Here is a 1078747-nt window from a genome sequence, read left to right as displayed (position 1 = left end):
CTTAGCTATTTAAATTTAGAAATGTTTCCTGCCTAATTAAAAACAAATAGTGGAAACAAAATCAAATCAGATAATTTATTCACAGAATAAAATATTTCCTACTGTCTGTGACAAAATGCATCAAGCTCTCAGTTCTTATTATGTCAAATAAGAGCATTTGCTGCCTTTCTGGGGTTATGTACTTATATATTTTATATCCTCTGCTTTCATTCTGCCCTATCTAAGACATTATGAGGGTTTTATTGGAATCTCTGACAGGTATAGTCTAGTATTCATTGAAGTGGAATCTTAGTATGCTGTATGCTCTGTATTTTTCACTTGTCAAACGTTCTCTTCATGTCTTCAATCAAAGGCAATATTATTAAGTCTCTTCGCATGATCTGTAGCAATAGGGATTCATGTAGGATTTGTGATTCCTTCCTGCTATCCAATGTAACAGATGTCAGAATTACTCTGTATTGGAGTTTCTCTGTGCAAAGAGGTTCATTCTCATTTCTTATTAACTAGTGTAGTTTTATAAAATCTTAATTTCCCTTTTTATTGACTGTCCTATGTTTCACAAATGGGTCAATGAAAACAATATTTGGCTTTCTAATTTTCACTGTAAAAGAATACAGATGGGGCCGGGCATGGTGGCTCATGCCTGTAATCCCAGCACTTTGGGAGGCAGAGGTGGGTGGATCACCTGATTTCAGGAGTTCAAGACCAGCCTGACCAACATGGTGAAACCCAGTCTTTACTAAAAATACAAAAATTAGCTGGGCATGGTGGCAGGTGCGTGTAATCCCAGATACTTGGGAGACTGAGGCAGGAGAATTGATTAAACCTGGGAGGTGGAGGTTGCAGTGAGCTGAGATCACACTGCTGCACTCCAGCCTGGGCAATAGAGTGAGACTGTGTCTCCAAAAAAACAAAAACAAAAACAAACAAACAAATACAGATGGGATTTTCCACGAGAGCGTTTTAGCTCAAAATATGTTCCCCTCTATTTTGTTCTTCATGTAAGTAACATGGATATGAAGATCAGACTATGAAAAGCAAACTCTTTTTCCAGGGTTGGAATCAGAGTAGGCCTGGGAGGGAGGTCTACAATGGTGATACATATGAGTAGGTCATGCAAACTCTCAAAGCCTGAATAGCCTCACCTATAAAACATAAAGGATTTAGGGGATTGTTTTTTCCTTCTAGAATGTGGTGGACAGTCAAGCTTTGAATTAGACTTGAGTGAGACTGGTCAGTGTTCATTCAACAAACATTTATATATTAAGCCAATAATGGAACACTAGTAAGTCGCTTGTATGTATGAATAAAAACAGCATTTTTATCTGAAGAAATGCCTTTGAATGCTGAGCCCGAATGACAAAAAATTTAGAATTTTCTTTTGCCTGGTGAGATTTTGATAATTCATCATCTTGTAAATCTTGAAAATTAAAGGAAGAAGTTTTGGCAAGCCACAGACTAACAAATAAGAGTATATAAGCAGTATTGTGCTATCTCAACCAGGAGGCAAGTTCTACTGTGTGCCTCTTTGCTCCTGCCCCTCTGCTCAGTGCTCCCCAACATGATGGCCTCCCTTCTCCACTGTGTGCAAGCTGCAAAGAAAGATTCTATCGGCTATACAACACACTGCCTGTGTGTAAGACTGCAGCTTTACTCTTTTGCCAGGGGACTAAAGGAGACAAAAATGACACCACTGCACAATCAAAGGCAATGACTAAGGATGAGTGACCAATTCAAGGACGCCGTTATGTGTCAGCATCTTGAAAGGGCCATGTGCTGCCAGGATTACCCACAATAATAAATATTTAAGAAAACTTTATAATCTCATTACTGTAATTTATTTAGGCATTGAAATCTTTCCATATCATCAATTTATAAACAAGTGGCATTCTATGTGTTTAATTGTAAATCGGTTGTTTCGACCACAGAAGATATTATCTCATGGAAATAGTGTCTCAACAGCCACTGGGGACTAAACACAGATCATCAATATTTGTTAGGCCCACTAAAATGTTTTTCTCCTTCACTACTCATTTGTCAAATGTCACACTATGAGTACCACCTCAGCAGTTCAAGATGCATTTACGTTTTTCCTCCCTGACACCCAAGGACTAAAGGGGCCTCTCTTGGGAGAGAGGAGGAGAAATGAGTAATTTCCTATAGCTCCATTACAGGGAGTTGTTCTAGAATATTCTAACTTCCCAGGTCTTCCAAAGTGAGAGTCAAAGGGTTAAGTCACCTGAGAATGGTTGTCCCAACTTTGGATTTAGACTTTCATATTCTTTGGTTTATAGGAAATTCTCTAGAACTCAGTGAGGACTGTCTCTACATGTTTTTTATTTTTCTGTACACATTTTCTGATACTGCATATTTTTCCTATATCAAAGCCCATTTTAATTTACTAAAAAGATTGTTTAGTGTGAATTCACTGAGCATAAGGGGTTTGACCCTTCAATAGTGTCCATTAGATGTTTAGATCAGTTCTTCTGGTTTGAACTTTATGGTGATAATTAGCTTGCTCTGCCTCAGATAATGATCTGGTTGACTGCACTTTCAGGGGTCCTTTCTCTCTTAGTAGTTCATTGTAACATCCAATTACCCATAACTCATGATGAAGGCAGGTATCATCAGTCTAATTAGCAAATAAAACTCTCATACAAGGGATTTACTGAAGATGGTAGAGATGGCTTTAAATTAAAAATATTTTGCCTTTCTTTGGTCTGAACAGAGTTTAGATTCATTTTTCTTTTTTTCTTATTTTAAAACTTTTATTATGGAGAATTTTGAACATACATAAAATTAGATACTATTACTCCTATTTTTAAAAATATCCTTCATCCAGCCCCAACAGCCATTAACCCATGGTCAGTTGCGCCCCATCTATTTGCCAATTTACTCCCCTCATTTCTCTTATTTTGAAGCAAATGTCAGACAAAAGACCATATTTTAGTCAAGGGTTCTCTGGAGAGGGTTTAGATTCATTTCTAAAATATTATTAACATGATTTTAAACACAATTTTCTATTATTTTAATTCAAGTATTGCATTTTTGAAGATCACTTTTGAACTTCTTTAATTTTAAATAATACCAAGGAAATTTACGGGTTTTATTTATAAGCCAGGCAGATCTGCCTAGTGACTTTGAGACATTTGCAAAACTCTGTATAATTTTTTTGGTCCATGGTCCAGACAACCAGTGAATAATTACTGTTAAAATCCACTGAGCACCAGTATATCCTGATGATATGGAAAAATGAATACAACTTCAAAAATAGCAGTTTTTGCCAGGGCTTATTGTGTCACTGTGAGGGAATAATGAGATAAAAAGTTGTATTCCAATGAAATTTTGACGTCATGTTACTGTGAATACCAAATTTAGCAGTTTTGTAGAATGTATTTTCCCTTTTTTTCAGAGATTTTACTCATGTGCCATACATTTATGTGGAGAATAACCATTCATTAGTGAATTTAGTGTTTAGGGAAGCAACTAAACACCAAAAATACTAACCTTCAGCGATTTGCATAGTCAGAAGAGTCAAAGACATGAGTCCTAGTCCTGCTGCTGACTGGCTGGGTGACTTTGGGTAAGTCATTTCACACCATATGACCTCATTTTCCTCAGCTATAAGATGAAGGGCGTATGACTGGCTCATCTCAATTATTCCTTCCAGTTTTCTAATTCTATAATTTCCCTTGTGACATTTTACTTACTGAGTAGATTCAGTCCCCTCAAATCCTTAGTTTTTCCTTTTAAAAGCATCCCAGTGGTTGGTATTTTGGTGTTTTCTTTTGGCTATGTCTCACTTTTGAAAGAGACAAATCAAAATAAAGTGAATATGTACCACAGGGCTAGTCAAAAAACAAACTCAAGGGCATTTTCTCTGGTCACTATGGGATCCATCTGATCTTGTACAGTTCACTGTCTATGAAACTGCCACTAATGTCAGAATAATGACTTCGAAGCACTGTTAGTTCATCAAAGATTTAAATCTGTTCAATAAGTTATGCTTATTATGTCAGAAAAATGCAGTCACAGTTTAGAAAGCTTTGAGGGATTGTTCCCGAGGGGGCTGATAAGCTAGTGACCAGCAGTGTTAGAGAGCCTGGCCGGGACATTGCTAAGTGGAAGACTCACTAAAGGTCATGCCAACCGCTGCCCCAGGCTCAGCAGCTGGTATGGAGGCCCAGCCACTAGTTGCTTAGTTCTTTCTGTTTCATTTGAATTTCCTAATTTACATCTCAAAGAGAGAGCAAGAGGGGCCAGGATACACTATTGATCTGGAGATATGGATTTCTATGTTTAAGTACACACCTATGGTGAGGAAATTTCTTTGATGTTTATACTTTGGTGTTGGCTGATTGCCATAAGATCATGTAGAATATGTGCTAGTTATTATGGGTGATACTTAGCTATGAGTTCTGAAATGTAATGGATTATAAATACACAGAAACAAACATATCTAAAATTTGCTGGTTAATCCTTACACAACAAGAATATACTATTAAGTGAAACTCTTATTCTGGGTATTTTGAGGTTTTTACCAGAGTGATAGGAATACTTTACAAGGAAAGAATATAAGATATTCTTAAATTTTTTAATCTACTTGGCATATGTCATGTATATATTTTGACTGCACGTGGAAATGTTAAGGATAACTTTCTACTTAGCAGGCCTATAAAGACATTTTCTATATTCTTTACACTGGAGAAACATAAATATTTTAAGTCTCTAGTTAAATTCCAGAAAATTGTCAATCTCTTCGTGTCCTAGTAGAACACACCAAATCAGTCCCTTTTGATAGCATTTGACTATAGGCATTTCACAATTATCTCTGGAGCACAAAAAAAGTCCATCTAAGAAAGGAACAGAATTATTGAAACCATGTTTAATTGCTTCTAGTATGATTTCAGCTAGTTCTATCTCTGGATGTCTTATTTGTATTCTTTGAATATGCAAAGCATCATAAGTTATTTGGGAAATAGCTGGGAAAAAACTTAAATAAATAGACAAAATATATTTTTGTTAATATAAAAAGAAAAAAAGATAGAATTAGAATGTCACCCTTTTGCAACTCCTAATGAATTAATAGATCAAACCATTACAGGCTGCTAACATCACACAAAGAGTGATAATCACTTATTATGTGTTTCCTGATAGGAAGACACATCACCACCTATGAAGTATTCTTGTCAAATGTATTGAATCTGAATTTAATCATTTCTTTAGATAAGTGGTCCCCAACCTTTTTGGCACCAGGGGCCAGTTATATGGAAGACAATTTTTCTATGGGGGCTGGGGAGGGATGGTTTCAGGATGAGACTATTTTACCTCAGATCACCAGGCATTAGATTCTCATAAGGAGCGCAAAATCTAGATCCCTCACATGTGTAGTTCACAATAGAGTTCGGCTCCTATCAGAATCTAACGGCACTGCTGATCTGACAGGAGGCAGAGCTCAGGTGGTAATCCTTACTCACCTGCTGCTCATCTCCTGCTGTGACCAGGTTCCTAACAGGCCACACATGGGTACTGGTCTGCTGCTTAGGGGTTGGGGACCCCAGCTTTAGGTATAACTGTTCCCAGAACAGTCCAAGGATCAGGCTGTTTATTCTTTCTGCCCAATAACAAGATGCAGATGAACTGGGAAAGAAGAGACTTTATTCCTGTAATTGGGTACAATCTGTAACCAGGCCTAGAAAATATTGCCAGACCAACTCAAAATTACGAAGTTTTTCAGAGCTTATATACCATCTGAGCTATATGTCTACATGTCAGTGTGCATTCGTCTAAAAACGTAAGTCATTAACTTCTTCTAATCTATAACTAAGGTCTGAATTTTGAAGACCTTCCTCTGGAGCTTCAGTAAATTTACTTAATCTAGATGGTTCCAGGTGCCGGGGGTGATTACCCATTTGTTGTTGTTGTTGTTGTTTGTTTGTTTTTTTTTTGAGACGGAGTCTCACTCTGTTGTGTAGTGGTGTGATCTCAGCTCACTGCAGGCTCCATCTCCCAGGTTCAAGTGATTCTCCTGCCTTAGCCTCCTGAGTAGCTGGGACTACAACCATGCACTACCATGCCTGGTTAATTTAATTTAATTTTATTTTACTTTTAGTAGAGATGCGGTTTCAACATGTTGGCCAGGCTGGTCTCAAACTCCTGACCTCAAGTGATACACTCACCTTGGCCTCCCAAAGAGCTGGGATTACAGGTGTGAGCCACTGCACCCGGCCCCCTTATCTTGTCTCCTGTTAAATCATGGAAGTTTGAAGAGTTCCTTTAGACTCTCAATACAACTTGTTTGTGGAGGTCTGGGGAGTTTCTTCAGACCCCCAATAAAAACTTGTTTAATCCTAAACAGGTCCTGTTAAGAATTCTTTTATTATCTTGTCGTGCTTCAAGGCCCAAGAAAGGCCTAGGCAAAACTCTTGGTGGGCTTTTGTTACATTCCAGCCTTTGTATAAAAGCACTGGCTCTTTCAGCTTTAATATTTAACTTAACCACTCAGCTAGTGCTGAAACTGTTGTTACGGAGGCCTGCCTGTTCAGCCATTAGTGATACTTGGCCTGCCACATAACTACAGATTTATGGGATATACAGGGATTGGAGAATATATTAAAGGACACAGCAGGAACACAATTAGCAATATCCAAACGATGGGAAATTCCTCAGGACCAAGGGCTTGATTTTTTTCAATAAATAAATTATAAGGATAAAAAGAAGTGGAAAGGGAATCCTGAATATTAAGAGACACTTAAGAAACGTGGCAACCAATTAAGTGGGAAAATATATCTGCTGTTTATTAAGTGGAAGTGGATCATCATGAAGGTCATCATCCTTATCATCATGTTGGGTAGGCTGAGGAGAAGGAAGAAGAAGAGTTGGTCTTGCTGTCTCAGGGGTGGCAGAGACAGAAGAAAATCCATGCATAAGGGGACCTGCACAGTTCAAACCCCTGTTGTTCAAGGGGCAACTGTATATATTTTGAGGATAGCTTTGAATGTATAATAGTTCTGGAGAAAATATTAGAAATAAAAAAGAAACAAAACACCAAGTCTTAATCTGGAACACAGCACCTATGTATTCACCATGGCATGGCCCCTTACGGAGTAGTAAACAGCCCCAGACCTAGTGCCCTGTGTGCCTTGTGGAAAGCTTTTTCCCAAGTTTAGGATTGTGCATGGGTGAGTTATTCTTTCTATAAAAGGTTCATATATCAAAGTTATGTGGGTAATACCTTATAGATAAGGTCCCTGAAATGAAAAAAAGATTATTGGTGCCACCATGCATAAAGAAGTTAAGACCTTTTTCAGAAAAAAGACAATGTGTAAGAGGTAGGGGGAGAGAGAGCTATAGTTAAAAGATTTATTTGTTTTGTCATCTTATGTATTTATAGAGCATCTACTCTTAGAATGCATTTGGGAAGAGGCAAATAATTGATTATTTTACACAAAATATTTTGGCATTTTGGTAATAGGCTAAACACCACCTATACAAAAAATGTAGCATATCTGCAATGAAGCTTTTATTTCAGCTAATTAATTACAAATTTGATTTGCACATTCATTACTTCATTATTTCAATTTTGAAAAGGTAATGCATACTCAGTTAGAAAGGAAATATTTGAATTTTATTTTTCCCTTTCCACAGTATTTTCTTAAGAACTATTTAAGAACTGGTTTTGTCCGATGTTTTAATTATATATTTTTTCTAAGCATTTTATATTTTTCAAAAATAGTTGTAATTAAAGGTCTTCCGAGATTAAATGAAAATGAAGTAATCTGAGTAGAATTTATAGTTTATAATTGTTCTGTTTACATGAATCTAGAATAAGAACTTTGTATTTTCTCCAAATCAGGGAATATAAAATTAACTATAATTCCAAATTATTTTATCTATATCTTATTTTTCTGATGACATAACTTTTACCTCAAAGAAAAAGAAAGATGTAAACAGAAAATGGTTAAAACTCAGAGGTCTGTCTATGAAATACTGTTGCTGTTTTGAACTTACCATAATCAATCAATTTTCATAACAATGGAAATGTCTCTGATTTTTAATCATTCAGTACTTTTATTAAATTTAAACATTCTATGTATTGCAAAAGAATAGGCTATATAGATTACAAACTTTATTTGTGCAAAGTACTTGATAATTCAGTTCAAATGCCCAAATGTAAATATCTTACCATCAGCATTACACAAAGTTGGTGGTTCAGTATTCTACTATTTGACCCTAAAAATATTTAAGAATTTTGCCAAAGATACTATTAAGGCTTTACTCAGTAAATGTTACAAAGTAGTTTAATTCTAGGAAAATATACCACATAATGTAGTCTTTTAAAGAAAAAAACTCTATACAGATAACATTTGAATTGTGAATGTTGACATAGGAGAACAAATCTCTAACTTCTTTTAGATCACTTCTTCATTTCACCCATTCAGTTTTTCTTTGTTGTTGTTGTTAAAAAAAATTGTGGTAAAATACATGTAATACAAAATTTGCCTTCTTAATCATTTTTAAGTGTTCAGTAGTGTTAAGCATATTCACATTGTTGTGCAATTACCCTCCATAACTTTTTCATTTTGCAAAACTAAAACCATTACAACAACTCCCCATTTCCCTCTCCCCTCAGCTTCAGGCAACCACCATTATACCTTCTGCTTTTACAAGTTTGACTACTCCAGATAACTCATATCTGTGGTATCATACAGTTTGTCTTTATGTCACTGGCTTACTTGTCTCAGTGCAATGTCCTCAAGGTTCATCCATGTTGTAGTATGTGTCAGAATTATCTTTCTTTTAAGGCTGAATGAATATTCCATTGTATTTATATACCACGTGTTGTTTATCCATTCATCAGTTGGTGGGCATTTTGGTTGCTTTCACCTTTTGGCTATTGTGGATAATGCTGCTACGAACACGGGTGTACACATATCTCTTCAAGAGATTGCTTTCAGTTGTTGTTTTGGCATATATGCAGAAGTGGAATAGCTGGATCAAATGGTAGTTCTATTGTTAATTTTTTGAGGAACCACCATACTATTTTTCATAGTGACTGCACCATTTTACATTCCCAGCAACAGTACACAAGGGTGTCTACTCAGTTTTAACGTCCTTTTGACTCTTTTTGTAAAATGTATATATAGATAAATTTTGGTTGAATGTGGAGGAAATCTCCAGCAAAAATTTTGAGAACTACCTGCTATAAAAAATTCCCCAAAATAACTCTTCCCAATCCACTAAATACCCAATATTCTACACAGAAAGAAAAGTCTGAGTAATGAGAATGACAAGTGCTTTCAATATAGAACATAGTAGCTATCAAAATAAGCTAATAGCATGCATAGACATCAAAGTGTCGGGACCAACGTTATTAACAAGAAAAACTTCCTGAACTTGTAATTTTTTCCCCCACTGCAGTATAGATTAATCAAGAATAGCTTGTTTGAAAACTTCCCAGCTTCCAGTCTAAATCTATGTGACTATAGGGTACTTAACATTAGACTTGCATATGTCTGTGCCAGTTCTTCTCTGCACGCCTCATCTCTTCTCATCTTAGCAGTGTGGTCTGCTCTTTGCATCTAGTGACTATTGAGATCTGTGCCCGCTCTTAGCCTTCCTTTCATTATCAATCATATCAGGTATCAGGGAGCTGAATAACATTCAACTTAATTATCTTAGCTAATCCCCCATACTTACCAATGTACCTATTAAATATCTTATCTTTTTCCCATTCTTCTAAGAAAACCCACTTCTTATCTTTCAGTAGTCCCTTTAATCTTTAAGACTGTCAGAAATGAACATTTTACAAGATTGTTTGTCTTGAGATATGAAGAAACTACTTTAAAATTAGTTTAACAAAGAAAAATGATAAAAAGAACCAGTATATTTCTGATTTTTCTCTCTAAAGCCTTTAGAGGAAAAATCCCATTTATAAATTTCACAAATCTCCAACTACTTCACCACCTTCTTATTGTATTTTGCCAAACATCAGGTTATATAGTTTTTAAACTGTTTTACTGTTAACTGCTGGTTATTTTTACCTGTACGTGCACATTCATAGCTTGGATAAGTAACCTTTTGGGAGACAATTTGACTTAATGACTTAGTATTAGTCTGTTCTTGCCTTGCTATAAAAAAGTACTGGAGACTGGGAAATTTATAAAGAAAAGAGGTTTAATTGGCTCACAGTTCCATAGGCTATACAAGAAGCATGGCTAGGGAAGCCTCAGGAAACTTAATCACAGCAGAAGGTGAAGCAGGTGCACACACATCACGTGGCCAGGGTAGGAGCAAGAGAGAGAGTGAGGTGGAAGGTGCTACACACTTTTAAACAACCCATGAGATCTCACTATCATGAGAACAGCACCAAGGCATGGTGTTAAACCATTCATGAAAAATCCACCTCTAAGATTCAGTCACCTCTTACCAGGCCCTACCTCCAACATTGGGGATTATAATTTGACATGAGATTTGGGTGGGGACCCAGAGCCAAACCATATCCATGATCATCTCTAAAACCTGGGACTAAGAGTAAGTTTTTCCCATAAAAATAATCATTTTCTGTTACTTGTTTTTCAAAGACAAAACCAGAATGAGGAATGAGAACTACGGACCTAAACGATTACAAGTGAATATGAGCCACATCAAGGAAATTATTAGTAAGGGGAAGTCACAGGCCCCCAGTAAAACCCAACGCTGCATGTATAAATTAGCAAGCTGCATAGAACCCACCACTGAACTTAAGGGACTTACAGATTCATCTGGAGCTTTGGAGCTATTTTTAGAAAATTCCAAAGTAATTTAAAAAATCAAAGCCAGGATTTCTGAGAAAGGGAAAAATTAATCTTTAGCTAGTAAAGAAAAGTATATAATTCATGAGAGACAAAAAACAAACAAAAATGGCCAGGTGCGGTGGCTCATGTCTGTAATCTCAACACTTTGGGACGTCGAGGCTGGCGGATCACCTGAGGTCAGGAGTTCGAGATCTACCTAGCCAACTTGGCGAAACCCTGTCTCTACTAAAAATACAAAAATTTGCAGGGTGTGGTGGTGTGTGCCTGTAGTCCCAGCTACACGGGAGGCTGAGACATGAGAATCTGAACCCGGGAGGCTGAGGTTGTGGTGAGCTGAGATCGCGTGATTCAGCCTGGGCGACAGGGCGAGACCGTGTCTCAGAAAAAGAAACCAAAAAATAGGCCGGGCGTGGTGGCTCACGCCTGTAACCGTAGCACTTTGGAAGGCTGAGGCGGGCGGATGGCCTGAGCTCAGGAATTACAGACCAGCCTGAGCAACACAGTGAAACCCCGTCTCTACTAAAATACAAAAAATTAGCCGGGCGTTGCGGCGTTCACCTAGTCCCAGCTACTCGGGAGGCTGAGGCAGGATAATTGCTTGAACCAGGGAGGTGGAGGTTGCAGCGAGCCGAGATCCATAGCGCCAACCTGCGGGACAGAGCAAGACTGTCTCCAAATAAAAAAAAAGAAAAACAAAAACTCTTAGGTGCCATATAGCAGCACAGATATCATATGGGAGCAATAAAATCTCTTCTCTTCCCTTCCTGAAGGTACTTTCATTTCTGCTTTGCTTTCCAGTTCAAAAGTATCTGACTCATGCACGCTAATGGCCATATTATTTTGCTTCAGTTTTTTTCAGAAGAATTTACCCAAATAACGGGAGAGGGCACTACATGGGTTGAGTGATAGGGTCTCCAATCTCAAAATAATGTGTGTTAGTGATTTAATGTTACCAATAACTGCTAACAAGAACAGCCGTGAAGACCCGTGGGGTTTGGCCTGACTTCACAATAAATAAAGACAAATTGGAAAAGAATTCCTCTAAAACAGTTACCGTGAGAAAAATGCTATGACAAAATTTCAATTTAGATGAGACCAGAACTAAATTAAATATCGGGAATTGGTCCTATTCCCAAGGCTACGGAAACTCCCAGTTCTTAATAATATTCTCGTACTGCAACATAGAAGGAAATATGCAGGCCATGGGCTGTCTGCCCTTGTTGATAAAATTGACCTGCTAAAGATGTGTCCTCTCAAGGCATTGCCCCATTTCTTGACAATGCTATTAAATCATGAAAAGGAAAAGAATCATGTAAGAATTGTCTTGGTTTAAAATTTATAAAAGAAAGTAATAGGAGGACCAAAAATGTGTCTTAGATTCTTAGATGAAAAGAACCAACAGCATAAGCAGCAAAATATGACAAAGTAATATATGGACATAATAATAAATGTGTCTATATGTGTTGAGTGCTTATGATACTGTCAGACATGATTCTTGGGTATATTCATGTATTAACTTATTTAATCCTCGTTTTATAGATGACGAAAATTATTCTTACTTACAAATGAGGAAAATGAAGGTCAGAAAGTTTAAGAAATTTGCCTAAGACTACACAGCAAAACAGTGCCTGGAGTATTGTAAGTACTCAATAAATGCCAGTGACTATGTGTCAGGAGAAAATAAACCAAACCAGCAAACTGGAACCCAAATGTATTCATCAGGAATTTTCTAAGTAGAAAGAGACTTAATACAGGGAATTAGGTGCTTATAAAATATTATATAATTATTATAGAAGACCTGGAAAATATAGGAAACTGGAAAGAAGGGGAAAAATATCACTGAGTTTTACCACTCAAAGTCAATCACTGTTCAATCACTGTTCATATTTTCCTGCTTTTGTGTAGGTTTATATTCAAAGTGTACTTGTTCTTTTAAATCTAACATTGAAAATTTCCATGGTATTAGATATTTTATATAAAATAATATGGATTATTTTAAATACATCATAACTTTTCCTTATTAAGTTTAGATTGTTTACATGCACACAGCATTGATATTATAAATTATATACAATTTATATTTTTGTGAATAATGTTTTCTGAATCTGTAATTTTCTTTAGGAGATACTCCTGGAGGTAAAAGTAGTGCATCATAGGGTATGAGCCTATGCAGATTAATCTATAATCAATAATAATTTAATTGCACATTTAAAAATAACTAAGAGAATGTAATTGGATGGTTTGTAACACAAAGGATAAATGCTTGAGGGGATGGATACTCCATTTCCATGTGATTATTACACATTGCATGCCTGTATCAAAAAAATCTTGTGTACCCTGTAAATATATATACCTACTATGTAACCACAAAAATTAAAAATAAATTATTTCAAAAAAGAAGAGACTGAAAACTTTGTCTTCATTTGCTATGGAAGTCAGAAAACTTGCAGCAGCCAAGCGGATGTTAAAGGCCATAAAATCCATTCGGTTCTTTTTTGAAAGAGAGCTGAGGTCACCAGTCACGCCACCAAATTGCCAAACCATAAGCCCATAAGCACCTCTCTTCATATGCTCTCCCTTTTTTCTTGTTAAAATGAACGAGTTATCCCTGCGCCCACACAAGGCCACCCTCTCTATTTGTGTACAGGATCTCATCCTTTCTTGTCTGCTCAAGAACATGGCTTCTATAGGTGTCCCATCTCTTCCCTGCATCGTCATTTTTGGTATTTCTACTGAGACATTCCATCTTCAAATAAAAGTGTTGCAATCTCTCTCTCCTAGAAAGCAAACCTTCTTTGATCTCCACCTTTCTGCAGCTTCTGTCTCATTTATCTACTCCGTTTTGCGAGGGATTTTGTGAAGGAGTTTTCTAAACTTGCACTCTTCACTTCAGCTTCTCTCATTCTCTCTTGAACTCATTTCTCTTTTTCATTCATTCGAGATGTTCTTGGTAATCCGTCCAAATAGCATTCTTCTGGATGACCATTTGCCTTTGGAAATGGCAGGAATTTGTTTCAGATTATTCTTCCAAGAAATAGCTCTCGTTTAGACTCAGAGTGAAAGGGACGTGATAAGAACACAGAACACAGAGGTAGAGTAGGGAAGGACAAAAGGAGTTATTACCAAGGAAATGATTTTCAAATTCATTGAAGGAGAAAAGAAAATGAGTTCTGAGACATACAGGTCTAATTGTGAGCACAGAGTACTTTTGTGATCACCTGCAGGGTTGATTCTGACGAAGATTCTTACTTTGTCAATGTATCTAGGAAGGCTGGGGTAATGAGGCAAGATAAAGCTCCTGGAAAAAGTCTGAAGTGGTGAAAGCCCTTGCTTGAGTAATTGAAAGCTAAACTGGAAAAAGCACTATGAAATATAATTTGGCCCTCTTCTCCAGGGAATGGAGAAAATGATCTAATAGGTCTTTTTCATCTCTGCTTTTTGTGACCTCTGGCTGTTAACAGCACTCTTCCTCGTTATGTCAAAATGAATTGCCTATTTACCACTGAACTCTAGAAAATGATTTCTCTCCCTAGGTAAGACAACAAACTAGCATTGCCTACATGCACTTCATTTCAACTTAATCAATGTCCAAGGAGTCATTTTTAAATGGGTAATATTATTTCCAGGATATTTTGCTTATTTGCTGAGTAATAGTTCCCTTTCACTGTCAAGCCAGAGAGCTCCCCCAAGTTTTAGAAGGAATTCCCAAAAGAGTGTAAAATGTATTTGCAAAACGGAAAGCAAAATGAAGTAATATGGCCTTTAAATTGCCAATAACCTCCACAGCAGGGCTGTTTATTAGTACTGGAATCTGCTTAGGCTGTTTTTTCCCAAGACAATAAACACTGAAAAACAATGATGCAGGATGACTGCATTTCTGTTCTACAGTATTGCATAAATTTCCTTTTCTTGGACAGGCAGAAGGAATAGAAGTCATTATTTAAATTTTTTTACGAAGCAATAAATAAATGGTGTTCTTCGGAGAATACATACACACACATGCATATAGGTGTGTATACATATGCATACATGCATATACGTATATATCACTTCTGTCACTAAGAATAAGTGAAAGTTGGCTAATTTGTAATTTACAAAAATATAGATCATTGTTGCCTGTGCAAGCTTGATTAAATGAGGCAATAAATCATATGTCTAAAACATGCCAAGCATCTGCCAAGGCAAAAGTTGGCTCAGAAAGTGACGAGTACAGAATTGTGGAGCAGTACGAGTTTTATAGTCTGTCACTGGCATGACAAGTAATGATAAAGGGCAGCATTGTGTCTCCTCTACTGATAGTCCAGCAACAAATTTTCGATTGTCATTCTTTTGTTTGTCCCTCTTTATCTTCATTTGAATGGGCTGCATCTCCTTGAGCTGCAGCAAAGATATATATTTTCCCTGCTAATAATGTGTCTCCCATGGTCCCGGGATGCTTTTCACACTTGATAAAGTTCACCTATGGAAGGGACTGCAGTGAGTTGGCGTGCTGCAATGGAGATAGACATGACTTTGATTTTTTCCACTCTCTTCGGACAGACAAGCCCTGCATTGCTAGTGTTTTATCAGGGCTACTCTCCCAGGAAGGATTTGTTATAACTTTATAAAGATCATTCAGCCTGTAAATTCTGACTGATTCTGAAAACTTGTGCTAGACCAAATCCCTATTTTTGAGTCTGAGACTACTTTTTCTACCACCACGATTAAGATGAGAATAAAATAATACACATTAAAAGTGATTAAAACATTAGTTAATAAAACTGAAACCAAGCAAAGTCAATACTAGAAATGCAATGCTTTTCTTTGAATATCCCGTGAACAAAATAAATGTAATACAAATGTGGTACAAAGAAGTACTATTGGAAATACAGGGTGCAGTCCTCAGAGTCTTGTAGGTTGTAGTATAAGCAGGGATATGGTAAGTTTTCACATGGGGCAACAATGTCTCTAAATAGGGCTCCTTTATTTTAGGGGATTGAGACAAATGACATACAAATTCTGAAAGGGAAGATCTTGGAACTTTAGTTAGAGGCATACAAAATTCTGAAAGGGAAGATCCTGGAACTTGAATTAGACGAATAATGTTTATATAGATAAAGAGGGAGGAAGGGAAGGTGTAGTCTTGGGAATGAGGAAGAAAAAGGCATGGAATAATCAATCCTGAGATGGTTCTTTATTATGAAAACACAACTAAAAACTAAACAACTGACCAAACACTCAGCCAAGCAATAAAAACAACAATCCCTGCTTGGGTAGCCTTTTCAAGAAAAAAAAAAAAAAAAAAAAAAAAAAATGCTTAACTATGCAGTCATGTGAATCGTGAATCCAGAGGAAATCAAAAATGCTAAAACAAGCCCTGATCTCTCATCTCATCTTTTTTCCTTTAGTGACTATAATATTTAAATGCTTTCATTTTCCTTTTTGGAAGATAAGCAATACATTCACAGGTAAAATATTTAACATGAAAGTATATATTGAAAAATCTCACCCCATACTTCCAGGACTTCATTTTTCCTCACTTTTTTACTAGTTTCTAATCTATATTTATATAATGAATACTTTTGGCTTATAGAATTATACATATGTATATGTGAATAAACACACATATGTAGTACACACATATGTATATATATAGATATATGCATATATATGTGTGTATATGTAATTAATTTTACTGTAGTTTTTAAACATTAAGGGGATTTCTTTGGAAAATCTACCAACACATTACATACTATTGGCCATAAATATACTCTTCATTTATTTGTGCTCATTTTGTATTAAGAAATGTTTTCTATTTTCACTTGATGATTTTGATGAATTCTCATGAAATGTAACTTAAAACTATCACCAGAAGCATCGTGAAATGTCTCAAATGGTTCTGATATTACTAAGTTATCCTGGGTGAGTTGCCCACATGGAAAAGCCAAACCAGTCCATGGCTCCTGGAACTTATGCCCTCTAGGCAGTGAGATCCTTAGACTAATAATCGCATGGAGGACTTAGGAGCTTGTTACAGTTTCTAACAAAAATGAACTCTCAGTAGAATGCCAAGACTAGGCATCAGCAGAGCAGAATCCAACATGCTTTTTCACTTTCTTTTGTTGGGCTGTTTTCTCTGACAATGAGTTTCAAATAATTTTTAGTTTCTCAATTAGAAATTAACTTTTTTTTTCTTTTCCTAAACAAGGAACACAGGCTTACTTAAACTGGTTAAAGCAGAAAGGGGCATTTCATAGAACCCAAAAGTAGGAAGCAGAGCTGCTTTGCTCTACAATTTATCTTCATTTTTTAGATTAGGAAATAAGGGATAACAGAGGGTAAGCCACAGACCCTTTTTTCCCCACTACTTACTCTTCCCACCCTCCCCTTCAGAGGACATAACTTACAACCCCTCTTAAAGCATTTTCTAAGGAAACCACTCAGATTCTTCCACATTCCGTTATCTTTTTCAACCAGAAGAGGAGGATCCTTTTGCTACTTTCAGGTGATTATTTTAAAGTTATAAGCCAAACTAATCCAAACCAAATCACTCATGCACCCAGCTGTGTATCTCCAACTACCTCCACCACTGTTGTTTATCAGTGCACTGGTTGTTCTATCTTTTCAATGGAGGATATTGGGGCCTGAGTTATTTAAAAATCTACTTAAGTAACTCATCTTAAAACTTTGTTTCCTTGACTTCAGTAACAGTTACTTTCATACACTGCAGTCACCTATTCTCAGACCTACATCTTGTGTCTTGCCCTCACCCTAAACTGTCCATTATACAGAAATAATAGTGCTAGTGTCTGAATCTCAGACCACAGTTTTCTATCATTGACTTCCTTCTGTTCCTTTACCTTTTGCTGTCATTACATTGTCTTCTCCATTTTCTTCCAATCCAGCATTTTCTCTGGATGTCTGTTCCATCTCTATCCAGCAAGAATTCCATGGTTCCGTATCTGGACCAGTATTGAGGATCTCCTTGATCCCCTATTCTCTCTGCACACTTCATCTCTAGATCATAGCTACTGTGTGCTTTGCTATTCCTAAGACCGGGTGGAAGAACTGATGCTTTTTTTTTTTTTTTTTTTTGATGGAGTCTCACTCTGTAGCCCAGGCTGGAGTGCAGTGGCGTGATCTTGGCTCACTGCAACCTCTGCCTCCCAGGTCCCAGTTCAAGCAATTCTCCTGCCTCAGACTCCTGAGTAGCTGGGATTACAGGCACGCAACACCATGCCCAGCTAATTTTTTTTTGTATTTTTAGTAGAGACGCAGTTTCACCATGTTGGCCAGTCTGGTCTTGAACTCCTGACCTTGTGATCCGCCTGCCTCGGCCTCCCAAAGTGCTGGGACTACAGGTGTGAGAACTGATGCTTTTATTAGACAGCTGGGGCTGCCATGACAAAATACTACATACTGGGTGCTTAAACAACAGACATTTATTTCTCATAGTTCTGTAAACTGGAGTCCAAGATCAAGGCACCATGGGGTTAGTTTCTGGTGAGGTCCTTCTTTCTGGCTCACAGGCGGCAGCCTTCTGTCTGTGTCCTCATATGTTCTTTCCTGTGTGTGTGTGCATGGGCAGAGAGAGAAAAATTTCTAGAACACCTATGGGATTAGGGGTCTGCCTGTATGACCTCATACAACAACCGAGTTATATTCTTAATGCCCCAATCTCCAAGTACTGTCACATTGGGGTTAGGCCTTCAGCATATGACTTTGGGGAAACACAACTCACTCCATAAGAATGCTGAAGAAAATATATTTGTGAATATGGGGACCACAATAATTAGATAACCCTTCAGCCTCAGCTGGGCCCTCAGAACCAAAAGGTCTTTCTGCAGACGCCCTGGATGAATAAACTTCACCTGTCTTCAGGCTTCTGTTTAATCAACTCTCTTCATTCTACCAATCGAAGCTTTTGACTCATGGTTTTTATTGGAGGTTAAAAAACTATTTCAGATTCTCACAGAATCTGAGCTCCTTGAGGTCAGGGACCATGTCTTGTTCATTTTTATTTCCATAGTATAGTGCTTGGTGCACGTGGTCTTATGATACATGTTGGTTTTTGTCCATGGTTCCTGGCTCATAACTCCCATAGCCTTAGTTAGAGTCTTTTGTTATAATGTTGGGTGTGTTAGGCCTTAGGAAACAGAATCTTTCTCCTATCCTCTTTTTACCTGCCCCAAGGCAGGACTCTAATCTTCCCCCACCTTTCTGATTGTGGTTCTAAAGTCCTTCCCAGGAAGGGTCCTGCCCTATATCCTGGGGGAAGGAATACTGATGTCATGAAGCTTCCATAAAAACCCAAGAGGACTGGATCCTGGAAGCTTTTGGATAGCTGAAGACATGGAGGTCCCTGGAGAGTGACACACCCCGAGAGGGCATGGAAGTTCTACACCCCTTCCCTCACACCTTGCCCTGCACATCTCTTCATCTGTATCTTTTGCAAAATCCTTTATAACAGGGGTATCCAATTTTTTGGATTCCCTGGGTCACATTGGAAGAAGAATTATATTGGGCCACACATAAAATACACTAACACAAATGATAGCTGATGAGCTAAAAAAAAAATGTAAAAAAATCTCATAATATTTTAAGAAAGTTTATGAATTTGTGTTGAGCCACATTCAAAGTTGTCCTGAGCCACATGTGAGCCACGGATTGGACAAGCTTGCTTTATAACAAACCACTAAATACATGTTTCCCTGAGTTCTGTGAGCTGTTCCAGAAAATTGATTGAACCCAAAGAGGGGGTCATGGGAACCCCACTTGAAGCTGGTTAGTCAGAAGTTCCAGAGGCCTAGACCTGTGGCTGTCTGGGAGATGGGGCACAGTTTTGAGGACTGAGCCTTCTACCTGTGGGATCTGACATTATCACCAGGTAGACAGGTTCGGAATTGAATTGAAGGACATCTAGCTGGTGTCTACCACTTGGTGTGTGGGGAAAACTACACCCCACATTTCGTCACAAATGTCTTCTATGTTGATGATTGTTGTGGTGTTAGGGCAGAGGAAAAACATGGTCTCAGATAATTTTTTTCAATACAGTGTATCTTAGATACTCAACAAATATTGAATGAATACATTTTCCTTTTCCCTATCCACAAAATGGTTTTCATCTATACTCACACTTATCTACTCCTAGAGGAGGTATTGTTCTGCCTTACAAGACCAGCCTATCTTCTGTGCCCTGTACACCACCTCTTGTTGGCTTCTCTGTGACCTTGTTCCCTTAGTTATCACTTCTTATGTATTCAAGTTCTCTTCTTGTAAGTATGTATGTGTGTATGTATCTATCTATCTTTTTTTTTTTTTTTTTTTGAGATGGAGTCTCGCTCTGTCCCCCAGGCTGGAGTGCAGTGGTGCGATCTCGGCCCTCTGCAAGCTCCGCCTCCCGGTTTCACGGCATTCTCCTGCCTCAGCCTCCCGAGTAGCTGGGACTACAGGCGCCCGCCAACATGCCTGGCTAATTTTTTGTATTTTTAGTAGAGATGGGGTTTTACCGTGTTAGCCAGGATGGTCTCGATCTCCTGATCTCCTGATCCGCCTGTCTCGGCCTCCCAAAGTGCTGGGATTACAGGTGTGAGCCACCACGCCTGGGCCATCTATCTATCTATTTTTTAGAGATAGGGTCTTGCTCTAGCTTAGGCTGGAGTGCAGTGGCATGAGCATGGCTCACTGCAACATGCAGCCTTAAACTCCCGGGCTCAAATGGTCCTCCTGCTTCAGTCTTCCAGGTAGCTAGGAGTACAGGTGTGTGCCACCCAACCAAGCTAATTGTGTGTTTTTTGTTTGTTTGTTTGTAGAGACAGGGTCTCACTGTGTTGCCCAGGCTGGTTTCAAATTCCTGGGCTAAAGTGATCTTTCCACCTCAACCTAACAAAGTGTTGGGATTACAGGCATGAGCCACCATACCCAGCCTGCTCCTTCTCTTTAGCTATAAACATTTTCAAGTCTCCTCTGTACCAGATAAACTAATAAAAATATTTCTTTGAAATATGGATTTTTTCTGTATCTAATAACAAAATATTATACTTTCTATTGTCTCTAAAATTATTGAAAAGATGATCTTTATTCTTTAATGTTCTGTGATCTGGCTTCCACCTTTACTTCTGTTTTGAAATTGCTATTGCGGTGACCTCCACTGTCAATGCAAACACACATTCTAAAATGTGTCTCACCGAACATACCACTTCTGAAACTTCGTGCTTGGCCTTTATGATTCTGTGAGTCTATGACAGGTTCCTCTTCTACTCCTCATCTGTAAATGCTGTTGTTCCCCAGAGACCCTCCCATGGTCTGCTCCTCACTGATCCTCCTGGTGATTTTAGCCCCCTATGGACTGAAGACTCCCAAGATTTCCTCTAGTAACTTTGAGCTCTGTATTACATCTCATTGCCTCTGTGAAGCAGAGACACAAATAGTGGGAACCGTTGCTTTAAGTCATAAGACCAAATGGCTACTAGTTTTGGGATGGTCTATTCCAGGCTTTCTCAAAGCTTTTGGCATTTTGGGCCTGATGAACATTCATTATGGGGGCTGTTGTGAATGTTTAGTGACATCACTAAGCTTTATTCTCTAGGTGTCAGTATCTCCAGACATTGCCTAATGATGGCTGAATGGCAAAAGTGCCCCTGATTAAGAAACCCTGATGTATCGGAAACTGGCACTCTAATAACAACAAGAAAAAGAGGAACAATTCGTTAATTGCAGTACCGTGAGTTTCCAGAAATGAGCCCAAATTTCAAAATAATGTGATCTTGTTTTGAACGAGATCATTATGGTTTGAAATCTGCACTTCTCTCCACCTGGGCCACCTTCATTAACTTTGTTACTTGGTAGGGCAATTTGGCAGCATTTCCTGGAATTTTGTTTTTTCCCCTGCTTGTTCTGTTATTTACTTTCTCTGGAAAATAGATTGAATGGCAGTAGCAGTGGTGGGCAGCCTTACTGCAGCCTAGAATAGAAAGTCCTTGTGGAGGGAGAGGTAGAGATTACTAACAGCTAACTGATCCTGAAAAAAAGAAAATAAAACTTTTCAGGGGAACAATTCAAACTGTATCTAGTTCACTTTGTGATAAATTACGGAAACTTGACATGGCTTGGTCTACTTATGTACATAAATTTTAATTTCTCTAATGTGAAAATAGAAATTACATCAATAAAATTTTGGACCTTCATCACTTTTCATTTATACTCTTTTTAGTTTAAATACGCCCTTTTACATCTTCTTCATACCAATAGATTATGCACATCTTCCAAGAATGTGCCCCTCCAGAATACAAAAAGACCTCTCTCTACCTGCTTTGAAGTTTGTTTCTTGGTGAATCAGTCATGGAGAGTAGGGACGTGGCCATGACAGTTTGGGAAAGAATTGGTGTCTTTAGAGTGGAAACTTGGGCATGCCCAGACAGAGTTTGCTGGTTTAGTCTGAGTAGACAAAATCAAAACAAAACAAAATGCAAAACAAAAACTAAAAATCTTAGCCAAACACTTATATTACAGAATCTTTTAAATTAGATGCAAGAAAATCCTTTCCCTTCCACAGCATGACACCTAAGTAGATTAACCAAGTTCCTAAAATAGGAAGGATAAAAAATACTGCATTCATTACACTACAAAGTGAGTCATGATAATTATATTCCACTTGAAACTTGACCAAAACTTATATTTTGCAAACTACTTCATAGAATGATGTAGGTACAGCCAAAGGGGAACTACTCACTTTTAAGCAATACTTTGAGATTCCCATTTGTAAAAGATTTATGTTTTCTGAAGTTTCTTAAAGCAGTTCAGTTGCTGTGACTGGCAGCCAGCCAGCTGATTAGAGCGAATTGGAGTTCAAGTACTTTTTTTTTTTTTTTTTTCATTAGTGTCTCTCGTAGCCCTATTCTGGAGTCATTGCCTTTTTCTTCCTAGAAAATTCAAGGCATATAATTCCCCCTTTCTATTCATCTATGAAACTGTTAACCAGGAAATAGTGGAACTGAGGTTTCCCTTAAATGATTCTGACATTCTTCAGGAGCAAGACCATTGATTACCTTTAATCTTAATGGATTGGCACTAATTTCTGAAGACCTAAAGTTTCCTCAACTGGAAAAGAAATAAATTATAAGAAACACCAACAAAAACTCACATACAGAAAACATAAGCCCCAGAGAGTAAAAGTCATGCCTTAACTAAACAGATGATCGGGGATGATTAATGCCTTCTGCATAAGACTTTACAATAAATTTCTCTCTGGAAAACTACTTAGACATTCTTTTCATGTAGTGTCACATGCATTTAATCTTAGAAAGACACCCCATCTCCCCATCACTCTCTGTGCCCTCACCCTACTTTATTTTTCCTAACTCTTATGATAATCTGATATATCACACATTTTTATTTGTGATTATTCTCTTTCTCTGCTAGGGTCTAGGCTTCATGAGAGCAGGACTTTTTTTATGCTATAACTCGAGTACCTGGAATAGTGCCTGACACATATTAGGCCCTCAATAAATAGCCATAAAATGTGTAACATCCCTAATTAGCAGGTTTATGATCATATTTTTAAAATTTGATTTCCTTTACTTACAATAGAAAATCATTATCTTCCTTTTGACCTTCTCTTATTTAGGCTGAATAAATCTAGTTTAAATAAGATAATAAATACTGAAATATTTTGAAAAATTTAAACTATTCTGAAAGTATAAGTCCTCTTGCAAAGCTACTTCTGAGTATGCTGTTTCTTGAACATTTTTTCCATAAAATTATTATGACCTTACCAATCAATCATCTCTTCCCATTTATCATTACTTCATTCACAAATTTTCAGAGGTTTTCTTGTACTTTATATAATCAATTTTTGTCTTTCATATAGTTCAGAAGGATATAACTCTCAGAACATACTGGGGATAAGAACTACTTTCTGTTCTCTATCAGATATTATTTCATTTTGTATAATATCGTTTTCTTGACAGTGAAGCCAGGCACTGCATCTGTCCTTGTGGAGATGTCCTGGTATCAGTAAGAAAGACACGAGATCTGCCAAGTAAGTATTTGGCTCAGCTTGTCTTCCTTTTTAGGATGGGTTCCTTTGCATCTGTCATAGGGTTCAAAAGGAAAGTGTTAGCCACAGGCATTTGCTGCGTAGGGGTAGCATCTAGCATTCCCAGTGATGTTTGTGAAAGCTTTCTACCCCAAAGATCACTTTTATTTTTATAAGTAGCAAACAAGCACTTCATCTAAATTGTGAATCAATAAATTATAAGCATACTTTCTATCCCAATATTTCTCCATGCAAAGAGGTGGGGAAAAGGTGGCAAATTTTAAAACACTCTAGGGAAATTTTTCTAACTATAAGGCCCCTTCATTCATTCTAATGTGGCTCTTAGATAATTCCATTTGATGGCTGTGGTAGTAATAACAGGCTGGAAAAGTCAAGGAAACAGATTCTCTTCTAGAGCCTTCAGAAGGTATACTGCCCTGTCTACCGATTCTGGACTTTTGACCACCAGAACTGTAAGATAATAAATTTGTGTTGTTGTAAGCCTCTAAATTTATAGTATTTTTTTACAAAAGCAATAGGAAACTAATATTGTGGTGCTCACTGGCATGTGTGGTTTGGAAGAAAAAGTTTTAATACTGCTTCTGCGCATATCAATTATTATTATTTTGATATTTTACTAAGAGCAATTCAAAATAATGTTGTGCTTTCTTATATTAAATATAGGAATGTTAATAAGGGAAAATGTCAGATTCAGGTTTTTGTTTAGAATGAAGTTTTAATTTAAAAAAAATCTAGACTGTTTGCTGATGAGGTTATGTACTGAAACTTTACTTCTGTCTGCTGTACAACTATAGGAATTATAGAATTATATTTACAGCTTAAAATTAGTCTATGTTATTAGTTGTCCCATAAATAAAAATTATTTACAATGTAAACATAGCTTTATATTGCTTAAAAGAAAATACTAAAATATTACTAAGGACATATTTATGACAACTTTAAAAAAAATTTCATTTTACAAGGAAATCATAGACTTCTTACAAACTTCCCTAGTGATCTGACTTGCTACAATCTTACCAGCTTCTAACTTTTCTGTGGTACATCCATAATTAATAGCAAGCTTCTCTCAACATGTCAAAAGATTTAAAAGAATCTTGATAAGTAAATACTTAGGGCTACTAAAATATAATTCTTCATCAAAGCTCATTTCCCAAGTGATTATGAAACAAATATTCTCTAACGTGCTGAACAGGGTTTATCACTGCTAAACAAACAGATTATTGCTAAAGGAGAAGGATAATTTCAACTTCTTTTGTGGGCATCCTCCAGAAGGAACCAGTCCTATTAACACCTTGATTTTACCTGTATTAGACTCATTAGCTTATGGCCTCCAGAACTGTACGATAAATTGTATTGTTTTAAGCCACTAAGTTTGTGGGAACTTGTTACAGCAGCAATAGGAAATTAATACACTATATATGTAGTGTATTATTAATATATACACACACTACATATATAGTGTATGTATATATATGTATATATATATACACTACATATATAGTGTATTATATATGTACATATATAATACACTACATTATAGTGTATTAATAATACACTACATAAATAGTGTATTATTAATACACTACATAAATAGTGTATTATTAATACACTACATAAATAGTGTATTATTAATACACTACATAAATAGTGTATTATTAATACACTACATAAATAGTGTATTATTAATACACTACATAAATAGTGTATTATTAATACACTACATAAATAGTGTATTATTAATACACTACATAAATAGTGTATTATTAATACACTACATAAATAGTGTATTATTAATAGTGTATTATTAATACACTACGTAGTGTATTATTAATAATACACTACGTAGTGTATTAATAATACACTATTTATATATTTTTAAAAAGCCTATTGGGGTTTGATTGAGATTGTGTTGAATCTATAGATCAATTGAAGGATAACTGATTCTTAGTAGTAAAGCTTCCAAATCCATGAACATAGTATACTTCTTTATTTATTTAGGTCCTTTTTAGTTTTTCTGAGCAAGTTTTCATAGTTTTTGGCATGTAGGTTATATGTGATTTTACCAGATTTATTCCTAAATATCTGATATTCTGATGATATTTTAAGTAGAATTCCGTTATCTTATTTCCAATCTTAAAATTTGCTAATATATATGTATACAACTGATTTTTTATGTTAAGTTAGTATACTGAAATCCAAATCATCTCTCTTAATGAAGTTCGATGAAGCTAGAAATTAAAGATTAAAAGACTACAAATAATTTCTTCCCCCACGTTACTAGAAATTTACAAATAATTTACTTTTCTGAAAATCCTACATTTATTTGATTATTTCTTTAAACCTACCCATCTGAAATCTTTTATGTCCATTTCTGATGCAAGTCTCTTGAGACAGAAATTGAACAGCATGTCAGCAATTCTTAGGATGGGACTATGAGAGTAGTTCTAAGGCTGCCGTGGCAGGTCCAATTCAGAAAAACCTTGGTGATTACGTTCCAAGTGGTGCAAACAACTTGAAATGTTTGAAATGAGTTAGTTTTTTAGAAATAAGACACAATTTAGCTGATCACCACTAATTTGTAACTGCCAATTACTGTGCATTTTGGGCTTTGTCCTGGGAAATACATGTGACATTTTTTCTAGACCATGCATAACAAGCTCTTCGAAAAGTCACTGTGCCTCATCACTGTACTTCTTTTTTGAAATCACAGTAATGGTAAGTGCTACTCTCCTTTCTCATTAAGCACACAGTTTTCCTCAATCTCCACAGTTGGAAGATTGCTTTTTTCTTCCTTCTGTGTTGTACTCTTTCTGGTGACAATTTAATGAATGCACTAGTGTGAAGGCTAATCTTAACCCAGGAAAATTGAGATAAGTGTACCTACTCCCAGATTTCGAAGAAGCCGTATGAAGACAATTTTTACTTTTCCCCTTTTCTTTTAGGATGCTAAAAGGAAAAAGGAAATTGGTGGGGGTTGGGGGAGATAGATCCAACAGACGATGAAGCCCCGATCTGAAGTGCCTATGTTTAGAGTGTAAAAACTTTCTCTCTCCTTTTATGCACACCTACTGAATTGATAATATCTGTCTGATGAAAAAGACAGTAAAATGGAGGCTTCTGAATACTTAATTTCCTGATAACATCATAAGTTCACCAGAGTTCTAGAGGTGAAAGGTAGCAATAGACAAATATAATTGCTTCCTCTCAAACTCTTACCTGACTTATTCACAGTCCCACTTTCAGTCCTTAATTGACTTTCTCCAGGAGGCCAAATCTTCCTTTTCTCAAAGGAAAGTTTAATATTTAACATACACCTATAAATCTATCAGTGCTTATGCATATATTTGTGCATATGCATGTTTGCCCCATGTTGATATCTCTCATGAAATATTACAAAAGTAAAAGAAATGAGTTTTAAAATTTTCTATTGATTAAGGCAAGGTGGGTCAACAAATGAGAGAAGAATTAAGAGAAGGTTATGGTCAATTGAGTGAGCCTTTAGTGGTTTATTATTTCACCTTTATGTTAGGTGCTGAGACCTGTTAGGGATCAGAGAAGCAAGCATATCCCAAAGACTCAAGCCTTAGATAGGAAATACTATTATTAAGAAAGTTTTAAATTATATATTTTAAAATACATAATTTAAATGTTTCAATATATAAATTTGAAAATATAATATGTATTTAAAAAGATACATATAAATAAATAATACATGCCTATTAACCAAATTTTGAAAGATACCTAAGTATATAGGGTAAATATGTTTCCCAATTATGCCTCTTAATGCCTCAGTTTCCCTCTCTAAAGGCAATCACTGTTGCTAGGTTTTTCTATCTTTCCAAAGATTAAAAACCCTTTGGAAAAATAAATAAGTCAAAAATTCTAAATATTTCGAATTCTTTCTGTTTGCAACTACGTAGAATTTTTGAAATCCATATTTCATGGTATTTTCTGTTAAACTGATCAATAAGGCTCCATGGTAAAAGAAACGGCCTGATTTTCCAGGTGTTCCTGAGAGTGTCAGGAAAGGCTAACATGTCAACCCATCAATATGGGTTATGTAAAGCTAATTATCTAAAAATTTGTTTGAAAAAAATGCACCGATCTGGATATCACACTTGTTTCATTTTATTCTCAGCTGTAATCCAGATATGATATCCTTTTAGTTTTTCATTTAGTTTGATTTTAGCTTAAATTTTAATAGTATGAATTAATTGGCTAAGATTCTTACCTGGCTGTAAATTCATATTTACTCCTTCCAAAGTTTTACTTCATAGATCCACTTTCATTACAACGTATCTTACTGGTCATTTTTACCATTTCATTTAATGATTGACCAGCAGAATACAATGAATTTCTGGATAGCATTTAAGGTTCTGTGGTTGGTACCTGTCGCTGCTCTCCTGTTGCTATAACATAGTGCAGGCAGACTTCCTTAATTTATGGACTTTTGGTTTAGCCTTTCTTGTTTCATTTGCTAAACTGCCTACCAATCTCATCACTGATGGAAATAAAACTTATTTTCCTCCATTTAGTGTTCCTAAGTCTCCTCTTACCTGTCTTCCTACTGACAAATGGCAAATTCTTTGAAGATATGACTATTGATCATTAGCTGTCTTGGGGGAATACAGTTGTACTACAGAAAGAAATCATCTGTTCTCTGGTGTGAGCAGTATTGTAGCTCTGATATGCCACAGCCCAGGGAGCTGATGTAGTTGTAGGGCCAGAGGTGTCAGCAGCCTTGCAAGCAGGCCAAATGGGCCTCTTTCAAACACAGAGTGATTTCAAAACTCAATTGAGTAATAATATTTTGCTCTTAAGGGGAAAGAGACAGAGAATTAAAACAATAGGTTCTGAATATTACATGGGAGTGGCATTTTATTGTTATGAATGAAACAGATATTTCCATCATCCACATTGACACAGTGAGAACATTTTAAAAGTCTAAACAGCCAGGAAAAAGTGTCAAGACAATAGTAGTTTTAGAAATTTCAAATCAACAAGTTTCAAGGCAATGAAATCAGCCAAATTCCATTTGTTTCATTTTTGACTGAATTAACTGGTCATTTTAATATCTCAAACCTACAAACTGTGATTTTAATACTGTGTAAAACTACAGTAGTGTATTTAGTCTTCATATAGGTTATGACATGGGAGAGAAAAGCATAAAGTGGTAAGTTTACCTGACCAAATTTTTACCCAATTTAACCAACAATTTAAAGTTCCTAACTTCACTTATCTCTTCTTTTCTGTAGACTAAAATACTTTCAGTGATGAGAAGCCCAAAAGAAAATCTTGAAGGCAATTCTGAATAGAAGTTACAACCTCTAAGAATGAATAGGCATGTTATTTCAGTTTAAAGGAAAAGATTCTAGTTTTTAAGATTTGATGTTTCTTTTTTCCAGAGCTTCACTACCTAGCAGCTTGCACTACTTTAAAAAAAAAAAGCCAAGAATAAACCTGAACCTTCCTTCCATAACAACCCTTAAAATTATTGTTTGATTAATGGCTCATGCTGTCCTAAGGTGATGCCTAATTATGCACCGATGTTTCACTCATTATGTAGTGAAGTAATGGCGTAGCACATTAGTTTGAGAACAGAGGAACAAATACTTTTTAATTAGATATATGTCTCCCACATTTCCTTCCCTCCTTTCCCAAGTGAGCTTCAATATGTGCTTGGTTAGCTCAACGATAAGGGGAAAAAAATCTCTCTAAAGCCTCTATCACAGCAGCAAACTATTTACTGCTACAAATGACCACTCAGAGATTGTTTGAATTAGCTTTAAGAAAATCGTTCTCCATTGTCACAATTGCTGTCAGTAAATGTTAGTAATTCTAGCTTTTTACAGATGGGCTTTCAGCACCTTTAACCCACTACTGACTGTGAGTCTGTCTACAGTAACCATTCCCCCAAAAAGATACTTGCTTTTTTTCAGTGATGGAAACAAAGAACTGTGGGTTTTCCCCTTGGTTGGTTGCTTAGCTTTACATTAATGAGAAAGGGACATTTGAATGGGATAATATTGAGCTCAGAGATCTCACTTCAGCCATATACCACCTGCCAAATTTTCCCCTGCCATGACTAGAAGCCCTAAACATGATGTGATTCCATTTCCACCGTCAGATCGGCACAACCCCTCGCTGCTGATAAGCACGCTGGCTGGGCTGGGCAGTGCTGTGTCTGCCAGAAATTTAGGAGAGTTCAAGCTTAGACCTTCAAGATGTTAGAAGGTCAAGAGTTTCCGCTATCTGAAGCATGTGAACCAAGGTGTTGTCACTGTATACCAATTGCCACACTCTTGCACATGACACCTCTGCCTCAACTCACCAGCCTTTAAAATATAGGGCAATTTGATGCAGTGATTTCTAATTTCATACTGTATTCATTCATTAGACAAATGCTCTGGAGTGTTTACTACGTCCTAGGTACACCTGTAGGCTCTGGATATATACAGCAGTGAACAAAACAAAAACATTAGCCTTTATGGAGCTCATATTTCAGTAGGGAAAACAGACAATTAAGTTTGTGTGTGAGTGTGTGTGTGTATGGGAGTGTGTGTGTGTGAGAGAGAGAGAGAGAAGGGGGGTGGTAGTAAAAAAGAAAAGGAGCAGGGCTTTGGAGAAAAAGCAGTGCAAGATGAGCAAGAAGTACTAGGGCACGGGGTTAGGTCAGATCGTGGGTAAGGCTTATACGACTTTCCGAATTTGAACTGAGACCTGGAGGAAGTTCAAGGAGGGACTGTGACTGACTTTTTCAGTCCTTGTAGCTGGCAACATAACGGGAACTGCTCTGTTTTGCTTTCCTGCTATACACTGAAGTTGTCCAAGTTTGGTTGTGACAGTTGCCTTCCCTCTATATTTTTATATTGCTGCTAGATTCCAATACTGCTACAAATTGCCACCAATTTAAACATGCCATGGCAGGGTCAAAAGTCATATTCGGAAATATTTTGCACATTGGCACTTCATTCTGCCTACAAAACACAATTCTTTGTGGGTTCTGCTTCTCAGTGAGATTCTGTTATTCTGGCTCCATTGCATCATTAAGTCGCCTCTTCTAAATGCAAACAGAATTTATAGTCTCATCCACCAATTTAGCTGTTATGTATCATGAACACATTGTGCCTACATGTGGCTTATTCCAACTCCAGACTTAAATCTTGTGTCCCTATTTACAAGAAATACAGTTTATTATTATTCTGCCTTTCCATTACACTTATGGCAGGTGGGATAAATAATTCTGTGTTGTGTGGAATATGTCATTGGGCCACCTATCCTTTGTACACATTTGAATGTGCTTGGCAGTTTGTTAAAACTGTGTGAGTGACTCACAATGCAGGAAAGATGTCTCTGTTAAATAAGTGATGTCTAGATACCAACAATCCATCCTGCACTCAAAATGCAATAAAATGAATACATCAATGGCCAATGCCACTTACTGTTGGAAATCATTTATATGAGAATTCTAATTTATATTTATGGAATGCCTTTTTGTGAGCTCCTCTGCTACATAATTACAAAGAGGCTTTACGCTTAGTATTGTTGTGACAATAAATAAGACAATGGAAAGCAATAAATGATCTTGTCATTGCCACAACCTGGGAAATAGAGAGAATTCACCATGGCATGTGTACATATGCAAAGCCCCAGCTGAATTCACTGTCATGTGGTATACAGTCCTAAGAATTACCTGTCTGGGTATCCTTGCCTGAATGTTGTAATTAAAGGTTATAATGCTTTGGAAGACAGACCCATTTGTAAATAGATGTGTTAAATGCAACTACTCCATTGTGAGAGAAAAAAAACTCACCTCCTTCTATGGAAGTCTCTACTTATTTTTACATAGTGTCTAGGTTTTGCTGCCTCCATATCAAATCATAAATAGAAAATTAAACTAGAAATCAAAGGAAATGATAAGAAAATGAATGATCATGTAAATTTACTAAGCACCTACCAAGAGTCAGATACAATGTAAAGTATGTTTTCTTATTTCAGCTTTCAAACAACTCTGTGAGCTATGTGTTAAGATCACAGTGAATTCACAGTTCAACTTTACAACACTAAGTTTCCAATATCTCAATTTACATTTTAAGAAATTGAGATCTGGACCTATCAAATGATGTATCTAAGGTCAGAGAGGTAATACGGGAAAAAATAGAGTGGCCATGTTTGTAAGAATGTATAAATAATTTGGTTTTAGCTGCTGTGAAAAACTCCCCAACTCAATCTTTGATTTGCTGATCTTTGAGTAATTAGCAGGATGGAAAGATACATAGGTATAATGAATCACATATTATTTGTAAATAATTTCCAATGCCTGTAAAGAGTATACACACTACTCTCAGATATTTGGGGGGAGCATTTTAAGAAATTATATATTGATAAATTATAGTTGTATAGATTTATGGGGTACAGAGTGATGTTATAATTTTTGAATATAATGTGGAATGATTAAATCAACCTAATGAATTAAGAGTAAATCTTAAATGTTCTAATCACAAAAAAGTCAAATATTTGAGGCAATGAATAGATTAATTAGCTTGGGGGAACAATTTTATCTTTGCTCCTCTTTGAATTGGTATGTCTTAATTTTTCCTTTCATTTATATCCCAATCCACGATAGTAGAAATGCATAGCACAAATATATAATATATAATTAGAGAAATGGAGACTCAAAGAAGATAGGCAGGACAGCAAGGAAGTAAACCTAAATCTGTCAAACTACTAGTGGTGGTCCACATATTAGAGCACTCATTTGGTAAAAGCCAAAAGTAACAGGAAACAATGAGAAACAAACATGACCAAGCACAGTTGAGTTTGCAGGCACCTTAGCGATAAGCAACCTATAAAATTCTTCTTGCCTTACATTTTTTCTGTATTCCTCTGTGTATGTTTATTTTTTTCTGTCCACTCAACTCTCCAATATCTTAAAAGTATCCCTTGATTGAATGTAATTTTTTTCTCAGATTAATCTGTCAAATTCTTATAACAATGTATAGAGAGTCAGACTGCTGAAAACAGATGGTCTTAAAAAAGTCTAAATAATGAATGTTAACTGAGCCCTAACAAGCAAGTTCTGTTTCACCCTATTTAGCTAGTCAATGCAGCACAACTCTGGACATTTATTTTTTAAGCTACAAATATTAGAAAAAAATGCTAGGCCTCTGGCAGCAGCTGCTGATCCTCCTATTTTTGGCATACATTAACCAACTTCTGTGGTTATTTCACAGTACAGACTGCCTCTTTCCTCTCTATATAGCAGGAGCAGAGGAGTAAAAAACACCAGGATACTCCCGAATCTCTGACATTAAAGACATTCATTCATTGACTTGATATTTTTAAAAATCTTACATTAGCATTTCATTGCTACATAAGAAATTACAACAAATTTAGCAGCTTAAAACAGCACACATTAATTATCTCACAGTTTCCATGGGCCAGGAGCCCGGGGTCAGCACAGCTTGACTGGATCCTATTATTAGAGTCTCACGTGACTGCAATCAAGGTATCAGCTGGGCTCCATTTTCATCTAGAGGGTTGGTTGGGGATGATTCTGCTCCCTAGCTCACTCAGGCTGTTGGCAGAATTCATTTTCTTCCAGCTGTAGGACTTAGGGCCAGCTCTTTGTTAGCCATCAGCTGGAGGCAAGCACAGTTCCTAGAGGCTGCCAAAAGTCCCTTGCCATATGGGCTTCTACAACATGGCCATTTAATTCATCAGTCCCTCAAAGAGAATCTCCCTCAGGTCCATCAAGATGAGGTCTCACCTAAACTAATCAGGAAGGTGATGATCCATCACCTTTGCCATAGTCTGTTGATTAGAAGCAAATCATAGGCTCTACCCGCATTCAAAGGGAAGACAAAACAAAAAGGCATAAACACAAGGAATTCAGAATTATTGGGGAGTCATCCTATGGTTTATCTATCCTGAAGTGTTGGTTTTAAGATGAAAAAATCCTAGATTAAGGGAAAAAAGAATCCCTTGGTTCCCAGATGGATATTCTCCGGGTCAACTTAATGTGGTACAGATCCATGCACCATCCAAAGATTACAGACATTTCCTATCTGTGCAATATTGCATGATGACATGAGCCCCATGTTTGTGCTTAGCAATGTATTAAAAATAACATTAACTTTCAGCAAAGAGGAAGCTGGTCTCAAAATGGTACAGTTATATTTTTGAAAACACATTAGTAAATCTTCTTAGGTATAGAAACTCAAATAATCACTTAATTATCCAAAAGCCATGATTCCATCAAGACAAATTAAAACAACATCAAGGTCAGTCCTGGATAACAGTTGTCTCAGCATTATCAAAATGTGTAAATGAATGTCTCTAAGAGACATACAAAATTTAGGAACAATAATAGTTGTATAACTATACTTGCTGAATTTGACTATATTTGGTCATCTAAAGAAAAACATGCTTTTCCAGTGAGAAAAACATGTTTCCTTATTTTATGTATTGCCATCATTTGACTCAGTAGACCATCCAACTATTGTTACAATCTCTGATTATGTCCCCAAGTCCTTATCTTCTGGATTTATTATTATTGAGATGGAGCCTTGCTCTGTCACCCAGGCTGGAGTACAGTGGTGCGATCTTGGCTCACTGCAACCTCTGCCTCCAGGTTTCAAGCAATTCTTCTGCCTCAGCCTCCTGAGTAGCTGGGACTACAGGCAAATGCTGCCACGCCCAGCTAATTTTTTTGTATTTTAGTAGAGATGGGGTTTCACCGTGTTGCCCAGACTGGTCTCTAACTCCTGAGCTCAGACAATCTGCCGGCCTTGGCCTCCCAAAATGCTGGGATTACAGGCATGAGCCACCAAGCCCAGCCTTCTGGATCATTTTTAAAAAATACCTCCCTAAGTATCAGATGAAGGCATTTTGGCAGATAAAATCCCCAGCCCAACTGACATGGAACTACATGTTTCAACTTCATTCTTAAACTTAGGTAATGAGAATCAGATTTTAGATAAAACAGCTGTGTGCTCCCTTCATAAGAGATAAACTCCTATCGAAGCCATCTTCAATATTGTTTTATCACCACATTGTAGGGTTGATTTTAATAAGCTAGAACCTGGCTGGCCAATTGTTTTCAGAAAGGACAGCTTATTAACTAAATCTAACCCCAAATCATTTTTGCACTCCCCAATCAAAGGGATAGTATTAAGTGGCTCCTGGAAGGCAGTGAAGCTTCAGTGCATTTAAAATGAAATACTATACAACCACCATGTTGAGACAGATAACGTCTTCTCAAAAACTTTTAGGCTAAAACCACCTCATTCATATGTTATGCTGTATATTTCTGAGTTTTCTGATGAATTCTTATTGGAACACTGGAACATATCTAAAGTTGCTTGCTGCAGCAAATTCAGTCCTGATTTTCCTTGAGTTCACTGTGCAAAAATGGATTCGCTCTTCATTGACACCAGAATACCAAAAGAGGATCTTGAACTTTCACAATAAATCGTCAATATTTTTACATACAAAGGAATTAACTAAAGTGTTCAGGCCTCTTTTTTTTTTTTTTTTTTCCCTTAAGTCTCTTTTAAACTATCACAATACCTGTATTTAGACACTTGCGTGTACAGGAAGCTTCAATTCTTATCCAAATCTTGATTGAGCCAATTGTATTTGATGGGATAATTTAGAGAACATACTATCATACTTTTCCCTAACACATTCTCATATACCAAATATAGAAAAAGCACGGGCTACATTGTTCCAAAAAGATTTGAATTGAATTCCCAGCTCTGCCACTTTGAGTAACTTAATCTATTTCTTTGAACCCAGTTTCTTCACCTGTTAAAGATAACAATATCTACCTTGCAAAATGCTCAAATAATTTACATTTATATATGTAAAGTGCCATTTATTAACAGCACAAAAAAATGGAAGTGGGTTTTTTTTTTTTGGTCACTGAATCTGTGTAGGTGGACTGTCCTTACTTTAGTCCCCTGTAGAAACAATGTCACAGTACCAAGATAAATGCCCTCAGTTCTTTACTAAGGTCATAAATAAGGACCAACTATATGAAGAATATTCTGCATAAATTTTGGCAAAAGAATATTCTGCATAATTTTTGGCAAAACTGCCACTTAAAGCCACTACACATACCTTACGAGACCTTAATAATTTTCCCTGGAGCAAGCTAGGTGTGGTGTCTCATACCTATAATTCCAGCTACTTGGGAGGCTGAGGCAGGAGGATCACTTGAGTTTAAGGAGTTTAAGTCTGCAGGAAGCTATGATCGTGCCACCATACTGCAGGCTGGGTGACAGAGTGAGACCCCCATCTTTAAAATAATAGTAATAATAATAATTTTCCATGCAGTCAGGATACATGAAACAATCTCCTCCACTGATGCATTTTCTGCTCTTTCATCACACGGAGTGATGCATGTAGTTCATCCTAACCCCCTTTGTGACTAGTCCATATAGAGCAACTTCTTTCTCTGTAGAGTTTTGTTTTACTACATTCTCCAGTAAGTGCTGGGGAGGTTCTGTTCCTCTCCTTAACTTCTTCTGGCACCCAGCATTGTTTGGCTTGTGGCTATGTCACTCCAATCTCTGCTCCCATTGTCACATTGCCTTTTCATCTTCTGTAGTCAAGTCTCCCTCTTCTTCCCTCTTATAAGGACACTTGAAATTATATTTAGGGCCTACTTGGATAATCCATGATAATATTCCCATTTAAAATCCCTAACTTGACAAAAGAGGGGTGGAGCCAAGATGGCCGAATAGGAATAGCTCCAGTCTACAGCTCCCAGAATGAGCGATGCAGAAGACAGGTGATTTCTGCATTTCCAACTGAGGTACTGGGTTCATCTCACTGGGGAGTGTCAAAAAGTGGGTGCAGGACAGTGGGTGCAGCGCACCGAGTGTGAGCCAAAGCAGGGCGAGGCATTGCCTCACCAGGGAAGCACAAGGAGTCAGGGAATTCCCCTTCCTAGTCAAAGAAAGGGGTGACAGATGGCACCTGGAAAATCAGGTCACTCCCACCCTAATACTGTGCTTTTCCAACAGTCTTAGCAAATAGCACACCAGGAGATTATATACCACACCTGGCTCAGAGGATCCTACGCCCACGGAGCTGCGCTTATTGCTGGCACAGCAGTCTGAAATCAAACTGCAAGGTGGCAGTGAGGCTGGGGGAGGGGCACCCGCCATTGCCGAGGCTTTAGTAGGTAAACAAAGTGGCTGGAAAGCATGAACTGGGTGGAGCCCATTGCAGCTCAAGGGGGCCTGCCTGCCTCTGTAGACTCCACCTCTGGGGGCAGGGCATAGCCAAACAAAAGGCAGCAGAATCCTCTGCAGACTTAAATGTCCCTGTCTGACAGCTTTGAAGAGAGTAGTGGTTCTCCCAGCATGCAGCTGGAGATCTGAGAACGGACAGACTGCCTCCTCAAGTGGGTCCCTGACCCCTGAGTAGCCTAACTGGGAGGCATCCCCAAGTAGGGGCAGACTGACATCTCACATGGCTGGGTACTCCTCTGAGACAAAACTTCAAGAGGAACGATCAAGCAGCAACATTTGCTGCTTACCAGTATCCGCTGTTCTGCAGCCTCTGCTGCTGATACCCAGGCAAACAGGGTCTGGAGTGGACCTCCAGCAAACTCCAACAGACCTGCAGCTGAGGGTTCTGACTGTTAGAAGGAAAACTAACAAACAGAAAGGACATCCACAACAAAACCCCATCTGTATGTCACCATTGTCAAAGACCAAAGGTAGATAAAACCACAAAGATGGGGGAAAAAACAGAGCAGAAAAACTGGAAAGTCTAAAAATCAGAGCACTTCTCCTCCTCCAAAGGAACACAACTCCTCACCAGCAACGGAACAAAGCTGGACAGAACATGACTTTGACGAGGTGAGAGAAGAAGGCTTCAGATGATCAAACTACTCCGAGCTAAAGGAGGAAGTTCAAACCCATGGCAAAGAAATTAAAAACCTTGAAAAAAAATTAGACAAATGGCTAACTAGAATAACCAATGCAGGGAAGTCCTTAAAGGACCTGATGGAGCTGAAAACCAGGGCACGAGAACTACGTGATGAATGCACAAGCCTCAGTAGCCGATTCGATCAACTGGAAGAAAGAGTATCAGTGATGGAAGATCAAATGAATGAAATGAAGTGAGAAGAGAAGTTTAGAGAAAAAAGAATAAAAAGAAATGAACAAAGCCTCCAAGAAATATGGGACTATGTGAAAAGACCAAATCTACATCTGATTGGTGTACCTGAAAGTGATGGAGAGAATGGAACCAAGTTGGAAAACACTCTGCAGGATATTATCCAGGAGAACTTCCCCAATCTAGGAAGGCAGGCCAACATTCCAATTCAGGAAATACAGAGAACGCCACAAAGATACTCCTCGAGAAGAGCAACTCCAAGACACATAACTGTCAGATTCACCAAAGTTGAAATGAACGAAAAAATGTTAAGGGCAGCTAGAGAGAAAGGTCGGGTTACCCAAAAAGCGAAGCCCATCAGACTAACAGCTGATCTCTTGGCAGAAACTCTGCAAGCCAGAAGAGAGTGGGGGCCAATATTCAACATTCTTAAAGAAAAGAATTTTCAACCCAGAATTTCATATTCAGCTAAACTAAGCTTCATAAGTGAAGGAGAAATAAAATACTTTACAGACAAGAAAATGCTGAGAGATTTTGTTACCACCAGGCCTGCCCTACAAGAGCTCCTGAAGGAAGCACTAAACATGGAAAGGAACAACCAGTACTAGCCACCGCAAAAACATGCCAAATTGTAAAGTCCATCAAGGCTAGGAAGAAACTGCATCAACTAACGAGCAAAATAACCAGCTAACATCATAATGTTCACACATAACAATATTAACCTTAAATGTAAATGGGCTAAATGCTCCAATTAAAAGACACAGACTGGCAAATTGGATAAAGAGTCAAGACCCGTCAGTGTGCTGTATTCAGGAAACCCATCTCACATGCAGAGGCACACATAGGCTTAAAATAAAGGGATGGAGGAAGATCCACCAAACAAATGGAATACAAAAAAAGGCAGGGGTTGCAATCCTAGTGTCTGATAAAACAGACTTTAAACCAACAAAGATCAAAAGAGACAAAGAAGGCCATTACATAATGGTAAAGGGATCAATTCAACAAGAAGAACTAACTATCCTAAATATATATGCACCCAATACAGGAGCACCCAGATTCATAAAGCAAGTCCTTAGATACCTAGAAAGAGACTTAGACTCCCACACAATAATAATGGGAGACTTTAATACCCCACTGTCAACATTAGACAGATCAAGGAGACAGAAAGTTAAGAAGGATATCCAGGAATTGAACTCAGCTCTGCACCAAGCAGACCTAACAGATATCTGCAGAACTCTCCACCCCAAATCAACAGAATATACATTCTTCTCAGCACCACACCATACCTATTCCAAAACTGACCACATACTTGGAAGTAAAGCACTCCTCAGCAAATGTAAAAGAGCAGAAATTATAACAAACTGTCTCTCAGACCACAGTGCAATCAAACTGGAACTCAGCATTAAGAAACTCACTCAAAAGTGCTCAACTACATGGAAAGTGAACAAACTGCTCCTGAATGACTACTGGGTACATAACGAAAGGAAGGCAGAAATAAAGATGTTCTTTGAAACCAATGAGAAAAAAGACACAACATATCAGAATCTCTGGGACACATTCAAAGCAGTGTGTAGAGGGAAATTTATAGCACTAAATGCCCAAAAGAGAAAGCAGGAAAGATCTAAAATTGACACCCTAACATCACAATTAAAAGAACTAGAGAAGCAAGAGCAAACACATTCAAAAGCTAGCAGAAGGCAAGAAATAACTAAGATCAGAGCAGAACTGAAGGAAATAGAGACACAAAAAACCCTTCAAAAAATCAATGAATCCAGGAGCTGGGTTTTTGAAAGATCAACAAAATTGATAGACCACTAGCAAGACTAATAGAGAAGAAAAGAGAGAAGAATCAAATAGATGCAATAAAAAATGATAAAGGGGATATCACCACTGATCTCACAGAAATACAAACTATCATCAGAGAATACTATAAATACCTCTACGCAAATAAACTAGAAAATCTAGAAGAAATGGATAAATTCCTCAACACATACACTCTCCCAAGACTAAACCAGGAAAAAGTTGAATCTCTGAATAGACCAATAACAGGCTCTGAAATTGAGGCAATAATTAATAGCTTACTAAGCAAAAAAAGTCCAGGACCAGATGGATTCACAGCCAAATTCTACCAGAGGTACAAGGAGGAACTGGTACCATTCTTCTGAAACTATTCTAATCAATAGGAAAAGAGGGAATCCTCAACTCATTTTATGAGGCCAGCATCATCCTGATACCAAAGCCTGGCAGAGACACAACAAAAAAAGAATTTTAGACCAATATCCCTGATGAATATCAACACAAAAATCCTCAATAAAATACTGGCAAACTGAATCCAGGAGCACATCAAAAAGCTTATCCAACATGATCAAGTGGGCTTCATCCCTGGGATGCAAGGCTGGTTCAACATAGACAAATCAATAAACGTAATCCAGCATAGAAACAGAACCAATGACAAAAATCATATGATTATCTCAATAGATGCAGAAAAGGCCTTTGACAAAATGCAACAACACTTCATGCTAAAAACTCTCAATAAATTAGATATTGATGGGACGTATCTCAAAATAATAAGAGCTATCTGTGACAAACCCACAGCCAATATCATATCTAATGGGCAAAAACTGGAAGCATTTCCTTTGAAAACTGGCACAAGACAGGGATGTGCTCTCTCACCACTCCTATTCAACATAGTGTTGGAAGTTCTGGCCAGGGCAATCAGGCAGGAGAAGGAAATAAAGGGTATTCAATTAGGAAAAGAGGAAGTCAAATTGACCCATGTTTGCAGATGACATGATTGTATATCTAGAAAATCCCATTGTCTGAGCCCAAAATCTCCTTAAGCTGATAAGCAACTTCAGCAAAGTCTCAGGATACAAAATCAGTGTGCAAAAATCACAAGCATTCTTGTACACCAATAACAGACAAACAGAGAGCCAAATCATGAGTGAACTCCCATTCACATTTGCTTCAAAGAGAATAAAATACCTAGGAATCCAACTTACAAGGGACGTGAAGGACCTCTTCAAGAAGAACTACAAACCACTGCTCAATGAAATAAAAGAGGATACAAAGAAATTGAAGAACATTCCATGCTCATGGGTAGGAAGAATCAATATCATGAAAATGGCCATACTGCCAAAGGTAATTTATAGATTCAATGCCATCCCCATCAAGCTACTAATGACTTTCTTCACAGAATTGGAAAAAACTACTTTAAAGTTCATATGGAACCAAAAAACAGCCTGCATTGCCAGGTCAATCCTAAGCCAAAAGAACAAAGTTGGAGGCATCATGCTACCTGACTTCAATCTATATTACAAGGCTACAGTAACCAAAACAGCATGGTACTGGTACCAAGACAGAGATATAGACCAATGGAATAGAAAAGAGCCCTCAGAAATAATGCCACATATCTACAACCATCTGATCTTTGACAAAGCTGAAAAAAACAAGAAATGGGGAAAGGATTCCCTATTTAATCAATGGTGCTGGGAAAACTGGCTAGTCATATGTAGAAAGCTGAAACTGGATCCTTCCTTACACCTTATACAAAAATTAATTCAAGATGGATTAAAGACTTAAATGTTAGACCTAAAACCATAAAAACCCTAGAAGAAAACCTAGGCATTACCATTCAGGACATAGGCATGGGCAAGGACTTCATGTCTAAAACACCAAAAGCAATGGCAACAAAAGCCAAAATTGACAAATGGGATCTAATTAAACTCAAGAGCTTCTGCACAGCAAAAGAAACTACCATCAGAGTGAATAGGCAACCTACAGAATGGGAGAAAATTTTTGCAATCTACTCATCTGACAAAGGGCTAATATCCAGAATCCACAATGAACTCAAACAAATTTACAAGATAAAAACAAACAACCCCATCAAAAAGTGGGCAAAGGATATGAACAGACACTTCTCAAAAGAAAACATTTATGCAGCCAAAAGACACATGAAAAAATGCTCATCATCACTGGCCATCAGAAAAATGCAAATCAAAACCACAATGAGATACCATCTCATACCAGTTAGAATGGCGATCATTAAAAAGTCAGAAAACAACAGGTGCTGGAGAGGATGTGGAGAAATAGGAACACTTTTACACTGTTGGTGGGACTGTAAACTAGTTCAACCATTGTGGAAGTCAGTGTGGTGATTCCTCAGGGATCTAAAACTAGAAATACCATTTGACCCAGCCATCCCATTACTGGGTATATACCCAAAGGACTATAAATCATGCTGCTATAAAGACACATGCACATGTATGTTTATTGTGGCACTATTCACAATAGCAAAGACTTGGAACCAACCCAAATGTCCAACAATGATAGACTGGATTAAGAAAATGTGGCACATATACACCATGGAATACTATGCAGCCATAAAAAATGATGAGTTCATGTCCTTTGTAGGGACATGGATGAAGCTGGAAACCATCATTCTCAGCAAACTATTGCAAGAATAAAAAACCAAACACCACATGTTCTCACTCATAGGTGGGAATTGAACAATGAGAACACATGGACACAGGAAGGGGAACATCACACACTGGGGCCTGTTGTGGGGTGGTGGCAGGGGGGATAGCATTAGGAGATATACCTAATGTTAAATGACAAGTTAATGGGTGCAGCACACCAACATGGCACATGTATACATATGTAACTAACCTGCACATTGTGCACATGTACCCTAAAACTTAAAGTATAATAATAATAAAAAAGACACAAAAGAGTAAATAAAAAGGTCTGAAAGGCTAGGAAAAAAATCGTTAACTTAATCAAATCCACAAAGTCCCTCTTGCTATATTAATAACATTCCTAGGCTCCGGGAATTAGGACCTAAATATCTTTGGGGCCACTACTCAGCCTACCATGGAAAGTGTAAGCTCTATCTAAAATCATATAGAAATGAAAAAAATGTAAAACAGTTAAAACAATCTTGAGACAGAAGAAGAACCAAGTTGGAGCATTTATGCCACCTAGTGAAGGATAGATAAACAGACCAATGAAACTGTAAGAAAACAATACTTCCCTAAATTTCTCAGTGCTCTTATAAAAAACCCTGGCATCCTGAGCCATGGAAACATATATATCCTATAATGTTAGGGAATATTTGCTTTTATTTCTCCTAAAAATGTTTTCACATATCATAAGAATTAGATCTATAGCTATTTTTTTAAGCTTCTCTTATCACCAACAAAACCAAACAGTTATGTCTCTGGATAGGCACCTAGATTAGCTTTAGCTCTGAAGGTGCTGAGAAGACTGGATTCCTGTCTTCCTTGGATATCTGTTAATACATTACAAATAATCTAAGTTTCTGCATAAATGGTGATATGGTTTGGCTGTGTCCCCACACAAATCTCATTTTGAATTCCCACATGTTGTGGGAGGGACCCGATGGGAGGCAATTGAATCATGAGGGTAGGTCTTTCCCATGCTGTTCTCATGATAGTGAATAAGTCTCATGAGATCTGATGGTTTTATAAGGGTGTTTCCCTGCACAAGCTCTCTTCGCTTGTCTGCCGCCATGTGAGACGTGCCTTTCACCTTTCGCCATGATTGTGAGGCCTCCCCAGCCATGTGGAACTGTGAGTCCATTAAAGCTCCTTCTTTTGTAAATTGCCCAATCTCGGGTATGTCTTTATCAGCAGTGTGAAAACATACTAATACAAATGGCATTGAATTTTCCGATCCTACTTAAATAAAAAGTGATTCTTCTTAGAAAAGAAAAGAAAAGATTGAAATCTTTCTTCCCATCTCTTGGCCTATAGAACATTGATAATCAAACTTTAATGCATTTAAGGTTCACTCACGAATTCTTAAACTTAACCCATAGACATTTATATACAGTAGGTCTGGGAAGGGCCCAGAAATCTGCTATTTAACAAACATCCCAAGAGTTTCTGATGCAGGTGGTCCAGTGACCACTCTTTGATGAACATGGCCATAGAAAAATGTTGACTCCCCAGAGAAAATGATGATTCAAAGTACGTGGTTAAAGAGACAAAGAGCAATTTACAAACATCACACAGGAAATCAAAGTCTTCCATACAAGTCATTTAACAACGTGAAATATACCCGACACTCAAAACGATTCAAAATGAATTAAAGTATTGTACTATTACACCTAGTGATTAATGGATCTATGAGGTGGACTCAGGAGTGATATCACCAGTTTAGGAGAGAAATAATAAACTCAGATATTAGTAGTATATACTAAAATTTTTGGAACCTTAGAGAACTCTTGTCCCAGTGGCCTTTCTAAAACCTTTTTCACTTCAGTTTCAAATTACCGAACTTCTCAATTAGGAAAACAACTGCTATTTGTTGTTTTCACTAGATTATCTCAGGCAAGTTTTTCACTTGGGTAACAGAGTTCATGCCAGGTGATTGTCATGGTTTTGCAGAAATGTAATATGTTTGGAAATAAATTGTGCACAGTTGCTCAATCCAACTAACCTTCTAAGCCATTTTAGTTTCTCTCGGAAATGCATATATTTGAGTTTTCAAAACTGCCTCTTCCTATGAATATATAAGGTTTTCCCTTTGGTCTGATATGACAGATAACTGCAGAATTTTATTAAAAATGCAACAAAGTCAGCAAAAATAGTGTTCAATTTCTTCTGTCAATGCCAATATTGTGCACTCATTTAAAGCCTTTTTAGCCTCAGAACATTGGGGTTTTACTGTATCATTAAATAATTGTTTGTGGCAGGATAAAAATATCAGTCTTGTTAGTATGATGATAATACTTAACGTCAAAAATAGTCCTGTGTGTTGGTAATTAGAACAAGATCAATAGTTTTACTTAGCTTACTTTGGAAATGCCAGGGACTTTATTCCTGGAAGCTATTCACTACATCTTCATGATGGCAGAACATATGTATATTCAGCATAAAAGTCAATTAAGTACATGGTAAATAAATACACCTTTGATTTGTCAATTAAAAATGAATTAAAATTAAAATGCATTTGCAATTGGAAAAACGAAAAATTTTACTGATTTGTCTGCTTTTTATACTTTTGCACCAATTATTTGTTTGTGTACCCTTAACTTTTCATGGTAGGATTTAAAATAGCAAGTAAGTACAATATATTAAATGTAAGCAGTTCTTCACCTGATATAGCAGCCTGAACATTTAAGTATAGTTAGATTTTTTTTTGCTATTGTTGATTATTAAAACAAACAAAGTTCCTTCACAGTAAAAGAATAACAGTTGTCATTTATTGAGCAATTAATATGTGGCAGGAACTATGCTAAATATTTTATCTATAAAAGCTTATTTATTTATTTATTTTTTTTTTGAGATGGAGTCCTGCTCTATTGCCCAGGCTGGAGTTCAATGGTGCCATCTTGGCTCATTGCAACCTCCGCCTCCCAGGTTCAAGCGATTCTCCTGCCTTAGCCTCCCAGGTAGCCTCCAAGGGTTACAGGTGCACACCACCATGCCCAGCTAATTTTTTTTATTTTTAGTAGAGACCGGGTTTCACCCTGTTGGTCAGGCTGGTCTCGAACTCTTGACCTCAGGTGAGCCACCTGACTCGACCTCCCAAAGTGCTGGGATTACAGGCATGAGCCACCACACCCGGCTATAAAAGCTCATTTATTTTTCACTATAATCTTATGAGCATACATTACGCAGGTAAGAAAGCTAAAGGTCAAACAGGTTAACTAGTTGTTTTAGCAGTTACACTGTAAGAGAAAAGTTGGGATTAGAATCCAAATTGGTCTCACCTTATAGCTGAATGATTCCTCTGCACAGAATAGTAACACTGAAAGCATCAGCAATGCTATTTTATTACACGAAATACAAACACAGATTGTGGCGTAAACCTCTCTCTATTTGGGAATTGAGTCAGCATCATATCAAGGATAAGATAAATATAATGTAAAGACAGAAAGGAAATGGAGATTTAGTTTTTCTCTTCTCTAAGCAGATAACTCTCAGATCTCTATCTCTAGCTCTGACATTTCTCCAAAGCCATTGGACATCTTCCCTTTGAGGATCTCCCAGCTCCGCAAACTCAAAATGTCACAGACTAAGCTCATTCTCTTTCCTCTCATGTTTCTTTATTTCCTGATTTCTTTCTGAAATGGTTCAATGATCCTCAAGTTACCCAGGCTTAAATGCTTGTGGCAGTTCTGAGTTCTCCCTCTCCCTTGTATTCTATATTTTGCAATTGCCAAGTCCTCTTGATTCTTCTTTCAAAATTCTCTTTGCCTTTGATTTCATTGCCACTACTCTCATTCAAGCTGATTTTATTTTTTTCCTAAAATATCTTTAAAATGTCTTTTTTTTAAACCTCAAGCCAGCATATTGCTGGTTCCAGAGCAATGTCTCTGAATCACTGCCTTGATTGTGCTACTCAACTACTCTAACACCTTCAGTGGCTCTGTAGGCCTAGATTATGAGATTTCCAGATGAATTGCGGGTTTCCAAAATACATTTGAATTCAATATTTTCATGGACATACTTATAGTTTAAAAAGTTTATCATTTGCTAAATCTGACAATCCTACTTTAAATGTATTCTACAGTGTGCCTTTGCTCAACTGCTTATCTGTTTGTGGACCAGCAAAAAGGCTGCCCTTTGAAGGAGTAAGCTTCCTCCAAGCAGAAGTATCTCTCTCTTGCCTGAACTCCACTGAGACAGGAACAATACAGACAGGGTGGTCACAGCAGAACAGAAAATTCCAAGCAGCAGTTTCACATGTCTAGCAAGTAGAAACTGTTGAAATAGCTGCATAAACAGCTGATAAGACCCTAAAAACCCAGGGTGTAGGTCAAGTTGGCTAAGACCCACTGGACCCACCATGGCACTGGATTTGACCTAGGTTTCTCCTAAGACCTCAGTAACATACAAGTCACACACCCACCAGTGTCTTGACAGTTCCAGGCACACTCATATTTGGTGTAAAAATGGGTGGCACCACAAGTCCAAGAAATCACCCTTTTCCAGGAATGTTTATAAATATTCTACCCTTTAGTTAAAGACACCCATAGAGGTAGCAGCCCCAAATCCCCTTGCATGAATCTTTCTTGAGTATACCCACACTCCTCTTTCTTGAGTGTGTACTTTTCATTTTTCAATGAATCTCCATACTTTCACTCTTTTCTAACTCATTCTTGAATTCGTTCTCGCAATGGTGTCAAGAGCCTGGATACGGGCCGAGGTCAAGGTCTCACCAGTGTTTGTGGACCTCCCATACCCCACTGGTATCACTGTGGCTCTTGATTTGTACTTCACCTACTCTATTCCATTCTAGTTTACCTAATTGTAATTTGTCTGCCTCTTCTCTCTTTTGTTGATTGTAAGTTCCTTGAGAACAAGGGTTCATGTCTCTATCATGTTTATATACCTCCAAGGGTAGCATTGAGTTTTATACATATTAAGCATTCAATATTTATTGAATAAATCAATAAAATAGGATAGACTTCAGCCTTTTAACTCTAAAAGGGAACTATCCTTTCTCAACATTTAGCATCTATCACTCAGAAAGCAAGAGAGAAAAATGCCTAGGTGGGGGGTATGTGTTAAACGTGAGAATAACACCTAGCCTTCTTTATGCCTCTTTGCATTCTGTTAAAATAATGAGTTCTTGGCCGGGCGCAGTGGCTCACGCCTGTAATCCCAGCACTTTGGGAGGCCGACACTGGCGGATCATGAGGTCAGGAGATTGAGATCATCCTGGTCAACATGGTGAAACCCCATCTATACTAAAAATACAAAAATTAGCTGGGCGTGGTGGTGTGCTCCTGTGATCCCAGCTACTTGGGAGGCTGAGGCAGGAGAATTAATTGAACCTGGGAGGTGGAAGTTGCAGTGAGCTGAGATGGCGTCATTCACTGCACTCCAGCCTGGGCAACAGCGCAAGACTGTCTCAAAAAAAAGAAAAAAAATCAGTTCTTGAGTATCTCAAAAAACAACCATAGAATTATTTTCTTCTTCACGGGAATTTTATACTTATATTTCTAGTTTTACTAGAATTTTAAACTACCTTAAATAATGTAGCAAGAATTTCAAAATACTAGATTTTCCATTAGTTAAGGGAAAAAAGGGTGACGTGGCCATGGGTAGCTGATGTGCAAGGCTATGTGGAGGAGTTGGGAGTTGCATGGCTTGGACATTTGAAATGCTACATGCAACACAGTAAAGTTCTGAATGTTGTGGGCGTGGATTTTATTTCTGCAAGGCTTGCATTTTACACGTCTTCATTGTATACCTTGGTACATCCATGGGAGCTGTTCTGTGAAAACATCTGGCCTCTGTGATATATTTCCATTCATTTTTCTATCAGGTTATATTGAGTTTTCTGGTAAGTGTTCTTACCACTGTATTCTCATTTCAACAGATAAATTGCATCATTTTGGTTGTTTCTGACCTGACACAAACAATATGTTGAAAGACAGCCCAGTTTAATCCTTTGTGGACAGGTTTCACTGGCTCCCATTCTTACGCAATATTCTTTAGCTCTTATTTATTAACTATTTTTCAAGAACTTAGATGCAAACTGCATAGTGCTGAAAAAGCAATGCCTAGGAACATCATTCTGGGTTCTCATAGCCTCATCAGTATGTAAATCATCGAGTAGAATACAAATGCCCCACCAGCAAGATAGTCAGAATGGCGTTTCTACCAATGCATATGGATGAAGGCATGGCCGATAAACTCCTTCTCCAAATGTGTTCTCTTGTTGCATTATTTATGGACTTTGAAAATGCAGGTTGACTCCTGCAGTAATTCGTTGGCACTATTCTCTTCCTACTGGGGTCTGTGAGCTGTAACCTGATCCTTGGATGAAAAGCATTTATCCTTTCCTTGACAGCAAAATTGTTACTCTAGACCAGCAACAATTGCACTAAAAGAAATTTCTTTTGAGACTTTACAACCTTAGAATTTGGAAGGACAGGTGAAGTTTTTCCTGCTTCGGCTGCTTTTATGTATCTAGACACTTATTTAATGATGGTTCTCCATAGTCCTTTTAAATTAAAGTTGGATCTTTAAGGCATGTCGCCTTACTTGGACATTAAAGTAACTATTCTTAGTACTATTTAGTTCAGGTTCTTCTTCCCTTATTCTGTTAGAGAGATTGAACGCATCCACAGACAGCTACACTTGTTAAGCAAATTTAATGTAAAGTATAGACCTTTTCAGGGAGCCACAACAGGGAAAAAGACTTTTTGCAACATAGACTCAGAATGCATAAAATACTTCAAATAAGTGAAATACTGTTTTCAGGGCAGGAGGATTGTCTAAAATATCCAAACATTTCACCTGGGAATGAGTACTTGCTTTTTGCCTAAAACCTAAAAATTCCCTTACAACACTGTACAAAATAAGTTTAGGAACTGAAAGAATGTACTCAAGCTGAAGAGCTGTTTACTAATTTGTACATGGAACAGAGGTGTGGAAGAGAGAGGCAACAGAGGAATTGGAAGGGAAACCCTTCCATTTGCTCGACTCTTTAATGAGCTCTCCTGTCTCTTCATTCTCTTCATTTCTGCTATCATGTTATATTTGAATGCTGCTTGTAGGTAGTCCAGTCTTAGAGAAATTTATCCCCCTGAATGTTTTTCCTTTTTTCTTTCTCTAATATCATTATTGAACCACAACTCTGAAATATGGCCTTGAAATGTGGTATCTTTTCTTTTTTTTTTTTCACATGGTTATTTTATATGCTTTCTTTTTTTCTTTTCAGCAAACATGTGATTTGTTGGGAAAGTTTTGTCTGAAAACTACCCTCATCCTTTGCTTGATGTCTTTTGGGTGAGTATGAAGAGATACCTGGAAACACTCTATGTTCTCATCTGAGCTGTGTGGGAGAAGACTGAAGAGGAAATAGGTTTAGCAGGCGAGTATTAGCACAAAACTGTCAACATCTAACTCACTCAAAAGCTGCATAAGAAATACACAAATTTTTATCACCCATCTATTTTCTGGTGCTACTGTAATTTCATGTAATCAGATTTTACAGCGGTGAGCTAATTTTTGGACAATTAATGAACAAATGAATACACAGACTCTTTCAGAGTATGGACAATTATTTAATAATAAATGAATTAGGGCAGAATATCCGGCTCTGTGTGCTCCGTAAGTGTTTACTCACTTCAGATGAATACACAGTCAATTCCATGAGATATTTACCAAACAAGGACTTAGATGGATTATAGAGTGTTTGGGATTCATATAGTAATTTTCCTCTAAAATGCTGAAGAACTATATAAACATGAAACTAAATTTTCTAATATATCACTTTTTTAAAAAGGTCAAGTTTTGGAAATATTTGTACTTCTTATTTTATATTTTGGGACATTTAATTTTCTATGTCACTGTAGTTGATCCTTCTGCATTCTCCATGTAATACAAACGTATTTCTCTTTTTCTGTGTTGCTGGTTTCATTTTTGTCCTAATTGCCTCCTTAGCACATCCTCCTGAAGTGCCGTTGACCACTCTGTGATATTCAGTTGAAAACTCAGTTGCTGTTTCCACAAATCAGTACTCAAGGGAGCCGGGGGATAATTAATTCCTGGATTGCTATTATGCTAGTTCCAGAGAATGATAGCGTATTCCCAAGTATCATCTTCTGCTTGAATATATGTTCTTTGGTGAATGAAAACTGAACACTGTCTTCACAAAGTTCTTCCTAAAAATCCCCAATAACACTTCTTCACAAGTAAACGTATTTTAAGATAACTATGCAGGTCTTGTGGAATTAACCTTCAGTAGTCTATATAAGACAAACTATCTGTAAGTTCACTTTTTAAATATTTTTTTATTGTAAAGGAGTACACATAAGATAATTTGTAAATAGTGAGATAAATAGAAGAAACTCACATGTGATTCTATTTTTGAGACAGAATCAATGTTCACCTTTTGATTTTTTTACTTTCAGGTGCACATACACACAGGATACCATCATACTTTCTCACTGAACAATTGAGCATTTATTCATTTTACTGGTAATTCGTCAAAAAGATCGCTTTCAGAGTTTTTTTTTTTTTTACTTTTACTTTGTAACCTATGTATTATTAGGTTATGTCATATTTATTTCATCATTCTTATATTTAATTTTAAAGTACATTTTTATTATAAAAATAACTGTACAATAATTATTATACATAACTAGTTTTAGCTGATTATTTCCTTAAGATAGATTCTAGCATGAAAATTATTAGGCAAAGGCAAAAACAAACAAATGAATCTCCAATTTTGATGTATATTTCCAAATAGTTTTTCAAAAACATTTTAATAATTGACTTTTTCATCTTGTCCAATAAATTATTTTCTCTCAATTTGTTAGAAAAAAATAACACTGGCCAGGCATGGTGGTTCAGGCCTGTAATCTAGCACTTGGGGAGACCGAGGCAGGCAGACCATCTGAGGTCAGGAGTTCGAGACCAGCCTGACCAACATTGAGAAACCCTGTCTCTACTAAAAATACAAAATTAGCCGGGCGCGGTAGAGCATGCCTGTAATCCCAGCTACTTGGGAGGCTGAGGCAGGAGAATCGGTTGAACCCAGGAGGTGGAGACTGCTGTGAGCCAAGATTGCGCCATTGCACTCCAGCCTGGGCGACAAGGGTGAAACTCCGTCTCAAAAAAAAAAAAAAAAAGAAAGAAAAAAGAACAACATAACACCTTGTTTGAAATTGCTCTTTTTTGATTATTAGCAATACTGAATGTTCTTGATTTGTTTATTAGTCATTGATATTTCTTTGAATTTCCTGTTAATGTGGCTTACATTTTTAAAATGCTGAAATATTTATCATGATTCTTAGGTTTTCATTTTTATTCTAGGGCTATACAAAATAGTTCACAAACACTATGCTTTGTAGAAAAACTAAGCCGCTTGTTTAAGCACTGATATTTCTCTGATTCTAGTAGTCTGGTGAGATCATCCTTCTCATTAAAGGCATTTGTCAAATACCTGTGCTCAGCGTTAAAAAAGCTCCATAGATACAATGACTTTGCTCTAAGCATTTGAGATGTTGATTGTGAACGCTTTTGAAAGATGTTTATACAAGGTAATTATTCGTCTACTTAGTCCAATGTAATTGTCTATTTTAAGAACCCTTAATAGAAAAATTGGAATTTGTAAGATAAATTACAATGGACTGATTTTCAAACTGGTTTCTTTCCTTCGAATTTTACTCTATGATTTAAAGGGCATCTAAATGTTTAAACGAAGTAGAAAATTAAAGTATCAAGTATTCTTTTCATCATCAGTGAGAAAATAAGACTGAGATGTTTTAATAAAAGAAAATGCCACGTATAGCTGAATATTGCAGGTGTTGGACTTTCTATTTTCCTTACTTCACATTCTCTGATTACTTATAAGTAGATTTTACCAGTGCATTTGCTGTGATTCTCCAGTTTTTTTTTTTTTTTCAATTCGTGGCATGTGTACTTCTTGACTGTCTTTAGACTGTAAGACACTCAGCTGTAATAACTGTTTTCTTCTCCCTTAGTACCCCTCCTGGGTCTATCTGGATGTATGATGACAGTGCTCTGTGTTGGTAAGTGGTGACTGATGTATATGCTACTCAAGGGAACCATGAGGGTAATTCATTTTTTTCCCCCTGCAATGATGTCACTGGCAGCCATCATATGGCAGACTTGAGAGTTATTTATTTAAGAAAAGAGAAAGTCTTAAATTGTGAACCTCTTCTAATTTTTTTTAAACAAATATTTATCTTCCTTACTGGGAAAACTTGTTTTTCTGATCTTTGAGTCCTCCAAGTATTTGGAGGAATGCATAGATCAATGTTACTTTCATTGGGGTTTTTTTATTGAGTGAATCTGCTGTTTGAATGGATAATTTGAAGAGTAATTTTTATTCAACCTGGCTTTTCTTCTACTTCAAGAGTTAATTGTGGTATGATCAGTAGGACATGTTATAATGTGCAAGGATTCTGTATAACTGCTTAACTGTGATTAATGTCACAAGATAAAATCAGAATAACGTTAAAGAAAATTCTATAATTTTAATCAACTCAAAAGAGAGCTGATGATGGGGTTTGGAGAAAGAGACATGGAGAAAAACAGACTAGAAAACGTAAAGACACAGGCTGGGAATTTTCCACGGGCAATCTCATGTAGTTTCATGTTACTCTTTTTTTTTTTTTTTTTAAGTTTGACACAGTCATTTTTCTTTGGCATAATAGTTATTTTTTGATCCCCCTTCACTAGCATTTATTTAGCAGCTGTCTGAATAAAGGCTAAATTAAATGGCATACAGCCAGTTTCATTAATGGAAGAACATTTATATAACTCAGTGTCTCAAGAAGTGAATATTTGAATCTGTCAGCCCCCTGTATTTGACTTTTCCCTCTTGTACCTCTGCAGTTGAATGAGCAGAAGCAACATTGCTGCTCAAGTACACTTTTGCAGGCTATTAAAAAAATGAAAGTCTACAAAATAAGAGTGCTCCAATTTTGTCCTTTGACATGGTATGCAGATTTTTAAAAATTAGATACATTACTTGAGCGCAGAAGAATTTTTTTTTAATTGGAAAATAAGTAAAAAGATCAGTAAACATTTACCCCTTCTTTGATCTGATGCAGTTTACAGTCCCTGGTGTCAAGGGCTTGCATTTAAAGATTTGTCACTTTGCACTGTATACTAGCTGGTTTGATCAGGTTGAAGATCCCAACATGTTTTCTGAGAAATGGGAACAGTGGAAGAACATTGTATTAGTTCGTTTTCACACTGCTATGAAGAACTACCGGAGACTGGGTAATTTATGAAGAAAAGGGGTTTAATTTACTCACAGTTCTGCAGGCTTAACAGGAAGCATGACAGAAGGTAAAGGGGAAGCAAGTACGTTTTACCATAGCGGAGCAGGAGAGAGAGAGAGAGAGAGAGAGAGATAGAGAGAGAGAGCAAGGGCGAAGCCCTCACACTTTTAAACCATCCAATCTCACGAGAACTCATTCACTATCACTAGAATAGCATGGGGAAAATCCATCCCCATAATCCAATTACCTCTCATCAGACTCCTCCTTCAACACATGGGGATCACAAATCGACATGAGATTTGGGTGGGGACACAGAACCAAACTATATCAAACATATAGACATCAAATAAACATTGAAAAAAGAAATTTCTTCTCTAGTAGCTTATCCCAAATCATACTCAATCTATAGTTTTCTGGACTCTGAGTCTAGATTTTTAATATAATACTGATTACTTTAAATTGGTCCCTAAAGTGTGTTTTATAATAAATATTTCCTCCTAGGTTTGCAAGTGAAGCACACACAGTGGTATACACCCTCCATAAAGTTTTCTTTATTCAGAACCAACACTGGTAGAATAATTTTTCAGATTTAAAAGAGGTCTAGGTGTAAATTCTGCAACTTGTACCACCTAATTTTTTTTTTCCTGAAAGGCAAGTATTTATGGGAACAGGCTATAGAGGGGACAACATCATTGTATAATTTGGCCTATTCTTAGTTTCTCTAGCCAGGCCCCATTTATTCTCTCCTTAGATTTTTCCTTGTTCAGAACTTGTTCACTCCAAAGTTGCCTAATCAGGAATTGACTCCCTGTTTCTATTCTCTCTTCATTGAGCCTCTTTTTCTTACTCTCATCTTTCCTATCCTCTCAATCCATTGGCTCCTTATGTTGGCCACTGCATTTAGGAAACCATTTGGGTTACTTTGTCAGTTTTCTCATTTCTGTGGGCTCCTCCAACACTACCAATCACTAAAGGCCCTAGCGAGGCATGAGAGGCCCTCCTAACCCCTGCCTGGTCAGGACCCACATTGTGGGGGTAGTCGGGGGGCGAGGGATCAGGGTCCTCCTGGAAGACAGAATTCACACTCTCCAGTGTGGATGCAACTGGCTGAGGGGCACAGGGCAGCAGGGACCAGTGTTCTTGACCCTCTGCTTCATTTGTTGACAGTGGAGGTGGCTAGAAAGTCACAGGCCAGGGCATGTTATTTCTGGGGCAGTTGTAGAGAAGCAGGGCATCAATGTTCTTAAGAGTGAAAAACAACTCTGCTTAGCAGAAAGGAGGTCATCACAGCAGAGCAAGCATCTCAGGGTAAGGTGGGAAGGTGAGAGCAAAGGAGCCAGGGGGACTTGTTTCAGAGTAGGTCTATTTTTAAAAAATTTCAGGAATAATTGTACTAATTATGACCATTAACTAAATCTCTGACCCAAGACTTTTACTTCTAGGTATGTTCAGTGCACATTTCTACAAGGAAATATTTTCAAGGCCTTTTGTAGCAGCCTCCTCTACATAACAGGGTGATCCTAAAGCTGAGACCCACAGGGAGGAACTGGTCCACATCAGAGGTTCTGAGAAACCAAAGTAATCGGGTTCAGCCTACCTACAGAGTTCACTGGGTGGTTGACTGGCCCTATTCTGTCATCACAATCCAAGTTGATATAAGAAGAGGTCTGCGAGGTTAAAAAGACTATAAATATTTCAAAGAGTGAAGGATTTATGAGGAAAAACTATTCCTTCTCTCTGTAATATCCTAAGAAAGTCACTTCCCTAATTCCTGTGTACCTGAGAGTATGGGAGACTGGCATGGGAGACAGCATAATGTTCATGGTTAGTGCTGCAGGAAGAGATGGCGCAGTGAGGACACAGTCAGGTGGAGGAGATTCTGCACACACCCCCTGCCTATGGAAGGAGACCCTAAAGGGTGGATGAAATTGTTGACTACAGTCTTACCCAAGTGACAAGAGACATGTTCAACTAAAGAGCGGTGGTATGACGTATATGATTGCATCCTGCAGGTGACCACTAGGCCCAAAGAAATAAAACTGTTCACATGGATCTGACCGGTAATAAGCCAGAGTGATGGGTGTGATGACTGTTCCAGTTTGTAGAATTTGACTGCTTCCATCTCAATGGCTAGAATACAAACATGGTCACACCTACCTTGAAAAGGGCAGAGAATTTCATCCACCATGCACCCAAAGGAGAACTGGCTAATTTCTAACTCATCTCCCCTATTACCTGCACAGATGCAATTTCTGAGTGAATCTAGGCTAGGGGCTTGGTAAGTGGGGGAGTTGAGGGACACTCTGCTTTCACACAGTGCCCTCTTCCTCTTCTTATGGTTGTGGGCAAGAAAGTAAATAGAGGAGGCAGATGAAGGCTCATAGCTACACCAGTGACACCTAATTTTACTGCAGTGAGTTGAACCTCCTAGATTAACTGGTTATATTTGTAATAGAGAAGAATCAGGAAAAGCCTAAATATCTATTAGTAAGGGAGTGGACTGATAAAATGTATTGTACTACAATAGTCCCCCCTTGGGACTTTTATTGTCCTCGCATGGGAATGCATTCCAAGATCCCACTGGATGCCTGAAACTGCAAATAGTTCTGAGCCTTATATATACTATGATCTGATAACTCAGAGGGCTGCTACGTGACTAATAGATGGGTAGTGTTTACATCATGGATATGCTGGACCAAGGGATGATTCATGTCCTGGGTAGGACAAAGTGAAATTTTGTCATGTTACTCAGAGTGGTGTGCAATTTAAAACTTACGAATGGTTTATTTCTGGAATATCCCATTTAATATCTTTAAACCACAAAAACCGAGATAAAGAGGAGCTACTTCAGCGACAAATTTAGATATACTGACGGGGATATATCTCAATTACGATATTGAATGAAATCCTTTCTTTTGTTTTTAGAGACACAGTCTCACTCTGTCACCTAGGCTGGAGTGCAGGGGCGTGATCTCGGATCACTGCAACCTCTACCTCCTGGGTTCAAGCAATTCTCCTGCCTCAACCTCCCAAGTAGCTGGGATTACAGGTGCTCGCCACCATGCCTGGGTAATTTTTTGTATTTTTAGTAGAGACAGGGTTTTGCCACGTTGGCCAGGCTGGTCTCCAACTCCTGACCTCAGGTGATGCACCTGCCTTGGCATCTCAAAGTGCTGGGATTATGGGCATGAGCCACCGCACCTGGCCTGAATGAAAATTACTATACAAAAAATTGTATAATAGTAAGTTCAGTGAAATGTCTTTTATTTAAAATTTAAACATGTATACAATACTCTATACTTTTCATGGATATATAGATGTTTATGTGTATATAGGTGGTTGTGTGCACATAAAGATGGACTAGAAGTGTATGCCATATTTATGATACTGGTTACCTTTTGAGAGAGAGGGAAAAAAACTGCAGTGGGGTTGTGTGTAGGATGGAGGAAAACAATGCTTCAACTTTCTGTGTAATGTTTATTTGCTAATCCCAAAACACCACTATAGAACTTTGGCAGAATGCTTACAATTATTAATTTAGCATGGCAGAACATAGGCTTTTGTGCTAATTATTCTCTGTACCTTTTTCTATTTTTATGATTTATCAAAAATTATGTAAATCATGACAAGATAAACAGAAAAAAATACATGGGAAGTAATATCTCAACATTTACTTTCCATTTGAAAAGGTAGACCACATATATGTTCAATTGTTTGTGTAGGAAAGATCACCAGAATTAATATTTATGGAATGTTTCTCATATTCTATGTGTGAGGTTACTTGGTATTTCCTAATTAGTTCATGGATGTCCTTATTTGCATGGAGTTTGCATAATTTTGAAAGATGATGTTGCATTCAACTGATGTTTCTACTTTGTATAGGTATAGAGATTGGAAGTTGAAACAGAGGAGTTCAAGTTCTGATTTTAATGTTTCCTTATTGCATGACTTTATGTAAATCTTATAATCCCTCTAAGCCTCAGTTTCTTCACTGAGTAAAATGGAAAAAATATCACCTGTCTTATCTCTCAGGGCTGTTACCAAATCCTATAACCCATGTGGGTTAAACTTTAAAATCTGGGCAGTACAATAGTACATTAATTTCTGAATTTTAATTTTATTAACTAAAAAATAGATTGTTAAGAGAAGGACCAGTGAAGTAGAGAAACAGGAACATGAATTTTCTATTCCAATGTAGAAAATGCTTGCAAAACCTCAAGGCCCAGGAAAATGTAGCTTTATTTTTTTCTCTCTTATCTGAAGAGTAGCCCACAGACTATGCATTAGGTATTCCACAGGGTAAAGGTGTGCCAAGGCCTGGCATACACCAGATGCTTAATCAATGGAACCAATATCAATTTATTATTATTCATAATTTTTTACTTATTTATAGGGCCAATTAATAATGGGAGAAAAGATGAAACTAGAACCTTTCCAGGATCTTTGCTAAGAAAAGAACATCAGATAAAATGCAGGTAAAACAAAGTATTACCTTCTAGGAGTATCTTAAAAAAGATCAATGTAATCTTTCAAAAAAACTTTTGAAATGTAATTCTAAAATTAATGTTGGTCAGTTTTATAATGTATATCACATTATATCCAGATAAGGGTGTATTATTTCACCCTTATCTGCTTTATTTGCTTTAATGCAAAACACTTGGAAACAGAGAAGTCAACCTTATATTTTAGTTCCTAGAGGAGGTGTACAACAATGTCTTTGTCCTAAAAGAGGCATTAATTTCTCTATAATAATAAATCTCATAATCTTTTAAAATCTGTATAAAACGAACTCTTCTGCCAACTGTAGACATGTCTTTCTTTCTTTCCTTTCTTTCTTTTTCTTTCTTTCTTTCTTTCTTTCTTTCTTTCTTTCTTTCTTTCTTTCTTTCTTTCTTTCTTTCTTTCTTTCTTTCTTTCTTTCTCTTTCTCTCTTTCTTCCTTCCTTCCTCTCTCTCTCTTTCTTTCTTTCTTCTTTCTCTCTTTTTTTTTTTTTTGTCTCTCTCTGTCACCAGGCTGTAGTGCAGTGACGTGATCTCGGCTCACTGCAACTTTGGCCTTCTGGGTTCAAGTGATTCTCCTGCCTCAGCCTCCTAAGTAGCTGAGATTGCAGGCGTACATTGCCACGCCCCACTAATTTTTTGTATTTTTGGTAGAGATGAGGTTTCACCATATTGGTCAGGCTGGTCTCAAACTCCTGACCTCAAATGATCTGCCCGCCTCAGCCTCCTAAAATGCTGGGATTACAGGCGTGAGCCACAGCGCCCGGCCCCCATCTTATTTCTTATGCTTGCAATGGACAAATCACCAGGGATTCAAGTAGTGTTGTTCTATGATTATTTTTTTAATTGCATATTTAAGGTTCAACAACTAAAACCTACTAGAACTTTTGGTAAACCATGAACTTCTATGATTGTTTTCACTGTAGTCCACTTCAAGTGCCAATTTTCTTTACAACAACTTTGTAAACTTTGGAATTAGTTGGCTATAATAACTTACTTCTGAAGCGCTTGCATTGCTAAGCTACCAGAATTCTGGTGCTCACTATCATTGTTTCCTACCTCTTTGGTTTTATAGATGAGTATAAGGCTTAATAATCATTGACAGCTAAAAAAATGCTTAGAGAATCTAAATTATAAATCCTTTTGCTTTCACGTTGGTACCAAATGAAGGGAGACTTCTATATGCTGTATCTGTCATCATTTAATACTTTGAAGTAATATCCCTAAGTAGTTTAAACTCATTAAATAAGGATACTGAGGAAAATATAATGAATACGGTGAATTCAAGGCACAGGAAGAATATGGCACAGAAAAATTAGTAGAAGTTAAAAGATGCCTTGTAAGAATAGATATTTCTAAAGTCAACACAAATTAATTTAAATAAAAGTCATAGCGCAATCTCCCAAAGCCTGCAAAATTTGACTAAAAATATACAATGCTTTTGTATGTTGTATCTGTTTTTAATTTCAAATAAATGAGTGAAATGAATCAAGGAGTTTTATCATGAATTTGAGGCTATATTTTAAAAATAAGAAAGATCGTAGTTTTGTTATTTGTTAATTCCAAGATACAAGGTTCTCCAGGCTTCCACCCTTGTGAACAGCAATGTGCAAGGTACTTGGATAATATTGTTTCTTTAGGAGACAGACAACTGATGGAACCAGCAGGGATTCCATTCCTTTATCTGATGTTTGTGATACATCATCATTTTTACTTTTCTTCTAAAAACCACAGTCATACATTTTACTTCTCAAAAAACTTTGATTGAGTGGTATTCGGCAAGTGAATTTTTTTGCAATTTAGAAGTTTAATTGAAGTTTGTATTTTGTAAAAGCATCTATCTATCTCTATCTATCTATCTATCTATCTATCTATCTATCTATCTATCTATCTATCTTTATCTGTCATTTATGTATCTCTTATCTTATGGCTTCTAAGTGGTCACTGATAATCCTTGAATCCTTGAATCATTCTTGAATGATGTAGTAGAATCTGCAAATGACCAGTGTACTGTGACTCAAAGTTAACCTGATGGAATAAAAATAGTATTAGTAAGTAAGTTAGGACAAATGGACTCTAGTGCAGGCTCAGTCCCCATCAAGCATTACTTTTTATAAAATCTTGGTGGGCAATTGGTAGTTTTTATGTCCTGCGATGCCGCAAGACTTGGACTGAGGAGCTTAGGAACCACAAAAGATCTTCCTCATTCTCTACAGTCCCTCCCCTTTCCTTCATTAAAAGAGCTTTGATCTGTTTTCATTTTTTTTTTTTTTTTTTTTTGGTGGAAGTGAGGTTCCTTGAGTTTTTGTTGTAGATGCTCCTATGGAATCCCACAATTCTATTCTAAATTGTGGAACAGTTGGGCCAACATTAATATTTAGCAAAAGAACTGCTAAAGAATTCTAACTATAACAATCATTAACACCATCCATTCCATAAAAACATAGCTTAATTTTGTATTTTAGAGTTTAGATAGGAGATACTTTTGATAACCTATAATGCATATTCATTTTAGCACCAAGATCAAAATCTATTTTTTTAAATTTATTTTCGAGATGGAGTTTTTCTCTTGTCGCCCAGGCTGGAGTGCAGTGGTGCGATCTCAGCTCACTGCAACCTCCGCCTCCCAGGTTCAAGTGATTCTCCTGCCTCAGCCTCCCCAGTAGCTGGGATTACAGGCATGTGCCATCACATCTGGCTAATTTTTTGTATTTGTAGTAGAGATGGGGTTTCACCATGTTGGCCAGGCTGGTCTCGAACTCCTGACCTCAGGTGATCCACCCACCTTGGCCTTCCAAAGTGCTAGGATTACAGGTGTGAGCCACCGTGCCCGGCTCAAAATCTATGTTATATTCTGTCTCTCTTCCTTTTCAGTATGTATGTATGTATGCATGTGTGTATACTACTTACATTAATAGAAAAGGAAGGTTCACAGTTATTGATAATGACTGTCAGTTAAAATATGAAGAATATGGAAGGAGTTTGAGTGATAAGAAGACCTACACAATATTCCAAAATATTTCCACCAACTGTTGCCTGAAATGTTAGAGTTCTATACCTTACATTTAAATCCTTATGTAAAAAGTATAATTTTCCTCCTTCTTTTGCGTAAAATTCTAATGTGCTCACATAATAAAAAGAATCTCTAAATTCAACCCAAATCTCTTCTTCTCTCCTCTCTCCTATACCTATCTCTGTCTCCCTTCTCATTAGCACTGCAGAGCTGCTCGTGGGCATCTTTGTAGCTAAGGGCCTCTACTAAAGCTTCCACAGATTTTTTTTTTGATTCAAACAAACATCCTTTTGTTCTTTTAAAAAAATTATGGCTCAAACTAAATCTTACAATATTTTGCTTAGCTTCTCCAGACACTAGACTGCCTAGCAAACTAGATATTTTATTTTGATGACAAATTATTGTATAATTGTGGTTATTCTATGATAGATCCAATTTTAAAGAATAATTATCAAAGATTTTAGGAAGTCCATATAGTGACAGCACATTTTTTTTTCTGTTTCAAATTGTGTTGCAACTTCAGAAGCAAATGGTTTTAAAAAATAAATTGGTAAATCTTGCAATAGTCTTAAAATGTCGATTTTTCAGTTTAAGAAGCCTAAGACTTTTTCGTCAAGTGATATTGTCCAAGATTTATGTGAGAAAAACTTCATCACATAATTTTACACAACACTTTGAAAATAATTCAAAATAACCTAAATATTTAATGATGGGGTGTGATTAAATGTACTCTATTCATGTTTTAGTCTGTTCTCATGCTGCTAATACAGACTTACCTGAGACTGGGTAATTTATAAACGAAAGAGGTTTGATAGACTCACAGTTCCACATGGCTGAGGCGGGGGCCTCACAATCACGGCAGAAGGAAAAGGAAGAGCAAAGGCACATCTTCCGTGGCGGCAGGCAAGAGAGCTTGTGCCTTTATAGAACCATCAGATCTCATGGGACTGACTGACTACCACAAGAACAGTATGGGGGAAAAACTGCCCCCATGATTCAGTTACCTCCACCTGGCCCTGCCCTTGACACGTAGGGATTATTACAATTCAAGGTGAGATTTGGGTGGGAACACAGACAAACCATATCAACTCATATGTAGAATCAGTAATTAAATTTTATTTTTAAGACTTTTTTGATTATATTGAAAATATTCATCATAATGAAAATAATAGAATGTAGATGACTAAACTGAGTATATCATCTCAGTTTTGAGAGAAGACATCTTCACAGAAAAAAATTAAAATTACATGTATCAAAATAATTAAATTAATTTCATTTGTGGGCTAGGAGACTGCAAGTATTTTCTTATTTCATAGTTCATGGAGTTTCAAAAATTTTAAAAATGAGCATGGATACACAAACAGTTTTATAATTAAAAGTAATTAAAAGTAAATTATGCAATACATTCAAATTATTTTTTTAAATCTTCATAATATTGAACATAGTAATTCCACTTCTGGGACTATTTCTCAAGCAAATTATTCAACATATGGAAGGAATTACATTCTTGAAGTAATGCATTAAATATTTTCAAAAAAAAATTGTAAAAAATATAAACCTCTATACCCCAAATTAAAGAATAACTAATTAAGCAACTTATGTTTCATTTACCAAATGGACATAATAGTTATTAAAAATAATTATTATGGGTTTATGTATCTGTGTGAGATAACATTTACTATTTAATGTCAAGTAAATTTGAAGTGCAAAATTGGATGTATATTGCTTCAGGGGAAAAAATGAAGGAAGTATGACAAAATGCTAACCATATTGTTTGGGTGTGCTGAATATTTTTAACACATTTTAATTTATTTTTGTTATATTACATTATAATAACATTTAGTTATATTTTAAAAAGCCCACAAGCATTCAGGCTTCTTGAATTTCCTGATAATTAGTTGTTCTCACAACAAAACAGAAAATAATTAATATATATTAGTTTTTTAAGCAAATGGCAATTAAACAAGCTTACCAAAAATTGATTTATTATTTGTATCATTCACAATAGGGTTTTTGGCAAGTTCTCACTTGTAGGGTTTTGGCACATTCCCACTTGGGGCTTTTTTTTTTTTTTTTAAAGTTTAAGTTGATATGGCTTACTTAACATAATTACTTATTCCTCTTAGGGCCACTGCATAGTCCATTAATCTAATAATGCTGGTTTTACACCTTGATTTTTTAATGAAAGAGTTCTTGCAGGGTCATGAGAAGTACAAGCACATATGACTTTCTACCTTCCCAGTGAAACTCAGACAGAATAATTTAATGAGCCAAAGAGACAGTTGTTAGCAAAGTTGGTAGACAGAACTGCTCAGACTAGAGATGCTGCCATTACTTGTTCTAGCTGCTTTGTGCAGTCTTTCAGAAACACCAGATATTATAGACAGTGCGTCAAACAGAACACTGGCTTTTGTATCTTATGGATGTGCCCAGTGGCTGTCAATTGGGCATATGCTGTGCTGTGAAGTCTGAAAATGAGGGTCCAGCCTACACTGTTTTTGTGACTTCAAAAGGCTCAGGAACATCACCCCTCTTGTGGCATCACTTCCTGAAATTTTCACTGCCTTTCTTTGCAATTCAGATAGGATGGAAGGATTCTAAGGAGTGTCTAGCTCTGCATTCATTTTTTTCCTTTATAGCATCTCACACAATGACAGAGAAAGATTAGTGAAATAGTTGGTGATATTTTTAAGATCAATAGTTTGTCCTATTAAGATGTGCTGATATTTTTTCCCCAGCACTTCTTAAGGCCATGGTTACCCACCACCTCAATATAAACATTTAACTTTGAGCCTTAACTCCATTTGATGTTTTATCTAAACACCTACACTTAAAATCACAATTCTTTTTTTTAAATAATTTTAGTAATACTGAAAAGACTAAAGTCTCAACAGCCTTTAAAAGTGTGTTAGTAATGTTTTCTCACTCTCCTGTTTCATTCTCAGTGAAAGGCTGTGCTAATTTTGTTTCTATCACTTACATATGCGTAAAAGGTAAAATCCCAGTATAGAATCAGGTACCACAAACCACATATGCCTCAACAGTAGCCCTTTATTATGTAGGATGCTTTGAAAGAACTGGGTAGTTTCAGTTCTGACATCACAACTCACCACTTCAGAACCCACATATAAGATTTATAATTGAAATAGGACTCCTTTTTTGGAGATACATTCCTAGAACCTGGACTACTTAGATAATATTGAGGCTCCAGAGTCAACTAAAAGAATGTGTTGCCAGCAAACTTACCCTAAGAAAATGGCTAAAGGAAGTACTCTAAACAAAAGAAATGAAAAAAGAAGGAATTTTGGAACATAATGTAAAAAGAACAAAGGAAAGAGCAAAAATAAAAATAAAATACAATAGACATTCCTTCTTCTTTTGAGTTTTCCAAAATATGTTTGACCTTGAAGCAAAATTATAACAATGTCTATTATGATTCTCAATGTATAAAAAGAAAATATTTGAGAGTATTATATTATAAATGGGAAAAGGCAAAGGAATGTAAAGGGAGGAGTTGCAGATTTGCAAGAGTGAAGGAAATGACAGAATAAAACCATCCTGACATGAGAGCATTTTCCTAGAGGAGTTGAGTCTTGAAGGTTGTAGTGTGGGATTTGGCTTCCAGGAGGAATAGAGTACCTCCTGGTAGGTCATGCCAACCACTCTGGACAATAATGTTGGCATCATTTGAAGTGGCAGGTACAAATCCTGCCTCTGATTCATTTGTGTGTAGCTGAGCAAAGGAAAGGTTGGTTGATTTAAGAGAAATAAGGAATCTTGATTAGATAGAAGACTTCCTTTGTGAACCACAGACCTTAATAAGTATTATTTTGAATGTTGCTTCACATTTTTTCCTTGAAAAATATGTCTTTTACTGCAAAACTTTGTTGAAGTTGTGTTATTGAAGTACAAACTCAAAATTGAGGCTCTATCCACCCTCAACACTGAACTGGAGACAAATATGCAGAAGTATTACTTAATGGCATACTGTACCAGAAATCTGAAGACCTATAGCAGATTTAAAATTTTAACTCTTGTTGTAAATTTTTAAAAGATTGTGAAATTATCAAAATGCACATGAATCAGGGAACACTAAATCATTTAGTAATGCAGACATAATTTCAATAGACTGATCAATAAGAAAACTAGAAGCGTTTCTTTTGAAGGATAGCAATAAGTATTTAAGGATATAGTTGAAAAAAGCTAGACCTTATTCACAAAATAACAAAACCATACCAAGGAATGACCTAATTAAAAGGTTGAGTCTACAAAGAGTAAATATAAGAAATATTGTGAGAATTATAGAAGACATGGAAAAATATGTCATGTTCCTGGAAGGAAAGACTGAATAATATTAAGATGCTAATTCTTCTCAAATTAAGAGCTGTAAAGCTATCTAGTATGAAATTGGGAATTAGATATCACCCTAGACCTTAGTAATATGATTGAAGATTTAATTTCAAAATAAACACAGCCAATATTATCTAAGGAAAGTTTAAAAAGAGGGATTTGGGGGGCTTAGGGACATGGGATTAACCTCCCAGCCACTTAAAATGTAGTAATTTTAAAAACAGTGTGTGTCATTTGTAGAATTGTGAAAACCAAGTTGAATGCTCAGAAATATATTCTCATATAAAAACTTAGTAATTTATAAAAGAATCTTCACACATAAATGGAGAGAGGAATGGATGTTCTGAAAACAAACGGTATTGAGAAAATTGGTTAGCTGAAAAAAATTTAAGCGAAAAATATCACCTGGCATAATGCAACAAACTAAAGTTTACATGGTTTAAATATTATAGCTGATAATTAAATTGTAAATACTATCAAGATTAGGGGTATATGAGGATATTGTAGGTATGGAGGATGCACCAAGCATAAACATAATAGATGGTCTCAAAGAAAAACAGTGACATATATGATTACATTTTTTGTGGTTATCTTTTTAAATTTTTAATTGACAAATAATAATTGTATAGTTTGAGACCAGCCTGGATAACATGGTGAAAGTTCTTCTCTATCAAAAAAAACCCAAAAAAACAAAAAAACAAAAATTAGCATGGTGACAAACGCCTATGTCCCAGTTACTTGGGAGGCTAAAGTGGCAAGATCGATTCAGCCTGGAATATAGAGACTGCAGTGAGCCAAGATCATGCCACTGCACTCAAGCCTGGACAACAGAGTAGACCCTGTCTCAAAAAACAAAAACAAAACAAAAAAAAGAAAATATGTGTATATGCAGGGGGTACAATACCTGTATACATTATGGAATGATCCAATCTGGCTAATTAGCATATCCATCGCTTCGAATATTTACCATTTCTTTGTGGTGAGAACATTTAAAATCGTCTCTTTTAGCTATTTCAAAATATACATTATTATTAACTGTAGCCCTCCTGCTGTGCAACAGGTCACCAGACCTCCAGACCTTATCCTCCTAAAGTGTAACTTTGTACGTGTTGACCAACTTTTCCCCTTACTGTGTCTAACCCTAACCCCAGCCTCTGGTAACCACCATTCCACTCTCAACTTCTATAAGTTCAACATTTTTAGATTCCACATACAGCAGGCCCTGAAATAGCATCTTTTTCCATGTTGTTTCATTATAATGTTGATGCGAGCAAAAAAAAATCTATTCCTGACTGGGGCCACTGTCTGTCTGTGTGGAGTTTGCATGTTATCTCCATGTCTGCGTGGGTTTTCTCCAGGTACTCTTGTTTCCTCCCATATCCCAAAGATGTGAACATTAGGTTAATTGGTGGGTCTAAATTGTCCCAGTCTGAGTGTGGGTGTGTGTGTGAGTGCGTACTGTGATGGAATTGCCTCCTGCACAAGGTTAGGCCCCGCCCTGTGCCCCGAGCTGCTGGGAGAGGCTCCATCCATCCTCATCCCTGAACTGGAATAAACAGGTAATAATTATCTTGTTTTTTATTAATCTTTCTTAAATGTATATATAGTTCACATTTATTTTAATTCTTAATATTATAAGTGTTTTGGTCTTTATTTTGAAGCTTAACCTAAGTCTTGCTTATATCAATTAATCTATAGTAAAATTGGTTTTGTTACATGTTGTTTCACTTAAAGATGCAGTTTCCAAGAACCTGTTGACAACATTGTTAACACCAACTGTGTCAGTGAGCTTATACAGTGATTGTCTCTCTATGCCTGGCTTATTTAGCTTAACATAATGTCTTCTGGGTTCATCTAGTTGTCACAAATGACAACATGTATTTTCCTGTGTGTTTTTTTTTTTTTGAAGCTGAATAGCACAATTCCATTGTGTATATATGCCACATTAAAAAAATTTAATCATTTGATGGATATTTGGGTTTTTCTATATCTTAGCTATGGCGAATAACATTGCGATGAACATGGGGGTGGATACATCTCTTTCCCTTACTGATTTCAATTCCTTTGGTATATATCCAGTAGTGAGATTGCTGGATCATATGGTAATTCTTTATTTAGTTTTTTTTCAGGAACTTCCATAATGTTTTTCAAAATGACTATACTAATTTACAATACCATCAACAGTGTAAAAGTGTTCCCTTTTCTTCAAATCCTGGTCAACATTTACCTTTCATCTATTTGATAATAGCCAGTCTGACAGATGTGAAGTGATATCTTCTTATGGCTTTAATTTGTATTTGTTTTGATAATTAGCTATCTTGAACATTTTTCCACTTTATCTGTTGGTCTCATTTGTATGTCTTCTTTTGAGAACTGTCTATTCAAGTTCTTTGCCCATTTTTAATGGGGTTATTTGTTTTCTTGTTATTGAGTAGTTTGAGTTTCCTGTATATTTTGAATATTAGCCCCTTATCCAATATATGATTTGTAAACATTTTCTCCCCAGATATGGGTTGTCTCTTCACTCTATTGTTTCCTTTGCTTTGTAGAAGGTTTTTGTTTGAGGCAATCCTATCTTGTTTTTGCTTTCATTAACTGCCTTTTGGGGTCATACCCCAAAAATCTCTGCCCAGACCAATGTCATAGAAGTTCACCCCTGTTTTCTTCTAGTAGTTTTACACTTTCAAGTGTTACATTTAAGTCTTCAATTAATTTTGAGTTGATTATTGTATATGGAGTGAGATAAGGGTCCATCTTTATTTTTTTGTACATGAATATCATGTTTTCCTAATAACACTTATTGAAGAGACTAATTTTTTTCCCCACTGTGTGTTCTTGGAATAATATCTTTATTGAAAATCAATTGACTATACATACATAGGTTTATTTTGGGGCTCTCTATCCTGTTGCATTGGCCAATGTGTCTGTTTTTATGCCAGTACTATGCTCTTTTGATTACCACATCTTTGTAATATATTTTGAAACTCAGTTGTGTGATATCTCCAACTTTGTTCTTTTTGGTCAAGATTACTTTGGCTATTCTAAGCTTTTTTGGGTTCCATATGAATTTTAGGATTTTTTTCTATTTCTATGAAAAATGACATTGAAATTTTGATAGGGATTGCATTGAATCTGTAGATTGCCTTGGGTCATATGGATGTCTTAACAATAGTAATTCTTTCAATCCATAAACATGGGATATTTTTCCATTTATATGTGTCAACTTCAATTTTTTCATTACTGTTTTAGAGTTTTTAGTAAACAGATCTTTCACTTACTTGGTTAAATTTGCTCATAACTATTTTATTCTACTTGATGCTATTGTTGTAAGTGGACGTTTTTCTTATTTTTTCTCTGACAGATTGTTGTTAGTATATAAAAATAATATTAATTTTGTATCCTGCAACTTTACTGAATTTATCAGTTTTAACAGCACTTTAGAGTTAGGTGGAGTCGTTGGGATTTTCTATATAGAAGATCATGTCAGCAAATAGAAACAATTTTACTTCATCCTTTCCTATTTTGATGGCTTTTATTTCATTCTCTTGCTTAATTGCTCGTTATAATTTCTAGTAATATGTTGAACAGAAGTGGTGAAAATGGGCATTCTTGTCTTGTTTTTGACCTTAGAGGAAAAGCCTTTACATTTTCACCATTAAGTATGATGTTAGCTGTGGGTTTGCCATATATGTATGGCCTCTGTTATATTAAGGAGCATTCCTTTTATACCTAATTTATTGAGTTTTTTAATCAAAAAAGAATATCTTATAAACCCACATTATGTCCATTAAAAATCATAAAGAAAATTCAAAAATAAAAGGTAGCTAAGAGCTGCAAAATATTAACTATTATAGACAAAAGCTAATATAGAGAACTTTTTACAAATTAATAAAAATGGAGACTTAGAAACATTGAGAAAAAGGCCATTTACTTCTTAGATACTATAAAAACGGCTATATCCAATTAAAATATAAAAAAGTTCAGTGAACTTGATAACACTTCAATGTTTATTTTAATTTTCATACTTTGGTTACTAATATGTTTGAACACATTATAATAGGAATGACGATGACAAATAATAAAAACAAATTGGTACCATTGTTGTAACAACTACTATACACCAGGCATTAGACTACGCAGTATCTCACTTAATGCTCACTTTAAGGTTGTGTGGTAGATTTTTATTATCCTCATTTTATAGAAAATTGAGGCTTGTAGAAATTGATGAACCTGCCTAACAAAACATAGCAAGCAATAATAATAATAATTGCCTATAATAATTTTACAATTAAATTGTAGGTTTACCAGGCACTTATTCCTCCAGCAATACTATAAAGCAGATATTATTATTATCATTATAATTTTATTATCTTGATTTTCATATAAGAAATTTCAGCTGAGAGAAGTATTTGGCCCATAGTTTTTGTAACATGATTGGTAAGCAGCAGTAATAACATTTAAAACCAGAAATGTCTTAGTCCAAAACCCATGAACTTTTGACTCTGCCACACTCCATAGCTCACATTGACTGTGGATGATCTTAACATTGAAATCCCTCAGACATCCACAGCTCCCTTGCCTAAGTTGTATTTTTCATCCTATATTTGAATAATTTAGTGAAAGGTATAGTTATTCAACCAGATGCTCAAGTCCCAAATTTTTCCTTCCACTCTCTCATCCCCCCTCCAATCTCCTGCCACAACTCCAATCTGTCAACTTTAATTTTGAATCTATCTCTTACATATGAATCCCATTCTTCCCATTGTGACCACTTCTGCCTTAGTTTAAGTCACTGTAATGTCTCACCTTATAGTTTCTTACTTAGGCAAGTATATTGACCTTAATAAGCTTCTGTAACTCTTGCCACAAAAGTTTACCTCCAATTCATTCTTCACACTGCTGGTCAGATGATTCTGTGTTTTTGCCTCTACAATTTTATGGCTTATTCTTCTAATTATAAAAGTTATGTGTGTATATATATATATATATATATATATATATATGTTTTGAAAAGATAATAATTATCTTTAATCTCTACAATTTCACCTAGTAATAACCACTAAAATAACATAATGTATAACATAATAAGAGCTCTATTTTTATGAATTTCCAGTTTCTTCATTTCTCTATACCCCACAGCAGCAAGAACAAAACTTGAACCTGCTTTTCAATGCTTGTATAAATCCTCTTACGATATCCTCTTTATCTTCTTTCTTTAATTAACAGAGAAACTTTACAGTCTACTATCTTTACATTATAGAATTTCCTGCTGTTCTTTTATCCCCGCTTTTCCTATTGTTTCAGAGAAAAAAGGGTGTTCTTTTTTCTCATTTAAGGCTAATTTTTGCTAAATTTAATTTCTTCTCATATCCTTTCAAGCCTAGTTACTTCAATGATCACCTCCAAGTATGCTTTTAATCTTTGGTATATAAACATGATTGATTATTATACTAAAGTCAAATAACATGAAACAATATTGAATGGTAAGGGAAAATGTTCCCTAATAAATGTTGCATAAAGCAGAAAATACAAAATTGGTGGATATTATGATCTGAAATACACACACACACACGTGCACGCGCTCTTAAAATCTATCCTTTTGTATCTTGTTTGAAATGGCACTATGAGATTGACTTCTTGGTATCAACAGTGATGATGGGATCCTAGAATGGCAGAGGCCAACTGAGAGATAAGTCTTTCACCACGAGAGAGATAAGGCGGAGGCAGTCACCACAATAGGCACAAAGGATAAAGTGGAAATCAAAGTGTTGACACCCAGAAATTTGGGGAAGTGACAAATTGTCCTTAGTAATGAAATAAATGGGCAGCCTACTAACTTATTACTTTATTTATAGAAAATCTTCTAGATCTGGTGACCAGAACCCTGATTTGAGTCATCATAATAGAGAGTTGCAGTCTCTAACTTGTTTTCTAGACCTACATCAGTACACAGACATGTATCTCCTTGATTAAAGGGGGTTCCAGTTTCCCTTGAAAAATAACTGCAACATTGCCACAAGTATGTATTGCTAGTACTTTCTCCAAGTTTTTTTCCAAAATGGATTTGTAGCCACGTGTTATGATAACTAAGCACTTAGGAAAGGGAATTTATTAGTGATAGCCAGTCACTGGCTCTAAAGTGATCCTAATTTCTGGGGACCCAAAATGCCATTATAGCCATCAATCAAAGTGGATGCTTACAGAAGTCAGACGGTAAATGGAGTGTTAACCTTTGTCTAACAGTCAGTTCAGTGGTGCTGCTGATTCAAGCTTCTGAATGCATAATTGAGATAGGCACTTGGCAACTGATAGAATCTCTACATTGACTTTCAGACCTGTGAATTCAGGATCACAATCACAGGAAGGGCTAAGTAGAACTCTTGGAGTTTCCCCTCTAGATGAGGGTAATAATTCAAAAGCAATATGATATCCCTCTGGAACTGCTAAGATGAATGCCACTTAAAAGATTTGAAGTATGAAAGGTGATGAATTCTATCACATTCTAACTTATCTGTTTTGCCTGTGCAGAAGATAGATGGATCTTGGAGGATGACCATAGATTATCATAAATTTAATCATGTCAACACAATCTTTGATATCTGATATACAGTTATTTATCTGGCAAATACTTTTTAAATATAAGTTTGCAAGGACATCGAGAAGCCATTTCTTTTCTCATAAGGATGATAGCACATCTTCACAGTTTTGTTCTCTGTTAGACAGATCTTCATCATCTGGATATCACATTGAGCATCACACTGGTCCACTACATTGATGCCATCATGATAATTTTTTTTGATGAGCCAGGACCTTGAAATGGCTTTATGTATCTTAGTAAAACACATGAGGGTGGAAGATAAATCCGCAGAATTCAAAGGGTATCTTCCTGGTAAAGTTTTTAGGGGGTGTCCAGTGATCTGCAGTATGTCACAATATCATCTTCACAGTTAAAAACAATGAAAAGCATCTTAAACATCTACCACCAAAAAAAAGGCATAATGCTTGGTGAACCTCTTTGGATTTTTGAGGCAACATATACTATATTAGGATATGATATTCTAACCCATTTTCTGAGTAACCAATACAGTTGCCAGTTTTTAGTGGAGCCTGAGGGGGTAAAAATAAAAGGCTCTGCAATAACTCTAGGCTGTGGTGTAAGCTACTCTTTTACTTGGGTCTTCTGATCAAGTAGATCTCATGACATTTAAAGGTCTGACACATGTAAGAATGTTGTATGGAACTCCTGGCAAGCCTCCACAGAATTACAGCACATCCCATGGAGGAAAGCAATAGGCTCTTTTCATATAACTATTTTCCTTTTGAGAAGTACTTCTTTGCTTGCTATTGAGTCTTCTTAAAGATTGAGGGTTGAACAATGGGACGTCAAATCACCATGTAACCTGAGGTGAGCATGATTAATTGGGATTATTTGACCTATCACATCACAAGTTTGGCATGCATAACAGCTATCGATCATTAAGTAAAAGCAGTAAACTGTGTAAGGAGGTGACCCCCAGCTCATACTGGTTCTTCCCTAGACTCAGGTCTGCCGATAGTTCTGCATAATACATTAGCACCAACTAGAAGTGGACTGCTATAGTATTAAAGCTTCCAAAAAAAATGATGTCCTAGAAAAATGGTGGTGAAGGGAAATCCTGTCAGCTGATTTTGAGCAGTATAGTTTGTTGTTCACTTTATCTGGACTGAAAGACGGCTAAAGGTTTGGACACATGCTATTTCATAGGTAGTCTCTTACATAGCCAGAATACATGGGTTCTGAAAATAAGATGTTTTCATGGTAGCGGCCCTTCTCATTACCTGCTTGCCAACTTTTTCCTTAGCTATCCCTGTAACTTTGTGCTCTGTTAGTTTTAAGATCTTGGTTCCCAAAGAAGAAATATCTTTACTTGAAGACACAATAATTCTGTTCAGTAAGAAACAGATTACACATAGCCACTTTGGTCTCTCTTGCCACAGATCTAGTAGGCAAAGAAGAGGGGTACTCTACAGGCTGGGGTGATTGGTTTGGACTATTCAGGAAAATTATATTGCTGTGACATATTGCAGGTAGGGAGTACTGTTTTGGATACAAGAGATCATCTGTGGTGCATCATAGTACTTCATGTTTAATAGTAAAGTTTAATGAAAATGTAAAGCTACCAAGAGAAACCCCAAACAAACAGGTTCACCAGGTATTCGTACCCTTTAAGAATAAAGTTTTGAACTATCCCATTATCTAAAGGATCCTAACCAGCTCAACACTGGGCAAAAGAAACATGTGATTGGGTGGTAGAAGAAAGGAATTACATGTATCAAATGGTTTTGTGACAAACTAGAGAACTGAGAAATGTTTTAGTCATATTTTCTTTTTTGTTGTATGTATGCAGTGTAGTATATGTTTTTTCTTATTTTTATTAATAATTAATTAATATTTTTATTCCTTCTTATTTTTCTTTATTGTTTTATATAGGATTGTCAGCTAAACTTCATTCTTTAGGTTACAGAGTGTTCAGATGGGATTTGTGTGATTTAGAGGAATAGTCATTGCTCAGAGGTGGATACAGTGACTTCTCAAAGATAACTATGATGTTGGAACTTGATGTCTTCTATTCTTAGGCGGAGAGTGAAACTGTCTTCACTTGTTATCTATAAGTTTAAATATATGTAGCAGGGTGTACATGGATGCTGAGAAGCCTAAAGTGTGGACTAGAATAGTTATTAATATTACCTCTTATATGTATATATATTCTTCTATACAATAAATATATGTAGCAGAGTGTATATGGATGCCGAGAAGCCTAAAGCATGGACTAGTATAGTTATTAAGCTATTATCTCTTGGATCTAAATATATTCTTCTATGTAATGCTAGACTTTAACTCTGTAAAATACATTATATGTGTGTATACATATGTATATGTACATATATGAAATGTATGTGTATGTATTATTTATTTCCAGTTGGCTTTTAGATAGGTTTTGCCAATAAGGATATGAGAGCAAGACTGGAAGGCACAAAGGAAGAGGAAATCCTTTCTTCTCCTTTGCTTGGTGTTTCTGTTGGGATTGTCCCGGCAATGACAATGCCCCAACAGCAATTGGTTCCAGCTGCAAGCTTCTTAAGCAGCTTCATAATATCCCTTCAGAGATACCCAAAGCACCAGGTGGCATCATCCCCAAGGTATGGGAACCTGTCAAACTCTTAGGTTCAAATGACCCTAAATTATTTTCATTTTTCTTTAGCTCAAGGAGGAGCAAAACCCACTGCCTTCTTGCAGCCATTGTCTGGGTTATTTCAATATTTTAAGCTCAATGATTCAATATTCAATAATTCAGTGTTCATGGTGATTTTATACAATATAACTATCACGAATAAAGCAAATCAACTGTAATTTTTGCACTTACATTTCATTAAAGGGGTAGGCTCCTGCAAGCCTCTGGTCACACTTTAATTGGCCATTCAACACATAATCTTATTTCATGTGTGTTTCTGTTTAAAGATACTTCATTTAAAATATATGCTTGATTCATTAACATTGCACTTACTGCCAATAGCACTGTAACTCACACCTGAATGAAGCTAACACATGAATTTTCTTCATTAGCCACATCACAGTCTTACACCTACATACACTAGGTAACACTTCAGCACTATTCTTGTGGATAATTTTAAACAGTGAAATCACCACCAGAAAGCATGAAAATGCAAAAAAGAAAAAAAGTCCCACACACCATGTAGTATTAAGTAGAACACAAAAAAGACTCTTGTTTACAATATGAGAGCTGAAACAAGTAGAGCTGATATAATATGAGAGAGTTGCTTTGTCTGACCACAGCTGGGAAAGCATGAGTCTTGGTGACTCAAATTTTTCCCCTCAATGTGTATGTCTGCAAATGGCCACGAAGTGCGAGTACTGATTTGGGGGTTACCAATAAATTTTAGCAATTAGGTAAATTCATTAATCCAGAGTCAGTGAATAATGAGGATAGACTGTGTGAACAACACGATGACTTTTCACAAAGTGAAGGCAGCCATGTTGCAAACCCAAGCCAAGAAATAAAACATTTCCAGCATCGTCTTAGGCTCTCTTCCAAGGGTAACCACTACCCTGACTTCTATGTCACAGATTAATGTGTAACTAAGTTCTTATATTAAATTTCTTCTGTTAAAATTCCTGGTGTGGCATCTGTTTTTCTGAATGGTTCTTGGTCAATGTGGAAGTGAAGGTATAAATCACGTGGGGAGAAGAGTATGCCAATAAAATAGAACAAGTACAAAGGCCTTGAGAGAACGATGGAGGAATATCCAGGGAGCAGAAAACATGGTATGAGATGAGGTCAGAGAATAAATGGGAGCTGGATCCAGGAGGGTTTTGAAGTCCCTACAAAGGCTTTGGCTTTTATTATCAGTAAGATACGGTGCCTCTGAAAATTAAAACATGTAGCCATCCTTGTAAGTTTTTTTTTTAATGTATCATTTCTTGAACAGCTCTGCTCTTTTTCATAGGCTTTTACTTATTTCTAACTTTCCCTTTTGTCTCCAACTTTTCCCTCACTGAGAGGCTTATTATAACAAGCATTTCTTTTTTTCAGTTACAGCTATATTCTATGGCTTATGACTCTATGTTGTTTCTCAGCCAAATCTAAAGACAATTCTTAGTATATAATAAAATGCTGAGAATTGAGAGATGTTTATTTTGAAGAGAGGCTTGCTGAGATGGCAGATCTAAAATGGATTGTTCTTACATCCTGGGTACTATCAATACAATTTTCAAGAGTTTTTATGTTTTCCTCCAAACTTGGTGTAAATATATTAGTTTTGGAAAAATTCTTCTGGAATTATTCTGGTTTAATTCCAGAATGATTGAGATAAGCTCTTGCCAAATTTTCTAATTTTAAGGCTTTTATTTAATAGGCTAAAAAATAAAACCCACCCATTAACCTACCAATCAACCAAACAAAACAAGTGGTAACAGTTACTACTCAGTATCAGCTTTTCTCCCTATCTTCCTACACCCTGATGAGACCCTGCAAACAAATGAGCATGAATTTCCTGTCCTTATGACAAGAAGTAGGACCTGAGGTTTCACAGTGAGTTCTAACATACCTTACAAAGTTACATAAGAATTTTCCACAAAATAAAAATGGCAAAGAAAAATAGTCATCATCCACAATCTCACTGGTATATATAATATGGGCTACATGTTATTCCAGTACATGTGTAAACAAAAAATAAAATTCTAAGGCCCTCCAACCATCTGAATGGACTTCCTCCTCGGCCAGGGCATTCTAAAATTTAACCTGAAACACTGGTTCAGGCCATGATAGGAAGTGGGGGTGGGATATGCCTCACTATACCGTTCAGCATTAACATTAACACAGACTTTAAGTTTGATAAGAAACATTTACAATCTATTCTCTCTGAAGCCTGCTACCTGGAGGCTTCATCTGAATGATAAACTTTGGTCTCTACAACCTCTTATCATAACCCAGACATTTATTTCTATTGATAACTCTTTCAGCCAATTTCCAATCAGAAAATTTTTAAATCTGCCTATAGCCTGGAAGCACCACTCCCCCGACCCACATGCTATGAGTTGTCTCGCCTTTCTGGACCAAACCAATGTATATCTTAAATATACATTTATATCAGATATAAATATATATCTGATAGATGGCTCATTGTCTTATGTATCCCTAAAATGTATAAAACCAAGCTGCACCCCAACCACCTTGGGCATGTGTTCTCAGGATCTCCTAAGGGCTGTGTCATGGGCCATGGTCACTCATACTTGACTCAGAATACATCTCTTCAAATATTTCACAGAGTTTGACTTTTTTCATTGACACATGTTTTAAAATATATTTTGTATATAATCCTGTATTCTGCATTAAAAATCATTTAGCATGACATCCCTATCTCACATACCTTTTGAGTAGAGTATAGGGGAAGTAGATTATTAAAAAAATATTTTTATCCAAAATGGTGGTGTAGAGACAAGCTGGCTTCATTCCCCATTACAACAAACAACAACAGCAACAACAAAAAGTCCAAATATACAGCACTGAGTTCTTCACCAGCAACAACCCAGAGCTCAAGTATGAGGATGAACCAGTTTCTGGGGATGCGGAGAAGTCGAAAAACTGAGCAGATGACGGACAACTGACATCCACACCCATGGCACCCCTCTCCACCCCATTCTGCCCAGGCACCACCTGTGAGGAAAATCTCCCTTCAACTCATGGTTTCTACACTGGAAAAAGTAAAATTGAGGTTGAGGTTGTTGTCAACAAATTTTCCCATTTTCTTGGGTTCACTAGTAGGAGAACTGTCCTTGCCTTAACCCATGAGTAGCATCATGACTGCCTGAAAGGAAAACTATCTCTAAGGACAGGCAGAAACAAAGTAGGCAGGACTACCATCTGCAGCTCAGAAACTCTGCTCTGTAACTCAGCCAAAGGAGAGTCTAAGAGCAGCTATAGGAGGTATATTCCCCAGGTCCCCTGTTTATAATCCCCTAGCCAAGCTTCCCACAATGCCAGAATAATCCCTTTGGGACCTCCCCAGTTTGGGACAGGCAGTGGTCTGACCATTTGCTAGAGCTGAGATGAACCTAGGCTTAAGGTGCCACCTAAATCTGAAAAGGAGGCAGCAATCTAGCAGTAAAGAATTGCTAAGAAAATGTATTCAATAAAAACCGGAACAAGTTAGACAGAGACAACTGGAATAAATAACTAATTCTTCAATGCAAAGACATAGATGTGTACCCACAAGAAAAAAAGCAAACAGAAAACCATGATCTCTCCAAAAAGACAAAGCAAAAAGCCAGTGACTGACTCTAATGAGATGGCAATTTGTGAGTTTTCTGATCAAGAATTCAAAACAGCAGTTTTAAGGAAACTCAGTGATCTCCAAGATAATATAGAAAATCAATTTAGAAATTGATCAGAGAAATTTAGCAAAAAATTGAAATAAAAAAAGACAAACAGAAATCTTGCAACTAAGAAATATATTGGCTGAGATAAAAAAAAAACATTAGAGGCTCTTCACAGTGGAATGAAGCAAGCAGAGGAAAGAATCAGTGAGCTCAACGACCTGCTATTTAAAAATACAAATTTGGAGGAGAAAAAGGAAAAAAAAAAGAATGAAAAGGAATAAAGACCACCTATAAGACATAGAAAATTATCTCAAAAGACCAAATCTAAGAATTATTGCCATTCAAGAGGGAGCTGAGCAAGAGCAATGGATAGAAAGCCTATTCAAAGAAACTATAACAGAAAGTGTTTCAAAACATGAAAAATATATAAATATCCAGGTACAGTTAGTTCTTAAACACCAAACAGATTCAACCTAAATAAGAATACAATATTAGTCCTTTTTTATACTGCTAATAAGACATACCCAAGACTGTGAAATTTATAAAGAAAAAGAGGTTTAATGGACTCACAGTTCCACATGGCTGGGAATGCCTCACAATCATGGTGGAAAGAGCAGGAGGAACAAAGGCACATCTTAGATAGTGGTAAGCAAGACAGAATGTGCAGGGGAATTGCACTTTATAAAACCATGAGATATTTTAAGACTTATTCACTATCAGAAGAACAGCTTGGAAAGACCCACTGTTGCGGGAAGTCAGGGACCCTGAATGGAGGGACCAGCTGAAGCCACGGCAGAAGAATATAAATTGTGAAGATTTCATGGACATTTATTAGTTCCCCAAATTAATACTTTTATAATTTCTTAACACCTGTCTTTACTGCAGTCCCTGAACATAAATTGTGAAGATTTCATGGACATTTATCACTTACCTAATTAATACTCTTATAATTTCCTATGCCTGTCTTTACTTTAATCTCTTAATCCTGTCATCTTCGTAAGCTGAGGATGTATGTCACCTCAGGACCCTGTGATGATTGCGTTATCTGCACAAATTGTTTGTAAAGCATGTGTGTTTGAATAATATGAAATCTGGGCACCTTGAAAAGAACAGGATAACAGCAATTTTCAGGGAACAAGGGAGATAACCATAAGGCCTGACTGCCTGTGGGGCTCGGCAGAACAGAGTCATATTTCTCTTCTTGCAAAAGTGAATAGGAGAAATATCACTGAATTCTTTTTCTCAGCAAGGAACAGCCCCGGGAAAATAATGTATTCCCAGGGGGAGGTCTCTAAAATGGCCGCTTTGGGAGTGTCTGTCTTATGCAGTTGTAGATAAGGGATGAAATATGCCCTGGTCTCCTGCAGCGCCCCCCAGCTTGCTAGGATTGGGAAATTCCAGCCTGGTGAAATTCTAGTCAGACCAGTTGTCTGCTCTCGAACCCTGTTTCCTGTTAAGATGTTTATCAACGACAATGTGTGCCCAGAGGACATGGACCTTCATCAGTAATTCTAGTTTCGCCCTGACCTTGTGATCTCACTCTGCCTTTCTGCCCTTGTGATATTTTATTGCCTTTGAAGCGTGTGGTCTCTGTGACCCACACCCTATTCATACACTCCCACCCCTTTTGAAATCCCTAATAAAAACTTGCTGGTTTTGTGGCTCAAGGGGCATCACGGAACCTGCCAACATGTGATGTCACCCCTGGAGACCCAGCTGTAAAATTTCTCTCTTTTGTACTGTTTCTCTTTATTGCTCAGACCAGCCGACACTTAGGGAAAATAGAAAAGAAGCTATGTTGAAATATTGGGGGCTAGTACCCCCAATAACCCACCCCCATGATTCAATTACCTTCCACTGGGTCCCTCCCACAACATGTGAAAATTATGGGAGCTACAATTCAAGATGAGATTTGGAAGCAGACATAGCCAAACCATATCATTCTGCCCTGGGCCCCTCCCAAATCTCATGTCCTTACATTTCAAAACCAATCATGCCTTCCCAACAGTCCCCCAAAGTCTTAACTCATTTTAGCGTTAACTCAAAAGCCCACAGTCCAAGTTCTCATCGGAGACAAGGCAAGTCCCTTCCGCCTATGAGCCTGTAAAATCAAAAGCAAGTTAGTTACTTCCTAGATACAATGGGAGTATAGGCAATGGGTAAACACACCTGTTCCAAATGGGAGAAATTGGACAAAAGAAAGGGGTTACAGGCCCCATACAAATCTGAAATCCAATAGGGCAGTCATTAAACCTCAAAGTTCCAAAATAATCTCCTTTGACTCCATGTCTCACATCCAGGTCACGCTGCTGCAAGAGATGGGTTTTTACGGTCTTGAGCAGCTCTGCCTCTGTGGCTTTGCAGGGTACAGAGAACCTCCTGGTTGCTTTCATGGGCTGGTGTTGAGTGTCTGCGGCTTTTCCAGGTGCATAGTGCAAACTGTCAATGGATCTACTATTGTGGGGTCTGGAGGATGGTGGCCCTCTTCTCATAGCTCCGCTAGGCAGTCCCGCAGTGGGGACTCTGTGTGGGTGCTCCAACCCCACATTTCCCTTCTGCACTGCCATAGCAGAAGCTCTCCATAAGGGCTACACCCCTGCAGCACACTCCTACCTTTGAAATCTAGGCAGAGGTTCTCAAACCTTAATACTTGACTTCTGTGCACCTGCAGGACCAACACCATGCGGCAGCTGCCGAGGCTTGGGGATTGCACCCTCTGAAGCTATGACCTGAGCTGTACCTTGGCCCATTTTAGCCATGGCTGGAGTGGCTGGGATGCAGGGCACCAAGTCCTGAGGCTGCACACAGTAGAGGGTGCCTGGCCCTGGCCCCGGAAATCATTTTTACCTCCTAGACCTCTGGGCCTATGATCCATTGACAACTTGCACCATGCACCTGGAAAAGCTGCAGACAATCAACATCAGCCCATGAAACCAACCAGGAGGTGCTCTGTAACCTGCAAAGCCACAGGGGCAGAGCTGCTCAAGACTGTAAAAACCCACCTCTTGCAGCAGCGTGACCTGGATGTGAGACATGGAGTCAAAGGAGATTATTTTGGAACTTTGAGGTTTAATGACTGCCCTATCGGATTTCAGATTTGTATGGGGCCTGTAACCCCTTTGTTTTGGCCAGTTTCTCCCATTTGGAACAGGTGTGTTTACCCATTCCCTCCTAGGCCACTGGGCCTGGGGCTGCAGTGAAGGTCTCTGACATGCCCTGGAGATATTTTCCCCATTGTCTTGGTGATTACCATTTTGAACCTTGTTACTTATGCAAATTTCTGCAGCTGACTTGAATTGCCCTCAGAAAATGGGTTTTTCTTTTCTACTGCATCATCAGCCTGCAAAATTTTCAAACTTTTATCCTCTGCCTCCTCTTGAACACAATGCTGCTTAGAAATTTCTTCCACTAGATACCCTAATCTCCCTGAAGTTCAAAGTTCCACAGATCTCTAAGGCAGAGGCAAAATGTCACCAGTATCTTTGCATAGCAACAGTGACCTTTACTCCAGTTCCCAACAAGTTCCTCATCTTCATCTGATGAGTCTGGACTTTATTGTCCATATCACTATCAACATTTTGGTCAAAGCTATTCAACAAGTCTCTAGGAAGTTCCAAACTTTCCACATCTTCCTGTCTTCTTCTGAGCCCTCCAAACTGTTCCAACCTCTGCCTGTTACCCAGTTCCTAAGTCGCTTCCACATTTTCAGGTATCCTTATAGGAGTACCCCGCTCTCCTGGTACCAATTTACTGTATTAGTCCATTTATATACTGTGAATAAAGACATACCTGGGACTGAGTAATTTATAAAGAAAAAGAAGTTTTTGAAATCACAGTTCCACATGGCTGGGGAGGCCTCACAATCATGGCAGAAGGTGAAGGAGGAGCAAAGGCACATCTTACATGGCAGCAGGCAAGAGAGCATGTGCAGGGGAACTGCCCTTTATGCAACCATCAGACCTTATGAGACTTATTCACCATCATGAGAACAGCATGGGAACAACCCACCCTCATGATTCAATTACCTCCCACTAGGTCATTCTCACCATACATAGGGATTATGGGAGCTACAATTCAAGATGAGATTTGGGCAGGGACACGGCCAAACCATATCAAATACTCCAAGGCATTTGATAATCAAATACTCAAAAGTCAAGGGCAAAGAGAAGATCCTAAAAGCAGCAAGAAATAATCAAGTAATATATAAGGGAGCTACAATTAGTTTGGCAACAGACTTCTCAAGAGAAACCATACTGGCTCAAGGGGAATAGAACAATATTTTCAAAGTGTTCAAAGAAAAAACTGCCACCCAGAAATGTATTCAGCAGAATTCTCATTCAAATTTGAGGAGAGAGAAAAGTCTTTCACAGACCAACAAAGGCTGAGAGAATTCACCACCAATAGACCCGTTTTGCAAGAAATGTTAAAGGGAGTTCTTCAAACTAAAAAACAAAAGCACTAAGGTGCAAAATTAAGTACATGAACAAACTCAGAGTATTCAAACTCAGAGTATGCATTTATGGTGTGCAATCCACCCATAACTCTAGTATAAAATCCCAAAGAAAAATTTATCAAAAACAAAAATAGCATGGCAACCTGTTAAGAGATAGGTAATTAAAATATGTAAATTGAGACAACTAAAATTCAAAATGTAAGGCAGATGGAGATAAAGTGTAGAATTGTGTTTGTGGGTTTTTTTGCCTTTGTTTGTGGGTATTCTTTTATTTGTGTTCTAAGATAAGTCACCATCCCTTTAAAGTAACTTGTTATATCGATAAAATATACTTCGGAAGTCTCATGATAACCACAGCATAAAAAGTTATAATTGATTCACTACAAATAAAAAGCAATAAATTAAAACATACTATCAGAGATAATCATTTAAGCCAAAAGGAAGACAGTAAGAAAGGAAGAAAAGAAGAGAGGAATCTCAAAACCACCAAAAAACAAGCAACGAAACGGCAGTGGTAAGTTCTTATCAATAATAACACTAAATGTGAATGGTTTCAACTCTCCAACTAAAAGGCATAGAGTGGCTGAATGGATAAAGAAATGACTCAACTATATTCTGCCCTCAAAAACCCCACTTTACCTGTAAAGACACATAAACTAGAGGGGATGGAAAAGGTATTCTGTGCAACTGAAAAGCAAAAAAGAGCAGGAATAACTATACTGACATTATATGAAATAGACTACGCATCACAGACTGTGAAAAAAGACAAGGAAGATCATTATAAAATGATAAAGGAGCCAATTCAATAAGAGGATATAAATATAAATATTTATGTACCCAATACAGAGCTCCTAAATACTTGAAGCAATCATTAATAGACCTAAAGGAAAAGATAGAATGCAATACAATGATAGTCAGGGATGTTAACATCCCATTCTCAGTAACAGACAGATCATCCAGACACAAAATCAACAAGGAAACAGTGGAGAGAAACTACACACTAGATCTAATAGGACTAATTGATATTTACAGAACATTTCACCAGGTTCTGTGGAACATGCATTTTTTCACTGAATATAGAACATTTTCCAGGATAGACCATATCTTGAGCCACGAAACAAGTCTGTGCAAATTCTAAAAACTAGAAATAATATCAAGTATTTTCTCTGAAAAAAATGAAATACAACTAGAAATAAAAAACAAGATGAACCCTGGAAAATTCACAAACAAATGGAAATTAAAAAAAAACATGTTTTTGAATGACCAATTGGTCAATAAAATTAAGAAGGAAATTTTAAAAAATTTTGATGCAAATAAAAATACAAAATGCCAAACTCTATGGAATACAGCAAAAAGCAGTACTAAGAGGAAGGTTTATAGCAATAAATGCTTATATCAAAAAAGTAGAAAGACTTCAAATTAACAACCTAACAAGGTATCTCAAGAAATTAGAAAAGCAAAAATAAATAAAATCCTGAATTACTGGAAGGAAAAAATAATAAAAGATCAGAGCAGAAATAAATGAAATTAAGACTAAAAAAATGTAAAGGATCAACAAAGCAAAGGTTGTTTTTTTAAAAAGATAAAGAAAATCAACAAACCTTTAGCTAGACTAAGAATAAAAGAGAGAAGACTCAAATAAATAAAATCATCAAATAAAAGGAGACACAGAAACTGAGAACCTCAGAAATACAAAGAATCATTACAGATTATCATGAACAACTATATGCCAACACAATGAAAAATCTAGAAGAAATGGATAAAATCCTGGACATATACAATCTACCAAGATTGAATCACCGGGAAATAGGAAACCTTAACAAAACAAACCAAAAATGAGTAATTAGATCAAAGCTGTAATAAAGAGTCTCCCATGAAATAAAAGCCCAGAACCTGATGGATTCACTGTTGAATTATACCAAATATTTAAAGAAGAACTAATATCAATCCTACTCAAACTCTCAAACTCTTTTTTTTATTTTTTTGGAGATGGAGTCTTGCTCTGTAGCCCAGGCTGGAATGCAGTGGTGTGATCTTGGCTCACTACAACCTCCACCTCTTCGGTTCAAGTGATTCTCCTGCCTCAGCCTCCCAAGTAGCTGGGAGCACAGGTGCATACCACCACGCCTGGCTAAATTTTTGTATTTTTAGTAGAGACAGGGTTTCCTTATGTTAGCCAGGATGGTCTCGATCTCCTGACCTTGTGATCTGCCTGCCTTGGCCTCCCAAAGTGCTGTGATTACAGGCAGGAGCCGCCGCACCCAGCCCAATCCTACTCAAACTCTTACAAAAATTTGAAGAGGAGGGAATACTTCCAAAGTCATTCTACAAGACCAGCATTAGCCTAATACCCAAACCAGACAACTATGCTACAAGAAAATAAAACTACTGGCCAATATCACTGAAGAACATAACTGCAAAAATCCCCAGCAAAATACTAGCAAACCAAACGCAACAACACACTAAAAAGATCATTCACCATGATCAAGTGGAATTCATCCTAGGGGTAAGACGTTTCAACATATGCAAATTAATAAATGTGTTACATCACATCAATAGAATGAACAAAAACTATATGATTATTTCAATAGATGCCTCAAAAGCATTTAATAAAATTCAGCATCCCTTTATTAAAAACCCTTATCAAAATATGTACAGTAGGAACATATCACAAAATAATAAAGGCCATCTAAGACAAACCCATGACTAACACTGCACTGAATGGAGAAACATGGAAGACCTATCCTCTAAAGACTTGGAACAAGACAAGGATTCCCACTTTCACTGATTTTATTCAACACAATACTGGAAGTCCTGGCCAGAACAATTGGGAAAGAGAAAGAAATAAAGAACATTCAAATTGGAAAAGAAGAAGTCTAATTAGCTTTGTTAGCAAACAACACACTCTTACATTTAGAAAAATCTAAAGACTCCATCAAAAAACTGTTAGAACTGATAAAAGAATTCAGTAGTTTCAGGATACAAAATCAACATAAAAAAATCAGTAGCATTTATATATGGCAACAGCAAACAATCTGAAAAAGAAATCATGAAAGTAATTCCATTGACAATAGCTACAAAAAATATAAAATGCTTAGGAATCAATCTAACCAAAGAAGTAAAAGACCTATACAAGGAAAACTACAAAATACTGATAAAAGAAATTGAAGAAGACACCAAAAAAACAGAAAGATAGTCTATGCTCATGGATTGGAACAATTAATATTGAGAAGATGACAGTACCACCCAAAGTAATTTACATATTCAATGCAATCCTAACAAAATACCAATGATATTCTGCACAGAAATAGAAAAAATTCTAAAGTTTATATGGAACCACTAAAGACCCTTAACAGGCAAAGCAATCCTGCGCAAAATTAACAAAGTTGGTGGCCCCATACTACCTGACTTCAAAATTCATTCTAAAGCTATAATAACAAAAACAGCATGGTACTCGCATAAAAATAGACACATGGACCAATGGAACAGAATAGAGAATCCAGATATAAATCCATGCACTTATCTTCAACTTAGGCACCAAAAACTTACAATGAGGAAAGAACAGTCTTTTCAATAAGTGGTGCTGGGAAAACTGGGTAACTATCTATATGTAGAAGAAGAAAGCTAGATCCTTATCTCTTACCCTACATAAAAATTAAATCAAAATGGATTAAAAACTTGAATCTAAGACCAGAAACTATGAAACTACTAGAAGAAAACTTTAGGAAAATGCTCTAGGACATTTGCTTGAGAAAAGATTTTTTTGTGTAAGACCTCAAAAGCACAGGCAACCAAAGAAAAAATAGACAAATGGGATTATGTAAAGCTAAAAAGCTTCTTCACTGCAAAGGAAACAATCAATAAAACTGAATAGACAACCTGCAGAATAGGAGAAAATATTTGCAAACTATCCATCTGAAAGGGGATTAATAACCAGAATATATATGAGGAGCTCAAACAACTCAATAATTTAAAAACTCAAATAATCAAATTAAAAATAGGCAAAGGATCTGAATAGATATTTCTCAAAAGAAGACATACAAATGGCCAACAGGTGTATGAAAAAATGCTCATCATCTTCAATCATCAGAGATATGCAAATCAAAACCACAATGAGATATCTCACCCCAGTTAAAATGGCTTGTATCAAAAAGACAGGCAACAACAGATGTTGGCAAGGATGTGGAGAAAAGGCAACCTTCATACACTGAGTGGGAATGTAAATCAGTATAGCCACTTGGAGGACATTATGGAAGCTCATCAAAAACCTACAAGTAGAACTTCCATATTGTCTAGCAATTCTACTACGGTGTATATATCTGAGAGAAAGGTAATCAGTATATCAAAGAGATATTTGCACTTCCATGTTTATTGCAGCACTATTCACAAAACCCAAATATTATGATATTCACAATACCCAAATCACTATTCACAATAGCCAAAATATGGAATCAACCTAAGTGCCCATCAGTAGATAAATGGATAAAGAAAATGTAATATATATATATACACACACATATATATTTCATTGTATATGCACATATATATTTCATTGTATATGTACATATACAATGAAATATAATTCAGCCATAACAAAGAATGAAATCCTGTCTTTTTCAGCAATGTGGATGGAACTGGAGCCTATTACGGTAAATGAAATAAGCCAAACACAAAAAGGCAAATATTGCATGTTCTCACTCCTATGTGAGAACTAAAAAAAGTGGATCTCATGAAGATTGACAGTAGATTGGTGGTTATCGGAGGCCAGGAAGGTAAGATGGAGTAATATAAGAGAAAAGGAAGAAGAATATAAATGTATTTATTACCACTGAATTGAACACATAAAAATAGTAAAGATTGGGCTGGGATTGGTGGCTGACGCCTGTAATCCCAGCACTTTGGGAGGCCAAGGTCGGGAAATCAAGACCATCCTGGCCAACACAGTGAAACCCCATCTCTACTAAAGATACAAAAAATTAGCCAGGCGTGGTGGCAGGTGCCTGTAGTCCCAGCTAGTCGGGAGGCTGAGGCAGGAGGATGGTGTGAACCTGGGAGGCGGAGCTTGCAGTGAGCAGAGATAGAGCCACTGCACTCCAGCCTGGGCGACAGAGTGAGACTCTGTCTCAAAAAGAAAAAGGAAAACAATAGCAAAGATGGTATTTTTTACCTCAATAAAAAAAATCAATAAAAAGAAGAAAAATATTTTAGTATTAAAATATTCTAAATATTAAAAAGAAAAATATTTAAAAACATTTTTAACGCTTAAATAATGTGCTAGAATTAAGAGTTTTCTTATTGTTTGACATTTAAATTATTTCTGTTCTTATTAATACACATAATGGTGTTAATAACATCTTCATGCATATGCTTCTGTTCAAAATTAGGATATAATACAACAAATTGAGTTACTTGTTCAAAACATATGAAAAAATTAATAGCATGTGATACACTTTGTTGGATTTATTCCTCAAAGGCCAATTAACACTGACATCAGCAATATGGGATTACCAATTTTCCTGCTTTCTTGATAGTATTGGGAATTATCTTTATAAAAACAGGATTTGTTTGGCTAATTTATTAGATAAAATACATATCTCATGCCTCATTGTTTTAATTTGAATTTATTTGCTCATTAGTGAATCTGAGCATTTTTCTATGATTATTTACTGAATTCATTTATAGTTTCTGAATAATTATCCTTCCTTTAGATTTGGCAGCTCTTGAAAAAATGAGACTAGAATGGGAGAAAGTTGTATGGTGTCAAGTATCTGACTTTCTGCAGATGAATTTAGAGAGGTAAGACTTTTGGATGACTACAGGGTTGTTTCTTAAAACAGTGGAGTGGCCAGGTTTTTCTATGGGCACACAAGGAGCTTGGGTCAAGTCATAAATTGTGTTGACACAGAGTGACAACTGAGAGAAAAGAATTTTACTATTAATTTTATTAACTTTAATATTAAGGTAGAAAAATATTCATTGTTATTTAAATACTTTTAACCTCATATACACATTTTATAGTTTTCCAGTTTATTAAGTTTTTAATCTGAATGCCAGTGGAATTTCTTTTGCCTTTGAGAGTCACTTATATTTGATTCCTGAAAGTTAATCTATTTTCACGAACAGAGATCCTTAACAATAATCATTAATGAAGACGACCTGACATTTGATCACTTGAAATGGTGGTTAAGCTCACAGAAGCAGGGACTATTAGAGAGAGAATAGGGACCTCATACACCAGGTAAGAAACATGTTCTGACAACTTCTGAGTTCTTTCTTTTTGATCATTTCTGTATTTCAAGCTCCTAGAACACTATCTGATATATGATAGGCTCTCAATCAATACGTGTTGAATTGGATGGATCATGATAAGCTTCCACTATTTTCATCCCTATGTGTCAAGAACTTTCCTATACTTCATCACTGTACTTTGACCAAGTGTTCTCATCAGAGTATAATCATCTTATAATAATTATGATTATATGTTGAGGTTCAATCAGGCTGGTGGGAAAAATATTAAGATAGTTATAGTAATAGCCAAAAACTCTATTGGAAGGCCTGAGAGTTTGCATAGCTTCAGATTGCTTGGCTGAAGGCAGCCAAGCTCTCTTCGCAGGAGCCAGAAAGATTAGGGTGCAAGTAACGGAATGTGGGAAGTTGCTCTTACTAACCTGCTTACTTATATTGGCTTAAGACTGACCTTTGTCCTACCGTGGGTACTTTACTGCCTCCTACTCGGGGGTCGGCAGAAGTTTATTACCTGCAAATGGTGTTTGCTTTAGGCCTCGGAACCTGGCCTTTAATCCTTACCTTCTAGTGATGTTTACTCACAACTTTCGTTAATTAGTCACTGAATAAATGCGAGCCTCACTAGCTGATCAGGGCCCAGTCGCAACTGTTTATAGGGCTCAGCAGGAAGCCTGTAAGCGGCTGGGACCCTCAGCGGGACTGGCAGAGCAGAATATCTGTGTGTCAGTGTACGTTTGTTCAACCATCGCTGAATCAGGGCTCTGAAGGAACAGACTCCCCTCAGCTAGTGGCCCCGCGAAAGGAACGCTGCCTCAATTATAATCATTGAAACTTCTACAACATTCCAGGCAGTGTTCTAAGGGGGCTTCATACATTTTGTAATTTAATCCTCACAACAACCTTATGAAATAAGTACCATTATTATCCCTATAAACCTCTAACTTCTATCAGAGTACGTATTTTATCTCTCTTGTTCACTGACATATCTACAAGCTTAGAACATTATATGGCACATCATAGAAGCATGACAAATATTAGCAGAATGAATAATTTTTTTCACAGATGAGGAAATGGCTGTTTATCGTTCATTAACCAAATCCAGACCTCTTTAAAGCAGAACACAAGATTGTTAAACATTTGTCAAGAAACTCTAAGCCTATCTCTAACCTTTCTACACCTAATTCTCACTTTTGATAATATTTTCAACCCAATTTTTATTTTAAGTTAGGAATACAGTCTCTCAAGGTTTTGGCCTAATTAGGAACATTTATACTGTTTATAATTTTGATTATCTTTGATAAAGAGTGTCTCCAGTTATATTATAACCCCTTGTGTCTGTTGAGAAGAAGATCCTTATTTGATCTAGATAAGCAAAATGGACTCAAAGCTAAGTTTAGGAGTAATGTTGTTTTTCCTGATATGCTCCGAGAAATTCTGCATTTCTAAAACTAGAAGAATGTGTGGAGCCTGAGGTACAGTAGAAGGTGAAAAATTTGGGGGTGGCACGGAGAGCCAAAATACTTAGTACTAGGACTATGCAATATTCAGTTGGAAGTTGCTTTTATTAATGTTTGTAATTAAAATCCTCATTAATCCTCATAGATATTCTGTAGTGTCTCCTATACATGCAAATGTTGTGTTAAATGGATTTTTCCAAAGAATTAAGGTAGGAGATGAGAATTACCCCTAAATTGCTATATGGAATAGAGAAATAATTTGTGACCCAAACTAATTCAGTACTAACAGAAGCACAGAGACAGGGAAAAATACTTGAAGAAAACCCAGAAAATTTTGGCTGTTGGGGGAGATGAAGACTTCCATAGCGTGTGAAAAGTTGTGTGAAATCATGTCTAGGTGTCCTGGAAGAAGGAGAGCCCAGGTGATATCTTGTTAGCACCCTGATGATGTTCAAGCTCCTTTCTTGCTCTTGTTCTTGATGCCCAGATTCCTGGATTTCACATTTTGATTCTTGAATCCCAGATTCCTTGAGATTTTCACCTTTTACTTCTTTTTCTCTTTCTCAGATTTCTGAATCATTTCTATCTTTTCCCCAAACTTTGGATCTATTGCCATATTTTGACATAAAAACTGATTCTTTAGTACTTGGCTAACCACTTCAATAACTTCCTTTCTTAATTCAATCATTTTAATTAATTTTTATACAAATGTATTGAGGTCTTGCTGTGTGTCAGGAAGAGCATAGGAAGGCTTAATTTAAGCAATCTCAGACTGCGGAGGTGGGAGACACTTGGAAACAGAAAAAGCACAAGACAGTTGTGCAAAGGCTAATATAGAAAGTTGAACACAGGGAGAGAGCCCAACTAACTGATTCAGAGATGCTTCACAAAGGTGTTGTCATTGATGATAGGTGACTCTGGGTCTTTGATAATCATTGACTTCTCACTAGTTCTGAGTTTTCTTACTTCCAGATTTTATGTTACGTGAGAAAAAGCGTATCTTGTTTAAGCTACTATAGGATGGATTTTGTGTTGCTTAGGTTTGAATAAATTCCAAATGATATCTTGTATAATAGACTAAGGGCTTGAAATAAAGGAGTGATGATGTGGGTGGGAGAAGTTGAGAAGAAGGATTGAAATCTAGAATCATTTCTAAATAGCATCAAAAGTGATTGATTTAATAGGGTGATGTAGGTTTGAGCAATAATATACAGGACTGGGGAATTAGTAAGGGTTCTGTTCACTCTTTTGGAAAGATATCACATTGCTCCCACGTGGTGACTTATGATCTTTACCAAGGCCAACCTATCTTTCCAGTGTTTCACATGGTTTCCTGACATTTTGCCAGACCCAGAGCTTTGCTGAGAAAGCCTCACAACAACCTTATGAAGTAAGTACCATTATTATCCCTATAAATCTCTCTTTTTCACTGATATATCATATCAGTGAACCTGTACAAAGGTACTTTTGTGGCTTAAAAATATATTTCTTTTTCTGGAAGAAAATTTGTTAGGCCACTTATTTTTCACAAAAAGAATATTAAACCACCACTTCACTCTTTGATAACTACAGTGAATGGATTTTTCTACTATCAATAATACATAACACCTACACATTGGATTTGTACCAGGGAGCTGAAACTTAATTGATTGTTACTTGGCATCTGCCAAAAAATATGGTTGAAGAAATGGGGATTTAAGAGAAAGAGTTGATGCAACACATTAGCCATTCATTCTTCAAGGCACTATAAAAGTTTTACCTTGCTGTCAAATTAAGTAATCAGAAAAAAAAGTGTGCTAGGACAGTATAAGCTTAGGTCTTAGAAGGAAATTCAATTTTATCATGTTGGCTTTTACAAAAAAAAGATAAAGATCAACTAAAACAATAGTAACTATGGTGTATTGAGCTCTGTGCTAAGTACTTGACATATCCCTTTCTACAACAAGATCTTAGATCCCATATTATAATTTCCTATGATTAGATGAGGAAATGGAAGCCCATGAGGTTGAATAAGTATGGGAAGGCCACAAGGCTAGTAATTGTGAGAGGCAGTATTCAAATTCAGTTCTGACAATAGAGGTCCTCTCTTTCATTATATCATACTGTGGTTAGTAGAATATTGGCCCCCCAAAAGATGTCCACATTCTCATCTCTAGCACCAGTGAATATGTTACTTTATAGTATTAAAATTAAGGACATTGAGATGGAGACATAATCCTGGATTATCTGGGTAGTCCCAACCTAACCACACAGATCCTTTAGAGAGAGAACTGTGACTACGGAAGAGTGGTTGGAGAAATTCAACTTAGTTGAGTTTGAAATGGAGGCTGATATACATGAGTCAAAGAATGTGGGCACCCTCTTGATGTTAGAAAAGTCGGGAAAACGGATTCTCCTCCTGGGCATCCATAAGTGACATAGCCCTGCCAACACCCTCATTTTAGCCCAGTGAGACCCATGTTGGATTTCTAACCTACAGAACTGGAAGATAATAAAATTGTACTGTTTTAAGCCACAAAGCATATGATAATTTGTTATGGCAGCAATAGAAAACTTATGCAGAAACCGACTCTCCAACATGTTGCTAAATTTCTCCTTAATGTTAGCTCTGGGAAAAGTTTGTATTCATTCACAAATTCAAAAGAATATATTTATTCAAAAGATTTGTTCAAGGCATACTGTTTCCTTTTTGCCTTGGTTGACCAGAAGGCTAGAGCCAATTTTAGAGTTCACTTATGGTATGGTACATGTAGGTAAAATTATTTTTTCCATTTTTCAATATGTTTTCTGATCTTTTCTTATATTTTCATTTGCATTTTACTGTGTATATTCACATGCATTTTAAAAAATTGAAATATTCCTGAGAGAAAAAGAGAGAGGGAGGTAGAGAAAGAGAGAGGGAGACTCACTCAAGCTATTTTATGAAAGTGGATTTGTGTCTCAGTGGAGTCAAAGAACACATTAGAGTGATTATTTTTAAAATGTAAAAAATATTCTAAAGATTTGTCCAACTTTATCAATGCTTTATAAAGCTTATTCTTAGAAGGCGTGTTACTTTGTTATCACCATTTATTTGTCATATGTACATGTTATATTTATTTCAGATTGCATACAAGTTTCACTTAAGAAATGGAACCCCCATTTAGAGTATGTTTCTATACAATTAAACCTGGGCTAGAGTATTGTGAGGATACTGCTTTTTAATTTTAGTGGTGAGGTTGATAAAAACATAAGAGAGTTGAATCTACTAAAGACAAAGATTTCTAACACAACTGGGGTTTGGTTTGTACATTGCTGGGTATACAAAAGATAGACTGATCACATTGTCAGAAAGAGCCACATCATTAATCAGAACTCTGTTTGTGCAGGACTGAAAGCAAATTTGGGAGTCACGATTTTGAAAAAAAAAAAAAATAGCCTTCTGCCACCTCCATTGCAATATTTGTGTTACTAAGCAACAAAATTCTTCTATTTAGCAAAGCCCTAATGATGCTGGCAGTGGAGTCTTGGAAAAATGCTTAACACAAGTTCATTATCCCTACCACTCTAGCTGCACTGCATATGCAGTGCTTGATTAGACATAACGAGAAGTAGAGAGAGAGTGCTGTTTGGTGCACCTGCATCTAAAAGACCACATAAAGTATTGATTTAGATGAATCTAATGACAGTCATTCAATGTGTTTATCTACTCACAGCATTCATTTGAGCTGACAAAGAATACAGGACAACCCACTGTTAAATGTGCCCTAGAATTGTAAGGCCTTAATGATTCTGTCATGCCCAGTCACATACACACAAATTATGACATAGCTGTAACAAACTCTATTGATACCTGGTATGGACTTTCCCTAAGAAAGACTTTAAGAAAGCTGAAGATTGAAATCATCTGATAGTTTCCCTATGTTTTTTAAAACTTGAAACACTTCCTTTCTATATTAATATTTCTGCAATTTTAAAGAAACTCTAATTTTAATACATAAGAAAGTTTGTTTATTCTTTCTTGGTATTCATGCTAAGAAGAAGTTGTTTCAAAGGATTAAATACCTTTGTAGATATTCTCTTCCTCTTTTATTTTCTGCCCCCTTCTCTTTACCCTTGCCTTTTCTTCCAAGTATTTGGTTTCCAAGGGTTATCATTGTGGAACAAATGTTAAAGAAAGATGTGCTGAAAATAAAATCCATGACTATCTTGGGTTACTCTCTTCAAATGTTATTATTGACTAATAAGTGACATTTATGCCATAACATTTTAGATTCACAAAGCAATTTAGAAGCATCCTTCCGTTTTTCAAACCATCTTATCATCCTTTTTATGCACTTCTATTACTGAATACATTTTTATAGTTCCTGAACATAGAGACAGAAAGAAGGAGAAATACTTAATATTTTCTTCCGCCATTTCTATGGTGACATGCTACATTTAAAGCATAAAATACCTGATAATTCTAATTCTATTAGGAGGAATCAACCATGAAAAGTATAGCACCAAGCTGATTTCTTAAAAGGCTGACTCTTGGTTCTCCCAAAGGATAAAACAAAAAGACAAACACACAAATAACTTCTTTAGATAAGAAAGGCAGAATAAGTGGAGGTAATATTTTAATTGAGATTGGCTAACAGTGAGAGGTAAAATAATTTTCTGATTCTTTACTACTAAAGAGTAATGCATTGAATAAGGCCACTCAGATCCTACAGGGCTGTCTACATCCCTAATTAGTTTGATTAAAAAATTAATACAGTCAGCCTTTTAAATTTTTGTTTATATTGATTTAGAAGAAGTTTTTCATTTGCAATGTTATTCTGGTGTTCCAGGGGAAAAATCCTTGTGGACAAATTCTGCATATTTGTGTCAGAGATGTGTGAACCAGAGCAACTCCATCTTGAATAGGAGCTGGGTAAAATTGAGACAACCAGGTGGGAGGGGGGAACCTGGAGAAACTGACTAGCTTGCCCACTGAGGTGGAGCCTCATGAAGTTCAGGATGTTTGCAGCAGTGAGGAGCCTGGCCCCTCCTCTTCCTGTGTGGAACGTGGGATTTGAATGGCGGGCAGGAAGCACTCTAGCAGGGGACTCTGGCCTTGCGGAGGATCCCTGTTTCCCCTTTTTATTCTCTTTTCACTCCATAAAACCCTGCTTTACTCACCCTTTAAACTGTCTGTGAGCCTAAATTTTCATGGCCATTGGACGGACAAAGACCCCGTCATTAGCTGAACTAAGGAAAAGCCCTGTAACAAATGAGGCTGAAACCTACTGAGCTGCATTTCCAGATGGTTAAGGCATTGTAAGTCACAAGATGAGATACGAGGTCAGCACAAAATATAGGTCATAAAGACCTATATTTAGGTTGCAGTAAAGAAGCCAGCCAAAACTCAGCAAAATCAAGATGGACAGGAGAGTGACCTCTGGTCGTCCTCACTACTGCACTCCCATCAGCGCCATGACAGTTTCCAAATGCCATGACAACATCAGGAAGTTACCCAATATTGTCTAAAAAGGGGAGGCGAGGCGTGAATAATCCACCCCTTGTTTAGCATATCATCAGAAATAACCATAAAAATGGGCAGCCAGCAGCCCTCGGGGCTGCTCTGTCTGTGGAGTAGCCATTCTTTTATTCCTTTACTTTCCTAATAAACTTGCTTTCACTTTATAGACTCACCCTTAATTCTTTCTTGCACGTGACCCAAGAACCCTCTCTTGGGGTCTGGATCCAGTCCTCTTTCTGGTAACAGCTGTAGTAATCATAGATTACATAAAATATATCTTATATCTAAGGATCTGGCAAACGCTCTCACTAAGCCACACCACCTGTCCTGAGTCAAGTATGCTATCCTAATTTTCTACCTGCATTTAGAAGTTGTGAAATCTTTATAAGAATGTGTTCTAGTAGCAATAAGGAAAGTAGAGGAGAAAGCAGTGTTTTTTTTAATGTTTGTCTATAGGGATATATGCATTATATACGTTGCTTCAATTATCTCCATCAAAAAGTTATAAAAGTGTTTTATTCTCCATTTTACAAATGACAGCACAGAGGCTTAAAGGAGTATTATAATTGGTTCTTGGTTGCCAACTAAATAAATGGTAGGGTAAGGATTAAAACTCGGGTTTTTCTGTCCTTAATTAAAATGTTTTTTACTATGTGTGCATTTTGAAAATTTATGCTTGTTTCTGAGATTTGGGTGTGCAGACAGGCCCAATTCATTTTGAGTATGTCTGGTTTTTATGAAAGTAGAAAGGGCTAATTTGGGTGCTAGTTTCTTTTCTAAGCTGTGCTCAACTATAACTTAAATGTATGCATTATTAAGCAATTACACAAAAACTAACCTACAAGGGTAACTCGTTTTGATGTCTTTCAAAAGAAAGATTTCTGGCCATTTGCCCATTGTGATGTTGTAATTTAAACATAATACAAATTGGAGAGTGCTTCACTGAGTTGCTAAATGAACAACTCAATGAGTTGTTTTTACAAACACTTTGCATATGTGATTGCCTTAATTGTGTAGAAATTTATCTTTTAAAGAAGATTCTCTTATTCCTAAAACTTTGAATCTGCAGCAGCAATAGGAAGATGATGGTCTATTGCTGTTATTTTTTAAAAGTTGATTTTAAAAAATAATAAACTGACTCCTAAATCCTGAGATTCTGATTCTGATGCACCATTTTGAATACTTAGGGTATGCCTAACATATTGACTTCAAAACCAAATATGGGATTCTTTTGACATGTGACAGTTTTTCCGTATTTACAGATGATTGTTTTTTGTTTTTTTGAGATGGGGTCTTGCCCTGTCACCCAGGCTAGAGTGCAGCAGCATGATCATGGCTTATTGTAGCCTCAACCTCCCAGGCTCAAGTGATCCTCCCACCTCAGCCTCCTGAGTAGCTGGGACCACAGGCACATGCCACCATACCTGGCTCATATGTTTTTTAATTTTTTTGTAGAGACAGGGTCTCCCTGTGTTACCCAGGCTGGTCTTGAACTCCTGGTCTCCAGTGATCTGCCCACCTCGGCCTCCCAGTGTGCTGGGATTACAGGTATGAGCCACTGCACCAGGCCCAGATGACTGTTTTAAAGGTTAAGTATTATTTATTCCTGTGTATATTTGTTTCATTTTGAAATTATGATATGACAGTATATAAATCAGGAAATGTATATTTAGCACAAAATATTAACATCTTAACTTCACTCTTTTAAAGTCATAAATCATCATAATGATGAAGTAGATTCTTCTGAATTATCTGCACAATAGAAATGCAGTTATTCAGTTGCTAAAGATTATATATTTTTTCCAACCAAACTTTAATAGATGTATATAAAACAAATCATTCTACCACTTAGTTTCCAGTGTATATAAACATTCTTAATATTATACGGTAGTTATGTTGCTGACATTTATAATTTTGAAACTATAGTTGTATAAATTTAAAAGCCTTTACAACTGAGTGACTGAACTGGTAAATCAATCATTGGAACAAAAAATGTAGAACATTTATACACACACATAGACACACACATAAACACACACCCTTAATCTCTGAAAGGAGACTTTGCTGTGATTTCTTTATCCTTCAAAGTCTCGTAGGGTTTTTCTGTTTTTCAGTATATTTTGGGGAGTCCATTCAGACTTTTTGGAAAATGTATTAATTTTTTAAGTCACCAGGATACCATTTAGTAAGTCACTTTATGGCATTAGTTCTATTCATGGCTTAGAAACCCTTTGCTTCCCAAGGCTTTTTATATTCTCTTCCAATATCTGTGTGTTGATGTATCCTATATATATACAGTAGTGCTGGCAATTGGAGTAGTAAGTTGGTATATTGTATTTCATTCATTCTGGATTTTCCAATGTATATCAACCCTAAAATAGGCATTCCTTTTCCCCGCTTTCTTTTCAGCCTACCAATTGGTGCTCATCTGCCATCTTTATTGATTCTTAACAACTTTTCATCGTTCATTTTCACCAATAGATGCTATAGTTCATGTGGACTGCTTTAGCACATTGACCACTTGATGCCCATTGTCTGGGAAATGGCTTTTGGTCCCGTTTCATAAGGATCAAATTTGAGTTAAGTGTAGCAAATATAGCTTTCCTCATGGTGCAGTGATTACATAGAATATGTAAGGGGCAAACTCTTTCTAGCATGATGCCCTTTTGTTGGTATAAAGCCAATGTTAAACTTACTGGAGTATTTCAGAAGTTGTGTTTAAAAGTATAAAGTATATTGGCTAAGGCTTAATTTGGCTAAGGCTTTATTTTGGCTACTGAAAATTAAATGACATCGAATTTTTTGTAACTTAGAGATATATTCACATAATGGGTTATTGATATTTAAAACTGGTAGGTGTGAGGCCCAGGAATTTAATTCTTGGTTAACATATGGGGGCATCCACAAAATTTTGTATTTGGTGCTGACTTAAAACTATGATTCTGTAATCAATTATATCAACAGATATTTATCAGCCACATTTTAATATATGAAAATACATGGCATATGAAAAATGACATAAATTCCAACTATGCAAGGAATTTGTAGAACGATTACGGGTGACTAAAGAGAAAATAACTAAATTGTCTTTTCCATAGTGAGACTTAGACGGACTTAGACTTACTAAACCAGTAGCGATGGCTACTTCTTTTTCAAATAATTTTTGACTTGTACAATTTTTAAATTCTGCTGTGATTTTTGCATTTTACAAGTGCATACACTTTAGTCAAAACCCACTTAAAATCTTTGTTTTCCTTAATGCTGTACAGAACAGAAGGTTAAGGGTTTGGAAAATAATCTGTGACAATGTAAAGTGGTCTGCTGTGGGTCTAGGGATATATTTATCCTCTGAAAAATCATGGGCTGGGTTATGGGAGTGAGCAGAGACCACCCAAGGGAGTGACTGGGAATGTTTGGCTTAAAAGAGTTGTACTCTGGGCCTCAGTCATCCAGGAGATAATGAGCTTTCATCAAGATGTAATTCAAGACACTGTTTCCTTCATTGAGAGCCTTATTATAAAACCTATCAGCTGAACTACTCTGTGACCTAGTTGATTTACATTTCGGTAAGCTCATCATATCATGGACTGGGTTTTGGGGATCTGGCTGCTGCTCTATGAGCTACAGTTTGAGAAGCATTGGCTTACAGCAGGGCTTCTTAGCCCAGGCACTATGGATATCTGACTAGCTAGCTATTGTTGTGTGGGTTTTCCTGTCTAGGATGTGCATAGGATGGTCACTAGCATTCTCTAGCTGCTACAGACTAGACACCACCAGCACCTCTCCCAATTAGTTATGACAATAAAAAAAAAAAATCTCTAGAGTTTGCCAAATGTCCCACCCTGGGGTTGTTGGGGTGGGGTGGGGGAGCAAAATTGCCAAGTTGCTACAGTTGTGGAAAGCTGGTCTAGACCATTTCTTAATTCCCATGTGATTTCTCTCATTACCATTCACAGCATCTGAATGCCAATCTATAGATCAATTACTAAATACCATGATTATTTGAGAATGATAACTTCAGTCTGTCATTAAACAATTACTTCATGAAGTAACATAGTGTACTTAGTTTGTTTGGATTAACTCACAAAGTCATATGTAGTTCTTTGCATTTAGTCCACAAATGTATGCAAGACCTTTTAACACCAACAGCAGATCCAAAAATGTCACTGAAAATGGATCTAACAACTACAAACAGGACCATTTGGTTATCCTTTTCATTGTAAAAAGTAGCAAATAAATCAATCCCCAGGATTTAAATAGAATTGTTAACTAAGAATGACTTTTTATAATGTCATTAATTATGCACTGAAATGTAAGAAAAATATGTGCCTGACCAACTGGTCTCTGAATATAAGAGACATATGTTTGCTTTCTTCTGGTTATTTATAAATACTAGCAGTGATAAGAATACCACAATACTACCACCTCCTTACATTTGGAGAGTACCCTGTGCTTCTCAAAATGCTGTCACAAATCTTATTTCCTTTCACCCTTAGTTTAGTATCTCTGGCGGCTGTTTGCAGAACCTGCACTATTTTATGCTGGCCTTTCTCATCTTAATAGAAACCTAGAGACATAGATCACAGAACCATAACAACATTGGTTCTTCTAAACATGCATGCAGGTATGTCCACACATACTTGTGTGCGTGCATACACCCACGCACATCCCCACACACACCCCCCCGCCACACACACCAGTGTTGCTTTTCTTACTACCTTCATAAGGGACAATGTCCTTTATGAAGGTAGTAAGAGTTTTTCCGAATTCTGCCTAATAAAAGAGGCAGTCTAAATCATAGTAGAGACCCAAAAAGGAAAATTCCGGGCCTCAAGTAGTAGATACACCATTTTTTTTTGTTGAAATCATTAGATATTCTGTATAAATCTGAAACCAGAAGATCTTAATGAGTTTTGTTGACCTTTTATACAGAATTTGATTAGTTTTCCTCCTTTTTTTTGGAGTAAATGTCAGGTTTAGCAGTGGTGGGAAAAGAAATATTATGGAGAATCAGAAATCTCAATAGTCCACCTAAATGTTCAAGTCCTTTAAATGCACAAAATTTTATATTTGAATCACAATTTTATCATGTTAAAATGCATGAGTGGCAAGTGTTTATCATAAAGTCTTCTAAGATGCCATAGCCATTATGCTTACCCATTGCCACCAGCAGGCCTTCCCCACACTCCCCTCCATTTATCCTGCTGCTTTCCTGAAAACTGAGTTTCAAACAAATAATTTTAAATGGCCTATGTATTGATTGAAAGGTTCTGTCTGTAGTCTACTGAACTGTGACCAAACTAATTTCATCTGAATTGTTCCTTTGGCTGGGCAGTTTTCAGAAAAAGTTGATTCTGTCCTGAACTGAGTTTCCCAATTCTTTATCCACTGTGCTCATCCTATTTTCTATTTGAATACCTTTTCTTTTATTGCTTCTTTTGTAAATTAAAATACCTATTAGATTAGAAACAATAATTGAAAAGAACTTCAGAATACAGCAGTTCAAAAGACCAGCAGAAAATAGTGATTAATACCTTCCTATACTTTTATACATTATGGAGCTGCATACTGCTTGACATGTGTTGGGGTCATCTTCTTTAATATGGTAAAGTCTAACTTTGTTCAAGGGTCTTCACGTAGCCACTAGGCAGGGAGCAGACTGCTTGTTGTAAGGTGTGTCAGGCACCCTGATGATGATATTTCTTGACTTCCTGGAGATTCTGCATGGCTGGCCATGCTACTCCCTTGAAAAGCAGAAAGAGGCAGCACCTCAAATAAGATCTGCAGGGGCTGCAGATTCAGAAAAGATGAATAACCAGTGCAACATGGACCCATGAATAATTGAAAACATACTCCTCAGTTGCAGCCTTCCTCCATTTTTATCTATTTTAAAACAAATATAGTAGTAAAACATGACACAAAACAGCACTGGTGTTCAAAGGGCTGGTGCTTAGCTGCTTGTGTAATTAACTCTCTGTTTTTTTTTAATCAGTGTAATTTAACAGTGAATGTGAAAAATTCCAAGCTTTTTTTTTGGAAAGATTAATACACTATGTATTTTATCTGTTTTTGATATGAAATCTTAGATGTCTAGGCTCACATCTTTAGTATGCTGATTAAAACCCTACATATTAAGCTGTATTATCATCTAACCTGTATTTATACATAATCCATATTACCCAAGTGACATTATTAGTTGAAGGAAGTAGGAAGGAAAGGTGCTATATATATTTACCATATATGTGGTATTTACCATACATGTGGTATTTACCATACATGTGGTATGTACCATATATATATTTACCATATATATGGTATGTACCATATATATATTTACCATATATATGGTATGTACCATATATATATTTACCATATATATGGTATGTACCATATATGTGGTATTTACCATATATATATTTACCATATATATGGTACATACCATATATATATTTACCATATATATGGTATTTACCATATATATGGTATTTACAATATATATTTACCATATATACCATATAAATATTTACCATATTTACATATGGTAAATATATAAGTAAATATACATTTAAATATATATATATATTTTTTTTTCAGAGACTGTTCTGAATAAGTCATGACCCAAATGCTTTACATTTATCCTTTAGTTCCAATAGGGCCAGCAGATTGCAGTGGCTTGGCATAATTCTCATTGTCATCTGTCCATGCCAGTGGCTCTCTCTGAAGTTATGTGGTACTTGGCCTGCAAGGCTAAATGTGGCTGCCTGTATTGAAGCCTTTCTTACTCTGTCAGGTAGGTGTTATGATCATTATGATTCTTATTGTGTAAATGAGGCAGGATAGTGATGTTACTTGCTCAAGAGCCAATAGTTAAGTAACAGAACCAGAACCTAAATTAGCAAATGAGTGTGTGTGTATGTGTGTGTGTGTGTGTGTGTATGTGTTTGGTGTGAAATCACCACTGTAAAATTATAACTGAGACAGTGAAAGACATTTGACCTAACCAACTCTATCTTGCTTCTAACCTCCAAGCTGTCCTTGTTCATTTCTGGATGTAGGCTGAACTAACTTTGTGAGGAACTTATAGTTTAGAACAAAGACAATAATATCCCTTTCCCAAAACAAACCCTCTTATTTCCTGGTGACCAGTCTGTCATCGTAAGACTAACAAATTAGCTACAAGATTAGAAATTATGGTTTAAGGGCCATGAAGCCGCTGGCTGCAAGAGTTTGAAGTTCCCTAAATTGCTCCTGGGGATAACATCAGTATTGTAAAACCTAAGACCAGTGTTTGAGATATTTTGCAGACCTTGCACTTGAGGGATGTGCAGGGTCTGCAAAATATCAGACTCAACCAGTTCTGCAATCCCACCCAGGAACAGAAGACAGCAAGAAAACCTCACTTTGACCCCCAGTGATTCAATATCCAACCTGACCAATCAGCACTCTCTACTTCCTGGAATGCTCAGGAAGACTGATTTGAGTAATAATAAAACTCCAGTCTCCTGAACAGCTGGCTCTGCGTGAATTACTCTTTCTCCATTGCTGTTTCCCTGTCTTGATAAATTGGCTCTGTCTAGGCAGCAGACAAGGTGAACTTGTTGGATGGTTATGTTTGTGTGTGAGTATGTGTGTGTATCTGGCATCGAAGCTCTGGTCTACCCCCACCATTATGTCTCCATTTATTCCTTCAATTAGATAAAATGTTACCTGCATCTTTTAAATGTCTGACCCTGAGCTAAGCACTTAGATAAATATGTGGTAGGCTTTAACTTCAGGGACTTGGAGTCTTGGTAAAAAGATCAAATTTATGCACAGGGTAGTGTGTGAAAAAAGACAGCTTTTATTATTAATCAATTGGTCTCAGATGTGCCCCTAAAAGATAAAATTATGGAACATTTAGAAATATCATGCATGCTGAGCTGGAAGAAAAAGCCAAGCCATGTTTTCTTCTCTTTGAGTCTAAGTGAAAAGGTAGTTGAAGCATGAAAGCTTGATCTAAATAAAATTGCTGAGATAAAAAGGGAAGATGGACTGAGGAAAATGAAAAGAGATGGGAAGAGGGTAAGGGTGATTTTTAATTGTCCCTCAGTTTTTCTTTTCTTTTTTTTCTTTCTTTCTTTTTTTTTTTTTTTTTTTTTTGTTGTTGTTGTTGTTGTTGTTGTTGAGACGGAGTCTTGCTCTGTCGCCCAGGCTGGAGTGCAATGGCACAATCTCAGCTCACTGCAACCTCCACCTCCTGGGTTCAAGTGATTCTCCTGCCTCAGCCTCCTGAGTAACTGGGATTACAGGCACACACCACAACCACACCCAGCTACTTTTTGTATTTTTTAGTAGAGACAGGGTTTCACCATGTTGGCCAGGCTGGTCTTGAACTCCTGACCTCAAGTGATTCGTCTGTCTCAGCCTCCTAAAGTGCTGGGATTACAGGCGTGAGCCACTGCACCCAGCAAGTCCCTCGGTTTTCCTTGTGGAACAGCTGTCTACACTCAAGCTTGAGTCTAACAGGAAAGAAACCTACAGTTTGATAAGCTGACACTATTGCATTAGTAAAGATGAGAAAGAAGGGCAGGCTTAACTAAGACAATGACAATGGGGTTGGAGATTAGGGATGGATTTGAGATCCATTGAGGAGCACCACGTTCAGACTTTGTTGACTAATTAGAGAGAAGAATGGGCATAGGCAGACTCCCTGGTTTCTGACTTGAGGCAAATTTATGATTCAGTGACCATATTTTATTTTCATATTACTTTCTGATAAAAAGAAGATGTGACAGTTAATTTTATGAATCAACAAGTTTGGGCCACAGTGACCACAGTACCCTGTGATGGTGCTTTTGGGTGAGAAGAATATTGAAATCAGTGGCCTTTGAGTAAAGCGGATTTCCCTTTATATGTGGGTGGGCCTCATCCAACAGCTGAAGGCCTAAGTTGAATAAAAGACTGATCTCCTCCAGCAAGAGGGAATGCTGCCAGCTGACAGCCTTTGGACTTGAACCGCAACATCGGCTCTTTCATAGGTCTCCACACTAGATGCCCACTCTGCAGACTTTGGACCTGCCAGCCTCCATGTTCATGTGAGCCAATTCCTTAAAGTAAATCTTTCTCTCTCTCTCTAAACACACACACACACACACACATCTTATTCTTTTGTTTTTCTCTTATTCTTTTTGTTTTTCTGGAGAAGAGTGACCGATACAGTAGGTAACAGTATTAAATTTCTTGTATAGTTACCTAGGGGAAAAAAACTAACTGAAATGCATTTATGTCATAACAACAAGTTTTCAAATATAAATTCTAAAGATAGGGAGCATTGTGTACCTTCTAAGTAGTAGAAGTACTACTACTTCTACTGTACTTCCTACTGTAAAGATTCCAACTTCCCAGTCTAATAGACATTTTATGGTCATTTTGTACATAAGGAAATTAAGCCAGAGGTTATATAATCTGCTCAAGGTCTTGGTGAGAGCAAGTGGCAAAACTGAGATTTACACTCAGGTTGTGTTCAGCTTCAAAATCTATGTTCTCAACTTTATATGTCAGTGGCTTCTCTTTCAGTGTTTTGCTATTTAGAACTTTTTAACAAATAATTATGATAGGTGATAGTTATGCAAGGCATACAGTGTTCCAGGCCTTGTTGTACAAGCATACATAATGTAACTCATTCAATCCCCTTAACAATCTTGTTTCACAAATGGCACAGACACAGAGGTTCTGTGAGATAAATCTCACATGGTAACTTGTTTTATCATTTAAATCAAAATGAGGTGATCTAATGAAGGAAGAATGGTGAAAGGAACTCATATTACCTCAAGGACCACCAGAACTTTTATTGTTTCCATTATTTTTTCTTCATAAAAAAGTAGCATCCTTAATGTAAAAAGAATGGTAAATCAAAGGGGAACATCACCCACCAGGGCCTGTTGTGGGGTGGGGGGTAGGGATAGCATTAGGAGATATACCTAATGTTAAATGACGAGTTACTGGGTGCAGCACACCAACATGGCACATGTATACATATGTAACTAACTTGCACATTGTGCACATGTACCCTAAAGCTTAAAGTATACTAAAAAAAAAAAATGTGGCATCAATGATCAAATCTACTAAGCTCCTGAAAATAACTTAAAATACATTTTTACATAAATTTTCTAATGATTTCCTTATATTTTACTTATAACAAGTTTTTTTCTTAGAGTACAAGTAATACATGTTCAACCACTATTAATGTTTTGCTTTAAGGCTTTCTATTTACACATCCACCCAAACACAAACACACCGAACCCTACATGCCTACACAGATATCTACATGGAAAAATATTGATTGTTAAACCTACCTAATTCACTCTTAGCTGTCATGTTACCTGGCAGAGTTGATCACTCTATCCTCTTGAAGTGCTCTTCTCCTGCCTTCCGGGATAGCTCTGGTTTTCCTTCTGTTTCCCTTGCTGCCCTTGCTCCCACTCCTTTGCTTCCTCCTCGCCTTCCTGACCACTGGGTTAGATTGGCCAAGGGCCTAGTTGTGGACGTCCTGTCTTCTCCACTCATCCTTTGGTGAATTCATCTAGGTTAATGGACTTTAAGACCATATGTATGTTGACTTTGTGTCTATCTCTAGCTCAGACTGCGCCTCCTTGAAGTCCATCTGCGTACTTGTAACTACCCACTCAGCACATCTACTTGGAAATCTAATGTGCTCTTGTGCCAAAATTTGGACATTAATATGTTCACAAAAAAGTCCCTTCCGAACCTGCTCCTCCTCAGGAATGGAGAACTCTATCATTTTGTTGTTCGGGTCAAAACTCTTGGAATCATCCTGGAACCCTATCTTGTTCACCCAGCACACATTCAATTTTGACTCCCTTTATTTTATATTCACCCAAAAGCCAGAGGGATTCCTTTGAAATGCAAGCCACTGAGTTTGTGCCACAACTGAGCTCAGAATCTTCTTTTCCCATTTCACTCAGAATAAAAGGACAATTCCTTTCAAAGGGCTGCAGGACTCCAAAGGACCTGAGCCCATTCCTCTTCCTTCATTGACTCAGCTTCAGCCACGGTAATCTCTATACTGTTTACAGAACCCATCAGAAAACTCTCACCTAAGGCACGTGTACGCGGCGTTCCATCTGCCTAGAATGCTTTTCCCAGACCGCAGGCTGACTTTCTCACAACCATACAACAATTAGGTCTTTGACCAAGTGTCATGTAAGTGATTTTTGTTTACTTGTTTTAAAATTCAGTCACATTCCTCCTACCGCATACACCCCATTTCCCTTCCCTGACTGATTTTGCCCTAGAACACTTCCCAAAATTCTTTTATATTACACATTTGTTTATTAAGAAGGGTCCTGCTCTCTCTCTAGGTTGCAGGCTCAATGAAGGCAGATATTTCAGTTGGTGCTGGCCTTGTTTGTTGTATCCCCAGTACCTATGGGAGCTCAATAACTACTTGTTGAATGTTCAATAATTGTTGAATAAATATTTAACATAACGGAGGTTGTACTGCTAAATATGGGCTTTTACCTTGTTTCTTCTTCTAGCACTCATTTGGGGAAATTAGATATTTTGAATAAATTTTCATAAAATATAAGTTTACTTTAAAAATTATCAATTTAATAATTTTATTAAAAATTACATATCAAGTGGGTGCAACTTATTCCATGTTCCAAATTGAAGACATTATTTTCCTAGAAGCAAATTATAACAGCAAAACAACACAAAACTACCCAATACAGGTTTGAATCAGTTTTTATAAGTTTGGAATCAAAACAGCAAGACATAGTTGGATAATTTTAACTGATCAAGTTAAAATAGCTTGAGGTTTCCATATCTACTTGAGAGGCATTTTATTTTTCCTTGAGTGTTAAGATATCATTTTGCTGTTGACACTGGGTGGGAAAACTTGATTTATAATATTTCCATGGTATCTCATCGTATTTAAGACATAGCTATTTTAACTTCCTCTTTTCTTGTACATTCATGATTGCAACTTTTTATTATTACAAATAGAATTCAAATGAAAATCCTTATGCTTGTGTGTGTGTGTTTTAACACATCTTTGCTTTCTTCATGATAAATAAATAGATGTGAATCAAAATATAAGAACATTTTTTAGAATGTTGTTCCAGTTTGCCGAATTGCTTTCTCAAGATGTTCCTCTAATTTTCACTCTCCAGCAAGGATTAGAATGCTCCTTTTCTCTCACACCCTGCCAACAATATAAATTGTCTTAGAAAAGTAATTATCACCAAATTTATGAGTTTTAATGTATCTATTATAGTAATTTATACTCTTTAATTTTTAGTGAAGTTTAATGCTTTTCATATGTTTACTTGTCATTAAATTTTTTTTGTGAATTGCCAGCTTTTTTTAACCTTTTAGTGTTCATTATTTTTTGCTCAAATGTGAAAACTCCTTTAATAATAAATATGTTAGTGCTTTGCTTGTCAATGTGGTACAATCATTTGTTTTTCTAGTCAATTTCATCTACATTTTTTCCCTTAAATTGTATATATCAAATCTATCGATCTACACCTTTATGATTTCTTGGTTGACTTCTCAGTTTTAAACATACCCTATTGTCTCAATTTTTTAACATTTAACTTCATAATTCATCCTGATTTTATTTTGCCATTGTACAAAATCATCAGTATGTCTTTAAGTTATCTTAAAGATCATTTAGGGCCCTGCTTTATGGATAGCCTTTCCCCACACTGGGGGAAGGTAGGCAGGGGATCTGTCTGGGTTAAGGGCCCTGGTTGCTGACAGCTCAGGCACTTCAGAGAATAAACACATCAAAAACAAAGCTCACCTGCTGACAGTCTCTGAACTGTTTGTTTTATCCACAGACTGAGCTCAGCCTCAGCTGTTTCTCCTACAGGACCCTTTGTTGTGTGTTTATTAAAGGAAGATCATGGTACGTCGGGCTGGCAAGAATGAAAATCTTTCTTTGAAAGCACTTTTCTGAACTAGAGGATGCACCATAAACTTTTTCAGCTGGCTAAAATGCATTATGTGGCATGACTTCTTTTTACCTGCTTCCATTATTCTTTGTCAACTTTCTCTCTTCAGCACTGATTGTGTCTGTGAACACTGCCTCCAGTCTTGCTTGATGGGGTGCATGGAGGGGAGAGGGAGAAGGGAATTGCTGGGCTCTGGCAGGCCTGGGACTCTGAATGTGAGGGGAGAGGAGAGACCAAGAAGGCCAGAAGGAGAGAAAACTTGCAAGTGATCATTAACTCTTTTGAGTAGGATGAACAAGCATGCATGTGGGCATGAAATCACCCAGGGTAAAACATGAAAGGAAGGAGTAGGGACATAAATAATAGAAGCCAATAGAACAATATAGAAAAAATTGTTTTCAAAAGAATGCCTTTCAGAAGAACTCAGCAATTTTTTTTCTCCAGAAAAAGATAAAATGCCTTCAAATCCCACTTAGGGTAGAAGGCAAGATCCTTGAGGCATCTCAAATAACAAATGCACAATAAAGAAGTAAAGAGTTTGAAAGAGATCTGAATTGGAAAAAAGAAAACTTGGATGAAGATTTTTCACAAACATGTAATGTGCTTTGTGCTGTTCAGCAGAAGATATATACTTATGATATGGTCAGAATAAGATGTTTTCATTAAAACCACTGAAGAAATTGTGTTCTGTATGCAAATCAAAAGCTTACAAATAATAATGGTTAAAATCACTAGGGCTCACCATGTAGGGGACACTGTTCAGATTCTTCCTATATATTGGCTCATTTACTCTTAAAGTCCCCATATGTGGTGTATATTATGACTCTTCTTACTTTGCAGACAAGGAACCTGCGGGAGAGTCAGGCTAAGTCATTTTCCTTGGTAATTCAGCTAGTAAGTGGCAGAACTGAAATGTGAACCCAGTCTATTTAGTTTCAGAGTTGCTGCTCTTAACCATAAACTGTACAGACTCACTGCTCATACATTGGTAGAGAAATGCCTGGATGACACCTGTATTACCAACATTATAAACACTTCTATTTTGACAGGGTGTGGTGGCTCAGGCCTACAATCCCAGCACTTCGATAGGCTGAGTTGGGCGGATTACTTGAGGTCAGGGGTTCGAGATCAGGAAGTGTTGCCTGGCAACATGGCAAAACTCCACGTTTCTAAAAATAGAAAAATCAGCTGGACGTGGTAGCATGTGCTTGTAATTCCAGCTACTTGGGAGGCTGAGGCAGGAGAATTGCTTGAGTCCAGGAGGCAGAGGTTGCAGTGAGTCGAGATTGTGCCATAGCCTGGGCAACAAAGCGAGGAGAAAAAAAAGTTTTGTTTTTATGGTGAGGAGAATTATATTATTTATCAAATGCAAGCTAAGTGACAAGGATCTATCCTTGACCAAACTTTAGTCAGGTTTCTTTGATCCCTCTTCTCAACTAGACCTTGGCTTTGGTTCTCCCCCACCCCACCCCTGCTGGACCTACATAGCCCAGCTGTAACAAGAATTCTGCTCAGTTTAGTGAGAATCTTCTCACCCTTGATATCTGATCACCATGGCTTTCCTTCAGCAAGAATGCTATTAAATAGGTTTGGCAAGAATCCTCCTATACTTGATGTCTCTTGTTAGTAATTTTCTAATTACTCTGCTTGTTGGCTATAAATCCCCAGCTGTCATTGCTGTATTTGGAGTTGAGCCTAATCTCTCTCTCTATTGCAACAGTCTTGACACCTGTCACAATAGACCTGACAGGTCTGAATAAAGTCTTCCTTACGATTTTAACAAATGCAGAATAATTTTGCCTTTAACAACAGTTAACAAAGAGGTTTTGGAAGTGGACATTATGATGAGTTGATTGAAAATGAATTTAAGCAATACCTTTCTTTTGGATTTAACCCATGTTAGTTATTTCAGTTATGCCTTCAAAAGTATGCTGGATAAGATTTAATCTTTTGCCTTTTCTAAGTAGTGAAAAGAGGCTGCATATTAGTGGCAGGACTATACTTGTGATTTTAAGAGGTGTGTCAATAGGGCAGATCTATCTGACTACTGATTTGTAGTAGTTTGTCACTGCTACAACAAACACTACATGCCTACTTGGCAGAATCTTCTGAGAAAATTTTTAAAGTTGAGGAATTTTTTGAACAATAGTTACTATCTAAATAAACCACAAACAATATTCTAAAACTCACAACAGAGGCTGTGACAATCCCAGGGGCCACAGAAAAATGAAAAATCATGAGCAGAAGGTAAGAGAAATAAAACTCTAACTGTGACACCCCTCCCCAAAACTGCCAGGCACCATGTGGAAAACTCCCCTTGAACTGATGGTTTCTACACAGGTAAAAGTGAAATAGAGGTAGACAGCCAGTTTCCCCACCATCATGGGTTCCTTTGCCAGAAAAGCACTCCTGCCCCAACCCATAGGAAGTACTGCAAGTGCATGTAGGTTGAAAACTCCTGAGGGGAGCTGGAGACAAATAGAAGTTGGGCTAAAATGAGCCAGCATGCAAAACTCTGTGGCTGCTTTTCATCTCAGCCAAAGGAGACAGCAAGTTAGAGAGGCTGTACATGACCACTATGCTGTCAAAGGTGTGCTCCATGAATATTCCAGGCACAAACTCCAAACTAGCCTTCTTACACACCCAGGGTATCCCCACTGGGATCCCCCAAGTCTGACATGTGCAGTATTCTGAACTTTTTCAAGAGTTATGGCAAACCTGGGCTTAGGAAACCACCTAATGCCAAAAAGGAGGCAGTGGTCTTGGGCTAAAGGAACTCATCAGTCAACCTGCACAGACAGACATACTCTGGAAAGATCAAGGCAAAAGCAAAGACTAGAATAAATAATTCTCCCTTAAGTGCAAAGACATAGACAAAAGTCCACAGAAAACAAGAGTGGATAGAGAACCATGACCTCCCCAAATGGACAAAACAATGAGACAGCACTGACCCTAATAAGATGCTTATGTGAAAGCTCTCAGATCAATAACTCAAACCAGCAGCATGAGGAAATCTGGTGAATTTCAAGATTTGTCACATAAATTCAGAAATTTATGAGAAATTTAACAAAGATTTTGAAATAATTTAAAACATCAAACAGAAATCCTAGAGCTTAGAAATACAATGGTCAAAATGAAAAATACATTAGAGGGTCTCAACAGCAGCCTGAGTCAAGCAGAAGAAACAACCAGTGATCTGGAAAATAGGCAATTTGGAAACAAACAAAAGAGAAAAAAGAAAACGAAAAGAATGCTTACAAATCTAGAGGATAGCCTAAAAAGAGCAAATCTGAGTCATTGGTCTTTAACAGGGAGTGGAGAAGGAGCAAGGGGTAGAAAGTTTATTCAAAGACACAATAACAGAAAACTTTACAAAATCTAGAGAAAGATATAAATATCCAGGTACAGTAAGGTCAAAGATCACCAAACAGATTCAACCCAAATAAAACTACCCCAAGGCATATAATAACCAAACTCTCAAAGTTCAAGGACAAATAGAGGATCCTAAAAGCAGAAAAAAAAATTAAATCATATATAAAAGAGATCTGATTTGTCTGGCAACAGACTTCTCAGTAGAAACCCTACAGGACAGGAAGAAGTGGAATGACATACTCATAGTGCTAAAGGAAAAAAAACTGCCAACCAAGAATTGTGTACCCAACAAAGCTATCCTTGAAACACAAAGGCAAACAAAAGTTGAGAAAATTCATCATCACCACATTGGTCTTATAAGAATGCTAAAGGGAGTTCTTCAATCTGGAAGGAAAAAAAGATACCAACATACAACCAAAAAAAAAAAAAACCACCTGAAGTATAAAAGTCATTGGAAAAAGTAAATACACAGAGAAAATTACTAAGAGATAGGCAATATAAAAAGATGTAAATTGGAACAACAAAAAGTCAAAATTTCAGAGGGAATAGAGCTAAAGTGTAGAGATTTTTAGTTTTTTAAAAATTTATTGTTTTCTTTATGATCAAAATAAAGTTGTTATCCCTTTAAAATAACTTTATTAAAAACATAAAATGTTTTATATAACCATGCAGCAAAAACCTATAATATAAAAACTAAAAATAGAAAGCAAATGCAAGAAATTGAAATATACTACCAGAGAAAATAACTTAACTACAAAAGGAGACAGTAAGAAAAGAAGAATGAGAGGAGCTACAAAACAACCATAAAACAAAAAAATAAAATAGCAGTAGTAAGTCCTTACCTATTAATAATAAGAGTGAGTGTAAATGGAGTAAATTCCCCAATTAAAAGATAAAGGGTGGCTGAATGGATAAAAGTACAAGACCCAGTTAAATGCTTCCTATAAGAAATTCATCTATAAAGACACAAGATTTCAATAGAAAAAATAGAATAACATATTTTATATAAATTGAAACCACAAAAGGGCAGGAGTAGCTATACTTTCATGTTAGATGAAATATGCTTCAAGTCAAAAACTATAAAATGAAACAAAGGTGGTCATTATATAGGGAGAACAGAGTCAACTTGGCAAGAAGATACAATAATAAATATATATGCACCCAACACTAAAGCACCCAGATATATAAAGCAAATATTAACAGACCTAAAAGGATAGAGTGCAATACAATGATGGTACAAGACTTCCACATCCCACTTTTAGGAAGACAGATCATCCAGACAGAAAATTATCAAATAAACATCAGAATTAAACTGTACTCTAGACCAAACGAACGTAACTGACATTTAAAGAACATTTCATCCAGCTGCTGCAGAATGCACATTCTTCTCGTTGGCACATGAAACATTCTCTAGGATAGACCATGTGTTAGGCCAAAAAACAAGTCAAAAAATTTAAAAAGTCAAAATTATATTATCTTTTCTGACCATAATTGAATAAAACTATAAATCAATGACAAGAGGAACTTTGGAAACTATATTCAAATACATGGAAGTTAAACAACATGCTCTTAAACAATCATAGGGTTCATGAAGAAATTAAAAAGGAAATTAAAAAAAAAGTTTTGAAACCATAGAAAATGGAAACAAAAAATACCAAAATCTATGGGATACAGAAAAAGATTATGAAGAGAGATGAGAAGTTTATAGCAAGAAATGCTTTCATCAAAAAAGTAGAAAGAGGTCAAATAAACAATTTAATGATGTACCTCAAAAAACTAGAAAAATAAGAACAAGCCAAACCCCCAGTTAGTGGAAAGAAACAATAAAGATCGGAGCAGAAATAAATAAAATTGAGACTAAAAAATTACAAAAGATCAACAAAATAAAAAGTTGGTTTTTTGAAAATATAAGCAAAATTGACAAACTTTTAGCTAGAGTACTAAGAAAAAAATGAGAGAAGACCCAAATAAATAAAATTAGAGATTAAAAAGGTGACATTACAACTGATATCATAACAATACAAAGGATCATTAGAGAGTATTATGAACAATTACATGCCAAAAAATTAGAAAACCAGGAAGATATAGATAAATTTCTGGATACATATGACATACTAAGATTGAACCATGAGTATATAGAAAAACTAAACAGAACAAAAATGAATAAAGAGATTGAATCATTAATAAAAAAGTTTCTCAGGAAAGAAAATTTCAGGACTGAATGGCTTCACTGCTGAATTCTACCACACTGTTAAAGAAGAACTAATACCAATTCTTATCAAAGTATTCCAAAAAGTTTAAGTAGGAGGAAGTTCTCCCAAATTCATTGTACAAGGTCACTATTACCCTAATACCAACACCACACAAAGACACAAGAAAAAAAGGAAACTACATTCCAATATCCCTGATAAACATAGATGTGAAAATCCTCACAAAATGCTAGAAAACTGAATAAAACAGCACATCAGAAAGGTTATTCACCATGATCAAGCAAAATTTATTCCAGGAATGTAAGGCTCTTTCAAAATATGTAAATTGATCACTATGATACGCTACATCAACAAACTGAAGGACAGAAACCATATGATTATCTCCATAGAGGCAGAAAACACATTGATAAATTTCAACTTTCCTTCATAATAAAAATACTTAACAAACTAGATATAGAAGGAATGTACCTCAAAACAATTAAGATGATATATGAAAAACCCATAGGTAATATCCTATGAATAGAGAATAATTGAAAGCCTTTCTTCTAAGATCTGGAACAAGGCAAAGAGGTCCACTTTCCCCACTTTTACTCAACATAGTATTGAAAGTTTTAGTCAGAGCAATTAGGCAAAAGAAAGAAATAAGGAACATCTAAATTGGATAAAAAATTATAAGATTTTTTAAAAATATAAGATAAGACAAAGATACCTACTTTTACCATTTTATTGGTTTACATTGACTTGGGTATTCTAGTTAGTGCAATAAAAATAAATAAATAAAAGCATATGAATTTAGAGGAAATAAAACCATCATTCCTTGAAAATGATTTGGTTGTATACATAAAACTAAAAAACTATATATAAAAATGACTAGAAATGATAGAAAAACTTAGCAAAATGCTTAACCATAAAAAAGTCAATTGCATGTCTTTATACAAGTAATAAACATTAGATAAAATAATTTAAAGAAAAAGACACCGTTCATAATGACAAAAAAAACTATAAAGTGTCTTAAAATTTGTCTTAGTTCATTCCTGCTGCTATACTGAAATACTGGTAATTTATAAACAATAGAAACTTATTTCTCAGAAATTTATTCAGCCTCTCTTAGTTCTAGAGGCTTCCAAAATGATGCCTTCTCACTGTCCTCACATGGAGGGAGGGACTCAAAAAAGGGACTAGGGAGCTCGCTTGAGCCTGTTTTATAAGGTCACTAATCCCATTTGTAAGGTTAGAGCCTTCATGACAAAATCACCTTCCCAAACTCCCTCCCCACTGTCACATTGGATATTAAGTTTCAACACAAAAATTTTGAGGGGGTCGGGGTTGGGGGGAACTGACATTTAGACTTTAGCAGGAATAAATCTAACATATTCTGCAGTCTCTACGAAGAAAGTTTAAGCATTAAGGAAGAATATTAAAAATGACAATGGAGAGAGCGCAAAATAGGATAAGATGGAATGAGAAGAGATGTGAGGGATAGGATGTTTATGAATAAGAAAATTAAATGAAGGCATAAATATTGAGTATCCTGAAAATAATGTATAAACAAAATAAAATTCCAATGAAAGTTCCAATAGATTTTGTGTCTCTTCGTGTGTATGTATTTGCTAAATTTGAGAAACTCATTCTAATATTGATATAAAAGAGCCAAAGATCAAGAATTGCTAAGACAAACTTGCCATTTTTGACTTACAAAAGTAGTGGAGGAAGATTTGAATTAGGAGAATTTTCTGACTGCTTGATCATTTCATTATTTATCATTGTTATCCAGAAAGAGTAAAATATAAATTATCCAAAGTATTAAAATGTACCTGCTCAGTTTTGATTTTTTTGTCTGATGTTTAGGGTAATATTTTTTATTTTGTTTGATTTTATTTATTTTTGTATTTCAGGCTTATAATATGATATTAATCATAATGGTTAATTCGTAAAACACTGTTATCATTAGTCTATGCATGCTTTATTCTTATTTGTTTCTTTATTTACATAAGAGAAATGAACACTTAAGAACCCATTACCCAATTAGATAATTACAGCCTTACCATTAATGTACAATGTTCAAACTCTAAAGGTAGTGAACCCATTTTAAAGTATACTTTTCGTAGTGTGCTTGTCCCCTCTTCTGAGAAAGAGACCTGGCAATAGTTTTCTTTTGTGGAACCTCCATTTCTTGAGGTCCTATTCCGATTATAACTAGAAATCGCCACCAGCCCCTAGCATAGCTAAAGTGTAACACTGCGACTAAAGCCCACCCCATCAGAGTTTCTTTCTTAGAATTAAAGCTGGGAAGAGTTACCTAAAGACAGAAGGCTCTCTTGATGGCAAGACTCAAGGAAATTACCCACTATTTCCTATTAATGAGAGTCCCAGCTCTGACCTGTTGGCCTGGATGCTATATTCTTTCTTAGATTCTGTAACTGAATAGCCTTCCAAAAATTAAGTTCCTTTCTTCAAGTTAGCATGAATCTATTTCAATTGTTTGCCACCAATAATTATAGCAACTTCTCTCTATATTGAATTTGTCTGCATGATTAATGACTCAGCTTCATAGATATATAAATACCTGAAGTCTGTGTTTAGGCTCACCGAACTAATGTTCTAATGATGTAAAATCCCACCAAGGAAAACTCCACACTACTGAAAAGTCAATTTATCTAATGTAAATCAATAAACATATCTTCAGTCTTCTTTAAAAATTTATTAGTAAATAAGATGAGAAATGTGAGGAAAAGACACCCATGGTGTCTCTAAATGAAAATAAAATCTATTACTTCAGTCATATTGCTAAATTTTTAATTCTCAGGCAAAGATTTTGAGACACGTTGCATGAGGCCTCAGGCTCCTTAAGCCTCATATGTAACATTTCTTTTTCCTTCTTATGGGAAATAAACGGGGTTAACAGACTGTTGCATTTTCGGTTAAAATGAAGTATGGCCCTGCTCTTTCCATAGATACACTGCCTGTATAGTGAGAAGCCTATATAATATCTCAAAATTATATTTGAAAGCCTTCTTTGTTTAGAAATCATGCTTATTTGTTTTGTATGCCTTTGCAAAGCAATAGGGAGAAAGTTGCTTTAACAGGGGTGAGCAATTGACTGTATGTCAGGAATGTTAATGGTTTTTGCAGGGAGCAAAGTAATAAGTGAAGAGATCAGAACACCTTTTTTGTATTCCTTTGGGATGGGTCACCTGTTTGTCCACTGGATGGCTGATTGTGGAAAACCTGCTGACCTCATTTCTATCCTCATTACCAGGTAAACCACACTAGCTCTGGAGTCTCAGTCTAAATAGGCAACTGAGGAATCCTACCTTCAGTAAAAAGCTGGCAGCAGTGTATTCAGTACATGTGAATCAATAAATGACAGTAATCCGTCTACAATTACATCCATTCAAATCAGCACCTTTGGTCATTAGTTACTTAACAGGTTACAAATTCCCTTTCTTTTATCATTATCCTTCAACATTCCTTCATGTTGTTTTTAACAATGTTATTAAATTGATTGTCTTGTTGAGATTTAGAAATGTCCACTGCATTTTTGTTCAACCATAATTGTCATCGTATTTAAAGGAGAAGCCCAATTACTTTGACCCAGAATAAAGTCAGGGAGGCCATGTTGACTCTGTTTGGTTACCCCTTTTGGTTACCAATTTCCTTTCAATATGATTACAAGGTTATGATTTTAATAACCTATATTATATTCAATAAATACCAATTTTTGGTAGTTTTTTTAAAACTGTGCTTACTTGTTTCAAACTTTCAGAATTTCTCTATTTTTTGATAAATCCTTATGCATAGGTCATTAATGGGAGTTTCTTGGTATCATTTGTAAATTTTCTCAGTAATCTGCTACACAATTTGTTTCAAGAGACTTGAACTCACTTGAGTGTTTAGATACTTGCAACCTATTATAGGCCTCAACTGCTTCTTTATTGATATTTGGTTTATCCTTTTAAGGAAAAAATAGTTCCTTACTGAGAAAAAGAAAACAAAAAAAATTATTTTATTTTTCTTTTTGTAATACATCAATATTTCACCACTGGCCCAAAGCACAAAACTTATTTATTGGAACATAATTTAAAATGCTCTTTCACATGCTCATAGCAAATCTACTGCAAATCTTAACTCTTTGTAGCTGTGCCTTCTGTCATGATTATAGTATCTGGTCACAGGCCTCCCTGGACTTAGCGAGGATTTGAGGATATGGCATTTCTGTTCTTCACATAAGTTTCTTACATGAGCTCCTTCTTTTTAGCCTGTGTTTATTGCGGACTTATTTCTAAGAGAAATTTATTGCTTTTTGTTTCATTTTGGCAACACTGAGAGAAGGTTATTTATAAAATAAACTCATTTATCTTCCTAGACCACACAGCTGTGAAAGTCACTATGAAGGACTGAACCTTATGTGTACATGTGTTTGTGCTATATTGTGAAATCTTTTAAAATTCTGTGTTTAGTTACACATACACAGATACACATATACACACACACATACAGTTATGAAAAATAAAATTTTGGCTGAGGTATGAAACATTACCATGCAGAATGCTATGGTCTAAATGTTTGTGTCCCCCTGAATTCATACGTTGAAATCCTAGTCCCCAGTGTGATGGTATTAGGAAGTGGGGCCTCTTGGGGAGTGATTAAGTCATAAGGACAGAGCCTTCATGAATAAGATTAAGATCCTTATGAAAGAGTCCCCAGGGAGCTTTCTTGCCCCTTCCACCATGTGGAAGCACAGCTATAAGACTCTTTCTATGAACCAGAAAGCAGGCTTTCTCTAAACACCGAATCTGCCAATGCCTTGATCTTGGACTTCCCAGACTCCCGAACTGTGAGAAATAAATTTTTATTGTTTATAAGCTACCTAATTTATGGTATTTTGTTATACAATGACTAAGACACAGAATGTGCAAAAAAGACATGGGAGGAAACTGATTAGATGCCTTTATACTTCCCATCCATATTTATGGCATAGAGATACCAGGCATTGGAAATTAGAAAAAGAATTTTGAAGGTTGCTTTGGAGTGAGTTGTCCTATATATCTCACCTCTTTCCTTTTAGTGGGGAGGAGCAGGAGGATACCTCCTTAGGAAACTGGACTTCCAAGTGACCATGTGGAGAATTTATATGACTCCCATTCCCCATCTCCATCAAAGCACACCAACATAGTTTGAGTGGCACAGTGAACTTGTGTCTGAATCATCTTTAAGAATCCAAAGCTTGAATGTTAGCTGGGTCAGCCCATGGTACCAGAGTATAGAGCTGCAATTTGGTAAATAATGGAGCTCCCAGAATTTGTCAAGGGAAAGGAAGAGGTGTGGCCACGTGGGAGGCAAAGCCCACAAGAGGAAGCCTTGGATCCTGTCCAAGAGACCGAGTAGAGGGTAGATGGGATCTCAGCTGAAGGAAGCTGGTCATGGCCTAATGCTCAGAGGCTATAGGAGGAGCCAAAACTAGTTGGAATACTGATATTTCCTGTGTCAAGGGACTGTAAGCAGTAAGTCTCTAGCTGTGGGAGGTCTTCAAATAACTCAGAATAGTGCTATTAGAGAAAGCAGCTCTGAATACCGGGGAGGCTCAGAAAGACACAAGATCATCAGCCTCACTCCAATCAGTCAAAACAACCCATAGGAGCAAAAAATAAAAACCTCCCTTTTCCTAATGGGGAGGAGTTTCTCAGTTATAGAGAAGACAATGCTAAGTTTTTATTTGTAGGCACTTCTTCTGTCATAGGCCCACATTAGGGAATAATGCCAGCCTCAAATGTACTAGAGAGTTTCTATTGTCACATAGGATTGAACATCTGAATTACAGAATTAAGCCTGTGATTTGCAACGAAATGAGACTGTAGGAGTTTTAAATTGCTTTAGAGTGACCAGGCTGTCATGGGGGTTTTGATCCAGGTGCTTGGGAAGAACTAGGCACTCAAATGTTTGAAAGAACCATGGTCAAAAAGTAAACATGTTATAATTGTTCTCTATTAGTCTTGTTTGTTACCCAGGAAAAACATTAAAATAGGTTAGAGCACATGGATCCTGTTATAAGTCTAAAGATCTAGTATTTTAGGCAAGTTTTAATAATATGATATATTTATGATTGTCTCATGCTTTCTCCTAGTTACCTTGCAAGCATTGTATTCCATTCTTGGCTTTGTTTCTTCTCTTTGTAGAAAGCCTGAGCAATAGTCCTTTACATTCTGATGAAGACCTTCCTCCAGTGAACATTATTTTCTTTTGTAATCTACTTGTCCTTGTAATCCATTGCTTTCCTCCAATTATTCACTTGTGTATTGGTTGGTAACTTTGATTTTCCTTAAAACTTTGTAATTGTAAGTTAAACTTATTTTGTACACAAACTGTCTTACTTTAACATATTCAACTGCTCTCCAGTGAAATGCCAACTTTTTATTTAGCATTTCTATTTACTTAGAGGATCAGGATCTCTGCTGCTTGTCATCCACCTGATTTAACAGCAGTTTGGTTTTAGTTAAGGATGAGACATGGGTGTGATCAGCAGGGATGCATCCAGGATAAAGACCTATGCTCTCATCCTAACTTGCAATTCTATTAATGGTCTAAATGAATATGTATAATGGTTAGTAAAGCTCCATAAAAACTATTATTTTCAGAAATGCTAAGGATATCTTATTTTTATTTTTTTCACATAATTTGCTGTAAAAAGGGCATTTGGAAAATTTTAATTTCACTGATACTCACTTAACCAAAAAGGTCAGAGCCACATTTCTGTTGATTTAGTATCATGACATAAATATTTTTGAAGAATTATTGTTTTGTATATTAAACTAATTGAATATAAATCTACTTTAAAATTGTGTAGTCCAAAGGAAACAATTGAAAAGCATAATTATTGAATATACAATGTGACAAATCAGTCATGTAAGAAAAACTCATATTTTCTAGTTACTATGAGAATAATTATTGATAAGTAACATCTCTCCTTTTCCTTTCCATGAAAGTGAAAATGCATTTACAGAAGTGAAGATTTTTTTCTCTTAATCTGTGTATTAGTCTGTTCTCACGCTGCTAATAAACACATACCAGAGACTGGGTTATTTATAAAGGAAAGAGATTTAATGGACTCACAGTTCCACATGGTCGGGGAGGTTGGGGGTGGAAGATGAAGGAGGAGCAAAGGCACGTCTTACATGGCAGCAGGCAAGAGAGCATATGTAGGGGAACTCTCCTTTATAAAACCATCAGATCTTGTAAGATGTATTCACTATCACAAGTATAATGTGGAAAAAACCCGCCCCCATGATTCAGTTACCTCCCACCAGATCCCTCCCATGACACGTGGGAATTATGGGGAGCTACAAACCAGGATGAGATTAGTGGGGGACATAGTCAAACCATATCAATCTGTTGTATAGAAAGAACTAAAAAACAAAACAAAACAAAAAATTAGGAATGCTTGAAAGGTGAATAAAGCTGATATCTTTTATGGGAACAAAAGGTTGTTTAGATATTTAAAACTATGTGAAACAACAGGAAAACAATCTTTTAAGGTTTATAAATGCCAGCTAGAAAAAATTAAGCATGACAAGCTCAGTTGTTGAGAGTGATGTGTAAATAGAAAGAGTACACCTAAAATTTTTGGATCAAGTCTTGCACTATAGAAACTAGAGTGATTGGAGACACATTAGGCCATTGGAAATTCAGAGCTACAACTAGGAAAATTTCACAAAGAGTTTTCTTAGTGTTGATTGAATCCCACACATTATCATTGACCAAGGAGCAACAAAAGAAACAATAAATTGTTTAGATGAGAAACATTAGTTAATATCTAAAAATGGAGAATTTAAAGTTTAATGACTTGGGAATATTTTCCAAGATTACAATTTATTTTTTTTTTGAGACAGAGTCTCACTCTGTCACCCAGGCTGGAGTGCAGTGGTGCCATCTCAGCTCACTGCAAGCTCTACCTCCTGGGTTCATGCCATTCTCCTGCCTCAGCCTCCTGAGTAGCTGGGACTACAGGTGCCTGCCACCATGCCCAGCTAATTTTTTTCTTTGTAATTTTTAGTAGAGACAGGGTTTCACCATGTTAGCCAGGATGGTCTTGATCTCCTGACCTCGTGATCTGCCTGCCTCAGCCTCCCAAAGTGCTAGGATTACAGGCGTGAGCCACCGTGCCCAGCCTACAATTTCTTGAAGAGAAAAATATTGAAAATAAAAATAAATTAGAAAGAAAACACAGTCTATCAAATAAGAAACATGAAATGAGAGAAATCTCAGGGAGATAAAAATAATCAGCCTCTAACAAATAGTAATTAATGAAAGCAGAACTCACAGTGAAGCTGCATCTCACACCTATTGGTATTTTTGGATATATTTATGCCTTTGATAAAAATTATTATCCTTTCCATTTTATCTCAAGATCTATGATAGAAAGATTAAAATGGTTTAAAATGTTATGATAAACTGAATAGCATCAGAGAAAGAAATGAATGAATCAGTTACACAAAAGAATGAATCAAATGAATGAATCAGTTATACAAAAGATCACCTACATCATTTCTGTCATTGTTTATTAATCTTTCCTGGACGTTTTTGGCAGGAGTAAATCATTACATCTTTTTTGTTGTTGTTCAGTGTTCTGATTTTTTTAAGCCTTTGATCTCCTACTTTTTTATATCGACACTGTAAAGGAAGAAGATAAAGAGGACTGACATTTATAGGGTTTCATTTACACCCTAGGAACTGTGATGGACACATTATATACTATCATTTAATTTTTGCAAAAATTCTTGAGGTACATAGAATTATTTTTATTTTTCAGATGAATCACAAGCATGATTTGCCAAAGACTGTGAAGCTACTGGATGACCAAGCTCAGTTAATATTCTTTCCACTATATCATAGTATTTCCAAAAGCAATTGGTAGTCATAATTATGACCAAAGAATATTCTGGAATCATCAAAGAAAGATTAAATAATCTTCAGTATGCAATATTTTTTAGTTTTTAAAAGCAGAAATAATTTTCTTTAATAAGCACATGGTTATATTTTATCACTGGAGGAAGAAATAATACAAGATGCATACATAAGGGAGCACATTCCTTTGATGGGCTTCTCCCAAGTCTACAGGTCTCAGCTATGAGGAAATAACCCTACTTTCCTCATGTTGTTCCAGTCTCTGCTTAAAGACCTTGTGCTTTCTGGTTTCTTCCAAGCTTCCAGCCCCCATAGATCACTGATTTCCACTTGCATATGCTCAACACTGAGAAGTCCTTTACAGAAATAGGGCAACTGCATCAATGATAGACTGGATAAAGAAAATGTGGCATATATACACCATGGAATACTATGCAGCCATAAAAAAGAATGAGTTCAAGTCCTTTGCAGGGACAAGGATGAAGCTGGAAACTCATCGTTCTCAGCAAACTAACACAGAAACAGAAAACCAAACACTGCATGTTCTCACTCATAAGTGGGAGTTGAACAATGAGAACACATGGACACAGGGAGGGGAACATCATACACTGGGGCCTGTTGGGGTATTGGGGGCAAGGGGAGGGAGAACATTAGGACAAATACCTAATGCATGCAGGGCTTAAAGCCTAGATGATGGGTTGATGGGTGCAGCAAACAACCATGGCACATGTATACCCATGTAACAAACCTGCACATTCTGCACATGTATCCCAGAACTTAAAGAATAAAAGAAAAAAAAAAAAAGAAATAGTGCAGCTGCTTACTGATACACCTTCTCTGACTGCTCAAATAACCAAACTTCTTGGCCCTCAGTACACAGGCTAATTTCATTGAAAAGGTTTTTGTTCCCAGATGAATTGTTAAATGATATGTCTGTGTCATAATTATTTTAAATAGTGGAATTCATATGAGGCATCTCTGCCACAGTGATTTGCATATAGTGGACAGTCACTACATTATAATTGAATAAAAAGTAATTCCATTAAAAGCCATAGAGGGGTCATCATTCAAGGCAAAGAGAATAGCAAACTGGGTGCACAGTGGAATCAGCTTTAAAATATGCAGATTCCAAGGCTTCATACCAAATAAAATAAGCCAAAAATCTTCAGTGTTGGTACCAGGATTCAGTTTTTCAGTGGCTGTCCTTAGCCTCCCAAGGCAGAGAATGAGCTGTTTTGAGGAACACCTGGGAAGAAATGAAAAACCTCCCCCATAGCTGGAGCCTTGAGTGCAGAAGGAACATAGCGAGAGGAGGCTTTAAAGATGGGGAGGAACCAGACTGGGGTAAGTTAAGGTGTTTATATGTGGCCCAAGAGGCAGTGGGGAGACATTTAATTTGAGCTTTAAAAAGATCACTCTCTAAAATGTTGTGAAGGTATTGATGAGGGCTGTGGCAGAGTCAGAGAGCCAGTTAAGAGGAGATTGTTGGTCCAGATGATGAAGAGGCTTATAGTCTCCTTGATTAGGACACAGCCAGTGGCTGGGGCAATGGGGGTAAACTCAGGGATTAGCAAGATATTTGGAAGACCAGATAGGCAGAAATTAATAACTTACTGATAAGTGGGATTAGGAAATAAGAGAAATAGACTCCACTTCCAAATCCTAACAGATAACATAATTTATTAATGCTGAATAATCATTAGGACTGAAATTCTATATATTTTAAAAATTAGGTAGACATCACTGAGACTTAATTAGCATTATGATTTAGAGAAGGGAGGAATTTGAGGTCATATACCCTCTTCTGTTCTATTTGCCCTATTTTAATTATCTAAAAATATATTCTTCCATTTTATGCATATTTTGGCCAATTGTAGTGTTGTTATCCCTTACGTAACACTATATGTAAGCTTAATCTTTCATATTACAATTTTGGCTTATTTAATATTCACCTGTTCTCCTTGTACACAGACTGGTTGGCTAGATCTTCAGCCTTGGATGAGTCATTCTGGGTCATCACCACGACTCATTCACAGGCTACCAATGAGCATGGCTTCAAAGTCTGCACTGTAGAAGGAAATAGAGGTTGCCTTGAAGACTTGACTTATAAAATTTTAGTTGTGTTGTGTTATAGACAATCCTAACTTCAACCACAGGATGTATTCAGAATACTGCAATTTTCTCACTATCTAAAAGTTTCATATTCTGGCTTCTTTTTATACAACTTAATAGTAAGGGAGGGAGTTTCTTAGGTTTCCTACTTCCCATAAAAAATAGAGTGCAAACAAAGGTAATTCATAAATGAAGAAAATACTTGCTGCTAAAGTGTTTAAAAAATAATTTGAACTGACTTATAACACAAGAAGTTCAAATTTAAACAATGACATATAATTTTCACACATAATATTAAAAAATAATTCAAAAATAAAAGTATCTGAGTCCAAAAAGGTGCTTTCAAATGAATACATCTCTGATATGAATACAACTTGGTATAAGCTTTATGGAAAGTTATTTGTTAATGTTTATCAAGAGACTTTAAAGAGATTTTCTGCATTGGCCCAATAATTTCACCTATCTAAAAAATAATCTAGACTGTATTAAGACATTTAATAATATATATTTAATTGCAGAGATAGTTATAATTGCAAAAATCTGCAAATAGTCAAAATGTCCCATAATTGTGCAATACTTGATATTAGAAAGTGAAAATGCAGAGTATCAAATTATAGAAAATGAGTTAAAATATGCAAGCAGATTCATATCAAAGAGAGTAAGTGTTACGAGTGATTATTCGAAAGTTAAATAATAAGGTTTTTTTGGTCTTTTTTTCTGTACATTTCTGAGTAATCCAAGTAATTGGTAATAAACATATGCTACCTTTGTTTCTAAAAAAATCCCCCTTTTTTGCATTAAATAGGCAAGTCTGAATACAGCTCTCAATTTTGAGGGAAAGATTTACATTCACCATATCCTTATCTATATTTTTAATGATTTACACACATTTTAGGCTTTATGTAAAGGTTGACAGCTTTTTAATTTTTAAAGTTTTATCAAATTGGGTGCACACAATAATTTAGATTGTCTCGCTCAGCTTCTGCTATAATTCTGTCTTTTTCTGGTTTCTATATCATAGAGTATGAGAGACTATCACAGTACTGCCAGACTCCCTTGCAGCTATGGTAAGTGTATGTGACCTAGGTCTCTGTAGCAGACGCATCTGCTGAGATGTAGAGGAAAAAGTGGTGGCCTTGGGGAGTGAGGCAGGGTTCTTGGTCAAGCCCAGGGGCAGAGTCTTCTGCCTTGTCTGACCATTTCTGTGGGCCCTCCAGACACCCAGCCCCAGCATCACAGGTATTGAGTAATGAGCAGTAATGACAGCAGTGTTTTCACTAGAAGAGCCATGTGCTATGAAAGTAACATTATTTATGGTACTCATAAAAAGTCTGAGTCATGTAACATTTAAAAATAACTCTTTCTTTAGATGGACATGGATCTTGCTGCTTTCAACAAAGACCCAGTGCAATACTTAATCAGGCCATGTTGGCAAATGTATTATTAGGTGTACTGCTTTCTGCCACAGTGAATGCCATTTCTGTGACAGTTTCCCATGGTTCTCTCAATCTTATTTATCAATCTTCTTTCCTACGATTCTCCCCATGAACCCTCTGTCCAGATATTCATGTCTTCTTGCTGTTTGATGAGTATTTCCTTTGTGTTCTACTCTTGGTAGCATTGTTCATGTTGGTGATGACCTGGGAATACCCATCCTCTACCCTCCCCAGCCATCCTTCAAGGTTCAGCTATAATCTTGTCCTCCTCCATGGAAACTTTCCTGCCTCCTCCAGTGCTCACTGATCTTCCAGTTCCTGAATGTTTTCAGCCTTTTATTCAGCACAAAATGTTTGGTCTTTAATGTTGACTAGTTTTGTATTGCAAGCCAATTTCTGAGCGTGCCTTTGATCTCATCTCTCTTAGAGTATTGTATTGCTACAATACTCCCTCTACAGAAATCTCTTAGAGTTCTGATATGCACCAGGGATAGTGCCAGGCCCTTCTCAAGAACATATTAATATAATAAACATCAATGATTCACTTATGTACTTAAAGAATATTTCAGTAGAATTAAGTTAACCAGAAGGTTTGGGAAATGCTATGGTTTGGTTAGTTAAATTTTCAGGTTAGTTGAGAGATATGCAAATAATATTTTCTCTAGCTTTAATTGGGAAATGTTATCTCAAGTGCATTTGGTCACCTTTCCGTCTAAGGAAGTACATGAGAGTAATACACTATAATGTGATGTGCCCAGGTGACCTCTTCTGAAAAGGAGTCAATTCCATTGTTTTTGCAACTGGAAGTGATTTCACTCTTTGAGTTGTGATAGCACTTTATGGCCACCATAAGAATATTGCCTTATTTGTTTTTTATTGTTGTATGTTTATTAGGCACATTAAAATCTACCACTCAATTACAAATTTACATGATACAGAAATGGCTTCTTTCTTAACTTTTATATTCCCCACTGGGCCTGATCCAGTGTGACAAACATAGGAAGTACTAAAATCTTAGTTAAATGAATTAATTGAGACCAAGAGTCAGTCTTTTAAATATCAGAATAAGAATTTTTTTTCCAGAAGGTATAGAATTTGGGGTTAAATTCGTAGTGCCCCAAGACAAATGAATAAGAAGTTACTTTTTAAAAAGTTTCATTATGAGCTTATTTTCAAGCTATTTGACATTCTTCCTTAGAAAAAATGAAATAAATTAAATCCATGGAATTGAGTGTTTTTGTTATTTTTTCTTGGGTAAGTGTGATTTTTATTACAATTTTTCTAAACTTTCCTTCATGACAAGAAAATCATTGTTATTTTAATTTCTATGTTTTGTCACATTACTTCTTATTCTGAGCTCTCATGAAATTCTTCATAGATATACCTTATACCTCTGAAGTTAATTTGTAATTTTTTTCCTCAAATTTGGATACCTTAAAATATTTGTATACTTTAAACCCTGGTTTTGATTTTTTTTTAAAAATCACGAGCTTTAGCTGAAAGACATGTTGTCTGGATACATTATCATCTAATTTTCTTTAATACTAAAAACACTATGTAGAAAATGTTATGAACTTGAAGGTATGTATGCTCTACTTGGGATGGCTTTATACAGTTTTCTTTATTTTCTAGGACACTGAGAAATATTTGGCATAGTTAACATGTTGACGAATACAGAGACAGGGCAAGAAGCATCAGCAGTTGAGTGAGTGGCTGTTACCACTGGGCACATACCCCACAGAAAAAGCACTAAGAACTTAGAAGATCTTGTCCCTTGCTGGCAGTATGTGAATTGCAATAATAATATCTGTCTTCATATCGGAGTCATGATAAGATATGTGAAATTCTTGAAAATGTTGAAGTGTCAAAAAAAGAATGCAATTTGATATTCAAATTTTCAAAATGCTTTTCATATTAAAATTATACTTTTCAAAATGTTTTCATAGATGTCAGACTTCTTTGAAGTCATATAATAATCCTCTGATGTAGTTGGGCTAAGCTTTATACTTTCCATTTTATTGATGTGGAGAAAGTTAAATGGCTTGTCCAAGTTTGCTTGGAAACAGAAATTTAAATAATAGCAAAGTATTTTAACTCCGTATCCAATTCTACTTTCACTATATTGTACAGTCTACCTTTTTCATATTAATAATAACTCTATTACCAATAAACATAAATAGTCCAAACTACTTCGGCTATAATCTCATCCTGGTTCCAGATTAGTAAAGAGTAAGTAGAATGAAGAGTTCTAGGTGTCAGGGCTGGGGATATATAACTTCTAACAGAAGCACATATAACTTCTAACACTAGCATACTGGGACATGTTTAACAACTGGCTCTCTGGAAAACAAAATATTCTAATTGGTAGTGTGTGCTAATTTCTGTGTTGTAAATACTCCCATTGTGGCTGACTTTGGGTTACCATTATGATGTCACCGAGTAGGGAGTCGGGAAAAAATGAGATGTGCACGTTGTTACTTGCACAGAGAGATAAGGATGTCTGTCTTTGGCAGGTAAACAAGACACAGGCACAAATAAGTTACATATAAAAAGAAATGCCTTTTAAGAAGGGAGCAGCTTAGGATTCTCACTAGAATCATGGGTACTCTCCATAAAAGGAAAGTTCACCACACAGATCCAAGTATGGTATACCAATCATCCACTGGGGAGAGCCATTTCCATAGTGAAGTGTTTGACAGAGTGGCCTGCACAGAGTTGTGGAGCAGGAGTGCCAGAGGCTGGAGCACAGACCTAAGAAATAAACAGGCTTCTTACTAAAAGTGCATTTTCATTTAGCATGATATGTCTAGTGAAAGAATATATGCCATCTCTCTATAAACATTATGGGCAAAATATTGAAATAAGGGGGATTTTTGGGTTGTTCAGAAGGTGAATTTTTAGCTCTTTAAGTGGAGGTCCAAGCAACACAAATGGTGACAACTTCCTCCTCTTCTCAAGAAGAAAACCTGAGCAATCTTTCCAGTCAGCACTGCCACTTGCTACACACATCACCTTGCTCAATTTACTACCATAAATTGGTACATTTACAACCTCCAATTTGCCACCATAGTTTTTGGTTTCTCACCTCAGATTATGTGAGGGAAACTTCTTCCAAATTCATAAAAGAGACATTCCAACCTTGGACAAAATAACAATCACATATGCTACCGAGGTTGTTAATAATTTACCATAAATTTAACTTGCTGGTTATTCCTTAGTTTGCCATGTGCATTATTTATGGGGTTTTTCCACTTTGATGGACTACAGCTGTCATATTAATTTTTAATCAAATTGTGTAACTTTGTAACTAATTCTTAAAGCCAAGTGAATACAAAGACAAAAGGTATCTAGGAAATAGTATTTAAATGTATTCTATTCCTAGGAACACATTTGCCATTCACTTTAAATATCAAATACCAAAATGATTTTAAGGAAAATAGTTAAGACAGGCCATACACATTCAGTTTCTCTAAGTAAACCTAGAGCTTACTTATGGTTATAAATTTCATACATTTTGCTTTTAAAGAAAAAGCCAGCAACTGAATATTTATAATCCCGAGACTGTCCCATACTTTATTGTTTTCCTTAGGGGCTTTTCCCCAGCCCAAAGGAGAATATTGTAACTGACATTCTCTGCAATCTGCCAAGTGCTAAAGTCTTTTTCCCCAAATGCATTGCAAACATTATCTTAGTATTAAAATGCATAAATTGAAGAAATCATGAAAGGAAAGGTTCAGTAGCTTCAAGAATTTTTTTTTTTTTTTTTTTTTTTTTTGAGACAGAGTCTTGCCCTGTCACTCAGGCTGGAGTGCAGCGGCACAATCTTGGCTCACTGCAACCTCTGCCTCCCGAGTTCAAGGGATTCTCCTTCCCCAGCCTCCCAAGTAGCTGGGATTACAGGCACGTGCCTCCATGCCCAGCTAATTTTTGCATTTTTAGTAGAGACGGGGTTTCACTGTGTTGGTCAGGCTGGTCTTGAACTTCTGACCTCCTGATCCACCTGCCTCGGCCTTCCAAAGTGCTGGGATTACAGGTGTAAGCCACCATGCCCAGCCAAGAAATTATTAACAGGGCTAATTCTCAACCCACTTAAAATGAAAGCACCCACTCCCGCACATTTTTATTAAATGTATTGCAGATGGAAATTTCAGGTGTAAATTTTCAAGTGCTGAGTAATATTATTGTTATTATTACAGACCAAAGGAAAAATTTGTGAAATACAGATCCTGTAAAAGAAGCTTCTCTTTTACCAGATTCTATCTGACTTGGTAGGAAAAAAATTACATTTATGTATTGAGTTGGAATCAACAAAACTGGCTTTATGTATAGGGTTTCTTAGTTACTTACTGGCTTCGTGACCTTGGATTGGTCATCAGACTTCTCAGAGCCTCGTCCCCTTCCTCGAAGAATGGGGATTGTGATGTTACCTGCACCACAGAGCTGTAAGAACTAGATGGTAATGTGATTATGAGATGCTCCTGTAAGGAATTTTTATATTATTACACTTGTATTATGTGTATGAGACTGAATTTCATATAAAGCACAAAAGGACATTATGTCAACCATGGATAGATGAGGCCTAAAAACAAAATATCAATTATTTGAAGTGCATTGAAAACACATACATGATTGAATCCTTTGAAGAAAAAAACACATTCCTTGAGGGCCATAGAAACTCAAAGAATAGCACAAAGCAATGTGTCCTAGCCCTGTATTTAGGAATAGGTATAATTCATTCACTCAATGATTTGATATACAAGGTTTTAATAAGTTTAAAAATAAAATAAACTTTCTTTTTCTATAGTGTTTTCCTCTAGTTTTCTCAAGTTTCTTGCATAGAAATGTGCTTGTACATACTGTTTTATTAATAGAATCGTGTAAGTAACTTGCATTCTCACCTTTATAGCTAACAATTAAGTTACCAGGATCGCATCTTTGTGTGTAGATTCCTTTGGAGAAAAAGGATAGTGTTGGATAACAAAGCTTCCACGAACACCAGAGCCAGGCTTCTCATGTTTTACTGTGTGAATGAATCACTTGGGGACCTAGTTGATTTAGTAGGTCCACGGCGGGAGTGGGGGTGGGGGTCTGAGGCTCTGCTCAGGTCCTGCTGATGTTGCAGGACCACATTAGAGCAAGGAGAGATGATAGAGGATGGGATCCCAGAGGGATCTTTACAGGGGAGAAGGCAGGTGGTGTGGCTGCAGAGGCTGGTGGTTGGTGGATCTGGCAGTGGGAACATGAGAGCACAAGGCGTGATGAATTCCTCTAAGTTTTCTGCATGAGGAGGACAGATTTGCTCTCCAAACTTACTCTCCACGGGCTTATTTTTTAAAAAATATAGTGGTCTAATTATTTTGAATATTTAATCCAGTGCCTAAACATAGACTTTGAATTTGATTACTCTCAAGTAATCTCTTTGGTGAAACCTAAGCAAGGGTATCCTTATGTTTAATATCTAACTTGGATAGATGGCATAGAGCATCTGGAGTCTCAGAGGGAATGGACTACTTGTTGACGGCCTGCACCTCCAACTGACTGAGACAAAGGGATGGAGAAAAATGTGATGCCAGAAATAGACATCCTCGCTCCTTCATTCTAACATGCTATGAAAACAATTGGGCTATTTTTTTTTCTAAAGTTGCCTGACTGAGTTATAGGAAGGACTAATGTTTTATTCAATTGAAGATTCAAAAAGAGGATTTACTCTGACCTGGTATTTTAAAATGTGGAGCAGTGGTGGGTGAAGGAAGGGTGAATGAGATGGTTATAGAAGAATTAGTTTAAGAACGTAGAAGAAAGCAAATAAGAAGATACTCATTCCATCTTCAGGATGGTAAGCCATTTTGCAAAGTACAGCTGAGAATCTTTATCCTCTGGTTACACTGGTAATCAATTCTTGCTCAGCCCCTTAATGGGCCTTTGGATATTATAGTAATTGATCTCACTGTAAGCAGCAGTGAACAGATAAATGAGTAAAGAGGCTAAAAAGGGGATACATTTTCTATAGATCTCTCCTGAGAGCTGTATCAGCTCAGTTTATATAATATTAGCAATTATGTCTTCTATAATTGAGTAGAAATGCCCATGAAAAATGAATGAAGAAATGTCAAGGATTAGTCAAATTTTAAATTAATGAAAAAGATTCTCTGGAGGAGGAGCCAAGATGGCCGAATAGGAACAGCTCCGGTCTACAGCTCCTAGCGTGAGCGACGCAGAAGACGGGTGATTTCTGCATTTCCATCTGAGGTACCCTGTTCATCTCACTAGGGAGTGGCAGACAGTGGGCGCAGGTCAGTGGGTGAGTGCATCGTGCGCCAGCCGAAGCAGGGGCAAGGCATTGCCTCACTCGGGAAGTGCACGGGGTCAGGGAGTTCCCTTTCCAGGGGTGACAGACGGCACCTGGAAAATCGGGCCACTCCCACCCGAATACTGTGCTTTTCCTACCGGCTTAGGAAACGGTGCCCCAGGAGATTATAGCCCACACCTGGCTCAGAGGGTCCTACGCCCATGGAGTCTCGCTGATTGCTAGCACAGCAGTCTGAGATCAAACAGCAAGGCAGCAGCAAGGCTGGGGGAGGGGCGCCCGCCATTGCCCAGGCTCCCTTAGGTAAACAAAGCAGCCGGGAAGCTTGAACTGGGTGGAGCCCACCAAAGCTCAAGGAGGCCTGCCTGCCTCTGTAGGCTCCACCTCTCGGGGCAGGGCACAGACAAACAAAAAGACAGCAGTAACCTCTGCAGACTTAAATGTCCCTGTCTGACAGCTTTGAGGAGAGCAGTGGTTCTCCCAGCATGCAGCTGGAGATCTGAGAATGGGCAGACTGCCTCCTCAAGTGGGTCCCTGACCCCTGACCCCCGTGCAGCCTAAATGGGAGGCACCCCCCAGCAGGGGAAGACTGACACCTCACACAGCCGGCCAGGTACCCCAACAGACCTGCAGCTGAAGGTCCTGTCTGTTAGAAGGAAAACTAACAGAAAGGACATCCACACCAAAAACCCATCTGTACATCACCATCATCAAAGACCAAAAGTAGATAAAACCACAAAGATGGGGAAAAAACAGAGCAGAAAAACTGGGAACTCTAAAATGCAGAGTGCCTCTCCTCCTCCAAAGGAATGCAGTTCCTCGCCAGCAATGGAACAAAGCTGGACGGAGAATGACTTTGACGAGCTGAGAGAAGAAGGCTTCAGACGATCAAATTACTCCGAGCTACGGGAGGATATTCAAACCAAAGGCAAAGAAGTTGAAAACTTTGAAAAGAATTTAGAAGAATGTATAACTAGAATAACCAATACAGAGAAGTGCTTAAAGGAGCTGATGGAGCTGAAAACCAAGGCTCGAGAACTACGTGAAGAATGCAGAAGCCTCAGGAGCCGATACGATCAAATGGAAGAAAGGGTGTCAGCCCTGGAAGATGAAATGAATGAAATGAAGCGAGAAGGGAAGTGTAGAGAAAAAAGAATAAAAAGAAACGAGCAAAGCCTCCAAGAAATGTGGGACTATGTGAAAAGACCAAATCTACGTCTGATTGGTGTACCTGAAAGTGACGGGGAGAATGGAAACAAGTTGGAAAACACTCAGCAGGATATTATCCAGGAGAACTTCCCCAATCTAGCAAGGCAGGCCAACATTCAGATTCAAGAAATACAGAGAACGCCACAAAGATACTCCTCGAGAAGAGCAACTCCAAGACACATAATTGTCAGATTCACCAAAGTTGAAATGAAGGAAAAAATGTTAAGGGCAGCCAGAGAGAAAGGTCGGGTTACCATCAAAGGGAAGCCCATCAGACTAACAGCGGATCTCTCGGCAGAAACCCTACAAGCCAGAAGAGAGTGGGGGCCAATATTCAACATTCTTAAAGAAAAGAATTTTCAACCCAGAATTTCATATCCAGCCAAACTAAGCTTCATAAGTGAAGGAGAAATAAAATCCTTTACAGACAAGCAAATGCTGAGAGATTTTGTCACCACCAGGCCTGCCCTAAAAGAGCTCCTGAAGGAAGCACTAAACATGGAAAGGCACAACCGGTACCAGCCACTGCAAAATCATGCCAAAATGTAAAGACCATCGAGACTAGGAAGAGACTGCATCAACTAACGAGCAAAATAACCAGCTAACATCATAATGACAAGATCAAATTCACACATAACAATATTAACTTTAAATGTAAATGGACTAAATGCTCCAATTAAAAGACACAGATTGGCAAATTGGATAAAGACTCAAGACCCATCAGTGTGCTGTATTCAGGAAACCCATCTCACGTGCAGAGACACACATAGGCTCAAAATAAAAGGATGGAGGAAGATCTACCAAGCAAATGGAAAACAAAAAAAGGCAGGGGTTGCAATCCTAGTGTCTGATAAAACAGACTTTAAACCAACAAAGATCAAAAGAGACAAAGAAGGCCATTACATAATGGTAAAGGGATTAATTCAACAAGAAGAGCTAACTATCCTAAATATATATGCACCCAATACAGGAGCACCCAGATTCATAAAGCAAGTCCTGAGTGACCTACAAAGAGACTTAGACTCCCACACATTAATAATGGGAGACTTTAACACCGCACTGTCAACATTAGACAGATCAACAAGACAGAAAGTCAACAAGGATACTCAGGAATTGAACTCAGCTCTGCACCAAGCGGACCTAATAGACATCTACAGAACTCTCCACCCCAAATCAACAGAATATACATTTTTTTCAGCACCACACCACACCTATTCCAAAATTGACCACATACTTGGAAGTAAAGCTCTCCTCAATAAATGTAAAAGAACAGAAATTATAACAAACTATCTCTCAGATCACAGTGCAATCAAGCTAGAACTCAGGATTAAGAATCTCACTCAAAACTGCTCAACTACATGGAAACTGAACAACCTGCTCCTGAATGACTACTGGGTACATAACGAAATGAAGGCAGAAATAAAGATGTTCTTTGAAACCAATGAGAACCAAGACACAACATACCAGAATCTCTGGGATGCATTCAAAGCAGTGTGTAGAGGGAAATTTATAGCACTAAATGCCCACAAGAGAAAGCAGCAAAGATCCAAAATTGACACCCTAACATCACAATTAAAAGAACTAGAAAAGCAAGAGCAAACACATTCAAAAGCTAGCAGAAGGCAAGAAATAACTAAAATCAGAGCAGAACTGAAGGAAATAGAGACACAAAAAACCCTTCAAAAAATTAATGAATCCAGGAGCTGGTTTTTTGAAAGGATCAACAAAATTGATAGACTGCTAGCAAGATTAATAAAGAAAAAAAGAGAGAAGAATCAAATAGATGCAATAAAAAATGACAAAGGGGATATCACCACCAATCCCACAGAAATACAAACTACCATCAGAGAATATTACAAACACCTCTATGCAAATAAACTAGAAAATCTAGAAGAAATGGATAAATTCCTCAACACATACACCCTCCCAAGACTAAACCAGGAAGAAGTTGAATCTCTGAATAGACCAATAACAGGAGCTGAAATTGTGGCAATAATCAATAGCTTACCAACCAAAAAGAGTCCAGGACCAGATGGGTTCACAGCCGAATTCTACCAGAGGTACAAGGAAGAGCTGGTACTATTCCTTCTGAAACTATTCCAATCAAGAGAAAAAGAGGGAATCCTCCCTAATTCATTTTATGAGGCCAGCATCATCCTGATACCAAAGCCTGGCAGACACACAACAAAAAAAGAGAATTTTAGACCAATATCCTTGATGAACATTGATGCAAAAATCCTCAATAAAATACTGGCGAACAGAATCCAGCAGCACATCAAAAAACTTATCCACCATGATCAAGTGGGCTTCATCCCTGGGATGCAAGGCTGGTTCAATATACGCAAATCAATAAATTTAATCCAGCATATAAACAGAACCAAAGACAAAAACCACATGATTATCTCAATAGATGCAGAAAAGGCCTTTGACAAAATTCAACAACCCTTCATGCTAAAAACTCTCAATAAATTAGGTATTGATGGGACGTATCTCAAAATAATAAGAGCTATCTATGACAAACCCACAGCCAATATCATACTGAATGGGCAAAAACTGGAAGCATTCCCTTTGAAAACTGGCACAAGACAGGGATGCCCTCTCTCACCACTTCTATTCAACATAGTGTTGGAAGTTCTGGCCAGGGCAATTAGGCAGGAGAAGGAAATAAAAGGTATTCAATTAGGAAAAGAGGAAGTCAAATTGTCCCTGTTTGCAGATGACATGATTGTATATCTAGAAAACCCCATTGTCTCAGCCCAAAATCTCCTTAAGCTGATAAGCAGCTTCAGCAAAGTCTCAAGATACAAAATCAATGTACAAAAATCACAAGTATTCTTATACATCAATAACAGACAAACAGAGAGCCAAATCATGAGTGAACTCCCATTCACAACTGCTTCAAAGAGAATAAAATACCTAGGAATCCACCTTACAAGGGAAGTGAAGGACCTCTTCAAGGAGAACTACAAACCACTGCTCAAGGAAATAAAAGAGGATACAAACAAATGGAAGAACATTCCATGCTCATGGGTAGGAAGAATCAATATCGTGAAAATGGCCATCCTTCCCAAGGTAGTTTACAGACTCAATGCCATCCCCATCAAGCTACCAATGACTTTCTTCACAGAACTGGAAAAAACTACTTTAAAGTTCATATGGAACCAAAAAAGAGCCCGCATCGCCAAGTCAATCCTAAGCCAAAAGAACAAAGCTGGAGGCATCACACTACCTGACTTCAAACTATACTACAAGGCTGCAGTAACCAAAACAGCATGGTACTGGTACCAAAACAGAGATATAGATCAATGGAACAGAACAGAGCCATCAGAAATAATGCCACATATCTACAACTATCTGATCTTTGACAAACCTGACAAAAACAAGAAATGGGGAAAGGATTCCCTATTTAATAAATGGTGCTGGGAAAACTGGCTAGTCATATGTAGAAAGCTGAAACTGGATCCCTTCCTTACACCTTATACAAAAATCAATTCAAGATGGATTAAAGACTTAAATGTTAGACCTAAAACCATAAAAACCCTAGAAGAAAACCTAGGCATTACCATTCAGGACATAGGCATGGGCAAGGACTTCATGTCTAAAACACCAAAAGCAATGGCAACAAAAGCCAAAATTGACAAATGGGATCTAATTAAACTAAAGAGCTTCTGCACAGCAAAGGAAACCACCATCAGAGTGAACAGGGAACCTACAAAATGGGAGAAAATTTTCGCAACCTACTCATCTGACAAAGGGCTAATATCCAGAATCTACAATGAACTCAAACAAATTTACAAGAAAAAAACAAAGAACCCCATTAAAAAGTGGGCGAAGGACATGAACAGACACTTCTCAAAAGAAGACATTTATGCAGCCAAAAAATACATGAAAAAATGGTCACCATCACTGGCCATCAGAGAAATGCAAATCAAAACCACAATGAGATACCATCTCACACCAGTTAGAATGGCAATCATTAAAAAGTCAGGAAACAACAGGTGCTGGAGAGGATGTGGAGAAATAGGAACACTTTTACACTGTTGGTGGGACTGTAAACTAGTTCAACCATTGTGGAAGTCAGTGTGGCGATTCCTCAGGGATCTAGAACTAGAAATTCCATTTGACCCAGCCATCCCATTACTGGGTATATACCCAAAGGACTATAAATCATGCTGCTATAAAGACACATGCACACATATGTTTATTGTGGCATTATTCACAATACCAAAGACTTGGAACCAACCCAAATGTCCAACAATGATAGACTGGATTAAGAAAATGTGGCACATATACACCATGGAATACTATGCAGCCATAAAAAAGGATGAGTTCATGTCCCTTATAGGGACATGGATGAAATTGGAAATCATCATTCTCAGTAAACTATCGCAAGAACAAAAAACCAAACACCGCATATTCTCACTCATAGGTGGGAATTGAACAATGAGAACACATGGACACAGGAGGGGGAACATCACGCTTCGGGGACTGTTGTGGGGTAGAGGGAGGGGGGAGGGATAGCATTGGGAGATATACCTAATGCTAGATGATGAGTTAGTTGGTGCAGCGCACCAGCATGGCACATGTATACATATGTAACTTACCTGCACGTTGCGCACATGTACCATAAAACCTAAAGTATAATAATAATAATAATAAATAAAAATAAAAAAAAAAGAAAAAGATTCACTGAATGGCTTGCTGTGGCATTTTATTATCCAGGTTCAAAAATAAAAATATACAGACATGAATCTTGGTGAATTTTTGTTTTTACTTTTGCCCTTCTACATTTTTATCCTTTTCTGGTTATTTATATTAACTTGCCATAATATTTTCCTCTACATATCTGAAATTTTTGAAAACTCAAGTAATAGAATGCTTAATATGTGCAAGGCCATATCTTAAATGCTGTAGGTATTTACAATATGTACAAGGTAACAATCATACTAAAAAGTGTCATGAGTTTGATAATTCGCTCTTTGAATATAAATGACTTACATTCCAGCTAGAGTGAGCAAGAAGTTGCATAGAGTAATTGGCATGTTAACGGTAAACTGAAAAAATGGGTAGGGTTGAGAAATGGAGAGCTTGAGGAACGAAATCATTTCAGATGCAGAAGGCAGCATGAGCAAAGGCATAGGAGACAGAAAAGAAATATATGCTTGTGGAATGAAAAGTACTTCAGAATGACTGAAGCTTTACAATGGCCAAAGGAGTTCCAGGCCATTCCATTCCCAGTGAGCCACCAAAGGTTCATCTCTTTTCCACGTTTAGTCTTGACTCCATCTGTTATTCTTCCTAAAATGCCTTTAGCATTCTCCCCAATTTAAGTACTACCCATCCAGTTTCTTCTTCCTTTTCCATGACCTGAATTTCTCTCTCCTATAGACCCATTCTTTGTATGTTTTACTTACTAGCATTTAATCATATACTTTTTTGTGTGTCATCTAATTGATTGTATTATTGCTTAATATTTTACATACACCATTTTTTTAATCCATATGATGAAATTTGAAGGTTCTTGAGACCAGAAACTTGTTTATAATTGCTTGTATTCTCTAGCATCTAAAGTTAGGCCTGCATATAGGGTAGCTGCCAAATAAATGTTAATTACCTAAATGAACATATAACTAGATGTATGCATGAATGAATGTAGTAGATGGAAGTCTGGAATCTAGAAATAAAAAGCTGTGTACGCCATCATCTCTAATGATTTTTATAAGAAGGTGACCAACTGTTATTTGCTACATACCAAACTTCTTAATTTTAAAGATTCTGATTTTCTTTACTATGGTGTTAAGCCATTGAGATAGCTAATAACTAGAGAGATATAGATGTGTCTTCATTTCTAGTAAATTTAATAAGGAATGGACAGCCATCTATCCTTTTTAGATGCATCTATGGTTAGATAATTCGCAAAGCTGGAGCTGGGTTGCATGACTTTTATTTCTGGAAGATGAGTGAAACTGTAATTTTTAAGAATGTGTGGTCCTTTCTAAGTCATAGGAATGACCTCTATGTAATGCCTGCAGTTGAAACTGCTAACGCAAAAAAGCTACCCCTGCTTCCAGCTTCCACCTATTTGTTTTTAAAATAAAGAATAATTCTCTCAGTTAATTGATATTATTTTGGGAAAAATAACTCCATCTGCTTAGTTGTGAACAGTATCTCACTAACCGCTTCATTCTGTTCAATTTATGTGCCCCTAGCTAGAAGTTAACTAGATTCTACAGGAATATAACTGTGAAAATTCTTCCTTTACATTTCTGACTGCAATATCTTTAGTTGTAAGTTGTTACGTACGGTGTAGTTATGGCCAATTGACAAATAATAAGATCTGTATCATTTCTAGTAAACCTACGAGATTACTTTTTCGTGGATTTCCTACAAAAATAAATACAAGTCGTTTTTCAAGGGTTAGGGTAAAAAGTTTTTAATTAAAAGACTTGAAAGAATTATTAATTTAATTAAAAGACTTGAAAGAATTATTGTAACCGCTGTGGCACACTGGTTTAAAAAAGTAAAATAGTTATATTGGATGCATATATTTCCAATGACCAAAGTATTTTAACGTTGACTTAAAATGACATGATAAGCCATTTCTCATTATCAAGGGAAGCACATCCTTAGAAGTGAATGGATATCTCCCCCAGCTTTGGCCATCTGAGGCTTTACCTGTTTCTGTGTTCTGTGACCACTGATCATGATGATCCAAGAAATTTCAGTATCTTTTAGATGACAGGACAGACACCACAGCCTGTTACTCAGAGTTGTGGTTTCTTTGACTCTGCAGGTGTTTTGCTGTGGATTAGGTCTCTGCCTTTGGCCAGAACATCTCAACAAACTCCCAAATTGCTTACAGAAAATGAACTGATGGGAGAAATGAACACAGGAAAGAGGTTTGTGTCCCTGTTTTGCACTTTGAAGAAAAAATGTTCTCTTTGAACCTCATTTTCCTCATCGGTAGAATGGCTTAGGCATATCTTTCCTAAAGGTGTGTTATAAAGATTGAGACAATATAAGAAACAGATTAAGACAATATAATAAACGTAAACCTCTTTGTACAGTATTTAGTGCACAAGAGTGGCTCAGATATTTTTTTTTCTAATTTTTTTCCACTTAGCTCATGGGGAGCACATTCAGGCCAAATAAAAATCTGTTTACAATACTTCCTGGAACTGACCAGGTTAAAATTGTCTTAAATGTCATAATGATAAATCTCTCAATGATGGATTAGCCTTTTCGAGTGGGGAGAAAGTACTACCCAGCTCACTCATTGAGCTGGCAAAGCTGGCTCCTACTGGCATTTCCTAGAGATACCGGCTCAGTTAGGATGGCCAGATTTCGCAAATATTAGCAAATATTTAGGCACAATGTTTGGGACATAGTTATACTAAAACTTATTTACTTTTTATCTGAAATTCACATAGTAGTGGGTATTCTCTCATTTGATCTAAAAACCTATCCCAAATTTGTTTACAAAATCTTTATTACAGACACATTACTATTTTTGAACTTATCCTTCATTTCACTTTCTTATAGTGTTATCTTGATGTTATATATATTAAAATCCATTGGTTTATTGTACATGATACTACTTTCTATTGAGGATTTGCCACATTAAAAATATTTAATGAGATACAACTCCATCATATTAAGACAAAATAAAATGTTACCATTTTTGTAAACTGTGTTAAAATGATCTAAAAGAAGAATTCTTTTTTTAATTATCTTAAATAATAAGGAAGAACAAATCTTTAGGCAGAACTCTATGCACTATCTGTTCATGTTTTTATCTGTCCAGATCATTATCTATTTGGTTTTGTGTTCTATATTTCTGTCCACCAAATTCTGTCATATTACTGTGTCTCCTCCCTGTGTCTGTCTTTTATTTCCCCGTGGTCACACAAACTTTATTTTGTTTGTTCTGAGAGTTTTAATTTTGTGAAATCGAATGATTTGTCCCACCTTTCCTCTTCAGGACATAAACAGAGGGGGAGGTTATAAATAGGAAATATCTTGAAGTCTGTTGGAAGACCTATCCTATGGCCCTGAATCGCCTGGTCTAGAGTTACTCTGAGGTGAATGGAGGGTAGTTGATTTGATAGGAACAGGAGGACTCAGAAGGTCTGGTGCTCTGGAGTTATTCTTCCTTTGAGGCAGCTGTGGCTGAAGGGAAAGAGCACTGGGACTGTCATTCAAATCTTTACCTTCAGGTTCTTGTCCTGAAACATAATAGTTATATGTCCTCACAACCATGACTTCATGCTCTGAATTTCACTCTTCTCAGTTATGATGCAGGAATCATAATTATGTAACTAATTTATATAATTTTATAAAGGAATCATATGAAGTTACAATTTAATTAGAATACAAACAATTTTTTGCTAAGAAACACATTGATATTCATGAAAATAATTTATGAGCTATAAAGTATTACACCAATATAAGATATTCATTTTACTATTTCAAATTATAAGTCATTGTTCAGAACTTATCTCATAGATACATCTTCTTTGATATATGTATCTCAGTATATAGATTATACACACTAAACATCATTGGACTTAAGATATTGGTTTTGTATGTTCTTCACTGTTTTAACTTAATCTTGTATAAAGTGATATGAAGTGTATGTCATGGGAGTTTTTTTTTCATCTATTAAATCAATAAAATGTGATTTTCAAAAGAAAGGAAAAGAATGAGTAAGAATACTACAAAGAACTCCAGAACATCAGGGACGCTGTTTACTCTTCATGCAGGAAAAGGAACAAACCTGGGGAGGTTTTATTATTTATCAGGCATTAACAATTGATAGATTCTGCTTGATTACCTGCCATTACCCTTCATAACCTGTATTGGCAGCGGGAAAGCCTCCATTCAGAACCAGAGGCAAGGGCACCTAAGGGTCCCTTCAATCAGAAGGAAGATGCTGCTGAGATGGGAGCAAGGCTAAAGTTCCTGTCGGTAACATGGAATCCTTTTCTGTGTCTGCATGCTCAGGGCCTCTTTCATTCTGTTTTTGACTCTGTTGTAAAAGGGCCTAGCCCCTGCTGATTATAATTCTGCTGTGTAATATGCTTACTCATCTCAAAGAATCCTTGTCTCAACTGATTACTGTTTTGTAACCCTTGCATTCTGCAGGGAATCATGCACTTCAATCCATGCTAGACATAAAATATCTGTTTTGACAAGTCTTTGATTTCACTTAAAGGGTACAGATTTTAAATAATCAAAGAGGGCTTATGTAATAAAGTTTGAGGTCTCAGAAGTGCTCTTCTGTCGGTAGGGGGGAGAAGAAAAGAAGATAGCTTTTTAAAAATAGGATCATAGAACTAGAGGATATCATGGAGATCATCTAGCTTCAAGGCTTCAGTTTACAGATGACAAATGGGAAAAAAAGAGAGGATAAAAGAAGCTGAAGTGACTTGCCTAAATTCATACAGCTGCTCAAAAACAGAGTCTCATCTATAATTTAGATCTCTTAATTTACAATGAATTTTCCCCTTTATCACAGCTTTCAGATTCCTTCCCCCCTCCTTCCTTCCTGTATGCCTTCTTTCCCTCCTTCGGCCCTTCCTTCCTTCCTTCCTTCCTTCCTTTTTTCCATTATTATTATTCTTTCTTAGTTCAATAGTTAAACTATATGCTTTGGAGTGAGATTGCCTGAGTTCAAATTCTAGCTCTGCCACTTCTTATTAGCTGTGCAACCTTAGGTAGACTGGCAGCTTTCCTATGACCTATTTTTTTTTAAAAAAACTACACAATGTAAATAATAACACTATTCATTTCATACAAATATTGAAGCTTAAAACATGGAAAAACTCAGTCCTGATTCTGGCTCAAAAATATTTGCCACTATTATTGTTACTAATTCACTTTTATTAGTGTCAATTTTAAGATTTAAATTAATAAATTTAAAGTGCTCAATTCTTTCATCTCATATGTGATTATTAGAAAGCCAATACTCAGTTACAGAGTGACAATAGAATTAGATGAGAATTACTAGAATTCAGCTGCAAAGATGGTTGTAAGCATTGAAAATGAAAAAAAAAGTAATCATAGGTAGCTATATATGACGGGAAACGTTGGAAAAGAATATAATTATTGGGAGAAGACATGGAGACAATATGTTTTTTCAAGAGAACCGGTACAATGCTTAAATAGGTTTAAATTTTGCAACTGCCACTTAAGAATTGTATAATCTTGGGCAAATTCTTTAACATTCTGTGTTGTTTTACTTAGTTATACCGTTCAGACAGCTGTCAAGATTAAATAAGCAATGTATATGAACTATGCAGAGTAGATAATAAAGATGATAATAATAACAGGTTGAGTAATAGAGGTGGAGTGATTAACAGCAGCAAACAAGTCAGCATCTAAGACAGAGAGTAATATCATTTGCAGAGATAGTGTATAGAGAAAAATATGATGCTGTAGAAGCAAGCAACTTCAGAAGCAATAGGCCCACTCTGTCAATGTTTTAGACCAGAAATTGTCAAGCTGTAGCCTGGCAAACAAGTCCTGTCCCTATGACCCACAAATTTAGAATGGCTTTTACTTTTTTTTTTGAGATGGAGTTTCTCTCTTATTGCCCAGGCTGGAGTGCAATGGGGCAATCTCAGCTCACTGCCACCTCCGCCTCCAGGGTTCAAGTGATTCTCCTGCATCAGCCTCCCGAGTAGCTGCGATTACAGGCGGCTGCCACCACACCAGGCCAATTTTGTATTTTTAGTAGAGTCGGGGTTTCACCATATTGGCCAGGCTGGTTTTGAACTCCTGACCTCAGGTGATCTGCCCACCTCGGCCTCCCAAACTGCTGGGATTACAGGTGTGAGCCACTGTGCCTAGCCGGCCTTCACATTTTTTAAATGATTTGTAAAAACATAAATAACATTTTATGACATGAGAAAATTCAATGGAATTCAAATTTCAGTGTCCATAGCTGCAGTTTAATTGGAACACAGCCATGCCCGTTCATTTTATATTGTTCATGGCTGTGTTCATGTTGCTATGGACAAATTCAGTAGTTGTACCAGAGTATGTTTGCTCCAAAAAGGCTACAATGTATACTATCTGACCTTTTACTGAGAAACCTCTACTTTAGACCATGAAATCACCAGTGGGAGAATATATTTTCAACATCGCTAGAGCTAGACACTCCTCAGAAATTAACTCAGTTGACATGTAAGCAGAGAAGTGACATCATGGATTAAGAGATGAGGAGAGAGGAGAGCTTTTTCTATGTTCACAAATGAACTGAAGCAGATCCAGAAAAGTTTAGCACAATTATTTATGCTAATGGCTGCTTTCAACGTATGGAAAATAAGATGGTAAAATACAAATAGTAATTACTAGGCTGAGGCAGGCGGATCACCTGAGGTTGGGAGCTCGAGACCAGCTTGACCAACGTGGAGAAACCCTGTCTCTACTAAAAATACAAAATTAGCTGGGCATGGTGGTGTATGCCTGTAATCCCAGCTACTTGGGAGGCTGAGGCAAGAGAATCGCTTCAACCAGGGAGGTGGAGGTTGCGGTGAGCCGAGATCACGCCATTGCACTCCAGCCTGGGCAACAAGAGTGAAACTCTGTCACCAAAAAAAAAAAAAAAAAAAAAAATAGTAATTACTAAAGAATGGAGATTCTTTAAAAGAAAAGGCTAAAAACTGGGCAAAAGAGGCTTTATTTTTCTCAGAAAAGAAATGTTCCTCTGCCTTCACACAGCTTAGACTAATTGAGATCTTCTAACTCTAGAGGCTGGACCACTCTGGAAAACAGTCCAGTCACAGCCAGTGCCAAATTGCCCTGTAGGCCTCAGTTGAAAACAGGCCATTTTAGGAAAGCCTGCCTGAGGACCTGGCATTATGAGATAAAAAATGTCTATGTGGGGGCTTGGTTGCCCTAAACAAAGACACGTACATGAATTAGAGACAAAACATAACATAAAGCTGCAACTGACCATGCATGACTCTTTTCCACTAACGCTTTTGTATAGAAGCCCCTTAAATGCAATTTGAACTTTTCCTTCTCATCACATTTGCTCCAGCTGTTACCTCAGTGAGAATTTTCATTATCTGCTTCAGAATTTTTTTTTTTAGCCTTCGAAACCCTATTAATTTCCTCTGTTTGAGAAAATCTCCCTGCACTGCTGGTGAGAATTGTTTCCTCCTTCTTCCGTTTTTCCACAATTCTTTTTTTTTTTTTTAAATTTTTTGTAGAGATGGGGGTCTCACTCTGCTATCCAGGCTGATCTCCAACTCCTGGACTCAAAGGATGTTCCTGCCTCGGCCTCCCAAAGTGCTGGGATTACAGGTGTGGGCCACCGTGGCTGGCCAGTGTATCCACAATTCTTTAGATCCACCTCTATTTTACCCTTTATTCTATTCTTCCTGGACCAACTGTTTATGTGCATGACTGTGACCATTCCTGGTCCATAAACTCCTTAAGAGTAGAACCATCGTCTGCTGTTTGCTGCCTTCCATCATTAAACTCCATATTTGGAACATGGTGGAAGCACACTGAATAGCTGTTGAATTGAATTGCTAAAGGCATTTCTCCCCCTTTCCCCTTTTATCTTTCTCCAAGGTGGAGCCGTCTTCAAAAGAAGTAGCAGGGAGAGTAGTAAGTGCTATTACAAATCAAGCAGTGCCGAATTGGGTCAGAGGTCAACACAATCACACATTTCCACTTATTAAAATATTGTACACTTAACCCAAAATAATTGTTAACATGTAGAATCATGAACACATATTGAATAAATTGTTAAACATGAATACAGAACATTTTCTTGTAGATCAGTTTCTTAGAGCAGTAAACTTGGAGGTTTATTTTTTTTTAGTTATTTCTGATAAATATTAGGTGGTTGTAGCATTTTCAGTAGTAGGACACCTGATTAGCTAGACCGGTGTTTAACACAAGGACAGTAACAAGTTGATCCTGTGAGCCTAACCAAAGCTTGCACAGATTCTATCTAGCATTTCAGGTCTTTAGTTGAACTCTGAAGTAGAAGAACAAGAATACTACTGGCTATAAAAAGCAAGAACATTGTATTTGGCATCGTCAATAGCACCTTAAAGTTAGAAACGTTAGAGAGCCCTGAAATTGCCTTACACATTTAAATGAAGGTCACATTTGAGAGCCTATTTCTGAAGCTAGCAGATCTTTATGACTGAACTTAAGCAGTTGCTCAGATAGAAATCACTCAGGAAAAATCAGAAAGTGACTGAAGTTATAAAAACGAGATGTGTAAAATGAAGTAGGCAGCCACCGCATCCTGTCTGTTTGAGTCTGAGGAGTGCCCATCAGTTTTATGAGTCATGTGGAGAATAGTGCCTGTTGGAGTAATATATGTCTAACCCATACTTTTAAGGACATGCTTTGTGTTTTGTATAAGAAAGCGGAACCAATAGGAAATTGCTTGCTCAATGCACCCAAGCCCAAAATACAGGAGGACTGAATTACCTGGGAGATAGCAATGCAAACCCATGAGAGTAGCACCCAATCTGGCTCTGTAAATGAGAGAGTGCAGTCGAATAGACATCTATTTTCACATCCTCAGAACAACAAATATTTATTGCCATGACCATTTTGTGTTGCTTCATGAATTTTTTCCTGGAAGTACCAGAGAGAGAAGTCAAAGAGAGAAGCATGTAATTTACAAGACTTAAAGAAAAGTCTTCCAATTGGAAAGAAATTAAAGTTGGCTGTGTCCCTTGTAGTCTTTCTTCACTTCACATTTTATAAATGTCCTTGTATTCCTTTGTTAATTACTTGATTATAAAGTCTTTTCAAAAATCAAATACTTTACATGGCTAAGTAGTAAAAGTTTAATTTAAAAGCATCAGACCATGACATATTTTTAGCCAAAAATGAGCCTCTTGGGCTAAGCAAATTATACTTTTTTTGTTCTGGGTCATATACTATCATATATACTTTTTTATTTAAAACCATTACTTCAGGCAACATCAAAAATTCTTCCACATATTTTCTCTTTCTTTTTGCTAACTTTAGATTTTAAACTTTAACTGCTATTAAGGAATCCAATTTGAGGATTTGAGGATGCTCTGTCTACTTTCTAGATGTACATGCCTCAAGGGTTCAGAAATGATACAAAACACCAAATACTGAGACATGAAAAAGTTGGAGAAAGCTTTCTTTAGGTCATAGTGATTCCTTATTCACATTTTTCTCTGTCGAATACTGAGCCCAGTGTCTTGTATATAGTGAGAAGCCAGTATTTGTTGAATAAAAATATAGTAATTGGGGCCTTTGCCATTTATTAGCCATGTGACTTTGGGCCATGCATTTAATCTCCTTGGAATTTAGTTCTGATTTTTATTTTTCAGTTTGTGAAATGATGAGGTTTTAATTACATGGTCTATTAAATTCCTCCAGGGCAATCATTCCTGCTTGTGGGGCATGGAGAAGGCACCCAGACCTGTGCCAGCCAGTACCCTGCCCCTGAGCCAACACCACCTCCAGTGCCACCATGCACACATTCCCCAACAGGGGTCCCCTGCCCCAGCAGCTGCATTGCCTCTGCCACTGTGGTGAGCTGCCACAGGGAGGCAGGCACCCCAGCACCCACTAGCATGCTGCCGCAGTTGCTGCACCTTGGCCTTCACAGCGCAGTGGATTCCAAACCTTGGGGAGCCAGTGAACAAAGCTGGGGCCCAATACAAGTTCCCCAGAGTGAGAGCATGCAGTCCAGGAGTTAGGAGCTGAGAATTGGTCCCCCCAAATCTCCCAGAAATGAAGCCAGTTGGCTGAATTCACCTTATACTACAATCAAACCCTCAAGATCATTATCATAGGACAAAAGAAAAAAAAACTAAAGATCAGCAACCTCAAAGATTGAAGGTAGATAAGCCCACACAGATGAGAAGGAATCAGTGCAAGAATGCTGAAAACTCAAAAGCCAGAGTTCTGCCTTTCCTCCAAATGACTACATCATGTCTCCAGCAAGGGTTCTGAATTGGCTGAGATGGCTGAAATGACAGAAATAGAATTCAGAATGTAGATAGGAATGAAGATTATTAAGCTACAGGAGTATGTTGAAACCCAGTGCAAGGAAGTTAAAAGTCATAATAAAACAATGCAGGAGATGACAGACAAGATAGACAGTACAGAAAAGCAGGCAAACTGACATGATAGAGCTGAAAAACATACTACATAAATTTTATAATTCAATCAGGAGTGTTAATAGCAGAATAGACCAAGCAGAGGAAAGAATTTCAGAGCTTCAAGACTGGCTGTCCGAAATAAGAAAGTCAGTCAGACTAGAACAGAGAGAGGAAAAAAGGAAAAGGAATGAACAAAACCTCCAAGAAACATAGGATTATGGAAACAGATGAAATCTATGGCTTGCTGGTGTCCCTGAAAGGGATGGGGTGAATGGAACCAACTTGGAAAACATATTTTAGAATAGCATTCATGAGAACTTCCTCAACCTAGCAAGACAGGCCAATATTCAAATTCAAGAAATGCAGAGAACCCCAGTAAAATATGTCAAAAGAAAATCATCCTCAAGACACATAATCATCAGATTTTCCATGGTCAAAATGAAAGAAAAAGTGATAAAGGAAGCTAGAGAGAAAGGTCAGGTCACCTACAAAGGAAAGCTCATAAGTTTAATGGTGGAACTCTCAGCTGAAATCCTACAATACAGAAGAGATTGAGGGCCAATATTTTACATTCTTAAGAAAAAGAAATTCCAACCCAGAATTTCATGTCTGGTCAAACTAAGCTTCATAAGCAAAGGAGAAATAGATCCTTTTTACACAAGCAAATGATGAGGGAAATTGTCGCCACGGGACCTACCTTACAAGAGGTACTGAAGGAAGCACTAAATATGGGAAGAAAAGACTGTTAGCAGCCACTACAAAAACACACCGAAGTACTCAGACAAGTGATACTATAAAGCAACCACATAAACAAGACTGCAAAATAACCAGCTATCATGATGACAAGATCAAATCCACACATATCAATATTAACCTTGAATGTAAATGGGCTAAATGCCCCCAATTAAAAGACACAGAGTGGCAAGCTAAAGAACCAAGACCCATTGGTATGCTGTCTTCAAGAGACCCACCTCACATGTAATGACACACATAAGCTCAAAATAAAGGTATGGAGAAAAATCCAACAAGCAAATGGAAAACAGAAAAAACCTGGGTTTCAATAATAGTTTCTGACAAAACAGACTTTAAACCAAAACAATCAAAGAAGACAAAGAAGGACATTACATAACAATAAAGTGTTCAATTCAACAAGAAGATCTAACTATCATAAATATATACGCATCCAATAGAGGAGCACCCAGAGTTATAAAGCAAGTTCTCAGAGACCTTCAAAAAGACTTAGACTCCCACACAGTAATAGTGGGAGACTTTAACAACCCACTGACAATATTAGACAGATCATCAAGACAGAAAGCTAACAAATATATTTAGGACCTGAACTCAGCACTGGAACAAATGGACATGATAGATACTACAGAACTCTCCATCCCCCCAAAACAGAATATACATTCTTCTAATCGCCACATGGTACATGCTCTAAAATCGATCACATAATCAGAAGTAAAACATTCCTCAGCAAATGCAAAAGAACTGAAATCATAACAAACAATCTCTTGGACCACAGCACAATCAAATTAGAAATCGAGACTAAGAAATTCACTCAAAATCATATAATTACATGAAAATTGAATAACCTACAAGAAGTACTTTGAAACAAATGAGAACTGAGATGCAACATACCAGAATCTTTGGGACACAGCTAAGGCAGTATTAACAGGGGAATTTAAAGCACTAAATACCCACTCAAAAAGTTAGACAGATCTATAGTTAACAACATAACTTCACAACTAAAAGAACTAGAGGATCAAGAGCAAACAAATCCCAATGCAAGACAAGAACTAACCAAAATCAGAGCTGAACTGAAGGAAATTAGGACACAAAAAACCATTCAAAAGATCAATCCAGAAGCTCATTTTTTGAAAAAATTAATAAAAAAAAGACAGCTAGATAATAAAGAAGAAAATAGAGAAGATTCAAATAAACACAATTAGGAATGATGAGGCGGATATTACCAATGACCCCACAGAAAGACAAACAACCATCAGAGAATATTATTAACACCTCTACGCACACAAACTAGAAAATCTAGAAGAAATGAATAAATACCTGGACACATACACCCTCCCAGGGCTGAACCAGGAAGAAATTGAATCCCTGGACAGACCAATAATAAGTTCTAAAATTGAGTCAGTAATAAACAACTTACCAATGCAAAAAAAACAAAAAGCCCAGGATCAGACAGATTCACAGCTGAATGCCACCAGATGTACAAAGAAGAGCTGATACCATTTCTACTGTAACTATTCCAAAAAATTGAGGAGGAGGAATGCCTCTTAACTCATTCTATGAGGCCAGCATCATGCTGATAGCAAAACCTGGCCAAGATACAACAACAAAAAATGAAAAATTCAGGCCAATATTTTTGCTGAACATCAATCAAAAATCCTCAACAAAATACTGGCAAACTGAATCCAGCAGGATATCTATCAAAAAGTGTAGGAACCATGATTAAGTAGGCTTTATTCCTGGATGCAGCATTGGTTCAGCACATGCAAATCAATAAATGTGATTCATCACATAAACAGAACTAAAACAAAAACCACATGATTATCTCAATTGAAGGGGAAATTCTTTTGATAAAATTAGGCACTCTTCATGTTAAAAAGTCAATAAACTAGGTATTGGTCAGGCATGCTGGCTCACTCCTGTAATCCCAGCACTTTGGGAGGCTGAGGCCGGTGGATCACCTGAGGTGGAGAGTTCGAGCTCAGCCTGGCCAACATGGTGAAATCCTATGTCTACTAAAAAGACAAAATTCAGCCAGGCCTGGTGGGGCATGTCTTTAATCCTAGCTACTCAGGAGACTGATGCATGAGAATTACTTGAACCTGCGATGCGGAGGTTGCAGTTAGCTGAGATTGCACCACTGCACTCCAGCCTGGGCAACAGGGTGAGACTCTGTCTAAAACAAACAAACCAAAAAACAGGCAAAGAAACAAACAAGAAAACAAAAAACCAAACAAACAAAAACCCCTAGGTGTTGAAGGAACATATTTCAAAACAATAAGAGCCATATATGGCACACCCACAGCCAATATCACACTGAATGGGCAAAAGCTGGAAGTATTCTCCTTGAAAACCAGCACAAGATGAGGATGCCCACTCTCATCACTCCTACTCAACATAGTATTGGAAGTCCTGGCCTGGGCAATCAGGAGAAAGAAATAAATGCATTCAAATAGGAAGAGAGGAAGTCAAATTATCCCTGTTTGCAGGTGATATAATCTTGTATCTAGAAAACACCGTAGTCTCAGCCAAAAAGCTCCTTAAGCTGATAAACAACTTCAGCAAAGTCTCAGGATACAAAATCAATATGCAAAAATTATTGGCATTCCTATATGCCAAAAACGGTCAAGCCAAGAGCCAAATCCTGAATGCAATCTCATTCACAGTTGCCACACAAACACACACACAAAACAAAATACCTAGGAATACAGCTAACTAGGGAGGTGAAACATCTCTACAAGGGGAACTACCAAACAGTACTCAAAGAAATCGGAGATAACACAAACAAATGGAAAAACATTCCATGCTCATGGATAGAAAGAATCAATATCATAAAAATGGCCATTCTGCCCAAAGCAATTTATAGATTCAATATTATTTCTACTAAATCACCACTGACATTTTTCACAGAACTAGAAAAAACTATTTTGAAATTCATATGGAACCAGAAAAGAGCCTGAATAGCTAAGGCAATTCTAATCAAAAAGAACAAAGCTGGAGGCATCATGCTACCTGACTTCAAACTATACTACAGGGTTGCAGTAACCAAAACCACATGGTATTGGTACAAAAACAGACACATAGAACAATGGAACAGAATAGATAACCCAGAAATGAGGCCACACACCTAAATTTGTATGATCGTCAACAAACCTGACAAATACAAGCAATAAGGAAAGGATCCCCTATTCAATAAATGGTGCTGGGATAACTGGGTAGCCATATATAGAAGATTGAAACTAGACCCCTTCCTTACACCAGATACAAAAATTAACTCAAGATGGATTAAAATTTAAAAGTAAAACCCAAAACTATAAAAACCCTGGAAAATAACTTAGGCAATACCATTCTAGGCATAGAAATGGGCAAAAATTTTATAATGAAGATGCCAAAAGCAATTGCAACAAAAGCAAAAATTGACAAATGGGATCTAGTTAAACTAAAGTGCTTTTGCACAACAAAAGAAACTATCAACAAAGTGAACAGACAACCTATGGAATGGCAGAAAATTTTTGCAAAACTATGCATCTGACAAATGTCTAATATCCAGCTTCTGTAAGGAACTTAAACAAATTTACAGGAAAAAAACAAACAACACCGTAAAAAGAGTGGACAAAGAACATGAACAGACACTTTTCAAAAGATGTACATGCAACCAACATGCATATGAAAAAAAGCTCAATATTACTGATCGTTAGAGAAATGCAAAACAAAACCAAAATTAGATACCATCTCACACCAAACAGAAAGGCTACTATTAAAAAGTAAAAAAAAATAGATGCTGGTGAGGCTGCAGAGAAAAGCAAATGCTTATATACTGTTGGTGGCAGTCTAAATAGTTCTATTATTGTAGAAGACAGTGTGGCAATTCCTTAAAGACCCAATATGAGAAAAGGCATTTGACCCAGCAATCCCATTACTGGAATATAAATGGTCTATTACAAAGATACATGAACACATATGTTCATTTCAGCACTATTCACAGTAGAAAAGACATGGAATCAACCTAAATGCCCATCAATGATAAACTGCATAAAGAAAATGTAGTATATATACACCATGGAATACTACGCAGCCATACAAAAGAAGAACATGTTTTTTGGAGGGACATGGATAGAGCTGGAGACCATTATCCTTAGAAGAAAACTAACACAGGAACAGAAAACCAAATACCACATGCTCTCACTTATTAGAGGGAGCTAAATGATGAGAACACATGGTCACATAGAGGAGAACAACAAACACTGGGGCTTATTGGAGGGTACAGTGTGGGAGGAGGAAAAGGAGCAGGAAAAATAACTAATGGGTTCTAGGCTTCATACCTGGGTGATGAAATAATCTGTATACCAACCCCCCATGACACAAGTTTACCTATATAATAAACCTGCAATGTACCCATGAACTTAAAATAAAAGTTAAAAAACAAAGAATAAAATATAAAAATGGGCAGACGGCTTGAGTAGACATTTATTAAAAGAACACTTACAAAAAAAGTACCAAAATTCTCTAATTCCATAACAACTTAACTTGGCCATAACAAAAAGCAATGACTGACAAAGTGGCAAAATCAAACAAAAGTTTCAACTGGCAAATTTTTTCTTCAACTACTATATCTATCCTTCCTAAGCATCAACATCTACTGTTGGGGTCATTGGAGGGCCAATCCATTCTAGTGAGCCCTCTGTTCCTTGACTTAGAGGATGCATATGTGAATATATTTTGAGGTAGATTATTTTTGGCAATTCTCAAATGTCTTAGTTAAGTGGGGGAGAGTACTATCTCAGTGGATAAAAGTATTAATATGCAGGTTAGCCTTAAATAAGCTCATTGCCCTCAGCCACATTTATGAGACAACAGAGGTTAAATGATATAGAGGACACAAATCAGTGGTCACCATTTTAAAATCTTGATCTCATAAAACACAACTATTACACACAATTTATCCATAGCTGGGTGCTACTGGAGTTAAGTAAATAACAGATAATCCAACACCCCAAATGATGGATTTTGAAGTCAATACCTCAGATCATTTTAATGTTCCAATATCTATGTTACAGAGCTGAATCTATACAATAAAACTGTTTTTTTTCCATAAAATGTTTCTGAGTTTAATGCTTACATTTCCCAGGTTCTAGAGTTTTCAAGTTCAGTACTTCAGCCCTCTTTTGGCTGAACTGCAACCTTCCCAGCTGCCCTGACCTTAATCGATGTGGTCAGAACCTCTTGTCTTAGAAACACAGCTGCTGCACTCCCCTCATCTTATTTTTACTTCTCTTTGGACCATGTGATGAACCCTTTGAAGTGGGCCATCCACAAGGAAGGATATAACCTTCAAGTAGGAGCTCTTTTTCTGTTACTTTCAATGGGGAGCTATGCTAATATCAAAAGAGAAAAGAGGCTTTTATGGCTGAGAGAAGCCAATAGATTGTGAAGCTAATTTGAACTACTGCTGCTGATTAGGGATAAAATAAGCCAAGCAGGAGAGAAATGCTCTCTTTTCATTAGGCACCACAGCTCTGCCAGAGTGAGGGTACCCGACATCTCCTTATAATAATTACGAAAGGACTGTGATTTTGCTCTCAGCTTTTAAATTAAACCTCTTCATGGCCTAAATTCACATTGGCTGCTTGATCTTCCTCTTTCTAGGACTCCTGGTTATGACACTCTCAAATTATGTGGCGTCTCTCCTCAGTGTTCTCAAAAACGATTTGAGACTTCAGTGTTGGGAGTCTTTCTCATTAGAGGGTTAGCTAAACACATAAGATTTACATAACCTTTGACATTTTAAATTTAGCTCTTGGATACTTGTGAGCTGTCATGTACAATTCATTTTTTTAAAGTAGAATTCATTCAATTCCGTTTCATTCAAATTCCTAATATAGTCTACTAGCACTGTGGAACTCATCAATGGCAATAATACTCAAGAGCAACACATTTTTTTCTAATATCTTTTTTCATGCTTTCTAGACAGTGATTGAACTTATAAATGTACTTTCTCAAACTCTCCAAATTCCATTTTATTGACCAAAGACACATTAGGGCAAAATAGTCTTTGAGTCCTGGTCAAGAGGGAAGGCTATCATAAGCAGATCCCAAAATTTGAGGCATTTCTGTTTCAAATGAAGTCATTGTCATTTAATGCGGGGGAAAATGCTGAGTGGTTCATCACATGCAAAACAGGGAGTTCCTAAAAAGTTAGGGAAGTGCTTTACATATAAAATCCTCCCAGTGATAAGCAGGAGTGAGAGTAAGGATGTACCGCAGGCACTTGGAAAATTACTTCAAAATAAGAACTTGCAGTTTTTCCTAATCATTTGCATAGTGCAGCTGCACAAGGCAGAATTCAAAAGATGTCCCACAAAATTCCCGCTCCCTGCTGATTTAATCTAACGTGAATCGAGGAACTACCATGAAGGGTCTTTGCTGGCTTTGAAGCAGGACGAAGATGCCACCCCAAAAAGAATGTGGGCAGCCTCTAAAACCTGAGAACAACCCACCCTGGGCTGATTGCTGGCAGGGACACCAGACCTGAGTCCTATAATCTCATGGAATTCAATTCTGCCAACAACCTGAATGAGCCTGGAAGTGAATTCATCCCCAGAAGCTCTGGAAAAGAACACAGCCCGCCCATCACCTTGTGAAACCCAGAGCAGAGAACTGGCCTGCAAAATGGGTGTTGCTTTAACTGCTAACTTTGTGATTATGACGGTAGCAGTAGAAAATCAACATGGCAGCTGACACAGGCTTTATCACAGTGTTCCCTTTGGCTCTAACTATTTACTCAATAAAGTGGAAGATTTGGTGCAGGGAGCTCCTAACACAGGTGATGGAGCCAGTAGAAGGGAGGAGGGTGCAATAGTTTCAGTGAGTAGTTGTAACGCTAATGGAACACAGATTCCGCTAGGAGTTGCTCCACTACCCCACATGAAGTGACAGAGGAAGGAAGATGAGGGCATGATAGGGAAAGCCTAGAAAGGAGTGAGTAGAGGATTTGAGGACACAGCTTGAACTCCACATCCACAGCAAGTGGACTTATCATTCTCATAGGCTAAACTTGGTGGGAATAGCTTTGGAAATGAAGTGAGGTGGCACTAGAATGTCCACCAGTTGCCTGCTTTTCTCTGCTATATCCACGATGATTCACCCTGCTCAGAATCTGCCTCCTGGCATACAGTGACTTTCACTAGAAGGCAATAGTTACACAATTCTTGCTGGAGTCCACAAGAGCTGCAAATACAGCGTAGACTAGTGCTTCCCAAACTTTGGAGTGCAAGTGGACTGTGACTCCCATCATCCTAAATAACAAACAGAGAGGGAGATGCTTTAAATGGAAATGATATTTATTTGGAAATAGGCATTGCAATGGGAATATGTGTGCCATAGTAAACTAGGTTCTCATTCAGGGTGGTAAAGGAAGACAAAGGTTTTTTAAAGAAAAATGAGGAGAATTACGTAATTGTTTTGAGATAATAATTCTTGACTACAAGGGTCAATAACAAGGGTGGAATTAGTCCAAGGTTGAACAAGCAGTTGCTGGGCAGATGTCCTCACAGAATTTTTTTGTGTGTGTGTATGTAAGGTTGTGCAGTCTTTGTGTGAGATTTTGGGTTTTGCAATATTTTGTGATAGTTTTTGTTCTCAGTCATTTGTGCATGAGAAGCTTCCCTTCATGGCCTTTCCTAGCTCTATTTATCTTCCCCAGTTTTTAACACAATTGACTCCATTTTGATTCTGATAACTTTCATGCTCCATTTCAAGATCCAAACAAACCATCATTCATGTGAATGCAAAGGAAAGTTATATTTGGACATGCAAAGATTCAGAAACACCATTCACCATGTACTAGTTCTGAAAAAATTTTTTTTGAAGTATTATAGTCAAACAATGAATGTATCAAAATAAAGGGCTCAAGAAAATTGGAGGAAACATTGATAGACAATAAGGGCATAGAACTTATAGTTAAATTTAATTATGGTTAATTTTGTACATGCAAATTTAAAATAATATTAAGAATGATTTTTAAAAATTGAAGAATCATAATGTGAAATAAAGTTAGTAAAAATCTAGATAAAAAATTCCAGATTAGCAAAATAAAAATAAAGAAAAGCAGAATATGTAAGAAGGGGACAGAGATAAAAAAGTTTTCTGTTTAAATACTTAGCATAGTCTAGGAGGTGAAAGGGTATAGGCACTATTTAATTTTCATTCTTTACGGTGATGAGGAATAAAAGGTTCAAATGCTTGTAAAAAAATAACAAAAATCATTAGTAGAATGAACATAGAAACTATTAAATAACATAGAAATAATGACATTAGTTTATTTATTCATTAATATAATAAATAGTTGAGTTCATTCCATTCCATTCCTTGTGTTCATTCCATTCCTTATGATAGGCAAAATAGTCATAGTCCCTGCCCTTTACTATAAGTATGAATGCATATAATGATTATTATGTGAAAGGTAATGTTAGGGGAAGATAATATTTATGCATATGCATGAAACAAAGTGAAAATATTTTTACCATCCCCTAATGGAGGCTATTTTTGTGGAATGGGACTGCAGGTGTGGTAGCTATTAGCAACCATCATCAATTCTTTTTTACTTCCTCTTCCAGAGGAAAGTAAACCATGGCCACCTTTAAGTAAACCACTATACCTTGAAGTTAACCATGGCTGTGTGCCTTAATTTGGCAAATAAAATGTGTCATTTTCAGGCAGAAGATTTGAGGCAGTGCACAATTTTGCTAAGTTCATTTTTTCCTTGTTATGATGCTCATGGAAGCTTGCAATGGCATGAAATATCCATCAATGTGGTTCTGGAGAGATTGATAATCAGAGGCCTGCAGCATGCCCTAGCCTAATCTGATGGATACAGCTGTTGGTACCAATAAATGGAGGCGTTGCCTTAAAACAACCTAAAATGTTTGGCTTTGGCTTAATGATTGGTAGGTGGCAAGGGAAGTTTGGAAGTAAGAAGGAGGTTAGCTCATGTTATTCTGGGATGAGACATTAGTTGATGGTAGTTTAACCTGGGAGGTATATATTTGTACTTCTAGGTAAGTACTTGGTAAACATTTTCTGTAAAGAGAAAGACAGTAAGTATTTTAGGCTTTTCAAACTGTATGAGTCTCTGTTGCACATTCTTCATTGCTTGTTTGTACAATCTTTAGTTCCCCTTTTACACAATCAAGTTGTTGTCTGGATTTGGACTACAGGATTGCCAAACCCTGTTCTAGGGAAGTGCTTAGTTTTTAAAGTACATTTGAAGTTGATTTTGGTTATTGTTGACTGCATTTGTCAGGGTGCTAATAAGACAATAATGAGCTTAGAAAAGAACTGGCCAATTTGTATGTAGGAAGAAAGAGAGTATAGTTTGGGGGATTTGCGGTGAGGAATCTTACCCTTTTAAAAGATAAAGCTGAGAAGGTCTTTGAGAATTACACTTGGAGCAAGTATGAATTCTAGGTATGACTGTCACACCTATTGTTAAAATCTTTGACTCAGATCCATGACCTAGTAAAGGTGTGGCGCCTAAATATTTTTAATTGGACAAAATGGCTCTCTCACCTAAACTGGATAGTCCAACATACCTTAGTTATGTCCAGAGGAAAAAAGACAAGAGATTTGGGTGTGATAAAGTAAAAGTAGCAAATAGAAGTATATTTGGAAAAAAAATGTAGGTATTGAATAAGTAAGGTATTGAATTGAGTAAGGTCTTCAGAGAACTGTACTGTCAAATGAATCACAAGCTGAAACTTAAAGAGACAGAGGCTATTTGAAATTTTAAAATAAAGAATTATGAATGAGTAGATGTTGAAGTGCATGATCCTTTAATATATATTCCAGATTGAAGGAAAGAAGAATCTCAAAGGAAGAACATCTTAGAGGATGGAGTCAAGAATTTTGGAAAACTGGACAAGAGAACCCTTCCAAGACATAAGAACTGCAATTTAATATGGGTACATTTTCTGTGCCTAAGGTAGTAAACCTTCACAATCACCACCTAGATTCCAGAATTGCTATCAAATGTCTGCCATGTAGCCAATATTCTTCCCTTTTCTGAATGTGAATCTCTTTAGAATTATTATGTATTTATTCTGCAGTTGCATATTGGGTGTGGATGTGTGCTCAGGTGGCAGTTGGGCATGTAAGTCATCTTTCTTTCTTTTTTTTTTTTTTTTGAGACAGAGTCTTACTTTGTCACCCAGGCTGGAGTGAAGTGACGCGATCTCGGCTCACTGCAGCCTCCGCCTCCCACATTCAAGCGATTCTCATGCCTCAGCCTCCTGAGTAGCTGGAACTACAGGCATGTGCCAACATGCCTGGCTAATTTTTTATATTTTTAGTAGAGATGGGGTTTCGCCCTGTTGGCCAGGCTTGTCCTGAACTCCTGACCCTAAGTGATCCACCCGCCTCAGCCTCCCAAAGTGCTGGGATTATAGGAGTGAGCCACTACGCCTAGCCAAGTCACCTTTTTAGTTCATAGATTTCTGGATGAAGTGAAATCACATCCAAACCTAATACAGAAAACACCACATTAATCTCTGATACAGGGACTAGGATGCGTCACCAGGAGATCTTGAACTCAGAGCTGATCCTCCAACTGGTGGGACCTTGGGGTTGTCCCGCTTAGGGAGAGGTTGAATATACAGTACATGGGGAAAGGAGAGGAAATCAAGTATTTGGTGAACAGAAGGGTGACGTTAGTCATTAATGCTATACACTTAATATTAATATTTCCAGTTATCTATCCTTCTAGGCTGGTAGTCAGATTGCATTTCTCTGCCCTTTTAAGTTACCCCCATTAGATTAGCCTTCTTTTAGTTCTCCTACTGTGCTCACTCTCTCCTTGTTACAAGCCTTATGCTGAATATAGTACCCAGAGTGATACTATTATAGTTCAGATCACATATTCCCATTGCACCTAGAATAGAACACAAACCTGTGAACAGACCTGAAATCTCTGGGATCAGATTTCCAGCTGCCTCTCCAGCCCCATCTTAAACCATTCTCCACCCTCTGCATGTTTACTGCTGGGCTTCACAGGGACTATGCTTCCATTACTTTCTCATGCCAAGCTTTTTCTTGTCTCAGAGCCATTGTACTTCTTCTCCCCTGCCCAGCTGGCTCTTTCTCCAGATGTTCAAATGGCTGAGATTTCTCCTTATCCAGGTACCAGGTCACATATCAGTTCCTTGGAGAAGGGAGGCTGTTCCTGACCTGACCACCTCCTTTGAAAGAGCCTTATCATCCCCTGTCTAATCTCTCCACTCTGTTTCATTTTCTTCTTACTTTTTACCACCATCTGAAATTATTTTTTTAGTTGCTTATTTGCCCAGCTTTCTCTAGAAAAAGAGAAGATTCAGCAGGGTCTTGTCTGGCTAATTTCATCACAGAATCCCCAGAGCCTGGATTAGCTGGACACCTCATAAGCACTCAGTGGGTACCAATTGAATGAATCCATTGATGATAGAGTATACCAATTAGGCAGGAGCAAATCACCACCCTATCTCAGAGGCTTAGTATGAGGAAGTTTATTGCTCTTTCAAGGCCCATGTTAATTGTAGGTGAATTGACGTTTCTGCTCCAGGTTTCCCATTGACTGAACTGTTACTAACTACACACTGCCGATTATCATGGCAGAAAGGAGAAAGCAGACAAACTACAATGATTCTTAAAAATCCCACCAGAAGTGACATAGGTCCATCCTGATCATATTTACCTAGCCAGAACTAGTCACTAGGTCAGATCCAGCTTCATGGGGTTAGGGAAGGGCAGTCCTTCAAGATGTCTGGGAAGAGAATTGGAAATATTTGGCAATTAGCAATAATGACTGCCTTATAGAAATGATCATAGTCCCTGTGAAGCCCAGCAGTAAACATGAAGAGGGTATAGAAATGATCCCTCTTCTTTTCAGATCTCAACTGAAATATACTATCCACAGTAAAGCAGTTTTCTTTATCCCTTAAACCAGCTGCTTCTCAAATTTAATGTGACCACCAATTATCTGGGGATCTTATTAAAGTGCAGGTCTAGAAAGGGGCCTGAGATCCTGTGTTCTAAGCAGCTCCCAAGTGATGCTAATGCTGCTGGCTTGTAGACCATGCTCTGTGGAGCCTGTCTACAGGTTTCTCTTAAGTACAGGCATCCTTCTTATTAGCACCCATCTCCATTTATACATTTGCATGATCCACTTTTCCCTCAGATTCTGAGCTCCATGACATCAGGGACCGTTTTGCTGTCATTCACCCATTCACCATTGTTGCCTCCCTGTGATAAGGGTGTTCAATAAATATTAGCTAGACTCATGAGTTGTTGATTTCCTGGATTTCTAGGACTAGTTGCCTATTTCTGGATATGTGTCCAAAGTCCTGGAACATTACTGGAGCTTGGCATTTAGTGGCCCTGAAATTGGCATGTGCTCTTTGGAAGGGACATTTTTGGCCATAAGCACTCCATTATTTGTTGAATATATATTAGCATATACTATCACAATTGCTTCTTTTGGGTTTGGGTACTAAAGTCTCACAATGCTAGCAAAGAATATTATAATTAAAATTAAGCAGTAACTATTCCATTAATGTAACTGTGTTCTTATCTTCTACATTCCTGAAGTTCATCTTGTTAGTTGCAGTGTAGTCAGTTTACTGACTGTATTAGCCAGTGTTCTCCAGAGAAACAGAACAAACCATATGTATGTGCATATATATAAGACAGCTTTATTTTAATGAATTGGCTCATGCAATGATAAAGGCTTCGTGAGTCCAAAATCTGATGGAGTTGACCAGCAGGCTGGAGACCCAGGTGTTAGTTGCAGTTTGAGTCCAAAGGCTCTCTGATGGCAGAATTCCTTCTTCTTGTGGGGTAGGGGGTGGAGAGGTGAGGCAGTAGAGGTCAGTTTTGTTTTATTGAGGCCTTCAACTGATTGTATGAGGCCCATCCACATTATGGAGGGTAATCTGCTTTAGTCAAAGTCCAGTAATTTAAATGCTAATTTCATCTAAAAAAACACCGTCACAGAAACATCTAGGATAATGTTTGACCAAATACCTGGGCACTGTGGCCCAATCCAGTTGACATAAAATTAACCATCACATTCACCTTTCACATTCTTTAGAATGACTCAAATCTCCCTGGTAATGAAAACGACCTTAATAGGTCAGTTATAAAACCTCTGCAGTAGGTCAGTTTAATATTCATTTGTGCTTTGAATTCATTTAGCACTGTTATTAGGACTTATTTTAAACAACCAGAGCTGGCTCAGAGGGAAGAGGGTAACTTAATTACCTTCTCATTTTAGTAATATTCATATTTCTTCCTTCCTCTATAGCTGCCTTTTATTCTCTGCTATAATTTATAGCATTATAATTAGGAGTTCTGACGATATACTTGAGCAAAGTGTGTGCTTATGGATAAGTGGGACCATTAATGGACTAGGAACTTTGAGTCCTGTCTGTTTCCTTCACATGACTTTGAAAGACACAGATGCTTAGTTGTTAATACATGAATGACAAGCAGCTGCTTTAACTCACTCACTGTTAGCCAGTACTAAAAAGGCCAGCCAGCTGGAGCAAAGCATTTGAAAATAAAGGCAAGGGCAATCTGAACTTCCTCAGTGAGGACAGAGTATTCCCTCCAGCTCGACATTCCACTTCCTTGAGATACGATCCTCAGGTGACAGCTGTGAAGGGAAATGCTAATGATCGTGTATGGGCAGTAAAGTTGATGCCTTTTGCCCCTTGAGGGAAATGAAACAGATGCCTGTATCTTCTTAGGCTTCAGTTCTGTGATCTAATTGAGGCTATTGTCCAGCATTAAATCTGGAGTACGCTCTAGTGGGTCTTCCTATGATGCCAAGGGTGAGAGAGTTGTGCCAGTGCTGTAGAATACTGGCCATCATAGTTGTTTTTATAATTTTTCAAAATGACAGCCTGGCTTTGTTTAGATTTACACTAACTTTGTGATCTTGGCTGAGCCAATTAATCATGGTTGTTTTCCTCTTTTCTAAAAAGCAACGTATTTCTGAACATTTTAAAATACGTTGAAGGGGAGGAAGGAAAGGTTGAAGCTGAAGTGACGGAAGGCAGAATAGCCCAGTGGTGAAGTACATAGGGCTCCTGTCTGTATCAGTCAGGGTACAGATCAGAGAAGCAGAGCCAGTAGAAGATACATAGTAAGAGACATGTTGTAAGAAACTGGATTATACAATTGTGGGGGTTGGTCTTCAGGAAGGGCAAGCTGGAACTCCTGGGGAAGAGTTGAAGCTGCTGTCCTCAGGCAGAATTTTTTCTCCAGGGAAGCCTCAGCTCTGCTACTAAGGCCTTTCAACTGGTTGAAGCAGGCTCGCCAGGTTATCTAGGATAATTACCTTACTTAAAGTCAACACTTATAGAATTGAATCCCATCTATAGAAAACCTTCACAGCAACATCTTAGATTAGTGCTGGATTGAATAACTGCAGACTGTGGCCTACCCAATTAGGCACATCAAAAAGACATCACAGTGCCCCAAAAGCTTGATCCTTCACTCTCACGGAGGTAGAGAATAAATGGTGGTTACCAGAGGCTGGGAAGGGGTGAGGGGATGGGGGAATAAAGAGGGGCTGCTTAAAAAAGGGACAAAAATATAATTAGATAGAAGGAATAAGATCTAGTGTTCAGTAGCACCATAGGACGACTACAGTTAACAATAATTTACTGTATACTTCAAAATAACTAGAAGAAAATATTTGGAATGTTCCAAACACAAAGAAAAGATAAATGTTTGAGGTGGTGGATATCCCAATTACCTTGATCTGATCATTACACACTGTATGACTATCAAAATATCACATGTTCCCTATAAATATGTTCAACTGAGGATACATAAAAATTTTAAAAGAGAAAAAAATTAAAGCTATTATGATTATTGAATAAAAGAAGGCATCATACTGCCCCAAAAGCTTGACCCTTCACTCTCTGTGAAATTTATGCCTTAGTACTCATTCATTCATTTATAAATTAAACAAATTATAGTATCTACCTCATAGGATGCTTGTATGGATGAGATAGGATTAAATGATCGAATACATGTATGCTGCTTACAATAAGATCTGGCACAAAGTAGCACTCAATAAGCAGTTTATGCTTTTTCATGCATTCTTACATTAAATATTAAATTTCATGGTGTCACCAAGTTTTAAGCATGATTTTTTTTAAGGTGAAGAAACTGAAGTAGAGAGAATTGAAATGACTTGTCACCAACCTGTCTAGTTAACGCAACCAGGGCTAGAAACCATGTTTACTCTGATGCTTTTTATAGCTGAGATGACTGTCACCATCAGTGTGTCTGTCATTACCAACATGATTTTCAGAACTTTAAATCATTTATACATAAAACAAAATAACCTCAAGGTGTAGCTGGGGCCACCTCATTTTTTTAGACTTCAATGCATTTTGATTCAAACACCCACAAGCAGTGGTGGCTAATTCGATGTGCTTCCTAATATCATTGGGGATTCTTGGGAAGACATTTCATTCCTGGCTTTGACATCCCTGTCCCCGTTACCCCTTTTTGTGCCCAAATTTGAAATGCGGCCCTGTTTCCTTGTACCCACAGATATTTCTTTTTTTTTCTTTTTCTTTTTTTTTTTTTTGAGATGGAGTCTCTCTCTGTCGCCCAGGCTGGAGTGCAGTGGTGCCATCTCGGCTCACTGCAAGCTCCACCTCTGGGGTTCAAGCCATTCTCCTGCCTCAGCCTCCCGAGTAGCTGGGACTACAGGTGCCCGCCACCACGCCCGGCTAATTTTTTGGTATTTTTAGTAGAGACGGGGTTTCACCATGTTAGCCAGGATGGTCTCGAGCTCCTGACTTCGTGATCCAGCCGTCTCGGCCTCCCAAAGTGCTGGGATTACGGGCATGAGCCACTGCACCCGGCTCCACAAAGATATTTCTGAGTGTGCCGACCGTTGACTGGTGAGAGAGTGGGTTTATACATAGCCATATCTCCCCTTAACCCCACTTGCCATAGAAATTAATCAGGCACTTTTCCCTCACACTCTCTCCTTTCACACCTTAGTCCACACCCGCAAATTTTACTGACTACTTTTGTAGGGTTATGATCATGTCTTTGAGTGGGGTGAGAGTTGGGTGCTAGTGTGAGTTCACACCCTTCCCCTTCATATACCAAATGGCCTGATGGTGTATTTTCTAAGCAAAATCAGTTCTTTTCCTAAGGAACTTTAAAAAAATTCTATTCTAATTCTAATTCTAAGGAAACAAAAAAATTAGTTTTCAGACAATGCCTTATTAAGGTATGAACATTTTCACTATGCCTTTCAAAAGAAAAAAACAAATAAACTCACAAAGATTGATTGGTAAAAAATAGCTAGCAGCTAAGGGCTTATTTTACTTCATGCTTCAACTCTTCGCTGACCTTTAGAAGATGAATTTCTTCTGTGTTGTGTAACTGCTGTTCTGTGGAATCATCATTAATTATCGCGAGCCACAAACAAAACCCACCATGATGGATTATCTCACAGCATAATTACTGACTCTAATCATAGACAGCTCAGGCTCAGAGGTGCTAGGTATCCGGACAGTAAGTTTTGTGTGCATATTTCAAGAAAGTATCATGAAGCTTGAAGAAGAGAAAAGAGAAAGACTATTATTAGTACTAGCAGAGCTCAGTGGCCTGTCAGCATGTATTTTTGACTAATGGTTAACAAGTCCACAGTGAAATCAACAATGGTTACAATCTTGCCTCCTCTTTCTCCTCCTCCTTTTCCTTTTTCTCTTGCTAATGAAAGGAGGTTATTGCAATTTTGCCAAATAATGAGACTTTAAACCAAATTCTGTACCCTGTGCTCATAACAGAGCAGAAAGAAAAAAAATAATGTCCTTCTCATTTAACCCAATAATATTGCATTATAGATATATCTGCTCCTACAAGCAATTCATGTTAAGCAAGCACATTTTTCTTTCCCCAGTAGACTGTGCAAAGCCCATCTGCTCTAGTTTTCAAAAGACGAAATATCTGTGTGCCTTACAGACAAGTTATTTGTTAGAATTAAAGGGAAACTTTAAGGAGTGCTTAGGCCCCCAGGATTGACCTTCAGCCATCTCTTATATAAGAAAATTAATAGTTAATTGGTCACTTTAGTGGCCCATCTGAACTAAGCAGCTTAATAAAGTAGTAAAATATGTGTGTTCCTTTGAGAAACAGAACACCCTGTCATTGCATACATGGGTAAAGAATGATGCTTAGGAGATTGGAAGGCTGTATCTAGAAAAGTGGTGTTCATGAATCTTGTCTGTTTTCTAAAGAGCTCATTTGTCTCACCAGCACCATTATGTTCATATCGTTTACTCAGTTTCCATGTAGTAGCCACATCAGACCAATCTGGTTCAACTTTTATATAACAAAACTGTGAGTTGTTTATCAGTTGACATGGATTCCAAGGTTGAAGGTCACATAATCTGAGCATGCCCAGATGAACCTAAGTGTGCTACCACAAGGGGAACCTGAGTGCCCAGACTTAGGAGCAGGAGCTGAATTAAGAAGCAGACACTGCATGGCAGTGTCCAGGATCCAATCAGATTGAGCTTCGGCATCATCCAGACCCAACCCTGGCTCAGGGAGACAGATTTGAGCATTTGCTCCTGTCTCCTTGCCACGTGACTTTCAATAATGCTTTTCTTTTCTTGAAAGCTGGTGCCATGGTATTGGCCTCTGTGTACCTTGGGCAGTGAGCCAGTTGATGCTAGGTAACAAAATGACAATGCAATAGCATTAATTATATGGTGCATTTTTAATAATATGTGGCTTATCACATGTGTTTTTGACTAATGTTTATCAAATCCACAGTAAAATCAGCAATGGTTACACTCATTCTTTCGTTTTCTGCTTCATCCTTCTTTTTCTCTTCTTTAACGGAAGGAGGTACTTGTGATTATTTCACTAATAAAATTTGAAACCAAATTCTCTACACTATGCTAGAAAAATGTGGATTATGATACATTTCACTTATTTTTTGTAAAATAAAATATTTTCAAGAACAGAATTGCCAAAATATGTTATGGGAATCAAATTTCTTTCCAAGGAAATATAACTCTAAAATTATAATGTAGAAAATTTGACATATATATTTGGGATACTACTCTTGAGGTCATGTCTTTTTATAGGGAGGAAATAAGACGTGCTTTCAGGGCAGAGGACACCTAGGTTTTGTAGTGTCAACTCTGCCCTTTATGAGCTGCGTATATTTGGACAAGTTACTTACCGATTCTAAGCCTCATCTATAAAATGAAGATAATAAAAATGCTTAATTAAACGATGGACGTGGGGCTTAAGGATCAGGTACAGGGCTTATAACAGTGTCTGGTAAATAGTAGGACCTAAATAAGTGCTCACTCTTATATTCTAATGAGACTAGCTTTAAGGAGGAAAAGCCTTTAGATTTGATGGCTGTGAGTGCAAATGATAAAAATTAGTAAGTATAAGTTGGACATATAGCATTAAAAATGATTGTCTTAAAGGCACACACGCAACAACAACAACCATCACAAACCTGAAACCTATCAGGATGGTTAAAATGAGCAAAGGATTTTGAAGCTAATGGGAAATAATTTATTTCTGGTAGTATTAAAAGAAATAAAGACATTTTCTTCAAATTTCTAATTTTAAATGGAATTAAATATTATAAAAATCTATGACCTAAAATACACCCATTATAGAATTGTATTGATCCTCATAGCATTATGAACCTGTGCTCTGAAATTTAGACTGCTTGAATTCAAGCTCTGCCCCTTACTAGCTGTTTTACTTGGGCCAGTTGTGTAACCTCTCAATGTCCCATTTTCTCCATCTGTAAAATAGGTAAAGTTATGATATCTACTAGAACGTCATGAGGATTAAATGGTTTGCAACAGTAAAATAGCAAACGTTGTTATTATTACTATAATTCTAAGCTAATTTTGCTTCACCATCCTAGGCCAAAGAAGGAAAAAGAAAATGTTGTGGTTTTTATTTTCTACTTTCCTTCAGAAACAACATGATTGAAGGGTTTGCTTGTTTCTCTTAAGCAAATGACAGCACTGCTTGACATGGTTGGCTGATCAGCAGAGTGAGACAGCAGTGACAGCTTGCATTTATGGGAAGTTCAGCCTGCAGACCAGAATATTTTATTTCCAGATTGCCCGAGGAATTTCTGACGTTCAAAATGGATGACACTAGAGATTCACCAAGGGAAATTTATCATGTAATTCAATATTCGTAGAACATTTTTTATTACAATGATTTTTGACCTAAGTATGAAAAAAATACTCTAGTAAGATAGCATTTAAAAGAAAAATTAAATAGATCAGCTGGGGCCCTTGGAAAGGATTAGTGAACTAAAGTTAAGGTTGATTTTGACACAAGAAATAGAACTCCAGGAAGTTTTTCTTTGTTTTCTGCAAGAAAATAATGGTTCGGTTGAGAACAAGTGCTTATGCTTGGAAATTAATCATAATTGTACCTACAGTGTACAGCCACGGAGCTACTATGTAAACCAGAATAAAGGAGACATTAAGCAATCTGAGCTTCCGCTTTTAAAAATTTGAATCATATTTTCACTTTTACTATTTGAATGGAGTGAAGTCCACTAATCTGAAGGTTAATTTTCCTTGGTTAATTCTGAAAATATTTCCAAAGAAAATGGCTTAATGATGATGAGAACCATTCTTTCTCTCTCTCCCTCTCTCATTATGTTTGAGAAAGAGAGAGAGAGAGAGAAAAGAGTATGTGTGTGTTTTGTTAACACATAAACAAATTTATGCTATCACAAAACACACGTCCAACAGATTTAAGATAATACCAGGACAGTTATGCACATTAAAATATATGCTGTCTACTCTGTAGTGGAAAACAAGGTGCCAAGTTTTGTAGATACAATTATGAATAATGCACAGTGTTGATCCTCAAAAAGCACATGGTCTAGTGAGAAAACAAGGAGTCAGAAATTATAATTTTTACAACCTCTCTTGTCAGTCACAAATGCAGATTCTATTCCAGATCATGAAATTGTCTATATGTTTTATTCAGGATCTCTGAAATGAAGTCCTAAATGATGAAAGAGAATAAGAGAAGAGCACAACATCTTTTAGTAAAGTATGTCTGTGGGGGGAAGATAGCAAGGTATTTTTTTTTTCCTCTTTCTTAGGATATAGAGAAGCAGAATGTTGAACTAAGACCAGGAAAAGAGAGGAAAAAGAAGTAAGTTCATGTAAAAAGAATAAGGCCGGACACAGTGGCTCATGCCTGTAATCCCAGCACTTTGGGAGGCTGAGGCGGGCAGATCACCTGAGGTCAGGAGTTTGAGACCAGCCTGGCTAACATGGTGAAACCCCATTTCTACTAAAAATACAAAAAATTAGCCAGGTATGGTGGCATGCGCCTATAATCCCAGCTACTGGGGAGGCTGAGGCAGGAGAATCACTTGAATCCGGGAGGTGGAGGTTGCAGTCAGCTGACATCGTGCCATTGCACCCCAGCTTGGGCAAAAAGAGCGAAATTCTGTCTTTAAAAAAAAAAAAAAGGAAGAAGAGAAATAGAAAGATAACAAAGTGCAATAGTTTAGCCAACGAAGGACAAAATTAGTTGAAGAAAGTTGCAGGAGATGGTCAACAACATACAAGGTTAAAGCAAGTAGGAGATGAGAGATGAGAGAAAGCCACTGGATTTGGTGGAAAACACATTTTGATCTTTGATGAGCAGGTAGTTTCAGAAGAGTTTTAAAGTCAGATGAAAGCTGGCAGAAACTGAGATGATATTGAATCAGGATACAACTTGGAAGTAAAAGTACACACCAAATATTTGAAAATCGTAGCAACTAAAACGGAAAGAATTTATGGGTGTTAAAAGAAATGGAAGCTGAATCAAGGAAAAAACTTAAAATTAGGAAACAGAAAACCTTCTAATATTGGAAAAAGGAAGGAATCCTATCTATTGAAACAAATTGAGAAGTATTGGCTAATTGTGGAGTGAAATTCTGGGGTTAAAGGAAAAAAAGGTGAGTTAAAATGTAGTTCAATACCCATTTCAGAAAGTAGGAGACAATATTTACCTAGATTATAAGGAAAGATGAGAGGACATGTTGAAAATAATGGAAATCCTCTTTTTTCGTTCCTCTCATTAAAATTCATGCCCTGGGGATACAGTCTGTTCTTAAACAAATGTAAAGAATTCTTGCCTCATCTAGGGCATGCCTGTGTCCACAAACTCTTCTGCAGTGCTATTTCAGTTGCCTTTTATTCTAAAGGCACAATGTCTCTCTTTCAACAACTCAGTCTGGCCATGCTTTTCCCACCTCAGGACACTGACACATGATCTTACCCTCCTTGGAAACAGTTCTGTTCTTTTGGCTTTGACTAATGCAACATATACTCCAAATCTCAGTAAAATATCCCATCCTAAGAGATTTCTTCTTTAAGCTGGAAATTCAGCTTAGGTTTCTCTATTTTACTTTTAAATCACCCTGTTTTTTTTGAAAAAAAAATTGGAACTATGAATAACCTTGACACTCCTGAATTTGGAGATTGCAACTGACTGTTGTAAAATGCATGTCAGTGGCTACAGATGGACTTTGCTGACAAAGAGAAAACTAATCCCCATTCTTAGCTCCTTAAACACAATCTAGATGACTTTTCCAGTTGTCCAGTGAAATATGGGAGTGTTCTAAACACTGCATTTTATGGATTCTAAGACTCATATTAGCAGCTCTGTATTACAGTTTCTCTGAATCTCGACTGAAGCTGAGTTCTTCCAGATAGGATTTGCCATTTATTTCTTCCATTAGCCAACCTGGGACCCCTTTATGTCTCTGGTCTTTGGGAACATAATGGTGGTATGAATTCGGAGTTGCAGATCTATGTGAGCACTCCTTATGGTTCAAATTCTCAGAAATTCAAAGGCCATTTGTTTTCCCTGCCTCTATTCAGTGACAAGATTGAGACATGCAAATTTAATTTTACTTTCTGTGTTGTAGCTTTAATTATCGTTCATTTTACACTACAATTTTCAGCCTTGTCTGGGGAGGAGGGTATGTCCTATCAGATTCTCCAAAGTTGATTTATCTTTTGTATATAAAATAGTAATGTGTCATAATCAATGACAACTTACAACGTATGGTTTGTTATATATAATGAAATAAGGTAGTATTTTTCTCCTTGTTCACAGAGGCTACTTGTAGGAGTTTAGCTAACCAATTAGTCAGTGAGAAGAATTCCTTTTATGCATTTACTAGTTGAGGAACAATTATTTTTTGAGTGCCTACTATATGCCAGGAAATGTTGTCTGCACTGGGGACTGAAAGTGAAAAAATCAGACAAAAATCCCTGCCTTCAGGGAGTTTAATTCTAGTTCCTATGTAATATTGTGAAACTTGAAGTTGTTTGACTGCAATAAAATTGCATTCACAGCACTAATCACCAGTGTGACCTGAGTAATTCCTGTTGCAATATCATTTACCTTTTATAGAACTCATTACAAGTATAATTAAGTCAAAGTGCAACAGTTGGCTTGTTGTCTTTCCTCACTGTAAACTCCATGGCTTCAGGTCCTGCTGTTTTTGTTTGGGCCAGAAGTCCCTACACCTAAAGCATGCCTGGAATCCAGTGGATGGACAATAAACATGGACTAATAAGAGAGTGTGGTATACAACATTTGCCTAAAAATTGACTAAGTTCTAATCAAGTAAAAGTCTTTCATCAATTTTTATATTAAATGTGAATACAGTAAATTTGACTATAGCAAATATGATACAGTAATTTGAAACCCTCTCTTTCCCACTTCTTGAAAAAATACTGAATTACTCATATTACAGTTCACACTAAGAATTATGGTATCATGCTTTCTTACATGCTGTAGTCTTTAGGAAAACTTTTCAGCCTCATATATGCAATTGTTTAGACATTATCAAAACTTATTTGCTTAGGCCCTTTTATTTTATTTTACATTTTGATTATCAGTTCTCATTATTTCGTGTTATTTCTTTTTTGGAAATACTGTTATTCAAAGTCAATTCTTTACATTCTGTTCCCAAAGTCCATTGTCATCTGTGACATTAACCGACATCTCTTTCCATTTCTTCCACATTACAGATATGTATTCATATTTATTTTCTGTAGCACTCTGGCAGTATTGGGACAGGTTTTTAAGGCTTATCATTATTTGTTATTGATTCGATTAACTTTTGGTTCTTTGAATTCTCTGTTTATTCTGACCTATTACTGTTAATAGATGTAATGGCCTTTGATCTCATTAATGCTAAGTAGCAATTCTCTATTTTTTTCCTGACTCATTAAGAAAATATTTTCTGAAGAAGATTATATTTCCTAGGCCCTTAGATATCTCTTCTCTTCTGTTATGCTTTTTTATTTTAAATAGTGACATTGTGACTTTTATCTATTTATTTATATATGAATTTACTTTGGTTGCTATTTCTTCTTATACAAAACTCAAGATACTGCTGAATAATATGGTCCTGATGTTCTTTTTAAAAACACAGCACCTTCCTGGACTCTGGCTTGCGGTGCAAGGGCAGGTTAGAGGGGTACCCACTCCTGACACTGCGATCCTCAATCTCATCACCAGCTGGACATCCCCAGAGGATCCCGGGATGAAGACCAAGAGGATTGGGCCTCTTTTTATACCATGAAAATTGTTTGTTTGCAGGCAACTTTGAGATATAATCATGGGAATTTTGGGGATATTTCTACCATAAGCTTTCTTCTGCTGAATCCCTCTGTACCTAGGACACTTAATAAAGCACAAATTTTCTAGAAATGCTGTGACCTCCTTGGCTACATCTGAAGTCAAATAAACACAAAACACGTTTGAGTGCTTTGTACTAAATGAGAGTTGTGCCTGGTAAAGCAATTTAACAAAACTTCCTCAATTTATAAGAAAAATAACGTACATAATATGTACAAGGTCACCTTGATAATAAGACAGTCTTCTGTTTTGTAAAATAAATGTTTCATTTTATTAACTTGAAAGTAAATATTTTTAGCAATAAATGTGAAATAATCACACATCTACACTTAGTACTTAATTAACTTATTATACATACATGTACAAACCATTTATCATATGAAATAATACTTTAGAATAATTGCTGTGCTTCTGAGATATTCAGGAGATAATTTTATAAAAATTCTTTACACACACATTTAATTCAGTTATTTGTTATCACTAAAAAAAGCCACTTTGTGATTATTCTAACACAGAAGAAGGCACATCATCATGGGATAATTAAGCCATTAATAGAAATACAGGCAGTTTCTTTTAAAAATTCATTTTGCGTCTATTTGTTATTTCCTCACCATAATCGGTTACTGTAACACTTGGAAAGTTGTCCTTAAAGACTTTATTTACAGTAATGTTCAATACTTGGAGCTGAGAAGCTGCACACTCAGCAATAATGACTACAATCTATGCAAAGTTTGTCTGCCCCCTCCCTGTTTTTTAAACAAATTTCTTTGGGTGACATCTGAGCATCCTAAACTACCAGTGGCTGAGGTTGCTTCAGGCTAATGTATTTTTCTTGTTTGCTCAAAATAAACTGAGAATGTGACTCATAATATATAAAAAAAAGTTGTATGGATTTGAATATAAGGCAACCACTTCTGCTTTGTTTTTTGAGAAAAATTTCACCTTACGTTGAAGTATGGGGTAAAAATAAACTTAGTTTGGATGCCTCAAAAATGGGCACTAAATTACTCTAATAAAATTGTTAACTATTAAATTAGAACTTGAAGGTATGATTTTAATCTCCTTCAGCCATCTGAACTAAGTGTAGTTGTCAAATGCAAATCTGATTTTTCAGAGGTAAGGTAAAGAGTAAGGGACAGCCCCATTCATAGGAAAAAAGTTAAGATTTTGGTGAAGTATTGGGCAAAGGACTTATACAAAAATGATCGAATCCGGGGAGAATTATTTTCCAGGTGACATCTTGAAGCTGGCAGGAGAAAAGGCCTAGAATGCAAATATCAGCAAAAGATAGCAAAGGTGTTAGTTGGAGGAAGACAGATTTTGTGTGTTTTGTGTAAGTTAGTATTCTCAATGCTTCCAGCTACACCTGTCCTCATGATGACTCAGCATGTATTATACTGTTCATTGAATGAATGTAGACTCAGTCTTTGGGTATGTCCTGATTTTTTTGGAGTTAAAATTGTTTTGAATCGTGTTTCTTCCATTTATGAGTCATGTGACTTTGGGCAAGATAAGCCTTAGTTTTCTTATGAATAAAATGGAAATTCTAATAATTCATATTCATAAAGGATTTTCTGAAAAGTAAATTGTGTAACATGTATAAACTGACTACTAACTAATATTAACATTGAGTATCATCAGAGTAAAAGATTCTTGTGTCCCCAGAAAAAGACTGTGTTTTGGACATCCTAACAAGCAATCACCAGAAACAGCTTTAAACCCTTCTCAATGACGAATGACAACTTACTTTAGAAGGTTTAGGAGCCGTATTTCTGAAGCCTGGCCAATGAGTTAAGTCTTTGGCTTCCAAACGTCAGTCAATGAGCACCAATCTCACTTCAGTAGCCCAGCTCATGGAAGCCAACAGATAGCCAATCTGGCTCCAGTAATCCAGTAAGCCAATCTGACACAGCTAAAGGTCAACCAATCCCTAGTCCCACCCAATTCTAAAAATCTACCCATGCTGGAGCCCACACCTCCATAAACCCAGTAAAATGAGTTCTCTGCTACTCTCAGAGAGATTGTTTTACAAGCACATGTCTCCCTCGCATAGCTAGCAACAAACTCAGCCTTGTTAGTTTGTTTCAGTTACTGAATAGTGGGTGGCTTCCTTGACAAGTGTCTGACATACAAGAAACAGTTAACAAATTTAATGATAGTATTGTGGCTGTTTCCACTGTTACCCTTAATCACTGCATTACCATTGTAGGGTGCACTGGGAGATTGACCTGCCTCCTTTGGCAATCAGGAAAAAAATTAATTATAAAAATAAGAATTAGGGAGAAATGATTGAGGATTTTTCCTCAGTCAATTTGGGATAACTTTTTTATGTAATGCAGAGCTGTGGTGGGAGGAGAGGTGTTCAGCATTATTACTTCTCAGGAAATCCATGCAAAGTTAAATAGCAGAACTATGAAACTATGGGCAGATCAGACAGCGGTTCTTGAAAAATTAATCTGTAAAATATGAGGAATGCTAAATTTTTAACATAGTATTAGAAGAGCGTGCCTCAGCCTGGGTCCTGGAATAGAAGAAACCACCACTTTTACTCTGGGGTAGAGAAAGGTTTATGTACCTTCACTCTTACCCTGCTCTTACCTACCCCAACCTTTCAGCAATACATTGAAGAAGAGTATTAGAAATTCTAGTGATCTTTGCTTTGTACTTTTATTCTGGGTGATATAATACATGAAGACTGATGAGTCGAGGCCTGAGCTGTGTCCTCCATATTACCTTTTGGGGAACATATTGAAAAGCCAGATATAATTTCTAAAGTTTGCTTTACTGTGTGAAGCTCCTCACCAAACCTATTCTCCTAAAGTCTACCTGGCATTTTCTATCTGGGTGAAAGGGAATGAGGATGGGCTTAACTGACAATAATTAACTGACCTTGAAGGCCTAGAGTTTTCCCTAAGGACATCTTATGTTGTGAATAACAAAAGTCAGGACCTAATTTTTCCCTACCTAGGAAACCTCTACAGGGTGGGTTTATAGCTCTTATTTCATCTTTATATATAATTATGTTATTAAGAAATCACTCCAAGTCTTGATTTTCATTGTCATCGTTACTTCCAAAGGGACAAATTAACTTGAATTAATTTGAGTAAATGCTGATGAAGAATAATTCTTCCTTGTAATTTTCTAATGTCAAGATTTGTACTGACTAGAAAAAATTCTTTTTCAGGAGTCTAAAAACGGTAATTTGAGCTCCTAAATATTAACATCATGTTGTTAAACAATATGATTGATTGAAGCTATCAGCATAGTATTTCACAGCTTTCCTTGAAGAATGATTTTAAGAATTTCTTTCTATTCTAAAAGAATAGTTGTTCTGATATTTGAAAGTCTTTATAAAGAAAATTTGTAAAACAAAAATGGCGTTATTACAAGGGATTAGTGTAAATGTAGTAAAATCAACTATAGTATCAAATACTGTATTATATAAAAGTAAATATACAGACTATGTAGTACTAACCATTGTAAAAAACAAGGGCTGGATATAAGGGTTATGTATAAAAATTAATTGTAATTCCATATATTAGCAATGAACAAATAGAAAATAAAAACAACATTCACAATATTTTTAGAATATTAATGCCTAGAAATAAATCTACAATAGTTGTGAAGTTGTCTACATTCATAACTATAAAACTTTGCTAAGAAAAAGTAAAGAAGGCATAAATAGAGAAATATACCCTGTTCATAGACTGGAAAACTTGATATTGTTAAAATGCTGATTAATCCCCAAAGCTATCTATAGATTTAATACAATGACAGTCAAAACCCCAATCTTTTCTGGGAGGGAGGAATTCAAGAGCTGATTCTAAAACTTATATGGTAATACAAAATGCCTAGAATGGACCTGACAATCTTTTAGAAGAAGAACAAAGTTGGATAGCATATAGTGCAAAATATAAATACTTTCTATACAGCTATGGTAATTAAGACAGCATGGTATTGGAGTGATGGACATGCCACTCCCAAATATGATACCTTGGCATGTAAGCAAACAGCAGAAGTAGAAAAGCCATCTCATTTTCCTGTTGATTTTTCCCTTGAAACGGGTCATAAGACCCTCATGGAAGAGGTGTTCTCCCTATATCCTGAGAAAGGAATATCCTTATCTCTGAAGACTCAGAGACTTAGGGAATAATCTAAACAAACAGGCCTTGATAAGTCCTGTTTATTAACTCTCTCTGCCCCCACCCTGGTGAGATTATTAGCATTAGATCACACCCTTAGTTTAATCATACATCTTCATGACTAGCCATCTCTTCATCAAACCTAAGCATAAAAAATATACATTTACCTATTCTGGAGGGGGCTTCATTTTCTTATTAAGAATTCCATGTCATGTAAAACACATATTAAATTTGTATGCTTTTTTCTATTAATCTGAATTTTGTTATAGAGGGCTTAATCACAAACCTAGTGATGAGATAGAAAAATGTTTCTTTGCTCCCATAGGGAACAAAGAAAAATCTTTCCAATGGATACCACTGGAATTGATTGGGGTCCAAAAGTATTCCCACACATACATACTCATTTTCTAAAACAAGTGCCACTGCAACTTGGTGGGGCATGGATAATCTTCTCAATACATGTTCCTGGATCAATTAGATAAATTTATGGAAAGGAATGAAACTTGATTTCTACTTTAAACCATATACAAAAATTATTTATGGGTCATAGACCTAAGTGTCAAAGGCAGAAAAAATAAAACTTCTTGATGAAATTATAAGACAATATCTTCATGATCTTTTGGTGATTTTTTTTCTTAAAAACAGAAATTCAAGAGAATTAATAAAGAAATAAAAGATGAATGAATTCACCTTTATTAAATTTAATATCTTCTATTTATCAAAAGACACTATTATAATAATGAAAAGTCAAAGACTGGGAGAAAATATTTGTAATAGACAAATCCAACAAAGGACTGGACTTCTGTCTAGAACTTATAGAGTACTCTACAAATCAATGAGATAAAAACAGAAAATCCAATTAAAAATGGTCAAAAGGGTTGAACAGACACATTACACCAGAGTACTTAAACATTTAGTATGCATACGAAAAGTTGTTCAATATCGTTAGTCATTATGAAATGCAAATAAGAATGTGATGCTACCATCCACCCACCACAATGGCAGTTGTGATGCTGATGACCTTGTAGAGACTAGAACTCTCATACATTGCTGCTGGTAGTATAAATTGACAAAGACCTTTGGAAACTAACATTATCTTGTAAGCCTAAACAAATGCCTACCATAGGACCTAGCAATATCACCCACCCCCTTTTTGTTTATTTCTCTCCATATACAGACACGTATATCTGGAAGAAATAGTTACAACAAATATCAAGTACAAAATATTCATTACAGCTTTACTTAACCCAAACATTTATCAATGGAATGGACAAGTACATTGTGGTATATTTATATATTTAATATTACAAAGCAATAAAACTGACTGCTACATGCAATACATGGATGACTCTCCATGTATTGGAGAGTCTGTGTGTCTGTGCATACTCAAAGACACAAGAGAGTATGATTCTATTTATTTGAAAGTCAAGAATAAAGAAAATTAATTTACAACGGGAAAAGTCAAAATAGTAACCTCTTAGAGGATGTTGAAAGTGGAAGGGAGATCTTTCTGGGGTGCTGAGTATGTTCTATATCTTGTTCTAGATGGTGGTTACCATAGGTTCGTGTGTGTGTGTATGTGTGTGTGTGTATGTGTGTATATGTATATGTATATGTATATGTATATGTATATGTATATGTATATGTGTGCACTCATACATTCATACACACACATATACATATATACACATACACACATATGCTGTATATGTGCGTATGTACATACACATATACATATAAATTTATCAAGCTCAATAAAGATGTGTGCATTTTATTGTACATGTGAAATTTCAAAACCACACAAACGCATAGAAATCAAACCAATATGATACCATTACACATACACCAAAATAACTAAAATAAGGAAGATAGAAAATACTAAATTTTGAAGAAGGCAAGAAACAACTGAAACTGTCACATATTGAAGGTAGGAGTATAATTGGAAAAACCAGTTTGGGAAACCATTTGGTAATATTTACTAAGATTGAACATAAGCATACCTCATGACCAGTAGTGATACTTGAAAATATATACTCAAGAGAAATGTTCACCAAATAACATATACAAAAAGCAGCACTACTATTGTAGTTATAAACTAGAAACAACCCAAAATATCCATCAGCAGTATAAAAAATCAACTGTGGTATATCAATACACTGGAGGATTATAGATTAAGAAGAATGAATGAATTACAACTGTGCATAATGATGTAAATAAATATTACAAAAAATGGTTAACAAAAATTGCCAGACACTAGGATTACTCAGTGTGCGATTATATTTATAGAACATTGAAACCCAGACAAAACTAATCTATGAAGTTAGATATCAGGATAGTGGGAATTGTTGGAAGTTGGGGAGTCAGTGGCTAGTTGGGGACTTTAGGGAGACATCTGGTGTGCTGGTAATATTCTAGCAGTATTCTGATTCTTGATATGAATAATAGTTACATGAATACATTCACTTTGTAATAATTCACCAAACAAGGAATGCATGATTTGTACACTTTTATGTCTGTATTTATTCCTTAATAAAAAGTTTACTTTTAAAACAATAAGGTCTCCTGAGGTACCACATTCAATTTAAATTCTGTTACTGATTTTAGCTTGATTAACGCAACAGATGTGGCCTTATAATTAATTAAATCATAGTTGTAATCAAAGTCATTTGCTTATTGATTTATGTGATCATTTTGAAGGTATTTTATCTTCATTTGCCTTTGACATATAATTGTCAGAGACCTCATCTACTTCAGCTGAGATGACTATTCTTCCCCATTTCTGTGTCAAAGACTCCCAATGAATGTATAATGCATTAGCAGTAATTTTGTTTTTTACAAAAGAATCTTTAAAAAACATTTAAAATAACCAAATTTATTTGTTGGGTAAAGGTGAGTTTCTATATATCTATTTTTTTTTTAAGTAAGATCTACAGTATCATAAAATCAAATGCTGGTGGTTAGAATAGACAACAGAAATTATATAATTTAACCTTTGTAATTATGAAAATAAGGGGTCTGAGGCTCAATAAGTGACATGCATGAGGCTTGTCATTCATCCATTCACTCATACATTCAAATTTTTTAAAATTTAATTCACAAATAAAAATGGAATATATTTATGGTGTATATAATGATGTTTTGAAATGTTTATACATAGTGAAATGGGTAAATCTAGCTAATTAACCTATGCATTACCTCACATGTAGGTCATTTTTTTGTGGTGAGAACACTTAAAAGCTACTCTCGGCCATTTTCAAATATATAAAACATTGTTATTAACTTTAGTGACTATGTTTTAAAGTAAATTTCTTGAACTTATTCCTCCTAACTGAAATTTTGTATTCAATGATCACATCTCTCCCTGCCTCCCACCACCCCTGGTAAGTACCATTCTATTTTTTACTTCTATAAATTTGACTTTTTAAGATTCCACATATAAGTGAGATCATGTAGTATTTGTCTCTCTGCACCTGGCTTATTTCACATAACGTAATGTCCTCCAGGCTTATCTATGTTGTTGCAAATGACAGGATTTCTTTCTTTTTTAAGGCTGAATCATACTCAATTGTGTATATATATAATCACCATTTTATTTATCCATTTATTTTTTGAAAGACACTTAGGTTGATTCCATACCTTGGTTATTGTGAATAATGCTGCAATGAATGCTGCAGATATCTCTTTGACACATGAATTTCATTTCCTTCGAATATATACCCAGTGTTGCAACTGCTGGATCACATGATAGTTCTTTTTTTTTAATTTTTTGGGGAAACTTCGTACTGTTTTCCATAATGTTTGTACTAATTTACATTCCCACAAACAGTATTCAAGGTCCCCTGTTCTTCACATACTTGCCAACACTTATTTTTTGTCTTTTTGGTAATAACCATTCTAATAGATGTAGGATGATATTTCATTGTAGTTTTAATTTTCATTTCCCTGATGATTAGTGATGTTGAGCACTCTTTCATATACCTGTTGGCCCTTTGTATATCTTCTTTTGCAAAATGTTTATTCAGGTCCTCCGCCCATTTTTTCAATCAGGTTATTTGTTTTCTTGCTCTTTACAGAGCACCTATAAAGTCCTGGACACTTCCTTAGGAATTTGGATATATCAGGGAAGAAAATGAATAAAGATTCCTGCACTAGAGCACTTAAATTCCTATTTTGGAAGACAGATAATAAAACAATATAAATATAATGAATAAGTAAATTTGATAATATGCTATGTAAATGATAAGTAATATCATGAATAAAGAAAACGTCCAGGTTGAGGGTGGTGGGATAGGGTGGGCAGGGTTTAGGAGCAGTAGCCAATTGTCCGTGAAGGTGTATTGGTAAGATTCAGATTTAAACCAAGTCTTGAAGAAGGTGAAGGAGCGAGCCATGCAGTTAGCAGTTTGTCTGGAAGAATGACGGAGTGTCTGGAAGAACCACGGAGTAGTAGCCAGAACAAAGGCTCTAAAGCAGGAGCATGACTGGTGGGTTTCAGGATAGGAGGAGGTCAGTTTGGCTGAAGCGTAGTAAGCTAATATGAGAAGCATAGGAGTAGGTCAAAGCGTTATGGGGATATGGAGTTGGGCCCAGAACTGGCAGGGCCTTGTAATTCCTTGTAAGGACTTTTCATTTTACTCCAAGTGAAACATCAAGCCATTGAAGGGTTTTGAACAGAAGAGTAATATAGTCTGACTTATGTTTTAAAAGGATCACTTATGACTTCTGTTTTGAGAATGGACTACAAAGAAGCAAGAGGAAGACCTAAGAAACTATTGCAGAAATCCAGGTAAAAGATGATGTTGACTTAGTTTATTGTGATTGCAGTGAAGAGAATGATAAAGGATTAGATTTTAAATATATTTTGCAGGTAGGGTGACATGACTTTCTAGTGGATTGTATGTGACCAGTTAGAGAAGAGAGGGTCAAGGAGGATTCTAAGGTTTTTTGACCAGGATCATGAAAGGATGGTAAAATGCAGTTACTGAGACCCAAGACAGAGATGGCTGTGGGGAGAGTGGATTTCCAGGATAAAATTCAGGAGAGATGTTAAAACTATCATATATATGAATCTGAATTTGGGGAGGAAGGTCTGAGTTGGCAGTATAAAGTTTGGAATTGCCATATATTATTGCCTGAATTGTGTCTTCCCCAAATTCATATATTGAAGTGGAGAAACTCACAGTTCCTCAGAATATGACTACCTTTGGAGACAGGGCCTTTAAAAAGGTGTTTAGATTAAAATGAGGTCTTTAGGGTGGACCTTAAACCAATCTGATTTGTTCTTTGAAGAAGAGGAAATTTGGACACATAGAGTGACATCAAGGGTGCACACACATGGAGAAAAGACCATTTGAAGTCACAGCGAGAAGCTGACCTCTGCAAGCCATGGAGAGTGACTTCAGGAGAAACCAGCTGTGGTGACCCCTTGATCTGGGACTTCCAGCCTTAAGAACTTTGAGAAATAAATTTCTCTTTTTAAAGACATCTAGTCTATGGTATTTTGTTATGGCAGCCCAAGCAGACTAATATACCATATAAATGGCATTTAAAGACATGAGATTAAATGAGATCATCAAAACGAGTAAAACCTGGGACACTTCAACATACAAAGGCTTGAATGAGTAAAAGGTATGGAGGCAGAACATCCGGTCAAACAGAAGAAACATACAGAATATTTCCTTTGGTAGTAAGTGAACACACTGTGACACATGGGAGGGAATGTTCAGCTGTGATGAGTGCCACTACTAGGTGAAGCACAGTACTCAGAATTAACTGTGCGTTTGTAATGTAATGGTTTTTGATGACTTTTATAAGATCAGTTTCAGTGAACAATAGAGGCAAATATCTGAACGAAGTAGATTTGAGTGAATAGAAGGAGAAGAATTGGGGACAGTAACCATTGAAAACAATTTTTGAAGAGTTTTGCTGTAAAGAGGAGCAAAGTAATGGGGTGGTAACGTGGAAAAAGTGGAATGAAAGATTTTTTTAAAAAAAGACAGGAATAATAAAATGTAAGCTGTTGGCATGATCTAATATAGAGAAAACTTTGATGATGCAAAAGTGAGAGAAACTGCTGGAGCAATGTGCTTGAGTAGATGAGAAAGGATAAGCTTTTATACGTGGTATTAAAACATAGAAATTTCACCTATGGTAACAGTGGGAGCCAGTGTGAGTGCAGATGCCAGCAAGTAGATATTACGGTGGGAGTTGGTTCAAAGTCTGATTAGGTTGATTCATATTTTTCTCAGAATATATGAAGCAAGATCATCAGCCGAGAGGGGAAATGGATAAGGAGGTATTGGGAGCTGGAGGAGACAGAAGAAGGTGTGAAGAGTTGTAAAGTAATAATGAACTAGAAAGACATAGTATAATTACCTGACAATATTAGGGATTTTCTAGGGGTAATGAATATTATTTTAAAAGAAACCAGTTAATTTGCTTATTTATTATGTGTAAAATTATGTGTTAAAAAACACATAATTGCTTATGTGTTTTTTAATCAAGTCCATAGTTCTAGGCAAACAGTAGGTGAAGAGCTGTGGTTTTAACAAGAAATACAGTGAAACAAGTGAAGAGAAAATGAGTTGAGGATAGAGGGTAATTATAATGATGGAGAATTGAATTTAAGCTACACATAGAGGGAAGTGAGGAAACAAAAATGCTGAGGATAGAGTAACATTGGAAAGATCAACGGAATGGAGGTCCCAGTAGGGTTGAGAGTTTTGGATCACCAGTTGGCAAACGTTACAGTAATAATTGTTACAGGCAAGAATCATTGATGAATGCTAAACTTAGTTGACAAAATATGATGAGATATGGAATATTTATAGTCTCCCTCCCTACCAGATACATATTAGTTACACAGAGAAAACTAACTTTGCAGTGGAGAAATCTGCATGTAACACCTTGACCAAATGATCAAAGTTAATACCAGCAATAATGGGACAAACCAACATCATGTAGCACCTAATACGATGCATTGAGAAGGGTGCGCCACTTCTGTGGTATTATTTTGAAAAATGCACAACTTGATTTTAATCATGACGAAATACTGACAAACCCAATTGAAGGACATTTGACAAAATAAATGGTCAGTACTCTTCAAAAGTGTTAAGTTCATAAAAGTCAAAGAAAGAATGAAGAACTGTCCCAAATTAGAGGCAAGATGACAATTAAATTAATTATGGGATCCTAGATTAAATTCCATAGTAAAAAATATTAGTGAGACAACTCATGAAATTTGAATAAGGTTTATGGTTGTCAATGGTGTTGCATCAATCTTAATTTCCTAGCTTTCATAACTATACTTCGACAATTATACAGGCTTTGTAGGATGTTAACATTTAAGGAAGCTGAGTGAAGAAGACATGGGAACTGTTTTTACTATTTCTGCAACTTTTTATGAGTCCGAAATTGTTTTAAAATGAGAGGCTAAAAACTAAAATGTGTCATTGAGGTACCAGAGAGAGGGGAGAGAAAACGCAGGAGGTGGTGGTCAGAGAGTGGGATGCGTGCAATCGTGGGGTCTTCATGGAACTAATGAGGCTTGAATTCTAGCTCCCCTGACCCACCCCACTTCCTTACAGGAGCTTATTTCCTGGGAGGGGCTTTAGCAATATGTTCACAGGGATATGTGCTTTTCCCATATTTACAGAAGTAAATTATTTTGACCACAACCAGTTAAGATCACTCTCTGCCAATCTAGCTTCTTGTCTGCAATACTTGTCCCCTTGTTGGATAGCAATGGAGAGAGGCCATAGGCATTTTTGAGATCTTACAAAGTCATGTCAAGGATACACTGAGTTTACTTTTTGTGATGTGATTTGTGTGCATGTGTGTCTGGTTTTCGGTCACTTCTGCGAATAGTGAAGTTATTGCAACAATGACTATGGGAGACATGAGCCACTGCTTGGAAAATGAAGGAAAGCCAGTTATATTAAAGAAAGAAAGTGAAGAGAATATTCATAGACTAATTTTAGGATATAAGGCATTCTTCTGATGATGGTTCCTGAAGGACACAATAGAAAAGGTTTAGGAATCAGGGATGGGTAATAAAAGAGGACAAAAATCAAGTATGCGTAGGGGTCCAATAGGAGATTAAAGCACGGGAAACTAAGGTGACTTGAGAGTCCTTGTGGTGATTAACAAAAACAGAGTCAAGATTACAAGTAGATTATTTTCAGTGGATTTAAGAAGTGTTGTTAGTGACAGAGCTAGATGTAGAACTTAAGAACTCTACCCAATAAGTTATTTACTTTTTGATTTATCATTGAGATTAATGTTTATACAATTCATGGGAATATTCAATTATGTTAAATGATTTTATTGTTTCACCACACTTTGTAGAATTTATTGTGTTGTTTGTAATTTGACAGGCAGTCTTATTGAATACTTGGGAAAATGAATACTTACGCTTTCAATAATAAACTTGAAATTGCTTAAGGATAATCAACGTGATTAATATTTTTGACTAGTGGCACAGTTACATTCATGTTAATGAAAGGTAAATACAGCAATTCTGTCTGATTTCACAAATCAATTTTATTTCATAAATCTTAAAATGTTCCATGACAGGAATGGTTGAAACCTCCTGCTTATTGATTTTCTATTCCTGTCTAAAGCATTGTACGATCATTTAGAACTGTGTTAGCTTGATAGATAATGCCTTAAATAAATTTTAGTATAAATTTTACAGTTTCTAAACATTGGAATTGTGTGATTCTGATTCTGATTTGGTATCATTTTATTATTCTAAACCAAGTTTTAATTTTTTATCCTTACCCAAATTTACCTTTAAGTCCACAAGCTATCACTTAGCAATACCTAATAATCTATGTATTTCTGAATTAGTAATTGATTAATGAGTTAGCAATTAATATACAGAATGATGAGTCTTTTTAATACCATTTTAGTTTGGCTGTTTACCCAGTTTTTGGTGTTAGAAACTAATGATTGTTTGGAAATATGTTTTACTGTTCAAATACCCTTGACAAATCTGTAGAAAATTAGACTCATTGTACCAATTTCTTCCCATATAATATATGTAAAGTGTAGCAGAGTTGAAAAAAAATCAAACTATTAAAGCCACTATTAGGAAGAAGAAAAAAGCCTTATGTTCTTTAATATCTGTCAGGATAAATAGAAGTTGTGTTTTATTCCACCCCCAGCAAAGTCTAATTAGGTAAGTGCATTTTTTACCAGGAGCCTTTGATCAAGAAGCATATTAGTTTCCTATTGCTGCTCTTACAAATTACCACACTTAGTGACTTAAAGCAACACACATTTATTCTGGAGGTCAGAAATCCAAAATGGGCAAGCAGGGCTGCACTCCTTTTGAAGGCTGTGGGTAAGAATCTATTTTCTTGCTTTTTCCAGCTCTAGAGGCTGCCTGTATTTCTTGTCTTGTGGCCCCATCTCACTCTGACCTCTGCTTCCATTGTCACATGGCCTTCTCTGCCCTGACCCTCCTTCCTGTGCTTATAAGGACTCTTGTGAGTACCCTGGGCCTGCCCAAGTAATGTAGAGGAATCCTCTCATCTGAAGATCCTTAACTAAATCACACCTGTAAAGTCCCTTTTGCCATGTAAGGAAACATTTGAAGGTCCAGGAATTAGGACATGGACATCTTTGGGACACCAGTATTCAGTCTACTACAAGCTTTAAGAAATGTTTATTTTCAGTTATTTACAGTATAAAGTGGTATGCAGTTATCAATAAGATAAACAATGACATGTCATTATTTGGATTTTCCTCTCTGGCATCAGACTAATGACCATTATCTTAGTCACTTCCAACAATAGGGTAATTTCTATAATAGTGAATCTGACTTTTGGTCAAAACAATATCATAAAGTTGTATGGTAGAGCAAATGATTGGGTGATGAGATTACATATGATTCCAGGACTCCTTGGTCCTTAGGGACTCTATACCATGAAAAGTATCCTGTACTGAGTGAGTGTTATACTCAAGGAAGACAGTGCTTGAAAGGTGGACTGAAAATTTATTTCAAGGAATCTGAAATCCATAGCTTTTATAGAAATGTTGTCATTAGAACTATAGGTTTATCATATATACCAAATAATTATCATATGGTTTAGTGGATGAAGCCAAATATGGCACTAAGAAGAAACAAATGAATACTTTAAGTTCAATGTGCATCTGAAGTATGATATGCTACCAAAAATGTTATTGGATATAAAGCTTGCTCAAAAATAATATTGTCTACATCAAGAAAAATAATTCTGCCAAACTTGGATCTGATCATCCACAATCTGGAATACTTCATTTGTTTCTAAGTGCTATGTTTTACAAGGAATGTTTAAAAATAGGGGAACATTTGAGAAGAAAGGTCACAGAAAAATAATCGAGCCATGTGAATAATCTAAATAGGAAATTATTGAATAAGTATATTTGTGAGGAAGGTATGATAGCTCTTTTCAAATATTCAAAATTTGAAAGGGTGTGGTTAAGGGGGAAAGACAGATTAATGGGTCAAATTCAGGGGGAGATTGATCTTGCCTTGATAAAAAACCCAAAACTAAAGCTCAGAATTGTCTTTAGATTGATATGAGTTTGCATTGTAATAATTCCTACCTTTAAATTCCTTCAAGTTACCTTCAAGTTCCAGAAATTTAACCTGAGACAGTTCAAAATACATCTTATTTGAATTAAATTTGAAATAAACAGTTGCACTATATTTGAAAAATATCCAAAACACTGATGCCTGTAGCAACTGATTTATATAATATTTATCAAGTAGATACTTAACTCAAACATCCAAGATATTTCTTTAAGATAGGCAGGTAAATAATAGGTTAGGAATAAAAAGTTTAGTTATATTCTAAAGTGTGATACTGATTTCTTAGTGCTTCATGATTACTGAAGCAGACATTTTACAAGTCATGCAAAATTACAATTATGACTGAGTAGTTTGCAGTCCTCAATTATGACACAGGTGTTTATATTCCTCTTGTAAAAACTAAATTGATGTAAGCGATCAAATCTGTCATCTATTCATTAATAACATCTATGGATAAGTTGGCTCCTTGAATATATACAGCTGATGCTCAGAGATTTTCTTTTAGTGCCTTTTGTATATATCTCTGTTATTGCATTGTATTAAAATACCTTTTTTAAAATGATTTCTGTTATATTGACCACATGATTAATTATGGGAAGGCAGAAATATACTTTACTCTTCTCTTTGTCCACATTTCCTCATCTAATTCTTGGTACAAAACAGGATTCAATAAATGTTGATTAAGTTGTAGTAATAAAGTTTATTAAACATAAATAAATTTGTGGTTGACTTTATTTAGATTAGGTACTGTTATAATAATGTTGAAACTTTCCCTTGTGAATAAGTGTTCAAAGATTTTCCACTCTTTGCTATATAATTTCATTCTTTCATGTCAGAGATCAAAAGTTGAAGTGCCTATAGGGACCCAGGCAAAGAAATAAGAAGAAACGAAAACTGGGCTAGACCAAGGCGTGCATACACTGCCCCACCAAGAAGGTTCCAGAGCTGCTTAGCTCCAGCCAACTATTGCCACGAGGGACAATGCAACCACATGTTCTAGGTGTTCAGGTGAAGATGAAAATCTGGATTTTTATATAAAAATTTTCAATTTTTAAGTTATTGGCTACTGTGTGGACCATAAAAAACATGTCTTTGAGCCGTGTTTCACTTGCAGGCAGACTGTTTGTCACCTCTGCTTTTAGGCCTTGAACACTCCTATGGACTGGAGAGAAAACACTCCAGATGAGAAGTATAACATGAACAATTTATACCTCATAAATGATGTCCTAAATACAGAGAATAGACACTTCTTTTTGAGAAGGATGGGACATATTGGAAACAGATGGAGGTGAATATGGAGTGTGGTGGTTAGTCATACTGGGGAGAGCTACATTAGATAAGTTATGAAGTTTAGGACTATGTATTAGCCTGTTCCCAGAGACTGGGTAATTTATAAAGGAAAGAGGTTTAATTGACTCCCAGTTCCACATGTCTGCAGAAGCCTCACAATCATGCCAGAAGGCGAATGATGAGCAAAGTCACACCTTATATGGCAGCAGGCAAGAGAGCTTGTGCAGGGGAACTCCCATTTATAAAACCATCGGATCTCATGAAACTCACTACCATGAGAACAGTATGGGCAAAACTGCCCGCATGATTCAATCGTCTCCACCTAGCCCCATCCTTGACACATGGGATAATTACAATTCAAGGTGAGATTTGGGTGAGGACATAGCCAAACCACATATCATTCCACCCCTGGCCCCTCCCAGATCTCATGTCCTCACATTTGAAAACCAATCATGCCTTTCCCAATAGATCCCCAAAGTCTTAACTTATTTCAGCATTAACTCAAAGGTCCACAGTTTAAAGTCTTATCTGAGACAAGGCAAGTCCCTCCCACCTATAAGCCTGTAAAGTCAAAAGGAAGTTAGTTACTTCCTAGATACAATGGGGGTATAGGCAGTGGGATAAATACACCCATTCCAAGTGGGAGAAATTGGCCAAAATGAAGGGGCTACCAGCCCCATGCAACTCCAAAATCCAGCGGGGCAGTCAAATCTTAAAGCTCCAAAATGATTGTCTTTGACTCCATGTCTTACATCCAGGTCATACTGATGTAAGAGGTGGGTTCCCATGGTCTTCTGTAGCTCTGCCCTGTGGCTTTGTAGGGTATAGCCCCCGTCTCAGCTGCTGGTGTTGAGTGTCTGTGGCTTTTCCGGGTGCACTGTCCAAGCTATCGGTGGATCTATCATTCTGGGGTCTGGAGGATGGTGGCCCTCTTTTCAGAGTTCTAGTAGGCAGTTCTTCAGTGGGGACTCTGTGTGGGGGCTTCAACCCCACATTTCCCTTCCACACTGCCCTAGCAGAAGCTCTCCATGAGGCCCCTGACCTTGAAGCAAACATCTGCCTGGACATCCAGGCATTTCCATGCATCCTGTGAAATCTAGGCAGAGGTTCCCAAACCTCAATTCTTGACTTCTGTGTACCAGCATGCCCAACACCACGTGTAAGCCATCAAGGCCTGGGGCTTGCATTCTCTGAAGCAATGGCCTGAGCTGCATGTTCGCCCCTTTTAGCCATGGCTGGAGCTGAAGAAGCTGGGATGCAGGGCACCATGCCCCAAGGCTGCATGGAGCAGGGGTCCCTGGGCTCAGCCCATGGAACCATTTTTCCCTACTAGGCCTCCAGGCATGTGATGGAAGGGGCTGCCATAAAGGTCTGTAATATGCTCTGGAGACATTTTCCCCATTGTCTTGGTGATTAACATTTGGCTCCTTGTTACTTATGCAAATTTTTGCAGCTGGCTTGAATTTCTACTCAGAAAACGGATTTTTCTTTTTCTATTACATAGTCAGACTTTTATTCTCTGCTTCCTCTTGAATATTTTGCCACTTAGAAATTTGTTATGCCAGATACCCTAAATTATCTCTCTCAAGTTCAAAGTTCCACAGACGCTAGGGCAGGGGCAAAATGTCACCAGTCTTTTTGCATAGCAAGAGTGACCTTTACTCCAGTACCCAGCAAGTTCCTCAACTCCATCCTAGACTGCCTCAACCTGGATTTCTTGTCCATATCACTATCAGCATTTTGGTCAAAGCCATTCAAAAAGTCTCTAGGATGTTCCAAACTTTCCCACATGTTCCTGTCCTCTTCTGAGCCTCCAAACTGTTCCAACCTCTGCCTGTTACCCAGTTCCAAAGTGGCTTCCACAATTTTGGCTGTCTTTACAGCAGCACCCCACTCTATCAGCAACAATTTACTCTATTAGTCTGTTCTCATGCTGCTAATAAAGACATACCTGAGACTACATAATTTATAAAGAAAAATGGTTTAATTGATTCACAGTTCCACATGGCTGGGGAGGCCTCACAATCATGCCAGAGGGCAAATGAGGAACAAAGTCACATCTTATATGGCAGCAGGCAAGAGAACTTGTGCAGGGGAACTCCCATTTATAAAACCATCAAGTTTCATGAGACTTATTCACTACCACATATTCACCACATATTTCTAGGTACTGAAAATATTTAAAACATTGATGTAGACTTACAGTGTTAATTCCGTTATGAATTATGGCTTCAGATATGTTTGGTTTTATCAGTGTGATATTTTTGAAACTTTTCAGTATTTTATAAAAGATTTACTTCTTTCTGAAATTACCTATCCCTTCTATATTCAGACACATTCATTACTTGTATGGCAAAATAACAAAAACAGAACCCACTGGAGGGAATCTTGGAAGCAAATCACACTAGTTTTGCTTCACAAAAACATCATTGTCCACACATGAGTTTTACAAGAATAATCTTCCCGAAATTTTACCTTGATGATTGAAATGGTTGAATAGATACTGTTTGTTCTTAGCAGGTTAAATAGAACTATGAGATTGAGTGAAGAAAAGAAAGTAGTTAAACAATGATATTGATAGTTGGAAAAACATTAACAACTGATATTATTGTAATGAAAATTTTGTCTTTTCGCGAACTTCAAACATCAAAAAATTACTGGCCAGGTACAGTGGCTCACACCTGTAATCCCAGTACTTTGGGAGGCTGAGGCAGGTGGACTCCCTGAGCTCAGGAGTTTGAGATCAGCCTGGGCAACAAGGTGAAACCCAGTCTCTGCTAAAATACAAAAAATCAGCCAGGCATGGTGGTGTGCGCCTGTAGTCCCAGCTACTCGGGAGGCTGAAGAAGAACTGCTAGAACCCGGGAGGTGGAGGAGGTTGCAGTGAGCCGAGATCGTGCCACTGCGCTCCAGCCTGGGCGACAGGGCGAGACTCCACTTCCAAAAAAAAAAAAAAATTACTACATATTCAAAAACGTTAAAAAAAAAACAACCCTGTGTTTTGTTGCAATCAGTACTTGTTAAATGTCTAAAGAATTTTATGTTTTTCATTGGTTGATATTTCATTTACATAATGACTCTATGCAATTGTCAATTACATTTTTCATACAGTTTATGTATATTGCAACTCTATATATTATTGTAAACACTACTTGTTAGTTTTCTTAAGAATTTTGTTTTCTGTTGGCCAATTTTCTTTTACATACTTACTCAAATATCAGTTATATTTTCTATGCAGTATATATATATGTATATAACATATATGCATTTCCACAAAGCTATCTTGTTTTTATATAATTAGAGGGAATCAGAAAGATAAGTTCCCTATAATTATATAAAAACAAGATAGCTTTGTGGAAATGTATATACATTATTTATATATGTATTATATATATATGTTGAGTTGGAGGAATAAAGGAAAAGTAATTAAAGAAAATATTTTTCAGAATGAAGCTATATGAAAGCATAAAAGTAAACTGTAAAAAAGAAAAGATGAGGATTGGATGGCTGTCTTAAATACAGATTGCCATGGAGATAATGGCTATTTCACAGGCTCGGAGATAGAACTCTTGAGCAGCAGATTTTTCCCCTCCAGTTTCTGTGGCAGTGTGATAGGCAGAGACGCAGGTGCATTATTAGCTTGCCGATACTGCCCTGGAGCGACTGATGGAGATAATTATGATTTCTAGTAGGAAAATTTCCCTAGAGATGACTTGTTATGAAAAGATAAAATGTATATTAATGTCCTCCCACACTGTGACCTTGGTTTTGAATTTTAGATTTCCAAGTATTTCACTGGAAAACTCCAGTCTTACTTGGGTTTGATTCTTTGACCTCAGGTCTCAAGGTTTTACTTTTTACTTTGGTTTATTGAGTCTTTTTAGGTATGTAATGGTTATGTTTTCTCTTTTTAGATGTGCTGGAAACCTGCAGAAGACTGACAGTAAGGAAACTGGCTTGAGAAAAAGTGAGGATATTTGCAGATTAAAAAAAGAAAAACAACTTCCTATTTGGGGGAAAATCTCAGTGATGAAAAAAATTGTCTCAGGAGGATTTCCCAACATCATAATCTTCCTGAACACTAAATTCTGTGGTTAACTACAGAAATCATGTGTTACATGAAGATAAGATGGTCAAGGACGGAAAAGTTCTTACAATATATTGCTAATAATAATCCCTGAGGGAATAATTTTAAATGATCTCTTAATGTGACAAGCAGATTTTTAATGATTTTCTCATCTTGAATCCATAAAACACAAGTCCCAGGTTGTCACAATAAATATAACCTGAGCTAAAATTTGATTTCCCAGGTGCACAGGATTTTATTTAATATGGAATGTTCTATATCAGCATTGGAATTCCCATTGCTCAGGCTTCATTTCTATCTATACCTATGGGGATCATAAACAATCTTTTAATTGAAGTGATAATCCATAATAGCATTGATGGTTGGTGTATAAGTAGCAGAAACTGTAATGTGAAAATGCTTCAAGTTTAATAGTGGTAACTGTTGAATTTTAAATTTTGTACTTTTTATCATAGACAAAAATGTAATTAGAAATTTTAATTAAATGCAAAGGTAATAAAAGTTGCTTGTCACATAGAGGGTGAAGTCTCAAAATATATTTAAATATTCCTTTTCACCAAAAGAGTATTAATAATTAATAATTTCATAATCTCATACCTAAATTCAATTCCGATACTCACATTAGAAAGTCTGCATTTTTAAAGCATTATAAGACTAACAAAATCTGTTCTTTTTTAACGATATAAAATGCTTGTCCATAAATAATAAATTTATTATTTTAGGAACCTTCAAAAATCCTTCAAATTTGACTCTTGTAAAAAAGTAAATGAGTTATTTTCTTCCGTGTACTGAACAATTTGTTTCTCTTGATGAACCACAAATTAGAACAGAACAAAACACACAGACACACACCACACACAGAGACATACACAAAGGCACACACAAGACACAGATAGACAAACACAACTTTACTAACAGCATTGTTGTACGTAAAAGTGATTTTTTGGAAGAGTGGATGTCTTCGTGTGTTTAGATAAGGATTTGGTAAATCAAGAAGGCTGTGACTCCCAGAGTGTAAATGAGAATCTTTGTGGCATATACGAGGTCAGGGGAAAATTATCATGTGCACTCCAGTTCAGTAACGACAGAAAAGTGGATTACAAAGTAGGTATTTTTTTTAAATGAAGGATCTTGAAAATCTTTTAATATTCATCAAAAATTACCAAGAAAGTTTACATTTTCTTCTTAGGAAAATATAAAAAAGTTTACTTTGCTATGAAATCTTTGTTTTTAAGAAAGCCTTCTAGCACTAGCATTCCAAAAACTTCACTTTGGAAGTCACTATCTGCAACAAAGAACAATATCAATTGTGAGCCTTTGAATAATGGCATTCACAGAGAGACACTGACAATACGCATATTCAGAGACATACCATCTCTGCTTGCCAGCACCTATGGGCACAAAGAAGCTGAAGTTTGGTTAAAGAAATGGCCAGGGCAAGGAATGAAGTTTTTGTAATGATGTTTCCAAGAGAATAGGCTGGTCTTGAAAGCCTGAGCTCAAGTGATCTACCCACCTCGGCCTCCCAAAGTGCTGGGATTATAGGCATGAGCCATCGTGCACAGCCTACCTGCAGCAGAGTTTAAATACTTGATAAAAAATTTAACCCAAGTTTAAATATTTTGAAAAAAGAAACATCAGTGGGACTTGAGATTGTGATTGATTTATTTACATTCAGATGTATGCTTGTATGCTTTCTCATTTCAAAAAAGATTTGAAGCAGTTGCTATAAACACTAATAGACAAAATGTTAGCACAAAAGTGAATGGAAAATGTACATATAAAAGAATACTGATGTTGATTTGATTATAATAATAAACCAACTAAGTAATCACAAGAAAGTGATTAAGAGGTCAAGGGTAGCAGAAGAGTCAAACAATAGAAGAAATGTATAGAGTGACAAGGGTGCATGAAAGTTTTTTTATGTCCCTATAATGTAGCAGCATGTAGTGAGTATATTTTTCTTTATTTCATAGAGCATTGCACAATACTAAAAACTCACAGAGCAGAACTGAGAGAAATTGAGAACCCAAAATCCATACAAAGAATCAACAAAACCAAAAGTAGTTTTTTTTTTTTGAAAGGATAAACAAGATCAATATACTGCTAGCTAGATTAACAAAGAAAAAAGAATATCCAAATAAGCACAATCAGGAATGACAAAGAAGACATTATAACCAATCTTACAGAAATACAAAAAATTCTCAGAGACTATTATAGAACTCCTGTATGCACATGAAGTAGAAAATCTAGGGAAAATGGATAAACTCCGGGAAACACACAACCTCCCAAGATTGAAACAGGAAGAAACTGGAACCCTAAGCAAACCAATATCAAGTTTCAAAATTGAATAAATAAATTGGTAATAAAAAACCTACCAACACAAAAAGCTCCTGACCAGATGGATTCACAGCTGAATTCTACCAGACACACAAAGAAGAGCTGATACCAATTCTACTGAAACTATTCGGAAAAAAAAACAAGCAAGAGGCATTTCTCCCTAACTCATTCTATGAAGCCAGCATCATTTTCATACCAAAACCTGGCAAAGATACGATGAAAAATGAAAACACAGACCAACATCCCGATAAACATAAATGCAAAAATCCTCAACAAAACACTTGCAGGTTGAATCCACAGCACATCAAAAAGTTAATTCACTAAGATCAAGAATGCTTGATTACTGGGATGCTGGGTTGGTTCAACAAATGCAAATCAATGAATGTTATCACTGCATAAAGAGAATTAAAAACAAAAGCCATATGATCATCTGAATAGATGCAGAAAAAGCCTTTGATGAAATTCAACATCCCTTCATGATAAAAACCTTCACCAAACTAGGCATTGAAGAAACGTACCTCAGAATAATGAGTCATCTATGACAAACTCACAGCCAACATCATATTGAATGGACAAAAGCTAGAACCATTCCCCTTGAGAACTGGAACAAGACAAGTATGTCCACTCTCACCACTCCTATTCAAGATAGCATTGAAAGTCCTAGCCAAAGCAATCAGGCAAGAGAAAGAAATATAAAGCATCTAAATAGGAAAAGAAGAAGTCAAGTTGTCTCTCTTCACTGACAATATGATTCTACATCTAGAAAGCTCTAATGATACTGCCAAAAGGCTCCTGAAACTGATAAAAATGATTTCAATAAAGTTTCAAGATACAAAATAAATTTATAAAAATTAGTGCCATATCTATGCATCAATAATGTTCAAGCTGAGGGCCAAATCAAGAATGCAATGCCATTTACAATAGTCACACAAAAAGTACCTAGGAATACACCTCACCAAAGAGGTGAAAGATGTCTACAAAGAGAACTACAAAACACTGCTGAAAGAAATCAGAGATGACACAAATAAATGGAAAAACATTTCATACTCAACAGTATTGTTAAAATGGTCATAATGCCCAAAGCAACCTACATATTCAACACCATTCCTATCAAACTACTAATGCAATTTTTCACAGAATTAGAAAAAAACTATTCTAAAATTCATGTGGCACCAAAAAAAGAGCTGAAGAGCCAAAGCAATCCTAAACAGAAAGAACAAGCCATGAGACATCATGTTATCAGACTTCAAAGTATACTATAAGGCTACAGTAACCAAAACAGCATGGTTAAAAACAGACACACAGACCAATGAGACAGGATAGAGAACCCAGAAATGAAGCCCCACACCTGCAGCCATCTGATCTGCAACTAAGTCTACAAAAATAAGCAATGTGGAAAGGACTTTCTATTCAACATATGTTGCTGGGATAGCTGGCTAGCCATATGAAGTAGAATGAAACTGACCCCTACATTTCATCATACATAAAATTGAACTCAAGATTGATTAAAGATTTTAATATAAGACCACAGACTATGAGGATGCTAGACAAAAACCTGGGAAACACCATTCTGGACGTCAACCTTGGCAAATAATTTATGATTAAGTCCTCAAAAGCAATTCCAACAAAAACTAAAATTGACAAGTGAGATCTAATTAAACTAAAGAGCTTCTGCACAGCCAAAGAAACTATCAGAGTAAACAGACAACCTACAGAGTGGGAGAAAATATTTGCAAACTATGCATCCAACAAAGGTCTAATGTCTAGAATCCATAAGGAACTTAAATAATTTAACAAGAAAAAAAATCTCATTAAAAGGTAGTCAAAAGACATGAACAGATACTTCTCAAAAGAAGACATACAAGCAACCAACAAACATATGAAAAAACACTCAACATCATTAATCATAAGACAATTGTAAATCGAAGCCACAATGAGATACTATCTCACACCAGTCAGAATAGCTATTATTAAAAAGTCAATACACAACAGACGTTGGTGAGGCTGAGGAGACAAGGGAACGCTTATACATTTGGTGGGAATGTAAGTTAGCTTAGCCACTGTGGAAAGCAGTTTGGAGATTTCTCAAATAACTTAAAATAGAACTACCATTTAACCCAGCAATCTTATTACTGGGTATATATCCAAAAGAAAATAAATCATTCTACTGAAAAGACACATGTAGTCTTTTGTTCATTGTGATGCTATTCACAATAGCAAAGACACGTAGAATCAATGGCAGATTGGATAAATAAAATGTGGTACATACACAGCGTGGAATACTATACAGCCATAAAAATAATGAAACCATGTCCTCTGCAGCAACCTGGATGCAGCTTAAGGCCATTATTCTAAGCAAATTAATCAGGAAATACTGCATTTTCTCACTTGTAAGTGGGAGTTAAACATTGGGTATTTATGGACATAAAGATGGGAACAGTAGATAATGAGAAATATTGGAGGACAGAGGATGGCGTAAAGGGTTGAAAAACTTACTACTGGATACTATGCTCGCTACCTGGGTGACAGGATCAATGGTACTCCAAAACCTCAGCATCAGACAATATACCCAGGTTACAAACTGGCACATGTACTCACTGAATATAAAATAAAAATTGAAATTAAAAAAAAAAAAAAGACTTGGTAAGAAAAAACAAAAAATAAAAAAAAAACTACCAAGGAAAACAAGGTGATGAATACAGACCAACATTGTCAATAATGAGTTAGAAAGTACTAAAATACATTGTATGATCTAATTGCATTTATTTACTGCAGAGCAGTAGATACTTGTTGGTTTCCTCAATGTTTGTCTTCCCTCTGTAAAAAATGCCTTTTCATACCCCAGTAATAAACTTTAGAGGTCAATGTTTAGACTCCATGGATTTCAGATTCAATCTGATTCAGATTCTCTCTTCTAGGAACTTGAAATTGGGGTTTTCAGAAGTAATGAGTCTCTTCAGACTACCTGTACGCTGGTTGCTCAAAAACTGTAGGACAGCATTTTTTTTTTTTCTAGGTGGATGGTTGGAAAAGCAGAGGAAGAGCTATCCAATAACAAGAACCAAAAACCACACAATCATAACCTGAGAGGTGGAAATAAGAAATTATGAGATCCTAGAGAAAAATAAAGCAGCTTTAAAACAAACAAAAACAAACAAAAAACAAAAACAACAACAAAAAAGCACTCCTGTTAAGCTCTGCATTTGATCATACAACTCGATTTTGGGTCCAAAGAAAAAAGAATTTAAATTAATTTTTGCTTAAGCTAAAAGAGTTTATGTTCTTGTAAGAGAAAGTGTGCTGATCAACACAGTGATACATGCAAATTCTTAAGATGGATATCACATTTTAAATTATATTGGATGATCCATATAGTTGTAAAGTACAGGCTTCTGTTAATTTAGAAATTTTGGAAACATTATCCTAAACTCTATAGGTTCCATGATTAATTCTAAATGGAAGTAATTTATACTGGATGGATTAAAGTAAAACGTATGCAAAATATAATTGATGTGTAAAATATCTTATGAATAAAATTTGAGAAATAATGGTAAAGCAAAAATTAACAAAATGAAAAACTGACCTAAGCTGGACCAAGGCCCAATCTGAAATAATGAAAAAATTGCCTTCCAGACCTAAACCTAGTTCACACGCAATGTTAGAACGATAAAAAGGCTATCTGAATGGACAAGACTGGAAGATAGTGTCTTGCATTCTGGCCATGGTAGCATGTCAGCCAAGAATTAAATTTATTGCAAGAAAGCTGGAAAATTAGTTGAGTTTTTCCCATAGAAAAGAAATAAAGGAGCTGAATGGAAGGATATTGATTGGCTAGACTACAAAACACAACTTTAACTTGGTTCTTTTTAGTAGGTACCTTATGTAATTCGGTGTTCTGATTGATGCCTTTAATATTAAAATTCCTATTTAATGAAAACATGGTCCTTCTGGCTTTTGGATAGTTTCTATTTTATCTTATCTCATTATCCATCTTTTCCTTCTTTTCTTCCTCCATTCTACTTTACTTTCTTTCCTTCTTTCATCTTTCTTCTAATTTTTTATTTTTTAAAATTATATACATATGGTCACATAATCGACATCTGTAGTTTAAAGACCACATAGTTCTATAAGATTTGTTAAGAAATACATCAGTTCAGAGCATTCACGTTTCTTTTTCCCTGAAGCAATCCTTTTTAACTTTTTTAGTTGATTCTTCGGGTATTTATCTTCATAGCTCAATATAACTTGCTTGTATTGTTACTTCTTAGTTTTTCAGTTTCGTGCATTGATTTTTGACAATAAAGGATAAGGATTTAGCCTTTATCCTTCTTGCCTCTCCTCTACTGCCCCCCACACTTCTTATTGTTGTCTTATTGTATCCTTTTTAATTATGTTGCAGCCTAGGTTTAGTTGGAGCCCTTAGTGTTTACATCATTATCATGCTCTAACTTAAGTCTCTTAGTGAACTAGGATTATTACATTTTCTCTCTTAAAAAATACAGTTTTTTTTGGTATGGACTTAATTTTTGTTCATTTAGTTTTCTAGATATATTTTACTGTTCAACCTTAAATGCTTTGTCAATTATCCACATCTCCTCATCATCAAATTAATATTAAAGAAACCTCTTCTAGATCCTCAGACCTGGATCACCCTGGGCTAGGTTTCTACTGTACCTGGCACACAACAGTCCTCTGGGCACATCTTTTCATGCTCATCCTGGGGATTTCTTTGGACTGTTTTCTCAGTGAGTTTTCCTATTCCTGTCAGCCTCTCATGCATTCCTTTGTTCTTTTCTTCCTAGTTTCAGAGGAGCATATTATCTAGTAGATTTCTGGAAAAGTGTTTGTGGAAGGTGAAATTGCTGAGAACTTGGAGGTCTGAAAATGTCTTCACCTTTCCATTGGACAGATAATTGATATAGATTTTAAGTGGGAGATAATTTTTCTTTAGCGTAAATAATTTTCTAGCTTCTAATGCTGTTGAGAAATCTGAAAATACCTCTTTGTCTTTTTAATGTGACCATTGTTTTTCTTCTACGAAATCTTACATAATTTTTTTCTGTTCCTTGTTTCTAAAATGCTAAGATTATGTGTCTTGGAGTGGGCCTACTTTTATCCATTGTGTTGGGCATCAAATGGGATCTTTTGAGTTGGAAACTTTAATTGTGACAAATTCTCTTGAATTATTTTATTTATGATTTGTTTTTCTCTCTATTTTCTGTTTCTTGAGTTCCTATTAACAGGATGTTGGGAAAACTGGACTATTTTTCATAACTATCTTCTATTTTCTGTTTCTTGAGTTCCTATTAACAGGATGTTGGGAAAACTGGACTATTTTTCATAACTATCTTTCTTTTCCTTATTTTCTTGTTTTTACTTGCTCCAATTTCATATGAGGTTTTATCTTTAAAACAAAAAACTTTCCATTGAGTTTGATAGGTAGGGAGGACCATGACCCTAGTGTGAGGACCAGGGATGGCAATTCGAGGAAGAGCTTGACATTGGGCAGTACGTGGAGGAGTGGGACCCTGGATAACATAGAAACCTTGGTCCCATGAATACCGTTAGATTGGTAAGAAAAGACACACATCCAAGCAAATCTTGGTATTATTCTTAAATTCTAAGATTAAAGAGAAATCTTCTAGGAAGAAAAAAACATTAGCTACAAAGAATATATAATATTGGCAGAGTATTGAACTTCTTTATGCAACAGTGGAATTGCATATCAAGGCTATTGTGAGGAAAAAGAAACCTAAAACCTAGGATTCTTATATTAATCTCAGATTAAAGTTGTCAGAGCAAATGAAAATTAGTTTAGAATATCCAGAATGTCAGAAAGTATATCATGTTTCACACACCTCTTCTAAGAAAAATACTTTAAAACTGTATTACAAACAAAAGCAAATAAACCAGAAAAATCTCTTTTTGGAGGAATAAACAAAATAATATTTTAGCCATAAACTGACAAGGTTGTAAGGACAAAAAATTGGAAGTTGGACGTAGATTAATTATTGATAACAGAATTAGGGGACCCTGGAAAGTAATTCCCCAGCTAGCAATTGTGAAAGACAACAACTAACCTGCAGAATCTTTAAAAGTCTCAGAAAATTGAGGCTACTGTTATCTCCAGAAATAGTGGTAAAATAGGGTGGGCACATTGGCTTATGCCTGTAATCCCAGTGCTTTAGGAGGCTGAGATGGGATTACTGCTTGAGGCCAGGAGCTTGAGACCAGCCTGGGCAACATAGCAAGATCCCATGTTTACAAAATAAAAATTTAAAAATTAGCTGGGCATGCTAGCTACTTAGGAGGCTGAGGTGGAAGGATCACTTATTTTTCAGAAATAAACCAAAATGAAATTCTGCATTTATCCTATCCCAAGTCTTCTTAATTTATGCCTTCATAATGATATTTTATTCCTTACGAGCTTTAATCAACAAAAAGAAAGCCGAGCTTCTCAGTTCACAAGAGCTTCCCCTGACAGATGGCATCTTATTAATGCTAGGTCATGAAAAGAGAGTTTTCCACCTGAAGATGCATCTCTTCAGTATCAGCCATAAGGCTAAACAGAGGGAAAGCATTATGAAACCTCTAAATGGAACCAGAGTTTGGTTCAGGAACACAAAGTAGAAGATCAAGACTTTAGAAAAAGGGAATAAGGACTGTGGAAAAAACTTTGAAATATTCATGGATGTTTGCAGCTAACTTCAATTTGCTAACAACTCAGGGAACTCTCCATGTAAAGAATCCTCAATTAAAGAGGCAGAAATGGGACAGACCCTCTTTGCAACATTCGAAGTCTTTAATTTGGTCCCATTATGCAACAAATGAAGAAAAGTTAGGAGGAAAGTTTAGGAATGCTTATAGTTTCTGTAACAACCTTTAAAGTAATATTAAATTGTGTTTGATGGATAAAGTCATTGATAAAATTCTGTCTTCAGTGCTTGCACGATGGTGTTTGTATATAAGAGCGTATTTGTGCTTTGTGTTAGAATAATTGATATTTCTAGATTACTAAATAAAGCACTATAACAATAACATTTATAATCAGGAGCAAAACAGAATGAAATAATAGAAACATTTAAAAATTTTTCTATGAGTGCTATACATGGTTATTCATTTACTATAATCTTCACCCTTTTAAAATGTATTATAGGGACCCCCAAGTTTGACCTGCTTAAATAAATTCTTCCCTACATATTGAACAGAAACAAGCACAATTCATGCTCATGAATAATTCTGCATGGTAAAAAATAAACCAGACTACACCCTTTTTATATTGGAGATTTCTCTCTTCCTCTCCCTTTCTTTAAACTCCTCTGTGTTGTGCATACATTACTATATCATGTAGTTATTCTTAGCGAAGTTTACATAAGCTCAAACCATCTTGGCAACTTTTCTTTAGTAAATGCAGACTAAAAACATGAAAACTGTGACAGTGCTGTTGGGAAAAAAATAGGCCCAAAGTAGTGCATGTCATAATGAAAGGAAAGGTAGCTTTGAAGAGGCATGTGACATGTTTGCAACTACAGCTCAGATATGCCTCTTGGAAAGTAATAATAATTGCCTATACACAGGAGAAAGGTTTCTTTGCAGCTTCAATGACATAGGCCTTTGAAGAAAAGATTTCTTTTGACATACGCATTTCATAGTACTTACGAATAAAAAGAAAGGTGAAACTCATGTGGCTATTCTTATCCAAGGTATATATACACACTCCAGGATATTGTTATGTTATCTGACAGTCATTAAATCTCAGAACTTCACTTCAGGGATCAAATAACCAGACACTTAAAAAACAAAGCTGACAGAAAAAACACAAAGCAACCTCAAAAAGGTCATGCCTCAATAACTAGGTTAAGTTTTTGAGATACTGTACTGTTGCATTAGACTTAGACCTGAATCTTACATAGTTTGAAAGCATATGACAAAGTTCCAAATCAGTGATTCTTGCTGAAGCTATGAAGGAATATTGCAAAAATGTAAAATTAGTTTGTTGCTCTGAAAAAGTGACTAAGAGAGAGGGAATCAATATTAACACAAGAGCCATACTGTTGGGGAAAAACTTCTCGTTTTGTTATTTGAGAAAGGGTGAATGAATTGGCAGAATGAAAAGACATTTATTTGTGCAAATAAATGACTAGGATGAAGAGTAAAGGTTTTCTAGTATGGTATTGCATGTGCACTCATGCATATTTTCAGACATGATTCAGAAGTGGAGAGACGTGATTGGCTGTCAAACTGGCATCAAGGCTAGAGGATGAAGGGTGCGTGGGAATCTTCTCCTTCCCACCAGATTATTGAAGGAAAAAACTGCTGTTATAATTTGGCCCCAATTTATATCTACCTCAAAATCCTTTTCTGATCTCTAATATTTAAAAAAAAAAAAAAAAAAAAGACTCTTCTCCCAGGCTTGCTTTTCCTGGCCTCTTATTTAAGCCAAGAAGAGAGAGGGAGACACTGGGCCACTAAAAAAAATTAGTGATTGGCTGGGTGCTGTGGCTCATGCCTGTAATCCCAGCACTTTGCAAGGCCGAGGCAGGCAGATCATGAGGTCAGGAGATTGAGACCATCCTGGCCAACATGGTGAAACCCCGTCTCTACTAAAAATACAAAAATTAGCCAGGTGTGGTGGTGCGCAGCTGTAATCGCAGCAACTTGGGAGGCTAAGGCAAGAGAATTGCTTGAACCTGGGAGGCAGAGATTGCAGTGAACTGTGATTGCGCCACTGCACTCCAGCGTTGCAACAAAGTGAGAATCCCTCTCAAAAACAGAAAAAAAAATTAGTGATTTTGTTATTATTAAGTAATAAATCATGAGAGAGAATAAACACATCATCTCCAGGTAGAGAATTTTTTTAAAAAACAATAGAATGTATAGATGCAAGTGATAACAGTTCTAAGACTCTTATATCTAATTGTGTTAAGTGATGTCCAGGTGTTTGGGAAGGTCCATTTCCCATGATTTTCATTGTCCCACAGATAAAGTGCAGAAGAATTTCTGTTTTTACTAAATTTATTACCAAAGAAAACAGATGAGTTGGGTCTGGGGCATTCATTGGGCTGTGTTACTAGGGAGTAGAACATTAGTGAGAGGAGTATAATGATGTTTTTATGGAAGCACTCTGTGCCTTGATTTCTTGGAGTGTTTTCTGTGGAATTGCCTTTTGCCAACAGCATCCTCAGTGCTTTACCTATCATATTATGGCAGAAAATGATACAATTTTCTGGGCACTCAGCGTCAATGAAGGAGATTGCTTTCAGCTCCATATGACCAGTCCAGGGGCACAAGCTGCCCAAAACCAATCCCTTTTGCTGCCAGGGCTAATCACCATATCCTTATATTAGTAACTGTCTCCAACTACACCAGTGTGACAGGGAAAGCAGAAAAAAGGCTGCCTAACTCACTGAGAGAATACATTGAAATTTGGTACAAAATAAAAATAAAGAATTTGCATTTTCCACTGCATTCCTTTGTGCATTTATGCCATATTTGAGAATCTTTTGGAGAAGGAGGGACAGAGGCAAGACAGGGATCCAGATGGAGGAATTAATAATTTATCCTAGAGGTGCATGTTGGAGCAACTGATTCAGGCAATGTACATTGTCACATTAATAGCAGCAAAGGGGTGGTTATGTAAAGATGAAATCACTCACTCCATTTGGTATTTTGTGTTTATCTTTTGAAGGTTACACCCACTTTGGAGGTTTAATTTAAACAAAGTTAAGGCCGGGCACGGTGGCTCACGCCTGTAATCCCAGTACTTAGGGAGGCCGAGGTGGGCGGATCATGAGGTCAGGAGATTGAGACCATCCTGGCTAACATGGTGGAACCCCGTCTCTACTAAAACTACAAAAAAAAAAAAATTAGCTGGGCATGGTGGCGGGTGCCTGTAGTCCTAGATACTCAGGAGGCTGAGGCAGGAGAATGGCGTGAACCCAGGAGGTGGAGATGGCAGTGAGCTGAGATGGCGCCACTGCTCTCCAGCCCGGGCAACAGAGTGAGACTCGGTCTCAAATAAATAAATAAATAACTAAATAAATAAATAAATAAATAAATAAATAAAGTTAACATGCATTTTCTTTTCTTTCTTTTTTTTTTTTTTTTGAGTATCTTTCATATTCTGGGTCCCAAGATAGGGCCTATAGGAAATTAAGGGTAAATAATAAGGCAGTCAGCCAGACTTTAAGGCTCACATGATAGTATCCTCAATAGCTAGTTTCTCTCATTCCTGAGATGCTCTTATTACAAAAGAACTTCTCATTTTTAAAGATATGCACCATATTTTTCTGTCTTTTCATCAAGGACAGAATGTACAGCTATATATATCCTACACCCAAAATGCCTTATAATTACACACACACAAACAAACACACTACTTATCTTTCTATCTACTTATGCAGGAGAAGCCATCCAGAAAATGTGTCAATTTTTGGCCGTAGGATTACCATACAAAAAAAAAATGCGAAACATTTTACCTTCTCCTCTGCTAAAAAACCAAGAGCTTTGAGACCTGGAAACCCAGATTACTCTTTATCTGGGAATAAATGTAAGAGTTCCCTCCACTAAAATTCTAGACTCTTGGAAAGGGGAATAACTCTTCTTGAGGTAAAATTGATTTTATGGCAGGGTGTGTGGGTTCCTTGAAAGGTGGAGACCTGTGTTTTTCTTCATGAAAAGAAACTCATGAAGATTCAGGCTACTGAGGGATGTGGTGCCTGGTTTTCAAGAGAACTGGACCCCAAGACCCTCAGCCTGGGTTGTTCACAGAAGCTTCCTTGGAGATCATGTTTGGCTTGGAGCACATGGATGTTACAATTTTAGAGCTGCTTACCTGCAAATGGAACACTCAGGTTCTGGCAAGGACAAATAAAAATGAGAAATGACCAAGCCTTCTTTTCCCACTCTTTCTACACTGTGATTCTCTAGATCTAATATAATCCCAAGAACAATAGGAAAAAAAAATCTTTGCCAAAAAAAAAAAAAAAAGAGTATGGATTTTCTGCCAACTTTGCTTCTTGGGAGTGGAGTTGAATATAATTTGATTTTAAAAAATTTATTTTTCTCATACCAAAGTACCATGAAACAAATGTGTACCAATTAGACAAACATAAATACATATGTTATAGAAATGTCTCCCTCTGCAGATGTTCAGCAACGTTCTGAGGAAGTCAGTTAGGACCAACTAAGAAAAAAAAGGGTTGTTATAAAAAACAAAAAACCAAACAACTGCTATTTGGTTACAATAGAGGATTGAGCATTGGGGTTAAATAAAGAACATTCTCTCAACTGCCTATGGAGCACAGTAGAACTCATTTTTGAAATGTTAACTTTTTAAATGAGATGTATTGTGCTCTCTCTTATGATAAGGGGCTTTGCCATGTTTCCAGATCTTTATAAAGGGCCAGAAGTATATGTTATCAGTTACAGGCAGAGGATGGTAGCAGAGAGCTCTTTTTACTTTTAAAGTTTGACCCATATTCAGCCAGAAATTTAGGCATTTCATGTTTTTAAGCTGTTTCTGATGTATTAACTCTTTTTGCATTATTACAACTTTTTAATACTTCATTTACTTAAAGAAAAGAAATAAAGGCAAGAGTGTCAGCTGTTAGCTGGTGGTATTGTGTGGTTGTATTAAAGTATCAGAAATTGTCTGATTTTACTAAATTGATTGTCTTACCTTTGGGGACCCGGATTATTTTAGATCATTGTATCTAATTAAAAGGGCTGCAAAAATGAATTTGAATGTAAGGGGTTAAATAGCTTTGCAATTTAGATTATAAATTAAACTGAGTTGTTATATACTGTATTTTCAGTTCTACTCAATGGATTCATAACTATCATTAGACATGTAAGTGTTATAGACTCGATTTATAGTATACACATTCTTGCCATACATCATAAAACTAATTGTGAAGAGCAGTGTAATAAATAGAATGAAGCTCATTGCTTTCACTTTGAGGAGAACTTAATAGAAAGAGCATTTTCAGTTTATAAAATTAGCTTAATTTGTGTGGGGTGATAACTCCAGGGAGTAAGAGGGCCAATGGTTAAGGAAAAAACAAAGTATGGTCTCATTTTGGCAAGTAAGGCAAAATCTTCTCCTTGGTGTGTTATCCCAGCCTGTCTTCATGGAATCATTGAGAGGAGAGCTATTATAATAGATAAGAAAAAATGCACTGCTGAAAACAGCAGAAGAGATTCATTTTTAATAAAAGAGTAAAACAATAAGAGGTATATAATGTCAAAAGAGCAGGAGTATGTTTCACCCTCTCTAATGACAGAGAAGAATTTTTTCTCACTGTGAGATATTAGACTAGCCTTTTTTTTTTTTTTTTTTTTAAACTATCTGCCTTATTAACAGCATGTGTTTGGGGACTTTGCATTACCTAGATTAACACAGTTTCAGCAGGTGTGCTAAACCCTAGCCTCAGAAGTCACGTTCCTGTAACTGAAAGGCAAATAAGAAGGGTGGCTAAAAGTCTCCTTTGAGGTCATCTTAGCAGAACACATGGTTTCATTGATTAGAACATGCCTAAGGAATGAACTTCTCATTTGCAATTTGGGAAGCATACGTTTCTTCTGGAATATATATTTTTTTAAACTTTCTGCTCACGGTTGACCTCACCTTTTCTGTTTAACCAAACCCATTAATCAAACATATCCCAGAGGTGGCTAATGATCTTTTAGAATTCTAATATAAGCAGAAAGTCAAGGACAGTACAAATTGATTCACAACACCCACCTTATTAGGCTTACGATGCTGTAAGTGCTTCCCTCATCTTTTAAGAATAACAGCCAATCTGGTTAGCAGGGCTGCTGTTACAACAATAAGGATTTTACGCACCTGTCTACAGATTCAACAATCAAAAATGGCTCTGCATTTCTTACAAAGTAGTTTGATGAAAATCTCTTCAGAATAAGTTATCATCAAATTATCCTTTCTAATATCTGAAGATACTTATACACATAAAACTACCCAATACAAGATATTTATATAATTGTGAAAAACACTTTTCTTCTGCAATACTTCAATTTAAAAAAATTCATGTCCCTTTTCTGTATTAAACTCCTATAGAACAATTACTAAACATAGGAAAAAGAATAAAAATATAAATTGTTAGAACTGACTGGTGAATCTCTAAGCTGCTCTGATGAATTAGTGGCCTTAGTTCAGCTTTGCAGATGCACATTTGGATCCTCAACAGCTATTTCTTCAAGAAATTTAAAAAAATTAGTTTTTCTGTGAAATAGAGAGACAATTTTTTTCTATAGGCCATTTTATTGACAGCCTCTGTTATCTACGTATCTATTACATAACAGAACACAAGAGCGATTGAGAGAGAGGGATAGAGATAGATAGACAGAATGACAGATAGATGATAGATAGATAGATAGATAGATAGATAGATAGACAGATAGAGACAGAGTGAGAGAAAGACAGAGAAAGACAGCTGTGGGAGGGGAGAGAGATTCAGTGGATTCAGTGATCTTAGAAGAGACAGGCCATCTAGGTTTCCCCAGTATAAGACTATAAATGAATATAATTCATTTTTAGTTCAAATCTAATCAAAGGGTAATACTTGGAAGAAATCTTTTCTTTGTAGCTAGAACAAAATTCCTTTAGCGAGAAGCCAGCTTAGTTGAAAATAAACTCTGATACACTTGCTGCAGAGACAAAGGGGTTTCAGGCTTGATCCCAGTTTTTCAGTAAGAAAAGTTGCTACTCAAAGTAAATAGCAGAGGAAGGAAAAACAGAGGCAAGATGAAGTTTATAGCTAGGGCTACATTATGTCATTTTCAGCATAATGTTTAAGTATTCAAAAAATATGATGTTTTTGACTTTAAAGATGTTTTTCAACTATAACGATGTGGCATAATATTTATAAATTCCAAAAAACACAGTTTGCCAAAATATTAATCATAGGTTTTTCCTTTTTAAAATATTTCTGTGATCTTATTTAAATGTAAATTAGATCATGTCTTATGCTCCCCTTTGAAATTATCTTCTGAGGCTTTCTATGACATCTCGAATAAAATCCCAGTCTCTGTCTACGGTTTTCAAGGCCTTATAGGTCCTAGCACTTGCCTCTCATACACATCTAGTAGCCCTTGCTTCGTAGTATTTGAACTTGCAGTTCTTTCCGATAAGACCTCGCTCTCCCTTACTCTTCACAGGGCTAGGTCCTTCTTCTCCAAATCTCTGCTTTAGAAAGCCCTTCTGTGATCACTGTGTCCAAAGTCAGCAGCCTTCCAGTTATGCTTTATCTTTACTCCTGAGTTCTTTTTCTTACAGATATTATCCATCTTGGACATTTTAAAATTCAACTTTCATTTTACTTATTATCCTCCCTTCTCCCAGCATCTATATGTCTATCTCTTATCCTGGATAATAAGCCCTATAAAGGCTGAGGCCTTATCTACCTTTTAAGTTGATTCCAGTGTCTAGCACAATGCCTGGTACATGTGGAAGCTGAATGAATGTGGACTATCATAAGGACTGTATTCTAGGTAGGGCTGGAGGACATTCAGTGACTGCGGGGAGAGGGGCAGTGTTAGACAGTAGGAGGCCAAATATTAATAGAATAAATAGGCCAGGGCTCTGGAGCCCCCAAACCTTCTTCTAGAGAGGCTCTGCTCTTTTTTCATTTTACATGTTGGGCTTCATTGCAATATTTAAGCAAAGCAAAATATACTGAAGCTTAACAATATTTGAAAGCACTGAAGTAGATCAGAAATTCCCTTTTGCATTTGTTTAGGCCTTAATAACAACCAACACTTTAGGATAAGTATATCCTCAACTAAGGGGAAAACCAAAAAAGAAGGAAAAATAAATTTTAGGAGAATTTTTACATTACATGTCTCCTGTATAATTGTGCAAGACTCTTCTGGTTGGCTACCCAACAGCCATTCCAAGTCATCTCTCATAGTGCTGAAAAAATGAGAACACCCATTTCCCTGGAAGTTCCTTTCCAGGGAAGGATGACCATGTGACTTAATTCTGCCCAATGTCACTTAAAAGTAGGTTTGTGAGGAAACTTCTGGAGAACTTTTGCTCTGCTGCTGTAACTAGTGACAACATCTCCTCATGTCTTTCATGTTATTCTGTTGCCCAGTGTCCTGGCTTTAATATGCTCCAAGACTAAACCTGTACCTCTTCTATTCTTCATGTATGTGACATAAATCCATCTTTTCCTAGGTCCTTCTTTATCAGATCATCTGCATCATAATACAGATTCATATTTGACATAATATCTATTTTGACAACACTGTACATTTTATTTTTTTCAACTTACTGGTCAAGAAACTGAAGCCCAAAGAATTTAAACATTTTGGATACCCCACCCTCAACTTTAAAAATTCTTCCTGCTGTCTTTCCATAACATCACCATCATTCATGAGAGACTATTATTGGCCAGGCATTTTACATACATTCTGGATCCTTATCCTTTATTTATCTTATACTTTTATGCTTTATCTTCCTCCTACTTTTTCAAAAAAGAGATGATGAGACTGAGACAATGGGATTATGCAATTTTACCAAAATAGCTCTGCCAATAAATAGAAGAAGTCAAGGTTTAAAATCCTGTTGGTCTGAGACCTAAACACATGCAATTTACATTTAACTTCCTGTGCCTCATAAATCATGAGGCATTAATATGAACTACAATTGTCTGCATTATGTGTAAACAACCAGAATCTCCATTTTCTTGACATATACCCTTGAAAACTTCGCAAGGAACAAAAGATGGCAAAATGCCTTCATGAGATAAGAGTAGACTGATTACATGAAAATTTCCCCAAACTCACTAGAGAGGCCAACATTCAAATTCAGGAAATGCAGAGAACCCCTGCAAGATACTGTACAAGATGACAAGCCTCAGGATACATAGTCATCAGATTCTCCAAGGTCAACATGAAAGAAAAAATATTAAAGATAACTAGAGAGAAGAGGCAGATTACCTACAAAGAGAACTCCAACAGGCGAACAGTGGACTTTTTGGCAGAACCCTACAAGCCAGAAGAGATTGAGAGCCTATATTCAGCATTCTTAAAGAGAAGAAACTCAAACCAAGAATTTCATATCCAGTCAAACTAAGCTTCCTAAGCAAAGGAGAAAAACTATCCTTTTCCAGATAAGCAAATAGAAAGGGTATTCATTACTGCCTTACGAGAGGTCCTTAAGGTAATGCTAACTATGGAAACAAAAGACCATTGCTTGCCACCACAAAACACACTTAAGTACATAGACCATTGATATAAAGCACCTACACAATCAAGTCTGCATTATAACCAGCTAACATCATAATGACAAGATCAAATCTGCACATATCAATATTAATCTTGAATGTAAACATGCTAAATGCCCCACTTAATAGGCACAGAGTGGCAAGACGCATAAAGAAACAAGATGCAATGATATGCTGTTTTCAAGAGTACTAGCTCATGGAATGACATCCGTAGGTTCGAAGTAAAGGGATAGAGAAAAATCTACCAAGCAAATGAAAAACAGAAAGAAGCAGGGATTGCTATTCTAATTTCAGACAAAATAGACTTTAAATGAACAACGATCCAAAAAGACAAGGCCATTACGTAATGGTAAAGGGTTTAATTCAACAAGAATACCCAACTATCCTACATATATACGCACACAACACAGGAACATCCAGATTCATAAAACAAGTCTTAGAGACCTATAAAAAGCCTTAGACTCCCACACAATAATAGTGGGAGACTTCAACACCTCATTGACAGTATTAGACAGATCATCAATGCAGAATATTAACAAAGATATTCAGGACATAAACTCAACACTTGACCAAATGGACCTAACAGACATCTAAAGAACACTTCACTCAACAACGACAGAATATACAGTCTAATCACCTGCATATACATAATCTAAAATTGACCATATGCTCAGCCATAAAGCAATTCTCAACAGTTCAATAAAATCAAAATCATAGCAAGCACACTCTCAAGCCACAGAACAATAAAAATAGAAACAAATACTGAGAAGGTTACTCAAAATCATACAATTACACGGAAATTAAGTAACCTGCTCCTAATGACTTTTGGGTAAATAATGCAATTAAGGCAGAAATTATCTGAAACTAATTAAAACTAAGATACAACATACCAGAATCTCTGGGTCACAAGTAAGCAGTGTTAAGAGAAAAGTTTATAGCACTAAGTGCCCATATCAAAAAGTTAGAAAGATCCCAATTTAACAACCTAACATCACACTCTAGGTGTTCCTAGAGGTCCTAGAAAAACAAGAGCAAACCAACTCCAAAGCTAGCGGAAGACAAGAGATAATCAAAATCAGAGCTGAACTAGAGATTAAGACATGAAAAACCACTCAAAAAAATCAATGAACTCAGAAGTTGGTTTTTTGAAAAAATTAATAGAATAGACTGCTAGATAGACTAATGAAGAAGCAAAGAGAAAAGATCCAAATAAACACAATTAAAAATGACAGAGGGGACATTACTACTGACCTCAAAGAAATACAACTAACCATAAGAGAATATTATGAATACCTCTATGCACACAAACCAGAAAATCTAGAATAAATTGATAAATTCCTGGACACATTCACCCTCCCAAGACTGAGCCAGGAAAAAATTGGATCCCTGAACAGACCAATAACAAGCTACAAAATTGAATCAATAATAAATAGCCTACAATCAAAAAAGAAAGTCCAGGACCAGATGGATTCATAGACAAATTCTATCAGGTGTACAAAGAAGAGCTGGTATCATTCCTACTGAAACTATTCCAAAAAATTTGAAGAGGAGGAACACTTCCTTAACTCATTCCCTGAAGCCAGCATCATATCCTGATACCAAAACCGGGCAGACACACACACACACACACACACACACACACACACACACACAGAGAGAGTGAACTTCAGGCCAATATCCTTGATGAACATCTAGGCAAAAATCCTCAATAAAATACTGGCAAAATGAATCCGGCAGCACATCAAAAAGCTTCTCCACCATGATCAAGTGGGTTTTATCCCTGGGATGCAAGTTCAGTTCTACATATGCAAATCAATAAATGTGATTCATCTCATAAACAAAACTAAAATGAAAACCACAGATTATCTCAACAGATGCAGAAAAGGCTTTTGATAAAATTCAACATACTACATGTCTAAAATTCTCAACAAAGTAGGCATTGAAGAAATTTGCTTCAGAATAATAAGAGCCATCTATGACAAACCTACAGTTAACTTCATAATCAATGGGCAAAATCTAGAAATATTCCCTATGAGAACTGGAACAAGACAAGGATGCCCACTCTCACTACTCCTATTCAACATTAATAATAGTACTAGAAGTTCTAGCCAGAGCAATCAGGCAAGAGAAAGAAATAAAAAGGCATCCAAATAGAAAGAGAGCAAGTCAAACTATTTGTTTGCAGATGATTTAATTTCATACCTAGGAAACTTCAGAGTCTCTGCCCAAAAGCTCCTTGATCTGATAAACTTCCTGATCTGAAACTTCAGCAAAGTTTCAGGGTACAAAATTAATGCACAAAAATTAGTAGCATTTCTATACACCAACAACATCCAAGCTGAGAGCCAAATTAAGAATGCAATCTCATTTATAATAGCTACAAAAAATAAAATATGTAGGAATACAACTAAGCAGGGAGTTGAAAGATTTCTACAGCAAGAATTACAAAACACTGCTGAAAGAAATCAGAGACAACACAAACAAATAGAAAAATATTCCATGCTAAATCGGTATTATTAAAATGGCCTCAAGGCCCAAAGCAATCTACCAATTCAGTGCTATTCCTATCAAACCAACAATGACTATTCCAAAATTCATATAAAACCAAAAAAAAAAGAAAAATCCCAAATAGACAAAGCAATCTTAAGCAAAAAGAAATAAACTAGAGGCATCACATTACCTAACTTTAAACTATACTATAAGGCTACAGTAACTAAAACAGCATGGCAATGGTACAAAAACAGACATATAGACCAATGGAACAGAATAGAGAACCCAAGAATAAAGCAACTCACCTACAACCACCTGATCTTTGACAAAGTTGACAAAAACAATCAATGGGAAAAGAATTCTCTATTCAATAAATGATATGGGGATAACTGGCTAGCCATAGGCCAAAGATTGAAACTTGACCCTTTTCTTTTACCATATAAAAAAATAACTCAAAGTGCATAGTGACCTAAATGTAAAACCTAAAACCATAAAAAGTCCAAAAAGAAAACCTAGAAAATACCATTCTGGACATAAGCCTTGGAAAAGAGTTCATGATGAAGATACCAAAAGCAATTGCAACACAAATGAAAATTGAGAAATGGGACTTAATTAAACTAGAGAGTTTCTGCACAGCAAAAGAAACATCAAAAAAGTAAACAGAACAGAATGGGAGAAATTATTTGCAAACTGTTTATTAAACAAGGATCTAATATCTAGGATCCAGAAGGAACTTAGAAGTTGGTTTTTTGAAAAAATTAATAAATATCATTTATACACCAAATTCACATGCAAAGAACAAACGACACCATTCAAAGTGGGGAAAGACATAGACACTCACTTTTCAAAAGAAGACATACATGTGGCCAACAAGCATATAAAAAAAATGCTCAACGTCACTAATTATTGGAGAAATGCAAATCAAAATCACAGTGAGATACCATCTCACACCAGTTAGAATGGCTATTTTTAAAAAGTAAAAAAATAACAGATGCTGATGAGGCTATAAAGGAAAGGGAACATTTACACACTGCTGGTGGGAATGTAAATTAGTTCAGCCACTGTGGAAAGTAGTTTGGCAATTTCTGAAAGAACTTAGGACCACCGTTCAGGCCAACAACCCCATCATTGGCTATACACCCAAAGGAATAGAAATCATTCTACCATAAAGACACATGCACAGGTATGTTCAATGCACCACCATTCACAATAGTAAAGGCATGGAATCAACCTAGATGCCCATAGGAATACTACACAGCCATAAAAAAGAATGAAATCATGTCCTTGCAGCAACCTGGATGCAACTGGAGGCCATTATCCTAAGTGAACTAACACAGGAATAGAACACCAAATACTGTATGTTTTCATTTATATGTGGGAGCTAAACATTGAGTACACATGAACACAAAGAATGGAAAAATAGACACCAGGGCCTACTTGACGGTGGAGGTTGGAGGAAGGTGAGGATTGGAAAAACTACCTATACTGTGCTTATTACCTGGGTGATAAAATAATCTGTACACCAAACCCCTATGAGAGTAGAGTGATTAAAGTATAGGTCCATGAATGGGTTGTTTATATTTTGACAAATTGTTTACTTTTTTCTCTTATTTTTTGGGGGGGTGACCAGAAATACTTCCAAGACTTCAAATATCATTTATACACCAATATTTCTCAAGTCCAAATATCTACTCATGACTTCCCTCTTTAGTTACAGACCCATACATTCCCAGTGACTACTAGACACCTGCAGCAGAGTGACCACAGCTTCCTCATCTCAATGTAGACAAAATGGCACTCTATTTAAATCTGCCCATCCACTGACATTTCTAAAGGAATTAATAGCATCGTAATCATACTGCTGCCCAGGCTAAATTCCTATTCCAGCTTCTAAGACTGATCAATTCAATTACAATATCTTCTGAAGCTGGATACTCCTCTCCCATGAACAAGATTGCCAATTAGTTCAGATCCTTGCCATCATCATTCACCATTCTTCACTACTGCAATAGTAGTATATACATATATATATTATATATACACTTCCTTCTTATATCCATGTTCTGCTCACTCATTTTATTTTCTGTACTCTTATTAGTTATTTTGTTTGTTTGTTTTGTTTGTTTTTTAGTTTTGAGACAGAGTTTCGCTTTTGTTGCCCAGGCTGGAGTGCAATGGCGCGATCTTAGCTCACTGCAACCTCTGCCTCCTGGGTTCAAGCGATTCTCCTGCCTCAGCCTCCTGAGTAGCTGGGATTACAGGCATGCGCCACCATGCCCGTCTAATTTTGTATTTTTAGTAGAGACAAGGTTTCTCCATGTTGGTCAGGCTGGTCTGGAACTCCTGACCTCTAAAGTTGCTAAAATTAGCATTTTTACCTTAAAATTGGATTGATTTCTCATCCTTTATAGTGTTATTATATGTTCAAACATATATTATGGCTCATAAGGCTCTTCACAATCTGGTCTTTCTCAGTCTCATTGCCTGAATTCTCATTTCCCTTTATGATAGATGCAGGAGGCAGATAAGGGAACCTGCACAGGGTCTTGGCTAGGACTGCCCACAATGGACTGGGGGCCCACATACTCACTGGGAGAATGGGGTGGAGCCACCAGGAATTCACACCTTATGCAAGGGGAGGAGCCTGGCCTCTTCAGCTCCTGTATGGTGGCCTGGTATTCGATCTGTGAGATGGGATCCTATTTGCAGGATCCCCTCTTTCTGTGCTGAGAGCTTTTTTTTTCACTTAATAAATCCATCCTCATTTGCTTCACTTATTAAATCCAGTCTCCTCACTCTTCAATGTGTCCACACGCCTAATGTTTTCTGGTTGTGAGACAAGAACCCGGATTTTATCTGAACTATGGGGTGAAAAAATCTGCATCGTTTTTATCTTATATTCTAGCCATAACAAACCGCATGCTTTTTCCTGAACCCTGTTTCCCTGTTCATGCCCTGTGGCTTTGTACATGTTATTTCCTCTGCCTGGAATGTCCTGGATTCTCTTTCATATCTAGAGACCTCCTAGAAGTTCTTAATATGTTTACATTATTTCTCCCCAAGCTGTTCAGATTTCCCATATCATTTTGTTGTTACCTTTTATTATGGCACCATTTCATTCTATTGAAAATATGTATATGCCCACTTATCTCCCCATGTCTATCTCCCCCATTAATCTGATTCCTCATCAAGATTGTGACCTTTTCTTTTTTGTTATGAACTCAAAATGATTATCACCATGCATAGTACCAGTCAGATAGTCAATAAAGATTTTTGGTATTGATGTGGGTTTAGGGAGATACAAGAATAGAAAATCCTAGAGGGATGAAATCCTCATACTTTTCCTATATTTTAGCAGCACACTTTACAGACCTATGTTTAAGTTCACCAGGCATAGAAACAAGAAAGGCAAACTGCTAAAGACTAACCCACAGATGCTGAGGTTACTGTCAGTGGCTTTGATGTAATTCATTTTGTCTATAAAATGCTTTTAGCCAATTTTCTCCAATTCTTCCATGGTATCTTCTATTTTTTATTTCAAATGCTAATATCTGTGCTTTCACAGTTACAAAAGTGTCTGAGGTGCTTCTTCAATGTCAGTTGAGTTACCTGAGGAGAATTATTTGGAAACAAAGGGATAAAAGTGCAACTGCTCTGTGGTCACACTGGGAGCCCTTCAGAAAGAGCAAAATCTGTTTGCTTCTCAGAAATCACTAGTGAAGGCTGATGCATGAAGTCCATGGTGGAAATGCTATTTCAACTTTGAAATATCTTAACAACTACAGCTATTCATTCACATGGCCACTGAAGCTTCCAAGGACTCACAAATTCTAAAGATTTGACAAAAGATACTAAATTGTTAAACTAGAGTGTAGAGAAGATAAGGAAAATGTTAGCTAGAAAATATTAAGAGCTGTTTAGAAAATCATTCTTATTTTCAAAGGTGATGGTGTATGCAGCTGGTGTTTAATCATATTTTAATTTTGTTAATTTTAAATTTAAAATCCAGTTGTTATCATTCAATAAAACATTTTCAAGTTTCAAAGACTTTGAGATCACCGTTTTATACACAACATAATTTTTCTTTATGAATTTTGACAAATGTCTGTCACACTGGTGCTTAAAGTCTTTTGAGATTATGAAGTTTGTTCCATTAGCCTAACCAAGTCTATTTGCTGTCTGGACAGCTCTCACTAGTATTTAGTTTTTTAATACTAAGCCAGAATATTCCTCTTTATACTTCTGCATCTTTTTAAAAAATTTATTTTGTCATATACAAGCATATAATAGAGACACCTAGATATGTAATATATACTCATAACTACATACATTGAAGCAACTTACAGCTAGACTGCTCTTTTCCCTCTGCCTTTGGAATTTTGACAGAAATGTATCCTATCTCCCATCAATCTTCTCTTCTCCAGTTTACACACTTTTCATCACATAGCAACATAAAGAATGATAAAAAATCATATTATGAAAATCTTTCTTGACATAGCATGATGTTACTAATGCACCACTCAGCAGGGCAAGAGTTTTGGTTCTATTTATAGTACTAATAACGCACTTATACTGACTGTCTACAGTATCTACTTATTCTTGTAAAGAATGGCATATATTTACAAGATTTTCAGTGAGCTTGGGATGCTTTCTGAGGCTGTAGAACACAGAAAAACTAGCTGATGCAAAATATCTGAAGACTGCCTCTTAACTTCATTCATGTTCCTGGTTTGTTCTAATAGGCAATCTAAGTCACCATAGATGTGTGCTAATTAGAAAGAGATGAATAATGAGTCATGCCACTAAGATTAACCTGCCTGCCGTGGAATCAAGCATTGACATATAGAAATCAGTTAAATGTTATACATTATGCATTCACAGTAAAATGACAAAGAAGGAAAGTTTTAAAGGTTTTGTCTTCCAGTGCACAGGAAGACAAAATCCTGTAGATACCATTAAGTTTTATTTATTTATTTTTTAATCTATGGTTTCATTAAGATTTTTTTTGTTCCTGAAGTGAAATTTCCCTTTTAGTATTTTGATATTTGTTTTTGTTATTGCTTATTTATTTGTGATATTACAGAGATCTTAACAACTGCAGTGTTGTTCAAAAGAAAATGATTGGTTTTAACAATGACTATTTACTGGTTTGGGCAAATGCACTCGGCTAATGGCCTTGGTAAAATGGCCTGCCTGTGGGATGGCATGGTCTCACATGTGACATGCTTCTTCTGTTAGCTGGCCTGCCATACAAAAATATTTGAACTTGTAAGAGCTAAAGACTTTTGTTGAGACTTGTTAACAAGTGAAAGCTTCACATAACATTTTTAAAATCAACTCTATTGAAGTATAATTTGCGTACGATGAATTGTTCCCCATTTTAAATGAAAGCCTGTACAACTACTGTCAAACAAAGATGACACACATTTCCATCATTCTAGAAAAATCCCTGTGCCCTTTGCCATCAACAATCCTGCCTCTGACCCCTGGTTCAACATTCCTGACACTTGACAACCACTGGTACGCTTTCTGACACCATATTAGTTTTGTCTATTTTAGAATCTTATCTAAATGGAATGAAACATTATGAATAACTCCTTTTGCTCAGCATAATGTCATAACCTTTTTTTTGGTATTCACCCATATTGTTCTGTGTATCAGCAGTTTGTTACTTTTTATTACTGACTAGTGGTCTATTGTATGAATATAATTTGTTTTTCTCACATCTTGATAGGCCATTGGATTGTCTCCAGTTTGAGGCTATTATGAACAAAGCTGTGATAAACATTAATGTATAAGCATTTGTGTATATACATTTTCATATTTCTTGGGTAAATACCTGTAAGTTTAATTGGTATGTCACAAAGCAAGCATATATTTAAAGAAGCTGCCAATCTTTTCCCCCAAGTGGCTGAAAAATTTAATATTCGAAAGGTCGATGTATGAGAATTCTTTTTTTCTATCTTCTTTTGGATTAACTGAGCATTTTCATATTCCATTTTATCTCCTCTCTTGACTTATAAACTCTTCCATTTTGTTTCCTTTTATGACAGTTGTTTTAAGGTTTAAAATATGTATCTTTGATTTATCATAGTCTAATTTAAATAATGTTTTACACTACTTTATCTATAATGCAAGACATTTATAACAGTATATTTTCACTTTCCCTCCTTTATCTTTATAGTATTGTTATTATACATATTATGCTATAAACCCCATAATATATACTAATATTTTTGTTTTAAAGTTTTTTTTACAGATGAAAAATGAGAAAAATTCATCTGTTATGTTTATCCACATAGCTACGATTCCCTATCTTCTTCACTTCTTTCTGTAGATGTAGATTACTGTATGGTGTCATTTTCTCCCATCCTAAAGAATTTCCATTAAAATTTCTTGCAGTGAAATGCTAGTGATGAACACTCTTTGTTTCTTTTGTCTGAAAATATTTTTATTTTGCATTCATATTTAAAATATATTCTCACTAGATATAAAATCCTAAGTTATGAATATTTTCTATTTTCTTTGTATTAGAAGTTTCATTTTATTGTCTTCGGTATTGGTTTTTTCTGATGACGTCTTCTATCCTTCTTGCCCCACTTATAAGAAGTGTCCCCCAGCCCCAGAGTGATTAAAAACATTTTTCCTATTAATTTGGCTATTAAGTTCTTTTGAGTAATTTTCTTTTTGCTTATCCTATTTGTAGTACTTTTTGCTTCTTGGATTTGTGCTTTAACAGGTTTTCATCAAATTCGGTAAATTTCAGCCACTATTTCTTTGAATATTTTTCCTACAGATCTTAACCCCCTTTTCTGGGACTCTATAAGCATATTAGACTGCTTGCTGTTGTTTCAGAGGTCTCTAATGTATTAGTTCATTTTGTGTTGTTATAAAAGAATACCTGAAACTGGGTAGTTTATAAAGAAAAAATGTTTATCAAATTCATAATTCTGCAGTCTGGGAAGTTCAAGAGCATACAGCTGCATCTGGATGGCTTCTGGAGAGGGGCATATGCTGGGTCAAAACCACTGTGAGAAAGCAGAAAAGCCAGTTGGCATGTACAAAGTAATCCATGGTGAGAGAGGAAGCAAGAGAGGGTCTAGGAAGCCGAACTGCCTTTTATAACAACCTATTTTCAGTGATTTATCCAGTCATGTGAGAGCAAGCACTTACTGCAGCATGAGGGCATTAATCTATGGATGAATGATCTGCCCCATTACCCAAATACCTTCCACTAGGCCCTACCTCCCAAGACTACCACATTAGTGATCAAATTTCAACATGAGTTTCAAAGGAAACAAACTACCATAGTAACTGAGCTTATGTTCATTTTCTCTGAACTTCAGATTAGTTTCTATTGCTATGTTGTTAAGTTGACCTTTCCATCTGCATTGTCTAATCTGGTATTAAGTTCATCTAGTGAGTTTTTATTTCAAATGTTTAATATTTCAACACTAGACTTTTCACTTAGTTTTTAAAAAATATAGTTTAGTTCTCTCCTCATTATATTCATATTTTCTTTAAGTTCTTCAGCATATTTTTAATAGCTGCCTGAAAGTTCTTCTTTGCCAATTTCATCTTCCAATCGTTTCTGGTTTTGTTCCTATTAATTGATTTTTTTTGTTTGTTTTTGGGTTATGGTTCAGATTTTTCTTCCTCTTCACATTTTCACGTTTTTATTGGACACTAGATATTATGTATTTCATGTTTTCAAGGTCTGGATTTTTGTTGTCTTCTATTGTAGAGTAGCAATTTTTGCTATGGCCAGTATTTAGGTTACTTTAGGATCATCTTGACCTTTCCAGGCTGGTTTTCAAGTTTTGTTTGCGTAGGTCTAGAATGGTCTTTACTCTCAAATTTGATACTTCTAGGGCTTACTGACTGCCCAAATTTTTAATGAGGTCTATTCACTCCAGCTGAGCGAACTCAAATGTCTCTATACTCTTGGAAATTATTCAGTCTACTATCCTCCAGTAGTATCTCTCTACCTAGACTTAACGTAGTTTTACTCCAGGCACATCAGCTTAGTATCGGGCAAAATCCTTAAAGGGATCTCTGCGTAGACTTTGGAGATTTTTCTCTGTATAGTTACCTCCTCTGTAGTATTCTACTGCTCAAATAGCAGTCACCATAATCTTCCTGAACCCGAGTTTATCTCTTTTCAATTCAGCAAGTCTTCTCTGCTGTGTTTGAGTCTTGCCGTTCCTGCACTGTGGTTTTAAATATGTCCCTAGGCAGAGAGAAGGATGATAGGCCTTACTCCATTTTTCTTTTTCTCAGGAGTCACAGCTCTATGCTGCTTATTTTTCAGTTGTTGAAATCATTTGTTAAAGATTTTTTTTTTAAGTTTTCTAGGTTTTGGTTTCCAATGCCAGGAAGGCAAATATGGTGCTAGTTATTTTCTGATGGCTACAGAGCTGATGTATTTCAACATTAAAAATTACAACTATTTGCCATTCCCCATTATACACCATTTTATAATGAAAAAAAAGAGCGTCCAAATCCTACACTTGTCAAATTTTTTAAAACCTCTACTAAGACATTGGAACAAGGTCAGGATTTAGAAATTTACCTGTTAACTTTTTTGTTGTTTCATTTTCAAAATTTGCCTTGTGTTACCCAGTATTTTCATAAAAAATTTCTTCTTTCTTACAGTAAAAGAAGAAGAGATTGTCTTTTTTTGTTTGTTTTTTTTTTAAGGCACATTATACACTCTCATCAGCTGGCAATCTGGATGAGAGTGGGGGAATCCATTACAAGCAACGTGACTAAGTAGCATTTTCTATGACTCATTGGTACAAAAGTCATTGAGGGTTTTGCCATTACTTTTAACGTCAAAAAACGCAATGACTTTTGTACCAACCTACATCTTAGTGATGTCGTGGCTCAGATGTAGCACACCAGCACTTCTGAGACCGGCAGAGTTAATGATCCTCCTTGGCACAATATATACCTGCCAGGTGGTAGAGTTATAGCAACTTTTACATAAGAGAAATAATGAAAATGGTAAGAAATTTTTTTCTTTCTCAAAAAGATATAGCCATATCTTTAAATCATTAAGGACCATCATCTAATTGGGTTAATATTTAGATTATTAGAACAGGTGGCTGTTTGTTAATAACAACTGGCAAGTAGGGAGGGTCCCAGATTTTATTCTTAACTCAGCAATACATTAAAATATTTTTCCCAACTTAGACCAATCAAGTCATTTTATTCTTTCTTTTTGGCATATGACAGTCCTTTTTAAATGCCCCCCCATGATCATAGTTGTACATTTTTAACAGTTATACATAATAACAAAATGAGGTTTTCAAATATGTATTAATTACATAAAATCTATAAGCCTTTATAAAGGAGCAGGACATACTTGGTCTGATAACATATACAGAGTCACAGATTCATTGCAACTAGCAGACTGGCTGTCTAGACCTGCATGTGCATTTATTTGATGTACACAGGATTAAGAAACCACACGAATAGTTTTAAGGGAATAATTTCCAGAACTTCAAACTCTATATGTACTTATTTTCTTCAATAAATCGGCCTAGGAATGTACTGCAGCTGACAGGCTCTCCTTTCCAATCTCTCCTTCCCATACCTTTCTCCTTTACAAAAGAAAGACTCATTTCCTCCCTGATCTTACTATGATACATTTTCCTGGAAGAGAAGAAACTTCTGGTACAAACTGTACCAGTTTGTTCTTTCTGAACAAGAAAGAAATAAAGAACAATTTGAAATATTGATGATACAGTTGATAAAGTGAGTGGCATTAATTACTGGGTAACATTTCTGCTGCAAATGATAGAATAAATGTCAAATCTCATAAAATATTTTATAAGGATAATGGAATCAAAGTGTGAGTTCAAGGAGAAGAAGAAATATCATAACATTTCTGACTGTTTCAAAAAGAATTTGTTTATGTGTTTGGATGATAGGTACCAAATTGCATGATTTAAAACTTTTAAAATCCATCATGGAACCGTAGATGTAAACTTAGAAATGTTTGTAGAGCAAAGGCATGAACGAGGGGTGGGAGGGAGAGGGTTTATTTGTTAATTGCTCCTTTCTATTAGTCTTACAACTGGAAATGTCAAACTGGCACTGGGCTCTGCAACTGGTCTTCTGGATATTTATGGTTGTAATCAAGAGCCTGGCATGTACTGACACATTTCATGACATGTTTCTAATGGCAGTTATCTCGAAGGTCCTCATTATATTTTGCTGTTGTGAATGAGCCACTTGGCATTTAAGAAACAAGAAATAATTATGAGAGGTATACAGAGGTCACTTGCCTCAAACTTCTAAAGAAACAAGACAGGTTCTCTTATTTGATTTTCCAAGAAAAAAAAATCACTGCCAATATGTTTGGATCATGTATTTTAGGATTTTGCTGTGTTTTCACATACTGCACACAGCAAAGGCAGATGGCCCATGTATAATAAAGAAACTTTTTAAGTTGTTGTTGATCAAATTATATATTGTGCAGCCAGAGATCATTTTGTCATGCAATTAGACCAGGGAATTTGCCTTAGGTTCCTAAATACCAAAGGTGGTGATGTCGTGACAGATCCAATTATTTGACGGTGGAAGAAAATGCCATGGATAGAGAAGATCTGAAGCAGCAGAATTCTCTCTAATATTCACGATTGAAGTCTGAGCCAAATATCTTACCTTAAAAAAAAAAAAAAGAAATGAAAAGGCAGAAGCATTCAAACTAGGACTCTGTCTGCCTGGGGCTTTTTAAAATTTTGTGGAGGAAGGACTCATAGAACAATAGTGAATAAGCATATATTTTTTGTGTGATTTAATGTCCCCACACTCAAATGATTATTTGAGTGTGGCCAGTATTGATGTTGCCAGTATTTTCTGAATATATGCTGGGAGGCTTCAAAGTCTTCTCTAAATTCTAGAGATTAATAATTCTAGAAATTAAACTTGGCTGAATGTAGAGATTTTCTCATTATGAAGTCTCTAAGGATATGGAATGTCAGTCACTGGTCTATTTAGATTATCAAATCCTACCTGACTAGAATTTCACTTCTTAGAAAACTCAAACTCTAGCATTTATTGTAATTGTTACATACCTCTCCCCAAAGCAAAATAATGTAGACTCTTTTCTACATATGGCAAAGGCACAAATAACTATTACTTAATGACACAAAAGATGCTGAGCCTGAAGTATTTCCTAATGTATTTCTCCAGTGGTTAGTAAGAAACAAGAAAAATAACTATCCATATTAACCCAAGTGTAGAGAAAACAAAGATTTTAATTAGTGAGAGTATCATATCACAGGCTCCACTACAGTAATTTGATAGAATGCAATTTATAGAATCAAATGAAAAGTAATCACGTTATAATAAAGACAGTAGAATAGGGCATGCAGAGAACTGAGGCAGTGTCATGCCCAATTGATGTCCCTGGGTAGCAAATCCATTAGTTTTGTGACTCCAGCTCATAAGAATGCATGCTAATGGGGCAATATTTGAGGACATTAATTACATCTGGCAATATTTGGATAGCTAATATTCTCACTTACATTGTTAAATAATAGGATTTATGTAACCAATTAATTTTTGGAGTTTTCATACAAGGTTAAAAGAATGTAATTTTGCTATTTATACATTTCCCTCAAATTACTGTATTTTCCTTTTACAAAAGAACCATTTCAGTGTTAATATGCCTGATTTTAAAATCCTTGATTCAGTGATAAATATGTAAATGTCTCCTTGTCTAGAATTACTCAAGTGAATAAAAAATTCTACATGTAAGTTTGAATAATGATATCCTATATATATTCATTTGCTTTTCCCAAAAGTGATACATAGTGTGTAAGTCTATAAAATATACATGTATATATATACATATATTGTACAATATTGTACAAACAAGAAAGTGAAATAATACTGTCTTTAAACTATTGCAATTTTAAAATTGAAGTGTTTTTATAGAGTGAAATTTAGTATAATTAAAGAGAAACAGAGTGTTTGTAACACTAGAGAGTGTTGTTTTCTGTTAACTACACAGGATCACAGAACCTCAGAGTCTTCAATGATTATTCATGCAGGCTCTGAATAAACATTTGAATTCAGGTGTAAACAACTCCTAGGATAGAAAAATAAATTCAAATAAACATTTGAATTCAGGTGTAACCAACTCCTAGGATAGAAAAATAAACCATTCTTTTGGGTGAAACCCCTTCTTGATCTTGGTCACACTTTTTTTTTTTTTTTTTTTTTGAGAGACAAGGTCTCACTGTGTTGCCCAGGCAGGAGCATGGTGGTATGATCACAGCACACGGCAACCTCTGCCTCCCGGGCTCAAGCAATTCTCCCACCTCCCAAGTAGCAGGGACTACAGGCCACCACGCCTAGCTAACTTTTTGTATTTTATGTAGAGATGGGGTTTCACCAAGTTGCCTAGGCTGGTCTCAAACTCCTGAGTTCAAGTGATTCATCTGTCTCAACCTCCCAAAGTGCTGGGATTACAGGCATGAGCCACCACACCTGGCCAGTCACACTCTTTAACACATTCTATTATATTTACATAACTCCTAAATAGCATCATCCAGGATTCAAGAAAATGTTAAGGAATAAATTAGTACAAAGAAAAGTCATATTTAAAATGTAATAATGATTCTTTTAAAAACTGCATAACATTTATATGTTTATATATTTATATGTTTTTATATATGTATATGTTTTATATAAGTTTATATGCTTATTTTTCAAGTGTAGGTCCTAATTATTTGATCTGCAACTGTACTTACAGAGTTGGATACTTAGATATATTTGTCCCTCTTAAGCGTTCTCCCATTTGATTTGGACAATCGTTCCAATTTGTCAGGGCTATTTTGGATCTCGAGTTTGTCATTCAGTGTTAACTGGCCCAGGGATAAATTATTTGTAATTTTGAGAAGCATGTTATCTATGAATTCTTTTATATCCAAGATAATAATGCTGATTAGAATAAGGTGATACTCTGATGAAATTGGAAAAAAAATAATTTGCCATTGAAATTACTCATCACCGAAGACATTTGTGAATTTTACTTTGTCACCTTCCCCTCATTTATTCTATTAACCCTAAGATATACTTTAAATATAACAATATGTAAGATTTCTCTCATGAACAATGTTAGAATGTTTCCCTCTATTGCTCTGGATTAGAGGAATATATGGGTGGAAAGTGTTTAAGTAAAATATTTTTATTGTGGTCTCTCTAAACACTGGACAGGTTCAATAGCTTCTATTCACGTGCCTGAGTATAAATCATTATTGTCATATTAGGATATCCAGAGATTGGACTTAGAAGAAGACAAGCCTAGTTTGTAATGACTCAGGTCTCTTAAAATTCTCACTTAAAAGGTATTAAAATAGGTATTTCTAACGCTATTCTATGATGTTTTAAAAGCACTCTCCTTGTAATTTTTTTTTTACTCAAACCCATAAATACTCCAATTGCAATGAACTAAATGTTTGTGCTCCCTCACAAATTCATATGTTGAAATTCTAACCTCCAATGTGATGATATCAGGAGGTAGAGCTTTTAGGAGATAATTAGATCATGGAGGTGAAACTCTCATGAATAGGATTAGTACACTTATAAAAGAGACCCAAAAAGTTCTCTACTCCTCTTCTTCCCATGTAAGGATATAAGAAGATGGTAGTCTGCAACCTGAAAGAGGGCCCTCATCAGAACTCAACCATGGGGACACCCTGACCTCTTATTCTTAACCTCTAAAAATGTGAGAACTACAGTTCTGTTGTTTATAAGCCATTCAGCCTATGGTACTTTGTTATAGCAGCTAGAACAGACTGAGATATCCAATAAGGATATTTCCCAAGAGGCATAATTATATAGGCATGTTTTGATTTGTACTATAAATACAATTTTTAAAAATCGGACAGTACTAAATTGGTCAATATTAAAACATAATATAAAAACATGCTTTTAAAAATAAGTATGTTTTGAGATCCTTTTTCTAATTAAAATTATTCTTTAATATGTAAGAAGATATACTAAATAAAATAGGACTGTGAAAAAGGCATAAAATCGAAATGTATAATATTCTGGAACTTATGTCGAGAGTAAATGTGTTTTTTAAAAAATAAGATATAACTATGATTTAACATTTGCATTGAAAAAAACTGTAGTTTTGAGCCAAAGGAAAGGAATTACAAAGCTGAATTTTGTATACTTTATGGAAATATTACTACAAAAGTGATACAGATTTAATGTATACATTTATCACATAAGAGTTCAAATAAATGTGGAGAAAGATATAGAAATGGGTATTAATAGAAGTTGAAATGTCTCATTTCTTTTTTTTTTTTTTTGAGACGGATTTTCTCTCTGTCGCCCAGGCTGGAGTGCAGTGGCATGATCTCGGCTCACTGCAACCTCCACCTCCCGGGTTCAAGCAGTTCTCTGCCTCAGCCTCCTGAGTAGCTGGGATTTCAGGCGCCCACCACTAGGCCCGGCTAATTTTTTGTATTTTTAGTAGAGATGGGGTTTCACCATCTTGGCCAGGCTGATCTTGAACTCCTGACCTCGTGATCCACCCGCCTCAGCCTCCCAAAGTGCTGGGATTACAGGCATGAGCCACCGCGCCCAGCCAAAATGTCTTATTTCTAACATTAAACACTTAAAGTTATTTCATGGAGGAAAATCAGATGTTCCATAATATACTGTTTGGTGCCATAATGGAGGGGATACTTGCGTAAGCTGGAATAGTATTTTTTTCAGCTCCTTTAAAGATACCCTATCTCTACTAAAAATTCAAAATTAGCTGGATGTGGTGGCACATGCCTATAATCCTAGCTACTTGGGAGACTGAGGCAGGAGAATCACTTGAATCCGGGAGGCAGAGTTTGCAGTGAGTTGAGATCATGCCATTACACTCTAGCCTGGGCAACAAAAGCGAAACTTTGTCTCAACAAACAAAAAACAAACAAACAAAAACCCACCACCACAACAAAAAAAGCATCTATTCCAAGTGTGGTGAAAAAAAAAAAAAACAAGTAATGCTTAATGAGTAATCAGTGTTTCTGCCTTTTGATTGATAACATAGGCTAATATCCACTAAGAGTCTCACAGTACATTATCATTACATATACTATGTAATACTGATAGTTAATTTTGGCCACCAATAGAGTGGTTGGTGAAGAAATAATTTTCTCTCTCCATATTTGTCATAGGTGGAATTTAGGCAGCATTACCGATGATCCTAACATGTCCATTGTATAGTCTATGCCATTAGTCAGCTGGTGAGTGTGAAGAATATATCCAGTTAAAGAAACTATTGACGTAAGAGCTAACAAATGTGTATATTCCTCAGTACAAGGAAATTCAGCATTTAATATGAGAGAACAGGCTGTGTTCATGATGGAGCTGACAAATTTGGAAAATAATACAAGGTAACAAACAAGATTGTGGAGAAATAAAAGCATAAAGTTCTATTGCAAGTTATGTTTGAGAAGTCTATAAATGATCCAAGTTGAGATAATGGAGATAGCCAGCAGGCCATTATAAAGATCAGAGGTAAGAAAAAGGAGAAGCATTTTATATTACTCTGTTTTTTAGAATATAAACAGCCTGTGGGTGGTGGGTTGTCTTTTTTCCAATTTAGTACCATTTATCACACAACGCAGGGGAAAGCACTTAATGAGTATTATTTTAATTAGAATTGAATTAGACTCAAGGTGCTCATATTTCAAATCTTAAGATAAAAAAAAGCTCGCCATAAAAATGAATTGTGCTTCTGGAGCCATTTGTCATTCATTTATTATATGGGAGGAAATGCATAGGAAATTAGCCATACATACTCATTTTGCATTCATCATAAAGAAATATCAAAATGTCAAACTCAATAGCAAACAAAGCTCCTTGGGAAGTTTCGTATCAGCTCAGGAAGAGGTGAAAATTGGCATGATGAGATCCCAGGATCCTCTCATAGTCTCTCTCTCTCTCTCTCTCTCTCTCTGTATAGAGAGAGAGAGAGAGAGAGAGAGAGAGATAGATAGATAGATATAGATTTGAGTATTTTAATGTGTTATTTCTTCTAAAATGGCTCTCAAACTTTAGTGCTAAAAATAACAAAGGAGTTTGTTAAAATTCAGAATCCTTGGAGCTTCCCTCTAACATTCAGGTTTAGTAGATCAGGTGTGGGGCTCCAGAATATGAAAGTAGGTGCTGTGGTTTGGATATGGCCCGTTTATCCCCACCAAATCTCATGTTGAAATTTGATCCCCAGTGTGGGGATGGTGGGAGGTGGGACCTAGTGGGAGATGTTTGGGTCATGGTGGCAAATTCCTCATGAATTTCTTGGTGCTATTTCTCAGGTAGTGAAAGGCTTCTCCCTTCTCAGGAGACTGCATTAGCTCTTGTGGGAATACATTAGTTCCCTTGAAAGTGAGTTGTTATAAAGCCTCAGGTTTTCCCTCTTTTCCTTTGCCCACTTCCCCTTTGACCTTCTCTGACATGTTTTGATGCCACACAAAAGTCCTCACTAGAAGCTGAGCAGATGCTGGCGCCATGCTTCTTGTTCAGACCGCAGAACTGTCAGCTAAATAAACCTCTTTTTAAAACAAATTACCCAGCCTTAGATATTTCTTTAAAGCAACACAAAATGGAGTAAGACAGTAGGCAAGCTCATCAGCTGTTTTTAATGCAGATGGAAACCATACTTGGAGAATCAGTACTCTTAGTGGTCTGTGCTAATTGGCCTCCAAAGAGTTTTGCTCCTCCTTGTGCAGTGTAGGGTTTTTCTAGGAATTGGTAGCCAAGGTCAAAACTACATTTTTCAGTCATTTTGCACCAATACCTACATGAACCCATATAACTACTTCTCAGTTTTGACTACTTTTCTTATTTTGTTGGCAAAATAAGACTGAACTCACTTTGTTTAATTTCTGTGGCAAAGATTTTATGAAATGAGAGATGATGAAGATGATGGAGTCACAAGACAGAAGTGGCATCAGTTCCCATAAGCCAAACATTTGCCAGGGGAAAGTGAGTTTTCTACCAATCAGGAAAGCCTGTTTAGGACTTTCATGAATGAGAAATAAACTTTTAAAAGCTTAGCCATTATCCATTTTGGAATTTTAAAAATAGTAGTAAAATAATATTACCCTAAATAACACATTCATTTTTCAGAAACTAAAAGAGAATTATTTAAACAAAGATGGTTAGGTTTTTATGGTCTTGCTCTGTTAAATAGGTAGAACAATACTTTAAATTAAAACCTGTGAAATACTAATAATTATGGGTTTCAGAAGAAACTTACCAATGGGAACATATCTGGTTGAGTTTCAATGCTAGTAATTTTAATGAAGGCATATTGGATTGTATGAAATATCCACCTTAACATTTTATTTACAGGCCTAACAATTTTTAATCTCTGTATATTAATAATAATTTATAGAATGGTCTGTCATTGTAAGTGATCCTTTATGAAGTCATGAACTGAGAAGAATTAATAGCCTAAAAGTAAACTTTAATTTCTCAAAGTTAAAACAAAAACAAAAACAGAATGAGGCTAAATTGTGGCAAAAAGCTATTATAGCAAAATTTTACCTACACCTTGGTGTTCCATGAGTTACAATGGAAACTATCTTTTCTAAAATCCTGTTTAGTTTCCTAAATCTGTTAGTTGTTTCTATAAGCCAAGGCATCCTAAAATTGGTATAGTTGACTATTTGCAAAGTACTTTGCTAATTTGAATATCTTTCCTTTCCTCAAATTTATGAAGCATTTCACGATGCAGTAATAACAAACAAGAGACCATAGATTTCCACATACACATATCATGGACTATTGGATCTAATATCATTTATAATATTATTGGATTCTACAGGAGCTATTATTACTCCCTTTTGTCAGAAAAGTGTTGAATTTTCCCAAGCAGAAATAAGTCTTGTAGCTCTTCATTTGCATTTCAGAAGCCACATTTCCAGGCATTTACTCTTTGTATGTAAACAGATGGATTTTAAATATTAAAAACCCATTTGGTATGACTGAAAACTTAACCGCCTACATTCTCCCATTACAGAATCCTTGGGTGTGAAATTGAAAAGTAAATTATACTATGTTCATTCTGAATCGAGTTCATCTAGAGCTTTGTCTTTGTTAAATTGAGGGGGAGGTTTATTTATGGACAAAGATTACAAAAGGAACTGCTGGAAGGCTGGATGCTGATCCCAAACTATGAAGTGGTAACTGCAGTTGATTTCCAAAGGTGTGGTTTGGGTATATCTGAGATGGCAATTTTTTTTTCAAATGCTTAATGAATATACCACAGACAAGTAAATTGTAATAAGACAGAAAAAATAAAAGTGGGATTCACTTTCCTGAGGTTCCCCCAGTTTGCATGTCCATCAACACCCCACCTACTAATGTTGCTCCCTGTTGCATTCCACCAAAAGTTTGTCCAAAAGCTTTAGATTGAAAGTCAGCCAATATTAATGCTCTATCTCCTTATTAAAAAGCAACACATAGACAACTGGATTATAATATTTTCCCCATAAAGCAAATGATATTTTGGAAAACAGAGGAGAGTGACTTGAGGTGAAGAATAAGCAGCAGGAGTTGAGGCAGGTTTTGAATAAAATATCTGTTTTGTGCAAAGATGCATTAACAAGTAATAGTAAAGACAAGTACCATGGGCCTCTGAGTCCCCTTCCTCTACTGCTATTTGTCTTAGCAGGGCAGATTTGATTGCTCTATTAACTGTAGACATTTCATCTAGAGTTACAAAGAGTAAAAAATTGGTCCATTATGCTCATTCTCAGAAGTAGTAAATTTTCCAAAAAAGACAGTACAACTACAGAGAGAGAGAGAGAGAGAGAGAGAGAGAGAGCCTGCATGCACTAACACACAGAGTCATTCAGAGTTAATAAAACAGAGCAGGAAACATAATGTTGTACTATGCCATTCATTTAAAGTGACTGAAAAATATTTAGAAAAATAGCAGGGAGATGTAGGAAAATATTCTGTGTTGAACACAATAAGAATCAAAAGTGGCATGTGTTTAATTTTTAAGGCTGCAGAATTTAGACTTGAGAGTAAACAGCTACATTTCCAGTGAGATCCACCATTGTTCCTTTTGGGAGGTAAAAGCACAGACTATGATGTTAGATCAATTGGTGGCTAGCTCAGTTACTTAACTTCTCAGAGCCTCATCATCTTAGTCTTAATGCTTGCCTTCTTCTTACAGGTGTGGTAAGGTATCCAAGAGGTAATAGGAATTAAACTGAGATCCAATACTTCTTTCCCTAGGAAATGACTATAAATCAATAAAAGATTCTCAAGTTCAAAAAGAAATTTTAAACTAGAAGCTCCAAGTTTTTCAGTTTTTAAGTGTTGGTAAAATTCACATATACATGTAAGTGAAAACATGTTTTTCTAAATTATACTTAACTAATTTCTGGGATTAATCACTCAAATAGTGCTGGCTTGTCTAGCCTTGATGATTAAGAAATGAGTCATTTTCTTTTCAGGTTAGTAGGGCTTTATTATTATACATTATATCCCTAAATACAAAGCAAACACAAGGTGTTTCTCCTGTTTTCCCACTATGGAACTGACGTTCCATACCTATTTTTCTTAAAATTGGCCATATAAAATGTTTAACTTTTACAAATTAGATACAATAGCCAAATGTCTAGATGTAATATTTAATTGACTAACGTAGTTAATTAATTCATGCACATAAAATATTTTATTTGCTTAGAAACAATTATTTTCCCCATCTAAATCCCAATGAACATTTTTAAACCATTTTTCTCCACATATACCTTCTGTACCATTGCCTTCATTATGGTTAGAGCTATTTCTAGAGTGATCCAGTGGTTTTCCAGAGCTGTGGATCTGTTTCAGTTGCTTGAGATGCTCACATGATATTGATGTGTGATTGTATAACTGGAAACTGTATGCCCATATATTTGGACTGCAGTCTTTTAAAATGTATTCTGTAGCATTTATTTGTGGTTAGAACCACTTACCATGTTGCTTTCTAAAGTGACCTCTGAGAAGATCATTTACAAAGATGTCCAAAACCAAGATGTTCTTAGTTTTTAGTGAGTATTAAATAGCCACTTTTAGGCATCTATCTCTATCCACGATTGGGAGAATTTTTTTTTTTTTTTTTTGAGACAGGGTCCCCGGGCTCAGGTGATTCCCCCACCTTAGACTCCCAAGTAGCTGGGGCAACAGGTACACGCCACCACGCTCAGCTAAGTTTTGTATTTGTTGCTGAGACAGGGTTTCATCATGTTGGCCAAGCGGGTCTCGAAATTCTGGCCTCAAGTGATCTGCTCGTTCGGCCTCTTAAAGTGCTGGGATTATAGGCATAAGCCACTACGCCTTGTCTGGGAGATCTTTTTTAATGTGTCTTCTGACACATGATATTTTGTTTTTTAAAATAAAATAATTGTAAAAGTATGCTACAATTTAAGACCCATGGTGAAAACTAAAATACACATAAACTTCCTTTTTCAGGGGGAAGTGGACAAATGTTTTACATTTGGATCTATAGCGTGCTGGGAAGATTTAAAACCTTCTTCTTTTTCCCATAAGCATTCTCATTATGCTACGTTGTTTTATTTGCTAGTCTACTAATATCAACCATATCTTTAGTTCATTAGTTGGTCTGTTACTCACTTAAGCAGTCAGCGAATATTTTTCGAGGGCCTACTATGTGCAAAATGAAATGAAAAAGGCTCAAGTAGTTTACGATCTGCAGGAAAATAGAAAATTGGATAATTGTAATTTTAAAAGATAAATGCCATGGCCAGCCTTGGGCTTGGGGTGTTTGGGAGTAAAGCACAGCTCATGTGTGAATATGTGTGTACATGCACACACACACAGACACACACTTCTGCACATGCACTTGCGTCACCCAGACACACACACTAGTCTAGTGGTGAGGGTGGTGATGGTTCACAAAAAGCTTCTGGGAGGAGGCATTGCTAGAGCTGATCCTGGAAGGATGTATAAGAATCTGTGAGCTGCAGAAAAGCAGGCGTGGAAGGCATAGAGGGGAATCACAGGCTACTTAGGAAATGCAAGCAATGCTTTTATGTTTGAGTGAACGGTGCATATTGAGTGGTGATGAGAGATTACATTGGAAAGGTTGGTGGGAGACACACTGTGGAAAGCCCTGCTTACAAATCCAAGGAGTTCTGATTTTATTCTAAAGGGAAGACAAGCCATCACAATATGTGATATGACAAGGGGTGACATGATCGGATTCATGTTGAACAAAGATCCCTCCAGCAACATTGCAAAGCAAGGATAGGACAAAATGAAACTGGAGATAGGCAGATTATCTAATGGGTGGCGAATAATGTGGCTTTCAGTAATAGCAATCAAATCCATTTTGCTATTCTTTGTAGACATGCCAAAGCAATAGTCTTTTAGACTTCATTTTCTATGTATTTTCTGTACATATCAGCACAAGGTCTAGAAGTCTATGGTTTCCTTCATATCTGTTAGTGTTCTTTCTAACCAGAACAGGCGAACAGGGGATCATACATTTTTTCTACACAATTTTCTTAGAACCCCAATATTTTCACATGCACACGCACATAGGCATTCTTCACATTCATTTCCTTAACCTCTAAACCTCTGGATATTACAATAATTTTATGCTTGTAAGCAATAACCTTGTTAGTGTATCAAAATCAATACATCTCTTTGCTGTACCTTACACTGTAAAAAGACTTCATTAATTTTTACACAAGTTGCTGTGAAGTCTGTTTTCCAAATTAGAAGGTCAAGTTTGGCACAAGGAATCAGGAGACGTTTTTAGGCCAACACTTGCTCTACTCCCCAAAGTGGAAGCCTATTTACACAATAGGAGGACAAATTAGCTTTCATGTTCAAGTACTGTCTGTTATTAGAATCATAAATCATAAACATTCTGCAGAACAGCAAATACTATAAATACTTTTTCAAAACAATCATTAAAACTTAATAATGCATTCTTCTTGTCTAAGCCAAGAATTTAGAATGAATAAGAAAGTCTGAAGATGGTCTTGTGCTAATCTCACTGGTTTATTCACCATTCCCTGCATCCAGATGTAGTCCTCCACAGCCTACATTTTGTCCATGTCTCACTCTCCATCGCCCTGGATATTTTCTTAGCAATTCTGAGAAGTATGCTGTAATGATTTCATCTTGAAATGTCCTTTTTTTTCTGAATTCCAAGAGCAACTACTTGGTATATATTTCATTGGCAATAAATCATAAATTGTCTTGGACACCTTTTCTATTTTAGTCTTGAATTGTTGCAATCCAGAATTAATAGCAACAATCATCCCTTCTGTAGGTTTTCCAGCTTACAACTGTTTCAGGTAAACTATGATCCTAAAAATATCCTGTGACACAAAAAAGGAGAAGGTATTCTCTTTCCTTTGTAGATAAGAAAATTAGCACTTATTTATTAATTCCTTTAATATGTGACAAGGGATATAAAGAATAAGAAGACATATTTTCTCAAGGAGTTTAAAGTCTAGTTGGAAATTGCTGGGTCAAATAGTATTTCTGGTTCTAGATCCTTAGGGAATCGCCACACTGTCTTTCACAATGGTTGAACTAATTTAGACTCCCACCAACAGTGTAAAAGTGTTCCTGTTTCTCCATAGCCTCACCAGCATCTATTTTTCCTGACTTTTTAATAATCACCATTCTGACTGGAGTGAGATGGTATCTCATTGTGGTTTTGATTTGGATTTCTCTAATGATCTGTAATGATGAGCTTTTTTTTCATATCTTTGTTGGTCACATAAATTTCTTCTTTGGAAAAGTGTCTGTTCATATCCTTCACCCACTTTTTGATGGGGTTCTTTGTTTTTTTCTTGTAAATTTGTTTAAGTCCCTTGTAGATTCTGGATATTAGACCTTTTACCCAAAGGATTATAAATCACTCTAGTATAAAGACACATGCACATGTATGCTTATTGCAGCACTATTTACAATAGCAAAGACTTGGAACAAACTCAAATGCCCATCAATGATAGACTGGATAAAGAAAACGTGGCACATATACACCATGGAATACTACGCAGCCATAAAAAAGAATGGGATTATGTCCTTTGCAGGGACATGAATGAAGCTGTAAACCATCATTCTCAGCAAACTAATACAGGAACAGAAAACCAAACACCACATGTTCTCACTCATAAGAGGAGGTTGAACAATGAGAACACTTGGACACAGGGAGGGGAACATCACATACTGGGGTGTGTCAGGAGGTGGAGGGCAAGGGGATGGAGAGTGTTAGGACAAATACCTAATGCATGCGGGGCATAAAACCTAGATGACAAGTTGATAGGTGCAGCAAACCACCATGGCACATGTATACCTATGTAACAAATCTGCATGTTCTGCACATGTATCCTGAAACTTCAAGTAAAATTTAAAAAAAAGTCTAGTAGGAGAGACAGTGAAGACTTTAAGTTCTCAAAGGATATAAAACAGATAATACATTTATTTTAAAAAACCCCAAGATTTAACACATCCCCTCTCCGCCAGACTTCATTAGACTGGTTTTTTTTTATTTGTAGTTCATGAAATATTTCTGTATTGGTCAATTCAGCAGATGCTTTTAAGTACTTATCTTGCTGACTTTTTGGCAATACTAGAAACAGTGCATTTTATGTCATCACATTCTCTTGCGTAATTGCCTCCTTTTTAATTCAGTACTGCTCAGGCATTTAGTAGCATCTTTCTTCTTATCTAACCATTACATGTTGGTGTTCCTCAGAATTCACTCTACAGCCCTTTCATTTCACTCCACATACTCCACCTGGACAATGTTGTTCACTTTTATGACGTGATTCAAATCTCAATGAGAAGAATTCCCAAACCTCCATTCACAGCCGAAATATACCCTCTCACTACCATCACATATATCCAGCTACAGACTGTACCTGGATGTCCTCAATCTTAATTAGTTCAAAACTAAATTCATTCTTCCTCCCCCCAAATCTGTTTCACTATGATGTTCCTTACTTTAATAAAAACAGCTCCACAACCACCTACTATTTAAAACCTGAAACTTGGAAGTCTTCTACATAAGAAGCATGCCCATTTAATCACAACGTTTAATTTCTTGGTATTTCTTAAATCTATCTACCCCCTTCTCTTCAAATGTAGTCTCTATTCTCTTGTCCTTGAAGTCCTTAGTGTCTCTCATTGCCCATTCCAATCAATGTCACCTGACTTTATTAGCTCTCTGAGATCTAAGCCCTGCCAGCTCTCTAGCTATATCTCTATTTTTTGTTTTGTTTTTAAATAAATCTCTATGCTCTGGTCAAATAAATTTGTTTCTTAAACATTCTTTCTCCCACATGTAATTTTGCTCAGACCTTATCACTTCCTTGGAAATACGCTTTTCCACCTCTTTACTTGGCTAGCCCTCAAACATCATTCTGCTTCCTTTAGGAAGTCTTTTCTAATCCCCGAAACCAGCTGAAATGTCTTGGTTGTGCTTGCATAGAGCCTTCACATTTTATTGCACTCTCTATTTTTTTTTTTTGCAATTACTTATTTGTCCCTGTTCTTCATTGGCTTTGTCTGTATTTTATATCAGTGTTGCCCTGTTTTCTCCTATATCACAGTGCCTTACACAAATTAGATCTTCAAAAAATATTTAAATTAATACATGAATGGTTGAGTGAATGAATTTTGAACCAGAAGATTTTGAATCCTATACAGTTTACATTGCGTTCTACTGCCCAGCATCTGATTTTTTTTTTTTTTTTTTTTTTGAGACAGAGTCTTGCTCTGTCAGCCCGGGCTGGAGTGCAGTGGTGTGATCTTGGCTGCAACCTCCACCTCCTGGGTTCAAGTGTTTCTCCTGCCTCAGCCTCCTGAGAAGCTGGGATTACAGGCGTGTGCCAACCCCAGATAATTTTGGTATTTTTAGTAGAGACGGGGTTTCACCATGTTGGTCAGGCTAGTCTCGAACTCCTGACCTCGTGATCTGCCCGCCTCGACCTCCCAAAGTGCTGGGATTATAGGCGCGAGCCACCTCGCCCAGCTGCATCTGATATTTTTAGAGCTTACACTGCTCAGTACAGGAGTTAGCAGCGGTTAAAACATAAACTTTGGAAAGAGTTATGATTTCAAATTTACGCTTCCAAATTTGCTAGCTCTGTAACTTTAGATAAGATATTAAAATTTAAAATGGAATAATATTGTCTGCCTCATAGAGACCTGAAAATTATGTAAGATACTTTCTTAATTTTTGAATCATCAGTTTCTAGCACAAAGCCTGGTACACAAAAACTGCTCAATGTTTATTAAAAAATAAATACCTCTGTTAACAAAGGGAAATATACAGTATTACTAAGAATCAGCATGTTTATTATAAGAGGTGGAAATATTATAAGATACACTGGGGTTCTTTAATTTTGGTTCCACTTTAACTTGGGTACTTCTTGTACCCTGAAACCTAGTGAGTATTTTCTCACATGTTTTCTTTACAGGAAGTGTGAATGTGTGTGTGTGAGTGTGCTTGTGTGTGTGTGTATGTGTGTATTGGGGGCAGGGAGGTTTTGTTAGGAAGTCCTTATAGGAGAATTAATTTTATAGATTACAGGCCCAGTGATATGTTTTTCCCAGTGTAGAAGATGTTAAAAAATAAATAACTTCTCTATGGCATTGATGTAGTCCCTGTACTTTCTCAGTTTCAAGTGAAGGTCTAATTATTGGGATGACAAGATTTCTTAGAGAAAGGGATCAACAGAATCTATCAAACATAGATATCTGAAGGATGCAGACTTTTTAACGCATGTTCAGAATAAAAGTGAAAGAGGGTATTCAATCATAAACATAACCTTAATTATAGAGTCAGGAAGTAAAAACAAAGGAACTTGAATGGAGAACGTTGAGTGTGTGTGATTTCCCAATGAGTACTAGAATTCTCTGAGAGTGTTTTACAAAATTTAGTGATGCCTTTTTATCTTCATCGTCTGTAACAACAACACAAAGTAGTAGTAAATCTTTACATAATGCTTACCATGAAGCAGGCAATGTTTTTAGTGCATTATACATATTAACTCTTTTAATCTTTATAAAAGGGTCATGGAGTAATTACAGTCAGCTTTAATATCTTCAGGTTCCCCATCAGTAAATTTGACATCGTTGGTTGAATCCATCAATATGGAACCCATGGATACCAAGGATGGCCTGTGAGGGACTTGAAATTCACAGATTATGGTATCTGTGGGGATCCTAGAACCAATCCTCAGCAGATATCGAGGGATAGCCATACTATTATTGTTAACTCCATTTTACAGATGGAGAAACTAAGGCTCAGAAAGTTTAAATAACCTGCCCAAGGCCACATAGTTATTAAGTGAGCATAGCTACGATTTGAAAGCTAGTATTCAGGCTTCAGGGTCCGTGTCCTTAACCACAGTGGTATCTGCTCCTCCGTGGTCAAGCCCCTGATGCTTACCTTGTGTTGTCATCACAAGGCCCATCAAGGGCCACACACAGGCCTTTCTGTTCACTTCTGGGTCAAATTTTCTAAATCAAGAGCTCATGCTCTATTTGGCAGCCAGTTCTAAGAAAAATGTTACCAGACCATCAGACTCCCTCAACCTATGGATGTAGCTCAGCAGTGCTATGTGAGTACAGACATCCAAGAACAAAATGCTGATATGATCACAGGGAGGGAAGTCACAAAGAAGCCAAGAAAAAAAAGGCAAGTCTTCCCAGTTCCAGATCTATCCTGACCTGGTCTGAAGATCAAAGACTTTTACCTCCTTCAGAGGGCAAGCAACAGTTCCTTTATTTCTCCAGGCTACAGGAGAGGTGGGATTCCAAAGCTTATGTCTGCCTGTTGGGAACAATTTTCCTAGGTCATCTCTGAAGCCAACCAGAGAGCAGGCAGGAATGATGAGGCTCAGAGGACAGAGAGGTAATGCATGGAGAAAGGTGTGATACCAAGCCGAGGATAGAAAATCACTGGAGGGTGTATAAAAAGAACAGGAAAGACTTGGGTGATAGGTGGTTGGGTCCAGGAAGGAGATATGCAAATCTGAAAAGAGAAGCATATTGGGACAGAGGGAAAGAACAGAATAGGGGGATTGGGTAAATGTAGAAGAAAAGAAGAGCCGATGGATTGAGAAAGGCCTTCTGTGGACTCCTGGGGGCTGTCTACATAGGGAGTAACAAGGGCAGGCTGCTATGATGAACTGGAAGACTGGGCTTCAGAGAAAACACAGGTCAGATAACTTTTGGAGATGTGAAGAGGAGAGTTTATAAGGGAAGGTACTACCAAGGATTCAGGTTCACAGGAAGATGCCAAGATGACTCCGTGAAGGCAGAACGGACTTAGTACGCATGCACACGCTGGATGGGAAGGCCAACGTGAGAATGAAAAAGATGATTTTGCATAGTTGTGTTACATTTGCTTTATGGCATATATTTTTATCTTTACTTTATCCTGGCTTTATGATGAGAATCCAATGTCCATTTCTGTTATCTTGTTATGTTTTGTGTCTTTGCTAATCTTATCAAGTCCTTCTTTAGAAACGATGTTGTATATAAATTTTAGAAAACACCCAGCCGGGCACAGTGGCTCATGCCTGTAATCCCAGCACTTTGGGAGGCTGAGGTGGGTGGATCACCTGAGGTCAGGAGCTTGAGACCAGCCTGACCAACATGGAGAAACTCCATCTCTACTAAAAATACAAAAATTAGCCGGGTGTGGTGGCACATGCCTTAATCCCAGCTACTCGGGAGGCTTGAACCTGGGAGATGGAGGTTGTGGTGAGCCGAGATAGTGCCATTGCACTCCAGCCTGGGCAAAAAGAGCGAAACTCCATCTCAAAAACAAACAAACAAACAAAAAAATTAAAACAAAACAAAACAAAAATCCTATAGTTAAATAATGTATTTTTTTCTGTTTCTCCCCAGTGATAAGTCATAAAAGTCTTAAAATCAAAAGGCTAGTAGGTGCTGAATTATTCTGGGGGGCTACAAAGAAGGGGAAACATGAGGAGATTATGTCCTCTTCCATGAAAATTCGTAATGATAGAGAAGATGGTGTGGCACACTTACAGAACTAAAAACCAGATGCACACTTGACATCAGTGACAGAAAAGAAAAGAATATAAATTTTTCTGTGTTTTACTCTCTGGCTTGCATTCTGGGGAATTTCTTTGGTTGTACTGAGTTATGTCCAATCTGATATTTAGTTTTTACTTGGGTTTTTAATTTTCAATTTGTTGATTTTTTAAATAGCAGTTGTTTTGCTTCTTTTTGACATATATTTAGTCAATCTTGATAATTTACTATTACTTTATAGGGCTTTCAATTCCCAAGTATATTTCTTCAAACATATTATACATTTGCTTCATGTGCTGAATCTGATTATTCTAATGCTTATAGTCTTTGTGGGGCTGATTTGTACTTTTCTGTTTTCATTGATTTTCCTCATGTTGGCTTGTTTTCTGAGCAGGTTGAGTAATTTTATATTGTGAGATTAAGTTTCTTAGAAATATATGTCAGATTTATTTGAGGCATCTGTTTAAATAGCATTCATTTAATATATAATTATTCTAAGTAATTCTGCTAGGTTTTTGGGTGTCCTATCATCTTGAGGCCATTTTAATCTTAAATTTTTGACAGGATTTTTCAGGTCATATACGTCTACGAATTTGAGTTAGAAATTCTCAGAGGAAACTGTTCATTGTCTCTACTCCTCCCACAGCTGAAGTAAAGATATTAAAGTATACTTTTATGTGACTAGTAGCCTCCCTCTCTCCCTCCCTCCCTCCTTTCCTTCCTTCCCTCCTTCCTTCCTTCTTTCCTCATTTAGTCTCTAAAGTTGTTGCCAGTTGAAAGTCCTGAAATTGTATAGAAATTTCTCAAACTTTGAACCTTGCTATTTCTAGCTTTAGAAAATTGCTTCTGGCCTTTCTAGGACTATTTACAAACCAGGTTCTAAGTCAATTATTCCCAGTTAAGGGTACTATTTCCATTTTTGGAATCGTTTGAAATCACGTGGAGTCATTTTTGCTTGTTTAATAGCTAAGGAGTGTTGTTATTCCTTCGAGGAATATTGCTCTCTAGTCTTCTAGAGTCTAGCCGAGACCACCAAAATTGGTAAATGCCCTTGACACAAGCTCTGCCTCCAGAATGAGTCTTACTATGTGGAAGGCTTACTTTAGTATCTGCCATGAGACGCAGATAAAGACTTATATATAGTTTTACAGTATTTTAGGTATTCTATACCAACATACATTTTTCTGAAATGTCAGTTGGTCACATCACTAGAAATGCAGGGCAAAAATACTTGTTAGGTTGAAAAAATTTTGATTATATACCAAAGCTATATTATGTAAAATTACCTAGTGCAAAGTAAGCACTTGAAATGTGTTAGTTTCCTGTAAATGGGAAATATCAGCAAAAATTCTTGATAACAGTGGACAAACATAGAATTCTGTCTTCGCTGCATAGTACGTAATTTGATGATGTTAAAATATTCTGAACTGAAGAAAACTTATATTTCCTAATCAATGTCTCTGGGAAGATGCCAGTTGTTAGTTTTCACAAAATCGGATTGTCACCACTCAAGTCAGCTGATTATCTAAAGTTGGATGTAAATCAACTCAGCAGCAGCCTCCCTGATGAATATTAATGTGGGTCTGTGAACCATTCTCTCTTCTTCCAGGAGGTAACTTTATTCACCGTGTTTCAAAACCTCACTCCTCATGTCATTTGCTTTTGCTAAGAAAATAGGCTTATGCATATTTGAATTTCTTTGTCACTAATCTAATAACCACATCCATAGGGATAAACACACGGTCTCGTGAAATATATATACTGGCTAAGTGAGAATGTAAGAAGACTGGTTTACAATGGGATTTAACACATCTAGATAAAAATTTGATTCTTGAGGGATTTTGTGAAACCATGGAATGCCAGAGGAAAATGAACTATCAAATTGTTCAATAAATCAGCTCTTGTTCATAATAAATTAATAAATCACGTGGAAATATTTCTCATATAAACAACACCCAAGTGGCCACTGCTATTGCAAAAGTGCTGAGGGGATGAATTTAAGACAATTTCTGGAGACATTCCTCTTCTTTGGAAATATATTTTTTTCAGTTTTGTGTCTTTGCTAATCATATCAATTACCAGTAATTAACAAAGATCAAAGTAAATAAACATATCAGCATTTAACCATGTCATAAGCTGATTTTGAAGACAAAAAGCCTAAGCTGAAGAACATGTGCTCTCACATTATTTCATAGAAAGATTGCATGTCTAAATCAGTGTGGCAGATTTGAAATACAGTGTGGTGAAAAGACTCAATTATTGAAAGAGCTGATAATTTTGCAACAACATGGAAATACTTAAAGTCATCCTTAGCTTTTGTGAGAAATTGTTTTTTTAATGAAAGATAAAAATAAGCCATTCTATGACATCAGATAATAATTTACCACATATGATATTGAATAACGGTAGGAAATTTTTTACATGAGTACTGCTTATCTCAGTTTCAATATGAGTCTCTTCTGGAAAGATGTGTTCCAAGGGATATTACATGTGAGGGTACTTTGGAAATATAAAGCTCCATAAATCACAAGGCCTGGTGATTATCATCATTATCCCTAGTCTACTTTCTCACTTTCCCAGACTCAAAGAAAACAGTGTATTGCCTGTGATAGGCTCGGCTCACGTATCCATAGTTGTGATGATGGTGATTATTTTGGAGAGTTGTGGGGAGCAGTTTGTATATATTCATCTTGACTGTGACATTTTCTGACTGTCATATATCACTGGCCATCTGGGTGAAATCATGAATGAGAACAAAGTTGCTAAGTGCCTGTGCTTCTCATGGGGTCTTGTGAATTGAGTCGAGCAGAGAAAGCAGCAGTGCTTACCTCTGCTTGAGTCACACAGAAAGCAACTGGTGCCATCTAATGCAGGATCCTTGGGGGCCTGTGTAAACAGCCACCGGGAGAAACTGCCACGAGAGAACCAAGTTAACAGACCCAAACACAGTGCTCTGAGGTGGTATACAGTGGAAAATGAGAGGAAGGCATTAGCTATTACAAAACTGAACTATTCAAAGGCAAGGGACCTCTGGGGCCTTCTTACTTTAGAGAAAGCATTCATATATTATACAGTGATGTTATGTCGACCAATCTTCTGGAAATATAAATAAATTTGTATAAAACAGGGTGGTACTCTGGACACAGAGGGATAAAAATTCAAAGGGAACAAACTGATAAGTAATTTCATATAATTTGGATTTTGAGTCTTTGTCACTAGGCTTTCTGACTTATTAATGTATTCTCAGAAACCTTTTGAAAAAACTTTCTCATGGTGAAAGTCACCCACTCAACATTATTTTTACGGTGTCAGTAGTGCCATATTTGCTTGGGCAGGGATATGAAAATATTCATTAAACAATTCTTTAAGGTCACGTAGGAGAATGCATTTATCCAGATTGCCCAGCAGTATGAATGGGCTCTAGTGGAAACCAGGGAAGGAAGGCTCCCTATGACAGTGAGCTCTCTGGTTCTGTCCTTCTTTCCAGCCACTGACTAGAGGTGAAGACCATTTGGCAGGGCGAACTCCAGTGTCTGACAGTTTGTGACACAGAGTATTCCCTGGGTTTCTCAAGGTACGCTCTCAAATCCTAATCCTCACTCACATAAGTATCCCCATGGCAGATAACTTCTGACCTGCAAAACCCATATTGACAACCAACCACTGTCAGTCTCTACATAGAAATATTTTATTATGGTTGTTGTGTTGGTGGTCACCCTGAACTTGTCCTCAGAATCTATTGAGACAATAGTTTCCTTATTAGGCTTTTTCTTAGTGATAGTAGTTATAGTGGAACTAATTTACTAAATTCCTGATACACCACAAATGTATCAGGTGCTCTACACAGTGCTTTATGTATATATTATATTATTTCAATCCCCTCAACAGTTCTGCAAAGCAGGATAATTAATCACCTTTTACAGATAAGAAGGCTACAACTCAGAAGTTAGGTAACTGATTTGTAATCATGGAGCTTAACAAATGGCAAAAGATAGGATTCCATGTGGGCTTTCCTGACTGCAAGTTCTTTCCACTGTACTATTCATGATCATTCATGTTCAAACAACCCTTAGACCAAAGCTCTTTCCATCATTTATGAAATGTGTGGCTGGGTACATTATAGAAGCCTTTTGAGTCATTCTTTTGTCATTTATATTTAAGGATTTTTTATGATGAAGGATATCATAGCACATATACAATGTGCAGAGGATGGTACGGTAACCAGAAGCGGATTGTCCCAGTGTAGATGAATACCCAACACTGCCTCCCCCGGTTCCTGGTCCCTTCTTGCTCTGAGCACTTCATTCTGTAATGAGTGTGCCTCCTGGCCATTAGAATGGGCAGTGTCCAGATAATCCAACTGATACCACCTTTAACATAGTTAAAAATTTAGTGACCTACCATTTTTAGAAATAATTAGAGGCAGCTTTAAATAAAAGAAGTACTTAGAAAAGCAGAGATGGAAAATAAAGGACAAAGGCCTTGAGAAAGGGAAATAATGTGTGAATAATAAGTTATGATACAGGTATTGTGAGGACATCAAGTTGAACCTGAGCTTCCTGTCATGTCACTCCTTTAACATAAAGGATATGGATAATCTGACAAACTGAGTGAATGGAACCATTTGTTCTAACTATCTTAAACATTTAAAATAAACTAGAATAAAGAACATTTGTTCTAATGAAAAGCTTTGCTTTGAAAAGATTGCAGTGGGTTTGGATTATTTAGAGCCACTGTATACACCAGGTGAATTCAATGAATCATAGCTCTACATGTACCTTTGTGGTAGTAATTGATCAATCAAAAGTGTATTGTATTCAGGGAACTCTTTACCTAAAAGCATTATATGAAGAGTCTAACAGTTTTAGGATGATAGAAAATGTCCTGGAGGTCAACATAAATGGTACAGAATAAAACTTTGTAAAGGGTAAGCCAAAGCTAATGTATAAATCCTTGAGAAAGGAACACTCAGCAGGTAACATGAGAGTCCTTCGTAAACATCACTCTTCAGCCTTAGCAGTAACAACATAAAGAAAAGAGTTTATTCAACTTGTCAGGAGGTGGTAAAAGAAATAGCAATAAACTAATGCTAAGGAAAATGTTCTGTTGGAAAGTTTCCACATAAAACTAGAAAGATAAATAAAGCAACTTAGAATACCCATAGTTCGTCATGTATTACATCAGCAAGCAGTTAAACTACGTTTTAAACTGTGAAATAAAGGTGAGTAAAAGTATAATATTGGACAGCAGTAGAGAAATTTCTATAATAATGTCCTATTTTAGTTTTCATGTTCATTTAACTGATGTATTTTTGGCTTCTGAAATATTAATGGAGAGTTTAAGAGTTGCTAAACCATCAAGCCAAGAATTAATGGCACACCAGGAGATTATATCCCGCACCTGGCTCGGAGGGTACTATGCCCACGGAGCCTCGCTCATTGCTAGCACAGCAGTCTGAGATCAAACTGCAAGGCTGCAGCGAGGCTGGGGGAGGGGTGCCCGCCATTGCCCCGAGGCTTGAGTAAGTAAACAAAGCAGCCAGGAAGCTCGAACTGGGTGGAGCCCACAGCAGCTCAAGGAGGCCTGCCTGCCTCTGTAGACTCCACCTCTGGGGGCAGGGCATACCCAAACAAAAGGCAGCAGAACCCTGTGCAGACTTAAATGTCCCTGTCTGACAGCATTGAAGAGAGTAGTGGTTCTCCCAGCACGCAGCTGAAGATCTGAGAACAGACAGACTGCCTCCTCAAGTGGGCCCCTGACCCCTGAGTAGCCTAACTGGGAGGCACCACCCAGTAGGGACAGACTGACACGTCACATGGCCGGGTACTCCTCTGAGACAAAACTTCAAGAGGAACGATCAGGCAGCAACATTTGCTGTTCACCAATATCTACTGTTCTGCACCCTCCGCCGCTGATACCCAGGAAAACAGGGTCTGGAGTGGACCTCTAGCAAACTCCAACAGACCTGCAGCTGAGGATCCTGACTGTTAGAAGGAAAACTAACAAACAGAAAGGACATCCACACCAAAACCCCATCTGTACATCACCATCATCAAAGACCAAAGGTAGATAAAACCACAAAGATGGGGTAAAAACAGAGCAGAAAGACTGGAAACTCTAAAAATCAGAGCACCTCTCCTCCTCCAAAGGAACGCAGCTCCTCACCAGCAACGGAACAAAGCTTGATGGAGAATGACTTTGATGAGATGAGAGAAGAAGGCTTCAGACGATGAAACTACTCCAAGCTACAGGAGGAAGTTGAAACCCATGGCAAAGAAGTTAAAAACCTTGAAAAAAAAATTAGACAAATGACTAACTAGAATAACCAATGCAGAGAAGTCCTTAAAGGACCTGATGGAGCTGAAAACCAAGGCACGAGAACGACGTGACGAATGCACAAGCCTCAGTAGCCGATTCGATCAACTGGAAGAAAGGGTATCAGTGATGGAAGATCAAATGAATGAAATGAAGCAAGAAGAGAAGTTTAGAGAAAAAAGAATAAAAAGAAATGAACAAAGCCTCCAAGAAATATGGGACTATGTGAAAACATCAAATCTATGTCTGATTGGTGTACCTGAAAGTGACAGGGAGATTGGAACCAAGTTGGAAAACACTCTGCAGGATATTATCCAGGAGAACTTCCCCAATCTAGCAAGGCAGGCCAACATTCAAATTCAGGAAAAACAGAGAATGCCACAAAGATACTCCTTGAGAAGAGCAACTCCAAGACACATAATTGTCAGATTCACCAAAGTTGAAATGAAGGAAAAAATGTTAAGGGCAGCCAGAGAGAAAGGTTGGGTTACCAACAAAGGGAAGCCCATCAGACTAACAGTGGATCTCTGGGCAGAAACTCTACAAGCCAGAAGAGAGTGGGGGCCAATATTCAACATTCTTAAAGAAAAGAATTTTCAACCCAGAATTTCATATCCAGCCAACTAAGCTTCATAAGTGAAGGAGAAATAAAATCCTTTACAGAGAAGCAAATGCTGAGAGATTTTGTCACCACCAGACCTACCCTACAAGAGCTCCTGAAGGAAGCACTAAACATGGAAAGGAACAACTGGTACCTGCCACTGGAAAAACATGCCAAATTGTAAAGACCATCAAGGCTAGGAAGAAACTGCATCAACTAACGAGCAAAATAACCAGCTAACATAATAATGACAGGATCAAATTCACACATAACAATATTCACCTTAAATGTAAATGGGCTAAATGCTCCAATTAAAAGACACAGACTGGCAAATTGGATAAAGAGTCAAGACCCATCAGTGTGCTGTATTCAGGAAACCCATCTCGCGTGCAGAGACACACATAGGCTCAAAATAAAGGGATAGAGGAAGATCCACCAAGCAAATGGAAATTGAAAGCAAATGGAAAACAAAAAAAGGCAGGGGTTGCAATCCTAGTCTCTGATAAAACAGACTTTAAACCAACAAAGATCAAAAGAGACAAAGAAGGCCATTACATAATGGTAAAGGGATCAAGTCAACAAGAAGAGCTAACTATCCTAAATATATATGCACCCAATACAGGAGCATCCAGATTCATAAAGCAAGTCCTTAGGGACCTACAAAGAGACTTAGACTCCCACACAATAATAATGGGAGACTTTAACATCCCACTGTCAACATTAGACAGATCAACGAGACAGAAAGTTAACAAGGGTATCCAGGAATTGAACTCAGCTCTGCACCAAGCAGACCTAATAGACATCTACAGAACTCTCCACACCAAATCAACAGAATATACATTATTTTCAGCACCACACCATACCTATTCCAAAATTGACCACATAGTAGGAAGTAAAGCTCTCCTCAGCAAATGTAAAAGATCAGAAATTATAACAAACTGTCTGTCAGACCACAGTGCAATCAAACTAGAACTCAGGATAAAAAACTCACTCAAAACTGCTCAACTACATGGAAAGTGAACAACCTGCTCCTGAATGACTACTGGGTACATAATGAAATGAAGGCAGAAATAAAGATGTTCTTTGAAACCAACGAGAACAAAGACACAACATATCAGCATCTCTAGGACACATTCAAAGCAGTGTGTAGAGGGAAATTTATAGCACTAAATGCCCACAAGAGAAAGCAGGAAAGATCTAAAATTGACACCCTAACATTACAATTAAAAGAACTAGAGAAGCAAGAGCAAACACATTCAAAAGCTAGCAGAAGGCAAGAAAGAACTAAGATTGGAGCAGAAATGAAGGAAATAGAGATGCAAAAAACCCTTCAAAAAATCAATGAATCCAGGAGCTGATTTGTTGAAGATCAACAAAATTGATAGACCACTAGCAAGACTAATAAAGAAGAAAAGAGAGAAGAATCAAATAGACACAATAAAAAATGATAAAGTGGATATCACCACTGATCCCACAGAAATACAAACTACCATCAGAGAATACTATAAACACCTCTATGCAAATAAACTAGAAAATCTAGGAGAAATGGATAAATTCCTCGACACATACCCCCTCCCAAGACTAAACCAGGAAGAAGTTGAATCTCTGAATAGACCAATAACAGGCTCTGAAATTGAGGCAATAATTAATAGCTTACCAACCAAAAAAAGTCCAGCACCAGATGGATTCACAGCCGAATTCTACCAGAGGTACAAGGAGGAACTGGTACCACACCTTCTGAAACTATTCCAATCAATAGAAAAAGAGGGAATCCTCCTTAACTCATTTTATGAGGCCAGCATCATCCTGATACCAAAGCCTGGCAGAGACACAACCAAAAAAGTGAATTTTAGACCAATATCCCTGATGAACACCGATGCAAAAATCCTGAGTAAAATATTGGCAAACCAAATCCTGCAGCACATCAAAAAGCTTATCCACCATGATCAAGTGGGCTTCATCCCTGGGATGCAAGGCTGGTTTAACATACGCAAATCAATAAACATAATCCAATATATAAACAGAACCAAAGACAAAAACCACATGATTATCTCAATAGATGCAGCAAAGGCCTTTGACAAAACTCAACAACCCTTCATGCTAAAAACTCTCAATAAATTAGGTATTGATGGGACGTATCTCAAAATAATAAGAGCTATCTATGACAAACCCACAGCCAATATCATACTGAATGGGCAAAAACTGGAAGCATTCCCTTTGAAAACTGGCACAAGACAGGGATGCCCTCTCTCACCACTCCTATTCAACAGAGTGTTGGAAGTTCTGGCCAGGGCAATCAGGCAGGAGAAAGAAATAAGGGGTATTCAATTAGGAAAAGAGGAAGTCAAATTGTCCCTGTTTGCAGATGACATGATTGGATATCTAGAAAACCCCATCATCTCAGCCCAAAATCTCCTTAAGCTGATAGGCAACTTCAGCAAAGTCTCAGCATACAAAATCAATGTGCAAAAATCACAAGCATTCTTATACACCAATAACAGACAAACAGAGAGCCAAATCATGAGTGAACTCCCATTCACAATTGCTTCAAAGAGAATAAAATACCTAGGAATCCAACTTACAAGGGACATGAAGGACCTCTTCAAGGAGAACTACAAACCACTGCTCAATGAAATAAAAGAGGATACAAAGAAATTGAAGAACATTCCATGCTCATGGGTAGGAAGAATCAATATCGTGAAAATGGCCATACTGCCCAAGGTAATTTATAGATCCAATGCCATCCCCATCAAACTACCAATGACTTTCTTCACAGAATTGGAAAAAACTACTTTAAAGTTCATATGGAACCAAAAAAGAGCCTGCATTGCCAGGTCAATCCTAAGCCAAAAGAACAAAGCTGGAGGCATCACGCTACCTGACTTCAAACTACACTACAAGGCTACAGTAACCAAAACAGCATGGTACTGGTACCAAAGCAGAGGTAGAGACCAATGCAACAGAACAGAGCCCTCAGAAATAATGCCACATATCTACAACCATCTGATCTTTGACAAACCTGACAAAAATAAGAAATGGGGAAACGATTCCCTATTTAATAAATGGTGCTGGGAAAACTGGCTAGCCATATGTAGAAAGCTGAAACTGGATCCCTTCCTTACACCTTATACAAAAATTAATTCAAGATGGATTAAAGACTTAAATGTTAGACCTAAAACCATAAAAACCCTAGAAGAAATCCTAGGCATTACCATTCGGGACATAGGCATGGGCAAGAACTTCATGTCTGAAACACCAAAAGCAATGGCAACAAAAGCCAAAATTGACAAATGCATCTAATTAAACTCAAGAGCTTCTGCACAGCAAAAGAAACTATCATCGGAGTGAACAAGCAAACTACAGAATGGGAGAAAATTTTTGCAATCTACTCATCTGACAAAGGGCTAATATCCAGAATCTACAATGAACTCAAACAAATTTACAAGAAAAATTCAAACGCCATCAAAAAGTGGGTGAAGTATATGAACAGACACTTCTCAAAAGAAGACATTCATGCAGCCAAAAGACACATGAAAAAATGCTCATCATCACTGGCCATCAGAGAAATGCAAATCAAAACCACAGTGAGATACCATCTCACACCAGTTAGAATGGTGATCATTAAAAAGTCAGGAAACAACAAGTGCTGGAGAGGATGTGGAGAAATAGGATACTTTTACACTGTTGGTGGGATGGTAAACTAGTTCAACCATTGTGGAAGTCAGTGTGGCGATTCCTCAGGGATCTAGAACTAGAAATACCATTTGACCCAGCCACCCATTACTGGATATATACCCAAAGGATTATAAATCATGCTGCTATAAAGACACATGCACACATATGTTTACTGCGGCACTATTCACAATAGCAAAGTCTTGGAACCAACCGAAATGTCCAACAATGATAGACTGGATTAAGAAAATGTGGCACATATACACCATGGAATACTATGCAGCCATAAAAAATGATGAGTTCATGTCCTTTGTAGGGACATGGATGAAGCTGGAAACCATCATTCTCAGCAAACTATCGCAAGGACAAAAAACCAAACACCGCATGTTCTCACTCATTGGTGGGAATTGAACAATGTGAACACATGGACACAGGAAGGGGAACATCACACACTGGGGCCTGTTGTGGGGTGAGGGGAGGGGGAGGGATAGAATTAGGAGATATACCTAATGTTAAATGACCAGTTACTGGGTGCAGCACACCAACATGGCATATGTATACATATGCAACTAACCTGCATGTTGTGCACATGTACCCTAAAACTTAAAGTATAATTAAAAAAAAAAAAGAATTACTCTTAAAAAAAAATTCCTGTAGATTACCTAAACCGTGTGCAATTGGAATCACATGGCAGTATACTGCCATTTCAGAAACCTGTCAAGTGTATATCTGAAAGGTATCAATTCTAGGTATCATATATGTATTGTGATCTATATATAATAAAAGTATAGAGCTTTCTTTAGGGAGCTAATGAAATACATTTTCTTTAAAAATATATCTTATTTGATGAAAAATGTAAATGCAAAGTAGCAGAAACAGAAACATAAGTAGTTTGTACATTTTAGATAAAATTCAAAGGAATTACATGTATTTAAACCCTATTATCCCTAGTATTCAGCTATAATTTATATCTGTGTTTCATTCTTGTGGTTAGAATGGAAGCTCCCCTGTCATTAGGGAGCTAAGGAAAGCTCTATACCCTTTCTCCCTTTCAAAAGGGAGAATAATTAACAAATAAACTGACCCATTTTTTTCTAATCTTCTAAAACAAGAGCACTCAAATACCTAATTAAAACTTTTTGCCTTGAATAGAACTACCAATAAAAGAAACTGTACTTCCTAACTGGTGTGTGTGTGTGTGTGTGTATAATTTAGGAATTTAAAATAAGGAGCCTAGTTTTACTGTAGACTTAAACGTAATTGACGAATACTAAGCAAAATAGACAAACATTATTTAACAGTGTTTACAGATCAGGAAAGCTTTATGCTTTCTTATATTTAAGTGGTGATGTGCTTTATACTTGGTAACGGACTACATGAGTTGTTATGAACCATATTAAAAAAATAGGTCAGGCTACAAAAGGATGCCCAGTTCTTTACCCAAGGTGTACCTTTGCTTAATTTAACTAAAGTAATGTGTTCCTGGCACCACAAAATTCATTTCCAATGATTACACTTCATGCCAGCATATTAGGAATCTAGCTGTGTATTAGAAAAGAAAATCCCTTCCCTGATGAAATGATCAATAAAATAGAATTAAGGGCTAAAAGTACAGACACAAATGCCAGTAACTTTTGTGAAAGCTCCAGTCAACAACACTGCATTGCCTTAAAACACCGTTTTATAACTAAAACCAATTAAATAATTAATCAAGATCACATATATAGTAAATCCCAAGACTGTAAATCAACAAAAATCTGAAGTGCTGAGTCACTGATTTCAGAAGCAATTTCTACACCAAATCCTCTTTAAGAGGTAAGCTGGCAAGACACACTAACACTTAAAAAACTGTAATAGAGAAACAGCTGGAAATCCATTTCAGAAAACTATCAAATTTAAATAACAAGTCAAAATTTGAAAACAGTGTCAGTGCTACAGGCAAAATATTAGAAAGTAGAATAATAAGCTGAAGCTTTTATATATGACTTTTAAACACATCCAGATTTCATAGAGGTTAAGACCTTCTCACAGCAGCAGAGGCAGCAAGAATTTGAAATCAGATCTGTTTTTAAATAATATCTCTATCTCTTGCTAGTCAAATGACCAAGGATAGTTTTCTCAATTTTTCTGACCTGGGTTCCCTTCTATATAAATCGGGCTGTATTGTATAACCATAAAGGATTGTTGCTGGTGTATGTGAATTATCTATATGAAATGTGTGCACTGATCATGTTTCCTAGTTAGCAATTGGACTTTCATCATGATTATGAAATTCTTAACATATGATGGAACAATAAAAACTAGGTATTACCATAACAATGTTTGCAGTAAGGAAAATTCCCTAAAAATAAAGACTGGAAAATAAAAAAAGTGGAGATTATGTTGAATTTAGTTACAAATTCAAAGCTGTTTCTGGAGTTAAGAATTGTATACACAATGTATGTAATATGCATGTCATGAAGGAAGAGTTGTATCGGCAAGTCTAGGAATCCCCTACATTTGAGTCTGTATTTGCTATAAGTGACCTTTGGGTACACACAGTCGTGATGGAGCCTTTTTCCAAATATCCTGTCCTCTTATGGGTACCACTAATTGGAGAGCACAGGAGACTTTCTAATCGTGTGTGTGTGTGTGTATGTGTGCGTGTGTATACACATGCATGCATGCACACTTGCATGTGTGAGCACCTCTCTAAAAATTTATCTTATTTGTTGGAAAATGTAAATGCAAAGTAGTAGAACCAGAAATATCATAGTTTATATATTTTAGATAAAATTCAAAGGAATTATATATATTTAGACCCTATTATCCCTGGTATTCGGCTATAATTTATATCTGTGTTTCATTCTTGTGGTTAGATAATTTATATCTAAATTATGTACTTGAAGCAATTTTTTTCTTGTGTTAAAAGTCCTTTAAGATTTGTTGTTATTAGTTGTTGCTGGTTGTTTGTTAGCTGTTTTTCTCCTTTATACTCATAATTCTCCCCTGTCTTATTTTCATATATTCTGTTTGCTTATTAGAGAATCTTTTTTTTGTCTGTGGTAAATTTTCTAATAAATAGAAAGTGCTGGTTATCTAATCTCTGACTCTGGCTTTGGTTTTAAAAATAAATTTTTTTATAAATAAAATAATTATTTTAAATATTTAATAATAAACTATTTATGTGGGGTAAGGGAGAGAGATTTACAGTCAAATAATCATACTACTGCAAAACCTCTCCTGTGACAATTTCCAATCACAGATTCCCTACTAACCCATTTTTCAGACTTTGAAGCTAGGACTACATTTACAAAATATATTTAAAATTAATTTAAACACTACAAGACTGATGCATTAGTTGCTTTTGTGTTTTTCTTTTGCAATCACTTCACAGGTTATCAGATGCTTACAAACCTATTGTTAAGCAATAGTTACAATCTGAGATCACCAGAACAGGAAATCTAAGTCAAATTGAAACAGGAAAAAATTACAATACTTGAAGAAGGAAAGTTTCTTTTTTTTTTTTTTTTCCCCAAGAGCCAGTTGTGGTTAGGGTTGTAAAATTCTGCACAATGACTATGAGAAGTGGTGTTAATAGTGGAGAAGTATGAGAAACCTACATTTCAGTGAACAAGGGGCAATGTATTACTCTGGTCACTTAAACAAGTTGAGAAATGTTAATTGGAATGTTAATAGCATCTAAACCAACCATATTTGTTTACCCTCAAAACGTGTTACTGGCAAAAGTCCTGAAATTGAGTTTGTTTGGCAATGCTGAATCATAGTAAAACATCTGAATAAAAGATTTTATATTCTTGAAAATATTATGTATATAGACATAGCCCTGGTCATGCTTGAGAGCTGTGGGTTAGCCACTTCAGAGTATCTGCCCTGAGCTCTCTGTAACGGTTTCATGCACCTCTTTATCTGATAAACCCTGATCAGGCCAATACCCTGGAGAAGAATAGATCAAGACTAAGTATAATAGGAAGATTAGCTAATGTTTCCTTTACATTACCATACCACTTTTTTTTATTATAATAGATTACTGGAATAATTATCTCAAAAGCCACCATTGCTTCAAATCCTTGAGAGTGAGAAATTCAGAGAAATTTCTGTCTGTAGTTGATAGAAATATGATTCTATTTTTTTTAACGCCTAATTGAATGTTTATGAGAATTAGTCTACAGTTTTTTGATGAATAGGGAATGCAAACTTTCATTAAGCTCTGATGACCTTTATAAAATTTCTTGGGGAAAAATGAATCTTGACCTTGGCAACTAGCAAAACAATTAGAACATGGCTATTTCATGGTTATTTCACTAGTACATTGTCAACAATGAAGCATAATAGTTTGATGGTGTGCATTCATGCAGAGTAGGGAAAAGGCCACATTTGCATGGAAATTCAATTTATAATTGTTTTTATATTTTATTGATGCTTGGTGAATTGGATGTAAAAGGTGCCATTTTTAAAGGGGAATCAAATTTGACAAATAATGTAGCTGGGTAAACACTTACAGTAATTATAATAGTAATTGCACTCTGTTCTATTTGGTGATATTATGGGGTAAGAAGAAAACATATACCCACTTCAATAATTCTAGATATTTACTAAAGTCAAAGGGACTTATGTTTTGGAGCATGTTTTCATGCTTTTTAACCAGGGTTAGCATGAAATCCATTTAAATAAGATTAAATTTCAGAAATCCAGGACTTAATAATCAGGGAAAAAGCAACAGGTACAACATACCTTGGCTTTATCAAGGTTGTTGATAATATAATTAAATTCATTCCTATTAGTAAAGTATGGTAGCATCTAAAATAACACATATGTGTTTTTCAGATGGAACATTGGGAAAAATGAAATAACAACATGTACAAGTAAACAGAGGCACAGACAGTAATAGGTCATTTGGAACACAGAAATTGGTTTGAGACGGTTGGAACTTAGATTACACAGAGGCAACATAAACCAAGAGACTGAGAAGGCTTTTGGAGTCACATGTGAAAGGTTTTACCAGAATTATTTATGTAAAAAACTGATGACAATTTTCAGGGGCAAGTGGGAGAGTGTATAGCAGAGGTTCAGCCTGCAGGGTGTGGGGTCAGACTTGAGTGTCTGATATATTAACCTACTTGTTGTGTGTCTCTGAGTAAGTTATGTAATGACTCTGAATCTTAATTCCTTATTTGTAAAAATAGGATTAGTAATACTTTTCTCATTACATTTCAGAGTTGATTAAGCATAATAATCCATGTGAGGTTCTCAGCTCAGATTCTGCCGTGTAGTATGCTAGCTATTATCATCATTATCTTCCAGAAATGTCACTTGGAAGGGAGTATGGGGAATAGATTTCAGGGAGGCTATGCTGTGGACAGAACTGTGACTGCAGAGTCCACATCATAGATTGTACAGAGAGCACAGACTATAGCAGTGAGATGAGTGTGCAGAGAACAGCATTAGGTGAACTGATGACTTGCTGGGAGGTAATAGTCAATAATTGTCATAATCATCATTTCAGTCTGGGGAGATATAGGTGCCTGCCAATTGAAAGATATGGCCAATATTTCGTAGAACAAGATTACTATACATAGAAAATTTGACAATATGGGGGAAAAGCACATTCAAGGAGGATCAGGAAGGTTGCCTGCAGGGCGACTTATGTCAGGCAGAGACACAATGAGAAAACCAGGAGTTGCAAACATTTGAGTGAGAAAATAGTGTCTGAGGACTGACTACAATGCCTGGTGCATGGCTTCGGAGAAACAGGCCACGAAAACATGTTATTCGAAACCATAGAGAACTGCCACATAATTTTGCCATATTATCCTAAATTGCTTAAAGTAGGGCTTCATAATTTGTCAAGGATAAAGAAAGGATGTGCTTTTTTTGTCTTCAATTCAACAATAATGATGGTTTCACCTTTCTCCTCAATTATGTTGAATTTCTTGCACTCAGTGGAAGCCTTTTAAGGCCACTGGATTTAAATACTAAGAAGATACTGCTCATCCTGGCTTACTCCTCTGATATGTTCTATAGTGTCCCTGCCTTCAATTAAGGGGTATTTTTTAAAAAGCTTGTCTTCAGAACATCTAGACAGTCTTAAGTCACAACGTATTTCCCTTTGAAAACTTTTGAGCTGGACTCCTGGATTATTCAAAGAGATAGCTGTTCTATATTTTGTAGGCTTGGGTATATATTGCTGTCTTCCTATGAGACTTTTCTATTCACAGATCTGTGCAGGGTTCATTTGTCACTTCACCTAGCATGTCTGGTCACACAAAAAGATAAAAACATTAATACATGAATAATGTTCTAATAAAATAGCCTGGCTTGCTTCTTTTTCTCCCGCTTCTGAACAATAAAGTTTTCCTATTCTTGTTCTATTATTGATCTGTGTTAGTTTGCTAGGGCTGCCATAACAAAGTACCATAGACTGGGTGGCTTAAACTAGGGTCCCCAACCCCTATACCAGTCTGTGGCCTGTTAGGAACCAGGCCACGCATTGGGGGGTAAGCAGTTGGCAAATGAGTGAAGCTTCATCTGTATTTACAGCTGCTTCCCATCGCTTGCATTACCTTTCTGAGCTCCACCTCCTGTCAAATCAGTGGGGCATTAGATGCTCATAGGAACACAAACCCTATTGTGAAATGCTCATGCGAGGGATCTAGATTACGCTCTCCTTATGAGAATCTAATGCTTGATGATCTGTCGCTGTCTCCCATCACCCCCAGATGGGACCATCTAGTTGAAGGAAAACAACCTCAGGGCTCCCACTGATTCTACATTAGGGTGAGTTGTATAATTATTTCATTATATATTACAATGTAATAATAATAGAAATAAAGTGCACAATAAATGTAATGCGTTTGAATTATCCTGAAACCATCCCCGCACCACCCCAACCACTGGTCTGTGAAAAAATTTTCTTCCATAAAACTGGCCCCTCCCTGGTGCCAAAAAGGTTGGGGTCCACCGGCTTAAACAACAAAAACTTATTTTCTCACAATTCTGGAAGCTAGAATTCTGAGATCAAAGTGTTGGGATGTCTGGTTTCTTCTGAAGAACTCTCTCCTTAGCTTACAGATGAATGTGCCCTCATTAAACACCCTACCTCCAAATACAGCACCAGTCTGAAGTAGAGGGGCTAGGACTTCAACATATGCATTTTGAGGAACACAATCCAACCTGTAACAGCATCCACTTGTATTAGGGAATCAAATCACTTTTAATTTTCTCTGGAACTAGCCCCATTGGTTATCCTTTTCCTGCAAACCACCAGCCTTCTCCCATCCTCCACCTCTCTATTTCCCTACCTTCAGCAGATGCACATACTCAGGACTCTCAAAAACCCCTCCACAATGGGCTGCCCGAGCTCGTCTGGCTAACGTCTTCTCTCTCCGTACTTTCTCATCCCATTCCTTGAACATGGAGCTTGTCCAAGATTTAACTCCCTCAGCTCCCATGTATTCCTCCACCTTCTGCAAAAGGGCATCTTTCCCAAACACTTAGCTAAAATACATCTGACAAAGATCATCAATGAACTCCAAATTACCACATCTAGTGAAGACTAGACTTTTTAGAGAAATAAAATACCACCAGCTTTTTATTATTATAAACTATATTATTCACATCTTGGCATCTGTCGTACTACGTCCTCCTTCCACTGCCCCTTTCTCTTTAAATCTGCGGATGGATTCTTCCTCAACCTAGCTCATAATCCCTTGCATATCCTCGGCTCCCAGTGTGCTGAGGCTCATCACATTCTTCACGTTTAGGTCTCCAATCCTAATCTTTCCTTGATAGCTTTGCTGCTGAATCTACACTGTTGGATGTCTCAAAAGCACCCCATATCTAACATGGTCACACTGAACTGCTTCTTTTTTTTCCCTTTATGACTTCTAGCTTTTCCTTTGATGTCACCTTATTTCAAGGGTTGGGGTTGGGATAAGGATAAAAAGTAATTGAGGCCTAGGTAAGGCTGCTGTTGATGCCGAGTAAACTCCTTGGAGTAGGAGAGGAAGACAGAGCGGTAAATGCCACAGGTTTTTTGAAGCATCATTGCTTGTCCAATCTTTTTCCTCATCATTTTCATGCATTGCAATTAATACATTCTTAAACTTGGGCTTTGAGGAGGCCTGCTACAGACAAATGTTTGTGTCCCCCCAAAATAACATAATATGACAGTATTTGGAGATGGGGCCTTTCAGTGGTGATTAGGTCATGAGGGTGGAAACCTCATGAATGGGCTTAGTGACCAGATTAAAGAGACCTGAGAGAGCTCCCTTGCCCCTTCCATCATGTGAAAACACTGCAAGAAGACAGCTGTCTATGAACCAAGAGGTGGGCCCTCACCAATAACCAAATCTGCTGGCACCTTGATCTTAGATTTCCCAGGCTCCAGAACTATGAGAAATAAATTTCTGTTATTTATAAGCCATCCAGTCTAGGGTTTTCGGTTATAGTGGTCCCAGAGGACTATGCCAGGGCCCAATGAATAGCATCTCTTTCTTCTGCTGAGTTCTGTGCCAACTGAAAAGTAGGATGATGTAGATCAGGAGCGTCCAATTTTTTGGCTTCCCTGGGCCACAATGGAAGAAGAATTGTCTTGGGCCACACATAAAATACAATAACACTAACAGTAGATAATGAGCTAAAAAAAATCACAAGAAGATCTCATAATGTTTTAAGAAAGTTTACAAAGTTGTGTTAGGCTGCGTTCAAAGCCGTTCTGGACTGCATGTGGCCCGCAGGTCATGGGTTGGACAAGCTTGATGTAGATGTTCATCTTTGTTACTTTTAAAAACTAGTTTAAAAGAGACCTTAGAGTGAGAGATAATGGCTTTGTTCACTGACTCCAGGAATTAGGCTGACTTGCCCTCCAAGGTCAGGCCTTTGTGCTGCTAGGATAACAGCCTGGGAGAGAAGAGGAGGAAACCTGGGCTTGATGCAGACAAATCAGCCGCCAAGTTCTATTCCAGAAAGCACTCCATGTGAGTTTATTTGTCCATGATTTAGATAAATCACTACAGAAGAAACATTAGCATCCCTGCCTCCCTCTTCAAATTGCCACTGAGGAGACTCATTTCAAAATTTTTGGTTTCTACAGAATTAGCAAGAAAAGATATATTCATTTTTGAGCAAAAAATGCACAGATAATAGGATTTTTATACAATATATTAATTATTCTTTAATTAACCATCAAAGACTTGAATATGAGTCTTCTGGGTGTGAATTAAGAATTCCTGAATTCTTATTTTTAGTTACCTATATCAACTAAGGAAATGTTTAAACAATTTTGTAAAAAGATAGCTGGCCCATATGACTCCCAACTAACAATTTCAATTCAGGTTCTGGCACTCATAGTGGAGACACCAATAAACAACCCATAGAAAATATAATGTCTTGACAATTTTTTTTTTTGAGACGCAGTCTCCATCTATCTCACCCAGGTTAGAGTGAAGTGGCATGATCTTGGCTTACTGCAACCTCTACCTACCAGCGTCAAGCAATTCTTGTGCCTCAGCTTCTCAAGTAGCTGGGATTACAGGCACCTGCTACCATGCCCAGTTAATTTTTGTATTTTTAGTAAAGACAGGGTTTCACCATGTCAGCCTGGCTGGTCTCCAACTCCTGGCCTCAAGTGATCCTCCTGCCTTTGACTTTCAAAGTGCTGGGATTACAGGCGTGAGCTACCACACCCGGCCAACAAGAAGTATTTATGACCAGAAAAGTTGTTTTTGATACATATTAGAAAAAGATATGTTTTCTGGTTCTCATCTGAGATAAGCAAGCTGTTTTGTGAAATTATGTATGATTTTTTTTTCTTTCTTAGAGGATTTTACATATTCTGGATCAACCAGTATTCTATCATAGATTATCTCAGGGATTACCTATCAGGGCACAAGCAGGACATAGGTCTAGTGATATTATTTCATGGGGCCCATCAACTCTGTGAGGGACTTGAATCCAGTCCACAATTGGAATTCAGATATTTGCAGGCCTTTCACAATGAAAATGAGTTCTCCAAAGAAAGCCAGACTATATAGAAAGATATTTGAGCTTCTGAAAAAAAAAAATACTAATGAGTGAAGATGAACTCTTCAGGCTTATCTAGGGGGCTGCGTCTGACATCTTTGAATACAGGTATGTCCTCAACTCTCCTCACCCCCAAGTGAACGGAAGGTGTATGAAAAAGTTCTGTATTATAACAGAATTATTTTTTTTTTAAAAGGAGTTTCACAGTGTCAAAAGTTGTGCTGTTGAAGCCTTTTTCAAAAAACTAGTTATTGAAAATGAATCTTTTTCTTGTTAGAAGCAAAGAAAGGTCACCAAAAGTAGATATTTAATAAGAAATTGGTGTGTAATTATGCATAATTGTCTCTTATGATTCCTTTTGTTTCTGTGGCGTCAGTTGCAGTACCTCCAATGTCATTTACGATTTTATTTGAATCTTTTTTTTTCCTAGTCTAGCCAAAGGTTTGCTGATTTTGTTATCTTAAAAATTTTTTTTAGTTCCATTTATTTTTTCTGTTGTTTTTCTATTCTCTATTTTATTTATTCCTGCTTTAATATTTTTTCTTCCCATCTATCTACTAACTTTGGATGTAGTTTTTTCTTTTTCTTGGTCCTTGATATTGAAAGTTATGTTGTTTATTTGAGTTTTTTTTAATGCAGGCATTTATTGCTATAAACTTCCCTCAGCATTGCTTTTGCTGTATTCTATAAGTTTAGGTATATTGTGTTTTCATTTTTATTTACATAAAGGTATTTTTTAAATTTCCATTTTGATTTCCTTTTTGATCCATTGGTTGTTCATGAGTGTGTTGTTTAATTTCCACTTATTTGTCAATTTTCTGGAGTTTCACCTATTGTGGGTTTCTAGTTTCATTCCAATGTGGTCTGAAAAGATGCTTGGTGTAATTTCAATCTTAAATGTGTTAAGACTTATTTTGTGAACTAAGAGAATATCTATCTTGGATAATGTTCTGTGTGCCTTTGAGAAAAATGTGTATTCTGATACTGTTGGTGGTATATTTTGTATCTGTATGTTAGGTGTACTAAATCTACAGTGTTGTTTAAGGCTGCTCTCTCTTTGTTGATTTTCTGTCAGAATGTTCCATTCATTATTGTAAGTAGAGAATTAAGTATCCTATCATCAGTTTATTGCTGTTGATTTTTCCATTCAGTTTTATCAATATTTATTTTATATAGTTAGGTGTTCTGATGGTGAGTGACTATATATTTATAATTTTTATATCTTACTGATGAAATGAAACCTCATATAATTATTAATATATAATGTCCTTCTTTGTCTCTTGTGGCAGTTTTGGACTTAAAGACTATTTTGTCTTATATAAGTATCATCACTCTTGCTCTCTAGATGAAATGGATAAATTCCTAGAACCATACAATCTACCAACACTGAATCGTGAAGAAATAGAAAGTATAAGCAAGCCAATAATGAAGAAGGACATTGCATCCATAACCATAAACCTCCCAAGAAAGAAAAGCTCAGGATCAGATGGCTCACTGGTGAATTCTACCAAACATTAAAAGAAGAATTAATGGCAATCTTTCTCATACTCTCCTAAAAAAATCTGAAGAAGAGGAAACACTTCTAAACTCAATTATGAAACCAGCATTACCATGATACTGAAGCCAAACAAAAACAATACAAGAAAAGAAAACTAAATGCCAATATTTCTGATGAACATAGATGCAAATATCCTCAACAAAATACTAGCAAATGAAACCAAATTCTACTGCACATGAAGAGAATCATAGACCACGACCAAGTGGGCTTCAACATATACAAATCCAGTAATGTGATACATCACATTAACAGAATGAAGGATAAAAATCACATGATCATCTCAATAATACAGAAAAAGCATTTGACAAATTTCAACAACACTTTCATGCTAAAGACTTTCAACAAACTATCCAAAAAAAGACAAAAGAATGACTACTGGTGTCCCCTTAAAATTAGTATATTAAAACCTAATACCCAATGTGACAGTATTAAGAGGTGGGGCCTTTTGGGAAGTGATTAAGTTTTGAGATCTTTGCCTTCATAAATGGGATTAGTGGTCTTATAAAAGAGGTTGAAAGGAATTGCCTTGCCCCTTCTGCCATGTCAGAGCACAGCAACAAGGCACCATCTGTGGAGCAGAGTGGGCCCTCTCCAGATACTGAATCTGCTGGGGCCTTGATCTTGAACTTCCCAGCCAAGATAAATAAATTTTGTTCATGAATTATCCAATCTAAGGTATATTTTTATAGCAGTTTGAATGGACTAAGACACCCATTTAACATTAGTTAATGCAATTGCCTTTGATTTACTTTCCTCTGCCTACATGAAGATGAGAATAAAAGAGTGCCTTGAAACTCGTTGTTTCATGTACTCGGAGAAAGCTGAGGACGTTCTCAATTCCTTGACTCTGTCTTTCTGGATTCTCCTCAAGAGGACCCACTAGGGATCACCTTTCTGATTTAGTACAAAGAATACTTGTTCTCCTATGCAATTAGTTTGTTTTTATCTTTCCCGTTTAAACCAAAAACTATATAATTGAGCTGGTTTCTCTTTATGTTTGCCGTTACAGCATTGTCAAACTTAGGATTTACCTGAAGCAAGGGCAAAGGTGGTAATTAGAGTATACATTCCGCTCTGCTTTCTCTCTTCTTCCATTCAGCTTTTAATTTCTATTAACTTATGCTTATTTTAAATATCTTTATAATGTGCCTTAATATCTTTTTCAGAAAAAATTGGAGGCACAGAACAGTAGAAAATACATTTATTTTGAGTATCATCATTTACATTTGTTCCTTTTCAACTAGTCACACGTAAGGAATCTTTTTCCCACTAGAAACACTTTATAGATGAGCTGGGAAAATGTGCTTTATAAGCTATTTATATCTCAACCTTTTTTCTTCTCAATATGATTGGATTATATATAGGGCAACATCAACTACTCAGAAATGTGACACTTTTTTATGAATATGAGATTAATTATTTATTTTAGCATTAATTACTTGTATAGATTACCAATAGAATGCAACATAATTGAAATAGAGCTACAGAATTTTCTTAAAGAATAAAAGTGTAATGAGTTCTTTAAAACATGAGAGGGTAATGCACAATGCGGTCTAATAATAGAAAATAAAACTAAATGAGACAGAGTTAAGCACAAGGGAATTTAAATATCATTAGACAATAACATGAGACTATAATATTAAAAACAAGATTGTAATTACAAGACTAACATATTTGTAAATGTTAAGGAAATCTGAAATCAAGTGTGTCTGCTTTTTATCATCTCTCTTATCATTTGAAAACTGTAAGTTCCTCTCAATTGTTAAAGCGTTAAATGTTTAAGAAATAAGGTGAATTTAAAAAAAACATATTTGGAGAAATGGTCTTCCAAAAATATCTGCAATATTATTCCATTAACCTCACCTGTCAATGGACAGACCTAGAACTCTAAATCATAAGTTGAATAAGTTATATTTTCTTTGAAAGCATGAAGAATGTAGGTCTGACTGTTACAGTGATCCTTGACTTACTATACAAAGCTGCCTTGAGATTAAAACTACTGTCTATTTAAAATATGTATTTCAAAACCTCAGCGCTTTCTGGTGTATCAAATGCATTGCACATGCTCATCTTTGAGTACAGTAACTAAGACAATTATAGTAAAAGGAAATCTTAAAGATTTTATAGATAACCAGAATATCCTGAGGGATATTTTAGCTATGACATTTTTCAAAATGTGAGAAGCATAAATTCATTTCAATTTGAAAATTCAAGTCTCTTAATGCTCGCATGAGGGATACCACAGTGGTTTCATTGAAATGAAGGTGGGATTGACAGTTGGTCATTTTGGGCTCCTCATGTCGTGGCTCCTGTAGGCAATAACAGGGATTATTATGTTTCCTAGGGTGATTAATCCTGGTTATCATGGGGGAGAGAAGGTTTCTGCTACACAAAGGAACAAAGAAGAGCGAGCGTGGAAATCAGAAGGTCCTTTGGGGTGCCTCCTAGTATTGACAGGTCTAGCAATTAAACTATTAAACTGAGTGGAAGAAGAGAGAAAGCAGAGTGGAATATATACTCTAATTACACTTTTTATTAAAACACTTGAGCAACCCAATTCAGGTAGGATCATGGAAAGCTCAGATTCTTTAGAAATAAAGGTATGGGTCAACCCACGAGGATATTAACCCCAGTCAGCTGCAGGCACACTGTGTGCAATGGGAGCACAGAATGGACAGTGGAAGAAGGAAGAGATAAATACTAACTATAGCCTCATGAACAGTTAGAGAAACGAGGCTAAGATCACCCATGTGTGCACTTTCCCCAGTTCTCTATTTTTATCCTGTTCCTTTCCATTTCTATTCTATCTAGACAGTGGTGGTGGTAGCAAACTCTGTGATTTACTCTAAATTTTGAAGCATATCAAAATGTTTTTGTAGCTGAAGAGAAATGAAGATCACACTGAGACAGAGGCGGTGAATGATCCGTGATTACAAATCACTGAGCATTGTTTGCAGGAGCAGCAGGAATGACTTGTAGGCAAGATTGATACCTTATGTCAGAGAAGAGGCCTGGATGAGGGTTTGAGTGAATTTAGCACAGCTTCTCGTAGGACATTCAGCAGCCTTGACAGATGTGTTCTGATTTTTTGAGGGACAACACCACATCTCTGCATTGAACAATCCATTCTAGTGGTACAAGTTAAGCTGGCCCTTGTGCATGCAGACTAATGTGGAGTTATATGGAAAGGAGGCCTGATGAGGAAGCCCAGGGCCAGGATGGGGCCCGTGAGCTCTGAACCTGATAACATCTAATAACAGATGTAAGTCACTCTGTCATTTTGGAAGCTTCAATAAATTCTTGCTGAATGGTAATGGCTTCTTCTGTGTGATGCTATTGTGAATTAAGAAGGAAAGCTTGTCTTCCCTTTGAGCTGGAGGCCAAATTGGGGGTGAGTGCAGAGATGGCCAGCAGAAGCAAACCACTTTCTAATGAGTGTTGATACTCCCAACTGGCTGGAGAGGCTGTTGTTAGAACACCAGAGGAGAGGCAGGAAGGAAAATGCATAAAGGAACTCTTATGGAATATGCATAAGAAGGCATCCTGAAAACTCGGAGAAAGAGACAGAGAGAGATAAGAGGTATTTTGGCAGGGGCTCAAGCTAATGGGCACTGGAGCACAGTAATCAATGGTAACAAGAGCTTATTCGACAGTGAAAGGCATAGGAAAGGCAGAATATTTTGGCTTCACATTGTCTTCTTTTTAATTCTTACAAAGATTCAGAGAGGTGATCATCATACTCACTCTATGGATAAAAAAATTTAGGTTCATAAATGGTGATTTTCCAAAAGTTGCATAGCGATAAAGTAGCAAAATCCAGATCTGAATCACAGTTTGCCTGAATTCAAGGCCAGAGATTTAACATCTATACTTCTTATTACTATTCACGTTGGTAATTGGGCACTTGAGACAATTTCAGACAGTTTGCTAATTAAAAAAAATATATTCACACACTAGTTCTCAAAGTTTGCTGTACAATGAATCTCTCGAGGAGCTATAAAAAAATAGTGATGCCTGGGTCTCATCTCAAGAGATTGTGGTTTAACTGGCGTATTGTGAAGCCTGGACATTGGGATTTTAAGAGGCTTCCCAGGTGACCTGAAAATGCAGCAAGTTTTTGAGAACCAGCACATTAACATATTGATGGAGAAAACACTATATATAGCATTTCTTTCACAGAAAACTTTTTCTGACTGAGTGTCACAGCCAGGCTGTCTGAAGAGGTAGCCCAAATTAGCTAGAAGACTTGGGGTGGTATTATTGGAATGGTTTTTTAATAATATAATTACTAAATAATTAAAACAAATAATACTTAAAACATGACAGGTATTGCCTAAGAAATGTTGGCTGAGTAAATTAATCACTGGTGTTTCTACCATCTTAAACATGTATGCTCTAACAGATAAAAATTAACCCAGTTAAAGAACAGGGGGTAAGGATTAGGAGCGCAGACTTAGGAAGCAGGTTGCCGAGGTTCACATCTGGCTTCTTCCACTCATCAGCTGTGTGAACTTGGGCAATATTTTTTAACCCATGTGCTTAAATTTTCTTATCTCTGAAATGATGTTAATAATAGTATCTATGTCAGAAAAGACTAAAAGAAGTTAGGGCCCAGAAGGGATGAGGAGCATATGCAGGACCATATAAGTGCTCAGTTCATTTCAATTATTTACATGTAAAATGTTTTATCGGCTTTATTTCCATAAAGATTTAACAAAATTCCCTTATTGTTATTAGTCATTTTACTATCACTCGATTCTATCATGGGTACAATCATATTTTTAACGGAGAAGAATGAAACAGAACAAAAAATAACAACAACAAAAAATCTCAGACTTCAATTACCCAGGAATGTCAAGTATAAGAATATTCTGTGAATGAATTCTGTATGCATAGAGTGGCTACATGTGAGTTTAATATTGATTTGCCCTGGTTATGCTATCCAACCCACAACCTTCTGCAAATGTTGCCAGTAAAAGTTTCTGCTTTTTTTTTTGAGACAGTTTCACTTCGTCACTCAAGTTAGAATGCAGTGGTGGCTCATGGCTCATTAAACTCCTGGGCTCAGTGATCCTCCTGCCTTACCCTCCCAAGTAGGTGGGACTATAGGTGTGTACCACCACACCCTGCTAATTTTTTTTTTTTTTTTTTGCTTAATTTTTATTTTGTAGAGATGAGGTCTCCCTATGGTGACTAGGCTGGTTTTGAACTGCTGGCCTCCAGTGATCTCGCCTAAACCTCCTAAAGTGCTGGAGCTACAGCCATGAACCATCACGCATGGCCACCTCACTTCTGCTTCTTTTAAACTAAGAGTTTCAGGGTGTGTGAGAACGATCTCTTAAGAATCTCTAACGGATCTACTGAATTGAATCTGAACTTTTAATGACTTCGTCTTCACTCTCTTAATAAACATAAAACTTCGCTAATATCACGATGCAAGTTGAACATTAATTACAAATTGGAACACATAGATTTGTTGATTTTGGATGAGCCTGGAATTAATTGTCTTATATTTTATCATGTTTGAATAGCAAAATTTATTTCTTATGTAAAGTATAACATATTTCTAAGAAATGAATTGGTATCAACTATAGATCATGGGGCCATTTTAGGGGTGGGTAGAGAAAAATAAATTATTGCCATTGCCATGATAATATGTTTATTAAAATTCAACACATTATATTTAGGTAGAATTTTTTAGTCACTTGGAATAATTACTTTTAACCACTATTTTTTATCCTAATGTTGATATCTCAATGCATTTTCAATGACTAGGAACCAGACTCAATAAGAATGAAGATCTCAGACTTCTTAGAAAACTCAGAGTTTACTATATGAAAAATACTACACTGCAAAGTGAAGATTCAAAGGAACAGTATTCATGATCACAAATAAACTATGTGGCCTAATGGTAAGACTATAGATGGTAGAAATTTTAATCTGGATCATGATGTACTCAGAGAAGAGTTACATTTCAGCATGATAACGTCTGAAAAATGCCTAGTCTTGGTATGGCAAAAAAAATTATCTGGCTCTTCATCCATTTGGAAATGTAGCACTCTCTACTACCTGGGAGTAAGAGGCATCCATGAAATTCTATGACTTAATTGTCACATGTTCTCAAACTGCTTTAAATGCATCATCTAATCCCAGCACTTTGGGAGGCCGAGGCGGGCGGATCACAAGATCAGGAGATCAAGACCATCCTGGCTAACATGATGAAACCCGTCTCTACTAAAAATACAAAAATTTAGCCGGGCGTGGTGGCGGGTGTCTATGGTCCCAGCTAGTTGGGAGGCTGAGGCAGGAGAACGGTGTGAACCTGGGAGGTGGAGGTTGCAGTGAGCCGAGATCACGCCACTGTACTCTAGCCTGGGTGACAGAGCGAGACTCCATCTCAAAAAAAAAAAAAAAAAAAATCCATTATCATTATCATCATCCTTACCACTTATATCTCAGGAAATTTTATGTAAATCTTTTAATTCTAAAATCTCAAACAATTTGTTTGATTTTACTCCATGACAAAAAGCACCGAACAAACAAATGGCACTGGAGGGTGGGATTTGGAAGCATTTCCATCCCAGGCTTTTCCCCAAACTTAAGCTTTATTTTAGGGAACCCAAAGATGTGAAATAGTTTTGATCAACTTATATTTTCGGCAACCGACATATGAGATAATGACCACTCTTTTCTATTTTTTTAATGTTGAAATATAACTTACATACATTGAAACAACCAATCTTGTAATGGAACTTGATAAGTTTTGACAAGCATATACTCCCTATGTTAGTTTGCTAGGGTGGTTATACAAAAACAGCACAGACTTGGTGGCTTAAACGACATAAATGTATTACCTCACAGTTCTGGAGGCTAAAAGTCCAAGATCAAGTTGCCCACGGTGTTGGTTTCTGCTGAGGTCTCTCTTGCTGGCTTACAGATGGCCACCTTCTCTCTGTATCCTTGCATCATCTTTTTTCTGTGCACACACATCCCTCTTCCTCTTCTTGTAAGGACACCAGTCTTATTGGACTAGGAGCTCACTTTTGTGACCTCCTTTAACCATAATTACTATTTTAAAGGCCCTGTCTCCAAATATAGTCACAGTGGGGTTTAGAGCTTCAATATATGAATTTTACAGGAACACAATTCAGTTTATAACCCCTCATTTAACTTACACCTTTTTCAAAATATAGGATATTTTCTTTATCTGGTAGGTTTGAAGTTCATGCTGTTCTCTTGTCATTTTTCACACTTGCCCACACAAATGGCAACAATGATTCTGTTTTCCTTCATAATTTAGTTCTTGCCTGTTCTGGACCTTCACATAAATGCATTTTTGCATAGCATAATATCTACAAGTGTCATCAGTGTTTCTAGATATATCATCATTCCATTATTTTATATTGTTTAGTAGTATTGCATTACATGAACATACTGTGATTTCCTTACTTGTTTTTCTGTTGATGGACATTTGGGTTGTTTCCAGTTTGGGGGTTTTATTATTTAAGCTTCCATAACTATTCCTGTACAAATTTTTGATGTGAATATGTTTTTATTTTTCTTGATATATATCTAGAAATTAATTTTCTGGGTCATAGGTAGATATATGCTTAACATCTTAAAAAAAAAACACCTAGATTTCTTTTCCTAATGTGGCTATAACATTTTATGCTCCAATCAGCAATGTATGAAATTGCCAGATGTTTCATATCATTGTCAAGAATTGGTATCGGAAAGTCTTTTTAAATGTCAGCCATTCTAGAATTTATGTAGTAGTATTTCATAATGGTTTTAATTTCCCATTTCATAACCACTAATGGTATTGAGTAATTTTTCATATATTGACCATTTGTATATTTATTGACCATTTGTATATCTTCCTTATGAAGTTTCTTTTCAAGTCTTTCGTACATTATTCAGGTATTTTGTCCTCTTTTTAGTGAGTTGAAATAATTCTTTATATAGTCAGGATAAATTTCCCAGCTGGATGTAAGTATTGCAAATATTTTCTCCCAGTCTGTGCTTTGCATTTCATTTTATTAATGGTACCTTCTGATGAACAGGCATTTTTAATCTTGAGGAAGCCTAACTGATCAATTTTTTTCTCTCCTGGTTAGTTTTTCTGTGTCATATCTAAGAGATACATTTGCCAGCCCCAAGGTCTCCCATGTTTTCTTCTCAAAGGCTTAATGTTTTAATGTATGAGGAAACTACTATAAGTACTTTCACTTGACAGATGAAGAAACAGAGGCACGTGATGGTTAAATGACTTGCCTGATGTCTCACATTGCCTGACCAGAACTTGAACTCATGCAATTTTTCCTTACAACTCCCATTGCTAGGCTCCCATTGATTATGCTACAGCAGGGAAAATGTAACGAAAGGGTTACGTAAGTTTTTGACTTTCAAATACTTTTTCAAGGAGCATCTATTAATATCTTACTGAACATTCATGTTCTATGGAGAACAGTTTGGGAAATGCATGCTGGATAAATATTCATGGGTCGAATTAAATCTCTATAATAGAAAAAGACATTTGACATTCTACTTCCTAATAGTCTAGTCCAATGGCCTAGTATTTTGGAAGTATGCCAGGGTGTTCCATAGAGCTTACATAGTTCTGTGTGTTCCCAAGTTCAAGGGTTTATTATCTCTTTATTGCCCAAATTCTCCCTTTAAACTGTCCTTATGTCTAGTTATCAGTAATTTTTTTTCTTTCTTCTTTTTTTTTTTGGTGTGGATCTAGCAGGCATTGCTGATCCTAAATGGTGATGTTTATTTCTTGCTGTTTCTATAATGCAGAAAACATTTTAGGAGAATTGTAGCAATAGTTGACTTCATGTGATCTTCTCATTATCTTTTTCAGGGTACAGAGTTACCAGATAAAATACTGAATGGCCAGTTACATTTGAATTTAAGAAAACCAACTCATAATTTCTTATGTAAGTATGTTTCATGCAATATTTGGAACATATTATACTTAAAAATGTTATCCAAAATTGATATTTAACTGGATGTCTTGTTTGTTTATTTATTTGCTAAATCAGGCAACCCTAGTTAGGGGGCTAAAGTGTATGCCTGTCACACGGGGAGAGACCATTCTCTTGTTAATTTAAGGACTTCATTTTTTTTAGTATGGATATTTCATGGCATCCAAAACTCTCCCCTCCTGGAGAGTGATTATCATGGACCCATAAAAAGGAAGATCTCCTACCTAGAAGGAAAAAAGTACATTCACAAAAATGTTTAAAGATGTTCTAAAAATATTTTGTACTCAGGTCTACTAGGAAACGCTAAGTACCCTATTTCACTATATTATTATTATAACTACTAGGAACAAGACATGGAACGGAAGATGGAAATAACAAAATCTTCCACATTAAGGCACATTTAAGTTTAAAATCATGGAATGGAACCTAATTAAATGCCAGAAGGTATCCTAACATAATGTTGAGTTTGCAAATTTAAATACACAAAAACAAAGCAATCTAGACATTAAAAGTTCCCTAGCAACATTAACTCACCCACGTCGTACACTGTGCATAATAAAGTTAGCATTTAGCAACCAGAAATGTTGCTCATAATGCAAAATATGTGCAACTCAAGATCATTAACATTTTCCATATTTTTTACTCATTTCAAAGGTTCAATATTCTCATTACACTAATGTAGAAAGAGTTACTCAATCTTAGAGTTAAAAATTCTTTTAAAATGTATTTGTTTATCTCAGTCTTTTATGAAATTCATCATCAGCTTGGGTTGTATTTTGCTTCAGCAACACAGAATTTTTTTTGCATTTAAGGAATGTTAAAGATAGGGTAACTCTTCAATACTATTTCAAACTTACTCTAATTGTAATTATTATTCTAAAAAATACATCAATATGTATGATTCTACTCTACTTTCTGATGTTTTAAATAAAACTTGGGGAGGCCTCACAGCATGGGGTCACTGTGTATGTCACTTATTTAATGTGTGTGAGGAGAGGCAAGTTATGTCCCTGTTTCTGTACCTCAGTTTCTTCATTTGTAGAATTGAGATAACAATTGTATTAGACTCATGTGGGTCTCATGAAAATTAAATCACTTAGTTTCTGTAAAGTTCTTAGAGTAATGCATGGCACATGCTAGAGTTACCTAGAAATTCTTAGTGTTCTCAAATAGCAATATTCCAGATGTATAGGTACAAGATTTTATATTGTACTTTTTTATACTTCTACAGGTAGACTATTAGAACTTCTGAAACAATGTTGGTGAATCTACAATATTTCATTATTTAAAGGCATTAAGTTGATAGATTTTTAAAAATTGATGAGTTCCTGCTATGGCCAATAAAAAAGTTGTTCACACTTATTGATAATCAATAAAATAAAATCAACATTAAAAGCCATGTGCTATTATACACCTGCAAAGATAACTAAATTAAGTAAGACTGGTAAGGTGAGGTGAGGACCTGGAGCACATGGAATTATCAAACATTGCTAGTGTGAATGTAAATTGCTACACCTATTTTGAACAACTTGTTGGTAACTGTTACCTAGTAAATTGATATAGCTATATCCTAAAATTTAGTAATTCCAGAAATATGCACCAAAAGAAATTATATGGTGATCACAGTGGCATTATTTATAAGAGCCAAGACCTGGAAACCACTCAGATTTTCATTAGTAGTAGAAAGGACAAATTGTGCAATGTCCATACAATGGATTTGTATGAGGGCAATGAGAACAGAGGCATTATAGCTGCACTCAATGATACGGCTGACTCTTACAACCAGAATGTTGAGGAAAAGCTGTAATAAAAGAACTTACATCATGTAATTTCAACTACATAAAGCTTAAAATCAGAAAATCTGATCTCTGGTATTAGAAGTAAAAGTAACTCTTTCTAGTGGGGAGGAGAAAGTAGGGCCTCATGGTAGCTACTAATATTCTGTCTCTTTTGGGTATGGCTTACCACATGACAATTCATTGAGAGGAATCCTTACAATTTTGCCAGTCTTTTACATATGTTATACTTCAATTAAAATTTTAAATAAAACCTTCAAAATATTTTAATTGGAGAAACTAACAAAAAGTTTTATGATTTGAGTCTGCCAATAATTCTAGCTCCTGGTAGAATTATTTTAGAAACCAATGTCCACTTATAAAGGAAAAAGGCAAAACTAATTTGCACTTTACCATACCAATTCACCAGTATAATTCAAGAGAATGTGAGGAAATGCATGCAATGCTTTAATGAGAAATATATCAATGAGGTAAACTTAATCTTACATAGTTTCCAATATTGAAAGAATCCATGGGTCAGTTAGAATAGACAGTTGGGTTGGGAGTTAGAATTGGGAAATGATAAATGCTCTTGTTGAAGGCAATGGCAATTGGAACAAGGCCAAGGCAAGAATCAGATGCTGAGCCCAAGCTGGTACTTTTTGTTTTCTTTTCTTTCCTTTCTTGAGACAGGTTCACTCGTTGCACAGGGTGGAGTGCAGGGATCCAATCATAGTCACTGTAATGTAGAATCCTGGGCTCAAGAGATCCTCGTGCTACATACAGGTGCATGCCACCATGCCTGACTAATTTTTTTGTAGAGATGGGATCTTGCTATGTTGTCCAGGATAGTCTCAAACTCCTGGCCTCAAGAGATCCTTCCACCTTTGCCTCCCAAAGCACTGAGATTACAGGCATGAATCCCTGTGGCCGGCCAAAATTTCTAACAAAATATCATAATAAGGCAAATGGAAAGGAGATAAGAGATATGTTGCAAAGTCTCCCATACTAAGTAAATTCTATTTAATAATATATTGTATGTGCAGGAAAATATTGTTAATATAAGCATTTAATTTGTGTTATGATGAATCAGAATTATTCATTTTTGTGATTCAGAATACAATTAGGAAATGTATGAACATGATATTACTAACAGGAGTTCAGATTTTAAGGCAAAATTTAACTCCTCATTTTAAGTGAAAAGACTATCTTTTTATGAAAATATAGTGTTAATATAATAAGTGAAGAATCTACATAGGTCCCAAGAGACTTTTATGAACAATTGGCAGCTGGATTAAACTAAAATGAGTCAGAGTCAGATAACAGGTCTCATCTAGCTTACTTGCAACAGTTCACTCTATTCAAGAAATAGCAAGACTGGCTTTTCCTGGAAACGTCCAGAAAAGAAAGGCTTTATTTCAGGTGAGGCTGTTCAAGTCAATTTGAAGAAGCTAAACATATTCCCATGGCCCAGGATCAAGTGTCTTGGAAGAAACTAGTAATTCACACCCAAAGCATAAATATTGGGTTTGAACCATATTCAACTTCTAATTGTATAGGCCAGAAAACCAAATATTGGCAATTTCATATGATTTAGCTTAGTATATACACAAATATATAATCATTAACAAATATGGAAGGACTAGAGAACACATGTTCAATACAGATGACAGCAGTTTTCTCTGAGGACTACTCTGAAGACAAACACCTGGGTATGTAAAATACACTATAGCTATACACTTTGGTGATGTTGTGTATTTAATCTAACCATACCTAAGACAACTTGAGAGAAAATGTACTTAATAATTTAAGAGCATCTGAGAGTTATTAGGTTGGTGCAAAAGTAATTGTGGTTTTTACCTTTTTTTTTTTTTCTGCAATTACTTTTGCACCAACCTAACATAATGATATTCTCTTGTTGATATTAGTTATCAGTAACCCTACAGGAAAAAGCAATATAGAATTTTTTTAAAAAAAACCTTTTAACATTGACTTTTAAGATTAACTCTCACACATAAGTTTTTAAGAAAGGGGATAATTGATACCTTTAGAAAAACAATTTGTGCGTGACCTAGTATATAGAGCAGGTAGACATGTTTTGATCCTAAAAATGTATTTTGTCTTTCAATGTTTGTTATTAAACAAACAAGCAAAACAATCACGAAATTTGGACTTTATGTTTTAGCAAAACAAATATTGGTTTCTTATTGACTAAAGGTTATATATAATTACATACCTTCAGCATTGACTTTTATTTTTCATGGCTTTTTAAAGAATGATATTTCTAGTTCAGCAGAAAAAATATATATTTGCACTGGCAATTCAAAGTCATTGTTCTTTTAATAACAAGAATTTTGGGCTACAGAACTTTCCGATTTAGCTACCAAAACTTTGAAGAACATAATTTTAGATGCAAAACGAGATTCTTTGAATCTCTAGCTCAAGAAATTACATTTCATTAAAAATGCATGAAAGATGTAACTGGGCGTTGGTGGCCAATTTCATTAAATGAGCTGTGACTTCACAGAGAAAAAGATACGTATCTATTGAGTTCCCAAGGGCTAGATTATTCAATGAAAATTTATTTCTACTAGGATATCATAATGGAAAGTAGCGAGGCTAAATTAGTAAAATTTACTCTTGAGTACAGCTCATTTATTCAATAATCATTTATCTCTTTAGAAAAAGTATTTACATAGTGAGATAATTAAATCAAAGTTGTAAGACTTTCTTATTTCAGTTTTCATTTCTTTTTATACTCCTGACTTATCAGCTTGGGTTAAACACTTGCACACTTGAATTTTTCTTTACATTCTTACATGAATTGAGTACCTTAAATTATCTTTGCATAAAACACCCCCATTGTTTACCTTGTAGATATCAACATCATCAACATCCTCATATAGGTATTTGAAAATCCTCAGTTCTGTAGGTTTTTTATTATAATGTTAAAAGAAAGATTTTGTACCCTGAGCTTAGCAGAAGCTAGTTTATGTTGGTAGTATATTCTTCCAAACAATAGCATTCCTCCTACCAAATTACTGTTACAGAGTGAGGTTGTTGCTGCATCCTATGGAGTCTCCACAAACATTGATAAAGATGGAAACTAACATAGTGATCACATCCTCCATTCTTCTTTTTCAGGAATTTGGTTTTTAATTTTAAGTCGTATTTACACTGTTAGCATAAACATTTGAAATTTAAAGATCAAATGGACAGAAAGATGAACTTTCTGATCTTAAAATTTATTTATATTATTTTAAAAATATTCTACTTTTGTCAATATGTGAATTTTCTGAAGACGTTTAAAAGAACAATAAAAATATATTATGTTACTCTGAAATGATATCAAAATTTTTACATGTACCTAATCAATGGGGTGCAATTGGTTGGAGTTTGATTTAAAAGAATAGAATTAGATTCCTAACTTATTCTTAGAAAATAAAGTAAATATTTATAATTTCAATTAAAATGATAGAACATACTGGAACAAAACATAGAAGAAAAAGTGTTTTATAATCCAAAGTAAGGAAAGTCTTCTTAAGCAAAAACCAAAATCAGACACTCTAAATCCTTGCTATTCAAAGTATGTGCTATAGATCAGTAGCATGCACATCTCCTAGAGTAAATTAGAAATATCAGTACTCAGTCTTCACTCTAGCACCTGTACTTTAACCAAATCCCCAAGTGATTTGTATGCCCAATAAGAAGTTCTCAGCCCTGTCCACAGTTTAGTATCTACTGCGGGACTATGTTTCAATGTCACCTCAATCAATTAAACCTAAATATGTGGGGGGTCAGACTGTAGTCTTTTTATAAAAGCTCCTTGGTAAACCTAATCTGTAGATGATTTGGGAACCACTATTCTTGAAAAAACATGAACAATTCAGTCTTTGATACTTGAATAAAGTTAAAGATAAAGGTAAATTCAGAGAAAATATTTGCAATGAGCTGGGCATGGTGATGCACACCCGTAGTGCTACCTACATGAGAGGCTGAGGCTGGGGGATGGCTGGAGCCCAGGCGTTCCAGGCTGCAGTGAGCTATAATCACACTACTGCATTCCAGCCTGAGTGATAGAGCAAGATCCTGTCTCTAAAATAAAATAAAATAAAATAAAATAAATTTTGAATTGCAATTTGCAGTTTAAAATTTAGAGCTAATTTGCCTAAAATGCAAAGTGATTCTTCACATCAATGGTAAAAAGACTGACAACCCAAGCAACATAACCAGGCACTGACTATATCCTGAATCTTCACAGAAGAGTAAATATGAATCTCTAACAAACTTCTAAACAGATGCTCAAACTCACTAATGAGGAAACTATAACTTTAAACAACAATGATGCACTATATTTTCCCTATCAGACTGACTATAATTAAAAGAATTGATGATATCCTTTGTGGTGAGGGTATGAGAAAGCGGGAACTCTCGCACTATCAATGGGAGTATAAGGAATATTCGTTTTGGATGGCAATTGGACAGTGCTGTCAACATTTCAAATGCACAGATAATTTGTCCCAACAATCTTACCTCCTGATATCTTTACTATAAGAAATAGTCACATAATTGTACAACTATATATGTATATATGATAAAAATATATGTATATTTGTGATAAATATATGCAAGATATATATATGAGAAAACATTGAAGCAAGCTGCATGTTCATCACTGCTTCAATGTTAATTATGATGAAACTTTACTGTGGAAAACTATCCAGTGGAGAATAAAGGAAGTCTATATTACTGACACGGAAAGATATTTGTGATAAAGAGCAATTTATAGATTTCTCTCTCATTTTTGCGTTGTTTTTATTTAAAAATGTTATTTATAAATGGAAAGGCTGGCAGAATGCTTGTTGAACTCTTAACATTTGTATCGTCTGGGGTGGAAGGTAAGAAAGGGTGAGACAGGCACTTTGATTTTTAGCATTTACAGTGTGCTATTTGTTTTTTAGCTCAGTTACAATACTTTTGTACTTAAAAATAGATTTGTAATATTGCTTAAAAAATTGATTACTCAGAACTAGCTTGTGTGCATTACTGTGAAAAGAACATTTTGGAGATGAAGACACAGAGAAAATAAGCAGCGTTTTGTTATTTTTTTTTTAAATTGCATTGTGGTAGGTAGAGGAAAAACAACCTACACAACTTTTAGAATTTCCTTTAAAAATTAGATTCTACATTAAATAAAAATTAAACACTTTTAAATTTAGATATCACTTAGTAATTGATCTCATATGAGGTAATGACAACAAGTTAAATGACATGCGTAAGGTAACACAAGTGAAGTTAGGTCAAAAGGCACACGTTAGGCAGTAGGCAGTCTCCTAGAGAAACTAGGGTTAGGAAGTTTAAATTGCTTTGCCGTACAATGTGGTAAGAGTGTCAGAAAAATGTAGGATACAAAAATCATTTATGTGCTCTCCTATATGCTACTTTCCAGGCCTGCAATCTACTGACCACAACACTCCGTTCAATAATAGCCCAAAGATAAAAACGATGCAAGTTATTGCCAGGGACTGGGAGTTGGGAAAAGGAATTGACTACAAAGAGGCACAAAGAAACATTTTGGCACCGTGCAAATATTGCGTATGTTAATGTTGCTGGATACATGACTATGGGCATTGGTCAAAATTCCTGGAACTATACATCTCAAAGGGAAAATTATATTTCAATAATATTGGCTTAAAAATTAAAATACAATATAAATAACAAACAAAACATTTACCTAGTACTTCAGTATCTACTTAAATAGTGATTGAAATAATCGAGAAACAACATTAAGATTTTATAACATAAAATATTGTTTTAAAAGGGGCCTGAAAAAAATCCTGATTATTATTTACATTTTATTGGAAAAACGTATACGTACAAAAAGATGCAGAGATCTTCAGTTTTTTTGTTGTTTACATTTTTCTGATACTACTTTCTGAAAACACTTAGAAGACTAAATCTAAACATAAACCGGAAAATGGGTAAGATCTAATTAGTTGCTCTTTACATTTGTTCTTCTACTGTGTTGTCTTAGCCGGGCAATGTGAACTTAGGAAAGGATGTTATAAATATGAAAGCAATCATTAGATTTGATTTTTGTTCATATTTATAGAGGCTAAAATTACATTTTCCTGGATAATGGAGTCTAAAGTATAACTAAAATGTAATTTAAACTTTAGATTGCTCTAATGTTTATACAACTAAAATTAAACCACATACCATGTACCAGGGGCTTTAGCTTAAAACCATTTGTTAACATTGACAATGTGCATTCCTATGAAAATCATGTTAATATAATTGTCCTGCCCTTCATTCTCTTAAATAAACAAGTGACTAGTCCCCTAATAGCCTCATTTTGTTATGTAAATGTGCAGTACCTTCCTTCAACAGCCACATATCATCTGGAGTGGTGAAGGTCTTGCAGAATGTTATGTTTATCTTTTACATTTATGGCTAAAATCAAAGAGTTTTTAGAAAAATATAAAGCAAATACTTCTCCAGGAAGGCTGTCAGGTGGAGACATAATTCTTTTGACCCTTCATTGACATCGACATATTAAAACCTAAAACCAAAACCCAAAAACCCACACCATTAATTTATAGAACCTTCTCTGTGTTCTGTAGGACTCATTTTATCTGGGACCCTCACATCCTCAATAGACTAATACACAGGTCATTTGTCTTTCTTGTCTCCAGAGCAGACATACAAAGTCATAGTTTCCATGGCAATCGGACAAGCCCCACCCCGAGTGGTTGTTAAACTGTACAGCTTGCACTACCACTGGGGCTCTTTACTGCTAGAGCATCAAACCAATTTCAGAAGCAAGGCCACTTGAGAATGACAGATTAGCTTCTGGGAAGGTTGACTTAGCACAGTGAGCGGCTGGCTTAAACACTGAGAGGCAGAGCAGAAATATAGATTCCCTGAATGAAAAGTTATATTTCTATCGGCGTTGCGAAGGAGAGAAAAATCTACAGGGTCACAGCCATTAACATTTGAAATTTTTATAGTTAAATTTAATAAAAAATGTCATAAAGAGATCAGGTCACATCATTAGTTCTAGAGAGTAAGAGGAAGTAAGTGAGATTGTCTTCAGGAGGAAAAAAAATGATTTAAAGGTTGCTGAGTTACTCATGAACTTTTCACATAGTGTTGCAGGTATAAAAAAGAAATCAATGAATCAATGCATATATATGCTTTGGGTCGACTTCATAATTAAAATATGCTTCCCTCCCCCAGCTATATATTCTTTGGGAGTGTACCTGTGGCCCACAGAGAGTGGCAGAAGGGTTGGTCTTTTGAAGATCGAATTGGGTTTATTCAAGAAAAATCTGCTCAAAATAGATGAGCACCCCAAAAGAAGACAACTTTATATTGACTCACGCCCTGGCCTGCGTCAGTCTGATAGGTCTGAAACCAATTCTATCAATATTGGTGTGGAATCAGAGTTTCCATTCTGGTGCTATGATGATGGCATTATAGGCTGGGACCCACCTCCAAGGCCTGCATTCTAACCGCTGCTCACACCTCCCACCCCTTTGAGGCAACTGATTCCCAATGGGAAACATCTTAAAGATTTGACAAGAGCCAAATAAACCACTAGTGTTCACTGGCAGATGACTTTCCTATAATGGTTTTGTTGATAACTAGAGTAGTCAAATTCTTAGAGACTGAGGGTAGAATGGTGGCTGCCAGGAGCTGGGGAAAGTAAGCTTGGGGAGCTATTGTTGAACGCGTAGAGTTTCAGTTTCACAACATGAAAAGAGCTCTGGTCACGGATGGGTGATGACTGCACAACAATGTGAGTGTGCTTAATGCCACTGAACTGTATGCTTAAAAATTATTGAGAAGATACATTTAATGTTGTGTCTATTTTACAATGATATATATATATATATATATACATATATATATATATATAAAAGATGAGTTGAAAAACTCTGATAAGGCCCTGAGTCCGAAATGAAGCCTCCTGCTTCTAACACACTTGAATCTAAGGGACTCGGTTTTGCAAATCACATCTTGTTTAACTTAGCAAAGAAGTGGCATGTGTAAAGGAAATGGAAAAGAAAGAGAGACACGGATGGCATCTACTCCTAGAAGACAGTCCTTTTCCAGGTCTACTTATCATGGTTGGAAGGCAAAAAGAAACAATCATGGCTACTCTAAGTCCCAGTGATTTTTGCAGGTATAGCAGTCTTTTTTTTTTTTTTAACTTGTGTATTTATTTATTATTTTTTATAGATTTAGAGGGTATAAGTGCAGATTTCTTGCATATATTGCATAGTAGTAGAGTCTGGATTTTAGTATAACTATCATGGGAATAGTCAACATTGTGCAGGTAGAAATTTGATCACTATTTTGTCAACATCATATCCCTTCAACTAGCATAGCTGCTAGAATACTGTAGGACCTCAATAAAAGTTGTTAAATAGATAAGTAAATCTGTCCTCTCGTAAAACACAGCTCTGTTATGGCATGTGAACTTCTTCTCTCCCAAGCGGTAATGGGGGAGTAAGTTATTTAACTTCTGGGAGACTCGGTTTTGTCATCCATAAAATGCAGACTATACCTCTTTCCCCATAGTGTTGTGGCATTATGTACATGTGTGTGCAGAAGTCTGTGTATACATACATATTTATATATACACATGTATTTAAAACATATTCAAAATAACACCTTAGCACATTGTAGGCACTTAATAAATAGTAAGTAAGCACTATTATTTTTTTCATGATTGCTATTGTAATAAGCCTATTCTAAACAAGTAAGTTGCATATCTTGTCTCATTCTTTTGCCTAGTTTGTTACCAAAAAGGTTGGCCCTTCTGTCACTCAATATACAGGCCACAGGCATCTCCTTAAACAGTTTAGGGAAAAAGCTTTTATTATATATCTGTCAGAGTTAATGAAAGCCAGTATATAAATTGATTCATTGATTTATTCATTCATCCATTCACCATGTTTTTAGCAAAGGCCTACAACGTGCTGGCACCATGCTGGATCTGAGCAGGTCCTGCTTTCCAAGTGTTTAAACTAAACAGGGGAAATAAACAGAGGGCAAATGATTACAGCGAAAAGGCAGTGTTTTAAGTGCTAGAAGAAGGATAAGGGAAGAATTTTAGAAGGCTTGCCATCCCACGCTAGCTTAGGACCTCATTGTACAGGCTACAGAAATCCACACAAGGATTCTGGGATGCAACAGAACCATGGTGGTTAATCAGGAAGATAATTTGGTAACTGTGTGGAAGGTGGATTGAAGTGAGGAGTGGCTGAGCTTTTAAAATGTCTATTTTCTGGTGCTATAGTTAGCGACACTGAAATTCACTCACTTTCTCTTACCCACGTATCTTCACCTTCTTTCTTCACAGCTCTTATAGAGTGAAATAAATTATAAAGTAGAGAAATAAGGCAATTTGCTAGCTTCAGGAACTCTGAACTGCTGTAGCCATATCATATTACTTTTCGGGCCTTAGTTACCCCCCCCCCATTATACATTTAGTAATGTCTGTGTTGTCCATTAAATACTTATTTCTTGGAACTAAAATTATTATAAATCATGTTACCAATATGCAAGAATTTTTAAAATTATCCACTGGAGGAGCAAAGTAGCAAAGATTAAGATATCACCTATATCTTAACAGTAGACTATACAAGCAGGCATAAATCTCTAGTTTCCCTCTGTGACTATATATTCACTGATATAAGCATTGGGAAAAACCTGGGATAATTTGCAGAAGTATAATTCATGATTCAATAAACATAAATCAAAATCTGAGGAATGTAAGAAACTCTAGAATCTCTTGAGTAATATGAAACAGATGGCTAGTTAGATTTCACAGGTCTCTATGTATATGCAATTGAGATTTTATTTCTTCACACATACAATTCCACAGTTATCTCTTACCTTCATACTGTACATATGATAGAGGTGAAATGTTTGAAGAGTCATTTAGATCTGTTGATGCTAAGAAAGCAAAAGTATTCCCACTTCGTTTGAAATACCAGAACTTTATTTTAAATACCAAAAGAATCCTCTGGAGAAAAAAAGTAATTGTATTTTCCTTAAGCCCTCTTCTCCTTAGAAGAAGAGGAAGACAAATAATATATATGTATGAAAGGAGAAGGAAGGAATGTAAACTGCTCCTTAAAAAGTGACCCTATTTGTTTATTTAATTGTTCTTTTCTTCCAGCATACCTCCCCACTGTGCAGGTTAACAGGAGAGTTTGGATGAGGACTGTAGCGGGTGGCAGATGAGAATATTTATAATGGGCAGGAAGTTTGGACTGGGAGAGTCAAAGAAGATAAACAGGACCCTTGAGAACCACAACTCATAGCAGAGATGTGGAACCAAGAAGCCAATCTTGTGTAAGTAAAATCATGGCATGAAATGAGTATATTGTGTTTCCTGAGACCAGGAAAACCACAGAAGACAGGAAGGGAAAGAGGAAGGAGACGTGGAAATGGATCTAAATCTGGTTTCATATACTCCACAGATACAGGCTGTTGAGGAAAAAAACCTATACCAGGATCTGGTCCTGTGAGCCAAGTGACACAACAGCTTTCTGTAGCCACCAGAGAAACTGGCAACTGTGGAAGCAGCTCATTGGAACTAAGAAATCGATCTCCTTGAGTTGAACTCCTGGCTCCACCTCTTGGGCATGTCTTTACTTCCCTATTTTTGCATAATAATGGGTACAAATAATATCAAAGGGAAGGTAGTTGTATCTATTTCATGGGGTTGTTGTGAGGAGCCAATAAATTTTTATACAAACTAGCGCTTTGATACCTGAATAACACTCCAGCATGCAAAGTAATAGTATTGTGCAAGCACTGCATTATCTTCATCTTCAACATCTTCATTAGAAGATCCTTTCAACAGAAAGGCAAAGAGGTAGCATACTCCTATATAATTTCTGCATTTCCAGTATTGGCAGTATAGATAGTGCAAGGGCAAATGCAGATGAAAAACAGTTCACTTAATTCTCCCTGTTGAAGAAAAGAGACTCCCTTGAAACTACGCTCATCTTACCCTGTCTCTCTTTTCTCAAACCACTTACTTTTGAAAACTTGTGATTCTGAGTTCTTTCTCTGTTGCTTTGAAATTTATTTAAATCATTTTAAAAGCTAAAGCTAAGTTTCTATGACCCAGGAAGCTTTAAAACTCAGGAATGACTTATCAAGAGCCTGGGAGCCAGCTCTTTAAAATGCAGTCATCAAGGAAGACAGCGCCCCTATCTTCCAGTTTGCATGGGAGCACAGGAGCCTAAAATGTTGGGCACCAAAACCATCTTCTATGACAGAAACAATGAAAAGTTTACTTAGCTTTTGGATAAAGCCAATTAGCTTACACCCCAATCAGCAGGTAAATTTAGGATGAACTATGTGTGACAAATTGTGCTGTCAAGTCTTCTTGAGGACCACTTATTTTTTATCCTGAGCACGTGCACGTAATTGGTTGCATTTGCTGGCTATAGAAAAGGGTGGGATTTCTTGTTGACTTTGAAATCTTTTTAAAGAATTCCCTGTGATGCAAATCACATTCCGGTTTAATGATTTTTATATAGCACAGCTGTTCCTTTTCTTTTGCGATGGAGTCTCGCTCTGTCACCAGGCTGGAGTGCAGTGGCGCAATCTCAGCTCACTGCAACCTCCGCCTCCCGGGTTCAAGCAATTCTTCTGTGTCAGCCTCCCGAGTAGCTGAGACTACAGGCGTGTGCCACCACGCCCGGCTAATTTTTGTATTTTTTTTTTTTGGTAGAGACAGGGTTTCACCATATTGGCCAGGCTGGTCTCTAACTCATGATCTTGTGATCCACCCGCCTGGGCCTCCCAAAGTGCTGGGATTACAGGTGTGAGCCACTGCGCCCGGCCAGCACAGCTGTTTCTTTCTACCTTTGTGGAAAAGTTTTCTGGGTTGGGAATGTAACCGAAAACAAAATCCTAAGTCCCACAACTGACTGAACAGAACCCCCACCTTGGCCAAGGGGACCCCAGAGAAACCCAAAAAACAAAGTTCTCGCCATGATGGGCAGGGAGGTCTGAAATGCCTCATTATGTTAGAGTATGTAGCTAGTCAGGCATGAGCAGGGTAGCAGAGGGCTCCCCTCCCCCACCAGGAATGCCAAGCGATCATCAGGTGGTGGTCAGGAGGTCCTCATGATACAGGAGTTAAGAAGAAATCACTTAGGCAGATGGTAAGGGTATAGGAGTCCTGGGTAAGGCTTTTCTCTTTAATGAAAAGCAGCCCCAAATCATTTTCTAACAAAGAGCGCCCTGTAAAGTCAAGCTGCAGACAGAGAAGCAAGCTGGGAGCTTGCACGGGTGAATGCCGGCAGGAACTAGGGCCTAGACATGTTGAAGATGGCAGCGATCAACTGGAAAGCCTGTTTGCATAATAAGATTAGAATCGGGCAACCAGCCTTCCCCAGGCGCTATGTAAACATCATACCTGATTGAACCAATATGTGAGCTCTACTTAAATAAGACACCGCCTCCTCAAACCTGCCTATAAAATTTGGCACATCTGCTGCCAGCCAGTCCTTTCTGCTTGGAGATCCCTTTCTCTTTAAAGCTGTTTCTCTTCCTCTTCTTTTCTGCCTATTAAAGCTCTGCTCCTAAACTCCTGTGTGTCCATGTCCTAAATTTTCCTGACTGGGACAACGAACCCCAGGGTATATACCCCAGACAATGTAGCTGCTTCACTAATAATAATTGGTCCCAGCCAGGGCCAGGGAAGAGCAGTCTCCCAATAGAAAATAATCTGAAACTGGTAATCAGCAGCTTCCTGATAAGGTCTCAGGATTCGGATGAGTGGGCTCAAACATGTGCACTAAAAGGCAAAATGGTGGAGTTTAACAGGTATATGACTTCCAGGAGCATTCAACTGGCAAGGGAAGAATGCCTCAAGTGAGAATGCATACAACTCCAGTAAACACACTGCTCATGTGGCCCTCTCAAATGCTAGCAGGCCACTGCTCATGCGGACAGTCCACCCCAAGGGAAGAAGCATGTCTATGTATAAAGCCTTAAGTCAAAAGGTCCAAATGTGCACTTGATCCCTCAAGTTGCCTTACTTGGCCTCTCAAGTTGCCTACTCAGCCCTCTTCCAAGTTTACTTTACTTTCTTTTCTGCTGTAAAGCTTTCTGATAAACTTTCACTCCTGCTCTAAAACTTGCCTTGATCTCTCACTCTGTCTTATGCCCCTCAGTTGAATTCTTTCTTCTGAGGAGGCAAGGATTGAGGTTTCTGCAGACCCGTGCAGATTCACCACCAGGAACCTAAAGGTGCTGTGTGACTCTCATATGTTCTGCCGATGATAGTTATACTCCCTCCCTTTTTGAGTTTAAGCACAACTGAGCAGCATTAATAGTAAAATAGAGATCGTAAGACTAACAAAACAGATTATTTGTGGCATTAAGATACCAAATTATAAACAAGACCTAAGGCTACGCAAGGCCAGGGTTAAGTTGTACCCTACAAACCATAAAATCTCATTAAACAGGGTTTTCAAAAAATTAACCTGGTATAATATGGCTTACCTTCCAAACTGACTGGTATAGCACCAAAAGACAGACAGTAGACCCTGAATGACATCAAAATATTTTAGGCCAAAATATCTTTCTTTGACAGATTTTGAAATGACCCTGCAAAGCTGTCTTTTGTGAGGGAAATTTGCATCTGTTGAGAATCTCCATTAATGTAGCCAGGCCTTCCATTTCTAGGCCTTTCCTAGATCTAGGAGACATTATTTGAGAATCTCATACCTTTCAAAGTCTAAAAACAGATATTTTCTGTTTATTCTCTCTGCTGGTCTGCTTCCTATAAGGCTTCATCTATATAACAAGGGCCTTGGCTCCCATAATCCCTTTATCTTAGCTCAAGCATTCCTTTCTATTGACTTCAGGTCTTTAGATAACAGCTTAACTCTCCCAACCAATTTTCAAATGAAGAATCCTTAAAACCCACCTATGACTTGTAAGTGTCCAGTTCCAGATGTGGCACCTTTTCGGGCTGAACCCAATGTATAGCTTCCATGTATCGATTTATGTCTTTGCCTGTAACTCCTGTCTCCCTAAAATATATAAAGCCAAAACTGTAACCCAACCACCTCGGGGCCACTTAGTCAAGGCTTCTTGGATTTGTATTTTTCTCCAGGATGCAGTTGTTCATATTGGCTCAAAATAAACCTCTTTACAGTATTTTTTATTTATTTATTATTTATTTTTATTTTTTGCATTAATAGGAGAAGATTTTGTTTTTAATCATCTTTACCCAACAACATAACAGTGTTTACTATCATGCACAGGTGCTCAGCTGACTGAGTTTAAATGAAAACTCTGGGCCGGGTGCAGTGGCTCATGCCTGAAATCCCAGCACCCTGGGAGGCAGAGGTGGGTGGATAATGAGGTCAGGAGATTGAGGCCAAAATGGTGAAACCCCGTCTCCACTAAAATACAAAAAATTAGACAGGTCTGGTGGCATACGACTGTAGTCCCAGCTACTCAGGAGGCTGAGGCAGGGGAGTCACTTGAACCTGGGAGGCAGAGGTTGCAGTGGGCTGAGATCGCACTATTGCATTCCAGCCTGATGACAGAGCAAGACTCTGTCTCAAAGAAAAAAAAAAAAAAAAAAAGAAAGCAAGCTCTGTCACTGCTAGCTGTATGACCTTTGACAGGTCACCTAAAGTTTCTATCCCCAAGTTTATTCATGTCTATAATGGGGACACTGATAGCCCAGCTTATAAGGACATCATGAAAATTAAATGAGATTTTATATATATATATATATCATGATTATATATATATATATAAAATCTCATATATATATGGCACATTAACCAATGTCTGGAATATTGTTAGCATGATATGGCTTCATTATCAATATTATGGCAATCATACCAAACAATATATATAATTCTGCCCATGACAAGCCAGTTCAACTAGCTTCATAAAACTTAAGAATTAGAAAGAACTCTAGAAATTGAAAGGTCTGATTTCCTAACAATCTGAAAAGTTAAATGATTTAAGAAAGGTTATGCAATTTGGCTGAGTTGAGCTAATATCATGGTCTTTTCACTCCCTGTCCAGTTCTCCCTCAGCTATGCATTCCATTCCCCCTGCAGTTTTATTGTTACAAACTGATACACAGTTGAAAATGTGGAAGTAGAAAAAGAGAGACATATCTTCCCCCCTTCAGTGGAGGGAAAGGTCTTTCCAAGATTGGCAGGAAGAATTATACTGAGTGATGAGAAAAAGAAAGTTGAAACATAAAAAATTCATTCAGCTCCACCTTACTTTATTGCCTGGTAACAATAGTTTATGTAAATTTAGTAACAGGACTATAGAAATAAACTTATTGCTGCTGCTTATGACAGCCACAATGTCTTCTAAGTGATCACAATGCTAACGGTGACGCTAATAATGATCACACATATTCATAGATGATGGTGAAGTTGATGGGGATATGTTGCAATGATAAAAAAAAAATACCCTAGGAAAAGAACACAGAAAAAATTCATGTACATTTTTCCTAGTTGGAGATTCCCAGACCATTTATCCTAGCCCAGCATTCTCCAGCTAGGAAAAACAAATCTTATATTTTTTCTTCCATCATATTATTTTACTGACTCTGATGACATTCTTCCAGTGAATATAAGGAGGTTGGCATCTAATTGTTTAACTAATGTTCAGTTTCTTTTTCTTTTGAGTCCTTTCCCTTTAAATTTTCAATTTCTCCTTGGATTACACTTTTAATTCTACTTCATCTTGTGTTGCCTCTGAGAGGGCTTTCATTGGTTTCTGTTCATATAACGATATCTCTGGCTGTTTGTCACTTCCATGACTCTTTATGTCATTTATATAAATTATAGTCTCCCCAAAATTCAGCAAGCTTCTAGAATGCCTTTATTTTTATTCCCATTCTTAGAAGTAAAATGTTATACTTTTACTTATACTTTGAGTCCTGGACCTTACTCTCATCTATTTGAAGTCTTTTTCATCTATATCTTTTTGGAACTTTGAGCAGAAACCAATGGTATTAAATACCTATCTTTTAAATTATTTCACTGATATTTCTAAATTACATTAAAGAGATGTTTTCTCCCACCCATCATTCATTGCTTCACATTGTTCTCCGTCAGGGAAAGTGGCCTCTTCTCATTATGGTTTGAAACCTATTTTTTTGTTTTGTTTTCTTTTGTTTTTTTGAGATGGAGTCTCACGCTGTCACCCAGGCTGGAGTGCAGTGGTGCAATCTCGGCTCACTGCAAGCTCTGCTTCCTGGGTTCACGCCATTCTCCTGCCTCAGCCTCCCTAGTAGATAGGACTACAGGCACCGCCACCACGCCTCGCTAATTTTTTTGTATTTTTAGTAGAGACAGGGTTTCACCATGCTAGCCAGGATGGTCTCAATCTCCTGACCTCGTGATCCGCCCGCCTCGGTCTCCCAAAGTGCTAGGATTACAGGCGTGAGCCACCATGCCTGGCCATGGTTTGAAATCTTGAGGTTCATTTTACCTCTTCTCTGATGTCTGTCTATATACAGCCAATGATGAAATCTTAAACATTTCTCCTTGAAAGTATATGGTCTTTCATATTTTTTCTATTCTCATCTCTATTGCTGCAACCCTCACCTTGGTGCTTAATAATCTGTACCCCTGCAACAGTCTTGTAACCCCAACAGTCTTGGGGAGGTGACTATTCTCCCCACCTCCAAATAAATTCATAGAGCATTTCCTAACCAAGTGTTTCGCTGAGGCATTCTGTAAAATATTCTCTAATGTGTTCAATGGCAGTTTATTGCTTATGCCTGATTACTTCTGAGTAGTTGTCAAAATCTTCTGTTATCTTGGTTTCACTAGATTTATATACTTTGATTTCCATTATTCTCCAGGCTGCAACACCCTTGATATATTCAGACTGTTTTTATTCTTTTCTTCTTTTTTTAGAACTCTTCTATGCATGTGGCTTACTACAAATCTCAAATCTTATATAATAACACCAATATAAAAAAAACTTAGACAAACACACAATATATCACTAATTGTATTAGTCTGTTCTCATGCTGCTATAAGGACACACCCAAGACTAGGTAATTTATAAAGAAAAAGAGCTTTAGAGGATTCATGGTTCCACATGGCTGGGCCAGGGAGGCCTCACAATCATGGTGGAAGGTGAAGAAGGAGCAAAGGCACATCTTACTTGGTGGCAGGCAAGAGAGAAGTGCACACCAAAGCTTGGGGAAGCCCCTTATAAAACCATCAGATCTTGTGAAAACTCACTCACTATCATGAGAACAGCATGGAGGTAACCACTCCCATGATTCAATAACCTCCCACCAGTTCCCTCCCACAACATGTGGGGATTATGAGAACTACAGTTCAAGATGAGATTTGGGTGAGGACACAGCCAAACTGTATCATTCCACCCTTGCCCCTCTGAAATCTCATGTCCTCACATTTCAAAGCACAATCATGCCTTCCCAACAGTCCCCCAAAGTCTCATTCATTCCAGCATTAACTCAAAAGTCCAAACACAAACTCTCATTTGAGATGAGGCAAGTCCCTTCCACCTATTAGCCTGTAAAACCAAAACAAGTCAGTTGCTTCCCAGATACAATGGGGGTACAAGCATTGGGTAAATGCACCCATTCCAAATGGGAGAAATTGGCCAAAACAAAGGGGTACAAGTCCCATGCAAGTCTGAAATCCAATAGGGCAGTCATTAAACCTTAAAATCCCAAATGATCTCCTTTGACTCCATGTCTCACATCTAGGTCACGCTGACATTTTCCCCATTGTCTTGATGATTAGCATTTGGCTCCTCATTAATTATGCAAATTTCTGCTGCTGGCTTGAATTTCTCCCCAGAAAATGGGGTTTTCTTTTCTATCACATCATCTGGCTGCAAATTTTTCAAACTGTTGTGTTTTGCTTCCCTTTTAAACATAAGTTCCAATTCCAAACCATATCTTTGTGAATGAATAAAAGTAAATGCTTTTAATAGCACCCAAGTTACCTCTTGAATGCTTTGCTGCTTAGAAATTTCTTCTGCCAGATACCCTAAATCATCTCTCTCGAGTTCAAAGTTCCACAGATCTCTAGGGCAGGGGCAAAATGTGCTATTCTCTTTGTTAAAACATAGAAAGAGTCACCTTTATTCCACTTCCCAAAACATTCCTCATCTCCATCTGATACCACTTCAGCCCGGACATTATTGTTCATATCACTATCAGCATTTTAGTCAAAGCCATTCAACAAGTCTCTAGGAAGTTCCAAACTTTCCCACATCCTTCTGTCTTCTGAGCCCTCCAAACTGTTCCAACCTCTGACTGTTACCTAATTCCAAAGTCGCTTCCACATTTTTGGGTATCTTTACAGCAGCACCCCACTACCTAGTCCAATTTACTTTATTAGTTTGTTCTCATGCTGCTATAAGAACATACCTGAGACTAGGTAATTTATAATGAAAAAGAGATTTAGTGGACTCAGATCCACATGGCTGGGGAGGCATCATAGTAATGGGAGAAGGTGAAAAGGAACAAGACATGTCTTACATGGCAAAAGGCAAGAGAGAAGTGCAGAGCGAAGGGGGAGAAAAGCTCCTTATAAAACCATCAGATCTCATGAGAACTCACTATCATGAGAACAGCATGAAGGTAACCACCACCATGATTTAATTACCACCCACTGGGTCCTTCCCATGACACTTGGGTTTATGGGAACTAGAGTTCAAGATGAAATTTGGGTGGGGACACAGCCAAACCATATCAGTAGTAAACCAAAATATATATAACCTCATTGATAAATCAAAATTTATTACACTTGTAGGGCCCAACCTGAAAGCCACCTGTCCATAAAGCCTTCTATGAATATTCCATGGATGTTGCAGCTTTCCAAGAATATTCTGTGAATTTCTCCTTGAGCTACTAATTTCCTAGACCTATCTATTATGGTCTATCATAATCTATTACTATACAGTGACACTTTTAAAAATGAATGTACTGAGATGTACATATCTTAATGTGTATTGTGTATTATCTTCTCTAAAATAGTTACTTCAGGGAACTGTATGTTTAATGTAATGATGTGGTTATTGTTCAAAGGCATATTCTTTTTAATACTGTCAGTGATGAAAAATAATCTTTTGAAATAGATTGGAATTTTGGCCACAACTAAAAGTAATTCATTGTTAAGTCGCTGGAAAATAGATGTTCAACCTGGCTAATGCAATTTTCTCAGTGAAAAACATGGTGTGGCTCTGAAGCAATGAGTTCATTTATTTATTTATTTATTGCAGAAATTTTGGGCTAGTTCCAAAGATGAATTCTGACTGGCAGAATCACTGGAATGAATCAACTGTTTTTCTATTACTAATGCAAAGATGATTCTTCATCATAATGCATCCATTATTATATTTATGAAGACATAAGCTTATAAATTTGAGTCCATATATTCCTCCATCATATGGTTTTGATTTTAATACTATTGTTTCAGGTCTATTAACCTTCCTTAGTGTGAAAAATGTTTTAATGTAGGAAACAGAAATGAATTGATTAATTTATTAAAATGTGAGTCTAAACATGGAAGTTGTTTTTCAGATATAAATTGCCCTTGAATGTCGCGTTTAGCTCTTGTCTTCTAAAACTTTAAACCCATGAATTCCACTGACTATACAGATAGTCTTATACAAATCACTTCAATTTTTTCAATCTACATTTCTTCATCTATTAAGTGTAAGTATTGGACTGAATTTCTACAAATCTTCAAATCTGTCATTTAGAGGCCAGGCACGGTGGCTCATGCCTATAATCCCAGCACTTTGGGAGGCGGAGGTGGGCAGATCAAGAAGTCAGGAGTTTGAGACCAGCCTGACCAACATGGTGAAACCCCGTCTCTACTAAAACTACAAAAATTAGCTGGCGTGGTGGTGTGCACCTGTAATCCCAGGTACTCAGGAGGCTGATGCAGGAGAATCGTTTGAACCCGGGAGGCGGAGGTTGCAGTGAGCCAAGATCATGCCACTGAACTCCAACCTAGGCAATAGAGTGAGATGCCATCAAAAAAAAAAAAATCTGTCATTTAGGTAAAATTGAGAATTACATATTTCATCTCAAATAATAATGTTTAATATATTCATTACAGAAAAAAAGACATACTGCTTATTCTAAATAGAGTCAATTCCTTTGAGTAGCATGTTTTTAGTTGCCTTCCAGATTTGCTGCTTTCACAGAAAATAAAATTTCAAGATGAGGCAGATTCCGACAGTGCCCACACATATTCCTGGAATCTTAAAATATGATTGCTTCTGTGGACTTTCAACTGTGAGTATCTGCATGACTGTGTGTAAGGGATTTTCTAGCAATGTAGAAGGCCACTCTTTCTATAAGCAGGACAGACCTGAAGTGCTGAGACATTAACACTTCTCCCCCAGCAGCTTCCAGTAATACTTGCTGGGAGTTGGTGTTTAACAATCCCAGCTTCCGCACCCGTTGGGTGAAGAGAACTCTGAGCTGTGTTTTTGCAGTTCCTCACAGGAAACGTTCCAATCATTTCCCCGTGGTGGCTGGCTTCATATTATACCCTTTATTTGTAGCTTGCCTCCTTGGAATCACTTCTTCCACAGCCCTACTAGTATTTCCTATATCTCCCATCTAAACTAATTACATTTAAATTCTTGTCTCAGGATCTGTTTCTGGAAGAACCCAAATTAAGACCAAGATCACTGCAAAATCACCATATTTTGAATCTACAAAACGAAGGTAGAATGAATCTCAGGTAATTCTCAGTGTGGTAGAAATTAATATTTTACATTATTCCATTTTGAATATATACATGAAGTCATGTTAGTTATAATCTCTTGGGATCTTGGAATTTTTCCTATAACATCATTTCCATGAGGAAATAGAAAAAGCTTCAACCAGGCACCTGATGACCTAACTTATAGTTTAGTCTGTGACTTGGGCCTTGTGCTTAAACTCTGAGCCTTAATTTATTCTTTAAAATAAAGACATCTAAAACAACTTATTACTGCTGAGTGCGGTGGCTCAAGCCTGTAATCCCAGCACATTGGGAGGCTGAGGCGGGTGGATCATGAGGTAAGGAGTTCAAGACCAGCCTGACCAATATGGTGAAACCCTGTCTCTACTAAAAATACAAAATTTAGCCAGGCGTGGTGGCGTTCACCTGAAGTCCCAGCTACTCAGGAGGCTGAGGCAGAAGAATCACTTGAACCGGGGAGGCAGAGGTTGCAGTGAGCCAAGATCGCACTACTGCACTCCAGCCTGGGCGACAGAGTGAGACTCCATCTCAAAAAAAAAAAAAAAAAAAAAAAAATTCTGGCCGGGCATGGTGGCTCACGCCTGTAATCTCAGCACTTTGGGATGCCGATGTGGGTGGATCACCTGAGGTCAGGAGTTCAAGACCAGCCTGCCCAACATGGTAAAACCCCGTCTTTACTAAAAATACAAAAAATTAGCCGGGCATGGTGGTGCGTGCCTGTAATCCCTGCTACTCAGGAGGCTGAGGCTGGAGAATTGCTTGAACCCGGGAGGTGGAGGTTGTGGTGAGCCGAGATCATACCACTGCATTCCAGCCTGGCAACAGAGCAAGACTCCGTCTCAAAAAAAAAAAAAAATTCTACAAAAATGTAATGTTTTTCAACAGTGATATTCGATTCATTTCAGCTTTTTCATTCACTCTTGCTTTCAAGACTGTTTTTTCTTTTTGGCTTGAATAACAATATTATGCAATCTCTTCCCCTTTTCTTTTTAAGTAGTCCATAATTTAAGTCTGTCCGTTAAGAGTTCAACTTATCTAGTGCAATTAACCACTCTGCTACTTGTGGTGTAAATAAGATGCCAAACCACAAAAACAAAGCCATGGAGATATACTGTGTATATTTATCATTTCCTTATGTTTCTGAACATAAGTCCACTACCTAAAACTCACAAAAGTGACTATAAATAATTAAGTTCAAACATGAAGTATCTACTTGAAACTTCAAATTTGCCTTTAAGGATTAACTCAAAGAAAGGTTAATATGAATGAAAACCAAAAATACATGATTATTTGTGGAAAAGAATGATTGATAGAGAAAATATTACCTGTACTAGTTTTCCTGTGGCTGCAGTAACAAATAACTAAAAACTGGATGGCTTAGAAGAACAGAGACTTACGATTGTCTCACAATTCTGGAGACTAGAACTCCAAACTCAAGGTGTCAGCAGGGCCATACTCTTTTTGAAGTCTTTAGGAAAATCTATTCCATGCCTTTTTCTTTGCTTCTGCTGTTGCCGGCAATCCTTGGTACTCCTTGGCTTGTATCTTGTCAATCTCTGCTTCTATCATCACATGGAATTTGTCCTGTGTGTCTCTCTCTCTTCTTATAAGGATACCAGTCCTTATAATTAGATTAGGACCCACCTTAATAACCTCCTCTTAACTGTATTACGTCTGCAAAGACCCTATTTCCAAAGGTTACACTCACGAGTACTGGGTGTTTGGACTTCAGGATATCAATCCAACCCATACGTAACCTGTCAATCATTTGCTGATGCAAATGGACCTTCTGGTCATGGCTGGCTCCAAGGGAATCTACCCACGTCAGCTGCACAAGAATCCATCTCAGAAGAAACCTACTCCCACCCATTCTTGGAGTTTAATGCTCTGTGGTTACTGTCCGGAAACTCTTAATAACTTTATCTTTGAATTTATGTTTTGTAAAAGAAGCTTGGGTGAACACTTTGGTGCCTTGGACCATGCATGGTATACCTCCTGATAAATACCCTTGATGGGTTTTCAGCAGCCAGCCCTCTCACCCCTTCTCCCACCTGGCCTTACCCTCCTCACCCTTGCCCAGCAACCACCGCTGAGCCTAGGCATGGAAAGAGGTGGAGTAGAGTGTGCACGCCCCATGGCAGCTCAGAGTGAAGTGTGGCAGTGGCCACCCCCTCTACCCTCAGCCAGCAGCATCACCGTGCATTTTGTGGTCGACTTGGCAGGAACAAACCTCTTGCCCACTCTGGATGCAGGTATTGAGTGCATCCTGGAGAAGAGGTTGCAATTTTTGAGGGTTGTCCATCTGTAGTGGTTTCCAGTGGTGAACTGTGGGAAGAGAAGTCCCCACTGGCTAGGTCCCAGTGAATCAATCCAGCAGCTGACAGCTGGGAAGGAAATGCAGTCGGGGGACGTGTCAGCTGTTTGAACAAGAAGTACTGCATTTTCCCTTTGCACTGGGTAGGACAAGTGATATAAACTGTCCTGCTTTTAGGCATTTCTCTCAATGGTTAAAAAGCTTGGAGAAAATTCTAGTTTTTAATTCTGCCCATCACCTTTTCAGTTCTTTTGAGACAGCCCATGCAAATTGTTTTAAGCCTTTTCATTTACTCTTGCATGAGCCACTTTTTGCTGCACACTATAGCTCCACACAGAGATGAAGAATGAATTAGTCTCAGACAGTTGCAATAAGTAGTTTCCCTGAGAAACAGAATTCTCACTGAAATATAATGGACTTTCTAAAAACCTATCAAGGTCTTCTGCCATTTCTGGGCTCTTCCAGTATTTTAACTCTATTCATGGTAATTGGTGTGATCTAAATACAAACCAATTTAAGTGCTTGATGCAGACAAACCAAGAGCTTCCTGTATCAGAAATTGTGATAATTTTTTTCATTATAAAATCTACATTCAGGTGATTCTTGCTTATAACACACGGCGAGTACAATTATAGATGTCTAGACTGTCTGTGAACATTGTTTACAATCAGAATAATTCTGTAAGTTGTCTGACATCTTATCTTCCTCTGACAAGCTAAAAATCATTGTGACAATAAAAAACATTTTTCCATAAAATTACCAATGTTATTTCTATTTGTATGTAGTAAAGTTATCAAATATTTTTTATTTCTTGTATTTCCATTGTACCACTTTTCCTTAGAGAAGAAAAATAAATAAATATAAGGTCATGCACATATGCAAAATTATTATCAACCACAAGGAACTACTGATGCTTGTAATCAAAATAATTTAAGTGTGCCTCGAATATTCAATCTTCTGACCCTCTGCGAGGGAACACTACTATCCTGATTAACAAGACAACTGTGGTTCAGAGAGGTAAAGTAACCTCTTAAAGAATTTAGGGATAACAAGTGGTAGAGTAGAATGTAAAACATTAGTTTGTCTTATTCAAAAGCCAAGAACTGCTTAACTGTGTAGATTAATATTAATAAAAATAAGATTATATCTGAATGCTTGACATGGAATCAGAATATCCAGGAACAGAGAAAGTAGGCGAGTAGCATTTCCCTTTAGTCTCTATACAGAATATTTTACTAAAAAGAAAGAAGCATTTCATGTGTAGATGATCTGAAAAGGGCTGTGTTTAAAAATTAATTTAGGGAAGAGGCAAATTATCGACTAGGTACCTTAGCTTGGGAAGGTGCTTTCAATTTTGGAATATCAATGTGGGTAAGGGAAGGAGACAGACATAAAGGTTGGTAGCTTTGAGTTTTCAGTGAGCTCTAGGCTTATAGAAGAATTTAAAATGGGAAATTCAGATGTCCTTCTAGCTTCTCTAACTCAATAATTCAGGATATAAAATGAATTAGGAGGCCGGGGGCGGTGGCTCATGCCTGTAATCCCAGCACTTTGGGAGGTTGAGGTGGGCAGATCACCTGAGGTCAGGAGTTCGAGACCAGCCTTGCCAACGTGGTGAAATCCTGTCCCTACTAAAAATACAATTAATTAATTAATTAATTAATTGATTAAAAATAAATTAGGCAGATGTGGTGGTGCACGCCTGTAATCCCAGCTACTTGGGAGACTGAGGCAGGAGAATCGCTTGAGCCCAGGAGGCAGACATTGCAGTGAGCTGAGATCACACCATTGCACTCTATCCTGGGTGACAAGAGCAAGACTCCATCTCAACAACAACAACAACGACAACAACAACAAACAAATTAGGTACTCCAACTTTGCATTTATGCTACATCTTCCTGCAGATATAATACACATAAGACAAAAACATGAGACATTCTTAAATTTCTTATGGTACAGGTGTTTATTTTAGAAAGTTAATTACTGGAGGATATATTCTGCAAGAAAAAAATGCTATCAAAACATTCTATGATATTGCACACATATACACACCCACCTCATTTATTAAAAAAAAGAATAGTAAGCATCACACAGAGTGGAAAGGAAGACTATGATGCCATCAATAGGTCTTACATTACTGATTACTATTTAGCAGTTTCAAGACCTAAAGTAGTATAGAAAATAAAAGTTATATTGGCCAATCAATTAACACAGAAAATATCATTAATAAATATCTAAATTAAACCAGTAAAATGTATTACCAGTTTTTTAAAGAAAATCTTTCAATTTGCAGTGCTGTTTCTTTAGATTATGTTTTCAGCTGGAATATAATTTTACCTTTCTATTTCTTTACTCAAGACATTATCACCCAGTAGGCACTAAAGGAATGCTTGTTTACCAGTTATTTACATTAATATCCAAATATAGTTGAAAGCTCATTAGACTTAAAATTTAAAATATGGGTTCAGATCTTGCTTGTGCAGCTACTTGATATATATATATAGATATATATAGATATATATATATATAGATATATATATATAGATATATATATATATATAGATATATATATATAGGCATATATATATATAGATATATATATATAGGCATATATATATATAGATATATATATATAGGCATATATATATATAGATATATATATATAGGCATATATATATATAGATATATATATATAGGCATATATATATATATATATGCCTTTGGGAAAACAAAGTCTCTGAGGCAGTTTCCTCATCTGCACAATAGGAATAAAAGAATATGTATAGGAAGGATCCTTGTGATGAAAAATATAACATACGTGAAAGTGCCTGGCATAGTACATTGAACATAATATGATTTATACTAATCCTTATGATGAAGAACACAATAATCTTGTGAAACAAAATACTGTTTAAGAGTAAAAAATGTCCTAAATGTCAAAAAAGTGTTTTTAATTCTAGAAACATTTAAGCTTCTAAAAGTTGTTGATTGCTTAGCAAATTATTCAACTAAAAAATATAATGCCAGGCGCAGTGGCTCATGCCTGTAATCCCAGACTTCGGGAGGCCAAGGTGGGCGGATCACAAGGTCAGGAGATTGAGACCATCCTGGCTAACATGGTGTTATAAAAATATAAAAAATTAGCCGGGCGTGGTGGCAGGTGCCTGTAGTCCCAGCTACTCGGGAGGCTGAGGCAGGAGAATCGCTTGAACCTGGGAGGCGGAGGTTGCAGTGAGCCGAGATCGTGCCACTGCACTCCAGCCTGGGTGACAGAGCAGGGCTCTGTCTAAAAAATAACCATATATATATATGTGGTAGAAATAAAATATATATATATATTTTATTTCTAGCAAGCCAAATGTATTTTGATATTGTGTCATCTTTTATACTTCCCCACATTCTCATGCCAGCAACTAGGAGCTGAATTCTGGAAATTATAGCAAGTACAAATTCAATTTTCTTAGTGTTGGTCTAGAAGTCAAAGATCAGAAAATGTTTTATTCTTTTTGAACTGTGAAATTAAAAGATTTCTAGTAATGATGAACCAGACCTCAGAATATTGTAGCTGATTGAATACTCTGTACTTTCAGAATTAAGTTACTATCTGTAAATTCCTTAATTAATAAGTACACTTTTAGTTTTAAATTAACTTCGATAAATAAAATTATATATAACTATAGTTGATAAAAGTTGTAAATTTTAATAACTAGCAGCTATTTTTAAGTAACTAGAAATCTATGAACATTGAGTTCCAAGCTAAACTATTAATGATAGAGATATCATTCCCAACACATAATGGGTTCACACATATAATGTGTGGAACATAACAAAAATATATAATGTTTCCACCTCATGGAAAAGCCTGAAACTCTTTCAAACACACACAAAAGGGATAAGTTAAAGGAAGAGAGGCAGTGAATTCTGCTTTGGGTTTGACACAGTATCTTATTAAATCATACTTGTAAGTGCATTGATCTTATGTGTCCAAGACTAAAGCACTGCAATAGGCTCTTAAGGACAAGAGGGCTCTTAAAAGCAACATGAAACCTGGTTATATGCAAAGTGGTATAATGTGTTGGCAGACACTGTATAGGCAATCCATGCTATGGAAAGGAAGAAGGGCTATTTCACAGAGGGCATTCAGAATCATCATGAAGATATCGCCATTCACTTCGCAAAGTAAGCATCTACAGTCTTCTCCTGGCCATAGCTACATATCTTTTACGGGTATTTCAGACTTTACCAGGTCATTTATATCATTATAACTTACAATAATTTTAAACAAACTAGTCAATATGCTGGTGGCAATCAGCAATTCTCTTTTCCCTGTAACCTAGGGTCAGTGTCTACTATCAGCCATTCTATCAGATGAAGGGTAAGGCTCTTGGTAGGATGAGAATTCTAAATGAGGTGTATCACCAGCAAAATCAAATCTACTTCAGCTGCAAAAGTTATCTTTGTTAGGATCTTATTATGATTCTTCCTTTACCTCATGTGCAAAGAAATTACTTTAAAATTACCTGATTTACCTTGCATGTTGTTCTTACAATGCTAGACTCCAGATCTGTGGTTATATTGTATGTAACTACACAGTAGCAAAAAGAAGGGCTAGATATCCATCAAAATTCTTATAAAATAACTAAAATAAAATAATGAATGCTGTCTCTAGTGACTGTATCATCCAGGGGCCATCATTATCAACATAGTGCAGCACCAGCTCTGGTTTCTGGTGACATTTTACACTAAAGCGAAGCCAAATGTCATTCCTTGTCAGGCCAGCTTATGAAAATCATAACCAGTACACATGGATAAGATCAGGGCAGGAGGAGCGGGAGATTTTGTTGGGTGGAAGGATAGGGATTAGAAAGAAGAAAGTGAAGATGGTGAGGAAATAAACTTCCATGAATATGACAAAGGCAGGTAAAGGATCTAAGAAGTAGGATTCTGATTAATAACATTACATAAAAATTCTGCTTGACTTTCACACTGCTGGCAGCTCTTATCTCACCATATGATGGCGTGGAGTTTGGTTAAGAACTTTTCATGAAAGCCAAAAGAAAAGATAGATTAAAAACCACTAAAGAAATACACATTAACAGGCTTAGATAGTACTTTTATGTGAATATATAGATGCTATATTTAAATATAAAGTGGGAGATTAAACAAGTCATAATATTGAAAAGTAAAGACTGGAGTTGACTGCCAGGGCTTGACTTGAGCTCTGCTACTCATATCTGTGACCTTGCAGATATTTTCAGATTTACCTGAGTCTCAATTTTGTCAGTTGGGCTTCGATTATAAAATGGGGCTGTTAAAAGTCCTGTCTGTAAGCCGTGAGGATAGAGAAGAAGCCCCAGTGAGTGATGCTGAAACTATCAATGATTTTAGTGAGGTCACCAGGATTTTATTTAGAAACAAAAGTGAAAAGTAAATATAACATATTTTACAACTCAAAATTGTTCCATACCTCTTAGATAAATAAATAAGAAGCTATAAGTGGACATTTACCATTCATTTAAGATTATACTACGACTTATTATTTAAAATAATCAGTTATTGAACATCTAATTTTCATCAGGCAGAGAACTATCACTAATTCACACACAACAGACCATTAAGGTAAACTTCAATTCATCATTGCACTAGTGATCCTGGGCGGTGTAAATAAGAATAGGAAAAATAAATGAAATATTTAAGAACTTAAAATAAAGACATAAAATATTATTTTCATTATTCATAGGTGGCATGGTTATATAACCAGTAAATCTCAAACAATCCATAATTATGTTTATTTTTCTTTTTTGGGGACAGGGTCTTGCTCTGTCACCTAGTCTGGAGTGCAGAGGCATGAACATGGCTCACTGCAGCCTTGAACTTCTGGGCTTAAGCCATCCTCCCACCTCAGCCTCTCAAGTAGCTGGGACCACAGCTGCGTGCCAGCACACCCAGGCTAATTTTTTGATTTTTTGTAGAATGAGGGTCTCACTTTTTGCCCAGGCTAGTTTTGAACTTCTGGGCTCAAACGATCCTCCCGTCTTGGCCTCCCAAAACTCTGGGATTGTAAGTGTTAGTCACTGTGCCTGACCCATAGATAAATTATAATCATTGGAGGTAATATGCTGGATATAAGCTCAATATATAAAAATTCATTGTCTGTTTGTATTTCACAGACAAATAATTAAGAAATCAAAAAAAGTTTAAAACCACGCCATTTATAATTCCAGCAAAAGAAGTACAAGAACTCTACACACAAATTTAAGAAAAATATTGTTGAGAAAAGATAAAGACAATATAAACATAGAGGAACACCACTTTTACTGAGTAGAAGGTTCAATGTTGCAAAGATGTCAATTCTCTCCAAACAGGTTTTGTGAAACTTGACAAGCTTATCCTAAAACATTTGTGTGAAAATGCAAATTATCCATTTATAGCTAACATATTCTTTAACCACGAAAAGAAATGAAAGGATTTGCCTATCCAACAGCAATACTTATTATAAAGCTTTGACAATTAAAAGTGTGCTTTTGGTACAAAGGAAGACAAATATAACAACAAAAGATAATAAAGAATTTAGAAATAGACAATTGATTTATGTAACAGCAAAGCAATAGGAATTAATAGGCTTTTGAGCAATGGTTCCAAAAAATTATATATCCATACTAAAAAATATAGCACTTGATTCCTACTTCATATCATACTTGAAAGTCAATGACAGCTAGATCGTGGATATAAATGTGTAAGGTAAAACAAGAAAGCTTATAAAGCATAACATAGAAAATTATTTTCCTGAGTTTGAGGTAGAGAAAAATTAATAAAAAGGACAAATAAAACCATACTAACCATAGAGGAAAAGGTAGTTATTTAACCACATTGCAATTTTAGAACTTTATTTTTTGGTTGTCACCGAATGATACTGTTAAGAGAATGTCAAAAAAGACAAAACTGGAAGAAGATATTAACACTGCATATATTTAACAAAGGCTTATATTCAGAATATGTAATGATTCCCATGAAGAAATGTGTGCATGTGTGTACTGAGATCTATACAAGTATGTTCCTAGCAGCACTAGTTATAACATTTACCAACCAGGATATTAAATTGTCTATGAACAGAAGAAAGGACAACTAAATTGTGTCGTATTCATGCAATGGAATGCTATGAAGTAATCAGAATGAAATATAGCTACTCACTTCCAGCCTGGTCAATATGGTGAAACCCTGTCTCTACTAAAAATACGAAAACATTAGCCGGCTGTGGTGGTGCATACCTGCAATCCCAGCTACTCGGGAGGCTGAAGCAGGAGAATCGCTTGAACTAGGGAGGCGGAGGTTGCAGTGAGCTGAGACCGTGCCACTGCACTCCAGCCTGGGCAACAGAGTGAGACTCTGTCTCAGAAATAAATAAATAAATAAATAAATAAATGAACGAAAAATAAAAAGAAAAAAATATAGCTACTCACAAAAGCAATGATAAATTTCACAAACACATGCTGAGCAAAAGTGTCCACAGAATAGAATATTTACTGAACTTCATTTATATAAAGTTTTAAAAGACTGAGCCAAGATGGCCAAATAGGAACAGCACCGGTCTACAGCTCCCAGTGTGAGCGACGCAGAAGATGGGTGATTTCTGCATTTCCATCTGAGGTACCGGGTTCATCTCACTAGGGAGCGCAAGACAGTGGGTGCAGGACAGTGGGTGCAGCGCACCATGCGTGAGCCAAAGCAGGGCGAGGCATTGCCTCACTCGGGAAGTGCAAGGGGTCAGGGAGTTCCCTTTCCTAGTTAAAGAAAGGGGTGACAGATGGTACCTGGAAAATCGGGTCACTCCCACCCTAATACTGTACTTAAATACTCCGACGGGCTTAAAAAACGGTGCACCAGGAGATTATATCCCGCACCTGGCTCGGAGGGTCCTGCGCCCACAGAGTCTCGCTGATTGCTAGCACAGCAGTCTGAGATCAAACTGCGAGGCGGCAGCAAGGCTGGGGGAGGGGCGCCCACCATTGCCCAGGCTTGCTTAGGTAAACAAGGCAGCCCGGAAGCTCGAACTGGGTGGAGCCCACCACAGCTCAAGGAGGCCTGCCTGCCTCTGTAGGCTCCACCTCTGGGGGCAGGGCACAGACAAACAAAAAGACAGCAGTAACCTCTGCAGACTTAAATGTCCCTGTCTGACAGCTTTGAAGAGAGCAGTGGTTCTCCCAGCACGCAGCTGGAGATCTGAGAACGGGCAGACTGCCTCCTCAAGTGGGTCCCTGACCCCTGACCCCTGAGCAGCCTAACTAGGAGGCACCCCCCAGTAGGGGCAGACTGACACCTCACACGGCCGGGTACTCCTCTGAGACAAAACTTCCAGAGGAACAGACAGCAGCATTTGTGGCTCATGAAAATCTGCTGTTCTGCAGCCACTGCTGCTGATATCCAGGCAAACAGGGTCTGGAGCAGACCTCTAGCAAACTCCAACAGACCTGCAGCTGAGGGTCCTGTCTGTTAGAAGGAAAACTAACAAACAGAAACGACATCCACACCAAAAAAACATCTGTACATCACCACCATCAAAGACCAAAAGTAGATAAAACCAGAAAGATGGGGAAAAAACAGAGCAGAAAGACTGGAAACTCTAAAAAGCAGAGTGCCTCTCCTCCTCCAAAGGAACGCAGTTTCTCACCAGCAACGGAACAAAGCTGGATGGAGAATGACTTTGACGAGTTGAGAGAAGAAGGCTTCAGACGATCAAACTATTCTGAGCTACAGGAGGAAATTCAAACCAAAGGCAAAGAAGTTGAAAACTTTGAAAAACGTTTAGACGAATGTGTAACTAGAATAACCAATACAGAGAAGTGCTTAAAGGAGCTGATGGAGCTGAAAGCCAAGGCTCGAGAACTACATGAAGAATGCAGAAGCCTCAGGAGCTGATGCAATCAACTGGAAGAAAAGGTATTAGTGATGGAAGATGAAATGAATGAAATGAAGCGAGAAGGGAAGTTTAGAGAAAAAAAGAATAAAAGAAACAAACAAAGCCTCCAAGAAATATGGGACTATGTGAAAAGACCAAATCTACGTCTGATTGGTGTATCTGAAAGAGACAGGGAGAATGGAATCAAGTTGGAAAACACTCTGCAGGATATTATCCAGGAGAACTTCCCCAATCTAGCAAGGCAGGCCAACATTCAAATTCAGGAAATACAGAGAACGCCACAAAGATACTCCTCGAGAAGAACAATTCCAAGACACATAATTGTCAGATTCATCAAAGTTGAAATGAAGGAAAAAATATTAAGGGCAGCAAGAGAGAAAGGTCGGGTTACCCACAAAGGGAAGTGGACCTAATAGACATCTACAGAACTCTCTACCCCAAATCAACAGAATATACATTTTTTTCAGCACCACACCACACCTATTCCAAAATTGACCACATACCTGGAAGTAAAGCTCTCCTCAGCAAATGTAAAAGATCAGAAATTATAACAAACTGTCTCTCAGACCACAGTGCAATCAAACTAGAACTCAGGATTAAGAAACTCACCCAAAACCACTCAACTACATGGAAACGGAACAACCTCCTCCTAAATGACTACTGGGTACATAACGAAATGAAGGCAGAAATAAAGATCTTTGAAACCAACGAGAACAAAGACACAACATACCAGAATCTCTGGGACACATTCAAAGCAGTGTGTAGAGGGAAATTTATAGCACTAAATACCCACAAGAGAAAGCAGCAAAGATCCAAAATTGACACCCTAATATAACAATTAAAAGAACTAGATAAGCAAGAGCAAACACATTCAAAAGCTAGCAGAAGGCAAGAAATAACTAAAATCAGAGCAGAACTGAAGGAAATAGAGACACAAAAAACCCTTCAAAAATTAATGAATCCAGGAGCTGGTTTTTTTGAAAGGATCAACAAAATTGATAGACTGCTAGCAAGACTAATAAAGAAGAAAAGAGAGAAGAATCAAATAGAGGCAATAAAAAATGACAAAGGGGATATCACCACCAATCCCACAGAAATACAAACTACCATCAGAGAATACTACAAACACCTCTACACAAATAAACTAGAAAATCTAGAAGAAATGGATAAATTCCTCGACACATACACCCTCCCAAGACTAAACCAGGAAGAAGTTGAATCTCTGAAGAGACCAATAACAGGCTCTGAAATTGTGGCAATAATCAACAGCTTACCAACCAAAAAGAGTTCAGGACCAGATGGATTCACAGCCGAATTCCACCAGAGGTACAAGGAGGAACTGGTACCATTCCTTCTGAAACTATTCCAATCAATGGAAAAAGAGGGAATCCTCCCTAACTCATTTTATGAGGCCAGCATCATCCTGATACCAAAGCCGGGCAGAGACACAACCAAAAAAAGAGAATTTTAGACCAATATCCTTGATGAACATTGATGCAAAAATCCTCAATAAAATACTGGCAAACCGAATCCAGCAGCACATCAAAAAGCTTATCCACCATGATCAAGTGGGCTTCATCCCTGGGATGCAAGGCTGGTTCAATATACGTGAATCAATAAATCTAATCCAGCATATAAACAGAACCAAAGACAGAAACCACATGATTATCTCAACAGATGCAGAAAAGGCCTTTGACAAAATTCAACAACCCTTCATGCTAAAAACTCTCAATAAATTAGGTAATGATGGGACGTATCTCAAAATAATAAGAGCTATCTATAACAAACCCACAGCCAATATCATACTGAATGGGCAAAAACTGGAAGCATTCCCTTTGAAAACTGGCACAAGACAGGGATGGCCTCTCTCACCACTCCTATTCAACATAGTGTTGGAAGTTCTGGCCAGGGCAATCAGGCAGGAGAAGGAAATAAAGGGTATTCAATTAGGAAAAGAGGAAGTCAAATTGTCCCTGTTTGCAGATGACATGATTGTATATCTAAAAATCCCCATTGTCTCAGCCCAAAATCTCCTTAAGCTGATAAGCAACTTCAGCAAAGTCTCAGGATACAAAATCAATGTACAAAAATCACAAGCATTCTTATACACCAATAACAGACAAACAGAGAGCCAAATAATAAGGGAACTCCCATTCACAATTGTTTCAAAGAGAATAAAATACCGAGGAATCCAACTTACAAGGGACGTGAAGGACCTCTTCAAGGAGAACTACAAACCACTGCTCAATGAAATAAAAGAGGACACAAAGAAATGGAAGAACATTCCATGCTCATGGGTAGGAAGAATCAATATCGTGAAAATGGCCATACTGCCCAAGGCAATTTATAGATTCAATGCCATCCCCATCAAGCTACCAATGACTTTCTTCACAGAATTGGAAAAAACTACTTTAAAGTTCATATGGCACCAAAAAAGAGCCCGCATCACCAAGTCAATCCTAAGCCAAAAGCACAAAGCTGGAGGCATCACGCTACCTGACTTCAAACTATACTACTAGGAGACGGTAACCAAAAAAGCATTGTACTGGTACCAAAACAGAGATATAGATCAATGGAACAGAAGAAAGCCCTCAGAAATAACGCCGCATATCTACAACTATCTGATCTTTGACAAACCTGACAAAAACAAGCAATGAGGACAGGATTCCCTATTTAATAAATGGTGCTGGAAAACTGGCTAGCCATATGTAGAAAGCTGAAAATGGATCCCTTTCTTACACCTTATACAAAAATTAATTCAAGATGGATTAAAGACTTAAATGTTAGACCTAAAACCATAAAAACCCTAGAAGAAAACCTAGGCATTACCATTCAGGACATAGGCATGGGCAAGGACTTCATGTCTAAAACACCAAAAGCAATGGCAACAAAAGCCAAAATTGACAAATGGGATCTAATTAAACTCAAGAGCTTCTGCACAGCAAAAGAAACTACCATCAGAGTGAACAGGCAACCTACAAAATGGGAAAAAATTTTTGCAACCTACTCATCTGACAAAGGGCTAATATCCAGAATCCACAATGAACTCAAACAAATTTACAAGAAAAAAAAAAACAACCCCATCAAAAAGTGGGCGAAGGACATGAACAGACACTTCTCAAAAGAAGACATTTATGCAGTCAAAAAACACATGAAAAAATGCTCACCATCACTGGCCATCAGAGAAATGCAAATCAAAACCACAATGAGATACCATCTCACACCAGTTAGAATGGAAATCATTAAAAAGTTAGGAAACAACAGGTGCTGGAGAGGATGTGGAGAAATAGGAACACTTTTACACTGTTGGTGGGACTGTACACTAGTTCAACCATTGTGGAAGTTAGTGTGAGGATTCGTCAGGGATCTAGAACTAGAAATACCATTTGACCCAGCAATCCCATTACTGGGTATATACCCAAAGGACTATAAATCATGCAGCTATAAAGACACATGCGCACATATGTTTATTACGGCACTATTCACAATAGCAAAGACTTGGAACCAAGCCAAATGTCCAACAATGATAGACTGGATTAAGAAAATGTGGCACATATACACCATGGAATACTATGCAGCCATAAAAAATGATGAGTTCATGTCCTTTGTAGGGACATGGATGAAGCTGGAAACCATCATTCTCAGTAAACTATCGCAAGAACAAAAAACCAAACACCGCATATTCTCATTCATAGGTGGGAATTGAACAATGAGAACACATGGACACAGGAAGGTGAACATCACACTCTGGGGACTGTTGTGGGGTGGGGGGAGGGGGGAGGGATAGCATTAGGAGATATACCTAATGCTAAATGACGAGTTAATGGGTGCAGCACACCGGCATGGCACATATATACGTATTTAACTAACCTGCACATTGTGCACATATACCCTAAAACTTAAAGTATAATAATAGTAAAATAAAAAAAAAGAGACAAAACTAAATGATAGATTATAGACATACGTGCTTACCTAGTAAAACTATAATCAGGATGCAATTACCATAGAACTTATATTGGTGGTTGTTTTGAGAGAGGAAGAGTCAATGGTTTGAAGCAGTCATGAGAGGGCCTTCAAAGCACTAATATCCCATTTCTTGACCTGGGTTGTTTACCTGAGAGTTGTTTTTGTAACAAATTATTGAATTATATATCTTTTGCATGTGTGTTATGTATAGGTATGTTATATATTGCAATAACAATTTTTTTTAAAGATAGGCAAAATAAATACCCCATTAAGAGAGTGTAGGGAAGAAATGGAACATGAGAAGATAATTGTGACAGAGTTTACAGAAGGCTTCAATCCAGACTATACAGAGTTTTTAAAAATCAATGAGAAGAAGACAAATAATGCAGTAAAACAGGCAAGTTGTGGTGGTTCATGACTGTAATCCCAGCATTTTGGGAGGCTGAGGCAGGCAGACCGCTTGAGTCCAGGAGTTTGAGACCAGCCTGGGCAACATGGCAAAACCACGTCTCTACAAAAAATACAAAAATCACCTGGGTGTGGTGGTGTGCACCTGTAGTTCCAGCTACTCAGGAGGCTGAGGTTGGAGGATAACTTGAGCCTGGGAGGTGGAGGTTGCAATGAGCCAAGATCAAGCCACTGCATTCTAGCCTGGATGACAGAGTGAGACTCTGTCTCAAAATAAATAAATAGATAAATAAAGTGCTAAAAATGTATATTCTGTCCTTTTATCTTGGTCCTCCAGTCTTTGTGTAGCCTGGGGAAAGACAGAGTGGTGTCATTTAAAACACAGCCAGGTCTGAGTGTCTGCTCAGGTTTAAGGATGTTACTGAACAGTAGAATGCATAAATGCATTGTGATACATTCATATTGTCGAACATTATACAACAACCAAGATTAATGAAGCAAAGTACATCCTGGGTCCCTCAACATAATGCTTAACAAGAGTAATACATAATTCTATTTATGAAAATCCAACAAAGAGACAAAATGTTTAGAGATGTGTGCTTAGGTGTTGAAATTATAAATAAGAGCAAAATTTATTACGATAAACATCAGGATAGTGGTTACCTTAGGATGGAAGACAGGAATTGGCTATTGAGAGCAATCAAGAGAGGGACTTAGAGTGCTACTGTGATCATTTTCCTGACCTAGGTAGTAGTTACAGGCACATTTGGTTTGTAATAAATTACTTAGTTGCACACAGAACAAAATTTCTATGCTTTTCAATGTATGTATTAGATATCATAAGAAAAGTCAAATAATACAATGAAATAAGAAAGTACCTTTTAAATGACAAATGATGTGGTAATAAATCAACATTGAATTAAAACCCTCATCCTCATAATTGGATTGATTACAGTAAAATACACTTTTTTTTTTTTTTTGAGACTGAGTTTCGCTCTTGTTACCCAGGCTGGAGTCCGATGTCGCAATCTCAGCTCACCGCAAACTCCGCCTCCCGGGTTCAAGCGATTCTCCTGCTTCAGCCTCCCCAGTAGCTGGGATTACAGCCATGCGCCACCATACCCGGCTAATTTTGTATTTTTAGTAGAGACTGGGTTTCTCCATGTTGGTAAGGCTGATCTCGAAATCCCGACCTCAGATGATCTGCCGCCCTCAGCCTCCCAAAGCGCTGGGATTACAGGTGTAAGACCCGCGCCTGGCCTAAAATTCACTTTTTATCGCTGGTAACCGAAGAATGGAAGAGAAGTTAAATGTTTAAAGATAATAATAAGCTAAGATAATGCAAATATAAAAGTATCCTGATTAAATTACATTTGTGCCTTTTAATAATTACTTTTATTATGAAAAGTAATTCTTATATAATTCACTTTTTATCCCCTTAGTTTTCTTTAAAAGAACACATTAGATATGGTTTTAATTATCTTTCTTAAAGATTTAATCAAAATTTCAATTGTGACACAAAGACTTAAAATATTTTTTTTTCTTAAAAGCCTGTTTTATTTTAAAAGGAAACATTCTCTATATTGAGTCCAACTGCTTATATAAATTATCTGAATTAAAATAGCATTTACAAATGAGTCTCTGGGACACTTAATTTGAGTCCTTTTGGGGGGATATTAATGAAATGAAATGCCAGTTTTAAAATCAAGTTACATAGGACACAATATAATTGTCCTTCTATAAAATTCTAATGAATAAGATTAGATAGCAAGAATTTCAGTGGAACCTTTTATCTCCTATTACATTTGACTGTTTCATATAATTTAATTTCACTTTATTTCAGTCCAACATAAAATGAAGGATTCCGTTGTCTGTTTAGCTGCCATTTCTCTGGATATTTGAAATATATTTAATTACACAAGGTCACATCTGAAGAGAGAAAACTCTCTGGAGAGAATGTAAATGAACTTTCTCCTATCGGATCACTTATGAATTCTTTATTACCCTAAAATTACATGATATTATCCTGAAGTGACATGAAATGTCTTACTTATTGTCTTGCCCATTCCTGGAATGAAAATAGAATGTTAAAGAAAACTAATGCTTCTGAGAATTGGCTGCTCTAAAGGGTACCTTCTTTCATTACTCATGCTTTGTAATTGGCAGTCCACAGCAGGAAAGCCCATATAAAATATGCTAGTTATATTTAGATCATAGTTCTGGATTTGCCTTTATGATGAGGTGCTAAAAATTATGGTAAATTGTAACAGATGTTTGCAATGTGCTAGAGATGCCAAAGTTCTGTTTGTGGTAAAATGTTATATACCAACTGTCAGAAGAATTTTTCTGTCAGTCAAGTGCTGAAAGGCTATTTGCAAATTGTCTTTAAGGAATGAAAAAGTGGCAGTGTAGGATAAAACAGATACTGTCTTAAAGTTTAGTATTCTCATTTTACATAGTGAATGACTAATGGAATGTGCAACCTATTTAGACTCTAGTCTGTGTCATTTGTAGATAGTATTATTACAGATATTATCATCAATATTTCTTTATTTTTAGCAACATCTATCTTGAAATTACATGAATTCTGAGAAAATATACATTCTTGCAAATGAAGAAAACATCTTTTCACTTTTTCCTCTAAACTCCCACAATTTTAATTGTTTACACCTATTTAGGGAAAAATCTATTTTTGGCTAACAAGTTCTTGATGCAACATTTACTCAAAGTGACATTTTGAAAGTTGCAACTTTGCTGCTTTAGTGTGTGTTTTATTATTGTAAATATATGTAAACAGAACATCTACAAAATATATTCATTCAACAGTAACTTTGACTATTTAACAATAAAGGAAACAGTAAATGGATCTGTATGTAACATGACCAGATATGAGAATATGTTAGTTGAGTTTTCAGATAAGAATCTCAAACATTTAGCTACCAAAATGCTTGTCCTCCCTAAGAAAAAAGTTTATTTTTGAAATAAATATTACTAATAACATGAAGCTCTGATTATTCATCAACATTCTTCACAGAGGAAAATAAGAAATGTTTTCTATGGAAACAACTTTCTATAGGTATTCAAATATTTTTAATCCAGTTGAAAAAAAAAACGAAAAGACTGACTCAAAATGCTGTACCCAAGGGAGTAAAAAAAGAATGAATAAATGAGCAAACAAAAAACAACTTGTTCACAAAATAACAGTATATATGATTTTAAATGGATGTAAACATTGATTCAAAGTTTATTGGTATGTGGAATAATTTCCATGAACGGTTGTCTAGAGAGAACTGTGTATAAAAATAAAAATAAAATAAAACAACTTATCCTTTGTACATTACAATTATTTCAGAAATGTAAGACACAGTGCAACTAAGAATGCAGCATAGCCCTATAATGAACAATAGATTATGTATCAGGAGATTTGTGTTCAGGTCCTTGCGGCAGTATTGACACTGACATTAACTTCTTATAGTATTGGGTTCCTTAAAATAAGAATAATAAAGCCTGCCACAGTGGGTTGTTGTACAGTTTAAATGACACAATGGTTCTGAAATTGTTTTAGATTTATAACACTCATACATGTACAACATATTACTATTAATAATGAATAACTTTAAAAATAAAATGTTCCTGAAAAGTTCCATAATTTTTCTTTTATGAGTTTGCACTATAATTATCAGCTTATCCTTTTACTGAAAAGTTTGGCCCAAGGAGAAGTCTTGCCCTATTTTTTTTTATGATAGCATCATAATTTAGGAGGACTATTAGAGTGAAGTTTCTATTTTCTACGTGTGACATTTTCTAAAGCTATTAGATTTATTAGTTTGTTTCACAGGTCATCAAGAACTGAACCATATAAAATTCACTCGAACAGGAAGGAAGAAAAGCAGAGGCAAGGCAAGAAGAAAAGATGTCTGAATAGTCAAGATTGGCAAGGAACCCAAATCAACTCAGTTCAATCTATTTCGCTCAGTACTTATAAAAAATTACTTTAAATTTTGCTATCCTATTTCAATTAAGTAAAATGTAGAGCAAGACAGAGATACAAAGTGTCTTTGTCAGTGGAAGAAACCATGCAATCCATAGGCAACTGTGCCCTACTCCTCCCCCCAACCCTTGGAAAGTAAATTAAAAAAAAAAAAAAAAGAAAGAAGGAATGAGAAAAAGAAAACATTCGGGTAATTGATTTTCATGGGAGATGACACAAGCAATCATTTGGCAATAAAGTGTCCATATTGATGGTGAAGAGGGTTGGTCAATCACTAGATAAGGCAAGGTAGTTAGTTACATGGGACTTTGTTTTGAGCCCTGTTGCTTTTTTGCTTTAATAGAACTTCTATTATTCTATGCTTATTTATCACTGCTGCAAGGAAAGTGACCAGTACTTTTTAAATATATCATATATATGTATCTTAAATATATCTTATATATATATCTCTTATATATTTACATTACTTGTACTTATATTTAAACATATTTATATATATATATTTGCAGGAGTTGACAATGTGTGTATGTGTGTGTATGTGTATATACATATATGTCCTAAAATGCATTCTTCGAACCATAACATTTAAGTTGTGAATGGCCCTGAGACTTGCTTTTATTCACGATAGCCAACACTGAGTTTTGTAACAATGTGCTCTTCCCCATGCATTGTAAATGCTTTCCAATATCCTTTCCCTTACAGCATCATTGGTTTGCAGATAGGAAAATAGTTTAGAAAATGAGGACTTAGTGTCTTTATTTCCTACACTCAAATTGACTTCTAAGATAATGAAATAATATTTCTGAAACATGATAATCATACCAGAATAACTGTACCTTAATTACATAATCTACCATTATATTCTACTATTGAACAGTAATTGCATTTATTTTTTGTATGTATACATATTTAGGTCACTTTCTAAAGATTTCGAAAGTTGTTTAGGTAATTTGAAATGTTATCGATTAAGAAGTTATAATGAGTTATTAATTCAAAAATTGATTTTTATGGCTAAATCTCTGACCTGAATATTGGGAGACCAAAGAATCAAAAAGATGTTCCAAAAATAAATTAAATCATTTTAATTTAAAATAAGAGAATGTTTTATACTCTGCAGAAACGGCACATAAATCCTATCATCATCTTTTTCACCGTTCTCTAGATTCTAAAAAAATAAGGAAGAGTTTGCATCATATATAACAGTTCTAGTACAAACGCGAAATGGATAAGCCTTCAATCTACAATATGTACTGTTCTCCTTAAAAACAATATACTTAAGAATTAATTAAATCAGGACCACACATTATTTTTAGGCTAAATTATTTATCCAGAATCTCTTCCTTCAACTTCTTGATTTCGGCTTGCTAATTTTTAGACATTTCTCAAACATTTCCCCCAAAATTAAGAAGAAAAATAGATGAAAAAATTATATTATCAGGATTTCCTATTTATCATTATTTCTCTAAGACTTCATGTTCCTGTAGTCCAGAAACCGTTTAATAAATAGCCAGGATCCCTTTGGTGACTCTAACTTTATAATTTGAAAAAAAAAGAAAGCACGATTTATAGTCTTAAAAGCCTTTGTGAGCATACTGGGGCAGAATATGTGACATTGAGGCTGTTTTGGAAAATTCAATAACTGTGCTTGCCTTTAGGAATCACCTATTGAACCTATGACTATGCATCTTTTTAAAAGAATCAACCAGAACTTGCTATATTTTTAGATCAATAGAATGGTTGAAATGAATATCAAAAGTAGGTTTGGATAAGTTATGAATTTAATTTTCTCATGCTCTTTTAATTTAGCCTGGAAATTGATTGTATTGTTAATAAAAATGCTATTACAAACTTTTTGTAATCTATTTGGTCCCTCAGAAATTTTAAATCTCAGCATCCAGTGTTAAAAAACAAGCTCTTTTGGTGGCGCAGTCATTTCAACTAGAAGAGCTGAGATGACTCATTCTGATCTTATCCACACAATTGTCAATGCTCTGACAATAGAAAGGATATAGTTTAAAAACTAAAAGGTAGAGGAGTTTTCTCTTTAAATTCCAGGTTGAGCTGGTGGTAAAAGCACTTACTGACAATAGAAACCATTGATGCAGAATAAAACATGGCTCCCAGGAAGTCATTTTATAACTACTTTCCAGCTACTCCACGTTTTAATGAGTTTAATGATCATTATACGACCTCTACCTTCTTGCAGATATGGGCTCTGTCTGCTTCTATTTACAGATGACAAGTCATTCCTAAGAGATCAAAATCTTAGTCAAAATGTTAGTGAAGATGTGTTGAGCCTGTATTGCTCTTGTGATGTATCTAGTTTGAATGCATGGCTCAAACTCCCTCTATTTCCTGTGAGCCACTACCTGGCCATCAGAAATAGGTTTCAGGCCCAGAAACTAAAATATGGGTTGTATTTTCTTTATGTAATTTCAAAAAAATTATATTGTTAAAATACACATAACTTAAAATATACCATGTTAACCCTCTGAAGTGTAAAAGTTTAGTAGTGTTTAGCGTATTCACATGGTTGTGCAATCTCCAGAACATTTCCATCTTGTAAAACTTGAAACTCAGTACCCATTAAACGTCAATCCTTCATTTCCTCTTCCCCCCAGTTCCTGACACCCACCATTCTCCCTTCTCTTTATATGAATGTGACTGCTCTAGATACCTCACATAAGTGGAATCATGTAGTATTTGTCTTTTTGTGGCTGGTTTATTTACTTAAATAAAGTCTTTAAGGTTTATCCATGTTGTAGTAGATGACAGAATTTCCTTCCTTTTAAGGCTGAATAATATTACATTTATGTATATACCACATTTTATTTACAAATTCATCTGCTGATGGACACTTGGATTGCTTCCCCCTCTTGGCTATTATGACTAATGATGCTATAAACATGGATATACAAATCTTTTTGAGATCCTGCTTTCAATTCTTTTGGATATGTATACATAGAAGTAAAATTGCTAGTCACTCAGTAATTAATTTTTTTCAGCATTATTGAGGTAAAATTGACAAATACAATTATATATATATTTAAGGAACACCCATACAGTTTTACCTATGTATTTTTTTCTTACATTTAAAAAAACCTTTTACATTGGAACAACAACTAAAAACCAAATAAGAAAACTAAGAAAATGATTATTTTGCTTGGAGGACAATGATATAAAAAGGAACTTTGGTTCTTTTATTTGAATAATTGAATATTATTCGATTCAATAATTGAAAATTATTATTTCCAATATGTGAGGAGTCATGAAAGCTGAAACCCAGTAGAAATTTCTTGGGTCAATGTTGCACTGTAGCTCAAATAGGTAGCTTGTTACAAATATACCTGTTTTTCCAGGATCAGCCCTGGAAATTCTGGTTCAGTAGGTCTAGTTTAGGATTCAGAAACAGATGTTTTTTACAAAGTGCTAGGTAATTTGAGTGCTGCCTCACCACTGACTAGCATTTACATAGCTAACATTTAAAACAAGATTTCTGTATTAATAGATTAAATATTTAATAAAAATCTATTATGTGCTACCAGTAAAATGTATAAAGGTACTGGGTACTTGAAAGTGATTTAAACAAAAATATTTGTCCTCATGAATTTATCAGTCTTAGTGGAGAAGACTTAATGTAACATATAAAGATACATATGCATATAGAATTACAAATTCCTGAACACTAAGAGCTCCTTAGCCCTGGTTTGGGTCTGAGGGTGCTGAAGGGTGCTAGCAGAGTGCAAAGGCACAGTTCTGATGAACTGAGTCTAACTGCAATGGATGCCGTGCTGTGCCATCCTGAGTTCCCCTTCAGAACTGAGGCCCTAAATTTTTTAGTTGCTGGGAGTATTGGTGTTTGAGGGCTCTCCTTGCTGAGTGTCTCTCTGGAATTGCCCTGAGCTCCGCTCTGTTCCAGTAACCAGCCAATAGGAGGTGCTGGTTATAAAGGCCTCTCCACCTTGCCTGAAAGGGGGTTAACTCAGGACAGCTGCAGAACTCCCCTGAGGCCTCTATTGTTATCACACCCAGTGTTCAATCCTCTTTCCTGCACTACTTCACATGGGGATTGATCTTTAGGGCATTCCTGTTAAATTGAACGCAAATGAATCTGAGTCTGTTTCTAGGCAACCTGACCTAAGACAGCATAAAATAACCACAGAGAAGCCTAAATATTTGGATAATCAGGACTGTGTAAATCTCAAGACCACAGACCATCCACTTGTCATCATGCACAAGCCCAAGGGAGAGAAGCGCAGCTGTGCTCAGTGGGCCGGTGGGTCAAGTACAGGATGCGGACAGATATCCTTCACCCAGTGTCAGCAAGCTAAGACTATGCATCATCCCTGGGAGGTGGGAAACCTTTAATTGTTTAAATCCTACATGAACCATTTTTGAAAATCAGAAGTAACTGAGTTCCTTTAAGTTGATAAGATGCACTTTTCTCCATCAGTACAAACAAACACTCGTGAACTAAGTTGGAGGCAACTGTAAAGAAATAATTACAACTTTGTACATCTACATCTCATAGCTGCTTAAAAATCACCCCTGAAGACTAACTTGCAGCTCCCACTCAGATGGACAGAACAGCGTATGGAGACTTACACTGTGAACTTTTGCTCCAAGAAGTACTAGAGGGACATACGAGGAAAACCAAACGAATTCAGACCCTTTGAAAGAAGTGGTTTGCCACTGCAAATTCTGAGAAATAGCCAAAAAACTGGGAGTGTCCAAGGTGTGAGAGGGGGAAAGTCTGCCAGTGAACACACATCCTTACGAGGAAGCCTGAAAATCCAGATCATGGGAGAAGGATTTAACCTTACCTAGACCTGAAATAAATTTAGAGAGCTGAATAAAATATAAAAGTAGAAGCAGCAGCAGGGAAGAGCCCTGTAGGCACTCCTGGTACTCAGGGAAGCTCAGGGACCCATTCCAGACTGTATCTCACAGAGGCCTTTGGGGAGGGTTGCCAGTGGAATTGGGGAAAGACTACAGGGAGAAGGAAACTTTCAGCTGAACTTTGTAGTAATTTCAACCGAGTGAAAATTTTTCAGGGCAGAATCTGGGGGTGGAGGGCAAATTGGAAGTGCAGATATGAGCACAGAAGCCATAGTAGGGAGAGGTGAAGCTGAAAGCCCTGCTTGATTTCTCAGCAGAGAGACTGGTAGCTTGGAGCAAAGTCCCAGCCCTGCTCGCTGGCTGCCTGGATATAAACTCAGTGCTGCTGGAGGGGCACAGCAGGAGACTGGCCTTTCTGGCTGTATGGGAGCTGGGTGAGGCCTGGCACTGCCAGCTTTCCCCCACTTCACTGGTGACCTGTATGATGCAGAAGAGGCAGTCATAATCCCCCTGGGAACATAACTCCATCGGCCTGAGAACCACACCCCGATCCTCCACAGCAGCTTCAGCAAGCCCTGCCCAAGGAGAGTCTGAGTTCAGGCACTCCTAACCCTGCCCTCACCTGATGGTTTTTCACTACCCACCCTGATAGTAGAAGACAAAAGACATAATCTCTTGGGAGCTCTATGGTCACACCCATCACCTGAGAAACCTGAGTATTTATCCAGGTGACCTTAGGGCAAGCTTGTATCCCTTCTATACTACCACAGCTGATGCTGTCTTGAAAGCATCACCTCTTGGCTGGAGGCCAACCAACTCAAGCCATTACAGCAACTCATAAAAGAACAACCCTGCCCCACAAAGGAGAAAAACAACAGCTAACTTTGCCACCTGTAACATCTTGTCTAACCAGAGATCCACAGTATGTCTACATGGCAACTTTACTGCCAGCACAACCAGCATATGAGAAAACAAGTGCACTAAACAAAATGAAAGCCAAGGTCCCACACAGAGTCCACCTCACTCCACTCCTACCTCCAACAGAGCAGGTGCTGGTACCCACAGCTGAGAGGCCCGAGGATGATAACCTCATGGGGCTCTTTGTAGACACTCCCTAGTAGCAGCCCAGAGCCAGGCAGCTCTGCTGGTTGGCTAGACCCAGAAGAGAAATATCAATTGCTGCAATCTGGCTCTTAGGAAGCCCCATCCCTAGGGGAAGGGGGAGAGCACCACGTCAAGGGAGTCCCCTGTGGGACGAAAGAATCTGAACAGCAGTTCTTGAGTCCCAGATCTTTCCTCTGACATAGTCTACTCAAATGAGAAGGAATCAGAAAAACAATTCTGATAATATGACAAAAAGGGTTCTTTAACACCCCCAAAAGATCACCCTAGCTCACCAGCAATGGATCCAAACCAAGAATAAATATCTGAATTGCCAGAAAAAGAATTCAGAAGTTTGATTATTAAGCTACTCAAGGAGGAACCAGAGAAAGGTAAATATCAACATAAAGAAATTTAAAAATGCTACAGGTAAATAAAAAACAATCACAACTTCTGGAAATAAAGGACATACTTAGAGAAGTGCAAAATGCACTGGAAAGTCTCAACAATAGAATCAAACAAGTAGAAGAAAGAACTTCAGAGCTTGAAGACAAGGCTTTTCAATTAATTTAGTCTGACAAAGACAAAGAAAGAAGAATTAAAAAAAACATGAACAAAGCTACCAAGAAGACTGGGATTTTGTTAACCAAACCTAAGAACAATTGCTATGCCCGAGAAAGAAGATGCATCTAAAAGTTTGGAAAACAAATTTGAGGGACTAATTACCTCAATAAACTTCCCTTGCCTTGCTGGAGATTTAGACATCCGAATACAAGAAGCTCAAAAAACCTCAGGAAATTCATTGCAAAAAGATAATCCCCTAGACAAATAGCCATCAAGTTAACTAAAGTGAAGACGAAAGAAAGAATGAAAGATTCTTAACAGCTGTGAGGCAAAAGCATCAGGTAACCTATAAAGGAAAACCTATCAGATTAACGGCAGATTTCTCAGCAGAAACCCTGCAAGCTAGAAGAGATGGGGGTTCTATATTTAGCCTCCTTAAATAAAACAATTATTGGCCAAGGGTTTGGTATCCAGCTAAACAAAGTCTTATAAATGAAGGAAAGATACAGTCTTTTTCAGACAAGCAAATGATGAGAGAACTTGCCACTACCAAGCCAGCACTATAAGAGCTGTTAAAAAGGAGCTCTACATCTTGAAACAAAACCTCAAAATACACCAAAATAGAACCTTCTTAGAGTATAAACCTCACAGGACCTATAAAATAATAACACAATGGAAAAAAAAAGAGTATTCAAGCAACAACTAGCATGATGAATAGAATAGTACCTCATCTCTCAATACTAAAGCTGAACGTAAATGGCCTAAATGCTTCACTTAAAAGATACAGAATGGCAGAATGGATAAGAATTCACCAAACAAGTATCTATTGTCTTAAGAAACTCACCTAACACATAAAGACTCACATAAACTTAAGGTAAGGGGGTGGAAAAAGATATTCCATGCAGATGGACAGCAAAAGTGAGCAGGAGTAGCTATTTCTATCTCAGACAAAACAGACTTTAAATCACCAACAGTAAAAAAAGATAAAGGATGACATTATATAATGATAAAAGATGTAGTCCAACAAGAAAATATCACAGTTCTAACTATATATCTACCTAACACTGGAGCTCCCAAATTTATACAACAATTACTACTAGACATAAGAAATGAGACACATGGCAACACAATAGTAGTGGGGGACTACAATACTCCACTGACAGCACTAGACAGGTCACCAAGACAGAAAGTCTACAAAGAAACAATGGACTTAAACTGTACCCTAGAACAAATGGACTTCACAGATATTTCCAGAACATTCTACCCAGCAACTGCAGAATATACAGTCATTTATCAGCTCATGGAACATTCTCCAAGATAGACTATATGATAGGCCACAACACAAGTTTCAATAAATTTAAGAGAGCCAAAATTATATCAAGTACTCCCTCAGACCACAGTGGAATAAAATTGGAAAACAACTCCAAAAGGAATCCTTAAAACCATGCAAGTCCATGAAAATTAAATAATCTGCTCCAGAATGATTGTTGGGTCAACAATGAAATAAAGATGGAAATAAAAAAATTCCTTGAACTTAATGATAATAGTGATACAACCTATCAAAACCTCTGGGATACAGCAAAAGTCATGCTATGAGGAAGTTCATAGGATGAAATGCCTACATCAAAAAGTCTGAAAGAGCAGAAATAGACAATCTAAGGTCACATCTCAAGGAACTAGAGAAACAAGAACAAACCAAACCCAAACCCAGCAGAAGAAAAGAAATAGCAAAGATCAGAGCAGAACTAAATGAAATTGAAACAAAAGAAATACAAAAGATAAATTAAACAAAAAGGTGGTTCTTTGAAAAGATAAATCAAATTGATAGACTGTTAGTGAGATTAACCAACAAAAGAAGAGAGAAGATCCAAATAAGTGCAATTGGAAATGAAATAGGAGATATTACAGCTGATACCACAGAAACAAAAAAGATCATGGAAGGCTACTATGAATATCTTTATGTGCACAAACTAGAAAACCTAGAGGAGATGGATAAATGTCTGGAAATATGCAACTCTCCTAGATTAAACCAGGAAGAAATAGAAACTCTGAAGAGACCAATAATGCAGTGAGATTGAAATGGCAACTTAAAAAGTTATCAACAAAAAAAGTCCATGACCAGCTGGATTCACAGGTGAATTATATTAGACATTCAAATAAGAATTGGTACCAATTCTACTGACAGTGTTCCAAAAGATAGAGAAAGAGGGAATCCTCCCTAAGTCATTCTATGAAGCCGGTATCACCCTAATACAAAAACCAGGAAAGGACATAACAAAAAAAGAAAACTACAGACCAATATCCCTGAAGAATATAGATGCAAAAATCCTCAATAAAATAACTAGCTAAGCAAATCTAACAGCATATCAAAAAGATAATTCACATGATCAAGTGGGTTTCATATCAGGGATGCAGAGATAGTTTAACATATGCAAGTCAATAAATATGATACACCATGTAAACAGAATTAAAAACAAAAATCACATGATCATCTCAATAGACCCAGAAAAAGCATTTGACAAAATCCAGTATCCCTTTATCATTAAAATGCTCAGCAAAATTGGCATAGACTGGACATACTTAAGGTAATAAAAGCCATCTATGACAAACCCACAGCCAACATTATACTGAATGGGGAAAAGCTGAATGCATTCTCCCTGAGAACTGGAACAAGACAAGGATGCCCACTTTCACTAGTTCTATTCAACATAGTACTGGAAGCCCTAGGCACAGCAGTCAGGCAAGAGAAAGAAATGAACAACATCCAAATCAGTAAAGAAGAAATCAAACTGTCACTGTTCATGGAGTATAAGATCGTATACCTAGAAAACTCTAAAGACTCATCCACAAAGCTCCTAGGACTGATAAATGCATTCCGTAAAGTTTCAGGATACAAAATTAATATACACAAATCAGTAGTACTGTTATATACCAACAATAACCACAAAGAGAATCAATTCAAGAACTCAACTCCTTTTATACTAGCTGCAAAAGTAAAATAAAATACTTAAGAATACACCTAACCAATGAAGTGAAAGACCTCTACAAGGAAAACTACAAAACACTGCTGAAAGAAATCACAGACAACACAAACAAACAGAAACACATCCCATGCTCATGGATGGGAAGAATCAATATTGTGAAAAGGACCATACTGCCAAACTTGATCTACAAATTCAATTCAATTCCCATCAAAATACTGTCATCATTCTTCACAAAGCTAGAAAAATCAATTCTCAAATTCATATAAAACCAAAAAAGAGCCCACATAGTCAAAGCAAGACTAAGCAAACAGAACAAATCTGGAAGCATCACATTACCTGACCTCAAACTATACTACAAGGCTATAGTCACCAAAACAGCATGGTATTGGCATCAAAATGGGCACACAGATGAACGGAACAGAATAGAGCCCAGAAATAATGTCAAATGCTTACAGTCAATTGATTTTTGACAAAGTAAATAAAAACATTAAGTGGGGAAAGGACACCCTATTCAACAAATGATGCTGGGATAATTGGCTAGCCACATGTAGAAGAAAGAAACTGGATCCTCATCTCTCACCTTATACACAAATCAATTCAAGATGGATCAAAGACTTAAATCTAAGACCTAAAACCATAAACATTCTAGAATATTGGAAAACCCTTTGAGACATTGGCTTAGGCAAAGACTTCAGGGCCAAGAACCCAAAAGCAAATGCAACAAAAACAAAGATAAACAGGTGAGACTTAAAACTCAAAAGATTCTGCACAGCAAAAGAAATAATCAGCAGAGTAAACAGACAACCCACAGAGTGGGAGAAAGTCTTCTAAAACTATGCATTCAGCAAAGTACTAATAGCCAGAATCTACAGTGAACTCAAACAAATCAGCAAGAAAAAAATCCAAGGAATCCCATCAAAGAGTGGGCTAAGAACATGAATAGACAATTCTCAAAAGAAGATATACAAATGGCCAACACACATATTAAAAAATGCTCAATATCATTAATTATGAGGGAAATGCAAATCAAAACCACAATGGAATACCACGTTACTCCTGCAAGAATGACCATAACAAAAAAAAATAATAGATGTTCGCCTGGATGTGGTAAAAAAGGAATACTTTTACACTGCTGGTAGGAATGTAAACTAGTTCAACCACTACAGAAAGCAGTGTGGAGAACTAATAGTAGATCTGCCATTTGATCTAGCAATTCTACTAGTATGGATCTAGCATGGAAAACTAATAGAAAATCTACCATTGATCCAGTAATCCCACTACTGGGTATGTACTCAGAGGAAAAAAAGTCATTATACAAAAAAGACACAAACACATGTTTATAGCAGCACAATTTACAATTGCAAACTATGGAGCCAGCCCAAATGCCCATCAATCAACGAGTTGATTAAAAAAATGCGGTATATATACACCATGGAATACTACTCACACATAAAAAAAAGAAATGAAATAATGGCATTCACAGCAAACTGGATGGAATTGGAAACCATTATTCTAAGTGAAGTAACTCAGGAATGGAAAACCAAACATCGTATGTTCTCACTTATAAGTGGGGGCTAAGCTATGAGGACGCGAAGGCATAAAAATTGTACAGTGAAATCTGGGCACTCAGGGAGAAGGGGGGGCAAAAGATAATTGCTGGATACAGTGGGTACAGTGTACACTGCTCAGTTGATGGGTGCACCAAAATCTCAGAAAGCACCACTGAAGAAGTTATCCACACAACCAAACACCTGTTTCCCAAAAAACCTACTGAAATAATAAAAAAATCATCCCTGCCACTCATACAATATTTCACAGAAAACCACGCTGTATGTCATCATCGAACTTCTTGAAAAATGGTTTTTCTATGCCTGCTGCTTCAATTTTTTAAAAACATTTCTTCACCAGTAGAAATCATGCTTGTAGCTAGGAGTAATTTTAAAATATATAGGTCATACTAATGTGTATTGGTTACATATCAGTCCTGATTATTCTTCAGTCTGCTGAAAATATAGTTTCTGAGACCACCAATGATCAATTGATTATTTATTTAACACAAATGCTTTTTTATCATTTCTCTATAATCTTTAGTGTGATGCACCCTCTATACTTTTCTGTTTAACATGTATCTATTTAAAGTCTTTATCCCCATGCCGAAACGTTTTCCATGTCCCGCTGTTCCTACAAAACAACTCTCATATCAGTCCACTTTTTCCTTTTCTATTCTAATTCTACATCAAACTTTCATTACTTCTTCCAGGAGTATCTCAGTAATGGTATCTCAGTAATTGCTTCCTTATTTATAGTTTTGCTTTCTAACTCTTCAAATAAGGCTATTGTATGTTCACTCATTTAACAAATATTTATTGAGGGCCTATTATGTACCAAGCAATTTGCTGGTGCTGGAGAAATAATACTGAACAAGACAGACAATGATACTGCTTCCATGGAACTTAAATTTTGGTCAGAGGGCTTATAGGTTACCAAAACACTAAAAAATAAAATTGCAAGTAAGTGATGGAAAGTGACTTAGTGACTCCTTGTGGTGAGTAGAGTTGATCTCTTTTGGGATGTGATAGATAAGCTGAGATCTAAATGAATAGAATCGAGCCATGTTTTGCAGAGAAGAGCATTTCTGGAAGAGGAGACAGCTCTATGCAAAGGCCCCAGAGAATGAATGAACTTGGCATGAGAGAGGAGGAACTAGAAGGCTTATGTGGGGACTCAGAAAACAATACCTCAAAATGAAGGCCTCATAAACAGCCTCAGAGGTTTTTCTCAACTTTTTTCTGCCCTTCTGCCTCCCAGTCTCATTCTTCCCAAAGGCTAGCCATAGAAATTAGAATCCCTTTCCCCAATGCTGGTCACAGAAACCAGAACCCTATTTCCCCAAAGCCAACCACAATACCTAAAAATAGGAGTCTAATTTTCCCCAGAATCTTTGTAAAATTTGGCCATAAAGAAATTATCTGACTTATCTTGTTTGACTGTAGGTCATAAGATCCTCATTTCCAAGAGGGTTGTTTTCCACACCCAGAAGGAAGAAATGCATGCCCAGAGAGGCCAAGTAAAATCTAGACAGATAGGCCTTGCTGTTTTTTCCCTCTTAGTTTGTTAGCATTAGATCATACCCTTTTTGTTCAATCATATTTCTGCATAGCGATTTGTACTTTGTTGAGCCTAAGCATAAACATAAACTATTTCTCTTATATGCTTGGGTCTTCATTCTGAAGGCTCCTGTGTATACACATTAAGTAAATTTGCATTTTTTTCTCCAGTTAACCTGCCTTTTGTGAGTTAATTTTTCATTGAAACTTCAGGGAGCCAAGGGCCTTGGCCTGTGTACTCATGAGTAGTGGTGAGGGGCTCAGAGGCCAGGATGACAGCTTGGGTTTTTAATGCAGTGGGAATTTATTGAACTACTGTAAGCAGGGAAATGCATAGTAAGATTTTTTTAAAAGCATGATTCTGGTTGCTGTGTGGAGAACTGACTGGAGAAAGGCAAGGGGAAGCAGAGATTGACCAGAAATCTGCTGAGTCATTCAGAATAGAGACATGGGTTGGCGTGGCAAGAGTGGTGGAGAGGAGATACAGTGGTGGGGACAATGGAAAGACCATTTAGAGATACTTAGGAGATGCTGATAAGGTCATTTTAGAGCACAGCTCTAAACTCATCACTTCTCTTATAGGACCAACAGGTTCCTATGTGGTAGTGCAGTAACATACCAATATACTGAGACAGCAGAGTTTTCAGCAGAGAATGAGTTTAATGATTGTAGGACAAGCTGAGGGTGTTGATAAGAGGACACCCTCAACTCCATCTCTCCAATGAGTTTGAGTTGGTTTTTATGAGGATCATGGAGGGTAAGTGGCTGGAACGTTGAGGTCATTGCTTGGTTGAGGTAAGAAGGATGGAATCATCAGGATGTGGAAACTGCATTCTTTGGTGAGTCAGCTCTTCATGGAGACATTCATATCAGCTGACATCAGTAGTTTCACTGGTATGCAGGAGCTGAATGAATATCTCAGAGGGAAAACTTAATGTCTCCTAATGTTCAGGTTGTTATCCACATAGCAGCTAAGGAGAACTATAATTTAGGGTCCACATGACTCTGGGACAATAGGCTCCAAAGGACTGTGAGGAAACATGCCAGAGAGTATGCTCACCCAATGACAATGCTGAATGTGCTGCAAGCTTGCTGTATTTTTGTTTCTTTCCCTCTCTTCCTTCCTGATTCATTTCTTAACGTTTATAGGGATGGTTTCGTGTCTGGAATTGGTGGGTTCTTGGTCTCACTGACTTTGAGAATGAAGCCGTGGACCCTCATGGTGAGTGTTACAGTTCTTAAAAGTGGCTTGTCCGGAGTTTGTTCCTTCTGATGTTCGGATGTGTGCAGTTTCTTCCTTCTGGTGGGTTCGTGGTCTCGCTGGCTCAGGAGTGAAGCTGCAGACCTCCGTGGTGAGTGTTACAGCTCATAAAGGCAGTATGGACTCAAACAGTGAGCAATAGCAAGATTTATTCCAAAGAGCGAAAGAACAAAGCTTCCACAGTGTGGAAGTGGACTGGAACGGGTTGCCACTGGTGGCTTAGGCAGCCTGCTTTTATTCTCTTATCTGGCCCCACCCACATCCTGCTGATTGGTCCATTTTACAGAGAGCCGATTAGTCTGTTTTACAGAGAGCTGATTGGTCCATTTTGACAGGGTGCTGATTGGTGCATTTACAATCCCTGAGCTAGACACAAAAGTTCTCCATGTCCCCACTGATTAGCTAGATACAGAGTGTCAATTGGTGTATTTACAAACCCTGAGCTAGACACAGAGTGCTGATTGGTGCATTTACAAACCTTGAGCTAGATACAGAGTGCCGATTGGTGCATTCACAATCCCTCAGCTAGAAATAAAGGTTCCCCAAGTCCCCACTAGACTCAGGAGCACGGCTGGCTTCACCCAGTGGATCTCTCACCTGGGCCACAGGTGGAGCTACCTGCCAGTCCCGCGCCCTGCGCCCACACTCCTCAGCCCTTGGGCTGTAGATGGGACTGGGCGCCCTGGAGTAGGAAGCAGTGCTGGTTGGGGAGGCACCGGCCACCCAGGAGCCCACAGTGTGTGGGGAGGGGAGGCTCAGGCATGGCGGGCTGCAGGTCCCGAGCCCTGCCCCACAAGGAGGCAGCTAAGGCCCCATGAGAAATTGAGCACAGCAGCTGCTGGCCCAGGTGCTAAGCCCCTCACTGCCTGGGGCCAGCCGGCTGCTCGGAGTGTGGGGCCCACCAAGCCCATGCTCACCCAGAACTCACGCTGGCCCACAAGGGCTGCGCGCAGCCTGGGTTCCCACACACCTCTCCCTCCACACATCCCGGCAAGCTGAGGGAGCCGGCTCTGGCCTTGGCCAGCCCAGAAAGGGGCTCCCACAGTGCAGCTGCAGGCTGAAGGGCTCCTCAAGCATGGGCAGAGTGGGCGCCAAGGCCGAGGAGGCACCGAGACCGAGCGAGGGCTGCAAGGGCTGCCCACACACTGTCACCTCTCAGTTTTACTCCCAACTAAACTTTCATTGTATTTCTAAGGCCCTCAAATGTCTGAGTCAGACATTTGTTTAACCCTTAATGTGAGCACTTACCCCGTCTACCTTGCTGGGGAGGAAGTATGCACTTACCTGGTCCTCTATTAGCTTGTTATTTTCAGAATCCAAGCTCTGAAAGTCCAGACCCACAGCTTTTTTCCTTGTAGTTAAAACTATACTGAAATATAGTCAGTGTGTATATGGACTCTAATTCTGGATTAGAGGAAAACAGTAGAAGAAATACAAAGCTCACTGGGCCGCAAAGTATTTTAAAGATTCCACGGCCTGCTCATTACCAGAGGAAAATATCCTTTCCTCTCCTCATTACCAGAGGAAAATATCTTTAAGCCTTGAAGAATGTTAAATAGGAAATAGTTATAAATTCAAGAAAGGCCATTGTTTTGATAGGCCAGCATGTACCCAACATTCACGCATCAATACTGAAATCTCTGGAAATACTTGAGTAATGTGTGCACTTATGTACTACTTTTTCCCAAGTCCCTCTCTGTGAAGCGGCATTGGTTAAAACATCCCTGGTCTATGGAGAAATGACTTTTTGATAGACTGATTCTAGCTCCAAAGGACTGGGTTTGAGTCATTCCTTCTTGTAAAGCAAATAAATAAACCTATGCAAGAGTTTCCTTGAAGTGTTGGAACCTAAATCACACCGTCACTATGGATAATCACATATACATTGTTGTGAATTAACAACTGAAATATGCAGTTGCCACTCCAAAACTGTCAGTTCTAAAAAGTAGAAATTGTCTGTTTTAACAGAACTTTCATGTTAATGTAATTATTTTAAAAATTACTCATAAATTTGAGATATGGGAAAAAAGTAATTGAATTTACCTGAAATGCATAATTTGAAAATGACATTATAATCACTTAGAAAAAAATTTCCTTTCTTATCGTTCCCAGAACCCTCATACTCAGCACAGTCCTGAGACAGTAATTTATGCCAGTTCTCATTTAGCAAGACCTTTCAGTTTAAAAAAAGTGAAAATAAGAAACATAAATTAAATCATTAAACTTACACAAATGTGTTTCCAAAATGTATTTTCTGAAGAATATACACATTTACAAGGCAAGTAAGATGGGATCAAATCTCATTTTAATAGATGTTATTTGAATTGTGTATGTGAAGCTTTGAGTTATGTGCTGTATGATGAAGACTGTATAGGCAAAGACAAATAGAAAATAAGAGGCCTAGTCCTCCTTGTTGAAAATAAGGGGAGAGACTCCATCCCCCAATTACTTCTTTTTTTTTTTTTTTAGAGCATTTACTTTTAAGAAAGAACAAACTCGTGAATCAATTTTCAGTCTCTTTGAAGTGAAATAAGCCTCTTAGCTTTATGACCCAGGAATATCTTTCTCAAGGATCTGGGAACCATTTCTGAAATGTAATCATCAAGGAAGAAGCACCCCTATCTATTGGTTTCCCTGGGAGGGAAGAAACCTAATCTTGATGGGCAACTTGCTCCAAAACTACCTTCCACAGACTAAGTTATCGAGACTGATGACTTCGCAGGTAGGAAGCGTGGGCTGCTATGGCAAGGCAATGTGCTATTAAGAGTCAACTGTGCAGAATTCAGAATTAATTGAACAATAAACTGATGAATAGGACATGTAAGAACAATACAAATTAATCTACCTGAAAATTAAAGTACATTTTACCTATCTCCTAGAATAGGACCAATATCAACAAGGTATGAGTTTTATTTTATTTTATTTTATTTTTTTGAGACAGAGTCTCACTCTGTTGCCCAGGCTGGAGTATAGTGCACCATCTTGGCTCACTGCAACCTCCACCTCCTAGGGTTCAAGAGCTTCTCCTGCCTCAGCCTCCCAAGTAGCTGGGATTACAGGCATGCACCACCATGCCAAGCTGATTTTTGTATTTTTAGTAGAGATGGGATTTCACCATGTTGGGCAGGCTGGTCTTGAACTCCTGACCTCACGTGATCCATCTGCCTCGGCCTCCCAATGGGATAGGATTACAGGCGTGATCTGTGCTTGGACTATGTCCTTACACCTGTTTCCCTTTTAATGATCAAATTTTCCTTAGGCATTACTTGCCCATTCTGATGAAAACTTTATTGCCTCTCGCACTTAATTTAATCTGCCCTCTGTGCTGATGTTTTCTGTTTAGAATATAACTTTTTTTTTTGGTTAAATGTATCCATATAGTATACCTGTCTGTACATTGTTGAATTCACTTCTGTAACATTTTTGTAAATTCCATAGTAGTGTACATTTCAAACTAGATGTATATAGTTTAAGTACTCATAATCCTGTATTGAAAAATTGTTTAAGTAAAGACATTTTATGGTAAAACAATTGCATAAGAAATATAACATAGGAACCAAAGTCAGGATGAGCCAAATTCAGGTAAATAATTTCAAGTATTATGATGATGAGCTAAGTGCATTAGCTTGCTATAATTAGATTATCTAAATTAAGCAATATGTAGGCCATGTCCTATTAAATATTTAATAAGGTATTTTGCTTCCATAGATGTTTTTCTTTAAAGCTAATGGCCAATTAAGTTTTCCTGTGGTTAATCTAGTAATAAGAACTTTAATAAATAGCAATTCTTGGGACAATCTTAGGATTTGACCAGTCCTTCCCACACAAGTACTTTAATGCCACATCATGACAATGTGACTCAGGAGTCTTTTTGCTTCTTTAAATTTAATTACACAAACTCTCATGTTTTACATTCTTTTGAGAATCTTGGTTCCATTTATGTAGGTGGCAATTTTGAGCATTTAAACGTTATCCGAGATTTCTGTAATATTTAGTTTGCTATTACTTCATGAATATTTACAAGCTTTCTCCATTAAATCCTTTCCTCTTGAAAGATTAATCTTGGGCCTGGACTGAAAGTATAAGAAGGCCATGCTGCTCTTGACCATGACAGAACTCCTGCTGTGGTTGGGAGCAAGTGACTTAACCTCTGCCTGAGTTTCAGTCTGTAACATTTGATGCTAACGTTTAATCGACCCCACATGATGTTGTGTTCTTCTAGAATACAGTGTAAGTGCTCAATACTTCTTTATGTCTTTACTAAAGGTAGTTTTTTCCTTATTAAACTAACTTGATTTTTGGAAAGTCATGGTGCTTAAAATCTAAGGACTTTTCATTCTTTAATATACATAGTTTAGGACACATTAATGATGCTTTGGGGTAGAGAGTTTGTTTTGCTCTGAAGCTCAGTTTCTTAGAGGCATACTTCCAATCTGTTTCATCATCCCTTGAATGAAGGATCAAATAGATGAGCCGAAGTGCTCACATCTATGATTTGAATGTTGTGATTTGAAAAATGACTAATTTTAATCAATGTTCACCATAGTTACAACTTGAAGTTGAGTAAACTGTAATTCAAATAGTAAAGAGATAGTTCATGAGAACTGTCAGAGCACTGGAATAAATGACCTGTAGCTCCTGAATTTGTAAGGCAACATAAAATATTATGGAGTTTTAAAAGGCACATCTGAATGAAATGAGTTTAGTAACAGTCTAGCTGGAGTTGTGAAGAATTTTGGATTATTCTGAGCTTCACACAGAAGCCCATGATACATGGGATTTATATAAAGTTATAATTTATGATACAAATAGTTTTACCAAGTGGATAGTGTAAATAGCTGGAAGGAGTATGTATGCGATTCGTTGACAAGGTGTTCAGTATGTTATATTTGTAGTCGCTAACAAACACATAGTACATAACTATTACTCCCATAAAGTGTATTTTAATGAGTAAAATTCTTTTCAGTAGGAAATGTATGCTTGCTAATCATTTGGAAACTAAGGACATTTATATTATCTACTATGTATTAAAATGTTAATTCTTTAGTGACTGGAATTTTTATCGAAACTACAATTGTAACTGTGTTCAGATGCACCATTATAATGAAATAATATGGTAAAATAGTCTCACCAACTATAGTCAACTATAGTAGTCTTATACATATTTTGGGAAGATAGTTTAATTTTTTTAAATAAGGCAACTATCTTATTAGTAACACCTGGATCATATTTATGTGGACTACAGCTACAAGGTCTGTATGCTGAGATGGCATTCCAGTATATTGTGGTCTCTCATTTAGAGAATTTCAACAGAAATTCACAGACAATTAATGAAACAGGGATCTAGATATGTCTCCTGTAAGTACATACTTAGCAACTTCAATGTTTTGTGAAAGAGAGTATTTCTCTCTCATTCAGATTGATGATGAATTTTTCTTTCTCTGAACTGCCTTAAGATTGATTTTTTTAGTGTTTCTTTGTGTATTTCAAAGATTTTATTTACTTTACTAAGCTTTAAGATTTGGGGGTCCATTTTACATATCCACAATAAGTCTAGAAAAAATCTTGGCATGTAAGAGTTATGAGAAATATCCTTTATGTTTGAAATCTGCTCTTCTGTAGCCACCGCTGCTGACACCCAGGCAAACAGGGTCTGGAGTGGACCTCTAGCAAACTCCAACAGACCTGCAGCTGAGGGTCCTGTCTGTTAGAAGGAAAACTAACAAACAGAAAAGACATCCACACCAAAAACCCATCTGTACATCACCATCATCAAAGACCACAAGTAGATAAAACCACAAAGATGGGGAAAAAACAGAGCAGAAAAACTGGAAACTCTAAAAAGCAGAGTGCCTCTCCTCCTCCAAAGGAACGCAGTTCCTCACCAGCAACGGAACAAAGCTGGACAGAGAATGACTTTGACGAGTTGAGAGAAGAAGGTTTCAGATGATCAAACTACTCCGAGCTACAGGAGGAAATTCAAACCAAAGGCAGAGAAGCTGAAAACTTTGAAAAAAATTTAGACGAATGTATAACTAGAATAACCAATACAGAGAAGTGCTTAAAGGAGCTGATGGAGCAGAAAGCCAAGGCTCGAGAACTACGTGAAGAATGCAGAAGCCTCAGGAGCTGATGTGATCAACTGGAAGAAAGGGTATCAGTGATGGAAGATGAAATGAATGAAATGAAGTGAGAAGGGAAGTTTACAGAAAAAAGAATAAAAAGAAACGCACGAAGCTTCCAAGAAATCTGGGACTATGTGAAAAGACCAAATCTACGTCTGACTGGTGTACCTGAAAGTGACGGGGAGAATGGAACCAAGTTGGAAAACACTCTTCAGGATATTATCCAGGAGAACTTCCCCAATCTAGCAAGGCAGGCCAACATTCAAATTCAGGAAATACAGAGAACGCCACAAAGATACTCCTCGAGAAGAGCAACTCCAAGACACATAATTGTCAGATTCACCAAAGTTGAAATGAAGGAAAAAATGTTAAGGGCAGCCAGAGAGAAAGGTCGGGTTACCCACAAAAGGAAGCCCATCAGACTAACAGCGGATCTCTGGCAGAAACTCTACAAGCCAGAAGAGAGTGGGGGCCAATATTCAACATTCCTAAAGAAGAGAATTTTCAACCCAGAATTTCATATCCAGCCAAATGAAGCTTCATAAGTGAAGGAGAAATAAAATACTTTACAGACAAGCAAATGCTGAGAGATTTTGTCACCACCAGGCCTGCCCTAAAAGAGCTCCTGAAGGAAGCACCAAACATGGAAAGGAACAACTGGTACCAGCTACTGCAAAATCATGCCAAAATGTAAAGACCATCGAGACTAGGAAGAAACTGCATCAACTAACGAGCAAAATAACCAGCTAACATCATAATGACAGGATCAAATTCACACATAACAATATTAACTTTAAATGTAAATGGACTAAATGCTCCAAGTAAAAGACACAGACTGGCAAATTGGATAAAGAGTCAAGACCTATCAGTGTGCTGTATTCAGGAAACCCATCTCACGTGCAGAGACACACATAGGCTCAAAATAAAAGGATGGAGGAAGATCTACCAAGCAAATGGAAAACAAAAAAAGGCAGGGGTTGCAATCCTAGTGTCTGATAAAACAGACTTTAAACCAACAAAGATCAAAAGAGACAAAGAAGGCCATTACATAACGGTAAAGGGATCAATTCAACAAGAAGAACTAACTCTCCTAAATAAATATGCACCCAATACAGGAGCACCCAGATTCATAAAGCAAGTACCGAGTGACCTACAAAGACACTTAGACTCCCACACAATAATGATGGGAGACTTTAACACTCCACTGTCAACATTGGACAGATGAACGAGACAGAAAGTTAACAAGGATACCCAGGAATTGAACTCAGCTCTGCACCAAGTGGACCTAATAGACATCTACAGAACTCTCCACCCCAAATCAAGAGAATACACATTTTTTTCAGCACCACACCACACCTATTCCAAAATTGACCACATACTTGGAAGTAAAGCTCTCCTCAGCAAATGTAAAAGATCAGAAATTATAACAAACTGTCTCTCAGACCACAGTGCAATCAAACTAGAACTCAGGATTAAGAAACTCACTCAAAACCACTCAACTACATGGAAACTGAACAACCTGCTCCTGAATGACTACTGGGTACATAACAAAATGAAGGCAGAAATAAAGATGTTCTTTGAAACCAATGAAAACAAAGACACAACATACCGGAATCTCTGGGACACATTCAAAACAGTGTGTAGAGGGAAATTTATAGCACTAAATGCCCACAAGAGAAAGCAGGAAAGATCCAAAATTGACACCCTAACATCACAATTAAAAGAACTAGAAAAGCAAGAGCAAACACATTCAAAAGCTAGCAGAAGGCAAGAAATAACTAAAATCAGAGCAGAACTGAAGGAAATAGAGACACAAAAAACCCTTCAAAAAATTAATGAATCCAGGAGCTGGTTTTTTGAAAGGATCAACAAAATTGATAGACCGCTAGCAAGACTAATAAAGAAGAAAAGAGAGAAGAATCAAATAGACGCAATAAAAAATGATAAAGGGGATATCACCACCGATCCCACAGAAATACAAACTACCATCAGAGAATACTACAAACACCTCTACGCAAATAAACTAGAAAATCTAACGCAAGAACAAAAAACCAAACACCGCATATTCTCACTCATAGGTGGGAATTGAACAATGAGAACACATGGACACAGGAAGGGGAGCATCACACTCTGGGGTCTGTTGTGGGGTGGGGAGAGGGGGGAGGGATAGCATTGGGAGATATACCTAATGCTAGATGACGAGTTGGTGGGTGCAGCGCACCAGCATGGCACATGTATACATATGTAACTTACCTGCACATTGCGCACATGTACCATAAAACCTAAAGTATAATAATAATAATAAAAGAAAAAAAAAAGAAAATATAGACGAAATGGATAAATTTCTCGACACATACACCCTCCCAAGACTAAACCAGGAAGAAGTTGAATCTCTGAATAGACCAATAACAGGTTCTGAAATTGTGGCAATAATCAATAGCTTACCAACCAAAAAGAGTCCAGGACCAGATGGATTCACAGCCGAATTCTACCAGAGGTACAAGGAGGAACTGGTACCATTCCTTCTGAAACTATTCCAATCAATAGTAAAAGAGGGAATCCTCCCTAACTCATTTTATGAGGCCAGCATCATCCTGATACCAAAGCCGGGCAGAGACACAACCAAAAAAGAGAATTTTAGACCAATATCCTTGATGAACATTGATGTAAAAATCCTCAATAAAATACTGGCAAACTGAATCCAGCAGCACATCAAAAAGCTTATCCACCATGATCAAGTGGGCTTCATCCCTGGGATGCAAGGCTGGTTCAATATATGGAAATCAATAAATGTAATCCAGCATATAGACAGAACCAAAGACAAAAACCACATGATTATCTCAATAGATGCAGAAAAGGCTTTTGACAAAATTCAACAACCCTTCATGCTAAAAACTCTCAATAAATTAGGTATTGATGGGATGTATCTCAAAATAATAAGAGCTATCTATGACAAACCCACAGCCAATATCATACTGAATGGGCAAAAACTGGAAGCATTCCCCTTGAAAACTGGCACAAGACAGGGATGCCCTCTCTCACCACTCCTATTCAGCAGAGTGTTGGAAGTTCTGGCCAGGGCAATCAGGCAGGAGAAATAAATAAAGAGTATTCAATTAGGAAAAGAGGAAGTCAAATTGTCCCTGTTTGCAGATGACATGATTGTATACCTAGAAAACCCCATCGTCTCAGCCCAAAATCTCCTTAAGCTGATAAGCACCTTCAGCAAAGTCTCAGGATACAAAATCAATGTACAGAAATCACAAGCATTCTTATACACCAATAACAGACAAACAGAGAGCCAAATCATGAGTGAACTTCCATTCACAATTGCCTCAAAGAGAATAAAATACCTAGGAATCCAACTTACAAGGGATGTGAAGGACCTCTTCAAGGAGAACTACAAACCACTGCTCAATGAAATAAAAGAGGATACAAACAAATGGAAGAACATTCCATGCTCATGGGTAGGAAGAATCAATATCATGAAAATGGCCATACTGCCCAAGGTAATTTATAGATTCAATGCCATCCCCATCAAGCTACCAATGACTTTCTTCAAAGAATTGGAAAAAACTACTTTAAAGTTCATATGGCACCAAAAAAGAGCCCGCATCACCAAGTCAGTCCTAAGCCAAAAGAACAAAGCTGGAGGCATCACGTTACCTGACTTCCAACTATACTACAAGTCTACAGTAACCAAAACAGCACGGTTCTGTTACCAAAACAGAGATATAGATCAATGGAACAGAACAGAGCCCTCAGAAATAACACTGCCTATCTACAACTATCTGATCTTTGACAAACCTGAGAAAAACAAGCAATGGGGAAAGGATTCCCTATTTAATAAATGGTGCTGGGAAAACTGGCTAGCCATATGTAGAAAGCTGAAACTGGATCCCTTCCTTACACCTCATACAAAAATTAATTCAAGATGGATTAAAGACTTAAATGTTAGACCTAAAACCATAAAAACCCTAGAAGAAAACCTAGGCATTACCATTCAGGACATAGGCATGGGCAAGGACTTCATGTCTAAAACACCAAAAGCAACGGCAACAAAAGCCAAAATTGACAAATGGGATCTAATTAAACTCAAGAGCTTCTGCACAGCAAAGGAAACTACCATCAGACTGAACAGGAAACCTAAAAATGGGAGAAAATTTTCGCAGCCTACTCATCTGACAAAGGGCTAATATCCAGAATGAACTCAAGCAAATTTACAAGAAAAAAACAAACAACCCCATCAAACAGTGGGCGAAGGATATGAACAGACACTTCTCGAAAGAAGACATTTATGCAGCCAAAAAACACATGAAAAAATGCTCACCATCACTGGCCATCACAGAAATGCAAATCAAAACTACAATGAGATACCATCTCCCACCAGTTAGAATGGCAATCATTAAATAGTCAGGAAACACCAGGTGTTGGAGAGGATGCGGAGAAATAGGAACACTTTTACACTGTTGATGGGACTGTAAACTAGTTCAACCATTGTGGAAGTCAGTGTGGTGATTCCTCAGGGATCTAGAACTAGAAATACCATTTGACCCAGCCATCCCATTACTGGGTATATACCCAAAGGACTATAAATCATGCTGCTATGAAGACACATGCGCACGTATGTTTACTGCGGCATTATTCACAATAGCAAAGACTTGGAACCAACACAAATGTCCAACAATGATAGACTGGATTAAGAAAATGTGGCACATATACACCATGGAATACTATGCAGCCATAAAAAATGATGAGTTCATGTGCTTTGTAAGGACGTGGATGAAATTGGAAATCATCATTCTCAGTAAACTATCTCAAGAACAAAAAACCAAACACCGCATATTCTCACTCATAAGTGGGAATTGAACAATGAGAACACATGGACACAGGAAGGTGAACATCACACTCTGGGGACTGTTGTGGGGTGGGGGGAAGGGGGAGGGATAGCTTTAGGAGATATAGCTAATGCTAAATGATGAGTTAATAGGTGCAGCACACCAGCATGGCACATGTATACATATGTAATTAACCTGCATATTGTGCACATGTACCCTAAAACTTAAAGTAGAGTAATAATAAAATAAAATTAGAGAAAAAGAAATTTTTGATTAATAAAGCTGCATTTGATAACTAAATACGGTTTTTAAAAATGTTGCCTTTTTATTTTGAGGTAATTGTAGATTCACTTGCAGTTGTAAGAAATAATACAGAAATTTCACATACCCTTTACTGGGTTTCTCCAAATGGTAACATCTTGCATAAGTGTAGTACAATATCACAGTCAGGAAATCACATTGTTACAATCCATTGACCTAATACGGATTTCACCAGTTACGCATGTACTCATTTGTGGAAGTGTGTGTATGTATATTTAGTTCTACCAATTTTTTCACATGTGTAGAGTCATGTGACTACTGTCACAGTCAAGATATAGATAGGACAGTTTCATCACAAGGATCTCTTGTATAGTAGTCTACTGGTTTTGACAATTTACCCCTATTTGTGAAATATAGGGAACTTACTTCTATTCAGGTCTCTTTAAGCTTCCCACGTCAACACCATAGTTAACTATTTCCTCTACATACATTGAGCACCACATCAGATGACATTTTAATCTTTGCTTCAACCGTCAAATATGATTTAAGACACTCATAAGGATATTCTATTTACTCCTATTTTTGCCTCATGCAGATGTACTTTTTTCCTTTCTGAAGTTCCAAGCCTTCTTAAGGTATCATTTCCTTCCTAAAAAAAAAAAAAAAAAAAAACTTCCTTAAGCTGTTCTGTAAGAGTAGATTTGCTTGATTTTTTTTCCTGAACATTATTTTTGCTAGACATGGAACTCACAGTTGGTAGATTTTTAAAAAATGATTTGAAAAATATTGTGCTACTTCCTTCTGGCCTCCATAGTTTCAGGTGAGAGACTTAAATTAGTGTTGTCCTTCACAGGATGTGTCATTCCTCACTTCCTGCTTTCAAGACAATTCTTTGTTTTTAGTTTTCAGAGGTTTTGTTTTTCTCTGAGATGGGGTCCCTCTCTTTCACCCAGGCTGGAGTGTAGTGATGCTATTATGGCTAACTACAGCCTCAATCTTCCAGGCTCAAGCCATCCTCCTGTCTCAGCCTTTGGAGTAGCTGGGACTACAGGTGTACATCACCATACCTGGCTAATTTTTCTATTTTTCATAGATACAAGGTCTCATTATGTTGCTCAGGCTGGTCTCGCACTCCTGAGCTCAGATGATCCTCCTGTCTCAGCTTCCCAAAGTGCTTGGATTATAGGCATGAGCCCCCATGCCTGGCTTAGCTTTCAGAAGTTTAACAATGATATGTCTTGGCATAAATTTCTTTGAATTTATTGTATTTGGGATTCACTCAGCTTCTTGTAAGTTTGTATATTTTGACCCATGTATAATTTTTTCAGCTATTTTTAACTTCACATTTTTTTTGGTTGTATTCTCTCTGTCCTCTCTTTCTGTCACTGTGATGGTAATAATTATTAGCTCTTTTGGCTACTCTTTCATAGTTCCCTATGCCTACGTTCATTTTTTTTTCAGTGTATTTTCTCTGTTTTTCAGATAGAGTCATCTATCCTCAAGTTCACTGATTCTATCCCACTGAGACCATGCAGTGAGTTTTAAAATTTGGTTTTAGTATTTCTACTCATTGTAAATAGCTTCTATTTCTTTGCTGAGATTTTCTGTATTTTCATTTGTTGCATGATAATTCTTTATTGTACGGTGAAGCATTTGTACAACGCTTTGAATCTTTTTCAGCTAATTCCACCTTCTGATTATTAGCTTCTGTTGATTCTCTTTTCTCATTCAAGTTACTTTCCTGCTTTATGGTATGATGAGTAACCTTTTATTCTGTCCTGGATATTTTGGATATTATGTTATGAAACTCTGGATCTTATTGTTTTAGTTAATTCAGGGTGCTATAACAAAATGCCATAGACTGTGTAGCTTAAATAACAAACATTTATTTCCAACAGTTCTGGAGGCTGGGAAATCTAAGACGAAGGTGCTGGCAGATTCAGTCTTGTGAGGGTCTTCTTCCTGGTTTGCAGATGGCTGACTTTTTGCTGTATCTTGACATCGTGGAGAGAGATCATCTCTCTTGAGTCTCCTCATCTCTCTTGAGTCTCCTCTTATAAGGTGCTAATCCCGTCATAGGACCTCCATCTTTCTCACTGAATTACCTCCCCAAAGTACCACCTCCAGTTGCCATCATCACTATAGGGTCTGAAGCTTCAACATATGAATTTTGGAGACATGAAAACTTGCAGTCCATAGGAACGTTTAATCTTTTATTTTTATTTATTTATTTTATTTTTTATTTTTTTCTTAGCCATCTCCTGGTTGAGATATAGTGGAGGGCTAGATAGGTGTGTGGGTTGGGTGGAAGAAGGAGTGGAATACTGACTAGCCCCACCTCGCATGGCTTCATCAAGTCTTATTTATGCCAGACTAAGTAAGGTTTTTACATTTAGAAATTGTCTTGCGAATGTGCATTATATTTTAAATGTTACTCCAATGTCATTTTAGAAGGCAGCCATAACTATAACAAAACTTTGAAGCAAAATAGACATCACACAGTGATTTACTCATGAATTTTTTTTTCATAAAGTGCTGCCCATTCTGTGTTAAAAATTTTGAGGCATATAACATTGAAAACCTGTTCATAAACCGAGTTGATCATAGAACTAAGCTCTAAAAATGCGGTTCAGATTAAGCTACAACCTTATATAATGTAATTATGTGATTCTCATCTTCACTTATTTTATAGCTTTTCAGTTAACCTGAATTTATAAGTAGTTGCTTAGGAGATTTAAAACTCGGATTTACTCTGAGACTCAAAATAACAATTAGATATATCACCCAATACCTTCCCTCCCAAAGGGATATATTTCTCTTTGTAACCCAAAAAATTAATAACATACATATAAAAATTAGAAATTACTGAAAGTAAATGTTTGCATTATATTAGAGTATAAATTTGTAAAAAAATTATACTATAGAGTATAAATTTATATTAGTATAAAAATGTTTAAAATGACTACCTTTGTAAATATATTTGGAGGTCAACACAACATTAAAACAAGCAGTTTACTCGAACTAATATAGATATTACTAAAACCAGAATGAAATGTGACAACCGGCCGGGCGCAGTGGCTCACGCCTGTAATCCCAGCACTTTGGGAGGCTGAGGCGGGTGGATCATGATGTCAAGAGATAGAGACCATCCTGGCCAACATGGTGAAACCCTGTCTCTACTAAAAGTACAAAAATTAGCTGGGTGTGGTGGTGTGTGCGTGTAGTCCCAGCTACTCGGGAGGCTGAGGCAGGAGAGTCGCTGGAACCTGCGAGGTGGAGCTTGCAGTGAGCCGAGATTGCGCCACTGCACTCCAGCCTGGCGACAGAGCAAGACTCCGTCTCAAAAAAAAAAAAAAAAAAAGAAAGAAAGAAATCTGACATTCCCCAAAGTCTGTTACTCTTGATAAAAGCAGATCTTTATAGAAGTGAATGTATTTTAGCTCTCGGGGATGGAGATGTTTATAAATTCTCCTGGTATTTTCTTACCAAAATTTACCACTAGAACCTAAAACAGGAAAGTGACAACTTAGAACACGGTAATCACCCTCTCCTTTCGTATTTTTCTGCACTACCAGAGAATATCTAAAAATAATCACCAGAGTAATTCTTCAGCTTCAGAGAAAAATGAGGATTATAAGAAAGTAACTTCTGATATGCCCAGGGATTTTTTGAATAATTGTTACATAACTATTTCATAGACACTAAGCCCAATACTACATCTGTTCTGTATGACAGAAAGATGCTGAACAGGGACCTAATAGTAAGACTGATGCTTCTGACGCTTCAAGTCACACATTGCGGATGAATCATGAAAGCTGGTGTTAGGCATGACTGATTAAACGATGTATTAGAGGGTTTTTCAAGCTTTGTTGTTTTTCACATTCAATCAGTTCCCACAGGGATGGATCCGGTAGCTGTATTTTTAGAAAAATCATCAGGTAATTTTGATGTGCAAAGAATTTGCCTCATTTTATAAGAACGTAATAAGCATATGCTTAACATTATAAATCAGGGAGGGAAATCATTGTGCAGTTTCAGGAGTTCTGGCAGAAACTTATAATCGAACCATTACTATTCATTAATTTACTCTTCATTGAATTCAATAATTGTGCTTAAATACTTATTCATTGACTGCTGCATTTCAGACTTCGGATTCTGTAAGTTTCTACTATAACTCCCTCTTACAGTGACCAACCTATAAATGAATCAGTAGCTTCAATAAACTGATTAGAAATGAAAAGATACAGTATCCTGCACGAGAGAATTTTAGATTGATTGAAAGGTGCTTTATTTTTTAGCTTAGCTATTATCTTTTAGGAGGTCACTGTGATTTTACATTTTATTTTCAAACTATGGTTTCAAATTGAAAACTAATTGAACATGCTTTGAGAATTATTTTTCATGTTCAAATAATCACATAATGATAACACTGGAAGGAATCATGTAATATAAGTTTAATCTTTTGCACATGAGGGAACTGAAATGCAAATAAGTTATTTTCCCAAAATCTTAGCACTAGCAGTGGCCGAGATAGAATTTAGATCTAAATCTCTACTAAGAGTTCACCAGTATCGCTACTACATTGTTATCATTTTAAATTAAATATTTAAAATATTTCTCTATCACTAAGTACAACTAATTAATTAATTTTTTTTTTGAGATAGGGTCTTACTCTGTTGCCCAGGCTGGAGCGCAGTGGCCTGATCATAACTCACTGCAGCCCGGAACTCCTGGGTTCAAGTGATCCTCCCACCTCAGCTTCCTGAGTAGCTGGAACTACAGGTGTTTGCCTAATGTTTTTATTTTTTATTTCTTATTTTGTAGCTATGATATCTCACTATATTGCCCAGGTTGGTGTTGAACTCCTGGTCCCAAGCGATTCTCCCACCTCAGCCTCCCAAAGTGCTGGGATTACAGGCGTGAGCCACTGCACCTGGCCACAACTTTTATTAATAAAATTTAAAAGAAAAATATAACTTATTTCTAGAAATCCAAAAGACAGAAATTGACTCTTTAGCCAATTCCCAGAAATTCACTTATTTTGTAAAATTTGGTACTCTTGTAGTACATTCTGTGGACCTTTTGCAAAATTTGTAAGGTCAAAGTACATACTGGAAGTGAGTAGAATTAAAGGTGTTTAAGAAGGAATTGGGAGTACAGAATATTTGGATTACAATTGTTTTTTCACATTTCCATCTGCACTTTTCTATGAGAGATTAAAAATCAGTCTAAAAAATGCAGCAATGATGAGAGAGATTCAGATCCATGGAAGTTACACACTGATTCAAATTTCTATTAGTTATCATAACATACAAAAATGCGCAAACGGTATAGTTTATTACTTTTAGATGTTTTATGCAATTCTTGTCAAGCTTTGAGGTTCTCAGAGTGTTTTGTTAAGGGATAGTCATCTCTATGAGGCCAACTAAAAAGGGAGAGGGTATTTCACCACAACATTTTGAATTAGAAGTAGAACCTTCTTTAATTTTTTTCCCTTAGATTTGAAACTCTAGTCCTGCTACTCAAAATGTGCTTTGCAGATGAGCAACCTTGACATCAATGGAAGCTTATTAGAAACGCAGACTCACAGGTTCCAATTCAGACCGAGAATCAGAATCTGCATTTTAATTAGACTCCCGTCTACACATTGATGATTGAAAAGCAAAGTACTAAAGACATTTTCCCACCATCCCTCCTCCACCTTTAGAGGCTGAAGCTTTATGTTTCTGTCCAGCAGCAGAACTGAATATTATATAGTGTGCTGGACCAACCACAAAGGACACCATTGTCCTCTGGAGGACAAAAGGGGGAGGAGTCTAACGTTTCAAGGGCCAAAGACACAGCAGAGGGGAGAGAGGAAAGGAGAGAATTTGGTGGCCACAGATAAGGATACAATTAAATTTAATGGCCTAGAAAGTGTTAACCAGCTAATAGTAAGACTGTGCTGGATACATTAAGCCTCCTTGCTTCAGCAATCAGGAGTGTAGAGCTGGAGTGACACCTTCTCATCTTTGCCAAGTTCCCTGCAAGCGACTGCCCCGCCTCTTGATCAATGGTACTTGCAACTCTTCTTTGAGTCTCTTTTCTTCTTGCTTCCTCATAGGTTTGTCTTATGGTTATCTCATCCTTTGCCTATATTTTAGCCTTTTCTCAACTTGTGAGTCTTACCCTTCAGCATGTGAGCATGCTTAATTTGTTATACTGTAAAAACCTGCCAGGCATCCACTCTGATTGCTCTCTTTCCCTTTAGCTACATTTCCTAAGATTCCTGAATTCTGTCTTCATATTATAGTCACTCTCTTGCTGTCTAGCTAGCTACCAGGTGCCTCCATGAGGTGTTCTGTGAGGGTGTATGACGGTTAACATTGAGTGTCAACTTGATTGGATCAAATGATGCAAAGTATTGTTCCTGGGTGTGTCTGTGAGGGTGTTGCCAAAGGAGACTAGCATTTGAGTCAGTGGACTGGGAAAGGCAGACCCACCCTCAATCCGGGTGGGCACCACCTAATCAGCTGCCAGTGTGGCTAGAATAAAGCAGGCAGAAGAGCATGGAAGGACTGGACCTGCTGAGCCTTCCGACCTTCATCTTTCTCCCATGCTGGATGCTTCCTACCCCTGAACATCAGACTCCAAGTTCTTCAGCTTTTGCTCTCTTGGACTTATGCCAGTGGTTTGTCAGGAGCTCTTGGGCCTTTGGCCACAGACTGAAGGCTGCACTGTTGGCTTCCCAACTTTTGTGGTTTTGGGACTCGGACTGGCTTCCCTGCTCCCCAGCTTGCAGACGGCCTATTGTGGGACTTCACCTTGCGACCATGTGAGTCAATACTCAATAAACTCCCCTTCATATATTCATCTATCCTGTTAGTTCTGTTCCTCTACAGAACCCTGACCAATACAGGGCATATGGAGAGAATGCTGAGAAAAGAGTTGGTTAATTATCTCAATATCACGTTCTCAAAAGAAAATGTCATGAGAGTATGAGAAAGAAATTTGGATTTGTATCCTGATGCTGTGAATCAAAAACTTGGGTTATATATTTAACTTATTTAATCCCCAGTTGTTACCTCTATATAGCAAGGCTGACAATATGTAATTGAAGGAATCATAATAGTATATATCTCAAAGAGCTCTTATTTCAAGAGCTTTTTATAGTGCCTGACAAAAATAAGGCAGCGAATACATTTTATTTTGGTTGCCCACTTCTTTCATACAAATGCAATTATGTTGCTATATACAAAGAATATAGTGCTTGGTTCTGTGGGATAAAAGATAATTGACACATTTTCTTTCTTAAAGAGCTGTACTAGAAATATGTACAGGTAAAATATATAGGTTAAAAAAAAAACACAGAGGGACCTACATTCTAGCTGGGAAGAATTTTGGAGGGAGAGAGTTTAAGGTGATCCAAATAGCAACTGAATCTTAAAAGGAGAGTGAATATTTGTTAAGAGGATTGAGCTTGGAAGGGGAGGGTACGAGGAAACAAGGCTTTACTCAGAGTCTGAATTTTAATTGCGGACTCATGGACTAAAAAGCTATTAATGCCCTTAATATAGGTTCTAACATTAATCAAATAATTGCATTTCTGGCAATACTTCCATGAAGCTTTCTAAGCAGGGGGCATTCTTATCAAAATGCAGCACAGAACTCACTGCCTATTCAGCTAAACTTGCTGATAAGCCTCCTCTGAGAAGAGGTTAGAGACCTATTTCAGAAAGTTTTTTTTAAAGGTCAGTTAAGGTTATGAATAATCTCTAGCTATATATCATATCTATCACATTTTTGTCAGTTAAAGCTGGTACCAAGTAAGTGTTGGAAATATTGGTTATCCTGAGTTAGCAGTTCAGGAAACGAATCTGTAACTTCCATGAATTTGCTCATGCAATGTAATTGTCCTTCCTAGTAAAAGTACTTTTAATGTTTGACATAATCCTTTTCTGACATAAAAGTTAATATCTTTTAGTTTTTAGTAATTTTCCTTAGCCAAAGTTCCAAGATAGTGTCTGTTTAAACTTTTAAAATTGCTCTTCCTGTTAGTGGTAGCAACCCATTGAAATTCTCAAAATATTATTTACATTTGAGTTAGGGGGAAACAAAAAATGTCTTGCAAAAATGATCAAGTTTTAATGATTCAAAACACTGTTGAAAAAAACTTGATTTTTTTTTTTCTGGAAATTTACCAGAATTTAATCCAAGGAAAGATAATAAAATAATTATTATGTATGGGTATATTTGATATTTTAAAAATAGTATATTTGATGTTCTCTTAAATGTTACATATATAACATTTTGATGTTTATTAGTTCTTACTAGCAAGTCTAAGATTAAAAGCAGAATAGTAAGTTAGATATGTGTCTTTGACTGAATTCTCTCACCAAGCATGGGACTTGGCAGCCTCTTTGTTACTGTTACCACCTCTTAGGCGCATGCAGACAAACAGTTGTTAAACAAATTTGGTGACTTGAACTATGTTGGATTTCAGACACTGGGATAAAGCTACTTCCCCAACCATGACTTTTATTTAATAAATAAGATTAAAATCTAAGCATATTATATTAAACATTTACTATGACCCAAGTAGTTTTACATATTTTTCAATTTAATTCTTCAAGCAACTCTGGTATTATCGTCTCCATTTTAGAATTAGGGAAACTGAATCACAGGCCAGTTAAGTAGTTTTCCCATGACTGCACAGTCAGTAAGATGCTGATTAGAAATAAAAACAAAGTTTTTCACCTCAAATGCTAAACTCTGAACTATTATATTGTGAGCATGTATTAGATCTATTTGGATTTGAAACAAAAATTTCTTCCTACTAATCTTTCAGGTGTATTAAGAAATTAATTAAAAAGTTTCTTCAAATTGCCAACATTTTTTAAAATAAAAAAGTAATATTGAATACTATTGTACATGTCAGGATTCAGACTGTTTACTCTGAGTGACAGTGCAGCCAAACTAAAATATAGAGATCAATTGGATTCTGAAGCTGACAGAAGTGTGAGTTTCTGAGTTATCATTTATGATCTCCATTTTCAATTTTTTTCCTTCAAAAAATCTCATTGGTTTTATTGAACACCTCTATAAGCCAATATTAGAAATGTGCACTTAGATATAATATTTATAAAAGTAAATATCACATTAATGGATTTTATATGTTGGGGTTCTACATGAAAGTCATTTGATAAAAGGGTTTTGTTGGTTAAGAAAAAATAATATGCAATTTTTTATTAACCTAACCTAAGCTGTGTAAGGTGATAGCTGTGATGTTAACTTTATGAGTGAATAGACCACTTCTGTGTTTCCCCATTGTTATAACCCTATAGCCTAATATAGTACCTGGCAGGTTAGAACCACTCAATGGATATTTGGAAATAAATGAATGAATGAAATTTCAGCCTTCCATTATAAAATAAAACCTGCTTCCTCAAATTTGTGTAAGAATGCTCTAACATTAAAATGCTTAGATATTCATCTTTCGATTTCCGTATTTCTTTTGAGGAACACCAGTGCCATCATCATATTGCCTCTGTAATCACTTTTATTATTGGTACAATTGTTGACATAGAACTTTTTCCTTAATAATCTGAAGACAGTTGAAATAAAAAAGAGATAATTTTTAAAAAGTCCTTAAGGTAGGAAATATCAAAAGCAAAATAAATTCAGTGTTTACAAGATAAACCTTATCTTTCCAGCCTATTTTATCTCCTAGTCCACACATATTCTCTTTGAATGCATTGCTTATGAGTTTTGTCTAGAGAGCAACCATCCTGGTAAACTTCATACTCAAGAGAGGTAGGCAGAGGTCTTCCCTTCCAGTCCAGATTTTTCACTCCTAGTCTCACAAACTTTTATTACTCAAATTGTCAATACCAGGCAGAACTTGGATGAGTAATAACACACAGTCCATATTACTCCAAATGATTCTTTTAAAAGAAACCACAACTGTCGTCAAAATGTAATTATTTAAAATTTTCTACATCAGTATTTACCTCACCCTTTTTTTTTTGTTTGTTTTTACCCACTAAATAAATAATTTAAAAAAGCAAGGAAAAATGGAAAGGCAGACTGTGGATAATTCATAAAATTTATTTACACACCTAAATTGAAGCCAACCAAGCTCTTAATTATTTAATTTGAATTAAATGATGATTATTCTTATTAAGTAATAATAATTTGATTACTGGTGTGGGAACACTAACTCATTCTAGAAATTACGAGACCTAGGTTAGAATTTGTCCATGCTAATGTTACTATTGTTTTCTCACATGTAAAATGCCGTAACAGCAGCTTGGTTAATTTCACAAGGCAGTTTTTTTTTTATCTTTGTTTTTGACAACATAAGGCCCTAACTACATGGGCCAAGGGCTACCTGTGTCATGTTCACTGATTTATCCCTAGCCCCATCTCCTTGCTTGGCATATGGGAGAGATATGTGCTTCATAAATACTTATAAATGAATAAATGAATAAATGGCCTATCAAAGTCTTCAGCATGACTTTATGCATCTTACTGACTTTGTGGTACAATCTGACTCTTTCAGAAAACATGCACAGGTAGATTTTGTTAGTTTCAGCAAAGACATTGAACTTTCAGGCCTGGTACAGATTCTTGGGTCTGCTTCTCGTATCTTTCTCACTATTAAAATGATTAATACTGGCATACCACAGAGTATTGTTGTTAAAATAAAATGAGACAATGTAAATGAATATTTCATTGTATTGTTATTGTTGAAGATATTATTATTTTGTAGTTATTATATAATGTGATCTCAGAAGTGAGATAGAGTAGAATGAGCATCCAAATATTGTGCCACCTCTGTTAATAACTGTGTATTCATTAAGCTCCTCAGGTGTCTAGAAACTAATATGTAATATGAAGAGTTTGAAATAAACAATCTATAAGATGCTCCAAGATACTTTAGGGCTTTAAAAATGCAGAAAATTTCTTCCAGTAACATAATATTAGAAATTATTTTATAAACTATTTTTGGGGTATGAATTGAAAGATTAATTCTCCATTCTCATTCATTTTTACCCAGACTTGGAAAAAGCTTATAGCATTTTTTTTCTATTTATTATGCCCCTGCATTGCAACCTTACAATCAACTACATATGTAAACACAAAAGACTTCAGGTCAAATTTCAAATTATTTCATTTTTAGTTCAACTCAAATAGACTCTTTCTGATGCTGCTTCAGTCTCTCTCAGTGGGAAACCATGGAGTTTATATATTATTCATCCATTTAAAAACCCTGAGGCAAGACTCCTGCAGAGAGTATTCAGTAATTGGTCTCTAGATGCTGCTGATGCAAAGTACTCTAAAAGTCCTTAAACATCCCAAGAACACAGTTCCATCTGTCTCTACTAGTTGCATATGTTGGAAGCCATAGCAGATTTTTTACCCACATTTTAACTCCTCTCTTTCAGTATCTAATTATTTTGTATTCAATATATAGCATGGTAAAGTACATGCAAATGAATAGAATAACATCTTGCAAAAGTGATAATTACTGTATTATTTAATGAAAGTATAGTGTAACCAAATGTTCCAACCAGAAAATCAGTGTGTGTTAGCCATAAAATGGCCAGTGATTTTAATTCTTCTCTGCAAACATATTCCTGGTTGAATAGCAACTACTTAGAGTATGTAGGTGTGCCTTTGCATTGAAAGAGTATTCATTAGGTTTAGTCCCATATTATACATTTAGAGAAATAATGCCAGGAATTCTATGACAATGAATAAGAAAATGTACAAATTAATAGATAATGAAACTAGTATTAATTTTTTAAATTTTGCCTAGTCATATTTATTGCTCTGTGCGTATAAACACACACATATAATACACATATAATAAGTATTCAGGCATATGTATCTCTATTCAATCACCTATGTGTTTATTATACGTAGAATATATATAACATACATATTTACATACACATGCGTAAATCAATTGAGAACTAATTTCAATTTTTCTTTTCTAAAGTTCTAAAGCTTATTTTTTCCTTGAAAACTATTATCTTACTATTTGTTTATGTGTTTGCTAATGTTTTTCTTTTTATATATCTGAGCGTGTGTGTGTGTGTCTGCGTGCATGCGCATGTGTATGACTCAATGGTAATTTCAATTGTTTTGGGGAATTATACTATAGAAGTGGGATAATTGAACGATGATTTTCTCCGAATGACTTTCCAGGTATCTGTAATACTGGCATTGAGATTAATTAGAGAAGGACAGAGAGTGCCCCAGAGAGTAAGAGACAAAGAAACTACTTGGTATAATAAGGTATGCTTGAGCATAAATGCGAACTGGCAAAGTTACACAACATTTCACACTTTATTTTCAAATTCTTTGCAGCTATTTGTAATTCTGTTGTCTTGAGTAGACGAATGGAATGGATAGGACATTAGTGATATTCAGAAATGCCAGTGTTGCTAGATCATGTCCTAAACATATAATCTTGTGAACAGAGTGCTGCCTCTTCCTTTCCATCCACAACTAGTACCCACCCCCCCACCCCAGGACTGCCTTCACAGTTCTCTGGCATCTCAGCTACGGAGTGCTTACCCACTGTGGTGGGGTTCTGAAATCTGTCTGTAAATTCTTTGACACTTCTATCAAGTGTTGGAGGTCTATGTCCCTTCTCATTGAATTGAATCTAGGTCATATAATAACTACACAGGTTATCTTCAAGCAATAGAATACAAGAAAGTGATACTATTTAGCTTCAGTGGGTACTAAAATGAAGGCCATGCAGCTTCTTCCTAGTTTCTTGGGTCACCTACCTTTGGATTCCTGAACTGCGAGGTAAGCTATCTTACTGTGCTGGGCTTTCTACAGTATGAAGTGAGGTCATGGGGACAAGCCATGCTTATATGCTCTGGCTAATGGCCAGCAACTACCCCCAGATGTATGAGTAAAGATCTCTGCAAATGAATTCATCCTCTAGTTATCTACTTACCCCTAGACACCATCTTCTCAGGTGAGGCCCTGGCCATCATGTAGCAGGGGAAGCCATCTTTACTAGGATTCACAAAATCCATGAGCGTAATCAAATAAGTTAGAGGAGGCCTGTTCTGGAGCAGTAGTAATCAGAACACACACACTAGTCTTTGTTTAATGAAACTTTACTCTTCTAAGTCTGTAACAAGGCACAATGAGTTCATTTGCTAAGACAAGTCCTGAAATGTGCTAGTGAGGTGGCTACACTGAGAAGGCCCCTAGACACCTCCACGGGTTTAGTCTATGACTCTCCGGTAGTCCTAAGTTCCAAATGTGAATTTTCATGACAACTTGAGGGTACAATAATAGTGTGCATCATTATCATTATTCAAAATAATAATTAAAGATAATGATTTTGGAATAAGCGGGAGAAAATGTCTATACATGGCAGCCTTGCTCTATTCTCTGCTGTATTTTAAAAATAATTCTATGGCAGCACCTAATTCTCCAAAACTTAAGGAAGAGGAACTTATGATCATGTAGGGTTGAGACATGAACACCTTCCAGGTAACTGTGACCTTAGAGGTAATTATCATATTTGTTACATAGGTTCTCTGTTTCAATTTACCAATATATATTGAATAGTTTATTCTTTGTGCATTGAGGAATGAACTGTCACAAAGTAGGTCACTAAATTAAGAAAAACAAAACATGGCCGGGCGTGGTGGCTCACACTTGTAATCCCAGCACTTTGGGAGGCTGAGGAGGGCAGATCACCTGAGGTCAGGAGTTCCAGAACAGCCTGGGCAATGTGGTGAGACTCCGTCTCTACTAACAATACAAAGAATTAGCTAGACGTGGTGGCCTGCACCTGTAGTCCCAGCTACTCGGGAGGCTGAGGCAAGAGAATCGCTTGAACCCGGGTGGTGGAGGTAGGCAGTGAGCCGAGATCACACCACTGTACTCTAGCCTGGGCGACAGAGCGAGACTCAAGAAAGAAAGAAAGAGAAAGAAAGAAAGGAAGGAAGGAAGGAAGGGAAAGAAAGAAAGAAAGAAGGAAAGAAAGAAAGAAAGAAAGAAAATGAAGATTTTCACTTTTATCTTCTACTACCTTCTTTTGTATTTATTCCTGTTTTTTTCTATTATACTTGAATTACTCTTGAACTTTTATTTGAAAATTTGTTACTTAGCCCAGATTGAGCTTCTTAGGTTTGCAGTCACACCTTGCTGCTCAATTGCATTAAGTTACACGTATATAGATAGCATTGTGCAAATTTTATAATTTATTATTTAATGAAATAGGTGATTTATACAGTTTGTCAATCTGAAGAATAACTTGTATCTGAACATATTGATTTAGTCAGCTTGAAGCAAGTTTTACTGTATTGGGGTATTTTGTTTATCTTTGAGCATCTTGAATTTACTTCAAGAAAGTGAAATCTACTTTCATAAATGTAAAAATGGTTGTGAGAGGGAAATTTGGGGCATCTGTTTTTATGTATATGAGCATTTCAGCAGGTTCTCAACAGGAAAGCAGAAGGCTATTAAAGGACAGATTGTACATGATAGAGGAAATATGCCTAGAATTCTTAAGCTGTTTTAAATGCAAAATCAGTCTAGCAGATTCTAAAAGAAATGCACACTTGTCTACAAGGTCATCGTAATGGTGATCTAGGCTGAAACTGGAAGCAACCTAACAGTGTCTGTGGAATGACAGTTTCTAATGAGACTGGCATTTATGAACATTTCTAATGCCCCACTTTATCCTTCCACTCAAGACAACAAAATTGGAAGTGGTTTTAAAGAACTTGAAAATAAGATGTGGAGTGATATAAGTATAGTTTTTCCATTTCATATTTATACCCAAACATATTTCAGCCAACAGTTTCCACATAGCTCGTCTCTCTAGGAAGCTTAATGTACTATCTGGAGGCTAATAAGAGACCCAACAACTTTCTTTGACTTTACATCCCCGTATTCTTAGGGTCCTCACTTTCTATCTTCTTCAAATCAATCAGTTTCTCACACACCGATCTGCAGAAATGTGAAAAAATGATTCTATATATTAGCTAATTTTTCCCTTGTTGCTGGGAGCCTTCTTTTTATTCCTTATAGACCAAAGTGAAACACACAGAATAAAAAATTAAAATATTTCAGTGTCTACTACTAGACTAAAATCTCCAGCACACATCATATCTTGATCATTGTATTCTGAGCAGTTTAGATGCTACCTGTCACTTGGTAATTGCTGCAAAATATTTGTTTAAAAGTGGAAATAAACTTTAGTCAATGGTGAATATAAGAAGCATTGCTGAGCCATCCATAGATGGTTTATATGCTCTGCAGATAGAAATTGTCCTGTTGTTGCAAAACAGACGTGCTAGAGCAGACCTTCAACGAACATCCCTTTACTGTTTACAAACCTTGCTTTTACAACATAAAAACATTTAGAACCATTTCTCACATGAAAGTAAATTATAATAGTATGTATTATAGTTTCAAGATGTGAAGGAAAAGAAATGCTAGTACTGAAAAACAATGCCCTAGGACATATTCATTTTGCCAGTTCTCTTTTTTACTTGGAACATATCTTACTCCAAATGTCAACTCATTTATAGTATGATGTAAATTATATTTTTGTCGTTAATTTTCACAGACACAGCAGGCACATAAATATTTGATTAATTAATTAAAAACTAATTTGTGATAGAGGAATAATTTACATGGTAAATCTCTGAATAGATCAGTAGCTCCTCCATTTGATTTAAAATATGTGTTACATTGCAACCCAGAACACATACTTAGATGTGTAAAACATATATAAAACATACATAAAACATGTTTTATAAAACAATACATTATAGTATTGTATAGTAACATTATGCGAGATGTACTCTGGTATTCTATCTCACTCTATCTTATTATTTCATTTTTAAAACACTTGTCACAAATCACAAAATTGAACTATTTTTAATCTGCCTCTTTCAGGATCTACAATTTGAAAAACACTATTCTATGTGGTACACAAACACCAGTTGTTGAATAGAGTGAATATGAAATATAGGTTACCTGAAAAAAATGGGGTAGAAAACTAGAGACGATACAGTAATCTAAAGTTATCCTCATTGTTTTAAGTAGAACAAATTAAGACACTTGTTTCTCCATTTGCATATGTGCCCCATAATGTTTTTATTATTACTAGGACTATCATTTGTTACACTCTACTTATTTTATTAAATAAATATACTAATGAAATAAAATCAATTCTATATTTCTTTCCCAATTATGCTGTCTTTATATTAAAAATGCAGATCCTATTTAAAGTAACACCAGTTAATTTAAAAGAAATTCATTAATAAAACACAGCCTTTAAAACTATATGTTTTCATATGACACAAATTTAAAGCATAATTATGCTTTTCCTCCAAAACAAGGTTATATTGAGTCCTATTTCTAATTCTGTCACTACCTAAAAATACCTTAAGAGAAAAATCTTATTCCTCTGTTTTGTGTGTAAACTGAGAATAGTAATTTCTACTATTTTTATAAGGAACTAACATATTTAATCACTAATAAACCTTTAGAGAAGTCTCTACTAGAAATATTTACTTCTGCCTGTGATGTACTTAATAAGGTGCTACTGCTATTGACATTTCAAAAACCCAGTCTGGGAAACATAAAATCAATGCTGAGTCACCTTCTCATCAGTGTCAATTATTCAGCAATCCAGAAAAAAAATCATGAAATAATAATCAACAGCACCACAAATGTTTCCAACCAGCGCTTTCAGTCAATAGCACATCATTAATCACTCCCTAAATATACTTCCTGTTACACTGATATCTTTACTATAATTCCAAACAGGTGCTATTATATTAAACATTAAATATTATAAAAGTGATCTGTTTCTCAGGAAAACAGATCACAACCACAGAATATATTTTCCTAAAATCTAGTCACATTGTTTTTTGTCGTCGTGAATGGACAATATTTGTGGATCTAATACAAACTATTATGAGTATTTCTAATCTGGTGCGAGATTATCTAAAACCTTTTACATAGCAAATCAAAAATCTATCACAAGTGTTTATTAAGCTAAGTAATATGAAAAGGAATCTGTTTCAAAACAAGGAGTATGTTCTCCTTCTTTTATAGCTGTCCCTGAAATAATTTTCATCTGCCTCTTTCTTCCTTAGAGACCGCCACAAACCCAAAGATTAAACTTTTCCTTCGGTGAAGATCCTACGAAATATACATCTCTACTATCTGAGCTCTAAACTCATATTCCTTATTGTCCCTTAAAGATATCCAGTTAGAAATTCTGCTGCCCCTTACATTATTTATATCTTCATTTCTAATTTATTTATTTTCATTCACCTTTCTAGTCTAAAAAGATTCTTTTTTTCTAACTTCTCAACTTTACTTAATGTCCCCTGATGTCTTCCGACTGGATGTTGTAGGTTGCAGTCATTTCACTTATTTTTGCCTCTCCCCCGTTTCTCAAGTTACCAAATATTTCCCACATCCTTCCTTCTCTTTTCAGTCACTGCCCTCATTTCACTTAAGACTTCAAAAAACATTAATAAACACTCACAGTCTTCTCCCAGTTCTTTCAATTTTCTATTGTTTTTCACTTTTAATAGTCCAGACACTGCTGCAAATGAATTTTTTTTCATCTCAGAGTAGAAATCACTGTTGCTGAAAAGATTGTGGCTAATTATTGATAGTCTAGTGAATCACAAGGCCACTACAAAGACTCATTTATGGTGAACTCTGTATATACGTGTCCAGGTTTGCTTTCCATTATTCCCCCAGTATATTTGGAAATCAGACTATACATTAGTCTTCTATTGCCGATTTTCACCCCTCTGCACTCCCTTCACAATGTTCCCTTTTCCTGAAAACCCACTGCATTCATAAAATTCTACTTCTCCTTCAAAGTTTCATCTCAGATATTATCTTGTTTGTGAAACCTTCCCTTATCCCCTCCCCGACCTCTGCCTCTTTTGAAACCTCCATATTGGTTTATGTAATTATATACTTGAGTGAGTGCTCCAAAAAGTCCACAAATCCCCAGAGTCCAAGACATTTAGTAAGTAATTTTCCATGCAAAATTAAACATTAAATATTATAAAGTGATTTGTGTATTATACACACACACACATGTAAGATTTGCAATTTTTCAATTGTCCTCTCCTTTGAATGCTTCATATATATATATATATATATATAAACTCATTTAATCCTATGAAGTTGTACTGAAAGTATCCCCATTTTACAAAGGAGAAAAATTTGTAATAGAAATTATAAATTAAAAATGTAAAATGATACCTTTAGACTTTTTATAAATGAATTAATTCATTCAATAAGTATTTGCCAGGTTTTTACTTTGTGCTGGGTGCTTTGCAGACACTTAAGATATAGTAATGATTAGGACGACATCCTTTGTGGAGCTTAAATTTCAGTGGAAAAGATGAATGATAAAGGCATTGCCAAATAACGAAGTATTTCCTAATGAAGTGTCAAACTGTCTCATGTTTCTGGGGCATACAAATTACCAAAAACTAAAAAGAAAGGTTAATCCTAAATGTTGAGAGTCTAGTGTATGTAACTTGTGGCATTTTTCTAGAATACCTTAGAGTATATAATTGTTTTTACTTGCATTGTTCTCCTTGTGGTGGATTGAGTGCATTCATGTACTTGATGAGTGCCTTTCTTTTAAAACTGCCCTTCGCAGTATGACATTGCAACTCTCCTCATCAATTTGTAAAGCCTATTTCCTCATCCTTGAATCTGGCCCTAACTTGTTGAGAAGTGACAACGTACTGGCAGCGCTCTCTCTCAGCGCCTCCTTGGGCTCGGCATCTGCTCTGGCCACGCTTGAGGAGCCCTTCAGGCCACTGCTGCAATGTGGGAGCCCATCTCTGGGCTGGCCCAGGCTGGAGCCAGCTCCCTCTGCTTGCAGAGAGGTATGGAGAGAGAGGCATAGGTGGGAACTGGGGCTGCGCGCAGCGCTCGTGGGCCAGGGCGAGTTCCGGGTGGGCGTGGGCTCAGCGGGCCCTGCACTCGGAGTGGCCAGCCAGTGCCACTGGCCCCGGGCAGTGAGGGGCTTAGCACCAGGGCCAGCAGCTGCGGAGGGGGCACCGGGTCCCCCAGGACTGCTGGGCCGCCTGCACTGCGCTTGAATTCTCTCCGGGCCTCAGCTGCCTCCCAGCGGGGCAGGGCTTGCAGCCCCCCATGTCTGAGCCGCCCCCCCACCCCGCCAGCACCATGGGTTCCTGGCAGCCCGAGCCTCCCCAAGAGGCGCCGCCCCCTGCTCCGTGGCGCTGGGTCCCATCAACCGCCCAAGGGCTGAGGAGTGCAGGCCCTGCCGGGGACTGGCAGGCAGTTCTGCCCACGCTCCTGACACAGGATCCACTAGGCGGAGCCAGCTGGGCTCCTGAGTTGGGTGGGGACTTGGAGAACTTTTATGTCTAGCCGGAAGATTATATATGTACCAATCAGCACTCTGTGTCTAGCTCAGGGTTCGTGGATGCACCAATCAGTGCTCTGTGTCTAGCTAATCTAGTGGGGACTTGGAGAACTTCTATGTCTAGCTAGAGGATTGTAAATACACCAATCAGCACTCTGTGTCTAGCTCAGGGATTGTAAACACACCAATCAGCACCCTGTCAAAATGGACCAATCAGCTCTCTGTAAAATGGACCAATCAGCTCTCTGTAAAATAGACCAATCAGCAGGATGTGGGTGGGGTCAGATAAGGGACTACAAGCAGGCTGCCCAAGCCTGCAGCGGCAATCCCGGTCCCCTTCCACAGTGGGGAAGCTTTGTTCTTTTGCTCTTTGCAATACATCTTGCTGCTGCTCACTCTTTGGGTCCGCACTGCCTTTATGAGCTGTAACACTCACCGTGAAGGTCTGCAGCTTCACTCCTGAGGCCAGCGAGACCACAGACCCACCAGGAGGAATGAACAACTCAGGAGGGGAGGAAGGAACAAATCCCCACGTGCTGCTTTAAGAGCTGTAACACTCATCGTGAAGGTCTGCAGCTTCATTCCTGAAGCCAGCGAGACCACGAACCCACCAGAAGGAAGAAACTCCAAACACGTCTGAACATCAGAAGTAACAAACTCCGGCCACACCACTTTTAAGACCTGTAACACTCACCGCGATGGTCCACGGCTTCATTCTTGAAGTCAGTGAGACCAAGAACCCACCAATTTTGGACACGTTGTGACTCACTTTGACCAATAAATATGGCAAAAATGTCAATTTGCCAATTCCGAGAGTCCAGGCCCAAGGGGCATTGTGTGCTTTGATCCTTTTTCATGCACCCCTTCCTAGGCTAGCCTAGTGGAGGACATGAGATCACATGGAGGAAAGCCTGGGTATTATGCCAAGGCCGACTTGAACTACAGCTAGCCAGTCTCCCAGAACATGTGATAGAGTCAACCAACTCAGCAAGTTGCCTGCCTAATCCACATCTGACCACAAACAAATAAATGAGACCAGTAGATACCAGAAATACTGTCTAACTGACCAAGAAACTCATGAACAATAATACATTCTTACTATTTTAAGCCACTGGATTTTGGCATGATTTATTGTACGGCAGCTGCTAACTAATGCTCTACAAAAAAAACCAGTGACTTTAGAATGAGGTTTCTATTTCACTCATCCCTTTTTATCTGTATAATCTCTAGCATTTTGTCTTTTACATCGTAGTTACTTAATAAATAATAGCTCAATTGATTTCAGCTATTAAAGGATTTGAGCATAAGTCTAATAAGATAAGAACAGCTTTAAAATGAGCAATAGCTTTAAGTCTAAATGAAGTCAGAATTTACATTAGTTAAAAAGACCAGAGGCCACTAAAGAGGCCATGAGTTATGACTTTTTTTTTTCTTTTTTGAGACAGGGCCTTGCCCTGTTGCCTAGGCTGGAGTGCAGTGGTGCGATCATGACTCATGGCAACCTCGAACTCCTAGGCTGAAGTAATCTGGATCCTCGTATCTCAGCCTCTCGAGTAGTTGGGACTATAGATATGTGCCACCACATCTGACTAATTTTAAAAAAAAACATTTTGTAGAGACATAGTCTTGAATTCCTGGCCTCAAGGAATTTTCGTGCCTCAGTCTTTCAAAGACCCAAGATTATAGGCATTAGCCACTGTACCCAGCCAGGCCACGAGTGATGATTAAGTAGAAAAATGGGCAATCCTCTGGCTAGACTTGTCAACAGGTAATAAAAATGAGGGGTGTTTTGCTAAGAGTGCCTGTATTTATGACATGTGTCTCTGATAAGAGAGTTAGTAAACCAACATTTTGCAGGTTAAATAGTTTTATCAAACTCTATGGAGCTTGATAGCTATAAGAAAATCCTGTGTTACTTATAAAAAGCACACAAACACTTCATAACTTAACTCTCTAATAAGATTCAGATTTTTAGTTGTATTTGTTAAAGTGGGTCATCGACAAACACATGAAGTGAGAAAAGCTGATTCTTTTTCCTTTTACTTCAATAGCTTTTGGGGTTCAAGTGGGTTTTTGTTACATGGATAGATTGTATCGTGGTGAAGTCTGGGGTTTCAGTGTACCCATCACCCAAATAGTGTGCATTATACCTAACAGGTGATTTTTTAATCCTTTGTTTCCCTTCCACACTCTCTCTTTCTGAGTCTGCAATGTCCATTACACCACTGTGTATACCTTTGTGTGCCCATAGCTTAGCTCCTGTTTGCAAGTGAGAACATTCTGTTTCTGGTGACTTAGGAAAACAACCTCCATTTCCATCCAAGTTGCTGCAAAATACATTATTTCATTCTTTTTTAATAACTGAGTAGTATTCCATGGTGTATGTGTGCATATATTTATAAAACAATGAAGTGTGTGTGTGTGTATGTATACACACATTTCATTGTCTTCATTCATCTGTTGATGGGCACTTAGGTTGACTCCATATATGTGCAATTGTGAATTGTGCTGTGATAAACACGAGTGCTGGTGTCTTTTTTAATACAGTGAATTCCTTTCTTCTGGGTAGATACCTAGTAGTGGGATTCCTGGATGGAACAGTAGAGCTACTTTTAGTTCTTTAAGAAATCTCCACATGGCTTTCCATAGAGGCTGTACTAATTAACATTCCCACCAGCAGTGTATAGGTATTCCTTTTCACCACATCCACACCAACATCTATTTGTTTTCTGACTTTTAAAAAAAATGACTATTCTGACTAGGGTAAGGTGGTATCTCACTGTGGTTTTAATTTACATTTCCCTGATGACTAGTGATGTTGAGCATTTTTTCATATGTTTGTTGGCCATTTGTACATCTTCTTTTGAGAATTGTCTGTTCATGATGTTTGCCTACTTTTTAATGAAATTATCTGTTTTTTGTTGTTATTGTTGCTGATTTGAGTTCCTTATAGATTCTGGATATTAGTCTTTTTTTCAGAAGTATAGTTCATGAATATTTTATCTCACTCTGTAGATTGTCTATTTACTCTGTTGATTATTTATTTTGCTGTGCGGAAGCTTTTTAGTTTATCTCATTTATTCATTTTTGTTTTTGTTGCGTTTGCTTTCAAGGTCTCAATCATAAACTCTGCCTAGGCCAATGTCCAGAATAGTATTTCGTAGGGTTTCTCCTAGAATTTTTATGGTTTCCAGCCTTACATTTAAGTCTTTAATCCACCTTGAGTTAATTTGTCTATGGTGAGAGAAAGGGATCCAGTTTAATTCTTCTGCCTATGGCTATCCAATTTTCCTAACACCATTTGTTGAATTGAGTGCCCTTTCCCTAGTGCATGTTTTGTCTGCTTTGTCAAAGAGCAGCTGGCTGTAGGTATTTGGCTTTATTTTGGTGTTCTCTACTCTGTTCCATTGGTCTAAGTGTCTACTTTTACACAAGTCCATGCTGTTTGGTTACTACAGCCTTGTAGCAAACAAAGTTAGGTAATGTGATGCCTCTAGCTTTGTTCTTTTTTCTTAGGATTGCTTTGGCTATTCGGGCTCTTGTTTGGTCCCATATGAATTTTAGGATTTTTTTTTTTTCTAATTCTGTGAAAAATGACATTCGTAATTTGACAGGAATTGCATTGAATCTGTAGATTGTAGTAATGGTAATTAGAAAAGCTGATTCTAAGGGCATCTGCCTCTTTTGGAATGAACTCCACAGGTACAAAGAGTGCCGCTACCCAACAGGCAGCCACTACCTCCAGGTCATTATCTTCTGGGCTGATATCTAAAGCCAGAACAATGAATAGAAAAAAGAATGCAGAAGTTTGTTTCCACTAAGACCATGCATTTCTTCCTGTTTTTTTTTCTACTGCATATTCTATTTCTCCAATAGAAAACTTTGATGGGAAAAAAATCACCTCTGATTTTTTTACAGTGTTAAAGAGTCAATTGTGTTTCCTCCTCAGTATGTATCTGATTTTCAAAGAGACACAGCCTACAATAAGCATCCGAATTTAAAATTAATAAAATAAATGTAATTGTCTACTCTCCTGTTTTGTTATTAGATGAATTAAAAATCACAGCATGGAATTTGACCTTCCTTGAGATCTGTTGTTCATCATAGGCAGAGAAAAGTGAGGTTAAGGTGGGAGAGTGAGCACAGCCAGCCAGTTAAGTCTTTTACCATCTTATCATGTGTTGCTTCTGAGTCAATTTCTAGGAGTAGGTTTTCAACATATAAATTTGCCGTGGACACAACATTCAGATCATAGCAAATATGTATGTACTGAACAGAAATATACATTATCTGTGTCTAAGCTTGAAGCCTATCTGAGTTTCTTATAACACAAGAAAGATAATCAAATCTACTATACGCAAACTATTCCCTAGAATGTTCCTTCTTACATTATCCTAAATTTTATTTGCTCTTTTATCTTCTATAGATAGGCAGGTCTGTCAATGGCAGCCTCCTACTTCACCCTACTTTTTATAATATTTTTAAATATTAAATAATATTTATTTAGTATTTAATAATATTTTTAGGAGTGCTCTCTCTCTCTCTGCTTTACACATGTATCTTTTAAAGTCTCTTAAGCCATATTATTGAGACCATCCTGGCTAACACGGTGAAACCCCATCTCTACTAAAAATACAAAAAAAAAATTAGCCGGGCCTGGTGGCAGGCGCCTGTAGTCCCAGCTCAGGAGGCTGAGGCAGGAGAATGGCTTGAACCCGGGAGGCGGAGCTTGCAGTGAGCCGAGATTGTGCCACTGCACTCTAGCCTGGGCGACAGAGCAAGACTCCGTCTCAAAAAAAAAAAAATGTCTCTTAAGTCATATTTATGTTTGTTTCATATAGTTAAAATAAATAGAATGTACTATTTAGAAAATATACATTCTCTAAATACTACACAAATTCAGGCATTTTACCAGTTGGAAGAAATATACTACCTTATTAATCAAGTTGCTTAATGATATTTTTCCATTTTCTCCTAATAGAAAAGTACAAGAACACATTCTCTGCTTGGGTGAACATTTCAAATACCTCTCCAGTTTTTACGTTTAAGGCATCAAATTCACAGTAGTTTATTTAGCACTCCATGAAAGATACATACACAGGACACACAGTGTGCTACTTGGTCATACGATGACGTGGTTGCTTATAAGTGACAGAGAAAGCCTATCCAGTAGGTGTTTAACAAATAGGTATATCAGTGGAAGTTGGGAAGGTTCTCCCAAATGTAGATGGCTTCAAGCTTAGACACAGATTATATATATTTCTGTTCAATACATACATATTTGCTGTGGTCTGAATATTCATGTCCACTGCAAATTCATGTGTTGAAAACCTACTCCTCTATGTGATGGTATCAGGATGTGGGGCCTTTGAGAGGTGATTGGGGCATAAGGGTGAACGCCACATGAATGCAATTAGTGCCTTTGCAAAAGAGGCCTCAGGAAACTGCCTTGCTCCTTCTGCTATGTTAGAACACAGCGAAAGGGTGCCATTTCTATGAATGAGGAAGTGTCTTGGTCTGGGACTTCCCATTCACAGCCTCCAGAAGTGTGAAAATACATTTCTTTTGTTCATAAGTTACCCAGTTTATGATATTTTGTTTTAGCATCTGGAATGGACCAAGACAGTTTACATTGTGTTGAAGCTCCAATTCGACTGGATATCAGATAGGTGCAGTCTAAGGAACTACTGGTGCTTGAGGAGCTGCTGCCATCACTTTTAGTATTGCAGTTATATCTTTAATTCACTAAAAAAAATTATTATGGCATCCAGGTGCAAGTAAATGCTGCAAAAGGCAAATTAGCATAAAGGAATATTTTATTATAAAACACACTTTTCATAGAGTAAGCCTGAGGGTTGATTGCACACATTATTCAGAGGCCTTAAACTAAAACTTATCTGGATGGATCCCTGTATAGAAGTATGATGTGATTTCATTATCTGGAGATTTCACTTTGATTTTCACTAAAGGCTGATCATGCTCTACATTTCACTAATGGATGACTGTATTCTAAATTTCTCTAATTTTCTAGGTTTCTAAACATCTATTAATTCAGATCCCTTATAGGATCTGAAGTTTTAAATCTAGGGTTATATGAATTCAAGAAAATTCTCATGAAACAAACTTACTAAGAAAAACATATAAATATATTTCTGTCTCCAAATCGAAAATGCCAAAAACGTAAATTGTACATACCATAGTTTATAACCCTTTGGAAAAACACCTGCCTAAATGCCTTTTTGGATGTCTAATACTGCACCTGTCCACTAAAATTAGAATTTTTTTTTTCTGCCAACCTTGTCCACAACTGAATTGTTCTACCTGAAAAATTAAAATCTATGAAAATAAAGATTGGAGGGAATCATGAGATACTTCCAATTACCTGATCATATCATAAATAATTTACCATGAATCATAATATATAAAGTAAATGAAACTTTTCTCACTGAGAGATTCAAAGAAGAAAGACATTATTGAAAAGTGACCTGGTGGTCATTTTGGCTTCCCAAATAAAAACACTGTCTGAAAATACATTAAGGACAAAATAAGCAATTTTGTAGGTGTGCAGAGAGATGTGACACATTCTTTCTATTAATAAATCACAACATTTCAACATTTTGATTTAACTATTCCTTTTATTGCCCTTCACCAACTCTAGAACGAAGGAAATCAATAAATAAAATTACACTCAGCACCTCATACAATTTTTTACCAGCTGGGGGCACAGCTATCCAATTATGATTTGAGATTTGCTGAACTTTTAGCAACATTTTTTCAATTTATTCAGAAGACCCTTTTGGAGGCTTATTTGGTAGAGGCAATAAGTATTGCATTAATGTAAATCAGTATTGATTGTGCTATGAACTGCAGTAAGGAATACAGTGCAAAAAACAGAATAGCTGTCCTTTTATTTTTTACTGGATCAGAGACAAATGACCCAAGAGAAAAACTTTCATTCATTCCAAGAGAATCAAGAGAATAATATAAAACAAGAACTATTTATTAAAAATCTACAATTATTATATTCCTTTTCCAATAATTATTTTCATCTAAGTGATACAAGAAAGTAGGCAAGTATAAGCTCCGGAAATGCCAATATTTCTTAGAAGATTCTTTACTCTTATATATGAACCATAAAGAAGCATCTTACCACGGTGCCAATGTATAGTGATTAAGTTATCACTGATTATAGTTCCGTCATTCAACAAATGTTTTCTGTACAGTTAGTATATGCCAGGCTCTGGGCATACTCTGGGATACCAATGGGCAAAACAGTTTGGGAACATTGCCCTTGGAGAGCTTACATTCTACCATAGGAAGACAGTATAAAAATTAGAACTTAATAATAATTAAATTGTATAGTAGATTAAATTATTATGGCAAAAAGGAAGCATGAATCAGGAAATCAGGGGCAGGGGTGCTAGGGTGGAGACAGGGTGGGGCTGGCAGCTTGCAATGTTCAATAGCATGTCCAGAGAAAGCCTCACAGAGTCGGTGAGATCTGAGTGGAGTTGTGATGGGTGTATGAGAATTGGAATTAGCCAAGCAAATATCTGAGAAAAGAGCAGTCTAGGCTGAGGAAAGAGCCTGAGGGCTGCTCTGCGTTGGGAGTATGAAGGACTCACCCAAGGAACAACCAGTCGGCTTGTGTGCAGGATCAGAGTAAATGAAGGACGGGGGAAAAGTTGGTAGAAAAGCCCAGAGAATGGAGGGATGTGTAGGCCATTTCAAAGATGTTAAAGATGGAACACATTGCAGAGCTCTGTGCAGAGCAGTGACATGATCCAGCTTTTACGTTTCAAAAGGATCACTCTGGCTACTGTGTTGAACATAGACTCGAAGAAAACAGTAGTGCATTTGTATGAATCTGAAGTCTAGCAGAGAATTTGAGAATGGAGATATCAATTTGGGATATCAATTTGGGAGTCAGAGGCATATAGATTAACTCAGGAAGGGAGCACTTTAAACAAAGTGGTGAAAAGCACTGATATTTAAGTCCTGAGGCTTTTCAACCTGAAAAGGTAAAGAAGAGGAAAGAGTAGCAAAAGAGGCCAAGAAGCAACTAGAGACATAGGAGGAAAACACACTGATATTTTGGAAGCCTTGTAAAGAAAGTGTATCTTGAACTTCAGATGAAACATTTTGTATATATGTGTCATCACCATGACAATTAGTCAACTTAGATAAGCAACCAGAAGTGATCATTGGCTTGAGTGACATGGAAGTCATTGTTGTACTCCCTAGGGAAGTTTCAGTGGAGTGATACCAAAGTGGTTTTAAGGTAAAATGGCAGAAGAAGAATGCAAAACAGTGTATATGATACATAACTCTTTTGTACCATTTTGCTGCAAAACAGAACGAAGGGATGGGGCAGTAGCTGATACAAGCAGTGGAGTCAAAAGCAGTGTGTGTGTTTGTTGATTTTAAAAATGAGAAAAAATAACAGCAGCCTTATACACTGAGTGAGCCAATAGAGAGTAGGCAAATGATGTAGAAGGAGAAGGGGAGAAATATTGGAGTCTTGAGTAGGCAAGATGGCCTGGGATAGTGCGTAGATTGGCCTTCAGTGGTAGCACACATAGTTTCTTTGTGGGACAAATGATGCAGAAGTTGTTAGGTGTAGTGGGGAAAGGCTGAGGACAAGTACGGGAAGGAATTATCGGGCATTTAGAAAATGCATAATTCCATGTCTTTGGAAAATTCAGATATATCAAGAATTGAATTTATTCGTCCACATCAATAATTTTGTACCTACCACTTACTAAATCATGGCCTTTGGCAAAAACGCTAAACACTCTCCTTCTTTCTGAGGCCTGCAGTAACAAAGTACCATAAAATGGGGGGCTTAAAGCAACAAAAAACTTGTTCTTTCACAGTTCTACGGGCCAGGAGTGCATGACATGGCATGCTACTTCTGCCAAGACTCTAGGAGAGGATTCTTTCTTGCCTTTTCCAGCTTCTGGCAGCCCCAGGCATTCTTTGGTTTGTGGCAGTATAATTTTAATTTCTGTCTCTGTCTTCATGTGGCAACCTTCCCTCTGTATCTGAGTCTTCGCATAGTCTTCTCTTCCTTCCTGTGTCCAAATTTACCTTTTAAATGGGCCTTATGTGGGAATAAGGGCCAATATCTACTCCAGTATGACCTTATCTTAATGAATTACAGCTGCAATGACCCTGTTTCCAAATAAGGTCACATTCAGGGGTATGGGTTGGGGGTGGTTAAAACTTAAACATATTTTTGTATGTTTAAGGACACAATTAAACCCATAAAATCATATGAGCTCAGTTTCCTCTTCCATAAAAGTTTCAAAATACTACCTGTTCCACAAGGTTTTGGCAAGTATTAGATGTACAGCGTACTAACTAAAGGGTTCAGATTCAGGAGTCAAAATATCTCCATTGCTTTCAGTGTGGATACGGAACAATTATTGAACTTCTTCATGCCTTCTGCAAAATGGTGATAATAATAATTCACATCCCAAAGGGCTAGCATGAGAATCAAACTAGAAAATATGTACAGAACATTGAGTGACCCATGCAACTGTTAGACCTATGCCTGGTATGTAATAATGACTCAATAAAGGTAAACATTGATTATGAGACTTTAGAGGTTTCCCTTCCTTTTCTAAAACTTCTATGAATGTGCAATAGCCTATATAGCGTGGAGATGTTGTACTATAGCAGACTAAAATAAACAGGTAGTTAGAGGGACCAGCTTGAATTTCTTTATCCTTATCTGAACATTTCCCAGGAAGTATGACTGTTATATTGTTGGATATTAGAGAGAAGAAAAGGAAAAAAATGGAATTGTTGACTAAGTAAATGAGTAATGTGAAAATTAAGTGAGCCAACTGAAATTTAGTCAGCTCTCATCATCTTTGGAAGCTGCATGAATTCACTTAAACGTATAACATAATAGTGAGATCTTACATTCTAAGCACTGTGCAAAAAATTCTAAGAGCCTAAGCCCTGTACACAAAACTTTATCATTATATATCAAGTCAATTCTTATTGATTCACTGTTAGTTAATTTTTTACAGTTTCAGTGAATATTTGAAATAATATACAGAAAAGGAAAAATGGTTTACACATGCAAGTCATTCAGCTATATCATTCCTAGATCACTACATATTTGTTAGGTAAAAATGTGTCATAAAAAAAGAAGAAAGAGCAATAGCTAAAAAAGATTTGGCTAAATACAGAAGAGAAAAAAAGCATTGAAAGAGAACAGTAATGGGATTGGATTCACAGTAGCATCAATAAACTGCACAATGAGTTGGAGAAAATGGTAAAACATAAACAAAACAAAAGGAATTAAGTTTGAATGGAAAGGTAAAGGTTACCTTTAAATATCTAGGACTAGTGTTTTGCAGTAAAAATAAAGAAATTCATTTGATTGCAATAAAATACACTTAAGAAAGGCAGGTGGTTAGACAAGATAGAACTCTGGAATTGGGAGTGAAGCTCTGGATTCTAGTCAGTTCTTAACGTTGACATTAAAAATATTGATCAACCTGCATGCAGGAACATTGAGGAGGCTTCCTCCTGCCCCATGGGTTCACTCTTTGGTTGCTAGATCAGGAAAAGGTCCCTAGGTGTTTCAGGGTAGGAATCAGGAAAATTTAATTGCAGAGGTGGAGTTAAGACCCTGGGAGACTAGAAGAAATGACTATAGTTGTTTACCAGCTGCCTCTGAATCATTTTCTTTCTTTCTTTTTTTTTTTTTTGCTATTAACAAATCACATAATTATTTTAATAGGTGACAAAAATGCAGCATTTTCTTATTTTATTAACTAGTACGTACAAACTGGTGCACACCATCTGAATATCAGCCTTGAGCTATGAACTAACTGGGCAAAATATGCAAACCTGAGTGTTGGGGGGATGGACTTGAGGATCCCAGGGGACCTTCTTAGCTCCAACATTCTATGAGTCTGTGTGTGTTGTGTATGTGTGTGTACAGGCCCATGCACACGAATACGTGTATGAAGGTTATATATCTCATGTGTAGAGGTACTTTGATTTTTAGATTGCATGAATTGTGGAATCAACTGTTCCATTTTGGGAGAAAAGTCCCTTGGGGTGGTTAATTGTAAGAAGCCAAATAAAACCTTTTTTTCTTTTTTTAACAAGTAGTAAGGCTTTTCCAAAGTTATTAAAGCACAGTTGTCAAAATCCAAATGGCTTGCAATACCTTTGTGCTGTGCTACTTATCGAAAATTAAGACAATATACTGGCACTTCTTATAGACTGTGCTTACCAGGTTTCAGGACTTCAGTTGATTTTGGAAGTCCTTTTTATTATAAGCATTATGTTTTCTGTTTTTGAGTAGAATTGTGCTGATGGTATGTTCAATATCTATGGCAGATGATATAAAATACACATTATGATGGTGAAGAGCAAGATTACTCTTTCTGCACAGATTAATTCAGTTAATTATTCACTACCTATTAATTTTTTTCTAGGTAAATGCACTAGTTAAGTGTGACCTTTGGCGTCCAATTGGTTTTGAATATAGATATTACTAAATTTCAAAGCCTCTTTTCCAGCTTCTGTGATGTGAGGACAATGATACCATCTCTCTCATAGGGTTACAAGGATTAAATCAAATAGACCATACAATATACTTAACATATTGCCTGGTGCTTAGGGACTGTTTAATACATGTTAGCTATTCTTTTTCTGTGCCTAGCATTGTGCTACACCTGGATCAGTCCATGCCGTGTACAACTTTACATTTCTTTAAATAGGGCAGTCTCACTTGTCTTCATTATTGTCTGCCATTTCTGAAAAATATACATCATTTTCCAGCTTTTTGCAGTTGTGCTACATTTCTTCAAGGTGAGCCTTGAAAAGTCTAACAATAGTAGTCAATCCAGCTCTTCTCATTCACTACTGGCTGCCTAGGTCATTTGTGATCTTCAGTCTAGCATTTATTCATATCACTGCTGTACAATGTAAAATCAGGATCAAATTGGTTTTCCTTATGAAAATTATTTTTTAAATAAATAAAAGTAAAATAACGTGAAAAGCAATTAAAGCAAGCATTATAGATCCACCAATAATATTCAGTCTGTCCTTTAAAATAGGAATGGTGACTTCCTTAGGATAATATTAAAGAAGAGCACATAGGAACTGAAGTTTCCAACATTTTTTTTATCTTATTTTTTCAGAGATAAGGTCTTGCTCTGCTGCCCAGAGTGCACTGGAGTCCAGTGGCATAATCATAGCTCACTGCAGTCTCCAAATCCTGGGCTCAAGTGTTTCTCCTGCCTCAACCTCCAAAATAGCTGACACTGCTTTGGTAGTTCGGAAGTGTGTGCACCACCATGACTGGCTAATTTTTTTTTTATTTTTTGTAGAGATGAGGTCTCACTATGTTGCCCAGGCTGGTCTAGACCTCCTCACCTCAAGTGATGCTCTCACTTTGATCTCTCAGAGTGCTGGGGTTTCAGACATGAGGGACCACACCTGGCCTCAACATTTCTTTACTGTAACACTGTGGTTATGTTTGTTAAGGCAGCAATTCTGCCTGACTTTCCAAGATAATCTACCTCTATATCCATGCATATTTTCCATCATTTCCCAATAGACCTTCTGTTTCAATGAGTCCAATTGTGTAACCATACCCTTTAATCTTCTCACGACCACTCCTGGTCTTTGCCCCCAGACTTTCCTTCCATACGCTCAGCTCAACTCATCTCCAGGTGGGTCCCAGGCTCTGTCAGGAGACGGTCATGGGTGAAAGTCCTCATCTGCAGAACAAATGCTAACCAATGAATCCTTGCCATTCTTAGGCTTAAGTCTCATAAAAATAGTAATAATAATTTCTTAAGCTTTTTAGTTTCCCTCTAATGCTCCCTGTTGGTAGAGCCTAACATGAAGCCAGCTGAAAAGGAAGAATAGGTTTGTAGAGTTGTAACTCTAATATGTTAGAGAAGAGTGTAGAAGGGTGGGCTCAGAACAGGGAGATGCTAATTTAATATTTGCACAAATACCAAGACCATTCAAGGCCCATTCAAGTCCTACCCCCTCAATGTAATCTTCCCTGAAAATACTTGCTTCGATGTCTCTCTCCTAATTCTAATTCCTTTTGTATTTCTTGCTTGCCTTACATCCTACCACCTTACTGGGCATTACAGTGTTCTCAAGTTGTGTCATAAACAGTAGGACTATTATAGAAGGAGACATTTCTATAAAATATATAAATAGATCAAATAGTTTCTAACATTTCTTATTTGACTAATAATTATATATATATAACCTTGCATCTTCAAAATGAATATAATCCCCTTACAGGAAGGACAATTTACTTTCATTTCATTTGTACCCAACAGATTATATAACAATAACAGTCATATAGTAAATGTTTGAAAAAGACTAATTGAAATTATTCTTCCAAACCATATATTTCTAATAGTCTTAAGCAAAATATAGCTCCATCAGATGTCTCTTTATTTTAAATTACTCAGAAATCCTAGCATTATGGAAAGAAACAGAAGTTGGGATGGGGATTTCATAGATAGTTTTTAAAAAATGATTCAATAAAATTGTCATAGTAAGGTGGAATTCAACAGCTTATTTTAAATCACAGTATTGGGAAATGTAGGCTGAGTACGGTGGCTCATGCCTGTAATCCCAGAACTTTGGGAGGCCAAGGGCGGAGTATTGCTTAAGGCTAGGAGTTTGAGAACAGCCTGGGTAACATCGCAAGACTTTATCTCTACAAAAAATAGATAAATAGCAGGGTGTGGTGGTGCATGCCTATAGTCCCAGCTACTCAGAGGCTGAAGTAGGAGGATCACCTGAGCGCAGGAGTTCTAGGCTGTAGTGAGCTATGATCATACCACTGTACTCAGCCTGAGTGACAGAGCAAGACCCTGTCTCAAGGAAAGAAAGAAAGAGAGAAAAAGAAAGAAAGAAAGAAAGAAAGAAAGAAAGAAAGAAAGAAAGAAGGAAAGAAAGAAAGGAGGGAGGGAGGGAGGGAGGGAGGAAGGAAGGAAGGAAAGAAAGAAAGAAGGAAAGAAAGAAAGAAAGAAAAAGAAAGAAAGGAAGGAAGGAAATGTAAAATGCTTTTATCTCTCAACAAATGTTCAGAAAATACAATATTTCAATAAGCTGATTGCAAGGATGGCTTCAATTTTTCTTTCTAAATTCTTATTTTAAATGCCATAAATACAGAAAGGGATAAAGTTTCTTTCCTCACCTCTTAAATGTGGGCTAGTCTTACGACGTGCTTTGGCCAATAGGAAGTGGTGTAATTGACAGTGTGCCAGTACCAGCAAGATACCTCAAGATACCAGACATACTCTCTTTCCCCCTCTCCCTGTGAACCTTGACACTGCCATGTGACAAACTAAGCCTGCTGGAGGATGAGCGACTCCATGATGTGGGAGGGCCAAGGGACCCCAACCATCAGCCAGTCAAGCTGCAGAAATAATCTCTCAGGAGACTCGCAGTTGCATAGGGTAGCCCAAATGATGCCAGAACTATTCTCTGAACCCTATGAAATTTACCGAGTAGGTGAATCATGTGCTAAACAAATGGTGGTGTTTTAAACAACTAATTGTTGAGGCTTTTATGCAGTAGCTAATTGATTCAATCATGCTAGTGGTTTTAGAACAATTTGTATACATCTATGTAGGAGTAGATTCATTCCAACTGTAGCCTGAATTGTGCTGGTTTTAATTATCATGGCCTTTTTCTCTTTTATACTGCTAAACTTTTCTTCTAGTTAGCTTACAAATAATCTTTATCATTCTAGTGTACTGCTTTTGAGTTTCTATGCCCTAAGAGTTGATGTATTGATTAATAAGGCATGTTAGTGACTTCGAGTAGTCCAGTTACATTCTGGGCATCCTCCCAGACAGTTAATAATACAAAGTGGAAGTTTCTAAGCTAAAATCAGTTGCAGCGTTACTAAGGAACACTTGTGCACTGTGCAGCAAAGTGAAATGTAAATGCAAATCTCGTAAGATTCGAAACCTTTCAGAGGAGGTCTATAAGCATACTGAGCTGAGAAAAATAAAAGAAACAAGATAATAAATTTGCAGTATAAGACACTGGTTATCTAAAGTCTCACAGGCAATTTTTAAAAGAAAATTACCTGAGATAATCCTATTTATATTTCCTCCTGGCTTTGTGAACATTTGACAGCAGTTCATGGTCCAATCTGAGCTGCTGTTAGGTGAAAGAAGTTTTATTTTTCTTCAAATGTACGAACTGATGGATCAGTGACATTTATGAGTACAGACTTCTCTATTAATAGCGTGTTTTTTACTTCTAAGAAAAGTGTAAAATGGAAACCAAAGGCCAATGCTTTTCACAAAGCATCTACTTTTATTTCTAATCTTTGTCTTCAATATAAGTTTAATTAACAGTGTGCTGTACTTGTTAACTCCAGCCTAGCTGCAAATCTTGAGATACAAGACTAAGAAAATGAAAAATAAATAAAAAAATTTATCCTTTTCGTTAGGTATTACTTTTCCAGAAATTAAAACTTTACCTCTAATATAGCTGCTATTTTAAAATTACAAGTGGAAGTTCATAGGACCTTGTTTTTGAAATTCATCTATCACATTACTTTTGTACATTTTCAAAAATAAATTTTAAGTTAATTTATATTTTATTTATCTAAAAGAAACGCTTTTTAGGAAGTAATGTCTTAGCTTTGTTCAGCTTTGGATTAATTCTTGGCATCTCGTGAGATTTTGCTAGACAGTCACTGAAGCTACTAAAGGAAAAGTAATCATTTCATTGTTCCTTCAAAATGTTACTAAAATTTATTAAAGATGCATTTTATGACATAATCTCATTTTGTTGAAAACACACTTAATGATTTTAGTATTTGTTACAAAAACATTTCAAGAAATGAAGACACTCGAAAACTCGGGACAGTTTTTTAAAAAACCTGACTTTTAGGATGGCAAACCAATCTGTATAATATTAGGAAATACAATTTCGAAGAAAATCCATAAAGCATGTTGCAACATCTTAGTAAAAATTATTATATATTTCTAAATGCAAGTGCTGGACATTTTATATAAAAGATGTGGATATGATTCAGAAAAACTTGTATTATTACCCTAGGTTGTTTGACAGACTGAGTACTTGTTATGGTCTTCTCAAACTCAGGACAGAACATTTATATAACAAACACCAGGTATGTAAGATTATTTGCATATGGAATCCTAAGTTTTGATCAGAAATATATGTTAGGTAGTTGGATGGCATGTTTGGAGTTTGTTATTTTTATTTCTTCATATTTATGCCAGGATTCCTGCCTCATTTTGTTAGAAAAGGGCATCAAGTATAAAAACATAAATTTTAAAAAAATCTCACAATTAATGAAATACCAAGTACTAGTTTCTTTTTCTTTTTCTTTTTTTTTGAGACGGATTCTTGCTCTGTCGCCCAGGCTGGAGTGCAGTGGCTCTATCTCTGCTCACTGCAAGCTCTGCCTCCCAGGTTCACGCCATCCTCCTGCCTCAGCCTCCCAAGTAGCTGGGACTTGGCGCTTGTCCCAAGACGCTCACCAGCACGCCCGGCTAATATTTTGTATTTTTAGTAGAGATGGGGTTTCACCGTGTTAGCCAGGAAGGTCTCGATCTCCTGACCTTGTGATCCACCTGCCTCAGCCTCCCAAAGTGCTGGGATTACAGGTGTGAGCCACCGCGCCCCGCCAGTACTAGTTTCTTAAGTATAGCAAACCGTCGAGTGGAGATATTGAAAGACCCATGCACCACTGGAACATATTGTCAGCATGCTGAACCCTAGATAACAAAGTAAAAGATGTCAAAGATTGCACTAATCATGTTCAAGCCAAAGAACCTCAGCTGAGGAAATAAAAATCAGTATTGTTTTTTTCATTATGATGTTTCATTTAAAAATATTTATTCCAAGTCTATGCCTCCTTGGGTTCATTGCTGTGCTAAGTGTTGAAGAACACACACTGAGTTTTATAAATGTAAAATTTTATGACAGGATTAAAAAAAATAATCTGAAATTAGTATATTAAAACCTATATATCAGAGATTTTTTGTATAAAAAAGATAGTTGGAATTTATTTCTCCAGCTTAAAGTGTACAAAGAATTGTGCTTTGATTTGCTTTAATATAACTTAAAGAAATTTCATTCAGCTTGAATTATTATTATTATTATTATTATTATTATTATTTGTGAGACAGAGTCTCACTCTGTCTCACCCAGGCTGGAGTGCAGTGGTGCGATCTCAGCTCACTGCAGCCTCTGCCTCCTGGATTCCAGAGATTCTCCTGCCTCAGCCTCCTGAGTAGCTGAGACTACAGGCATGTGCCACCACACCCGGATAATTTTGTATTTTTAGTAGAGACAAGGTTTCACCATGTTGGCCAGGCCGGTCTTGAACTCCTGACCTCAGGTGACCCACCTGCCTCAGCATCCCAAAATCCTGGGATTACAGGCATGAGACACCGTGTCTGGCCTCATTTAGCTTGAATTATGACCATATTAAAATTTCTAGGTCTTTATCAATTGGAAGTACTTAATGTTCACAAAGTATTTAGAACAGTGCCTGGTGCATAATAAATTCTCAATATTAGTCATTATCATTATTATTATTACTATTATTATTACCCCTGTTCTGCAAGTCATAATTTTTCTACTATTTATTGTATTGTCTAAACCTGGCAAGACAAAGAAAAACAAAGGGCCAGGTGCAGTGGCTTGCACCTGTAATCCTAACGCTTTGGGAGGCCAAGGTGGGAGGATTGCTTGAGGCCAGGAGTTCAAGACCGACCCAGCCAACGTAGCAAGACCCTGTCTCATATAAAAAATGTCATAAAAGGAAAGAAAAGAAAAGAAAAGAAAAAGACACACAAAGAGCATCACTCAACCTGGACAGAAAAGAATAAGATGAAATAAGATCCAGAATTCCTTGTCCATATCCTTATCCAGGTTCCTTATCCTTAGAAAGTAACTATTATTCATAAGTGTTAGCTATACGGACAAACAGACAATGGTTGAAAACTAATAATATATACTATTTAAAGGTAAAACAAAATATTGTGGGAGCATTTATCCATAGAAAATCATGCAAGTATGAAATAATCATCCATAGATTGCTTGCACATTAAAAGGGTACTTTTTCAGAAAAGCCTTTTCTAATTTCATTGACTAAATTAGAGTCTTCCAGTTAAATATTCCCTTAGTCCCCTGGAATTCTCCTTCATATCCCTCATCACATTGTCATTAATTAGTTAATGATACAATTATTTATTTTGTGTGTATCTCTCTAATTCAATGAAGGACTCCAGGAGCCTAGTTTCTGCATCTTTCTGTTGCATCCCTGTAATCTAGTACAGTGCATGGCATAGAGCAGGTGAATACATGAAGAGATGAATGAAATAGAAACACGCATTTACAAAGCAGTCGATTTCTTGCTTATATTTTAAGCATATTTTACTTTTTCTGGCTACATACCAATATAGGCATTATAATTATGAGTAATCCTGACACATCCAAAAGTCTGACTACTAGTCTTCCTTCAGGTTCTACTTCAGTGTTCTTTTTTTATTCTGTCTCTCATTTTCTGAAAATGTTGATTTTTTTAGTGTCATCCTATGCTCCCTATGAGGGAGAAAGAGGTTTGCTTTCTCCCTCATTTGATATTATTTTTTTCCTTCCTGCTCTAGAAATAGCAAGATGATATATTTTATATTTATTTTTCCACTTCAATCCATAACTGCAGTTATAATCCTTCTAAGCTCCTGTGTTTTTTGAAACAGCTCTCATTATTTATCTTCCGGCATACAAGTTACAAAGCAAACCATGAGGAAAATAAACTGGTGGTAACCAAATCAGGTTTTAGATATCTTACAATGATCTAAAAAGGAACTGTAACAAAATTGGTATGTTTAGGCAGTCCTTGTATTTTGTGGATATGACACAGACAGAATTACTCACTCTTTACAACACGTTTCATTATGGTCCTCACACTTTTCTGGATTGTCTTGTTTAAGGTGCTTGTTTGGAGTATGCTCACCCTAAATTTCTGTCTTCTGAAATCCTACCTGCTGTCTAAGGCTGAAAGGAAGTATGCAACTTTTCCTTCTTTTCCTTCTCCTCTTCCCTTCATATTATAGATGCAATTCCAATTTATTCAACTGGGCAACACATATTTGTTGACACATCTGTTTTCCACATATTGTGCAAAGCTTTAGTAATATATTAGTGAAAAATATATAATCCAGTACTCTTGAAACTTGCAATCCAGGGATTGCATGGCACATTAAATATTATGTTGTTTTAAATAAGCAGCTATACTGATGGAGCTGTATAGATAAAATCATTTGGCAGGCACACTCCCTAAGGAGCAAAAAGTTTACTGAAAGTGACACTGTAGGTTAGCGGATCACTAAGATTCCTAAGATTGGAAAACACATCAGAGAAGAAGCTATCTATTTTTGATTTTGTTTTACTTAGCTACCTGGGCCAGGCCTCATGGATAACATCCTGTCTCTATAGATAAGCACACTTTTTATATCTTAACACCCACACAAGGCAGCTGTAAATAATACTAGTCTTTTGGTGCTTCTATTAGTCAGGATTACCTACAGAAACAAAACCAGTAGAACAGAGTAAATAGATGGATATATAGGTATGGATATAGATAACAGGGAATTAGCTCACATGGATATGGAGGCCAAAAAGTCCCAATATTTGCTATCTGCAAGCCAGAGAATTATGAAAACTAGTGGTGTAATTTAGGTTGAGTCTGAAGGCCTGAAAAAGGGGGTGAGGTGCTGATGGTGTAAGTCCTGCTCTGAGCCTGAAAGCTTCAGAACCAGGAACATCGATATCCAAACACAAGAGAAGACGGATGTCTCAGGTCAAGGAGAGACGGCAAATTCACCCTTCTTCTGCCTGTTTTTTCCATTTAGTCCCTTAACATATTGGATGCTGCCCAGTCACATTGGGTAGGGTCATCTGCTTTACTCAGTTCTCCAATTCAAATGCTGATCTCTTCCAAAAACACCTTCACAGACACATTGATAAATAATGTTTTACTGGCTATCTGGGCATCCCATAGCCCAATGAAGTTGAAATACGAAATTAACCATCACAGATCTATAGTTCCACTCTTTGATCTTTGAATAGTGCCCAAGAGTGCCCAAAAGTAAGCTAAGTAGTAACTCTGACCTTATAAGCAAAAATATTCATACTGAATATACTTTATGTGGTATTCATTTATTCTCTTTTACAGTTTAGTAAAGCAATAGGAAAATTCTAGCTCCTCTTAGTCATGCAAAAAGAATCAAAGGAAGGGATATTTATCCTTTTTTGGGCCAGAGTGAAACACTGGTCCCTTGCAATAAAAGTGGTGAGAGGAGCAGTGTCTACAAGAAGCAGAAAACTCACATGGCTAAAAGATAAGAGTAATTAGTAAGTTCTGTGGTCCAACCAGACATTTCACCTGCCTAAGCTGCACATTTTGCATTTTATTTTAGCTATAAAATTTATCTTCCCTTATGAGAAAAAAAATCTTTTATTTCTTATACTTTAAGTTCTGGGATACATGTGCAGAATGTGCAGGTTTGCTACATAGGTATACACATGCCATGGTGGTTCGCTGCACCCATCAACCCGTCACCTACATTAGGTTTTTCTACTAACGCTATCCCTCCCCTAGCCCCACCTCCCAACAGGTCCCAGTGTGTGATCTTTCCCTCCCTGTGTCCATGGTTCTCATTGTTCAACTCCCATTTATAAGTGAGAACATGTGGTGTTTGGGTTCCTGTTCCTGTGTTTGTTTGCTGAGAATGATGGTTTCCAGCTTCATCCATGTCCCTCCAAAGGACATGAACTCGTCATTTTTTATGGCTGCATAGTATTCCATGGTATATATGGGCCACATTTTCTTTATCCAATCTATCACTGATGGGCATTTGGGTTGGTTCCAAGCTTTTGCTATTGTGAATAGTGCTGAAATAAACATACATGTGTACGTGTCTTTATAGTAGAATGATTAATAATCCTTTGGGTATATACCCAGTAATGGGATTGCTGGGTCAAATGGTATTTCTGGTTCTAGAGCCTTGAGGAATCGTCACACTGTCTTCCACAATAGTTGAACTAATTTACATTCCTACCAACAGTGTAAAAGCATTCCTGTTTCTCCACATGCTCTCCAGCATCTGTTGTTTCTTGACTTTTTAATGATTGCCATTCTAACTGGTATGAGATGGTATCTCACTGTGGTTTTGATTTGCATGTCTCTAATGACCAGTGATGATAAGCTTTTTGTCATATGTTTGTTGGCTGCATAAATGTCTTCTTTTGAGAAGTGTCTGTTCATATCCTTTGCCCACTTTTTGATGGGGTTGTTTTTTTCTTTTAAATTTGTTTAAGTTCCTTGTGGATTCTAGATATTAGCCCTTTGTCAGAAGGATAGGTTGCAAAAATTTTCTCCCATTCTGTCGGTTGTCTATTCGCTCTGATGATCGTTTCTTTTGTTGTGCAGAAGCTCTTTAGTTTAATTAGATCCCATTTGTTAATTTTGGCTTTTTTTTGCCATTGCTTTTGGTGTTTTAGTCATGAAGTCTTTGCCCATGACTATGTCCTGAATAGTATTGCCTAGGTTTTCGTCTATGGTTTTTATGGTTTTAGGTCTTACATTTAAGTCTTTAATCCATCTTGAGTTAATTTTTGTATGAGGTATAAAGAAGGGGTTCAGTTTTACTTTTCTGCATATGTCTAGCCAGTTTTCCCAACATCATTTATAAAATAGGGAATCCTTAACCCATTGCTTATTTTTGTCAGGTTTGTCAAAGATCAGATGGTTGTAGATGTGTGGCATTATTTCTGAGGCCTCTGTTCTGTTTCATTGGTCTATATATCTGTTTTGGTACCAGTGCCACGCTGTTTTTGTTACTGTAGCCTTGTAGTATAGTTTGAAGTCAGGTAGCATGATGCCTCCAGCTTTGTTCTTTTTGCTTAAGATTGTCTTGGCTACATGGGCTCTTTTTTGGTTCCATATGAAATTTAAAGTAGTTTTTATTCCTAATTCTGTGAAGAAAGTCAATGGTAGCTTGATGGAGATAACACTGAATCTATAAATTACATTGGGCAGTATGGCCATTTTGACAACGTTGATTCTTCCTACCCATGAGCATGGAATGTTTTCCATTTGTTTGAGTCCTCTCTTATTTCCTTGAGCAGTCATTTGTAGTTCTCCTTGAAGAAGTCCTTCATATCCCTTGTAAGTTGTATTCCTAGGTATTTTATTCTCTTTGTAGCAATTGTGAATGGGAGTTCACTCATGATTTGACTCTCTGTCTGTCATTGATGTATAGAATGCCTGTGATTTTTGCACATTAATTTTGTATCCTGAGACTTTGCTGAAGTTGCTTACCAGCTTAAGAAGATTTTGGGCCAAGACGATGGGGTTTTCTAAATATAGAATCATGTCATCTGCATACAGAGATAACTTGACTTCCTCTCTTCCTATTTGAATACAATTTATTTCTTTCTCTTTTCTGATTGCCCTGGCCAGAACATCCAATACTATGTTGAATAGGAATGGTGAGAGAGGGCATCCTCGTCTTGTGCTGGTTTTCAAAGGGAATGCTTCCAGCTTTTGCCCGTTCAGTGTGATATTGGATGTGGATTTGTCCATAAATAGCTCCTATTATTTTGAGATACGTTCCAACAATGGTTAGTTTATTGAGAGTTTTAACATGAAGGGGTGTTGAATTTTATCGAAGGCCTTTTCTGCATCTATTGAGATAATCATGTGGTTTTTGTCATTGGTTCTGTTTATGTGATGGATTACATTTATTGATTTCCCTATGTTGAACCAGCCTTGCATTCCAGGGATGAAGCCGACTTGATCCTGGTGGATAAGCTTTTTGATGTGCTGCTGAATTCAGTTTGCCAGTATTTTATTGAGGATTTTCACATCGATGTTCATCAGGGATATTGGCCTGAAATTTTCTGTTTTGTTGTGTCTCTGCTAGGTTTTGGTATAAGGATGATTCCAGCCTCATAAAATGAGTCAGGGAGGATTCCCTCTTTTTTCTGTTGTTTGGAATAGTTTCAGAAGGAATAGTACCAGCTCCTCTTTGTACCTCTGGTAGAATTCAGCTGTGAAACTGTATGGTCCTGGGCTTTTATTGGTTGGTAGGCTATTAATTACTGCCTCAATTTCAGAACTTGTCTATTCAGGGATTTGGCTTCTTCCTGGTTTAGTCCTGGGAGGGTGTATGTGTCCAGGAATTTATCCATTTCCTCTAGATTTTCTAGTTTATTTGCATAGAGGTGTTTATAGTATTCTCTGATGGTAGTTTGTATTTCTGTGGGATCGGTGGTGATATCCCCTTTATCGTTTTTATTGCATCTATTTGACTCATCTCTCTTTTCTTCTTTATTAGCCTGGCTAGCAGTCTATCTATTTTGTTGATCTTTTCCAAAAAAACAGCTCCTGAATTCACTGATTTTTTGAAGGGTTTTTCATATCTCTATCTCTTCCAGTTCTGCTCTGATCTTAGTTATTTGTTGTCTTCTGCTTGCTTTTGAATTTGTTTGCTCTTGCTTCTCTAGTTCTTTTAATTGTGATGTTGAAATGTCAATTTTAGATCTTTCCTGGTTTCTCCTGTGGGCATTTAGTTTTATAAATTTTCCTCTACACACTGCTTTAAATGTGTCCCAGAGATTCTGGTATGTTGTGTCTTTGTTCTCATTGGTTTCAAAGAAAATCTTTATTTCTGCCTTAATTTTGTTATTTACCCAGTAGTCATTCAGGAGCAGGTTGTTCAGTTTCCATGTGGTTGTGTGGTTTTGAGTGAGTTTCTTAATCCTGAGTTCTAATTTGATTGCACTGTGGTCTGAGAGACTGTTATGATTTCCATTCTTTTGTACTTGCTGAGGAGTGTTTTACTTCCAATTATGTGGTCAATTTTAGAATAAGTGCAATGTGATGCTGAGAAGAACATACATTCTGTTGATTTGGGGTGGAGAGTTCTGTAGATGTCTGTTAGGTCTGCTTAGTCCAGAGCTGCATTCAAGTCCTGAATATCCTTGTTAATTTTCTGTCTCGTTGATCTGTCTAATATTGACAGTGGGGTGCTAAAGTCTCCCATTATTATTGTGTGGGAATCTAAGTCACTTTGTATCTCTCTAATAACTTGCTTTATGAATCTGGGTGCTCCTGTATTGGGTGCATATATATTTAGGATAGTTAGTTCTTCTTGTTGCATTGATCCCTTTACAATGATATAATGCCCTTCTTTGTCTCCTTTAATCTTTGTTGGTTTAAAGTCTGTTTTATCAGAGGCTAGGATTGCAACCCCTGCTTTTTTTGCTTTCCATTTGCTTGGTAAATATTCTTCCACCCCTTTATTTTAAGCCTATGTATGTGTTTGCATGTGAGATAGGTCTCCTGAATACAGCACACTGATGGGTCTTGACTTTTTATACAATTTTCCAGTCTGTGTCTTTTAATTGGGGCATTTAGCCCATTTACATTTAAGGTTGATATTGTTATGTGTGAATTTGATCCTGTCATTATGATGCTAGTTGGTTATTTTGCCCATTAGTTGATGCAGTTTCTTCATGGTGTCAATGGTCTTTACAATTTGATATGTTTCTTCAGTGGCTGGTCCAGTTTTTTTTTTTTTTTCTCCATATTTAGTGCTTCCTTCAGGAGCTCTTATAAGGCAGGCATGGTGGTGACAAAATCTCTCAGCATTTGCTTGCCTGTAAAGGATTTTATTTCTCCATTGCTTATGAAGCTTAGTTTGGCTGGATATGAAATTCTGGGTTGAAAATTCTTCCTTTAAGAATGTTGAATATTGGCTCCCACTCTCTTTTGGCTTGTAGGGTTTCTGCAGAGAGATCCTCTGTTAGTCTAATGGGCTTCCCTTTGTGGGTAACCTGACCTTTCTCTTTGGCTGCCCTTAACATTTTTTCCTTCATTTCAACTTTGGTGAATCTGACGATTACGTGTCTTGGGTTGCTCTTTTTGGGGAGTATCTTTGCGGTGTTCTCTGTATTTCCTGAATTTGAATGTTGGCCTGCCTTGCTAGATTGGGGAAGTTCTCCTGGATAATATCCTGAAGAGTGTTTTCCAACTTGGTTCCATTCTCCCCATCACTTTCAGGTACACCAATCAAACATATGTTTTGTTTTTTCACATAGTCCCATATTTCTTGGAGGCTTTGTTTGTTCCTTTTCATTATTTTTTCTCTAATCTTGTCTTCACGCTTTATTTCATTGAGCTGATCTTCAATCTCTGATATCCTTTCTTCTGCTTGATCGATTCAGCTATTGATACTTGTGAATGCTTCACAAAGTTCTTGCGCTGTGTTTTTCGGCTCCATCAGGTCATTTATGTTCTTCTCTAAACTGGTTATTCTAATTAGCAATTCTTGTAACCTTTTTTCAAGGTTTTTAGCTTCCTTGCTTTGGGTTAGAATATGCTCCTTTAGCTTGGAGGAGTTTGTTATTACCCACCTTCTGAAGCCTACTTCTGTCAATTCATCAAACTAATTCTCTGTCCAGTTTTGTTTCCTTGTTGGCAAGGAGTTGTGATCCTTCGGAGGAGAAGAGGCATTCTGGTTTTTTGAATTTTCAGCCTTTTTGCACTGTTTTTTCCTCATCTTTGTGGATTTATCTACATTTGGCCTTTAATGTTGGTGACCTTTGGATGGGTTTTTTTGTGTGAATGTCCTTTTTGTTGATGTTGATGCTATTCCTTTCTGTTTGTTAGTTTTCCTTCTTACAGTCAGGTCCCTCTGCTGCAAGTCTGCTGGAGTTTGCTGGAGATCCACTCCAGACCCTGTTTACCTGAGTATCACCAGCAGAGGCTGCAGAACAGCAAAGATTGCTGCCTGTTTCTTCCTCTGCTTTGTCCCAGAGGGGTAACTGCCAGATGCCAGCCAGAGCTCTCCTGTATGAGATGTCTGTCAACCCCTGCTGGGAGGTGTCTCCCAGTCAGGAGGCACCGGGGTCAGGCACCCATTTGAGTAGGCAGTCTGTCCCTTAGCAGAGCTTGAGCGCTGTGCTGGGAGATCTTTTCCTCTCTTCAGAGCCATCAGGCGGGAACTTTTAAGTCTGCTGAAGCTGCGCCCACAGCTGTCCCTTCCCCTAGGTGCTCTGTCCCAGGGAGATGGGAGTTTCATCTATAAGCCCCTGACTGGGGCTGCTGCCTTCTTTCAGACATGCCCTGCCCAGAGAGGAGGAATCTAGAGATGCAGTCTGGCTACAGTGGCTTTGTCAAGACGCAGTGGGCTCCGCACAGTACAAAATTCCCAGTGTCTTTGTTTACACTGTGAAGGGAAAACCACCTACTCAAGCCTTAGTAATGGTGGACGCCCTTCCCTGACCCAAGCTTGAGTGTCCTAGGTCACTTCAGGCTGCTGTGCTGGCAGCGAGAATTTCAAGCCAGTGGATCTTAGCTTGCTGGGCTCCATAGGGGTGGGATCTGCTGAGCTAGACCACTTGGCTCCATGGCTTCAGCCCCCTTTCCAGGGGAGTGAATGGTTCTGTCTTGCTGGTGTTCCAGGTGCCACTGAGGTATGACAAAAGAAACTCCTGCAGCTAGCTCAGTGTCTGCCCAAACGGCTGCCCAGTTTTGTGCTTGAAACCCAGGGCCATGGTGGTGTAGGCACCCAAGGAATCTCCTGGTCTGCGGGTTGCTAAGACCATCAGAAAAGTGTAGTATCTGGGCCAGAGTGCACCGTTCCTCACAGCACAGTCCCTCATGGCTTCCCTTGGCTAGGGGAGTTTCCCCAAATCCTTGAGCTTCCTGGGTGAGGCAATGCCCCACCCGGCTTCTGCTCACCCTCTGTGGGCTGGACCCCTTGTCTAACCAGTCCCAGTGAGATGAGCTGGGTACCTCAGTTGGAAATGCAGAAATCACCTGCCTTCTGCATTGATCTTGCTGGGAGCTGCAGACTGGAGCTGTTCCTAGTTGGCCATCTTGCCAGGCACCGAAAAAAAAATCTTTTTAAAAATGTTGCCTGCATGATGAAAAGGATTTCTTATTTTCATTTGGCTTATTGTGAGGTCACTTGGAGCTAGCAATGGGGCTGGAGAGCTACATTGGGAAGCCTGAATACAGACAGGACAGGAGACTATTTGAACTAGTCTGAGGAACTAACCTGAGCATCCAGGTTGATGTACAATATAGAGTCTAAAGCTCTGGCGTGATTGACAGTTGTTGATACCAGGAGTTGAAACAATGGAGTGGCAGGGTACAGCAGTGACAAGTTTATTCTATGTTGGGCACTTGGGCACCAATTATTTCTAATCTTTCCATAACTAGTAGAATTCTGCCCAGTGGGTTGCAAGTACAGGAGATGGATTCAGTTTCTGAGAATGGATTTGGCAAGAGCCCAGAAGGGTGCAAAGGCCTCTGTTAAAACATCTATGTACCTCATGCATCTTGGAATGGGGATCCAAGACGACACTTTGTTTTTTAAATAGACCAACTTGAGAAACAGAGACATAAGGGTCCTAGAAGCTATTGCATTGTATCCAGATTTGGGTGGATTTTAGATTTAGAAGAAAGACCATCTTTATCAACGGGACTGAAGCTGACGATACATTTTTTGACTCAATTATGTTTTATCAGTAAACTGGAACAGGACCAAGAATGGAGGTGGGGGATCATCAGCAAATGTAGAGGAAAACACATGAGGGCAGTTTTCCCAATTCTCAAGCTACAGTAAATCTTTTTCTGACTCCCTGAAGCCACTTACTATTTTTTTTATGGGATTCATTCCATTGGGCTTTGAATAAAATTTTACAGTTATCTTTTCCTCCACTGAAACATTATAAATGTCTAATGGGCAGGCTCTGGAATTTGTGGAGATATACATAGCACCATGCTTGCCTGTAGGACGTTCTCAGTAAATATTTCTTAAAGTAGATTAAGCCCTTCATAGTATTGTTTACTATATTTCTTCCTACAGGACATGAAGTTGTACAGTCTTATTTATTTTACGAATGGGGCATGTTTTCAGGGATGGAACTAACAGTCTATGTCATGTTTCTTGCAGTCATTTAGTACTCTGGACTTATTTGCCTCTCTCCTAAGGGTGTCACAGTGGCCTGTTGAATTAGAAGAAAAAAGCAGATAAATGCATTCAACATCTTTGCCAGAAAAGGAAATAAAAATAAAACATGTTATTAAGTCCTTAACTCCCGGTGTATCCTCTGTAACTTTCCTCCTCACATACTGGGAACTTTTTGTATTTTAATGATGACCTTTTGTACAGCTCATGACAAATTTCAGATGGTGAAAAGCATTTAAGCAAGGAGACAAAGGATTAAGTAGACTGTAAATATTCCTTGTTGATCAGAGTTGTATGTGCATCTGCTTTTGTTTCCTCTTAATACAACTGCAGATGTGTCATTTAAAACTCATGTAATTAGTAGCAACTCTAAGTAAATCAGCTTTAAACCCTAATGGTTTCAAGGAGAGAGTTAGTTGCATGATTTATAGCTAACATAATCAGCATTTCAAGCATAATACTTTTTAAAATGAAAAGTCAGATCTTTTCCATGCATTTCTTTTTTAAATTGTCTGTCTTCTTATTAGGGTAATTTTATGTTCCCCAACTAAAAACTTGCCTTCATTAGGCAGATTAGCATTCATAGGATGTAGTGATTTGATAGTGCTAATGGCTTCATATCGCACATCTTTTTTTTAAATTTTTTTTTTTTTCTGAGACAGAGTCTTGTGCTGTCACCTAGGCTGGAATGCAATGGTGAGATCTCGGCTCACTGCAACCTCTGCCTCCTGGGTTCTAAATGATTCTTCTGCCTCAGCCTCCGGAGTAGCTGGGATTACAGGTGTGTACCACCACGCCCAGGTAGTTTTGTATTTTTAGTAGAGATGTGGTTTCACCATGTTGGCCAGGCTGGTCTCAGCTCCTGACCTCAGGTAATACACCCACTTCAGCCTCCCGAACTTTTGGGATTACAGGTGTGAGCCACCGCACCTGGCCCTCACATCTTAACATTACATAATCATTTAATTTCTGGGGAAAATTTACCTGTCAATGCTTTTCTTAATATTCTTTTTCTTCCAGAATGTTTTGGCTTCTTAGTGAATACAATAGCTTACGAATTTACATATATAAGGTCTTAGAGAAAATATTTGTACTAACACATCAGGAATTATTACAAGTCAGTAGTTAGTTTGTACATGATATGAATCAGTTTTGTTGTAAGCTTTTAAAAACAAAGCTTGTTATTATATTTAAAATACAATTTCAGTTATTTAAAGAAATATTCTCACCTGTTTTCAAAACTCATAGGAGCAGCTTCATCTGAGTATCCTAAGAATAGAGAAAGATTTTATCCACAAAAGATATTCATCCAAAGAGTCTCCTTGGTAACACAGAACAACTGTTTTGAATAAAGATCTTATAAAACATATAGTACAGACTTTACATCTTAGAGCACAGAGCACCGAGGTCGAGAGGGGTTAGTAATGTATCTCTGGAAACACAGTTTGTTAGGGGTAAGGCAGCCCAGTCTTATTTTTTTTTCTTTTGCTGCTGTTTTAGTTTTGTTTTGCACCTTCACCATTTATTTATCTTTATATATATAAATAAATAGTGAATATACCTGTATGTGTGTGTGTCTTTTCTTTGTTCACTTTTATAAGTATAGATTCATCTGTCTTAATGAAAGGCTTTTCAATACTCCGTCCCATGGTCTGTTTAGTGTAGTTGCTATAGCATTGAATTTCAATTATATTTGTGGACTCATGGACAGTTATGTCAGGAAATCACTCATTTATCAATTTCGTTTGCAGGTTTCATTCTGGAATACTATGAATTCAAAAGCTTATGCTTACATGGGTTTTTTGGAAACAAATTTAACTTTTAAAATTTTATTTATTTCTTTTTGAGACAGAGTCTCAGTCTGCCACTCAGGCTGGAGTGCAGTGGTACAATCACAGTTCATTGCAGCCTCAACTTCCCGGGCTCAGAAGACCCTTTTGCCTCAGCCTCTCGAGCAGCTAGGACTACAGGTGCACACCACCATAAACAGCTAATTATTTTTATTTTTATTTTTATAGAGACAGGGTCTCTCCATGTTTCCCAGGCTGGTCTTGAACTCCTGGCCTCAAGCAATTCTCCAGCCTTGGCCTCCCAAAGTGCTGGGATGACAGGCATGAGCCACTGCACCTGGCCCACTTACATGTTTTTAAATTGGTTGCTGATGACTTTACTTGCAAGGCATAATAATTATATTAAGGATATATATATATATATATATAACCACTTCCTCAAACAAATACTATAGGCATCCCTGACCCATCTTGCATCTGTATAAGCTGAAGAAGTCAGATCCCAACCTCTTTTCTTCCTCACTACTCTAATCCTTACCACTATCAACCTCTAGAATCTCTTCCTAGTGCCCATATTTTGTAACACTTTCTGCCCATTAAGAGACTTGAGGTCTTAACTATAAAGATTAAGTGGGTCTTTGTGGTTTGCGCTAAGAGCTAAGAACTATTATAAATAATTTAATGTGTGAACATTTGTTTGAATTAGTGACTGCTCTGGGAAACCCGTAGTCAAATTCTTCACTATATCTCCTAGTAACATTCAAAATATAGGAAACAAATGGGATTAGTAAATTTGCGTATTATATGTAAAGCAAGTGCTCTGTGTACATTTCCCAGAAGACAATATCTAGATGACTCACAAAATGGAACATAGAGTGTTGGCTAAATTACCATGAGAATTTTCCCTTCCAGAAATTATGCTTGCTTGCGAATTTAATATCGTCAATAGAGAATAGAGACCTGTTTCTAGAATCTACAAAAAACCTTCAAAGGGTGCATGCTGTGTACTGAACAGAGTCTGGGCACTGGGAATGCTGTGGTGAACAGATTCCCTGACATCCAGAGCACACATTATCATAGGCAAAGATAGACAGTAAGTACATACGCAAAGACAGTAAGTACATAGGCAAAGGCAGACAGTAAGTACAGAGACTAAGTGTCATGTAAAAGATAAAATAGGTTAACATGAGAGAATGACTGGAGTCTATTTCAGGTAGGAAAGACTTCTCTGAGAAGAAAACACTTGAGTTGAGACTTGAACCAAAACATGGAAGCAACCAAAGAATGTTCCTGGCAGATAATCTGCAAGCGTTAAATCTCTGATGCAGGAATTAGCTGTGTTTGTTCGAAAGACAAAAAGGAAGCCAGTATGGCAGGCACCTTCTGCGATGATGGAGAGAAAAGGAATGAGGTTGGTGAGGAACACAACCAACTCACAGGCAATGGCCAATCATTTCATCTGATTACAACTGAAAGCCATTGAAAGTTTAAGCAGGAGGTGACATATTCTGGTGTATGCTTTTACATACATCACTTGGATTCTGTATGTTGAACTAAATGTAAGGGACAAAAATAGATGAAAGGAATTAAATTGTGATGCTGTTACAGCAGTTCAGTGAAAGATGAAAATAGCCTGTGCAAGGATCATGTTAGTGGAGACAATGGCAAATGAAGGGGCTTGTTGACAGACCACATAGAGTGGGGGAAAAAGAATGAGATGAAGGATTACTATTAACTATTTGATCTAATCCACTGGATGGGTGATAGCTCCATTTAATGTAATGAAGAAGATCTAGGACAGAAGAAGTCAGTTTCAGTTTAGGGGGAGGAAGTTTTTTTTTTTTTTTAATGGAGTTTCGCCCTTGTTGCCCAGGCTGGAGTGCAGCGACATGATCTTGGCTCACTGCAACCTCTGCCTCCCGGGTTCAAGCAATTCTCCTGCCTCAGCCTCCTAAGTAGCTGGGATTACAGGTGTGCACCACCACACCTGGCTAATTTTGTATTTTCAGTAGAGACAGGGTTTCTCCATGTTGGTCAGGTTGGTCTCGAACTCCCAACCTCAGGTGATCCACTCCCCTCGGCCTCCCAAAGTGCTGGGATGACAGGTGTGAGCCACAGCACTCAGCAGGGGGAGGCAGTTGAAATAAGTAATTTAATCTTGGCCATGCTAGGTTGGAGTTTCCTACTGGACTTCCAAAGGAAGATGCTGATGAGGTAGTTGGATGTATAAACCTGAAATGTGGGAGAATATTCTGGGTGAAAGACATTAGTTCAAGAGTCATCTGTGTAAGCACAGCATTTAAAGTCATTAAAAGGGAGGAGGAAGGAAGCTTACATAGAGAATAAAGGATAATAGAAAAAAAATTCCTGGGAATCACACTATTTAGAAGTTTGATAGGAGAGAAGTACGGAAAAAAGACTAAGAAAGAACAGCCAGTGTTGTAGACAGAAAATCAAAAGACTGGATTTTTATGAACCTGGAGAAGAAAATATTTCTGGCATCTAGGAAAACTCAACCAGTCAACTAGCTTCAAAGTTTAAGTTTTTTAAGGATAGAAAATTGGCCATTGACTTTGGCAAGATATAAATCACAGGTAGCCTGGAAGGAGGTATTACAGCGGGGTGGTGAGAATGGGAACTTGCTTGGAGAGAGTTAATGGAAGGTAGAAAGTGTAATTAGCAACTCTGGTAATTTTCTTTGAAAATGTTTCCTTGAAGGTGAGGTCTATACCTTATAATGGTGGTACTTGGAGGGACACCTAAATATCTTTTAATTAGATGGTCTAAGACATGTTTAGTATATGGACGGAACGACCTGGTAGGAAGGTAAGAGGTATTGGTTGCAGAAGAGAAATGCTCTAGGGAACTTCTTCCACAATACAAGAAGGGGCAACATCTGAAGACCAATGGAGGGACAAAAGCAAGGCTATTTTTACTATTGTAAGAAAGAATCCCAAATGTTTGGATCCCAGTGCAATTCAGATTGTGGAATCAATGGCCAGAAGATAGTGTGGCTTCCTTCTGCTTGTATCCATATTCTCCGTAAAAGGTAAAGTTAATTAGTTGAGGGATGAGGGACTAAGTTCTAGAGATTCAAGGAGGAAAATATGAGATTATTTTCTTATTAAAAGGGAAAGTGAATTTACTTAGTAAAGTGAGATCTTATTTCCCAGTGTTGATAAGTTAATAAGATTATAAGGTTGTCACTCCTAACAATTTCTGCCCCTGGTGAGGTAATTAAGGCATTAGAAAAACTCCCACTTTTAAGCAGGTTCCAGATGTGCCTCCATAATTTCATGGTTATGAACTTCTTGTCTGCTCCCCAAGACCAAACAAATCATTCCAGTTCAGATGGATTCTAGATTTCTCAGAGTTTTAAAATAATGCTATTTTTAGAGAAGACTAAAAAGGGTTGTCAATAATATCTAAACTTTTCCTAGCATTCCCCGGATAGTGAATAGAGGCGACAGTAGACTGTGTGGATGTTGGTTTCCTGGAACTTTTTTCTTGTTCTGATTTTAAGAATTTAAATAAGCCTGCTTTATAAATATGAGTAACTTCTGATGTGTCAATGTTCTAAATCAGTGAGCATTGTGTAAACTGATTAAAGATGATAGAATAAAGACACTGAAGGCCAGAGTGCTGTCTAAAGAAGTCTCACCTGGGTCAACTTCTAAAGAAATCTTAGAGATATTCCCAAAGATGGACACAAAACTCCAAGGAAAATAAGCACCAAAATGATTGCTGAGAAGCACTATTCCAAAGTGCTTATGAATAAACCACAGAAATAAGATCTAGGCTGTTTGATATAACAAATATATTTTCTGGACTTTGTCACTCACAGCATCTCACAGAACCAACAGAATCTCCTTACATATATGCTAAACCAGGGATCTCTTCATGAGTTGAAGAATCAGTAGCACTGGGTCTACTCCTGATTGTCCCTAGGAAAATATAACCATGCATATGACTACAGCAAGAAGGCAGTGACTAGAGTTAATATTCTACCATTCATGTTTTAGAAACATTAAAAAAAAAAGTCAACTCAATTTTTAAAATCTGACCTTGACATTGGGTATTATTTATTTCCACCCTTTATAATAATCTCCTAAGTTAATATGTTCTTATTTCAAAATAACTTACTTGCAATTGAACTTTCGGGAGACAACTTATTCCTAAGTCTAGGTTTGCCTTTAATATAAATAAAATGCATTCCCCTCTAAAACTCTTATTTGTTTAAAACCCTAGTCTTGGTAATAAATACTGTGTGCACTTTACATGAAGTGTAGGCTCTGACCCACATTAAGCAGTATATATGCTCCCTGGTCTTTATAAAGAAATATCTATGAAATTACTTACAATGAGACTTTCTGAACTCAAGACAGTACGATGTATAGGGCCATTTTCACTGAACTCTTGACACTGGCCGTAAATGCATTAGTATCTCCATTTACTTCATAAAACTATCATTTACATTCATAGTATGCTTTTAGAAGATATTTTTTATAATAAATGGGCTTCTTCTCTGCTAGCTTTAAGCCAGGTATACCTACATGAAGCTTCTATACATACTGCTCTTTCACCCCTTCTGTAAGTATGGGGAAAAGTAAAGTTTGAACCTACAACCGATGCCAAATGCAGTGGCTACTTGTGAAGGTGAATTAGACTTACAAATGCATATATCTCCCTTTAAATTGCAAAGCCACACAGCCAGGAAGAGTGACATTTGATTCAGCTTAGTCTTTGAGGACAGAATATAATGGGAGACTGATACATAAAGCAATAACACTGAGAGGCCAAAGTGAAGGCACTGCAGGCAGGGAGGAAAGAAAGAACATTTCTGTGAAATAGTGTCTCAAATGTGGCCTCTTCTGGAGACTCTTTTCCTGCTCTTTGAACCACTTATTTGACTTGTCATACAGCTTCATTTTTATAATGCTATTTACAGCATATTTGGCATTTTGCTGTCATGATCTCTTCACCTATCTTTCTCTTCTACAAAACCATAAGATCCTCCAAGTTTATAACTATGTCCCACTCATCTTTGGGTTACCAGGACCTCAAGTAGGAATATATGTGGAATGAGTAAATTTAGAAAATGCCACTTCACACAAAGCAATATTTTTGAGAAAAATAATAGCATGTGGACTGGAGATATCAACCATCCAGGAGTCAAAGAAATTCAGACCTGCACAGAGTATATCATCCACAGTTACAAAACAATAGACATCTTCAAAAAGTTTAGGGGTTCTCCCTGGGCTTGGGATTTATCCTTCTCTCAAGGGGACATGATGAAGGTCATGAGTGTTACTGGTCTCCACTTCAGAGAGCAAGACTATGTAGCTTTAAATACTTTTTAACTTTTGTGACAATGAAGCTCTATCGTTCTCATCATATAGTGAGGTCCATAAGGCCTATGACTTCATTTCTAGCTTCCTACACACTCTGTCATATAAAGCCTTCTAGTAAGCCAGAAAAAAACACTTGTTTCTTGCAAGATTATCATGGGCTTTTTGATGAAACTTTTATATATGCTGTAAACTGTGCCTAGAAAACCACCCCACTGTGGCCATTTCATTTCACCTAGTTAATTCCTAGTAGTCCTTCATGAATGGGTCAGTTCAAATCTCCTCCTCTATGATATATTCTGTGACTTTCTAGTCAGTTTAAAATGCCTCTTGTCTGATTTCTAAGCGTATTCTCAATGTATTTTTAAAAATTATTATTCAGAAGGAGCACAGATTTCTATTTAGAATCTTAGTTTTGGAGACACACATCTGGATTCAAATTCTAATTCTGCCACCTTAAAGCTCTGTGACCGTCATAAAGGTGCCTCTTATATCTATTATCTTCCTATCAAATTAAGATGGTAATACCTACTTCTTTGGGATAATATTAAGATAAAGTCAGATTATGCATATCAAACAATTAAATGTGGATAAATTTTTGGTACATTAGGATTCAGGATTTTATTATATTATTACACCTGTTGCTTTTGTTTTTATTTTGATAGGATGTATCACACCTTATTAAAATTTTGACTTATTTAATGTCTTCTACATTGAACTTGAGGGTAGGGATAATGTCTTGTTTCATTTTATATCCCAGTATTGGCTCAGGACAGTTACTCAGCAAGTGTCTGCTGGTTTAATGAAGGCATTAGAATAATAGTACTAAGCATGCATTTAGCCTTCTTCTTCTCTTTTCTTAATTTATATTTTTATACCTTTTCTGACAAAAAATTTATTCACCATCTCCTCAATGAATAACAAAGGAGGAGGAGAGAAAACACACTCATACATTCAAGTAATTTACAATTCACTAGGGAAAGAATAAGAAACTGACATAATTAGCTCTCAGTAAAAAATCATCATTTTACATAGGTGGAGAGAAAGAACTCTCTCTACCATAATTGTTTTAGGAAAGAAAGGCATTTCCTTAATAAGTTGATCTTTCAGATAGAACGCCCATAAAAGAATAAAAAGCCAACTTTTCAGTTACAACTATTCAATTAATTTTGTCTCTACAAAGACGGTTTTATGCTAATGATTTTGTGTACATGTGTGTGTGTCTGTCTGTCTGTCTGTCTGCCTATCAATGGTTTCTTTAAAAATATTTTACTTATCTTTTTTGGGAAGTGCAAAACATGAGATAGTTAAACACGTTTAGGTTCAGAATGTACTATTTTGAATAATAAAGTGATAAAATGTTCTCATCTGCAGTTTTTTCTTCTATTATTTCAATTTTAAGTTGATAAACATCAAGTCACCAGGCAAGATAAATCATTTAAATTATTTGGAAATGGGAACCTTCTTGTAATGACATAGCTTTACCATAAATGCAAGAATTAAAATGAGCTGTGGTTATGGATGCTGATAATTCAGTGGGGGGTGGGGGAAACCAGTGAGCAGGAGGTCCTAACTTCTCATGTCTCTACTGGGACAAAAAGTTCTCTGAGGAATCAGTGCCCTGGTTGTAGGCTGGGGCTTTTTTGGCTTGCCTCTTGCTAATTTTGATGATGTTTTATGACTTAATCAACTTGTTAGCTTTTCCCTAAATTCGTAGCTTAATGACAGAGTTACAGTCATGTCTGCATTCTCAGCCACATCTGCCTTGAGTTCAGACTCTAGGACATCGAGAATATCCTGGCTTGGGACCAAGGATGAAGGTTAGGAAGGTGGGTAATTGGTGTCCTTACTTCAGTTTTTTTTTCCTCGTTCTAAAACTCTCCTAATAAATATGTTCAGGATTTAAGAACATAGAAGCTATTAAGGATTCAATTTGCTGATGTGGAAGGATTGGATGAGGTATTTTGCTGCCTAATTTCTCTAGCTCACTGGAAAACTCTATGGAATAGCTTATCATATTAGTATCTTCTTTCTCATGCTTTTTCAACAAGATGTTTTTCATAATAGTTTGTCTTCTGAAACTACGAGACATATCATGGCACAGCAACTTTTGAAAAAATATTACAATCAAAGGTACTGTTCTCATTTTTCTTTCCTAGAAATAACAAGGTCTGAGGCATGGAAGTATCTGTGTTTTATGGCATGTGGTTAGTAAAGTTTCAAACTACATGCTGCAAAACAGACACTCCAGCTCTCAAACAACCAATTTACAAAAAGTCATTGGCCCTTCTTCAAATTTCTAGACAGGATGTCAAGGGCCACAGTCACAGGCCTACCTTAGATAATTATTGATAGCAACAGAGTTGGAAACAAGGGAATCACGAAGTAGCACAATAAATAGAGCATTTTTAGACTGGCATTAACATTGGGGCCAACAAACAGTGTTTTCCTTAGTTTGTCTTCTTTGTAGAATGTAGACCGTTAGATCACTTAAGGCATAAAAGATGGTTTGAACTGAGAAGGCATAACCTAAACAGTCAATCATCTAGCATTTCACAAATTACGCCCAAGCACTCCAATTCAGTGTGTTAGTCTTAAAACCTTCAGTTTATATACTCCAGACTAATCTCTTTCTCTCTCTCACCATCTCTACTACCACTGTCTGAACTCACTGATTGTCTCTTACTGGCTCTTGCCTCGATTACTGAAGCAGCCTTCTAACTGGTTTTGTCCCTCTAAAATCTGCTACCACATAGCCACCAAGGTGATTTATCTAAAATTCAATTATGCTAGGCCACTTCACTACCTCAAAGCATCCTAAAGGTTCTCCAGGATTTGCTGGGTAAAGTCCAAGGTCCTTATCTAGTTTCCCAACATCCAGGCCACACCTTTCCTTGGAGGGAATAAGTGTCCTTATAAAGATCCCATATATATAGGTTTTCAGTTTTCTGTGTTGAAAGATAAACATATTTTTAAATTTTAATAGCTTTTACCAGATTATTTCCCCCAATACTAAAAATAGCATAAAACATTTGATGCTATTGATATCACATAAGTAGTAAAGTAAAAATTGTTTGGACTTCATAGTAAACCTTGTTTTTCATATATCACCTGTGTTCTCAGTCCTATCTCTCATATATAAAAAGGGGCTATAATATTACCACTTTATTAGGGTATTGTGATGAATACAAGAAAGCAAGAACAGGATTTTTTATGTATTAAGTACTAAATAAGTTTAGCTACTTAATTGTTAATATATATGGATCATAGCTGGGCGCAGTGGCTCACGCCTGCAATCCCAGCACTTTGGGAGGCCAAGGTGGGTGGATGACTTGAGGTCAGGAGATCAAGACCAGCCTGGCCAACATGGTAAAAACCCGCTCTACTAAAAATACAATAATTAGCTGGGCATAGTGGGGCATGCCTGTAATCCCATCTACTTGGGAGGCTGAGGCAGGAGAATCGCTTGAAACCGGGAGGTGGAAGTTGCAATGAGCTGAAATCGTGCCACTGCACTCCAGCCTGGGGGACAAGAGCGAAACTGTCTCAAAAAAAAAAAAAAAAAGAAAGAAATATATCTATATATATGTATATGGATCATTAATGGTGATTTCTCTCCTTCATATTTGTCAATGTTTACAAGTTTCCATGTTGAACATAATATCGCTTTACAATCAGAAAGAAAAAGACCAAAATATTTTTTAAAGGTAAATAAATAAGTTAGAACTTTAAAGTCACCAATAGATAAAATCCCCTTAGTCATGTTGTACTATTAGAAAACTCAATAGCTTGCAAAGCTTCCTTGTGATATCATCTCTATTTTCTTTAATGTTATTGGTATTTTTTTCTCTCATTAAAAATACGTATGTTATTTTGAAATTCCCCGCCATCAATTGAAATAATAATTTTTGCTAGATCTTAATGGCAAATAGCACATCATACTGATATTTGTATTCCAAGTAACAAGTGCAGTGCTTAACTTACAGAAAAGCCTTGAAATATATCTGTAACTGAATGGATGGACTCATTTTCTGACCATAGTCTCACTTTAGAGTAAGCAAGCATGAGCGGAATATGACATAAGCTGATGAGATAGAGCATTTAATTTTCTTGTTGTCCTTTCTTGTTGAGTTTAAAGGCTACAAGACTAAGAAATCTTTTTCTTATAAGAGTAAGGAATTACAAAAGTAAGAAAATTTATCTAACATACAGATTATTTCCTTAAGTATAGTCTAAATACTTATTGAGCATTATTTATAAAAGTTAAGTACAAATGATTCTTGCTTTTCACATTAATATTGTTCTTACTTCTGGTTTCAATATGGTGCTGCAGAAGCAAGCTGGCTTCACTCCCCCCAGAGGAAGTGAGAAACAAATATACAGGTGATCGAGATGATCACCAGCAATATCCCAGAACTTAAATATGAGAATGAGACAGTTCCAAAGGCAACAGAGAAGTGAGAAAACTCAGAGTGGGACATAGTAGTTGTGACCTACAAAGTTGCTGTCAACACTGAATCAGTGAATACTGAGTCAATGTTCCAAGGGGAAATACAAGGTTAGGATCCTGCGACCTTTTGATCAAAACATCTTCATCAACTGATGAACACATAACCTTGTTTTATATGTGTTTAAAAATGCATTATTTAATATACATTTCTTATAAATAACTAATTATATAAGGATTTTGTTGTAATAAAAACTAGCAGAGAAGGGTCTACCATTTGCCTGATGCTGGATAATGTGACTGGAAATTTCTTTGGCTTTCAGCTTTGCAATAATACTATCAAGTACACTTAAAAAATCAATTCTTATCTCATGAAACTACAAATTGAGCCACATTTCCAAATCTTCCCTAGCTCCCTCATACACCATACACGTTACTGTAGCACTTGCTGGGGTAGTTTCATGTACAGATTAGCAAATTTCCTCTTTCTTTTTCTGGATGTATGTATTGTTGATTCACCAACATTAAACTTAGGGACAATCATATTCTAACACATGCCTGAACGAAATTTATCTAAACCATGGATTTTTCTCTCATTAAGCCCAGCACAGCCTTCTTTGTGCTTAGGAATATAAGACAGCATTTTTGCACTCTGCTTGGAGGCCATTTGAAACAGCAAAATCATCAGCAAACAGCACAAAAATGCAAAAATGTGGTACTAAATAAACTACATAAAGAACACTTAAGGCATGAGAGCTGAAAAAACCAGAGCAGCACCTTGTTGGGCCTCAGCTGGGTCACTGCTCTGTGCATGCTTAATTCTGTGAATGACCACGAAAGCATAGAGTATTGATTGAAATTACAGATAAATTTTAAAGAATAGGTGAATTTGGAAACATGGAATCTATAAATAATAAAGATTAACTGTCCAATATTTCTTGATTTACAGAAATAATAATAACTATAGCAATGAAAATAATATGTCACTGACTCATGGACAATATTACTGTTTGGATATCAACGAGTGTACATTTGGATATGGTAAAGGTAGTATTGAAGATAGTACCTTTAGTGAAATAGATGGATGGTTGAATAAATGACATTGGCATGTGTGTAGCCAGCTGGAGCAAAAACAAATTTGAATTCTAACATCATACCTTATATAAAAACAAATTAGGTTGGAAGAGATGTTTAATTTAATGAAGAAACCATAAAATATGAGAAAAAATTTGGAAATATTTTTGAACCTTAGAATGGGAAGTTATTTCTAAATATGACTCAACACTCTACAACTATTAAATACATTAATAAATTCACAAAAAGATAAAACTTAATGAATTAAAATAAGCTAACAGGAAAAGACAAATTGATAAAAAAATTTTATACTTATATCATAAAAGGCCTAATTTCTATATAAAAGCTTTTATAAATCAGTAAGAAAGAAATCGGTAACAACTTTTAAGACTTTATTTATTTTTAAAGCAGTTTTAGATTCACAGCAAAGTTAGAAGGAAGGTACAGAGATTTCTCACATACCTCCTGCCTCTACACATGCATAGCCTCCTCCATTACCAACATGTTCTACCAGAGTGGTACATTTGTTTTAATTGATGAACCTACATTGACACATCAGAGTCACCCAATTTCCAGAGTTTACATTAGGGTTCACTCTTGATGTTGTAAATGTATAATGACAGATACCCATCATTATAGTATCATGCAGAATATTTTCACTGCCCTAAAAATCTTCTGTGTTCTGCCTAGTCAACCCTCCCAATACCCCAACCCTCAGCAACCATATATCTTTTTACTATCTCCATAGTTTTGCCTTTTCCATTATGTCATATAGCTGGAATCATATCGTATGTAGCCTTTCCAGATTGGCTTCTTTTACTTGGTAAAATGTATCTGAGATTCCTCCATGTCTTTTCATGGCTCAGTAGTTCATATCTTTTTAGCACCGAATAATATTCCATTGTTTGGATGTACCGTAGTTTATCCATTTACCTACTGAAGAGCATCTTGGGTTTTTCCAAGGTTAGGTAACTATGAAAAAAGCTGCTATCACAGCTGCAAATTCTTGTGTGAGTGTAAGTTTTCTACTCCTTTGGGCAAATACCAAGAGCTGAATCATATGTTAAGAGTATGTGTAGTTTTTAAAGAGACCACTAAACTGTCTTCCAAAGTGGCTGTACCATTTGCACTCCTCTAGCAATGAATGAGAGTTCCTGTTGCCCCACATCCTTACCAGCATTTGGTGTTGTCAGTGTTCTGCCATAGAACATACAACACCAAGAGTGAGCCCTAATGTAAACTAGGGACTTCGGGTGATTATGATTTGCCAATGTATGTTCGTCAATTTTAGCAAATGTTCCACTCTGTTGGGAAACGTTGATAATGGGGGAAACCAATTGGGCAAGGGGTATATGGGAAATCTCTAAACTTTCCATTCAATATTGATGTGAACCTAAAACTTCTCTAAAAATAAAATGGATTATTTGGATTGATTTGGACAAGGGATTCAGGAATTTGGATATATTAAATGTGTATAAATATTAGAAATCCAGATGGAGGTGTAGATAATTGACAAAACATTCTGAAGTTTAGGAGAGTGGTCAGGGTTGAACATAAAAATTTTGGAATCATTGAGTTTACATGGTATTTCAAGCATCAACTAGATGGAACCAATAAAGAAGTATAAAGGAAAAGAGAAGATGATCAACAACTGAGCCGTGGAGAGTGACAATAGCAAAACCTTAGGGAGAAGAAGAAGAACCAGCAAAGAGTAAGACATAACAACCAGCGAGTCATGACGAATGTAAGTAGAGTTTGTGTGTATGAAGTCAACTGAAAAGCGTGTTCCTAGGATGGTGGACTAATCTGTATCAAATGCTGCTTACAGTTCAAATAAGACATGAGTGAGAATTAGGTACTATATTTAATAATGTGGGGGGTCACTGGTGATCTTGACATGAACAGTCTTTGTGGAGTATCGGAGCAAAAGCCTGATTGGGGTAAGTTGAGAAAAACAGAAAGAATGTGAGAAGTGTGTGTGTGTGTGTGTGTGTGTGTGAAGGAGAGAGACAAATGGGTAGCTGGAGGATGAAGTGTTATCAAGAGAAGGTTTTTAAAATTAGGAATTATAAAAGCATGTTAGTATAGTGATAGAAATGATCCAGTATGGAGGGAAATATTTATAACAATGAGAGAGAGGAGAGATTTACAAATGTAGTGTCCTTGAGAGGTAAAGAGGAAGGCTTTGCCCTAGTTAGAAGGATGGATATTCATTCATAGGCATAGAAAAGAAGGTAGAGTAGATGAATGCAGATGTAGGTAAGGGATGGATGTGGGAACATGCAGAAATTCTTGTCTGAGCCCCCTTTATTTTCTCAGAGAATTATCAAGCAAGGTTATAACCTAAAAGTAAGTGTGGGTAAGTAGAGAAGTATGAGGATAAAAGAGAAGGTATAATGTAGAGGTAAAGGAGAAGGAAAGAGTGATGGCCTAATTCCAGGCAACACTAATGTCTCATTTGAGGTTACTGATCATAAATTTTAAATAAGACCTGTCAACATGGTGTTGAATTTTTTTCTAGTCACTTTTAACTGCACTGACAGAGGTACAGAGTAAGCAAAAAGTAAGATTTAACAAATGCTAGAGTTTTGTCAAGGGCATATACTATTAATTGAGGGAGGGTCATAACGGTTGAGGATGTATGAAAACAATAATATATAATGATGAATTGAAGAATTTAAACAAGGAAATATGGGAGTGGGGACATGATTGGAGATAAGGGGCTGTGCAAAAATGTTAGAATTGATGGATTCTAGGTTGTAGTGGGACCAAGTATTATTGGAATGAGAGTACTATATGAAATAAGCTGAGAAGTAGGAGCTGGATAATGAAAGTGAGGTTATATGAGGTTTGCAGTTACAGAAAATGACAAGGTCTATACTGAAAGCATGACCATATGATTGCCTGAAGGTGAGTGGAGGTCACAGTCATCTGGAGGACAGAGGTCAAGGGACTGAGAGACCACTGCATTGAGGGGGATTATAAAGATGATTATTGTAGATATTGAAATTACCAGAAAATGTAGCAGATATATTCTCAAAGGCACTGTCAACGAATCACAGCTAAAATATTTCAAGAAAGGAAGAAATGACTTCATGGCCAAAGAACACCACAATTAGTAGAAATAGTGGGAGAATCCATTGATAACACAACTTGCAAATATGAGGGCTTTTGATTAATATCCTCTTGAAGAAAGGAGTGAAAATGTTTCTTTTAACAAATGGAGGAGGAAGGGAAACAAGGTGTGCTTTGCCACCCTTTCTGTCATTTGCATGCCTATCACATCTAATGGCACTTGAAACCAGCAGATGGAAAGCAGAGGTGTTTAATAAAAATTCTGGGACTCAGAAGGTCAATCAGCAGAGGAAGAAGGAGGTACTATAAGATGCCACTAATCCTGAAATATGGAAAATAGAAAGCCTGGATAAATTTAGATAAGGGTCTGTGTGACTTCCTGGATTATTACATACTATTCAGAGATCGAATTCTTTTAAGACTTTATGTTTCAACATTAGGAAAAGTATAATATGGTTACTAAAAAAGAGGAGATATCTGTACTATTTCTTAACAGCACAAAATCTGGAAGAGAGGAAGCTAAGCAAGATTTTTGGCTAATAGGACAAGAAGACTGGTTTTTCAAGGGAAGCATCGAACCATTTATCACATTTCTTTTTCTTTCCTTTCTGAATTGCCTTGAATGCTTTTTGGGGGTGAGATAAAAGTTTCTCTCTAGTTTGGTCCCTATCACTCCATAATATCTTATATCTATGGTCCTCACAAATGCATAATTTCACATATTCAGGTCACATGACTGCAAGGATTTGAGGGTGAACTCTCACCCAGAGAAAAGAAAGTGCTAACCCATAATTGTGGATGTTTTAGAATTCACCTTGAACTTTCTGTTCAGTTTTAAGTACTATGCTTTAATAACCTTGAGCAAACTTAAAAACATTTTGTTAAGCTAAAAAGGTGAGACAAAATGGGGACAAATGTATGATCTCATAGATAAGAAGCATAAGTATAGGTAATATAAGTCGTAATAACGATTCCATGGAGAGTTATATTGACTGGAAAGGCACACATGAAGTCGTTGGGTGGACTGAACTGCTCTACATCTTGATTTGGGTGGTGGCCTCACAAGTGTTTATATATATGTGCAAAAAATCATAGAGCTGTGTGAAGATTGGTGTAGTTTACTGTATGGAAATAAAGTACTGAAAAAAGTTTTAAAAAGCATATTTTAAAAAACTAGGAAGAAGCACAGTAGAACAGCTAGACTGCAAATCCACCAAATAAAAATCACCCCCTCCTTGTTCCATATCCTGTACCACAAGAAAAATAAGTACTAGTTGAAGGAATAAAGGAGGAGCCTGAGGAAAATAAGCTGAAATCTGATTATAGGAAACATGACAACAACTCTTGAAATACTTCAAAGTGGAAAAACAGAAAGCTGTCAAGAGGAGAGAGTAAGTCTGCTGTTCCTTATGGCCTCTTGAGTCAAGTAAAATCAGTGGTAGAACCAGAAGAAAAAATTCCACCTAATTATAAGGAAGAATATCACCTGAATATGGTTTAAGTGTTTTTCACTTAAGCATTGGTTTTCAACAATTTTCTCAAATTAATCTTCAGATCTACTTGTTTAAGTGAAAACTTACTTAGAAGTTCTGTTTACGAAAAAGGGGGAGTTGCTGCGGCTGAAGTAGGATGTCGGGACTTAACCTGTTTCTCTCCCCCAGGTGTCTCCTGGGGAAAACCACAGAGCAAAGATGGGCAACACTTTGCTGAATGATCAAGAGGAATTCTAGTGTCTCATTACTGCTTGGACTGAATGGTTTTAAAAATCTATTTTATCTCATATCTTATGAGCTTAAGATTTGAGGATTAAAGGGTTTTGACTACGTCAAAAGCATCTGGTGATTGTAATGTTCCTTTCTAGTGAGTTAGTATTTGCAGTGGTAAGAGGTGCTACAGCCTTCTAATTCATAATGCTTGCCTTAGAACAGATGGATAAATTAAAATTATATATATGATTTTAAACCTACTATTAACTGTAGAGACATAAGAAAGAGATTGTCATGTACTTCCCTGGATAACTAAACACATGATAAACTAATAACCTTTTAGATATGGAAAGGAGACTGGCAGGATTACAGTTTCATTGCCCTAGTTAAAGAGTGTGATACTAAGGTATTGAACTTTCTTACACAACCAAAAGGAAACCTTCAATTTCACACGTGAAAGAATGGAAGGATAATCCTCAAGCCAAATGTCAAGAGTAGATAAAAACCTTGGTGCAACTATAATTTACTTTTACAGATAATACCCCAGTTTCCCAAAACATGTTTAAAAGGGCTCATACTAGTCTTACTTCTAACTTCTTTTAAAGAAGAATAGAATCAGATGTTTACTAGTTACATCTTCAGGTGCGCTTTTCTTTCTAGGTTAAAGGAAAACCACTAGTTATATCCCATGTACAATAACTAATATAATTTATTAAAATGAAAACAATAATTATGAAAGATACTTGTTCTTGGATCTATTTTAGTTTCTGGGGAAAAAATCCTTTCCTCGAAGAGCTTATATTTTAGTATTAAGACAGACTCATCAGCATTCAGATAGAATGTGATGGAGCTATAATGATCTCATTCATTCCCACAGCTTTAACCCTACTGTTTGTTGATTTTCTCCCATTTTCTCTGTAACTCCCACTCATCAACGTCTCACAGATCCTATTTCAGGACTGCAAGGGTTGAAAAATTCGATCTGGGTTTTCTATAGCATCTTCAAGACAGCATACCTTAACTAAGTTCATGTTCTTCCTTTCCCCATCTGCCTTCCAGGAAATGGTTTTATTTTTTCCTTGTTTCCTTTCTTAATTGGTGAATAGCAACAGCAGACACCCAAGCCAGTCATCTAGGTGCTTTGTGGGCAACAGAGAACTACCAAAGAGTTTTGAGCATGAGAGCAAATTTAAAAGTAGTGCACAGATATAACAGTAGAACCCAAGGATTTATAAAGTGGAGATATAGTAGAGGTAGAGTTCAATAAGGAATCTATTATAATAATTGATGAAATTTTAACAATGTCAGGGAAAAAGAGGAGTTGCCTAATCCAAGGACCCCAGTAATTAATTAAATGCTACACTCCTTTTACTGAGGAGCAAAAGTATAAAGTAAATATTTATTACATTTACAAAGGGTATTTCTAAAGATAGATCTTGCCTATAGAGCTCTATTATAAGAATACTTAATGCTTAAAAGATGAACAGAATAACAAAGAGCTCGGAAGAAAAAATACAGAAGTGAAAAGTAAAGACTAGGGAATATGATGCCACAGAAATAAGATCAGAAATTATATGGAGGAAAACAGTGCAATGCAATGTAGTAAACAGTTGATACAACTTATCACATATGACTTTGGTTCTCTTATTTCAGAAAGACATTTTGACCAATAAGCCATTTTTTCTTTGTGATTGCCATTACCATCACTTGGTATTAAGAATGTGTGTGTATGTGTGTGTTTTCTTTGTGTTACTTTAGGTGTCTGCTGAAACAGGAAGGCAAGTTATTCTGTGTTCTTTAATTAGGCAGTGATAAAGAAAGAATACAGTTTATTGTCTACAAAAAAGGCATGTCTATGTTCAGAAATTCCTAGATTTCTTGTATCTACTGCTTAGTTTTTCAAGCATACCCACACATTTTGATTTTTAAGAATTCAAATTTAACTTTCAGAAAATATAATCTGTAATAGTCAATAATAACTATTTAATTACAGCATAAATATACAGTACTCAGCTTAAAGGGAGAAGGGTAATGTAATGTATCAACTATACTTCACTTGTAGAGACATCTAACTGGTGATAGATAACTAAGGTGACTATATCAGTTTTTGACCAGAATGGAATACTTCTAAGAGTAAAAGTGAATATCCAAATATGTCTTGTATAACAAGACAAGTTATACAAGAACTCTCTTAAGCAAACTAGAATCTATACCCCATAATCAATAGATTATTATATTTTAGTCATAAAATGATAAATAATATGGAAGAATGTAAGAAAATTTGCTAAAATACATAGTTAGTATAGAGTATCTTACTACAAACAATAATGTATTAATAGTTTAGAGATCATCTAATAGTTGAATCCTAGAAAATCTTGTTTAAGGTGTCCCAGAATTAAAAACTAAAATGAAGATTACAGAGCTTATCTGTTTTAGTATTAAATGTATGTGAGTATGTAAACTCAGTGAGGCTGGGAAGGAGTGGTATGAGAAAAATAAAAGTGTTACAAACCTGTGTACTGGGACAATTTTTCTAAAAATGTGTTTGAATCAAAGCCAACTTTACTTTGCACAACACAAATCAATCATATTCCTGAGTAAGAGAAAGTAATAGAACCAATAGTGGAAGGACTCCATCTTCTGCTGGGTTTGGGAGTAAATAACCCAATGGAAGGGTGCATCAGCTTGTGGGGAAAAAAAAATCACTGGACAAGGGGCAGATGGGAGCCTGGATTTTCAGGAATGAAGAGTAGATGGGGAGAGAGCACTAAAGAAGATCTTAATCTTGGTTTCAGGCCAGGTGAGGCATTGTAGTTGATATTTTAACATCTCATTGGCTAATGCCCTGAAACTCAATTTTACTGCTTCTGCCCTTTAAAGAATGGGAAAGATGATCATCTTTGCAAATCCCTGGTCCTTTGAGGCCACTATAAGCCATGTCCATCCTGCAGGGAATCCTGCCTGGGTGGGCATATAAAAATGTACTGCCCTGGAGCAAAGAGTGACAGCATGATAAGTGTATGAGGTGGGAGCAGGCGGGGGGGCGGCGGGTGCTGAGGGTGGAAAATGACTGGGCAATGAACACACTTTTAATCCTTTTGCCAATTTACCCTTTAAACAAGCTTTCTTTCCATTAAAAAAAAGTTCATGCTTAACAACCAGATGAACAATGAAGCTGGAGTAGGGAAGCTTAAAATAGAATTAAAGCACTGAAATAGTCTAGAAAAGCCATTCTTGAAGATAGTCCTAGATGTTACACTGCTACAGTGTGACCCTGAAATAATCTGTGATTCTTTATTCTTAAACACACACATCATAACTCAAACATTCAAAAAAGTTGTCTTGTATTTATATACGCAAACTACAATGACATTTGCTCTTTTGTAATTATTTTTCTTATCACAAAGATACAAGGAACAGCAAACTCTATTGTCATTATACTGTCTTTGTTGACTCAAAATGAAATTACTTGGCTTGAACAATTAGAGAAAAATATTAATAGAAGATAAAGGTTAGATTAATAGTATTGTAAAGCTATCCAGCAGAGTGTTGTCTTCTGTTTGATAGTCTGTTTAACAGTTTCTTCAACTTGTTAAAAAATTTTGTTTTCAGTCAGAATGTTCAGATTTTTGTTTAAGTCAAATTTACTTGTCAAGGTTTTTTTGTGTTCTGATTTTAAAAACAGCTTTATGGAGGTATAATTTACATACCTATAAATTCAACTATTTATTCATTTTAAGTGTACATCTTGATGATTTTTAGAATATTTACTCAGTTATACAACCATTACTACAATCCAGTTTTAGATATTTCGTCACTCTTCAAAATTTTGTCATGTCCATTTGCAGTAAATCCTTGGGACTTAATTTGGACGTATTTGTATCTTAAATTATTTAAATTTCTCAGAAAAGTTCTGAGATGAGGTTTCTGTGCTCAATGTGATCAGAGGGTTTGCGTGATATAATTTCGGACCCTGAAAAATCTTTATTCTTTTTTATTCTGCTGATTTTTCAGTTGCAAAACTTCAGTTGCAAAATAGTTAAGAAAATTTCCTAAATTGTATACACGACTGACAGAGCAAGGGACTGCAGAGCAGCTCTTCTAACTCCTAATTCAACTTCCTCTGCATGCTAGACCACACTCATATAACTCTCCTGTGAGCCTGTTTCCTCAAGCATAAAGTACAACTGTTGAAATGGATAATATTTCATGTCTTTTCAGCTTCAACATTGTGTGATTTAAACTCATTTCTGCTTAATTTCTACTGACTCAAGAATTCTATTATCAGTGTGATAGAGGTAAATATGAGTGTCTGGTTCAGTCATGATGTGTGGAGCTAGAAAGCGCTATTTTATTTTAAAAAAATCACACTTTTATTAGTAAAATGGCAGCCCTACCTTTTATGTGTTACCTTAATACACCTATGAAAGGAATGCTGCTATTGGATAACTGAGGTCACATGCCAGGAGAGAATTATGATTAGTGTCATATAATAATTACAAGTAAGGAAATATATGCAAGAAAATTTCCTTGACCTCAACTTTACATAGATGTAAATATGTGAATATTACAGTGAGATTTTTCAAGTGCATAAATATAAACTTACCATTATGTAAAGTCAGTCAGTAAAAATACTGACTTTTCCATTTTTAAGAAAAACACTAATCAGTTATTTCTGAGCATATGTTTGTATTGATACTACAAATTTTAAATTATGTTATGAAATCTTCCAGAAATTAATGGTAGAATCCATTTAGCTGGAAGACCATTTTTAGAAATATGGTATTCAAATTCTAAACATTGGTCAATTAATCTTATGAACCAATTTGTTCTGAATTTTTAGAGCAATTATACTTCCATTAACATTCTTGCATGGCACTTATACATATATTACACACAATATACACATACATATGCATATATATTTATATGCTGACATAGTTTTCCTAATTAAGGGGTGTAAATAGCCATTTTGTGAAACCATAAAGATAATTATTAAATACAATGTCATCAAAAGCAGAAACCAATTGCATCATACATAAGTCGATTATTTTGATTAATGTGAGTAGTCAGTACCTTCAAATACCAGAGAAACTTCCCTGACACTACGTTTGACATCAGTGACATTTCTGATTGGAATGCATCATAAGTAATAGCTGAATTCATTAGTTATTGGTATAATTAGAATATGGAAATCTATTCAAATCTACTTATTGTTTGGGGCATACAGGAACTTGTAGAATAGAGCATGACTAAGAAACACACCAAACCTTACCAATTTAATGGCAGAATTTAATTTTATTTTGCCAGCTTTGAAATTCATATACCACATCATAAACAAAATAAAAAATAAGTATAATGCGAAAACTTGTTTTTATAAATAGCTTTAAGAAAGTCAAATATATACTGATGATGCCTGTATGCTTCTCCACACATTTCCTTAAAGGTATTTAATTACGCCTGTTTTGTAATAAGATTGTGCTACAGTAGTTTATGATTAATGAGGTGAATTGGAATAACAAAGGGCTATTTTAATAATCCTCTCTATTTCAACTCATAAAATAATTTTCCCTATTTTTTGTTGCTACTGTTGTGGTGGTGGTGGTGGTGAAGAGATAGGATCTCACTATGTCACCCAAGCTGGAGGGCAGTGGTGAGATCATAGCTCACTGCAGCCTCAAACTCCTGGGTTCAAGCAAACCTCTGGCCTCAGCCTCCCAAGTAGCTGGTACTATAGGAGTGTACCACCAAGCCAAGCTAATTTATTTATTTTTTTTAATTTTTGGTAGAGATACGATCTCATTATGTCTCCTATTCTTTTTAAAGATACTTGTTTTCCACATTACCAAACTTTAAAGATAATAATGTATGCTGACATTCATGTATTATAACTTATAAAACGTGTGAACCAATTAATTTACTTGAGTCTCCACTTCTTATCCTTCTGGGAATCATATCACTACTGAAACACTTTGTTTCTTCTCTGAAATTTAGAGATCGATTTCTATAATTTGATTTTGGGATTCTGATTTTCCAACAGATCATTATTTGCTAGGTGAATTCCCACATCTGTCATTTCACTGTAGTCAAGGAATTCTCTCTCTCTCTTTCTGTCTCTCTATCTCTCTTCCTCCTACCCCCCTCTCCACATCATGCCATATGTAGTCTTTAGCACCTAGAATAGTCTGTATCAGAGTCATCAGACACATTCACAAATTCCTTTCTCACTGTCAAGTTCTAAGAACTAGCTTCATAAAATGATAAATTTTATGGTCAACTGGCTTTAATATTTTCTCTCCGTTTCACTTAACAGATATATATATATGTATATAAATATATACACACATATATATTTGATCAAGAAAATCACATTCATATTAAGTTGTAAGAAATTCTATAAAAATAATATCATATCTACTAGTTTTTACACTAATACCTCAGTTACTGAGAAAACTCTTTGAAGCAGTTAGGTGATTGGTATGAATTTCTGAGATAAGCAAATGCATGATACCCATCTAACCCATTTGCAATATTTATAGACAATTTATTATTTCATCATACATTTTAAAAATGTAGTTTTATCAAATACACTTCATATTTCTCCTGTGTATTACTATAGATTATACTATTCCCAAACTTTTACAAATGTAGTTGAGGATTTCTTTCCTCCTTTCTTGTTTTCTTCCTTGTCTTCTTCTAAGTAAGACTAAGATGAAAGCCTACGTCTTAGCATAGGTTACAGTATGAAATTCTATGTCAAGTATACCTGATCAAGAGAATCTGTTCAAGTGATTCTGATATAAAGATTGCCTGATGTAATAGTAAAACCCTAGAATATGTCTGCTATGCTCTAGTTTTGTGCACCTCTCTTCCAAAATCCATGCATTAAAATTTTGACTCTTAAGGTGAGGATATTAAGAGGTTAGGCTTGTAATCCCAGCACTTTGGGAGGCCGAGGCAGGCAGATCATGAGGTCAGGAGTTTGATACCAGGCTGGCCAACATAGTGAAATGCTGTCTCTACTGAAAATACAAAAATTAGCCAGGCGTGGTGGTACACGCCTGTAGTCCCAGCTACTTGGGAGGCTGAGGCAGGAGAATCGCTTGAACCCGGAATGTGGAGGTTGCAGTGAGCTGAGATCATGCCACTGCACACCAGCCTGGGAGACAGTGTGAGACTTAGTCGCAAAAAATAAAATAAAATAAAATAAAGAGGGGGGGCTTTGGGGAGGTGATTAGGTCATGAAGGCATGCCTTCATGAATAGGATTATTTCCTTTATAAAAGAACTTGTTTGCCTCTTTCACTAGGTGAAGACAGTGAGAAGACGTCTTAACCATCTATGAACCAGAAAGTGGGATCTCAGCAGGCACCAAATCAGCCGGCACCTTGATCTTGGACTTCCCATGTTCCAGAACTGTGAGAAATAAGTTTCTGTTGTTTATGAGCCATCCATTTTATGGCATTTTGTTATAGCAGCTTAGACTAAGGCAATGTCCAGAGTCAGACCCCTGAATCTGACAGCTGATGATCTATTTCTACTGATTCTTTAACAAACATACTTTAGTTTTCATTCATTGATGACAGAATACTTTGGAAAAAAATTGTGCAGAATTTTGATTCTTTGGTTCTATCTCTATATCTCTGTTTCAGTTTTTCAAATTAAAATGAGGGCAGAGCCTGCATTACAGAGAACATGATGTGAAGGTAAAAGGACATAAAATGACTTAAGTGTATTTTGAAATGAGACAAAATGGCATATACATTTTTCAGGATCAATGAGACAAATAATCCTCTAAGAGATTTGGCAGCTATTAGCCTCTGCTTGCCCTTCTGTGGGACATAGTTGTGGACTGATGGTAATGCAAGCATCTGTGGATGCAATTTTGTTAGAGAGTCTATAATAATCATACTATGTATTGTAATACTTTATTTTACATTTTAATCTCCCAATCTAAAGGAGATTTTATGGACTCTGCAAGTAAATAGTTCTCAGTTTCCTAATGCCATTTTACTTTTTGTGTTTTTCATACACATTCAGATATACTGATTTTATTATTTTGTTACTAATTGTCACAAAAAGATCTATCTACCTAAAATTCATGTCTTAATTAGCTCCTATTTCTACCTAAAAGGTATTTAGGAAACTGTTATTACTGAACAGTGAAAACATAAATGACATTTTTATATTTTAATATTTTAAAAGTAGTCACACTAATAATTTTGGTTTAATGATCTATGGTAACTGAAATTATCACATCATAAATGATGTATGCTTAAGTAATTTAGCATAATGCATTTGTCTGCCAAACTTTCTCAACTTCTTTAATAAGTCTTTGCCAAAGAATACCCAAACAACAAATAGATACTGCAGGGTAAATGAGTTCTACCCTCCATTATCTTGATGAGGACACTCACTTTGCTCTTTTCAAAGGAATCTGCATTTATTGATAGACAGTAAAATATCTTTTCCTTCTATGTGCAATAAACCAGCATACATGTCCTTCCTTTTCTCAAAAATATTTATCTGTTAAGATGGCATCTTTGTTTTTAATTCAAAATATAGTTACGGTGTTTTAATATCAACAAAATGCACAGTGGTGTCACAGTCAAAAGTTCAGACATGGTTCAACAATGATTGTGACATGGTTCCAGTTCATTCTGGGACTTTAACCTAATTAATATCTCTTTTAAAATAGGCTGTTGGTCCCTATTTATTATTAAAGCATGTGAAAGCTTCATAAATTGTTTTACATTTAATAATATTTTTTCCTAACATTATTGAGCACAATTTAACATGTCTGACATATAAATGTTTGGTTTTGTTTCTTTACTCCCTCCTTCCCTTCTGATATGGTTTGCCTGTGTCCCCACCCAAATCTCATCTTGATACTATAGCTCCCATAATCCCCACATGCCCTGGTAAGGACCCAGTGGGAGGTAATTGAATCATCTGGGCATGTCTTTCTCATGCTGTTTTCGTAATAGAGAATAATTCTCATGAGATCTGATGGTTTTATAAAGGAGAGTTCCCCTGCACACACTCTCTTGCCTGCCACCATGTAAGACGTGACTTTGCTCCACGTTCACCTTCTGCCACAATTGTGAGGCCTCCCCAGCCATGTGGAACTGTGAGTCCATTAAACCTCTTTCCTTTATAAATTACCCAGTCTTGTATATGTCTTTATGAGCAGCGTGAAGCAGACTAATTCCTTTCTGTCTTCTTTTTCTTCTCTCTCTTATAAAACTTTGCATTTTATGAAGTTAAAACAAGACTTGGTTGAATGACTTAAACTACAGAATATGAATGATATATAATTTATAATTCAGTTAATTTATGCATAATTACATATATGCTGTACATAAAATATGATACTTTGATAACCACATTGACCCACAGAATACGAGATAATGTATTTAGACATATATACAAGAGTCCTTACATAAGAATTGGCTAAAGAATGTTTCTGTGCCAGTCCAGTCTGACTTCCTCTTGCTTTGTCACCTAGATTCCGCTAACTGTGCTATGGTTGCCCCATGCTATTTTCTCTTCAGTCTAGTTGCACTGCTATTTTTACTAGAGGAAAATCCAGTCTGGATGTCAGTAATGAATCAACATTCAATATAAGGTCAGATTCTACATTAGCTGTATCGGTAAATAAACCATGCTTCCCTCCTGTACTTTGTAAATGGCAGACAGCTTGTTACAAATTGCTAACTTGTTTATTTCTGTTTGCATGGATCTGAAGTTCTGTTCAGCATCTCTCTTCCTTAGATGCATCTGTGTCCTGCCTCTCTATTTTGTATGTTTTACTTTTCCTCCATAATAATGGAATGGCATTTTAAAATTCAGCTGTTTTTGTGCTGGGGATACTATTTAGAAACCGGATGAAAGCTGAAAGCCAGTCACCCATGTGGCCGCCATTATAGTCCTTGTGTGATATTGTTAAATGTTCTTGGCCAGAGCAACACAGGGTTTTACCATTTATTGTTATAAAAAAAACTCTACTATGGACTACAGATTCACCAATGTTATTTCATAGACATTTTAACAATTAATTGTGGTGTTATTATCCTCATTGAATAGCTAAGTATATCTCAAAGAAGCTTCATCACATTTCTAGTAAAGTTACAAAGCCACGATGTACAAGATACTGATATAGAGACAAAGAAGACATGATCCCTTCCCTTAAAGAACCAGTCTTTGAGTGCAGTCCTGATCTTTCTATTATATTATAATCATGCCAAAGGAAGAGAAAAGATATTATTTGTTCTCTAGAAACACATGCCACCATGTGATAAATATAAAATCCTCATGCTCCTTTTAATATCATCATTTAAAATACAGAGGAAATTATATTCAATAACTAAAAGACAATCAGAGCAAGAATACCATGCTACTTTATTTTCAAATTACACATTTTCTGTAAGTCCACAGTTTCTTTTAAAATCCACAACTTTGCCTACTCCAGAGTATTTTTAGGCTTTCATCTAACATATGCATAGAATGGTTTGATACTAGAATTATTTCTTAGTAGAATTGTTTTATTTTCTTCTTTATTGACATTAAATATGGCATAATTTTATTTTACTAAAATAAAATTAATTAATTAACTACTTAATAAGGTCTCTGATGTAAGCAGAACATGAATTCCTAAACTTATTTGCCATATTAATTTTCATTTCTCTATAATATTCCACAAACTTCTAGGAGTTCTAGGGTACTATTTGGTCTTATTATGAGAAGGTGTATTCTGTGACAGACAGCATCAGTCATGCTTGTTCAAATTACATATAAAATTTGGAGTATCTCAAAGGGGTTTTGCCAATTTTTTTCTTTGTTCCCCATTTCTCAGTGTGTAGTTTGGTAAGATATTAACTCATTCAATAAAATTCCTCTCCATAAAGTTCAAAAAGTATTGATTATTTATTCATCATTAGTGTCATATCCAAGAACATAATAAACATATGCACATGCCTTCTCTGAAAATATGTGGGAAGAAATTTATGACTTTTAAGTTACTCACTATGTTGAACTTTAGTTTTTTCAGCTTGTTGATTTCCACCAATCTACAGAAAGGAAAGTATGATATCATATTTGTTGCATACCTTTGTGTGATTTGTGCCATAGCGTTTCTCTGTTAGTATAGATATAACTAAGATGCATTGTTCACATATATTATTAGAAAAGAATCTAGTTCTGTCCAATATATGTGCTATACTGTAGTACTCATTATTTCAAGATATGGACATATTAGAATTTTGATACTTTTCATCTGTAGTATATGCATAAATTCACATTCCAAATAAGTCAGCACTGCAGAAAAATAACCTTGATGCAATAAAGCCCATAATAATGTTGGGAGTTTTATTTTCCTTAACACACTTGATGCTTGAAATAAACTAGAATTCCCTACATCTGGCTTTGAGATGACAAACTTGCATATTTTTCTATGACTAAAGTTTCTAGTCATTGAAAACAATTTTATTTTTTCATCTCTTCTTTCTGAACACATACTTTGAGTACATTTTCCAGCCTCTCTTGCATTTGGTCCTGGCCATGAGACTGAGTTCTAGCCAATGGAATAAGAGCTAAAATGATATATGTCACTTCCAATTGTGGACCATAAAAACCTTTCTTTGCTTCTCTGCCAGCTGGATATTGATGTCAGGACAACCGTGGAGTCCTGAAAATGTTTGAGTCTGTATCCTCCTGGCACATGAATAACTGCATGGAGCAGCTGCTCATCTCCATACCTTCCGCCCACTGAACCGGAGGCATCTTGGTTGTTACGTGAGTTAGAAATACATTTCTATTACATTTAAATCGTTTTTATAGTTTTAATTTATTTTTTATAATAGTTAGCTTACCGTCACTAAAACACTTCCTCTAATGATTACAGTAATGAGAGAAAAACAAATTTATGTATATTAACATGCCATAATTTGGCCACTTGCAGAATACTGCAAATATTGCAAATACAGAAATGCAGAATATGTAGAACCATTAAATTACAAAATTTCATCGATCAATCCATTTGTCAAAAACTAAGGTTATGAAAGAAAGTCTCATGATATGTAAAATATTCAAAATAATTGCAAAGTTATCAGCACCATAGAAAAGGGGAAAAATAAATACAATTTAAAAAATAACAAAAGCAAAAAATTTTTAAGTTAAAATTCAGTGCATAGTTGAATGTTCTTAGTATGTGGTGCACAGCATTAGTGCTGAAGTCAAAAATCAAAAGTATTCAATTTGGTGAGTTTGGACACATATATATATATACACTCATGATACTATCACCACAATCAAGGTAATTAACATCTCCATCACCTACAAAATCTTTTTTTGTATACATTAGATATGTATAGTTTTTGTACATTAATTGTATCTCAACAAAGCTGAGGCATGTAAGTAACTTGCCTTCAATGCTTCAATGCTCTATATCAAGATACGGATATACAGTATCTTGCTTACTATAGTTTTGCTTTGCTTTTTATAATTGTAAGAGAGAGTGGTTTCCATTAAATCAAACTATCCCTTACTGTACCTAATTCGTTCATTTAACAAACATTTCTTGAGTGGTTACTATGTACTATGCATGGTTCTAAGCATTTAGTATACATGAGTGAATAAAATAGACAGAGATGTTTACCCTTTTAGAGCTTATATTCTAGCAGGAAAGTAGAGAAAAAATTATAAGTAAGTAAATACATGATATATTAGGCAATGATAAATATTATTAAAACATAAGTGGAGGGTGATGTTGTATTTCAGGATGCAAATTTAAATAATGTAGTCAAGGTAGGCTTTTGAGGAGGTGAAAATATTAGTTATCAGAATATTTAGGAGAAGAGGCTTCCAGATAGATGGAACAGTCACTTCTGTAAATCAGGAATGCACTTGGCAGGTTCAAGGATAAGGAAGGTACCAGTGTACTGATTGAGGCAGAAATGAGGGGAAGAGTTGTCAGAGATTAGGTCAGGCAGTTAATAAAAAAAGGGGGGCAAATTAGGTAATGCCAAATGGATCACCATAAGCACCTTGGCTTTTGTTCTGTGAGAAATGCAGAGACATTGTTGGGTTTTTCGCAGAGAAGTGATATGATGTGACATATTTTAAAGAGCCACTTTGGCTACTAGAAAGGACTAGGAAGAAAAGAGTGAAATCTCAGAGACCAGATAAAATGTTATTGCATAATCCAGGTCAGAGAACGATGTTAGCACAGACCAGACTGGAGATGTAGAGGTGGCGAGAAGTGATGGGATTTCGCATTAAAATGGTAGAAACCAAACTGATTTCCTGGTGTCTACCTTTATAAATGTAGAATACCAAAGTATAGAGATTTCTACAGGTATAGGTATAGAAACATCTATACTTTGGTATTCTTCATTTGCAGAGGTAGACAACAGGAAGTCAATTTGGTTTTTACCACTTTATAACTAATCACCTCTTCCCTCTATTGTACATTCCACACTTAATCTGGAAATAAATGTGGAATGTACAATAGAGGGAAGAGGTAGATTAGTTCAAGGTTTTATACATGGGCAACTGGAAAATGGAATTTCCATGAATCAAGCTGGGAAGGGCTGTGGCAGAATAGGTTTTGGAACAAGGGTCAGGAATTCAGTTTTGGATATGTTGAGTTTGGATTATACGTTAGACCTATAAATGGAGATGACAAGTACGTTACTGAATATATAAGTCTGGATTTTGGGAGAAGATCTGAGCTGGAGATAAAAGTCTTGGAGTCTCTGTCATCTAGATAACATGAAAGTCAGCAGACTACATAAGATCACCAAGGGAGTAAGTGAAGCTGCAGAAGAAAAAGATATCAAGAACGAAGTCTTGGGACACTTCAACAATCAGAGGTGGGAGAGTGTAGGAGGAACCAGAAAAGGAAACTAGAAGGAGGAACATCAGGAGGGTTTGACATTCTTGTAACCAAATGAAGAAAACTTATAGTCAAATAATAGGTCAACCTGTTATTATAAAAATAATAGGCTGTGGATAGGTCAACCAAAGGGAAGACTGAGAATTACCATAGGATCTAGCAACATGACAACATGAGGCCATTGGTATCCTTAGCAAGAACAGATGAAAGTGCAATGAGGGCAAAGGCCTCATTCGAGTATTTTCAAGACAGAAGTCCAGAAGAGAAATTGGAGACAGAGAATAAACACAACTATTTGACAAATTTTGCTGCAAAACATCAAAGGAATGAAGCCATAGCTAGTGGAGGAATAAATCATCATGCTATGAGGTTGTTACTGTTGCAGGGGAAAAGCTATTTCAGAAATGCTAAGGAATTGCAAACTATAGGGACAAAAAATAATGAACAACTTTCTTTGGTCTTCATTAGAAATTGACAAGTAGACAGCAATGGAAGAAGTGCATTTGAGGACATCTAATTTTTTGATTAGATTAAAAACACACTTTCACACAGCTAGAAAAGGCTCAAAAATAGTTCTTCACTCTATTTAATACCTTTCAAATAATGACAAAGAATGAATTTATAAACATGACAATTATTTTATGCATGTCTGAGGGCAAATATTCAGGAGCCATGGGAGACAATATAGCTCTCTGCTGTTACTTAGAGATTAAATGTCAAGAAAAAAATGTGTTCCTCATTTTTATTTCAACAGAATTTTATTACTAATCCCTCATGGAGAACTATCTGAAACATCCTTAAGAATTTTTGAAAGAACATTTCTTAGGTAGAGTTAAAGTTTTATTGCTTATATACATATGTAATTTTTAAAAGAATTTATTTTACAGTTTTCTCTAAAACATTTATCAAAATTATTTGCCATATATTTATATCTATAAATTATGAATTAATTTATAAATATTTCTCATCCTTTTTATTTTATCTCCCTTATTTTTCTCTCTTAGCCATTAAAAGTTTTCTATAATACTTATACAAACAATACAATTTTATTTATGTGATCAAGTATCCAGCATATAGCACACAGCATATTCTGGCACCAATGTTTATAGCTATCAATTACTGAGCACCAATATGTCTGGAACTATCCTACCTTATATTAATTATCTGTTAACTAACTTCTGTGGTATAAATTATGATTATTTTCACTTTACAAATTAGGAAACAAATTTAGAGGCAAATGTATTCAATATTATACAGTATCAGAGCTCTGACAGGCATAGAGATATCCTGCCATTTTTTATTTTTACTTTATTTTATTTTATTTTATTTTACTTTAAGTTCTGGGATACATGTGCTGAAAGTGCAGGTTTGTTACACAGGTATATATGTGCCATGGTGGTTTGCTGTCAAACCATCATCTAGGTTTTAAGCCTAGTGTGCATTAGGTATTTGTCCTAATGCTCTCCCTCCCCTTGCCCCCAACCCCCTGACAGGCCCTGGTTCCCCTCCCCATGTCCATGTGTTCTCATTGTTCAGCTCCCACTTATGAGTGACAACATGCAGTGTTTGGTTTTCTGTTCCTGTTAGTTTCCTGAGGATGATGCTTTTCAGCTTCATCTATGTCCCTGAAAAGGACATGAACTCATTCTTTTTTTTGGCTGCATAGTATTCCATGGTGTATATGTGCCACATTTTCTTTATCTAGTCTATCATTGATGGGCATTTGGGTTGGTTCCAAGTCTTTGCTGTTGTAAATAGTGCTGCAATATGTTACAACATTGCCTGACCTCATATATACTAAGGAGCAATTAAAATATTACATAAAGTTTAGATTGCAAGGTTTTCCATTTTTCTCTTCTAATCTGAGCCGTTTTGGATGCAGTGTACATGAGACATTCAGAGCTGCCATCATGTTGAGGCTCATTGAAAATGTCACCAGGAAGGATGTACAACTAATTCAATCTCTTCCAAATTTCCTTTGTAACCTATTACTCTCCATATGTAGTTACATTCATACTAAATCACTTCAAAAACACATTCCCCTTTAACTTCCTGCTGCATGAACTACCATGTGGTGCTTGTGTAGAATTCACTATGCTGTGAAGCAATTACAAATAACATCTGGGAGTTATTGCTCCCAATACAGGACTTTTTATGGAGTTGCACAATATGTGCTATGGTGCTACACCATGGACTATCCCTAATGCTATGTAGAAAGGGAATCTTCTTATCAATGTAAGCTGAAATGACCCTGTTACCATGACATTCATGTCACTTTCTTTTGCTAGAAAAATTATCACTCATGACAATGGGCCTAGACCGTAAAAATTCAGTAAAAAGAGAAAATTACATGAGTTCCATTCTATTATTTAGTAAAATGGATGGCTCACTTTTGAACAGATTACTGTAGACGAGTAGACTTCCATAAATAAGCACATAATGGTACAATATCCAAAGTTTAGTCTTTAATCAAGGACATATTAAAATTAACATCCCTCTGTTTTTTCACACAAAATTCTTACAAATGTCTAGAATCAAGTAGAATCACAACATAAATGATATTTGAAGAGATTCTGAAACTTTTGTGCAGTTAGTGCTGACACAAACAGAAAAACAAAAGCCAGAGGCAATGAAAGCATGCCATAAAAATAAGAAAATAAACATTGAACCAAGAGAGAGGTCCTCAGTTGATGTAGCCTGGCTGGGACATGTCTCTTAGTCACACTCAAATTTATGTATGGAGAAGGAGGTAGACAGACACAAAACTCTCACCACATCCTTTACAGTGTGCAACAGAATTACATCTATTAAAATGTATGTCGTCCTCACTTCTCATTGCAATTTTATTTATACTATGAACTCTTCTTTGTTAACTTCATAAAGCCTCAATTCGAAAGTCACTCCAGAAACGTTTATGGGCAGTAGCTTAAGTTTGTGTAACTATTATATTATTGTAAAAAATCAGCATCCCAAGTGCTTCACACTACGCTAAACATATTAAATGTTGCAAAGACAGTACAAAGCAGATGATGTCTTTGAAAGAAAGAAATCTCAAATATCCAATAAATTATAACCAAAATAATCATATTTAATAAAGCAGTTTCTGTGCCCCAGGCACTCTGCTCTTTGCCTCATATACACGATCACACTTTATCCTCACAATGAACCTATTAGCTAAACATTATTATCACCAAAGTTGGCAGCCAGAAAGAGCCATGCCAGGACTGTGACCTAGGTTGCCCTGGTTTGAAAGCCTGGTCTTTAATCAACAGGATGTTAGGTAACATATTAGGGTTATTTTCTTGAAAAAAATTCTCTATATTCATGAAATTCATTTGTCTTTGAAGAACATACCTAGCTACAAAGTTACGTCATACACAGACATACACACACACTATAAAGGTGCAAATATACATATACCAACCCACCATCCATACAATAGTAACAACAAAGTTCTCAAGGGATAAAAGGACAATTGATTAATTGATTTCATAGTAAAACTTCTGATATGAAAACAAATAACTAAAAAAGTTCCCTATTGGTTGATGAATCTTGTAGAAAACTACTTTTTAAAAATTTTAATAATCCTTTAAGACATTCAATGATTATGTTATTATGAAAACAATCACCTTTAATTAAAAATGTTGATGACTCTGGACAATGCTATTGAGAATCGGAAATCACTGTACTGTGTACATCCTAATGTGGATATAATCTTCCTCCTTTGTCACACAGATGGATTTGTTAAACCCATGTATCAGAGTATAATGAAAACATGCAAGAATGCTAATAATAGATGTTCTATCAGTTGGCTATTGCCACAATGACACTGTATAACAAACTACTCCAAAATGTGTTCACTTACAATAGCAAGCATTTATTCTCTTGGTCATAAGCCTGCAGATTGATTGTAATTTGGATGATCTAGGCTGGATTTGGCTATTCCTTCGGCCTCAGGCTGTGGGTTGACTTGGCTTGGTTCTCCCCTATAGGATGGGTTCAGATCTGCTCCATATGTGAAGGTTTTGGAGCTCAGACCAAAGGGGCATACAGTTGTCATTCAAGGTACAGCAGCCAAGTCATGTGATCCCAATACATTTAAGGCCCTGCTGGGTTATGTCTGCTAGCATTCCATCAGTCAGAACAAGTTATATTGGCCAAGCCCTACATCAACGTAGAAGAAAAGTACACTATTCTTCAATGAGAGGGTAAGAAATGCATATTGCTGAACATAGAAGAAGCTGAATGTAATGCAAACATCTTGAAAATAACCTTTAACCTAAAAAAAGTTTTACTTTTAAAATTTTAAACATCAACAAAAGAACCCATAAATGAAATACATCACCTACCCCAATTTGGCATAGTGAAAACTTCGCTATGGTGTCTTAACTACTGTTGTCTGTTTGCCAGTACATTAGATAAAGAGTAAGACAATTGTAAACTATGCAAATTTTCAGTACAGAAGGATTAATGATGCTCAGTGGAGTGAAGCTGCTGACTACATCTGAAAGTCATAGCAGTATTATAAAGTGGCACAAAAATTACTCAAAAAAACTTGAGTAATTTTTCACCCTCTAAACCTCATACTTAACTGCAGCAGTGCTGAGAAACTTTCTTTTCATGGATCAAATGCATAGGCGTGGTTTTAATTATTGCTGTAGCATTATATTCAAAATAACTGCTAAAAACAAACACAACAGAATGGTAAGTTTCCACTTGATACTCTCTTCCAAAAGATGGAGAAGCAGCATACAGAAAGTCAAGAACAACTGTCTAGTGACAGAAAAACAATCGCAATATCTTTTTCAATTTCAATTTCAATTTTTTTATTATTATTTTTTGAGACAAGGTCTCACTCTGCCACCCAGGCTGGAGTGCAGTGGCAAAATCTTGGCTCACTGCAACCTCTGTCTCTCAGGTTCAAGCAATTCTCTTGCCTCAGCTTCCCGAGTAGCTGGAATTAAAGGCATGTGCCACCATGCTCGGCTGATTTTTGTATTTTTAGTAGAGACGAAGTTTTGCCATGTTGGCCAGGCTGGTCCCGAACTCCCGGAGGAAGAAGCATCATCTATCCCAAGTGTAAACAGACAAAATAATAAATTTTATTTGAAAAAAGATATTTAGCCAGGGTCTAGCAACCAACTGAGGTCTTAGGCTTGAATTCTGTGCATAATTTCCCTTGGAGAATGAGGGCCACAGATTGCTTTCATTGGATAGTGAAGTGGGTCTTTGAAAGAAACAAAAAGAACAGCTACATTTAAAAAAATGATTTTTTCATTATGAAAGGATATTGGTTCACACACACACACACACACATAAAGCAACAGAAGGAGAATCAGACAGAGTCAGGAATGACTGAGTTTTTAGGCAATATTAAGGCTTCTCACTTTTTTACATACTTCATCTATAAAGCCAATTATGAGAAAAGTCAGATTTATATAATATTTTCCTATTGATTGATTACCTAAAGCAATTTTTATTCATCAAATTATAATCAGTGACTGCAAACAATTATAAGCTCATAAACCATGGACTGAAACCTTTATGGTAGAATATAAAACACAAGCTTATGAATTTGTAGGAAACAATTACCCTGTTTTTATACAAGTTTTTAATTTCTGTGAAATAAGACAATGATAAAAAGAAATTAAGTGTGAAAGGAGACTCATTTTTAAAATAAATGTTTTGTGTCTCAAGTGTCATCAGCTACTTTTTAAATCACATTTACATTACTATAATCATCTCTACTTTTAAAGGTTTGTTACCTTAATTAAAATATTCATTACAGGAAAAAATGTTCATTCCAAGTTAAATCTTGTATGTACTTTTTATATATTTAAATCTAATATGAATTAAAATCCTCTATTTATATCAATAAAAAGTATCAATAAAAACAAAATTGAACTGTGCTTGGCACATATAAATATCCTTGATTTTAGTTATTATTATGAAAAAGGTGGGGGCTTCTCACTTAATTTACAAATATGTACATTTAGATAAATGAAGAGTGAAAAATTAAGTACAGTAATGGTCATTGTATTCGTTTATCTCTTCTAAAATACACAATTGAAAGAATATCTTACTGCACTATTTTTATGTCATATCACATATGACAAGGAGACACAGATGTCTAGATGTAAGCTGGAATTCTTTGAAAAGTTAGACTACCTTTGAATCAGTTTTGAAGACTGTTACTCCTTGACAATTCAGAAATATTTTCTTTTCCTGATTTAAAATCCATTTAAGCTAGAGGTGTTAAGGAGACCTACACTAATAAGGTTATTTCTTCACCTACGTCTAATGTTGTGCTTTCTGAGCCGGCACTCTAAATGTCTGATTCTTTAAAAATCTTTTAAAGCAAAAATTCTTTGAGCTTTTATTGAATCGTATCCCCATACATTTCAAGACCTTCATACAAACTGATTTGGGTGAATGTGGCTAAGGGAGGAGACCACCCCTCATATTGTTTTATGCCCAACTTCTGCCTCAAAGAAAAAGTAGGAATTAAAGAAAAGACAGAAACGAAATCAGTAGTCAGACAGCCTGGCGCTGCGTTCCAGGCCTGGTAGTTAAAGATCCACCCCTGACCTAACCAGTTATGTTATTTATAGATTCCAGACATTGCATGGAAAAGCGTTGTGAAAATCCTTGTCCTGTTCTGTTCCATTCTGATTACTGGTGCATGCAGCCCCCAGTCACGTACCCACTGCTTGCTCAATCGATCACGACCCTCTCACTCGGACCCCCTTAGAGTTGTAAGCCCTTAAAAGGGACAGGAATTGCTCACTCAGGGAGCTCGGTTTTTGGAGACGTGAGTCCGCCGATGCTCCCAGATGAATAAAGCCCTTTCCTTCCACAGCTTGGTGTCTGAGGGGTTCTTGTCTGCAGCTCCTCCTGCTACATGGCAAAGACAAAAGTACTCACAGAATATTCAGTGAGTGTCGTTTTTCTTCGACAGGGTACGTTTTAGTTAGATTTGAGCCTTATAACCATTCAGGGCAAAAAGCCATGAGTACTTAATCCAGAGCTGCATGGCATCACAAGGGGCAGAGCCTCCCTCAGACTGGAGCTTTGAGTGGTTGTGTGGAGTAGAATCCCTCACACGGCTGTGCTGGACATAGAATATGAAGAGGAAATGAATGTCTGTGTGATAAGCTACTGGCCACTGAGATTTGGGGGTTAATTGTGTAGCTAATACTGAAACTGATTCAGGGATAAAGACTCTAATAAAATTTCTAGACAAAATTGCATTGCCTTAGCAGTTGAGTCATGAGTTGTGAACCAATTACTTTTGGATTTTGGAAAGTTGCTCAGCCATGTAAACTGACAGCAAAATATTTGGTCAAAATGCTTTCTGTAATTACTTTGACGACAGAAAGTTCATTTCTTGGGGAAAAGTCTGGAAATAGAAACTTAATAGCAAGCAAAGGTTGCTATTGATAATATTTGACAGAGTATTACAAGAAAGAATTTAACAGTCAACAAGCCTAAATGAAAAGAAATAGAGACATCAGAAATGTGTGACTATGCAAAGTGAAAAAAAGGATGTTATCGTAAAAGCCTTTTATTGACCAAGACTCAATAATACCTTCACATTAATTAAAACATCTCAAGATAAAAATCAGTTTAAGGCTGTGATACACAATTTAGCAACAACAACAACAACAAAACCCTTTCAATTGACTAAAGTGCCTCAGGATAAAACCATATGATGAATAAAGTCTTCCTACTTAAATCTGAGAGCTTCGAGATAGCCTCAGTAGGTGACGGAGTTAAGTTTTAGATAACAAAGACACAAAGACTCAAGAACTTCTAGGAAAGGACTTTGGTTCTGATGACTGGCAATTGAAAAATGCGATTGTTTTTAAAAACTAGGAATCTACAGAAAATTGAATCCCACAGTGTGCCACTAAGAGTAGTGTGCTATATTTGACAATAAACCTACACATCGATCGTGTGAATGAAATACAATAGAAAATTCAAATCAAATTATCCTTCATTCTATATTGAAAGAAAATCTACAGCGAATATTTAGCATCTGGGGATGCTAAATATTATTTATTTTATTGAACACATTAGGTTTAGAGATATAAATCATTTCATAATTATATCAAATCTGCCTGTGTATACACATATAAGTTGGAAATATGTGGAATTTGGAAAATATAATTATACATTTTGGATGATGGTAATTCTGTACGAAAAGCAGCAAAGATAGCATCACCTTATTTTTGTAAATGAGAAAGTTGAGGTCCAGAGATTTTAAATGACTTTCTAAGGTTAACAGAGCTAATCAATGATAAGCCACTATTAAATTAATATCTTATGACTACTAGTTTGGATGCTTCTAGTATATCAATACATCTTACCTTGTGATCAGGTAAGAAAACAGAAATTAGGATTAATTGTGAGGAAACAAATGGAATAAGAAATAATAAACACCTTAACATGCCCTATACATTAACAATTATTTTTCAAAGATACGGAACTTTCCTGTGATTCAGTTTCCAAACAAACAGGCTCATAAAGTTCCTTCACAGTTCAGAAAATTGATATAGATAAAGTCTATCTTCTATGCAGGCAGTGAAAGAAAGACCTGCTTTTCATATTCTTAGACATTTGGGGGAAGATCAGGAAATAAAGATAAGTGGAAAGGGAATCTTAAGAAAAACAGTGAAATTTTTCTGACGTGTCAAACAAACCTATGGCAATTTAATGCATGTAATTTATTGAGCACTTTGGAAATGGAGAGCACTTTTCCCTTTCAAGTAATCTATACGATCTCTACAAGGATGAGAATGTTATTCCAGTTTCACAGATAGCAAAAAAAACACTAATACAAAGAAGATAAATTACACCCTTTAATGTCAAGTAGAGTTACTAGCACATACAATTTTGGTCATCATAAAAGCCTAATTCCTATGCCTAATCTCAGTTCATGCTGCCATGTGGAAATATACTTGGCTGTAAAACAGATCCATCTGCATCTCTTTTCATTTATTTTGAAAACCTACAGGGGAATATTTGTTATTATGGCATATGCTTATGAACAATTGCTTTCAAGTATTATGCATTGCTAGACCCAATTTTTATGCTACGTTAGAATTGCCTCTAGGGCAATGTTATGATATCAGTTGCCAGAGTGTAAATGCAATTTCAAAATCAAGATGCTGTAATCAAAAGTGGAGCTACATCTGTTATAGAGTGTCTACTTGTGGTAGATGTTCTCAGCTGCCAATGCAGTATCTTTTTTCCTTTCTTTGGAGTGACAGAAACTTACTTTCATTTAGGGTGGCAGAAACCCAGTCCCATGTGATGAACCCTGTTTAAGTCAATCAGGATTTCCCTGTTCTTTGCTTTGCCAGTTTGACTCAGCTATGAATAGTTATGTGATTCACTTCTGGCTAATGAGAACTAAGTGGGAGTCTTCTGAGGCTGGGGATGGAGGAACTTCTGAAAAATGTTTCTTTCTTGATGAAAGATTTGAAATGACAGGCACTGCTGCTTCCTTCTCTGTCTTCCTGCTGAGAATGTGGCTCTATTTCTGGAGCTGTAATAGTCATTTTTTGACTCTGAGAAAGTCAGCAGTAGGCAGAGGACAGGAGAATCTGGAGGTATCAGTTTAACATTATTGGTCCACTTAGCTTCTGATTTTGTTATATGAGCAAAATAATTTTAAGACTATAAGGTTGGATTTTTTGTTACTTGCTGTTAAAAACAATCTTAATGAATAAATTTTCTAAATGATGTGTCTAAGAATCATAAGGGTGTGAAATAATTGATTTCCATGTTTCACAAGCAATGAAGGACTTTCTGCTTAATACTGAGCTGTATTATTTTTGTTTACATTGTGCCCATCTATGATTTCATTTGGAAAAAGAAAGTTTAGCTATCAAAATATTTCAAAACTAAACTCTAGAAAACCTATCTAAGGTGTCTTAACTAAGAGTCTGTATATATCTGGACTTCTATAAGCATATCTGTGGTTTCTGCTAATGCTGATTCTGATACACAGCCCTGCTCCTGGCATAAATGGTGCTATGAGATAAAAGAACCACAGACAGCATCGTTACAATTAACCAAGAGAACATGCCAGGCAGTGGCTTTCCTGATCTCATTATCTAAAATATTTCCATCCAGCGTGGTGGCTCACCCCTGTAATCCCAGCACTTTGGGAGGCCAAGGCGAGTGGATGGCTTGAGGCCAGAAGTTCTAGATCAGCCTGGTCAACAAGGCAAATCAGTCTCTATTAAAAATAGAAAAATTAACCAAGAGTGATGCCATGAATCTGTAGTCTTAGGCACTTGGGAGGCTGAGGCAGGAGGATCACCTGAGCTCTGGGAGGTTGAGGCTGCAGTGAGCTGTGATCATGCCACTGCACTCTAGCTTGGGTGACAGTGAGACCCTATTTTTAAAAAACTAAAACTAAAACTAAATAAATATATAATAAATAAAAAAAATATATTTCCAGTGCTCCACTCCTTGTTTTATTTTTTCCAGTTTTTTTTTCGCTTTTTTAAAATTTATTATGCTTTAAATTCTAAGATACATGTGCAGAACGTACAGGTTTGTTACATAGGTATACATGTGCCATGGTGGTTTGCTGCTTCCATCAACCCGTCATCTACGTTAGGTATTTGTCCTAATGCTATCCCTCCCCTTGCCACACACCCCCCAACAGGCCCTGGTGTGCGATGTCCCCCTCCCTGTGTCCATGTGTTCTCATTGTTCAAGTCCCATTTATGAGTGAGAACATGTGTTTGGTTTTCTGTTCCTGTGTTAGTTTGCTGAGAATGACGGTTTCCAGCTTCATCCATGTACATGCAAAGGACATGAACTCATTCTTTTTTATAGCTGCATAATATACCATATTCCATGTTTTCACTTTTTTAAATTATATTTTAAGTTTTAGGGTACATGTGCACAATGTGCAGGTTAGTTACATATGTATACATGTGCCATGTTGGTGTGCTGCACCCATTAACTCGTCATTTAACTTTAGGTATATCTCCTCATGCTATCCCTCCCCCTCCCCCACCGCACAACAGGCCCCAGTGTGTGATGTTCCCCTTCCTGGGTCCATGTGTTCTCATTGTTCAATTCCCATCTATGAGTGAGAACATGCAGTGTTTTTTTTTTTTATGTCCTTGAGATAGTTTGCTGAGAAAGATAGTTTCCAGCTTCATCCATGTCCCCACAAAGGACATGAACTCATCATTTTTTATGGCTGCATAGTATTCCATGGTGTATATGTGCCACATTTTCTTAATCCATTCTATCACTGTTGGACATTTGGGTTGGTTCCAAGTCTTTGCTGTTGTGAATAGTGCCGCAATAAACATACGTGTGCATGTGTCTTTATAGCAGCATGATTTATAGTCCTTTGGGTATATACCCAGTAATGGGATGGCTGGGTCAAATGGTATTTCTAGTTCTAGATCCCTGAGGAATCGCCACACTGACTTCCACAATGATTGAACTAGTTTACAGTCCCACCAACAGTGTAAAAGTGTTCCTATTTCTCCACATCCTCTCCAGCACCTGTTGTTTCCTGACTTTTTAATGATTGCCATTCTAACTGGTGTGAGATGGTATCTCATTGTGGTTTTGATTTGCATTTCTCTGATGGCCAGTGATGGTGAGCATTTTTTCATGTGTCTTTTGGCTGCAAGGCAGGGGTTGCAATCCTAGTGTCTGATAAAACAGACTTTAAACCAACAAAGATCAAAAGACACAAAGAAGGACATTACATAACGGTAAAGGGATCAATTCAACAAGAAGAGCTAACTATCTTAAAAATACGTGCACCCAATACAGGAGCACCCAGATTCATAAAGCAAGTCCTTAGAGACCTACAAAGAGACTTAGACTCCCACACAATAATAATGGGAGACTTTAACACCCCACTGTCAGCATTAGACAGATCAACCAGACAGAAAGTTAACAAGTATATCCAGGAATTGAACTCAACTCTGCACCAAGCGGACCTAATAGACATCTACAGAACTCTCCACCCCAAATCAACAGAATATACATTCTTCTCAGCACCACACCGCACTTATTCCAAAATTGACCAAATAGCTGGAAGTAAAGCACTCCTCAGCAAATGTAAAAGAACAGAAATTATAACAAACTGTCTCTCAGACCACAGTGCAATCAAACTAGAACTCAGCATTAAGAAACTCACTCAAAACCGCTCAACTACATGGAAACTGAACAACCTGCTCCTGAATGACTGCTGGGTACATAACGAAATGAAGGCAGAAATAAAGATGTTCTTTGAAACCAACGAGAACAAAGACACAGTGTACCAGAATCTCTGGGACACATTCAAAGCAGTGTGTAGAGGGAATTTTATAGCACTAAATGCCCACAAGAGAAAGCAGGAAAGATCTAAAATTGACACCCTAACATCACAATCATTTTTTCCTTCTTCTTAAGAGTATCACCATGTAATGTGCTATATTTCCCTTATTTAAATTGTTACTTTTCTATTTTCCCCCCAGAATATAAGCGCCATGAAAATAGGGATTTTTGTCTGATTTCCTTGCTATTTTATCCCCAGGGCCTATAAAGCAACTGGCACATAGTAGGTACTAAAGAAGTATATTTTACATGGATGCTGTATTCATTTTCTTAATCTATTTTCCATAGCATACTGGTGTATCCCGGGCAGGTTGCAGCTAAGCCAAGATTTTGTCCCTTCAGCCCTTAGGACAACTGGAACCTATAGCTACAAAAAGCCTCTTCTGTATATTCCAGTGTGCTGTACATTTTTTTTTTCAACATGCTCAGTGAGTTGAAAAAGGTTAGAAAGCGCTAGCCAAGTTTTTCGCCATCAGCATTGCTTTCAAACATCTGGTCTTCCATGGAATATGTGAAAAGACAATTTCACTGAAAGCCTTTTTCAGGTGGGAAACTTCGTCACAATTATCATTACTCAAGGGCAAATAAATGTCTCATTGGAGTTTATTCTGCAGGTGAAAACCAGATTCCAACTGCATGCTAATGTAGTAATTGCATTACCAGCTTCCTCTGATATTTCTAAACCACTCAAACTCTGCATTAGTGACTTATGACATCACCAATACCAGTTAATTTAATCTTGTTTTTTTTTCTTTTAGTAAAGAGGCAGGTATCATTTTTTGTAACAAGAGCATATTACATAGTGGTCATATAAATCTTATAAATCTTCACCAATTTCTTACTCCATTAAAAGCCCTTTGGTCCTAATGTAACTACTTCATCAGCAAACACACATTCATGTTTGCTGACTAAACATACTCATGTTTATATATTAAAGACAATTAAAATTCAGAAAAAAATCAAAAAGTTCTTCCTTTTATATGGGGGTAGTATACTTCATTTAGTCAGAAATTATTTTGTGCGTGTACATAATCTGTGACGTTTTAACCCCCAGGGTCTCTTCAAATGTGGCTAGTTTTGCCTAAAATGAAAAGCCACTCTTTCATTTATTTAGCTCCATAATAAATGTGAAGCCTGCTGTGCTGTTATGTAACAATAAAGATATTTTATTTTCTATAGACTTTGTTGAAATGAGGGGGTAGGAGGGAAAATCAATGTGTCACATCATCATAAAGCAACCCAGAAAATAAAGTGAGAAATAAAAGAGCCAATAAAAAAGCCTGGTACAATTAACTGACGGTGTTTGAATTTCTACACCTACCAAAGTAAACTTAAAAAACCAGATGCATTTGTATTTATTTATTTAGGTTATTTTTCTGGGACCTCTTTGAGGAGACCAAACAAGTACAGTTACATTTCTAATAATTTCTTGTTAGAAAATTATTTCATTGAATAACTTTGCAGACCATAAGGGATGACATGACTTACCCAGACATTAAGGCAGTTAGCTAATTAGTAAGTCACATTTCCTATATAAAACCGGTGGCACAAACTATATCTCCCTGCAATGTAGTGTTATGGCATTCCTTGCCTCATATAAAGACCAATAATATTTTAAGAGATATTTTTTGGAGCAATAACCAAGATTAAGAGCCTGTTTTATTCCCTAAATTTATTTCTATTCAGGTGTTAAATTAAAAAATTATCTAATAGAGTTCTGAAGATTTGTTGCACAACAATGTGAATGTAATTAATATTGCTGAACTGTACATATATGGTTAAGATGGTAAATTTTATTTATATTTAACACAACCAAAAAATAAATTAAGTTTTATGGAAAAAATACATAGTAAAATAAGCTTCATGATATGTATAAGCTCTTTAACATTAAATAAAAATAGCAGGGTATTGCTATTTCAAATAACAAAAATTTTTTAATTTAAATTTTGAAAGTGATTGTGGTTATCTTGTTTGTTTTTAATGCATAAAGATTTATTCTTATGAGTATTCTAGAATAATTAGCATAACATTTAAAAGTAGAAAAATCTAGAAATAAATTTTTGTCACATTTATAAACCTTGGTTTCTACCTGTTTCACAGAATAGATGTGTTGATTAATCAAGATAGTCTATAAAAAGTATCTAACACAGTGCTTAGCACATTATAGATGCTCAACAAATGTGAACTTCTTTCTTTTCAGTTAAAATACAGGTTCAAAAGTCATACCTGGCCACTTTGAATTAATGGACAAAGGATGGTGATGCCTGCAGGTCTGGCTACTACACAGTAATTGATTTAATTATATCCAAAAATTTTTAATTATTGTTTTAGCTTTTAAATACCAACATCAGGAAATGTATATGGAAAGATGGAATGTAACCTCAAATAAAATTTTTCTACTTTATATTTTATAGTAACCCTTCCTTACTAAAACATTCTCATTAGTATTATATATCCGAAGTTCTCTATTTTGATATTCATGAGATTAGAGCTATGCAAATTCAGAATTACATGTCTTGTGATTGTAAGTTCATTAGACTAACAACAAGTACCAACTAATAGGCAATACTAGACAAAGCACTACAGAGGCTAATAATCTATAAAATCCAGTTATTGTTTTATGTAGTAGCATGCATGTACAAAAAATTTGATATTTGATTAGTCAGTATAATAATTATTTCTAATTACTTTAAGTCCTATGAGCTATATATTGATAATGGGGACCCTAAAAAATCTATTACCAAACTTTGTGTAAGTGTTGATTATTGTGGTTACTAGTAGAATCAATAATAACTGCTGGTTAATTGGAATATCTTACTTGGGATATAAATCACCAGTTGGCTGCTTTAAACATTAATTTAGTCTTCAACTGAAAGACACTTTTGAAAAGAATTTACTAGGCATTTTAGGTAATAATCACCTATTTTAAAGCTAGTTATAGCAGATGTTACAAATATTTTCTTTCTAAGTAGCAATAACACGATTTTAAAGGTTTCTGCTCTTAATAAAATATTTTAGAACTGAAAATATTCAATATCTTTTAAATTAAAAAGGTTTAATAATACTAAGGAACAGAGTACAGTGTATAGTAAATGATTTCTAACATTTGCTACAAAGTTCAAAATAATGAACTTAACATGTTGATGCATTTCACTGTTCAGTTTCTGAAGATTTCTATTGGTAAAAATACACTTCTGGATGAGAGAAACTGTTGGTGTAAATCTTAAAGTCATACAATAAGAGTGGAAACAGCCAAGTAGAGCCAGTGTCAGCAAGTCATCAGAGCAGTGGTTTCTCCCGTGTCCTTCCACCCAGAGTTTCTACTAAAGCAACAACAGAGGAGTATTTCCTCGCCTACTAACAGCATCAATTTAATTCAACAAATGATTAGCATTTACCTCAAATAGTTTATGGTTTTGGGTTGAGCAATGAGGGTACAATCTGAAAAAAAAATGAGAAGAACAGCAGAGGGAAGGCATAATAATGTACATGTGTAGAGTTGCTTCTATTTCAAATATATAATTTATTTTTATACATTTTATATTTATGTCACATATATGTAAATATATGATAAAATGTGTCTACTTCTGTATACACACAGATATATATTTTTTAAATTTATTTTGCTTATATGCTAATATAGGTTGGGACTTATTCAAATCCCAAACACAGGCCTTTTTCATTCTCTACAAGTCTATACTATACCATCGGTTGTATCTGTATGTGTACAGGTATAGGTATAAAAATAACAAATTAAGCATACAATCATTCCTATTTGAGATAGAAAATTCATAGAGAAGACAAATGATAGCACTCGAATGGATTCTGTATATAGAGTTTTTGCTTTAATGGAATACATTTCCACTATTCTCACATAATAATATCTTATGATAGACTTTCAAGTTCACGGGTCAATAAAAATAAGGGATTCCAAGAAACATTCTGAAGGAAGTATTTCACCCGAATCCCCAAAGGTTGTGGCAAAAAGAACAAATGGCTACAATTTATGTATTAGCAAGAAAAAGGTAGAGTTTCCTAAAGTGGCCTTCTATATATTTTCCACGGTTTCAATAATCCTTTTAAAAATGTTCAGTAAAATAATATATTGGCAAATTATACTCCTAGAAGAAAGATTTGGTTTGTATTCCACACATTAATCTTGAAGAAAAAAATTATATTCTTAGGCTACCCGCTGCTTATAAATTATACAGTAGCATAGCTATTGTATGGAATTAGCTAAACATTCAATTCCATTTTCTCTTTATTGAGGCTAATTCTGCATAGGACAAAAAACCAGTATGTGTTTCAATGATGTATATGGTTACTTTAAGTAAAGTCAAATGTAATCATTCAGCCCACAAAGTCAATGGACCTTGTGCCTGAATCATCAAATAAAGCAAATATTCATTTTGTTTTGTTGTGTAGACATAATCCAAAAATGAATTCATTATACAATGATTGATCCTTTTCCCCAATATGAAGTTCAATATCTTACAAAGAGTTATTCAAATAGATTCTAAACAAATCAAAACAGTGAAGCATTGATATATGAAATGACAGTAATGCCCATGAAAGAAATGCTACATTTGCACATAGTAGTCATTAATATGTTTGTGGCATTGTTGCCATAGAATCTGTCACATGCCTGAATAATTTTACATCTTCATGAATTTTTTATCACTTAGTTCAGCTTACTTCATTGCTGTGATTTTTGAATAAATGTTGTTTTCTACATGGACCAAATCATTAATCATTGGCCTACTGCCATTCACTTGGTTTTCCTGCTTACACCCTAAGTCAGATTATCGATCCTGTGAAGTTCATATTGGATAATATGATAAGCAATCGTAAACATGAAAATTAAAAGATTGATTTGAAGCAAGAGTATGGAGCAATGATAAAGTGTGAATATAAAGAGAATAATTAGATTATATGCATTTTGGATGATCCTGAAAGATCTTGGAAACCCTATAAATTTTGCTGTAAGAGAATGTAATAATAAAAATTTAAACACACAAATCATAAATAAAATTGACCCATTTAAAATGATTTTAAAAAAGTGATAATGATAGATATCAGAAGATTTCTGTAATCATTTATTGGGAGAAGATAGAGAACAAGATAAACTGGACGTTAATTCACATTTAAAGACACAAAAGCTATTTAATATTTGGTTCTCATCTGGAATTATTGAAACTATGAATAAACTTAAAAATATAAATAAACTTTTTAAATCTAAAGGATGAAAGAAATATTGTTTGATGTAAAATTTGAAAAGTATTGATATTTATTATAGCAATAATTTAAGATACAAAATTGGATAGAGGCCACAATATATGACAAATTTAGCCTAGTAAACTCAGAAAAGTGGGCTGACCATTAGAAAATAAATATCTCCAGTTCCGCTCTGTCACTACTTAGTTGTAAGAACTCAGGCAACTAAGTTGTTTTATGGTTAGGTCTTTAGGAACAGAAGAATAGCTATCTGATATTCAGTTCAATAGTCTTATTTTTTTCTCTTGAAGACAATATTTTTTGTGCAGCTAACAGACTAAAGCCATTAGTTCTCAGTATAAAAGGGACAATGAGTATGTTTGTATATACAAACATCATTTATATATATATGTATTATTTAAATTTTCTAGTTAGCATGCATATGCATTTTTGACTTTATAATTTATCCACTAAAATATATTTCTGACTTAATTTTTAATTTCTAAAATATATGTATTTCTGTGCAGTGCAATGCCACATGCCTGTGGTCCCAGCCACTTGGCTGAGGCAGAAGAATTGCTTGAGCCCAGGAGTTTGAATTCATTCTGAATAACACTGCAAGACCCCTTCTCAAAATAAATAAATAAACAAACAAATAAATAAATAGAGACAGATAAAATGTATATTATTAATACATACATAATACTTATACCTATTAGCCTACATTGAAACTTTGCATGTCCGCTTATTTATGATTTTTCCTTATTAGGAGAGAGAATAAAGTGTTTAGAGATCAGTAAGACTAGATTTAGATTTCAGGGCATAGTGACTGAATATTCAATAACATTACTTAAAAATATATTTGAAATTTATTTGAAAAATTAATTAATATATTAGTTGTAGACACAATACTATCAATATCCTTGGGAGAGGGCTCTTCCATGAATGCCCTACTAAAGTTTATGAAGCAATGTACTGAACTGTTAAGGATTCTAGAAAAGTCTGCATCTTAAAGCTCCATGTTAGGATAAGCACAGATAAATAAAACTTTGTGATGAAAAAAATCAATAAAAGGAAGAGATTGATGAGCAGTTTTGGTTACTCTGAAGGTGAAGGTAGGGAAATGGCATAAGGGCCGTCTTAAGACCAACTGGCTCAACTGAACAAGCTAGTTTATAAAATCCAGCTGTGTGGAGTAGGGGGCTGTTTCAAGACACAAAGCTCAGGTATTTCCACTTCATTAGAATAAAAAACCCTAGACATTAGGATGTGAGATAACATGGATATATGTGTAGCTGCTGATCCTTTGTTTTGTTTATCTAGCAGGAGCTTAATTTACTCACCTCACTTCAATGCAAGGAGAAAAATATATATATATATATATATATATATATGTATATATCAAGTATAAATAGGAATAGGAATAAGTATATATATTTATACATGAGTATTAAGTATATACATATTTATATATAGTTATATATATAAGTATTAAGTATATATGTTGAAGTACATCTAAGTATGTATTTCTTTTAAGTCATAGATTCCATTTGGATGAGGAAATGTGAGAATTCAGTTGCCAAGAATGGCCTAGTGTCTAAAAGAGCCTCTTGTTAAATTCGGTTTCCAGGGCACACCTGGTGAAATGAAGCACCAATTAAGCCTGACAAGAAGGCTTTCCGAATCATTTCATTTTGCTCTAAAAATGTCTTTTAGTTCTTTTTAAAAATTTGCCAAAACCTAAATCAAACACCATTTTCTTAGTAATTACATGTTGAAGGATGTAATCATTGCAGCTTCTGAAACTGAGAGACCGGTAGCCCTGCTTGGGCATTTTCCCACAGTTGCTTTTGCTAATGTACTAATGAGCCATTGTCACAGTGGAGCCAACCTGGCATTAGCACTTACAATACATTTACTGCAAGAACACTGCTGTTTGTAATTAGCTCTTCATTACACAATCAGGCTGATTTAGAGAAACTCTTGTATGATTTGCTCAGCAAATGAAGCAATATAATTACACTTCACTTGAAATCAACAAATTAGACTGCTGTTTGCAATTGGCTATATTATGTACTATTAGTGCCTAGGCAATCGCAGGCCTGTTGCTTCCTTTAACACTAAAGTAGAGTAAGCCTAATTAAAACACTGAATATTTCTGTATATATAAGAACAGCCACATAATGGTCACACTTTTTATCATAAAAGAAGAAAGCCAAGATTTATGTTCAGAATATTTTACATTGAGCTCAAGCCATGACCATTTAAGGCTCTTATGATAGAAATCAGAAGCTAAAACATAACAGGAGGAAATGAAAAATTTATTTTTGAATGAAATTATTTTCTAGCCAGGGCACATGAGAATTGAGTAAGATTCAAATTAGGTTAAAGCAGAGTAATAAGCTCTTCATTCAGTTTGTGTGTTTCTCAGCACTAGGTATTTAGTATTTGTCAGCTATTACTGACAAAAAAAAGGATGTCAGCTGGTGTTCATCCTTTCTCATTGGGTTTTGACTCTGGGGCACTCTACCCTTTAGAGTTGTAATAATCACTGGGGGAAGTAGTTGGTGGGAGTTTTGGAGAAAGGTTGCCTGATGTGGCAAATAAAAATACAAGACATTCAGTTAACTATAGGCATCCTTCATTTTATCTGGCAACTCTTATTTTAAGGCATTTAGGGCATGCTTCTCTGTGTTAAACTAAGGGTATGTATATATACTTACAGAGAGAGAGAGAGAAGGAGAAATAAACGAAAGTTCATCCAGATAATAAGTCTAGCCCTGGGCTGTGCATGCAATAAATTTGTAAAAGAATTAATTCCTTAAAAGACAGTGGATTAAAAAATAATTTTCAATGGAGTAATGAGTTTTGGGTAGTTTTGTGCCTCTCCTCTAACAATGTACGCTTCTTTAATTCAGGGACTGTCAATTTATTTCTATATTCCAGATAGTTGGCATCTAGTACAAGTATCAACCATTTCTGAAGAAATGAACTAACAAAAGAAGATTCAGTGGCTTACAATAGACTGATAGAATATTCTATGGTAGAGTTAATACTTCCAGTCAAAGATCCATTGCTTTGGAAATCGAATGTAAATTCTTCTTCCTTTGAATACATGCAACTTAAAAAAAGTAATGTATGTGTATATGTGTCTATGCAAATATGTGCTCCTTCAGTTAATATGCTTTTTGACATACTAAGTGATGATGTATATTGTACATACTTGTGATTTTCATTCAGTTTTATTGTAGTTTAATGAAATCTAGTTATTTAAGACAATTTTTGGCTAACCGTAAGAAAAAGACTTCTATCTCCTTGCCAAACTCTGAATTAATTATTTTATTTAAAAAGTTTATTTGATACGTTAGTTCATGAAAGATTCAGAACTTCTTAAATGTGTTCAATGAGTTCTCTTCGTGGCATGTATGGCCAAATATACCTGTGTTCTATCTCATTTATTATCTGAATTGTTTCTCATTCTCAAAGGGAACAGCTATGAATAAGATGTATGGGTTATATAACTCTTTGCCAAAATTTCAGAATCAGTGTGAATATTGAGCTGGGACAAGAAGATCCCATTCTATAGTTTTCTGATGCACTTTGCTTTGAGGTAAAGGGTAAGTTTGAAAGTTCATTTGATTATCAGCCTAACCCTGGGTTGTGCTGGCTCTGAGGTATGTTCCCTAGTCAGACACTGGGAAATGAACAATGCCATTTCTTTGAACAACTAACTAGACTTTAGCTTTATAATTTCTATTTTGAGTAGTATTTCATTGTCTTATTGCTTTCTACAAATTATGTGAAGATATGGACTAATCAAGACCTTTAGAGAACTAGACCTAAGAAAGATAATTTCAAAAAATGAATGTCCAAGTTTAAATGTTGGAGAATTGGGCTACAATATAAAGTACAATGACCTGAAATACTTTCCAAGATGTGCTGATCTGTATTCATTCGTTTTTCTGTATAGTAAAAATCATACACTTTAAATTTGTTCCTTTTCACCCTCAACTTCTATTTCTCTTATTTTGAATATTCTGATATCTAGTAAAATGATCAAACAGCTCAGTTTTAGTGAATGTGTTCCTTTTGTTTTGTGGCAGATGTTGTGTTCATTTGTAGTCTTATCATGCTAAGGAGAAGTGATTTTTTTTCACAAGATTCGTCCAAAAAATCTTCCTATAACAATTAAAAAACAACCATCTTTTTGAAATCCTTTCTATTTCTGGTGGCATACTACTTTTCAATGCAACAGATGTGTTTTATTGAAGAATTTAAGAACATTTAGAAAAACGTAATCTTTTCTCTTTAAAATTGTATCCCTCACCATTCCAGTAATGGCAGTTAACTGCTTTGGATTTAAAATTATGCTTTAAGTGTATTTCAATAGTAGAAATTATGTTACTGAAAGGGAGCAGTGTCATTGACCTCATTGAGAGATTTCTTCATGTTATCTTTTAAAATGACAGGTTTATACATCATTCTGTAGAGAATGCTGAGCCTACCCGTTGAACATAGATTCAATTTCAAGAATATAAGGAAAAAAATCATTTTAGTAATCACAGGGACAACATCACAGTGTTAAGCTCATTGCACTAAGCCAGGCACACAGTACAGAACAAAGCCTAAAGCTCCCAAATAAATGAGAGTTACAAAAAATTTACCCTTCCTGGAGACCTACAGCCTGAAATGAAATAGTAGCATTTATTGAAGATATTTCATATGAAGTAGAAGTATCATTAGAAAGTATTTTTATTAAACTAAGTAAGAGGTATGGTGAACGCAGATGTTGATGTCTGGAAATTCTTTCTTTTAGGAGGAGAGTTCTGTGTCTGTTAATAAAGATCTCTCTCTCTCTCTCTCCCCCTCTCACTCTCCCTCGCCCCCTCTCCCTCTCTTCCTCTTTCTCTCTCTCCCTCTCTTCCTCCTCCAGAAGCCAGGGAAGGCATAATGCTAGTAGTAAACAGCTTAAGAATATTCTTCACTGGATTTTACCACCACAAATAAATAAAAACTTGAGGTGTCTATTATTATTTTAATTTCTGTGGGTTTGCTTCTAAAGTATACATTTCCTATCTACAGTATAATTTAATTTAGCCACAAATGAGATGATACAACTTTCTAGAAGCACAGTTTCTCTGATAACGTATGCTAAATAGTATGTGTATACTTAAATAAGATCATAAATTTATAGGAAGAAAATGAAAGTTAACACTGAATTCAAAGTTATTTTTTAAAAAGAGAGAAAGTATAAATGAGAAATGAACTATATTTTCCTAATTTAAAAATATGTGCAGTGACTGGGAAATTTTTTATGGTGAGACATAAATCCTTTAGAAGGTTAAAGAAAAAAACAAACAACCCCATCAAAAAGTGGGCAAAAAATATGAACAGACACTTCTCAAAAGAAGACATTTATGCAGCCAAAAGACACATGAAAAAATGCTCATCATCACTGGCCATCAGAGAAATGCAAATCAAAACCACAATGAGATACCATCTCACACCAGTTAGAATGGCAATCATTAAAAAGTCAGGAAACAACAAGTGCTGGAGAGGATGTGGAGAAATAGGAACACTTTTACACTGTTGGTGGGACTGTAAACTAGTTCAACCATTGTGGAAGTCAGTGTGGCGATTCCTCAGGGATCTAGAACTAGAAATACCATTTGACCCAGCCATCCCATTACTGGGTATATACCCAAAGGACTATAAATCATGCTGCTATAAAGACACATGCACATGTTATGTTTATTGCGGCACTATTCACAATAGCAAAGACTTGGAACCAACCCAAATGTCCAACAATGATAGACTGGATTAAGAAACTGTGGCACATATACACCATGGAATACTATGCAGCCATAAAAAATGATGAGTTCATGTCCTTTGTAGGGACATGGATGAAATTGGAAATCATCATTCTCAGTAAACTATCGCTAGGACAAAAAACCAAACACCACATGTTCTCACTCATAGAGGGGAATTGAACAATGAGAACACATGGACACAGGAAGGGGAACATCACACTCTGGGGACTGTTGTGGGGTGCGGGGAGGAGGGAGGGATAGCATTAGGAGATATACCTAATGCTAAATGGCAAGTTAATGGGTGCAGCATACCAGCATGGCACGTGTATACATATGTAACTAACCTGCACATTGTGCACATCTACCCTAAAACTTACAGTATAATAATAAAAAAATAAATAAATAAATAAATAAAATGAGACTTAACTTATATAGAAATGACCATAACAAAGCAAACACCTTGAAAACTAGATTCTGGATGTCATATAGAATATTGAATTTAGCTTTATTTTCTCCTTTACTGGAATGAAAACTAGTTTTAAAAATGATATTAATAACTATACAATTCACTAATTGTGAATTTTAAGCAGCAAAACTTCATAGAAGCCAAGACTTTAAGAAGAGAAGGATAAAGCTCTTTGTGATTTTTGTACATTTTCTAAACCAACTAGGTATGTGTATGTGGGTGTATGTATGTGTGTTTCATATATGATTTATTGTTCATGTAATAGAAACAACACAAATGAAAGAATATTAAAGTTAACAAGGAATAATGAAACTTTGCAAAAGGAGAAGAGAATTACCCGAGCACAGTCACCTTTCAGTATGTCAGTTACAAAACAAAAGGATGAATTGGATTTGCTTTTTTTCTATCTTCTCTGTGCTAGATGATTTAGTCTCCGATTGTCTCATTTATCATTTGTAGTGAAATGTTTTGCACTTAGGTTTCATTTCACAAAAATAACAATTCTCCTGTGAAACATCTATTACTCTTAGTAAACAGGAACATACAATCAAGGATGTCGATAGAGTAGTCATGTTTAGTAGACATGCTCTTTAAAGTCTGACTTCACGTGGAGGCTCATCTGGAAATAAACCTCGTCAGAATCCCTCATGCTGGGCTCTTACATCATCGGCTTTCCTCTCTAACCTTCTGTGCTATCATCCTAACATCAACCTACTCCTGCCCTTTCTTTGCGTCTTGCTCTCCTCCCATCTCCATGACTTCACTTCTCCTGCTTCTCTATTTAGGACCCGCCACCCGCACCACCTTCTAAACAGGATGGCACCTTCAAGAAGGGATCACAAGTTCGTGTAAAGTCTTTCAACTCCTAAACTCTGTCTAGAGTCTCCCGTGGCTTTTACAGTCTAACATGCATTTTTAACATACGTCATAGTTGTTGGGTCTGCTCATCTGTGAGACCACAAATATTTCTTGTCCCTTACTTGTCATTATATAATGCTTGGCATTCATTATCAATACAGTTTTGACAGTTTTCTGTTAGATCCTTGTCTATACTGACAAAAATATGGTACCAAATCAATTTTGCAAAATTAAAATGTATTAGAATTCATTTTCCTTAGAGGTTAATAGTAGTATTATAATGTAAGTAATATGTAAGTGCTAGAGAAACTTCTGTTGATCTTTGAGCTTTATCTAGCACTTACTAATCTTATTAATAATCTCAAAAGCACCAAAGCATGTATTTGTTAGACACAAAGGACACAAAGAAAGCAAGTAGGTGATAATTGAGGACTGAGAGTTCCAATTAGCACAATTGAGATTTTTCTAAAATTTTAAAAGGGCACAAATCTAACACTTGGAAAAATCTGGTGTAAGGGTGTTTCGGCTGTTTTAAATTTCAGGAAAAATAAATGGTTAAACCAGCTGGAACTGGTTTATGCTTGTATGTCTGAGAACAAATGGCGTAGGAGTAGATGAGAGAAGCAAGGTTTTTAAGTACCTATGTGAAGATAAAAAGAAAACCTTCTTGTTTGAAGTTAAATAAAACTATCTTAACAAATAGTAAATTTAGGGCAAAAAAATTTAAAAAGAGGAATAAAATAAGTCTTCATTTAAACATCATGCTTTGATTTTTTGGTTACATTCTATTTTGCTGGTGAATGAGAAAAACTCATCAATTTCCATAAAAAGTTTTATGTTTCTGCACAGTACGTAAAGCAGGATAACAAAATCATATGGAGATTGAAGCAACACATATCTAGGACTCCTGCCATGTGAAGTAGGAATAGATAAGAAATAATCTTTATTTAAGAATACTTTAACCAATAAATTTATTTAAATTAAATTGTTAGAATGTAGTATGGGGGCCTGAAAATGATTTCTTGAATCTTTGAGTTGTTCACATGAATCCATACTACTCAGTGGCTACTACTGAATTTTTTTGAAATTCAGAGAAGAAAAAATTCTTGATAATTCAGAAATATTAATGAAGACAGTTTGTACTAAAAGTATATATCATGCAAATCAAGTGTTCTCTGTTTACTCTGCATATAGTTATTTTCTTAATAAAAATATAAATATTAATATAGACATTTTAGAAAATATAGGCTAGCCAAAAATAAAAATTTATGCAATATTTTGACGAGTTAAACACTGTTAACTTTTTATAATACGTATTTGTGGTTATATATGTATATGTAAATCTATACATGCAGTTATTTTATTGCTAAAATCAATTGCTTTATTTAATGTATGATGATATAACTATTTCATATTAACTCCATATGGGAAGCAGTGTCTGCTTCACATGTTCTATGATCCAGTAGGCTGATTCACTATATGTTCTGACCAGGTAAAAAGTAGTAGTAACAAAATACATATTTTAACATATTTATATTAATTTTTAAATAAAATATAGAAGCTATCATCAAGACACAACTAAAAGGTTGATTTTTTGTGTGCTAATTTCAGTGCTGTTTGATTTGAGTCTCTGTGGAGGTGGGCACCATAACCTTTTCAGTGTCCAGAGTCTCTATGTTTTCAGTCGGCTTGTCCATAAGAAAAAAAAAATGAAACATTGGCAAGGGCAGGGCAGTATTGAAAGAACCTCCAAAAAATACTTATCAAACCAAGCCCGTAAATACAAATTAACATAATTCGATTTCTATGTCACTGAATATACTTCTATAAAATTATTTTTAGGAATTGAATATATTTGTAGAGTTGATATATTATAGTTTATTGAACCAATACCTTCTTGCTGGATGTTCAGGTAGTTTACCATTATCAAGAAATCATTTCACAGGTTACCTTAATGCAATAAAGAATACATACTCTTTAACTTAGTACTGTCAGTTTCTTTCTTTCATCTCAACACATAACTCAAGCAATAAACGATTGCAAAGCTAGTCTTATTTTGAAAAGGAGAGTGCTGTTTTCTAATGGATTAAATCTAATAGCACTGCTCTTGCTCCCTTCTTATTGGACAAGGATGGCCTGAATGAGATATGAAAAAGGATAGCACTCACTTCATCATCAGCCATTGTTTTCATAAATGCCATTTAATATATGTTCATTTTATTAATGAAAATTCAGTAGCCCTCATATCTTGTTATTTTGACAGCTCATTTTAACATTGGTCCATCAAGATCACTTCTTAAGTCAGCACTAATTATTTTTAATAAACATTAACTCCTTTTGTTCCTGTTCCATTATCATAATTTAAGAATATGTAATTGTTTTCTTAAATTTCTCTCCACAAAATATGTAATGTTGACAGCTAGAATTTTGTTAATGTGAAATTAGTTTGTCATCATACTAACAGTACATGATGAAGAAATTTTACAAAATATATTCTGCTTTAGAAATAAAACAGAAAAGACAATTGCCTGATGGTTGGCATGCAGTTAGGGAAGACAGTGGAAAGAGTTAAGAACAATAAAGAATCCAAAGAAGGACAGAAGAATCCAAAAGTAAAATAAAAGAAAGACTTTCAGCTTGTACTATACTGACAACAATTATATTTAGAAAAGATAAAAATAAAAGATACTGGCCAGGCGCGGTGGCTGATGCCTGTAATCCCAGCACTTTCGGAGGCCAAGGTGGGAGATCACGAGGTCAAGAGATCGAGACCATCCTGGCCAACATGGTGAAACCTTGTCTCTACTAAAAAATACAAAAAATAGCTGGGCCTGGTAACGCATGCCTGTCGTCCCAGCTACTTGGGAGGCTGAGGCAGGAGAAGCGCTTGAATCTGGGAGGCAAAGGTTGCGGTGAGCGGAGATCACACCACTGCACTCCAGCCTGGCAACAGAGCGAGGCTCCATTTTAAATAAATAAATAAATAAATAAATAAATAAATAAATAAATAAATGAGATACTTGTTTCTAGGAGAGTTAAATCCATTTTTTATTACAACAATAAATGTATAGCTCACATAAGGTGAGTGATTTCTTATATAGATACTACTCAACTCAAAATGTCCTTGAACGTGTAAGAAATTATCATGCGGCTCCCAGTGTTTCAATGATTATGCACGCTAACATTACAACTGTAAGGCAAAATATTACTTCTAAATCATGCCCTCAAATTCCAGTAATGCTTTTATTATCTTAATCATTTCATGGGTGTCAAGGAGATCAATGGATTTCTATTAGCATCTAATGTGAACTCTAATATGAAAGAATTAACATTAATACCCCAAATAGATTCATATGTAATATGAAGACTCCTAAAACAGTTTATATCACAGACCTATTAAATACTATAATTTCTAAGATTCACACACAAGCGTATAGACTATCTCTCACATGAACAGACACATATATATACCTAGGTAGCCTCCCATCAGATATTAGTTCCATCTCGAATTTACATCTCGATGCTTACCAAAATTTTCTAGTTTTGTTAGTCATTGTAAGATAGATATAATGGTAGAAAAAATCTGCATTAACAATATAAGTTTTAAGGACAGATTGTATATTATTTTTAAATTCACAAAGAACATTTCTAATGATGAATGTTTTGCTATTAGTCCTGAAAGTAAGCAAACAAAATGTACTGGATGACTTATTTAACCATTGCATTCAATAAAATGTGCAAAATTAAAATTGTCTTTTAATTGGAACATACTGATAATTATGTAACAATAAAGTGGCATCCATGCAATTCTCTGAATAGTTTCAATTTTTTTAACACAAGCCCTGACAATATATCTCCATCAATAAACCTCACATATCCTAGAAGTTAGGACTGCAAGTTTGTTGAAACCGAGCTATGGTTGTAGTCAAAGATGTCACAAACATAACTGTACAGGTGAGTGGTTTTATTGAGGACTGATCTTAAGTAAGGAGAAAAATATCATTGAGTTTGGGCACTGAATGGAAACCACCTCTTATTTTCAGAAACCCCTCACTTGGCTTGCACTTCCATAAACACTATTGGAAGCTACAGCTATGGGTTGCTGAGATTTTTTCTTGCCATGAAAAATGTTATGAACTCAAAACTAAACAGTAGATCTCACTTTAAATGTCCTTGCTGCAGTGAGGACTATGGTAAGTCAAAACACGTAGAATATAAAGGCTTAGACTTAAAAAAAGAAAAAAAGAAAAGAAAATAGTAATTGCAGTTACACAGGCTTTAGATCGGAAGAAGGCAGGTTTCCTGGCAATATGAAGAGTAACACTTAGGGCAGACACTTTTAAACTCAAACTGCCTGAGGAAGGGCTCAGGTCAAGGAGCAAGAAGAAACTGATGACAGTGTTTTAAAGTTATTACAAAGAAAAATGTACATATTTGAGATACACAGTTTTTGGTTATCAGGGCAGGAGTCTTTTCTGAAGTTGACAAAATGTGGGTATGCTGGAGTGTTTCCATGACTTTTATAATAGAATGGTGGCAGGGGCACTAGGATGACTTAAGCAATTGCTGCTTCAGTACACGTAGATTTAGCCTCTTCCGTTGATTTAGCTATGTGTGAAGTCAGAGAATGAAGCAGTGAATTCTAAAGGTTTAGGGACTCATTTTTCTCCTTAGGGAGGCTGTATCAGGTTGTATATTAATTATACATTAATTAATTAATGTTGCCAGTTGATTTCCACTAAAATTATATTCATGTTTAAATTTCTGAAACTAATTTTCGCCCATATTAAAAACATTGCTATTTACTCTTCTTTAAATTTGTAATATTTCACCTCTTGTATCAATAATTATCTTGGGAAATTGGAGTTCAGGGATTCTTCTTTTTCTTTATTGAACTACATTAAGTCAGACTTCTAGAGGTAACACAATATACATGGTCAATCCTTTCGTCAAAGGTCTGATATCTCAGAATGTATTTTATTTTAGGAAAAACATCTAAACGTGTTATATGCTCCTGTGCCATTAACTCTAATATATTCAAGAAAAAAACATTGTATGTTGACAATAATAAGACAGACTAAAGGTAACAATACAAATATAATATTAATGGTTGTCCAAAGAATTCTGATTAAAATAAAAAATTAAAACATACAAAAAGCAGAGATTTACAACTTTTCTGTTTGACCCTAATAAATAAAACTAAATTATATTTTTTCAGTCTTTGCACACATTATTTGTAAATGTCCATGAATACAAAAGTAATGATTTTTTTAAAGCTACAAGGCATGTTTATGCAATATGACTATTGTATGAAACTTTACACTACAGAAACATATAGACTCGGGTGTAACTCTTGACTAAGGAATGGTAGTGATGGCCTCTTTGGACATAAGTTGATTAACAATTGATTCATAAATATAGAATGCTTCTAAAGCTAGTGAAAGCCTGTCAATTAATAATTTGGGGGAGATTTTCTTGTCAGGTGCTTTGTAGTATCAATAATCCTGATAACACAGATTGAAAACACATACAGAAAGAAACTTCTGTTCATCCTAGCACCTTCTGATGAAGTAACAGAAGATATCTGAAACACAGCTGGTGAGTAAACTTAATATAAATGATAGTAATTGCTGCAATTTCTGTGTGGCAGGTAGTATAGAAGCAGCCAAAACAGACCAAATACATCATGCTAAAATCATTTCATAAACAAGGGCTCTCTGTTAGTAAATATCTGCTTGTCAGGAAGGGTGTCAGCATGCTAGAAGAAAATGTAACTGCCTCAACTTTCTTCTTTTCCAAGTGATAAAAGAAGGGCCGGGCGTGATGGCTCATGCCTGTAATCCCAGCACTTTGGGAGGTCAAGGCAGGTGGATCACCTGAGGTCAGGAGTTCGAGACCAGCCTGGCCAACGTGGTGAAACCCCATCTCTACTAAAAATACAAAAATTAGCCGGGCGTGGTGGTGTGTGCCTGTGGCCCCAGCTACTTGGGAGGCTGAGGCAGGAGAATCGCTTGAACCTGGCAGGCGGAGGTTGCAGTGACCTGAAATTGCACCACTGCACTCCAGCCTGGGTGACAAGAGCAAAACTCCATCTCAAAAAAAAAAAAAAAAAAAAAAAGGAAGAAGAAAATATGTTGCAAGACTACTGCTAATTTCTGTATATATGGCTTTTGTGTTGAAGTTGGAAACACATATGTGTTACATCAAAGAAACTCCATGACTCTCACATAATATGTGAATACAAATAACAACTTTTATGGTTATAATTCACTTTTGTTATATGTTTGAAAATGCTTTTCAATAAAGAGACAAGTACAGCAACAGAAAGTTTAATGTTAGCTAATTATTATATAGTAATTAGTTTAAATTAGCAAGTATAAAGTAACTATAATTAGTAATTATAAAGTTGTGGTGTAAAGAAACTCACCAAAATTTAGAAGTTTTATAGGCTTATAAAAGCCAGATTACCTGTGTACCAGTTTTTAAAATAATATTAGCCATGAACGATCAACCATCTACATCTCTTTAATTTAACACAACTTTTTATTAAACTTTTATGTATGGTTTCTTTAGTTATAATAAACAGTGGGAATAATATATTCCATTTATCAATTTATTTAAACCTACAATGTGAGTGACTGAATTAAAATTATAGCAAAAATTGAACATAAATATAAAATAAAATCGACACCATTTTTTGAATTCTCAGCAGAAACCTGAATAAATTAGCATTAAAATATAGTTTGAATTATTAAGACATTACAGAAGTAAAAATAAAGCATGTAATAAAAGTAGTTACATAAAGCCCAGTAGTCAGATACTCATTACCACATTTAATTGAACATAACAGGATCACTGGTGGGGCTGCCACAGGGAAATCTCAAAGACAAAAATATATGTCATTTGCACACTCAAAATATTTTTGTATGCTATGTAAAGATTTTACATATTAGAAATGTTCAATTAAGCAAAAGATGAGATTTTTAAAAGAGATGTTAAGATTCATCATTTAATGTGTCATTAATGAACACCTGTGATGTTCCCTGAAAATGAAACTTAATAACCTGCTACTCAGAGTGGTTGGAGTCTCTCTGTTGTCTCTTCGTTTTGTTTAATGGCAAATTTGGCCTGAGGATAGTTATGCTAGAGCTGCAGAGAAGCTTAAGGGCTACATGGAAAAGAAGCAGAGGAGGCACTTCGTGACAATCCTGGGACAGATATGTGGAGGGGTGATGTTGCCCAGTTCCTAGAGGTGCTTACCTTATTCTCATTTTTTCTCAAGTGTTTTCTCCTAAGGGATAGACACTCACATGTTCTATTACAAAGTTATAATAGTCACCTCTGCTGTGTTCATATATAGCAGCGGCCCCCTTTTTGGCACCAGGGCTCAGTTTCATGGAAGACAATTTTTCCACCAGGGAAGGGGGATGGTTTGGGGATGAAACTGTTCCACCTCAGATCATCAGGCATTAATTAGATTCTCATAAGGATGGCTCAACCTAGATCCCCGGCATGTGCAGTTCACAATAGGGCTTGTGCTCCAGTGAGAATCTAATGCCACCGCTGATCTAACAGGAGGTGGAGCTCAGGCAGTAATGCTTGCTGGCCCGCCACTCACATTCTGCTGTGTGTCCCGGTTTCTTAACAGGGCGTGGACTGGTACAAGTCCACAGCCTGGGAGTTGTGGACCCCTGATAAATAGTTATCCTCATTTGATGTATGGGAAAACAAAGGTGGAGAGAACTTGCTCCCCTTCTCAAAGGTCAAAAACCCAATAAGCTAAGCAGAAGAGATTCAAATCCACAAAACCTGGCATCAGAGCCAGGAAAATTTTTAGTAAATTATTTTGTATCTGCAAGAGCAAGAAACATAGATGTTTTACACAAAGTTGTTCATTAAGCAGGTATGTTTTTCTCTCCAAGAAAAACTTTCAGCCAGAGCAACTCTTTCTTTAAATACTGTAAATTGCTCAGGAATGGTGGCTTATGCCTACAATCCCAGTACTTTGGGAGACCGAGGAAGGAGGATCCCTTGAGGCCACAGAGCGAGACTGCTCTATATTAAAAAAAAAAAAAAATGAATAAGAAATACTTTAAATGCTTCTGAGAGAAGTTTTTACTTTTCTAAGAGAAATTGAAGATCTAACATTTTATATTTTTTCAAAGCTTGATTGGTCTTTATAGTGTAACGAGAATGTTTCTAAAAATTCTGTTATGTGTAAAGAACAATTTTTAATTAAAATAACTATTTAGGCCAGGTGTGGTGGCTCATGTCTGTGATTCCAGCATTTTGGGAGGCCGAGGCGGGCAGATCACCTGAGCTCTGGAGTTTGAGACCAGCCTGACCAATATGGTGACACCCTGCCTCTACTAAAAATATGAAAATTATGGGGGTGTGGTGGCAGGTGCCTGTAATCCCAGCTACTCGGGAGGCTGAGGCAGGAGAATTGTTTGAACCTGGGAGGCAGAGGTTGCAGTGAGCTGAGATCATGCCACTGCATTCCAGCCTGGGCAACAGAGCAAGACTCCATCTCAAAAAAAAAAAACAAAAAACAAAAAACTATTTAAAATTTTTTGAGTTAAAAAGTTGATTAGCATTATCTTAGTTTATTTTTCTCATTAATGTGTCCTTTCAATCAATATTGGAAATCAATTGGAAAGGAACTTATTTTAGTTCCTTTAAGGCTTTGTAGAGTGAAATTCTTGAAATCATTACATATTCCCTCTGTCCAGTAATAGGCAACGTGCATTATCTGATTAGTCAGTACAAAATCCTTTCTATGTGTTTGGCAAAACAAAGTTCACAAATAAACAGTTGTAAGAGATCGGTTGTTTAGAAATTATGTTTGTCATCTTACAAACATTCCCAATGTCACCCAATGTCACCAGAAGCTTCTTAGTTGCTGCTATGGTTAGAATGTGTCCCTCCAAAATTCAGATGTTGAAATGTAATGGCCAATTTGATGGTATTAACAGGGGCCTGCCTTTAAGAGGTAATCAAGTCATAAAGCCTCTTCCACTTGTGAATGAGATTAAAGCCCTTATGAAGGAGGCTTCTGAGCCAGGCACGGTGGCTCACACCTTAATTTCAGCTCCCCCAGAGGCTGAGGTGAGAGGATTGCTTGAGCCCAAGAGTTCAAGGCTGCAGTGAGTTATGATCATGACACGGACTTTCAGCTCTGGGCAACAGAGCAAGACCCCATCTCTATTAAAAATAAAAAGTAAAAGAATAGAAGTGGCTTCTCACAGTGTTCATCCCTCTTGCTCTTCTTTCTGCAAGGTGAGGACACAGCGTTCCTCTCCTCTCAAAGATGCTCTTCAAGGAACTGTCTTGAAAGCAGAGATCAGACCCTCATCAGACAGCAAACATGCTGTCACCTAGATCCTGGACTTTCCAGCCTTCAGAACTGTGAGAAATAAATTTCTATTCCTTATAAATTATTCAATCTGTGGTATTTTGTTATAGCAGCACAGATGGACCAAGACAGTTGCCCACATCCACAATGATATTGAGCTTATCGAAATTTGAGTATGATGGTTCTCATTTATATAGTCTATAAATTAGTTTTCAAACACTGAAGTAATTTAACTCATTTAAAGTATAATAACATTGACTTGATTTAATACAATTAACCACTGTTCTTCTCTATTTTTTTTTCATAAGAGTGCCTTAACTCACTGTATGACTTGTTTAGGAATGCCAAGATTTCTGATTTACATGCCCTGTTTGTAATCAAAGCTCCTAGGAGCCTCAGTATAAAGTCTTTTTGCATTTTATCTTACTCTGTGTTTAAATATAACACTATTAGTTAAAGATTTTTTGCTTTTTGCCTCTCATTTGAACAAAATATCGCATTTTACATCATACTTAGTCATATTTATTCTTTTCCGAAAATACAGTAGTCCCCCCTTATCCATGAGGGATATGTATCAAGACCCCCAGTTGATATCCAAAACCATAGGTAACACCAAATTTTGTATAAACTATGCTTTTCTATCTGATAACTGAGATGACTCCTAAGTGGCTATTGGGCAAGTAGCACATGCTGCGTAGACATGCTGGACAAAGGGATGATTCATATCCTGGGCAGGACTGAGCAGGTAGGTGTGAGATTTTATCAAGCTACTCAGAGTGGTACATAATTTAAAACTTATCAATTGTTTATTTCTGAAATTTTCCATTTAATATTTTCAGACTGCCAATGACTGTGGGTAACTGAAACTACAGAGAACACAAGCATGAGTAAGGGAGCATTACTGTAACATGGTTTTTGTTCTGTTAATTAAAGTTTAAACAGTTCATAGTGGCTCTATTTCATAAACAATCCATGGTAACCCAAGAGTATGTTAAAAGCATCAATTGCAAACATAGCTATTAGATTACAATGTTTAAAAAATAAATCAATTTTTAAAATATTAAACAACAGGCCCCTAAAATATTTTATGTTATTTTCTTTGGGTTTAAAAGGTAATGACCTTTATTTTGCTAAAGGAAATTTAAATAATAAGAAAAAAATAAAATTTAAATAGCAGAAATTGTTCCACTGACAGTTTTTTGCATTCAACTACAATACAAATGTGAGAAAGTATATCATTCATCACTTCCAAGCAATCTGTCATACACTGTGGATCTGTCGCTAAATTAAATTCAAATGGTCAAATGGGAACATAAAGCTATAATTTTTAAAGAAAAACTAGCAACTGTTATTTTTTAAAATCATGAACTAAAGGAATTTTCTTTGTTAGTAATACCTTAGTTTTATTGTCCTCCAGCAGCCCTTTACTCAACTAATTCAATATATTATAGTGAGAAAATATTAAGCATATAAAAAGCTATGTATCCACCATCTGGGTTTGTCAAATACTGTTACTTAAGTCATATTTGTTTTACATACTTTCTTTTATTGATTAAGAAATAAAACTTAAAATAAAGCTGAACACCGAAGCCATGTAGTTCTCTACGATTTTATTTACTTCCTACCTTCCTCAGATGCAGCTAATATACTGAGCTTCGATTTTAGCTTAACTTACGTGTTATATATGTCTACTCATTTTATTTCAATTGCTACATAAACAGAACTTATTACAATTTTCAACTTCTATTTACATTCACTACTTAATTTCTAACCTTTTAATAAATATGCATTCCCATAATTTCTGCAATAAATCTTGGAAGCGTTTGACCATTCATTAATCTTTTGAAAGAACAAAATTACTGATTTGTTAAAATGCACCACTGAGTACTTTTTTTTCCTACATCAATGATTTCTACTCTTACTTTAATTATATCTTTTTCTCTTTTTTTCTGCTGTTATTTTTAAAACATTTTGAATGAGACATAGTTAATAAATTTTATCCTAGTTGGGAAACATTTAATAAATTAATTTTTATTACTAAATGTGTCAGAAAAACTTTTAAATATGTATTAAAATATGAAGTAGGTAGAGATGTCTTATTTCATACAATCCTAAAGAATTTCATGTGAACACAAACTAAAATGTAGGTCATAGTTCCTGAAATTATGTCTTGTCTAATATAATCATATAATGATACATTTCTGAATTTTAAATTTGGAGGATGATTTTTAAAAACTAACTTTAAGCTATTAGAAATATTAGGAATTGGAAAAACCAAGAAAATAAAGTTCACCAAAAATATAGAAATAGATATAGATATAGAACAGCTTTTCTGATTGCTTATTTTTAAATAGTTAATAATATAGATCATGATTTCATTTTTTGGGTGGATGTCATGTAAGTATGGTACCCGCTACCCCCGAAGCAGGTTGCTAACACTAAATATAGTGTGCATAAAATTAGATATCCTACATAGGAGGCAAGTTATTTCCTCAAATTTTTTTCTCATTAATATTATGGTTTTAGTACTAGGACAAGGGCATCTTTTTTAACAGATGAATATGAATTCCAGAAATTACTCTTATGGGGAGTGGATACACTAATACAGCAAATTACAATTTAGTTGAAGCAGATAAAATGCTAATGCCAAATCTCAGTGAAATAATCTAGGTTTCATTTGAAATGGCAATCATTAAAAAGTCAGGAAACAACAGGTGCTGGAGAGGATGTGGAGAAATAGGAACACTTTTACACTGTTGGTGGGACTGTAAACTAGTTCAGCCCTTGTAGAAGTCAGTGTGGCGATTCCTCAGGGATCTAGAACTAGAAATACCATTTGACCCAGCCATCCCATTACTGGGTATATACCCAAAGGACTATAAATCATGCTGCTATAAAGACACATGCACACGTATGTTTATTGCGGCACTATTCACAATAGCAAAGACTTGGAACCAAGCCAAATGTCCAACAATGATAGACTGGATTAAGAAAATGTGGCATATATACACCATGGAATACTATGCAGCCATAAAAAATGACGAGTTCATGTCCTTTGTAGGGACATGGATGAAATTGGAAATCATCATTCTCAGTAAACTATCGCAAGGACAAAAAACCAAACACCGCATGTTCTCACTCATAGATGGGAATTGAACAATGAGAACACATGGACACGGGAAGGGGAACATCACACTCTGGGGACTGTTGTGGGGTGGGGGAGGGGGGGAGGGATAGCATTAGGAGATATACCTAATGCTAAGTGACGAGTTAATGGGTGCAGCACACCAGCATGGCACATGTATACGTATGTAACTAACCTGCACATTGTGCACATGTACCCTAAAACTTAAAGTATAATAAAAAAAAAAAAAGAAAAGACCTCCTTTTGAATATGTAATGTCTCTTGGATGTTGAAGTAAATACCTTACCAAGGTTACTCTAATTTTCTAAATAACTTTCCTAATAAATGTCTTTATTCTTCCACAAAAATACTTTCTGTGGCTCATATATGTAAACTTTATCTTACACTAAAAGAAGCACCAAAATGAAGATTAGCAACTTTGAAGTGTCAACTAGAATTGATTAGAATATTCAAAGCACTAGAGCATTGTGTTCTATGATTTTAAATTGACCAATGTATGGTATTTCTAAAACAAATGAACAAATAGCAACAACAGCAGACAGATGCTCCATCTACATTAAACTCTCCTACTGTACTCATGAATCTTAGAGCCAAGTGGCTGAGCTCATGAGCTCTGGAACAAACAAAACTGGGGCTAAATATTATATTGGGATGTTAAAATAGGATTTATCTGTTAAAAATGGTGATAACAAAGTAACACTTGGATTTGTTAGGAGAAGAAAAAAAAGAGCACATCATAATGGTGCCTATTTTGATCATATCCGACATGCAAGTAAATAACTATACTTTGTGATGAAAGGTATGACTGCTTTAAAAGAGGTACATTTGTATTAGATTGTGGAGTGAAAATGTATTTGAGAGGAAAGTAATGTTTACGGTAAAGATGAAGTTTGAAGAACAAATAGAAGTTGTTTGAAAATGTCGCAGAACGAGGATACAGCATGAGCAAAAAAACAGGCAGGATAGTTAAAACAATGTTCAGTAATAGGAAGAACATTTTAGTTTATAAAAACTGAAGGAAATGTAGACTTGGCAGAAGAAGGTGAAGAGAGAGGGGACAAGATCACGGACTGCTTAGAGAGGATTTGAAGAAATAATTACCAATACATCCCAAATTTGATTAAAAATCAATCTACATATACAAGAAATTCAGTGAATTATAAGTAAGAAAAACTCAAAAAGCCACATTTAGACACATCATATACAAACTGTCAAAGGCAAAGACAAAAAGAGAAGATAGAAAGCAGCAAGAGAAAAATGACTCATTGGGTATAAGGTATCTTCAATAAGATTAACAGCTGACTTCTAATCCAAAAGGACAGAGTTCAGGAGGCAGTAGCATATTCAAAGTGTAAGAAGAAAATAAAGTCAACCAAAAAGTTTATATTCAGAAAATCAATTTTTCAAAAATGAAAGGGAAAATAAAACATTCTCAGATAAACAAAAACTTAGTGATTTCATTTCTGGCATATCTGTACTACAGAAAATACCAAAGAAAAAAACCTTAGGCTGTAATGAAAAGACAATAGATAAAAACATTACTTCACAGGAAGAAATAAAAGGACTATTATGAAAGATTACTACATAGGTGCTATGAATTACATGTTTGTGTACACTCTGCTCCAAATTTCTATGTTGAAACCATACTCTCATGGAATGGTATTTGGAGGTGGGCCCTTTGGGAGGTAATAAAATTGTGAGGGTGGGGCCCTCAGGATGGTATTAGTACCTGTGATCATTAATTTTGGCTGTCAACTTGACTGGATTAAAGTATACACAAATAGCTGGTAAAACATTAATTATTCTTAATGCTTCAGTAGGCATTAAGCCTGTCTCTCCTCTGCTGAAAAGGAAACTCAGATGGTTTGGCATTTGATTGGAATGATTGGGCTTCTCCAGGTGTATCTATGAGGGTATTTCTGGAGTAGATTGGCCTTTGAGTTGGTAGGTTGAGTGGTGAAGATCTGCCTTCTATGTGGGTAGAAACTATCCAATTGGCTGGGGGCAAGCTTGGAACGAAAAAGCAGAAGGTAAATTTTTCTCCCTCTTCTGGAAATGGGACACCCTTCTCCTGTCTCTGGATGTCAGAACTCCAGATTCTCCAGCCTTTGGACTCTGAAACTTGAACCAGCAATTGAGTTACTCCATTGGCTTCCCTGGTTCTGACGCTTTCAGACTTAGGCTGAGCCACAATGCTTACTTCTCTGGTTCTCTAGCTTGCAGCTTATCATGGAACTTCTCAATCTCCATAATTGAGTGAGAGAATTGCTCTAATAAATCCCTGCTCATCTCTCTCTCTTTCTCTCTCACTTTCCCTCTCTCTTATTAGTTCCATCTATCTGCAGAATTATTATAACAATACTCTTATGAAGAGATAAGAGAGCTTGCTTCCTCTCTCTCTGCCCTGTACCATGTGAGGGTACAATGAGAAGATGGTAATCTTAAAACCAGGGAAAGTGTCCTTACCAGACACCAGATCTGCCAGTACTTTGATCTTGGACTTTCCAGACTCCAGAACTATGCAAAAAAATATGTGTGCTCTTTAGGCCACTCAGTCTATGTATTTTTGTTATAGAAGCCTGAATTGACTAAGGCAATAGGTAAATATAAAAATTATTATTAATGTATTTTTGTAATTTTTTTCTTCTCCTATCTGATTTAAAAGGCATTGAATAAAGCTATAATTATAAAACTGTGTTTTTCAGCTTATAATGAATAAAGATACAATTTGGGATTAAATAATAGCATAAAGCAGGAGTACATAGAACAAAGCTCTTTTATAGCAAATTTTTGTATAATATTGACTTTAGTTGATATTAATGTGAACTAGATTGTTTTAAGTTAATTGTAATTTCTACTACAACCCTTAGGAAAAAATATATATATATTTGTGTGTGTGTATAAACAATAAATGTAATAAATAGTACACTTGAAAATATGTATATGTTACCCAAGAAAAAATAGTAGTGGAAGAACAGAAGAACAAAGAAGCAAAAGACATGTTAAAAATAAATAATGTACAAATTCTATCTTACCAGTAATTACATTAAAAGTCAATTAAGTAATTAAGTAAAACTCCAATGAAAAGGAAGACATTGGAAGAATGGATTTTATAAAAATGATCCAATGATATTTTGTCCACAAGATTCAAAGACACAATAGGTTGACAGTAAAAAGACAAAAATGAGATATACTATACAAACAGTAACTAGGAGCTGTTATCACTATTTTAAAAAATAGATTGTAAAACAAAAATTGATATAAAAGCAAAAAATATATATATTTTATAATGAAAAAAGGGTCAATTATTCAGGAATACATAACAAGTATAAACACATGTGAACCCCAGGAAAAAGTCTCAAAGTACACACAGCAAAAACTAAGAAAACTGAAGGACTAATTGACAATTCAGTGATAAATATTGAAGATTTCAACATTGCACTTTCAACAATGAATAGAACAATTAGGCGGGAGATCATGAAGAAAACAGAAGACTTAAACAGCACTAGAAATCATGTATAACCATAATCTATAGAATATGCAATCATAGCAGAATATATTAAGACATTCTTGTCAGGTACTCATGAGTTCCTTGATAAACCATATGCTAGTCTATAAAACATGCCGTGATAAATTTAAAAGGTATTAAATTGTTCATCATCTCTTCTTGAAACACAATAAAATTAAAAACAAAAATCAATAACTGAAGAATAATTACAAAATTGAAACATGTATGAAAATTAAAGAACACACTTCTAAATAACCAATGGGTAAAAATAAATAAACAAAAAAAAACAACAAAACAAAACACACACACACACACGAAAAATTACAACATAATTGAAATGAATGAAAGTAAAAACCCAACACAACAAACCTTAGCCAGTCACAGTGGCCCATGCCTATAATTTCAGTTACTCAGAGGCTGAAACAGAAGGAACAATTGAGCCCAACGGTTCAAGGTCAGTCCGGGAAACATAATAAGGCCCTGTCTCTAATAAAAGGAACAAACAAACCTTTTGGGATGCAGCTAAAGCATTCTTTAAAGGGAAATTTATGTCTGTAAATGCCAGTATAAAACAAGAAGAATTTCAAATCAATAACCTAACCTTCCATCTAAAGAAACTAGGAAAAGTAAAAATGCAAATAACACAAAGCAACGAGAAAGAAGGTAATAATAGCATTAAGGGTGGAAATTAATGAATAGATAGTAGAAAAAAAAATAAAGAAAACCAACAAAACCAAAAGTTTAACAAAATTGCCAGACTTTTAGCTAGATGAAACAAGATGAAGTGAGAGAAAATGTAAATTACAAATCAGGAATGGAAAAAGCAACATTGTTATTGGCCTTAGGGAAATTTAAAAAAAATTAAGAGGGAATACTATGAACTACGGTGCTCCTGCAAATTAGATAAGCTAGATTAAAAGGACAAATTTTTAGACACAACACAAACTACCAAAGCTAACTCAAGAATAAATTAAAAATCTGGAAAGATCTATAACAAGTAAAGAGATTGAAACAGTAATTAGGAAAACTACCCACAAAGAAAAGTTTGGGCCCTACTTCACTTCACCTGCTTCACTGATGAACTCTATCAAACATTTAATTAATACCAGTTTTTTTTTTCTTTGAGATAGAGTCTCACTCTGTCGCCCAGGCTGGAGTGCATTGGTGCTATCTTGGCTCACTGCAAGCTCCGCCTCCTGGGTTCACGCCATTCTCCTGCCTCAGCCTCCCAAGTAGCTAGGACTACAGGTGCCCGCCACCACGCCCGGCTAATTTTTTGTATTTTTAGTAGAGACGGGGTTTCACAGTGTTAGCCAGGATGGTCTCAATCTCCTGACCTCGTGATCCGCCCGCCTCAGCCTCCCAAAGTGCTGGGATTACAGGTGTGAGCCCCCACTCCTGGCCAATTAATACCAGTTTTTAACAAATTCTTGCAAAAAGTAGAAGAGGAAGGAACATTTTCAACTTATTCTATGTATTACCTTGATACCAAAACCAGACAACTATCACAAGAAAAGAAAACTATACATTAACATCCCTAATAAATACACAAATAAAAATCCTCAACAAAATACTAACAAACCAAATGCAGACCCATATTAAATGAATTATACTCCATTGCCTAGTGGTTGCTACACTACGAATGCAAGGTTGACATAACATCCAAAAATCAATCAATATAACACATCATATTAATAAAGGACAAAAACCACAGAAGCATTTTCATAGAAGTAGAAAAGTATTTGACAAATCCATCATCCTCACGTGATAAGAGCTTTCAAGAAATAAGAATAGAAGGGAACTCCTGAACCCAATGAAAAGCATCTATGAAATAGAAGAGAACTTCCTAAACTTGATTATCCACAGCTAATATCACACTTAAGCAGGAAAGACTACATGCTTTCCATCTTAGATGAGAAACAGGATAAAGATGTCTGCTCTCACCTTTTTATTCAACATTGTCTTGTAGATTCTAACCAGGACAATTATGCAAGGAAAGGAAGTAAGTATTCAGATTGGAAAGAGGTAAAAGCAGATGGCATGCTCTTGTATATAGAGAATCCCGAGAACTTCATACAAAAATTAGAACTAATAATTCCAACAAGATTGCAAAATTCAAAGTCAATATCCAAAATCAATTGGATGTCTATACATTAGTAATGAAAATCTAAAAATGAAGAAAACAATTTTATTGATAATAGCACAAAAAACAATTACTTATAAATAAATTTAACAAAAGTTCAATAATTTTACACTGAAGACTATAAAATTTTGTTGAAAAAAGTTACAGAAAATCTAAATAAATGAAAGGAACTGGAAGACAATATTGTTAAGATGGCAATACTCTCCAATTTGGTACACAGATTCAATGCAATTTCTACCAAAAAATCAATTACCTTTTTCTAAAAAAATTGACAAACTGATCCTAAAATATATATGAGAATGTAATGGCTTCAGAATAGTCAAAGTAACACTTAAAAAGAATATCAAAGTTGGAAGATTAATACTTCCTGATAATGAGATTTATTACAGAACTATAATAATCAATACAGTGTGTACAACATAAGAACAGACAAAGAAATAGAATTGAGCATCCAGAAATATAGCTTACATTTATGATCGTTTTAGATTTGAATTCCAAAAATATTTAATGGGGAAAAAACAGTCTTTTAAAAATTGTGTGAAAATAGTCTTCACAATTGCCTTTTCAACCCAATTATGGGTTGAAAAGAATAGTCTTTTCAACGTTCTTCAGGCAAAGAATTTATTTGGACCCCCTACTTCACACAATAGGCAAAAATGGACGTAAATTGGATTTAAATCTAAGTGTGAAAGCCACAATTACAAAACTTTTAGAAGAGAGAACACAGGGGAAACTTTGCATAACGTTTTGTTAAGCAGTGGTTTTTTAGACATAACACCAAAAGTATAAGAGACAAAAACATCTAGAAAATTGAACTTTATCAAAATTTTAAAATTAGTGTATCAAAGGACACATAAAGAAATGAAGAAACAATGCACGCAATAGAAGAATATGCTTACAAATTATATATTTGATACATTACTTGTACTCAGAATATATTAAGATTTATTACAACTCAACAATGAAAGAACAAATTAAAAAATAGGCAAAAGGCTGGAGTACATATTTCTCCCAAGAAAGACAAAAGACTGACAAGTACATAAAACGATGATACTCAACATCATTATTCATTAGGTAAATATAAATCAAAACCTCAATGAGATACTACCTCACACCTAATAGAATAACAAAACTTAAAAAAAAAAAAAAAAAGACAATATTGGCTGGGCGTGGTGGCTCACTCTTGTAATCCCAGCACTTTGGGAGGCCAAGGCAGGTGGATCACCTGAAGTTAGGAGCTCAAGACCAGCCTTGCCAAAATGGTGAAACCCCTGTCTCTACTAAAACTCCAAAAATTAGCCAGGCATGGTGATTGGCCTGTAGTCCCAGCTACTTGGGAGGCTGAGGCAGGAGAATTGCTTGAACCCGGGAGGTGGAAGTTGCAGTGAGCCAAGATCGTGCCATTGCACTCCAGCCTGGGCAACAAGAGCGAAACTCCATCTCAAACAAACAAAATATCCAGTGTAGATGAAGACATGGAAAAAAATGAAAATTCTCATAAATTTCTGGTTTTAAAATGAAGCAGCCCATTTTGCAAAGTTGTTTGGCAGGTCCTCAAAATATTACACATTGTTTTTTGTGCTATTATAAATACAATTATTTTCTTCATACCATACACTGCAGCAATTTGACTCCTAAGTACACACTCAAGTGGAATAAAAATATCTGTCTTTATAATCACTGACACATCAATGTTCATATTTGCATTATTGATAATAGTCAAAAAGTGGAAACAATCTAAATGTCCATCAACTGATGAATCAATAAACATAGATGTGATATATCCATATAATATTTCATTATTGTTATAGCTCATAAAAAGGAATTAAATATTGATACATGCTACAAAATGAACAAACCTCAGAATAAGATAACAAAGGAAAAAAGCAAGCCACAGATGACTACATATTTAATTATTCTATTTATATAAAATCTCCAGAACAGGCAAATCCGAAGAGAAAGAAGGTAGATTACTGATTACCAGAAAACTGGGAGTAGGGAGGAATGGGAGTGACTGCTTTTGGGTGTGAGGTTCCTTTTGGGGGTGATGAAAATTTCATAAAATTGGATAGTGATGATGGTTGCACAACTCCATCAATATTCTAAAAACCACTGAATTATACACTTTAATATGGTCAATTTCATGCTAGGTGAATTATATATCAATAAGCCTTTCATTACAAAAAGAAAAAAGGAAATAGCTTTAAAGGAAATAATCATTTGTGTTTCATCCAAAGCACAGGTCTTAACTTCTTTGTCCAAAATTCTGACAGAAAATAACAAATAATAAAAAGTAAGTATAATCTTCACAGGAATTTTTAAAGGTTTATTCCACCTCACTTTATTGTTTTGTTACAATGCCTTCAGCAAATTGCAGGAATTTATAAAGCTTGCCTGATAGAGGGCAGTTGAATAAAATTCACAGTTCAAAGTATGACAGGAGCACAAACTGTTAAAATAACATTCAGATTTATCAGATTATCTCTTTAATTTAACTGTTATAAAAATAAATTTATTTTCACACAAAACAAAATTTATTCTCATTATCATTCTATTGCAAAAAAGGAAAAGGAATAAACAATCTGACAAGCTGAAAATCAGCAAAGCAACTGAAATTACTTTAAGGATAAGATGTTCTAAATGTCTATTGTAATAAACAAAACAAAAAAATTGAATATGACTGTAGTAGAGTGTCTCATCTCTTTCATGGTAAATTATACGGAATATGTTTTCAGATTTCAATTACATTTTTAAAGCTTTAAGGAAAGAGCTCTTCTTTGTTGTTCTGAAATACCATTAAAATAGATTACTTATGTTAATTGATGCATATTAAACAGTGACAATCATTCTTTTTTACCCTACTAAAGTATATATCTTTGTACATTAAAAACAAGGATATATAAACTAGAAGTTAGAGACCAGAGACCCAACTCGGGACCTGACAAGATGGCTGGGCTGCCCCGCAGGATCGTCAAGGAAACCCAGCGTTTGCTGGCAGAACCAGTTCCTGGCATCAAAGCAGAACCATATGAGAGCAACATCCATTATTTTCATGTAGTCATTGCCGGCCCCCGGGATTACCACTTTGCGGGAGGGACTTTTAAACTTGAACTATTTCTTCCAGAAGAATACCCAATGGCAGCCCCTAAAGTGCGTTTCATGACCAAAATTTGTCATTCTAATGTAGACAAGTTGGGGAGAATATGTTTAGATATTTTGAAAGATAAGTGGTCCCCAGCCCTGCAGATCCATACAGTTCTGCTATGGATCCAGGCCTTGTTAAGTGCTCCAAATCCAGATGATCCATTAGCAAATGATGTAGAGGAGCAGTGGAAAGACCATCGAAGCCCAAGCCATAGAAACAGCTAGAGCAGGGACTAGGCTATATGCCATGAATAATATTTAAATTGATCCGATCATCAAGTACGCATCACTTCTCCTGTTCTGCCAAGACTTCTTTCTTTTGGTTTACATTTAATGGACACAGTCTTAGAAACATTACAGAATAAAAGCCCAGACTTCTTCAGTCCTTTGGTGATTAAATGCACATTAGCAAATCTATGTTTTCTTCTGATTCACTGTTGTAAAGTATGAGCAGAGGCTAGAAGTATCGTCTGGACTGTTGGGAAACATTTAAAAGCAGTGGCCCCTCTCTGCTTTTATTCATTTCCCCAATCCTGGTTTAAGTGTAAAGCACTGTGAATGAAGGTAGTTGTCAGGTTAGCTCCAGGAGCGTGGGTGTTTTTCTTTATTTTATTTTATTTTTTGAGGGGGCAGGTAGTTTTATTTTATGAGCTCCTTTCCCGCTTTTTTTGGTGATCTAATTGCATTGATTAAAAGCAGCTAACCAGTTCTTCAGAATATGTTCCCTAGCCAAGTCTAACTTTATTTAGACGCTGTAGATGGACAAGCTTGATTGTTTGAACCAGAATGGGAACATTAAACAAACATCACAGCTCTCAACAATAACAGTGTGACTTTGATGTCAAGTATAGATTCCCTCCTTCAAAAAAAGCTTGTGACCATTTTGTATGGCTTGTCTGGAAACTTCCGTAAATCTTGTTTTAGTAAAATATTTTTTGTTATAAAAATAAATGAAAATAAAAATAAACTAAAAAACTAAATTCCACCAGAATAATATACATCTTAGACTGATTCTTTCTGGTGTTGAATATTAAAAGGATTTACATAAAATCTTGAACATAAAACACAATAAAATTAACTTCTATAATCATTTTCATAAAAATAAAACATAATCATCAACTTCATCCAGTTTTTAATGTATAGTCTCTCAAAAATGTATTTCTCAAAAATTTTGGCTTATAATGGATACATGTTATAAGTCAAAGTATATGCAGTATATTTCTTCATATTGTATATTATTATTATTAATAATTTATGATATTACTCAGCATTAAATTTCTAGGATAAAACAAAAACTTATTTTATAGTTACTAGACTAGTAACTATAAATTTTAATAATCTTTATTCATCTGAATATATATCAATTTTTTTAAAAAAACCAAACATCTTTCTAATTTATCTCAAAGTATGGTTAATTTCAATTCCATCAAATCACTGGTATTTCAATAATCGCATGTTTAGTTTCCTATATTTTTAAGACAAATACACAATTAGCATTATCGAATTAATTAACATTAATTTTGTGCTTAACTGTTTCCAAATTAAACAGGTAATATCTTTTCACCCTCCCAGCAACCTTCCTTATGCTGGTAACGTTATTATATTTCTTTCTCTGAACATGGAAACAGAGGCTGAAGCTTTTTCCTTGACTCAGCTTCCCTGCTTTCAAGCATCAGGGTCTGTTCCTGAGGATTCTACTCAGGCTCTGGAACTGCCAAATGTTGTTTTCACATGCAACAAAGACTTATTTAAGAACTATAACTTCAATATTAGAACTCTGTTATCAGAATATCATATAGCAGATAATTCAGGCAGCTCTTTCGGTTAAAGGTGACTGGAAAAGTATCATAGTCACAGGGAGAGGTGACAACGTGCTGGCAGCCCTCGCTCACTCTCAGCACCTCCTTGGCCTCGGCGTCCACTCTGGCCACGCTTGAGGAGTCCTTCAGACCGCCACTGCATTGTGGGAGCTCCCCTCTCTGGGCTGGCCGAGGCGGAAGCCAGATCCCTCTGCTTGTGGGGACGTGTAGAGGGAGAGGCGCCGGCAGGAACCGGGGCTGCACTCAGAGCAGCCAGCCTGGGCCACTGGCCCTGGGCAGTGAGGGGCTTAGCACCCGGGCCAGCAACTACGGAGGTTGTGCCAGGTCCCCCAGCACTGCCGGTCCGCCTGTGCAGTGCTCGAATTCTCACCGGGCCTCAGCCTGCCTCCCCGTGGGGCACGGCCGGGGACCTGTAGCCCGCCATGCCCGAGCCCCACCCCCGGAGGGCTCCCGTGCCACCAGAGCCTCCCCGATGGGTGCCGCCCCCTGCTCCACAGTGCCCAGTCCCATCCACCGCCCAAGGGCTGAGGAGTGCAGGCGCTCACTTGGGCTGAGGAGTGCAGGCGCTCAGCGTGGGACTGGTGGGAAGCTCCGCCCACAGCCCAAGTGGGGATCCACTAAGTGAAGCCAACTGGGCTCCTGACTTGGAGAACTTTTATGTCTAGCTAAAGGACTGTGAATGCACCAGTCAGCACTCTGTGTCTAGCTAAAGGTTTGTAAATGCACTAATCAGCACTCTGTATCTAGCTAATCTGGTGGGGACTTGGAAAATTTTTATGCCTAGCTAGAGGCTTGTAAACGCACCAGTCAGCACTCTGTGTCTAGCTCACAGATTGTAAGTGCACCAATCAGCACTCTGTCAAAACAGACCAATCAGCTCTCTGTAAAATGGACCAATCAGCTCTCTGTAAAACAGACCAATCAGCTCTCTGTAAAATGGACCAATCAGCTCTCTGTAAAATGGATGTGGGTGAGGTCAGATAAGGGAATAAAAGAAGGCTGCCCAACCCAGCAGTGACAACCTGCTTGGGTCTCTTTCAACAGTGTGGAGGCTGTGTTCTTTTGCACTTTGTTCTTTCGCTCTTCACAATAAATGTTTCTGCTGCTCACTCTTTTGGTTTGCGCTGCATTAATGAGCTGTAACACTCACTGCGAAGGTGTGCAGCTTCACTCCTGAAGACAGAGAGACCATGAACCCACCAGAAGGAAGAACTCCAGACACAACTGAACATTTGAAGGAACAAACTCCAGACACACCATCTTTATGAGCTATAACACTCACTGCGAGGGTCTGTGGCTTCATTCTTGAAGTCAGCGAGACCAAGAACCCACCAGTTCTGGACACAACAGGACACAACAGCACTTGACGACATCCTTGCTGTTTTAGATGAGCTTTGTCATCTGTTACATTGGAACTATCTCTAGACCTGTTTATGTGAGAGGGCGGCAGATCTTAAAGGTGATGTGAGGTATTGAAAACTTATTGGTGTACTACAAAACCACTGCAAGGTTACAAGGTTCCAGATAATATTTTACTATTATTTTGTTTTGTTGTTGTTTGTTTTGAGATGGGGTCTCGCACTGTTGCCCAGGCTGGAGTGCAATGGTGCAATCTCAGCTCACTGCAACCTCCGCCTCCCAGGTTCATGCAATTCTCTTGCCTCAGCCTCCCGAGTAGCTGGGATTATAGGCACACACCACCACACTCGGCTAATTTTTTTGTATTTTTAGTAGAGACGGAGTTTTACTATGTTGCCCAGACTAGTTTTGAACTCCTGATCTCGTCATCTGCTTGCATGACTTGGCCTTCCAAAGTTCTGGGATTACAGGCCTGAGACACTGTGCCTGACCAATATTCTACTTTTATAATAAGTATTTATAGATACTATTTCCCTGGTGTTTTTTAAAGTTTCATAATAAAAAGACAGAATTTTTGAGACACATTTTGAGTATGATGTCATGTCTTCAGTTAATACTGAATAAAAATTTAAAAACTAGTATTTATCATTTTGTGGAGCATTATGGGTATTGTCAATCAAGGCTTAAAAGTCTGGAGTATAGTTAATTTACATTAACGTTAAGAGTGATGTTAATGAGACATATACATATTTTTCTCTCGAAAGATTTTCTTTGGAAGAAAACATGTGCAGTAAGTTTTATATAGTATAACTTAATTCATGAGGACTTTATTTGTAGATGTACAAAATGATAAACTTATCTGCATTATTAATATGTCCATTGAAAAATTAGCACAATTCCTACCCTAATTTCTGATGACAGAACTGAGATATTCTAAAAATTAGAAGTGAATGAGATTAATTAAGCCATATTCAACGCCAGATAGAAGCAACACTTTTTTTTACATGGTTTAAAACAATTTTTCCAATACAGACTGTATGCAGAAATTCAAATAAGAACAAGATTACATTCTTGGCTACATGGAGTTATCAGTATCACCTCAAAAAAACAGGTGTGTCTAGGGGCCTTATGAAGGCACTCATTATCTTGGTAAATGTATCAAAAGTATGCCTGAGCCATGCAACTTCTGAAACCCAATGTGTCAGCAGATCTCAGCAAAAGACTCAAGTTAATCATGAATGAAGGTGAACACATGGAAATGAAACTGCTTCCACCCTCATAAGCAACCTTTTCCATCCTTGTAGGAAGACCAACGTGGGAAGAAAGTAACCAGCATATCTGTGAGTTAACATAGAAACAAATCCCAAGGAGATCAAAACACGTGATGCCTATGTGAATACTCTCCCTCCCTACTACTACTATTTTCTGTTTACACTTAAATTTACCTAAAGAAAAGACATGCCTATCTGCTTACACTCAGGTATGCCATCTCACAGGTTTGGGGACCACCACCACTCTTTCAAAGTGCTTTGCACCTTTCTGCTAGCATTCACGGGGTATTAATTTTACAACTTAAATCTCAGAAGCTAATTCTAATTCCTTGGTGGAAACCACAAGAAAAATACACAATTGATGTTACCTAATTAATTAGCATTAATTTTGTGCCTGTTTACAGTCTAAAAAGATGATATTCTTTCATCCTCCTAGCAACTTCTAAATGCTGGTAGCATTATTATATTCATTCTTTTTTTGGACAAGGAAATAGTCAAAGTCTGAGTCAAAGTCTCTTTCCACTGATTCTACTCAGTGATATCTGAGTGTAACCAGACAGACCTATCTTTTCTTTAGATAAATTTAATTGTAAGAGAAAAAATCAAGGTTGGGGGAGGGGAGGAGGACGATTATTCACACAGACCTGTAGTGTTTTGGTCTTTCTGGTATTTGTTTCTATTTGTTAACTCAAAAACAGGCTGGTTATTTTTTCCCACGTTGATCTTAATACAAGGATGTCAGCATTCATGTACTGAGTATGTGTTTCAGGAGAACTTTCATAAGTCTCTTCAATTCATCTATGTTTGGCAATCAGTCAGGCAACATCTGAAGGTGACATGGCACTACCATTTTAATTCCAAGAGAAGGAATAAAATTATTATATATCTTATATAAAATGACAAATAAAAACATGTCAATGTGGCGATTACAAATGAAATTATTTATTTACATTCCTAAACTTACATTGAGATAGCCAGAACTGCTTTTGTAGTTTGTATTTATACAGATCTATACAGATTTGCCAGATATAGAAAATACAAAGATGGGAAACTAGATAAATTAAACATTTTTTCTGAAATTCAGACTTAACTAATGAACTGTTTTTAATCTGTAAACCAGATCTGTGTAAAAAATGTATCAGAAAACTATTTTTTGATAAACTGCAAAAGCGATGTAGTTTTTGATATTATCTTTAGTAATACAAAATGTAGGAATATGACCTTTGGTAAGAAAAAGTGAGGAAAAAGAACATTACAAAGTCTCTCATAAGCTATAACAACCACCAAAACACATGCTGTCAAATTATCTAATTCATATCTTCTACTATCAGGTTTCAAGTTAGAATGAATGCAGATGAATTGCTGCTTTTTTACAGTTATATAAGGCTTATCTCATTTTTTTTTGACAGGGCCTGCACATAACAAAGATCTTAATGGAAGTTGAAATTGTCTTCAATTATACCGAATGTCTAAAGGTGGGTCAGCCGAGCTTTCTAAGCTCTTAAAATGTCTCTGATTTTTGTCAAGGTTACCAAATTAACAGAACTCTAGGACCTTTTGTCCTTACTTAAAAGTTAAAACTTGGAGGCTCGCACTACATACATTTTGATTTTTTTTTTTTTTTTTTTTTAGATTTCCCACATTAGGTTTGGAGATAAACTCACAAGTTTATAAGAAGGGCTCTGAAGATAAGCAAGGCAAGGCCTGAAGCTGAGGTCCCTTGCAGTCATGAGTGCTAAGGGAGTATGGCCTCTGATTTCAGAAATGGAGAGAAAGTTTATTTTCATCTACGATTTATTAATTTCTTTAGCAAATATTAATTATTAATTAAGCATCCTGACAGAGCAGGAGCATCGCCATCTTGGACAAGAACCACCATTTTAAAGTTCCCCTTGATCAAAAAACTGCCTAATCCAATCAAAGGGGCATCAGCCTAATGGCTAATGTCAGCATGACCATTAACCACAAATGACATCTCCAACCAGAAACACTCCAATCCTAAGATAAACCCTTTCCCAACCAGAGACATGCCAGCCCCAAGATAACTTCCCCTCTGACCAGGGAGAGGTCAGCCCCAAGATTACCTCCCCTCTGACCAGGGAGAGGTCAGCCCCAAGATTACCTCCCCTCTGACCAGGGAGAGGTCAGCCCCAAGATTACCTCCCCTCTGACCACAGACATTCTAACTCCACAATAAACTTCTCCTCCACACAGAAACATTGCAAGCCTGTGATAAGCTCTCTCCCTAAACCCTTAAATACTCTTAGTCTTTAAGAGAGCGTGCTCCTGACTGAAATTGGCCAGAAGCCCCTCTCAGATTTATTCTCCAAAATAAACCTGTCTTTCATGTTTTTCCTCTTTCTTTAACTCTTACACATCCCACTATTGTATATTCTAGTCTTTGGGGAAATAGCAGTGACAAAAACAAGCACCTATGTTTGCCTTTATGGAACTTACAGTCTTACATGGGGACACAGGCCATACATTTGCAGTTTTAACTTGAATAAAAATTGCTTTGGGAGAAAAAAATTCTCTGTCATTCTTTTTCTGCTATGCATCTATCTATCCATCAATTCATCTACCTAGCAAGTCTGTCTTACTCTGTCCATTAGTTGAGCATTCTTACTGTATCTTTTTAGGTCCACTTTGATTAGGGATAGATAGTCAGGAGACAGATTCCTCTACACACTCTTTGTTTAAAGTTCTGAATTTTTTGTAAATGACAATGGATCAAATAGTTCAACAAATATTTATCTTCCCAACCCATGCCATTCTGCTACTGACACTCAGTGTTAAGGGAAGAAATGTTATCTTTTTTCAAAGGTTAGTAGGTTCATGCTCTTAGAATTCAAAATTCCTAGTGATCAAAGGGTTTTTCAATTTAAATAAATAGAATACTTATTGCATTTAATATAAGACTCCCCTGACATGGATGCTAGATATGTTCTGATGCTAATTTTGATTTTGTTTATTTGTTTTCGAGACAGGGTCTTACTCTGTGGCCCAGGCTGAAGTGCAGTGATGCAATCACAGCTCACTGTAACCTCAAAAATCTAAGCTCAAGCCATCCTCCCACAGCCTCCAGAGTAACTAGGACTACAAGTGTGCCACCAGAATGGGCTAACTTTAATTTTTTGTTGAGACAGACTCTTGCTATTTTACCCAAGCTAGACTCCAACTTCTGGCCTCAGTAAATTCTCCTGCCTTTGGCCCCCCACAGAGGGCTGAAAATACAGGCATGAGCTACCATGCCTAGTCCTAATTTTACTAAATCTATCATGGTCTGCTTTATTGAAATTTTTTCCTCAGAAAAATCAAATAACATGTTTAAAATAATTAATACCACACCTTAAATTACTTACAAACTCTCTCAAGTGGGAATAACATAACAGATCATGGGCTTGTAACATTTGGAAATAATTATTGCAAAGAAGTGTAGTTTGTTTCTGTGAGCTTCATTATTTCTGACATATCTCATTAGTGTGCAGTGGTTAAATTTTCTATTTGTAGAATCTCTCAACCACTTTAATTAATTAAAGGAACCAAAGAAATAAAATCTCCTAATGACTGAAAATTATTTTTAGACATTTAGTTTTGAAGAAGTAAAAGGTTTCTATTCTCAAAAAAAAAAAATTTCTATTTCCAGGGATGAGCAAATGGGTGAATATGTACATTGGTTCAACCTATAGTAATTTTCTATTTTTTTGTATTTTAATTATTATTATTATTATTATTATTACATTTTAAGTTTTAGGGTACATGTGCACAATGTGCAGGTTAGTTATGTATGTATACATGTGCCATGCTGGTGTGCTGCACCCATTAACTCGCCATTTAGCATTAAGTATATCTCCTAATGCTATCCCTCCCCCCTCCCCCCACCCTACAACAGTCCCCAGAGTGTGATGTTCCCCTTCCTGTGTCCATGTGTTCTCATTGTTCAATTTCCCATCTATGAGTGAGAACCTGCGGTGTTTGGTTTTTTGTCCTTGTGATAGTTTACTGAGAATGATGATTTCCAATTTCATCCATGTCCCTACAAAGGACATGAACTCATCATTTTTTATGGCTGCATAGTATTCCATGGTGTATATGTGCCACATTTTCTTAATCCAGTCTATCATTGTTGGACATTTGGCTTAGTTCCAAGTCTTTGCTATTGTGAATAGTGCCGCAGTAAACACACGTGTGCATGTGTCTTTATAGAAGCATGATTTATAGTCCTTTGGGTATATACCCAGTAATGGGATGGCTGGGTCAAATGGTATTTCTAGTTCTAGATCCCTGAGGAATCGCCACACTGACTTCTACAAGGGCTGAACTAGTTTACAGTCCCACCAACAGTGTAAAAGTGTTCCTATTTCTCCACATCCTCTCCAGCACCTGTTGTTTCCTGACTTTTTAATGATTGCCATTCTAACTAGTGTGAGATGGTATCTCATTGTGGTTTTGATTTGCATTTCTCTGATGGCCAGTGATGAACAGAGCCCTCAGAAATAACGCCACATATCTACAACTATCTGATCTTTGACAAACCTGAGAAAAACAAGAAATGGGGAAAGGATTCCCTATTTAATAAATGGTGCTGGGAAAACTGGCTAGCCATATGTAGAAAGCTGAAACTGGATCCCTTCCTTACACCTTAAACAAAAATTAATTCAAGATGGATTAAAGATTTAAACGTTAGACGTGTAAAACCATAAAAACCCTAGAAGAAAACCTAGGCATTACCATTCAGGACACAGGCATGGGCAAGGACTTCATGTCTAAAACACCAAAAGCAATGGCAACAAAAGCCAAAATTGACAAATGGGATCTAATTAAACTCAAGAGCTTCTGCACAGCAAAAGAAACTACCATCAGAGTGAACAGGCAACCTACAAAATTGGAGAAAATTTTCGCAACCTACTCATCTGACAAAGGGCTAATATCCAGAATCTACAATGAACTCAAACAAATTTACAAGAAAAAAACAAACAACCCCATCAAAAAGTGAGTGAAGGATATGAACAGACACTTCTCAAAAGAAGACATTTATGCAACCAAAAGACACATGAAAAAATGCTCATCAACCTATAGTAATTTTCTGACTATGACCCAGGTACTTCCCCTCTTCAAAGAGTTAATTGGTAGTAAAGATAGATAGAAACTCACAGTCAAATCATGTGAAAATTGCCGTGGTATTGATTCAGTGTACTATAGTAGTAATGAAGAATGATTCCAAAGGTAGAAACCAACAATTGTTATGGGCTTCTGTGTGCAAGTGACTGTGTAAACATTTTATATGCATTCTCTTTAATACCCACAACCACTCTGTGAGATTATTATTATTATTCTAATTTTACTATTAGAGAAACTGAGTCATGGAGTTTTTCTTTTTTTTTTAAGTAATTTGTTCAAGGCCACACAGTAAATGGTGTAGCCTGATATGGCAGGTGGCAGGGTTTCAGAGAACATGGGCTGAAGATGTTATTCTCTTTGATCCTTAGTGATTGGTTAGAAGAAAAAACACAGAAAGAAGGGAACTGTTATAGAGATACATTTCAGATAGTGAAAACATTATTTAATAAAACACAGGAGTGATAAATATATGCCATGCGAAGCAAAATTTGGCATCTTGGTTTTATCATGACAAAACCTGCCATATGGACTATAGAGAAAGATGAACTAGAGAACTCATCAAGGGCCTCTTCAGGGAGGGTGGACTTTGATATGTTGTACATAAGAAAAAGTTATAAATAGAGAGGGAAGACTGCCAGTTTTGATTCTTATAAATATTATTTTGGTAATGGATTTGATTAGACAAAAATGGAACAGAACAACAAGCTACAAGGACCTTTCAGGAATTTAAGCAAGTGAATTAAAGCCTCAGTTCAAGGGAATGAGAAGGAAAAATGACTACAAAGTACTTTGGAGGTAAATTTGGCAAGATTTGTTCATTGACTGGATGTGGGATGTGAGGAAGAAAGAGGAATCATAAGAGCAATTCATAGGTGTCTAGTTTCAATGGATGATGATGTCATCAAGCGAGGAAGTGAACTTTTCTAATTTAAAATTAGAACATGTGGACACATTGAGTTTGAAATACCAGTGTGACTTCTAGCTCCAGATGTCCAGTAGTTTGTTCAATGTTCAGGTCAGAAGCATGAGAAGAGTTTAGTTGTACAGAATGAAAAAACTGATCACCCAGGTATAGTGTGCACAATTATGAGTTGTGAGTAATGAGTGGAACCCTGAGGATCATCAATATTTAAGAAAAATATAGCAGAAGAGAAGACCAAGGAAAAGCCCATAGAGGAAACGATGAGAAAAGCATGCCCCAGATAAGAAGAATGCGAGCAATGCCAAATGAAGCAGAGAGGGTCCAATATTAAATTATTACATTAAATAAATTAAGTTTGTTTAATAATATTAATTAATGTGAACAAATACACTTATAAATTACTTAAATTATCAAATTAATTATTAAATCCTCATATAAAGAGTTCATTGCATTCTGTAATTGAGCCATTCTTTGAAATGCTAGTTGTACAACTTCAGAATTAACTTTATAAATTCACAGGGACACCAGAGAGAGGCCTCTGAAGATAGTGCCTCTGCTCTTTGTAAAGGTATAAAAGGAGGTTCTTACCAATATGTTGCACATATTCATAAGCAGTAGGGTTGAAGGAAAGAAATGATTATTTTTAAGTTGTTTTATAATCTATGAACTATAAGTCTAAATTTTATACTCAAAGTTGTTGGAGATATTACTAACTCTCATCTAGTTCAATTCTAGAATTTTATAGCCAGAATAATAATGGCCAAAATTTATTGAGTGCTTACTTTGTACCCAGCCAAGATCTAATAGCTTTACATGTAGAAACTCAATTTCCCCAAGAGTACATGACAAGTAAGATATATAACTTGTTCATGATCACACAGCTAGTAAAGGGAAAGCCAAGATAGAAAGCTAGGGTGATGCCCAATAACCTATTTAACCACCACCACTCATTGACAATGGGAAAAGGGAGTCCTGTAAATTGTGTCATTGGTTATTTGATTGGAACCATCATCCAGGGCCCCTTCTTCAACCAATGTGCCCCATTTTATGCCCCTTTTGACTCACTAACGAAAAAAGGGGGTTAACCCCATTTGCAGACATAGAAAATGAATAGAATACACTGATATTATTCATCATGCACTGCCTTGGAAAAAGCTTATTATCTTGGGTTCAATTTTTAGGCTAAGTACAGGCCCAGAATCCATAAGCTTTTTCAAACCTTAGAATGTAAGATGCCCAGCATTAACGTGAAATACTGTGGCATTTGTTGTTGTTGTTTTGTTTTGTTTTTGTTTTGCTATGTACATTGGCCTTCAGCTCCCTTGTAGGACTTCTCTGATCCTAAAATGAAAAGTGGATTAAAGAATTTCAAAATAATATTTTCTATATCTGCTACTAATGATGCCTTGTAATTTCTCTCAGATGAAAATGACCTTCATAGTACTAAATAATAATAAGACACATTCTTGATCTACACTGGTAAGGACTTGAGTTTACCATACAATACTTACTATTGTATAGGATAAATTGAGTTTTCACTAAAACTAACAAAATAGATTACCTTTCTGAATTCTGAAATTGGCAAAAACCAATTTTAGATATATTGAGTAGTGAACTTTTCTAAAAGTTGAAACATGTTTATCATCATTCATTCATTTGCTGTACCCTTTTTCACACACTTCTTAATCATCAGGTGTTAACATATTAAACTTAGGGGGTATGTTGTTTCCTTTACACTTTTCAATTACAGGGAGAGATAGAGGAAGCAAATTAGGGAGCAAGCTGAAGAAGCTGAATGCAAACTTCTGTACCGGACTTGAAAGCAATTGCTTCCGGTCTTGAAACCTGGACTTGAATTGCAATATTTCACACATTAGACTTCCTATCTTCTGGATGAAAATCTGATATAATGAAAACATAATGGAATTGCATTTTAATTGAAAGTAGCCATTTCTATTCTCTTTCAACTTCTATGTACTAATAATACCTTACATTTTCTAACAAGAGCAGTACAATCACAAACAGTTGTGGTGTAGGTTATTCAGTCAAGTGCAACATCAACTGCACAGAAGTAGTTTTCCTCTCCCATTATTTCCCTCTTTTCTCATCCTATATAGATGGTACCCCATGATTTCCCAATGTGTGTTGATTCAAGTTTAGAAGTCAATCATCAGTTCCATGGTCACTACTAAATTGCCTTCTTACAACTCAGCAATAATACCGTTCATTTAGGAGGAACAAGTTATCTGTATCCTAGAAATTAGAAGAGTTTACAGCATCTCTTTTAACGTTTTTTATGTAAATACAGAATTATGGGACACTGTTGAAATGTGTCATGCCACTGTAGATGAAAATATACTTTCCTAGGTACAATGTGACTAAAATCAAGGTAATAATTAGTAAGTGAATCTTATTTAATGGCACTGCAGGCCAGCTGTGATAAAGCATTCTCATAAGAAGAAAGTATACACATAAGAATGTATACATCATTTATGATCTTACAGCTTTCAGTACCTCCATTGGGACTTATTGCCTGCTACTTAGAAGCTGCAGATATTTAAATGTAGATGTGGATCTTGGAATTATATATCCCTGAATCTTTGCTGCTCAATGTGACTTCTTGTGATTCATAGATCATTTTTGCAATAAGAAATCCATGCGGTTTTATTAGATAACCATGTCACCTATGGTCTTAAGTAAGTCAGCAGGGCAGTCATGCCATTAGGCCCTCTTCTGGATTTTATACTGATGTGTAAGGGATCTCGAGTAAGGGAAAACACATCAGTGTACATTTAGCAAAAACAATATGTTCAGGGACTCCTGTCAGCTTACCATGGGGCTGAGAGTCGTATGTCAGGGCATCTTTTGGACTCAGCCTGGGTTCTGTTACAGTAGAGGTACCACTACTCATCATGCATATCTCACCTTTCACAGAGAAGTAGAATTAAGTGGTTTAGTCAGTGGGTGGATGGATAGGCTGATTGGTGCCTGTTTCAATATGGGGTAACCCCAGATGTTTTTTACAGGAGTGGCCTGAGAAAGCTACGTGCCTTATATGTGGGATCCCTGGGGCAGTTTGATGGGATACTAGATTAAGATCACCCCTGGTGGTGGGGAAAGTCCCAGTTTTAAGGGAATCTAAACTTGAAATTCATACCTCCAGCAGGGATAATGTTTGGCTAAAACTTAACAAACCAAGTCTGATTCATAGTACTTACTTCTCTGATTCTTTAAAAAAACACTGATGTCATTTTAACTCTTACTTTCGGTTCAGGGGTACATGTGCAGATTTGTTATATAAGTAAACTCATGTCATAAGGGTTTGTTGTACAGATTATTTCATCACCCAGGTACTAAGCCTAGTACCCAATAGTTATTTTTTCCTATCCTGTCCCTCCTCCCACCCTTTACCCTCAAGTAGGCCCCAATGTATTCTCATCATTAAGTTCCCACTTATAAGTGTGAATGTGTGATATTTGGTTTCTATTCCTATGTTAGTATGCCAGGGATAATGGCCTCCAGCTCCATCTATGTTCCAGCAAAGGATATGATCTCACTCTTTTTCATGGATGCATAGTATTCCATGGTGTATATGTACCCCATTTTCTTTATCCAGTCTGCCATTGATGGACATTTAGGTTGATTCCATGTTTTTGCTAATGTGAATAGTGCTGCAGTGAACATTTGTGTGCATGTGTCTTCATGGCAGAATGATTTATATTCCTTTGGGTACATACCCAGTAATGGAATTGCTGAGTCAAATAGTAGTTCTGTTTTTAGGTCTTTGGGAAATTGCCACACTGCTTTCCACAATAGTTGAACTAATTTACACCCATACCAATAGTGTATAAGTGTTCTCTTTTCTCTGAACCTCACCAGCCTCTGTTTTTTTTTTTTTTTTTTTTTGACTTTTTAATAGCCATCATTATTTTAGAATTTTTTCCAAGGGTCAAAAACAAGCACACTGAAGTTTGGAACCTAAAATTTGCCTTTTTCTATGTATAGAAATTATTCTTCTGACTGCAGTCTTGGGCAGTTATTTCCTTCATCACAATTACATGACTATTATTATTCATGGTTAAAAGGTAAATTTTGCATTTTCTCTGAGTATGTTGCAATGGTTCAGGCAAGGAGCATCCAATCTTTTGGCTTCCCTGGTCCACACTGGAAGAAAAATTGTCTTGGGTCACACATAAAATACACTAACACTGATAATATCTGACGAGCTAAAAACAAAACAAAACAAAAATTACAAAAAAAAATCTCATGATGTTTTAAGAAACTCTATGAATTTGTGTTGGGTCATATTCAAAGCCAACCTGGGCCGCATGCGGCCTGCAGGCCATGGGTTGGACCAACTTGGTTTAGCCCTTCAAGCATGAACTTACGCAAAGCAGTCATGAGTAACCTGCTGTCTTTTCTCTATATTGGGGTACTTATTTTTCCTACCCTTTCTAGTTTGGTGATACCTTTTCTTGAAATATATTTTTTTAATAGTGAAATCATATCTGGTTTCTGTAATCCAGCTTCATATCCAATTCTTTGCAAGGCCTCAAGGGCTTTAAGTAGCAGAGCTGGAACTTGAATTCAAGACTCTCTGTCTCCAATGCTTAGGCTCTTAACCATTCACTGTATTTCTACTTATCTCATGAGTCTATGGTTTTATAATACTCAGTATTGTAAAATAAATAAATAGATAAATGGACAAATGAAAGGAAAATCTTTTCTTCATAGAGACTTTCATTTATTTTCTAAGAAGCAGAGTTTCAACTTGGCAAAACCAGAGGAAAACATGTACCCAATCAAAAAAAGAATTGCTTAAATTTTATTTCAAACTCAAAATGTGTCTCCACTAAGTTGGATATGGACTTAATAATTTTGCAGAAGTATAATATGTCAAAGTCAAAGCTGTCAAGTGATAGAGCTAGAGTTTATTCAGGATATAAAATTAAATTTTCTTTCATCATTGCTCCACTAGCCTCTCAGTTGCTAGCATTAAGCAGTTCTTTACAGAGCTACAATATTGCGGTAAGGTTTTTTTGTGTTGTGAGATAGCCACAAGTTTACAAAGTAGCATATATATATATGAATTCCGTGTGTGTGTGTGTGTGTGTGTTTGTGTGTGTATTCTCCATATAGTCTTCCTGATCTACGTTTTGAGAGGCCAGGCAGAAAAAAGATGAGAAAATAAAGGATGTGTATTTAATTAGTCTCTAATCCAATGCTGGACATTTGCCCAGTAACTTCCCATGCCTCCTCTACCCTTAATCCAGCCTCTCTGTGTTCTAGAATGACCCTTATCTTCTGGAGACGTTCGCACCAGCATGGCCCTGTGAAATCTCAAATGTGCCTTGGTTTGGGTAAAGCAAAGCAGCCTTGCTAGGCTGCCTAACTCTTTTTCCATGATAAAGACAGAATCAGATGTCCCACAAGGGGCCAGCCCAAAATCCATTTAAGTACCTCAATAAATTCTACTGCACATCAGTCTGTGAAGCTATATAAAACATATTTAACTCTGTTTTATGACCTATTTTACTAGTTTTGAGAGCCTTTCCAAACTTTAGAATCACTGTTTTCTCCAGGAGGAAGGCGTTGATTGGCCCCCTGCAGTCCTGGAAGGCCATTATGGAGACTGGAATTGGTGTGCTCGAGTCATTATGATTCTCATGAATCCTCTATTTCAATACTTGGGTATACACATAGTGAAATGATGGTTTCTGTTATTGTTGTGATCCTAAGGAAAAATGGGTAATAAATTAGATTCAATTATCTAGAATGTCTATATAATTGTGGTACATTTTATTAAATTAATGATAGTTACCAGAATTGTTTCAGTTTCTCAGAATAAAACATCTGAGAAAACTACAAAGAAAGGAACCTTGGATACCTAACTGTGAAAACTGTACATTTTAAATTAAACTAGCATTTATCAAAGCATATAAAATTGACCCACTGTGTGACTTAGGACTTCATCTTTATAAGTCGCTGTTTACTCATTTATAAATATTACAAATGTACCATGTCACCTACAAATCCCTCATCTCAAAGATCCTATTATTCTAATATGAATTTGTTCCTCAGTTGACATAAGACATTTAATTCTTATTAGGGGAGAATTTTGTTAAAACACATTTCATAAACGTGGATGAATTTGATGTTCAAAACTTGTCAGCTTAAGAAAAATCTTGAATGCTGAGAGATTGATATTTTTATTTTATTGAGTAAGTGTTATAATTCAGGATAAAAGAAAATATTTGTGAAGTTTTCTTTTTTCCATTGTGTAGATGCAGTGATTTTTTTAAAATTAAGAGCAGATGGATATTTAGACATCAAAAAGAGCTGCTTGAAATACTGAACATTGTATTATTAAAGCTCACATGCTGAGGTTTGCTGACAAGAGGAATAGTCATAAAACATAACCTTTTATTTCATCAAAGAAAGTTATGCCTACCCAAGATCTGAAGCCCAACATCCATAAAATGGTTTCACACTGGTGACATTCTATTCAAAACAGCTGTCTGGAAGAAAAATAAATGGGATTTAATCTGCCATAAAATGAATTGCACAATTTATTTTTCTTGAGGAAGTCATGCCTTTGTGACGTTGGTGAGCTGTAACAGTTTTGCTTCTAAAAGCAGCGCCTCCTTCTATGCCAAACCCATATTAATTCAGCCATGTGGAATTTTCCTACACAAAAAGCAGTTGGAAAGTCAGAGAAGCTTATCCAACACCTGATGCTTTTCTCTGCCTTTAAAAGTATTAGTTTAAAACATGAGCCCAGGATAGACTTTCCATCCAGAGGTAGACAGATTTTAAGATGCTTGGTCATAAAGATTGAAATATATGAAACTGTCAAAGTCAACCATTAATGTCCTACAAAAAATGGAATTTCATATACTACAAACTAATATTTGAGAAGAGAGCAAAACTGCAAAAGAGTGAAATGTGAGTTAGAAAAATGACAACTAAATGAGATTAATCATCTCTTCAAAATGAAATGCTTAAAAAATGTAAAAGCTACTCATAGGACAAATGTAAATATTTATAAGCCCCAAATTAACTAAGTCAGAAAACTTTTCAATATAGACATTTTAAAGACAATCGAGTAATAGTATGTTTTGCTTATTTCATTGATTTAGTACTCATCATACCTTTTACAATAAAAGAAAAGAAAGCAAGCATAAGATTTTTTTTCTACTGTGGAATTTGCTGTAATACTACATGTGATAACTAAGATACAGCCTAATATAGGGTAGACATTGAAACTTAGGTTGTGCCTTTCCATTCCATCACTTCATTTTATCACATATTTTCCAAAATTCTTATATGTGTGTTCAAATTAGCCTGCATGTATTTCATTGTAATGCCATTCTCTCAAACAACTTACATTAGAACACTTCTAACAGTTCTTTTTTGTTAAAGCTAGCTACATAAAAAATGTCTATTTGCATGGTTCAGCAAATATATCTTTGTAAATTAAATGTGAATCCTAAAATAATTAAACTGAAAATAATTTTAACTGAGATATATTATTACTTTCTTTAGAAGACAGAAGATATTATCTCCATAATAACTTTTTGCAATGTTCTGACTACCAATGCCCTCATTATAAAAGCTAATCCATAATGCAATTTATTAAGAAAAAATATATATTTCTATACTGTCTCAAAATCCTTTTTCTTAATTTACAAAATGAGCACCTGCTTAAAACAGATTTCTACTAGAATGAATAAAGTATTGTAGTAGTAAGCATGAGGCTTGTGAATGTGTGTAGCATTCCTGAAAACTTGAGAGATTATTCACATTCGCACTTCAGGAGAAAAAGGAGACAATACAAAGCTACCGTACACATGAAGGCAAAGGTGAGAATCAATAAGGGTATATAACTATCATTATTTTTGTCAGATAAATTCTGTTGTTTCTGAAGATATTTACATCCAGTGGGACTGAATTTTTAATTTACAAGTAAGAGGGAGAGAAATCTCAAAAGTGCTTTTCTTCTGAGGCAGATTCTACTCCAAGCATATTCTGCTACTGGTGGGTAATATCCATCTTTTACAAATGCACAAAGACTTTTTATGAATTGAGTTTTTATTTTCTAACTTCCCAAACTTTTACCCCTTTATGTTGTAGGATAATTTTCCTGACATTGATTGCACATTACTGTGGTATGTTCATACATCTGACCACAGAAAGCAATGTTGCCCAATGTCCCAGATTCCCTCACATTCACAAATGTTAAAGTAATTTGTTAACAGAGCCATTAAGACAATCTGCACATTTAACTTTTATGCAACATGATATACAAATATCAGAAAGTAGAATAGCTCCTTTCCATTCTTTGGCATATAATGCTGAATTTCTAAATATACTGGTGTATTTTTTAACATTTGCTTAGTTCCTGCTACTAAACAGTATTTGGTTTGATATTGTAGTTTGATTTTTTAAATGCAATTATCCTCACCATTTTAAATAGGAATATTAAATCTAAATAACTCCAAGATTTATTTTGAGTGACTAGCTCTCAATAAATCTGAGACATAAAAATTGCTTGTCTTATAATCTAGTGAAGTACCTGATGCAATACCAGCACTAAAACATTTTTGTTGACTGTTGTCTCAGAATCTTTAAATGCACTTTAGTGTTAGCATTGTATAATATAAAATAAAAAGGCACTACCATTCTTCTTCGGTTTTACAACCTTTTTCACCCTGATGATATCTTCCAACTTTGAATAGTTGCAAAACTTGTGCTGATTGATTTGTCTGCTTATGGAAACTTTCCTTAATGTATACTTGGAGACTATTTGTGTAAAATAGAAATTGAATTCAAAACTTGACATCATCATTTGTGAAATCATTAAAAATATCTCTGCTATTTTAAAGATTTAAAAACACTTTCAGCCATGTGAAGGGTCTAGGATTTTTTAATGGTAATGTGGATCATTATAGGAATTGCTTTACTATTTCCATATATATATGTATGTATACATACATATCGTATATACACATATATAAAATATTTTTTTCCTTGTGAACTTGGCATAAAAGCTATTGACTGATTCCAAAGCAAAATAGATTTATAAAGTTTTGAAAGACATTATTTGTTTAACAAAAAGGGAAAATTGGCAAGGGGATGAGGTATGACAGTAAATTGGAATTAAACATCAAATGCTATAAAATGAGTTCACAAGAAAGCAAGGTAAATATCTACAATTTTTGGAAAATGGCGATATCTAGCAAGGAAATATAACAATTAATGTTACATTAAAATACTGTCGATGTCCTTTACAAACTTATAAATGCAGTATCAATTGCACACTAAACAGTATAAACAAACAGCAAAATTTATTTTGCAATAACATGTAAGAAACGAGATTTTTGAAGTTACTTATTGCACCCATATTATTCACTGAGGCTTCAACTTTTGGGACAGAGTTTCGCTCTGACACCCAGGCTGGAGTGCAGTGGCATGATCTTGGCTCACTGCAACCTCCATCTCCCAGGTTCAAGCAATTATCCTGTCTCAGCCTCCCAAAGTGCTGGGATTACAGGTGTGAGCCACTGTGCCTGGCCATTCAACCCCAATTTTAAAATGCATGACAGTGATTTTGAAACTTTAATTCCTATAGAAAGTACACACAGATCCTGTTGAAAGGCAGATTCTGATTCATCTGGTGAGGACTGAGAGTCTGCATTTCTAGCAAGCTTCAAGCTGCTGCTGCTGGTCCATGCACCACACTTTGGATAGTAGGAGTGTGGGCTAAGGAAAAGTAAGCTGGATTTCTTGAAAGTTGTTGGCATTGGGAGGATAGTTTCAAGTCTGTTTTTCCCTCTAAAGAGTACATGGAGAATAACAGATCTTTCTGAAACTCAAATATTCAACTACTTACCTTTTCTGTCCAGGAACTTTGAAACAAGCAGGAGCAGAAATGAGTGAGTGTGCGCCTGTGTGCCTCTGTTTGTGTGTGCATACTCGGGTGTACAGTAGTGCCTCCATACTTGCATTAAGGAAAGTGTGTCAGCAACTCTCCTGCGACTATCCTCAATTAGGCTTGCATTCATCTAAGCATGCAAAGTTCAGAGAATTGTCAGGTTCAAATATACCCTATCTCTGAGGTTAAGCCCCAGCCTATTTCACACATTTCAACATTTTCCATGTGGATGCCGTTAAGGTTGCCTGGAATTTGGAGATAAGCCCGGGATTAGTCTTGCTTTAAAGTCACCATGAAGCCTTGTTATAGGCCTCAAGTTAAGTTGTTAAATGTATTTCTCAGAGCTTACTGGAAAAAAAAATAGCCACATTCACTAACTTTGGTAAGCTTCAGATACACAGTGGTGGTTGTTGAAAACTTACCTGCAGGCCTTTACCTTCATGTTTTATAGATGGTGGACTTATGTTCTGAGGCTAAAATGACATTCTGTTACCAAGCTTGCTTTAGGAAAATGTCTAAACTGAGAACTGCAAGATGGAATATTCGCTTTTTTTTAGAGCATTTTGAGAACTAGGTCAATCTTATTTAAGCAGATTATTTAAGCAGATTTTTCTAAATAACTTGGTAATAGTTTAGCATTATTCTGTGATTATCTAATATTTTAGTATTTTACTTTATTGATATGAAACCCACTACTACAGAATTTAACAATTACTATACACTTATATTTGTTGTAAATATGAATTCCAAGTAATTAGCAAGTGACTCATGCTAATGACGTGTTTAAAATATTGGCTTTCTTATATTTTTGGTCAGGTATAGCTATTCTATTGACGTGGAGGATGTAAAATATGAGGCAGTAATATTTGATTAAGTCTTGTTAAAGTTTAGTGCTTTTGGCCAAAGGATCTTGTAGAGTATCTGAAAAAGTTAATAGTGCAAAGGTGGTAAATAATGCAAATACTGAACAGAAATGAAATTGGGATATATTTCTAAAAATAAATTTAAAGTGTAAAACAAACAAAAAAAAACTCCCTAAAGGAATCCAACAGAATTCCTATATCTTCCTGTATTTTAAAATTTATCATTATGTAATGGCCTTCTTTGTCTCTTTTGATCTTTGTTGGTTTAACGTCTGTTTTATCAGACACTAGGATTGCAACCCCTGCTTTTTTCTGTTTTCCATTTGCTTAGTAGATCTTCCTCCATCCTTTTATTTGGAGCCTATGTGTGTCTCTGCACATGAGATGGGTTTCCTGAATACAGCACACTGATGGGTCTTGACTCTTTATCCAATTTGCCAGTCTGTGTCTTTTAATTGGAGCATTTAGTCCATTTACATTTAAAGTTAATATTGTTATGTGTGAATTTGATCCTGTCATTATGATGTTAGCTGGTTATTTGCTCCTTAGTTGATGCAGTTTCTTCCTAGAGACAAAGAAGGTCATTACATAATGGTAAAGGGATCAATTCAACAAGAAGAGCTAAAAATCCTAAATATATATGCACCCAATACAAGAGCACCCAGATTCATAAAACAAGTCCTGAGTGACCTACAAAGAGACTTAGACTCTCACACAATAATAATGGGAGACTTTAACACCCCACTGTCAACATTAGACAGATCAACGAGACAGAAAGTTAACAAGGATACCCAGGAATTGAACTCAGCTCTGCACCAAGTGGACCTAATAGACATCTACAGAACTCTCCACACAAAATCAACAGAATATACATTTTTTTCAGCACCACACCACATCTGTTCCAAAATTGACCACATAGTTGGAAGTAAAGCACTCCTCAGCAAATGTAAAATAACAGAAATTATAACAAACTGTCTCTCAGACCACAGTGCAATCAAACTAGAACTCAGGATTAAGAAACTCACTCAAAACTGCTCAACTACATGGAAACTGAACAACCTGCTCCTGAATGACTACTGGGTACATAACGAAATGAAGGCAGAAATAAAGATGTTGATTGAAACCAACAAGAACAAAGACACAACATACCAGAATCTCTGGGACACATTCAAAGCAGTGTGTAGAGGGAAATTTATAGCACTAAATGCCCACAAGAGAAAGCAGGAAAGATCCAAAATTGACACCCTAACATCACAACTAAAAGAACTAGAAAAGCAAGAGCAAACACATTCAAAAACTAGCAGAAGGCAAGAAATAACTAAAATCAGAGCAGAACTGAAGGAAATAGAGACACAAAAAACTCTTCAAAAAATTAATGAACCCAGGAGCTGGTATTTTGAAAGGATCAACAAAATTGATAGACCACTAGCAAGACTAATAAAGAAGAAAAGAGAGAATAATCAAATAGACGCAATAAAAAATGATGAAGGGGATATCACCACTGATCCCACAGAAATAAACTACCATCAGAGAATACTACAAACACCTCTACGCAAATAAACTAGAAAATCTAGAAGAAATGGATAAATTCGTCAACACATACACCCTCCCAAGACTAAACCAGGAAGAAGCTGAATCTCTGAATAGACCAATAACAGGCTCTGAAATTGTGGCAATAATCAACAGCTTACCAACCAAAAAGAGTCCAGGACCAGATGGATTCACAGCCGAATTCCACCAGAGGTACAAGGAGGAACTGGTACCATTCCTTCTGAAACTATTCCAATCAATAGAAAAAGAGGGAATCCTCCCTAACTCATTTTATGAGGCCAGCATCATCCTGATACCAAAGCCTGGCAGAGACACAACCGAAAAAGAGAATTTTATACCCATATCCTTGATGAACATTGATGCAAAAATCCTCAATAAAATACTGGCAAACCGAATCCAGCAGCACATCAAAAAGCTTATCCACCATGATCAAGTGGGCTTCATCCCTGGGATGCAAGGCTGGTTCAATATATGCAAATCAATAAATATAATCCAGCATATAAACAGAACCAATGACAAAAACCACATGATTATCTCAATAGATGCAGAAAAGGCCTTTGACAAAATTCAACAACCCTTCATGCTAAAAACTCTCAATAAATTAGGTATTGATGGGATGTATCTCAAAATAATAAGAGCTATCTATGACAAACCCACAGCCAATATCATACTGAATGGGCAAAAACTGGAAGCATTCCCCTTGAAAACTGGCACAAGACAGGGATGCCCTGTCTCAGCACTCCTATTCAACAGAGTGTTGGAAGTTCTGGCCAGGGCAATTAGGCAGGAGAAGGAAATAAAGGGTATTCAATTAGGAAAAGAGGAAGTCAAATTGTCCCTGTTTGCAGATGACATGATTGTATATCTAGAAAACCCCATTGTCTCAGCCCAAAATCTCCTTAAGCTGATAAGCACCTTCAGCACAGTCTCAGGATACAAAATCAATGTACAAAAATCACAAGCATTCTTATACACCAATAACAGACAAACAGAGAGCCAAATCATGAGTGAACTCCCATTCACAATTGCTTCAAAGAGAATAAAATACCTAGGAATCCAACTTACAAAGGGACATGAAGGACCTCTTCAAGGAGAACTACAAACCACTGCTCAATGAAATAAAAGAGGATACAAACAAATGGAAGAACATTCCATGTTCATGGGTAGGAAGAATCAATATCGTGAAAATGGCCATACTGCCCAAGGTAATTTATAGATCCAATGCCATCCCCATCAAGCTGCCAATGACTTTCTTCACAGAATTGGAAAAAACTACTTTAAAGTTCATATGCCACCAAAAAAGAGCCCGCATTGCCAAGTCAATCCTAAGCCAAAAGAGCAAAGCTGGAGGCATCACACTACCTGGCTTCAAACTATACTACAAGCCTACAGTAACCAAAACAGCATGGTACTGGTACCAAAACAGAGATATAGATCAATGGAACAGAACAAAGCCCTCAGAAACAACGCTGCATATCTACAACTATCTGATCTTTGACAAACCTGACAAAAACAAGCAATGGGGAAAGGATTCCCTATTTAATAAATGGTGCTGGGAAAACTGGCTAGCCATATATAGAAAGCTGAAACTGGATCCCTTCCTTACACCTCATACAAAAATTAATTCAAGATGGATTAAAGACTTAAATGTTAGACCTAAAACCATAAAAACCCTAGAAGAAAACCTAGGCATTACCATTCAGGACATAGGCATGGGCAAGGACTTCATGTCTAAAACACCAAAAGCAATGGCAACAAAAGCCAAAATTGACAAATGGGATCTAATTAAACTAAAGAGCTTCTGCACAGCAAAGGAAACTACCATCAGAGTGAACAGGCAACCTACAAAATGGGAGAAAATTTTTGCAACCTACTCATCTGACAAAGGGCTAATATCCAGAATCTACAATGAACTAAAACAAATTTATAAGAAAAATACAAACAACCCCATCAAAAAGTGGGCAAAGGACATGAACAGACACTTCTCGAAGACATTTATGCAGCCAAAAAACACATGAAAAAATGCTCACCATCACTGGCCATCAGAGAAATGCAAATCAAAACCACAATGAGATACCATCTCACACCAGTTAGAATGGCAATCATTAAAAAGTCAGGAAACAACAGGTGCTGGAGAGGATGTGGAGAAATAGGAACACTTTTACACTGTTGGTGGGACGGTAAACTAGTTCAACCCTTGTGGAAGTCAGTGTGGCGATTCCTCAGGGATCTAGAACTAGAAATACCATTTGACCCAGCCATCCCATTACTGGGTATATACCCAAAGGACTATAAATCATGCTTCTATAAAGACACATGCACACGTATGTTTATTGTGGCATTATTCACAATAGCAAAGACTTGGAACCAAGCCAAATGTCCAACAATGATAGACTGGATTAAGAAAATGTGGCACATATACACCATGGAATACTATGCAGCCATAAAAAATGATGAGTTCATGTCCTTTGTAGGGACATGGATGAAATTGGAAATCATCACTCTCAGTAAACTATCACAGGAAGAAAAAACCAAACACTGCATATTCTCACTCATAGGTGGGAATTGAACAATAAGAACACATGGACACAGGAAGGGGAACATCACACTCTGGGGACTGTTGTGGGGTGGGAGGATGGGGGAGGGATAGCTTTAGGAGATATACCTAATGCTAAATGACGAGTTAATGGGTACAGCAGACCAGCATGGCACATGTATACATATGTAACTAACATGCACAGTGTACACATGTACCCTAAAACTTAAAGTATAATAATATTAAAATAAATAAATATTTGATAAAAAAATTTATCTATCCTACTTAATCTGATTTTTAAAGAGTTGGTGAAAAGAACTCTACACACTATAGGGTTATAGCTTTGGGGAATTTTCTAAGAAAAGTATAAGTTAATTATAGCTTTTAACCGTACAACTACAGTAGGATCAGAATAAAAAGGAGTAGAAAAAGTTTTTCTCTCTTAGAGGCCCTGTAAACAAGTGATGCCTTGGGGTATCTTCCTTTTCTTCTAATAGTAAAAACAGTCTTGAAAAGGATTCTGCTAAACACTCTTCTAAGGCCATGCATAATTTAGAAAGATAACATAATCTCCTTATTGATTAAATTCTCAGAATGTTATTTTACTTCAATGCTTATAGTAGCTTATTGGCCATATTGGAGATGTTTTAAATGTTAAAGCAGTCCTAATTTCTCCTAATATAAATTACCATGATTACTCCTTAAATGGCCACTAAATGAATTATTCTGTTGATTCTAGAGATAAATAAATCAATAAATGGGTAGATAGATAGATAGATAGATAGATAGATAGATAGATAGATAGATAGATAATTGTGGATCATATTTGGTTAAATTAAGAGAATCCCTTCTCCAAAAAGTATAGACACTTATACTATAGTAGTAGGAGAGTATTTGGTGAGTAGAAATCAATAGCTGAGAGCAATCGCTCTCCCATGAGCACACAATTCACTGAAACATCCATGGCAGCCCTCCATCATAACCTCTCCATGAAGAGTCACTATCAGTCTCATTTTGATAAACAGAGACACTCAGAGAAAGTTAATTTACCAAATGTCATACAGTTAATAGTTGACGTTGGGATTCTGACCTGTGTTCATTACATTAATTATTTATATTTCTCATAATTCAGAAAGGAGGAGTGATGCTCCTAAGTCCACTCAAGTGCTAATATACATCAACCAATACTCTCAGATGAGATTTTCATAATCCAAAGCAAAAATTTGGAAAAAGAGTCTTTCCTATTTTATATAATTTAAAAATTATGATGTATTATAAAAGATTATAGAAGCATTTTATCACCAATTTCTTTCAAAATTTACTTTTGCATTTGTTTATAAAATTATACTTTCAATTTGATTGTTCATAAGAATAGAATATCTCAATGAAAGTTTTACCTAAGCATTAAAATAATGATTATCCTTAGAAATGTCCATTAGGAAATTCAAAAATTACCATCACTGTTCCTAAATTATCCGTTTTCTGTTATCCCCCTTCACTAACACTAATTACATTGACAGTCTACTTTCTTCCCAACTAACATGACATACAGAAACATAGTCCACCAAAGTAGCTACTGTACCAAAGGTGACGGTGATTTGGAACCAAGAAAATGTAGGTGCCAGTATTTTCAACCTTTTCAAAGGCTTTCAACTGAAAAATACCTCTGAGAAATATTTAACAAGAAATGTTCTACAAACCATAATTTTCTGCTACCAAGTGTTTCTCACTCTATTGCCCCCCAGGTCAAAATTCTACTATAATAAATAGTTCACCAAGATAATCAAAAGTTACACTGGCCTATTTCTCCTAGTACCAGTCAATCACAAAGACTATTCACTTGGCAATCCGCAGCCTCAGATCTTTATCACCTTTTTCACTTTTTGAAATCAACGCTTTATTAACACATTAAGTACCTATTTTTAGCCTGAGGTAATAATAATGACTGCTTTGAAAGAGTAACCTCAATTAGAATAAAAAAGTGAATATGCCATTTACATTGTTTTTCAAAAATCTGCAAATTTCAGTTTTAGACAGTGGCTCTTATTAAGTAGTATTAAATGCATGCCTACCTATGCAACACGAGACAAAAACCTCTTTGAAATCAAACCTAAAATGACCAGGTTGATAGTTTAAAAAAAAAAAAAAATATATATATATATATATATATATATTTTTTTTTTTTTTTTTTTTTAATTTGAGACGAAGTCTCGCTGTGTCACCCGGGCTGGAGTGCAGTGGTGCGATCTCAGCTCACTGCAACCTCCGCCACATTAATAGTGTAGTGTCAAACAACCTCATTTCTGTCATGTAAGTCCCAGTACCTACAGATACTAGGCAACCTCTGAATCAGTATTTAAAAGGAGTGTATAAAGACCAGTATTTTCACTGACTACCTCTGTCAAAGAAACTTCACAATTAGCACACCAAGCAGTCTGTCTTTTGCAGAATTTTTGAATACTATGAGAAAAAGATGTTTCTGTGACAAATAACATTTCCAAAACTTCAAATTAACTTCAATTAAAGCTTTCAGAACTTAATTAACCCATGTGATCTCAAGCTGTATTCTCTTTTGAGACATAAGAATAATATTCAATCAAAATATTTTACTGTCATTCTTTCTAACAGATATACAGTTAAGTATAGCTCCTTCATGCAATAAAATATAAGGTAAATTATAAAATGCATTTTATAGTATATTCATACAATAGAAAGTAAATTACAAAATTACAAAATTTTTATAATGTAAATATAAAATTATAAAAGTATTAAAACTTATGTTAAATTTTGTAAGATACTATTACACTAGATTGTTTCTGTTATTGTTCAAATAGATAAAATAGCTAGAATTACCAAGTAAAAATATGTACCTGTGTCCCTTATAGTTTCTAATATTTATGAAGTAACACAAGCACAGCCTGGAGTATGTGTCATACTGGTAAATAATAGACTAGATGCTTTTCAGAAATAAGAACAAATTTTATAGTTCTAACTCAAATATTTTACCATTCATATGTACTTACCATAATATATTTTACAGTGTTGGTCCTGAAGCTGAAAGTAGAATTTGAGGCATTTTGCCAACACCTGTCTAATTTGCAACAGAGATTGTAATGCAAATTTCTTATAGATTCCCAAATGAAACCGATAGCTTCTCATTAAGTTTCTTTTGCATTTGGTCAATATTTTACAAAATCACAACATAGATAAAACTTCATAATCACCTTTCAGATGGAATCAGAAAGAAGCTCCCATTATCTTTTTAAAAAAGTCCTTAATGATTATGTGAATGGTAGCAGAATCCGATAAAATGTTATCAACTGTATCTTACCTCTCTCACTGAAGTCATCTACTAGAATGATTTCTGCTATCAGACTTTCTGGGGTTCGGTTAATTATACTGTGTATGGTCCGCAGGAGTGAAGTCCAACCTTCGTTATGAAATGGGATAATGATGCTGGTGTTTGGCAGCCTTTCCAGATACATCTTGTGCTTACAGCTGGAGATGAGGGAAAAGAAAATGGTGTGTCAAATGCAAAACTCTTGTATATCTTATTCTGTTGTTTATTCATTATGTTATCAGACAACTGTGGAAACACGACTTGGTATAATACTTTCCAACCAGAGTTTGTACAGCATGATTGTTATCCTGCTCCTTCACGGAATGCATTAATGATCTCCTTTCACACTCACTCTTAGTGAAACAACTGTTTTATCCTCTTTGGTATCAGGGTTTCAAATTAGTCAGTTTTTGAAATGTTGTGCTCTTGTTGATGTACATTTTTCCTGTTGTTATATAATAGAAATAAGGATGAATAATATGCATTAAAACTGTTTCCATGGAGCACATAATTAAGGTTTAGATGGATTTCCTGAAGAGATCTAAAAATTTAACTTCTATAATATTTATGTTTAATTAGTCAGTTTTAGTCATGGAGTGTTTCAATGGCTGGACAGTATTTAAAGCCTGAAGGGAAAAACAACTGTAGCCTCTAAACAGAATAAATTAAAATTTAATTTAAAATAACTGTTAACTGAGCACAACCACATAATAAGATTAAATTAAGATCCAAATCAAGATGTTATATTCCTAGTGAAAACTCTAAAAAGAAATCTCAAGTTCATTTTTTTCACTGTTAGAACCATCTGAGAAGATGAAAAAGAAGTATTTTTAAAATTGTATTCCTTTATTCATTATTTAACCTAATAATTTATTATTTTTAACAATATTCATTAAACAAAACTTACTTTACTTCATTAAAGTAAGTTTTGACATTTTCAGACAATGAAAAGTGTTTGGAAACCCATCAAAATTATAACATGATATGGGCACAAAAATGCTGTAAAAACATGAAATTCATTTTAGGATAACTTAAGTGTCAAAAAATATATATAATATGAAAAAGATCTGTCAGTAATTTCCATGGGAGTATAGTAAGATAGATGTTTTTGCTTATAATTCACAGATCTGGAAAATAGTGTTAATGAAATTCAGCATACCTGGTCATAATTATGCAGAGCCATTGATTCTTCTGAACAAAGTCAAAGAGCCCAACTAATTGTGCTTTGATATATCAATATTCAGAATATTGCACCTACTTGTGAGAACCATCACACCTCACAATGTTCTTAGAATGAAGGTGATATTCCCAATGAAGCCAATTGTTTTTTAAACATTAGGACAAACTATTGTACATATCACTTGCCTATTAATTAAAGAGGAATTGCATTCAGAGTAATATCCTATAACCCATCAATAGGAGCCAGGCACAGTGGCTCATGGCTGTAACCCTGGCACTTTGGGAGGCCAAGGTGGGAGGATCACTTGAGTCCTGGAGTTCAAGACCAGCCTGGGCAATACAGCAAAACCCCATTTCTACCAAAAATACAAATATTAGCCAGGTATGGTGGCGCACACCTGTCATCCCAGCTACTCAGCTGGCTGAGGCAAAAGAATCGCTTGAACCCAGGAGGCAAAGGTTGCAGTGAGATGAGATTGCACCACTGCACAGTCCAGCCTGGGTGACAGAGTGAGACTGTCTCAAAAAATAAAAATAAAAAAGAAAGAAAGAAAGAAAAGAAAAGAAAAAATCAATAGGCTCATGACTTTTCAGAGTCATACACAATCCAATCAGAGAAAGGGTAGACAAAAGAGAATGCAAGACCAATCATGTGTGACAAAGGCTTTCTCTTTCAAAATGTTTTCGATAGTTTCTATCTGCCTAAGCTCCAGCTAAGTATATTTCATACTACACATGAAATATAAAAGGATCCATTCTATTCATTCATTCATTCATGTCATGGTAATTTACTGAAGGTTTGATATAGGCCAGGCTCCAAAGTTGAGATAAAACAATGAAAAAAAATCTAGTTCTGAACTTCAAGACATTTATAATGAGAGATACAGAAAGACAAATAGCTACAATTTTAAAATGAAATGGATAGTGTAGAAGCTTAATAGAGTGCTATAAGATTATTTGAGAGAGGCCCATAAGCCAATTTGGAAAATGTTGTAGAAATTCAAGTGAGAATGGAAGGTGGCCTGCAGAGGACAGGTTCAAGGTGTATGTAGGAAGAGAATTCACATGACTTGGTAACTAGGAGAAGTGATTAAAGAGGACTCTTACGTTTTGGACATGGGCAACTGATCCGATGAAATACAGAATGACATAGGAGCCTGTGTGAGGGACACATCGAAGGTTTCAAAGATTGAGAGCAACGATAATGAATTCAATTTTGCCCATGTACTGTTGAGATGTCAAAACGACATCCAATTGGAACGTAGCTTTCATACATCATATACACATCTATCTGTCAATTTATATGTCTATCTATATATATGTGGGTGTGTAGCTCAAGGTAAAAATCTATTTTGCTGGAGGAAGAGGCTCATGAGAGATAAGCTCTAGCAGATGATGCTGGCACATCAATGTCTCCTTCGCACTCAACATTCCAGTATAAGCCAAGAGGGTCCTATTATACATCTCTGCAGATAGCAAAGTGAGTACTTTCTCTCATCTCTGCACAAAGGGCAGTTCAGAAGTTCTGGGAGAAAGTAATACCCCTAGAGCCAGTATCAACCAACGAATAATGGACGTTAGAGAATAAATAGTCATATGGTGGGAAAACCCTGAGGTGTGTTCTATATTGTCTCCCATAGTTTCCCAGCAGGATTACACCTCAGTTGCCCACAGTGATCAGCAGTTTGACAATGCATCCTTTACTGGCTACTTTCCCTTTTCTGTCTTCCTTTTTCACATTCCCTGCACCACACCACTCTACATTCTGTGATTACCTCCTAAACACTATTATAGTCAAATTTTTGTTTCAGGGTCTGCTTCTAGAGGAACTCAAACTTAGACATAGGCAAATCAGTTATACCTCATTTGGTATAGTCTCTTTGGAACAGTCTCTTGAATCAATATCCTGGTCAAGATTCACTTTGATCAATGTGCTGGTCAAATAGGCAACACTCTTATTTTTGTTGAGTTAGGAAGGTTGCAGTTTGTTATACTTGGAGATACTTTTAAATAAGTTTTTAAAAAACAATGATCACACATGCATTTCATTACTTCTTTCAGCTTTTGAATTATTACTGGTGCCCTACCCAGAGACATCTCTAGGCCTATGAAATACAATTATCAAGACATTACAGTGGATACATAAAAATGGCCTCATCCTAATTAGCCGATTATTAGTAGTAACATTGCCTTTTTACATTGGTATCTGTAACTTATTTTTCAATTAGACTACATTATAAACTCCTTACTATTTCATGCCTGATGATTATGTATCAAATATTGAAAAGTCACACCACACTTTATAGATCAGACTATCTAGGTTCAAATGATAGCTTTGCCATTTACTGCCTGTGTGACAATGGGCAAGTTATTTACCCTCTATAAGATTAATTTTCTCACACAGGATAATGTGGGAGCAAAAAAAAAATACCTCTTCATAATGTGCTAATGAGAATTAAACTGGGACATCTGTGTAACGTACATCATATAGCATCATATCTAATAATAGCAAGGGTTTAATAAATACTGTCATTATTATGGTCGTTGTTTACATTGTATTATTTCATTGTCAAATCCTCTGTGGAAGAAGACGTGGAACTAGGAAAGACAGGAACTGCAGAAGAGACAGTGAGAGACATTTAGGATACAAAGATGAATACATTTCAGTCTCCTCCCTTAAGGGTTCACAGACCAGTGAGCGGATATATAAAATGATTAGACTCAAACAAGACAAGTGACATAATAGATGGCACACAGACATTGAGAGCCTGAAGGAAGTGTGACTAACTTTGTCTGATAGAATTAAGGATGTCTTTATCAATGAGTCTGTACGTTGAGAACAGATCATGAAGAATCTTGAAAACGATTCTAAGGAATTTGGATGTTAGCCTGCAGTCAACATGAAGTACTTCAAATATTGTTAATCACAAGGAAGACAGGATCATGTTTACATATTCCTCTGGCAGCAGGGCAGACAATGTGTTGCAGATGGCAAAGACTAGAAGCAGGAAGATTAGCCCTGGTAATAATTCTAGCAAAAAGTAATGAGGGTGCAGATCTGATTTTCACTCTAAGGAAAGCCAGCTCCTTTGTAAAAGCACTTAATCTGATTGAATTATATTCGGTCATTCTAGCACTTAAGCTGCTCCAAAGAAAAATTGAATCACTGCCAAGCTCAGGCATTGGATTCAAGAAGTTGTGATCCAGATGACTGCCCCATAGTATTACTAGAAATAGTGAAGCACATCCAGGGCTTTATTTAGGCTCTGTGCCTGCATATTTTAGGTTTAATGTCAAGTCAGGTTGAGAATAAAAGTTTACAAATATGAAGATGATATACCAATATGGAACTGACTTTAATAAATAAGTAAAATAAAGTCAAACACAATTTATATGATTTTTATGGTTACAAATGCATAGCAAATTCACAAATAGAATAAGAAAATAGGGACAAACTAAAACGTGTTGAAATAGGTTTCTAGGAATATGGGTGTAATTATTGCATTTCTTATTGCTGTATTATTTTCAGATAAGCATTTGCATAAGATTACCTTGCAGTTTAGAATGGCTCAGAGGTAAGGACATCTCTTTGTTGAGTAACAGTTTATATAAATGGATAAAAACTAATTCTTCAAATTTTAAAAGCACCAGGAAGACAAAAGAAATAGTTTAAATTATTTAAAAATTTACTTGAGAGAAATGACAAGTTGTGAAGGCATTTAAAAATCCGAAAAAAAAACCCAAATTATTTTGTAAACATTCCGCTAAGTCTTTCACAGTAATGAAACTTCAATGGCAAATTTTCTCATATTCTTCTGTTTTTCCAAAACAGAATACATAAACATTTTCTGATTTTTTATATTGGCATTTGCTAAACTGAGAGATTTTAAAAATATAGTTCAATAGTATTGTTTAACACATACTTAACATTTATTCTTTTCATGGTTACACTAATTTATCTTTTTTATTTCATTGATTTTATTAAAATAAGTGGTTTTTTCAACAATAAAAAAGGCCAAAAAATAAATTTTAATTACAAATATTTGAAATAAATACCAGACTTATCAGTGACTTATTTTTGTCTAAAAGAGGTACTTTAGTATGTATGCAACAATGTCAATGTTTATATTACAGGCATTTAGGTTAACTTTCATTTGGAGATCTTAAAACCTTCATGTATTCTTCACCATCACTTAAACATTACTTCTCACTGCCTATTATTGTGTGTTTTCTTTTGGAAAGGGTGTTAAAACTCACATTTAAAAAATTCTAACTCTGGGATTGCAGCTTTTGAGTAAAATGTTTGAATATTTCAATCTTTAGATCATTCTGTTAGCTTATTCAAAGTATGGCTTTATTTTTTGTTTTTTTTTTTTGTTTTTTTTTTACTTATATAATAACAATAGTCGGGAGGTTATATGGTGGTAATAACCACCCCCAAATTTCAATGACTTAAAATAATAACTATTCCCTTTTTTGCTTCCTTTACCTGTTCAACACTAGTTGGAAGGAGGGTCTCTGCTCACTGCGGTTAGCAGAAATAGCCAACATCTTGATCACTGTCAATCACTGTGGTAGATATAAATGAGAACACTGATGGGTATCAAGCTAGTAATTAGATGATGTATCCCTAAAATGGCATATTGCTCTCTGCTTACAGCTCATTGGTCAGAACTAGTCATGCAGCCCAGGGGCCTAGAATGTGCAGTCTCGTATTGTACAGAAGGAATAGAGTCAGAAATGTTTGGCAAATGACACTAGCGTAATCAAACATTTTAGTCTTCTGCCTTCTTTAGAACAAAACAAGAAAAGAACATTTTACTTGTTGGACAAAATTTAATGGAAAAATGAAAGAGATTCAATTTCTTCACAGATGAAAAACAGAATATTTACAGTCCCACATCTATAGAAGCATGACAACAGAGGATATTAGAGCTGCAACCACATTTAAGAAATCATCCAGTTAAGCCCCCATTTAATTGAGAATTAAGATAGAGTTTTAGAGAGTTAAACATAAATTATTTTACAATCTAATTGGAAAGGCATTGTACTGGGTAAAAAAGTGATACAATGATGAGGCACTGTTCCTGAACTAAGAAGTTTATAGTTTTTCTGAAAATTCAGTAATTATAGCCTACACAGGAGGTAACACAAGCAATGAATAAGAATCCAGCATTCTTCACTTTTGATTACATAATCTTTTGGAAATGTCATTCTATCATTGGCCCTTTAAGGCATCTTTATACTAATTAAATTAATTAAATTATATAAATACTATAATATTTTAAGGAGGGGTAGGCAATGACTTGATTAGCTCAAACGTTTTTGTGAGATGTATGCTTTATCCTCCATAAATATTTTTGTAGATAAACCATTCAATAAAATGTATGAGAAAATACCCATCACAAAAAATTTATGATGAACCGTCATGTGAATAGAGGCTCTAACAGCCACTAATATTATATTATCAGGTGGCTAAAATAAGTAGAAATAGTGTCCACTATGCACAATATTCCTATATTGGTTTTGCGTATTTAAATAATAATACAGATTTTTGCTATTTCTATCTAATATTATGTCTAGGTAAAATTATATTTCAGATTTCCTTTTAGTCAAATGTACTAATAAGGACCATATTTGCCTTTCAACTTGATTCAACTGTATTAGTCTGTTTTCATGGTGCTGATAAAGACATACCCGAGACTAGGCAATTTACAAAAGAAAGAGGTTTAATTGGACTTACTGTTCCATATGGTTGGGGAAGCTTCACAATCATGGAGGGAGGGAAGGAGGAGCAAGTCAATATCTTACGTGGATGGCAGCAGGCAAAAGGAGAGCTTGTGCAGAGAAACTCCTGTTTTTAGACCATTAGATCTCGTGATACCCATTCACTATCAGGAGAACAGCGCAAGAAAGACCCACCCCCATGATTCAGTCATCTCCCACCAGGTCCCTCCCACAACACGTGGGAATTATGGGAGCTACAAGATGAGATTTGGGTGGGGACACAGAGCCAAACCATATTACCAACTAAACAACTACATTTTTAAATATGAAACAATTATTTTCAAGGCATTGAATATCAAGCAACAAACAATAGTGGCTTTCAGAAACAGGATACAATTTCCCCTGCTTACACTCTAGCCTGAGATTCCAGGGCATGGTGAATTTAAGAGAAACACAGGCAGATCCAAATGATCTCCCTAAGATAAGAAAATGGAGCCAAGAGTCCAGGGAACCAAGGTGGCTAGAGTTTGCAAGATAGAGCACTCTAAAGGAATGAGCTGTACACAGAACTTAGGGGATCTGCAGAGTCCTCCTCACATCTTCAGCTAAGCACTGATCAGTGCAAACATACAAAGGAACAACCCTTATCTGGGGAATAAAACCCAAGAATGGATTAGAGGAAACAATACCTATCATTTGTATAGGGTATAAAATAATGCTTATGGAGAATTAGGTGGAGTATGGAAAGAGTTAGACAAGTTCTATCTCAGCAGGGTGGCGAATTATCCCTAGCCTAAATACAGCTCTGATCCAACTTAGCTTAAAAGCAAGATCTTACAGTGTCAAACTGTTTTCACATAACTTAAATTCATTATGTAACAAAGCTCAATAATATTTATAGTAATACAAAATATTTTTGCACCTTTGAAGGTAAAATCACAATGTCTGATACCAAATAAAAATTGACAGCCATACACTTTAAAACTCATTTTATGAGGCCAGCGCCACCCTGATGTCAAAGATGGGCAAAGACACCACAAGAAAGAAAAACTATAGGCCAATATCTCTGATGAACATAGATGCAAGAATCCTGAATAAAATACCAGCAAACTAACTTCAACAGAACATTAAAATGATCATACACCATAATCAAGCTGGACTTATCCCTGGGATGCAAGGGTGGTTCAATATATGAAAATTAATTAATGTAATGCACTATATTAACAAAATAAAATCATAAAACCACATGATCATCTTAATAGATGCAGAGAAAGTATTTGACAAAATAGATACATTTTTAAGGTAAAGACTCTCAACAAACTAGAAATAAAAGAAAATTAATTCAACTTAATACATGCCATATATAAAAAGCCCACAGCTAATATTACATGCAATTATGAAAAATTGAAAGCTTTTCCTCTCAGATCAGGAATAAGACAAAGATACTTAATTTTGAGACTCCTATTCAACAAAGAATTATCAATCCTAGCTAGAACAATTCAATATAAAAAAGAAAGTTTTGTTGTTGTTTCAAGACGGCCTCAGCCACAGAGAAACAGCAAAAGAGTGCATAAAGATCAATGCTGTGAACTTTAATTCAAGAAGAAAAATGGGAATCTACTGGAATTGTGAAGGACACCCCAGATCCCAAAAAGAAGACCATGTGCAAACAGCCCCCGTGTCAGCATCTGGCTGTCAAAAGTGAGTCAAGTCTCAATACATGAGAGGGGCAGAGAGTTTTCCTTTGTGACTCACCTTTCCACTGGGGATTTGTCCAGGCCAAGGGAGAGCCCTTTGTTTCTCCCAGCTTTGGAGCTAACGTGGGGAGAGGCTTGGAGAAGCTGAGATGGAAAGACATTGGGAAAAGTTGCAGCATTTTCCCTGACCTGGAGTTGAAAGCAGGATGACATTTTTAATCCAGGAGCATACAGAGTCAGTCACTCTTCGGCAACCCAACAGTGTGACTACACAGGTATTTTAGTCTCAGGCCAGGGATTGGAGTGCTTGCTCTGGAGTTTGGTAGGAGCCTCCAGAGCCAGAATTGAGCAGCAAATGTGGAAAGTGACCCAGGAGTAGGTGCTGGAATTGTGCCCTCTCCTTGCCACAGGTCTAGGGCAAGAGAAGAACTACTGCAGCCATGATTTCTCCTGGGTGAGAAGAAACCAACTTGGTGACCTGGAAACTCTGTGTGTGTGTGACCTGGAAACTCTGTGTGTGTGTGACCTGGAAACTCTGTGTGTGTGTGTGTGCATGTGTGTGTGTGTGTGTGCGTGTGTGTGTGTGTGTGTGTTTTTGCTGGGTGCCCCAGCCTGCTCCCCTGAGATCAAGGTACAGAGGGGTCCTCTCTACTCCATGCCCAGGCATATCTCCAGACATTCAGAGCACATGCTCACCTGGATTAACAGCCTGATCTGTCCTATTGTTCTTACGCAGAGACCATAGTGCAGCAAAGCACTCTCTGTTTTATGCCCAGGCAGATCTCCAGGCATTCAGAGCACTCACTCACCCATATCAACAGCCTGAGTGTCCACCATTTCTGTGGAGACACCATGTGAAGTGAGGCCCTCTCTCCTCCATTCCTGGACAGATCTCCAAGCTTATAGAACATCCACTCTCCTGGATTAGGAGTTTAGACTGCCCTCCCTCCCTGTGCAGAGAAGTTACCACTCAAGAGGTTTCCCAGCTCCAGGCCTAGGCACATTTCTTGGTGCTTGGTGGCTGCCCCCTGGATTCTCCCTTCAGGGAACCTTTAGGCAGACCTGCCTGGCTTGCCCCTGTCCATCTTGGCTCACCCCCTACAGCTGAGCAGGGAGCTCAGGCCACTGTGTATTCCAAGAATCAGTCCATTGCCTCAGGCAATATCTCACAGTAAACAAGGTTCAAATATATATACCCAGCCACATTGACCACAGCTGGCTTTTACCCAGAAGTGATATCTACTGGCCCGGAGCTTGAACTGCATGGCCCAATATAAAACCACCCAACAGAAGTTGGGTGAAGAAACAAAGCCAAAAGACCTTATCCAGCATTCTCTACAGTCATACTCCCTAGGAAGGGGGTAGAGGGAAAGAACAGAAAATAACATTATAGGGAAAGAGAGAAAAAAAATCCGATTCACACAAAAATAATTACAAAAATTAGAAATGCCAGGATCTCCAGATGAAAAGGAGCCGGCATTAGAATTTTTGGCACCAGAAAAAAAAAAAAATCTGAACATTGTGACAGCATGAAAGGATCACGCTCACTCTCCAGCAATATTCCCTAACCAAAATAGAAACCCCAACATGGAAGAAAAAGAATTGGATTGCAAGGAAGATGAATGATATTCAAGACAAGGTTGAAAATCAACATAAATAAACTTCCAAAGAAAGCCAATAAATGAAGGAAGAGATTAACATCTTAAAAAAATAACCAGAGCTTCTAGAATTAAAAAATTCACTTAATGTATTTCAACATACAGTTGAAGACTTTCATCAGTAGCCTACGCCAAACAGTAAAAGAATTTTAGAGCTCAAAGATCAGGTTTTCAAACTAACCTAGTCAAGAAAAAATTTTTTTTAAATTAGAAAATGAATTAAGTCTTCGAGAAACATGGGATTATGTAAAGCAATCAAACCTATGAATCACTGGCATTCCTGAGAGAGAAGAAGAAAAAGTAAACAACGAGGTCAGGAGATGGAGACCCTCCTGGCTAACATGGTGAAACCCTGTCTCTACTAAAAATACAAAAAATTAGCTGGGCGTGGTGGCGGGTGCCTGTATGGTGTGAACCTGGGAGGCAGAGCTTGCAGTGGGCCGAGATCGTGCCACTGCACTCCAGCCTGGGCGACAGAGCGAGACTCCGTCTCAAAAAAAAAAAAAAAAGTCATATGATTACCTCAATAGACAAAGAAAAAGCTTTTGATAAAATTCAACATCTCTTCACAATAAAAATCTTCAACAAACTAGGCATTGAAAAAACTTACCTCAAAATAATAAGAGCCACAAACCCACAGCCAAACATCCTACTGAATGGGCAAAAACTAGAAGCATTCCCCTTAAGAACAGGAAAAGGACAACGATGGCCATTCTCACCATTCCTATTCAACATGTACTGGAAGTCCTAGCCTGAGTAATCAGGCAAGAGAAGGAAATAAATGCAACCAAATATGAAAAGATGAAATCAAATTTTTTTTCTTCTCTGATGACAAGATTACATGTCTAGAAAACCCTATAGACTTTGCCAAATGGCTCCTGGAACTAATAAACGACTTCAGTAAAGTTTCAGGATAAGAAATTAATGTAAAAAAATCAGCAGCATTTCTGTACACCAAAGAAGAAATTGAGAAGGCAATCCTATTGACAATAGCTATAAAAAAGATGCTAAGAATAAATTTTACCAAAGATGTGAAAAATCTCTACAAGCAAAATTACAAAACACTGATGAAATAAACTGAAGATAAAACAAATGGAAAAATATACTATACTCATGGGTCAGAAGAATTGATGTCATTAAAATGACCATATTATCCAAAGCAATTTACAAATTCAACACAATCTCTATCAAAATGCCAATACCATTTTTCACAGAATTAGAAAAAGCAGTCCTAAAATTCACATAGAACCAAAAGAGAGCCCAAATAGCCAAAGCAGTCCTAAGCGAAAAGAACAAAGCTGAAGCTATCACATTACCTGAGTTCAAAATATATTACAAGGCTATAGTAATCAAAGTATCGTATCGTATCGTATTGTATCGTATCGTATCGTATCGTATCGTATCATATAGGAAAGTGTAGTAACCAAGGTATCGTAACCATACCAAATAGCATTGGTATTGGTATAAAAATAGACACACAGACCAATGGAACAAAAGAGAGAATCCAGAAATATGGTCACATATTTACAACCAACTGACCTTCAACAAAGTTGACAAGAACTTACACTGGGAAAAGGACACCCTATTCAACAAATGGTGCTGGGAAAATTGGGTAGTCACATGCAGAAGAATAAAACTAGACCCCTATCTCTCACCACATACAAAAATAAACTCAGGATATATTAAAGACTTAAACATAAGCTCCCAAACTATAAAAAATATTAGAAGAAAACATGGGAAAACTCCCGTGGATGTTGGTCTAGGCAAACAATTTATGACTAAGACCTCAAAAGTGCAGGTGACAAAACCAAGAATAGACAAGAGGGACTATATTAAACCACAAATATTCTACAAAGCAATGTAAATGAAAACAATTAACAGAAAAAGAGGCAAACTGTTTAATGGGAGAAATTATTTGCAGACTATTCATCCAACAGGACACTAATATCAAGAATATAAAAGGAACTCAACTCAACAAAAAGAAAAACAAATAATTATATTAAAATGTGGGCAAAGAACATCAATGTACATTTTGTTTTTTGTTTTGTTTTGTTTTTATTTTTATTTTTTTCTTTTGAGATGGACTTTCACTCTTGTCGCCTAGGCTGGAGTGCAATTGCATGATCTCGGCTCACTGCAACCTCCGTCTCCCAGGTTCAAGCGATTCCCCTGCCTCAGCCTCCCGAGTAGCTGGGATTACAGGCATGCACCACCATGCCCGGCTAATTTTGTATTTTTAGTAGAGACGAGGTTTCTCAATGTTGGTCAGGCTGGTCTCGAACTCCCAACCTCAGGTGATACACCCGTCTTGGCCTCCCAAAGTGCTGGGATTACAGGTGTGAGCCACTGCACCCGGCCGTCAATGTACATTTCTAAGATGAAGACATACAAATGACCAAGTGGTATATAAAAAGAGGCTGATCATCATTAATTATCAGAGAAATGCAACTCAAAACCACAATGAGGTAACAACTTACCCCAGTTAGAATGGTGATTATTAAAAAGACAATAAATAACAGATTTTGGCAAGCATGCAGAGAAAAGCCAACTTTTGTACACTGTTGGTGGGAGTGTAAACTAGTATAGTCAGCATGGAAAACAGTATGATGATTTCCCAAAAAATTAAAAATAGAATTACCATTTGATCTAACAATACCACTACTGGGTATCTTCCCAGTGGAAAAGAAATCAACATGAAAAAGATACTTGGACTCGCATGTTTATTGTAGCACTATTTACAATAGCAAATATATTGAATCAAGCAAAGTGTTCATGAACAGATGACTGGACAAAGAAAATATAGTATATATACACAATGAAATATTTTTCAGCCAGCAAAAAATAAAATCATGTCATTTGCACCAACACAGATAAAACTGAAGGTCATTATCTTAATTAAAATAAGGTAGATACAAAAGACAAATTTCACATGTTCTCGCTTATATGTGGGAGGTAAAAAAAAAAACTTGATCAGATGGAAATAGAGTGTAAAGTAGATAACAAAGACTAGGAAGGGTCAATTGGGAGCCAGGGGTAGGAGGGATGATGAAAAGAACTGGGTTAAAAGATAAAAACATAAAGTAAGATAGAAGAAATAAATTCAATGTCTGATAGCAGAGTAGGGTGCCCACACTTAAAAATGTATTGCACTCAAGTGACGGACACTGTAAACACTCTGACTAGATAATTATGCCTTATATATATGTAGCAAGATTTCTCATATATCCTATAAATTTTTACAAATTAAAAATAGTAAATATTAAAAAAATAAAATATACAGATTTTAAAATATGAGTTAATTACTTAAACATTTATCCAACGAAGACACACGAATGGCCAACTGGCATATTAAAAAATGCTCAACATCTCTAATTAGTAAAATCCAAATGAAAACCACACTGAGATTTCACCTAACACCTGTCAGAAAGGTCATTATTGAAAAAACAAAAGAGAGGTGTCAGCAAGAGTGTAGAAATTAGAACCCTTACACTCGGTTTAGTCTGGAGAATAAAAAATGGTGCAGCCACTATGAAAAACAGTATAAAGATTTCTTAATAAATTAATAATAGTACTAAAATATGATCCTGCAATATCTCTTTTGGGGATTTATCAAAAGTAACTAATCTTGGAGAGACATTAGCATTCTTATATTTATTACAGCACTATTCACAGCAGCTAAAGTGTGGAAGAAACCCAGATGTTTGTTGATGGACGAATGGATAAAGAAAATGTGGTATATACATAAATAAAATGCTACTCAGCCTTAAAAAGATGAAAATTCTGCAACATGCAGCAACATGGATGAAACTTGAGAATATTATGCCAAGTTAAATAAGCCAGTCTCAGAAAAATAAATACTGCATGATTTATCTTAAATGAGGTACATAAAATAATCAAATCCATAGAACAGAAGAGTGGAATGGTTGCCAGTGGATAGAGGGACAGGAGCTGGGAAGCTACTAATCAACAAGCCTAAAGTTTCAGCCAATTAAAATCAATATGTTCTAGAGATCTGTTGTATGATATTGTACCTATAATCAACAATAATGTATCGTATACTTAAAAATTCACTTTTAAGAGTAGATCTCTTGAGGCAGAAGAATTGCTTGAACCTGGGAGATGGAGGTTGCAGTGAGCCCAGATCGCACCACTGCACTCCAGCCTGGGTGACAGAGTGAAACTCCATCTCAAAAACAAAACAAAACAAAAACTACTCTTTTCTTTTTTTTTTTACAAAATGTTGAACATTTTGTAATATGTGTGTAATATCTACACGCATATTAAGTGTTCTGATGAGAGTAAAATAAAATAAATTTTTAAAAATCAACCATTAAAACAGGCAAAAATGAACTAATAATGAGAAAAAAATTAAGTGAAATGATATAGATAATATAATTAATAGGCAAAAATATTAAAGTTATTAGTGCTGTTTTCCTTATGTTCAAGAAGATAATGAAAAATTGAATTTAAGATATATAAAAGATATTTAAAATATCCAAATGCAACTTTTAGAGATGAAAATAAGTTGGTTAGAATTTAAGGCTGATCAGATATTGTAGAATAAAAGGTCAGTAAACTTGAATATCTGGAAATAGAACTACCCAAAATGAAACAAAAAAGAAACAGTCTGAACATAAAACTAACAGTAAGTCAGCAGCAAGGGGTCAACTTCAAGAGGCCTAATATGTATGCACTTAAAGTGCCCCAAAGAGAAGGTAAGAGAGACAAGATAAATTTGAAGAAATGGAAAATTTCCAAATTTAATGAAATTGGTAAACGCTGAGCTTCAAAAGTTCAGTGAAGCTTAACACAAAAAGTCAAATAAACTGTACTACTTCCTATCAAAATTAAGTTGTTAAAATCTGCAATAAAACAACAATCTTGGGAGCTGGCCAAGATGGCTGACTAGAAGCAGCTAGTGTGGGCTACTCTCATGGAGAGAAAAAGAGGGCACAAGTAAATACAGCACCTTCATCTGAAATAGCCAGGTACACACATTGGGATTCATCAAGAAGAGAATTCAACCCATGGAAAACAAAGAAAAGCAAGGCAAGATGAACTCCCACTCAGGAGCAACACGGAGCCAGGAGAGCCTCCCTAGCTCAGGGAAGCGATAAGTGAGTTAGCAACTCTGGGGACCCACACCTCCCCAATGGATCTTTGCAAACCTTGGGTCAGGAGATCCCCTCATGAATCCCCTCCACCAGGGCCTGCAGTCTGACACCCAGAGCTACATGGAGTCTTGGCTTAGTGGCCGCTCAGGCACAGGTGGAGCCCTGGAAGCTCCCAGCTCTGGGCTTCCCAGCAAAAGTGGTTGCAACTCCAACAAAACAGGAGTTTAGACTCCCATACACACCCCTAGAAAAGGAGATGAATCCTTGGGGTTGAGCAGTGATGGTCTGCAGGCCCTGTTCCGACTGCACCTTGAAGGATAGGACTCACTGGCTTGGAACTCCAGCCAGCCACCAGTAGCAGTGTTATACCTCCCTGAGATGCAGCACCCAAAAGGGAGGGGTAGGCTGCCATCTTTGCTGGTTCACAGCCTTAGCTATTGTTGCCCTCAGTGTAGCTGCCCTGTGGAAAAGTGGCCAGACTGGGATCCCTGACCTCGCTTTCTCTTCAGTAAGTGGGACCTCCTGGCTGGGGTCACTAGCCACCCTTGCCAGTGTTTCCCACCTTTCAGTGGTTCCCAGCTTCTCTGAGACAGAGTTCCCAGCGGGAGAGATGGGTTGCCATCTTTGCTGCTTCACAGCCTTAGCCATTGTTGCCTTCGGGCTCTAGGGGGTCTGAGGTGACTAGGAACTGGAGCAGTTTCCTGGCATAGTGCAGCAGCTCTACAGAGAAGTGGCCAGGCTGCTTTTTCACACAGGTCACACACATCTTGTTCCTCCTCATTGGGTGGGATCTCTGTACTGAGGTCTACAATCTCCCTGCCAGTGGTTCAGGCAAGCAACAGGTTCATACCTTTCTGGGATGAGCTCCCAGAAGAAGGGGTAGGCTGCCATCCTTGCTCTTTTGCAGCCTTCACTGTTGATATCTTTAGGTGCTGAAAAATCTAAGGTGACTAGGGACTAGAGTGGACACCCAGCATATGGCAGCAGCCCTATGGAAAAATGTACAGACAGTTTGTAACATGGTTCCCTGATCCTGTATCTTCTCACTAGGTGGGTCCTCCTGGCCTAGGTCTCCAGCCACCCCCTGCTGGGGCTACTAGCCAATAGCAGCTCTGCAACTCTCTGGGACAGAGCTTCCAGTGGGAGGAACACGTTGCCATCTTTGCTCTCTTGCAGCCCTTACCTTTGCTGTCTCCAGGCTCTGGAGAATCCACAGAGTCCAGAGACTGGTATGGACCACCAACACAGAGCACCCACCTCAAGAAAAGATGGACAGACTGTTCTCCATGTAGGTCCTGGTCCTCACTGGGCAGGGCTGCCTGACCTGAGATTCCAGTACAACCGCCCTGCCCCTGCTTGACCACTTCAATCAGAGGGAGCCCAGCAATTAAAGGAACACCCACCTACAGATGAGAAAGAACCAACCCAAAAACCCTGGCAGCTCAAATGGCCAGAGTGTTTTATGTTCTCCAAACAACTCCACTAGTTTTCCAAGGGTTCTTAACCAGGATCAGTTGGTTGAAATGACAGAAATAGAATTCAGAATATGAGTAGGAACAAAGATCATCAAGATTCTGGAGAATGGCAAACTTAATCCAAAGAAACTAAGAATCACAACGAAATGACACAGGAGCTGAAAGATAAAATACCCAGTATGAAAAAATACACTACAAGAATTTCTCAATGCAATAGCAAGTATTAACAGCAGAATAAACCAGGCTGAGGAATGAATCTCAGAACTTGAAGACTGGATCTCTGAAATAATACAGTCAGACAATAATAAAGAAGAAAAATAAAAAGGAATAAACCAAACCTCCAAGAAATGTGAGATTATGTAAAGAGGACTAATATATGAATCACTGGCCTCCCTGAAAGGGAAGGGGAGAAAGCAAATAACTTGGAAAACATATCTCAGGACATTGTTCATGGAAACTTCCAGAATCTTACTAGAGGAGCCAACAATCAAATTCAGGAAATACAGAGAAGCCCTACAAGATTCTACACAAGACGAAAATCCTCAATATACATAATCATCACATTTTCCAAGGGCAAAATGAAAGAAAAAATGTTAAAGGCAGCTAGAGCAAAAGGGCAGGTCACTTACAAAGGGAACCTCATCAGGCTAACAGCAGACCTCTGAGCAGAAACCCTACAAGAAAGAAGAGATTGGGAGCATATATTCAACATTCTTAAAGAAAAAAAAAATCTTCAACCAAGAATTTCATATCCAGCCAAATTAAACTTCCTCATTGAAAGAGAAATGAGATCATTTTTCAACTAAGCAAATGCTGACGGAGTTCATTACCACCAGACCTGCCTTATAAAAAATCCTGAAAAGAGCACTAAATATGAAAAGGGAAGATTGTTAGCAGCCAATAAAAAAACACACACATCATTACACAGACCAGTGACACTATAAAGCAATCACACAAACAAGCTGGCATAATAAATTGCTAACAAAAAATGAGAATCATATCGACACATATCAATATTAACCTTGAATGTAAATAGGCTAAATGCCCCCATTTAAACAGCAGAGAGTGGCAAGCTGTATAAAAAAGGCAAGCCAGATGATATGCTGTCTTCAAAAGACCCATCTGACATGCAACGATATCCATGGGCTCAAAATAAAGGAATGGAGGAAAATCTCCCAAGCAAATAACAATGGGAAAAAAAGCATGGGTGGCAATGCGAATTTTAGACAAAACAGACTTTAAACCAACAAATATCAAGAAAAGACAAAGAAGGGCATTACATAATGGTGAAGGGTTCAATTCAACAACAACCAAGTATCCCAAATATATATACACTCAACACAGGAGCACCCAGACTCATAAAGCAAGTCATTAGAGACCTACCAAGAGGTTTAGACTCTCACACAATAACACTGGGAGACTTCAACACTAGACTGACAATATTAGATCACTGAGGCAGAAAGTTAACGATGATATTCAGGACCTGAACTCAACAACAGATTAAATGGATCTGATAGACCTCTACAGAACTCTCCACCCCAAACAACAAAATATACATTTTTCTAAGCTGCACATGGCACACACTCTAAAACTGACCACACAATCAGACATAAAACAGTCCTCAGCAAATGTAAAAGAACTGAAATCATATGAAACACACTCTTGGAGCACAGCACAATAGATATAGAAATCAAAACTAAAAAATATTTCTCAAAACCATGCAATTACATGGCCATTAACCTGCTCCTGAATGACTTTTAGGTCATATAAAAATAAAAAAGCAACAGAAAAGATAATTATGTTGTTAGTTATTAAAGTAACTTTTATTATTATCTATTCACTTAAAAATATTAATATAATTGATTAGCTTATAGCAAAAATGATAGTATTATATTTTTAGGCTTATAATATAAATAGAAGCAAAATATTTCACAATAATAGCATAAAGGCCAGAACTGGAGACATGGATGTATACTTTTGTAAATACTTATACTATAAATAAAGTCAGGTAACATTGCTTAAAGATAGATCAATATAATTTCATATTTTATCTACACTAAAGCAACTTAAAATAACACAAAAAGAATTATATCAACTTCACTCCTCAAAAAAGATGAAAGAGAATGATTATAAATATAAAATTAATCCAAACGAAGGCAAAGCCAGAGAGAAAAGTAGAATAAATAATACAAATAGAGAAGCTATATTAATATGGTAAATTTGAGACAACATATCAATAATCACATTGACTATAAGTAATCTAAACAAACTCATAAAAGGCAGAGATTGCCAGATTGCCACCTCTTTCCTCCAATAAACTTATTTTTAATATAAAAACACAAATAAGTTCAAAAGTAAATGTACAGAAGATATGTCATGCTATCATTACTTAGAAAAGCCAAATTGACTTTATTAATAGGTAATAAAATGAATTTCAAAGCAAAGAATATTCCTAGGATATAAAAGTTTATCTCATGTTAAAGAGGCCAATTCCTCAAGAGGACATAACAATCCAAAATGTCTATGCACCCAATAACAAAGCTTCCAAAAATATGAAGCGAAAGTCGATAGAACTGTAAGTAAATACAGATAATTTCACAAATCCAGTAAGATATTTATTATTTGAATTTGTTTTGCTCTTCTCTTTCTACTTTCTTAAACTGAAACCTTAAATTATGGATTTGAGGGTTTTTTCTATTTTTATAACCATAGAATTATAAAACTTAAAATTGCTTTATATACACAGATAACTTTTGGTATGTATATTTTTATTTTTGTTCATTTAAAAATATTTTCTAATTTCCTTTGAAACCTCCTTTTCAGTGCATGGATGATTAAACTATGTGTTGGTTTCTAAGTTTTTGGAGATTGTTCTGTTATCCCTCTGTTATTGATTTTTAGTTTAATTCTATGATCAGTGATATACTTTGTAAGATTTCAACTCATTAACATTTGTTTCATAACTTATGATATGGTCTATTTTGATAAATATTTCATAGTGCACATGAGAAGAATATAAATTCTGCTATTGTAGAGTGGAGTGTTTTCTTTTAGTTTTCTTTTTTTATTCCCCCAAGTGGTTCCCCTTTTCTGCTTTCTTTGGGTATTTATATATTTTTTAGTATTCTATTTCTATGAATCCATCGTGATTTTAATCTTTGCATAACATTTTAGTGATTGTTCTAGGAAATAAAGAATATATAATTCATTTCTCCAGTGTATTTAAAATGAACATTTTACCATTTCACTTTGATCATTAAAATTATATTACCATATAGATTCCTTTATACTCCCCTAAGTGATTGATAGTTGTCTCATATATTTAGGTACATTGAAAATTACAGGAAATGTTGTTTTGCTTTAACTGTCAAACATTATTTTAAGGAACTCAGGCTCACAGCATCATTTCACTGCTACTTTGAATTCTCATGTCTTTTCCTTCTCCACCTATTGCTATTTATTTTTTCCAGTGTTTTCAATCAGCGGGGCCACAACTCTGCCTAGATTTTACATTTGAGTTCAATGAGAATGAGAGAAGCATGTGTTTCTTTCATCTTACCCAGAAATCAGAACCTGCCTGGTAGTCTTTTAATTACAAATTTAATGTTTTATAGTTCCACAGATATTTGAATTTTCTGCTTCATTTTGTGATAGCAACAGTTGGTATTTAAATAAAATTTTATATTTTATCTAAGTGTCAAATGTATTGGCATAATGATTATAATATTCCTTCATTATAATTTAAATGCTTGTTGAAAGTTTAATGATGTCTGTGTTTCATAATTGATAATAATGTGTTGTTCTCTTTCTTTTTTCTTAAAAATACTTCTTGGGATTTAGAAATTTAATTAATCTGTTCAAAGTATTACAGTTTGAATTATTATTTTTTCTTCTTTTTGACCAAGTCATTGATTTATTTCCTTCTTTGTACTTACTTTAACTAAATGAAATTTTCTTTACAAATTTAAACATTTAAATCTACACATTTACCTATAAGGAGCACTTTATATGTAAAGCATATTAACAAACTTTGGGATGTATATTCATTATCATTCTATTTGAAATATTTTCTAAGCTATCTAGTTTTATATTTGATTCATGAGTCCTTTATAAATGCTATTTAATTTCTAAATATTGGCATACTTATATTATTTTTATTGATTAATAATTTAATAGAAGTTTGGTCAAAGAAAATACTCTATTACTTCAATCCACTGAAATTTATTGAGAGTTGTTAATGTACTGGCATATGTTCTATTTTGGTAAATATTCCATGTACAATTGAAAAAATATTTATTATGCCATTATTAAATATAGTAGCCAATAAATACAAATAAACATAAATTAAGCCTGTTTATTGGTGATTTTGTTTAAATCTCCTATATTCCAAGTTAATTTTTTGGTCTATTTTAGTCAATTACTAAGAGAACTATTAAATTTTCCAAAATATGTGTTTATAGAAAACTGCCCTTTCAAAAAGGAAATTTAAGCTTAGTATTTAAAGTCATGACTCTCAGAGCCCTCAAAATTAAGTGAATTTATTTCTTTTTTCCTTTTAAAGTAATATCAGAAAATAAATACTTTCCATTTACATGATTGGCTTCAAATATATTCTTAATATTCATTAATAAGTTTGTTCAAGTAACATTGGCATCTGACTCTATCATATTATTCAACGTGCTTTACCTGATAATATAATCTGAAGAATGAAGTGATAGTGTATTTTTAAGGATTCCTTAATTATGTTAACATATTTCAGATTAAAATGAATATATACACACACATCATGTAAAATATGACATTTGGAACATTTCTCATATAATGGTAAATGAGTTAACATATAGTAATAATCATAATAAACAGGCAGAAAGTTATATTCTGAGATTCCTTTATGGCTCATAGTCTAAAAGGTTAAGATTTTGTGCCATTTTGAAATAATCAAAGGAATTCCCTGAAATAGTGATGGAGTGTCAACTCGTTTCCAGTCAGTTTTATTAGGGTCTGTGTGGAAAGGACACCAATTCAAAATACTACAATTTGTTTCTGACCTCATGGCTAGAGCAAAAATGGTGTTTAGACACCTTTATAAATAACAGTGCCAGCAACTTAGACTCCATACTAATTTATTAATTGGTTAATTTACTGCCTACTAGTCTACTAAAAGCCTTGTAACGTGGCTTTACTGATAGATGACAGTTCAGGTAGTTCAATTCTGTGAAATCCAGATTTCCTAAAAAAAATTATCAGAATAGCTAATAATATTATAGTTAGCAGACCAATTATTTAAAAAATCTATATAAAGGGTCCGACATGTTCAGAAAGATAGGAAATTTATTTATTTTCTTTCAACCTTTTGTCATTGCATGATTTCTTGCAAAACTATTTTGATTCAGTTAAGGTTGTCTCTTCCCATTCTCAATAGAAGAATAAAATGTCAACTTGGCACCTGGGTAGTGACAAGCATGTTATAAAGCATATCTGTATAAGTCATTTCCAAGCACCAATTTACATAGTAATTGTGTTAATGTCAGCGTATTCAATTTTCAATGGCTGGCTTTAGTCACACTGTTTTTCTATTCTAATCTTGCCCATGTCAGTTACCTTTGATAAAGCAGTGATATCTAGTAATTTATTTTGCTTTTGACACGTCTGAAAAATTAGTCTGGACTGCCAAGTACATGTGAGCATGTTTGAATGAGGGGGTCATTACTATTTATTTATCCATGCAGTTATCCCTTTATTTGCTCACTTATTCTATAGAAACCTAATTTGTAAATTGACATTTTATTCAGTAATCTAATTAAAATGTTATGTATTATGATATTTTATGTCTTTACTAAAGGATGAAATAATTTGTTGTGTTCCTGCAGCCATGTGTTCATGAAGCATGGCAGAAATATAGTGGATATGTAGGCTGTTGCTTTTTAAATAAATTTGAAGATTTCTGCCATTATTTCTCAGAATATTTTTTCTACTATTAACTCTTCTCCTGTCCTTCAGAAATGCCCCTTATATACATGTTGGTTTGCTTGATGTTGTCCTGCATTCATCTGAGTCTGTGTTTATTTTTCTTCATTCTTTTTTCTTCTTATTCTCCATTAATATGGTTTGGCACTGTGTCCCCACCGAAATCTCATGTAGAATTATAATCTCCAATGTTGAAGGTGGGGCCTGGTGGGAGGTGACTGGATTACAGGGGTGGTTTTTAATGGTTTAGCACCATGCCCCTAGTGCTATCCCATAGAATTCTCACGAGATCTGGTTGTTTAAATGTGTGTAGCCCCTCCACCTTCACACTCTCTCTCCTGCTCTACCGTGAAGAAATTGCCTGCTTCCCCTTCTGCCATGATTATGTTTCCTGAGGCTTCCCCAGCCATGCTTCCTGTACAGGCTGCAGAACCATGAGTCAATTAAAACTTTTTTCTTTATAAGTTACCCAGTCTCAGGTAGTTCCCTATAATAATGTGACAACAAATTCATACATTCATATTGCATAATCTCTATTTGTCTTCAATGTTGGTGTTATAGGTGGTGAATCTGTATGGGTCTATAGCAACCTTAATTCTTACCTCCTCAGAAGAAAGAATTCAACCGAGGGGGCATAAGGTAGAGTGAAAGACCAAGGCAAGTTTTAGAGCAGAAGTGAAAGTTCATTAAAAAGCTTTAGAGCAGGCATGAATAGAAGTGAACTACGCATGGAAGAGGGCCAAGTGCATGACTTGAGTGATCAAGTGTGTGGTTTGACCTTTTGACTTGGGGTTTCATATATTGGCATGTTTCTAGGGTCTTGCATTACTTCTCCCCTGATTCTTCCCTTGGGTGGACTGTCTGCATGCAGTGTGTTTACTGGAGTTGTATGAATGCTCACTTGAGGCATTCTTCTCTTACAATCTGAATGTTCCTAGAGGGTCATATACCAGTTAAACTCCACCATTTTGCCTCTTTGTGTGCATGCTTGAGCTCACTTGCCGGGCTCCTGAGATCTTATCAGGAAGCTGCTGATCACCAGTTTCAGATGTTTCTCTCTATTACAAGCCTGCCTTTCCCTGGTGCCAGCTGTGACCAATTATTATCTTAGAGAGACAGTTTAATAATTGCCTGACCATCACCTGACGGTTGCCTGACATTTCTGGTGGTAGGGGACCCTCTCCTGCCCTGCTCGTGTCTGCCTTACTACCTACTGTAACATTGATATTTCTTCCTTCTGTCAGTTGCAGTCTTTTCTTAAGCCACTCAAAAGAACTTTTTATTTTAGCTATTGCAGCTTTCAACTCTAGAAGTTTTATTTGGTCTTTTTTGTTGTTTTCTAATTTCTCTCTTTATTGATGTCCTCTATTTAATGAAACATTATCATAATACCTTTCTTTGTTTCTTTTATTATGTTTCCTTTAGTTCAGTAGATGTATTGATGATGGCTAGTTTGAAGTCTTTTTCTGTTATATTTAATCTCTGATTTCTCTCACAGACAGTTTGTATTACCTGCCTTTTTATTATTCTGGGGAGTCACACTTTACTGTTTCTTCACATGGCTTATAAGTTTTTGTTGGAAACAGGATGTTTCAGACGATATATTTTAGCAACTCTAAGTACTGATTATGCTGCCTCCCACTTGGACTCGTTATGTTATTTGCTTGTTTATTTTTTTAGTAACTGGCCTGATTAGAGTAGCCCCCAACCCCCACATCCATGGGGGATATGTTCCACGACCCTAGTAGATGCCTAAAACTGCAGATAGTACCTAACTCTATATTTATTACTATTTTCCAGTACATACACACCTATGATAAGGTTAATTTATAAATCTGGCAGAGTAAGAGATTAACAACAATAACTAATAAAATCGAACAATTATAACAATATACTGTAACAAAAATTATGTTAATATGGTCTCACTCTCTCTCCAAATATTTTATTGTACTGTACTCACTTATTTTTTGACTATGATTGACCACAGGTAAATAAAGCCTCAAAAAGTGAAATCACAGATAAAAGAAAACCACTGTATTTTGTTTGAAGTCTGTTTCTTTTCATCACATGGTTAAGTCCCCAGCGTTGCTCCTCAGGGAGATGTGGCTTTGGGTATGCCCACATTCAGCCTGAGATGACAGTGGTATTCGTAGGGATTTCTTCTTCTCTTTCCTGACCATATCCCGCTGTTAAACACCACTAATTGCTGGTTGATTGCTTTCTTGTTTTTAACAATGCCCTGGGATATAAATTGTTCTACACACTAATCTGTTCAAATTGTGGCTCATTGAAGGGTTAGTTTTTGAAGTCTCTCTGTGATATTTGTTCTGAAATATCACAGAAACCAGGAGGGATCCTCCCAAGTTTCTCATTCTTTATTTCTCTCATGCAAAATGGCTGGCCTATAGTCTAGGCTGTATCTTCATAAATATACAAACCACCACCGTACAATTACTTTTCACCACAATCTCTTTTTCAGAGTGACGTTAGGTTTGAACTTCTCTATGCAATGTTGCAAAGAAGTCAGTTTCTTTGGGAAGATATTTGGTGCTATATGTTTTGTGCCTTGCTTCTCTCTCAGGCAAAATCTCTGAAGCAAAGCTCTGGAGATAAGGTTGGGGACAAGGCCAAGATGCCTGGAAAGACACCCTGCTCTAGAAGCTGAGCACTCAGGGAGAGGGGACCAGTAGCCTGAGAACCTCTCTACTTGTATCACTCATGTGAAATCACCACATCACAAACTGGGCAAAGTACAATAAGGGCCTGAAGTATTCTCAGCATGGTATACCCCACGTAGAGCCTCTGTTTCATGTGTGGTGGCTAAGAGGAAGAAGAGATGCCCACCTCTGTACTATGATTACCCAAGACTTTCTCTTAGTAACAGGAAACAAGGAGCAGGATGAGAGATACTGAAATCCTGCTCCTCCTAGGTAAATGGCTCTTGGATTAGGAGTGAGGCCAATAGAAAGCCCTGTGTTCTTGGTTGCATCTGTCTGAAGTAGTGTCTCTGACTTGCTGAGTTGGGAGAGAAGGATAGAGTGATCTTCTTTCAGATACTGCAAATTCCTTTCTTACCAAATTTTCATCAATTGTCTTGAATAGATGTTTCTTCCCTTTCTATTTGCCTTTAGGACCATTTTCAGAGATTTAGGTATTTTTAAAGAAATAATTTTCACTAACTTCACCAGGGAGCAAGTCAGGGGAGTACCTTATGCTGACATGCCAGAGTCAACCTTTGGATGACTTATTTACAAACTCATCTAAGTGCCTGTCACTCATATGCTTAATAAATAATTGTCAGATAACTAAAAATGTGCTTCAGGGAAGAGCACATTTGTTATTGAAAAATACTTATCAGGATTTCTAATCTTGATAAAGTACGTTTTAAGATAATGATTTAAAATAAAATTTATAGAGACAATTTTTCTTTTATAAAATCAAGTACAATTATCTGTGAATACTTGAGAATGAAATTAATAGTTTTTAAGTGCACATTTAAAATATTCAAATCAAGAATCTTTATAAATGAGATAAATTTATTAAAATTTTAAATGATTTCCTCTGTAGTATGGTAACGTGCACATTGATGGTTCAACCAATTCTGTTTAATGATTAAGTTCAAGAGAATACGTGATATACCTACTTTAATTTTTTAATTTGAATGAGCATTAGATTTACAGATTATCCTTTGGCTGCAATCACATTTATTAATGCCACTGTTTGGCATCACAATCAAAGCGCTAGTGATTACTTTAACAATAGTTTAAGATTACATGGCTTGCTGATTTGGAAAGGAAGCTCCAGCATTCTCTTTAAAATGGCAGAATTTTCTTACAGACTCATTCTTTTTTATATACAACCTAAAATCTTAAATCACTGTCTGTCATTTCAGTAAACTTCTGTGGGTAGGAGTAAAATGAGGAAGGGGAAAATTTAGAAATACAGTTGCTAGATAAACCTTTACAGAGCAACGTATATGATTACATCAAATTTTCAGATTTTTTTCTTTAAAGAGTTAAAATTATGAATCTATTTCTCAAACCTATGCTTTTAGTTTTATTTATTTGATCCTTATCATAAGATTACAAAGGCTGTTATTTGATATTCAACACACATGATTTTGAAGCAGCTATAGTTTATTTTTAGATTTTTTTTTTTTTGCATGTGCACTATTTTCCCATTGTTATCCTTTTAGACTCCAGTTCCCTTATCCTTGTCCTCATTCAGCCTTTCTTTTTTTGTTGCTGTTGTTGTTGTTGTTTGGAGGCGGGAGGATGGAGTTTCGCTCTTGTTGCCCATGCCAGAGTGCAATGATGCGATCTCAGCTCACTGCAACCTCAGCCTCCTGGGTTCACGTGATTCTCCTGCCTCAGCCTCCAGAGTAGCTGGGATTACAGGCGCCCGCCACCACGCCCAGCTAATTTTTTTTCTATTTTTAGTAGAGATGGGGTTTCACCATGTTGGCCAGGCTGGTCTCGAACCCCTGACCTTGTGATCCACCTGCCTCAGCCTCCCAAAGTGCTGGGATTACAGGCATGAGCCATGGCGCTTGGCCTCATTCAGCCTTTCAAAGACCCAGCCTCATGGTCTGTCAGTCACTCCAAAAGGTTAATGTCTGACAAGTCTTAAACTGTTATCTCTCCAAGGAAGATTTTTGTTTCACTAAGACACACCTCTTAGTTACAGTGATAAACATCTTCTGTCTTTTTCAGGCTTTAGTCAAGAATAAGAGGTATATCTAAATTTTTTGTTGTTGTTATTTCATTATGACTTTCTGTAATGACCCTTAGAACTTATGTACTAATGTCTGTATTACTGTGCATACAATTGGTTTTCAAAAAATATTGAAGGGTACTCACTTAAATAACAGTTTTGAAAGACGGCTTCTACCTGATTCTAGCTATTCCTTCTTTCAATCTCCTGCTTATCATTTAATTGCTTTATTTTTTAAGTAATATTCAGATGTACCCTAGGCTAGAATAGCATTTGATTTAAAGGATACATTTCCCATCTCTGTCTCTGTGGCAACATTCACACCTAATTGGAGTGCATGAACAGTCATTTTAGTTTATTTTGCTTCTGAATTCACTTGTAAACTTGTTGAATGAAGGTACTTAATCAAGTTCACAAGGATATCATAATAAAAATGGAAAAGGCAATCAACTAGTGCTATTCACTTTTTATGTGGCTTTTGAAATTGAGAAATATAAAAAATTATCCTTGCAAATTTTTGGACGGTTAAACTCAAATATGTTTGCCAATGAGTTCTAGGATTACACAGACAAGAGTCAAAATGGATCACATTTTTCTACTATGCATAAAAATAAAATAAAAACTATTTATAGTATATTTACTAAATCTTATTTGAAAGAAATTGAATACATAATTATTCTTTCTAATAAAAAATCTAATTATGTATTTACAATTAAAACTGTGAAATTAGATTACACTAGGTCTCCCTATATTTTACATCTCCATGATATAACTGGAAAATAAAAAAGGGAATCAAAAAGATCATTATCAGAAGACAAAGAAATAACTGAATAGATCATGCTATCGCTGATTTGGTAAACCTTGTCCCAATTTTAATAATCTTCGTACATGGTGAGAAAGCTGAAGAAACTTGCATCCCCGCTTACGGAAATGGGCACATAAACATTCAAAACATAATTTGACTTGTTCAGCATCACAGTGCAAGTCATGCAAGTCAATATATTTAGAATCATTATTCAATATACTTCCAGGAAGGCAGGAGTATTTAGAATATAAGGCAGTGAAAAATCAAGAGTTTGCTCAAAAGTCTGTATATATCAAGAAATAGCATATAGTGCTTACTTTGTAAGTACTTCATGTAAGTACTTGTAAGTATATACTACTTATCACAGGAGGAGACTTCTTTTCTCTACAGATGTTCCCATGTGGCAGGACAGTCATTAGACAAACGCACCTGGCCTTTCTCCACCTTTTCAGAGTTTCTTTCCCGGAGAAAGAGATTCGTGGGTTTGAGTTACAAAGCTTACTGTAGTTGGCCAGCTCCTTCTTCATTTTTTTCTGCTTTGGAACCTGCTTGCCTGCGGAGATCAGTCATCTTATTCTGCCATCCATGACTTAAGTTTGACAATTTTGATTATGCTATCCAGCAATGTCTGTGACTTGAAGACTGAATGTGCCTCATTCTGGACTTCAGTATTGAGTATAATACTTGGCCTACATCTAAACCATGCTCACCAATAGAAATGCAACAATAATAAAGAGAATGTTTTCATAGCAGATCATTTCTAGGGCCATTTCTCAAATGGTTCTGAAACTACAGGAAACAGGGCTACATTAGTCTGGCATACCTGCAACCCTAGTGAAAACAATCATATAATCCAAGAGGTTGTAAAGATTCTCTTAGACAGAAATAGTTTTAGCTTCATGGCTTTGACAAGCAATGGAGTATTGAGTGTTGAGAGAACACTCTGATACCTCATACTCCATTTATTGTCAAAGTCATGAAGCTAAAACTATTTCTACCTGGGTAATATTAGTGATATAAAAAAGAAATGATAAAAAGTCACAATACAAAGTGAGACTATATTAATTTTAAAATATCTCAGCTACTCAGCCACCTTAGAAGTCTATCTCAGGTAATATGTAGGTACATAAATATTTATCTGTATAAACACATATACTTTTATAACAGCCAAAAAAATGAAACTCATATCAAAGATGCATTTACCCAAAATTGCTGTGAAACCTACCTCAACTCTCCTATTAGAATGGTTCTTCTATCTCTTTATCTCAATTATTCCTTTTTTCATAGATATGAATTTTTCTTACCCACATTAATTACATTAATTATATCATGCTTACGGGGTATTTGTGATAACTTTTGATTAATTTTTCCATATCCAGGGAATAATACTTGCTTAAAAATTCTTCAATTTTATCTTAGCAACAACATATTCATACATAAATTTATCAGAGCTTCTTTTCTATATAGGCCATTCTTACATAGTTTTCTATTTCCCTATTTTATATGTATATTTCAAATAGATGTCTTATGTCTCCCATCCTGAACTATAAGTTAAATAAGGTGTTCCATAGCATGCTAAGAATATATGTGACATCTCAGGTAGATGACTAAATACAAAGACATGGCAAAAACAATACACAAGTGGAGAAAAACTTAAAGTGTGGCAAAATAAAACCAGGCCACCGAGATATCCATTGACTGGACATTTGTCATACAGAAGTGCTCATTGTAAAATTCTTATCAACATTGCATTAAATAAAATATAAAGATAAGATGTTCCAAGGAGAGATTCAGGCTGATCACAGGCACTATGGATACAGACATGACTTAACACTAACAGAAGAAGGGATTGAGTATTTAAAATACATCAAGTATATGCTCAAAAAAATCTAAAAATCAACCATGGCCAGGCACAGTGGCTCATGCCTATAACCCCAGCACTTTGGGAGGCCAAGGTAGGCAGATTGAGGTCAGGAGTTCAAGACTAGCCTGGCCAACATGGAGAAACTGTCTCTACTAAAAATACAAAATTAGCTGGTGTGGTGGCGCATGCCTGTAATCCCAGCTACTTGGGAGGCTGAGGCAGGAGAATTGCTTGAACCCGGGAGGCAGAGGTTGCAGTGAGCCGAGATTGCGCCATTGCATTCCAGCCTGGGCAACAAGAGTGAAACTCCATCTCAAAAACAAAAAAAAAAAAAATCAACTGAAAGTTTAGGGCTAGGAGAATATAAAAAAAGATAAAAAATTTGACATACCAAAGCATAGATAGTGTAAGAAGCTGAAACAATTTGTAAGACAGAGAGATGTTAAGAGCATTTAGAAAAACTATTTTAAAAATTAAAAACAAAAGTGAAAAGCCTGAAATTTATTTTTTGGGTAAAAGTAAAACTGATCAAATTATTGCACACATGCCAATATACTGTCCTTCGTCTATGGCTCCTACTTAAGGAAATCTATGCTGATTCTGAAATAATAAAGCCAAAAAAAGCAGTTTATTTTTATACTAGTGAAGAAATGAATCAGAAAATTTCTTTAAGAATGCCTATGCAGGCCTGGCGCGGTGGCTCACGCCTGTAATCCCAGCACTTTGGGAGGCCGAGGCAGGCGGATCACCTGAGTTCAGGAGTTTGAGACCAGCCTGGCCAATGTGGTGAAACCCCGTCTCTACTAAAAATACAAAAAATTAAGCCGGGCTTGGTGGCAGGTGCCTGTAATCTCAGCTACTCGGGAGGCTGAGGCAGGAGAATCGCTTGGACCCAGGAGGCGGAGGTTGCAGTGAGCCAAGATCGTGTCATTGCCGTCCAGCCTGGGCTACAGAGGGAGACTCCGTCTCAGGAAAAAAAAAAAAAAAAAAAAAAAAGCCTATGTATTAAGATTTCTGAAATAAATTGTCTTAAATATTCTTCATAGTGAACTAGAATGTGCACTACATATCAAAACATATAAAACCATGATTTTTTTTAACTAAATGTGAGAATATGAAAGAGTACAGAGCACTTAAATATACAGGGAGTGACCAATAGTTTATCACATGGCATAAGTCCAGCTAGTATGCTTTAGAATAAGATCAAGTTCAGTTAAATCTCAAGATAGGAGTCCCCATATCTTCCATTGCAAAATCCTAGAATAAAGAAAACTAAACTCTTCCCTCCTAGCACTGAGACTGTAGTTTCAATTGGCTTACTGAAAAGGAAAAGTTTCTTAGAAGTGTGATGTTTTATTTTAAAAGTCATACAAAGTTTGCATTCTATTCTATAGACTGTGTGAATATAAAAAAGCTATGGTCCATCACTTTCAGCCTAGTTAAATAGATAATACTGAAATATGTCACAAGTTGATCTTCTAATTTCAAAGATCACTTACACAGAGCTGCATACTCTTGTGGTTAAATGTACCTGCCCTGCCTTTGGTGAAGCACAGATGAAGTCAAAAGCATAGTACTTTAAACAGTGGGAACCTGTAAGACATTCTTTGGCTCTCCGTTTCCTGCAGGTGGAGCACTGGCAAAATCAGGGGTGACATCAGACTTCTCTTCCAGCATTGCTAAGAGTCAAATACTGACCTCACCAAGGTGGACCTTATTCCTGGTGGTATCATACTTAACACTTTCTTTTTAACCATCTCAAACCCTCTCAAGGTTTTTGTTGCTGTTGTTGTTTGTTTTCGTATTTTTTCTTTTTTTCTTACTACATGACCCCTTGTCCTATTAAATATCCAGCCTTAGTAACTAAGTTGGAATATTATCACAGATTATATTTTGGCCATATTTTTCTTCCGTAACATTTATAATAATGCTTTCTTCATATTGTAAATTCAATAACCCTAATAAAACTTTCAGAATCTTTTTTACATCTTTCCATTTTTTTCCCATTATTACATAAGATCTTTTCTTAAAAGATGGTGTTCACACTAAAAATAGTTTTTGAGAAGAATGGGAATAACTGCCTTCTTTTGACTTCAGTGATTTTCTGCACTGTTTCTTTTTTTTTTTAATTATTATTATACTTTAAGTTTTAGGGTACATGTGCACAATGTGCAGGTTAGTTACATATGTATACATGTGCCATGCTGGTGTGCTGCACCCATTAACTCATCATTTAGCATTAGGTATATCTCCTAATGCTATCCCTCCCCTGTCCCCCCACCCCACAACAGTCCCCAGAGTGTGATGTTCCCCTTCCTGTGTTTCTAAACTTGTCATTATTTCCACTTGAATACACATTAAGAGATTGAGATTAGAAGTGTTGTGGTGGGGACCAGGTGCGGTGGCTCAGCCTGTAATCTCAGCACTTTGGGAGGCTGAGGTGGGCGGATCACGAAGTCAGGAGATCGAGACCATCCTGGCTAACAGGTGAAATCCCGTCTCTATTAAAAATACAAAAAAATTAGCCGGGTGTGGTGGTGGGCGCCTGTAGTCCCAGCTACTCTGGAGGCTGAGGCAGGAGAAAGGCGTGAACCCAGGAGGCAGAGCTTGCAGTGAGCCGAGATCAAGCCACTGCACTCCATCCTGGGCAACAGTGGGAGACTCCGTCTAAAAAAAAAAGAAGTGTGGGGGTGGGGGAGAACTGGATAGATAAAAATTATTCTCTTAGCATATTTATTATGCCAGCAATGCAACTTAATGCATCTTTGATGATGTGCAATTAGGTATTAAAATTTCTCGTAACTAGAAATGTTCTTGGTCAGTGAGAATTACTGTAGATAATTTCAGGTAACCTGGGGATAATTTGGCTGGTTAAAAGGCCTGGGTCAATATATAAAGCACTCAATTTAGGAAAAAAATGATTGTTCTTCACATTAGTCCTCTGTTTAGCTATATTGGGAAATGCAACTTCATATAAAACATGAGGAGAAAAACAGTAATTATTTCATAATTTTAAATAAATTTCTAAAGATACAAAATGGCAACTAGAAAATAGTCCTTCAAACCATAATGTACTGATATTTTTTTCTAAAGGGTCAATTATCTTTGCACAAAGTTAAGGAGTTTTATTCACTTTAAATTACTGGTTTAATTTAGATTTCTAATTCTTATTTTAATTAGCTGCCCTAATTTTTTTTCCTTGATTCTCTCTCTCTCACACCAGGGTTTCCATAGGGAAGTTTTTGGGTTGTTGTGGGTGGAAGGATAGCTATATTAGTACAGTTAGATAGATTTATCAGATACATGTGCCAACACTACATTCCAAATTCTTATCACATTCCATGTTCTCAGTATCCTTTGGTGGTGTTTATGCTATTAGGAAAACAATAACACATTAAAATGAAAAGTACAATAAGTGATGTTAGAGGTAGATGGGGTGGATAGAGAAAAGATGGATTTGGGGTAAGTATATATAGTAGTATTTCAACTATAATATGCAGTTACAATTCAATACAAACTCAACTCACTGTCAACAGACAAGCCAGAAGCAGTTCATAAAGTGACAAGAAATTGACCCAGCAATCACTACTTATCACTTTTGGATTATGGATGCATTCATTTAGGGTATTCCTTATGAAAATGCAACAACCATGGCACTAAATCTGTCTGGGGTGAGATGAAGTTCATAGAAGACATGCACATGTAGACAGTTCTGGTAGCTCTAATAACCAGCAAAAAACATTTGCTTTGTAATTTACATGATCAAAAGTTAAAAGTATGGATATTGTTTTAAAATATTTCATGTTAATGAGTTAACACAGTCAACAAAAATGTGTATTGAATTTTTAGAGATTCAGTATTGTTTTGAAATTTTAATGGTTACTCCAATTTAGATCAGGTATATTTAAGATGATGCAATATGAGTTTTTATCAAAATTATTAGGATAAAATATTTGGTTACATATCTCACAGTGATACACATTTAAAAAAACAATCAAAGGACAAAACAAACAAACCAAAAAAACCCACCCTGATCACTGATGTGCTGATACTCACTTAGCATGACGAATATCTGGCAGAGACCTCTCTAGAGCAATATTGTTGCTGACGAAAATATTAAAACCATTTTCCCTGTAAGCTGAGTCATCATGGTCCTCTTCAGTAAGGGGGTAAGGTTTCCCATGTTCACCTTTCCCTAGCAGGAGAAAACAAAATGAGATTATCATCTCTATAAAAGCCATTTTATCTTCTAGAACAGATATGAAGACTGGAATGTGTATCATCACCTATTGCTGTGCTCTGCAGAAGGAGCTAGTACTAAGATTTTATTATATTACTTTAATTGCCTTTAAGTAAATGAAATATACTCAATATAAAAAGCAAACCACACAGAAGTAGAAAGTGTAATCTCACATTGCAGAGAGAACCACTGCCAAGATTTTTAGTGTATGTTTATTAATACTTGTATGCAGATTTTAATACACATACTGATTTGTAATTTGGCTTTTTCCAGAATAATTGTATACTTTTTATTTACTTCCAATAGTTGATGTTATTTGATTGTATTCCAATTTACACCATTCCACTGAAAATATACTATTATTTCTAATTTTCCCATTACAAACAATGAACATCTTTGCTTTTCACAGTTGTGCATTTTTGAAGGGGAAGCATAAATTCCTAGAAATGGAATTACTGAGATCTCTTTTAAGTACGTATAACAGTTGTGACACATCCTGAGACATACTGTAAATTTTCAGCTTCATCAGTAAAATATACATTCCTCATATTTTAATTTGACATTTCTTGATTACTATGAATTAGTAATTTCTTATATCTTTATCATTTGTATTTCCTTCATTGTGAAATGATTGTTCAAGCATTTTTAAAAACAGTTTTTGTTTTTTACATACTATATTTATTATATTTTTGTTAATTACATATGTTGCAAATATTTTATTTTATTAAATCTAATTATTTTTTTCTATCCAGATGATTTTATTTTTTTCTTTTACAATTTCTCATTTTATATTTTATATATTTACAAAGAAGGCCTTCCCTAGTCTAATATCATTTTTAGTATCTATTTAAAAACTCAGAGTTTTACCAACATTCTGTTTTTATTTTATCTATTAAAATTTTTGAAACATCTGGAATATGTTTTGGTGTGAGAAGTGAGATAAATATAATTTTTATTTTTTTCAAAGCAAATGTTCAGGCAGTTATAGAAATACTATTTATTGAGGCTGGTCATAGTGGCTCAGGTCTATAATCCCAGCACTTTGGGAGGCCAAGGCAGGCTGATCACCTGAGGCCAGGAGTTTGAGACCAGCCTGGCCAACCTGGCGAAATGCCGTCTCTACTAAAAATACAAAAATTAGCCAGGCGTGGTGGCACACACCTGCAATCTCAGCTACTGGGGAGGCTGAGGAATGAAAATCACTTGAACCCAGAAGGCAAAGGTTGCAGTAAGCCAAGATTGGGCCACGGCATTCCAGCATGGGTGACAGAACAAGACCCTGCCATACTAAAAAACAAAAAAATTATTGAGTAATTTGCCTTTTTCTTCCCTGTTTTAAAATGCTACGTACAAAATTTTGTACACTTGCTCATGCATATTTAAACATTATCATGGCATTTCACTGTTATGCCAATGCTTGCATTGGAAACATCATTAGTAACCCCTTTTAATATATGCAAAGCCATTTCTTACTGCATTCTTTTTCCAACTAATAACATGTTTATTTTTCTGTGTGAACGATTTAATAAACTGGCCTTTCTGGATTTTGTTTTTTAGATTACATTAGATTTTCTGGTTCATCCTTATATAATTGATATTTTTATATATATCAGCTATTTTTCAAGTGTTCTACCTTTGGACCTCAGTGGCGTTTTATACAATTTTCATTCTTTTAGTCCAATGCAATTTTTGGTAAACTTTTATAGTTGTGTTTTATCTTCATTGTATTGTTTGTAGTATCCTTTCTTTCATTACATTTTTCTAAATAGCACACACTAAATTTATTTATTTTTATACTTCTTATTCAGTCACCAAATTGAACTATTTTTTAAATAATTTTTAAAAACTAGTGTTTTACAGATACACAATGTTTATTTCAAATAATAATATTTTTGCCTCCTCTTTCTTCATAACTCATGATTTCTTATCTAATTATATAGTTAACAATAAATAATTATTAACAGGCATTTACTCTGGTATTGACTTTAATACAATTGCTGTTAAGTATTACAGATTTAAGCTGAGTAATTAATATGTATTTGTGTGTGTATGTGTTTGAGTGTCTAATAATATGTATTTATAACTCATCATTTAAGAAAGAATATTTCTAGTACCCTTTAAAACAAGGTCTTTATTCATTAATATGATTTTAAAAACACTTTTTAAAAATCTTTAGAGATTTTTATATTTTTCACTTTAGTAACCTTGATTTACAAACATGTTATTCATTTTGTATTACTAGAATTCAAGATTTTGTTAGAAAATTTGGTTTCCATATCAGTGATTCCTCAAAAAAAAAGCATCTTTCTTTTCTTAGTTTCTTACTACTACTGCCCTTAAATTCAATAGCCCTGACAGCCAAGATCAAACAGCTGGGGATTGATAAGAAATTGTATTTTCAAAAAGCAGACTGAAAACCTCTCCAATCAAAGGAAAAGAAACAAAAATGTTTAAATGACATTTGGTCTCAAAAAACCAAAACCAAAAACAAAAAACAAAACTTCATCTTCTTTGCTTCCCTGTTTGATTTCTTAGGAGAAAATGTCATTTATTACTTTTCAACGTAAATGGAAAATAAATCAGTGAGAAATTTCATGTATATAACAGCTAGTTATTGAGAATCCATGATATACAAAGTATTGTGTTAAATTACTTCATATAAATTTTTAACCCAACACAGTTACGCCTTGAAATAAACATTGTGCTACCTAAGTTACATGTAAGTAAATAAAAGAGAGACTAATGTTCACTAGCACTTCCATAGTTAGAAATTAGCCATATAATGTGGGGAAATGTTTAAAAGACATAAATCTTTCTTCCATTAATGACAAAATTTGCCGTAAGGTCTCTTGGACTTATACAGTCTCTGGTTTTAACTAGATCTATGTCATTTCATAAATCCTATTTAAAAAGAAAATTTTATGCCAGGTGCAAGTCAATAAATGTGATATACCACATATACAGAATTAAAAACAAAAATCATATGATTATCTCAATAGATGCAGAAAAAGCATCTGACAAAATCCAGCACCCCTTTATGATGAAAACCCTCAGTAAAATTGGCATAGAAGGGACATACCTCAAGGTAATAAAAGCCATTTATGACAAACCCACAGGCAACATTATATTGAATGGGGCAGGAGGGAGTTCACAGCATTTGCCTGAGAACTGGAACAAAACAAGGATGCCCACTTTCACCACTTCTTTTCAACATAGTCCTGGAAATCCTAGCCAGGGCAATCAGACAAGAGAAAGAAACAAGGGGCATCCAAATTGGTAAAAAGGAAGTCAAACTGTCATGGTTCACCAATGATATAATCATGTACCGTGAAAACCCTAAAGACTCATCCAAAAAGCTCCTAGTTTACTAGTTTACTGAATTCATTTACCAGTAAAAGTTCATTTACTGGTAAATTAATTCAGTAAAGTTTCAGTATACAAAATCGATGCCTACAAATCAGTAACACTGCTATGTACCAACGGTGACTAAGCTGAGAATCAAGTCAACAACTTAACCACTGTTACAAGAGCCGTAAACAAACAAACAAAAAAATTAAACACATCCCATGCTCATGGATGGGTAGAATCAATATTGTGAAAATGACCATACTACCAAAAGTAATCTATACATTTAATGCAATTCCAATCAAAGTGCTATCATAATTCTTCACAGAACTAGAAAAAGCCATCCTAAAATTCATATGGAACTAAAAAAGATCCCACATAACCAAAGCAAGGCTAAGAAAAAAGAACAAATCTGGAGGCATCACATTACCTGACTTGAAATTATACTACAAGGCTATAGTTATCAAAACAGCATGGTACTGGTATAAAAAGAGGCATGTACACCACTGGAACAGAATAGAGAGCCCAGAAATAAAGGCAAATACTTATAGCCAACTGATTTTTGACAAAGCAAACAAAAACACAAAGTGGAGAAAGGACATCCTATTCAACAAATCGTGCTGGAATAATTGGCAAGCCACATACAGAAGAACAAAACTGGATCCTCACCTCTCAATTTATACAAAAATCGATTGAAGATGGATCAAAAACTTAAATCTTAGACCTAAAATCATAAAAATTCTAGAAGACAAAATCAGAAAAACCCTTCTAGACATTGGCTTAGGCAAAGACGTAATGACCAAGAACTCCAAAGCAAATGCAAGAAAAACAAAGATAAATAGATGGGACTTCATTAAACTCAAAAGTTTCTGTGTAGCAAAAGATATAATCAGCAGAGTAAACAGACAACCAACAGAGTGGGAAAACATCTTCACAAACTATGTGTCTGACAAAGGACTAACATCCAGAATCAAACATATGAAAAAGTGCTCAACATCACTAATTATGAACGAAATCCAAATTAAAACCATAATGTGATACCATCTGACTCCTGTGAGAATGGCCACAATTTAAAAATCAAAAAATAGTGGATGTTCGTGTGGATGTGATTAAAGAGGAACACTTTTACACAGCTGGTGGGAATGTAAACTAGTACAATCACTATGGAAAACAGTATGGAAAATATTTAAAGAACTACAAGTAGAACTATCATTTGATTCACAAGCCCACTACTGGGTATCTACTCAGAGGGAAAGAAGTCATCGTAAGAAAAAGACACTTACATATGCATGTTTATAACAGCACAATTCGCAATTGCAAAAATATGGAACCAGCCTAAATGCTCATTAACCAATGAGTGTATAAAGAAAATGTGGCACATATATACCATGGAATACTACTCAGCCAAAAACAGGAATGAAATAATGGCATTTGTAGCAACCTGGATGGAGCTGTAGACCATCATTTTAAGTGAAGTAACTCAGGAATGGAAAACCAAACATCATATGTTCTCACTTGTAAGTGGGAGCTATGATATGAGGATCACAAAGGCATAAGAATAATATTATGGACCCTGGGCACTCAGGGGTAAAGCTACCAGGGTAAAGGGTAAAAGACTACACATTGGGTTCAGTGTACACTGCTTAGCTGATGGGTACAACCAAATCTCAGAAGTCACCACTAAAAAATTTATCCCTGTAAACAAACACCACCTGTTTTCCCAAAACTATGGAAATAATAAAAAAAGAAAATTGTACTGTAAAGTAGCCTTTCCTTTCTTCAACATATTTTTATTTATTTATTTATTTATTTATTTATTTGAGACGGAATCTCGCTCTGTCACCCAGGCTGGAGTGCAGTGGCGCGATCTCGGCTCACTGCAAGCTCCACCTCCCAAGTTCAAGCAATTCTCCTGCTTCAGCCTCCCGAGTAGCTGGGATTACAGGCACCTGCCACCATGCCCAGCTAATTTTTGTATTTTTAGTAGAGACAGGGTTTCACCATGTTAGCCAGGTTGGTCTCGAACTTCTGGCCTCAGGTTACTTTCCCAGCTTGGCCTCTCAAAGTGCTGAGATTACAGGCATGAGCCACCACGCCCGGCCAACATATTTTTATTTTCAAATTCATATGCCCTAAGTAAAATGTATACATCCACCCGAAGCTTCTTTTAAAAAATGTTTGTACCGATATTTTTAGTGCTGAACCTTTAGATTCAGTCACTTCTAAGACTACAAAATAAAAATTTAAAGCTACACATTCATTAGAATATCTGTCAATTAAAGGGAAATTTATTTTATTTGTACATCAATTTGGTGTTCACAGTGATGAATCTCATGAGATAAAGCTTTTTAAATGAATGAATGATTCCCTAAAGGTATAAAACAAAACTTGTGAGTCACCAATTATGGCATACTAGACATTCCTTCTTTGCAGTTGTGAGAATAGGATTTAAAATGGTATGTTTTTATACACAAAGCCAGCAGTTTTTACTGCAAATTCTATCAACTCATCTTGAGTTCTAATAGGTAGAGCCTCATGGTCTATATTGTCTCATACAGTTTTACATTGCTCTTGCAAACAACAAAACAAAATAAAGCAGAAGAGTCTAAACAAAAAAAAATTGTATGTTTGAATATTTATGATAATATTCAGAGGTTTTAACAGTGGTTATTTCTCTATTGCTACACCTATTTCAACACTAAAATTTATAATATAATTTACTATTATCAAATGTAAAATCAATACAGCATCTTTCTTTAAATATGAGAATTAGTATACCATCTGCTATGTTCAAATTAGTATGAAAGGTATGCAAGATATTTTAAATAATCAAAATATACAAATTAAATATTATATTTAAATGTATAAGTATTAAGCAGAAAAATTGCTGTCTTACAAATATGTCTTTGATACTATGTATACTTAAGGCAGATAGTAGATACTTAACATGAAATTTATGTTAATTTTCTCATTGCCTACCTGGCATTTTTCCCCCCGGCTAAATGACATTTTATTTAGTATGGCAGTCTTGTACATTGGCATGCCTACCAATTTTTGATATGTTTATTGATTGTCTACTATATGCACCACTGGGTAGGGAAATTGAAAATATGGATAGTATAACCCCAGGCCTGAAACAGCTAGAGATATTCTATAGTTGAAAAGATATAGGGAAAACTTATAAAACAGCAATTGTGATATGGTAACTATTTGTGGAATTGAATGAACTAAACAATAAGACCTAGAAGAGTTTCAAAATTGTGGCAAACTAATGAACTTCTTATAAACTGGAAACTGCAACTAGAAAAAGTGAGATTTCAGCTCAAATTGGAAGAAGAGTAGAGAATTAAAATAGTTTTTGTGTTAAGTATGGGGCTAGGGAGACTTTACATAAGAAGAAATGGGGGTGAATGAATTTGTACAGACAGGACTTTTGAAAATCCTGTTTGGAACATAATAAATCTATCTAAATAGAGATCTCATAAGATGGAATACTGAGAGATAAAGCAGGTTTATGTCAGGGGGAAAAAAACCCTGCTAGTGACACTTTAAAGTATTTTAAGTATTTCTTACAAGTAACTAGAATACAAGAAAAACATAAATCAGTGTTTTTACACTTTTTCTGAGGAATTTTGAGCAATAAGCAGTTGAAACACTCAAGAATTTTTATAGTCAGACCTCTGCTCAAATATGATTTTTTGGAGAGAGTTTTCATAATTAACACAAACCAGCATACCCAGGACATCAGGACCTATTTCCCAAATTTGCTTTTTTTTCCCCATATACTACTTACTATTCTACGTTTATGTTTTCACCTATTAACCAACTAATGTTCCCATTGGGATGTATGCTCCGCAGAAGCAGGAACTTTTGATCTTCATCGTAATGTCTCCAGCAGCAACAAGAGTGACTGCCACATAACAGGAACGCCACACATATTTTATGAGTGCCACACGAAAATGAGGTGCTAAGAATTTGGGCTTATTACTCAGGGGAAATGAAGAAAGATATTCATGTATTTATTCAAAAGCACATATTAAGCACCTACTCTGTGACAAGGTCTGGGGATGAAATATGAACACCACAGTTATTAACTTTGATATCAAGTTTGAGAGAAAAACCCCCAGAATATTGTGATTTAAAACATATTTTAATAATCTAGGAGCATTGAGAGCTGGGAATGTGTCTTTATGTCTTTGGGTGAGAAATCATTAGCATAGTGACTTGTTCCCCTGTGAAATGAATGGAGAAATGAATCAACGCACTTTGTACTATAAGGCAGACAAAGGATTTATCAAAATGAGATGGGACCCATAAACAGACAGTAACTACTGTTTCATTCTTGGGCAGGGGCAGGGGAGTGAGGGCGGTTTGGAAATGGGGAGATGTAAGTCAAAAGATATAAAATAGCATATATGTAAGATAAACAAGTTTAGAGCTCTAATGTACATAAGGATTAAGGTAATAAAATGGTATTGTATTAGGGAGTTTTGTAAAATAAGTAGATTTTATCTGCTGTTGTCACACAAACAAAAGTAACTGAGATAATACATATGTTAATCTGCTTCACTATAGTAATAATTTTACAATCTGTGTGTATCCCATAACATTATATTGTGAGCCTTAAATATACACAATACAATTTACTTTTTTAAAGGCAACAGGTAGGCAGGCAGAAAACAAGTGTCACAGACATGATACTGAGAGGTGAGTACATATAGGGAGATTAGGAATCCAAACTAGGGTTTGGTATGGCAAGAGTGTGGTTTTTATAAGGTGGAGTAGTAAGAGACATAACCAGGAAGGTAGTAAATTGTTGGGGTTGCCTTATTCTGGAAGTAGTACATCTTAATTAGAGTGAAGTCTAGTAAGTTAATAATCCATACTGACATCTCTAGGGTAATGCCGGGTGCTGTGGCTCACGTCTGTAATCCCAGCACTTTGGGAGGCTGAGACAGGTGGATCACAAGGTCAGGAGTTCAAGACCAGCCTGGCCAAGATGGTGAAACCCCATCTCTACAAAAACTTCAAAAATTAGCTGGGCACAGTGGCAGGCACCTGTAATTCCAGTTACTCGGGAGGCTGAGGCAGGAGAATTGCTTGAACCTGGGCGACAGAGGTTGTAGTGAGCCAAAATTGCACCACTGCACTCCAGCCTGGGTGACAGAGTGAGACTCCATCTCAAAAAAATAAAAATAAATAAATAAAATTTTAAAAAGTAGCACAAGAATGTTTAATATAAAACCTAACAATAAAGAGAAATGAAGTAATAAAAATCCTGTCTGTGTAACAAAAAGCAGAAAAAGGATGAATCAAGGATTATATAACAAATGAGACATATAGAAAACAAACAGCCAAACTTAAATGAATAGATTCCTTCTTAAAAAAAAAAAAGTTACCAAGATTAACAAGAAGAAATTTAATATCAAAATAGTCCTATATCTATTTTTAAAAGTTGAAAACTCCAGGCCCAGGTGAACACTCTGGTGAATTTTTCTGACATTAAAGTAAGAAATAGTAATATTCTTATACAAATTTTTTAGAAAACAGAGGAACTTCTTTTTATTTTCTTGCCAGCATGGATCTGATATCAAAGCCAGGTAAGAGCATTGTGAGAAAGGAATACCACAGATTTATGTCTCTCATGAGGATAGGTAGAGAAATCCTTGAAAAATATTAGCAAGGAGGGGTGGAGCCAAGATGGCCTAATAGGAACAGCTCCAGTCTACAGCTCCCAGCATGAGCAAAGCACAAGACGAATGATTTCTGCATTTCCAACTGAGGTACTGGGTGCATCTCACTGGGGATTGTCGGACAGTGGGAGCAGGACAGTGGGGGCAGTGCACCGAGCCTGAGCCAAAACAGGGCGAGGCATCGCCTCACCTGGGAAGTGCAAGGGGTCAGGGAATTCCCTTTCCTAGCCAAGGAAAGGGGTGACAGATGGCACCTGGAAAATCGGGTAACTCCCACCCTAATACTGCACTTTTCTGACGGTTTTAGCAAACAGCACACCAGGAGATTACATCCCATACCTGGCTCAGAGGGTCCTACGCCCGCGGAGCCTTGCTCATTGCTAGCACAGCAGTCTGAGATCAAACTGCAAGGCGGCAGCGAGGCTGGGGGAGGGGTGTGCGCCATTGCCAAGGCTTGAGTAGGTAAACAAAGGGGCCGGGAATCTTGAACTGGGTGGAGCCCAACACAGCTCAAGGAGGCCTGCCTGCCTCAGTAGACTCCACCTCTGGGGGCAGGGCATAGCCAAATAAAAGGCAGCACAAACCTCTGCAGACTTAAATGTCCCTGTCTGACAGCTTTGAAGAGAGTAGTGGTTCTCCCAGCAATGCAGCTGGAGATCTGAGAACAAACAGACTGCCTCCTCAAGTGGGTCCCTGACCCCCGAGTAGCCTAACTGGGAGGCACCCCCCAGTAGGGACAGACTGACACCTCACACGGCCAGGTACTCCTCTGAGACAAAACTTCTAGAGGAACATTCAGGCAGCAACATTTGCTGTTCACCAATATCCGCTGTTCTGCAGCCTCCGCTGCTGATACCCAGGCAAATAGGGTCTGCAGTGGACCTCCGGCAAACTCCAACAGACCTGCAGCTGAGGGTCCTGACTATTAGAAGGAAAACTAACAAACAGAAAGGACATCCACACCAAAACCCCATCTGTACGTCACCATCATCAAAGATCAAAGGTAGATAAAACCACAAAGATGGGGAAAAAACAGAGCGGAAAAACTGAAAATTCTAAAAATCAGAGCACCTCTCCTCCTCCAAAGGAACACAGCTCCTCACCAGCAATGGAACAAAGCTGGATGGAGAATGACTTTGACGAGTTGAGAGAAGAAGGCTTCAGACGATCAAACTACTCTGAGCTAAAGGTGGAAGTTCGAACCCATGGCAAAGAAGTTTAAAAGCCTTGAAAAAAGATTAGACAAATAGCTAACTACAATAACCAATGCAGAGAAGTCCTTAAAGGACCTGATGGAGCTGAAAACCACAGCACAAGAACTATGTGACGAATGCTCATGCCTCAGTAGCTGATTTGATCAACTGGAAGAAAGGGTATCAGTGATGGAAGATCAAATGAATGAAATGAAGTGAGAAGAGAAGTTTAGAGAAAAAAGAATAAACAGAAACGAACAAAGCCTCCAAGAAATATGGGACTATGTGAAAACACCAAATCTACATCTGATTGGTATATCTGAAAGTGACAGGGAGAATGGAACCAAGTGGAAAACACTCTGCAGGATATTATACAGGAGAACTTCCCCAATCTAGCAAGGCAGGCCAACATTCAAATTCAGGAAATACAGAGAAAGCCACAAAGATACTCCTCGAGAAGAGCAACTCCAAGACACATAATTGTCAGATTCACCAAAGTTGAAATGAAGGTAAAAATGTTAAGGGCAGCCAGAGAGAAAGCTCGGGTTACCCACAAAGGGAAGCCCATCAGACTAACAGCGGATCTCTGCAGAAACTCTACAAGCCAGAGGAGAGTGGGGGCCAATATTCAACATTCTTAAAGAAAAGAATTTTCAACTCAGAATTTCATATCCAGCCAAACTGAGCTTCATAAGTGAAGGAGAAATAAAATCCTTTATAGACAAGCAAATGCTGAGAGATTTTGTCACCACCAGGCCTGCCCTAAAAGAGCTCCTGAAGGAAGCACTAAATATGGAAAGGAACAACCGTAGCAGCCACTGCAAAAACATGCCAAATTGTAAAGACCATCGATGCGAGGAAGAAACCGCATCAACTAACGAGCAAAATAACCAGTTAACATCATAATGACAGGATCAAATTCACACATAACAATATTCACCTTAAAGGTAAATGGGCTAAATGCTCCAATTAAAAGACACAGACTAGCAAATTGGATAAAGACTCAAGACCCATCAGTGTGCTGTATTCAGAAAACCCATCTCACACGCAGAGACACACATAGGCTCAAAATAAAGGGATGAAGGAAGATCTACCAAGCAAATGGAAAACAAAAAAAAGGCAGGGGTTGCAATCCTAGTCTCTGATAAGACAGACTTTAAACCAACAAAGATCAAAAGAGACAAAGAAGGCCATTACATAATGGTAAAGGGATCAATTCAACAAGAAGAGCTAACTATCCTAAATATATATGCACCCAATACAGGAACACCCAGATTCATAAAGCAAGTCCTTAGAGACCTACAAAGAGACTTAGACTCCCACACAATAATAATAGGAGACTTTAACACCCCACTGTCAACATTAGACAGATCAACGAGACAAAGTTAACAAGGATATCCAGGAATTGAACTCAACTCTGCACCAAGTGGACCTAATAGACATCTACACAACTCTCCACCCCAAATCAAAATAATATATATTATTCTCAGCACCACACCATACCTATTCCAAAACTGACCACATAGTTGGAAGTAAAGCACTCCTCAGCAAATGTAAAAGAACAGAAATTATAACAAACTGTCTCTCAGACCACAGTGCAATCAAACTAGAACTCAGGATTAAGAAACTCACTCAAAACTGCTCAACTACATGGAAACTGAACCAACTTCCCTGAATGACTACTGGGTACATAATGAAATGAAGGCAGAAATAAAGATGTTCTTTGAAACCAATGAGAACAAAGACACAACGTACCAGAATCTCTGGGACACATTCAAAGCAGTGTGTAGAGGGAAATTTATAGCACTAAATGCCCACAAGAGAAAGCAGGAAAGATCTAAAATTGACACCCTAACATCACAATTAAAAGAACTAGAGAAGCAAGAGCAAACACATTCAAAAGCTAGTAGAAGGCAAGAAATAACTAAGTTAAGAGCAGAACTGAAGGAAATAGGGATACAAAAAACCCTTCAAAAAATCAATGAATCCAGGAGCTGGTTTTTTGAAAAGATCAACAAAATTGATAGACCACTACCAAGACTAATAAAGAAGAAAAGAGAGAATAATCAAATAGACGCAATAAAAAATGATAAAGGGGATATCACCACCAATCCCACAGAAATGCAGACTACCATCAGAGAATACTATAAACACCTCTACACAAATCAACTAGAAAATCTAGAAGAAATGGATAAATTCCTCAACACATACACCCTCCCAAGACTAAACCAGGAAGAAGTTGAATCTCTGAATAGACCAATAACAGACTCTGAAATTGAGGCAATAATTAATAGCTTACCAACCAAAAAAAGTCCAGGACCAGATGGATTCACAGCCGAATTCTACCAGAGATACAAGGAGGAGCTGGTATCATTCCTTCTGAAACTATTTCAATCAATAGAAAAAGAGGGAATCCTCCCTAACTCATTTTATGAGGCCAGCATCATCCTGATACCAAAGCCTGGCAGAGACACAACAAAAAAAGATAATTTTAGATCAATATCCCTGATGAACATCAACGCAAAAATCCTCAGTAAAATACTGGCAAACCGAATGCTGTAGCACATCAAAAAGCTTATCCACCATGATCAAGTGGGCTTCATCCCTGGGATGCAAGGCTGGTTCATCTTACGCAAATCAATAAATGTAATCCAGCATATAAACAGAACCAATGACAAAAACCACATGATTATCTCAATAGATGCAGAAAAGGCCTTTGACAAAATTCAACAGCCCTTCATGCTAAAAATTCTCAGTAAATTAGGTATTGATGGGACGTATCTCAAAATAATAAGAGCTATTTATGACAAACCCACAGCCAATATCATACTGAATGGGCAAAAACTGGAAGCATTCCCTTTTAATACTGGCACAAGACAGGGATTCCCTCTCTCACCACTCCTCTTCACCATAGTGTTGGAAGTTCTGGCCAGGGCAATCAGGCAGGAGAAAGAAATAAAGGGTATTCAATTAGGAAAAGAGGAAGTCAAATTGTCCCTCTTTGTAGATGACATGATTGTATATCTAGAAAACCCCATCGTCTCATCCCAAAACCTCCTTAAGCTGATAAGCAACATCAGCAAAGTCTCAGGATACAAAATCAATGTGCAAAAATCACAAGCATTCTTATACACCAATAACAGACAAACAGAGAGCCAAATCATGAGTGAACTCCCATTCACAATTGCTTCCAAGGGAATAAAACACCTAGAAATCCAACTTACAAGGGATGTGAAGGACCTATTCAAGGAGAACTACAAATCACTGCTCTATGAAATAAAAGAGGATAAAAAAAAATGGAAGAACATTCCATGCTCATGGGTAGGAAGAATCAATATCATAAAAATGGCCATACTGCCCAAGGTAATTTATAGATCCAATGCCATCCCCATCAAGCTACCAATGACTTTCTTCACAGAATTGGAAAAAACTACTTTAAAGTTCATATGGAACCAAAAAAGAGCCCGCATCGCCAAGTCAATCCTAAGCCAAAAGAACAAAGCTGGAGGCATCATGCTATCTGACTTCAAACTATACTACAAGGCTACAGAAACCAAAACATCATGGTACTGGTACCAAAACAGAGATATAGACCAATGGAGCAAAACAGAGCCCTCAGAAATAATGCCACATATCTACAATTATCTGATCTTTGACAAACCTGACAAAAACAAGAAATGGGGAAAGGATTCCCTATTTAATAAACGGTGCTGGGAAAACTGGCTAGCCATATGTAGAAAGCTGAAACTGGATCCCTTCCTTACACCTTATATAAAAATTAATTCAAGATGGATTAAAGACTTACATGTTAGATGTAAAATCATAAAAACCCTAGAAGAATACCTAGGCAATACCATTCAGGACATAGGCATGGGCAAGGACTTCATGTCTAAAACACCAAAAGCAATGGCAACAAAAGCCAAAATTGACAAATGGGATCTAATTAAACTCAAGAGCTTCTGCCCAGCAAAAGAAACTACCATCAGAGTGAACAGGCAACCTACAGAACGGGAGAAAAATTTTGCAATCTACTCATCTGACAAGGGGCTAATATCCAGAATCTACAAAGAACTCAAACAAATTTACAAGAAAAAAACAAACAACCCCATCAACAAGTGGGCGAAGGATATGAACAGACGCTTCTCAAAAGAAGACATGCAGCCAAAAGATACATGAAAAAATGCTCATCATTACTGGCCATCGGAGAAATGCAAATCAAAACCACAATGTGACACCATCTCAAACCAGTTAGAATGGCGATCATTAAAAAGTCAGGAAACATACAGGTGCTGGAGAGGATGTGGAGAAGCAGGAACGCTTTTACACTGTTGGTGGGACTGTAAACTAGTTCAACCATTGTGGAAGTCAGTGTGGCGATTCCTCAGGGATCTAGAACTAGAAATACCATTTGATCCAGCCATCCCATTACTGGGTATATACCCAAAGGATTATAAATCATGCTGCTATAAAGACACATGCACACGTATGTTTATTGTGGCACTATTCACAATAGCAAAGACTTGGAACCAAGCCAAATGTCCAACAATCATAGACTGGATTAAGAAAATGTGGCACATATACACCATGGAATACTATGCGGCCATAAAGAATGATGAGTTCATGTCCTTTGTAGGTACATGGATGAAGCTGGAAACCATCATTCTCAGCAAACTATCACAAGGACAAAAACCCAAAAACCACATGTTCTCACTCATAGGTGGTAATTGAACCATTAGAACACATGGACACAGGAAGGGGAACATTACACACCAGGACCTGTTGTGGGGTGGGGGAAGTGGGGGAGGGGTATTTAAATGATGAGTTAATGGGTGCAGCACACCAACATCGCTCATGTATATATATGTAACAAAACTGCACGTTGTGCACATGTACCCTAAAACTTAAAGTATAATAAAAAATTAGCAAATTTAATCTACCAATATTTTAAAATATAATATATCATGACCAATAGAGATTTATTCCAAAAATACAATGTTGGCTTAACATTCAATATCAATAAATACATAGTTCACCACAGTAACAGAATAGAAGATAGGTCTTAATGTTATCTCAATATAGGCAAAATATTCATTGGAGTAAGAGCTGATACACATTCTTAATGAAAATTTTCAGAAACCTAGGAATAGAAAGGAATTCTCATGAATCTGACAAAGGGTATCCAGAATGAAAATACAGCAAATGTCATACATCATTGATGAAATAATGAACACTTTCACCCTGAGGTTAGAAACATAATAATGTTTCATCAATACTTCTATTCCACTGGACCGTATTGATACTATCTATTGATACTGTCAAGTGATACAAGGCAAGAAAAAATAAAAGCTATATATATGTATATAGTAAAGAAAAAATAAAACATTATTTTAGATAACATAAGTGTATACAAAACTTCCTACAAAATTTTAAAGTATAAAAATTAACTTACCAGTTAATTTGGCAAGGTTGTTACTAATGATGGTCTATATATTTCTGTTTATTTTTGTTATTGTTGCCGTTGGTGGTAGTGTTAATGGTGGTGGGTAGACCTGAGTGTGTGGGGGTGGGGTAGAGGGGGAGTGTTGTGTATAGTGAGATTGAGGAGCTGAATTAAAAATGTATTTGAAAAATGCACAGTACCTACAAATGCAAGGCGGTATTAAAGAATAAGAACATAGCTGAAGAAAATTAAAACTATACATATTTGGTTATAGAGTAAACCAGAACTAGCTAGTTACAAAAAAAAAAAAAAAAAACTTAAAAAAAAACAGTGCAACCATGCGGGGATAATAACTAGTCATTGTTGATAATACTCACTCTCAATTTTCTGATTGTGGCACTTCTTTTTTTTTTTTTTTCTTAAATGGAGTCTCCCTCTGTTGCCCAGGCTGGAGTGCAGTGGTGCGATCTTGGCTCACTGCAACCTCCACCTCCTGGGTTCAAGTGATTCTCCTGCCTCAGCCTCCCCAGTAGCTGTGATTACAGGCATCAGCTACCATGCCTGGCTAATTTTTTTGTATTTTTAGTAGAAAGAGTTTTGCCATGTTGGCCAGGCTGGTCTTGAACTCCTGACCTCAGGTGATCTGCCCACCTCGGCCTCCCAAAGTGCTGGGATTACAGACATGAGCCACCATGCCCTGCTCTTCATTTTTAGATATAGTTTGCTAATATGCCTAGTACCTGGAGATAGCTCACATTTTTATATTAAACAAAAGCACTATGTAATATTTATTTAGAATAAGAGTTAAAATGTTTATATTCATGCTGAATCTATATATTTTAAAAAGATAACATAAATCTATATGTACACATAGATGTTAAGAATTTGCTATGAATGAAATCAATAATTGGCTATGTTTAAAATATACATGTTGTATAGAAATTTTAGTATTCTATCTTTTTTCAGCTTTCCATGTGGGCTTCTGAAAAGCTTTATTTCCTAATTTTGTAGTTACCAAATTATCATGAAAAATATTTCTTGTCTGAGACAATGCAGGAGAAATCCTGTTAAATATTACACGTTAACATTTTAATCATGTTGAATCTTATTTAGTTTCATTCACCATTAGCAAATATGGGTTCTGCTTACACAGATAAAATTAGAAAGTTTTTACAGTCATTAAGGACTAATGATAAAGTGTTTTTTTGGTCTGTTAAAATATCTGTAATTTATGTACTACAGAATTTCTGTTTTCTCTCTCCCCCCCCATCCTCATTTATTCCCAAGAAGTGCTTGATTTAGTTCCCATGCATTGCATTCCTCACAAAGTGATACCCCTGCCCCCACCCTTGTTTTATTAACTCAAACTAAATGGAACACTACTGCCAAATGTGTCTCACTTGGTCTGTTAGCATCTTCCTTTGAGTAAAAATCGCAAACTGTCAGAATGTCATGGACTGAACATTTTTAACTACATCTAAGAAAATGGGCAATACAATAATGAAGTATTTTACATGTCATTTGAAGCATGAGAAGTTGATACTAAAAACTATCAAAGAAAGTAAAAAGAACTATAAAGAAAATAAAGAAGCCACTGGTAAAGGGGCAAAATAGATTAAATGCATCAAAATAAAAAAGATTAGAAAACTACAAGAGAAAAGACAAAATTTGGAGATACACACCTTTTGATCAATTTCTTTCAATAAAGAAGTAAAAGACTAATAAAATAAATAATTTTATAATCTCTTATTTGTAGCATTGTAAGAAGATGAATGAAATTGCATTTTCCTATATAATAAGGAAAATATAGAGGCTGTGATCCTAAATGAGTTCAAGAAAAAAAAATGATCGTAGTTAAGTATTAACAGGGACCCTGCAATGGTCATGGATTTTAGATATCACAAATGTTGAAAGTAAGTTTAAGGAAATGTATTATGCTGTGATTACTATGTGCATTCTTGTGTTTAATCTATTTCAGTTTAATTTATGCAAAATGTTTTGTATAGTAATATATTTATAATATATTTTTAATTTATGCAGATGTATTGCTAATATTTTATATCCTGTGCAAGTGAGAATGAGAATAAGTAGCCATCTGGACCTCTTCCCCACATAGGCAATACGACCAGCTCAGCACAGTGACTACGCAGAACAGAGGTCAGTGCTGGTGTTTCCTGTGGTATAACTAGCTCATTCTCATTAGTTCTAGTGAGATCTTTAATGACATAATTATTGGTGTTTGCTTGAAAAGAAATATACATAAACTTAATAATAATGATATCCTCTCAAACTTGAGGTTTTTCATTGTATTGAGTCATTAATGCATATATAATCAGATTTAAAAGTTTCTATAACAATTGCCATCTTAATTTCATCATGAGGGACCACAAATGCCTTATAAGAACATATGCCATTTATTATGTAATTGCACATGATGCTAAAAGAAAGGTGAATTCTTATTCACTAGGTATCACAAAAAAAGGATGGGGGCATGAGGAAAAATGAGAGGATAGAAAATAAGTCACTTGCTATTGTCATCCAAGGATAAAAACATAAACATATTCTTCATCAAGGCCAATGTGGTTGGAGATGGGGTGGAGTGGAGAGTAGGACGACTTAGAATATCAAAGAAATAAAAGAAGATAACTCATGAAAGTTTTATAATAAGAAGTATAAGTAATATGTAATTTTCATTTTAAATATAATTGGATTTACATTTCTATGGAATCAGAAAAGACTTTCAACCTGCCCACTGAAGTATAAACATTCTTTCTCCCTCATTTCGATAGAAATGGAATGAAAAATTACTAGTGATCCATGTCTCACAAACTTTCAATTGTTCCAACAAATGTGGCATACAGAGAGTACAGACAACTGAAATATGCAAACTATTATTCTGGTAAAATTTTTGAATGAAGAGATCCTCCTGGGATGTACAAAGGCCTTAAATTAGAGTAATTTCTTAAAGGATAACTATTAATAAATCCAAATTCACCAATATTAGAAATATCTATATTTTACATTAATCAAATAGCTTTTCTATCTTTATACCAACATTTTCTACTTTCAGCTATGTTTTATAAAGTTTTCTTCATTCCTTTTGGTATCTAATAACTATAGGTTATCAGCTGTATGACTTAGAAAGGAAATAAATAACCATGATGTCAGTACACTTCCTGGTGTGTAATCTCATCAGGCTTAGTCCCAGTTTCATGTTCCACTCATGGAATTCTCCTTGTCTGAATCTTTCTATAATTGCAACTGAAAATCAATTTTACAGAAATTATGGATTGTATCAGTATGCATATCAATAACCATATTCATGCAATATTTTTGGGATGGTTTTATCACCTCAGAAGTATTCTTTTTCGCCGAATTCTTCTGAGCGTTCTACCACTCCAACCTAGCCCCAACTGGAAACCTTGGAAACCTTGGAAGTCATTCTTTTTCAAAAGTGTCAGTGAACTGCCACTAAATTTGCCTTCAATAATTTTCTTTTTTTCTGCTTAAAGAACAGACTTGTTTGCAGATGTCAGGAAGTTTTTTTTTACGCTATAATTTCTCATTATATTGGTTGTTCTTTCTCTGAAAAATAACATTGTCAGATCTCTTCAAAATCATATTTTTAAAAATATAGTTTACATGAAAGTACCTGAGAGGTGTAATGATTGCGATGAACACTGTGCCCATTAGAAACTATACACTTGATACGCAATACATGTTGGTGAAAGTTAGAGAACTGATCACCATTATATTAAACAGGGTTTTAATTTATACAATGAATGTGCGAGTGAGTGTTGAACTCGAACAGATAATTTGGTGAACTACTGTTCTAATATTTTGTTCTAAAATAGTTGTCTTTATATGCGATGACAGGTTTAGAAATCATCCCTAACTATCGTTATTTTTAATGTAATTATCTTTTAAATACATGAATTGTTTTACTTCAGCTTCCTCTCCTAAAATAGCCATTGCTTTTACTAAAATATAATTTTGGCAGAATTTGTTTTAGCCTCTTGTATATTACAGCTTTGGAATGGGGTTGCCAGAAGAGAAATGTACATAAAATTAATACTGGGGTGGGGCACAGGGGCGGGATAAGCGTGATATGGCCTGAAAACTTATGCATACCCAATTATTTAGCCATCATCAATTGCCTTTGCCTTTAGACTCCATGGAAAAACACTACATCAATCTTATAGATATATATTTCTAGGCATAAAATTCCCATTGAATTTAAGAATTTGAAAAACTAAATCTACATATTGAGAGAAATTGAGCTAACTAGTGTATAATAATCTGGTGCATTCAGATGTTATTTTTTAGTATCATACTAACAAATATAATGTGAAGAATTAGTCTTTAAAAATCTTTAACTATTATAAACAAAATATTGATATGAGATGGAGAAGAAATCCATGTGTAATTTATAAAGTATCAAAAGACTTGGTTTTTGTCTCCTATTCTTTTATTTGTAATGCATATTATCTTGCCACATATTTTAATCCCCAAAATGTCAGTTTCTTAATCTTTAAGGGGAAAATTTATGTTTTGGGGTTATTGTTAGACTTTTACAATAAAACTATATAAAAATCTGAAAGTAATAATAGTCTCTCAAAACAAAGGACATGTGATATTAATGGCTGTCAGCTTTATGTATTATATTAGAAGCAACTGAAAATTCTGGAATGATTTTCATGCTCTCACAGGTTTGTTTTTTGAATGTTTTGAATAGTTTGATAAGCTTCTATTCTTCCTTTTTTGTGGGGGTATTGGAAGTGGATGATGTTGCAATTTCAGATTTATCATGTTTACATAAGCAGTGTGGCTCTCCTCTTCATTCTCCTCTTTTTCTCCTTCTCTTTCTTCTTCTTATTCTTGCTTGTTTTTTACGTGTGTTTTAGGCCTTTATTTTTTATGTGGGTTTTCTTAATGTGGGTTTAAGGTCTTTGTGTTAACAATTAATTATTAGTATTTGTCAAAAATAACATGAGGTTTTTTTGTGTAGCATCCACTTTCCAAATTAGTAGATACATACATAAATTATTATATGATATGATAAATATTTTATATCATGTTACATGATATTATATATATCCCACCAAATGCTACACTGTATTAGACATTTTATACATGTTTAAAAGCTAAACTTTAAAAATATTATCTGAAGCTCTAGTACTTTAAAATAGTAATTACTTCATTGCAATTATCAATATTTTCAAAGGAAAGACTATATAACTTAGTCAGAGAGCCAATGTATTAGAAGAAATGGAGGTTCACTGAGGAGCTAAGCTATAAGACCTTCAAGGGCAAACTTAAGGGCTAGGAGAGATTCAATTCGTACTTGCTGCTTGCTACTTAAGATAAAAAATATAAGTAAAACCAAGAAAACAGAGATAAACTACATTTAAGTACAAAGGGTTCTTTACAGAACTAGCCACAAAAATGTTGATACTCTTTTTTTTTGTTATTGAAATCTATGCAGATAGAGCAAATATGGTTCGGTCTCATACTGAGCTAAAGAAAATACTACTAGTAGGAACCAAATACAAACTGAAAGTTTCCTCATAAAAGTTACAATTCATGGTGTTTCAATTAAAATTGTCTCTATTCCTCAATCTCAGAGGAACTCATTAAAATTACTCTCTTCAGTTAAAGCAGACTAATCCCAAAGCAGAGATGAAAGAGAAAGTCCCTATACCTACAGTTGCAATGGTTTTCTTTCCCAAATAAAGCAGATAAAATAATTAAGGATAATTCACTCTAAAGGGCCAAATAGGAAAAAGAAAATTTTGATGAAATAACTGAATCCTAGGAAAATAACTCAATGTTTTCCAGTATGATTTAGATAAGGAAGGCAAGCTCCTACAAGTAATAAATGATCAGATGGTGCTCTGCTAACTACATGAGTAATAACCAAGAAGTCTAGAGAATAGCCTAAGTATCTTTCCAAAAGTACAATAAGCACCTGTGAAAGGAGGCATTCTCTTCTAGGAGGGTTGCTGAACCATATACTGCTCACTTACTGAGCTTTTAGCTGTGCAGAGCTTGAGGGAATCTGAGTTCATGGTCTCAGTTCTATTTTGGTTAATAACTCATGCCAGCAGCAAATAGATGGGCTTTGTTGCAGTGGATATTTTGAGAGTGACCCTTGCCAGGATTGTGCCAGCCCATAGGAGCTCTAGCTTCTCAGGTCATTTTAAATGACAATTAGTTTTGAGAATGTCAAAAGAGTAGGTTTTGAAAAGATCTCAGTTCTGTAATTCTCACATATATGTTCTTTCCAAAATAATTGTTGTTATTAAGAAAATAAATGTAATATGAGAAAAATACTAATGCCAGGTAGAAAGGTAAATTGCCATAATTACCAGATAACATGAAGTAGGAAAATAATAGTCAAAACACTATGATATTTTCAAATGTGAGGAGGAGCTGATCCTTGAAAGAGAAGCTCATTATAGAAGGTCACTTGGACTGTAGTTAGGACACAATTAAACAATGATGAGGAGTTGATCATAATACAACTGCATAATGAGAGAATGAGCATTCAAAAGAACACAGCAAAACATAGTGGGAAAATGTCTTAATTTTTCTCCAGTAACAAACTTTACTTCTTTACAACTAATTTTGATTTTTGAATTTTAACTAGTGGTTGGAAGAAAACACATCAAAAACAATGAAACGAAGCACATATAGAAGGATTATTTTTTTTTCAGAGCATGTTACACAAAGCAATATTTTTCCACAGATAAGATGATTCAAATATTTCTGAAAGACAATGATGAAGTTACTATAGGTTAGCTGTAGCCACTGCTTTCTAGAAAAATTTTAAATGTCACATGCAAAGCCATATTCCTATCAGGTGGTGAACAGAATAGAGGAGAGAAAAGGAAATTCAAATGGTATTTGAAATTAGCATTTTAGTTATTGCTAATGTAATCCCTGTATTTTTATAACATGGTCAATTCATGTTTGAATGACCATAAATTTTTAGGCAAACTCTATGTCCAATTCAGCCAATAGTTGAGTTACAATTTACAGTTAAAAAAACATCATCTCAGAAAATTTGCTGACCAAAAGTATTAATAAGTCAAGTGAAAATTCATTTATTCAACAAATATTTATTACATACTTATTATGTGCCAGGAGCTGTAGCAGTCTTCAGAAAACACACATGAAAACATATATGCTTCTAGTTCATATGGAAACTGCTTTATAACTAGGAAACGAATTAAGGTAAGGTGTTTACACAGTAAGAAGGTTCTAATTAAATAATTATTCCATATTTTAAAAATTGGATCTCTTATCTTTTATCTAGGTAATTTACCACTTCTATTTTAGAAAACATACCAATTAGTTTACTACTTCTTTATTCACTTTTAGCCAGGAAGTCATTTATTTCTTAAAAAAAAAATCAATTCGGCCGGGCACGGTGGCTCACGCCTGTAATCCCAGCACTTTGGGAGGCCGAGGCAGGCGGATCATGAGGTCAGGAGATCGAGACCATCCTGGCTAACACGATGAAACCCCATCTCTACTAAAAATACAAAAAAATTAGCCAGGCGTGGTGGCTGGCGCCTGTAGTCCCAGCTACTCAGGAGGCTGAGGCAGGAGAATGGCTTGAACCCAGGAAACAGAGCTTGCAGTGAGCGGAGATCAAGCCACTGCACTCCAGCCTAGGAGACACAGCGAAACTCCATCTCAAAAAAAAAAAAAAAATCAATTCTATCAAGCTGCATTATTACAGGTACACTGGAAAACAACAGAATAATTCAGGATCTGCTTGGTTTTTCTAATTCAGTTGTGAGCTCATCTCTATGGCCTGAAAGCAAAATCCGTATTCACTTTCAAGGTTATACCAGGGAGTTCTACCCTGCTTACAGGTTTCAGGAATGCTCTCATTTCATTTATTTATAGTTTTTCATTCCCCAACGTTCCTGAAGTTTCCAGAAACGTTTCAAGCTCAGCACTCATTCCCACTCTAAGGAAGTTCCACATGTAGAGTGTGCCTTAACTCCATCCAGACACAGAGATCCTGTAAGCGTTATTTCAAAGCAGTTACTATCTGCCACTTCCAGGAGAAAGGCTTAACAATGTAAGCACAAGGAGTATAATAACTAGGTGTTCAAGTGCAGAATGAAAGAGGAATTTATCTATCTGTCTTTTTGGATAATAAGCTGACAGAATCCAGCACTCTGCCTCAGCCCTCCCTGGTCTGAAAGACTTGGTAAGTACATTTTTTCGTCTATTAATATAGCAGTTATTTCTAGGTAATAAGACATCCTCATAGAAACGATATAATTTGTTGTAAATTATAATGTGTGTAATGTATAAATTCAGGTACTGATAAATAAAACAGTGTCTATTTTGTAGATCTCCTAAGGCAATCAGTCAGCTTTTTGCTTAGTAAAGTGGTTTTAATTAAGGATCAAATGAGAAGTTTTGAAGTCCATGCACTGTGGGCATGCACACAGCATGAGGCCTATTAGCTGTGGTTGGTCGCCCTAGTTGCATGGGCTAGAGACCAGGGAGGGCTGAGGCAGAGTGTTGGATTCTGTCAGCTTATTATCCAAAGAGACACATGGATACATTCCTCTTCCATTCTGCATTTGGAGAATGTAAGCTCTTAATTAAAATAACTGAAAGAAAAATTGTTTTCCAAGCATCATCATCTTTTGAGAATGGTCTGGGTTAGGATGGATGATAGCAAATGATAAAAGGATTTCTACCCTGCAAGGCTTTGCCTTTTTGATTTTGGAAGAGACACCCTCAACAATGATTCTGATGTTTTAACTCATGAGCATAGCCCTGGCACATGGTCACTATGGCTACATGGGAGGTCAGGGGTGAAAGATTGAGCATCTAGAGTTGTCTGCTTCTGTACCATAGGAATTTAGGTGAGAAGGGCATACTGCATGAGTCACTGTAATGTATTTTCATAAAAAACCTTACTGAACATACCACCGGAATTTATTTTTAAAATTTTCCTTCTTTGGCTCTTTGGCTTGCCATTTTCCTAGTCCCAGTTATGAATATTTTCATAGTTGAACCACTGTCAGAGTCTCTTCAGTGGCCTTCTAGAACCTAATATTGTGCACTGTCCTCCCCCCACCACCATCACTGCCTTCCTCTGTCCTGTATGCTCCATTCCGTTATCTTTATCAAATACTGCTCTGGTTTCATCAAACTCTTTATATAATTCCTGAGTCCTTTAGTGACATTTCTCCAAAATCATTAGCCCATAACCTGAATTCCTTAACTTGATCTATAAGGCTTTTGAAGATTTGCTGCATTGAACTTCTTTTAATTCTTGGGAAGGCCCATGCACTGTCTTGGACGTTGAATTTATGCCTTCTTCTGCCTAAACACTATCTCTCCATCCTCCCTCCCCATCCTATTTATCTGCATGACTCCTAAAATGTCTTCAGTTCTCAGTTTAGATTACTTTCTTCAAGCAGCCACTGTTTCCTCCCACAGCATCATCACACATGGATAAAGACCTTGTTCCTCACACTACCTGTGTAGCACCCGGCTGATGCTTATTTAAAAAAAAATTAATAGAAGACATGGGGAACTATTATGCAGGCAATCTTGATAATCTGGGATGAACAGCCAGATATCAGATATTTTATCAGACAAACTAGCAAGAAAATGAAAACTAGTTAGAATAATACTACGTACAATAATCTCAGAACAGGCACTAATTGAGGATACAAAATCCACAAAATGATATAGTAAAAAAGTATTGAATTTGGATTTAGGAAGCCAAGGTTCCAATGCTTTCGACTCATGGCATCACATGTAGTTCCTGTAGTTTTTATTCTCAGCAAAATAATTTCTGAGATGTTAATTTTGTATCAGTCTTTTGTATTTTTCATCCAAGTACTCAGTCTCTTTTAATGTCTTGCCTCGGGGACTTTGACAAATGTTTAAGGCAATGTCTGCCGGATGTCTTTGTACCTGTTGCTAAAGCTTTAGGACAGACAAGAAAGTAAACTCCATTTGGGAATAAGGGAGAGAGGAGAGAGTGTCTGCAATCACAGATGGAAGGAAAAGGAATAGATTTGTACAGAGACAGGAAAGAACTGGGCTTGTCCATTATGTGTCAGGGAAATGGCAAAGATGTAGAAACTGCGGAGGCTGGGTGATTCAGGGAGACTCCCTGAGAGGGGCAGGGCCTCCTCATCTTACCAATGGTCCTGTCATTTAGCAAAGTAGGAAGTCTTCTGAGCCAATGGGCTTGACAGACTTAAAAGACTCTGTCAGTTGGAACCCAGGGCACAATTACCAGGAGTATGGATAATAGAACAAAGGGGCTTTCTACAATTTATTACTTTGCATGAGACATTAGACTTTTGCTAGATTTCTGGTTACGCTTTGAAAGGAGAAAGCATTAACTATAACTGACTTTCCTACCTGGCAGGATGGGGATTAGGTATCAATATAATTTATTTTGGGCCAGGATATACATCTCCTGCATATCAGAATCTGATCTAATAGTCAAATTATGTACATATTTTTAAATTTTATCAGCCATAAATTCAGAGTATGAAAAGCTTCTATAAATTTCCTCACAGACTTGTGAGAATTTACTAGTGTGTAAAACAGAATTTTGCAGTGAGATATCCCTTCAACAAACGCACGGTAATAATCATCTAACCAAGGAAGTGAAAGATCTAAAGAGAACTACAAAACACTCATGAAAGAAATGTAGATGACACAATTAGAAAAATATCACATGCTCATAGATCGGAAGAATTAATATCATTACAATGACCACACTATGCAAAGCAATTTCAGATTTACTGCAATCCCTATTAAAATACCAATATCATTTTTCAAAGAATTAGAATAAGCAATTCTAAAATTCATATGGAACCAGAAAGAGACCAAATAACCAAAGTAATCCTAAACCAAAAGCACAAAGCTGGAGGCATCATATTATGTGATACTGGCATAAAAACAGATATATAGATCAATGGAACAGAATAGAGAACCCAGAAGTAAAGCCACATATCTATAGCCAGCTGATCTTTGGCAAAGTCAGCAAGGACATACACTGGGGAAAGGAAATCCTTTTTAATAAGTGGTACTGTGAAAATTAGATAGCCACATGCAAAAGACTGAAAACAGACCCAAATCTCTCACCATACACAAAAATCAACACAAAATGGATTAAAGACTTAAGTGTAAGACCTAAAAATATAAAAATACTAGAAGAAACCCTAGAGAAATTTAACGAAGACTCAATAGTCTAGGCAAAGATTCATGACTAAGACCATAAGAGCACAAGCAACAAAAACAACAGTGGATAAATGGGATTTTGCCATAGAATGTGAAGTAATAAGCATTGGAGACTCAGAAGGTAGGTGCAGGGGGGTGCACGTGGTGTGGTGGGGTGCACATGGTGTGTGTGGGGGGTGGATGGTAAATAATTCAGGTGATGGATACACTAAAACTAAGACTTCACCACTATGCAATATATCCATGTGACAAAACTGAGCTTGTACTCCTTAAATGTATGCAAAAAAAGTAAGAAATCATTAAAATCTCTAGTTTCTGCCTTAACTATTGCACAAATAGGGTGAGGCAGTTGTAAAAGATTAATTGCACTGATACAAATTCTTAGCCTATTTTTTTTTCTATTTTTATCTCAATAATAGTTAGAAATAAAGCAAAGTGCCTAGAATGCTTCTTTTTAATGAAGAATCCTAGAGGATAGGTGAATGACACTTTTATAGCAAATTTAGCATTTCAAATTCCACCTTCAGTAATATTTTCCAAAGAGTGATTTAGACTGTGAAAGAGTCAAGAAAAAGGGGCTGGTGAGAACTAAAATTAGATTTTAGTTTATATGTTAATTTATTTAAATTATTCACTGATCTGAAAATTAGTATTTTCTTACATTTTAGTCACTACAAATTATAAAAATGAAGCGCAGACATTCTCTTGAGGGTGATGAATGGTCTAAAATATTATAATAAAATGTGTAATAGGTGAAAAGCTAACATTTCTTTTGTGATAATTAACGTGGAAGTTGTAATCCAAATTATTTACATTCAATATTTTGCCTGTATTTTTAATACATTTCCATTAGAAATATGGCATTATATTCAGTCTGTCCTCTTTTTAATATTAATTACTATTAGCATTAAATTGATCTGCCATATTATCCTGACCAAATACTTTTGAGCATAGCAAATAAAATTCAAGAAATATTAAATAAAACAATATATTGCTTTGTGCTAGTTTCTGTTAAAATCACTAATGTAGCATCCTTCTGTTTAGGAAAATGAGATAATAATTAACAGTGTACATTTCCTAGATAGACTATGAAGACAATTATTGTCTCAACAAAGTAAAATAAAAGTCACTGCTATTTTCTCATATGACATATTACTTATTTTCTAAGAAATTAATACATTTTACATTAAACCTATTATTAGTACATCTAATTTTTTCCTGAACAATTCAGTTAAAGCACAAATTAATTAAAAATCCAAAGCAAAATCTTTATTACCTGTATTATACAGTTTGATTTCTTTTAACATCCTTACTATTCTTCTATAATACACTTCCTCATGAGGTGATTAGTAATGGAGACAAATTATTTCTGTCTCACTCATGTGTTTACAGAGAAGTGTGAAGAAATCAAATTCCTATCTGTATTCTGAACTCTTAGAAGTGTTGATCACAGAGATGTTGGATTACCTACTTATGGTCCATGCTATTTTCTCCTTAACATGCCCCTCATTAGACCAGATCCCAATGATGCATGGCAGGGTAAGAAATGTAGAGCGAAGAGAAACAAAATTCAATCTGTCAAAGTAGAAAGTCAAAACCACCTAGAAGTTCACTTAATTTCTTCCTCGTCTTAAGAAATGGATAAACCATATCATGTACGCAATCGCTCAGCCAGATAAACTAGGAAATATCTTCCTTTCTCCTGTTTGTTTTTGTTTGTTTGTCTTACAAACCCTGGCTTCCACATAACCTTTTATTCATTTGATTACACCTCCAAAATACATTTTGAATCCACTTGCTTCTTTGCAATTCCATCGCCATCACCCTAATCCTTTTAGTTACTGATTGCTAACATAATCCTACTAACTGGTCATTTTGCTTTTTTTTTGCCCCATTTCAACTCATTCTCCACACATAACAATGTGTCTTTCCATTGCACTTACAATGAAAACTGCATTTTATTTACCACATCCTAAAAGGCTCTGCTTAGCATGGTGTCTGTACTCAAATTCTTCTCATACTAGTCTCTCCTTACTTCAGGATGTTTACCTATACCAGCCTCTACTCTGTTTCTCAAGTAGACACTGTCTTTCCCCCAATTTATAACATATTGCTAAACTGTTTTCTAAAGTGTTAGTAGCAATTTCTTGCCACTAGTAGGGTATGATAGTCTGGGTAGCATGTAAGTTTTCAGTCTATTTTCATCCTTTGGGTGGGTGGATGGTTGTATCTTGTTGTGGTTTTACTTTGCTTTGCCCTGATGGCTGATGAAGCATAGCAATGTTCATATGTACATGGATATCTGAATATATCCTTAGGAAAAGTCTTGCTTAAATCTCCAGACTATTTTCTCTGGGATTATCTATTGTTTTCATATTGATTTGTAGGAGTTCCTAAAATATACTGTGAATAAGTCCCCATCCTCAGTTGTGTTTAGTTAGTATGATGTATTTTCACTCAATACATTTTGATGAACAGAAGCTTTAATTATATTGTAACCCAGTTTATCAATATTTTTCTTTGTAGCCAGTACTTTTTGTGTAATTTTAAAATCAATTTTATGACAATTTTAATTAAAGTGAAAAAGGTATTCTATCAGTCAATTAAGGCCACAATAATGCTACAGTTTAAAAAAAAGCAATACAAGATTTAGTTGTTCAGAAACAATCTAATACTGGCCCCCAAAGATGTCCATGCCCCAATGCCAGGAATCTGTGAATATGTTACCTTACATGGCAAAAAGAAATTCAAAGATGTGATTAAATTAAGAATTTTGAGATGAGATTATTCTGAATTATTCAGGCGAGAGCAAGACAATCACAGGTTTGTTTGTTTGTTTGTTTTGACAAGGTCTCACTCCGACACCCAGGCTGGAGTGCAGTGGAGCAATCTTGGCTCACTGCAACCTCCGCCTCCTGGGTTCAAACAATTCTCCTGCCTCAGCCTCCCAAGTAGCTGGGATTACAAGCGTGCACCACCATGCCTGGCTAATTTTTTTTTTTTTTTTTTTTTTGTATTTTTTTAGTAGAGACAGGTTTTCACCATGTTTGCCAGGCTGGTCTTGAACTCCTGACCTCAAGTGATCCAACTGCCTTGACCTCCCAAAGTGCTCAGATTACAGGTGTGAATCATCACGCCCAGTCAACAGGGTCTTTTATAAGGGAAATAGGAAGTCAAGAAAGTCAGAGGATGTGACAACTAAAGCAGAGGTGGGAGTAATGTAGAGCCACAAGGCAAAGAATGGAGGCAGTCTCTAGGAGCTGGGAAAAGCAACATACATTTTCCTCTAGAGCCTTCAGATGAAATGCAGTGCTGCTGACCCATTTTGGACTTGTCACTTCCGGAACTGTAAGGTAATGAATTTGCATTGTTTTTTTTTTTTTTTTTTGAGACGGAGTCTCACTCTGTGGTCCAGGCTGGAGTGTGCAGTGGCGCGATCTCAGCTCACTGCAAGCTCCGCCTCCCAGGTTCACGCCATTCTCCTGCCTCAGCATCCTAAGTAGCAGGGACTACAGGCACTCACCACCAAGCCCAGCTAATTTTTTTTGGTATTTTTTAGTAGAGACGGGGTTTCACCGTGTTAGCCAGGATGGTCTTGATCTCCTGACCTCGTGATCCACCCACCTTGGCCTCCCAAAGTGCTGGGATTACAGGCGTGAGCCACCGCACCGGCCAGAATTTGCATTGCTTTAAGGCACTAAGTTTGTGACAGTAGCAATAGAAAACTAATACAGAAATATAATTTACATGGAATTTACTTGAATAATATTACATAGTTTTGTTTTCAGTTTCTGGTGGGCGTATATGTGTACTTGTATCCATGTAGAACTCTTGCAATAAAGTCCTTATATTAATTGTTACTTTAATCAACAGATATGGATTATAAAACATTTTGATCTAATGATGCAAAAACTTACATTTAAAATCTAGGAAACTGTGTTGAATGGTAACTTTTGAAAGTATATATATAATTAAATAATTATTTACAGTCTTGAACTCTGGATGGTTCAAAGGTCTGGATGTGACTGCTCAAGGATCAAAGAAATAATAAAATTAAAAAAAATTTCTCTATACCAACTGTATAAGAAAAAAGGCAAGATTCAATGTACATGTATATCTGAAAAATAAAAGAAAAGGAGATCCTAAAGAGTCCTATGTCTACAGTGATTTGGAAATAACATAAGGCCCACCTTGTGAATGTTCCCTCCTGGGGATGGGGAAAGTTCTTCCATTGGTTTCTGTCTCAACTTCCTAAGTATTGTCTTCAGGATTTTGTTTTCATTAAAAAAATTACTTGTGGTAAAATACATATACTGTAAAATTTACCATCTTAACCATTTTTAAGGACACAGCTAATTAGTGTTAAATATGTTCATGTTGTTGCGCAACAGAGTTCAAGAGCTTTTTCTTCTTGCAAAACAAAAACTCTGTACCTGTTAAATAACAACTCTGCATTTCTTTCTCCCCTAGTACCTGACAGTTACTATTCTGCTTTCTGTTTTTGCGAATTTAACTACTCCAGATATGTCATATAGGTGAAGCGGGTTCATACGTTATTTGTCTTTGTGACTGGCTTGTTTCACTTAGCAAAATATACTCAAATTATATCCATAATGTAGCATGTGACAGGATGTGGGTTCCTCATAAGGCTGAATAGTATTCTATTGTGTAGATATACTACAATTTTTTAATACATTTATCCTATCATGGGTATTTTTGTTGCTTCCACAACTCTTGGCTATTGTGAATAATGCTACCATGAACATGGGTATACAAATATCTTTTCAAGACCCTGCTTTCAATTCTTTTGTTTATATTCAGAAGTGGAATTGTTAGGTTATATAGCAATTGCATTCTATTTTTAATTTATTTTAGGTACTGCCATACTGTTTTGCCTAGTGACTGCACCATTTTACATTCCCAGCAACAGTGCAGTGCACAAAAATCCAATATATCTTCATCTTCACCAACACCTGTTATTTTCTGTTTTACTTTTTAATAGTAAACATCCTAAAGGTTGTGAGATGACATTTTATTGTAGTTTTGGTTTGCATTTCCCTGATGATTAGTGATGTAGAACATATTTTTGTATGCTTATTGATATTTTGTATATCTGCTTGGGAAAAAATGTCTATTGAAGTCATTTATTCATTTTTAACTAGGTTATTTTGTTGTTGAGTTGTAGGAAATCTTTATATGTTCTAGGTAATAATGCCTTATCAGATATTTGATTGAGAAATATTTTCTCCCATTTCAATAGGTTACCTTTTCACTTTGATGGTGTCCTTTGATCCACAGAAGTTTATAATTTTGATGTAGTCCAATTTACCTATTTTTTCTTTTGTTGTCTGTGCTTTTGGTGTCATATTCAAGAAATTGTTGCAAAATCCAGTGTCATGAAACTTTTCTCCTATGTTGTTTTCTAAGAGTTTTATAGCTTTAGGTCTTACATTTAAGTCTTTGATATATTTTGAGTTAATTTTTATATATGGTGCAAAGTATGGGTCCAACTTCATTATTTTGCAGTGGATATCCAATTTTCCCAAAACCATTTGTTAAAAAGACTGTGCCTTCCCCCACTGAATACTCTTGGCACCCTTGTTGAAAATCATTTGGCCATATATGTGATAGTTTATTTCTGGACTCTTTATTGCAGTCCATTGGCCTGTGTCTGTTTTTATGCCAATACCACACTCCTTGATTACAGCAGATTTGTCATAAGTTTTGAAATTAGGAAAGATAAAACCTTCAATTCTTTTTCAGTTTCAAAATTGTTTTGGGTATTTGAAGTTTTTAATTTTTTTGAAACATGGAATTCTATATCTAGAATAGTTATCGATCAATATGAATATTGAAATATACATTTTTTTCAGGGAAAACTTTAAAATGTATTTTTTCTATGCTCCTTCTCAGGAAGTTACTGGAAAATTTCTCTAACAGAAATTTAGGAGTAAATCCAAAAGGATAACACAGGATCCAGAAACAACTGATCTACAGATGATACAGGGAAAGGGAAGCCCAGGATGACGACCAGGAGGGGACCAGGATGAAACGTAGGTTTACAGGATAATCAGATAAAATTGGAATGGGAGGCCCCAGTAAGGAAAATGGCAGGAACAAATAGATTATCAGACAGGATAGATATTTTAAGGCTGTTTTTATCGGCAATTTATAGTTATTGGAATAAATATGTGAAGACTTAGCCAGAGATGCAAAGAAAACTACACAAATGAAAAACAAAAGGTGTGCTTTTTAAGCCCAGGTCCAACACAAAGGTTCATAAACAAAGAAATATCTTATTAAACCTGTTGGCTCAACTTAAAAAACTTAAATAAGTACAATAATGGGCAAGTGTGATTAAAAATAAAGTAGAAATGTGGAGAGATGAGAAGAAAGGACATAAGAGATAAAATTCTCATCTGCAATATAGGAAGTTAATAGATGATAATATAAATAAATGAATGAGATAGAAGTACTCACTAATTATTTTTAAAATATAGAGAGAAATTACAGCAGCAATAAAGAGGTAAGAGTGTTACCTCTGGCAAACTGAGAAAGGGAGAAAGTCTTACTGAGTTACATGTTTTAATGTGTTATAAATCTACTACTCTTCTTTGTGTTTTAATTATGTACATATATCCCATTTACAATTAGAAAAGCTTAACATATTCTGGATTTGCATTTCTAGAATGAAATATGTTAAAAATTAATGAAGGCTGATAAAAGCAGCATGTATAAGTAGGGTTTAACAAAACCACTACATTCAAGGGTAGAAATCCATTTTTTCAGTTTCAGAAAGTATGAAATTACCAAAGAAACAAACCAAATATCACACTGACTTTGCTCTAGGCAGGTGCAGTCATACAGAGCAAACATTAACATATGTCAGGGTGGGAAATTATGCAAAGAGACTTGGCTGAATTAATTGTTCGTAATGTTATTATGGAACAAAAATAGTTATCAATTTTTGACTTTCCATTTCCCCTCCAAGGTTGAATTATGTGAAACAAAGGCTGCTTACCTATTGACTCTAGATTATTCCACGGTTTATTTGTCTTTCATTTATTGGTTATTATTTTTTCCCTAATATTCAGGAAAAATTAAGTAAAACACTTTTGGGGGCTGCCAACTGTTGCTAAGATTGAACCTGCTTCCATAACAACAGACCCAGTGTTAAGACAGCTCCTGGGCACAGGTAACAACAGCGTCAACTCATTAAATGGGATCCTGCAGGCAGGATGTCATAGAAACTCCCACTGTTGTGAAGTATTTTTTTTTCTTTTGCATGTTTTATTTTCAAGCCTTAGGAACTATGAATCCACGTTCTTCTTCCACTCCTCACTGAGTATAAACATTGCTCTTCTTAGTTTGTGTAAATGCCCTGAGGAAGAATGGTGAGCAACAGCCATCAGGTAAAGAAAATAAAGTTTAAAGGAAAGATGACTAAGTAGTACCAACATTTAAGAGATAGACAAAGAGGTGTCAAAAACAGAGATTCAGAGTGAACAGAAGAAAGAGAAAATCCAAGTCTGTCAATATAAAGAAAAGGAGCATTTCAAGATGTAATGGTCAAAACTATTAAACCCAGCTGAACTCAATTAAGATGAGGATATAAATAGTCCATTAAATTAATAAAATGGCATGTATTTAAAAATAATCTTAATCTATATTTTAAATACATTTTACTATCTAAATTAATCAACTAGGTGATTGGGACCACTTGAAGTATACTGTATGATAATATCTTACTACCTGAATAAAAGGACTTTATAGTCTCTCTAAAAAAAACCCACAATTAATTTTGTTTTAAAATCAGCATATAGTGTAACACAGGCAAATACAAACACAACCTAGTTGGTTGTGCGATTGAAAAAAAAAAGTTAAAGTGATCATTGCAGCAACAATTACAGTGGTAACTTTTTGTTTCCTCTTTATCACCAAATTGTGGTGCTGGTGGCATTATACCCCTCCACTACACGAAAACTTCAGTTCATGTAGGTTGAGCAATTTTTAAGATTACAGGGTTAGCAACATGGCACCATATCATTTATGAATGTTAAGTGCTGGGCAGTAGAATGAATTTTAAAATAGTTCACTTTCTTCAAATACTAAAAAAGAAATAGTTGGATAATCCTTGGCATTGATTCAGGTTCTTACAATGCTACCAAGACCTCAGTCATGCTGGGATTATTCAGTGTCTTATTGATCTATTATCGTCTTGTCTTTACGCTGGTCACCTCATGGTAACAGAATGACTGCCATGGCTCCAGGAAACATGTCCACATTCATGTAAGGAAGATATAAAACAAGTAGATGTTTCTTCTTAAAAATCTTTTCTGTGAAGACCCACCAGGTTTAACTTCAGTTCAATGGCCATAACTTCCCATGGCCATGCCTAGCTGCAAGACAATCTTGGAAATTATTGTCCTACTTTTTTAGGCTCCATAGTGTGATGTGAAAGAAGATAAAGAAGTTTAAAAATATTATAACTATTGCATTAAGCAATTAACATCTCTACCAAAGTGGAAACCATGTGAAGCAGAACTATGATCTATTTTTTGGTGGGGGACAGAGTCTCACTGTGTTGCCCTGGCTGGAGTGCAGTGGCATGAACTTGGCTCACTGCAACCTCTGCCTCCTGGGTTTAAGACATTCTCCTGCCTCAGCCACACAAGTAGCTGGAATTACAGGTGTGCACCACCACACCTGGCTAATTTTTATATTTATAATACAGACGGGGTTTCACCATGTTGGCCAGGCTGGTGTCCAACTTTTGACCTCAGGTGACCTCGTGCCTCAGCCTCCCAAAGTGCTGGGATTACAGGCGTGAGCCACTGAACCCAGCTAATGATCTTAACTATGGTCTCTTCTTTTTATTCTTCTCTGTTGTCTACTAATATAGATAGCCTTTTAATTGTAAGTAATTATAATTGTTAAAAGCTAACTTTGATTGAGCACTTATTAGATGGCAGCTTTAGTGCTTTACATGTATTAATTGATTGGATTCCATAAAAACCCCTAAGGTAGGTACTATCATTATTCCTATTTTTCATTCTTAGAAACTGAAGTACAGCTGTTAAGTGACTTTCTCAAGTTCACCCAGTTAATAAGTGAATGAACCAGAATTCAAGCTGGGTAGTCCAGCTACAAAATACATGTTCTTAACAAATACTCTGCAATGTGATTTTACCTGATAAGAATAAATTATTTACCTACATGATACCACAGATCTAAGATTTCAGTAAATAACAAAGAAATGATTTATTAGTCTGTTACCTGATTTCATTTGATATACTTTCTAATTGTCAAAACATCAACATTTCTTTTGTCCTTAGGTTTGTAGGTCAGGACTTATTTGTAACTCTCAAAAGGCAGAGAAAAAAGGAATGCAGAAAATACAGCCTGCCAGTCTAACTATATTCCTTAGTTTAATGGATGTGTTCTGGGAAAATGTCATAACCAGATCTTTCGCACACCTTCCAGGAAGAAATAGTTCAATCAATACTTTAATTAGCTTGTGGAAAAATACCATAGGACACCCAGGTAATCTCAATTTTACTATGGTTTTTACACAAATGTAAAAGAGTCAACGTTATTATTTCTAGCTTCTTTTACTGAAAAATGGCACCAGGACTGAAAAGACTATTAGGCCTCATTTTGAAACCTTTGATTTGACATGAAAATGTAAGGCATTAAGAAGGTTTCTGCCTAGAAAAAGTAATTCACTTTTATTCTTGAGTAAAGAATAATGACTATGAATTCTGAAAAATTCTTAAGAAACAATCTGTTGCAAATGACAGTAAATAAAAGTCCATGAATCTGTAGCTACTCCTGTATTCTTTCCTTTAATCTTTCAAGCAAGGCCATCTCAGCCACATATTTATTTTTGAGCCTCTTTCGATCATTTTGTTCTCTGTGAGGGCTTGGAGGAGATAGATCAAACACTCTGATGCTCTGGGATGAGTAGAGAGAAAGATATGAACAACTACCCATTAATTATCTTTGTCCTAACGTATACTCAGATAATGAACATGAACTTTGAAGTCGAACCGATGCTCTAAGGATTGTCTGATTCTATATGTTTGCTGTGGGCAATTTACTTAAATTCTTCAAGTTTTAATTTTTTTAAAGATATCAGATAGAGGTAACTATAACTACCTTAGAAACTTGTTGTAAAGTATGAAATATAAAATGTATAAATCATTTAAATAGTCTAGGCATAAAAACTCTCAAGACAGGCTGTTGTGGGTTTACAAGGTCTTATCCAATATTGCAAGTACTTAAAGTTTCACAGTTAAGTTTTGTCTCTGTCTCTTTTTTTTACATTTTAGAAATTTTAGTGCACAATACTGTGAATTAAGTAACACTCTCAGATTGTTCCAGGGCATAATCAAATCCATAATAGGACACATTAATATGTTTATAATGAAACGATTTTCTACATAATGAGAAAAATCAAAAGGATAAATAGGTTCATGTATGTTCAGGTCCGTTACAAAAATTTTTTGGTTTTCAGACCATTTTAGGTTTTGGAATTATGGATAAAAGAAGTAGACCTGCATATGATCACCATGTGTACAGTCTCCTGACTCCTTCTCTTGCTTCTGTAGCGAGTCTGCCTAAAATGCAAATTGGGCCCCATCAACTAACTGCTGAAAAGTCACCAATGCCTTCTTGTCTTTGCCCACAGGAGAAGCTCAAGCTGCTTAAACCATACACATCTTCAACATCTTGTTGTCCTGCTAATTCACCCTTCGGTCCTACTAGTTTGCCTCACAGCTCTCTGCACAGGTCACTCTCGTTTGATATCTCCAATGACTGCATTGCTATTCTTTCTTTATAATTGATTTACTTTCTCCTCCCTGCTGCAACTCCTCCTAGCTAACTCTATCTATCTGTTGAAAGAACTCTCATTCAGATCCTTGAGGAAATACGTCTGACTTTCCTATCCTGCTTCTCTTTTGTGTTTCCATTGCATTATGTGCATCAGTGTTTCTCAGCATTAATTATTATTTCTATTGCCATGACCCACAAGAGACTTTAAAATTTTCTCTTTCCGACTGCCCCTCCACCAATGAAATGTTAGTGCTACAGAAGTTCTGTATATCTAGTCATGGCACTGCATGCATATTTACACAAAAAAATGAGTCAGAGCTTTGACCCACTTTGCCAACCAATTTTTGCCTACTTGGGGGTGGTATGGCCCTCTGCTGAGAGTGCATGATCACACACTATTGTATCTGTGGTTTGCATAGCTACTTAGCACAGCTTCAAGCATATATTTTTTAAAAATATTTGTTGAAATGCATGCACTTTGCCTGTTTATTCTAAGGTGCAAATGGGATTTATAATATGTATTTTCCTTTCCTATCCATAGGCTATTGCCTTAGACAATTATATGTGTTTGAGGATAAGGAATATTAGTTTAAACAGTTTCTAAGAGGGATCTACGTTATTACATTTTTTTAAATAAAGAATAACAGCAAAAAAGTCCTTAGATATTCTGTGTTCCTAAAAAGTGTTTTAGTTCTTAATAAGAATATGCAGCAAATACTTCTTCTCCAACTTATTTGTATTGACAAATCTCTCTTCTTCCCTTCTCTTTTCCTTCCTTTTCTCTCACCTCCTCCCTTCTTTCTTACATTATAGAAGAATATATGCAAATTTACCTCAGGAGGAACATACAAATAGTATCACTTTCACATGCTCTTTTGATATTTCTTGCATATATTGGTTTTCTCTAATTTGTAAAGCACCTTTTTCCATTCGAAATATATCTTTTGGAAGAAATTTTTTCTTCTAGAACATAAAGTTTATAGGTATACATGTTTATTTACAAATGAGACAGTATCAAGAAAGGAAGCATACTGAAAGAAATGCACTCATACACCACAAACCATTTTGGACTACCTACTGCACAGACAACAGTGGTCCCATCAGATTATAATGTCGTCTTTTACTATACCTTTTCTGTGTTTAGACATGTTTAGATCCACCATCGTGTTACAGTTGCCTACAGCATTCAGTAACTTTCTGTACAGGTTTATAACCTAGAAGCAATAGGTATACCGTATGGCCTAAGTGTGTAGTGTGCTATACCATCTAGACTTGTGAATACACTCTATGATGTTCTCACAACAACAAAATAGCCTAATGACACATTTTTCAGAATATATGTCCATAGTTAAGAAAAGCATGACTGTACTAATATATATTATCCTCATTAAACTATATGGCCATGGGGCCGGGCGCAGTGGCTCACACCTGTAATCCCAGCACTTTGGGAGGCTGAGGTGAGCGGATCACCTGAGGTCAGGAGTTCGAGAGCAGCATGGACAACATGGCAAAACCTCATCTCTACTAAAAATACAAAAAAATTAGCTGGGTGTGGTGGTGCATACCTGTAGTCCCAGCTACTCGGGAGGCTGAAGCAGGAGAATCACTTGAACCTGGGAGGTGGAGGTTGCAGTGAGCCAAGGTCATGCCACTGCACTCCAGTATGGGCGATAGAGTGAGATTCCGTCTCATAACAACAATCATAACAACAACAACAACAGCAACAACAACAACAAAAATATATATATATGATGGCCCTATCTTCTCTAATACAGTATTTCAAAAAAGCAAACACAAATTTTACAAGTATTAAATTATGAAATGGATCATAAATAATTAATGCACTTTCTTTATTACATTTTCCCTTTAGAGGATGCTTAGTTTCTTTCATCATGCATATCTGTTTATCTCTGTATGTGTATATGGCCATATATGTTTATGTGTGTGCATATATGTATATATGCATTTTATACATAATTACACATATGTATTTCATGTGTATGCATAATATATACTTAATGCATACATACTTCAATATATGCATTACATAAATGAATAAATATACACATATGGACCTATATATAGGTGTGTATATATAAACCTATAAATGCACATATTGGCTGGGCCGCGGTGGCTCACGCCTGTGATCCCAGCACTTTGGGAGGCCGAGGCAGGTGGATCACGAGGTCAGGAGATTGACACCATCCTGGCTAACATGGTGAAACCCCATCTCTACTAAAAGTACAAAAAATTAGCCAGGTGCAGTGGCGGGTGCCTGTAATCCTAGCTACTGGGGAGGCTGAGGCAGGAGAATGGCGTGAACCCGGGAGGCGGAGCTTGCAGTGAGCCGAGATTGTGCCACTGCACTCCAGCCTGGGCGACAGAGCAAGACTCCAACTCAAAATAAATAAATAAATAAATGCACATATATGCATAGGTGTGCACATATCTGTGCATATATATGTACTCAGAAGTTTATACACATACATGCACATAACATGTATGTTTGTATATATAAGTATGCACGTAGGCAAAGATCAAACTATATTTATATATGTATGTATATGTGTGCAGGTTTGTATATATGTGTGTACATATCCATATGTATGTGTGTATGTATGAAATGCATCTCTATGTGTGTGTCTATATGTAGACATATAGACACACATAAAGAATGGACATTTCTTGAATTTACATATATTCCTGTAACTATAGCAGTTAATACAGTTAATCACAATGACATTTTATATTTCTAACCCCTTAAGCATCAGAATAATTTCTGGTGAGGCAATGTATATATGTCAAAATAGCATTTTTATTACATGTAAAGATATTTTAACAACTGAAAGCCCGTTATGACAATTTCTTATATTTCATGTCCGCATTTCATGGGATTATAGCGTTAGAATTGAAAAGCACTTCATATGTATCCTAGTCAAATTTTCCCTGAAACATGAGAAATCCTTTAAAAAATAGTTCAGACTGTCTGTCTTTATCTGTGTGACATCTATATTAGTAGTGTAGAGAAATATTTTAAAAGAACATATTTTATTTCAATAAAATCTGAATAAATGGTAAACAATTCTTTGAATATACTAGTTACATGTTTTGTTTGTTTGATTATCTTGGAGGAAATAAATAATCTGATTATCCTGTTTTAATTCTAATGTTTTGAGTTTTTACTTTTAAAATAGCAATACCTTTATATATCTATAGATAGCTCTATATCTAGAGATTATCTATCTACTATCTATTATCTATCTATCTATCTATCTATCTATCTATCTATCTATCTATCTATCTATCATCTACCTACCTATCAAGAAAGTATAAGCCTCATAGCGGCATAGCTAGTTTAACTGTCTTTGGCAGGATTCCAAGCACCATATGAGTAATTGAACCTTGTCCTATTCCCACAGCTCTGAGTCTAGGAAAGTGCTTGTCCCAGGTTCTGTCAGGGCAGAGAAGCCATAGGTGATAAATGAGCACTGTGTGCATACCTGCACGCACTGTATGGTACAGTCTGTAGCCATCATGTGTATTGAGCAAGCCAAGATAGATGAGGTGTACCTGGCTTAGGTCCCCAGAACACAATCACACTAGCCTATGTTGAAAAACCAATCTGCTTTATGAATATAAGACTAGGCTAAAAGAGGACTGTATCACTTCTTGAATCTTAGTTTCCAGAATGGTCAATTAAATTTTCTAAGAAAAGAATTGGACTTAAACATACCGAATATATTACTGAATGAAAAAAACATACAATTGGTAGAAATAAAATGGGAGTGCTTAAACAATATGGATGCATTAGAACCTGTAACACACACACAGACATACACACACACACACACAAACACAGTGGACAGAGAAATAAAAGGAGCAGAAATCAGTAGAAGCTAATATGGATAGAAAAATAATGGTGAGATAATGTGGCAATTTATTCTTTTTATTCACTTTTATAAGTATTTAAAATCTGATATAAGAGAAATATGTAGGCTTGGCGTGGTGGCTCATACCTGTAATCCCAACACTTTGGGAGGCCGAGGTGGGCGGATTACTTGAGTTCTGGCCAACATGACGAAACCACGTCTCTACTAAAAATAATACAAAAAATTAGCTGGCCATGGTGGCAGGCACCCATAATCTCAGCTACTCGGGAGGCTGAGGCAGGAGAATCTCTTGAACCCAGGAGGCAGAGTTTGCAGTGTGCCGAGATTGTGCCACCTCACTCCAGCCTGGGCAACAAAGTGAGACTCTGTCTCAAAAAATAAAAATAAATAAAAAAATTAGAGAGAGAGAGAGAATGCATAAACACAAGACTCAGATTTGTAAAAATGTAACATTTGTTATTTCGGTTTAAACGAACTTATGTATTCCAAAGATTGACTTCCTCTATAACGGAAAAGAGTCTTTCTAAATCAAGGTAACTTCCAGTTTAAAGTTGTATCTTCTGGATAAACTCTGTTAATTTCAAGGCTTCTCTCCTGTGTCTCTTTCCCAGTATGATCTAAGCTCTTAACTGCTTCCATATCTTCCTGACATTGGAGGGAAGGGGTAGGGTCTGGGACCCCTATTTGCTGTGGTCACTGCTGGAATAACTTGCCATCTATTCTTTCAGCGTCAGCAAAGTGCAGAAGTGCAGTGCTTACTCTGGAAAGCTCATTCTGTGCTGTGGGTCCCCTCACTCCTTATTCCTTACCCTTTAAGGATGCCATATCTTGATTTTTACCTAACCTCCATGCCTTATTGTGTAGGAGACTTTTTTTTATTCTCTCCATATTCCACAGGATTCAAGGAAGGATAGTGGAGTGGACATGAATCTCAGGACATCTCTCTGCCCAGACTTGCTCTGTTGTAATGTATAATCCAAAGCAGTGGCTTGGTGTAGGCGAGCAGGCAATTTATTTTTACTGGTCAGGCTCTAGATTTAGTAACAAATCTGGCCATGGCGGAGCACCCACCAGTTGTTGCTTCGAGGAGAAAATATGTGGCTACCGCAGAGATGTGATAGGCCACGCTGATCTCCCTTCTTAACTAAAGGGCTTCCGCTTAGTCAACTTGGGCTGCTATAACAAAATACCATAGACTGGTTGGCTTTACAAACAGGAATTTATTTTTCACAGTTCTAGAGACTGTGAAGATTAAGACTGAACTGCTAGCCAATTTGATTTCTTGGTGAGGGCCATTTTCCTGGTTTGTAAAAGTCACCTTTTTGCTGTGTTCTCACATGGAAGAGAAAGAGCATGAGCTCGTGTTTCTTCCTTTTCTTCTAAAGGTTCTAATTCCATTATGAGGCCCCACCCTCATGATTTCATCTAAACCTAATTACTTCCCAAGGGCCTCTCCTCCAGAGACTTTCACACTGGGTGTTAGGGCTTCCACATGTGAGTTTTGGTGGGACACAAGAGTTCAGATTTGTTTCCCCAACTGTGAAAGGTATTAACTACAGAGAGCACTCAGCTCTCAGCCCTAGCTGGGAATTGCCTTTGCTAAAGAGAAGTGCTTTGCCCAGATCAAAAGTCTAGGTGGAGGCCACCTGCATCCAACTACTGGTCCACCTGTGGCATAAAAGTCCAATTCCCTTGCTTTAGCAAGTGACGACACTGAAGGATTATCTCAGCTACAGTTGGCCTGTGTGACTCTTTTGCTGAGATTACATAGCAGCCCAACTTTCTGCTCTTCCCAATCCTGTTTCTTTTCCTTCTTATTCACATGTGGTGATCCCAAGAGCATTCCATAATAAACCTCCTGCATACCAATCTTTCTCTCAGTCAGCTTCCCAGATAAACCAACTTGTGATAGGTTCCAAAAGATTAAATAGAATGTAGGATTTGATATATTTGGCAATAACATAGCAGACTTATTGTGTAGTATAATTTGAAGATTTAAGAGTAAGCCCTTTTAATTCAAATTGTTTTCTCACATGGAATTCATTGAGGCATAAATCTTTAGAATTGCATATCCAGATATTTGGATTCTGCTAGTTTTTCTAATCCCCAAGAAAAGGTCATTAATAAATTACCAGAAGGTAACATGACCCTTAAAGCCTCAACAACTGCATATGTTGGTGTCAGCATAATTACAGAAACGGAAAAGTAACATCTTGCTCTATTGTATTATTTATTACTTTGTGTTAGAGTGCCATTTTTTCCAAATGCCTTTCAGTAGCTCATTTTGTTCATCCACTAATGTTCAGATGTAGTTTTGCTTGGAATTCATATACTTCCAAGAACAAGGCTACACATAGGAGAAAAAAAAATGCCCCACTGTCTTAATTTCTTTTTGAACAAAGGGGAGAAATATGAGTGCCAGGTTGGTTGATTTAAATGTCTCAATATGTAGAGTCTTTCAAGGAACACATGAGAGGAACCCAGGCTGAGGTAGTATTAGAAATTTTTTTTTCATTTGTTAACCTTATTCACAGTGTCTCTTTGGCAGGTAGGAAAGAAATAGATTCTAGTTCCCTTGGTGCTAGAGACACCAATTACATCAATAGATGCTTCCATGATTCTCTGAGAAAAAGTTAGATTTAAACTTTTAAGTTATTCTAGAGTCCTAAAAGAACCAATAAAAATTACTGAAAATTGGGCCCTTACACTGGTAACACTTGTTGTTCAATAAAACCTATGCACTATTTCCTCTACAAACTCTGGACAGTCTTGTGCCTGAGCCTGTTCTTTTACTGTTTTATTTACCTAGAAGCCTCTCCTGAAATCTACTTCACTTTTCATGACTGTACACAAATGGTACTTCCTAGAAGAATCCTTTCCTGATCTCATTACATTCCCTTAGAAATGTATATGTAGCTCTGTTACAGCATTTGTAATCACCAATCATATTAAACGAACAAGTCTATTTGAAGGCAGGGTCCATTTCTCATCCATGTTTGTATTTTTAGCCATATTACACAATACAGAACATAAAAAGGCTTATTATCTGAAGCATGAATATCATTGTTTTTTATTTTTTAAAGTGTCATCCAAGGGACAACTGAATTGAAATTAACTGGAGTACTGTTAAAACAAAAATTCCCCGGACCCCATCTTCTATATACTCAATCAAAATTCCTGGAACCAAGCTTCAGGGATGTGCATATTAACAAATATCTCAGACAATATTGTTTATAATTTGGGGATTGCTGACTCAGTTGATGAGAAGAGAGAGATAGAGACAGAAAGAGACACAGAAAGAGAGACCGAGATCACAGTGTTCACTATTTGGGTTTAGATTAATGGAATAACCTCAGAAATGGAAAGCATTTAAAAATCTCAAAATGCCATAAAAATGGAAATAGCTAATTAACCTTTAAAAGTATCTGTGGGGAAAGAGATGAAAAAGAAATCATTTTTATTGTTTATGGTGATAATGTTTTTACTGGTGTTAGCAGGGAATACTTGATCGTAGGTAAACTAGTACTTAATGTACTTTAGTGTATTTTAATCAATGTTTTATAGCTAAAATGTTTTATAGTTATTTTACATAAGTTAAAACATAATAAGAATTATTTAACATAGTTATAAATACTGTCTACTTTGTAATCAATTTTTAAGTTGCTGAAATATAAGTAGAATCAACTTACTGTATAAACTGCACCTTCAGCTGCTTCTAAGAGGTAAACCTGAGGGAATTCAAAACCAATGTAACTGTAACTTGAAGCATTAATTACCTCAGGGCAAATCTCCCAAATGCTTTGTAAAGAACAAACAAGCTACATGTATGCCCTAAGCATTCTTCCTCCAGCTGCATGTATCCCCCAACAGCCTTCCTCTCAGCTTGTGATGATATGATAAACCCCCTCCTTTCACTGCTCCTTCTCAGGCTTCAGGGCTGTGGTGTCCAGCTCACAACCACAGCAAGTTCTCCCTAGTTCTTAATCCAGTTACATAGTAAAATTATCTGATGGAACATTTATAATCATTCCAATTCTTGGGCTCCACTCTCAGAAGTTCCGACTTAACATTCTGGAGTGGAAGCAGTACACAGTTTTTCACTATTTGTTAAGTTCTTGCAAATGATCATAAAGTGTAGCCATGAATGAGAAACAGCAGAAAAACTTTAATGTGGAGAATAATATGCAAGAACATATAAGCTTTAGGTTTCTTTACATATCAAATTTTTTTTCCAGTTTTGAGCTGTAAATCACAACAGTCTCCAATATATTTTAATATCCTCTTATTGGAGAACAAGAGATTAATATACCATGTTTGATTAATCTATATAATAGTTGTTATTTATAAACAAAAGAAGGAAAGTTTCCCATTTTATTCTAAAATATCTGCTTTTGTATGCTATTATGCTTATGAACACTATGTATTTGTATCTTTGTTCATGGTTTGGGAAAAAGGAGATCTCTTTCTTTGGAAGAGCTTCTACAGATTATGAATCTTAGATACTATATCATAAAGATTTCTGATTGGTGACAATAAGAGCTTTCTTTCTTAGGTCTTAGATCAATTGAGTGAACCAAGAGAACCTGAAGATGAATTCCTAACCCACCTGCAAACTGTACTCAATATTTTGTACATGGTGAATCTTTAATATTTTGATTGATATAGTAGACTGACAAACCCAATGAAATGCTGCATCTAGTCTTTCCTTTTTCACCTTAGACTCTCAGGCAAATTTGAAAGCTGGAAGCTAACTTGGAGTTGTTATTACAAGGCTCCCTTCTCTTTTGGAATAGTTATTGACTCAATAAGCAACATAAAATGGAGGGTTAATTGCTTGTCAAATTCCATGACTATTTTGTAACCTTACTTTGTAATACCTCTCTGGTTTGCTCCCGTCTGTGTTGATAACCAATTCCAGACTCACTGTTGCTCCTTGAAATCCAGCTTAGATTACCATCCCCTTCTCAACTATTAAAATTGTAGCAAATTGAAGCAGCTTTCAAGACCAGCAAGGTGCTTAAGAAATTGTTTATTTATTTATTTATTTATTTATTTTTTGAAAAGCTCTAAAAGTAGCATTTGCTTATTCTCAAGAAACAATAAGTAAGAATTATCACTAACAACAATACCAGCTTTTTGGCATTATTCTTCTGTTTGGACACTGCAACTAAATTTTAGGTGATAATCAGAGTTGTAGCCTCCGTCTCTTTTCTGGTTGCACTGTATAAATTTGACAAAGCCAAGAAAACTATGCAGCATTTTCAAGAAAAAAAAGAGAAGAAAAAGAAAAGTGAGATAGCTAGTATATCCAGTAGATAGTTAGGATAAAGCTCATGAATACAGGTAAATTATTTCTATTATAATAATTACTGGGATAGATAAACATCATTCTGTATAAATGACGTGGAGCCATATACCAGACTAGATAATATGAAAACTGTTCCAATTATATATATATACACATACATACATACATACTTATATATATACACATATAATATATGCCAAATATATTATATGTGTATATATATGCCAAATATATATATAATATATGCCAACCTTATTTAAAATGTTACCAGAATGTTAGCTTTAATGTTGCCAAAACCCTAAGGGACAAATATGAGGAAACTGAGAAGCTTCTGTAGTTATTGTTAGGGTGGTTGGGTAATGTGTGGATAAGTTTTAAACAGCATATGAGACATCAGGCTCAAGAAAATGGAAGTAGAAATGAGATTTCTGCATGAAGTTAAGACCTATATAGAGTGAGCATTTCTGAGAAAAGGAGAATGTGAATAAAATATCTTCCTACATATTTGTTGGTCTTATTCTTGGATATTGTTGGGACAAAAGTTGTCTTCCTTGATATTCACATTCCCAGGCCTTCTTTATCTCTCTCTTAGTTGGATGCATGTTTATATTTCCTGCATAGACTGAGAAATCCACACCTCCCCACCTGCCAAGAAATAACATAAAAAATGTAGAACTAGTGATATTAGTAATACTCCTGGAGATCTCTATAGAAACAAAGCTAAAACACATCTGGAGACATATATATTTTAATATACATTTCATAAGATTCCCATAGACAAAGCCCAACCAATCAACAACTCACAACCCAAAACTACAAAATACATGAAGAATCATTCCACCATGAGAAGAGTCAGAGTACTTGCATGTACACATACTTATGTGCATACATTCCCTCACCCTACCCCACCAGGATTAAACTCAAAGGAAATTCAATTAATATAATTATTCAATAGAAACTTTAAAATAAGAAAATATAAAAATTATTACCATTATTTTGACTAAGACATTTAAATGTGAGAAAGAAAGACTATATATAGATATAAATCAGAAATATTCGGGAAAAATAGAACTTCTAGAATTAGAAATTCTCATCAAAATTTAAATTTAAGTAAATCAGTTTAAAAAGTAGCTACTCAAGGAGATATCATAGAAAGGTGAAAGCCAACTTAAATTTTAAAAAATACAGGATATGGATGAAAAGTTCTCAAAAGAGATAGATTTAAAGAAAAATCACTCACAACCTCTGGAAATGAAAGACACACTTAGAGAAATGCAAACTGCACTGGAAAGTTTAAAAAACAGACTAGAACAAGTAGAAAAAAAAACTTCAGAGGTCAGAAACAAGGCTTTCAAATCAACCCAATAAGACAAAGACAAAGAAAATAAATTTTAAAAAGTAAACAAACCATCCAGGAAAATTGTGATTATGTTAAATCGCTAAAACTAAGAATAAATGGTGCTCTGAGGAAGAAGAGAAATCTAAAGGTTTGTAAAACTTATTTGAGGGAATAATTGAGGAAAACTTCCCTGGCCTTGCTAGAGATTTAGACATCCAAATAAAAGAAGCTCAAAGAACAGCTGGGAAATTCATTGCTAATAGATCATCACCTAGACATATAGTCATCAGGTTATCTAAAATCAAGATGAAGGAAACAATCTTAGGAGCTGTGAGACAAAAGATTCAGGTAACTTATACAAGAAAACCTTTAGATTAACAGCAGAGTTCTCAGCAGAAATCTTATGAGCCAGAAGGGATTGGGGTCCTATCTTTAGCCTCCTGAAACAAAAAAAATTGTCAAGAATTTTGTATCCAGCAAACTAAACTTAATAAATGAAGGAGAGATAAAACCTTTTTCAGACAAACAAATGCTGAGAAAATTTGCCACTACTAAGCCAGCACTACAAGAAATGTTAAAAGGAGCTCTAAATCCTGAAACAAAACGTCAATATAGATCAAAATAGAACCTCCTTAAAACATAAATCTCACAGGGTCTATAAAACAATACACACAAAAACCAAGATATTTAGGCAACATCTGGCATGATAATAGAACAGTACTTCACATCTCAATACTAACACTGAAGGTAAATGGCCTAAATGCTCCATTTAAAAGATACAGAATGGCTAAAAATCCACCAAACAAGTATCTGCTGTCTTCAAGAAACTTACCTAACACATCAGGACTCACATAAATTTAAGGTAAAAGGGTGGAAAAAGATATTCCACACAAATAGAAACCAAAAGTGAGCAGGAGTAGCTATTCTTATATGAGACAGACAGACTTTAAAGCAACGACAGAAAAAAAAAGACAAAGAAGGATATTATACAATGATTAAAAAAAGTAATTCAAATGGAAAATATCACAATCCTAAATATATATGCACCTAACCCTGGAGCTCCCAAATTTATAAAACAATTACTGCTAGACCTGAGAAATGAGATAGATGGCAACCCAATTATAGTGGGGGACTTCACTGATAGCACAGACAGGTAATCAAAACAGAAAGTCAATGAAGATACAGTGGATTTAAACTGTACCCTATAACGAATGGACTTAACAGATATTTACAGAACATTCTATCCAACAACTGCAAGACATACATTTTGTTTTTAAGCACATGGAACATTCTCCAAGATTGACCATATAATAAGCCACAAAACAAGTATCAATATTTTTTAATAAAAGTAATTATATCAAGTACTCTCTCAGACTACAGTAGAACAAAATTGGAAATCAGCTCCAAAAGGAACCCCAAAACAACAAATACATAACAGCAGGTTATGGTAACATAACAGCAGATTATACATAAATAATCTGCTCTTGAATGATCCTTGGGTCAACACTGAAATCAAGATGGAAATTTAAAAATTCTTTGAACTGAATGATAACAGTGACACAAATTATCAAAACCTTTGAAATACAGCAAAAGGAGTGCTCAGAGGAAAGTTCATAGCATTAATTGCCTACATCAAAAAGTCTGAAAGAGCATAATTAGACAATCTAAGGTCATATCCCATGGAACTAGAGAAACAAGAATAAACCAAAAACAAACCCAGCAGAAAAGAAATAATAAAGATCAAAGCAGAACTAAATGAAACAAAAAACTACAAGACAAATGAAACATAAAACTGTTTTTTTGAAAAAATAATCAAAAGTGATCGACCATTAGTGAAATTAACCAAGAAAAAAAGGGAGAAGATCCCAATAGTCTCAATGAGAAACAAAATGGGAGCTATTACAACCAATACCACAGAAATACAAAAGATCATTCAAGGCTACTGTGAACGCCTTTGCATGCACAAACTAGAAAATCTAAAGGAGATGGATAAATTCCTGGAAATATACAACCCTCCTAGATTAAATCAGGAAGAAATAGAAACTATGAACAGACCTATAACAAGCAGTGAGATTGGAACAGCAATTTAAAAATTGCCAACAACAAAAACAACCAGGACCAGATTGATTCACAAATGAATTCTATCAGATATTCAAAGAAGAACTGGTACCAATTTTACTGAAACTATTCTAAAAGACAGAGAAAGGGAATCCAATCTAATTCATTATATGAAGCCAGTCAATCTAATATAATACCACAATCAGGAAAGAACATACCAAAAAAAGAAAACTACAGACTAATATCCTTGATGAACATAGATGCAAAAATCCTCAACCAACTATTAGCTAACCAAATCCAATAGCATATCAAAAAGATAATACACCACGATCAAGTGGATTTCACACCAGGGATGCAGGGATGGCTTAACATTCACAAGTCAATAATTGTGATACATCACATAAACAGAATTAAAAACAGAAATTGTATAATTATCTTAATAAACACAGAGAAAACATTTGAAATCTCCAGTTTTCTTTTATGATTAAAACCTTTGGCAAAATTAGCATAGAAAGGACATACCTCAAGGTAATAAAAGCCATCTAAGACAAACCCATGGCCAGCATTATACTGAATGGGGAAAAGTTGAAAGCATTCTCCCTGAGAACTGGAAAAAGACAAGGATTCCCACTTTCACCACTTCTATTCAACATAGTACCGAAAGTCCTAGCCACAGCAATCAGACAAGAGAAAGAAACAAAGGCATCCACATCAATAAAATGGAAGTCAAACTGTCGCTGTTTGCCAAAGATATGATTGTATACCTAGAAGTCCATAAAGAGTCATCCAAAAAGCTCCTAGAACTGATAAATAAATTCAGTAAAGTTTCAGGATACAAAATCAATGTACACGAATCAGTAGCACTGCTATACACCAACAGCTACCAAACTGAGAATCAAATCAAGAACTCAATCCCTTTTGTAATAACTGCAAAAATAAATACATAAATAAAATACTTAGGAATATACCTAACCAAGGAAGTGAAAGATCTCTACACGGAAAACTACAAAATACTGCTGAAAGAAATCACAGATGACACAAACAAATGGTAACACATTCCATGCTCATGGATGGATAGAATCAATATTGTGAAAATGACCATACTGCCAAAAGCAATCTACAGATTCAACGCAATTCTCATCAAAGTACCATCATCATTCTTCACAGAACTAGAAAAAACAATCCTAAAATTCATATGGAACCAAAAAAGGGCAAAAGCCCACATAGCCAAAGTAAGACTAAGCAAAAAGAACACATCTGGAGGCATCACATCACTTTGGTTATAGTTACCAAAGTGGTATAAAAATAGGCACATGGACCAATGGAACAGAATAAAGAACCCAGAAATAAACCCAAATACTTACAGCCAACTCATCTTTAACACAGCAAACAAAAACATAAAGTAGGGAAAGGATACCATAGTCAACAAATGGTACTGTGATAATTGGCAAAGCACATGTAGAAGAATGAAACTCAATCCTCCTCTCTCACCTTATACAAAAATCAACTCAAGATGGATCAAAGACTTAAATCTAAGGCCTGAAACCATAAAATTCTAAATGATAACATTGGAAAAACTCTTCCAGACATTGGGTTAGGCAAAGAGTTCATGACCAAGAACCCAACAGCAAACAACAAAAACAAAAATAAATAGATGGAACTTAATTAAACTCAAAAGCTTCTGTATAGCAAAAGAAATAATCAGCAGAGCAAACAGATAACCCACAGAGTGGGAGAAAATATTCGCAAACTGTGCATCCGACAAAGGACTAACATCCAGAATCTACAAGACACTCCAACAAATCAGCGAGAAAAAAAACAATCCCATCAAAAAGTGGGCAAAGGACATGAATAGAAAATTATCTAAAGAAGATACATGAATGGCCTACAAACATTAAAAAATGCTCAACATCATTAATTATTAGGGTAATGCAAATTAAAACTACAATGATGTAACACTTTACTCCTGCAAGAATGGCCATAATTTAAAAAATTTGAAATAATAGATATTGGCATGGATGTGGTGAAAAGAGAACACTTTTACACTGTTGGTGGGAATATAAACTAGTACAACCACTATGGAAAACAGTATGGAGATTCCTTAAAGTACTAAAAGTAGAACTACCATTTGATCTAGTCATTGACTCCTGGGTATCCACCCAGAAGAAAAGAAGTCGTTATGTGTAAAAGACTTACATATGCCATGTAAACAAGCATCTTTATAGTAGCTCACTTCACAACTGCAAAAATGTGGAACCAGTTTAAATGCCCATCAACCAACAAGTAGACAAAGAATATGTGGCGTATATATATGATGGAATACTACTCAGTCATAAAAAGGAATGAAATAATGGCATTCGCAGTAACCTGGATGGAGTTGGAGACCATTATTCTAAGTGAAGTAACTCAGAAATGGAAAATCAAATGTTGTATGTTCTCACTTATAAGTGAGAGCTAAGTTATTAGGACTCAGAGGCATAAGAATGATATAATGGACATTGGGGATACAACAGGAATGATGGGATGGAGGTGAGAGATAAAAGGCTACACATTGTGTTCAGTGTACACTGGTCAGGTGATGCGTACACCAAAATCTCAGAAATCACTACTAAAGAACTTATCTGTGTAAACAAAAACCACCTGTTCCCTGAAAACTACTGAAATAAAATAGAAGAAAATTTAAAAGCAGATTTCAAACAACTTATAATTCTCTACATGAGACCTGATATATATAAACTGGAATTTCAGAAGGAAAAGAATGGAGGACAATAGTAACTGAAGTGATGATGTAGGAGGGCTTCCCAGAATTAATGAAAAACACAATTCTCACATCAACTAATGAAGAACATTGTCTCACATATGAACACAAGCTAATCTGAAGAAGATCAGATAAAACCATATCTAGACCTAAACGTGTTTGTGTGCAACTTCAGAATGCAAAGACAACGAATAACCTATAAAAATAACATACTAATGAAAAATCATAGGAGTGAAGGCAGTACTCCTCAAAGCAACAATAAAGACACATTTTGCATTTGGCATCACAAATAATTGTAGGCTTAGTGTCAAATCAGTCTTTCCAATGAAGATGTACTAAGTAGCTATATATCAAGTCAATAAGACATTTAAGAAATGCTTTTTGTCCAGTATATCCCCGAGGCAAGGAAAGTGCATTGATTCAGAGCTAAAATGATTACAGAATTTCAACTTTAAAGCTCCTTAAAGGTAGAAACTCTCTTATTCTTGACTAAATACTGAGAATGTTACACAGGGCCTGGATCTGGGGTTAGGGTAGTGGTGGCAATAAGTAAATATTTGTTGAGTAAATGAATATATGAATGGATAGAACATAAACTATATGAAGATACTTTAATGTTAGGCATGATCTTATTAGGAAATCAACAGTACATATATTACTAAATGATCAGATAGGCTTCTCTGCATACCTTTTGTGTAAATTAATATGTAGCAATATTCTAAAAGGGAAAGCCTCCTGCTAGGTTATACATTTTAGGCTGAATGAGACAGATGGAAGACCTAATTTCCTTTTTTATTATTTTACTTTTTCATATCCCTGTATTGAACTTCAAACATAGTCAATCTTGCACAAATGAGCACTATTAAGTATTTCTGCTGAAATGCCATTACTAAACACCTCTGCTTTCTACAAACCTACTCAATAAATAGGAAAAAGTAGGACTGTGAAAGACCACTCAAAACCTATGGAATTTTGTAGCTAGAGCACAAATCAAAGAATAATATTCTTAATAAAATTCCTGCCACAGTTAAATTGCTGCAACCATTTGCAAGCAGCAACAATCAATTCCTGGCCAACTAAAGTCTTGCAGCTCATGCTTCCTTCTTCAAAATGTACAGGCTTGGAGATATTCACTACAATAAAGACCAATTTCATGAAAGGTAAAAATAGAGTAGGACTGTAGATTTTTCAGTCAATCATTTTTAAGTTTGAAGGAAGATAGCACTATATTTACAGCTGTGTCATCTATATTCTTTCAGATAGCCAATGAGTGCAAAGTGTAGCAATCTTTGATGCCACTACACAAGCCATTTTTCGAAATAAAGATATTGCTTTAGGATTATATTTAAGTAAGAACTTCATATATTTCTAGACTTTATCTTTAATTTTGAAAAACTTGCCCTATTCACTTAAAATATTAATTTTCTAGGAAAAAAAATGTGAACAAACAGACATGACTTTTGCATTATGCTGACGTCATTTCCCTACTTACCAATTGTACATGAGCTGGTAGTGCTAAGGGGAACAGAACTCTAATTTTGCAACATAGCAGAACAGAGTGTGCTTTGGAATGTTTTCTGAACCTTACCATGAGAACGGAAGTTTTTTTCGTCTGGGAATATAGAGGTGAATGAAGCAAATGGGTCACTGCCTTCACAGAGAGTATGTTCTAGTGTGAAGAAAGCAACACTCTATCTAATCGATCTATTAATTAACATCTATTAGAAAAGTGTCAGGTGGCAACAAGTACTCTGAAGATAAATAACATGATAGTGACAGTTTGGCTAGAAGCTGGATAATAAGATAGGACAGATAGGAAGACTGGGGAAAATATTCTGGGTAGAGAAAAGAGTCAATGGAAAGACAAAAATTGGGAAAGAACAGAGTTTGAGGAATTGACACAGGTCTATGCAGCTAGAATTTAGCATTCTGAGTGGGAAAGGGAGTACTGTAAAACAGGAGATCAGAGAAATTGCAAGATCAGATTTTGTAAGGTTTAAAGCCAGGTTAAGAAGTTTGGATTTTATACACATTTGCGCCAATTACGTGTTCAGTTGAAATGATTTAACTGGGGGAACTAACATAGTTTGAGCTATGGTTTGAATATATCTTTCTGGTCATGGTGAAAATAATGGATTACAGAGGCAGGTTTAAAATGAGACAGGAGGCTACTCTAGAATTTCAAGTGAACAATGACGGAGTCTGGAGTGGTATCAATGGAGATGAAGAAAAATGTATACATTTACTATGTAGTTGTAGGTAGAGACAATGGTCGTTGCTGCTGGATTGGATTTACAGGTGAAATAGAAGAAGAAAAAATGAAATTAAGGGCAAATCTTTGGCTTGAAAAGTCAGGGAGATGATGGTGATTTTCATGAAGATTGAAGATTTAGAAAGATGTGAAATATATATTTAAATGCACATAACATATTATAAAATAAAAGCACTTTTAAAATCAACATATACCTTATGATTTCCATGTTGTAAAAATATTCCACAAATATGCGATATGCATAGAACTGGAAGATATGCACTACAATTATCTGGACTAACACAATGCCTGAAAATAGCAGATGCTGAAATACTAGTTTAAAAATGGATATTGTTCATTGTCCCCTCTTCCTTCTTTTTAATTGCCTACTCTGATTTCCTACTAGCTTCATTCTCTTTTTAATTTAAAATACATATACAGTATATTTATGATTTCTAGTATAAAAATAAAATATAGTTATTAGGGAACATCTGAAAAAATATCAAAGCACACAGAATTAAGTAAAAACAACCCATAGTCCCATGATTATTCAGATGGACTCACTGCTAAGGTTTGGTGTACATATTTTCAACATAGTCACTATATGCATGTATATATGTATGTATATGAATATACATAGGCACACATTTATTGAGAGTAGAAATAAGATCATAATATGCACCAAAAGAGAAAAGTAAAGAAGAAGAGAAAGAAAAGAGGTAATACTTATTAAAAGCATTTAGAGGTCACCAGTTATTAATTGGAATAAAGGCCCAACTTGTGGTATATTTGGAAGTCGGGGGCACTGATTTCCCATAGTCAAAAATAGCATACACTGAAAAATATTTACCTTCTATACTTGATATTTTGGGAAACCATTATTATATTTAGCTTCTTCAACTAATTGAACAGCCTCTACCAATGATTTTTCTGTCTACTTCTCAGCACAGTGATTTAAAAAATAAATATCAAGGAAACCTACAAACCAAATTGTGGTAACTCTAATGATTTGAAGCACTGGAGGGCTATCAAGTAAGTGAGGACTAAATTAAGCAGTATTCTAAGCATTTTTGTCAGAGATAGCATAATTGTGTATTTGTAGAATTTTTGCAATTCAAATACCAACTGTCTGGGAAAAATGAATATTATAGTCCCTTGTGACATTAAACAATTGTTTAAAATATAAAATTATCTCTTAAGGACATAAACCCCTACAGCACAGCTGTTTGGGGATGTCTTATAAGAACAAATTCATTTCTATTGTGTTTGAATTTCTGCCATCCATTTTAGTTATAATTTAGTTTAATACATTTTAGTAAATGACCGAATAACTTCCAAAGCTGATCAAGAAAACAAACACGTAAATGAATAAACAACTAACCTATTATTCAATCTGAAACAGGGGGAAAGTTTAAAATGGAAGTTGAAGGTTAGACAATATCTTAGTTAATAATTATTAAGCCATTTGAATAATTTAACAGATGCCAGACTTATGTGGAGTTGATAATATTTATGTCTTCTCTTGTTCCACAAGAGAACTAAAAACCAGTACACTCTAAAATGTATGTCTGTTTCAAAGCAAGCTTGTAGAACAAATTGGCTGTAAGCTCTTTATACTATCATTACTCCTCTTCTGACTTCTTTATTATTCTCCTGTTCTATACATAAAACATAATGTTACACTTTATGAAAGAGGGGACAATGTTAAGTGGATAATGAAAAACAAAGATTTCCAGGTCCTGTGTATGAGTCTGTGGGCATGGGTGCATGATATGTGGGAGTGGAGTGTGTGTGTTTAAACTTCTAAAAGCTGAGAGGAAAATGGCTTTCTGTAGCAGGACAAAAAGCCAAGTGCAGAAAACAAAGCAAAACGACTTGTATCATTAGAATTTCAAAGGCAGAACTGAGTTAAAAGATGGTCTCCCTCTTTATTAATATCTAATTTACCATATACACTTTTTTTTGTTTCACTTATATTGAGGGATACATATTCATTTTCCTTTAGTGTGAGTTGTTCTAATTCTGGCACTTCTCATTCTTGAAATTTTTCAGCACAAATGAAAGGTTCCTCATTATGAGGTAGCATTCCTTTCTATGTGAATGCAGTTATGATCCTATGTAAATTAATAGTAGCCATTTTTAGCAGAATGTTGATTTCTTATCAAAAACTCTACACTGTCAGTAGTAGTAAGGTTCTTCAATTAACCTGTATTTTGTAATTGTACTTGTTGACTTTCCTTGGCTGATAAGCTATTTAGAATTTTCAGTTAGGTGATCTGCAGATGTAATCATATTTTAGTGCCCATCAGTGTTTTGCTCCTGAGTTCATTAAACAGAAACTCATTCAAATAATTAAAGGGCTCTTCACCAATAATACACATCTCTATTTTAATGCCTATAAGAATTATCTCTGCTAGCTGCTAAAACAAATGAACAAACAATTTAAAGAAAGGCAGCAAATAATCTTGTTTAGTGACATGTATTTCATTGATAACTGTGCTTCATGAAAATGACATATTTGAAATATATTTGATGTGCTGATTATATTATATTCTTGGTGTCCCAGAGAAAAGGAATTGATGTGAACATCTATTACCATCACTATGTGACCTTCTAGTCACATACAAGCTTGCAGAATGACATGAGATGTCTCACTTCAGAAATGCCACCCATTATACTGGTTGCTATTCAGTATTAGCTATGTGTAAAAGAATAGCAGGGCTTACACACTATTGTCATTTCTCCTTTTTAGATTGTCTAAATGATTGTCATTGTGAAATGGACTATCTCAATCTAAAGCAGACTTTCATATGGGAGTCAAATATCTTCCTACTCTATGACATTCCCCTGTCTTTACATTGGTCATGACATTCTTACAACAATCCATCTCAACATTTAGAATAGGTTTCTCCTTCTTTTTTGCTTAGATCTTTCTCACCCCCAATCCAGGAATGTCTTTCTTCTTCCAGTCATCTTTTTAGGCTTAATTTAATTCCTCACTGGAATGCTTTCTCTGATCACACTACCCCACATTGATTTCTTCATTTTTCCAAATTCTATGACATATCCAATGGGTTTACATTGTTTACTGCCATTTTTAATTTAAAATTTAAAATACAATATCTTTATTCTGATTACATGTAACAAAAATAAAATAATGCTTATCATTTTATGACCAATCTGTCTTTTTATCATCCCATTTTTTAGACTTTTATGATCATACAAAGCATAAATATTAGCTTGAACTTCAGAAAAGTGCAGCTTTTGGAGATCAAAAATTATTGGATTTTACCAACTTCATGTGGTTTCAAAATCATAGGAAATGTTGTGTTTTCCTTTATTAGTACGTGATGCCCCTCCTTATATTATTTAGTGGTTTTTTCCCTTAATCTTTCATCGCCATCCTATTTCTGGCACTCATAACCATATGCCCATTTCTCTACTTTTACATGAATGTAAGGTACCAAGGACTTCCTCCCACTATGGCACTGCTTCACTGCTTCTAAGATGTTACATTGAGAAATCTTCTTCTTTCCCATACTTCATCCTTGTTTCACAAGAGGCCATTAAAACATTCTTACTCTGAAAAGCTCTCCATCCATGATAAGATGACATGCTATTTTAAACTCTTAATATTATCATGTTTTCCTTTAACATATCATTTTTACTTAAAAACTGCATATCTGTAGAAAATACAAAGCTTTTCCCATCCTCTCTTTATCTAAATTTCTTTATCTTCAGCTATATACAGCTCACAATTCAAAAAAAATTTCCCTATCCTGCAGATTTTTATTCTCACTTATTTTTTCATTGGTTAGAATTCTTTGCAGAATATTTTATTCAGAGAGGTAAGTGGGTAATATATTCTGTCTCTCAACCTTGGATATGTTGAATGGTATATGCATTCTCTCCTAATTCCAAGAGTTGTACATGAAGATTTTAATGCCAGATTATCTTTCCTTTACACATAATTTATTTCTGCCAAGAGCCTTGAAAAATGACTTTATCCTGAACTCAAAAATTTAACTACCATCTGCTAAGCTGTGTCTTTTCAAAAATCAGTATTTCCTGTCATGCTTTCAATCTTTGGGCTGAAATCTTTCTTGATATCCGTTATACTTTCTTTTTATATTTGTTTAATTATTGTCTCTTTTTCATTTTATTTTAGATTCATGCATCTATTCAGTTTTAACCTTTGTGTCTATAATTTCTGTCTCTAAATTTCTGCATTGATTTGACATATTTCTACCCTTAATCTTCCTGTTCACTAATTTGTTTTTCCAGAGTGATCATCTGCTTCTATACTTGCTATAAATTCTATAAATCGAAAGCCACGTTTTTAGTTCCAGAGAGTCTTTTTTTATAGTTTCATTGATACTTTTAGGATGCTTTTTGGCTGTTGTTGTTAGGGTGGCTGTTAGGGGTGTCTCCATGATGCTCCTGAAGTTCTGTTTCACCAGGTTTAAACTCTTCTGAGTGCCCGTCTAGTATTCCTCTCTCGGGCTGTTGGCTGCAGGAGGTGAATATTCTGTTCCTTTTTGCTTTTGGTTTTGCTTTCTCTTGGAATCCAGGTTCACCTGTTCTTTCTTGGTAGCAATACCTGAATTGGTGAGAAGTCATTAAGTCATTTGTTGCTTATTGGATATCAGTAGGAAGTCCCTCTGTCCCTAGAATTGATCATTTCAAAGGCTAGTGATCTCTCAGGACCAGATGTAGGGAGGAGTTAGCTGACTTATTCAGGATGTGCCAGCCTGATATGCAGGCTTTCCCCGGCCCACAGATAATTAACTTCTGAATCTGTTCAGGTTTGGTCAAGACTTGTGATGGTTAATTTTATGTGTCAACTTGGCTGAGCCCAAGTGCTAAAATGTATGCTCAAACATTATTCTGGATGTTTTTGTGAAAGAGTTCCTTTAGATGAGATTGACATTTAAATTGGTGGACTTTGGGTAAAGCAAATTACTCCCCACCTGTGGGGTGGGTTTTATTTAATCAGCCGAAGGCTTTACTAAAACAAAGACTAACCTCCCTGTGCAAAAAGGAATTCTGCCATCAAACTACCTGTAAATTCAAGCTGTAACTCTTCCCTGGGTCTCCTGCCTGCCAACCTCCACCATCGGATTTTGGACTTAACCAAACCCTCACAATCATGTAAGCCAATTTCTTACAATAAATCTCTCTATATACATATATACACATCCTTTTGGTTTTATTTTTTTGGACAACCCTGACTAATAGAAGCTTTAGTCACATCATCCTGGGCCCAACATGTCTGTATTTCAAAAGAGGTACTAGGTATTCAGAATAATCAGAAGACAATAAAAATTGACTAAGTTGTGCAGTGTGCTCCAGGTGTCTGCTATGTTTATTGATCCCTTCTGAATAATGACCAACAGTGATTCATAAAATAAAACTTGCTCTGTTTTGTATCAAGGTCCCATTTTCCTCTGGCCAAAGATTTTTAACCATGGCTGTATCAGTCTGTTTTCATGCTGCTATGAGGAAATATCTGAGACTGGGTAATTTATAAAGGAAGGAAGTTTAATTGACTCATAATTCTGCAGTGCTGGGGAGACCTCAGGAAACTTACAATCATGGTGGAAGGGGAAGCAAACATGTCCTTCTTCACTTGGTGGCAAGGAGAGAGAAGAATGACAACTGAGTGAAGGCGGAAGCCTCAAAAACCATCAGATCTTGTGGGGTCCCTCTCACAACATGTGGGGATTATAGGAATTAAAATTCAAGATGAGATTTGGGTGGGGGCACAGCAAAACCATATAATTCTGATCCTGGCCCCACCAAAATCTCATGTCCTCACATTTTAAAACACAATCATGCCTTTTCAACAGTCCCCCAAAGTCAACTCATTCTAGCATTATCCCAAAAGTCCAAGTCCAAGGTTTCATCTGAGACAAGGCAAGTCCCTTCTGCCTATGAGCCTACAAAATCAAAAGCAAGTTAGTTACTTCCTAGATACAATGGGGATACAGCCATTGGGGAAATACCCCCACCACTCCAAATGGGAGAAATTGGCCAAAACAGAGGGGCCACAGGCCTCCATGACTCACATGGAGTCACACTGATGTAAGGTCATGCTGATGCAGAAGGTGGGCTCCCACAGCCTTGGGCTGTACCCTACAGCTTTGCAGGGTACAGCTCCCCTCCTCAGTGCTTTCACAGGTTGATGTTGAGTACCGGTAGCTTTTCCAGGTGCATGGTGCAAAGCTGTCAGTGGATCTGCCATTCTAGGGTCTGGAGGATGGTGGCCCTCTTCTCACAGCTCCACTAGGCAGTGCCCTAGTGGGGACTCTGTGTGGGGGCTCCAACCCTACATTTCCCTTCTGCACAGCCCTAGCATAGGTTCTCCCTGAGGGCTCCACCCATGCTGCGAACTTCTGCCTGGATGTCCAGGTGTTTCCATACATCCTCTGAAATCTAGGTGAAGGTTCCCAAACCTCAATTCTTGTCTTCTGTGAATCCACAGGACCTACAACACCTGGAAGCTGGCAAGGCTTGGTGCTTGCACCTTCTGAAGCAATGGCCCCTGTTGTATCTTGGCCCCTTTTAGCTATGGCTGGAGCTAAGACAGCTGGGACACAGGGCACCATATCCTGAGACTGCACACAGCAGGAGGGCCCTGGACCTGGTCCAGGGAAGCATTTTTTCCTCCTAGGCCTCCAGGTCTGTGATGGGAGGGGTTGCCATGAAGGTCTCTGACATGCCCTAGAGACATTTTCCCCATTGTCTTGGTGATTAACATTCAGCTCCTTGTTACTTATGCAATTTTCTGCAGCAGGCTTGAATTTCTCTCCAGAAAATGGGTTTTCCTTTTCTATGACGTCATCAGGCTGCAAATTTTCTAGCTTGTATGATCTGCTTCCTCTTGAATGGCCACTTAGAAACTTCTTCTGCCAGATACCCTAAATCATCTCTCTCAAGTTCAAAGTTCCATAGATCTCTAGGGCAGGGGCCAAATGCTGCCAGTACCTTTGCATAGCAAGAGTCACCTTACTCCAGTTCCTGACAAGTTCCTCATCTCCATATGAGACCATCTGAGCCTGGACTTCATTTTTCATATCACTATAGCATTTTGGTCAAAGCCATTCTACAAGCCTCTAGGAAGTTCCAAACTTCCCCACATTCTCCTGTCCTCTTCTGAGCCCTCCAAACTGTTCCACCCTCTGCCTATTACCCAGTTCCAAAGCCACTTTCACATTTTCAGGTATCTTTACAGCAGCTCCCCACTCTCTGCAGTACCCAATTTACTGTATTAGTTTGTTCTCATGTTGCTATGAAGAAATACCTGAGACTGGGTAATTTACAAAGGAAATAGGTTTAATTGACTCACAGTTCCGCAGGGGTAGGGAGGCCTCAGAAAACTTATAATCATGTTGGAAGGCAAGCAAACACATCCTTCTTCACATAGTGGCAGGAAAGAGAAGAATGAGAACCAAGTGAAGGGGGAAGCACCTTATAAAACCATCAGATCTCGTGAGAACTTACTCATTATCACAAGAAGAGCACGGGAGAAACACCCCCATGATTCAATTACCTCCCACAGGATCCCTCTCAGGACACTTGGGAATTATGGGAACTACAATTCAAGATGAGCTTTGGGTGGGGACACAGCCAAACCATATCAATGGCTTACTATTAGAACCAAATGGGATTGACTAATAGCAATCTGTTCTGTTGCTTTCCAGGGAGCCTGGCATGAGGACTTTACCTCCCTGTGATAAATGAAACCTATTGGTGACTGTTCTAGACAGTCATATGCTCATATCTAGGGCCTTTTTTGCCTAGGGACACAATGAGTGTTAGTCATTAGCAAAACAGAGAACAGAAGCAGTAGAAACATTCTAAGACAGACAAAAGCTAGCTTCATACTAGACAGAGGTCTGCTAAGGGGTGGTCCCTTGCTGTGCATCTACAAAGCTGCTATGAGGCTACTAACACAACTTTCAATTCCTAAAGTATTGGAAAGTTGCTAGTGAAAGTATTTTCTGCTTTTCAGTACTTTCATGATCATTGTTAAAATAAATTTTCATTAGCTAACTGAGGTAATCTGACCGTGTATTCATTCCTTTCAAAATTCAGCGAGTAATACATTGCTAATGTTTAAAAAATATTTGAAGGCATCTTTAAACAGTTTGAAAACCTTATGAGGACTGTCTATTTCATTTTAAAAGTACTGCATTTTTCTTTGTCAAATATATTTTGTTCTTTGTAAAAAAATGACTACAAATTTCTTTCATAAAAAAATAGCATTTCCCTTTTTCAGTAGTTAAAATTGAGATTTTTCATGCAGTCATGTATGAACTTGAAAAAAAATTCAATAAGCATTTATTACTTTATAATACTTTTACAATACCATGATTTTGATTAAAAATAAACTAAATACAATTTAAATTGCTGAAGAGGAATTTATGCATGACTACTTATTTTAACACAAATGTATGTTGAAAAAGGAAGAAAAAGAAGAATCATCTGTATCTACTGGGGTGGGGTGGAGGGTCCTAGCTTGAGTCTGTTTATCCCTACTGGTGAGACTTAACTCATCTAATGAACCAGCCTAAAGGCATCTGCTGGTTTAAATTTATTTTCCTGAGGGTTTCACAGCTTTGTATTGTTCCCAGGCAACTAGTGGATTAGAGAAAGCAAGATGTAGAAGCCCATTTGTGTCTATTGGACATTGGTTTCCAGTCTGATTTAAGAATCTTACAGCTGAGTTCTTTTGCGCGGTGGCTCACGCCTGTAATCCCAGCACTTTGGGAGGCCGAGACGGGCGGATCACGAGGTCAGGAGATTGAGACCATCTTGGCTAACACGGTGAAACCCCGTTTCTACTAAAAATACAAAAAATTAGCCGGGCGTGTTGACGGGTGCCTGTAGTCCCAGCTACTCGGGAGGCTGAGGCAGGAGAATGGCATGAACCCGGGAGGCGGAGCTTGCAGTGAGCTGAGATCACGCCACTGCACTCCAACCTGGGGAACACAGCAAGACTCCGTCTCAAAAAAAAAAAAAAAAAAAAAAGAGAATAACTGTTGGAAGGAGCTGTTTTGTATGAGGCGCTCTGTGTGAGAAAGAACTGCAAGCTTTGTATTAGTTGTATTAGTGCCTTAATGATGAAGTACAACACAAGGTAGAGGAGAGAGGCATTCTCCCACGTCTCTAAGAAACTATCAAGTATTTTAGAAGACTGTGAAAAATATGGGATAATGCTTCAGGGACATGATGATATTTGGCTTCAGGAGCCCCTAGGGTCACAGAGCTTGTGGTAGAGAGATGCTGAATTTGGATGACTGTCAAACATCAATTAGTGCAGCAGCCAGAGTAAAAGAATACTGACATTAGTATTTAGAGAACTTGTATGTGACTTCCAAGGGGCTCAGAAGTATGGTAAGACTTTATAGAGAAGAGACTAGAGGGCCTATATGTGGTGGAGAGCAGAAGTCAGATTAATTGAATCATCACTGTTGATATGGTGTCATTACATCCATAGATGGGTGAGGCACAGGGAAATTCCAATTACATGTGTTATAAATATAACCTGAATTAGTGAAAATACTGCAAATGGGAAAAGTTAATAAGAAGATAAGAAGAAAGCAGTATATAAAAACAGGGTTACCCCAGAACTCATTAAAGTTACAGTACTGTCATTAATTTGACTGTGTGTGTATGTAAATGATAAATTTTATATATATATATATATATATATATATATATAAATCACCTGGCTTCATATATATGTAACTTAAAACATGACTTTTCTGAATTTGTTCTCATGTTAAAATAGGATTAGTATTTGATAATTTACACCTCATAAAGTTTTTGTGAGAAACATGGAAGCAGTATGTAAGAAAGTAAAGGATTTGTGGTAAGCCATACTAGATTTTTGTTGTAAGTGTGACACTGATATCCCAAGTTTGGATAATGCATTTAATGCCTCTGTTTAGATTATAAAAATATTTGTGATGTATTTGTCAGAAGGCTTATAAAGTATTTTATTAAGCTGCATACATTTATTTCTATTATAAAACAATCACTAAAATTAAATATCAATCCAATAATGTCTTTGTTTGTAAACTTTTGCCACAATTTCAAAAGTTATTCTTTAATGATTACTATTTCTTAAAACAAAAAAATTCTATGCATAAATGGATACTACTCATAATATTGGTATCCCAATGATTATCTATGACCAAATACTATTAGATTGCTATCTAGGTAAATGTCTATTAAATTAATCTAGTCATTCTAGTCCAATAATAAAATTGGATCCCTAAGGCTCAGCTGGTCATCCTGGAAATGTAAATCATTATCAAATGAAATGCCTAGTAATGCTAATTCTATTGTGCTCTCATGGTCATTTCACATCAGTACACCACTGTATTAAATTCTTTATCCATTAAATCTTATTTTCTCATCTTATTATAGTATCTATGTTTCATGAACAATGCAAGTCTATTATTCATACTTTTTGGCAGATAAATTTTCCTTTAAATTAGTATGATCTCAGTTCTGAGTTTCTAGCTTTCCAGAGGACGCTCTATGTTATGTTTTTGTGATTGCAGAGTCTCAGAAGGAACAGTTGTTTTTTGTCTGGCATGAAAGCTGCTCAAAACCCACTGCTACTCAGGCAAAGAGCATCAAGTCAAACTGGCATTGTGGTTCTGAAGTCAGTCTCTGGAAAGTGTTGCCATCAGGCTTCAGAGCTGGCACTTTTCCTTCTCTAGTGGGTAAACACACACATTTCCTCTACAGCACTCATTAGGTAATGGAGCCAAGAAGGCCCATAACTCATCACTGACAGATTTGTGCCAGATCTTGGATATGAATTTTGGAGGATGTTCAAGTACTCACTTGGATCTCTATAAAGTTATGTCTAAAATGCAACGCTTTGCTTTAATGATAATCTGGGCTTGAATGAATCACAGTCCTTCAAATCATGGGAGACTCTCTGTAAATACAGCATTAACATGTTGCAAAACTTTGTTAATGTCATAATGGTGACATCATAGTCCCTGTCATCAAAAATTTGTTCTCTAATTTTAGTTCTTACTCTTCTTCCCAGAACATGTTGATATACATGCTACATTAGTATGTAAACTATAACTCTAAATGTAAGGATGACTTTAACTCCTCCCATCAAGTCCATGGCAACAGTGGCAAATCTAACTTCATGGAATTTCAAGAGCAGAGCTACTATTAGCAGAAAGATTAGCATTTGAGCTGAGGTAAAAACATTAGGTACAGTGGGTATTAGAGTTTTCTGTGTGGCAAATTGGTAGAAAATACAAATTTACATTTTGGCCTCATTTAACAGCTATGCAGGAACGAGTTAAACTAGGAAAAATAAAATTGGGCAAAAGACCTGAGGAAAATGAATGGTAGACATAAAATCAATTTAACCTTAGTGTACTCAATAATTTGTATTCCAATCCTTTGCTTTACTAGATGCTTCTGATCTTTTTCTTCTTGACTCTTGCCAGATACCATGTTCCTTCAGCAGAATATTTTCTTGTTTCTTCATGATCAAGGGTTATAATCTACTTATATGACTCCTCACAAATGTGGGGCATTTACAGCTAGAAACAATTTGATAGTAATCACAACTACTACCATATAAAAGGGGTTTTTGCAAAAGCATAAATACAATACTAAGAGGAAAAAAGATTTGGGGGAGAAACTCCCAAAATGTTTCTGTTGTAATATAAATCCAGAAGCAAAGCGAAATAGCTCTACTTGAAATATGTTTATATAGACCCCCTTGTGAAAAACTTTTGAGAGATTGTGTATCAATTGAATAGATCTGATGGCATGAGAAAACATATGCTAGCTGCTTCAAGTTATAGTGACATAGGCACAGCAATCAGGGTTATGTGACGATATAAATATCCTTCATATTCTATATGCAAGACAAACACTAAAGCCTAGGAAGTTTAATTAACAAATAAATCTGTGATAGTTGCTATTATTCAACCACATTTTAGCTAATGGGAAAAATAATCTTATGCATACTTGCCCATAGGAAGTTGATATTTCTAAAGAGAGATATTATGAGTTTTGCAACAAATAGTTAAATTGAATTCTGTTTAAAAGCTGGAATTATTTATATCTCTTAATATAAACTGATTGCAGTTTAATAAATCTCCTGAGATATTTCTACACTGCTGTTTTTATTGTAAGATTGAAGGGATTTTTCCTCTAGATAATTGTCATTCAATTTAGTTTCAGCTAAGTTGTGTTCTAATTTTAGACAGCTAAATGATACATCTCAACAGAATGCTCACAATCTCTTTTCATTTCCATTTTACATTTTCATTATTATGCAATGACTGACAAAGGAAATATTTCATTAAAAGTTAATTTTAACCTTATGAATAATAATGAATATTGTTTTGGTAATACCTCCCAAAGTTGACCACTTCCCAACAAATCTCATTCTGATATCTATTGAGAGCACATCCTAGATGTTTAAATTATAGTGAACTATTAACAGTAAATAATGTGACATTGTGGATAGTAATAAAAAGGGTGCCAGATAATATTTTTAAGAGACATGAGGCTTCAATAAAAGATGACCAGAAACCCATTGTAGCCATAGCAATGGTTGCTATTTTTACTTTCTGAAAGCAACATAGTTAGTCTCACCCAAATGGTGCACATTTCTGCTTCTCATTCTGTTTAGTTCACAATCTTATTCAATTATGGAGAATAAAGACATTTAGGAGCAAAACAGGTCCCTGATCAGCACTAAAGTGAGATGTTGTTTAAAGGAACTTAGGAAAGCCTACCGTTAATCATTTAAAGCATGGTAAATTCCCACTTCTCGAATGGGGTTTCAATGCATATCCTTTAAATGTTTATCTACAGCAATTTGCAGCAATTAGTAAAACCCCTTAGTGACTTCAACCATAAGATTAAAGAGGAAATGAGAAGGAATCTCCAAAAGAGGAAAACAGCAACCATGTTGTGGCAGGTTCTCAGGATACTTTCCTAATGTAGGAGTGCTGTTATTCCAAAAGCCCAGTTCGAATGATTCAAGACCATCTTGTGACTTAGAGCCCTTGGACAAGTGGTTATATTTCATGAAATCATATATTTTAACTCATTGAACATAAATACACATGTATGTAAATATAGATAGGAAGATACTTGCTAGAAAGAAAATGTAAGCAGAGTGAAAGGATAGAGAGTGAATAAAAGTAATTACATCCACATGTGATAATATGGTGATTGGCAGGACTTTCTAAACTGGGGACATGTGATCTGGTGACCTTAAAGAAGGGGAGAGTAGGTTTGTGAAGATATGTATGAAAAGTGCTCAAAGTAGCAAAAGCAGCAAGTGAAAAATTGCTGGAACATGTTTAGTATACTTGTGGAAGAACAAGGAGGCCATTGTGGCCAGTGGAGAAACTGAACACGAATCAGTAAGAGTTGAGGTCAGAGACATGGGTCAGGTATAGATCATGTTGGGCCTTATGGGTAGTGGAATAAAGTTGGATTTATTTTTTAATATGATTAACAGCCTTTGAAGGCATTTGAGCAGAGGAGTGAAATGATCTGATTATATATGTTCAGATGATCATTCTGGCTTTTATTTGAAGAGCTCTGGAGCAAGATCAGTTAAGAGACTTACTGAAATAGTTTAGGCAGGAGACATTGGTGGTTTGCAACAGAATGGCCACAGTGTCAATAAACAGCAAGGGCACCTCCTACAATGCCTTATGCTTTTCAAGAACTACTGTAGTTATTTTTTTTCTAAAATTTCCTTCCAGAGCTTGGTGTAGTATTTGGCATTTAAAAGTATTTCTTAAATTAGTAAATGAATAAAATGACAGAAGACTCAATAAAACCTTGGATATTCAAACTTACTGGTATGACTAATTAAGACAAATTGAAGTAGCAAAAAGTTAGACATAATTTCATAGAATTCCTGAGGCTTATAGTGGAATACATACATTGATTAGATGAGAGTATAATCCGTTTCAACAAAATAGATCATATAGAAGGGTTGAAACCAGCTTTTTAAAAACTTTGAGTTCACTCATATTTTAATCCAAAAACAAGTGGCAAATGCAGTGACAATATTTTGAGTTAAAATAAAAAGAAAAAGTTTCAAAGTTCAAAACTAAAAACAACTGCTTTCTAGAAATACATATCAGTGATATAATGATTTCATAAAACACATACACATCTCACACACACACACACAAACACACACACACACATCTCTGAATGGATTACTTAAAATGTATGTTTTTACCACTTATAAAAGGAAGTTACGATAAATAGGAAAGATCGTATATTTAGAAAACAGTTATCTAAGCAATTGCATTTTCCCCGTCAACTCCCAGCCCAATTTGTTAGATCTATAGTTCCATAAAATGCCATAGGCAGAGTTTACTTTTATTTCAGAAATGTATTACTTAAAAAAATTATATATGGAGAAATGTTGACTAGATAGCTCTTCAGCTACTATAATTATACTCAATGTACATTGAATAATGAATCAATATCAAAATATGCATTCTCTTTTATACTGTATCAAAGGAATTTGTATTGAAATTCTTTTCATTCACCTTTTATTAATAATTTGAATGAAGATTAAAAAAAAGCTAATCTATTTTGTGATAATGTACAGCTGAGAGGTGCAGCCAAACTCTTAAAAGATAAAATATAGCGTCAATAAATTCTCACAAAACATAAAACTAGTTAAATGAACTATAATGGTATTACATATAGAAAATATAAGATAAGAAAAAACAATAATGTTTAAAATATGACTAGGTTAGTGGCTACTCATAAGAATGAGAAATCAGAGTTAATTGGATAAAAGCATAACCCTTAACTGATGTTAGCATATGCCTTAATGCCTTAACATTTAGTTTACCTCTCTTTGGAAGCCTTCCTGGTCCTGCAATGTTGGGTTTTATACCCTTCTTCTACCAATAAATTGGTTTGGCCAATGCTAACACCAAAATAATGAGGTGTAAGATTATGAAATAATAAAAACTCTGGATTTCTTTGAACACTAACAAATGTGAATAATCTTTACAGTTAGGTTTAACTCTAAGGGCACAGATGTGCCAGAAGAGAATCCTGATGCTACTCATAAGGTCCTAAGGTCTTTCAATTGCTCCTTTTACATTTTTTTTCTTAATTCAAGAAATCTCCATTTCCTCAAAGGTGGAAAGAATATATTTTTCTTATTACTCACCACTAGTGTTTAACAACATGCCTTCCACTGCGTATACCACCTATTTATTAAAAACAATTATTTAAAGTAAATGAAGGGAACTAAGATGGCTACAAATGTGAGAAATCACAGAAGAGCCTCAGGGCTGAGCAAGAGCCTACCTACCAGCCTACTGGCCATTACACTTTAGCACCATCTACTGGATCACAGACCAAACTTCAATAGCAAAAGTATTTCGCTAACTTACACCCTGTAAAACCAAGGACAAAAATTCAGCTACAAATAGAGACCCAGAACAAAACCTTGACCCTCTGAAAACGTTCAGAAATAAAGTAAACTGATTATAATCAAATTACACCACAGTTAAAGGAACATCAGCCCACACAGATGAAAAAGAACCAGCACAAGAACTCTGGCAACTCAAAAAGCCAGTGTGTCTTTTTCTTTTTTCCTCCAAATGACCACAGTAGTTTCCCAGCAAGGATTCTTAACCAGCTGAAATGACAGACATAGAATTCAGAATACGGATAGGAATGAAGGTTATGGAAATTAAGGAGGAACTCAAAACTCAATCCAAGAAATCTAAGGATGACAATAAAATGGATCAAAAACTGAAAGACAAAATAGCCATTTAAGGAAAGAATCAAACTGATCTGATAGAACTGAAAGACACACTACAAGAATTTTATAATACAATTGCAAATAGCAGAATAGACCAAACTGTGGAAAGACTCTCAGAGCTGTAAGACTGGTCCTCTGAACTAATTTAGTCAGACAAAAATAAATAAAAAAATGAATAAAAAATAACAAACAAAGGCCGGGTGCGGTGGCTCACGCCTGTAATCCCAGCACTTTGGGATGTTTAGGTGGGTGGATCACGAGGTCAGGAGATCGAGACCACCCTGGCTAACATGGTGAAACCCTGTCTCTACTAAAAAATACAAAAAATTAGCCGGGTGTGGTGGCAGGCGCTTGTAGTCCCAGCTACTCAGGAGGCTGGGGCAGGAGAATGGTGTGAACCCAGGAGGTGGAGCTTGCAGTGAGCCGAGATCGTGCCATTGCACTACAGCTTGGGTGACAGAGTGAGACTCTGTCTCAAAAAAACAAACAAACAAACAAACAAACAAAAACTTCAAAAAACATGGAATTATGTCAAGAGACGAAATCTGTAACTCACTGGTGTCCCAGAAAAAAAGGGAGAGAAAGCATTCAACTTGAAAAACATACTTGAGGATGTTATCCACAAAAATTTCCCCAACCTCACACAAGAGGCCAACATTCAAATTCAGGAAATGCAGAGAACCCCAAGACACATACTCATTAGATTCTCCAACGTCAACATGAAAGCAAAAATACTAAATGCAGCTAAAGAGAAGGAGCAGGTTACCTACAAGTGGAGCTCTAGCAGGCTAACAGCAGATCTTTCAGCAGAAACCTTATAAGACAGAAGAGATTGGTCACCTATTTTCAGCATTCTGAACTCAACACTTGATCAAATGGACTTAACAGATATTTATGGAACTCACCTCTCAAAATCAGAAAAATACACATTCTTATCAGCACATGGCACATGTCCTAAAATTAACCACACAACACAGCATTAAGAGGAAAGTTTGTAACACCAAACACCCACATAAAAAAGTTAGACAGATCTCAAATTAACAATCTAACATCACACCTTGAGGAAATAGAAAAACAAAAGCAAACCAACCCCAAAGCTAGCAAAAGACAAGAAATAACCAAAATCAGAGCAGAACCGAATGAAATTGAGACATAAAAAAACATACAAAAGATCAATGGAAGCAGAAGTTGGTTATTTGAAAGAATAAATAAGATAGACCACTAGCAAGATCAATAAAGAAAAAAGAGAATATCCAAATAAACATTCAGAAATGACAAAGCTGACATTACAAACAATCTCACAGAAATACAAATATCTTCAGAGACTACTACAAAGACCTCTATGCACACAAGTTAGAAAACCTAGAAGAAACGGATAAATTTGTGGGAACATACAACCTATTAAAACTGAACCAGGAATAAATTCAAATCTGAATAGACCAATAATTAATTCTGAAATGGAATAAGAAAAAAGGCTACCAACCAGGAAAAGTCCATGTCCAGATGGATTCACAGCCAAATTCGACCAGACATATATAGAAGAATGGGTACCATTCTTACTAAAACCATTCCAAAAAGTTGAGTAGGAGAGATTCCTCCCTAACTCATTCTGAGACCAGCATCATCCTGATACCAAAACCAACAGAGAGACACAACAAAAAAGAAACTTATAGGCTAATATCTTTGATGAACATAGATGCAAAAATCCTTAATAAAATATTGGCAAATTGAACCCAGCAGCACATCAAAATGCTAATCCATCATGATCAAGTAAGCTTTATCCTTGGGCTACAAGGTTGGTTCAACATATGCAAATCAATAAATGTGATTCATCACATAAAGAGAACTATAAACAAAAACTATATAACCATATCAATAGATTCAGAAAATACTTTCAAGAAAATTCAGCATCCCTTTATATTAAAAATCCTCAACAAACTAGGCATCTAAAGAACATACCTCAAAATAATAAGAGCCATCTGTGACAAACCCATAACCAATATCATACAGAACAGACAAAAGCTGGAAGCATCACCCTTGAAAACCGGCACAAGACAAGGATACCCTCTCTCATCACTCCCTATTTAATATAGTACTGAAAGTCCTAGTCAGAGCAATTGGGCAAGAGAAAGAAATAAAAAGCATCTAAATAGAAAGAGAGGAAGTCAAACTATTCCTTTTTGCAGTCAATATAATTTAATAACTAGAAAACCCCATATTCTCTGCTAATGGCTCCTAGATCGTATAAACAACTTCAGCAGTGTTTCAGGATACAAAATCAATGTAGAAACACTAGTAGCATTTCTATACACCAGCAACATCCAAGCTGAGAGGCAAATTAAGAATGCAGTCCTATCCGCAATAGCCACAGAAAAGATAAAATACCTAGGAATAAAGCTAACCAGGGAGGTGAAAGATCTCTACAATGAGGATTACTAAACATTGCTCAAAGAAATCAGAGATAAAATAAACAAATGGAAAAACACTCCATGCTCATGAGTAGGCAGAATGAATATTGTTAAAAGGCTATACTGCCCAAAGCAGTTTACAGATTCAATGCTATTTCTATTGAACTACCAATGACATTCTTCACTAACTAAACTAAACACAGAACTAAAGAAAGCTATTTTAAAATTCATATGAAACAAAAAAAGAGCCTGAATAGCCAAAGCAATCCTAAGCAAAAAGAACAAAATTGGAGGCATCACAGTATCTGACTTCAAACAATGTTACACGGCTACAGTAATAAAAACAGCATGGTACTAGTACAAAATAGACACAGACCAATGGAACAGACTAGAGACCCCAGATATAAAGCCATACACCTGAAACCATCTGATCTTTGACAAAGCTGACAAAAACAAGCATGGGGAAAGGACTCCCTATTTAATAAATGGTGCTATGATAACTAGCTAGTCATATACAGAAGATTGAAACTAGACCACTTCCTTACATCGTATACAAAAATCAGCTCAAGATGGATCAAAGGCTCAAATGTAAAACCTAAAATTATAAAATCCTTGAAGAAAACCTATGAAATACCATTTTAGACTTAAGCTCTGGCAAATATTTCATGATGAAGACATCAAAAACAACTGCAACAAAACAAAAAATTGACAAATGCGACTGAATCAAGCAAAACAGCTTCTGCACAGCAAAGAAAACTATTAACACAGTAAATGGACAACACGCAATGGGAGAAAATATTTGTAAACTATGCATCTGACAAAGGTCTAATATCCAGAATCTATAAGAAACTTACACAATTTAACAAGCAAAAAGTAAACAAACCCATTAAAAAGTGGGCAAAGGATATGAACACTTTTCAAATAGGCAACAAGCAAATGAAAAAAATGTTCAACATCACTCATCATTAGTGATCACTAATCACTGCTAATGGGGATGTAAATTAGTTCAGCCATTGTGGAATTCTGGAGATTACTCAAAGAAGCTAAAACTGAACTGCCATTCAACCCAGTGATCCCATTATTGGGTATACACCCAAAGGAATATAAGTCATTCTACCATAAAGACACATGCATGTGTATGTTCACTGCAGCACTAGTCACCATAACAAAGACATGGAATCAACTTAGGTGCCAATCAATGGTAGACTGGATAAGTAAAATGTGGTAAATATACGCCATGGAATACTATGTAGCCATAAAAAAGAATGAAATCATGTTTTTTTGCAGCAACATGGATGGAGCTGGAGACCATTAACCCAAGTAAACTAAAGCAGGAACAGGAAACTAAACATCACATGTTCTTATTATAAGTGAGAACTAAATGTTGAGTACACATAGACAAAGAAGGGAACAACAGACACTAAGACCTACATGAGGATGAAGGGTAGGAGGAGGTTGAGGATCAAAAAAATACCTGTTGAATGCTATGCTTATTATCTAGGTGATGAAACAACATATACACCAAACCCCCACAACTTGCAATTTATCTTTAGAATCAACCTGCAAATGTACCCCTAAAATTAAAAGTAAAACAAAATAAAATAAAATAACTGATATCTCAAAAATCACCAAATATTCCACAGAGGTGTAATTACCAGAACAAAACATAAATGTAATATAACAACATTAATGAAAACACTAACAAAGTATGTAATGAAATGCATGCTGCCTATCATGCTAATATACTTTTTTTTTTTTTTTTTTTTTTTTGAGATGGAGTCTCACTCTGTCACCCAGGCTGGAGTGCAGTGGCACATCTTGGCTCACTGCAAGCCCTGCCTCCTGGGTTCATGCCATTCTCCTGCCTCAGCCTCCCAAGTAGCTGGGACTACAGGTGTCCGCCACCACACCTGGCTAATTTTTTTATATTTTTAGTAGAGACGGGGTTTCACCATGTTAGCCAGGATGGTCTCGATCTCCTGACCTCGTGATCCACCCGCCTCGGCCTTCCAAAGTGCTGGGATTACAGGCGTGAGCCACCACGCCTGGCAGCTAATATACTTTTATAAAGATTAATGAGATTTCATTGGGAAGGAGTTTCTGAATTTTCTTATTTTAAGATAATTTCAGTGCTTTTTAAGTGGGCTAGACATTTCAAAACATATTGAAAGAAAAGCAAATACAATGTTAAACACTGGATCACAGAGCAGTGCAATGTAGTTAAAGTAATATTCAGATGGGAATTTAGTTTCCAAAATGCTTATTCTACAATAGGAAAATGACTGAAATTAGGAGGTATAAATTTATTTTTAAGTATACCATGGAATACTATGTGGCCATAAAAATGAATGAAATAATGTCCTTTGCTGCAACATGGATGCACTTAGATGTCATTATCCTAAGCAAATTAACCCAGAAACAGAAAATGAAATATTACATATTCTTACTTATAAGTGGGAGTTAAGCCATTTATGGATTAACACTGGGCATACTTGGACAAAAAGATGGGAATAGTAGACACTGGGGACTACAGGGCAGGGGGAGTGAAGTGGGCAAGTGTTGAAAAACTACCTACTGGGCACTATGCTCAGAACTGGACTAACAGGTTCAATCATACCCCAGACCTCAGCATCATGCAATATACCCTTGTAACAAACCTGCACACATATCCCCTGAAACAAAAATAAATGTTGAAATTTTAAAAGTAAAAAATAAAAAAGTTAGTGCAAACAAAATTTTTTAAAAGTTAGAAAAAAAATACAGAAAAATAAAATAGATGAACAGAGTCAAAAACTGGCTTTTGAAATAAGTCATAAAAGTGACAAATTTTTGTCCTGGTGCAATGGCTCATGCCTGTAATTCCAGCACTTTGGGAGGCCAAGGTGGGCAGATCACCAGAGGTCAGAAGGTCTAGACCATTCTGGCCAACATGGTGAAACCCCGTTCCACTAAAAATACAAAAATTAGCCGGGCATGGTGGTGCATGTCTGTAGTCCAAGCTCCCCGGGAGGCTGAGGCAGGAGAATCACTTGAACCCAGGAGGTGGAGGTTGCAGTGAGCCGAGATCACACCACTGCACTCCAGCCTGGGCAACAGAGTGAAACTCCATCTCAAACAAACAAACAAAAAAGTGACAAATTTTTGTAGAAATAGATTAAGAAAGCAAAAAGAAAAAAAAATTACAATATCTGAAAAAAGTAATATAAATTTAAGCATTGCAGGCATTACAAAAATCTTATGAGGACATAAGAATATGTGAATAAATTTGTATTAATAAATATAAACATTTAGATATAATGGACAAATTACTAGAAGAATACCATTAATTCCAGAAGAAATAGATAATCAACTACTACTGTAACTACATAAAACGTTAGCCAAGTGGTTAAAAATCTATGCTTCAAGAAAAGCTCAGGTCAACAGCTTCATCCACAAAAAAATCCATAATGATCACTAAAGAAATAATTTTAGTTTACAACAAACAATTATGAAGTATAAAAAACAGCAAGTATTAAACAGTCATTTTATGAGGCTGTCATTATAGTGTTACCAAAACTTGACAAAGACTTGATAAGAATAGAAAATTTGGGGCCAATATTAATTCATAGATAAAGATTTGAAAATGCCAAACAAAATATTAACAAATCAAATATAGTTATTAAAAAAAGGAAGATTTAGTCTAGAATAACAAATTTGGTTTCCATTAGAAAAGCAATAGATATAATTTATCCAAATAACAGATTAAAGGAGAAAATTTATCTTATCTATGTTAATAAATGCAAATGAACAAAAATCTTTTAATAAAATCAGCACTCCTTCAGGTTAAAAGAAAGTCACAAACTCTCAGCAAAACAGATTCAGAAGTAACATAAGTGTATTTGTTAAAGTGCATAGTGTATTGGTATTGTGTTAATAAACATGATAAAATGTACTTACATTAGATAAATTGATCTAACAATAGACAGGCAGATAAAATCTCAAAATGAGCATTTAAATTGCTTTTGTGAGAATCATAAAATGCCAGAAGTAGCCATTATTACCAACTATTCAATGTTACACTGCAGTTCTTAGCAATTATAATAATAGGAGAAAACTAAAACTAAAATTATAGGGTCTAGAATGGAAAAAAACATTTTTAAAATCACTGTCATTACTAGCAAATATGAGTGTCTACATTTTTAAAATCCAAAATAAACTATTGGTAAATGTTTTGAATTAATGGAAAACCTTAGAACATTTTCTAAATTCATATCAGTGTTAAGAGTTATTAACATTTCTATATTACAACTACAAACAATGAGGAATTTCAATATAATCATTATGTGAACAAAATCAATATAATATTAGTTTACTAAGATTAATACTAAACATAATCTGAGAACAAAATTACAAAGCCATCCTTAAATATAATAAAGAAGTAGCAAATAAATATAATAATGTATCATAGAATAGATTATTCTATATTGGAAAATATCAGTTATCCCCTAATTTATCCATAGGCTAAATACAATTCAAAAATTCCCATTTTTTTGTGCATATCTGTGTGTGTTAATGTGAAATTTAAAACTAAATACAAAATTTTAAGGAAGAGTACAATGTAAGAATGACAACAAAAAGAAGAGCTCTTTTTTGGTGAGCTATACCAGATATTAATAGTTGTAATAAAGATATAGTACATTAGCTATTACGGTATTAGCACAGGGATTTTTACTCACAGAACAGGATTGAGAACCCAGAAAAAGAACACACAAATATGGAAACTTAATTTATAATAGAGTCAATAGTTCAGAGCAATGGAAGGAAAGACTAATTTCTTAGTAAATGTTGCTAATAATTGGTTAAGTGAATAAAAACTAAATAAATATTGGATCCCTACCTCACATTATATAAAAATGAAGTCTAGATGGATCTAAGACCCAAATACCCAAATGTAAACTGTAAAATTATCAAGCTTATTTATTTATTTATTTATTTAGAGACAGAGTCTCCAGCCCAGGCTGGATAGCTCACTGCAGCCTCGAATTCCAGGCTCAAGTGATCTTCCCGCCTCAGCCTTCCATGTAGTTGAGACCACAGGCACATGTCACCATGCCTGGATGAAATTTTTTTTTGGAGAGATGCGGTCTCGCTATGCTTCCCAGGCTGCTCTCAAACTCCTGGGCTCAAGCGATCCTCCCTCTGCTGCCTCCCGGTGTGCTGGGATTACAGGTGTGAGCCACTGTGCCCAGCCAAAATTATCAAGTTTTTAAAAGACAATGTAGAACATCAGTATGACCTATCTTTTAAAAATGATTGCTGGATTTGGCTACCTCAAAATTGAAAACTATTCATTAAACCATACATAAAGAGATGTTTTAAAATAATCTACAAAATATAGGATACGTTCTTGTCACTAAATAAAACCACCAAAGGATATCATTTAAAATAAATTAAGAACACTGTGTGGAGCAAATAATTTAAAAGATGGAAACAGAAATGAATAGGACTTTCACCAAAAAGGAAGAACAAATGGCCCCAAAACATAAAAAAGATATCAACTACATTTTAATGTGTTTGCATTAATAAAATGCAAATCTAAGTGACAGTGAAGAGACTATTTCATATCCCCAAATTGGGGGAAAAGTCAGACAATTTCAAATATTCACAAGGATGTACAGCAGTGAGAATTCTATCCATTATTGATTGAAATGAAATTGTTGTATCAATTTTGGCAGCTTGTCATGACCTAATGAAGTTCAACGGTGCATTCTCTAGACATACAAATCTACTATTAAATATGTACCTTAATAAAATATTGTCCCTACCCCAGAACCATGCACAAGAATACTTATAGAAGCATTATACACAACAACTAAAACTATTCAAAGGCCCATCAAGAGGACAATGTTACAGAAAATTAAAGAACAGTAAAAATGAACCAACTAACATTTCACACATTGACCTAGATAAATCTCAAAAATATTTTTGAGTGAAAGAAGAAAGTCATACAGTAAAATTAAATTTTTAGATAAAGTTCAAACACTGGCAAAACTCATCAGTATTTGATTCAGGATAAATACACTGGCAGTAAAAACTACAGAGAAAAATAAGAGAGTAAACACAAAATTAAATTCTTGGAGGGGACACAATGGTACAAATGATCCTTTTTCTTGGCCTGTATATGAAGTACAAAGATGTTTATTTGATTTTGACTCTGTACCTGAGTGTGTGTGTACACACACGTATGTCTTAATACACTTTTATTTATGATATATTTCATTGTATAAAAATAATAAATTCTAGTATATAAATTTATCATATATCCTCCAGTGAATAAAAAAAATTCTACCATGTAAAAGCTTTTTAATTACACAAAGAATTTGTACTTAAAAACTTGTGATATTACCAATTTCTTTTGTAGATCAATTTTCCCTTGGTCCAAGCAAAGATGAAGATAGAAAAGACAAGTTTATTCAGGAGGTGGAAAGGGTGGTATGGAGCAGATATAAATGTGAAGCACTGGATTTTGTATTCAAAACTCATTTGTACAAGCAAAGGATAGGCACACCAATTCATGTAAAAGTAACTTAGATGGATTAATAATTACAGTTATCATTAGTTGAGTTTCCAATATGTCCAAATAATTGGACAATTACTGTGGGTATATTTTCTTTAATTCTTAAATAAATTCTACAAAGTAGAATATCAGAAACAGAAATTGATTTGCCACAGCGCATGTATGGAAATGCTAGGATTTGAACCTAGGTGTGTCTTTCTCCTGTTGTGTCCTTGCCATTACTCCATATTGTCCAAATATTATTATTTGACAGTGGAGTATAATGGACCATGATAAGACCTGGTTCTTAATCCAGAGCTGCAAATTATTAGCTGCTTGAACTTGGATAAAATTTAATAAATTCGTAGGAACTGAATTTTACTTAATTTGGGATAATTATACCTATCAGAGTTATTCTGAGGTTTAAATAAAATACATATGTAAAGCACTTAGTATAAAACATCCATTCAGTAAATTTGGGCTATTTTATTATTATTATTAACTTGTGGAAGATTCAGTTGGTAAGATTATGAAAACATTTCCAAAAAACTTCAGCATCCTGGGGTCATAAGGAGAAACAAGTGGTTGGATTAATATAGGGTTGATCAAGCAAATAGAGGAAAAAATAAAAGTACTAGAAAAGTGAGGATGCTGGTAAGGAACTCATTTTCACGACCATTCATGGGGTCACTGCCAAGGTGGAAAGATGATAAAACCTGGAAGAAGGTGACTCTCTGAAAACAGGGAACATCTTTGGAATCAGCTGCTTTAAAAAGTTGGGGGTGGGGCGTGGGGCAGGCCTTTTTTTGAAGAAAAGGAATGGAAGAAAATAAAAAAGACTGTAATTCAGTCAGCCATACCTGATACAGAGCTACGAATATTTCACAGCCCAGAACAATTTTGTTACTAACTCTAGTTAAGCAAGAGGACCTCATACCATGGCTAGTCATAATTCTGCTGCTGATTTTACTTTGAATGCAGTGTCTCAGGGCTGCTGAGATGTCTTTACCAAACTGTAGCTGCTCTATTTCTGTGACATCCTTATTGTAAAAATAACTTATTTGGCTGAATAAGAGAATATGGGCTTCCTATCATGAGCTACTCACTTTCACTGGATTTCTACTTATATACCCTTCTGAATTTCTGTTCACAACAGCCTAACAACCTAATTTTTCAGCACTTCTAGAAAGATTTATTCTTTTTTGTTTGTCTGGTGTTTATGTTTTTGTTTTTTTTTTTTTTTTTTTTTTTTTTTTTGAGACGGAGTCTCGCTCTATGGCCCCGCTGGAGTGCAGTGGCGCAATCTCGGCTCACTGCAAGCTCCATCTCCCAGGCCATTCTCCTGCCTCAGCCTCCCGAGTAGCTGGGACTACAGGTGCCTGCCACCACACCCAGCTAATTTTTTGTATTTTTAGTAGAGATGGGGTTTCAACGTGTTAGCAAGGATGGTCTCGATCTCCTGACTTTGTGATCCACTTGCCTCGGTCTCCCAAAGTGCTACTTTGTCCTTTAACTCTAGCACCAAGTCTAGAACTCTGCTACACACAGACTTACTTGATTCCATTTAACTGCCTGATTGCTTTTCCAACTATTGCCAACCTTAGAACCCCAGCTGCTTGACCTGCTGGTTTGCTGTACGTCCCTCCAGTGTCTAGAAACATTGTTAGAAATTAAATACTTTGCATTGCCAGTTAGATACACTTCAGCTCTAAGGAGTGAATCTTGCTCAAGATACATATCTACCAGGTCAAGTCTCATTGATAAATCCCAGGATACCCCTAGAAATTATGAACAAGCAGTTGAGAATATACAGTACTATATATTTCTTAAATTTTAATGACTTTTACCGCAGCTAATATTAGAAAGACTATTCGTTATTTGTTTTCTCTCTGAAATTTGAAGTCATTTAGGTTCTGTCCAGTATCATCTCCAATATCCCCATGAAACATACTTTACTGTGTGCAGAAGAAATGCTAATTAGAGATCCTTTATGTGACAAATGAGACACTGCTGCAAGTGAAGTAGCACTTTGGTGTACACTGAGCTTCATACCTGAGCGCATAGCCTCTTTCTGAATGCTTTCATAGTCATGCCAGTCCTTTCTTCTCAAACCATCTGTCCATGAATAGAATTGCCCATCTCCCAGGCCCAGTGGAAATGTCTGTGGAAAAGGAAAGTATTCAAGCATAAAAAGGAGGTATTTCCTTTTGCATGGTAGGTAAACACAGCCGGGCACATAATAGGCAATCAAAGAATATCTGTTAAATAAGTGAATCCTCTGAGTATAGTGAAAAGAAAGCTATTGCTGGTGACCAGATTTATACACATTTTAAATCTTTTTTTTTAACCTTTAAAATGAGAGCACACCTCTCCCGCAACAACTACCATTCCCTATTTTATTTCATCCAGAGACACTAACATTTAGTGTGTCACCTGTAAGCATAAATGCCTAGCTGTTTTTATTTGCCCAAAGTGTAAATATTGGCAATGCTAGCAATTTTGGTGTTGCATTGAATTAATTTTGTGATTGATACAGTTTTATTTATTTTGATCAAACATATCTGAACGGCTTTGTAGTAACATTAGCAACCATTCATTGAATGCTCACTATGTGCCAGGTTCTATGTTAAATACTCTGTGTATTGAAGTTTGTTTAATCTTTATGATAGCCTCGGGTTGTAAATCTCCATTTTTCTGCCGAGTAAACTGAGGATCAAATAACTAAAATAACTTGAGGTAAACCACAGTGGCAGAGCCAGGACTTGGACCAGTTCTGCGAAGACCAAAACTGTGCTGTTAAAAACTGTTAAATACTGTCTCTCATCTAGATTTCTGGAAACATAGTGCATGTTTACACTTATAATTGAAATTATCACCCATTCATCAACTGTAGTCACAAAATATAGTTTATGCTTTTCCAAAGTCCGATATGTTATAATGTCAACTTGAAAATTATTTCTGTGTACATTGCTGAAGCTCTTTCTTTTTTATGATGTTTATTTCTGGTAACAAGAAACAATAATCATTTTGAATGGTGAGATTTATGGTGAGTTTATATAAAATATTAGGAATACTGATAATTTTTAAAAGGAAGATGAAACAAAAGTTATGGAAAAGTAAATAGAAAATGACATAGTAAAAGTAAAAGAAAATGGAAAAGTACAGTTTTGGTGATATATAGCAAACATTTTAAAAAGTCAAGCATTTTTTTGAGTTGATGATCAATTTATAATTAGAAATTTTTGAACTCAGCTATGCATAGAAAGTATTAAAGAATCAAATGAATATGAAATATGTAACCCACGTTTTGTCTCAGCCATGCACTTACAGTGATAAGTACTGAACACTAATGAAAATCTCCTACACTGATTTAGATAATACTAATTTACAAACATAACTTTCAGATTAAAATAGATAATTTTAAAATAAATTTTGACATGAAACATGGAGGTATTCTTGTGTAAACTCCAGCATGTAAGCTCTCTCTGGATACCAGGGACACTCTATTTTCCTTATTTTGATATATGTAAGACAGCAAATTCTTAATAAGTAGTAATATAATGCAGATTTAACAAAAGTTAATTGAACACAAAAGTTAACATTTACTCTCTCCAGAAGCCAAATGAAAATGACAATAAAGCATCAGATGCATCAGGAAAGAAGATATTAGAACTCACATAAAGTTTTTGTAAATAGCTGGGAACTACTGGGAAGGAAGTTTTTTTTATGGCACTGAATTTTCAAAATATGTAAAAACTGGGGACACTTTATATATCCAACTGTCAGGTTAAATGTGAAAAGATAAAGATTGACCATTTTTAATAAGGGGCAGTTAGACTCTTCTGGGTTCTCTCTTCAACTCAAACAAGGGAGTGATTTCTGAGGGCCATCCACTGTACTCCCACCCATAGAAGACTGGAGTGTGAATGGTATGTTTTCAGGCCACTAGAAACAGTTGAATATAAGGTTGTCAAACTGCAGTGAAAATCAGGGTTCCATGTTAGCCTATGTATCAAACATTGTTAATGAAGTTATCTTCCCTTACTAGACCTCCAGAAAGCTGCCAGTCCACAGCTTACATCCTTACATAAGAGATGGAGGAATTCCTACCTGGAGAACTGAAATCAACTGGAAGAGATGCAGGTACTGGCTCCTAGGTGCACACTCATTAACCATGTGGGAAATAGCCTAATTAGCAAGCCCTTCTCTACACACACAACTCCATATCACTATTTTCACGACTTCACTCATGAGTATGAATAGGCAGCAAAGGATTTCCAGGGATTTTGGAGAGCCTTTAACGTATAATTAAGAGGCCAAAAAGAAACAAAAAGCATACCAAACTTGAAGAAAACAGAGGCAATGTAAGGTGCAGATAAAAGCTTCAAAAACTCTAAATGTAATTTTCTCAAAGAACTTTAAGAAAAGTTCCTTCAGAGATACAGATATTTAAAAAGAAGCATTTAGAGAATCAGAGCGAGTTCCTGAAATGTAAAAATGTCTTATCAGGGAGACAAAAATTAAGACACAGTTTGGAAAATGAAGGTCAAAGGAATACTACTGAGAAACAGAAAAACAAACAAACAAAATCAGAGACAGAAGGAAAAAGATACAACATTGCAGAGAGGTGGCAAAATGGTAGCATGTCCAGAGATCCTCCAGTCCCACTGTATAAGGGAATGGAAAGAAGCTCCAGAAAGGATGTCTCTGTGGGAAACACACACACACACACACACACACACACACACACACACACACACACACAACTTACTTCTTTCCTTTAAAAAAAAATTGAAATGAGAGTTACAGTTCTTCCAAAGAGATTAGAATGAATGAATGATATATATTAAAAACTAACCAAATGAAAAGTGGGCCAGTTGATAAGGCTCTAAGAAACAAAAACAATGTATAAAAAAGAAATCCTAATCATAGCACGTTGTTTGATTCAGATATGAATAATCTAACCAGAATATTGGCTTAACTAACATAACTATACTGGAGGTTGAGGGAAAGACGGGAATAAGACAGTTAAATAGGTATTTTCTATAATGCGAAAGCAGTAGATAAAACCAAAATAGGAAAAAATAGAGAACAGTGATACACACGTTATCTATAAATATGGAGTCATATAACAGAATGAAAATAAAAGACTGACATAGTTGCCCCTTGGTATCAGAAATTGCAAGTAGGGCAGGTGGGTGAGAGGATTGCTGGTTACCACCATAGTCTTCATAGTATGATTGGATTTAAAACATTATTTGCAAGTATTATTTTATGTAAAAAATAAATCTCAAAAATTCTTAGGCATTCTCAGCCACTATTAGTGCTCTAGCAAGGTGTGTTAGCATCAAGAGAACACTTTATAATGGTAGGGGAATCAGGCTAAATCAGACCATCTGAAACTGCTTTAATAAAGGGTATCTGGGGGATTTGCTACACTAATAACTTTTTTATCTGTATCAATGCTACCCATAGACAGCATCAGCATTACCAGGGAACTAGTTTTTTTTAATTATTTTTATTTTTATTTATTTATTTATTTATTTATTTTTGAGATTGGGTCTCACCCTGTGCCCAAGCTGAAGTGCAGTGGAGCAATCTTGGCTCACTGCAACCTCTGCCTCCTGGGCTCAAGCAATTCTCATGCCTCAGCCATCCAAGTAAGCTGAGACTACAGGCGTGAGCCATCACACCCGGCCATCCTGGGAACTTGTTAGAAATAATTCCTTTTTCCCAGCTCAGGTCTAGTAAATCAGAAACTTAACAGAGAGACAGAAGTCTGTGTATCAACAAATTCCCCAGGTGATTCTGAGGCTTATTATGGGTTGAGAACCTCTAATCCATATGAATTGGAATGTGACACAATGGTCACCAAAAAAAAAAAAAGTCAAATTCATTAACATATAATGTACCACAATCTACTGAAGAATCTTTTTCATATTGAGGGCTGATGACCAATATAAAGACTAGGTATGCTTGCATACCTAATCTAAATCAATCTCAGTGCATTTGTATATAATTACATTGGTTTTGAAAGCTTAACCATCCAGTAGATGGTGCATAAGTATTCTGACCTTTCCTTTCACATGAGCAATCTCCAGCGCCCAGACCCATTTGCGTCTCTTTTGGATTATACCATGCATCCTCTGTTTGATTACAATAGTACAGATCCATTATCTATGACCTTGTAAAATTAATATAAACAGTATTGTACATTCTTGAGGCATATATTTCAGACCTATCATTAGGTTGGCCATTTATTTGTGAGCACTATTCCGGTTTTTCACCTTGATGACTTTTTATTCACTGTGATATCACTACAAATAATTAACTTGAAAAAATATCAGGGACAGACGAGACAGAATCCATTAAGTAGAAACCACATGTAATAGTGAGGGCTGGGATCCCAGAGCCCATTGAAACTAACATCCTTTTAGATGGGTCATAAGAAACTATTTCCAAAGATAAAACATTACTCAAGGGCAATGTATTTACCAGAGGTAACAAATTAAAACACTTTTGGAGACAGGGATGTGACACAAGCACCTTTTGGGGACAGAAATGTGATACACAGTCTTCACAGGGACATGAAAACCAGGGTGTACTACTCTAGGGAGTGATGGGCTCTGGCGATGCCTGCTACTGTTACAAACTTTTAGTAATCTTAAAGCACCTCCCAAGGGCTGTTGGTCTGGAAATCCCTGGTGAATCAAAAAACTTTGTTTCTTTATCTCTAAGTTAGAGCAAACTTATTTATCATAACTACAAATGTGGATGACAATGAAAATACACATTTGTGGAACTCTGTGAAGAAAAGATTATCTGTATTCTAAAATCTATCTTAGTTTTCATAAATCAATCAATGAACTTTTATTGTCACAATCAGCCATATACCTATGATTCTATTTGTTCCTTGGAAGAAAATATGATATAGTAGAAAAACTCTGGATTCAAAGGCAGAAGATATAAATTAGGGTTTCTACCTATAGGCAAAAATCTGCATGTCCTCTAGGTCTTCTAGGTCTCCCAGCTCACATATGAAATTAGGGTAATAAGAACAATACCTACCTTACCCACCTTACAAGGCTTTTTGAGTAGTAAATCTTATATATGATAAAGTATGTGAAAACCATTGGTTTATCAAAACTTCACATATAAATGCCAATTGTTTCCATCATCCCTATTATTTTTATAGATACTTGAGTTATTTCCATTGCCCTTGAAAAATCTTAACATAGTCAAGAGAAAAACCTTAAATCATTAAACAAATAATAAATTATGTGGTTGAAACTCTGTTATAGGAGACGTTAACAAAATATTGTGATGGGTATGATTCTTGTATTAGGCATGATTAAGTTTTTATATGTTGAAGACACCTAGGAAATGTTTTAAGCAAATGGAACACTATCAAAAAACTAACACAGTGGGAGGACTGTATGGGAAAAACGAGAAAACTTATGTGTATTCTTATGTAATTTTATCCACATGAAAACTAAGAACCAGGTGATAAACTAGAGTTTAGAAAGGTTTATGTCATATCATTGATAAGTTCTTCAAGATCACGTAACTAATTAAGTGGCAACTAGAATTTGATCCAAGTATGTCTGTCTTTAAATCTTATGAATTAATAAAACCAAACAAACGTGGAGACTTTTTCTGATTCTCCCATTATTCATTTATTCAAACTTTATTAGATAAAGTCCCTTAGAAAAATGTTAAGAAATGAACCAAGAAAGATAAGGTGAAGCCACACACAAAAAAATTAATACACAGGTCTCTGAACTCTATGCACTGAGCAAAAGCAAGTCAAGAAAGGCTCTCTAACTGAAGAGTAATAGAACAAAATGTTATGTGGAAGTTAAGGTTTTTCTGTTATTCTTCTAATATCTCTTTCCTTCCTCAGTTTGAACTCAATTACAGAACATGCAATGGGTCTCAAATAATCTACAGAGAAGTTTCTGCATTTTTATATATGTACAAACATTGATAAATTAGTATCAGAACAGAAATTTTTTTGGTGGAAAGAATTATCTTGTTATTTACATTCTGAATAAATTCTGAAATGTGTCATTGTTAACAATTTTAAGATACTGACAAAATAAAATAGACCTTGAACTGGTATCCATTGCTAAAACTTCTAGTCAGTCCATACTCTTGACTTTGTAAACATATTACCTGAAACAGGATCAGGATCTCAGATGTGTGAAGCAGGCAGAAAGATGTACTAAGCAGTGTAGTTCTTGTATTTAGATCTTAAAATTTTTCAATAGAATCTGGAAATGGGTGTTGTTATATAAAATCTTGATTTAAAAATTTTAAACTAATTAAAATATTTGCAAAACATATTGTGCTGGTTTATGTCTTCGGGACATATCAAACCTTCAGTTACTAGTCCGAAAACTCGGGCCAAGCTTATGTCAGTCTTAATCATGACTCCCATTCACTCTGCCTCAGAAATTGATGGCATTGTCTCTTCTTGGTATAAGCTTGATGAAGCTTACCAAGACCTGGAACTTGCAAATTTATATCAGTAAATTTTTTTTTGTATTTATATCAGTATCTGAATAGCCTGAGAGCACAAAATGATTTTTCATGTACCATTTTAATGTTACTTGCATAGTAATTCCCCAAGGTGGGTGTGTAGATCATTACAGCTAAAGACAAACATTGACAACACAGGCTCGTAGAGAGAGTTGCAAAAGTCAAAAAGCCAGAGACAGAGTCAGTTCTGGTAAATGGTAATTGAATAATGCTTCGATTTTATTTTGAGGATAAAAAAAAAACTGAATGCCTTAATCCTCAGCATCCCAGATGAGATCTTTTATCTTGATGACACATCTTTTATGCTGACCACACAAATTACAGGGTAAAATTTTATCATATAGTAAAGGTCACTTTTATTATACATATTTCCTTATGGGATTTATTTGCAAGAAAAGGTTGCTATTACACCCACACTAACACTAACAAGTGTTAGTGTTGTAATAATATAGTTATTAACTAACTATATTAATGTGAATAAAGAACACAATTTGAGAGTTCTGACATCTCTTGCTTCCTGCTTCCGTCACCCTGAAACTACTTTTTAATGAGATTTTCATTCTTTGGTTTGTGGGAAGATTAAACATCACCTCTCTGCATAGGCAGAGGTCAGATTACCCTCATTTTATGATTTTTTGGTGTGCTTGTGAGAAATTTCTGAAGATGCTGCCCTGTTTAGATAGGACTACTGTCTGTGTAGCTGTTAAGGAAAGAAAAAACATTTTGTGTTGATCCCCTTTTCTCCTATATTATTGCTTCTTAAGTTTCAATAACATAGCCAGAATTAATTGTTAGTAAACAGAAGCTTCTGTTAGTAAGAAACCAGAGAGATGAGTAGCAAACTATTCCCATGAGAATAAAGAATAACATTATTAAAAGTAATTTTGTTAAAGGAAATGAACTGAAAGTGCCAGGTAAAATCCTCCCTGATATTAAGTACGGTTAAGAAATCAGCAGTAGTTATAATCCAGCTGACATAAAAAATTTCCATCTAAGCGTATGATGTAGAATAGTTGTGCTACTAACACTCAAAATTGCTATAATTTTTACTTGTTTCCATCACAACAGAAACCTGTTAGCTCAGCAGGAAAGCCCTCTGTATCCCTGCTTGCTATGCAGCTGCATACCTTGTAGAAATAGTGAAAAGATCAGCATCTTACAAAAATGACAAATTTTCTTAGAACTATTTTCTTCTCAAAGTATTATCTTTGTGATTCCTAAGGGTGAAGAAACACACACACACACACACACCAAAAAAAAACTCCACAAATTAGTATGAATGTGGATAGCATTTCTGTAGAAACGTAAAAGCAAATAAAGATTGTTTCAAAAGAGGCACATATTAACGTTCCAGAATCATCCATCCCTCTGTTGATGGTTATTCAAACACTCATGGTTTTCTGGGGTCATTGAGCCTGGGTTTTATAACCTGTTGAATTTTTCTTCAGAAGGATATTGTATGGTGCTTCTAGAATTCCATCCTATCAATTCGTCAAGGAAAACACACAGCATTCTCGGTTGTTCTCCAGAATCAATATTATCTTAAACTGTGATGCTATTTTCTTATTAATCTGAGTTCACTTTGTTATCACTAAAGGGAAACAAATAACACAGAAAGATGAAATGGGGATTAGGTAGAAAAAGCTATGATCTTTTTTCACAACAAGGGTGATAGTGACAAAGAAACCAAGAAAGAGTGTTAGTTTTCTCCAACTTGTATGTTACCCAGGTGCTTTCATGTATCTACCACTAAAACAGACAGCTTGATAGTACAAGAACCAGAATCACAACTGAGTATATAAAATTAGCATGCAATTAAGAAATGATTGGATAATAGCATGGCTAAGTTATCTGTTTCATATTCCTAAAATATGCCTATATAAATATGTTTAATTTGACTATAGTTATCATCATGTTCACAATAACCAAATCATTATTGCATCAGCCACATGTGCACAAATGTAGATAAGACCTCAACATTGTCTTCAATTAGGTCTTTACTACTTTTCGTTTTGTTGGAATTTTAAATGGCTTCTGAAGTGATGATTTTAAATTTTTATCTGAAGAAAATTGTCCTAAATGGTGAAGACAATTGAAATATCCAAACTTTGTACTTGAAAGACTCAAAACAAACATGTTTTTTGCCTGTCTGTCCTAATAGCTGAGTTGGTGTTTTAAGCTCATTCAATCTTTGGAAAAATTTAATGAAAATATAAAGCCATTGTAAATCATAAAAAATTGAACAAACTTCTTTTTCTTCAGGAGTATCACAACCTAACACGTAAAATGGATGATTGGTAAGTCAGATATGTTGTCTAGAGATACAGGGAAGGGGATATTTATACCATATTCCCCTTCTAGCACCAGTATTTTAGTGCTGATGTAATTTTATTCAATCCACCATTCGGCTGCCCACTCAACATGTATTTATCGAATGCCTGCTCTTGCACTAGAGATACAGTGGTAAGCCAAAAGAAATAGCAGTTCTGAGGGACATTATATTCAAGTAGAAGGAAGCCCTCATTCATATAACCAATATTAACTGAGTACCTAATATGTGTCTGGCACTGTTTAGGTACTTGGGATTTATCAGTGACTAAAGCAGAGTGTCATACCCTTGAAGAGCTTACATTCTACAAGTGTACTATTAAAAAAAACACAAACAAGGAAACTACATGATGTTACTTTCAATGAGATCTTCTTATGTTATTTAATCATTGTGAAGGGACAGAGGAGGACAGAGATGTGCTCAGTTTGAGAGACAATAAATTTAAGATTTCTAAGACTTAGAAGGAGAAATTCCTAACAGAGAATTGGATTTACTGGCTGAATGTATAATATAATATTTTCCACTGGAAAATTTCATTCTAAAAAAGTATTTCACAAGTTATTTTACTTAAATATAGATATTGGTTCTTACGTGGGTAAGCAAGCATCTTTTTAGGCAGAAGTGCCCATACTTTTAAATATCGAAACCAGGTTACTTTCCATTATATTGGCTATCTAGCATAAATATAATTTGTCTACAGTGTTCATAGGAAGAAATAGTCTCCATTTCCTTGAATACCAAATGATAAAATGTCAAGACTTGACAACTAGAAGAAAAAGCACTTAAAATCTAAATCTTAAAAGGGTCTTGGACTGTGACTTTCACAGCTAATTATTTCAAATACCAGCAGAGATGTTTTTCAAGCTTTAATTTAAAGTATCTTGTTCAACAAATTGTAGACATGAGAGACAATAGATCATTGTGTTTTCCTGGTATCTACTCTGTACTCTGAAAATAATTTACTTACAGGAAAACAACTTCGATTATTATAATTATAGCTTGCCGTCAAAAAGTTTTTTAAATTTAAAACACTGTTTTATAGAACATAGATATGGGAATTAAATGGCATATTAATAAATGTTGAGAAAGATTTATCTGCATTTGGTCATAAAACAAAACAAAAGTCTAGATAGCATTTATCATTTCTGTGTTAAGGGTGTCATCTATATAACAAGGCCATTTATTCTGCTTTATTGCCTTTGATGTCTTGAAAATATCAACAAGTAAAATAATTCATATTAATAATGAGAAACATAGATGCCAAGGAATAATTTTTTTAAAAAAATTACTTAAAATAAGGGTTATTCTTTTGCCTATATTTTTTAAGAACAGAAGGATTATATATATATATATATACATATATATATATACTTGCTTAATCTGACATATTATATTTTCTGATTGCAAAGTGATCTAATTAATCTATCCATTTTAATTTGGCTTTTTTTTAAACATATATTTATCTGCCTTCCCAAATGTCTGAAATGTATAGAAATTTCATATTCTTTCAGGAGTTAAAATAATTAGTGGTTAAGAACAAAAATTCTATAAAATGGAAATAAAAAATTGTATCTCATGTAGTTGTAAGATGAATTTGATTTGCTTGTCAAATATCCATTATTATTTACTTATTTATTATTACTTAAGAAACTGTTAAAGTACATGAATGTACATCACAAATGTATCACTTCATTAAATATATCACTTCATTAAAAATCCTGAACTCTCTTGTCTTTCCAATTGTTATTAACATTCAGATCTTTAAAATTATTTAACATAACTACTCTAGAAATAAAGTATAAAAAATGACTATGAGGAATTTCTGGTTTCAGCTCCATCCTATATAAAGTTTGAAGATTGTCATTCTTGTCCTTACAAGAATAAAGCTGAACAAACTGAAAATCTACAACTTTTCTTGGACCCATTAGAAAACTGAGATTTCAGAGCAAACCACTGCTCAGAATTTTAGAAAGATATGAAAATCTAGAGAGTCCCAACCAAGGTATCTTTTCTTAGAGCAGAAACTGCAGGACCCATAAACAGGTAAAAACACTTAAATGATAACTTTAATGAATTGATAGAAGCTGAGAGTCAGAAACTCCTGGAGCTATAGTCTTAGGGAGCCCCCATTCTACACTAAGCATACCAGGTCATCATGAACAAAATCCAAGAAAAACCCTCTCACAGTTCTGGCATAGGGAAAGAAAAAGTAACCTTTGTAAAATATGCCTAGAGGGTTCTCCATAACAAAGGCCTAAGGCCTACTGTCAAGAGAAAAAGACTTTACTAGAGTCTTATCCAAGTTGGGGAAAGGTCATTTTCCTAAGGATTTTAGTCTACTTTAGCTTATCTGTCTCACCTAAGGGAGCTGGGATGGGCAAAGAGGGGAAATTTATAAAGAGGAACTTAGGAAGGCTACATTCCAGGAACAAAGCCCACTAAAAGACTAAGATTTAACCTTAAAATTATATAATGCTCCCCTCCCCCATCCCTTACCATCATAGTAATAGGGTTACAGTATAAAAATGGTGGGTTAGAGCTGAAAGAGCTGAAAGACAAAGGCTCTATATAAAGAGGAGTCCTTAGAGAAGCCCAAATACAAAGGGGACATGAAAACCAAGACATTAGAACTCACTTTTTGACACCTATACCTAAACCTACAGTAAACATTCAATACAGGCCAATTCCCCCAGATAAACAAAACCTTATACAAAGATCTAATTATTAGTTAGTCAGTTCCTGTTACCTGATATATCCTAACAGTCTGATGAGACAAATCAAGCATCACAACTATATTCATATAGGACAAAATTTTACAATGAGTAGTCAGTGAATTTAAAGTAACTATAACATGTTAAGGGCTCGAATGAAAGAAGTAGACATAGCTAGAAAAGATGGAGCATGTAAATATAGCAGTGGGAAGTTTAAGAATGAATTAAAAGGAAATGCTAGAAATGCTAAAATATTTATAACAGAAGTGAAGAATTATTTTGATGTCTTTATCAATAGAACAAACATGACTGAGAAAAGAATCACTGGGCTTGAAGATTTGTCAATAGGAACTTCCTTAAGCTAAAATTAAAATAGAGGAAATTGAAGACTAGCTCTGACATTTTTTTATCTTGCCCAAATTCCTATCTAAGGGGTTTGGAGAGTCATGTTCTACAAACCATAAATTCTCATCAGATGGGTTTATTGAACCCTATATATTGTGACTTACTTTCCAATGTGACTCCTGCATAACATTATGTAACAAAGAAGAAAGTCAAAATATTTTACCCTACATTTTGAAATGGCCTTGCAAGGCTGTCCTTTGTGGGGGAAAATTTGCATCTGTACAGAGTCTCTATTAACATTGCTAGATCTTTTTCTTCCAGGCCCTCCCAATCCTGAGGAGATTAACTAAGAGTCCAGCACCTTTTAAAGGACTAATTAGGAAACATTTGTCATCTGTTGTGTCTAAGGGCAGCCACAATAAGATTTCAAAAGAACCTTGGTCTCTGGTCTCCGCAATCTTTTATCTTAACCTGAACATTTCCTTTCTATGGATCCCAGATCTTTAGACAAACTCAACCAATTGTCAGCCAGAACAAGTTTAAATTTACCTATAGCATGGAAGGCCCCGTCCCCCACTTCCCATCCCCTTCTTAGAGTTGTCTTGGCTTTCTGGACCAAACCAATGTATTTCTTAAATGTCCTTGATCGATGTCCCATGCCTCCTTAAACTGTATAAAACCAAGCTGTGCCCCAACCACCTTGGGCACATGTTCTCGGGACCTCCTGATGGCTGTGTCACAGGCCATGGTCACTCATATTTGGCTCAAAATAAATCTCTTCAAATATTTTACAGTGTTTGACTCTTTATGTTGATAGAATAATGGAGAAAAAAAGAAAAATCCAAAACTGTGAGAGATAAAATATTTGAATAATCACTATGAATTTTTCAAAATTAATGAGTGACACAAAACCAAAGATCCAAGAAAAACAGAGAATACCAATCAGAATAAATATAAAAAAAAATTACACTTAAACATATCATATTCAAACTGCAGAAAACAGAAGACAAGGAGAAAATCTCGAAAGAAGTCAGAGTGGGTGGGAAGGGCTTTAATAATGCTTTACCAGTAGATAAACAGGAGTAATACTTCTAGAGGACATCTTTTTAGAAACTATGCAAGTAAAAAGAGTTTGGAATGAAATATTGAACATATTGAAAGGAAAAAAAAAACAAAAACACTGTTAATAGAATTCTATACTCAGTGAAATTATTTTTCAGAAGTGAAGAAGTTGTAAAGATTTTCACAAACAAAAACTAAGAGAATTTATCTCCAGGAGAGCTTCCCAACAATAAATGTTAAAAGAAGATCTTCAGGGACAAGGAAAATGATATAGTATAGTTCAAAAACTCAGATTTATGTAAATAAAGAGCATGAATAAATGAAGATAAAATGGAATATTTCATTTTTCTTATTCTCAATTAACCTAAGAAATAATGGTTTGTTTAAAGTAATATTAGTAACATATTGGGTGTATATAACATATGAATAGATAAAATGAATGGCAGCAATGTTCTAAGGGACTGGAGGAAAGAACTGGTACATAGAAAGCAAGGTACTGTTATTTACTGTGGACTTAGATTAATTAGAAATGCATAATGTGAACTCTAGAGTAATATTAAAAATGTAAAAGGAAGTGTAATTGATGCCCAGGAAAGGGGGCAAATTAAATTATATAAAATAGTTAAAACTATATAAGGCAGAAAAAGAGGAGATTAAAGAAGCAAAAAACTACTGCAACAGATATAAAACAGTTACAGATATAGTGAACATATTAAAAGCACTTTAAATATGAATGGTCTTAGTAGAGCAGTTAAATAACAGAGATTTTTAGATAGATATAAAACCATAATTCTCAACTAAATTTTGTTTACAAGCCTACTTTAAATATAAAGACTCGGATAGAAGTAAGAAAGATGGAGAAAGGTACTCCATGGTAACACTAAGTAAAAGAAAAATGAAGTAGCTAAATTAATTTCAGACAAGTCAGACTTTACAAGAAGAGAGGAAGATTAAAATGAAAAGTGGTCAGTTCTCCAAGAAGACATAGTATCCTTAATGTGTATGCACCTAATAACGGAATATCAAAAACTAATAGAATTGCAAGAAAACATAGACAAATCCATTGTTACAGGTGAAAACTTCAAAACCTCTCTTTTATTAATTGATATATCAAGTAGGCAGAAAATTAGTAAAGATAGAGTTGACCTGAACCATACTGTCAATCAACATGATCTAACTGATATTTTTAGAATATTCAATCCCAAAACAATAGAATATACATTCTTTTCAAAAATTTTCACCAGAGTAACCACACCATAAGCCACAAAACACGCCAAATTTAAAAAGAATAGAAATCATACAAATAATTTTCTTGGGCTATAAAGGAATTAAACTAGAAATTAATAAGGGAAAGACTGAGGTAAAATCTCCAAATTCTTGGAGATTATATAACACATTTCTATACTATACATGAGTCCATAAACATCTCGGAGAAATTTGAACTGAATGAAAATAAAACCAAAAATTGTGGTATGCCCTAGAGGAAATTAATAGCAACTAATGCATATATTAGAAAAGAAGAAAGCTCTAAAGTTAATAATCTAAGTTTCAACCTCAGGAAACAGAGAGAGAAGAGCAGTTAAAGCCTAAAGCAAGCAGAAGTAAAGAAATCAGAAGGCCGGGCACGGTACCTCACACCTGTAATCCCAACACTTTGAAAGGCCAAGGCACGCAGATCATGAGGTCAGGAGTTCAAGACCAGCCTGACCAACATGGTGAAACCCTGTCTCTACTAAAAATACAAAAATTAGCTGGGCATGGGAGCATGTACCTGTAATCCCAGCTACTTAGGAGGCTGAGGCAGAAGAATCACTTAAACCCATGAGGCAGAGGTTGCAGTGAGCCCAGATCATGCCACTGCACTCTAGCCTGGGTGACAGAGGAAACTGTCTCAATAAAATAAAATAAAATAAAATAAAATAAAACAGAACAGAAATTAATGGAACTGAAAATAAAATTAATGTAATGAAATTGAACCAATTAAGTCAAAAGCTAGTTCTCTGAAAAAGGGTTGATGAAATTGATAAATCTCTAATGAGGCTATCCAAGAAAAAAAATAGAAAAGACTATGGAATCCTACTTAAAATCCCGACAAGCTATTTTATAGATATTGACAAACTGTTTCTAGTGTTTATATGGAAAGACAACAGACCTAGAATAAGTAACACAATACTGAAGAAAAGGGACAATCAGAGGACTCAAACTACCCAAGTTCCAGACTTATAATGTGACAGTTATCAAGACACATGGTATTGTCACAAGAATAGACACACAGGTCAACAGAACAGAATATAGATGCCAGAAATAAACATGCACAAACATAGTCCACTCATCTCTGACAATGAAGCAAAGACAAGTCAGTGCAGAAAGGATAGTCTGTACAGCAAATGGATATCTGTTACATTAATACATGCAGCAATATGAAACAGTATCAACATCTAGACATAAATTTCATATCTTCACAAAAATTAATCCAAAATAAATCAAACACCTAAATGTAAAATATAAAAATTATAAAACCCCTACATGAAATCTTAGGGTACTATCTAGGTGACCTTAGTTTTGATGATGAGTGTTTAGATACAAAAGCACAGTCCATAAAAGAAAATATTGCTAAGTAAGTCTTTATTTAAATTAAAAACTTCTGCTTTGACAAAGACAATATTTTAAAAAATGGAAAGACAAGCTACAGACTGAGATAAAATGTTTACAAAATACATATCTGATAAGGGATTGCTCTCTAAAATATACAAATAACTCTTAAAGTTTAATAATAAGAAAACAAATAAGTCAATTTATAAACAGGCTAATCAACTGAACAGACATCTCATCAAAGAAGATATACAAATGCAAAATAAGCATATAAAACGATCCTTAATTTCATTTGTCATTAGAAAATTGCAAGTTTCAATTTTAATAAAAAACTAGTACACATCTATTAGGATGGTTAAAATTTCCAAAACTGACAATACCAATTGCTAGGGAGGACGTAAAGCAACAGGAATTCTCCTTTATTGCTGATAGATAAGAAAAAATGATATAGCCACTTTGGAAGTCAGTTTGGCAGTTTCATACAATTCAGTAACCATAGTCTTAGCTATTTACCTAACTAGTTTGAAAATTTATGTCCACAAAAAAACTCAGTGCAAATGTTTATAGCAGCTTTATTTACAATCCCCACAAATTGCAAGCAACTAAGATGTCCTTCAATAGCAAGTAGATAAATGAATTGGAACATCTATACAATGGAATATTATCTAGTGATTAATAAAAATGAACTATGAAACCACAAAAAAAATAGATGAAACTTAAATGCATTTTTTTTCTGGCGTGAGAAGCCAATTTGAAAAGGCTGCGTACTATATGATTCCAACTATGTGATATTTTAGGAAATGCAAGACTATGGCAATGATAAAAGAGCAGTGGCTGGCCAGGCGTGGTGGCTCACGCCTGTAATCCCAGCACTTTGGGAGGCCAAGGTAGGCGGATCACTTGAGGTTGGGAGTTCCAGAACAGCCTGACCAACATGGAGAAACCCTGTTTCTACTAAAAATACAAAAAAAATTAGCTGGGTGTTGTGGTGCATGCCTGTAATCCCAGCTACTCAGGAGGTGAGGCAGGAGAATCATTTGAACCCGGGGCCCAGAGGTTGTGGTGAGCTGAGATGGTGCCATTGCACTCTAGCCTGGGCAACAAGAGCAAAACTCCACCTAAAAAAATAAAATAAAATAAAATAAAATAATAAGAGCAGTGGTTACCAGGGGTTCATGAAGGGGCAGGGAAGAGCTGAATATGTAAAACACAGGTAATTATTCAGGGTGATGAAACTATTCCACATTATACTGTTATCATGGACACCTGGCAGTCTGCATTTCTCAAAATCCATTATATTTTACATCAAAAACAGGGAACCTTAATGTAGGCTAATTAGAAAGCTAACCATTGGCTGGGTGAGGTAACTCATGCCTCTAATCCGAGCACTTCGGAAGGCTGAGGCGGCAGATCACAAAGTCAGGAGTTCAAGACCAGCCTGACCAATATGGTGAAACCCCGTCTTTACTAAAAATATAAAAATTAGCCAGGTGTGGTGGCATGTGCCTGTAATCCCAGTTACTCAGGAGGCTGAGGCAGGGGAATTGCTTGAACCCGAGAGGTAGAGTTTGCAGTGAGCCCAGATCACACCACTGCACTCCAGCCTGGGTAACAGAGAGAGACTTGGTCAAAAAAAAAGCTAATTATTAAGGAGGTCAGAGAATTTCAGAATGGAATATGAAGAGATCTAACCATATTAATGTATCAAACAACCTCACTGAAGGGGGTGGGGGAAGAAGGCGCTAACCTAAGTAACTTTGGAAATGAGTGGGGAAAACTAAAGACAAACAACACAAAACAAACTTGAAATAAGCACTTGCTATGGTCGAGAAGTTGCTTTCTCAAAAAATTCACATGTTGGCACCTAATACCAATGTGATTATACTGAGAAGGGGGGCCTTCAGGGAATGATTAAGTCATGAAGTTTCACCCTCATGAATGGTATTAGCACCCTTATAAAAGAGGCTTGAGCAAGCTATCTTGCCCTTTCTGCTGCATGAGGACAAGAGAAGACATTGTTTATGAGGAATGACCTTTTAACTGACGCCAAATCTGCTGGCACCTTGATATCAGACTTCTGAGCCCACAGAATATGAGAAACAAATTTCTGTTGTTCATAAATTACCCAGTGTAAGGCATTTTGTTATAGCAGCCCACATGGATAAAGACAGTACTGTACTCTAGTTGATAACAAGTGTGGCCCACAGGAATATGGCTTAACAATTCTGATGCTTCTGCACATATATAGTGGAATTTAACAATATTCATGTAAGTAAATGGATAGTTGATGGTGGAAACCAGGTGTGTCATAATTAGTGTGGAAGTTTACAGATAAGGAAGGGAAGGAGGCTAGAATGATCCATCTGGTATGAATTAGAGTTTGAGACCTAAGTATGAACTCATGTTTAACTTAATATAGCAACATATAATTACATATAGAAATATTTAGACATATGTGTAAATACATGGTTAGTACACAAATAAACTTCCTGAGAGGGCCTAGGGGCAAGGACATTCCAGAAGTAGTGAACACATCTAGATCTCACATCAGGTTTTCAAAATACTATTGTCCAATAAAAGAAACCAGGGCTCCTTGGGGAAATGGTTGGTTATATGACTGAACTGGAAATGTGCAAGATGAAACCGGAGCATCTTATAATGTTAGAATGCAAGGAAGTGCTCAAGAAACGAATAAATAAGACCACCAACAATTAAATAAACAAATGAAAAACAACACCAATACCTACAAGGATGTGAATGATTCAAAGAAACACAAGAGCCAACTGAAAGAGCTTTCAAATGGCTAAATATGGAACAACAACTTATTGAACAACATTCAAATTATAAATCTGGAATTTGAACAAGAAAATTAAAAAATAATATTTGGCAATAAAAAGTATTAAATACATGTCTGTAAGACTATACTGATATAAACAAATGATTGAATAAATAAAGTGGGAAGAGACCAAAATATTTCTTGCAGAAGAATTCCAATTAATTATGTACATATTCCACCCTCAACTAGGTGGAATGTAACTCTTTATTCCTTAAGTGTTAGCATCATGGCTGCCCTCCAATGGGTACAGTATGACTGAGTGGGGCTGGCAGTGAGAATAACTTTATAGTGGACAAACGTGATCAAGGTCAACATCAATACTGATAAGTCATAGTGATATTATATACCCTGGATATGATGTAATGAAAATAGCACTTTACCTCAGTAGTCTTTCTCTCCCAAACACATAATCCCATCTAACCATCAGAAAAACAGCAAACAAATCCCAATAGAGGGACATTTTACAAAATGCCTAACCAGTATTCCTAAAACGTGTCAAGGTCATCAGTAACAAGGAATCTGATAAACTGTCATAGCTAAGAGAAGCCTAAGGAGATATGATGATTAAATGTAATGTGGTACCCCACAGTCATGTGGGAATAGAAAAAGGACACTAGGTAAAAAACTAAAGATATATAAATACTACAGACTTTAGCTGAGAACACTATATCAATACTGCTTCATTATTTGTAATAAATGTATCCTGCTAATGTAAGATATTAATAATAGGAAATGCTGGGTTTTGGGTTTAGAAGGGCAATATTTCTGCAAATCTAAGACTGATAAAAATAAGGTGTTTTAAAAATGACCACAAGTCTTTTTAGAAATTATCTTCGAATTTTAACAATAGTTATACTTTTATGTATGATTAAATATACCCATATGCTGAAGTGTATACTTGTCTTTGCAATTCATAGTTTGTTGTCAACATTACTCATTCTTTACTATGATATGCATTAGCATAATTAATAACTGTTAAGTAAATAATGGGGAAAGATGGGCACAGGCTTTCTGTATGCTGTACTAGTTTGCATTTAGATGATGATAAACTATTCATTTTAATTATTTTCATTTACTGACTTGTCTTGTAACTACTCAAAATTCTAATGCACCAAGAAGTCTTTTTGCCAGCTTGGCTGGGAAACAGAAATCTATTCAGCAAAATGAATTTGTGGAAGGGCAAATATAAATTTCAATAAAATGAAAATTAAAACAGCAAGCTCTAGTCTCAGTTTATTAAACCTGTGAGTAAATAAATGAGGCAGTCTTACTAACATAATTCCTTATTTTGATCCTCTGTTATTATACCTACAAAAAATGAGAAAGTGAAATATGTTTATTTCAATTCAGTTACAGTTGTGGACATCTGTTAAAAGATTGGATGCTAATGTTAGTTTGCCTTTGTTTTTTCTTGTTTGTACATACTTGTTATGATTCAATAAAATGTAGCATTTAAATGAATAAGTATGTATTATTTTTTAAATGGCTGGTCTTTCAGAGGTACATCATTTTTTTTTTTGACCAGGGACCCTGGGTCCTCCTTTCTTAGAAAGATAGTCAGAATTCATAATTCTTCAAATAGAGTGTTAGGCTATAATACATAGATGCCTTTTGTGGAGGGAAATATTAAATAATATCAATCTCGCAGTGACCATATATACCACCTATATACACTAAGCTTGTCATGGATAATTTCCAGAATGCTAAAATATCTCATAGAACCTCTGTGAGAAACTGTTTGCATCAGAAGTTTTCTATATAATTTTGAGACATGTAATACTATGAAATTATTTATGAGTTTTGACACATGTAATTAAGAATATGACATCAGTTTAACATCTTGAGCAAATATTATTCTTTGCAATTAGACGCCCTTGTAATTTGGCTTTTCTTCTAGAATAGAGAGTAGAATCAGGAAAAAATGTACTTGAGAATTAAAAACTATAAAGAATTTGAGAACTCCTGTAGTTTAACTTTTCTCATGTATTTTGTGCAATTATTTATGCTTGAAAATCTTTTTGTGTTTTCCTGTAATTTTTGCCCAAAGATAAAAAGAATACTTTTTTCTACATGATAGCTCTTTAATTATTTGAAGATAATGGTTCTTCGGTTTCTCACACAGACATGATTAAAAGACACTTCATCACTCTTATTAGGCTCGGCAGGTTAACAACCATCCTCACTTGTAACGTTCAGGTAGAGTTTGACCAAACCAGGAAAAGGCAATCTTAACTTTCTTGGTTTGGAACCAATACTTCTATTAAAACAGTCACCAAAAACACTCTAGGTTTTCATTTATAAAATGCATTCATATTTTTTTAAATATATAATTCTGTTTTGTGGCCTTATGAGTGAAATAATACACAACGCCAATTATATAGTTCTGCTATATAATTGTCCGACTTCATATTTACAGTAATAATTGATTTAGTAAAAGAATTAAAATGAAAAGACAAAAAATAATGGAAAGGTATGCTTTCAATAACTTTAAACTTGCTGGGGAAAAGAGACAGTATCATTTTGAGATCAGATGACAGCTCAACTCCCAGCACGTACTGGTCACAGGTCTCACTTTGTAGTGCTCTGGAGCTCACTGCATGGCCTCCAAATGACATCAATAAGGATTCCACAAAGAACTAAAATATCACAATTCTACTGTCTAAATATAGCCTCCCACTAATACTCGGTTCCTCACTCCGTCTTCTTTCATTGACTTAAACAGTGATTGTCCCTTTAAGAACTGAAGAATACTCTTAGCAAACATGGAGTACAGGAAAGATTCTATAAGTAATACAGAATGAAAATATATTCTAAATCAATTTTAATAAAATATGCTGTAGTTTAGGAATAATCATAACAAACTTAATGTGTATCATGTACTTACTGTGTGCAAGTTATGAAGGCTTTTCATTAATTAACTTATTTAGTCCTTAAAAACCCCATTAGAGAGAATTTGTAATTACTGTTCTTGTAGTTGAGGAAATTGAGGGACAGAGAATTCAAGTAAGTACTGAAGGTCACATAGCTAGTAACAGAGAGAGCCAAGGGTTTATATGTTAGCAGTCTGGTTCCAGATCTAGTTTTAACAGCTACTACCATGCAGCTTCTCAGAAAGAGGTGTTGTATCGGCTCTGACCAAGGGTTTATTTAGAAAAAGTTTATTTATTTCTTTAAACTCTTCAGAAAAGGCTTCCCAAATAGTGACTGAAACTTAACATGTCAAAACATAACTTTCGATGCTTCCTCTTCTTGCTTGAATCAACTTTCTCTTCTCTCAGGAAAGAGCGCCACCATCCCTCTTGCTCCTTTACCGTCTCTCTCCTGGCAATTCCAAAAGCATCGCCATTTTGTTCCCCAGTATTTTCTCTTGTCTTCCTATAATCCACTCTCCACAAAGATCCAAAGTAGGCTTTTTAAAACATAACTCAGATTGTGCACGTTTTACTTGAATATATTTAATGAATTAATTCATTTATAATTAAAATAAAATCCAAGGTGCTTACTAAGGCTTAGGAGACCCTATATGATTTGGCTTTGCCCAACTCTATGACCTAACCTTCTAAGACTCTCCCAATTATTAAAACACGTTTCGGCCTGGCACGGCGGCTCACGCCTGTAATCCCAGCACTTTGGGAGGCCGAGGTGGGCGGATCACGAGGTCAGGAGATTGAGATCATCCTGGCTAACACGGTGAAACCCCGTCTCTACTAAAAATACAAAAAACTAGCCGGGCGTGGTGGCGGGTGCCTGTAGTCCCAGCTACTCGGGAGTCTGAGGCAGGAGAATAGCGTGAACCCAGGAGGCGGAGCTTGCAGTGAGTGGAGATCACACCACTGCACTCCAGCCTGGGCGACAGAGCGAGACTCCGTCTCAAAAAAAAAAAAACAAAAAACACATTTCATCTGCTCCGACATGCATTCTGTTCCAAAATTTTGTTCCCAGATTCAGGGACTTTGCATCTGTTCTCTCCTCTGCCTAGAATGTTCTTTCCCCTGCTGCGTACATGACGGTCTCTTTCTCATCATTCAGGTCTCAAAAAATGCCTACAACAATCTTCTCCAAAGTAGGTGCCCTCTGTCACTATCTATTGCATCACTGTTTTATTTTCTTTGTATCACTTATCATTATCTGAAACGGTTTATCTTACTGGCATAAAGAGTGTCAGTAAAAATTACTAAGGCAGTTATTTAAAAAAGATACAATCACTCATCAAGGACTGCCAAGAACGTTCATTATAACAAAATATGCTTTCTCATTAAACACCATAAGCATCTGGGGAGCACCTGTTCTTGTCTTTTCCTCACTGTGTCCCTTTTTCTTTATGTTTCATGATCTCCTGCTATCTCCCTGTATCCACATAATTTGGACAATTTTTTTTCTCAGATCATCATTGTTGATGAGCTGAACAAATACAACTATTCTTATGGGGGTCAGAGTATTCAGAAGGATTTGTCCAGCAGAATTAGAACGCACTTCTGCTGAGTCCCAGCTGGAAGAGTGGAGGATGTTTAAATGTTCTCTCACTAGAAATTAGTTCATTTTATTCTCTTTGTTTAGATCTCCAGATATACATACATACATACAGCTAAACATATATATATATTTATATATGTATGAAATACATGGCATATGTACATATTCTTTCCCTGCTCTGCAAACACCTGGTAGACCTCTGTGTAGGTAGTGAGAAAACAAAGAACGCATTTTTCACCTAGTTTATATTTTCAATCCATTGATGGGAGACTTGATGGAGATGCCAAAACAACAAGGCATAGAACTTACTGCTGAGAGCTCAGAAAGGAAAAAAAAATGTGATGAGATCTCCAGAACAAAGACTTCCAAGTAAAGAACAAACATTACAGTAACTTTTCTGATAACATTGCCTGTGCACTTCAGAGTGAACTTCTGCATGTAAGAATGGGACTTGAAATAGGAAGAGATTATGGAACAAAGACTTCCAAGCAAAGAACAAACATCGCAGTAGCTTCTCTGATAACACTGCCTATGCTCTTCAGAGTGTACTTCTGCATGTAAGAATGGGACTGGAAATAGGAAGGGATTATGGAACAAAAGGATGAGAGTCTTTTCTTTGTCAGAACTGTCCTTTGACCTAGCTTTTAATATCCTGGATCTAATAATACTGTAGATTACCAAGATGTCATTTCAAAGACTGTGTGGTCTGGATTGGCCTCTGTCAGCTTTTAAGTCGCTCAGGACACTAAAAGGTCATATCTCTCCCAAAAAAGTGGACTCTAGCACAAGTCCCAGTCTATGTAAAGTTCATCTTTGTGTCCATGTTATTACATCTCACACCACTAGCTCAGGCTTTCATTTGGAGACTTTTCTATGCTAAATCTGCTATTATGGAATTTTTCCTGAATAATTTTGCAAATCCTTGCTTTTTAATTGATTTTATTGTTTGTGGTATCTATTTATCCATTTATCAAACTTTTCAGATGTTTTATCCTTTATATTTGTTACCAAAGGCACAAAGATGAATATAATCTGTGTGATTAAAAAGCTCAAATTCCAGTGTTGGAGAAAACATATAGAGCACCAATGTAGTGGATCTAGGGGTTCTTAATTAGCTGAATATGCACATTTGGATTAGGAAAAGAATAAATCTTAACTTTTAGAGAACAGAAAATTAACATTTTATTTAGACTAAATGCAGACCATAAGCTACAGTAGAATTAGTAGTACCTGGGACTTCTTCATCAATAGAAATTGTAAATATTGTGATCTCACATTACAGTTGATACAGCTGTATAGAAACGTTGTTTAGTTCATGTCTTCTTTAAATTAAGATAGTTATTAACTATTCCTAGATCTTGTTATTTAATGAGTTGGCAAAGGAGCACAATGATTACTGCTTCACAAATTTGACTTTTTAAAGTAGTTTGATAACTCTATTTTGTTTTCTTCTCTTTGTAATCACAAAACATTATTCTCAAAAGTGTTCATAAATTTTACCAGATTGTCATGTCTCTGTCCAAGAACCCCTGGTCTAAGGTGACAATATAATTTATCATGCAAACTAAGACACTTTTGAAAATAAAAGGAAACACCCTTAATAATTATAGAATATACAATATTATTAAAAATATGTTTTGGAGTTTACCTATCTTAGCTCCAAATTAAAATTATAATTGAGATAAAAGACATTATTACCTATGAATAAACATAAACAATCAGAAACAGCGATAATGTGAGGATTGAAGGAGACCACTGTGTTCTCTCTGCACTCAGACTGACATGTGCCCCTTCTTTCAGTATCAGACAGGTTGCATCAACGTGTTCATACTGAATCTTTAATGACAGAAAAGAGACTTACACCATCACAATGCACTGCAAACTTGAGCAAACTACTTTTCAGTTATTACACTGACGCAGTTTTAAAAAAAGGACTATCATATATAAACATATTTTGGTATTCTCTTATTTTGATTTTTTTAGGTATATATTTTAGTACAAACATCTTTCATTATATATAGCAAACAACCTAGTAAACGTCACAATTTCTGAATTCTAGTAATATAAGATCTCACATAATTTTTAATTGATAGATGAATATATTGTAGAATCTTCACATTAACTTAGTTAAAAAAATTCTGTTGGCAGGGTGCAGTGGCTCATGCCTGTAATCCTAGCACTTTGGGAGGTTGAGGTGGGCGGATCACCTGAGGTCGTTAGTTCGAGACCTGCCTGACCAACATGGAGAAACACAGTCTCTACTAAAAATACAAAATTAGCCAGGCATGGTGACACATGCCTGTAATCCCAGCTACTCGGGAGACAGAGGCAGGAGAATCACTTTAACCCAGGAGGCAGAGGTTGTGGTGAGCCGAGATCGTGCCATTGCACTCCAGCCTGGGCAACAAGAGCAAAACTCCGCTTCGAAAAAAAAAAAATTATAAAAAAAAAATCTGTCAAGATGCCAAACAACAAACAATCAGTTTCACAGAGAAGGAAAATATCATGAATTTTAGAGTAGATGGGTCTGGAGGTCAAATGAAGCCACATATTAGCAATAAAGTCTTGGGAAAATGATGTAATATATTTGAACCTGATTCCTGCCTTGCCTCCCAGGTTAAAAATGGAGGAAGAGTTGGAAGGACTGAATGACATACTATAGAAAAATTCCTTAGAAATGGGTACGTCTTTTATGAGATTGATACCCTATAACAAAGGTCTGTAATATTTAATTTTAATTTTTCAAATACTTTTTAAAACGCCGCCATGGTTTCTGAGATCTTCATGGTGAAAACCTTAGAGACACCTTCAGATTTTAAGTTTCCTCTGCCAAATTTGACAAGTATTTTTACCTCTTTCTTGACAAAGCTTACATATCCTTCCCTTTCTTTGCATTTTCTCAACAATTACTGAAATACCAGTGCTCATATCTTATAAATTATTGCAAACAATTCCTAATTTATCTTCTCCCATAACAACATAACCAATACAGCTATATGGTCACATTTTTATGTCCTCATTCTATCATGCTAAAAAATGTTTTACCCTTATAATGCTGTTTAGTCTGAATTTCAAATCTCAACACAAACATTGCCTATTTTTATTTAGCCAAATGTACACATTTTAATATTGACCAACTACATTGTAGAAGTATACACAGGACTTTTAGTTCCTAAACTCTATTATTTGTAAACTATACTATTTGTAATCAAATTCAACTTAAACATATTGTTTTCCTCTCAATTTTTTTCAATTGTTTTCCTCTCAAGACTAATTTTGATTTTGCTATCAAAACTCAATTAAAATGTTTTTCAATTAGCCTTATTTAAATAACTTTCATGTAGAAATCATCCATTTTGTGAAAATGTGTTTACAATATATAACTCTATTATATATTGTATAGTAGGTGTGTGGTTGCTGATGTTACATAATAATTCATTACATCAAGAAAATGGGTTGAATGGGCCAAATAATCCCCTTTGGGTTTCCTATTGGCACTGAGTATTTGCAATTCAAGAACACTGCCACTAGATGGTAATCATAGACCACACTGATTTCACAAGTACATTACCTAGATACCTATTTTGGGGATAATGCCCCACATGAAGTTATTTTTTAATCTTTCTACCCAAAATAATTATCTATATATCCATTTCATCTACCTATATTTAAGTATGTATGTCAATATTTGTGTTTCTGTATACACACATATTTAATCATATGTGAAATAATTATTTCAACACTAATATTACACTATCCAAAAACTTAAGGAATAATAAACATATTGAGATATTCCTATTTTTCATTCTTTTATTTATTTATTTACTTACCCAATACAAAATTTAATTTTAAAGACATTACTGCTCATCACACTAGTTTTAGCTTTTTCTATTAGAAAGCATCATTTGCCTTAATCTCAGGTTACAATTTCAAATTACTGCGCTCATCATACCTACAGACTCAGCAAAGTCCATGCAATTACAAAGAAACTGGCAAATTTTAAACCACCAGTCTCGTTACAATTATGCTTTGAGGAACTGTGAGTATAGGAAGCACAACCTCCTTAAGTAAGTAAGCAAGATATCTACATTTACATGAGATGATATTTTTCACTAATGCCTCACTCTTTTCCGTCATGGTTTGAACTAAATTAAGGTGTTCTACCATATGATGGTTAATGTGCTTTTGAATTCTGGAAAGGGTGGCAAGGCATAAGAAGCAGAGCTAGTTTCATCACTTCTGCAACTATTTCCCCGCCCATTTCTTGGTGTCATTTCTAGCCTAGGTTGAATTGGCATCAAGTGAGAACCTACCACACCCCTCTGTTTCTGCAGGAGAGTGCTGGCTGACAGTCAGAAAGCCAGTTGGACACAGTGGCTGATTATCATTGCCTTTTGATAATTACCAGCACAATTAAGGCACTTAATCTCATAGTTTTCTTTTGCTGTAATTGCCATTTTATGGCACTATTTTATTGCCTCAACTAGTTTGCAAATTCCACAACAAATATTCTATCTTTCAGCTCCTATAGCAACTAGGGAAGTACTACAAAAATATTTTAACAAATCTTAAAATTAAACAGTTCATCTGTGTTTCGTTTAATAACAACAGTACCAACAGAGACCTTTACAAGTGCCAACCAATTATTCTTATTAAAAAAAAAAAAAAAAAAAAAAAAAACTAGTCCTGGTGCAGTGGCTCATGCCTGTAATCCCAGCACTTTGGGAGGCTGAGGTGGGCAGATCATGAGGTCAGGAGATCAAGACCATCCTGGCCAACATGGTGAAACCCCGTCTCTACTAAAATACAAAAAATTAGGCAGGCGTGGTGGCGTGCACCTGTAGTCCCAGCAACTTGGGAGGCTGAGGCAGGGGAATTGCTTGAATCCCAGAGGCAGAGGTTGCAGTGAGCCAAGATCGTGCCACTGCACTCCAGCCTGGGGACAGAGCAAGACCCCGTCTCAAAACAACAAAACAAAACAAACAATAACAAACAAACCAAAAAAAAAAAACGAAACTCCCAACTAAAGCATTAGGGAATAATTCTGTCCACTTAATTTCATAAAACCTGTTTTGGTTCCAGTTGTTTCAGTGTTTAACAGAGTTTTTTCCTTATGTATCGTTTTTAAGGGAAATAATGTATTGAGATAAAGTGAGCACTTTTCAGCTTCTCTTTCATAGAGCATACTATTTACTAACAATAATAAAGCTTGCTTTCCATTGGTAAATTTTGTTAAATTATCGGTTCATGAGTAAGTGCCCAGCATTGCGTTAAGCTCTTTTTAAAGTGATAGTTTATTTTTGCAACACTTTGGAGTCTGTGTTATAATTACCAAATTATCTGATTAAGAATGTATTTTGCAAAGCATAACTCACCCCGCAACAATTCACATGTTACTACTTATGTTATTCTCCTCTAACCAAAAAACAAAAGTTAAGGACAATCACTTACTGCCTATGGTTCACTGGCTAAACAAAAACATAAATAAAGTAGATGTTGTCACACATTTACTAATGTGCTTATTTATTCAGATATAGTATTCAGAAATAAAATGAAGCAAAATAAAATTATGTTATCTACTACATAAAGTCTAAATGCTATCTTGCCATCTGCATCAGTGCATGGTTTCAAATGGCATTTGGTTATAAAGAACACAATGGATTATGCAGGCAATATTTTCTGGTGCCACTTGTTTGTTCCATTCCACAACTTGCTTTTCAAATTGCTGACATTTGCATTCATGGAAATAATTAGTCCCAAACATCAGAAAAGCACCGCTCGTGATTTACAAATATATATAAATGATTCAAGGTAATCGAATTTCCTTAATGCAGGTAAAATCAATGTCTAGCCATGAGCAGCAGTCCTAAAACTCCAACTTTAAATTAAACATAATTAAACTGGAGTATTTTAACAACAAGGGAAAAATTTCAAGTTTGAGGGCGAATTTGTTATGTTCATTGGAACACATATTAGTGAAACATCAATAAAATGGGATATAATTCAAGCAGACTTTCCATTAAACCTATACTGCATCTAGAATATACTGAACTGACAGTTTTCGTCTAAATTACTGATGATTTTGACGACATTAACTATTGGGATAAATAGCTAGTGATTGCATTTCCCCAGATTTTTTATTGCCAATTAGAATTTCAAAGTTACTTAGCTTCTCTATATGTGTAATTCCTCATTTCTAAAATTAAAGAATTTGGAATGATGTTTTTTAAGGGCTCTTAGATTCCTCCAAATCTACTGTCATCTGAATTATTTGAAAATAATAATTCAAATGAGGTATATGGCTAGTTGCCTGCATTAGAAATTGAAGGAAAAGTCTTTCTAGAGTATGTCAACAATCTAAAATACTATTTTACTTTTGAATGCCTTAGGACTTTCCCACTATTTAAAACAAGCAAGCAAGCAAGCAAACAAACAAACAACAACAAAAAATCTTTCAAAGTAAATATGATCTATTTACCAGGAGTTTAAAAAAAGTCATTGTCAACTTTATCTTGCACTGAGGAACGCCACAATTGTATGTCTTCAGTCTTCAATTTTCTTTAAACATAAGATATTCCACTGATGTTTGACTCAATGCCTGTGTTGTGTCTGTCACTGGAAATCCACAGTGAATGAGATGAGAGTCTGTTATCAAAGAACTCAAAACTTACTGGGAAAGACAGATTTTTTTACACTAATTACAAGTCAAATGGTGAGAGAATTATCTAAAACAGAAGCACAAAATTTGTGAGAGAAAATAGATCTGACTGAAAATGATCAGGAAAATAATTTGCAAAAATATCATATTATGTATTTGATCTAAGCACGAGGAATAATAATTGCTAAAATTTACTGAGATGGTCTTTTTGTCGGATAATCACTAAGCATTGTTTGTATATTGTACTACAAAAATTCCACAAAAATCCTATTAAATAGGCACAATTCTTATTTTACCAATTTAATAATGAAGAACACAAAGAGAAGCGACAAGAAGAAAATAGATTTGTTTATTTGCTCAACAAACACTGATGAAATGCTTTCTCTATGGGACCTCTTTTTCCAGGAGTGGAGGATAAAATGGTGGCTACCACAGTCTGCTCTCGAGGAATCCAACAGGGGTCACGGGTGGTAGCATGCATAGAAACAAACTTTGGTTACAGCACACTGAAGGGCAGAATGCCAACAGTAGTAAAAGCAGGGGTTTCCTGGAGGAAGCGATATCTAAGGAACTGAAAGATGATTAGGAGTTGGCTATCATTAGAGAGAAGTGAAGTACTAAATAGCCAAAATTAAAAAAAAAAAAACATTTTGGGAATTATAGTAGTACATTATGGCTGGCTAGTACATGCACTACATTAGTAAATTAGCACATTGTGGTTTGGGTTTGATGCTGGGAGAGGCAAGTCGGCACTGGATTTTAAAGCATCTCTAAGAAGAAGGATTATATGTTGTCTTGGTTGCCCAGAACAGTCCTATCATAATTATTGATAGCACCTCTTGTCCCCAGATAATTACTTACTGGCAACACTTTTAACTCTCAAAATTTTCCTGCTAGGTGATAAAGTATATGTTTAGGTTGTTTGACCTTTTTGTGAGGGCACTGGAAACCACTGGTGGTATCTCATTGTGGTTTTGATTTGCATTTCTTTAATCATCAGGGATCTTGAGCTTTTTTTCATGTTTGTTGGCCACATAAATGTCTTCTTTTGAGAAGTTTCTGTTCATACCTTTTGCCCACTTTTTAATGGGGTCTTTTTTTTTCTTGTAAATTTGTTTAATTTCCTTGAAAATTCAGGACATTAGAACTTTGTCAGATAAAAAGATTGCAAAATTTTCTCCCATTATGTAGGTTTTCTAATGGCGTTGCCTAAATTTTCTAAGGTTTTTATAGTTTTGGGGGTTTTGTTTGTTTGTTTGTTTGACAGAGTCTCGCTCTGTTGCCCAGGCTGGAGTGCAGTGGCGCAATCTTGGCTCACTGCAAGCTCCACCTCCCGGGCTCACGCCATTCTCCTGCCTCAGCCTCCCGAGTAGCTGGGACTACAGGCGCCCACCACCATGCCTGGCTAATTTTTTTTGTATTTTTAGTAGAGACGGGATTTCACCGTGTTAGCCAGGATGGTCTCAATCTCTTGACCTCGTGATCTGCCCGTTTTGGCCTTGCAAAGTGCTGGGATTACAGGTGTGAGCCACCACGTCCTGTCTAGTGTTGGGTTTTATATTTAAGTCTTTAATTCATCTTGAGTTAATTTTTTATAAGGTGTAAGGAAGGGTTTCAGTTTCAATTTTCTACATATGGCTAACCAGTTCTCCCAAAACTGTTTAATAAATAGAGAAACTTTTCCTCATTGCTTGTTTTTGTCAGGTTTGTAGAAGATTAGATGTGTGTAGATGTGCAACCTTATTTCTGACTTCTCTATTATGTTCCACTGGTCTATGTGTCTATTTTTGTACCAGTATCATGCCGTTTTGGTTACTAGCTTTGTAGTATAGTTTGAAGTCAGGTAGCAGGAGGCCTCCAGTTTTGTTCTTTTTGCTTAGGATTTTCTGGCTATATGGACTCTTTTTTGGTTTGATATGAATTTTAAAATAGGTTTTTCTAATTCTGTGAAGAATGTCAATGGTAGTTTAATGGGAATAGCATTGAATCTATGAATTACTTTGGGCAGTATGGCCATTTTCATGATATTGATCCTTCTTATCCATGGAAGCATGGAATACCTTCCCATTTGTTTTTGTCTTCTCTGATTTCTTTGAGCAGTGGTTTGTAGTTTTCTTGAAGAGGTCTTTCACTTCCCTTATTAGATGCATTCTTAGGTATTTTATTCTTTTTGTAGCAATTGTACATGAAAGTTCATTCATGATTTGGGTCTCTGCTTGTTGGTTCTGGGTGTATAGGAATGCTTGTGAGTTTTGCACATTGATTTTGTATCCTAAGACTTTGATGAAGTTGCTTATCAGCTTAAGAAGCTTTTGGGCTGAGATGATGGGATTTTCTAGATACAGAATCATGTCATATGCAAACAAAGACAATTTGCTTATAGTCTTCTTATATGAATGCCTTTTACTTCTTTCTCTTGCCTGATTACCCTGGCCAGAACTTCCAATACTATGTTGAATAGGAGTGGTGAGAGAGGGCATTCTTGTCTTCTGTCAGTTTTCAAAGGGAATGCTTCCAGCTTTTGTTCATTCAGTATGATATTGGCTGTGGTTTTGTCATAAACGGCTCTTATTATTTTGAGGTATGTTCCTTCAATACCTAGTTTATTGAGAATTTTTAATATAAAGAGATGTTGAATTTTATTGAAGGCTTTTTCTGCATCTATTGAGATAATGATGTGGTTTTGTCTTTCGTTCTGTTTGTGTGATAACTTACATTTATTGATTTGTATAAGTTGAACCAGCCTTGCATTGAGGATGAAGCTGACTTGATTGTGGTGGATAAGCTTTTTAATGTGCTACTGGATTCAGTTTGACAGTACTTTATTAAGGACTTTTGCATCAATGTTCAGCAGGGATATTGGCCTGAAGTTTTCTTTTTTTGTTGTATCTCTGCCAGGTTTTGGTAGCAGGATGATTTTGGCCCCATAAAATGAGTTAGGGAGGAGTCCCTCCTAATCAATTATTTGCAATAGCTTCAGAAGAAATGGTACCAGCTCTTCTTTGTACCTCTGGTAGAATTCAGCTGTAAATCCATCTGGTCCTGGGATTTTTTTGGTTGGTGGCTATTTGTTACAGCCTCAATTTCAGAATTCATTATTGGTCTATTCACAGATTCATCTTCTTCCTATTTCAGTCTTGGGAGGATGTATATGTTCAGGAATTTAACCATTTCTTCCAGATTTTGTAGTTTATTTGCATAGTGGTATTTATAGTATTCTCTGTATGTTGTTTGTATTTCTGTGGGGTCAGTGGTGATATCCCCTTTATCACATTTTATTGTGTCTATTCAGTTATTCTGTCTTTTTTTTCTTTACTAGTCTAGCTAGTGGTCTATTTTATTACTTTTTTTTCAAAAAAAAAAAAAAAACCCAGCTCCTGGATTCATTGATTTTTTTGAAAGGTTTTTTGTGTCTCTGTTTCCTTCAGTTCTGCTCTGATCTTAGTTATTTCTTGTCTTCTGCTAGCTTTGGGGTTGGTTTGCTCTTGGTTCTCTAGCTCTTTCAGTTGTCGTGTTACGATATCGATTTGAGATCTTTCTAGATTTTTGATGTGGGTATTTAGTGCTATAAATTTTCCTCTTAACACTGCTTTAGCTGCATCCCAGAGATTCTGGTATGTTGTCTCTTTATTCTAATTAGTTTCAAATAACTTCTTGATTTCTGCCTTAATTTCATTATTCACCCAAGAGTCATTCAGGAGCAGGTTGTTCAGTTTCCATGTAGTTGGGTGGTTCTCAGTGAGTTTCTTAATCTTGAGTTCTAATTTGATTGTGCTTTGTTCTGCTTGACTGCTTGTTATGCTTTCAGTTCTTTTGCATTTGCTAAGGAGGAGTGTTTTACTTCCAGTTATATGACCAATTTTAGAATAAATGCCAAGTGGTACCAAGAAGAATTTATATCCTGTTGTTTTTGGGTGGAGAGTTCCGTAGATATCTATCAGGTCTATTTGATCCAGAGCTGAGTTCAAGTCCTGAATATATTTGTTGATATTCTGTCTCAGTGAACTAATATTGACAGTAGGGCATTAAAATATCCCACTATTATCCTGTGGGAGTCTAAGTCTCTTTGTAGGTCTCTAAGAATTTGTTTTATGAATCCGGGTGCTCCTGTATTGGGTGCATATATATTTAGTATAGTGCTTTTTGTTGAATTGAACCGTTTACTATTATGTAATGCCTTTGTCTTTTTTTCATCTTTGTTAGTTTAAAGGCTGTTTTGTCAGTAACTAGGATTGCAGCCCATGCTTTTTCAGCTTTCCATTTGCTTGGTAAATTTTCCTCCCTCCTTTAATTTTGAGCTTATGTATGTCTTGGAACGTGAGATGGGTCTCTTAACTACAGCATACCAATGGGTCTTGACTCTTTATCCAGCTTGCCATTCTGTGTCTTTTTAATTGGGGTATTTAGTGCATTTTCATTTAAGGTTAATATTATTATGCATAAATTTGATCCTGCCATCATGATGCTAGCTGGCTGTTTTGCAGACTTATTAATGTAGTTGCTTCATAGTGTCATTGGTGTGTGTACTTCAGTGTCTTTTTGTAGTGGCTAGTAACAGTTTTTCCTTTCCATATTCAGTGCTTCCTTCAGAAGCTCTTGAAAGGCAGGCCTGGCTAATTCCTTCAGCATTTGCTTGTCTGAAAAGGATTTTATTTCTGTTTCACTTATGAAGCTTAGTTTGGCCAGATATGAAATTCTGGGTTGGAAAATCTTTTCTTTAAGCATGTTGAATGTTAGTTCCCCAATCTCTTCTGGCTTCTAGGGTTCCTACTGAGATGTCCACTGTTGGTCTGATGGGCTTCCCTTTATAGGCGACCTCACCTTTCTCTCTGGTTACCCTTAACATTTTTTTTTCCTTCATTTCAACCTTGCAGTTTATGTGCCTTGGGGTTGATCTTCTCATGGATTATCCTACTGGGCTTCTCTGGACTTCCTGAATTTGAATGTTGTCCTGTTGTGCTAGGTCAGGGAATTCTCCTGGATGGTATCTTGAAGTATGTTTTCCAACTTGGTTCTGTTCTACCCGTCTCTTTCAAGTTCTCCAATTTGTTGTTGGTTCAGTCTTTTTATATAATCCATGGTTCTCACCGATTTTGTCTGCTGGTCTTATTTCAGCAAGATAGTCTTCAAGCTCTGAGATTCTTTCCTCCATTTGGTCTATTCAGCTATTGATACTTGTGGTTGCATTGCGAAGTTCTCATGTCATGTTTTTCAGCTCCATCAGGTCATTTACCTTCCTCTCTAAACTGGTTATTCTGGTTAACAGCTCCTGTAATGTTTTATCATGGTTCTTAGCTTCTTTGCTTTGGGTCAGAACATACTCCTTTAGCTCAAAGAAGTTTGTTACTACCCACCTTCTGAAGCCTACTTCTGTCAATTCATCCATCTCAGCCTCTGTCCAGTTTTCTGCCGTTGGTGGACAGGTATTGCGATCATTTGGAGGAGAAGAGGCACTCTGGCTTTTTGAGTTTTTGGCATTTTTGTGTTATTTCTCTTTTTCTTTTTTTCTTTTCTTTTTTTGAGACGGAGTTCGCTCTGTCACCCAGGCTGGAGTGCAGTGGCCCGATTTCAGCTCACTGCAAGTTCTGCCTCCCGGGTTCACGCCATTCTCCTGCCTCAGCCTCCCAAGTAGCTGGGACTACAGGCACCTGCCACCACGTCTTGCTAATTTTTTTGTATTTTTAGTAGAGACGGGGTTTCACCATGTTAGCCAGGATGGTCTAGATCTCCTGACCTCATGATCCACCCGCCTCGGCCTCCCAAAGTGCTGGGATTACAGGCATGAGCCACCGCACCCGGCCAATTATTTCTCATATTCACAGCTTATCTACCTTCAATGTTTGAGGCTGCTGACCTTTGGGTGGGTTTTTGTGGGGTATTTTTTGTTGATGTTGTTGTTGTTGTTGCTTTTGGTTTGTTTGTTTTTCTTTTAACAGTAAGGCCCTTCTTTGCCAGGCTGCTGTGGTTTGCTGGGGTTCCACTCCAGACCCCATTCTCCTGGGTTCCTCCTGCACCTGGGGGCGTCACCAGTGAATGCTGAAGAACAGCAAAGATAGCTGCCTGCTACTTCCTCTGGGAGCTCCATCCCAGAGGGGTGCCGACCTGATGTTGGCAGGAATGCTCCTGTATAGGGTGCCTAGTGACCCCTGTTGGTGGGGGGTCTCACCCAGTCAGGAGGCATGGGATCAGGGACCCACTTAATGAAGCACTCTGGCTGCCCATTGGCAGAGCGGGTGCACTGTGCTGGGGGTAGTCCCTCTCATGTGGACTGCCTGGACTTTTCAGAGCCAGCATGCAGGAAAGACTAATTTGGCTGAACTGCAGAGACTGCCGCTGCCCCTCCACCCAGGTGCTTCATTCCAGAGAGATCAGAGTTCTCTCCATAAACCCCTGGCTGGAGTTTCTGAAATTCCCACAGGGAAGCCCTACCTGCTGAGGAGAAATGGATCAGGGTCCCACCTAAAGAAGCAGTCTGGCCACTATCTGCCACAGCCACCGTACTGTGCTTATCCTGGGCACCAGCAAGGGAAAATGGCAGACTGGAGCCACAGTGGTTGCAGGCACCCCTTCCCCCCAACTTGTTCATCTTAAGCAGTGTCCAGCCTGCTGCCACTGGTTGCAACCTGAGCAGCCACCAAGCATCTGCACAGCTCTGTGCTTGGAACCCAAGGCCCTGGTGGCATGAGCTCACAAATGGATCTCCTGATGGGCGAGTTGCACAGATCCATGAAAACAGTATGGTTTCCTAGGTGGGGTAGCACAATCACTCATTACCTCCCTTGGCTGAGGGTGGCAGCTCCCTTTGCCCCATGCAGCTCCAAGGTGGGCTGTTGCTCTACTATGCTTCCTTACTCTCTGTGGGTCACTCCAACTGCCTAGTCAGTCCCCATGAGAGAACCTGGATATCTCAGCTGAAGGTGCAGGATTCACTTGCTGTTTTCGTTCTTCTCAGTGGGAGCCACTGACTGATGCTGCTTCTAGTTGGCAATCTGGGTCCCTCCTGAATTTCTTCTTAAAACTTTTATAATTTGAAGTTGGTAATTGACTTCAGGCCTTTAAAATGTTTTTACATTGTCTATCAAAGTCTTTGCATATCAAAACCATTGGATATAGTTTTTCTGAGTTTAATTCTTGAAACTCTTTCATCACTTCATTAAGAAGTTATGATAACTCAGAGGAATTATAAGTTTATAAAATAAGTTATTTATAGATGAAATAATAAATAACATTTACAATAGCTTCTTTAGTAATTACAATTAACATTATTACACCACTTTCAAATTTGCAAATATTTTCAATTTAATAAGCCTTTTATGAATTCTTATTAATTGCTCAGCTCTATACTTAGAAATAATAAACATTTAAAATTATATTAATAATGCATTTTTAAAAATCAGAAATAGGTAATGTCAATTATTTATTATGCATGTAAATATTTCATGCATACCTATATGTGCTAGGTATTTGTGAAAAGCAGAAGTGATAAAATGCTGAATAATATAGACAGCCTCAATAGTCTATGGCTTATGACCTCTGACTTCACTTAAATATAAGTGAAAAAACGAATTCCATGCTGAGGCAAATCGCAATTTCAAGCATTAGGAAAACCTAATTTCTGGAGGCAGAAGTGGGAATGAAGTCTATATAGAATCCTGAAAATTGAGTTCAGCTCTCTCAAGAGGGAAGTTTTAGAAGAGTGTAATAAACAATAAGAATAGTCTGTACCAAAATTTGAAAGTCTGTGTGAAGATTTGAAAGAGTACCATATATTTGGGGACATTAAGTCATGCATTTCAGTCTGACTGAAGTGAATCCAAAGTGTAGATTTCAGGTGGCAAGAAATGTGAGTGAAGAGGTCATGAGGATCCTTAAGAGGAGCTGAGGGGTTTGGGCTTTACGACAAGGGAAGTTGTCTAATGCTTTACCCAGCAAAGAGCTAATGACCACCTTGTTCTACATAGATCTCTATGGCTACCATTTGCAGAACAGTTTCCTGGGGGGCAGTTGTAGAGAATAGGATACTATTTAATTATGTGAACAGAAAGGTGATGGTAAACTAAAACAGTTACCGACGGAGACTGAGGGCAGTAAAAGACTTTAAGAGATAATTATGGTCAGAAATGGATGACATACGTGTTTGATTAGGTAAGTGAGACCATAGAGGTTTCAAGAATAATCCTAGTTTATGTGAACAAAGAAGTCATTCATAGGTAAACAAATCTGAAAGAACATTGAAATTAAAGGGCAATCACACAGTTCAGTTTTGAACATACTGCATTTGAAGTGCCTGGAGAAGACATCTCTTCTGAGTTGTATATTTCAAAGTCATCAACACATGGGGTGGGAGGGAGAGATGAAGCCACTAGGTAAGTGAAATCTTTGAGAGGGTGGCTAATATGACAATGGAAGCAGACCTAGGAAAAGATCACGAGGAAGACAAATGTGTTTCAGTAAGATTGAGAATAAAATCTTTCCTTTGGGTTTAGCTGGTAAAGAGAAGTAGTCAACTCCCTAGACAAGAACAGTTGCAGTAGAGTGACAGGATCTGCAGCCCTGAACTGCAAATTTTCCTTCTTCACAGTGTGGACAAAGTTACTGCTTCAAAATGCACATCTGATCATGCTCTCCACTTCCTTAAAATTAAATGAACATGGCTTTTTATTGCTTTGGGGAATAAAACAAAACTTATTAACCTGGCCTTTGAGGCCCATATGGCCTGGTTCTAATATCCTTCCACAGACCTCTCTCCCTCCATGTCTCTCAGGCTTAGCTATTCCTATCTTTTTCCTGTGTACTCTCTCAGTTTACTTTTGCCATTGGTCTCTTTTTAAAATGCACCTTCCTCTTCTCTCTGCTGGGTTAACTTACACACTTTTTTTTCTCAGTGTACCTCTTCACTGATGACATCTTAAACTCCTCATAGGTAAAATCCCTTTACTATAGTTGAAAACATACACACTCTCCCTTGTAATGCACATTTGGTATCCACGGACCCAAGTAGATGGAGTTTCATGGCAGCAAGTACAATATATGACTTGACTTGCCATTGAATCTTCAGCACACCATAAATTATAGGGTTTCAGTTAATATTTTTTAAATAAATTAATAGATGAGCTTCAATAGGTCCTAAAAGAATAAGATGTGAGGAATTAAATATTCCTCTTTAATCTGTTTTTGTTTTATTTTTTAAAGAAATGTGGCTATAATGGGGAAGACAAAAGAAAGAGAGATAGCAGGGAGGGAAATGTTTTCAAACATAATCTTCAAGCCTCCCTTTTCTTACATTCTTTTAAAAATACTAAATTTATTTTAACATTGTTGAATTCACTATAAATTGTCCCAAACTCTACATGCATAACATCTATTTACTGTGCTGTCTTTTGCAACTTTTCAGTATAATGGTTTGTTGCTCTTGAGATAATAGTTTGAAAAATCATACAAGCTGCTGGAATATTTGCATAGTGATTATATGCTGAATAGCAGCTTGGATTTTCTATTTCCATCTGCCTCAAGTTAGTACATCTAAGAGGTATTATTATTATTATTATCATTATTATTATCATTGTAATTGTCTGAATTTCAAATTAGGAAACAGACAAACTGCATAGAATCTTAAGATGGATAAAAATAATTTTGCAGAAAGCAAATTTTTGTTTTATATAAGAAAATCCTTTGAATTTAATTCCCTTCTCAATTTTAAAAGGGCAAGTTTATTCAAGTGTAAATAATATGCTCATGTCTGTGACTAATGAAAGAATTTAAAAATAATAAATTAGTCTGCAAAGCTTTCAGCATGTATTCTTTTTAACATTTTACCCTTCAGTCTCCTTGAACAATGAAGGTAACCCCATCACTGCTTGTAATCACCATATATTTCTAAGAATAGAAATACTCCCCCAAACTGAAACTCTTCATTTTGTTACAGAACTACAAACCAGGAGTAACCAGGGTTTCTGAGACTCCAAAAGGGACTTAATAAAATACAAGGAACTGGCCTTATAGATTCACAGTGTTTTTTAGTTTTCCATGGGGTCTATGTAATATTAAATTATTACTTTGTAGAATTAGTGTTTATTATTCATTCTATTTCAGCAGAACTATATAGATATTTTAGGTAATTATTGGTTGATCTCTGACTTAAATTTAGTTCAGGGATATTTGTGGAGTGCTGCCTCCCTTATCTCTAAGGCATTCATAAAAGGTTAGATTTTATCGTATTATAGCCTTTCATATGGTAAAGTGTATACTTTTTTTTTCCAAAATGGATAAAATTATAAAATATTTTTAAATGAGGAAACCCTCAGCCATCCTGAAAACACGGTTAACAAGAAGGATGTTGATGTGTGCTTTTGGTACTAATACTGCTAAATGGAATATGTGCATGTATGCCAATCTTTTGCTGAGATTTAAGGATATAGCCATAAATATTAAAATGCACTTTTCAGAAGCCTAGTACTTTCTAACTTGCTCAGTTCCTTGCACCACTTGTGCACTGTCCTGTGTTGCTCACTATAAAGTAGTGTACAAAGTAGTGTACAAAGTAGTAGTGTAGTAGTAGTAGTGTACAAAGTAGTAGTGTACAAAGTAGTTTGCAAACTAGCAAAGTTGCTTTCTGTCATTTCCTCAAGAGGATCTCTGAGTCCCCACACTCTTCCCTCAGCAGAGCTTCCTGCTGCTGCTCCTCACACTGCCTATGGGAAATGCTCCACCCACCACCCTTCACCAAGGAGGGTCCTCTTTACCCTTTGGCGACTGCCTCACTATCATTTGCTCGGAGATGGCTTCCCAGATAGTGTAATTAGATCTCCTAAAACACTGCCTTAGAACACCCTGTAATTTGCCTTCAGGCCACTTCAAGCATTTTATATTTATTTATGTTTTCTGTTAGCAATATTCAGTGCAGGTGGCGTCCCCATGACTCTCTCCTCATTTCACCTGAACATCCAAGAGAGCAGATGCCATGTCACTTTTGTTCTCCACTGTGTCCCCACTGTTTAGTATGGTGCCTGTGGCCTGGTAGTTGCTCAACATATACTCACTGAACAAATAAATGCTCAAATATGTGTATGGAAGATTTTCACGGTAGGAATTTCTGTACAGATGTACAAATATTAGTGAACTTGCCTTTTGCAAATATTTTGCCTTTTGTATTTCATTTTGGACAACATTAGGGAACTTGAGAACTTTCTTCTTCTCCTGGGAATCATGAAACAATTTGTGAACATTAGACTTCATGTTGAATGGAATTTGCATGGGTTATGGTCAAACCCGTTCTTTATATCATCAATTTCTGACACATAATAGGCACATACAACTACTTCCCCAATGAATGATCAATGATTTAAGATGAATAGATACCATCAGCCTCAGCAGTCACTACTTATCTCAATGATTATGTAGAAAAAACAGCTTTATTTTCTGAATGGTGAACTGGCCTAAGCCACCAGCCCACCTCTGTAATGACTTTGTATATGAGGAAGAAAATATAGAATCAGATAATATGTTCTAACAAATAGCAGTGAAGGAAAAGTACTTGACATTGTGTCTTGGTGGTAATAAAAAATGAGTTTTACATTGAAAATATTCCACTAATGTAAGTAACCCAAACAAGACAAACATAACCTTCAACACTCAGAAGAGTACTTGGAAGTGATATTTGTCTCCTAAATTTTAAGAAATAGCATAATAGTTTTAAATAATTCATTATCCCTATTAAGGCCACATAACCATAATTATCAAAAGCCAACAGACATATCCATTATCCTTAGTGAATATGTCAAAAATGAACTTTTAGCCCCTAAAAATGTGCCTGAATAAGACAGATAAAGGTTATTTTCTTCATTTGAAATTGTCACTGCAAAGGTTAAGGGGGACAAACACTGCACATTTTTGATAGCAACTCCCTTGTCAAGAAGCAGAATTTCTCGTGAAATAGCTGCTCTAAATGTCTTTAAGTCAAAAAAGGAAATCTTTTGAAATATAGTTGGTGTGTATTTAAAAAATCTGTAATGAACACTAATGAATTTGAGCTATTTTGATTGTCTTGAGAGGGCAGTTAGATAATTAAATATTTAATTTTTTCAAAAATTGGCTTTAAGCAATAGCTCTTCAGTTGAATAGACTAGGTGGTCCTGGAGAATGAGGTTTTAATGTATTTGAAAATATACGTCCAATCATTTAAAAATAGACTCCCAAAGCATCTTTACTAACAAATAAACATTTACCCTGATAGATGCTGAAGTCTTATGTTTCACACCGGATTTTTTTTAAATTTCATTATCATGATAGAAAAATAGAAATATATAAATACCATGAAACTGTTACGTTTTGCTTAATATAAAAGGTTGTAAATTAAAAATTAAATTTTACATTTTTGTAATCAGCAACTAAGCATTTTACTGATAAAATTATGATATTCATCTATATTTGATTTGTGACTAATATTTAGGTTAAAATAAACTTTAAGTTACCTGCATATTCTAGTGAATACTCTACTTAGTGGGCAATGTATCAATTTTAAAAAAACAAATATCGAACTTTATTTTTGATTGAGGCAAAATTCACATAACATAACCATTTTAAAGTAAGCAACTCAGTGGCTTTTAGTGTATTTTCAATGTTGTACAATCATCATCTCTATTTCCAAAACATTTTTGTCACCCCAAAAGGAAACATATACACATTAATCAGTTACTCTGTATTCTTTTAACCCCCTAGCCACCGGCAGCCACCTATCTTTATTCTGTGTCTGTGGATCTACCTACTGTTCATATTTCATACAAATGAAATGATATAGTATATGACCTTTTGTGTTTAGTTTCTATGACTTAGCAAAATGTCCTCGAGGTTCATCCTCCAGGATGATACATACACATTGTAGCATGTATCTGTACTTCATTTCTTTCTATGGTTGAATAATATACCATTGTCTGTATATATCACAATTTGTTTATCCATTTATCTGATGGCAGACATTGAGCTGCTTCCACTCTTTGACTATTGTGATTAGTGCAGGTACACAAATAGTTGTTTGATTTCCAATTTTTTATTCTTTCCGGTATACTTTAAAGGGAAATTGCTGGGCCATATGGTAATTCTGTGTTTACTATCTTGAAGAACCACTAAACTTTTCTCTACAGTGGCTGAAACATTTCACAGCCCCAACAGCGATTTCTCCACATTCCTGACAACACTTATTTCCTACATTTAAAAATTATATTCATGCTAGGGGCTGTCAAGTAGTATCTCATCATGATTTTGACTTACATTTCCCTAAGGACCAATATGTTGAGCATCTTTTCACAACCTTGTTGGTCATACATATATCTTCTCTGGAGAAGTGTACCAATTTTCAGTAGTTACAAAATTTTTCAATAAATTCTACTCTTGCCTTTGTATCACACAGTAACTTTAATTCTCTAATAGGCTTTCACTTAAAACATCTTACGCCATTCAAAAAAGAAGACAATATTAACAAATTGATAGTTTTATATCTTCATTTCATCCATTAAAGATACATAAAAAGTATTTTATTCCTTCTTTCGAGAAATTGCAATTTTTGTCATGCCTATTTTGCATTAGCATAGTTGAGATATTTCTGTAACTCTGTGACCAACATGTTAACCGCTTTTTACAATGCTATATTACTTTACTGAAATACTAAATTTATATGTCAAGTGCCATATTAATTCTCAACACTCTCAAGAAAATCCTCTGGTGTTAAACTAAAGTCAGTTGTTAGTGAAAAACAGAAATGGAGGGTATGACTTAGAAATTAGCTAACATATTAAAATTTTGAAATTCATTTTTTGTACACATTTTTAATATTTACTAAAAAGGCACAAAAACTGATCATCTCAAATTATACTTAAGAATTACTACAAATCCAGTTATAAAGATGATTTATCAAAAAGGATGATTTATCTGCCTCTTTTCAATTCTAATAATTGAAGAGAACTTTTATTGTTTCTTCTGTCAGTGGACAAATTATAAAAATAAATTAGGAATTACCGGAAAGAAGATATACAAACAACCTGTGATATATGTGTTGCAGATCTTATGCTACCAAGATTGAGAGTTGTGGTGTAACGATCATTTAGCGTATTTCCTTAAAACAGGTGCTGCTGACTTTGGCTAAAATACACAAGGGAATATCCTTTATCAAGTTTGACCCCACCATCTATATCACCATCATAGTAAAAAAGCTTTAACCTCTATGTTTTTCATGTACAAAAGTCTTTCTAGATGCCATCATTATTTGTGTATAGAATTTTTGCCTGATATTTTATTTGAGTCTCCAAATTTAATTCCACTCTTCCTCTATATAACGAGTAATAGCACTATAGTCTAAGAATTGGCCTCAGCTCAAGGCACAGGGCTGCCTCTTCTAACTATGGTTGATTCTTATTGCTGACTTAACTGCTATGGTTTAGGAACAACATGGAACTCACCTGCTGTGGTTTGAATGTGTCTGCCCAAATGTATGTACTGGAAACTTAATTCCCAAAGCAACAGTGTTGGGAAGTGAAGCCTAATATGAGGTGATTAGGCCACAAGGGTGGAGTGAATGGATTAATGCCATTATTGCAGGACTCACTTCACTTTAAAAGGGGCAGTTCGGCTCCCTTTAAAACACACTCTCTCTCTCTCACCCCAGCCCCCTTGCCTTTCTACCTTTTGCCATTCTTCAACACTGCCAATCCCTCGATCTTGAATTGTGAGGAAATGAATTTCTGTTTTTTATAAATTATCCACTCTACAGCATTCTGTTATAGCAGCACAAAATGGGCTAAGACACCAACGCTGACTAACTTCATGAGAAAAGAGACTTACTAGAAATGTTTTTAGAAACTGATAAGAACTGTGGAAAGTCATGTCTTGTATAAGTAGACATTTTTAATATTTACTAAAAAGGCTCAGAAACTGATCATTTCAAATTACACTGAAGCATTACTATAAATCCAGTTATAAATATATTTATCAAAAGGATGATTTTACTCTACTTTCAAAATAAAAACCTCTTTATTTATTTTTTCTGTCAGACAGCATAGAGACCCCTGGTTCAGAGACAAAAGAATTCATTACTCACAATACTCACAATACATCAGAGGACATGAGCTTCACACCAGTTTCCCCCTACCCCGAATCCCACAGGGTGATGTGGGATTGGGCTAAGGTGAATGCCACATACACAGCAGGTCTGTATCACAGCAGAGAAATGCTGAACTTAGGAAATACCCACTCTTAGAGGGGGACCACTACCAATGTCTGCAATGGGAGACATAATTTTTGTTGCCCTTGTCAGAAAACATATCCGCCCTTTTCTCAGAGAGGGGCAGAATCTCCATCCTTCAAGAATGTCTGCTATACAAACAGCATTAAAAATAGTCTGCGGCCAGACGCGGTGACTCACGTCTATAATCCCACACTTTGGGAGGCCAAGGTGGGTGGATCACAAGGTCAGGAAATTGAGACCATCCTGGCCAACATGGTGAAACCCCATCTCTACTAAAAATAGAAAAATTAGCCGGGTGTGGTGGTACATGCCTGTAGTTCCAGCTACTCAGCAGGCTGAGGCAGGAGAATCACTTGTACCTGGGACGTGGAGGTTGCAGTGAGCCGAGATCACACCACTGCACTCCAGCCTGGCCACAGAGAGAGACTCCATCTCAAAAAAAAAAAAAGTCTTCAACAATAACAGCAAAACTGTTAATGTCTTCGCTCAGAAGATATACAAAAACACAAGGGGCTCATGGAAAATTTTCTCTCAATAAATGTTTATTCCTTGTAAGAGGAATAGGCAGTCTCACACTACCATGGGATTTAATCAAAGGCTAGGATAGCCCTGAAGTGTATTTGAAGTCATCTTACGGCAATAAGAGAAGTCAAAATGAAGTTGACACTGTAGATCACGGAACACAGAGATTGAAATGGTCTAAGTCCTTGCTTACATTGTTGAATCAATGAAACTACCAACACTGAAGACCACCTTTCATGTGGATTCCTGCTACACAAATAATAAATTACATATTGTTCAAGCCAGTTTGAATTTGTCATTTCAGAAAACACCTTCATAGATCGATTCTGACAGCTAAGTTTACTCTCTTTCCTCTAAGCTTCTTTCTCTACGGATATCCCTATACCCACAACTAATACCTTAGAGATAGCTTTAAAAAAGATGGAGATATAATGGAACAATAATATTATTCATTGCTTTTTATGCATTCTGTTGCCTTTTAAACTTTGGAATAAAAGTTTGAAACTTTCTAAAGCAATCCTAGTTTTATTTGATAATATTCACAGATTGAATAAAATAATTTTTAGAATATTCTTATATAGACATATTGGTTGTCACAAAGCAAAGCAAATGTGTACTAAATGTGTCCCAACATGGGACTCAAAGAATTAGGTTGTATAGCAAATCAGGTTTTCATCTATCAACGAGAATCAATAAAATGGACCAGTCTTCTAGTGTGAATTCTTGGAAAGCTAGATATCAACTTCCCAAAGGCCTTGAGAGAATATGTTCTTTGAATTATATAATACCCTACCTAATCTATTACAATACACAATATTAAAGGCATGAAAAGAGGCCTAATGATATGATTGCTTTTATAAAATATTGATGAGTATATTTTATAAATATCAATGAGTATATTTTTTGTGAAAATCTGGTGTATGAATTTATGGTTTGTCATAATAAAATTTTTTATATTGAAAATAAATGCATATTTAAAAAACGTATTTACACAAATCAACAGGTATTAAATTTTGTGGCACTTCCTTTGGCTTAATTTTTACTCCCCTAGAAATGATTGCTTTGGTCTACTTGATGGATATTCTCTCAGGGGAGTGGAATATCCTGTCTATGCAGCCAGCCCTGTTTATCACTGTTTTTTTTTTTGTATTTTTCATTGGGAATTATTTAAATTATGTATTTTAAATATAAAATATTTATTTAAATATACCCCATCTCAAAAAAAAAGAAGATATCTGAGAGTCTTAGTCTCTGTCTGAAATGTACCAAATTACAAGATTCCCATGTGGCTTAACTTGAAGCAGCTTACAAACCTCTTTACCAAATTGTTCTGTACCTCATAGTTTCTAAAACCCTCCCAGCTCAAGAAATTCTGAATCTATGTGATACAGTCGTTCCCTAGACACATCTAATGAAAACAGAACTCCATTTGTTTGTGTCCTCTCTGATTTCCTTGAGCAGTGGGTTGTAGTTCTCCATGAAGAAGTCCTTCACATCCCTTGTAAGTTGGATTCCTAGGTATTTTATTCCCTTTGTAGCAATTGTGAATGGGAGTTCACTCATGATTTGGCTCTTTGTTTGTCTATTACTGGTGTAGAGAAATGCTTGTGATTTTTGCACATTGATTTTGTATCCTGAGACTTTGCTTATCAGCTTAAGAAGATTTGGGGCTGAAGGCCAGGCGCGGTGGCTCACGCTTGTAATCCCAGCACTTTGGGAGGCCGAGGCGGGTGGATCATGAGGTCAGGAGATGGAGACCATCCTGGCTAACACGGTGAAACCCTGTCTCTACTAAAAATACAAAAAAAATAAGCCAGGCGTGGTGGTGGGCACCTGTAGTCCCAGCTACTCGCGAGGCTGAGGCAGGAGAATGGCATGAACCCAGGAGTGGAGGTTGCAGTGAGCTGAGATCGTGCCACTGCACTCCAGCCTGGGTGACAGAGCGAGACTCCAACTCAAAAAAAAAAAAAGGAGATTTGGGGCAGAGATGATGGCGTTTTCTAAATATACAATGATGTCATCTGAAAACTGAGACAATTTGACTTCCTCTCTTCCTATTTGAATGCCCTTTCTTTCTTTCTCTTGCCTGATTGCCCTGGCCAGAACTTCCAATACTATGCTGAATAGGAGTGGTGAGAGAGGGCATCCATGTCTTGTGCCGGTTTTCAAAGGGAATGCTTCCAGCTTTTGCCCCTTCAGTATGATATTGGCTGTGGGTTTGTCATAAATAGCTCTTACTATTTTGAGATACGTTATTGAGAGTTTTTAGCATGAAGGGATGTTGAATTTTGTCGAAGGCCTTTTCTGCATCTATTGAGATAATCATGTGGCTTTTCCATTGGTTCTGTTTATGTGATGGATTACGTTTATTGATTTGAGTATGTTGAACCAACCTTGCATCCCAGGGATGAAGCTGACTTGATCATGCTGGATACACTTTTTGATGTGCTGCTGGATTCAGTTTACCAGTATTTTATTGAGGATTTTTGCATTGATGTTCATCAGGGATATTGGCCTGAAATTTTCTTTCTTTACTGTGTCTCTGCCAGGTTTTGGTATCAAGATGATGCTGGCCTCATAAAATGATTTAGGGAGGAGTCCTTCTCATGGATAGGAAGAAACAATATCATGAAAATGGTCATACTGCCCAAAGTAATTTATAGATTCAGTGCTATACCCATCAAGCTACCACTGACTTTCTTCACAGAATTGGAAAAAACTACTTTAAATTTCTAATGGAACCAGAAAAAAAAAAAAGAAAAGAAAAGCCCGTATAGCCAGACAATCCTAAGCAAAAAGAACAAAGTTGGAGGCATCACAATATCTGACTTCAAACTATACTACAAGGCTACAGTAACCAAAACAGCATGGTACTGGTACCAAAACAGATATATAGACAAATGGAACAAAACAGAGGCCTCAGAAGTAATGTCACACATCTACAACCATCTGATCTTTGACAAACCTGACAAAAACAAGCAATGGGGAAAGGATTCCCTATTGAATAAATGGTGTTGGGAAAACTGGCTAGCCATATGCAGAAAACTGAAACTGGACCCCTTCCTTACACCTTCTACAAAAATTAACTCAAGATCAATTAAAGACTTACACATGAGGCCTAAAACCATAAAAACCCTAGAAGAAAACCTAGGCAATACCATACAGGACATAGGCATGGGCAAAGACTTCATGACTTACACACCAAAAGCAATGGCAACAAAAGCCAAAATTGATAAATGGGATCTAATTAAACTAAAGAGCTTCTGCACAGCAAAAGAAACTATCATCAGAATGAACAGGAAACCTACAGAATGGGAGAAAAATTTTGCAATCTATCCATCTGAGAAAGGGCTAATATCCAGAATCTACAAGGAACTTAAACAAATTTGCAAGATAAAAACAAACAACCCCAGCAAAACATGTGCAAAGGATATGAACAGATACTTTTCAAAAGAAAACATTAATGTGGCCAACAAATGTATGAAAAAAAGCTCATCATAATTGGTCATTAGAGAAATGCAAATAAAAGCCACAATGAGATACATCTCACACCAGTTAGAATGGCAATCATTAAAAAGTCAGGAAACAACAGATGCTGGAGAGGATGTGGAGAAACAGGAACACTTTTACACTGTTGGTGTGAGTGTAAATTAGTTCAACCATTGTGGAAGACAGTGTGGCAATTCCTCAAGGATCTAGAACTAGAAATACCATTTGACCTAGCAATCACATTACTGGGTATATACCCAAAGGATTATAAATCATTCTACTATAAAGACACATGCACACGTATGTTTATTGCAGCACTTTTCACAATAGCAAAGACTTGGAACCAACCCAAATGCCCATCAATGATAGACTGGATAAAGAAAATGTGTCACAGATACACCATGGAATACTATGCAGCCATAAAAAAGGATGAGTTCATGTCCTTTGCAGGGTCTTGGATGAAGCTGGAAACCATCATTCTCAGCAAACAAACACAGGAACAGAAAACCAAACACTACATATTCTGACTCATAAGTAGGAGTTGAACAATGAGAACACATGGACACAGGGAGGGGAACATCACACACTGGAGCCTGTCAGGGGTTGAGGGGCTAGGGGAGGAAGAGCATTAGGAGAAAAGCCTAATGCAGATTACGGGTTGATGGGTGCAGCAAACCACCATGTAACAAACCTGCATGTTCTGCACATGTATCCCAGAACTTAAAGTATAATAATAATTTTTTAAAAAAAGAAAATAGAACTCAAATAGCAAGTTGTTTAATGCTTATGATATATTTGTCAGGCGCTGTTCAAACAGTTATTATCTTTAATTCTTATAACAATTTTATAAGTTAGGTCCTGCTTTTCTCATTAGCAGATGAGAAAACCAAGGCTTGGAACCAAATGCCACAGTGCTAATAAGTCACAGTGCCAGGTTAAGTCTTTTTGCTCCAAAGCCCATTCACTTTCCATTACACCATGTGACATCTCATTAGAAATCAATTTTTTTAAAAATCAGCCTCAAGTTATTTTTAGCACTAATGTAGTCATTGATATCATTGAATGACATATTCACGATGGCTGCAAAGGGCAATCTTGAAGAACACACAAATGAACTATGAAAGTCATATCATAGAAGTAACATTTTCTTCATGATTAGCATGCCTACTTAGTATGTATATATATATATACATATATATACACACACACACACATACTAAGTAAACATATATTTACTATTAGTTCGGTGTTACGTGAATATAAAAATATTTATGTATGGTTGAGAATATAAAATGATACCTATTTGTACTCTTTCTTTGCTCAATAGAGCTGGTAGACAAGATAAGTAACAGTAATCAAATGTTGTCATTCAACTAAGAAAGACAAGTAAATATTCTCATTCTGTTCAAATAATGTGCTATCACTGTGAAAGAAGAGACAGAAACAGCTGTGAGTCTCGGGAGGATAAAATAATTTTGTAAAATATCTAGGTAAACTCTTATAATGTTTCTCCAAAATGGGTTAAATCATTTCTTCTATCTGGAGGTAATATCTATTCATTATCCAAGGAAAATTTTAAAGATGTTCCAATATGATTTTCTTTCTTTTATCATTACTCAATTACTTCACATATGTCACTACACATCTCAGTAACTGACTTTTTATTAAATGTTCATTTCAAAGTGGCATATTTGCTTAAGAATTACCAAAACAATATAAATAAAGTTATATCCTATTAGACAAAAAGCAAACTTCTCAGACCATGTGTGTATTGTGATTTTCATTTTTACTAATTCTCCTCCTATATGCTGACTACTTCCCTCTTGTTGCCTTAAGAACTACTCCCAAACAACAGAGGTGGGGAAATAAAAACTGAATTCTAACCTGGGGTGTCTGGATCATATATTGACTCTAGAAGTTGCTAAATAATTGCACAGAAGATTTTATCCAGAACTTTCAGATTGAGATCAGAAATAGAAATGTATCATCAACTCATCAGTAGGGTATTAAAATACATAAGAAAATATATAATTAATAAGCTGTATAGAGATTACTAAAACAGGAGCAGACAGTAAAAGAAAGAAGAGCTCTCACTAGGTTTCATAACAACATGAAAATGGCTACTTTTTTATTTCTATTTTTTTTAGAGACAGGGTCTTGCTTTGTTGCCCAGGCCAGAGCGCCATGGTGTAATCGTAGTTCACTGTAACCTCCAACTCCTGAGCTCCAGTGATCCTCCTCCCTCAGCCTGCACAGTAGCTAGAACTACAGGCATGCACCACCATGCCCGTCTAATTTTTAATTTTCTGTTGAGGCAGAGTCTCACTATGTTGTCCAGGCTGGTCTCAAACTCCTTACCTCAAGCAATTCTCCTGCCTTGGCCTCTAAACGCACTGAGATTAGAGGCAGGAACCATCATGGTTCCTTACTGTCCCCAAATGGCTACATTCTATTATCTGCTTTCCTTTTATAGTATTTAAAGTCTTCACTTATTTTTCAAATAATCCATTTACTAAGTACACTGGCTATAAACGTTATTTTCATTTCTAATTACTCAATAAATATGCTGAATACACTCTTATTTGTCCTTTCGAGTATGCTGTGTACTCTATTAATTGATGTGAGTTTCATAGTTGCTATTTTTAAAAGTCAATCCATCATTTATTCATATTGATTTTTATATCATCTGTAATTATTCAAGTATATTGATTTTTATATCACCTGTAATTTTTTATCCTAAAGTGTATGTGGGAAAGAAACACACACAGAGGGAAAGAAAGTGAGACAAGCAAAGGAGCACATAAAGTAAAAAGAGAATAAATTATAAGATTATGGTTAAAGTAATAGAAAATTGCAAGATAGAAAACATAAAAGAGGTAGAAAACAAAAAGTACCTATTTAAAATGTATAACCACTAAAAAATATTTTGAAAAATGTTTGAAATGCTTAAGAATCTTCAATGAGTCTTTGTTACACATAGCATAATGCCAAAATTCTTAGCATTGTTAATATCCTTCATGCCTAGCCACACATTCTTCCCCAAAATCACTTATGGTTCAGCCAAACTAGAATACTTGTAATCTGGACATAAAATTCATTTTTTAAAATTTTGACTCATCATTTGTTTTGTTCCTTTTGCCTCCCTTTTATCTCCATCTCACAATCACACAAATCCCTTATGTGCTTCCTCAAATGCTAACCTCTCTATTCAAACATCTAGTTTGGGCCAGGCACTGTGGCTCATGCCTATAATCACAGCACTTCGGGAGACTCCCGCCTATAATCACAGCACTTTGGGAGGCCAAGGTGGGCGGATCACCTGAGGTCAGGAGTTTGAGACTAGTCTGGTCAACATGGTGAAACCCCATACAAAAAAATTAGCCAGGTATGGTGGTGCATGCCTGTAGTCGCAGCTACTTGGGAGGCTGAGGCAGGAGAATCACGTGAACCCCAAAGGTGGAGATTGCAGTGAGCTGAGATCATGCCACTGTACTCCAGCCTGAGTGACAGAGTGAGACTCCGTCTCAAAAAAAAAAAAAAAAAAAATCTTATTTGTCTCTTTCTCTATTACTTTGCACATCAATGCCAGTTTGCACTCTCTTAGGATATATGCAGTGCATGTTAAGTATATGCAAATATCTGCAGTGCGTGTTAAGTATTAACAAAATATATGCAGTATTTGTGTATGTACCAACTATTGAATCTAAATATACAGAATATTTATGTGTCATCCAAATGTATATGCAATATTTGTGTACATATCATATATATATGCACAATATATAATACTGCATAAATTTTGCATATTGATTATTTTGTGTACATATCATCTTTCTCGAGGTATGTTTCCCAGGGTGCAAGAACTCTGTCTCCTTAGTTTAAGCCTTCCTTAGAATATGCAGGGATCCATACATGTTTAGGAAACTTAGTTGCTTTATGATTATGCAATGTATCTATGTAAACTCCATCCAATAAAATAGGAAGTAGTGCTTTGAGTAATGTCTTATCTTTCTTTTTATCAATAGTCATTAAATTGACAGGACTACTCCACCAATAAATTTATTTTCATATTTTTCTATAGTTAATATATAGGATATATGTTATTCTAAATTTCACATCAAGTAATTTTGGAAAGTGGAGGGAGAACAAAGCACAGGGTGCCCAGTGAAGCCAGAATCATGCAGTGCACATCAAGGATTTTCATAACTTCTAAAACAAGAACAACAAAAAAAGGGAAAAATGAAAAGAAAAAGATCTGTACTTCACTAAGGCAGGCCCATTTCAGTAAATGACACCACTATACATAGACCATTCAAAGAAGGAAATTGAGAATAAACACTTATCTTTTTTTCACCTCACATTTTGTTCATAGCATGGTACCTTCTGATTATTCTAAATTCAAAGATGTCTCCAACCCGTCCACTATCCTCCATCTCTACTGCTGCAATCAGAGTTCAAGCTACCATTCTTTCTCAGTGGATAACTTAGCAGTCTCTTAGCTGATCTCAAGTGTCATCTCTAAAAACTTTCAATCCATTTTCTATGTTTCAGCTACAATGATCTTTTTAAAGCAAGAGGAAAAAAAGAACCAAGTTATTTTCCTGCTTAAAATCCTTCAATGACTTGCACTTGAAATAAAATCCAAATACAAGTCCCTGACTATCTTTTCACCTCCTCTCCACTGGCACCCCTCTTCTCCACCACAGTCTGCGCCCCCTCCCTGGCTCTGTACCTTGCTTACTGTGTTTTAGCCACACGGGCCATTTTCCATTGCTAGGGTGATCAAGCTTTGCTTTTCATGTTGCTTCTTCTGACTCAAATACCCTATGATGTCTTTTCCCTACCATCCCTGAAAAAGACATGCTATGAAATGGCTACATTCTAATATTTACTTTTTTAAACTATTTAAATTCTTTACTTCTTCCAATAATCACCCAGTTCACTGGTTATATATAGCTCCGTTTCCAATTAGCCAACAAATACAGCAAGTGACTCTCTTGTTCGTTTTCTTTCCAGTATGTTACACTTCCTATTAATTCATTTCAGAGAGATTCATAGCCACTATTTTTAAAGCTCAGATGTCTCTTATGTGATAGGGGAGGTTGGCCCACGCAGAAGATTGCTCAGCTGAGTGGCCATGGGGTGCAGAAATGCACTCTGTGCACTGTGTGCCTCAACAAGCTGCACCCTATGGTCTAGGGCTACATTTTCCCAGAGGAATCCACAGCCTCATGCAAATTCACAGGAAGGCTCTTGATGGACCAATAGCAGAGCCCTCTTCCTCCAGTGCCCTGCCAGGACAGAGTTTATTCCCATGACTGGATATATGCCATCATTTAAGACTCACTTTAAAAGTCAGCTCTTCAGAGAGTTCTTCCCGGGAGGACTCTGTGGATAATAACTGAAACGTGTTGCCCCAGTAATGTGCTGTAGCAGTCACAGGTTTTGGAATGTTTCAGTTTTGAAAATCTCTTTTAATTTACTAAAATTGTAATCTCTTCTACCTTAAGAATAGTGTCTTACAGAAAACAAATGACATCAAATGGCCAAAATCTTGCCCATCTCTCCTCTCACCTCAACCCATCATAAAAGAAGCTGCTATGATCTGGGCAAAGGATATACTAAAGCCTTTCCCCTGTTTGATGAGAACTTGACTGACCTCCAGTTAACACTTCACCTCATTCTCCCAGAAACCAGACACAAATTGCACTGTTAAATATGTCAGTGTTCAACATAGCTTATTAAAAACAATATTTACAAAGACTGCGGATTAGTAAATTGCATTTAGACTCAGGAGGATCTGTAAATGGGTACTGAGATGGGGTAGTCAGTCAAATGGGTCAGGCCTGCCTGAGGCTGGAGGCTTCTGTAACTCTGCATGTCCTTTGTGGAGATGTTGACTCCAAGATGTGTTAGTTTGCTTGCTGTGCTGTAAGAAAGTACTATAATTTATTTTCTCACAGCTCTGGAGGCCAGAAGTCTGAGATGATGATGTTGAAAAGGTTATTTCTTCTGAAGCCTCTGTCCTTGGCATCTAGATAGCTGTCTTCTCCTCCTTGTGTTTTTACATGATCTTTGTGTGTTTGTGTGTGTGTGCGTCCTAATCTCTTCTTTAAAAATGCTAGTCATAGCTGGGTGTTGTGGCTAACGCCTGTAATCCCAGCACTTCGGGAGGCCAAGGCGGCGGATCACCTGAGGTCAGGAGTTCCAGACCAGACTGGCCAACAAAGTGAAACCTCATATCTACTAAAAATACAAAATTAACCGGGCATGGTGGCACATGCCTGTAGTCCCAGCTACCTGAGAGGCTGAGGCAGGAGAATCACTGGAACCCAGGAGGCAGAGGTTGCAGTGAGCCAAGATCGCACCACTGTACTCCGGCCCAAGCGACAGAGTGAGACTCTGTCTCAAAAACAAAACAAACAAAAAACACAAAACAAAAAAGCAAACAAAAAACAATGCTAATTATATTGAATTAGGGTCCATCCATATGACCTCACCCTACCTTAATTACTCTTTAAAGGCCCTATCTACAAATACAGTCACATTCTGAGGTACTGGGGATTCTGAGGTCTTTACCATATAAGTTTTGGGGATACAGCTCTGCCCATAAAACTAGACCTACAGACATACTGGCTGCTTTGAGATGGGAGGCTTCTAAGCCAGAATATCTGATACCACCCAATGGAGTGTTGCTTCTGAGCTGGGCTACATGGATGGCTACAAAACTTTTGGGGCTGAGCAGGAACTTCCAATACTGCCCTGTTCAGAAGCTTTGTTTCCTGTCCTACATCTTTTTTGCTTTGAGAAAGTATCTCACTTTGACACCCAGGCTGGAGTGCATTGGCGTAACCTTGGCTCACCGCAACCTGTGCCTTCCAGGCTCAAGTGATCCTCCCACCTCAGCCTCCCACATTGCTGGGACCACAGACACATGCCACCACCCAGATAATTTTTATTTTTTTTGTATTTCTGGTAGAGACGAAGTTTCACAATGTTGCCTGGCCTGCTCTCGAACTCCTGAGCTCAATTAATCCCCCTGCCTCAGCCTCCCAAAGTGCTGGGATTACACGCATGAGCCACCACACCCAGCCTCCTGCCCTACATCTTTTGAGTTGACTGGTGCCTAGCAGTGTTGTTCGTGAAATACCTTCCATTAGAACTGTTGTGTTCTTCAAGTCATTAAGAGGAACTGAATAACCTGTATGTACTCATACATTAGCCTTCCTGAAAACATTCTCCCTCTCAGTTTATGTCACGTGAAATTATATTTTTATGATACTATTTAGTTCCTGCAATAGTCACTAAAAAGTGGGCTACCATTTTATATAATTTATATTCTTATTAGGATATTATAGGTCCTTAAAGCAGAATTAAAAAAATCATTCATGTGAATATTCAGCCATAACCTTCACTTTGAAAATTTGAGGTTATGCTTCTTCCGTGAGGTTATAACTGAAAAATCTGAAGTCCTAACACTGACTTTGATCTTTACAGCAACAGCATGCTTTGGCTATGAGTTGTTGTTGTGGTTGTCGTTTCCTTTAATTAATTCACCTTTACCACATAAACACCAAGTTAATTGTTTTATGTCTTAATAAATGATGAGAGATAAACTGGGGCAAGGCCTGGTACTAATGTGTGTTGTTGCTTTTCATTATTTGACGATAAGAAAAAGGAAAAGAATCTGAAGAATAAAGGAGTAGAAAAGTTATTTAATAATCACCACGCACATATGTAAAATATAGTTTAACTGGTAGCCAGAAATGCCTCATTTTCAGTGCATGTAGTGGTCCATTTTCATATTGCTATAAACAATTTCCCAGCAGGCCGTGGTGTCTCATGCCTGTAACCCCAGCAATTTGGGAGGCCAAGGTGGACGGATCCTGACTTGAGGTCAGGAGTCCAAAACCAGCCTGGCCAACATGGTGCAACCCTCTCTGTACAAAAAATAGAAAAATTAGCTGGGTTTGGTGGAATGCCGGTAGTCCCAGCTACTCTGGGGGTTGAGGCACCAGAATTGCTTGAACTCAGAAAGCGGAGGAGGTTGCAGTGAGCACAGATCACACCACTGCACTCTAGACTGGGTGACAGAGTGAGACTCCGTCTCAAAAAAAAAAAAAAACACCAAAGAAACTTCCAGGGACTGGGTAATTTATAAAGGAAAGAGGTTTAACTGACTCACAGTTCCATATGGCTGGGGAAGACTCAGGAAACTTACAACCATGGCGAAAGGTGAAGGGGAGACAGGCAACACCTTCACAAGCTGGCAGGAGAGAGAATGACCGAAGGAGGCACTGTTAAAAACTTATAAAGCCATCAGATCTCATGACAGCTCACTCACTATCATGAGAACAGCATGGGAAAACTGCCCCCATCATCCAGTTACCTCCATCTGATCTCTCCCTTGACATGTGGGGATTATTACAATTCAAGATGAGATTTTGGGTGGAGACACAGCCAAACCGTATCAGTGCAGTTATATCAGGAAGACAGAGTAACTAGAGGTATGAATGCAGGCATGGGAGCTGCCAACTTAGGCTGTGGAATGTGGGGGAAGAGGTGTAGATGATGGAGGCTGACTTCCTGCATTCCAAGTCCTGCTTTGTCATTCACAGTAATGTGATATTGGTTGAGGTACTTATCAACTCCAACTCTCAGTTTTCCTTTCTGTCAAATGAAGACAATAGAATAAAGAGTTGTTGTGATGACCAAATAATATAATGCCTGCAAAGCAGTGCCTCAGACTCCTTAAATACAGTCATTATTCTTACCACGACTTCTGAAATTAAACCTCTGAAAAGTTTGTGATTATTATCAGAGAGGGTGTTGTAGTACAAAACTACACACTCTGTTTTAGTATCTCCTAAATTAATGGACATTTCTCTTTCACAAATCAATTGCCCTTTCTAGCCCCAATATTTAGTTACATCACAATAACTAAAATCTTAGTTGGATTTTGGTGATGAGATTGCCATATGAGTTGTGTATGTATTAGTCAAAATGACTAATAACTGCTTAGGTATCTTTCTATCCTGAAATATTATCAAGGCCTTTAAAAAAAAAACCCAAAAGTGAAACCTAAAGCTCTGTTCTATCTTCCAACATCAAATACAAAGTATTAAAAAAAAAGAAGTCAGAGTTATTGCAATATATCAAAGAAAGTGTCAAACTACATCACTATGTCATTTATTTTTATATAGTTGAAGAATCTTACCCAAAAGATTAGGCTTCTATCATTAACCACAGATTACAGAAATGAAAGAGACCTTAGAAGTTGTCTAAAATAACTTTTCAGCTGTGGCAGGAATCTCTTTAAACATCACAACAGGTGAAGCCTCTGGTTGACTATCTCTGGTGACAGTCCTCTTCTTCCTCCAGCTAACATTAGACTGGGGCTCTCAGACTGGGAGAATGTTCTCTCTTATGGCAAATCTCAGCTACTTGGGTCTTTAGAATCCAATCTCATTGTCTACTTCTTCAGTCCTACAGGACAAGTCAACTACTTCTTCCCATTTACTTATCCTCCAAGTATTAGGTTCAAGCTGGGGCTAGGAATAACATACCAAGATAACACTGACGCAATTCCCAAACATAAACTAACTTAAGAGAGGAACATTTTCACTGATTTCTGAAGTTTATACATGCCATTCTGTTTGCTAAATTGTTATCCTCAAAGAATATTTCAAAAGAGATTTCATCATTTCATGGTGTTTTGGGGTATGATATGCTATCATATCCTTAGTACAAAAGTGCAGTTTTACACGTTTAAAAACATCACAAAAGTTACATGACATCGAAAATATTTGTGGGCATAACTAGGTTTACTATTGTTGCAGCTGATATGTCTCTTTATGTTTTGGCCTGTAACTGACAAGGTAAAAGATAAGAGGCATCCTCATCTTCTTGACCATCACCATCATCATTACCATCACCACCATCATCATTATTATATCACCATCACCATTACCATCACCACCATCAGCAGCTTCATCAACATCACCATCACCAGCATCAACATTGTTACCACCACCACCACCACCTCCACGATCATCATTATCATATCACCATCACCATCATCACCATCACCATCTTGATCAACATTACCAACACTACCATCACCATTGTTACCACCACCAGCACCATCATCATCATCATCTGCACGTGGATATTCTCAAGTGTCTATATGCCAATCTATATATAAAGGAAACAGCTAAATAAATTTTAAAAACTTTAGGCTGAGGCAGGAGAATCTCTTGCACTTGGGAGATGGAGGTTGCAGTGAGCAGAGATTGCGCCACTGCACTCCAGCCTTGCAACAGAGTGAGACTCCATCTCAAAAAACAAAACAAAACAAAACAAACAAAAAACTTTAGCAAGATGGTCTTCATATTTGGAGCTTTTAGTCTTTTTAATACATCTTCAAATGGTACCTGGAATCTTTTCATGGATTTAACCAAATTAAAAATAAGGCTCAAAGGCTTAAAACTAATTAGGGTTGGCTTGTATATGGCAGACACTTTCCAGACCGTTGTTAATAGAGTTCTCACCAAATGTGAAAAAAATATATTTCAGAAAGTATAAGGAGATATTTACTGAAAAAGTACCAATAAAACAGAATCATTGGATTTGGCCTCAAAAATGTTTCTTATTTCATATTTTATGTCATGACAGCAACATGAAAAACTTACTAAAAATAAATATAATTTTTGCTCCATTTACAGGCCACATATGGTCATATATAGTTATTTCTACATTTGATAATGATTTTATTACCAAACTGAATTCTTCATATTTACATGGATTTTATCATAGATTTTATAATGATTCATTACCATTACTTCTTTGCTCTAAGCAGGTAAGCAACAACTTTTGCTGAATTTTGTTTTAACAAGACTTCTTTTGGTTGGAGTGTGCTATACATGACACAACATTTTTGCCCATATGCATACCATCTTCTAAATTATTACACATGCCTTTGGTACTCAGAAGTCTTGTGGGCCTGGTTAAACCTCATTCAAGACAATCAACAGCTAATGGGTCTCCGTACCTAAAAATAGTCTTTCTTAATGAATTCTGCATATAGAATCAACTAAGAAGATCTTTACAAATATCATTGCACTACTCCCCCAAATTCTGATTTAATATATTTGAAATGGGGACTATGTACCAGGAGGTTTTAAAAGTTTGTCAGGTAATTATACAGCCAGAATTGAGAACAACTTATGTAATCCTTTGAAGATTAACTTTAGAGACAAGAAAAATGAGGCACAATGAGATAGAATATCTTTCCCTGGGACACAAACTATTGGTAGAGTCATGTCTGGAACCCAGGAGTTCTGATTCCTACTCCAATGCTCTGTTCAGAATGGCTTGTCCCCTTCTCTAACATGCGGAAGTAAATACAGAGACCCAGTGTACTACAATCAAACATCTAACAAACCATGATAGAGGCAAGAATTTCATAAATTGAGGTAATTCACCCTATTTGTATTCAAATGTAAAAAAATTAATGTAGATTATGTACAAATTCAACAAATGTGAACATGTTTGAAATAATGCACCACCTTGGAGGCAAAGAAAGATATAAACAAGCAATTGGTTTGTAAAAGCTCAGATTTTAAGGAAGATCAACATCAATACTTGCTTTGTAGGACACAATAAAAACACTGGTAGGAAGGTGAATCTGATTATATCAAAATAGATGTATATTGATATTACAAATTATTTACTATGACCCTTATTTCAGATCAGACAATTTGGCTTATTCTTCTTATGTGTTTGTTTACCAAGCTTTAATTGCTAGGATAATATTATTTATTGACGGGCAAATATATTTAATAACATCATATATAATTTTTTTTTTTTTTGAGACAGAGTCTTGCTCTGTCACCCAGGCTGGAGTACAGTGATGTGATCTCAGCTCACTGCAACCTCCGCCTCCCGGGTTCAAGCGATTCTCCTGCCTCAGCCTCCAGAGTAGCTGGGATTACAGGTATGTGCCACCACGCCTGGCTACTTACTGCATTTTTTTAGCAGAGACGGGGGTTCACCATGTCTCAAACTCCTGACCTCGTGATCCACCTGCCTCAGCCTCCCAAAGTGCTGGGATTACAGGCGTGAGCCACAATGCCCAGCCAATAATGTCATATATAATTTTTAAAGGTATAGATTCAATGCCATCCCCATCAAGCTATCAATGACTTTCTTCACAGAATTGGAAAAAACTACTTTAAAGTTCATATGGAACCAAAAAAGAGCCCGCATTGCCAAGTCAATCCTAAGCCAAAAGAACAAAGCTGGAGGCATCACGCTACCTGACTTCAAACTATACTACAAGGCTACAGTAACCAAAACAGCATGGTACTGCTACCAAAACAGAGACATAGATCAATGGCACAGAACAGAGCCCTCAGAAATAACGCCGCATATCTACAACTATCTGATCTTTGACAAACCTGACAAAAACAAGCAATGGGGAAAGGATTCCCTATTTAATAAATGGTGCTGGGAAAACTGGCTAGCCATATGTAGAAAGCTGAAACTGGATCCCTTCCTTACACCTTATACAAAAATTAATTCAAGATGGATTAGACTTAAATGTTAGACCTAAAACCATAAAAACCCTAGAAGAAAACCTAGGCATTACCATTCAGAACATAGGTATGGGCAAGGACTTCATGTCTAAAACACCAAAAGCAATGGCAACAAAAGCCAAAATTGACAAATGGGATCTAATTAAACTCAAGAGCTTCTGCACAGCAAAAGAAACTACCATCAGAGTGAACAGGAAACCTACAAAACCGGAGAAAATTTTCGCAACCTACTCATCTGACAAAGGGCTAATATCCAGAATCTACAATGAACTCCAACAAATTTACAAGAAAAAAACAAACAACCCCATCAAAAAGTGGGCAAAGGACATGAACAGACACTTCTCAAAAGAAGACATTTATGCAGCCAAAAGACACATGAAAAAATGCTCATCATCACTGGCCATCAGAGAAATGCAAATCAAAACCACAATGAGATACCATCTCACACCAGTTAGAATGGCAATCATTAAAAAGTCAGGAAGCAACAGGTGCTGGAGAGGATGTGGAGAAACAGGAACACTTTTACACTGTTGGTGGGACTGTAGTAAACTAGTTCAACCCTTGTGGAAGTCAGTGTGGCGATTCCTCAGGGATCTAGAACTAGAAATACCATTTGACCCAGCCATCCCATTACTGGGTATATACCCAAAGGACTATAAATCATGCTTCTATAAAGACACATGCACACGTATGTTTATTGCGGCACTATTCACAATAGCAAAGACATGGAACCAATCCAAATGTCCAACAATGATAGACTGGATTAAGAAAATGTGGCACATATACACCATGGAATACTATGCAGCCATAAAAAATGATGAGTTCATGTCCTTTGTAGAGACATGGATGAAATTGGAAACCATCATTCTCAGTAAACTATTGCAAGAACAAAAAACCAAACACTGCATGTTCTCACTCATAGATGGGAATTGAACAATGAGAATACATGGACACAAGAAGGGGAACATCACACTCTGGGGACTGTTGTGGGGTGGGGGGAGCGGGGAGGGATAGCATTAGGAGATATACCTAATGCTAAATGACAAGTTAATGGGTGCAGCACACCAGCATGGCACATGTATACATATGTAACTAACCTGCACATCGTGCACATGTACCCTAAAACTTAAAGTATAATAAAAAAAAATTTTTTAAGGTAATTTTCACCTTTTACCATAATCCTCTATTTTCTTGCTCAAGCCATATTATGAACACATAATATTTGTATTTATAAGGAAAGTGTGTTTTGGGTCTTTTATAATGACATGAGACTGTTTATTTAATTTTGTTTATCTTATTCTAGTTTGTGAATTTTTAACAGAATTTATTTTTTAATGCAGTGGATTCTTGTTTGTGTACATCCTATTTTTTTCTTTTCTCTTTCTCTGAAGCTTTATGTTATTCTTGGATCACACTGATCTACCTGCAGTTGCGTGTAACACACTGATCACTCCTATGAAGCAGCATGTGCTCATTAGCAATAAGAAAACTAGTGGAATATATCTGTGTTGGCACCATTTTTCTTGACAATGATTTATTTTCATAAGAGATTCAAAACATTATTATCATTAGAAGATGATGTTTAGGTATGTGTGCCCATGGGTATTTGAATTTTTTCTTTTAGACATGAGTATCACAATAAATACCCTTGACATACTTTCAGGCACCAGGATTCCAATTCCCATTCATAATATACATCTCATAAAACAGTAAAACAGTGCTACCATTCTATACTTAAATTGTGTTTGTAAAGGAAATATATTTGCATTTTTAACATGTCATAGGGGTCATTCTCTCAATCACAAAATTACATAGTAAGTCATTGAATGTGTTTCTCTCCCAAAGACACTGATAAGTCTTTTGAGAACAGCTATGATGTGGTGGGAAAAGAAGAGGAGTTGGAATTAAAATAAAATAGCTGGTTTCTGCTTCTAGTGTACTTCTTATTAACTGTGTGGCAACGGACAATTAACTTTCTACTTCTCTGAGTTTCAGTTTCCACTTTAATAAAGTTGTAAGAGCTATTCCTTGATGATAGATTTATCTATCATCTCATAATATCATAATTGGTTGCTGGGGGAATTAACTGAGAGAAAGTATATAAAATATACAGTGGCCAGTAAAATCCAATACAAATTAAGCATAAAATAAAGATGGCACAATCAATGAAGAGATAATCATCAAAGGTTACAGAAAACTTAGAAACACAAATCATTATGCCTTAAAATGTTAAAGTTGTTTGGAACTGTATTTTGAAAAACTCTGAAGACATATAGTCCAGATTTTCCTTAACTTCTTTGGAATTCTCTTTGGCAACAAGAGCTACAGACTGTACAGGTTGATAAGGTGAGCACCTGAATATTAATGAATCCTCTACATGAAGCTCAATATAAGTCATGTTCCTTGATGACCTATCAATATAAACTAGAGCATCTGTATTTCATCTTTTCCTGGAAGATACATTCTGGAAGAGCCTAACTAATAATATAGCAAACATTTACATAACACTCTACAGTTTACAGAACAATTATACAGTAATTATGAGAAGAATGAAAACCCAATCATTTGGAAACCTATAAATATACCTAGCCATTTCTCCAAGTACTTGAACAGAATTTGATTGTTGGGACATTAACTGAAAATAGAAATACCTAGCTCATCTATTTTACAGGGTACTGAGGATCAAATGAGAAAAAATCTATATTACTATAGTAATAAGGGTAAGGTAATGCTCCATATTTGTATTGAGTTCTAGCTTTTGATAGTAAACTTGAAAAGGTAACTAATAAAGTATATTAAAATCTTTATTTAAAAAGCGTAATTTTCAATTTCAGATGGTTTTTACTTTCTGGATTATGTACACTTTTTTAAAAAATCCATAAAATACATCCTAATGAAAATTTACAGTTACTTCTATTTATCTTAAGTATGACTATATCTGAGATTCAGTCCTATAAATATTTTGATTAAATGTATGAGCAAATAATTTTAGAGATGGGAAAATCTAAATAGTGGATTACCCCACTAACTTTATTTTTACCATTCATCATATCTCATAGCTCCAGGTGGTCTGTTTTTTGTTTGAAACAGAAATTCAAAAGCAATGAACATGAGTAAAAATATTTTTATACTTCTCAAGAGTAGTCAGTCCCATGTCAAAAGTTATTCATTGGCCATATGCTCATCACCTTGTTTTATGCTCCAGATAATTAACTCCCTGTTGATCCTTCACTATCACTAGATCCTCTCGTAAACTTCCATTCCCTGAAGTTCCTTATGCTGCATAAAGTTAAATTCTGTACGCAATTTCAGTGAGCGAAATTCTCTCTAATAATTAATATGAGTAGATCAGGCATACATATGTGATTTTTGTAACTGAGAAAAATTACTCCTATAGTTTCTAATTTATACCCTATGTTTTTTAAATAGACACGTGTACCTGTGTCTGTCTGTTTGTGTGTGTGTGCCTGCATGTTGTTTGCCTTTAATGAAAGGTCTTTGGAATTTTTTAAAATGAGTAATTTCCATTGAGGCTTACATTTCTGAATTTATACCTACAGATGGCTCTCAACAGATGCTTGTTAACCTGGAAGATTTTGCTTGATTGGTTTTCAAAGTTTAATGTAAAGAAACCTTTCCTTTCTATGATCTGTACATAATAAATACATGAGTATACTTCCTAGAAATACATAAGCAACTAATATGTTATGCAAAGTGTTGAAGACTTGTAGGGAAATAAGAAACTTTAGGTTACTTTGAAGAAATCATTTCTGAGAAAAGGAACTATAATTCAAGCTTCATTAAATATCATTTGCTTGTTTTTTTAGAATCTTATCTAACATAGATTAGTTTTATTTACCTACTATCTACACAGTAGGATGAAGGTAAACTTTGATTTACAGTTATCTATGTTTGTACAGTATATCATAAAAATAATGGAAAGAATCACAGGATAAAGTAATAAACCATAGTTGCTATGTATATCTAAAAATGAGGCATTTGGAACATGAAAATCTGGTAAATGTTAATTGACTTTGTTGCACGTAGGGCTAGAGAGGACAGAGTAATTTCTAAAAAGTTAAGAAATTTTGAGAAACATTTCTTACAATTATATAAAATTATAAATTCATTTGAATAGATCCAAATAAATAATCTTGAAATGTATATGAAATCTACAATATTAGTAAAGTCAGACTGTGCAGATAGTTCACCAGGGCAAGGTGGGAAATGTACATAAAACTTTCACCAGGACATTTTCACTAGAAGTGATTTATCTGGCTCTGTGCTGCCAGACACGTCTTCTAAATGGCATGACTACTTTATTCTCCACGGTCACCTATCGCAGTATTGCACAAATAGGGTGTTCAACATTGATTATCTTTAATTTGTTCCTGTATATAGAGTTTTGTCTAAAGCCAGCAGAATTTAAACATGGTCATGCTTAATTACTCAGCATAGCTTAAAAACCCATTCTTGACATCTCAATATTTACTAATGCTTTTTGTAGGATTGTCAGAAGTCTGAAAAGCTGATGTACTTGATTACTTGTTAGCCACTGCTTTTAAACATCTTAAATGAAAAGAAAAACAGCCAGAAAATATATTCAAATGAGAATGCAAAATTATCTATAGCCACAAGACCTTTTTAAATTAATCTTTCTGCCTTCTGATCTTGTTTGAAACTTGACGTTTTTCTCTCTCTCTGCAGCTATTTTTCTCTTTTCCCTAGTGAATGACCATGTTTGGAGGTTTCCTCGTGACCCCCTTAGACTAATGACATTCCTTTATTTTATAAATGAGTGAATAAATAAATAAATGTCCCCTCTTTTATTATTTAATAGTTTTTTCAGAGATGTACCAGGAAGCAATGATACTGTAATATCCTCCTTACATTAATGCTCTAGAAGTTTCTGGCATCCTATGAAGGTCCATAGTTCTACTGTCATCCCATTACTGCTAATTTCATAGATAATATTGATTTCCCTTTAAGCAATCAGTCTAACCACTTGGCTCTTCAGTTTTGTCATCTTATCTCAAGCAATCCTCTCCCACTATGTCCCTTCCTTCCATACCTAGAGTGGCATGCTAGATATTGTCACCATGGGAAGCGTCACAAATTCTAACACCACTCTCTGATCATAGTGTAACACATTTTACTACAAAGTATTATTTTAAAATTATTAAGTAGAGTTACAAATATGTTCGTATTTTCTCCCAACTATGGTATATCTTCTTGTTACATTGTACAACTTCATCGATGCTCTTATCCCTAGTGCCCATGAACAAACTTAATCAAGTTCTACTGTGCCCTGTTTACCCACTTCACTTTTACCACTTATCTATTATTTTAACTCCTTGAATTAGTCATGAGTTTTCTTGTATTCACAGATATTTGCATACTATTTCTTTTTTCTAGAACATCTTTGCCTCAATCTTTACTGACTTGTCATTATAAGTGCTACACAAATTCAAGCATAGCACTCTGATCATATTCTGGTATCCTTCCAACTCACTTGCTAAGCAATCACATTTATCTATTCTTTAAACTGATGATTACCAGCTTCTATGGGGCATCCTACATTACCCGTCAGTGTTACCTACTTTTATCAGTTAACATGTGCTCTTAGTTTCCCTTAACACCTATTATAAACTTTTCTTGACTCTTCTAAGATCTTGGATCTAACCTTCCTATTATATACTTTTCTTGACTCTTCTAAGATCTTGGATCTAATCTCCCTAACTTTATTCTCATTGAATGATGTTGCTTCATTCCATCAGCAAAATAGCTTCTCTCTACTGCCAATGAGTATTCACCACCAACCACTGCTTATAATTGCCCTCTTTCTTTCCTCCACTAAAACAAACAAAGCCTAAATTTCCTTTGTATATTTTTCCAAAATATATTCTAATTTTGGAAAAACCATGCTGAAGTTTCAGAGATGAAGGGTCATGATTCCTGTAACTTAATTCCAAGTGGATTAAGAAAAAATATACACATATACATAAAGGTATTCATATATATGCCCATCTATATAAATCAAATGTGGCAAAATGCAACCAACTGGTAAATATCTATGGTGGTTACATAAGAGACCACTGCTCTATGTTTTCATCTATCCTCAATTCGAAAAATTTCAAACTAAAATTAAAAATAGAAAAAAACAGCAGAAGCATCCCTCTTTGTGACAAAAGCCTGGCTTTTCATACTGTCTCTAAATCTTCCTTTATCAAAGATTCAAGGACGTCCCTCCATTGATTATTACATCTTTCACCTGCATTTAAACATGCCTCTCAATACTAGATCCTTCCCCTCAATGTTCAACTGTGCATTAAGGCATTACATATATACATGTTTATGTGTATGAGTGTGTATGTGTGTGTGTATATATATATATATACATATATATATATAAAATCTCCAATACTTTGAACAAGCTCTAAAGCTTTTAAAAATACCACTCCCCAGCCTATGTGCCCTCTGTTTCTTTATATATATGTATATATATGCATGCCTATTTATGACTATACATGTATTTATAGTATATAAATTTATATATCCCTATAATAGGTATATATACATATATATGAAGTTTGTATTAGTGTTTCTAATCCTCTTCAGGACCACATTTCTCTTAGCTGAAGCAGTTGCTAATGCCACCCATTTTCTTTTCCATTCTCTTAGTTTTTTCGAATGCAACAAAACTTTTCTTGCTACATGGGCTGTCAAAGTTACCTACATTTACCAGTTAACATGTGCTCTTAGTTTCCTTCAATAACTATTATACACATTTCTTCACTATTCTAAGATCTTCTAAGGCCCACAATTGGCAAATCCAATGGACTTTTATGTGACTCCACAGCTGCATTCAATGCAACAGATGTGTTGAAGCCTGTTCATGCTCCTGGGCTCTATGCTATCGCTCTCTGCTATTTTTTTTTCTTTCAGTCCTCTCAGATTATGACTTTTCAGCATTTTTCTTGATTTTCTTTTGGCTTACTACTATATGATAGGTATATTCATCCATGTCCATAACTTGGAATTTCATGCAGGAGTTAACAACATTCACTCTAATATCCCTAGTAACAGCCCTCTCCCAAAGGCCACACACACACACACACGCACACACACTTATATTTATACACACACACACACACACAACTGCCTATTGATGTATCTTTGAGCACATCTCACAAATATCTCCATGAAGAGAACATCTGTTATCCAAACCTTCCCCTCCTCCAGTAAATTATTTCTCCCTAAGTGGTAACTTTACTCATCCAGCTGCTAATAACTCACATTGTGGCATCTACTGTGACAACTCCAGTCCATCACAAAGGTCAATGGAGTTCATTTCTAACCTCTACCCATCACTTCTGCCAGCTTCTTAGACCAATCACCATCATTTCTCATCTGTATTACTGCAAATCTCTTCACTGTCTCCTTGCACTTTGTCTTTCCTTCCTCCAATCCACTTTGCACACAAAAGCTAGGGAGATTTTATTTCAGTGCATGTATGATTATATTACTTCCTCCCTACCACCCTTCAGCATCTGGCCTTTGACTTTAGGTTAAAATCTGAAGTTCTTAACACATACTACATGATCTGGAGTGATTCTGACCTCGCTTAACAAAACTCCAGCCTTGTTCATTATGCTCCAGGCACTGAAACTTCCTTTAAGTTCCTTCAATATGGGAAAGTTTTCGACCTAAAGGTCATAACATGCTGTTCCCACTTTTTAGAAGATTCTCCTCTCTACACTTGACTCCTACTCATGCTTGAAATGTCAGCTTAAGCATCACAGCCTCAGAGAAGACTACCTTGATCTTTCATCATCAATGAAACTTTTCTAGTATTATTCTCCGAGTATATTTTCTTTCAAAACATCTAACACATCTTTGTAATTGTGTGTTTATTTGTACGATTATTTCTTTAATGTGTGCCTTTTTACATATCTGCATGTCCTCAAAGGGCTTGGACAATAACCAGTTTGCTCACCATTAACCTTCCAGTGCCTAGATACAGTAGGTGCCAGAGATCATCTCATACATTGTACCAGTTGTTCAGTGAAAAGAGTATCTCTTCAAGAGGGTGAATGATGGTTGAATTCCAGCATATGCACTGTTTGCAAGCACTGTTCCCTGGTGCAGACTGTGTCTTCCTGGAGTTGCGCCTTAATCTAGCTTCCACAAAGGTACCACATGGACAAAATCTGGCCCTGATAGGTACTCAACAAATGGTGGCTAAATAAAAAATGAACTTGTATGGCAATTTCCAAAAATAACTGCTTTCTAACCGAAATTGGGTTTTAAGAATCTTTTTTTGTTGTAAAACAACTACTCGAATAGTTTACTGAAGGTGATCAAATAATTTCAGTTGCATTCACATGGTCATTCATATTCCTGTACATTTTTTCTTCTTATCTGTAGAATTTTTAATAGTATATAAAGCTAAATTCTTTGTCTGATTTAGAAATAATTCTATGTTTCATAGCCTTTGCACAGAAAAAAACTTCCATTGAAAAAAATTGCTCATAAAATAGTTAATTGCCCATTTGACACATTACCCCATCTACTCAAGTTATCTACTTGGCACAAATTAGACTTCATAAATTCTATTATATAAATGGACCCTGTTTAACTTTGCCACTTGGTCTGGGCATCTGTCTCATAAAATTCTGTTCATGATCATGAGAATAAGAGAAAGTCTCTGTTGGATCAGTGATTGCCAATTAAAAATACAGCTCATAATATATTCCTCACGACCAGATTGGCAGCACTATTATATTTAAATAAAAGTACAGTAATACATCATCACTTAATATAGCATAAAACTACAGTTTGATATGGAAAAGTCAGGCAAAAGTTTGCTAGCTTTTTTTTTTTTAATGAGAATAAAATCTGAGTAACCAGGGGAAAATTATGTACTGCAGGAAAGTCGTTCAGCACAAAGAGAAGGGGATTACATTTGCTTAACCTATATTTCAAAACTCAGATTTTTATCTTTGTTAGAAATTTCTTGAAAAAAAAATTCATAACATATAAATTGAGGGGAAGTGCTGCCACATAAAGATATCAAATATTTGATAGTTATATATCCTAGCAACAGATTTTTAATTGCCTAGGAAAGTGAGCCTAGAGAGGGCCATCTGCTGGTGTTGATTACTTTCTCAGTAGAACCATGCACTTGAGGTGAATCAAATCTGGCCAACAGCATATTGAGGTCAATTTTAAATGAACTTCAGTTTTTCCTAGATGAACCTGAGGTTGCCACAAATGGCCAAGATCATTCCTCCATCTGTTTCTGGTGAAAGTTTGCTGTTCACTGTGGTTGGGACGCAACATGAATCATTTACTAGCAAAACATCACGCTGCAAAGGCCACAATATGCTCAATTAATTTAATGTACCTGAGGAGAAGAGCTAGCAAACATAGCTTAGGATCTGATAGCATGTTGATGCAACAATCTAATCATAAAAAAACGTTTAAAATCTTGTGAGATGCTTTTGGGACAATGAAACTAGAGTTAGAAAATTTTTAGAAGATACCTTTTTAAAAGATGAAATGTAGGTTCTTCGTACTAAAAATCAAACCCATCTTTAAAATATTGTTCCTAGTAAAAGTATTTTGAATACAAATCAGCTTTATGATAATGGCACTTAAGAGTGAGTCTATGAGAATGGACATACTCTCTGCAAATGATTACAGGGAAACAAGTATCTTGAGGTAAATTGACTTTTCTTCTAAACTTGTACTCATAAATAAATTACTATAACTTTAAAATGCTACTCTTCAGCACACCATGACATTCACTAACAAATATTTAACCATTGGTGTAGGCTGCCTCCAAAATTGAAGAAGCAGATTTAGGAAATCAAAAGGAAGATAGAGTGCAAGAAAGAAAAAATATCGAGAAAATAATTAGAAAGAGGTAGGACTCACAGTTTGAAATGCATTCTATTTCATAATGCTAGTAATAGAAACAAATCTCTAGTCACTACTGAATCATTTGTAGGCTGCATTGCTCCTTCTTCTGAGACTCGATATAGTTTTCTATCTTGCTGTAGGCACATGACCTACAGATAAGCAGTGAGGGTAAATATTGTCTTTCTACTCTTTCAAATTAAAGTTTAGCTGTGATAATTTTCAATTGCTGGAATATGCAAGGTTGGGAAGAAATAGAAGATATGTACGCTGGAGAGTTAGTTATAATAGGAAAGTTATAATAACTAACTAAAAATCAAACCCATCTTATAAATATTGTTCCTAGTAATAAAAATGTTTTGAACACAAAGCAGCTTTATAATAATGGCACTTAAGAGTAAGTCTATGGGAATGGACATACTCTCTCCAGTTGATTACAGGAAAACAAGTATATAATAAGCATATATATAACAAGTATATAATGGTTAGTTGTAATAGGAAACTTCAGAGCTTGTCCAATTCCAGATCATGATCTTTAAAGCTACCTAGAAAAGCTTCCATCCTTCCCAATGAGATCAACTGAGGCTTCCCCTGCACCCCATGGCACACACTTCCTAAAGTGTCCTTTCTTTTTTATGTGTATCAGTCATGACATTTAAGGGTCATGGCTCCCCAACTTCATTGTGTTTTCCTAGAAGATACAAATAATTGCCTACCTCTCATTTCCATGTCGTTTTACAGTTAATAAACTACAGAGTGGAGTTATAGAAAGATAAAGAGAAGTATAATATACTATATATACATATACATGCACATATATATGTATATTTAAAGTCAAATATCTGCCTAGGTGGAAAAAGCATTTGATCTAAACGCTCTACAGTTTCCTGTAGGAAACATTTTCAGTGTAGAATCAAATCAAAATCACGCAGAAAATGTTTAAATCCATAACATTTTAAAAAGATAGTTTTTCCCTCAGGCATTTCAAAGGTGAAAGATTCTCCCTCGGGGCCTGAAAGCTAAGGGAATGGATAGCTTCTCCCTCCTCAGGCCCAGCCCCAAGGCGCAAGGCCACTTGCGCCAGCAAGATAGCAGAAAAAGAAAGAAAGCTGGCCGGGAGACACATACCCGCTGAAGATCGAAAGGGAGGCTGTCGAGGTACTACATAGCAGTCACTTCGGACTCGGACACTTCCTGTTTACAGAGGACTATAAAACCCCTGCCCCGTCCTCACTTGAAGCTGACGCCATTTTAGGCTTCAGCACATCTGCACCCAGGCGCTCGTTAAAACAGCCTGTAGCTCCACACCGCTTCCTGTTGTCTGTTGGCGCGTTCTCGGGGTTCCAACCGATACAAGAGCCTTGCAAAAGGTAAAATAACCTTTTGAAGTATGTAAATATTAATTTGGTAAACTTATATGATCACATGTCTAGTTGGGGCTTGTTATTTCATTTCAAAAGCTTACTAACTAGATAAAAGCAAAAGGAGAATGGAAAGTAAAAAAGGTTAGAAAATGGAGTAGTGTGGTCAGAATTCTATTTACATTTTATAGTAGAGAATTCAAAAAATAAGCGAAGAATAAAATATCTCAGTAATCTAAACTCTGATCTAATGAGTAATATTAATTTACTTGTCAGAATTACATAATATATAAAGATGATTATTAAATACTGCTTGAACATTAAAATATACTTAAACATTCATTCCATAAATAGTAACTAATATTGGCCAACATTTCATAATGCTAGTTTGCATTTTTAAGTTAGTGGCATTAAAATCGGGTAGAAAATATGCTGTAGATATAGATGATTATGTATTGTCTTAAGGTCTGTTCAAGTTACTATAACAAAATGCCATAAACTCAGTAGCTTGTAAACAACAAAATGTTTTTCTCACAGTCAGTTCTGAAGGCTGAACCCCAAGATTAAGCTGCTGTGTGATTTGATGTCTGGTGAGGGCCTCTTCTTTCGTCCATGGACCTCACCTTCTCACTGTATCCTCACTTGGTGGAAGCAATGAACAAGCTCCCCTGGGCCTATTTTAAAAGGGTGCGGTGGCTCACGCTTGTAATGCCAGCACTTTGGGAGCCTGAGGCGGGTGAATCACTTGAAGTCTGGAGTTCAAGACCAGGCTGGCCAACATGGTGAAACCCAGTCTCTACTAAAAATACAAAACTTAGCTGGGTGTGGTGGCGGGCGCCTGTAATCCCAGCTACTCGGGAGCCTGAGACAGCAGAATCGCTTGAACCCAGGAGGCGGAGGTTGCAGTGAGCCAAGATTGTGCCACTGCACTCCAGCCTGGGCAACAGAGCGAGACTCAGTCTCAAAAAAAAAAAAAAAAAAGATACGATTTCCTTATTAATTTAATAACTTTCCCAAAGGCCCGACCTCCTGATACCATCACCATGGGTGTTAGGATTTTGACATACTAACTTTAGGGGCACGCAAACTTTCAGACTACAGCCATGTACTCAGAATTATATCAAACATTTACTGACTTAGAGAGAGAAATAATTTTCAAAAAATGTTTCTTCCTCAAGATTCCAGCTTTCCACCAGATCCTTCAAGGCTGTATGATATTTCATGTTATATGTGCCTGGAGAATGGTACTTGCAGTCTCCTTGCTTGGTATTACTGAAGTATGCCTGCCAGTTTTCAGTACTGACTACATGAAAGGAAGCATATTCATTTCATGTACCATGGCTTTGAGACCCAGCAAAAAGAAAATTTCCTTTTGAGAAGCAAAACACCTCACAAATGAGCAAGTCATCATTCAAAAGATAGTATAAAAAATAGTTTTAAAACGAAGAGCCTGGCACAGTAGCTCAAGCCTGTAATCCCAGCACTTTGGGAGGCTGAGGCGGACGGATCACCTGAGGTCGGGAGTTTGAGACCAACCTGACCAACATGGAGAAGCCCCGTCTCTACTACAAATACAAAATTAGCCGGGCGTAGTGGAGCATGCCTGTAGTCCCAGCTACTTGGGAGGCTGAGGCAGGAGAATCGCTTGAACCCAGGAGGCAGAGGTTGTGGTGAGCAGAGATCGCGCCATTGCACTCCAGCCTGGGCAACAAGAGCAAAACTCCATCTCAAACAAACAAACAAACAAAAAAACAAAGTCAGGGTTTACTCCCTTTACAGGGTTTCATTTTAGTTATGGAAAACAAACAAAAAAAAAACTCTTAATCTCTGTGATTTTTTATGTAAAATGAGCATGATTTTTATTTAACACGCAAGAAGCAGTGAGTTGTCATTTCCTAATGGTAATAAAGTACTCTGAAAATGAAAAAAAAAAAAAAAAAAAGAAAAACCTCAAAAACCACAACACAATTGCTTTGTGCCAGATAATAAAGAGATAATCTCCTAACATTAGGTTCAATCTTCTTCAGAATCTTCATTTAAATGTTCCCTGGCAGCCTCAGCCGCCTTTTGGCAACGCCTCCTTGAAAGGTCAAGAGGCCTGGTGGCAGAGTATTGTACTTTGATGAGTCTGCAAGCATTGTTTGATGATTAGGTTTAATTCCTAGGTCATGAAAGATTCTCAGGAGCTTTTTGTCAGCATTTGCTACATCTGAATTCAGTTACTGTGAATGTGTGACCATATGTTTTGTATTGTACAAGATGATTAAATTCACAAATATATCAGCCTGTATGGTCTGTGAGAACAATATCTAGTAGACAAACGAGCAAAGCACCATGACAAACCAGCGTGGCAATTTATGCAAAATTCAGAGTAAACACATCATTATAAATTAAATCTTAATAATAGTTTTTATGTAAAATGATTTTAAACGTGGCATTTTAGTAATGCTTGCTCTTCAGTGAGATAACATTGACTTCATCTTTTTTGGTAACTAAATGAAAACAAAACAGAAGTTGCAAATATTTACTGAAGAATATCTTAAAAACATTAAAAATATATCTGCATGTTAATTCAAATTAAAATTCCTAATACTTAAGCCCTTGGTTTAGGAATATGATTGACTCCAGTTTTTGGTTTGTGACTCCAATTTTGATTCATTTCCAATCATTTTCTTTGAGCACAGAGATGCAATATCATTGTTCGTGTAAAGACTTGTAAGAGGCCTTCTTAAAAGCAATGAGGTAAAATAGTAAGCCCTTTTACTGTGAGTTTCTGCTCTTCTTTCCAAAATCTCTTCAGATGTCAAAGCTGTATATTAAAGTTTTAGAATAAAGTCTCCACACAATGATGGAAATGGTCAGCACGTTGTTTAGGGGTTGGTGTCAATAAGGGGGTGTGAACTCTAGCTATAACTTGAAGGCAATTTTTATATATAACTTTGGGAATCCATTTCTGTGTGAACAAATTACAGTGATTTAAAACATCCTTTCACTCATTATAATGTCGTAATTCTTTTATCCTTGCTCTAAGTAATCATTTGACTGCTTCCCCAAGACACTTTATAAAGAGTTGCATTTCCGGTCGGGCACGGTGGCTCACGCCTGTAATCCCAGCACTTTAGGAGGCAGACTGCATGAGGCCAAGAGTTCGAGACCAGCCTGGGCAGCATGGCAAAACCCCCGCCTCTACAAAAAAATACTAAAGCTAGCTTGTCGTCGTGATGGGTGCCTGTAATCCCAGCTACTTGGGAGGCTGAGCTGGGAGGAGCACTCCAGCCCAAGAGGCAGAGGTTGCAGTGAGCTGACATCTCACTACTGTACTCCAGCCTCAGCGTCAGAGCTCGACCCTGTCTTAGAAAAAAGAAAGAAAAAATTGCATTTCTGAAACTTCTGAGCTATCTTTTCTTCGTTACTCATTCTTACATAAATGAAAGTAAACTCAAATGATGCAACACCAATAAGGCAAATGGCTTCTCATTCATGAATGCAGTTGTCTCCAGGGAGAAGCTCACATGTGAGTTGTGGGCATGATAGCTATGCAATCACCACAGACAACACCTGGAGAAAGCTCAGTCTACATTTACAAACTCCATGGCAATGGTTTTATTATTTTTAAAACTAAACAGCGTCTTTGACTCATATTCGCCTGTCTGACAAACATAACACTTCAGTTATGATCTTCAATTTAAAAATATAGGACATTGTCTGTGTGCAGTGTGGCTCATATCTCTAATCCCAGCACTTTGGAAGGCTGAGGTGGGTGGATCATTTGAGGTCAGGAGTTTGAGACCAGCCTGACCAACAGGGTGAAACCCCGTCTCTACTAAAAATCCAAAAAATTAGCCAGGGCTGGTGGTGTGCGACTATAATCCCAGCTACTCAGCAGGCTGAGGCAGGAGAATGGCTTGAACCCGGGAGGTGGGGGTTGCAGTAAGCTGAGATTTTACCACTGCACTCCAGCCTAGATGACAGAGAGAGACTCAGTTTAAAAAAAATATATATATATAGAGAGAGAGATATCAATTTATATTATATATTATAGATATATATTTATATATCTTTTTATATATACAGATATAAATGTATAAAATATATATATGGAAAAGGCATGTAGGCATAAGAGGTAGTGTCACAGCCCTCCCCCATGAAGTGTGCTTCCCAAGTGTAGGGAGAACCAGCAGCAGCATCACCTGGGAGCTTGTTAGAGACTCTCAGACTCCGCCCAGACCTATTGAATCAGAATCCACCTTTTAACAAGATCCCAAGGTGATTCCTATGCACGTTCACGTTTCACAAACACTGCCCTGGATTTTTCAAAATCTTCTTTCAACGACTCGAATTGTTTCAAGTCCCTATCTGCTCCACTTTTCCTTTCTTCTGAAACTGTTTATAAATGTCCAAAACACTCTTCCTGATGCTGATAGCTAATCCTAAGGGACCTACAATACTGAAAGTCTTCATGTGTAAATCTATGCGCGCATTTTGTTTTTATCTTGCATAAATAATGTTGGAAAATATATTTTATGGTTCTTGCCATATATTGTGAGCTAGCTGTCTAAAAATGGTTTAGCAAATTACAGTTCATCAGGATATGAGTGTTCCTCTAATCCTGCCATCATGGAAAAAAATGTTTTTAAAACTTGTTTTTTAAAACAAACTTTATCTCATGGTTTTATTTTGCTTGTCTTTACTGATGAGTTGGAGCTATTTGAAACAAGCTTAGAATATATATTTTCTTTTTCATGACTTATCTTTATTTCTCTTAGCCATTTCCTTCTAAGGTCTTACTTTTTTATTATTTTGCATTATCAACCTATATCATCTATATAGACAGAATGGTAACCAGATGTCAAACTCTTGTTGGCATAATTCATGCTCATGTGAAAGAATTGTCTCTAATATCACTGGATGTGTTCTTTAGGTAGTTTACAAAGTTAAATAATGGGTCCAATAAACAAATATTTTAATGTCATATGCCAAATAGTAGATTGAGAAGGACCTAATGCATTTATGGAATCCGAACTTTATTTATTTTATAACATAACTTAAGTATACACAACTGCAACTTCTTTTCTTAGCTCTCTCTTCCACAGTTAAAATACAACATGTTTTTACATTGTACTATAAGACATTATTAATATTTTTAAATTATTAGGGTGAGTATGCTTAAAAATGTATCTCTATTTTCTTCCCTTTACAATGTATCTTTTATTATGTTGTATACCTCCACTGATCCTCTTCTCCCTACTGCCCAGGGACCAACTTCATCCTGTTCCATTGTGACCTGTTACTCATTTTATTTTAGCCACTTATCTACTATTTTAATTCCTTGAATCCGCCAAGGGTTGTTTTACATCCACAAATATTCACATATTATTTCCTTTCTATGCAACATCATTGCTGCACTCTTTACTGACTAAAGGGGACTTGGCTAAAAAAACACTTTCTCAAAAAGATTTTTCTGTCCCTGCCCCAAATCTAAAGTAACCCCTTCACTACCATTCTACTCATGTAACTCATTTCTCTTCTATCTTAGCATTTATTAGAATTTGTTTCTAAAATCTTTTCACCCCACAGTGGTAATATTTATAGGTCATCCTCTGGTTTATTCAGTTTGAAAAACCCATCTCTTGTAAACTACATGTCAACCACACATAACTACAATAATTATAAACTTATAAAATGATTATATTTATAGCAGACATTGAGTATGCAAGGCTGGCACTATATCTCTTCAAAAATCAGTTTCCACTGAATTATATGGGGACTGAGGAAAAACCTTAAAGAAAGATTCCAAGAGAGCTGACTATTTGGAGTTGACAGAAATGAGGAGATGCTTAGTGGGCTTGTATTGGTGGTGGGCCCAGTAAAGGTATGGGGGTGAGGTCTTCAGGATTTCTGTGTGAAAATCCCTAGGGAGAAAAGACTCTGGCATAAGAAATTAGCTAGTCACAGAACCAGGTTCTGAGAGCCTTATTCAACAAATAGTTCTGTGCATAGTTTGTGGCAGTTACTTGCTTTGTTCTGCCCCAACCATTCTCACAGTATGTGTATGTTAAGCAAAAGAGGAATTGTGTGTGTTTTAAATCTCAATGGTGTGACATTTTGTGGTCCATGAGAAGGGTATGGACAATGGTATTCTGTCAGATAATGAAATGAGCAACAAGTGTTTGCTGGTGATCTGTGGCAAGCAGCATCCTGTGGAATGATGCAAAGGTGATTTCATGAGCAGTGTTAAGAGGAAGATCTCAGATTTCTGGAATAAAACTCCAGCAGTAAAATTATAATTAGAAATGGTGATTGGAAGCATCCCTGGGTGACTTGGGTGAAAGCCAGGGCTTGGCGGTGGCAGCAGCTTTAAGATGACACAAAACAGAAGCCCAGAGATAAGCGGGAGCAGTGTAAAAGAGCAGCTTGAAATGGCATACTGGAGTGGATTGTGAGTGCAATGACACACCTCTAGGAGCCTCAGGAAACCAGAGGAGAAAAGGGACCTAGAGAGAGAGAGAGAGAAGATATGTCCCATAGGTCATGGCTGCAAGATATGTCCCATAGGCCATGGCTTCAATGTGTCCCATAGGTCAAAGCAGCGCATACAATGTAACACTCTCATTGAACTTATTTTTAACTAGACGCAGACTGAGGAGTCCAGTGTGTAGGTGTATTACATGAACATGAATTAGAAAATAATATTTAAGGAGAAAAGAACTGGTCCGTTATATAGATGATACTGAAAATGGATATTATATGTATATGTGTGTATGTATTTTTCTTATATTTGAAATTATGCACTTCTTACAATAAACAGTTTCTATTTGAATCTGATGCAGTTTAAAAACGCAGAATAATATAAACTGATGCTTTCTGCTATCTAACAAATAAGCTTTACAGCATATGTGGGAGCTGGGGTGAAGGGTAAACTTGATACATGAGCTGTTGACTATTGATAGACAAGGCTTAGCTTTGGAGACCTCATTGTGTAAGTTAGCAATCATACTGTGGCCACAGAAGCAAAAAATTTATACAGAAAACATCTACTATAACAACCTCCTGCAGGGCTGTTTTATGTCCATCTAGACAGTTACTATGTAAAGTAATTCTAAATTATAAGAAAGAATCAGAAATACATCTTGATTGGATCGCATAATCAAGATAAGTCAGAATAAGCATTATGCTCACATTTCTATTAGCTAATACTGGTGTGAAATGCAAGAGCACTTCGAGCTGGCAGCTAAGGTCTTCAAATGATTGATAATTCATAGTTTCAGACACTTAGGATTGGTGAGAAGGGCAAGGATGTGTTGTTTAAGGCAGGTGAGATATAACATGCATAGGAAATTTGTAAAAGAAACATATAAATAGTTGACATGCTAGGTTATAAGGCTTGTAAAATTCTTAGGATCCAAGATTTTGCTGGGATGATCAGTGCCTTATGTTCTCTTTTATTCAGTACCATTTTTGGATTGCCAGATAACTTTCCTTACTAAATTGAGGCTGCTAAATTCGGCTAACAATACGTTTTTGGTTGCTATTAATTTCCTAATCTGATTTCTAAGTCATAGTTTAAGAGTCTGTCAAATTGAGTGATGTTTTGAAAACAGATGGAGCAAAGACTTAATGGGTCTCTAGTGTGTAATACCACAACTGCGTATGAAAACAATCAAGTGGAGATTATCTTTCTACATATCAGCAAATTTAAAAATTTCTCAATAGCCAAATGAAATATATTATAAGAAATACTCAGAATTGTACTTAATCATGATAATAATAAAATTAATGGCTTTCAAAAAATATAAATTGTCGGCTTAATTTATACTGTAATATAATAATACTGTTTTCAAAATTTTTTGTGATTCTTTGAGTCATACCATGTTATGATTTAAAGAGAGTAAGTTATTCCTTTAGTTAATCATACATTCATCATGAAAAAAGTATGCCTACAGACATACAAATAAATTCATGGTTCTTATAAGTAATAAAGATCAAAATTTGACCTTCAGCCAGTAGATGGAGAAGTTGATTCACAATGCTATTAAAAGTCTCTGTTATTTGCAGAAGCATGGAGTAAAATTGCTGCTGATTCAGGTATTTGAGGATTGTTTTCATGGTTATTTTCTGGCTGCTCTGCAAAAACAGCTCTTAGAGTTACTCTCTGGCATCACCCAAGAGATCAGTATTATTTCTTAGAGATCTCCCCTGCAATGCTTATATGCTTTATTGATAGGCATACTTTTATTTTTTTACTGTCTATTCTATTTTCCAGCAAGCTGGGAATGTTTCTTTTCGTCATAAATTATTGCTTAGGGTTTGTGTAGTATAACTTTTTTAGAAACCACAAAATGTTTAAAGACACTGAATGATAGAATTGGCACCTCTCAGGCAAAGATGAAAATAAAAATTCCTCATAGGCTAACTGATTTTCTTAAAAATGTAACACACATTATGTACTTAACATATGCTTTCAGAATTTATGTTCACCTGCACACATCGAGGATGAACTCATAAATAAGAAGTCAATTGAACAAATTGCCTTTAACAAATTTCATGGCCAAACCCATGGTCATTTGTTTAGCATATTGACATTTTATTCAATACCTTAAGCGATAATGAGAATCCTCAACATTTTGCATAATGGGGTATTGTTCCTTTATGCTGGAATTTTGCTTGCAAAAATATTCATGTTTAGAAACCAAAATTTGCATAATGAAGCAAATACATTAAAATGCAAGAAAACTACATGGGATTATAGTTAAGCTTTATATTCAGAAAGGTAGGCTAACATCTTAATAAAGTTGACAGTAACAAATATATATTAATGATCAAAACTGGAAATACAGGACCTTAGTGAAATTTATTTTCACTAAGGGAACTTAGTGAAATTTATTTTCAATAAAGCAAGTGACAATATATGAAAACACATGTCCTCTATTATGAACTGTTATCTGTAACTTTGTTTTGACAGTCTACTTCAGCAATCCCGGTGCCTAAAAATACATACTTAATTTTGCTATTAATGTATTTAAATGTGTTAACAAAATTCTATATCAGCAAAACTACAGTTTTTCTTGTGGGGGATTGTAGCTAATATGTGCTTATAGATTAATAACATAGTTCCCCTTTTACTTCACACAACTTGGTTGAATCCCAAATTATCTTAATATGCCAGTCATGTTATTTAATTAAACAAATATTTATTGAGAGCCACAGTTTGCCAGCAGTGACTCTGCACTGGGTCCCTGCCCTGGCAGAACTTACATTTTAGCAGGTGAGACAGACAATAGATAAAGCATAATAAACTATACCGATCATTATAGATTTTAAGAGGAGATACTGTCATAATGCAGAAGTGGGAAACAGTCTCAGGCTATTATTAAAATAAAAGAGCAGCTTCTGAATAATACATTTACCATGCTGCCATTTAAGAAATAATTATGCAGAAAACTAGTAGATGTGTAAAGCCCATATGCAAATTCACAGACATGTATAGCCTTTGTACTAATAAAAAATTAATACAGAGGCAACCAAAGTGAATGTAATGATCCTGGACATAAAGTTTACAGGTGATTTTTTTGTTTTTGCCTTTTATATTTCTTTTCTTTTGCCTTTCTATAGTTCACACTTCCAAAACTGACACATATTTAAATATTTATGTTGAAAAAGTCATATCCTTATTGTCATAAAGAAAGCAAAAGCATTGATTGACCTGGAGTAGGTGAAAGGATACTATTGAAGGGTGGCAGATTGTGCCCTCTAAAATATGCCATTTTGGAGTAAGGATTATTTTGAGCTAAACACACTTCTTAAACAGCAGATGTAATATGGGAATTCTGTTCTTCCTTTTTCTTCCTGAAAACAAGAGATTAAAAACTCCTATGAGAAAGATGTTCTTGTTTTAGGGATAGAAATATTCTTTGACCTGGAGTCATAGCCAAGAGCATTGTGTACAAAGAGACCTTGTTAAAAATGATTCTTATTTTCCTTTAGCCTCCCCACATAATTTAGTTCCTTGTCCAAAATTGCCTCTCTTTGTTCAACCTAATATAAAACATTTGTATTTTATTTCTTCAATGGGTGTTCATGTCATTATGGGGACTTCTATGTCACATAAAACTTCTATTAATTTTGTGTGTTTTTCTTCTGTTAATTGACTATCATATGCCAATTTAAGTTTTTTCTTTTTTTTTTTTTTTTTTTTGAGACGGAGTCTCCCTCTGTCGCCCAGGCTGGAGTGCAGTGGCGTCATCTCGGCTCACTGCAAGCTCCGCCTCCCGGGTTCACGCCATTCTCCTGCCTCAGCCTCCCGAGTAGCTGGGACTACAGGCGCCCGCCACCACGCCCGGCTAATTTTTTTGTATTTTTAGTAGAGACGGGGTTTCACTGTGTTATCCAGGATGGTCTCGATCTCCTGACCTCGTGATCCGCCCATCTCGGCCTCCCAAAGTGCTGGGATTATAGGCGTGAGCAATTTAAGTTTTAGGCCAAGTCAAGACCCTAAAAATGAAGAGAGATAGAGTTTGCCTGACCTATAGTATGATTCCCTGTAGCCACTTGAATATAGTTAATTATTAAGATCTAAGAAGTGAAATGTTTTAGCAGAAAAGACAGTAATAAAAATGTTTTTACTTTTATTTGTGATTTTAGATGGACACCAGTAAAACAGGTAACCTTTTAAAGAATGGTTGAGACTGAGATACGAGAAGATAGAGAAGCTAAATCCAGAAATACTCATGTCATATACATGCTTGTAACCCCAGAATTTTAGGAGGCCGAGGTGAATGGATTGCTTGAGTCCAGGAGTTTGAGACCAGCCTGGGCAACATGGTCTCCAATAATAATAATAATACACGCCTATAATCCCAGCACTTTGGGAGGCCAAGGCGGGCGGATCATGAGGTCAGGAGATCAAGACCATTCTGGCTAACAAGGTGAAACCACATCTCTACTAAAAATACAAAAAAATTAGCCGGGCGTAGTGGCAGGCACCTGTAGTCCCGGCTACCTGGGAGGCTGAGGCCAGAGAACGGCGTGAACCCAAGAGGCAGAGCTTGCAGTGAGCAGAGATCGCGCCACTGCACTCCAGCCTGGGTGACAGAGCAAGACTCCATCTCAAAAATAATAATAATAATAATAATAATAAATTAACTGGGTGTGGTGGCTCCCCGCTGTGGTCTCAGCTACTCAGGAGGCTGAGGTGGGAGGATCACCTAAGTCTGGAAGGTTGAGACTGCAGTGAGCTGTGATCACACCAGTGTACTCCAGCCTGGGTGACAGAGAGAGATCTTGTCTCAAAAAAAGATGTTATAAGTATTTCCATAAGACTTAAATCCACTAAAGAAATGCCATATAGAATACCAGAGTTTCATTTAACACAAATTGAAAATTGCATACTTAATTCTTACAGGGAATTGGAATTTTACTGCATGTAATTTGCATAGTAGGTACCTACAAGCATGTATGCATTTACAAAACAAGAGGTTAGCTCTAGAGGGACAAATAATGCTCAATGAAGGTTTGACATTATAATTTTGTACACATTACGATGAATTGGTTTTAAGATGGGAAACAACAGTACAGAGGAAAGACTACCATATTAAGATTTAGAAAAGATAAAATGATAGTCCTGACTTTTTCACTAACATTTGAGCAGATCCTTCAGCTTCATAGAACTTCACAATATTCATCTACTAAATGAAAGACTATCACAAGATGACTTCTAGCTCCCTCTCATATAAAACTCTGTGACAATATGATTTTATCATGTAACTATATCAGACTGGGGAAAGTTTCTCCATTTTTTCCTGAAATTTTGGATACAATTTTTATTTCCTAGAAATGGTGCTCAGAAACATTGAGTAACTAAATCAAGTTTTCAGAGTTACATAGTAGAGGAAATGAAACTGGAACCTATATTTAGCAAATTATTAGTTGGTAAATTTGGTACAATTCTACTATAGGGACAACTAAAACCAGATGCCATTATTTAATTATTTTATTTCTATTTACATCAAACTTTAAGACAGAATACTTCCAGCCACCAATTTACTTCAGAAACCTGATAATGCAAGTAGTATTCAACAACAACAAGCTTCTCCTAATCACTGTGAGAGAAGTGGAGCTCCTGATAATTGGAAGGGAAGCCCTTTATCTACTGGCTTGTATTCCCCTGAAGTTGTGGAGAAATAACAGCCATCCCAGAGTCATAAGGAACAATGTGTATAGAGAGATAGTACTAACTAACAGTGCAAAGTTGCAGGTCAGAGTTGTTCTGCTTATTGCCATAATATAGGACTCTTGAGAAAATTAACAAACAAATTTGTTTATAACATAAAATCCAGGTCCTCCAGAAAGGGCAAATTATAAACTACTATAGGGATAAATTCCCAACCTTAGACCTATGGAAGCCCTAAGGGAAAAAAAGAAGCTAAGATAACAAAAATGATGCTCCACTTGAAGATATGAACTACTATGAGGAAAATGTTCTATCTAAATAAGTATTGACTATAAAAATAAGATGTCTCATGGTAACCAGAAACAAAAAAGGAAGTAAAACACAAGACTTCATGAATGGGGGGCAGGCAGTAAATTACAATAGTCAATGTGGCTGTAAATTTTAAATTTGGGGAAGGCGGATAACGATATTTATTACTTTAGATGTTTTAGATACATATTCTAAAAATACAAGAGTAAGCATTGCAATAAAAATAGAAATTCAACTTCAAAGTTAGTATGGTGCAAAAAAGGTAAAACAAAAAACAAAACAAAACAAAAACCCTCAAACCTACCAAACGCACAGATGGCAAAAAAGAAACAAGGAAGGAAATCTGCTAGGGAAAATAATGAAGATGAATCAAAGACAAAGAAATCAAATAAAAAGTTTAAAATATAATTTAAAAATTCAAATGTTTAAACAATACAATTTTAAATAGAATTTTATTTAAAATTAATAGACAAATCAAAAGATAGAGTTCCTATATAAACATAAAACCCATACAGCTTATAAGAGAGAAACTTAAGTTGAAATTAGGAAAAATAAAAGAAAAAGAAAGAAAAGCAAATATACCAGCCACATAGTAATAACAGTCACTAACCAACCACCTAAGTAGATTTGGGCACCCTCATAAAGCACCCTAAATACAGGGACTTGATTGATTTTCTTGCTATTTCTCCAGTATCCAACATGCAATAGGCAGCCAGTAAATGCTTGTTAAATGAATTGACATTATCTATCTATCTATCTATCCATATATACATTAAACAGAAGAATATCTGAGTTGGATATGTTCATAACCAATTTATAAAAACAGTTGTCTCTAAAAATGTAGAATAGGGCAACAGGAGAAAAAGAAAACTCTCCATAATATTCAATGTATTTTCTGTTAATATATGCAAAAATCCACTCCCCTGGTTAACTATTTCTTGTCTATTCAAATAATTATTTTTGAGAGTAATAAAGAATATGAACTCATTGTAACCTTTATTATGTTCTCTAATGCCTTAGAATTTCTAGAATTCTAAGGCAGGCAGAATTACTTTTTCAAAAGTATTACTCATTGGTATGAGTAATGCAAGAAATGTTTGGAAAATCACGTTCCTGAAAATAGTTCATCAGACAAGTTATCTTCAAGGGAGTTTTAATTCTGGTATAGTTTAGCATCAACTGTGTAATTCAGATTCCAAATGAACATAAAAGGAGTTAAAATTTATGTTCAATGGGCCAGTGACCACAGATGCAGCACAGAGCTATGCTAGAAAAGCTGATGAAACATTTGACGTTTTATAATTAGACTGTGGCTGTAACATGCTGATTGCAATCAAGTGCAATATGGTGGAGGAAGCAGTGACTTTTATGTTTATTAAATTCTTCATATACTATGATATGCATGTAGACCTTTGCAAGATCAGAAAGTCTGAATGTTTAAGGACTGCACAAAACTTCAAATTATAACAGCATGACGTGTACTCAAAGATGTTACGTGCTTAAGTTGTTTCTAGTCATATAAGTGGCTTTGCATTTTGTATCTATATTTTTTTAAATAAACCATGCTTTTTATAAGCCATGTAGATAAATTATTTCTTATTACAATATTTATTTCTATAATTTAGAATATAAACAAAATAACGGTGTGCCAGAGACTATAAAAAAATCCATCTTTCTAGTTTTTCTGAAGAATAAATCTAGGAAGTGTGCCATTAGAACTAAAAAGAAATTTTTGTGTGTGTACACTGATTCAGCAAATCTATGACATGTTATTTTTCTCAGTTTTGCTTTGTTTATCCTATCTTTATTTCAGGAATGAGTGTGGTGTGTGTGTGTGTGTGTGTGTGTGTGTGTGTTCTTGTCATTAGTCCTATCAGTCATAGCTTATTATCCAGCTATCAGATAGAAGTGTTAAACAGCAAGTTAGTACTTCTTTGCTGGGAACTCCCAATGTCTCTATTCACACATTTTGGCTTCACTTGGCTTTGTCATCTTTTTCATTTTTAATTTTTTTCTTCAATTTCAACTGACTACCTGATTAGCTCTAGAACTTCAATTCTGCCATCCTCTTTTGTTGTCCTTTTATGCTGGCAAAATTTTTTTTTAGCTAAGCAATTTTTTTTAATTGACAACGAGTTTAAAATATTAAAATGAGGAGTATTCTTAGTTACTTAGTTCAACAGCAAATTGCTTATTTTTACCTTCAGTTGACTTAAACTAATTACTCATTATATGCTTAAAATAATCAATGTTGTTAAAATAAAATATGAATCAAACCAAACTTTTGTCTGAATTTGTACTAGTACCATCTGACAAATGATGGATTGGGCACAGAATGTATATCACATTGTATTGTAAATGTTATTTCTGTATTTTGCCTGCCTTCCTCAACAGATTGAGAGATTCTTGAAAGAAACAGGTTGTGTTTATTTCTGTTTCCCAGCAACTAATAGAGTGCTTGCTTCGAATTGATGGAAAAATCTAAGAACAGGATGTGTGTTTTTGCTGACACTTAAACACTTACTATCCAGCACACTGAAAAAGCTTTTCTGCTCTCTCTCTAGTATTTCCATCCATACCTTGTCTCAGCTGTAAGGCATCAAAGTAACACTACATAAAATTATTTTTCTTTGGTTCCCTAAAGCTAATTTAATTTACATAAAGGGCAAAGATTAATCAAATTAAAATTATGAATAGGTTTGTAATAAATGGTACATAATTGACACAGAAGCCAGAAGCACTTGCTACAGCTTTATCCTTTCATACCATTAACAGGAGGTTGCTAGGTTTCTTTTATATTTTTGGTAATGACATAGAATATTCATACATTACTTTTTACTATTAGCCCTTTCCTCCTTTTAATCCTGAGTGCCAATGATACTTGATAGAAAACACAAATTTCCCTTGCCAAGTAAACTCCTGTCGGTTCAGGCTTTAACTTCTTATGGTCTTTGCTCCCGATTCACTTTCTTGTTCTTATGCATTAAATATTCAATCTAGTGAATACATACAAAAGTTGAAGGCAGGCTCTTCTTGATGCAGAATTAGAGTTAGTGAGACTAACTTAACAGTTGAGAACATTCCTGGAGACAGCTTTCCTGTCCTTAAATCCTATACTGTATATTTACTAGTTGTGACCTTGAGAAAATTTCATCTCTTCAGTTCAATGTTCTTGTGTGGAAAATGGAGAAAATAGTGATACCTATGTCAGAAGGTATATGAGGATTAAATGAGTTGATATTAAGCCCTTAGAACAATGACTGGCACAAAGTAAATGCTATATAGATGTTTGTTAAATAAAAACAAGACTTTTGTAGACTATTAGAGTTCCTGGTATTATCTGTGAGAGGAATTTAATAGTATACTAAATTTCTGGATGTCTTACAAAATACCATATATCTGTTCTCCTGAGTACTATATTTTATAAATGCATTTTTTTGCTGAATGTAGCCTAAAGGTAAAACATGACCTTGTGCATGACACCTTTTTCTGCAACGTGTAGCTGTAAAAAGGCTAGGCAATTTTAAGTATGGAAATATTTGGGCATAAAGAAATGTAACGAATTTTCTGAGCTCAGTTGTGATATAACAAATTGGTATGAGGTTTGTTGGGATTTTGAGAGCAGAAATTTGTGCTAAACACCCTCAGAGTACATACAATAGAACTAATGGCCTGTTTTCAGAGTTCACAATTTGGAAAGTGCACGTAATAAAAAAAAAAGACTATTTAAACAATGTTAATAAGTACTTGTTGAACACCTAATATATATGGAGTATAATATACACATTTTAAGAAAACTTGATAGAAAAGTTTTTTTGGTATTAACAGTAAAGAAATGCAATATTTCTGAGTAATCAGAATGACAACAAAGTGGCTTTAAAAATTAGGTCTTGGAAATGTTTTTAAAAAAATAAGTGAAAATATATTTGTGGAAAGAACAGGGTAGTTGCTTCCCGTGAGGGGGACATGATCTATTTCTAAAAGGGCAGAATTCAATCCTTTGAAGAAATATACTTACTAAAATTTTCAAATTTGCCTGGAAGGTACAAGTATGTTGGAAGAAAGTACTACAGACGGCCCAACTCTCAGCAAAAACATTCATCAATTTCACACCTGAACAACTATATTCTAGAATATAGAGGATTTCATCCTGGAATTGGGATTATATTAATTACATCTATCAGGAACTAAGATTACATTAATACCCCAGTTTAGGGCTCAGTATTTAACACTCTTTGCTGTGAGATATAATTCTCTCCCTAACTGACTTAGCCTTGGGTTTTTCAACAGTTCTGTTAAAATTCTAGAATTCTGTAAACATCTAGGTGTTTGTCAAGTTATTCTAAAATATTTTAAAACCTATGCATTTGTTTGAAATTTTATTTTTGATCAATCAATTTTAAAAAAGTATATTCAATGTACTTTTCCTCTTTAAAGGAAGCACTTTAACATTTTTAAGGGCATAAACAGTGAGCAATCACCAAACTAAGAATAAAACTCAAATTACCATGACCTATAAGATCCTATAGGTCCAGTATGATTTTCCAAACTTATATATTTTCTCCACTTGCTCAATAAGGTCTAGCACAGTGGCCTTATAAAATTCCTGGAACACATCAAGCTAGTTCCCACTAAGTAACTGTTAATTTTTCTGTTCCTTTTGTCTGCCACCTTTCCGTTCCAAATCATTGCTGATCGATTGATCTCTCTCTTCAGTTATATACAAGAGAGATTTACTTTTAAAAGTATATGTTAGAGGAAATATTGGTTCTGAGAATTTCATACAATCACTTTAGTAGAGGAAGAAATAATTTATAAACTTTTCTTATTACAAAAAAATGAGAGACAACTTAGAAATTAAGTATAAAATAACACAGGGTAGCCAGGAATAAAGATAACAGTTATTTAGCCTGTAATCCCAGCATTTTGGGAGGCCGAGGCGGGCAGATCACAAGGTCAGGAGATCGAAACCATCCTGGCTAACATGGTGAAACCCCATCTCTATTAAAAATACAAAAAATTAGTCAGGCGTGGTGGCAGGTGCCTGTAGTCCCAGCTAGTCGGGAGGCTGAGGCAGGAGAATGGCGTGAACCCGGGAGGTGGAGCTGACAGTTAGCCGAGATCGCGCCACTGCACTCTAGCCTGGGTGACAGAGCGAGACTCCGTCTCAAAAAAAAAAACAAAACTATCTATCTATCTATCTATCTATATATATATATATAGGCAGTCCAAGTAAATTAATACAACTGGACATCAAATTTGACTCTGAGATAGTTGGCAAAAAAGAAAAGGAAAATGAAGGAAAGCAATAGACTAATGAACTTCAATAGAACGAAATGCAAAGGACAAGAATGCAAAAAGGAGTAATATAATAACATGTAACACCTAAAATATCAAGTATGATAAAATCATTGAGAGACAGGATTTGAATATTCCTGTGGGTCTGCGTAATTCATAATAATCTGTATAGTCTATCATTTAGCTTTATTTTACAAACAAAATATAAAGAGAACTGAGCTGAACAAGTTAAAAGTTTTTTCAACCAATCATAATTCAGTTCATTTGGGAGGTTTTAGAATGGTTTGTGCTGCTAAAGCTGATATTTTCAAATGCTTTTAGAACCTATTTCATCAATATTATATTGCAAAATATGTAATCAACTTTATCAGGACTCGGCCGCAGCTCAACTGCTCATGGCAACACCCCCAAATCACTGTAGGTTGGTGTTTTCTCATTTGCCAATGCTTTCGGCAATCACTACTCCGTACAAAATGCAGCTGGCTTACTATTTGGTAGCCTAAAGAAAGACAATTCAAGCCTTTGTAAAATCACTGGATTTCCTATTCTATGGCATAGTGATTTCAAAGACGAGATTCTTTCATAACTTGCACCTGCCTCTCTGTTCTTGCAGTTGCTCAAAGTTGTAATCAATTTGAATGAGTAGATTCTCATCCAACTAGGGAGAAAATTCAGGGAAAGAGCTCAAATATCACAGAACACATTGAATCCATTGTGGTTTCTTACCTACCCTTCATCTGTCTGCCTGTAGTTTTTTGGCTTTTTTCTTGTTTTGTTTTCTAAAGTCTGTTGGCAAATCTTTTACTAACATGTTCAGTATGTCGCTTTCCTTCTGTGACTTCTCTCCCTTCAGTCACGGATTTTACTCTTCTGATTTCTTCTCTAAATACATGTCATTTGTTTGGCTCAGGCAAAATGTCTGCAAATAAACTTTCAGTCAATTTATCTGTTAACTGAAGAAGAAACTATTACCATATTCCAATCTTGTACACCTTTGTGAGATTAAATTTATATACAATGTTTTTGAAAATATTCTTAAATAGCATTTCCCTTGCATTTATGTAAAGTGTATATATAGCTTCAAAATATAATTGAAAATACCAAAACTACTTTCCTTCTCTCAGAGTCAGTATCCTCCTTTTACAAAGTTAAAAAGAAGAAAATACAAAAGCAATCATAGATGTATTAAATTTATATGAGTATTAATTGTTCCTAATATATCAATAACAAAAAACAGTCAATAATGACATATAAGAATTATTGCTCCCAAATTCATTTATTCTGGTCTCTAAGACTAAATGCTCTCTATGAATGAGAAATCTAAATGGATCATATAAAGACTTCTGTTAACACATTCATAATAAAATTTTGTGTCCATTAAAAAGGGGTAAATGAGAGTTAGTTAATATAGAAAGAAAATAAAGGTAATTCCATGGCTAATAGGAAAGGTAAGAATAAGCAGGCTTTGTTTTTCAGGGACTAATTATTTACTTTTAATTGCTATGGGGTCTTTGTTTTACATAATAAAAATTGTAGCTTGACTCTTTGCATGGTTGGTATTTTTTAGTAAATATTTTATTGAGTGAAAATGACTAAAACTAGCATGAAAATGATCTTACTCATTCTATAGTCATTTACCTTGTACAATCTATGTATATGGAGCTGTGCATAATTATGTGCAAGTATTCTATATGATCATAATTTTCTCCACAATTATAAAATAATTTAATATATAAAACTAAATTAACATTTTCAAAATTTAAATAGGCATATCACCACAAAATCTGATGCCATCAAGCTGCAACGTGGGGAAACAAATACATTTTAAACATTTTCTGATTTTTAGATTGCTTTCAAGGTCATGGAGAAAAATAAATTTTAAATTATGAATCTGTGGGATTAAAGGGGATCATTGAGACTAAATAGGCCAGACTATATATTCTTTTACATATGAGGAGACTAATGCCCAGGTATGTTTTTAAAAAATTGAACAGAGTTTTATAATCAATAAATAAGTTACATGTAAAAAATAAAAGATGAAAAAAGATAAATCACTTAAGGTTTTTTTTCTCTTTTTTAATAGAAGGCATTTTTCAATGTGATCTAGACTTAATCCAATTTTACAAAGTCCCATATCCAGTCTGAAATATCAAATAGTTTCAGATTTTCAAGGTAAAGGTAATATAGAGTCTACTGACTTCAATAATGTGAGGCTTGTTTGAATTACAAAAGTATGAAGCTAAACTATGAAATTTATCTCTCATTCAGTGTTCAATGAAATATCATTTTATTGAAACTTTTGTATGAGTCTGGCTATAGAACACACAGCTAAGCATTAGAAACTTAAATTATTTCCTAACTAAAAACAAGAAATGGACTTTGATAGGTCCTCAAAGCATTTGAGATTACTTCATTATTTTTAAAATAGAAATTGGTATGTCTGTCTTTTAAAAATTTTTAAAGAGAAATGGAATTAATGACTTTTATACAATTAAAACTAGTGTTTCAACTTCCAAACGCATGTACTCAGTGTGAGAGGAATGTAATATTTAGGGTGCTTGATCAAGAAGTTTGCATATCATTAACAAATATCATTAAATTTTTCTCGTATATTGATTATTATTGTATTTTTACTATTTTGTAATGTATATCCCCTCAAAATGAAACTGTGATTTAAATTTTCTCAGTGATTTGAAAAATCTTACGTATGTAACCTCACTGCCAGAGAATACCTTGATACTTGCAAAATCTATGTCAGAAAGCATTAACGTATGTTAAATGGTAAAATTATTGCAATAGCCAGTTGAAGCCCTGAAGGACGCTAAGTATGAACTGGTAGAAGTTTGCTTCTCAATTCTCAATTGGGAATTCTACTAATTCTCAATTAGTAGAGGAGAATTTATTATTGCTTTTATTTAAGCTTAAGAGCAAAGGTTATGTGGCAACTCTCTCTCTCTCTCTCTCTCTCTTTTTCTTAAGTACAGAGTTCCTTTTATGGGTCCTGGATGTGTCATCAGTGTCTTGAAGATGAATCCAGTACAGCATCCAGGGCTGGGGATTCCATGGATTTTAAAGAACTTCAGTGTTCTGCAGAATTAATTTATTTAATTTTCAAGAATACATAATTTTCTGGGAAATTTCACTAATCTGAAAATTGAGTTGTTTAAAAATAAAAACTAATATATTAAAATTATAAGTATAGCTTATAATATTTAAGTTATAATTATTGTTAAAAAAGCTCCCCAATATCCATGTTTTTCTCTTTAGAAAAGCTGGCACTTAGATGACTGCTAGGAAGCAATGGATGGTAAATTTGAAAGAGTCGAATGAGGTCTCATCATAAATGATCTCACTCTTTAGTAAAAAAGTAGGCATGTACCTAGACTACATTGTCCAGCCTTCTTTGTAGTTAGGTGTGGCTGGGGCACTGGATTCTGAACATGGAATGTGAGTGAATGTGATCTACCACCATGCCATTTGTGACATTTTTCTTCATTTACACGCCAAAGACTCCAAGACCCAGAGGAGGGACAAGACACGTGATGGAAGAAATCTTTGTTTATTTAATGCTTTGGGTAGGACCATCTCTGCTCTGCTATTGTATGAGCAGGAAATAAACTTTACTGTGTTACATGACTCAAATATGGCAGCTATTTGTTACAACCGTTAGTCTCTCTTGACTAATACAGTTGATGAATATCTGACTAATCACTCTGACTCCATACTCCACATTTCAACTTTTCTTAATTATGTCATATATTTCAACTGCAGCATGTCCAAAATTTAATTTATCATTGCATCCAGTCTCCCTTCCAATCATGTTTCTCATGTTATAAAATACCCTCTTCTACCCAGTTGTTTAATATAAAGGTTGAAATCATTCTACATTCGTATTTTTCTTATATCTTTATCCAGTAGGTCATTAAGATTAATAAACCATGTTTTCCTAATCCAGTTCATTCTCTCATGTCCACTGTTACTATCTTTTTTTTTTTTTTTTTTAGAGGAGTCTCGATCTGTTGCCCAGGCTGGAGTGCAGTGGAGTGATCTCGGCTCACTGCAAACTCCGCCTCCCAGGTTCATCCCATTCTCCTGCCTCAGCCTCCCGATTAGCTGGGACTACAGGCGCCCGCCACCATGCCCAGCTAATTTTTTGTATTTTTTTAGTAGAGATGGGGTTTCACCGAGTTAGCCAGGATGGTCTCGACCTCCTGACCTCGTGATCTGCCCGCCTCGGCCTCCCAATGTGCTGGGATTACAGGTGTGAGCCACTGTGCACGGCCACTGTTACTATCTTAATCCATAACCTCATAATTGCTTAAACAAGCTTACCATAGAAAGTTTCCTAATGTGATCTCATTCTTCAGTCAACTAATTTTCTGAGGACTTGTCAGAATTTTTTTCATACAAACAAACACTCAATATGTGACTACCTTCTTTAACATTGCTCGTTTTGTTCTACATTTTCTTCAAGAAAAATCTGCATCTGCCAGTAGAGAATCAAATAATTTATCATGTGATTTTTGAGACTTTGTCCAAATACATTGCTCTCTATTTTTTAGCAGTCACCTGTGTATGGCCATTTTGTAGTTTTTATTATATGCCATGCCTTTCTGTGCTTCTGCAGCTTTGAACATAGTAAGTGCATGAACTAGAATCCTGCTTCTCTATCCATGATACTGATTAAAGAAGCCCTGGTTATCCAAACCTCAGTTCAGTTGGTCACCTGTGCTGTACACTTTGCACTGCTTATCTTAACCCCATACAAATCAGGCTGCAGCACAGGAGATGCTTTTGCATTCATTGATATCCACCATAGTTTCAACACAAACATGAGAGTGTTTCATAGTATTTGTTTACCTGTCTTTTTGTTTTTCACTACACAATAGAATACTTGACAGCTAGCTATGCTTTAAACCAATTTTCCTCACTCAATTTAGATGCTCAATAAATATGTTGAAATGAATCAACAATGAATAATCTATTTATTACTTCCAAATCCCAATAATCTAATTTCTACATAGATGGAACAACTTGAAATGTGCAACTATGTAGATTGGTTTATACTAATATATGTAGAACCAGTTCTGTGGATTCTCTATTCATAGTTCCTGGATTGTGACCTCATTATCTTATCCAACTAGCAAGTTAGCCACATACTTAAGGGAGAAAAACTGGAGTTCAGGCTAATTTATATTTGTATGTGTTGCTGTGCTTAACTAACGATCTAGTGGACAGCCCAGAATTGCTGAAGATTTGAGAATAAGCACATTGATGTTCTTTCTGCTATTTGTTTGCTTGGTTCATTAGTCACTTGAAAGTGCATTTCTCAATTAAGTCATTCATTTGTAATTTTCAGTGGAAAATCCTGTAAGTAGTTTCTATCATGCACACACACAATTAGATGAATTAAAGCATACACTAAGTAGACACTGACATATAAATATTTATAAATGAAGGCAGAAAATGTCCCAGTTTCTATATTTTAGAGGTGACAACAAGACTTTTGAAATTTGATTAAGGAAAACAAGATACTTAAAGGACCAGATGGCAATATTATGAGAGATAGATTCATAAGAGTAAGATTTTTTTCTTCAAATCTCAAAGAGGAACATTTTTAGATAGATGTTTAGCTGTTTTAAACACTGCATTCATAAAAACACTGAAAGGTTCCAATACGATTCATCTAAAGAATATGGCTTATATCTAGTAAAAACACAAATAGAGTTTTTAGGCTTTGTTTATAAGACAAATTCAACAGGAAATAATAACATATATTTAAGTAATGGACATGGGAGAATAGAAAAACACACATGCAGGCATAGGTACATGCGCATATGCACACTCATACATACCACAATATTTAAGGTCCCTGAAATTAATAAAGAAGTAACCCTATTGGGGAAAATGACAAAGAGCCAAAATTGACAATGATGAGGCTTAAAGTATTTTTGATCTCAGAGTTGAACTGCTGTTGGAAAAGATGATTTTTTGGTGATAGAAACAAAATGTCATCTAAATCACATTGGAAATACAAAATTCATGTGTTCAAAAAATAAAAATATATGACAAAGATATTATTAAATTGGGTGTTTTCAAATACTACACCACTGATATAAAGAAAATTTAATCACAGTCAAGGAAATGAGATATCAACATTTGGCATTGCACAGACTGTTAGAGATAAAGCAAATCCTGGATAGCTCAAAATTTCAAACCTAATGAAGAAACTGTTTGTGTTTTTCTATAACCAGATGGGCTGAGTTAATCTTGTATGCATTAGGATCAAAATAAAAAATCTCTTCCGAGATTTTTGAGTTATTCCCTTAAAATCATCTTTTGTTTTTTTTTTCTATCCATTTCAAACAAAAAATTTTAAGCGCTCAATAAATACTCTGAAGAATAATATATACTATTTTATAAGAGCTTTGCTCTACAAAACAGGAGAGCTGTCTCATTGATTCTCTGCCATGAGAAGAACAGTACTTATCCATCAGTCATAATATCTGATGTCAGTTTTACATGGTTGACCAGTGTTAAAGTAAACATAAATCCAAGCATCTAGTGTGTGCAATGAACAGTGTAGTAAGTCAGTGCCCTGGAGAAGCATCAGAAGCGCAAACAATCTCTACTCCCAAGGAATTTATCATCTACTCTGTAAGAAAACACACCAAAAGAATCTACAGCTAAATATAAATTACATGCTACCTAGATGAAATCTGAGATTCTGTGGTAAAAATGAAGCAGATTTTGCATTCTGAGAGTCAGGAAAACACTGAGAAAAGAGCACAGGAAAGAAGCAGACAGCATGAATTCCAGCATGAATAAAAGCATACACACACAAACACGTGTGTGTGTATATATATGCACACATATATAAAAATATATGTATATGTATACATGTATACATATGTAATATATATAAAATATATATATGTGTATATATATATATTTTAAAGGCATTCTGAAACACGGAGGATGAAAGTGTTTTAAAATGAACCATAAGTAAATACTGTTTTTTCATTTTAAATATGATCCTCATCTTTTCTTTCAATCAGTTGAATTAATCTTTTACTATACTAGTTATAATTATTTACAAAAAAGGAAGAGATTTCTTATTTGTTTTAAATGATGCCCCAGTACTTACTTATAATTATTTACACAAAGGAAGAGATTTCTTGTTTGTTTTAAAGATGCCCCAGTACTTACATGTATTTTCTTTAAAATTAAATCTTCTTTGACAAAAGCCCAAAGGTTGTAAAAATATGTTTGTTTTTCTAGTGTAATAGAACACTTTTAGGATTGGCTAAATATAACAAATAAAAAAAAGTTTACTTATCTTCAAGATCTCCAGATAAAATAAGCAATGTTGTTTCAACTTAAAATATTACATGAGGTATACTCATGAAAGGAGTAGATAGAGGGTGCATAGAAATACAGGGATAGTGGCCGAAAACTCACATAGGCCACGAGGATGCCCAATATGTAATGAAACATCTCTTTATGGAGTTCAATTCCCTCCATTTTTAAAAATTTAATTATATTATCTTTCTATTTGAGAATGATTTGTTTTAGACAAAGAGAACCAAATGCATTCATTTCATATTTTCAATTTCTGTTCTATAAAACTGTGGTAAGTTTCATGTTAAAAATCATATGTGATTAAATTTATTTTAAAACCTAACAGTTTCTAACAACAAATGGCACAATTTACACCTATATTGTCAGTTCATGGGCTGAAAAAACAGATTGTTAATATTATATGTTAACTTTACAAATATTTTCTGTTAAGTTTGTTTTAATTACTTTGAAACCTCACTGTAGAACGAAAATGTTTTACAATTAGAAACAAATATATCATAAATCTTGCTTCTATATATAATTTTTTATATACTTAGAACTTACAATTTTTTCAATGATCAATTTTATAGATGAGACCAGTATGAACAAATATATAGGCAGTTTTAATTATCTTTTTACAGATTACCTGGAAAATTAAGAAATGATTCTTGGCCTGAATCCTGGAATAAAGTAATTATATTAAACTTAAATTATAAAGGATTCCATATTTATAAGCCATATTTAAATGCTATGTTACATCAATATTACAAAAGCCTGGAAACCACAAACTTGGACAAAGGCCATCACAATCTTATGCAAAAAAAAAAAAAAAAAAAAAAAAAAAAAACAAAAAAAACTTCTGCAATGAGATCTACCCAACAACTGCCTGTCCAACCTGACTGGCACCCACCTTGCTATTGATCTTTGTAACCAAGAATAATTACCTCAAAACAATGATGTAATTCTCATTGTTTTCCTTTAAAATCCTCTGTCTTCCCTTACTTTCCTGAACACACACAGAGTTTACTTTGCTGTGTGTATTCCCATTGCAGTGCCTATCCTTGAATAAATATAATTTTCTCTTAGAATGTCTTCCTCTTTGTTATTTAGGTTGGGATCATGGTGCCAGTGGCAGGACCAAAATGAGATCCCCTCAGACAAATTGGCAACCCCTGGAACTGAGTGTGGTATCAACTGAGCCCACTGTGTATCTCCTGTTGGATTCTAGGTCTTTTTTACTTTGGCAAGTTCTTTTTTTACTTTATTTGAGACTAAAGACAAATGTTCTGGTTTGAGTATTTTGGATCCTACAGAATCTACATTCTTTCTGGGAGGCATGTCTCTTCTGTCAAATTTACTTTTGGGTCTCCACAAATGTTAAATATTTTGTTCGATCTGTATGCCTGGGTTAACATTTTTGTGAGCACTCTGATTTTATTTTGGTTTGGTTGCGTGCATCTGTAAATGATTTGGCTGTTTTTTATCTTGCTTGTTTCTGATCATGTTCTGAAGGGAATAAACGCCCAACATTTTAAATGGTGGGCATGATCTTGAGAGATTAATTAAAAAATTAAATAGGATTCTCAAACTTTAAGGCATGCCAAGCTGTTTGGGACTTTAGCCATCAATGTGGAGTTTCCTCATGCACGTTTTAAAATCAATGCCATCATGGGGTTCATTTGTACTCCTCAAGTTGTTTTTCTCTTAGAACTAAATTAGAAAGTGCAACCAAGTATACAGTTAACACGTAGAGCTAAGTTTTCTGTCTATATTTTTTTTTTACTTACTCTGAATCTGTTGACATTTTTATTTCTATTAAGATAATGTAATGCTGCTAATTTCAAAAGCCACTTAGAAGTTTTTCTTAGGGCATTTCAAACCAAAATAAGAGATAAGACTCTTAAAGGGCTTTCAAATTAATGACTTTACAAATTACAACAGCTCCTTAACAACCAACAGTCTAGACACCTTTGGAAATGTGAACTTAAATTAAGCTAGACTAACAATTGCTTAACATGATGAAACAATTAATCAAATCAAAGGATTAATTCTAAAAGGAAATAACTAGATAAAGGTTTATAAAGGTTAGGCCTTCAAATCAAACAGGCCAAAATCTTGAGCTCAGAGCCATAACATAAGGTATTACTGTTGGGCATAAAGATTACTTTTCCTGCCACATAGGAGAGGGGGAAAAAGTCTGCAAATATTTTTCTTAAATGCATCCTGCCCTGCATTGAGACTAGTCAAACAACCAGACTGGCAAACAACAAACAAAAAGATTGGTTATTAAAAATCCAAGGCCACTTGGATGTTTTGTTTCTCTTATAACAAAAGAAAAATAGCCAGTCCCAACTAAAGTGTAAATATTTAGAAATTTAACTCTGAAACTCATTAAAAACTCAAAACAGAGGAAAAAAGATAAAATAATTGTTTTAAACCAAATTACTCAAAATTATGGTTCACAACCTTCATTACATTACCTATCAGGGCAAAATTTTAGCCACGTAAACAGTTCCTGTATTATCAGAAATATAATTCAGCTCCAATTGTCTTTTATAAACTGAAGAGTTTATATTATTATGTTTTACTGTCTCATGATTAAAATTCTAAAAGGAAATATATAAGATCTTTATTTAAATTTTTGTATATATGTTTATGCCTCTTGTATATTTTATCTACATGGTAAAATCTGGCATAGTCAGCTCAAAACTCCTTAAGGGATCCTATACAGGTTGTTTAGATAAATGAGTGCTCATATGAAAAAATATAGCAATTAACCTAAATGCCTTTTAATTTCCATGACTGAAGCATCTTTGATCAGTAAGCTGTTTTAAAATTTGTCAAAATAAAAATTGAAATATCTTCAGAATTGTCATTGTATATTTTTGCCTGAGTTTACTGTTTAGACACTTTTTTTTAATTTTTTTGAGACAGAGTCTTGTTCTGTCGTCCAGGCTGGAGTGCAATGTCACCATCTCGGCTCACTGCAACCTTCACCCCCAAGTTCAAGCGATTCTCCTGCCTCAGCCTGCAGAGTAGCTGGGATTACAGGCGCCCACCACCATGACTGGCTAGTTTTTGTATGTTTTTAGTAGAGACAGGATTTTACCATGTTGGTCAGGCTGGCCTCAAACTCCTCACCTCAGGCTATCCACTCACCTCAGCCTCCCAAAGTGCTGGGATTTCAGGCATGAGCCACCATGCTCGGACCTTAGAGACTTTTATATGTGTCTCTGATAAATGTTTTAAAATCATGAAACTATAAACCAAGCCTAAAAACAGGATGATTTTTGTTTGTGTAACACTTCGATAAATAAGACCAATTTCATAGTATTGGTTTAATAAAAACAACTATTATCTTATGAGTTATTGGCAAAATACCCATATACTTCAGATTCTTACTTAGGTGATCACCCGATAATCATAAGGTAGAAAAAGAGTTATCAGAGAAATAACTTGAAATGATGACTAGCTTAGCCTAATATCTTAGTTTTCATAAGTAATCCAAGTATAATTGTTAAAGCTAAATTAGGTACATGTAAAATAACCTCTGAGTCCCAAGTGGTCTGTGCTGGTGTTGGCAGTGGCTGTGATAGGCTGAATGCACCAGTCCCCAGCCTGCAGCTGTTTCATGTGGGCCTGTGCCTGCTATGGTGGTAGTGGCAGGCTGGATGGACCCAACGTTGGGCCCCAGTAGGAATACTCAGGTGTCAACAATGGTGGACTGAGCTGGGTAGTTCCCAGGCTCTCAGATGGAGTGGCCGGGTACTGAGGGGTAGAGCCAGGCCAGGAAAGCCTGACTTCAGGCCCCTACATTCTGTGAACAGGCACTGGCTGTAGGCAGGCTCAAGGTAATCTCCAGGCCCACATCAGAATGCTTGAGTGGGGGTGGCAGTGGCTGCGTTGCAGCCCTGCTATTGGGGAGAATGGGGTTACTTTCAGGAGCAGCAGTCATATGCAGGTGACTGGGGAGTGTTACTTCAGTCACATTTCAGCCCTGGCTGGGGCAGCCCTCAGTGGGGCAGGTAAGCTTGTCCTTGAGGCATGTGAAAATGTGTGGTGGCTTCCCTGCTGAGGACAGCGGGGCCATTGCCAACGGCTCACATTTTAGCCCTGGTGGTGGCTGTGGGTGGGGAATGTCAATGAGGTTTCAGAAATATGGAGATGCAGGGACTGTTGGGATACCAGTTAGGGTACCTTCTGGTGGGGGCTGGGCTTTCAATACGGTGTCTTGCTGTAGCTGCTTTGGGCTGAGGTTGTGTGAAACCCAGTGTGAGCTCCCTCTCTTGAGCAATGCCTTTGTGTGGTCTCCAAGCAGCCTCCTATGTTAGTTTCAGGGCCTCCGAGGGTCTAGGGGCTTTTCTATGGCTATGATGTGAGAGTCTCTGGTGGGAATGTGAACCACTGGGGTCACTCACTTACCCTTTGCCCACACTGGGGAGCCGCTCCAGGCTGCCAGCTGATCCTTGCTGAGCAAGCTGCAACTGTGTTCCTCGCCTCCCTTACACTTCAGGTGTTTCCTGTCACGTCTCTATTGAACTCTGGTGTTATGTATTAGTTGATCTATTCAGAGTGTGATTACCTGTTTGCTATTTTGGTTCTACTTTGTGGAGGAGGCAAGTACCGGATGCCTGTAGTCAGCCATCTTGAATCGCTAATTAAAGTTTGAAAGTCTAAAGTTATGTTATTTTAAATTAAGTGATAGATACTCATTAAATGTCTGAGTCACTTCCAAATAAGAAAAAATTGCTAAAACAAAAATTTCTAAATGTAAGCATACATTTATTATTGGCTTCTTAAGTTTTATAGAAAAACTATATATATTTGAGTCTATTCACATAATTATGTTACAGGGAAACGTGTTTCTAAAAAATTATAAAATGGTTGTTATCTAGATAATACTGATAAGTGACACAGTGCAAAATTTATTGCTTCCTAGGTTTTCACTAGAAAAGAAGTTTTTAAGTGTTAAAAATTCTAATTTATATATATAATACTGTATAGAAAGTGACCCAAAAATATGTTTTTGATAAGAAAAAGTATAAGAAATAAATAAAAATATGTTCTTTACTGAATGAAAGAATAATTTTGTCTAAATTCAGAGGTTATTAAAAGTTTGTATCAAAATATGGACTTATGAAGGAAGTAAGTAGAAACATGATGGAAAGGAACCAGTTAGTAGAACAAAGATATATGAAGAAAGTTACACATATGAAGATGCATTTTTGGTAAGGTAGATTAAAAACAACAAAATAATTTTTTTATGAGAAAGAATCTTATGTGGTAAATTTTTGTCCTAAAGTCAAATGACTGGTTATGTAAGAAAGAGGAAGTGTAGGACAAAGCTGAAGTTCTGGTCATGTCATGGAATGTCTAAGTAAGTGATGGAAGGTTTGTGAAAGCTGAATTTATGATGGAAATTTGTGTGTGATCAGGTTGCCTATAATTGTAAGAGAATTCTTTGTGTGTCTTTCTAAAGATTGAACTTTGATATTAAAAATACACTAATACAAAACTAACAATTTGGTTCCCTGTGTTCAAACAACAAGATTTCTTGAAGTGTTTGCTCTTAGTAAAATTTGCTAGGTTTTGATTTAATTCCGAAATATGTTTAAAAAAAATTTCAACCATTCAACCATCTTCTAAACTGCAGCTTCTTCCTGTTTTACAGTTTCTATTTGTGCCACATTTCTTCCTGAGATTTATTTAATTTTTCTGGATTTAGATTGAAAATTCTGTCTTTATTTAGATTATTTCATTTCTTGAGGTAGATTTTTCTTCTTGAAGCTTCTCAAATTTCTATCTCAGAAGTTCAACTTTTGCTTTATCTAACTTTATGTGATTTGCAGGTCATACATCATTGCCTTTTGTTCTTCCTCTTTCTCCCCTTGAGAAGGTACATCTTTTTGCTTGGCTGTGCTCATAACTCTTTCCTTCAACTTTTTCATCAGCTCTCATAATTTTTTCTTCAGTCTTAACTCTGCTGTTATGGCCTGATGCTGAAATGTTCTTTCTTGAAGGCCTAAAAAAGCAAAGTTTTCCTCAAGCATAAATTCATTCTGTACTCTTGGCATTTCTTGATGTGTCTAATTTTTTTTTTTCATGTAACCAGGAAACTTCCCATGCTGTTACTAAGAGCCATGTATTCCCTTGCTCAAGGTCCTAGTTTTCTGTTTACATTCCTGTGTATTATGTTGTACAATCATAACTTTGGATACTGTCTTACTACATCTGATTAAATTTAAGTACTAGGTTTACTTTCCAGGTTACCTAAAAGAGTTTTCTTTAAGGAGAAGCAATCACTCTTCAGTAGATTTGTTTTTTTCTTTTTTGGTAACAGGCCTAAGAAACAAGGATTTCATGTTTTATCAAGATAATTTCCTTTGTTGCCTTTATTAGATTTTTTGATAACTTAGGAAAGCTGAACTTTGAAAAGGTTAAATTTGTTTTATTTTGCTTTTACAGTCATGTACTTTATTTATTTTGAATATAACCCTGGTTAAAGAAATACTATTATTTCACCATTACCTGCAGTCCTGTTTTGATGAAATCTTTTGAACCTTTTGGCATCTTTGATGGGCTTCCTCAGTATCAAAATTCTAAGTCTTTTTGACCTAGAGCTAACTTTCGGATTTTTCAGCTGGGCCTTGAGAGAGCCTCAAAAAATGGAACTCTTGTCCTATAGAGACATTAAATCATTACATTAATTTGGTGAATTATATAGGAAACATTGTCAAATGATAAGTGATGCTAGTTATTCTTTCAATTACATTTATGGGTATGTTATTGATATGGATAATCCAAAATTGCATAAAAAGTTTAGAAACCTAATATGGCATCAGACATAATTCTGGTTATTATGTTGTATATTACAAAAATAACCAAATTTTCTTGTTAATTGCTGATTATAACAAACTTCCATCAGATTTTTAACTATGGCTCATCTGTCTCTGTCATCTACAGTTTTGATTTTTCTCTAAAAGCGCTTGCCTTCAGATGCATGTAAAAGACTAAGAAGTACTCTTAAGTATGGGTTTCTAGTAACTTTAAGGTCAAAGGATGACATAAAAAATTCTTAGAACTCTAAAAAATTTCTGAAATGATGAACCTCACCAATTTGAGAAACTTCCAAACAATATCAAGCTGAACAAAAATTAATTAACTGATGAAGATAAAAATTTTATGAGGCCAGGCACGGTGGCTCATGCCTGTAATCCCAGCACTTTGGGAGGCTGAGGTGGGTGGATCACGAGGTCAAGAGATCAAGACCATCCTGGCCAACATGGTGAAACCCGTCTCTACTAAAAATACAAAAATTAGCTGGGCATGGTGGCACATGCCTGTAATCCCAGCTACTTGGGAGGCTGAGGCAGGAGAATCACTAGAACCCTGGAGATGGAGGTTGTAGTGAGCCCAGATCGTGCCACTGCACTCCAGACTGGCGACAGAGTGAGACTCCGTCTCAAAAAAAAAAAAAAAAAATTATGACTTTTTTGAAACTATTGATTCTTAAATGTTTTATTTTCCAAATCTAAGAAAACTTTTTCTTTTAAGCTATCTGTAGTTAATACAGCAATTTGGTAAAGTCTGTTTTTGTGAATAAAGGTGGAAACATTTACTTTTTCTCTTTATTTGATCCCTCTGAAATTTGGAAACTATGTGTGGGTATTCTTGTGGCAATATGTTTATTTGTGTAAGTTTAATAAAATTTTGCTGTCTCTTTAGAAAGTGATACAATTGGAAGCATTAGTTATGAAACAAAGCCTTGACTGGAATATCTTTTTTGAGAACTGGCATAGCATACCCAGCTTCAAGGCTTCCAAACCTTACTGTCAGTGAGTAAAAATTGTCACTTCCTGACAGTCCTAGAAACTTCAAGACTGAAGGTAAAATCTGAAATCTGCCTTGGTTTGGCTTCCAAGCCTCGAAAGATTTTTCCATCTGAGATTCTTGTGTGAGCAATGTAGAGAGAAAAATGTTTTGTTTCTAAAGAAAAGCTATAAAACACCTGTTATCAGACTTTAGCCCTGGGCATTGTTTTAGAGTTCTTATTATCTACTATAAACTGACGAGATCCTGAATTCTTCTGGATTTCTCCAATCCAACCTTTTTATGTTAGAATAGGCACGTAGCCAGACATGAGCAGGTAAGGGTTCCCCCCAGGAAAGAAATCTTAGAAATGCTGCCCATTGATAGAATCCTTAGAGTTACTGACAGTCCGCAAAAGAGAACCATGGCCACAGTGGCTACACTTGGCCTTGTGGCTGGGCTCCTCTGACCCAGAAGGGACTTAGTAAGCCCTAACCGGAGATAACTGAAGTAGGGGCTTTTCCTCACTAGTGAACATGTGTACTCCTCTAATAACTTGCCTAGGAATAGTCTTTTGCTTGTTATAAACTCCATTCCCCTCCTATTAACACTTCCGTAATGTTACTAAAAATGGGAACTGGTCTGTACTGAAGCTGTATAAGCTGAAACCAGATGAATTCTAAGACGTAAGTCTCGTGCCTCATGTATGGGTCACGCAGAAAGTTCACCAAACTGCCTGGTGCCATAACCAGAAACATTCAAACTGCAAACTAGAATGATAAGTTGATAGCTTCATGCTGTAGATAGCTTTTTTCCAAGACATTGGAACAAGACTCCATATCATAATGAGACTCTTTCCCCTTTTAATGCCTACTTTTTACACTTGGCAGGATAATGGTGTAATTGAAATTTCACATTCAGTAGCTTCTGCTGGTAACTTGACAGAACCTGAGCTATGAGATGCTTTAGTCTACCTAGTGGGTGAGTATGGCAATATTTCTCATATAGCCATTGCTCACGCTCTGCTCGAATTCAGCCTAGTCATGGGATACTAGATGATAAAATTGCTCTATGTAATCTATTGGTTAAACAAGGAAATGTCTGTGCTATTACTAACATTACATGCTGTATCTGAACAAATCCCTCAGGGAAAGGTGAGGTCTATATACAAAAAAAATAAGAAAATAGGCCACATGGTTAAAAAAAAAAGTGTCACCTAATTTCCCATGATTATTTATTTAATTGGTTTCCTTTAAGCCCAGGTTTATAGCTCAAACTATTATGTAAACTGAGATTATCATATTACTATTAATTTTTCTTTGTATTTTTCTTTTTAATTTTTGTTCTTGTTACTCATTAATTTTTTTCCAGAGGTACAACCCCTATGAGAATAATGTTGGCCTAGCACTTTGAGATGATAATCAATACCTATGGAACAGACATATTGAACTTACCATGGACCCAGGTAGACCTAGCCTGAGAACCACTACCTCCATACCTCCTTTGAAATTGCTCAAATGTAGATAAGAAAGTTTTGACACTGACTTACTCATCAATTACTGTCTTTGATGTGGGACCAGATCAGACCAAACCAGGACAGGTTCATCTCGGCACCAAGGGACAATCAAAACTTAAATACAGGAACTTGATCATCAATGCTTGTGGGTAAAGATCTTGATCAAAAGGAGGAAATGTCTGAAAGCTGTAAGAATCAAAATGGAGTCACTTGTGTTAAAACTGTGACAAATAGAGCTGGGGAAGGCCATGAAGTGAGGGTTCTTATATATGAAAACCTGATAACAAAAACTATCACAGAAGACTGCAAAAACCACAATCTTGTGCAAATGTCATTACAAACTCACACACACACACAATGCTTCTTGAGAACATCTGCCAAGCAACTGCCTGTCCAAACTTGGACTGGTGCCACCCTTGTTATTAATCTTTATAGCCAAGTATAATTATCTCAAAATAATTATGTAATTCTCATTTTTTCTTTAAAATCCTTTGTCTTCTTTTACCTTCCTGAATATGCACATAGTTTACTATGGCCTGTATATTCCCATTGCAATGCCTATTCTCAAATACATACCATTTTCTTTTAGAGTCTCCCTCTCTGTTATTAAGGTTGACACAATCAACCTAAACACAGAGGGCTGAAGGGCTTAGAGGACTTGCCTAGAGGAAAAGGTGCTGCAATGTTCATTAGCCCATTTTCAGTTTTATAGGCAAACTAGGCCTGCCTATCACCGAGACCAAAAACTCTCCAACTTAGTTAGGCGTATCTCACCCTTCTGCTATTGGTTCAGGTTTGGGCAAAGCCTCCTCTTAAAGTACACCTTATCCTCTCTGCTCTAGGACCCTAAACATTGGCAACTCTGACAAGAAAGTTTCAGAATTCTGTGTTCTATCCATTATCATTCTCTTTCCATGGAAAACTCAATTCCTCACCCCACCCCCCGACTTTATTTTTCCCTTGTTCATACTCTTGTGTGTTAGGGTGAATCACAGTCCCCAAAAATATCCATGTCCTAGGCCCCAGAACCTGTCAATATGTTACTTTGCATGGAAAAAGAACTTTGCAGATGTGATCAAGTCAAGGATATGGGGATGAAGAGATGATTCTGAATTATCCAAGGGTCCTTATAAAAGAAAGTTATATGAGAAAAAAAGGGATAAAGGCTATGTGATATGAGGCCCTGAGTCAAAGAATGAGGGCAGCCAGTAATGTTGGAAAAGGCAGGGAACAGGTACCACCCTCAAAATTCCAGAAGGAATCTGTTCTGCTGGCACCTTAGTTTTAATCCCATAAGATTCACTTTAAACTTCTGACCCCCAAAACTTGAGAGGAACAATTTGTGTTGTTTGAAGCTCCTAAGTTGGTGATAGTTTGTTACAGCAACAGTTGGAAACTAATATATCTTTAACATGTTCTTGGAAACTATGAAAGAAGGGTATTTGAAATAGACCTCATTATGGCTGTATTATGACTTACACCATTGAGATTCTGGTGTACGGAACTGGGAAAAAGGAGTCAAGTGGGAAGAAATCCTCAATACATTGTCTTCATAATGCTTATTTCTTACTCTGTATGTTACTTATTTTACATATATTAGTCTGCTCAATTTTTACAAAATGTGTTGAGCAGGTAGGGAAGAAACTCTTGAGCTCTTTTTACAGCTATAGAAAATGAGGTGCATAATGTTTAAGTCATGTAGCTTAAATCATACGGAAAATCAGTTCAAAACTCAAATTCTTGGGCTCCTCACCAGACCTTACGGAATGAGAATCTTTGCAGATTTTCATGCACATTGAAGTTTGTGATGCATGAGTCCAGAACAGAGGTTGGCATGAAGCTTGCAGGTTGATTTTGTAAATAAAGATTTGATAGAACATGGCCATGTCCTTTCATTTCATTGTTTATGGCTGCTTTTGTTACAATGACTGAGTTGAATCAACAGAGACTTTTTGGTCTGCAAAACTTAAAACATTTACTCTCTGATCCTGCACAGCAAAAGTTTGCTGACCTCTGGTTAGAACACAGTACAGTCTAAAATGAGGTGTTAAATGGATGATTCTGTGATTTTTTTCAGAATGTTATAACATGTGGCCAAGAAAATAGTTGTAAAATATCCAACACATTAGCCAAACTGCTTCTACCTAAATATATCCCTCTCTCCTGTTTCTGAATGTACTAGAGTGCCTTGCATGAAAACCCATAGGAATTCAGAATTAGAAGTTGATAATAACCAAATAATGAGTCCATTCAGTTTTTTCAAATGTGTTAGAATAAGTGGCGTTTCTGTTACTATGATTAGTGCACTGAAATAAATCTGAAATGCAATGTTAGAGTGAGATAAACTTTTTAATGGAGAAAAATACAGCTTTTTAAGCTTTAAACTGATATGAGCCACGAATGCACAATAAAAATGACCCCACAAATTATTTTAGCCCTTATATAAATGCATTGCAAATTACATTTTCTCTAGCATTATCAAGAAATACAATAGTGTAATATTGAAATCAATATTCACACACTGCTTACACAACCCACTGTATGCTTTCATAACACGATTTTTATTAAGACCATGTACTCAGCATGGAAATAACTTTATTGTGAATACTAGATTTGATGAGATAGTTGCAAAAAAAAAGGCTGTATCTATGTATCTCACACACACAGGAAATTACTGTTCAAGTGAAAGTCTAAAAGTTTGGAAAAAAGCTGGAGACATTGTCTATTTCTCATTTCAGGAGTAGCTTCAGTTCACAAAATAAGAAAAAAAAATCACTGCTTATTAGAAATTTACAAATCAAGGAAAGCAACTCTCCTCCATCCACCTTTTTTTTCTTTTATTCCTTTTTGTTTTTTGTTTGTTTGTTTTTCGTTTTTTGTTTTTTTTCTTTTTTTTTTTGAGACAGAGTCTTGCTCTATCTCCCATGCTGGGGTGCAGTGGCACAATCTCGGCTCACTGCAACTTCCACCTCCGGAGTTCAAGCAGTTCTCATGCCTCAGCCTCCTGAGTAGCTGGGACTACAGGCATATGCCACCATGCCCAACTAATTTTTGCATTTTTAGTAGAGTCGGGGTTTCACCATGTTGGTGAGGCTTGTCTTGAACTCCTGACCTCAAGTAATCCACCCGCCTTGGCCTCCCCAAATGCTGGAATTACAGGTGTGAGCTACTGCACCAGGCCCCTCCTTTCTTAGAGCTAGTTTTATCTTAGTTTAAATTTTCTTTTTGAATTTCCTATAATTATCTAATGCTTTATGTTTGTTAAGACTGAAACTTTATGTACCTCTTAACCAAGTATTGATGATAGTAACCTAAAGCCTTAAGGGAAAACACTTGAAATGGCTTTTTAAAAATTTTATATTTCAAATTAAAAATTCCAAGTATATAAAATAAAGCAATAGTAAAATAAAGCCCCATGTATTCATCACTCAACTTTTATCAACAGTTTTCATTCATCTACCACCTATACCACTGTCTACTCTCCACATCTCAATCACTACTGTAACTACTCTATTTACAGTTGTTTTTCCTGAAGGTAAAATATCACATATTCTGATGCACAAAGCTTAGCTTTACAGTTTTGAAAAACAGATACACCCAGATAACCCATAACCCTAGGGTGTCATAGAAGAATTTTTTTCTCACGAGAATGTTTCTGTATTTTCATTCCAGTCAATTTTCACCATTCCCTCTTAAATCTCCAGAATTGGTAGTTGTTCTGATTTTGTTTTTTTTTTTTTTTCATTTTAGTTTAGTTTTCCTATTTGGAAATTTTCTAAATAATGGAAGCCTACAATTTCATCTCTTTTTATGTCTAATTTCTTTTGGTCTCAACAATGTTGTTGAGATTCATTCATGTAGATGTGTTTAATTTGTGGCTTTTCATTGCTCAGTTCCATTCTAGTGCATGAATATGCCACAATTTGTTTTTACGTCCTCCTGTTGATAGACATTTGAGTTATTTCAGAATAAAATATGAAACCAAAAATTTGCATTGATTATATTCAGGAATTATTCTGTAAAGCTGACAAAATAAGGAACAATAATAAAGTAAAATAAATTCATGGCATTCTGAAACAAACTATATTATAAAACAAATGTAGATGTCCTGAGACTTCTCATCTTCATAGACTCCTATCTAATAGGGGAAGAGTTAGTTTTAAGTATTAAATGAGTTAATACACATAAAGCTTTTATAAGCGTGCCTGTCACATAATAAGGACTCAGTGAGTGTTCCATTGTTTTTATTATTTGTAGTAGGAAAATATAATGAAAACATTCTAAAATGACTCAATTAGAATAAAATTTTAGACAATATGCGATTACCATAGCATATACTATGGTCAGTTTAATTCACTATCATTTTCAGCTGGAAGATAAAACACGACTGAGAAATAGCTATTGCAGGTAAGATATCTGTGTGGATGTGAGAGTTAGAATTACATTGGTGTGACAGTTTATTACATTGTTTTTGCTCTCATGAGTTTTGCTTTAAAGTTAAAAATTTATTCAACTTTCATTATTCTGTCTGTAATAATGGTTTAGTGGCAGTGCACTAATAGAAATAATTTTGCTAGAACAAATAAACTATGTAATACATTATACACACACATACATCTATGCTAATTTAATTTAGAATAATATAAACAGATTAATCCACTGGAAATTTTTTTAAAAAGCAATAAAGGTACTGCTTTAAAATTGTGTTGTGTTGTATTTCTTCATTTTTAAATTATTTCAGCAAAATAAGACAAAAAGCTTATATTTGCTTCATTGGTATAAACCCAAAATCAAAGTAAGAAAATCACATTAAATTTTCTAAATATTTTCACTTTTAACTTTATTTAGAATTAAAAACTATAATGCACTTTGCTGTTTTAAAAGGTGTACTTTGAAATAGCATTGTAACTGGGAGTTATTTTCAGAATAATTTTTGTATTTTCATATGTCGATCTGAGGCCTTGTTTTTACTTCATTTCTCATCCTTACCATTCTCAAGCTCTCAGAGGAATAATACAGAGAATATCAATGTAGTTAAAAATCTTAGCCTGGGGCAGTAGCCTATGCCTGTACTCCCAGCACTTTGGGAAGGTGAGGTGGGTGGATCACTGAGACAAGGAGTTTGAGACCAGCCTGGATAACAGTCATCTAAAAATCATCTTGGGATAATAGATAATAAAAGTCATCTTGGGATAACAGTCATCTAAAAATCTCAGATTTTCACACATGGACTGCTGTTTTGCCAAGCTTCCTTACGTTGTAGGATTTTTCAAAAATTTATTATAGAGCAATATGTTCTTTGATATTAACTAAGTTATTTTGTTTTAATTTTGGATGATAATTTGATCCTTTGAAAACCTGATAAATATCGATGATCTGTCTAACACATTAGCTGTTTGTTTACAGCATTTTTTTACCTAAAAATTCACGGAATATACTTTTATATGATAATCAAATTATAAGATAATCGTAGAATAAATCATAAAATATCCATGGAAAAATCACATATAATACCTACATGTTTAGCATTTATATTCTCTCTAGGTAGATATCAACTCATTTTTAAAAATAGGTTTAAAACCTATCTAGGTAGATTCAACTCATTTTTTTAATAAATTAATACTGACTCATATAATTTGTATATTTTATTCAGTTTTGTCTGTAAGAGCTAAATATTTAGAGGCTTATCTGAAATACTATATTTGGCATTGCTTTAAAGTAATGTTCAAGAAAACATTTCACAGAAAGAAAATATTAATTAGGTATTAATATTCCTTATAAGAAAGACATTATTATTCCTCACTGTAATTTCTTATTTTCTTAGTATTCAGACTTATTTTATTTATAATATATTATAAAATGTTCTAAGATATTTACTTCAGGCTTACTGTTGCATGATCCATTTGACTTTTCTGCCATTTTGAAATGCCACATAAATTCCATGTCATTCCCATACTTACTCAAAGATTAATAATAGTGGCTCTGTTCTAACAATTGAAAGTCTATTTTGGAGTTATGAAATGGAAATAATCAAGACCTAGAAACATATTTCTATTTACATACATCATTAGTTTCTTATTATCTCCTTGTGAAACCAATATTTTGGAATTCTTAAACCATATTGCACTAAAAAAGTTTGAGTTTGAGAAAAATGGAAGAAGATTAAGATGTGTGCTTTCTTTGCTCTTTACAATCTATCAATTTTACATCATCTTCACTAAGCTATTCTACATGTACTTCCAACTAAAAGCAATTTCTCAAAATTATTTCAATAACTTTTTGCTCTATACCTTCCTGAAGCAATTCTAAAAGGTTTCTTCAGAATGTTTAAATACCCTATTTTATATCTTATTAACAGCTGTCATTAGTACTACACTTAGAAAGAAAACTATAATTGATGGGGTAAAATACTGGACAAGGCCTTTGGTATTCAATGTGAGACATCAAGGATTTTAAATGTTTCTATGTAACATAAAGTGATAACTTTGTGTTGATCCTCAAAAGGAAGAAGAATGAATGATAGTAGAAAGGAAGGATATAGAGCTGTTAAGAATGGTTCACAATGAAATCTCATTATGCAAAGCATGCATACCTGTAAGCCATTAGTAAAGTTATTAAGTTCACAAACAGGTTGATGGGAATGGCTTGTGTGCTTTTCTTTTTTTAGCAGGGAGGGGATGTTTGGGAGTGAGATTGAGCCACTTAAACAAAAGAAGCATGACTTTTTGAAGGTTTTGAGACAATCCCTCAACTCTCGTATGTAATAAAATTTGGAGGTTCGGCAAAGTTTATCTCTATCTCTAGCAGGCAGGTCTCATGTAACATCTCAGTTTTGTACTCGTTGTATAATAAAAAGAATCATAAATCTAAACAGTAAAGTTGTCCTGCTCATTTGTGTTTGAACTTCCAAGGAAATTATCTAAGCATTCATTTTTTCTTTTAAAAACAATTACCATTAATCCTAATTAAATTATCAATCTCTGGGCCTCAGAGTGCTGACGTATATAACTTGTTCTGACATTTTTCTTGTGATACCCTAAAGCTCTGGGTTCTTTATTGTTCCAATGATTGAAGCATGATACCGTAGAGCTTGCTGAGTTTCTGATTAGCAGTATTGTCAAAGCTGTGAGTTGACAACTTGTTAAATCCCTTTATTGTTTCTATAGATGTATACCTGCTGGCATGGTTCAGATAAATTAAGGCAAGTAGATTTTGATGATGAGGAACGAATGACTTATACCCCTCTGATGACAGCATTTTCTTATTAGGAAGGATGATTGTATTTCCAAATTGACTCCCAATGTCTCTTTCTCCACAAGAGCCCTGACCATGACTACTTATGGTTTTGTAACCTTGCATAAAACAGCATCTTTTCTAACAAAAATGCCTGTTTTAAATTTGACTTTCATTTATAAACAAGCTTATTAGTTAAAGGAATGTGGCTCTTTCATCACTTTTAAACCCTCTTAAGTATTTTCTGCATTCAAATTATAAAGAGAAGCTTTAACTGTACAAACAATGTGCATGCTCACGTTGGCATTTCTTTGATTTAGGTATGAAATTATTTGGCATGTTTCTAATTAATTTCTCTTCAGCTAAATCCTTAATTATGCTGCTTTCTTTTGTTCATCTTGTTTCAATAAGAGATTGAGTAGTTATAATTTTGTTGGTAAGACATTGTCAAAATTGAAGAGATTGAGTAGTTGTAATTTTGTTTGTAAAACAAGTAAACGAATAAAAAGTTCGACATTTAACAAGGAAAATGCAACCCAACAAGTTAAGCTCAACACACAGGGAAACAGCTGATTATCAAAAAGCATCGTGCTGGAACACTTCAGAAAATAGAGGACTCCAGAGGGTCTTGTCTGCTTTGGTCATTGTCTGAAAGGAGCTTTAAATCTCAATCCGTTTCATGAAGAGTTTAGGCAAAAATATGTATATCATTATTTCTTTGCAAGGTATTTTATAAGGCAAACTGTTGCAGCTCAAGCTATATAAACATGTCTTTGATTTCTACTGAAATATTTAATTCAAAACAGCATTCACAGTGTTGGGGAAAATGACAAAATGTTTAAAAATAAAAATAATAGACGTTGCTTAATTCAGATCTATATGTGCATCATAACATTTTATATAGTCATTGTACTGTCTATAGAAAAAGAAGTAGAAATAAAGATGTCTGATTTTAAGAACTATTTTTCTCTAATAACTACAGTTACTTCATAGTACATATGTTTATACTGCTCAAATTCCTCCTCTTGTTATTATTTTCTGTGTAATTTTCAGGTGTGTATACCCTGTGCTATTATGTAATACCATTAAATAAGAAAAATGCTAATTACCGATAGATTAAACAATATCTTAACCTATATAATGCTATAGCATAAATTCATTAAGTGAGAAAAATGGAATCAGAATGTGAGGCTAGTGAAATAAAACCTTTCTTGCTAATTCGTAAAAAATGTTGAATGCAGTGCATAACAGATCCACTATTACTCAAATAAAACAAAAGACACTCTAAAAAATGCTAAGACCCTTAAAAAGAAATTTACCTACCTATATATTCTCAGTGAAATGTGTATCAAAATAAAGAACTCAAAAATGCACTGTCCTATTCTGTTTTGTCTTCTATAATAGAAAAGCACAGACTGGTTGGCTTATAAACAACTGAAATTTATTTCTCATTTTTCTGTAGGCTGGGTAGTCCAAGATCAAAGACACCAGAAAATTTGGTGTCTGGTGAGGGTTCACTTCCCAATTCATGCACAGTATCTTTTGGCTATAACCTCTTATGGTTAAAAGAGTAAGGAATCTTTTTGTGGGGCCTCTTTTATAAAAGTGCTTATCCCATTAATATAGGCTCCACCCTCATAATTTAATCATGTCTTAAAGATCCTACTTCCTAATACCATCATCATGGATGTTAGAATTTCAACAAATGGATTTTGGGGGAACACAAATATTTAATGTATGTAGTATGTAGAGCATTATGTCATTAGGGAAATACAAATTAAAACAACATGAACATACAACTACACACCTATTAGAATGGCCAAATTCCAGAACACTGACAATACCAAATGCTGACAAGAATGTGGAGCAACAGGAATTCTCATTCATTGCTGATGGGAATCAAAAATGATACAGCCTCTTTGGAAAACAGGTTGGCAATTTCTTACAAAACTAAACATACTCTTACCATAGGATTTAGCAATTGAACTCCTTGGTATTTACACAAAGGAGTTGAAAACTTATGTCCACAAAAAATCCTACACATGGACATTTATAGCAGCTTTATTCGTAACTGCCAAAATTGAAAGCAACCAATGTGTCTTTCAGTAGGTGACTGGATAAATAAACTCTAGTACATTCAGACAATGGAATATTATTAAGCTAAAAAGAGGTGAGCTATCAAGCCATGAAAAGATATGGAAAGGCCAAAAATGCATATTGCTAAGTGAAAGAAGCTAATCTGAACAGGCTAAATACTGGATGGACATGACATTTTGGAAAAAACATAACTCAGGAGACAGTTAAAAGATTATTGGTTTCCAGGGGTTGCACAGGGAGGATGAATGGATGGCAAAGATGTTTAGGACAGTGAAATTAGTCTGATCCTATAATAGTGTGTGCATGTCATCGTGCAAGCCTATAGTATATAAAACACCCAGAGTGAATCCTAATGTGAACTAAGGACTTTGATTGATCATAATGTGTTAATATAGGTTTATCAAGCATGACAAATGTACCACTATGGTGAAGAATGATGATAATGTAAGAGTTGAGTCTATGCAGCTGTAGGGGCAGCAGGTATGTATGCAATCTCTGTGCCTTCTACTCAGTATTTCTGTGAACCTAAAACTGCTCCAAAAAAATTAAGTGTTACAAAAAATAAAATTTATATAAGTAGCAGTACTAAAAATGAACTGTTAGCAGAAACCCTAAAATAGAAAATTACTGCCAAGTATCTCACTGTAGTTGTAAAAATGCAATTTCAAAAAATAATCATTAAAATAAAAATTCTTAGTGCATATTTTAGGAATGTAAATCTAAAATATCAAATTTTAAATTATAGTAAAAATTAGTACAAAAGAAGGGGTAAAGTGCTAAGTTTCTCATATCAGACAGAAAAATGTCAGTAAAATTATTTCATTCAATTAACTTAAGCTCATCTTTTCTGTACTGATTTTTTAGTGTTTAGTAAAACTTCAAAATAAAATAAAACTAAAAATAATTTATCAGAAATCTAAAAGAAAACAATATTCTGATTTATAAAGATGTTCACTTTACTTAATCATGTGGTATTGACATGAATGTAGATGCTATTTGCATCATTCCTCTCCATCTTTGACAGTATAAATTTGTAAGACCGGGCTGGGTGGTTTCTTCTGTATTATTACCGAAAAGTGAAAGTTCTTACAAATATGTCTTTAGAAAAATTAAAATATGAGACAACCTCAATTTATTTTATTCCAGAGGTCTCCCGAGTAATTTTCCTTGGAAATTTTCTTTTGCTGCTGAAACAAAATTCCTTGAGTGATTATCTAATGATGCCAATTGCCTGTGAGAAGAGGACTCTTTGAAGATCCAAATGGGACTTCCAACCACCAAGAGGAAAGCTTAGTATAGGAACATATCCTGCACAAAATTAAGTGAGATTACTACTCCTAAAATTTTTTTAATGTTTTCTTGAAAATGTCAAGGCAAGAAAACAAATGAACTGTTAGCTCCATTTTCTTTTCTCTTGGGTGGGTTCTGCCCAGAACATAAGAGTTGCTTCATAATGAACAGCAGTCCTGATGTTTTCCTTTAGGAGTTATGGGTGTCAGTATATCCAGAGATTTAAATGTATCATCCAAATCTGCAACATTTAACAGAAAGATATCCTTTCTGTAGGTATGCAGCAATCAGCAAAACATGTGTCTGATTCCTTTGATCAAATATGGAATTCAGCATAGAAAGCATTTATTAGTAGTAATCTGGAGTCTGTTCTGTACAACCAAGGTACCCTTTAGGTTTAAGCCACTGTTTTATAAATAACTGGCAGCTTTTGTAAGGTTAGATTTCTCTGCCAGCTCTCTAGAAGATTCGTGGCAGAAAATGCTTGTTAGCTAATATAGCACATCCTGAAATAGGTGCACTTTTTCCTTTAATTTTTAAAATATGCTACTGACTAACTAAATATTGTGAAAGTACTATTATCACTTTCTCCAAACAGGTTTTTCCACAGTTCATCCTATCTTCTTTAAAATATTTTTGATGCAACATCAGATGTAATGATAGCTATACTGATGGCCTCCAATAATTTTTAACCATGTTTTATTTCCTTATCTCATATGATCAGCTGTTGAGAACAATTCACATCTTCATTAAATTACTCAAAAAAGAGAAAAGATAATATAACATTTTTATTCTTGCCTTAGCTGTATCCAACATTGAGCCCATCTCATAACATCGCTCAAAAAAGGTTTTATATTTTTATAAGCCTTGCCTTCCAAAATAACCAAAAAAAGAAAAGATAAAGGAGAACCTCTAAAAGTTCTAGAGTCCAAGATAAGTCATAAAAGAAAGAGAACATTCTGTTTTACCTTCCCAGAGACAGGAACAGCTTGCCAATCAATGATCAAATTTTAGCTATTAAGTTTCATCATTCTCTTTATTTGACAAGTTCTTTATTTCAGAAGTCTTTTATAAAAGTAACAACTTGTTTTAATAAAATTACATACTTAGAAGCATTTTATTTTCCTTTTGACTGTTTTTCTTGAGATCCCACCAAGATTGGTATGCTACATTTTAACCAGTGAAGCCAATGGACTAAGATCCATCATGTCCCTAAGAGGCCGTTTGTCCTGGGCCTGCAAATTTGTTTTTTTTTCTTTCTTTTTTTTTATTATTATTATACTTTAAGTTTTAGGGTACATGTGCACAATGTGCAGGTTAGTTACATATGTATACATGTGCCATGCTGGTGCACTGCACCCACTAACTCGTCATCTAGCATTAGGTGTATCTCCCAATGCTATCTCTCCCCCCTCCCCCGACCCCACAACAGTCCCCAGAGTGTGATGTTCCCCTTCCTGTGTCCATGTGTTCTCATTGTTCAATTCCCACCTATGAGTGAGAATATGTGGTGTTTGGTTTTTTGTTCTTGCGATAGTTTACTGAGAATGATGATTTCCAGTTTCATCCATGTCCTTACAAAGGACATGAACTCATCATTTTTTTTATGGCTGCATAGTATTCCATGGTGTATATGTGCCACGTTTTGTTAACCCAGTCTATCATTGTTGGACATTTGGGTTGGTTCCAAGTCTTTGCTATTGTGAATAGTGCTGCAATAAACATACGTGTGCATGTGTCTTTATAGCAGCATGATTTGTAGTCCTTTGGGTATATACCCAGTAATGGGATGGCTGGGTCAAATGGTATTTCTAGTTCTAGATCCCTGAGGAATCACCACACTGACTTCCACAATGGTTGAACTAGTTTACAGTCCCACCAACAGTGTAAAAGTGTTCCTATTTCTCCACATCCTCTCCAGCACCTGTTGTTTCCTGACTTTTTAATGATTGCCATTCTAACTGGTGTGAGATGGTATCTCATTGTGGTTTTGATTTGCATTTCTCTGATGGCCAGTGACGGTGAGCATTTCAAATTTCATCTGCCTTGGGATGTTCCAACCAAGCAACAAATGGGAGCTTTGCTTTCTGTTTCTCAGCCATGTGGTTAATTTCAGTTTTACAGCCATTTAAATTGTTTCTATCCAGTGCCATTTATTCTTCATTACTGAAAGGCAATTGCTGAGAGGTTGACATTTGTCTTTATTTACTGGTTTGTCTGTGGGAATGCAAAAATTTTTGTTGACAAAGTTATTCACAACTTTACAACTGGGTCATCCAGACTACTGTTTTTATTATTTTAGTCATGTTTCAGCTGAATGGCTAACAAATGGCCCTGTGTCACATACTGTGCCATGATACTATCTTGATTCATCTGTTGAAAAGTCATCATCATATTTTCTTCTATCTGTCAACTCTTAGGCAACTCTGAGGACAACCAATTCTAGGACAATTCTTAGTCTCTGCTGTGAATCTTGTCATTTCATAAACACTCATTTCAATTACAATACTTGCTACATTTGACTGAGTACAATTCTTGTATGCAAAAAAACAAAAATTATAATGGCCCATGTTGGTATTTTTGGCTTTAACAAAATTCTTCATTGATGGAGAGCCTTAGAACTAAAAGAGACAAAATCTCTGATACTTTCATTGATTGATTCAGTGAATTCTCAAAACGTCAATGAGAATTTCATATAGAATTTAAAATTTATTTCCTGAAAAAAATAAATGACATAATATGAGAAAACCCAAAGTTCCCAAATTCAAATACTTTTTTTTTGGAGATGGAGTCTCACCCTGTCACCCAGGCTGGAGTGCAGTGGTGCCATCTTGGCTCACTGCAACCTCTGCCTCCTCAGTTCAAGCAATTCTCCTGACTCAGCCTCCCGATTAGCTGGGATTACGGGCACACGCTACCATGCCCGGCTAATTTTTTGTATTTTTAGTAGAGACAGGGTTTCGCCTTGTTGGTCAGGCTGGTCTCAAACTCCTGACCTCAGGTGTTCCACCTGCCTCAGCCTCCCAAAGTGCTGGGATTACAGGCATGAGCCATAGCACCCAGCCCCAAATTCAAATTTCTATTGCACCTCCACTTTCCTTTTCCCCCTGATACTTGTAATGGTTAATTTTAAGTGTCAACTTGATTGAACCACAAGGTACCCAGATATTTGATCAAAAATTGTGGGGTATATCTGTGAGGGTGTTTCTGGATGAGACTGGGATTTTAATATGTGGACAGAGCAGAGCATTCTGCTTTACTCACCCAATAAATTGAAAAACTCAGTAGAACAAAAAGGCTGAGTAAGAAAGAATTTTGACTTCCCAACTGTTTAAGCTTAAAGACATCAGTCTCCTGTCTTCAGACTGGAACTAAACCACTGGCTCTCCTGGGTCTTTCTGACCTTGGATTCTGGTAGTTCTCAGCCTCCATAATCATGTGAGCCAACTCTTTATAGTAAATCTCTTTATACCTATTGGTTATTATTATAGAGAGAACCCTACCTAGTGCAAGACTTTTCTTCTTTCTTATTCTGCACAACTTGTGAAAAATGGTAACTGATGAGGGGCTCATTTAGAACATCAGTGATGGTTGCAATGACACTCATATGTTTTATTTTCCTAGACACACAAAATGAACAATCTAAAGTAAAGTTTGTAAATTTAAATATAGGTGCTACTATTTCAAACACATACCCTGACAGTTTACATTAACTGTTTCCCCAGAGTAATAAAGAGCATGAATGAGTAGGAATATTTTGTAGCTACTTGAAGTTGCTGGACTTTGAATACTTATGTAACTACTAAATCCTTGACTAAAAACCTACTTTTCTTCTATGTGACAGTATCCATGTTACTATTCTGAGAAAGATTTAGTAGGCAAATGGTATTGAAAAGTCAATGTAATTTACTTAGAAATGAGTAATGAACCAAACAGACATCTGTTTACACCAGCTTACTATTTTTTTTTAATTATACTTTAAGTTTTAGGTACACGTGCACAACATGCAGGTTAGTTACATATGTATACATGTGCCATGTTGGTGTGCTGCACCCATTAACTCGTCATTTAACATTAGGTATATCTCCTAATGCTATACCTCCCCCCTCCCCCCACCCCACAACAGGCCCCAGTGTGTGATGTTCCCCTTCCTGTGTCCATGTGTTCTCATTGTTCAATTCCCACCTATGAGTGAGAACATGCGGTGTTTGGTTTTTTGTCCTTGCAATTATTTGCTGAGAATGATGTTTTCCAGCTTCATCCATGTCCCTACAAAGGACATGAACTCATCATTTTTTATGGCTGCATAGTATTCCATGGTGACTCCTTATTAGAACCAATAGCCAATTAGTTTTACAGATAAAAGTAGAATAGGTGTCACAATTCAGGTAGTCCTTTTTAAACATTACTACCAATTTTCGCAGTGTTTGTGAGGACCAACGTCTTTCACAGGAACTGGAGGAATAATAAATTATCTTATTTTGTTTGAAAATATTTCTACTACATACAGGTTTTGTGATATCTCTACCTTCTAGGTAAGGAAGTCAAAACACAAAGGATAGTCCTTTGTATAAGACCTGAGAAGCCATAATCCACATAGTTTTTCAAAATGTCTAGTGATACCAGCCGGGCACAGTGGCTCATGCCTGTAATCCCAGCATTTTGGGAGGCCGAGGCGGGCAGATCACCTGAGGTCGGGAGTTCAAGACCAGCCTGACCAACATGGAGAAACCCAGTCTCTACTAAAAATACAAAATTATCTGGGCATGGTGGCACATGCCTGTAATCCCAGCTACTAGGGAGGCTGAGGCAGGAGAATCGCTTGAACCTGGGAGGCAGAGGTTGCGGTGAGCCCAGATTGCGCCATTGCACTCCAGCCTGGGCAACAAGAGTGAAATTCCATCTCAAAAACAAACAAACAAAAACACAAAATGACTAGTGATATTTAACAAAATAATATTCTTATATCCACCCTATGATACATTATTCACTACAGTTGGTCTCTTTTTTTGTTCACTATTGGCCTGCAGTCTGCCTTTTTTAGAGATGTCTCTTTGATTTTAGTTGGAGAGATCAACAATATATTTAACTACTGCTCCAATACTTCACAGAATCTTATGTTATTTATTTTAGTATTTAATATTGATTTAAAGACTTTAGATTTTCTTGGAGGGTCAGCACTCATCCAGGAAATAGATAATTTCCTGTCATATTCAATTGATTTCATTAGTTCTTAAGTGGGTTCTATATTTCCTTTGACATGTTAGTACCAATATAGCACAAAATCTCCAAAACAAATTAGAATTCTTACAGAAAAAAAATCTATTACCTAGGATATCAATTCCAATCTGATGGATGGTCATGTTTATTACATAGATTAAAGAGTTTCAGAAATACATAATACCTATCACAAAGATATTTTAGTGGATTCTCTACTTAACAGGATTTTACAGGCAACCTCTATGCGAAATCACTAAACCCTCTATTCTAGAGCTTCTCCCCTGGAAACCTGAGGTAGATTTTACAATTTTGACCCTTAAAATTTTGTATGCAAAATATTACCAAACTGTATTTTTATTGTTGAATAGAAAATAAAAAAGTGAGCTTGAGTCCTGCCTCAGAAAACAAGAACTCATTACCTACTATTGTTTATGTAAGCCGCTCTCTGAACCCTTTTGCTGTGTCATTTTCTTTCATCTGGAATATGTAGAGGTTTCTTAGTCACATCTGTGTTTAACACCCAAATAGACCAAGAAGTTACATGGTAGTTTGAAAGATATATTAATCTTTAACTTTACTATTGCCAATTTTTTCCAAAGTACCAGCACCAACTTTCATTTTCACAATTCCATATTATAACGTTTTCAAAGTTTTAGCATTTTTAAAAAATTTATGATTTATATTCAAGTTTACCAAATACCAAATAATTTAAACATTATTTTGCTCACTCTTTTCTTGTTGATGCAATACATACTCTATTGAATATGTAGATGCAATTGCATGTTGCTTATGTCAACATGTAACATTTATGCTTTTGTCGTCTCAAAAAATTCTTTATTTCATGTTTGCTTTTGAATGAGTTTTTCTCATATAGTTGACAGTTCTTTAGTTGAGCACTTTAAAGGAATTATTTCATCATATTTAAGGATCTATTGTTTACTAATAAAAAATTGATGCCCCTTTATAACTTCTTGTAGATAATCTGTGTTTTCTCTTTAGAAGCTCTTTTTTTTTCTTTGATTATTATCAATGCAATGCAATTTCACCATAAGGTGCCAACACATGGCTTTGCTTGTATTTATCCTTTTTGGGACAGAGTGTTTTTCCTAAATATGAGAGCGTATCAGTTTCTATAATTAAAAAAAAACTTTATGTTATCTCCGTAAATATTTTCTCACTCTTACTTGCTCTATTCTCTTCTTTACTAATTTTCACTAGTGGGATTTTGGAGCATTCCATTTACTTCTCTTTCACTTTTAACTTCTAATTCATGTCTTCCATGTCTTTATATCTTTATTTTATAATTCCTCAGATCTGTCTTCCAATTCGTTAGTTATGTCATTTACTCTATTGAGTCTCATGTTGAACCCTTCATATGTTCTTTTTTTATTTTAAAGATCATATTTTTATTTCTAGAATTCCTACTCAATTGTTTTTATAAATTTGTTATTCTGTTTAATAATGATCTGATATTCACATTAGGTTTCTTTTTCTTCTTTTTTTTCCCTTTGAACATTTAAATTTCATTTATTGGCAATCTATTTGCATTTCCTATTGTATAATCCATGTGACAATTTATGACTGTTTTTGTAATTGTTGACTTTTTCAAGGCAATTTGTTTCTATATGAGCTTTGTAATTTTAGAATACCTACAGCTGTTGTTTTTTATGGAATTCATCAGTTGTGGAGGTATTCCCAGAAACAGTTTCACATCCATATCTTCCAGGATCTTTTAGGTTTCACTGTTCTGGACCTATTTTCAGGATGAGTTTTCTACATTTCAAGGTACTATGAATTTGCATGCCACAAATATGCAATGCAAGGGCTTAGCATTTTGATTTGTCATGAGGGAGTTTTTCTACTCATTAGCCATGACTATCAACCCACTCTTATGACTAATATATGCAAATATTTATAGGATGTAGCCGGAGTCTCCAGCTAGATATGGTTAAAACTCATAGATCTAAAATACAGATGACGTAGAAAATTGTACTCAGATACAGATAAAGATTATTCAAATAATCTTTCAAATCTTTTTCATTATTTCAAATGATGAAAAAGCAGCTGTTTCTTGCTGCTTTATAATTCATTCCCCATTTAATGTACTACTTTTGTTTCCTAGCCTCCAATTTACTACAACCTTGTTTCCCTCTGAATTTCCAGACGCTGATTTATCTCATCTTTCAGTAAGCACTTTTTTCCCTTTAATTTAAGTCGATGTTTCTTGAGTTAACTACCAAGTCCTCTTACCTCTCTGTCTTAGTAAACTTTGACATTAAACTGTGGATTAATAACATTCACAGGGACTTTTTCCACCAATGGCTCTGAATGAATTTCAATAAAAACCTTTCCTAGGCCGGGCGCGGTGGCTCACGTCTGTAATCCCAGCACTCTGGGAGGCCGAGGCGGGCGGATCACGAGGTCAGGAGACCGAGACCATCCTGGTAACAAGGTGAAACCCCGTCTTTACTAAAAATACAAAAAAAATTAGCCGGTCGTGGTGGCGGGCGCCTGTAGTCCCAGCTACTCGGGAGGCTGAGGCAGGAGAATGGCGTGAACCCGTGAGGCAGAGCTTGCAGTGAGTCGAGATTGTGCCACTGCAGCCCAGCCTGGGCAAAAGAGCGAGACTCGTCTCAAAAAAAAAAAAAAGAAAAAGAAAAGAAAAAATAAACCTGTCCTAGTTTCTTGGTGTAGCCCCAAAGTATCTGCTTTTGGATAATTGGACTATGGAGGCCCAAGAAGGGATCAGGCTAATGCCAACTGGCTAGGAATGTCAGGCAAGTCTCCCTTTTGAAAATGAGACTCCAGATCAGATCACTGTAACTTTGTAAAGGACTGCTTTCCGGAAAGAAGATTCCTTTTCTTCTAGCACAGATATCCTCTATAGCCTACTGCTAATCTCATAGGCTACAGAGGAACTCTCAGCCTCCATAAAGCTTATCTGAATCTTGCTGTTCTCAAGATGAAGCCAGAATTGTACATGTTTCTCTAGCAGACTGCAGGGAAAAGTAAAGTTGTCTACAGATAGATTGTGTGTATATCTTAAATTACTGGAATAGGATTTATTCAGGGCAAGGGCTGATATAACTGGAGAATAGGCAAGGAGTGAATGTAGATCCCTTTATAACTATAAAATACTATAAAATATATATATAGTTCCATTAAGATAACATTAAACATAGTAAGCCTATGTTTTATGAATGCCTTTAGACTCACATAGTGTCTGGTAGCAATTCATCTTGCAGAAATAATTCAAATCAGCTTCTAGATTAATACAACATAAAATCATCGGCCTTAGCATGTAAGAGCAGTAGCTACTTCCTAAAAATTCTGGCTTCTGGTTAAAAACCTATGTGTGGTTTTTCAGGCCTGGTCATCAGCAACTCTGAGGAATTTACCTGGCAGGTCTCATGAGGGAAAGCTGCCCTCCCCATACCACACTGGGTGATTAGCTGGTGGGTGCATTGCAGTCTCTCTAGAAGGAGTTGCAACAAGGACAGTGTCCCCTGGCCAACCATACTTTTATGTATATTTGTTTTCCTAGCCCATAACCTTTATTCCTTATATATATAAGGAGAACCTAGGTTTCCTTATCTTAGGCCTTGACCAGAGGTCTTCTTCAGGTTCCTCTGTTGAAGAGAGGGAAACTTTGAAGATACTTTCCCCATCACTCCGACTCAATAATCAGTACTTTTCCACTCCTAACCCTACACCTCTCCCTCTTCTTAGGCCCCAGGTCCATTAAAGTGCAGAAGCCTTGTGTGCAAGTTCCCATGACAGTGAGGTGACCTCCCCCAATCTATCTGACCCTCTATGGGAGCATCATTCCCTGGCGAGGAATGTCAGAGTAAGAATGTAACAGAGGGAATCACCACTTTCTCTAGTGTTAAACTCTTGAATATGCTCTCACAGTAAACAATTATTAAGGTCTTCACTGTTTACTCTCATGTTGGCTTCTTGTTGCTTTAGCTGACACGTGGTAGCTCAGCTCTGTCTGCAGCTCAGGTGCCTGACATCTCTGACATCTCCGGTGTTGAATACTTGGCCTTGTTATTAGGTGTGGAAATACCTCTCAATTGTTCTTATGAGCCAACTACTCTCAGTAAAACACCTGACATCATCCACACTAAGTACAAAATGTTATGGCTAGAATTAAGATGACATCAGAGTAACTTCTTTGAGGGGTCACAACCCTTGGCCTAAAAGACCAGCTAGACAGTCCTCTTTTCATTTGAATGGCTCTCATGTATAAAGTTATATCAACTGAATTCTTCCTGTTGAGCTCTATTAATTTGTCATTGAAATTGTTATCCGGGTGTGAAATAAGAGCGTTAATAAGCTTCTGTAGCATTGGGAAGCTGCTGGTGAAGATATATTCTAGCTTTCTATTTTTAAATAAATTGCATTAGAATAAATTTAGTAAATCTCCACTGGGTTATATATTCCCCAAGACCATGTATAAATTCTTCCTTAATTATTTTGCAAACTACTGCTTACAACCGAAGTTTTCATAGAGAAGATATTTCATTAATATTTTGCAAAGTCAGGACTTTTTTTCACCTTTTATAAAACAGATATATTCCTTTTAATTAAACAATAAGAACTGTATAGTTTATAATGCTTTCTTTTTACCATGATTTCTCAGAAACTCAAGACTAGGATTTGTTCAGTATTGTCTATTCTTTTTAATTATATTTTTAATTTTAAACCTGGTTTTGATTTTTTGTGTCTTATTTCAACTCACTTTAAAATACTTTAGGAATTATTTTCTAAAGGTATAAAAATAAACAAATAATGAAGTAAATTAATGATGTTTAATCATCAGCCAATATACAGTTGTTAATTTAATTTAGAATCAAGTAAAATAAGTTAAAATAAATGTTAATATAAATTGTTTTAAAATAAATTAAAATCTCAAAATATTCAAAGAGTATATTAAATTGCAAATTTAAACAAAGACTGTCTCTAGATAATACCAAAATAATTACAAAAAATGAGGCAAATTAAATGATTTTATGAACTGCAGATTTTTATTAAGTTTGAATGGCATGCATTTGACTGAGGTCAATTGAGTGGTCTGCAATTGACCTCAGAGAAATGTAGGTGATCTTGAATAAGTGCAAAATAAGATACCAGTAAGCATTTATTTTTTGCACTTTTTAATACGTCTCTCTCTCTCTTGTCAGCAGAATCCAAATCTCCTGAGTGAGAATTAGAATGTTAGAACAGTAATGCAAAGAAAGGTATAGGTGAGTTTCAGTATTAGGCTCCCCAATGAGTGTTTGCTATTCAAAACAGTAGGCTCTGAGAAAAGCTGAATTTATAGTCTACTGTATAGCTATGGATTGGAAAGAGCATAGAAAGTGGTCAGAGTACCCAGGCAGGATTCCTGGATCCTAGAGGAAGGTAACCTGGGTTAGAGGTGTAAGGAAGGAAAAGGAAGCATTTTCTTGGGATTAGAAGTGGGAAGAGTGTGGAGAAAAGGGAAACTGGCTCTACAAGTGCCAGTCTGAGGAGTTCATAAGCCCAATAGAGACTGCAGAACATTCATCCAGGAAGATGGGTTAGAATGTGAAAACCAACTCCTCGTTTTCCAATGAGCCTATCAATATGTTTTACTGAGGTGCTGAATTAGCTGTTTTTAGCGAAAGCTGGCTGGTCATCTTGCTTTGGTGGTCTAACTTAAGGGTATGTATTTGTGCCCTGAGATTTTAATGAATCTTCTAATTGCCCTGAATTTCCACCCTCCTACTTCCATACTATGAGCTAGGACTCATAAGTTCCCAGAAAAAGAGGATGGAGTCTTTGGGTCATTGAGAAGGTTTAATAGAGAAGAAAACACCAGGTTATTATACTTAGGAATGACTTGGACATCATAAAACTCATTTCCTTAGTGCACAAAGTTTAACCTTTTCAATGTATTTTCTCATTTGTAAAACTGAGATAATAATGCCAACTTGAAAGATTATTGTGAGAGTTTCAGTTATGTAAATCACATTACACTATGCCTGGAACATGATAAACATTCAATTAATTATAGCTAATAATCATTTTTGCTTAGTAGAATGGAATTTCTCATACAGCTTTACCATTTCCTTTTGGCATAATGATTATATTTTTAATTTTAACATTATTCATTATTTAAAAATGGTAATCTCAACTATTCTATATTTGTATGTTTTATGTCTGTGTCTTCAAATATTAGCTATTATTTTTCATTTGTGTATTCAATCACTCAACAATTATGTATTGAACACCTACTATGCAATTGAAACTCAGTTAACAGAAAATAAAAGAGGCAGAAATTCTCTCTGGAGCTTGGATTCATAATGATATTATTATCATTAAGGGCCAGCTATGTGTTAGCTACCACATTATACATCTTGCACATAGAATCTTATCAAATAAATAACAATGTTTGTGATAAAGTAGAATATATCAATGGAAAGAAATAATTTCATTTATCAACATAACTACATGATAAGGAGCCAAGTAACCAATATAATTCTTAGTTCTAGTGTAAACCACCATTAAACTACTTTTGATATGGAATAAATGATGATAAAAAATTAGTTCAGATTCTGAAGTTGAGTATGCTAATATAGTATCTCCTTTGTGTGCCTGTAATGTTATCGAGTCAAGATGAGAATGGTTTACAATATGAATTGCCTCTTTCAGTGGTGGTAGTAGTATTTGCACCAAGCCAACACTCTTAGTGACTCCCTGTTACAGTCATTAGGGTATATTATAAGGACAGTGTCAACAGTGCAGAGACTGAAAGAAAATGATCATGGTTTCATACAAAGACCAAACCTGAAACTTCTTATATTTAAGCATCGTGTTCTAACCAATGTAACTGATAACCATACATAAATTAGAGATTTTAATTCCTAGATATGTTCAGCATGCAATGAACATTTTTCTTTCAAAAATGATTTGAAGTTTCCAACAACTAGACAAGTATAGTGCTAGATGAAAAGCCAGAAGAAAATTTAAAGACAGTTGAGAACACAAAGGATCCTTTTATCTTAGTGCTGTTGCCCTTGCCATTCCCTCTCCCTGGAATGACAGAAACTCGTATAGTTTCTTCCTCCAATTATTTCTGGTCTTTGTTGGAAAAGGGCACCCTTTTGCAGTTAATAATGTAAAAAAGGCTACATTGACATGGTTAAATTCCCAGGACCTTCAGTTCTTTAAGGATGGACTAAATGGCTGGTATCATCACTTACAAAATTGTCTTGATTTTGATGGAGCTTATGTTGAGAAATAAAGTCTGTATTTTTATTTTATTTTTAATTCCATTTTTCTGTAAACCTTTTGAAGCTCCCTCGTAGTGCTCATACTTATTTAACTCCTCACCCATTCCCCTGACCATTACATTTGGTTTTAACTGCCTACTAAACTTGCTTTAAGGCAAATCATTGATCAGTTCAAAGTTCACCAACCTAATGGGAATATATAGCATTTTTTTTCGTCTCTCTAGTGTTGGAAGCAGCATTTTTTGAGAAGTCTGTTAGTTTTGATTTCCCCACCTTGTTCTTTCTTGATATTCCTTCTACAGTCTTCCTTTGGCAATATATATTTAGGTGTGGTATCCAGGACTCCCTCCTTGACCAAATTCCCTCAATAAACACACTGTCAGTGATTTTGTTCCCTGTCATAACATTCTCTATTATTATCTGTGACTATCACATTGCCTATGTCAGAGTCTGCCAACAGCCTCCCCTTTAGGGTCGGATAATTTATTTGGGGGCGGAGTATTGACCTGTGTATCATCATCTACCCACTGGATCTCAGTAACAAACCCATCACACTGTTAGATTGTGACTTATAAAAATGTCTCCAGATATTGCCAATACTCCCCAGGTGCAAAATTCCTCCTGGTTGAGAACCACTGGCCAAGAAAATGGCAAGAAACATTCAAACCTGAATTTAAACCAAGCTGATTTCCTTGTTCACAGTCTTGCCCACTTGCAATATATAACCCTCCATGCTGTCACGGTAGTCCTTACAAAGTAGAAATACAACCACGCCTTTCTCCTTCTGTAGTGGTTTCCCATTTGGCTGCATAATGAAACAACCCAACAACCCAGAGAACTTACATCAGATAAAAATCCTTACACTCCAATTCCCAAATATTTTGATTTAATATTATTATTTTGCAACAGTTTGACTGTGTTCCTGAATTATCCTCCTTTGGCTTTTCTCTCTGGAAAATGCAACTCTCAGCTCATGTATCACCAACCCCAGTAATTCTTTTCCATACCACCACACACTCCAACCCCACTCTGTCCCACCCAATGAACCCTAGATAATATTAGGCCATATTAATATTAGGCTTGATTATTTGATTTTTTCATTTAGTTCACATCTTATTAGATAGATGATAGATATATATCCTATAGATATCCTATAGATATACATAGATATGTAGATGTCTTATATAGAGACAGAGACATATATAGAGTTATCCTATCTCAGTCCCTAAACATTTTTAATACATAGGAAATGCTTTAATTTTTATAGTTTTGCTTTCTAATACAGATTCTTATACATAATGTATATTCAACTGCTAGTTGATTTTTTTATTTCCAATAAATAATGCTTATTGTCATGTCCATTTCTTTTGGCAAAAGTGTGCTCCTATGAAATTTTAAACCTTCTGGCTTTCTGTGGCAGACCAAGCAGAAGTATGACTTTTTTTTTCTCACAATGCCACCTTTGAATAATAGTAGACAAGTTCTAAACAGAATAGCTTCATATCAAAGAGCAAACATGCTGAGGCTGGGAAGGACTAGGAGCAGGGTGGTAACAGTTAAAAATGCATTTGACCAGTTATAGAGCAAACCAACTTAACAGTAGCTTAATCAAATATGGATTTGCTTTTCTTTCTTAATAAGAGTGAAGGTAGGCAGTTGATGGTTACTGTGGTTGCTCAATGAACAATGACTTCAGAGTCTCGGCTCCTTTTTTGCTGTGCCATCCTCAGAATTTTTGCTTTAATTTTCATGGTTCTAAAATGTTTTCTGTTTCTTTGAATTTAATTTCCCTTTAGGGAAGGAAGAAGGGAAGGAAGAAAGGAAGGGAGAGAGGGAGGGAGAGAGGGAGGGATAATGAGTTACCTGAATCTGTTCCATTTTATCAATAAAGTACAACCTTTCCCAGAAGTTCCACTCTCAGACTCCGGTCAGAGCTCTGTTATCTATCCATCCTCAGTTGCCAAGGACATAGCGGGGAAGGATTTCTGGTTACATCCTGGGTGAGGTCTAGAAATGCATTTCTAACATATGAAAAGCCTCTAGGAGGATATTGAGAGATAGCACTTCATGGATATTTGTCAACATTCAAAACCAGTTCAGAAGTTTATAGTGAATATAAGAGCTGATTTATCCAATATTGCTTCCCAACGACTCCAAACAGAGATTACAAAACAAAGAATAGAAGTGGGTAATACGACCAAAAACAGGAGGTTATCTGAAGAAATGCCTGTGAAGAAATTTCCCAGTAAGGACCACTCCTCTACACACTGCTCTCGAAAACTCAGTTGTTGAGAGTGATTGGAAACCTGGCATACATACAGAACAAAAAACAGATGGTGCTTTTCTAAAAAAGTGTGATGATCTGCCTGGGAATAGCTGAGGTTTTTAGTGTTGATGTTGGCATGCAAGAATATCATCCTCTACATACCAGCATTTAGTGAGAGAGGTCCTAGCCTACTTTCTACACACGTACTAAAGACAAGTCTACTGGTTCCCAGAGTGTGATCCTTTTATGGAAGATAATTAGGATATGAAGCTAAATTCACAACAGAAGAGGATATCCATATCAGTAACATGTTAATTGACTCAGTTCTTTAGTTTAAAACATGAATGGCTAAATAAGGATCACTAGACATTTTAGGAGCATTAAGAATAAAAAAGAAATGGTCTAACATGAATAAACAGAAAACTTTGAAAAGAAAAAAAATTAATTATTTGTGGATCAAACAAAATGTGTAAAAATCCTGAGCATCACCTGAAAGAAATTAAGGATAAGATAAACAAAAACAAGCAAATAGTAAGGTTTTTTTTTTTTTTAAAGGGCTGTCAGTAAATATAAGCAATCAGAAAACAAGGAAAAATCGTGTGATTGGATGGAAATAAAATATTCTGAGGGAATCCTAAAGGTTAAATTGAAGAAAATCCAGAATATGCACTCATCAAAAAGAAACAGAGGCCAAGCCCAGCAGTGGCTCATGCCTATAATCCCAACACTTTGTAAAGCTGAGACAGGAATATCACTTGAGGCCAGGATCTTGAGACCAGCCTGGGCAGCATAGTGAGACCCCTGTCTCTAAACAATTAGCCAGGCATGGGGGCATGCACCGGTAGTCCTAGCTATTTGGGAGGCTGAGGTGGGAGGATTACTTGAGCCTAGGAGTTCAAGGCTGCAGTGAACTATGGTTGTGCCCTTGCACTCCAGCCTGGGCAACAGAATAAGACCCTGTCTCTTAAACACACACACACAGAAAGAGAGAGAGAAATAGAAAATATGACAGCAAAATAAACAAAACACATCAATCCAGGAAGCCTGATATTTAACTAATAGAAACGAGAGAAAAGGAAAGAGAGAGAAAAGAAAAATGGGAAAAAATAAATTATCCATAAAATCTAAAATTTCCCAATTTCAAAATAATATTAAAATTATTCTACATTTTATTATAAATTTAAATATAAATTTTAGAATACTTAGGATAAGTAAAAAATAATTCTAGATGGAGAAAATTCTTCCAACAACTAAAGAAAGAACAGTAATTTCCCCCCACAAAGGTTTACCACAAATAAATGAGATTTCACTGGGATGATCTTCCTACCATGAGTGATTGCAATAAGCCCTTTAAAATTCTGAGGAAACCTAAGTTTCTTGTTTCAAAAGCCATTATTCTATGCTCTGCTTTATGATGTTGGGACAAGGACTTGCAAATCATATTCCTCCCTTGCCACCTGGATTCTTTGTTAATCTCTCACAATACAGGATGCTAGAGGGAGACTCACCTGCCAAAAACAAACACACAAACACACATGCAAATATATAACAAAGGGTACTGCTTTTTCCTGTTTGATTAATGTTCCTAGCTACATATCCCCAACTGTGCTTTTTCTCCCCATAGCACAGCTTTTTGTTTGCATTTTTCCACCACTTCCAGAACCAGTCTTATTGCATCCCCTCATACACATGCTTGCTCACAGGCTGGACCTCTCAAGTTCTTGAAGTCTGGGATTAATTCTATGAGACTCCTCCTCAGAGTTCCTGAGTTGCCAGTTGAGCATCCTTTGCTACCTCAGAGCCCTAGAGATGATATCTCCTTACTGATGTTACTACTTCTATCATCTCTCTTTTTTTTTATTTGCCTTTTCAGTAATGCATCAATTTTTTGACACTATTTTATTTTTTGAATAGCTGATGTGATTTTCTTCTTCTTTTTGGATCCTCCCTAACACAGCCCCCACCCCAATTTTAAAGTATGAAGGCAAATTGTTAAAATTTTAAATAAGCAAAGCTCTGAAAATTGTACTTCCCATGGGATTTTTTTTTTTTTGAAAACATAAAAGGGTGGGAGAAGTGGTCCAGAAAATTCAAGGAAAAAAACAAAAAGCAAAAAACTATGGGATTTAAGAAACAGTGAAGTTAATCCAGGAATGCAAAAAAAAAAATCAAGATATAGCTGTACAGTAAACAGAATTAATAATATCTATAGATTTAAGCAGGAAGTTGGAAGATTCTTGAAAGCAGCTCTTCAAGAAAAAAGTGAATTATACGTGATAAATATGATTAAGACGTTAATAATCTTAGTGTAATAGTGAAAGCATAAGCTAAAATGTGGCAATAAAACTCCTTGGGAAATAAATGAAGAGAATAAGAATCTATACAAATAAACCATGGTTCAAATGGGTAACAAATTAATAAATAGCATGATTTTGAAACATTTATGAAAATATAAAAAAACATAGTTTATTTGGATTGTTATCTCAAACTTATTTGGAAGAATGGTTAACTAGGTTTGATTATATATCCCTTTCTTTAGGACTGTTATCACTAAGTACTTCGTTCTGAAATGAACATTATTCGTGCACTTTTAATAAGGTAAGTGTTTTTCCCAATTTTTGAGATTAATCTAGAGTAGAAAACTTTATAAAAAAGTACTTGATTGAACCCCGAATTATTATTGCATAATGGAATACAAATCTAATAATCATTGTAATTTCTATTATTTAAAAAAATCTTTTCAGTGTTATACAATCTTAAAGTCATGTAAATTAAGTGATAAGACAATCACAAAATGTCTGAGTCATTTCCAAGTAAGTTAAAATACTGAAACATATTCTACATAAGTTTAAGTTTATATATCTGGGCTTGTTAGTAAATATGTACTGTTCCACATTGAAAAATTGTTTTACATAAAGTCTAAAAGTTAAAATTATTTGCTTCCTCAGTTTTCACTAGAAATTAAGGCTACTATGAGTGAAAATTTTAACTAATCTATGTCAGCGGTCCCCAACCTTTTTGGCACCAGGGACCGGTTTTGTGGAAGATAATTTTTCCGCAGACCGGAGCAGTGGGAATGATTTCAGGATGATTCAAGTGGGTTATATTTATTGTGCACTTTATTTCTATTATGACATTGTAATATATAATGAAATAATGATACGACTCACCATAATGCAGAATCAGTGGGAGTCCTGACCTTGCTTTCCTGCAACAAAACAGTCTCAGGATGATGGGAGACAGTGATACATCATCAGATATGATCTTCTCTCAGGGAGCATGCAACCTGGAATCTTCTCACAAGGAGCATGCAAGCTAGATTCTTCGCATGTGCAATTCACAATAGGTTTCACGCTCCTATGAGAATCTAATGCTGATGCTGATCTGACAGGAGGCGGAGCTCAGGGAAGAATGAGAGTGAAGGGGAGTGGCTGTAAGTACAGATGAAGCTTTGCTCCCTTGCCGGCTACTCACCTCCTGCTCTGCAGTCCCGCCCAGATCCTAATGGGCCATGGTACCGGACTGTGGCCCAGGGTTTGAAGACCCCAGATCTATATAATTAAAACTACTATATGTAAGAAACAGTTCTGTATACAGAGTGTATGAGAAAAGTAAAATGTTATACAGTATGAGGATGTGGTTTTTGTTAAATAACAGTAATTTTGTTTAGGTTAAAGGGTATCTAAAAGTTATTCTAAAATTAAAAAAAGATAAAATGGTATAGATAAAATTAGATTATTATAAGCAGTAGGGGGAAAAAGAATTAAAAAATTTAAGAGACTATAAAAGGTTGATGAAAATCTTATCGTGTGTAGTCAAAGTTGACTGAGATTGACAGATTTGTTTACAAGGTTTTATTAAAATTAACTTTATGGCTGAGAGCAGTGGCTCAGGCCTGTAATTCCAGCACTTTGGGAGGCTGAGGTGGGCAGATCACGAGGTCAGGAGATCGAGACCATCCTGTCCAACATGGTGAAACCCCATCTCTACTAAAATACAAAAAATTAGCCAGGCGTGGTGGTGGGCGCCTGTAGTCCCAGCTACTCGGGAGGCTGAGGCAGGAGAATCGTTTGAACCTGGGAGGTAGAGATTGCAGTGAGCTGAGATCATGCCACTGCACTGCAGCCTGGTGACAGAGCAAGACTCCGTCTCAAAAAAAAAAAAAAGAAAGAAAAAGAAAAGAAAAAAAAATTAGCTTTAGCCTTAATAGTAAACTGATATAAACCTAAAATTTGATTTTTTCTTCAAGACAAAGTTTTAATATTATAAACGAAAAAAGTGTTGTAAACTTCACAAAAAGGTGGGGGTAGAAAAAGAGAAAGATTCTGTGTGTCTCTTGCTGTTTTTATTAGATCTTTTGATTATTTTAAAAACTGAATTTATCAAAAAGTAAAAGTTTTTGCGTTTTGAAATCTTTTATTTATTATTTTGGCTAAATGAATGACTATTATTTTATAGTGATCTGTGATTTTATTTTGATCAAATGCTCTAAACCTTTGACAGTTTTGACAGTCTTCCCAAAATCATATTCCAAAATCAAAATTAAGTCTTTTTGACATCAACCTAACTTTAGCATGATCCAGAGGCCCCTGAAGCATGTGAAACAGAGATAAGAAACATGCTTATTTTATGTATTAAATTATATAGGAAGTGTCAAATAAGAAATGATGTTTACTCTTCTTTGAGCTATATTTATATGAATGTTTGTTAACATGTGTTCCAAATTTGTTTGAGATTCTTAAAATTTTGATATGCCTTGGTATATGTTATTAGTCATAATTATAATTATTATATAAAATTGTGGTAAGACACCTAAAATAACCAAATTTTCTTTTTAATTGCATGTTTAACCGTGGCCATTTTAGGTCTTGTCCATAAGTAATTGCGTTATTGTGGTACTTTCTTTTTTTCTGAATGCTTTTTGCAAATCCTGAAGTATTTTGTCTTCAAGGAGGTTCATAGTAAGGATAGAAAAAAATCTGTAACAAATACAGAAATACAGGTTTTTGACAATTATGAGGTTATGTCATTAGACTGGGTCAAAATTTCCAGAACTTTAATTTTAAGAACATAGACTCATAAAATCACTAACCCAATATCAAACAAAACAATAATTAATGAAATGGAACTAAAGTGATGAAGGAATGAAATTATATTTATGACTTTTCTGTTTAAAACGTTCCCGATTCTTTTCTCTGTCTCTCTCACTGTCTCTCTCTTCAGCTATCTATAGCTTTACAGAAATTTTGTAAAATATGCTTTTGTGAGCAAAATTAAAACATTTACCTTTCACTCTACCTGATCCCTCCAGAAGCAGAAACTGTTTGTGAGTATTCTTATTTCATGGAAATATGCTATTTACACAAGTTTAATAAGAATCTCTTTTATTTTATTATAACAGGACATAATTGAAAACACTGGTTATTTTACCAAAGCTTTGACTGAAATGTCATATTATCAGATATGACCAGACTGCCTTTGGAAATTAAAGTTAAATTTATGGAGCCATTAAAAATCTCCTTGGGAAAAACTGGCCTGATACCTTAAATGTATGACTCACACGGTTGTCTTAGAGTTGGGTAAAGAATGTCACTTCCTGGCAGGCCCAGGAATCTGAAGATATTTTGGGCGATCTCAAGAAGAGAGGTATTCACCCAGTTCATAAGGGTATTACAAAGTTTGAGAGCAAGTCAAATTATTGGCTTGGCTTTCCAGCTTTGAGAGACTTTTAAAAGTCTAATCTGAAATTCCTGATGAACAAGTTCCAGCAAAGCCAGCTTAAAAAAAGACTCTATATGAATAATCACCATTCTTGTAAGATGTATGCAAATAATTAGGCCAAGGATGAAACATTTTGCAAATAAATTTATCTTACTAATAATTTATCTTTGGTGAAGATGGGGAAACCAGAGAGAGAAAAATTGTTTCAGAAAAAAAAGAAATTTGTAATTACTGTAGCCTTGGTACCAGCATGGTACTAGTACCAAAATAGATATATAGACCAATGGAGCAGAACAGAAGCCTCAAAATTACACCACACATCTACAACATCTGATCTTTGACAAACCTGACACACACAAGCAATGGCAAAGGATTCCCTATTTAATAAATGGTGTTGGGAAAACTGGCTAGCCATAAGCAGAAAACTGAAACTGGACCCCTTCCTTACACTTTATACAAAAGTTAACTCGAGATCGATTAAAGACTTAAACATGAGGCCTAAAACCATAAAAACCCTAGAAGAAAATCTAGGCAATACCATTCAGGACATAGGCATGGGCAAGGACTTCATGACTAAAACACCAAAAGCAATGGCAACAAAAGCCAAAATTGACAAATGGGATCTAATTAAACTAAAGAGCTTCTGCACAGCAAAAGAAACTATCATCAGATTGAACAGGCAACCTACAGAATGGGAGAAAATTTTTGCAATTGATCCATCTGACAAAGGGCAATATCCAGAACCTTAAGAACTTAAAAAAATTTACAAGAAAAAAAAAACCCCACCAAAAAGTGGGCGAAGGATATGAACAGACACTTCTCAAAAGAAGACATTTATGCAGCCAACAAACATATGAAAAAATGCTCATCATAACTGGTCATTAGAGAAATGTAAATTAAAACCACAATGAGATACTATCTCATGCCAGTTAGAATGGCAATCATTACAAAGTCAGGAAACAACAGATGCTGGAGAGGATGTGGAGAAATAGGAATGCTTTTACACTGTTGCTGGGAGTGTAAATTAGTTCAACCATTGTGAAAGACAGTGTGGCGATTCCTCAAGGATCTAGAACCAGAAATACCATTTGATTACTTAAAATACCATTTTATTACTGGGTATATACCCAAAGGATTATTAATCATTCTACTATAAAGATATGCACACGTATGTTTATTGCAGCACCGTTCACAATAGCAAAGACTTGGAACCAACCCAAATGCCCATCAATGATAGACTGGATAATGAAAATGTGGTACATATAAATCATGGAATAGTATGCAGCCATAAAAAAGGATGAGTTCATGTCCTTTGCAGGGACATGGATGAAGCTGGAAACCATCATTCTCAGTAAACTAACACAGGAACAGAAAACTAAACACCACATGTTCTTGTTCATAAGTGGGAGCTGAACAATGAGAACACATGGACACAGGGCGGGGAACATTACACACCAGGGCCTTTTGGGGATTCAGGGGCTAGGGGAAGGATAGCATTAAGAGAAATACCTAATGTGCATGATGGGTTGATGGGTGCAGCAAAACCACTATGCACTTGTATACCTATGTAACAAACCTGCACTTTCTGCACATGTAACCCAGAACTTAAAGTATAATTAAAAATAAAGAAAGAAAGAAATTAATTTTAGAATGAACCTAAAAAAAGAAACTATAATGCACTTGTTATTAAATTCTAGCCTGATTCATTTGCTTTTGAGTTTTTTTTTTCTTTTAAATTATCTGGACTTAATCTTGAATATTCAGTTTCCTCCAATATTGGGCTATGAATCTCCAAACAAACATTTTCAATTTCTCTCCCACCCTTATGACTTGGAATTACTAAAATTAAAATGGCCTTTTTCCTAAAGCCCTGCAAACTGAAACTGGTCACCCATGTAATAAATATACTCCAGAGAAATCACCATGATGGCTTATGCATGGACCACTTCTGTGCTAGGAAAATCTGTCAGATTGCCACTGTCTGCCCTCCTCCAACTGAAGATGCTTCAGCTCAGATAAAAAAATCTTTGCAACTGACTGCCCTCCAGACTTGAAAAACTAGTTTATAGATGACTCCAGACATTAGTCTTTTTTTTCTGTTTCCATAGAAATGCCTCTTAATAAAGATTTGTTTGCCTGCATCATATATAGAGACCTAGCTTTGAGAACCCATCTGCACCACCATCTCCTAAGATGAGACTCAACTGTTTAATTGGACTGGTCTATTCTCAGAAATAAAACTGACTGAATTGGGTGTGGAGAAAAGTACTTAGATGAGTTCTTTTCTATGTACTCATTCTCAGTGTAATCTATGTTCTTTTCTTTTGCAGGTCTCACGCCACTTGATTACTACCCTGATGTCGCTATCCATAGCTACCAACCCTACTTTAATATGTGCAACTTTCTGAAAATAAGGTTTTAAACGGGGGACTGAAGGAAACCAGACTATTTCACTCAGAAATTTGGCTAAAGAAATAGTTGCAAGGTCTCTCTGGCCTCTCCCGTACCCTGCTGTTGTCTCTGAATCCCCTGTCTCTCTCGAGCACAGAATTAATCTGTTCTCTCAAGTTCACTTACTTTCCTAGAAACCAGATATGCTAAAGAGAAAGAGTTGCCTTCTCTGAAATTTCATTAACCAGAAAAGATGAAAACTCATATTTCAGAAGAGGAGATTGAAAACTAAACCCCACACCTAGAGCCCAGACTTTGTTCCAAATCAAACTCTCTGTTCAATTTAATTTCCAAAGAAATTATTTATTAACCATTGTCTGAGCATTAAATCTATTCATTTTCCCCATGAAAAGCATTTACTATCCCTCAAACTGCCCCATTTCCCCTAACTCTTCTTCCCCTATGAAGAAGGTGTTATACATATCTGTACCACATTGAGTTACTGGGTAATCATTTTTCTGTAATTTCCTTATGCTATGCACATTAAAATTAATTTGTATGCATTTTCCTATTAATTTGCTTTTTGTCTATTCAGTTTCAGTGAACCTTCACCCCTACACATGTAATAAATATGATGAAGAGGGCTAATAATCTTAGAGTAATAGTGAAAGCATAAAGCTAAAATAATGGCAATAATATTCTTTGGGAAAAAGTAAAGATCTGTACAAGAAAACTGTGGTTCAAAATGAATAGCAAATTATTATGTAGCATGATTTTGAAAAAGTCATGAAAATAAAAACATAATTTATTTTAATTATTATCATAAACTTTTTGGAAGAATGATGGGCAATTAGGTAGGATTCAATATCTCTTTCTGTACAACCAGTAACTGCTTTGTTCTGAAGTGAAAATTATTCATATAGTCTTAATAATGCAACTTTTATTTCTTGCCTACTTTTGGGATCAACCTACAGTAGGAAACTTTATAAGAAAGTATTTGATTGAACACCAAATTATTTAACTATGTTTTAACTATGGCTAATTAACTAATTACTAATTTATGGTAGTTTTTCAGATGCTAATATATTTGCATGGTTCAGAATAAATATATATAAAAAAGATGTCCAATAAAAAAAATCACTGGCCCTTAAGTTTCCACTGTTTTTTTTTCTGCTATTTGTAGGTAATCACTTTTTATGTTTTGAGGTGGAACTTTACAGAAAATCCTTGTAAAAAAAATCAAATATACATTACTGCCTTTTTCCATGAGGTAGTAGTATATATTTGCCTATTTTAAAAGGCAATAATATATATATGCTTATTTTCCTCATAATGGTGACATACTACATATGCTTTTCTGCACCTTGCTTTCACTTAGCAATGTTTGTGGAACACGGAACATTATTACTATATACATTTCTATCTTGTTTCAAAATAGGCTTAGTGCTCTATTTTGTTTCTGTTTTTGTTTTTGTTTTGGGGACAGAGTCTCACTGTGTCGCCCAGGCTGGAGTGCAGTGGCGCAATCTCGGCTCGCTCACTGCAAGCTCCGCCTCCCGGGTTCACGCCATTCTCCTGCCTCAGCCTCCCGAGTAGCTGGGACTACAGGCACCCGCCACCACGCCCGGCTAATTTTTTTATATTTTTTAGTAGAGACGGGTTTTCATCTTTTTAGCCTGGATGGTCTCGATCTCCTGACCTCGTGAGCCGCCCACCTCGGCCTCCCAAAGTGCTGGGATTACAGGCGTGAGCCACCGCGCCCGGCCAGTGCTCTATTTTGTATAAGTATCACAGTTTATTTCACCTTTGAGAGAGCCACCTTGGTTGTTTCTAGGCCTTTACCATTACAGCTGATAGCTTCAATGATAACCTGGAATACTTTCGTCATTTCCCACAATACACGGTAGGAACTGGAAGGTAGCAGGAGACAGAAGAGGGACTCTCATCTGCACATCTTAAATTATGGACAGGATGTCAAGCAATATTGGTATATTCCATATGAAGAATGTTCATTTTATTAATATTTAAGAAGTAAAATTTCCGAATATTATTTTTAGTTAAATAAATACCCATAATCTGTCAAAATTTTGTTAAGTAAATAGGAAAGGGAAATAGGTATACTATACATGGTACTAGCATAGTATAAGAAAATTTGTTCTTGCTATTTTTTATAATGAGAAGTCAGTAAGAATGCCAACTTGATAAATCACTCACTAGACAGAAATAAATGCATATTATTTGGTATACCGGAGGTCAAAAACAGCAGAGCTGAAAATACGAAAGTGGCCAATCACAGTTACTTCTGTGGGTTACTATTGAGGTATAAATCATGACTTGCCAGTTTTTATGACCTTAATCTCAACTCTGTGTGCATGTGTTTATATGTATCTTATTTTAGAACATTTAGGAATAAAGTTTATAACAATAAAATAATTAAAACTGCTTTAAAATCAAGTTTAAAGTCAAAATAATTATATATATACAACAAAAATGGCTTGCACAGAAATAAAATTGACATTATAAGTGATTATTCTTAAAAATGTTATTTTTGATCATAGAGGAAGTTAGTGTTAGTGAAATAACTAGAAAACTAATGCTTCAGACAGGATGTTTCCCTTAACGTGCTAAATATGAATATATTGCAAATAGATCTTCAAGTGTAATTATATTACTCATTTAAAAATCACAGTGTTAATTTTCTACAGTTTAATTATAGCTAATGTGTACACCTAATCATAAAGGTTAGTAAATTATTATCTCTACTATTTGACCTTACTAAATCCCTCAGGACAATTCTTTCAGGAAATAATGCCAGCCGAGAGAATATTAATGCTTTTTTCTATCAGAACTGATAGAATTTTGGTTGATACAAATAAAGACAAACTATGGTGGTGTAATAATCTGAGTTTGGGAACAAAGGCTACAGTGTTTGCAAAGTACCCATTAAATTGATCTAAAAGTATTTGTTAAGTATTACAGAATGCAAAGCACTAATCTAGATATTTGAGTGTGATGTCAGGTAGAGAAGTCATGAAATGAAAAGTATGATAAAGCACAAAATTAAAAAATTATAAAGCTGTGTGTGCCTCTAGAAGATGCTTTAGACTACTTCCTGGAAGAAATTAAACTTTATATAAAAAGACAATATTATTTTTGTTATTTAGAACATTTAATGTTATACAAACATTTACAAAATATGTTTAGATTTTTAAATACATTTATATTTTAAAATAATTTAAATATATAATTAAGATGATTTTCTTGCCATGCAAATTGAAATACCTTATTTAAAATATTAATATGCTTCTGCCTTAAACCAGTAGCTATTCATGCTTAATGTATAATTTTGTTAATGTTCTTTCATTTTCATATGAAATATATATACATATTTTTGAGACAGGCTTTCTCCATGTTGCCCAAGCTGGTCTCAAACTCCTGGGCTCCAGTGATCCTCCCGCCTTGGCCTCCGAAAGTGCTAGGATTACAGGCATGAACCACCATGCCTGTAATATATTTCATATTTTTAATCACGTAATGGAAATGTATGATTCTTACATGGATTCCAGCCATTTTCATTGCTCCAGAATGTTGTGATGTTATCAGGTTGCCTCTTGATTTTTCCCCTTCCTTAAAAAATAACCAATTTATACATTTCTTAGTATTTTATATCTGTCTTTCCAAACTTATGTTCAGGGGACTTCAACAAAATATGGGTATTTTGAATAACTAAATGTATTAAATTTAGGTATTCCTATGATTTGTACTTAATCACCTTTGCTGTTATCACTGATTACTATATATTTAGATTTTTTCCTATAGCTATTCATATGTATTATTTTTTGCTTACAATATATTCTATTATAATTTTCTAATAAAAATACCTTAATCTTGTTTAGGGACACCCTCTTGTGCTTCACATCTTTAAGAAACCCAGTTCTCCCTGATATCTTGTTGAAATTTAAATGACTGATTTTCAAATTGCTGATTGAATTTTCAGGAAGTACTTTAGTAAATAATTTTACATGACAACATCATATACTATCATGACAGTGCTTCCTGGCTGTGTCTATTCTCCTTCTTATGCTCATATTTTAGTAAATGTAAATTTCATGTGATAATCATCACCTGTATATGACTCATTATACTGATGAAATATTAGGAATCAGATGAAGAAATGCAACATATGGTAGGCCAAATTGCCTGATCCAAATTTAATACATTCAGTGGGCTATTTTTAAAAATGGCATTTCTAGACACATCTTGGGCTAAACTGCATAAATAAAAAATAAAGACAAAAACAAACAAAGAAAAAATCCTTTGATTGTAAGTTCACCCATAGTTAAAATGTTGCAGACCTCTTCCGTCAAGAGCAGTTTGTGATCACACCATTGCACTGTACAAATATTAATGTTTTGTCTTGCACTGTAATCCCTTTGCAGACCTGCTGTTGTAATATAGGTTTGTTTTACGGCACAACATGTAGTTGGTCATAATATGGTCATCATTTTCTTGTTCCAGTTATATTGCTCAGCTCCTATCTAGGAGGAAAAAGAAATTGCAAAATTTAAAAATTCTTCCTTTCACCACAAATTTCCCTCTTACCAGCACTCTCAGTCTTTTCTATATTGACTTCTCCATTTTCTCATACTCCATTTTATCACAACCTACTGCAAACCTAGTTCACTCACATATATTTTACCCATCTTCTTTATTAGAAGTCAATTTCAATGTCATAAATCACCTCTCATTAGACAAACTCCCAGGTTTGTATTCAATTTCCATTTTGTTTAATTTTTCACAGCCTTTGTCATAGAAAACAACTCTGTGATCTACTTCAAACTTCCTCTTGTTTCCTGTGACATCAATCTCTGCAGGTGTTCCTTCTGCCTTGTGTATACTTCATGACTTTTTTTGAATCCTATTCTCCAGTCACTGCTTAAATAATGGAGTTCCACGGGTTCTAACAGATAGCTTAACACTCTTACTCCGCATTCCTCTTGAGAGTATGTCCATTCCCACAGCTTTGTTTTTCATGAAATAGCAAATGAACTCGTACAGTACATGAGGCATTGTTATGGTCATTAGAACTAGAACAGTTATAAGTCAGTAATTTCTGCCCTAATGTAGCTTATGCTCTAATGGAGAGAGACATGTAAAAAAACAAACGAATAGACAAAATCTATAATACATTACATGATATGTGGCGTGGAGGACAAAAAAAGGAGAAAAGGGATAAGGAATGTCATGAGGTTGGGGAGAAGGGACTAAAGTTTGCTATATTGAGTAATATTATTTAACAAGGTGTCACTGATAAGATGACATTTGAGCAGAAAGAGATAAGGGCGGGAGCTATGGAAATATCTAAGGGAAATCTATTTCTGGTAGAAAACACAGTTAATGCAAAGGCCCTGGGCCAAGAAAATTATTGAGTATGATATTGTGTTTGAGGAACAGCAAGGAGAACAATTAATCTTGAGCTGAATCAGCAATGCTTGAGGACCTAGGATGTCATTGTAAAAACTTTAGCATTTAAATGAGCTAGGATGTCACTAGCTCATGTTTAAATGGAGTGTTTTGTGCGTGGAAATGACAGGATCTAATATGTATAAAAACGATCAGTCTCTTGAGAACTGTCTTGAAGTGGGGCAAGGACGGATTAGAAATACGACTTAGGGAGATTTTACAATTACAATTCAGATAAAGCAAGAGAAAGTCTTAGACCAGACAGTTTTCTGTGGAAGTGATGAAAACACTTATTCTGAAAACATTTTTAAGACAGAACCAACAGGATTTACTCACAAAGTGCTGTGAAGCATGAGATTATGAGGTGAGTTAAAGATAACACTAAAGTTTTTGTCCTGAGGACTTGGGAAAATGAAACTACTATGAGCTGACAAGAAGAAGATTCCAGAAGGATCAAGCTTTTGAGAAATATTTTAGTTATAAACATTAACTTATAACACCAAAAAAGAAGTACAAACAATGAAGAGGAGATTAAGGGTCTCAAAAAGAATTCAGCCAATAAAATAAACCCCTCTGCCTCCACTTATGATAAAACTTTTTAAAGAACCACCAATACTCATAGATGTCTCTTCTTTCTCATTTTTCATTCCATCCACAACCCAACCTATTCCAGGTTCATTGAGCTTCACGACTCTGCTGACATGATCCTTGCTGAAATCTCATGTGACTGCCATTAAAGTAAAATATTTTCTGCGTTCTCCTATTTAACATCTTATCAAAACTCAAGAATGATAACTGGTCCCTGGTTCTTTTACCATTTTTTCATTGTCTTCTCTGCCATGATCTTTCTTGCTTTTCTTCTCCCCTTTACTTTCAATGTTCATCGTCTTTCTCCTTGGCAGGTACATTCTCCCCTATACAGTTATTTAAGCTCAAATCTTAGCCCCTTTTCTATCCCTTTGTTCTTTCCCTTGGTAATCTCATCTATAACTGCAGGTGCAATTGCCACCTCACATATTTCATTTTGTGCCCAATCATGTCCTCTGTGATTCAATTGCCTACTTGATTTTCCCTTTTGGACTTCTGAAAGGCGTCTCAAATTCAATCTGTTTTGAAGTATATTTCTTTCCCTCCCTAAAACCTAGGCTTCTGTTATTCATTTGTACAACAGAATTTGGTATTTTTGTTTTTAAATTTCTCCAAGTTACTTTCCTTTTATTCCTTCCCCATAGCTAATAGTTCATGACATGATAGCTTTACTTAGAAAATATTACTTGACTTGGCCAGGCGCAGTGCCTGTAATCTCAGTACTTTGGGAGGCCGAGGCAGCTGGATCATTTGAGGTCAGGAATTTGAAACCAGCCTGGATAGCTTGGTGAAACCCCATCTTTACTAAAAATACAAAAATTAGCCAGGCAATTTGATGGGTGCCTGTAATCCCAGCTACTCAGGAGGCTGAGGCAGGTGAATAGCTTGAGCCTGGGAGGCAGAGACTGCAGTGAGCAGAGATCGAGCCATTGCACTCTAGCCTCAGTGACAGAGCGAGACTCTGTCTCAATAGAAAGAAAGAAAGAAAGAAAGAAAGAGAAAGGGGGGGGGGAGAGAGAGAGAGAGACAGAAAGAAAGAAAGAAAAAGAAAGAAAGAAGGAAAGAAAGAAGGAAGGAAGGAAGGAAGGAAAGAAAGAAAAAGAAAGAAAGAAAGAAAATATTACTTGGCTGTCTCCACTTCTCTCCCTTATCCACCACCTCGTCTAAGCTACCATTGTCTCCTGCCAGGGTTCCTGTAGTATGGCTGTATATGCATCAGCACTACCTTCTCCCACATTCACCTTGTATTCCACTTCCTGCTCCAAGCATTTTAGCAACACCTTTATCACAGAGGTTGTCAATTTTTTTTTTAATTTGTTATTATTTTTGAGATGGAGTCTTGCTCTGTCACCAGGCTGGAGTGCGGTGGTGTAATCTCGGCTCACTGCAACCTCTGCCTCCCAGGTTCAAGTGATTATCCTGCCTCAGCCTCCTGAGTAGGTGGGATTACAGGCATGCGCCACCATGCCCAGCTAATTTTTGTATTTTTAGTAGAGACGGGGTTTCACCATGTTGGCCAGGATGATCTCAATCTCTTGACCTCGTGATTTGCCTGCCTTGGCCTCCCAAAGTGCTGGGATCCTAGGCTTGAGCCACCATGCCCACCCAGCTTGTCAACTTTCAGACTCAGCCTTAATAGGTTTGTAGTTCTTTACTAATGTCACACTTATTCCAGTTATTTTGGAAGTAGCACAAACAAATGCCAGATGCAGCTTCCTGTTTCTCAGTTTCTCATGAATACAGATTGAAGATAAGCATTAAGGTTCACTCTCCATTATATGCCCTTTTGAGGGCTCGGTTCTAGCTTTTGCTTTGATGTCTATATATCTATTTTTTTCTCAAGTAACTGTTGCCTCTATATATTCATGCACTTGGGTGCTATATGTTATTTAAACATAGTACATTCAAAATGTGCTCCAGGTGATCGTTTTCAATAGATTATGAGAAATGGATTACAAATAATGGCTGCCATATGAAGGGGTTTCATAGCAGTGATGCCATCAGTAAATGTTTAAGAGAGGCAACACTGGGTATGCTATTGACATGTAGAAGTATTGATGCCAGATGAAGAGTGTGCAACAAAAAATGTAAATTTATATACTACAATATAAAATATAAATGTATATACCACAATTTATATACTGTATTTTATTGGAATATTTCATGCACTATAAAAAATGCCCTTTTAGAGTAACTTATATTAATGACTCTGAATAAATCAGGGAAACACAGTAGAAAATTCAAAATCAGATCCCAAACTGTATGACCTATGCATTGATATATGATATATAACATATATTTATATAGAATTGTGTATTAATATTTAAATATTTCATATACACACACATATATAGGTCTATTTATAAATTTTGTTGCATTTTATTTGTGTGAATTATTTCTAAAATAGTCATATAATTTATATACATGTACCTGCTAACACATACATATCTATGTAAACCTGGTAATCAAAAATGTGGCATTTCAGGTCAGGCACAGTGGCTTATGCCTGTAATTGCAGCACTTCGGGAAATGAGGTGGGAGAATTGTGTGAGGCTAGATGTTCAAGATGGGCCTGGGAAATATACAGACACCTCGTCTCAACAAAAAAAATTTTAAAAATTAGCTAAATATAGTACCATGTGCCTGTAGTTCTAACGACTCAGGAGGCTGAGGCGGGAGGATTGCTTGAGCCCAGGAGTTTAAAACTGCAGTGAGTTATGATCTTGCCACTGCACTCAAGCAAGAGCAACAAAGCAAGACCTTGTCTCTAAGAAAAAATTTTAAATAAGAAATAAATAAGTAAATAAGTAAATGTGGCACTCAAAGCTATGGAAGGGAAACAATTTGAGAAATTATGTTAGCACTGTTGGTGAGCTATTGGGGAAAAAGTCATGCCTAAAAGGAAAGTGCTATAGATATTTTATGGTAAAACATGTAAAAATCACACATAAAATATAACTCTATAATCTACATTAGACAGCAAAGATGTTTCCAAGTATGACACTAAGATTAGAAATCATGAAGGAAAAAGGCTAGATTTAACCACATAAACATTGTTTCCACGAGAAAACTAGTAACAATCAAATTTTTTTAAAAAGTTAAAGAGAACAAAATTTTGCAAAAAAAAAAAATGTTGTCTTCATGATAGACAGTAGGTAAATATCTCTTATACTAAAAGTTATCACAATTAAGAGAATTAGTAATTATTTCAGTAGAAAAATAAGAAATTCATTTAATTCAATTCCAAATACATAGAAGAACTTGAGTAGAAAAGCCATTATTCAAATCAAAAGAGGCACTACTGAGAAAAGGAAAATGAAAACAATAAAGAGCTACCAAGATTTAACTTATTACAGTGGCAAAATTTTTGTTATAATGATAATATTTATCATAAAATTGTGGTAAGAGTGTAAACTGGTACAGCATTTCTGGAGATAATTGAGTACTATGTGGAACCATTTTAAATGTACGTATTTTAGATTGATCAATAAATCAAAATTACAGAAAGAGAACTAAGAAAATAATCAGTCAGTTAATCAAAGATATACATAAAGGCATTGTATATAATAGTAAAGTGTCTAAAATAACTTACAAAATCAATAATACAGGCTTGGTTAAATAAGTATGAAATGCCACACCAGGAAATACTGTAAAACTAATAAAATGATTATCCAAATCTACATTATCTATAATATATTTTACTCACAAATACATATACATTTTGCTGATCTAATGACAAAGAAAAACCTATGACATATTGTTCAGTGAAAAAAGTGAGTACAAACTTTACTACCAGCAGAACCTTATTTTCGATAGGTATAAAATCAGACATAGATGGTGATATAGTTAGTGATATAGATATGGACTTTGATATAGATAAAAACATAAATATAGATACATATTTGAGTATGTATGGTTATATATTTGCATGCATACATGTGTGCATAAACATACATTTGCAGATGAGAACTCTCAAAACCAGCAATAATACTGTTGAAACAGTAATATGATCATGTATGCCTTATGATGATAAATGAATTTGAGGAAGGCATCTTTTCAATAAATGTGTGATTAAATAAAACCTCATTTGTTTTATAAAGTTTTTTAAAATTTAGATTTCTGTATCAAAACATCCTAAAGATTCAATCTAAAATGCACTCAAAATTGGAAATGTTTATTTCAGTTCCCTATTAAAAAGATACGAATACACACTTTTCCCTCAAAGACAAGAAAGTGACCGTGAATCAACATTGACTATATTAGTTTACTATTCCAAGACAGTGCCATATTAAAATACTAGTTCTACATATCAGGCTCTTCAAGTTTACTCTAATCAACTTGAAGCAGCCTCTTAATTTTTACTTCCCTTTCAATATCTGAGATATATCCATGTGTATCATTCATACCTAATAATGGCTGGTTGAATTTAGTTTATTAGCTACCAACACACATATCAATAAATTAAATTCTAGCTGTATTAGTCCATTTTCACACTGCCGTTAAATAGTACCTGAGACTGTGTAATTTATGAAAAAAGGTTTAATTGACTCACAGTTCCACAGGCTTAACAGCATGACAGGGAGGCCTCAGGAAACTTACAATCATAGCAGAAGGGGAAGGAGAAGCAAGCACCTTCCACACATGGTGACAGGAGAGACAGCGAGCAAAGGGGGATGTGCCATACACTTTTAAGCCATCACATATCATAAGAACTCACTATCACGAGAATAGCAAGGTGGAAATCTGCCCCCATGTTCCAATCACTTCCACATTTCCCCTCTGCACTGCCCTAGTAGAGGTTCTCCATGAGGGCTCCACCCTTGAAGCAGACTACTGCCTGGACATCCAGGCATTTCCTTACATCCTCTGAAATCTAGGTGGAGGTTCTCAAACCTCAACTCTGGCCTTTTGTGCACCCACAGACCCAACACCACATGGAAGCCACCAAGGCTTGGGGCTTGCACTCTCTGAAGCCATGGCCCAAGCTGTACCTTGGTCCCTTTTAATCATGGGAGCTGAAGCAACTGAGATGCAGGGCGCCCTGTTCTGAGGTTGCACAGAGCAGCTGAGCCCTGGGCCTAGCCCATAACACCATATTTTTCCTCCTAGGTCTCCAGGCCTGTGATGGGAGGGGCTGCCATAAAGGTCTCTGAAATGCCCTAGAGAGATTTTCCCCTTTCTCTTGGCTATTAACATTTGACTCCTCTTTACTTATGCAAATTTCTACAGCAGACTTGAATTTCTCCCCAGAAAATAGGTTTTTCTTTTCTACCATATGGCTAGGTTCAATTTTTCCAAACTTTTATGCTCTGTTTCCCTTTTAAATATAAGTTCCAGTTTCAAATAATCTCTTTGTTCACACATATAAATATACTCTTTTAGAAACAGCTGGGTCACCTCTTGAATGCTTTGCTGCTTAGAAATTTCTTCTGTTAAATACCCTAAATCATCTCTCTCAAGTTCAAATTTCCAAAGATCTCTAGGGAAGGGGCAAAAGCTGCCAGTCTCTTTGCTAGCATAGGAAGAGTGACCTTTACTCCTGTTCCCAGTAAGTTCCTCATTTCCATCCGAGATCACCTCAGCCTGTACTTCACTGTCCATATCACTAGCAGCATTTTGGTCAAAATCATACAACAATTTTCTAGAAAGTGCCAAGCTTTTCTACATCTTCCTGTCTTCTTCTGAGGCCTCCAAACTGTTTCAATCTCTGCCTGTTACCCAGTTCCAAAGCCACTTCCACATTTTCAGGTATCTTTATAGAAACACCCAACTTTCCTAGTACCAATTTTCTGTATTTGTCCATTTTCATGCTCTGTAAAGAACTACCAGAGACTGGTAATTTATGAAGAAAAGAGGTTTAATTGACTCACAGTTCCATAGGTTTAACAGGAAGCATGACTAAGAAGCCTCAGGAAACTTACAATCATGGCAGACGGCAAAGGGGAAGTAGGCACCTTCTTCACATGGTGGCAGAAGAGAGAAACCAAAGGGGGAAGTGCCATACACTTTTAAACCATCTCGTGAGAACTCAGTCACTATCATGAGAACAGCAAGTTGCCTTCATAATCAAATCTTCTCCCACCAGGTCCCTCCTCCAATTCCACATGAGATTTTGGTGGGGACACAAATCCAAACCATATAATTGGCCTTATGTTGTAATCCCTCAACAATATCATAAGTAAAATTTGATATTTTCTCAAATAATGGAGATATTATGTAGAGATTTTAGGAATATACCTTATAATATCTTTATGAGCTTTACTTAAATGGGACACAAATAAATAATGGGAAAATATATGAATACGAAATACATAGCAAGAATTTGAGTAGTTTGTAGACTGGTTTATAAAAAGCATGCTATTTGTCTCACGTCTTGCAATTATTTTTAGTGACAGTACAGATGTGGCGATTTTCTGCAATATAAAATGTTTTTCAAAATTTTATTTGATAACTAACTTGAATCTTATGTTTTCTTGTCTTAATAAATTCATATCTTCCCTTTGTTTCATTCGTACTTCCAGCAACATGATTCAGTACACCTATTACCATTATAAAATTGAAAGAATGTTATTATCACATCAGTGTTACGAAGGTTGGCAAATGAAATGAAAGCAAGAGTACGACATCTTTACCCTCCTGATGTGCTAGATGCAGAAGTCATGCCATTTTCTAATTATGTAGATTGCGTTCTGTGAAAAGAGATGCTGAGTAAGACCAGCAGCAATAAAGTGGCATTAGCTATCTATGTTTAATATGCAGCACAGGCTAATTTCGCAAATGAAAGCCACCAGAGAAACATAAATTCTCAGTAATGAGGACTGTCTTGGGCATCTAGGTCAATTCCCAAAATGGTGGTGCTATTAGAGGAAAAACACACAACCTGGTACATGTCATTTACAAAGGTTCATTTTCACCCAAAGGATTTTTTCCCTCTACCAAACGTGCCTCTCCGCAAAAGAGCCCAAACAATTAATTAAGCCAAACTAAATGATCTGTGTGAATAGATTAAAGAGCTGTATGCAATATACTACAATGTAAACTATCTCACAAATTTAAGGACACATATTTAAAGGATTCATTACTCACTAGGATAAAAAATATTTTAGGGATAATTAACTTGCTCAGTGTGGTGATTTCTGTATTGTTCTATATGATTGCCCACTTTTCTAACACAGTGCTCGCTCTCTCTCTCTCTCTTTCTCATTTCTGGCAGGGTATTAGAGCAGAAGGGAGATGCCTTGACTATTTTGACTGTTTTAGAAACTATCTGCAAACTTTACCAGAACATTTTTCTTTTTTAAGATACCTGTTGGGGGCCGGGCGCGGTGGCTCACGCCTGTAATCCCAGCACTTTGGGAGGCCGAGGCGGGCGGATCACGAGGTCAGGAGATCGACACCATCCTGGCTAACACGGTGAAACCCCGTCTCTACTAAAAATACCAAAAAATTAGCCTGGTGTGATGGCGGGCGCCTGTAGTCCCAGCTACTCGGGAGGCTGAGGCAGGAGAATGGCGTAAACCCGGGAGGCAGAGCTTGCAGTGAACCGAGATGGCGCCACTGGCACTCCAGCCTGGATGACAGAGCAAGACTCCGTCTCAAAACAAACAAACAAACAAACAAACAGAAAGATACCTGTTGGGCTTGAAAATGTGTTTGTAAGAAAAAAGCAAGAACTTCAATCCAGAAAAAAAATCCTGTAATATTTAAAAAGGAAAATTAGAATTTAGATGGATAGGTAGCTCATACATTATTTGAAATTTTGCCCATAAGTCATAGAAAAAATAAATGAAACAATAAATACAAGATTTTCTAAACATAAACATTATAGAATTATAACATGGTGATTAGAAATAACAATACATAATATTCCTAAAATGCCAAAGCTAATTGAAATTCTTGTAATAATTGATAGTGAAAGAGAAGATAGAAAACACGCAGGATTGTCTATAATATGCACATTATTGTTATAAACAAAATGTTCCAAACATACTAAAAATGGAAAAGCAAGTTTTCCAAAAGTACCATTACACAGGTTAAAAGTCAGAATCTTTAGCATATTTTAAAAGTTAGCATGCAAGGCAAAACTCCTCCCAAATCTTCCCAATCAAGAAAACATCTCTAGTACACCTGATTTTAAGAAATAGCTTCTCGTTTGGTGCATTTGCCCCAAGTGATATTCTCGTTTTCGCAATTTGAAAATGTTGTTTGCTTAATTAAAGCCCTGTTTTCCATATTGTGTTGTGCACTTTTATAAGAAGGGTAGGGACAGTGCCTGTTTTTCTCAGGACACTATCCCCAGATGATTGCACAGTGCCTGGATCCATTATTTGATTTTTCTGAGCCTATATTTTGTCATATTCTATATGACCATCTGTAACGAATGTCAAAAAAAAATGTTTGTAAAGCATGGATATGACTGAGCACAGTTTAAAGAAGATCCCACAGACAAAGGCAATTGTGGATGGCAATTGTGGATGATAGAACCGCACTCCTGGCATTGTGACACGAGATGTCACTGAACTGCTTCAAATAACCCAAATGTTTTGTTTCTTTGTTTGTTTTGCTTCATTAATTCCTTCTCCCCACAAGGTTTTATGCATTTACAAGATAATGGAATCACCATTTGATGCAGGTTTTACATTTTTGATTGCAATACTCAATGATACCTGATTTTTAAATGATAAGGTGGGATGGAGAATATAGGATTAACAACGAACATTGTTAAGGAAGCTAAATTTTTCTTCATGTCAATGTAATCTACAATTAGTTGTCAACAAACGTCTTATCTGAAGGAGGAATATAAAAATATTTAGGGCTTATTCCTAAAATTTGTATAATTGTTCTGTGGTTCTTAAACACTTCCACGTTGTTGAGATTAGTCACAATAAACTATGAAACAGTTGTTACTCTGCTAGTTCTACAGGTGAGGCAGTAGAGATGAGAGGAAGTTAAGGATCTAACTTACTGAAGAAGTGGTAACTTGAGACTGAATCTGATCTCTGGATGTCAAGATCAGTGCTCTCACAATTACATCAAAGCCGCCTCCTTAACATAAGGCGTGATTTTGTAGTCAATTGCTTTGACTTACAGAGTTCCTCCCTGTCCCCAGTAGTTATTGTCCACTCAAAGAGCTTAGCCCTTAGCCAAATTGTAGTACTCTTTACACACGATTTGTAGTTGAGAACTACAAATTGCTTTTCAGCAATCTCCAGCCCTGCTGCTGTCTCTAGCTTCAGGCAATGGATTATCCTCTACTTAAGTTTTAGTTCCTTAAGTAATTACCACTGCTTCAGAACATCTAGTCAATGGCAGAATCAATCAAAATTCCTTGACCTTGTTTATTTCCCCAGGTAAAATTTTAGAGGAAAGGAGGTGTTTATAGTAATCTCTTTTTCCCTGTTGACCCATGAATGTTTTATGGGCAATCAAAATCATAGCAGCCAGCTGTTATCTCCAGAAGGCACCCTACTCTTCCATATTCCAAAAAACCTGAATACTGCTTCTCTTTCACCATTTGATTTTTATAGCACAACTCCAGCCATAGTTTCTTTTAATCAATGAACAAACATTTATTCAGTATCTGCCATACGCCTGGTACTGTTCTTAGAACTATACCTATGTCAGTGAATCAGAAAAATGGTTTAATGGCTTCAAGGAGCTTATATATAGGGGAGACATCATCTCAAGGGCTTGCACGAGCTTTTATTATCAATATTTAATATAGTAATGTGGTAGAGAATGTCTGTGAGTCTCTTAGAGCTGGGAAAGTTCTCTATGAAAAGATGATATTTAAGTATAAACCTAAAGATGAAAAGTTAGTAGCTTTGTGAAAATCTGGAAAAAGATGACTTCAAGCAAAAGAAACAGCAGGTTCCATGTTACTGAGGCAGAAATCATTAGTCTAATGTTAAGAATTGTATTTCGTGAAAAGCAAAAAGGAGAGAGGAGAATCGATAAGTGAGAATTAGGCAGGTATAAGATCACGTTGGGTCTTGTAGGCCACATATGAAGGATCATGATTTATCATGTGAAATGGGAATTCAAAAAGTTGATATTTTATAGTTTGAGGAAGAAAATGAAATCCTCTATGTTGTATAAAAGATAGACTGCATAGGAAAAAGAACAAAGAAAGGCAGGTCTTTTAGGAGGCTATTGGTAGTCAGGAAATTATGCAGGCTTGGGCTAAGATGTTAGTGACAGAAATGTTGAGATTTGCTAAAGTATGAAATATATTTTGGAGACAAATCTGATAGAAGTTACTGGATATAGGCTAGAAGAATCAAGGACCCTAAGTTTTAGCCTGAACAACAAAGTCAACAGAAGTGTCATTTACTGGGAAGCATATGGTTTGGGAGTGGACAGTACAGTACATTGTGAGGTAGATCTGAATAGTTCTGTGAAATCCTAGAAGTTTGAGATGCCTTCAAGATATTCAAGTAAAGATGTCAAGTAATGTGTTATCTTTTACGTGTGTAGTTCAAGGTGAGGTGTTATTAGAAGCTGTAATTTTGAGTCATCAGCATAAAGAATGCATATGAAGATATGAAACTGCATGAAATCACTTGGGAGAAAATTTAAAGAAAGCAGTATTAAAAAGATAAGTAGAAGAAAACCCTAAGGACCAAACCTTAGTCACTAAAAATTTGATATAGATTCCCTGAGCAAACCATCTACTGTGAAGAGTCAAAAATATTGGTTAAAAGAAAAAAAAAATCAATGAACTAGTGAGAGACAATATACAAACAGCTAGGCAGAAATAAGATCACATCGGGCTTCTCAGGCCTTATGAAGGATTATAATTTACCATGTGAAGTGGGGAGTAGGGGAAGTATAATATGTGGATCTGACCCACAGTCTGTAGCAACCTGCCCAGGAAACCCCTTATCTACAATAAAGAGCCCGGGAAGCCAGCCAGTTATAAAACAGGCTTGTAGAAGTCAGAGTGCTATCTCTAGTAACCATCTTGGAAGCCAAGCAAAAACTTCTGTAACAATTGATCCCAAATAAGAGGACTTATTAACAGATAACTTCCCTAAGCCCAAGCAGAGAAAGCCCAAGTATGCATTACTATCCAGTCACATAGCATACCCTACTTCTAGTTAGCCTGCCTTTAGTTTTCTTATGCCAACAGTCCTCAATCAGAGCATTCCTGAAGTCTTTCTTTTTTCCATAATAAAGCTTTCCCACTCTTACGCCTGCATTTGAGTCTCTGCCAAAATGCAAGAGACTATTGCTGACTCCCTTGCTCTAGCAAGCTCTGAATAAATAGCTTTTCCTTGTTCCCAATTGAATTTATTTATACACAACAAACACTACCTTAAATGCATTGATGGGCTGGCCAGAAATAAGGAAAAACAAATAAACAAACAAACAAAACACACTAAATGTGGAACCCAATGAGAAAAGCAGAACACCAAATGGGTTTTACAACTGAAGGGAATTTGCCGTACTTGATCTTGAGCTTTGTTTTTTGTGACATTGTAGGGTACAAGGAACATGAGACAAGCTAACGTAAGACATAGGGATTCTAACAGGATAATGTTTTAATAACGATGGCACACATTTATCATCAGTGTAGAAATGAACAATAATTAAACTCTTCTTTCGGGACACAGCAAAGAAAAATGCTGGTATCCAATGTTGATGAGCTCAGCTGAGCGGTATTGAGGAATAGCACAATCCTTGAAAACCACACATTGATGAGAGAGCTGACCATCCTCCACCCTCAACCATCCACTTCACCCATGCTAGCCTTGGTCCCTGGATAACTTCATGTCATTGAGTCTAACTATGTCTCATTATATTTAAGCCATTGCATTTGGAGCATTTTTTTTTACTATAGTACAATTTTCACCTTCATTAGTCAGTCTTCACCTCACTACATCAGATCTGACTCTTCTGAGGCAATTGTTTTCAAAATGTATTACATGAATAAAACCTTCTGTGATTAAATAAGTTTCTGTGATTCTGGGATCAACACAACTAACTTAGTATTTTTTATATGAGTATTTATTTTTATACCTCTCATATGCCTGGATATAGTATAAAATAATATTATTCCATAGTCACCATAGCAAAGCATATATCAAACTTGTTTTCCAGTCAATGATTTTTTGAAGGCATCATCACAGAAACAGTGCTTTCAGTCATATACTTTTAGAAGTACATTTTGTCGTTTCTAGAACATGAATTAACAGAGATCTTTTTTACTATTTGTCTTACTTTGTTTTCTGTTGCTATAACAGAATGTCACAGACTGGGTAATTTATTTTTTTCAAAAGTGTATTTAGCTCATAGTTCTGGGAACTGGGAAGTCCAAGTCCATGGTGTTGGTATCTGGTGAAGGCCTTTGTGCTGTGTCACAACATGGTGTGGGGGATCACATGGCAAGTAGGCAAGAGAAAGGGAGCCAGACAGAGCTGGCTTACATAACAAACTCACTCCTGTGACAGTGACATTAATCCATTAATTTGTTCTTGAAGGTAGAGCTGACATTAATCCATTCATAAGGGTAAAACTGATCTTAATCCATTCATAAGAGCAGAGGGATGAAGTTGCCAACACCTTAACTTTTGGGGGACATATTCAAACCATAACACTATTAAATCATCTTCCACTGTTCTGTTTTTGCTTTATTGAACTCTAATTTCTTTCTCTTGTTGTTTAACCTTGTCCTTGATTTCCCATGTCTTTCTAATCAAGTAACTCACAAATTCCCAAATCTGAAATGCCAATAAGCAGCTATGAACAATAGTATGATTTGAAAACAAAATTGTTATCTCATCTTTTTGTTCCAGCCACAATGCATCCTTTCCGTTTTCAGAACACACCACTTCTAGAATAGCAAAACAGCGACATTACTATTTCTCCTGCCAGGAATGCTCTTCACAAGATGACTCCATAGCTCAAATTTTCCTATACCACCTTATCGAACAGGCCAGAGAGGCAACCCATTGAGAATACAATTCTCTGTTCACCCTTTTTCTATTACCTTCTTACCCAGCTGATTTTCTTCACAAGGCTTAGCATCACATGAGTATAAATGTACTGGTTTATTTCCCTATTATACTTTTCCCCAAACAACTAGGAAAGTAGGTGTGTTTTCTTGTCTGTTCATATCAGATTCTGGCACCCAGAACTGTGCCTGCCATAGAGTACCTTTTCAACTACTATGGAATGATTAAATAACTCAAGGCAAATATCAAATCTTCTAAGTGGAATTTTGTGGATGAGGTGTCTAGTACCATTTATGGCTTACTTGTTCCTGCAGAAATTACACATATGTTGTCAGATACTATGTATGAGGAAATTTAGGATATATATATATATGTTATATATATATATATATACACACACACATATATATGTACACACACACATATATATACACACTACATATATTTATAATTGATTTGTTAATTTTAAAGAATCTCTTTTATGCTGAATGCTGGATGAATGAATTTTAGTGCCACTATAACTGGTTTTAAGAATTGTTCTATTTTTTTTCTTTTTTTATTATTATTATTATTATTATTATACTTTAGGCTCTACGGTACATGTGTGCAACGTGCAGGTAAGTTACATATGTATACATGTGCCATGCTGCTGTGCTGCACCAAAAAAGAAAATGTGGCACATATACACCATGGAATACTATGCAGCCATAAAAAAGGATGAGTTCATGTCCTTTGTAGGGACATGGATGAAGCTGGAAACCATCATTCTCAGCAAACTGTCGCAAGAACAAAAAACCAAACACTGCATGTTCTCACTCATAGGTGGGAATTGAACAATGAGAACACATGGACCAAGGAAGGGGAACATCACACACTGGGGCCTGTTGTGGGGTCGGGGGGAGGGGGTGGGATAGCATTAGGAGATATACCTAATGCTAAATGACGAGTTAATGGGTGCAGCACACCAACATGGCACATGTATACATATGTTACAAACCTGCACGTTGTGCACATGTACCCTAACACTTAAAGTATAATAAAAAATAAATAAATAAATAAATAAATAAAAAGAATTGTTCTAAATGCTGGTGGAATATGGCAGACATTAATCATCTTTAATGACCTAGGTTATCAATACATAGGAAAAAATTGCAGATTTAGGATAAAAGTTTATCTAGCAGTAACATTGTCAAGGATTTCTCCTCATTTAAGCCAGAGTTCTTCAGTCTCCAGCTGGAAGGGAGAATTTCTGCTGAGTCTCTTTAGGAGGCCCATTAGCCCATCTGTGTGTGCTGGAATAAATAAAAATCTGTGGATGACAATCAAACCAAACCTGACATTTCTGCAGGAGGAGATGAGGAATTCCTTGTCCCTGATTTGTGCTGCCAAGAGAGATGAATGAACAAAGTCAGAACAAGAATGCAGGCACCAAACTGCTTACAAAGCCTGCTAAAAGATGCTCCTTGTAAAATATCCATGTTAGGGAATAAAGTTAGAAGACTTCAATGAGCTCTACATGTTCAAGGGTAAAGGAATTTCATTTATTCTTTCACAAAAGTATCTTTACTAACTGCTGTGCATACAAGAGCGAGGAAGACTAACAAAGCCACTGCTGAAATGGAATTTACAACAAAAGGAGAGGGCTGGGCAGATTATTAAGCAAATTCACATTGTGCCTATTAATGAGTAAAAAAGAACAAACTAGAGTGATGGAATAAAGAGTGACTGGAGGAAGTGAAGTATTGAGAATTAAAGTGGGAGAAAGTCTTTCATAGGAGGAGATAGACATTCACAGGACTCGTAGGACACAAAAGAACATTCTAATTTAGAGAGAGGAAACAGTGAATGCAGAGTCCTGAATGCAAGAACCAGATCAGCATGTTCTATAAATTGGAGATTAGAACATAGAACTTAAGAAAGAGAACATTATGCGATAACATCAGGCAGAAGCCAGAAAGCAGATCATGCAGCAAGCATGGTGCCTAGATTGCATTCTGAGACTAATAGAGTATGTTTGGAACACATAAAGCAGGGAAGCTATTATAGTTCATTAAGAAGCTATTAGAGAAGACAAAGTAGTAGAGGTAGCTTGAGCTAGGGTGTGGATAGTGAGGAAGGAAAAAAGTAGACATTTTCAGAACATGTTTCAGAGGTGGTGTTGGCGAGGTAACCCAGGGTCCCTGGGTTTTCAGGTAGACACTGTATAAATCTACCCACTGGTAATTGTTTCACTCTGAGATTTTGTAGTTTCAAAAGTTCCAGGAAGAAGCACAGTCCAGGAAAACAACAACAATGAAAAAAACCTGTTGGATCCAGAGATGTCAGAGTTGGAGATAAACTTTGGTGAACTCAGCATTACCATCCTAACACCCCCACCCCAAGAGGAACTGATTCACCATTTTCAATACATGCAAAGCATGAACAAGCGTGACTGGTGACTGCGCCTCTGCTGCCTTTACTCCACTTCCACATGCAATGACTCAACTAATCGGCCCAATGAAAGCTCTGTTTTCACCTTTGGTCAGCAAGGCACTGCTTTAGCAGCTAACCTGGGTGCCCTCCTTACTTGCTGCAAGTAATAAATCTCCTTGTTAAATTTTCCTTGGTAATGATCATTGGATTGTCACTCACCGAAGGATAGAACCCACTCATTGTGTGGGTAACAGTGAAAGTGAAAGTTGGATATTTAGGTAATAGATATATGAAATATGGAAATTAAAATGATTCCTATATTTTTGTCCTGAACAACTTTGCTAAGGATAAGAGAGGGATGGGGTGGACATCAAGACATCTGCTTTGACCACACTAAGTTTGAATTCCCAATTAGATGTCCAAGTGCAGAGGCCAAGTAGATGGCTATATACACATCTGGTGGTCTACTGGGAAATCTGAGTTATATTTACAAATTTGAGAGTCATTTGCAATGACTCTCTGAAAAAGAAAATCACTGAGGTAGAGCGTACAGAGATAGGAAAGAAACAGAAAGAAGTAAAGTGAAGGAAAGAGGAGAGTAGAGGAGAGATGCTGAGAATAAAGTTTTGGGTCACCTCAATATTTAGAAGACTGACAGAGAAAGACGGACCAGTAAAGAAGACTGGACCCCTGTAATTGTGTATACTAGCAAAAAATTGATTTCTTGTTTTATTCTGCCTTTTAAAGTAGGAAATACTAGAGATGAAAAGAGTCTAGAATGTATGCTCTAGTTGATCAAGTGGGAGAGGAAGAGACTAATCATAACAGCAAAATCCTCAAGCAGAAAAGGTGGAATAAGAACCATGGTGAAAGTGGAGGGATTAACCACTGTTAAAATCTAAGACACATCATCCTTTATGGTAAGAAGGAAGGCAGGCAGATAGGTATATCCACACTTTCATGGATAGTCCAGGGAGAAGTCCAAAAAGTTTTCATTCAATTGCAGAGCAATAAAAACTGACATAGTGGATATATGTCAGTTTTTATTTATCCAAACCCATAGAATGCACAACATCAAGAGTGAATCCTGATGTAAACAATGGACTTTGGGTGATAATGATGTGTCAATGTAGGCTCATCAACTGTAACAAATGTATCTTGTGGGGGATGTTGGTAATGAAGGAGGTTATTGGTGTCGTTTGGCTCTGTGTCCCCACCCAAATCTCACCTTGAATTGTGATAATCCCCACGTGTCAAGGGTGGGACCAGGTGGAGATAATTTGAATTATGGGGGAGGTTTCCCCCATGCTGATCCCGCGATAGTGAGTGAGTTCTCACCAGATCTGATGCTAGGATAAGGGGCTTCCCCCTTCACTGGACACTAATGCTCTCTTCTGCGTCCCTGTGAAAAGGTGCATTCCGCTGTGATTGTAAGTTTCCTGAAACCTCCTCAGCCATGCAAAACTGTGAATCAATTAAACGTTTTTCTTTATAAATTAGCTAGTGTCTGGTATTTCTTCATAGCAGCATGAGAATGCACTAATACAGTTAGGCCTATGTGGAGAAAGAAGGGCATGTGGGAAATCTCTGTACCTTCCTCTTAATTTTGCTGTGAACCTAAAACTACTCTAAAAAAAATTAGTCTTTTTTTTTTAAAGTTCAGTATCGGAGGTCAAAGGCTACAAAGACTACAACCAAAATATATTTCCTACCTATGATGTTACATTTGAATTGGGAATTTCAAATATTTTTCAGGTTGGAGTAATACGGTGCAGGGGTCCCCAACCCCTGGGCTGAGGACCTGTATCAGCCTGTGGGCTCTTAGGAAATGCGCGGCACAGTAGGAGACGAGTGTGGGCAAGAGAGCACTATGGCCTGAGCTCCGCCTCCTTTCAGGTCGGTGGTGGCATTAGAGTCTCATAGGAGCACAAACCCTATTGTGAACTGCGCATGTGAGGTATCTAGGTTGCATGCTCCTCATGAGAATCTAATGCCTAATAATCAGAGGTGAAGCAATTTTATCTTGAAACTATTCCCCCTAATCCCCAACCCTATCAAAATTATCTTCCTAGAAACCAGTCCCTGGTGCCAAAAAGGTTGGGGACTGCTGATATAGTGGGACTAAAAATAACACCAACTCTAAGATATTTTAAATTACATTTAATGGTGAAACCTGCTGACTAATAAAACTCAAATGATGTTTTTTGATGAATTAGGAATGCTCATGACTACTTCTAACATAACAGCATGAAGATTTGCTAGAAAAAATTTGTAAAACTTATTAAAATATTTTTCATGTTATTTTCATATGAGACATTTATTTTGAAAAATAGCGATTATTGTTTTTTTCACACGGCCACAATCGGTAGGCCAAATATAGATGCTGATGGGACCACCTGGAGGTGAAGAAAAGGCACAAACTTTTGTATTTTGTCCAGGATTGTTAAATTGATTACTGTGGCAAAGAGGGAGAATAAACCCATCTGATTTCTAACCAGATCCCAAAGTTGGAAAGAGTTAATATCAACTGTGCCCAAACTGAATGACAAGGAGGGGACGATCCCATATCCACATGCCACAATTTCCTATTTGAGTTTAGGCCTTCAAAAATCCTATCTTGATTTTTGAACATCATACCCATTCTAGGTCAGAACACTGCTCTTGGAATTTAAATATATATTCAAAGCACCACTAACCTCCTCCTGCCTCTCACGTCTCAAAAGTGTGACACAAGAAAGGTTTCTGTACAATCAAAATTGTCTATGACCTAGAATACACTTTTGAAAACTAATTTGTCTCAAAGTTCTAAAGAGTCTGACTTCAAGCGTACACTATTCAGACATTAACTACAATGGTTCATTGCAAAATTGATGCAGCAGTATAGGCACCAAAGGCCAAATAATCATAATGCTGACTTGATTGTCACTGTCTTTAAACAAATGAGGGAGAAAAACAAACAGAAAAACAAAAAATAAAATCAATTGAGGGCAGTGCAATTAGCATAGTTGTTCTTGGATGATCTGACTACAATGTCTACAAAATTTAATATGGCCAATATTTGAATCAAGGGTTTATATTTAGTACGTGATATCACCAAAGACCCTGGGATAGGCTTGGATCAGGAATATGTGTTTCAAAAAGGAGTGACTTTATTTGGAGAGACAGAACCATTATATAAACTAGTCAATGAAGAAAATGAAATAATCCTGCAGAAGGATTTGGATAGTGGGCCACTCATTTAACATAAATTTGCAATGTAATGCTTCAGGCACAAGGCAAATTGCGGCTCATATGTGAATGTATAGCAGAGGTATTACATAAAGGATAAGGGAGTTTATTTTTTTCAGAAGAACATTATCGTGTGCATTTTTCAAGCACACATTTAAAAAAATGTCTTGTTAAATTGGAGAGAGTCCAAATAAGAACAATAAAAATTATATAAAGTTTAGAAAGCCCAACGTATAAGTAAAGCTAACACAACTGCATTTTTACCACCCAGGAGAGACAGTAAAGGGCTTTATGGATTGTCTGTAGCACTCAAAAGAACAGACTAATTTGAGGAGATGGGACCTGCTTTAAGCAGTCATTTTGGGTCAATAAACAATTGTTTTTAATAACAAAGCAGAAAGAGTGTCTTCTTTAATTGCAACAGAGGGTTTTGCAAATCACTTTGTTTAGAGTCATATACATTTAGAAAACAAAACCAAAAAAAAAAAAAGCCAAAAAAAAGTTCTTTAAAAAAAGTAGTTATAGAAAAAACTAGAAATAACCCAGTTTTAGGGAAAAATCTGTGATATTCTGTAAACATTTAAAATATAAACTTCTTTAAATGAGAAAAAATACAAATCAGCCATGCTTTGGCTAATTATGGTAGCCTTTAATTTTATGAGGCTGGTGAGACTTACTATATTGAAACATGAATGTGAAAGATTATACTGAGAAACTACTCTTACTCTTTCCTTCTGAATTCGGGCAAGCTAATTGAAGAAAGTGAATCAAAGTGCTTGTGTTTACCCTAGCCTTCACAGATATTCAGCTACATTGTCCTTCCCCTGCAGAGCTTTCCAAGGGTGGAAGGCACTAAGATGCATAAAAGGACTTCACAGCAGTGGGAAACGAGATGAAATTTTGGCCGCTCAAGAACTTCTTAGACTTACTCTGGTGCCAACAGCTGGTAGGCAGGGTTTTGGTATTACATAGCTCCTAGTAATCAAAAGTACTCTGCAAGGCACACTGCCAGAATCCATACAGATGGTGGGAAAAATAACTTTTATTCAACTTTTTAAATTTTACATTGCTTTTCTCCCAGGTAGCAAAGGAAGCAGAAAGGAGGCAGAGTGATGAATTATGATGCCAGGAGGGAAGGGTTACTCATAGTCTCTCTGATAGGGGGACTTGGCAGGAGATTCAGAGGTCTAGAACAGCCATGTATTTTTCCCCTCTCTGTACAACATCACTGCTTCGTGGAGCACAGGGCAAAAGGCCAAGTGATTTCAGTCATATGAAAAATGTGGTTATATCTTAGAATTGCATTTTTTTAAAATGTGACATGCTTTGTTGAAATGTGTTTTGGAATGCTGATTTTGGATGTAACCACAATAGTTATTTATTGCTTTGAAAATTTATCAATAGCCTTTAATTCACGACCAACCTTCTTTCATTATATTTCTTTACTTTTAAGAGATGTGACTTTCTATGAAGGGAGAAAATACATGTGTGTGTTTTGGGGACATGGGGTTGGGGAAAGGTAAGGCAGTAAGAAACAATAGCCTTATAAAAATATACATATTAGCACAGTTGAGCTTATTTCATAGCAATAAAATTGGTGAGTTGGTATTTTGTAATGATTTACTGGAGAGATAGACATTTGATTCATATTTGGTCTACTTCTAGGCCGTGTAACGTTAAACACATTATTAAATTTCTCTCTCAGTATTCTTACTTACAAAATGTGGAGGCCGGGCGTAGTGGCTTACGTCTGCAATCCCAGCACTTTGGGAGGCCAAGGAGGGCGCATCATGAGGTCAGGAATTCAAGACTAGCCTGGCCAACATAGCAAAACCCTGTCTCTACTAAAAAAAAAATACAAAAATTAGCTGGGCATGGTGGTGTGCATCTGTAGTCCCAGCTACTCAGGAGGCTAAGGCAGGAGAATCGTTTGAACCTGGGGGGCAGAGGTTGCAGTGAGCCAAGATCATGCCATTGCACTCCAGCCTATGCAGCAAGAGCAAGACTCTGTCTCAAAAAAAAAAAACCAAACAAGTGGATAAAAATACCAAGCTCAAAAGCAGGGAAAGAGTGGTAAATAACAGATTCCAAAGCATTTACAGTGCAATGTTGGCGTATGCTAAGTCCTTAAGAGATGGTGAGTTTTGAGACCGTTCAGGGTGGATGCATTTGGAAGCAGCAAGTTTGTAAATTCAGGTGTTTAGTGGTCTAAAATAAATCAAGCCATCCCCTAAAGCAATAGAACTTAAAATCATGGAGCTTATTTATTACAAAAGTTAAGTTAGTATACAGTGGGTAGGTAACAGAAAAAAAAGCCCAAAGTTTAATTAAGAGAAAAGTTAAATTCTAGCATTATAAAAAATGAAATAAATAATACAAGCACATATTTGGCCTTTCTAGGACATTTCAAAAGTCTTTTATCAAGATTTTCAGGTGACAACAAGACATTTTGAAATGATATGACCACAATAGTTCTTTTCTTTCACCAGACAAATAAAGGAGCTTGAGGGGATTTTGCAACATTTGAATGACAGAACGAAAGTGCAATATGTGAGTAGGGCTGCTGAGCTCAATACAACATGAACTTCTGGGGGACTAGACAGTGAAGCATCTGTTCTCCTCATTAAACAACCTTCTCCCTTGCCAGAGAAGGAGACTGGGTGAATTTTTTTAAACAAATATATTTTTAAAATATTACCTAGTCAGTTTGAAAGGAGGTGAAAAGGATGAAGGGAGAGAGAGAGAGAGAATAAAGAGAGAGAAAAAAAGACTTGAAAAGTTCTATTAGTATTACAGTCTTTTAAAGAAAAAAATAAGTTTTTTTTCTAGTTGTATGAATTTGTACAATAACTGATTTCTTGGTTTCAGGTAATCACTGTTACCAGTTATTAGTATGTATGTGCATTTTCTTCATGGCTGATTAGAAAGATTGTTGTTTTTTTCCCACATTAGTGCCAAACATATTCCTAATGATGGCTCTATGCATCTATGCATAGCAATCTGCATTTGTCCTTTTCCTTAGAGCCCATGTAATATGGTGTAATTTTTATTTACATAATGGAATAAGTTTCTGTTAAATTAACTGGAAGACCTTGAAATGCTTTGCAAAATAAGTCAGTTCTATTGTACATATTAGCAATTCATCCACTGCAGAAAAATGTTATTTCTATGTAGTCAAACAAAATGGAATGCTGGGTAGTGACTAAGTCATGTTTTGAATGCTAGCCTGAAATGGTAGTGGGTGTGTTTGGAGGGCCTGATATACATAGAAAACTACCTCAACTCTATAATTAAATTGTTCTATGTGTCTTTCTTTAAAAGACAATGTTTTCTGATACCAAAATATGTAACTTTTATTTGTTTTTTTTTCAAAATATTTTGCCTTCCTAGAGAAATAAAATGTTTTATTTTTCATGCAGATTCAGATAATATAAGGGATCATTGACTACAATAAATCATCAGCTGAACATGTTAAAATTTTTTTGGTTATATGTAAAAATAGAGAAACAGGAAAATAGAGCAATTAAAGTATATAATTATTTCTAACATTTCATTAATGCATATGCATTATCAATAAATGAATACACATATACGTGTATGTATGTGCATATGTATATATATTTGTGTGCGCATATATGCAGATATGTATATGTATGTGTAAACGTATATATGTACGTACATACAGAAATATTTGATTGTATTTTGCCCTTATAGAATTGTTTTTGTCTTAAATTTTTAACTATGTCCTCTTTCTCTGAGGCTTTTCCATGTTTTGGTAATTCAGGTTAAGATGGTATTAATTTGGCACAAAGTAGCACATTTTTTCTCTCCTGGTGAATTACTTAGATATCCTTAGAAAAAAAAAAAAAGAAAAAGAACATTTTCTCTGTGACTGAACTTTTCTCATTTTAGGAAAAGTAACTTATTCCTACCTGAGCCAAATCTTAGTTAAGTGAAGCTGGATTCAAATTCCCTACACTGTCTTCTGTTGAGCCCTCTCCTTCTCCTCTGCTTCCTGGGAGCCCTGTGCCCTTCGTATTTCCCTTCCCTCTCACATTAAAACTGGCAACTGGCTTTCACTTTGATTTTAAATCTCGGAGAGATAATATAATTGAGAAGAAAATGGACTTATGACAATGACGGATGTGTTTTTTTATTCACTGCCACCACTTACTAGTGGTTTGACTTTTGACTAAAACTTCAAATAAACATAGCATGAGTAAAAATCACACTTTGTATTGCAATCTAAACATAACCTGACTCCTGACAATTTTAACAAATTCACATTTAAATATTTTTACAATCTGAGAATCATGACTTTTTTTCAGCTCCAAAATCTTTTTTGTTGTGTTAAATCTCTTTAAAACTCCTTACTTGTATTTCCTATTTACATTGTCTTACATTCTTGCCCTCATTCATATATTTATATTAGACAACGATTCAAGTTATTAAACTCTTTCTTCCCTTTCAAGTCACAGGATTCTTCCAAATTGACAATTATTTTTATTTCTCTGTGTCATTTTGAGATGCCATCGACCATTTGAATTATATTGTAATGTCAAGTATGAGCACATAGCCCTTGGCAGATAGAAATATGATGTCTTCTTTAGTCACCCATTGACAATGGAATTGAAAATCTGGGACCTCACTCCGGGAAGTGTCTCTGCTCCCAGAAGCAAGCCAGGAGAGGTGGGCTTCAACCAATATAACTGCTTCCTCTTATTCTGTCTGAATCAGAATAAACAGCTTCCTTCTAATAGAGAACACAGAGTAAGTAAGCAGAAGCAAACCCCTTTCCTTTTTCCAAAAGATTCCTTCTCCAAGGAGATGTTCTCTCCTCTAGGCAACTCAGAAATCTGCTTACTTGCACAAGCATGGTAGATAAACACACTTCTTTTCAAGACTTTAGTTTCTTGATCGTCTCTCAACTGCAACAAAAGATGCCCTGATACCTACACTCTCTCTCCAAAGATTCAGATGGAATAGGATGTCTGTACACATCTCAATAGAAAATTTTAATTATTTTGGTGGCTGGGATGTAAAAATAGTAAATTGGAAGAGATAAATGATCAGAAACAAATGCTCAAGTCACCGTCTTCTAAATGTTTCCTTTTGAAGACTTATAAGATATAGTTAAAGCATGCAGAAAAGTAAAGTTCTGGAAATCTGAGAAGAAAGAGGGAAGTAAGATTGCCATTTGATCATTATACTATAAAAAAGCAACTACTTGATTAGAGGAAAAATGAATGACTTTAAATAAACAGAATGGCAATAGACAGTGGCAAATTATATGAAAAGAAGAATAGATATTATTTGGCGATTATGTAAAATAAGTCAGGAGAATAGAAAAAGCTAGAATAAAAAAGTAAGAACAACATGCAGGTGTGCACACATGCAAGTGCACATGCACACACACACAGACACAAAACAACTCCTAAGTGTAAGAAAAAAAAATCAAGGTGAAAATAAAATACAACCAAGGTAACCGCAAAACTTTGTTGAAATGAATGGAAACAAAATTGAATCAAAGAAGACAAGTATTCTGTGTCTGGATGGGAAAGTTCATATTTTTTGAGATCTTATTTTTCTCGAAATTTATATATGTATTTAATTCAGTCTCAATTTATCAAAATTATCTTTAATACTTTTAGAATATTTAGAAGGTGAGACTAGAAAAAATACTTTTAAAAAGAAGTGTAGGGTAGGCATGGTGGCTCACAGCTGTTGCCCCAACTACTTGGGGTGGAGACAGGAAGATCACTTGAGCCCAGGAGTTTGAGACCAGCCTGGGCACTGGTCTGTAGGACAAAACAAAACAAACAATCACTTCAGCCTGGGTGACAGATTGTACAGAGTGAGGCCCTGTCTCAAAAACAAAAAACAAACAAAAAACTCCAAAATGTGTAGTTGCTGATTTATATAGCTATGGAGTATAACATGGAGTACAAGCACACAAATGAAGTCAGCTTGGTACTAATGCTAAAATAAAAACATGTGCGGAAAAATGGAAAAGATTCTTTATCTCAGGAAAGAGCTATGTTCATAAGTGTGTATCCATATAATAAATCGTGTTAAAAACACCACATTATCAATGGAAAGTTTATCACACAAAGAGAACAATTCACATTCCCATAGCGTCTAATTTCAGATGAATAAAAACTTTATATATATATGTATATATATATACATATATATATATATATATATATTTTTTTTTTTTTTTGAGACAGGGTCTGTGTTGCCCAGGCTAGAGTGCAGTGGGGCAGTCTCTCCTCACTGCATCCTTAACCTCCCATGCTCAAGTGATCTTCCCACCTCAGCCTCTGGAGTAGCTGGGACTACAGGAGTACACCACCACACCCAGTTTTTTTTTTTTAATTTTTTTTTTTATTTTTTACTTTTTGTAGAGACAAGCTCTCACTATGTTGCCCGGGCTGATTTTGAACTCCTGGGCTCAAGTGATCCTCCCGCTTTGGCCTCCTGAGTAGTTGGGACCACAGGCATGAGATCACAATGCTTGGCCCACACTTTTTTTTTAAAGCTATTTTTTCTAGTCTCACCTTCTAAATATTCTGCAACCTCTGTCTCCTGGGCTCAAGTGATCCTTCCACCTCAGCCTCTTGAGTAGCTGGGAGTACATGCGTGCACCACTAAAACTGGCTAATTTTTTTGGTATTTTTTTGGGTAGATACAGGGTTTCACCATGTTGCCCAGGTTGATCTCGAACTGCTGGGCTCAAGATAAGTGTCTGCCTCAGCCTTCCAAAGTGCTAGAATTACAGGTGTAAGCCACCATGCCCAGCCAAAAACAATTAATGTTTAAAGTTAATAAGTAATATACATTAGGCAAAAGTTTATGCATTCTTGCAAAATAAATTCTTTTAAAGATTGAAGTAACAGTTCAAACCAACACTATGAAGAAGAAAAAATTTTACTTTATTAAACTACTTCATTAAAAATATTGTAACATTAAAATATTTTAATTTTAAAACCATAATTTAAAATATTTGTAATGTTTTTAAAATAAAACTATCGTACAATATAACGCTATCAACTAGGAGGATATTTACAATAAGACAAAAATTGATACACACAGTCTATAATTTTTTTGCATACTGATAAAATAAAAAGATACTTCTATAAACCAGATAAAGTACCACAATAAGTAGTTTACTAAAGATAAACCACAAATGACAAATAAATATGTCAAAATGCTTATTTTATTTATAATTAAATAACTGTATTATTAAAATACTTCTACAATCGTTTTCTTTGCTTGATGAATTAGCATAGTTTTAAAAACCTGATAATACTTAATTTTAGCAGTTTCACAAGAGACTGAAGGAAATAAATATTGATACAAACTTTAAAACATTGTGTATTCTGTGTATTGAGTCCTAAAAATGTTCATAGACTCTGATCCAAATAATTTTATTTATCGTATGTACTCTAAGAAATGATCTAAAATTGAAAAAATATAAATAGAAATATTCTCAGGAGAGAGTTGTTTGTAGCAGCAAAAAAGAATGTTAGCAGCTTAAATGGTCAACAAAGTAAATATTTTAATCAATTATGGAATTTGTATATATGAAAGAATGCCATACAACTATTTACATAATATCCTCAAGGCTTTTCCTGAAAAGAAAATTATGCTTTTGGCATGATGTTGAATAATAAAATGCATACTTCAATGTTATGCAGAAAATATAAGTTCAAGTATGTAAACAATATAAGCAATAAATATTATGTGATAAAATGGCTAAATGGCAGCATTTTCTTCGTTAAGTGGCAGAATTTTAAGTCAATCTGTTATTCTTAATAGCAGATTTTTAAAAACACATTTTGTTTATAGGTATCTTCACTCAGCAATTTTTCTACTATTTTGGAATATTTGGTTTCCCAAATACTCTTTTAAGGAACAAATGCTTTTATCAGTAGACAAAGTATTGAATTGCTTTGCTGCTATATATTTCATCATCATAAACTGACAACTTTTTTCATACTATCATTGATGAACTCAATTACATTCTGTCCATTTTCCCCCAAGCTTAACAACCTCTGAGTCGGCTAGAATTCAATTTTAGATCCCTTCTGTGAAATCTAAAACTATAGACCAATCTGGCTAAGAAGTACCCTGATAACTGGCCCACATTAACTCAGAAGTTGTCAAAGCTACATTCTATCAGTGAGTGTTATTACTTTGTCATGTGTCAGATGGGGCTCTCAAATCCACCCCACCCCAGAGGACCTGCTTAGGAAGAGCTCAGCTTAACGCCTAGCAGGTTTTCCCATTTGCAGAGTCTGGTTGACTAAACAGACGTTGGATTTGTTCTGGACTTCTACCCACCTTGGATTTGGGAAAAGGGTGGGAAAAAAAATCGAAGTCTCAATTTGATTTCTAGGCACAGACCACACTCTCCAATCTAATTTTTACCAAAGAGCCCTATTGTAGGATTTTTCAAATGTGTAACAACAACAGTGAAATTGTACTTTTCCAAATTTCCTATTTTTTTAGGAAAGAGCTCCATTTACTTCAAGAAAATTGTTGGAAAGAGGGATGTGCAGCAGTGAAGCATTAGGAGAGTTTTTAGTTTCAGAATATTACACAATTTTAATACAACCAAATGCCCACTCTCCCTTAAAATAGCCTGATTCTTTCCTTGTGGTTCACTTTCTGCCTACATCTGAAAGCGAAAGGAGGCTGCTCTGAGAACTGGCCATCTCAGAATAAGAAGAAGGAAGGCAGGGGAAATTTTCTCTACTTAGTGGTTTATTTGTTTTCTTTTTATTTTGCCAGAGAGCCCCATACAATAAGTTATAAGCCACTCATTCAGCAAATAATAAAGTGAGATTCTGTCTTCCATTTGGGTGTGTCTCCATGCATTTAGTTCTAATGCTCTGGACCCATAAGGAGAAAAGCTGAATACTAAGGTTTGGCTATCTCTTGGTTCCTATTTGAATGCCACATTGAGACAGTCAAAGTTTGTTACATATACTCTTCAACTTTAAGTTGTAATAATTCATTATCCATTATCAAAAGGTTTGGATCAAGAAACAGAACTAACAACATTCTTTTGATCATTAATGAAAAGGCACGACTTCTCATTTGTTTCGAAGTTCAGTACTTGGACAACATGAGTTTGACAAGAATCATTATTTAGGTTTCCTTTATACTATTGAATATGGTTACTTTTGTACTTTAAACTGAATGTTTATATTCCCTCAAAATTCTTATGTTGAAACGTAACCCTCAATGTTATAATATTTGCGGATGAAGATTTTGAGAAGTGGTTTGACCATGAAGGTGGAGTTCTTGTGAACAAGATCGATACCCTTATAAAAGAGGCCCTTTCCAACATGTGAAAATACAATCAGAAGATCTCTGGTCTATGAACTAGGAAGTGGGACTTCACCGGACATTGAACCTGCTGGAAGCCTTGATCTTAGACTTCCTAGCCTCCAGAGCTATGACAAGTGTCTGTTGTTTGTAAGCCATTCCATCAATTTCATTATAGCAACCTAAATAAACTAAGACACTTTGCATGTTTAATTCATCTAAATAAAGTATGTAAAATATAAAATGTGCTCATTAAATTATTTCTATTTGAATTGTGATTCTTTGACCCTTGATTGAAAACCCTGTTATAAAAATATGTTTGTGATAAGAATGATTCTAATATCTAACGTTATTGCAATATATTGGAGTTACCATTATCAAACATTAATTATAATATTAATAGAAAAATTAAATATGAATATTAGATTTCTCATGAAGTATCCCTAAATATGTTAAAGTGTAGAGTTAGAAAGAAAGATTTCTAACTTTAGAAAGCCTCCTGGACTCTAGAAGCCAACATTTATTTCTCAACATGAACCAATAACATTTTGCTTAACTATGAAAATATTTTAGGATGTTCTTATTAATTTTGGATTTTGTTTTGTATATACAATTGTTTTGTTTTGTATATACAATTGTATATACAAATCAAAAAGCTTTGATTTTGAAACTCATAATTTGTGATTACTTTAGTTTTTGTTTGGCCCATGGATATATGTTATTTATTTGTTATAAAAATTTACAAAACTTCAAAAGATAAAATTTAAAGGTCTTGCCTCCTTCGCTAGGTGACCCATTCCTATAAAAAATGGTCCATGTTCACCTACACTTAGGTACACAGACACACAAAATATGTGCATGCGTGCATACATACACACCATACACATAGAGCTCATTTGTTTCATTCTGATTGAAGTATATGGAAAATTTTGTCAGCAGCTATAAACTTCTCCTCCAATTGTAGAGGGAGAATTTTGATATTAATATAATGCAGTAAGTTGGCTTGTAGTGGGATAAATACTGAAGTACTTTAAAACCCTTTGTTTCTCTGCCAAGAACATATGCTCCTGTCTTTTTCAGCAGTCCCTTTAGAAAAAAATTAATTCCAGACAGCTTTGAGCTATTCATGCCAACACCACAGGCACTAAAGGAAGCAGCTTTCAAGAGAATGGCTACCTCTATCCTCACCTTAATGATTTTTCTTTTGGATCAATGCTCATAGGTTTTGGATGTCTGTGTGCAGAGTATTTATTAAGTTGACTATAATGACTGGGGATAGCACCTGCTTGGTCTGTTGATCCCCTGTATTATTGTGTTTTTTTAAAAAAACACCATGTCTGGTTACAAAGAAATCCTGAAAAAGCTTTTCACATAAAATATGATTCAGAAATTACAAAATTCTCATCACTAAAATTTGGTATTCGGATTCTTATTCCAGGTAAAAATATGTTTAGGTATTTAATGAAAATGGTAATTAGACCTGAGTTCATTTATCTTAAAATCAGCCTTAGTTGTATTTTTTGTATTTTATTTTTGTCCTATTTACATGTCAATGCATAAATCTTGAATATTATTTTACATAGTAAGGTTTCTTTCATTGTGCTGCCTGGTACTAATTCCTTTTCCCCTGACGTTCAGGCAGCAACCACAACTTCATGTAACTATTGTTTTGAAGAGAAAGGGCAAGTATAACTTAGTTTTTTTGTTTTTTGTTTTTTGTTTCTTAAGGCAAATACAATTGTGTGTGTGAGAGAGTGTGGGTGAATATGTATGTATGTTTATGCTAGTAGAGACAGTTATATAGGAAAACTTCATGAGAAAAGAGGTTTTCTGAATATCAAAAGTTTGACTTCAAATATCAAGGCTTAAAGCTCTGTGGGAAGTCAGGTTGAATCGATTCCAGATACAAAGTGATAGCAAAGCTAACCTTGTCTACCCTGGGCAAAAGTGATCACAAAAGAAAGAGATGATGGTGAGACTATGTGACCCTAAAGTCCTGATTCAACAACAAGCATCCATGAGACAAACCACCCTATCTTGTCTTGGTCTGCACTGCAGCCGTTTGCTTTTTACCGGTTACCTGGTAAACCAGCTCATGCACTCTGTGGTCTGCACTAATGCTTGGATTCCTCTGGTGGCCAGCTCCGGCTCTGCACTTGGCTCTCATCTGGTGAATGGGTTGGGGTAAACAGCCCATCTGGAGCTTGTGGTTACTATTAAGGATGTGAAGGTGTGCATAGGTCTTCAAGGGTGTGTTCAAGCCCATCTCTAAATAAGCTCACAATATACATGAGCTCTTCCCTGGGAAGTGTGGTACATGTCCTATATCCTCTCTGCTTTGAGGCTCTACTGAAATGTAAAATTGTGAATGCTCCATTTCCATGACTGGGATATAAGACCAGAGCTAGAATCCCTCTAAGGCAGTGCTTCTCAAATTATATGTGAGGACTCTTTTTCAGAGTCCAGTTTTTTGTTTTTTAATATCTAAGCAGTCATAGGTGAACACACTTGTAAAGTGAAAATGAGCTATTAGTAAAATAAAAGTTTAGAGGCAATATTTCATCTCCTAGAAGGCTGCAAATGAGTCAGGATCACCACATTAAGCTGTATGACAGTGCTGATAAGGGAGAGGCTGGAGGCAGAGAGGGTAGCCCCAGAGCCTTATCAATGCTGGAAAGGTTGACTCTATACACGCTTTGGCCCAAAGCCTTTATTTGCTTTGTCAGTTCCCAAGGTGTAAGAAAACTAATTATATGGACAGGAGACAGGGAAATACTGAGTACAAGAGAGTGGTTCCCTGGCAGAGGCCCTACCTGCAAGCCTGGAAACCCATGGCCCTACGTGGGAACAGGCATTCCTGTTTTCATGCCCAAAAGTTGCCTTTTGGCCCTCCATGCTCCCCTATCCTGTGCCCATATAAACCTCAGACCCCAGGCTACAGAACCTGTGAGGAGATGAACAGAAAAGCAGAAAAATGGCAGAACAGTGTGGTAGAGAAAGCAAGAAGAAAAGGAACATCTGAATGCTGAAAGGAGTCTGGCTGGGGATGATCAGAGAGGAGATCAGCCACTGGGTGGCCAAACTGCAGGGGAAGATCATCTTCCCACCCCATCCCCTTTCCAGCTCCCCATCCATCCCACTGAGAGCCACCGCAACCACTGAATAAAATTCCTGCATTTATCCTTCAAGTCCATGTGTGACCTGATTCTTCCTGGATTCCAGACAAGGACCTGGGTATCAAGAGGGCACTGAGTTGGTTAACACTTAAGCCATCTGTGGACAGCAAAGCTAAAAGAACGCACTGTAATACATGCCCACTTGGGCTTTGGAAATCACAGGTACCCACCCCTACATGTTACTGTGGGGACGGAGCCCCAAAGCACTCACCTCAGCTCCTGCACCTGCCCGTCTGCATACTCCCCTTCCTGTAAGGGATTTAAGTGCATGGTGCTGAACACACAAGCCACACCCGTCACACGTCCTGTAGGGGGGTCAGGGAACTCTCCTGCTTCACTAACACTCTGCCTTTGCCAAGGCTGATGACAGTGCATCATAAATACTCCTACCCTTAGGTTTCAGGAGGAAACTTATGAGGTGCCTTGTTACAAATTCCAAGAATACCCCAGCAAGAATAAATTCATTATATACGTTAGTGACCCTGATGATAACCATACTTTCTTAGCTAGCATTCCTTCTTATTTCCTCATTGCTTTCCCAGTATTTCCTAAGTTCATTTCCCAGATAAATTATTCTCACTTGAATCATCGAGAGGGAGCAGGGACCCCTCTTGGCCTGTGGGCCCACCCAAACATAGAATTAAAGAAAAATCTTGAGTTTCTTCCAGGGACCTAGCTAGCCCGGAGAAGTATATAAGGAACTTGATAAGCAAGAAGGTGATAATAGCTCAAAATAACAGGCAAGGAAGTTAGAAACTAAAGATAACAAACGTCCCTGAGTTGTTTTGCTGAAACCTGGATCCACACCAAATGGGTCCACTGGCACATAGACCTCAGATAAAGGGGTGCTAAAGACTAAACTCTGACCACTTATGTTCTTTGTTCTACATTTTTTCCTGAAGGGCCTGGAGGAAGCCACCAGGAGCCACAAACTAAAGTTCTTTTCTTCCCACCCCAAATTTTTAAACAAAGCTTCTCTTTTTTAACCAACTGCAAATCAGAAGAACTTTAAATCTAAATATGACCTTAGGCCAAACATTGTGTAACCTCTATGTGTTGATCTATGATTTTGCCTGTAACTTCTGCCTTCCTGAAATTTACACTTGCCCTTAAAAAACCCTCACCTGCAAGCCATTGGGGAAGTTGGGACTAAAGCCTGAACTGCCTGATTCTCCTTTCTTGGTGCCCTGCAAATAAATGCCTTCCTTTCTCCTGTTGCAAACCTTGGTGTGGGTATTTGGGTTTACTGGCCCAGTGAGCCTACCCCAGTTTAGTTTGATAACATCATAGGCTCAGGGACTGATTCTGACGGAACAAAACCAAAGTTACCACTACTAAAGTCCAGCCTGTCAGCCAGAAAATGAAGGAGAGTAAAAGTGGGAAAAATACCTATATTCGATTGAGAATTTACTCCATAGAGCCTGCATTTTTTTTTCTTTTTCTTTTCAGACAGAGTTTTGCTCTTGTCACCCTAGCTGTAGTGCAATGGTGCGATCTCAGCTCACTGCAACCTCCGCCTCCTGGGTTCAAGCAATTCTCCTACCTCAGCCTCCTGAGTAGCTGGGATGACAGGCACCCACCACCATGCCAGGCTAACTTTTGTATTTTTAGTAGTGACGGGGTTCCATCATGTTGGCCATGTTGGTCTCAAACTCCTGAACTCAGGTGATCCACCTGCCTCGGCCTCCCAAAGTGCTGGGATTACAGGCATGAGCCACTGCGCCAGGCCGAGCCTGCATTTTTTATTACAAATACTTACAATACCTTGACTTGGCAAGAGTACATTTTCTACATTTGAGAATAAACGTGGTCTTGAGAAGCCACATAAAATAGAAATCAAGCTTTCCACCCATGATATTGTAGCTGGCACAACTTCTATGTGCAATTCTATGATTATATGTCTTGTTACTGATAAACTACGTTTTCTATTTAATAATTTAAATAAGAATATCCAAAAGAGATAAATATAAAAGGAAGTGTAAAGTAATTGACAATTACTATTTTATAAAAGGTAAAAAGGATAATCTAATGGCATGTGGGCAGGAGTTTAATAAATATAAGAAATGGGCAAAAGCTCTCTACTGTTTCTTTTTGTTCACTAATCTCCCTCCAGGCAAGTGTATGCAGGGAAAGTTCCTAATAAAGAGAACAAAGTTAACTGAAGTTTACTTCTTGTGAATGCTTTCTATAAAAAAAAAATTTATTTCATGAAGTCCCAGTATTTTACAAATCAAACTAGACCCACAAAGAAATATATAATTTATGATTATACACAAATTATAAAAATAACCTAAAAATACTATAGCATTTGCAGAAAGGTAGAAAAGATGACTTCTCCAAAATAATCATTGTAAAATCCACTATTATTCTTCTCTTCACAAGGAACACTCCCATCTCTTTAAGAAACAGATTGTGCTACTGCTAGAGCTGATAAAATATCAGTGGAAACAATTCTATCAAGCTTCCTATTATAAACTATCATTCTAGGCTTTATGGCTTGGCTCTTTCAAACTAAAGTATGTTGGGCAGAGACTAAGCACACAAATTGCCAGCCAAAATACATTAAGTCTGGTTGAGCTGTCTTTTTTTGGAAGAAGCAAATTGGAGCATTGTGCTCTGCATGCAGTTAGTGCTTGGCATGAGGCTGCAAGAATGCCTCTCACAGTGTGACAAAATAAAATAAAATAAAATAAAAAAATGAAAAACTTTTCAGTGGGAAATTTTAAAACAGATTGGTTATTATTTCAAAATGTACAAATTTTAAGTAGTTACATTTAAGACGAATTTTAGTTCATGAAAATAATATTTTAACATCACATAATATAATCTACATAATACTTTTCAGCCAAGTTTATGGGAAACGGTCCATTTGATGGTTTTATTGATAACTAAACCATTTGAAGGAATCATTGACTCATAGTAGCATCTATGATTACAGCCTTCTGTGGTGACTGAGGGAAAATGGTTTAGATTAGCAGATATTTTATTCAAATAGCTGTGCTTATGAGTTTTGCTTCAGAGATGCAGGAATAGAATAAAAAATTTAACCCGAAATAGTTCTGGACATATCAGAAAGTATAAGTTTTGGCTTCTGGGTATTCTGTATCTACAAATCCCTTTTTTTAAGTTCATGGAGTTTGGTCTCTTCTTCTTTGCTTCTTTTGCACTGAAACATTAGCATAGTAATGGGATATTATAGCAAAAGGATATTATTCTGAGGCGGTAGTCAGTTCACCCAAGTTATTCCACTCAGTTGATGACCTAGTCCCTTCAAAATTACTTTGAAACTTGCTGGTTCTCCCTCATTCAAGAATATTTATTGAGTTTCTATGATATGCCAGGCACTGTGAAGATAAGAGAAAGATAAACGAGGTTCCTCTGTTTGTGGAGTTTATACAAAGAGTTTGCAATGTTATTAGTAACACTGCCATTAGGTTGTCAGAGGGCTTCAGGAACCTGAAGAACAATAGTAGAAAATATAAATTGGTATGCTCAAGTGGAAAAAATGTTTTACTCATTCTTGCTTCATTTAAAATTTTTATATTAACACAATAATATAATATTAATTTTTAAAAATAAACACAACCTTCTTTTACACAATCTATACCTTTTCATGACTGTAGAAAACTTTTTTTAAAAAACATTGACTATCAATTCTTTGTTTTTTTGATAATAGTTCGTGAGTATAATGTTTCCTTAAATAGAGAACTACCTGAACTTTCTCCTTCCTTTAACTCTGTATTTTGGAACTTCATGATAAATCTTTTTCTCCACTAGCTAATAATGATATTGACTGCAAAAATCAATAAACATGAAAAGTAATGACCTCTAGCAATTTACTTTTATTAAATCTGCAGAGAGTTTTGATATCATTTACTCTGCAACTGTCTCTGATTTTATTTTATTTTACTTTTTCTAACTAGTACATTGCTTTGTTCTCAGGTAGAAAAGGAAGAGGAAAGCACGGCAAAATTCAACTAATGCATCATTTTGACACATCTGTTGTTTGGTCAGTGGTGTGCAGTCTCCCATTTCTGATATAATAAATGTTTACGGTATTTCTATTTTAATGAATGCCCTAGGCTCCAGGACCTGTTTGTATACTTCCGTAGCATATATCTTTAGTGAGGAGATGGTGTTGTCTGTTTCTACTAATAGAAAGTAAAGCTGAATGGAAAAATTAGATTTGAGAGCCACTGCCTCAATGCAACCTTCCCAGGGAATCAATACAGAGCTGCGGGGAGCGTGGGGAGGCCAAAGTGGCAGCAATTGGGTCAATTAAAGGAAGTGAGCGCAAGGTTTGAAGGAAAATAGATGTTCATTTTCAGCAGGTTAGTTTGTTTCAATAACCAATCATTTTCTCCTTTATTTCATAAGAATTAATGGGAGTTTTCTCAAAGAAAATCTCAGAATATAGAACCTCATCCCCTTGATGTCTCAATGTCTCCGAAAAAATGGCATGATTAGCTGTCATGTTTGACAAAGTAAATATATAACACAAAGTAGATGGTCGGGCTTGCAATAAAAGCAAAAATAGACAAAGGAAATTACACCAAACCGAAAAGCTTCTGCACTGCAAAGAAAATAATTAACAGAGTGAAGAGACAATCTAAAGATTGGGAGAAAATATTTTAGCCATACATTTGATAAGGGGTAATCATATAAATTACATAAGAAACTCACATAACTCAACAGCAAAGAAACAAGAAACACAATTTTAATATGACAAGGGGCCTGAATAGACGTTTCTCACAAGAAGATATCCAAATGGCCCGCAGATCTATTTTTAAAATGCTCAACATGGTTGATCATTTGAAAAATGTAAATTAAAACCATGAAGAGAGATCATCTCACACCTGTCAGAGTGGGTTTTATAAAAAAGACAAAAGATAACAAGGGTCAGTGAAATGCTGGGAAAAGGGAACCCTTGTATTCAACTAGTGAAAATGTAAATTAGTACAGATCTTACGGGAAACTATATGGAATTTCCTCAGAAATACCTAATGTTAATGACGAGTTGATGAGTGCAGCAAACCAACATGACACATGTATACCCATGTAACAAACCTGTACGTTGTGCACATGTACCCCAGAACTTAAAGTATAATAATAATAAACTAAAATCAGAAGTACCATATGATTTAACAAGCTCACTTCTGGGTACGTGCCCAAAAGATTTAAAATCAATATATCAAAGAAATATCTGCAATCCCATGTTTATTGCAACATTATCCATAACAGCCAAGTTATGGAATCAACTCAATTATGCAATCAATCAATTCAATTGATTGAAATCAACTCAATCAATTATGGAATCAAATGTCCATCAATGAATGAAATGATTATAAAAATGTGGTATATATACACTGTGAAATAGTATTCTGCCTTAAAAAAGAAGAAAATTATGCCATTTGCAAGACATAGATGGTACTGGAGAATATTATACTAAATGAGATAAGCTGGCATAATAAGACAAACAACACAAGTTCTCACTTATATCTAAACAATCTAAAACAATCGAACTCATAGAAGGAGAGAGTGCAATGATGATTACAGAAACAGAGGAGTGACCAGGGGAATGAGGACAAGATGGTCAAAGTGTACCATATCTCAGTTAGATGGGAGGAATTTGTTTAGTTTTTCTTTTTTCTTTTTTTTAGTTCTATTGTACAGTGTGCAATAATTACACTTTAATGTGAATTTCCAAATGACCTACATTTGGTTTATGAACTGCCTATAAATATGGAGATATTTTCTATTGAAGAAAACATGAAATATCAGTTTACATGCCTAAAAAGGAACAGTAGTTTTGCATCTCACATAATAGCCCTTTTTCTATAAACACCAAAGTATGTATGGAGTGTTTGGAAAGCATTTAATACTATGTTGAACATGAAATTATTTTTAAATCATGCATTTGACCCTTTAAAAAAAATCTCAAAATGTCAGAACCTGACTTATAATGTTTATGATATTGTTTTTAAATTAAATTAGCAAAAACTGAGAAGACTTTAGGGAAATTTTATATTGATTTTTAAATATATAAATCCTCAAACACTGCAATTAACAGGTTATATTTTTCCACATAAATATGGACGAATTTTGTGGAGCTCCTTTTGCATTAGAATAGAATTCAAACCCATCTGCTCCACTGTACAAAGCCAAAGCTGGCCTTATATAAGCTTGTCTCTTAGGAGCACAGTGCTCTACTGTATTATAGTGAAGATGAAAAAAAGTATGGCAGATTAAACATTGTTTCAAGTATATTCTAATTAAACACTGAAAGTTTTTGTATGATATCAAAAACAATATATTAAATGAAGGTAAAATGTCAGCTAATTAGTATATATCATGAACAATGAAAAGCCAAAATTATATAAGAATAAAATAGCCACATTTAAATTACAGTTGGTGATACACAGCACAGGCTGGCATACTTGACGTGGGCTTTTACATTTTTTTCATCCAATAACTATCTATGTACACCCACTGAAATATATTGTATAGAAAAAGTAATTGAAATATAATTTTGTAGATCTTGACATTTTATAGAAAAGAAGAAGGCTTATCTAATTCTGTAGCTCAAATAGATATTTTAAGTCATGCAAACAAAGTTTTCTGGGTATGCCTTATTATTTGAAGTTATCACAATTTCAAAGGCAAGTGTCTGAGCTTACAATTGTTTAAACTCTATTACAAAGGATTAATAATTCTAGAGAGTCTAATAAATCAATTACAATGAAAAAAGCAAAATTAAAATCATCTCTTTCCCAGTATTATACAATTGTGACACTTCTCAGCATTTACAGGCCTATAATTAGAATACAATTTGTTGAATAATAGTACAATATAATCATTTTAGAACTTTGGTGGCCTGATGTTACTTTCATTTTTATTTGCTTCCCTAAGTCTGTTGATTTTTCTTTATGTGAAAGGCATATATCTGAAGATAAAATTGACATTCTCAGGGTAAGCTAGAATTCTGTTTTCTTAATGCTTCTCACTATATGCTGGAAATGTAACACCAAAAATATAAAAAAATGATAGCATGCATTTTTCAATTTGTCTTTAAAGTGCCATGTATTTATAAGGGCATTCGTAATGGCAACAACCACCATTACTTTTGCACCAACCTAATATTATTTTAATGTTCAATGGATAACAATATTCAATATATGACCATTTTATCAATAGTGACTTTGTATTAATAGGAAGTGCCCAGAAGGAATTTTAGGCAACGGAATAATTAAAATATGGTAGAATGTTAAAATTCAGTGAGACTTAGAATTGACCTTTTCTTACCTCTTAATTTTGTGCATGGAGAATCTCAATGTTTTGGTTAAGATCCTAGTGCTAAGTGGGAAGCTCAACTTTCATCTTCATCTTTTTCCTTCCTTACACTGTTTCCTAATACAGAGGTTGTGATTCTGTTTTAAAGTAGACTAACAAATCTCTTTAAAGCTTACTCTCATGTCTACAGAGAATAGTTATATTTCTCTGTTTAATATGCACGCTATAAACTTGTGACATTTAAAGCAAACATTTAAACAGAACAGAAAATGAAATAAGGGTCTGCTTGTAATCATGGCTGAAAGGCCATACCTTTCAAAATTAAAGATATCTTTGCATTTAAAGCTTTACCAGTATTTGGTGAAAATCTTCAACAAAGAGTAGGTAGAGAACACTTTGCCTTATGTTAGATAATACTATTTCCTGTATTTGCAGAAATTTTCCTGGAATATTTATACACTAAGCAAATGTTTGTGGAAACTAGTAACTGTTCTATTTATTTAACATTTGTAACCCGTATTCTAATCCTATAAATAAAACCTTTAAAAGATGAAAAAGTATAGCTATGGTTATATATCATTATGTACTTAAATATGCACATGCACGTGTGTATACATGTGAGTAAATAAATGCATATGATCCATAGCTCACAGTGCTGAGAAATATGATCATCTTTTAATAAAGTCTGGCCTCTGCCAATATTGAAAGTTTATAACACATCTTATCAGTTTTCCCTACCTTTAATTGCTGGTTTCCACTTTAAACCCTTTCTGTGCCATGGCCTTCAATAATACGAATGGTAATAATAAAAACACACACACAAAAGGAATCCATTTGAATTATATGAACTTCATGAAGAAGATACTGTATAAAGAGATTGCCTTTCAGAGATTTTAATCAAACCTGAGTTTGTCAGAGAGAATTCTCCTGAGGAAGAAATGATTGTACAAAAGCCTAAATAATTGCTAGTTAACTCAGTGAGAGTGTGCGCAGAACGAAACAGGCTTTGCAAAGCCCTGATGATGAGAAAGGGCGGGACATATTTTTAAAATAGGCTAAAGTGTTGTGTGGCTGAAAGGTAATGACCAACAAAGACGGTGACTCATTATCAGTCTGGAAAGGTGCCAAAAGCCAGATTGTGGAGAGTCTGTAACACTGTATTTCAAATTTTAAATTGTTTTCTATTGAATTCATTGAATAGTTTTATGCATCACAATAATTATCTTTTTTTTTTTTTTTTTTTTTTTTTTTTTTTTTTTACTGTTAAAGATTGCTCTGATAGACCAAGGTAAAAACTTGGAGCAGTGCCAAAAGTTGATGTAATCAGTGAGCAGAAGTCTGAGTGACATGAGTAGGCTATCGGAATAGTCAGAGAAAGAGAGAAAGAAAGAGAGAGATGAGTTAAGAAAGGTGGCAGCAGTGGGAGAAGAAGTGAAAACATTTTTGAGTTGTTTTGTACATTTTTTTTAAAAAAGCAGATTTTTCCAAATAATAAAAAGAAATCACCAAAGATAACTGAGGATTTTGCTTGTGAAACTAAATAGATGGGGTGCCATATGCCAAAATAGGGAACATGGAAAAGGAAGCAGGTTGTGAGGGAATATGAAAAGTGTGAATATACAAGTTTGAAGTGCTATAAAACATTTAAGTAGACTTGCTTAGTGAGCAATTGGATATATGATTATGTCTGGGCCTTATAAGAGAAGTCTAGGCTGGAAATACAAGCTATGGAGTTAAAGGCTTATTTTTACAGTTTAGAAACATCAAGGTCAGTGTCTCATTAGTCATAACAATGTGATAGACACTATCATTTTATTTACTTACAATTGCAGGTGTAAATAGTTTAAATAAAATTTCCAATATCACAAATTCAGTTAGTAGCAGAGTTTGCCAAAACTCTTAGGGCTTAAAGCAAAATTTGTTATTATTATATTTCATTGTTTTGGGATTAAGAGTTGGAACAGGGCATACTATAGAAAATGTGTCTTTACTTAAAATGTTCAGGGTATCAGTGCTATTAATTGAAAGGCTGAGGACTGGAGCAGCTGGAAGGTGGCTGAATACCCCTTGCTTTCTACACATGACCTTTTCAAGTGGCTTTCCAAGAGGTCAGTCTTGGCCTTTTACAGTATAATAGTTATATTTCTTAACTGGAGTTGAGTAATCCAAGAGAAAGAATCTATCAACTGCCAGTCCTCTTTAAAGCTAAACTTGGAAATGGCATAACCTCATTTTCCACTGCATTTTATTTGTGGAAGTACTCACGGGCTAGACCAGAGTCAAGGAGAGGATACAAAAACTTCACATCTCAATGAGAAGAGTGCTAATGTATTTGCGGCCATCTTTCATCCACCACACTTAAACCTATGACGTTTTATAATTACTCCTTGCTACTATCAGTTTATACAAAGTACACCTGTAGCAAAGGGCCAGGCATACCATAAGTAATCAATGTGTTTATTTAATGAAATAGTTCTAATGTAGGCAATTATAGTTTTGTTAATCATAAAAAAGCCTTTAACTCATTTCAGATGCTCTGTCATTTTGCCTAAAGGGACTAAGATATTTAGGATATAATCACAGGTTGGTACTGTTGAATTCCTCTAGTAGTGGATTACAAATGTCTGCAAATTATTTATGCTAAGGTTCACAATGAACAGTCTTTCAGATTCAGCTTAAAATTTCTAATTTTAAGTATGTTTTAAAAATATTCTCAACGACTGCATTGGATCAGCATGTAGAACTTTTTCTTAATATAATTGATAGCTTGTTGCCCACTGAATGTTAAAACACTCAGCAATAAGATGATTTCAAAGAAAAGGTCAAATGCTGCCTTTGAAAAACAGCAAACTCCATGCAAAGAATAACGCCATTTTAAGTAAACCACTTTCCTTGCTATTGTGAGTGTCAAAGTTCTGATTCATAGGGATCAATAAACCAAATAGAAAATGTTCCCAACTCATGCAATCATCAACATTATGTAAAATTATGAGATGGCTGTGATTAGCAATCTAAAATAAAAAAACAATTAGATATTAGGCTTCAATTTTCCTTTCATCCCTCAGAACTTTTAATAATGCCATTGTGTATTATTTAGTTAAGTTCTTTATAAATGATTGTATAAACAATGAAAATTATTGTTATATCAGCAATATAATATGTAATAACACTCAACCAACTAAGACAAAAGATATTGTAGGTATTATAATTGACTTGTACAGAATTATATTGTGCAGCTGCAAGTCATCAATATGTGACATTAATAGTTTAATTATTCTAAGATATTAACAAATAATTATGATCAAAGTGTGAAAGCAATGCATGCGAAGAAACAATGGGAATTGTAGTTGGAATGCTGGCTCTTCCAGTTTGTCACCTAACCTTGAAAAATCACTTAGCCTCTTTAAGTATCAATTTTATCAGCTGTAAATTGAAGATACTGTTTTCATGTTGAAGCGTCATTGTAAGAATTAATCAAAATGATGTATTCAAATAACATATTAGACCATCAATAGTCAGTTATTATTTTTATAATTATTAGTCATTATTAATGGCATGGTAGAAGTTGAACCAGTAAGCAAAGTGTTTTTCTCACAAATACTTATTTTGGAGCATCTGAAAGAGGGTAACTCTATTACATGATCTTTAAAAAAGGAACATACGCTATGAAAAATGAAGTCTTAGGAAAAAGGATGCAAAAAGTAAAAAGTATAAAAGTGGCATGAAAAAACAAAGTTCTTTGTGTATTACAAAAGAGTAAAACTGAAAAAAAATGAGAACAAACAGATATATTAGAATAGCTAAAATCTTTCCAGATAAATACCTTTAATATCAGTCTAAAATTTATTTTGTAAGTATTTAAATTGTTGGCTATTGATACATAAAATATGTCTTTCATAGGCGTGATCCAGAAAGTGCAATGATTATTAATGTGCTATTTTTTAGTCTCCATTTTAATCTCATTTCCATTGTGCCATTGTTACAGAAAACCAGGCAACCCAGGGACCTTGTTTTTGTGTTCCTTTCAAAGTATGTTGCACACTATAATTGATGAAATTACTATTTCGTAAACATATGTTTTCCATAGGACTAACATTTTTGTTGGTTCATTTAATCAAATTTATACGGATTGCAAATACTTTTGTCATTTAAATACAAAGTAAATTTTTTTTTGTTGCCCTGAAGTTGTCTTTCTCACAGCAAGAGTAAGCATGTAAATCAACTTCATCTTAATGAAATTACTCTGGAATAAAATATGTTAACATTAGAGGCAATCAAGTCATTTTAATATAATGAGTTGTCCTGAGGTTTATCCCTTTATAGGTACTGACAATTGCATATTAACCTTATGCTATTGGTTAATCTTCTGAACCTTAGTTTAAACATTTTGCCCATCTGCTCAGGCAAATTCCCCACTCCCCTTTTCTTCTGCACTTTTGACTGGGAGTCTCCAGAGGCTGTTTTTACTTCTCAGGTCTCATGTGTTCCTCTTGGAAAGTTTTTGCAGCTGCACTGTTATAAACTGTCCTTTGTTGATTCCTGCTTTCTCTCCACAACTCCTTCCTGACTGTCCACTGCTAGAGAAGCTACATAATGGTGGGAATCTCCCCATGGTGACAGCTGCTAATATAGCCAAAGCTTCTGGCAAAATACACAAATACATAACCCAGTTTTCTACCCTCACCATTTGTCTGCTGGACATCAAAGAATGTTATTTTTCTCATTATACTTTTAAGACTTCCTCTTTAAAAAGCTTCTCAGCTTCTGTCATTTTTCTTTACTTTCTAGGCTGAAGAACAAATATCAAGAAGTCTCAAAATGTAAAATATACCGCATTGAAAATATTTTTTTGGGTTACATACAAAAGTTTGCGGTTTACACCAAACAAACTTAATGGCCAGTTAAACAAACAAAAAAGTCATCACTCTTTGGGAGAATATAAGAGAATCAACAATACAAAATTCACAATATCAATGATATTATGCAAAATTAGTTGACGTGAAGAACAAAAGAAATATGACCCATGATCAGTAGATAGAACCATTAGTGGAGCCTGATCATGAAATATCCCGGTGTCAAAATGAAGAGAAAAGGATCATAAAGCAGCTGTTATAACCAAGCCCAGTGGCATCAGGGAAACACGCTTGTAGTGAATAATAAAAAAAGAATATCTCAGCAGAGAAAGATCTAGATTCTCTTGGACAGTGCCAATGCCAATGTTTTCAGGGCCAGCTACTTCTTCTATGAATCCATTTTATGTTCTATTTGAATTTCACTTCTGGCATTATCACTTTCTATTTCCTGGTTGCTCTTTCATCTTTCTTGGCCAACTCTCTTTCACTTATCCATTTAAAAATATATCACATGGATTCATAACTGGGAGACAAAGAAGCAACATAACTGCAGGCTTTGCTGACTGTTTGTGAATTGAATAACAAATGACCAGTGACCAACCACCAACGGACTTTGAAGAAAGTGATGGGGCTGGTAACGGATCATGATGCATACCTATTATTTAATGTATTAATTTGTAGACTAAAGAGCTAGCAGCAAAGATTTACTTCACATAATTACTCACAGTTTTAAATTTGAATTTTGAATTTTGTTGTTGGGGGTTTGGTATTATTTAACTAAACAATAGTTACTGAAATTTACGTATATCAGAACTGAGCAAAGCAAGGACAATGTGTATATATTAAACTGGAAGATAGAATATATAAACTCTCTTTAGCAAATTGGCCTTGGGTTGAAGAAAAGACAATATATTTAAAAGAGAAGAAAAAAATACTTAAAACTCTCACAAATATCGATGTTCAGGATTATATAAAAAAGTTAAGTCTAGAATTAAAATGCCAGGAAAAATATGTGTGTATATCAGGAAAAAAACAAAAGAAAGAGTGTTTCAAGGGCGATACATAGAATTTGCAAATAAGGCTGAATAGATGAGTAAGAGAGGACTGAGAAAATTATCTCTAAATTGTTTTTTTTTTTTTTTTTGAGACAGAGTCTCACTCTGTTAGCCAGGCTGGAGTGCAATGGCACGATCTTGGCTCACTGCAACCTCATCTCCCAGGTGCAAGCAATTCTCCTGCCTCAGTCTCCCGAGTAGCTGGGATTACAGGCGTGTGCCACCACGCCCAGCTAATTTTTGTATTTTTTAGTAGAGACGGGGGTTTTACCATGTTGGCCAGGCTGGTCTCAAACTCCTGACCTTAGGTAATCAGAGGATAAAAAAGATAACTATAAGAGTTAGGACTTTGAGGAAGTGGAATGAGGCAGCATTCAGGGCACAGGCAGAATTTTTAAGCTTTTACAGCATAATAGTCGGGGACAAGGAAAAGAGAGGAATGTAGAGGGCATTTTTAGTGTTTTTATGTGAGCAGGTATAGCATCACAGTATCCAGTTTTCCTGTGAAATAGTAGGCATGGCCATCTGCACCAAGTGGTGGGAAAGAAAAGGACTAGATATTTTTAAGAAAGATCAAATAGATGCTATGGAGAATGAGAGGAAGAGCTGACTAGGAAAATGTAAGAGGATGGCTGTGCAGTGGGAAGATTCTGCAGGAATACTGTTAGCTTCAGTCTCAGAGTTCTAGTCTCAGCAGTTTATTGATTTTTTAAATTATCCTAAACAACCCATGTATAAACACAGAGAAGATAAACTATTCTATTGATACATGTTAAGTGACAGGGCATGTACTAGCAGAAAGTAAGGGGCATTGGGCCCCTTACCTTAGCAAGCTCTAAAAATTAATATTTCAGGCTTTTTAAATTGTATACATGTAGTCCATAGCCTAGTGCCAGCCAATAGGAAATGTATAATCATCTAATGTATGGAACTCCAGCCATCATTCCATACATATCTCTATTGCCTCTTTGAATGCTTGTAACTTAAAGAACAAGGAAAGATGAATAAAAAGAAAAGAGATGACACATCACACTTAATTTCAAAACTTCATGTTATCCCTAGGGTAACTTTCAGTGCTGACAGAATAGTCCCCAAAAGAGATATTATTTCAAGGCTAAATTCAATGAATTAAATATACCAGTCAATAAGAATAACCTTTGTGTAATAAATAAATGGAAACAACCCTAGAGTAGAAACGTCAACTGGGTTCTCCATGTAGTTTAACATCTGACAGTTTAGGGTTTTTGTTGGAGTTCAGGCTATACAACTACGACTGCCTGGCTCCTAATCAATGTTCTAGTAAGGAAATATGGGACAAGTTATTTAATCTGTCTCATCTACAAAAGTGGTTAATTAAATACTGAAATTAATTGAGCTAATACATCTAAAGTGCTTAAAAGAGTGACTGGCATGTATGAACAGTGAGTATCGAATAACTGTTAGATATTACTCTCAATCTAATGGTATTATGCTATTGGTTCTTCCAGCTCATAAGATTTTTGGGAGGATACAATGAGATAATATACACTAAAAATTCTTATGACTTTGTGTGATTTATATAATTTATTCAATATATTATTAATTACTGACATTGTGTGAAAAATTCCTAAAACTTTTCAGATTAACAGCAGTGAACTCTATTTCATGGGTAATTTTACATTTTATTTTTAGTGTGTGAAAGGTAATCGAGAGACTCAAGACCCAAAATCCAAACCTTTGGGTTAATGAAAAATCCTGCGTTTTTTTTCTATAAACTGAATTACTTAATATGCTTTTGAATTATGAAAGGGAAATAAATATGAATTGTTCACATATATGTGTGATTTATGCTGTGATGACTTATGCTTTAGAGAACTTTTGGGATACTTACTGGGCTATGTCCTTTCAAAAGACATTTGTAAAAATAACTCAATTATTAAATGTCTGGGGTTAACAAAATTTTCTGAAATGCTAAGTATATATCCAAATAAGATTTACAAATGTCTTACTGTTACATAAAATATTTTATAGCTTTGTAATTTTCATAAAAGATAACTATGCAAATAATACATTTCAAATAGAATGCATATGCGAATGACTACATGATTTTATATGTGTGACGGAAATCATAAGTTAGATTCTTTCCTGATGAAGTCATTTCTCTAGTTGACAACTGTCAAAGCCATCTCAAAAACCCATGAATATTAAAACACTGTTCACTGGCACATTTGGCATTTTGAAGTCAGGCAAATAGAACTCATGAAATATGAAAGGAGTGCTCCATGTCGCTTTGTAGAAAATGTTGCCATTAAGATGATGTATGAGGAAATTCACACCTTCATCTGCTGGGAGTGCTCAACTGTATTTTCAATCAACTGTATTACTTTGCTTGATAGTGTTAACATTGGGTCATATTCTCCTTTTTCCTGGCTTTAGGAGGTCTCAAAGATTTTAAATTATTGTCACATGAAATGCATGTTTTAAACACTAATGTATTGTTTTACTTAGTTATATTATAACAATCAATAGATTCTAAAGCCTTTTTATTCTAGATGTTAGTAATAGGCCAGGAATATTCCTAGGCATAATATCCACTGCCAATTTTTATTCTGATATTACTGGCTTGAGAAGTCTAAATTTATTAGGAAATTGTCATGGTTTTTTTCATATTTTAGCCTCAGGAAACTTTGTCCTGCCTACATTTTTCTTCATGCTTAGTGATATTATGGACTTGTCTATTATTCTTGAAAACTACATGTTTTTTATGTTTTTAAAATTTTTGAGTCACCTTAAAGAAGGCAGTCCTTTTTATTTTACTTACTTTATACTATTTTGAAATATCAGGTAATAAGCATTCTTGTTCTAAAAAAGGACAGGCATAGACATACCATAGACACACTAAAATTCTTAAAAATTATTTTACTGTGAAAATGGCAAGTTATCTTGAATAGTAATATAATAGTAATGACAGTAACATGATTTTCACCATAACATTAAGATGTTTAATTAGTGCAGGAGTTTAGGAATTGTACATATTGCAATAAATATATTTTGCATCAATTCTTCTATACAAATTTATTTGCAACTCTTGAAATTTAGCAGCATTAAGACATAAAATTACTTTTCCTTTAGAGTAGAAAGCATGTTCTTGACTGTTGATGCACCAAAAGATACCTAAGGCAATGTACCCCAAATCCTAAAATCCACAACTTCCGTCATTTTGTGTCATATTGTGTCAGACCACTACCCTCTTTTTTGCATAATTATCATGATATTCTGAATCTAATGTTTGAATGCAGGTACACAAATATATACATTTCTTAAAATAAAAGTGACTTGGAAACATTTTGCTTGCTTGTAAATTCATGAGTTTGTGTACTCATATTACTTTGGCAAATGTAAGATGACTAAGTGTGCACATCACACCACTGAGTCTGACTTGCCAAAGAAAATTCATACATAACCACAGTATATATGCTGAATATTCTGATTTGTGTTTCAAGATTGCATGTTTCTATTTATTCCCAAACTAAACACACACACACACACACACACACACACACACACACACACACACACACACACACACACACACACTCCCCTTAAGGAAGAACAGATAGCCAGATCTGTTCCTAAATTATGGGTTGCCTGCCCCTATGACCAATACAAAATATATAAAAAGGAAATCCCAGCTATGGCCAGCTCCTCAAAGTGTCTGAGTTGGTACACAGCCCAGACAGTAGAGGGCGCTACAGAGCACTTTGAGAACTCTTTCAGGCACAGGGGAGGTTAGTCAGGGATGTGGCATTTTACAACGTGTCGTATTAACTTATTACATTACATATAGAATAAAACTTAGATGGTTTGGAGCAAATATCCTAAAAAGAATTATGCCTTGTTAGGATGGTAAAACATCTTGTTTGGGCCCCGACAACTCACTAGACATTGATTTTAGCAGTAGTATAAGGTTATGCTGAGAAAATTTTTGATTGTTCAACTGATAATCATGTATGTTAAAAGTTAGTCATTGAGTTGGCAGGCCTGAGCAATTAGTAGTGCAATAAAAATGTTATTAGGATATACACAGATAATTCAGAAATCTCCAAATGGCTCATTAGGCTAATAGCTTTTTACTCTTTGGAAAACTTTCTTTTGGTCTATCTAAAGGGTCTAGATATTTTGTGTAAAGGGCAGGATTATACAATCTCTGTCACAACTACACAACTCTGCCACTGTAGCAAGGAAGCAGTCATAGTAAACATGCCAGTGATTATCTGTGGCTGTGTTCAATCCAAATTTATTCATGGACAATTGACGATTTCTATAATTTTCTCATATCATGATTGGATTTTTTTCAACTATTTTAAATTATAAAAATAATTCTTAGTTCATGGACCATAGAAAAACTAGTGACAAGCCATACTTTTCCAAACCCTGTGATAACTGAGGGCCAGTTTTCCTGGGAAGCAATGGCTCTGTGGATCTTCATAATTTACAAGGCAGGTGATTTCATCTCATTTGAAACCCCAGACATTCTAATTTTTTAGTGTAGAAATACACTACATAAGCCACAGAAACTCTGAAGTATATTTTCTTAGATATTTATTTAAAAAAATGACTTGATAGCCAAGTGTCCCTTCTACACTATAGGAAAAAAATACTACAGTATTTATATTTATAGAATATATTCTTGTTATGGAACACAAGCATTTGACAAATGTGCTTTTATAGGTCACATATAGTGAATGTTAAGTCGAGAAAATGATAGTTTTCTCTCAAAAATCAGAATTGTCTGATCTCCCTCTCGTTCTCTCTGTCTCTCTCTCTCTCTCTCTCTGTGTGTGTGTGTGTGTGTGTGTGTAATAAAGTTGTTTGGAACAGCTTTAGTTCCAAAAGAGACAAGCCATTAAAAGACAGTAATAGGGGGATTGAAGCAACTTTTGTACTAGAGAAATGTTAGCTTGTCATACCTAGGTAGTCACTTTACAGGAGGTTCAAGAGTTAACATTTATTCAGAATATATAAGCTCGGGGTTATTCACAATTTTCATGTACTATAAGAATACAGTATATGTCTAATTTTTTGATCTCTCCAATCAGATTATAAAGAGAAAATTAAATGGAAATAAGATATCTAAAGAAAATGGCAGTGATTAATGGTTAAAGATCATACTAAAAATTTTAAACCTTTCTGCAAGAGACATTATTTTTTCTCTTCACCATTAATATTATGCAGGTAAAAATTTAATCTATTTCTAGTTTTTGGAGAAAAACATTCTAATGCAACATTTCTGAAAGTTGTGGTTGGAGGATAAAGCTGTAATAACTATGTTAATAGTCTGATAAATACAAGCATTAAAAGGCTGCTTCTTATTTATGTCCACAGAGCACCTAAGGCAGGTTTTAACAATATGAATGAGTTAGAAAATTTTGTTTTGGGGTGTGTTTCTACAGACAAATTTTGTGTGCAGAAACATAGATAAGAATTAAATATCCACTTATACTCAACCATCAGCCCATATTATAGTCAATGATAACATTCTCTTCAGAGCTTAAATATTAATTTTAAGATAACTCTTTAGCATTATTTAATAAAATGTAATTGTTCCTTTTACTTTTATTTTCCCTCAGACTCTGACACAACATTTAATGATTCTTAATTTAATATAAGCAATATTCAGAGTGTCATAGGTCTTAACGACACATTGATAATTATGACACCTATTAATCTCTTTCAAATTATGAATGAGAAGCTTGTGTTTTACTCCCAAAGTTTAGTGACCAAATTGACTTTTCTTCAAGTTGCTTTTGCTTAAGCAAATGTAATGGATAAAATTGTATGAAACAGAATACCATGAGCTTTCTTTCGTATTCATTCACATTAGTTCATTAGTAAAAATAAGGTATCTTATACTTGCCCAATAGTTGCCAAATATTTTACTCCTTTACTGGTTTTTGTGACAGTGAAAACTTTTTATGGGTGATATCAGTTGAGAAAGAAGTAATGCTGACTTAAATGCTCTTTTGGTAAAAGATGGTGCTTCTCCAGCACTGAAAGATGGGGCTATAACCTTAAATGGTTTAGTTCTGTATTTTGGCATTAAGAAGCTCTAATTCCATTTTCAGATAAAATAAGTCTTCAAGTTATTATATCTAATATAAACATCCATCTGTGGTACTTTATATATAAATTATTACTCTGAAAAGAACTGGAATTAAGATTTCAACCTGCTCGAACAGAATCTCATTTCCTTGAAATATAGCAGGAGCAGTATTTCAAGGAAATGAGATTCATCTTCACACTGAGGCTGAGAACTTTAAAGCCAGAGAACTTGGCTGCCTATCGAATGGCAGAGATAGCTCAATAGGTACAAAGTACCTTGCCACTCAATGAAGATAATCTCAGACTAACTCAATGTTTTAGATTTCATCTTTCTAGCCACAAAGCAATGACAAAGGCCTTTATTAATTTTAAGCAGCACATTCTTAAAATCATATATATACAATTGTACATTTGTGTAGCACTACTAACAATAAATTTTTTAAGGAGCACATCTTGTAAGTTTATTCTAAAACCTTTTTCTATCTTGTACTCCATTGGAGTTTGTTTTCTATTCTTCACTATTACCGTTTTTTAAAGTTATGGAAATTTGCACAGGGACCATATTGGAATTTGGTGGAGTTGGAGTAAACATACTTAATTTTTGTTTGGCACTTTTCAGATATTATAAGGTACAGGGAACTACCTGTGGATCCTCTCCCCCGGGTGAAATTCTCCAAGTTGTCATGGTGACACACCTGATCTCAGTCAAAAGGCTGAGAAACGGCCGTCATCTTGATACATGGCTGGGATCATAGAAAGAATCAGAGTCTTGGAAGACAATAGGGCATTTCTATGATAATCTTTGAGATGATTCCTGCATTTTTCTTCATCCAGCTTGGAGACAGAATGGGGTAGGAAGAGGGCATACATTTCAGACTGCTTGGGTAGGTCTTCTCAGAAACACTCCTTTATAAAGTGATCCTCTGTCATCAACAGGAAATTTTAAGACTGCCAGTTTATTTTACATAATGCTGTAGTAAACTTTATTTCCAGATGCTGTAAAATTATAAAAAATTATAAAAACACATTAAAGTTTATGTTTATATATGTGTGTATATGTGTGTGAAATACAGTAATATGCATATATACATACATATATAATATATAAAATAAAATATATAAAATATTTCCCCCATATTTTATTCTTTTGGAGATGGAGTCTAGCTGTGTGGCCCAGGCTAGAGTACAGTGGTGTGATCTTGGCTCACTGCAACCTCTGCCTCTTGGGATCAAGTGATTCTCCTCCCTCAGCCTCCTGAGTAGCTGGGATTACAGATGTGCACCACCACACTTGGCTAACTTTTGTATTTTTAGTAGAGATGGGTTTTGCCATGTTGGTCAGTCTGGTCTCAAACTCCTGACCTCAGGTGATCTGCTTGCCTCAGCCTCCCAAAGTGCTGGGATTACAGGAGTGAGACACTGTGCCCAGCCTACACCATATTTGAAACTCTTTTACTATATTCCTTTGATCCCAGCCAAGAAGGATACTAGGTACCTCATGCTACCCCTGGTTGCTTGACATGCCACAGGATTCATAAGAATAACATTACCTTTAAGAAAATAAGTATCATATTTATTTTGTAAACCAGAGCTATTGTGGTTTTTCTTGATTAGATTACAGTAGATAGGTGAAATATTTGCATTTTATAATATTTACCTAAATATGTAACATGGCTCAAATAATTTGGTTTTTATGGCAATGTGATGGAATGGTAAAATCAGACAGAAGACTTGAAATTAGTAACATTTAGTTAAAATCTACATTGTTTCTCATATTTGCTTAGTGACCTTGGAAAGTTTTACCTGTAAGAGTTTTCTTTTGAGTGAAATGTGAATATTAATACCTGTATTACAGGATTGCTGTAGCAAAAGTGAACTGAGTTCGACACACACACACAAACATAGCATACACATATATACTTAATAAGGGTTATTAGCACTCACTTTTTCTATATTTAAATTTACCAGTGTAAATTAACTAACCATTATTGCACTATTACCTATAGGGCTTGGTCTTCTAGAGCATCACACAAATATTAATTCTGTAAAAATCATAAAACACCTACTGTGTCCCAGCCACCATGCTAGAGTTCATAGAACTAGTCAGTAAATCACTTATAATTGTTTGAATATTTTTCTTTTCCTCTTTTCTTTTTCTCTTACATGTTCTTTTATTTTCCTTTGGAGTCACAGCCACTAGGGATGAATGCTTGTGATAAGCATGATATTTCTATTACAGAAGTAAAAACCAAACACTTTTTGAACAGTGTGATATACTATTTAGTTCCTTTTAGAGAAATGAGGAAATACTTTGCAGAAACAATTGGCCTAAGACCACTTCAGGGTTACCCTAATCACACACTATCTGGAGTGATTCTATTTTTAAAATATAGAAAATAAAATTGTGAGGGAATTTGTAGCTTGTACAAGACCATGTAGATCAGTATTCGATAGTGTCAGCCACATATGTAATCAAATTTTTATGTAGCCATTTGAGGTTAAATCAATACTAATTGTATATTTCATTTAACCTAGTATATTAAAAAAATTAATGTTTTAACATGTAATCACATAAAAATTCTTAATGAAATATTTCACACAATATTTTCATACTAAGTCTTTGAAATTTGTAGGTATTTTACACTTAGTTTCATAAGAATTGCTTCATCTGTATTGACATTTAATGAAGTTTACAGTTCAAAAAATAGATTCCCTTATATAAATTGTTCCAAATATGGTCAAAAAGATTTTCAATAATTGAAAAAAGATCATTTCTTCCCATCTTTGCATATATATTGACAGAACCAATTCATCTTTTCTTCACTAGCCATTGTGCCAATTAATACCTAGTTTAAAATATCACTGTATAAATTAAAAAGCAACTCTAAAAGTTCAAATATTAGAAAAAGACATTTCTTAGACATTTTCTCTTAGACTTTGAATCTAATTTATATAACATCAAAGATTAGAATCTACATATTGATTCATGTTAGAAAAATGTGTAAAATTATCAGTTTTATTTTGAAATGTCAGCTTTAAAATACTTTTACATTTCTAAGTACTAATAAGCTTTCTTTTTCCATAGAACTTCAGATTTTGTTCATTCATATGCAGTGTGGTATCAGTGAAAAATATAAACACACTGCATTTTTTTGTCTTTGATAATTACATGTTTGGCAAACATTCCTTTTGTTTAAAGAAAGTGATGAATTGAAGTTGAGTACAGTTAAACTGTGTAAAAATCAACCAATGACTGTTAAAAAAGAACACAGATAATTAAAATCATTGTCTTTTATTTTTAGCAATTTCATAACAAAATTTCCATATCAGGAGTAATATCTTACTATCTCAATCTAAAACTAAATTTCTTTTGTGTAGGAATCCAAGCTATCTTACATTTGGCCAAATTTACAAACTCAGAATTTGTATAAAATTGTTTAAATGTTTTTATTAGCATTTAATTCAGATTCCAATCAATTTTATCAATTCTTTTCTCAAAGGTAACTTCTTATAAAATTCATTCCATATTTGCTGAAGATGTTTCATAATACTGTCAACTTTATTCTTTTTTTAAAGTTTTTATACTTTTTTTTTCATTTTGCACTACCACAATAAATTGCAATTCATCATGAATTTTGTGATGTAACTACTTCCAATCTCTTTTCATCTTTATTATTTTGGTAGTTTCTATATCATCACTATATAATATATCAGTAGTAAATTCTTGCTAGCTATGAAATTCTCCTTGCTAGCTGTGAAAATCTTAGATGGCCACTTCTTCCAATACAATGTTGCACCTACATTGAGAATCTGCTGTTTAGTCTGTAGCCACCTTCATCAATTATTCTAGCTAGATCTTCTGGGTAATCTGCTATAGCTTCTACATCAGCCGTTCCCGCTATAATTTGCACTTTTCTGTTAGGGAGATGGCTTATTCCTTAAATTTAATGAGCCAATCTCTGCTACCTCCATACTTTTGTCCTGCAGCTTCCTCACCTCTTCTATCTTGGATCCTGGTTCTTCCATCTAGACCATTAAAACTTTCTTCATATTAGCAATAAAGAAGATTTGCTTTTCTAGTATTCATGCGTTCACTGGAGTAGCACTTTTAATTTCCTTCAGTAACTTTTCCTTTGCATTCACTATTTATCGAGCTGTTTGGCACAAGGGACCTAGCTTTTGGCCCATCTTGGCTTGCAACATACCTTCCTCAACTAAGCTTAATCATTTCTAGCTTTTGATTTAAAGTGAGAGACATGTGATTCTTCTTTTCAGTACAAGCCATTGTAGGGTTCTTAGTTGGACTAATTTCAATATCGTTGGTCTCAAGGAATAGGGAGGCCCGAGGAGAGAGAGAGAGACAGGGAATGGCCAGTGGGTGGATCAGTCAGAACACACACAGCATAAATTGATTAAATCCATCATCTTACAAGGACACAGTTTGTGGTACCCCAAAACAATTACAACAGTAATATCAAAGATCACTGATCACAGATCACCATAAAAGACATAATAATGATGAAAACATTTGAAATACTGTGAGGATTATCAAAATGTGACTCAGAAACATGAAGTGGGCACACGCTGTTGGAATAATTGTGCTGTTAGACTTGCTCCACACAGGGTTGCAGCAAACCTTCAATCTGTAACAACCACGATATCTGTAAAGTAAAGCGCAAGAAAGTAAAGTAAAGCACAAGAAAGTAAAGCGCAGGCCAGGCTTAGTGGCTTTGCACTATAATCCCAGAAATAATTTGGGAGGTTGAAGTGGAAGGATTGCATGAACCTCAGAGTTTGAGACCAGCCTGGGCAACATGGTGAAACCCTGTTTCTACAAAAATAAAACAATTAGCTGGGCATGGTGGCATGCACCTGTAGTCCCACGTACTCGAGAGTCTGAGGTGGGAAGATCACTTGAGCCCCAGGAGGTGGAGGCCACAGTGAGCTGTGATCATGCCACTGTACTCCAGCCTTGGTGAAAGGTGACAGAGTGAGATCATTTCTCAAAAAATAAATAAATAAGATAAAATAATAAAGTGAAGAACAATAAAACAAGGAATGCCTGTATTTACCAATTATGTTTTATATAGGTAACAGTAACTGTGCTTTTTGCATAAAATTTTCAAATCAACACCTTGCAGTGTTACATAGTACATGTAAAAGTCATCCAAACTGAGTCAATCCACTCGCCCCAATAGATGAGTTATGTGTATATATACAAAACCATAGAAATGAAACATGAGCCTAATGTGTATTACAACGCAACATCAATACTTATGTAATGTAAATAGTTACAATGAAACTTAGTCCTTTCAAAATAATGAAATACTATGTATGTTTTGAATTTTAAAATTTAAATTTACTTAATTAAAAATTCAATCCCTCAGTTGAACTAAATACATTTCAACTGTTCAAGGAGCGCATGTGGCTACTGGCTATGTATTGTATAGTGCAGATACAGATAATTTGAACCTATATCTTTCTGATTACAAAATGTGTTATCTTTCCACTGTGCTGTGCTTAGTATCTGTCAATAGATGATCTAGCCATTATTGATGAGATCAAAGTAAGAGGCCGGGGAAAAAAGAGTTAACATTTTCCATAGAAATTTTATTGGCTATTTGTTATTTTGAAGGTATAAAACTAGAGTAGCATAAAAATATGAAATACCTAAATTTATAATCCTGAGGGTTTAATTGCAACAAATGCAATATTGTTCATAGGAGGTAATTTTGGTATAATATTATATGAGTGAGCAAATTACATGATTCGTGTATACTTTATTTTTAAAAAATCTAGAAAAAGCATTATAATTTTGAATATTGCTTTTACTAAAGACCAAAGGATTAAATTGTCTGTTCTCCTTTTTAATATTATTTAAATTTAAATATAGTGATGTTCTCACTCATTCTGTTTGACTCTGCAAATTTTTATCTTGGCTTAGATGATAGCTCCAAGTCAATATTCTGTTCTAGAAATAAGGTTTGAATTAACATGTAGATAAATATTTGTTTATTTTACTGGTTTTCTCCTGAGAATTTTGAATGCCTTTCTGAAACCTTCATAAACAGTTAAACACACACACACACGAAAGGTCTGCTTGATTAGGGTTAGTACTGTCGTGATTCTGCATAAATTGAAGTTCCATAGCCCAATAAAAAGGTAATATACTGAACCAATATTTAGCAGTTGGGTTATTAAATTCTTATTGCTTGACTAGTATATTGATTTCAAGCTGACAGTAACTGAAAACCAAAAATTTCAAACTCCATGTTAAAAATAAATTTCAAAAAAACCTTCATGTGCTAGTTCGGTCTCAACCATTCCCTTTTTTTTAAATGATAAAATAGTGTATAATAAATATTTTCACATTTTTCTATCTTTTATTATTTCTCTTTGAAAAGCCAACACTAGCTCTAGGTAGTCATCTACCGTGATTAATGACAGAGGCAGTGGCCTTTGTGTTACAATGTTGTACTGCTACTAGAAGTTTTCAAGGTCACTGTTTCCTTCTGAAAAGTTCACAGGAAGTTAAATATTCATAAAACATGACCTGATTTTATGCGAGGTGCCGTACTTGTTGTTTTATGACAGTCCATTTTAATGAAAAGAAATGCAAAGAAATTTTCACTCTAAATACTTGACATCCAATTCAGCTGGGAATGTTACTGGAAAGCATTTTATGATTGAGGAAAATAAAATATTCTTTAGGAGCCCCTTATTTGGAAACATTATTTCCTTTACAGACATTATCTGTAAAAACCCCCTTGACCTACCTAAATGAGAGTCTATTAGTGTCTGATGTGCTAATAAAAATTAAGCTGTGAAGCACTGAGGGTCACCTTATTAAATGCCTTTGTTCCCATCCCAGGTTTATGAATCATATTTATTGGAAAGATTTATCTTGGATGGGTAATATTTTGTTCTTAGACTTTTCTTAGTAGCAATCTAAAGGATACCAAGAGGAAGGGAAGAAATTCCAACAACGCTAAAGATCTCTTAATTTAGACAGGGAGGAAGGAAGAAAGCAGGGAATAAGTGAAAGAAGGGAGGGTGGGAGGGAAGAAAGGAAGAAAATGAAGTAAGGAAGACAATAGCACTTCTGTGTTTTTCATTACAAAAATCTATACTGGTTGTTCCACTCTATTTATTTGGTACTACAGCCTACTTCTGGATACTCTCAAATAATAATCATAGTTCACTATATAGTTCTATAGCAAAATGGTATCCTAAATGATATGATAGAAAATTAATGTAGATTAAAATCTACATAAAACAAGAAGTTTTCTTTTGTCATATATTGGGAATTGAGAGATGGTTTACATAACTAATTCCTCTTTAATTGACAATATCTCCTTAAATAGGCAAAATGTATCAGATCTTCCATCATATAATCTTCCTTCTACTTCTGTCAACTATTAGTATTATATACAGAATCACTTAAATATAATAGAAAAAATGCTAATTAATTAAGCCTAGAGGCAAGCCTTTTAAAAAGTAGTAATATTTTCATCCCATAGGAATATATTATGTATATATATATTAAACAAAGCATAAGAAAGATGAACGAAGCATGACCCTTGCCTTCAAGGAAAATGTACATTTGATATGTATATATGTAAATAATTATAGTAGAAACAAAAGGATATTCTCAGTGCTGTAATAAACTACAACAAAGTTCAATGGAAGCATAGAGGAAGAAGAGAACAAAATTAAATATCTAATGAAATAAAGAAGAATTCATGCATACATTGGCATTTACTCTACACACTAAAACCTAAGCAGAATGAGAATGGGTGTTTAGAATAGTGGAAATATGATAGGCACTTTCGGGGTCAAATTTAGACCAGTAGATTAATTATATGTATATTTTAAATGAATGAATAGCACTGGTAAAAGTCTAAAATAGTGTTGTAAAACAAAAAATGCTTTGGAATTATAACCGCCATTATAGGGGATTTGATTATTATACTTTTAAGTAATTACAAGGCACTGAGAGTTTTGAGCAAACACTGCCATAAGTGTATTTGTATTATAATATTAACAACTCCATTTATTTACATGTTTCTCCAAAGGAGATAGGGTAGGACTATACAACGTACCTGAATATAAAGAATGACCAAAGCTATATTTAAAAATATATTTTTGTTGCATATGAGACTCAGCATCATTTATATCAAGCACATGTATTAGTATGGTTCTACCTGCCAAAAATACATTGATTTCTAGAGGTGATTTAAAAATCTATAGATAAGTTGTAGTTAAAGAACAGAAATGTATTGAATAAGTCACCTGAAGAGTAAAGAATGAAAGAGTTGAAATAAGAAAAATAATTAATCGTTTTACACTTATAAGAAACTTAAACATCATTCAAAGTTAGGGAAACTCAGTTTGACATTTTAGTTCTTTTTGTTTACTTAAGAAAATATACCCAACATGTGAAAGATTTTTATTTTTTTGTACTTGATAATTGCATAGCAGTTATGGAGAAAACAATTGTGATTATAGGTAAAAAAAATCAGTTATGTATTTTAGAAGCATTATTTTATATTTGCCAATAACAACAGTCGATAATTATTTGATAAATATGTATAGATATATATTCAATACACTAAACATACTGTATCAGAAGGCATGGTTATTTGGTGAGGAAGGAGGAGGGTTGACCAAATTTAACTGCTCTTTTCATTTCTGGATATATATTGGTGCAAGCCATTCAGAGCTAAGCAAGATAAATTATCGTTACATAAGATAAGAGACACTTCTTCATTGGTACTGGAGAAGAAGGATGTTGGGAAGAAAGGAGTATTGAAAAGAAGATGGATTCTTGCATTTGGTAGAAGAAATTTAAATGACTTTATATGTAAAGGTTTCTTTATTCTCTGTACAGTAAACCTAGCTAAAGTCAGTGAAAGAAAAATGGAGTCAATAGTTTGAAGTGTTCAGAGAAGATTTAGAATGGAATTGTGAAAAACAGGGAAATGGGGTGGCTCAGAGAATTGTTAGACATTGCTAATAAATCTAATTGAGATTTCAGGTTATGAATTTATAGTGATGTCAGGTTGTCTGAATTTTGCAGGAGTGCTTAGCAGCCTGTGACTAGACATGAGAGGAGTCAGACTTATGACTTACATTCACCAAGGAATGGAGAGTTTTTTTTTCCCCCAAACAGGGACACAGAAAGTAATCAGACAAGACATTGCAGGATAGAATCATGAGATCTAAGGTGAATAGTGATGAAAGGTATGACAGCAGAGATGAATGCTAGGAAAATGCAGAGGCATACCAGGCACCAGAGATTAAAGAAGACAAAGAATTGGTGGAATGATGATACTGAAGCAGTTGCATGGATATGTGGGGTCAGAAAGTGAACTGGCCACATTTGTCATTGCCACTGGTATGGTTTTTGGAAAAGACAGGATGTGGTCATGCAAGAACTTAACTGATGTATTAGGGAGTATTATTTACTGAAAATGAGAAGATCAAGAATATTGATGAAATGCAAGATGTTGAAAAAGTCGGTGTGGAGGAAGGCTCTAGTTCATAAACTAAGATTGTCAATTACTATGAGGATGTGACTTGAAATGCTATCAGAAATGGCAGCGGAGAAATGGGATAAATAGTACTATATTCGCATGGCAACAATTTTCTGAGCAAATAATAAAAATCTCTTGTCAGATAGGTACCTTGCAAATATTTTCTCCCAGTCTGTAGGTTGTCTCTTCACCTTTGTTTCCTTTCTTGTTCAGAAGCTTTTTAACTTGATGTGATCCCGTTCATCCATTTTTGCTTTGGTTGCCTGTGCTTGTGGGGTATTACTCAAGAAAGCTTTGCCCACTCCAGTGTCCTGGGAGTTTCTTCAGTATTTTCTTTGAGTAGTTTCATACTTTGAGGTCTTAGATTTAAATATTTAATTCATTTGGATTTGAGTTTTGCCTATGGAAAGCATAGGAATCTAGTTTTATTCTTTGGCATATTGATATCCAGTTTTTCTAGGACCATTTATTGAACAGATTATCTTTTCCTCAAAGTTTTTGGCCCCTTTGTTGAAAACAAGTTTACTGTAGATGTATGGATTTGTTTCTGTGTTTCTATTATGTTTCATTGGAACATAATATGTTTTTATGCTAGAAACAAACTCTTTTGGTTGCTATAGCTCTGTAGTAGAATTTGAAGTCAGGTAATGTTATTCCTCCAGGTTTGTACATTTTGCTTAGGATAGCTTTGGCTATTCTGAGCCTTTATGGTTCCATATAAAATTTAGGATTGTGTTTTCTATTTCCATGAAGAATGACCTTGGTGTTTTGATATGATTTGCTTTGAATCTGTAGATTGCTTTGGATAATATGGACATTTTAATAATATTGATTCTTCCCAACAATGGACATGGAATATCTTTCCATTTTTTGTGTCCTCTTCAATTTCTTTCATCAATGTCTTATAGTTTTCATTGTAGATATCTTTCATTTCTTTAGACTTTTCCAAATATAAGTTTGTATCATGTACAAACAAGGATAATTTCATTTCTTTCTTTCAAATTTGGATGTCCTTTATTATTTCTCTTTTCTGATTGCTCTACCTAGGACTTCCAATAACATGTTAAATAACGGTGGTGAAAGTGGGCAGCCTTGTCATGTTCCAGATCTTAGATAAAAGGCTTTCAGTTTTTCTCCATTCGATATGACACTAGCTGTGGTTCTGTCATATATGGCTTATGTTCCTTCTATACCCAGCTTTTTGAGAGTTTTTATCATGAAGAGATGCTGGATTTTATCAATTTTTTTTAGCATCAATTGAAATTATTGTATGGTTTTTGTCCTTCATTCTGTTGATATGTATCACATTGATTGATTTGTGTATGTTGAACCATCCTTGCATCCCTGGGATAAATTCCACATGGTCATGATGAATGATCTTTTTCAATGTGTTGTTGAATTCAGGTTGCTAGTATTTTGTTGAGGACTTTTGCATCAATATTTATCAGGGTATTGGCCTATAGTTTTCTTTTTTGATGTGTCTTTGGTTTTAGTATCAGGGTAATACAGGCCTTGTGGAATGAGTTTGAAGTTATTTCCTCCACCCTTATTTTTCAGAATAGTTTCAGTAGGATTGGTATTAGTTCTTTAAATGTTTGATAGAATGCTGCAGTGAAGCTATTGTGTCCTGGGCTTTTCTTCACTGCGAGGCTTCTTATTATGGCTTTGATCTTGTCACTTGTTATTGATCTGTTCAGGTTTTGTATTTCTTCATGGTACAATCTTGGTAGGTGCATGTATTTGGGAATTTCTCAATTTCTACTAGATTCTCCAGTTGATTAGCATATAGTTATTCATAGTAGCCACTAATGATCCTTTGAATTTCTACAGTATCAATTGTCATGTCTCCTTTATCACCTCTGAGTTTATGTATTTGGATTTTCTCTCTTTTTTTCTTAGTCTTGCTAAAGCTTTTTCAATTTTGTTTACTTTTCAAAAAAAAGCAACCTTTTGTTTCTTTGATCTTTTGTATTATTTTCTTCATTTCAATTTTATTTATTTCTGCTGTAATCTTTATTATTTCTTCTACTAATTTTGGGTTTGGTTTGCTCTTGCCTTTCTAGTTCTTTAAGATGCATTGTTAGGTTGCTTATTTGGTCTTTCTTCTTTTCTGATTTAGGCACTTAGAGCTATAAACTTCCATCTTAGTACTGCTTTTATTGTATCCCATAAGTTTTGGTATGTTGTATTTCCATTTTCATTAGTTTCAAGAAACTTTTCAATTTTATTCTTAATTTATTCATTGATTCACTGGTTGTTCAAGAGCATATTATTTAATTCCTATGTGTTTGTATAGTTTCCAAAATTCCTCTTATTATTGATTTCTAGTTTTATTACATTATGATCAGAAAAGGTGCTTAATATTATTTCAATGTTTGAATGTTGAAGACTTGTTTTGTGACCTAACATATGATTTATCAATGAGAATGATCCATGTGCTGAGGAAAAGAATGTGTATTCTGCAGCTCTTGGATGAAGTGTTCTGTAAATATCTATTAGGTCCACTTGGCCTATAATGAAGGTGAAGTCTGATTTTTGTTGTTGTTGATTTTCTTCCTGGAAGATCTGTCCAATGCTGAAAGTGGGGTGTTGAAGTCTCTACTATTTTTGTATCAGAATCTATCTCTTTCCTTAGCACTAGTAATATTTGCTTCATATATCTGGGTGCTCCAGTGTTGAGTGGATAAGTATTTAAAATTGTTATATCATCTTGCTGAGTTGACCACTTTTTCATTATATAATGCCCTTCTTTGTCTTTTCTTATAGTTTTTGTCCTGAAATATATTTTGTCTCATATAAGTATTGTTACTCTTGCTTTTTTTTGGTTTCTTTTAGCATGAAATATATTTTTCCATCCGTTTATTGTCAGTCTGTTTGTAACTTTATAGGTGAAGTGTGTTTCTCATAGACAACAGATTATTGGGTCTTTTTTTTTAATCCATTAATCTATAAGGAGATCAAATCACTCTATGGAAAAAAATCTAACATGATTCTTTAAAATGGACAAAAGCTCCGAATAGACATTGTTCAAAAGAGGACATACAGGAGACAGGAGGAAGATGTTGGATAGGAGGCAGGACTAATGTGCATTTCCCACCTGGAATGAAAGAAGATTGTGTGGAGACTCAGACCGTGAACTTTTGTTCCAAAAACCATTGCAGGAGTGTACCGGGAAAACAGAGAGAATTCACAGATATTCTGAAAGAAGCGGTATGCTGCTGCAAATTCTATGAGACAGATGAAAAACTGTGAGCTCCCAAAGTGTGAGAGGGGAAAAATCTGCCTCTGAACATATCCCACTGGGGAATCTGAAAATCCAGATCACTGCAGAAGGATTTAAACTTACCTAGAGCTGGAAAGGATTTAGGGAGTCACACAAAACATAAATGTAGAAGTAGCAGCAGGAAGAGCCTTATAGGCACTCCCATTCTCCAGCTTGCACCCAGGGAAGCCGTCCCTGACTATATCTCACAGGGGCCCTCAGGAAAGGCAGCCAGCACAATTAGATAGGGGTCAGAGAGTGAAAGCAGTTTCAAACTAAATTTTGTAGTAATATTGATTGGGCATGAACCTGCCTAAGCAGAATCCAGGGGTAAAAGGGAACTGTTGCAGATTTGAATGCAGAAGTTGATATTGTGGACAGATTGGGAGAGATGTGGCCTGAAAGCCCCACTTGCTTTCTCAGCATTGAAGCTTATGGCCTGGGGCGGGTCTGAGTTTTATGTGCAGGCTGCCCAGATCTAGACTCAGAGCTGTTAATAGGATACTGAGGGAGCAAGACCAGCCTTGCCAACTGTGTGGGAGCTGGGTGAGGCCTTTCACTACCTGCTACCCCCAACTTCCCTGGCAAACTATACTGCACAGCAGAGGCAGCCATACTCCGCTCTGGAACATTACCCCAGAAAACTGAGAACCACTCCCCTAAACCCCTACAGTGGCCTCAGCAAGCCCTGCCCAAGGACAGTCTGAGCTCAGACCCACATAATCCTGTCCCTACCTGATGATATTTCTCTATCCACTCTGGTTGCCAAACACAAAAGACTTAAACTCTTGGGAGCTTTATGGCCTCACCCATTACCTGAGAAACCAGAACACTTCCCCCTGGCCAACATAAGGCAAGCTTGTATCCCATTACTACCACCACAGCTGGTGCTCTGTTGAAAGGACCACCTCCTTTATGGAGGCCTACCAATTCAGGCCATTACAGCAATTCATGACAGAATAACTCTGCTCCCAGGAAGGTGAAAACAACTGCTAATCCCACTGCCTACAACATCCTGGCTAATCAGAGGCCCCAAATCTGTTCACATGACAACTTCACTGCTAGTATAAACAGCATTTGAGAAAGTCAGCACAGTGAACATATCTACAACCAAGGATTCTCACTGATGATTCTCAGAGTCTACATCACTTCCCTGCAACCTCTAGCAGAGCAGGTGCCTGTATCCATGGCTTGGAGACTTGAAAATGGGTCCCATCACAGGACTGTTTGCAGGCATTCCCCAGCACCAGCCCAGAGGCTAGTAGCCCCAATGGGTGGCTAGATCCAGAAGAGCAATAATAATCCCTGCAGTCTGGCTCTTAGGAAACGCCATCTCTATGGGAAGAGGGAGGGAACCATATGAAGGGATCACCCCATGGGACGAAAGAATCTGAACAACAGGACTTGAGTTCCAGATGTTTCTGCTGGTGGGTTGTTTCTCACAGCAGAAACACAATCACAGTGCTGGGTATAGTAGGGAAAGTCTGCATCTGCACCCCAACAGGCAGGCAGCCTCTGATTGTGACGGGTCTTGGAGAAGGGGACCTTATTCTCCCCTGGCACTGTACTGCAGACACAACTGGGGCTTCCCCCAGAAGAACGCAGCATGGAGGCATCTATAGACAGCCTTTCTGGAACAATCCAGGGTGAGTGTAGCCCCCACAGGAGGAGCACACTCCAGATTCATGCCTGGAAAAAAGGCAGAGTCACAATCTCTCCCTACTCAAAACATCAACATTTCTGTCCATGAAAAGAAGAGCCTGTCTGATCTGAATGGCTGAAACACTAGGACAAGAGTGAGGCTGTAAGATAAATAGCTTTCTTGCTGACATGGCAGGGGAGCTGAGGTAGCTCCCACTCTTCTCCCTGATAAAACCTCAGCACATTTAAATGAGAGCTCCACTAGCCTCCTTCATCAAGGAGGCTACCTTAGCCCACCATTGGGTATTACATCTACCCACCTGCCTTAGCCACAACCAGTGCCTACTCAGGAATAACTCCTCTATTAGCCTGAAGCCTAAATCATTAACTCAGTCAATAAAACATCAGGAAAAAATTAAGTAAATAAATAAAGTGTACACTCTGAGAGAACAAGATAAGCTTCAAGAGATTACTGTCATTCCAATTCCACAGGAGACAGTGACCACACATCAAGAATATAACCACTAAACCAAGCATGAGGGAAAGCCAGCACATAAAGACTCTCTATAACTAAGGATCTCATACAGAGTGTTCACCCCTAGAAGCCCCAAGAATCAAATTAGGCTAAAATAAACACCAAAGTCTGATCCTTAAGAGGGATAAAAAAATTAAATTAAAAGAAAAAACAATCCAATCAAAAATAAATTAAAAAATAATTTTAAGAAATAGTCTACCCAAATGAGAAGGAGCCAGAAAAGTAATTCTGGTAATATGACAAAATAGGGTTCTATAACAACCCCCAAAATATCACACTAGCTTCCTAGCAATGGATCCAAATGAAGAATAAATCTCTGAATTGCCAGATAAATAATTCAGAAGGTTATTGATTATTAAGCAATTCGAGGAGATACCAGAGAAAGGCAAAAACCAACTTAAAGAAATTAAAACAACAATACACAATATGGATGAAAAATTTTTCAGATAAATAGATAGTATAAAGAAAAAGACAACCACAACTTCTGTAAATGAACAATACAGTTAGGGAAATACAAAATGCAGTGGAAAATTTCAACAATAGACTAGAACAAGTAGAAGAAAGAACTTCAGAGTGTGAAGACAAGGCTTTCAAATTAATCCAATCAAATAAAGACAAAGAGAAAAGATTTTTAAAAATGAACAAAGCCTCCAAGAAATTTAAGATTATGTTAAGTGGCCAAACCTAAGAATAATTGGTGTCCCTGAGGAAGAAATCTAAATGTTTGGAAAACATATTTGAGGGAATAATTGAGGAAAACTTCCCTGGCCTTCCTAGAGATCTAGACATGCAAATACAAGAAGCTCAAAGAACTCCTGGGAAAGTCATGGCAAAAAGATTATCACCTAGGCACTTAGAAATCAGGTTATCAAAAGTCCAGACAAAGGAAAGAATCTTAAGAGCTGTGAGACAAAAGCATCAGGTAACCTATTAAAGAAAAAAAAATCCTATTAGATTATCAGCTGATTTCTCGGCAGGTACCTTATAAGCCAGAAGGGATCGGGGTCCTATCTTTAGCCTCCTGAAAGAAAATATAATTCTTGTCAGCCAAGAATTATATTCAGCAAAACTGAACTTCATAAATGAAGATGAGATAAAGTCTTTTTCAGATAAACAAATGCTGAGGGAATTCACCACTACCAAGCCAAAACTAAAAAAATGCTAAAATGAGTTCCAAATCTTGAAACAAAACCTTGAAATATACCAAAATAGAATCTCCTTAAAGAATAAATCTCACATGGTTTGTAAAACAATAACACAAAAATATAAGGTATTTAGGCAACAAGTAACATGATTAACAGAACAATAACCCACATCTCAAAACAAACATTAAATGTAAGTGGTCCAAATGCTTCACTTAAAATATACAGAATGGCAGAATGGATAAAAATACATCAACCAAGTATCTGCCGTCTTCAAGAGACTCACTTAACACACAAGAACTCATGCAAACTTAAGGTAGAGGGTTGGAATAAGATGTTACACATAAATGGAAACCAAAAGCAAGCATGAGTAGCTATTTTTATATCACATGAAAGATACCTTAAAGCAACAAAGAGAAAGAAGGACATTATATAATGATAAAGGGAGTAGTCCAACAGAAAAATGTCACAATCCTAAATACATATATACACCTAACACTGTAGCTTCCAAATTTACAAAGCAATTGCTACTAGACCTAAGAAATGAGATAGAGGGCACCACAATAATAGTGGAGGACTTCAATACTCCACTGACAGCATTAGATAGGTCATGAAAACAGAAAGTCGACAAAAAAACAATGAACTTAAGCTATAGCTTAAAACAAATGGACTTCACAAATATTTACAGAACATTCTACCCAACAATTGCAGATTATACATTCCTTTCATCAGCACATAGAACATTTTCCAACATAGATAATATGATAGGTCACAGTATGAGTCTCAATAAATTTTTGCAAAAGTCAAAATTATATCAGGTACCCTCTCAGACCACTGTGGAATAAAACTGGAAATTCACTCCCAATGGAACCTTTGAAACTATACAAATATATGCAAATTAAATAATCTGCTCTTGAACGATCTTTGGGTCAACAATGAAATCAAAATGAAAATTTAAAAAGTTATTGGAATTGAATGATAACAGCAACACAACCTATCAAAACCTCCAGGACACAACAAAAGCAGTGCTGAGAGGAAAGTTCATAGCATTACATGCCTACATTGAAAAGTCTGGGAGAGCACAAATAGACAATCTGATGCCACACCTCAAGTAACTAGAGAAACAAGAACAAATCAAACCCAAATCCAGCAGAAGAAAAGAAATAACAAAGATCAGAGCAGAGCTAAATTAAATTGGAACAACAGCAACAAAAAAAGAGAAACACAAATGGCAAACAGGTATATGCAAATGTGCTCAACATCATTGATAATCAAAGAAATGCAAATCAAAACTTAAGTGACGTGTCATCTCACCCCAGTTAAAATGTCCTTTATCGAAAAGACAGGTACTAATAAATGCTGGTGAGAATGTAAAGAAAAGGGAACTCTTGTACACTGTTGGTGGGAATGAAAATTAGTACAACCACTACAGAGAACAGAATGGAGGTTCCTCAAAAAACTAAAAATTGAGCTACCAGACAATCCAGCAATCTCACTGCTTGCCATACACCCAAAAGAAAGGAAATCAGTATATTGAAGAGATATCTGCACTCCCATGTTTATTCCAGCACTGTTCATGATAGCAAAGGTTTGGAAGCAATCTGAGTATCCATCAGCAGATAAATGAGTAAAGAAAATGTGGCATATTCGCACAATGGAGTGCTATTGAGCCATAAAAAGAATGAAATCCTGTCATTTGCAAAAACATGAATGTAATCGGAGATCATTATGTTAAATGAAATAAGCTAGGCACAGAAAGACAAACTTTACATGTTCTCACTTATTTGTGGAAGCTAAAAATTAAAACAACTGAACTCATGGAGATATAGAGTAGAAGGATGGTATCAGAGGCTGGGAAGTGTAACGGGGGGCTCAGGAGCTGGGGGGTGGGGATTAGGGATGGTTGATAGATCCAAAAAATAGTTAGAAGAATGAATAAGACCTAGTATTTCATGTCACAACAAGTTGACTATAGTCAATAATAATTTAGTTGTACATTTATAAATAATTAAAACAGTATAATTGGATTGTTTGTGACATGAAGGATAAATGTTTAAGGTGATGGATGGCCTTTTTACCCTGATGTGATTATTACACATTACATGCCTGTGTCAAAATGTTTCATGTGCCCCACAAATGTACACACCTACTATGTACCCACAAAAAATTAAAAAGAAAAAATTTTAAAAAGAGAAATGTGAAATATATAAACATTTATATACTAGTCAACCTTAAAAAAGAATAAAATCCTATTATTTGAGCTGATGTGGATGACCCTGGAGGACATAGTGTTAAGTAAAATAAGCCAGGCACAGAAAGACAAATACTATATATTTTTACCCATATGTGGGAGCTAAAAAAGTTGATCTCATAAAAGTAGAGTGAAATAGTGATTACTCAAGGTGAGGAAAGAGATAGGTAGTTGCCCAAAGGCTGTTTAATAAGTATGTAGATAGGAGGAGTAAATACCAGTGTTTCATAGCACTAGGATGGCTATAATTAACAACAATTTATTGTATATATTTAAATAGCTGGAAAAGAGGATTTTGAATGTTTCCAACAAAAAGAAATGATAAATGTTTGAGGTGATGGGTTTGCTAATTACCCTGATTTAATCATTAAACATTGTACATGTGTATCAAAATATCACTCAGCGTCCCATAAATATATACAATTATTATGTCAACTAAAAATGAAAGCAATTTTAAAATACCATATGCAAAACTATAATAATGAAAGCCAATCAGTAATTGCTAGGAATGAGGGACTGGAGTGAGGAGAGTGACAACACAGGGTTGTACCAGAGAACTTTTGGGGGCGAGGGAGATGTCGTTTGTACAGATTGTGGCAGTGGCTACAAAAATGAATGCAACTGTCAAAACTATCACATTGTACACTTAAAATTTGTGGATTTTATTTATGTAAATTATACTTTACCAAAGCTGAGTCCTCAAAAAATAAATTTAAAAAGAAACAAACAAAAAACAATAATAATGATGCTAGGAGATTATAGGGGAGTAGAAGAGAAATGATCTGAGTAAAGTCATAGGAAGTTAAAATGACAAAGGCCTGTACCAGCCTATGCCAGAAGAGCAGCATCAGAGGGTAGGCAGCTTCCACATGAGCTGTGAAAACCTCAGGAGAGGGTTTACAGTTCATTCCCAAATGTACTGGCAAATTTCACTGATGATATTGAGAGTTTAAAAGTATTCATTTACTATAGAATAGGGCTTCTGATAGTAGAAGTCAATGGCATTAAGAGAGAAAAAAATCACAGAGAATTATGAGTGTGATATTACAAAGGAATGGTAGAACATGTGGGAAGGGGGTTTCACCCTAGGAAAACACTACTTTGAGACACAGTGGCCTAGAGAGTAGACCCTGGAAGAAGGGATGTACTTGGGCTGCTCAGAATTCAGCCCTGGTGAAAAGGGAGCTCTCAGGATGTGATGGGTGGTGAGATGCTGTTTTTCTCTTATGGTGACACTGTTTAGGTGGAAGCCAATGTGTTTTCATCATATCTTGTGCCTGCAGGAGAAGACAAAGGAGCAAGTCCCTATGGTGAGCTTTGGGGGATGTCGGAGAGCAGTAGCCTTCATGGCCCTAAATGTGTGGCAGTTTTACAGCTTAGGAATTTGGAAATTACAGAGTTTAACTTGATGAAAGTAACATAGCTACCAATCATACTCTTTTAATCTTTATTGCCTACCTGAAATGACATATCAATAAGCAGGCTTCCACTTTTTAAAAAATTCCCCATTACTTAGCAAGGTCTTAGTTCACCATTAAATGAGCATATATCACCTTTCTCACCCTATTGCACTATGAAAACTTCACTTATTCTTTAAAGTGCAACACAAATTTATCTCTATTCTTGATACTTTCTCTGTTCCCTAAGGTTTAATTTTTTATTTTTCTTATATTTTAGAATGATTTTCTGACATTTCCACTCAAGATTGTATTTTATTTCCTATTATATTTTATTCTTCAAATGACATTTTTCCTAAATTCTAACAAAGGTACCATGGGTTATAAGATACAATATTGATTCTGTAACTAGAGGTTTTAGGGACAAATAATATAGGAAAGTGATTTTATCACATATAACATGTTCCAGATTTCAGGAATGATATGATTTGAAAAATAAAAGTGCCCTAAAAAAATCTCTGTCCATCTCAAGAGTTTATGCTAATTTGCTCTGTTTCCAGTATAATGCCTATTCTTCAGGATGACTGAAATAAGAAGCAAGGCATTCTTTCTAAAAGTTCTTGCATTTGAAAGAAATAGAACACATTTCAATAAAAAAAGTCACAGACTTTTAGGACACATCTACACTCTCTTACAAACCCACTTCCTTTCTGTTTTCTATTACCAAGCCTTAATCCTTTCAAGCTAACATTAAAGACCTTCAAAACCTGATCCCAAACAACTTTCTTCCTCCACAAATTTCAGTCTCCGGACCAATTCTTGTTCCAAGTTTCACTTAAGCTCACACATAATTCTGTATAATAATTTGGATCAGAATGTTGTGCTTCAGAGTCTGACTACTGAGTTCCTCTACGACGGAACTTGTCAATGTCAAGGATACTTTCTAAGCCTCATATTTCTTATCTGTAGGTTGCAAATAGTAATAGTATAGATCTCATATATTTGTTGTGCAAATTAAAGTTTCTTATTGTAGTATTCATTTAACAAATATTGGAATTCTTACCAAGTGGCAGGCTCTGGGTTGCAGTTTCTCTATTAATCAAATTTTTCATAAGTTTATTTACACTATGGGAATATATAGTATTCATCTTACAAGAACCATCTCAAATCTTATTTTCTTTCTGAAAAATTACTCTTACAACCTTGCCAAATTACCACTGAACTCTTCGGATAGGCATTGCGTCAATAGTTTTCACAAGCTCTTGTTTGACTTTACTAAGTATCATTTCACATACTTAAATTTCATCTCTTTGATTATAATATTGACTGGTAGAAGACACTGATAGTGTTTTCCTTTCCTTGTATGCCATGCTCTTAGCTACTGACTTGTGGAAAGTAGTTGCTAGTAAGTGTTAATAACTAGAGCAGTTAATTGATTCGGGAGATTTACTTGAAAGACACAGCAGCTTAAAAAAAAATTCCAAATTTTAATAACAGCAAATGCATTCTACCAGGCCATTTTTCTCCTTTTATATATCGGTTGGAAATATAACAACATTTGGACAAGTGAAAAAAATGTATGCACTTTTGAGGGAAATAAATGTACTACCCCAATTCATTTTGGCTGTACTTTATTTTCTCCTATTCTATGCGTTAATAGTTGAGGTATTCAAAGGTATTACCTAACATGGTTTTTCTCTAACCAGTTTAAGGTAGCCTGACTATAACTATTTATAGTCCCAGTAGTGTTTGGGGTTAGGGAAAAACTTACATTTTAATGAACACTTTTCTTAGAAAATATTACTAATGTTGTACTCATAGTACTCAACGCATAGCTTTAGCTGTCTCAAATGGCAGCTGGTGCTTTTATTACTGTAGAAAATATCTGACTGCTTGTGTAATAAAGAAGCTAAAGATCCCACTGCTCTCTTCCTAGGCAAAGGGAGCAATAAAAGTGCCATTTAGTAAACTCTATCCTTTCTAGTTAATAAAATACACTAAGTAGGAAGTTAGAGAATCAGAATTGATTTGGTCCTCGGAGTCTCCTAAAACACAAGAAAAACTTTATTGTCTCCCTAATTGTGTTGATTGTTCTATATGGCTTTCAGAATAGAAAATAATTCATACAGAGTTCTAGTCTTTAACACCAGAAGGTTCATGCAGTCCTGTTGCCTTGTGCTGGAGTAATATCTACATGGGTTTGTGAAGTTGCCCAGGCTGTAAGGAGGTACCTAACAGTGAAATACCTGAGTCAATGGTAGTCTTATGTAACCCTCTATTTGAACTCTGGATAACTATACCAAACACTCACAGAGACTGGGAAAATAAGCCACATACTTGCCTGCCCAGAACTTAAAAAAATCATGGTAAAGCAAAAGAAACCAATAGTGATTTTAATAGAAGCAGGAATGTAAAACAATGCAATATACCACAAAACCACATTTGTTCAGTCACCATTGATTCAGAATTCAAGATGATTTATGTAGGGCTTAGAATGAAGTTTCTTTGTACTCCCTTTGAGAAAAGGGCTTTTTAAGTAAATGAGAAGCATCATCAAGGATTCAGATTTATTTACAGATAGAGTAAGCAATCATATATGTCAAAGTGTCCATATTCATAAAACAAATGTTAAATGCCAGGGACAGACATAGGGGGTAGACCATTTGAAAATCTTCATTACCTAAATTGTATTCCAGGACTTGAAAATATTTGTCCAGCACCATGCCAGGCTAGGAGCAACAGCCCACATGCTGTTTAAGCTATGGCAAAGTAGTCACAGGAGCATAATCTCTAGAGTCAGACCTCCTGGATGCTAATCACAATTCTATCCCGACCAGCAAGGCAAAGTTGGACAATTTCCTTAATTACCTCATCTGTAAAATGGGCATAATAATACAAACTAGCTCAAATGTTTTTATGAAAATTAAAGAGAAATAGGTATTTAGGAAATATATAGGTCCTATATCTCCTAATAGGACCTTTAAATAAATGGCTTAAATGTAGTAACAATGCAACATAATATAATTTAGTATCTCTAGTGAAGATGGAAATACCAGAAATATGCCCAATTTTCTCTCTTTCTCCATCTTTCTCACTTTCTTTCCTTCCTTTTTCAGCAAATAGTTAAAGCATACTATCAATCTTCATGTAACTTTTTGTTTCCTTTTAAAATTTACCACCCTCCCTCCTCTACACACAGACATCTTCTAAGCAGTAGACGTAGATTCGCAAGACTAAAGATTGGAGGTTGAAGCTGAAACTGGGTTGATTTGCTCTGCATAAGGATGTGGAAAGCAGCCAAAACTGGTGAAGGGATAGATGGAAAAACTAGGGGAGTCTAAAGCATGAAAAACAAGACAATGAAAAGGAGAAGTGTAAAGGATCCCCACTTGTGCCTGAAGGCTGGACAGTGACTGTGGAAACAAAACGGTTTTGAGGAAGGTGATTCGTTTGTTCTTAGTGGTTTGATACAAAATTCTCCTCTATTTCTCTTCTTTATTATACAGGAAAATCTACATGACTGACTAATTATTGGAGTAAGTGGCTAAGTTTTTGGAAACAAAAGGAGGTACTGAGTTGGGGCAAGGCAAACATAAATCCTTAAATTAAAAAAAAAGAAAGTTGATGCAGAAACAAATCAAACCAAATATTAAAGATTTAACATGGATGGATACCTAGAGTCCATGCGCTGAACAGTTTCCACTTTATAAAAAATAAAACTGTCTGCAGCCCTTGAACAACTTAGCTCATAAGAGCTGCTGCACACTCATGCAAAAACATACAGAGACTTTAAAAGCAAGACGCTTGTTTAAATTTGTACAGAAAATGTAATTATGCTTCAATTTACATTTTAAATGGTTTAGGTTGCATTAGAAAATTTAAAACATCTTTTGTCTGTGATTTGTGTTTGTGTGTAACTGGTATGAAAGTTGTTCAAATACACTCATCTAGAGTATAATGCAAATAAGCAAATGAAAATAAACCTTGATTCTCTTTAGTAGAAACAGCTGACAATTAGTCACAAAATGTAATTATTCTGTTTTATAAAGCCTAATTCAGGACCACATGGACAAGACAATTTAAAAATGTCTAGACACAGCAGAAAAAAGAACCTCAGTTCAGGTGTAAGGAAATGGCAGCAGTCCAAATCACTAGTATTTGAAAAAAAAATCTAATGAAAAGATCACAGTGTTACAAGCTGACCTTATTTTATTAAAAATCTGCTATCTCTGATCCATCTATAAAAGGGAAGGATAATTTAGTTTAAGGACAGAAAAGGGGAGATATCCTAAAATGACCAAAGGAATGCCAGATGGGCTGTGTGTTCATTAAGAATATTTAATAGTCTACATTTAAATGCCCAGAATAGAGGTTTTTATAAGGTTGATGTTTCTCTGAAATTTAATTGAATAATTAGTCCAAATTCTAAACTGAGAACTAAAAAGATGATCTTACTTAAACAGAATAATTGAGGGCATACCGTGATTTTTAATTAGGTTGTTAATTAGTTTTCTTTTTCACTTTTTGAATGATCGATTATTGTATATTCATTTGCAGTCATTGTTAATTGCTGCTGTGACTTGATTTCATATATTGAAGTTAATGAAAATATTCTGTATTCTTTTTTGTCATCACTGCTTATAGTTTTTATAATATACATTACTTATTCATACTGGTCCTGATCAACAGTTGCTACATGTCTACTAAATACATGTATCCATATGTCAGCTATACTTCATAATCTTCTTGAATCCCACATAGCTTTTAATAGCTCATTTAACAAATTTCAAAAACACATGAAACATTATTTATTATTCTTGTTAGCAAAGAAAAATATAGTCTACATGAATATTATAAAGATAGTGAAATGCAAACCATAATGGTTTCTATCAATGAATTAATTACATGTTCTTAGCTTTTCTCTGTGGGGTTCTTATCTTCAGTCTGACAGACACAAAAATGTGATTGTATTTAAGAAAGTGAAAATAACCACAGTGGCAATTTATTTATCTTTCATTATTGTAAAATGAAAGATTTTCCTTAATAAAGTTCTTTGTACATAGATTACTTTTCCAGAAAATAGAATTTTGTTGCTTTACAGATTAACTTTAAAGATTTTGACTATTTTATAGATATTTAAATTAACATGTTTCATCTACTTTCTTGCTGTTTTAACCAGATAATACTGAGCATAATTTAAACATTTTTGTGGATAACCGAGGATCAAAAAATAAATCCAAGTTATTTTAACCTTCTGCAATTAAAGAACCTCAGAATCCAGAAAGTCTTAGTATCATGCATGCTGTGATGAACTTAGCCATAAAGCTACCGGAAATTATTAGCAATGACTGTGTCAGAGTTAAAGAACTGCAGAGTCAGATATTCCCCCCAAGGACTTTAGTTTTTACTTCAATTGTTGCATCAAGTTACTTTACTTTTTTTCTTTTCTTTTTTTTTTTGGACAGGGTCTCACTCTGTCAGGCTGGTGTTTGGTAGCATAATAAAGGCTCACTTCAGCCTCAACGTTCTGGGTTCAAGCAATCTTCCAACCTCAGCCTCCTGAATAGCTGGGACTGCAGGTGTGCACCACCACACTTGGCTAGCTTTCTATTTTATTGTAAAGAAAGGGTCTCACTATGTTGCCTAGGCTAGTCTTGAACTCCTGGGCTAAAGAAATCCTCCCACTTCAGCCGCTCAAAGTACGAGGATTACAGGCAAGAGCCACCGTGTCCACCCTGCACCAAGTTTTGATTTTGGAAGTCACTAAAGCACAAAGCACTTTAGAGGAATGGCCGTTGGCACGTAGGAAAAACATACCTAACTGCCCTAAAATAGTGGAGGCTTCCACAGTCCACGGCAGAGCTGCAGCTCTAAGAGGTGCTCAGAGCAAGTATGCATTTCAATCGTGTCCTCTATAGAAGTTCTAATACTGCATAGATCAATGAAACAGGGAAAGATAATAGCATGACTAGTAGACATACTGTTGTTAAATTCAAGGTGTTGCAGAAAGCTTCTTAGTATTTAAGCAATGACATCTGGAGGAACTAGATTCTCTCTGCAATTAAAATGTAAGATCTGATACTAGAAAGTTAATAGGTCTTGTGAAAGCAAATCAGTATTTTTCAGAGATGTGCATCTTATGACAAAAAGAATCACAATATTGAAGAAAAGGTGAACCAAAGTGTTGCTGGCACTTCAATAGTTATTTAAGCTAAGGCTTCCACTAATTCCCTACAAAAGGGGAATTCAAACAAATCAATAGGGATATAATTTATGCACTTTCATTTATTAACATTCATCCCCTCCCCATGGTAATCACATGCAGTAATCCCACAGTTTAAAATTCCCTGGAAAAGTAAAAATTGTATTGATTTTAACTATGTAGTAAGATCTTAGCTTAGACCATGTTCCTTATTTTAGAATTTTAAGATATTATTACATAGGTATAGGTGTGTGTAAATATATACACACTCATACATATATGTAGATATATATCATAGTAGATGTGATGGGAGAGGGGATATATTGTGTGTGTTGCTTGTACCATTTGTTAGTAAATGATAACTAGTTCATTCTGTAGTGTAGGGTTTATTCTCTTATTCTTTTCCTGTTTTTAATATCTCTTGTAAAAAGTGTTCCTTAAAAGCTTTCTAAGTCCTGGGGCAGTGGCTCACGCCTGTAATCCCAATAGTTTGGGAGGCGGAGGCAGGTGAATCCTTTGAGTCCAGGAGTTTGAGGCCAGCCTGAGCAAGGTAGCAAAACCTCATCTCTACAAAAAGTACAAAAAAGTTAGCCAGGTGTGATGGTGCATGCCTGTGTTCCCAGCTATTTGGGAGGCTGAGGTGGGAGCATCACCTGAGCCAGGGAGGCAGAAGTTGCAGTGAGCCAAGATCGCGCCATTGCACTCTAGCCTGGGTGACAGAGTGAGACCCTATCTCAAAAATAAATAAAATAAAATAAAATAAAATAAAATAAAATAAAATAAAAGCTTTTTAAGAGAAGCTATTTCTAATAGAAAGAACTCCACCTTAAATATTAATTTAAAGTACAATTTGTGGTTGACATATCATGTAACTAGGCACAGTATTTTGTGAAAAACTTATTCAAAGAACTTAAGCAAGAATTATATCTGGTTAAAAATGTGAATAATCTATCCAGAAATGAGTTAAATCTAAGGTTCCAAACCTTTTCGTCTTTTTTTTTTTTTCAAGAAAATACTAAGTAAATTACATACAGAGTTGTAACTTTCCAAGAAACAAAAAAAATTGGGGGATTAGAGAGTGATTCCTAAAGGAGACAAAGTCTGCTTTAACAATGCTTCAGTAGTTTCTTATTTGGCATCTGATTTTCTTTTCATATCTCTGCAAATGATTGGTAATATTTTGCTACTCCTAAAGTTTTAACTAGAGTTTTTCACTCTAATATATCATTAGGACATATATTAGAGCATATTTTATAAATTAACCTGAATGCATGTGTTTCTCTGCTTTAATTTCCCACTTATATTGTACATATGCTGAGTTTTATTAAAAGTATTTGCAATATTTTTTCTCCAATAATATAAATAATTAGTAAAATTGAGCAGGTAAAATAATTAATCCAATGGATCCGAAGTAGATGGTGATAGAATTTGAAAGGATCCAGGAGGTAGAAATAGAGCAGTTTAAAATTTTTTAAGAAAAAAAACACCACCATTAACTAATAGATTCACAAAATTCCCACCCTGTATCACTTTGATGTTGTTTATTGGAAGTAAATCCAGAGAGAGTTGCTGTTGATTTTATCTCTGCAATTGATCCACTGTCACTCTTTCCGAAAGTTTCCCTTCATTCTCACCCATCACAAAAGGAAGACGAAAGGGAAATTTATCAAAAATCTTTTGTGGGGACAAACTATTAATCTTAATAACTTTTTGCAGTTAGGAACAAAAGGTTTAATTTGGCACCAAAGAATAAATTATTGTAAATCAGATGATGATAAACTTGAAGCTAGAGCTTGAAAGTTGTCCACTCATGAATATTACTAGGAACTAGGTATGCAAACAGTTGTATCCTCTTAGCTCTGGAAAGAGTTCCACAAGTGATAATGATTTATGAAAACTTGATGCATATTCTCTGATCACTTGTACTAATTATACTCAAAAGCCAGAAATTGACCAAAAATATTTCCATAAATTCAGTGCAGGAGTCATAACCTTAAGAAATGCTTATTTAGATTATTTTGGTTTGTATTTTTCTTTTGATGTAGGTACTTATGACAGCTAAATAAGTAGGGTGTAAAGACCTTCTTTTGGTTAGCCATACAATATAATGGAAATGGAATAAATCTCCTAGGTCCAGAAATGAAAAGACAGCTGAAGACACCATGACTGAGGACATTAACCAAGACATACGTAACCATTTAGAGCCCAAACGGTCTTTCGAAGGGGTGATGAAATTAAAGCAACCAACCATGACATTTTAAAGAATTATCTGACATAGAAAATTGGCTTAAAGATTGAATATTATTTTGGTGATAGCTGTTGAATATATGAAGGCTTAAGGAACAAAGCTGCCCTTGACTAAAGCTTAGAGAATATTAAAACTGTACACATTCTACTATTAGAGAATATAATTAAGAGAAACGTGAGGAATGGCATCATGACTTAGAGTGATACTCAACATGGACAAAAGGTACATAATAAAATGTATAAAATAATCAAAAGTTTTATTCTGTTCTAACAGTACTTTGAAGTTTATTTAAAATAATTGTGTGTGATGTTCCTTTTTCTCCCTTCTTAGAAAGTACTAGAAATTTAGATACAGAATGTCCTAAAGAAATAAAATCTTGATAGATGTGTGTAATGATTGGCATGGTAATAATTTCAAATACAAGTATTAGTCCAAAGAGTTTTCATACGGTTATAAAAAATGCAAAATTGTCTGTAATTTTTATTCAAGCAAACGATATATAAATCCTAAGAACAACGCAAAAGCTGCTGGAAGCCAAAAGCGGTGAAAGAAACAAGGAGATCTTTGACAATATAGGAGAGAAGAAGTACAATACCACCTCTTCTTGCCACCTTTACTCCCTTAATCGATAATTGATTAATGTGCCAAAATGATACTGTTATTGACACCATTAATTGTGTTACATGTAGCCTATAAAAGCTCTCAATTGCTCCCCTCACTGCCTACTTCACAATATAAGGTTTTGAAATGGAATCTATTATTTTTGCCACCAGAATGGGAGAACCATTCATTCTCCACCTCTTATAACACGTGCTCTGTGGGAGCTCCATCTCCCAGCTCAGATGTGAAGGGAATCAAAGTATGTTCTCTCAGGGATTATATTAGGGATGGACCCATCACTCAATCAGGATCAATGAAACATTTTCTGAGGTATTGAGAAAGTAATTATCACTTTTTCTAAGTGGATTTTAACCGAACCCAAGAGTGTGTAGGTTCTCTTAAAATGGGAGTTTTGACTAATATTCTAAGACAAAAGAGATTAGTGAAATGTTAATACTTAGTAGAACTCAAATAAAATTAGTATTACAGATCATTAAAAAAACTTGTTTGTCTGGACTGCTATAACAAAATACCATAGGCTTTGTGGCTTATAAACAACAGGAATATATTTCTAACAGTTCTTGAGTCTGGCAAGTTCAAGATCAAGGCAGGAAAAGATTTTACCTTTGGTGAGCATCCACTTCTTGGCATATAGACAGCTGTCTTTTCATTCTGTGCTCACTATTTCTCATTTATCTCTCAGAGGCCTCTTTTATAAGGGCACTAATTGCATTAGTAAGGGCTCCACCCTTGTGATCTAATTACCTCCCAAAAACTTCACATAAAAATAAACACTCACATTGGGGATTCAGTTTCAACATATGAATTTGATAGGGACAAAGAAAATTCAATCCATGGCACTCTTAAACCTCCTTACCCTCTTTAAATATAAGAAGGCCTACCTGTTGAAGTTGGCAAGATGATACATAATCAGATTTTCTTTGAATAGCTCTGTGAGAAATTCACCTTCCTAAAGAGAGAGTGTGGTGGGTGGTAATTTTCCCCCACCATAAGCCTTATATAGGGACTTCATTTGGATGGCTTGGGGAGTTTTAAATGTGTCTGTTGCAGGTAGGGAGAGACACAGTGGGCCAGTTTTAAATCATATCTGGAAAATCGCAAAGAGCAGGGACAGCTATGAATTTAATAATGGGTCTGAAGGAAAATGTTGTTCCTGTTTGGCAACAAATTACATACCTGTACTTTGGTTAGGAGAAAAATTCATGTATGTTTCCTGTAATCCAGAAATGATCCATGGGAGAAAGAATCCACCTGAAGCAGCTTTATCTTATGAGTAGGAAGAACCCCTAGAGAGGAGCTTGAACACCCATAAATAGTGCTTGCATAGAGTGGACTTACTGAAATCCAAAAGTTGAGGGAGGTTCGGGCAAGCAAAATTAAATACAATGCCTCTGCTTTTGATGAAACCATGAACAGTATCCTCTAGGGAAATAATCAAAGCAAGCAGCTTATTGGCCCAGAAAGCAAACAATATCTTAAAATGTCATTGTCAAGGAAGAACTGAACTTCGTGTACTCTTACTGCCTCTCCATGTCTATTCTGAATGCACCTACTTTTCATTTTATCATGAAGCAAGTTCTGTCTGAATATCTGAAATGGAGGCCCCACAGAGGACAGAATCAAATGTAAGATTATAAATGACAGTATTTGTACCCTTGCATCAAGCTATCCTGATATGCAGTGTACTCTGGACTTTTCAGTACTGCTAGTAGTACTTAAATTATTTTGGGATGGACTTTCCTCCAGTTTACACTGAAAGTATACTAATTGGATATAGTTGGGATGATAACTAACTTCTTTCTTCTTAATGTCAAACAATTACATTTTCTAAAAATAATATCTTCTGGAAAATATTTCAGATTTCTCAACTGTCTTTTGTTGCAAAGACTCTTTATACATCACTAATTACAATGATTACAATAATGACTACGTACTGTTACAACTACTATTACAACAACTATTTTCACCACTACTATTTCTAAGACCAGACTGATAGAATGTAACACAGAGAGTAATGGCAAGCAGGTAGAACATATCTTCCTCAATAACTTTCTGCCTTCTGAAAGTAAGATTGGGATACGCAGCTAGTTCTGGATAGTTCTTGGCTGTGGTGAGGTGTGCTACTTTCATGCTGAGGTAATACAACTTATCTGCAATTTGCTTGTTTCTCTACCTATGCTACACAACGGGAAGAGCATGAGTTATAGGATATGCCCCGATGAGGTGGCAGCTCCTCCAACAGTCTGGATCTCTCATTGACTGCACTAAGCAGAATCCTCTTCCTATCTATTTTAGATATATTTAGAAACGAGGCGCAGGTGTCTGTGGATATATTTTTCTTACCATAACATAGCCTAACTTACAATAGCAGAAACTGTCAGTGTCCTATTCATATCCTCTCTCTTACCCTGGAGTTCACCTGCAGACTGGTCCCTTAGGCACAGAGCACAGACAGCTACCCACCTTTCCGTGCTTCAGCAAGCTTTGAGACTGCAGGGAGCTGAGGGTGGTGATAGGTGTGGCATACATTCAGGACAACAATTGTACCAAAGGCAATGCTTAACCCACAGGTAATGGAAATTGATGGATAAACACCCTAGATCCTCACTCTTTGGTGGGATAATTCTGAGATATGTTCCGCAGTCCTCAGAGGGTCTCCTCTGGGATGAACTCAAGTTATCCATATTCAATGAACATTCTTTGGGCAATTCAATTTATCTGTAAGCAGGAAGATTCTGACCAAGGAGAGTTTATTTTCCATACCGCCGGACCTCATTAGTCATAATTGTTAAATTAGATCTCATTTATTTATATAATCATTGAGCATTTAACAAAATTATTTTATTGTTCTATGGCTCTTCAAGAATATACTGAAGACTAAGTTCACGTGAAATCACTGAATATTGTTTCATGTTTTCTTCCTGAGATCATAAACACTCATTGTTCTAAACACTCACACTCTGTATATGCTGATGCTACCACAGGTGCAGGACCATCATGATTTGAATAATTCTCCAAAAGAAAACTTTTACTTTCCCACCATATTCCATAAACAAATTGTCATATTGCCTACATTGTGATGAAAATACAATCTCTTACATATTATGAATATCGGTGTTAGGCTATGTTAGTAATTGGAGGTCTATGAAGGCATTCAAATGCAAAATTAAGAGCTGCACCCTTTTGCTTCAAAGTACAAAAACATTTGCAAAATAATAAGGACTTTACAGCACAATAAAAAGACTTAAACTTTTTTTTTAATTTCAGAGTTGTAAGAATCTGTCATATTTTTAATCAAATGTGTAAGAACCTGTAAAGTGAAAATAAAGCTAATATAAATGTTGTCAGAAATTGGAGTTGATGTTTCTTAGTTTACAATGGTAGTAGAGAGATGAACATTTTAGATGTTTTCAAGGCACTGGAAATGGAATTAAACTACCATTGCTCCCAGTTAAAATGCAACACTTCACACAATAAACAAACATTCTATGTCCTGGGAGCCAATATTAAACCAACTTATTTTCTTGTGATTTAAAGACATTATAGTCACTGGACCATAATCTAATACAGGAAGTAATACAATTATTAGCCCTTCAACACCAATCTCTTCAACCTCCCCGGAAATAGCACACATTTACAGAAAACCATTTGCCATTATTTCTATGAAGTATATTCTTCATTTAAATGTGTTTGTGTTAAAATTTAAACTGCAAGTTACATTTCTTTTTCATAGGCAGTTGTAGAGGTCATTATGGTTATAACCCCCAAATCTAGTCCACCTCACCACCACTGTTGTTTCCACAAATTTGGGGGATTGACTAGGTTTGACCTTAAAGTTAATCACAATACCTCTTTTCTCTTCCTAGTAAATAACGTAGAAATCAGGCTAAGCTTATTGACGGACAGGGGGTTGCTTCAGGAATGGAAAAGTGACCTTAGTCAAACAAATGAAATACCAAAAGACGTTTCCTGAGGGATTCAGGGAGGAATTATGTCATGCTTAAAGAAAGCCTTAGAAAGTACAATTCCTTCTTCCTCTGGACATTATTACTTGAGGGTATGAGGCTGTAGCTAAGCTGCCCCAGGAACCAGTCCTAGGAGAAAGGCTGGACATAGCAGAGGGTGGACCTGACAGAATCACTAAGGATCAGAGCCAGGGTAATGTGATTAAGCCAACTCTGAAACATCTCTAACAACCATTATTTCAGTTTTGCGAATCTGTACATGTTTTTGCTTCTATGTTTGTTTGTAAGAATTTGGTTTGTTGGGTGGTTATATGTTTGTTTTTCTAACTTGTGGTTAAAAGTATTTTAGCAGGCACAGAAGTTTTCATTGCATGCTTCACCATTACCTACAAATAATTCATAATTAAAATAATATTGCAACAACAAATAACAAAATGGAGAAACATAAATTTCACTTTTGGATGGTTACAGGCTAAACTGTGTCCCCCAAAATTTATATATTTAAGTCCTAACCCACCACTACCTAAAAATGTGACTGTATTTGGAGATAGGAAGTTTAAAGAGGTTAAGTTAAAATGAGGCTTTTAGAGTGGGCCATAACCCAATCTAACTGGTGTTTTTATAAGAGGAGTTCAAGACACTCAGAAGACTATGTGGAGAGTCAGCAAGTAGTCCGACATTTGCAAGCCCAGGAAAGAGGCCTCAAAGGAAGCCAACCTTGCCAGCACCTTGATTTTTGACTCGCTAGACCTCCACAGTCACATGAACCAATTTCTTAAAATAAATCTCTCTTTCTTTATATGTAAACACATACTGTTGGTTCTGTTTTGCTGGAGAACCTTAATAGATGGACTAAATGACACCTACTTCTAGATGCAACTGAGTGACAATTAAAGTTATGATCAGTAATTACTAAAGCTTAGCATTGCTCATGATTTGTTTTCTGTTCAGTCATCCACATACAACATGTGAAACAACTTCCCTTTAATATCTAATGAGGTAAAAGAGGCATAGGATAAGAACCCATGCTACAGTAAGATGTGGCCAGCCTCTTCTCTGCCTCCCAAAACAGTGGATGATATATAAACATAATTAAAACATCATATAAGAGTAAGAGGCACCACTGAGCTTTCTGGATACTCCTGTGGGAGTTAGTGTTAGCATGGATGTTAGTGTGGAAACACGTTCCTAACTTTTTCTCCCTGAAGGTCCTACCCTGTGACAATCCTTAAGAGCCTGGAAAAATGGTTCTGATATATGTCTCTTTCTTTCTCATGTTCCCCACTCCCAACAACTACCCCTCTCACCAGTCTTTTATGTTCTTTCCTTAAGATGTTTATTTGGGCTATTACTTGCTTGTGAAAGAAAGTCTACTACAGATGGTCCCTGACTTATCATGGTGTGATTTAATGATTTTTTAAAACTTTATGGATGATGCTTTGAGTATCCATACAACCATATTGTCTTTTACTTTCAATAAATCACACAAGATAGTCAACACTTTATTATAAAATAGGCTTGCATTAGATGATTATGCCCAACAGTAGGCTAATATGAGTGCTCTGAACATGTTTAAGGGTAAGCTATGATGCTCAACAGGTTGGGTATATTAAATTCATTTCCTACCTACGATAGTTTCAACTTATTTTTATTTATTTATTTATTTATTTATTTATTTTCTTCTTCTTCTTCTTCTTCTTATTATACTTTAGGTTTTATGGTACATGTGCGCAATGTGCGGGTAAGTTACATATGTATACATGTGCCATGCTGGTGCGCTGCACCCACCAACTCGTCATCTCGCATTAGGTATATCTCCCAATGCTATCCCTCCCCCCTCCCCCCACCCCACAACAGTCCCCAGAGTGTGATGTTCCCCTTCCTGTGTCCATGTGTTCTCATTGTTCAATTCCCACCTATGAGTGAGAATATGCGGTGTTTGGTTTTTTGTTCTTGCGATAGTTTACTGAGAATGATGATTTCCAATTTCATCCATGTCCCTACAAAGGATGTGAACTCATCATTTTTTATGGCTGCATAGTATTCCATGGTGTATATGTGCCACATTTTCTTAATCCAGTCTATCATTGTTGGACATTTGGGTTGGTTCCAAGTCTTTGCTATTGTGAATAATGCCGCAATAAACATACGTGTGCATGTGTCTTTATAGCAGCATGATTTATAGTCCCTTGGGTATATACCCAGTAATGGGATGGCTGGGTCGAATGGAATTTGTAGTTCTAGATCCCCGAGGAATCGCCACACTGACCTCCACAAGGGTTGAACTAGTTTACAGTCCCACCAACAGTGTAAAAGTGTTCCTATTTCTCCACATCCTCTCCAGCACCTGTTGTTTCCTGACTTTTTAATGATTGCCATTCTAACTGGTGTGAGATGGTATCTCATTGTGGTTTTGATTTGCATTTCTCTGATGGCCAGTGATGGTGAGCATTTTTTCATGTGATTTTTGGCTGCATAAATGTCTTCTTTTGAGAAGTGTCTGTTCATGTCCTTCGCCCACTTTTTGATGGGGTTGTTTGTTTTTTTCTTGTAAATTTGTTTGAGTTCATTGTAGATTCTGGATATTAGCCCTTTGTCAGATGAGTAGGTTGCAAAAATTTTCTCCCATTTTGTAGGTTGCCTGTTCACTCTGATGGTAGTTTCTTTTGCTGTGCAGAAGCTCTTGAGTTTAATTAGATCCCATTTGTCAATTTTGGCTTTTGTTGCCATTGCTTTTGGTGTTTTAGACATGAAGTCCTTGCCCATGCCTATGTCCTGAATGGTAATGCCTAGGTTTTCTTCTAGGGTTTTTATGGTTTTAGGTCTAACATTTAAGTCTTTAATCCATCTTGAATTGATTTTTGTATAAGGTGTAAGGAAGGGATCCAGTTTCAGCTTTCTACATATGGCTAGCCAGTTTTCCCAGCACCATTCATTCCATGCTCATGGGTAGGAAGAATCAATATCATGAAAATGGCCATCCTTCCCAAGGTAATTTACAGATTCAATGCCATCCCCATCAAGCTACCAATGACTTTCTTCACAGAATTGGAAAAAACTACTCTAAAGTTCATATGGAACCAAAAAAGAGCCCGCATCGCCAAGTCAGTCCTAAGCCAAAAGAACAAAGCTGGAGGCATCACACTACCTGACTTCAAACTATACTACAAGGCTACAGTAACTAAAACAGCATGGTACTGGTACCAAAACAGAGATATAGATCAATGGAACAGAACAGAGCCGTCAGAAATAATGCCACATATCTACAAGTATCTGATCTTTGACAAACCTGACAAAAACAAGAAATGGGGAAAGGATTCCCTATTTAATAGTTTCAACTTATGATGGGTTTATCAGGACATAACCCCATCGTAAATCAAGGAGAATGGGTGCTTCTCTTCATGAAGTAACTTTGATGGGTTGATATTTGCTGTGTTCAACAAATCGTGGATATTAGAATCCATGAATTGGTAAAAGCTGATTGATAAGGAGCTAGGGAAGTTGCCCCTCTTCTGGGAGTCTTGAACCAGGTCAACAAACATGGTTTGCTCTGCCAGGTTGCAAACTCTCTGAAAGTCATTTGCATGCAAGTTCAAATATGTTTTCCAAAGGGCACACTTAAATGAAGAAGACAAGACTTATTCCAAGTCTCCTTTCCTTGAAGAGATAATCAAGAGTATTCTGCAGACAAATACAGTGTTCTTTCTGTTGCCTGCCCCAATTCCAACACTTGGATAACTAATAACTGTAGTTACTTACAGATGGCAAAGAATGTTGCTTGTTATGCCTCTGTCCAATCAGAGACAAGTTTCAAAATTCAGATCTAGTTCTATAAACTTCACTAGTAATTATCTGAGAGAAATATATCTAGGTGTTTATTAGCCACAATGCTATTACTTCAAAGCAAGCTTGTTCAACCCATGGCCCATGGGCTGCATGTGGCCCAGGACAGCTTTGAATGCAGCCCAACACATAGTGGGTAGACTTTCTGAAGACATTGTGAGTTTTTTTTTTTTTTTAGCTCGTCAGCTATTGTTAGTATATATTATGTGTGGCCCAAGAGAATGTTTCTTCCTCGATTGTGGCCCAGGGAAGCAAAAAGATTGGACACCCCTGCTTTGAAGAATATAATAATAGTAAAATAATAGCATTATTAATAATCCTAATAGTAACAGCATCTTTTAACATTCTTCTCTTGTGACAAACACACAGTCTTGCTTTTAATTATAATTTTAGCTACCTCTACTAAGAAGCTATTATAAATATATTGCAAATATGAAAACTGAGGATAATAGTAGTCGATTGGAGGTACTGACATAACTTAGGTCCTAAGTATGTTAGAAATCTGGTTTATAAAATAATGGTCCATGAGATATCACATCAATATAATGCAATATAGATCAAGGGCAAATAGAATTGTTCTTGTTCAGATTTAAAACTCAGAAAATGGATCTACTGTTTTTGAAATGCACATTAGAAAATAATTTATGCATTTGGAAATGGCTTCCACTTTATAGAATTTTCCATATACCAAATAAAGCATGACATTAAATGATAAATATCATCAAATTTCCTAATAAACATGTGTATCACTATTTCAGAGAAGCACCCACTTAATGTTAAGTGTACTGATTCAAGAATATGGGCTGTTAAATTTCTGTTTATGTAAGCAAGTGGGCAGGATGACAGCAGGAATGGGCTCATAAGAGGCCATTTAGAGGACCTGTATAAAATGAATCTTAATAGAAAATGAAAATTTCATGCCCCAACTGTGGGTAATATGCCTTTCTCAGTTGTATTGGCTCTTTATTCTGTACAATGGTTGTTAAGTGTTATATTATCAACTTTTGTCAGATGTTACTAAAGGCACTTTAAAACTGTAATGTGTAGCACATGGTACATGGACTTTTCTAAGTTGTTATCCTACTACCAACATAGTATTTTGGAATATACGTTAAATGATTCCATCAGCTTCTATTGTTACAGTTCTATTTTTTATATAAAAGTAATTTAAGGTTATTCATTATTAAAATATTTAAAATGAATACTAAGGTAAAATTCCTTCACAATTGCATCTGCCAAAGGAAACTGCTCTAATGTTTGTATATTCTTGTGTATATTTGTTCTTACACTAATGTATTCTTTCTAAAAGTGGGAAAGACTGCACATACTCTTTTTTCACTGGTTTTTGCCACATAATAATATATTAAATATCTTTTCAGATGAATACACTAAAAAATATATTGCATTCTTTACATTATGGAGATATGTTCATTTTTTGTGTGGCAAATTCTCTACAGAATAATTTATTATATGTTTTCTTCAGTTTTGGTAAAATAAACAATGCTTCACTGAACCTCATTAGGCTGTATCTTTTGTTCACTGTTAGGTATGTTTTTAATTTCTAGGAGATGGATGGAAACAAATAAATATTTAAATGGTTAAAAGGTAAAGTTTTCATCCAGAAGTGGTGAATGCTATGATTTGATTTCAAATTTAGGCAACCTCTCTTTATGGTTGATATTCTTTCTATTTAACACCATCTCATTATAATTGATTTCTATGAACAAAATGTCTCATAAAACATTTTTTTTCTGACTACAATCCCATCAGCATATATAATAATAAGCATTTTACTATTGTTTTAATAAAACTAGGAATTATAATTTTCTATAATTTTATGAATTGTATAAGAACAGTTTTTAAGTCTTTCCATTTTTTGTATCTCAGATTTCTAGAGAGTTAATTTATTTTTATGTCTTATTTGATCATTTATCATTTTAATTAAATGATTGTTTAGGTTATTTGTCACTTTTTAAATGTTTAGTTGATATTTTGGAAATATTTTTTCACATAAATAATTAGTTGCATTGCTGGCATTATTTTCCTCGTTACAAATTTGTTCACTCTAATTCTCTCCAATTCTAGTTTTTTTGCTTCCAACTATTTATTTTATGGCCTCTGAGTTTTCTGGGAGCATGAATAAACTATTTTTAGCTGACTTAGATATTCCTGGCTCTTTTTTTTCATATTTTATATTGCAATAGCAATAACACAGCAACAAAACCAACAACTGTTTTGATTTGTTTTTATTTCAATAGTTTAGGGAGTACAGGTGAGTTTGGTTACATGGATACGTTCTTTACTGGTGATTTCTGAGATTTTAGTGTGCCCATTACTCAAGCAGTGTACAATGTATCCAGTGTGTAGTCTTTCATCTCTCATCCTCCTCCCAGCCTTCCTCTCTAAGTCCTCAAGTCCATCATACCCTTCTGAGCAATAAGTGTTTTTTAATATGTGTGTAGAGTACCCATGTTCATTAGGACACAGCTCTGATCTAGCTAGCGAATGGGTAGGATATCCTCACTACTTGGGAATAAACAACCATGAAATATCTATCAGGCCAATCAGTTTTGGGTACACTTGACCTGACTCATGTTTTCCAGGCTGGCTCATTTAATTGCCAATTAAGACCACACAGAGCCTTCTGCTCCAGTATTAGCAATGTTTGAGTGGCCGCTCCAACAGTCTTGGTGTGGTTTGAAATCATTGATGTGTTACAGTTGGGTGTTATCATTCCATATCCTAGACTATCTTGATTGATACTGGTAGTTTCAATCATCATAATTCTATAAAAATTCATTGAGAAAAACAAAGGGGCAATACGCTTGTAATCTTCCACTCAATCCATAAGAGAGTTCAATGACATAACAATATAAAGGGATGAAGACACTGCTTTTATTACTTCTTGGTCTTTTCAATTCACCAGCATTCTTTAATCCCAGGACAAAAATTTTGTCTTCCAACCCCAGCACTTACATTATACAATTTTCTCATCTGTCATAAAAGTATTTTAGTTTATTTAATGTTATGTTCATCTGTCTTATTTTCTATTGCATTTTTACTCCACGTGTGTGTAATGTTTTTATATTACATATGTACATATATACATATATATATAACGTCTTTCTCCAAGTTTTCCATGCTCCCAGCACTCTCCTTTTTGCCTTCTTTCATACTGTGAGACCCATTAACTTTTCTTTCATAATACTAACTATGACCTCTACATGGATCATATTCACATATGCATCTCTTCCAAATCATCTGCCTTATTTTTCAATCCTCTACTCTAAGTACATTGTTTTATCTAAACCAAATGGATGCTGAATTCATCATTTGGCTAAATATTCATTTGGCAAGAACAGAATTGATCTATTATTAAAAAGTTATTCCTCTATTTCTTAGTTGTCCATTGACAATAGGGTAAACTTCACACTCCTCAGATAATCATTAGCATGACACAGCTCCCTTGTCCTTAGTTAACTCATCCCATTGCCTGGCAGGAAGTTCTCCATACAGTTGAACTAACATGTGTCCTGTTAGCATTGCCAATATTTTCTGATTCTGTTTCTTCATCCACAGAAAGAATATCACTTATCACATAATAAGCCTGTAGATATTGGGAGAAGATCCTTGCTTTCCATACACAACACTATTGTATTGTCACAATAGCACATGTGACAACATATGAACTATTTTTCTTTTATATATACTTATTCTGACTCTCATCATCTTATATGTGTTTACCCATTCCATTGTTTGAATTCCATAGTGTAAGAATAATTGTGCCTCCTGAAGTTACAATTAAATATGCTGTGTTGTTGGGGAGGGAGTTGGCAGAGACAAAAACAGATTATTACCATCTCAAGGGGGAACTTAAAGGATGCATGTAACACAAAGAAATTGCAATGAGTCAGAGCAAAACAAAAGCAACTTTGAGAAATTTTGCACAAGCTTGGAAAAACAGTGAAATGTAAGAAGTAGATGAAAATTAAAAGAAATGAGTGTCTGAAGGCATAGTATGAGATTGCTACTCACCAATCATTTTCTTAAGACACTTCTGCACATACAGATATTCACCAACATGCTCTGTTAGGAAAGGTCATTATTTATATTTAGGTCAATTAATTTCAACTTATGTTCTATGAAACCCTAGGCTACTTAGGCTTTCTAGTTTTTAAAACAATGAATTATTTTCTCTAGAATAAGAGATATACTCTCTTAGGAAACTTGTTTACTGCAAGATTTTATTTTTAAAAATATAGCAATTGTCTTTTGAAAGGTCACTTTTATAGCTTTCAAGAAATATAAATCTGCATTACAGACCAAATCAGAATTCTATTTCTCATTTTCACAGCTATCAGTTTTATCAGATACTAGGTAGAGTAAGAAGATCTGAGTGGGGCAATGTAATTACAAGCATATGTATCCAATTATAATTGCAATATTACCTGTTCTGCACTGGTCTCATAAGAAATTCATTGACTTGAGACTTCAGAGAAAAGTGATTTTCATTTATATAGGTGTACATTATATGGATAACATGAGGGTAATTAACTGAATGGCCTCTGTAATTGGGACTGAATCAATCTTCATTCATTCCTAGTAAAAAATCTACTCAGGATTACGGAACATAATAGGATGAATAAAAAGAAAAAAAACCAGCAGTATAGATCAGTTCTTTTGTCAGCAAGTTGAATTGAATTCTTTTAGGATTATTTCAAGAACATGCATGCAGATTCAAATAGCATCAATCTAATTGGCAGCCAATTCACTGCTTTCCACTGAAAAGATATCTGAGTCATGAATTGCGATGAAAATTAAATTTGCTTTCAGAGCCATAATATCTGATTCAAAAAGCTGTAAGGAAAACATTATAATTCATTCTCACAAAAGAGAAAAAACTTTGCCATAATTGTTGATTAGTCACACTTCATCGTCTACTCAAAAGCTGGTCTTGTATTCGTTGTTAATAATGTTCATTTTATGGATTTTTTTATTTGACAATTACAGTTACTTATTGACATAAGATTGAATTGCTATTTTCTTGGATTTTAATTATTTATTTCCTCAAATATTCACTAAAAATATAACCATAGTAGCAAATTTTGCTCAAATATGTAATATATATACACATATATGTATTTATGTGTATATATGTATACATATATATGTGTATTATATGTGTGTGTGTATATATATATATACACACACACATATAATCAAACTCAACTTCTAGTCTACTTATAGATTAGAAATAACTAGAAACTGATAATCAATCCTCTCACATACTAATTTCTCAAGTATTCTTTCCTTTCCTTTTGGGCTTTGAAGTGATAATCCACTGAAATAATGGCTTCTTTTCACACAAATATTGTACTCTATTAATTAAGATAGCTATGCAAAAAGTCTTGATATTTGTTAGATTGATTCATTCCTTCTTCTGTTTTTTAGGTTTCTCTTGACTATTTTTGTATACTTACTCTCTGTTAATCACACTTCAAATTAAGTTTTAAAAAATCACCACAGAAAAAAAATCTTGATATGATTTTGATTGGCACTTCATTGGACTGTGAGATTTGGGAAATATTTCAGAAAATAATTTTTGGCATACATTTTGGAAAATTTATATTCTTGCTATAACACCTTCCTATTCATACCTCACCTTAATTTAGGTCTTCCTGTAAAACCTTCAGTAATCCTCATAGATCTTTCACATCTTTTCTTAAAGGTCTATGACTATCCAATGTCTTTAGTTGTTGTTACAAGAGAAATGTTTCTTTTAATTACGTATCTTGATTGTTTTTTCACTGATCTTTTGGAAGGTTATTAATTTTTTCATGTGGCTCTTATGAGTAGCAACATTGCTGAAGTTTCTCAGTTCCATGACTGTAGATGAGAACTTCTTTGGTTTTCTACGTCAATAGTCATAAGCTTGGCAAAAAGTTCTGATGATTTTTTCCAATCTGCATATCTCCTGTTTTATTTTCTTCTTGTATTGCATAGGCCAAGACAGCCAGAGCTTGTTGAATAGAAGCCATTTAATTAACAAGCTTATTTCAACATTTACAGCAACATTTAAAACAATATTTGCTTTCAAATTTCCAGTAGATATCATATGTCAACTTTATCAAATTCTATTAATTTCCTAAGTTTGTGTAACATTAAATGCTTTATAAAACATGCATTGTTTCTCTTTTTAAGTTTTACTCCTATGAACTACATTTCTTGACTTTTTAGTTTGTATAATCATTGCATTCCATCCACCCATTAACCTAGAATTTTTGTATGCATGCTCATAATTGAAATAACTTTAAAAATGTTTTTTTACTACTGTTGTGTGATAGGGAATGCAAGGATGAACTAAACACTTAAGACCATTAGGGTCACTTTCTCTTTTTCTTCATTTTCTGATATAAAGTGTCAGAATATTACAAAGTAGCAGAATAATAAATTGATTAAGAAGGCACCTCTGAAACCCACTGTTTGGGTTCACATTCTGTTTCTGCCTCTTACTGTTATGTGACTGTATAGATTACTTAACTACCCAATCTCTTTGAGTTCAATTTCTTCAACTGTAAAATGAGGATTATTTAATAAATTTATTGAAAAAATAAGTGAATAAATATGAAGTACTTAGAAGGCTGCCCAAAACATCGTATGCACTTGATAAATTTTAGCTAATTTTTATGCAAATGTTTGTCAATAAAGCACATGGAGATTATAAACAAAAGGAAGTAAATTTACTGTCTGGGTAAGAGTTTAAATTCAATGTAGATAATGTTATAAGAATTTAAAAAGTTCTATTAAGGCAAAATAAAAAGTCAGTGATGTAAACTACTACCTATAGATAAAAATAGCATACTACTGTTGATGTTGGCCTTGTTAAGAAGCAGATGCCAGTAACAACTCATTCATGGAATTTGGCTACATGAGGGGCAAATGTATTAATTGATCCATATCTGATAGGAATGAACAGTCAGGGAAAGGGTGTGTGTGTATGTGTGTGTGTGTTTTGATGGGAAACAATCATACATGATGCCAGTAAAAACTTTCAGACTGACAGATGGAAAATACAAGACAGAGCATGGATAGGACAAGAATCTGAAATGTGATGTAAAGAAAAAGTAAAGAAATTTATAAATAGGAGGAATGAGGAAAATGATTGAAGAAGATTAAGACACATTTGCAGATTTGGTGGCAGGAATGTTACTTATACCCTACTAATGCTTCCTTGTTGTAAATTTGTGAAGTGTAAGATTGATTGCCAAGAGTGAGGAGAAAGATGGAGGTCTAACAGCTGAAAATGAAGATACATGGAATATTCATTTTTTAAGTATCAACTTTTTAAAAATCTTTCTGTCAAAATTCATCTAATTGTACATGGTCTCACTGGATGTTTGGGACTTGCAACAACTACTTTTTAAAAGTGTTTTGTAAATAGAAGTTCATGTTCACTTGTGGCACCAGACATGCAGTAGGGACAAGTAAGATCCCGCATTAAAGTGACAAATCAGGTATGTTTATTTTAAAGAATTAATCCTTGCATGCTCATTAAAGCTGAGTATATGGCTTCAAAGTCCTCATTTCTAAGATTGCTATCTTTTTTTTCTGTAATGCTATGACAGATAACAAGACTGGTTAATTTAATTGATCAAAGTTCAGCAAGGAAAACAGAGCCCATGAAAGGTGCTTTAAATAGGAAATTTAATATGCAATTTTTATATAGCAAATAACAGTTTGTAAAGGCAACCTAGGACTGGCAGAAAGCTGCTACTACTCCCTCACGTGTGGACAACAAAGAAAGGAGGCAGAATTAGCAGAGCCCAGCAGTGGGGACTGACAAATAAGAACAGGAACACAGAGGGCAGGGGTTCAAAAATTAGAAAACATGCCGCTGATACATATGTTGCCTGACACAGAGAGAGAGAGAGAAAAAAAAATACTCCAGCTTTTAACTTCCTGCTTCTTTCAAATCTCTCATCAATGCCTCCAACTAGCCAAAACTAGCTGCAAGACAATTGGCTGGAGATCCTGAAAAGAGTAATTTCTTGGGCTATAGGAACCACAGGGAGAAGGACCCGGAATGGATCTGAGAGTAAATAGGTAAATGGTTAGCATAATAAGAACATTCACGTATGTTTCAAAAAAAAGCAGAAATTATTTTTATTGTTAGGTAGATACTTACATATCTGGCTAAGTGGAACAATGTTCTTATGTCATAAAACTAAGGGTAAGATCTTAAAAAAAATTCTTGCTAATTCTTTGGCAACTCATAAAATGGCATCAAAATTACCTGTCATCAAGCAGCTTTATCATTAGCTGAAGTTACTGAAAATTAATTCTTGAAACTATATCTTCCTATCTAGCAATTTAGTTAATGTCTGTAAAAATTCAATTGTCAAAAGAGTAATATAAAACAACAAGGGGAACTATGCATACATATTTATTCATTTAAAAAAATAGATGAAAACCTGTGATGGGTTTGATGTATTTAAGCAGATAACATATATGTGTATAATTATTTTTTAAACCATACATGCAACTCTTCCAAAAAAATCCCAAGCTACTTATGACAATATAATATTTAAAAAGAGAAAAAACTATTTATCACTTGTATTTTCAGGATACTAATATGTTAAGTGTAAAGCAATGAATTATTTATGAAAAAAGTGATTTTGTTGTTTAAAATATTAGCTGATAGAGAAACTCAATTCTCTTTTTTGTTTTTTATTTAATTTAAAACTAGAAATTGAATTTGGTCTTATTCTCATGTCATTCCAATAGGAGTTTTAAAGCAGTGTAAGTTTTGGAAATTATTTTCACATTCCACTAGTTCTACCGTATTCCCTCTAAACCTCCCATGGCACTGTCATCTGTTGAATACCTTCAATGAACAATTTTGAACTCATTTACAACTGACATATTTTCAGTTTAGAAAATTTATCTTTCTGATATTACCTTGCCTATGATTAACATGTAGTTGAATCACACAATTGTATGCAACTTATTGTAAAAGTCAGCAAAAAAAGTAGGTCTATTTTTCTTAATGTTAAATAAGAATTACTGATACTGTATTTCCTATAATAATTTGATGGTCAGAGGTAAGTATTTTCAGATATTTTTAGTTATTTCACATTACGTACTATACTTATTGGCTTATAGTGGATGCAAAATTTTTCAAGGTTATGAATCAAAGCAAACACTGCAGATTTTTTTTAAAAAACTTGTTTTTGATACTTTGCTCAAAACATATAACACATTTCTGCATGTTATATGGCAATTTAATCAAGAAAATTTCAACAAATTTCTTAATCTTTCATAACTTTAAATATTTCTGTTTTCAGAAGTTGAGTGTCAAAAGGAATATGGTTTATGAAACTTTAAAATAAGCATGTTATGTCTATATAATATTTTGATAGTACATTAGATATTTTAAGACTCAAAGATTTATATATATCCCATCTGTCAGGCCTCTGAGCCCAAGCTAAGTCATCATATCTCCTGTGACCTGCACGTACACATCCAGATGGCCGGTTCCTGCCTTAACTGATGACTTTCCACCACAAAAGAAGTGAAAATGGCCTGTTCCTGACTTAACTGATGACATTATCTTGTGAAATTTCTTCTCCTGGCTCATCCTGGCTCAAAAGTTCCCCTACTGAGCACCTTGTGACCCCCACTCTGCCCGCCAGAGAACAAGCCCCCTTTGACGGTAATTTTCCTTTATCTACCCAAATCCTATAAAACAGCCCACCCTTATCTCCCTTTGCTGACTCTCTTTTCAGACTCAGCCCACCTGCACCCAGGTGAAATAAATAGCTTTATTGCGTAAACAAAGTCTGTTTGGTTGTCTCTTCACATAGACGCACATGAAATTTGGTGTCGTGACTCGGATTGGGGGACCTCCCTTGGGAGATCAATCCCCTGTCCTCCTGTTCTTTGCTCCATGAGAAAGATCGACCTATGACCTCAGGTCCTCAGACCGACCAGCCCAAGAAACATCTCACCAATTTCAAATCCGGTAAGCCGCCTCTTTTTACTCCCTTCTCCAACCTCCCTCACTATCCCTCAACCTCTTTCTCATTTCAATCTTGGCACCACACTTCAATCTCTCCCTTCTCTTAATTTCAATTCCTTTCATTTTCTGGTAGAGACAAAGGAGACACATTTTATCTATGGACCCAAAACTCCGGTGCCGGTCACGGACTGAGAACGCAGCCTTCCCTTGGTGTTTAATCATTGCAAGGACGCCTCTCTGATTATTCACCCATGTTTCAGAGGTGTCAGACCACATAGGGATGCCTGCCTTAGTCCTTCACCCTTAGCAGCAAGTCCTGCTTTTCTGGGGGAGGGGCAAGTACCCCAACCTCATATCTCTGCACCCCAATCCCTTGTTTCCATGCTCCAACCTCTTATATCTCTGCGCCCCGGTCCCTTATTTCCACACCCCAACCTCTTATATCTCTGCACCCTGATCCCTTATTTCCATGCCCCAACCTCATATCTCTGCACCCTGACCCCTTTCCTGCTTTTCTGGAGGGTAAGAACCCCCGAACCACTTCCCTCCGTGTCTCTACTCTCCCTTTTCTTTAAACTTGCCTCCTTCACTATAGGCAACTTTCCACCCTCCATTCCTCCTTCTTCTCCCTTAGCTTGTGTTCTTAAGAACTTAAAACCTCTTCAACTCTCACCTGACCTAAAACCTAAATGCCTTATTTTCTTCTACAATGCTGCTTGACCCCAATACAAACTCGACAGTGGTTCTAAATGGCCAGAAAATGGCACTTTTGATTTCTCCATCCTACAAGACCTAAATAATTTTTGTCGAAAAATAGGCAAATGGTCTGAGGTGCCTGATGTCCAGGCATTCTTTTACACATTGGTCCCTCCCTAGTCTCTGTGCCCAGTGCAAGTCATCCCAAATCTTCCTTCTTTCCCTCCCACCTGTCCCCTCAGTCCCAACCCCAAGTGTCACTAAGTCTTTCTAATCTTCCTTTTTTACAGACTCATCTGACCTCTCCCCTCCTCCCCAGGCTGCTCTTTGCCAGGCCAAGCTAGGTCCCATTTCTTCCTCAGCCTCCACTCCTCCACCCTATAATCTTTTTATCACCTCCGCTCGTCACACCTGGTCCAGTTTATAGTTTCATTCTGTGAGTAGCCCTCCCCCACCTGACCAGCAATTTTCTCTTAAAAAGGTGGCTGAAGCTAAAGGCATAGTCAAGGTTAATGCTCCTTTTTCTTTATCCGACCTCTCCCAAATCAGTGAGCATTTAGTTTCTTTCATCAAATATGAAAAACCCAGCCCAGTTCATGGCTCGTTCGGCAGTAACCCTGAGACGCTTTACAGCCCTAGACCCTAAAAGGTCAAAAGGCCATCTTATTCTCAGTATACATTTTATTACACAATCTGCACCTGATATTAAATAAAACTCCAAAAATTAAATTCCAGCCCTCAAGCCCCACAACAGGACTTAATTAACCTCGCCTTCAAGGTGTACAATAATAGAGTAGAGGCAGCCAAGTAGCAGTGTATTTCTGAGGTTCACTTCCTTGCCTCCACTGTGAGACAAACCCCAGCTACATCTCCAGTACACAAGAACTCCAAACGCCTGAACTGCAGCTGCCAGGGGTTCCTCCAGAACCCCCTTCCCCAGGAGCTTGCTACAAGTGCTGGAAATCTGGCCACTGGGCCAAGGAATGCCCACAGCCCAGGATTCCTCCTAAGCCGTATCCCATCTGTGTAGGACCCCACTGAAAATCAGACTGTTCAACTCACCTGGCAGCCACTCCCAGAGCCCCTGGAACTCTGGCCGAAGGCTCTCTGACTGACTCCTTCCCAGATCTTCTCGGCTTAGCAGCTGAAGACTGATGCTGCCTGATTGCCTCGGAAGCCCCCTAGACCATCACGGACGCCGAGCTTTGAGTAACTCTCACAGTGGAAAGTAAGTCCGTCCCCTTCTTAATCAATACGGAGGCTACTCACGCCACATTACCTTATTTTCAAGGGCCTGTTTCCCTTGCTTCCATAACTGTTGTGCGTATTGAGGGCCAGGCTTCTAAACCTCTTAAAACTCCCCAACTCTAGCGCCAACTTAGACAATACTCTTTTAAGCACTCCTTTTTAGTTATCCCCACCTGCCCAGTTCCCTTATTAGGCTGAGACACTTTAAATTATCTGCTTCCCTGACTATTCCTAGTCTACAGCCACACCTCATTGCCACCTTTTCCCCCAGTTCAAAGCCTCCTTCACATCCTCCCCTTGTGTCTCCCCACCTTAACCCACAAGTATAAGACACCTCTATTCCCTCCTTAGCGACCGATCATGCACCCCTTACCATCCCATTAAAACCTAATCACTCTTACCCCACTCAATGCCAATATCCCATCCCACCGCACTCTTTGAAAAGATTAAAGCCTGTTATCACTCACCTGTTACAGCATGGCCTTTTAAAGCCTATAAACTCTCGTTACCATTCCCCCATTTTACCTGTCCTACAACCAGACAAGGCTTACAGGTTAGTTCAGAATCTGCACCTTATCAACCAAATTGTTTTGCCTATCCACCCCGTGGTGCCAAACCCATATACTCTCCTATCCTCAATAGCTTCCTCTACAACCCATTATTCTGTTCTGGATCTCAAACATGCTTTCTTTACTATTCCTTTGCACCCTTCATCCCAGCCTCTTTGCTTTCACTTAGACTGACCCTGACACCGATTAGGCTCAGCAAATTACCTGGGCTGTACTGCCGCAAGGCTTCACAGACAGCCCCCATTACTTCAGTCAAGCCCAAATTTCTTCCTCATCTGTTACCTATCTCGGCATAATTCTCATAAAAACACACGTGCTCTCCCTGCTGATCGTGTCCGATTAATCTCCCAAACCTCAATCCCTTACAAAACAACTTTCCTTCCTAGGCCTGGTTAGTGCGGTCAGAATTCACAAGAGCCAGGATTGCACCCTGTAGCCTTTCTGTCCAAACAATTTGATCTTACTGTTTTAGCCTAGCCCTCATGTCTGCATGCAGCCGCTGCTGCTGCTTTAATACTTTCAGAGGCCCTAAAAATCACAAACTATGCTCAACTCACTCTCTACAGTTCTCATAAATTCCAAAATCTATTTTCTTCCTCATACCTGATGCATATACTTTCTGCTCCCTGGCTCCTTCAGCTGTACTCACTCTTTGTCAAGTCCCACAATTACCATTGTTCCTGGCCCGGACTTCAATCCGGCCTCCCACATTATTCCTGATACCACACCTGACCCCCATGACTGTATCTCTCTGATCCACCTGACATTCACCCCATTTCCCCATATTTTCTTCTTTCCTGTTCCTCACCCTGATCACGCTTGATTTATTGATGGCAGTTCCATCAGGCCTAATTGCCACACACCAGCAAAGGCAGGCTATGCTATAGTACAAGCACTAGCCTGCCTCTTAGATTCTCTCATTTCCTTTCCATTGTGGAAATCTATCCTCAAGGAAATAACTTCTCAGTGTTCCATCTGCTGTTCTACTACTCCTCAGGGATTATTCAGGCCCCCTCCCTTCCCCACACATCAGGCTCAGGGATTTGACCCCACCCAGGACTGGCAAATTAGCTTTAACCAATATGCCCCGAGTCAGATAACTAAAATACCTCTTAGTCTAGGTAGATACTTTCACTGGATAGGTACAGGCCTTTCCTGCAGGGTCTGAGAAGGCCACCGCAGTCATTTCTTCCCTTCTGTCAGACATCGTTCCTCAGTTTAGCCTTCCCACCTCTATACAGTCTGATAATAGACCAGCCTTTATTAGTCAAATCAGCCAAGCAGTTTTTCAGGCTCTTAGTATTTAGTGAAACCTTTATATCCTTTACTGTCCTACGTCTTCAGGAAAAGTAGAATGGACTAAAGGTCTTTTAAAAACACACCTCACCAAGCTCAGCCACCATATTAAAAAAGACTGGACAATACTTTTACCACTTTCCCTTCTCAGAAGTCAGACCTGTCCTCAGAATGCTACAGGGTACAGCCCATTTAAGCTCCTGTATAGATGCTGCTTTTCATTAGGCCCCAGCCTCATTCCAGACACCAGACCAACTTAGACTGTGCTCCAAAAAAACTTGTCATCCCTACTATCTTCTGTCTAGTCATACTCCTATTCACCGTTCTCAACTACTCATACAGGCCCTGCTCTTGTTTACACTGCTGGTTTACACTGTTTCTCCAAGCCATCACAGCTGATATCTCCTGGTGCTATCCCCAAACTGCCACTCTTAACTCTTGAAGTAAATAAATAATCTTTGCTGGCAGGACTATGCTGAATCTCCTTAGGCACTCTCTAATCAGATATCCTGAGTCATCCCAATTCTTAGACCTTTTATACCTGTTTTTCTCCTTCTGTTATTCCATTTAGTTTCTCAATTCATCCAAAACCGTATCCAGGCCATCACCAATCATTCTATATGACAAATGTTTCTTCTAACAACCCCACAATATCACCCCTTACCACAAAATCTTCCTTCAGCTTAATCTCTCCCACTCTGGGTTCCCATGCCGCCCCTAATCCCACTCAAAGCAGCCCTGAGAAACATCGCCCATTATCTCTCCATACCACCCCCAAAAATTTTCACCATCCAAACACTTTACCACTATTTCATTTTATTTTTCTTATTAATATAAGAAGACAGGAATGTCAGGCCTCTGAGCCCAAGCTAAGTCATCATATCTCCTGTGACCTGCACTTACACATCCAGATGGCCGGTTCCTGCCTTAACTGATGACTTTCCACCACAAAAGAAGTGAAAATGGCCTGTTCCTGCCTTAACTGATGGCATTGCCTTGTGAAATTCCTTCTCCTGGCTCATCCTGGCTCAGAAAGCTCCCCTACTGAGCACCTTGTGACCCCCCACTCTGCCCGCCAGAGAACAAGCCCCCTTTGACTGTAATTTTCCTTTATCTACCCAAATCTTATAAAACGGTGCCACCCTTATCTCCCTTTGCTGACTCTCTTTTCGGACTCAGCCCACATGCACCCAGGTGAAATAAACAGCTTTATTGCTCACACAAAGCCTGTTTGGTGGTCTGTTCACATGGATGTGAGTGAAACTATCATATGTGCCAAAGATACCAATTTTCCAATTGGACAGAAGTGTGTTTTTTTTTTTTTTTTTTTTTTTTTGAGACAGAGTCTCGCTCTGTTGCTCAGGCTGGAGTGCAGTGGTGCAATCGCGGCTCACTGCAACCTCTGCCTCCTGGATTCAAGCAATTCTCCTGCCTCAGCCTCCTGAGTAGCTGGGATTACAGGTGTGGGCCACCATGCCTGGCTAATTTTTGTATTTTTAGTAGAGACAGGGTTTCACCATGTTGGTCAGGCTGGTCTCAAACTCCTGACCTTGTGATCTACCCACCTTGGCCTCCCAACAGAAGTGTTTTTGATGTTTATAATTCTTTGAAAAAGTGTATATATATATTATTTTATAGAGTTACCAAACTTCCCAGGTTTTCAGTGACAGCCCTAATTTTTAAAAGGCTTTTTATATCTCTCAAACAAACATAAAAATGCCTGGAATTCAAACATGTAGTTGGTTTTGTTTAGCCAGACATCTCTTAAACACTGTGTAACATAATAATCCATGGAAGTGTGGTGGTGAGATACAGGTGATGGGGAATAATACAAAGTAATTCTAATGGCATTTTAAAGCAACATCATGTAAAAGAAACTTGGCTGTGTCCTCACCCAAGTCTCATCTTGAATTGTAGCTCCCATAATTCCCACACGTTGTGGGAGGGACCTGGTGGGAGATAATTGAATCATGGGGGTGGTTTCCCCCATACTGTACTCATGGTGGTGAATACCTCTCATGAGATCTGATGGCTTTATAAGAGGTTTTCCCTTTCACTTAGCTCTCATTTTCTCTGGCTTGCTGCCATGTAAGATGTGTCTTTCACCTTCTGCCATTATTGTGAGGAAAAATGTGCAACTGTGAGTCCATTAAAGCTTTTTTTCTTTATCAAATACCAGTCTCAGGCATATCTTTATCAGTGGTGTGAAAACAGATGAGTACACTCAATACAGGATTTTTTTTAAATTAAGCCAGTTACCACAATAAACTTAACTGGGTGGGGAGAACTCTGAGAAACATTGTAAAACTCATGCCTTGGAATTATCTACCTAAAGACAAGGAAGTTGGGTTTTCTTTTCTTTTCTTTTCTTTTTTATTTGCTAATTTTATTTTTGTACTTTGCTAATTTTTGATGGTCTTGATCTCCTGACCTCATGATTCACCTGCCTTGGCCTCCCAAAGTGCTGGGATTACAGGCGTGAGCCACAGTGCCCAGCCAGAAGTTGGGTTATCTTAAAGTGATTGACTCAGCACTTCCCATGGCTGATATACTCACTGCAGATAACGCTGGCTATATAATTCATGGGACCCAGACTATGCTCAAATACCCCCATTAATCTAAGAGCTAGTTTAATTATTTTTTCTCTCTTTTCTATCTCCTCTTTCATCCTTTCCCCTACTTCCTACTTAGCTCTTTAGAAATACAATTATAGCCTTTTACTGTCTCTTCAGTAGACACTCCCTACAAGGTAAGTTGATTTAACTATGGACTTAGAAACTCCAGAGCAGGCTGTCACACATCAGGAGGTTGCCTCCAGAGATAACATTCAATTTGCAACCCAAAGTCCTGCTACAAAACTCTCTCCCATCTGGAGAGTTTTGGGCCACCTCTACAACCCTTTCTGACCACGAAAATGCCACTCAGTTGTCTGGTAGATAAGGCACTGAGCTAGCATGCAGACCACCTACCTGCTCACTTCCTCTCCTGCCTTTTAAAAGTGCCTGCTTTCTGCACCAAAAGCAAAGCAAGACCCTTAAGACAGGAAGCCTGTACTGTTTCCTCTAAGCTAGTTTTGAAATAAAAGTTACTTTAACTACCAGACCTCTCTCTCTCGTTATTGGACTCTGTAGGTGGCAAGCGACCGAACCTGCATTCTGTTTCCAAGGGCATAATGTAAAAGTGGGGACCTGGCCAAGGGCAGGGAAGTCAAGCTCTCCTTCACATAGGCCTGCCACCCAACCAACTGAAAACCCCAGTGCACTGCATCCCAGCTGAGACATGCTCTGCATCTGGATGGGAGTGGGCAAGGGGCCCCTAATGAATCCACCATTGAGTTAACAGCCTGGGCTGGGGTTGGGCACTACCTGTCCTGAGATGCTGTTGGGCATATGTCCAACCCTCCCAGTATGTGTGCTGAGGCCCACACTAGGGGAAGGGGTGCAAAATAGTGAAATGCATATGTATGCTTCCTTTCCTCCTTCTCCACTTCCCTACCCCATGGCCCTTCCCCACTACCTCCTTTACTTTCCCCAAGGAGGAGAGCCCCAGCAGTTGTTAGGAGGGGTTGAAGCAAAGGCAGCCAAGAAGCTATCCAGGGTAGATCATGTAAGACTACAACCCCCACATTTCAACCCACCCCTCATGCTTGATTGTCCCAATGACTTAACTTACAAAACACAAATTAAAATTCAAAGAGAGCATTATTAAGAATTTCAAGGCCAGGCATGGAAGCTCACACTTGTAATCCCAGCACCTTGGGAGGCTCAGGTGAGAGGATCTCTTGATCCTAGGAGGTTGAGGCTATAATGAGCCGTGACGGCACCACTGCACTCCAGCCTGCGTGACAGAATGAGAGACCCCGTCTCAAATAAATAAATACATAAATAAAATCAAGATGCCTCTGAAGCGGGCCTCAACTGCAGAGCATCCTTCCACATTTCTAGAAAAGTTCTCAGTCAGGTTATGTGGATACTGAAAGTTTTCTGGAGCACAACGGATATGATAGCACCTGTTACAGGAATAGAGAAAACTAGTTCTGGAAGCCCCATGTGAATATTTTTATTTATCAGAATTTAGAAGAAAAAATAATTAGCAAGCTTTGCCCCTCAAAATAAGAGCACTCTAAAATAAAATTGTAGATCATACGTTCATTACCATTCAGAATTTTTACACCGTACACCAAAACGTGACTAAGGCAGGCCTAAAACTATACGGGTTTATTTAGCCAAGGGGGAGGATGTATCCAGGAAAAAAATATAAATCATAGGAGCATCTGTCACCTGAGCTTTTTTTCAAAAGGGTTTTTCGGTACATCAATATTTAGAGAAAGAGCAAGGAGGAAAAAAGGGAGGGAGGATAGGCCACGAAGCAGATGGTTACATTCTTGTAAGGCTCTGATAAGCTTCAGTAAATCTACATTTTACATGTGAAAAGAGAAAATGAGGCTATGACACAGGGCTGAGAAATTACAGCTATCTGTGAACAAAAAAGAGGCAGTTTTTGCCTGACTCAGTTCCCAAGCTTGACTTTCCCTTTAGCATAGTGAGTATGAGGTCCTAAGATCCTATTTTCTTTCACAACATCAATTACAGAACAGAGAAAGATGGATGTTAGTTTTATGATTTTCTCAAAACTTTGGAAGTCAAATGTTGAAACCTATCAATTATCCTTGATTTACTATCAAGGGGTTGATGTGGGGACTATGGGTGGAGGACCTCCAACAAACTCGTCTGGAAGAAGCAAACCACCTTTCAAAAGTACTTTCGGCCGGGCGCGGTGGCTCATGCTTGTAATTCCAGCACTTTGGGAGGCCGAGGCGAGGCGGGCGAATCACGAGGTCAGGAAATCAAGATCATCCTGGCTAAGGCAGTGAAACCCCATCTCTAATGAAAATACAAAAAATTCAGCTGGGCGTGGTGGCGGGCGCCTGTAGTCCCAGCTACTGGGGAGGCTGAGGCAGGAGAATGGCGTGAACCCGGGAGGCGGAGCTTGCAGTGAGCCGAGATTGTGCCACTGCACTCCAGCCTGGGCGACAGAGCAAGGCTCCGTATCAAAAATAAATAAACAAACAAACAAAATACTTTCGTCTATTAGATGAATGATAGTCACTTTTATGACCCTCCTGAAGTTAAATTTTACTTTATCAATTTGCCAAAATAAAAGTGGGAGAAAAAAATCTGAAGATTAGAAGTGGTTATATAGACTTAAATATTCTTAATGTCAGGATATTAACAGTTTTAGAATGAGGACATGTATAGTTTCACAGAATTTAATATGGAAATTAAAAATAGCATATAAAGCAGTGAGAAATTAGTAGTAGTTTTCACTCCTTAATAGATTGACTATAAGATTACACAAAATTATCATCTATTCAAATATATTTAAAATCCAATTTGACTTCTGAAAAATAGTTAACTCCCTCTTTCAGGAAAAGATCTGCAGTTAAAATATATATATAAATATTTGTATTTTTTCTTTGTATTTTTCATTTTTAAATAGAATTAAGGAAGATAAATAAATCTTAATCATTGAGAATAATTTGCTTTAAACATATCTCATAACTCAATATGAATTCATTGCTAAATTTAAAAAGAAAAATGAAACAGAAAAAAATTATACTGAAGGTAGCTAAGCATTCTTTGGATTTTATAAGGCCTTCTCACTCAGGTGTTGTGTAATGCAAAATGTTGCAGAAGTGATAATGCTTAATTTAATTTAGGAATTTCATTTAACATATAAAGATCTTGTGAAAGAATAAGAAAACTCAGACCCCCAAATCACTAAGCCAAGGCAAATCTGCTCCTATTTTATTCTTAAGTAAGGCAGCTACAAAGATAAAAAAGCTTCATACCTCCCTCATAATTTGCCAACAGAGAAATTCCTTGTGGACCTCAAGATCTTAACCACAAAACAGTTGAGTTTCACCCTGGCAATGTAAACTGACAGCTTATCTTCACAGCTGCTGGACAGAAAGTCATCCGTCTGCTCACCTGAGACAAATGCACATTCCATTGCTTCCTCTGCCCTACTGTTTGTGTAAAAATGCAGATTCACTGAGCCAGTCTAAATTGTGTGTTCAGTGAAAAGCTGATCAAAGACTGAAAAGAATGCAACCTTTTGTGCCTATCTACATGGGATCCAGAAGCCCCACCAACACCAAACCAATATATATCTTACACATATTTATTATTTTTTCATGTCTTCCTAAAACATAAAAGCAAGTTGTACCCTGATTACCTTGGGTGCATGTCGTCAAGACCCCTGAGGCTGTGTCAGGAGGCATCCTTAACCTTGGCAGAATAAACTCTCTAAATTGATTGAGATCTGTCTCAGATATTTTCAGCTCATAATTTTAAGGCATTTGAAATATTTCATTTATAACACTTGATTCTAATCATTTTTCCAAAAAGTTACATAGTTGGCCATTCTAAAGATTCTCTGCAAAATACTACTTTTTAAAATATGTCACTTGTTTATTCATATTGCTTGGCAATAACTTCAGTTACGAATATTTCATTTTAATGAAATCCTTCAATAGTTCATTCAGAGTGGGTCTATGTGTCATAGAGACTTTAAGATTTGTTTGTTCAAGTGTTTTTCCTTCTTTATACTATTGAACCACAGTTTAGGCAGATGCCAGCTTCAGAGCTGGAGGTGATTTTCCGTTGGTACTTCGACGAACAAGAACACAAGAACACTGCTTCCGATTGTGTGTTAGCCTCGATGAGAAGTTTGATGTCGCCTTCTTCATTGAACTTTTGTAATTTGTATGTCTTTTCTCTCGGTTTACATACAAATATACACACTGCAGTTTCACAGTGGTGTGGGTAGATGTGGATTTACATGCAGCCTTTTTGTGTACTTTTGAATTTCAAAAAAATTCAAATCCATTATCAATTTTGGGTTGCTTCATTTCTCCATCCCCTGTTTAATCATTTTCTTGATATTATTTTCAACATGCTAAAGTCTTTCAATCGACCTTTCCTGGATATTAACTTCTCTTTCATGTTATACATCTACAGGCTGCATTCTAAACCGATTTCTTAATGTTATCTTAACCAGAGGTATCACTTAAACTGTGCTCCCTACAGGTTATTCTACCAGTTCAGGGATTTTTTTCCCCCCGTTTACTAATTGAATGGTTTTTAATTTTTTTCATTTCTAATAATTCTTTGGGTTCTTTTTCCTACCCTAGTAAGTGCTTCTGTTTAATAATGCCTGTTTCTTTCTCAATGCTATTATTATTATTTTATGCATTTGAGGAAATAAACATAGGTTTGTTTTATTTAATTGCTAATTAATTTTTTGCCTTGGATTATTAAAGTAACTAATTATTTACTTGCCTTGTGGGTTTTGGAATTTTATTTTGCAAAATCTTCTTGAAGAGCTGTTTCCTTTGCCTTGTCACTCTGTTTCTTTTCTTTCTCGCTGTCTCTTTGACCCTCTCTATCTAGATGTTCTATAGTTTCTTCCAACTAACAATTTTGTCTTCAAATACAAAGTATTTATGCTGGCAGATTGGGGGTAATATTGGCATCAGAAATATAGTTACTTGGAGACTTGCCAGAGGGAAGCTTGGCTCAGAACCTGGCCACAGACTGTTTCTTCTGATATTCCCTGCAGACTCCACTCTCCTTGATATGTGCTATAGCCCCTCCTTCTTCTGGAATTAGCTATAATCTCCCACTCCAGAGACACCATGAACCTTGGCAACTGCCTTTCTGTTTGGGAAACTCTGCCCCAGGCTATTTTCTAGCAGTAAACCTGGATTGGGTCTTCAAATTTATAGGAATTACTTCTAGTTCTGTTACCCGTGGATACCAATTCGTAGTTGCCTGAAACTTCTCTTCCCCTGACCCAAGTAGGAACCAACTTCTATCCTAATTGTTGTTTTTGTCCAATTTCTAGCCCTTGGGGATGTCTGTTTTATTTTTGCCTGGGTTGTGTGGATATTTTTTCTTTCATATTTGGTCTATCATTATTATATGTTTTGAAAGGGTCAGGGGATGAAGTAATACTCAAAGTATGAAATTACAATGTTTTCTGTACAAAAGCCTTGAAGATTATAGAATGGGAAAACACCGAAGGTAAATTATTTGATATAATGTTAAAGGTGTTAATGATGATTAAAAAACACTACCTTTGTGTGGATGGCCGTGCTACAGTGTCCATTGCTCTGGGTCAATTCAAAGATTATGCCATGTGAATCATGTATGAATCTTGTGATACTCTTAATTTATGTCTGTTTTACAGGTGAGAAAATTTAGGTGAAGTAAGCAAAGTGACCTGCATGATGTCAAAAAACTGGGAAGTGACAGAACAGAAATTTGGAGATTGACTTGAACCTAAAAGGGACACATTTTGTATAATAACATGCCATCTCCCTAAGTGTTGATTAAAAATTTAAAGATGTATAACTATATTTCAATGAAGAGATTTCTTATTTTGATTTATATGTATATATACATATAAATCCAATCTATCATCTGTCTATCTAAAATATTCCAGAAGTTGTTTCCTAAGCCAAGAAACTCTCCACCATTTTGCAAAATAAGATAGCTGAAAAAATGCTTTTAGTTTTACATCTTTTTTTTAACGCCTAAAAATCAAGATTATTAAAACCAAGTCGAAATTAAAATTAAATTATCCTTCATTGTCAGAAAGACTGGGGACTTAATTTTTCTTTTCCTAGCTTGGAATAATTTAGAAAACATTGTAATTAAGAGTTTTTAGAGTTTGGCTGAAACTCAACTGTGAACCCATCTGTGGCAGGGACCAACTAACTGCTCAAGAAACTTGTTTCTTTCTCTTGGATGCACAGCTGAACTACTATAATTAGCCCCTCATGTGGAGATGTGCTTTACAGTTGAAATGTGAGCTGAGCTGACGGGGTGTTACTGAGGCAGTTTAGAGTAGACATATCTCCCCTAAACACCCTCCTTTTCTGATTCCTGCCTGCTTAATATCTGGGTGAATCCAGCCAATTCTTGGAGAAGAGCCACAAAAGTCTCACCCAACGAGAACATCACAGAATTTACTTAATATACACTTTTTAACCACTGTGGTTTTTAAGGGTGTTGTAGCAGAGAGTATTAATAGTTACTATATATAACAAATCACATATTCCTAGAATATTTTAAAATGGTAAATACGTCATAATTTTTAAATGTTTTATCTATTTAAGATTTTCATTTCTTCTTGATATTTTAATGCAATTTTGTTATGAAAATCACCCATTTTCTGTAGATTTTCTAATGTGTTGCCACAGATTTACCAACATAATGTGTATTAGATTGGTGCAAAAGTAATGGCGGTTTTTGCCATTCAAAGGAACAAAAATCTCTAAAGAATAGAAGAAAAATGCTCGTGAGAGCAAAACTGCAATTACTTTTTGCCATGGCAAAAACCGCAATTACTTTTACGGCAACCTAATATTACAAACCCTAAATAATATATTCAAAACAAAACGGTAAACTAATCTATCTTGTGATTATAGATTTAAAAATTGTATTAGAATCTAGAAATACATCGTAAGAGCAATTATTCAATAACCAAGCTGGATTAATTCCAGAAAACCAAAAGTAGTTTGATATATCAGAGAATATAACAATATGCAACAGATGCATTGAATATGACTTGATGAAATTGCAACTTTCTGCCTGCCATGGGGTGAGTTGTGTAACTCTCACAAAATTTGTGTGTTGACGTCCTAATCCCCAGTACATCAGATGTGACTGTAATTACAGATAGGCTCTTTAAAGAGGTAATTAATTTAAAATGAGTGGGTCCTCATTCAATATGACTGGTGTCCTTAGAGCAAGAGGACAGGCACACAGACACATACAGAAGGAAAAAACACGTGAAGACGCAGAGAGAGAAGACAGCCGTCTACACCCCAAGGAGTGAGGCCACAGAAGAAACCAATCCTGCTGGCATCTTAATCTTGGACTTCTAACCTACAGTGAAAAAATAAAATTCTGTTATTTAAGCCACCCAGTCTGTGGTACTTTATTATGGCAGTCCTAGAAAACTAATATACTACTCTTCCTTATTTAACGTTCATACTTTCAGGGTAATAATTCAGACCAATAATTTAAAATTGGTGACATCATTAACTATTCTTTTCATTTTTAGATAATAAATAGTTGTGCAATCTCTTTAAGTCACAACACAAAATTTGGATTAAATAATCACCTATTAATTAAATATATTAATACATGAATCAATCTGCTTCAATGCCATTTGAGGCTAAGGCTTACTCTCCTTCTTCTTAATTCCCAGAGTCATAGCTGGCAGATATATTAATAAGTAAAAGGAAATGCAGCCACCTTCTGCTCCCTCTCCTTTTCACCTATTTCCTTAGTTTCTAGCTGCAGTTTTGAACATTATGGGAAGAAAGGAGAGAAAACTGGTAAGGTGATAGAATACTTCTGACTTGATTAGATAGACTTCATGCTCTTTGGGTCTGAGAAATGGTTAAAACTGATTTTTCTCTCATGAACATTTTTCCTGTATTCTTTAGAGATTTTTGTTCCTGAGAATCTTTCACCTGCAAGTTTCACGTTATGAATGACATATTCCATTTTCCAAACCTTTCATTCACTCATGGTCCACATCACATGGGTTCACGATATCTAAGTCTTTCCTAAATGACTCACAGTTATTTCATAGGATATGACCACATATCTCTTTACCCCAAAAACCTTGAGAGTGCAGATTTATCCGAATACAGTCACCATACCCTGCTATCAAAATGGTGTGTAGTAGAGTAATTTTGAGAAATGCTGCATGTTATACTCTTCTTGTTAACTTTACCAATATCTCTTAGGACATTAAAAGTATTCAGTAGATACACCATACAAAACCTGTTTAATTTTTGAACACCTTATCTCAAATGTGTTTATACATGGAAATTATTATATGTTTATCCCTTATTAATGTCCTGCAGAAACAGCATTCTCTGGTGTAGCAGAGATAGTCAATACATGTATATTTAGGAAAACATTGATTTATAAAATTTGACTTCAATGCATATTCTTTCCTCTATTTTTCACATCTCCTAGGAGCAGTCCATAAATGCAAATTATGTAATGACACATATTTTCTATTAAGCTCATTCTATAGTGTTTGTTAAGAATTTGCTGCTTGTGGCTGGGTGCAGTGGCTCATGCCTGTATTCCCAGCACTTTGGGAGGTCGAGGTGGAAGAATCACTTGAGGTCAGGAGTTCAAGACCAGCCTGGACAACATGGTGAAACCCTGTCTCTACTAAAAATACAAAAATTAGCTGGGCATGGTGGTGCACCCCTGTAATCCCAGCTACTCGGGAGGCTGAGGCAGGAAAATAGCTTGAACCTGGGAGGCGGAGGTTGCAATGAGCTGAGGTTGCACCATTGCACTTCAGCCTGGGCAACAAGAGGAAAATTCTGTCTTAAAAAAAAATTCCACTTACATATACTCCACAAAAATTTTGTGCATGAAGTCAGTTGACAACTTATTAATTTTTTTTAGTCTCCAAAGAATTCAAAATTTTGATAATTTGAACTATTTTTCAAAAAATACTTGAGGCATAATAATTTTAGTTACTAATAGTTATAGTCTACTGTTGAGCTTCCCATATTTCAAAATTGAAAGGTGACATTGAAAGGTACTAACTAAAATAGAGCAAGTTCTTTTGTAGAGTGTCTTTCATTCATTGATTTTCAAATGCTTGTTTTTATTCTCTTTAGGTCTAGCCCTTGCCCTTTTGTCCACCCAGTATGACTTTCTTTTGCTTTTCCTTTCCTCTAGTATGTCTTTTAAGTTCCAATTCAATGAAAAACTAGCCCCAGTTCAGCCTAATCTCTTGACTACATTTTCAAGACAAGGATTCACCATGTTATATACTGCTATTATAATTAATTTCAGTAGTTTCACCTTTGTATGTCTTTCCTACCCTAAAGAAAAGGATACCTACTTTTCCTTCTTTTTTAGGCCACTCAGTAATAATAGGGTTGGAGATAAGTATACGGTAGGCACATAATAATTATTTTCAGGCAGAACTATTATGATAAGCAAGGCAGAGCATCACACTTGGGAGGACATATTCTGGAGTCAGATATCCTGGGTGCTAATTTCAAATATATCTACTAGAGTATGACTTCTAGAAAATTACTTATTACCCTTGTCCTCAAGGAAATAGGAATACCTATAATACAGCCTTATTGAGGAAAATAACTGGAATAATTTAAGCCCAATACTTAGCAAAGTGCTTACTACCCATGGTTGCTATTATAGCTATGCATTACAGGTAGAAACGGTGATTGATGCTGGCATTTCCCACTCAGTGTTTGAATATAAACAAGTTAACTGGTCTCTAGAAAAATTTCAGAGGTAATAATAGACTCAGGTGATATTATAAAGCCTACAAAAAATACATACAGCCAACCTTGCCGTTAGTGACTATTAGTGTAATTTTTAAAGTGTCATTAAGGAAGCATCATTGAAAAAGCCACTGTTACAACCATAGTATATCACAGAATTGTGTTGCTACTAAAAATGATGAATGAATGATCATTGCAAAAATTATGTAATTTTTATTCTTTCATTAGGCTATTGCAAAATTCATAAAAGTAACATATCTCAAACTTATAAAGAAAATATTTTATTAATTACATCGCTTAAATGTATGCTTAAGTAATTATCTTGTATAACTGTGTATTAAAACATACTTTTAGTTTCATGAATAAAATTTTAAATCTTGTTTATAATTTAGTATTTAAAATTTTTTTGTCTAAAGGTAAAAATAAAATTGAGAAATGAATAGCATGTGTCCAATACGTGGAAAATCATTCTTTGAATATATCTCATTTATAAATAACCTTATCATTAGTTGGAAATGTATTTTTCTCTTTTGTGTTTATGCTACAAAGAATCAGGATAAATGTGACAAGGGACCAGTTGTGGTAATATGGTAATGAAGACTTGAACAGATGTCAGCATTAACAAGACTCAAATGAAGTGCGTGTAATAAATGGTTGACTTCAGCTGCTATGGTGGGCCTGATTTCATTGGTAACGGTGTCTGGAACTGGTTCAATTCTTAATAATAAACAAAGTTTAAATAAGCCTACTGAGAAATTTGTAAACTACTAGAATATTTTGCAAGTCAAAGCTTCATAGACATCAAAACTTTTAGAATACATGGATTATTTAAAAAAAAAAAGTTTAGCTGGGTATGGTGGCACATGCCTATAGTCCCAGCTACTTGAGAAGCTGAGGCACAAGAATCCTTGAGCCTGGAAGGTAGAGAATGCAGTGAGCTGAGATCTCGCCACTGCACTCCAGCCTGGGTGACAGAGCAAGACTCTCTCAAAAAATAAATAAAATAAAACAAACAAAAAAATTGCAAAAACAAAATGTCTAATTATAAGAATGCCTTTTATAGTCTAAAACAGAATTTGCTAATCTGTATGTTATTACTTCAGGATAAGACCCTTGGCTTCTCATTTCAGTTCAATGAAAGAGTAAATGCTTACAAAATATTTAAAATAAAGCTTAGTACCATATAAGTGCCAAACACATGTCTCTATAATGATAATAATAATAATCATTATTTACTGAACATCTATAGTATCAATTAATGCAAAAGTTTTAGCACTGCTCTTCCTTAGGTCCTGCTGTGGATTGAACTCTGTCCCCCTAAAAAGATATGTTGAAGTCTTAACCCCTGGTACCCAAGAATGTAGCTTTATTTGGAAATGGGTTCATTGCAGATACAATCAGGTTAAGATGAGTTCATACTGAATTATGATGGGCCTTAATTCAATATGACTACTAGCTTTATAAGAAAAAAATTTGGACACAGACAGACACAGAGACAGTACCCATGTGAAAACGTGACAGAAATTGAACTGATGCTGCCACAAGCCAAGGAACCCCCAGGCCTACCAGAAGCTGGAAGAGGCAAGGAGGCATCACCTTGTAGAGTTATCAGAGGACAATGGTCCTACCATCATTTTAATGTCAAAATTCTAGCCTGCAGAACCGTGAGAAAATACATTTCTATTGTTTTGGGCCTTCTAGTTTGTGGTACTTCCTTATGGCAGCCGTAGCAAACTGATACACACCCTCCTCCTTTTTTCTCCAAAAGAAGACATATCATAAAATATGTTAGAATTAAGACAAAACAGTATAAAATTACAAACTTAGAAACACTATATCTGACACTTCTCCCACATACAACTTCCCTTCCTCTGCTAAAAATGTGAAGTGGGTCAGCTTCATAGAAGTGTGTGTATGTTGGGGAGGAGGGTGGATAGAAACTGAATTAAGAGTAGCATTCAATGAAAATAGAATACTCTTTAATAATTGTATAGTTTAATATTTTTGTTAGATTATAGTAATACATTTCATCATAATATACTTTATTATTCTGACACAATTCCTTTTTAAGAAGAAATTCGATTATGCTATTATACTGTTGTATTTAGTAATTCAGATAAATAGCTTCCAGAAATCCACTGTAGAACATTACTTTGCCAAAACAGAATTGATTATCTCTCTATGAAAAAATGAGGTTCCAGAATTACATGACTTTGAGCATTTCTAGAATAGTTTACAGGAATATCCTTTGCCAGACATTTCCAATTTAATAGATAGCAATTTTAATGTTATAAAAAGTTAACTCTATAAACTCATACTTCTAGTTCAAGTCCAAATATACCTAAATCCAAACCACTAGTACATTTTCTATCTAGTATTTTGCTTTTTAAAATTTCAAAGTTTGAAATAAATATAGTTTAAAAAATATAGTAGAATCTTCTATTTATATGACCAGGTATAATTTCTAATCATGGAATTTGCTATGTATCAAATGGCCCACAGGCTCTCTTTTCTGATCAAACAGGCAAACAATAAATCTAATTGTCTGAAAGACAACTCAGTACAAAGATACAATCCTAGGACAACATAATATTCAAAAGTAATAAACATATTGCTTAGCTAAAGCAATTGACAATACTAAGTTAGAAGTATCATTTAATATTGAAATGATTTGTGAAATATAATACAGTCATATAGATGCCATATGTTAAATTGTTATAATCCCAGAAGAAAATATATAAAATACATTAGTAGTTTTAAATACTAACGTGCTATATGCACACACACTTATTATATATATGTATGAACATATATGGCATATGTATGTTGCAAAACTACAAGTTGTAGAGGTGGAGCTTGTTTCTGTTTGGCATGTGAATAACTTTGCACAACAGGATATTAACAAACATGACAGAAGCAGAGGCTGAAAAAATGCTCACACAATGGGTCTTGCTTCAGGGAATTCTTGAACCACAATGGATTCAAGCCTGGGCAGTTTCTTAAAGTATGAGAGAACATGAGTTGGAAGGCCCAAGTCTCTCCCCTAAAGCCTCAGACATGTGGGTGAGGCCGCCCTAGGCAACCTAGCTGAACCATCCCAGACCACACACACACATACACACACAAACACACTCACAGACACACAAAACCAACATGCTTACTTGTGGAAAATGTGACTAAAATGACTGCTGCTTTAAGGCAACTAAGTTTTGCCATAGTTTGTTATCCAACAAAACAGCTTTTGGTTACATATCAAAATCCTATATTTTTTATAATATTCAAATATAGGACTTTAAAAAAAGACAAGACCCATTGCATTTCAATGAATTGCTTTACAGAAACCAATAAATCAACTCAATTTTATTAATATTTTGGCAATTATGTTTTGGAAAGGACTGCATGCCAAATTATACACTTCACAAAGAAATGCTCAATAATTCTTCACTTAGTAATAGGTAAGTCTTTTTTGGAACCATGCCAAATAGAATAATTTATTTAACTTTTATTTACTATCAGGAAATGCATAAGGAGCCTTCTCTCTGTCCTAAATGTCCCAATTATAAATTCAAAGTATATTTTGTGTTCACACACCTCAAAAAATGAAACAACAGCTAGAAATTTACTGTTACTGGACTGTCTTCTCCAAGTCTTTGGAACCTTGTAGTCCGTAGTGAAGTCAAATGCGACACTGAACACTTACCTCAAAGAGGCAATTCTAGGCCTTCATTCAGAGGGATAATTCACAGCCAAAAATAGGCTTGGGAGTGGGAGGATCAGGAATGCTGGATCAGGATAATTATGGTATTTCCATTTTTTCTCAAATACAGATAATGCCACATGTTAATAAACTTTGCATGTTTTCTGTGTACAGTTCAAACTCCTGATAAATCAGAAGCCTAATTACCTAATTGTTTTGCTACCAAGAAGTAAGAGCTGCAGACATTGCCATCTCCTTTATGCAGGAGGTTATTTCAATTTTTTGGCCCTCAGTTCAACCCTGCTAATAATTTCTAAGATAATTATGAAATGGAGGTATAAAATCAGATTTCATCTTTCTCCATCTTTTATCAATTGAATTAACTCTAAACTTCAAGCATTAGATATTGACTTCAGTAGTGATTTATTTCTTAATCATTAGCTCCGAAACTTTTTTTAAAATAAGTTATTTTGTAAATTTTTGCTCAGGCTGTGTATTAAGCCATATTTATCTTTTTTAAAGCCAATGATTATATTTTGCAATTAAAATCTTATTTTGCATTTTGTGCTCATTTCTAGAATTCTGACTGGATCCAGAATAAGCAAACACATTTTTGAGTTTTTAAGTATAAGAAATTGTGAAATATGCAAAAGCTTGATTAACTCACTCAAAACATATAAAGTGTTGGGCTAATCCAATTCAGTAGGATTAAGGATGAAGAAGCACACATTTTTACCTTGTTTTCCATTAAAAATTTTTAAGATAAGATTTTTATCTTGAATATTGATATAAAATTTATCAAATATACATGGAAGGAAAGACATTATGTCCATAGCATCCAGATTTCTGTCATTTTATTGAACATTTAAATATATTCCAAGATCCATCACTAGTATTCCTTGAAAGCTTTATAATATCCTTACTAAAGTACAAAACTTTTACTTCTGATTTCTAATTAAGGAGAAATTTTCACCAAATGCTTGGTCCAGCCTCAAGGTTGAACATCCTGATGGAGAAGATCAACTTAAAATGTACACTAGGTAGTATTTAAGCTTAGAATTTCTCCCCAGTTCATAGGACTCTCAAATTTGCTGGCCACGGCTAGGGTTGATCATGGCCGATGATTTTGGGTAATTCTATGTGGAGAGGGAATATTTTAGTTAAACCAAAAATCCTCTCTTCAATTTATATGCAAAGTCAAGTTAAATCCATAATTTTCACACGTTCTTTAAAGGTGGTTTGGGCCTGACATGGTGGCTCACACCTGTAATTCCAGCACTTTGGGAGGCCGAGGAGGGTGGATCACCTGAGGTCAGGAGTTCAAGACTAGTATGGTCAACATGGTGAAATCCCGTGTCTAGTAAAAATACAAAAAAATTGCCAGGTGTGGTGGCACATACTTATAATCCCAGCTATTTGGGAGGCTGAGGCATGAGAATCACTTAAACTCTGGAGGCAGTGGTTGCAGTGGGCAGAGATTGTGCCACTGCCCTCCAGCCTGAATGACAGAGTGAGACTCCATCTCAAGGAAAAAAAAAAGAAAAGTGGTTTGGAGTTGTTATCATATGTAGCCTACGTTTGTCTCCATTTAGTTTTAAAAGTCTGAAACCATACCAATCAGTATTAATATTTTTAACGCAAGGCTAATGGCTAGTTTTTATGGGCATTTCTTGAAAACACAGTGCTATCTTTGTATAAATAAAAGGTTTTCTAAAAAGCAGACCAAATCAAGAGTAAAAATACAGAACAAGTATTTCAATGTAGAGTTATTAATGCAACTGCTCCTAAATAATCATGTGTAAATAAATTGGTGAAATACTTCCTATGCCATTTATGAAGGACACCTAAAACTAACTAGCATTAACTAAGCAATTAATTCATATAGCGGACAGGGATAATGCTCTGTATACACATGGTGATGTAATCCTTGCCTCAGGCTTTGTGGAATCAAATCCATTTCATTTGCTGTTATATTCCAGTGTTTGCCATAGTGCAAACACACAATAATTGGCTGTGGTATACGTACTCTAGCAGTATATTAGACGGACAACTGCTCTAAACAGAGTCCTATAGAAGAGTCAAGAAGGTGATTTTTAACCTAGCACCAGAGGTTTATACAAAAATGGTAGGAAGAAGGAGAGGAAGTATCATGTGAGGAGTATTTAAGAACAAGGGATAGGCCAGGCGCGGTGGCTCATGCCTGTAATCCCAGCACTTTGGGATGCTGAGGCAGGCAGATCACGAGGTCAGGAGTTCGAGACCAGCCTGACCAGCATGGTGAAACCCCACCACTACTAAAAATACAAAAATTAGCTGGGCGTGGTGGTGTGCATCCATAATCCCAGCTACTCAGGAGGCTGAGGCAGGAAAATTGCTTGAACCCGGGAGGCAGAGGTTGCAGTGAGCCGAGATCATACTATTGCACTCCAGCCTGGGTGACAGAGTGAGACTCTGTCCCCACCCACTCCCCCCAAAAAAAGTAGAACAAGGGAGGGTGCTTGTGAAGGTGGAACATCATACAAGTCTGATCCAGAGTTCACTGACCAAGAGAGGACACTGGCAAGACAGGAAGCTGGATAAACAAAGCAGTTCTTATCATCTGAGGCTTTCTCTACCACGAGAAAAGTGTGGACTTCAACTTAAAAACAATGAGTGCTATGGTGGGCTGAATAGTGTCTTCTCAAAATTCATGTCGTCCTGGAACATCAGAATGTAATCTTATTTGGAAATAGGGTCTTTGCAGATGTAATAAAGATAAAGAACTAGATCATGTTGGATTAGTGTAAGCCCTAAATCTAATGGAAGTATCCTTATAGGAAGAGAAAGAAAGGACACAAACATAGAGAAGAAGCCCTTGGAGACGGAGGAAGAGATTGGGGTGCTGTGTTTAAAAGACTAGCAATTCCAAGCATGGTTGGCAATCACCAGAAACTAGGACAGAGACATTGGGATGGTTTTCCCCTTGGAACCCCCAAAATGAAATGACCCTGCCAAAACCTTGATTTCGGACTTTTGGCCTCCAGATTTAGGAGAAAATACACTTCTGTTGTGTGAAGCCACCCAGTGTGTGATCATTTGTTAAGGCAGCTCTAGGAGACTAATACAGAAGCTGCTGAAGTATTTTGGCAAGGGGCATTCCAGCATTAAAAAAAAATGGAAAGGTTAGAATCTTGAGAATAAAAAGTGGAGAGGGAAGATAACAGGCAGAAGAAGACTGCTATAGTAACCTTTATGATACATAGTAATAAGGATTAGAATCAGAAGCTGAGTAAGAAGATTGCACTGGGCTCTTTCTCCTGGAAGGAATTGGAAATGTGTGCACACACTACGGTTCTCATAACTAGGGTATGCTTCAGGCATCCTAGGACCCAGGATGTTAAAAGCCTCCAATTTCTGCGGAGATTCTGTATAATTAAGAGTTGTCCCACCTGTATTCCTACCCAGAATGAGAAGCCAGGAAAAAAATAGGCAAAGCATCAAGTATCATATATTTGTTCAGAGTACTCAAGGGTTTCATTTGTTATTCTTTTGTTACTTTCAATGGGGGGAAAAAAAACAAATCCAAATAGGTTGTAACCCAAATGTCACGAAATGAGTATAAATTTAGAGGAGAAAGAAATTGTTCACATTCCTTTGTTATTTTTGTATTATATTATGAAATAAGTGCAATGAAAATGTTAATAGAAGCATGTAAGTATTGCCAAATAATAATAAATGGTTGTCTAACAAATTATAAATTAGACATGAAATGCACCAGCTGATAATTAAAGAACAACCTTTTCAAAGAACTATGACTATTTTCAATATATTTTCTCTGAGAATAACATTTCAAGTAGAACTACATCTAGGAAAAAAAAAAAAAACCCATAGGGGGAAGAAAACTACAATCAGGCTCACAAAGTTGTTATTGTTGATGTTAAAAGCCAATGACTTAAAGTCTCAACTGGGAAAATAGATGATATATAAGCTGAAAGATTAAGAATTATTTTTAATGGAAGGCCATGATCCATCATTTACTGCAAAGCTCAAACATGAAACAAGCACACCTGTTGACATTCAACACAGTACTCAACAAGCCTAAGAGCAAACAGTTGTTTATAATCTAGCAGCTATTTTATCAAACTGAAAACACATTTTACAATACGGTATCAGTTATGTAAAGCTTTCCAGTGCTTAAAGAAGTAACGAGAAAACATAAGTGAGTAGGGGGTAGTTATTTTGAAATATACTTGGAGGTTTTGATATCATGGGATTGTTTCTCATATTCTCAGCTTTCTTTCAAAACTGCTACTTGCAAAGTATTCCTACGTCTATTTCCTTAGAGCTATTTGGAGTATCTTATATTAGGCTATTTTTTAAAAATTTCTTAAATTTTTCAAGAATAATTTCTCAAGATTGCTTATTTTTTAATAATTAAGTAAAGTACAACAACAAGAAAAAAAATAGGAGAAAATAAACAGGTTTGATAAACAAAGATCAGAGGTAGACTTCCCAGTGAGGTGACGACTGCTGGAAATAGTAATAACACAATAGAAAGAGCAATGGATTTGGAATCAAGAATTGGGGTCAGGGTTCAGTTCTGTTTGTTTTAACCAGGCAAGAAATAAGATAAAACCCCCAAATTCACAACTATAAAATGGAGATAAAGCCCAGTGCAGAGGCTCTCAAAGATAAGACCATTTAAATATGCTTTACAGGCCCTTCTCCCAACTCCTTCCTCCTCAAGCACCAGCCAGCCTTCAGCAGACTATAAATACCAGGCATACATTACATTCCAGATGTTGGAGTCCACTCCATAGAGTCATAACTCTCTGGATCACACTTTCTTATCCAATCAGGCAAATATGACATCTCTACCTGGAGCCCACCTTTAGCGCTCTCCATATTGAATTGCCAAAGCCCATTTGTAATGGCCTGTCTGTGGCTATGTCCATCCCCATTCTCATTCACCAAGATTCAATTCTTACCGAAAAACCTTTCTTAATTAACTCCACTTGGCACACTAGAATATCACACCACACAAACTCCAACAAACACTCTCCACATTACGAACTAGGTCTTAGAAACCTATTCAGCTATAAATTCAGAATGTATATGCTGTGCTGGAGATGCCAGAAGGTAAACTGTCTTCTCCTTCAGTTTAGGATCTCCCCTATGACTAACAATATAGGAATCTATAATGAAAGGCGTGGTGGTGGTGACAACTCACGTCTAAGATGATCAGGGTTTCCTAATCTCAAAAGTTAAAAAAGAAATCTATCATAGAAAGATGATAGATGACACCCTTCTCCCTGATCACCAAGGCTGCTTAAAAGAATAATAAACTCAAGATTGCTTTTTAAAAGGAAACTTACAATAGTCCTGACCAATAAGAAAAAATAAAGTTGAACCATCCTTATTTGGTTTTAGACATATGAGTTCTACCACTCAGTTTAGACCATTAGTCTTATACATGAAAGTAAACAAAAGGGTAAATAAATACATTCCCTCCTTTTCTCTGAAGTTATTTCTGAACACCATTCCTTCACTTGTGTTAGGCAAATACAATTTTATTTCTTTTTAGATAGAAAAAATAAGAATTGTTACGTCAGCTAGCTTTTTATAGATGTAATTCATATGGTATTATCCCACTGACTCTTCTTTTTTTGAGATGGAGTCTCGCTCTGTCACCCAGGCTGGAGTGCAGTGGTGCGATCTCGGCTCACTGCAAGCTCCGCTCCTGGGTTCCTGCCATTCTCCTGCCTCAGCCTCCCAAGTACCTGGAACTTATAGGCGCCTACCACCTCTCCTGGCTAATTTTTTGTATTTTTAGTAGAGAAGGGGTTTCACCATATTAGACAGGATGGTCTCGATCTCCTGACCTTGTGATCTGCCCGCCTTGGTCTCCCAAAGTGCTGGGATTACAGGCGTGAGCCACTGCACCTAGCCCCCATTGACTCTTCTTTTGAGTAATAGGTCTTTCTGGATTCTGTTATAAAATATATTTATCACTTCATATCCACTATTGTGCTAGAGGATACTTTCTGGCTCCATATTCTACATTTATTTGGTATACTAATGATCAAAATGCAAGGTGAGCTTCTTTACCCTATTTAGTTCAATTTGATTCAACAAATATTTATGGAACAACTATTATTAGAGGTGCCTGATACAAATACAACAAAAGTAAAACGGAAGCCCTTTCTCAAAAGGATTGCATTCTAAGGCAGAATGGTAACTGTTATAGTTTGGACTCCCCAGGCAGTAGGCATTTACATAGAGATTTGTCTGCAGGAAATTTATTAAAAAGAAAGAAAAAGGCAGGACTGTGATGTAGTCACAACAAAGACATCACTGAAATCCATGAGAAGGTCTGAAGCTCAGATGACCATCCGAACTGTCCCAATTTTGGGGTAGAGGCTGAGCCTTAGTGTCCCTTCAGTGACCAGCCAATCAGTATGGGCTGCCTCTGTGAAAGACGAATGGTGTTGGACAAGGAAGCTTTGCTTGTCCAAGGTCGACCGCCAGAACAGACAGTACTGCGGCACCCACAGTAGATGGAAAAACAAGTCCTTCAGCCCTGAAAGGGGATCTAGGTGCTGCTCCACAGCCACCACTAGACCAACTGTTCAACTTTATGTAAGTTAAAGTGTTCTTAGAGGATAACATGAATGAAAGAAAATACAATATAATCACATGATAGACAATAACAGGTGAAAGATGATGGGAATATGAAAATGGGGTATGTTCGGGGAACAAGAAATGCAACTTTTAAAACCAGGCTGGAGCCATATAATGAAAAGTTTTTAATTTCTTGGTGAGAACCTATACTTAATTGGACAAAATGGGATGAAACAATATAATTAAAAAGCTTTTGATTCCTTGGTGTTAGTCTATACCTAATTGGAAGACACTGAAACATTCTGACAGAAATGTAAAAATAGATTGTTTGCTTTGGAAATATTAGCCTAATAAAAGTATATTGAATGAACTTCAGAGGAATAAAAAGATGACAATTTCAAGAACCACTAGGAGCCTGAGATTTGAGGTTCTATCCTACTTAGAAATTAACAAGTTACTCTGCCACAGTTTCAATGATACCAGCAGAAGATATAAGACTCCTGGGGCAGAGGAAAAAAAAAATGCATTGCTTACAGCAACAGCAGTAATCAGTATTATTATTTGTGCCAGTTCTCAGAGTCAAAATTTCCACTGGGCAATGAGAAAAGAATCAGGTGACACCAGAACATGCAATGGATTACATTACAAGAGAGGATACCCACAATGAGGAAGCTTGATTCTTTTATAATGTAATGGGCATAAACTTGCCTTCCTTTGCCTTGGAGGAAGACATTATCTTTATCATGCTGGAGCAAGATTCTAACTTTATCTTCCAAGGCTATTCTCTATAAAACATCTTCAATAAGATAGTCCAGAAAAAGGGCCTTCAGTGCTTCTGCTTTCAAGATGTGCAGAAATATAAGAAACCCGCGGATAATTCCCTCCTAACATATAGGCCTTTTATTCTCTCTCTTCCTGTATAGCAATACTATTGTATTCAGTTTTTAATGTCCTTATGTTAATATGGTTCCTTGAATGCTGTTGATACTAAAGCTGGGTTATCAAGATGAAACCAGATCCTATTTAAGTAAGCGATTTACATTTAGGTTACCACCACTCCTTAGGGTTCATTGAAATCATATCCTTAACTTTCTACTTCATATAGAGAACTAAATAATAAGTTTAAAAATGACATTACCCTATAGTTAAATTGGTATATACATGAAGAGTTTACCTTATTCACACACCACTTTTTAAACCTAATTTCTTTTTGGATATTCCACTCTTTAAGTAACACTCTTTAAATTCCACTCTTTAAGCAAATTCCACTCTAAATAACTATATAGCTTTTCTTTATACTCCGAAAGTATAACTGAGAAAAGCTCAGACCTTTTTCTGTAATCCTTCTATAAATATACAGATATGTATATTTACATTTACATTGCATTGAAAAATATACAGATTAAAAAGCCCAATGACCTGGGTGTACTCCTAGCTACATCATTTGCTGTGCTGTTGGACATACCAAACATTAATGGCATAAATAAAATGAGAGTTTCACTCCTTTTGATTGCTAACATCTTTCCCAAATTTAATATACTATGATCCTATAAATTAGAGCACGGTACTAAAAATGATGCACTTCTTAGATTGTATTTACCAATTGTGTTTCTCTTAAAAAAAAAAAAAAAAAAGTAGGCTGTGCACGGTGGCTCACACCAGTAATCCCAGCACTTTGGGAGGCCAAGGTGGGCGGATCACAAGGTCAAGAGATCGAGACCATCCTGGCCAACACAGTGAAACCCCGTCTCTATTAAAAATACAAAAATTAGCTGGGCATGGTGGTGAGCACCTGTTGTTCCAGCTATCTGAGAAGCTGAGGCAGGAGAATCGCTTGAACCTGGGAAGCAGAGGTTGTGGTGAGCTGAGATAGAGCCACTGCACTCTTGCCTGGTGACGGAGCGAGACATAATCTCAAAAAAAAAAAAAAAAAGTAAAAGCAAGTTTATTAAGAAAGTAAAGGAATAAATGATGGCCACTCCATAGGCAATGCAGCTACAAGGGCTGCTGTTTGGCTATTTTTATGGTTATTTCTTGATTATGTGGTAAACAAGGGGTGGATTATTCATGAGTTTTCCAGGAAAGGGGTGGACAATTCCCAGAACAGAGGGTTCCTCCTCCTTTTAGACCAACCATATAGGGTAACTTCCTGGTGTTGCCATGACATTTGTAAACTGCCATGGCACTGGTAGGAGTGTCTTTTAGCATACTAATGAATTATAATTAGTCAATAATTAGTAGTGAGGATGACCAGAGGTCACTTCCATAGCCATCTTGGTTTTGGCTGGCTCTTTTACTGCATCCTGTTTTATCAGCCATGTCTTTGTGACCTTTATCTTGTGTGGTCTCCTATCTCATTTGGTGACTAAGAATGCCTAACCTCCTGAGAATGCAGCCCAGTAGGTCTCAGCCTCATTTTACCCAGCCCTTATTCAAGATGGAGTTGCTCTTGTTCAAATGCTTCTGACATATTTCTCCCCTTCCTTTTACAAGGGAACCTTTAATCCAAAGGGTTAGAGACAAATAATGATCCATCTTCTGTAACTTCTTTAGGATGGATAGGGGTGATGATATTCCTGCCTAACTGTTAGGGTGTCTTGTATTCACAGTAGAGAGGAACTCAGTCAGAAAGCATGGGTATGTCAGAGGCCCCTCATAAACTTTGCATTCTGACAAAAGGTTATATCTGGAAGATTAATAAGTGTTCAATTTAAGAGTACATTGAGTAAGCTTATCTTTCATTGTAAACATAGAGTACTACAGCAATATATTCCACAAGAGTGAAGCAAAATAAGTAAATCTATCCTGAGTAAACCATTAAGAAGGCTTTCTATGAAATGGGAAACTGTTGGAACCAAGCTGATAGGGTTGCTAGCTGGTTCCAATATGTGCTCACACTTAGAATATTGATCCAGATTTTTACATTACCCATCCCCTTTGTGTCTTCTGAGCAGCAGCTAGAGACCACTGGTTGGTTTTACATGAATAAGCACGTTAGTCTGAATTGTAGAAAAAACTCAAAAACAACTGATGAAACTAAAATCTAATAACAGGTGTACCATAGTTTTGAAACATAATTTATTTCTTCAGTTTCCCATTTATACTAAAAACAAATCATAAGACTGATTTGCTTTATTATAGTTGGCCTGATTATTTGTATAAAGTGCAGCAAGAATAATTATTTGCCACATAGGGTTTTTTTTTAATTGGCATTGATGGAACTTTGTCCCATAGAAGGAATCTCAGATAAGACCTTTTTGTTTTTTAAAGTCTAACTCAGCCATGGGTTTGTACCATCAAATACCTATGAGTTGGGTAAATTCTTCTCCTCTTGAGGCCCTGAGAGAACTGTGGCTCCTGGGCCTGTCAGAGTGTGATATTCTTTACTTTCCACAGGTCAGGAACCCTGTACAGGGACTGTTAGACAGGTATGAAGACAGTTTACCCAAGAGGCTTTTGTTGGCTTTATAAGTCAAATCTGATTTATTAAAAGAAAGTATGCCATTTCAGTCAAGGCCCTGGTAAAATAAACAGACTTTGGGACACAATTGGAGAATGGGTGCTACCATCTTTTTCCTTCATGTCAGGGGTATCCTCAGTATTTTCCTTTCGTGGTTTTCCAGGAAGATGTTACTTGAAAGGAGTCCCAACCCAGACCTCAAGAGTGGCTTCTTGGATCTCGCACAAGAAAAAATTTGGGGAGAGTCCACAGAGTAATGTGAAAGCAAGTTTATTAAGAAAGAATAAAGGAATAAAGAATGGCTACTCTATGGGCAGAGTAGACTTGTGTTTCTCTTAATAATTTCTCTAGTGTCAATGAAAGAGACTAAAGCAACTAGATTCACACCAGCAACTTAATGCATCTAGACCTTAGGTGCTCCCATCAGTTGTAATAGTTCAACACCAGATTGTCGCATTTTCCTGAGGTGGTTGTTATTTACCTTCCTAGTAAGGTTCTGAAAATCCTGCTGGTATACAACATTGACTTTTTTTTTTTTTTTTTTTAAATAAAAGGCAGTCATTTCTCTGAGTTTTTTTTAAAAAAATTTATGTATACATTTTATTTGTTTTAAAACAGAAGCCATTTACTTACAATTACTCATTAAAAAGCTATCCTGGCAGGGCGCGGTGGCTCACACCTATAATCCTAGTACTTTGGGAGGCTGAGGTGGGTGGATTGACTGAGATCAGGAGTTCGAGACCAGCCTGGGGAACACAGTGAAAACCTGTCTCTATTAAAAATACGAAAAAATTAGCTGAGCATGGTGGCGTGCGTCTGTAAAACCCTGTTACTCGGGAGGCTGAGACTGGAGAATCACTTGAACCCGGGAGGCAGAGGTTGCAGTGAGCTGAGATCGTGCCATTGCACTCTAGCCTGGGCAACAGAGTAAGACTCCATCTCCAAAAAAAATGAAAAAAAAGAAAAGCTGTCCTATTTTATCTCACCATATCCCTCATTAATTTGTTTTGGTATAATTTGACTCTAATATTGTGTCCCTGATGTTAGAGGCAGTGCTGTAAAGAGTAGCCAAATTCAATAAATAGAAGATATAGATTAGAAAGCTATGACAGCTGAAGAAAGACACCTACAATCTGTACCTGTAGTTTCCCTTTGCATACACAGTGATAATCTCTCCTCACTTTTTAGTTAAACCTATAATGAGTAGAGTAAGAAGTGATAAGACAACTAAATTCTTCAGAAATGTTCTCCATTGGAAAATAAATATGTTTATTTTGTGGTTGCTTTACTTGCTTTCTATTCTTTTTAAGCTCTGACTAAAAAATATGAAATATGAAGGTCTTCTAAAATGGCCTTTGGTTTTTTCATTGTTGAGTGTGGATAAACGGAGATTGTTTCTATTTACTTCAGGCAAACATGTCACTCATTTCCACTTAAATGCTGGTATCATCATGTAGAACAACTGCTTTTGTCAGGCAGATATTTTGACCTCACATTGCCAATTGCTCTGTAGGATCCAGTCATTCTCATAAATAGATTTTTTCTTTTTTTGCATAGGGTCTCCCTGTGTTGCCCAGGATGGTCTGGAACGCCTGGGTTCAAGCATTTCTCCTGCCTCAGCCTCCTGAGTAGCTGAGACCACAGGCATGTGCTACTATGCTCAGTTCTGAATAAGTGTGTATATATATAAATTCTAAGAGAAGACACCCCAGCACCCCTAAAAATGTTTATTCTGCAGAGAAGTTATATTCACTAAAATTGGTATAACTCTAATGGAACACTAAACAATTTAACAAATATTAGAATTATTCTACAGAACTCTATTTTAAAGTTGCCCAAATTTTAATAGCTCTATCTGCTGATAAATTTCTAAGATGATGAGATCTTTTAAACTCCATGGCTCAGACTTAGTATCTTACCTAAGAGAACATTGCCTAATGATTAATTCACGAAAATGTTTATATTCACACGAGGCAACAATTTCTCAACTGCATTATATTTTTTTCCAAAAAACAAAAAATTCCTGCATTTCAGACTCTAGTTCCCTTAGAATTACATATTTTGTAATGGTACAATGTGAGAATCTTTCTAATTGGTTAAACGTAACAAGCCAACAACTATAAAGTTCTTCCTTACTACAAATATAAAAATTTTTACTTACTAAGTTGAACACAGAATTCTAGGTTCAGCCTAATTATTGCATATTTCTCAGGCTAAAGCATGTTTTACAAAATTCATTTCCTTTAAGTTTATTTCAGAAGGTGTGGATGGAAGAAAGAGATTACAAGTTTCTCTAATAAAGAACAAATATTTTATTATAAAATACTTTTTGACATTTCATTTAATAAGCATGTTGTACATTTATTAAAATGTTTAAGATAATAAATTTTTTTTAAAAAACTGAATATAAAATCACAACATACATTTGAGTCAAAGAAATATAAATAATGGGCTATGTAATCACTGTAGAAAACTGATGTTTATCAATGCATCAAATTTTTCACATCTGTTTTCAGAATTTATTTTTCAATCACAAAGAGGAAGATTAATTGCAATTATGTGATTGATCATAGTTGATATGGGAGTAATGTAAAGTTTGTAAATATCTAGGATATTCAGTTCAAAAAGTATTTATATTTAACATTGACAGTGAGTTGTGACCATTGAAATTGTACAAAATTCATTTATCCGATAACAGTAAAGACCTAATATCATTATTTTCAATATTTTGTGAACTTCTCATTGTGGAAATGACTTTCTTTCCTAATTTTTAAAATATACTTATTGATACATGTTAAAAAAACAAAAATTTTGCCATTTGTAAACATTTTCCTTCAATGCATATTCCATCCACCCTGAAAGCATTAGCTTAGTTTTCATGTGATATCTTCCACAGTTTTAATATAGAAAAAGACTTGTGTATTTGTTCAGCTGTTTACGCATTAAACCATGGTTTTATGGATGATATTTTATTGCATTCTTACAATCAGCCTTTGATATCTTTGGATATCACACGAATGATTATATTTTCAAATCAGACTTGGATGTATCAGAGATATTAGTGAGGTTCAATTATTACCAATAATTTCAAGGATATCAGTAATCACTAGGAACAGGTAAAGCAGTGAGAAGTTTCAAATTCTCCAACGTATATGTACATTTTCATTCTTACTGTATTAGAATGTGCTCTAGATTAACATGCGAGGCCATATTACTTACACAAAGGTGCTTTTCTGATCATAAAACATAAACATTTTACATGCAGGTTTATTGTTTATGCTGTCTTTTGTCCATTGATTCCCGGTTATCACAAGCAATTCAACCTAAGTGCATCCAGCAAAATGGATACCTTAGGTTAGGATTCCCGCTAGAAAGTACCATTGTTTTTTGTCAAATATGTTAGCATACTCACGAGGACGTCTGAACAGGTCAGTTACTTACTTTCTTCCCAAAGACATTCCCTATTCTAAAGGGAGAGAATGGATTGTACACCTGCCCTTTACCTGTTGACTTCTTATGAGTCAGATAGGTCATTTCAGTGTTAGCTAATGACTAAGGGAGACAGAAGTTAAGACAAATTAAAGAGTTAGAATTCCTAATTAATATATTCTTAAAATGCAGCAATGCATTGATAACTAGACAACAGTTTTCTGGTTAGAGTTGTGAAAACTTGAAAAGTAAACACTGTTCCTTTACGCATTTAATGAAGGTGACACCATCTCCTTATATTTCTGTTTCTTCCTTTTTCATAGATGTCACCAGCAAGGTTGGCTGTCCATAATTTTAGTTTCTAAAACACAGAGCACAGCCTTTGCCAGGGACCAAAGTGAGTAATGTTTCCTTGGGTTTTAAAGCTTCCCAGTCTGGACTATAAAACTACAATTATAAATATATACTTTTATAGCAACTTATTTTTTGACCAAAATTGCTTAGGGAATAACTCACATTGTAAAAGCAACAGTGTATTTTGCTATTCATTCATGTTATTAATTTAAGTAACGTTTATGAAGTTCCTACGTATCTGTCACTACACTAAGCCATGAATCTACTGAAATTAGAGGTTAGATCTTGTCTGTTCAGTAAAGTCAGAGATGGCCTTCCTGAGAAAACTACTTTTAACAGACCGGAAGGAGGTGCAGGATTTAGGTACACTACAAAGTAGAAGAAAGAACATTCCCCGCAGTGGGGCCATCATGTGGCAAGACCTTAAGTCTTGAGCTGGGAGGATGCCCACTGTATTTGAAGACCTAAGAAAGGTAAGGATAGTTAGGTCAGAGTGACTGCTAAACAGCAAGGCAGGACGTGAGATTTGAGAGTAGGCAGTTTCTACAACTCGGAGGCTGGCTCTCTGATGAGAAATGAGAGTGGGTGAAGTGGTAATATTTGAACAGAGAACTACATAAAGTAAGAGAATGAGTCACGCAAAGGAATAGAAGAGACGCATTCCAGAAGGAGGGAATGAGAAAAGCAAAGGGTCTAAAGTAGAAAGTTTGGCATTTGAGAGAAACAACAATAAAGTCAATGCATATTTATTTATGTTGTAATAGTTTTGCAACTGATAAAGAATTTGATTTTAAAAATGATAATAAAACAATGAATATTTGTATGAAAGGTGAATATTAACATAAACAATTCACAAAAGAAGAAATATAAAATTATTATTAGTGATCAAAAATGAAAATTTAAAAAGCCAAAAATGAGTTTTGCTAAACGTATTGGCAGCAACACAATTGATTATACTTGATCTTGATAAAGATGTGTACAAGGATGGTTTTTATCAACCCTGTCATACACAAAGAAGTTCCTCTTATTTATTTAAATAATTCTAGGAATTTATCCTTAGGAAATAATTGGGTAATTCCACAAAGATATATGTCTAGGGAGTATACTACATCATTTAAAAATAATTTTGAAGTATTAATAAATGGCTGGGTGCAGTGGATCACACCTGTAATCCCTGCTCTTTGGAAGGTTGAGAGTGGGCAGATTGGTTTAGCCTCGCAGTTCAAGACAAGCCTGGGCAACATAGTAAAACCCTGTCTCTACAAAACATACAGAAGAAATTAGCCAGGTGTGGTGGTGCATGCCTGTAGTCCTGGCTACTCTGGAGACTGAGGCGGGAGGATCACTTGAGCCCCAGAGTTTCAGGCTGCAGTGAGCCATAATTGCACCACTGCACTTCAGCCTGGGTGACAGGTGACAGAATGAGGCCCTGTCACACACACACACACACAAAATTTAGTAAGTAACAAATATTTATTAATAAGAACATAAATACTGTTTCATACCAAAAACTGTAATACTCTGCAGCTAATAAAACAAAATACGTGCTTTTAACTAATTGCATAAGGAAAAGCTTCAATGCATTGTTGGGGGAAAGCAAGTTAAGAGTATGTTGAATTTAACAGTTTAATGGTAACATGTTATATACATATGTAACATGCTACCATTTTTATATATATATACACACACATATACACACACAGCCTTTTGAGGATCTGAGTTCTGCATGTGGAGATTCAACCTATTATTGATAAAACATATATTTTAAAAAATGTGCATCTGTACTAAACATGTACCGACGTTTTTTTCTTGTCATTATTCTCTGAACAATACAGAATAACAATGATTTACATAGAATTTACATTGAATTAGGTATTTTAAGTAATCTAGAGATGATTTAAATTATACAGGAGGATGTGCATAGGTTATATGCAAACAATATACCTTTTATATTGGGAACTTGAGCATCCTTAGATTTTGGCATGCATGAGAGGGCAGGGGAGTCCTGGAGCCAATCCTTCATGAATATATAGGGTCGACTGTGTGTGTGTGTGTGTGTGTAAACATATATATATATATATATCTCATTCATATTATATATTTTATACAAATGAAAATGAAAAGGTGTATATATATTATATGAATAAAAATGGTTTTAAAGAATATTTGCTAAGAATTTCAGTATTGTACTTTGGTGGTGGAATTACAGACCAAAAAAAGTTTCTTTTGTATGCTTTATTTTTGTTTTTGTTTCTTGCAATGTAAATAAAAGAAAATCACTTACTCAAATTGTGAACTATTTCTTTTACACAAGAGGTCCTCAGCCTTACATTGACTGTCAATTTACTTTATATTCAGTTGTTTACATCATTAAGTAATCAGATATTTTAAGACTTCTGTATTAGTCCATTCTCACACTGCTGTAAAGAAATACCTGAGACTGAGTAATTTATTTTTAAAAAGAGATTTAATTGGCTCACAGTTCAGCAGGCTTTACAGGAAGCAGGGCTGGGGAGGCCTCAGGAAACTTACAACCATAGTAGAAGACAAAAGGGAAGCAGGCACTCCTTACATGGCCAGAGCAGGAGGAAGAGAGACAACTGGAAAGTGCTGCACGCTTTTAAACAACCAGATCTTGTGAGAACTCACTCACTATCAAGAGAGCAGAGAGGAGGAAGTTCACCCCCATGATTTAATCACCTCTCACCACGCCCCTCCACCAACATTGGGGATTACAATTCGACATGAGATTTGGGCAGAGACCCAAATCCAAACCATTATCAACTTCTAAAATAATGTTTAATTGATTGTCTAATTTCCAAATACTTATTCAGATTATTTTAATGAATATTTAGAAATATTGTTTCTCAAATATGTATGTACTTATCTATAATCTCTTCCCCATTTCTCTCTTGTGTATTTCTTAATTTTGCGTATTTTAACTTTGCATGAATCAGAAACATCTGTATTCTTATGTAACTTGCAGTATTTGTTGAAGATGACTTTTGTGAACTAAATTTAATTTACTTTTATTGCTACATAATAGTTCATTGTATGGCTATACAACACAAGCTAGTCCTTGTGTTCTTATAAGTAGGCATTATGATTATGTCTTTTTATATGTTACAAAAATTTTTTTTGAAATTTCTTCTGGACTTTTTCTATTATATAGTGCAAGAGTTGCTCTGGAGCAGTGTATTTCAAATTGTAAATCACAACTCTTCATTGGCACGAAATCAACTCAGTGAGTTATGAGTAGAATTTTTAAACATAATTGATAGAATACAAAATGACAGAGTGCCATTCACAAAATAAGGCTACATAAATTTTAATTACATTTTTCTTATTTTTTTTAGCATATGTGCTTCAATCAAATGAAGTTTGAAAACCACTGCTCACATTATATTTGTGAGTAGGTTTTCTGATTCATAAGGTTTGCACATCAACCTTACTAGACAGTGATCAATTCTTGAACATTGTTATGCCAGTTAATATGTATACCAGAAACCCATAATACTATAAGACTTGTTTAAATTTTTCCATTGTAATGACTTTTAAAATGTATTCCTCACCAATTGTTAATGAGGTTATCTTCTTATGTTTATTGTCTATTTCCGTTTGATTTTCTTAAAAATAAATCCTCATGCCTTTACTGTCTCTTGGCTATTTCTCAATTATTTGTGGAATTTTAAAATATATACTCTTGATATTCATTATTTAGCAGTTATTTGTGTCATTGGCTTGTATTTGTCCTTCATGTGTGTTGCTTTTTGATATAATTATACTCAATTTTAATGTAAAGCTGCAAATTCTATTTCTAGGAGTTTCTTTCCAAAACTAAAGTGAATTTCTCCTAAAGATTGAATGTCTTGTATTTAGGTCTGTAATTTGCTTTAAGGAGTTTTAATATATGCTATAAGATAAAAATAAATTTCCATATTGATAACTAAAATCCAAGATCACTTAATGAATGTTTCATCTCTTTTTCACCTATTTGCAATGCCAATTCTGATCAATGAATTTTCAACACATAAGGGGTTCTGTTTCTTAGCTGATTGTTATATTGATCTGTTTTTCTACTCCAGATCCAATAGCATGTGGACTGAAAGTAGTAAGTCTTAATATCTGTCATTCAAGTCTTTATACTGCTGCTAATTTTTCTTCTGTATCTTGGCTCTTCCTGACTCTTTTTTCTTACACACACACACACACACACAAAAACACACACACACACGTGCGCATGCACACACCATTTTAATTTTGATTAGAATTCTACTGAATTTATGATTAATTTGGGGTAACTGACTACGCTGTTTCACTATCCATAATTTTTTAGCCCTTTTTTTCATTGCCTTTCAGTAAAGTATACTTTTCAACATTATGTCCTTACACCTCTTTGAATAATTTGGCCCCTAGTTATCTTATGTTTAATTTTCAGTGTAAATGCTAACTTTCTAAAAATATATTTTCTTTTTGGTGCTGTGATTGAAAATAGCTAACTTGCTAAATGTTGTTACTAATTCTAGCATTTATTTTTAGATTTTTCTCATTATTGGTGAATAATTTCAAGCTCTTTTCCTTTCTTTTCAAGGTTTATATATTTATTACTTTCTAAAGCTAATTAAATCACTGTAACCCAAAGGTACAGGATTTTGAAAAAAGTGGTTATAGTGTATATCATGATTACAAAAGGAATGATCCTTATTTTTACGCATTAAATCAGGCATTCACCATAGATTTAGTATAGCTCTCCTATGTTAGAATTACAGTTATATTTTTAGTTTGCTAAAAGCTATTATCATAATAGATTTCAAATTTTATCAAATGTTTTTTCCTTCCATTGAAATGATCATGTAATTTCACTACTTCGATTTGAATTTATTAAATGACTTCAAATGTTAAACAGCAGCCCTAAATAAATTGAACTTGATAATAAGTCGTTGAAATTTTTACACATCACTAAATTCAGAAACATCTCTATATATAGGTTTTTGCATTTAATTTAATAGTTGAGATTGGTTTATAATTTTTTTCTCATATTGTATATATCTCATATTAGTAAGAGGCTAAACTATTGAAATTTTCTGTTTTTTAAAACCGTTTTAATAAGAAGGAGAAGTGCTTGTTGCTTAAATATTTAGTAAAATTTTTAAAACAGTGCTTTAGGAAAATTTTGGATTCACAATTCCATGTACTTTATGCTTATGGGGCCGTTCCTATTTTCAATGTCTTTTTGACTCCGTTTTAATTGGTGATATACTTCCACAAATCAAGCCTGGTCAATTGCCTTTAAATTTATTGGCATATGTGTTTTCAAATATATTTACCTCCATTAATATCCCTGCACCATCTGCACCAGTTTATCTCCATTCAAATACTTTTACTTGATCAATTTTGCAAACTGTTTAAATTACTTACTTTATTTCAAAGAATGGTTTTTTTGTTGCTCTATTACATTTTGCGTTCTATTTCATTAATTGCTCCCTTTATACTCATTCTTTCTTTCCAAATTCTTTCATTTTTAAAATATTTTACTAGTTTATTGGGCATGTAACTCTGGAATACATTGCTGAATAATGTGCTACTTATTCTGTAAGGATTCAGGTTATAAATTAGCTTCTAAATTATTGCTATAGTTTTATTCCTCACTTTTTGATATGAGTTATTAAAGTTCTATATTATTGGTAGAATTTTATAATTTAGTGTAATTTCTTGATTCTGTAGTAATTGAAAAGTGTTTTAAATATTTTCCAGCACTTTTTTCCACAGATTTCTTACTTAATTCCAGTTTTTAAAAATTGAATTTGCTCTGAAAGATATTATCCATTTGACATTTTGAAATTAGTATCCATTGCGTAGTACAAGGTTAATTTTTAAAAATATTCTTGTGTGCTTAATTATATATTATCTGTTGTGTGTATGTGCGTGCACAATGTTTTACTTATGTCCAATATATAAAAGTGTTAATATTTTTTAGTATTTTATATTTTTACTAGTCATTTTTTAATCTCTTACTTGCTGAGAACTATTTGCTAAAATCTCCCATTTTTGTTGTATTTATTAATTTCTCCTTGTAGTTAAGTAAAAGGTGATATAGCATAATTGAAAACATTTTATCATGTACATTGCATAACATACAAACATTATAATATTTATAAGCATTATAATACTTATATATTTCTAGCTCGTTTAAAGTTATATCATTATGGAGTCAATTTTATCCTCTCTAGTAATACTTTTTGCCCCAATGTCTATTTGCCAAATATTAACATTTACAAAATAATTCTTTCTTCTGTTATTTTTTTAGCATCTTCTTTTCTTCCCTTTTTTTCAACCTTTCTATTTCTCATGTTTAATTGTATCTGTCATATACAACACACACCTGGAATGTTTTTAAAGTCTAATATGACAATCTGTTCCTTCAAATAGTGTGTTTATTCCTGGTACATTTATTAAATAGACTGATATACTTGGATATGTTTCTATAACTTAATTTTATACTTTCCATGTGTCCTGCTTTTTCTAGGTTACTTCTGTTTCTTTTTTCTTGATGTATTTTATATTTTTCTTCCTTTTTTACATTTCATTCTCTCTATCAGTTTGAAATTCTGTACACCCATTCCATAATTTGATGTGTGTCTCAGAAATATTAACATAAATAATCATCTCAGATAGTCTAAAATAATTTGTGTATTGTCTTCTCCTTAAAATGATTTCACTGGCTGGGCGTAGTGGCTCACACGTGTAATCCCAGCACTTTGGGAGGCCGAGGCGGGTGGATCACGAGGTCAGGGGATTGAGACCAGCCTGGCCGACATGGTGAAACCCCGTCTGTACTAAAAATACAAAAATTAGCCAGGCGTGGTGGTGCACGCCTGTACTCCCAGCTACTTGGGAGGCTGAAGCAGGAGAATCACTTCAACCTGGGGGACAGAGGTTGCAGTGAGCCAAGATTGAGCCACTGCACTCCAGTCTGGGCAACAGAGCAAGACTTCGTCTCAAAAAAAAAAAAAAAAAAAGAAAAGATTTTACTTTGCTCACCCACCTATCTGTGTCCAGTATTTCCATTCTTTATTAACTCCACAAACTTCATCCTATTGTTGATTTATAAGGTTGATGTTTTCTCTTTTTTAACCAATGTTAACTACTTTTTTGCTCTTTCTTCCTCGTTATGATTCAGACCTTCCCTTTCCTATTACCCTAAGTACATTCTTTATCATTTTTGAGTGAATTTCTCCTGTTTCTTTGATCTGTTATTAAAATGTCTTTATCTTGAATTTATGCTTCAATGATATTTTTGACAAGTATACAATTCTAAGTTGACTGTTATTAAGTTATGACAAAGACAATATCCCAATCAATTCTAGATTCTATTTTTAGTAATGAGGAATCAGCTCCCAGTCTAACTATTGTTTCTTTGAAAAGAATTCCTATTTTCTCTCCAGGGCTGTTCTCAGATCTTTGGTATTCTGCTTTGTCACTCTGATGGTTCTACTGGATGGCATTTAATTTTTCCAACTCGAGATTTATTTTGAATGGGTGGAATTTACATCTTTCATCACTTATCTCTTTTAATATTGTCCCCTCCCAAACCTCCTTTTTAAAATCTTTTTACAACTAGGTTGCCTTATGTATCTCTTAGCCTCTCTTTTATGCATTCTACCGTTTTACCCCTCCACACTTCTTTCAGAATCATTTTATAAAATTTCTATTTCATTTATTGTCTTTCTTCACTGATTTCATATCAACTACTTAACTTATTCATTGTGTGATCCACTAATCATTATGTTTTTTCTTTGCTGTCATTTTTATAATATATTTTTACTTAGTCTTGCTTTTGACACCTTTTATTCTAGTAGATGCATTCATCTACTTATTCTGTAATTTGAATCTGAGAATTTCAATATCTGCAATACTTTCCACCTCAATCTACTTTCTGCCCCTCACCTTCACCCTCTTTTATACATTATGCTTTTTTCTCCTCTCAGATTTTGTGATTTTTAAAAAATTGTTAAGCATAATCAAAAAAGTTTATCTGTGAAAAATCTTTGAGGCCTGAATTGTTGTTGCTTAGCTTCAGAGAGGATTTGTATTTATTTCTTCCCCTAGCCTGGACATTCTAGAAACCAAGAACACAAATATAAATTTCTGAAGTGAGTACTTGGGGACCACTCAAGCAAGAGCCCAGGTAAAAAAAATGATACATTTGCTTGTTATTGCTATGTAAGTTTTGTTGTTTTCTTAATGTATCTTAAAGGTAAACTGATGATGCAGTCCTTTGGGAGTGGTCTCCCCTACAATGCTGGGCAGAACCTGGCCTCTGTGCACTCTCTCCTGCTTTCCCCAAGGTCATCAGAATAAAAAACTCAAGTTCATGTGGGATTAGCAGAGAAACTGGCTGCCAGGACTCTTTGGGTCAGTTTTCTAGATTCTTGTTCTCATATCCTTTTTGGACGCACTCTGAAAACTTTTTTTACTGTCATATCAACTCAGTGAGTGTGTGTGTGTCTGTGTGTGTGTGTGTGTGTGTGTGTATATATACAAATGGCTTGCAAGTCTGTCATACTGTTGAAAAGACTGTCCATATTGTTCTGCAATTGACTTTTTTCTCATATAGAACAAATGCCAAATACAAAGCTGGGCATCATTTGCTAACAGTAAATTTTATTGAGATATTGCCTATTTTTCAGGAAATGTGTTGATATTTTATTTCATCATTGCAAAAAAAACCAAAGGGAAATAGTCATTGATGGAAGAGAAAATGTTTGCTATGTTCAAAGAGAGAGAAAAAGTATCATAATATTATTGCCTTAATATAATATTAGCTTAAACAGCATAAATTGTTAAGGGCAAGTTTTGTATCAATTTATTTTATAGTCTATAGATATGCATGTGGTAACACACACATATATTTCAAAATTTATTTATTAAAAGGGAGATAATATATTTGTAGAGTGTTAATATTAAAACACACACACCTACAAACACACACACATTTCAAAACTTCATATAATTTCAAAAAAGCCTAAATTACACAAAAGTTTCATTAGTGGAAAATTTACCCCAGCTTTATTTACTCACACAGTATACATTTACACCCAGGGCCATAGCCACTGGCATATCGAAATTACTTTATATACTACTTATTACAGTTTAGAATGGAATTTTCACATATTGTCAGAGCTAATAAAATCTCAACATCAAGTCCTTTCAGTCTTATGACAAGTACCGCAGACTCATACCCCAAAGTGGTTTTCTTCTCTGACTCTGACAGCTTCAAGGGAAATAAAGAGGCTCTGTGCCATTCACTGTCATTTTTTTTTTCCGAAAATTGAATTTTCTTTTAAAGATCATTTTCTTTCTAAATCCTTCATAAATGAAACAGAACAAAATGTTATGTCTTTGTTGCTGTGGTGTATAAAAGATATTACAGTATTCCCCCCGTCTCACTATTACATAAACGAAACCTTGTACCTAAGTGAGAAATGGGAAGAAAAAGGTGCTATGTGAAAATATATAATAACATTTATATGAAAATTCTTCAATAGTCAGTTATTAGAACCCTCCAAGTCTGTCAGTAATAAAATGAGAATTAATCAGTAAATTGAAATTAATAACCATTGACATTTGTAAGCCTTCCTCTAGTTTCAGGCTTTTCAGTTGATAGGGCTCTGGTATGTCACTCAAACTCCGGTACATATTAGTCTGCTAGTGGAGGTGAAGGTGAGTTGATTGAATAATACATTTCTTTCCTCCACCTCTGTTTCCCAGATTGAACGGAACCTGGGTCATGTGGACCAGAGGAGATTCATCCTGAATCTACTATTAGTCAGTCTTTGTCATGCCAGCTTTCGGGCCTTTGTAGACAGGACTGAGGGACTAGACAGTGAGTTAAGCAGCCATTCATCTCCCTATAGTCAGTTCACTGTGTGTTGTTTCCTCTCAGCACTCTGTTGTGAATACAAGTGGTGAAAACATTCAAGTCCTTCACCCAATGTATCTAAAAGAGAAAGAAGTGAGTTATTTGACTTAAGGAAGCGTTCTGTTGCCTCTGCTCTGACCTAGATATATTATTACTGGTAAGGCAGGCAAAAGTTAACTCTAACCATGCTCAGTGCAGAGGTTTCTTCCCTTACAACCTATAATTCATATTTTCTGTTCTAGAGTAAGCTTCTCAACCCTTCCAGGTGCAAGTAGGTGGTATTTGGAGTAGACCTGAAATTTGTGTTAAAAATGATTATTAACATCAACAAGTTAAAAACAAAATGTGCGAGACAGCAAAAGAGGTGAATGACATAAAAATGAAGGAAGGAACACAATTTAAATACACATGGAAAGAGAGATAATGGATAAGAATTTAAAGAGGAAGGAGGGGGTGGGTTGTACTTATATGTAAGAAAGTATTCAAAAATGAGAACAATTTTGAAGAACAAAGAGGTAATAGCCAGTTATTCTTCATTTTTCCCACTTTTTAATCTCTCGACATCTAATCCATTTTCTAAAGATGAGCCAGGGCAATCTTTAAATAGAAACAAGACATTTTCACTTCCTTGTTTAGAAGCTTTTATTTGTACCCCCTGAACTTAGTAAAACATATGGAGTCCTTACCGGGGTCTTCTTGTTTCTGCCCTACACTCTGGAGTGGTTCTAGACCTTCTCTTCTGGCCCCTCTCTGTCCCTCTAACATGCCAAGTCCTCTTCCTCCAGGACTTTGTACCAGATGCTCCCCCTGCCATAAATGTTTCCCTCATGACTCTTCACAAGTGTCCCATTCTACTCATGGCATTGGAGAGGCCGCCTCTGACTAGCTTATCCAAAGTATGTTATCTCTTCACTCAGTTTATTCTCTTCATAATACGTATCACAATCTTCAAAGTTACTCTCCTCTCATTTGTCTACAAGTTTTCTGCATGTCCCATGAGAAGACGAGCTCGATGAGGTTTACTGAATGCCTGCTGTGCAATACATTATGCTCAGAGCAAGAGACAGAAATGAATAACATCCACCAAGGGGCTTATGTCTTCTGATGTGAACTGGCTGCTTAAGGAGAGGTAGAAAACTCTACCCAGGAATTGCTTAAGAAAAAATATGTGCTAAGGCTGTAAAAGCAGTAACTAGACAATATTGTCACAGGGGCATCTAACAATTTTTGTTTGTTTGTACTTTTCCTATTTTAGTCATTGTTCTACTGACTTAACTTTTTATTATTTAAACTTTTCTTAATAAGGAAATAGCTTATATCGCCTGTGACTCTGACATTTTGATTTTGTAAATATGTATTTTTCAGGAATGAAAGGCATTCTAATTTCTAATCATTGAAATAGTAGATATTAGGACAGTTTTGGAACATTCTGAAATTCTATTTGAACTACAAATTTTGTACTGGCAATACCCAGCTTGCTAATTCTATCTGTTAAGCTGCTTATGTGTATATACCATAACCTCTTTCTGCTATCACGTTAATCCAACAAAGCCATGCACAAATTTGCTTGATTTTTTTCAGTAAGCTCTTTATAAGCATAAGTCAACATTTATTAATATGTTTTCATTGTCAACACAATATCCAGTCACCTGGGATTGCCTCAAGATTCATATCCAGTAATTTTATATTTTGACTATAATTAAAAGAATGAGTTTTATAACTATATATCTCCCAAAACAGAATAATGTCTTTAAATTTGCAAGCAAATTTTGACCCCAATATCACAAGCCAGACTGAAAAACAATTAAATGTGGTTATTTTTTTGCTTGCAGTGTACCTTGCATTTTGTTTATAATAATGTATTCATGTTTTATAAGCTCTTCCCTGAAACCTAAGAACAAATCTTACTTTATGTATGTCATGCTATTATTTTAAATTCTTTATGAACAGAAAGACTCAAGAGAAAAGGAAAGTTTATGTCTGTTCTATATGCCAATAAAATACTAACATCAGTACTACATACTTTATAGAACTTGCATGAAAATGAATAGATTGATCAATAGACATTGATTTTCAACTTTGATTTTATTTGCCACTTGAGAGTCATGACAAATGTGTGTATTTCACAACACTCTTCACTGCATTGCTGCTTATCCTTTTGGTTTCATCTAGCAGCTATTAATCTTCTCTTATACCTTAAAAACTTTGAGAAAAAATAAGAATTCTAAACAGGTCATAATATCCCCACAAGTAGCTGTTAATGGACATATGAACGCTTGAGTGCACACCCAAGAGTCATCTTTAATGCAAATTCTCAGTCAATTATATTACCAGCATCTGTTTCAATGATGTTTTTTGATATAAATTTTAGAATCTAAATATCAACATGCTAAGTATCTGGAGGGTTGGTTATAAAGGGGAAATTTGATGTTCTTTAAACATTCTGTTGAAGTAAACACTTAGGAGCTCAGCTACTTATTGAAATTTCACAGTCTGAATAAGAGAGCTCCTTCCAGCCATCTTCTCAAGAGGCATTTACATAGGTATGACTTTTGATTCAGCAAACATTGTCCTGCCACTAATATTTTCTATACTCTTTTACTTCTGATTGAAAAAGAACAGAGATTAGAGCAGGCTTTAGGTAAAAAAATAAAATAAAATATTATAAAAGCACAGGTAGCTAAGGACTTAACTGATATCGTTATCAATTAGCTTCAACAAAAGACAAATTATTAAGTACAGGTGAGATTATATCTTTTTAGTATCTTTGTATAATGCAAGGATAAATTTCTTTTGAGTGTTAAAACTGGTTGTAACTTACATATGAGTGAATAAATGCATAAAGGATAGTTAGAAACCTATATGATGACTCTTTTTCCTTCTCACACCCAGAGGAAACTTAAATATAACTCTCCTACCTGTCTAAGATGGATTAGAAATGAATGTATTTTCTGATTTATACTAAATCAATAAATATATTTAAAAGCATCTCAAGGTTACAAGCTTTTGACCAAATCATAAGATTATAGAACAATAGGACTTTTTCTTTGAAAACGCCAGTAGTAATCACTCTATCCAAAACCCTAATTTTATTGTTAAGGTTACAGAGACTCATACTAAATGTTTAGCTGGATGTCAACTAAGTAAACCTGATGTTAATCTCGAATTCAAGTCTTTTTAATTTTGAAGCTGTGGCATAGATCACTTAGTCTCCATACTGTTTAGCAATATCCTAAGGAAAGTAGAGACTTAATATTTCTATGGAATAAACTTCTTCTAATTCCAACACAATGTTGCACCTGAATGTTTTCCCTAAAATATAGAAAGCTACAATTAATAAGGCATTAAAATTACAAGTCATGGACATCTGTGGGTGGACCTTTCTATAAATCAAAATTATCTATCTTTTAAGAAATACTTTATTAAAGTGTTTGAATACTATTTTTTTATAATGAAAAGGTATACTTATTTTTTTCTTATCATTTGATTGCTAATATAATTGTATGTAAATTACACACAGACTCCAGAAAGTATTTTCATTTTACTAAGGCAAGTCTTATTACAATTTAGTTTAGGATATAATATGTTCTTCTATAATTTCTAGAAGGCTTAGGTTCAAATACGGAGTTAAAGAAGAAAAGCTAATTCACTTGACAAGTTCATATGAAGAAAATTGTACCACCTTTGCATTCTAGCCTCTTAACTATAGCATTGTCAAAAAGAGCTTACCTTAAAAAAAGCCTACCCATAGGAAGAAAATCTATAGAAATCTTAAGGGAGCAATAAAATTATATCCATGGATTTGAACTTCAAGAAAACATTAACTCAGAAGTGATTATCTTCTGTTTCTCTTAGCATTTGAATTCTTTCTTCTGAGAAAGTATTAAGAACATAAATGGTTGAGAGCAAGAAGACCAGTGGATTCAGATGAAATCCAGTAGCAAGCAAATACAGATTTTTTTAAAGATCTTTTACAATAACATTGCCTTGAGAAAAGTAAGTTGAGAGTAAGTTGGTCTAGCATGTCTACAGGTAGATCACACACTTTAAGTAAGAGAGACAGATATAGGTGGCTACTTATCAAAGAGTGTTGAATGTAGTGAGATTTAATATGTCATGTTTCTAAACTTTGCTGTATTAAGATTGTAGAAGAATTTCAGCAATTAAGAAGTAAAATTCCATCTCTAACTTGGAAATCCTAAAAGTCAATACACACATGAAAAGTGGACTTCTATTTCTGGTGTAGGAATTCTTTGGAAGGCTACTGATGAGAGAGAAGGGGAATCTTTCAGGAACTAAACCTTGCTCACAGATGAGATCTAGTGCCCGAGGGGCATCATGTCCAGGGTTACTGATGTACTTGTGAATATTTTTTCTATCATAAGAACTTATATTTTGGACATTGTAGAAACTAAACAACTGTTTAATGAATTTAATGCCATTGCTTTTTTGTTTGTTTGTTTGTTTGATGGGAGGGAACTCCTGAATGTTTCTGAAAGTGGATTGATGATAAAACAACAATCCTACCCCCTTGAGAGAAACTATGGAAAAAAATGAACTCACGGACAACTTATAATCCTAACATTTTTGTATAGACAGCATACCAGTAAATAAGGCTCTGCTTTTGGAACACAGTCTTTTAGTTACTTACTCATGAATATTGGTTTTGAGGGCTGGGCCGTGCCATGGATTGAGCTTCAGTCGTATTACTTAGTTTTTAATAAGAATTCTGATGCAAGTCATGGCCAAATATGCAGGGCACCCTTTCAAACAACCATCACATCAGACACTTGGGACAGCTGATCCATTCATAATTGAGCATACAATTCTATATCTTGTCTGCAATATAGGTCCTACAATGGCTGCATGCAGAAAACTTTCTCAGATGGCTTGCCTACAGGCTCTTAGGTGCAACCTGTATTGTCCATCTCTTGAAACAAAATATTCTTTAGGTGAAAAAGAAAACAAACAATCCTGTCCTTCATTCCACTTATTAACTTATAACCATTCAGTAGATGAACGATAAACAGACTTAGGAGTGAAATCCTTCACTACAGCATTTTTCTCAAGCAAGGAAATCTAGCCTACATATTTTGTGTATTATTGTATTAGAATTAAGCAGAGTAATAGTGATTCAAATAAGACCTATCATGGACAGTGCTTTTTGTTTAAGATCAAAGTAAAATCAAAATAGGAAAATACAAAATATCATGGCTACATGGCATGCAGTAGGCCATTCGAGACTTCTGATACCAACCTTCCTGTTATGCATATAGCATACCCCCTCCCCTCATTTTTCTCTGTCTTTACAGTTCTGTATATTATTTTTATTTATTTATTTATTTATTTTTTATTGGAGACCAGGTTTCACCATGTTGGCCAGGCTGGTCTCGACCTCCTGACCTCAAGTGATCCACTCACTGTGGCCTCCCAAAGTGCTGGGATTCCAGGCGCGAGCCACCGAACGCAGCCTATTTTTAAATGTTTGTTATATCGTTTTATATGTGTTAAAATCGCTATAGCATAAACCAAGAAATAAAATGACACTAAAGGGCTCATCTATTTCCTGAATAACTTTGAGCATAAAAGCTATTAATAGCTACAAAAGGTTACAATACAGATGTTACATGCTGGATAATGTGCACGTTTAAATCTATATTAATTCTATTTTTTAACTTCTTTCTTCTGAATGTTTACTGAATACTGTTTATGTTAAAGTGAGAGAATTTTCACATAATTTTCTTAAGAACTCACAAATAAAGTCATATAACTCTTTGTGAATTTTTGCTTAGAAGGGTCTCCAACTGAAAAAAATTCTGCCAGTTTGAAGCAAGAATATCAACAAATTCTTTTAAGAGAGTGAAGAACCATAAAAGTAGGTAGAGAGGCTGTTGAATCAGGTTCCTCTTTCAAAGGTAGGAAAACCTGCCAAGCTACAGCAGAAGAACCCTGGCCGTCTAAAGGAGCAGTGGAATAAAGAACTTCCTCAAAGTAACTGTAAAGATTCTAACTGTGGTGATGACACAACTGGCATTACCAAAAAATGAAAATATAAAGGCCACTTGGCTTTAACGTGTCCCATACTGTCAATGTTACAGAAGAATTTTCTTCCTATACATCTTGCATCTTATAGAACATTAAAATTCACTGTGCATCAAGGGGAAAAATGCACCATATTTCAAGAGAAGAATGTTTGGGGAGAACTGGCAATATTGCAAGTTTAATGGTTTCCTAGTATTGCATAGGCTAATTTTTTTTTCAAATAAAGGGGTGAAGATTAAATGGTACTTGTGAAGAAATAGCATGCGACACCTGTAAGGTGGAGAGTTCTACAATGAATACAGTCAACAAATGAGTCAAGCTTCACTCGCAATACAGAGAGCTTGCTACAGGTTCCATCTCTGCTTAACCATCCATGACAGTTCTTTCCAAATTCATACGATTCTCTAGGTTTGTACATAAATGTAGCTATTATTAATGATATTACATAATGAAGTAAATATAGATTCTAATTTATCCTGAAGTGACTGTAGATTATTAATTCTCCTGGTATTGACTCCTGATTTTTAAATTTTTTTATTTTTAATTTTCCACTCCCTTCAATCACTAATTTTCTCGATTCTTCACATTATTTTAAAACCTTATTGTATTATATAACATTCTTATAAAGTGATTATACATTTTCTCATAATGCATACATGCCTTATATTTTTATTTATTTATTTATCTATTTATTTATTTATTTATTTATTTTCTGAGACGGAGTCTCGCTCTGTCGCCCAGTCTGGAGTGCAGTGGCACAATCCCGGCTCACTGCAAGCTCCGCCTCCCGGGTTTACGCCATTCTCCCGCCTCCCAAGTAGCTTGGATGATAGATGCGTGCCACGAAGCCCAGCTAATTTTTGTATTTTTTTAGTAGTGACGGGGTTTCACCATGTTGGGCAGGCTGGTCTCAAACTCCTGACCTCGAGTGATCTGCCTGCCTTGGCCTCTCAAAATGCTGAAATCACAGGCATGAGCCACCGCACCTGGCCCTTCACCTCTTTTTTCAAGAGCTCAGATCTTCTAGGGCAAGAGCAATATTGTTTGGCTACAGAAGATTAAACTTTTGTAGTCAACCAAACTCCCCATTATTTTCTTGATTCATTTAATTGTATTATTCATTCAACAACCTCTATATGTATTATGGTAATGTGAGCTCCAAAGATGAGTCAGACTTATATATTGGTCTTAATACAACATTCTTATTTGCATCCCCTCCCCATTTCAACCCACTCTTTGATTATCAACAGTTTCAGAAATTACCTTAAATGTCCCTCCTTTTCTTTTGTCTTTTTTGAGGACACAATATGATGTTTTCTCCAGTTTTTTTCACAGTTAATAATGAGATATGTTATCAAACACACTGCACATGACTAGAAGTGTGTTTTCCATAATTTTTGTCAATATTCTCATACATACAAGATAGATGAAATCAACTCTATTTTATAGAGGAAGAAACAGTCATTCATACAAGTAAAGTGATTTGTCCAAGACCATACAGTGAGTTAAAAAAAAAAAATCCAAGACACACACATATGATTGTGGGACTCTGAAGTTCATAGCTTCCTCATCGGAAGTCTACTTAGGACTTTATTATATGATTCCATATTTATCTTGTTACTAGTATGTCATCACTTTTTTCTGTTTATTGTTTCAGGCATGTAAATTTGTATCCCATTTAGATTTTTAGGTTCTTAGTGGGTAGGTCATGTATCTAAGATTGTTTATCTGTATCCTGTATAATCTAACTTTGATCCTGATAAACAACACATTTCTATTAAATATTTATATTTTTATTAATTCAGCAGATATTTATTTTGACAATGAAGGATAACAACCCTAAATCTGTACAACGTATTGTTCTATAGTCCATTTCTCTTCATCTTTCATCTCAATCTTTCAGTGCTGAAGTAATTCAACACAGTTTGCATGATTTGGGGACTTCCACACAGAAATTCTGTATTCTAATTAATTAATGAGATTGAAAATACATTCTGTGTCTGTTTCACTGGATGCATTTACTAGCACTCTAACAATTTTATAAACATAATTACATTTACATAAATAGTCAAAATCATCATAAATTCACACATTTTGCTGGTATATACAGCAAGGAAGGAGTAATAAAAGTAGGTATAGTATTTATCTCATACCCAAGAATAGTATATTAAATTTTCTAATGAAATACTTTATTACAAGAAAGAAAGCTATTGATGGCTTATCAAAAAAATCAGTATATTGATTAGCACTTGGCAAAATCATCAGTCCAGAAAGCAATAGTTAATGCCAATGTAACACCAAATTACCATTTATTACATACATTTGATCATGAGTGAGTAACATAAAGCAAATCCACTAGCTACCCCACTACTTCTTTTTTCCAACTGAAATTATTGGAATTAGATTTAATTGTTATTTTTTTTCCATTTTAAATATCTGGTTTTCTGGTGAAGGCAAAGAAAAAAAGTTCAGGAGATTGAGATCAATGTCAACTTAAGATACCTCCCCACCACCACCTACTATTGTGAAATAGCAACTTTCTATGGAAATAACTTATTTATCTTTATAAATCAGTAAACCTTATGAAAACCAAGATGTGAAACCTTGATTAAAAAATGCTATCAATTTACATTTTAGTTGCTACTTCTGCAGCCTACACACCCATAGCCATGGATTTTCAAAGGTGTTTTAGCTTTTATTTCTTCCTCCACTTTCATTAGAGAGGATGATAGCCCTAGCTTTCCAAAATAGGAAATTCTAATGCTTCTTTCATGGTGATTGGAGTTAATAATATATGTGCTATTCATTTCACTTCTATTTCCCAAACCATGAATCTAAACATTGGTTTTAAGAGAAAGAGTGTGTCCTATCTTCAGTTTAGTCACAATTCAGTTTTCACTTTTAAAATTAAGTTATAATGGAATGTGCAGGTTATATTTATTCAACATTGCTTTTAATTCACACTTACACAGATGATTTTTTTCTGGAAACTCCAAAGCAATATCTTTATGGTATCATACTGTATAAAAATCTGGGTTGGTGCTTCCTAGATGTCCATGCACACAATATTATATCATAATTTCATGGGTGTTGGGGCATCGCACAGAAATGCTACACAAAGAAATGGCAGGGTCTATAATGCTGGCATTCAAGAGTGGGAGAAAAGTTGAATCAAGAGTCACAACTTCAAACAAGAGGCAGAGGCTATAGAAATTCTGTATTCAGTAACTGTTGTCAGGGGTAGGAGGTGAGCAGAATCTGAAATATTTCACACTTATTCCCTTGGGCTGGAGACTGGGGAATGACTAAGCAGGCATTGGAAAAGACCCAGGAAATGTTAAATTTCTACAGCGTGAACCTTTACAAGTTATTGAAAAGAAATGTGCAAGTTTCAAAAACTTTAAAAAAAGAAAAAAATCCAACTGTTCCTAAACATCTTTGATGTGTTTTGAAGCCTACAGGTAAAAAGTGGCCTTTGTTATAGAAATAACTAGGTTTATACACACACAACACATGGCAGAACAGTGAGAAACAATGCAAGTATCTGAAAGAAAACCTGTCAGCATTAGCCACAAAAATGCATCTAATTTACAGATTCAGGGACAGATTGCTGTTTAATAATTACTGAGCCTTTTTATCATTAAAAAACCATTTTAAATATTTTTCCATGTTTATTCATTAGAAAATAATTAAAACACTAAAATTGGAGCTCTTCCTGCTAGTCATTGGACACAAGCAGAACTCCATTTACTTTGCTACTTTTCCTTTGCCTATGTACCCATTCTTTATTTGTCTACAATTTTTCTGGAAGACTCTTTGATCAGAAGGTGTGAAACTATTTCACCTAGAAGCTGATTCCGTAATTCTATTTCAGCTGCTTGCTGGCAGCTGAATAAAGTAAGGGATGAGACTGAATAAGAGAACAAAGATTTTTGATTTCACAGAAATCTCCAGTTTTCAGAATAAAGGCCTAGAAACGTAAGAGAAAAGAGTGATTTATGTGTACATATATCACATGTGCATACAAAAAATAAACTTCTTAAATTGCGTGCTCTTTTATAGTCAAAGCTGTGTACTTTTCTAGAAATCGATTGTTTCATGGAGTCAATAGTCCTTTGGAGTAATTTTTATCTATGAATTAAGAATTGTTAAGGAATACACAGCTGTTTCATATAGACTTACATAATTGGAAAAATAAGAAAAATTTCTGAGATGTAATTCTAAAATATTAATAAAATAGCAATAGTAATTCTTATTAAAAATTCAATGTCATTTCATTGCACTCATGTCAAACAGTGAATTGCTTTCCCTAAAGCCACATTCTTACCCTAGAAATAGTTAAGTTTTAACTGAGGCAAGTTTCCCTAGTTCCCTTTCAAGTCTGACTCTGAAGTATAGATAATAGAGAAGGAGAATTCATCCACCCAGCAGTATATGAAGTAGTAGAATTTCTTACTCCACAGCTAAGCACATGAGTCCAGAAGATATTTTTCTTCGGTACTTGCATTGTGAAGTGTGATCTTACAGGTTCAGCTGGAAGGTTTCCTTTGGCATTGCTAGAGATTGGACTTAAAGATGTGCTGTTAGCCTTGAACTAATATCTAATCTATGATGTAATCATAGAGGCCTTTATTATTCTCCTCAATAGTGTTAGCAAATTAGAAGCTCAATGTATATTTTTCTTCACCATTTGAATATGTTTTCTTCCGAGGTGCAAAAGTGAGGAACAGAATATCAATATAAACTCTTTCTAAAAATGAATCAATTAAATATATGTCCTGCTTTGATATATGTCCATTGTTTATCATGATAGGTTTTTAAATATCTTGTGTCATTTTTATATAATTTGTCTTGGTTTCCAACAAGTTTAGATTATAATAGCCCTTTTATGGGAAGAACGGTACTGTTAACTTGCAGGCACAAATGAATGCTTCACAAAGTAATTTATTACTGTATCTGAGAATAATTTCTAGAGACTAACTGATTAAATTAGAAACAATATAGATTTCCCTCTTTTGGCATAAAACGAAATGATTTATATCTTATAAAAATGTTCTTGGCCTCACCTGCATCAAATTCATATGAAGTATGCATTCCTTAATTACAACAACCTGAGAGGAAAACCAGATCAACAGCTAAAGCAGAAGAAAAAAAAAATTTAGCTTCTAGGACACCTCCAATTAAGCCAGTGAACCAGTGCTTTCTATTTTGAACAGATGTTACATACCTTTTCCAAGTACTGAATAGGTTTTTGTACCCACTTGGTCTATTTATATTGTACTTGGCTTGTCTTCAAACTTCTATTAAACAATAGTTTTTGAACCAAAAGGGACATTTGATTATGGCAACACCATGAGCCACATTACTATGCACATTACTTTGTTCATTAAAAAACAGGCTCCTCACTAATGTAGGAAACTGGTATTTCAACCCGGAGATCATAAGTAATTGTTTGTCTAAGTTTTCTATTCAATAATGCTGAATTATCCACAGATAGATATTTTCTGAGGATTAGTCATGCCAAATCCTACTCTTGTATTATTAATATGGCTTCACTTACTGTGCGACATGAAGCTTACTTTTGGCATGAAGGCTACCAAATTTTTAACCCTGACTAGGTATTGGTAAAAAAGAGATCTTCATTCTTTACTTACCCAAACAAGAAAGCAACAAAAATGCTAGTCATAAAATTTATCTACACACCTGCCCAGGAATTTTCAAGCTAGTGGAACCATAAAATTTACAGAGGTACACTTATTCAGGATTTTACTTATGTTTGTTCTCCTGAAGATTGATGCATGTGGTAAAAGTGTTATCAAAAGTACAGAAGCCTGGGCCACATGGCGAGACCTCATCTCTACAAATAATTTAAAAAATTAGCTAGGCGTGGTGGCATGTCCCTGTGGTCCCAGATACTGTGGAGGCTGAGGTAAGAGGATTGCTTGAGCAGAGCAGTCAAGGCTGCACAATGAACTATGATCATGCCACTGCACTCCAGCTTGGGCAACAGACTGAGACCCTGTCTCAAAAAAGAAAAAAGAAAGAGTCAGTGTGTTTCTTCAGTCAACAGGGTCAATGTAGCCTTATTAGTTTCTTCCAATAATGCTGGAGACTCAGTTTATCAGGCTACAAATAGTCTGTTGGGTGCTATCCTCTGATTTTCTCTGCTATGACACCGCTCTAGCATCACTAATATATAACTTGACTATATTGTTACACAGGGTCAACTCTAGGTGCCAGCTTACATGGTTTAAAGTGAGAAAATCACACTTCAAAGATGTGCATTTCCAAATATCTACTCTTCCTTTGATTGGCCTGATTAGGATCTTGAAAATAAAATGTAGGGTTATAAATCTAACTGGAACCTGTCTGGAAGTACCTCTCACATCACTGCCCAAGCAACTTAGGGTACTTACTACTGGCATCTCACATCCTGCAAAAAAAAAAAGTGATAGAGCTTCTCTCCCATGCATGAAAGAACATGGCAGCATTTTCTCATGGGAATGGGAGACTAGACAATGCTTCAAGGGTCAGGAGAGCTCTCTAGGATTTGGGATCATTGGAATATGACATTCTTCGGGAGAAAAAAAAAGTTAGGTGGAGAAAGCAAGGGAAAAGTAAGTCAAACTTCAACTTCACAGTTTTTCACAGTTTCTGCCAAGCAGATTTAAAGAGAAATTGGTTAATATGACAGGAATATAGGAAGAAAAACATTAACAGAAACTGTAGTATTCTAGCCTTTTCACTCTAAGAGTTTCCAAATGAACCACTTCGTTAGTGAAAAATCTAAAAGAAGGGTCTTGGCTGGGTGCAGTGGCTCATGCCCATAATCCCAACACTTAAGGAGGCTGAGTCAGGAGGATTTCTTGAGCCCAGGAGTTCAAGATCAGCCTGGGTAACATGGTAAAACCCTGTCTCTACAAAAAATACAAAAAAATTAGCCAGGCGTGCTCTTGAACACCCGTAGTCCCAGGTACTTGGGAGCCTGAGGTGAGAGAATCACATGAGCCTGGGAAATTGAGGCTGCAGTGAGCCATGATCATACCACTGCACTGCAGCCTGCATGATGAGAGTGAGACCCTGTCTCAAAAATAAATCAGTAAATGCATACATAGATATACATACATACTACATAAAAGAAGGGTCTTTTTACTTCCTGGTTTTACCAAAAAGAGAATGTACCATTAGTGTCAACTCTTCTGTGAATGTGCAATTACTGCTCTAGATTATTTTAGGATTGTTCTTGAAAGATCCCCTAGATATTTACATATATTTGTCAGCATTTCAAATCATACGTCACAGACAAGAGTAATGCTGTAATCTTAGTTTCATCTACCTTGTCCGCCAGTAGGCTTTTAAGAAACTGAAGTCATATCATCTCTTGATATGAGATACACTAGCCTATTTATCCCAAAGGGACTCCACCTTCAGAGTATATAGAAATCTGTAACAGAAGATATGTTAAAAGCAGATTCTTGTAAGTTAATGAAGCCAAAAACCTTAACCTGTAGTCCAGGAATATAAATTTTTAAAAGTCCCCTGGTGTTATAACATTTGAAAACCCCTACATTGAAAAGAGAAAAGACTAGTCTATAAATAATCTTCAATGTGTTTCCAAATTGTATGACTAAAAAAAATTAACGGAATTTTCTAAATGCTATCTAATCTTGAGTAACTATTAGTGAAAACAGCCTCTAGAATTATAGGTTATAGAGAGATCACCCAGTAAATCTGATGTTTGTAATTCATGTGACTGCTACTGGTTAACCTGAACCAATATTATAACAAGAGAAAAAAAAATACCAGTAAAATAATTAAAATAATGCTTGCATTTTATCTCCAATCATAATCATTTGTTAACTGTCTTAGTTAAGTAAATATACAACACAAATTGTTTTGTAGAATTTTATGTAAAATAAGTCTATATAAATCCCTAATAAACTCTATATCTAGCATAGTGCCTAATGTTAATATTTGTTGAATCAGTTAATAACAATTAATTTGCTTATAACTATTTCCCATTTATAGATACTTGAGTAATTTCAATATTTATGTTTGTAAAGTAGTAAAGACAACAATAGAAAATAAACTAAAACTCATCTGTCTATATGAAAGCTAACAAAACATTTCACTAAAATCTGTTTATTGTATGGCTTAAACTAAAATTTTTGACAGCACCCAGGTCTTTCTTTAATTTTAAAATTATGCTTATTGAAAAACAGAAATATTCTTATTTTACCATGAGCTCGAATTACCGTATTAAGAGAGGGACTTATTTAAAATCAAACAAGTGGCTGACATTAACAATGTAATAAACTAAACGTTATAATGGATGGGTGATCTGAAGATTTTTTCCTGCTGTACATACGCAATTTTCCACCTTTATCACTCAAGAACATAGTTATCATTCATAAGTCTTTTCAATAATTTAATACAGCATATACAGAGGCAATCTCACTAAGATGGAGATTCTAATTCATAGGTCTATGAATGAGCCTGAGATTCTGAATTTCTAGCAAACACACAGGTGATACTGATGCTGCTGCTCTGCAGATCACATTTTGAGCACAAGGATTTAAGACACCTGGAAAAGGTATTGAATATGGAAGCCAGCAATTTAGATACACATTCCGGATCCCTGGTGATCCAATTGTGTTATCAGATGCCATTTATTCATCTATTCTGGACATTTGTGTTGCTATGTATAAAATAAGGAAATTGGGGTATGTTGCCAAGGTTCTTTGAAGTTCTAAACTTAGATGTGTATACCATTCTATTTCATTCTCTAAACATCCCATTGATGTATTTTGTGTCTTGTTTCTCTACTCATTTTAATAGTAACATACACAAAGGAAATAGGTCTATGAATTTGTGCCAAGAACTCTGGAAGGACTTTCTCTCTACAAAGTCCTTTGCCCATTTCTTCAAGAGCCATGCAGAGCCTCTGCTGTCTAGACAAGACACCTCAGACTCCAGCTGCTTCCAACCTGGCTCCAAATGGCTTCAGTCCAGAGAGGTGCTTGGCAGGCCCACTGGCTTCCAGCTTCCCTGTGCAGCTGTTCACAGTTGATAACGAACAGAGTTAATAATCTTTTATTTTTTTACAACACTCGGATTCCACCAAGCACAATTCACTTTTTGGCTGTTGACTATGGAAAAAAAGGCACGTACCAGGTTATATATTGTAACTTCATTTGCCAAGCTTCAAAAGTGTTGTAGTAACCTTGACAAAACAGTAGTGACTTGAAAGACTAGGACATGTATGCCACCAAAGGTACTCTATTAATATGTGTGTATGCTATTTATGCTATTGGAAAGCAGTTACAGTTTTCACACCTATACCTATATTTTTCTAAAATGTTATTTAGAAAATATCCTTAACTCTAGGGAAGCAGCCACCTTTAAATATTTCTATGTTGTCTTCTTCTCCAACAAACTTATTAAATGAAAAACATCTCTCTATAATATATTACTATAAACAGTTCTATTGGTTATCACTTTCCATTAAATAATGATAAAGCTGATAACTTTTAGTATAACAGTATAATTAGATTTTTCTGAAATCAAGCTTTTTTTGAAAACAAATTTCATTAACTCACAACATACAAATGTGAATTAAGAATTTTAGTTTTATGAACTGTGTGTTTTTTCAGCTTCATTCTTAATAATTATTCTTATAATGGAGTGAGCAAGTGACAGCTGAAATACATTGAACACAGTTCAAAAGTAACCAGGAATAGATAAAGCACAATTTTCATCCTCTTTACTATTGTGTTATAACATCTAGTTGATATTCATATCTCAACCACACAGTATGAGAATATCTTTGACAATTGTTTTTATATAAAGCAGTGATAGATATAATCCTTGGTTTTAATACCAATCTACAATTGAACTTTCAGTCATTAACAGTTGGAAATTTAAAATTAACTTAAAAATCAGCATTAGAACACTAGTAAACAGGAAAGTGACTACCATATGTTAAATCTATAACTTCACATATAAATACAAATTTTCAATTAATCCAGAGTAGAACTGTCAACAAGAATGTCCTGGGATACTTTTCTATGTGTCTGCAATCAAGGGTGCTCAGTAAAATTCTGCTGGACTAGACCCATATTATGAGTGAAAACTGGGCCGGTTGTGGTGGTTCATGCCTATAATCCAAGCACTTTGGGAGGTTGAAGCAAGAGGATTGCTTGAAGCCAGGAGTTCAAGGCTTCAGTGAGCCATGATTGTACCACTGCACTCCAGCTTGGGCAACAGAACGAGGCCCTGTCTCTAAAAATAATACTACTAATAAAATAAAAGTGTAACACACTGTTAAATGGCAAGGTATAGTTGAATAGCCACCTGCAGGCGGAACTGGAAAAATTCTTTATGAATCTACTAGGAATTCAAACCAAATGGCATTACTAAGCCATTCTGGGGAAAAACAGAGAAGCTAGCAGGTTACTCTGACGTGCATTTCTCAAGAGATTCCCACTAAAGACTTAAGCAAGAACATCAACATCCAATTTGGATGACTTTTATTTCCTTCTCTTACCTAATTGCTGTAACTAGGACTTTCAGTCATATGTTGAATAAAAGTGGTGAAAGTGTATATAATTGTCCTGTTCCTGATCTGTTTGCCTGTTTGTTTTGAGACAGAGTCTCGCTCTGTCACCCAGGCTGGAGTGCAGTGGCACGATCTCAGCTCACTACAACCTCTGCCTCCTGGGTTCAAGCGATTCTCTGCCTTAGCCTCCCAAGTAGCTGGGACTACAGGAGCCCGCCACCACGCCTGGCTAGTTTTTTTATTTTTTATTTTTTAGTAGAGACAGGGTTTCACTATGTTGGCCAGGCTGGTCTTGAACTCCTAACCTCAGGTGATCCGCCTACCTCGGCCTCCCAAGGTGCTGGGATTACAGGAGTGAGCCACCACACCTGGCCCTGTTCCCGATCTTAAAGAAAGAGCTGCTAGCTTTTCCCCATTCAGTATGATGTCAGCTGTAGGTTTGCCATATATGGCTTTTATTGTGTTAAGTTAAATACTTCCTATGTCTAGTTTGTTGAGACTCTTTCTTGTAGATGAGTCCTAGGGTGTTTGTTGAGTGTGGCGCATAGGCTGTGGTTCTGGGTGGACTCAGTAGCATGGTCTTCATGCAGTTTCTTCAGCTGTAATTTTTATCAGTGAGGTCTGCAATTACAGGAATCTGTGAAGGTGATGGCATGGTTTTGCTGGAGACGAAGGTGCCACATTGATTGTTGGGCTGGGCATGTATTGGTGTGGAGGACCCACAGGCTGTCCCATGTGCTCTCCTGGAATGTGGAGGCCACCAGCCAACTGGCTGTAGGGTTGGGTGCAGGTATGTGGTGGTATATCCAGGAGGCTCGCCACTGCCGCATTGGCTGTTAGGCATGTTCAAGGCAGGTGCAACGGGACTAGCCGGGGGGTGGGGTGGCTAGTTCACTTCTGAACCAGCTTTCAGGCCAAGTGCAGGTGCATTCAGTGAGGCTGGCAGCTCAGTGATGGATTTTTCTGGGGACATGGGGCAGACATTGGCCCGGCTGTTGGGCCAGGTGTGAGTGCAAGTGCAGCGGGACCATACAGCTCTGTCTCGCATTTTCCAGGGAGTTGGGGCTGCTGCTAGATTCGCTGTTGGCCTGGGTGTTGCACAGGTACCATGGGACTGGGTGGCTGCTGCAGTCTCTCCAGAAAGGCAGGGCCCCTTTCAGGCCAGGGGTGGGTGTGCGTGAATGTCTCCAGCACGGCAGCCAAGGTGTGGGGCTGGGCAGCTGTGCAGCACTCTCTGCAGTGAGGTGTGGTCTGACCAGATTGGCTGCCAAGCCAGGAGCGAGCACGTGAAAGTACAGTGGGCTGCCTACCTGCTCGAGGCCATGCGGTTGCGCAGGTCCATGTGGGTACTCTCCAGTGCACTTCCTCAGTCACTCCAGGTAAAATACAGTTGTGTATTTGTTGCTTTGGGTTTTTGTGTTGATGGCTGGGTGGGGGTCTGGGGCGTGCCAGGCAAGTCTAGTTGGCCCTTGTGCTCACATCACCAAGATATTCTTGAGGGAGTCTTAATGTTTAAACTATTGTAAGACATTTTATGTATAAAATAAAATGGAGGCTCACTTCTAAAATCCCAGCACTTTGGGAAGCTGAGGCAGTAAGATCACCTGAGGCCCAGAATTCAAGACCAGACTGGGCAATATACAGAGATCCCATCTCTACAAAAAATAAATGTAAAAAATTAGCTGGTCATGGTGGCGTGGGCCTCTAGTCCCAGCTACTTGGGAGGCTGAGATGGGAGGATGGCTTGAGCCTGGGAGGTGGGGGCTGCAGTGAGTCCTGATTGCACCACTATACTCCAGCCTGGGTGACAGAGCAGAGACTTTATCTCAAAAATAATAATAATAACAATAAAATGAAGTGGCAAATGATATTCTGTGACAGATAGTAAATTTTTCATAAAAATATGTGATTATGAAATGTAGAATATATTAATGATGCATTCTATTGGGGGTATAATGTTTCATATTATAGCCATGTGTCACTTAATGGGAATACATTCAGAGAAATATGTCATTAGGTGATTTCATTTTTCTGTGAACATCATAGTGTGTACTTACAATAACCCAGATGGTATAGATGTGTAGCCTGCTACACACCTAGGCTCTATGGTGTGGCCTATTGCTCCTAGCCTACAAGCCTGTAGCATGTTACTGTACTCAATACTGTAGGCAACTGGAGTACAATGCTATTTGCCTATCTAAACCTATCTAAACATAGAAAGGGGGAAAGTAAAATATGGTATTATAATCTTATGAGACCACCGTTGTATACGTGGTCTCATAAGATACGTGTCATTGACCAAAATGTTGTCATAAGGTGCATGACTTCCTTTGTACAATTTAAATATGAAAGAGAAAGTTAACAGGATATGGGAAAGCTAGTTGTCATACATTAGCAATGAACATGATTCATGTATTTTTGATAGCCTTGCAGTCTTAAAATTTTCTAGCTGTTTCTTAATTTTATTTCCTAGGCTGAAAACCAGGGATCATGGTCAAAACCACTCTTTCTGTGTTCTAGCCTCCAGGCACTGGAGTCACAGCACAGTGGTTCCACTGCATCCAAGGGACTCCATTGTTACTGTTAAGTGATGAGAAGAAAAATTTTAAACTCTGTGACTTCAAACTCTCCATCTTTTAAGAAGAAATAATAATAATAGTGACTATATTGTTGTCATGAGGATTCCATGAGTTAAGAAATAAAATTATTTACAACACTACTTGTTTTGCACTAAACACTTCTCACATGTATAATATTTTATAGATATCACCTATGGTTTTATTCCCCAACACCAATTTGAAGATACAATTTGAAAAAACATAGTTAAAATAATTTTATGGCACTTAAGAGTAGATTCTTCATTCTTTCAGTTTTTCAACAAATATTTATTGAGTGGCTACTGAGTCACTTTTTAATACTGGGAATACGATCATGAACTAAAAGCACTCAGTGAGTGGTAATTTTTCTGAAATAAAGAAACATATGTAATGAATAGATAGGTAATGATGAGTGGCGTCCAAAGTTAATGCAAGGAACTAAAGAAAGGTAAAGAAAGAAATTTGTGTGATTGTGGCATTTGAGCTGAGATCTAAATGACATGAGAGAGACAACTATGCAAAGATCAGCTGCAGGTGCTGTGCAGTGGAATACACAAGCAAAGGATCAGTTGGAGATGCTGGGTGGTATTCCAAGCAAAGGGAATCACAAATTTTAATGTCCTTGAGACAGGAATGTGATTTTCACATTCCCCACCAAGAAGGTCCATGTGGCTGGAGCAGAACAAGAGAAAGGACAAAACAGAGAGCGGTAGGAAATGAGGATAAAGGGGTGCCAAGGCTAGAATCCTGCACAGCCTAATGACATAATGTAGGAACTTTGGTGGCATGTGTATAGGGTACGAGAGAACAGAGAAATAATAGAAGACACCCAGATAGTTACTCTAATTATAATACAATCAAAGTACATCAGATAATAGTAAAATGATATTGAAAAATACAAAATCTATAGTATTTTCAATCATAGACTCAGTTCTCTAAAGGGAGGGAAATTTTAAATTTAAAACAATTCCAACCTCAATCTACAGAATATTATCATTAAAATGTAGCAAGCTGATTCTTCTTCTGAAAAACATAAAAATAAAAGTAAAACACCAACAATACCCAAGAGAATTTCAAATAATTGAGATACATTGAAGAAGGCATCTTATCAGTTAGAACACCTTATTATAAGCTTATATTTCTTAAAACAACATGAAATTTTCTTAATGGAACAGAATTAAGATACTAGACACTTTTCCTATTTCAGTGGAAATGTCAGCACTGTTTCATGAATTGTGCTGAAACAGGTAGCTGTTCCTTATGTACAAAGAAAAAAATCACCACCCCTTAACACTCAACAGAAAAAAATTACATATAGGTTAAAATAAACTAAACATTCTAAAAGAAATATGAGGACCATTTTAACAACATCAACAAAGGAGATCTTTAAGGGGGGATTAAAAATATCAAAATGTCATAAACAAAAATTAAACATACGAAAAAGTAGAAACTATGTGTAAAAGCTAAAACTAATGAAGAGTTAGTACCCAGAAAATAAAAATAACTTGCAAATCAGGAAGGAAAACATATATCTCAACAGAAATATAAGCAAAGATACAGACATGAAATTCACAGAGTAAGAAACCAAAATGACAAGAAGTGCATTAAATAATGTTTGGAGTACTGTGTCACAAAGTAAATACAAATTATGAAAATAATGATATGATCTTTCATATCCATCAGATAGTAATGCTTTTATTATAAGTTTATTTTTAATAACAAACGTTAGTGAAGAGACAGGAGATGGGAACTCATTTATATTCATGGAAGCCAGGGAATGTGTTCTGGATTCCTAGCAAAGTTGAAGGTGTACATACCCCAAAATCTAAAAATTCCGTAAGTAGCAGTTGGAATTCTAACACATTAATACACAACGAGACATGCACAAAGACACATTAGAAAAACAGTAGAAAAGACAAATTTTCTGTACCTAATGAATAAATTAATGTGGAGAGCACATATAATAGCCTTCTGAATTGGAATCTACATGAAACAACAATGAAATGTAAAAGAAATACACATATATGTTCAGTGAAAAATTGCATTGCCAAATAACAAGTACATCATCCTACTACTTGTCATTTGAAAATTGAAACTGCAATATAGATAACTGATGAAATAAATATGTTTGATAAAAGTATATAAAAATAAGTAGGTATTATTTGTAGCAATTTAAGCATATCATTTAATTGAGGAATTGAGGAGGGATGAGAAGGTTGAGATAAATGTAATGTTTTATGTCTTTTGATAAAGGAATGATGTGAGGTAAATAAGGCATAGAGTTAACATCTTTTAATCTTAGTTATGTGCACATGTGTGTCAGTAATAATATCTTTGTAAAATTTCAGATGCCTCATAATTAAAATTTGAAAATTTAAATAATGAATCTTTAAAAAGTATCTTTGGCCACATAAATGCTGGAAGTGTATTTTATAAAAGCTATATAAGAAGTACTTCAATATTTCTGTTCATCTAATTATTTATTATGATCACCTCTCTATAAGACATATTTCTTTTTAAGTAAAAACAGCTTAGAGTTTTTTCCACAGTTGCTTATTGTCATCAATACAAAGAAAAACAAAATGCTTCTTTCACATTAATTTTTAAAATAGGTGTTTTCTGCGTTGACAACTGAAGCTTCAAATTAAAGATTGCTAGAAAAGGGATTTTCCCTCATCATAATCCCGGAAAACAATTCTAAAATGGATATGCAGTCACTTAAAATGGTATAAGTGAAATATATCAAAATAAAAATTATTCAAAGTCTAAGTAAGGTTGCCTCTTTAATTCATTCTGTATACAAGCCAAAAATCTGAGCGGGATGTCTTAGACACCTAGTTTTTTCCCAAACTCTAAGTGTAATGAATCACTACTCTTTGATTTGTTCTTACGGTTCCCTGAGGTTTTTCCATGCTCTTCTCCTTCCTAGTTTCTACTTCCCTTGTCTTAATTCAGGCCATTATCTTTGACTGGATCACTGAATTATCTTCCTAACTGGTGTTATTGCCTCTAGTTTTTACAAAGGAATCCCTTTTCATATTTTAATCAGAATTTCTATCTAAAAAGCATATCTCAGGCACTGCAACATCCTGAAGTAAAATCCTTCTAGGCATTTGAGTTCTTGAACATCCTCTCTGGCTCTCCAGTCCCTGATTCCTGGCTTCTGCCTGAGCCCCTGCTCACCCTTTACCAGGAGCTCTATGCTCATGGTCCTGTTTGTGCAACAATACATTTGCTCCAGCTTTCTTCTCTGCCTTGTTTTTCTTTTGCTTAGCTAAATCTTAGTTTTCTTGCTGCATTTCATTCACATATCTTTGGTGTCTTCTAGGAAACCATCCCTAACCCACTAGGCTGGGATAAGTGCCCACGGAGCTTTCCAACTTCTAAGATACAATGTGTGCTGGAGAGACAACAGGTGGAGCTCATTATTTCCACCTCCTGGTGTTCATTCTTTTGTGTAATCGTCTCCTCCCAAGTGTGGGTGCAACCTGACTGGTTGTTACAAGCCACCTAATTTGTTATAGTTGCTACAACAGCCACAGGAAATTTATACAGTGTCCCCACCCAATTAACCAGAGTCTGTAGAGATGGGTGCCACTCTGTCTTCTAGTCATGTTCTGATGAACAAGGAGAATTGGACTTTTTGAGATCCAAATCTCACTTCAAGCCAACAGAATACCTTCCCTGTGACAGGCATGTGCTATGCTTTGGTGGCTCAAAGATGAATAGCACCTGATCGTGCTTTTCCAGAACTCAGAGTCAAAAAGAAAAGGGCAGATACATAGATAATTATATCACAATGTGCTGTGTGGCCCAAAAGTCTCTACATGATCTTATCCCTTTTATATAAATACTCTAAATAGTCCATCATTCCACCCAGGTCTCATTGCTCTTCCTTGAATGTGTCAAGCACTCTCCCACCACAAAGTTTTTGCATTTTCCCTCTAACTAGCTCCCTCACCTCATAACGTTTTTGCACAAATGTCACTTTTTTAGCAAATCTCTCATGCTCCTGTGAAAATGCACTTACTCCTCTCTGGTCCTTTAGAAATTTTTATGTTCCTTCCCTGATTTATTTATTTTTTATAATAGTCATCACCACTGGACAAACTCTGTGTGTGTGTGTGTGTGTGTGTGTGTATGTGTGTGGTGTATTTTTTTTAACCAATTTATGTGTTTAGTTCTTTTATTCCCAGAGGCCAGAGCAGGGACCATTTTGCCTATTTTTTCTACTGCTACATCCTGAGCATCTACAATCATTTCTGGCTCAGAGATATTCAGTAAGTAAGAGTTATTTTCAACCAATAATTTTGTTGTATTTACTTTAGAAAAAAATCCTAGTTAAATAAACTTCTTCAAGTACCTTATAGTAATATCCTGTTTCTGTGATTGGATAAACTAGATAAGCATTCATTAAAGTAAATTCGAATAAGCTAATTCTTAAGTTATTGTTATTTTTGAAAATTTTATAAAAACAAGAGCAAGAACAACTTAAAACACACAAACACACACACACAAAGCAAACAAGACCTAATACTGTCCTGGTAGCTAAAAGGAGAAGAGTTGCAAATGGCTATGGAGATATAATTCTAGTAAGCCCTTTTTAAAAATGTCAGGGTCCATGCCTATAATCCCAGCACTTTGGGAGGCCGAGGCGGGCGGATCACAAGGTCAGGAGATCAAGACTATCCTGGCTAACACGGAGAAACCCTATCTCTACTAAAAATACAAAAAAAGAAAAAAAAATTAGCCGGGAGTGGTGGTGGGCACCTGTAGTCCCAGCTACTCTGGAGGCTGAGACAACAGAATGGCGTGAACCCAGGAGGCTGAGCTTACAGTGAGCCGAGATCACGCCACTGCACTGCAGCCTGGGCGACAAAGCGAGACTCCGTCTCAAAAAAAAAAAAAAAAAAAAAATGTCAGGGTCAACAGAAACCCAGCTCAGTGGTGATGGTATTGAAGTGAAACTCAGCCTCTTCTATAGTCAGCAACACCATAACAGGCACATTTCACTGACCCAGTGCCACAGTACATATTCTTTAAAACTGCAAGTCAACCCTGTCTCTAACCAGTAGTCAAGAAAAAGAATTATTATGAAGAACTGTCCATAAGTTGAAACAAAATAAAGAGAACAAAACTGCTTTAAAGACTGTTTCTATCAATATTTTGAACTTGGTGTTTCTCCGTATTTATTTAGTAGTTGATCTACATTCTCTCTACTTCCTACCCTCTCTCTATAAATATTGTTTTTATTTGTGGTAATTTCTCTTGGCTTTTTGTGCTTTTTGGTCTTAGAGATTTTTACACAACAATTTATGTAATTTTAGCAATGAAGTAATTTGGGGTTTTGGAGTAAGTAAATACAATTATGTATCTCGAGACAATAAACAATAATAAAACACTGAATGTAGTTTCATCATTCATCTTGATAAATATAAAACAAAGCATAATATATTATTTATTAGCATTTAAAAGGAGGTCTATATTAAATAGTAAGGTGTAATGTAATCAGCAGTTAATAAAAATAAATTTCAAATCAGGAAAACAAATACTAAAGTTATAAAAACAATGTTAAATAAACAATTCTATTGAGTTTGTTTCCGTGGTCCCAGTCTGAGAATATGCAGAAGGAGGTGTAGTGAGTCCCTTAAACTACCTCAAATTATTCTGCAGTATTCCAAAAAAAAGAATTCAGAGAAAAACTCAGAATGAATAATTGAACATATAACTCAGCTAATGCATCAGTTTAAAAGGAGCAATGTAAAAAAAAAATACACACAATAAATAAAAATATGTGTCACTATTTCATGAATCCCTTATCCAGTACATTTAGTGATAATGTTTTTATTAGCACCAGATTGTGCAGAATGCATTTTTAAAAGGTGAAATACATTGTTATCAAGTTATAGTAGCAATGATTCACTTTCTGGAGGTTGTTATAAATGATGAATTATTTTTATAAAATATACCATATGTTTATCACAAAGTTAGCTGTAACTGAATTTAAAATGGATATTCTTATTATTAGGTATGTTATCAGTAAGGGAAGAGCAGCGTATTAGCCTACCTACCTTTTATTTAGAAATGGGAATTTCTTAAATTCATCATTAAGAAACTGATTGGCCCAGCCCCATGAAAGGAAACAAAAGAAAAACCAGTGTGAATAAATATGCCACACAAAATTGCTTTTCACGTAAGACACAAACACACACACCACACGCAAACACACACACACACACATACTATGAAACTATAATTTCTGTCATAGCCAAATTAATGGCAGGGATAGTAAATATTATAGAATTACAAAATTAGAAGTTTTTGGACAACCATAAAAATGATGCAGAATTTTAACCCAGCTTTTCTTTGAAGAAAAATAATCATAATATAATATATATTTTATTTTATTTCCCCTTTGTGTTCTCTAAGCAAATATAGAGTTTGGAAACTTTAGAAAGATTTATTTTTTAAGATAAACCAGCAGGACTTTTTTAAATGAAGGATTGCACTAGGTGAATTAGTAACAGCAGTTAAGATGTCCTTTAAAAACAACTTGTCAGGGGTATCTTAAAGCTCCTTTGAAAGTGACAGCACCATCAATTTAAGAAAATTAGAAATTGAAGAAATAATTGGCAATAAAAATTGTTCTCAGAATATTTGACAACCAATTGATGAATTTCATAGCTTTGTTTTGGCTGTAAATTTCTGCAGCTTTTCCCTAGAATACAAATGAAGATACAATAATCTTTTCATATGTTTCATTAACTAGAGTAATGATAATGCCACCTATGGCATTATATCTTGTGCTCTTTATAAGCCAAGTATATGTGTGATTGTGCGCTAACGTATACTGTGTATAGATATGCATGTATGTATCTATCTGTCTCTTCCATCCCTCTATCTACCTACACTGCATAGGTACAAGGTAGATAGACGGATAGAAGAGACAGATAGTTATGTGCATGTACATGTGTGTTAATTGATCAATACACTTTGTATTTTTATCCTAAAAGCAGAACAAAAACATGGTCAACACATAGTCAATAAGTATTTACTTTGGTGACCTGGTATTGATAAAATCATAGTAATTCTTTTCTGCTCCGAATGAGATATTGGCTTTGATTACTGGTGCGCAATTTACTAATTACAAATTGTTGTCAATTTGTAACTAAAAAGACATTAAAAAATAGACATGAAAGCCTGAAAGCATGACTCATCAGTTTTCATACATTGGTATCCTATTATTTCTAATTATTAAATAATATTAGAAAGATACATGCCAGTCATGACATTTTAGACATGACACAGATGAAAATACACAATACCTTAAATTATTATATGAGATAGATTTTACAATGGGCATACAATACAACTGAAGGAGTCAAAAGTAAATATTGGTACATGTGATTTTTATTTTGGAATTTATTCAAGATTGTATGTCTTCCATAGTAATATGCTTATAAAGATATGGATAGAGATGCTTTTCATATGTGTACACTGCTTTATACCAGTTTCTATTACGTGGGTGTTATTTTTATGAATATTCTTTCTTTGAAAATGGTGTCAGGAAATTAGAGTATATGACTGTGTTTGCATGTATGTATTCGTATCGATCATTAAGGAGTTATACATTGATTTCTATTTGTTTTTATTTTTATTGTTGTTTTCTGGAGTTGATGTACAACATTGTAAAATGCTTTTTCAGTGTTAATGATGTTCATCATATGATGTACTTTTACATGTGTTGCATTCCTGAAATAAACCCTTCTTGTTTATATTATTTTACTCTTTTGATATATTGCTGGATTAATTCTATGACTAGTTAGTTAGGACTCCTACACTTATTATTGACATGAAATACACAGCATAATATTAAACACATTTCCCTGCCATCCCTAAACTGTTTCTTTTTCTTTTTTTTTTTTTTTTGTATTATACTTTAAGTTTTAGGGTACATGTGCACAATGTGCAGGTTAGTTACATATGTATACATGTGTCATGTTGGTGTGCTGCACCCATTAACTCGTCATTTAACATTAAGTATATCTCCTAATGCTATCCCTCCCCTCTCCCCCTACCCCACAACAGGCCCTGGTGTGTGACGTTCCCCTTCCTGTGTCCATGTGTTCTCATTGTTCAATTCCCACCTATGAGTGAGAACATGCGGTGTTTGGTTTTTTGTCCTTGCAATAGTTTCCTGAGAATGATGGTTTCCAGCTTCACCCATGTCCCTACAAAGGACATGAACTCATCATTTTTTATGGCTGCATAGTATTCCATGGTGTATATGTGCCACATTTTCTTAATCCAGCCTATCATTGTTGGACATTTGGGTTGGTTCCAAGTGTTTGCTATTGTGAATAGTGCCGTAATAAACATACGTGTGCATGTGTCTTTATAGCAGCATGATTTATAATCCTTTGGGTATACACCCAGTAATGGGATGGCTGGGTCAAATGGTATTTCTAGTTCTAGATCCCTGAGGAATCGCCACACTGACTTCCGCAATGGTTGAACTAGTTTACAGTCCCAGAGGAAAATAGCAGGAGAGCAGAAGGAAATGCCTTCATAGTGTTGGGTAGAGGTGGTTGCTTCTCGGCTGAGCTCTCTACCAAGAGTAATAACTGCTTCTTTATCCTTTCTTTCTTTTTTTTTGTTGAGAATACATTACCATTCTGATTTTTTTTATGGAAGATGATTTCATCCATATTTGCTTTGTGTAATGCAAATGATGCTGAATTCCTCCTTTCAGATGCCTATAAGTCTCCTGCCACTAAGAGGAAGTGGTGGTCAATGCGTGCTTCCTGATCTAATATCACCATCATCTGACTAATTGTTTGAAATGCAAACTATTGGGACCCACTCTAGCTCTGGTACTGGGGCTGCATAATCTGTCTTCTAACAAGTCCTTAGGGTGACTCTGACACATACATAATGAAAGTTGAGATTATTTGGGGGATGAGCATGTGTCACAAAATCATAGAGAGTCAACCCTGAAATCTCTGAAGGAACTAAAATGAGAGACTTTTTTTTCTGCTTGTGTGGATAATGTTTTGAGTCTCTAAACCAGGAGTTGCTAACTGGCTATCTTTATCTCGTTTAAGAAGGCTGCTTGGAAATAAAACCAAACAGAATGAAACCATACAGGGCTTAAGGAAGATGAAGAAGACTGACTTTTATTCATTTGTGGTAAAAACACTTAACATGATATTTGCCATCTTAACAAAATTTTAAGTGTACAATATATTATTTTTGATGATAGATACAATGTTGTACACCAGACATCTAGAGCTTTTTCCTCTTGCTTGACTGCAACTTTATGGCCTTTGATTAGTACTGTAATTTGTTTCCCCCTCCCCACAGCACCTGGTACTACTATTCTACTCTGTTTCTATAAATGTGACTATTTCAGATACACACTACAACTAGAATCATGCAGTATTTGTCTTTCTGTGGCGGGCTTATTTCATTTAGCCTATGTCCTCAAGTTTCAACCATCATGTCTCATATCACGGAATTTCCTTCTTTTTTAAGGCTAAATATATTCCATTATTTGTAACTAACATGTTTTCTTTATTCCTCTGGATGGATATTTAGGTTGTTTCCACATCTCGGCTGTTGTGAATAGTGCTGCCATGAACATGAGAAGGGCTAATATCCCGTGAAGATCCTGATTTCAATTATTTTGGACAAATACCCAGAAGTGGGATTGCTGGATCATATGGTAATTTTATTTTAAAATTTTTTGAGGAATCTCCATACTGTTTTCCTTAGTGGCTGCACCATTTTGCATTCCTACCAACAGTGTGCAGGGGTTTTAAATACTCCGGGAGAAAGATCTCAATAACACTGTTTAACCATCTGATATCATTTAGTGTCTAAAGAATTACCACCACTCTTTTGCATTATGAGATTTTTTTCTTAAGACAATTTGAGTTGGATTTCTCTCAGTCTGAACATAACACATCATATTGATGTATCTCTTGCTTATAAATTTGATTCATTTTTATTTTATTTATACATATCAAAGATTTAATGAGATAAAAGTCAGAGTACATGTCAGACTTATATCTTAACGCACCTACATTTTTGATATTTTCATAATTTGATTCATTTTTATTCTCATGTGTATTTTGTTTTATCCCAAAGGCCCAACTTAAGGCCCATACATTGAAACTTAAAGAAACAAGACTATTGTCCTAGAATTGGTCTATGAAATCAGCACAACAAAACGAAGATAGGCAAGCTCTTATTAAAGAGATCAGTGAATCCCAGGCAATGAGTACTGTTCTATGACTTGACAGAATTTGTTACGTATGTTAAGAAATAACATATCCCTACCATTTAAAAATGTTTGGATGCTTTTGGTGATACAAAAAATAGCTATCATAGAAGCAAATATTGACAGGACTTGGGCAAGTACTCTCTGAGAAGGTGTCAACTCTTCTGTCAGGTGGTAGGTGTGTCTCTATTATGAGTATAGTTGACTACCTGGATATAATGTCATTAATATATTAAAACCATGCCAGTAATTCCACTTGTATTGGTTGTTTCTACATCTAAGCGTATAAGCAGCCTTCTGATTATAATTTGTAAGTTCAATAAATAAATAAAGCATGCTAATTAACTTAGAAATATGAAAGCCCCAGAAATAGTTTTGGGACTCCCAGACCTTTCATCAGTCTTAAAATGAAGAAAACATGAGTTTGCTCCAGATAGAAAGCTGTTTGTTGGTGGAAGTGGGGAGGGGTGATTAGTAATATTTTGGAAGAGAAATAAGTAGTAGCTGTTTCACAGTCTCCAAACCCAACTTTGCTTAGGTGTCATTGCTAGACCCACATGAAATATTAACACTCTTCAAGCTGATAAATGGCCCTGAGCTAACATGAGACTCATCTGATTTACTTAGTTTTATTAAGATGAGGGTTCTATTCAAAGGCTTCTTATGGAGCCTTAACTATATATGAAAGGGTTCAAATCCTTGGCAAATTAGCAGAATATTTAAGTAAGCAGGGAGCAACCTGCCGAGCTCACCTTCCTTAATTTTTTTTTTTTTTTTGGTTTGCTTCTGGAACCCCACACTCTGGTTTTGGGAAAGGGACAATAGATATGTCTGGAATAAGGGTGAAAAATATATACCCACTCTTTTAATATCTGAAGAATTTCTGACTAAGTTATTCACATAATCACGCTTAGGAAATTACTTTTATGGTTCTAAGAGTGACAGACTCATCCTGGGAAGTTTGAGCCAGAAATGTAAATCATAAAAATGTAAAAACCCCAATGGCCCTGAAGAGAGACATGGGGTAGAAATTCTGTTGTGTTTATTTTTTCTCACTTCCCACATTCATCATCTGTCTATACCATTACTGACATCCCTAAACTCTCCCTGCGTGGGTGGTGCAGAAAGGTGATTTTCTTCTATTCCTTTACCCAAGCTTTAGTGGAGGGTTCTTTTGGAAATTCTGAAAGGGTCAGGATATAGAGAGACTATGTAGCTGCCCCTGGGTGACTTTACACCAAGAAAATGAGAAACAGAATTGTAAATCCAGAACACATTATAATTCCCTGCATTTTAAAATAAAAATGAAACTTTTTCCCCTAAAGTAATGTTCAAGTAAGAAGTCTGGAAATAGAAATGCATTCAAAATACATATGAAGAAGTGCTGAATAGATTAACTCACTTCAAACTTTGACTTGGGGCTTAAGTTCTGGGTCTGAAATATTAAAGGAAGCCAGTTGTACAAACATAGTGAAGATTTAATGAGATAAAAGTCAGAGTACATGTCAGACTTATGTCTGAACGCATCTACATTTTTGATACTTTCATCATTTGAGGAAAATGATTTATTCCAGTGCATTTCCAGCAGTATATATGAAAGAATACATATAAGCCTTTGAAGTTACTATTTCCAACATGAAGCTATGAAATCCTTTTCACTATGTCATGACATATATTGTGATTATAACAAAAAATATGGCAGCTTCTATACAAAGTGGAGGAAACAAAAGATACAACTAAGTCTGCAAAGTATTTGCTTTTTTTCAGTATCTCTTTTCTAGATATTTTAGATCTCAAAACTAAGTAATTAGTTTATATGTTAAACATTGTATACATGTATCAATATCATATCTATCTCGATGAATCTATAATGAAACTATAATCAATAATTAATTTTTATTCAAAAAGAATATCTCAAATGTAGAATATGAATAAGAAATGCTTATGATAGTGCTTGTTAATGCCTCTTCATATGTGTTTCTTTGTCCAGCATATTTATGTTCTAAAAATGGTAATAATTTTCTAAAAAGAAGAAAATCTTCATTTCCTTTGCATATGTATTTCTCCCTACAATTCACTATTTTATTCATCAGTTACAATATAAACATTGGGTTTCAAGAATTAAGGTGTTTACAGATATAAAAGTTATGTGAAAAGTCAGAAGTCCAAGTGTTGGGAAAAAGCAGAAACTGAGGTTCACAGCACCTCTCCTCAATAATCTGTGACAAATGAGGCTTTCTGACCCTTAAAATTTCAGCTGTGAAAACATAATTTACTTGTTACTTTTTATAACACTAACCTAGCAAAAAATGAAATACTACATGTAAATGCTTTTTTGTTTCGACAATATTCACAGACGTTTTAACAAATTCTTGTGGTACACATGCAGAAATACTAAAATAATACATTTAGGAAAACAGTGTAGTGAAAAATGTTATTTGCTAGCACTTGAGTATCAGATAAATAATCCAGTTTTCATTGTGATGACTATTTATAAATTAAGATCAAAACTAAAAGATAAAAAATATTTTACTTAGACTCACTATCACTCCCTTTAGTATTTTTAGTATCATATAGTCAGAGAGAGGTTCAGAACATTTCTGAGGTTGCATTCAACCCCTATGTACAGGAAGCAGCATCATCAGTTATTCCAAGAAGGCATATAATGAATGAGGGTAATCAGAAGGGATTAACTACAGACAATATGTATACATCCTTGCATTTATTTATATAGGCCTCATTAGAAATTCTAGGTAATGCCTGGCAGAAGTAAAGCTGGAGTCTTTTGTCTTCCAATGCTCATTAATTACATAAAATGATGCTGTGCCATTCAATAAATTACAGTAAAGGGTAAGAAGATATATGAATATACATTTTTATAGAAAATTTATTTTAAAACAATTCAATTATAAGTTACATCCCATGTTTTTAATTTTTTGGAACTTTAAAAATCTGTATTGATATCCTGTCCATATTCCCTTTATAACAAATAACTTTTACATATATACATGTCCAGAAAAATGATACAGAAATATTTATATATAAACTGATATATATTACACCAACATATTAAATATAACTGAAAATGATTCTTCTGAGTACGCCCAGTTTTCAGATTACCAGCTTAAAATAAAAGATCGTATCAAACCATGTAAAAAAAATACTCTAAAATATTGGATCAAAAATTTGTCCTAAGTCTCTAAAATCATTATTCACAGTTTTTATTATCATTTTTACTTTTCTGGAAGTTAATATATTAAGTGTTATTTTATTCATAAATATGTACATTTTTGGCCAGGCATGGTGGCTTATACCTGTAATCCCAGCAATTTGGGAGGACAAGGCAGGCAGATTGCCTGAGGTCAGGAGTTTGAGACCAGCCTGGCCAACATGGTGAAACCCCATCTCTACTAAAAATACAAAAATTGGGCATGGTAGCACTGGTCTATAATCCCAGGCTGAGGCAGGAGGACAGCTTGAACCCATGAGGTGGAGGTTGCAGTGAGCTGAGATCACACCACTGCACCACTCCAGCCTGGGCGACAGAACGAGACTCTACCTCGAAAAAAAAAGAAAAAAGAAAAAGTACATTTTCCTTTTAATATTAAACAAATTTTCAGTATCTTACATTTTAACCTGTAAATGCACTGAAGTTGGTTTTGTTTTTCCTTTCTTGTTGAAAATAACCACTTTCTTGTTGGAATAACCGCTGTCAACCAGTGGAATATAGGTCTCTTTATTTTTAAGTAGATATTTCACAGGTAGTTAGTACAAAACCCCAAAGGGAACTTTCCTGGGCAAACACCCCAACTAGCCATGGCTAGGGGGGTTTTATTATTTACCTCTATATTCCTATGTCGTGTGTGGGGGACCTTTACAGTCCTCTGCTCTGTAGTGTTTTGATGATTTTGTTAGTGTTTTATTTCCTTTTGTTCTGTCATTTCCATTTCATTTTATATCCTTTATAACAAAAGCAAGATAAATAATCCAGAATTGAGTACTTTTAACCATGTTAATAACTCCAGTAGCTTTAGTTAAAATGCATTTTTACATTCAATTTTGGATTTTTTCAGTTAAAAAAGGGCTGAGCCATTTATTCAGGAATGTAATTCCTGAGTATTGTGTTGAAAAGAAAGTGTTGATGAGGGTATGTATCTCATCATTAACTTTTTTATTGTGCTATATCCATACTTTTTTCAAACACAATATGTAGTACTTCATTAGTTGAATCATATAAACTAGAAATGTAAAGTTTTCATTACCACCTAATTTCTCTGAAAAGACACTGTTTCAACAATAGCAACAGCTAATATGTGTGTGGAAAGTAAAGTTCATCTATTTCCTTTGATATAATTTAACATTTTCTCCTATCCTTTTTCTGTAATGTGCAGTTTTTATCCTTTTTTCTGATTATTAAAAACAAATATAGACATATGAAAAATGATTTGCTTTGAATATTTCTGAAGAAATGCTCATTAGAATAAAAATTGTTTAGTGTGGCATTTTTTACTTGTGTAACCATTTTAGCCATAAGTGTCAAAACACATTTGTAAAACAAAGGGAATCCAGCTGTGGGTGGCAATAATATTCATATAGTTTTGCATTACAGCCCACTGCCATATCTACAAGACACAGCCACTTACTATGCTATGAAAATAATTGCAATACATGTTTACAAGATTATTCTACTATCCATGTTGTCTTGATCAGGCCCAGCCATAAATGCCTCTTTCCAGTATTTAGCTGAGATGCTGTGATTAATTACACTTTTCTTTCTCTTCTTTATGCAACTGAGCAGTTCCAGTTCCATCTAAGAAAATGCATCTGGTTCCCCAACAGCTATTTTACTATACTTCTGAACCTTACTTTGTACCAATTCATGGTTTCTGACCAGAAGATTGGGAAAACATAAGGAAAAATAGAACTACCATATGATCCAGCAATCCCTCTGCTGAGCATTTACCCAAAAGAAAGGAAATCAGTACATCAAAGAGATACCTGCACCCACATGTTTATTGCAGCACTATTCACAATAATCATGTGAATAACATAAGTGTCCACCAATAGATGAATGGGTAAAGAAAATGCGGTGCATTTATAAAATGAAATATTATTCAGTCACAAAGAAAGAATAAATTTCTGTTATTTGCAGCAACATGGATGAAACTGGAGATCATTATGTTAAGTGAAGGAAGCCTGGCACAGAAACACAAAAACTGCATGTTCTCACTGAGATGTGGAAACTGAAAAAGTGGATCTCATGGTGGTAAAGGGTAGAGTGATGGTTACTAGAGGCTGGGAAGGGTGGAGGAAGGAGAGGGGTGAAGAAAAGTTGGGGACCTGGTAAGCTAGTATTCAATAATATAGCGGGGAGACTATAGTCAGCTATAATTTATTGTATATTTCAAAAATGTCTAGAAGAAAATAATTGAAATGTTCCCAACACAAAGAAAAGATACATGTTTAAGGTGATGCATATCCCAGTTACCCTGATTTTATCATCACATATTGTATACGTGTATCAAAATATCACATCTACCCCCAAAATATGCACAACTATTATATATCAATAGAAAAGAATAAGAAAATATGATGTCACATGAATATAAGTCAAATATCATCCCCTTCCTTACTGTAGAATAGACTTTAAAGATCTTTCAAATTAAAAGAAATGGCAAAATGTCACACTCCTACTGCAGCAAAAATAACAAGAGCATCTGACAAATATAATTTTACTGTTATGCCAAAAAGACATATTATAATTCAGAATACCTGTAGAACCACAGTCTATAAATATAAAGGATCTACTTTAGCATCTTAGCAGAAAATCATTCAATATTTTCTTTAATTTCCTTTAGTGATTGTCCTATTAATAAACATTATATGATGAGCTTAGTTTTTCATAATTTAATGAAAAAGATATGCTTGAATTCAGTATTTTTAAGATTAAGCAGAATTCTAAGTAGATTGGATTATCTCATCAACAAATGGATATATCAAGAATCTATTATTAGATGATTAAAAAACACTGATTAAATTTAAAGGAGACATTCATTTTCTCCAATTACCAATAATTAAAAATGTATGGATGTTTTAAGTCAATCATCAATTTCTATTTTTAGGAAAACAGCAAAATATCCAAATTGGAACGCTCCAATTAATTTTGGATCATGAATACACCATTTAATATTATCCATAAATAAACATAATAAATTTAAATAGGATGCCCCAATTTATTTATTATTATATACCACAGCAAAATGAAATTTGCAAAGACTTTGATAATATGGACAGTTGGGAATTCTGTTTCAAATGCCTCTCATCTCCACTTTCCTTATCCTCTTTCCCTGACTGATATCCCTGGATGCCAAAACAACTTTGTGCACTGGAATCAGCACACTTATATCAGACTCTATGTGCTTAACTTACTGCTTTTCCGACTTTCTCGTCAGAATTTTCCCACAGGGGTTGCATTTCTTCAGGATGAGGACTGAAGGGAATCTTAGTCCATGATGCTCCAAGAAAGTTTAGAGGAGGGGCTGGGTGCAGTGGCTCACGCCGGTAATCCCAGCACTTTGGGAGGCCGAGGCAGGTGGATCACTTGAGCCCAGGACCAGCCTGAGCAACGTGCTTGAAATCTCATTTCTACAAAAATACAAAAATTAGCTGGTTGTGGTGATGTTTGCCTGTAGTCCCAGCTACCTGGGAGGCTGAAGTGGGAGGTTTGATAGAGCCTGGGAGGTAGAGGCTGCAGTGGGCCCGGATCGTGCCAATGCACTCCAGCCTGGGTGACAGAGCGAGACTCTGTCTCTATAAAAAAGAAAATAAATTTTTAAAAAAGATAGAGGTGGTGGTTACTCCTTCTCAGGACCAACAGCATTTTATCTGAATGGCATTGTTCACTAATGATAGAAAAACTATAACAGAGGTATTAGTGACCCTTAAAATTGTACCTTTACTCTTTGCATTACTGGAATATATTAGGAATAATTTGTTAAGGAATATCAATGACTAAAGAACTGAAAGAATGTCCAAGTGCAAATTTTGAATAACTAAAAGTGTTTATAGCATTGATATAAAAAAATCATTGAATAGTTTTAGTACAAATTCTGCATGTCTATATGCCATTAACATGGTATATAAATATTATGAGTACCAACCTGTTGATTAAGAAAAAAAATCATTCTCACAAAACATTATTATATTATCTAAATGTTACTTTGAAGTGGCTGTAATTAATTGAGTTATATTACAAGTTTGGATTGTTAACCATAAGAAGTATAAGTCTGATGCCAAATAGTTAATGTTTGTTCCAGCTTGTATTCTTTCAAAATCTATAAAATGGTGAACAGGTTAAGATGGTTAATACTTATATAGACATCTCTTTCCACTGTAACATAAACTGCTTTTTTTTTTTTTTTAAGAATGTAGACTTCTGTCATTTATAACTTGGGTCTTTAGTATTTAATTTTATAAGGTGCTTTAATGATTAAAAAAGGATATTTCCAAATTTTCCAAATAATTCCAAATTTTAAAACCGACATCAAAAGAATAAGGATAATTTATATATTATACAGTTGTTATTGGTTGAGTCTTCTTTCTTCATCACCAGTTTTTCATTCAATCTATTTGCCTGATTCTACTTTGCCATTGTGTAACATGTTTCTCCCCTGTGGTGCAAAACCTACTTTCAAAACATTGAAAAATCTGCACATATAGGTAAAAAATTAGCGCAATTCAGTTTATTAAAAAGATGAAGGTAAAAAAATGTAAAGGGGAGAAGGATAAACAATGGTTTAACAACAGTATTTTTAAGTGTTTTGTTCTGTTTTGTTTTGGTTGAAGCAAAGCAGTAGATTACTAAGAAGCTTTATGCTAGCTGAGTGTTTCTAGAAAAGAAATATACTATTTTAAAAGGGAAAGGACAATTGACTTATAATAAAGTTTGCAGAAGACATTATTCATGTATTCATATTTGTTATTATATTGATATATTAGAAATCTTCACAATTAGTGTTCATATTCCAAAAATCAAAGCCATTGCCAGTATTTCAAAATCATATCCAAATAGAGAAAATAGTCACATTGTTTATCTTTGATGCTTTGACTATTATTTTAATCTACAGCAAACTGCAGTCTGCCTAACTACTGAACACTTACAAGATAATGATATGGTTTACAATGCGATCAAACACTCATTATGGTTTTTAACAAATAGAAAAGCATTTTAATATAATACAAGGAGTTATAAATGCTTACATGTTAAGATCCTTCAAAGGAGATTTGTTTCTAATTGCTAGACTTCCTATTCTTCTTCATTTTCAAAGGTCTAATGCAAACTTTCCAGTCAAATATTTGTAAAATAACATTGGCAAGCTTTCTATTCATGGATTTTTCTTCTGTCCTCAGTTACATTAGACCTTTGGCTTGTACAAAATGCTTAACAATAATTTATTTTCTGTGTCCTATAACATTATGTGCAAGAGCTTAGTAACTAAGCTCAGAATGTTTACTTTTAAGATTGGATGAGGTCATGAAAATAGAAGATGATCTTTCATAGATCACATTTCAAGGTGAAAGCCACCCTCAAATGATAGCATATTTTATCACAAGACCATATTGCTGATCTTCTCTCGTTTATAACCCTGCATCATCTATGGCTTAAATAATATACAGTAGTTTCAAAGTATAATTTCTACCCTGTATAAATGTCTTAAAAATATGATCATCATCACTGTGACTGCACAAAATAATTCATGATTTCAGAAAAAGTTTTGGTCCTTAGCTTTCACCTCTCATTTTCAAAGGGATATCAATCTCTTTAAGTTCTTAACTACTTCCACTCAAGTTAGAATATGAGCTTCCATTTGATGTTTTTAGACCTCTTCTTCATCTTTGATTGCATGAATAGCTGTAATGATCGTAATGCAGAATGACATAATAGAGTTTATCTTCTTAAATAGTTTCTCCTCCCTACTGTGGTAAAATATATAATTCAGAGCAATACCAGTAACTATATTGACCTTCTTGATAGGGTACTAGAAGCAATTATTTCAAAACTATCCTATTTACTATGTGGTAAGTATCCTTTCCATTTTCTGTCCCTCCAAGATAAACCAATTAAAGTCCACATCTAGATTAGCCATACTGTCTATTCATATCTTTCCTTTTTCAATGTTAGTGAATAAAAGTCCTATAAGAGAGAAAATTCTGAACACTGAAAATTCATATCCTGAATTTTTCATGTCATATTCACTTGGCTTCTTTCAATGACCAGCCTCCCTACCCTCTCACTGATAACTTCTCTACTCCCTTGCTGTACTGGCTATTGCCAGTTTGTTTCTTTCATTAATCTCTTTCCATACATCATCTGTCCTGATTCCTGTGTCCCTTCAAAACATCACTTGTTGATTCTCCTTGCTTTCAGAGTCAACCTCCTTGATGAAGTCACTGAAGGTCCTCACCTGTCATCAAATTGTCAATGGTGCCTCTAGTCTCATTCATGAAATGAATCTGCTCTTGAAGATGATGAAATCAGCATTCATCCTCCTCCTTGACTTTTACTGCACTTCCAAATTTGCAGACACCTGAATTTCTAATATTTAACATTTCTTGCACTCTGTGATAATATACTTTCCCACCTCTCTCTTTTTTTACAACCTCCTGAATATGGAAGATTTATCACTTTGTTTATCATTCTCTTTGTCTTACTTCACACAACTCATCCCTCCTAAGGCTTCAGTTAGATTCTTAGCTATGGGAACTAGATCTCCAGCCAAGAGCTCTCTGGTTTGAATTGTGTATTTCTTGTTGCTTATATAACACCGCTTCTTGAAGTTCACAAACTTAAATAAAATTGAACTAGCAACATTCCCACTTATCTCTCTAAATGTTCTTTCTATAGCAATACAATCTTAAAGACTATCAGAATGATGAGCTGTATGCATGTTTTAGTTTTGCTCTCTTTTATGTCCAAAATCCAGTTATTTATCTGGATTTGTTTCCCTCAGATTAATTAGTATAATTAATTAATAATAATATTAACTATAATATTAGAATATTATAAACTTGGTGTGAGACAATATTAATTTTTTCTCCCATATGATTATGTCAAATCCCTCTTCTCTGCTAGTTAGAAGATATCTTGATTAATATATTGGATGAATTTTACAACTTCCTAAACACTTTTAAAAATCCAGTTTAGAATTGTAAAACAAATTCAAATTCAGACAGCCTCTCTTCACCATCACTGTTCACATCTGCAGCTCCAGGGATCTGAAGCTGTCTGTTTATTCTGTTCTCCTCCCATTCTAGCAGGTAGAAAAATAAAGAAAACATGAACATGGTCTGGTCCTGAGACGCCTCCTGCCCACCTCCATGTAATTGCTCTGATTACATGAGGAAGGGGAGTGGGGGAAGAGGAAAGAAAAATATTTCCTTACTTTACTTCCCTCAGTTGTAATTGTTTCCCTGCTGTTTCATGGCTTCTCTGGCCAGCTTCTCAGGGCGCAGATGCTCCCTGGTGGTAGGTGTCTAGCTGCTAGCTCTGGAAAAGTTCATGTATGTTCTTCAGAAGGCCTTTGCGGGGGCTTCTAACGCCCAGCTACCGCGTATGGAAAACGGTTCAATCATTTTCTTACCCCCTCTGTTGTTGTACTCCGTAGTCTCTTGTCCTCAAGATTTTATTCTGTATCTTGCCTTCCCAATCTTCTTAAATATAGTCTGGAGGTAGAGGGTGGGCAGGGATTTGCTGGTTTAAGCAGTATCAATTTTGCCATCTTTTAGTAGGCCTAGTATGATCACTGCTACTCCAAATCTTTGTTGTTCTCTTGGCCCCAACTTTAAATCAGGGTAATTCAGCACCCTGCAATAGTGTCTCAGATTAGCTCTATTTATCTTCCTTTATTGTCAGTCTTCCTGGCCTATTTTGGACATTTTGTGCTCTGAAATCCTGCTCCATAGTTTTGCTGTCATCATTATTAAATTCAATTATTTTCCATTGCCTCCTTAATCAAATCCATGTTTCCTGAAGCATATTCTAATATTTTAGTTATTAATCTCTTTTTGATGCTATAATTTATAAAATTCTTTTGAAATAGTCTAACCTTAAGAAGTTCTTCCTATATTTTGAAGCTCCTATGTTTTTTGTAATTTCAAAACCAACATCAGTCTCAGTTGATTGTTTTCTTGTTTCATTTACCCAAGGACATATTTATCATTAATAATTAAATAATTATTTTCACATATAAGTGCTATATCCTTAATCAGATTATGAAATTTTCAGGAAAAGCCATGTGTTTTCTAATGTTTTAAAACAGCAGTAAGCGTGCCAGGTGCATTGGCTCACACATGTAATCCTAGCTCTTTGGGAGGCCGAGGCGGGTGGATCACGTGGTCAGGAGATTGAGACCATCCTGGTTAACATGGTGAAAACCTGTCTCTACTAAAAAAAAAATACAAAAAATTAGCTGGGCATGGTGGCGCACACCTGTAGTCCCAGCTACTTGGGAGGCTGCGGCAGGAAAATCACTTGAACCTGGGAGGCGGAGGTTGAAGTGAGCCGAGATCGCACCACTGCACTCCAGCCTGGGTGACAGAGTGAGACTCTGTCTCAAAAATAAATAAATAAATAAAATATCAGTAAGTATGAGACTTGTGGGATGAGTTCAAATATGTGAAAGTTTTAGCATGAATTGTGTATTCATGAAAAAATTGATGACTGCTGAAAACATTTTTCTACTTAAACTCAAGATGATGAACCCCATCTTTTTTATAATAAAATTTTCTATAGTAAATATGACATGGTATAAATATCTGTTTGGAGGATGAAAATATTCATTTTATTCAATAATTGTTGTTTTGGCGACACTATACTCCATAACCCTCATTTAGTCTAATAAGGTCATATAAATATTTGATATTTTCAGAATAGAAGTCAAAGAATAAAATGGTCCTTCCACCTTAAGCACTCATATTACAAAAAGAGGTCTTGACTTATCAAATGACAAAAACATGGAGGGAGGTAGGGTGTGGAAGGGAATAACTTTTGTAATCAAGTACGATAAGAAATTGTTGAAACAATTACATGGAAAATGATATGCTTTTAATTAATTGTGTTAAGAAAGACGATGCAATAAGTGAAATGGTTTTTAGCCTGAATTCTCCATATTTTTATAATGGGCTGCTTTTGGGTTTCTCAATATAAAGAGGTCCAAATATTAGCAGATGACACTCAAATAATAGGGTTTTCAAATTTAGATTCCTAGCAATTAGTCTTTATTCTATGTGTATAGCATACATAAATATGTGATTTAACTGTGATAAATTCTAAATGGTGAATTTCAGGAAAGCATATGTCTGAGTTATATTTTCTTAAAATGGAATCTGTAATATAAATTTTGCCATCTATTTTAATATCTGTAATACTAGACCATGATACATTAAATAAACAATTTTCTTGCTCCTAGGAAAATGGCAAGAGCCCTGACATCTCACTTTTATTAGTTTTCTAATTTTATTTCTAGACTCAGAGCTGATTTGATAAAAAGTTGGGTTTCTGTTTCACCAATATAGAATAAACTCTGTAAACACACAAAGCCGTAATGTAACAAGAAGACTGAAATACTTTGAATGAGAATAAAAATATATTTTTTAAACGCTTCTAGTCATTAGGGGTAACCAACTTGGAAGCTTTTGCCATAGGGTAACACAAACAGTAACTTTTCAGTGCTAATTACATTTTAATTCAAGTTCTGAACATTTGAAATCTGCTGGAAAATGTTTTCATCTTTAAATGATTTAAAAATTAATTTTTATAAATATGTAAATACTAGTAATACTAAAAGTACAATTTCCATTGGTAAAATGATCAGAAATTAAAATGATAAAATGCCCCTGAATGTATTCACTAAATATATGCTGTTTGACTACAAAACAAAAACAGAAAAAAGAAATCTATATTGAAACTCAATTGCTTGCTTCTTTAATACCAAGACTATGTTCATGCAAATAGTTTATTGTTCCCCATAGTTTATTTTGATACAATTTATATACAAAAATATTCACTAGGCTAACATTCCCATGCATTTTGGTAGTTGTACATTATCATGTAACTACGAACACAGTTAAAATATCAAACATTTCTAGAACCCCACAAAAAGAAAATTAAAAAAACAACAACACTTTTTATATTTTGCACTCAATCCCAACTCCCAGATCCAGGCAACTGATAGGTCTATTTCTGTATCTATAATTTTTTCTTTTCTAGAATATCAAAAATATGGACAAGTGGAGTGTTTTCATCATTCTTCTGGCTTCCTTACATAGGTTGATACTTTTGTGATTCATACAAGTTGTTTATATACCAGTACTTTGATACTTTTTACTGCTGATTAGTATATGATAATATAAATATAAAAATTTATTTATCATTCCCTAGTTGATGGATATTTGTGTCTCCAGTTGTTAGTTATTATAGGTAATAGTTTTAAGGATATTCACATACATCTTTTTATAGGTATATGTCTTCATTTCTCTTGGGTAGATATCTAGGAATAAGATTGTTGAATCACATGGTAAGTGTATGATTAAATGTCAAACTACTTCAATGTGTGTGGCTGTATCATTTTGTGTTTCTATCAGCAATATACGAGAATACATTTCCTCCATACCTTCTCCAGCACTTGGTATTATAAGTCTTTTTATTTTTAATAATTCATATGGGTATGTCATTGTAACTTTAAGATGCATTTCTATGATGAATAGTGATGGTAAGCAGCTTTTCTGATGCTTATTTGCCTTTCATATATCTTTTGTCAAATGTCACATTCAGAACTTTTACCCATTTTTAAATTGAGTTGTCTTACTGGATCATAAATATTGTTTATATATTTTGGAAACGATCCTTTGTCAGATAGAGTTTTGAAAACATTTGTTCCTAGCCTTTGACTTTCCATTTATTTATTTATTTATTTATTTATTTTTGAGACAGAGTCTCGCTCTGTCACTCAGGCTGGAGTGCAGTGACACGATCTCGGCTCACTGCAACCTCCGCCTCCTGAATTCAAGCAATTCTCTGCCTCAGCCTCCCGAGTAGCTGGGATTACAGGTGCCTGCCACTATGTCTGGCTAATTTTTTTGCATTTTTAGTAGAAAAGGGGTTTCACTGGGAGGCAGAGTTTGCAGTGAGCCGAAATTGCGCCACTGCACTCCAGCATGGGCAACAGAGTGAGACTCCGTCTCAAAAAAAAAAAAAAGAAAAAAAAAGAAAAGGGGTTTCACCGTCTTGGCCAGGCTGGTCTTGTACTCCTGACCTCGTGATCCACATGCCTCTGCCTCCCAAAGTGCTGGGATTGCAGGCGCGAGCCACCACGCCCAGCTGCCTTTTATTTTTTTAAATGGTGAATTGTCAAAGAATAATAGATTTTAATTTTGATAAAGTCCATTTAACCATTTCTTTCCCTCTGTTGTGTGTGTTTGTATCTATGCTCTTTAAGAAATCTTGTCTAACACTATACCACCATTATTTTCTACTGTCTTCTCATTGACAATTTATATTCTAGCACTTTGATTCTACAATCTTTTATTTAGAGATTGTCAATTTTTGTGTAATGAATAAGGTAAAGGTAGAGGTTCCTTATTTTACATATGAATGCCAATTTTCTATCACCGTTTGTTGAAAAGACTATCCATTCCACAATGAATTAACTTGGCACCCCTGACAAGAGTCAATGATCTTTTGGTTTTAATAACTTATTTTTACTGTTCTTCTGTTCTCAATTTCTGGATTTTTTCTTTTGTCTCTAACTTATGCTTTATTTTCTATTCTTTTTCTGATTTATTTAGATAAAAATGAGGTCTGTACATTTTCATTGTGATTTTCAGTTAATTAATATTTAATATAATTTATTGTAATTGGATTGGGGTCTATTATTTTATTATTTGTTTCATAATTGTTCCCATTTGGCGTTTGTTTTTCCTTCCTTGGCTTTTCTTAGTTTGTATAAATTTTAGAATTAAATTTTAATTTTTCAATCGGCTTTAAACTATACTTCTCCGTGTTAATTTCCTATTGGTTGTATAATACATTACAGTCTACGTTCTTTATTTTCACAGTTGATGCAGAGTGAATGTTTGTGTCCCCCACAAATTCATACAATAAAATCTTAATCCCCAGGTTATGGTATTAGGAGGTGGGGCCTTTGGGAGGTGATTAGGCCATGCGGGCAGAGTCATCATGCATGGGATTAGTGTTATGAAAGAGGCCAAGAGAGACCTCTTATCCTTTCCACCACATGAAGGCACAGTGAGAACGTGCTGTCTATGAATTGGAAAGTTGGCTTTTACCAGACAACAAATCTGCCGACATGTTGAACTGGAACTTCCTAGGCTCCAGAACTGTGAGAAATAAATTGTTGTCATTTATAAGCCATCCAGTTATAGTACGATGGACAGACTATGACAACTGTCTACCTAGAATTAATCTACTATCATTTTGTATAAAATACAGATATCTAGGCACCATATAGGTCAATTTATTCCCAGCCATGACTGAGGCTATTGCTGTCATGTGTGTTAGATTTATATGTGTTATAAATGTTTACAAGACAATGATTATAATTTTACTTTAAACAGTAATATGCAGTATTAAGAAATTAAGGAGAGAATAAAATAAATAATTAAAACAGAATGTTATGCTTACCTAGATATTTTTCATTTTAAGTATTCTTCATTAAATCTGTAATATAAATCTTTATTCAAATTTTAGAAAATTTCAACCATTACATTTTAAATATATTTATGCCTTTCCCTCTTGTTCCCCGATGGACAACCAATGACACTTATGTTAGGTTATTTAGTATCTAACAATATTGGAGGCTCTGTTTATTTACTTTTCAGCATTTCTGTTGATCTATTTTCAGGTTTACTGACTTGTTCCTCTGTTGACTCCATTCTGCTGTTAAATCTATTTAGTCATTTTGTTTTCTGTTTTTTTTTCACTATTGCATTTTCAAAAATCAAGATATATTTGGTCTTTTTAATCATCATTATTTCTTTGCTCATGTTTCTCATCTTTCATTAAGTGAAGAAGTATTTTCTATAATTGAGTATGGTCAAAATAGTGACTTTAAATTTCTTTCCTACTAATTTCAGTGTCTAAGTCATCTATTGCAGAAATGGCTTCACTTTCTTCTTTCTTTCTTTTTAATTTTGAGAATAAGCTCTTTATTCATGCTTCTCTTATGTCACGTAAGACTGCATTTTATCATAGACATCATGAATATTAAGCCGTGGAGACTGGATACTCGCTTCTTCCATGAGTAATTTTCAGTTAGTTAGTTTTGTTTTGTCTTAGTCTTGGACAGCAACTCAGTCCTCACCTGAGATCCTTTACCTTAGCTAAACTTCTTTGAACCTGCTTTATACATACACGATTCAGAGGTCTATCACAGATGCAGGCAGATTAAATTTGGGGATGCCATCTCTAGATATTCCTCTTCTACATACTTCCCTCCCCCTATTCCAGAAAACAGAGTTGCCATGACTTGATATTTTGATTTCCCAGACCAGAGAATTGGGGCTTTTTTCACACAAGGGATTCTGCTCATCTATGACTGCCAACAGTCCCTACTCCCAGGCTAGAAAGAGTGAACGCAAATATAACTCCTCTTCTGAACATGAACACCACAGAAGAATTTGTATTAATATTTTTTAATTCTAGTAGCTGCTTCAAGATATTGTGTCCAGATTTTACAGTTGTCACTTATAAAGGTGTCTAGTTGGAGCTCATGTAGCCATTACAGTCCCTAAATTCATCACTACTTAAAACAATAATTAAAATTAAGTCATATATGGTCTCCTCTAAGTGTTCTGTCTGACTTTCAATATTCCAGGTCAGTTCTTCCACCACAACACATTTTTGTCGTGTTTTGTTTTCCGTGTCTATTATGATGTCATTTAGTCATGTGATTTCTCTAGAATATCCATCTTATTCCATGCCTTGTATCCTTGGCTTTTAATTTATGTATTTTCTTTTATCCTTGAATTTCCATGAAAAAAAAAAGTCAGTCTTTGCCAGACGTGTCTCAAATAAGCACATAAATCCCTTGGAACTCTTTCAGCTCATGGTGTGACAATAGGCGCCTTTGAAAATGCACTTGAAGCTATTTTGGGGCAATTCAGTACCAACTTTGTCACTTGAAAGAGTTGGGCCAGGTTCGGTGGCTTCTGCCAGTAATCCCAGCACTTTGGGAGGCCAAGGGGAGGATTGCTTGAGGCCTGGACAACAGAGCAAGATTCCATCTTTACAAAAAATTTCAAACATTAAAGAAAATATTTATGTTTTGTTTCTCTACAGTTACTTTTTCATTTTCATTTTCATTATATTGTAAAAAGAATTAACTACTTTATATGCCTATCTAGAGTAGTCTTGTGCAATTACTAAAAGGGCTGCACTTCTATTGCTGTACATATTCTAATATTAATTATTAATCATAATGGCATCAACATGCACTGGCTATCCCTCACCTTATTCCCACCTGGGGAGTGAGCCCTATCTTGGCTAAGACCTCTGCCTTGCTCTACATGGGTTGTTTGTCAATTTCTCTAGAGTGACACTAAATCAAGTGCAGCACATGGTAATGTAAATCACAGTCTAATTTAGTTGTCACTGTGTTGTGAAACTTGGTTAAAAATGGTTTTTAATTGTGAGTATAAATTATACATGAACAATTCTTAGTGACAGTCCTAATACTACATCTGATTATTTTACCCAAGGGAGAATAGCAAGCATCATCAACATGAAGCAACTGTATGTCTAAACTTCTTAAATAGCAACTTGGGGAAAAATAGTGATGATGATGTGTTCTGGTTTAGTTTCAACCCCAAGCCCTTTGGCTAGGGAGGAATGAGTGGGTGAGCAAAGGGGGAAAGGAAGATCTTTGGATATTTTGAGACTGAGTTGTGGGACTATGGGTTACAAACACAGCCTTCTCTCTTGGCTATCCCACTCTATGTCCCTGAAAACATGATCTGAAATAGTTGTTTTTCAGTTTAGCAGTCTGTAGAAATGAACTACTTCATCATGGCATTGTATCTTAGTATCAGAGAACTAGTAAGGAGACTTAGAGGAAAAGTGATTTTTCTAAGTACCTGTTTAAACTTACGAGTTCTTAAATATTTTTAAATATATATTTCCTCATTTTTAAAGCATTTTGCTTCAGTTAAGTGGATTCCAACTAGCTGTGGCATGTCTAATATTCGATAATATTACATAAATAAAAAATGTTGATTTAGGAACACAGATATTGGGCATTTTCTATTTTCTACATCTATGTAAAATATGTGACAAAAAATTAACCTAATTTTATTCTGATGTCCCTATTCCAGAAACACAATATATTTTCTTACATCTGAAGGTACCACACTGGTACTATTATACGTTTTACTGAGAAAGACAGACTCATGTTTGGATCTAGGTTTTATAGTCACTATGCCTCAGTTTATTCACTAGAAATAGGATAATAATATCCATCTTACATAGTTGTTTTGAGGTTCTAAGGAGACAGCTTTTGCAAGCAGGTTGCATATGAGCTAGTATGTTATAAGCCAGAAGCTTCAATTCCTGCCCTTTATGGATGTGGATTAATTTCTGAAGCAGTCTGCCATCTTTGAAGTCAAACTCATTTGAATTTCTGCTTAGGCACTGTAACTTAAATTCTGTTTGGGAGGAAATACCTCAACATCAATAAACCGCACGTTATCCATTTGTGACACTGGGATAATAATTCCTACCTCATTTATTCATTTTTTTTTCATTCACTGAACACATACTACCTATTATTGTCAGATACTGCATGGGTTTCTGGGAAATGAGCAATGAACAGGGCAGATATGGTCCTTCCTGGGCCATACACTCCAGCAGGGTAAGTATTAAAAGTTGTAGCTAATTAAAAGTGCTTGATAGAAAACTTTCAATAAATGTTATCCGTGGCTGAGCATGGGGGCTCATGCCTGAAATCTCAGCACTTTGAGAGGCTGAGGTGGTAGCATCACTTAAGACCAGGAGTCGGAGGCCAGCCTGGGTAACAGCAAGACCTCGTCTATACAAATTTTTTTAAAAAAATTATCCAGGTGTTGTGTCATAAACTTTAGTGCCAGCTACTTGGGAGGCTGAGGTGGGAGGATCATTTGAGCCCAGGAGTTCAAGGCTACAGTGAGCTGTGATCACACCACTGCACTTCAGCTTAGATAACACAGAGAGGCTTTGTCTTAAAAAAGGTTGTTTGTAATTATTATATTATAAATGTTACTGTTACTATCATTATGAAGAGGATGATAAGAAAATATAATACCTGGTTCATATTGTTCATTAGAATAATTTTGACATTTGTAAGGGATATTTACTTTTCCTTTTCATTTCTCTTTTAATGGTAACTATTATACTTTTATCAAAGGAAAAGTAGTGTACACATGTGTCCCTGTTTAGAGGAATTTGAACATGTCACCTTGAGAAGCTATTGTTGCTTGAACCATCTTTCCCCATCCTCCATATATGGGGGATACCACCACATACACAGGTTGAATAGCCCTTATTTGAAATGCTTAAAACCAGAAGTGTTTTGGATTTCAGATTTTTCTGGACTTTGGAATATTTGCATAAACATAATGAAGTATCTTGGGGATAGGAATCAAGTCTAAACACAAAATTCATTCATGTTTCATATACACCTTATGCAAATAGACTGATGCATTTTAAATAACTGTGTGCATGAAACAAAGTTTTGACTGCTTTTGACTGCTATCTGTCACATGAGGTTAGGTGTGGAATTTTCCACTTGTGGCATTATGTTGACACTTATAAAGTTTTGGATTTGCGAGCATTTCAGATTTTGGATTTTTGAATTACAGATGCTCAACCTATAACAGCATTGCCAGATTTAGCAAATAAATATATAGGATGTTCAGTAAAATTTGAATTTCAAAAAACAATGAATATGTTTTAGTATGTTTCAAATGTTGTAGTGGGCATACTTATGCTAAACAGTATTCGTAGTTTAACTGAAATTCAAATTTAACTGAGTGTTCTGTATTTTACCTGGCAACTTTAACCTACAGATACCATAAAAGTACTCTCAGGGAAATTCTCTGACTCATTTCCTAAACATTTGTAAGACTTTCCCAATGTCAAAAATACTCACTACAGCACGAAATGAACACAGATTATCTCGTTTTATCTTTGAATTGATGGTTGAAAGACTTTGAAATTTGCTCCAGTATGACACTACAGAAATCACTGGAATTTTTTTTAAACAGAGCTAACATTGAGACAATGATTTCTTTAAACTCTCTTTTTTTTCGTCTACCCGTTTCCCTAAACATGTATGCAGAAATTAGTACAACCACATACAAATAATTTTAAAATGCTTAAGTCCATTCTTTCCTCAAGATTCTTCAAGGCTGCATAGCCAGGTGTGAGAATGAAACATGACAAAAGGATTGAAGAACACAGACTCCAAGAACACTGGCTCCAAGCACCCCGAAGGTGGCTGCCTTGGTTACCCTAGATATGTGCCTCCAGTGGTCTGAAAGAAAATGTTTTAGATTTTTGGTCTTAGAGAAAAACATCTGTTCTAGTTTCACAATGGCTTCACTCTCTAAAGTAGCAAACAGGAATTAGGTCAATGGCATCATGAATCTTTGGCCATGATGTTCCTATAACGTTGGGGTAGAAGTAAGTTCCTTTAAATCAGTGAATCACTTTTTACTGGTAATTGATAACAGAGAATGAAATAAGAAAGCCTGAAGTAGGAGAAGGGCTTTGGGAACAAGAGTAGCTGGCTGGAAGGACCTGGAGTAACAGGACCAGAATGTGACCTTTATTGTAATGATGACAACATGAAGTTATTTAGCAGCAACAAGAACACAATAAGAATGGATAGGGCTAATTAGCAAAAACAAGAAATCTGTATTTAATCATCTTTAAAATTTTACCGGTAATGATTTGATATTGTGTGGGACCTCAACCCCTAACCTTTCTCTAGAATCTGGAATTGCACAGCCTGACAGAGAGTTTGACTATATGTCATTGGTTATTTCAATGTTTAATTTCTATGACAAAAAATGTCACATACAAGGGTGATAATAAAAAGTAATCTTAAGTGTACCAGCTAGAAGTAACTACAAATATAATGCTTATTGCCAAAGAAAATTATAATGCTTATTGCAATAAAATAATTTGAAGATCCTCATTAGAATTTATTTTAATATGGCCATCAGGTTATTATATGGCAATTTTCTCCATTATTTTATTCATCCCTCAGTTCATATCTTTCAAGAAGATAGTACATAACTTTTCTATAAACAGATAGGGAAATTAAAACATAGAAAGAGTACATGTCATTTGCATAAAGCTTTAGAAATGAAGGTGTATAAAAATTATAGTGTCCATATTGATAATGTAAAGTTGGCTATCACAAATATCCTCTGGGATTTTAAAAGAAACAAATGAAGGAAAGAATTTTCTGATTTTCTTCTAGAGCTAGTATATCTGAAGAGAAGAAAATTAGAAGAATGTAATATATGGTTTTATAAAAACCACTTGACTTTGCAGGTCTTGGAAATGATGATATATACATATAAAGAAAGCCTGGAAAAATAGACCTCAGCTGTTAAAAGTGATTGCTTTTGGTATAGACATGGAAATGGAATAGGACAAGGGAAGTAAGTACACAGAAACTTTAACTATTCCTTTAGAATATTTCTGCCTTTCTATAATTTTAAAATAACAGTCATACATTATTTTGAAATTAATTTTAAATGAATCAAAGTCTTTCTCCTGGACTTTCCACTGGCATTAACAGTTGGGTACTATATGCTAGCTGTCAAAATATTGGAAAGCTTTTAGTACATTTATTCTTCCACGTTGCCAAGTGTGGTAGAATATTTGCAAAACATACCGTATGTGAGCAGTAGAAAATGACTTGACTTTTGCATCACACCTGTTCACTGCAACTGCTCTGCTATAAACTTTATAGTGATAACTTATTGGAAAGCATCTTTGGCAACGCAAGTGAGATTTTTTTCACCTTGTTAATATGTCAATATTTCTTCTACAGTACAAGAAAGTTTGTCATCTTTTTCTCCATTATGACTCATTTTTTCTCATCACTTTAGGTACTCAAATATAATGACAGTCAAACCTAAATCATTAAAATAAGGCAACATACGAATAATGTGATTCTTCAGTATGATGGGCATCCAGAAAAAGTAACTGAATAATCTTCAGAAATGTAAATTTTATTTAATGGGCTGATTTTCTTACAGACTCAGCCTAGATTGATTTGATATATGTCATTAACTGCATGAAAGTTCAAACCTCTCAGGTTCTTTGCTATCCTTTTAAGTTTGTATGGCTAACATAAGTACACAATTTTCTGGAAAATAATGATATGAATCCAAAGATGAAAAATTAATGATTATACAACCAGGTCAATGAAAGACTGAAGCAATGCTTACTATGACTTGTTTATCAGCAAAATCTATTCCATTTATTTTAATATTAACTTGGTGATATTAAATATTTTCCTGACTTCAAATTATTTCACTGCACAGAGGAATTGTCATTCTGTTTGCAGCTATGAAAAAATCATACCTCCTATTATGTCAAAGACTGTATCTTTTTTTATGATGTTTCTTGGGTTGCTTTTTAACTGAGTACCCTACTGATATCTATTAAAATTTAACAGCTGCTAAATACTAGAGACCCCAGCAAGTTGTGATTTTCTTTCTCTTTTCTTTTCTTTTTTCTTTAAGGATCATATGAAGTAGCAAGGCTTTGAAGTGTGGATCAAGAAGGAAATTCTTTGTTTTGAATTTCAGACTGCACACTTATTTTTTTGGCAAAGAACTATACAACAAATCATAGAATGTGTTTTGTCTACAGAGTAAAACACAGGCATGTTTTAATTCAAATAGACTCCTAGCCAAGGTAGTAAAAATTATCTCATAGTCATTTTTCTAGATACATATGCACTTCTTTAGTAGGTATTCAGTCTGTATTCAGGAGAAGCATTATTTGCTTATTTTTGTGGCTGCCATATGTTTTCTGGCATCCATGTTTTCCTCTTTCAAAGGAAAGGCTGGATTTCTTTAGGACACTGCATAAATTCTTTTTTCTCTGCCAAGTTTGAAGAAGAATGGGGCTTGACCAATGTGAGTAGGGCTTGTTTCGATTATGCCAAGTGGGATTTCCTTTACATCTGTCCCATCAGAGTATTCCCTGATAGACTTGAGGATTCAGTCAATCTAGTTTCTGTTTGACAAGCATTCCCAAAAAGAGTCTAACTGAGGAGTCCTTCTCTTCCTCTCGATTTGATTATGTCAGGATATGAGTTATCAAAACTGCTACAACCATTTTATGTCAATAAGGGCTCCTATGAAACTAAGCAAAAAGGTGGAGAGAAACATAGTTTTTAAGATTTGATCTAGTAAGGCTCACCAGAAGCTATCACCGTTGCTGAACTTTAAAGTTATGTAAGTAAATTATCCCCCAACATAATACATTTGTGCTTTTTTTACATTGAAGCTTATGTTTAGTATAAGCACCTGTTATATAATTTTAGAAGCACATAGAGGGAAAAGTTATTAAATTCTCACTGACGTTTAGGTTCAAAAGATATAATCATAAAATTGCATTGCAGTAATGTCAACAAGCATTACAAAACTGACAAAAATGATCTGCAATAAGTATTGCTTTGTCAAACAACTTTGATTAATTCAGAACATAGTCTAGTTAGCAAAACAAAAAGCAAAAGAATAAACAAAAAGACTAAACATTCAATTCTACAAAGTACTCTTTATTAGTGGATCTATTTCCCCAGAAATACATGTCATACACCAATCTACCACCTATAGGTATACTACGACCTTATTTGAGTAAAATGTAGTCATAAGTAAATTATGTTTTTTTTGTTTGTTTGTTTGTTTGTTTGAAAATGAGTAAAATCCCTAGTGGGAGGAAGAACAAGTAACCTTCCAGAAAAGAATTATATGTTACTGTTTTTTTTCAAATGGCTTCTGCTGCATGTTAAGAAGAAATTGCATACCTTTCAAGATAAAGCAACATCACCAGAAGACAGCTTATGGGAAAGTGGTATTTGAAACAATTTTACCAAAGATCTGTTTGGAAAAATATTATGCATAAATTCCATTGACAGTCACCCACAGCTCCTGTCTCCATCATTCATTTATCTCATTGTCCCTTCTTTTATAATTATCTTCCCACTGTGTTAGCACAACTGACTTTTACCCTAGTTTCCCACAGGAGCCTCTTCAACCAGTATTCCTTGCAAACATACAATCCAGTAATCTTACGTTCTTCAAAAGTTCTCCCTTTTTATTCTATACTTCTCTCTGCTTCCAAGGTGATCTTTGTAGTCTACTTGTAAAATCATGTCCCTTCAGCACCTAAAATCTTTAATGATTTCCATTACTTATAGTATCAATCTAAAATCTTTGCCCTTTATGATCGTATTGCAACTGCTATGGTTTGAATGTTTTGTTTCCTTCAAAATCCTTGTTGAAACTTAAACCCCAACGCAAATGTTGGGAGATGGGGTTTAGGCGGTGCTGAGGTCATGAGAGTTCCTCCCTCACAAAGGGATTAATGTTATAAAGGGCTTCATCTGGAGAGTTTGCTCTCTTGCCCTTCTGCCATTTGTCATGTGATAATGCAGCAAAAAGGCCCTTACCAGATGCAGGCACCTTTACTTTGAAATTCTCAGTCTACAAAATTGTGAAAAAATAAATTTATGTTCATTATGAATTACCTAGCCTGTGGTATTCTGTTACAGCAGCACAAAAGAGACTAAGATTCCAATCTACTTCTTCACTTCCATCCATGCCAATTTTTATCTTGAATTTTATGTTCCAATCATGTTGAACTACTTATAGCTCCTTCCACTCATCATGCTCACATACTTCTGTGGCTTTTCCATTTATCTGGATTATTATATTCTCTCCACCTCTTCATACTCCATTTACCTGTTTCAGGAAACATTTGTCTACCTGATAAATTTGTATCCACATCTCAACTTTAAAACTGATGATATTAATATGTCTCCAATAAACCATCACAAACTTCCTTGACTGGAGTTTCCCTGCACAAGCTCTCTTCTCTTGCTTGCCACTGTGTGACATGTGTCTTTCACCTTCTGCTGATTTTGAGGCCACCACAGCCACGTGGAACTGGAAGTGCATTAAACTTCTCTCTTTTGTAAATTGCCCAGTCTCGGGTATGCCTTTATCAGTGTGAAAATTGACTAATACACTTATGCATTAACATAATAAATATGAAATACTTTTATACCCATAAACTAAAATGCACTTATTCTTATATAATCAATACAGGTGTGAGAAAATTATACATCTTCTCAGTCTTTAGTCTGTATTAAGTTTTACAAAATGTCAAATTTACAATGAAAAAATGAAGAAAATAAATTAGCTCTTTTGTCATTATGATATCAATTATGACTGAATTGACTGGTTACTTTGATATAATGGTAGCACAGGTAACAGAATAATTTATCATGTTCTAAAATTGTTGGAAATGCTTTTTTTGAGTTTGCCTTTAAAATATTTTGTTCACTATAAATTGAATTATTCTTTTTTATTTGTTTGATTTTTATTGTTTCTTATTTTCTACCTTAAAACATCTAAAGACCAAATTTATGATGGCATTTTTTAAATTATGTAGATATTTTATCCTTTAACAACTTTATGTGGTTAAAAAGAGATGGTTTAATGAAAGGATCTCTACAATTTTTTCTGGTTCTAACAGCCTTATTCTACTTGTCTACATCTCTTTATTATCATCAGTTTATAGTTAATTTCCACAGAAGTGAATTTGATTTCTACAATATGTTATATGCACTCCAAAGATTGACTGAGGACTACTCAGAAGAATATAAAATGATATTTAAAATCAATACTAATATAAAGATGCTTACAATTTTAATTTAAATTAATTTAATTTAATTTTATTATTTGTTTTGAGACAGGTTCTTATACTGTGACTCAGGCTGGAGTGAGTGTAGTCGCGCAATCATGGCTCACTGCAGCCTCGACCTCCCAGGCTCAAGCAATCCTCCCACCTCAGCCGCACAGTAGCTGGGAACACAGGAGTGTGCCACCGTGCTCGGTTAATATTTTCACTTTTGGCGGAGACAGGGTCTCACTGTATTTCCCAGACTGGTCCCAAACTCCAAGGCTCAAGCAATCCTCCTGCTTTGGCCTCCCAAAGTGCTGAGATTACAGGCTTGAGCCACCATGCCTAGCCTACAATTTTCATCTGCACAACAAACGAAATGAGAAATTTTGTATTAAAATACTTACGGGAAATTTAGCCGAGTGAGCATTTGCAGCCAATGAAGAGTCCCCCAAATGAATTTGTATAAACATAAATATCAAGATTAACTGTAGACAAAAATATTTTCCTACTCTTTTGTATTGGTTTGTGAGAAATACATATCAACAAAGTATGATGGAAACATAGAGGGACTAGTGAAGGGCAAATGACATGAAATCAACACATGAAAACAAGGGAAAAATAAGAACCTAAAGAGGTAACGTGAATAATGATAGCTGAGACAGTGACTAAGAGCTACATTAGCATTCCCAGTCTTTGGTTAGGAGACTTCATGCGAGACCATGTAATTATACACAAAGGTCCCCAAATCCCCAAATCTGTATTTTAATTTTACACTAAATAACACATTCTTTTTTTTTTCTTTTTTTCTTTTTTTTTTTTTTTTGAGACAGAGTCTCACTCTGTTGCCCAGGCTGGAGTGCAGTGGCACAATCTCGGCTCACTGCAACCTCCACCTCCTGGGTTCAAGCAATTCTCCTGCCTCAGCCTTCCTAGTAGCTGGGATTACAGACACCTGCCACCACACCCAGCTAATTTTTGTATTTTTAGTAGAGATAGAGTTTCACCATGTTGGCCAGGCTGGTCTTGAACTCCTGACCTCAGATGATCAGCCTGCCTCAGCCTCCCAAAGTGCTAGGATTACATGCATGAGCCACTGTGCCCAGCCTAAATAATACATTCTTGCACAGATAAATTCTTCTATTATTAAATACATTAGCTGTCTTTTGTCATTAACAGTTATTTCCTAATTACCACAAATGACCCAAAATGTTCTTTGGTGTCTGCAACTGTGTGTGTCTACATGTATATACATGTAATCATATTTTTCTATATAATTTGAAATGAATATGTATATCTTCAACAGACTAACAGACTCCAACAGACAACTACATATATAGTTATATATACTATATATGTATATATCTTAAATTTAAGTAATTTGTCTGCACCATTTACGTACTGCAAAGCCTTGAGCCTGACACTAAGCTTCTTGTGCCTCAGTTTTCTCTGAGATGATAATAACAGTATCTAATATTATCTACTACATTAGATGATTTTGAAGAATAAATGAGTTAATGCATGTAAAGAACTTAAAAGGAGGCCTGAAACCTAGTTGGTAATAAATGCTACTTTTCTTTATTCTTCCTATTAAAAAACGTTGAGTCTAGGCATGAGCTCTTTCAATGCTTTAGGAAAAATATTTGGCCACAGATAACAGCAAGGATAAGCAACATGAAAGAAGAAAGGCAAAGATTTGGTAATTCAGGAGGTCACTGTGGCCTCAGAGAGGTTTCAGTTGAGAGGCAAGGAGGAATTCATCTGTCAAAGAAACAACTGCAAATAAAGCTAACTGCAACTTTTCAAGAGAGAAAATAGTTTGCGAAATATGTTACTATAACAGAAATATGGATTCTGTGTAAATATAAATGGGTTTATAAATGTTTACACATTTTTGTGAGAGATTGAACATTGATGACTTCTAAGAAAAGCACATATATGGCCGGGAGCGGTGGCTCACGCCTGTAATCCCAGCACTTTGGGAGGCCGAGGCAGGCAGATCATGAGGTCAGGAGATCAAGACCATCCTGGCTAACATGGTGAAACCCCGTCTCTACTAAAAATACAAAAAATTAGCCAGGTGTGGTGGCGGGCGCCTGTAGTCCCAGCTACTCGGGAGGCTGAGGCAGGAGAATGGTGTGAACCCTGGAGGCGGAGCTTGCAGTGAGCTGAGATGGCGCCACTGCACTCCAGCCTGGGCGACAGAGCGAGACTCTGTCTCAAAAAAAAAAAAAAAAAGAAAAGCATATATATAAGAACATGTATAATTTAGATCCTCAAACAAACCTATTTTCAGTCTTGTGTTTCAGAAAAAAAAAGAACTGACGTCAAAATAATATGCCTAACCACATACCACCAAGTGGAAGAAGAAGACTTAACTTCAGTTACTCTCTTATCAGCAGGCAAATTACACAAACAAAGCAGGTTGGTGCATGGGGCGACAAGTAGTGAGCACATCAATGAACGGAAAAAGACATGTTCCCTGTCCAAAAGCAATGTATTTTATTTTATTTTTATTTTTATTTTTATTTTTGTTTTGAGATGGAGTCTTGCTCTGTCGCTCAGGCTGGAGTGTAGTGGCACGATCTCGGCTCACTGCAACCTCTTCCTCCCAGGTTCAAGCAATTCTCCTGCCTCAGCTTCCTGAGTAGCTGGGATCACAGGCGTGCGCTACCATGAGCAGCTAATTTTTTTGTATTTTTAGTAGAGACAAGGTTTCACCATGTTTGTCAGGCTACTCTCAAACTCCTGACCTCAGGTGACATACCTGCCTTGGCCTCCCAAAGTGCTGGGATTACAGGTGTGAGCCACTGTGCCCAGCCAACAATGTATTTTAAAAGCATATCAAAGTATAAGAGAATTTAGAACACACCTGGAGTTAAATCAACCTCTAAGATGGACAGTTGATATCTGAGAACTGATCCCAAAGCTGACACTTTCTATTTTAGTTGTAATTGCATTACCAATTTACTCTTAAGATAAATGTCACAAACTATTCCTGGAAAGTCCTTCTACAATGGACTAACTACCTGAAACACAGTTGTGATGGTTAGTATTGAGTGTCAACTTGATTGGCTTAAAGGATGTGAAGTATTGTTCCTGGGTGGCTGTGAGGGTGTTGCCAAAGGAGATGTAATCAACTGCCAGCGTGGCTAGAATCAAGCAGGCAGAAGAAGCTGGAAGGACTATACTTGCTGAGTCTTCCGACCTTCATCATTCTCCCGTGCTGGATGCTTCCTGCCCTCAAACATCGGACTCCAAGTTCTTTGGCTTTTGGACTCTTGGACTTACACCAGTGGTTTGCCAGGGGGCTCTCGGGCCTTTGGCCACAGACTGAAGGCTGCACTCTTGGCTTCCCTACTTATGAGGTTTTGGGATTCATACTGATCCACCACTGGCTTCCTTGCTCCTCAACTTGCAGACTGCCTATCATGGGACTTTACCTTGTGAATGTGTGAGTCAATTCTGCTTATAAACTCCCCTTCATATAAACCTGTATCTCATTAGTTCTGTTCCTCTAGAGAACCCTAATACAATAGTTTATTCACTATAGCCACTCCTATCCACATATTAGTTCTAGTTTTATAAAAAGTAAGTGTGGGGTCAGGCAAGTACACTGTAAATAATTGAAATGGAAGGACACAATGAAATGACAAAGGTAGCTGTGGTCAGAATTCCATATTTATAGAATTTGAATAAATAGAAATAACATTGAATGTACTTACTGAAGCTCAGTGAAAGCACCCAAGAAAATAGATGTTCAACATATTTCCAGAAAAGAGACAAAGAAAAGTAAAATAAAAGGAAGAAGAAGAAAAAGAACAGATGGTATCAAGAGAGCTAGAGAGTGAAACAAGGGAAATTAGGGGAGATAATTCTCAAAGGTCAAATTTACATTGTTAGATATTGTTAGGGATGTGTTAACCAGAGAAAGAAAGCAATTACTAAAAGCATTTGCATTCATTACTTTTTGCTCACATATGGATCTCATTGAATGTGATTACATATAATACTAAACAAACACCTTTTAGATTTTTCCCTTAATTAAGGTTCCTTTACAGCTACTCACTTCTAAGGTGAAACCATGAAGGTTTTTTGCCTCAGAATAGGAGAAATTGGAACAAGAGACCACTACTAAGTTTAGTAACATCAAACTTTCTTGGCTTCTTTAGCAAGAAAGAAACTAGGAAGAAGACAGTCCATAGAGAAAAAGTATTCCCTAAAGCCCTTAAGCATCCACTTAATACATGTGATGGTTAATACTGAGTGTCAACTTGATTGGATTGAAAGATACAAAGTATTGATCCTGGGTGTGTCTGTGGGGGTGTTGCCAAAGAGACAACATTTGAGTCAGTGGGCTGGGGAAGGCAGATCCACCCTTAATCTGGTGGGCACAATCTAATCAGCTGCCAGAGATATAAAACAGGCAGAAAAACGTGAAAAAGAGAGAGACTGGCCTAGCCTCCCACCCTAGCCTCCCCGTCCCCATGATCCAATCACCTCCCAGTGGGCCCCACTTCTAACACCAGGGATTACAATTTGACATGAGATTTTGGTGGAGACACAGAGCCATACCATATCATGAGATTTAAAAACACAAGATTTCCCATGTTAAATTATCTATATAAAAAAGTCTACACTAACAAGCTAACTTCATTCTGTGAATAATTATTGTTTAGGCCAGTTGTTTAGAGAAGACATTAATGAAATTAACGTATTGGATTCTGTCTTCTGATGAGCAGGTTTATTCCACAGAAATCTCTGCAGGCTCTTTGGCTTGCAAGGCTAGGGGCATCAGTGAGGAGTGAAACTGAAAAGGGATAGAGATTGTTCACAACTGTTAAAAATCATAAAGATATTTGATCTGAAAATTCTTACATACTTGGTGGGAGCCATTTTGTACAAACACAGAACTGTTTTGGCTTGTTCGTATTCCTTACTTGAGATAGAAAAAAATGCCCAAGAGCCTTAGTTTCAAGCTTAGTACAGGGTACAAATGACAATCTGGTCCATACGGATTAAAAATATATTGTAATAATGCTACGAATTTTGACAGAGTCACTTTCAACTATTGACAGTTTTTCTTTTTTTTAAGTAATAAATGTGTTATATTTTCCTTGGGCAGAGGGGGAAGCTGTCTGCATTTTTTATTAGTTATTTCTTACTATAAGCCTACATTTCCCTTTACTGAGTTCTGTAAATAACCTGCTCTGTAGGGATTGACCTTTCATTTCTGCTTTGCCCTTTATAATTCTACTTTCGTCTGACTCTCTTCCTACCTTATATTTTGTCATCTTGTGAGTGTTGTTATTTTGTGCCTGCTTCAGCACAATTCTGGATTTGAACACACAATGGTTCTCACTGTTCCAGTTAATTGGCTTCCCTACCTTTTGGGTGACCTATTCTCCAGTGTCTTTTGTTAATTAACAGCCTTTCCTCCCAACCGTTTCTTAACATTTAATAATATAGTGAAGAGCAGAATGAGGAATAACAAACATCTGATTCATATGGTGGGAAGATAACCCTGTGATCAGCTTTCTCAGACTTCACACGCCTAATGCATGACTGTTTCAGGAAACATTACTGGCAGTCCTTAGAGATCTACTTAGAGGATGCATCTGGTTATTTGTACAAAGTAACCTTGTTTTAGTACAGTAATAAACATAGCATAACAGCAAGGCTAGAAATCAGGCTGAACAAGAGGAGGTTCAGAAACACAAAGTCCAAAGACCAAGGGAAATGTTAATGAGAAGAACTCCTTGGATATAAAATAAATGAAACATGGAAGACTTTCCTTTTTAGAATTTTGCCTTAGATGTATGGCGTCCACAATTTGAGGGTGGTTTTGGATGATGTTACTGATTACTTTCTATAACAGTGAGCTCTTAACAAATGGGCCACGATTGAGATAGACCTCAATAATGGTTGTTTATTAATACATAATAAATACTAAAGAATATATTAACATTTCTTCAGGATGAAAAGATACTTGCCCTAACAAAATACTTGTTTGAAAATAATATGTTCCTCCAGTCCAAGTTGAGATTGCAGATAAACTTTGTTGTCTTCTAGGCTGCCAAAGCTGGTGTCCTTAGGCTCTATTAGGTATTGTCATGAGCTGAAACAGGTAAAACTATTTCTAATATTTCTGGGAAACCCCTGACGTTGAAACTAAACTTTAAGACAGATAACTATTCCCTATTACCTCAACAACTTGTGGGTTCTGTGAAGCACAATTTTTTAAACAAGAAACATGATTTATTAAAATTTGTTTCCTGGTGGATATTAGTTGTTTGTTTATTGAACAAACTGATGAATTGTCTAATCATATTCATGTGTACTAAAATAATAACGAGTTTATATTCCATCTTTATATTGTGATCGATATATTACATAATTATTTTCAAGGCTACTGTAACACTAATTTGACTTTTTAATGCCGTCTTCTATTTTAGGTTTTAGAGCTATATATAGAATTTGCAGACTGTATACAACGTGCAGGTTCTATAAAAATGTAGAAAAAAAGCACAATAGTAAGGATAAGAACCTGCTTCTATATACCATTTTCACTTCTTAAAAGCTCTGTGATTTGGGGTAAATTTTTTTTCACTTCAGTTTTACTATGGGAAAATTAACATAACATACATATCTCAAAGCATCATTTTTAAGGACAAAAATTAGATAATATCTGCACAAGCTCATGGCTTAGTGCTTGCGAATAATAATTCTCAATAAGAATTAAATTTGTTAATCACATCCTATTCTGTGATTCTCTTCAATACTGTATTAGTTTGTTCTCGCACTGCTATAAAGAAATAACTGAGACTCAGAAAATTATAAAGAAAAGAGGTTTAATTAGCTCCTGGTTCTGCAAGCTGTACAGGAAGCATAGTGGCTTATGCTTCTGGGGAGGCCTCAGGAAACTTGTAATCCTGGCAGAGGGTGAAAGGGAAATAGACACATTTTACATAGCTGGGGCAGAAGCAAGTTTGTGGGGAGGTGCCACACTTTTAAACAAACAGATCTCACGAGAACTCACTATCACAGTAACAGTGCCAAGGAGAATGGTGTTAAACCATGAGAAACTGCCCCCATGATCCAACAACCTCCCACTGGACCCCACTTCTAACACCAGGGATTACAATTTCACATGACATTTTAGTGGGGACACACAGCAATACCACATCATGGACGATTGATCATTTCTTTATGTACCCGAGTCAACAATATTATAAAAACTACTAGAGACATAAGCAATAAAAAAAGCTTTTATATTTTAAAGATGTCTTGCAATATGAAAAAAATATACATGAAAGAAGATAAGGGTTTATGTATATGTATTATTGACACCAAATAGAAATGTACTATTTATGTTAGAATGAAGGCTTTTATGGTCAAAGAACTCTGAAATTTGATAATAATAGAAGAAAAAAAGCAATGAAACGTGCAGAGACAGGGTAGAAATTGCTAACTGATTTTAAAGTTCTGTAATTGTTGGCATCTTTGCATGAATTAAAGTATAACAAAACTGTCAAAACAAAAGTAGCTAAATACAATAAAGCCTCATTACACAAGGCTATAAAGTTACTATTTGCCCTAGTTTACTCGGGGTGGATGCATACTGCCCCAACATAATCATAAGTAGTTTCTTGTTTCACTCTCAAAAGTTTCTTGGTTTGGATTATAAATTACACGGTTAACTATCCAGACATGACATATCTTGAAATCATAACCAAGAAACAAAAACACAAATGACTGATACTATCTATTTAGCCTGTATTACACTTGTTAGTTCTACTCCAAACAGAAGTCTAGAATTATAAACAGTTCCACTGTATCTCATTGTTTCACATATGAAGGCATTTACATACAGAATAATGTTTGATGTGATCAGTATTACATAAATACAAAATGATAGAGGCAATGGATTTGAGCATTTCATTTTGCAGCTGAGACAGATGAGTCTCATTTTGCTTGTTTATCTTGTCTTAAAATGTCTAATTTGCAGTCATTTTATTAGTGCATTTTCAACATCAAACGATGTATGCAAAATTAACTTGGTTTTTAATCATTATTTTGTTATCATTTAAAATTAGTTCTGCCTGATTCATTATCCTTTGTTTTTTATAATAAAGAAGAAAGAGGTCAAGCAGTTCTGTTTCTGGAAAAGAATCACCAATATTAATATAGTACTTAAAAGGCAGCCAAACTTAGTTAAGACTTGGTGGGTTATCCTGATTTTTTTTTTTTTCACTTGAGTGATACATTAGGTAATTCTGAGTGCTCCTACTGTATGAAAGAAGGTAAAAAAGAAACAAAACAAAACACTTTTTAACTGTGCCACAATGCTGAGGCTGGGGACAGGTATAACGAAGGGACTGCCTGCTAGAGTTGGACACTTTCTATGAATTCTGTGAAGGCCTGTCATGATCTCGGATTCATGCTTGACACCCTCTGAACTTCACTTAGCCCTACGTGGTAGTTGATTTATGGTTTAGAATGAAATATGTTCTGATATCCAGAGTCAATATTCTGCAGTAGTTCATTTCTACCAATGGCATTTAAGATAGGGCTGCTTCTTTGTGTAGAAAAAAGACTGAAAAGACTAAATTTACACATATTTTGAATCTCAAAGAAGGGTAATTTGTAGCCACACAATGCAGTTTCCAGAACATTCTGTGTCTGCAAGGAGTCTATGGATCTCTGAGAGAAATGGTGAAGGAAATTTGGAATGCATGAAAAGTAACTTCTATGAACACTAATACTGAATTTTGAAAGTGGAGAAACAGAGACAGCTCCATCTTGAGGTTACAGATACATTTTAAGCCAATAAGTGTTCTCAGTCTAATGAGGGCGGTCAAGTAGCTCATTGGGATTAAGGAAACTAGGAGCAACAGAGCAAGAAGAAAAAATAATAAAAAGGCCTACAAGACTAGAGCATTCCAACATCAACGTGAAGTGTAAGAGACTGGGGGCTATTTTGGAAGATCATCCCAAACGTGGTTGAAATTTTGAATCAAATCAAATTATAATTACCACGCATAAGCCCTTGGTTGCCTCCGAAGGCTGAGTGGCCTGAGGAAATTTGTAATTCACAAAAGTAATTCTCTGCTTGCTGAACAAAAATATGTTTATCAATTCCAGATGTTAATGAGGACAATTCTTATTCGCAACTCAGAAGATGCATGCCGTTTTTTCATTAAATTGACTATCTTAACTAAGATTACTATCTAAATTGACTTGGTGAGGCTGATTATCCTTCCAGGAGCAAATGGCTCTGTCCAGTTACAAGTTAGCGTCCACCGTTCACGTGACTTTTTGCGGGTTAGATGGTTTGTTTCTGCAATTTCACTAACTTTGCTAACAGGTTACTTCAACTCTTAAAACCAATCAAATATTTTACTAAATAAAGAAAACAGTGGAACCCATATATAACTTTTTTAATAGGTAATTGAGATAATTAATTATAAAGAGAGTAGAAGGATTGATAAATCACTATTATAAAGTTTTTATAGACACTAAAAATCAATACAAGAAGAAATACAGCTTTTCAGAACTATCTTAATGGAGGCAACACAAGAAAAGGCTCATCAAATTACACCCTTGCCTTCCACACTGGGCAGGATTCTGAGCATGATGGATATACAGAAATATACCCTCTGCTGCTTTTACTCCTAAATTTGCTCTTGATTTAAAGCAAATTATGCAGGATTAAAATCTCAAAACACAATTTTACTCTTATCTCCATTTAATTCACAAAATCTGCAACTTGTACATATGGCGTAGAAAAGATAAATGAACTTATAGTAGATTCAAGTTTGTTCAATCATCATATATTGAACAAGTATAACATAGTAAATATCAATGAATGCATTGGATTTACCCTAACGGATTGGTTCTGCCAGGGTCCAATATGTTGTTTCTTCTGGTGATGAAAAGAAAAGATGATCATTTGTTTAAAATGTAGAACAAAGGAAAATAAGCAAAACTGGCTGTATCTCTGAATTTTTCCTTGCATGGCCTAAAATTTTTTCTGTTTGCTGTAACCAATATTAAATGCTGGCCTTGAGCACACACATATGCACATATAACTTGTTCCTATGATAGTAATAAGTATCTCAGGATTCAGGATTTATGTGTAAATTTAATTCAATTATCTTCCCTCCCATAATTCATTTGTGTATCTATTAATAGACATTCACTGGATGTAAGCTCCATGTCATCTTGCCAGATGTAGAGAGTGTTATGGGTTGAATTATGTCCCCCAAAAATGACATGTTGGAGTCCTAACATCCAGTACCTCAGAATGTGACCTTATTTGGAAATGGGACCTTTACAGAGGTATTCAAGTTAAAATGAAATCTTTCAGGTGGGCCCTAATTCAATATGACTGGTGTTCTTACAAAAAGGGGAAAATTTGGAAACAGACTGACACACACAGATGGAGAACAATACACAAATACAAGAAACTACCAAAAACTAGAAGAGAGGCCTGGAACAGAACTTTCCCTAGCACCTCCAAAGGGAGTGTGGCTCTGCCAACACCTTGATTTCAGACTTGTGGCCTTCCGAACTGTGAGACAATAAATTTTTAATTGCTTAAGTCAATCAGTTTGTGTTACTTTGTTATGGCAGTCTAGATATTTAAGGTGTAAAAAGATGGATGAAGTCCCTTTCTTTATTGAATTAGAGTTTTATTGAGTATAGAACTTTAGGCATCTTACCTCAAATATTACTTTTCTTAGGAGTAATTTTCATAGAAATTTTATAAAAACTGCCATAATTTAGAATAACATATGTGTATAATATATAAAACTGATTTAATATAAGGCAATACATTTAAGTGATAAATACAGCTACCTGGCTTAGACCATAGTTCAGCCATGACTTCAGGCATGATTCAAGAAAAAGTCTTGTCAGGTGTGCCATAAATGATCTCATTTGGCAAGAAATAAAAAATGTTTCTCCAACACACTATGAAGCAACATATTAGATTTGCTCTGTGCACAAAAGCAAAGATTCATTTAAATATACTTAGCAAAGTATATTTAACAAAGTTGCAAAAAAAAGCATCTAAACATACTTAAGAAAACACCTGGCTTGGAACTAAATCTGTTTTGCTAGCCTAGTTATTTCAAAGTAATCTACAATTTACATTAAGAGTTCATGGACAACATCATTGTGGAGGGTGCAACACTGGATTATTTATAACACACAGCTTTCATTACTGCACTTACTTCTGTCTACTACACTTTTAGATTAATAAGAAAACAGGTAACTTGTAGAGCTCTTTTGAAGGCTCATGTTGATGATGTTGTCGTTAAATTTTATGTATAATGTAATTGTTACAATAGACAAATCTAATAACCATTAGAACATAATATTTGAGTGATCTGAGTTAAAGAAACAGAATCATTGTAGTGTTTTTTTCTGGGCTTAAATGTAATTTATATAGGTGTCACTATTTTAATGGTAATATGCACAGAACCATTGCTTTCTTACATTCATTATACATTTTTGCTTAACTTCTTACTATTTAGTAATTCCATACAAGGATGCAGGCAATATAACTAATGTCATGCTGAAGGTTAATGAGGGGCGAAGGGAGTGAAAGGCATTTTCTAGTTGGGGTGGGGGGAATGGTCAAAAGAAGCATTGAGGATTAAGAATTGACTGTATTGTTTCTATTATAACAGTCCCCCCTTATCCACAGTTTCACTTTCTGCAGTGGCCTGTAGTTGACTATAGTCTGAAAATATCACAGCAAATATCTGAGAGAGAGAGATCACATTCACGTAACTTTTATTATAGTATACTGTTTTAATTGTTCTATTAGTAGTAATTGTTAATCTGTTACTATGTGGAATTTTTTAATACATTGAACTTTATTCTAGGCAGGTATGTATAGGAAAAACATGATAAATGTAGGATTCTGTACTGTGTGCATTTTCAGGCATACCCATTGGGGGTATTGTTACATACTCCCCACAAATAAGAAGGGACTACTGTATTTACCTGTACATATTTTAATGTAGTTATTCACTATTTTATTATTACACATTAATATAATAATGCTAAAGTAAATTAGTTTATTTTTAATTGTGTAACAATCTTCCTTCATCTTAAATTACTAGGGAAGAAATGGATGTATTCATTTATTAGAGCTTCTGTAACAGATTACCACAATTTGAGAGGCTTAAACAACAGAAATTTACTATCTCAATAAACACAAGAAATCCATGACTGAAGTATCAGCAGGGTCATGCTGCTTCTGAAGGTGTAAAAGAAGATGTGTTCCAAGCCTCCCTCCTAGGCTCTAGAAGGTCCTTGGCTTGTAGCTGCATAACTGCAATCTCAGCATAGCCCTCCTCTCGAGTATGTGTCTGTCTGCAAATTTCTCTATTATAAGGACACCAGTCTTACTTGATTAGCGACCCACCTTACTCCAGTAGGAGCTCATCCTAACTAATTACATCTACAATGATCCTACTTCCAATAAAGTCACATTCTGAGGCACCAGGGCTAGGAATTCAACATATGAATTCCTCAGGGACAAAATTCAACCTATACCAATGACCAAAAAAAAATACACTTACAGAAATTATTTTGATATTTATATCAATGGTTAAGATTTAGTTTTAGTTGTGAGAGGTAAAGCGCCCTAAGCCGTAGTAGTTCAAGCTAGATAAGAGCTTATGTTTGTCCTATGTAAATAAATGCCATCTGTCATCAAGGGCATGGGTACCTCTGATCTACCACATCAATGTCTCGAAGAGGCCTCTTTGTGTTCTATGGTATCTGCATTCCAGCAAACAGAAAGAAGGAATTCAAGAAGGATGTATTATCTCCCTTAAAGATACTTTCTGGGGATCATTCATGAAACTTCCAGGCATACACCATTAACCTGAAGTTAGCCACATAACCATACTCATTGTAAAGGGAACTGCAGAATATGATCTTAGTCCAGGTGATAATGCAGCTATTTACAAAACGCTCATCTGCCAGTGAAGAAGAAGCGAATACATCCTGCGTGATCTCTTGGTCTCTGTCATATCAGATTAAAATGAAGTAAATAAAACATATTTTTGTATTCGACAAATACTTATTAAATATGTTCCCTCACCAGATAGTGCAAGGTGTTGGGACAAAAATGTATTAGTCTGTTTTCATGCTGCTGATGAAGACATACCCGAGATTAGGTAGTTTATGAAGAAAAAGAGGTTTAATGGACTCATAGTTCCATGTGGCTGGGGAGGCCTCACAATCATGGCAGAAGGTGGCAGGCAAGAGAGAATGAGCCAAGCAGAAAGGGAAACCCTGATAAAACCGTCTGAACTTGTGGGACTTATTCACTACCACGAGAACAGTATGGGGGAAACTGCCTCCATGATTCAGTTATCTCCCACCAGGTACCTCCCGCAACACATGTGAATTATGGGAGCTACAATTCAAGATGAGTTTTGGGTGAGGACACAGCTAAACCATATCAGAAATATAAATGAAACTTGTGTCAATGGACTCAATAGTCTTCTATTTATTTGGGAGGCAAGATAGCAGGTATGTTAGAACTGCAATGCAGTAAAAATTTGTTAAGATGGATGAAAGGTATAATATATGGGTAAAACATCCAGAACACTGGGAGAAAAACAAAAAGGTTGGTAATGTTTAAGCTAATATTGCAAGATGGGCAGGGGTGTGCCAAGCAAGAGGAAGAGGCAGACAAAAAAGCCGCAAAAGAAGTCCAATTCACCTTAGAGACATTTGTAAGAAATAAATCAATTTTTATATTTAAAGAGTATTGATTATTCATTTTGTTTAGCTCCTCAATTGAATTTTAAGAAGGCTGTTTTATTCTCTAATTGTATGACATGATTCTTTCCTTCCTTTCCTCTTTCTTTCTATACACATTTATCACTTACTTAATAGAGCCAGGCCCTGTGGTAGGGACAAGGCATTCCTCTGAGAATTATAAAAACATAATCCTGACCCCATAGCTTGAAGTCTGAAGAAATCTTTTAGCTATACCAACTGAGGTAATTGGATTTCTCCTGAGATTTTTCTACTACCCTGTTATATCTTCCTGTTTACATGAAGTTGCTAAGCTAGAAGAGGTGGAATGCTCTCTTTCTTGGAAAGTTGAGAAAAGTATTTTGAGGCAAGACACAGTGGCTCATGCCTGTAATTCCAGCATTTTGGCAGGCCGAGGCGGGTGGATCACCTGAAGTCAGGAGTTCGAGACCAGCCTGGCCACCATGATGAAACACCGTCTCTACTAAAAATACAAAAACTTAGCCAGGTGTGGGGCCCACGCCTGCAATCCCAGCTACTTGGGAGGCTGAGGCAGGAGAATCGCTTGAACCCGGGAGGCAGAGGGTGTAGTGAGCCAAGACCACACCACTGCATTCCGGCCTGGGTGACAGAGTGAGACTCCGTCTTAAAAAAAGAAAGAAAGAAAGAATGTTCAGTTACTGAGGAGAAGGCTTGATTCAAGAATCCTGTGTTCCAAGATGACTCAAGGGAGGTAGAATATTTGATAAACAATAGCAAAATGTCTCTAGTTCCTAGGTGAAATATCATTTCCTGATGCAGAAAAGAAAGTTTGCTGCTGGATATTTGGGTCAAGTTCTGCATTTTCTTCTTTCACTCCAGAGGCACTTATTTCAGAGGGAATGATTCAGGGTCAGGAGAAGAGATGACTTTGCCCTCATCCACAGGTTGTTTAGGATTTCAAGAGTTTGGAATGAAAGAATAAAAGAAATATCTATTGTTTACAGATGCAAATCAAAATCGTAGGGTAAGGAGCGACAAACATGAAGAAAGCTTAAAGTGGGAAATGCAGAGAATTCAGCAAGCACTTCAGAGGTGGCTCACACTTGTAATCTCAGCATTTTGGAAGGTTGAGGCAGGAGGATTGCTTGAGGCCAGTAGTTCGAGAGCAGCCTGGGCAACACAGCGAGAATCTTTCTCCACTAAAAGAAAAAACAAAATAGCCAGGCTTAGTGATACACACCTGTAGTCCCAGCTACTCAGGAGGCTGAGGCAGGAGGATTGCTTGAGACCAGGAGTTTGAGGCTGCAGTAAACTATGATCATGCCACTGCACTCCAGCCTGGGCAACAGAGTGACACCCTGTCTCAAAAAAAAAAAAAAAAAAAAAAAACACCTCAAAATTAAAGATTTCTAGATTTAAACCCAAAGGTTAAACAAAGAGAAAAAGAAAGGTACAGGAAGAGCAAAAATGAAGATCCTGAAATGAAAGACCTTTGAAGAAATGAATAATTTTAGTATGAATAAAGCAAATTCTGAGTGAGCATAGTAGTGAGCTGTTAGAGAGGTAAGCAGAGCCAAGATCATACAGAATATTATTAATTTCATCAATATATTTTAAGTGCCAACGCTGTCTTAAGTCATATTAAAAATTGTGGACTGCATCTGAAGATATCTGTTGGATCCACATGGAATTTTAAGCAGAGAAGTGACATGATAACATTTGATTTTTTCAAAACATCACCGGCTACTGTGGAAAAATATTAATGCAGAGACACTGATGAATAGCTGTGCACAGATATAGGTGAAAGCCAATAGTGGTCTGATTTAGAATTGAGGTGTCAGGGATGGAAACAAGTGGTAAATTTGAGTTACTTTGTAAGCAGAATGGAAAATGTGACTAGAAGGACATTGGAAGTGAAGGAGCAAAGACAAATCACTGGTGACTCCCAGGCTTTTGACTGACATTTGTGAGAATGGTGGTTCTGTCTCCCGAGATAAGAAAGTGTGCTCTAATTCTTTTTTCAGAAATTTCTGGTCTATTTTAATATATTTATTATACAAGATGACCTTTAGGGCCCTTTTGTCAACTGAATTGGGAAACATTGAATTAATAGATTTATCAATTTTAGATTGTTGGAGAACCAACATTTGACATTATGAATGTTCCCATTCAGGAAAATGTTGCCTCTCAAAATGGTATCCCTTTCATTTTATCCATAGTTTATTTTGTATTTACTTCATTTTCTCTAGAGTTTTCTAGTTCTCATCATCTAGGGTCTATATATTTTCTCCTAAACTTATCATATTTTATATATTATAAAAGTATTTTACCAGGTTGAATAGAATATTTTCTTAAAGGTAGTAGCTAATAATTATCAGTTTATAAAAATGCTAATTATGTTGGTATACTTATTTTGTAAATAGCTGTAATTATACAATGGACTGAATGTGTGTGTCTCCCTAAAAATCATGTTGAAATCCTCATGCCCAGTATGATGGTATTTAGAGATGGGGCTTGTGGGAGTTAATTAGGACATAAGAATGGCCCTCCTAAATGGGATTAATGCCATTATGAAAAAAGAACCCAAAGAATGCTCTCACCCTCTTTCCACCATGTGAGGACACAACAGACTGAAGTCAGCAGAATGCAACATGCAAGAGTGTCTTCAACAGAACCCGACCCTGCTGGCACCCTGATCCAGATTTCCAGCCTCCAAAACTGTGAGAAACAAATTTCTGTTGTTTGTCAGTCATCTGGTCTATGGTGCTTTGTTACAGCAGCCTGAACTGACTAAAACAGTTATAATCTCATAATTTCAAATCATTTTCAAATGAACCTTTCTGGTTTTCTAGTCATACAATCAACCATTTGAAAGAGAGAGAGAAAAAAGAAACTTTCCTATGAGATAATTTTACCCCTTCATTTTGTATTCCAAATCAATGTTAAATAGTAATGATTATAACTAGCTTTTTTACTTTGATAATATATTTTTTACTTCGATAATATTTTACTGTAATATTGACTCTAATTGGAAAATATATCATCATATAAAAGTAATTCAGGCATTTAAGAAAAAAATTTGAAAATTAAAGAAAAATAAACATTGACTAATTGATGTTGAATTATATCAATTACCTTAGAGGATTTATGAAAGACATCATATAATACAGTATATTGTCCAATTTTATGATTTTAAAACACCACAACATTACCTGCTCCTCTTCTTAACTCAGTGCTGGATTCTATTAGTTAATATTTAATTTAGGGTCCTTCATTTTTCTATTGATCACAATTCCGTTATTAGGGTCCTTTATCTTCTATTGATAACAAGTCCATTTTTAGTGGGAGTTTGGGAAAACAGCCCTTTTTATATTTAACAGAGAATTATGCTGACTCTTCATAATAATTTGGGAAGCCTTCCACCTATTTCTAGTAATTGTTGAATTGTTAAGTATCTTATTTGTTACGTAAAGGTTTGACAGAACACAATCATGAAATGTATTGACAGAATGCAATCATGAAAAAGAAGATTGTATTTGACAGAATACAATCATGAAAATGTCTGATTTCAGCAAGGGCATTCATTCTTAGACTCATTTTTCAATGAATTTTGCATATTGAAGTTTTGCCTTCTCAAATAACTCATCAAAAGCCTGAGAATATTGCTCTATTTTCTTTTGGCATCTAATGTTTAAGAGATTAAGTTAGACACAATCCAAATTTATGTGTTGAAAACTGGATCCTTCCATTTCCGCTTTGTTTCATTTAGAAAAACTTTTTTCCTTGGAATACAAAACATTCTCTAAAATGTCTGGATGTAAGATTGCCTTAAATTTCTACAGCACTAAAAATAATCATTTAGCAACCTATTTTAATTAATTCTGACTTTCTGGAACTAATTACTGAGGGATATCATCATTTTGTAATTTTGAAATTTATATTTTTCTTCCTCATCAATTCAGTTTTTCTATTATGTTCCTCTACAATCTAAGTCCTTCTCATAAGCCTGTCTCACATACCATTACTGTTTTTCTGTGTTGCTTTCTCATCTCACCCTATCTCTGTATTTCTGCTCACCTTTCAGCCAGCACCCATTTGTATGTCTGTCTCTCATCATATTTCACAATTCATCTCTTGGCTCATAGAAACTAGGTTTCTTGAAATTTATCAAGGGAATAAGCCAGAGTCCCTTAACATTTTTTCTAGGTTTCCAAGATTAAATCTTTTTTTGTTTGTTTGTTTGTTTTTTTTTTTGAGACAGAGTTTCACTTTTGTCGCCCAGGCTGGAGTGCAATGGTGTGATCTTGGTTCACCACAATCTCCATCTCCAGGGGTCAAGCGATTATCCTGCCTCAGTCTCCAGAGTAGCTGAGATTACGGGTGCACGCCACCATGCCTGGCTAATTTTGTATTTTTAGTAGAGATGGGGTTTCTTCATGTTGGTTAGGCGGGTCAAATCAGTTTTACAATAATGTTTATACATACCTCTTAAGTGCGGTTTTCCATCTTTTCTCTTATGGCTCTTTTCACTGGCTCCCATTTTCTCCATTTTTAAAATATTTTTTTCAGCATAATTATCTTTAAGTACTTCAAATTTTGTTTGAACAAGATTGGTCTTTCTCATTAAGGCAGAGTTAGTGGATTTTTGAATCTCTAGCAGGAGGAAGTGGCACAAGTGCCTTCAGCGCCTTGCAGGTAGGAAACTAGAAGGTGGACTGTGGGGAAAGTGTTATTAAATATTGCATCCCTTAAAAATAAAGCCAAAACCTAATTTTATTAGGACTAACATGAACCTAATTATGTTACAACCTAGGTATCCGAAGTAAACTAGGTTTAATTTGGATTTTGTGTGGTATGACTATCAGGAAAGATTTAGTGGGCAATTTACAGCTTCCAATGTTATTTTGTTACACTATAGACATACCTTCTTGTTTAATCTGTATGTACCCTGAAATAAAATTTCTGACTATGTTAGCATATCTTGCTATCTAATTTCTTTCAATTCCTGAAGAATTTAATCACTGTACCTCATATGTGAACATATTTATCATAGACTGAGTTGTCTTTCATTTTCTTAATTTCTTTTCCTTAAAGATAATCATGACCTTTTATATTAGAACCACTGTTTCTCCCAATTTAATCATATTCAGAACCTAAATATGTGTTATAAACATAGAAGTTATTCAATAGACAATTATTTCCTTTAAAAATAAGATATTAAATATGATTACAAGAGTGAGAATGTTAAAGTACTTACAAAATTTTATATTTTCACAAATAATTAACAAAACAAACTATGAAAGATATTTCAGTGATATACTTTAGAAGTGGTATTAAAAGTATTCCTTGCAGGGCGCAGTGGCACACGCCTGTAATCCCAGCGCTCTGGGAGGCCGAGGCGGGTAGACCACCTGAGGTCAGAAGGTTGAGACCAGCCTGGCCAACACGGTGAAACCCCGTCTCTACAAAAATACAAAAAAAAAAAAATAGCTGGGCATGGTGTCAAGCACCTGTAACCCCAGCTACTTGGGGGGCTGAGGCAGGAGAATAGCTTGAACCTGGGAGGCGGAGATTGCAGTGCGCCACGATTGTGCCATTTCACTGCAGCTTGGGCGATAAGAGTGAAACTCTGTCTCAAAATAGAAAAAAAAATTGTTCCTTTTCTCCTCAGGTATTATCATTATTTAATGCATGCACTTTGTCTTACTAGTAGTTTTCACTCTAGAGGACTTATAATTTTTTTCTTGACTAATGATGAATATCCAGCTCAGTGTTAACTTTAATAATCTAGTAAAGCCTTTACAGAAACTTTAGAACAACTATTGTAACGTATTACTTAGCACTGAATTACAGAAAGATGAAACAGATCACCAAGAATGTAATGAGAACAGATCAAAAAGTAGATCAAAAAGTCTGAAGGCAAAAAACTAGAGCCAGAATGTCTTAGTTATTTTAAAGAAAACAGGGTAGCAATGACCAAGAATACATGAATTGAAGTTTGCTTCTTTCAGAAATTCTATTTCTCCTTTTATTTACAAAAACACCACTCTTCTAGTCTCTCCATATGAAATAATAGAAAACCATATAGTTATCTTAGTTAAACACAGAGGTCTACAACAGATCCCAAAAAGGCAATTGACATTGATCATAAAAAATATGTGTATTGATTAGTTTCTTCAGTCAAGTGAAATAAAAGAGAATCCTCCATACTTATCACCATTTTTAATTCTAGGGCCTTGTACTCCTTTCAAGGATGGTATTTCATTCACTTCCTGAATGACTGGTATTTCACGCAACTTCACGTCTGCCTTCAATTCAATACTGTAAGCCAATGCTAGTTAGTTTTCAGTGAACTAGATACCTAGCTTTCCTACATACAAAATTCTTTGAAATAAAAGTTTGCAAGGTAAAATTTCTGTTTCTTCAGATGACACATTACTCCATATCTCTATTGTAAAATATATTTTGGTCTTCACAATATGCATTTTGAAAATATCAATCACTTTGAAGTATTCACTTATAATCAATACATTCTGATTCAAAATCTAATTATATAGGTCCCGAGAAAAACTCAGATAATTTGGGGGCTAACAAAATAAATGGCATTCATACACTTAAGACTTTGTAAATTATTATATTTGATCAGTTGACTCAATCTATACCACTAACAAAATATAATTTAAGCAAATATTAACAAAGGAAAATATTCAGTCTTACTAAAGTCAAGATATTTAAAATTACATTATTACTTAAAATGTGACATTCTTTATAAAATGCAATCGACCTTCTAATAAGGCATAATTTCAATACCGTAAGTCATTTACATTTAAAAAAAGCCTTGGTCTAGTCTATTCATCTCATTTCTCCTTAAGTAAGATGCTAATTTCTGCTTGCTTATATTCTAAAATATGATAATTACAATATATTTTCCAAATTCTCAAAAACAGTTTTATATATTCTGAATTTAAATAAATTAACACATATGTAGAATATTTCAGACTTTAAATAAATTTCATTAATAAATGATTAAACAGATGCTCAGTTCACACTGAGGTTTTATTTTTCTAAGTTTCTGAAGTCTCATCTCAAATCAATGGCCTGGTAATGCTTTTCCCTAAAGAATGAAAAACTACTACCAACGACAAATTACTTTCATTCATATTATCTTCTTCAATAATTCTACATATGAATATGCTAATAATGGAATGTGACATTTCAAAAATTATCTCTCAAATAAAATTCTAATTTGTTTCTGAAGACCTCTGCCTGTTACATAAATTGCCATAGTATAGAACTTGTGAACTCCAATGGAAAAATCTAGGTTGAAATACTGGTTATCCCAAGCTTGCTAAATTATTGTCCACAAGTTTCTTTACCTCGTGTCTACCTAGTATTTCTCAACTTTAGTATGGAAGAAATATCACCTTCCATATAAGACCATTGGAAAGAATAAGTGAAATAATTAAATAATTAAAGCAAAGCTTTTAATAAAATTGATCATAGTAAACACTATTAGTGGCCAGTGGTCACTACATATAGTGGTAGTGGTTAAGTAATAGCATCAGACATTAATAATATAAGCTCTTTTGTAAAACATACTGTCAAAAAATACCATCAGATATATTTTTTAAATTCTGAATACCTACTCTACACAAACAAATTATATTTGCTTTTATAAATATCTCAAAATTCTTTTAGAAGATAGATTTACACAGAAATACCTATGAAAGTTGTAAAGTTCTGTGGATGATATAAATAATAACATAGGTAAGTGGCACAGGGTTTTAGATTTAGTGGGAATGGCTGGAAACAACTTCAGAGAGGAAGCAGTAAGTTTTCCTGGGTCTTAAAAACTGAGGAAGATTGATGGAAGAGAGGAAAACACACCCTGAGAAAAAAGGATATGCTTAAATGCACTGAGTTTCAAGTGTTTGAGAAGTGGAAAACATACTCAATTGATGTGAATAGAGGAGACAGGCCGGGAAAAACAAGCTGGTGTTAAATTGTAAAGGGTTACAAATGTCAATTAAACTATTTTATTTGACTATCATGCTGGTAGTCACTTCAACACTGACAGAATAACTGTTACTGGACTGGCCTTCCTGTAGTAAATGACTATTAAACTAGATTAATTATATGGATATAATTTTAAAGCATTGAACCAGAAGTAGCACACACTGTGATCCTTGAGGAAAGGAACACTCAGGAGATAAACTCTGTCTTCATACTGGCTTCCTATCTGGGGCACCTTTCAGTGAATGAGACATGGAGCTATGCTCAATATTGCAAAGCTGAGGAGGCTTAGACTGGAGTTTGAATTTGCAGAAATAGGTGGAATTTGTACAATACGATATTGGACAGGAGATGGGGCACCTTTCAGTGAATGAGACATGGAGCTATGCTCAATATTGCAAAGCTGAGGAGGCTTAGACTGGAGTTTGAATTTGCAGAAATAGGTGGAATTTGTACAATACGATATTGGACAGGAGATAGGTTGGTCATAAATCTTCATGGGGTTTCATGGGGTCTTTGGCTGAGAAATGAACTGTACAGGTATGGAGTGATACTGTGAGAGGCCTAATGGAGAATTATGGCTACAAGCTGAATACTGAATGGAGGAGGTATCAGAGGTTGTTCTACTCTGGAAGACTTTGGAATTGGCGTTATCACCCAGCAGATGGGAGAAATCTCACTGGGCATCTAAGACACTCACTTGTAATGTCAGAAAAGCCACACTTTAAGACAAAAATGACTATATTCTGTATTAAGGGCTGCATTCCAGGACAAGGAACAGAACCAAAACAGATCCATATTAAGAAATGCATCCTCAGAGGAAGAACAGTATCTACCAGTAATTTACTGATTGGTCAAATAAAATCAACACCCTGTTAAGGAAGACAATATAATCAATGCTCCTCACAATGTGTCATTTCCGATGTCCAGCTTCCATTAAAAATGTTAAACATTTGAAGAAGCAGATTCAGTGAAAGGGCTAAAGGATTATAAAGTAGAGTCTTTTTTCTGGTGGTTATTTTCTAGTTGGTATACTGATTGTTCCACAGTGAGCAATCTAGATGAGTGAGGATTAAAGCCAGGTTGTCAGGGTGCTTAAGCAAAGCCATGACAATATATATTGCATTCATTGACTCTAGGTCCTATTATTTTACTGGATATTTCTCCTATAGACTATGAAGGTCCAAATTTCTGTAATGTATATGGTAGAGGGAGTAGAGCAAGACTATAAAATCAAATAGAACTTTGTTCAAATACCAGCTTTAATATTTACTAGCTATGTGGTGTGGGAAATTTAAATTAGTTTTCTGATTCTATGTTCCTCATCAGCAAATGGATTTAATATTGTATTTGTTGAGAAAAAACATAAGGTGATGTTTGAACAGGGCTTGACTCATTCTATAAGCTAAATACGTGGTGACAAACATTAGTATGGATTATTTAATCAAATAATGGTGTTCTTATGTGGACAGTAAAAGGTTAACTCAGTAGGTCTGAATTACTCAAATCCTGAACATTCCCAAGAAAGGTCTGTCTTCAGGACTGAATTTTGGCCAGCTCCTTGGAGACAACCTCAGAGCCCTGGGAATATAATTCCTGAAAAGAGTGTTTCTGTAAAACTGAGGCCTCAGGCCATATTGTATCAATCTGACCAGATAAGTTTACCTTAACCATATGACTTATGCTGAATGTCTATTTTTCCTGGGAGTAGAGATTGAGTGGGAGGCAGGGCAGGGCTGCAGTCTGAGGAGCTGAAGTCAGTCACGCAGTCACTACATGCTTATCTGACCTCAAACATAAACCCTGGACACCAAAGCTCAGGTAAGCTTTGCTGGTTGATGACACTTAGCATGTGTTGTCACATAACATTGCTGGGAGAACTACATGAGTCCTTGTGCAATCCTACTATCTGCCTAGAAGCTTGCATCTGGTTTCTTCTAATTTTGTCTTTTTCTTTGTTAATATTAATCTGTATCCTTTTGTCATAATAAACTATAACCATGAGTATAACAGATGTTTTTCTCAGTCCCATGCATCCTTGCAGTGTGTCATCAAGCCTAAGGGTAATCTTGGGGAGTCTACACACACCATGCTCCCTCCCTTCCTGAAGGGACTCAAGGGGACATTATTCGTGACACTTCAGGTTAGCCATGGATGAGTGAAGATTGTTCTTAGGAATTCTGGGAGCCTAAAAATATATCATTGGGAGTTCAAAAAATTTTAAAATGTTCTATTTCATTTAGATTAAAATATAAATAATACAATAAGCATATTATGAACTGCCTGGATAACCACTGTATAATCGAATATGGCCCAGAGCATTAGCTCTTGTGCTTTCATTTATGCTACCATCTTTGAAGCTGACGAGTACTCTTGTAATCCTAGAGAATGATAAGGAAAGATGAGTGGAACACAGAAAGATACACCTGTGTTGAAGATCATTTGACATTGAGAGGTACTTTCAAAATTAAAGTTCCTGAGTAGAACTGAATTATGAAGAGACATACTAGCATTTAAATGTAAAAATTTTTTAAAGCTTACATATAAGAAGCCAGTATATTGCACATTATAAACAAAATATCATTTCTGAAAAAATTAGTGTTATTCTTAACATTAAGTGCTTATTAAAAAGTTTGACTAGTATTGCTATCTTAGTTAGTACTAACATATATCTTATTAATTTTATAGTTGTATAAGAGAAATATAAGGAGTTTTTCCTGAGCTTTATAGTTGTACGCATGTAACTAATAATTTGATAACATTAGCTTCAGTCAATATTTTGAACCTGTAAACATTCCTTTTATGCTTTTGAAGAGAACTGCAAGTTCCTGATTTAAGAAACCTGAAAAAGAAGATACATTTGTATTTGTGGAGTGTGAAAGAAGTACATGTAAAAAGTTTAATTTGTATGTAAATATATGGGTACTTTTTAGCCATCAAATTGTATTGCATAATGTTGGTTTTTACTTGCTTGGTATGAGTACTTGAGCAATTAAAAAAAAAAAATCTATAGGCTTCAGATTCCACACCTAAAAAGTGTGGATATTAACATATATCTGATAGGGTTGCTATGCTGAATTAATAAAATAATTTATGTAATAAGAATCTAGTCATTTTGTTTGCCCATTTCTTCCCCTTGCTGAGAGATCCTAGTATTTCTGGAAATTTTTACTTCAAAAAAAATTCATCTATTAATAGAAAAATGACTCAAAACTCCTTTGTTAGTGGTTCCTAGAATTAACATTATATGATAACAAAACAAATGATTAATAACATGATGATCTATTTTTATTATTTCAGTGAAGATAACTGTCTATACCTTAAAATGATCATACAAATAAGCCCATCTAATTCCTAAGTTTACCTAACTCTTTGCAATGCAGAATTTGGAGAACATAAATAACACTTTATATATAATTTCTATATTGCTTTCTATGCCTAGAAATGAAACATTAAAAACAAAACAAAAACAAAATCCCAAGTATCTCTAATTAATTAATTGAATGAGGAAATGGAAATGCCATAAATATGGTTGTTACACACTTTCCACTACCCACATCATTGATCCAAGCACTGATGCCTTTCAGTGATTATTATTGAGCAGGTTAAAACATTAGCCTGAGCTATGAACCAGACAAGGCACAGACGTGGTTCACTAAATTCTGTTATGACTCAGTATAATGGAGTTTCCCATGTCCTTATTCCCTTCCAAAAACATGCATTAGGGCATTTCTCTTGCTTCATCTCAAATTAGATATAGCCCTGCAAAGCAGCTCATTTGCAATTTACTGTAACCTTAGATTACCAAAGGAGTAATATTGCCTTATCATCAACTTGCAGAAGAACAGGCTTACCAATTCTTGACATAATACTTTTATACTCTTACAAAAAATGTTCTTTTTAGCCTCATCTCTGTTACCGCATCATTAATCATTTAATTTTTCTCCCGTTTTGATGAAATCAGCTATGTTCCAGACTCTCCAAGGATTAACCATGCCCAACACTAGCTTTCTCTAGTTAGACTTCAAAATCACTGAAATGGTTATCTGCTTACTGTTGAACCTTACCAGCCCACTCCTTATGGCTTTCCTGGAACTTCAAGCCAAGATTCTCTGTGTTAAAGCCATCACCACCACATCTGAAACACTTTTTCTTACCCTGCATTCTTGTGTACAACTTTCCTAATATTTGCTCTATAAAAATCCCTTCTAATAGTGCATTGTACATTGAGCATTTTTCTGGGTAATATTCCACAGTGGAATTTGGTTCAATATACTTCTTGAGTAAAATAGTGAGAAAGCAAGGGGAGACAAGATTATAGAAAATATCATTATTAGAGTTCATTTTAAAAAATCAAGGCACTTAGTTTATTTCACTTTCATGTACACATGCTTACATGTACATGAATATGTTATTACACACTAACATTCAACTAGGAGATTTATAATATGCAATGTACCTCTACTTATTTTCATGCTTGTATTTATTAAATACTAAAAGTCAATGTGTGCATGTAGAACTAATAAACCCACTAGATGATAAATTTCATGACTGCAGAACTGTTGTCTGTCACAATCACTGCTGTTTCTCATAGAAGAATAAATACAAGCACTCAGGAAGTATTTATTGAAGAAAGAATATGACAATATTGAAGGAGAAAAACAAGTTGTAGGGCTGATACTACTAACCTACTTCAAGGTTTACTATAAATCTACAATAATTAAGACAACTGCATTGACAATAGAATAGACAAATCAATCAATATACCTAAATAAAAAGCCAAGGAATATACCCACACAAATATAACCAATTGATCTTTGACAAAGGGACAAAGAGAATTCAATGAATAAAGAATAAGCTTTTCAATAAATGGTGCTCTCACACTGCACATCCATATGCAAAAGAAAGCAAACAAAAAGAATACTTGAGACAGACCTTACATTGATACTTTTCACAAAAATTAACTCAAAATAGATCACAGACCTAAATATAATGTTCAAAACCATAAATCTCCTATAGGAGAGAATCTAGGTGAGCCAGAGTTTGGTGGTGATTTTTTAGATACAACATCAAATATATGATTCATAAAAAATTGATTAAATGGACATTATTAAAATTAAAATGTCTCAGCAGGGTGGGGTGGCTCACTTCTGTAATCCCAGCACTTTGGGAGGCCAACGTGGGTGGATGCCCTGAGGTCAGGAGTTCAAGACCAACATGGCCAACATGGCAAAACCCCGTCTCTAAAAAAAAAAAAAAAATACAAAAATTAGCCGGGTGTGGTGGTGGGCACCTGTAATCCCAGCTACTCAGGAGGCGGAGACGGGAGAATCACTTGAACTCAGAAGGTGGAGGTTTCTGTGAGCCAAGATCTCGCCACTGCACTCCAGCCTGGGTGACAGAGCAAGACTCCGTCTCAAAACAACAACAACTACAACAACAACAAAAAATCTGTTCTGTGAAATATATTCTTTAGGGAATGAAAAGGTAAGACAAAATTGGGAGAAATTATTTGCAAAATATATATCTAATAAAGAATTAGTATTCAAAATATATAAAGAACTCTTAAAACTCAACAATAAGAAAATTCAGTTTTAAAATGAGCAAAATATCTGAACAGATTCCTAATCAAAGAACATTCGCAGAAGGAAAATTTATGTGGAAAAGATGCTCAACTTCATATGTCATTAGATAATTCTAAATTAAAACAAGAATGAGATACAGCTACCTACCTATTAAATTGGCTAAAACCCAAAACACTGACAACACCAAATGCCAGTGAGGATGTGAAGTAACAGGAACTCCCAGTCATTCCTGGTGGCAAAGAGCCACAGCCATTTTGAAAGATAGTTTGGCAGTTTCTTACAAACCTACACATTCTCTTACCATAAAATCATAATTATGTTCCTTGATATTTACTCAAATAAGTTAAAAACTTACATATACACAAAAATCTGTGCAAGAATATTTACAGCACTTTTATCATAATTTCCAAAATCTGAAATTAACCAAGATGTCCTTCAATAGGTGAATACATTAAAAAAACTGTATTACATCCATACAATGGAATATTATTGAGCAATAAAAAGAAATGAGTTATCAAGCCACAAAAGACATGGAGGAAACTTAAATGCATATTGCTAAGTGAAAGAAAACAATCTGAAAAGGCTGCATTCTTTAACAATTTCAACTATCTGACATTTTGGAAAAGGTGAAACTATAGAGACAGTAAATAGATCCGTGGTTCCCTGGGGCTTGGGGGAAGGGAGTGAGAGATGAACAGTGGAGTGCAGCAGATTTTTAGGTCAGTGAAACTGTTCTGTATGATATGGTACGGGTGAATATGTGCCATTATATATCTTTCAAAACCCATAGATTCTACAACACAAAGAGTAAACTAATGTAATCTATGGACGTTAGTTAATAATAACATCAAAACTGGCTAATTAATTATAACACATCTATAACACTAATGCAAGATGCTAATAATAAGGGAAAGGGGGTGCATGTAACTTGTTAAGGGAGTGCTCTCAAGGAAAAAAGTGAGGGGAGCAGGAGGGGGTGGGGGCAGAACAAAGCAAGGATGTCACCTCAGCTAGAGCGTAGCTTATGTCTGATCCCATAGAAACACAGACATCTGCTACGGATGGAAAGGGTATGTCTCCAAAATTCATATTTTGAAACCTGATCCTCAATGTGATGGTATTTAAAGGTGGGGCCTTTGAGAGGTAATTAGTTCATGAATGGGATTAAATCCCTTACAAAAGAGATTCCAGAGAGCCTCTTTGTTCCCTCCACCATGTAAGAACACAGCGAGAAGATAGCCTTCTGGGAACCAGGAAGCCAGCCCTCACCAGTCACCAAATCCTCTAGCACCTTGACCTTCCACTTCGCATCCTCTAGAAAAATAGAAAATAAACTTCAGTTGTTTATATGTAATCTAGTCCATGCTATGTTTATTATAACAGCCCAAATGGACTAAGATGTTATCCAAGTACCTCTCACTTACTTTCTATAGCAACAACTTTCTATCTAACACCTGTGTACAAAGGAAGTCAACTGTGGCAGGAGTCCACAAGCAAATAGCAGATACCTATGATGAGGTCAATTTTGTGAATGTTGATGCATAGAAATTGACAATTGAAACTGGTGCAGGCATTTCTCATGTTCAAAACATAACTTTGTACCTACACTTGATTCTTATATCCCCTTGAGGCAACCTGGTAAGTCCATTATTTGGAGAGCATAGCCACTAGCATTGGGCCAAGAGCATCTTTCCTGAATATGAGGCAGGCAATACTCATAAGGAGAAAGGACGGGTGCAGCAGGCCAGACACTGGTATTTGGGAAGGACATGAACAGTGCCCGCTTCCCTGTGCTAGGCAGCATCAGGTAAGGAGGTTATAGAGATGAGCAAGATCCAACCTCTGCCCTCAGGCAACCCAGCAAGAGTATATGCATATATACATTTCACAATGAATAGTCATTATTTGTAGCTTTCTGTGAAATTTTACTGGACATTGTTTTAAAGGCAAGAACTCTTATTTCTTAGTTTATTTCCAGTGCTGCATGTAAGGCCTCTATGTGAAAGGGAAAAATGAAAAGAAAGAAAGGGACATGAAGAGTGGCTAAATAGGCCAGGCACGGTGGCTCACGCCTGTAATCCCAGCACTTTTGGAGGCCGATGTGGGTGTATCAACTGAAGTCAGCCTGGCCAACATGGTGAAACCCCTTCTCTACTAAAAATATAAAAATTAGCTGGGCGTGGTGGTGGGCACCTGTAGTCCCAGCTACTCAGGAGGCTGAGGCAAGAGAATCGCTTGAACCTAGGGAGGCAGAGATTGCAGTGAGCCAAGATCGTGCCACTGCACTCCAACCTGAGCGACAGAGCAAGACTCTGTCTCAAAAAAAAAAAAAAAAAAAAAGAGTGGCTAAACAAAAGAGAGAAAAAAACAAAAAGCCTGGGAAAAATAAAGGGAGAGAAAAATGAAAGGCAAGATAAAGGAAAAGGAAAAGAAGAAAACAAAAAAAAAAAAGAAAGGTAAGAAAGAACAGAAAAAAAGAAAGAAAAGAATGAACACATAGTAAAAGAAGGGAAGAAGGAAAGGGCAGTAAAGGAGGAAGAAAAGATAAGAAAAGAAAGGAAGGTAAAGGCTGAGTGTAAGAAGGGGAAAGAAGGGGGAGGAAGGTGTAAGGAGGCAAAACTTACCAGCAGGTAAATGCTCACCTGAGTTTTAAACAAAACTGTTTCTGTATTTTCATCAATGAAGTACTTTTGCCATTCAAATTATTCTCTAGGAAGTAATAAGATATTTTTGAAAGAAAAGGTATCACAGAGAGACAGAGAGGAGTACCCTTTAACCTCCTACATCTGGCCCGGTGTGGTGGCTCACGCCTGTAATCCCAGCACTTTGGGAGGCTGAAGCAGGCAGATCACGAGGTCAGGAGATCAAAACCATCCTGGCTAACACGGTGAAACCCCGTCTCTGCTAAAAATACAAAAAAAAAAAAAAAAAAAAAAAAAAATTAGCCAGGCATGGTGGCGGCACCTGTAGTCCCAGCTACTCGGGAGGCTGAGGCAGGAGAATGGTGTGAATCCAGGAGGCGGAGCTTGCAGTGAGCCGAGATCGGGCCACTTCCTGGGCGACAGAGCAAGACTCCATCTCAAAAACAAAAACAAAAAACTCCTACATCCATGCATTTCCAATAGAAGTTACCCGGAAGTGACTTATCTTTTTCTTAATATGACTCTGGAATTCATAAGCTAATAGGTAAATGATACATCCCATAATTTTCTCTAACCACATTCAATTAACATCCATACCAACTTTAACATATCACTGACAGGTGGCAATAATTCCCCAAATCATGATACATGGGTTTTCTTAATTTGTGAAGCTATCGTACAAAGAATTGAATTTGTTACCTGTTTTTACAGTGCCTCTTTTCTAAAACTTTGTGCATTATATAAATGAAGAAAGCTAATATTTAGACAGCGATAAATGATTTTGAATAGCAAATGGTATTTTATATTTTTTATGCATCCCATCATTTTCTTATTTCCAACATCTGTATATAGTTTTCAAGTTTCTTTAAGCAATGCACACCTGAATACGGCCACCACCACCCCACACATTTTCTTCCTGTGCTCACAGCTTCAGAATAGTTGCCACTTATATGCAAAAGAAGGGCATCAGCTGCTTTGAATAAGAGCCAATTGTTCATAAATAGAAAGCAGAACACAATGATAAAATAAGTCAAATAAAAATGGAGCACAGAATTGGACAACAGAAAAAAAAGCAGGTATTTTCCACCTGTGAAATCTAACTTGTTAATTGAAGTTTGAGTCTGTATGTATTTCAGTAACTACGGTACCTTTATATATTTTCTGATATATTCCTACTCTAAACTTTGAAATGTTCTTTACTATTTTTTTGCCTGGTCACTGAAAGGCAATCAATATGAAACTCTGATTTTGCATTTCAGCATGAATTTACTTGGAAAAACAAAGCAAATACTTTTGAGTGAAACTCTGTGCTTACCTTTTATTCCCTAAGGCATTTTCTAGTGCATTCAAAAGCAGAACAGTCGACAAGAGTTTATATTCTAAATCTTTAACTTTGAAGGGGATGCTTGTGGCAGTAAGCTCTTTTGAAATATTTATGTTTGAGGAAGTTGAACTGTTGTCTAGATCAATTTAATTAGAAAAATAAAATTGCAATGGCCTTTCAGACACAAAGATGAATAAAACTCAGTCAGCCTGCTTTATTATGACTTTAGTTCACATGTAATAATGAAAAGATTAAGTTCATCAATAGACCCAAAAAAGATAACATTTTTTTCTGTGTTAATTCTAAAGAAATCTGTAGGAAGTGAAGAATATGACAGCAGCTTCTAATAGAAAGAAATAATTCAGCTCACTCACAGTAACCTCAGAGCTATCTGAGAGTGTTATTGCTTTTTTCACCCTGCAGTCTAAGTTAAAAGAGACTGGTTGACTCTAAAAATAAACATAATATATAACAGTCTCTCAGGCATTGTCAAAAGCAATATGGAGAGACTGATGAGGGTTCTTCTACAGAGTTTAAATGAACCTTCTTCTTTCCTGATTCAGTCAAAATATAATTTTTTTAAAGCAATTGGTCACATCTTTCTACTGGGATGATATTCTTTTGACTGATTCTGCCAAAATATAAAACAATAAGAAGTGACAACAATTCCAAGCCAGAATCCAGTGATGAGCTAAGTTTGTAGACAGCTTAAAATATGAGATGGAAAAGTAAAGCAGAGTGTGAAGTTAGTTCTATAATTTAAAATACTTATTACTTTGAGGATCAAAGAGAAATAGTGAATAAATAAAAGTGCTCTTACTTTTACATTCAAGTTCGCTCCTATCTTATACTTCAATTTTTGTCTTGTGAATTATACACTACCAGAAATGCCCTGAGCGTTTATTAAAATGCCAGTTCTGCTCACAAACATAGAAAAGTGAAATTAAAGCTCTACAATATAAATATTCCCTTGAATTGCATTGTTTTAGGATAATATCCTCTAATTATTGGGGTGGCTAAGAACCTTAAAACTAACCCAGTAATAGCTCCTGGAATGGATTGTAGCACTCAGCAGTGTAAACTAAACCTAAAATCCTAGGTTCCCCAACAGACTGAACAGACCCCCTCTTGGCCAAGGGAACCCCAGAAAAACCTTAAAAACTGAGTGCCTAGCCATAATAAGAAAGGAAGTCAGACACGCTTCATTATACCCTCTTTGTTTTGGAGTTTAGACACAACTAACCAGCATTTACGTTAAAACAGCGATCATAAGACTAATATAGCCTACTCTTTGTCGTAATGAAATGCCAAATCATAAACAGGGTTTAAGGCCATGCTGGCAAGGGTAAAGTCACACACCTGCACTTAACAAATGAACCAGGTTCTAGTTACCACTAGGTTTTCCTTTTTATTTAGCAGTTAAACAAGCACTGGCTTCGAGATAAGCAATACTAAAACAATTTACAGTCCCACAAGATGCTGACTAACTGCCCTCCAGCCCCTGTTCCACAAGCCATAACAACAGCTTTGATTGAATAAGAGACTGATTGCAGTAACTTTCTCCTCCTAAGATTGCTGACCATGGACTGGTTCTGGCCAGTTTACAGAGGCTGTGCACTGGAGTAACTTCACATCCCTACTTCACCTTTTGATGCATAGGGCCCAACTGTAATACGTTTAAATGTTAAATTTTTAATCCCAGCACCTTGGGCGGCTGGGGTGGGCAGATCACTTGAGGTCAGGAATTCGAGAACAGCCTGGCCAACATGGTGAAACCTGGTCTCTACTAAAAATACAAAAATTAGCCGGGTGTGTTGCCACATGCCTGTAATTCCAGCTACTCAGGAAGCTGAGGCAAGAGAATCGCTTGAACCCAGGAAGCAGAGGTTGCAGTGAGCCAAGATTGCACCATTGCACTCCAGCCTGGGCATGGCAGTGAGACTCTGTCTCAAACAAAAGCCAAAAAAGTTAACTCTCCATTAGTTCATATGCAACATGCACATTTATTCAATGAGCATGTGTCAGAACTGCCTTTATGAATATTCATAGCTTGTCTCATAACCAGTTAAATATGTATGGTTAGCCAACCTGTTCAGCATAAAGCTCCTGCCCCAACCCCTCCTCCTTTGAAGTGCCTTCTCTGGTCTTTGTCAGAGGCTATGCTTCCCAGCCTGCAGGATGGCCACCTTGCAGGCTATAATCCTTTACAAGAAAAAAAAGTATCCTTTCCAAATTCATACATCTTGTAAATTTTCAGTTAACAGTAGGTACTACAGATAAATAAATTATTATTTTTAATTTCTCAATGTAAATTTACCTATTTAGACTTACATTAATAGGTAAAATCATTTTTATCATATTTATAATTTTCTTAATTGCTTACAAGATTTTCTTTATTTCTATTTTCAAATGTAGATGACTTGAAGTAGTTAAAAGTGAAATTGAAATGCTGTGCAAACAGAAAAATTTATACTGTCTGTGAAAGAACAAGAAATCATTCCCTAGTATCTCTCCTCTCACAAAGCACTTCCTATTATTATTAAAGGAGTGATCTCAAGGAAGAGAGTAAGAGGCATAAACTTAAATACATAAATGGCGTGTGTTCTGACTGCTGCAACAACCTGAGTTTGCCATCTGTTCCCTCTCCTCAGGCCTCTCCATTGTCTGAGACACAATATTGAAATTAGGCCAATTTAGAACCCTACAATGGCTTCTAAGTGTTGAAGCGAAAGGAAGAATAGCATGTCTTTCAGCTTAAATCAAAAGCTAGAAATGATTAAACTTAATAAAGAAGGCATGCTGAAAGCCACGATAGGCCCCAAGCTGGGCCTCTTGTGCCAGTTGGCCAAGTTGTGAATGCAAAGGAAAAGTTCTTCACAATGTACACTATTCAGGCGATGGTCACAGTAAAAGCCCAGACTCACCACTAGGCAATATGTCCATGTAAAAAAACTACACTTGTACCTCTTACATTTATTCAAATTAAAAAAAAAAAGGGAAAAGTTCTTGACAAATTAAAAAGTGCTACTCTGGTAAAAACACGAATGGTAAAAGAGCAAAGAAGTCTTATTGCCGATACAGAGAAAGTTTTAATGCTTTGGATAGAAGATCAAACAAACTCACATTTCCTTAAGTGAAAGCCTAATTCAGAGCAAGGCCTTAGCTCTCTACAGTGCTATGAAGGACAAGAGATGTGAGGAAATTGTGGAAGAAAAGTTGGAAGCCAGGAAAGGTTGGTTCATGAGGTTTAAAGAAAGAAACCATCCATATAAAACAAAAATGCAAGGTGAAGCAGTAGGCGCTGATGTAGAAGCTGCAGCAAGTTATCCAGAAGATCTAGCTAAGGCCATGGATGAAAACAACAGATTTTCAAGATGGACAAAACAGCCTCATATAGGGAAAAAATATCATACATAGAGAGGAAAAGTCAAGGCCTGGTTTTAAAATTTCAAAGCACAAGCTGACTCTTTTGTTACAGGTGAATGCGGCTGGTGACTTTAAGTTGAAGCCAATGCTAAACCTTACCATTCTGAAATTCCTAGGCCGCTTAAGAATTACATTAAATCTACTCTGACTGTGCCCTATAAATGGAACAACAAAGCCTGGATGACAGAACATCTGTCCATAGCATAATTTAATATTTAAGCCTACTGAATATTTAAGTCTACTGATGAGAAAACAAAATTCTCAGAAAATAAAATTCCTTTCAAAATATTACTGCTCACTGACAATGCACCTGGTCACCCAAGAGCTCTGATTGAGATGTACAAGGAGATTAATGTTGTTTTCATGGCTGCCAGTGCAACATCTATTCTGCAGTCCCTGGATCAAGAAGTAATTTTGATTTTCAAGTTTTATTATTTAAGAAACACATTACAAAAGGCTGTTGCCACCATAGACAGTGACTCCTCTGATGGATCTGAGTCAAGTAAATTGAAGAGCTTCCAGAAAGGATTCACCATCCTAGATGTCATCAAGAACATTTGTGATTCATGGGAGGAGGTAATGCCATATTAATAGGAGTTTGGAAGAAATTGATTCCAATGCTCATGGATGACTTTGAGGAGTTCAAGACTTCAGGGGAGAAGGTGACTAAATTTGTCATGGAAATAGTAAGAGAACTAGAATTAGAAGTGGAGCTTGAAGATGTGATTGAATTGGTGCAATCTCATGATAAAACGTGAAGGCATGAGGAGTTGAGCAGAGAGAGTGTGTTTCTCTTGATATAGAATCTACTCCTGGTAAGGGTGTGAACATTGCTGAAATATCAGCAAAGGATTTAGACCATTACATAAACTTAGTTGATAAAGCAGTGTCGGGGTTTGAGAAAATTGACTCCTCTTTAAAATAAGTTTTACTGTGGATAAAAGGACATCAAACAGAATCACATGCTACAAGAAAAATCTTGAGTGAAAGGACAAGTCCATCAAAATCAATGCAGCAAACTTCATTGTCTTATTTTAAGAAATTGACACAGCCACCCCAATCATCAGCAACTACTACCCTGATAGCATCCATCAACATCGAGGCAAGTCTCTCTACCAGCAAAATGATTAAAACTCACTGGAGGCTCATAAACATTTTTGATTAAGATGTGTATATTGTGTTTTCAGGTATAATGCTATTGTATACTTAATAGACTAAAGTATGGTGTAAACACAACTTTCACATGCACTGGGAAACCCAAATATATGTGTGAGTCACTTTATTGTGATATTCACTTTGTTGTAGTTGTCTGGAACCAAATCTGCAATATCTCCAAGATACACTTGTACAGTCGATTCTCATTACTCACAGAAGGTGTGTTCTACAAAGTTTCTATAAATGCTGAATTAGAAATACTGACCATTGCTCATAGGGGAAATATATATCTATATATACACAGACAGAGAAAGAGAGAAATATAGATATCTATATAATTATATGTATACGTATAATTACATATAATTATATGTATATGTAATTACATATAATTATGTGTATATAATATAATATAAATATATATAATTATATATTATATAAAAATATATTTATTTATCTATAGATAGATACATCTACAGGGACATATATCATTATATGGCTTTCTATATATCTATAGATATATCTAGAGAGACGTGAATATACATATCCATATATATCTGTAAATATATAAAAATCTATATATGTCCATATATAGAGAGATGAATAGATATAAAGATATGAATAGACGTAGATAGATAATAGATTACAATCTTAAATCCTAAATACATCTCGTATTGGTAGATTTTATTTTCTTTATGTCACAAGAGTAAATAAATTTACACGAGTAAATAAATGAAGTGTTAAGTGACTTAACTGAGGCCACTCCACCAACAGATGCTAGAATTGAAATTCAAAATGCAGCCAATGAGCCCCAGAGCAGGAGCTTCTTGCCCCACACTGCACTGCCCTCTACTGTCTCCCTCCTCTGGCCATGGTTGTACATAAGGCCATGGTATGGCCATGATTGTATGTAAGGAGAAGATAAGAAGTAGTTCCCTTGTTCTGCCTCACATGGGGAACAGGTGCGTCAGGCGATTCAAATTTTCCTCTACTTTGCACTGTCTGCAAGTCACTACGAAAGCCCTCCAGATACCGGTTTTAGGATTTTAAATAAATTACAGTGAGTAGGTGAATTTGCTAATTTGGAATTTGCAAATAAAGTGGATCAACTACAATATCAACAGTCAAGCTATACTGACATGATGGGAAATATCAGAAAATTACTCAAAAATGAATAAAAATTTTTAAAATTTTAGAACCTCATATCTGTCATGAAATAAATGGGAAAGGCAATATGACAGTTATCAATCCCTGATTTGAAAAGTGAAATAAAGCAAACTCAAAGTATTCTGAAACCTAATTTACAGTGAATGACCATGTAAACTCCTGTAGAAATAATATATAAGAAAATTTTATCTACCATTGAGTAGCTGTGATGATGAGTATGTTCACAATTTATTGGACATGAATTACACAATGGAACACTCTGTCTGTATTAATTATTAGGAACTGTATTAATTATTAGAAACCTCAAATGCTAGCGGTTTAATGAATACAAGTGTTTTTTTTCCTTATTAACATAATATTTCAAAGCAGGTGTCTTGCTTGATAGGTGGAATTCCTTCTTGCAATAATTTGGAGACTTGGTCTCCTTCCATCTTATGTCTTTACCATTCCTTAGGGTATCCTGGTTCTTTGTATCCCACTGGCTGAAGGGAAAAATCGGTTGTAGAGAGCACATCTGCTTTCTAAATTGTTAGCTGAGAATGAGATATATGACTTATGCTCACGTTCCATTAGTAAGAACAAGACTTAGGACCACATTTACATCCAAGGGAGTTAGACTATGAAATCCTAGTCAGGAGCAGCCACTTCCTATATTGCCACAGTAATATAGAAAAGGAAGCATATATCTGGAATTTTACATTGATATTAACACTGACATGACAATATTACCTAATATAAATCAACAGATAAATATTCTTCGCATCATTTCAACTTTTTCTTTTGGTCCAGAACTCATATTCCTATAGTCAACTTCGAACTAGAAGTTATTAGTTTGTCTCTGCCAGATTTTCACTCAGAACAGAGAGACCAGCAAGAATTTTGTCCTCCAGATGCAACTACCCAATCAAACGGGATAATTTTGCATGGAAAAATCAAAACAGTTAAGAAGTATCAGCTTTGAACATACTTGCAAGGTTATTAAAATACCACCATTTCATTTACTAATTATTGCTTGGCAAATGAATTCATTAGTACACGAACCAGTTAGTGACTGAATAAGTGTGTCGGTAAGTAATTTCAACATTTGGATATTGAAGGTCATTAAGTATTATTCATAGAATGGAGAACAGAAGATTAATGTCTACAGGTTGGAGACTAGGAAACCTGCAGATAGGCTGGTTACACTATTTCATGCTGATTGTTTGAAATGGAGCAAAAAAGCAATAGACCGCAGAGATCTCAATCAGCTGCAAACAAGCAACTCCAAAGAAAATCCCTGCCACAGCAACCATCTCTGACTAAATTGCTTGTTATCTTTACAAAGTGAATCTCCTAGTGCCATTAATTTATACACTTCCTATTACCCTGAGTGCAATTCTCAATGTTATATCTGTTCTTGGGGAATCATTTTTCCTAAACAGAAATCAAGTGCCTTCTCCAGTTTTACGTTGTCACAGCTCCATATCCAGCACCCACAAGTGAAAAGTGCTCTGGTCATATCTGCTGTTCCACCTTTGTAATCTGTCATATCAACGAACTGTCTGATAATATTAGCCTACTTCATCTAAAGCCCTTCCAAACCTCACATCTGAAAACAAAACTTAAAACAAAAATGCACAGTTTAAAAAGGAAGATGAAATTGAATGTGACCAAGAGTTTTACGATCTACACAGAAATTTGGCAGACATCAAAATTACCAGGGTTTCCCAAGAAAATAGTGATGGTGCCTCTATCAGTGAACATGAAAGTGACAATGACGGGCATCTCACTTATCTAGAAAAAAAATACACCTTAGATATAAATGGTAAAATGGTAGCAAAGGTAACCATAGGATGAAGATGAAGGTAAAGGGAACTTTTTTAAAAACAGAATAATGACCCTGATTTTCATCCTCCAAATCAAGGACTGGCCCCAGCCACTGAAATCAGCAAACAAACTAGAAGAATAAAGATTGATATTCCACCTTCAGAATTTAATAGGTAACATTAAGAAATGTTAATGAACAAAAAGTTACCTTATCTTTCTAACACCTGCAATTGCATCGTCTCATTTCACAACACAATCATAATATGCATGCTAGTAGAAGAGTATTTACACAAACGCAAAACTTGTTTCTTGTTACCGATATTTTGAAGTTAGTAATCTTCAATATCAAATTCTAGCAGAAATGTATAGAAAGGAGTTTTTTTCTCCAGTTCTTACAGATATACAATTATTGCTTCAATATTGACTACTCTTACCTTAATCATTAATAGAAAATCAGCACTAATTACACTATTGATTGTCAAATAATAAAGAAAAATTCTGTTAACCACCAGACATCTTTATTTATAGCATGTTCTGTGAATGTTTAAAACTATGTAGATTTTTGTTTGCTTGGAATTTTTTTTTGGCAGTAAATTCATCCAACATCTTCATCCAAAATCTTCATTCTCTACCAGCACCAAATATATTACACATACATATGCATGCACACACAACATGGGGAGAGCCTAGCCTCACTGCCTGGCTTAATACCAAAGTAAATGCAAAGTTTGCCCATTTGCGGTTAAAAGCACAAAATTCTAAGAGTTTGGTGAAATATAAAAGAAGTAGAAAAATAGGTAGAATCCAAATAAACAAGAATAAATGATTTTCTTTTTGGCATTTGTCTCCAGTTACTATATTGTTCCATTGTTAAGGTTACCAGCAAGAATGTCAGTAATCTTTTATGGATGAACAATCTTGGCATTGTCACCATATCAATAACAGAGTATTGCAAGAAGGTATGTCCCTCCTTGCTCCATAGATCTTCTCGCTTGTGCGTTATTTTTATGTGAATTGTCTTCATAGTCTTTTTTTATGTTTGTGGTGTATTTTACTTTAGGGACATAAATGATCTTTTAAACGGAATATTCATTTTAGTATCATAAAGTGTGTCCTGCTACGATGCCTCTATATGAGCTACCAAGAAATTTAGCATAAAAAACATTAAAACTAAACTAATAGAAGATTTCTTTATTATTCCATCATTCTAGCAGTCACCTCACCAGCCCTCCTCTGTTTTAATAAAACTAATTTCATAGAAGAAAGAAAAATGGTCTAAAAAGGGCACGATCTAACTAGGATGTTATTACCAATCAATGATGACAGCCTTGTAAAATTGGAAATATAACTGCAGATATATTGAATGGATGGTTAAACAGGCAATAACTAAGGCCTTTTAAGATGCTTGTGGCATGAATTTGAGTGGAAAATAAATTGAAAGTGAAAATAAGTGGTATCACCAAGTGATACCGTTTGGATGTTTGTGCCCTCCAAATCTCATGTTGAAATGTGATTTCCAGTGTTGGAGGTGGGGCCTGGTGGGAGGTGATTGAATCATAGGGGTGGATTCCTTATAAATGGCTTAGTACCATTCCCTTGGTGCTAAGTGAGTTCTCACTCAGTTAGTTCACTGGGGATCTGGTTGTTTAAGAGTCTAGGACCTCCTCCTTCTCTCTCTCTTGCCTCCTTTCTCACCATATGACATGCTGATTCTCTATTCTCTTCCACCATGACTGTAAGCTTCCTGAGGCCTTACCAGAAGTGGATGACAGCACCATGCTCCCTGTACAGCCTGCAGAACCACGAGCCAATTAAACCTCTTTTCTTTATAAATTACCCAGCCTCAGGTATTTCTTTATACTGACACAAGAATAGGCAAAAACACCAAGCATGGAGACAGGATTATTTCCAAAACTTTATTTTTTGTGTCTACTTTGAGGGCCAGAGAAATATTAAAAGTGTATAATTGCATCTTTGGGGACTGCATTTCAGAAAATAAAAAGTAAGCAAGAATAAGACATGTAACACCTAAAATTTTTAAGGACAGGCCAAACCTTAATATTTGTGGGGCTTCAGTCAAAAGTGTAAATAAAGTTCAACACACTATAATTGTAAATATTTAAAAGGTATACATATAACTAACAAATGTAAGTAAGATATATTCTATTCTCTTCTCTTAACATGTGGAACTTCATAATGACAAAACCGAAAGGTATGTGAAAAGATTGTCTTTCCAAAGACAAAATTCAATTACTATTGCACGTATCTAGGTATTCTGCTGATAGGCCAGTGATGTTTGCATAATTCATGAAATATACATACTCTTATGAAATAATTTTCATGACTTATTTTAGAAGAATCACTTATAATCTTGTAATAATCCAGATTTTAAAATAATTTTCTTCGCCAAATCTCAGTTTTGGGAGGACATTGCTACACTTAGTTTTATTTTTTCAATTAAAAAAACTCTGCTGTGATGTAGCACCTGGTATTAGTAATACAATTTCCATAGAAGGTTTTTTTCTGGAATTAACCATTTTACATATTATTTTAACCATTTTGATTTAAATAATTAGTTTTTCACCAAATACTACTATTTTTACAAAATTACTATTGCTTATATCATGATTTCTATTTCCTCCTAAAGGAATATCTAGTTTCATATAGTATTTCTTAAGTTCTTCTTCTATCAAATTATTCAATGTTGGGGATTTTATGAAGAAAAATAAAATGGTAGTATGTTTTAAACTAACACATAAAATTGAGAAGGTTATTTTTGTTGTTTATGTTTTTCAAGTAATTCACTTAAACCAAAATATTTACTTAAGCTATATTTGTTTTTGTAAAACAATGAAAGTGTTTATTAACTCTAACATATTGTTTTCTATTACTGGTATTTCACCAATACATAGATTGAACATTAATTGATCAATATAATATTTGCACTGATCAAATTGCACTGAATGTTTACTTTGGTAATTTCATTTATGTTCTCTTTTCTCACTTTATCCACCATTAATTAATATATCCTTTCAATTCTTCATCCTGATAATCATATGTTACATTATTTTTAACCTTTATTACATGTTCAGCCTATTGAAATAAGTATTTGGAAGTGGAAAGATAACACAGTAGGAAAGTCAGCCTGAAAAGAAACTGCTTTCAAAGATCCAGATCCAGCAGGGAAAGAATCTTCTAAAAGGTTTTGTTCAGAGCTACCCTTAGTACAAGTACCGGAGGTTCTAGAAACAGAATCCACAAAATTTCAAGCATTTTTCACTGAAACGTGATGTGGGCTGATGTGATCATAAACAGAAAGGGTGCATGCATCTTCTTTTGTGAGATAACAATAGCTACTTCTCAGTAATTAAGCTTTTAGAATTTTCTACATAAGCATGTCCAATTTTCCAATGGGGGAGAATGGGGCCAGGAGGAAAAGTTAAGAAAAAAGAGGGATTAAGACGGTTCAGAAAAATCTAGATTTTAGGACATACGTTGCAACATGATAAGAAACAAGAGAAGGATGCTTGGCTTGGAGCCCTGGAACATTACATATTGTTACATGAAAATCTATTGCATTTGTGCAATATGAGAGAAAATAATATGATGAGCTAATTAATTTGTCTTTTCTCTCCCTGAAGTACTCTTCTACTCCAAAGGCTACCCACACGCCTAAGCAGTATCTATTGCAAAAGTTAGCAGCACAAATCACAAAATGTGCCCATTCAGATCATGGCCTTTTGTAAGAATGATGGGGGCCATCACGGGTGAGGAAGCTTTTCTTAAGGCCTGTGTGGAGAGAGGCACAGAGCTGATGTTTAGTGCTAAGGGTCACAGCATGCCAGCTCCAAATGTGGGATTCCGAGTAACACAGGTGCCCACGGTTTCTTTAATATGTTTATTTCCGCATGTATGATTGTGAGACGCTGAGACCTCAACTATGGGCCCAGGCCTAAGGCCAGCGCTATTCTAAGACACACTGCTTTTCAAACATGTACTGTTAACAGTCAAGATAAAATCACTCAATCTTCATGAAAGATAGAATTAAATATTGGCTATGGTAGGGCCAAGATTATAACAGTTATTTCCCTGTTAATAAAATTTGTTTGTGACTCTTTCAGAATATATTTTAAGCCAGCGAGCCGGTGACTTTGTGTGCCATGTGGTTAAACAAGAGAGTAAAAGCTTACTGCCATGAAAATAAATATCCCTGGCTGGCACTACTTCAGTAATTTACCTAGCCTAAGGTCATTCTAAAGCAGTTTAAATGCATCATTAATCCACAATCCTCTAAAACACTAAAATACTTAAATAAATTACAATGGAGTAGGATGAGCCTGAAGAGAGGAAAAAATTGTCAAGATACGATACATTTAAATGATGCAAAAAAGTCTCTTAGACTCATGAGTAAATTACTGCCAAAATGAAAGGCATGATAAAGAGCCTATAGGACATGGTATAAGCAGTTTCATTTGGTCCAGAAAGATTAAGAAAATGAATCTTGGATTTCACCTTTCTGCTTGTGAATTTTCATCCACTTAGTTTTAACCTTGGTAACTCAAAATTTTCATGTTCACTTTTATTACATCCTTTTTTTTGCTGCAATTCCTGTTATTCCCTTGATTGCTGTCCCTTCTGTGTCTAGCAATCTGTAGACTTAAATCATAACTATGCATGTGTGAACGTATGTGCAAGTATGTGTGTGTACAGGTATTTGTGTGTGTGTGTTGGGAATGAGGGCTATAAGCAGAGTTGCCAAGATCAAACCCAACACACATGTAGAAACTAAGCAACAGACAGTAAAAAAGAGACATAAATTTATGAAGTGTAACTTTATAACTTAGGTCACCAAAGACTTTATTTTTCCTTAAATCAACAGATATCCCAAAAAGTGTCTTATAGAATTTTGCCTTCCAGATAAATTCCTGATCAACCAGTAAGGCAGATTTTTTTAAAAATCAGAAATTGTAGCATCATATGCAAATTTATGAACAAATTTAAAAATTCACTGAAGTACGAATTCTGAGAAAGCAGATTTTAACAGCACTAATAGCATGCAGTATTGAAAGATGCTCCTCTCTTTACTTATTTCCTGTGATCATAATGTCGTGAATGTCAGCCTGTGCCTTTTTTACCTGTGCCTCCTCACATCTCTATATCTGCAAACCTTTCTATAACCTACGTTATCTGAACTACTACCTAAAAAAAAATCTCTGGACTTTTATTTATGTTTAAGCTTCATCATTTCCATGGTACATCATGCCTTGGAATGCTCTACATAGGAATACTCAGTATAAAACTGGGAAACTGGTGCCTGAGACACAGGAAGGTTTTAGATGGCAGAGAGCAGTCCCTAGAGTGCTTATGTAGCTCCAGCCCTGCACAGCAGCCTAAAAGGCAACTGTCCTTGTGTTTCCTTTACTCGCCTGACCTAGCATATTCCCTACTGTTGAACACCAAACTCTGTAGCTCCCTATAAAGATCTGGGAATCAAAGATATGTGTCCATTCTCTATGCATTTTATGTTTGTCCTTTATATTGGCAGGCTTCAAACCTGGACCAGCACTTTGTTGCTTAGCCCAACTCATGTATATATCCAGTCTCAACGTAGACATGAAAAAGCACCTAGGACTAATGTTAGAAACTCATGTTTTGAAATGAAATTCATAAGTGCATATGTTGTGTGATTTTACTGCAAAGAAGTACAGTAAATATATTTAACTCAGTGTTAAATATCTATGAGGCTCTTGGCACTGGATGGAGAGAGAGTGAAGGGAGAAGAGAGAGAAAAAGGGAGAACAATAAAATATTTATTGTCTTTGTAGCTACCATAAAGGTAAAAAGCAAAGACAGAGGCTGGGTGTGGTGGCTCACGCCTGTAATCTCAGCATTTTGAGAGGCCAAGGTGGGTGGATCACCTGAGGTCCGGAGTTCAAGACCAGCCTGGCCAACATGGTGAAACCCCATCTCTACTAAAAATTCAAACTTAGATGGGCATGGTGGTGCACTCCTGTAACCCCAGCTTCTTGGGAGGCTGAGTCAGGAGAATTGCTTGAACCTGGGAGATGGAGGTTGCAGTGAGCCGAGATGGCACCATTGCACATCAGCCTGGGCAAAAACAGCGAAACTCTGTCTCAAAAAATAAATAAATAAATAAATAAATAGAAACAATGAATTTTAAACTTTTAAACCCACAATAAAGCAAATAAAGAAACAAACAAAAGAGTGAAGGGAGAAACTACATGGACAAGTGTTAATTAAGAAAGTTACACCAAATAAACACAGCATTTATCTTGGAGCTTCCTAGTAGCCAAGAATATATGACTCTCATTTCATAACCTAGTAACGTAACATGCTAACCTATCAAAGATAAAAGAGGGTTTGCTGGAGTTTTGGGAGTAATGTCTCAGGGATGATTTTGTAGGAGAGTTGGGTAAATATTTCTAGATGGGAAATGTACTACATAATTAGGGCTATCTTCATGGGCATTTCCTCCCTTACACTATTTTAAAACAATCTTAAACTTCAGAAAAGTGGTAATATATATATAAATATATACAATATAGTTATATATTAATTATTAATTTATTATTAACATATTATATAAATATATAATTTATATATTAAGTACTATTAATATATAATTAATATCTATAATATTAATATATATTTTTTTCCTGAACCATTTAGTATGAAGTTGGTAACAAGATGTCCCATCACTTTGAATAGTGACCTTCTCCTTCATAACCACAATACAGCAATCCAGGTCAGGATATTAACACCAATTCATTACTGTCACCTAAGCCTCAGATCCCATCACGTTTCACCTATCACCCCGAAAAATATCCTTTATAGAAATGTGATCTATATCTATATATATCTCATGCTTTGCATTTAGTTGTAATATTTCTTTAGCTTCTTTCAGTATGGATTAGGTCCTAGATTTTTCCTGATTTTCCTGATGCCAACCCTTCTGAAGATTACAGGCCAGTTATTTTATGCATAAATTTGGGCGTGTCTGCTGTTTCACTATTTGATTCAGGTTGTATATCTTTGGAGGGAATACCACAGAAATTATAACACATTTTCAATGCATCCTATCAGCTGGCTCACAATTTCAATTTGCCCTATTACTAGTGATCATTTTAGTCATTTACTCATTGTGGTGTCTGCCAATATTCCTCCTTGTAAAATTGCCCTTTTCCCCTTTGTAATTATTAAGTATTTACATGCACACATTTACATGTATATTCATTTTGTGTCTATATTTGTATTACAAAACATGAATTCACATTGATCTCTCCAATTCCATTCTAATACCTTAGGGTTCATTCTAGGTTTTTCCCTCGACATATTAACTCTCTTCTATAATGAAGAGAAACTTAGCTTCCTTTTCCTTCAACATTTACTTATTAGATCTATTTGCTTGTATTTAAACCATCTTCCATCATAGCCACCACCCAACTCTCATGTGAAAATGCCCAGTTCCCCTCTCCAAGGTAGTCAGTGACAATCACGAAAGAAGACTGAAAAAGTTGAATGTGTTAACATGAAACGATGAAAACTCTTCTGTGGGATACAAAACAAAATATTAAAAATCCAAAAACGTTTCAGGGAATTAATAATACAATCATATTATATTTACGATGATGTTGGAGAACTAGAAAGGAGGAGCATTCAAATAGTGTGTGGTACATGACAAGGACTGGGGTGTCTTCAGTTATATTTTCTCTGTTGAATTTGCAAAGATGAGAGTAGAAATATTATCATTCTATTCTTTCATATATTTTTATTGTCTAAAGTATTTCTTAATAAATATTAAAATAAAAATATACTGACTTGGCCTTGAGCAACTGTTTAATGGTCATTGTTGCCCCCAAAGTTCATCAGCTCACCTCTACATTGATGAAGAAGGGACGTGACTGAGAGCAGTGCAGAGTTGGAAGCAGTGTGAAGTAGTTGCCAAAAAGATGGGATACTGAATCAGATGTGTCAACTATTTTTATATAATTAAAAAACAGATAGTTTCATCTAGCCCAACCCCATTTTCTTGAGGGTCTGATATCAAATTAACTGTTTCAGTGTCCACACTACTAAAGGATTCTAGGAGAGAGCATTAAGGAAGTAAATTTTATTACTTTTAATATTACTAGCACTATTTTATGATGCTATATGGCTAAGTGATAGTATCATTTTCCCTTCAGCTCCAAATACTACATAAAATCTAATGATTGTATAGATGTTACAGACAATATTTTTCTACCTCGTTCAACTATCAATTGATTGCACCCTATCTTACAATAACATTTTAAAAATATTTTTTTATTTTTGTTTACAGTAAACCATTATCACTACTGTTAACTATTTATTATTTTAAAATGAGAATACTAATAGTAAAAGAAATCTGACAGGTTGTCTTTAACATAAGATATGTCATAAAATGTACTTAGCCATTAGTAAGTAATTAACATTCAGTTGCTTGTAGACATATACTTGTAACAATATAAAAAACTAATTTAAGCTCTTATTTATTAATGAATTATGCATGACTATTTTCACTTTTCTCTAGATGTGAATAATTAGAGACTGTCAACTGCTTTAAAAATTAATGCTATATCCATAAATAATAAAAAAGCAATATAATGATCTCGACCACTATAAATATTAAATGTTACATTATATATAATAATAGCCATTCTGCCTAAGTAATATATTTTAGAGCTCGAGTAACATTTATGTTATAAAACTATAGTTATAAATAAACTATTGCTATAGTTACAAATAAACTATAGTTGTAAATAAAAATGTAAAATAATCTAGCACCTAACAATGTTAAACAATAAACAGTGAAACAAAACCCACACACATACATTTGCATAGACATACAAACACACACAGATACACAGAGACACATATACATACACATACACACAAAGCCAGAAATCCTACTTGACCTTAGAAACAAATTTTCCATTTTTCTGTAGAACTTTGTATATTTTTCAAAGTAGAATACTAATATTCTTTTCTTGCAGAAATAAAAATAGAAAGCCATAGAAAATTAAACAAAATGTGTTTATGATCTCATAAATCCTTTTGAATTTACTCCTCATTTCTAAGTGATATGTTTGTCAATCTTTCTTTCAAAATTCAATCAGAGAGAGATGGCAAGAAGAACATCGAGAATGTTCTTTGTCTATCAATAAGTGGTAAAACTAGCTGTTGATTTTAGTTCTGATGCCTCTCACTCTTTTTGCTAACTACTATAAAATATTGTGGCTTGTGGCTAAATGTTATCTCTACAAGGTTCTTCAATTACAATAACAACTCCATTTCCACAGTCTAGGGGAAAACTGAAACAAGACAACAACAAAGTACTCCGCCCCCTGGTTCATCAGTTTTCTCTATAGCCACAGGCCTGAGTCTTTTATCTAAACATGTCTGACTTATGCCTCTTGTTCTTTACCCCTCTTGCCTGTGCCATTGATAGAAAAGAGCACTTTTCATGATTTTCTAGGGACACATCTTTAGAGGGTATATCCACACTTTTCAAGGACTAGTATTTCCTCCCTCTTCCTAAAATCTATTAGCCATCACATATTGTAAATGTGTGTTAAATGTAAAATCTATTAACCACTACATATTGTATCCTCTCAGTAAATGAAATGTAAAGAAAACCCTACATCACGCCATTATGTTTATTTTCCTACAAAGAAAGGCATTTGGAGAGTTTACCAGGGTCAGTATCCTAAATTTATCAGGCCAATCAATCTCAAGTTCCAGTGTGATATTTCCAAAAAGAGATGTACTAGTGACACCATCGCAAAGCAATGTTGTAATAAGGAAAACTCCATGAGTCTCAGGAACCTTAAGACTTGAGCTAAACTGAGGCATGAATGTTAACTCATTGTGTGGTTTTGGACAATACATTCACTTAGTTTCCTCATCTGACCTATGAGAAACTTAGGCAGGATTATTTTATCCATTTTGAAGTGGCAATCAATTCCGTGAGAGCAAATGTACTGTATTTAATTGAAAAATACTTAGAATCACATAATTTCCTGAAATATAAGCATTAATGTTTTACACTATAGCCTCTGCTTACAAACAGGTTTCCAAATGTTATCCCAAAGCCAGGAAATATGAGGACTTGGCTTTAAAAAATGTTTATTTAATAAATAAGTGAAATCTTTTTTTTTATTTTTCAAAGAAAGAAGTCTCTCATTTTGTGGCAAAAACATGAAAACATCTCTGCAAACTGTTATAAAAAGGAGAGCACATTGCATATTTTGCTCCGTATTTTCAAACAGTGGTTGAAATGATTTTGCTAGAGCAGTGTGTTTAAAAAAGATGAAGATAATTATGGGTTGGAGAAATGTAGCTATTTGATAGGAAAAATAAACTATATATATAAGCATGTTCTAAAATAATTCCCCTATTTGAATATATTTCTTTTAACAGGCTGGACCAAAAGTTTATTCCATAGCTCAAAGTCTACACTAATATAAACCCATACACCAAGGCTAATTTAACAATACAGAAATCGAACATTATATTATAATTTAGACAATACTCTAAGAAACCAGAAGAGCAGAAGAGAGGAAATAAAATTTCTTTTTACCATGGTTTACAAACAAATTTTACAAAACATTCAAAATGTGGCTATGACCCTGGGCCATAAAAACTCAAAAAAATGCAGAATCTACTACTAGAAGAGAAAATGACTGAAATGTCATAATAATTAAGATTTTAGCCAGGTATTTTGGTTGTTAATGAGAGAATAAGATCATTTTTCCTCTGATTCTATTTTGTTCTTAATATTAGCACCTTCGAAAACTTCTGGCTAAACATAATGTGTGCTTAACAAATTAAAATTGGAATAAGATATTTAAAAACCAAGAATGCATTCACAGATACCATTTGTTGTCAGCAATAATATTTATAATAAAATATAAATTCATAAAAAATATTAAACACCAGTCAATAGCAATTCATTGAGCATCCCTTGTCCATTATGATAAGCAATTTATACTTTACTTCACATTCATAAAAAAGAAAGCTGCTTTTAATACTATACCCTAGGTGTCATATATAATTTTGTCCATTTACATACTTTTAATATTGCTTAGTACAGCACTAATCAAGCCACATGTGAAATAGGCCTTAGGGCAGAATCATCAAAATCAGGTTTTGACCACTCCATGATATTTTATATTGATCAAAATTAGCATTTAAGGCTGCTTAAAAATGGAAAAATTGTTCACAAATCTCTGACTTCCAGAATGTATCATCAAATGAGGGTAATTTAAACATTTTGCTCTGATGATGGAAGGACTTGGAAGCTTATTGAATGTTTATGTTTGTCTAGAAATACACAGTTGGCAGCATGTAATGCTTACCATCAGCTAGTCTAGACCTACTTACCTTTTATCCTTTAACTTTATGACTCTTTTGCTTGGGCTCATAATTAATAAAAATCAATCTTATTAATGAATCTTAAGTGATGTTTTTGTTAGTCATGGCTCAATACTTTGTACTTACTCAAATAAAACCAATAAACCAGGGAATAATACGATGTTTGATAAAATAAGAAATGATAATTTTATTTTATTTTATATTCTTATTTTTTATTCTATACTTTTTTTGCAATGCATTCACATGCCTATTGATTTTGACAATGGAACAAACTATATAAGTAGATATAGAAATATTATCTATCTATCTATCTATCTATCTATCTATCTATCTACCTATCTATCTACCTCCCTATCTATCTATTCAATGTCACTAGTGCTGGAAGAAAAATACTATCCAAAACTTGCCATAAATAAGACAATAAAAAGTAGATATGAAAACAAGAACGTATTAAATAGATTCATGAGATAAATAATTGTAAATAGGAATATCCTGCCCAATTTAAAGTTTAAGATACAAAAAAAATTAAGACTGAAAACATATACAGATCAGATTACTATTTTATATTTATAATAGCAACAGCAAATATTGGTGGCAAATATTTGATTGTTTTACCTGAATGATAATATTTTAAAAATATATTACTTAAAAAAAATTTCATTAGAATCCTTACCTTTCATCAGTAAAATGAAAATGAAAACCAATTTCCATGGAAAATATCATAGGGAATTGGCAGTTGTGTATAACTACATAAAATATAATAAATTGATCAATTATCCAGATCAAAGATATTACCATAAGACAAGGACAGATTGTGTCTCAAATAAGTAGAAATATGTAACTGGATATACTTACAGGAACCACATACAATCATATAAAGTATTAAAAATAAAAAAATACTTTTGTGTCTAAAACAGGGTAGTTACTTAAAAGTGTATCCACATATTTTCTTATAATATTAAAATGATACCCATGGACATATTTTTGTTAGGTAACACCACTTAGAAAGTTATGTTTTAGCATACAAATATTATGACACAAAACAATGTGCAATGACGTGTAATTTTTGTTTAATTGTATCTGTAAATGGTATTTTTATTAATGATTGCCTTTGAGCTGGTAACATTAAGGAAAAAGACCCAATTTAAACAACTCCCTCTAATACTTCTGAACATCTTTTTCTATTTCAAACTAGCCAATAAACCTTCTTTTATTGAAAACCATTTTCATACACTATTGAAATGAACACAAAAGCAAGTGAAATGAAAGGTCAAAGCTAGGTAAAAAGTAGATAGAAATGTCAGAATGAAAAGTTTAAAAATTCAAAGTTGCCCGTAGTGCTAGTACAAACAAGAGGAGAGATAATTAATGTGCTTGATGTAATTTAGCATTATGAGAAAAGTTGTAGAATCATTTCATCAAACACAATATTATTTAATTATCAGAACAGTAAGACATTTTTCCCCAAGACACTGCATTTAATATGCCTGTACCAAATAAGGCTTGTCATATCTATTCTAGCTCCTATAAATTTTCCTAATCTCTTTCGCATGTTTTACCCTTGAATTTTCTCCCTTTCTCTCCTTGCTTCTACATTTCTGCTACGTGACTGCTGATTAAAATGAACCTAACTCAAGGTAGATGTCCTTAAAAAGAGGGGGGGTTGTTCAAAAGAGGATTTGTGCTGGAGAACCAAACTAATAGAAGTCTTAAGGTCTGAAGCATTCAAATTAAAATAAGCCCCTTGAAATACATCAGTCTGTATTCCCAAAATTACTTCTTTTAATGAAGTGTGCTGCTTCATGATCACTTGTATTGTGTATTAATGAACTCAGTCAACTACATGCTTTTTTTAAAGATTAGTAAAGTTTTAAAAATAAGCTTTTCCTAAACTGCCATGGTAGTTATTTAAATGTAAACACACATTGTACCTACACATTTTATAGAAAATGTTATACAACAGAAATTGCATAATTGAAGAAAGAGCAAATTCAATGGTTATATTTTGTTATTTATGTTATCATTGACTTATTTGGATGTGACTGTCTTCTTTTTAATAAAGTTATTTAAATAATCCATATCTTCTATAGCATAGTCAGAGGTCAATATGTTTGATGAAATCTCACAACGTTCAGTATCAAGATCAGTCAAGTCTTGACATGATAGCATATTTAGTCAGGATAAGGTTGACAGAGCAAAAATATGCAAATGGAACATTAATTCACGAGCATGACAACTGTTTACTTGCTTATATTCATATTTGTTTGGCAGTACCTATATGATATTTATACATATTTGGATTGTGTATACTCTTATTTTTTGTATACATATAGCTCAACTCAAATAAATTCAATAAGATTCAATATGTAAAAGACAACTTTTTGACACTTAATTATTTCAAGAAATATTTATCAAGTACCTAATTTGTGGTCAGATAATGCTAGGCACTCTAAGTAAAAAGAGGAAAAAAGATAGACAATTCCTGATTGTATGAGCTTCCTTGGATGGCTGTAGCCAATCACCACAAACTAGGCAGCCTAAAACTACAAAAGTTTATTCTTCCATAGTTCAGGAGACCAGAAATCTGAAATCAAGGTGTTGGCAGGGATGCACTACCTCTGGAAGTTCTATTAGAGAATCCTTCCTTGCCTCTTCCAGCTCTGGTGGTTGTTGGCATTTCTTGAGTTCTTTGGCTTGTGGCCACATCACTCTAATTCCTGCCTTTGTCTGCACATTGCCTTCTCCTTGGTATCTATCTGACTTACTGCTGCATCATTGTAATCTCTGCCTCTGTCTTCATATCTCATCTACGTATTCTGTCTGTGTCTTTTAATCTGTCCATCAAATTCCCCAGTGTGTCTTTTATAAGAAGACTTGTGATTGAATTTAAGGCCCATAATTTAGGGCAGATAATCTAGAATGACCTCTGCACTTTAAGATCTTCAAATTAATTACATTTGCAATAACCATTTTTCCAAATAAGGTAATACTCACAGGTTTCAGGGATTAGTACATGAGCATATCTTCTTAGGTGCCACCATCCTACCCACTAGTATGTTTAAGAAACTTACGGATTAACAGAGAATAAACTACCTAAACAGGTAGTTGATATTCAGACTGATAAGTACCATTATAAGGGCAGAAAAAGAAGATCTAACATCAAACTGTTGTATCTAATGCAAACATGGGAGATTAGGAAAGTTTCCCAGAGACTGCTTGACAAAAAGTAGAAATTAACCAGGCAAAACTGCAGAGAAAATATGTTCAAATTCCAGGGGGAAAAAAGTATGATACTCCCAGGAAACTAAAAGAAGCTCAAAATGGTTGAGGCTTAGGGAGTCTTGGCAGTGAAATAGTGATCAATCGGATGTGGGTGCATATCAAGAAGACTCGGGGTAAGCTGTATCAAAGAAACCAAGCTTTTATCTGAAGGTGTAAGAGTCCAATAAAGAGATTTAAGAATGAAGTATCCTGCTCAGTTAAGCACCTTGGATAAACAGCTCTGGCTGCTATGAGGGTGAATTTGAGAGCAAGCTGGCAGCAGACTATCCTTCTGAGGGTGTCTCACAGAAATCTAGTAAAGTTTTTAAGGTGATCCCAACTAGGACACTCGCAAGGGGTATAAAGAGACATGGATGAATTCAAGAGAGACATTGTAGGAAGCACTGCTAGTACAGTTGACCATTGAAAAATGCTGGGGCTAGGGATATTGACCTCTTGTGCACTCAAAAATCTGCATATAACTTTCAACTTAACTACTAATAGCCTACTTTTGACCAGTGGCTTTACCAATAAAATAAACCATCAATGAAAGCATATTTTGCATGTTATGTGCATTGTATACTCTATTACAATAAAGTAAGCTAGAGAAAATAAAATGTTATTAAGAAAGTCATGAGGGAGTGGGCATCGTGGTTCACACCTGTAATTCCAGCATTTTGAGAGGCCCAGGCAGGAGGATCACTTGTGGTCAGGAGTTCGAGTCTAGCCTGATCTCGAACAACCAGAACATAGTGAAACCCTGTCTCAACTAAAAATACAAAGATTAGCCAGGCCCAGTAGCATGTGCCTGTAGTCCCAGCTACTTGGGAGGCTGAGGCCGGAGAATCATTTGAACTTGGGAGGCAGAAGAAGTTGCAGTAAGCAGAGATTGAGCCACTGCACTCCAGCCTGGGCAATGGAGGGAGACTCCATCTAACAAACAAACAAACAAACAAAAAAGCCATGAGGAAGAGAAAAGACACGTAGCGTACTGCATTGTGTTTATCAATACCATAAGTTTATTTCATTTGTTTATAAGATGAATTGTCTGAAGTGGCAGGCAACTGCAGCTGTGGACTTCCATCTACAGTACATATCAAACAATTCTACTTTGTCTTGTAATGTCATGACTCTTCTCTGCTTCTTGGGAGTACTTCCAGCATCACTAGTGGTAATTTGGGTCCCATGGTGCTATTCAAGTTTATGGTTTTACACTAAGCATGACCAGAAATATGAGAGAATTGTGATATCATGTTTTACTGAGATAGCAATTTACTAGACAGATGAACTGCTCACTTCTCCAAGTGATTAGCATCACACAGTGTTTTAAGCAGATGTTCGTGATACTTGAACTCACTGTAATAGCACAAGGAGTGGCTATGAAATTACTGCAGTAGTACAGTATGTATTACAGTTAATTTCATGCAATTATAATCCAATACTGCATCTTTATATTTGTTTACATTTCTTTTGATTGTGAATGGTGCCAGGTATGGTCTGTAAGTGTATTATAACTGGTGATAATCTTTTTACTTTTTATAGTAGATTTTTGTGTATTTTTATGGTAGCACATAAAATAGACTAGTACCTACATATATTTTATGCATTCATAACATAACTTTTTTTATATTACTAGACTACATGGTTTGTCTGCAAGCTTTTTTCAAATTTTCTGAAAATCTCCAAAAAAATTCCAATGTATTTACTGAAAAAAATCCACATGTAAGTGTACCTATGCAGTTCAAACCTATGTTTAAGGGTCAACCATACTTAGTATTCAATTGAATCTGAGAGTAAAGATAATGAAGGTACCGAAGACAGTGATCACCTTTCAGCTTGAACGCTGGAAGAGTAGCCAGGTTGCTTCCTTTAGATAAGATAAGATACAGAGAAGGAGGAAAGGTATAGAGAATGAAATAAATTTAATTTCAGACTTCTAAAATATCAAATATCTGTTTCTAGATTTTAGCTTCATATGTGGTTCATATTGTAAGGAGGGAAATTTGGATTAGAGAGAATAACCTGGGAGTCAACAACCAAATTTGATAACTGAAATTCTGAAGGCCTGTGAGTGATGCTCCCAGGGAGAGTGCAGAACAAGAAGTAATTGTACAAACACCTGTGAAATTACATAATTCAAACTTAAAGTTGTTGGAACTTTAAATTTTCTGAGCCTTGAGAAGAGTATGGCTATGCGCCCTGAGTCACAGAGCATGCATTTGCAACTTCTACCTTTTTCCTGTAAATAATTAAGACCAAACAGTGGCAGCCATAAGATCCCCTTAGATCATTGCCTCTATTCACAAAGTAATTAAGCAATCTTCCTTGTAATGTAGCAGTCTGTAATCAATCAAATAGCTGTGGCATATGCACTAGTCTTGTATGGCAAATGTAACCCTGTTGGAACTTTTTTATCTCTGCCTATATAAAGTGTAACCTTAACTTCTCCACTTTGGAACACTGATCCCATTCATTTGGAGTCCATGTTTCCAGGTGGCTGTTCTCAAGTTTTGCATTTGAATAAACTCTATACTTAATAGTTTCTGAATCTCATTATTTAAGGTTGACACTCCCGATGAGCATATTTGTAGGAAAAGAACACAAGTAGGAGTCTGTAAAGGACACTGGTAAATGTATGTGGTATGGGTGTTGGTTGGGAATGGCAGTGAAGACAGAAGTATTAAAATAGGGGTGTGCACCGAGAAGCCTGAATTACCAGCACACACCACTCGATGTTTTCCTGTTCCACTCTCTTTTCTGTTTTCCAAAAGCTGCTTTTTTCAATCCCTTCTCCCCTCAAATCTCCTACCTCACCACCTCTTCTCAGAGGAAGAAGACCGTTTTCAGTAGGAGTGTTAAGCTAATTTCTAACAAGTAATACAACTAACGATATGCGGCTTTGAAACAACTAACTAGAGATTGCTGATGATATTGGCGAAAGGGGTTAATGCAGATTAGCAGGAGTCAGATTCAGCCTGAGGTGGGTAGAAATGGAAAGTCAGGAATGGCTCCCCTACCCCCTCCAATAGTGGGAGAAACCTCAGCATGTTTAAATATTATTGTGAGGGATGTTTTGAGAGGAAAAGGCTGAAAATAAATGAATGAGAAGAAAAACAAAATATGTGGACGTTCCTAAAGAAAGTTGTGATTCATAGTCTGGATAGAGGTTCCATATTTATATTAAAGCTAGAGATGTTTTTCCATAGTAACAGGAGGCAAGTAGAGAATTGGGAAAACACCCATGCAAATGGCAGTGCTTTCTGGTTTTATGACATGAGTCGTGGTTCTCCCCAAACGAAAATCCTATACTCACAGTGAAGGATGAAGGAAGGCTACCTGCTAAGCATAATAAAGGAGGTGGTGACATGGGAGATTTGAAGAGAGAAAGAAGATCGGAAAAAGCAGTTTCCGAAAACAAGGACGAGAGCTAAATAGGAAAATGTGGAATGATTCTTTTCAGGTAGTTTATGTTTCACTGTACCAGTTTATACTTTTAACTTGTGAAAGATTGTTTCTGTTAAGGTAACACAACTAAGATATATTTACTTTCTGATTGCGTAGTTTGGAATAAACTGACAGGTCCCAGCATTACAGACAAACCAATGACAACAAAGAGCAATAGCAGAAGACTTGAGCTAAAAAATATTTCTCACATCACACACATTGTAGTAGTTGGAAACACGGTTATGTTCAACAGAATGTTTTTTACGACGCAAAAGATTCAAGTTTTTGAAGTGTCTCGTTTTTCATCTATTCATCGGGCTAATAATTGATCCAATCAGTCCCTATGTGAAACTAGTCTTTTAAAGGAAAAGGAGGAAAAGAGAAGGATCTAAGAAGTCGGGAAGAGGAGAGAAGAGGTGTAAAGTGATAGACTTGCTTGTATTTCTGCACTTTTCTTGAACTCTATCTATTCGTTTCCCTGATGCTTATTTTCCTCTCTGTATTTCATATATTAGAACTCAAGATCTTTGTCGTGGAATGCCAAGGATCTTCCAAAAAAAAATGTAATTTCCTTTGGCTTGTGAAAGAAAAGTTAAAAATTTCTACGTAAGTTAAGAGGGGGGACAATTCCATTACATCGTTTTTAATCTGACACCATTCTGCTAGGCTATCCGAAAAATGGTAAAATTCACTAGGCTAGGGAACAGAAGCATTTTTATCTTCCCCCATCACTTAATTTTACACAGCTTTCCATTTCCCTGTCTTTCCGGCCAGCTGGTTTCTTGGAAGCACTAGAAGAGGGCGTGAGAAAGCACTTCCTTCATCAAGTTTCTCAACTATGGTCTCCAGCCGCATTATTCTTGATTTTTCCAATTCTACCTGACTGTTGGATGCAACCAGGACAAGTTTGCATTTGAGTTTTAACTCAAGTTAGATGAAATAATAAAGTATTCAGCCCTAAAGACATTCTTCGATAATTGTCTTTGGCAACTAGACTGATTTAATGACACAATTTAAAAGATTGTTTTTTCCCTGAGGGCAGAATACATGTTCAGAAATTAACACCATGTAGTGAGAACAGAACTAAAAATATGACGGGAAAGGTCATCAAAATAGCGTTCGTTGTTCATTGCGTATTCTGGGAAGAGCTACATTCTCTGTTGAAATCTGATTTGCTTCTGACATGTGGGACCACATGAGACCTTGGTTCAAGTTACAAAAACTTTTGAAACAAGTGCCATATTATTTTCTGTATGGGCTACTCAAGAATTTAAAAAGTGAAAGAAGAAGTTAAACATGATTCAAACACTTTTAAAAACTACTTTAAAATGCAAAAATATCAAGAGGCATTGATGGATCTAGAAACAAAAAATAAAAATAAAAATGCAAAAATGTATCCAAAAAGGGAAACATATTCATGATGGTTCATGAAAGAAAGTGTGTGGGAACATGTTTTTTCTCTTTTTCCAATCTTAACTTTCTAGAATTCTAACAAGTAATAATAGGAACATGCTTTTTCTCTTTTTCCAATCTTAATTTTCTAGAATTCTAACAAGTAATAACAGATAACATTTTAAATTGCTTATCATGTACAATCCAGTTTTCTAAGCATTTTATGCAGATTAGCTTATTAAAGCCTTACACCGATTAAATCCACTAGACACTCTTTTTATACTCTTTTTAGAAATGAGAAATCTAAGACACAGGGAAGATAAGTAATTTGTCCTAGGTCTTTGAACAGTTAAATAATGGAACTGGAACTAACACCAGGGAGTCTGGAGCTAGTGTCCACGCCCTTCACCACTGTGCATATTGACTTTTATAGTTAAATTATTATATAATGTCTTGTGTTGCAATGACCTAGGATATTTCTGATGTAGTTGTAATATATGGTGAACTTTATATAATCTCAATAGTTGATATTGATAGAAAAATCCCTGTACTACCTTGACAAGTTTTTTTAATCTCTTTGAATTTGTAATATGATAGTAATATTTTATATATATAATATATATATAATGGATTTGTGTTGAGGACTTAAGAGCAGTTTAATACAGTGTCAGAGAAATGTTAGAAGCTCAATAAATGTGACCTTAAAGTTTATTAATATGTGGGCTTTTATTTTTACTTTTATTGTTGTTTTATTATAATCACTTTATCCTTTTATTATTAATATATTATCTTAATATTTTTGGCAACTGAATATTAGTTGCAATAAGTACCACCACACACCCATCTATCTCCACTTGTTATACTATGCTTAAGTACACTCTTGCTTGTTTATTTGTTTGTTTCCTTCACTCTGTGTATCTGGTCATCATCAACATTTATGTTGACAGGTAGCTTGCTTACTTATTGACAAAGTGGCTGTATGGTTTCCTGACATCTCCTTTCAGTATTATAGTCTTCAATCTTTTTCATAAGATTATATAAACTATAATAAATATCTGATTATCCATCTATCATCTTTCTAGCTAAGACATCTATTATATATATCTGTGTGTGTGTGTGTATATATATATATACACATATATATATTCACAGTTTATAGACTATTTCAGAAATTTTTAATTACCTCTCTAAAGTAGTAAGATATTTGCATGGGAAAAAAATCTCAGACATCTCTGCCAGGAGAAACATTCAAACTATTAAAAGCACAGACTCTAAATTTACCTTTTAGATAATAACCATTGCTGCTTCTCTCTTTGCTTTATTTCACCTGACTACCTCCATCCTCCTTGGGACTGTCCCCTCAATCTCTCAGGGCATCAGCCTTCTTCTGACTTGTATCTTACCAACCAGGGTCCCACATCCAGCCATTTACATCAGTGCTGACCTCACAAGTATCCGTTATCCATCTTAAAAATATAAGATATTTTAGTTAAATATTTAGTCTTACCATTTAATCTAGTATAATTTTGTTTAAATTTCTACAATTGTGTGTAACTATAATCAAGAGAATACCAGGAACGAATTATCAAGCCTAATGACGTTTTGAAACCCTTAAACAATGTGGCTGTTAACATTGCCAATTAGTTTCTTTTACTATAAATCCAGAGCTCATGGACTCAAATTTTGTCTTTGTGCCTTCCTTACTTGTGAATTCAGTTATATAGAAGATCCTGTCAATGAATTTGGTGGACGATTAAATCCTAAAGATACAGACTTAGAGTGGGACCACATACAAACATCACCTAATAACTTACATATTTTTTACCTCTTCTAAACTCTAAATAATTTGAGCATGTATTTATTGTAAAGCCATGTAATCCAGCCTTATATTAAAGTGTATATATGCCTTTTTTAACTGATAGATTTGAAGTTAATTGAAAACAGGTTTATGGTTTCATTGCTTATTTCCCTGAGGGTCTATCCCAGTATGGTGCATATATTGCATATCCAAAAATATGGTATAAACAATAAAAGAAAAATTGATAGTGGTAGATTTTATGTATTTTATTATATCTTTTTTAGGTGTACACAATATTTAAGGTTATTTACTACCTTCAATGGATGTTCTAAAAAGTCAAGAAAGTATAGATGGCTATTTGTAAAGCTTCCCTCATTATTTACCATGTACCAAGCAATTTAAACATACAATCCAATTATTTCTCCTAGCTACCCTATTATGAGGTAATTTTTGTGTTTCCATGTGTGGAACCGAGGTTTAAAGATGTTAAGTAGCATGCCCACAGTTACATACTTCTGTAAGGGATGAGGCCCACATATGAACTTGAAGTATCTGAACTCCTCTTTGCTTAATGCCAACCCTGAGAAATTTTTATAAGAAGAACGGGCACAATGCAATATGTTTTATCTGTCCCCTAATTCTACTGAAAAAAATGCTAACTCCATAAAGTAGCGAATGATTTTGAGAGTTTTTGTTCTACTTTTTAACTTTTTTTCTCCTTGAATAATCCAGCGAAACTCATGACCAAGATTTAAACAGCAACAACAAAAGTAGTTCTCAGTTTCTTGCCTGTAATTAGTAAGAAGAAAAAAAAATGCTTATATTGACTCATGGACTTTATTTTTATAGGAAATGACAGTAGTTAATACAAAGAAATATTGCCTCTCTTTTTTCTTTTGTTTTATTAAAAGCTTCAACTTTTGGATAGTTTTCAATACAATACATCATGAACTAATTTTAGTAATTTTTGTAATAAACAATAATTTAAAAAATTTAAATTATCAACTTATCCTTAAGTATGAAATCCAAAATGTTAAGAAAAATGCCTTTTAGTTTCTAAGACTCTTTTGGCTTATTCAACAGTCCTCCCTACTAGATTCAACACACCACTGACATTGCTCTGCTGTGCTGTCTTGACAATGTCTCTAAAAGAGAAGCCATCTGTAAATATTTATTAAACAAACACTAATTACCTTGGTAAAGGCAATGATTGCTTATAAACACTTGTGTGTAATAACTATATATATATATATATATATCCGTTAAGCCTTGTTATATGCTGTTAAACATGCTAAGCGTTTAATCCTCATTATAACACCACAAAAAAGGTATTATCACCTGCATTGTACTAATTAGGAAAACTGATCTAGGGAAGATCCATAAGTTCTTAAATGTCACAACGTACTACGCCAGAATTTTTAAGCCTAAATAATTTGATTCTAGAGACTACACTCTGACCTAATAAAGAACAAGACTCAGTACTACAGAAATTCTGATATTTCTCCTTAAGTTAAGTTCAATTGGATTTTCCAGCTGGGTAGACGTGTCAGAAATAAGGGCAAAGGGCTGGGAGTGGGGGCTCATGCTTGCAATCCCAGCACTTCAGGAGGCTGAAGTGGGGGGATCTCTTGACACTAGGAGTTGAGACCAGCCTGGGTAACATAGTGAGACCTTGTCTCCACAAAAACAATTTTTTAAAAAGTTATCCAGGTATCATGGCGCCTGCCTGTAGTCCCAGCTACTTGGAAGGCTGAGGCAGGAGGACTGCTTGAGCCCAGGAGAGTGAGGCTGCAGCGAGTTACAGTTGCACCACTGCACTCTAGCTGGGGTGACAGAGTAAGACCTTGTCTTGGGGAAAAATAAATAAATATATGAGGGAAAAGGAAAGGCCACCTCACTAAAACTTAGGTGGCGTACCTAAAAATTTGGTCATTTTTAATATAATGAAAACATTCAAAATTATTATAATTTTCTCTGGATTTCTAGATTTCAAGTATTGAAATCACAGTCCATGAATATTTGAATACTTGAAATAATTCAAAATTGGCCTTCTTAGCCCTTATTGAGGAACCACCAGTCCTTAAGACAGGTGGTAGCTACTATCATGCTCTATAACAAGCACAATTGTGTTAATTATATTACATTATAACAGTGACTCTCCTATTTATAATCTGTGCCATACTAACAGGCTAAATCCTCATTGTGAGTTTCACACTTGCTAAGTAGATGTAAACACTTCTGGAGATGGATGCATTTTCTTTATCTTTCTGCATACTTTTCTAGAATAATTCATTTCAATGGTGCTTCAAATTCTCCTACCTACCTATTGTGGATTCAAAGCAACGGAAAAAACAAAAAGTCACAGAAGTTAAAAATATTGCAGAAAACAAAACAGTTGGGTGGATTTAATTTTTCTTTATAAGTGAAACTATGTATATGGGTATATGTACCTGTGTATGTCTGCTGCTAAATGAATTAATAAAATGAATACATTTAATTTGAGAGTACCAATAATTCAGTTCACATCTTTTTGTCCTACCACACTGGAAGCAAAAACCTTGGTGGAAACACTGATGTGCTTTACCTTGAATTCATCATTAACCCTAAATACACCTTTATTTGTTCACCCTCTTTCTGATGCCATTTTGCTTGTTAAGCAGTGACAGACATCAACACGTTAGTGAAGAAAGTTAGAGGTCATGATGCCTTGAAGTTTTGTGAATGCTTGTCCTTTACAACCTTTAAATGAACCCTATATAGATATATTTTATGTGTCTAAATACATGTTTCCATAGCACACAGGTTTTTTATCTGTTGTTATTTGTTGTCCATTCAATCGTTACAATTACATTTTGAGATAATTTAGAAATCATTAGCTGTACAGTGAGGTGATAAGGAGAGCAAGTTTAGGACAGTGTGTCTTTACTGTCATCTTCAGAAACTTCCATTTCTTTTCACACTTGCACCTTTGTTTAATAACAGTAATTTTGTAAACACATGCAAACATGGTCTCCTTAGACGGTTTTAAAGATCTGAAGTTTCCAGAGCTAAAACTCTTCCCCATAAGCAAGCCAATCAAGGGAGAAATGGGAATGCATGATGCACGAAACATATCTAAGTCTGATTCTATATTCCACTTACATCTTCTGATGCCTTCTCGTGATTTTAAGTTTTATCTCCTCCTGTAATGTTATTGTTGATGTCCCTCAGCTGTCTTTCATTTGTATAAAAATGTTGCAAGGAGAGACATGGCTGCAAACTTTCTAAGGGTTGTCATGGCTACTCCTGACAAACAAACAAAAAAATTCAGTCCTTTCTTCGACACCACTTAAATCACTCAATCTTTCTCACCCTTTTCCTATATATTCCAACTTGATTTGGCTCCTTTTACAGGAAAAACTTATAGGAAGCTAATTGATTCAGCACAGCTTGTCCAACTCAGAAATGAATAGAGGGGAAAAATTATCATTTTTTTTTTTAACCAGATTGTGAACAGAAGACTGTGTTTCACACTCTGTCTCCCATGGGGCAATGTGATGAACTAATCATGTAGTGATCTAACAGGTCACAGCAAATAATTAAGATACTTGTTACACTGTTCCCTGTGGTGCCACCCTGTAGTGATTCTGAATGGATTTTCCATAAATTCCAGAAAAGGTCCTTTAAAACCCTAATTTAAAATTTACATCTTAGCTAATTAAGAACAGTGTGGCTGAAACTAATGTGTCATTTCATATCTAGTGTATTGATAACGTGCCATCCTGAGTGTAGGTGTAAATTTTTCCTCCTGTCCTTAGCTCTTCCAAATTCTAAGGTATTTGCTAAAAAAGGAACACAGACATAAATTTTACAGCTTTAGTGATCAGCATGTTAAAAAAAATGCATAAGACAGTTTGCATACACTGGGTACCAATTATCTGATATTTTCATATTTTCATGTTATAAAACAAGTTTTAAAAGCCACTGGAAAAAATATTGTTGTTCAAAAAGAAGGCTCCCCCTGCAGTGTAGGGCTGATTAACATTAGATGAATTAGACAAAGATGCTAAGGTATCCTTTTCAGAATTTTTTTTTAATGGAGGTAAAGTCACATATCTGTCAAGCACAGTTTACAAGACAGAAACAATGCATTACCTCACAATATTTTCCATATATAAAATAAATAAAGTCTCTCAGGACTTTATTCATCTCGTTATGTGACACGCACGAATAGCCCTACTTTAAAAATAGAAATTCTGAAATTCAAATAAATAATAGGGTTCCACAATTTCAAAGAGACATAGAGGACCTAGACTTTTTTTTTTTTTTTTTTTTTTTTTTTAATGTGGTAGAAAATCTGGGACAATATAAGCTTCTAAAATCTTTCTGAACAGTTCCGAGAAAGTCTGTTTTAAAATTCTAAGATTTTGGCCCTCATTTTTATTTAAAAAATTGCAACATCCTCTTCATATTCTAAATATTCTTGAAGTATTTCTGTAATTAATATTATTTCCAAGTTACTTGCTAAACTACTATTACAGTTACTTTTTTTGAAATTTGGGGTTTTTAAAAATGTATTTAGGAAAAGAAAGTATTTGGTGCTAGATTTTTTTCACATATTCTTGAATAAGTGATTAAGAAAAGAGAAATATAATAAGACTGGATATAGTAGTTTTGTTCTAAAATATAGCATTATTCTATGTATCATCCTAATTCACAGCTTATGACCTAAATATGTAAGTGGTATTTAATTCAAATACAGCTGAAACAAGAGAAGAGGAGCATTTCAAATGTTTAAACAGAAAAATGAAGCTAAGAATTACTTTACAATGATTATATAGCAATCATTCTCAGCTAAATATATTATCAGTAGATTCTTTTAATATACATATATATTTCTAAATGACATAAAGGAGATACTTATATCATCCCAATAACAAAAAAAAGACAAAATTAAGTCAATTGAAAATAACACATCACAATTATAATAATGTAACATCTAAATAAAAATTTAAAAATATAATTTTTATAAAATCTTAAAATCTCAAAAACTTCATATTTATTTCAGTGACTTGATTTCAATTTTGCAGATCCCAAACCATAAAAAACTTTTAATTATATCGTGTTATTAAAACTGTTATATCGATCCTCTTTGGTTTTCTGAGAGCAAAGGAAAAAGAAAAACTTTGAAATAAATAACTTGGTAATTTTTACATCCTTGTTTCATTTTCTGCAACATAAATGCAGAAAATTTTAAAATATTAGAAAATTATCTTAAATATTATTTTTAAATGAAGGTCTAGAAAATACAAACAATTAATGTGTGATCAGACAGTAGATTAAAGAAAAAGATGTGTTAAGTACTAAACATTGTGAAAATTAATCCACATGGTTCCCATCAGTGTTTTCTGTTTCACTTCCCTTTATTTTATTTAGTTCAGATTGCAGAATTAGTACAATTTGTACTCAATACTAGATAGAAAAATTATTAGTGATATCATCTGCTAAAATGTAAATAATGCATATTTTAAAAGAATTAGCCATTCCATAATTTTGAATTTCCATAAATTAAATTATTTCCCTGTAACCTTTTCTAATAATTAAACTATTTAAAACAGTGCAAGTTTTTCAGCTCTTATGACCACTACCACATGATACTTAGAACTAGAACCCTTGGCTGTTTTACACATAAGTACTGTAAAAATAGTTCACTCATTCGGGCACGTGACTTGTTTGACTAGCCTCAGTACTTATTGCTGTCAGTGCTTCGATCTGCACATTATCTTCATCCTCAGCATTCTGCAACTTGGGGAGAAATATAGTAATAAATGGGTTCTGGAGAACATTTAGCAATTAACCATGAAAATGTCCTTTAAAAATTAATTGCTAAATTGAAATAACATATTACCCAGTAGCCAAATTATGTTTCAATTTAAAACCTATGTGTTTAGCCACCTTGCTAACATTGCAATATATATATATATACATTAGCCAAATATTACATCACAATTTTAAGCATATTTTAAAAGTTGCTTTTTATTTGTTCCAATATAAATATTAATGACTTAACTCTTACTTACCCAAAACTTGCTTATTGAGGACAACATATCCTAATTTTCCTTCTAATTGTAATAAATAATAGAATAAAACCAACAAAAATGAACTGTTTCTATTTTACAATGAATTATATCTTTCATTAAGTAATCAATTAATTTCTACCTTTTAAATTTTATTTTTTAATCTATAAAAAGTATTAGTTTCAAAACCATTATTTAGGTAATATTAAAGTAGATGATTGACATCCATTTTAGGGCTTCTTTTCTTCCCCACTTGGTTTCAAAGCCTTTACATAGAGTTATTAAACTGGAATGTCATACAGTATCCATCAATCTCAGTTATTTATTCTACAGTATACGAAACTTCTCTTGCCACCCCATGTCTTTCATACCCATTACTTTATACCTGAAATTAAGTATCATTTGCACTACAGAAGAACCAGAAATAAGGAAACAGTCTTAATTATTATAATGACAGATCAGAGAGTTAAACTGTCACAGTTTTTTTTTATGCTATTAGACAAACAATTTTCTCATTAAGGGTCAAAATTAATAGAGCCAATGTGAAAGTTGTAAGAATCTCATTAATAAAATTAACTAGTGCTTTATGTTAGCTATACCAGCAAATACTTCAGATGGTTATTGTTAATTGAATTAGCAAATTTAAAGAAAAAATAATTTTGCCTTTCCTGTTTTACCAACATGGAGTGGAGATTTTACATAATAGCATATTGACTACTAAAGTTATTAAAATCCTGTTTTACATCAAGGGTTGAATGATGTAAATAAGAACAAAAAAAGTTTCACATCCAAAGTGTCCATCTTCTTTTTTTCACTGGAATGACAAAACAGAATATACTTCAAACCAAAGTTGAATTCCTATTAGAAAGGATAATAAATATTAACAACTAAATGAAAATATGTCAACATTTTTCCTCGAAATAACAATCCACTAAAAATCCATGGACAACTCGTTCTCTTTAAAGTTTAGAGACTGGTAATGATTTCTTGTCATAATGAAAAAGCAGATTACCTCTTTATATTTCACAACTAACCACTGTGCAAAAAGAAAATTAAACTTCATTAAGTATAAGAGCAAATATTTAATTGCCATTGCTATATATTGCTGTTTTCCAGGAATGGACTACTTCAACATTTTCTCTGTGTGGAAGGTACAGAGTGTTCATGGGTGATGACCCTTGAAATTAAGAATATTAATATTCCAAGGTGATGTACAGGACTAACTGAAAAAGTGGTTTTAATATGATGAAGAAGACTGCATTCTGTTGTTAAAAGTTTAATTACGGAAGCTATTTTATTTATTAACAAACAAGGAATTCGACAACATTGATTTTCATCAACATTTTGGGAAGTCTATTTTGCATTATTGTTCACTAGGGAACACAGTTATTTTGGTCCATGTTAAGTCATGAGGTATATACATACTAATGAGTTACATATTAAGTAGAAAGAAAACATATTATACTACATATCTTTAGTATGGGTGTTTCCAATATGACAGCAAGCTGTTAGCAACATACTGTTATCAAGCGACTGTGAAATGGAATGAACATCCTTAATAACTCTGCCTGTGTGCCCCATGGCAGCACCTTAGCAACAGCGGAGACGAAAGAGAGACTTTAAGTTTCGACAGGGTAAAAAGCTGTTGCTAAGCAAGATTTACAACCAAAATACTGAAAACCACAGCTTGATTTTTAAGGAACCACTTCACAATCTTAATGATTTAGTTGGCCCAATTCACCTGAACATAGCCAAATGGAAACATAGCCCAATTCACCTGAGCATGCCAAATGGAAAGCAAAAACCTATCCTTGTCATTAAACTTGCACCAAACCCGCTCCCACTTCCATAGCTAAACAGTTACCTTTCATCCACCTCAAGTCAAAATCAACCTAAGACCAACGGTGAAAGATTATCTTCTCTTCTTCTTGACCTGTCTTATCCTTCTTTACTAGTTGTACATGTCACGATGTTACTGGCTGCAATCTTAAAACAGCTACTTGCTTAAACCCCGAAGTCTCTAGAGTCTTGTAATAATCAGCTCTGTCAAGACTTGGGGAAAAACCCAAGGCGATCCCACACCGGCTTTCTCGAGTCCCCGCGCGAGGATCACTGCCTTACCAATCCTTCTGTAATCTTTCTCTGGGTGGCACTTACCTGCTGCTCCCCGGGCTCCGCTGACTTCACCAGGTGCTTATCCTTGTACAGAGACCAGAGACCAATGTTAGGCAGGAAAATTAAAGCCACCGTGAACAACAAAGTCATCTGCAGAAATCTCTTCTGTTTCCTCTTCATTGCAAATGGTAACAGAGAAGAAAAGTTAAAGGAGATGGCTCCCTGACTGCTTCTTGTGTTTAATGTCAAATTCCTTTCCTCTCCCCTGCGAAGCACCAGAAACTGAGAAGCTACAAACTTTTGTTGCGTGCTCAGCACCAATCTGCAGGATTCAGAGGGAGTTGGCCATCTGCAGAACAAACGCACAGTTACTTTCCCCCCAGAAAATTATGACGAAGGCATTATCTATTGGCTTAGAAATAAATGACTTGACTGAGGAAATCATTAAGCCCATTGACCTCCATTAATATAAAGCAATAGAGTAAATATGGTCGTTTCATTGACTAAAGGTTAAGTTATAAAAAAGTCAACAGCCTGCTAGATACTTAGGTAAATGGGAGTTTTTGTTGCTGTTGTTGCTGTTCGCCTCCCACCCCCTTAGTGTGGGAAGGCTGGGTCGGGGTGGAGCGGGTTAGGAGACAGAACTGAGAGGAACTGGCTCAACCCCTTCAAGTGTCAGGAAGAAAAGTGTCCGCTTTTGACATTGGAACAGCGTCACCTTCCTCGTCTTCCCTGAACATCTTTTCCTGTGCTCCCCTTGGGATAACCCACCTGAACTCAAGTTCAACTCCCTCCGGAGCCAGCTTGCCGGCGGGCTCCACCGGGATCCAGGGACTCGGGATCTGGGCAGAACTCCGGTTCGGATGGAGGTCCAAGAACTCCTGGACCCTCGCGCGCTGTCTACACTCTCCTCTGCAGGGAGCGGCTGGGAGCCCCGGGAACCTGGTGGAAAGGAGGCTACAGATGTCAGCGGAGTCCAGCCAGGAAGTGGTGGCGCCGCGACGTCCCTTCCTCGCGCGGTCCTCGGAATGCGATCCTCTGAGAAGTGAGCGCTCTGCCCATCAATCTCGTCCCTTTCCCCGGTGACGCTCTCACGCTCCGCCGTTCATGTTACCATTCTTTTCCGGCAACTGAACGAACCCACAGGACCATCACGAGCACCTAAAGGGCAAAATTTTTTAATCTCCTCTTCTCGTAAAGGGGATGGAGGCGGAGAAACCGAAGTCTGTGCTGGGCTTGGAAGCGGACGAGGGCGCTGCGAGGAGGAGCGGAAGGCGGAGATGCGCCGCGGCTGCACCCGGCCGCCCGCGCCCCACTCCCCGGCGCCTGCCTTCCGCGGAGACGTCGCTGGTGTCTGCCACGTGCGGGAGCCCGGAGCCCAGGAGGGGAGGGCGGGCCGCCTGGCGGGGGTGGGCAATGCCGCCCGGCCTCCAGACGCTATATAAACAGAGCCGGACGCGAGGCAGCTGCGGAGGGCGAGCGTGACGCTGGAGGAGGAGTGGGAGCTCCCAGCCTGCGCGGCTCCTCTCTTTCCCTGCCAGGGCTTTTCCGGGTAATCTGGGACCGACAGGGATGCCAGCACGCCGTCATCTCACCCAAAGGGCGCCAGGCCAGAGATTCCTGGGGAAAAGTCGCCGGCTGCAGGCGGTTGTCCCAGGAATTCCTCCATGGTGCCGGCGGGAGCGCGGCGAGTCCGGGCGCGGCGGCTGCGGGAGGTGGAGGCGACCCGGGACTGGGCCGGTCCCAGGGAGAGGGGATCCCCCGGGCCGCGCGTTCCGCTGTTCAGGCCAGGTAGGGGGTGGGGAAGGAGGAGGAAGAGGATCCCGAAGCAAGACAGAGCTGAGGCTCAGAGTTCTCAGGCAGCAGCTTCTGGAGGACACCGTGGAAACCCAAGGCGGCTTTATTTGGGTCGGCAAACACCCGGGGCCCCGGTTAAGATTTAGCAGTGCCACCCCGCTCCTCCCCCGCCTTGCACGACCGCACTCAACGCGCCTTGTCACTGCGAGGGCTACCTGTCCTCGCACACTCCTCAGCGATGGCCAGAAAACGTGGGGCTCGAGATGAGACTCTGGCAGATGGTACTCCTCCCTCCGCCTAACGTATCAATGCACCAACGCCCCTGTCCGCACACCCAGGAACCTGTGGCAGCCTCGCCAAGGGACAGCGTGCCCAGCACCGTGCACTGGGCACTCTTGGATCTGGAGCTCACAACTCCGGAAGGAATGGGGACCTAGATGAGGTGACAGACATGCATGCAATGCAGGCTGAATCCGCCTGTCTGGAGCCAAAAAGAAACGCCATAGTCACCTCTTTGTTACAACCTGGATATGATGCCCACATGCTTGGGGTAGAAATGCTTGGGATAGATAAGCCTGTGGACTTCAGACGGTATTTTCTCTTTCCCTTCTTTCTTCTGTCTTGTCCTCATCTCTGTCCCCCCCTCCTTTTCTTCTCGCCCTATCTCTTCCTCCTTTTCTATTCTCTCTCACTCTAGTGTCTCACTTGAGAAAGACCTAGATTTGAGTGGGAAGAGTTATGCCTTAAACTGTTCGCATTATAAATTCAAAATGTACTTGAAGAATACAGATCGACTTTATGATTGCATGAATAAAGCGCTTTGCTGTAATATTTGTTTTTGTGAATCACTTGAATTTTAAAATAGTATAAAAATATATTTAATAAATGTTGTTGAATGTGTCCTTTATATAAAGACCAATAATCTTTAAATTTTATATAAATGCAACTTAATCTAGAGTGCAAGGGACTTAATTCCTCACCCCCACCCCCACACATACACTATGCCTTTTGTAGTCTGCGTTATTTTCTAACCTTTTTCTCTCTAAGGAAGTGCAGTTTTGAAACACAGAAATGTGAATTCTGGGAAGCAACATAGCAGGGAGAGGTTTCCTGGGAATATTGTCAGGTGCTCAAGGAAATAAATTTGGAGAATCATTAAATTATATTGGATATATTTTTAAGTGCTGATACAGTTATTAATTTTCAAAGTAAAATAACTCAAAAGTGCACTTGGAATTAAAAAAGTAAAATCTCTCACATTTTAAACAATATCTGTTTTTTAATACCTTAAAAAATAGTCTTGGATCAGGAATGGACATACTAGCATTCTATTTGTTGAATCCAGGGTGTTGAGTTGAAACATGCTTCATTGTTGTTAAACTAGCCAATGGTCTTGCATACAGCACCCATTCAGAGAAAATTGTTAATTACTATTACTTCCCCAATCAAGTACATGCAGAATACATGGTAGAAACTGAAAGGAGAAAATTACTATGCTTACTTCTGTCTTATAGCATAGTTCCAGACCATAACTTTAGCTTTTTCTCCTTTTCTGTATAATTTATTTATTTATTTTTTATTCAGAGCATAATTTCTCTTTTCCCTTCAGTCTGGTATTCTTTCACAATTCCTCATGTAAATTACCAACAGATGACAATGCGTCTAGCTAAAATTGGTATTTTAGGTTGAGTTTACAAACAAAAAACTCCAGTCGACAGTTAATTTTTTTGCTCAGACAATCTAGATTAAAAGCCAATATAAATGTGTGTGGATATTGTATGTATATATGTGTATATAATATATATTATATATAATATATATTATATGTATACTATATGTGTATATTACATATAGAATACACATGGACATGGTCTTCTACATTTTGACTTACATAGACACCCATTCTATGCCCTATTTGCACTTCTATTCTGTTAGGATTCAACTGGCAACCTCAGGTTATCAGAGTCCCATGCCGCTAATAATGTACTAATAACTATAAGGACACATGGAAAGAAAAGAGCAATGTTCAGTGACTTTGAATAACTTACACTCTAGTTGAAAATGCAACATAAAGACAATTGAAATAAACTACCAAAGGTGCTTGGTACTAGCCTTAAATTGAGCCAAATTTAAGCCCTATATTTAAGGAAGCAGAAGGATATTGCTTTAGTTATCTCTGTACTTCAAAATGTAGCGACTTAAAACAAATTATTTTGCTATCTCTCTTATGATTCTGTGCATTGAATAGACTCAGCTGGGTGGTTACACTTCCTGTGACACAGGCTGAGGCTGAGGAGGTTGAATGGGCTGAGCCAAGATGGCTACTTTACATGGCTGACAGTTGGCACTGACTGTCAGTTGGGGGGTCATGAGATGTCAACTGGAGCGCCTCAGCTTCCCTCCATATGGCCCCTGCATGTGGCCTGAGCTTCTTGTACCATGGTAGCTAGTATCCAAGAGAGAGCAACCCAAGAACCTGTATTCCAAGAGGGAGAAAACAAAAACTGTCAAGTCCTCTTAAAGTTAAGTCCGGAACTGGCACAGCCTGTCTTAGGGAGCAGTCACTGGACAAGCCCAGATTCAAGGATGAGGTGGAGGTAGGGGATAAAATTAACATCTCACTGAAAAGTTTGACGGACAATGTGTGGCCATTCTTAATCCATTTTAGATATTCAAAGGCACAGAAGTAGGGAGTTATAAAGAAGGCCTAACTAGATTAGAAACCGGATGTGGGGAGCAGTAGGGAAAGGTTTTCATATATCAGGTTCAGTAGAATAGTTCAATTGCTACAAAGATAGTGAAAGACTTTACTTTAGGGTAGAAAGACTTTTATTACCTTATATTTTTAAAAACATGATGACATGAATGGAACTTAATTTGAAAGACACGCACTCATGATTTTGCTGTGTTAGCAGATATTTTCATATGAACTGGTTAAAAGGTTTACAACTGAAAAGATAATGCCTGGAGAAAGTCTGTAGTTTCACAAACCAAACGAATGTCATCAGCAACAAACTTTAGGGTATGAGTTTTTACCCCAACACCTTAGAGTTGCAAGTTGGTAAATTTTGTTGTTAAATATAATAACAAGACCGTAAGAGAAAATGTAAATTGAGTTATTTTTAAGGTTATAAAATAGTAACTTTAAATTTTTAAGAAATTATATTGAAATGTATCAGTTATCTTTGATCTTGAAATGGTAGTGTTTATTTTCGTTTTCATTTTATTTTCATTTCATTCATTTTCATCTATACACATAAAGATAATGTGTGTAGAAATGAAGATGCATTCATTCCTCTTTTATCTAATAGAGATCCCTGGAATACGAAAAATCTTGAAAGTTTTCTTGTTGGATAAACTATTAGGCTACTTTCTTATTACTCTGTATTTGTCTAAATTACCTGTTTCTGAAAAAAACAACATTCTGCAATGAAAAAGGAGAGATAAATGTACTAAATAGCAATTTTAATAAAAATACATTTAAATTATAAATTATACACTTCATTTTGTGTAATTAAGATACATTACTAAAATCTTCTATTTTTTTTTCTCTGGCATTTCAATATTTGCCACTACACTACAAAGAAAAACAAGAATCAAATTACATATTAAAATTGTGATATTACCCAGTCACTATCATCATTTAAATTCCTTACCAAAAGAGCCCTGAGTCCATTTCTATATATATTCAGGTGCTGTTTGACAGAGGATACAGAGATGAACATTTGAATTTTCAGCACCATGAGGGAGTTAAAAGGTGCTTGCAATTAAATGTGGCAGAAATTAAAAAGTGACAATTCCTAAAAGGGAAAGAAGGAGGTTATTTCTACTTGACCTAAATATTTTCTAACTAGACAAGATTCTTTACCTTATGAAATTTAAACTCTAAGTACTAAAATATACTTCCAAATAGTTTTTCCTCTACCAGTAGACTATATCTTTATTGCAATATTTTCTTTTCCCATTTATTTAGTTATCACACACTTATTTAGCACTTACTATGTGCCAGACATGTAATCCAAGTCTTTTCAAAACATTAAGTCATTTAATCTTTTTTTTTTTTTTTTTTTTTTTTTTTGAGATGGAGTTTCACTCTTGTTGCCCAAGCTGGAGTGCAGTGGCACAATCTCAGCTCACTGCAACCTCCTCTGCCTCCCGGATTTAAGCGATTCTCCTGCCTCAGCCTTCCGAGTAGCTGGGATTACAGGCGTGTGCCACCCCACCCGGCTAATTTTTGTATGTTTAGTAGAGACGGGGTTTCACCACGTTGGCCAGGCTGATCTTGAGCTCCTGACCTCAGGTGATCCACTCACCTTCGACTCCCAAAGTGCTGGGATTACAGGCGTGAGCCACTGTGCCAGGCCAAGTCATTTAATCTTATAAATAATTTAATTATGTAGTTTCTATCAATATCTCCACTTAATAGTTTAAAAAACAAGAGCAAATAAATGGTAAGCATCTTTCCCAAATAAGTGCTAGCAAATGCTAGGGCATGTATTAATCCCAGACATTTTGTGCCAGATTCCATGCTGTTAACCACTATACCATATTTTTCTAATATTTTACCATTTTCTTTCCATGACAAAAGGCATTAATTCTCTCTCTCTCTCTTTTTTATTTCTGCCTTTGTGAGAAGATTAAAGGAGCTAAACAAAAAAGCTGAGTTTTGGAAAGATGATAGTCTCATTTTATAACCTGAAATCCTCTCTATTCATATTTTTTTTGTGGAATATAAAGAAGGGGGTACAGTAATGTAACTAACCATACATTTATATTTTACACATTATGTAAATATAATTCTGTATTTTTTAGTTCATATGATTATAATTTTATGTAGATCATATATCAGATTTTAATCTTAGATTTGACCTTTATCTTTTCATGTAAAATACTTGCATCATTTTAGAAAGAGTGTTTTGCATGTCAACTTCAACACAAGTTTGCTTGTGTCAAACAAGTAAATTACATTTATTTATTTCAAGTGAAAAATTCAAATAATTTTTGGAATGATGAGATCAAATGGTAATAAAGGGAATGTTAAATTTGTAGAAAATATATTTTTATAATAGCTCAATACAAAATATCATGGCGAACATCTTAAGGAGATACGATGAATAAGTGAAGCCAGTGAAACATGCTTAAGAAGCCACTGAATGACATATGGCATGTTCTACTTTTTCTCTTTTGGAGAAAGAGAAAATAAAGAATAATAAAGATACACAATTTTTTTCAGGCAGGATATTTATGAATATGCAATAAATAAACCAAAAAATGTTTTAACATTTTCCCTTCTGAAACATACTAATTTCAGTTAACAAGACATATATTGAGTATATTATATAATCCAGGCATTGAAGACACCATAGTGAACACCATAGGCAAAAAAATCCTGTCTTCAGACAATCCTCAGCAAAAATATATTAGTTGTGGAGCCTAGTGGTTAAAAAAAAAAAAAAAAGACATGGAGAAAAATAAAGCAGTGAAAATGAAAAGCAATATAGAATCCCAAAAGTTACAGTGGTGTATGGTGGACACTTGAAGGATGCTGGTTTGAGCTATGAGGCTCCACTTCTACACAGATTTTGTTCCACTTCTGCCGCCCCTGACAAGAAAATCAACCCTGCCTCTTCCTGTGCTTCCTCAGCCTCCTCATCATGAAGACAAAGAGGATGAGGACTTTATAGCGATCCACTTCACTTATGAATAGGAAATACATTTTTCTCTTCCTTATGATTTTCTTAACATATTTTTCTCTAGTTTATTGTAAGAATACTGTATATAGTACATATAACATACAAAATATGTGCTAATTGACTGTTTATGTATTCAACATGGGTTCTGGCAACAATAGGCTATGAGTGGTAAAGTTTTGGAGGAGTCAAAAGTTATACACAGAATTTTGACTATGCTGAAGGTCAGTGCCTCTAACCCCTTTGTTGTTCAAACATCAACTGTAATTTCTAATAAAGCATACTGGACAGTCCTGAGTAGGTAACATTTGAACAAATATCTGAAAGAAGCAAGGAATTGACCATTGGATGTCATGAGAAATTGAATTCTAAATAGAAAGAACAGCAAGTGAAGGGCCCTGAGGTAGGAGTTTGGGATCTCAGAACAGAGGGCCCTGAGTGTGGAGAATAATGGACCTAAGATCTAGAGGTGATGGAGTAGGGAATAATATCAATATAATCTATTGTAGAGATTTTGGCTTTTAGTCTGAGTGAGAGGGGAAGCCTTCACTCAGCCTTCACAAGTGAAGGGCCTTGATTAGAGATGGATGTGATTGGACTTACTTTTTAGCAAGATGATCCTGGTGACAATGCAGGAAATAGATTACATGGTAGATAGGAAGCAAGACGAGACTAGTTGCAATAATCCAAAAATGGTGATGTCTTGCATCAGGGTAATGGAGATGATGAAAGTGGTTAAAATATTATCAGAATATTCTGACTATGAAATTGCATTGAAGTTGTTGAAATGAATGTAGGATGTGAGAGATAGGACTCAACATATTCCAAGTTTCAGATCCAATACTGGCAAAATTGGATTTGTCTTTTGCTGAGATGGGAAGAAATTCGGAGAAACTAGTTTAAAGATCACAATCAAGTGTCCATTTTAGAATTATGGAATTGACATTGCTAATGGTGAAAATGTTGAGTAGACATTCAGATATAAGACTCTGGAATTCTGCAGGAGTTAGTGAGTACATGGAATCTAAATTGGAGATATAAATGAAGAAGTACTTAGAGTACTTATGGAAGTGAGTGTATATAGACGAGAGAATGAGCAAAGGTGGCTAACAAAAAGAGCTTGAGGAGATCAGGAGAAAGCAGTTAAGTAGTGGTTAGTGCTGCAAAATGAAGTCAAGTGAAGAAACTGTCTCAAAGAGAAGGGAGTGATCAGTTTCATCAAATGAAGTTGATAAGGCCAAAAAGATGAAGTTGGATTAGCAATTGCAAAATTTCCTTATCCCATTAGAAATCAGAAGAGTTAGCAGCATCAAATGCAGCCAAAGGCAGCACTTTAGACACTGGAAAAGATGATCTCTACATAAAATCTGATTATAAAGTTTTAATTAACATAATTATGTTAAGCACTTAATGACCAAAGCAAGGAATGTATTTAATTTTGTGCTATTCAAGCGTATTTATCTCTAAAAGCAATTATCAAAAGCAAATGAAAAGATTCCAAACGTTACTAGTTTATAAGAATTTAAATTATTCTCTTCCATATTGTGAAAGTAAGACACAATGGATTTTTAACTAACTGCATGTAAGGCTCTCAAACTTCTAATGCAAACATTTTTAAAAGGCTAAAAAGTAACTGAGTTAGCTATCCTTGCCTTCTGATCCCATATGAACAACTTGAAGGTTCATAGCTAGCCATTCATTAACATGCTCAATAAATTTTATTGACAAGCTAGTCTTCCTAAAACCTGTACTCAGCCATCTTTCTATTATCCAAACAAACTCAAGTTCACAATATTTCAGATGTAAAGTATTTCTGCTCTCTTTTCTTTTGGAAGTCTTTGAGGATCTAATTTGACTCTTCCTTTCTATATATTTTTGTATATATTTGCACACATATACACATGTAATTTCTATCAGCATAACTATGCAGCCAAAATTTTAACTGTCTCTTAATACTCATAAAAATATTTTGTCAAATGAAGTAGGAAGCTATTACTGTGCATGGATAGATGTGCTAAAGTATTGGTGGGGAGTGAGAGAGAGAGAGAGATAGTAACTAGGGACAAATGGCAAAACCAAATTCACATGCAGTGCATCTTAACACCCATACATTCTGTATAAAATCATCAGCATATAGGACTGTCAAATTCTATGCAATAGCCAACACTCACTATTCCCCTGTTCAGTATGTGATTCTGTCTAAACACTTCAGTTTTGATTATGTTTATAATAAATAAACAAACAAGTAAATAAAATCTTAAAATGATAGAAGCTTATGTTAATCATGTCTGAAATGCCTATGAATTATGTTAATAATTCTGGTACGCAATATTATTTGTAGTAATAAGAGTTGAGATTTTTAATTTCACACCCAGATAAGTAAATATATCTTTGAGATCCCCGTTTGAGAAGCTCTAAGAAATTGTATGCCGTCAACATAGCGGCAGTGAAAAGAACAGCTGGGACAAGGAAAGTCTATGTTCAAAATTCATTTGCATTACTTACCATCTGAATGACCCTAAAAACACATGAAACTATCCTGCCTGTCATCTTATAGAACTGTGGAATGGGAAAATTATACCGATTTCAAGGGTTATGGTGATCATCAAAACAGGAAACATAAAGATGTTTTCTGAGATGTTAAAAATTTCCCTACTATAAAGTTTCATTTACATAGGCAGAATGAAATCAGAAAAGCATGTTGATAGTGAGATCTCATTTATTAGTTAATCACTTATGATAAAACTTATCTTGTAAATCAGAGTAAGAATTGCATGTAATTTATAAATTTAGAAAAAAACATTAACTGTGTGATACATTTGTAAAATTATTTTGTGAAAATTTAATTACTAAATCTAAGTATTAACTACCCACAAACATGTTTTCTATTATTCTTTATTTTTTTAAACCCACCAATTTTATAATCAAAACATAAAAACCTTGAGTTTATCATGTGTAAAGTTTGCTTTTAGTAACAAATGGAAACTAATGCCATAAATAATGTACCACTATTCTATTTTGAATAGTCCCTAATAGCTAAGTCTACTCTATTATAGTAAGTACACACATGTTAAGAGCATTGGATAAAATAAAGATGATGTTGGTTTGAGAATTCCATTCCTAGTGCTTATAGAAAAAAAAAAAATTGCGTGTAATGTAATTGTCAGTCTATTCCCCAAAATAGAGGAGAAAAGTCCTCTCTAATCTAATCTGATGGTGACATTTACCCTCAGCTAAACTCAAAGTATCTTGATCCAAGACATTGAGCCTTTAAAACACACTACTAAATTATTAATGATTAAAGTTTTAGTAATAATAATGCATTATTATTACTAATGATAATTTTCATTATACTATCTATAATACTGTTTGACAAGTGCTCATTTATGTGTCAGGCACATTGTTAAACATGTTTTACATTTATTATCTAATTTAATACTTGGAGAATCTCTGTAACCAACTGTCTTTTAGTAAGAATTACCCCCATTTCAAAGATAAGTAACCAAAGCTCAGGAGGATAAAGGAACTTGCAGAAAATCATTCAGCTAATACTGACAAATCTGTAAAATGAATGTATGTCTCTCCAATTTTAACATCTGAGCTCATTGTATTAGACAAAAGTCTGTGCATTTTGCTGAAATTAATGTAACCTTTTGTAAAATAGATATAATCCAGATTAATTTTAAAATCATAGGTTACACACTTTCTTAAATGACATTTGCTTTTCATGATATGCTGAGGTGATATTTCAAATAATGTTTTCTCATTTTTTAGATAAAACATCAGAAGTAGTTTCAGGATAGAAATGTTCATATCCAGCCAAGCTAAGCTTCATAAGTGAAGGAGAAATAAAATCCTTTACAGACAAGCAAATGCTGAGAGATTTTGTCACCACCAGGCCTGCCTTATAAGAGCTCCTGAAGGAAGCACTAAACATGGAAAGGAACAACTGGTACCAGCCACTGCAAAAACATACCAAATTGTAAAGACTATTGATGCTACGAAGAAACTGCATCAACTAATGGGCAAAATAACCAGCTAGCAATATAATGACAACATAAGGATCAAATTCAAACATAACAATATTAACCTTAAATGTAAATGGGCTAAATGCCCCAATTAAAAGACAGACTGGCAAATTGGATAAAGAGTCAAAATCCATTGGTGTGCTGTATTCAGGAGACCCATCTCACATGCAAAGACACACATAGGCCCAAAATAAGGGGATGGAGGAAGATCTACCAAGCAAATGGAAAGAAAAAAAAAAGCAGGGGTTGCAATCCCAGTCTCTGATAAAACAGATTTTAAACCAACAAAGATCAAAAGAGACAAAGAAGGGCATTACATAATGGTAAAGGGGTCAATGCAACAAGAAGATCTAACTATCCCAAATATACATGCACCCAATACAGGAGCACCCAGATTCATAAAGCAAGTTCTTAGAGGCCTACAAAGAGACTTAGACTCTCACACGATAATAGTGGGAGATTTTAACACCCTACTGTCAATACTAGACAGATCAAAGAGACAGAAAATTAACAAGTATATCCAGGACTTGAACTCAGCTCTCGACCAAGAGGACTTAATAGACATCTACATCTACAAATCAACAGAATATACATTTCTCTCAGAACCACATCACACTTATTCTAAAATTGACCACATAATTGAAAATAAAACACTCCTCAGCAAATGTAAAAGAACAGAAATCACCACAGTCTCTCAGACCACAGTGCAATCAAATTAGAACTCAGGATTAATAAACTCACTCAAAATCACACAACTACATGGAAACTGAACAACCTGCTCCTGAATGACTACTGGATAAATAATTAAATGAAGGCAGAAATAAAGATGTTCTTTGAAATCAATGAGAACAAAGACACAACACACCAGAATCTCTAGGACACATTTAAAGCAGTGTGTAGAGGGAAATTTACAGTAGTAAATGGCCACAAGAGAAAGAAGGAAAGATCTAAAATCGACACCCTAACATCACAATTAAAAGAACTAGAGAAGCAAGAGCAAACAAATTCAAAAGCTAGCAGAAAACAAGAAGTAACTAAGATCAGAGCAGAACTGACATAGATAGAAACACAAAAAAAAACCTTCAAAAAAATCAGTGAATCCAGGAGATGGTTTTTTGAAAAGATTAACAAAATAGACCGCTAGCCAGACTAATAAAGAAAAAAAGAAAGAAGACTCAAATAGACACAATAAAAAATGATAAAGGGGGTATCACCCCCAATCCCACAGAAATACAAACTACCATCAGATAATGCTATAAACACTTCTACACAAATAAACTAGAAAATATAGAAGAAATGGATAAATTCCTGGAGAAATACACCCTCCCAAGTCTAGGCCAGGATAAAAGGTTCTGAAATTGAGGCAATAATTAATAGCCTGCCAACCAAAAAAGTCCAGGACCAGACAGATTCACAGCCAAATTCCACCAGAGGTACAGGGAGGAGCTGGTATCATTCCTTCTGAAACTTTTCCAAATAAACAAAACAAAACAAAACAAAAAAAAAAAAGGGAGGGAAGGGGGAATCCTCCCTAACTCATTTTGTGAGGCCAGCATCATCCTGATACCAAAACCTGACAGAGACACAACAAAAAAAGAAAATTTTAGGCCAATGTCCCTGAAGAACATCCATGCGAAAATCCTCAATAAAATACTGGAAAACCAAATCCATCAGCACATCAAAAAGCTTATCCATGATGATCAAGTCAGCTCCATCCCTGGGATGCAAGGCTGGTTCAATGTACACAAATCAATAAACGTAATCCATCACATAAACAGAACCAATGACAAAAACCACATGATTATCTCAATAGATGGAGAAAAGGCCTTCAACAAAATTCAACAGCCCTTTACGCTAAAAACTCTCAATAAACTAGGTATTGATGGAACGTATCTCAAAATAATAAGAGCTACTTATGACAAACCCATAGCCAATATCATACTGAATGGGCAAAAACTGGAAGCATTCCTTTTGAAAACTGGCACAAGACAAGGAGGCCCTCTCTCACCACTCCCATTTACCATAGTATTGGAATTTCTGGCCAGGGCAATCAGAAAAAAGCAAGAAATGAAGAGTATTCAATTAGGAAAAGAGGAAGTCAAATTGTCTCTGTTTGCAGATGACAAGATTGTATATTTAGAAAACCCCATTGTCTCAGCCCAAAATCTCCCTAAGCTGATAAGGAAATTCAGCAAAGTCTCAGGATACAAAATCAATGTGCAAAAATCACAAGCATTCCTTTACACCAATAACAGACAAACAGAGAGCCAAATCATGAGTGAACTCCCATTCACAATTGCTACAAAGAGAATAAAATACCTAGGAATCCAGCTTACAAGAGATGTGAAGGACCTCTTCAAGGAGAAATACAAACCACTGCTAAAGGAAATAAAAGAGGACACAAACAAATGGAAGAACTTTCCATGCTCATGGATGGAAAGAATCAATATCGTGAAAATGGCCATGCTGCCCAAAGCAATTTATAGGTTCAATGCCATCCCCATCAAGCTACCACTGACTTTCTTCACAGAATTGGAAAAAACCACTTTAAATTTCATATGGAATGAAAAAAGAGCCCGCATTGCCAAGACAATCCTAAGCCAAAAGAACAAAGCTGGAGGCATCATCCTACCTGATTTCAAACTATACTACAAGGCTACAGTAACCGAAACAGCATAATACTGGTACCAAAACAGATATATAGACCAATGGAACAGAACAGAGGCCTCAGAAATAACACCACATATCTACAACCATCTGATCTTTGACAAACCTGACAAAAACAAGCAATGGGGAAAGGATTCCCTATTTAATAAATGGTGCTGGGAAAACTGGCTAGCCATATGCAGAAAACTGAAACTGGATCCCTTCCTTACACCTTATACAAAAATTAATGCAAGATGGATTAAAGACTTAAATGTAAAACCTAAAACCATAAAAATCCTAGAAGAAAACCTAGGCAATACTATTCAGGACGTAGGCATGGGCAAAGACTTCATGACTAAAACACCAAAAGCAATGGCAACAAAAGCCAAAATAGACAAATGGGATCTAATTAAGCTAAAGAGCTTCTGCAAAGAAAGAGAAACTAAGAAACTGTCAGTAGAGTGAACAGGCACCCTACAGAATGGGAGAAAATTTTTGCAATCTATCCATCTGACAAAGGGCTAATACCCAGAATCTACAAAGAACTGAAACAAATTTACAAGAAAAAAACAAACAACCCTATCAAAAAGTGGGTGAAAGATATGAACAGATACTTCTCAAAAGAAGACATTTATGCAGCCAACAAACTTATGAAAAAATGCTCATCATCACTGGTCATTAGAGAAATGCAAATCAAAACCACAATGAGATACCATCTTGTGCCAGTTAGAATGGCAATCATTAAAAAGTTGGGAAACAACAGATGCTGGAGAGGATGTGGAGAAATAGGAACACTTTTACACTGTTGGTGGGAGGGTAAATTAGTTCAACCATTGTGGAAGACAGTGTGGCGATTCCTCAAAGGTCTAGAACTAGAAATACCATTTGATCCAGCAATCTCATTACTGGGTATATACCCAAAGGATTATAAATCATTCTACTATAAAGACATATGCAAACGTATGTTTATTGCAGGCTGTTCACAATATCAAAGTTTTGGAATCAATCCAAATGTCCATCAAAGATAGACTGGATAATGAAAATGTGGCACATATATACCATAGAATACTATGCAGCCATAAAAAAGGATGAGTTCATGTCCTTTGCAGGGACATAGATGAAACTAGAAACCATCATTCTCAGCAATATAACACAAGAAGAGAAAAACAAACACCACATGTTCTCACTCATAAGTGGGAGATGAACAATGAGAACACATGGACACAGGGAGGGGAACATCACACACTGGGGCCTGTTGGGGGGTGGAGGTCTAGGGGAGGGATAGCGTTAGGAGAAATACCTAATGTAGATGATGAGTTGTTGGGTGCAGCAAACCAACATGGCACATTATAACTATTTAACAAACCTGCACATTGTGCACATGTACTACAGAAGTTAAAATATAATAAAAAAAAGTTAAAAACATAGGGAAGTAAATATTGAGTAAAGAATAATATGTAATTGTTTCTTGTTTGCAGTGTGGAACTCTTTGAGAATTTGATTAAAGATAAACAGACCCTCTCTTTAGAATAAAGTATGAATATAGACATAATGTTTCCATACAAATTTAGGAAGTTCACAAACTTCCATGTGACCATCTATAAATTCTTGGTTAAAGAGTCCTATTTTAAGGATGAAAGATAAAAAATCCATAAAAGGAATATAGTATAAATAATATTTTAAAGGTAAAATATAAATATATGGAAGTATATGCTTATATATACACATATACGTGCATGTATATATGCTTATATATACACATATACGTGCATGTATATATGCTTATATATACACATATACATGCATGTATATATGCTTATATATACATATATACATGCATGTATATATGCTTATATATACACATATACGTGCATGTATATATGCTTATATATAAGCATATATACATACACGTATGCATATACACATAAATATGTACATACACGTATGCATATACACATAAATATGTACATACACGTATGCATATACACATAAATATGTACATACACGTATGCATATACACATAAATATGTACATACACGTATGCATATACACATAAATATGTACATATATGTATGCATATACACATAAATATATACATATACACACACACACACATATATATATATATATACATACAACACATAAAACCAAACAAAAATAGGGGGAAATATTATCAAATGATTTGATAACATTTAATAATCATTGAAAACATGTTTATAAAAATTTTAAATGTCTATAAGGAGTTTCCCAGAGAACTGGAAAGTTTATATGCATAATGTTAAGAAAAGCACAGTTTGAAAGATCCTATTTTCATGAAACAGAAACCATGTAAGAAGACTGCAAAGTAACATGATAAAAATTAAATATTTCGAAATGTTAAAAAAAAGAAATGTTGACATCACATTAAACAAGATTTCTAAATATATATTATATTTTCTTGCTTATAAAGATGTTAAGAACAGTTTTTTTTGTTCATTTGTTTGTTTTTTGTCTGGGACTTCGTTGGGAATTCCCTGCAAGACAAAGGCTGGATATGTCTGTTGCAGTTCATAAAGGACACCACAACTGTAGTATTCTTCCATAAAGCTGGTGCTATGATTTGAAAGTGTCCCCTTCAAAATTCAAGTGTTAAAATTTGATGGCCAATTAGGTGGTATTAAAAGGTGGGGGCTTTGAGAGGTGCCTGGGTCATGAGGGCTCCTCCCCTCTTGAATGAGATAAAGGCCCTTATACAAGAGGCTTCAACATAAATAAGAACAAAATCATGTCCTTTGCTGCAACATGGATGCAGCTGGAGGCCATTATCCAAAACAAACGAATGCAGAAACAGAAAACCAAGTATCGCCTGTTCTCACTAAACATTGGGTACACGTGGGTACACGTGGACATAAAGATGGCAACTATAGACACTGGGGACTACTAGAAGTGGGAGGGATGGAGGGCTGAGGATTGGAAAACTACCTATCAAGTACTATGCTTAATATCTGGGTGATGAGATCATTCGTACCTCAAACCTCAGCAACATGCAATTTACCCATCTAACAAGCCTGTGTATGTACCCCTTAAATAAAAGAAAAAAAAAGAGGCTTCAAGGTAGCGTGTGGCTAGCTTGCCCTTCCACCTCCCACTATGTGAGGGCACACCAGTCTCATCCAGAGGATGTGACAACAAGCTGCCATCTTGGAAGCCTAGAGCAGCCCTCATCAGACAACCAAAATGGCCAGGACCCTGATCTTGGCCTTCTCAGCCTCCAGAACCGTGAGAAAAATTAATTTGTTTATTATAAGCTACCTAGTCTGTGGTATTCTGTTACACCAGCACATGCGGACTAAGATAGCTGGTACAGAGGAGTTTGCAAATAGATTCTAAAAATTGTACTCACGATACATGGAGATGTACCCCCATTATATCTTATCATTAGCAGAATCTTCCAAATTAAAATATGAATACTTTTAATTAGCCAGTTTCTAACTAGTACTGAGGTCTTAAAACATTTTATTCATGATTACCTTTTTATTTTTTGGAAAGAACTGAAATATATATTTGAACTGTTAAATTTGTATATACGAATCAATGCAAACATACCTACATATTAACACTGAAGTTTCAAAGTCTCTTTGGTGTTTGACAGTATGATGTATTTCCCAAATAGAAACTTTTTTATTATAGTTATTGAAGGAAACAAAGCCAACAAAAATATCTCATCCCTAGCCCTAGAACACTGCAAATGCTCAATACATGTTTTTCAAATGAATGAACTTGTAAGTGAATATCTGAATATTATCACTGCCCATAGAGAACGTGTTAGATTTATATAATCTCAACATTGAAAGTATTCTCAAAAATCACTTACACAAAATATTCTGCAGCTTGTACCACAACTACATGCTTCAAGAGGCTGTCAAACTCTTGTTAAAAGACTTACAATATCAGGGAATGATCTACCTCACAAGTCACCCATTCCATCCTTGTACAACACAGCTACAAAATTCCTCCTTGTATTGACATAAAATCCATCTCTCTGTACATTGGTCATGATTTTATGCCTTGTGCTCACTCAGTATCAGTTCAATTCCTTTTCCACATGACAGCATTTTCAATATTTGATAATGTTATATTTAGTAAAGATCATTCACGGAGCCTATGTAGTTTATTTTATAACATTTTCAGTGTCTTTTAGTTTTTTGAGAGGAAATTAGTTGGCTTATTTTTTATGAACATATCAAAAGAATTTTGCTGCCACAGGTAAATATGCCCTCAGGTACATAATATGTGCCCATTAATCTTATAAATGCATTTTTTCCATCCTCATCAGGAACAAAAGGAACAGAAGTTCACATTCGCAGGGAAAGCAGAATAGTATATATTGACATTCTTGCTTCAGGCTGTATTAAGTCTCCTATGCTCTGTGATAAAAAGCAAACTGTCCTATCCAGACTTTTTCACTACATTACACAGATCCACTTGACTGTATAGCATCAACACCATGCAAATTTATATGGATGAGTCAGTGACTAGCTTGGTAAAGACATTTATTATGAGACATATAAGCTCCAGAAAATAGGAGAAAAAAAGATCCTATGAAGGTTCAAGAGCCCACCCCATCACTGAGATTTTTAGTGATTCCATGTTCCAAGAATGCCATGGTAAAGAGCACACTGCTACATCTCATACCTTTAGAGTAACTAGCAAATTATTAGATCTCATCTCCCCCACCACTAAAATAGAAGCACAATGCCCAACAAGCTGTCCTGGATTCTTGAGAGGTCTAACCATTACTGATTGGCAAACAAGAGTGCCATCTTTGAGCAGGCACAGAGCAGGAACACAGCAGGTCTAGGCAGTGGTGCAAGCAGTCTTACCTCTCAGGCCACATAACCTGGTGGATATTACAGTATAAAAAGTATCCCAGATTTAAAAAGAAGATGTTGTTTGGCATTTGTGACAAAACCCAATAGGAGGATCGCCATGTAGCTTCTAAGCTACTGGATCTGAAGGAGAAAATAATACTCCCCTTTAAAAAAAATTTCTGGCCAGGCATGGTGGCTCATGCCTGTAATCCCAGCACTTTGGGAGGCCAAGGCGGGCAGATCACGAGGTTAGGAGTTTGAGACCATCCTGGCCAACATGGTGAAACCCCATCTCTACTAAAAATACAAAAATTAGCCAGGTGTGATGGCAGGCGCCTGTAATCTCAGCTACTCTGGAGGCTGAGGCAGGACAATTGCTAGAACCAAGGAGGCGGAGGTTGCAGTGAGCCGAGATTGTACCACTGTGCCACTGCACTCCAGCCTGGGCAACAGATGAAGACTCCATCTCAAAAAAAAAAAAAAAAAAAATTCTGGTGGCTAGTAGGTCCTGGTAGAGCAGCACTTGACCATAGGACAGCAAGCAACCATGTACCAGGCTACCAGAGCTTACAACATGAGCTGGATTTTATCAGATTCACTAAGTCATGGGACCAGCTGGCTTCAGCATGAATCCTCCGTAGTATGTTTATGTTACATCTGGGATTGGGCACAGGCAAGGCTAAGGACAAGGGTCCAAGTAAAGTATGCAAAGATGTGACCAAGATATCCATACCACCCACCCCTGCTTCACTGGTACCTTTGTATCACCTCACACCTGTGTCTCCACCTATCACAAAAGTGGACGCGTTCAAGCCTGGTTTTTGGATGGGATAGTTTGGTATGTGGGAGACCACCATATTTAGACTGTTGTTGTACAATTCAGGGCAATTCTAAAATTTAGTAGTGAGAATTCCTTCCAATTAGCAGAATTTTAGGCAGCACAATAGGTCATCCAGTTTGTGTGGGAAGAAGATAGCCTGAGGTAAGAAAATATATATAGACCTATCATCGATAGAAAATAGTGTGGCTGTTAGGGTCCCAGAGGGAGGAATATTAGAATATCAGACAGGAAGCTCTAGTGAAGAAAAAAAAAAATATATATATATATATATGGATCAATGAAAGTGCAAACAAACTGTGACTGTATCTGTATAGCATATTAATGTCCATCAGAGATATCCACTATGGAAGGGGCACTGTACAAGAACTATATCAAAGGACCTGGCCAGCTGACATCAGCAGAGGCCGTCTTTGCTGTCCCAGCACTGGTGTAATGGGCTAATTAATGCTGTAGCTAGGGGGCAGGTATGGAGGCTATGCATGAGCTTAACTCTAGGAGCTTCCACTCAGTAATGCTAAACTAGCTACTGTCACTGACAAATGTCCAATCTACAAGCAATAAGGACTTAGGAGTAAGTTAATTACATCGGACTCCTTCCATCCTAGAAGGAGCAGCAGTTCATTTTAACTGGGATGAACCCAAATGTAGGCTTTCCTTTTTTGCCTTTACCACCTCAACTAGCAACTATTTGAAGGCTTATGTTATAAGTAAGCCTTGCAAGTATTATTTCAACCAACACATTATCCCACATAACATCCCATGGAATCAAGAGATCCACTTTAAAGAAATGAAGGGAGCAATGGCCACGTGGCCATGGACTCTCTTTAGCTTGTCACCTACCACACCATTTAGAAGCTACTGGCCTAGTAATGCAAATGGAACAACCTTTTGGAGACAAATTTGGGGTGGTAATAAATGACAGATTGTGAGGGCTGGGTACCAGCAATTGTAATATTTAGAATGCATGGGTCTGGCAAACAAAGGTGGAAGTAAATAGTAGTGGCACACTTGAAAAATTTATTTCTTTTCTCGGTACTTCTAGTCTCGGCGTGTCTAGAAGACCTAGTTCTCAAAAGGAAAGGTGCACTTCTGCCAGAGCTTTTATGAAACTATTAAACTTTAAGCTGTTGCTGACTTCCAGTCACTTTGTGCTTCTTGTGCCAGAAAACTAGCTGTCAAAGAAAGGATTAAGTGTCTTGTAGGTAGCTGACCCTGATCATCAGCGGCAGAAATAGTAATTTTGGCACCCTAATGATTCATAGGAGAATTTCTTCATACTCCTGTGTCCAATTATGACAGCAAATGGACAGGTGCAGCTGTCACAGCCTGAAAAGTACCTGGCGACTGTTGCAGGGCAATGACAGCTGGTGGAGTGGGGGTAAAAGAAGAATTTACTAAGACAGCTATAGGGAAAGGAAGGCAGATTTATTAGAGAAAGTAGGAAAATATGTTGCCAGAGAGACAACGGGCTGCCGGAAACTGACTGACTGTAAAGAAACAAAGGCTTGCTGGGGATTTGTAGGTTAGTGTTTATGCTGTCTGTTGAAGAGGGCTTTCTGCAGTACTGATAATGCCAAGGTTGCAGTGAGCTAACTTGCAGGTGACTTGTGATAGTTGGGCACAGAGAGATTGTGAGTTACTTGCATAGGAGGGCTGTGTGTCCTGGATCTTGAAGAAAGGCAGACTTGTAGCTTATCTCCTTTCTCTCTTTGCTTTCCCCTACTCCCACCAGCCTCACTCCTTTTCCCTAATTAGGATTCCACAGTGACCAGGGCTCAGATCTTTTAAAGATGATGTCTGGGCAACCCATCCAAGTGAGCCACCTAGACTAGGCAATGTGCTGACAAATAGAGGAATCTGGAATAGGTAGTAGAGAAGAGAGATTATAAGTATTAAGTTATGCCTTTAAGACCAGCACCATTATGAGCTTTGTTTGTCTTATTAACTTTCCTCTTATAAGTTACCCTTGGAAAAGAACCACCTTAAACCACAAGGAAGCTGTTTATAGATGGGGTAAACTCACGGCTTGAAGCAATAAGTGGACTGTAATGGATGCTGTGATTTGGCACCCAGGTCCTTCTTTGGACTGAGACTGTCATTTTTCCAATTGTCAGGAACGTTGGCTGCTTGTGGCGTAGAGCGACATCTTTCTCTCTGGAAATTGTCAATCAATAAAGAAGGCTGTCTCTTATAACGTTATAAACCCTCATCCCATCACCGTCCTTCGGGAGGTAGCTTGCAACCAATGGTTGAATGTTGAGAGAGTACAAAGGCTTGGATCGCTTGCCTTACTGGGATAAATCTGAAAAACAGTCTGTTTCAGAGCTGCTCATCCAATCATCTGAAATACCTGCTGCAACTGCAACACAGTTCAGCCTTTCCCTCTGCCCAGTCCTCCTTCCCTCACCTCTTCCTGTTGTGGTTCCCTATAACAGTCTCTGTTGAACCTCCTGCATTCAACAATGATATATATTCAACCCAGAATGTGTAGGACCATCTGTTCTGTACCTTATTTGCTATATGCTACAGCAACTACGGTATTTTCTTCAGATTATAAGCATATATTAACTAGTATTATAAAACCACTTTGAAGACATTTTCTAAAAATGACTTAAGGACTCTTTATGGTCCCTGTTTAATTAACATTGATAACATACTTTATAGAAAAGATTACTTGGGGAGAAATAAAAACAATATATTCAACAGCTATAATGACTGCTTTTAATGTCAAAACACTGAAATACAATCCCTTTGATATTAAGTCTATAGTGTTAAAACCTGATGTATTACCATTAAATCAGCAATTCAATGATTGGTCTTTTCCTTCACGCTCTTTTGGATAATCTGGCAAAATATGAGCCAGGAAAGGAAAGTCTTAACGGTTAAAATACAAGTGTGTATTTTGGATTTACAGTAGCTATAAGTAACACTGAATTCAAAAATAGTAATCTTACGCTCTTATTTTAGGTTTACTTTTACCTTGACTTTTTGCTAGCAAAGATCTACCTTGTCAAGATAATGGCCCACTGTCTGTCACTCATGTATCCTGTTACAAGGTGGACTTAAGAAAGCTGACAGTTTCCATGAATAACAATCACACATCCAATGATGTCTCCAGAAAAGGGCCTTTTATTGATGAAAAAGGGACAAGAGCTTTTTACCTTTTCCCCTGGCCTCGTCCTTGTGCAAGGTAGAATATAGCTGAGGTCATGTTCACCTTCAGCCATCTTCCTCACTGCATCAGACACTATCAAATAAGACCAGAGATCTGTCCATGACTTTTCGTGTGAATATTTTCTGGGATAGACTTTAAATCTTACTATTTCCTCAAAAAAATTTCCAAATATTTATTAAATAATCAAAGGATGCATTTGTGTGAATCAATAACTTAATATAATAATGATTACAATTATTTATTGAATAATCTTCAGTCACAGGTTTTCTAACACAGCTACACATTAATTTCAAAATATTTCCTAAAACTAAAGGCCTGTTTATTAAATCCCACTCCATTCCTCAAGCCTCCAATGGTAAAATCAAGACCCCTACATATGGTGTGGGAGAATAAAAAGTGATATTTTCATTCAAACAACTAAAAATGTCTATCTATTTCAACAAAAATAACAAACCTTTTAGTCACATTTTATATAATTCTTATGCTCTTAAAAAGTATAAGCCAATTTTTTAGACAACGTAGATACAGCAGTTAACAAAGTTCTCTGTCCTCATAGATCTTAAATTTTAATGTGGGAAGACACAAAATAAATAAAAATAATGTATAGTAGACTATATAGTTTAATATAAGGTGACTTTATAAACTGAAGAAAACTGACAGTTTCCATAAATAACAATCACACACCCTAAGATGTCTCCAGAGAAGCAGGGTATGAAGCACCAAGGACACTGCATTTAGCAAGAGAATAGACATGCAAGTTCTCATAGTGATGACCACTAGGCAGTCTTAATGGAGAAGACATAACCAAAAATATACTTAGGGAAGAGCATTTCAAGCAAAGAAAATAGTAAATGTCAATGCCTTGAGTAGGATGGTGCCTAATATGTTACCTAGGTGTCATTTCGTAATTCCTCTTGCATTAGAAGACCAATTTCTTCCTTCCACCACAAACAATTCCTTTACTTTATTTTTAGTATTTAATTATTTTTAATTAAATTTTAACTGTGACAAGAAGTCGAATAGTTGACAATTGTTTCTCTGGTGTCAAAAGAAATTTCTCCACACAACTATATTGATATACACTTGTATATATACATATAAACATTTATATATATTGATTTATATACATTATTTTACATATTTATATATACTGATATATGTATATCTATATATGTAAATATATATGGTGGTGAAAACATGGTAAGAAACATGTTTTCAAAAATTTTCTTCAAAAAATCCAAAACCACATGCTCTCATGTATAAATGAGAGATAAATATTGGGTATTCAGGGACATAAAGATGGCAACAATTGACAATGGCGATGATTGGGGTGGGGAATGGAGGTGAGCAGGGGCTGAAAAACGGTTAGGTACTATGCTCAGTACTTGAGTGACGGCATCTTTTGTACTCCAAACCTCAGCATCACTTGTTACAATATACTTAGGTAACAAATCTGCAAATGTACCACCTGAATCTAAAATAAATTTGAAGAAATTAAAAAGATAATAAAATTAATAACCACTAAAAACAAAGTAATTAATTAATTAAAAACACTCAAGTGGCTTGTAAAAATAAAAGTAAATGTGCTATCTCAACCACACAAAAAAATGAAAGAACCTTAAATGCATATTGCTAAGTGAAAGAAGACTGTTTTAAAAGTTGCACACTATATTATTCCAAGGATATGACATTTAGTAAAAGACTACAGAAGCAGTAAAAATATCAATAGTTGTCAGGGGATTAGAGGGGAGGTGTAGAGATGAAAATGGGGAACTCAGGGCATTTTAGGGAAATTAAACTGTCTTATATGATACTATAATGATAGATACATGTCATTACATATTTGTAAAAATCCTCAGAACTGTACAACACAGAGTGAACCCTGATGAAAACTATGGACTTTGGTAAGTAATAACCTATTAATATTGGTTCATCAATGGTAACAAATTTACTGCACTAATGCAAAAATGTTAATAATAGGGGAAACTGTGCAGCAAGGAGAGGAACTATATGGGAACTCTCCGTTCTTTCTCTGCAATTTCTTTGTAAACTTAAAACTGTTCTAAAAATTAAAGCCTATCAAAAAGAAATGTTTCCTTCTCAAAGTGGTGTGGTGTATAATAGACTTCTGCAGCTGTTGTAAGATACAATAATAATGATAATAAGAGCACATGTTTTGAATAAACTTGATATACATCAGGCACTTCTTTAAATAATTTACATATATTTACATATTTAATTTTTATAAGAACCCTATTATTCACACGTTGCAGATGAGGAAACTGAGTCATAGAGAGGTTAAGTAGCTTGCACTATGTAACTAGTAACACACACCTCGTAATTCACACAGCTGGGGAAATAGTGCTATATACTGTCCTTTTTCATGAATATTGCATACCATTATTTCAAATCATAATTTTTTTGTCTGTGTAGGCACATACACATTCCATTTGAGAATGTTGAGAGAGTAGGTTCCACTCTGTTGGAACGGTTTTGAATCCACTCTGTATAGGCTACAAGTTCCCATTTCTACTTCTGTTGCAGACATCACTAATCAATCAATGCCCTCTTTCCAGGTAATTCTGAAAGTCACACTCACAGTCATTTCCACACAACACTCTAGGTAAGCCTGACTGTAGATTGGAGTTGGTAATCACCTGGAACCTATTTGGCATTCTGCAAGTAGGCAATAGAATCATTTAAAAGCACGTAAGAAGGAACTGGCACATGCAATAGTATATACAGAATTCCTTTGTCGGTATTATGGAATATGGCTTGCCTTGTGAAAAGACCGAAAATAAAGATTTCAATCAAGAGGCTATGGAATAATTCAGTCACAAGATGATGAGTTCCAGGGTAAGGAGTTAGCTTCAGGGAAGGGGAAGAGGGTCCAGAGAAAGGAAACATTAAAAGCAGGACATGAGAGCAAGAAGAGCTGAGTCAAAAAAGGTCCTTCCCTTATCCTTTCAGCTTTTCCTTAGTCTGTACCTACAGTATATGAGTTATACATTGCAGTTCAGTCAATGTGATCTTTAGCAAGAAAGAGCTGTTAGCAGTACAAGCAGAGAACAGGTTAAACTAACACACAAAATTATTCCTGTCCTAAAACCACTACTTAGAATCAGAAAACTTAATTCCTGCTGTCTAAGTAGGGAGTGCTTTTGCATTTTATTTTTAGAGCATGGTATAATGGACAAGTAGTTTACACAGGGAGTGATGCAGTACCAAGATTTCATAAAGCATGCATATTAATAAAAGTAAACAAGTAAGCCTGCATATAACCCTCTTGTCTCTGACTAAAAGTTACATCCCAAAATATTAAAAATCTGTATTTCCTTCAATAATATTAAATCAGTGCTGTCAATCAATAATTTTGTATGATGGAATCACATGTAATTATATTCAACCATTAATACATATTAGCCATTGTGTGTTCAGAACATACTGAATAAGCCGCTAGACCAATGAAGAAAAAGAGAAAAAAAAAAACGAAGTCATATTTATCAATTTTTACGGCTCCAGTAACAATTAATTCATAGAGATAAATGTTGAATTAAAGTTCGAGAAATCAGTTGAGGTCAGCTGAAATGACTATGTTGACTAGTAAAGTTATTGGCCCCTTATTTTCTTATCCTCCACTTGGAATTTTGTACTGCTTCAGGATAGGAAGGACGGAAATTGTTGCTGGAAAATGTTGTATGAAACTTTATGTTTCCTTTTTCAATGTAAATTATTTCAGACATGCAAAATATATATAAAATAATGTTATGAACACCTGTCTTGACCCCACCTATGTTCAGAACTGAATTATCAATACCATTAAAGTCCCGTATCTTACGTGCTCTCTATGAGGTTGCTGGATGCAATGGGTGAATGTACATTTTTAAAACTGGTGTTGCTCATGAAACATTAAGACATATATTTGTTGTAAATATAATTATAAAAATATTTATAATTCTGCACTTGTCACATAACACATTGCTATTATGCAAATTTACAATGCTGAATTACTTATTAACCACAGCTATATGGAAACAATATTCATATTGATTACAAGTACTGTAGATGTAAATAGTATGTCTTGTCTTTTGTTTAGCTAACATATTTTGTTCATGTTGAATGTTTGAAGGTGATGATGATAATGATGATAATAATGTCGGTGATCATTGCTTGCTTTGATGAATAATTAAGCCTCCTTGCTTCTCTCATTTAAATTCAACAATATTTATTGAGTACCTTCTCTGAGCCATATACTGATAGATGCAGAAAAATATAAATAAAAGAATAGCATAAACAATATCAATTATGTTCATTTTAATTTTGCATGCTGTCTCATCTACTATTATAAGATTTTTAAATGCATTCACTCATTTAATTTTAGTTAAAACCTGTTTATAGATGAAGCGGATGTCACATATCTTGCTCAATGTCACAGAGCTGGTAAACAAAGGAGCCAGGACTCAAGCACCAGTTGGACAGCAAGATAAATAAGCCATTCCCTTTCTATTTCTAAGCAGTCTCACTAGAATATACACAAAAATAATAATCTAGGCAAATAGTAGTACCAGTACTCACACAATATGGAGCATATATCTTCTCAGATGAGGCAGTTAACTTTCGGGAGGGAGCGGGCATGACATCACACACACATTGGCTCATGTCATAGCATTAAACAAAAGGTAAAGATTTCTTTCTAGGTGGTGTTGGAAAAAGAAGACATGAAGCAGTTTTGAGTGGAAGGCATTGATATTTTATAAAGGGCCCACTGGGGCAACTACGTGCACTTACAAGCACGTAATGGAGCATAAGCCTCCGTAGACCATGGGAGGAGAGGAGCTGGAGGGAAAACAAAGGAAGACCTGATCTGAGTTAGGAGCAATGCAGAAGGAAAAGAGGGGTAAGTAGGAGTCATATTTGGAACTTGGAATGGTTGGAAAGAGATGATCACTTAAAAACATGGTAGATCAGAAAGAAAAAACAGGCAAGAACTGTACAAGGGAACACATTTTGTATTCTTAACTAAGGAAGGGCCTACAGCAGAAGCGGATTTGTGGAGGGAAAGTCACTCCAATGTTTGAATTCAACATAATGAAGAATCCCCAGGGTAGATTAACTCCCAATTTTAGCTCTTATTTTACTGGTCAATATTTAACTTGTTCTGAACAAAATATTATTATTTATTACTATTATTAAAAACTTAAGGGATGCTGTTATATCTTAACTGTTATTTTTCTTTTTGAGCCTTCTAAGATGTGGACAATTTTGTTTCTTTCCGTGAATTGTCTGGAGATCGTGAGCAGATGGACTGTCTCTAGGAGATGTCAAGATTCAGAATAAAAAGTAATTAAAAAATCAAGTAAATACCCATTTTTCTAATTTGTTGGAAGCAAACATTTAAATAAGGCAAAATAACTTGATGACTTTATTTGCAATTTTTGAAATTAAATAGTACCTAAATATACACAAAGTTAGCCACTAAGTATATCTAATGCTAATCAAAATACTACTTTTTCAACCAAAACAATGTGACTGTAGTTAGTGAACTAGATTAATACTGTTGTTTACTCATATAAATTAGGTTGATGTGTTGTGGAGTTACTTTTATTAAAGCAATGTAAAAAATTTAATCACTTGAAAAGTAATACTGGTAAAATAATCATTTCTATTGAGAATAAAGATTAATTAAGAGATTATCTTTTTTTAAGGGATCAGATGTGTAAAATTAAGTATTCCTGTCTTTTCATCCTAAATTCTCAACATTTAAGGGCTTATAAGACTACAATAAATGGTGGATGAATGTAACAATACTCAATATGGCAAATAAGTTAATAGTAAGTTTTTATTTACTGAGTCACTATAGAATTATTTATTTTGTTAATTTTTCAGAAATAGTCAAAAGTTATTTATTTGTGTATAAATTGCATTGAAAAATAAGGATGCTTTATATAGTTTGCTATCTAGTAATGTTTAGATTCAATAGTTTTAAACTTCACTGTTCCATGGCAGGCATATATAAGTAATGATTTCTGGTAGAACAAAAACTACCCAAGTGCAGAACAGTTCTTTGAAAATTAAATGATGTTTTTGTTAAAACAAAAAATAAAACCCAGAAGTGAGTTTAGAGAAATGTGTTTTCCAAATACCTTTCTAAAACTCAACTTTGAAATGTAGGAGTAACTCTACATTATTCTAATCCATCCATCTTTTTCTCCTGTTTGCTTGTGAAATAAAAATCTAAATACAAATTGACTTTCAAATAGCATGTTTTTTGAAGAGATACATGTTTGTATTTATCTACCTATTATATTCTTATAAATATTTTACTGTATATGTAGTGGTGAGAAAAATTATAAATAAGGTGTTTTTTACTGATTGGATTCATATTATTTAAGATACCAATTTTAAAGCTTGCAGTTACTTGTCTCAGCTCCATGGTGGAGCCAAAGGCATGATCTTTACATTTTCTCTTGAATTGAAAGTAGCATCTATATAAATCTTGAGAACTTGCACTGAAATATAATAGTTAACATTTCATAAAATATGTTGAAAAATATTGCATTTCTTCTGCAAATCTACTAGTGATGGAGTGACAATTCAGATTCACAATGTGAGTCACCAGTTGGTTACTTTGTTAATGCAATCAATTATGTTAGAAAGATGCTGCAAAGAACAGAGATTTGGGGAAACTGGGGAAATAAAATAAAAACATGTTTATGGGAAAATATTTTCCTGAATTTATAAGTTGCATCTTTATAAAAAAAAAAGAGGATAATATATTGCAAACATTTTAAAAGCAGGCTGGACAATGTGTATAAAAAGATTTTTAAGGAAAGTAAAAAGGACAAATAATTTAGAATTTTGTGTGAAGAGTTGCTAGGAGTTTAGAAAGTAAAATAAAACTGCTGAATTTGGTATTCACTGATTAATAACTTTGCATTTAAATGGGACCTTCACATTGAATTCACTTTTCAAGTATAAACTAATTAATTCTCAAAACACTTCAAGGAGGCCAATCAACTCTCTTTTCACAAATAGAGAAACTGAGGCTGGAAGATTAAATAGCTTTTTTTCTTGCATCTGTGAGGGCTTTTACATAAAAATAAAAAGATAATTAAGAATTACCTGATCTGTTTTAAAATTAAGTCTTTGCATATTACTTGTTTCAAAATAAGAAAAGGTTCAAGCATGGTAGCTTGTACCTGTAATCCCAGGACTTTAGGGGGCTGAGGTGGGTGAATTGCTTGAGGCCGGAAGTTTGAGAGGAGCCTGAAGAACATAGCAAGATTCCATCTCTAAAAAAATAAAAATTAAAAATTAGCCAGTGATATGGTTTGGCTCTGTGTCCCCACCCAAATTTTACCTTGAATTGTAATAATTCCCATGTGTCATGGGAGGGACCTGGTGGGAGGTAATTGAATCATGGGGACAGGTTTTCCCATGTTGTTCTCATGATAGTAAATAAGTCTCGTGAGATCTCATGATTTTATAAATGGGAGTTTCCCTGAACACCCTACCTCTTGTCTGCCACCATGTAAGAAATGACTTTGCTCTTCATTCGCCTTCCACCATGATTGTGGAGCCTCCTCAGCCATGTGGAACTGTAGATCAATTAAACCTCTTTCCTTTATACATTACCCAGTCCCAGATATGTCTTTATTAGTAGCATGAGAACAGACTAATACAGTAAATTTTTACCAGAAGTAGATGCTGCTCTAAAGATACTCAAAAATATGGAAGTGACTTTGGAACGGGGTAACAGGCAGAGGTTGGAACAGTTTGGAGGGCTCAGAAGAAGACAGGAAAATGTGGGAAGGTTTGGAATTTCCTAGAGACTTGTTGAATGGTTTTGGGCAAAATGCTGATAGTGGTATGGACAATAAAGTCCAGGCTGAGGTGGTGTCAGATAGAGATGAGAAAATTGTTGGGAGCTGGAGCAAAGGTGACTCTTCTTATGTTGTAGCAAAAACACTGGGGGCATTTTGCCCCTGCCCTAGAGATTTGTGGAACTTTGAACTTGAGAGAGAGGATTTAGGGCATCTGGTGGAAGAAATTTCTAAGCAGCAAAGTGTTCAAGAGGTGACTTGGGTACTGTTAAAAGCATTCAATTTCATGTATTCACAAAGATATGGTTTGGAATTGGAACTTACATTTAAAAGAGAAATAGAGCATAAAAGTTCAGAAAATTTGCAGCTTGATAATGCAATAGAAAAGAAAAATCCATTTTCTCAGGAGAAATTTAAGCCTGCTGCTGAAATTTGCATAAGTAATAAGGAGCCAAATGTTAATCGCCAAGACAATGGGGAAAATCTCTCCAGGGCATGTCAGAGGTATTCATGGCAGCCCCTCCCATTACAAGCTGGGAAGCCTAGGAAGAAAAAAATGATTTCGTTGGCTGGGCCCAGGGTCTTGCTGCTTTGTGCAGTTTCAGGGCTTGGTGCCCTGTGTCCCAGCAATGGTTAAAAGGAGCTCAGCCCCTTGCTTCAGAGAGTGCAAGTCCAAAGCCTTGGTGACTTACATGTAGTGTTGGACCTGCGGATAAACAGAAGTCAAGAATTAAGGTTTGCTAACCTCTACGTGGATTTCAGAGGATGTATGGAAGTGCCTGGATGTCCAGGCAGAGGTGTGTTGCAGGGATGGAGCCCTCATGGAGAACATCTGCTAATGCAGAGCAGAAGGGAAATGTGGGATGTGAGCCCCCACACAGAGTCCCCACTGGGGCAATGCCCAGTGGAGCTGTGAGAAGAGGGCCACTATTCTCCAGATCCCAGAATGGTATATCCACTAACAGCTTGCAGTGTGCACCTGGAAAAGCCACAGACACTCAACACCAGCCCATAAAAGCAGTCATGACATGGGCTGTACCCTGCAAAGCCACAGGGGTGGAGCTGCCCAAGACCATGGCAACCCACTTCTTGCATGAGTGTGACCTGGATGTGAGACATGGAGTTAAAGGAGATCATTTTGGAACTTTAAGATTTGGTTGCCCTGTTGGATTTTGAACTTGCATGGGGCCTGCAGCCCCTTCATTTTGGCTAATTTCTCCCCTTTGGAACAGCTGTATTTACCAAATGGCTTTACCCCCATTGTACCTAGGATGTAACTAACTTGCTTTTGATTTTACAGTCTCATAGGCAGAAGGGACTTGCATCGTCTCAGATGAGACTTTCGACTCTGGACTTTTGAGTTAATGTTGAAATGAGTTAAGACTTTGGGGGACTGTTGGGAGGCATGCGTGGTTTTGAAGTGTGAGGACATGAGATTTGGGAGTGGCCAGGGTTGGAATGATATGGTTTGGATCTGTGTCTCCACCCAAATCTTACCTTGAATTGTAATAATCCTCATGTGTCACAGGAGGGACACATTGGGAGGTAATTCAGTCATGGGGGTTGGTCTTTCTTGTTCTGTTCTCATGATAGTGAATAAGTCTCATGAGATCTGATGGTTTTATAAATGGGACTTTCCCTAAACAAGCTCTGTTTCCTGCCACAATATAAGATGTGACTTTGCTCCTCATTTGCCTTCCACCATGATGTGAGGCCTCCTCAGCCATGTGGAACAGTGAGTCAATTAAACCTCTTTCCTTTATAAATTACCCAGTCTTGGATATGTCTTTATTAGCAGTGTGAGAACAGACAAATATAACTAGTGATAATGGCCTGTGCCTATAGTCGCAGCTACTCGAAAGGCTGAGGTGAGAGGATTGCTTGAACCCAGAAGTCCAAGGTTGCAGTAAGCCATGATTGCACCACTACACTTCAACTGGGTGACAGAGTGAGACCCTGTGTCTAAAAACAAAAAAAAAAAAAAAGAAGAAAAAGGAAAAAAGAAACGGAAAAAAGAAAAAAAAGTCAGAAAAATAATCTTGTTATGATTTTTTAATACTTTGGGACTAATGTCTTCCTATTACATTTGATACTTATAACAAGTACATCAAAGTATTTTTTAAAACATCTTAATGCCTGATGTTTCTATTAGCAAGACTTTGGTCAATTAAAAGGGAGGTTTATGTCCTACATTAGAGAACAAACAAATAAGAAAGAAATAAAAGACACCATTCAGTGAGCTTCATTAGCAACTACATAATTTACATAATATTTAAATACACTAGTTTTTTTCTGCAAGGTAATGTACAAGATATTGCAAGGCAAGAAAAAGTTTAAGATAATGTTTTGCAAGGTAAAATAATGTGAAATTTGTTCTGAGGACAATGTTTCATGCATAACCATGCTATTGTCACATAAGGTAAAGAGTTCAAACTCTTTTTTTTTATTTTTTTATTTTATTATTATTATACTTTAAGTTTTAGGGTACGTGAGCACAATGTGCAGGTTAGTTACATATGTATACATGTGCCATGCTGGTGTGCTGCACCCATTAACTTGTCATTTAGCATTAGGTATATCTCCTAATGCCATCCCTCCCCACTCCCCCCACCCCACGACAGGCCTCAGAGTGTGATGTTCCCCTTCCTATGTCCATTTGTTCTCATTGTTCAATTCCCAATTATGAGTGAGAATATGCGGTGTTTGGTTTTTTCTTCTTGTGATAGTTTACTGAGAATGATGATTTCCAATTTCATCCATGTCCCTACAAAGGACATGAACTCATCATTTTTTATGGCTGCGTAGTATTCCATGGTGTATATGTGCCACATTTTCTTAATCCAGTCTATCATTGTTGGACATTTGGGTTGGTTCCAAGTCTTTGCTATTGTGAATAGTGCTGCAATAAACATACATGTGCATGTGTCTTTATAGCAGCATGATTTATAGTCCTTTGGGTATATACCCAGTAATGGGATGGCTGGATCAAATGGTATTTCTAGTTCCAGATCCCTGAGGAATCACCACACTGACTTCCACAATGGTTGAACTAGCTCATGGGTAGGAAGAATCAATATCGTGAGAATGGCCATACTGCCCAAGGTAATTTATAGATTCAATGCCATCCCCATCAAGCTACCAATGACTTTCTTCACAGAATTGGAAAAAACTACTTTAAAGTTCACATGGAACCAAAAAAGAGCCCACATCGCCAAGTGAATCCTAAGCCAAAAGAACAAAGCTGTAGGCATCATGCTGCCTGACTTCAAACTATACTACAAGGCTACAGTAACCAAAACAGCATGGTAGTGGTACCAAAACAGAGATACAGATCAATGGAACAGAACAGAGCCCTCAGAAGTAAAGCCGCATATCTACAACTATCTGATCTTTGACAAACCTGAGAAAAGCAATGGGGAAAGATTCCCTATTTAATAAATGGTTCTGGGAAAACTGGCTAGCCATATGTAGAAAGCTGAAACTGGATCCCTTCCTTACACCTTATACAAAAATTAATTCAAGATGGATTAAAAACTTAAACGTTAGACCTAAAACCATAAAAACGCTAGAAGAAAACCTAGGCATTACCATTCAGGACACAGGCATGGGCAAGGACTTCATGTCTAAAACACTAAAAACAATGGCAACAAAAGCCAAAATTGGCAAATGGGATCTAATTAAACTAAAGAGCTTCTGCACAGCAAAAGAAACTACCATCAGAGTGAACAAGCAACCTACAAAATGGGAGAAAATTTTCGCAACCTACTCATCTGACAAAGGGCTAATATCCAGAATCTACAATGAACTCAAACAAATTTACAAGAAAAAAACAAACAACCCCATCAAAAAGTGGGTGAAGGACATGAACAGACACTTCTCAAAAGAAGACATTTATGCAGCCAAAAAACACATGAAAAAATGCTCACCATCACTGGCCATGAGAGAAATGCAAATCAAAACCACAATGAGATACCATCTCACACCAGTTAGAATGGCAATCATTAAAAAGTCAGGAAACAACAGGTGCAAACTCTTTCCTCTAGAGGGGTGAGAGGAGGGAATGAGCTGGAAGTTGAGAGGGGTGATAACAAACTCCTAGTTTCTAAGAGCAATTTTGTGAAGTTTGTTTTGGTTACTAAAAGACATCATGTAAAATCACATGTGTGCATGTGTGGGTTTAGTTTCTAAAGTCATTGTATAAAATTTGTTTTAGTTACTGAAAGCCATTATGGAAAATTACTTTATTAATATGTACTGTGTGTCTGCAAACACAAATGCACACACATATGCATATACATGTGACAGTGTGTGTATTAATAACTTTACTATTTTGATGTTGAAGCCTTTCATAAGTACATAATTCCATGTATTTATGGTTTAAGGGCTAGAAATATAAGATTGAATAAAATGCAATCCCAGGCTGGATCTCAGAGAACCTAATGGGACAGAAACATGATAGAAATTACCTGATGGATATGATAGATCTGGCATATCACATAATAGAATTTAAAGTTATATTTCAGTTCTCATAGAAAGTAAAAGAAGAAATATGTGTGTTTATAAGCTAAGAAAGGAAGAGGAAAACAGTAAGAATTTGCAGGGAAAAATTTGAAGAACACCATATATTTTCTGCTCTACCTTTTATTTTTTTCTTCATCTATGTCTAAGAATTATACTTTTAAATTCTAAACAATTATTAATCAATTCTTCTTCTTTTTTTTTTTTAAGATGAAGTCTCACTCTGTCATCCAGGCTGGAGTGCAATGGCACCACCTCGGTTCAGGGCAACCTCCACCCCCCGGGTTCAAGCTATTCTCCTCCTTCAGCCTCCCCAGTAGCTAGGATTACAGGTGTGCACCACTACACCTGTCTAATCTTTTGTATTTTTAGTAGAGACAGGGTTTTGCCATGTTGGCCAGGATGGTCTCAAACTCCTGGCCTCAAAGTGATCCACCCGCCTTGGCGTCTCATAGTACTAGGATTGCTGGTGTGAGCCACCCTTCCTGGCCTCTTCTTGTATCTTTCTTACCTCTCTTGTCTTTTTTTTTCTCTATGCTCCCATTTATCTAGCCTGACTAATGACTCAACTATTTGAACATATCAAAACAGGTGGCATGATGCTCCCTTCTCTTTTCAGGGGTAATTTCTAAGTAGTTCTGTGCTCATGTAAATTAATAGCTACTCATGAATAAAAAAAATGAGTCCAGTAGCCTAAGCACATTATTTTCTCAACATTTAAATAGTTATCATCACTGCTGTGTAGAACAGAAAAGAAAATGTAAAAAGTTTTATCCAAAGTAGAATAGGTTAATTTTCCTTAAAAGTAATAGAATTCTAGGAAGACTTTTTTTTTTTCAGCTTTACACTGTCTTCATAGTCAAAAGTGTTTTGCAAAACTGAGTTTTATCAAAGTGACCCAAGTTAATAGATTAGGAACTAAGTGAATCAACAATAGAATCAGAATTTAATTGAAATGCTTGAAAATTAGGCAAAAGTTTATTCTATGTAATCCCTCATAGACTGACAGATTGGCAATTTTTCTTAAATGCAAAATAGTATTCAATTATATATCCAATTGTTTATTTATTTGTTTATTCAACAAAACTACATTGAATACATCCTGTGAACCAGGCCCTATTTAGGAGAGAGAAATGATTCCTTCTTAAGAAGTTTATCTATGCAAACATAGTTTTGTAATGAGTGGGATACAAGTTACAATACTATGATAACACATGTGCAAAAATTCCTATAGCAATAAACAAGAAGAAATCAGCTGTTTTAGAAAGGATTCATAGGAGAAATGATATGAGCTTTATAATCAATGGTGAAAAACATTTTAATAAGCTGGAGAAATATGGTTGCCAGACAGACCATTTGAAGAAGTACAGAGCCTCAGAGTCAGGATATCACAGAGGCAATGCCATGAGGGTGTGAGGGTAAATGACAAATACAACCTTCTGGTTATTGTTTTTTATGTATGTGCAATTCTATAATAAGTGGAATTATGAATCATATTATTTTTCCTCTTATATTGACCACTGAGAAAAAGGATTAATAAATAAAAAATAAAATTCCATCCATCTATAGTCCCTTTTACTTTAAGGGATGATAATTCCTAACGTAACTCCAATAGACTGTCTCGTGGGCACCAGTTATTCATAAAAATAAGATGATGAGTTAGTATAGAACAGAAGTGGTTCTCACTGATCAACATATAAAAATATGTGCATATACAGATATTTTATAAATATGCATAAGATGCATATGCAAACGGATATAAGTAGAAATGACTCACTTAAGGAATTCAAGGAATACGGTGATATTCATCTTTGAGCATCATTCAAGATTCTTTGACACCGACCACACTTTGGAAATCACTGAGTAGAACGCTACAGGAGGAGAGGAGGGGAAAATTAACATGTATCCCTGGAAATTGTCTAGGAGAATTTACATGGATTAATTAATATTTTCCTTTCAATATTTGAATAAGAAAACTGAGCCATGGTTCAATTAGATAAATCTGTCTGAGGCCACACAATGGGAATGAGACAGGTATCTGAACCCCACTTTATCTACTTTACAGCCTATGTTCTTCTCATCACCACCACTGTGATTATCTCCATGAAACTTCAGTAGTATATTAAGTATTTTCTATTCAACAGATTGAAAGTTCAGTTACAGAAATTTCAGATCTCCAGTGTCCACTTGGAATTAATTCACAAACTACATGTTGACAAGTTTGCTATGTGTGGTTTACACACAACCAGTTATATTTTAATAATTTAGATGGGTATTTATATTTGCCAGCATAAAAATTTTTAATTTATGGATTAGAATCCTTTTTCTTTCTCTAAAAGTTCTTAATTCCATAAAAAATTAAACAGGCATAAAACAACAGAACAAAAAAGCAATGGGCAAAATACGTACACAACAACATGTCTTAAAAACATTGCTCTATTGTCCAATCTGCATTGTCAATGGGTAGCTCTCTTGTTCTTTATAAAATAATTATTCAGATATTTTCTATGAAGAAAGCTTAAATGCAGAGATCCACTATAAAGTTATCTAAGTAGGTCTATATATGTTTAAATTTATGTAAAAATACACTATTACTATATGTAAAAGTTCCTCTTGGCTATTTTTAAGACTTAATTCTTAACCAATTAATAAACTTTACTAAAATTGAATAGTGGAATTTTATTTGTTTTCTTGCTCTTAGAATCTTCTATTTTCTTTATAGAAATATTTTTTCCATTATTGAAATATAATCTAAATCAGGGAAATGAAAATCAACATGATTTTTCTTTTTATTTCCCCTTTTTTACCTTTTATATCTTTGTAGTATCTTTTCTTTATTCAATTATGAATTGATATTTCATTTTTTGGTTTATTTTTCCAGATTTATGCATACATAAAAATACTCTTCAGATTAAACATTACCTACTGGGCAAGCAGTTTTAGCAAAAAATGTGCATCACCTCCACTTCTATTCTCTCATCAGCAATTTATTTACTTTACACAATGATAGCGATTCCTATAATTTATAAACCCCATTAATTTAAACAAGAATATATGCTCTTTATACGCATATATCTAAAAAAAAGATACAAAATAGGTATACCGAAGAGCTAAGCCACATAGAATCTACATATCTGTTTCTGCATAGGAAATAGATTTGTATCTATAAAAGAAGGGGCTACAAAACCTGTTAGTGAAATAGGAGATTACTCATGTGGAGAAGAATTCAGACACGAAATTCAAAGGGGCAGAAGAAACTGGGTTAGAAAATCTGGAATTTAAGAATCTAGAATACTGGAAGCCAGGCACAGTGGCTTGTGCCAGTAATTCTAACTATTCAGGAAGCTGAGGTAGGAGACTCTCTCGAGGACAGGCCAGCCTGGGTAACATAGTGAGACCCCATCTCTATAAAATATAAGAAACAAAAACAATTAGCTGGGTGTGGTGGTACACATCTGTGTTACCAGCTACTCGAGTGGCTGAAGTGGGAGGAACCCAGGAGTTCAAGGCTTGAGCCCAGGAATTCAAGGCTGCAGTGAGGCATAATCATGCCACTGCACTCCAGCCTGGGTGACAGAACTAGACCCTGTCTCTAAAATAGATAGATAGACAGATAGATAGATAAAAAATAAATAAATAAATAAAAGAATGCCCAGAAAGTACTAAGTACTGAGACCATAAGGGTAAGCTTTCTCAGTGGACAAGTTGAGATGGCAAAGTTTAAGAAAAATTCTCAGCGAGGTTAGCTTAAAGAAATACACAAATTGACCTAGACATTTTATATTTATTTCTCTGAGTCTAGAGGGGTGCACTTGCTTCCAGAAATTGTAATCAAAGTTTAAAGGAGAGCCAATTAGCTCCAGCCTAAATGCAAGGTGTAGGAGAAGCACGGAACTTGGTAGGTCATTATAACAAAGATCGTCATGGAAACTAGCCAAAGAAGTTTTCTTTGTTTATTAGGCTCTAGATTATCAAATAATGTGACCATAAAGTTATAGAGTAATAATGTGGATGCAATCAATCTTTTCAATTTACTCTTACGTTGCAATCATTTAGTGACTACATTATTTGTGGTTACAGGCCAGATGATATAATTGAATAGACTCTGATCAAGTTCAATAGCTATTATTATATCTGCTGCTATGTCCAAAAGGAAAGGCTAGTAAATATAACAATTAAAAATACACATAAGTATTCTAAAATTTATTTAGTTCTGTTTAAAAACGAAAATACGTTAAAAATTTTTATGATTACATTTGTTGGTAAAGTCTTTGATAATTATCTTGAACATTCAAGTTAACAGTTCTGCTTTGTCAATTCTTTTTTCCCTCATTTTAAACTATCAACCACTAATGTGTTCCTTTGAGCATCTATAATGTGAAGCTGATAAAGGCAAGTTGGGTTTCTGAAAAAATTCATAATATCTTATTGATTGAAGTCATTTCCATTAATATTTTATCTTGATAACTATTTCCCATATAAACCAGTTAGGAAGCATGATTCTGAATGCATTGCAAAGTTTGTAACCATGATTTTTCCAAAGGTTAACCTACGAATTTGTAACTGAGTTCTAAGAATGAGAACTGATGTAACTAAAAATTTGCAAGACAATATTTTGCACAAAATATTCATGAGATAGTCAGCACACAAGAAATTAAAACTTTATTATCAAATACACAATGTTTCACAAAACTGAAAGAAAACTTGCTGTTGACACAATAGAAGAAAATTTGCAGAGGAGGAAAATCACAGTCGTGTGCATTTTGTAGTATCCTAATATAACTGGTCTCTTGGCCAGCCATGTAGTAGGACCAGACCTTTGTAAGTAGGATGTGAGTTTTTCCCCAAAGGAGGCAGTGTTTGGGAATATATTATACTGACTATCAATCTTCCCAAGGGAAGGTAAATATTCAGAAAGAAATTTAGTTTGGAAAGGACATATTTTTTTTCTCTCTGCACACTGAATTGTAAAATATAGACTCCAGAGATGATAGCTGACCAAGTGTGGGCTTCCGTAGTAGTAATGCCCTGAAGTCCAGAGAGAAGAGCAAAATTAATTATGTGAATCAGATTATATAATTTTATATGACTCTCTGTATTCCCATCCATCTATCGTTTGTCTTTCCTCTAGTTATTATTTAAAGGAACCAGGACTATTTATCTGTACCATGGAGAATTTAGGATTGAATAATATTTTCACCTTTGGGCATTAAAAGAAGAGCATCCCTCATCTTGGCCGCAGTAGCTACAACAGAAATCTGTGTGGCTCCAGGAGCTCCAGCCACTCTTTTTTTTTTTTTTTTTTTTTTTTTTTTTGAGACAGAGTCATGTTCTGTTGCCCAGGCTGAAGTGCAGTGGCACAATATTAGCTCACGGCTGCCTGGATCTACCTAGCTTAAGTAATCTTTCCATCTCAGCCTCCAGAGTAGGTGGGACTGCAGGCGTGTCCCACTATGGCAAACCAAAGAGTCTACGCAGCTAATTTTTTTTGTTTTTTCAGAGACAGACAAGGTCTCACTATGTTGCCCAGGCTGGTATCAAACTCCTGGGCTCAAGTGATTGTATCACCTTAACCTCCCAAAATACTGGGTTTGCAGGTGTTGAGCCACTGTCCCTGGCCAGCCTCTCCTTTACAAGTAGAGCTTCTCCATCACTATTATCCGTTATTAGTCATAGATAACCACATTTTGGTTTATCATGGAAATACTAGATTCCTCTGACAGAACCATAAGGAGAGGCTAGATGGTCTGAAGAGCTGGCTTTGAAAGTACAATGGCATGATGTGTGCTATAACTAGCTATGTGGGGGCTTTGCATGGACATTTGCCATAAATGCATATTGTTGTCCAGACAAACAGAAAATTCAAGTATTGTCAGAAGCCTGACCTGAAATAATTTTAGCCTAGGTGTGCAGGAGAGAAGTTGAGTTATAAAATCTTGTCTTTGATGGAAAGATTCAGTCAATTCTTGAAGAAAGCAACTGGACTTAGACTGATCAAATCTCTGAGAATTTCTAGTCCATTGAGTTAGACAATAGGATTACTTAATCTCCAAAAGTCTAAATCCATCCCATGATAGCTGAAGCTTCTGTGAGCGGAGGAGCTCACACACTTCACATGTGATTCAAAAATAGATACTTAAAAGAATTTCACATAAGCCATGCAGAATGATGTCAGGATCTTCTTTGTTTTGACTCTTGTACATCTGCCAGGTTTTATTCCCATGAGGTGCTCCCTAACCAGAGATGACTCCTTGTGCCCCTTTCATTCTTCTCTCAACTTTATCCTCATTAAAAATGCCACTTCTGAGAGTATTCATAATTTATGCAAAACTGCAATTGTAAGTGGCAGAGCTCCAATTTTAATTATAGGGCTACATGTGCTTGAGGTGTGTGACTGTGGGAATGCCTGGCTTGTCAGGTGGTCTTTATGACAGTTATGACAGTTGTATTATCTGTAACTACATTAAGTACAATGCAGTTCCTGAGACAGCAACAGAAACATTATGACAGCCATAAATTGAGAAAATATTATGTTTGCATAATTTAAACAAGTCTTTAGAATTCATTCAATTAGTTCTGAAGAAAAAAATAAACTGTCTTCACTCATTTAAGTCAGAAGTTGTGATGTGAGAAATAAGACTAGATAAATACCAATAAAAATACTTTGTCAGCCAATAAGATGTCTGTAATACAAGAACCACTGCTGTGTACATGGACAAAAGCTTCCTAACATCCATAGTGCTACACAATATATTAGTCACGAATATTAACTGGGAAGCATAGGTCTGTGTAGGTGAAAGATTTTCTACTCTAATGATATTTACTCCTGTCAAAACTGCTTATGGCAAGCCAAAGACTATATAATTATACACAGCTATAAATAAAGTTCATATTTAGTGACTCACAATGACGAATAAAGGGATTTATAATTATTATTACATTTTCTGAATTTGAATTTACGTCGGAGTTTGGAACATACAAGCTTCTCCCATTTAGATTTCATTTAGGTCAGCAGAAGCCAACTAAGCCATGCAAACTGCGTAGAGAAATTCATTATTCTTTTTCTATATTTTTCTATTCTCTTATGTAAGCAATCATTGCTAACTAATTAAATGTAAGATACCGAAAGTTGTACAGTTGTTTCTGTATGTAGAAACTGAAAAAATTGCAAGAGGATTTCATTTAAGAAATCTCTTAATCATCATTCTACTTGCTGTAAATCTCTTGGATAATCTATACAAAATCTTCATTAATTTGATTGCTTTCAATTTCAGTACTCACCATGAACATCAATAAGGTATACATTGTGTTCCAGTGATGAAGTTAATAATATTCGAATATAATGCAGTAAAATCAAGTTAAACCTAATAAATAAATGAAATGTGAGATAATGTCTGTAACAATGGTTGAAACTCAGATAATATTTAATGTGCCTAGGCACATTAGTACATAGGCACATAATATTTAGTGTGCCTATATACTAAAACAAAGATACATATAAAAACACTTAAAACAAAAATAAAACAAACATACAAAAGCACTATAACCATTCTTTGAGAGACAGTTTGATCAAATTTGGGGATTACAAAGCATTCCTATAGGAACACTTAACAGAAAAATATCAAGTATGTCATGTATATCATTCTTATCTGAGCAGCATTAGAAGAATCAACCCAATTCCAGTGTTATGTGCTCAAACTTAGAAATTAATGCTAACTTTTTAGATTTGGCAGATTTGGTTTGTTCTCTACGTTTTGTTTTGGAAATTTTATTAATTCACTGAAACACGATTGCAACTTTATTGTTTTGGGAGACACTGAAGTATTTGGCAGAATCAAGAACCTCAATAACTTATAATTTAGTGGGTACATTACTACATACTATATATAAAATCATACGCACACATTATTCAACATATATTGAAATTTAAGATTTTGGTATACTAATAAATGGTAAACAACAACAGAAAAATCATGGGAAGCAGCCACTCTTACACAGAAGCTTATTGCTATAAACATCAAAAATTTCCAAACATGTTGGTTGCTGATCCTTGGAATAACTTATGAAATTAATACATTGTCCAAGCACTGCAGTAAAAGTCACTGGCCTCACTTAATGTTACAGTTTTATTGAAGCAAGGTGCTAAATAACAGATATTGACTAGTATTTTGGGTGCTCAAAGGAGAAACTAATTGATGAGAGCTGGAATGTTTGGGATGTTTCATAAAGATGATTGAACGTGAGTCAAGCTTTGAAGGTAGGTCAAAATTTACACAAGTGTTTTGGGGGTCACTGACTTAAAGTCCATCAGAAACAAAGCATTAATTTATCACTGCAATGACTTTTGATAACAACTAACCCAGAGTTAGGCCAACCTCCCCACCCCACGAGACTGCCCTCGCCTTTAACACCAGCCACAAGGTCAGTGGTCCTCAGGTCATTCTCACTTCTGACCAGCTGGCTACAAATTCAGGAGTTCCCACTACTCCTTGTTTGATAATTTGCTAGAACAACTCACAGAACTCAGGAAAGCCCTAACTTGCAATGAGAATTCTGTTACAGCAAAAAGATACAAATCAGTACTTGCCAAAGGTAGAAACACACACGGCATGGTCTGGGAGGGTCCCAAAGGGGAAGCTTTGAATGTCCTCTCCCTGTGGTCAGGATGCACCACATTGACGGGTGACTACAAACAGTTTATTGCCAACCAGGGATGCTCACCTGAGCTTTGGTGTTCATAGTTTTTATTGAGACATCATTACATAGGCTTGATTGTTTGACTGACCTGCCATGTAACCCACTCTCCAGTCTTTTTCTCATCCCTGGAGTTCAGGCTACTATCAGCTGGCCCAAATCCCTAACTCTAATATATAGTCTTCCTGGTTTGACCAGCCCTCATCCCGAGTCATCTCCTTAGCACAAGCTATCAAGTAGGGTAATGAAGAGGGGACACCATGAGTAACAAAGACACTCCTATCACTCAGGAAATTCCAAGGATTTTGAGACCACCTCCCAGAAACTGGCAAAAGAAACCAGCCAACATTTTTTCTTACACATTCACTCTTTGTACTTTTCCTCTGTTTCCTTTCTACTAGATTTTTTTTAAACTAGTTTAGGCTTCACAATTCAGTTGAAGACAGATTTTTAGCTTTCTTTCTATTGCTGTTTGGAGCAAGGCTCCAGTTCTGCTGGCAAACAGGGGTGCTCAGACAGTAATAAGGATAGGAATCCATTGTAATCATTTACTTATACTGAATGATTAGGGAAAACTCTAGGGCTGGGAAAGGAGAGAGGTGAATGATACACCAGCTTTAGTTGCAAAGTTTTAGAGGATGCCAAAAAAACAGTAAATCAGGACACAACACATCTCATGTTATATGTTAAAGTCAAAATTGACACAAATAAATCTATGGTGAACAAAATATCAAAATTAAAAAATAGAGACTGTATCAGCATTACTGATTTTTTTCTTTTATTTCTGTCACGAATATGGCTTGTCATGGCACTGGGACCCTGATTACTTAGAAAGTATCTTGGTACCCAGAATATAAATTCAGACTTTCTAAATTATCTAGGATAGTAAGCAATGACAGACTCCACCAGATGAAGACAGAAATCCTAATGCATCTGCAATCTGGACCATGAATTGGCCAATAACTAGCTGGCAAACCAGTGGGTCTGGTCCTCATTACTCCAAGAGGTCAAGTTGGGAGGAAAGGCTTTTCTGAGTGGAGTGGGTCCACTTTATTTCTCTAGGTTTTGAGATGAACTATCAGTGAAAATAAGCTCTGTTGCTCCAGCCCCACCAAATTCCTTCACTGTCCAGAATTTCTCTTTATATCCAGTATTTTCATTGTTCACCACACTGTCCTTTCTTCTTTCTCTCTTCTTTTATTGACTTTCAATTATTCCTCACTCCCATTATCTGTTCTGACTTGTCCCTTATGTTTTTATCTTCTGTCAACGTTATAACTCTTCTAGTCACCACCCATTCATCACTGTTGTTCCATGTGTTCTCCCTCCTTTTCCCCTGCCTGTGTTTCTCATTCTCCTTTAATTTTTATTCCATTCTCCTTCTCAGTTACTCATCTTTTTCTACTATTTTGTCCCAATTTTATCAATAGCTAACATATACATATTTGCTATATTTTTACTGCCACATATAGAAAAGCAGGGGCAAAATGCGTATCTCTATACACCTATTTCTTCCTGAAAAGTAAGAAATGAACAAGTTATATGTCTGAGAAATAAAAAAGGAAAATGTAAATTTTATCCAAGAGAGCAAATTTTTTAAAACAAATATTACTGTTAGTGAAAATAACTAAAATTAGATTTAAAAAATAAATGTGTGCTAAGGTCTAAAAGCTTTCAGGAAATTTTCTGAAATACCTTCCTCAAGAAAGATAATCTCAGGTAGTAACAAATAATGACAGTAAAAATAGTGTCTTCTGAAGAATACTTTTAACCTATGAAACACTGTCAACAATACGTTTCAAAAGTTTCATAAACTGTGCAATAATTATGAGATTACCGAAAGATTTAGTTATTCTAAGCATTTCTATGAAGGAAATTCTGTGAGGTGACGTTGCAATTTGCAAGTCATATAAGAATATTTCAAGACCGAAGGCTCCCAAAAATCTATTCTGTTTAGACAACAAACAAATATTCTACAAATTTTGGGCTAGAGGATAATCATAATAAGTTAAAATAAATTCTTCCTTAACTGAGTTAAAGGTACAAACATCCATTGCTCTGCACTGTGTTGTATTAACTGGAGCTCCTGTATAGGGGAACTACGTCCTCTCTGTACCATTATCCAACATGCACATTTCTGCTCTCTTGTAAAATGAGACCTAAGTGCACTTCAAATATAGTGCTCTGGAGAAATAGAGTTTTTAAAATGCAACATGTAGCCTCAGTTATCTATGTTTTTACTCTTTTTCACAAAGACTACAGTTTTATAATAATTATTTTTCAGTTTAATAAAAATGCTATACCTTTGATTTCTAGTGGATAAAGAAAGAGCTATGTTTGGATGATCAAAAAGTCTGAGTTCCTAAGAAGGAATATCAATTCATTGCTTTGTAGTAAATATACTTGGTCAGTGTCTACTGGGCTTCCTGCTTTCCTGAACAAGTAAGAATATCGCCATTTAAAAAATAAATCCCGTCTAAATAAATCTGTTGTTTGTTTTTTTGTTTGTTTTTTTTTGTTTTGTTTTGAAAATATGGTACTTAATAGTAAGTGGATACTCCCAAAGTAATTTTAAGATTTATTCTCTGAAGACATTTGGTATCATTTAATGAATCCAAAGTCAACAAATGAAACATTTTACAATATCATTATCTGTCTAAATTATGTGTTTAGCAAACACAAACACAAACAAAACCCTCCAAACCCAAAAACAGTAATCCAAAACTTTAGGTATCCAGCCTGTCATGGAATGAATGGTGAATGATTTCAAGTCAATACATCCAAGAGTTTTGGCTTTATGAAATACACCTGTCTTTTTAGGAGTGTCAGTATAAATGAAACCTAGTTTTGTTTTGAAATAAAACAGAAATGCTATGTAGTCATTAATAGCATGTTAAGAACTAAATGTTTGCTTCTCCTCAAAATTCAAATGTTGAAATCATAATTCCCAACATAATGGTATCAGGAGGTGAGGAATTTTGGAAATGATTTGTTCATGAGGATAGAACGCTCATGAATTGATCTGGGCCCTTATAAAAGAAGCCTCGGAGAGCTTTCTCTGCTCTTTCCGCCATGTAGTTAGCAATCCGTAAGCCAGAAGAGAACACTCCAGAACCTAATCATGCTGGCACTCTGATCTCAGTCTTCCAGCCTCCAGAATTGTAGGGAAAACATTTCTGTGTTTCGAGCCACCCAGTCTTTGGTACTTTGTTATAGCAGTCCAAACTGATGAAGACACAGCTCGTTTATAGTTACTCATTGTCAGATTTGGGAAGAAACTCCAAATACATATAAACAATTAATTGTTATAATTCTGTGCTTATATAGGAAGGAAAACAACAACACAAATATTTGCTCTAATAAAGATGAGTAATAAACTATTCACCTACCTTTGTAATTTAACAAAGCCGTTTTCTAATGCCTAAGCATCTGAGGATTATATACAAATAAGTGTATTATTTTGTTTAATGAAGTACAATTTTAGGAAATTAACTTTATATTACTAGTAGATATAAAGTATCTACTAAGCAGCCATTATCAACTGCGATAAACTTAGTTGACATATTGCATAGATAATAACCATGATATGTTTAACGTGTACAGAAAACAGGAGGAGGTATGAATTGGCTTTTGGCTTATGTACTTACTGATGCTACTGCTTTGACTACTTGTTATATGTTATTTATTTATTTATTTATTTTGCAATACCAGCTGATGATGCAAAAGTGGTTTAGGTATCAGTAATAGCTCAATTCTAATTATTTTGTTCAATTAGCATCCAAATATCTAAATAGAAAAAGTTGAGTATAGACAGTAAAGAATACATGCACAGTATTTTGGGATAAATGTAAAGTAATCATTTATTTAATTTTGTATGTACTTGATTAAATACATGGTAAATACGAAGTTTATTGGTCTTGGTCATATAAAGTACTTTTAAGACGCCCCAACTTAATTCAGAGTACATTTGCTGGCCAATAAAGGCAAGTCAGACTCCATAATCTCTTTACAGAAGTTGCCAAAATCATTCTTTCTACATTCTAATTCCACCTTCATTTACTTCTAAATTTTTAGTTACCCCCTTTGGCTTGTTAACTGATCTTGGTCCCTCTGTCTCAGCTCCCATCCTATTCTGCTTCTGGCTGCTCTCTCTAAGATGACCAAGTTCCACTACTTGTGTAGGACCCAGATTACACATCGGCCCGAGGAAGGATATTGTACAATATTAATGTTTGGGATAGGAGGGGAATCTATTAGTGATCTTCAGTGATCACCAGATACATGAATACTAAGGGTGAGATGAGTGAAAGGACAAGTGAATGGGTGTTAAAGACACATAGAGAGTGATCATTAGAGATAATAAGTGAAGAAAAAAATGAGCATTACTAGACAACAGGTCATCCAATAATTTTTATCACTTTTCAAACAGTGCTTGTGCTATATTTTTCATAAAAGTATATTAAACCTGTATCATTAAAATCCTCTTGAAAGCAAAGCAAACAAAAAATCAGCAAAATTACAAAAACTGACACAAATATAAAGAGGTATAAATGGTCATTCTAAGTATTTTTGGATTTATTAATAATGACATTAAAAATACCCGAATATTTTGTTTCAATAGTTCCCCATTGTTATTATAATAGTGAGCAGAGTAGAAAAAAGGAGACTGCGGTGATGAGCACAAGTAGTGGATATTTGACAGTATGGTTGACAGTTCTAAGTGGTACATATCAATCTTTTGTCTCCTGCAGCGATACTGAGGATTGTAATTAATTAGCATTTGAAAAGTACCTAGCAAACCTTTGTTAAAATGCTCAGACAATTGCAGCAATGTGCTATTATACCTGCTCAAAACATTTCTTGACTAATGATTTAGGTTGCCCTTCGTTCTGCTGGTTCCTGTGTCATTTTCTGATCATCTCGCCCTTCTTCTATATGAATATTGTCTATTCTCTTCTCAATTCTGGACCTAATATCTGCTTCCTGTGGGATCTGATTCTTAGTAGTAGTATGCTTCATGGTAACATAAAATTAATCTCTAATTACATTAATTGTATTTACTAAAATTTTACCTAGGTAACAATTAATTTATTAATTCATTCTTAAAATTAAGTACCTAGATATTCATATGAGTAGTATTAGAACATATGGCAAATGGCAAGTTTTTCAGAAAAATAAGTCATAAAAATAGGAATAAATAAATAATACACAAAAAAGCAAATATATAGATACATAGTAAAATACAAATAAAAATATACGCTATTAGAATGAAAAAATAAAGTAAGTAAGGATTGTGCATATCTCAACATTTTTGCTCCCTTGTTACATCAATATTTACTAATAAAGGGCAAGTTAGTTAACATAAAACATCTCCAAAATATATGTAACAGTGCCTCAAAATGGGATACTAATTTCCACGATAGCACAGAATGATGTTCAGGAGAAGGATACAAGTCGTCTTAAGAAAGTCAGCTTGCAGTTTCTCACCTTCTATCTGTACTATATTCTCAAATAGACTTTTTAAAATGTGCACATAATTGACTTTCTAGTTTACAAAAGAAAGCCACACCGTTTACAGATTCCATGTGTTCCTGTGATGCATCTCCTGAGTATGAAAATCTCCGGGGCACAAAACAAAGTGGAGCTTCCTCTAGAGAACAATCAACACAATAAGCCATAGATTCCTAAATTTCCCTTTATTATGCATATTTCTGTGAAGGATAATATGTCCTCCTAGAATATATTATTTCGGCTCACATTGGGATAACTTGAATTCATTGATATGGTGAATAATAAAATGTGCCTCAACACTGGCATATTTTTAATCAGTTCTCACTAGAGGAATAACATACTATACGAAGAAAATTATAGTTCATTTCCATTACTGTTTCAATTCACTTTAGGCTCAAATGAAATCTGATTACTTCAGAAAGTTATTTAGATTTTCTCCCAGTTTGTAAATTTATAGAAAAGTTCTTTATAACATTGTTATTTTCAGGCAGTAGAATTTTACCGCCATATAAAAACAGAGATTAAAAGTTAGTTGACTGCTCAGTGAAGTTATAAGTTTAATAATATAGTGCCTAAAGCTAATAGAGATGTCTGCTTATAATGAATGAGTGTATTTGTGGATCGTGTAGGCATTTTTTTTCACCAATGGCTTAACAAAGGAGAATAGTACTGACATTTACTATTTAATGGGTAATAATCAATTTATGCTTCAAATGCTATTGTATCTAGTTCCAAATATCAGCCATTGTTTCTAAGGATATATTCATTCTTTTCTAATGCCATACATGTAGTGCATATGTACGTTATGTGTATGTGTGTGTATTCGTTTGATATTGCAATAACATATTTGATTTATCTATAGATATAACATGAGAGTCAAAGTACTATTTTGAAAAAGAAAATAAAAAACACCAATGCCTTCTAAACAGCATGACTATAAAAGATCGAAGTGGATGTCATTATAATTAGAAATACGTTGTGAAATGGGATTAAGTCAGGTTTATGAATAAGAAACAGGTACAGTATCTGTGATCCGTAGATTGAATTCTGCTAGGATTAAATTTCATCCTCATTATACAGAATAAATAAAAAGATTTGTGTTTACCCTAAGGTTGAGGACTGTAATAGAAATGTAGTCCCTGGCTTTTTAAGTGTAGAACAAAGCTACAAGTATATGAACAAACATTCTCAAGCCAGAGTTTTGGATGTCAACACACCACAACTTCACCACTGAGAAACTATTTGGTCTTGAACAAGTTACATGACTTTCTCTTGTCTTTATTTACTCATCTATGTGGATAATATTCTCCACTTCATAAGAGTGAGGCAATAAATAAATAAGTTAACACATGTAGTAGTTGTTGTCAAAAATAAACAAATCCAGGCACTAAAGTGGAAAGGATAGATTTTATTCAGCAATAACTATTGCCATAGAGAGGAAAGCCCAGTGTAAATGGAACTCAACTTTAATTTGAGCAGAGATGACTGGGCATTTTAAAGGAGAATGAGAAAAATAGGGAGGAGCCATGAGGGGGGACTTGATCAGACACAGTAGTAGAGATTTACAATAAGTGGAAGTGAAGGTTAGTTAAAGCAATGAGGCCCTCTGGATTTGCCAACTAGATGTTATAGAAATTAGGCTTCTATCTGCCCAAAGAGACTGGGAGACAGAGGCCTGATGCTCAGGTATTGGCTGGAGTGGTCAATTATTTTGGCAACTTTGAGCTTAATTCCCCAAGCAGGAACTTAAGGGGGACGGAACAATTATCTTAGGGATACAGCATTGAGCTGGTAAAAATTTTATTCATGTTTGTTCAAGTCCCTTAGTATGGAAGGGTGGACAAAATCATTTGTGCTGAAAGTCTGCAAGTTTTGCAGGCCAAATTTGGGGCCTAATCAAGAAGACGGAGCCTAACTAGAGTTTGGATGAAAAGAAAGCCTTTGTCTTACTATGCTGGCATAGAATAAATACTTATATGGTTAGTTTCCATTACATATATTTTATCGAAGGCAAAATCAGGACACATAATAGCATAAGTTCAAATGTGTCTAGAAAAATGAAACTTGGATTTCTAGACTATTTTGAGAAATCTGGGAACTGATTACCTACTAACTTTGGATGATAATTTTTCCTGAGTTTTAAAAAAACAGAGAAAATAGTATCTTATTTTACAGACAAATAGGTAACACATTTAACATTGAAAACCAGAATTTTGCTTTTTTAGCTGTGAATGTTGTTTTCAGAATACACCTCACAGTATTGTTGTTTACAAAGAAGGAAGGATAAACACTTTGACTTCCAATGAGAATGAGAGTCTCTAAATATGTGTCTATCGTACAATGATTTATAATGCTTTGGGTATATGCGCAGTAATGGGATGGCTGGGTCAAACGGTATTTCTGGTTCTTGATGCTTGAAGAATCACCATATTGTCTTCCACAATGGTTGAACTAATTTACACTCCCACCAACAGTGTGAAAGCATTCTTCTTTTTTCACAACCTCTCCAGCATCTGTTGTTTCCAGACTTTTTAATGATCACCATTCTAACTAGCGTGAGACGGTATCTCATTGTGGTTTTGACTTGCATTTCTCTAATGACAAGTGAAGATGAGCATTTTTTCATATTTCTGTTTGCTGCATAAGTGTCTTATTTTGAGAAGTGCTTGTTCATATCCTTTGCACATTTATTGATGGGGCTGTTTTTTTCTTGTAAATTTGTTTAAGTTCTTTGTAGATTCTGGATATTAGCCCTTTGTCAGAGGGATATATTGCAAAAATTTTCTCCCATTCTGCAGGTTGCCTGTTCACTCTGCTGATAGTATCCTTTGCTGTGCAGAAGCTCTTTAGTTTAATTAGATCCCATTTGTCTATTTTGGCTTTTGTTGCCATTGCTTTTAGTGTTTTAGACATGAAGTCTTTGCCCATGCCTATGTCCTGAATGGTATTGCCCAGGTTTTCTTCTAGGATTTTTATGTTCCTATGTCTTCCATTTAAGTCTTTGATTCATCTTGAGTTGATTTTTGTATAAGGTGTAAGGAAGGTGTCCAGTTTCAGATTTCTGCATATGGCTAGCCCGTTTTCCCAACACCATTTATTAAGTAGGGAATCTTTTCCCCATTGCTTGCATGTGCCAGGTTTGTCAAAGATCAGATGGTTGTAGATGTGTGGTGTTATTTCTGAGGACTCTGTTATATTCCATTGGTCTATATATCTGTTTTGGTACCAGTACCATGCTGTTTTGGTTACTGTAGCCTTGTAGTGTAGTTTAAAATCAGGTAGTGTGATGCCTCCAACTTTGTTCTTCTTGCCCAGGATTGTCTTGGCTATGTGGGCTGTGTTTTGGTTCCATATGAAGTTTCAAGTAGTTTTTCCCAATTCTGTGAAGAAAGTCAGTGGTAGCTTGATGGAGATAGCATTGAATCTGTAAATTACTTTGGGTAGTATGGCCATTTTCACGATATTGATTCTTCCTATCCATGAGCATGGAATGTTTTTCCATTTGTTTGTGTCCTTTTTTATTTCCTTGAGCAGTGGTTTGCATTTCTCCTTGAAGAGATCCTTCACATCCCTTATAAATTGAATTCCTAGGTATTTTACTCTCTCTGTAGCAATTGTGAATGGGAGTTCACTCATGATTTGGCTCTCTGTTTGTCTGTTATTGGTGTATAGCAATGTTTGTGATTTTTGCACATTGATTTTGTATCCTGAGACTTTGCTAAATTTGCTTATCAGCTCAAGGAGATTTTGAGCTGAGACTATGGGGTTTGTTAAACAATCATGTCATCTGCAAACAGAGACAATTTGACTTCCTCTCTTCTTATTTGAATACCCTTTATTTCTTTCTCTTGCCTGACTGCCCTGGCCAGAACTTCCAATACTCTGTTGAATAGGAGTGGTAAGAGAAGGCATCTTTGTCTTGTGCCAGTTTTCAAAGGGAATGCTTCCAGTTTTTGCCCGTTCAGTATGATATTGGCTGTGGGTTTGTCATAAATAGCTCTTACTATCTGAGATACATTTCATTAATACCTAATTGATTGAGAGTTTTTAGCATGAAGGGGTGTTGAATTTTATCAAAGGCCTTTTCTGCATCTATTGAGATAATCATATGGTTTTTGTCCTTGGTTCTCTTTATGTGATGAATTACATTTATTGATTTGTGTATTTTGAACCACCTTGCATCCCAGATATGAAGCCAACTTGATCATGGTGGATAAGCTTTTTGATGTGCTGCTGGATTTGGTTTGCCAGTATTTTATTGAGGATTTTCACATCGATGTTCATCAGGAATATTGGCCTGAAATTTTCTCTTTTTTTTTGTTGTGTCTCTGCCAGGTTTTGGTATCAGGATGATGCTGGCCTCATAAACTGAGTTAGGGAGGATTCCCTCTTTTTCTATTGTTTGGAATAGTTTCAGAAGGCATGGTATCAGCTCCTCTTTGTACCTCTGGTAGAATTCTGCTGTGAATCTGTCTGGTCCTGGACATTTTTTGGTTGGTAGGCTATTAATTACTGCATCAATTTCAGAACTTGTTATTGGCTTTTTCAGGGATTTGACTTCTTCCTGGCTTAGATTTGGAAGGGTGTATGCATCCAGGAATTTATCCATTTCTTCTAGATTTTCTAGTTTATTTGCCTAGAGGTGTTTATAGTATTCTCTGATGGTAGTTTGTATTTCTGTGGGATGAGTGATGATATCCCCTATATCACTTTTTATTGCATTTGTTCTTTTTTTCTTTATTAGTCTGGCTAGCAGTCTATTTTGTTGATTTTTTTCAAAAAAAAAAAAAACAGCTCCTGGATTCATCGATTTTTTGAAGGGTTTTTTGTGTCTGTATCTCCTTCAGTTCTGCTCTGATCTTAGTTATTTCATGTGTTCTGCTAGCTTTTGAATTTGTTTGCTCTTGCTTCTCTAGTTCTTTTAATTGTGATGTTAGGGTGTCCATTTTAGATCTTTCCTGCTTTCTCTTGTAGGCATTTAGTGCTATAAATTTCCCTCTACACAGTTTTAAATGTGTCCGAGAGATTCTGGTACGTTGTGCCTTCATTCTCATTGGTTTCAAAGAACATCTTTATTTCTGCCTTTATTTCGTTATTTACCCAGTAATCATTCAGGGGCATGTTGTTCAGTTTCCATGTAGTTGTGTGGTCTTTAGTGAGTTTCTTGATCCTGAGTGCTAATTTGATTGCACTGTGGTCTGAGAGACTGTTTGTTATGATTTCTATTCTTTTGCATTTGTTGAGGAGTATTTTACTTCCAATTTTGTGGTCAATTTTAGAATAAGTGCGATGAGGTGGTGAGAAGAATGTATATTCTGTTGATTTGGGGTGGAGAGTTCTGTAGATGTCTATTAGGTCCACTTCATCCAGAGCTGAGTTCAAGTCCTGAATATCCTTGTTAATTTTCTGTCTCATTGATCTGTCTAGTATTGACAGTGAGGTGTTAAAGTCTCCCGCTATTATTGTGTGGGCATCTAAGTCTATTTGTAGGTCTCTAAGAACTTGCTTTATGGATCTGGGTGCTCCTGTATTGGGTGCATATATATTTAGCATAGTTAGCTCTTCTTGCTGCATTGATCCCTTTATCATTATGTAATGCCCTTATTTGTGTCTTTTGATCTATGTTGGTTTAAAGTCTGTTTTATCAGAGATTAGGATTGCAACTCCTGCTTTTTTTTTTTTTTTTTTTTTGCTTTCCATTTGCTCCTCCATTCCTTTATTTTGAGCCTATGTGCCTCTTTGCACGTGAGATGGGTCTCATGAATACAGCACACTGATGGGTCTTGACTCTTTATCCCATTTGCCAGTCTGTGTCTTTTAATTGTGGCATTTAGCCCATTTACATTTGAGGTTAATACTGTTATGTGTGAATTTGATCTTGTCATTATGATGCAAGCTGGTTGTTTTGCCCATTAGTTAATGCAGTTTCTTCATAGTGTTGATGTTCTTTACAATTTGGTATGTTTTTGCAGTGGCTGGTACCAGTTGTTCCTTTCCATGTTTAGTGCTTCCTTCAGGAGCTCTTGTAAGGCATGGCTGGTGGTGACAAAATCCCTCAGCATTTACTTGTCTGTAAAGAATTTTATTTCTCCTTCCTTATGAAGC

At 35.8% G+C, this 1078747-nt stretch overlaps 3 protein-coding genes and 1 long non-coding RNA gene across 4 annotated transcripts; 3 read left to right on the top strand and 1 right to left on the bottom strand.

Annotated features, from left to right (window-relative positions):
- Window positions 1-89082: 89082 nt before the first annotated feature.
- On the top strand, window positions 89083-189624 carry LOC129034657 (uncharacterized). The gene is made up of 3 exons (XR_008501964.1): window positions 89083-89137; window positions 160306-160438; window positions 187707-189624. It is a non-coding gene; the product is annotated as an uncharacterized LOC129034657 (long non-coding RNA).
- Window positions 189625-466444: 276820 nt separating this feature from the next.
- Window positions 466445-466942, top strand: LOC129034656 (ubiquitin-conjugating enzyme E2 N-like). The gene has a single exon (XM_054484102.2). The coding sequence runs from the start codon at window positions 466445-466447 to the stop codon at window positions 466865-466867; it is 423 nt and encodes a 140-aa protein (XP_054340077.1). The 3' UTR covers window positions 466868-466942.
- Window positions 466943-481864: 14922 nt separating this feature from the next.
- On the bottom strand, window positions 481865-1024259 carry LOC129034654 (polypeptide N-acetylgalactosaminyltransferase-like 6). The gene is made up of 7 exons (XM_054484100.2): window positions 1023841-1024259; window positions 1023112-1023418; window positions 611972-612080; window positions 529615-529753; window positions 495351-495517; window positions 483587-483653; window positions 481865-482869 (listed from the first exon to the last, which is right to left on the bottom strand). Exons 2-6 carry the CDS (start codon window positions 1023247-1023249, stop codon window positions 483637-483639), a joined length of 570 nt encoding a protein of 189 aa, XP_054340075.1. The 5' UTR covers window positions 1023250-1023418; window positions 1023841-1024259; the 3' UTR covers window positions 481865-482869; window positions 483587-483636.
- LOC129034655 (uncharacterized) lies at window positions 1024224-1025695 on the top strand. The gene has a single exon (XM_054484101.2). It carries the CDS (start codon window positions 1024642-1024644, stop codon window positions 1025131-1025133), a length of 492 nt encoding a protein of 163 aa, XP_054340076.1. The 5' UTR covers window positions 1024224-1024641; the 3' UTR covers window positions 1025134-1025695.
- Window positions 1025696-1078747: the final 53052 nt, after the last annotated feature.

This window comes from Pongo pygmaeus, chromosome 3, assembly GCF_028885625.2.
Source record: "Pongo pygmaeus isolate AG05252 chromosome 3, NHGRI_mPonPyg2-v2.0_pri, whole genome shotgun sequence".
NCBI classification, from domain to species: Eukaryota; Metazoa; Chordata; class Mammalia; order Primates; family Hominidae; genus Pongo; species Pongo pygmaeus.
This window is presented reverse-complemented; position numbering and strand designations above follow the sequence as displayed.

Excerpts from the sequence above, each read along its gene's own strand:
- LOC129034655 (XM_054484101.2), top strand. The coding sequence starts at position 1,024,642 with ATGCCAGCACGCCGTCATCTCACCCAAAGGGCGCCAGGCCAGAGATTC.
- LOC129034656 (XM_054484102.2), top strand. The coding sequence starts at position 466,445 with ATGGCTGGGCTGCCCCGCAGGATCGTCAAGGAAACCCAGCGTTTGCTG.
- LOC129034654 (XM_054484100.2), bottom strand. The coding sequence starts at position 1,023,249 with ATGAAGAGGAAACAGAAGAGATTTCTGCAGATGACTTTGTTGTTCACG. Across the intron at positions 529,754-611,971 it reads GAAAGAGGCTATGCGCTCAG|GGAAAGGTGAACATGGGAAA; the intron begins GTATGAAGCTCA and ends TTCTCCTGCTAG. Across the intron at positions 495,518-529,614 it reads CCAGATATTCGTCATGCTAA|CTGTAAGCACAAGATGTATC; the intron begins GTGAGTATCAGC and ends CCTCATCTCCAG.